This window comes from Haematobia irritans, chromosome 4, assembly GCF_050003625.1.
Source record: "Haematobia irritans isolate KBUSLIRL chromosome 4, ASM5000362v1, whole genome shotgun sequence".
Taxonomy (NCBI): Eukaryota; Metazoa; Arthropoda; class Insecta; order Diptera; family Muscidae; genus Haematobia; species Haematobia irritans.
Genome location: NC_134400.1, coordinates 5,133,581 through 6,287,013, shown reverse-complemented (window position 1 = coordinate 6,287,013; position 1,153,433 = coordinate 5,133,581). Strand labels below are relative to the sequence as shown.

The 1,153,433-nt window shown below is 29.8% G+C and overlaps 9 protein-coding genes across 19 annotated transcripts; 1 reads left to right on the top strand and 8 right to left on the bottom strand.

Moving 5' to 3' along the window:
* Positions 1–54,569: 54,569 nt before the first annotated feature.
* LOC142234913 (uncharacterized) lies at positions 54,570–63,386 on the bottom strand. Its single transcript, XM_075306119.1, has 2 exons — positions 62,866–63,386; positions 54,570–55,550 (listed from the first exon to the last, which is right to left on the bottom strand). The coding sequence occupies exon 2, from the start codon at positions 55,542–55,544 to the stop codon at positions 54,609–54,611; it is 936 nt and encodes a 311-aa protein (XP_075162234.1). The 5' UTR covers positions 55,545–55,550; positions 62,866–63,386; the 3' UTR covers positions 54,570–54,608.
* Positions 55,625–60,862, bottom strand: LOC142235277 (uncharacterized). The gene has a single exon (XM_075306529.1). The coding sequence runs from the start codon at positions 60,860–60,862 to the stop codon at positions 55,625–55,627; it is 5,238 nt and encodes a 1,745-aa protein (XP_075162644.1).
* A 120,130-nt stretch (positions 63,387–183,516) lies between the features above and the next one.
* Positions 183,517–1,021,501, bottom strand: nrm (neuromusculin). Of its 11 annotated transcripts, none has more exons than XR_012722287.1 (30): positions 1,020,895–1,021,491; positions 921,524–921,590; positions 875,074–875,133; positions 754,018–754,048; positions 509,880–509,927; positions 438,632–438,840; positions 423,485–424,753; positions 303,331–303,502; positions 299,617–299,765; positions 294,822–294,992; positions 290,892–291,050; positions 290,655–290,731; positions 286,566–286,664; positions 286,156–286,315; positions 285,500–285,611; positions 260,120–260,298; positions 259,876–260,051; positions 259,570–259,701; positions 256,089–256,204; positions 254,732–255,110; positions 250,792–250,921; positions 249,971–250,066; positions 249,550–249,708; positions 240,714–240,796; positions 234,209–234,395; positions 228,198–228,227; positions 219,415–219,555; positions 205,042–205,136; positions 188,964–189,121; positions 183,712–183,918 (listed from the first exon to the last, which is right to left on the bottom strand). XR_012722287.1 is itself a non-coding variant. In XM_075308254.1 (30 exons), exons 7-30 carry the CDS (start codon positions 423,570–423,572, stop codon positions 194,212–194,214), a joined length of 7,389 nt encoding a protein of 2,462 aa, XP_075164369.1. In that variant the 5' UTR covers positions 423,573–424,753; positions 438,632–438,840; positions 509,880–509,927; positions 754,018–754,048; positions 875,074–875,133; positions 921,524–921,590; positions 1,020,895–1,021,501; the 3' UTR covers positions 193,173–194,211. The 11 variants fall into 11 exon arrangements, 10 of the variants coding, with proteins under 10 accessions (XP_075164377.1, XP_075164378.1, XP_075164375.1 ...); XM_075308254.1 differs by lacking the exons at positions 183,712–183,918; positions 188,964–189,121 and adding exons at positions 193,173–196,524; positions 198,379–200,361 and having other exon boundaries at positions 205,042–205,139; positions 1,020,895–1,021,501; XM_075308259.1 differs by lacking the exons at positions 183,712–183,918; positions 188,964–189,121 and adding exons at positions 193,174–196,524; positions 198,379–200,361 and having other exon boundaries at positions 1,020,895–1,021,501.
* LOC142233241 (uncharacterized) lies at positions 206,007–210,947 on the bottom strand. The gene is made up of 3 exons (XM_075304094.1): positions 209,561–210,947; positions 208,806–209,441; positions 206,007–206,110 (listed from the first exon to the last, which is right to left on the bottom strand). The coding sequence occupies exons 1-3, from the start codon at positions 210,945–210,947 to the stop codon at positions 206,073–206,075; spliced, it is 2,061 nt and encodes a 686-aa protein (XP_075160209.1). The 3' UTR covers positions 206,007–206,072.
* On the bottom strand, positions 857,166–860,464 carry LOC142234647 (uncharacterized). Its single transcript, XM_075305812.1, has 4 exons — positions 859,970–860,464; positions 857,745–857,972; positions 857,537–857,684; positions 857,166–857,470 (listed from the first exon to the last, which is right to left on the bottom strand). The coding sequence occupies exons 2-4, from the start codon at positions 857,961–857,963 to the stop codon at positions 857,346–857,348; spliced, it is 492 nt and encodes a 163-aa protein (XP_075161927.1). The 5' UTR covers positions 857,964–857,972; positions 859,970–860,464; the 3' UTR covers positions 857,166–857,345.
* LOC142235275 (uncharacterized) lies at positions 878,236–881,440 on the top strand. Its single transcript, XM_075306528.1, has 2 exons — positions 878,236–880,507; positions 880,584–881,440. Exons 1-2 carry the CDS (start codon positions 878,236–878,238, stop codon positions 881,438–881,440), a joined length of 3,129 nt encoding a protein of 1,042 aa, XP_075162643.1.
* LOC142235274 (uncharacterized) lies at positions 1,004,545–1,006,476 on the bottom strand. Its single transcript, XM_075306527.1, has one exon. It carries the CDS (start codon positions 1,006,474–1,006,476, stop codon positions 1,004,545–1,004,547), a length of 1,932 nt encoding a protein of 643 aa, XP_075162642.1.
* Positions 1,021,502–1,039,104: 17,603 nt separating the features above from the next.
* On the bottom strand, positions 1,039,105–1,039,934 carry LOC142233861 (uncharacterized). The gene has a single exon (XM_075304927.1). It carries the CDS (start codon positions 1,039,790–1,039,792, stop codon positions 1,039,172–1,039,174), a length of 621 nt encoding a protein of 206 aa, XP_075161042.1. The 5' UTR covers positions 1,039,793–1,039,934; the 3' UTR covers positions 1,039,105–1,039,171.
* A 17,605-nt stretch (positions 1,039,935–1,057,539) lies between these two features.
* Positions 1,057,540–1,077,539, bottom strand: Mes2 (Mesoderm-expressed 2). Its single transcript, XM_075305275.1, has 3 exons — positions 1,076,826–1,077,539; positions 1,076,192–1,076,492; positions 1,057,540–1,059,668 (listed from the first exon to the last, which is right to left on the bottom strand). The coding sequence occupies exons 1-3, from the start codon at positions 1,077,085–1,077,087 to the stop codon at positions 1,058,594–1,058,596; spliced, it is 1,638 nt and encodes a 545-aa protein (XP_075161390.1). The 5' UTR covers positions 1,077,088–1,077,539; the 3' UTR covers positions 1,057,540–1,058,593.
* Between the last annotated feature and the right edge of the window lie 75,894 nt (positions 1,077,540–1,153,433).

Genomic DNA, 1,153,433 nt, shown 5'->3' with positions numbered 1-1,153,433 from the left:
TTGGAGCAGTAAAATTCATCCGATCCGGTTCAAATTTGGAACGTGGTGTTAGTATATCGCCGCTAGCAACCATACCAAAATTGGTCCATATCGGTCTATAATGGTTAGGTTAAAGTGGCAGGCCGATTAAGTTTTAGACTCACTTAGACTATTCAGTCCATTGTTATATATAGCCGATCCCCAATCACACAAAAATTTGTCTATATCGTTTCATAATCATGGTTGCCACTCGAGCCAAAAATAATCTACCAAAATTTTAGTTCTATAGAAAATTTTGTTAAAATTTCATTTCTATAGAAAATTTTGTTAAAATTTTATTTTTCTGATTGATTATCGTTGACCTTTTTATTTTATTTTTAAGCAATTCTTATCATAGTTTCGGCTATAGGTCGATTTTACACTGTAAAACAAAGTGTGAAGCTGTGCACACAAGAATAAATCCTTGAAAACGGTTTTGACGAAGTCAACCGAAATATTGGGAATAAAACTTAAATAAAAACATGAATCCTATGTTTTTAAATCGACCTATAGCCGAAACTATGATAAGTATTGCTTAAAACTTTATTTCTATAGAAAATTTTGTTAAAATTTTATTTCTATAGAAAATTTTGTTAAAATTTTATTTCTATAGAAAATTTTGTTAAAATTTTATTTCTATAGAAAATTTTGTTAAAATTTTATTTCAATAGAAAATTTTGTCAAACTGAATTATATACGTATTTAATCGGTCTTTTTTAATTTAAAATATACCACGTATGGACTTACTTATAATTTAGAAGACGGTGTTAGGAGGTTTTAAGATACCTTGCGTTACCGCTACCCAAGTAATTCGATTGTGGATGGCAGTGTTTAGAAGAAGTTTCTACGCAATTCATGGTGGAGGATACATAAGCTTCGGCCCAGCCGAAGTTACGGCCGTATATACTTGTTATTTATTTATTTTTATAATCTAGCAGCATTAGCTACTTAGGCTATCAGCTAAAAAAAATAAAAAAATATTATTTTTAATAAATTTTCTTTAAATTGACAAAAATTTTTAACTTATTTGTATCATGTTGCAATTAAAGGGTGATTCTTTTGAGGTTAGGATTTTCATGCATTAGTATTTGACAGATCACGTGGGATTTCAGACATGGTGTCAAAGAGAAAGATGCTCAGTATGCTTTGACATTTCATCATGAATAGACTTACTAACGAGCCACAACGTCGAATTTTCAGTGAATGGGCCCTAGAAAAGTTGGCAGAAAATCCGCTTTTTTATCGACAAATTTTGTTCAGCGATGAGGCTCATTTCTGGTTGAATGGCTACGTAAATAAGCAAAATTGCCGCATTTGGAGTGAAGAGCAACCAGAAGCCGTTCAAGAACTGCCCATGCATCCCGAAAAATGCACTGTTTGGTGTGGTTTGTACGCTGGTGGAATCATTGGACCGTATTTTTTCAAAGATGCTGTTGGACGCAACGTTACGGTGAATGGCGATCGCTATCGTTCGATGCTAACAAACTTTTTGTTGCCAAAAATGGAAGAACTGAACTTGGTTGACATGTGGTTTCAACAAGATGGCGCTACATGCCACACAGCTCGCGATTCTATGGCCATTTTGAGGGAAAACTTCGGAGAACAATTCATCTCAAGAAATGGACCGGTAAGTTGGCCACCAAGATCATGCGATTTGACGCCTTTAGACTATTTTTTGTGGGGCTACGTCAAGTCTAAAGTCTACAGAAATAAGCCAGCAACTATTCCAGCTTTGGAAGACAACATTTCCGAAGAAATTCGGGCTATTCCGGCCGAAATGCTCGAAAAAGTTGCCCAAAATTGGACTTTCCGAATGGACCACCTAAGACGCAGCCGCGGTCAACATTTAAATGAAATTATCTTCAAAAAGTAAATGTCATGGACCAATCTAACGTTTCAAATAAAGAACCGATGAGATTTTGCAAATTTTATGCGTTTTTTTTTAAAAAAAGTTATCAAGCTCTTAACAAATCACCCTTTACAAAAAAAAATTTAGTTAAATTTTTCTAATATAAAGCTACATTTTATTTCATGGTGGGTTAAGTTTTTCCAGGGTGTATGATTAGCAAACCCTTCATTCTATGAACTCTTTGTTTCACAAACAAAAAAAACAACAACAATGAGATCCAATAACACTTACTAAACCTCCATAAATGTGTTAACATTTTGTACACTTTTAATCAAGATTTAATTCACTTGGAACACTTTCAGTTTTTCCCATGGAGTAATTTATACCCTAATCCTGCCCGCCCCCCTCACCACATCTCTAGTATATCCTGCTGTCTTTATATATATTTTTTTTGTTGCGTTGTTACAATGAATAACGGGGCTTTCGGAGAGTGTAATTAAGAATTAGATTTCTAATATTAGCTACACTAGTGCTAGTGATTATATGTGAGGTTGTGGCAGGGACGTGCTTAGCACGTTAATCCTGAGCTTATATGCACCTGATTAGCGAAATGTTGTGTTGACGCAGAAAAGCAAACACCCAGGGAGGGGGAGGGAGGTGGAAATATTACCATCTTACCTCTCGGTGTAACCTAAAACGAAGGAAACTACAACTGGGCGAATCAACGTACATGTTTATGCTTAAACATGTTTGTTTTTCCACTTGCCGTGTTCAACATACTACTCTGCCTTGTGATACGACAAGGCAGTGGTAGCCCCTGATGCAAAGTCATGAGCATCAGAACATACCAGGGTAACGCATGTATCCTAGGTACAATACCACCACCATACAAAGGGATCTAATCGCCTACCAGGTGAAAGCAAGCTGAAAACTACAAAGACTAAAACAAAAAAATCACACGCTCCACTAATGCAAACTACTTTTGCAAATAGGTGCAAATTTTGTGTATGAGAGCGAGGGAAGGAGGGTGTGAGAAGGGGGACCCAGGAGTAGGAGTGATCGTTTCGCCTATATGTGTATAGGATTTATACATGTTTTGGAAACAAACACCTACAGCAAGAATTCCTTTTTGCCCAGCCCAAGCAAAACACAAAAAAAAAACAAGAAGGCGAAAACATCAATCCTCTGTATCCGGTTTAATGAACTTTTATACGGTTGTGGTTGCTTTCAGCATATACCAAATGCTATATGGACTTGTGTTTGCATATGAGTAATTCGAGGATTCCTTGGAGATCGAGTAGCATAATTGAATTGGAGCCTGTATCACAATTACAACACTCAAACAGACGGACATCGTTAGATCGTCTTTCACCCTAATCAAGAATATGTATCCTTTATATAGTCGAAAATCGATATTACGATGTATTACAACCCAGCAAAAGGGAGCCACCATGGTGCAATGGTTAGCATGGCCGCCTTGCATACACAAGGTCGTGAGTTCGATTCCTGCTTCGACCGAACACCAAAAAGTTTTTCAGCGGTGGATTATCCCACCTCAGTAATGCTGGTGACATTTCTGAGGGTTTCAAATCTTCTCTAAATGGTTTCACTGTAATGTGGAACGCCGTTCGGACTCGGCTATAAAAAGGAGGTCCCTTGTCATTGAGCTTAACATGGAATCGGGCAGCATTCAGTGATAAGGGAGAAGTTCACCAATGTGGTATCACAATGGACTGAATAGTCTAAGTGAGCCTGATACATCGGGCTGCCACCTAACCTAACCTAACCCAGCAAAAAAAAAATTGGAACTTCTTCTAAAGGCACAACTTTAAAATCTCTTTCAACAATGACCTCCCAAAAATGTTATTTATTTTAACTAGACACATCCAAAAAAACAGTTTACTTGGATCCAAAGATTTTGATCTTTACTTAAGGATTTTCGTATTGATTCTGATCCAAAGATGCGTCTTCCTTAAAATAAAGACATTTTTAGGGACTTTTTAGGATCAAAATATTATTTCCATAGAAAATTTTGTCAAAATGTTATTTCTATAGAAAATTTTGTCAAAATTGTATTTCTATAGAAAATTTTGTCAAAATTTTATTTCTTTGGAAAATTTTGTCAAAATTGTATTTCTATAGAAAATTTTGTCAAAATTGTATTTATATAGAAAATTTTGTCAAAATTGTATTTATATAGAAAATTTTGTCAAAATTGTATTTCTATAGAAATTTTTGTCAAACTTTTATTTCCCTAGATAATTTTGTCAAAATTTCATTTCTATAGAGAATTTTGTCAAAATTTTATTTCCATAGAAAATGTTGTCAAAATTTTATTTCTATAGAAAATTTTGCCAAAAATATATTTCTATAGAAAATTATGTTAAAATTGTATTTCTGTACAAAATGTTGTAAAATTTTATTTATATAGAAAATTTTGTCAAAATTTTATTTATATAGAAAATTTTGTTAAAATTTTATTTATATAGAAAATTTTGTCAAAAATATATTTCTATAGAAAATTATGTTAAAATTGTATTTCTGTAGAAAATGTCAAAATTTTATTTATATAGAAAATTTTGTCAAAATTTTATTTATATAGAAAATTTTGTTAAAATTTTATTTATATAGAAAATTTTGTCAAAATTTTATTTATATAGAAAATTTTGTCAAAATTTTATTTATATAGATAATTTTGTCAAAATTTTGTTTATATAGAAAATTTTGTCAAAATTGTATTTCTATAGAAAATTTTGTTAAAATTGTATTTCAATAGAAAATTTTGTCAAACTTTTATTTCCTTAGATAATTTTGTCAAGATTTCATTTCTATAGAGAATTTTGTCAAAATTTTATTTCCATAGAAAATTTTGTCAAAATTTTATTTCTATATAAAATTGTGCCAAAAATTTATTTCTATAGAAAATTATGTTAAAATTGTATTTCTGTAGAAAATGTTGTCAAAATTTTATTTATATAGAAAATTTTGTCAAAATTTCATTTCAATAGAAATTTTTTTCAACATTTATGTCTATAGAAAATTTTGTTAAATATTTATTTCTAAAGAAAAATTAAATTTAAAATTTTATTTCGACAGAAAATTTTGTCAAAATTTTATTTCTATAGAAAATGTTGTCAAAATGTTATTTCATTCGTGTTTTGTTTTGTTATTGTTGGTTTGTACTTCAATCATATTTGTTGTTGTGATCTCAGCTTAAAAACCTTTGCGTTGACTACAATAGTAGCTTAACCAACAGAGGAAAAGAATGTTTGTCAAATTCATTTGGGCAAAGCCCTATAGACTGCAAGATGGTTGGATGGACGCACGTTTCGGAATTACCACATTCCTCATCAGCATCCTCTACTTGCAGCAAAACTATCAAACAATTATCAGAACAAATTCTGGTAGTTCACCAAACCCAAACTGAAAAAAAGGAAAATTTTGTCAAAATTTTAATTCCATAGAAAATTTTGTCAAAATTTTATTTCCATAGAAAATTTTGTCAAAATTTTATTTCTATAGGTTTTTTTTCAAAATTCTATTTCTGTAGAAAATTTTGTCAAAATTTCATTTCCATAGAAAATTTTGTCAAAATTTTATTTGTATGGAAAATTTTGTCAAAATTTCATTTCCATAGAAAATTTTGTCAAAATTTTATTTGTATGGAAAATTTTGTCAAAATTGTATTTCTATAGAAAATCTTGTCAAAATTTTATATTTAGAGAAAATTTTTTTAAAATTTTATTTCTATAGAAAATTTTGTCAAAATTTTATTTGTATGGAAAATTTTGTCAAAATTTTATTTGTATGGAAAATTTTGTCAAAATTGTATTTCTATAGAAAATCTTGTCAAAATTTTATATTTAGAGAAAATTTTTTTAAAATTTTATTTCTATAGAAAATTTTAAAAATTTTATTTTTATACAAAATTTTGTCAAAACTTTCTTTCTATAGAAAATTTTGTCAAAATTTGCTTTCTATAGAAAATTTTGTTAAAATTTTCTTTCTATAGAGAATGAATGAAGTTTGAGAGGAATATTTTGCAAAATCTATGAAAACATAAAACATTCTACCAAACAGTAAACAAATTGACCATTTTTGGTAGAATTTTACCAAGCTGTGGCAGCTGTTAACCAGTAATAATATCATGCTAAAAAAATCAGGGAACTTTCCTCACAATTTAATTACAGATTTCCAACATTGTATGGCCGAATTCGGGATGTGGTCAGTATATAACATTGGCTGGGGTATACAATTAGTTGGAGTTAAACTTTTTACCCAAAAACTTAGTGCCATAGGTAGGTTTTTGTTATAGGCGGTTATATGCCAATGGATTGCCTCCTATACCCTTCATAACTTGACGTTAAACTACAAGGCACGTTGTGGATGTATACATCTAAGTTTCCCTAAGTATACATGTTTATGGTATGTGTGTGTTGGTGTATGTGTAGACGCTCATGTGCTTTTCAGAATGTTTGTTAATGTGTGTTGAGTATTTCTTGTTTTCTTCCTTGTTTGTGGTGTTGATCCTGGTTGGAATTTCTTTTTGATGACAGCACCGGCATCCTCGTCAGCATCAGCATCAGCATCATCGTCATCATCATCAACATCATCATCGTCGTCAGCTGGAACGGTAGGTGCAGTAGCTCAAGCTATAGGAGTATTAGCAACATCAACATCTTATTAAGTCTCGTTTATATTGCCTTCCTGCCATTCTGCCATTTTGAGTTTTGTTTTGCAGTCATGATTTATGCGAAAATGTTAAGTCGTGTCATAACATAACTAACACGAACTGTCAGCATATTTCTTCTATTTCACCTACACTCCTGCTTCACCCCCTCCCTCTCCACTCTCTGTAGGTATATCCTATTTTCACAAATGTTCCATATTTAAAAGCTAAGAAGTCACTGAATTTAGGTTAAATCCATAAGACACTAAGTTATTTACCGTTCTCATATGAAATTGAGTTTCATGAGGTACTTGGGTTTAGATGGGAGTTGGAGGGGAGTGAGAGAGTGAGTATATATGCTAAAGAAAAGTGTTGATGGAGTAGCTCATGCACTGCAAATGAACATAAAAATATTTAATTGAAGATAGCAACAGCAGGCAAAGGCTTAAAATATGGAAGTCAAGTGAAGAAATATACAGAAAAAATGGTAAGAATGAAGAATTTAATTTAGTTTTATTGCAAAAATTTTTTGATTTAAGTTAATTATTTTTATTTTTTTTCGAAAATTTCCAAAGCCCAAATGGAATTTTTCCCAAGCCAAGTATACCTCAAATATTTTATGTGGATAATATTCGGGAATATATTCTTGTAGAACAGAATACTCTTTTAAATTCCCAATATCCTCTCTTTCTTCTTGCAATTCATTGATTTCATTAGAATGCCATCTAATGGTATCGCATAACTATCCTTTCTTCAATTGATTACTTATCCCTAATTGGCACTGTGAGTGGTTGCCTTTACTGTGGTTTTTCATACTTTCCTCTTTTGTGAGCACAAAAAGGAATCTAAATGGCATCTAAATGCTTATTTCTATGGAATTTTTGTGCACTTTGCTGATTTTCCCACTTGCCTGTCACTCATCACTTATTTTTCTCCATTTGCCACATAATATTTCCTCTAAACAAATTAACTTATAAAAATTGCTGACATTTGAAATGTTCCTCTTTTCAGCAAATGCTTTGACAAAATGCAATGAAAAGCTATATGGCAGACAAGAGAAAAGATGAAAAAAAAAAAATAAAAACCGAAGGAAAAGAACTCAGTAGGGCTATGTTGAAAAGAATACAATTTAGTAGAGACTCTCAACAAAGGCAATGAATAGGGGGCAAACACAAAAAAAAAATCAAAGCGCAATGAAAGTGGCTCCTTTTTTTCACCAGCCCCCTCCTCTCATGTTATAAGAGACTGAAGTCGATTTGTAGGAAATGCAAAAAAAAAAAAACCGGAGGCAAAAGATAACTGCGATGGAAATGAAAAAGAGCACAATCAAATAAATAATGATTGCAATGAATACGTTTTGTGAGAGCTGGAGAAAAAAAAATTAAAGCTGGCGACACTTGGTATTCATTGAAAATGGGGGAAAAAACGACTAGCACCAAAACCACCAGCATCTCACCAACACCCTTCAAACATTTCTTGTAATAACCAAAAACCGATCACCAATTTATAAGTAAACGAATTTTATCAAAATTTTATTTCTTTAGAATATTTTGTCAAAATTTTATCTCCATAGAAAATCTTGTCAAAATTTTATTTCTATAGAAAATTTTGTCAAAATTTTATTTGTATGGAAAATTTTGTTTAAATTTATTTCTATAAAAAATTTTGTCAAAATTTTATTTCTTTAGAAAATTTTATTTCTATAGAAGATTTTGTAAAAATTTTATTTCTATAGCAAAATTTATCAAAATTGTATATAGAAAATTTTGTCCAAATTTTATTTCTATAGAACATTTTGTCAAAATATAATTTCTATAGAAAATTTTATCAAAATTTTATTTCTATAGAAAATTTTATCAAAATTGTATTTTTATAAAAAATTTTATTTCTATAAACAATTTTGTCAAACTCTTATTTCTATAGAAAATTTTGTCAAAATTTTATTTCTATAGAAAATTTTTTAAAAACATTACTCTATAGATTTTTTTTTAAATTTAAAAAAAATTTTTTTTTTCTACAAAAAATTTTTGTCAAAATTTTATTTCCATAAAAAATGTTGTCAATCTTTTATTTCTTTAGAAGATTTTGTAAAAATTTTATTTCTATAGCAAAATTTATCAAAATTGTATTTCTATAGAAAATTTTGTCCAAATTTTATTTCTATAGAACATTTTGTCAAAATGTTATTTCTATAGAAAATTTTATCAAAATTTTATTTCTATAGAAAATTTTATCAAAATTGTATTTTTATAAAATATTTTATTTCTATAAACAATTTTGTCAAACTCTTATTTCTATAGAAAATTTTGTCAAAATTTTATTTCTATAGAAAATTTTTTAAAAACATTACTCTATAGATTTTTTTTTAAAATTTAAAAAAAAAAATTTTTTTCTACAAAAAATTTTTGTCAAAATTTTATTTCCATAAAAAATGTTGTCAATCTTTTATTTCTTTAGAAAATTTTGTCAAAATTTTATTTCTATAGAAAATCTTGTCAAAATTTTATTTCTATAGAAAATGTTGTCAAATTTTATTTCCATAGAAAATTTTGTCAAATTTTATTTCCATAGAAAATTTTGTCAAAATTTTATTTCTATAGAAAATTTTATAAAAATTGTATTTTTAAAAAAAAATTTTATTTCTATAAACAATTTTGTCAAACTCTTATTTCTATAGAAAATTTTGTCAAAATTTATTTCTATAGAAAATTTTTTAAAAACATTACTCTATAGATTTTTTTTAAATTTAAAAAAAAATTTCTACAAAAATTTTTTGTCAAAATTTTATTTCCATAAAAAATGTTGTCAATCTTTTATTTCTTTAGAAAATTTTGTCAAAATTTTATTTCTATAGAAAATCTTGTCAAACTCTTATTTCTATAGAAAATTTTGTCAAAATTTTATTTCTATAGAAAATTTTTTAAAAACATTACTCTATAAATTTTTTTTAAATGTTTTCTTATAGAAAATTTAAAAAATTTTTTTTCTACAAACAATTTTTGTCAAAATTTTATTTCCATAGAAAATTTTGTCAAACTTTTATTTCTATAGAAAATTTTGTCAAAATTGTATTTCTATAAAAAAATTTTTTAAAAACATTACTCCTATAGATTTTGTTTTAAATTTTTTCTTATAGAAAATTTTTTTAAATTTTTTTCTACAAAAAAATTTTTTAAAAATTTTATTTCCATAGAAAATTTTGTCAAGATTTGTCAAACTCTTATTTCTATAGAAAATTTTGTCAAAATTTTATTTCTATAGAAAATTTTTTAAAAACATTACTCTATAGATTCTTTTTAAAATTTTTTCTTATAGAAAATTAAAAAAAAAATTGTTTTTCTACAAACAATTTTTGTCAAAATTTTATTTCCATAGAAAATTTTGTCAAACTTTTATTTCTATAGAAAATTTTGTCAAAATTTTATTTCTATAAAAATTTTTTTAAAAACATTACTCCTATAGATTTTGTTTTAAATTTTTTTTATAGAAAATTTTTTTAAAATTTTTTTTTCTACAAAAATTTTTTTTAAAAATTTTATTTACATAGAAAATTTTGTTAACATTTTATTTCTATAGAAACTTTTTCAAAATTTTTATTTCTATAGAAAATTTTGTGAAAATTTTATTTCCAGAGAAATTTTTTTCAAAAATTTTTTTCTTTGGAAAGTTTTGTCAAAAATTTATTTCTATGGAAAATTTTGTTCGAATTTTATATCCATAGAAATGCTTGTGAAAATTTTATATCTATAGAAATTTCTATTAAAATTTTATTTCTATTGAAAATTGAAGGACCTCTCAGTGGGAGAGGATATACCAAACAGTAAAACATCTATCTACCAAACAGTAAAAAATCTATCATTGTTGGTAGAATTCTACGAGCCTCGAGCTCGTTTCTATCAATAATTCATTAATTGGAAAAATAACAAATAATAAAATAATTAAAATTCCAAATTAACTTAAATTTAGCATTAGTTTATTGATGGACTTTGTCTTCTGTCTGGTGTATAATTTTAAACTTGGCACTTTTGCCAAGTTTAAAATCCTTTCTTATCGAAATATTAGTGACTTTTTTTCTCCAAAAATTGTTTGCTGTATAAAATCATGTAAAATGCAGCCTTCAATGACACATATATAATAAGTTCGCCTTATACCCACTCACCCATATATTCACGCCCGCGCTGCCGGACTATTTGCTTCTAAAATATTGGCTGCAAAATCAAGTGAAGCTGATGATTTTTGAGAACAATAAAAGAAAAGGCAAACAAAAAAGCCCGACATCAGCATTAGAATAGTGAAATAATGTTAGAGCATATCTGGTGGCAATTCTAAATGAATTTAATGAAAGAATACTTTTCATCGTTCTCATAGAGAGAGAGACATACAAAGTTCTGTGCAACATTAAATTCAGACACTCTTTTTTATTAGTTCTTGTTCGTGACAAGTACCTAAAAAAAGCTGGTTAATAAAATAGAAAGGACGCGTTTACAAAATGTTAGAAATGAAACGAAAGTTCGTTGGAGAAATTGCAGATAGAGAAGTATTTTCACAAAGAACACAGAAAAAGAGGTCCACCATAAAATTGATGCTAAATTTAATTTAAGTTTTTTTTTCAAAAATATTTATTTGGTTATATTATTTAATTTAAGCATATTGACCTTTTGTAGAGGAGTCTATAAATAATTATGAACGGATATGGACCAATTTTCGCACTGTAATTTGAGGGCCAAAGTGCAATCGAATCGATTTCATTCGATTCGATTGATATTTCTGGAAATGTTCCACCTCCATGAGACTTCAAAAGCCAATTCTAGGGGTGGGTTTATATGGGGTCTATATATAATTCTGGACCACTATGGACCAAGTATTGCATGGCTGGTAGAACATATTTGTACGGTCATTGAATGTTATAGTTCATAAGACATATATATACAGTGGCAATTTTCAGAAAAAAAAATTAAATAAATAAATATTCATAAAAATAAAATATGAATTATTGATAGAAACGAGCTCGAGGCTCGTAATTGGTAATTGGAAAAATAAAAATAATACAAAAATTAAAATTCCAACTTAATTTAAATTTAGCATTAGTTTATCGATGGACTTTGTCTTCTCTCTGGTGTATAATACTAAAAGTGCCAAGTTTAAAATCCTTTCTTATTTTTAATTTAAATTTGTATTCCAATATAATACAAATTAAATAATATTATATAAAAATATATATAACATATATTTGAGGTTATTGTTTTGTTATTACTATGCATTCGATAAATACTATAAACAATGGGATATTTGTCGGTGTGTTAAATTTCTGTCTTATATATTTCAAAATAAATCCATATTTGTTTATTTTGCATAACATATAATTCAATGCGATTTTGCATGATTTTTTGTGTTGAAATTTTTTCAAATCCCCTTTTATGCCATCGAACAGATTGAAACAGGATTAATTCAAATGTTTTGTAATTTCAATAATAAAACAGCTGTCAAATCAAAAGGCTTTACATAATGATTTGGCTTTTTTAAGAAACAAAAAATGTCAAAAATATGGCCCTCCATTTTTTCTCATTGCTTCCGTTGATTTCACTATAATGTCTATGGTGCACCAAAGCACAATGGGATGGGTAGCATTTATAAATATTGGGGGGAAGCCCATTTCTAAGTAGGATTTGTTTTTAAATGTAAATCACTAGGGTTCAACAGAAAACATAGTCACCATTTTATTTCTATAGGAAATTTTGTCAACATTTTATTTCTATAGAAAACTTTGTCAAAATTTTCTTCTTATAGAAATAAATTTTGATTTATTGCTATAGAAATTTTTGGCAAAATTTTAATCTTTTCGAAAATTTTGTCAATATTTTATTTCTATAGAAAATTGTATCAAAATTTAATTTCTAAAGAAAATTTTATCAACATTTTATTTCTATAGAAAATTTTGTCAAAATTTTATTTCCAATAGAATATTTTGTCAAAATTTTATTTCTATAGAATATTTTGTCAAAATTTTATTTCTAGAGAAAATTTTATTTCTATCGAAAACTTTGTCAAAATTTTATTTCTATAGAAAATTTTGTCAAAATTTATTTCTATAGAAAATTTTGTCAAAATTTTATTTCTATAGAACATTTTGTAAAAAATTTACTTCTACAGGAAATTTTATTTCTATCGAAAACTTTGTCAAAATTTTATTTCTATGGAACAATTCGTTAAAATTTAATTTCTATAGAAAATTTTGTCAAAATTTTATTTCTATGGACAATTTTGTCAAAATTTTATTTCTATAGAAAATTTTGTCAAAATTTTAATTCTATAGAAAAGTTTGTCAAAATTTTATTTCTATAGAAAATTTTGTCAAAATTTTATTTCTATAGAAAATTTTGTCAAAATTTTATTTCTATAGAAAATTTTGTCAAAATTTTATTTCTATAAAAAATTTTGTAAAACTTTTATTTCTATAGAAAATTTTGTCAAAATTTTATTTGCATAGAAAATTTTTTCAAAATTTTATTTGCATAGAAAATTTTGTCAAAATTTTATTTGCATAGAAAATTTTGTCAAAATTTTATTTATATGGAACAATTTGTCAAAATTTTATTTCTATAGAAAATTTTGTCAAAATAGAAAATTTTGTCAAAATTTTATTTCTATAAGTTTGTATATCTATAGAAAATTTTGTCAAAATTTTATTTTTATAGAAAATTTTGTCAAAATTTTATTTCTATAGAAAATTTTGTCAAAATTTTATTTCTATAGAAAATTTTTTCAAAATTTTATTTGCATAGAAAATTTTGTCAAAATTTTTTTTGCATAGAAAATTTTGTCAAAATTTAATTTCTATAGAAAATTTTGTCAAAATTTTACTTCTATAGAAAATTTTGTCAAAATCTTATTTCTATAGAAAATGTTGTCAAAATTTTATTTCTATAGAAAATTTTGTCAAAATTTTATTTCTATAAAAAATTTTGTCGAGGCTCGTAATTGGTAATTGGAAAAATAAAAATAATACAAAAATTAAAATTCCAACTTAATTTAAATTTAGCATTAGTTTATCGATGGACTTTGTCTTCTCTCCAGTGTATAATACTAAAAGTGCCAAGTTTAAAATCCTTTCTTATTTTTAATTTAAATTTGTATTCCAATATAATACAAATTAAATAATATTATATAAAAATATATATAACATATATTTGAGGTTATTGTTTTGTTATTACTATGCATTCGATAAATACTATAAACAATGGGATATTTGTCGGTGTGTTAAATTTCTGTCTTATATATTTCAAAATAAATCCATATTTGTTTATATTGCATAACATATAATTCAATGCGATTTTGCATGATTTTTTGTGTTGAAATATTTTCAAATCCCCTTTTATGCCATCGAACAGATTGAAACAGGATTAACTCAAATGTTTTGTAATTTCAATAATAAAACAGCTGTCAAATCAAAAGGCTTTACATAATGATTTGGCTTTTTTAAGAAACAAAAAATGTCAAAAATATGGCCCTCCATTTTTTCTCATTGCTTCCGTTGATTTCACTATAATGTCTATGGTGCACCAAAGCACAATGGGATGGGTAGCATTTATAAATATTGGGGGGAAGCCCATTTCTAAGTAGGATTTGTTTTTAAATGTAAATCACTAGGGTTCAACAGAAAACATAGTCACCATTTTATTTCTATAGGAAATTTTGTCAACATTTTATTTCTATAGAAAACTTTGTCAAAATTTTCTTCTTATAGAAATAAATTTTGATTTATTGCTATAGAAATTTTTGGCAAAATTTTAATCTTTTCGAAAATTTTGTCAATATTTTATTTCTATAGAAAATTGTATCAAAATTTAATTTCTAAAGAAAATTTTATCAACATTTTATTTCTATAGAAAATTTTGTCAAAATTTTATTTCCAATAGAATATTTTGTCAAAATTTTATTTCTATAGAATATTTTGTCAAAATTTTATTTCTAGAGAAAATTTTATTTCTATCGAAAACTTTGTCAAAATTTTATTTCTATAGAAAATTTTGTCAAAATTTATTTCTATAGAAAATTTTGTCAAAATTTTATTTCTATAGAACATTTTGTAAAAAATTTACTTCTACAGGAAATTTTATTTCTATCGAAAACTTTGTCAAAATTTTATTTCTATGGAACAATTCGTTAAAATTTAATTTCTATAGAAAATTTTGTCAAAATTTTATTTCTATGGACAATTTTGTCAAAATTTTATTTCTATAGAAAATTTTGTCAAAATTTTAATTCTATAGAAAAGTTTGTCAAAATTTTATTTCTATAGAAAATTTTGTCAAAATTTTATTTCTATAGAAAATTTTGTCAAAATTTTATTTCTATAGAAAATTTTGTCAAAATTTTATTTCTATAAAAAATTTTGTAAAACTTTTATTTCTATAGAAAATTTTGTCAAAATTTTATTTGCATAGAAAATTTTTTCAAAATTTTATTTGCATAGAAAATTTTGTCAAAATTTTACGGCCATAAATTAATCGGATAGCCTGCTTTCTCCTCGCGAAGTCCCTCGAAGTCATCATACACTCACACTGCCATAGTCATTGTTCATTGGAGTTTATTGTTTTGTCGTTTTCTTTCTTTCTTTTTTCGTTTTTGTTTAATAATAATTTCGTATTATTTATTCATTTGATGTTGTCTCTTGTTTCTCTACCCTGCACCATAGGATACGCGGCTGTTTAATAAGTTTGTCATTGCTTTTGTAAACGTTATAAGCTCGATATTCAATTTTTTTCGCTGTAGGTTATCAAAAAGCCGACTGTGTCTGTTTTTCTCATTTCATTTATTGGACCTTATGTTGTTGGCAAAATATGAACCCATTTTAAAATCATTATTATTTTCACAAATAAACATATGTGTTCCACACATCATTCCCTTCCCATTCGACTCCCATGGCCTAGGACTGACTCAGTTTACTCCATATGCGAATATTTAAACAATAAATAAATACAATGTGAATAATGCTCTTATGCAGATATATTTGCTGGGATTTTATATAAATTGCCATTGGTAGATGGATAACATGGTACAATTCGATGATGTGGATGGGGTGTATTACATTTTATCAATTTATGGTAAAATTATACGATGTAACAATATCCGAGTTGTTTCATGCACAGTGGATTGGTTTTAATATGAATTCATATAACTGATATTTTGCATTATTAAAAAAAAAATAATAAAAAGCATTGAGGTGAGGTTGGAATAATATTTGAAAAACAAACGATTTGTAAAGAGGGCGGATGGTGATGGAGGCTAATGGCTAATATTATCTACGGAAAAAATAGTCGAAAATTAATTTCTCGAATGAGCAACTATTATTTGAATTGTACTAATGCTATTTTTGAAAATCGACTAATTGGCTTTTGATGTTGATGCAAATCGATTAATCGATTTTTTACGAAAAACAGAGAAAATGATGTTCACTAACAGGGTTTGTCCTATTAGTTTCAAGATTTATCTCTTATTCGCATAGTAACACAAAAAATTGCTAATAATTTAATTACTAAATTATTTGATTCAATAAATTTTTTAAATGAAATATCTTCAATTACGAAAATGATAGTATTAATCTCAATTTTATTTGGACATAAAAAAATATTTGTTTAAAAAATTAATTGATTTGATTTGAAAATTTCAATTAATTTTTTATTTGATTCAATTAAAAATTTAATTGATTTTGATTGTAAAAAACGATTAATTTTTTAATTGATTCAATAAAAAGTTTATTTGATGTTGATGCAAAAACCAATAAATTTTTTAATTGATTCAAACAAAAAATTGGTTGGTTTTTAGCTTGAATTAATTTTTTAATTGTAAGTATTTTTGTGATATTTGTTTCTGTGTATCAAAAAATTTAAAGTCCTACTCAAGTGTCTTAGATTCAAATTGGAAAAAATCACATAAATCCAAGATTAACTTTTAAAAAAATTTAAAAAGGCGCGAAGTCGAAATTGGGAATACAAAAGTTCAAAAATGACTTTTTAGAAAATGTCTAAATGTCGAGGGTGAGTTTTTGCTATTCTCAAATTCGACCAGTCGCTTTTTGATACTTTTAAAACTCAACTTTTGGAGTTGATCATAATTGAGTAATTGACTTTTAACCAAAAATCGATTTGGATTAAAAGAGGAATTGTATGAAAATATTTATGTGGAACTTTAAGGGATATATTAAAAATTATCATTGTTGTACAGTTTAATTGCACCAAAAAATTTACAAAATATAAAAAAATCGATTTTTTCAGGATTAGAATGGTATTTTGAATTTTCTAGTGGTGATCACGAAATATGCTCCTTTTCACTGTAGGACATATAGTTCAGGATATAGGAGCATAAGAAGTTTTTCGTATAAAAATTTAATTTTTTTTCAGGATGTGGATGAATTTTTTGAGTTGCTTGAGGTGAGAGGGAACTCCTCTTCGCTCTTAGGCGCATAGTTTAGGATAATTTACCTTTTTCCCAATTTTGAAAAAAGTCTAAGTCACAATTGACTTTTAACCAAAAATCGATTTTGGATTAAAAGAGGAATTATATGAAAATATTTATGTGGAACTTTGAGGGATATATTAAAAATTATCATTGTTGTACAGTTTAATTACAAAAAAAAAAATTAAACAAATATATAATAAAATCATTTTTCAGGATTACAATGGAATTTTGGAGTTTCTAGGGATGATCACGAAATATGCTCCTTTTCACGGTAGGACACATAGTTTAGGATATATGAGCATAAGAAATTTTTCATATAAAATTTTGTTTTTTTTTTAGGATTTGGATGAATTGCTAGAGGTGAGAGGGAACTCCTTTTCACTTTTAGGCGCATAGTTTTGGAGATACTTGATAAAATATCAACGTTTGAAAAATCCTAAAAAAAAAATTTACTTTTTCCCCAATTTTGAAAAAGGTCTAAGTCGACTTTTAAAAAAATTAAAAGTCCTACTTTAGGAGATATGAGCAAAATTTCGATTTTTTCAGGATTAGGATGGAATTTTGGATTTTCTAGGGGTGATTAGAAACTAAGCTCCTTTTCGCTTTATGATGCATACTTTAGGAGATATGAGCAAAAGAAATTTTTCATATAAAAATTTTGAATTTTTCAGAATTTAGATGGAATTTTCGCTCTAGAACGCATAGCTTAGGAGATATGAGCAAAATATATTCTTGATATAAAAACTTCGATTTTTTCAAAATGTGGATGGAATTTTAGATTTTCTAGAGGTGATCAAAAATGAAACTCCTTTTCCCTGTAGGATGCATAGTTTAGGAGATATAAGTAACATAACGTTTTCCATATAAAAAAATCGATTTTTTCACGATTTAAGAATTTTGGATATGCTAGAAGTGACCGCGAATTAAGCTCCTTTTCGCTCTATGACGCATAGTTTAGGAGATATAACAAAATTGACAAATTTTGAATAATCAACAAAAAAAAAAATAACTTTTACAAATTTTGAAAATGTCCAAAGCTAAAAACGTTGACTTTTCCAATGTTTTAAATCAATTTTTTTTTGCTTGTAATAATGATTACGAAATAAAGAAAGATCACAGCGGTTTCATACACGCCATGCCACGTCATTGCCACTCACCTATAAGAAGCTAAACTTAAAAGCCGACAGCACTCATTTAGAGTATAAACCTTCACCATGTTTGGTAGATTGTTAGAATTCTTCAAGTTTGTTGGTATATTTTGCAAAACATTCCTCTCCAATTAAGAGGTAATTAAATTTTCTATATAAATAGAATTGGGTAAACAAATTTTCTATAAAATTAAAATTTTGAAAAAATTTTCTATGGAAATAATATTTTGAGGAAATTTTGCATAAAAATAGAATTTTGAGAAGAAAAAAAATGTTCACAAAATGTTCTATAGAAACAAAATTTTGCAAAAGTTTTCTATAGAAATAAAATTTTGATAAGATTTTCTAGAGAAATACAATTTTAACAAAATTTTCTATAAAAACAAAATTTTGACAAAATTTTCTATAGAAATACAATTTTCAGAAAATTTTCTATAAAAATAAAATTTTGACAAAATTTTCTAGAGAAATACAATTTTCAGAAAATTTTCAATAGATATGAAAATTTTGATAAAATTTTCTATAGAAATAAAATTTTTGATTAAATTTTCTTTAGAAATAAAATTTGGAATACATTTTCTTTAAAAATATAATTTGGAATAAATTTTCCTTAAAATGTTGAGAAATTTTTTATTGAAATAAAATTTTGACAAAATTTTTCTATAGAAACAAAATTTTGAAAAAATTTTCTATAGAAACAAAATTTTGAAAATATTTTCTATAGAAACTAAATTTTCGATAGAAATACAATTTTGACAAAATTTTCTATAAAAATAAAATTTTGACAAAATTTTCTATAGAAATAAAATTTTGAAAAAAAAATCTATAGAAATAAAATTTTGATTAAATTTTCTTTAGAAATAAAATTTGGAATAAATTTTCTATAGAAATAAACTTTTGATTAAATTTTCTTTAGAAATAAAATTTTGGCAAAATTTTCTATAGAAATAAAATTTTGGCAAAATTTTCTATAAAAATAAAATTGTGGCAAAATTTTCTATAGAAATAAAATTTTGAAAAAAATTCTATAGAAATAAAATTTTACAAAATTTTCTATAGAAATAAAATTTTGAAAAAAATTCTATAGAAATAAAATTTTGACGAAATTTTCTATAGAAATAAAATTTTGGCAAAATTTTATATAGAAATAAAATTTTGACAAAATTTTCTATAGAAATAAAATTTTGACAAAATTTTCTATAGAAATAAAATTTTGACAAAATTTTCTATAGAAATAAAATTTTGAAAAAAATTTTTATAGAAATAAAATTTTGACAAAATTTTCTATAGAAATAAAATTTTGACAAAATTTTCTATAGAAATACAATTTTGACGAAATTTTCTACAGAAATAAAATTTTGACAAAATTTTTTATAGAAATAAAAATTTTACCAAGTTTTCTATAGAAATAAAATTTTGACAAAATTTTCTATAGAAATACATTTTTGACAAAATTTTATATAGAAATAAAATGTTGACAAAATTTTCTATAGAAATAAAATTTTGACGAAATTTTCTACCGAAATAAAATTTTGACAAAATTTTCTATAGAAATAAAATTTTGACAAAATTTTCTATAGAAATAAAATTTTGACAAAATTTTCTATAGAAGTAAATTTTTGGCAAAATTTTCAATAGAAATAACATTTTCGGAAAATTTCATTAAATATACAATTTTGAAACATTTTCTATGGAAATAAAATGTTCACAAATTTTTCTATAGAAACAAAATTTAGAGAAAGTTTTCTTTAAATTAAAAATCGTTGATAAATTTAATTTTCATGATATTTATTACTATCAAAGTCAATTGCGAGTAAGTGCTCCCTTTTGGTAGAAGTAGTCGCTTTTCCCTTGTTGGTGTAACATTTTGAACTTAAGGGATATTTAGGCAACCAAAAATTTTTCATACATTCGAAGAAAAAATGTTGTTCATAATAACCACAAAATTTTGATCAAAAACCTTCAAACAAGTTTTTTTTTTAAATTTGGTAGATATGTGCTAAAATTTTCTTCAAATTTTTCGTAGATTTGTTTGGCAGGAGTGGCAATCGTGGAATCTACACAATTTTCAATCGTGGAATCTATACAATTTTCAATTAGGGGGGCTATAGCCCCCTTTCTAAAATACAATTTTTTCTGAATGGGGGGCTAAATAAAAATCCATGTTTCATTCAATTTCATATTGTGGTAATTGCTGTTATGCCAAAAAACAATTGCCCCTCTTAGTTATTATGGCTACTATGAATTTTGCCATTTATTTATCTCTATTTTATTGCATGTACATGAAGTTTCGTTTGCCGCTGTCATAATTCCCTTGGTGAAAATTGTCTCTAAAATGACAAGCCCCTGCCCCAAAGTCAATAGATAGCCCACTGTTGTATTGTTAAACAATAGTCCTGTCAATTGTGAAATTTATCGTTGTCGTCTTCCAGCTAAAGCTGCCAATTGAGAAGAGAGCAAAAAATACAAAAAAAGTCAACCACGGAAAAATAGGTAGCTCAAACATATGCGGTAAAGTCGTATGCCTGTTTCACTACCGGCTATCATTTTGAACTGCGATCCTTGGAGGGTCCTAGCCTTGGACAATTGGAGCAATGTCTTTTGTATGGCAGAAACAGCATCAACATTTCACACAAAAATGGATCGTTCTTCGTCTCAGTTACTATGAATGTCTGGCTATGTGTATGTATGTATTTATAAATATGTGAAGCCGGGTGTGTGCTTTTATAATCTTAGCCATTAAGTTATAATTCACTTCCGGCATAAAATGACATGATACATAATGCCTTGGTGCTGTACACAAGCATCATGGGTATGTAAGTCACTCAGTATAATGCCGATGGTGCGTACGTCTGTGTGAGTGTAAGCTCGCATTGGTGTTGGGAGGGTAATATTTCTTATCTTTTGTTTGTAATCTTTTATGCCTCCTGTGATTGCTCTCTTAGCTGAATCTTTTTTTCCTAGCCGTTATGTGAGTGGACATGTGTGTGTGTCTGTCTTTTTGTCGTTTTTGTTGAGATCCCTTGACACTTCATTCTCCACTATAAAGAAATGTTCGCGTATGTAACTGTGTGGGAATCCCCATATCCTTGAAGGTCTCTTTCTTTATGTGAAATTTATTGGCATTTTGCCGGTCATTGTACGTTTGAAAGTCTGTGTGTGTGCTATTCTTGGGATTCCTCTTATTTCCCCCCTCGCCGTAAAACCCCCTCTTGAACGAGCACACAATCATTTATCAGTTACTATTAACCACACAAATGAAATTAAATTAAATAATTCGATATTGGTGGCCATGTAGTATGTGTCAGAGTGAATGAATTATTTGCGTTTTATTGGCATTTAAATGGAATGGTGCGAATTATGTAGATTTTGTTGTATCCCTGTAAGCGGGTATTAGTAGTAGCTCATTCGTACGATGGGCTTCGATAAATTCTATTAGCCACAACATTTCCTTTTTAATAGAAAACAATTTGCAGGGACAACTCCCATGAACTTGGCAATAGCAACGAAGACAATAGGACAAATGACAACTTGGCCTATTATTTACAAGTGCCACATAAAATTGATGTGGTTAAATGCTGTGAATATTTAGTGGCAATTAAAAGTGACCACAAAAACAAAAAAAAAAAAAATGAAATGTGTGGTAAAGTTTAAGATTATGAGTGATTTAATTTATAGGGAATAGCTTAAGAAATTAGAAAATAATTAATTTTCAAATTTTGAAAAATCCGAAAAATTAAATTAAAATAAACTTTCGTCGTTGAGGAGATATGGGAAAAATAACTTTTTCCTCTAGAATGCATAGTTTAAGGAACTTTTTAAATTTATCCCAGCAAAAAAAGCGTATCCAAAAAAGTATTGAAAATGTTTTGTGTGGACCCGGAAGTGGTGTAAAATTGGCGCAGAAACGATGACTATATTATACCCTGCACCACTTTGTAGATCTAAATTTTCGATACCATATCACTTCCGTCAAATGTGTTGGGGCTATATATAAAGGTTTGTCCCAAATACATACATTTAAATATCACTCGATCTGGACAGAATTTGATAGACTTCTACAAAATCTATAGACTCCAAATTTAAGTCGGCTAATGCACTAGGGTGGAACACAATGTTAGTAAAAAAAAATATGGGAAACATTTAAATCTGGAGCAATTTTAAGAAAACTTCGCACAAGTTTATTTATGATTTATCGCTCGATATATATGCATTAGAAGTTTAGGAAAATTAGAGTCATTTTTACAACTTTTCGACTAAGCAGTGGCGATTTTACAAGAAAAATGTTGGTATTTTGACCATTTTTGTCGAAATCAGAAAAACATATATATGGGAGCTATATCTAATTCTGAACCGATTTCAACCAAATTTGGCACGCATAGCTACAATGCTAATTCTACTCCCTGTGTAAAATTTCAACTAAATCGGAGCAAAAAATTTGCCTCTACGGTCATATGAGTGTAAATCGGGCGAAAGCTATATATGGGAGCTATATCTAAATCTGAACCGATTTCAACCAAATTTGGTACGCATAGCTACAATGCTAATTATACTCCCTGTGCAAAATTTCAACTAAATCGGAGCAAAAAATTGGCCTCTGTGGTCATTTGAGTGTAAATCGGGCGAAAGCTATATATGGGAGCTATATCTAAATCTGAACCGATTTCAACCAAATTTGACACGCATAGCTACAATGCTAATTCTACTCCCTGTGCAAAATTTCAACTAAATCGGAGCAAAAAATTGGCCTCTGTGGGCAAATGAGTGTAAATCGGGCGAAAGCTATATATGGGAGCTATATCTAAATCTGAACCGATTTGGATGATATTTTGCAAGTTTTTCGAGACTCATAAAATATTGGGATGTACGGAATTTGAGGAAGATCGGTTGATATACACGCCAATTATGACCAGATCGGTGAAAAATATATATGGCAGCTATATCTAAATCTGAACCGATTTTTTCCAAAATCAATAGGGATCGTCTTTGAGCCGAAACAGGACCCTATACCAAATTTTAGGACAATCGGACTAAAACTGCGAGCTGTACTTTGCACACAAAAATACATCAACAGACAGACAGACGGACAGACAGACAGACAGACAGACAGACGGACATCGCTAAATCGACTCAGAATTTAATTCTAAGACGATCGGTATACTAAACGATGGGTCTCAGACTTTTCCTTCTTGGCGTTACATACAAATGCACAAACTTATTATACCCTGTACCACAGTAGTGGTGAAGGGTATAAAAATTGCGAATTTTTGGAAATATTTGAGGGCAAAAGTTTCGAACAAAAATTATAAAAAATTATTTATTTGGTAAAATATCACAATTTTTACATCCAAAACACTGAATTCGGATCACACTTTAAGAAGTGAAGCAAATTCAGTGCAACGGCTGTGGAAATGGTGGACATCCATCCTATGACAAGCACATGTTAAATTCAACGCCCCTGCGCCAATTTTGCACCACTTCCGGATCCAAAAAGCACATTTTCACTACTTTTTTGGCGACGCCTTTTTGTTATTATGAACCCATATGAACCAAGTCTGGCTTGGTAATTAGAGGGCCAAAGGCGGTTTACATATGGCTATATGTAATTATGAATTAATATGGACCAAGTTTTGCATGATTATTAGAAATCATATGCTGACATCATGTACCAAATTTCAACGGAATCGTATAAAATTTGCTTCACCATGAGACTCCGGCAGGGGATCAGTTTATATGGGGACTATATAATTATGGATCGATATGGAGCAATTTTTGCACGGTTGTTAGATGACATCACGTATCAAATTTCTACCGGATCGAATGAAATGTACTCCTCCAAAAGTCTTCGGAAGTTCGGTTCATATGGGCGCTATGGACCAATTTTTGGATGTTTGTTTTGTACCAAGGAGCCACCATGGTGCAATGATTAGCAAGCCCGCCTTGCATACACAAGGTCGTGGGTTCGATGTCTGCTTTGACCGAACACCAAAAAGTTTTTCAGCGGTGGATTATCCCACCTCAGTAATGCTGGTGACATTTCTGAGGGTTTCAAAGCTTCTCTAAGTGGTTTGACTGCAATGTGGAACGCCGTTCGGACTCGGCTATAAAAAAGAGGTTCCTTGTCATTGAGCTTAACATGGAATCGGGCAGCACTCAGTGATAAGAGAGAAGTTAACCAATGTGGTACCACAATCGACTGAATAGTCTAAGTGAGCCTGATACATCGGACTGCCACTATACCTAACCTACCAAGTTTCAACCGGATCGATTGAAATTTACTCCTCCAAAAGTCTCTTTGGGGTCAAATCTTTGGATCAGTTTATATGAGGCTCATTTGCAGTACCATCTGACCTACATCAATAGCAAGTACTTGTGCCAAGTTTCAAATGGATAGTTTGATTCGTTTGGAAATTAGAGTGATTTCAACTAGAGGTCTGCACAATTCCATTTGTAAATGCAGAGTACACGTGTACTTGCTAAATGAGTACATATATTTGAGAGAGTCGCAAAACAATTGGTACACATTTTAATGAACACCAAAAGCCACGAGTAACTTCTTGTTGCTACTCTGATGTCTTTACTACCAACAAACACATATTCCTCTTTCTCTCTTATTGAAGTGTACTCAGAGTGATTACGTCGAGTATGTTGCGAGAACAAAACTTCATAGAGTACTCCATGTACCACGCGCAGTTTCAAAAATACAAGAAAACAGTTACTCTCCATAATATATGTTTTCGGATTATCAATCCGGCAAGAACGGCAAACGTTAAGGTAAGTGTGTGACATACATAAATATATGAAATATGTGACATACATACATATCTATGATTAATAATAATGGAAAGTTTTGCTTCGCACATAACTGAGCAATACTTGTGGTACCACGTGAAGTGAAGAGAATTCATGTTGTACTTTTTCTCAAGTACTTACATTTTGATTGTTCCTTTTTTTCGGAACACATATTGTTTCGGATAAGTACTTGGTGGTATTTGACAAGCAAGTGTTCTCTTCACTTCACTACTTGCGCTCTGAGAGAAAGACAGTGTATGTACTATATTCGACAGCGAATTGCATACATGTAGTGAAAAGTTATTCGATGCAGACCTCTAATTTCAACAGCCAGACGGACGGACATCGCTAGATCAATTCAGAAGTGAGGAACACGAATCACCACTAACATAGGATGACCAAACCCGGTTATGCATATTTTGTTACAAAAAACGAAACCGAATGGAATTGGGATATTTTTCTTATGAAAGTCTAACTTTTTTAGAGACTTACTGAACAGTTGTAACGGCTGCGTCATTACACCATGTGAGCATCACAATTGTTCTCTAATTTTTTTATTTTTACATTTTTATTACAAACAATATAACATAAAAAGCTACCACAATTAAGTGTAGCTTGAATTACTCCTTATTATACCCACCACCATAGAATGGTGACGGGGGTATAATAAGTTTGTCATTCCGTTTGTAACACATCGAAATGTCGATTTCCGATTATATAAAGTATATATATTCTTGATCAGGGAGAAATTCTAACCATGTCTGTCTGTCTGTCTGTCTGTCTGGCTGTCTGTCTGTCTGTCTGTTGTAATCATGCTACAGTCTTCAATAATGAAGCAATCGTGCTGAAATTTTGCACAAACTCTTCCTTTGTCTGCAGGCAGGTCAAGTTCGAAGATGGGCTATATCGGTCCAGGTTTTGATATAGTCCCCATATAAACCGACTTCCGGATTTGGGCTCTTGGGCTTATAGAAATCGTAGTTTTTATCCAATTTGCCTGAAATTTGAAATCTAGAGGTATTTTCGGATCATAAAGAGGTGTACCGAAAATGGTGAGTATCGGTGCATGTTTTGGTATAGCCCCCATATAGACCGATTTCCCGATTTTACTTCTTGGGCTTCTACAATCCGAAGTTTTTATTCAATTTACCAGAAATTCGAAATCTTGAGGTATTTTAGAACCATAAAGAGGTGAACCAAAAATGGTGAGCATCGGTCCATGTTTTGGTATGGTCCCCATATAAACGAACCTCCTGATTTGGGGTCTTGGGCTTATAGAAACCGTAGTTTTTATCCAATTTGTCTGAAATTTGAAATCTAGAGGTATTTTAGGACCGTAAAGAGGTGTACCGAAAATGGTGAGTATCGGTCCATGTTTTGGTATAGCCCCATATAGACCGATTTCCCGATTTTACTCCTTGGGCTTCTAGAATCCGAAGTTTTTATCCATTTTGCCTGAAATTGGAAATCTAAAGGTATTTTCTGGCCATAAAGAGGTGTGCCGAAAACGGCGAGTATCAGTCCGTATTTTAGTATAGCCCTCATAAGAACGATTTCCCGATTTAACTCCTTGGGTTTCCAGAAACCGTAGTGTTTATCCGATTTGCCTGAAATTGTAAATATTCTGGTATTTTAGGCTCACAAAAACGTGTATCGGATTAAGTTTTTATCGTTCCATTTGGTAATGACTCCATATAGACCGATTTCACTTCTTGAGGGTATAGACGGTGCACCGATCATGAAAATTGCTTGAAACTCAATGTCAAATTTCCAGACTGTTTTCTCGGGTGAAAATCTACAGATTTAAGAGTTCAAATCAAGACGTTATTTTCTAATTTTCTTGCACACTTACAAAAGATGTTAATGATTCCTCTAAAACTCAAACAAAAATGGTTCTTATAAATCCAGAATCTTACATAGTCTTCATAGGTAAAATCTTTAAATTTATCTTCGGGAAGTGTACTGGTTGAACTGCTCTGATTGATCTGTCCTCGAACCCCCCTGCAATTTCAAAGGAAACCCTAATATTTGATTCTTGGTGGTGGGTATTTAAGATTCGGCCCGGCCGAACTTACTGCTGTATATACTTGTTTTTTTTCAAATGTCAATTTTATTACAATCAATTGACACCTTAAATTTCTAAATTCGGACTCAAGTAGAAATGATGCTATGCATGTAGTAAAACATGTTTTTGAAATAAAGTGTCGAACGACATCTCCTACTTTTGAACGCTTTTTAGTTTTGGAGTCAATATACAAAAAGACTATAATTTAATTAATTTTCAATGATGGCCTTAGTCGAACAAAATTTTCTTTCATGTTGAGATAAACATTTTTAAGTCGAATCAGGAGCAAAACGACGTCATCGAAAATTGTATAGACTTTTGGACATTTTGATGTAATATCAAAATCTTTCATGAGCCTCAATTTAAAATTCCAAATTCAAACTCGCTTTCAAGCATTAGTTTTGCCATTTTTAAATAAAAATAGAGTCAACTTTTGGTCAAGTAAAAAATCGTTGTATCAGAGAACAAAACAGCGACAGGGTTCATATCCATAATTCTTCGAGTTTTAAATAAGCAGGAAATTTTAAACAAAAAAAAAAACTGGCTAAAAAATTATAGCATTTTTGTGGCGCTATAAATTGCGACAAAATTGCCATTTCTCGGAAATTTCTAAAATTTTTCCATGAAATATTGAATACCTTTCTCTCCTTTTTGAAATGATTTTTTTACCCTGTAAATTAACATTAGCCTTTAAGTAAAATTTTCTAGAGAATTTAAAATCACATTTAAAAATATATTGTCCTGGTATTACTATGCTTTACAGCCTATAAAGTTAATACAATTAGAAAATGTTTCTAATTTGAGGTTTAGGATATAATTTGAAATCTTCATTTCAAACTTTTATTCAATGACCTAAATATAGGCCTATCATCATGAACATTTGTTTGCCCCCCCAAAAAAAAACCTTTCGACTAATTTGTGGTGAGAAATGTATTTTTCATTTCATTTTTTATTTTTTGAAATCTAAATTTTTGTCTTTTGAACCCTAAGACATTTGGCTCTTGTTCACATGAATTTTCCGGCTTCCTACTTCCTGCTGTGCGGAAAATGTGTCATCTCTCTAAGGCAGTTGAGAATCTCTTTTCAACAAATTAACTTTAATTTGGATTGTCATTACGTTCATTACCACAAAATCATTGAGATGAAAATCAACTATGTCCTCGCCCCCACTGGCACACCACTAATCAGTATGCCACGACCATTTCATACCTCACCACAACATCTCGACAGGAAGATGACATGAGATAGGACGATTCAAGCGGAAGAAACCCAAATAACAAGACGACAAAGTACAAACGAGAAAGCCATGAATTTCTACATGCATGACTGGAGAAAGAACAGCACAAAGAACAAAACCAAAATAAAAAAAACTGAATTAATCAATTTACCGTCGTCTATATGATACCAAATAAGACACTTTTGGGCAAACCAATATTTTTGTCATCAGATAAGCAAAAAAAAAACAAAAAACCAAGAAATCGCATACTAATGATTGTTAAGCTGTGGGCAAAATGACTCAATGACAAATTCAATGCTATAGCATTTCGTAGACAAATACACACACATACACACGAAACAGAGGACATGTGATGCGAAAAGAGCACATATACAAATACACGCACATAAACATTAGCAGATACAATTAAGCTTACATTTAAAGTAAACATAAAGGCAATAATGGGCATAATCCAGAAGAGAAATCACGGGTTTGAATTGCATTATTTTTCAAAGTACTGTTAGGAGGAGAATAAACTTTGTCATGACCATTTTATTCAAATTTAGAACACATTAATTCTAGACTAAAGGTGCGTCTTATTGTATGGTCACATTAGGCAAATATTGAAGCTCTTTTGAAATAAAATTTTGACAACATTTTTCAAAAAATAAAATTTCGACAATATTTTCTATAGAAATAAAATTTTCTATAGAAATAAAATTTTGACAAAATTTACTATAGAAATAAACTTTTTACATTTTTTTTTATAGAAATATAATTTTGACAGAATAAATTTTCGACAATTTTTTCTACAGAAATACAATTGTGACAAAATTTTATATAGAAATAAAATTTTAAACAAATTTTCTGTTGTAATATAATTTTGAAAAAAAAATCTATCAAAATAAAATTTTGACAAAAGAAAGAAAATGTGGACAAAATTTTCTATCGAAAAAAGTTTTAACAAAATCTTCTATAGAAATAAATTGTTGACAACATTTTCCAGAGAAATAAAATGTGGACAAAAATTTCCATAGAAATAAAATTGACTAAATTTTCTATACAAATAAAATTTACTAAATTTTCTATAGAAATACAATTTTAAACAAATTTTCAGTTGTAATAAAATTTTGAAAAAAAAAATTATGGAAATAAAATTTCGACAAAATTTTCTATAGAAATAAAATTTTGCTAAAATTTTTCAAAGTAATAAAATTTTGATAAAATGTTCTATAGAAATAAAATGTTGATAAAATGTTCTATAGAAATAAAATTGTGACAAAATAATCTATAGAAATAAAATTTTAACAATTTTTTTTTTAGAAATAAAATTTTACAAAATATTTTATAGAAAAACAATTTTGACAAAATTGGTTATAGAAATAAAATTTTAATCATTGTTGTTGTTTTTGATTTCAGCTTAAAAAGGCTTAGAGGATGCTGATGAGGAATGTGGTAATTCCGAAACTTGTGTCCATCCAACCATTTTGCAGTCTATAGGGCTTTGCCCAAATAAATTTGAAAAACATTCTTTTCATCTGTTTGTTAAGTTATACTTGTAGTTTAGTCAATGCATGGTTTTAAGCTGAAATCAGAAAAACAACAACAGTGATTAAAGAAAAACAAGTAAGGAAAGTCTAAAGTCGGGCGGGGCCGACTATATTATACCCTGCACCACTTTGTAGATCTAAATATTCGATACCATATCACAACCATTTTTGTCGAAATCAGAAAAACATATATATGGGAGCTATATCTAAATCTGAACCGATGTCAACCAAATTTAGCACGCATAGCTACAATGCTAATTCTACTCCCCGTGCAAAATTTCAACTAAATCGGAGTTAAAAATTGGCCTCTGTGGTCATATGAGTGTAAATCGGGCGAAAGCTATATATTGGAGCTAGATCTAAATCTGAACCGATTTCAACCAAATTTGGCACGCATAGCTACAATGCGAATTATACTCCCTGTGCAAAATTTCAACTAAATCGGACCAAAAAAATTGGCCTCTGTGGTCATATGAGTGTAAATCGGCCAAAGCTATATATTGGAGCTATATCTAAATCTGAACGGATTTCAACCAAATTTTGCACGCATAGCTACGATGCGAATTATACTCCCTGTGCAAAATTTCAACTAAATCGGACCAAAAAAATTGGCCTCTGTGGTCATATGAGTGTAAATCGGCCAAAGCTATATATTGGAGCTATATCTAAATCTGAACGGATTTCAACCAAATTTTGCACGCATAGCTACAATGCTAATTCTACTCCCTGTGCAAAATTTCAACCAAATTGGGGTAAAACTCTGGCTTCTGGGACCGTATTAGTCCATATCGGGCGAAAGATATATATGGGAGCTATATCAAAATCTGAACCGATTTCAACCAAATTTGCACGCATAGCTACAATGCTAATTCTACTCCCTGTGCAAAATTTCAACCAAATGGGGGTAAAACTCTGGCTTCTGGGACCGTATTAGTCCATATCGGGCGAAAGATATATATGGGAGCTATATCTAAATCTGAACCGATTTCAATAAAATTTGGCACACTTGACTATGGTACTAATTGTTCTTCTTGTGCAAAATTTTAAGTAAATTAGGGTAAAACTCTGGCTTTTGGGGCCATGTAAGTCCACATCGGGCGAAATATATATATATGGGAGCTATATCTAAATCTGAACCGATTTTTCCAAAATCAATAGGGATCTATTGTGAGCCAAAACACATACTTGTGCCAAATTTGAAGTCGATTGGACTAAAACTGCGACCTAGACCTTCATTACAAAAATGTGTTCACGGACAGACGGACAGACGGACATCGCTATATCGACTCAAGAGCCCACCCTGAGCATTTTTGCCAAAGACACCATGTGTCTATCTCGTCTCCTTCTGGGTGTTGCAAACATATGCACTAACTTATAATACCCTGTTCCACAGTGTGGAGCAGGGTATAAAAACCAACAATAACAAAACATAACGAATAAAATTTTGACAACATTTCCACAGAAATAAAATTTTGACAAAATTTTCTATAGAAATAAAATTTTGACAAAATTTTCTATAGAAATACAATTTTGCCAAAATTTCTATAAAAAAAAAAATTTTTTAAATTTTTTATAGAAATAAAATTAAAAAAAAATTAGAAATAAAATTTTGCTAAAAATTTTCAAAGAAGTAAAATTGTGACAAAAATTTTCTATTTAAATAAAATTTTAACAAAATTTTTTAGAAATAAAATTTGGACAAAATGTTCTATAGAAATAAAATTTTAACAAAATTTTTTTTAGAAATAAAATTTTACAAAATATTCTATAGAAATACAATTTTGACAAAATTTTTTATAGAAATAAAAATTTGACAAAATTTTCTATAAAAATAATTTTTGACAAAATTTTCTATAGTAATGAAATTGTAAAAACATTTACTGTAGAAATTAATTTTGAAAAAATTTACTGTAGAAAAGAAAATTATCTATAGAAACAAAATTTTAGCAAATTTTTCTATAAAAATAAAATTTTGACTAAATTTTCTTTAAAATCAATATTTTTAAATATTATTTATTGTCTATATCTCTCTTAGGATTTTGACCGGCCACAAATTCAATAGACTTGGTTTGGAACATAAAGAAAATTTCATTGTGATAATGAAAATATTCTATAATATTATGAAAGATTTTGTTATTAAATCAAGAAGTCATAACAGTAACGACCATTTTTTTTTTCATTTGTGAAATTAGGCTCAATTTTAATGACACATTTCGTTAATATACAAAGCTTGTGCTGCTACTCAAAGGCCTTTATTTTAATAGGCCCTTAAATACCATAACCTTTTTAAGTATTCTTCTAGCCAACTTTGATATAACAATTCATATTAAAGACATTTTTTTCTATGTATATATGAGCCATCAGAATTAAACATACGCATAAAATTAATGAACTTCCTTTGCAAGATGATATAGACTAACTACCAACCAGCGGCAGAGAAGCAAACATTAAGACTGATTGGATTAATAAATGATCAAGTAATTTGTTTCAGATATAAAAGAAATAATTTCAAAGTGAAGATTTTCTTCCTCTTAGGGCAATATATTAAAAAAAAAGTCTTTAAAGAATTGATTCTGAAACATTTTTTAATACGCTTATACACTCAAAAAAGGAAGACAAATGTAGGTTAATTTTAGAAAATTTTATCTACATTTATTCGGAAGTATGATGAAGAAGCACTATTCAAAAACTATGCAGTATAAAATTTAATGTGAAAAATTCCCCTTCTCGACTTCAGAATTATCCCTATCCGACCGATTTTCTTCACAAACTTTCTCATATGACCATTCAATCAAATACAAAAATTTGTTTATACCAATTAGCCTGCTGCCGCTAGAGGCGGATGCAGTACTTCAAAGGCAATGGACTGCTCTCCAATTTGTGTGTTTTTGAGGAATTTTCAAAACAAAAAAAAAAAAAATGAAATGTGTAAATGACTTTTCTAGAGAGCTGGGAAAATTTTTGATTAGAAATTTTTCGAAATTCGTTGCTGTCGAATTTCAAACACTTTTGGCAGGCCAAACGTTTGCTACACCGTCATCATCACATTACAAAAGGAAATAACAAAATGGAGGCTGTAAGGGATGGCTAATGGAACGCATGCAAAGGCTAAAGGCCATCCTGCCAATAGACCGGCTGCTAACTTAAACTGTTAATTTCCATATACAGGCAATAAATCAACTTTCAAATCAATGGCAGTAAAGACTATAACACCAGTGCAGATAGGGAGGTATTCAAAAACACACACACACACACACACACACACAGTCACATTACCCACGATAATAGAACGGCATGGGTAAAGGCAAGGTTGCCATATGTAAGTCTGTCCGTGTGTGTGTTCGCGTTCGTTTGATTGCAAATATGCGAGAATGCGTGCCTATGAATGATGGACGCCTATATCCGGTTCCACAACACACACTTGTTAGGCCTCCGAAAGATAGTGTATATAGTCGCATAAGCCATGGTGATATGAAGCATCCCCCTAACAATAACTGCATGTCAAGTGATAGTGGAATTGATTCCCTTTTGTATCCGGCTGATAGGCCAACCCATTTTGGGATCCACCAATTCCATATTTTGCCTTGTCAGTTTTTGTGTGGGTGTCCATGAGCGTTGTTACTGATGCTGCTGTTGTAACTGTACCCATAATTAGCTCAGATGAGCAGGACATATCAAGTTCACTTACAGACACTCTGCCCAATTGGGCCTAGTACACCATTGCCTAGGTCATGCTTAAGAACCGAGAATGAAATTTTGAATTAGATCCTACAACGGCTTGATACCCGCCAACCATCCCTTTTCTAACACTTGATGGGTTGAAAATATGTGCAAATAAAAGCTTTTGTAGCCGGACACTCAGTGCGAAAATTCCCACATGAACGATAATTCAACGGCGTAGAGCAACGACAGCAACGATACCAGCCTTAGATTGGCAAGTGGACAACTGGAGCTAAGGCGGCAGCTACTAGAGTAACACAGCTGACAGTGGAAGTAATGGTAAAAATGTTTTAAATGATCTGGTCTGAAAGTGGCCAGATTTATTTTGTAGATAACAACAAATTAACATTTTGTTCTGTAGAAAATTTTGTCAAAATTTTATTTCTATTGAAAATTTTGTCACAACTTTAGTTTCATTGAAAATTTTGTCAAAATTTTATTTCTATAGAAAATTTTGTCCAAATATTATTTCTATGGAAAATTTTGTCAAAATTTTATTTCTATTGAAAATTTTGTCCAAATTTTATTTCTTTTGAAAATGTTGTCCAAATTTTATTTCTATTGAAAATTTTGTCAAAATTTTGTTTCTATAGAAAACGTTGTCACAATTTTATTTTTATAGAAAATTTTGTCAAAATTTTATTTCTATAGAAAATAGTGTCAAAATTTTATTTCTATAGAAATTTTTGTGAAAATTCTATTTCTATAGAAAAATTTAATCAAAATTTTATTTCTATATAAAATTTTGTAAAAATTTTATGCCAATAGAAAATTTCATCAAAATTTTATTTCTATAGAAAAATTTGTCAACATTTTATTTGTATAGAAAATTTTGTCAAAATTTTATTTCTATTGAAAATTTTGTCCAAATTTTATTTCTATTGAAAATTTTGTCCAAGTTTTATTTCTATTGAAAATTTTGTCAAAATTTTATTTCTATAGGAAATTTTGTCAAAATTTTATTTCTATAGAAAATTTTGTCAAAATTTTATTTCTATAGAAAATTTTGTCAAAATTTTATTTCTATAGAAAATTTTGTAAAAATTTTATTTTTATTGAAAAATTTGTCAAAATTTTATTTCTATAGAAAATTTTGTCAAAATTTAATTTCTATAGAAAATTTTGTAAAAATTTTATTTTTATTGAAAAATTTGTCAAAATCTTATTCTATGTCAATAGAAAATTTTGTCAAAATTTTATTTTTATAGAATATTTTGTCAACATTTTATTTCTATAGAAAATTTTGTCAAAATTTTATTTCTATAGAAAATTTTGTAAAAATTTTATGCCAATAGAAAATTTAATCAAAATTTTATGCCAATAGAAAATTTAATCAAAATTTTATTTCTATAGAAAAATTTGTCAACATTTTATTTCTATAGAATTTTTGTGAAAATTCTATTTCTATAGAAAATATTTTCAAAATTTTATTTCTATAGAAAATTTTGTCAAAATTTTATTTCTATAGAAATTTTTGTGAAATTTGTATTTCTATAGAAAATTTTGTAAAGATTTTATTTTTATTGAAAAATTTGTCAAAATATTATTCTATGTCAATAGAAAATTTCGTCAAAATTTTCTTTCTATAGAATATTTTGTCAACATTTTATTTCTATAGAAAATTTTGTTAAAGTTTTATTTCTATAGAAAATTGTGTCAAAATTTTATTTCTATAAAAATATTTGTGAAAATTCTATTTCTATAGAAAATTTTCTATAGAAAAATTTCATCAAAATTTTATTTATATAGAAATTGTTGTAAAAATTTTATGCCAGTAGAAAATTTAATCAAAATTTTATTTCTATAGAAAAATTTGTCAACATTTTATTTCTATAGAAAATTTTGTCAAAATTTTATTTCTATAGGAATTTTTGTCAAAATTTTATTTCTATAGAAATTTTTGTGAAAATTCTATTTCTATAGAAAATTTTCTAAAAAAAAAAGTTCATCAAAATTTTATTTATATAGAAAATTTTGTAAAAATTTTATGCCAATAGAAAATTTCATCAAAATTGTATTTCTATAGAAAAATTTGTCAACATTTTATTTCTATAGAAAATTTTGTCAAAATTTTATTTCTATAGAAATTTTTGTCAAAATTTTATTTCGTTTTGTTTGTTATTGTTGGCTTCTCTTCAATCGTTATTGCTGTTTTTGATCTCAGCTTAAAGCCATGTATTGACTAAACTACAAGTGTAGCTTAACCAACAGAGGAAAAGTATGCTTGTCAAATTTAATTGGACAAAGCCTTACAGACTGCAAGATGGTTGGATGTACAGCTGTTTCGGAATTAACACATTCCTCATCAGCATCCTCCACTTGCAGCAAAACTATCAACCAATTATCAGAATAAATTCAAATTGCAAATTTGTTTACGCAGTAGCCGACTATCAAACCTATTTTCGGAAGGTTCAAGTGCAGTTCACTTTGGGTTGAGTGAATTACCCGAATTTATTCTGATAATTGGTTGATAGTTTTGCTGCAAGTAGAGGATGCTGATGAGGAATGTGGTAATTCCGAAACAGCTGTACATCCAACCATCTTGCAGTCTATAGGGCTTTGCCCAAATAAATTTGACAAGCATACTTTTCCTCTGTTGGTTAAGCTACACTTGTAGTTTAGTCAATGCATGGCTTTAAGCTGAGATCAAAAACAACAGTATAAATTTTATTTCTATAGAAAATTTTGTCAAAATTTTATTTCTATAGAAAATTTTGTCCAAATTTTATTTCTATAGAAAATTTTGTCAAAATTGTATTTCTATAGAAAATTTTGTCAGAATTTTATTTCTATAGAAAATTTTGTCCAAATTTTATTTCTATTGAAAATTTTGTCCAAGTTTTATTTCTATTGAAAATTTTGTCAAAATTTTATTTCTATAGGAAATTTTGTCAAAATTTTATTTCTATAGAAAATTTTGTCAAAATTTTATTTCTATAGAAAATTTTGTCAAAATTTTATTTCTATAGAAAATTTTGTAAAAATTTTATTTTTATTGAAAAATTTGTCAAAATTTTATTTCTATAGAAAATTTTGTCAAAATTTAATTTCTATAGAAAATTTTGTAAAAATTTTATTTTTATTGAAAAATTTGTCAAAATCTTATTCTATGTCAATAGAAAATTTTGTCAAAATTTTATTTTTATAGAATATTTTGTCAACATTTTATTTCTATAGAAAATTTTGTCAAAATTTTATTTCTATAGAAAATTTTGTAAAAATTTTATGCCAATAGAAAATTTAATCAAAATTTTATGCCAATAGAAAATTTAATCAAAATTTTATTTCTATAGAAAAATTTGTCAACATTTTATTTCTATAGAATTTTTGTGAAAATTCTATTTCTATAGAAAATATTTTCAAAATTTTATTTCTATAGAAAATTTTGTCAAAATTTTATTTCTATAGAAATTTTTGTGAAATTTGTATTTCTATAGAAAATTTTGTAAAGATTTTATTTTTATTGAAAAATTTGTCAAAATATTATTCTATGTCAATAGAAAATTTCGTCAAAATTTTCTTTCTATAGAATATTTTGTCAACATTTTATTTCTATAGAAAATTTTGTTAAAGTTTTATTTCTATAGAAAATTGTGTCAAAATTTTATTTCTATAAAAATATTTGTGAAAATTCTATTTCTATAGAAAATTTTCTATAGAAAAATTTCATCAAAATTTTATTTATATAGAAAATGTTGTAAAAATTTTATGCCAGTAGAAAATTTAATCAAAATTTTATTTCTATAGAAAAATTTGTCAACATTTTATTTCTATAGAAAATTTTGTCAAAATTTTATTTCTATAGGAATTTTTGTCAAAATTTTATTTCTATAGAAATTTTTGTGAAAATTCTATTTCTATAGAAAATTTTCTAAAAAAAAAAGTTCATCAAAATTTTATTTATATAGAAAATTTTGTAAAAATTTTATGCCAATAGAAAATTTCATCAAAATTGTATTTCTATAGAAAAATTTGTCAACATTTTATTTCTATAGAAAATTTTGTCAAAATTTTATTTCTATAGAAATTTTTGTCAAAATTTTATTTCGTTTTGTTTGTTATTGTTGGCTTCTCTTCAATCGTTATTGCTGTTTTTGATCTCAGCTTAAAGCCATGCATTGACTAAACTACAAGTGTAGCTTAACCAACAGAGGAAAAGTATGCTTGTCAAATTTAATTGGACAAAGCCTTACAGACTGCAAGATGGTTGGATGTACAGCTGTTTCGGAATTAACACATTCCTCATCAGCATCCTCCACTTGCAGCAAAACTATCAACCAATTATCAGAATAAATTCAAATTGCAAATTTGTTTACGCAGTAGCCGACTATCAAACCTATTTTCGGAAGGTTCAAGTGCAGTTCACTTTGGGTTGAGTGAATTACCCGAATTTATTCTGATAATTGGTTGATAGTTTTGCTGCAAGTAGAGGATGCTGATGAGGAATGTGGTAATTCCGAAACAGCTGTACATCCAACCATCTTGCAGTCTATAGGGCTTTGCCCAAATAAATTTGACAAGCATACTTTTCCTCTGTTGGTTAAGCTACACTTGTAGTTTAGTCAATGCATGGCTTTAAGCTGAGATCAAAAACAACAGTATAAATTTTATTTCTATAGAAAATTTTGTCAAAATTTTATTTCTATAGAAAATTTTGTCCAAATTTTATTTCTATAGAAAATTTTGTCAAAATTGTATTTCTATAGAAAATTTTGTCAGAATTTTATTTCTATAGAAAATTTTGTCCAAATTTTATTTCTATAGAAAATTTTGTCAAAATTGTATTTCTATAGAAAATTTTGTCCAAATTTTATTTCTATAGAAAATTTTGTCAAAATTTTATTTCTATAGAAAATTTTGTCCAAATTTTATTTCTATAGAAAATTTTGTCAAAATGTTGTTTCTATAGAAAATTTTGTCAAAAGTTTATTTCTATAGAAAATTTTGTCAAAATTTTATGTCTATAGAATAGTTTGTCAAAATTTTATTTCTATAGGAAATTTTGTCAAAATTTAATTTTTATAGAAAATTTTTAAAAAAATTTATGTCAATAGAAAATTTCGTCAAAATTTTATTTCTATAGAATATTTTGTCAAAATTTTATTGCTATAGAAAATTTTGTCAAAAAAAAAATTTTTTTTTTTGAGAATTTTGTCAAAATTTTATTTTTATGGAAAATTTTGTCAAAATTTTATTTCTATAGAAAATTTCGTCAAAATTTTATTTCTATAGAAAATATTGTCAAAATAATTTTTCGAGTTCATTTTTATCAATAATTTTAATTAGAACAAGTATATACGGCCGTCAGTTCGGCCGGGCCGAATTTTAAATACCCACCACCATGAATAAGTATAATAGCTGCCTTTGAAAATGCTTCGTCGTAGCGGGTTACTTGAGAATATTTGGGGGCTTTATGCCAAATATTCTCCCAGACGGGTCAGTTCAACCAGTACGCTTCCCGAAGATAAATTAGAAAATTTTACCTATGGAGACTAGCTCAGATTCAGGATTTATAAGAACCACTTTTTTTTAGTTTCAGAGGAATCATAATCATATCGTGTAAGTGTGCAAGCAAATGATTTAATAACGCCTTGATCTAAAATCTGTAGATTTTTACCCCCCCCCCCCCATTATTTAAATGATTACGAGAAGTAAAATCTGGAAATTTTACACTCAGTTTCAAGCAATTTTCAAGATCAGTGCGCCTTCTATATCGGTAATATGGTGGTTCTAGAATCTAGACCCCAAATCGGAGGGCCGGTTTTTAAGTGGGCCATGTCAAAGCCTGTACCGAAACACAATATATTCAGCACACCTATTTATATGTTAGCAAAGTAAAAAACCTCCAGATTTTCAATTTCAGCCAAATCGGATAAAAACTACGGTATCTAGAAGCCGAAGAAGTAAAATCGGGAGATCGGTCTATAAGGGGGCTATATCAAAACATGGTCTGATACTCACCACTTTTAGAAAACCTCTTTATGATCCTAAAATAACTCTAGATTTCCAATTTCAGGCAAATTGGATAAAAACTACGGTTCCTAGAAGCTCAAGAAATAAAAGCGGGAAAACGGTCTATATGGGAGCTATATCAAAACATGGACCGATACTCACCATTTTCGGCACACATCTTTATGGCCCCAAAATACTTCTAGATATAAAATTGGATAAAAACTACGGTTTCTATAAGGCCAAGACCCCAAATCGGGAGGTCGGTTTCGATGGGGACTATATCAAAACCTGGACCGATATAGCCCATCTTCGAACTTGACCTGCCTACAGACAAAAGACGAGTTTGTGCAAACTTTCAGCACGATAGCTTAATTATTGAAGACTGTAGCGTGATTACAACAGACAGACAGCCAGACAGACGGACGTGGTTATATCGTCTTAGAATTTCTCCTTGATCAATAATATATATACTTTATATAGTCGAAAATTGATATTTCGGGGTGTTAAGGTGGAACGACAAACTTATTATACCCCCACCCCGAATACAATAAAAACAAGTTTGTAAGAAAACAAATTACCTTAGTTGCAAACGCCAGATCCTGCCTTTCTTACAAACAGTGTACTAAACTATTTACAGATCAGATTTTGGAGCGCAGATTCAACGAAACTTCCTATAAATAAAACAATAAATTAAGTTGTAAACGTTACATCCTGTCTTTCTTTATGTTCCTAGTTCAGGCTACTTTCAGAATTTGCCCCCCATTGTGCAACATTTGAAATCTTTTCTGTGAATGTAATTTATGAACCCAAATAACTGGAGAAATAAACAATGCCGACAATATAACAACATGATGAAATGATATATGAACTTACACCAAACCCAACAATGGCTAGTGGAAAAATCAACAACTACTGTTCACATGACAATAGTCGCCACCATGGAGAATGTGTTGCTGAAGTCCTGAAATATTTTCGGTGTGAATTTTAAAGAAACTAAACAAATTTTCCAATGTTAAATAAATAAGGGCGCCTGCGAAGTGTATGCTTGGCATATGAAAGCAATGAAACTCAAATTAAAATAATCCACCCAGTTTCGAAAAGATTTTTGTACAAATTCGTGTTTCAGTTAATTTGGAAAAATAACAACAAAATCAAAAAGGCGACCGTTGCGAAAGTCGTTTTCCGAAAATTGAGAAGACAAAAAGTCTTCGTTTTAACACTGATTACCATCCTTATTTTAAAATTATTAGAAACTTTTAGCAAGACAGCTCCATACTACGAAACCATGATGGAGGTTATAGGGCACTCGACTTCAATTTTTTGTCTGTTTTGATACCAGATCATTTAAATCAATAGAAAACAGAATAGAATTGTTGTAATAAACTTGAAAAGCAATATTTTTAAAAGCCAACTAAAGTTGTTTATTCATTTTTTTATATACAAAATTCTGTCTTGCAATCATAACTTCATGGCATTTAACTAAATTAAAGTTTATTTTTTTTCTATTGAAAATAAAAACAAAAAGAAAAAACAAAAAATCAAATATATATGTTGTTTCAATTATTTATTTGCATACTTATTTATATGCATCGATATGGCAAAAGAAAAAATATAAAAATAATAAAAAATCGTGATGAACAGACATATTCATTTCCTCAAATTAAATACAATCGATTCTGAAATAGGGGGATCACATAGGATTCAAGTAATGTCACAAATAAAGAAAACAGTGAATTCAATCAAACAATGTTAATTAATTTTATTTCTATTAAAAATTATATCAAAATTTTAGTTCTATTTTCTGTGTTTTCTGCAGAAATTTTTGTCAACATTTTACTACTATAGAAAATTTTGTCAAAATTTTACTTTTATAGCAAATTTTTGCAAAACTTTATTTCTATAGAAAAATTTGTCAAAATTTTATTTTTACAGAAAATTTTGTCAAAATGTTATTTCTATAGAAAATTTTGTCAAAATTTTGGTTTATGGAAATTTTTGACAAAATTTTATTTCTATAGAAAATTTTCTTTCTATAAAAATTTTTCTCAAAATTTTATTTCTATAGAAAATTTTGTCAAAATTTTATTTCTAAAGAAAATTTTATTTCTGTAACGAAATTTTTGTCAAAATGTTATATCTATAGAAAAATTTTTAAAAATTTTATTTTCACAGACATTTTTGTCAAAATTTTATTTCTATTGAAAATTTTCTCAAAATTTTATTTCTAAAGGAAATTTTCCCAAAATTTTATTTCTTAAGAAAATTTTTCTCAAAATTTTATTTCTATAGGAAATTTTGTCAAAATTTTATTAATATTATTTCTATGGAAAATTTTCGCAAAATTTTACTTCTATAAAATATTTTGTCAACATTTTTATACCCTTCACCACTACTGTGGTACAGAGTATAATAAGTTTGTGCATTTGTATGTAACGCCAAGAAGGAGTAATCATAGACCAACCTTTTAATATACGGATCGGCTTAGAATTAAATTCTGAGTCGATTTAGCGTTGTCCGTCTGTCTGTCTGTCTGTCCGTCTGTCTGTCTGTCTGTTGATGTATTTTTGTGTGCAAAGTACAGCTCGCAGTTTTAGTCCGATTGTCCTAAAATTTGGTATAGGGTCCTGCTTCGGCTCAAAGACGATCCCTATTGATTTTGGAAAAAATCGGTTCAGATTTAGATATAGCTGCCATATATATTTTTAACCGATCTGGTCATAATTGGCGTGTATATCAACCGATCTTCCTCAAATTCCGTACATCCGAATATTTTATGAGTCTCGAAAAACTTGCCAAATATCAGCCAAATCGGTTCAGATTTAGATATAGCTCCCATATATAGCTTTCGCCCGATTTACACTCAATTGCCCACAGAGGCCTATTTTTTGCTCCGATTTAGTTGAAATTTTGCATAGGGAGTAGAATTAGCATTATAGCTATGCGTGTCAAATTTGGTTGAAATCGGTTCAGATTTAGATATAGCTCCCATATATAGCTTTCGCCCGATTTACACTTAAATGACCACAGAGGCCAATTTTTTGCTCCGATTTAGTTGAAATTTTGCATAGGGAGTATAATTAGCATTGTAGCTATGCGTGTCAAATTTGGTTGAAATCGGTTCAGATTTAGATATAGCTCCCACTCATATGACCACAGAGGCCAATTTTTAACTCCGATTTAGTTGAAATTTTGCACAGGGAGTAGAATTATCATTGTAGCTATACGTGCCAAATTTGGTTGAAATCGGTTCAGATTTAGATATAGCTCCCATATATAGCTTTCGCCCGATTTACACTCATATGACCACAGAGGCCAATTTTTAACTCCGATTTAGTTGAAATTTTGCACAGGGAGTAGAATTAGCATTTTAGCTATGCGTGCCAAATTTGGTTGACATCGGTTCAGATTTAGATATAGCTCCCGTATATATGTTTTTCTGATTTCGACAAAAATGGTCAAAATACCAACATTTTCCTTGTAAAATCGCCACTGCTTAGTCGAAAAGTTGTAAAAATGACTCTAATTTTCCTAAACTTCTAATACATATATATCGAACGATAAATCATAAATAAACTTTTGCGAAGTTTCCTTAAAATTGCTTCAGATTTAAATGTTTCCCATATTTTTTTACTAACATTGTGTTCCACCCTAGTGCATTAGCCGACATAAATTTTGAGTCTATAGATTTTGTAGAAGTCTATAAATTTCTGTCCAGATCGAGTGATATTTAAATGTATGTATTTGGGACAAACTTTTATATATATGTAGCCCCCAACACGTTTGACGAATGTGATATGGTATCGAAAATTTAGATCTACTAAGTGGTGCAGGGTATAATATAATCGGCCCCGCCCGACTTTAGACTTTCCTTACTTGTTTTTCTATAGAAAATTTATTCAAAATTTTATTTCTATAGAAAATTTTCTCAAAATTTTATTTTGTAGAAAATTTCGTCAACATTTTAATTTTTGGAAAGTTTTGTCAAAAACTTATTTCTATAGAACATTTTATCAAAATTCTATTTTTATAAACAATTTTATCGCTATACTCTTTTCAATAACGGAAAATCTGTTTGCTTCATGTGATTATTAAAGAAATTTAATGGATCATGTGAGCTCACCTATTTTAAACAAATTTTACCATCAATGCAAAAATGCATATGTCTTGTGATGAAGACATGTACATATACATAGACCATAGATAATTATGTCTGTCCTTTATGGAAATGTATCACAATTTCCGTAAAATCAACATTTACATATTGATATCCTACGAAATGGTTACTGGTAGTCAATACCTCATGGTAGCCAAATTTCCTTTCTTTGTCAATTTGATTCCTTCACATACCGACATATGCAGTTACATGTGTATATGGATACTCAAACATCCTGATTTTGTAGCATTGTTCACGTTATATTTAAGATATTGATAAAATATTACTTGCAATATATACCAACGTATATTCACTAAGCAAGATCACAATCGTCTTAATAAGTGTGTCTATGTGTGAGCGTGTGTGCATGTGTATACATTTGAGTTTTAGTACGTATGGGTGTGAGTTAATATTTGATTTACTGAGTGTGTTTGTCAAAAAGCTTTAGTTTCCCTAATACCTTAAATTTTGGGCAAATGGTATTTATTCAAGTGCACGCACAGAAAAAACATGTTTGGACATGGTTGCCGCATCCATTTAATGCTTATTTAGAGTATGTAGTTGTCGCGAAAACCATGTATTTTGTCTTTGTAAAAATAATTTTCGAGCGGAGAAAAATATATGTTGGCAATAAGCATTTAAATGGTTCTCAAATGCCGCAAACATGTTCTATTATTTAAATGATAGAATTTGAGACCATTATATGGTCAGGAAAATCATGTATCTGACCATTCAATTTTTTTACTTTTTTGCAGAGAAAAAAATATTTTTATAGTTTACGTATAGACATGTCTACAACCATTACATGGCCATAAAGACCATGTACATTGTTTTCGTGACCATTTAATTTTTTTGCAGCGACAAGAATTTTATAAAAACATTGAGCAGGTACACACGATTTTCATTTTGCGCGTCAGTCGTGTGTTGATTGTTTCTTGGAATGGACGGAGAATACGGAATTATTGTGTTTTGTGTTAATTTATTTATTCAGAAATGTCACGTGGTTTTATATGAATACAAACAAGGAAAGTGTAATTGAAAAAAATATACCTGGTTTTTGTTCTGCATTTTGATATATGGTATAATTTATTTTTATTTGCAGTTACATGATGTCTGCGTTTGTACATTTGATGGTCACGAAGTAAATATGGAATGATTACTTATTGTTGAAATTGAACCAAACTAGAGTGTGTAAAAATATGTGAAGTTTGCTTGCACGACATTATAAATACAAATAAACAATGAATTAGTTTATAAATAAATAAAAACAAATAAATAAAGTTGATTTTGTGTTTTCTTTTCTCAAGTGGCGTCCTTTTTTCGACGACGAAAAAAGTTTTTTCATAAGAATCAAAACATTTTAGGTTGTGACCATGTTCTTTTAACTAGAAGAAAAACATTTTTGACGAATAACATAACATTTTAGATCGTGACCATTGTCTTTTAATGGAAACAAAATTCTTTTTATCAATATAATAACATTTTAGATGAGGACAATTGTATTTTTCTTAGAACCATGTTCACTGAGCCAACATGGTTGCAGGTTAAAATGTTACATGGTCGCCGCAAAAATAGCTGCTATCATATTATTTTGCTCTTCGAATATGATTGTGGCAATCATGTTTCTTCTCTGCGTGTGAACAAATGAATATTTTGATGCATTCCAGCTGAAAGTAGAATTTATGTAGCTAAGGATTGTTTACTTTTTTTATCAGTATGATTATTTAATTATAGTTTTCCAGGACGATTTGTTTCGATAGATAAAAAAAGTGATTCAATTGTATTGATTGAAGCTAGTCCATGCTCGGAATATGGAATAAAATTTTCACCTAATATGAAGGACCAAGAAATTTTACTTTAAGGACAAAATGATTTCATTGAAACGTTTATCGACAAGGAAATATTCGGGTTCGTATTTGAAGAAAATGAATTCTTTAGGCCTCACGACAATATTTGATACACTGTGTTTGGTGTCCAACGCAGACTAGTACTTTCAGCTCAATTTTCTTGACCAATCTATATTTCAAGTTTTCTGGTCTGTCTGAAAAAAAAAATAATCAAAGCCTTAAATAGTAGCCTCGGTGAAGGCAAAATTTTCTATAGAAATAAAACTTTGATAATATTTTCTATAGAAATAAAATTTTGAGAACATTTTCTGTAGAAATAAAATTTTGACTAAATTTTCTATAGATTTAAAAGTTTCTATAGAATTAAATTTGTTGACAAAAATGTCTATAGAAGCAAAAGTTGCTATAGAATAAAATTTTAACAACATTTTCTATAGAAATAAAATTTTGAGGAAATTTTCTATAGATATAAAATTTTCTATAGAATTAAATTTGTTGACAAAAATGCCTATAGAAATAAAATTTTGATAAAATTTTTTATACAAACAAAATGTTGACATAATTTTCTATAGAAATAAAATATTGACAAAATTTTTCATAGAAATAAAATAGCAAATTAAATTTTGACAAAATTTTCTATAGAAATAAAATGTTGACAACATTTTCTATAGAAATAAAATGTCGACAAAATTTTCTATAGAAATAAAATTTTTATAAAATTTTCTATAGAAATAAAATGTTGACAACATTTTCTATAGAAATAAAATGTTGACAAAATTTTCTTTAGAAATAAAATTTTGATAAAATTTTCTATGGAAATAACATTTTGATAAAATTTTATATAGAAATAAAATATTGACATAATTTTCTATAGAAATAAAATGTTGACAAAATTTTCTATAGAAATAAAATTTTTATAAAATTTTCTATAGAAATAAAATGTTGACAAAATTTTCTTTAGAAATAAAATTTTGATACAATTTTCTATAGAAATAACATTTTGATAAAATTTTATATAGAAATAAAATATTGACATAATTTTCTATAGAAATAAAATTTTGATAAAATTTTCTGTAGAAATACCAAATGGACACAATTTTGTATAGAATTAGAATTTTGGCAAAATTTTTTATACGAATAAAATTTTGACAAAATTTTCTGTAGAAACACAATTTTGTAAAAATTTTCTATAGAAATAGAATTTTGTCAAAATTTTCTATAGAAATAAAATTTTGTTGTTTTTTTACTTCAGCGTAAACCCATGCATTGACTAAACTACAAGTGTAGCTTTACCAACAGAGGAAAATAATGTTTGTCAAATTTATTTGGGCAAAGCCCTATAGACTGCAAGATGGTTGGATGGACGCACGTTTCGGAATTACCACAATCCTCATCAGCATCCTCTACTTGCAGCAAACCCATCAACCAATTATCAGAACAAATTCAGGCAGTTCATTAAACCCAACAATGAACCACACTTGAACCTTCCGAAAAAAGGTTTTACATGATAGCCGGGTTATGCCCACATAAATTCGTACAAACATATCTCTTTTCCTATGAAATAAAATTTTGACAACATTTTTATAGAAACAAAAATTTTAAATAAAATTTTGAGAAAATGTTCTATACAAATAAAATTTTGACAAAATTTTTTATAGAAATAAAATTTTGACAAAATTTTCTATAGAAATAGAATTTTGACAAAGTTTTCTATAGAAATAAAATTTTGACAAAATTGTCTATAGAAATAAAATTTGACATAATTATCAATAGAAATAAAATTTTGACAAAGGTTTCTATAGAAATAAAATTTTGACAAAATTTGCTATAGAAATACAATTTTGAAAAAAACTTCTATAGAAATAAAATTTTGTCAAAATTTTTAATAGGAATAAAATGTTAACAAAATTTCTATAGAAATAAAATTTAAACAAAATTTTTTTTTATAGATAAAATTTTTTTATAAATATTTTGAAAAAAAAATCTTTTATCAAAATTTACAAAATTTTTTATCGATATAATAATACTAAGTTCGAGTTTATCCAATGAAATCAAAAATAAATCTGTAAGAGCTGAATAAAATCATAACTAATTTGGCAAATTTTGGTGAGGAATGATACAAAGCATTAATTAAATAAATATATATCTTTAAAATGAATAATTAAATAGAAGTTGACTAATCGAAATTTAACCTTTCCAAAATTTGAAAAAGTCCAAATTGTACTTCCCATTAGAAACTCTATTATAAATACACATTTTTTCGTGGGTAATGCAGAATGATTGTTCTGGTACAATGTTAAAATGCATCTATTAATATTTTTGTTTTTGAGAGATTGGAAATTTCCATCGGTTTTTTAAGGAGAAGCTAATATAATTGTATAGGACATCTTACCTGAAATTGCAACCATAAATGGCTTATAATTTGACTGTAATCGTTTTTCTCCATCTCCCCAGTAAAGAGAATACGAACACATGGCCCCTGCAAGTATTAAAGTTAAAAACAGATAATCCATAATTTAATGGTTTTCTTCTTTTTGTTGCAATTTCACTTATTCGTTCATAAGAAATTTTCTTCTTTTTGGATGATTTCCAATTAATATTTCCAACAGTAATTACAGCTACAATTACAATTAAATTGTATGTGCCACAAACTCATTCATCATGCCAGCTAGTAAGACCACGAAATTCATGAGCAACTACCAGTAGAAGGACCTAAATGGAACTGTAGAGCCCTACAGCCCCAATACCATTTTACCATATCACACATACATTTACAATCAATGACAGTGGCACATTATACCAGACCACGATTACAAGTGTTAAAATAACATTTACAACAGTCAAGTAAACATGAGATTAAATCAAATAAGAAATTGCAATGGCATGTGATTGCTGGAGTACCGATGGGGAGCGGGAAGGGAGAGGAAAAGGAGAAACAGAAAGAAAGAACAAAAATAGCAACAGTAAACTGTTTAAACCCACCCGCACATACATACACTCATATACACACTACGGCTAGCATATAAAAAGGAAATCACAGTAATGCGAGTGCACATGCACAAATGCACTTATCAACCAAGCATATGTGTGTGTGTATATTTCGCAATACACATGCACTCAGACATTGGGAAAACTATTCAAGTTCTTTGCATTTTCTGATATTGAAGCAGGTCCCTTGTAACAGTATATTCTCTTTGGAAGATTTGAAAGTTGCACATAAAAGTCCATAGGGTTATGGCCGTAAAGCAATGATACCAGAATATTTCATATGTTGACTACTCCTTCAATACTTCATGGTATCCAAAGAAAATTTTGTCAGTTCCATTTCTATAGAAAATTTTGTCAAAATTTTATTTCTATAGAAAATTTTGTCAAAATTTTATTTCTATAGAAAATTTTGTCAAAATTTTATTTCTATAGAAAATTTTGTTAAAATTTTATTTCTATAGAAAGTTTTGTAAAAATTTTGTCAAAATTTTATTTCTATAGAAAATTTTGTCAATATTTTATTTCTATACAAAATTTTGTTAAAATTTTATTTCTATAGAAAGTTTTGTCAAAATTTTATTTCTATAGAAAATTTTGTCAAAATTTTATTTCTATAGAAAATTTCGTCAAAATTTTATTTCTAAAGAAAATTTTGTCAAAGTTTTATTTCTATAGCAAATTTTGTCAAAATTTTATTTCTATAGAAAATTTTATCAAAATTTCATTTCTATAAAAAATTTTGTCAAAATTTTATTTCTATAGAAAATTTTATCAAAATTTTTTTCTATAGAAAATTTTGTCAAAATTTTGTTTCTATAGAATTTTTTTTAAATTTTTATTTCTATCGAAAATTTTGTCAAAATTTTATTTCTATAAAAAATTTTGTCAAAATTTTATTTCAATAGAAAATCTTGTCTAAATTTTATTTCTATAGAAAATTTGGTCAAAATTTTATTTCTATAGAAAATTTTGGTGAAATTTTATTTCTATAGAAATTTTTGGCAACATTTTCTTTCTTCAGAAAATTTTGACAAAATTTTATTTCCACAGATAACTTTGTCAAAATTTTATTTCTATAGACAATTTTGTCAAAATTTTATTTCTATAGAAAATTTTGTCAAAATTTTATTTCTATAGAAAATTTTGTCAAAATTTTATTTCAATAGAAAATTTTGTCAAAATTTTATTTCTATAGAAAATTTTGTTAAAATTTATTTTCTATAGAAAATTTTATTTCTATAGAAAATTTTGTCAAAATTTTATTTCTATAGAAAATTTTGTCAAAATTTTATTTCTATAGAAAATTGTGGTGAAATTTTATTTCTATAGAAATTTTTGGCAACATTTTCTTTCTTCAGAAAATTTTGACAAAATTTTATTTCCACAGATAACTTTGTCAAAATTTTATTTCTATAGACAATTTTGTCAAAATTTTATTTCTATAGAAAATGTTGTCAAAATTTTATTTCGATAAAAATGTTGTTAACTTTTTTTTTTTTTAAATTTTATTTCTATAGAAAATTTTATCAAAATTTCATTTCTATAGAAAATTTTGTCAAAATTGTATTTCTATAGAAAATTTTGTTAAAATTTATTTTCTATAGAAAATTTTATTTCTATAGAAAATTTTGTCAAAATTTTATTTCTATAGAAAATTTCGTCAAAATTTTATTTCTAAAGAAAATTTTGTCAAAGTTTTATTTCTATAGCAAATTTTGTCAAAATTTTATTTCTATAGAAAATTTTATCAAAATTTCATTTCTATAGAAAATTTTGTCAAAATTTTATTTCTGTAGAAAGTTTTGTAAAAATTTTATTTCTATAGAAAATTTTGTCAAAACTTTATTTCGATAAAAATGTTCTTAAATTTTTTTTAAATTTTATTTCTATAGAAAATTTTATCAAAACTTCATTTCTATAGAAATTTTGTTAAAATTTTATTTCTATAGAAAATTTTGTTAAAATTTTATTTCTGTAGAAAATTTTGTTAAAGTTTTATTTCTATAGAAATTTTTGTCAAAATTTTGTTTCTATAGAAATTTTTTTAAAATTTTATTTCTATAGAAATTTTATTAAAATCTTATTTCTATAGAAAATTGTGTCAAAATTTTATTTCAATAGAAAAATTTTTCGACATTTGATTTCTATAGAAAATTTTGTAAAAATTTTAGTTCTATCGAAAATTTTGTTAAAATTTTATTTCTATAGAAAGTTTTGTCAAAATTTTATTTCAATAGAAAAATTTGTCAAAATTTTATTTCTATAGAAAATTTGGTCAAAATTTTATTTCTATAAAAAATTTTGTCGAAGTTTTATTTCTATAGAAAATTGTGTCAAAATTTTATTTCTATAGAAAATGTTGTCAAAATTTTATTTCTATAGAAAATTTTGTCAAAATTTTATTTCTATAGAACATTTTGTCAAAATTTTATTTCTATAGAAAATTTTGTTAAAATTTTATTTCTATAGAAAGTTTTGTAAAAATTTTATTTCCATAGAAAATTTTGTCAAAATGTTATTTCTGTAGAAAATTTTTTCAACATTTTTTTTCTTTGTCAAAATTTTGTTTTTATAGAATTTTTTTTTAAGTTTTATTTCTATAGAAATTTTGTTAAAATTTTATTTCTACAGGCTTTGATTTTTTTTAACAGACCAGAAAACTTTAAATATAGATTGGTCAAGGAAATTGAGCTAAAAGTACTAGTCTGCGTTAGACAGTAAATACAGTAAAAAAAATTTTATCGTAAGGCCAAAGATTTCATGTCGTTGAAATACGAATGCAAATTTTTCTTAGCTTAGTCGCATTTGTCTGATGTAAAGTTTTTTCCTTGTCCAAAAGTCGATAAACTTTTCAATGAAGTCGTTTAGTCCTTACAGTTAAGTGATTTGACTTAAAAATGGGTATCATAACATGAAGATATTTTTTTTTAGACTAAGGTCAACTTGACTTTAATAATTTAGTCTTTAAAATTAATGAGATTGCCTCAAACTTGTTGTCTTTTTGCAAATATGTTTTTCAATATAGGTATGTTTTTCAATACTTTATTTTAAAGACGTTTTTTACTTAAAGCCTAGCATAATTTCTACTGGGAGTCGAGTCTGAATTTGATAGCATATGAAGAAAAAAACTGAAAATCCCAAAAAATAAAATTTGCTTCTTAGCATGAAGTACGCAAAACCCAAATTTAAATGAGAATTGTGTCTTAAAAGAATCTTTACTTGAATTCTTCACTTCTTTGGCTCGGAATCAATACGAAAATTATTGGATTAACGACAAAATCTTTGGAACCGAGCAGGTTTTTTTTCTTTCAGTGTAAACAGAATCCGTGACTTCTAATCCATGATGGAGAGAGAGTATAAACTGACGGAGAAGACTTATATTAGCGAAGATTGTCATTAAATTCGAGCCAGCGAAACAATTTCATAAATACAATGAAAATGTTCGTTATTGTTATGAATTCTGAATTTAATCATGAAATCAGTTCATAGCAATAATGAACAGTTTCTTAATGGAATTATTATTACTTTATGAAAAACTTGTATTGGTTCAATTGAAATGCAATTTTCTTTGACGTGTCCGCATTTACTTTGCATTAACCCTTAAATGCGCACTGTAACTTTTAAGATACAACCAAAAAAAATTCTTACGTCTTATCCGAACTCTATGAAATCAAGTTTGACGCATCATCACATAACATCATAACACTATGTTGAAAAATTTGGTATATGTTTTTTATGTGTACTTCTGAGTAATCAGCAGTCAAAATTGAAAAAAAAAATTACTAGATATAAAAGTAATGTTGGTAAAAACAAAACTGTGTAGTGTAAAAATTTTTCATTTCTCTACTAAAATCAAATTGTTTATTTGTATATAAAAACATATGTTAGTTTAATGCGAACTGCATTTTTTAAAATACAACCAATTTTTTTTAAACACATGATTGTTTTTGGAAAAAAAAATTTGGTATGCAGATGTTCTTTTTTATCATTTTGCATATTATATATTTATTTCGAAGGAATCGGTGATTTTGTGCATTTAAGGCTTAATGAACATTTTCATTGTCTTAATGAAATTTTTATTATTTAATGATAAAAATGCATTGACTCAATTTTAATGAAATTTTCTATGGCCTGGTCGACCGATTTTACTTGTATTCATTTATGATGGATGGCTCTCAGCAAATATTCAAATAACATATTTGATTAGTTATCGTAAAAGAAAATTGTATGCTTTGAACTGTAAAATAGCCACCCAAGCCTTATATCATCTATACACCATAATCAAAGACAATGCCAAATTTTTTAAATTGAATTTTATTGATTGAAATTCTATTTCACTTTGAGCACTTTAAATATAATTCCAATGCACTTGCAGTAATAACATTAGCATCATCTCGTGGTATCTCTATAACACTCAGACTCATACACAAATACATGCCCCACACTATATGCCTACATAATATTCTTGCCATAGATCCCTCACTCCCCCCAACCTCTTAGCAATTATATGAGTATACACTCCAACGGAGATAACAAGGATTCCATTGCAATTCACTTGCAATGTTATGCCTTGCATTGTTGAACCGGATGTCTTTAGCGAAAAGCTCCCTCTTTTCCTGTGCTTACTTATTCTCTGTCACTTCCTTGAGTTTCGTTTAAGTAAAGATGTCCTAGCAGAAGGAGCTGTGTCATTTTAGTTGTAGTAGTTGGTAAGTGTATGTGTGTGAGTGTTTGTGCATCGGCAGCCATTTAAATTTTATGAATTTCAAACATGTTTTATTCATCAACAGCAAACAATATGCTCACTCTATCTCTCTGCCCTCTCTCACACTCTCTGGCAATCCACACATACATACGTATGTTAAGAAGAAGTCCTTACCAAAACCTCCTACGAAGACAGAGCTCATACAGCGTATAAGTAGCTGCAGTTATAGTGTCTCCTTAAATATGCCGCGTTATGTTACCATAACAACTCTCAACTTTTGAAGGAACTTCAGCGGCACCCGCCAAAGACAATGCCATCCAGTATTGACTGTACAGAGCCACGATGATAATAAAAACTTCCAGATGTGACTCCTGATTATGGCGGGACTGTGGGGTCACAATTATGGGGATTTTCATGTTTTCGTTGATGGCTCAACAGCCTTCATCGTTGCACAAACCCATAACAATTCAGCTGCATCGGAGGTCTCTGACTGAAACAATACCACGATATTTTAATTTAAAGTTTTGAAGAACTTTAAGAAGCCATCGGATATTATTTATTCTTTAATTTTTATTAGTTAGCAAATTCTTTAGATGACTATCAAAAAAAAAAAAAAAAAAAAAACAAACAAAATAAATAAAGGGTGATTCTTTTGAGGTTAGGATTTTCATGCATTAGTATTTGACAGATCACGTGGGATTTCAGACATGGTGTCAAAGAGAAAGATGCTCAGTATGTGTTTGCGTCTCAGACTGCAACCAGATTGAAAAAGGGAGATTTACCGGTGGAGAATGTAGAGCACACGGAAAGAGTTTTGATGGACTGATGGTTTTGATGTTTCTCCAAGAAAACAATGAGAATATGATCCCAATGACCATATGACCAAAAATGAAAGAAGGAGAATCAGGTGAATTAGGATTGGTGTTACAATTTTGGATTTATTCAGCGAGATCAAGTCTTACCAGTAGAAAGGTATTAATGGAAATACACAGAGAGTTTCTAAACCTAAGCGGAAATCGTAATTCTGATGTGATTTACGGCGAAAACTCATGACATTTAGTGTAATGGCATATGTACGTATCCAATCGATAACAAAACAATTCTATGGGATTTTTTCTTATTATTGTAGGGATTTCAATTTAAATATTTTTTAGGGTATCACGTTCACTTTTAACGTGAACATTTTCCGCCCCCCTTGCAGTGACCCTGCAAAGAGTTTTAGTGTTTTTTTTTTTTTTCACATCAAAATTCGTTTTCTGATAAAATTTAATTCATTTTCTTAACATATTTAAAGTAAGGAAATTTAGGTAATAGATAATTCAAGAAAAGAAATTCAGCCTTAATTGTACTATATTATCTTTAGATGGATATATATATATAGATATAAATTGTAACAAGGTGGTTTACTCTGTAATTTATGTCCTAGTTATGAGTGTTTATAGAGAGGGGTAAGTATTAAAGTGCATGTTAAGGTGTGCTCAGATGGAACAGTTACCGTAGATTACCCACCCATATAAGGTATTTTGGGCTGTAGGTAAACCGGAGTAACTCAAGATACCTTCTTTTATTATTCTAGAATATATATCTGTACCCAAAATCAGGTCAACATTTGCAGATTCGAAGAATTTTTCATCGGCTAGTAAGATATTAGAAAACTTACGTTGGATAGATGATGACAGTGATGAGCTTGGAGTTTGCAGTGTGATTTTATTTTTCACGCATAGTGTAGCATTAATTTTTATTTCTGTATCATGCACCGAGATCAATGTGGTTAGGCATATAGATTCCCCATTTAAAGTGAATGTAGCGAGGCGTAGATTATTGACCGTTTTTGATGATATGTAGTTATGCCTTGAGCTTGAATCTAAAAGACCCCGGACTTTACACATTCCTTTGCTACCTTCGATTTTGACAACTACAGTCGGGAGGAGTAGGATAGTGTTCTGCCTCAGAATGGACGATAAAGTAGCGCTGGAAGAGGCTTTTTTTATATCCGACGGATGCATTCTGGACTTGTAGGAATTAGGAGCTGGCTTTGAACTGGGCTGTGGCTTTGGACTTGGATTTGGACTTTGTGAGTGGGATTTGCGGATTCTGCTTTTTCCCCTTTGTGAGGATTTTGGCCTATTGGATTCTGCACCCGATTCTTGGATTCTGCGATGAACATGAAGCAGACTATGATGTTGCAGTTGGCAGTATTTACAACCGGTGGTGGTGAAACATGTGCCCTGTGAGTGTGAGTGGGCAAGACAGTTGCGACAATAGCCGTACTTCCTCACTAGTTGCTGGCGTTTTACCGAATTCAGTTCTAGAAACCGCTTACATTTCCGGAGTGGATGGGTTTGTCTACATAGCCTGCAGACATATTTGGCTTGCCGATTTTTATGTTGGTCCTTTGCGGTGTTGTCACGCATGTTAATCTAAGAGGGATTGTACTTTTCATTAAATTTAATATTAATAAGAGGAAATTCTATTTGTTCGTACAACATAGGATTTAGGATAGGGATTCAGTAGGAAGTACAACCAATTTTGTAATCGGCCTAGTTATAGGTCCCTTTGCTGTGGTGACATCAACCACGCGTACTCGACCATCAGAACCTGGATGAACTTTAGAAACTCGTCCCATTCGCCAACAATTAGGAGGTAAATTTTCGTCCTTTACAACGACCATTGTGCCTTCCTTTATGCTCTCAGTAGGGCTTTTCCATTTGTGGCGTTTATGCAATTCTTTCAAGTATTCGTCTTTCCACCGAATACAGAAATGTTGATGGATAATTTTTAATTTTTGCCACCGATTTACAAGATGTATGGGTGAATCCTCAATTTTTGGATCGATAGGGGCCAATATTGGAGTACCTATAAGGAAATGGCCCGGAGTTAATGCCGACAGATCCGATGGATCTTGGGATATGGGACACAACGGACGGGAATTTAAACATGACTCAATCTTTGAAAGCAAAGTTTGAAATTCCTCAAAGGTATGTTTTGTATTCCCTGCAACCTTTCGGAAGTGCGATTTAAAACTCTTTACCCCAGCTTCCCAGAGCCCTCCCATGTGTGGAGCTCCAGGCGGGATAAAGTGCCATGTAATATTATGAACACCATAGTTCGTTTCAATGGCCTGTTGGGACGCGAGGAGGAATTCCCTTGCAAGGATTTTGGAAGCACCAACAAAGTTGGTGCCATTGTCAGAGTGGAGGTGGAGTGGACAACCTCGTCTTGACACAAATCGGCTGAAAGCTGCCAGAAAAGTGTTAGTGGATAGATCTGTGGTAGCCTCAAGGTGAATAGCCTTCGTTGCGAAGCAGATGAATACGCACACGTAACCTTTCGTAACACGACACCCGCGCCCAGAAAAATTCTTAAGGTCAAAAGGTCCAGTGAAGTCTAAACCGGTATGAGTAAAAGGTCTAGAAAGTTCGGACCTCTCTGGAGGTAAGGCTGACATCATTTGTCTCTGGCATCTTTGCTTATACAGAATACAAGCCTTGCATTTATTTATCGTCGTCTTTATCAAATTCTTAACTTTTATAATCCAAAATTGTAAACGAAGTAGCCTATGGACAAGTTGATTTCCGCCGTGAATAGAGATTTCATGCGTAAACCTAACAAGCAGACGAGATAGCTGGCAATTATACGGAAGGATAGACGGATGTCTCTCGTTGTAGGAGAGCGCCGGGGATGATGCGAGCCTCCCGCAAACTCTCATAATCCCTTCTTCATCAATAAATGGATTCAGACTTAGAATGGGACTGGAAGATGATATCCCCTTCTTTGCGGAAAGTGCTAAATATTCATTCGGAAAGTAAGCCTTCTGCGTCATTATTAGGATATTCTTTTGCACCTGTAAAATTTCAGCCGAGGATATATTGCTGGATTGTTTAGTGAAATTCGATCGATACTTTGGATGAGTATTATAAAAGAACCGATACATGTACGCAACTACTCGAACTGATTTTGGGAAGGAGGAAAATCGATCTAGGACGTCCTCAAAATCTGAATAATAGGAGAAATGAACCTTTATATACTTCCTTTCGAGGTCAATAGACTCATGAGTCATATCGTCGAGTCTAGGCCAGGTGTATTCAGGATTGGCAAGCCATGGTGGTCCATGCCACCACAACTGATTATTGTGAAGGTCATTCGGATACACTCCACGGCTAGCCAAGTCCGCGGGATTATTTTCGGACCTCACGTGGAACCAATTTGACGGATTAACAACCTGCGTAATCTTAGAAACTCGGTTCGCTACAAATGTGGACCAGAAACAAGGAGGTTTGGCCAACCACGATAGCACAATAGTGGAATCTGTCCAACAAAAAATTGTGTAATCATGAATCCGTAATTGTGGAATGATATGGTCGATCATTTCAGTAAGTAAAGTTGCACCGCAGAGCTCAAGTCTAGGTATTGAAAGGGTTTTTAAAGGGGCCACTTTAGTCTTGCAGCAAATCAGATGGACGGAAGTAGATGTCTTCCCTTTTATTCTAACATAAAGGGCTGCTGCATAAGCCTTCTCGGAGGCATCACTAAATCCGTGGAATTGGACTTCGCAGCCTGGAGAGTAGTCTAACCACCTCGGCACTGCTATAGAATTAATAGATGAATATGCCTCTAGGAATTTTCTCCAATTACATAGGGACTGAGGTGATATATTTTCGTCCCATTTCGTACCTTCAGCCCAAATGGACTGCATAATAATCTTGGCAATAACAATTGTGGGCGCAAGCCATCCCGCTGGATCGAACAATTTGGCTATATGAGAAAGAACCCTTCTCTTCGTATAAAGACCGTCGTCGGAGATAGGAGAGACTGAAAAGTAGAATAAATCGGACGAGGCATTCCAACGAACCCCAAGCGTCTTAGCGGTGCTGCGATCATCAAATTCCAAAAAATCTTCATTCAAAAGCTGATCTTTCGGAAGATCAGAAAGGATTCTTTTGGAATTTGACGTCCACTTTTTCATTGAAAATCCAGCAGATTGTAATGCCTCAATGAGTTGATTCCTGCATTCAACCGCAGTTGCAATAGAATGGCCACCGGCTAAAGCGTCATCTACATACATGGAGTTTCTGAGTATATCTGACGCTAATGGATAGCAACTTTGGACATCATCAGCCAATTGCATGATGGTCCGTATAGCCAGATATGGTGCGCAATTGACCCCAAATGTCACCGTATCGAGCTGGTAATCAATAATTTTCCCTTTAGGATCACGACGATGTAGGATTCTTTGAAATGTTCTGTGCTCGGGTTTTACCAGTATCTGGCGATACATTTTCGTTATGTCTCCATTGAAGACGTATCGAAAAAATCGCCACCTAAGTATCAGAACTACAAGATCCTTTTGGAGTACAGGACCTGTGTATAAAATGTCGTTGAGGCTTCTACCATCGGAGGAGGGTGAAGAAGCATTAAAAACAACCCTAACTTTAGTCGTCGTGCTTTCAGGTCGCACAACGGCATGATGGGGTAGATAGTAATGAACTGGGTTGTTCAACCCATTTGGACAAGGTACTTCGGACATATGGTGTAAAAGTCTATATTCCTCAAGGACATCGTCATATTCGGATTTAAAACTCGGGTCCCTCAAGAGACGAGCTTCGTTCCGAATGAATTGCGCCATGGCTATATTCCTAGATTGGCCTAAATTCATATCCTGCAAAAATTCCTCCTTGAAAGGAAGAGATACAACATATCGACCATCCTTATTTCTCGTAGTCGTAGAAGCGTATAAATTCTCACAAATTTTATCAGCTTGGGAGAAGAACGTCTTCTGTGGAAGATCTTCCACCTCCCAAAATCGTGAAATCTCTTTATCCAATGAGATTTCACAGTAGTAGGACACGACTTTAGGTATTGACGTCTTGGACTCAAAAGGGATTGGACCAGTTAAGATCCACCCAAAGACTGTTTCTTGCGCAAGTAAAGATCCACATATTTGCTGTCTAACCCCGGACAGCATTATGACCGGAAGTAAATCACCTCCAATGAGAAGGTCGATTCTTGAACTTTCGTAGAAACGAGGATCAGCCAAAGTAATTCGTGGCATATTTAGAAGGGCATTAGGGTCAAATGTAACAGATGGAAGACTTCCCGATAGATGCGGCACAACTAACGCGGAAGTAGAAATCTCAAAGTCGTCCCTCACCATAGAGCTTAGCCTGAAGCTGCATTCTTTATGAACGGCAGCTGAGACAGAATCATTTAAACCCGAAATGGTTGCACTCGTTCGCTGAAAGGGTAATCTGAGAGTATTGAATAATCGCTCCGAGATAAAGGTACCTTGGGAGCCGGAATCGATCAATGCCCTCGCGACGTATTCTAAACCACTATGATTGATTTTGACGAGAGCAGTCCCCAAAAGGACGCCTCTCGAATGACTTGCAAAACAAGTTTGGATTACACCACCTCCCATGCCCGTGGACTGTAAATTGGACGAAGTAGACGGAAATTGGCGTAGAGAGGAATCGGCAGTGGAAGTGGTATTCAAATTAGTTTCGGCAGTCACCGGCAATTGTTCCCTATGAAGCAATGTGTTGTGCCGTTTGTGACATTTTAAGCAACAGTTCTTGCTAGTACAATTCTTCGAAGTGTGCACTTTGGAAAAACAGTTGAGGCAAAGATTGGATCGTTTGACCTCGGAGAATCTTTGGTTAACGCTCATCGCCAAAAATTTCGGACATTTGCGAAGGAAATGTTCTTCAGTGGGACATAATCGACATTTGGGTGCATTAACTTGATGTTGAAAGGCCTTAACATTCCTGGGTTTGGTATTCGTTTTATCACCAGAATTAGGGTTAGAAGTGCTGGGGCCTTTCGTGCGGATTTCTGACACGGACTCCAATGTCCTATGTCTATTCGTGAGGAAAGAATCCAAGGAAGACCATTCTGGAATAACGGTTTTGTCTTCCAACGTTTGTTCCCACAATGTGAGCGTAACATCTGGTAGACGAGCAGAGCATATGTGAACAAAAATAGGGCCCCAACTATCAACATCGATATCATAGAGTTTCAACATAGAAATGCAAGCATTGATATCCCTTTGTAAGCGTTTGAGCGATGCCCCCGATTCAGCCTGTATGGGAGAAAGGCCAAAAAGGATCTTTAATTGAGCATTGACTAGGACACGTTTATTCTCGTATCGAGAACAAAGATTTCTCCACGCCACTGCAAAATTTTGATCCGTTAAGGGAAGTCTTCGAACGATGTCATTTGGCTCACCTTTCGTTCTCTGATTAAGATGGAAGAGCTTTTCGACGGCGCTGAGTCTCGGATTATCTATGCAGACCGCCCTAAACATGTCCCGGAAGGTAGGCCAGGAGGCGTAATCCCCATGAAAAGTCGGAATCTCGCATGGAGGCAGCGTGAAACCTTGAGCCTTATTGGGCACAGTCGAGTAATTGGATAAGGACATATCATTAAGCAGTGAACCTAATCTTTCAGAGCATCGACAGTAAGTGGCAAATGCACTCTTAAACTTGGATTTGACTGTTTCTATTTCGGATGCTTCATCTTCATCCTTTTTGTCCCCATCGTTCTCATCTTCCTCTTGCCCCAAATCCTGAAGACATTGATCATATGCGGATCTTATATCCGCCCAAATATCTTTGACTTCCTCCTTATATGTCTCGATAACATAGCGAGAAGTCAAGGGGTTCTTCTTGTCACTGAGGCTAGCCTCGAATTCGACAAGCCTATCCGAAAACCGTATGTACCTCTCCAATGACATTTTCGTCCGAGACAGTAAAGGGTCAACGAAATTATAATAAGGAAAAGTTGACAGTTCAAGAACTCAGCTCCACTGAGAAATCGGGACACTCATTAAGAGCACCCTATTCAAAATGCAGTATTAGGTATGCAAAAAAAATATTATATATATGGACAAATTAGAAAATATTCACAACGTCCACAATTGAGACTTCTTGTAATGTCCCCCAATAATATTATTATCGTGTGTCGTTATAATATATGTACGTATTTAGTAAAGTGACCCTATAGTTATGCTCAGAAGTGTAAGCATAAACGTAGCTCAGAGATACGCATATGATACTGAGAAATCCGTTGAAAAGAATCTAGGTGACGCAAACAAAAATATATGTAAAACCAACATCCAATCGAGAGCAGAAGAATAAGGAATTGCTGAACAGAAATAAAATATATGTGTGTTTGTGTATCACAGAGGAGGGCTTCTGTCATGGACGTGAGATTGGACTATAGTGAAGGTACCTTCATTCAACTGGGACGTATGTTCAAATTTGTACCCAAAATGTACGTAGAACTGGTCTCATTGGCGTGAGCCACCAAGTGAAACGATGAATAGGTACTATTAGGACTTACAGCACAGAAAACACAAAGATAAACTGTTCTATGGAGAAAAAAAAAATGAGCTGCCTCATACGAAAATTAAAATAGGTCGTATTCCACTCTTTAAGCCTTTCACAATGCGCCGTTAAAACAAGGAAAAAATTGACACGTTGTCATGAAATAAAAAAAAAAAATAATTTAAAGTAAAGGAAAAAATCGTTGACACAAGATCAAAATCATTTAATCGTGCAGTAGTTCACTCCTCATATTTTTTAGAAATCGTATGGAATTTTTTCCTTAGTTTATAATAAACTTCGCTGGATGTTCAGTGAATTTTAAATACACGTTCAGTTCATAAAAAATTTGAGAATTATGCGGGAAAATAAAAATTATATTGGACTTGTGGAAAACCAAAAAATATTGGACTTACACTAAAATCTAATAATTTTTAAATTTGGCATCAGTTTATCTACGGACCTCTTCTCCCCGTGTACGGCAAGTGATTAATTCAACACCAATATAAAAAAAAATATCACACAATACGAAAGTCTCAAAAGCATCGGTCAACCAAATTAATCTTAACATTCAATTGTTGGAACGTACCCCTATGGTACAAATCCCTTATAATCTTCCGTCTCAGATGAATCGAAGCAAAACAAGAAAGAGAGTAAACTTTGGAATCCCGAGCGCTACTCTTGAGTGATATTTATAATTGGGGAATGAGTGAAAACAGAATGATGTCGTTAGTGAGTAATCGAAAATAATCCAGCAAACGATGGAAATACAAAAGAATGGGGGACTGGGGGATAGTTAATGGGACGAATGAGAATGGGATATGAAATGTTATTTTGTATATTAAATGTAAATATGTGATACTCGATGTATAACAAGTAATGCTGTAAAATGAAAAACAAAAACATGCATAAGCTGTAAAAGAAAGAGCCACAGAGCACAATGTTAGGAATTTTTCACATTGACTGCTGCGCATTAATATGCATGTGTTCATCAAACTGAAGGCGCACCGCATAAGGGCCTTTCAGTATAAACCATTGGGATCTCTTTTATTAATCACCACTTTGGGAAAATAGCACCAACTCACCTACAATATTTAGGACGTAGCTTTAGAAGGCTATTTTAAAAATATTATAACAAGCGTCTGCAAACGGGTATATATTATATCTCTCGATCGTAAATCATACAGTCTCCACAGAAACACTCCTATAGTATTTATGGGATTATCATTTCCTTCTGGTATTATAAATATTTTAATGGTTTCCCAGTTTATTATTTCAATTTTCCAAATATGTAAATTTCTCACGTGATTTTAAGATTTGTATAACCACACATGCGACTTAATTTTAAATGATGCTCACTTTCAAACACTTCAACTACGAATAACTAGAACATAGAAAACAATGCAACACCAACCTGTTATTTTCTCGGGATGATGAGTTGGAACTAGTTGAATAGGAACCAATTAGTCTATCTCCTTCCACGTATTTGCAGGGATCAGGTTCGAATAGGACCACTAATGTTTGCGTCTCAGACTGCAACCAGATTGAAAAAGGGAGATTTACCGGTGGAGAATGTAGAGCACACGGAAAGAGTTTTGATGGACTGATGGTTTTGATGTTTCTCCAAGAAAACAATGAGAATATGATCCCAATGACCATATGACCAAAAATGAAAGAAGGAGAATCAGGTGAATTAGGATTGGTGTTACAATTTTGGATTTATTCAGCGAGATCAAGTCTTACCAGTAGAAAGGTATTAATGGAAATACACAGAGAGTTTCTAAACCTAAGCGGAAATCGTAATTCTGATGTGATTTACGGCGAAAACTCATGACATTTAGTGTAATGGCATATGTACGTATCCAATCGATAACAAAACAATTCTATGGGATTTTTTCTTATTATTGTAGGGATTTCAATTTAAATATTTTTTAGGGTATCACGTTCACTTTTAACGTGAACAGTATGCTTTGACATTTCATCATGAATAGACTTACTAACGAGCCACAACGTCGAATTTTCAGTGAATGGGCCCTAGAAAAGTTGGCAGAAAATCCGCTTTTTTATCGACAAATTTTGTTCAGCGATGAGGCTCATTTCTGGTTGAATGGCTACGTAAATAAGCAAAATTGCCGCATTTGGAGTGAAGAGCAACCAGAAGCCGTTCAAGAACTGCCCATGCATCCCGAAAAATGCACTGTTTGGTGTGGTTTGTACGCTGGTGGAATCATTGGACCGTATTTTTTCAAAGATGCTGTTGGACGCAACGTTACGGTGAATGGCGATCGCTATCGTTCGATGCTAACAAACTTTTTGTTGCCAAAAATGGAAGAACTGAACTTGGTTGACATGTGGTTTCAACAAGATGGCGCTACATGCCACACAGCTCGCGATTCTATGGCCATTTTGAGGGAAAACTTCGGAGAACAATTCATCTCAAGAAATGGACCGGTAAGTTGGCCACCAAGATCATGCGATTTGACGCCTTTAGACTATTTTTTGTAGGGCTACGTCAAGTCTAAAGTCTACAGAAATAAGCCAGCAACTATTCCAGCTTTGGAAGACAACATTTCCGAAGAAATTCGGGCTATTCCGGCCGAAATGCTCGAAAAAGTTGCCCAAAATTGGACTTTCCGAATGGACCACCTAAGACGCAGCCGCGGTCAACATTTAAATGAAATTATCTTCAAAAAGTAAATGTCATGGACCAATCTAACGTTTCAAATAAAGAACCGATGAGATTTTGCAAATTTTATGCGTTTTTTTTTTTAAAAAGTTATCAAGCTCTTAACAAATCACCCTTTATAAACATTTACTTGTAGCTCTCAGCAAAAAATATCGATCTAATATGGAAGATTATTTAACCTTAATTTTAGGACATGAAATTTAAACAATATTAAGGTCTATGTAAAATAAAAAATATCCAGATCATGGTTGATCCAGAATCACGGTTGATACTCGTGCCAAAAATATTATACCATAGTTTGAAGAAAATTTTACCACAATCTACCAAATTAAGTTGTTCATCAAATCTTTGCGGTAAATATGACAAAATGTTTTTTCTTCTAATGAATAAATGATCCCTACTATTAGCGACAATTTCTTGGGTGTATACATACCCTTCGACAAAATTTTATTTCTATAAAACATCATGTCATAATTTCACTTCTATATAAAAATTTTCTCAAAAAGTTATATCTATAGAACAATTTCTCTAAATTATATTTCTACAGAAAATTTTCTCAAAATTGTATTTCTAAAAAAAATTATGTCAACATTTTTTTTCTATAATAAATTTCCTCAAAATTTTAGTTCTACAGAAATAAAATTTCCTCAACATTTTAGTTCTACAGAGATAAAATTTCTCAAAATTTTATTTCTATAGAAAATTTTGTCAAAATATTATTTCTAAAGAAATTTTTTTCACAATTTTTTTTCTATAGAACATTTTCTCAAAATTTTACTTCTACAGCAAATTTTCTCAAAATTTTAACTCGATAGAAAATTTTCTCGAAATTTTATTTCTAGAGAAAATTTTGTCTAAATTATATTTCTATAGAAACTTTTGTCAAAATGTTGTTTCTACACACAAAAAAAAATTTTTCTGATTCAATCACGAAATTAATTGATCCAATTAATTTTTAATTGAAATGTCTTCAATCACAGAAATGATAGTATCAATTAAAAAATTAATTGAAGGTCAATTAAAAAGTTAATTGATCCAATTAAAAAATTAATTGATACTATTATTTTTGTGATTGATTTTTGTTTCAATTAAAAAATTTGTTGAATCAATTAAATTTTTAATTGAATATGTTTTAAAACGCTATTAAAATTTTAATTGGAAAAATGTTCGTGAAATTTTTTTGTGTGTATAGAAAATTTTATCAAAATTTTATTTCCATAGAAAATTGTCTCTAACTTTTATTCCTAAAGAAAATATTCTCAAAATGTTATTTATAATTAAATTATTCTCAAAATTTTGTTTGTATAGAAAATTTTCTCAAAATTTTATTTCTATAGAAAATTTTGTGAAATTTTTATTTCTATAGAAAAATTTGTCTCCATTTTATTTCTATAGACAATCTTGTCAACATTTTTTTATATAGAAAATTTTGCCAGTAGTTTATTCCTATAGAAAATTTTCTCAAAATTTTATTTTTATAGAAAATTTTGTAAATATTTTACTCATAAAAAAAATGTTCTCAAAATTTTATTCCTAAAGAAAATATTCTCAAAATATTATTTTTATACAAAATTTTGTCAAAATTGTATTTCTATACAAAATTATCTCAAAATTTTATTTCTGTATAAAATGTTTTCAAAATTTTATTTCTGTAGAAAATTTTATCAAAATTTTAATTCTATACAAAATTTTCTCAACATTTTTTTTTCTATAAAAATTTCCTCAAAATTTTAGTTCTACAGAAATACAATTTCCTCCAAATTTTAGTTCTACAGAGATAAAATTTCTCAAAATTGTATTTCTATAGAAAATTTTGTTAAATTTTTATTTCTATAGAAAAATTTATCTCCATTTTAGTTCTATAGAAAATTTTGGCAAAAGTTTATTTCAATAGAAAATTTTCTCATTTTTTTTTATAGAAAATTTTATCAAAATTTTATTTCATCATTGTTGTTGTTTTTTTTATTTCAGCTTAAAACCATACATTGACTAAACTACAAGTGTAGCTTAACCAACAGAGGAAAATAATGTTTGTCAAATTTATTTGGCCAAAGCCCTATAGACTGCAAGATGGTTGGATGGACGCACGTTTCGGAATTAGCACATTCTTCATCAGCATCCTCTACTTGCAGCAAAACTATCAACCAATTATCAGAATAAATTCAGGCAGTTCATTAAACCCAACAATAAACCACACTTGAACCCTCCGAAAAAAGGCTTTACATTGATAGCCGGCTTATGCCGAAATAAATTCGTACAAACATCTCTCTTTTCCTTTGCCACCATCAAAAAAAAAGAAAAGAGAGATGTTTGTTCGAACTTATGTCGGCATAAAAAAACATTTTTTTCTATAAAATATTTCCTCAAAATTTTATTTCTACGGAGATAAAATTTCTCAAAATTTTATTTCTACGGAGATAAAATTTCTCAAAATTTTATTTCTATTGAAAATTTTGTCAAAATATTATTTCGAAAGAATTTTTTTTCAAAATTTTGTTTCTATGGAACATTTTCTCAAAAATTTTATTTCTGTAGAAAATTTTATCAAAATTTTAATTCTATAAAAAATTTTCTCAAAATTTTATTTTTATGGAAAATTTTGTCAAAATTTTATTTCTATACAAAATTATCTCAAAATTTTATTTCTGTATAAAATGTTTTCAAAATTTTATTTATGTAGGAAATTTTATCAAAATTTTAATTCTATAAAAAATTGTCTCAAAATTTTATTTCTAAAAAAATTATGTCAACATTTTTTTTCTATAAAAAATTTCCTCAAAATTGTAGTTCTACAGAAATACAATTTCCTCCAAATTTTAGTTCTACGGAGATAAAATTTCTCAAAATTTTATTTCTATAGAAAATTTTGTCAAAATGTTATTTCTAAAAAAATTTTTTTCAAAATTTTGTTTCTGTAGAAAATTTTATCAAGATTTTAATTCTATAAAAAAGTTTTCTCAAAATTTTATTTTTATGGAAAATTTTGTCAAAATTTTATTTTTATGGAAAATTTTGTCAAATTTTTATTTCTATATGTTTTGACGATTTGACTTGCACCAACAAGTGAAAATTGCTACTTATACAAGCACGGAGAACTTACAATGGACTTTGATAGTATGAAATATCACGAAAATTAAAGTTTTTAATTATAAAAAATTTATTAAAATTTTACTTCTATAGAAAATGTTGTAAAAATTTTATTTCTATAGAAAATTTTGCTAAAATTTTATTTCTATAGAAAATTTGCCAAAATTTTATTTCTGTAGAAAATTTTGTCAAAATTTTATTTCTATAGAAAATTTTGTCAAAATTTTATTTCTGTAGAAAATTTTGTTCAAATTGTTCTTCTATAGAAAATTTTGTCTAAATTGTACTTCTATAGAAAGTTTTCCTAAAATTTTATTTCGATAGAAGTTTTTATCAAAATTTTTATTTCTATAAAAAAATTTCTCACAATTTTATTTCTATAGAAAATATTGTCAAAATTTTATTTCTATAGAAAATTGTGTTAAAATTTTATTTCTGTAGAAAATTTTGTCATAAATTTAGTTATATAGAAAATTTTCTCTACATTTTATGTAGATAGAAAATTTTGTCAAAATTTTTTGTTATAGAAAATTTTGTCAAAAAGTTTTGTTATAGAAAATTTTGTCAAAATTTTATTTTTACAGATTTTTTTTTAATTTTATTTCTATCGAAAATTCTATTTATATAAATAATGTACTCCAATTTTAGATTCTACCAATCTACTTTGCTTACAGAAGTACACCTCGTGTATGCCCTTTGCCAATGAATTCAATATTAGCATAACTTCAAAGTTTAACTTTACCATATGGGAACATCAATTAAATCCATTGCAAAACCAAAAAAAAAAACCGTATTGGCACCGTTTGTATTGAATATTTTAATTTCCAGTAGGTTTTTCCCGTATGTTTTCACAAGAAACACCCGAAAAAAGAGGCGATGGCCGTGGTAACAAAAATAGCAATAAAACTCTACGTAAATTACACAAGAAACGAACATATACAGATGACCAATCAATGAATAAATAAACATGGATGAGTTGTGCTATGCAACATTGGAATACACTGGAAAAATATCTACAGATTTTAAGATTGCGGGTTTGGTTTTGGATAACAAAAATTGGGAAAAATAGACGAAGCGTGGGCATATAATTATTTTGATGCTTCTGAATGTTTTTGGCCAAAATCAAAACCGTTATCATGCTTCCAATAATTGTAATGGATTAACTGTAATTGACCCTCTTTGACTTTTGCTCTTTCCAAAACTGAAGACATCGGAGATAACAGAAAAATCGAAACAGGAACTGTGGGCTATACCGGAAAGTGCGTTTCAGAAATGTTTCGAGGATTGGAAAAAGTGTAATTTATCTGAGGGGGAATTAGTTTGAAGGGGACAAGAAAATTATTGACGAATAAAACGCATATTTTTTGATCTGACATCGTCAATTGTGTTTTAGCCATATTGCCTCTAGAATGAGATAAAATTTTCTTCAGTGTACTTACGTGCTAAGGTCCCCTATGATTACAAGAAATGCATAACACAAAGGACCACAATCTATAGACTCATATGGTTCTTACAAAACTGGCTTAAGGCATATGGCTAAGAGAAGAGAAAGATAAGCAAAAGACTGATCAATATTTTTATTGCCTTGCCTTGGCCCTTGGCCACTGTTCTTGCTTTTTTGTGATGTTAACTAGAAATGAATTTCTTTTGGTGGAAAATGCCAGCTCACTGTAGAACAATTGATTGAACACTAAAAGCTGCCGTTTTTACAATAGCAAAAAATCGGCAATCTCACCTCTGCTATCCAGTAGTTAGTCTTTTTTTTTGGCGATATTGTATAGAGCTGTATGGCGAAACGAAACTTTTTGGTCTGTGGTCGTTTTTCTCTAAGGTTGGAGGTATGTGAAAAAATGCAGACATTAAAAGCAAACAACAAAGTGAAATGTTCGTGTCATAAAAACCCAAAGGGTGAACTGCCTTTCAATTTTCCTGATTTTTTTTTCTTCTTTGCATTTGATTCCCCTCCCTCCACAAAAATGTTCGAACTAAGAAAGAGAAACCAATGAATGATTTGCCAAATTTTGTTGTGGATACATCCTGGGTGTGAGGTAAAGCAATAAATTTCTGTTCAAATTCTTGATGGCAATGACTGTGCACGAAGGGTTAAGGGTGAATGAAAAATGCAAGCGAAAGGATTATAATAAAATGTAATTTTGTTACATTGTCCTTGGTAATGGGAGGAAGTTGGGGATTTTGTTTTGATTTTTTGTGTTTTTGTTAAAACTGAAGTAATTACAATTTCCTTTACATGTTTCTTGATTAAAGTACAATGGATAAACATTTCTCCGCACTCAAAGAAATTAACTAGCTGAGAAAACAGAGAAATCTTCTAAAAAAACAACAAAAACAAAAAAGAATTGAAATTGTTTATATAAAAATTTTATTTCTGTAGAAAATTTTGACAAAATTTTATTTCTATAGAAAATTTTGTCATATTTTAATTTCTATAGAAAATTTTGTCAACATTTTATTTCTGTAGAAAATTTTTCAAAATTTTATTTTTGTAGAAAAATTTTGTCAAAATTTTATTTCTATAGAAAATTTTGTCAAAATTTTATTTCCATAAAAAATTTTCTCCAAATTTTATTTCTATAGAATATTTTTTCAAAATTTTATTTGTGGAGAAAATTTTTCAAAATTTTATTTCTTTAGAAAATTTTGTCAAAATTTTATTTCCATAGAAAATTTTGTCAAAATTTTATTTCTATAGAAATTTTGTCATAATTTCATTTCTATAGAAAATTTTGTCAACATTTTATTTCTGTAGAAAAATTTTCAAAATTTTATTTCTGTAGAAAATTTTGTCAAAATTTTATTTCCATAGAAAATTTTCTCCAAATTTTATTTCCATAGAAAATTTTCTCCAAATTTTATTTTATATAGAAAATGTTGTCAAAATTTTATTTCTATAGAAAATTTTTATTTCTGTAGAAAATTTTGTCAAAATTTTATTTCCATAGAAAATTTTCTCCAAATTTTTTTTCCATAGAAAATTTTCTTCAAATTTTATTTTATATAGAAAATTTTGTCAAAATTTTATTTCTATAGAAAATTTTGTCATAATTTCATTTCTATAGAAAATTTTGTCAATATTTTATTTCTGTAGAAAATTTTTCAAAATTTTATTTCTGTAGAAAATTTTGTCAAAATTTTATTTCTATAGAAAATTTTGTCAACATTTTATTTCCATAGAAAATTTTCTCCAAATTTTATTTCTATAGAAAATTTTGTCAAAATTTTATTTGTGGAGAAAATGTTTCAAAATTTTATTTCTTTAGAAAATTTTGTGACAATTTTATTTCCATAGAAAATTTTGTCAAAATTTTATTTCTATAGATATTTTGTCAAAATTTTACTTCTGTAAAAAATTTTGCAAAATTTTATTTCCATAGAAAATTTTCTCCAAATTTTATTTTATATAGAAAATTTTGTCAAAATTTTATTTCTATAGAACATTTTGTCAAAATTTTATTTCCATAGAAAATTTTCTCCAAATTTTATTTCCATAGAAAATTGTCTCCAAATTTTATTTTATATAGAAAATTTTCTCCAAATTTTATTTCTATAGAAAATTTTGTCATAATTTCATTTCTATAGAAAATTTTGTCAACATTTTATTTCTGTAGAAAATTTTGTCAAAATTTTATTTCTGTAGAAAATTTTGTCAAAATTTTATTTCCATAGAAAATTTTCTCCAAATTTTATTTTATGTAGAAAATTTTGTCAAAATTTTATTTCTATAGAAAATTTTGTCATAATTTCATTTCTATAGAAAATTTTCTCCAAGTTTTTTTTTATATAGAAAATTTTGTCAAAATTTTATTTCTATAGAAAATTTTTATTTCTGTAGAACATTTTGTCAACATTTTATTTCTGTAGAAAATTTTGTCAAAATTTTATTTCTGTAGAAAATTTTGTCAACATTTTATTTCTATAGAAAATTTTGTCATAATTTCATTTCTATAGAAAATTTTGTCAACATTTTATTTCTGTAGAAAATTTTTCAAAATTTTATTTCTGTAGAAAATTTTTCAAAATTTTATTTCTGTAGAAGAATTTGTAAAAATTTTATTTCCATAGAAAAATTTCTCCAAATTTTATTTTATATAGAAAATTTTTATTTCTGTAGAAAATTTTGTCAACATTTTATTTCTATAGAAAATTTTGTCATAATTTCATTTCTATAGAAAATTTTGTCAACATTTTATTTCTGTAGAAAATTTTTCAAAATTTTATTTCTGTAGAAAATTTTGTAAAGATTTTATTTCCATAGAAAAATTTCTCCAAATTTTATTTTATATAGAAAATTTTGTCAAAATTTTATTTTTATAGAAAATTTTTATTTCTGTAGAAAATTTTGTCAAAATTTTATTTCTCTAGAAAATTTTGTCATAATTTCATTTCTATAGAAAATTTTGTCAACATTTTATTTCTGTAGAATATTTTTCAAAATTTTATTTCTCTAGAAAATTTTGTCAAAATTTTTTTTCCATGAAAAATTTTCTCCAATTTTTTTTTTATATAGAAAATTTTGTCAAAATTTTATTTCTATAGAAAATTTTGTCAACATTTTATTTCTGTAGAAAATTTTGTCAAAATTTTATTTCTCTAGAAAATTTTGTCATAATTTCATTTCTATAGAAAATTTTGTCAACATTTTATTTCTGTAGAATATTTTTCAAAATTTTATTTCTCTAGAAAATTTTGTCAACATTTTTTTTCCATAAAAAATTTTCTCCAAATTTTTTTTTATATAGAAAATTTTGTCAAAATTTTATTTCTATAGAAAATTTTGTCAACATTTTATTTCTGTAGAAAATTTTGTCAAAATTTTATTTCTCTAGAAAATTTTGTCAAAATTTTATTTCTATAGAAAATTTTGTCAAAATTTTATTTCTATAGAAAATTTTGCCAAAATTTTATTTCCATAGAAAATTTTCTCCAAATTTTGTTTCTATTTTCCCAAAATTTTATGTCTGTAGAAAATGTCAAAATTTTAATTCTATATTACTAACATTATTCACATTCAAATAAATATCACTGTAAAGATCTGAATTATGGTGAATACTTCAAAGTACAAAAAAAAAATTAATTAAAAGTTTCAAACCCCCCAAAATATATTGTGGTTTATATGTAGTGCAACCAATTTCTATAGGACTTCTATAGAAATAAAACTGTCTATAGAAACTTTCCATTGAAATAAATTGTTTACATTTGCAATAGAAATAAAATGTGCACAAAATTTTCTATAGAAATAAAATTTGCAAAAAATTTTCTATAGACATAAAATTTTGAGAAGATTTTCTATAGACATAAAATTTTGAGAAGATTTTCTATAGACATAAAATTTTGACAAAATTTTCTATAGAAATAAAATTTTGAGAAAATTTTGTATAGAAATACAATTTTGTCTAAATTTTCACAAACTTTTGTATAGAAATAAAGGTTTCACAAACTTTTGTATAGAAATGAAATTTTGATAAAATTTTTCTATAGAAATAAAATTTTGACAAAATTTTCTACAGAAATAAAATTTTGACAAAATTTTTTTTTAGAAATAAAATTTTGACAAAATTTTCTATAGAAATAAAATTTTGACCGAATTTTCTATAGAAATACAATTTTGAAAAAAATTTCTATAGAAATAAAATTTGCACAAACTTTTGTATAGAAATGAAATTTTGATAAAATTTTCTATAGAAATAAAATTTTGACAAAATTTTCTATAAAAATAAAATTTTGAAAAAAAATTCTATAGAAATAAAATTTTCACAAACTTTTGTATAGAAATGAAATTATGATAAAATTTTCTATAGAAATAATATTTTGGAAAAATTTTCTATAGAAATAATATTTTGACAAAATTTTCTATAGTAGTAAAATTTTGACAAAATTTTCTATAGAAATAAAATATCAAGAAAAGAGAATTAAAATTGGATAATCAATCCTAATTTTATAGAGTTTTAAAGCTGAATAACGTCCTAAAAATTTTCTTCTTTAAGGAAACGACCTTTTTTGCTCAAACCAATAATTGTTTTTTTTAGTGAGGGTTAAAATCTTTGTATCTAAGTACACATTTTTTTGGAGTGTAGACTCAAAACCCCTGATTATTTCAAGAACACAGTGCAATTTATATCAGCCATTTTGAATGCAGTTACTTCTCCATACTAAATATGTTGATAATTTTCAATCATTTGCCTCTGTCGCAATCATATCGTAATAAAAATTATGACACAGACAATTTTTGCTATTATCATTGATTATGAACTGTCAACGAAATGTGATCCAAATCAAATCACTAAATCTATCCCTAATCAAAAATACAAAGAGAACTATTGTGTACGATATTCTTTTTTTCTTTTTATTTCCTGTAATTTCTTTTTCTTGTTCTGCCACTCTTTATTATACAACTGAACCAACAATGTCTTCCTTTCTTTTGGACACTGTAGATTCAATGGCATCACTTGGTCGCTGTTCTGCTTCAAAACAATTGATTTCATTTCTGTTAACATAAGCTTTTCATCGACCAGTTCCTGGAGTGGGCATGAATGTAAACAAAATGCCCGTGCTGATGCTGATGATGATGGAGATGGCAACTGCCACAACAGCAAATGCATCTGTAACATCATCCGCATGTAGTGAAGTGTATTTGCAATCAAATCTGTAGGTCTATAACTACCATATGACCAGCCCTGGTCCATATGTGATGGAAGGGAGGAAATGCACTAAAACCACTACATATGTATGTGTGTGATGTAAGCAGAGGGACTCATTCCTCTGACCCTTGCAATAGGATCATCTAAACAAACAATGTTGTCTGAACTTGCACAACCCGAAAAATAAAAAAAAAGTACACACTCACATTGGCCGGAAAGCAACACAAAAGCCTTGTTGTTACTTTCAGACATTGAAAGCCGGGGTATTAAATCTAACATACAATCCAATTAAAAGCTGTTCGAACTATATCCACATATCAGCCACCATTATTGTTTCCTATTGAATTCAGTTTTTTTTGTTTTATTTTGGTGGCAGACTAACTGGCTCGAATAAAACAAAACTTGGCCATGGTATCAATTAAAAGATTGCCAAAACTAAATAATAGTACAAAAATTCAGCAGTAACCAAAGAGTGAGAGCGAAAGAGAAACAATTTTACGGCAAATTCATTAATAACAAAATTTATTGGAAACACCTTTTCAAAAAATATGCTATATATTTCATACCATTTGAACACCCTAAAGGTATGCTCTATTTAATCTGTGAAAGAAGATATGCACAGGAGTTCACTATTCGAAATATTCATTGAATATACATGCGATAATGGACAAATTGAAATCGAACTGGAAGAATTATGTAAAACCATAGTCACAGGGGATATAAATTGTTAATAGAGATATATTTAATAACGGCATGACCATTGCAGCAAACAAAAAAATTGAAGTTCATCTAAAACAAATAGCCTTGATATTTAATACACAGCTTTTTTATGCAAAATAAAAAAAATGGTCCAGCACCTGAACGTAGCTTGAAAACGAGATAAAGTAGAAAAAACCCTACGATCTCGTTTTGACACACAGTTGGATGAAGATGAGCTAGATGTCTAAGAGGATCGACATTTCAAAGTACCAAAGTGAGACCATTTTATTGATAATATTTCCCCACGAAAATGTCCTTAGTTTTTTGCTTATTTGTAGGAGTACAAAGCCCCTATGGCTTTCCTAGCCCTTTCTTCTATTTAGAATTTAATGAACTTTGACATCTACAGGCTGGCTGATATGCAATGCAACAAAATGAAGCGCAATACTTTAATTTTATTTGTTCAAAAGCAAAAATGTGGGAAAAACATAAAATTTTAAAATTCGTTTAGATTTATTTGCATTGAAACGGCCGACAAAGCCATTTCTCGCCACTGGAAATTGTCTCTTTGGCCCGTGAAACTCCGTTTCGGGAGTTTATTTAGGGCCATTCCTGGCGAAGGGGCCTCTTGACACGAACGATACTTTGATATGGCAAAAAGCATCTACCAAAATTTGAAGTAAAATTTACGAAAAATCTACCAACTTAAAAATCTAATTTTGAAATTTTTCGTTAAATTATTGTGTTTTTGCTTTGAATTTTGTTTTTTTTTTTTCGAAAGAAATTTTTTATTAGTTTATTTTTGAAGTTTATTTCAGCATTAGCAATTTTGATTTCTCCAATTAGCGACAACTCTGAACATTTTTTAGAAAATTTTGTGAAAATTTTATTTCAAAAAAAATTTTTTTTAATTTTATTTCTATAGAAAAATTTGCCAAAATTTTATTACTATAGAAAAATATAACAACAATTTTATTCGGTAGAAATTGTTATTAAAATTTATTTCTATAGAAAATTCTATAGAAAATTTTCACAACATTTTATTTCTTTAGAAAACGTTGTTAGAATTTTGTTTCTATAGAAAATTTTCTGAATTTTTTTATACCCTTCCTCACTACTGTGGTACAGGGTATAATAAGTTTGTGCATTTGTATGTAACGCCAAGAAGGAAAAGTCTGAGACCCATTTAGTATACCGATCGTCTTAGAATTAAATTCTGAGTCGATTTAGCGATGTCTGTCTGTCTGTCTGTCTGTTGGTGTATTTTGTGTGCAAAGTACAGCTCGCAGTTTTAGTCCGATTGTCCTAAAATTTGGTAGAGGGTCCTGTTTCGGCTCAAAGACGACCCGTATTGATTTTGGAAAAAATCGGTTCAGATTTAGATATAGCTGCCATATATATTATTCACCGATCTGGTCATAATTGGCGTGTATATCAACCGATCTTCCTCAAATTCCGTACATCCGAATATTTTATGAGTCTCGAAAAACTTGAAAAATATCAGCCAATTCGGTTCAGATTTAGATATAGCTCCCAAATATAGCTTTCGCCCGATTTACACTCATTTGCCCACACAGGCCAATTTTTTGCTCCGATTCAGTTGAAATTTTGCAGAGGGAGTAGAATAAGCATTGAGCTATGCGTGCCAAATTTGGTTGACATCGGTTCAGATTTAGATATAGCTCCCATATATAGCTTTTGCCCGATTTACACTCAAATGACCACAGAGGCCAACTTTTTGCTACGAATTAGTTGAAATTTTGCACAGGAAGTAGGATTAGCATTGTAGCTATGTGTGCCAAATTTGGTTGAAATCGGTTCAGATTTAGATATATCTCCCATATATAGCTTTCGCCCGATTTATACTCATATGACCACAGAGACCAATTTTTAACTCCGATTTAGTTGAAATTTTGCACAGGGAGTAGAATTAGCATTGAGCTATGCGTGCCAAATTTGGTTGACATCGGTTCAGATTTAGATATAGCTCCCATACATATGTTTTTCTGATTTCGACGAAAATGGTCAAAATACCAACATTTTCCTTGTTAAATCGCCACTGCTTAGTCGAAAAGTTGTAAAAATGACTCTAATTTTCTTAAACTTCTAATACATATTTATCGAGCGATAAATCATAAATAAACTTTTGCGAAGTATCCTTAAAATTGCTTCAGATTTAAATGTTTCCCATATTTTTTTACTAAAATTGTGTTCCACCCTAGTAAAATTGTGTTCCACCCTAGATATGGTATCGAAAATTTAGATCTACAAAGTGGTTCAGGGTATAATATAGTCGGCCTCGCCCGACTTTAGGCTTTCCTTACTTGTTTTTCTATAGAAAATGTTATCAAAATTTTATTCTATAGAAAATGTTGTCAAAAAAAAAAATGTTGTTCTATAGAAAATTTTCATAAAATTTTATTTATTTTCTATGGAAAATGTTATCAAAATTTTATTTCTATAGAAAATGTTGTCAAAAAAAAATGTTGTTCTATAGAAAATTTTCACAAAATTTTATTTATCGAGAAAATGTTGTAAAAAATTTATTTCTATAGAAAATTTTGTCAAAATTTTATTTCTATAGAAAACTTTGTCAAAATTCTATTTCTATAGAAAACTTGTAACAATTTAACTTCTATAGAAAATTTTGCGAATATTTTATTTCTATAGAAAATTATCTCAAAATGTTATTTCTAGGTTAGGTTAGGTGGCAGCCCGATGTATCAGGCTCACTTAGACTATTCAGTCCATTGTGATACCACATTGGTGAACTACTCTCTTATCACTGAGTGCTGCCCGATTCCATGTTAAGCTCAATGACAAGGGACCACCTTTTTGTAGCCGAGTCCGAACGGCGTTCCACATTGCAGTGATACCACTTAGAGAAGCTTTGAAACCCTCAGAAATGTCACAGCATTACTGAAGTGGGATAATCCACCGCTGAAAAACTTTGTGATGTTCGGTCGAAGCAGGAATCGAACCCACGACCTTGTGTATGCAAGGCGGGCATGCTAACCATTGCACCACGGTGGCTCCCCTTTATTTATATAGAAAATTATCTCAAAATTTTATTTCTATGAAAATTTTCTATAATGTCTAAATTATTTTTATACCCTCCACCATAGGATGGGGGTATATTGACTTTGTCATTCCGTTTGTAACACATCAAAATATAGCTCTAAGACCCCATAAAGTATATATATTCTGGGTCATGGTGAAATTCTGAGTCGATCTGAGCATGTCCGTCCGTCCGTCCGTCTGTTGAAAACACGCTAACTTCCGAACGAAACAAGCTATCGACTTGAAACTTTGCACAAGTTGTTGTTATTGATCTACGTCGGATGGTATTGCAAATGGGTCATATCGGTCCACTTTTACTTATAGCTCCCATATAAACGGACCCCCAAATTTGGCTTGCCAATCCTCTAAGAGAAGCAAATTTCATCCGATCCGGCTGAAATTTGGTACATGGTGTTAGTATATGGTCTCTAACAACCATGCACATCGGTCCATAATTATATATAGCACCCATATAAACCGATCACCAGATTTAACCTGCGGAGCCTCTTGGAAGACCAAAATTCATCTGATTAAGTTCAAATTTGGTACGTGGTGTTAATATATGACCTCAAACACCCATGCAAAAATTGGTCGAAATCGGTCCATAATTATATATAGGCCCTATATAAACCGATCCCCAGATTTGACCTCCGGAGCCTCTTGGAAGAGCAAAATTCATCCGATTCGGTTGAAATTTGGTACCTGAAGTTAGTATATGGTATCCAACAACAATGCAGGAATTGGTTCATATCAGTCCATAATTATATAGCCCCCATATAACAACAAGAACAATTAATGAAAAATGTTTCGGAAAATTAGCGAAGAATTTTCTTTTGATATGCAATGTTCATAATCTATGAGAAATTCTAAGAAATATTCTACAATCCTGTTGTAGGGCTTCGGCCATTGTCTCTTGATAATTTCATGGTGTCCCCAAGTCCAATGTGTCTGTTACGACAGAAATATTTTAGAGAATTCATGCAATATCCCCATCTCTCCTGTTTCCTCATACGAATACTTGTGTTGTGTGTTAATTTTGTTGTTATATACTTTGTTCAATTTTGTTGTATTTTTCATTTGGCTTTTCATTCTGTTACTATAAAACATATAAATTATAAAAATTCATTGCATACTTTAAGGTGCTTCTATTATATGTATAAAAACTGTTGCATATTTTACAGAAAAAAAACTTTATTTAAGGCAGACCAAGCACCAGGTAACTGCAAGAGTATATGAATTATGCATTCATGGTTAGGTGTTTGCTAAGTGTAAAGTTTGTTGGATTTTTCTCTGTATTGGTTTTTTGTTGAGCGAAACAAAAATGTCATAAAACTCCTGTGATTTGTTTAACATTTGTTGAAACATGATAGATATGTTATGGTTTTCTTCCTCTTTTTAGTCGCTGATACGAGAAAACTATGGGTGTGACTGTTTTGACAATTTACATGGAATACCAAAAGCAATTTAAAAGTTTCATATTTACTGAAAATATTGGATCATGTAGCTGCAATGTAAATATTGTTCTAAAGTTTTTTTTTTCTATAAAACCGCAGAGTGAATTTTAAATAAAAAGTGAAATATTGAAGTGTTGTTGTAACAAATGTACGGAGTTTACTTAATTACAAAAAAAAGTCGATCTATGGCAATAAGTGTGTCATATGTGATTTTTAATTAAAATGTATCAATGAAAGATTTTATAATCAGTGAAAGCAGGGTAAGTTTTATGAGTGATTTTTTTCTTTGAGCAATAATTTTTCGATCACCAGTATCATTCGAATGTGCTTGAGAATATTGAAATAAAATTAATTTCGCTTACCATAGGATAGATTTCATGAGTTTTTCCTTGTAGAGCATCTGTCTAAAAACACAACCTGAGTTGGTATCCAAGTTGAAATTTTGGCGGCATAGTCATTTCATAAAAAATATTTTTGTATTTAATTTTAAACTATCAAATTCGAATTTTTGCGCGATATTCAATTTTTTAATTATCAAATATATTTTTGTAATTATTTCTAAACTAAACAAAATGAACGTTTTTTTTCTATATTTTTTTTTTCATTATTGGTTTACATTTTTAGAGCATGTATTAAAATTTACTTTTTAATTTGAAAAAAGTTTGAAAAGAAAATGGAACAGAAATGGTTTAGATTATGTTACAAAGCAAAAAAAAGTTTTATTTTTTCTTGTTTTGTAGATGTTATTTTGAAATGCCATGCCAAAGCTCAAATAGCTTTGGTTTGGGGAGGCGTTAAGTCCTTGTTCATGGTGGATCTAAAATCCACTCCATCATGACCAGGTTTTGAGCGAATATTGATACAAGCATTTGCTGTTGGCTGGAATTACGTTGTTGGTTTTGATTTTGTTACAAATGATAAACGATCTAATTCCAAATGTGGTCAGCCATAAGAGCAGTCCACAAAATGGCCCTGCAGCTGTGCAGTGTGAGTGTAATACTAACATAAGAATAACAGAAGCTTCAAGGAAAAAATAATAAATAAACTTGGATGAAAAAGAAATTACACCTATCGGCAAGGGCTAGATTAGTTTCTAATGGGAGCCTGGTATTTCAAAATTTCTATCGAAAATTTGCCAAAATTTTATTTCTATGGAAATTTTGGTCAAAATTATATTTCTTTTGAAAAATTTGTAAAATATTTCTATAGCAAATTGTGTCAAAATTTTATTTCTATAGAAATTTTTGTCAAAATATTATTTCTATCGAAGATTTTGTCAAAATTTTATTTCTATGGAAAATTTTTGTCAAAATTGTATTTCTATAGAAAGTTTTGTCAAAATTGTATTTCTATAGAAAATTTTGTCAAAATTTTATTTCTATTGAAAATGTTGTCAACATTTTATTTCTGTAGAAAATTTTGTCAAAATTTTATTTCTATAGAAAATTGTGTCAAAATTTTATTTCTATCGAAGATTTTGTGAAAATTTTATTTCTATGGAAAATTTGGTCAAAATTGTATTTCTATAGAAAGTTTTGTCAACATTTTATTTCTATAGAAAATTTTGTCAAGATTTTATTTCTATAGAAAATTTTGTCAAAATTTTATTTCTATTGAAAATTTTGCCAACATTTTATTTCTGTAGAAAATTTTGTCAAAATTTTATTTCTATAGAAAATTGTGTCAAAATATTATTTCAATTGAAATTTTTGTCAAAATTTTATTTCTATCGAAGTTTTTGTCAAAATTTTATTTCTGTAGAAAATTTTGTCAAAATATTATTTCTATAGAAAATTGTGTCAAAATGTTATTTCCATAGAAATTTTTGTCAAAATTCTGTTTCTATCGAAGATTTTGTCAAAATTTTATTTCTGTGGAAAATTTTGTCAAAATTTTATTTCTATAGAAAATTTTGTCAAAATATTTCAATTTTCGTATAAAGAATTATTTGTATCAAATATCACTAATACCAATATTATAAGAATTCCAACGGAAATTTTGTCAAAAAATTATTTCTATAGACAATTTTGCCAAAATTGTATTTCTACAGAAAAGTTTCTCAAAATTTTATTTCTATAGAAAAATTTGTCAAAATTTTGTTTCTATAGCAAATTTTATTTCTATACAAAATTTTGTCAAAATTTTATTTCTATAGAAAATGTTGTCAAAATTTTATTTCTATAGAACATGTTGTCAAAATTTTATTCCTATAGAAAATTTTGTCAACATTCTATAGAAAATGTTGTCAAAATTTTGTTTCTATAGAAAATTTTGTTAAAATTTTATTTCTATAGAAAATGTTGTCAAGATTTTATTTCTGTAGAAAATTTTGTGAAAATTTTGTTTCTATAGAAAATTTTGTCAAAATTTTATTTCTATAGAAAATTTTGTCAAAATTTTATTTCTATAGAAAATTTTGTCAAAATGTTATTTCTATAGAAAATTTTGTTAAAATTTTATTTCTATAGAAAATGTTGTATAAATTGAATTTCTATAGAAAATTTTGTCAAAATTTTGTTCCTATAGAAAATTTTGTCAAAATTTTATTTCGATAAAAAATTTTGTCAAAATTTTACTTCTATAGAAAATTTTGTTAAAATTTTATTTCTATAGAAAATGTTGTATAAATTGTATTTCTATAGAAAATTTTGTCAAAATTTTGTTCCTATAGAAAATTTTGTCAAAATTTTATTTCTATAAAAAATTTTGTCAAAATTTTATTCCTATAGAAAATTTTGTCAAAATTTTATTCCCATAGAAAATTTTGTCAAAATTTTATTCCTATAGAAATTTTTGTCAACATTCTATAGAAAATTTTGTTAAAATTTTATTTCTATAGAAAATTTTGTCAACAATTTAATTTCTATAGAGAATGTTGTCAAAATTTTACTTCTATAGAAAATTTTGTCAAAATTTTATTTCTATAGAAAATTTTGGCAAAATTTTATTTTTATAGAAAATTTTGTCAAAATTTTATTTCTATAGAAAATGTTGTCAAAATTTTATTTCTATAGAAAACGTTGTCAAAATTTTATTTCTATAGAAAATTTTGTCAAAATTTTATTTCTATAGAAAATGTCAAAATTTTATTTCTATAGAAAATTTTGACAAAATTTTATTGCTATAGAAAATTTTGTTACAGTTTTATGTCTATAGAAAATTTTGTTAAAATTTTATTTCTATAGAAAATTTTGTATAAATTGTATTTCTATAGAAAATTTTGTGAATTTTTATTTCTATAGAAAATTTTGTAAAAATTTCATTTCTATAGAAAATTTTGTCAAAATTTTATTTCTATAGAAAATGTTGTCAAAATTTTATTTCTATAGAAAATTTTGTCAAAATTTTATTTCTATAGAAAAATTTGTCAAAATTTTATTTCTATAGAAAAATTTGTCAAAATTTTATTTCTATAGAAAATTTTATAATATAACTGAATACCCACCTTGAACATTAAATCAAATTTATACGTGCACTAATATAGTTTTTCTCATACTTTAGAGCTACCAAGAGGTCAATTGTGAGTCCTGAAGATATGCAACGTTTTATTAACAATCAATAACTAAACGAAATAAAATAAAATGATTATTAGGTTTATTTTGTTGTAATTAAAAACACAAAACAACTTTTAAACTTCGTAAAAAAAACTTATAAGATTACTTCGAATTTTTTATTTGTAAGAAATGGGTGCCAAATGCTATTTGCTGCGCTACTTTTTACCCAATATGAACAAAAAAAAAAACATAAAAAAATTTATACAATTTTAATAAAATAAAATTTCGATAAAATATGTTCCGAATTTACTAAAATTTGTAAATTTTACCAAAAATTTGTTCATAGTGGCTCTTAAGAAATTTTTAGAATAGATTGCCAAATGCTACTTTTTAAAATACTCACTTAATAACTCTTGTACTTTAGTCAACACAATGGTTTTAAAGCTGAGATCACAACAACAAATATGATTCGAATTTCCATAAAAGTTGTTAAGAATTTACTAAAATTTGTAAATTTAACCAAAAAAATTTGTTCATAGAGAAATTTAGAAATTCTGACTCCAAGTGTTTTTTTTATCAAAATACGGCTTTTTAAGCAAGACAAAAAAATACATATTTTCATTTAGTTCCAGGTGGCTTTTATTCTTTTTTAAGTGTAGAGCCTTTTGTATGTAAGAATCTCTCAACCAGTTGACTGAACAGTTTAATATTAAAACTTTATTAGTTTTTAGTTTAATATTCAATTTTACTAGTTTATTTCCTATTTATTTATTACTACATGTGGGGAATTTCCCCTACTTTTGGCAATACTGCTTAGTACCCACATGAATCTAATTTATATGTCCATTAATATAATTTTTAGCACTTTTCTCTCACTTCACCATATAGGTCACCATAGCGGCCAATTATGACGCCTTAAGATATGCAACGAAAATTGTCTGTAAGCCATATTCTCCCCTGAACCGGATTGATTTTCGATAAAGTGGATATAAAATGATTATTGGATGTCTAATTTGAAAAAAAAAACGACTTTAACATTTCCTAAAAACCTTATCAGAATAATGAGAGTTATTTATTTATTGGAAATAGATGCTACTAGACTGCCACTTTTTTTACGAGTGCTTCTTTTTGTATTAAACTTTAATAGTTTTTATTTGAATATTTAATTACTTAGCCATCTGGTTGAAGGGTTTTCAGCTTCGTGTTCAGAAGTTTTCATTATGAGATCCTTTCGGAATTCGGAATGTTTTTATCCAGTTTTCTTAGAAATTTCTTTAGGAAGCTTTTGCTGCCCCCTAAGAATTTTATTGTACCCTCTGAACTGGGTCCGCATTCATAAAATCGTTCAAAATATTTCAATAATTCATGACAAAACATTAGCATTCATATCCCGGAGATATGTTTGCTCGCCTCTGGTGTTGATGTGACATGTTCTCAATGTGCCGCAACACCCTTTTAACAAGCGAATCAACCCCATAAAATGGTGGGTTTTGTTGACAATTTCAATTTGTTTTGTTGGCTTTCTACCTGTGTGGGGCGATGAGAGAGATGAGGCTTGATACCCTGGAAATGTATGTCACAAGCGATTGTTTCATTTGCAATTGTTCACGTTTATTTTTTTTTTTTTTGTTTCCATCGTCTATAGAGGTTCACTTAATTGTTGCGAATTTGTGTGATGACCACGGTATTGTTTTAGAGTTTGCATGTGCATTTAGAGCCCACCCATCCACCTAGCTAGCCAAGAAGCATTGTTACTGTGGTAATCAGAGAGGCTCTGTAGACCGCCCCCCCATGCCCAACTCGCACCTTGCTTATGGTATGAGGAGTGAATTGGAAATGTTTTATGTAAATGGGATGCCTTGATTCCGATATCATTGGTTATGCATGGCCGTCATTAGCGTTAGTCAAATGAGTTCAATGGAAATGGTATTAGTATGGAAATAAAAAGCTATTGTTTTGTTTTGAAGATCTGGTCCACTTTACATTGAGCTACCTGGACTAGGGGTACTACTTTGTGATGTGATTAAAGGCAAAATCTAAAAATCACACAATTAACTTTGTTGTCATGAGGATATTTTATTTAGGGGGTAAAAACAATCATGCCATCTGTATATCATAGTCACTTTTAACTCAAATGAAAGAAGGTTTGTAAAGTCTAAATTAATTTCAAAATCATATGGCAAGAATAGCATAACCAATAGAGCAAATTATGTTCGTCAAAAATATTAGGGCAGAATTATTATACAATGCAAAAATTTCCTTTTTTATATTCAAATTTTCCTTTCATCAAAACGCAAAAAAAGAATTATTAATAGCGTTACCTATGAGCTACAAGAATCATACTCATGGACCATGTTATAGCAATCGAACAATGGGAATAAAATCGAAGCATGTAACATTTCCGATGAATAAAGGCATCTTGTTGTTTTAATTGTTTTTAATGACATTTTGCAATTAGGTATTCCAGACATTTAACATGGTTGTGCGCTAATGCATGATTGACATGATTTGACAATATGAAAAAGGAATTCATTTGCTAGTCCCACACACACAATGGCAATGCTACATGTATACAATTGACCGCAGTAGTATTTCCTGTACAGGATGCTATAACCAATGCATCCATTTAAAATGAAATGTAATGGACATTTTATTTAGAAAAAGTTTCGGTGAGTTTAGAATTCGCAAATGTATTCAGAAAGTATGCAATGCCTTAATTTCATTGGCATGAAATAGTGACTATGCCTACATGTAGGCAATGAAATTTATAAGATCGAAAAGAAATCCATTAACAATGTTTCGATTTATTTACTGAATTATTAATTTACTTACAGCAATGTATTCATTAGTTCGCCATAGTGGTATTTTGCTACCGACCTGCGTAGTCAAATCCGATTATGAGACCATATGGTGAAATGTCATAGGGTGCTGCCCACTTTATTTATAGAAACTACGAAGTCATCGTATTTAGAGCTACATAAGGAATGGGTAGGATGATACCCGAGTGTACTACTGGAGTGTACTACCATTGTCAATCTATGTGTAAGGCATCAGAAAAATGATCTCAGACCCAAGTCTTCGGGGGACTTGGAGATCTCCTGCAGAATTTTCATAAATGTAGGCACTTTTGTGGGGACTTTTTCAAAATCGCTTCAATATAATAATCAGGTTTACGTGAAATTTGTATTTCATTGTCCAAATTTTATTTCTATAGATTTTTTTTTAAATTTTATAGAAATTTATAGAAAATTTTGTCAAAATTTTATTTCTATAGAAAATTTTGTCCAAATGTTATATCTATAGAAATTTTTATTAAAATTGTATTTCTATAGAAAATTTTGCCAAAATTTTATTTCTATAGAAAACTTTGTCAAAATTTAATTTCTATAGAAAATTGTGTCAACATTTTATTTCTATAGAAAATGTTGTTAAAATTTTATTTCTATAGCAAATGAGGTCAAAATATTATTTCTATAGAAAATGTGGTCAAAATATTATTTCTATAGAAAATTTTGTTAAAATTTTATTTCTATAGCAAATGTGGTCAAAATATTATTTCTATAGAAAATGTGGTCAAAATATTAGTTCTATAGAAAATTTTGTTCAAACTTTATTTCTATAGAAAATTTTATCAAAATTTTATTTCCATAGAAAATGTTATCAAAATTTTATTTCTATAGAAAATTTTGTCAACATTTTATTTCTATAGAAAATTTTGTTAAAAATTTAAAAAAAGAAACCAGACGAGAGCAGTGATGTTTCGCTGACTCTAATATGAATAAGTGTTTAGTTATTGTAACAGATATCATTACTTCCTGAAGAAGCAATTCAAGGAAATTGCGAAATATTGAAGGAAAATAAAAAAAAAATAGATCTCAAGCTCGAAAGAAACAGAAAAACATTTATTTAAAAATTTATTTCTATAGAACTTTTTGTTAAAATTTTATTTCTATAAAAAATTTCGTCAAAATTTTATTTCTATACAAAATTTTGTTAAAAATTTATTTCTATAGAAAATTTTTTTAAAAATTTATTTCTATTAAAAATTTTGTCTAAATTTTATTTTTATAGAAAATTTTGTATAAATTTTATTTCTATAGAAATTTTGTCAAAATTTTATTTCCATTGAAACTGTTGTCTAAATTTCATTTCTATAGAAAATTTTGTTAAAATTTTATTTCTATAGAAAATTTAGTCAAAATTTTATTTCTACAGAAAATTTTGTGAAATTTTTTTCTTTAGAAAATTTTGTCAAATTTTTATTTCTATACACAATGTCATAATAGAAAATTTTGTCAAAATTTTATTTCAATAGAAAATTTTGTGGTCGAAATATTATTTCTATAGAAAATTTTGTTAAAATTTTATTTCTATAGAAAATTTTGTAAAAATTTTATTTCTACAGAAACTGTTGTCAAAATTTAATTTCTATAGAAAATTTTGTCAAAATTTTATTTCCACGGAAAAATTTCTCAAAATTTGATTTCTATAGAAATTTTTGTAAAAATTGTATTTCTACAGAAAATGTTCTCAAAATTTTATTTCAATAGAAAATTTTGTGGTCAAAATATTATTTCTATAGAAAATTTTGTTAAAATTTTATTTCTATAGAAAATTTTGTCAAAATTTTATTTCTACAGAAAATTTTGTCAAAACTTTAATGCTATAGAAAACTTTGTCAACATTTTATTTCTATAGAAAATTTTGTTTAAATTTTATTTCTATAGAAAATTTTGTCAAAATTGCATTTCAACAGAAAATTTTGTCAAAATTTTATTTCTATAGAAAATTTTGTTAAAAATTTAGAAAATTTTGTTAAAAATTTTGTTAATAATTTATTTGTCAAAATTTCATTTCTATAGAAAATTTTGACAAAATTTTATTTCTATAGAAAATTTTGTCAAAATTTTATTTCTACAGAAAAATTTCTCAAAATTTTATTTCAATAGAAATTTTTGTGGTCAAAATATTATTTCTATAGAAAATTTTGTGAAATTTTTTTTTCTTTAGAAAATTTTGTCAAATTTTTATTTCTATAGAAAATGTCATAATTTCATTATGACATTATAGAAAATTTTGTCAAAATTTTATTGCTACAGAAAGTTTTGTCAACATTTTATTGCTATAGACAATTTTGTCAACATTTTATTTCTATAGAAAATTTTGTTTAAATTTTATTTCTATAGAAAATTTTGTCAAAATTGCATTTCTACAGAAAATTTTGTTAAAATTTTATTTCTATAGAAAATTTTGTTAAAATTTTATTTCTGTAGAAAATTTTGTCTAAATTTTATTTTTATAGAAAATTTTGTATAAAATTTATTTCTACATTTCTACAGAAAAATTTCTCAAAATATTATTTCAATGGAAAATTTTGTAGTCAAAATATTATTTCTATAGAAAATTTTGTCAAAATTTTATTGCTACAGAAAATTTTGTCAACATTTTATTGCTATAGACAATTTTGTCAAAATTTTATTTCTATAGAAAATTTTGTTTAAATTTTATTTCTATAGAAAATTTTGTCAAAATTGCATTTCTACAGAAAATTTTGTTAAAATTTTATTTCTGTAGAAAATTTTGTTAAAAATTTATTTCTATGGAAAATTGTGTCTAAATTTTATTTTTATAGAAAATTTTGTATAAATTTTATTTCTACATTTCTACAGAAAAATTTCTCAAAATTTTATTTCAATGGAAAATTTTGTAGTCAAAATATTATTTCTATAGAAAATTTTGTTAAAACTTTATTTATATAGAAAATTTTGTCAACATTTTATTTCTACAGAATATTTTGTGAAATTTTTTTTTCTGTAGAAAATTTTGTCAGATTTTTATTTCTATAGAAAATGTCATAATTTCATTTCTATAGAAAATTTTGTCAAAATTTTATTTCTACAGAAAATTTTGTCAAAATTTTATTTCTACAGAAAATTTTGTCAAAATTTTATTTCTACAGAAAATTTTGTCAAAATATTATTTCTATAGAAAATTTTGTTAAAACTTTATTTCTATAGAAAATTTTGTCAAAATTTTATTTCTACAGAAAATTTTGTGAAATTTTTTTTTCTGTAGAAAATTTTGTCAAATTTTTATTTCTATAGAAAATGTCATAATTTCATTTCTATAGAGAATTTTGTCAAAATTTTAATTTTACAGAAAATTTTGTCAAAATTTTATTTCTATAGAAAATTTTGTCAAAATTGTATTTCTATAGAAAATTTTGTCAACACTTTATTTCTACAGAAAATTTTGTCAAAATTTCATTGCTATAGAAAATTTGGTCAAATTTGTATTTCTACAGAAAATTTTGTCAAGATTTTATTTCTATACGAAAATACATATACTTTAATTATAAAATTGGGTTAACATTAAAATTTTCTTTCTTTCAATGTTAGATGTATTTAAAAACAAGTATGAATTATACTAAAATATTTATAGTTTTCTAAACCTGAAGAAAATACCTTAGGTGTTTTATATTTTGTAGCATCATTTCAACACGTATTCTTTTGTGACAACACCCAAAAATATGCTATAATTTTCATATACACTTCTGGCTCCCCAAAGTCTTGCATAAACATTTCTATTTTAATTGCCTTAACACACATGTACATGGTCGGTACAAAGTTTTCGGTACATCATTCAAAAACTATGTTTGACATCTTCATGGGAAAAATTATTCTGTGACTCCTATAAGTCTGCAACAGTTTTTCCCAAAAAATCATATATAAAACATTAACTTTGCCTTGAGGGTTAGATGGAGAGAGGGGGGCAATAAGCAAGAGAAGCCATGATGACATTTTCTATTGCATATACTTTATGTATATGTGTTAGTGTGTGTGTTCGGGTATATGGGCTAAAGCTTTATTTAATAAGAAAACTTTTTAATACGTTTTATTGTTGTTATAAAAAGAAAACAAAAAAAAAAACAAATAGAAAATATTTGCAAACCTATTTGTGTAATACTCTGGAATATATTCCCCTCATCGCTGGTGGTAATCATTTGCAACATTGTTATTTTGGCTATGATGATGGTGTTACTGTCACATGTTTATTAAATTCGTCCAAAAACTTTGAACTCATAAATGTCACTTGCATCTCTGGGGCTCTGGATGTAGGCAATGAGTATCACAGTTTAGAAGGCTACTAGCTTAATTACAATATGGTGCAATAATTACTGTTGTAAATATTTACTGCTGGATTTAATGGAATCTCCTTGGTGTAACAAACAAATTATAGACTTTATGTTCTTTCCAGTTGATTTTCAATTTCGAAAAGTTTTTTTTTTTGGTTTAATTAAAGTAAGCCATAATATGTTACTGTATTTTATATGTAGTTGTCACAATTTTCTATGTGGACTGTAACCAATATTCCGCTATATTCAGAAAACCTCATTGTCATGGCTAGTATGTCCTATGCCAAAGGGTATAAAATTTTTTATCGCTTTTATGTTTGCTTTGTGTCACGAATTTTGCAGAATTTGCACCTAATCTCAAAAAACTCCATATTTATGTACTTCCAAGTGAGACAAGCCATTTTTTGATTGCTTTTATAGATTTCTTTTTCTTTCCCTTTGAATGTCATATCTCCGCAAAAATTTCAAAAGATTTCTGGTTTTCCTTTTCCTTTCAACCATAATTGAATTTACCAAAACCGGAAATGCTGGCTGTGTTAGAATAGTTCTTGTCAAGTCTTTTTCCGCTGTGAGTATGTGAGTCTGGGTGTGTGTGTGTTCCCGTATGTTGGAACCATTCATATGGCCATAGGTCTTCTTATTGTGTATACATCTATCTCTGTCAGGCAAACATATCAGGGGCTAAACGATTTTTGGAGGGCTAAGTAAAGATGGCCCGAAAAGCTTTAGAATAAAGATTAAGGCTACACTGGAAGAATATATTACTGGAATATTTCAATGTCCAAGTGTTATATTCACAAAAAAAAAGAAATCAATTGAATTTTATAAAAATAAAAAAAAAACAATACAAAGTTAGTATGTGCAATTAAAATTAAATTAATTGCCTTAAGTGTCATATAAATCCCCTCCACAAGTATTCTATATGGTTTCTCTTATAAGATAAAATTTTTTCAATGTGAATTCTATTTGCTTTTTCGAACTATTTCACTGACTCCTCAGCTCCAACGCATGTGTTTATTTAGCTCTTTATAGTGAAACTACTGTTCTTGAAGTTGTCAATGATTTTTTGAAATAATAACAAAAAGATTTATTAAATAAAATGACAGTGTTAAGAACATGAAATCATTGGCACCAGTATGGAGTGAAACTTATGTTCATGTTAATATAAATATTGGAGAGAGATTTTCAAAAGAACTAACTCAAACAAATATATATACATTGTTGAAAGATTACATTGAAAGCCAGTAAGGAAAGTCTAAATTCGGGCGTAACCGATCATATGAGTGCAAAATTGGGAGAAAGATATGTATGGGAGCTGGGAGCTATATCTAAATCTGAACCGATTTCAATCCAAGCTAGAATATTAATGCTACTTCCTGTGCAAAATTTCACGTAAATCGGAGTAAACGCTTAAGTTATATGAGTGCAAATCGGGCCGAAAGATATATATGTAAGCTATATCTATATCTAAACTGATTTATTTTAAAATCGATAGGGTTCTGTTCTGACTCAAAATATATAAGGAAACTTCGCAAATGTTTATTTATGATTTATCGCTCGATATATATGTACTAGAAGTTTTGGAAAATTAGAGTAATTTTTACAAGGAAAATGTTGGTATTTTGACCATTTTTGTCGAAATCAGAAAAACATATATATGGGAGCTATATCTAAACCTGAACCGATTTCAACCAAATTTGGCACGCATAGTTACAATGCTAATTCTACTCCCTGTGCAAAATTTCAACTAAATCGGAGTTAAAAATTGGCTTCTGTGGTCATATGAGTGTAAATCGGGCGAAAGCTATATATGGGAGATATATCTAAATCTGAACCGATTTCAACCAAATTTGGCACGCATAGTTAAAATGCTAATTGTACTCCCTGTGCAAAATTTCAACTAAATCGGAGTTAAAAATTGGCTTCTGTGGTCATATGAGTGTAAATTGGGCGAAAGCTATATATGGGAGATATATCTAAATCTAAACCGATTTCAACCAAAATTTGGCACGCATAGCTACAATGCTAATTCTACTCCCTGTGCAAAATTTCAACTAAATCGGAGCAAAAAATTGGCCTCTGTGGTCATATGAGTTTAAATCGGGTGAAAGCTATATATATGGGAGCTATATCTAAATCTGAACCGATTTCAACCAAATTTGGTACGAATAGCTATAATGCTAATTCTACTCCGTGTGCAAACTTTCAATTAAATCGGAGTAAAAGATTGGCCACTGTGGTCATATGAGTGTAAATCGGGCGAACGATATATATGGGAGCTATATCTAAATCTGAACCGATTTCAATAAAATTTGGCACACTTGACTACACTACTAATTGTACTCCTTGTGCAAAATTTCAACCAAATTGGTGTAAAACTCTGGCTTCTGGGACCGTATTGGTCCATATCGGGCGAAATATATATATGGGAGCTATATCAAAATCTGAACCGATTTCAATAAAATTTAGCACACTTGACTATAGTAATAATTGTTCTTCTTGTGCAAAACTTTAAGCAAATTAGGGTAAAGCTCTGGCTTCTGGGGCCATATAAGTCCATATCGGGCGAAAGGGAAAGGGAAAACGCGTGTAAATCGGTGAAATCGTTTATTTAAAAAATCAAATTAAATTTCTTTTTCAATTAGTATAAAATTCAGGAAAAATATTCAGTTAGGCTTTCGCTTTTCCAAATCCGAATTGCCGGGCCTCACGCTTGACACCTGCCATCAGATTTTGTACAGCCACCTTGTCCACCTTCTTCGCCGCAGAAAGCCAGTTTGCCTTGAACTGCTGCTCGTCCTTAGCAGTTTTTTTTTTGTCTTCTTTAGGTTCCGCTTGACAATAGCCCAGTATTTCTCAATTGGGCGGAGCTCTGGCGTGTTGGGAGGGTTCTTGTCCTTGGGAACCACCTGCACGTTGTTGGCGGCGTACCACTCCATGTCCTTTTTACCGTAATGGCAAGATGCCAAATCCGGCCAAAACAGTACGGAACAACCGTGTTTCTTCAGGAAAGGCAGCAGACGTTTATTCAAACACTATTTCACGTAAATTTCTTGCTTGACAGTCCCGGAAGCTATGAAAATGCTGCTTTTCAAGCCATAGATACAGATGGGTTGCCAAACCAGATATTTCTTTGCGAACTTTAACAGTTTTATGTGCTTAAAAATATCTGCTACCTTTCCCCTTCCTTTTGCCGTATAAAACTCCTGTCCCGGAAGCTGCTTGTAGCCGGCTTTGACGTAGGTTTCGTCGTCCATTACCACGCAGTCAAACTTCGTCAGCATCGACGTGTACAGCCTCCGGGATCGCGCTTTGGCCGTCGTATTTTGTTTATCATCGCGATTTGGAGTCACTACCTTCTTGTAAGTCGATAGTCCGGCTCGTTTTTTGGCTCGATGCACGGTTGTAGACGATACACCCAGCTTATTTGCGGCATCTCGGAGAGAGAGGTTAGGGTTTCGCTTGAAACTACCGGCAACTCTCTTTGTCGTCTCAGCGGCTTCCGGTTTTCGATTTCCCCCCGATCCAGACTTCCTGGCTGTCGACAAACGTCCCCAAACACTTTAATTACATTTGTAACGGTTGATTTGGCAACTTTTAGCGATTTTGCCAGCTTCGCGGGCGAGTAGCTCGGATTTTCGCGATGCGCGAGCAAAATTTTGATACGCTGCTCTTCTTGCTTGGACGGCATTTTGACAACTGAAGAGTAAATTCCAAAATAAAAATAGGAGCAACATTCTACACACACACACCTTCAAAATGAGGGGTGTTCAGGTTTTTTAAATGCAAAATTGAAAGAAATACGTCAAGTTTTTATTGACCAAATTTTGACCGTATCACCCTTTATGGGAGCTACATCTAAATCTGAACCGATTTCTTCCAAAATCAATAGGGTTCTATTCTGAGCCAAGACACATACTTGTGCCAAATTTGAAGTCGATTGGACTAAAACTGTGACCTAGACTTTGATTACAAAAATGTGTTCACGGACAGACTAACATGGCTATATCGACTCAGGGGCTGGCCTTAAGCAATAAGCAAATGCACTAACTTATAAAACCCTGTTCCACACAGTGTTTGAGGGTATACAAATATTGTCGTAAATAGTTCAAAATAGTTCAGAATTTCTTAAAATTTGTAAATTTTAGCAATAATGCACCCATATTAAATTTCATATAACACCAGTGTTGTCAGGGAAAATTTTCGGTTTACCCTACAAGAACAAAAAAAGTTTCTTACTTTCCCCTACATTCCCAAAAAAAAAATCCCCTACAATATTTTTCGTTAAATTTAAACAAAATTTACAAAACAATATGCGTCTATGTGCTTCATTATCTTAAAACGTATAAAAATGCAACGTATATTATGTACAAATAAATTTTTATTACCACCACTGTTGCCAATGTTGGTAGAGTTTTTCTGTTTGATAGAATCAAATCTCTATAGAAATAAAATTTTGGAAAAAGTTTCTATAACACAAATATATACAGCAGTAAGTTTTCTTTGAAAATTCTTCGTCGTAGCGGGTTATATGACAAATATTCTCCCAATCAGATCACTTCAACCAGTACGCTTCCCGAAGATACATTTAAAAATTCTACCTATGAAGACTAGATCAGATTCTGTATTCATAAGAACCGTTTTTGTTAGAGTTTTAGAGGATTTCTAATCATCTCGTGTAAGTGCAAGAAAATGATTAAATAACGCCTTGATCTAAAATCTGTAGATTTTACCTCCTTTATTTAAATGATTGCTAGAAGTAAAAAAATCATTTTCAGTGCGCCTTCTATACCCTCAAGATGCGCCTTCTATACCCTCAAGGTCTATATGGAGGTTCTAGAATCTAGACCCCACATCGAAGGGCCGGTTTATAAGGCGGCTATATCAAAACCTGTACCGATACACAATATATTCAGCACATCTATTTATAGTTCTAAAACACCTTCAGATTTTCAATTTCAGGCAAATTGGATAAAAACTACGGTTTCTAGAAGCCCAAGAAGTAAAATCGGGAGATCGGTCTGTATAGAGGCAATACCAAAACATGGACCGAACATTTTTGGCACAAGTTTTTATGGCCCTAAAATACCTCTATGTTAGATTTCAAATTTCAGGCAAATTTGATAAAAAAGTACGGCTTCTAAAAGCCCAAAACCCCAAATCTGGAGGTCGGTTTATATGGGGACTCAATCAAAACCTGGACCAATATAGCCCATCCTCGAACTGCAAAATTTCAGCACGATATCTTCATTATTGAAAACTGTAGCGGACATGATTATATCGTCTTAGAATTTCTCCCTTATCAAGAATATATATAGTAGGAAATCGATATTTCGATGTGTTACAAACGGAATGACATACTTATTATACCCCATCACAATTCTATGGTGGTGGGTATAAAAAAACTTTTAGAAATTTTTCGATAGAAATAAATTGTGAAAAAATTTCTGTAGAAATACAATTTTGACAAAATTTTCGTCAGGAATAAAATTTTGACAAAATTTTCTATGGAAATAAAATTTTGACAAAATTTTCGTCAGAAATAAAATTTTGACAAAATTTTCGTCAGAAATAAAATTTTGACAAAATTTTCGTCAGAAATAAAATTTTGACAAAATTTTCTACAGGAATAAAATGTAGACAAAATTTTCTATAGAAATAAAATTTTGACAAAATTTTCTATAGAAATAAAATTTTGACAAAATTTTCTATAGAAATAAAATTTGGACAACATTTTCTATAGAAATAAAATTTTGAAAAAAAATTTCTATAGAAATATTTGCTTGGTAGATTTGTGGTAAAATTTTCTTCAAATTTTGGTAGATTTTTCTTTAGCACGAGTGGTAACCGTGGTTATCACACAACGTTAAAGATCAAGCCTAGCAGACTTCTAATTTCCTCCGCTAGAGCCACCAAAATGTAAAATTTATTTAAAATTGTGTTCAGTGAAAAAGTTCCTACATTGTGCCCCTACGTCCCTACAAGACGCAAAATATTAGAAAAACCCTACATGTAAGGAATTTCTCATACTTCTGGCAACACTGAACTCCAATTTTTCCCTGCAAACTATGTAATTTTCTTTAATAAGTGAAAGAAAATAATTATATTAAATATTTTTTTTTTTTTATTTTTTCAAAGAATATTTACTTATTTTTAGAAGTTGGCGTGACATCTCCGTCTGTAATACAGTTTGGTTAAAATTTTCTAAAATTAAACTAATTAACCTGTATAATGAAAAAATAGTTTTTTTTAGTGTATATTAAAGTTCAAATTTTAGTAAGGTATATTGGTAAATGATTATTTCTTTTTTATTTTGAACAATTCATAATTTAATGTATAAAGAAAACGAGATAGTCAACTATCTCGTTTTAATTCACACTTTCGAAAAAACTCTGATTTGCGATTTTCTAATTCTATTGAATTTGGAGGTATGTTCATGGGTACGTGTGTTTGCCTCTCTGTATGTGTATTTGGGTTTAGTTCATGAAAATCGCATTACTTCCGTTAATGTTTGAGCACGTTCCTACTGCAGAAGTATGCGCATAAATCAGGAGACGGACTAAAACTCAAACTTAACTGATGTGAACACAAGCCATCATATGGCAACATTAGAACAACCACACACTTATACACATACATATTCTAGGAGAACAGTAGAAACTCACACTTACACACACTCACTCTCAAATATACTCAATAAGCGCTGGAAGAGTAAACTTCAATGATTTGATAGTTTTAAAGCATATTGCATCCATGTGAGATCAACGTATGACTGCTGGTGTGTGAAAATCTATCTTCATTTGCAATGTTCAGGGTTGGTTAAAGAGCTAACTGTTCGTCTTTGTCTTTCGTCGCATACACGAAGTATGCAGCAAATGTGTTGACTTAATGCATTCAGTTGCTACTTGAGTTTTATGCTTCTTTTTAGTATTTTTGAGTACATTGAATGTGTTTGTGTTTCCACCCCTTCCGCTTGCATGACATAGTCATACACACCCTAGGTGTGGTTTTTCATTGTTGCTACTTTTTATAGCTTTTTCTAGTAGTTTTAGACTATCGTTATTGTTGTTGCAATTATCGCACGTGCTTCATGGACAATATGGCAATGTAATAGAGATCTAAAATTAGACTTTTTGCAATAATGAAATCAGTGGCCATTGCCTGGAACTTGATTTAATCGGCATATCTATGTTTTCCATATGGAACAATAATTTTTCATTGTGTTTAAGTTTTAAATTGGCATGGTAAAGGTAAAGTAAGACTAGTTGAAGACACTCGTTACTATGGTTATCAATATACATTTAGCATATTGATCGATTTTATTTTGACAAAATTTTCTATAGAAATAAAATTTTGGCAAAATTTTCTATAGAAATAAAATTTTGGCAAAATTTTCTATAGAAATAAAATTTTGGCAAAATTTTCTATAGAAATAAAATTTTGGCAAAATTTTCTATAGAAATAAAATTTTGACGAAATTTTTTATGGAAATAAAATTTAGATAAATTTTTCTATAGAAATAAAATTTTCGTTTTGTTTGTTATTGTTGGCTTCTCTTCAATCGTTATTGTTGTTTTTGATCTCAGCTAAGGTTCAAGTGTATTTCACTTTGGGTTGAGTGAATTACCCGAATTTATTCTGATAATTGGTTGACAGTTTTGCTGCAAGTAGAGGATGCTGATGAGGAATGTGGTAATTCCGAAACAGCTGTACATCCAACCATCTTGCAGTCTATAGGGCTTTGCCCAAATAAATTTGACAAATTAACGATTGAAGACAAGCCAACAATAACAAACAAAACGAATGAAGATAGAGGAAGCACGCTCAAAAACAAACCCAGCCAACTAAATGCAAATCGATGATTTGAGTTTGGCAAAGGAAAAGAGATATGCTTGCAAATTTGTTTAGGCAGTAGCCGACTATTAAACCCTTTTTCGGAAGGTTCAAGTGTATTTCACTTTGGGTTGAGTGAATTACCCGAATTTATTCTGATAATTGGTTGATAGTTTTGCTGCAAGTAGAGGATGCTGATGAGGATATAGGGCTTTGCCCAAATAAATTTGACAAGCATACTTTTCCTCTGTTGGTTAAGCTACACTTGTAGTTTAGTCAATGTATTGTCTTAAGCTGAAATCAAAAAAACAACAACAATGATTAAAGAACAAAAACCAACAATAACAAAACAAAATAAATGAAAGAAAAAAAATTTACAAAATTTTCTATAGAAATAAAATTTTGACAAAATTTTCTATAGAAAAAAAGTTTGACAAAATTTTCTATAGAAACACAATTTTAACAAACTTTTCTATAGAAATAAAAATTGTGACAGAATTTTCTACTGAAATAAAATTTTGACAAAATTTTCTATGGAAATAGAATTTTGACAAAATTTTCTATAGAAATAAAATTTTGACAAAATTTTCTATAGAAAAAAAAATTGACAAAGTGTTCTATAGAAATAAAATTTTGACAAAATTTTCTATAGAAATAAAATTTGGGCAAAAATTTTTTATAGAAATAAAATTTTGACAAAATTTTCTATAGAAATAAAATTTTGACAAAATTTTCTATAGAAATAAAATTTGGGCAAAAATTTTTTATAGAAATAAAAGTTTGACAAAATTTTCTATAGAAATAAAATGCTGACAAAATTTTCTATAGAAATAAAATTTAGACAAAATTTTGTATAGAAAAAAAATTGACAAAATTTTCTATAGAAATAAAATTTTGACAAAATTTTCTATAGATATAAAATTTTGACAAAATTTTCTATAGAAAAAAAAATTGATAAAATTTTCTACTGAAATAAACTTTTGACAAAATTTTCTATGGATATAAAATTTTGACAAAATTTTCTATAGAAATAAAATGTTGACAAAATTTTTCTATGGAAATAAAATATTGAAAAAATTTTCTTTAAAAAAATAATTTGACCAAATTTTCATAGAAATAAAATTTTGACAAAATTTTCTATAGAAATAAAATTTGGACAAAATTTTCTATAGAAAAAAAATTTTGACAAAATTTTCTATAGAAATAAAATGTTGACAAAATTTTCTATAGAAATAAAATTTTGACAAAATTTTCTATAGAAATAAAATGTTCACAAAATTTTCTATAGAAATAAAATTTTGACAAAATTTTCTACAGAAATAAAATTTTGACAAAATTTTCTATAGAAATAAAATTTTGACACAATTTTCTACAGAAATAAAATTTTGACAAAATTTTCTATAGAAATAAAATTTTGACAAAATTTTCTATAGAAATATAATTTTGGCAATAGTTTCTATAGAACCTAACCTAATCTACTGTATCTTTTTTAACCCTTCTGAAGTTAGCAATATGTATCCTGTGAGTGATTTTTTTACATTTAGAAACAGAGGAAAGGCAGTGGCGTCAATCAAGAGAGCACCCAGAAAAAAGTCCCGTGCTAAGCTGATGTTAAAATTGATTTTTTGTTGCAAAAAAGTACTTTGTTCAGTTTTATATCAATCCCAACTTCGACCGAACACCAAAAAAGTTTTAAAGTGGCAAACATGAAGTCGGAAATCGCTCTGTGATAAGAGAGACGTTCACTACTGTGGTATTTACCTAAGAGGCAATTTTCCTCAATGATATGATCTTAGGCAACACCCTTCGCGTCGACTGAATTTAATAGGCACAAAAAACACTAGAAAATGTCTAAGCATTGAGTTGAGAAGGGACTATAGAGGCTTTTGCTTTTGCTTGGTAGTCCAGGAACATATTGAAGAACCCAGAAGCATCCAGAAGTCTTACTTTATGGCCGATCCATTTGAAAATCACCACATGTATTCAAGTCTTAGTGATCTCGCAAAAATGACAATTTATCATTTCATAAAGATATTTAGATTGCATTTAGATGTAGTTAACACCCAACCATGGCGAAAATATTATGGCGATTTCGATTGGGAAAAAAGGTGCAACATTCTCGAAATTGATTGCAAGATATCAAGGACACTGTCATAGATTTTGGATACTTTATACCTCACAATATTATAAATTAATAAAAACTTTAGAATTACACTATCATTTGGCCGAAATGTCAATTAGGGAAAAAGTAGTGTAACACTAAGGCAACATATTTTTTGCGAATCGAAAACGCCCTTAGTTACTTTTCATTATATTTTCTGTTGTTACAGTTTGCCTCCTAAGAAATTTTGAAAGTTTACACAACAGCAAATCTGCCATGGTAGTAGCTATCGCATCCTTCTGTCAAATCTCCATGTCAATGTCAGTTCAACAATTTGCAATGAGCTTTATGAGCATATAAGTGGGCGTATAATTTTCCACAATTTTTTTTTTCATCTCAATTTACTAAAAGCAAATGCGCTTCACATCTCTGCTATAGCAAGGCCAAACAAATTGCAATAAGAAATGCTTTACCTGCAGCACTGCCTTTATGGGATTTTTTTATCGCCTCCCCATCCTTTTGAGTTTATTTAGATTTTGAACATATTTTGGTTTGTTTGGCAGTCTGGTGCTTACCTATTTTTCAGTTATCTTCAGTGCATTCATTCACATTGTTCACTTTTTGTTATGCATTTCTCTTGCTGTGTTCTTGCTCACTTCTTAGAGCTGTTAGTATGGGGTCTGATGCTATATTTTCTGATTCTTACGCTACTTAGCCAAGCTTATGATCGTTTATGCAAGAACTCATGCATATGTATGAGAAACAGCAGCATAGCACAAAATATAGTTTTTTTGTTCGTCTATATGGATGTTTATTAGGTTGTAATCACCGTGGCCACTTGAGTCAAAAATAATCTACCAAAATTTTGAGAAAATTGTACCAAAAAAATACCAAACAAAAAAATTATATATAGAACATTTTGTCAAAATTTTATTTCTTAGAAAATTTTTGTAAAATATTATTTTTATAGAAAATTGTGTCAAAATTGAATTTTTTTTAAGAAAATTTTGTCAAAATTTGATTTCAATAGAAAATTTTGTCTAAATTTTTTTCTATAGAAAAATTTGCCAAAATTTTATTTCCATAAAAATTTTTGTTAAAATTTCATTTCTATAGAAAATTTTGTCAACATTTTATGTCCATAAACATTTTTGTCCAAATTTTATTTTTATAGAAACATTTTTTAAAATTTTATTTCTATATAAAATTTTGTTGAAATTTTATTTCTATAGAAAATTTTAGCAAAATTATTTTTCTATGGAAAATTTTGTCAACATTTTTTTTCTATAGAAAATTTTGCCAATATTTTATTTCTATAGCAAATTTGGTGAAAATTGTATATCCATAAAAATATTTGTCAAAGTTTTATTTCTGTAGAAAATTTTGCAAAAATTTTATTTCTATAGAATATTTTGTCAAAATTCTATTTTTATAAAAAATTTTGCAAAATTTTCTTTTTATTTCATTTCTATAGCAAATTTTGTTCAAATTTTATGTCCATAAAATTTTTTGTCCAAATTTTGTTTTTATAGAAAAATCTTTCAAAATTTTATTTCTATATAAATTATTGTTAAAATTTCATTTCTAAAGAAAATTTTAGCAAAATTATTTTTCTATGGAAAATTTTGTCAAAATTTAATTTTTATAGAAAATTTTGCCAAAATCTTATTTCTATAGCAAATTTGGTGAAAATTTTTTATCCATAAAAATTTTTGTCAAACTTTTATTTCTGTAGAAAATTTTGCAAAGATTTTATTTCTATAGAATATTTTGTCAAAATTTTATTTTTATAGAAAATTTTGCAAAATTTTCTTTTTATAGGAAATTTTGTGAAAAAATTATATTCCAAGAAAATTTTGTCAAAGTTTTATTTCTATAGCAAATTTTGTAAAAATTTGATATATATAGAAAATTTTGTAAAAATTTTATATATATAGAAAATGTTGTGAACATTTGATATATATAGAACATTTTTTGAAAATTTAACTTCTAACAAAATTTCTGCAAAATTTTATTTCTGTGGAAAACTTTGTCAAAATTTATTTTTTTTTTTTAAATTTTGTCAAAATTTTATTTGTATAGAAAATTTTGTGAACATTTTATTTTTATAGAAAATTTTGTGAAAATTTTATTTTTATAGAAAATTTTGTGAAAATTTTATTTTTATAGAAAATTTTGTGAAAATTTTATTTCTATACAAATATTTTGTCAAAATTTTATTTTTATAAAAAAATTTGTGATTTTTTTTTTGTTCTATAGAAAATTTTGTCAAAATTTTATTTGTAAGAAAAATTTTGAAAAATTTTATTTGTAAGAAAAATTTTATTTTTGTAGAAAATTTTGTCTAAATTTTATTTTTATAGAAAATTCTGTCAAAATTTTATTTCTGTAGAAAAATTTGCCAAATTTTATTTCTAATATTTTTATTTATTTAAAATTTTATTTTTATAGAAAATTTGGTAAAATTTTAGTTTTTAGAAAAAATGTTCAACAGTTTCTTTTCATAGAAAATTTCAACAAAATTTTATTTCTATAGAAATTTTTTGTACTTTTGCTAGAACTTTTCCAACTGTGGCAACTGTGATTGTAATGCAACAAAAGTAGCAACAAAAACTTCATTTAAGATCTAAGATATTAGCATTTTTAAACCTCTGACGTTAGTGAAAGCGTATTAATCACAGAGTTTATGTGAAATAAATCGCAGAATGCATCACCTTGTGTCCCTTAATTGAAATAGAAAATTATGAGTTATTCAGAAAAATTCAAAATTTCTGAAAATTTCAATTTCGGAAAACGAAAGAAAAAAAAAACGAAAAATTGTATTTTTGGTTTTTGCCACAATTTTATATATCGATTTTTCAAAGAAAGCTCAAAATCCTTGACGCATTATGTCACCCTTCTGCTGAACTGATTCTTCAATAATTATGAAATTAGTGTTATTGAAAAAAGATTTTGTATTGTCAATTATAATGCTCATTACACCCTAATATCCGATTTGTTTTTCTTAGATTTCAACTAATATTTATGTTATGCTCTTTGTTGTAGCATTTTCTTTGAGAGTTAAATCTTGCAGCTCCACACCCCAGAATACGTTCTTTATTTGGTCCTTTTTCAAGTGTATGTTTGTGTATATTTCCTTTTCAATTAACACTGCACTTGTAAGCTAGTGTGCATTCGTTTTGTTCGGTAAGTGTATGTTAGTGTAAGTGAGTGTGAAATTGCCTGTGTATGTGTGTTGCTATTTTAATGTCTAAACTTAGATCTTTTGTTATTTCAAGCAAAACTTTTGAAGTTTCTTTCGTTGTTGCTCTAAGTTTTCTTCAGCTGCCATTTGAAGGCGATATGTTGATTGTCACGATGTTGTTGTTGTTGTTTTTATTGCTAATGGCGTTCTTATTGTTCACAACGTTCATATGCTTCTTTGCCATCGCCGTCATCCTTTGCCATTGCTTTCGTTATCCTTATCGTCCTCGAAGTCTGTGAAATAATTTTTTTGTGTCACTATTGTTTTCAAATTAGTTTCGTAATTAAAAATGACTTTGAGTGAATAGACGGTTTTTGGTGCTATAAGAAAAGTTTTTCGATTTTTTTTGCTGTTTTTCTATATATATACGCGGTATTGTAGACATATTCAAACGTAGTAAATAAACAACAACAAAATCAGAAAAGAAATAAATTCTTCTTATAGATGTCAACAAACTTCGGCAAGCAATAAAAGTATTTGGAATAATGGCTATTTTTATCAATACAAATTTTTACTAAATTCATTAGTTTAATAAATTTCGCTGAAAAACTTTTTGATATTCGCCATAAACTGCAATTGATCGCATGACCCTTTGAACACAGAAAAAAATTGTCAATCAAAAATTTTACTAAATTAATTCAATAATTTTTTAATGGATCCAAATTTCCACCAAACACAGAAATTAACCCTTAAATTCGCACTGTATCTTTTAAGATACATCCCGAAAAAAGTTCTTGCGTCTTAAAATTTTGATCGAATTCTACGAAATCAAGTTAGTTGCATTGAAAATCATCATAACACAGTTAAAAAATATATGTTTTTCGGGAAAAATCTGTAGGAAAAACTGTATAATCTGAAACCAAAATTGAAAATCAAATTTTTGCCCGAAAATACAGAAACCTACAAAATGGAAGATAAATAAAAATTACCAGAGATATAAATAGTGTTTGTAAAAAAATTGTGTAGAATATAAACATATCTATTCTCTACTGAAATTACATCGCTTATTTTCAAACAAAAACTTAGCTAGTATACACCCAAAAAAAAGTGAACCCACAGTGGACGAAAATGTAGGTTTATTTTAGAAAATTCTAACTAAAATAGTTTTCTAATTGCAACATGTTACAAATAAGTTAATACTAAAAATGAAGAAAAATTATTATAAATAATTAATTTTTATACCCTCCACCATAGGATGGGGGTATATTAAATTTGTCATTCCGTTTGTAACACATCGAAATATTGCTCTAAGACCCCATAAAGTATATATATTCAGGGTCGTGGTGAAATTCTGAGTCGATCTGAGCATGTCCGTCCGTCCGTCCGTCTGTTGAAATCACACTAACTTCCGAACAAAACAAGCTATCGACTTGAAACTTGGCACAAGTAGTTGTTATTGATGTGGGTCGGATGGTATTGCAAATGGGCCCATATCGGTCCACATTTACGTATAGCCCCCATAAAAACGGACCCCCAAATTTGGCTTGCGATTGCTCTAAGAGAAGCAAATTTCATCCGATCTGGCTGAAATTTGGTACATGGTATAAGTATATGGTCTCTAACAACCGTACAAAAATTGGTCCATATCGGTCCACTTTTACGTATAGCCCCCATATAAACGGACCCCCAAATTTGGCTTGCGATTGCTCTAAGAGAAGCAAATTTTATCCGATCCGGCTGAAATTTGGTACATGGTGTAAGTATATGGTCTCTAACAACCATGCAAAAATTGGTCCATATCGGTCCACTTTTACGTACAGCCCCCATATAAACGGACCCCCAAATTTGGTTTGCGATTACTCTAAGAGAAGCAAATTTCATCCGACCAGGCTGAAATTTGGTACATGGTGTTAGTATATGGTCTCTAACAACCATGCAAAAATTGGTCCACATCGGTCCATAATTATATATAGCCCCCATATAAACCGATCCCCGATTTGGCTTGTGGAGCCTTTAAGAGAAGCAAATTTCATCCCATCCGGCTGAAATTTGGTACATGGTGTTGGCATATGTTATCTAATGACCATGCAAAAATTGGTCCACATCGACCCATAATTATATATAACCCCCATATAAGCCGAGCCCCAGATTTGACCTCCGGAGCCTCTTAGAGGAGCAAAATTCATCCGATCCGGCTGAAATTTGGAACATGGTGTTAGAATATGGTCTCTAACAAACACGCAAGAATTGGTCCATATCGGTCCATAATTATATATAGCTCCCATATAAACCGTTCCTCAGATTTGATCTCCGGAGCCTCTTGGAGGAGCAAAATTCATCCGATCCGGTTGAAATTTGCAAACGTGGTGTTAGTATAAGGCCTCTAATAACCATGCCAAAATCGGTCTATAGTTATATATAGCCGATCCCCAATCACACAAAAATTGGTCCATATCGGTTCATAACCATGGTTGCCACTCGAGCCAAAAATAATGTACCAAAATTTTATTTTTATGGAAAACATTGTCAAAATGTTATTTCTATAGAAAATTTTGTCAAAATTTTATTTCTATAGAAAATGTTGTCAAAATTTTATTTCTATAGAAACTTTAAACTTAATCATATACGTATTTAATCGGCCTTTTTTAGTTTAATATATACCACGTATGGACTATGTGGTATATATTACGGTATTAGGAAATTTTAAGATACCTTGCCATCGGCAAGTGTTACCGCAACCCAAGTAATTCGATTGTGGACGACAGTCTTCAGTAGAAGTTTCTATACTATCCATGGTGGAGGGTACATAAGCTTCGGCCTGGCCGAACTTACGGCCGTATATACATGTTTTTTATAATTTTTCTTTACAATATTTTGAAGTTTTTTGTTGTTTTCAAATTAATCCAACAATTATTTGATAGCAAATCAATCCTTGACATTGGCAGTTCAGGGAAAACCTTAGTTTTTCTAGTATGGAAAAAATATCGTTGCCTATTTTTAGGCGGCACAAGTGTCCACTTGAATACGCTATGGCATTAGGCGCTCAAAAATATTGTGTTGGACGCAAAATACCGGTTATATGTTAAGGCAACGATCACATACGAAATTTTAACATTACACTAAAATGGAGATTAATTAAAAAGTGGCTCAATATGAAAAAATGGTGGCACAAAATTGTAAAAGGTCGTACAACCAGAAAAAGCGTTTGTATTATATTTTTTCCATAGCTACTCAAAAGCCTATTCTTTCCTGCACTGCACATTGAAATAATATTCTGTTAGCCCTTATTTATATATGTTCCCGATCATTTTGAAATCCAGAATCGATCTGGTCGTGTTCGTCCATCTGTTGAAATCTCGGTAATATTCGAAAAAATACACTGAAACAACAGTGAACCCACCAGGAAGAAAACTTTCGGTTAATTTTAGAAAATTTTGAATATTTTTAGAAAATTTTAACTAAACAGTATTACAAACGTTGGCATCACGCCGATGTCATAAAAATAAGTAAATATTTTTCGACAAATTCAAGAAAATGTATAAGCCATAATTAAGTTTTTTCACTTGTTAAAGAAAAATTTATAGTTTGAAGGAAAAACTTGGAGTTCAAAATTGCAAGAATGTCTTTAGTGACATACGAAGTTCATGATGGACGCGTTTTTGGTAAAATTTACAAATTTAAAGAAATTCTGAACTATTTTGTGGAATTTAGTTCATCTTTATGCTTCATTTGAGTATATTTTTTTTCCTCGGTTTTAGTTAGTTTAACTTACGTGCACAAAAAATTATTGGAGTAAAGGAAACTTTCTCCAAACATAATAATTCCATGAACTAAAATAAAGTTAAATTGGCTTTAGTGAAATAGAGAGTTCACTTTTTTTGAGTGTATAGCTATCGCTGAAATCACCCACGTTTTGTCCCTCTATTATCTCATATCAATGTAGATTTCATTTAAGCCTCACGTTGTTATAATTTCCTTCCCATTTCTCACACAGCTAAATCTCCATAACATACGACCATTAAGAATAACAATTTGTTATTGAGAGTTTTTATGTTTTCTTTTTGTTTTCAATAAGTTAATAAAATTTCTTATTATTGACAAACAAGTGATTGCCATCAGCACTTGGACTTTAAGATTGACAATAGCCATGCCCATGAATTTCTTCTTACTATCCTTGATGATTTACAAATATCGTTTCCGTTTCCTGAGTAGCATCAGCTCAGCCATCAAACCAATAATAATTTGTCCATACACAAAGGAAACAAGGCAATTTTACATATTCCTCAAGTATGTAAACATCAGCAACAATTTGTGGAAAAGATATAAATTATGGACCCATAAATATGCATAAACACCATTAGCCCCTACCCCGCCCTTGGTAACAGAGCGTATGTAAAAGTCGTAGTAGTACTCGTAGCACTAGCAGTACAAGGATCTTTTCAAACCATCATCGTCAACATTGAAGCAAGCAAGCAAGCAATAAGTGCTCGTACGTATCATGAGTCTCACAACTACAACTGTAACAACTTAACCGCCTATTTGGAGTAAAAGTTCGAGTATATAAATGTGGTAGAGGGTTATGGTTCTTGTGGTGCTGTCATGTTACTAGGTTGTTGTTATTGCTTTTCTGTTTTTATTATCGATGACTAAGTTGTCGTTCAAAGTTATTTACAATCAATCATAAAAACAAAATAGTCCATCGATATTACTTTGTAGCCGGTATTGTTAACGAGCCACTGACAAGTGAATCTATGTGAACAATAGGACGGACAAACATCAGAGCTTGGTCAGAATATCAGATTGCAAGGGGGGTGAGAGAGAGACGAAGCGAAAATGAGTTTCTATATCGTACACCAATTGAAGAAAAGTTTGAAATTTTGTTCTACGAAGGGGTCCTATAAGTACCTCACTTCACCGCTTTATACAAGAAAATCGGCCGAGAAATTCATTATCGTATAGTAAATGACAAGTACACTGAAGTTTTGATTTTACCACTCGTGGAACAGGGCGAATGCCCAGAAAAATCCAAAAGCAAATCAACTTGTACATCCCTCGGTCAAATTGGGCAACCAATTTCAAAATTTTATTTCTATAGAAAATTTTTTCAAAATTTTATTTCTATAGAAAATTTTGTCAAAATTTTATTTCTATAGAAAATGTTGTCAAAACTATATCCAATAGAAAACTTTGCCAAATTTTATCTCTATAGAAGAATTTTGTGAAAATTTTATTTCTAAAGAAAATTTGTCCATTGTGACAATGGACACAATGGACTGAATAGTCTAAGTGAGCCTGAATCTTAATCGGGCTGCCACTTTAACCTAAACTAACCTAAAGAAAGTTTGGTCAACATTTTATTTCTATAGAAAATTTGGTCAACATTTTATTGCTATAGAAAATTTTGTCAAAATTTTATTTCTGTAGAAAAATTGGTCAACATTTTATTTCTATAGAAAATTTTGTCAAAATTTTATTTCTATAGAAAATTTTGTCAAAATTTTATTTCTATAGAAAAATTTGTCAATATTTTATCTCTATACAAAAATTTTGTGAAAACTTTATTTCAATAGAAAATTTGGTCAACATTTTATTTCTATAGAAAATTTTGTCAATAGTTTATTTCTATAGAAAATTTTGTCAAAATTTTATTTCTATAGAAAATTTTGTCAAAATTTTATTTCTATAGAAAATTTTGTCAAAATTTTATTTCTATTGAAAATTTTGTCAAAATTTTATTTCTATAGAAAATTATGCCAAAATTTTATTTCTATAGAAAATTTTGTCAAAATGTTATTTCTATAGAAAATTTTGTCAAAATTTTATTTCTATAGAAAATTATGCCAAAATTTTATTTCTATAGAAAATTTTGTCAAAATGTTATTTCTATAGAAAATTTTGTCAAAATTTTATGTCTGTAGAAAATTTTGTAAAAATTTTATTTCTATAGAAAAGTTTGTCAACATTTTATTTCTATAGAAAAGTTTGTCAACATTTTATTTCTATAGAAAAATTTGTCAAAATTTTATTTCTATAGAAAATTTGATCAACATTTTATTTCTATAGAAAATTTGATCAACATATTTTATAGAAAATTTGGTCAAAATTTTATTTCTATAGAAAATTTTGTCAATAGTTTATTTCTATAGAAAATTTTGTCAAAATTTTATTTCTATAGAAAATTTTGTCAAAATTTAATTTCTATTGAAAATTTTGTCAAAATTTTATTTCTATAGATTTTTTCTCAAAATTTTTTATTGAAACTTTTTCTAAAGTTTTATTTGTGTATAATCTTTTTTCCAAAATTTTATTTCTATAGAGATTTGATCTACCATCAAGAATTTTACCAATCTACCACACAGAAAAAATTTACTATTTTTTGGTAGAATTCTGCCAACAGAATTCACCACCATAGAATGGTGACGGGGGTATAATAAGTTTGTCATTCTGTTTGTAACACATCGAAATATCGATTTCCGACTATAAAATATATATATATATATATATATATATATATATATATATATATATATATATATATATATATATATATATATATATATATATATATATATATATATATATATATATATATATATATATATATATATATATATATATATATATATATATATATATATATATTCTTGATCAGGGAGAAATTCTAAGACGATATAAACATGTCCGTCTGTCTGGCTGTCTGTCTGTTGTAATCACGCTACAGTCTTCAATAATGAAGCAATCGTGCTGAAATTTTGCACAAACTCGTCTTTTGTCTGCAGGCAGGTCAAGTTCGAAGATGGGCTATATCGGTCCAGGGTTTGATATAGTCCCCATCAACTTCCGGATTTGGAGTCTTGGGCCAACTTCCGGATTTGGAGTCTTGGGCATATAGAAATCGTAGTTTTTATCCAATTTGCCAAAAATTTGAAATCTAGAGGTATTTTATGACCATAAAGAGGTGTGCAAAAAACGGTGAGTATTGGTCCATATTTTGGTATAGCCCCCATATAGACCGATCTCCCGATTTTACTTCTTGGACTTCTAGAATCCGCAGTTCTTATTCAATTTACCAGAAATTGGAAATCTAGAGGTATTTTAGAATCATAAAGAGGTGTGCCAAAAATGGTGAGCATCGGTCCATGTTTTGGTATGGTCCCCATATAAACCGACCTCCCGATTTGGGGTATTGGGCTTATAGAAACCGTAGCTTTTATCCAATTTGCCTGAAATTGGAAATCTAGAGGTATTATAGGACCATAAATAGGCGTGCCGAAAATGGTGAGTATCGGTCCATGTTTTGGTATAGACCCCATATAGAGCGATTTCCCAATTTTACTTGTTGGCTTCTAGAATCCGAAGTTTTTATCCAATTTGCCTGAAATTGGAAATCTTGAGGTATTTTTGAACCATAAAGAGGTGTGCCGAAAATGGTGAGTATCGGTCAATGTTTTAGTATAGAACCCATATTTTACTTCTTGGATTTTACTTCTTGGACTTCTAGAATCCGCAGTTTTTATTAAATTTACCAGAAATTGGAAATCTAGAGGTATTTTAGAACCATAAAGAGGTGTGCCAAAAATGGTGAGCATCGGTCCTAGAATCCGTAGTTTTTTATCCGATTTGCCTGAAATTTCACTTCTTGAGGATATAGAAGGCGCACCGATCATGAAAATTGCTTGAAACTCAATGTAAAACATCCAGATTTTACTTCTCGGGTGAAAATCTACAGATTTAAGATTTCAAATCAAGACGTTATTTTATAATTTTCTTGCACACTTACAAGAGATGTTAATGATTCCTCAAAAACTCAAACAAAAATGGTTCTTACAAATCCAGAATCTGATATAGTCTTCATAGGTAAAATCTTTAAATTTATCTTCGGGAAGTGTACTGGTTGAACTGTTCTGCTTGAGTTGTCCTCAAACTCCTTGAAATTTCAAAGGAAACCCTAATATTTGATTCATGGTGGCGGGTGTTTAAGATTCGGCCTGGCCGAACTTACAGCCGTATATACTTGTTTTTATTTATTTTTATTTTAGGTTGTGGTTAACAAATTTCAAAGGACCTCTCCAACAACGTGCAAATATTTCTCTCTTTGACGGATGGTGTAAAAATTCTTTTGCCCCCTTTTTGTGGCTACGACTATGTCGCACGTTGCATTCCTGTTGTAGCCTGTGAAGTTTTCGTTTCGTGGAGACCAACCCTCTCCCCTTTCCAGTATCTACTTGTCAAACAGGCTTTACATCTTCCTAGGTTTCTACATTTTATAAGGCTGCTTCCGCAAGGATATGCTCGTAAAATCGTAGTTTCCATGATGAATAGAAAAACGACCATTGAAAAATACAAAACCCATCAAGTTATGAATACCGACATTTCATCATCATCATAGTCGATGAAGTGGTTTGTTGGCCGTTACCGTATTCCCCACTGACGCCTATGGTTTAGAATGTTGCCCCGTATATGCAAACAAAATGCTGCTAGGAGCGGTTATGTTCGGAAAAGCACCAACATTATAGCAGCCGTCATGCCTTGCTTGCTTTAGTGTTAACTGTGTATTGTGCAGTTTCGAGGCGGTGATTGTAGTTCCAGCTGTTCTGTTTTCTCTTCTCCGGTTTTTTTCTTTTCATCGAGTGAATGTAATAAAATTTTGTGGCAAACCTTATTGTGGTTAAATGTTCATAGAAAAAATACCATAGACATTGTCATTACAAGAACACGCAGCCTTTTTGGAATATGACGCCACCCACAGCACAGGCATCAATGCTTATTTGCTTGATTAGCTTTTATTGATGCAACTTTGTAGCTGTTATTGGGCTTTGAGGCAAATGTAAATGGAAATGCGTTTAGTGTAAATTCTGATAAATGGCTATAGAGCCGTGGAACTAAGCCACATAAGAAGAGAATTGTTAACGAATATTTTCAAGATTATCCAGGGGAATCATTTCTTCATAGACAGAAAAAAATATTGTTTGTCTATAGAAATAAGATTTTGCACAAATTTTCTATAGAAATACAATTTTGACAAAATTTTCTATAAAAAAAAATCTTGACAAAATTTTCTGTAGAAATAACATTTTGCAAAAATTTTCTATAGAAATAAAATTTTGAGAAATTTTTTTAAAGAAATAAAATTTTGCAAAAATTTTCTATAGAAATAAAATTTTGACAAAATGTTCTATGGAAATAAAATTTTGAGAAAATTTTTTAAAGAAATAAAATTTTGAGCAAATTTTCTATAGTATAGGATTTTCTATAGAACTAAAATTTTGAGAAACTTTTCCATAGAAATTTTCTAAAGAAATAAAGAAAATTTTCAATAGAATAAACTTTTGCAAAAATGTTCTATAAAATTAAAATTTTCACAAAATGTTCTATAGAATTAAAATTTTGATAAAGATTTCTATAGAAATAAAATTTTTAGCAAATTTTCTATAGGAATTAAATTTTGCAAAATGGTAAAATTTTGTCAAAATTATTGGTAGATTTTTTTTGGCTCGAGTGGCAACAGTGTTCCCAAGTCATTATTTTCAATTTCATTATTTTTGCCATTTTTTATATAGACTTTCGATATATCGACGAGAGGTCCAAAACCTTGACTACCTATATTAAATTTCTTCTGGGCTCATTGGTTCAAATTTCCATCTTTTACCACATACACCATGTACATCACCATTCCTGACTTTATTCAAAGAAAAATCTCATTTCAAAGCAACAACTGTGAATTCCTCTAAAATCTCGCAAGCTAAGTACTTTAATAGTTAGCCAGTAACCTTTGTGAATATTTTGCAAAGTGAAAACGTAATGTGAAAGACCGAGCTCGTTATGTATGTTCTGGCAAAAAGTGGGAGAAGAATTTTTTATGCATTTTTTTCGTCTCCATTCATTTTTTATTGAACAACATTTACAAGTTTCATGGGAAGGTTGTAAATCAATGTTGAACTTTTATTACAATCGTCAACAGCATACTAACACCAGTATTAGATGAAAAGTTCTGGAAGCATGAAAAAAGTGAATGTGTGGTGGGAGAGGGGGAGAATAGCAAATCACAGCAATAAACGCAATACGAAACAAAAGAAATATCAGCTATCGAATAGAGAATAGAACGAACTTCTATGCGATCTGCAACTGTGTCAAGTATGCGAATCGAATGACTTTACTAAGCGGGGAGCATTCACATACCATCAAGACAATGGAATAGTAACATCAGCAGCAGAACAATATTTTCGGCACAGTTGGAGTTCTCATTGTCAATAGAATTCAAATATAGCTGGGAGATGGTGCAATGCCAAGTGACATAAATTTCCAAGGGAATCCACTTTGGGTATGTCCATCAGAAACACGGTCGCCACTCGAGCCAATAAAATTCTACCAAAAACTTACCCAACAAACAAAATTTTGTCAACATTTTATTTCTATAGAAAATGTATGCAAAATTTTATTTCTATAGAAAATTTGTCAAAATTTTATTTCCATAGAAAATTTAGTCAAAATTTTATTTCTATAGAAAATGTATGCAAAATTTTATTTCTATAGAAAATTTGGTCAAAATTTTATTTCTATAAAAAATTTGTCAAAATTTCATTTCTATAGAAAATTTGTCAAAATTTTATATCCATAGAAAATTTAGTCAAAATTTTATTTCTATAGAAAATTTTGTTAAAATTTTATTTCTTTAGAAAATTTTGTCAAAATTTTATTTCTATACAAAATTTGTTAAAATTTTTTTTCTATAGAAAATTTGTCAAAATTTTATTTCTATAGAAAATTTGTAAAAATTTTATTTCTATAGAAAATTTTGTTAACATTTAATTTCTAAATAAAATTTTGTTAAGATGTACTTTCTATAGAAAATTTTGTTAAGATTTAATTTCTATAGAAAATTTTGTCAAAATTTTATTCCTATAGAAAATATTGTCCTGATTTTATTTCTATAGAAAATTTTGTAAAAATTTTATTTCGATAGAGAATTTTACCAAATTTTATTTCTATAGAAAATTTTGTCAAAATTTTAGTTCTATAGAAAATTTTGTCAAGTTTTTATTTCTATAGCAAATTTTGTCAAAATTTTATTTCTATAGCAAATTTTTTCAAAATTTTATTTCTATAGAAAATTTGGTCAAAATTTTATTTCTATAGAAAATATTGTTAAAATTTTATTTCTATAGAAAATTTTGTCAAAATTTTATGTCTATAGAAAATTTCTTTCAAAATTTTATTTCTATAGAAAATATTGTCCTGATTATATCTATAGAAAATTTTGTAAAAATTTTATTTCGATAGAGAATTTTACCAAATTTTATTTCTATAGAAAATTTTGTCAAAGTTTTAGTTCTATAGAAAATTTTGTTAAGATGTAATTTTTATAGAAAATTTTGTTAAGATGTAATTTCTATAGAAAATTTTATCAAATTTTTATTTCTATAGCAAATTTTGTCAAAATTTTATTTCTATAGCAAATTTTTTCAAAATTTTATTTCTATAGAAAATTTGGTCAAAATTTTATTTCTATAGAAAATTTCTCAAAATTTTATTTCTATAGAAAATTTGTCAAAATTTTATTTCCATAGAAAATTTAGTCAAAATTTTATTTCTATAGCAAATATTGTCAAAATTTTATTTCTATGGAAAGTTTTGTCAAAATTTTATTTCTATAGCAAATTTTGTCAAAATTTTATATCTATAGCAAATTTTTTCAAAATTTTATTTCTATAGAAAATTTTGTCAAAATTTTATTTCTATAGAAAATTTCTTTCAAAATTTTATTTCTATAGAAAATATTGTCCTGATTTTATTTCTATAGAAAATTTTGTAAAGATTTTATTTCGATAGAGAATTTTACCAAATTTTATTTCTATAGAAAATTTTGTCAAAATTTTATTTCTATAGAAAATTTTATCCAAATTTTATTTCTATGGAAAATTGGGCAAAATTAAATAATATTGGCCATATTTTTTAATTAGATCACTTTGCTTTTCATCTCATATGTCATATTTTCAATTCAAACTGAAGTACATCGAAATTTTCATCTATCTGAAGAACACAAAAACTTTTTTCCGCATATCTATGACCGTGTAAGGTAATCGACTTCACCGCCATCATCACCATGGTGCAAAGTCGAGTAGCATGAAGTATTTACCGCATATCAGCATGTTTGTCTTGCCATGAATCACTCGTTACTTTTGTTTAAGTAGCAATGAAATAGTATGTGGTTACCAAATATTTTGCCCACTTCTGTGAAGTATTTTTCTATTGTCGTTTCGTATCGTATCGTTTTGTTGCTTTATTTTTTTGGGTGGCTTAAGGATTTGAATTATTTCCAACGGTGTTTGTCACTGTTCAACAAAAGGTTAGGTGAAAGGATTTAAGAATTTTCTGTATAAGTTTCGTTCACCTTTTATCGAACTAAAGATAATAAAAACGTAAAATTTTTAACTTTTTTTGTTTTTTTGGTAATAATGTAAATCGTCTTTGATCTGCGCCCTAGTGGGGGTTTAACACCGGAATTGGATAAGAAAATAGGTTTCGGCTTTTATTGAAGTATAACTTTGTACGCAATCTATGGTGGTGGATATTTATTTTAATTACACATATCTTCCTTCGATTTTTTTATCTTTAAACAATTTTTTCAATGCAATTGCATTATTCATTTCCTTAAAGCTCAAGGCTTTATGCAACAATATTGTGCAATAGCAAATATAAGAATCGTTCAAAAAAATAAAAATTTTCTCAAATTCATTGATTGATCGATATTCAACAATTTATTTTAAAGTTTTTGTTTTTCGGTAAACAATTTTTATTATTATTTTCAAAGACTTATTTGTCTTCATCACTTGAATGGTTGTCCAGCTATCATTCCTACAATTCTGCAAAAGCCTCAGTGTTGTTGCATCTTAACGTCCTTGTTGGAAAATATGTGAACTTCAATTTATAAATAAACTTCAATTTATTTGCTAGCACTCAATGTTGTGCTGGAACCCACTTACACTCGTGTGCCTTTTGAGAGGGCCACCCTCTGTGGAGTTTAAAATTCCTTAAGGCCAATAGCCAGTATTTTATGGTGATTTATTATTACAAAATATACCAAGTAACAGAAAACTATGTCAGTTTTTCACATAAGTACTGCTTGGGAAGTAATAACAGAAAAATAATAGACTTGCATACACTACAGGGAAGGCATTATTGCTATTGTTGTTGTTAACAAAAAAAAAGAAAACAAGTATATACGGCCGTAAGTTCGGCCAGGCCGAAGCTTATGTACCCTCCATCAGGGATTGCGTAGAAACTTCTTCTAAATACTGCCACCCACAATCGAATTACTTAAGTTGCGGTAACGCTTGCCGATGGCAAGGTATCTTAAAATCTCCTAACACCATCTTCTAAATTGTATGTAAGTCCATACGTGGTATATATTAAATCAAAACAGATCGATCCAATACGTATATAATTCAGTTTGACAAAATAGACATAAAATTTTGACAAAATTTTCTACAGAAATAAAATTTTAACAAAATTTTCTACAGAAATAAAATTTTAACAAAATTTTCTATAGAAATAAAATTTTCACAAAATTTTCTATAGAAATAAAAATTTTCACAAAATTTTCTATAGAAAGAAAATTTTGACAAAAATGTCTACAGATATAAAATTTTAACAAAATTTTATATAGAAATAAACGTTTGACAAAATTTTCTATAGAAATAAAATCTTGGTAGACTATTTTTGGCTCGAGTGGCAACCATGATTATGAACCGAATAAAATTTTAACAAAATTTTCTATAGAAATAAAATTTTGACAATGATGAAAATTTTATTATGAACCGAATAAAATTTTAACAAAATTTTCTCTAGAAATAAAATTTTGACAAAATTTTCTATAGAAATAAAATTTTGGTAGATTATTTTTGGCTCTAGTGGCAACAATGATTATGAACCGATATGGACCAATTTTTGTGTGACTGGACCAATTTTGGTATGGTTGTTAGCGACCATATACTAACACCACGTTCCTAATTTGAACCGGATCGGATGAATTTTGCTCCTCCAAGGAGGTCAAATCTGGAGAACGTTTTATATGGGGGCTATATATAATTATGGACCGATATGGACCACTTTTTGCACGGTTGCTAGAGACCATATACGAATACCATGTACCAAATTTCAGCCGGATCGGATAAAATTTGCTTCTCTTAGAGGCTTCGCAAGCCAAATCTGAAGATCGGTTTATATGGGGGCTATATATAATTATAGACCGATGTGGACCAATGTTTGCACGGTTGCTAGAGACCATATACCAACACCATGTACCAAATTTCAGCCGGAGCGGATGAAATACGCTTCTCTTAGAGGCTCCACAAGCCAAATCTGGGGATCGGTTTATATGGGGGCTATATATAATTATGGACCGATGTGGACCAATTCTGAGACGGTTGTTAGAGACCATATACCAACATCATGTACCAAATTTCAGCCAGATCGGATGAAATTTGCTTCTCTTTGAGGCTCCGCAAGCCAAATCTAGGGATCGGTTTATATGGGGTCTATATATAATTATGGACCGATGTGGACCAATTTTTGCATGATTATTAGAGACCATATACCAACACCATGTACCAAATTTCATACGGATCGGATGAAATATGCTTCTTTTAGAGGCTCCACAAGCCAAATCTGGGGATCGGTTTATATGAGGGCTATATATAATTAAGAACCGATATGGACCAATTTTTGCATGGTTGTTAGAGACCATATACCAACACCATGTACCAAATTTCAGCCGGATCGGATGAAATATGCTTCTGTTAGAGGCTCCACAAGCCAAATCTGAGGGTCCCTTTATATGGGGGCTATACGTAAAAGTGGACCGATATGGCCCATTTTCAATACCATCCGACCTACATCGATAACAACTACTTGTGCCAAGTTTCAAGTCGATAGCTTGTTTCGTTCGGAAGTTAGCGTGATTTCAACAGACGTACGGACGGACATGCTTAGATCGACTCAGAATTTCACCACGACCCAGAATATATATACTTTATGGGGTCTTAGAGCAATATTTCGATGTGTTACAAACGGAATGACAAAGTTAATATACCCCCATCCTATGATGGAGTGTATAAAAAAAGGAAAAATGTGATCCAGTGTTTGCAAGGGTCGAAACTGTTGTATACTACCTCACATCTATTGATTTAAAAAATTTTTTATAAAAATAAAATTTTGACAAAATTTTGTATCAAAATGAAATTTTGACAAAATTGTCTATAAAAATAAAATTTATGACAAAAATTTCTATAAAATAAAATTTTGACAAATTTTCCTATAGAAATAAAATTTTGACAAATTTTTCTATACACATAAAATTTTGACAAATTTTTCTATAAAAATAAAATTTTGATAAAATTTTCTATAGAAATGAAACTCTGATAAAATTTGCTATAGAAATAAACTTTTGACAAAATATGCCATAAAAATAAAATTTTGACAAAATTTTCTATAAAAATAAAATTGTGACAAAATTTTCTATAAAAATAAAATTTTGAAAAAATTTTCTATAAAAATAAAATTTTGACAAAATATTCTATGAAAAAAATTGACAAAATTTTCTATCAAAATAACATTTTGACAAAATTTCCTATAAAAATAACATTTTGACAAAATTTTCTATAAAAATAAAATTTTGACAAAATTTTCTATAGAAATAAAATTTTGAAAAAATTTTCATTAAGAATAAAATTTTGACAAAATATTCTATAGAAAACAAATTTTGAAAAAATTTTCACTAAAAGTAAAATGTTGACAAATTTTTCTATAAAAATACAATTTTTGACAAAGCTTTCTATAAAAATAAAATTTTGATAGAATTTTCTATAAAAATAAAATTTTACCAAAATTTTCCATAAAAATAAAATTTTAACAAAATTTTCTATAGAAATAAAATTTTTAAAAAATTTTTTATAGAAATAAAATTTTGACAAAATTTTCTATAAAAATAAAATTTTGATAAAATTTTCTATAGAAATAAAATTTTGACAAAATTTTCTACAGAAATAAAATTTTGATAAAATTTTCTATAGAAATAACATTTTTATAAAATTTTCTGAGAAATAAAATTTGGACAAAATTTTCTATAGAAATAAAATTTTGACAAAATTTTCTGCAAAAATAAAATTTTGACAAAATTTTCTAGAAAAATAAAATTTTTACAAAATTTTCTATAGAAATAAAATTTTTAAAAAATTTTTTATAGAAATAAAATTTTGACAACATTTTCTATAAAAATAAAATTTTGCTAAAATTTTCTATATTTTGATAAAATTTTATACACAACAAAAATTTTGACAAAATTTTCTATAGAAATAAAATTTTTAAAAAATTTTCTATAGAAATAAAATTTTGACAAAATTTTCTATAGAAATAAAATGTTGACAAATTTTTCTATAGAAATAGAATTTTGATAAAATTTTCTATAGAAATAAAATTTTGACAAAATTTTCTATAGAAATAAAATTTTTAACAAATTTTTTATAGAAATAAAATTTTGACAAAATTTTCTATAGAAATAAAATTTTGCAAAATGAGATCGTTTTGTTCGCAAAAATAATGGATTTTACTACACCTGATATTAAATTTTATTGTGTTACACATAGAATGACAAATTCATTATAGCCTTTGTTCCTCATCCTAGGGTGTATACAAAAAAAAGCAACCTATCTTTTTTAATGCACTTGGTTGTATTTTTTTTTGGCAAAAAATCAACCTGACAACAAACTTTTCATTTAAGTTCAGAAATAACATAAATTTTTCACTAACCAATACATTTAAGTTAGCACTCGTTGCTTTCCTAGAGCTCATGCCAGGAAGTAGAAAGTCTACTTGAATGGGCAATTTTAAAAATTCATTTATATCTAAAGTTTGCTTGTTTTCCTCATTGCTTTAATTTTACATGCCCGACAAGGCTAAAACATAGATTCTCTTGTTGTGTTTAGTCAAAATTAATTTGCAACATTTACATAGAGCTTAACATTTAATTAAAAATATAAAATTCTTTCTACTGCAAAGCAAGACTTTATTTACTTCTTCAAAAATCTTGTAAATTTTACGTGATTTTGATGAGATACATGGTATCAAATTGTGATAGGTTGTCTAGATAAAATGAAATCTACTTTAAATAACTCATACCGACCGAGTAGACCCTTCAGCAGGAGTTCATGTTAGCCCTAAAGTATGCCTCAAAAGAAGAAGAAATGAGGAAGAAATGGTCAGAATGAGGAAGAGTTCGAGTTGACGGAAATAGTTTTGAAATGTTTCATGAGTATTTGTTCTTTGATAGGTTACGAATAAACTTCATGCACGATATCATCAACATAAGGAATTCCTTAAACTGTTCAGGGAAATAATTTTTATGAAGATAAGTAATACGATTTTTTTGTTCAAATTTAATGTTAAGAAGAGGATTTTAGTTTAGGTATATTTGCAGCTCTATATTTTGGTTTTATTTTGTACATGGTGATACTGCAGGTGATGAATTTCTCTCTTATCAAATAGTTCTGAAACCCGATTCTGTTGTATGTTTAGCTCAATGACAAGGGATAGATTCGAACCAAGTACGAATAATATACGAACGCAACCATCCCGGCATAAAATTAGTTTGGATCACAACTTGTGATCTGTAAGGAGTGAAAAATTGGATAAAATTGGATAAAAAAATATTTTTCTGATTCAATCACGAAATTAATTGATCCAATTAATTTTTTAATTGAAATGTCTTCAATTACAGAAATGATAGTATCAATTAAACAATTAATTGACAGTCAATTAAAAAATTAATTGATCCAATTAAAAACTTAATTGATACTATTAATTTGTGTGATTGATTTTTATTTCAATTAAAAAATTTGTTGAATCAATTAAATTTTTAATTGAATATTTTTTAAAACTCAATTAAGGTTTTAATTGGAAAAATTTTCGTAAATTTTTTCTCTGTGCTCAAACGAATTTTATGTGGGCTTACCAGCACCCCGTTTTGGGGTCGTTCAAATTGCTTTAGAAACCATGAACATGGGCCACATATGTGGGGCGATGCTTCCTAATGAATATGAGGTCCCACCAAAATGTAACTGAAGCATGAAATTCGAACCCACAAGAAAATTGGGACTCATTTCTCTTATGACTTAAAAGACCTTGTGAAAATGAATGCTAACTGATGGACAAAAATATGAAGTTTTAAGAAAAAAAAAAAAAATAATAATAAATAAATAAATATGTGTTACTCAATCTCTTGGGAATCGGGTTTACCCACTTTGGATTGGATTGTCCATTGGAGAAAGTTTAAACTCTAACCAAAGGCCGGCCACGTAAAATCTAAATCGGATGCGAAACAATGATATTCAGTGTATAGTAAAATTGTCAAAATGAAAACGAAGCACAATCCCAAAAAAGAAATTGGGGATTATTTTCATTTCAAATGTTGGGGCTTTTTTTCATATTGCAAACTGGTTCTATATATAAAATGAAGGACGACGCTTCATAATGGATATAAGCCCCATTAACATGAGCACTAGCAAAATGTAACAAGCATTAAAATCGTCTCCCAAATAAAAATGGGCCCATATGAAAATGAACCCTTAAAATATGAAGTTTTCAAAAAATATATTGAATATGTGGTAACACAATGTACGAATTTCTTGGGAATTTCCTTAGCCCACTTTGGACTGTGTCAATAGGAGAAAGCTTTTAATCCCTGAGCAAAAGTCGGCCATACGAATATCAAATCAAAATTCGAAACAATGCTATTCAGTAGAAAAAAGTATGTATAGTCGTCACCAATGTCAAAACCAAAATAGGTCCCATTTACAAACGAAGCACAATATCGAAAAGGAAATTGGAGTTTATTTTCATTTGAAATTTTGGACCCAAACGAGCCCACAAATAAAATGACTCGCCAAACAACCATATAAATTTGGATTTATTGTTTTTTACACATTTTTTGGGGTAGTAATTCATTTAGGTTTGGGGCTAATTTTCAATGGGGCCATATTCATAGCACCAGTTTTGCCTTGGAAGTTAATTTGAATGAAGAACTTAAAAAATAATCTTAAAAAAACACCAAATTCACATTTTGCTTAAGTTTTTTTTTTTTTAATTTTATATGCTTATTATTTAATTTTCTTAATTTTTAACACTGTTTCTCTTCGATCGGGGCTAGAATCTGGATTTATTGGTACCATAATAGAACAACGGTTGCCACTCGTGCCAAAAATAACCTATCATAATTTTAAGAAAATTTTATCAAAAATCTACCAAATAAAAAAATCTTATTTTGAAGTTTTTGATCAAAAATTTGTGGCAAGTACGAAAAAGGGGGTTTTGTTGTTTATTTCAGTTACTACTTCTACTAAAAGAGAGAACTTACTTTTAAGGGATTTTTATAGTACGACTTAAACGAAAATTTATTTCTTTAGAAAATTGTGACAAAATTTTATTTTTATAGAAAATTTAGTCAAAATTTTATTTCTGTAGAAAAATTTGAAAAAATTATTTCTATAGAAAAATTTGCCAAAATTTTTTTTCTATAGAAAATTTTGTCAAAATTTTATTTCTATAGAAAATTTTGTCAAAATTTTAATTCCGTAGAAAATTTTGTCAAAATTCTATTTCTATAGAAAATTTCGTCAAAATTTTATTTCTGTAGAAAATTTTGTCAAAATTTTATTTCTATAGAAAATTTTGTCAACATTTTATTTCTATAGAAAGTTTTGTCCACATTTTATTTCCGTAGAAAATTTTGTCAACATTTATTTCTATAGAAAATTTTGTCAAAATTTCATTCCCATAGAAAATTTTCTCAAAATTTTATTTCTATAGAAAATTTTCTCAAAATTTGATTTCTATAGAAAATTTTGTCAAAAATTTATTTCTATAGAAAATTTTGTCAAAATTTATATATCTATGGAAAATTTTGTCAACATTTTATTTCTACAGAAAATTTTGTCAAAATTTTATTTTTATAGAAAATTTTGTCAAAAATTTATTTCCGTAGAAAATTTTGTCAAAATTTATATATCTATGGAAAATTTTGTCAACATTTTATTTCTATAGAAAATTTTGTCAAAATTTTATTTTTATAGAAAAATTTTTAAAAGTTTATTTCTATAGAAAATTTTGTAAAATTTTGCTAAAAATTGTATATCTATGGAAAATGTTGTCAAAATTTTATTTCTATAGAAAATTTTGTCAAAATTTTTTTTTTTATAAAAAAATTTTTAAAAGTTTATTTCTATAGAAAATTTTGTCAAAATTTTATTTCAATAGAAAATTTTGTCAAAATTTTATTTCTATAGAAAATTTTGTCAAAATTTTATTTCTATAGAAAATTTTGTCAAAATTTTATTTCTATAGAAAATTTTATATATACATAGAAAAATTTGCGAAAATTTTATTTCTATAGAAAGTTTTGACAAAATTTTATTTCTATAGAAAATTTTGTCAAAATTTTATATATATATATAGAAAAATTTGCGAAAATTTTATTTCTATAGAAAATTTAGGTAAAATTTTATTTCTATAGAAAATTTTGTCAAAATTTTATTTCTATAGAAAATTTTGTCAAAATTTTATTTCTATAGAAAATTTTATATATACATAGAAAAATTTGCGAAAATTTTATTTCTATAGAAAGTTTTGACAAAATTTTATTTCTATAGAAAATTTTGTCAAAATTTTATATATATATAGAAAAATTTGCGAAAATTTTATTTCTATAGAAAATTTAGGTAAAATTTTATTTCTATAGAAAATTTCGTCAAAATTTTATTTCTATAGAAAAATTTGTCAAAATTTTATTTCTATAGAAAAATTTGTCAAAATTTTATTTCTATAGAAAATTTTGTCAAAATTTTATTTCTATAGAAAATTTTGTCAAAATTTTATTTCTATAGAAAATTTTGTCAACATTTTATTTCTATAGAAAGTTTTGTCAAAATTTTATTTCTATAGAAAATTTTGTCAAAATTTATTTTTATAGAAAATTTTGTCAAAATTTTATTTCTATAGAATATTTTGTCAAAATTCTATTTCTATAGAAATTTTGTCAAAATTTTATTTCTATAGAAAATTTTGTCAAAATGTTATTTCTATAGAAAGTTTTGACAAAATTTTATTTCTATAGAAAATTTTGTCAAAATGTTATATATACATAGAAAAATTTGCGAAAATTTTATTTCTATAGAAAATTTTGTCAAAATTTAATATCTATGCAAACTTTTGAAAATTTGTGAAGTATCTCTACCGTTTTTTTGTAGCATTCTTCCAACTGCGGTAACTGTGAATAGAACGCCGTAGTATACTTGTTGAAACTTAAGTTCAAATGTTTGTGATATGATCGGTAGTCAGACAACAAGGCACTCTAACAACTTCTCGAGTTGTTTACGGACAAATCTTGTTAACGGCGATTTTTCCAGATATTTTGTTTTTTTTTACTTTTTTTAGGTTTTGTAGCAGACCGTTACTTTAGGGTCACGTAATTCATTGTGGTACCATATGTGGTATTTTATCAATGAGTGCTACCCGATTCTATGTTTAGCTCAATGACAAAGAACCTCCTTTTGAGTATAGTCCGAACAGCGTGTGACATTATGTCAAACCACTTAGAGAAATTTTACAGCATTCAGAAATGTAGCCAGCAACTGAGAAGCGATAATCCACCGCTGAAAACATTTTTGGTGTTTGTGTGCAAAGCGGTTTGCATGCTTACCTTTGCACCACTTTAGCAGCCATATATTAACTTAAGTTTGCTTGTAATATTTTTGAAAAATTTTATATTTATACTGACAATAGACCAAGACCAAGCTATACTCTTATGCGTCTGAATAAAACTGTTTTCCATTTTCTCTAATCCATTAGATTTTCCCCAATAAAAACATATTTCATATTCTCGGACAAAGAGCGGAAAAAGAAGGTGAAAAAAGATGCAGACATTACAGACAAAATGACGGCGACAGTGATGCTGATATGTGATGCTGATGAAATGTATATCTTACTGGTAATAGAGGAATGCATTGCATGTGTAAAATGCAAAAAAAAAGAATTGTATTCCGTTTAGCATAATTCATCTTATAAGTTATTGTTCCAAACTCCCCTTCTTGCACTCTATTTGATTTACTTCGTATTGTAGTCATGCTGATATGAATACAGAATGAATAGGTGGGTTATGCTACAAAGTATTTCGATGTGAGTGTGTGTGTGTGTGTGAGGAAAATTGAATTGTTTTCGTTGTTTCGTTGCATACTTTAGGGCTCAAAGCATTCATGTGTACTTTTGCACACACACACACACATATACCATAAACACTTAAATGCAATTATCATATTGCATATGCTTAAGGTGTTTATATGGCAAAGAATGCTAGTTTTCCCCTTTTGTATATTCTTTGTTAGTATTTGTTCGAATAGTCCAAGGGTGACCAAGAACGAATGATGAAGGGAGATCATAAGGAAACGCGTTGCTTCAAGTCTAATGCATTAAAGCAGGGAGGTTTGGATGAAGTTTTTTTATCCTTTTTTTTGGGATTTAATCCCTTTGTCTTAAATAATATTTATAATAAATTATTATCCAAAGGACATGCTAACAATTCTAAATTTGCATATAATTTTTGTTTTTCAGTTTTCTTTTTTTTTTTGTTAATTTCATAATTTCGATAAAAGATGTTCGACATTTTGCTTTGCTCAAAAGTCAATTTTTGACTTTAAAATCCTGGAAATCAAAAAGATTTTACTTTTCTTCAAAGATTTTAAATTTCACTTCAGTATTTGGATACACAGAAAAAAAAATTCACGAAAATTTTTCCATTTAAAGTCTTAATTGAGTTTTAAAAAATATTCAATTAAAAATTTTATTGATTCAACACATTGTTTAATTGAAACAAAAATCAATAAAAAAATTAAAAGTATCAATTAATTTTTTAATTGACAATTAATTTTTTAATTGATACAATCATTTACGTTTGTTGAAGACATTTCAATTTAATTGGACAAATTGTCGTTAAATTTATTTTGGTGTAAGTAGGCCATGAATCTTTGATATGTGCATCGCTCCGATTAAGTCATATGACTTTTCAGTAAGAATAACTTCAGAGAAATATATTTTCGATTTAATGAAACAATATTTAAATTATCTGAGATGATGTATCTTTGGATTAATGCCATAAAAAGCTTCAAATATAGGCTTGGACTGATTTTATAGAGTAGTTTAAAGCCTATATTATACCCTACACCACTTTGTAGATCCACATTTTCATCCAATGTGTTGGGTGCTAGATATAAACGTTTATGTTCCCATATAAATATATTTAAATCTGACCAGATCTGGACAAATCTTGTCAGACTTATACAAAATTTATAGACTTTAAATTTAGGTCGGCTAATTCCCTGCGGTGGAACACAATGTTAGTAATAAACAAGTAAGGAAAGTCTAAAGTCGGGCGGGGCCGACTATATTATACCCTGCACCACTTTGTAGATCTAAATTTTCGATACCATATCACATCCGTCAAATGTGGTGGGTGCTATATATAATGGTTTGTCCCAAATACATACATTTAAATATCACTCGATTTGGACAGAATTTGATAGATTTTTACAAAATCTATAGACTCAAAATTTAAGTTGGCTAATGCACTAGGGTGGAACACAATTTTAGTAAAAAAATATGGGAATCATTTAAATCTGAAGCAATTTTAAGGAAACTTCGCAAAAGTTTATTTTGATTTATCGCTCGACATATATGTATTAGAAGTTTAGGAAAATTAGAGTCATTTTTACAACTTTTCGACTAAGCATTGGCGATTTGACAAGGAAAATGTTGGTATTTTGACCATTTTTGTCGAAGTCAGAAAAACATATATATGGGAGCTATATCTAAATCTGAACCGATTTCAACCAAATTTGGCACACATAGCTACAATTGGCCTCTGTGGTAAAATGAGTGTAAATCGGGTGAAAGCTATATATGGGAGCTATATCTAAATCTGAACTGATTTCAACCGAATTTGGTACAATTACCGATACTATTAAACGTACTCCTTGTGCAAAATTTGAAGCAAGTCAGGGCAAAACTTTGGCTTTTGAGGCCATATAAGTCACAATCGGACGAAAGATATATATGGGAACTATATCTAACTCTGAACCGATTTCAATTAAATTTAGCACACATGACTATACTACCAATTGTACTATTTGTGCAAAATTGCAAGCTAATCGGGATAAAACTCTGGCGTCTGGGTCCATATAAGTGCATATCGGGCGAAAGATATATATGGGAGCTATATCTAAATCTGAATCGATTTCAACCAAATTTGGCACACATAGCTACAATGCTAAATCTACTCCCTGTGCAAAATTTCAACCAAATTGGGCCAAAACTCTGGCTTTTAAGACCATATTAGTCCAAATCGGGCGAAAGATATATATCGGAGCTATATCTAAATCTGAATCGATTTCAACCAAATTTTTCACACTTGACTACACTACTAATTGTACTCCTTGTGCAAAATTTCAACCAAATTCGACCAAAACTCTGGCTTCTGGGACCATATAAATCCATATCGGGCGAAAGATATATATGGGAGCTATATCTAAATCTAAATCGATTTCAACCAAATTTGGCACGAATAGCTGCAATGCTAAATCTACTCCCTGTGCAAAATTGCAACCAAATTGGGCTAAAACTCTGGCTTTTACGACCATATTAGTCCATATCGGGCGAAAGATATATATGGAAGCTATATCTAACTCTAAACCGATTTCAATCAAATTTTGCACACTTGACTATACTACTAATTGTGCTCCTAGTGCAAAATTTCAACCAAATTCGGCCAAAAATCTGGCTTCTTGGGCCATATAAGTCCATATCGGACGAAAGATATATATGGGAGCTATATCCACATCTGAACCGATTTCAATCAAATTTTGCACACTTGACTATACGACTAAGTGTTATGTTTGTACAAAATTTAAAACAAATCGGTATAAAACTCTGGCTGCTGGGTCCATATTAGTGCATATCGGGCGAAAGATATATATGGGAGCTATATCTAAATCTGAACCGATTTCTTCCAAAATTGCGACCTAGACTTTGATCACAAAAATGTGTTCACAGACAGACGGACGGACGGACGGACAGACGAACAGACGGACATGGTTATATCGACTCAGGGACCCACCCTGAGCATTATTGCCAAAGACACCATGTGTCTATCTCGTCTCCTTCTGGGTGTTACAAACATATGCACTAACTTATAATACCCTGTTCCACAGTGTGGCGCAGGGTATAAACATTTCACTTAAAGTGGACTACAACTTTGACTTCTGTGGCCATAGACGGAAAATCGGTCGAAAGATATATATGGGAACTATATTCAAATCGGAACCGATTTCAACCAACATTGGCATGAATATCCAGAACCTTAATTCTACTCCCTGTGCAAAGTTTCAAGTAAATCGGGGTAAAACTTTGGTAGCTGTGGTTATATGAGTCTAAATCGGACGAAAGATATATATGGGAGCTATATCTAAACCTGAATCGATTTTAATCAAATTTGGCAAGCATAGTAAGAATGCCAATTCTACTCCCTGTGCAAAATTTTACTTAAATCAGAGTAAAAATTTGGTCTCTGTGGTCATATTTGTCCAAATCGGGCGAAAAATATATATGGGAGCCATATCTAAATCTGAACCGATTTCAATAAAATTTAGCACACTTGACTACACTACTAATTGTGCTCCTTCTGCAAAATTTCAAGAAAATTAGAGTAAAACTCTGGCTTCTGGGGCCATATAAGTCCATATCGTGCGAAAGATATATATGGGAGCTATATCTAAATCTGAACCGATTTCAATAAAATTTTGCATACTTCACTATAATACCAATTGTTCCCCTTGTGTAAAGTTTTTAAGAAAATTAGGGTAAAACTCTGGCTTCTGGGGCATATAAGTCAATATCGGGCGAAAGATATATATGTGAGCTATATCTAAATCTGAACCGATTTCAATTAAATTTTGCACAACTGACTATATGACCAAATGTCATGTTTGTGCAAAATTTCAAAAAAAATTAGTGTAAAACTCTGGCTTCTGGGTTAATATAAGGGAATATTGGGCGAAAGATATGTATGGGAGCTATATCTAAATCTGAACCGATTTCTTCCAAAATCAATAGGGTTCTATTCTAACCCAAAACAGAATTTTTTTTTTCCCAAATTTGAAGTCGATTGGACTAAAACTGCGAATTAGACAAAAATGTGTTCACAGACAGACAGACATGGCTAGATCGAATTAGGGACCCAAAGACACCATGTGTCTATCTCGTCTCCTTCTGGGTGTTGCAAACATATGCACTAACTTATAATACCCTGTTCCACAGTGTGGCGCAGGGTATAAAAACAAAGCTTAAATATGTCCTTTTAAGAAAATTTACTTTATTTAAAAACATGTACTTTATTGGGCAAATTTTGTGGCCAACATTTAGGGTGCATACTCTTTTGTACAAGGTCAATATTTTTCTCAATATAAAATCCATATAACAGCGAACATTATTTAAATTGCAATAGAATTTTAATAGATTTCTCATTCAGTTTATGATGGATGTGCATGATTTCATTTATATTTTTTTATTAAAAAAAACTAATCGTGATATTAAAAAGATTTTTTGTATCGCTAACTGAAGATAGTAGTGGTTTATAGTCAATTCTAATGTCCTTTTATTCATTCGCTAAGGTTATACAGATATCAAATTTAGAAGACAACTATTTATTGCATATTTTTAGGATTTGTAAGGAAACTAAACATATATGAATTTTATCTTTACAAAACAGATATCTCTCACAAGAGCTTCTCCTCAAATAGAGTCAAATTCAAATTTTTTTGTATACCCGTTTGTCCATTTTCCTCAGTGGAAAACATGTTTTATTTATGAGTTTTTTTCTTTGCTTTTTACGAATATGCAATATTCTCCCACTTGTTATACCCTCCATCATAGGATGGGGGTATATTAACTTTGTCATTCCGTTTGTAACACATCGAAATATTGCTCTAAGACCCCATAAAGTATATATATTCTGGGTCGTGGTGAAATTCTGAATCGATCTAAGCATGTCCGTCCGTCCGTCCGTCCGTCTGTTGAAATCACGCTAACTTCCGAACGAAACAAGCTATCGACTTGAAACTTGGCACAAGTGGTTGCTATCGATGTAGGTCGGATGGTATTGAAAACGGGCCATATCGGTCCACTTTTACGTATAGCCCCCATATAAAGGGACCCTCAGATTTGGCTTGTGGAGCCTCTAACAGAAGCATATTTCATCCGATCCGGCTGAAATTTGGTACATGGTGTTGGTATATGGTCTCTAACAACCATGCAAAAATTGGTCCATATCGGTTCTTAATTATATATAGCCCCCATATAAACCGATCCCCAGATTTGGCTTGTGGAGCCTCTAAAAGAAGCATATTTCATCCGATCCGTATGAAATTTGGTACATGGTGTTGGTATATGGTCTCTAACAATCGTGCAAAAATTGGTCCACATCGGTCCATAATTATATATAGCCCCCATATGAACCGATCTCCAGATTTGGTTTGTGGAGCCTCTAAGAGAAGCATATTTCATCCGATCCGGCTGAAATTTGGTACATGGTGTTGGTATATGGTCTCTAACAACCATGCAAAAATTGGTTCATATCGGTCCTTAATTATATATAGCCCCCATATAAACCGATCCCCAGATTTGGCTTGTGGAACCTCTAAGAGAAGCATATTTCATCCGATCCGGCTGAAATTTGGTACATGGTGTTGGTATATGGTCTCTAACAACCATGCAAAAATTGGTTCATATCGGTCCTTAGTTATATATAGCCCCCATATAAACCGATCCCCAGATTTGGCTTGTGGAACTTCTAAGAGAAACATATTTCATCCGATCCGGCTGAAATTTGGTACATGGTGTTGGTATATGGTCTCTAACAATCATGCAAAAATTGGTCCACATCGGTCCATAATTATATATAGCCCCCATATAAACCGATCCCCAGATTTGGTTTGTGGAACCTCTAAGAGAAGCATATTTCATCCGATCCGGCTGAAATTTGGTACATGGTGTTGGTATATGGTCTCTAACAATCATGCAAGAATTGGTCCACATCGGTCCATAATTATATATAGCCCCCATATAAACCGATCCCCAGATTTGGCTTGTGGAACCTCTAAGAGAAGCATATTTCATCCGATCCGGCTGAAATTTGGTACATGGTGTTGGTATATGGTCTCTAACAATCATGCAAAAATTGGTCCACATCGGTCCATAATTATATATAGCCCCCATATAAACCTATCTCCAGATTTGGCTTGCGAGGCCGCTAAGAGAAGCACATTTCATCCGATCCGGCTGAAATTTTGTACGTGATGTTAGTATATGGTCTATAACAACCATGCAAAAATTGGTCCACATCGGTTCATAATTATATATAGCCCCCATATAAACCGATCACCAGATTTGATCTCCGGAACCTCTTGGAAGACCAAAATTCATCTCATTCAGTTGAAATTTGGTATGTGGTGTTAATATATGGCCTCAAACTCCTATGCAAAAATTTGTCGATATCGGTCCATAATTATATATAGGCCCCATATAAACCGATCCCCAGATTTGACCTCCAGAGCCCCTTGGAAGAGCAAAATTCTTGCCATTCGGTTGAAATTTGGTACGTGATGTTAGTATATGGTATCCAACAACCATGCAGGAATTGGTTCCTATCAGTCCATAATTATATATAGCTCCCATATAAACCGATCCCCAAATTTGACCTCCGGTGCCTTTTGGAGAAGCAAAATTCATCCGATCTGCTTTAAATTTGGTACGTGGTGGTAGTATAATATATTTAACAACCATGCCAAAAGTGGTCCATATCAGTCCATAATCGTACATAGCCCCATATAAACCGATCCCGAGATTTGGTTTTGGAACCTCTTGGAGGTTCCGAGTGAGTTGAAATTTGGTACATTGTGCTAGTATATGGTCGTTAACAACCATGCCTAACTAGGTCCATATCGGTCTATAGTTATATATGGCCCTCAGATAAATCGATCCCCAATCACACAAAAATTGGTCCATATCAAGTTCATAATTGTATATAGCCCCCATATAAGCGACCTCCATATTTCAATTCTGGCTCTCTACGTACAAAAAGTTCATATCGATTCGTAATTATTTGTAGACTTAACTATACATAACTTTTTTGTCTAATATATACCATGTATGGACTAAATCACAGTCTTTCGTAGAAGTTTCTACGCAATCCATGGTGGTGGGTACATAAGATTCGGCCTGGCCGAACTTGTGGCCGTATGTACTTGCTTGATTTAATATATACCACGTATGGACTTACATACAATTTAGAAGATGGTGTTAGGAGGTTTTAAGATACCTTGCCATCGGCAAGCGTTACCGCAACTTAAGTAATTCGATTGTGGGTGGCAGTGTTTAGAAGAAGTTTCTACGCAATCCATGATGGAGGGTACATAAGCTTCGGCCTGGCCGAACTTACGGCCGTATATACTTGTTTTTTTTTTTTTTTTTTGTTTTCTTCATGCGATTTCCAACAATATTCTGGTACAGGCACAGGACAAATCTAATCTCTAAAATATGTAAATTTCTTACAAAAAAAAACTCTTTATACTATACTCTAGTCAGAGGGCTCAAAGTTTGCCCCCAGCCGGAATGTACGGTTGGTGAAGAAATATAAACAAAAGAGGGAAACTTAACCAAAATACTCTATTTTATTTAGTTTAACCACAAAACAATAGTGTTGATGATATTTAAATAAACTTGCAGCATTGGTCCTTCACTACTGTCTCTTGCCAATAGGCAAGGCCAGTCCTTGACTATACCACATTGCAAGATATACCATAGGAATGGCGAACTCGAAAGGAAAATTGTTTACAAAGATGGATCCACAATTGTTGTAGTTCGTGCGAATGTGTGTGTTTGTGTGTGTGTGCGATTCCTCTTTTGTTTGCCCAAAGCGCTGGAAACATGACAAAACAATACAAAATTAAAGAAACATAGGAAACAGCTGTATAAACTAGATCCGTTTGTTTTTCCATTTGCTCTAGGGATAGACTTAGTACAGAATTTTAGGATGAAGAAAAACCAGCAAAAACAGAATAGAGGCTGCAGGCTGGGGTAAAGAGACTAAGTATCAAGACAAATGTCATCAATGCCTATGAAAGCAAATAATAATCTATTGAGGGTAATCCAATCTAATATTAATAACTACCTAGAAAAGTGTCGCAAAACAAGCAAGGATCTGGAGATGGGTCGAAATCGGATCCGACACGTAACCAAAAAAGCAATAAAAATGTTTTTTTTTGTTTGGATCCGAAAGTAGTGCAAAATAGCCTCAGAACCAGTGAATTTTACATGGGCTTGTCATAGAGTAAATGTCACCTTATTAAACATCCGCGGCATCGATTTAATATTGCTACTTCAGATGTAATGCTTTTTCAGTATTTCGGATTTCTCAAAAAAAAGTTAAAACATAAAATTAATTTCTTCTTAACTTTTTCGATTGTTATATCTACGTAAAGACTTTTTGAATAATACTAACAACAAATTTATGACAAACCTCTGTCTAGAAATATATGGGTACACTTTTCAAATAGATTCTTTTTTTTTTTTTTTTGAAAATTTCTATTATTTTAGTTGTCTCTATTGCACTAAAAACATCTTTGCAACCGGACATGCTTTTTTTCAGTGGGTGTCTTTTTTCACAGCGAAATTCAGAAAATTTTAATTAATTTCGAAAACTGAGTAAAATAAAGGATATCGCCTCAAAATAACTCTTTATGAACACGCACAGAAAAACCATGTTTGGACATGGTTGCCGCATCCATTTAATGCTTAGCTAGAGCATGTAATTGTCGCGAAAACCATGTATTTTGTCTTTGTAAAAATAATTTTCGAGAGGAGAGAAAAATGTATGGTGGCAATAAGCATTTGAATGGTTCTCAAATACCGCAAACATGTTCTATCATTTAAATGATAGAATTTGAGACCATTAAATGGTCAGGAAAATCATGTACCTGACCATTCAATTTTTTTACTTTTTTACTGGGAAAAAAGTATTTTAATAGGTTAAGTATAGACACATCTAGAACCATTACATGACCATAAAGACCATTTACATTTTTTTCGTGACCATTTAATTTTTTAACTTTCTTGCAGCGAAAATAATTTTATAAAAACATTGAGCAGGTACACACGATTTTCATTTTGCGCGTCAGTCGTGTGTTGATTGTTTCTTGGAATGGACGTGTAATTGAAAAAATGTACTTGTTTTTTGTTCTGCATTTTGCTATATCATTTAGTTTTATTTGCAGTTACACCCTCAGAAAAAATCGCCTCTCTAACATATGTTCTAAACATATTTTGCAGGAAGCACATATATTATTGGATACTGCCGAAACATTAATATGTTTGTTTTATGTGAACATATTCTATTTTTGGAAGCATTTTGAGCCAAAAATATTATATGCTTGGAAGAATTTTCCCCAAAGAAGATTGTGCTCATTCCCTAACATAATTTTCACTTCCACGAAATTTTTTAGTTCTTGGCACCTTTTTCTGTAATACAAATAATGTTGAAGAAATTATTCAATTTTATAATTTTTTTTAAATTTTACCCTTCGCCTGGACGGAGAATCGAACCGAGGACCATACAGTTTGTAAGCCAACACACTACCACTGAGCTACGTAGCTGTTATAGTCACCAGAAGACAATTATCGTTATAAGTTACATTTATATAGCATAGTTTGCAGCGCCCACGAGCCCATGCAAACATAACATTATTTAACAGAAACATACATGTGTTGGCAACGTGGAGCAGTGGTTAGCATGTCTGCCGTACATGCAAAGGGTCGTGGGTTCAATCCCTGTTCCGACCAAACACCAATTTTTTTTTCAATTTACACATTTATATTTATACTATATTAAATTTTTATAATGAAACTTCGAAATGTGGGTTATTAAAGATTTACAGTCAGAAACAGTGCTTGATATAAACGAAATGGACTGAGCTTTTGGATAAAATATTATTTTTTTATTGCAAAAATAACAATTTTGTAATAAAAAACTGGTTTTGGTATAAAAGTTTGATATTTTGGAAGGAATTCAAAAACTCTAACAAAGGAAGAACGTAGGGTCGAGTATAAACATACATAAATAATTTTATAATATACACAAATTAAATAATATTTAGACTTAAATTAAATAATATTTAGACTTAAGCGTATAAAATTTTTGGCCTTATCATAAAGCAGTTTCCGAAACAACATATAAGCGGTTTCACAGAAATTGCTCTCTTTCGATTCTCTCCCTGTGTTAATTTGATATCTTTCGTCAACCCTCCCGGTTTTTACCTCTATTTCTTTCTCTATAATCTCTCTCTCTCTCTGTCGCTCTCTGAATAAAATATCACAACATATATATGTTCACTCGAAATTTGTAAATTTATATATGTTTACATTCACACATATAATTTTTATGAAACATGCATGCCCCAAACATAATATATTCTAACATATTAACATATGTGTTCCAAACATTTAGTGTTAGTTTGTGAACATTACATGTTTGCACTTAAATATATTGTGTTTAAAAATTGTGCCCGAAACACATTTTGTTTATATCGAAACATATGAAAAACATATTTTTCTAACAGTGTACATGATGTCTGCGTTTGTACATTTGATGGGCACGATGTAACTATGGAATAATTACTGATTGTTGAAATTGAAATAAAAAAGAGTGTATAAAAATATATGATGTTTGCTTGAACGGCATTATAAATACAAATAAACAATGAATTCGTTTATAAATAACAAATAAATTTAATTTTGTGTTTTCTTTTCTCAAGTGGCGTCCTTTTTTCGACGATGAAAAAAGTTTTTTCATAAAGACCAAAACATTTTAGGTTGTGACCATGTTCTCTTAACTAGGAGAAAATCATCTTATCATATCTTAAAACTTCGTAACACCGTAATATATACCACATATTCCATACGTGGTATATATTAAACTAAAAAGGCAGATTAAATACGTATATAATTAAGTTTAAAGTTTCTATAGGAATAAAATTTTGACAAAATAAAAATTTGACAACATTTTCTATAGAAATAAAATTTTGACAAAATTTTCTATAGAAATAAAATTTTGACAAAATTTTCTATAGAAATAAAATTTGGAAAAAATTTTCTATAGAAATAAAATTTGGAAAAAATTTTCTATAGACATAAAAGTTGGAAAAAATTTTCTATAGAAATAAAATTTGGAAAAAATTTTCTAAAGAAATAAAATTTTGAAAAAATTTTCTATAGAAATAAAATTTGGAAGAAAATTTCCATAGAAATAAAATTTGGAAAAAATTTTCTATAGAAATAACATTTTGACAATGTTTTCTATAAAAATAAAATTTTGGTAGATAATTTTTGCTCAAGTGGCAACCGTGTTTATGAACCGATATGGACCAATTTTTGTGTGATTGGGGATCGGCTATATATAACTATAGACCGATACGGACCAATTTTGACATGATTATTAGCGGCCTTATACTAACACCACGTTGCAAATTTCAACCGGATCGGATGAATTTTGCTCCTCCAAGAGGATCCGGAGATCAAATCTGGGGAACGGTTTATATGGGGGCTATATATAATTATGGACCGATATAGACCAATTCTTGCGTGTTTCTTAGAGACCACATTCTAACACCATGTTCCAAATTTCAACCGGATCGGATGAATTTTGCTCCTCCAAGAGGCACCGGAGGACAAATCTGGGAATCGATTTATATGGGGGCTATATATACTTATGGACCGATATGGACCAATTTTGGCATGGTTGTTAGAGACAATATACTAACACCAAGTACCAAATTTGAATCGGATCGGATAACTTTTGCTCCTCTAAGAGGCTCCAGAGGTAAAATCTGGGGATCGGTTTATATGGGGGCTATATATAATTATGGACCGATGTTCACCAATTTTTACATGGTTGTTAAAGACCATATACTAATATAATGCACCAAATTTCAGCCGGATCGGATGAAATTTGCTTCTCTTAGAGACTCCGATAGCCAAATCGGGGGATCGGTTTATATGGGGCCTATATATAATTATGGACCGATGTGGACCAATTTTTGCATGGTTGTTAGAGACCATATGCTAACACCATGTACCAAATTTCAGCCGGATCGGATGAAATTTGCTTCTCTTAGGGGCTCCGCAAGCCAAATCGGGGGATCGGTTTATATGGGGGCTATATATAATTATGGACCGATGTGAACCAATTTTTGCATGGTTGTTAGAGAATATATACTAACACCATGTACCAAATTTCAGCCGGATCGGAAGAAATTTGCTTCTCTTAGAGGCCTCGCAAGCCAAATTTGGGGGTCCGTTTATATGGGGGCTATATGTAATTATGATCCAATATGGACCAATTTCTGCATGGTTGTTAGAGACCATATACTAACACCGTGTACCAAATTTTAGCCGGATCGGATGAAATTTGCTTCTCTTAGAGCAATCGCAAGCCAAATTTGGGGGTCTGTTATATGGGGGCTATACGTAAAAGTGGACCGATACGGCCCCAATACCATCCGACCTACATCAATAACAACTACTTGTGCCAAGTTTCAAGTCGATAGCTTGTTTCGTTCGGAAGTTAGCGTGATTTCAACAGACGGACGAACATGCTTAGATCGACACAGAATTTCACCACGACCCAGAATATATATACTTTATGGGGTCTTAGAGCAATATTTCGATGTGTTACAAACGGAATGACAAAGTTAATATACCCCCCATCCTATGGTGGAGGGTATAATTAAGCCATCTCTACATTTGGGACGCATATGTGCTGGGTAGGCTTTTCATAAGGCGTTGTTGTTATTGCGTATTCTTCAGATTTTATGCTATTTCAGAATTTCGGATTTCATTGGGAAAAATATTGAAAGATAGACGCTTTCTTTAATTTTTTATTTTTAATATTTCTTTTGAAATTTTTATAGAAAATTTTGTCAAAATTTTATTTCTATAGAAAATTTTCGTCAACGTTTTATTTTTGTAGAAAATTTTCCCAAAATTTTATTTCTATAGATAATTTTGTCAAAATTTTATTTTTATAGAAAATTTTCCCAAAATTCTCTTTCTATAGAAAACTTTGTCAAAATTTTATTTCCATAATAAAAATACAGAAATTTTATTGAAAAAACAAAGAAAATTAAATATTGCGTTTTTCATATTTTATCTAAAATAACTTTTTGAAAAAGTGAAAATTCAGTCCAGAAGAGCATTTTTGTACATTATAAGTTTTGACTTGGTACAGCAGAAAGGTCAAGTTAGCCTATATGAAAACTGACTGCAATAATATCCATTTTTTGAAGGAACCTATTGGGCTCAAGAAGAGAACGTCCTTGTCAAGGGTCTGGTTTACAAATTTCTGGTTCTGAGGCTTCACTACACATAAAAAATGTTTTTTTTCTGATTCAATCACGAAATTAATTGATCCAATTAATTTTTTAATTGAAATGTCTTCACTCACGAAAATCACAGTGTGAATTGAGCATCAAAAAAAAATACTTGATCAGAAAATAATAGATTTGATTAACAAATTTCAATTAATTTTTTAATTGATTCAGTTCAATGGCTTAATCTTCCGAGTTTGATTAAAAAGTTATCTGTTTTAATTTATATTTTAATTAAATGGGTATTTAAAAAATTTTTCTATCATTGACTTATTTGATTTGATTTATTGATTTTAAGTGGAAAAGTTTTTGGCTTCAATAAACGTTTTAATTGAAAATATTTCGGTGATATTTTTTTCTGTGCCTGGAGTCAAAATTTGCTGGCTGTATTTAGCTTGGTTTCTCTCTATATTTAAGCCAATGGATTCTCTCTCTCCCTCTCTAGGCCTCACCCTGTGCTTGCTATTTCTATGGAAATCTCAAAACATCCAGTTCTTTGAGTTCTTATCTCATTCTATGTTTTTGCATCTTATATTTCCTTATTCATTCTTTATTTATATTCCTCCAAAATTTAAGCAAAAAAAAAAAACCAAAAAATATTTTCCTTTAAAATGATGTTGCCTTGATGCAATTTTTTGCACCAACTTCGATTGCCTTTTTCTGTAGGGAAAAATGCAAAAACAAAAATACAAACGTTTTATTTTCATCCTTTGGATTTCCTTTTGCTCTTACTGAAATTGAAAGAGATAAAGTCCGGAAAATTTTCAGTAAACGGAAAAGCTTAAAACAATAGCTAGGATATGCAAAAAGGAGAATTTTGGTATAATTTTTGTTTTATTTGTTGTAGTTGTTTTTGTGTTTGGGTAAACCGAAGAAATGCTGCATTGGTTATTGTTCGAGCAACAATGAATTTGAAATCAAATTAAATAAATGGGGACGACGACGTGTACGATGAATAAAAATTAAATTTATGAACAAATATATAAGGCAGTAAGTTCGGCCAGGCCGAATCTTATGTATCCTCCACCATGGATTGCGTAGAAACTTCTATTAAAGACGACAGATTTTTTACTAATTGGTAGAATTTTTAATATTTTGGAAGATTTTGCAAAATATTCATCTCCAACTATGAAATGCTTTATAAATTTTCTACAGAAATAACATTTTGACAAAATTTTCTACAGAAGTAAAATTTTGTATAAAAATTATATTTTGACAAAATTTCGTAAAGACATAAAATGTTGACAAATTTTTTTATAGAAATAAAATTTTGACAACATTTTCTATGGCAATAAAATTTTGGTAGATTATTTTTGGCTCGAGTGGCAATCGTGATTGTTCAGTGATTGGGGCTCGGTTTATCGGGGGGCTATATTTAATATAGATCGATACGGAGCAATTTTGGCATGATTGTTATCGGCCATACACTAGCGAAATGTACCAAATTTCAACCGGATCGGATGAATTTTGCTCCTTCAAGAGGCTCCGCAAGCCACATCTGAGGATCGGTTTATATGGGGGCTATATATAATTATTGGCCGATATGGACCAATTTTTGCACGATTGTTAGAGACCATATACTAACACCATGTACCAAATTTCAGCCAGATCGGATGAAATATGCTTCTCTTAGAGGCTCCGCAAACCAAATATGGGGTCCGGTTTATATGGGGGCTATACGTAAAAGTGAACCGATATGGCCCATTTGCAATACCATCCGACCTACACCAATAACAACTACTTGTGCCAAGTTTCAAGTCGATAGATTGTTTCTTTCGGAAGTTAGACGGATGGACGGACATGCTTAGATCGACTCAGAATTTCACCACGACCCAGAATATATACTTAGAGCAATATTTCGATGTCTTACAAAGGGAATGACAAAGTTAATATACCCCCCATCCTATGGTGCAGGGTATACAAAATAAATCTAAAGGAATAAAATGGAATAAAACCAAGAATACAAATTTAAAGTAGAGCGAATCAAAACTCAAGGTGCTTAAACTCTTATAGTCAAATATTGGTTTATAAAAAGAGATCAAGGAGACATTATTAATTTTTATACCCTCCACCATAGGATAGAGGGTATATTAACTTTGTCACATCGAAATATTGCTCTAAGACCCCATAAAGTATATATATTTTGGGTCGTGGTGAAATTCTGAGTCGATCTGAGCATGTTCGTCCGTCTGTTGAAATCACGCTAACTTCCGAACGAAACAAGCTATCGACTTGAAACTTGGCACAAGTAGTTGTTATTGATGTAGGTCGGATGGTATTGTAAATGGGCCATATCGGTCCCCATATAAACGGACCCCCAAATTTGGCTTGCGATTGCTCTAAGAGAAGCAAATTTCATCCGATCCGGCTGAAATTTGGTACATGGTGTTAGTATATGGTGTCTAACAACCATTCAAAAATTGGTCCATATCGGTCCACTTTTACGTATAGCCCCCATATAAACGGACCCCCAAAATTGGCTTGCGATTGCTCTAAGAGAAGCAAATTTCATCCGATCCGGCTGAAATTTGGTACATCGTGTTAGTATATGGTTTCTAACAACCACGCAAAAATTGGTCCATATCGGTCCATAATTATATATAGCCCCCATATAAACCGATCCCCCGATTTGGCATGTGCGTGAAGATAAATTGTAAATTTAACTAGTCGAGACACAAACCAGGTAGTTTTTGCCTGCGCACCTAATGGGTTAATTACAATTTGGGGAGATAAAATATTTAATGAAATTCAGCACTTTCCAACATATTTGCGCAAAATATTTTGGTATTAAACGAAAGATCTTGACAAGTACTATAAATGCAAGTGGTTGTCATGTTCGAAAGCGTCCCATAAATGTTAGTTTTGCAGCTATATTTTAAAAGTCAGTTTGTCCAACTTGAAATAAAGTTAAACTACGCCCACTGTGCAATACCTGCTCTAGATTTTTTGGTATCAAATGAAAGCTCTTGATGAGTACTATAAATCCAAGTGGTTGCTATATTCGAAAGCATCACAGAAATATCGATTTTTATCAAAAAGAAACTTAGTTTGCACGAAGTTACAATATAGGACACCCGTGCCCACTGTGCAAAACCTGCTCTAGATAGAAGTAGTTTTTATTTTCTAAAACATCCCAGAAATGTAGGTTTTTGTTAATTTTTTTAAAATTTAATCGCCACAATTTGAAATAAAACTGAAATGCGCCCACTGTGCAATACCTGCTCTAGATTTTTTGGTATCAAATGAAAGCTCTTGATGAGTACTATAAATCCAAGTGGTTGTTATATTCGAAAGCATCATAAAAATATCGATTTTTATAAAAAAGAAAATTACTTTTTTAGAATTTCAAAAAAAGTGCACATTGGCCCACTGTGCAACACCTGCTCTACGGTGTTTGGTATCAAATGAAAACTCTTGATGAGTACTATAAATGCAAGTGGTTTTTATTTTCGAAAGTTTCCCAAAAAAAATTGTTTTAAGCAAAAGTAAAATTAATTTGCGAAATTTTAGAAAATATCGCACCAGCGCCCACTGTGCAAAACCTGCTCTAGATTTTTTGGTATCAAATGAAAGCTCTTGACGAGTACTATAAACGCAAGTGGTTCTCATGTTCGAAAGCATCATAGAAATATCGATTTTTATCAAAAATATAATTAATATGTCAGAATTTAAAATATAGTGCACGCGGGCCCACTGTGCAATACCTGCTCTAGATTTTTTGGTATCAAATGAAAGCTCTTGATGAGTACTATAAATCCAAGTGGTTGCTATATTCGAAAGCATCACAGAAATATCGATTTTTATCAAAAAGAAACTTAGTTTGCACGAAGTTACAATATAGGACACCCGTGCCCACTGTGCAAAACCTGCTCTAGATTTTTTGGTATCAAATGAAAGCTCTTGACGAGTACTACAAATGCAAGTAGTTTTTATTTTCTAAAACATCTCAGAAATGTAGGTTTTTGTTAATTTTTTAAAAATTTAATCGCCACAATTTGAAATAAAACTGAAATGCGCCCACTGTGCAATACCTGCTCTAGATTTTTTGGTATCAAATGAAAGCTCTTGATGAGTACTATAAATCCAAGTGGTTGTTATATTCGAAAGCATTATAAAAATATCGATTTTTATAAAAAAGAAAATTACTTTTTTAGAATTTCAAAAAAAGTGCACATTGGCCCACTGTGCAACACCTGCTCTACGGTGTTTGGTATCAAATGAAAACTCTTGATGAGTACTATAAATGCAAGTAGTTTTTATTTTCTAAAACATCCCAGAAATGTAGGTTTTTGTTAATAAAATAAATAAAATAAAAACCACTTGCATTTATAGTACTCATCAAGAGTTTTCATTTGATACCAAACACCGTAGAGCAGGTGTTGCACAGTGGGCCAATGTGCACTTTTTTTGAAATTCTAAAAAAGTAATTTTCTTTTTTATAAAAATCGATAGTTTTATGATGCTTTCGAATATAACAACCACTTGGATTTATAGTACTCATCAAGAGCTTTCATTTGATACCAAAAAATCTAGAGCAGGTATTGCACAGTGGGCGTAGTTTAACTTTATTTCAAGTTGGACAAACTGACTTTTAAAATATAGCTGCAAAACTAACATTTATGGGACGCTTTCGAACATGACAACCACTTGCATTTATAGTACTTGTCAAGATCTTTCGTTTAATACCAAAATATTTTGCGCAAATATGTTGGAAAGTGCTGAATTTCATTAAATATTTTATCTCCCCAAATTGTAATTAACCCATTAGGTGCGCAGGCAAAAACTACCTGGTTTGTGTCTCGACTAGTTAAATTTACAATTTATCTTCACGCACATCGATTTGGCTTGCTGAGCCTCTATGAAAAGCAAATTTCATCCGATCCGGCTGAAGTTTGGTACATGGTGTTGGTATATGTTCTCTAATGACCATGCAAAAATTGGTCCACATGGGTCCATAATTATATATAGCCCCCATATAAACCGATCCCCAGATTTGACCTCCGTAGCCTCTTAGAGGAGCAAAAGTCATCCGATACGTGGTGTTAGTACATTGTCTCTAACAACCACGCCAAAATTGGTCCATATCGGTCCATAATTACATATAACCCCCATATAAGCCGATCCCCAGATTTGACCTCCGGAGCCTCTTAGAGGAGCAAAATTCATCCGATCCGGTTGAAATTTAGTACATGGTGTTAGTATATGGTCTCTAACAACCATGCAACCATGGTCCATATCGGTCCATAATTATATATAGCCCCCATATAAATCGATCCCCAGATTTGGCTTGCGGAGTCTCTAAGAGAAGCAAATTTCATCCGATCCGGTTCAAATTTGGTACGTGGTGTCAGCATATGGTATCGGTTCATAATCATGGTTGCCACTCGAGCCAAAAATAATCTACCAACACGCGTGAGTCACGAAAATTTTCGTGAGTCACGACAATTTCGTGTCACGTGCACACCTCTACTTGTTACAGAATACTTTATTCATTTTTATACCGTCCACCTTGGTATGGAGGTATTACTAACATTACTAACATTCCCTTCATAAAGCATTGCCATATTGATCTCAGACCCAATCAAGTATGATATATGCCAAGATTTTCACCAAAATCAAATATATAAGTTGTGATGAAAATCTTACTCTATCTATCCAACTCCGTCTATTGAAATAACTCTATCTTCCAAAGGAGCATTCTTTCTTTATTATTAAAATTATTTTCTTATGTATTTCTATTTTTAATGAAAAATCTTATGGACGACATAAATTACCTCTATACTATAACATAGAGAAGGTTATAAATATTCCCATAGTTTCTGCTACAAAATTAACACAAGATTAAAAAGCCTCGAACTTCATGCTTTTAGTTCGTATTTATTTAATGTCCTCAGTATCTAAGTTGTTGCTTATAACGCCATAACTTTTCATTTCTTTGAATACCACGAAATGTTTCAAATGCTTTTGGCAGAAAGTAAAAAGGGGAAAAAACAAGAACTCATCCTGGAAGCTGAAACTGCTGTTGCATCTTTGAAACTGCTGCGACTGCTGCAGATGTTCTGTTTTCCTTGAAGCTTTAGTTGCTTACTCCTTTTTAATTTTCACACTAATTATCTTCCAAACAGCATCTCAAGTGTTGACAATAAATTCAAAATAAAGGCAAAACTTAATACTGCAACATGCAGTACAACGGAAGTCAGTTTTAATGGCATGAAGCAATCGCCCTAAGCATCCAGGCAACAGAAACCAACTTCACCAAATCAGGCAAAAAACAAACTAATAGAAGCCAAGCAAATGGTGTTAAAGAGAAGTTGACTTGATTCTACTTGGGGTTTGTACCCCTCTGACTTTAGGATATCTTTTTTTTATATTGTGGCTGAACAAATATGAGTATGTGCGTGTGTACGTATTAAGTATACGTGTGTTTGTGTGTAGATTAATTTTTGTGATTGTGTCATGTTGAGCACATAAGAAATATTAACTCTAACTGTAAAAGTTGTTTAACTTTATACATATTTGTTTAAGTTAAAAAAGAAGAGGGAAGTTACTATTATTTGTGCAAGGGTTGCCAGGTTTTGGATTTTTCTTTAAATTGGATTTTCTCGGTAGTATGGGACCAAAAAGGGGAACACACATATACTGTATATGGGAGCTATATGTACAATTTTTACAAATCTTTTCTTATTCCTATTTGATCTAGCTCTGTCCGTCGTCTGTTATTGTAACTGGGGATTGCAAGCGGTACATATGGAACCATATATGGGTGGAAGCACAATATAAACGAATCCTAAGATTTCATTACTTTTGCATCCTGAAATCTCAATTTTATCATTCCTCTAGAAACCACATAAAAATTTGGCCACATGGTTAATACATTTAGTTTAAATTTCCTTGATTTTGAATTTGATTTCTTTCCTTCTGAAGATTTTTTTCGTCTAACTAATTTAACTTTATATTAGTTCATGAAAATTATTATGTTTCAGGTAAAATTCCCCCAATATGAGGAAGTTTCCTTCACTTTAATAAATTTGTGTTAACATTTTTGAAATGAACTTAAAAGAGGGACACAGGAAACAACGTTTTGAAAATGAGTACCAAAAACGTTTTTTGTTAGATTTTTTTATTACTAAAATTTTTTTTCTGGATGATTTATTTATCTTTAAGAATTATTTTTCACAGTTTCGGCTATAGGTCGATTAAAAAACATAGATATGATGTTTTTCTTTTATTTTTATTTCCAATATTTCGGTTGACTTCGTCAAAACCGTTTTCAAGGATTTGTTCTGGTGTACACAGCTTCACACAAAATTTTTATTTTTGCAATAAAAAAATAATATTTGATTTAAAAACATAATTGAAACACAGTACTTTTCTGACTTTAAGATAATCAAAGCGGGCAATCTAACCATTGATCCACGGTGGCCAACTAAATGTATGTTTCTGTTAAAAAAAGTTTCTTTACATCGGCTCGTGGGCGCCCAAAACTATACTATATAAATTTAACTATTTGCATTGCTTGTGCGTTGATGGCTATAGCGATAATTGTAGCTGTTGATGACAATAACACCTAACGTAGCCTACAACTGAACAAGGAGAGAAGTTCTATCACCTCTTCTTTGGAATGTTGCTAGTGGTGGTATATGCAGACGACGTGGTTCTAGCAGCCAGCGAAAATTAGGGATTATAGCAGCCATCCAAAATTAGAGATTATATACAAGGAACCCTTCGGATGACTGGGAAATAGTCTTGGAATAAATCCTACAAAAACAGAACTAGTCATTTACTGCAAAGATCGCAAAATTCCCACGGTTAAGGCAATTTCCTTAGGCGGTATGGAAATTCCCTTTGGTGAGTGTGGAAAATACTTTGGCATTATTTTGGATAGTAAGCTGAACTTTAAGCTTAATATGGAAGAAAGGGCGAGAAAAGCCACGGATGCTTTGTACTCGTGCAATAAGACAATGGGAAACAAGTGGGGACTAAAACCGTAAATTGTGCATTGGCTATACACGGCAGTGGTTAGACCTATAATGCCATATGGTGTTGTAGTCTGGTTGCCACCAGATTCCCTTAATTTCATGCTGCATCTATTGCCTATAGACATTTTAGCCAAACAGTCAGCGGCAACAGCGGCTGTGCGGTTGCGGGAGCTATAGCTGTGGTTCGGTCCCTCAAAATAATGCCAGATGTGCCAAACATAGTGGATTACACTCTGGCGAAATCACTTTTCGACAACAAGTTTGAAACTTTAATGCCCAACAGTGAGGCATAGTGCACACAGACCCCAGGGAATAAACGTTATATAGTTTTCTACTCTGATGGCCCCAAATTGGATGAACAAGTTGGTTTCAGAGTATATTCTAAAGAACTGGTTTTTCAGGCTGAAATTTTGGCGAATTGGCTGAAAAGTAATGTTGCAAAAATTTTTGGCATTGATATGTACTCAGGCAATCAACCTGCTATAAAATCCTTGGACTCTGTGTTCCTTAACTCGAAAACGCCCATAGACTGCCGCAAATCTCTCAACGCAATGGCTGAGCAGTACAATATTCACCTAATATGGGTGCTTGACCATAGGAACATACCGGTTAACTTCGAAGCCGATAAGTTAGCAAGGCTAGGAACTACCATACGTATTCCAGGGGAACTAGAATCTGTTGGCTACCTGCAAGCTCTTACTGTGTGAGAAGGCTCTTATGATGGCAAATGTTCGATGGGAGAATTGCAATGGTTGTAACGTGACCAAGCAAATATGGCCCCATTTAATCTTAAACCGCACACTAGATATGCACACTAGTGTTCTCAAGACGTCAATTAGGGTTTAATTGATCTAAAAGAAAATACTTTACAAGAAAGGGGAACTTCGTTTGACTAACATAAAATTTCGTTCCAGAGGAAAGTATTTTTTCCTTTGGGTAGAAGCATTTTTTTTAATTTCCAACTCCAAGTTTTTCCTTCAATATAAGAAATGCTTTTTTAACAAGTGAAAAAAAATAAGTAAATATGTCTCATACATTTTCTTCTTTATCGGCGTTTTTAGTCTAGTCTAAAAACTTTACAAAATAACCTACTTTTTATTTCTTGATACACACAAAAAAATTTTTTTCTGAATCAATCACGAAATTAATTGATCCAATTAATTTTTTAATTGAAATGTCTTCAATCACAGAAATGATAGTATCAATTAAAAAATTAATTGACAGTCAATTAAAAAATTAATTGATCCAATTAAAAAATTAATTGATACTATTAATTTGTGTGATTGATTTTTATTTCAATTAAAAAATTTGTTGATTCAATTAAATTTTTAATTGAATATTTTTTAAAACTCAATTAAGGTTTTAATTGGAAAAATTTTCGTGAAATTTTTTTCTGTGTAGTATCACTATTTTTTGAGAGTATCCTACAAATATTTTGAAATGCGGCCAACAATAATATATTATTTATTAATTCCTTTGCAGAACTAAAACATTACCTTTCTCCAGCTTGGTAACCCTATTAAAATACTCCAAAGAAAAACAACAAAATTAAATTCAGCAATGAATTCAAATGTCATCAACTGACTGTTTAATTTTTATATACTTTTTTGTGTTTTTGGCTCTTGAAAGATCTCAAACCTCAAAGGTTTTATAGCAGGAGAAACAACTTTATTATAGCTTGGATATTGGAGAAAGGCATTGAGAATATGTATGTGAGAGGTAGTATTTACACATTCGAGTTAGTGAGTGTGTGTCTCTCTGTGTGCATTCTTAATTTTCTGAGCAAATGGTGTTGTTTGTGACAAGTGCTAAAATGCACTAAAAGATGTTACTCAAACTATTTCTACATCATACTCAGACTCAGAGAACACTACCACCTACTCCACAACCCCAATAACTACATGGCACGGCTTAAAGAGATAAAGGTGTTGAATCCAAGGATATCTTCACTCATATACACACACACACACGTGTGAACAGAGCAAACAGCATTTTCTTATGTGGTTAGCAAAACAACAACAATAACAAATGTGGGAGAGCGAAAAAATAGCTAAAATGTGGCTGGCTGATGAAGATGCATCTCAGTGGCTGTGGTTAAGAGAAGATGAATTTCCTTGAAAATATGGTTTTCTGAGTTTAGTGGATTAAGGCGAGTGCATAGTACAAAGGAATGAGATAACATGAAAGAAAGGGAGGGGGGATTAAGGATTCCATTTTTTATGTGGCCACATAAAACCTCATTTTTGTGTTAGTTTCTTTGGCTTCTCTTTATGAGAGAAGGAATACTAGCATGTGGGAGTGTCAGCGGTTAAGTTTAAGATATTAACTAAATTCATTCTGTTTTTGTTGCTCATCTTTGGACTATTGAGGCTGTGGCATCGTTTATCGTCGTCGTCTTTCTAACATGATTTTCATTATTTAACGTCGTTGGTTTATATTGTCCTCTCTGTTTTGGCAATAAATTCTGCCATAAATTTCACCATAAAACGCTTTCTCTACCATAAGACCATCGATTCGTCTTAGTGTGCTGTGGCCCGAACAAAAATTATTGCTTTCCTCTGGCGTCTTCTAGCTTAATACTCGTAGTACATTGGTCATTTTACATCCTGTTATCCCAAGGACAGTGGAAAATAGAAAATATTGTAAAAATTTTATTTCTATAGAAAATTTTGTAAAAATTTTATTTCTATAGAAAATTTTGTAAAAATTTTATTTGTGTAAAAATTTTATTTTTATTGAAAATATTTTCAAAATCTTATTTCTATAGAACATTTTGTCAAAATTTTATTTCTATAGAAAATTTTGTCAAAATTTTATTTCGATAGTAAATTTTGTCAAAATTTTATTTCTATAGAAAATTTTGTGAAAATTTATTTCTATAGAAAACTTTGTCAAAATTTTATTTATATAGAAAACTTTGTCAAAATTTTATTTCTATAGAAAATTTTGTCCAAAATTTGTTAAGCTCAATGACAAGGGATCTCCTTTTTATAGCCGAGTCCGAACGGCGTCCCACATTGCAGTGAAACCACTTAAAGAAGCTTTGAAACCCTCAGAAATGTAACCAGCATTACTGAGAGGCGATAATCCATAGAACATTTTGTCAAAATTTTATTTCGATAGAAAAGTTTGTCAAAATTTTATTTCTATAGAAAATTTTGTCAAAATTTTATTTCGATAGAAAATTTTGTCAAAATTTTATTTTTTTGATTCGTTTTGTTTTGTTATTGTTGGCTTTGTTTTTGATTTTTAAGCTGAAATCAAAAAAAACAACAACAAAATTTTATTTCTATAGAAAATTTTGTCAAAATTTTATTTCTATAGAAAATTTTGTCAAAATGTTATTTCTATAGAACATGTTGTCAACATTTTATTTCTATAGAAAATTTTGTCAGAAAATTTTGTGAAAATTTATTTCTATAGAAAACTTTGTCAAAATTTTATTTATATAGAAAACTTTGTCAAAATTTTATTTCTATAGAAAATTTTGTCCAAAATTTGTTAAGCTCAATGACAAGGGATCTCCTTTTTATAGCCGAGTCCGAACGGCGTCCCACATTGCAGTGAAACCACTTAGAGAAGCTTTGAAACCCTCAGAAATGTCACCAGCATTACTGAAAGGCGATAATCCATAGAACATTTTGTCAAAATTTTATTTCGATAGAAAAGTTTGTCAAAATTTTATTTTTTTGATTCGTTTTGTTTTGTTATTGTTGGTTTTGTTTTTCGATTTTTAAGCTGAAATCAAAAAAAAACAACAACAAAATTTTATTTCTATAGAAAATTTTGTCAAAATTTTATTTCTATAGAAAATTTTGTCAAAATTGTATTTCTATAGAAAATTTTGTGAAAATAATTTCTATAGAAAACTTTGTCAAAATTTTATTTATATAGAAAACTTTGTCAAAATTTTATTTCTATAGAAAATTTTGTCCAAATTTTGTTAAGCTCAATGACAAGGGATCTCCTTTTTATAGCCGAGTCCGAACGGCGTCCCACATTGCAGTGAAACCACTTAGAGAAGCTTTGAAACCCTCAGAAATGTCACCAGCATTACTGAAAGGCGATAATCCATAGAACATTTTGTCAAAATTTTATTTCGATAGAAAAGTTTGTCAAAATTTTATTTTTTTGATTCGTTTTGTTTTGTTATTGTTGGTTTTGTTTTTCGATTTTTAAGCTGAAATCAAAAAAAAAACAACAACAAAATTTTATTTCTATAGAAAATTTTGTCAAAATTTTATTTCTATAGAAAATTTTGTCAAAATTGTATTTCTATAGAAAATTTTGTGAAAATAATTTCTATAGAAAACTTTGTCAAAATTTTATTTATATAGAAAACTTTGTCAAAATTTTATTTCTATAGAAAATTTTGTCCAAATTTTGTTAAGCTCAATGACAAGGGATCTCCTTTTTATAGCCGAGTCCGAACTGCGTCCCACATTGCAGTGAAACCACTTAGAGAAGATTTGAAACCCTCAGAAATGTCACCAGCATTACTGAGAGGCGATAATCCATAGAACATTTTGTCAAAATTTTATTTCTATAGAAAATTTTGTCAAAATTTTATTTCTATAGAAAATTTTGTCAAAATTTCAATATTTCAGTAGAACATTTCGATAGAACATTTTGTCAAAATTTTATTTTTTTGATTCGTTTTGTTTTGTTATTGTTGGTTTTGTTTTTTGATTTTTAAGCTGAAATCAAAAAAAAAAAACAACAACAAAATTTTATTTCTATAGAAAATTTTGTCAAAATTTTATGTCTATAGAAAATTTTGTCAAAATATTATTTCAATACAAAAATTTTTCAAAATTTTATTTCTATAGAAAATTTTGTAAAAATATTATTTGTATAGAAAAATTTGTCAAAATTTTTTTTCTCTAGAAAATTTTATCAAAATATTATTTCTATAGAAAATTTTGTCAAAATTGTATTTGTATAGAAAATGTTGTCCAAATTCTATTTCTGTATAAAATTTTGTCACAATTTAATTTCTACAGAAAATCTTGTCAACATTATATTTCTATAAAAAAATTTGTAAAAATTCTATTTTTTTTTTATTATTTTTATTGCAATCGTAAAAGTTCCCTATTAAATATCACTTTCTATCTCAGACCACTGTTTCGTATGCCTTAAGTTTCCATGTCATTTAATTTCTTCCGAGGTGGGTGATCCGTATTATTGTTGAGGTGTTATTAAGTTGTTAGCTTCCCCCCAAGTAGCTTACAGTCACTGAAAACGGACGAATATTTTTGCATGCAGGAGAATTTATTGTGGTATTTTGCAGATTTCCTTTTTTACTACAATCCATTACAGTGGCAAGTAGTTTTATTATTTTTATACTGGGAAATTGAGACGATAGTCCTTGGTGGATTGGTGTGATGTCGTCAACTTATGCACGTGGTTGAATGAAGGCTAAACGAGTATACCAATACCCGGAATGGTATGATTTATAACATTTCTAATGAAATTTAAACATAAAAATCCAATAAATCTGTTGGCATCATGAAATTTTAATTAATTAACCATGAATATCTCTTAGGAATTAGAATGGAGATTCCGGAGATGGAGAATGGAGTTTATGGATGTTGACGTGGGAAATAGTTTTATGACCGCGGGATATTTACGAGTGTAAAAGAAGACATTTTTAGATACCTTAGAGTAATCTGTGCTATGCGGTGTCTGATTACACACAAGATGATTGCTGAGAAATATATTCACATGACTCTGGGAAAACTCTAAACATTTTAATGTACGGTGAAACCTGTCAAATTTGGATACTCTGAAAATCGGGCATCTTCAAGAGGTGGACGTTTGCTGGTTCGGGGACGTTTGGTTCGGTATTCGTCCTGTGAGACGTTCGTTAGTGGTATCTTGTACCATAAAGAATCAAATAAATTCAAGCGTTCTATTGTACCATAATATCTTCGTTAAGAAAATTTCTAGAAAAATCGTTTGTATCCTTGTAGTGCTCGTATTTTTCATTAAAAAAATTTCTCTCGTTTCTCTGATTTTATATTTGACTACTATTTTTTTTTTTTCGATGAAATTGGCTTTTGTGTTCGAAAATATTTGCCATCAAAATTTATTGCTTTTTCTTGGCTCTTTTGACTGTTGAAGATTATTTTCCATGTCATTGAATTCGGGTGTTGTTTTTTGTGCTTCAACAAATTTAAATCACATCACGTGGAATCCTATTTTTGTCCGCCTCTGCATAGCACCATCTTTCATCCACTTTGAAATCTCTCAAAAGAAGCTTTTACCAAATCAAAAAAAAAAAAATCAATATTTATCCCTTAAATGGGCAAGGGGTTTACTAGGAAAAACCAAAGTCATTCATTCCTTTCTCTTTTCTCGCTTTAGCTCATTTTGTGAACCTTTTATCGCTGTTGTTTTCCATTTGTGTAGCAAAATGAAAAGTGTCAATTTTTGTTCGTCTCAATTCTGAAAATTTCTTGCGATCCTATTGTCAGTATGTCACATGCCAAAAAATTGACATTGGTCGTTTTTGTCCTTTTGCATGTCTTCCATGGTGGGCTAGAAACCCAACCAGCCAAGTAATCGTGGAATTCTAGTGTTATGTCTGTCCTTATTTGTCCTTTCTAGTGCATTTCGATTTTATTCAATTTTGAAAATCCCTTTGTAGGGATTGTTTGTCTCTTTCTCCATCCTCCATTTTCCACCATTATGAAACACCTTTTTTTTTGGGAGGTGATGGTGGAGAAAAAAGGCCTCTTTAAATACATAATTGATTGATTGTTTGCTAAATGTTACTCTAGAGACATTTCCATCTACTGTATGTCAAGCAATGAAATGATTTGAATGTTGGCCTATCCAAGCAATGAAGTGAATCAAAGGAGAAAAGCTATCCTGAAAAAGTATTCCTAAATACCAGTCACTAATAATAAATGAGTCGTTGAGAAAATTGCAAGGGGGAAACAAATGTCAATTGATCGGAAGGGTAGAGTCACGACGAATCGATGAAGACCATCCATCAACGTTCATGAAGGAATATGACAAATATTTCATTTATTTCGTCTAACTACTACCAAGGGAATTGTCATAGTCAAACAAAATAATGGCGTGTTTTTTCTTCTTTTGTTTAAACCAAAACGAATGGGAATATGAAAATAAATTCGATGAAAAATTTTCACCTGAAGTCACCTTCAAATATGAAATTAATTTTTGTTCTCTTTTAAGATAACTTCTGTTTTTGAGATTGGTGTGAAGGTAAGTCCGACTGGCAGTGGGTCTATTGATATGAGTCTGTTTGGTATGGGGTATCTACCTCTATATTTAGATATATCACTCATATATCACTGATGTATATAGGTCGATTGGCAAGATTTTGTATGATTCTTTGTACATATAGTTAGTACTATTAATACAACTAGATTAGATGAAGTCAACTTTGAGTAAGATCGGTTAATAAATAAGGCCAATTATGGCCAATTTTTTTGCAAAATCGGGGCAAAATGGGAGCTATATCTAAATCTGAACCGATTTCTATTAGTTTTACCAGGCTTAGGTTATACTACAGAAGATTATATTGTGGCAACTTAGAGTAAGATCGTTTGATAAGTAAGGGTTTTATAGCCAAATTTGGGAAAATCGGGCGATACATATATATGAGAGCTATATCACAATCTGAACCGATTTCGATGAAATTTTGCAGACTTGAAGAGTGATGAAAAATATTACTTTGTGCCAAATTTGAAGATGACCGGTGAGTAATAAAGCGCAACGTGACCCCATTTGTCGAAATCGGCCGATACAAATATATGGGAGCTATATCAAAAGTTTGTTGCGATTTTTTGCAAATTAAATAGCATTCGACCTTATGACATAAAAATGCCGTTTACCAAATTTCATCAAAATCGGTTAATAATTGCTACCAGAATCCTTTCGAACAACAAATACATGGATATACAAACGGACGGACAGACAAACAAACAGACGGACAACAAGGGCTAGATCGGTATATATTTTATGGGATCTAAAATCAATATTTCTGGTAGGCACATTTTTTGTCAGATCAAAGTTATTATACCCTGACCACTATGTGGTTAACGACGTTCGTCCTTTTGATATAAAAATGCCGTGTAATAAAATCGATTAATAATTGCGACCGTAATCCTGAGAAAAATGCATATGCATGCAGACAGACATACGGACGGACGGACACCAAGGGCTAGATCGACTCAGGAGGTGATTTTGAGTCGATCGGTATATATTTTATGGGGTCTTAGATCAATACTTCTGGTAGCCACATTTTTTGCAAGAACAAAGTTAATTTATCCTGTGGTTTCCGGTATAAAAAAAGTTGTTATTTATAAAAATTTTATTATTTCTAAAAAAAAAAAATTATAAAATTATTTGTTTATTTTTATTAAAATGTACTTAATCCAACTGAAGTAGAAATAAGTACACAATAAACCTGTGTATGCCGTCGCAAAATTTTTTGTTGCGTAAAACTATTTTTTAATGACAAAAATTGTGTTATATCTTTTCCTTTTTTGTAGAATTTTCCTGCAAAAACTATAAAATTTTCTTGAGTTTTTCCAAAAATTGTATGCGATGAAATACAATTCAATGAAGAAACTTAACCTCATAACCTTAACATCTCCATCGTGGACTATGTGCAATTTTGTCTATTACACGTTTCTTCCACATGGCAAAATTGCTGCTATTCAAGTCCTTTAAACCCGGAATGCTTTCGTTTAGTTGCTAAACGTTTCTCATTCTTCATATTTGAAAGGATACTTTCCAATGACTTTGTCACATTTATCTACAAAAACATTGTAACACATTACCACCTTTTTTGACTATATTTTCGCACTTCAAATATCCTTGGGAGTCTTTGCTGTGTTGTGTGTTTTTTCCTTATTTCTAAGCTGTCTCTATCCCTACTGCGATGCATTCTCATCTCTGTTTAAATATAAGCAACGCCTAGAAAGCACACAACACAAATCTCTAACACGGTTGCCATTCGAGTCAAAAATAATCTACCAAAATATGGAGAAATTTTTACCAAAAAACTACCAAACTAAAAAGATACTTTACAAAATTTTATTTCTATAGAAAATTTTGTCAAAATTTTATTTCTATAGAAAATGTTGTCATAATTTTATTTCTATAGAAAATTTTGTCATAATTTTATTTCTAACGAAAATTTTGTCATAATTTTATGTCAAAATTTTATTTCTAACGAAAATTTTGTCACAATTTTATTTCTGTAGAAAATTTTGTCATAATTTTATTTCTATAGAAAATTTTGTCGAAATTTTATTTTTATATAAAATTTTCTCCAAATTTTAATTCTAACGAGAATTTTGTCAAAATTTTATTTCTATAGAAAATTTTGTCAAAATTTTATTTCTATAGAAAATTTTGTCAAAATTTTATTGCTATAGAAAATTTTGTCAAAATTTTATTGCTATCGAAAATTTTGTCAAAATTTTATTTCTAAAGAAAATTTTGTCAAAATTTTATTTCTAACGAAAATTTTGTTAAAATTTTATTTCTATGGAAAATTTTGTCATAATTTTATTTCTATAGAAAATTTTGTCAAAATTTTAATTCTATAGAAAATTTTGTCAAAATTTTATTGCTATCGAAAATTTTGTCAAAATCTTATTTCTAAAGAAAATTTTGTCAAATTTTTATTTCTATAGAAAATTCTGTCATAATTTTATTTCTATAGAAAATTTTGTCGAAATTTTATTTTTATATAAAATTTTCTCCAAATTTTATTTCTAACGAAAATTTTGTCAAAATTTTAATTCTATAGAAAATTTTGTCAAAATTTTATTGCTATCGAAAATTTTGTCAAAATTTTATTTCTAACGAAAATTTTGTCAAAATTTTATTTCTATAGAAAATTTTGTCAAAATTCTTTTTGTATAGAAGATTTTGTCAAAATTTTATTTCTGTATAAAATTTTCTCCAAATTTTATTTCTAAAGAAAATTTTGTCAAAATTTTATTTCTAACGAAAATTTTGTTAAAATTTTATTTCTATGGAAAATTTTGTCATAATTTTATGTCTATAGAAAATTTTGTCAAAATTTTAATTCTATAGAAAATTTTGTCAAAATTTTATTGCTATCGAAAATTTTGTCAAAATTTTATTTCTAAAGAAAATTTTGTCAAAATTTTATTTCTATAGAAAATTCTGTCATAATTTTATTTCTATAGAAAATTTTGTCGAAATTTTATTTTTATATAAAATTTTCTCCAAATTTTATTTCTAAAGAAAATTTTTTCAAAATTTTAATTCTATAGAAAATTTTGTCAAAATTTTATTGCTATCGAAAATTTTGTCAAAATGCTATAGGAAATTTTGTCAAAATTTTATTTCTATAGAAAATTTTGTCATAATTTTATTTCTATAGAAAATTTTGTCGAAATTTTATTTTTATATAAAATTTTCTCCAAATTTTATTTCTAACGAAAATTTTCTCCAAATTTTATTTCTAACGAAAATTTTGTCAAAATTTTATTTCTAACGAAAATTTTGTCAAAATTTTAATTCTATAGAAAATTTTGTCAAAATTTTATTGCTATCGAAAATTTTGTCAAAATTTTGTTTCTAACGAAAATTTTGTCAAAATTTTATTTCTATAGAAAATTTTGTCAAAATTTTATTTCTATAGAAAATTTTGTCAAAATTCTATTTCTATAGAAAATTTTGTCATAATTTTATTTCTATATAAAATTTTGTCAAAATTTTATTTCTAAAGAAAATTTTGTCAAAATTTTATTTCTATACAAAATTTTGTCAAAATTTTAGTTCTATAGAAAATTTTTTCAAAATGTTATTGCTATAGAAAATTTTGTCAAAATTGTATTTCTATAGAAACTTTTGTCAAAATTTTATTTCTATAGAATATTTTGTCGAAATTTTATTTTTATATAAAACTTTCTCCAAATTTTATTTCTATAGAAAATTTTGTCGAAATCGTATTTCTATAGAAAATTTTGTCGAAATTTTATTGCTATAGAAAATTTTGTCAAAATTGTATTTCTATGAAACTTTTGTCAACATTTTATTTCTATAGAAAATTTTGTCAAAAATTTTGTCAAAAATTTTGTCAAAATTTTATTTCTATAGAAAATTTTATTTCTATAGAATTTTTACAAAAATTTTATTTCTATAGAAAATTTTACAAAAATTTTATTTCTATAGAAAAATATGGTGAGGAATATCTGCAAAATCTACCAAAACATCACGCATTCTAATCCAATCTACCAAACTGTAAAAAAATCTTTAATTTTTGGTAAAATTCTACCAACTGTGGCAACCGTGGCTGTCTGTCTTATGGTACCTTATGACATTGCACACAAAAACGACCAAAGGATAACCATAAACAATGTTTTTCGTTCTCCCACTTTGGAGTGACAACCTTCAAGATGGAGGCTGTATGGGAGGATAATAATGTTGTTACATTCAACAGAAGTAACACATTTATCTTTTGCGTTTTGTTTAGTGGTGGGTGGAGTGGGGTGGTGTGCTGCAGTCACTATTGCCATGATGTCAAAGGGTTTTTTGCCTAGATCTGATCTCATTCACATGCTGCAAAAATTCATTGAGTTCTTGGGTCTTTTGTCATCTAAGGTGAGCTAGGTGTTTTGTGTAACTGAGTGCGTGGAAAAGTGCAGTAGTTTATTTGTGTGTTGTGTGGTTAAACAGAACATTATGCATATGACTTAAATTTTGCGTTAGTTCTTTTTGTTCTAAACCATCCCATACGCAAAGAAATAAAAATATGGATACATTTTTTCAAGGTTGTTAGAAATCCTATTCGTACATCACAAACCAAATTTCAACCGCATAGGACGAAATTGGCTCTTCCAAGAGGCTCCGGAAGTCAAATCTGGGGGTCGTTTATATGGAGCTAGAAGTGGTTCGGTAGGGCCTATTTGCCATACCATCCGACCTACATTAATAACAACTTTTTGTTCCAAATCGATCGCTTCTTTCGTTCGCAAGTTAGAGTGATTTCAACCGACGGACAACGCTAGATCGACTCAGAAATTCGCTTTCTTATAGTGAAGGGTATAAAAATAAGCCGACATTTAGATTATGTGAATGTTTTTTAAATGTCCTTATTAGTGCACATCGGTAGTCAAAGGGTTAATAAGATTGACTCCAGTGTAAGGACTTAAAGGCATCTATTAAATCCCAGCAAAATAAGCTTCGCCAAAAAAATAGAGAAAATGTTCTTTTAGGATCCGGAAATGGTGCAAAATTGGCGCATAAGCTATGAATTTAACATGGGCTTGTTCACCATTTCAACAGCCGTTGCACTAAATTTGCATCACTTCTTAAGATGTGATCCGAAAACAGTGTTTTAGATGTGAAGTAAAAAAATTTTGTGATATTTTGCCAAATAAATAATTTTTATAATTTTTTTATGATTTTTAATGCATTCTAAAACTTGTCTGAACCGTTTAACCTCAAATATTTTAAAAAATTCTCAATTTTTCTAGAATGAATTTTGCATTTTTTTTTCAACAAAATTTGAACAATGTGTAATATTTTATTAATTTTTACTCTGTATTTAACCTGTTTGAAAATTGAATTAAAAGAACTTCCTCTGTAGTTAAAATAAAGAACTTCTTTGGGAGGACATTTTTGGAAGTGCTTTTAAAGTCATGCCTTTAGAAGAACTTCGATTTTTTTTTTTTGCTGGGATGTTGTAATAGTTTATTTACTAATCTAATGAGAATGTAATGGGCTTAACCCATTTTCCCAATCATGATTACTAGGGACATTAATTTCTTCAATATCTGTTCAAATCGCAGCATGAATGACTCTTTCAACTGGAAGCATTCTTCTACGAGTGCTATTCCTTACATTGTACATGAAGAAAGATATGCAAATGAGTTCTAAATTGTGTTGATCTAATAAATAGAAGACTAAGTCATTTCGGAATTTTTTTCATGTGATGATTGCAGTCTACTTTGGTTATACAAAAATTCTCCATTCTGATAGCGAAATTAGCATGTACACAACTGCAGCCTGGGCTCACATAATGTCTGTTTTTTTGCTACCAAATTTACGCATGAAATGTGAGAAGTGTGAATGTTTGTCAAAAGGATTGTCAATGCGGAAACCACCTTGGTAACTAGGACACATTATAAGCCTCTGGATAAAATCCTTTCAGTGTTTGCCTTAAATGCCTGAATGTGCTCGTATCACAAGTACACAGCTTGACCTATTATGAAAATGGTTTGCTGTCTAAATCTATTTGCCTTTAGCGTATCTCTGGCTGGAGGTCTTTCCTTGGTGAATGGTTATTGAAGTGATTTTGTCTAGCACAAAGATATCATTACTTGGCTCTTTCAAAGCCATTTTCCCATTTGCCCTGAAACACACAGATCATTGTGTAAACATGAAATTATTACCAGTATTTTGAAATGTTTGAATGGTCATTCCAAAAACGGTGCTTATCTTCTCTTAAAGAGTTTATAGGACAATCAAAGTAATGTGCCTTTAAATCACCTTTGAACCCTAGGGATATAGGTAGGCTTTGCAAAAAATTAAACGAAGATGAAAATTAAATAAAACTGCAATAAACGAAGTTATCTTTTTGCCTCTCCCATATTAAGAAGATGATACGTTGAGAGCAAGTTGAGTTTGGAATTGGAACATATAATTCAATATATCTAGGACATGACGATTATACCAACACAAAAGACCATTTTGTCCATGTACATAGGAAATATCACCTGTCCATTTTCTACATCAAATATCAAAATTCATTACTGGAGTATTCTATGTTGTGGGATTTTTGCTAACTTTTCCACTTCATACCATTTATTTTGCATTTTGCCTTTGATGCTTTTCATACCCACCACCATAGAATGGTGACGGGGGTATAATAAGTTTGTCATTCTGTTTGTAACACATCGAAATATCGATTTCCGACTATATATTCTTGATCAGGGAGAAATTTTAAGACGACATAAGCATGTCCGTCCGTCTGTCTGTCTGTTGTAATCACGCTACAGCCTTCAATAATGGCGCTATTGTCCTGAAATTTGGCACAGATTCGTCTTTTGTTTGCAGGCAGGTCATGTTCGAAGATGGGATATATCGGTCCAAGTTTTGATATAGTCCGCATATAAACTGATATCCCGATTTGGGGTCTTGGGCTTATGAAACTGTAGAAGATGGGCTATATCGGTCTAAGTTTTGATATAGTCCCCATATAAACCGACCTCCCGATTTTGGGTCTTGGGCTTATAGAAATCGTAGTTTTTATCCAATATGCCTGAAATTTGAAATCTAGAGGTATTTTATGAAGAGGTGAACCAAAAATGGTGAGCATCGGTCCATGTTTTGGTATGGTCCCCATATAAACCGACCTCCCGATTTGGGGTCTTGGGCTTATAGAAATCGTAGTTTTTATCCAATATGCCTGAAATTTGAAATCTAGAGGTATTGTATGACCATAAAGAGGTGTGCCAAAATGGTGAGTATCGGTCCATGTTTTGGTATAGACCGATCTCCCGATTTTACTTCTTGGACTTCTAGAATCCGCAGTTTTTATTCAATTTACCAGAAATTGGAAATCTAGAGGTATTTTAGAACCATAAAGAGGTGAGCCAAAAATGGTGAGCATCGGTCCATGTTTTGGTATGGGCCCCATATAAACCGACCTCCCGATTTGGGGTATTGGGCTTATAGAAACCGTAGCTTTTATCCAATTTGCCTGAAAGGTATTTTAGGACCATAAATAGGCGTACCGAAAATGGTGAGTATCGGTCCATGTTTTGGTATAGCCCCCATATAGACCGATTTCCCAATTTTACTTCTTGGGCTTCTAGAATCCGTAGTTTTTATCCAATTTGCTTGAAATGGGAAATCTAGAGGTATTCTAGGAAAATAAAGAGATGTGCCGAAAATGGTGATTATGGGACCATGTTTCGATATAGCCCCCATATAGACCGATCTTCAGATTTACTTCTTGGGCTTCTAGAATCCGTAGTTTTTATTCAATTTGCTTGAAATTGGAAATCTAGAGGTATTCTAGGACCATAAAGAGGTGTGCCGAATATATTGAGTTTCGGTACAACTTTTGATATAGCCCCTTTATAAACCGGCCCTCCGATTTGGTGTTTAGATTCTAGAACTACAATTAAATGTGCTGAATACTGTGTGTATCCTTCCATGTTTTGGTATAGCCCCCATTACACTGAACTCCCGATTTAACTCCTAGGGTTTCTAGAAATTGTAGTTTTTATCCGATTTGCCACAAATTGAAAATATACTGGCATTTTAGACCCATAACAAAGTGTATATGCTTTGGTGTTATCGGTCCATTTGGTAAGGCCTCCATATAGACCGATTTCACTTATTGAGGGTATAGAAGGCGCACTGATCTGCTTGGGAAAATATCTGTCATAAAATCCCGCTAAAATTTTCAAAGGAAACTATTATATTTGATTCATGGTGGTGGGTATTTAAGATTCGGCCCGGCCGAACTTACTACTGTATGTACTCGTTTTGTATCAAAGACACAGAATATGTACCCTTCGATATTTTTCCATGTGTGGGTGTGCATGTAATCATAAATTATAAAGTACCGCAGTGATGCCAACTCCCGAAGCGCAAAAAGCACCAAAAATATTTTATAAATTCTAACAGAGCATTTCCCACCACAAACACTACTCCAGCAAGCTGAAATTCAAAGTTAAAACATTCAAAGATGTATCATAGATCATTGGGATATTGATTTAATTTGAAGCATTTTTAGTTTTATAAAATTATGAACCCCTATCCAAGTACACAGCTTTATAATTTTTATACCCTCCACCATAGGATGGGGGTATATTAACTTTGTCATTCCGTTTGTAACACATCGCAATATTGCTCTAAGACCCCATAAAGTATATATATTCTGGGTAGTGGTGAAATTCTGAGTCGATCTAAGCATGTCCGTCCGTCCGTCCGTCCGTCCGTGAAACTTGTCACAAGTAGTTGTTATTGATGTAGGACAGATGGTATTGCAAATGGGCCATATCGGTCCACTTTTACGTATAGTCCCCATATAAACGGACCCCCAAATTTGGTTTGCCGATCCTCTACGAGAAGCAAATTTCATCCCATCCGGCTGAAATTTTGTACATGTTGTTAGTATATGGTCTCTAATGACCATGCAAAAATTGGTCCACATCGGTCAACAATTATATATAGCCCCCATATAAACCGATCCCACGATTTGGCTTGCGGAGCCTCTAAGAGAAGCAAATTTCATCCTATCCGGCTGAAATTTGGTACATGGTGTTAGTATATGGTCTCTAATGGCCATGCGAAAATTGGTCCAAATCGGTCCATAATTATATATAGCCCCCATATAAACCGATCACCAGATTTGACCTCAGGAGCCTCTTGGAAAACCAAAATTCATCTGATTCAGTTGAAATTTGGTACGTGTTGTTAATATATGGTCTCAAACACCAATGTAAACATTGGTCGAAATTGGTCCATAATTATATAGCCCCCATATAAACCGATTCCCAGATTTGACATCCGGAGCCCCTTGGAAGAGCAAAGTTCATCCGATTCGGTTGAAATTTGGTACGTGATGTTAGTATATGGTATCCAACAACCATTCAGGAATTGGTTCAAATCAGTCCATAATTATATATAGCGCCCATATAAACCGATCCCCAGATTTGACCTCCGGTGCCTTTTGGAGAAGCAAAATTCATTCGATCTGATTGAAATTTGCTACGTGGTGGTAGTATCTGATATTTAACAACCATGCCAAAAGTGGTCCATATCAGTCCATAATCATATATAGCCCCCATATAAACCGATCCCCAGATTTGGTTTTGAAGCCTCTTGGAGGAGCAAATTTCATCCGAGTCAGTTGAAGTTTTGTACATTGTGCTAGTATATGGCCGTTAACAACCATGCCTATCAAGGTCCAGATCGGTCTATAGTTATATATAGCCCTCAGATAAATCGATCCCCAATCACACAAAAAGTGGTCCCTATCAAGTTCATAATTGTATATAGCCAACAAACAAGCGACCCCCATATTTCAATTCTGGTTCTCTACGTACCGTGCAAAAGTCCATATCGACTCGTAATCATTTGTAGACTTACCTATACATACCTTTTTTGTCTAATATATACCACGTATGGACTAACTCACAATTTAGAAAACGATGTTAAGAAGTTTAAAGATACTACAACCCAATTAAATCGATTGTAGATGACAGTCTTTCGTAGAAGTTTCTACGCAATCCATGGTGGAGGGTACATACGATTCGGCCTGGCAGAACTTACAGCCGTATATACTTGTTAATGCTTATTTTACTTCCATTCAATTCATTTTGATCAGTAATGAATTTCAAAATATGTTTTTTTCAGAGGAGAAAAAAAACTGAACTCTCTATTACACTAAAACCAGTTTAACTTTATTTTAGTTCATCGAGTTATTATATTTGGAGAAAGTTCCTTAACTCCAAATATTTTTGGGTACGTTAGTTAAATGAACTAAAAAACGGGGAAAAAATTATACACAAATGAAGCATAAAGATTTACTAAATTCGTACTTCTCAAAAAATAGTTTATTTTACTTTAAATTTGTAAATACGCCCATATTGAACTTCGTAGGGCAAATTTTTTCTTTCAAACTACAAAATTTTCTTTAGCAAGTGAAATAAATTTTCTAATAAATTTTCTTGAATTAGTCGAAAAATATTTACTTATTTTTGTGGTACCAGTGTGATGTTTTTGTTTATAATACTTTTTAGCTAAAATTTTCTGAAACAAAAAATTAAAATTTTCTAAATTTTTTCTTTACGGTGTGTTCACTGTTTTTTTTTCAGTGTACCTATGCCAATTTTAAACAAACGTTTCTAGTGACATCTTTATCAAGTTCAGAAATTCTGCTCTCGTCGCAAGATTTTTACAAAGAACACCCTATATAACAATATTGATTAAAAACAGATCAGTACCACCTTCATAATCATCAAATTCTACATTTGGCAAATTGAGTTGAGTTTCTTAAGCTTTTGCCAAACTAATCATAACTTTTTATATGAAAAGCCCTATATATGCTCATAATTAATCCATACTTGTGTTTGTGGAGAAATACAAATTTTATTTTATATTCCTACCAAAACTACAGCTTACAGTTGCTGTTGTATTTCTAGTATATAGCAAAAACTTATGTACTCACCAAAGCTACTTCCACAGAAGTACAGCACGTAAATGATCTAACAACCATGTATTGGGAAAAATTTAATTTCTCATATAACAACAAATTTATTTTGGTATTTTAAAAGCAATGAACTGAAAAAAAACGTACATGTAAAGTACCAATTGAATTTAATTGCTTAGAAAACACTATTTATTTGGCGAGTATGTTTGTAATGGGTATAAATAGTTTTCTAACATTATCCACAGAACAAATAAAGTAAAACACAGAACTCCAAAAAATATCGTCCAATGAAAATTATCGTAATACACAACACCAACTAAACGATACAAGCATACAAAACTAACTCATAGTTTCAATTTTGGATCTCAATAAAATAACCGTTTGGCAAGTAGGGGAAGGGGATATTAAATGCATGCAACTCATGTTGACTGTAACGGAAACTCTCAGTGTTGTGTGTGTTTTTTTTTTATCAGAAGAGAACATAAAATTAAACTCTCCTTTTCTCACTCGTAGTTTTAGTTTTTTTTTTGTTCTCATTTATAACCACCACACCATTGCACCATTGATGTTGATGCTCTGTAAATCCTCTGCTTTATTCACCACCATGTTAACTCACAATTTTTTAGTGAGAGAACACTGTTAAGCAATGGTAATTTGAGATGAATGGTAGACCACAAGCAATGTGTGTGTGTGAAGAAATACAAATCTTATTTTATTTTCCTACCACAAGAACAGGTTTTGGTTGATGTTGTATTTCTAGTAAATAAGGCAAAATTTCATACTCACTAAAACTACTTCCACAAAAGTGCAGCACGTAAGTGATCTAACAAAATGAATTTCTCCATTAACAACAAATTTTCAGAACTTTGAACAGTAAACAAACATACATGTAAAGCACCAATTGCATTTATACAAATTATTTGGCGCGTATGTTTGTCATGGGTATAGTTGTTTAACACTGTTATACAGTCTTCAGAAGAAATAGAAAAACACACACACAACAAAGCAAATTTTAATAGCACACAACACGAACTTTACGGTACGAGCATAAAAACCGAACTGTTAGTTTAGTTTTTGGCTGACAATAAAATAACCTGTTGAGTAAGGAGAGCAAGCGAATATTAATCGCTTGCAACCAGGGATGGAAAATGCAGTACTATAGTACTTTTTTCAATACTTTTTCACCCCGGTCAGTACCGTAGTACCCCCGCGAATGATTTAGTACCTTTTGTGTAGACATTTTTGAGTCGATATCAGATTTATGGTACAATAGCTTTGACAAAATATTTTAATATTGTGAGAAAGTCTTTATCAACCTTATTTGCTAATAGTCTTTTACAAATATGGCAAAACAAACATGTTCATGTGGGAAGAAAATCTTGATTTTGTAAAAGACATAGTCAAAAACCGGATTTTATTGAACTTCAAGAATGTTTTAGTCGAAAAAAGAATGTGAATGTATATTATCGATTTTTTATTTCGGTAGAAAATGTTGTCAAAATTTTATTTCTATATAGAATTTTTGCAAAATTTTATTTTTATAGAAAATTTTGTCAAAAATTTATTTCAATTGAAAATTTTGTACAAATTTTATTTCTATAGGAAATTTTTGCAAAATTTTATTTCTATAGAAAAAATTTTGCAACATTTTTTTTCTACAGATTTTTTTTTGCAAAATTTTATTTCTATAGAAAATTTTTGCAAAATTTTATTTATATAGAAAATTTTGTCAAAATTGTATTTTCTTTAAAATTTAGTCTCTTGACAATAATTTTCCAGTGAAATTTTTGTTGAAATTTAGTAAAAAAGTACCTTTCCGCTCAAAAAATACCTTTTTTGTACTTTCTTAAAAATTGTATTTTCCATCCCTGCTTGCAACGCATATTGACGGCAGGGATGGAAAATGCAGTACTATAGTACTTTTTTCAATACTTTTTCAACCAGGTCAGTACCGTAGTACCCCCGCGAATGATTTAGTACCTTTTGTGTTGACATTTTTGAGTCGATATCAGATTTATGGTACAATAGCTTTGACAAAATATTTTAATATTGTGAGAAAGTCTTTATCAACCTAATTTGCTAATAGTCTTTTACAAATATGGCAAAACAGACAAGTTCGTTCGGGAAGAAAATCTCGATTTATTAAAAGCCATAGTCAAAAACACGATTTCATTGAATTTCAAGAATGTTTTAGTCGAAAAAAGCATGCGAATCTATATTATCGATTTTTTATTTCGGTAGAAAATTTTGTGTATATTTTTTTTCTATATAAAATTTTTGCAAAATTTTATCTCTAAAGGAAATTTTTGCAAAATTTTATTTCAATTGAAAATTTTGTAAATATTTTATTTCTATAGGAAATTTTTGCAAGAAAAAAAAATTGCAAAATTTTATTTCTATAGAATGTTTTGTCAAAATCTTATTTCTATAGAAAATTTTGTCAAAATTTTATTTTTATAGATTTTTTTTTCAAAATTTTATTTCTATAGAAAATTTTGTCAAAATTTTATTTCTATAGAAAATTTTGTTAAAATTTTATTTTCTTTAAAATTTAGTCTAAAGGAGCTCTTGATAATAATCTTCCAGTGTTGAAATATAGTAAAAAGTACCCTTTCGCCCAAAAAATACCTTTTTTGTACTTTCTTAAAAATTGTATTTTCCATCCCTGATTGACGGCAAAGGAAGATCTTGCAATGTTTGTTTCTTTTTTTTATCGAAAGAGAATATACAGTTAAGCTCTACTTTTCTCACTGGCAGTTATTGTTGTTTTCTTTCCATTTAGGATTGTCATATAACATGTTTGTCATTCCGTTTGTAGCGCATCGAAATATCGCTGTACTTAATGATGAATGGAAAAAGATGGCAAAAATAACACAAAATTTATGGTGTATAGGAAATACTACACACGGTTGCCACTCGTGCTAAACATAATCTACCAATATTTGAAGAAAATTTTACCAAAAATCTACCAAATTAAAAAGAAAACATGTATAAATATCCTTTCGATTGTAGATGTAAAGAATCGTAACTGTTTTATGATTTTAGCTTGCGCCATGGCCAAACACCAACATCAAAATATTCACTTCAAAGAAAATTTTGTAAAAATTTTATTTCTGTAGATAATTTTGACCAAATTTTATTTATATAGACAATGTTTTTAAAATTTTATTTCTACAGAAAATTTTGTCAAAATTTTATTTCTATAGAAGATTTCGTCAAACTATCATTTCTATATAAAATTTTATTAAAATTTTATTTCTACAGAAAATTTTGTCAACATTTTATTTCTATAAGAATTTTTATTAAAATTTTATTCCTATAAACGATTTTGTCAAAAATTTATTTCTATATAAAATTTTTTGTCAAAATTTTATTTCTAGAGAAAATTTTGTCAAAATTTTATTTCTATAAAAAATTTTTTCAAATTGGTTTTTTATAGAAAATTTTGTCAACAATTTATTTCTATAGGAAATTTTGTCAAAATTTCATTTCAATTGAAAATTTTGTCAAAAATTTATTTCTATATAAAAATTTTTGTGAAAATTTTATTTCTATAGAAAATTTTCTATAGAAAATTTTGTCAATTTTTATAGAACTTTTTGTCAAAATTTTATTTTTATAGAACTTTTTGTCAAAATTTTATTTTCATAGAAATTTTAGTCTAACTTTTTTTACTATAGAAAATTTTGTCCAAATTTTATTATAGAAAAGTTTGTCAAATTTTTATATAAAATTTTTATTTTACTTCATTGAGAAGAAATTTCTAGCAAAAACTTGCAATTTTAATTCTATCTGACAACTGTCAAATATCTCTCATTTGTTGGCTTTTCAGTGTAAACGAACGATTTCCAGTTAAAATTTCTTAACGGGGTCAATATCGTCATTTTCGAGTCAAACATCTGAAAATCGGCAGTTTTCTATTCTTTGAGAGAAATTCGTCAAAATGCAGATAAATCGGCAAATTGGCAGCATTTTTTATACTTTGTGAATATAAGTGATGCCAATTTGGTGCTAAAAGCCTTTTGATTTCCAAAAAGCACCAAATTGACTTTTTATTGCCTTTTCAAAGGAAGCAACTTGGTGCTTTCTGGCGTTTTCATCTAGTGCTTTTTTCAATATTTGGAAGTTTGTTTTTTGGGAGTTGGCATCACTGCATTACAGAAGAGGGAAAGGGGATCCGCATCTCCATCAGTTAAAATAAAAAAACACGGAAGCTCTCTCTCTCTCTCTCATTCTCGACAAGTAAGTTTGTAAATTCTACTTGCAGAAACAATTCAATTCAATAACCTGTTTTAACTTTTTAGATTTTAAGTCTCATAAAAATATAAATTTTGAGATATTTTTAATAGAAGTATAATTTGTCACAGAGGTGGAGGATGTGTATACAATGAAAGAAATGTTATTCTCCCCCAATATTCCTTTCCCCAATTGCGATTGTACAAACTTCCACTCTCCCACAACTAACATCAACTAACATACATTGTGGATTTGACGCATTTGTAATTTTATGAAATTATGAACCTATACTCAAGTGTACACCTTGATCGCTTTGAATGCTTTCATCCAATTCATTATGGTCAGTAATGTCTATCAAATTTCAAAATATTTTTTTTAGAGGAGAAACACATTTTTTCGATATTAAATTTGGAAATATTAATATTTATTTCAGTTATGAGTGCTTTTGTTAATTGAATACAAACGTTTTTAATTACATCTTTATCAAGTTCAGAAATTCGATCTTTTTTCCCTTCATCTTCGAGTACAGCGATATTTCGATGCGCTACAAACGGAATGACAAACATGTTATATTACAATCCTAAATGGAAAGAAAACAACAATAACTGCCAGTGAGAATAGTAGAGCTTAACTGTATATTCTCTTTCGATAAAAAAAGAAACAAACATTGAAAGATCTTCCTTTGCCGTCAATATGCGTTGCATGTGATTAATATTCGCTTGCTCTCCTTACTCAACAGGTTATTTTATTGTCAGCCAAAAACTAAACTAACAGTTCGGTTTTTATGCTCGTACCGTAAAGTTCGTGTTGTGTGCTATTAAAATTTGCTTTGTTGTGTGTGTGTTTTTCTATTTCTTCTGAAGACTGTATAACAGTGTTAAACAACTATACCCATGACAAACATACGCGCCAAATAATTTGTATAAATCCAATTGGTGCTTTACATGTATGTTTGTTTACTTTTCAAAGTTCTGATTTTTTTTAATGGAGAAATTCATTGTGTCCAATACATAACTGTTAGATCACTTACGTGCTGCCCTTCTGTGAAAGTAGTTTTGGTGAGTATGAAATTTGGCCTTATTTACTAGAAATACAACATCAACCAAAACCTGTTTTTGTGGTAGGAAAATAAAATAAGATTTGTATTTCTTCACACACACACACATTGCTTGTGGTCTACCATTCATCTTAAATTACCATTGCTTAACAGTGTTCTCTCACTAAAAAATTGTGAGTTAACATGGTGGTGAATAAAGCAGAGGATTTACAGAGCATCAACATCGTTGACAAGAGAAGAGCGGCAAAATAAATCTGCAATGGTGTGGTGGTTATAAATGAGAACAAAAAAACTAAAACTGCTAGTGAGAAAAGGAGAGTTTAATTTTATGTTCTCCTCCGATAAAAAAAAACACACACACAAACACTGAGAGTTTCCGTTGCAGTCAACATGAGTTGCATGCATTTAATATCCCCTTCCTCTATTATTTTTTTATTGAGATCCAAAATTGAAACTATGAGTTAGTTTTGTATGCTTGTATCGTTTAGTTGGGTTTGTATTATATATTTTTTGTGTTTTACTTTATTTCATTTGTGGGCTATATAACAGTAAACTATTTAAGTGCAAAAAGCTCCAAATGTATATTATAAATTCTAACATACATTTTTTATGATGGGAACTGACATCATAAAAAATTCAATGACTACAAAAAACAAGACTTTCAAAGATATATTTTAGAACTTTTGGGTATTGATTTAATTTGAATTATTTTTTATTTTTATCTATCCAAGTGTACAGTTTTATAAATGTTAATGCTTATTTTACATTCATTCAATTCATTTTGATCAGTAGTTACTTTCAAATTTCAAAATATATGTTTTCACAGGAGCGAAAGATTTGCGAAAACACCAAGTTGATGTTTTTTTTTTTTTTGAAAAGACACTAAGAAGGCATTTTGGTGCCTTTTTGTAAATCAAAAAGCACTAAATTTTGTGTTAAAAACACCAAATTGGCAACACTGAAAGTACCATAGCTGGAGTTGTCAAAAGAATGTCATCAGTCATTGTCTGTGTTGAGGGTTGCCACTATCACAGGGGAATGATGGTTGTGATTTGTAATTGTGTGCTGACATCTTGAATTCTATGGCTCACATACACAAACATAGCCACAGCAAATTCCATCAAAGAAGGATCCACGTGGCACCGGCAACAGTATTTGGCTTTACCATCAGCGACAGCAACAAACATGTAATGTGCCTTTGAGTGACAAATAACCCAACAGAGATTTGATTGCAAACAAATAAAAGTAAAACAGCCACAAAAAAACCTTAAAATATGGGCTATCACAAACTAAAAAATGCTTTTTGGATTACCTTGAAATTGTTGTAATATGAAATTAAACGTAAATCGTTATATGAGTATTTTAAATTTTATTGTTCAAACGCAACCAAGTGTCGGAAATAACATCAGATTTTTTGAAATAGATTAGATTTGTTCAAATTGGATACATTTGGCATGAATTGTGGTATTTCAGGTTCACTTTTACCATTCACTACAAATAAAATTTTTTACGATTCAGCTTATAGTGAACTTCTCTCTGAGTGCATTTCTATATTTAGCTCAATGACAAGGGCGGAAGTGGTAAAATCCCTTACAGATTAAAGTTACAATTGCTACTTCTACAAAAAGACAGCATTGGCCGAATGGCCTTTGTATGACCTAAAACGATCATTCAAATATTTAAATATTTATAGAAAATATAGTCAAATTTAATTTCATAGAAAAAATTGTCAAATTTTGACAAAATTTTATTTCTATAGAAAAATGTGTCAAGAATTTATTTCTATAGAAAATTTTGTCAACATTTTATTTCTATGGAAAAATTTGTCAACATTTTATTTGAAAGCAAATTTTATTTTATTTTTATAGATTTTTTTTTTCAAAATTTTGTTTCTATAGAAAATTTTGTCAAAATTTTATTTCTATAGAAAATGTTGTCAAAATTTTATTTCTATAGAAAATTTTGTCAAAATTTATAGAAAGTTTTTCCAAAATTTTATTTCCATCAAATGTTGTTTCTATAGAAAATTTTGTCAAAATGTTATTTCTATAGAAAATTTTGTCAATATTTTATTTCTATAGAAAATTTGTCAAAATTTTATTTCTATAGAAAATTTTGTAAAACCATTTTTTTTCATAGAAAATTTTATTAAAAAAAAATTTACTATAAAAAATATTGTTAAAAAATTTTATGTCTTTGGAAGATTTTGTCAAGATGTTAGTCCTATGGAAAATTCTGTCAAAATTTTATTCCTATAAAAAATTTGTGGAGTACCTCTTAGATGGAGAGGAATATTTTACAAAATCTACCAAAACATCAAAAATTCTACCAAGCAGTAAACAATTTTGTCAAAATTTTCTACCTATAGAAAATTTTGTAAAAATTTTATTTCTATAGAAAATGTTGTCAAGATTTTATTTCTATAGAAAATTTTGTCAAAATTTTATTTCTATAGAAAATTTTGTCAATATTTTATTTCTATAGAAAATCTTGTCAAAATTTTATTTCTATTGAAAATTTTGTCAAAATTTTACATCTATTGAAAATTTTTCCAAAATTTTATTTCCATAGAAAATTTTCTCAAAATTTTTATCTATAAAAAATTTGGTCAAAATTTTATTTCTATAGAAAATTTTGTCAAAATTTTATCAACATTTTATTTTTTTGGAAAAATTTGTAAAAATTTTATTTTTATAGAAAATTTTGTCAAAATTTTATCTTTATAGAAAATTTTGTTAGAATTTTATTTTTATAGAAAATTATGTCAAAATTTTATTTCTATAGAAAATTTTGTCAAAATTTTATTTTTATGGAAAAGTTTGTCAACATGTTATTTCTAGAGACAAACGTTTTTTTTTATAGAAAATTTTATTTAAAAAATTTTTACTATAGGAAATATTGTTAAAAAAAATTAAAAAAATTTATTCCTTTGGAAGATTTTGTCGCAATTTTAGTCCTATGGAAAATTCTATCAAAATTTTATTCCTATTAAAAATTTATGGAGTACGTCTTAGAAAATCAATTTAGAAATGATAGTAGCCTAAAAATGGTTGCGATACATGTCAGCCACACTGTAGTAGATTCAGAGAAAGAACAATTTATTAGAAAATTCGTATTTATAAAAAGTCTTCTTTTATCAACCATATTTACCAAAGCTTCATGAAATTGTTTGCACAATATTTTGTTCCATGTATTGTCAATTCCGTGGAGCTGAGCGATAAATACAAATTTATTGTTAATGACTTCCCAAAGAGTTAATTCAAATGAAGGTTCATGAATTTAAAATCAGTCCTCTTCACGGATGCCATTTATAGTTTATGGCATTTTGCTATGGCATTTATTTTGACAATTGTTCTAATATTGGCGCACAGTAATAATAGAATTCTGCTGGAATATTCGTATAATTTTCTGAGCTTCGCATTATGCCATTTAGCCATTGTCATATATGTGAACATGTTGAGAGGTAACATTTCAAATCAGCTATTTTACATAAATTCCTCTTTGTCGGGCCTGCCTGCTGTGCAATTTCGCCATTGAGGTTCTGTAATTAAACGAATTCCAAAAATATTGCCTACCAGTAAATTTTAATTAACGCTTTTGGATATATTTTCCAACAAATCCAATAATAGCAGGGTGCATGAAAATACATTGTAATATTTGTAAATTGATTTGCATTTATTCACGAAATTTATTTGCGATGTGATAATGCATTCTAATTGTCACTACCAGCTGAAGCAAATAATTTTATTGGCCATTGATGGAGGTTTTGATGGCCATGGTGGTTTCCTAATAAAAATTTGGTTTTATATCCAATTTGCAAATGTGAAGGATATATTATTGTGATTATATATTATTGTTGATGTCGCAGGGAGAAGACATCAACTAAAGTTTATAACTACGTTTTGCACTATGGGTTGAGAAGTGAGTACTTCAGGAGTGACTATCAGCTAAACTGATGGTCACTATGCAGTCTATGTTAGATAAAAAATACAGGCTCTTCAGTTCTTGATCGATTTATATAAAGGAGTTTATAAATAGTTACGAACCGATATGAAATAATTTTCGAATGGTGGAAGGTTCAAATTTCAACCTGATTAATAAAAAATTTGTCAAAATTTTATTGATATAGAAAATTTTCTCAAAATTTTATTTCTATAGAAAATTTTCTCAAAATTTTATTTCTATAAAAAATTTTCTCAAAATTTTATTTCTACAGAAAATTTTTTCAAAATTTTATTTCTACAAAAAATTATGGCAAAATTTTATTGGTATAGAAATTTTTCTCAAAATTTTATTTTTATAGAAAATTTTCTCAAAATTTTATTGTTATAGAAAATTTTCTCAAAATGTTATTTCTATAGAAATTTTTTTTTAAAAATTTTATTTTTATAAATATTTTTCTCTATGTTTCTATATAAAATATTTAGAAAAATGTATAATAACAAAAAAAAAAAAAAATTATCTATATAGAAAATTTTCTCAAAATGTTGTTTCTACAGAAAATGTTCTCAAAATTTTATTTCTATAGACAATTTTCTGGAAATTTAAATATTCTCAAAATTTTATTTCGATAGAAAATTTTCTCAAAATTTTATTGCAATAGAATTTTTTTTTAAAATTTTATTTTTATAAATATTTTTCTCAATGTTTCTATATAAAATATTTAGAAAAATGTATAATAACAAAAAAAAATTTTATCGATATAGAAAATTTTCTCAAAACTTTGTCAAAATTTTATTTCTATAGAAAATTTTCTCAAAATGTTCTTTCTATAGACAATTTTTTGGAAATTTAAATATTCTCAAAATTTTATTTTTATTTCAAAATTTATTGGAAACATGGAAATGACAGGATAACTACGCGCTTGAATTGGAATGCTAGTAGAAAGTGTTAATGGCTAATTTGTCTTTTCATACTTTATTGTTTTGTGTTTCTTTTACTATTCTCCCACTTACTGTGGCATATATGGCATTGCCATCTTTATGGATATTCCTGGATATTCCTTTGTTATCCTTTCTGTTATTATTGTTCCCTCATAACAATAGAGACACCATAGTCTCATCAGTTTAGACATAACCATCATTGGCCCATGTTGGTGGCACTTTTAACATTTGTTAAAAGTTTTCTGTTTTTATTGTATAAAGCGGGGTAGTTATAATTATTATAAGGATTTTCAAATTTTCTAAAATATTTTAATTAATTAAAATTAAAAATTTTCCAAGGGTAGGAAAATATTTGACCAAAATGTGTATGACAAATATGATTTCCAGAACCGTTTTCGAAATATCGGAATAGCGTTTTTGGAAACTACTCCTATCGCGATGTTATACACACGGTTGCCACTTGCTCAAAAAATAATCCAAAATTTGAAGAAACTGTTACTACCAAAGAAAGAAATCTATTCTTCAAAATTTTATTTCTGTAGAAATATTTGTCAAAATTTTATTTCTCTAGAAAATGTTGTCAAAATTTTATTTCTATAGAATTAAAATTTTGTCAAAATTTTAATTCTATAGAAAATTTTGTCAAAATTTTATTTCTATAGAAAATTTTGCCCAAATTATATTTCTATAGAAAATTTACCTTTTATTTGCAGAGGAATATGTTGGAAAATCTAGCAAAATATCCAGAATTCTACCATTCTAAATTTTTTTAATCTAATCTTTAAAGGCTATATAAAACTATAGGAATAAATGTAATACTTATTGTACTATATTACAAGGATTAAAAACAAAGGCAAAACCAGATCCACAAAATCATTTTCCTCATATATACACAATAGTTTCATGTAATGGTATGACCCGAACAGAAAATCAATTGCTTTCATTTATCTTCTTTAAATTTTTTGTTTCGCTATATTTTTTCTTTTTTAATTCGCCCCCCCCAAAAAAAGATAAATTTGGATAACCTACTCAGACTTACTAGCTACGCTCATGCCTTTAGTAGTCCCCAACAGTTCCATAATGCTAAAGAGAGAAAAACCTCCCGACTATAACACAAAACAATCGAATGATGAATGAATTGTGCAAATGATTTTGACATATAGAAATTTCTAACTAATGACTGTTGCTTCTAGAGTACAATAAAAAAAAGCATCGCAAAATAGAATAATGGAACAGCAGAAAACATCAACAATAGGTGATATCCACTTTATCCACTCATATATGGGAAGTCATGCAGAAAATATCCATTTGAATTAGTTTTTCATTTCTCGTAATACAAAAGAATCATTAATCCTTAACTCGTTGAAAATACAGAAACTCATATGGAGACATTAGAAACTATTCAAATGAAAACTATGGGGAAAATGTTGTGTTTTCATTCGTTTATTTTAGACACCATAATCTTTCAATGGGTTTTTTATGATATATGTCCAACAGCCCCGAATAAGGCTTCCACGGCTTCCAAAACTCAATTATGTTGTATCTAACAGACAGTTAATTGAAAATTCCGAAATGGGAGTCGAAATTTCAAGAGATTGTATTGCTCATATCCTGCAAACAAAACTTTTCTACAGAAATAAAATTTTTACAAAATTTTCTATAGAAATAAAATTTTGACAAAATTTTCTATAGAAATAAAATTTTGACAAAATTTTCTATATAAATAAAATTTTGACAACATTTTCTATAGAAATAAAATTTTGACAAAATTTTCTACAGAAATAAACTTTTGACAAAATTTTCTATAGAAATAAAATTTTCACAAAATTTTCTATAGAAATAAAATTTTCACAAAATTTTCTATAGAAATAAAATTTTGACAAAATTTTCTATAGAAATAAAATTTTGACAAAATTTTCTATAGAAATAAAATTTTGACAAAATTTTCTATAGAAATAAAATTTGGACAAAATTTTATATAAAAATAAAATTTTGACAAAATTTTATATAGAAATAAAATTTTCTATAGAAATTTTTGACAAAATTTTTTATAGAAATAAAATTTTGACAAAATTTTCCACAGAAATAAAATTTTAACAAAATTGTCTGTAGAAATAACATTTTGAAAAAATTTTCTATAGAAATAACATTTTGACAAAATTTTCTATAGAAATAACATTTTCACAAAATTTTCTTCACAAATAAATTTTTCACAAAATTTTCTTTAGAAATAAAATTTTGACAAAATTTTCCACAGAAATAAAATTTTAACAAAATTGTCTGTAGAAATAAAATTTTAACAAAATTTTCTATAGCAATAAAATTGTGACAAAATTTTGTATAGCAATAAAATTGTGACAAAATGTTTTATAGAAATTAAATTTTAACAAAATTTTCTACAGAAATAAAATTTTGACAAAATGTTCTATAGACATAAAATTTTGACAAAATTTTCTATAAAAATAACATTTTCACAATTTTTTCTATAGAAATAAAATTTTGACAAAATTTTCTATAGAAATAACATTTTTACAAAAGTTTTTATAGAAATAACATTTTTACAAAATTTTCTATAGAAATAACATTTTGAAAAAATTTTCTATAGAAATAAAATTTTGACAAAATTTTCTATAGAAATAAAATTTTGTCAAAATGTTCTATAGAAATAAAATTTTCACAAAATTTTCTATAGAAATAAAATTTTCACAAAATTTTCTATAGAAATAAAATTTTGACAAAATTTTTTATAGAAATAAAATTTTGTCAAAATTTTTTATAGAAATAAAATTTTGACAAAATTTTTTATAGAAATAAAATTTTGACAAAATTTTCCACAGAAATAAAATTTTAACAAAATTGTCTATAGAAATAAAATTTTGACAACATTTTCTATAGAAATAACATTTTGAAAAAATTTTCCAACGAAATAAAATTTTGACAAAATTTTCTATAGAAATAAAATTTGGACAAAATTTTATATAAAAATAAAATTTTGACAAAATTTTATAAAGAAATAAAACTTTCACAAAATTTTCTAAAGAAATAAAATTATGACAAAATTTTCTATAGAAATAAATTTTTGACAAAATTTTTTATAGAAATAAAATTTTGTCAAAATTTTCTATAGAAATAAAATTTTGTCAAAATTTTCTATAGAAATAAAATTTTCACAAAATTTTCTATAGAAATAAAATTTTCACAAAATTTTCCATAGAAATAAAATTTTGACAAAATTTTCTATAGAAATAAATTTTTGACAAAATTTTTTATAGAAATAAAATTTTGTCAAAATTTTTTATAGAAATAAAATTTTGTCAAAATTTTCTATAGAAATAACATTTTGACAAAATTTTCTATAGAAATAACATTTTGAAAAAATTTTCTATAGAAATAAAATTTTGACAAAATTTTCTATAGAAATAAAATTTTGACAAAAGTTGACAAAATTTTCTGTAGAAATAAAAGTTTGAAAAAATTTTCTGTAGAAATAAAATTTTGACAAAAGTTTCTATATTTCCTATTGGTACATTTTATTTAAGTCCATTGTCGGTAAGTTCTCCCGTTTTAAAGAAGTAGTAACTTTCCCTTGTTGGTACAAGCAAATTCGTTAAAATCTTTATCTTTCGACACATTGACAATTCAAGGGATAGGAAGATATTATATATAAACATCTGAAATAAAATAGTAAACCATTTCCTTCGAAGATAAAATATTTTTGTTTTCATAATAACCACAAAAGATGGATAAAACCCTCCCAAATAAGTCTTTTTACATTTGATAGATTTTTGGCAACATTTTCTTCAAATTTTAATTTTTTTTGGCACAAGTGGCAACCGTGATTGCGAACCAAGTCCTACTACAGGCTGTCATCGAATTAATAGTTTTATGGTTACAATTTTCGCCTGCAAAGTGTTTTAAATTTTTCTTGGGAAAATCCTAATTTTATGTAAATTCCTTGATATTTAGTTTGGAAATGACTTTGTCTCTATCTTGTATTTCGACGCATGTTACTACTTGGACGACCAACTGACCAACTTTATGAGCCATTAACATAGTTTTCATGTTTGACATAAAAGTAATCTTGGACACTTGCATCAGGTACTCTGGCTAAAAAGTCCTTTTTGTGTTTTTACTGCTCCTGCAGTTGTTGGTTGTTATTTCAACTGCTGCTCTTAATGTTGTTTACTTAGCTGTTGGTGTTATTGCTGATGTTGAAGCAATGACTCTGGCTGTTTGTTGCATATAAAATAATAACAGTTGTCTCCAAATCTATGTTAAGTCATTAAGTGTCCACAGAGCATAGAAGCAAAATGACCAACATCATATGGCCAGTGGTAGCCAAGCCCTGACTTCCATTTTCCCTCCCACAATGCCATAATAGGCTAAGGAGTATGCAGCATTCGTATATCAGAGAATATCTTGGCAGTTAAGTGAAATTGAATGGGCAGAACTATTAACAACCAAGGAAGCATCTTCCATATCATTGGAACTAGAAGTGGGAGTTCAAAGAGGAAACAATAGCAGCCAAATAACATCAGTCCTTCTTCCTTCCAAGCTATTTCGTATAGCTACCTAACATAAACAATCTAAAGTCAAGCACAACATCTGCTCTTGGCCAAAAACCAATCACAGATTGACAAACATGCACATTGTCCAACTGGATCCTTTAGAGCGATGCTGCATACATCTTTGCCCCAATGTTTTCCTCAGCAACCAAGCAAAAAACGAAAGTGCAATGAATGACAGTGACAATGACACTGGCCATGATGAAGGTAAATTGTGGGACTACAGAATGATAAGTTCATGGGTATATTTGCCATAAGCATACCTCAAGATATAATAACACCACAGTTGATGGTGCTGATGCTGTTGCTATAGCCCTTTAGGATGACAATGCCATTTGGTTATAGTGACAAATTAGGATTCTAACAATGCCAACAAAAATGGCATGACCTTTAGTAAGCCCAGCAAAAACGAACTGTTGCAGTTTTTACCTTAAAGACAAGAACACTGTTTGACAAAATTTTATTTATTTAGGTTGGAGAGATCTTTAATGTTAGACATCTCTAAAATGTCTAACATCAATGATGTTTTTTTTTTGTCAAAATCTTGTTTCTATAAACAAAATTTCTCACAATTTTATTTCTATAGAAAATTTTATCAAAATTTTATTTCTATAGATTTTTTTTTTCAAAATTTGATTTATATATAGAAAATTTTGTCAAAATTTTATTTCTATAAAAAATTTTGACAAAATTTGATTTCTATAGAAAAATTTGTCAAAATTTTATTTCTATAGAAAATTTTGTCAAAATTTTCTGTTTTAAAGAAAATTTCCTCAAAATTTTATTTCTAAAAAAAATTTCCTCAAAATTTTATTTCTACGGAAAATTTGTCGAAATTTTATTTCAATAGAAAATGTAGTCAAAATTTTATTTCTATAGAAAATTTTGTAAAATATTTATTTCTATAGAAAATTTTGTCAAAATTTTATTTCTATAGAAAATTTTGTAAAATATTTATTTCTATAGAAAATTTTGTCAAAATTTTATTTTTATAGAAAATTTTGTACAAATTTTATTTCTAAAGAAAATTTTCTCAAAATTTTATTTCTCTAGAATATTTTGTCAAAATTTTATTTCTAAAGCTAATTTTCTTAAAATTTTATTTCTATAGAAAATTTTGTCAAAATTTTATTTCTCTAGAAAATGTTGTCAAAATTTTATTTTTATAGAAAATTGTGTAAAAATTTTATTTCTAAAGAAAATTTTCTCAAAATTTTATTTCTCTAGAAAATATTGTCAAAATTTTATTTTTATGGAAAATTTTGTAAAGATTTTATTTGTAAAGAAAAATTTTTTTCAAAACTTTATTTCTATAAAAATTTTCTCAAAATTTTGTTTCTATAGAACATTTTGTCAAAATTTTATTTCTAAAGCTAATTTTCTTAAAATTTTATTGCTATCGAAAATTTTGTCAAAATTTTATTTCTAAAGAAAATTTTCTCAAAATTTTATTTCTAAAGAAAATTTTCTCAAAATTTTATTTCTCTAGAAAATATTGTCAAAATTTTATTTTTATAGAAAATTTTGTAAAAATTTTATTTCTAAAGAAATTTTTTTCAAAACTTTATTTCTATAAAAATTTTCTCAAAATTTTGTTTCTATAGAACATTTTGTCAAAATTTTATTTCTAAAGCTAATTTTCTTAAAATTTTATTTCTATAGAAAATTTTGTCAAAACTTTATTTCTATAGAACATTTTGTCAAAATGTTATTTCTATAGAAAATTTTGTCAAAATTTTATTTCTAAAGAAAATTTTGCGAATATTTTATTTCTAAAGAAAATTTTCTCAAAATTTTATTTCTATAGAAAATTTTGTCAAAATTTTATTTCTCTAGAAAATTTTGTCAAAATTTTATTTTCTTAAAATTTTTTTTTCTTAAAATTTTATTTCAATGGAAAATTTGGTAAACATTTTATTTCTAAAGAAAATTTTGTCAAAATTTTATTTCTATAGAAAAAATAAATAAAGTGTAGTAAAAATTTTATTTCTTTAGAAAATTTTGTAAAATATTTATTTCTATAGAAAATTTTCTCGAAAATTTATTTCTATAGAAATTTTGTCAAAATTTTATTTCTAAAGAAAATTTTGTCAAAATTTTATTTCTATAGAGAAAATAAATAAAGTGTAGTCAAAATTTTATTTCTTTAGAAAATTTTGTAAAATATTTATTTCTATAGAAAATGTATTTCTAAAGAAAATTCAAAATTGTAATTCCATAGAAATTTTGTAAATATTTTATTTCCGTAGAAAATTTTTTAAATATTTTATTTATGTAGAAAATTTTCTCAAAATTTTATTTCTCTAGAAAATTTTGTCAAAATTTTATTTCTATAGAAAATTTTGTCAAAATTTTGTAAAACATTTATTTCTATAGAAAATTTTGTCAAAATTTTATTTCTATGTAATTTTTTGTCAAAATTTTATTTCTATAGAAAGTTTTGTCAAAATTTTATTTCTAAAGCAAATTTTCTCAAAATTTTATTTCTATAGAAAATTTTGTCAAAACTTTATTTCTATAGAAAATTTTGTCAAAATTTTATTTCTATAGAAAATTTTGTCAAAATTTTATTTCTAAAGAAAATTTTTCTTAAAATTTTTTCCATAGAAAATTTTGTGAATATTTTATTTCTAAAGAAAATTTTCTCAAAATTTTATTTCTATAGAAAATTTTGTCAAAATTTTATTTCTCTAGAAAATTTTGTCAAAATTTTTTTTCTTAAACATTTTTTTTTTTTCTTAAAATTTTATTTCTATAGAAAATTTGGTAAAAATTTTATTTCTAAAGAAAATTTTCTCAAATTTTATTTCTATAGAAAATTTTCTCGAAAATTTATTTCTATAGAAATTTTTGTCAAAATTTTATTTCTAAAGAAAATTCAAAATTGTAATTCTATAGAAATTTTATTTCCGTAGAAAGTTTTTTAAATATTTTATTTATGTAGAAAATTTTCTCACAATTTTATTTCTCTAGAAAATTTTGTCAAAATTTTATTTCTATAGAAAATTGTGTCAAAATTTTATTTCTAAGAAAATTTTGTCAACATTTTATTTCTATAGAAAAAATAAATAAAGTGTAGTCAAAATTTTATTTCTTTAGAAAATTTTGTAAAATATTTATTTCTATAGAAAATTTTTTCAAATTTTAATTTTTATAGAAAATTTAGAGACAATTTTATTTATATAAAAAATTTTGTCAAAATTTTATTACTATAATTTTTTTTTCAAAGTTGTATTTCTGTAAAAAAAAAGTTTGTTTTGTTTATATTTAAATTTCCTGTTGCCCTGTGTATCCCCTTATGGGTAGCAAAATTGTTATGCTATTACATTTTATTATTTTTCTGGGTTACTTTCTCTTAGCCATGGTAACAAGTTTATAGTAAAAGTGTTACCATGATGTTTTTATCTACCTTCAGGCTTTAAAGATAACACACACCAGCAGCCAATGGAGAGAGAGACTAAACAAAACTAATCACCAGAATTGCAACGACCAGGTTGCCACTGGTCCTGCTTTCTACTGCTCCAACAGTTGCACAGTATTGACCAGAGCTACGTTTCTATAGTTGGTTTGTCCATACAGGTCTTTGCTACTGCTACTAAAACCAAAGCAGAAAAAAGTCGAAAAGCCATTTACCTTAAAGACTTAGTGGGTGTAGAGGACCTTTTATGGCACTTATTGGATGGGAGTTTATCATAGGTGGAGTTCTCCTACTGCAACAATTAATAGGACGGACATTGTGTACCTCAAATTAAGAAGCTCCCCTAGTCACAGAGTAGCAGAATAATCTTAAATGTTTTTTGAACTATAAAACACGTAATATCTTAATGAAATACTATCTATTTGCTATGATAGAGTAAAACCTGAGGGGATAGAGAGAGGGGGAGAAATAATGAACAAGGGGGAAAACAAGAGAATTTAACAGATGGTGGCCTTAGTAAAAGTAATTAAAACTTTCTCTAGATGATTAGAGGATAAAATATTAGGTGTATAATAGAGAAAGAGCAAAACAAAATGAATTTAAAAAAATATATCTTTTGTTATATGGGGCAACAGGAATAACAAAAGGTTAGGAAGCATAGGAAGCGCTTGATTACCCTGTGTGTGTTTTTATTGAAAAACTATCTTTAATGTTAAATTAAAATGTTTTTTTGTTTTACTTATATACTTACCATTTTATTGCTAAATACTCCATAGACACATTTTTCATTTTTAGGTTTTGTTATACATTTTATTCATAAATTCAATTTATAGAATTATATATTAAAATAAAAAAGAAAAACAACGTATATTATACAATTAAATAAAACAACAAAAATATTTTAATAATAATTACAAAATTTAAAATGAAAAAAATACAATTTTTCTTATTCTCTTAAAATGCACTTATTTTGTGGTTTTTTTAATTCGAAAATATTTAGTTTTGCTTTAATTTCTATTGGCTAGTTTCGTTTCGTTTATTTTTTGACCTCTACCAAGGCTCCGTCTTTATTCTTCATGACTTGGGCATAGGCGGCAGCATTTTTGTAGTTAATCGGTCCATAATGTTGACTTTCTAAATCGGCATAAATGAATTCATCATCGAAAATTTGAGTATTCAAAGGCTACAAAAAAGAAAATAAAAAAGGAGAAAAAAACAGAACACATATATTAAATTAATTATATAATATAATTATTAGTTATAATATGTAAATAAAATATAAAAAAATGTTTTATTAGTATTATATATTTAAAAGCTTAACTACAAGTTTCGGGTTTTTAAAATGGTAGACCCCGCCCAATACTGTTATTGGCATTCCAAAATTGGAATGGCTTGCATTACCAGCTGTAAACTGTATATTAACCGATTTTACCATTTTACATCCATCGACAAGTTGTGGGTCCAAAGGCGAGTTGATGATAAAGTTTTATAGTTAATATTTGGACGGGAATGAGGTCCTTTGTATGGTCCTTAAAATGTTTAACCCTCTAATGTCGAATTTTGCCGTTCGGTGGCATTCGTTAAGAAAGGTAAAATGTGGGACTACAGAATGAAAAGTTCATGGGTATATTTGCCATAAGCATACCTCAAGATATAATAACACCACAGTTGATGGTGCTGAAGCTGTTGCTATAGCCCTTTAGGATGACAATGCCATTTGGTTATAGTGACAAATTAGGATTCTAACAATGCCAACAAAAATGGCATTACCTTTAGTAAGCCCAGCAAAAACGAACTGTTGCAGTTTTTACCTTAAACACAAGAACACTGAGTTACAATATTTTATTTTTTTGTTTTGGTTGGAGAGATCATTGATGTTAGTTAGACATTTCTAAAATGTTCCAAACCTGGTTAGCATACCACTAAAACTATAGAAAATTTTGTCAAAATGTTATTTCTATAAAAAATTTTGTGAAAATTGTATTTCTATAGAAAATTTTTTAAAAATTTTATTTATATATAGATTTTTTTTCCAAATTTTATTTCTACAGGATATTTTGTCAAAATTTTATTTATATATACACGGATGAAAAAGAATGTTTTTCATATGTTTGGCTATAAACATTATATGTTTGGAACACAAATTTTTAAACACAATATTTTTGAGTGCAAGCATATAATGTTCATAAACTAGCATAACATGTTTGGGACATATATGTTAATATGTTAGAACATATTATGTTTGGGACATAAAATGTTTGTAAATATAATATGCTTGGATGCAAACATATATTAATTTAGAAATAGCCTATAAACATATATGTGTTTAGTAGCTTGGAGCGCTATTTAACAGGGAGCGATATTGAATTAAGTTGGTGGTTGTTGCTTGTTATTACAAAATTAACATTTTATTTTTCCTTGGGCAATTGATCAGCTACTTCTTTGATCCCTACAAACTGTGTGGTCCGCTGTTCGAATCCCCGTCCGGCAAAAGGTAAAATTAAAATAAAAATAAAAAAATCATAAAATTGAATAATTTCTTCTACAATGTTTGTATTACAGAAAAAGGGGCTAAGAACTAAAAAATCTCGTGGAAGTGAGAAAGATGTCGGGGAATATACAATTGGGCAGAAACAAAATTTTGAGCATTCAGGTCGAAAACCTATGTTGTTAGCACCTATATTACCTGTTTATTTTCATAATTCATTATGATTGTAAATATATAAATAAATAAATAAAATTTTGAGCACAATATTGTTTGGGAGAATTTTTTTAAGCATATAATATTTTTGGGTGCAAAATGCTTCCAAACATATTATATGGTCACATAATAACATATTGTTTTATGGAAGACAACATTATTGAATTTGGATGCAAAAATACAAAATGTTTGGAACTTAGACTACCCAAACATATATTGTTTAGACCAATATGCTCTCAAACATATTATATATTGGTAGAGATCAAACATATAAATGTTTGGGCAATACCCAAAAATGTATATGCTTGAAGCAAAATATGTTTGGGAGTATATGTTACAGAAGCGATTTTTTGTGAGGGTGTAGACAATTTTGTCAAAAATTTTTTTTCTTAAGGAAATTTTGTCAAACTTGTATTTCTATGGAAAATTTTTTTCAAAATTTTATTTCTTAAAGAAATTTTGTCAAACTTGTTTTCTATGGAAAATTTTTTCAAAATTTTATTTATATAGAAAATTTTTTAAAAAATTTATTTATATATAGAAATTTTTTCAAAATTTAATTTATATATAGAAAATTTTGTCAAAATTTTATTTCTATAGAAAATTTTATCAAAATTTTATTTCTATAGAATATTTTGTCAAAATTGTATTTCTATAAAAATTTTTGCCAAAATTTTATTTATTTATAGACAATTTTGTCAACATTTTATTTCTTAAGGAAATGTTCTCAAAATTGTATTTCTATGGAAAATTTTGTCAAAATTTTTATTTCTATAGAAAAGTTTGTCAACATTTTATTTCTTAAGGAAATTTTGTCAAAGTTTTATTTCTATATAAAATTTTGTGAAAATTTTATTTCTATAGAATATTTTGTCAAAATTTTATTTCTATAGAAAATTTTGCCAAAATTTTATTTATATATAGACAATTTTGTCAACATTTTATTTCTTAAGGAAATTTTCTCAAAATTGTATTTCTATAGAAAATTTTGTCAAAATTTTTATTTCTATAGAAAAATTTGTCAAGATTTTATTTCTTAAGGAAATTTTGTCAAAATTTTATTTCTACATAAAATTTTATTTCTATGGAAAATTTTATCAAAATTTTATTTCTATAGAAAATTTTATCAAAATTGTATTTCTATAGAAAATTATGTCAAAAATTTTTTTTATATATAGACAATTTTGTCAACATTTTATTTCTTAAGGAAATTTTCTCAAAATTGTATTTGTATGGCAAATTTTGTCAACATTTTATTTCTTAAGGAAATTTTGTCAAACTTGTATTTCTATGGAATTTTTTTCAAAATGTTATTTCTATAGAAAATTTTTTCAAAAATTTATTTATATATAGAAAATTTTTTCAAAATTTTATTTATATATAGAAAATTTTGTCAAAATTTTATTTCTATAGACAATTTTATCAAAATTTTATTTATATATAGACAATTTGGTCAAAATTTTATTTCTATGGAAATTTTCTCAAAATTGTATTTCTATGGAAAATTTTGTAAAAATTTTTATTTCTATAGAAAAGTTTGTCAACATTTTATTTCTTAAGGAAATTTTGTCAAAATTTTATTTCTATAGAAAATTTTGTAAAAATTTTATTTCTATAGAAAATTTTGTAAACATTTTATTTCTAAAGAAAATGTAGTCAATATTTGATTTCTAGAGAAAATTTTGTCAAAATTTTAATTCTATAGAAATTTTGTAAATATTTTATTTCTGTAGATAATTTTGTAAATATTTTATTTCTGTAGAAAATTTTGTCAAAATTTTATTTCTATAGAAAATTTTTCTCAAAATTTTAATTCTATAGAAAATTTTGTCAAAATTTTATTTCCATAGAAAATTTTTTAAAAATTTTATTTAAATATAGAAAATTTTGCCAAATTTTATTTCTGTAGAAAATTTTGTCAAAATTTTATTTCTATAGAAAATTTTGTAAAAACTTTATTTCTATAGAAAATTTTCTCAAAATTTTTTTCTATAGGAAATTTTGTCAAAATGTTATTTCTATAGAAAATTTTGTCAAAATTTTATTTCTATGGAAAATTCGTTAAGAAAGGAAGCTTTTAGTGACTTGCCATAAGACAACAAAAATGATGTAAATAACCACAATAAATTTGGTTAAAACTCTGCAAGATACTTTTCAGCGTATAGCTGATTTTTTTCTATACCCCCTACCATAGGGAGGTACATTAACTTTACCCCACACCATAGAATGGTGATGGGGGTATTCTAAGTTTGTCATTCCGTTTGTAACACATCGAAATATCGACTTCCGTCTACATAAAGAATGTATTCTATTCTAGATCAGCGAGAATTTCTAAGACCATATAGTCATGTCTGTCTGTCTGTTGTAATCACGCTACAGTCTTCATTAATGAAGGTATCATGCCGAAATTTTGCACATACTGGTCTTTTGTCGGCAGGCAGGTCCATATTTATATACAGCCGCCATGCTAACCGTCACCCTATTTGGGGTCTTGAGCTTCTAGACATTCCAGTTTTTATTCGTTTAGCCTGAATTTAAAAATCCAGAGAGATTTTGGGTGCGTAAAGGAGTCTGACGAATATGGTGTCACATTTGGTCCACATTTTGATATAGCCCCATTTCCTGCGAATAAAATTCGTATCGTTTTCACCACATGTGCGTTTCATTAACGGATCGTTTTGAAACGTGAACGACGTTCATAATTTTCTCTATGGGTGTATATGAAGCACTCAAAAAAGTCACCAGCAATACTGAGAGGAGATAATCTAGCGATGAAAAACTTTTTGGTGTTTTAGTCGAAATTGGGATTCAATCCATGATCCTTCGTATGTATCGTGGGCATGCACCACAATTGTACCTCGATAGCTCCCAAAGGTAATGTTAAGCAATTTTTAGATGCCCTGTTATTAGATTGTTATTAGAATTTTGTCAGCTCAAAAACTCAGTGGATCATCATACCATTTCAGAAACCCTTGTTTTAAAGATTAGTAAAAAGCATACTTACATGTTTCAAATTATTTTGGATTTCAAAGAACACTCGAAAAAAAATATTAGTAATTTTCTTCAAAGGCATGATTAATAAGTCACATGCAAAGTTAATAATTTATAAAACTGTCGTGCTTTATTAGAAATTACACACATACAAAAATGTACAAAAAATTAAAAATTTATACAACAAATATTAGACGTATGACAACATAAAGAAAAACTCTTAACAAAACAAAAAAAAAAAAAAACTAACGCCAGATATATGAAGATATGATTTAATGAGCCATGGCGAAAAGAGCAAAACATAAAAATCCAGTAATTTCACAACGAATATAGAGGTTTTCACCAAAGTTAAGAAAATTTTTAAACTTTGCAAGTTTTGTTTTTTTGGAAAGAACCCATGACAGTTTATAAATTATTAACTTTAGATTTTTTTTTATAAAAAATAGAAAATATTTTACCGTGCTTTTCTTTTTAAGCTAATTTTCTTAAAATAATTTTTTTTTAATTTTTAAAATAAATTTTCTATATAAAATTACCTTTTTTCGTTTACATAGAAATTCTCGTTTTTATTTTTTTAAAAAATGCTTTTTGTTCGTTCGTATTCTTTTTTGTTTTTTGACAATTTTCGATTTAAAAATAGTAGGAATTAAAAAATATAGGTATTGCTGCCTTTGTACGGATCCACAAAATCTTGCTAAGAAAAATTGGAAAAATAATTATGTTTTAAGTTTAATGTAGTATGCATAAGAAAAATGCCTATGATGATAATTTTTTGGCTTGCTTGAGGGTAATGAGTAAGAAAGAGAGTTTTAAGCAATAGATTTTGTTTAGCATTCAATTCTTTGGATGTTAAAAAAATAAATAAATCTCTTTAGTCGGCCGGGGTTTTAGTCGAAATTTTTGACAAACGAATTGCTCTTTTGTCTATTAGGTATTTTCTTTAAGAGCAAATAAACTTGGTATTATGACAAGCCTTTGCGACGATTGTCTCTAAACTACTTTATTGGTTTTTAAAGAAAAATTTTTATTGTGAAAAAAAAAAAAACAAATAAAACTTCATCTGTCTAAAATGTTTGCTCTCAGAAAAGAAAACTCTTCTTTGAGTGCACCTAGTTTAGTTCAGAATAATGGATACTGGCAGAAATTTTAACGAAATATTGGATTAACATTTTTATACCCTCCACCATAGGATGGGGGTATATTAACTTTGTCATTCCGTTTGTAACACATCGAAATATTACTCTAAGACCCCATAAAGTATATATATTCTGGGTCGTGGTGAAATTCTGAGTCGATCTGAACATGTCCGTCCGTCCGTCCGTCTGTTGAAATCACGCTAACTTCCGAACGAAACAAGCTATCGACTTGAAACTTGGCACAAGTAGTTGTTATTGATGTAGGTCGGATGGTATTGCAACTGGGCCATATCGGTCCACTTTTACGTATAGCCCCCATATAACGGACCCCCAAATTTGGCTTGCGAGGCCTCTAAGAGAAGCAAATTTCATCCGATCCGGCTGAAATTTGGTACATGATGTTTGTATATGGTCTCTAACAACCATGCAAAAATTGGTCCACATCGGTCCATAATTATATATAGCCCCCATATAAACCGATCCCCCGATCCATTATTATAAATAGCCCCCATATAAACCGATCCCGAGATTTGGTTTTGGGGCCTCTTGGAGGAGCAAATTTCATCCGAGTGAGTTGAAATTTGTGGATGACAGTCTTTCGTAGAAGTTTCTACGCAATCCATGGTGGAGGGTACATAAGATTCGGCCTGGCCGAACTTACGGCCGTATATACTTGTTATAAAATTATTTCTATAGAAAATTTTTTCAAAATGTTATTTCCATAGAAAATTTTATGAGTCGATCTAAGCATGTCCGTCCCTCCTTCCGTCTGTTGAAATCACGCTAACTTCCGAACGAAACAAGCTAACGACTTGAAACTTGACACAAGTAGTTGTTATTGATGTAGGTCGGATGGTATTGCAAATGGGCCATATCGGTCCACATTTACGTATAGCCCCCATATAAACGGACCCTCAGATTTGGCTTGCTTAGCCTCTAAGAAAAGCTTATTTCATCCGATCCGGCGAAATTTGGTACATGGTTTTGGTATATGGTCTCTAAAAACCATGCCAAAATTGGTCCACATCGGTCCACATCGGTCCGTAATTATATATAGCCCCCATATAAACCGATCCCCAGATTTGGCTTGCGGAGCCTCTAAGAGAAGCAAATTTCATCCGATCCGGCTGAAATTTGGTACATGGTGTTAGTATACGGTATCTAACAACCATGCCAAAATTGGTCCACATCGGTCCATAATTATATATAGCCCCCATATAAACCGATCCCCCGATTTGGCTTGCGGAGCCTCCAAGAGAAGCGAATTTCATCCGATCTGGCTGAAATTTGGTAACTGGTATTGGTATATGGTCTCCAACAACCATGCAAAAATTGGTCCAAATCGGTCCATAATTATATATAGCCCCCATATAACCCGATCTCCAGATTTGACCTTCGGAGCCTCTTGGAGGAGCAAAATTCATCCGATCCGGTTCAAATTTGGTACGTGGTGTGAGTATATGGTCTCTAACATCCATGCAAAAATTGGTCCACATCGGTTCACAATTATATATAGGCCCCATATAAACCAATCCCCAGATTTGACCTCCGTAGCCTCTTGGAGGAGCAAAATTCGTCCGATCCGGTTCAAATTTGGAACGTAGTGTTAGTATATGGCCGCTAACAACCATACCAAAATTGGTCCATATCGGTCTATAGTTATATATAGCCGATCTCCAATCACACAAAAATTGGTCCATATCGGTTCATAATTACGGTTGCCACTCGAGCCAAAAATAATCTACCAAAATTTCTATAGAAACTTTTGTCAAAATTTTATTTCCATAGAAAATTGTGTCAAAGTTTTATTTCTATGGGAAAGTTTGTTAACATTTTATGTCTATAGAATATTTTGTTAAAATTTGATTTTTATAGAAAATTTTGTCAAAATTTTATTTCTATAGAAAAGTTTGTCAAAATTTTATTTCTATAGAAAATTTTGTTAAAATTTTATTTCTATAGAATATTTTGTAAAAATTTTAATTTCTATAGAAAAGTTTATCAAACTGAATTATATACGTATTTAGTCGGTCTTTTTTGATTTAATATATACCACGTATGGACTTACTTCCAATTTAGAAGACGGTGTTAGGAGCTTTTAAGATACCTTGCCATTGGCAAGCGTTACCGCAACTCAAGTAATTCGATTGTGGATGGCAGTGTTTAGAAGAAGTTTCTACGCAATCCATGGTGGAGTGAACATAAGCTTCGGCCTGGCCGAACTTACGGCCGTATATACTTGTTTTTTTCTTTTGTTCTTTTGAATAAATTAACCAAACCAAAATCATTGTTACTACCAGCCAGTTTTTTGTCCTTGGAAAAATTCCTTAAGAAATAAATTTCATAGTTAGTTTGTCAAAATGTTCGTTTAATAGAAACGAAACTTTTCATTGCGTAAGATAAAAAAATATTACAAAAACTTCAATTGATATTGGGTTATATTGATCGCTCCGATTATTTCGGTCTTTATATTACCATACACTGACAAAAATGTCGTCTATACAAAGAGTTTTTGTCCTTAAAATACAAATTTTTCAATGAAGCCGTTTTGCCCTTGGAGCTAGGATTGAGTGATCAAACACCCGTGATGTTTGAAAGTCGGGTTTTATCGGACTTTTTTCTAAAACTGTTGGAAGGTGTTTTATGAAACAAATAACCGGTTCAACCGATTTCGCTAAAAGCTCGCAATTTTGAAAGGAATATATAATTTATTGTCACAAAAAATCAGCGGAAAAAATAATTAAAATACCCAGATGTACACATTTACTTACACAGAAAAAAAAATTCTGGAAAATTTTTCCAATTAAAATTTTAATTAAGTTAAAAAAAATCAATTAAAAATTTAATTGAATGGAGATCTTCGTTTGTCTAAAAGTTCATTCGAGAGAAAAGTAAGTGGTGAAAGAAACATTTGTATCAGGGCAACGTTTTTTCAGTGCAGGTCATCAACTTTACTCTCATCAATGGGTGCTGTCCGAAACTATGTGTAGCTCAACGACCTCCATTGAAAGAAAATTTTTCTTTTCTGAAGAACGAAATTTTAGACAAACTAAGTTTTCTTTTGATGCTATTTAAAAAAATGTCTATTGAATTAAATAAAAGTCTTTAGATAAAATCGTTGCAACACTTGTCACGAATTTGGGTTTAGTTGCTCTTTAAGAAAATACTTTATAACAAAAGAGAATTTCGTTTGTTTAAAATTTCGTTTCCTGAGAAAAGTGTTTTTTTTTTTTGGGTATAGAGATGGTTTGAGAAGCCCAGAAATGTCACCGGTATTACTCAGAGACGAAAACATCCGCTGAAAAAATTTTTTTTTCGCTCGAAATTGGGATTGAACCCATGACCGCTTGTATGGAAGGCGGGATGTTATTACGTATTTGTTGTTAATAATTAGTTCTTAAAAACTATGCAAAAAGGCTTAATAAAATCTTGTTTAAAGCATTCGTTGCCTTGGTTGTTCCCAACAAAATTCTTTTTAGCCTCGAAGCTTAGGTTGGTTTTTATAAACAAAAGATATAAGCAAAATTGTTGATGTTTGTTTTTTTATGATTTTGGTATGTTTTTTTTTTTATTTATTTGTTAATAATTCAATCGTTTTTTTTTGTTTGCCTATTATCTATACAAAAAAGGCTTTAATTGGTTTTATACTAAAATAAATAAATAGAATAAATAAATAAATAGAAACTTATTGCCATAGATTACAAAACAATAAACACAATTAATTGCAACCATTATCTTAGATTATATTTTTGGGAGGGGTTTTTTTTGGTTTTTGCTTAAAACTTAAAACAAAAATTATATATCATAAAATTTTTATTTATATATAATCCTAAATATGATTTAACTTAACTTAGCCCTTCAAAAAGGTCACGGTAGGGGTGGCAGAAATGAATTCCAAGGATTTTTTTTTTGGTGGTGGTGGGGGGGAGGGGTTAAGGAATTTTGGGGAAGGGCTTTGAAATATACACAGACATATCTTTAATATCTCTAATATAATACATATACAAATACATAAAGAACAAAATTCATGTTTTTAACATACACATATGACTTAAGGGGGAGAGGGGGGAATGGTAGAAAGGGTCTTTAATGCAGGCTTTTTGAGCCTTATTTGTTTTTGGTTTTCAGGGAATGCATTTTGTTTTCTTTTTTGGTTTATGTTGAGTGTAAATTATCCTCTATATATATATCTAGGCTCCTTATAAAAGACAACTATTTTGATGGTCTATTTAATAGTTTATATTTTTTTTGGGGTTTTCATTTTTTTGTTGTTGAAATATTTCCTTTGTTTTAGTTTCCTTAGTTGTTAATATCATTTAAGTTGCTAACAAAACTTACAGTCATTTTTTTCAGATTTAATTCTTTTTTGTTTTTTGGTGATTTTTATATTTTTTGTGATTGTATAAACAAAATATAATCTATAATAATACTAATCGTTATATCTGTATTTTTATTAATAGTTAATAATAAAAATTTTGGTTTTGTTGTTGTTGTTTGTTTTTCAAGCTTTTGTTTGCTTAATTCTTTGTTGCATTAGGGTTATTGATTTGTTATTTTCCTTGTTTTAGTATTTTTTTTTAATTTTTTTAATATATATACAATTTTGTAATTCCTGTTTTGTAAATCAAGGGCTGTTTTTGTGATTTCTCTAGATTTGGACTTCTTGATGAGTTTGAGTTAGTTTGTATTTCACCTGGTTCCCTTGATTGTTATCAGAGGCCATTATTAGAGTTACCCTAGGTGAGTAATGGGATTTGGTTTTGGAAGTATCATCGAGGTCTGCTTCATCATCATCTATATCATCTTCACAAAATGAATAGCCCAAATCTTCATCATCGTCATCTTCAGGGGATTTTAGGGATTTATTTTGGGATTTTGCTTTTTGCAAAGAATGAAAAAGTTCCAATTGATGTAAGTTTTGACGACTGCCAGCCTGATTGGAACGCCATATCTCTGGCTGAGATTTGGTTAGAATTTCCAGAGCTTCCAAAGAGGCAGCAGGATTAAGAGATGTACTTTTTTGTGTACCACCTGAGAAAATCAATTTTCTTTGGGATTTTTGTTTTCCCTCCAAGGATTCTTTATCTTCCTCAGATGACTCCGAATTAGAGGGTTTGTAAATTTGACCCAATTGTTTTAGTTTTGAGTCTTGTTTGCCCATGGTTTGACCATTACTTTTCAAATTATCCTGCAAGGCCTTAATATGTTGGGGAGATTCTAAGGGAGGAGAATTTTTATTCAAATTCAATTTGAGAAAGGAAGTTTTCTTATTATCAACATTTAATTTGGTAGACCTATCATTGCTAGCAGTTATATAGGAGACCCCAAGATTTTCTAAGCTATGCCTAATCAAAGGTTTCTCGTTATCGGTTGGCGGAAAATTATTATTTTCCCCTAAAGAAGAAATGCCTCGATTAGGAGAATTGTGTTGCGAGGAAAATGTTTGTGAATCCCTGGAATTTTCATATCCCCCCTGGGAAGAGTTGCCATATCCCTCTATAGGATTTTCTTTTAATGGGCCTCCCTTCTCATTGTTCTTCAGATTTTTCGTTGAGAAAGGTAATCCTATTTCCATATCACCATAAAAACTTTGGTCCTCCCTATCTATGGATGGTGGCCCAGTTTTTGGCAATTCCGGAGGTTTTTCATTTGAATCTTGTCTAGCTACCACGGAAAGCTTTGTGAAATTTGTAAAATCTCCCGAATCCATAAACGTTTCCGCTTGTCTTTTAGGCGTTAGATTTCGTTCACTTGGCAAATCCATGGAATCTTCACTTTCTTCCGATGGTTGTATGGGCTTGAATGTCACCTCCTCATTTACCTGATAGGGACGAAATACTAAAGGACCTTTCTGTTGATAACTTTGATTTAAATGCCTATACTGGGGCTCCTCATTTGTCTGAGGCTCAGAGAGATTTTGAATTTGCTGCTGCATCCTTAATTGTTGCAATTTGCTCAAGTGGTGGCCGGCCACAGTTTGTGTTGGCTGGAAATGGAAGCTATGATATTTACGCAAGGGTAACCTAACAGGACGGCCAATACAAGTGGCCAAGGTCTCACCGGAATGACATTGATTAGGTTCCCTTTCAGCAATGGTCATGGGCAATTTTGGGCTATTTGATTGTTCGGAGGACCGGGTGGCTAGTAGAGGATGATGATGTGGATGATGGGTTTGGTGTAATGACCTATTTCCATTCCCAGACTCATCAAAATGTCCATCACCACCAACATCAGCATCACCATTCGCTGGCCTTTCAAATGATTGGTTGTCATTGCATTTCATGGAGTACATTTGGCCAGCAGTGGGAATTCCAGTAGCCTTGAATCCCCGCACATTTTCAGAATTAGTCTCCTGCTGATGGTGGCTACGTTGATGATCATAAAACGGCGTTCTGTCATTAGAGTTTGACAGAGGGTTGCCCATTTCATTGTCAATTCTGGCAGAAATGTTGCTGACTCCATTGCTACCACTTTGAATAGTTTTGTTGTAAAACATTAGCATTTGTTGTTGATGATGTGTGTGGCCGACGAGTGATTGTGACCGTTGGACATTGGCGTTGAGATTTTTTGACCCATTGCGGAGGCATTGTTGTAGACCAATTTGCTTAGACTGCTGTTGCTCTGGCTGCTGTTTAAATTGTTGTGATTTTGCAGCGACACATGCTGGTGATTTGTTGGTTGCTGGTGGGACTGCTGCTGCTGCTGTTGCTGCTGGTGGGGGTGGTTTTGCCTTGCCCGTGTTCGGGGATTTGGGGCAATAATTGTTGGCTTGCCTGTCCCCACTGTGGGTAGCAAGATATTGCTGCAATTGTCGCCACTGTAGCCGTTCGTTAATGTCTTTGATATGTGCGTAGGGGTCGCTGATAGTCTGTCGTCGAAATTTCTTAGTACAGGCGGTGGAGGTGGTGGCGGAAGGTTTTGTTGCTAAAAATGGATTGTGGGCAAGAGGGCGTTTATTAAGCTGTTTGGTTAGTTATTCGCATTCGTAGTTTGTGAGGGCGGTTTTAACAGAAAAGCAGCCATAAAAAGTAGTGCAACACGCATTAACAAAAAAAAAATGAGATTCACATGCAGGTATATAAAGCCAAGTAAACCGAACATGAAATGAAAATATTAAAAGAAATAAATTTTGTTTTTTAATAAAAAAAAAATAGATAAATAAATTTGATAAAAAAAAATTGTAAATAATATAATTAAAAAAATATTTTTAAGGTAAAATCTATTCCTTTTTCAAAGAGACTTGAGGAATTTTCTGTTGATATTTTTGAAAGAAAATGATTGGTTCCATTGGTGCCGGGAATTAGGTGCAGGTCCTAAATCCATCAGAGTTTGAATTTAGGGAGATAAACTACTTTTGAATTTACGGAGATATAAACAACTTTTCGTTGAATTTTTTGAAATTAATTGCTTGGTTCAAATCGGCCATTGTATGATGTTCTCTTGATTGTTGTCATAGGCCATTATTAGAGTTACTCTAGATGAGTAATGGGATTTGGTTTTCGAAAAATTATCTAAGTCTTCTTCATCATCTATATCATCTTCACAGAAGGAATAACCCAAATTCATTCATCATTTTGGAATTTTATGGATTTAGTTTTAGGAAAAAATGAGAAAATCCGATTGATGTAAGTTTTGAGGACTACCAGCCTGATTGGAACGCCATATCACTGGCTGGGATTTGGTTAATATTTCCGGAGATTCCAGAGAGGCAGCAGGATTAGGATATAGACTCTGTTTGAAATTATTTTTTTTTTAATTAATTGATTTATACAACTGGGTCCTTGAATTTGGTAGAGGGCCGAGCTTGAGTTGTCACCCAAATTTGCCTCCCGGAAACAAAAGTTTCCTTTTGTCTCTACGGCCCAAATCGATGATCTTGAGCTTGAAAAAAAAAACTTGAACTTGTTTTTTCATTTTTGATTATAAGCAAAGACAATTTTGCACAAATAAATTTCAAACGGAAAGACAGATAGGCGGAAGGATGAATAACCAGACTTAGATCAAATAGTTGAAGGCCATTTAAAGATAATAAGACAACAATAATATGAAGTGGTTCTGAAAAATTCAAAAGCGTACAAAGTCCTCTGGGGGAGGGCTTAGCTCCATCCAGAAAAAATTTAGCCCCCTTTAGAATTTGGAAATCTATGGATAGGAAGGCAACAGCCCCTTGGCTAAAGTTGTCTAGCTAGATACAGCGATGAAAAAAGCTCCGGGAAATTTTCTTTTTCTTGGCAATTTTGATCAACTGCAAACTTGCTCTCTTAGGGAAGAACCAATGGAAAAAACCAAACAAAAATCTTCTTTTATAGAAAAAAATTTTCACCAAAATTTCTGAAAATTTTATTTTTTAAGGAAATTTTTTCAAAATTGCATTTCTTAAGGAAATTTTGTCAAAATTTTATTTCTATAGTAAATTTTGTCAATATTTTATTTCTACAGAAAATTTTCTCAAAATTTTATTTCTTAAGAAAATTGTCCAAAATTTTATTTCTATAGAAAATTTTTAAAAATATTCAATTAAAAATTTAATATATTCAAAATTTTTTTTACTTAAACAAAAATCAATCACAAAAATTAATAGTATCAACTAATTTTTTAATTAGATCAATTATTTTTTTAATTAACTTCGGTGATAATGATCATTTCTGTGATTGAAGACATTTCAATTAAAAATTAATTGGATCAATTACTTTCGTGATTGAATCCAAATATTTTTTTTTTTTAGGTAATCCCTCTAAAAAAACAGAAATAATTTGCTAAAAAGCTTTTGCGCAAAAGCATTAGTAAGTTCTCAAAGCTTCTCGGGTACACTTACCTCCATGAGATTTATATTAGCACCTCCGAGTGGCCTCTGTTGTTTCTTACATTTGACATTTCTCCCTATTGCATTGGTATTTCCTCCGGCACTAACACTACTGGCCACCGATAGAGATGATGCCGAATGGGCATGGCTATGGTGACCCAGTTGATATTGCTCATATTCTTCGGGTGTTGTTAATTCGGGCGGTTGCTGCTGATGACGATTACAACGTAATGCACCTGGAGCCATCGATTTATTATTGCTGTAGAGGGAATTGGTCGATGACATTGAAGTGGGATCATTACAGGTTGTATCATTCTGTGACGATGAGGCCGATTCATAGGCAGATGTGGCTATAGTGGAATTTGGCGATGAGGGTCTTTCCAAATTGGCTATACCACCCGTTGTGGAGGATGTGGTACCAGACGGCTGCTGCTGGTCATTTACATTCATGTAGAGGGGCGTTGCGGATGGGACCCTGGGTGCCTGTCTCTTGTGGGATGTATTGAAACTTGCGGTCACCGCTGAATGAGCCAACGTCTGGTTCTTATGGCCCTTGGACGTTTTCGGGGTCTTGGGAGTTCGTGGCGTTTTTCCAGCCGGTGATGTACCACGCTGATTTCCACCACCATTGGGTAGGGGCGTAACACATTCATACGATGAATTTGATATGCCCGAGTCACTGCGATAAATGCTTAAACGTTCGGGTTCAATGAGATTGAGATCCTCCTTGGGCTGGTGTTGGCGTTGGTGATGTTTTTTCTTTGGACCCTGTGATCCTCCAGTACCGCCCACTCCGTTATGTGCCCCATACGGAGGCAAGGGGTGCAATACAACCGTGGCAGTGCCGGCTGCCGACGACATGGGATCGGGAAGTTCCATGTCACTCAAGGCGGCCGATGCATGCACCTGGACAGCATCGTTGACATTCTCATAGGCTGGAGGATCATAATAATGGAGACCATTTCGCTGAACAGGGCCCTTGGAATCAATATCGCCAAGGCTACCACCAGCAAAAGAATGATGACGTTTGCATTTGTTATTGCCACCAGCAGAGGCAAGCAGTGAACCCAACATGCCAGAGCTTCCCATGGCACGACCACTACCACCACCCATAAAACCGGAGTCTGCATGAACTCGATTTCCTGGCGACGATGACGCTTCAATGAGCGAGGCATTCAAATGTAGAGGACCATTCTTGGGTGTCGCCTGCTTGTGTTTATTGCCAGCAAATTTCAAGGAATAGAATCTCTTGTCTTCCAATTTATCCACAAATGTTTTACGTTTCCCCTGGCGTTTCATTGAAGTGGTCTGGTAATTACCTGCACCACCACCACTGGCAATCTCTTCGTCACCTGATGTATCGAATTTCTTGAAATTGGTGACAGCCAAAAAGGGATTTGTGGCTCGTCCTGCCGAAGATGTGGGCGTATTGTGTGGCCGCTCAACCACAGCATATGTGTTAAAATCATGTTCCACACCATTCATCTGGGACGAGGACGAGGGACTGTTGCCATATTTCTGTTGGAATTGATGATGATTCTGTTGCTGATTGTGATAGTATTCGGTGTAACTCTTGGGGAAGCAATTATTGAGATTATAGGTCATTTGATGAGGATTGGGACTCGATGCTCCAGCTGGCCTTCCTCCAACTGATCCAGGGATATTTTGATTATGCTGCAAATTGTTGGCTGTTAGCGAATTGGTATGAACAATGACACCTCCTTCGTTACGAATGGTGGAGGAGCCATTCGCTTGGGCTGGCGTTACTGATGTCTGTGGCGTGTGACGATTGAAGGGCATGGTACTGTACTGGTGCTGTTGTTGATAATACTGCTGTTGTTGCTGTGATTGGTTATCTGCGTCTTGTTCATCGTAATACAATGTTGCTGCTGTTGTTTGGCTGATATTTCCATTGAGTCTCTTGGGTCGTGGCACACTGCGTGGCACCACATTTGTGTTGTTATTAAAATTTGTAGGAGTCGTAGGAGTAGTAAACTATTTCGTTTTTGTTTTAGTTTCCAAAAGCCAATAATGCGCAATGCCACACAACAATGCATTTCATTGAAGGCAGCAGGAACGATTTTTCCGAGAGGGCAATGTTCACATTTTCGAAATTTGATTTATGGTGTTGGCACAATTCGATTTGGCAGGAATTTATTCAACACCACACCACAATACCAGAGCATTCCAAAAGGGTTTCATTTAAAATTTTCACAAAATAGCAGCGGGCATTTCAAGCATTAGTTTCATTGTTGCATTGTTTTAGTGGAGCATAAACAAAATGAGACAAAAATAGAAGAATACGAAACATTTGTTTTTGTTAATTTGGGTTAATTATTCATTCAATAGTTAGTTGTTATAGAAAATTTAAACAAAATTAAAATTTGTATGAAAGGATTGTGTTAAGAGGAAAGCTGTTATTAAAAACAAAAACATCAAACATTTAGATTTAAATAAAGGTCACTTGAATAGGGTGTTTGTTAAAATATTGTTAAATGTTTAGTTTTTCATTGTAGGAAATACTGAAAGGAAAAAATTATTTAAAAACTAAAAAAATTATATTCTACTTTGACATTGTTTTTTTTATAAGTTAATCATTCGAGTCCTTTAAGTCCATAGAGTCCTTTAAGTCCGATGATTCAAAATATGAAAACTGTTTACATGAAAGGGACTTACATTGATCTAATGCTAAGTTAGTTAACATGTGTATACAGATTTGCCCATTAACATCTGGAATATGTACACAGAAAAATTATCCCTGGACGTGAAACATTTTCCATACCCACTTCGGGTTTGCAAAATCTCATTTTGTCAAAATTTTATTTCTATATAAAATTTTGTAAAAATTTTATTTCTATAGAAAATTTTGGTAAAATTTTATTTCTATAGAAAATTTTGTCAAAATTTTATTTCTATAGAAAATTTTATCTTTTATAGAAAATTTTGTCAAAATATTATTTTTATAGAAATATTTATAAAAAGTTTTGCCAAAATTTTATTTTTTATTGAAAATTTTGTCAAAACTTTATTTTTATATAAATTTTTGTAAAAAAATTATTTCTGTAAATTTTGTCAAAATGTTATTTCTATAAAAATTTCATTTCTATAGAACATATTGTCAAAATTTTATTTCTATAGACAATGTTTTCAAAATTTTATGTCTGCAGAAAATTTTCTAAACACTTTATTTCTATAGAAGTTTTTGTAAAATGTTATTTCCACTGAAAATTTTATCTTTATAGAAAATTTTCTTAAAATTTTATTTCTAATGAAATAATTAATCAAGCTCGAGGTCCGTGTGTTTTTATTTATTTATTTGTCGATATTTCGCCTTTTAGAAGAAAATTAATAAATTTTATTTCTATAGAAAATGTTGTCAAAATGTTATTCTATAGAAAATTTTGTAAAAATTTTATTTCTATACAAAAGTTTTTCAAAACTTTATTTCTATAGAACATTTTGTCAAAATTTTATTTCTATAGACAATGTTTTCAAAATTTTATGTCTGCAGAAAATTTTCTAAACACTTTATTTCTATAGAAGTTTTTGTAAAATGTTATTTCCAAAGAAAATTTTCTCAAAATTTTATCTTTATAGAAAATTTTCTTAAAATTTTATTTCTAATGAAATGATAAATCAAGCTCGAGGTCTGTGTGTTTTTATTTGTCAATATTTCACCTTTTAGAAAGAAAATTAATAAATTTTATTTCTATAGAAAATTTTGTAAAAATTTTATTTCTATAGAAAAGTTTTTCAAAACTTTATTTCTATAGAACATTTTGTCAAAATTTTATTTCTATAGACAATTTGGCAACATTTTATTTCTATAGAAAATTTTGTAAAAATTTTACTTCTATAGAAAAGTTTTGTCAAACTTTTTTTCTATAGAAGATTTGTCCAAATTTTATTTCTATAGAAAATTTTGTCACAATTTTATTTCTATAGAAAATTTTGTCAACATTTTATATCTATAGAAAAAATTGTCAAAATGGTATTTCTATAGAAATTTTTGTAAAAAATGTATTTCGATAGAAAATTTGCTCTAAATTTGACTTTTTATAAAAAAGTTTTGTCAACAGTTTATCTTGTATGGAAAATTTTCTCAAAATTTTATTTTTATAGAAAATTTTCTCAAATTTTTATTTCTATCGAAAATTTTGACAAAATTTTATTACTATAGAACTTTTTGTCAAAATTTTATTTCTATAGAAAATTTTGTCAAAATTTTATTTCTATCGCAAATTTTTGTCATACTTTTTTTCTATAGAAAATTTGTCCAAATTTTATTTCTATAGAAAATTTTGTCAAAATTTTATTTATATTATATTGTCTATAACTTTATTTATATAGAAAATTTCCTTAAAATTGTATTTCTTTAGAAAATTTTCTTATAATTTTATTTTTATAGAAATTTTTTCAACATTTTATTTCTATAGAAAATTTTGTAAAATTTTATTTTTATAGAATTTTTTTCAACATTTTATTTCTATAGAAAATTTTGTGAAAAATTTATTTCTATGAAAAATGTTGTGAAAAATTGATTTCTATAGAAAAAGTAGGCAATATTTTGTTTTTATAGAAAATTTTGCTAAACTTTATTTTTATAGAAAATTTTGTCAAAATTTTCTTTTTACAGAAAATTTTGTCAAAAAGAAATATATAGAAAATTTGTGAAGTACCTCTTAGTTGGAGAGGAATAGTTGGCAAAATCTTCCAAAAGATCAAGAATTCTATCAATATACCAAACAGTGAAAAATCTAACATTTTTGGTAGAATTCTTGCAACTGTGGCAACCGTGAGTCCAAATCGTGTCATAACGTATAAATTTACCCCATCAATGACAAACCCATAATAAAGTGTCCTTTGTGACAAGAACTGGGACTGAAAATTTTGTCAAAAAAAAAAATATAGAAAATTTATGAAGTACCTCTTAGTTGGAGAGGAATAGTTGGCAAAATCTACCAAAAGATCAAGAATTCTATCAATATACCAAACAGTAAAAAATCTAACATTTTTGGTAGAATTCTACCAACTGTGGCAACCGTGAGTCCAAATCGTGTCATATCGTATAAATTTACCCCTTCAATGACAAACCCATAATAAAGTGTCCTTTGTGACAAGAACTTTGACTGATCCATGCACACTACCGCCTAGTCCTGTACTGTTCGTCGGGCGATCAATTTCCCGTAGGGCGTATGATATGGTTTCTGCCTAGTGTTATCAACACACTTAGGTTCTACCCTCCATTGTGATATAATAGCTGAAAAAAATCTATCTACCCTGCCATGTATGTACCCTCTCTCCCGTAAAGGCTATGCTACTCTTCTTTAAAGCTCGTTCCACTAAATTGTCTTGCCCCAAGTTTGGTGATGTTGCTTACCCAAATAGGGTGGAATAAACGTGTCATCGGCCAACCCGTGTAATTATTGGGAGATTTAATCAGATATGATCAGACATCAAAATTGCCCCTTTTGATATAAGAAGATATGACCAGATATGATGAGATAGAATTAGTTGTAATTATATATAATTCCATATATGATGAGATCTAAGATCAGATCCGACTATATACAGAGATAGATATAATTATATCTAGATCGACTAGACAAAATTTGAGATCAGATTTAATCCCATAGTAATTAGATGTGACTAGATCTTATCATTTTTCAGATCTACTTATATCCAATCATATCAAATTAGACCTCTCAAGTTTTACTCGGGAATTTATAAAATTGTTCAGTTGAATTTGATTTACAATTTTTTGTACAATTAAATATAAAAAATATTAAAAAATAAAAAACAACATAACCATAAAACACCATAATTAACAAGATAATATCCATAAGATAGATAGAAGATACAGTTGATTAAGGAAATTAAATTAAGACAAAATTTGATGTAAAAAATTTTTGAAAAGATTATGAAGGAAATCATAAAAACAATCTAAAAAAGACAACAATGTTTGCTTAAAAATATCTATAAAAGGCTTATAACTAAGAAAACAATTTCAACATCGACTAACTTATGCAATTTACATAAAACCAATATCATAAAAAATTACCATCAACAATTTTGCAATAAATCAATATAATATCAATAATCTAAATGAAATTCAATACGGCAAAAAATTAAAAAAACAAAAGCATATATTAACAAAAAAATAAAACAAAGACTTTTTAATCTTTGATATGCTTGAAATTCATATTTTTTTATATATAAAAGATCAAATATTCAAATTAGAATCATACACAATTATGTATATATATATTTAGAGATAATAATTATAGACGAATAAAAAGCCACATAATGTAATGTTTACAATAAATGCATGAGAATGAATGGTAGACAGAATGCTTGATTGACTGATTGATTGAATGCTTGAGTGGCTGAGTTCAAAGAGTGAAGAAGATGGAGAGAATAATATGTAAAGCAATATCAAAATATATTACAATACATGTGTTATACGGTATTTATACGAATATATGTATAAGTATGTGTATATGAGTGTCTGATGATCAAGTGAGTATTGAATGTATATGGAGAATTACATAGAAAGCTTTCACAAAGACAGTGTAAAATTTGTATACTGGTTTTATAGATTTAGAAAAAAGGTAAATAAAAAAATACAAACAATATTGAAACAATATTGAAGAAACAACAGAAAATTATAAGTACCTTATTGGGAGCTGTTTGCAGACCATGGAACGGCAAATTCTCATACTCTCCAGGTTCCGTTAATGGATCCGCCATAGAAGATGACTTCTCTTGCACTGCTAAACGCCAAACCGCATTAATTTTTATTTGTTTGTTTGTTTTTTTTTTTTTCATTATTTTTTCATTGCATATGGATAATATGGCAACATTGGATAAACAACAACAGCGTTGTAGCAGTGGCATTCAAGGTTGATCCATAAGGTATTACACAATATTACACAGATGATTGTTGTGGTGGATTTTATCGTAGTAGTTGTAGTTATAGAAATGATGGAAGTAGTTGTAGTAGATGACAGAGTTGTATTAATTAGGTTTTGGAAAACACACACAGCGTTTTGTTTGAGTTGTGGAAGGGGAGGTTTTTGAGATTTGGTTTTGAAAAATTAAAAAAAAAATAAAAACAAAAATATTAGAAGAAAAATCTAAGAAATAAAATAAACTTGGAAAATATTAGAAAAAAAGAATGTATATTAAAAAAAATCTTAAATTAATTTAAAACTTAAATTAAATTGAAGAAAAAAATCATATATTGTTTTTCTAACCCTAAAACCTTAATTAAAATTATATTTTGACCTAATTTAAAAATATCGCTAACTGTTGTTTTATCTGCTAAAATTAAAAACAAACAAGTCATATGAAAAACTAAAAAAATAGCAAAACAGGCATGCTTAACACACAGAAACATTAAATGTTATGAAAACAATTATTATATAAAATTCAATTTGCTTATTAAAATATTTTGTTAGAAACACAATAACAATCTTTTAATTACATTAGGTTACAACACGGCTGTAAATGTTTTATTCACCGATGAAAACAAAAAATATAATTTAACACAAAATATTAAAAAAACACACACACATAAATATATGGGCTATAATTAAAAAACAGGATTTTTATACGATTTTACTGGAAATTTTGCTTACTTGATTTTATAGAGTTTTTAAATAACATTGGTCGAGTTTTTTTTGAGGCTATTTGCCATTCTTTTTTTATATAAGTACTTCGCATGAGGAAGCATTAAGGATTACTAATGATTACATGTAATTACAGAAAAACATTTGAATATATTAAAATTATAATGAAATAAATTTGAATATATATGAAATGGAGCTAAAGCTTCAGTGATATATTAAGCCACAGTCATTGGAAAAAAATTGTAATTTAAATAGAAGAAAATTCCGGAATATCTTCCCTATACTGAGTGGAAATAAACGACAGCATACTTATATCGTAAATCAAAATGATTTCAAAACATGGAGGGATATCATAAGAGGAAGTCAACATAATTCATAGAACCCTGGATCATTATTCCAAAATATAGTATTCAAATTCACTATCTAAGAGAATACAAAAGTCTGGCACAATTGATGAAAGTTAAGGCTTCAAAAATATAAATTTGATTTCATGGAAATAGGAATAAAATATTGTAGTTCATATTAGGGATGCTGATGGTCCAATAGGAAATAATCATGAATTTCATCATTCTATTATACAAGAGAAGAGGTCTATATAATCTTCATCAAATGTGCAGACTTGAAGAGTACACAAGACCTGAAGAAATTTTGACAAAATTTTAAATAGAAACAAACAAAAAACTTCCTATAGAAATAAAATTTTGACAAAATTTTCTATAGAAATAAAATTTTGACAAAATTTTCTATAGAAATAAAATTTTGACAAAATTTTCTATAGAAACAAACAAAAAACTTCCTATAGAAATAAAATTTTGACAAAATTTTCTATAGAAATAAAATTTTGACAACATTTTCTATAGAAATAAAATTTTGACAAAATTTTCTATACAAATAAAATTTTGACAAAAGTTTCTATAGAGTTAAAATTTTGACAAACTTTTCTATAGAAATAAAATTTTGACAAAATTTTCCATACAAATAAAATTTTAACAAAATTTTCTATAGAAATAAAATTTTGACAAAATTTTCTATAGAAGTAAAATTTTGACAAAATTTTCTGTAGAAGTAAAATTTTGACAAAATTTTTTATAGAAATAAAATTTTGACAAAATTTTCTAAACAAATAAAATTTTAAAAAAATTTTCTACAAAAATAAAATTTAAAAAAAATGTAAGAGAAATAAAATTATGATAAAATTTTCTATAGAAATAAAATTTTGACAAAAGTTTCGATAGAAATAAAATTTTGCGAATCTTTTTTATAGAAATAAAATTTTGACAAAATTTTCTATAGAATTAAAATTTTGCGAATCTTTTTTATAGAAATAAAATTTTGACAAATTATTTCTACAGATATACAATTTTGAGAATCTTTTGTATAGAAATAAAATTTTGACAAAATTTTCTATAGAAATAAAATTTTTGACAAAATTTTCTATACAAATAAAATTTTTACAAAATTTTCTTTAGATACAAAATTTTAACAAAATTTTCTATAAAAATAAAATTTTGACAAAATTTTCTATAGAAATAAAATTTTTACAAAATTTCCTATAGAAATAAAATTTTAACAAAATTTTCTATAAAAATAAAATTTTGACAAAATTTTCTATAGAAATAAAATTTTTACAAAATTTCCTATAGAAATAAAATTTTGACAAAATTTTCTATAGAAGTAAAATTTTGACAAAATTTTCTGTAGAAGTAAAATTTTGACAAAATTTTTTATAGAAATAAAATTTTGACAAAATTTTCTAAACAAATAAAATTTTAAAAAAATTTTCTACAAAAATAAAATTTAAAAAAAAATGTAAGAGAAATAAAATTATGATAAAATTTTCTATAGAAATAAAATTTTGACAAAAGTTTTGACAAAATTTTCTATAGAAATAAAATTATGACAAAATTTTCTATAGAAATAAAATTTGAAAAAAGTTTCTATAGAAATAAAATTTTGCGAATCTTTTTTATAGAAATAAAATTTTGACAAATTATTTCTACAGATATACAATTTTGAGAATCTTTTGTATAGAAATAAAATTTTGACAAAATTTTCTATAGAAATAAAATTTTTGACAAAATTTTCTATAGAAATAAAATTTTTACAAAATTTTCTTTAGATACAAAATTTTAACAAAATTTTCTATAAAAATAAAATTTTGACAAAATTTTCTATAGAAATAAAATTTTGACAAAATTTTCTATAGAAATAAAATTATTCATCCAGAAGCTAATGTGATTTACACATACGGACAAATAAATATGTTCAGTTCAGCACAAAGGTTCAAGATCATCTAAAGAAGGTATACCCATTGGCTGCTATGGCGAATGCTCTTTTTAAGATATATGGAAAAACCTACTAAAAGATATATATATATATATATATATATATATATATATATATATATATATATATATATATATATATATATATATATATATATATATATATATATATATATATATATATATATATATATATATATATATATATATATATATATATATATATATATATATATATATATATATATATATATAAAGAACCTAATCCTCTCCGTTATCGGCTTAAAAAAATATATATCTTTCTAATATTATATACAATTTTTCCAAAGACTTGATAAAATGAAATTCAAAAGCTTTAATGAACCAAATCAATGACCAGCGATTGATTGTTTCCTCTGTATGGGCGAATGAAAGTAGCTGAGTATACTTTTTTCTTAAGCTTAATTTTTATGAATGATCACTAAAATGAAATTGAGTGAATGGAAAGAAAAGAAAAAAACTCATAAGGCAACCAAAATCTTACTTTGTACTCTTTCGACTTTCGGCATAGGGCACACCAGACTGCTGGAACGTTGAACCCGTTTTTGATGTAACGTTGTTGATGGTGGTGGAGGACGTTTTAGGGGCGGCGGCGGTGGTCTGGGCGGTGGTGTAGGTGCCTTGAGTATACCCTTGCGTATGGACCGCATACTCGAATTTTGGCTGTTCGAGTCGCTTGGTCGGTTCGCCGTTACATTCGATGCTGTAGATGGTGTAACGTTTATTGGCCTGTTGGACATGGCGTCGTTGGTAGTGACGTTGCTGATGTTGTGAGCGTTTTTGGGGTCGCCTGATATAGCCGGGTGATTGGTATTTGAGGAAGGCCCCATTGAGATCACCGATTGAGGTAATGGATGTGAGTTGGTTGGTACTTGATGATGCGGTGCTGCTGGACCTGTTGATGGCTGTTGCTGAGGTTGCGGTTTTTGCTGCTGGCTGATGGTCAAGGTCCTGGTGATTACTGGGGTGTTGATTAAATTTGTATTAGTCTGACAAGAACTTTGGATCGTTGTATTGCATGTTTCGTTAGCTCTACTACAGCTGGAACTGGTACTGGTGACTATGCTTGAATTTCTATTCGTTGCCGATGTAGAGGTCTTAGCACATTTCTTATAGGTTACTATTCAAATGAGTAAATCAAAGCGCCGAAATAAAAATGGCAAAAAAAAAAACAAAAATTGTGAAAAAAGCAAATTATAAAAAAAGGAAATTAAAATAAAATAAAAATTGATTAATTACCACTACCACTGCTTCTTATGCCCTTCAATCGGTGTTCGGTGGCAAATGGATCTGCGGTATTTGATACCGCTGCACCATTGTTTTCTGAACGTTTCCAAAATTTCCCACCCAATAAGCCCACATGACTTCTTTGGCTATCACGACAGGTACTCGTTGGGGATGAGCGTCTCTTAAAGAAAATGCTCACAAAGAAATCTTCTACCCTATCCAAACGAGACTTCTTGCCCATTTTCATAGTCTCGGCATTTTGGCCTTGCTGTGCTGTCTCCTCTTGGCTAGTAGTGACTTCAACACGTATTTCCTTTTCCTGTACTCCTCCTTCTACTCCTCCTGTGAGTCTTTGGATTTCATTAGCTTGCTCCTCCTCAGCCACCGTGGTGTTGGCTTGGCTGGTCATAACATTTTCAATGTTTCGCATTTCCGTTTGTAAATCTGAAGAAATTTCTTCACTCATCATCATTACTTTAGTGCCAGTATTAGTAGAGGTTGAAGTGCCAGTGGTTGAGTTGATATTTCCCAAAGCTTCAGTTCCAGATTTAACGTTAGTATTATTATTATTATTGTTGTTGTTGTTGGTTAGATTACCCATTTCCTCCTCCACCTTATTAGAATTGAGTATCCTACCTTGTTGCCTACCCATACGGCTCAGGGTCTGGATCACCTGGCTATGGCTATTCTGCAACAGAGCCGAGGTATTGGTCGCCGTAACATTGAGTGATGTTGTCTGGGTGGTGTTGCTGGCACTGTTATTTAGTGTTGATGAAGACACCGAACTGTCATTTACTGTCGAGGCTGTCAAATTAGCCAGCGTTGCATTTGGCTTAAGTGTCATGCGATTTACAGCTAAATTTTCTTTGGTATCACTGCTTACATGCACCATTACACCAGGCCTCAGGGGCCACCGGGGTGGTGATTTGGGTGCTTGTGTGCAATGTCGTACACTAAGTGTTGGTGTAACGGAAGTGGTGGAAATGGTCGCAACTGTGCCTGCCATTGTAGATGTAGATGTTGTGTTAGTGTTAGTGTGGGTGCTTGTGTTATGACTGTCAGGAGCAATGTTTGATGTGCACTTTGTTGTCGCTGTGGATATTTGCATTTGCATTTGTGTTTGTGTCTTTGGGTTTAATGTCGATGTCCCCTTACTAGCATTTTCTCTGGGTGTATTGATGACATTTGATATGGGCGTTTGCAGTTGATTTTGTGTTTGCATGGACATGACTGATGGTTGCGTATTGGGATTATTGATAGGTTCTTTAATGTATTGTGGTGGCACAGTGGCCAATGTTGGCACTATGATGCTTGGCACAATGGGCACTTTAAGGGTATCAGGTAATACGGTATTACTACCCGTTAGCAATTGTGGTTGATATGATAGAACACTGTGCATGGGAATTCCATGGATGTTTGCGTTATGTTATGTTTCGTTATCATACGCATTTTATGGTGATGGTGGGTATGGTGTGATTCGTTTGTTTGTGAGTGCAAGGGAATTTGCAATATACGATTTTTATATAGTGGAAAAATAAGCATTTAAATATAAATTTTTGCAAAACAAGCCACAAAATGTTTACGTACAGTTACACACACACACAGAAGGATATAGTGTAATAAATAAATTTACACACACACACACACAAACATATATATGATATAAGCAATTGTGCAATTACATTGAAGTGGCGCAAATGAAAAGAAATTAAAAAAATAAATAAAATATTATTTAATGTTAAAGTGAACAAAAAAAGACATAAATTATATTAATACCAATTCAGAAAAAGAAATCTTATGATTTTGTAAAAAAAAAATAATATAAAACACTTGTTTACGAAAATTATTCAATGAAAAGTGTATTTAGAAAACTATTCACAAAATAAAACGAAGCATATCCCCACATTTGAAATGACTGAAAAGGATTAATGTCAATATAATGATATCTTATCTCAATGATGGCAAATATTACATTTTGCCGACAAAATTTTCTCAGTATTCTGCAATTAGTCTCTCTACTGACTAATAAGAAGAAAATATGATTTGCTGAATCTTTCCAACATTCACAACGGAAATTTTTAAGAAATCACTTGGAACCAATACCAAAAATTTGTGCTTTAAGTCATTTATTCTTAATCTAGGGCTGCTTGTATTAGCTAAAATACTTTCTCTATAGTGGACACATAGAATATATTTGCCAAATTTCACTGAGATCTTTAACAATTTGTGAGATTTGGGAAAAAATTGGTAAATTGTTTTAAATTTATTTAAATTTTTTTACATTTAATTTAATAAAATTCGCTTCTACTTGGTAAGAGTAATGATAGAAATTACCATCGATCATGATGATAGAAATTGTTATCGAATGGACGAATATCCAGGACTAGATCTTTATGTGTAGTGGGTTTGTGTTTTTATACCCTTCACCACTACTGTGGTACAGGGTATAATAAGTTTGTGCATTTGTATGTAACGCCAAGAAGGAGTAATCATAGACCAACCTTTTACACGCAGAGAAGGAATATGATCACCTCAAACATGTTTCAAGAGCAAAATGTTATTTTTGTATGGTGACCATGTAACATGTTTGTCACTAAAATGTTATTTTCTCGTCAAATATAATCTGCTTGCCGAAATCAGATACATGATTTCCGAGAAAATAACATGGTTGCGAAAACCATGTTACATGGTCACCACCCAAAAATAACATTTTGCTCTTAAAACATGTTTGAGGTGATCATATTCCTTCTCTGGGTGTAGTATACGGATCGGCTTAGAATTAAATTCGGAGTCGATTTAGCGATGTCCGTCTGTCTGTCTGTTGATGTATTTTTGTGTGCAAAGTACAGCTCGCAGTTTTAGACCGATTGTCCTAAAATTTGGTATAGGGTCCTGTTTCGGCTCAAAGACGATCCCTATTGCTTTTGGAAAAAATCGGTTCAGATTTAGATATAGCTGCCATATATATTTTTCACCGATCTGGTCATAATTGGCGTGTATATCAACCGATCTTCCTCAAATTCCGTACATCCGAATATTTTATGAGTCTCGAAAAACTTGTAAAATATCAGCCAAATCGGTTCAGATTTAGATATAGCTCCCATATATAGCTTTCGCCCGATTTACACTCAATTGCCCACAGAGGCCAATTTTTTGCTCCGATTTAGTTAAATTTTGCACAGAGAGTAGAACTAGAATTGTTGCTATGCGTGCCAAAGTTGGTTGAAATCGGTTCAGATTTGGATATATCTGCCATATATAGTTTTCGCCCGATTTACACTCATATGACCATTTTGCACAGGGAGTAGAATTGGCATTGTAGCTATGCGTGCCAAATTTGGTTGACATCGGTTCAGATTTAGATATAGCTCCCATATATATGTTTTTCTGATTTCGACAAAAATGGTCAAAATATCAAAAGTTTCCTTGTAAAATCGCCACTGCTTAGTCGAAAAGTTATAAAAATGATCTAATTTTCCTGAACTTTTAATACATATATATCGGGCGATAAATCAAAAATAAACTTTTGCTAAGTTTCCTTAAAATTGCTTCAGATTTAAATGTTTCCCATATTTTTTACTAACATTGTGTTCCACCCAAGTGCATTAGCCGACTTAAATTTTGAGTCTATAGATTTTGTAGAAGTCTATCAAATTCTGTCCAGGTCGAGTGATATTTAAATGTATGTATTTATATATAGCGCCCAACACATTTGACGGATGTGATATGGTATCGAAAATTTAGATCTACAAAGTGGTGCAGGGTATAATGTAGTCAGTCCCGCCCGACTTTAGACTTTCCTTACTTGTTGTGATTGATGTTTGTTTCAAATAAAAACAAGTACATACGGCCGTAAGTTCGGCCAGACCGAATCTTATGTACCCTCCACCATGGATTGCATAGAAACTTCTACGAAAGACTGTCATCCACAAATTTCAACTCACTCGGATGAAATTTGCTTCTCCAAGAGGCTTCAAAACCAAATCTCGGGATCGGTTTATATGGGGGCTATAAATGATTATGGACTGATATGGACCACTTTTGGCATGGTTGTTAAATATCATATACTACCACCACGTACCAAATTTCAACGAGATCGGATGAATTTTGCTTCTCCAAAAGGCACCGGAGTTCAAATCTGGCGATCGGTTTATATGGGGCCTATATATATAGTTATGGACCGATATCGACCAATTTTTGCATGGGTGTTTGAGGCCATATATTAACATCACGTACCAAATTTCAACTGAATCAGATGAATTTCGGTCTTCCAAGAGGCTCCGGAGGTCAAATCTGGTGATCGGTTTATATATAATAATTATGGACCGATATGGACCAATTTTTGCATGGTCATTAGAGACCATATACTAACATCATGTACCAAATTTCAGAAGGATCGGATGAAACTTGCTTCTCTTAAAGGCTCCGCAAGCCAAATCGGGGGATCGGTTTATATGGGGGCTATATATAATTATGGACCGATATGGACCAATTTTTGCATGGGCATTAGAGACCATATACTAACATTATGTACCAAATTTCAGAAGGATCGGATGAAACTTGCTTCTCTTAAAGGCTCCGCAAGCCAAATCGGGGGATCGGTTTATATGGGGGCTATATATAATTATGGACCGATGTGAACCAATTTTGGTATGGTTATTAGAGACCATATACTAACACCATGTACCAAATTTCAGCCGGATCGGATGAAATATGCTTCTGTTAGAGGCTCCACAAGCCAAATCTGAGGATCCCTTTATATGGGGGCTATACGTAAAAGTGGACCGATATGGCCCATTTTCAATACCATCCGACCTACATTGATAGCAACTACTTGTGCCAAGTTTCACGTCGATAGCTTGTTTCGTTCGGAAGTTAGCGTGATTTCAATAGACGGATGGACGGACGGACGGACGGACATGCTTAGATCGACTCAGAATTTCACCACGACCCAGAATATATATACTTTATGGGGTCTTAGAGCAATATTTCGATGTGTTACAAACGGAATGACAAAGTTAATATACCCCCATCCTATGATGGAGGGTATAAAAATTCTGTGATATTTTGTCAAATGAATATTTTTTATAATTTTTTTATAATTTTTAATGGATTCTAACGCTTGTCGTAAACGTTTGACCTCAAATATTTTCAAAAATTCAAAATTTTTTCAGATTGGAGTTAGCATTTTTTTTGGACAAAATTTAAATGATTTGTACCATTTTATGAATTCTTACTCTGGTTGCAACCTATTTGAAACAAAGAAAGTTAAAATTACCCATTAAAAGTATGAAAAAAGCATGTTATAAAAAATTGAATTAAAATAACTTCCTGGGTAGTTAAAATAAAGAACATCAATGGGAGTGCATCTTCTGGAAGTGCTTTCAAAGCTGTGCCTTTGGAAGAACTTCCAAATTTTTTTGCTGGGTAACAATTGATTTTTTGGTATTATTATGCCGATATTAGTTAGTATTTGTGGAACAATTTCTACCGTGTGATCTATGATGGAGGGCCTCTTTTTTAGTCCCATTTATTAAAATATTTTTCCAACAATTTTCATAAGATTTCTTTTCTTGAAAAAAAAAAATAAAAATAATTTTTAATAAAATAAACATCAAAAAAAATTAATAAAGCAAATTTTGTAATATTTAAAGACTAATAACAAATAACAACAAATTATCTTACCTGTGATTGGCACTCATGGAGACATCGGTTCGATCTTTTTTAATGTTAATTGATTTAAATTTGATTTAAAATGTTTAGATTTCGATTTTTTGATTGGTGATATTGTAGTTTTTGATAAATGTTGAGAATCACAGGTTAAATGCATTGAATTAATGTTTGTATGTTTTTTTTGTTGGTTGGTGGTTGTTAATGTTGATTTTAATGATGACACATTAATGTTTATGATATCAAGTGACATAATATAGTATTATGTGGTTGGTTTTGAAGCAATAATTGTTAATTTGTTGCCAAAAAAAATATATATAATTGTAAACGTTTTGTTGATAAAACAAATGGTTGTTTTTTTTTAAGCCACATGTAGGCAAAATAAAATTATGAAAGAACAAATAAACACACCCACACACACACACACACGCACGCACAACCAATGATTGTGATAATGGTAATGGAATGGAGATAATAAAACGGTTGTAAGAGAGCCATAGAGCGAGAGAGCAATGGTGTTATATTGTTTTTGTATTGGGTGTAAGATGTTGTTGGTTTATTGATTATTTTTGTAGTAACAAAGTTTTAATGGATTTTTAATTGTATTTTAGTTTGTTTAAAATTAAACGATGTTGTTTTTTTTAATAAACATTTCGTGATATAATATTATAAGTATATTACCCATTGGATGGGTTTACCAGTCGAAATGTATAAATTATTCAGGAAAAAAATTTTAATTAGATTAAAAATGTCATTTTGTTGTTTGTTAATTATATTAGTTGTTTTGCATGTAAAATTAATTTTAGTATGTTTTTGTTGTTGTTGTTGTGTGTGTGTGTTTTTTTTTTGGTTTTATAAAATGCATAACGCACGTATTATATGTGGTTATTTATATTATTTAGTATTTGTGTTAATGTCATGGTATGTGAATATATTTGCAGAATTTTTGAAATTAAATTTCCAATGTCATGAAATTGTTTTTTTTTTTTTTTTTTTTTTTGAGATATTTGATATTACAACGAATATAGATATGTGATGGTGTTATTTAATTATTTAATGTTGATACATTGTTTTATGTATGTTTTTTTATGTTTTGTGTTATTTTGATATTGTTTATATGATTAGTGGTTTTACATTCATATCCATACACACACACACACGTACATTCAAATATATAGAATTTGTTTAATTGTTAATGATGTTGAACAATATTTTTGTTTTGATGGCATTTTCATGTATATAATTGTTTTTTTTTTTTGGTGTGGATTTAATAAAAGCGTTTGCATTTTTATTGGCAATTGTTTGTTTGTTGTTGATGGATTATTTACATTTTGCCAAAAAGCATAACATAAAAAAGCATTTGAAAAGAGAAAAAACAAATATTTGTATTTAATTAATTAATGAAAAAAATATTTTTGAAATATTTACATTGAACGTGGTTTAGGAAAACAAAACAAAAAATATATATATGGAAAAATAAAAACAAAAACATATCTATGGCAATATCAATTAAGAGGAATGCTGATGCAATATACTATATGAAGGGACAATGAAATGACCAGGAAAAATAAATTCCCTAAAGCTATTATTGGGCCTCCACAAGATAAATATAGGAATAATTATAAACTAAAAAAAAGCCTATTACAAATATTTTTTTTTGCATATATAACCTAAAATGGACTTAAAATGAAATTTTTAATACTTGAAAAGACGGATATGTTGGCAATCAATAGGTCAGTAACCTAGAAACCGAGGTGGACCTATATTAACTACTTCAAGTTTATATCCTGAAGTAACTACTTCGGTATAATTTAGGCCACAATTATTATCCGTTTTTTGAATGCCGTCACAGGTAATTTTGTATATCAAATGATCTTGGAAGAAATTTGGTTAAAATAATATATAGATTCCATATTTCTTGATATATTTATAAGCGGATTTATGTTACGAGTAACAGGTTGGCTGATAAGTCCCCGGTCTGACACATATATGGCGTCGCTTGTATTAAATGCATATTATTTTTATATAGTACCAACCTTCAAATGATTCGTGTCAAAATTTGACATCTGTAAGTCAATTAGTTTGTGAGATAGAGCGTCTTTTGTGAAGCAACTTTGGTTATTGTGAAAAAATTGAAAAAAAAAGAATTTCGTGTTTTGATAAAATACTGTTTTCTGAAGGGAACAAATACGGTGGAAGCAAAAACTTGGCTTGATAATGAATTTCCGGACTCTGTCCCAGGGAAATCAACAATAACTGATTGGTATGCAAAACTCAAGCGTGGTGAATTGAGCACGGAAGACGGTGAACGCAGTGGCCGCCCGAAAGAGGTGGTTACCGACGAAAACATCAAAAAAATCCACAAAATGATTTTGAATGACCGTAAAATGAAGTTGATCGAGACAGCAGAGGTCTTAAAGATATCAAAGAAACGTGTTGGTCATATCATTCATCAATATTTGGATATGCGGAAGCTTTGTGCAAAATGGGTGCCGCGCGAGCTCACATTTGACCAAAAACAACAACGTGTTGATGATTCTGAGCGGTGTTTGTAGCTGTTAACACGTAATACACCCAAGTTTTTACGTCGACATGTGACAATGGATCACTACACTCCTGAGTCCAATCGACAGTCGGCTGAGTGGACAGCGACCGGTAAACCGTCTCCGAAGCGTGGAAAGACTCAAAAATCCGCTGACAAAGTAATGGCCTCTGTTTTTTGGGATGCGGATGGAATAATTTTTATCGATTATCTTGAGAAGGGAAAAACCATCAACAGTGACTATTATATGGTGTTATTGGAGCGTTTGAAGGTCGAAATCGCGACAAAACGGCCCCAAATGAAGAAGAAAAAAGTGTTGTTCCACCAAGACAACGCACCGTGCCACAAGTCATTGAGAACGATGGCAAAAATTCATGAATTGGGCTTCGAATTGCTTCCCCACCCACCGTATTCTCCAGATCTGGCCCCCAGCGACTTTTTCTTGTTCTCAGACCTCGAAAGGATGTTCGCAGGGAAAAAATTTGGCTGCAATGAAGAGGTGATCGCCGAAACTGAGACCTATTTTGAGGCAAAACCGAAGGAGTACTAGCAAAATGGTATCAAAAAATTAGAAGGTCGTTATAATCGTTGTATCATTCTTGAAGGGAACTATGTTGAATAATAAAAACGAATTTTGACAAAAAAAAATGTGTTTTTCTTCGTTAGACCGGGGACTTATCAGACAACCTATTATATTATTTTTTATATGATTTACTTGACATATTCACGAGAGGTAAAAGTTGGTCGACTTTTTGAAAAATCCAAAAAAAGGTCTTTGTTTCACTTGAAATGTAGATTGTGGTCTCACATTGAAAAGTGGCTAACTTATTTTCTTAACAAGGAGTTGACCTTTGTCTATGCTTAATTGTTAAAAAATTCACTAAAGTTGTTTTCAAAAATTTCATCGAATGTTGGGATGTCTCTTTGACCAATATTTTTATGTTTGGCTAATATATTTCTCTACATTATCTAAATTTGGGTACCTAATTCTATGTTATCTGAACTTGCAGGAATCTATGATCTTCTTATCTACTTTTTTAACCTATAATATCTATTCTTTCATTCGTTTTGTTTTGTTATTGTTGGTACTTTTTTTAACCTATAATATCTTTTTTTATTTTTTCTTTTTTATAAGTAATAGGGTTTACGAGGAAGAAAGCTTGTTTCATTTTCTTACCCAATACCCTCTAGATTTCCCCTATAAAATTGAATATAAAATCAATTGTATGTTGTGTATCGCTTTTCTTCTTTTTGTTTAATTTTTTCATTTGGAAAAAATCAAAAGAGGGACCAAAAATTTGGGGAAACTCGTGCAAAAACATGCTTCACATGCCCACAAATAAAAAGCTTTAGTTTTCTTCTCTTAAAAGAAAAACGGCCATGCAAACTTATGTTAAACCAGAGTTGTCTTTTTTAAACAGAAATTTTAAATAATTATAATAAGATTACAATTTATCTTAAAAAAACTAAAACACTAAAATCATATTTAAAATAATTAAAAATTTCTTAAATAAACTTAATAAACCCTAAGCCATATTTTCTAAAATATATATGGAGATTGTTTTTGATTTTGGGGAATTGCATTTTCCATATTGGGTGTTTCCCAACTATCTTGAAATATTTTTTGTTATGTTTACAATAAAATGGTACTTACATTTATCCTGACGTCTGCGGCGGCGGCAAATGCAAATGATAATACAACAAATGATTATCACCGCTAATAGTAATACCAATATGCTGGCCACTAGAATGATTAAGGCTGTTTTATCCCATCGTTGCCACCAGGCCAATTGTTCTAAGGAAAATTTAGTGGAAAAAAAAACACAACAAAAACCATTAGTAATTATTCTATATAAATAATAATGAAATTTTTATGAAAAAAAAAAATAATAAATAGAAGTAAAAACATTAAAAAAAAAAATAATAATATTGAAAACAACAAATTGCAAAAAATGAAAATTAACATTCATTGCAGTACATGCTTGATATTTGATTGTGTTTATTAAATAAATTTCTTAATGTTCTAAAAAAATTATAAGAAAACATTTTTTTTATAATTATTATCACCATTTCTTTAGAAAATTTGGGTGACAATTGTAAATACTCTTATAACCGTTATCTATTAAATTCTAATTAATTTTATTTTACATTATTTTATAAAGCTTAAGCCAATATATTAAACTTAAATAATTTCAATTACATTTTAGTTTATTAAAATAAATTATTAAAATTTTAATAAATAAAAACTAATTAAATAAACTTAAAATAAACAAAAAATTAATTGATGGCCTCATTTTTGTATACTAATTTTGTATTTACTTTAAATTGAGTAGTAGTTATAAATAAATAAATAAACTAAATATATTTATTGAATTAACTTTAGAAATATTAGACTATATACAATTTTAAGTTTATTGAAATACATTAAATAAAGTTTGAATGTATGATAATAAATTACACATAATAAATAATTTAATACAAATTAAATCAAATTTAATTTCTCTGCATTAAATTTAAATTTGATTTATTTTTAGAATCATAAAAAAAAAAATAATTTTATTCAACTTAAATCAAATTAAACACAAAAAAAAAAACAATTTTAGTTATGAAAGCTTATATTCTGTAGTTTAATTAAATTAAAATATTTACTTCATTCAAATAAAAAAAATTGAAAAAATAGTTATGGAGTTTAATTAGTTTAATTAAATTAAAATATTTAATTCAACTAAATCCGTATACATTAATACTTATATGCAAAACAATTTATTGACAGTTTATCGAATGAATTTATATGTTAAAAGTAGGCTTGAAGTTTTCTTTAGCTTTTTTGCATATGGGGGTAAGTTTATATTTAAATTTATTGAAATATATTAAATTAAGTTTTATTAAATAAATATTCATTAAATTAATTTAATTTAAATTAAATTAAAATAAATTATACTTTAATTTAATTAAAATTATTTAATTTCACTAAATTTAAATTTAATTTCACTAATTAAATTTAATTTATTTTTCCAGAATAAAACCAAATAATGTACTCTCAATTAGTTTACTTCAAGTTATTAATCTAATGTTGTTTAGTTTAATTAAATTAAAATATTAAATTACACCAAACTAATTTACATTAAGTTTAAATTTAAATTTATTAAAATAAATAAAATACAGTTTTATTAAATAAATATTAATTACATTAAAATATATTTTATTTTAATTTAATTTAGACAATTTAATTTCACTAAATTAAATTTTAATTTAATTTATTTTCCGAGAATAAAACTAAATATTGTATTAGCAATTATGTAGGCCTGCAACTTCTAGAAATCAGTTGATTAGTTAATAAAAACTATTAAACTAATTTAAATTAAATAAACTAATTAAAATATATTTAAATTTTAGTTAAAACAAATTAATATTTCTAAATAAAATTTGCTTTATTTTTAGAGATGTATGTAAATACTTATAAAAAAATAAATAATTTTATTCAAATTATATTAAATTAAATAAACAATTTTAGTTATGTAATCTTATGTTCTTTAGTTTAATTGAATTAAAATATTTAATTAAATGAAATTAGTTTAAATTAAGTTTAAATTAAAATTAATTAAAATAAATTAGATACAGTTTTATTCAATAAATTTTAATTAAATTAATTTAAATTAAATAAAAATATATTTTATTTTATTTTAATTTCTCTAAATGTTTTTGGGGCAATTGGTTACAATAAAATTGTATTTAAGTTACAATTAAATACATTTTTATTCAATAAATATTAATTAACTTAATTAAAAAATATATATATTTTATATATTTTATTTTATTTTATTTTAATTTAGACAATTTAATTTCACTAAATTAAATTTAAATTTAATTTATTTTCCGAGATTAAAACTAAATATTGTATTACCAATTATGTAGGCCTGCAACATCTAGAAATCAGTTGATTAGTTAATAAAAACTATTAAACTAATTTCAATTAAAGAAACTAATTAAAATATATTTAAGTTTATTTAAATTTTAGTTAAAACAAATCAATTTTTCTAAATTAAATTTGCTTTATTTTTAGAGAATATGTAAATAATTATAAAAAAAATAAATAATTTTATTCAAATTATATTAAATTACATAAACAATTTTAGTTATGTAATCTTATGTTCTTTAGTATAATTAAATTAAAATATTTAATTACACTAAATTAGTTTACATAAAGTTTAAATTAAAATTAATTAAAATAAATTAGATACAGTTTTATTCAATAAATTTTAATTAAATTAATTTAAATTAAATAAAAATATATTTTATTTTAATTTCACTAAATGTTTGTGGGGCAATTGTTTACAATAAAATTGTATTTAAATTAAAATAAAAAAAAGTTTTATTCAATAAATATTAATTAAATTAATTAAAAAAAAACTAAAATATATTTTATATATTTTATTTTATTTTAATTTAATTTAGACAATTTAATTTCACTGAATTAAATTTAAATTTAATTTATTTTCCGAGAATGAAACTAAATACCAGTTATGTAGGCCTGCAACATCTAGAAATCAGTTGATTAGTTAATATAAACTATTAAACTAATTTCAATTATATTTTAGTTTATTTAAATTTTATTTAAAACAAATAAATTTTTCTAAATTAAATTTGCTTTATTTTTAGAGAATATGTAAATAATTATAAAAAAATAAATAATTTTATTCAAATTATATTAAATTAAATAAACAATTTTAGTTATGTAATCTTATATTATTAAAATATTTAATTACACTAAATTAGTTTACATAAAGTTTAAATTAAAATAAATTAGATACAGTTTTATTCAATAAATTTTAATTAAATTAAAATATATTTAATTTCACTAAATGTTTTTGGGGAAATTGTTTACAATAAAATTGTATTTAAATTAAATACAGTTTTATTCAATAAATATTAATTAAATTAATTTAAATTAAATAAAAATATATTTTATTTTAATTTCTCTAAATGTTTTAGGGGCAATTGTTTACAATAAAATTGTATTTAAATTAAAATTAAATACAGTTTTATTCAATAAATATTAATTAAATTAATTTAAAATAAACTAAAATATGTATATTTCATTTTATTTTAAATAATTTAATTTCACTAAATTAAGTTTAAATAATATATACATAATACCAATTGTAAGCCTATATTTTTAGTTTATTTTAATTAAATAATAATTATTCTAAAATTAGTTTAAAATTGATTTATTTCCAGAGAATAAAACTATATGTTATAGTACCATTTTTGTAGGCCTACAATATCTAGAAACCAGTTGTGTGGGTTTTGGCTTTATACCTAATACGGCATTCACATTAGAATTGCAAAATCCACTTAAACTAAATTTCAACTGTCATTTGCCTTATAAATTTTGAGTATAATATATAGAGCCTATAACATATTTGCATTATTTTTGTATTAATTAATATAGTATTAATTTTTTGACTCTATGGTAATTGCTAAAATTTAAATAATTTTGGCCTATTAGAATTTGCATTTTCCCTTTGAACTTAAAGAAACTAAGACATGCATATTATGTCTATTCATGCTGACAACCTATTTATTTACTTTAACTCGCTTTAAATAAAAAAACAAGGAATGCTTTCCATTCTATGATATGAGATTTTCTTTTTAACAAATTTTCCTCTATGAATTCCACTTAGATGATAAGTAAAAACCTATCATATCGTTGCTTCAAATTCCATAAATTCTAGGAAAGTTTTTTTTCTTAGTAATTTCTTTCGTTCTTAGTAATTCCCCTAAAGAATCATATATCGTTGTGTTAACTTGCCACTTCTACTACCATTTGTCACCTATAGAAATGTATCTGCAGTTTATTCTAAATGAAATGGGAACTCTCTTCATATTGTATCCTGTCTAGTTTTATACAAACGAGTATGTGTCATATTGTCAACAATGCATAGGTACTTGATTTTTTGTTATCATGCCTTCTCAATGGCTATAAAATTCCCAGGAAACATATTGTAGGTTATATAAAGAAGCTTTTTGTAATGTCATATGGAATGGTGTAATGGTATAAAATCTATGTAAAATATTCATAAGGTAGTAGGTAGTGTTTTATTCATTGCTTTTGTTAAGAACAAAAAAAGAGAAATGTCACTGGTAGCATATCAATGTTATGCTGTATTTAGGTATAAAAAAAAACAAACTGAACTATAAATGGAGTTCCAAAGAAATTTCTAGGAAATGTTAATGTTCTGTAATATTTAGCATTTTAAAAGGCAAAAAACTCTGATAAATGAGATTAAACATAAAATAATAATGGAATAGTACATATAATATATTCCATAACAAATCTATAATTGCGGATCAACTAAATAAGTCAGTCATGATACATTTTCTAAAAAAAAAAAATTCTGATTCTTTACGCCTAACACTAAGGCACACAGCCTAGGCAAATATTTGACCGAAATGAGTGTGAAATAGTGTTCCAGAACCATTTTCCAAATATCCGGATATGGTTTTTGGAAAATAATCCTACACACAAAAATTTTTTTTTCTGATTCAATCACGAAATTAATTGATCCAATTAATTTTTTAATTGAAATGTCTTCAATCACAGAAATGATAGTATCAATTAAAAAATTAATTGAAGGTCAATTAAAAAATTAATTGATCCAATTAAAAAATTAATTGATACTATTAATTTTTGTGATTGATTTTTGTTTCAATTAAAAAATTTGTTGATTCAATTAAATTTTTAATTGAATATTTTTTAAAACTCAATTAAAATTTTAATTGGAAAATTTTTCGTGAATTTTTTTTCTGTATACAACGATGTTAGATATTCCATATGAACTAAAAATGTCTGTTGGTTTGACTGTGGCGACGGAGTCTCTTTTGATTTCTGTCAAATATTTGCCCAGTGTGACCATACCATAAGCTGGGGAAAATTTCTTAATAATTTAAAAATAAACTACTTGCAGTCGTAGTTGGGCCTGTGTACGGGCTTATGATAAATTTTCAAAATTAAAAAAAAAATACCTGATTCTAAGCTATGGAAATTTTGCTGACACCAAGCTTTTTCTTTAAAAAACTAAATAAACTACATTAAATACATTTTAGCAATAATAATAAATAACTGCACTTAAGCATCAGTCTAACCATGGATTTTTTTCAGTCCCACATTATGAATAACGATATTTTGATTTAAAAACAAAGTCAGGAATAAAGGGTGATACGGTCAAAATTTGGTCAAAGGAAAACGAGTGTAAATCGGTGAAATCGTTTATTTAAAAAATCAAATTAAATTTCTTTTTCAAGTTCAATTAGTATAAAATTCAGGAAAAATATTCAGTTAGGCTTTCGCTTTTCCAAATCCGAATTGCCGGGTGTTGGGAGGGTTCTTGTCCTGAACGTTGTTGGTGGCGTACCACTCCATGGCCTTTTTACCGTAATGGCAAGATGCCAAATCCGGCCAAAACAGTACGGAACAACCGTGTTTCTTCAGGAAAGGCAGCAGACGTTTATTCAAACACTCTTTCACGTAAATTTCTTGGTTGACAGTCCCGGAAGCTATGAAAATGCTGCTTTTCAAGCCACAGGTAGAGATGGCTTGCCAAACCAGATATTTCTTTGCGAACTTTGACAGTTTTATGTGCTTGAAAATATCTGCTACCTTTCCCCTTCCTTTTGCCGTATAAAACTCCTGTCCCGGAAGCTGCTTGTAGTCGGCTTTGACGTAGGTTTCGTCGTCCATTACCACGCAGTCAAACTTCGTCAGCATCGTCGTGTACAGCCTCCGGGATCGCGTTTTGGCCGTTGTATTTTGTTTATCATCGCGATTTGGAGTCACTACCTTCTTGTAAGTCGATAGTCCGGCTCGTTTTTTGGCTCGATGCACGGTTGTAGACGATACACCCAGCTTATTTGCGGCATCTCGGAGAGAGAGGTTAGGGTTTCGCTTGAAACTATCGGCAACTCTCTTTGTCGTCCCAGAGGCTTACGGTTTTCGATTTGCCCCCCATCCAGACTTCCTGGCTGTCGACAAACGTTCCCCAAACACTTTAATTACATTTGTAACGGTTGATTTGGCAACTTTTAGCGATTTTGCCAGCTTTGCGTGCGAGTAGCTCGGATTTTCGCGATGCGCGAGCAAAATTTTGATACGCTGCTCTTCTTGCTTGGACGGCATTTTGACAACTGAAGAGTGAATTCCAAAATCAAAATTGGAGCAACATTCTACACACACACACCTTCAAAATGAGGGGTGTTCAGGTTTTTTAAATGCAAAATTGAAAGAAATACGTCAAGTTTATATTGACCGTATCACCCTTTAGAGAATCACGGCAAAACTTGAAAATTCCTTCCAAACAACAAAATTGTTAGTTTTACTATGGAGTCATTTTTATGTGTTTAACAAAATATGTATAAATATAAAAATACTTATTGACTTTTGTAGCGTAATCCTTAAATGCACACTGTATCTTTTAAGATACAACCAGAAAAAATTCTTACATCCTAAAATGTTGACCGACTTCTATGAAATTAAGTTAGATGCATTTAAAACACCATAACGCTATTTTTAAAAATATGTATCTTTACTTCCATTTGTAGGTACTTGTGAGTAATATGCAGTCAAAATTGAAAATCAAATTTTGACAAAAAATTCAAAAAACTATAAATTGGAAGTTAAATAACATTTACCAGAGATGAAAGTAATGTTCGCAATAAAACTGTGTAATGTAAAACTATCTCTATTCTCTACTAAAAACAAATTGTTTATTCGTAATTAAAATCTTATTTTAATGTGCACTGTATTTTCTAAGATACAACCACTATTTTTTCAAAAAAAAAAAAAAATAAATAAATAAATAATTTCGTTTGTATATGTGAGATTATACTACAGTGTGCATAAAAAAAAATGTTAAGGAAAATTTTTTTTCTAATATTAAATACACAATATAAAATTAAAATAAAATAAATCAATTACATAGTATTTTTTAAATTTAATTATAAAAAATAACAAGTTTAATTTAATAGCTAGTTTCTTAATATATGAACTTACTTCTAAGTCTCACTGTATAGCCATGTTGGGAAAGCATCAGGAAAAAAGCATACCCAAAAGAATAGCGGTTAAAAGCATTTTTTCAAAAAGGAAATATAGCAATTACATAGGAAGAAATAGAGTTGGCATTATAAATAACTCTTAAAGATATACAAAATTATTGGTAATTTTTTTTTTGAGGAAAATTCTGGGAATATATCGGGGTATTCAAGCTGTCTTTATGCAATATAGTTCAAATGCTAATGATCATTTAACAAATATATTTTATTTTACTCAAGATAAATTTTACACTATTTATCAGAATATTTAGTTAATACTACTCTATAAAATTCAGGATTTATACTAAATTTGTCAAATCGGTAAATCGACCCAAACCCGTAATGGGTCAGAGGGAGCACGTTTTAAAAGCAATTCCTACAAGGAATTATTGCAACTGGCATATTCGAGCGATGGACTGATAAGAGGGTTATACCAGATTTATACTAAACCTGAGAAATTGATAAATCCCAGATTAGAGGCTAGCTTCTAAAGAGAATTAATGACCATTTGCCCCTATTGCCAAACTTACTCTTGTCTTGACCAATGTAAACCAAGGGGAAGTGGTTTGAAATTTAATTGCGTCAACCTTCCTTGCGTCAAGACTTCGACATAAAGATGGGTTGTTGGTTTTCAACAAACAAAGTCACAAAAAAGGTCGCATATCCCAAAAAGGTTGCACAAAAAAGTCGTATAATGATAAGGAAAGTCGCCTAGATTTGTGAAGTCTTTTTATTAGGGAAAACGTTCTATAAAAGAGCACAAAGCAATAAAAAACATGCCAAAAAAGATATTTGAAAATATCTAAAGAACTTTTTACTGTTTGGTCGAAACTGAATTCATGACCCTTTGTATGCAAGGCGGGCCATTGCACCACGATGGCTCCCGCGTAAGGCGCGCGGATAATATACATTTATAAAACTTGCTTCAAATTTTTAAGCACTTCCCTTTTGTGCGACTAAATATTTGAAAAAAGTCGCATGGCATCAAAATGGTTGCAAAATGCGACTCGCACAATGGTAACACTGGTTCATATCCCTCACTTTGTTTCTGGCAATCTTTGTATTTCCATATAAAACTTTGTATTTGTAATAGATGACAACCACTAAATCCATATGATCAGGATCTACGTGCTTTTTGTAATTAACTAAAAAGCTTACTTATAGCGAAGGATGTTTGTTCTAAGGATTTCCAAGGATTGTGAAGGAAAAAAGGATATCATATCCAATTTGGTGGTTTATTGTGTTCAGTTAAAACAACATCTCATGCTTTTTCTCTCACAACAATACAAATTTATTTTACATAATCAATTTAGAACCCTTAAATACATATGCCAAGAGCAATTTGTTTACCTTTCCACCATATAATAATAGCCCAAGTGGCTGTAATATAATATATAAGGAAAATAATAAACTTATATTAAATGTAAAAGAAATAAATTACAATAAAAAATGCGATAAATTACCAGATCTAAATATAAAAACAATAAAAAAATATAAATTAAATTTCCCATGGATGAAGGTGGGGCTAAAATTGGTCTTGTATACAGTTCAATATTTTTATGAATCAACCATTTAATCGACGCAAAAATTAGTTTCAATTCATAAATCTTATAAATCAATGTTGATCCAGATTAACGCAGAAATTCAAAATATTTTTCTATCTAATATCATCCAGACAAGGAATCGGATCACCCAAACATGTTTCAAGAGTAAAGTATTATTTTTGAATGGTGATTATGGAATATGTTTGTCGAAACCATATTATTTTCTCGAAAATGATGTAGCTGATTTCATTTTGCTCTTAAAACATATTTGGGGTGATCATCTACACTATGTGTCAAGCAAAACATTCTACACACACACCTTCAAAAAAATGTAAAACATTTGTAAGATTTGATTGAAAATACTGGTTTTTGAAAATCGTTCTCCAATAATCATATTCTTTTTAAACTCTAGTGATAGGAAACATTAAACCTTTTTTTTTATAAAATCAAAAATTCTTTTTTCAAATATTAAAGTGTTTTTTGAAGAAAATTTAAACCCCTAGATCACAAAAAAATACTCAAAGATTTTTTCTCCATAACCATGGACCTTAAATTGAATCGAAAAACCCCCCACAGAAAACCCAAAATACATTGAAAGCTTTCACATAACTTTCAATAAAATACGGTCCTTTATCCAATATGAGGAAAATGTACTCAAGGAAGTGTAAGAATTGTGAAATCAATTTCCTCTTACCAAAACAAGGACAAAATAAAAAAAAATGCACACTGTTAAATCAGCAGCAAATAGAAAAAATTGACTCCAAATACAACGAAGACTAAAATCATAAAAGCAAAAAAAATATATATCTCGGTAACAGCAAGGAAGATGAAAATGGACATCATTATAAACTCTTAACTTGGAAATAGTTTCAGCTGTAACGAAACTCAAAAACACTTTGAATATGGCAAAGAAAACTAGTAACAAAGGATATGAAATTGGCCTATACCCTCCACCATAGGTTAAAGTGGCAGCCCGATTAAGATTCAGGCTCACTTAGACTATTCAGTCCATTGTGATAATCCACCATAGATGTGAATTAAATATTAGAATCTTTTTTTTTTTAACCCTACAACATAATTTCAATCGGCATTAAATCTATGGCATATGAGTTAACGAATTTCAGAGAAAAATTTTGATAAAACTGTCTATAGAAATTTTAATCATAATTTTCCATAGAAATACAATTTTGACAAAATTTTCAATAGAAATAAAATTTTGACTAAATTTTCTATAAAAATAAAATTTTGACTAAATTTTCTATAGAAATAAAATTTTGTTAATATTTTCTACAGAAATAAAATTTTCACAAAATTTTCTATAGAAATAAAATTTTCACAAAATTTTGACAATTGGCAACATTTTCTGTAGAAATTTTTTCTGACAAAATTTTCTAAAGAAATAAAATTCTGACAACATTTTCTATAGAAAAAAACTTTTGACAAAATTTTCTATAGAAATGAAAGTTTGACAAAATTTTCTATTAAAATAAAATTTTGACAAAATTTCCTATAGAAATAAAATTTTCTATTGAAATAAAATTTTACCAAAAATAGAAATAAATTTTTGCTATAGAAATAAAATTTTGAGAACATTTTCTATAGAAGAAAATTTTGAAAATAATTTCTATAGAAACAAATTTTCAAAAAACAAATTTTTAACAATAATATTCTATAGAAATAAAATTTTTACAAAATTATCCATAAAAACAAAATTTTGCATAATTTTCTGTAGAAATAAAATTTTGACAAAATTTTCTATAGAAATAAAATTTTGACAAAATTGTCTATAAAAACAAAATTTTGACAAAATTTTCTTTAGAAATAAAGTTTTGAAAAAATTTTCTATAGAAATAAAATTTTAACTATAATTTTCTATAGAAAGAACATTTTGACAACATTTTCTATAGAAATAAAATTTTGACAAAATTTTCAATAAAAACAAAGTATTGACAAAATTTTCTAAAGAAATAAAATTTTGACAAAATTTTCTATAGAAATAAAATTTTGACTAAATTTTCTATAGAAATAAAATTTTGACAAAATATTCTATAGAATAAAATTTTGACAACATTTTCTATAGAAATAAAATTTTGACAAAATTTTCTATTGAAATAAACTTTCAACAATAATTTTCTGTAGAAATAAAATTTTGACAACATTTTCTATAGAAATAAAATGTTGCCATATTTTTTTTAGAAATACAATTTTAACCATGATTTTCCATAGAAATAAAATTGTGACAATATTTTCTATAGAAACAAAATTCTAACAAAAATTTCTGAAGAAACAAAACTGCCAAATAAAATTGTTGCAAAATTTTCTATAGAAATAAAATTTTGACAAAATTTTCTATAGAAACAAAATTTTAGCAACAATTTTCTATGGAATTAAAATGTTGAGAAAATTTTAAGTTTTGATAAAATTTTTTATAGAAACTATATTTTGACAAAATTTTCTATAGAAACAAAATTTTAACAATAATATTCTATAGAAATAAAATTTTTACAAAATTATCCATAGAAGCAAAATTTTGAATAATTTTCTATAGAAATAAAATTTTGACAAAATTTGCTATAGAAATAAAATTTTGACAAAATTTTCTATAGAAATAAAACTTTGACAAAATTTTTTTTTAGAAATAAAGTTTTGAAAAAATTTTTTATAGAAATAAAATTTTGACTAAATTTTCAATAGAAACAAAATTTTCTAAAGAAATAAAATTTTGACAAAATTTTCTAACGTAATGAAATTTTGACAAAATTTTCTATAGAAATAAAGTTTTGACAAAATTTTCTATAGAAATAAAACTTTGACAAAAATTTTCTATAGAAATAAAATTGTGACAAAATTTTCTATAGAAATTAAATTTTTACATAATTTTCTATAGAAATAAAATTTTGACAACATTATCCATAGAAACAAAATTTTGCAAAATTTTCTATAGAAATAAAATTTTGACAAAAATTTCTATAGTTATAAAATTTTGACAAAATTTTCTAACGAAATGAAACTTTTGGCAAAAAATTCTATAGAAATAAAATTTTGATAAAATTGTCTATAGAAATAAAATTTTGACTAAATTGTCTATAGCAATAAAATTTTGACAAAATTTTCTAACGAAATAAAATTTTGACAAAATTTTCTAACGAAATAAAATTTTGAAAAAATTTTCTAACGAAATGAAACTTTGGCAAAAATATCTATAGAAATAAAATTTTGATAAAATTGTCTATAGAAATAAAATTTTGGTAAAATTGTATTTAGCAATAAAATTTTGATAAAATTGTCTATAGAAATAAAATTTTAACAAAATTTTCTATAGAAACAAAATTTTTGAAAAAATTATCTAAAGAAATAAAATTTTGATAAAATTGTCTATGGAAATAAAATTTTGTCAAAATTTTCTATAGAAACAAAATTTTGACAAATAGAAATTAAATTCATACACTCCCATATATTTTTTGTTTTTTAATTTAAGTGGTTTTGAATTTTGACAAGAAATGGCTCATATAGCAAACTAAACTGAAGGTTCATGGCCTTAGTGCTTCGTTAAGCCATAAGCATCTGAGAGGGCCATCGCATTCATTACAATATCCTCATCAAATTACAAATCCTGGGGTGAAGACTAATAAAAAGTATAAAAGTATGAGTTTGAATATCATTTCGTGCAGTGCAGTGCAGAGAATATTCTGACACAAAAGAAGAAAAAACTATAGCTCCTTGTTAGCATTGCAAAGGCACGTGCTTAATTCCAAGTCATACCGCTGCAGTTGGTCGTGTGTCTATATTTACAGAAGCAAAGAACCATCACTATCCCTAAAACACACATACAGTCAGACACAAATAGACATTGATGTTATTTGCAAGCACGAAACTATTGTTGCAATATGACTCTACTCTTGGTCACCATAACCATTCAGGAGTAGAAATGTAGGAAAAACAAAAAAACCAAACGCGAAAACTATAGCGCCAACTAAACCAATCCCCAAACATCAGACCCTTTTGAGTTTCATCCAATTCCAGCTAGCCATCCGTTATTCATCCAAGCCAAAGAGCATTAAATCACAGTATTGGTGGCCAAAAAAACGTACAAATCGTCACGCATACACAAACACTCGCAGACTCATAAACCTAGACTGCCAGTTCAATTGGCAGTAACAGGAAACGGAACAACAGTAGCACCAATACCATTACCATCCTGCCATTGCTGCTGCTGCTACTGCTACAGCTGCTTTAGCTGTTATTGTATTGTGCAACATAGAAATGAAACAAATATTGACAGTAATCAGTTTCCGCTCGCAACATTCATTGCTATAGGTCTTAGAATTGGTGTAACTGTGTGTTTATGTATTGGTGAGTGGGTTGGTCAATGTAATCAAATGGCTATGTGGGTGCGTGCGTGCTTATAAATCTGTTAGGACTTGATTGTGGTTATTCAATGCGCTCTACGGCATCCATGGCATGATCCAACACCATGAAGGAAGGAGTTCTGGCAGTACTTCCTACTCAACATCTAAATTGTTTTTGATCCCAGGGCCATGTGAGCGAGAGAGAGGACGTAGAGGATTGGTTGTACGAGCTAGCCTTTTGTCCTATTGTTCTTATTTGCTAGGGAATTGGCAACTTTAGCAGCAGCCATTGAATTGGAGGTTAAGCTAATTTCAACAGCTGACAATGATGAAGATTATAATATGGAGTCCTTTATTTTAGTTTATTCCATTTTGCTTTTGTTGGGCCACTGCTGTTCGCTGATATTGTTTTAGTCCTTGGTTTTACACTGTGTGGCTTGTTTCCTTTGCCTTCCCTTTCACTTTGCTATTTGGTTTTCTATTTGGTTTCGTGTTTTTCTTTCCATTTGTTGGCTTGACGAGGTTTCGTTTTTTTTTTTTTACTTTTATGTACTTGCCATTTACTTGGCATTGTGTCACGGAGCAAAGGACAAAATTGGAATTGAATAAATTAAAGAGAAGCTGCTGATTATAAAAATTAAGACAGCGAGTAAACGAATGAATGTAATTGAAATGTGGCAAACAGAAACAGAATAGAAAAAAAAACTCCTGGCAAGTGAATTAATTCAACCAAAAATAAATTAAAGAGAATTTAATTGAAACTAAAAAGGACATTTGAAATGTATAGTTGTGCTTTTCTTTTTTTTTTTAGGAAAGTCTAAATTAAAATTTCAACATTACACATCTATGTCAACTACGCTATTTTTGCAGGGAAATACAAAAAACTGCAAGACGAGTTTCATTGATTGATGATACAGAAAAATGTTTTAGATCTGTATAGGCTTTCGATTTTTTAAAACTGAAAATCCATTCATCAATGATAGTCAATTACAAGTATGACGATACATAAATGCAACCAGAAGACCTTAAGGAAAATCCAAGTTGTAGATTTACTCGCCAATAATCCCCTTACGATAATCTACACAGAAAAAATACAGTTGACTTCAATAAATTGATCCAATTTGACAGTGCTACAATCATTTCTAATGGGAAAAATTGTTTTTCATAATTTTTTCCAGTGTATATACTAAAAAATATTGCCTCAATTTTGACAATACAAATTTTAATTGTGTTCAAAATCAGTTGCACAATTAAATTTTTTAATTGAATCATAAATTCTATGATTTTTTATAGTAGAGGCAGTTTGAAATATTTTTGCTTGTACTCCACAATTCATAAATTTGATTGTTAACTTCTTTCTATAGAATCCATATCCATACAATTCGATGTTTTTTTATTTTTCAATATAAACATCGAAATTTCCTCTTTGTTCTTTCTCTCAGATCATTTCAAAAGGATATTTACTTACCGGCAACTTCAATTTCACAGAATGTTCCCACCCCAACCGTATTATTGGCCACACAGCGATAGGTACGTGCAATTTCATAATCTTCCTTGAGTACGTAAAAGCTTTTATCCTTAAACGTTTTACTGTCGCCACTGCCCAATGCTTCCACAGATTCATTTTCGGCCTTAATTGACCATGAAAAATCGGCCTGCAAAAAAAGAAGAGTAGAAAATAAAAGCCAAAAGTAAATACAAATACAAGAGGAAATGCAATTTAAACTCATTCAGTAAATAATGCACAAACGAAAAGGCCAAGAGAAATTGAAATTAAATCAACAAAATTGAAACTTGAAAATAAAGAAGAAGGAAAAAACCACTAGAAAAATGGCCCATAAGATTCACCAATATAATCCATCCCACAACTATCCCTCCCAACTACCACTCTCTGTTTCTCTTCATTTAAAAGGAGATGCAGCAAAGTTGTATTCCTGATGAAAACGAAAAAAAAAACTCCCTTGTGTAGATGTGTAAGTTAATTGATTTTTATGTGAACTCCTTTAATTGTTCATGTTTATTTTAACATTCTCTTTTAATGACATTTAATTGTACACAAGAAGAGGACATGTTGCGAATTTCCAAAAAACTTGAACCAATTAAATTAAATTGCTCAGAAATGAGCAAATATTGAAGATTTCGTGTTGACTATTTACCCCCAATCTGTTTTGGGGAATGGGAAAAACAAGACAACAAGCAGGATGTCAGCAAAATGGGATTGAACACAGCTAATATATTTTTAATATAAAGTAAATATAATTTAAAAACAAATAAACAAGGCTGGCCCCAAAGTACAAAAAAATTTTTTTTTGGAAAATTGGATATTTTTTTCAACTGAATATTTTGACAAAATATTCTCTAGGAATTAAATTTTGACAAAATACACTATAGAAATAAAATTTTGAAAAAATTTTCTATAGGAATACAATTTTGACAATTTTTTTCTAGGAATAAAATTTTGATAAAGTTTTATATTGTAATAAAATTTCGACAAAATTTCCTATAGGAATAACATTTTGACAAAATCTTCTATAATAAAATTTTGACAAAATATCCTATAGGAATAAAATTTCGACAAAATTTCCTCTAGGAATAATATGTTAACAAAATTTTTGTCTTGGAATAAAATTTTTGACGAAATTTAAAATGAAATTTTGACAAAAGCTTCTCTAGGAATAATATTTTGCCAAAATTTTCTATAGGAATAAAATGTTGAATTTTGACAAAATATTCTCCATGAATAAAATTTTGACAAAGTTTTATATTGGAATAATATAGGAATAAAATTTCTGCAAAATTTTCTATCTTGAGAAAATTTCTTATAATAATAAAATTTTGACAAAATTTTCTATAGGAATAAAATTTCGACAAAATTTCCTATAGGAATAAAATTTCGACAAAATTTTCTCTAGGAATAAAATGTTGACAAAATTATGTCTTGGAATAAAATGTTGACGAAATTTTTTCTGAAAATAAAATTTGTACAAAGTTTTATTTAGGAGTAAAATTTTGACAAAACTTTCTATAGAAATAAAATTTTGACAAAATTTTCTATAGAAATAAAATTTTGACGAAATTTTCTATAGGAGTAAAATTTCGACAAAATTTTCTATAGGATTATAATAATTATATTGGAATAAAATTTTGATGACATTTTTTTTAGAAATAAAATTTTGACGAAATTTCCTATAGAAATAAAATTTTCTATAGGAATAAAATTTTGACAAAATTTTCTATGAAAAAAATTTTTGTCAAAATTTTCTATAGGGATAAAATTTCGACAAAATTTCCTATAGGAATAAAATTTAAACAAATTTTTCTATCATAATAAAATTTATGATAGAAAATTTATTAAAAGTATATTATAGGTAAGTTCGCCTGTTTTGTAGAAGTAGGAATTTTCCCTTGTTGGTGAAGTTAAAAATATTTAAAACTTCGACTTATTATTGTGCACCCAAATAAATGGCCAATATTAGAAGTGATTATGAAATAATAAACAAACTTCTAAAATAAAATATTAAATCATTTCTTTCGATAAATCTTCAATCACGATATTAATTGATCCAATTAAGTTTTAATTGAAATGTCTTCAATCACAAAAATGATAGTATTAATCAGTAAAGTCAATTTAAAAATTAATTGATACAACTAAATTTTGTGATTGATTTTTTTTTCAATTAAAAATTTTGCTGAGCCAATTAAATTTTGAATTGAATATTTTTTTAAAACTCTATTAAAATTTTGATTGAAAAATTTTCGTGATTTTTTTTCTGTGTAGGTCGACGCGTTATCTTGAGGAAAGATTTTTTGTTCGCCAAGTTCGTGTTTTTGTTGTTAATTTTGAGAACCTATCATTACTACATAAGTGTCTCAAGCGCATAAGGACGGCCATTGCGTATGGTTGTCAGGGTTGGCCTGTCACAAACTGTGACTTTTGCGACATACGTTTGCGACGGTATAATACGTATGTCGCAAAAGTCGTAAACCTACTGTAGAAAACCAAATTTTGAATAGAAGAAATCCTGAACATTTTTTAATTTAGTTTGACAGCATTTGCTGTGAGTTTCTACAGAAATTTGTGAAAGTTTTCCCATGGTCAAGCCTATTTTCTTAGGTGGTATCGAAATTCCCGTTAGTGAGTGTGTAAAATACCTTGGAGTTATATTGGACAGGAGACTGAACTTAAAGCTAAGAAAGGACGAGAAAATCCACGGTTACCCTGTACTCGTGCAAAAGGCAATAGGGAAAATGTGGGGACTAAAACCGAAAATTGTGAACATTTCTAAGAATTGAAACTTCTTCGCACCTACCAACGTCTTGGATATCATCGAATTCGCTGCCTAGCCGACGCGACTAAAGTATTTTAAGTTTGCGACTTTTGTTACTTTTTCTACATTTACGACGCGTATGTGACGTTTACGACGTTTACAACTTTGCGACAGTCGCAAACCTAAAAAAGTTTGATACAGACCATCTCTGATGGTTGTATTTCACTCTATCGATATTGGATCAATAGAAGACACACAGTTCCCTTATTATCAAGAGACCCTATGGCATAGGGGTAACATGAAAAAGCTTTCTTAATTTCATAGCGGCGCATTAAAAAAAAGTTCCGTGGTTTATATCATGCAAACGTAATATGAATCAGTTACAAACTCCATCCCCTTGTAAAAAAAAAGTTTATTATGTGTTTCGTGATTTATGTAAAGCTCAACATCATGGTGAAAGAGATTTCCCCAACTTTCAACACCATTACTTTTCATGATTTGTTCTGCTGTACGAAGCAAATATAATAATAATTGCAAAGTCTCGTTAAATGTTGAAAAATGTTTGTTTGCGGAAAGCATGCCCGGTGAAAACGTCTCTCAAAGGTGTGATGTCGATAAACCAATTCACAAGTTATGGAAATAAAATGCGATGAAAAAGTAGTATAACATCATGCGATGAAATACAATGGGAAAAATTGATGAATGGTTGTGGTAGTGCAACACATACGCTTTATGCTCTTCTCACGCATCTACCCATGAAGATACATACACATCAAGGACTTGTTATTTGTATGCGTACATTAACAAGTACACGAGAAGTCAAAAATCCATTTTGAAATGGTAAGAATACTAAAGGATATTGCAAATTCTATGAAATATAATTTTGTGTGTTTATATCGTACGACAATACGTACCTACGTACGGTTGTGTATTTGTATGCAGTAAGCAGAAGGAACCATGTGAGAACTTTATTAAAGCAATCAAAGTATCAATCTTGAATTCCATAATGGATAACATTATTTTTGTATGTAATAGATAGAAATCCTTTTGTAAGCTTTTTTATAGAAAATTTTGTGAAAATTTTATTTCTGTAGAAAATTTTATTTTTATATGAAATATTTGTCAAAATTTTATTTTTATATAAAACTTTGTTAAAATTTTATTTTTATATAAAATTTTGTCTAATTTTTTTTCTATGGAAATTTTTGTCAAAATTTTATTTCTATAGAAAATTTTGTCCAAAATTTTATTTCTATGGAATTTTTTGTCAAAATTTAATTTCTATAGAAAATTTTGTACAAAATTTTATTCCTATAGAAAATTTTGTCCAAAATTTTATTTCTATTGAAAATTTTGTCAAAATTTTATTTCTATACAAAAATTTGTTGAAATTTTTTCCATGGAAAATTTAGTCAAAATTTTATTTCTATAGAAAATTTTGTCAAAATGTTATTTCTATACAAAAATTTGTCGAAATTTTTTTCTATAGAAAATTTAGTCAAAATTATATTTCTATAGAATATTTTGTCAAAATGTTATTTCTATACAAAAATTTGTCGAAATTTTTTTCTATAGAAAATTTTGCCAAATTATATTTCTATAGAAAATTTAGTTAAAATTCTATTTCCATAGAACATTTTGTCAAAATGTCACTTCTATAGAAAATTTTGTCAAAATTTTATTTCTATAGAAAATTTTGTCCAAAATTTTATTTCTATAGAAAATTTTGTCAAAATTTTATTTCTATAGAAAATTTTGTCCAAAATTTTATTTCTATAGAAAATTTTGTCGAAATTTTTTTTCTATAGAAAATTTTGTCAAAATTATATTTCTATAGAAAATTTTGTTCAAATTCTATTCCCATAGAACATTTTATCAAAATGTCACTTCTATAGAAAATTTTGTCAAAATTTTATTTCTATAGAAAATTTTGTCCAAAATTTTGTTTCTATAGAAAATTTTGTCAAAATTTTATTTTTATAGAAAAATTTCTCAAAATTCTTTTCCATGGAAAATATAGTCAAAATTTTATTTCTATAGAAAATTTTGTCAAAATTTTATTTCTATAGAAAATTTTGTCGAAAATTTTATTTCTATAGAAAATTTTGTCGAAATTTTTTTCTATAGAAAATTTTGTCAAAATTCTATTTCTATAGAAAATTTTGTACAAAATTTTATTTCTATAGAAAATTTTGTCGAAATTTTTTTCTATAGAAAATTTTGTCAAAATTCTATTTCTATAGAAAATTTTGTTAAAGTTCTATTCCCATAGAACATTTTATTAAAATGTCACTTCTATAGAAAATTTTGTCAAAATGTCACTTCTATAGAAAATTTTGTCAAAATTTTATTTCTATAGAAAATTTTGTCCGAAATTTTGTTTCTATAGAAAATTTTGTCAAAATTTTATTTTGATAGAAAAATTTCTCAAAATTCTTTTCCATGGAAAATTTAGTCAAAATTTTATTTCTATAGAAAATGTTGTCAAAATGTTATTTCTATATAAAAACTTGTCGAAATTTTTTCTATAGAAAATTTTCTCAAAATTCTATTTCTATAGAAAATTTTGTTAAAATTCTATTTCTATAGAACATTTTGTCAAAATGTCATTTCTATAGAAAATTTTGTCCAAAATTTTATTTCTATAGAAAATTTGGTCAATATTTTATTTCTGTAGAAAATTTTGTCAACATTTCATATCTATAGATAATTTTGTCCAAAATTTTATTTCTATAGAAAATTTTGTCAACATTTCATTTCCATAGAAATGTTTGTCAAAATTGTATTTTATTTCTATAGAAAAGAACATTTTGTCAAAATTTTATTTCTATAGAAAATTTTGTAAAAATATTATTTCTATTGAAATTTCGATGCTGAAAAAACAGTCTCACTTGTACTGGACAACGCACCACATGAGAAACCTCATTCAGCAGGACCATTTAGACGAATGGTGGTAAGAGGAGATCATGTTGCAAACTAAATCGCCACCTATTCAAAATATTTGGTTATTGTTTTATTCTATTTAATCTTTAAAATTTAAATTTTGTGGTTATTTTTGTGAAGAGCTTTGTCTGGTACATTCGTCATCTCTCCCCAGGAAAAAAACCCGAACCAACACATTTTCTGGTACCTGCCATCTACTCTCCTCTAAGTTTCACTTATGTCCTTTCGAATCAGCTGGACTATACAATTTCAGGATTTTTGTTTTGAAGACCAAAACTAAGAATGGGTTCAAGGGCTTCAAGGTGGTTGTTAAATGAAACCCCTTCATGAAGAGATTAAATTTGCCAAACGACGATGAACGATGACGTTATATTATGTGTTGCTATGCAATATTTATCCAATGGATATTTTTAAATTGTTTCCTAGGATTACGGAATTGTTTAACAATCACCCGATGCATGACCTGCATGTAATGCACCACCATTATTTCATCAAATCGAAAGGTTATCGATGGACCATCATTACAAGACCCCAACGGCCAGCAATATAAAGCGAGTGGAAAGGTGTTCACAAGAATGTCCTATGGAAAAAACCTATGGACATATCTCTGCATATGGTTATGATGATAGTCTATGGGGGATTATGTTTGTGTTTGGTGATTGCATATGGGTACGTGTGTGCGTGTGTCTCTTCCACAGCGGATGTTTGGTGCATAGCTTTAGCATCTGTAACGTGGTAAAATTTGTAACGTTGGTTGCTTACCTCTTCCGGATTGCCATATGCTGTACAAATTAATGTATCCTGATCGTCAATCTCCTTCCTTTCAATTTCACAACGGGGCTTATCTGTTATGGAAAAAGGAGTGAAAAGAGAAAATAAATAATTAAAAATGGTATTAAAGCGTAACCAGGAATACAATTTAACATAAAGTTTGCTTAAACTATGAATCGGTGTAGATATAGATTGTCTACGTTGTTGGTATTTAAAACTCAAACGATTCCTTTTGGATGGTAGAAGTGCATTGATTTTTATTTTATTTTATTTTTTGAGTTTTAATGGTTAAAGTGATTTACTTTAATTTTTAAATGAACGTGATTCAATCACGGAAATGATACTAATAATTACCGATGTCCATTAGTAAATTATAAATTTTAAATTTGACCAAACAACAATTGATAAAAACATTTTGTTGAAATACTTTTTGCGTGTGTTTTTTTAAAGTGCTATTTTAGGTTAAAAAGAAAGATTAAATATCAACTCCGAAAAAGCTGATACCTGGCGGGTACCCTAATTTTGAAGTCAGAAAGTTTACAAACTAAACTAATAAACTTTATTTTAGTTAAATATTTAAAAAAAAAAATTGTACTTAATTGGTCTCATAATCTTCATAATTTTTTTTCATATCAGGTCAACATTGTATTTTTTTGCAGAGTGTCTTACATTGGAAAAACAAAACAATATCTTCGTATAGGAGTTTGCATGATTGAAATTTGATTTAAAATTCCTACACAGATTTGTAGGGCTCATTTTAGATCTAACACCTTCAGTGTATTTATACCGATCACCATCAGGGTTGCCACTCGTGCATAGTCAACAAAAATTTGAAAAAAAAATATTACCAAAATTTTACCAAATTGAAAAATCTTAGTTTGAAGTTTTTGATGAAATTATTGTTTACATTTATTGCTAGCAAATTATTTAATTATGGCAAAATGTTATATCCAACAAAAATCCCTGCAAAATTTTATTGCTATAAAAAATTTTGGAATAATTTTATTTCGATACAAAATTTTGTTAAAATTTTATTTCTATAGAAAACTTTGTAAATTTTTTTCTATCCAACATTTTGTCAATTTTTTTATCCAAAATTTTGTCCAAATTTTATTTTTATAGAAAATTTCGTCAAAATTTTATTTCTATAGAAAATTTTATAAAAATTTTATATCTATAGAAAATTTTATCAAAATTTTATTTCTATAGAAAATTTTATCAAAATTTTATTTGTTTATAAAATGTTGTCAAAATTTTAGTTTTATAGAAAATTTTGTCAAAATTTTGTCCCAATTTTATTTTTATACCCTGCGCCACACTGTGGAACAGGGTATTGTAAGTTAGTGCATATGTTTGCAACACCCAGAAGGAGACGGGATATGTTAGACATATGGTGTCATTGGCAAAAATGCTTAGGGTGGGCTCCTGACTCGAGATAGCCATGTCCGTCTGTACGTGAACATATTTTTGTAATCAAAGTCTAGGCCGCAGTTTTAGTCCAATCGACTTCACATTTGGTAGAAGTATGTGTTTTGGGCCAGAATAGAACCCTATTGATTTTGGAAGAAATCGGTTCAAATTTAGATATAGCTCCCATATATATCTTTCTCCCGATATGCACTTATATGGGCCCAGAAGCCAGAGTTTTACCCTGATTTACTTGAAATTTTGCACAAAAAAAAAAAAAAAAAAAAAAAACAATTAATACTCTAGTCAAGTGTGTCAAATTTGATTGAAATCGATTCATATTTAGATACAGCTCCCATATATATCTTTCGCCCGATATGGACTTTTATGGTCCCTGAAGCCAGAGTTTTAGCCCAATTTAGTTGAAATTTTGCACTAGGAGTACAGTTAGTAGTAAAGTCAAGTGTGCTAAATTTGATTGAAATCGGTTCAGATTTAGATATAGCTTTCGCCCGATTTACACTCATATGACCACATTGCCAAATCTTTAACTCCGTTTTACTTGAAATTTTGCACAGGAAGTAGAATTAACATTCTGACTGTCCATACCAAATTTGGTTGATATCGGTTCAGATTTAGATATAGCTCCCATATATAGCTTTCGCCCGATTTACACTCATATGAGCAAGTTTTTACTCTGATTTAGTTGAAATTTTGCACAGGGAGTAGAATTTGCTTTGTTGCTATGCATGCCAAATCGGTTCAGATTTAGATATAGCTCCCATATATATGTTTTTCTGATTTCCACAAAAATGGTCAAAATACCAACATTTTCCATGTAAAATCGCCACTGCTTAGTCGAAAAATTGTAAAAATGATTCCAATTTTCCTCAACTTCTAATACATATCTATCGATCGATCGATAAATCATAAATACACTTTTGCCAAGTTGCCTCAAAATTGGTTCAGATTTAAATGTTTCCCATATTTTTTTTATACTAACATTGTGTTCCACCCCAGTTCATTAACCGACTTAAATTTTAGGTGAATAGATTTTCTAAGAAGGCTTAACTATATTGTCCACTAAGAAGCCTTAAATATATTGTCGGTTCAGATTTAAATGTACATATATGGGAACATAAACCTTTATATATAGCACCCAACAAATTTGAAGGATTTCAGATGGTATCGAAAATGTAGATCCACAAATTGGTGCAGGGTATAATATAGTCGGTCCCGCCCGACTTTAGACTTTCCTTACTTGTTATAGATAATTTTGTCAAAATTTTATTTCTAAAGAAAATTTTGTCAAAATTTTATTTCTAAAGAAAATTTTGTCAAAATTTTATTTCTAAAGAAAATTTTGTCAAAATTTTATTTCTATAAAAAATTTTGGCAAAATTTTATTTCTATAGAAAACTTTGGCAAAAATTTTATTTTTATAGACAATTTTTGGCAAAATTTTATTTTTATAGAAAATTTTGGCAAAAATTTTATTTTCATAGAAAATTTTGGCAAAATTTTATTTTTAAGAATGGGTTCAATGGATTTTGACAAAATTTTATATCTATAGAAATTTTTTTCAAAATTTTATTTGAATAGAAAATTTTGTCAAAATTTTATTTCTATAGTAAATTTTGCCAAAATTTTATTTCTATAGAAAATTTTGGCAAAATTTTGTTTCTACTGAAAAATGTGTCAAAATTTTATTTCTATAGATTTTTTTTTCAAAATTTTATTTCTATAGAAATTTTGTCAAAATTTTTTTCAAAGTTTTATTTCTATTGAAAATTTTGTCAAAATTTTATTTCTATAGATGATTTCGTCAAAATTGTATTTCTATGGAAATTTTTTTCAAAATTTTATGTCTATAGATGATTTCGTCAAAATTGTGTTTCTATGGAAAATTTTGTCAAAATTTTATTTCTAAAGAAAATTTTGTCAAAATTTTAAATTCTATAGAACATTTTGTCCAAATTATATTTCTATAGGAAATTTGATTCAAATTTTATTTATAAAAAAAAGTTGAAAATCTACCAAAACATCATTGTGCTCATTTAATTTTATTTATTTTAATTTAATTGTTGTATTCTCAACTCGTGGACATGTTATTTAATCTCTTCCTACTCTGTATGGACTATATGGTAGTCCAATGAAAATAGTATAGAACATTTTTACAGTATGTTACCATTTATTGAATCATTATTGGGAAATTTGTGGGTTTATTAAATTGTATCCTTTGTGCCTGTGTATGCCAGGAACCACAAAATATATCCTAGATTTATGGACATACTTCAGTATACATGAACATGTAAACCCTTTTGCGATTGTGACAAACGAGATTAAACCTCAACTTGTTTCCTTTTTAACATGATATTCTCCATAGCGGCCTGTGGCCTAACAAGGGACAAAAACTCACACAATCCTACCTCAAATGAAAGTCCTTTACACAAATCTCTAAAGAAAAGAAGAGAAACGAAAAAAAAAACACCAACTGGACAATGTATCCTTTTTTTCCTGGAAATTATACAAAATCCCTGGCTTCATAATCTATACCATTGCCACCACAAATGAAAAGAGTAAAGCACATGGGTTAGGAACTTCAACTTTCTACCATAATCATAACAATCAACACCAAATGTTGCCAACAACAGGTTCAGAAACATTGGAAAAAGTGGCGACAAACCAAAAAACGAAACCATATCGAAGCGAAACATAAACCGGAAAAAGGACATAATCAAAAATACTCTCCTTCAATAACATCTGTAGTAAAACCCTTTTGTGTAAACGTAATGTATGTATGCGTGTGTGAGTGTTTGTAGACTAGGCGTTTCGATTGTAAGAGTTTTTTTTTGGGGGGACAAATGAAAATGGGGGTCCCTTCCATATGTTGAGTGGTTAAGTGTTGTTTTGTTAACTGCTCGGGAAAGTGGTCACATATGGAGACAACAAAAGGCCACCACAAAACTTAAATGTTGTCGAAATGAAACAATGTTTTTGTGAGGAGAAAATTGAAAATTTATAAACATTGTTTAAATGTTATGTTGTCAAAAATAAACAAAGTGGAGATGAAAGACAACCAAAACTAAAAAAACATGGTAGACATGGGAATTGGGGGTTAAAATATTAATTAATTTGTACATGAAAAAATGTTCGCAACAAATCCATAATAATCCAAATTTTAAGTGACTAAAGAGAAAGCGAATATGGAGAGGCCTATCCCTGTCAAATCTAGGTATCCCATTTTTAGCTTAAGAACTCACTGGAGTTTTTTTTAATAGACCATAATATTTAAAATCTAATGATGAAGTATTTTCATTTCAGTTCGGGAATCCCCACTACCTTCTTAAAAAAATTTGAAGTAATTTGTTTGCCTGTGTTTATTTGTTAGTTTTTAAAATTAAGTGCAGATTTAAAGTTGGGTAGCTCACTCAAAATATTTCTAATTTGAAGAGCCGTTTGGAATCTTTCGCAAAATCTTTAAAATAAGGTAAAAATCTTTGGATCTACACGCAAAGAAAAAAAAAAAGAACGTTTGGGAAACATGTACCGAAAACGTTTTTCTTTTGTTAGAGTTTTTTGAATTGCTTCGAAAATTTTAAACTTCTATCACCAAAAGAAATTTGTTTGTTACAAAATTTTTATTTTTTTCAATAAAAAAAAATATTTTTGAACCATCAACACAGTCTATTTGGTTTATATCAAGCACTGTTCTTTTCTGACTTTCGATTCTCCGTCCAGGCGAAAGGTAAAATTTAAAAAATTTTAATATCGAATAATTTCTTCTACATTGTTTGTATTACAGAAAAGGGTGCCAAGAACTACAAAACCTCGTGGAAGTGAGAAAGATGTGAGGGCAATTAGTCAGAAAAGATTGTTATACCCTCCACCATAGGATGGGGGTATATTAACTTTGTCATTCCGTTTGTAACACATCGAAATATTGCTCTAAGACCCCATAAAGTATATATATTCTGGGTCGTGGTGAAATTCTGAGTCGATCTAAGCATGTCCGTCCGTCTGTCCGTCTGTCCGACTGTCCGTCTGTGGAAATCACGCTAACTTCCGAACGAAACTAGCTATCGACTTGAAACTTGGCACAAGTAGTTGTTATTGATGTAGGTCGGATGGTATTGAAAATGGGCCATATCGGCCCACGTTTACGTATAGCCCCCATATAAACCGATCCCCAAATTTGGCTTGCGGAGCCTTCCGGAGCAGCAAAATTCATCCGATCTGGTTGAAATTTGGTACGTGGTCTAAGTATACGGTCTCTAACAACCATGCAAAAATTGGTCCATATCGATCCATAATTATATATAGCCCCCATATAAACCGATCCCCAGATTTGACCTCCGGAGCCTCTTGGAGGGGCAAAATTCATCCGATCCGGTTGAAATTTGGTACCTGATGTTAGTATACGGTCTCTAACAACCATGCAAAAATTGGTCCATATCGGTCCATAAATATATATAGCTCCCATATAAACCGATCCCCAGATTTGACCTCCGGAGCCTCTTGGAGGAGCAAACTTCATCCTACCCGATTGAAATTTGGTACGTGGTGTTAGTATATGGTCTCTAACAACCATGCAAAAACTGGTCCATATCGGTCCATAATTATATATAGCTCCCATATAAACCGATCCCCAGATTTGACCTCCGGAGCCTCTTGGAGGGGCAAAATTCATCCGATCCATTTGAAATTGGGTACCTGATGTTAGTATACGGTCTCTAACAAGCATGCAAAAATTGCTCCATATCGGTCCATAATTATATATAGCTCCCATATAAACCGATCCCCAGATTTGAACTCTGGAGCCTCTTGGAGGGGCAAAATTCATCCGATCCAATTGAAATTTCGTACGTGGTGTAAGTATATGGTCTCTAACAAGCATGCAAAAATTGGTCCATATCGGTCCATAATTATATATAGCTCCCATATAAACCGATCCCCAGATTTGACCTCCGGAGCAGCGTTGCCAATTTAGCTTTTTTCCCGCTAGATTTGGCTTTTTTTGAAGACGTTTAGCGGGAAAAAAATGCATTTAGCTTTTAGCTTTTTTTCTGGCTTTTTTTCATGACCCTTTTAGCTATTTTTGGCTTTTTTATTTTCGACATGTTTCTATTGAAATATGGATAAATCGGCGTTTTTATCTAAGCCTTGCTGCAAGTATAAGGGTTTCCACATATTTCAAAGCTCAGTTGAAACATTAATAATGAGTCCATCCATTATGCAGCCATTTTTGTAGCAAATACACCTTGTTGTAAAGTTTTTTCATTATATACATAAAAGTTATCGTAAACTTTAAATCTACTATTACCATGCAAATTTGTTAGATAAACTGTCAGTAAATTATTGGGAATATTATCATTTGACTCGTTTATCCTTTTTATGTTATTATAATATTCTAAAGTTATTACGATATTACTAAATTAAAATAGTAGATGTGAATAGCTTTGTGCACTGAAAAAATATTGTCGTCTCCTTAAAATACGAACGCGAATATTGGTTATAATAGCATTTGTGAATTTCTTTTATATAAACTGTTTTCCTTGTCCAAAAGACGATAAAGTCGTTTTGTCCTTATTATTAAGTGATTCAACTTAAAAATGGGTATGTTTTCATGAAAGAAGGAAGAATTAATGAAATAGTCTTTAAATGTGAGGAGTTTTTGCATCTTAACCACAAACCAAAATAGCGTTCAAAAATAGAAGATGTTTTTCAACACTTTATTTCAAAAACGTATATATACAATAATTTCTACTTGAAGTCGAGTCTGAATTTGGAAATTTAAGTTGGCGTTAGCACGTTTTTAAAGCACTTTGATAGCTCATGAAGAAAAGGAAAATGTTTTTACTGGGAAATGTAAACTATAACTATTTTCTACAATTTAAATAAAAGTAATGTATTTCGAATTTTTCACAATTTCAAATCCAAACTAAAATTTTATTTAAAAAAATGACAAATCATTTTTTTACCAAATCCAAAGCATGCTTAGATCATTTAATATTTTAAAATAACAAGTAAATAAAATAGAGGTGTTGGGAAGGTAGCTCCCACAAAACGAAGGACTTCCAGTAAAAAATTTGTGATAGTAATCAAAATGTATCGAATACGGAAACAGAGCTAATATGCCTTAGATATTGTTACAGTCTCACAGAAGTGGAATTAAAATGAAAATAATATGCATTGTAAGTGAAATAAAGCCTTTAAGTTTGTTAAATTTCAATCAAAAATGTGACTTTTGATACAAAAAAATTTAGCTTTTTTTCTAGCTATTTTTTAGCTTTTTTTAGCTATTTTTTTGGGCAAATCTAGCGGTTTTTGGTGAAACAATTCTGGCAACGCTGCTCCGGAGCCTCTTGGAGGAGCAAAAGTCATCCGATGCGGTTGAAATTTGGTACATTTCGTTAGTATATGGCCTCTAACAGCCATGTAAAAATTGTCAAATTTTATTACTATAGAAAGTTTTGTCAAAATTTCATTTCTATAGAAAGTTTTGTAAAAAGTTTATTTCTATAGCAATGTTTGTCAACATTTTATTTCCATAGAAAATTTTGTCAAAATTTTATTTCTATAGAAAATTTTGTAAAAAATTTATTTCTGTAGAAAATTTTGTCAACATTTTATTTCTATAGACAATTTTGTCAACATTTTATTTCTATAGAACATTTTGTCAACATTTTATTTCTATAGAAAATTTTGTCAACATTTTATTTCTATAGAAAATTTTGTCAAAATTTTATTGCTATAGAAAATTTTGTCAACATTTTATTTCTATAGAAAATTTTGTCAAGTTTTTATTTCTATAGAAAATTTTGTCAAAATTTTATTTCTATAGAAAATTTTGCCAAACTGAATTATATACGTATTTAATCGGCCTTTTTTTGTTTAATATATACCCCTTATGGACTAACTTACAATTTAGAAGACAGTGTTAAAAAGTTTTACGATACCTTGCCATCGGCAAGTGTTATCGCAACCCAAGTAATTCGATTGTGGATGACAGCCTTTAGTAGAAGTTCCTACGCAATCCATGGTGGAGGGTACATAAGATTCGGCCTGGCCGAACTTACGGCCGTATATACTTGTTGTTTTTTAGTTAGTCTTTGTGAAATTGTTTTTACATCCTGGAAAAGTATAAACGTTTATCACAAAAAGAATATTTTTTTCATCCAAATAAACTTCCTTACAGCAAAAAACAAATGAGAAACGAACTTTGTCTGTCTACAATTTCGTTTGGGAAGAAAGATTTAATTTTTTGCGTGTATGTAAACTTTTTTTGAGTGTAGTTGGTCTTCAGTTGGAGTCTTTTTAGCTTAAGCTCATCCCTAATTATCATGCCAACCTCGTTTTTTTTATATATTTATGTGTGTATGTGTAAAGTTTTTTCTTTGGTATATATTTTTTAACTTACATTGCACATCAATAATGGTTTCGGCTGTACTACGCCCATGCTTGTTATAGGCCACACAAGTGTAACGACCACTTTCATTGCGCGTCATGCCAGTATTGATGATCAGAGCACTGCCTTGAACTATGGGTTTGTCATTGAAATGCCATTCATAAGTGGGTTCTGTAAAGTGAAAGAAGAGAAGAGAGATGATAACAAATAAACACCATTAAAATCATGAAAAATAATTCCCTCCTCCTCCACTAAAAGGACATATCACAAATATGTTACTCAAAATAAAATAAAACTAAAAATCATACGGCATATAAGGATTCTTATAATCCTTTTGTTGCAATTGAGGATATCACTGTTGATGTTTTTATATTCAGGAAAAAACTCAATTTTATTTGCCACTATTGGTTTGTATTTTTGTAATACCACTTACCCGGATTAGCTCTCGATTTGCATATGACACGTCCTGGTGTTGTCTCCTCTGCTACATAAACGATTTCTTCAGATACAGTGGTATTATCGGGGGCATCTGCGAAATGAAATTGAAAAGTAATTTAGTTGAATGTGAAAAAATTGTAGAGAAATAATCTAAACTAACAATGATAACCATGCTGGGGTTTAATTCTCTTGCTTTATTTGATTCAATAACTCTGTGAGCACAGGGGAATGTAAAGCGGACCAATTTATGTGAGAGGACGACACCCGTTCTCTGGATATAATCTTCTAAAAAAATTAATTTAATAAAATAAATTGAAAATTTTTAAATTAAAATTTAATTAAAATAAATAGTTTTATTTATTTTATTTTTTTACTAATTTATTTAAATTGAAATTAAAATAAAATTTATTATTTTCGATTTAATTTTCAATTTTATTTTTCAATTAATTTTTTGATATATCCGCTTCATTTCAATCCTCTATAAATACGATACATACATTTATCGTAAATCCTTCCAACTACAACTCAAACTATTAGTGACACATATGCCAATATAAATATTTTTTTGTTTTCAGAGCCTCTTTTTCCAAACAAAACCCAGCATGGAAAAGTTATTGGTTATTGTATGTCAGGGAATATTATCTTGATTTTTTTTTTGTTGATGCCGAAAATTCCCTTTATTCATGAGTTTAAATATATTTTTGGGTTAACTTTTCTTTTTTGAATGGGGGGGTTGTATTGTTTGTTTATCGGAAAATGATTTTTTTTTCTCTACTCATGCAAAAAAAGATACAAAAAAAAATTTACACCACTTACATTCGATACTGAAATAAGTGCCACTTTTGATACCAGATCCCGCAGCGTTGCCAGTTGAAATGCAAGTATAATTGGCATTATCTCCTTCAATGTCAAATTTGTTATTTGGCCAATTGGACATATTAAAATGCTGCAAGCAAAGTGAAAAACATAAAGTTAATAAAAAAAGCTAAATTTAATGGATGGATGGAAATATATTTATATAGTGAAATACATGTAGAACTATTTACTATGATTTTATATTACAAAAGTTAAACAAAACCTGTTATAAAAAGGATTTTAATCCTTTTTATGAAAAAGGTTTTTGTACCGATGAAAAACAAACAATGTTTTTTTTTCAAAGAACATTATTTATTTGTAGTTTTGTTGGGTATGATATTTATAAAAAGTTTGAACTGGATTTTCCATCAAATTGATGGACTATGATGGCTACTTGGCACATTTGCGTAGTATATTAAATTTAATTTCATTCCAATGAGTATGTTCAGCTCAAGAGTACGTTGGAAATGTCACTGATATAAATCAATAAGACGAGCCCTGTAGGCTTGACAGCAATTTTAAATTGGTTTCTATACATATCAGCCATCCTGTATCCATCAATGTTTTGCACAGTAGAGATTTTTTTTTAATTTTAAAAAGCAAAAACAGGAGTTGTGATGTTTATGATACCTCACAAATGTGTGGTATATCTGAGCAGTTGATTTGGTTAGTATGGTACCACAACACTAAGAAGAAGTTAGTGTTCAATGGTTTACTTCTCTCTCTCTCTCTGTCTTAGTGTTTTCTCAAAAACTTGAGTTAATTTATTTTCTTTCAAGGCTTTATCAAATTTCTCAGTTTTTTAGCTTCATTGTCAAAATTTTATTTCTATAGAAAATTTTGTCAAAATTTTATTTCTTTATGAAATGTTGTCAAAATTTTATTTCTATTTAAAGTTTTGTTAAAATTTTTTTTCTATAGAAAATTTTATCAACATTTTTTAAAATTTTGTCAAAATTTTATTTCTATAGAAAATTTTGTCAAAATTTTATTTCTTTAAACAAAATTGTTAAAAATTTATTTCTATAGAAAATTTTGTTAAAATTATATTTTGTTTTGAAAATTTTATCAAAATTTTATTTCTTTAGAAAATTTTGTCAAAATTTTATTTTATAGAAAATTTTGGCAAAATTTTATTTCTATAGAAAATTTTGTCAAAATTTTATTTCTGTATAAAATTTTATTTCAATAGAATATTTTGTCAAAAATTTTATTTCTATAGATAATTTTGTCAAAATTGTATTTCTATAGAAAATTTTATCAAAATTTTATTTCTATAGAAAATTTTGTCAAAATTTTATTTCTATAGAAAATTTTGTCCAAATTTTATTTCTATTGAAAATTTTGTCAAAATTTTATTTCTATGGAAAATTTTGTCAAAATTTTATTTCTATAGAAAATTTTGTCAAAATTTTATTTCTATAGAATATTTTGTCAAAATTTTATTTCTATAGAAAATTTTGTCCAAATTTTATTTCTATTGAAAATTTTGTCAAAATTTTATTTCTATGGGAAATTTTGTCAAAATTTTATTTCTATAGAAAATTTTGTCAAAATTTTATTTCTATAGAATATTTTTTCAAAATTTTATTTCTATAGAAAATTTTGTCAAAATTTTATTTCTATAGAAAATTTTGTCAAAACTTTATTTCTATAGAAAAATTTGTTAAAAATTTATTTCTATAGAAAATTTTGTTCAAATTATATTTTGTTTTGAAAATTTTGTCAAAATTTTATTTCTTTGGAAAATTTTGTCAAAATTTTATTTCTATAGAAAATTTTGGCAAAATTTTATTTCTATAGAAAATTTTGTCAAAATTTTATTTCTGTATAAAATTTTATTTCAATAGAATATTTTGTCAAAATTTTATTTCTATAGATAATTTTGTCAAAATTGTATTTCTATAGAAAATTTTGTCAAAATTTTGTTTCTATAGAAAATTTTGTCAAAATTTTATTTCTATAGAAAATTTTGTCCAAATTTTATTTCTATTGAAAATTTTGTCAAAATTTTATTTCTATGGGAAATTTTGTGAAAATTTTATTTCTATAGAAAATTTTGTCAAAATTTTATTTCTATAGATAATTTTGTCAAAATTTTATTTCTATAGAAAATTTTGTCAAAATTTTATTTCTATAGATAATTTTGTCAAAATTGTATTTCTATAGAAAATTTTATCAAAATTTTATTTCTATAGAAAATTTTGTCAAAATTTTATTTCTATAGAAAATTTTGTCACAATTTTATTTCTATGGGAAATTTTGTCAAAATTTTATTTCTATATAAAATTTTGTTAAAATTTTATTTCTATAGAAAATTTTGTCAAAATTTTATTTCTATAGAAAATTTTGTCAAAATTTTATTTCTATAGAAAATTTTGTCAAAATTTTATTTCTATAAAAAAAATTGTCAAAATTTTATTTCTATAGAAAATTTTGTCAAAATTGTATTTCTATAGAAAATTTTGTCAAAATTTTATTTCTATAGAAAATTTTGTAAAAATTTTATTTTTCAAATGAAAAAAAGCAAAGGAGTTTTGATGTTTATGATACCTTCTAAATTTGTAGATGAGGTTAGGGTACAAAAACACTAAGAAAAAGTTAGCAATTAATGGCTTAACTCTCTCTCTCTCTCATAAAATTTAATTCCTTTCAAGGCTTTATCAATTTTCCCCTTGTTTTTTAGCTTCATTAAGCATCCATGGAGAAAGTGTTAACCTTTGAACACATTTTTTTGCTTTCTGAAAATATTTCCGTCTATTAAGGTGATTTGTAACCATTGAACTTCAGATTATATCAAGAGAATCGAACATCAAACAAGTCTCCTTTACAAGAGACAATTTATTACTTTAATTAATCTCAATTAGAGACTTTAAAGTTGAAAGAATTGCTGTCCTTAAAGAGAAATGGCGGTAGAAGATGGCTGTTACAGACGACCACAGTTTTCCCTTGGCTAACAAGGGCAGAATCGGTTGTACACATACTTTCAAATTTATACTTACTCTCTGATGTAGAATTTTAAGCTCACACACAAAAATATAAACAATTATAGTGAGTCTTCAGAATATACACACAAAAAAAAATAATTCTTAACTATTAATCAACAATTGTAGACAAAAAAATGTGCTTTCAAATGAAATTGTGTTTAAGACAATCATAGAAATGATTGTGGGCAAAAAAATGTTTGTTATAGATTTAATAATACTTTATCAGAACCCTCAATTTTTACTGGGGGAGAGGCAATTGATTGTCATCTTTATTATATAAAAAAGCAAAATTAAAAACATATTTAACCATATCAATTCAGGTCCTCCACTTTTAAATTTTTTTTTGCAAATTTTGTTTCCATCAAAAAAAAAAAAAAATAAATAAATAAATAAAAAAAAAAATTTTTTTGGTGTATATCAACTCGGATCCTCCATTTTTTCAATTAAAAAAACATAACAGGGAATTACTTTTGTGTGTATCATAATATTTTATCAGAACCCTCAAATTTTACTGGGGGAGAGGCAATTGATTGTCATCTTTATTATATAAAAAAGCAAAATTAAAAACATATTTAACCATATTAATTCAGGTCCTCCAATTTTATTTTTTTTTTGCAAATTTTGTTTCCATCAAAAAAAAAAAAATAAATAAATAAATAAAAAAAAAAAAAAATTTTTGTGTATATCAACTCGGATCCTCCATTTTATCAATTAAAAAAACATAACAGGGAATTACTTTTGTTTAATTCTTTTGTGTGTATCAACTCATATACTACAATTTTAAATTTTTTTGTACGTTTTTTTTTATAAAAAAAAAAACAAAATAATAATGTTACCAGGGAATTACTTTTGTCCATATTTTTTTTTGGCGTGTATTGCTACAATTTATTCGAAAAGGTTTTACTCTTACTTACCAATACCGAAAGCATACTCTCAAAATCACCCGTTGCCGGTGATGCATCCATGTATTTGTCTTTGACAAAATACCGTGTATCATTTTTCTCAATGGGTACACCATCCTTCTGCCAGGAGATCTCACAACGTGGCACACACTCAATGCGGCATGTTAGATTGGCATTGCGAGATGTGTGCAACATACCCGTGTATGGGGGTAAATTCTTGATGAAAAATGGTGGAGCATGTACTTCCAAATTGACTGTGGCCATGGCACCTTTGCCGCCAGCATTCTGGGCATAACAGGAATAGTTGGTGCGGCTATCAAGGCCCACCGGTTCAATGGTATAATCCTTGGTGTCCGACGAAGAGGCACGACCGCCACGCAACCAACGGAAACTGAATGGGGACAATTTGGTACGAGCATTAAATGAGAATTTACCCATTTTACGATAAAATTCAAGAGATGATTGCATTTTGGATGATGTCGGGGACATGGAGCCGGATGCCATGATATTCGAGTCATAGTTATTGTTGTCATTATTATTATTGTAGTTGTCATAGTTGGTCCATTGTGGTGACGATGACGATGGTGATGAAGATGAGGGCCCATTCGTCACCAATGTTAGGATTTGTGATTGTTGTGAAAATGTGGTCAAAGTGAGAAGAGAACAAGGTGAATTGTTTGTAAAATCAATAAGAAGATGCGTTTCTTTGAGCTCTTGCTGGCCCCAAGCCCCACCCCAAGAAGACTTCATCTCTCGCATACCATCATCAGATGCCTCACCACGTTCACCATGTTCACGGAGCTTTGATAATTCTTGAATCTCTTCATATGAATGTGGTGAACTATGATGTTGGCCCTGATGCTGGCGATTGTGGTGTGATTGGATTGGTGGATTGTCGTTGGTTGTGGAATGACTGTGATGTTGTGGTCCATGGTGTTTTTGAAAATGTTCGCCAATTATAGCTTCATAAGCTTCTTCAATTTCAGAAGCTGTTAGAGCCTGTATTGTGTAAAAATGAATTTGTGGTGGTAATGGTGGTGATGGTGTTGTTGGTAGTGATGGTTGTGGTAAAGGTAGAGGTCGTTGTGATGATGTTTGTGCTTTGATTGAGCTTCTCAGTATGCAAACCATAAAAATTATGCAAGCAATGAAATTTCAGGATTATAATGGATGTTATGGTTATTATGTGATGATCATGATGATGATGATGAAAATAATTGCAAAGGTAGTTGGGCAAAAATAAAAACAAAAAGGGAATATGTTAAGGATTTGTGTTGATGTTATAGTTTTTTTTAGTATTGTAATGGAAATGAGGGCTAAAGCTTTTTTATGTTGGCATATGTGCACTTATGTATTTGCGAATACAAACCTATTTGTCTCTGGATAACCTGGATCATCTACTGAGCATGAGAATACAACACTCTTCTTTTTGATAGGTATCAATGGAAAATGCGTTATCGTGGCTGGACCTGGTTCATAGAGGACCTAAATATGAGGAGAAAATAAAAAACAAAACAAAAATAGGTTTATTAAAAAATGATAATGACATGTAGATAAGTGGCCCATGGTCCTTAAAACACAAATTTTCACAAGCTTTACCACAAAGTTATATGTGGTTAATGAAAATCATTTATTCAACTCAATAAAAGGGGACATCCTTCTTAGTACGATATCCAAACTTCATCGCATTGTGAGTCCTATATAAGGGCACGTGGTGAAAATTTTAGTAAATCGGACTCTTATGTTTATTTTTACCGTGTATGGAGGAAGGAATGCTCTTCGATGGAAGTAGCAATGCGCATGGATTTGAGATAGCGAAAATTCAGCAATACCGCTTGTTGATTCAATTCTTGATTTTGGAATATAACCCAGCAAACAAAATTGAAATTCTTCCTAAATCATTGAATTTAATGTAAATCCAAAAAAAGTCTTCTAGAAATGAACTTAATTTTCAATTCACAAGACGTTCTTTTGAGGAGATATTTAAGAATCCTTTGTGTCTATCCCAGAATCCAGCATTGATCTTTTGTTCTAAATAGTTAGTCGCAATAAATTTAAATTTTTTGAATTTTATCGGCAGTAAGACACAGTAAGGAAAAAAATTCCAAAAAAAAAAAAAAAATATGAAACATTTATTAATGTACCGATCCATTTCTCATGTGAATTTGCAATAAAATATACGCTGGTCTTGTTCAAAACGTGTTTACATAAAGTAAGAAAAATTCTACATAAATTAATTTATTTATTTTTGTTTTAAAATGAAATCCGAAATATTCAAATTGCTTCACAACTGTAGAATTAAGTGCTTAAAAAGATGACTTCCAATCTATGACAAGCTCATGTGAAATTCATTGTATTTGCTCCGATTTTGCACTTCTTTGTGAACACCACGAGATCATCTTCATTGATTTTTTGGCTAGACTTTGTTTTCTTCTGCGAAGTATCGCAGTGAAACGAAAGAGTGTTGAGATGCTACCCTAGAAGAAAACTCGGCTGACTTGGCGCGAAACATAGTGCTCTTTAACCAAGACTAAATTACGATTCACCTCCACGGTTGCCACAGTTCTACCAAAAATGGTAGTTTTCTTAGAAATAAAATTTTGAGAAAATTATCTATATAAATAAAATTTTGAGAAAAGTTTCCATAAATATAAAATTTTGAGAAAATTTTCTATAGAGATAATATTTTTACAAAACTTTCTACAGAAATAAAATTTTGCCAAAATTTTTTATAGAAATAAAATGTTGAGAAAATTTTGTAAAAAAATAAAATTTTGGAAAAATTTTCCATAGAAATAAAATTTTGCAAAAATTTTCTATAAAAATAAAATTTTGGAAAAATTTTCAATAGAAATAAATTTTTGAGGAAGTGTTCCATAGAAATATAGTTTTTGATAAAATTTTCTATAAAAATTAAATTTTGAAAAAATTTTCTGTGGAAATAAAATTTTGAAAAAATTTTCTATAGAAATAAAATTTTTACAAAATTTTCTATAGAAATAAAATTTTCTATAGAAATAAAATTTTCTATAGCAATAATATTTGGCAAAATTTTCTAGGGAAATAAAATTTTGCAAAAATTTTCTATAAAAATAAAATTTTGAAAAAATTTATATAGAAATAAATTTTTGAGGAAGTGTTCCATAGAAATATAATTTTTGACAAAATTTTCTATAAAAATAAAATTTTGAAAAAATTTTCTGTGGAAATAAAATTTTGAAAAAAATTTTCTGTAGAAATAAAATTTTTACAAAATTTTCTATAGAAATAAAATTTTAACAAAATTTTCTATAGAAATAAAATTTTAACAAAATTTTATATAGAAATAATATTTGGCAAAATTTTCTAGGGAAATAAAATTTTGACAAAATTTTCTATAGAAATAAAATTTCTATAGAAATAAAATTTTGAGAAAACTTTCTATAAAAATAAAATTTGGGCAAATGATCTATAGAAATACTATCTTGACAAAATTTTCTATAGAAATAACATTTTGAGAAAACGTAATATAGAAATAAAATTTTTTGAAAAAATTATCTATAGAATGCAGATTTAGAGACAATTTCTATAGAAATAAAATTTTGACAAAATATTCTATAGAGATAAAATGTTGACAAAATTTCTATAGAAAGAAATTTTTGACAAAATATTCTATAGAAATAAAATGTAGACAACATTTATATAGAAATAAAATTTTGACAAAATTTTCTATAGAAATAAAATTTTCTATAGAAAAAAAAATATCTATAGAAATAAAATTTTGCGAAAACTTTCTATAAAAATAAAATTTGGGGAAATGATCTATAGAAACAAAAAAATTTACAAAATTTTCTACAGAAATAAAATTATGAAAAAATTATCTATAGAATGAAACTTTTCAGAAAATGTTCTATAGAAATAAAATTTAGACAAAATATTCTATAGAGATAAAATGTTGACAAGATTTTCTATAGAAAGAAAATTTTGACAAAATATTCCATAAAAATAAAATGTACACAACATTTTCTATAGAAATAAAATTTTGACAAAATTTTCTATAGAATAAATTTTGGCAAAATTTTCTATATAGAAATAAAAATTTCTATAGAAATAAAATTTCTATAGAAATAAAATTTTGAGAGAACTTTCTATAAAAATAAAGTTTGGGAAAATGATCTATAGAAATAAAATGAAAAAATGTTCTATAAAAATACAATCTTGACAAAATTTTCTATGGAATTTGAGAAAACATAATATAGAAACACAATTTGGAGAAAATTTTCTATAGAAAAAAAAACTTTACAAAATTTTCTACAGAAATAAAGTTATGAAAAAATTATCTATAGAATGAAAATTTTGAGAAAATATTCTATAGAAGTAAAATTTTGACAAAATATTCTATAGAAATAAAATTTTGACAAAATTCTATAGTATATAATATAATATTCTATAGAAAAAAAATTTGCAAAATAAGATTTTTTATTTGTAGATTTGGTAAAGTTTTCTCAAAATATTTTTGGCTCGTGTGGCAACCATGGTCACATCTCACCGTAGTTAAATTGATCGCGATCGGTATCGGATTATGATGTTTTCCGTGGGTGGGTTCACTTGTTTTTTTTAAGAGCTAACATTTCTATTCTCCCAAAGTGACCGTCCACTGTTAGTTTATAATTTTTTCTCGGTTTCTCTAAAATTTTTTTGTCCATTTAATATTCACAATATTTGTGGTAGTTAGAAGCTTGTATTTGTTTTTCATAAAACAAACCTTGTGGTACGGACACATTATGCCAGTAGGCTAAATATTATATTTTCATATGACCTCCTTCCTTTATGATGGGCCAATGTTAGACAATAAAAATAAGATTACATACCAACAATTCCTTATCATCACTGCGCGGTCCCCAACCGGCATCATTATAGCCCTCACAGGAATAATTATAGAAAAAGCCACGTCCAATACTTTCCAATAGCAATTTACTGGGATCAATGTGACACAAATCCTCCTACAAATTGTCAGAAACAAAAGAAAATGAAACAGAAGAAAGAGAAAAAAATTACGACATGACTTTAAGCTATCACAAAAAACACATAAAGCAAACAAAAAAATCCCAAGAAGCTTCAAGGCGAATGTCAAATAAAAACAAGAAAAGAACGAAACTAGAACACTGAACACTTACTTTGGTCTCTTCACAATCCGGCAGTTCCTTAAGCAATGTGGAATTGGCATACCAACGAACTTTAGTCAAAGTTGGGGGATTGGCATCGATAATTTTACATATCAATGTAACATTTGCTTCCTCGCTCTCCTTGACCGAGTCTACGGGCGTCATCAAAACTTCCACAGTGGGAACATCTGAAAGATGAATACAACAACAAAGACCTCTTAGCATTGATGTCAATCATGTGTCCCATCAAACTTACAAAGAACATCCAAGTTGATTTGGTCTTCGGAAGTTCCTTGGCCAGCTTCATTTGTCAATTCACAAGTGTAATTGCCAATATCCTCCTTAACGGCATGACGTATGGACAAGGCCACGTGTTCCGAATTGCCACCTTTGTAGTGGTCATCGCTTACATTAAGGCTAACACCATTGCGGTACCTGAAAAAAAGACAAAAGAATTTGCAAAAAATGGAACATTAATAAAAACGGTATCAATATTTTCACGTTTTCCTTTTTTAATTAAATAAAAAAAATGTTTAATATTTATGAAATATTCATTGCATACTTTTGGGCTGGAAAAAAGATCAAATACATAGCCGGAAACTGTTTGCCCACCCAATACATCATGTTCTTGTGTTAATTAACACATTTATATATAACCCTTTGCTATTGTCATTGTGGTCCTCAGAGGCGTTGAGTTTTGTTTTTGTTTTTTGTATTGGCTGATATATTGCCGTTAAACCCATACAAAAGGCTACAAAAAATTTAATTTAAATTCTTAAAAATAAAACCAACAAGAACTGAGGAAACGAGAATGTTATGTGAAATATTCCCAATCGCCATCATTTATAACCTCATGAAATAACACACGTTTACACTCAGTCCTAGAGGTGGACTATCTCTCTCGCTCTCTATCTCGGTTGGTTGGCTTGTATGTATCGATAAATTTGAGGGCGGAAGGATACAAACTTCCTTTGGTTTTGCAATTGTTTTCCGATACCATTGCCTTAGTAAATCGGTAGCAAAAATATTCATCAGCCCATGGAGAATGCAAAACAAATTGGATACAAAAAGTAATCAAGCCATCCACAAAAAAAAAATCGAGAAATACACCCATAGACTAGTATAGTCATATCTAGCCAGTGGCGTAAATTTTAAAAAAATATTTCTATAGAAAATTTTGTCAATAAATTATTTCTATAGAACATTTTGTCAAAATTTTACTTCAATAGAAAATTTTGTCAATATTTTACTTCAATAGAAAATTTTATCAAATATTTTTTATTTCCATAGGAAATTTTGTCAAAATTTTATTTCTATACAATTTTTTTTCCAAATTAGTAGAAAATTCTGCCAAAACTTTATTTCTATTAAAAATTTTGTTAAAAATTTATTTCTATAGAAAATTTATTTCTGTACAAAATTTTATTTCTATAGAAAATTTTGTCAAAATTTTATTTCTATACAATTTTTTTTCCAAATTTTATTTCTATAGAACATTTTGTGAAAATTTTATTTCTATAGAAATTTTTGTGAAAATTTTATTTCTATAGAAAATTTTGTCTAAATTTTACTTCAATACAAAATTTTGTCAAAATTTTACTTCAATAGAAAATTCTGTCAAAATTTTATTTCTATAGAAATTTTTGTGAAAATTTTATTTCTATAGAAAATTTTGTCAAAATTTTATTTCAATACAAAATTTTGTCAAAATTTTACTTCAATAGAAGATTTTGTAAAGTTTTTTATTTCCATAGGAAATTTTGTCAAAATTTTAGTAGAGTAGAAAATACTATAACAACTTTTTTTCTATTAAAAATTTGTTTAAAAATGCATTTCTGTAGGAAGTTTTGACAAAATTTTATTTTGTTTAGAAAATTTTGTCAAAATTTTATTTCTATACATTTTTTTCCAAATTTTATTTCTACAGAAAATTTTGTCAAATTTTTATTTCTATAGAAAATTTTGTTTAAATTTTATTTCTATACATTTTTTTCCAAATTTTATTTCTATAGAAATTTTTGTGAACATTTTTTTATTTTTAAGAAAATTTTGTAAAAATTTTATTTCAATAGAAAATTTTGTCAAAATTTTACTTCAATAGAAAATTTTGTCAAAATTTTATTTCTATTAAAAATTTTGTTAAAAAATTATTTCTATAGAAAATTTTGTCAAAAATTTGTTTCTGTACAAAATTTTGCCAAAATTTTATTTCTATAGAAAATTGTGTCAACATTTTATTTCTATGCAATTTTTTTTCCAAATTTTATTTCTATAGAAATTTTTGTGAACATTTTATTTCTATAGAAAATTTTGTCAAAATTTTATTTCAATAGATAATTTTGTCAAAATTTTACTTCAATAGAAAATTTTGTCAAAATTTTACTTCAATAGAAAATTTTGTCAAAATTTTACTTCAATAGAAAATTTTTTCATTTTTTTATTTCCATAGGAAATTTTGTAAAAAATTATTAGAGTAGAAAATTCTATAAAAACTTTTTTTCTATTAAAAATGTGATTAAAAATGCATTTCTGTAGGAAGTTTTGACAAAATTTTATTTTGTTTAGCAAATTTTGTCAAAATTTTATTTCTATACATTTTTTCCAAGTTTTATTTCTACAGAAAATTTTGTCAACATTTTTATTTCTATAGAAAATTTTGTCAAAATTTTATTTCAATAGAAAATTTTGTCAAAATTTTACTTTAATAGAAAATTTCTTCATTTTTTTTCTTTCCATAGGAAATTTTGTAGAAATTTTATTAGAGTAGAAAATTCTATAAAAATTTTTTTTCTATTAAAAATTTGATTAAAAATGCATTTCTGTAGGAAATTTTGTCAAAATTTTGCCAAAATTTTATTTTTTTTAGAATATTTTGTCAAAATTTTATTTCTATACATTTTTTCCAAATTTTATTTCTACAGAAAATTTTGTCAAAATTTTATTTCTATACATTTTTTCCAAATTTTATTTCTACAGAAAATTTTGTCAAAATTTTATTTCTATACATTTTTTCCAAATTTTATTTCTACAGAAAATTTTGTCAAATTTTTATTTCTATAGAAAATTTTGTTTAAATTTTATTTTTATAGAAAATTTTGTAAAGATTTTATTTCTATAGAAAATTTTGTCAAAATTTTATTTCTATACAATTTTTTTTCAAATTTTATTTCTATTGAAAATTTTGTGAAAATGTTATTTCTATAGAAATTTTTGTGAAAATTTTATTTCTATAGAAAATTTTGCCAAAATTTTATTTCAATAGAAAATGTTGTCAAACATTTACTTCAATAAAAAATTTGGTCAATTTTTTTCTTTATTTCCGTAGGAAATTTTGTCAAAATTTTATTAAAGTAGAAAATTCTGTAAAAACTTTATTTTAAATAAATTTTTTTTACAAATGCATTTCTGTAGGAAATTTTGTCAAAATTTTTTTTCTGTACAAAATTTTGCCAAAATTTTTTTTTTTTTTTAAATTTGTCAAAATTTATTCAAAATTTTATTTGTATAGAAAATTTTGTGAAAATGTTATTTCTATGGAAAATTTTGTCAAAATTTTATGTCTATAGAACATTTTGTCAAAATTTTTATTTCTAGAGAAAATGTTGTCAAAATTTTTAAACGATAAGGTACAATTAGCTGGAATGAAAAACATTACTTTCTCCAATAAAGTGGTACAATGACTTAACAGTGCATTCTGATGATATTTGGCTCTTGGCTCATTTGAGGAATGTCAACGTTTTTAAAAAGAAATGAATTAAAATTCCTTCTTGTCAGCTCATGTATAAATTCCAGTATCAGTATTTGTACATATTATCGCCACTGGGTACAAATGTTTACATGGAGGATGTAGCATATTTTTTGTGGTATATTTATAGGCAAATTGACTTTATGAACAACATCATACTCATTTATGTTTACAATACCTGCACGACAAATATTATTTATGGGAATTGATGAGGTCATCAATGATGGTGATCAAGTTATGGCAATCGGGTTTACATAATTTAATGGTGGGAAATGACTGAAGGACCATAGATAGTTTAAAGTAAATATACGAAAGTAGATAATACCCAAATTCGCGATTACTCAATATTTTGTATTGAGGAGAATTTACTTAAACAGTAATGAATGTATTTTCCTAGGCTGAGATTGATCCCACAATCATCTGTAGACAAGGAAGAAGTGTGTTGACCTTTACACCGCAAATTTTACTCATAGCTTAAAAAACAAATGAATTATGGTTTGTGGATCTTGCTATAGATGGAAGCCAAATTTTCCCAGCCCCGGTTATGTACATTCACCAAAAATATTTCTCAAACATATTCACTTTTAATTCCCATGTTCAACAACTCAACACATTTGTTTGGTTAGGGGCTTGGCGTGGCTATTGCAACGTTACCACGAACAAGAACAAGGATACTTGTCTACAGTTGCCGCTGCGGCTTTAAATGAAAATTCAACCAGAATTCACATGTACGGTATGGTGTTCACACACCAACAACTGTATAACACAGAGTTATTTGCTCTTTAGATAAAAATGGGGTGGAGGAGAAGAAGGCACAGTGGGAATGTTTTGTTTCTTAGATATTTTCGGAAATAAGGAAAAATTTCAAAATTTTTTGCATACTTTTGGGGGCACATTTTAAATTAATTTGGGAATACCATGTTTTTTAAATAAATTATGGAAAATAAGGCAACATTTCGAAAGTTTTTGCATACTTTGGGGGCACAAGAAATTGTATGAAAAAGGGAACATTTTTACATATTTAGGGGGCCACATTTAAATTTTTTATTATACATAATTTGGAAATACCATAAGTTTTTTTAAAGAAATTTTGGAAAATAAAAAAAATTTAAAAATTTTTTACATACTTTTGGGGGCACGTTGATTTTTTTTAAAATTATGTACAAGTTGGAAATACCATAGCAAGGATGCATATCTAAGCTTTTGATTGCCTTGTAATTTATTTCCCATTCTCCATTATAAAATTTGTATTTTCCATTTTCTACCCACTGTCCTTGAACCATTTGCCAATGTTATAAATCCGGACCGGTTGATTGTATGAGTGTAATTAATTTTAATTATCGCAATGCAATAAGCCGAATTGCTCGAAAGTTAATGACCTCACACCACTTTTACACGCATATATTATCATGGGAGCATATATGGGTTATTCCAAGTGAAATTATTTAGCTATAACAACAAAACGTAATGATATTTGGTATTTTTCTGATTGCTTTCAGGTATTTCCATATCAGACAGACAAGCATATATGGAGCTTGAGGTGGTTACGAGTATCAAACGACTCAGTGTTTTAAAGAGGTTTAAGGTAAGTAGCTATTTTTGGTTCAATTAGTTGGTCATTAGTTAATTTTTAATATTCCGAAAAATTGAACAAAATATTTCCAATAGAAGATTGTAGAGAATCATTATATCACCAAAATTTTTTCAATTACAAAATTAACTGAATTAAAAAAAATAGTTAATTAACAATTTAATTGGTTAAAAAAATGTAATTTAATTAATAATCAATCAAAAAAATTAATTCGATGAATTAATTTTTTAATTGACTTTGTTAAATGATACTGTCATTTCTGTGATTGAAGACATTTCAATTTAAAATTAATTGGATCAAATTATTTCGTGACTGAAGACAAAAAATATTTTTTTTTCTGTGTGTGGTCCTTTGTATCATTTTAGTCGAAGTGGGCACATATTTTTAAAATTTTCTTGGACAGCGATGACGGAGGAATTTGGAAATTTGATTGACTCAGTTAGACACTTTGGTGTCACTTTTATATTTAAATGCGGCTGCTCCACCGCTGAGGACTTTTAAAAAGTGGCACAAAAAGTGTCATTTGCAATAAAATAATTTTAAAAAAGTGGCCCAAAAAGATACAAATAAAATATCCTTGTATAGAAATATAAAATTACTGAAGTAGACTAAAAATATTTTGTCCTCCTAGCTGTTTGATTGAGAATTCAACGGATCAACTTGGTATACCTAATGCAAAAAATTTTATTAGCATATTTTTAGGCGGTACAGGCTGAGAAATAAACGCATAGTCGCTTTAGAAGTAGTGACAAACCACTTTATCTCCATTTCATTCAAAATATTTCTTTACAATTAAGAGTTCAGTAATCCAGTAAATCTACTGCAAATATTTTCATATTTTCAGGCGATACAGATACAGAAAATTTTTATAGAAAATTTTGTCAAAATTTTCTTTCTATAGAAAATTTTGCCAAAATTTTGTTCCTATTGAAAATTTTGTCAAAATTTTCTTTCTATAGAAAATTTTGCCAAAATTTTATTCTTATAGAAAATTTTTCCAAAATTGTATTTCTATAGAAAATTTTGCCAAAATTTTATTCTTATAGAAAATTTTGCCAAAATTTTATTTCTATAGAAAAGTATGTCTGTGCTGAGCTAAGATTCAACAAAATGAGGGAATTATTGAGAAGAAAAGTCCAAATAGTCTGCAAGGAAGAATAAAGAAAACAGGAAATATATGGCATTTTAAATGACAAGATACCAGTAGTTGGTATGAAAAATTTTACTTTCTCCAATAAAAACGCGCAATTGTATATTTACAGCAAATATTTGCATATTTTCAGGCAGTACAGATTCCAGCTAAAAAAGCATCGCCAAAAAAGTAGTGAAAATGTTCTTTTTGGATCTGGAAGCGGTGCAAAATTGCCACAGAAGTGATGAATTTAACATGTGCTTGTCATAAGACGGATGTCCACCATTTCAACAGCCGTTGCACTAAATTTCCATCACTTTATAAGGTGTGAATTAATCAGATTTTCATATTTTGTCATATAAATAATTTTTATAATTTTTAATGCATTCCAAACCTTGTCTGAAATGATTGATCTCAAATATTTTCAAAAATTCCCACAGGCATATTAACGCTTTAAAAACCCTGGCAAACTTTCCATTTTAGTTAGGAATGCCTCATATAAAATTTTCAAAAAAAAAAAAAAATATATAAACGAAGATCTATGCTTGTTACAGCTTACTTTTCAAACATTACCTCTGGCTATATAAACCAAGCAAAAGCCTTTTTACCCAAGAGAGACCAAACAGTCATACACGGGTCGAGTTAGCCCAAGAACTCAGTCAACCTAATAGCCAGCCAACCATTGCAATCTCATTACAATCGAATTTTATTGTAATTTTTTATGGCGATTTTTGCTTTTATGTTTTTTTTGGGGGGGCCAGTATAATTTACGCCACCTATCCTTACAAGTTGTTTTCATTCAGTGGGCAATGAATGCAAGGATATTATTTTTTTGTTTCGTCTGGATATTGTTTTTTATGCCATTTCCATGGCTTAAATGTACGGGATGTACATTTAATAGCAAACGGAAAAGTATTAAAATATTTTCCTTTTGCTTTTACTGGTTTACTACTCTACCATTCGCTTCCTTTCATTTCCTGGCCTTTCCCTTCCTCCGGTGAGCAGAGGTTTGTGTTTTCTCTCGCTCTCTCTCTCTCTCGTTAATTCTCTCTGTTGCACACCGAAAAGTATACTTCAGTTTTTAATAGTATTATTATGTATTGCCATTAAATGTATTAAGATAATGGGTTCGGAGTTCATCAGTTGGCAAAAGGCAACTCTCAATGACGTTATACATTTCTGTTAGCACTTTATACTGCCATTTGGCCATTTGCTTGGCCATTGTTATTGGCCTCGTTAGCCCAAAATGACTGCATGATGCTTTACGCAACTTGCAGTGGTTCACAAGTAATCGTACCGAGTCACAGAGGGTATGAAACAAAGTAATTCCCTTACCATAATTATTGCTTAATTTTTATTTCAATAAAGGTCACTGAAATTTTTATTGAAAAGTTATGCTTGGGCCAGTTAACTGCTATGAAGGGAACATCCCCCCAAAAAGGTCTCAAACTCAAGCAGCTATTGCAAACAGTTGGACAAAGTTCATAGCTTAGTTTTGTTTATTTTTATCGTTTTTGGGCTTCTACCATTTGTAAGGATATAATTAAGCAACAAAGTGTTTAGTACGCACACACACACACATATACATTTTTGCAAAGCCAGGATAACGAGTATTTTTAGGTTATACACAATGTAAGTTTTAAACTTGTTAAGACCTTTATAGTTGACAACAATAATGGTTTAATGACAGTAATGACTATAATATCACAAAACAAAAATGTCATAACTATTATCAGATAATTGTTAAAGAATTTGGATTTCATGTCTTTCATGTTTGTGGAAATTAGCAATACAGGTTCAAAAGCAGGCCATTGAATTGAATTACTGATTTTTTTATTTATCACACTAACACTTTAAGTGGCGAATTGTATGGAAACGCGATTTGGAATGTAAATTGCGATTTAGATTTGGTTCATTATCCATGTTAGAGTCGGTTTTACCATTTTATCGTTATGGAGAAAAATTTGTAATTTTTTTGAATAAAAATTTTATAATTTTTGGTATTTGTAGGCCACTTTAACTGGTAGCAATTTCTAAGCTAATTTTATTAAGCCTCTGTTTTGCAAGTTCTATTGGCGAAAAATTGAAAGAGTTCAGCCTTTTTTTTAGCGAATTTTTCATGAGCCATGGATAGGACAAAATTCCAGCAACTGACAACCAAACTGTGTGGCCTGGCTTTATTCCAATGGAGCAAGGCAGGCCTCTCTTGAAGCGATTTTTTCAACAGCCATGGTTGGGAACGAAGTCCAACACCTCCCATTGACCAAAACTGGGTGGAAGTTCTATTGGACAAAAATGGAGACCGTAAATTTTTACAAGTCTCTCTTCAAGCAAATTTTTCATTAGCCAAGGACCAAAGTCCAGAACCCCACAACTAAACTCCGGGAACTTTAAAGGGTGTGTATGGCCTGGCTTTGTCCTAGTGTAGCCAAATCTGGATGCACTGAAACACAGCACGTCCTGTTCAAAGATTTTGTCTTTGATATGTTTCAATTAAAAACATCTTTAAAATAATAGAAATAGAGGATAGAAATGTTTTCTCCTAGTTTTGAAAACTTTTTTGCTTTGTAGTCGAGTTACAAAAAGTCAACAAGTTTATTTCATTAATTTTAAAGAATTTTTTAGAATTATTAAAACCAATTTTTATTTGATGTGAAGACAACCAATTTTAAGTCAAATCACTTTATATCAGACAAATTCATCTTCCACGCTAAGCACAATTCGCATTCTTCTATTACGCAAATGAATTGGCTTCATTGGCTTCACCACAATATTATATTTTGGTATAAGGGGTTCGCGGTATGGAAGCTGCTCATAAAAGATAATTTTCCGCCACTGCCACAAAACACAGAGCAAAACCTTATTGGCCGTCAATGTCAACGCCTAATAGTATACAACAGCTCCCCTAGGAACTTCTAGAGAAAATCAAGCAGGTTTACCGCCATTTCTAAAGAGAAATATCGAACGAAATTTAGCCTAACAAAACTAAACAATATATTCAACAGAGAGACACAAAATTAGTTTGCATTTGTCAAACCAGCCCACATAAAACGAAATATCGACATAAGAGTTGACTCAAAACGTGGATTCTTCTGCCCTTTTAAAATTGTGGGAAATTTTACATCGTAAAACTTTTTCAATATATTGCGAATCTCTGCAAAAATTTTAAGATTTTTAAATTCTCAATTTTTTGTAGAAGAATGAATAATTTCGGCTTTAAAGTATTTTACGGGGGTAGGTTAAAATGACAGTCCGATTTGATTCAGGCTCACTTTGACTATTCTGTCCACTGTGATATTTAATTTCATTTCCATTCTTGAATTCAGTTTTTTTTTTTTTGTGGGGCACTGGTTTACAGAGACAGCAATTCCTTCAAAACATCACTAAAGCTCATATTAACCTCTAGCCAAGTATACGGTTGCCACTCGAGCCAAAAATAATCTAACAAAATGTGGAGAAAATTTTACCAACAAATCTTTACAAAAAAATCGTATTTTTCAAAATTTAATTTCTATTAAAAATTTTGTTTTAATAGAAAATTTTCTCAGTATTTTATGACAAATTTCATTTCTATAGAAAATTTTGTCAAAACTTTATTTCTAGAGAAATTTTTTTCAAAACATTATTTCTATAGAAAATTTTGTCAAAATTTTATTTCAAAAGAAAATTTTATCAAAATTTTGTTTCTATAAACAATTTTGTCAAAATTTTATTTCTATGGAAAATTTTGTCAAAATTTTATTTCTATAGAAAATTTTGTCAAAATTTTATTCCTATAGAAAATTTTGTCAAAATTTTATTTCTATAGAAAATTTTGTCAAAATTTTATTTCTATAGAAAATTTTGTCAAAATTTTATTTCTATAGAAAATTTTGTCAAAATTTTATTTCTACAGAAATTTTTGTCAAAATTTTATTTCTATAGAAAATTTTGTCAAAATTTTATTTCTATAGAAAATTTTGTCAAAATTTTATTTCTATAGAAAATGTTGTCAAAATTTTATTGCTATGGAAAATTTTGTTATTTCTATAGAAAATTTTGTAATTTTTTTTTTCAAAATTTTACTTCTATTGAAAATTTTGTCAAAATTTTATTTCTATAGAAAATTTTGTCAACATTTTATTTCTATGGAAAATTTTGTCAAAATATTATTTCTATGGAAAATTTTGTCACAATTCTATTTCTATAGAAATTTCTGTAAAATTTCATTTCTATACAAATTTTTTCAAAATTTTATTTGTATAGAAAATTTTTTCAAAATTTTATTTCTATTGAAAAATTTGATCAAAATTTTATTTCTATAGAAAATTTTGTCAAAATTTTATTTTAATAGAAAATTTCAGCAAAATTTTATTTCTATTGAAAAATTTGATCAAAATTTTATTTCTATAGAAAAATTTGTCAAAATTTTGTGTCTATAGAAAATTTTGTCAAAATTTTATTTCTATAGAAAATTTTGTCGAAATTTTATTTCTATAGAAAAATTTATCAAAATTTTGTTTCTATAGAAAATTTTGTCAAAATTTTATTTCTATAGAAAAGTTTGTCAAAATTTTATTTCTTTAGAAAATTTTGTCAAAATTTTATTTCAATAGTAAATTTTGTCGAAATTTTATTTCTATAGAAAAATTTGTCAAAATTTTAATTTTTATAGAAAATTTTGTCAAAATTTTATTCCTATAAAGAATTTTGTGAATTTTATTTCTATAGAAAATTTTTTCAAAATTGTATTCCTATGGAAAATGTTGTGAAAAATTTATGTCTACAGAAAATTTTGTCAAAATTTTAAGTCTATAAAAAATTTTGTCAAAATTTTATTTTTTTATAATTTTTTTTTTTATTTTATTTGTATAGAAAATTTTGTCAAAATTTTATTTCTGTAGAAAATTGTGTCAAAATTTTAGTTCTATAGAAAATTTTGTCAAAATTTTATTTCTATAGAGAATTTTGTCGAGATGTTATTTCTATAGAGAATTTTGTCAACATTTTATTTCTATAGAAAATTTTGTCAAAATGTTATTTCTATGTTATTTCTATAGGAAATTTGTGGAGTACATCTAACATCTACCATTTTGGGTAGAATTCTACCAGCTGTGGCAACCATGTCCAAGTATCCAAGAACACTCACCAAGATTTTTTTACGTAGAAGGACTTTTCTATTCACGCATACGATGATCAACGTTTCGCTCATAGTTGGCATATTTTAAGCCGAAGAATGCGAATGACAGAAGGCTAGAAGGATGGATGGCGTAACGCAGTCACTGACTGGGTGAGATTGTATGACAAAGTAATTTAGTGATGGCGGTGTATGTGGATGAGATAACAACTGGATGAAGGATGGGCTCTGATACACACATTCACATGTGTGTGTGTGTGTTCATGAGTATGACAAATACTTCAAAAAAATGACATATAAGTTATACAAACATATAGTGCCTACCATGTACATACAAAATATGGGTGCACTGAAAAAAATGTTGTCGTAAGTACCAAGAATTGATGTCCTAAGTGACATAGAAGATGTATTTCTCTGGACTAGAAGGACTAGAATGGTTTCGGACAACGTGGGGACCACCTCGAAGTAATGCGAAAGCGGTTGCGAGTAGGTAATCGTACCCCGAGGGAGTCCGGCACACGGATGGAAGCACTGTCAGGTGCATACAGCATTTTCATACCCTCACCCTCAAAAAGCTAAAGCTAAAAATCCAAGGCTTTATTTTAGAGACTTTTTACACAGTAAAAAATATGAAAAACTCAAAATTTGCTTGCTAATATCAAATACGCAAAACTAAATTTTTGAAAATATGGCTTTTTTCTTGGCTTAGAATGAGTGAAACTTAAAGAAAAGACCAAATCTTTGGAAATTGGTATAATTCTTGTTTTCAGTGTACCCTCTTAAAGACATTTCCTTACATTTCACCTTACTCTTGTATTTAAGCTGGTATTACATTTAAATGTATGGGTGTCTGTCATTGCTTTATTTTTATTATATTTTTTTTGTTTGCCTGTAAGAGTGTTTTGTTTGCCAACAGATAAAACTACAACATTTTGCATACATCTACATATCTTACATACACATATAAGACGAATACTTCATATATACTGGTGGGATTGAGTCTTTCATGCATATGTATTTATTTTTCATTATGAAAGTTTGTATCCTCTTCAGTTTTTATTTTCTGTTTTTTTTTTTTTTTGGTTCTCTCAGTGACGTACATGGTTAAGGAATGGCTTAGCACAATTTTTCAAGTGTCTCTTGAAGGCTGTTGCATGCATGTGTATAAATATTCAGGAAATTGTATGTCTGCGTATACGATGGCATCTTAATTTCCATGGGAAAATTGTGGATAAAATAGAAATTTATCGACAAAAAAAAAGTATTTCGAAAAATCAAAATTCTAGACTTCATTAGGAAAAATTTTTCTTTAATATTAGGAACTTGGATAAAGCTAAATTTGCTTTACAGTGAAATATAACAAAATAACTTTCTATTTATTCCCCGAGTCATTTGATAAATCTGCACTAAAAACATGTTGTCGTGAGGCCAAAGATTTCATGTCCTCAAAATACGAATGCGAAATTTGCTTAACATGAAGACACATCACTCTGATATTAATTGTTTTTCCTTGTCCAAAAGCCGACCATCTTTTCAATGAAATCGTTGTGTTCTAACAATGAAGTGATTCGACTTAAAACTGGGTATCTTTACTTGAAAGAAAATTTTATTTGATTAAAGTCAACTTGACTTGAGTAATTTTGAAAAATATTTGAAAATGAATCACTACCAAAACATTTGCGTACACACAAAATCTTTGGAACCGGACATGTTTTGTAACAAAAAATCAAAACTATTTTCTTTTTCATCACAAAATTTTTCTACGAGAGTAAATTTTCCAGAGGTATAGAAATCAAACACAATTGTATAAAAAATGCCGCATTTCAAAATATCACATTACATGAACTTTTTGGGCAAATATTGTGGATGTCTTGTAATATATTAGATTTGAATTAATTCAAGGTATTTTTTGATTTCATAAATTATTATTCTTTGGAACAGTATGTTACTGTAGTATGCAATTCAGGCTAGACCAGATGAAAAGCAGATATTTTGCGATTGGATTAACCCATCTAATTTTTCTTCGTTTCATAAGTGATCTACGTTGAAACAGGCTGATCTGGGTGATAAATCTGATTGCTTACGAAATTTTTTTTTAACATTTGCATACTTTCAGGCGTACCCACTGCAGGCTATATAAAAATCCATAACTTCTTATGTTATGATATAAAAACTTCAAAATTGAGCGAATATTCTGAGATTGGATTAACCCACCATATTTTTATTCATTTCATAGCGATGTTTCTTTGAAACTGGCTGGTCGGTGATATATCTGATTGCTGTCTTAATAAATGTACAAAAATATTTGCCTACTTTCAGGCTTCTCAAAAATATTCCCTGCCGGTTAGACCTAATAAAAAGCGATATCTTCTCATGGCATGATATAAAAACTATCGTACTTTTTATTCAAAATTGAACGAATATTCCGAGATTGGATTAACCCAGCATATTTTTCTTCTTTTCATAAGCGATGTTTCTGTGAAACTGGCTGATCTGGGAAATAAATTTGGTTGCTTACAAAAAAAATAATAAATATTTGCATACTTTCAGGCGTCTCAAAAATACCCATTGCAGTCTAGACCTTATAAAAAAGCCATAACTTCTTATGTCATGATATAAAACAATGTCGTACTTTTTATGCAAAATTGAACGAATTTTATGAGATTGGATTAACCCAGCATATTTTTTTCTTTTTTTCATAAGCGAAGTTTTTTTGAAATTGTCTGATCGGGGGATACATCTGATTGCTGTCTTAATAAATGTAAAAAAAAATATTTACATATTTTCAGGCTTCTCAAAAAATATTCACTGCAGGTTAGACCTTATAAAAAGCGATATCTGCTTATGCTATGATATAAAAAATGCCGTATTTTATTATTCAAAAGTAGGCAAATATTCTGCGATTGGATTAACCCTAGGTATTTTCTTCATTTCATAAATGAAGTTTTTTTGAAGTTTGCTGATCTGGGCAATAAATCTGATTGTTTACTTAAAATTTCTAAAAATATATTTGCATACTTTCAGGCGTCTCAAAAATATCCACTGCAGGCTAGTCCTTATAAAAATCCATAACTTCTTATGGCATGATATACAAATGCCGTACTTTTTATTCAAAAGTAAGCGAATATTCTGGTATAAGATTAACCCGCATATTTTGGAAGTGGTTGCTCTGGGGGTTAAATATGACTACTTACTTAAAAATTTTGAAAATATTTTTACATACTTTCAGGCATCTCAAATATTATCACAACAGGCTAGACCTGAAAGATTTTGGAATATTAGAATGTAAAATATTGCGTTCTTGTATCCGAAAAAAATTCAAACCCATTAACAGACGCTTCTCGAATAGATATTCCTATGAAAATTCCAATATCGCTCCAAAGCCGATACACACTATGGAGATGACACAGACAGAAATAAATTTAAATTTGAACTACACAAATTATCTGACAGCCTTAAGCATAAATTTAACAATGGATGTGGAAGATAAATCTGATTGCTTACTTATAAATTTAAAAAAAAAATGCATACTTTCAGGGATATCAAATATATTTGTTGTAGGTTAGACCTGATAAAAAACAATGTAATCTTATGACATAATATAAAAATGTCATATTTACAAAAATGAGCCAATTTTCTTTGAAGCTGATGAAGAAATATCGGGAGGCCAAAACAAATTTTAACTGGGACAACCGAAATTAGCTCACAACCGTAAGCATACATTTAACAATGGATCTGGTGTATAAATCTGACTGCTTACTTAAAAAAAGGCCTGATAAGAAACGATATCTTCTTATGGTGTACTATAAAAAATGTCGTATTTATCATACAACAAGTATATACAGCAGTAAGTTCGGCCGGGCCGAATCTTAAATACCCACCACCATGAACCAAATATTAGGGTTTCCTTTGAAATTTCAGGCGGGCTTGAGGACACTTCCGGAAGATAAATTTAAAGATTTCACCTATGAAGATTATATCAGATTCTAGATTTACAAGAACCATTTTTGTTTGAGTTTTAGAGGAATTATTAACATCTCTTGTAAGTGTGCAAGAAAATTATAAAATAACGTCTTGATTTGAAATCTTAAATCTGTAGATTTTCACCCGAGAAGTAAAATTTTCAAATTTTACATTGAGTTTCAAGCAATTTTCATGATCAGTTGGCCTTCTACACCCTCAAGAAGTGAAGTCGGTCTATATGGAGGCATTACCAAATGGACCGATAAAAACTTAATCCGACACACGTTTTTGTGAGCCTCAAATACCAGAATATTTAGAATTTCAGGCAAATCAGATAAAAACTACGGTTTCTAGAAAGCCTAGGAGTTAAATCTGGAAATCGTTCTTATGGGGGCTATACTAAAATATGGACCGATACTCACCGTTTTCGGCACACCTCTTTATGGCTCGAAATACCTCTAGATTTCCAATTTCAGGCAAATTGGATAAAAACTTTGGATTCTAGAAGCCCAAGAAGTAAAATCGGGAAATCGGTCTATATGGGGGCTATACCAAAATATAGACCGATACTCTTCATTTTCGGCACACCTATTTATGGTCCTAAAATACATCTAGATTTCCAATTTCAGGCAAATTGGATAAAAACTACGGTTTCTATAAGCCCAAGACCCCAAATCGGGAGGTCGGTTTATATGGGCACCATACCAAAACATGGACCGATGCTCACCATTTTTGGCACACCTCTTTACGGTTCTAAAGTACCTCTTGATTTCCAAATTCAGATAAATTGGATAAAAACTGCGGTTTCTATAACCCCAAGAAATAAAATCGGGGGATCGGTCTATATGGGGGCTATACCAAAATATGGACCGATACTCACAATTTTTGGCACACGTATTTCTGGTCCTACAATACCTCTAGATTTCAAATTTCAGGTAAATTGAATAAAAACTGCGGTTTCTATAAGCCCAAGAAGTAAAATCGGGAGATCGGTCTATATGGGGGCTATACCAAAACATGGACCGATACTCACCATTTTTGGCACACCTCTTTATGGTCATAAAATACCTCTAGATTTCAAATTTCAGGCAAATTGGATAAAAACTACGATTTCTATAAGCCCAAGAAGTAAAATCGGGAGATCGGTCTATATGGGGGCTATACCAAAAAATGGATCGATACTCACAATTTTTGCCACACGTATTTGTGGTCCTACAATACCTCTAGATTTCCAATTTCAGATAAATTGAATAAAAACTGCGGTTTCTATAAGCCCAAAAAATAAAATCGGGAGATCGGTCTATATGGGGGCTATACCAAAACATGGACCGATAATCACCATTTTTGGCACACCTCTTTATGGTCATAAAATACCTCTAGATTTCAAATTTCAGGCAAATTGGATAAAAACTGCAGTTTCTATAAGCCCAAGAAGTAAAATCGGGAGATCGGTCTATATGGGGGCTATACCAAAATATGGATCGATACTCACAATTTTTGGCACACGTATTTGTGGTCCTACAATACCTCTAGATTTCCAATTTCAGGCAAATTGGATAAAAACTACGATTTCTATAAGCCCAAGACCCCAAATCGGGAGGTCGGTTTATATGGGGGCTATATCAAAACCTGGACCGATATAGCCCATCTTCGAACTTGACCTGCCTGCAGACAAAAGACGAGTTTGTGCAAAATTTCAGCACGATTGCTTCATTATTGAAGACTGTAGCGTGATTACAACAGACAGACAGACAGACAGACAGACAGACAGACGGACAGACGGACATCGTTATATCGTCTTAGAATTTCTCCCTAATCAAGAATATATATACTTTATATAGTCGGAAATCGATATTTCGATGTGTTACAAACGGAATGACAAACTTATTATACCCCCGTCACCATTCTATGGTGGTGGGTATAAAAATGAACAAATTTTGCTTGAACCTGGCTGATCTGAATGATAAATGTGTTGGCTTTCTGAAAAAAAATATTTGCATACTTTAAGGCATCTCAACAATATGCAAACATTTTTTTCTGATTCAATCACGAAATTAATTGATCCACAAAAGCTATATTGATTCAGGAAGTGATTCTGAGCCTTAAATTAATTTTTTTGGCAGATCAAAGTTTTTATATCCTGACCACTATGTGGTTTAGGGTATAAAAATAAAAATCTTCAATCACGAAATTAATTGATCCAAATAATTTTAATTGAAATGTCTTCAATCACAGAAATGATGGTATCAATTAAAAAATTAATTGAAAGTCAATTAAAAAATGACTTGACCCAATTAAAAATTTAATTGAAATTTAATTAAATTTGAAATTATTAAATTTAATTTTTGTGATTGATTTTTGTTTCAATTAAAAAAATTTGTTGAGTCAATTAAATTTTTAATTGAATATTTTTTAAAACTCAATTAATTGGAATTTAATTGGAAATTTTTTCGTGAAGTTTTGTTTGTGTGCACTGTTGTCTGGACTTGATGAAAAGCGAAATCTTCTTTTTGTGTTATTGTCATCATCATACACACAAAAAAAATTTTTTTCTGATTCAATCATGAAATTAATTGATCCAATTAATTTTAATTGAAATGTCTTCAATAACAGAAATGATGGTATCAATTAAAAAATTAATTGACAGCCAATAAAAAAGTTAATTGATCCAACTAAAAAAATAATTGATACTATTAGCTTGTGTGATTGATTATTGATTCAATTAAAAAATTTGTTGAATCAATTAAATTTTTAATTGAATATTTTTTAAAACTCAATTAAGATTTTAATTGGAAAAATGTTCGTGAATTTTTTTTTCTGTGTACGACATATCGCTCCTTAACCCTTAAATGCACAAGATCACCGATTCCTACGAAAAATATATATAATATGCAAAATGGTAAAAACACGATCATCTGCATACCACATTTGTCAAAAACAGAATGTTGTAGATGTTTTTTTTTTTTTTTAATAGTGATTGTATTTTAAAAAATACAGCGAGCATTGAGCTATGATTTTATTTACAAATAAACAATTTTATTCTAGTAGAGAATAGAAATATTTTTACACTACACATTTTTTTACGAACATTACTTTCAAATCTGGTAATTATTATTTATCTTCAAATTTGTAGTTTTTTTGTTTGTTTAATTTTTGGTCAAAATTTAACTTTTTTATTATTTAGAAGTACTAAAAATTTTACAAAAAAATATTTTTTGATATAGCGTTATGATGTTTTAAATGCAATAAACTTGATTTCATAGAATTCGGTCAATATTTAAGACGTAAAAATTATTGTTTTGCATCAAATGGTTCTTAAACGATTAAATTTTCATGTTTCGAAAATATCCCTAAAAATAAACACACACATACAAATAGACTTTACAAAAATCATAAAATATTTAAAATTTTTATAAAATTAACGCTTCAGTATAATTTTCTTACTTTTGTCTTGTGGTTATTTTGTATTTACGAAGCGATATATTTCTTTGGATCCATCTATGATTAACCCTTGCCTCATATACCCACATCGTTTTATGAAATACGTTAAGTTTTACTTCCTGTAGAATTTAAGTTAAATGGAAACAAATCTTAATGTACGTAACAAAATTTTTATTCCATCTTCTATTAGTAAGGAAGTATGCAGCAGTGGCAGCAGTAGTTGAAGGACTTATACATGTAGAACTAAGAAATTCCGGGGAGGGTGATCACAAGGATGACAAGGAACCCTAAATGAATCTCATACATATGGTATTTATGTACACATACATACGCATGTATGATGATGACTTTAGTTTACAATCTTTTATAATTAAGACTAAAGAATCCTTAAGAGTATTTCCTATTCGTCTCTTCTACCCATGCAACCTATTTTCATGTAACTATTTGACAGATGAATGTTCTATAACTAGACGAGAGAAAAGACAGCACGATGAATGGAATGGTACACAGAAAGTCTGAGAGATAAACGTATATGTGTCAAATATTTTATTATCGCTTGATGTTCCGGAGAATAAAGACAACATAGCACACTAAAGATTTCCCACAGCAATTGTCTCATAGTTTTGAGGGAGTAAATCAACGGAAAACCACATTTTTGTATAGTATGGAGATGGATGAGTTTTTGTCATGGACATAGTGATGGAAATGAAATAAAAATTCAAATTGTTCAATTTTAATATCAATTAAATAATTTAATTAAATAAAATATCAAATTTAATTAAATTAACATATTACAATTGATGAAAATGGCATATCGGTCTGATCTCGGACTACTCTTCGTACACAAATTTCCTTACTCGAGGTAGGAAAAATATTTCACGAATCGTAAACCCTATTTTCTCCATTTCCTTACACACAAAAAATTTAATTTTCTTAAGAATTTTTGAAAATTTTGTCAATTTGCGGTATGAAAGGATGTGGTTCAGTTCTTGGCGGCGGTACTGATGATGCTGGCAATGATGATAATGACTATGGTGATGGTTTCATATGTCTCTCTGATGACTGCTGTCTTATGCGATTGCTGGGTATTTTTCTGTTTCAGCAACTTGCAATGTGCCACATCTTGTGGCAATTTCAATTACTGTGCATATGACTGCCGCAGGTCTTTGACAGAAACATACATAGATGTTGCCGGTAACCAAAAAAATAAATGAAAAGAAAAAAACACCAGCAACAGCACCAAAATGCAGATGGAGAAATGCTTGTTAACATTGTTCACACAAACTACAAGAGACTACACACACACACACAAACACTCGTATAGTGAATCAGGGAAAAGTCTATCAACAGATATTTTTTAGCTTTCGACTTCTTTTGGGAATGAATTTTCTTTATTTTTAAAATTCTATGTTGTTTTTCTAACTTCCTGTTCAAAGACTGGTTAGGAAAAATGAAAGAAGCAGTCAGATGGTAAAAATGAATTTTGTTTTCGTATAAAAAAAATGTTTAATTAAGTTTGAAGACAAAGAATCTCCGAAGACAGAAAGAATTTTTAGATGAAAACGTATTTTTCCTTTTACCTTAAATTTAGTCTTAAAGAAAATGGAAATTTTTCAAAAATAAAAAAAAAAACTCAGCTATTTGCTACACCAGGCACTGATTCATTTTGTCATAGCATAGAACTATGGTAGCCATGGTTATCTAAAGTTATCTGTATCCATGGTGTAATTTATTGTTTTAATTTGGACTCCATATGCATTTGCTCAATTATGCACTTGAATTGCACTAACTTGCCTAAATGGTATTGTATACCTTCCCGGATCTATATGATACTGAAACCACCTCCTCACCTCCTGTTGTCTATCATACCTTGCCAATGTAGTGGCAATGCCATGCTCACGTCAATATTTGTTAGTGTTGGGATTTTCATACATATTTGGAATTTGGAATTGGAATTGGAATTGAGTGTTTATTTTTGAACTATGCTATATTTGCTATAAATTAGAAATGGTCATACTTGAGCATATATGAGACATATCTAATTTGAATTATGCGGAAAAATGTTGCATAGTTTGGGGGGGTATTAATATACATCCTCCACTATTGCCACTAAATTAAAATGACAAATACATAAAAACTGAAGTTGTTATTAATATAAACTCCAAAATTTTATTTTTTCAAAAATATTAAACGAGCAAAAAAAGCGTCGCCAAAAAAAGGAATAAAGATTTGTTTTTTATACCCACCATGGAGGTGACGGAGGTATAATAAGTTTGTTATTCCGTTTGTAACACATCGAAATATCGATTTCCGACTATATAAAGTATATATATTCTTGATCAGGGAGAAATTCTAAGACGATATAACGATGTCCGTCCGTCGGTCCGTCTGTCTGTCTGTCTGTTGTAATCACACTACAGTCTTCAATAATGAAGCAATCTTGCTGAAATTTTTCACAAACTCGTCTTTTGTCTGCATGCAGGTCAAGTTCGAAGATGGGCTATATCGGTCCATGTTTTGGTATGGTCCCCATATAAAACGACCTCCCGATTTGGGGTCTTGGGCTTATAGAAATCGTAGTTTTTATCCAATTTGCCTGAAATTTTAAACCTAGAGGTATTTTATGACCATAAAGAGGTGTGCCAAAAATGGTGAGTATCGGTCCATGTTTTGGCATAACCCCCATATAGACCGATCTCCCGATTTTACTTCTTGGCCTTATAGAAACCGCAGTTTTTATTCAATTTACCTGAAATTGGAAATCTAGAGGTAAAGGATGATACGGTCAAAATTTGGTCAAGGGAAAACGCGTGTAAATAGGTGAAATCGTTTATTTAAAAATTCAAATTAAATTTCTTTTTCAAGTTCAAGTAGTATAAAATTCAGGAAAAATATTCAGTTAGGCTTTCGCTTTTCCAAATCCGAATTGCTGGGCCTCACGCTTGACACCTGCCATCAGATTTTGTACAGCCACCTTGTCTACCTTCTTCGCCGCAGAAAGCCAGTTTGCCTTGAACTGCTGCTTGTCCTTAGCAGTTTTTTTGGTCTTCTTTAGGTTCCGCTTGACAATAGCCCAGTATTTCTCAATTGGGCGGAGCTCTGGCGTGTTGGGAGGGTTCTTGTCCTTGGGAACCACCTGCACGTTGTTGGCGGCGTACCACTCCATGGCCTTTTTACCGTAATGGCAAGATGCCAAATCCGGCCAAAACTATACGGAACAACCGTGTTTCTTCAGGAAAGGCAGCAGACGTTTATTCAAACACTCTCTCACGTAAATTTCTTGGTTGACAGTCCCGGAAGCTATGAAAATGCTGCTTTTCAAGCCACAGGTACAGATGGCTTGCCAAACCAGATATTTCTTTGCGAACTTTGACAGTTTTATGTGCTTGAAAATATCTGCTACCCTTCCCCTTCCTTTTGCCGTATAAAACTGCTTGTAGTCGGCTTTGACGTAGGTTTCGTCGTCCATTACCACGCAGTCAAACTTCGTCAGCATCGTCATGTACAGCCTCCGGGATCGCGCTTTGGCCGTCGTGTTTTGTATATCATCGCGATTTGGAGTCACTACCTTCTTGTAAGTCGATAGTCCGTCTCGTTTTTGGTCGTCTCAGCGGCTTCCGGTTTTCGATTTCCCCCCGATCCAGACTTCCTGGCTGTCGACAAACGTTCCCCAAACACTTTAATTACATTTGTAACGGTTGATTTGACAACTTTTAGCGATTTTGCCAGCTTTGCGTGCGAGCAGCTCGGATTTTCGCGATGCGCGAGCAAAATTTTGATATACTGCTCTTCTTACTTGGACGGCATTTTGACAACTGAAGAGTGAATTCCAAAATCAAAATAGGAGCAACATTCTACACACACACACCTTCAAAATGAGGGGTGTTCAGGTTTTTAAATGCAAAATTGAAAGAAATACGTCAAGTTTATATTGACCAAATTTTGACCGTATCACCCTTTAGGACGGATGTCCTTCATTTTAGCAGCCGTTGCACTGAATTTGCATCACTTCTTAAGGTGTGATCCGAATTCAGTGTTTTGGATTTGAGTTAAAAATTTTTTTTTTGATATTTTTCAAAATAAATAATTTTTATATATTTTTTTTTAATTTTTAGTGCATTATAACGTTTTTCTGAAACATTTGATCACAAGTAACATATTTTAAAAAATTCGTAATTTTTCTAGATTGGATTTTGCATTTCTTCGACAAAATTTTTAAAATTTGTACCATTTTATTAATGTTTAATTTGATTTTAAATCATTTGAAAAAAAAACTAGTTAAAATTATCCATTAAAATATGAAAAAAACGAGTTATAAAAAAGTGCATTTAAATAACTTTCTGTGTAGTAAAAAAAGAACATATATGAGAGGACATTTTTGGAAGTGCTTTTAAAGTTGCGCCTTTAGAACAATTTTAATTTTTTTTTTTGCTGAGAATCTGTGAATTCCAAAAAAAAAAAACAAATATGGAAACCGCTTTTTGAAGTAAGTGGCTAATAAAAGAAATCTTAGCATACAAGGAAAAAAACAAAATTTGAAAAATTACATTTTTCTTCAACATCCCTCAAAGTATGCAGCAGATTAAAAATTGGAAGTTCTTCTAAAGGCACAACTTTAAAAGCACTTCCAAAAATGTTCTCCCAAAGATATTTTTTATTTTAACTGCACAGGAAGTTCATTTCAGTCAATTTTTTGTAACTCGCTTTTTTCATATTTTTAATGGGAAGTTTTTTTTTTTTTTTTGTTTCAAATTGTTAAAAACAGATTAAGAATTAATAAAATGATACAAATTATTTAAATTTTGACGAATAAAAGATAAATACATTCTAAAAAACTTGCGAGTATATTTGATGTCAACAATGCATTAAAAATCATGAAAAATTTTATTATTTGTCAACATTTCACATAACTTCTTAAGTCACATCCAAAACACTGAATTCGGATCACATCTAAAGAAATGATGCAAATTCAGTGCAACGGCTGTTGAAATGGTGGACATCCGTCCTATGACAAGCCCATGTTAAATTCATCGCTTCTGCGTCAATTTTGCACCACTTCTGGATCCGAAAACAACATTTGCATTACTTTTTTGGCGACACTTTTTTTGCTGGGTCATTTAATATTTTAGAAGTTATATGTATTTTAGGAGGTAAGGGATATAAGTCAACCCCAGGCCCGGTACAGGACTAGTCTCTGGTGTGTATAGATCTATCCCACTTCTGGTCGAAACGTATGTAAGGGATCCGTCTCTATAAAATGGGATTTTGGGAGATCGTGGACTTATTCTAAAGGACATGTCCTAGGAAAATTTAGTAGGGCACCCCAGTTTCGACCAAACACCAAAAAGTTTTTCAGCTGTTAATTATCCCCTCTCAGTAATGCTGGTGACATTTCTAAATATTTCAAAGCTTCTCTAAGTGTTCTCACTGCAATGTGGAACGCCGCACAGTGGTTCCAAGTCGTGTTTTTTTTTGGAAATAATTCTGCAACATTTGAACGGATAAAGATATCACCATATTTTTTTCGTGTGATAGCTGAGGTGTTTTCCTCTAAATTTACATGTTTGTGGTCCCTAGTGGGTCCACGGGCTGGCCAGTAGGCGTTGAAAATTGGTCGCATCTATCTTATACGGTTTTTGAGAAACTCCAAAAAAAAACTTTGAACTTGTTTCTTGTAAAATTCAGTTTTTAGATTTAGCGTACTTTGGATAATTTTTCTCAATTTCTCTTGGGGTTTAATTTAAATTATTAAAAATGTCTGTTTTAAAAGAAGCTCAAAAATGTTCAAGTCGATTTTTGTAAAATGTTCAAAATCTGACTTTTCCAAATTTCGAAAAATCAAAATGTAAGCATATTAAAATTTTGAGAAATTCAAAAACTAGAAAAGTCTACATTTAAAATTTGTAAAATAAACAAAAGATCGAAAAGTGGACTTTTCGATTGTGATTTCAATCCTTATTCCCAAGAAAATATCCAAAAAAAAAAAAAAATATTATGAGGCTTAGCAGTTTAGCACTATATTCCTTATTTTTAATAAAAATAGATATCTTATATTTTCTAATATATCCCTAAAAGTATGCCACATTTTGCCGTAAACGCTTGTAAAATTAATATATAACATATTATATATGACTGTTAACCCCCCAAATAGAATATTATGAGGATAAGATTTCTACCTTGATATTCACTTATCTTGTGAATACTTAATACATTTTTGTTTTCAAAAAGAATTAGAGAATTTTCCCAAACACCCCCCCAAAGTATGCAACATTTCCAAACCAAGAAAACGTAACTATGATTCCTACATATTAACATATAAACAATATATATAAATTCTCTTTACTCCCAATTGATATGAAGGTAACCATAACAAGAGATCCTTATGTTAGGTGATGTATTTGCATTCATTTCGAAAAACAGTATGGCTTCATTCAAGCCCTAAATAATGAGTGTACTTTGAAAATTTTCAAATTTACCATTGTGTAGTTTTAAAATCTGGTTACCCGAGTTGGCCACACAATTGAAAAATATTAGTATCGGAAATATAATAATAATAATTTACACCTCTTTTACGGCCTTTAATTAAAAACGTAGTAAACTCCTGCCGTTTTAATTAAAATCCAAAAATATCCCATATTTTCTACTTACCACACAACACTTTTTAAAGTTGCTGGATTTGCCACATAATCACAATAGAGTAGCACACTATCGCCTGTGTTAACAGTGGCATTGAGAGGATTGACAGTGATTACAGGAGGATCTAAAAGTGCGAGATTTAAAATTATAAAATAATTGGAATTAATATAGGTATATACAGTGAAACCTCTGAAAGGCGGACACCCACGGTCGCTTAAAGTTTGTTCACATTTAGGAGGTGTCCAGCTTTGAGAGGTTCATTTTAATCTGTTAATATAGCAAACGTGCCCAGACAACTGTCCAGGTTTTCAGACTGTTCAAGTGTGAGAGGTTTCACACTAATTTGAGAGAGTGTGAGAGGTTTCACACTAATTTAAAAACATTTTGTGAAATTTATTTTAGACATTATATTAAAGATTTCATATTAAAATTAAGGAGTTTTAGATTTTATATTAAAGTTAAGAATATCAAAAGCTACAGAATTCTTAGCAATGTCCCAAGCTTTAATGATATAGAGCTAAATTTCCTTTTTGGGTATATGGTCAATACAATGATTGAATATATGACACTTGGTATACAAGATGGGATTGCTAACGATACGCTATGGGAATTTCGTCCCGATAATCTTAATCTATATCTTATCAATTTTTTATTCCAACAATACTTACAGAAAACTTCTAAGCCCAATAGAGCTGTGAAGGGTTTTTCGCCATTCATTTTGACCACAATATTTTCAGCTTCACAACGGAATTCTTTGTCATTTTCAAAACGTGTGGCATTAAACAGAAGTTCCGATTGTGTATAAAAAGTGCCATCGGGTTGTTCAATCTGTAAATCGAAAATTTTCAAAAATATGGTTATTTGTAAAGTTTGTTATTTAAATACAGAGAATAAAAAAATGCAAAAAAGAAATAATCTCGTTTGAGAGTTTAAATTATCTAAAATTTTTTTTTACATATTGAAAATTAAGAGCTTTATTTTGATTTTTTTCTCTTAGTTTAGACAGAAAAATTTAAGAACTCTACCTTTAAAGTTTTGTTTTATGACCTAACATAGGGTTCATATTCTGTGAACTTACCGCTTTAGTACGAATTTCCGTTAAATCATTATCTGCAGGATCAATGGTATTCGTTGAGTTGTACCAAGTCAAATTTACTGGAGGACGGGCACCATAGACCTATTTTTGAAACAAAATGAGAAAAAAAACATAATTGAATAATAATCTAAAAAGTTTAAATCAATATTGAAAAAAAAAATGAATAAATTAAGGAATAAAGATTTAATGAACACCCAGAGAAGGAATATGATCACCTCAAACATGTTTTAAGAGCAAAATGTTATTTTTGGGTGGTGAACATGTAACATGGTTTTCGCGACCATCTTATTTTCTCGGAAATCATGTATCTGATTTCGGCAAGCAGGTTATATTTGACGAGAAAATAATATTTCAGTAACAAACATGTTACATGGTCACCATACAAAAATAACATTTTGCTCTTGAAACATGTTTGAGGTGATCATATTCCTTCTCTGCGTGAAAATACTGATGACTTCACCAAATCGTTTCCATAATATAAGGGAAAAATTACTATACTGCCATCATTTAAGGGACTTGATTGAATACCTTCTCTATAATCATGAATATTTACCATCACAGTATGTTATTGTTTGCTCTCAATTAATATCACGCCTTAAAATTCCGTTTTTTCCCCCAAAAAAATCCATTTCATAAAATTCTTTCGCAAATTCCTTTGTTAGCCAAAATAACCATCTCAACAATCCATGGTCAATATGTATATTTGAATAGACAGTAATTATTCAACTCCTTTAGTCCTCCCTTAGAAAAATGTCCTTGCTTTCTAGCACAAATATGACATTAGCAACGATTCCTTTTACAAAATCACAAAATAATTGGCACTTAATTATTGTCAATTACATGTTAGCACGTACGATGACCAAATCATTGTCAACGCCAACTTGGACATTATCCTATCAACTCCAACCAACCATACCATAGAGGTGCTCCTTACCTATGATGTCATTATGGTTAGATGTGAATGGCGTTAAATGGAAGACAGTAACATGGTAGGAAATACAGTCATTTGATTATTTAAACGTGGTAAGGAAGTAGTGAATACTCAAACTTGGACGGAAACGTGAGTTATAGACTTTTGCATAAAAAATCAAAGAGTTCTCAAAGTGCAAGGATATATGGGTTATAGTAATTATACACAGAGAAGAGAACCAAATATTTATTTATTATGATTAAGTCCTACGAAAATTTTGATAAATTTTCTAGAAAGTCAAATCGGGGTATGGGAAATGCTTAGAACTTGATATGTTTTTGAGAATATTGATAAATTGATAATCCAAAAATCACGGCAAAATAGCTGCTCTATAGTTAATTTTCTCACAATTTTATTTCTATAGAAAATTTTCTCAAAACTTTATTTCTGTAGAAAAATTTTGTCAACATTTTATTTCTATAGAAAATGTTGTCATCATTTTACTTCTTTTTTTTCTCAAAATTTTATTTCTATAGAAAATTTTCTCAAAATTTTATTTCTATAGAAAATTTTCTCAAAATTTTATTTCCATAGATAATTTTCTAAAAATGTTACTTCTATAGAAAATTTTCTCAAACTTTTATTTCCATAGAAAATTTTCTCAAAATTTTATTTCTGTAAAAAGTCTCCAAAATTTTATTTCTGTAGAATATTTTTTAAAAAATTTATTTCTATAGAAAATTTTCTCAAAATTTTATTTCTATGGAAAATTTTCTCAAAATTTTATTTCCTTAGATAATTTTGTTAAAATTTTATTTCTATAGAAAATTTTCTCAAAATTTTATTTCTGTAGAAAACTTTTTCAAAACTTTATTTCTATAGAATATTTTCTCAAAATTTTTTTTCATAAAAGGCGATCTCTAAATTTTATTTCTATAGAAAATTTTCTCAAAATTTTATTTCCATAAAAAATTTTCTCAAAATTTTATTTCAATAGAAAATTTTCTCAAAATTTTATTTCTATAGAAAATTTTGTCAATATTTTATTTCTATAGAAAATTTTCTAAAAATGTTATTTCCATAGAAAATTTTCCCAAAATTTTATTTCCATAGCAAATCTTCTCAGAATTTTATTTCCACAGAATATATTTTTTATTTCTATAAAAAAATCTCAAAATTTTATTTCCATAGAAAATTTTCTCAATATTTTATTTCTATAGAAAATTTTGTCAAAATTTTATTTCTATAGAAAATTTTTTCAAAATTTTATTTCTATAGAAAATTTTCTCAAAATTTTATTTCTATAGAACATTTTGTCAAAATTTTATTTCTATAGAAAATTTTGTCAAAATTTTTTTGCTATAGAAAATTTTGTCAAAATTTTATTTCTATAGAAAATTTTGTCAAAATTTTGTTTCTATTAAAAATTTTGTCTAAATTTTATTTCTACAGAAAATTTTGTGAAAATTTTATTTTCATAGAAAATATTGTCAAAATTTTATTTCTACAGATAGTTTTCTCAAAATTTTATTTCAATAGAAAATTTTCTCAAAATTTTATTTCTATAGAAAATTTTGTCAAATTTATATTTCTATAGAAAATTTTGTCACATTTTTATTTCTATAGATAATTTTGTTAAAATTTTATTCCTATAGAAAATTTTGTCAACATTTTATTTCTATAGAAAATTTAGTCCAAATTTTATTTCTATAGAAAATTTTGTCAAAATTTTATTTCTATAGAAAATGTTGTCAACATTTTATTTCTATAGAAAATTTTGTCAAAATTTTATTTCTATAGAGAATGTTGTCAATATTTTGAGTCTATAGAAAATGTTGTCAACATTTTATTTCTACAGATTTTTTTTTTCAAAATTTTATTTCTATAGACCATTTTCTCAAAATTTTATTTCCAAAGAAAATTTTCTCAAAATTTTATTTCTATACAAAATTTTCTCTAAATTTTATTTCTATAGAAAATTTTCTCAAAATTTTATTTCTATAGAACATTTTCTCAAAATTTTATTTCTACAGAAAATTTTCTCAAAATTTTATTTCCATAGATAATTTTGTCAAAATTTTATTTCTATAGAAAATTTTTTCAAAATTTTATTTCTATAGAAAATTTTGTCAAAATTTTATTTCCATAGACAATTTTCTCAAAATTTTATTTCCATAGACAATTTTCTCAAAATTTTATTTCCATAGAAAATTTTCTCAACATTTTATTTCTATAAAAATTTTCCTCAACATATTATTTCCATTGGTAATTTTGTAAAAATTTTATTTCTATAGAAAATTTTGTCAAAATTTTATTTCTATAAAAAATTTTGTCAAAATTTTATTTCTATAGAAAATTTTCTCAAAATTTTATTTCCATAGAAAATTTTCTCAAAAATTTATTTCCACAGAATATTTTTTTATTACAAAAAAAAATTCTCAAAATTTTATTCTATGGAAAATTTTTTGAAAATTTTATTTCTATAGAAATTTTGCTCAAAATTTTATTTCTATAGAAAATTTTCTCAAAATTTTATTTCCATAGAATATTTTCTCTAAATTTTATTTCCATAGAAAATTTTCTCAAAATTTTATTTTATGGAAAATTTTCTCAAAATTTTATTTCTATAGAAAATTTCCTCAAAATTTTATTTCCATAGAAAATTTTCTCAAAATTTTACTTCTTTAGAAATTTTTTTCAAAATTTTGTTTCCATAGATAATTTTGTCAAAATTTTATTTCCATAGAAAATTTTCTCAACATTTTATTTCCATAGAAAATTTTATCTCTATAAAAAAAATTCTCAAAATTTTATTTCCATAGAAAATTTTCTCAAAATTTTGTTTCTGTAGAAAATTTTCTCAAAATTTTATTTCCATAGACAATTTTCTCAACATTTTATTTCTATAAAAAAATTTTCTCAATATGTTATTTCTATAGAAAATTTTCTCAACATTTTTTTTTATAGATTTTTTGTTTTGAAAAGTTTTTTACTTCTATGGAAAATTTTTGGGAAATATAAATCTTCAGATTTATGAAGTTTCTTCTTCTTTTGTTCCCATTGTTCCCATGAAAATTCGTTATAAGGAAGATCGCTTGTGTTATAAAATTTTGCCAGTGTATTAGTTCAATGGGTCATTAAGAAAGTTTCGTCATACTTACACTGCAGGTGAGGACAACTTTACTGCCTTGGACTGTGTATTTTTCCACTCCATTTATGTGTATGTTTGTAGGTCGCACTTTAATTGTTGGAAAATTAGAAAAAAAACGGAGGAAAATTAAAAAAAAAAAACGACAATTTTCAATATTCTTAAATAATTAATCGAATAATTATGCAATACATTTAGTGCAGATAGATAAGCGGGGGTGCGTGAACACTGCTTCCGAAGAAGTTCTTACCTTGTAAATCAACACTAAAATGGGTGGACAGAGTATTTTGAATGGCCGCGGATTCGGCACGACATTCAATGTTATGGCCCAAATCATCGCGGGATAATTGCAGAGATAATTCGACTGTTACATTAAATAGGCCATCTCTGTCATCATAGTGGGGATCAACTAGAACGTATAGAAAAAAAAAAACAAGAATATCGATTAGTAAGTAGTAGAAAAATAGAATTATTCCCAATATTCCTATTTTTTAATATTTTGAAAAGCCTTTAAAATGATTACACTATTTCTGAATCTAAAATATTTTAATTATTCGAAATTAAGAAGAAAGGCAATTAATGATATGTTGTTGCTTTTATAATTAATGTTTTTTTTGTAAATTGCTTGCCTTTTAGAAATGGCTTATCTTCATTTGTGAATTAACACTGACATATTTGATTGCAATAGGTTTTCACATCTTTAAAATTTCACCCCTTCCTCTTGTTCTTTCTAAGTCTTTCTGACTGTTTCCGTAAGCCAATAAAATCGCACAAATGTAATAAAATCTCTTTACGATCTATAAAAGAAAATAATTGTAATTCCTTCAGGACCAAAAAAGGGGTAAACATTACGAAATTAATTGAATTTGGAAGTCAAATAACAAATCATTAGAATGCAACATGGTTTCGCCATTAAAAAAGGGTATGAGTATTCATGAAAGAGAAAATTAAATTGAGAATATATATTTTCGTAATTTCATTAAATGAATAGAATAATTAATTGGTAAATGATTTAGAAAGCTTCCACCATCACTAATGCTTTCAGAAAAAAACATGAAAACAATTTTCTAAATCATTCATTAAAAAGTCCTTTCGTTAGGAAACGTAAGCTTCATTTACACATTATTAATTGAATCAAATTAATTGAGAACAAATCGCACTCAAAAAATTAAAATTACTTGATAGTATTTGTTGAAAAAAAAAACGACAATTCGTTACTAAACACGGACAATTTTTCCACATTTGTTGTATTATATATTTTAAATTTTTGCGCTAATTTGACTTAGCTTCACAACCACTAAAATTGTCTTCAAAAATTTTATATGCAATATCAATCAAAATTAGAGATATATTTTCCACTATACATTTTCAACTATATAAAGTGCATACTTCTAAAACAATTTTTATTTACCCTAAAACTATGCAACAATTTTTTTTCTCTGGTTGATAAGGAGCACGGTAGCCACAGTTGGTAGGATTTTCCCGAAAATGGTATATTTTGTACTGTTTGGTAGATTGGTAGAATTCTTGAAACTTTGGAAGACTTTGCAAAATATTGCTCTCCAACTAAGATGTTTTTCATTTAGACAAAATTTTCTATAAAAATAAAATGTTGGCAAAATTTTCTAAAGTAATAAAATTTCGACAAAATTTTTAAATAGAAACAAAATTTAGCAAAATTTTCTATAGAAATAAAATTTGGCAAAATTTTCTAGAGAAATAAAATAATATTTTGACAAAATTTTCCAAAGAAATTTAAACAATTTTTTTATAGAAATAACATTTTGAGAAAATTTTCCAAAGAAAAATTAATTTTGGCAACATTTTCTATAGAAAAATAAATTTTGCCATAATTTTCTACAGAAATAAGATTTTGGCAAAAATTTCGATAAAAATAAAATTTTGACAAAAATTTCAATAATTTTTTTTTTTTTGGCAAAAGTTTCTATAAAAATAAAATTTGGCAAAATTTTCTATAGAAATAACATTTTGACAATATTTTCTAAAGAAATTTAAAACAAATTTTTTGCAGACATAAAAATAAATGTTGCCATAATTTTCTACAAAAATAAGATTTTGGCAAAAATTTCGATAAAAATAAAATTTTGACAAAAATTTCGATAATTTTTTTTTTGCAAAAGTTTCTATAAAAATAAAAATTTGGCAAAATTTTCTATAGAAATAACATTTTGACAGCATTTTCTAAAGAAATTTAAAACAATTTTTTTGCAGAAATAAAAATAAATTTTGCCATAATTTTCTACAGAAATAAGATTTTGGCAAAAATTTCGATAAAAATAAAATTTTGACAAAAATTTCGATAAAAATTTTTTTTGGCAAAAGTTTCTATAAAAATAAAATTTGGCAAAATTTTCTATAGAAATAACATTTTGACAATATTTTCTAAAGAAATTTAAAACTAATTTTTTGCAGAAATAAAATTTTTGCCAAAATTTGCTATAGAAATAAAATTTTGCCAAAAAAATTTAAAGGAATAAAATATTGACAAAATTTTCTAAAGAAATAAAATTTTGACAAAATTTTGTGTAGAAATTAAACTTTGGAAAATTTTTCTATAGAAATATGATTTTGCCAAAATTTTCTATAGGAATAAGATTTTGGCGAAATTTTCTATTAAAAAAAATGGTAGCGAAATTTTTCATAGAAATAAAATTTTGCAAAATTTTCTATAGAAATAAAATTTTTCCAAAATGTTGTATAGAAATAAAATTTTTCCAAAATTTTGTATAGAAATAAAATTTTTGCCAAAATTTTGTATCGAAATAAAATTTTGCCACAAATTTCTGTAGATATACAATTTTGCCAAATTTTTCTAAAGAAATACAATTTTGACAAAATTTTCTATAGAAATAAAATTTTGACAAAATTTTCTGTAGAAATAAAATTTTGTAAACATTTTCTAAAGAAACAAAATTTTGATAAAAACTTTCTAAGAAATAAAATGTTGACAAGTTTTTCTAAAGAAATAAAATTTTGGCAAAATTTTCTAAAGAAATAAAATTTTGGCAAAATTTCTTATAGAAATAAAATTTTGACAAAATTTTCTATAGAAATAAAATTTTGGCAAAATTTTCTATAGAAATAAAATTTTATAAAAATGTTCTATAAAAATAAAATTTGGCAAAATTTTCTATAGAAATAACATTTCGACAAATTTTTTGTAAAAAATAAAATTTTTGCCAAATTTTTTATAGAAATAAAATTTTGCCAAAAAAATCTAAAGGATTTTATTCCTTTAGATTTTTTTGACAAAAATTTTTAAAGAAATACAATTTTTATAAAATTTTGATCAAAAATTGCACATGTTTTTTTTAATTTGATAGATTTTTTTGTAAAATTTTCTTCAAATTCTGGTAGATTTTTTTGGCGTGAGTAGCACCCGTGAAAAAAAGAGCCCTTAATAAAATTTTGCATAAAATGTGTGATTTTGCCATGTTCTACAATTAAAATCAAGATATCCGTTTAAATTTTGAGAAAAATCGAATTTACATCGTATGTAGAAAATTTGCCACCGTGGTGCAATGGTTAGCATGCCCGCCTTGTATACACAAGGTCGTGGGTTCGATTCCTGCTTCGACCGAATACCAAAAAGTTTTTCAGCGGTGGATTATCCCATCTCAGTAATGCTGGTGACATTTCTGAGGGTTTCAAAGCTTCTCTAAGCGGTTTCACTGCAATGTGGAACGCCGTTCGGACTCGGCTATAAAAAGGAGGTCCCTTGTCATTGAGCTTAACATGGAATCGGGCAGCACTCAGTGATAAGAAAGAAGTTCACCAATGTGATATCACAATGGACTGAATAGTCTAAGTGAGCCTGATACATCGGGCTGCCACCTAACCTAACCTAACCTAGACTAACTTTCTATGGACAGTCTCTAGGGCCAGAATGCGTTTATGGGTATTGGAAAAAGAAGAATCTAAATCGGTTAAGATTTAGATAAGACCCCCAGTATATATATCAAGTATCGAGTATTATGAAATTTATGGATGACTATACACAAAATATGGGGTCCTCGAAGTTTTGCTATTTACCTCTAGGCAATAGTTTCGGTGACTCTTTTGGTTTAACGAATTTCGTCGATAAGATAGTGGTGTAAATTTTTAAATCTCTAAAATTTTTTTTGTAATTATATTTATTAATTATTAATAATATTCTTACCTGTAGTTAAACGTTTATTCCCCCGATACCAGCCGACTTGTGGCAAAGGTGTTGTATTTCTTACCACACAGGTAAGATTGAGCATTTGTCGCTCCTGCATAGGTCCAATAATTGTTCCATTTGTGATGCGATCACCTTTCTCATCCCAAATCACCATCTCAGAAGGAGGTACTGTTGTTGTGATTGATTCGATAAGATTGCCATTGTTTTACACCAATACACAGACACGTTTGTGACGGTGTACGTAGAATAGTATAAAGTGTCGAAGGAGTGTTGCAAGGAATGATGAGGTGAAGTGTCAGATGTTGTTGTTGTTTTTTTTTAGTTTTTTTTTTGAAGGGAAAGGTGGTGTCGTTGGTGGTGTTCATGGTTTTGAGCAAGTGTAATTGTGGTGGTGTGGTTGTGTTTTTTTATAGAAAATTGGAAACGTAATTTATTAATTTATATTTTTTTAGTTATGAATTTCGTTTTGAGCTTAAACTAAAATCTAAAGCTAAAATCTAATCAAAATAAAATTAAATCGAAAAAATAAAAATAAACAAAAGAAAAAAATGGTGTTGATTGTAATTTGTAAAAATTAGAAATTTGTTAGATTTTTTTATTAGTTTTCCAAGGAAATTATAAAAACAAAATTAAAATGATTTTTCAATGACAGTGAAATCAAAAAATTTACCCAGGTTTTCTACGGTATTTTTTGTGGATTTTTTTTTTAAATGTTGTTTCATTAACATTTTTCATAGATGATTGAGTTTTTGTTTATAATAATTTGTGATGGTGAATCGTTTTGATAGTTTACGTTCCAAACACAATTCATTGGATTCATTCATTCAATTCAATGATAAAATCAAAAATAATTGAAAATTATATTGACGACATTATTGCACATAGATAGAAGGGTAAATGAAAAAAAGTGGTGAGAGGATTAGTTTTTTTGGTGATTAATGGAATATATGTAAGTGTGTGTATCCATGTAGAAATATAGAGAATTTGGTCAGGGTTTTACAATAATTTTCCATATTTTGATATTTCATAATGTTAACACAGTTAATAAATATTTGTTTTATTTTTTTTTTAATAATTTTGATGTATATTTCATTTGATGTATATGTTGTTTTATAATATTTAGTATGTTTGATTTCATAAAAATTAGTTGCATAAATCCATGATGATGCGTTGAAGTGGCGAGCGAGTAGTACAAACGAGCGAGCGTTATTTTTTTGTTTCATTTTTCGTTAATCAAGGAAAAAATTCAAATTTTTGGTTTGTTTGGTTTTCATTATTTATTTTGTTGTTGTTGAAATGGGGGGAAAAAGAGGGGGAATTGTATTAAGAAAACAATCAGTTAAAAATGTTTGAAAATGAGATTTTGTTATTTGTTTTTTGGTTTTTGGTTTGATAAATTCGTTTAATCAAAAATTCTTATGAATGAATTAGTAAAGAAACAGTAGGAAAAATTAGTAAAAGAATTTTTGGTTTTCGAGGTTTCGAGGGGGGCTTAGGATTATACGCAAGAAATCATTTTTGCAGGCACATAACGCAGTTTAGATAAAACAAAATGTGTTTACAAATTCAATTGCAACTTAAGGATAAAAGTATGTAAAGCAAACTTGCAAACATTTCAATACAAATTCATGATCAGTTAAATTCAATAAAAGGCATTAACATAAGAATATTGATATTACCATCAAAAGAGGTTAATTATGAAACAGGACAAAAAAAAAATATTTTTTTATTATTTAATTAATCCCATTAAATTTAAATATTGCTCCAATCACGGAATTGACAAAATCAATGACCGCCACCAATTAAAATATTGATCGAATTACGAAATTAATTGATTGTAGTAATTTTGTGTGATTGAATTTAGTTTTGATTGAAAAATCAAAGTAATCAATTCAATTTGGAATAAAAAATTTTTAAAATTCAATTAACTTAAAAAGAAATTCAAATTAAAATTGTATATGAAAAATTAATAATATTTTTTTCTGTGAGAGAAGAAAACGAGCTAATTGCATTTTTTAGTAGTATTTTTTTCCTATTTATTAATTTATTATTACAATTGTTTTATTATTATTATTTTTTTATTAAAAATTGTAAAAATCGATACCGTAAAATGAGATACGTACTGTAGTCTCTTGTTTACTTTAAACTAATTTTTTTCTTTAAATTAAAGAATTTATTTTTGCTTAAAAATTCAATGGAATCAATTAATTTTTGAATAAAAATTTTTTAAAATTCAATTAATTTTGAAAAAAAAAAATAAATTCAAATAAAAATTTTAAGTGAAAAATGAAAACTATTTTTTTTGTAAGAGACGAAAACGAGCTAATTGCAGTTTTGCAGTATTTTTTTTATTTGTTAATTTATTATTAAAATTGGTTTATTATTATTATTTTTTTTAGAAATTATTACAATATTTATTTGAGCTTACACACAAAAAATTTTTTTTTTGTTTCAATCACGAAATTAATTGATCCAATTAATTTTTTAATTGAAATGTTTTCAATCACAAAAATGATAGTATCAATCACAGTTTTAATTGGTCATAGAAAAATTTCTTGATTAAAATATTAATTGATTTCATTAGCAAATTTCAATTAATTTTTTAATTGATTCAATTGAAAATTAAATTGATGTTGATTGCAAAACTCAATTAATTTTTTAAATAAGAAATGTAAATATTTTCAATTATTTTCTGAATTGGTTTTTATTTGGATTAACAATTGATTGCTTGAAATACATTTTTAATTAAAAATATAAAAAAAATATTCATCACTTTCTTTAACTGACTTAGTCTTCCGAATTTGATTAAAAAGTTAATTGTATAAATTAATGTTTTAATTAAAAATGTTTAAATTTTCAATCATCGACTTAATTGACTTAATATTTCTATCTTGATTAAAAAGTTAATTGTATCAATTAATTTATTAATTGAAATTTTTTCAACTTTTTAATTGGAAATATTTTGGTGATATTTTTTTCTGTGTATTGGACAGGAAGATTATGGGAATTGACATCATTAATAATAATATAATATTAATAATGTCCATTCCCTTAATCTTCCTGTCAAGTAAGCTCGAATAAATATTGCAATAATTTCTAGTTTAAACCAGCCTGCATTGATATCAGTCTAACATAAAAAATTATTATTTTTTATTAAAAATTTAATTCAATTTATATAAATTAACCTTCTAAAGCCCATTATTTTTTTTCAGATATAAGCTTATTCAGGTTTTATCAAACAAAGATCGAATCAGGTACATACTAGTTGACGGATTCCGCTAACAACTTCTTGTTTAAATGAAGGGACTTTAGAGGGTTAAATTTATTTTAACACCTTCATGATCATCTGATATAAAGACAGGCGGTGTTTTTAAGTCCAAATAACTAATTTTACATATAATTATATAGTTTAGTTTAATTTTAGTAAATCGAAATTTTTACTCATATTTATTTTTAAAATTTCATTTAACATTTTTTTTTTAGTCTGATCAATTTAATTCATTTTGTGAAATTTGGGTATAGCAAATGATATAAATCTATCCAAAATAATGAACAAAATTACATTTAAATCCGCCTCAGCTCAACGTAAAATATAAACAAACTAGAGTGGAACCTTTTCAAAATTAGCAAATAAACCATCGCCAAAAAAATTTCACAATTAAATTTTTTATTAATTTTAAAAAATAAATTCAACAAAATTATAATTAAAAATCAATCGCAATCAAATAATGCTTTAATGGGGCCAATGAATTTATAGCTGAGCCAATGTATTTTTCAATTTTAAAAGTCAATCACAAAAATTATCAACTATATATTAACTAATTTTTTAATTGAGCCAATTAATTTTTTAATCAACTAATCAACTAATTTTTTAATTGAGCCAATTAATTTTTTAATTTGTTTAATTTTTTTTTTTTTGTAATTCGTCCAATTATTTATTAATTGACTTCATTTCTGTGATTGAAAAATTTTTATCAAAAATTATTTGGATTGATTAATTTATTTATGTATTTATAATATTAATAACCATAATAAATTATGAATATAGGGTACTACTAAAAAGTTATCGACCATTTGGATTAATTTCGTGATTGAAGACAAAAATTTGTTTCTTTTTTTTTGCGCAAATTACAATTGCGTACAAAATATTGATGACCATGGGTGTATTGTTCAAAAAGTTTTCACTGTATATTTCCCACTTCTTGGTAAAATCATTAGCTCTTGTGAGTTAGCGCCTTTTTTGAAGAATAAAATTTTCATAATTTTCCATAAAAAGCATTTAAATAATTTGTATAGAAAAATAACATAACATAAAACAACTTTGAAGAATACAATCAGAATATCAGACAAACGAAACGAATTTCATATAGACCGAATTTTGGATTTGGGGGTGGTGATAAATGTCAACTCCATTATGCAACATGCAATATTCTATAGAATTTATCTGTTTTTTTTTTCATATGCAAGAAGCAAATATATTTACAAAAGACCAGACAAGGTAAAAGATTTTGGGAGAATTCGTATTTTTTATTTTAATTTTCTTAAAATCTAAACATGCAAATTATTTGGAAAAGAATAATATATATTTTTTTCGTGGGGGGGGGGGGAGAATTGGATACTTTTGTGTGTGTGATGATTTTATGCATTCATATTGAGACCAAAGACAAAGGACATTGACATTAGCTTTTACTTTTTTTTTAGTTACAATAACAAAATAACAAGCACTATAGCAAGCACACAGGCATTACAGACAGACCATAGTCTTGAAAACATGTCTAGTTGGTAAACTTACCTAAAACTTTCAGTTCCACACGATGGCCATTAAAGTTATCACATGTTTCAATTGGTATAAAATATGTTGTATCACATAAATAAATGTCCTGGTCGGCAATTTCTAAATTTCTTATAATTAACCTAAACGGATTTTGTTCAACAGAAACTCTGAAAAGAAAAACAAAAAATGAGGAAGTCATAGTTAGATATTAAATACGGTATTAAAAATATACGAAAGACCGATAGAGAAAAAAATATACGAAAAACTACACCAGATTTCTTAGAGAAGTTCACCACAATGGACTGAATAGTGAGCCTGCAACAAATCCTAATCCAAATCCTAAATCCAACCTCTCCTACAACATATTTCAACCAGATCGAATGAAATTTGTTTTTCCATGACTACAAAAAAAAAAAAAATTTCTGATTCAATCACGAAATTAATTGATCCAATTAATTTTTTAATTGAAATGTCTTCAATCACAGAAATGATAGTATCAATTAAAAAATTAATTGACAGTCAATTAAAAAATTAATTGATCCAATTAAATATTTAATTGATACTATTAATTTGTGTGATTGGTTTTTATTTCAATTAAAAAATTTGTTGATTCAATTAAATTTTTAATTGAAAATTTTTTAAAACTCAATTAAAATTTTAATTGGAAAATTTTTCGTGAAATTTTTTTCTGTGTATGAATCAATACGAAGCAATTTTTGAATGATTGTTAAATTTTTGAATGATTGTTAAATAATCTACCCAAAATTTTAAGAACATTTTACCGAAATTCTACCAAATTTTAAAAATCTTATTTTGAAGTCATTTTTATGGTTAGTATAAAATATGTTATAACGACTTTAGCTTGTACCATCAAGCGAAAGTTACTACTTCTACCAAAAAGGAGAACTTAATCACAATGGATTGTGATAATATGATCTAACACGAAAATAACACTTTTTAAAGATACTGAATTTATAGGAAATTTTGACAAAATTTTATTTTTATAGAAAATTTTGTTAAAATCTTTTACTTCTATAGAAAATATTGTCAACATTTTATTTCTATAGAAAATTTTGTCAAAATTTTTTATTTCTATAGAAAATTTTGTCAAAATTTTTTACTTCTATAAAAAAATTTATCAAAATTTTATTTCTTAGAAAATTTTTTCAAAATTTATATTTCTATAAAAAATTTTGTCAAAAATTTTATTTCTATAGAAAATTTTGTCAAAATTTGTATTACTATCAAAAATTTTGTCAACATTTTATTTCTAAAGAAAATTTTGTCAAAATTTTATTTCTATAAAATATTTTGTTGTCAAAATATTATTTTTATGGAAAATTTTGTCAAATTTTGTTACTTCTATAGAAAATTTTGTCAAAATTTTATTTCAATAGAAAATTTTGTCAAAATTTAATTTCAATAGAAATTTTGTCAAAATTTTATTTCTGTAGAAGATTTTGTAAACATTTTTTACTTCCATAGAAAATTTCTATAGAAATACAAAATTTAACAAAATTTTCTATAAAAATACTTCTATAGAAAATATTGTCAAAATTTTATTTTTATAGACAATTTTGTCGAAATTTGTATTTCTATAAAAAAATTTGTCAAAATGTTATTTTTATAGAAAATTTTGTCAAAACTTGTATTTCTATGAAAATTTTTGTCAACATTTTTTACTTCTGTAAAAACTTTTGTCAAAATTTTATTTTTATTAGAAAATTTTGTCAAAATTTGTATTTCTATAGAAAATTTTGTCAAAATTGTTTACTTCTATAAAAAAGTTTGTCAAAATTTTATTTTTATAGAAAATTTTAATAAAATTTGTATTGCTTAAAAAAAAATTGTTAAAATTGTTTACTTAGAAAATTTTGTCAAAATTTTATTTCTATATATTCTTTCAAATTTTTGTTTCTGTAGAGAATTTTCTCAAAATTAATTCTATTAAAAATATTTTACTATAGATAACTTACTCAAAATTTTATTTCTATATAAAATTTGGTCAAAATTTTATATCTGTAGAAATTTTTCTCAAAATATTATTTCTATAGAAATATTTTCTCAACATTTTATTTCCATAAACAATTTTCTAAAAATTTTATTTCTATAGAAAATTTTCTCAATATTTTATTTCTATAAAAAAAATTTTCTAAAAATTTTATTTCTATAAAAATTTTCTAAAAATTTTATTTCTATAGAAAATTTTCTAAAAAATTTATTTCTATAGAAAATTTTCTCAATATTTTATTTCTATAAAAAAATTTTCTAAAAATTTTATTTCTATCGAAAATTTGATCAAAATTTTATTTTTATAGAAAATTTGATCAAAATTTTATTTTTATAAAAAATTTGATCAAAATTTTATATCTACTGAGAATTTTCTCAAAAATTTGTTTCTATAGAAAATTTTCTCAAAATTTTATTTTTATAGAACATTTTATCAAAATTGTATTTTGATCGGGATTTGAACAGACGGACGGACATTGCCAGGTATACCCAGAATTTCGCCACGTCCGAGAATGTAAATATGGGGTTTGATGCCAACAATGTCGTGCCATGGAGGGCATACAAATCATAGTCGTAATACACTAAAAGCTTATTTCTATAGAAAATTTTCTCAATATTTTATTTCTATAAAAAAAATTTTTCTAAAAATTTTATTTCTATAAAAATTTTCTAAAAATTGTATTTCTATAGAAAATTTGATCAAAATTTTATTTTTATAAAAAATTTTCTCAAAATTTTATATCTACTGAGAATTTTCTCAAAAATTTATTTCTATAGAAAATTTTCTCAAAATTTTATTTTTATAGAAAATTTTCCCAAAATTGGATTTTTTATCGTGATTTGAACAGACGGACGGAAAGACATTGCCAGGTATACCCAGAATTTCGCCACGTCCGAGAAAGCTTAACCTTGTTTTGAATGGCTTTGGCATTAGAGAGTTAGCATTATAGAAACTATCGAATTGATATTTCCGAATACTAACTTGAAGCGCGATGAGAGATGTAAGATAATTCAAAATAAGTCAAAGTTATTTATGTGTGCGTAAAAAAATTATAAGTTTTATTCAGAAATAAAACATTTGGAATAAAATATATATTTGAAATTTATTTACACATGAAAATGATAATAATAAAAATTATTGAATTAAAATTACGGATCCAGTCATAAATAAAATTTAAAAAAAACTAATAGACTCAATAAATTGCAATAGTATTTAGTAAATGATGGGAAAAGTTTATGAAAATTAATTATTTTTAAATTAAAATTAAATGTATGATCAAATATATTTTATTTTTGTTCTGCTTACTTTAATGACATAAAATAAAAATGGGAAAAATAAGATACACAATTTTACTAAATTCAAAATTCCTACAAAAATTAGTTCAAAAAAATTTTTTTTTTTTTTGAACGAGTGAATCTTACTTAAATTGTGTACTTCGAAAAGGAGAAAAATTAGTTTCTGTTTTAAATATTTCCAAAAAAATTAACTATAACGTATTCCTTGAAAATATTTAATTTATTTAAATAATAGAACAAAATTTATTATTTTAAATAAATTTCACAAAAAAATTTAAACTTATTTATATCATGTTTAAATTATTCAAATATAGCAGTGAATAGTTTGGGTGAATAAATTGGTGATATTTTGCATTCATATAACAGGCGTACAAATACATAATTTTCTTGTTAAAAATGTTTTTTTTTCTACAAATATTAACTTACCTATCTTCATATCCTTCTGCTACACTTGTGACATTACTATCATCCAAGAGCATAGCGGCAATTCGATTGTCGCCTTTAAACCAATTCAGTGAATGTAATTCGCCACATTTGTCTTTGTTGACCGGACATGGCACCACTACCGTTTGGCCCTCCTTCTCACTGATGACTTGATCTGAAAATAAATATGAAAGAGAAAATAAAAAAAATGTTAATTTTATATCCATAAAAAAAAGCAACAGAAATTGATATAAATTTTCTTTTAGAATATTTTAGGATTTCAAAAAAGTTGAACTTAAAGATCACAGTGAGATGAAATTTTTAAAATTTTGACTACTTGGAAGAAGATTTAATCCATTTGCAGTGTCCCAATGGATATAATTCTGTCCTATTAACGGAATTTCTTTTTAACAAAGGGGAATTGTGTTTGTCTAAAATTCCGTTCAGGTGGAAAATCTTTTTTGTTTGGGTGCACTTTTCAAATATAACGCATTTCCCAAAATCAGTACAATTGGTTTGAGTTTCCATTTTCCTGGCTCTTCTTACATAGTTTGGTTTATCCTTTTTCCGTTATAAGGAAAACAGTATTTTAGTCCTACGATTTTATTTTTCTTTACCATCTTGTTCTGTAAGTGTTTTATTTGGTTTCCATAACGGAAAGGATATTAACCCTTAACCAGAAACGGAATATATTCATATTTTTTTATTTATCTCCAAAGTCATGGGCATGGGGCTCCCCTGCATACCTTTATATGGCAGGATTTGGCGGTTGTTCATTATAAATGTATCTGTTTGCTCAACAGCAATGGGAAAGAAGACGAACAAAGATATAGACCACCGGAGAGTAGGAAATAAGGTTGAAAGGATTTCCTTAGGATTGCATACAAACCCAAAGGACCAAAATATGTTGCGCATATTCCCATGTAGGTCTGACTGTTTCTATCTCTTGTTATTATTATCATCCTACAGAAAACTGATTTGCATATTTTTCTGTAAGTTTTCGTTTTGTTTGTTTATTTGTAACGTTGCCGTTTTATTTTTGTCTCTCCATTTTTTCCACGTATCTATATTTTTTTCGAATTGTTTATGCTAAATTTAAACAGGGATAATATTTTGATATGTATGCATAATAATCAGAAAAGTTATACCCATCCTTTTTTGAAAAGGCTGAAGACTGTTTTGTCTACCACTTGTGTGGTTATGTTCCGGATTGTTTCGATTTATTTATTTAGTTATTGTGGCCATGGCAAAGACACAATACACATAGATTGGCTTTTAAGGCTAGAACAAATCTACTTTAAATTGATATTTAAGAGGGTATTATGTTTTGAATAATGGCATTTCTCCAAGGAGCCCAGGTAGCCGTTTCCACCCACAATGTAGAGACTGAATATTAGATAGAAAGATAAATAAATAAACTATGCTATTCTATATACATTGCCTATTCATATAATTGATTGCTTTGTGCTAAAAAAACACTGTGCCTAGCATGGTGGTAGTATGTATACCCTTCGCTATGGGTTGCAACCACAGGGCAAATCCTATGATTGTAAATCAAGAGAAATTATATGCTCAAGACAATGTGAGCCACCAATAAAACAATGAATCGATGTTAACCCTCTAATGCTCAAGCCCGCTTATAGGCGGTCTTCATTTAATAAGGAAGTTTTTAGTAAAACACACCTTAAGACAACAATAATGGATAAAATAAAAAGAAAACTTAGTTAAAACTGTTCAAGAGGCTTTGCAGCATATACTGCATTTTACCGTATAATATTTTCTTGTTTAGTTTTCTTGCTTTCGTGTCGTTAACATTGAAAATTTAATCAGCTGGCAAAAAAAATTGGGGCATTAGAGGGTTAAGCATTTGTTGTTTGGGTGCCCCATGGGGTCATTTAAAAATTTGAGATAATTGGAACCAATTTGTGAGTCCTTAATATTTAAACAAATGGAATCCAGAGAATATGATTTGTTTCCATATAAGAGATTTATTGGAAAATTCAAGCAAAACACCCTTAAAATACTTTTTGAAATTCGTCTATAACTTAAAAAAAATCCATAATCAATTCTATCCTCGAAATGACCCATGTGTAACCCACAAATATAAATTTATTGTGTACATATACCAGAAAACATGACTATGGTAAACCTCACTTACTTCATCTTAATGTGTAGCATACTTTTTGGGATTACCTTTAACGAGCAATATTAGAACTGCCTTATTTCTTAATAATACTGTTCGTTAATTCGTTATGTTAGATTAGAATACGTTACAATTTTTCGGGCCATTAACAAAGAATAACTTTTGTTTTTCAAGCTTAATTTACTTTGCCACTTCATTGCTTATGAATTATGGAAAAACAAAACACTGGTAATAATTTTAAATGCCAAAGGTAATTGTGGTCTGGGTTCTTGTAAAAATCATATAAGAATTTTGAGTAACTTTTTAATTGTAATTTATCAACGTATAATATTAATTGAAATGGGATGAATCTTGACATATTTTTAGGAGGTTGAAAACAAAAAACACATTAAATATATTTTCAGGCATTCACCGAAAGTGATTAGTCAGTTGATTAGGAAAAAGAGGAAGAATGCAACCAACGCTGGGAAAGAGCCAAACATTTTATAAATTAACAATTTATTTATTACAATCTCATATGGAAATAAAATTTCCATAATTTTTTTTGTTATAGACATAAAATTTTGACGAAATTTTTTGTAGAAATAAAACATTGACAAAATTTATTATAGAAAAAAAATTTTGCCAAATTGTCTATAGAAATAAAATTTCGATTAAATTTTCTATAGAAAAAAAAAATCTATGAAATTCTGAAAAATTTCTATGAACAAAAATAATTACATGAAATTTTCTATAGAAATAAAATTTCGACAAAATTTTCTCTACACACAAAAAAATTTTTTTCTGATTCAATCACGAAATTAATTGATCCAATTAATTTTTAATTGAAATGTCTTCAATCACAGAAATGATAGTATCAATTAAAAAATTAATTGAAGGTCAATTAAAAAGTTAATTGAACCAATTAAAAAATTAATTGATATTATTATTTTTGTGATTGATTTTTGTTTCAATTAAAAAATTTGTTGAATCAATTAAATTTTTAATTGAATATTTTTTAAAACTCAATTAAAATTTTAATTGGAAAATTTTTCGGGAAATTTTTTCGTGTGTAGATAGAAAATTTCGACGAAATTTTCATTTTGACGAAATTTCTACAGAAATAAAATTTCGACGAAATTTGCTATAGAAATAATATTTCTATAAAATATTTATTTATTTTATCTTATAAAACAATTTTCAATAGCAATAAAATTCCGATAAAATTTTCTACAGAAAAAAATGTCTATGAAATTTTCTATAGCAATAAAATTTCGACGAAATTCTCTATAGAAATGAATTTTCGACAAAATTTTCTACAGAAATAAAATTTCGGTGAAATTGTCTATAGAAAAAAAATCTATGAAATTCTTTATAGAAATAACATTTCGTTGAAATTTTCTATAGAAATAAAATTTCGTCAAATTTTTCTATATAAATAAAGTTTAGATGAAATTTTCTATATTTTTTCTATGGAATTTTCTATAAAAATAAAATTTTGATTTGTATGAATATTTCTTTAGCAATAAAATTTCAACGAAATTTTCTATAGAAATAAAATTTCTATGGTATTTTCTATAGAAATAAAATTTTTATGGAATTTTCTACAGAAATAAAATTTCCACGAAATTTTCGTTAGAAATAACATTTTGACGAAATTCTCTATAGAAATAAAATTTCGACATTTTCTACAAAAATAAAATTTTTTAGAGAAATAGAATTTCGCCAAAATTTTCTATAGAAATGAACTTTTGATGAAATTGTCTATAGAAAAAATTCTATAAATAATAATTCTATAAAGATAATCTCTATAGAAACAAAATTTCGTTGAAATTTTCTACAGAAATAACATTTCGTTGAAATTTTCTATAGAAATAAAATTTCGACAAAATTTTCTTTAGAAATAAAATTTCGACAAAATTTTCTTTAGAAATAACATATCGATGAAATTTTCTATAGAAACAAAATCTCCATGAAATTTTCTATAGAAATAAACTTGCGATGTAATTTTCTATAGAAATAAAATTTCGATGAAATTTTCTGTAGCAATAAAATTTCTATGAAATTTTCTATAACAATAAAATTTCGAAAAAATTTGCTATAGAAATAAAATTTCGACGAAGTTTGCTATAGAAATAAAACTTCGACCAAATTTTTCTATAGAAATAAAATTTTGATGAAATTTTAAAATCAATCGAATTATAAAATCGATGTTTAGGAACAGCAGAAACCCCTTTATTTATTGCAGAAGTTTCTGCGCTAATAGGACACTGTATCAGAAATACAAGGCGATAAAATCCATCCAGTTAATTAAAACTGAAGAATTTTTCGTACATTTCTCAGTAGTACGTATGAACTAGAGCGTGGTTTATATGGTAAGGAGTTGGCGCCAATAATTATTGCTTTGTACTTTCAGTTCATTCGTGCTTTTATGAAAAGAAAAAAATTTCGTAAATGACAGTTACAAAAAAAAAAAAAAAAACAAAAATGTGAATAAAATTTCCGCATTACCGACATCTAAAAAAATAAAGTACAGTTTAGTTCAATTTTCTCACGAGATAGTTCAGTTTTCCCATAAAATTGAACAGGTGTTGTCCAAAGGAATTTGGTTTAAATATTTTTCATTACAGAGCTAATATCTTTGGATACCAAATGGAAAACCCTTTATAACATCATTGAAGGAAACCTTTTACCTTATTTGAAATAATAAAAATATTTAAAATTTTAAAAATTGGTGTTGTGAAATAATTTCTTTTTCTCACAATGAATTTCAAAACATATTTTTAGGATATCTTAAATTAATTAAATAGGGAAGCATACTTTCAGGCATTCTATAAAGTGATAAATTTATTTTTTTTCTGTTTACCCGGAGTGGCTGAGGGGTTGGTATAATCTTGCCACGAAATAAAAAAAAAATAAAACACATACAATGGCAATAAAAAGATTGTCTCATAAAAATAAAGTTATAGAAATTAGTATTTCTAATGATGTTTTTTGTTTTGTTCGCTATACGTTTTACACACACACACACACACACACACACAAGCATTTTGTTCCTCATCCCTTTTCACTCCTTGCTTCTGTCATTTTCTCATGTTATTCATGCCATTGCTGCGTTGTTGGTGTTTTAATAAAAACAAATTCGGTTTTATAACCTCATAATAAAATTATGACTTATACTATGGCAGCCATGGCACAAAGGAAACACTTGGAAAGCAACAAAAAGGACTGTAACAGCAATAACGATTAGAATGATGATGACGTAGTCAAAGACGACAAGTGTAAGCAACCTACGCCAGCATTTGTAACCGTTTTTGATGATTTCATTAAAATAATTAAATTACCCAAAAAGTAGGCAGTGAGCCTGCCACTGGCACACGGCTAAATGAGACATTAACAAATACACTAAGGCTGACAGCAGACAAGCAGGCCTGACTAACTGGGTTGGGTTCTTAAAAATTGCCCCAACCACCACCACCACCCCCACCTACACTAAATTGAAATAAAAATTCATAATATTTTGCAAGCTGTTGCATGCCATTTATTTTTGGAAGCTTCATAGCTAATGGCAGTCAGCCAGTTTATCTTAGCGACTGTGTGTCGAAATGACAACCGGTATTTAGGTATAATAGTTATAGGACCCATTTCCTTGCAGAGACATGGGCCAACTTTAATAAGAGCCCAAAAACGAGTTATAATTAATTACGTTTATAATGTTCATTAAATTAGGGGCAGGACCATATGTCCTTTGTTTTTTGGCCCAGTGTCAACCTACAGAGAATTTTCAAGTTTAAGGTCTTTGCTTAATTACCTTAATCTAAAAGACCCCGGTATGCCTAAGACATGTTGACAACTATTAGATTTTTTGAAGCGTTTTTCTTTCAGGGGATCATAGCACCTGACGGCTGTTGGTCTTAATAAAATTTAAAGAAAGCCATTTACTGGCAACTATCAAGTAGAGACTCCATGAAAGTTCTTCTTAAAGTAAATATTCCTGTCCCCGAGGGCTAAAGTAAGAAGTGTAATAAAATTGTTTGCCTTAGGAGATGCAGGAGGAGATCTTAAATTGCCTAGTAAAATTTTAATGAAAATATTAAAGTGAGGTCTTTTTTTGGGTTTATATGTGAGATTCTACTATTATTACAAATGGAATATCATAAGTATAGGAACTATTACATATGGGCTATGAATAGAGATTTTCAGGAATGAAATTCTCTTTTACGGTTATCGTGAGTCTTACAAGACCGTATGCCACAGACAATAGAAACAATATTTTAAATATTTAAATAAAAATTCCAGAAGCATCGTATGAACATGACTTCTTTAAAACGCAAAAAAAAAGCGTCGCCAAAAAAGTAATGAAAATGTTTTTTTTTTTTTGATCCGGAAGTGGTGCAAAATTGACGCAGAAGCGATGAATTTAACATGGGCTTGCAATAGGACAGAAGTCCTCCATTTCAACAGCCGGTGCACTGAATTTGCATCACTACTTCAGGTGTGATCTGAATTCAATGTTTTGGATGTAAATTAAAAAATTCTGTGATATTTTGTCGAATAAATAATTTTTATAATTTTTATAATTTTTAATGGATTTTAACGCTTGTCTGAAACGTTTGACCTCAAATATTTTCAAAAATTCACAATTTTTATACCCTCCACCATAAGATGGGGGGTATATTAACTTTGTCATTCCGTTTGTAACACATCGAAATATTGCTCTAAGACCCCATAAAGTATATATATTATGGGTCTTGGTGAAATTCTGAGTCGATCTGAGCATGTCCATCCGTCCATCTGTTGAAATCATGCTAACTTCCGAACGAAACAATCTATCGACTTGAAACTTGGCACAAGTAGTTGTTATTGATGTAGGTCGGATGGTATTGCAAATGGGCCATATCGGTCCACTTTTACGTATAGCCCCCATATAAACGGACCCCCAAATTTGGCTTGCGGGGACTCTAAGAGAAGCAAATTTCATCCGATCCAGCTGAAATTTGGTACATGGTGTCATCATATGGTCTCTAACAACTATGCAAAAATTGGTCCACATCAGTTAATAATTATATATAGCCCCTATATAAACCGATCCCCCGATTTGGCTTGCGGAGCCTCTAAGAGAAGCAAATTTCATCCGATCAGGCTGAAATTTAATGCGTGGTGTTAGTATATGATCCCTAATCACCATGCAAAAAATGGTCCGCATCGGTCCATAATTATATATAGCCCCCATATAAACCGATCACCAGATTTGACCTCCGGAGCCTCTTGGTAGACCAAACTTCATCTGATTCAGTTGATATTTGGTACGTGGTGTTAATATATGGCCTCAAACACCCATGCAAAAATTGGTCGAAATCGGTCCATAATTATATATAGCCCCCATTAAAACCGATCCCCAGATTTGACCATCGGAGCCCCTTGGAAGAGCAAAATTCATCCGATTCGGTTGAAATTTGGTACGTGGTGTTAATATATGGCCTCAAACACCCATGTAAAAATTGATCGAAATCGGTCCATAATTATATATAGCCCCCATATAAACCGATCCCCAATCCGATTTGACCTCCGGAGCCCCTTGGAAGAACAAGATTCCTCCGATTCGGTTGAAATTTGGTACGTGATGTTAGTATCTGGTATCCAACAACCGTACAGGAATTGGTTCATATCAGTCCATAATTACATATAGCCCCCATATAAACCGATCCCCAGATTTGACCTCCGGTGCCTTTTGGAGAAGCAAAATTCATCCGATCTGGTTGAAATTTGGTACGTGATGGTAGTATATGATATTTAACAGCCATGCCAAAAGTGGTCTATATCAGTCCATAATAATACATAGCCCCCATATAAACCGATCCCGGGATTTGGTTTTGGAGCCCTTTGGAGGAGCAAATTTCATCCGAGTCAGTTGAAATTTGGTACATTGTGCTAGTATGTGGCCGTTAACAACCATGCCTAACTAGGTCCATATCGGTCTATAGTTATATATAGCCCTCAGATAAATCGATACCCAATCATACAAAAATTGGTCCATATCAAGTTCATAATTGTATATAGCCCCCATATAAGCGACCCCCATATTTCAATTCTGGCTCTCTACCACGTATGGACTAACTCACAATTTAGAAAACGATGTTAAGAAGTTTTAAGATACCACAACTGAAGTAATTCGATTGTGGATGACAGCCTTTCGCAGAAGTTTCTATGCAATCCATGGTGGAGGGTACATAAGATTCGGCCTGGCCGAACTTACGGCCGTATATATTTCTTTTTTAATTGAAGTTGCTGCAATCCCATAATAAATAAACCAATGAAAAAAATAATTGATCCATCTAAAAGCGTCAAGTATTTTTTTTGTGATTTGTTTTGATTAAAATCATAATTCAATCAATTAATTTTTTAATTGAAAAAAGTTTCAAATTATATAAAATTTTAATAGAAAAAATATTGTCGATATTTTCTCTGTGTAGTTAACTGTGCATAAATCCTTTTCCCAATGTCTACACAGAAAAAAATTTCACGAAAATTTGTCCTATTGAAATCTTAATTGAATTTTAAAAAAATATTCAATTAAAAATGTAATTGAATCAACAAATTTTTTAATTGAAATAAAAATCAGTCACACGTATAAATTAATTTTTTAATTGACTGCCAATTAATTTTTTAATTGATACTATCATTTCTGTGATTGAAGACATTTCAATTAAAAAATTAATTGGATCAATTAATTTCGTGATTGAATCAGAAAATAATTTTTTGAGTGTACTTTAAGGGTCTCTGGCTGTAGTCTTTCGACTACACACACTCCCTCTTTCTCTCTCTCTCTCTCTTTGTCTTGTTATATTCTGGCTAATAGAAATGTAAAACAAACTAAAGGTCATTAGTCATTGCGATAATACCTATTCTAAGAAGTTTTTCCTTTCATTTTTTTTTGTAAGGAAACTCTTAACCCCTTTTATTTACTCTATGTCTACAAATCGAAAAAATCTCATTTATTTAATCGCAAAAACTGAAAACCCCATACTCTATTCGTAGACAGCCAATAATATCGATAATGATGGCTAAAATAATTCCTCCTCTTACTTCTATTCAGGAATTATCCTATTTTGTTTTGCCTCTTTTTCACTGTGCTAAATTTTTACGTCTAAACGGAAACAGCTTCATTTGCCCCTGGAAGTTACAATCAATCCTTAATACAAGTCATTCAATGCAGACAGAAAATGTCTGGGGCAAAAAAAAAAGTCTGCAAATTTTTATAGAATACAACCAAAAAACAAGAAACCACAGACTTCAATATGGTCGGGTTTGGTCAAATGAAAAGAAAACATCAGAAAACCACACGACCATCACACATTCAATTTATTTGAAGAAGCCAACGAAGGGAGCCATAGCTTCGAAGACCCTGACACGCAAGGATGAAGAGAGGTAAAGGCAATAAGCAATGGATAGGAAAATTGAATTGTTACTGCAATTGGGTGGCAGAATGGCATAAGTTCGTTTACGAATCTTTCCCTACCTTAAGTCCTTTATGGTTGGAGTTACCTTAATACCTAGATATTTGTTGGGAATGTTGGTTGGATATATTAAAAAGGGTTCCTCGAATGGAATGATGAAATAGGGTTGATGGTATTAAGGCTTAGCAAAAGATTTTATAAATTTAACAAAAAATTTAAAATAGCAGTCCGGAATTTAATAAAGCAGTTATCCAAATGGAATTATATAAAATGGCTCAAATTAATCCTTTAGCAATTAGTGTTTTGATTTTTGTTCATTACAGTTTCGATAATATTTTATAAAAAAATACCTGTCTTCATGTATTAATTTTTAATATATAATAATAATAATTTTTGCAAATTTTAATTTTAATTTTTGGGGTGAAAATCCAAACATAATACCCACCTTTAAAATAAAACCTTTCATCTCATCATTCCTTTCTCTTTATTTACATTATTTTTATAGATTTTTTTTCGTTTGCATTAAACATTGAAAAATTGAATATTTCACATGTCTAATGGAATTTGTGGCTGTTGGAAGAAAAATACTCTGGTTAAATTTCTGTTTGTCCCCATGTCTTCCATGAAAATACAAATCGAGAGGGGGGATGTTTTTCTAGGAAAAATTTCTCTGGTATACCCAAAAACAAATAAAGGTGTTGTCTGTACATATTTGCTTGGAAACAAGTTATTGGCAAAGACAAATATGAAAAGACTGGTGATATATTTTCAACCAATAGGAAACGAAATAAAAAGCTCTTAAATCCTTAACGAAACAGAAGATAATTCTAAATGTATTTAATTTCAAAAGGATTATTTTCGAAAAAAATATATATAGGTGTATATATATATATAGGTACATATATTTAAAGGTAGAACAAAGGAGTTCTGCGTAAATATTTATTTAAATAAAACAGAGAAAAGAAACAGTTTTGTAATATACAATTTAATTAATTTTATATCTATTGTGAGTAAGCTCTTATTGGCATATTATAAATGACCAAATAATCAGTAGCTCAAAATTCCATATTACTTCAACTAAAGCTAGACATCCCAATAGATATCAAAGTCATTGGTAAATTTTTTTATTGTATTTTGAGTTAAAAATCTTCATTCAATTAAAAAAATTCCTCCTCATTGAAAAGAAAATCAATAAATCCAATGACTGGCAATTTAAGTTCTGCTTTTTAATATTCAACTATTGCAAAAAATTCTAGGCGACATGGGAAGTAGAAGACAACGTTTTTGAAAACCCATAATGCTGTTTGGTTTCAATTTTTTTTCTCTTTGGGCCTGCATAAAACTTGCATTTCATGCTCTATTAACTTGTACAGAGAGACTTTGATATAAACATAACTATCAGGAACATTGCCAAGAGAGGAGGGTCAGACCTTTAAGCTAGACTACAAAAAATTGCTGTGGTTCATATTAATACCGAAGGTGGTAAGCTTATATCCTGTCCATGGGAAATTTCCGTTACGACCTCAACGAAATTAGCCAGACGGACCGGATCAGGTATCTATGGACCAAGTTTCGTTCAGACATTTTCATACCAAGGTTACCAAATGATTATTTAGGTAGATTGGTAGAGTTCTTGATGTTTTGGTAGATTTTGCAAAAAAATAAGAGGTGTATTTACCATAAAAATAAAATTTCGAAAAAATTTTCCACAGAAATAAAAATTTTCTGAAATTTTTGTTTATATTAATGGGCTGTTTTGGTCAATGTATATAAATGCAAATAAAACAAGTTTATCTCATCTTTTTTCTCGATGTTTCGTCGGCTTTTTTTCGACCTTTTCCAGAGAATTTTTTTCTTTGAAATATAATTGTTTTACATTTGTTTCATTTATAAATTATTAAAACTGGACATCACAAACAATTATAATAACTAAATAAATAAATAAAATGTAAATATTGCTGCAAAACTTAAAATCTATATAACAGAACTATGTATGATTACTTTTAAACTATTGCAATGGAATAAAAAGAAAACAGAATAAAATTTTTCCTATTATAAATTTTATTCGGTTCGAGGTCATAATAAATAAAATATAAAATAATCAATAATCAGAAAAATCATAAAATAGGTCAACAATACTCAAAAATGCGAAATAAAATTTTGACAAAATTTTCTAAAGAAACAAAATTTTAACAAAATTTTCTATAAAAATAAAATTTTACAAAAATTTTCTATAAAAAAAAAAAATTTTGCAAAAATTTTTTATAGAAATAAAATCTTGACACAATTTTCTACAGAAATAAAATTTTGGCTATAGAAATAAATATTTTAAAATTTTTCCAAAGAAATAAAAATTTGATAAACATTTCTAAAAAATAAAATTTTGGCAAAATTTTATAAATAAATAAAATTTTGACAAATTTTCTACAGAAATAAAATTTTGACAACATTTTTTATAGAAATAAAATTTTGATAACATTTTTCATAGAAATAAAATTTTGACAAAATTTTCTATAGAAATAAAAATTTGACAAAATTTTTAATAGACATAAAATGTTGCAAAAATGTTCCTTAAAAATAAAATTTTGACAAAATTTTATTAATAAATATAGTTTTGACAAAATTTTTTTATAGAAATAAAATTTTGATAAAACTTTTTCATAGAAATAAAATTTTGACAAAATTTTTAATAGAAAGAAAATGTTGCACAAATTATCTTTAAAAATACAATTTTGACAAAATTTTATAAATAACTAAAATTTTGACAAAATTTTATAAATAACTAAAATTTTGACAAAATTTTATAAATAACTAAAATTTTGACAAAATTTTATAAATAACTAAAATTTTTACAAAATTTTATAAATAGCTAAAATTTTGACAAAATTTTATAAATAACTAAAATTTTGACAACATTTTATAAATAACTAAAATTTTGACAAAATTTTATAAAAAAAATACAATTTTGACAAAATTTTCTACAGAAATCAAATTTTGACAAAATTTTCTATAGAAATGAAATTTTGAAAAGATTTTTTATTTATAAAAATAAATAAAATTTTGACAAATTTTCTATACAAATAGCATTTTGAGAACATTTTCTATAGAAAAAAAAAGTTTGATAAGATTTTTTTTATAGAAATAGAATTTTGACAAAATTGTCTATAAAAATAAAATTTTGGCAAAATTTTATAAATAAATACAATTTTGCCAAATTTTTACAAAAAATAAAATTTTGAGAAAACTTTCTATAGAAATAAAATTTTGATAAGATTTTTTTATCTAATTTTACAATTATTAATCGAGCTTTATGGACAGATTTAGATTAAGGAACATGATTAATAGAGTCATTGAAAAGAAAACGCCAGATACAAATCTATATACGCCGGGACTGTACATGTTTCGATTCGGGCGAACGAATCTTTCCACAGCCTTTAGTATAGATCTGGCTGGGAGAGATAACTCAATTTTGGGCCCTTTATGCTAACTCCTTATGGAGAAAACATTTGGGAATTTTTCCTCTTACAAATTGAATCATCTTTTCTCCCACTGTACATCATCTTTTCATATAACTACAAGTCCCTTAATCTTATTTTTTTTATAGAAATAAAATTTTGACAAAATTTTCTCTAGAAATAACATTTTGACACAAGTTTCCAAAGAAATAAAAATTTGATAAAATTTTCTACAGAAATAAAATATTGACAAAATCTTCTATAGAAATAAAATTTGGATACAATTTTCCAAAGAAATTAAATTTTTAATAGAAATAAAATGAAATAAAAATTCCTATAGAAATAAAATTTTGCAAAAATTTTCCAAAGAAACAACAAATTGATAAAAGCTTCTATAAACAATACAATTTTGACAAAATTTTCTTTAGAAATAAAATTTTGACAAAATTTTCTTTAGAAATAAAATTTTGACAAAATTTTCAATAGAAATAAAATTTTCACTAAATTTTCTATAGAAATACAATTTTGACATTTTCTATAGAAATAAAATTTTGAAAAAAAAATCTATAGAAATAAAATTGTGACACAAATTTTCTATAGACATACAATTTTGCAAATTTTTGTTATAGAAATAAAATGTTGACAAAATTTCCTATGGAAATAAATTTTTTACAAAATTTTCCATAAAATAACATTTTTACAAAATTTTCTATAGAAATGAAGTTTGACAAAATTTTCTATAGACTAAATAGTTTGAACAATATTTTTTATAAATTCAATTTTTTTTTAACAATTGGAGGAGATATATCATATATAATAGGAGGGATCATAATATATAATATTGCAAATGCTGAAATAATAATTAAACTTCTTGCAAAAAAATTTTTTTTCATAATAACCACAAAATTTTGACAAAAAATTTCCAAATAGTTTTTTGTTTAATTCGGTAAATTTTTGGTAAAGTTTCTTCACATTTTGAAAGATTATTTTTGGCACGAGTAGCAACTGCTCTAGAATATCCGATAAGATTTGGAATATTACTGAGAATTACAGAAAAGTCGTGCCGGTCAGTGTTATCATTCCTGTCAGAGTAAATTTAACCTCCCCCTCATAATATCTTTGATACGTCTCTGCAAAATATTTTATCTCACTCAAACCACTTCAATGATTTTCATATTTGCACCAATAATAATGGTGATATCTAAAAAAATAATAAAAAAAAAACACTGAAGACACTGAAATTCTTGGAAGTACAGGACAATATTGGTTAGCTATTGCTAATACAGGATAATACTGGTAAATGGAAAAACAGAATAAAAAAATATATGAATAAATGGGAGAAGGCAAAGCAAACTGCTCCATACTGCTCTCCTCAGTACACCCTCATAACCAACTAACCACCAATCTTATTTGCCCCCCAGATATCAGTAAATAATCTTTTCCTTTGATATAATAAACCATTATCCGTACTTAAGGTAATTCCAATATTTACATCGATGAACAAATAATCTAATCGTTTATTTAAAATTGCATATGGAGAAAATGGAAGCATTATTAATACCCATAAGTCTCAGGGGTATATAATTACCACTATTATTATTAGAGAAGAAGGGAAGAAAGTCTAAAGGACATGTGTAGTGAAGCCATTTGCAAAATTAATAATGCACAGCATGTACAAGGTGTCTCAATTAAAATTACGTTTTAATTATCTAATTGACCACTGACACACATAATATTAAGCGTGATTAGTCAATATCGATAAACTTAGTTTTCAACTGCAATATATTAAATATAGTTAGGCTATTTTAATTAATGACCTTAGCTAACACTTAGTTGTATAATTAATGACAATGTGTATGGCAATAAATAGAAGGATACATGTTGAATTAGTTCAATTATTAGAATATATTTTGCAGTAGCATTAAGAAATGTAGTCCAGGGGAAGCCTAAGTTCTAATAAATTCATATAAAGGAAAATGAAATACAATTTTAAAAAAAATAAAAATTAAAGTAAAAATTATTGATGGCGGGCTTCGAAAATTCGAAAGATGTTGACAAATTTTTCTAAAGAAATAAAATCTTGATACAAATTTTCTATAAAAATAAAATTTTGCCAAAATTTTCTATAGAAATAAAATTTTAACAATATTTTCTATAGAAATAAAATGTTGGGAAAATTTTTGCTATAGAACTAAATTTTTGAAAAAAATTTCTATAGAAATAAAATTTTAGCAATATTTTCTCAAGAAATAAATTTTTGACAATATTTTCTATAGAAATAAAATTTTGACAAAACTTTTCTATAGAAATAAAATTTTGAGGAAATTTTCCAAAGAAATAAAATTTCGATAGAATTTTCTATAGAAATAAAATTTTGAGAAAATTTTTCATAGAAATAAAAATTTTGATAAAATTATCTATAGAAATAACATTTTGACAAAATTTCTTTGGCGATAAAATTTTCTATAGAAATAAAATTTTGATAAAAATTTCTATTTTATCAAAATTTTTGAAAAAAATTTGAGTAAATTTTCTATAGGAATAATATTTTGACAAAAATTTCTATAGAATTAAAATTTTGAAAAAAATTTTTGACATTGAAATAACATTTTGACAACATTTTCTGTAGAAAAAAAATTTTGATAAAATTTTCTATAGAAATAAAATTTTGACAAAATTTTCTATAGAAATAACATTTTGACAAAATTTCTTTGGCAATCAAATTTTGGCAAAATTTTCTTTAGAAATAAAATATTGACAAAATTTTCTATAGAAATAAAATTTTGACAAAATTTTCTATAGAAAGTAAATTTTGACAAAATTTTCTATAGAAATAAAATGTTCAGAAAATTATTGGTATAGAAATAATATTTTGACAAAATTTTCTATAGAAATAAAATTTTGACAAAATCTCCTATAGAAATAAAATTTTGATAAAAATTTTTATAGAAATAACATTTTGACAAAATTTCTTTGGCAATCAAATTTTGGCAAAATTTTCTAGAGAAACAAAATATTTATAAAATTTTCTATAGAAATAAAATTTTTACAAAATTTTCTATAGAAATAACATTTTGACAAAATTTCTTTGGCGATAAAATTTTGGCACAATATTCTATAGAAATAAAATTTTGACAAAATTTTCTATAGGAATAAAATTTCTTAAAATTTTCTGTAGAAATAAAATTTTGACAAAATTTTCTATAGAAATTAATTTTGACAAAATTTTCTATAGAAATAAAATTTTGAAAAAATTTGCTATAGAAATAAAATTTTGACAAAATTTTCTATAGAAATAAAATTTTGAGAACATTTTTGCTATAGAAATAAAATTTTGACAACATTTTCTATAGAAATAAAATTTTGATAAAATTTTTTATAGAAATTAAATTTTGACAAAATTTTCTATAGAAATTAATTTTGACAAAATTTTCTATAGAAATAAAATTTTGAAAAAATTTGCTATAGAAATAAAATTTTGACAAAATTTTCTATAGAAATAAAATTTTGAGAACATTTTTGCTATAGAAATAAAATTTTGACAACATTTTCTATAGAAATAAAATTTTGATAAAATTTTCTATAGAAATAAAATTTTGACAAAATTTTTTATGAAAATAACATTTTGACAAAATTTCTTTGGCGATAAAATTTTGGCAAATTTTTCTGTAAAAATAACATTTTTATAAAATTTTCTATAGAAAATTTTCTATAGAAATAAAATGTTGAGAAAATTTTTGCTATAGAAATATAATTTTGACAAACTTTTCTATAGAAATAAAATTTTGATAAAATTTTTTATAGAAATAATATTTTGACAAAATTTCTTTGGCAATAAAATTTGGCAAAATTTTTTACAGAAACAAAATTTTTATAAAATTTTGTATAGTAAATAAAAATTTTGCCAAAATTTTCTATAGAAATAAAATTTTGACAAAATTTTCTATAGAAACAAAATTTTGGCAAAATTTTCTATAGAAATAAAATTTTAACAATATTTTCTAAAAAAATAAAATTTCGATTGAATTTTCTATAGAAATAAAATTTTGAGGAAATTTTTCATAGAAATAAAATTTTGATAAAATTTTCTATAGAAATAAAATTTTGATAAAATAGAAATAAAATTTTGAGAAAATTTTCTATAGGAATAATATTTTGACAAATTGTTCTATAGAAATAAAATTTTGAGAAAATTTTTGGTATAGAAATAATATTTTGACAACATTTTCTATAGAAATAAAATTTTGATAAAATTTTCTATAGAAATAAAATTTTGACAAAATTTTCTATAGAAATAAAATTTTGACAAAATTTTCTATAGAAATAAAATTTTTATAAAATTTTCTATAGAAATAAAATTTTGGCAAAATTTTCTATAGAAATAAAATTTTGGCAAAATTTTCTATAGAAATAAAATTTATATAAAATTTTCTATAGAAACACAATTTTCTATAGAAATAACATTTTGACAAAATTTTCTATAGAAATAAAATTTTTATAAAATTTTCTATAGAAATAAAATTTTGAGAAAATTATTTGTTATAGAAATAACATTTTGACAAAATTATCTATAGAAATAAAATTTATATACAATTTTCAATAGAAATAAAATTTTGACAAAATTTTCTATAGAAAATAAATTTTGCAAAATGTTCTATAGAAATAACATTTTGACAAAATTTCTTTGGCGATAAAATTTTGACAAAATTTTCTATAGAAATAAAATTTTGATAAAATTTTCTATAGAAATAACATTTTGACAAAATTTCTTTGGCGATAAAATTTTGACAACTTTTTCTATAAAAATAACATTTATATAAAATTTTTGCTATAGTAATAAAATTTTGACAAAATTTTCTATAGAAATAAAATTTTGATAAATTTTTTTTTATAGAAATAACATTTTGACAAAATTTCTTTGGCAATAAAATTTTGGCAAAATTTTCTAGAGAAGCAAAATTTTTATAAAATTTTCTATAGAAATAAAATTTTGACAAATTTTTCTATAGAAATAAAATGTTGACAAAATTTTCTATAGAAATAAAATTTTTATAAAATTTTCTATAGAAATAAAATTTTGACAAAATTTTCTATAGAAATAAATTATGGACAAAATTTTGTATAAAAATAAAATTTTGACAAAATTTTCTATAAAAATAAAATTTTGACAAAAATTTTCTATAGAAATAAAATTTGGACAACTTTTTCTATAGAAATAACATTTTGACAAAACTTTCTACAGAAATAAACTGTTGAAAAAAAATTTAAATAAGCACTAAAATTTAATTTGGTAGTTTTGTGGTAAAAGTTTCTTCAAATTTTGGTAGATTATTTTTGGCATGAGTTGAACTCCTACTCAGCACGCTTCAACCAAGACTTATATACCCATATTTCATGCTTCTCAAAGTTATCGCATCAGATATCTCCCAGTTTTGGAAAGTTCTTATTCTTGAATTATTTTTTTTTACATAGCAACAGCTACGGTTATCCCTTAGTTTCTTTTCCCATTCATGCTTCTTAACATAGTTTCCTTGTTGGTCAGTCATAATTTTTTCAAACTAATTTTCAATTTGCCTTCATTACTTTTCCGGTATTAACCCGAACAAGAAAAGTTTTGTTCATCTCTTTCAAGGTTTGTTCTCTTGCTTCCTGTTACTCAATTTTTTTATAGGGTTTGCAACCAACCTCAAACGGAATAATGTTGTCGAAAAGTTTACGGAATTCAAACAAAACAAAAAAAAAAAACACCAAATCCATCTCTGACTCTTGGCCAAACCACACCCAAAAAAAAAAACCGAAAACAAAAACCAAAATCGACAACATAAAGTACAAGGCTCATCCGTTTGGAATAAGCACCATAAGGCAGCAGGACAAAGACCAAAAAATAAACGAAAGTAAAATAAAACTGGACTACAAATGTTAAGCTAAGCCAAAGCAATCAACATAAGCAGCAAACTTTGATTTGCACTTCATTTTGTGACCATTTGTTTCCTTTTTGAATTCATACTGCTGGCATATACTAACAAAACCCAAGGTTGTGTGGATAGCCATAAATACATCCACAAAAATGTACCAATCAACATTAACACTTATAAGTTTAAGCAAACTTTATTTCTATATGCTTGTCTCTGTATGCCGTTTTTTGCCCTCTTATTCAAATATGTATTTCTGTATTCTGATAAAGTAATAAAGAATTCAGCAAAAAGGATGAAACAAAATGAACATCCTCTCCAAAAAGAGGTTAATGGTAAGATTTCCAATTCACAAAAAAAAAAAACAAATCAAATGAAGATGGAAATTTTTTTGGACTAACCATAAAACCAGCATTATGAATAACCAGAAATTTTTTGAGGTTTCCTGTTCATAAATTTTCAAATTTCTACTGTCCTTGTTATGCTGGCTACTTAAGTGGCACCTAACTATTTTTTACGATGAAAGGTTGATTATTGCTTGCATATGTGTGTGTGTGTGTTTTGTAGTTTGTCAACCAAGAAAAGTTAGGAATACTTTGGGTGTACTTTCCCCATGATCTTCATAGAGGATGAAATTCATCTGATCAAAGATTTAAATAAATCTAAATTAACAAGGGAAAATTTAAATTTTGTCAGATATTTTAATATGCAATAAAAACCAAACTTTTAAAAACCAGCACAATAATGGAAAATATGAAATTCACTCAACTTTTTGTAGTCAAGGAATTGAAGCAACAGATCAACCAAAATTTGAAGAAATTTTGTACCAAATTAATAACTTATTTTCCCAACTAGGGAAAGTTACTACTTCTACAAAAAGAGAGAATTTACTCACAATGGACTTTTTGATGGAATGACCTAACACGAAAATTAAAAATTTTAATGATATTGAATTTTTAGAAAAATTTTTCAACATTTTATTTCTATAGATTTTTTTTCAAAATTTTATTTCTTTCGCTTTGTTTTGTTATTGTTGGTTTATTCTTCAATCATTTTATTATTTTTAATTTCAGCTTAAAACCATGCATTGACTAAACCCAACAGAGGAAAAGAATGTTTGTCCAATTTTTTTGGGCAAAGTTGATAGTTGGTTGATAGTTTTGCTGCAAGTAGAGGTTGCTGATAAGGAATGTGGTAATTCCGAAACGTGCGTCCATCCAACCATCTTGCAGTCTATAGGGCTTTGTCCAAATAAATTTGACAAACATTTTTTTCCTCTGTTGGTTAAGCTACACTTGTGGTTTAGTCAATGTATGGTTTTAAGCTGAAATCACAAAACAACAACAATGCTTAAAGAACAAAACCAACAATAACAAAACAAAACGAAGGAAACAAAGAGGAACCACGCTCAAAATAAACCCAGCCAACTGCACTCAAATCGATGATTTTAGAGTGGCAAAGGAAAAGAGATATGTTTGTACGAATTTATCTATCATGCAAAACCTTTTTTCGGAAGGTTCAAGTGTGGTTCATTATTGGGTTTAATGAACTGCCTGAATTTATTCTGATAATTGGTTGATAGTTTTGCTGCAAGTAGAGGATGCTGATGAGGAATGTGGTAATTCCGAAACGTGCGTCCATCCAACCATCTTGCAGTCTATAGGGCTTTGCCCAAACAAATTTGACAACATTATTTTCCTCTGTTGGTTAAGCTACAGTTGTAGTTTAGTCAATGCATGGTTTTAAGCTGAAATCAAAAACAATAAAATTTTATTTCTATAGAAAATTTTGTCAAAAATTTATTTCTATAGAAAATGTTGTCAAAATTTTGTTTCTATGGAAAATTTTGTCAACATTTTATTTCTTTAGAAAATTTTGTAAAAATTTCATTTCTATAGAAAATTTTGTCAAAAATCTATAGAAAATTTTGTCAAAATTTTATTTCTATAGAAATTTTTTCTCAAAAATTTATTTCTACAGAAAATTTTATTTCTATAGACAATTTTGCGAAAATTTTATCTCTTTAGCAAGTTTTGTCAAAATTTTATTTCTATAGAAAATTTTGTTAAAATTTTATTTCCATAGAAAATGTTGTCAAAATTTTTTTCCATATAGAAAATTTTGTCAAAATCCTGTTGCTATAGAAAATTTTGTGAAAATTTTATTTCTATAGAAAATTATCTTAAAATTTTATTGCTATAGGAAATTTTTTTTCTATAGATTTTGTTTTTTAATTTTCTTCTTATAGAAAATTTTTTCAACGTTTATTTTCTATAGAAAATTTTGTCAAAATTTTATTTTGATAGAAAATTTTGTCAAAATTTTATTTCTATAGAAAATTTTGCCAAACATTTTATTCCTATAGAAAATTTTGTCAAAATTTTAATTCTATAGAAAATTTTGTCAAAATTTTATTTCTATAGAAAATTTTGCAAAAGTCTTATTTCTATAGAAAATTCTCTTAACATTTTATTTCTATAGAAAATTTTGTCAAAATTTTATTTTTATAAAAAAAATTTATCAAAATTTTATTTCTCTAGAAAGTTTTATCGATTTTTTTTTGTTATAGGAAATTTTAGTCAACATTTTATTTCTTTAGAAAATTTTCTCAAAATTGTATTTCTTTAAAAAAAAATTCTTAAAATTTTATTTCGTTAGAAAAATTTCTCAAAATTTTATTTCTTTAGAAAAATTGGAAGTACCTTTTAGTTAAAGAGAAATATTTTGCAAAATATGCCAAAACATCAAGAATTATACAAATCTACAAATAGTAAAAAATCTATAATTTTTGGTAAAAGTCTACCAACTATGGCAACCGTGGCTGCATATCTTCACTTCGTGTATATTCGTTAAAAATTAATTAAATTAAATGGGTAACTTGAAATTTTGATATATTTATTATGAAATTCCCCCGGGTGTCGTATAAGTATTATTAATTCATGATAGATTCGTCCAATGGATCGTATAAGTGATTGATTTGAATTTCCAATATGTATACGCAACATAAGACAAACAAATATATACATTGGCTAACAATGATATTGGAAGCGCAAATTTAAAATGAGGGATTAATTTTATCAACTATTTGACAATTTGTTCCGAAAAAAAAAATTGTAACTGAATGTCGATCCAAAGTATGGTTCATCGCTATCCACTACTTTTTGCATCTTTTTGGCAAAATACGGATACCACAGAGAGAACACGACTCGTCTTTGAACTCAATCCCAGGATCAATCCATTTTTTGGTTTCCTAATAAGAACGAATATGCTGATCAACCAGGTAATCAGTCCTCGACAGGAACAAGGTGGAAGCAGCAGTATCTAAGCTACTCGGCGGATGGGGTAGAACTTTTCATTAGAGTATTTCCAACTAAATGTTGTAGGGGTTTTGCAACATGTGGCCGAGTGCGCTGAAAAAACACATTGTCGTGCTTTTCCGTATATTTTGTCCGATTATCATGCAATGCTAGGCTCAAATGCTTTAGTTGAGTTCTCTGTAGATCGCTTCACTCGGTTGTAGCAGCTCATAGTATACCATATGAAACTGATTCCACTAAATACACATCATATGCTTCTCTCCATGAATATTCAGATATTGCTGTCGATGTTGAACCATAAGATTGTTTTTATATCAACATTTCTCCAAAGCGGTTCTTTGCCACAAATACGAAAGTCATAGAATGTAGAAAAAATCGGTGGAATAATTTGAAAAAAAAAAAAAAAAACGCTGGTATAATTTTTTCTTACACTTTTCAGCCTATGCAAGTTCCTTAATTTAATTTTTCTTTGCTCTAAAGTAAAGTTTTTTAATATGTTCATATTTTTTCTCCAATTACTTTGTATTGTTGTTCCAATGATTAATATCATTGTGCTTTCTCTGTAAAAGTTCTCGATGCTACAATCTTATGCACAATAAAAATGTATGTGTAGCCTACTTTTAGACGCTAATTTAGATAAATCGCTCATAAGACACATTTTCGCATGCTTGCTCGTGTTCTTCGTGTCAGGCATTGATTGATAATTGAAATTATGGCAAATCATGTTTTGATTACAAAACAATAAAGTTTTATTTCTTTTCACTTTGCTGGCTCTTTCCTCAACCACCCCTAAGAACCCACTAAACTCTATGTGATAACATTAACAATTTCCCTATGAAACTCAAGGAGAATTAGAAGTTTTTTAATTCAATATATATTTGAGGGTAAGAGGGAGAGTTTTTCCCTATGAAGGGGTTTCGGCAATGGTTGAAGACATGGAAATAAGCTAACGAACAGCGAAAGTCAAGAATATTTTCCCCTTCCCCACCATTCATGACTACTGTATAAAACTAATACCGGAAAGTGAAAAGTGTTATCAAACAAAGTTTTTGCCTGCAAATGAAGTAGAGAGAATAGCAATAAACCATATTAAATCTCACACATTCATGTATTTTCCCTTTTCTGTCCCTTGCTTTGATTCCGATAGCTTATATATCAGCCAAGAAACAGCAAAACAAAAAACTTCCATGTGTCGATTTCCGCTTTTGTTCTGGACTCTTTACGTGAGTGTGTGTGTATGCGTTGGTGTGGGAGTATATGTGAGTTTTACCAGCAGTGGTTTCACACTTGTATTTATTATTCTCTTTTGAGTTATATTTCCTGCCGTACTTGTCAGGATTTATTTCAATTTTCTTACTTGTTGTTGTTCGACTATGGCCAAAAAGGGGATATGATCAAATCAGGCACCAAGGACGTGGGTCACAGCTTGAGTATTGTGGCAAAGGAACTTTTTGAATGTTTTTTTTCTCATATGTGGTACTTATTTCGCATGTTCATTTTTACTTAATTTTTTTTATCAAAATAATACCTAACACACACAGAGAAATGCTGTTCCAAGTGTATTTAGCATAGAATTTAGACTTTGCAGGTACAGTGGAGAGATTGGCGAAATTAATAAAAAATCGATGTTAAAAATTATTTAAAGGTATCAGAATTTGGACCATGAGATTTCAAATAATTCTGAAGAAAATTCAGGTCCAAACTGATAGTATTCATCCATCGATCTGTCTTTTTATTTGGTACCCAAGGAAGTGGCAAATGTATTTCATGACTGGTACAACGCCTGCCATAGTAAAACGCTCTTTTGTTAAAATTTTTCTATAGAAATAAAATTTTGACAATATTTTCTATAGAAATAAAATTTTGACAATATTTTCTATAGAAGTAAAATTTTGACAAAATTTTCTATAGAAGTAAAATTTTCACAAAATTTTCTATAGAAATAAAATTTTGACAAAATTTTCTATAGCAATAAAATTTTGAAAAAATTTTCTACAGAAATCTAATTAAAAAAAAAATTTCTATAGAAATAAAATTTTGACAAAATTTTCTATGGGAATAAAATTTTGACAAAATTCTCTATAGAAATAAAATTTCGACAAAATTTTCTATAGCAATAAAATTTTGAAATTTTCTACAGAAATCTAATTAATAAAAAATTTTCTATGGAAATAAAATTTTGACAAAATTTTCTATAGAAATAAAATTTTGAAAATTTTATTTCTATAGAAATGAAATTTTGAACAAAATTTTCCATACAAATAAAATTTGGACAAAATTTCCTATAGAAATAAAATTTTGACAAAATTTTCTACCGAAATCTAATTAAAAAAAAAAAAAAAAATTATAGAAATAAAATTTTGACAAAATTATCTATGGAAATAAAATTTTGACAAAATCCTCTATAGAAATAAAATTTTAACAAAATCCTCTATAGAAATAAAATTTTGAAAATTTTCTATAGAAATAAAATGTTGACAAAATTTTCTATAAAAATAAAAGTTAGACAAAATTTTCCATACAAATAAAATTTGGACAACATTTTCTATAGAAATAAAATTTTGACAAAATTTTCTACCGAAATCTAATTAAAAAAAAATTCTATAGAAATAAAATTTTGACAAAATTATCTATGGAAATAAAATTTTGGCAAAATTTTCTATAGAACTAAAATTTTGACAATTTTATGTTTATAGAAAAAAAAGTTTTAAAAAATTTTTCATAGAAATAAAATTTTAACAAACATTTCTATAGAAAAAAAATTTTGAAAAAATATTCTATAGATATAAAATTTGGCAAAATTTTCTACAGCAATCTAATTTTAAAAAAATTTTCTATAGAAACAAAATTTTTACAAAATTTTCTATAGAAATAAAATGTTGACAAAATATTCTATAGAAATAAAATTTTGACAAAATTTTCTATAGAATTAAAATTTTTCGTTTTGTTTGTTATTGTTGGCTTCTCTTCAATCGTTATTGTTGTTTTTGATCTCAGCTTAAAGCCATGCATTGACTAAACTACAAGTGTAGCTTAACCAACAGAGGAGAAGTATGCTTGTCAAATTTATTTGGGCAAAGCCCTATAGACTGCAAGATGGTTGGATGTACAGCTGTTTCGGAATTACCACATTCTTCATCAGCATCCTCTACTTGCAACAAAACTATCAACCACTTTTCAGAATAAATTCGGGTAGTTCACTCAGTAAACTTTGGGTTGAGTGAATTACCCCAATTTATGCTGATAATTGGTTGATAGTTTTGCTGCAAGTAGAGGATGCTGATGAAGAATGTGGTCGTTCCGAAACAGCTGTACATCCAACCATCTTGTAGTCTATACACTTGTAGTTTAGTCAATGCATGGTTTTAAGCTGAGATCAAAAACAACAAGAAATAAAATTTTGACAAAATTTTCCATGGAAATAAAATGTTGACAAAAATTTTTATAGAAATAACATTTTGATAAAACTGTCTATAGAAATAAAATTTTGAGAATGTTTTCTATAAAAAAATTGACAAAATATTCTATAGAAATAAAATGTTGAAAAAATTTTCTATAGAAATAAAATTTTGAACAAAATGTTCTATAGGAATAACATGTTGACAAAATTTTCTATAAAAATAAAATTTTGACTAAATTTTCTATAGAAATAACATTTTGACAAAACTGTCTATAAAAATAAAATTTTGACAAAATTTTCTATAAAAATAAAATGTTGACTAAATTTTCTATAGAAATAAAATTTAGACAAAATTTTCTATAGAAATAAAATTTTGACAAAATTTTCTATGGAAATAAAATTTTGACAAAATTCTCTATAGAAATAAAATTTTGACAAAATTCTCTACAGAAATAAAATTTTGAGAATATTTTCTATACAAAAAAAAAATTGACAAAAAAATTTTATATAGAAATAAAAACTTGAACAAAATTTTCTATAGAAATAAAATGTTGGCAAAATTTTCTATAAAAATAAAATGTTGACTAAATTTTCTATAGAAATAAATTTTTTACAAAATTTTCTATAGAAATTAAATTTTGACAAAATTTTCTGTAGAAATTAAATGTTGAGAAAATTTTTGCTATAGAAATAACATTTTGACAAAATTTTCTATAGAAATAAAAGTTTGACAAAATTTTCTATAGAAATAAAATTTTGACAAAATTTTCTATAAAACTAAAAGATAGGCAAAATTTTCTATAAAAATAAAATTTTCACAAAATTTTCTATAAACATAAAATGTTAACAAAATTATCTATAAAAATAAAATGTTGACTAAATTTTCTATAGAAATAAAATTTAGACAAAATTTTCTATATAAATAAAATTTTTACAAAATTTTCTATAGAAATTAAATTTTGACAAAATTTTCTATAGAAATTAAATGTTGAGAAAATTTTTGCTATAGAAATAACATTTTGACAAAATTTTCTATAGAAATAAAAGTTTGACTAAATTTTCTATAGAAATAACATTTTGACAAAATTTTCTATAAAAATAAAAGTTAGACAAAATTTTCTATACAAATAAAATTTTGACAAAATTTTCTATAGAAATAAAATTTTGACAAAATTTTCCATAGAAATAAAATTTTGACGAAATTTTCTATAAAAATAAAATTTTGAACAAAATTTTCTATAGAAATAAAATGTTGACAAATTTTTCGACCGGACACCAAAAAGTTTTTCAGCGGTGGATTATCCCACCTCAGTAATGCTGGTAACATTTCTGAGGGTTTCATAGCTTCTCTAAGTGGTTTCACTGCAATGTGGAACGCCGTTCGGACTCGGCTATAAAAAGGAGGTCACTTGTCATTGAGCTTAACATGGAATCGGGCAGCACTCAGTGATAAGAGAGAAGTTCACCAATGTGGTATCACAATGGACTGAATAGTCTAAGTGAACCTGATACATCGGGCTGCCACCTAACCTAACCTAGGGCTACTACACCTGACCTCTTAAAGGACTCTTCTCGAGAAGGTTATAAACAATAAATTTTTCCGATTTTCTTATAATTTCCTTTCAATTTGTTCCACTGTGCTATACCCGGCACATTCTTAAGTATTGGCAACAAGTTCTAACAATACAACAACAAAAAAACTTTGTCAGATCTTTTACGTTCCTTTATTCGGGCCATATTTTATTTTTCCTTTTTTTGTTTGAGGGGAGGAAGTACAAAACAAAACAAAAATGCATAAGACTAACAAAACAACATAGGGCGTATGTACCGGATACGTATGCGTGAGTAAAGTTTATTGTAAACTTTCCATCGCAACACCAACAACAAAAGCTCACATTTACAATCTGGCAAAAGTATCCACGAACAAACATCTTAAAGAAGTCGAAGTGGTATTGGAAGCTTTGCGAACAAAAAAAAAAAAAAAACGAAAACTTAAGGTATTATAGAGCCGCTACCACCACCACCACAACAGACAATCTGTGAAGGGATGGCGAAAAAGAGCCATACAAATGACTTAGAGAAAAGTGCTGCGTAAATGTGTGAAATTAATACACTCACTGTTGGCAATGACGTTCAAGAGTCTTTGGGGTGTATGTTCAATTTATGCATAAATATATGAGGGCTTTGGGTTACAGCATTTGGGTCGTTGTATTGAGAAGCCCCATTTGTTTTATTCATGGGATTTGTGATTATTATATAAACAATTTTTGGGTTTCTTATCGTCATAGCACATAAGAGGCTGAGTTAGCTTTGAGAATTTCTAAAAAATTGCACGACACACGGCACTCATCATAAAAGATGGCACACCCATGTTCCTTTAATAGAATTCTGAAATAACTGCTTATATATATATGTCGATCCTCACTAACCTTACATGATGTCTACATTTCATAGATAACCACTCTTTGAACATAAATAATCTGAACATTAATTCGCTTCATCTCCTAACTAGGAGAGAATGGTCTAAATTATTGATTCAAAAGGTTTTCGTTCTTTAGAATAACATAAAAAAAGTGATTGTGACTATTTTGGTTTTTCACTTGAATTTAGTACCGGCTTTAATATAGGAAAATTCCATTGCCTACTTATAGGCGATAAATATACCCCGTCATAATTCACTATCCTGAGACTGCATGCAATTTATTTCCACAACAACACATCTATCTCTCTATGTATGTCTATCCATATGTAATACAATACTTTATTATTGCATTAGTAAAGTTGATTCTTTCTTTTTTTATTATTTAGCTTATTCACTCTGTTTTGTTATTATGCCTGGTTTTTTCCCCCTCTTACTGTGCTGGTTATTCATTGCCTTTCACATGTTCCCCGAAAGCAAAGAAGAAAAAAAATGCGAGAAAGATAAATTCTAGTATTTTTCTACATAGCAAATGTTCCAGATGGAGAAATAACCTTCTTTTAACCTCTTATCAGTCATTCTACCATTGTAGCCAGTTTTTGGTTTTTGCAGTCATCCTCGTATATTTTATTATGACCCATCTGCTGAACAATTGTGGCAGGCAATAGCAACAGCAACGACATTTTCTGTGGCACAAAAAAGTGACTTTAAAAAATAATAACCCAGACCAAGACATTGCCAGTGTTACAGAGATATAAGTTACAGCTCATTGTGATATGTGTAATTTTTTAGAATTTACAACTTTGACTTCGTAATGCAGTAGAGCAAATATTTGCTTATCATGGATGATATATGAAAAAGAGATTATATTGTGGAAGAAAAAAATTTCTAACAATGAAAAATAATGAAGACGTAAAAATTAAGACATTGGAGAATTTGTATAACCTTCAAATGGGTATGCATGGGATGGGACATTGATCACTTTTGGGGTATCTAAACTGATCCTTGTAAAATTCTTTGATTTTGGTTTGATAGAGAAATTAAGAATTATACATAGGCAAATCATACAAAATTGGAATTAACAAGATCTATAAGGACCGTTGATATTCAGGTCTAACCAGATCAGCGTTAGACTTGAATATCAAATGAAAACCACTAGATTTCCCCAAAAGGCGGGAATTATTCTTAATATTTGGATTAAAAATAAGTCTTTGTTCTGGCACTAAAGGTTAAAGAGAAACGCTAAAAACCGTTAAAAGACAATGAAATTTATTTTTATTCCGCCAAAAAAAAACTTTAAGAAAGGCCAGATCTACGAGGAAAACAGCCAAATTTTTTCAACGAAAAGTTACATAAAATAAATGTTATAATTCGTTGTTGTTATGAACTTTGGGTGCATTTACGAACTAATACATACTGTTAATAATCATATTCATGTTTCAAGGGAATGTTTAATTTTAATAAACTAGAATCAATCTTAAAAAGTTCTGCTGCGTTGCTATCACGGATGCCAATCGAGCCATAAAAAATCTACCAAAATTTGGAGGAAATTTTACCAAAAAAGCTACCAAATCAAAAATCTTATTTTTTCCAAATTTTATTTCTATAGAAAATTTTGTCGAAATTTTATTTCTATGGAAAATTTTTCGTCGAAATTTTATTTCTATGGAACATTTTTTGTCAAAATTTTATTTCTATAGAAAAATTTTGGCAAAATTTTATTTCTATAGAAAATTTTGTCAAAATTTTATTTCTATAGAAAATTTTGTCAAAATTTTATTTCTATAGAAAATTTTGTCAAAATTTTATTTCTATAGAAAATTTTGTCAAAATTTCATTTTTATAGAAAATTTTGTAAAAATGTTATTTCTATAGAAAATTTTGTCAAAATTTTATTTCTAAAGAAAAATTTTGTCAAAATTTTTTTTCTATAGAAAATTTTGTCAAAATTTCATTTCTATAGAAAATTATGTCAAAATTTTATTTCTATAGAAAATTTTGTCAAAATTTTATTTCTATAGAAAATTTTGTCAAAATTTTATTTCTATAGAAAATTTTGTCAAAATTTTATTTCTATAGAAAAATTTTGTCAAAATTTTATTTCTATAGAAAATTATGTCAAAATTTTATTTCTATAGAAAATGTTGTCAAAATTTTATTTCTATAGAAAATGTTGTCAAAATTTTATTTCTATAAAAAAAAATTGTCAACATTTTATTTCTACAGAAAATTTTGTCAAAATTTCATTTCTATAGAAAATTTTGTCAAAATTTTATTTTTTGAGGAAATTTGTGAACCACTTGTTAGTAAGGGAGGAATATTTTAAAAAATCTACCAAAACATCAAGAATTCTACCAATCTACCAAACAGTAAAAATTCTATCATTTTTGGTAGAATGTTAGCAACTCTGACATAGCTGTGGTACCGATGACGAGGTATCATAAAACTTTCTAACATTGTCTTCTAAATTGTAATTTAGACTATATGTAGTCTAATTTAGACAAAAACAAGTAAGTAAAGTCTAAAGTCGGGCGGGGCCGACTATATTATACCCTGCACCACTTTTTAGATCTAAATTCGATACCACATCACATCCGTCAAATATGTTGGGGTTATATATAAAGGTTTGTCCCAAATACATACATTTAAATATCACTCGATCTGGACAGAATTTGGTAGACTTCCACAAAATCTATAGACTCAAAATTTACAAGGAAAATTTGGTATTTTGACCATTTTTGTCGAAATCAGAAAAACATATATATGGGAGCTATATCTAAATCTGAACGGATTTCAACCAAATTTGGCACGCATATCAACAATGCTACTTCTACTCCCTGTGCGAAATTTCAACTAAATGGGAGCAAAAATTGGCCTCTATTGTCATATGAGTGTAAATCGGGCGAAAGCTATATATGGGAGATATATCTAAATCTGAACCGATTGCAGCCAAATTTGGCACGCATAGCTACAATGCTAATTCTACTCTCTGTGCAAAATTTCAACCAAATTGGGCCAAAACTCAGGCTATTAGAACCATATTAGTCCATTACGGGCGAAAGATATATATGGGAGCTATATCTATAGCTGAACCGATTTCAATCAAATTTTGCACACTTAACTGCACTACTAATTGTACTCCTAGTGCAAAATTTCAAACAAATTGGGCCAAAACTCTAGCTTCTAGGACTATATTAGTCCATATCGGGCGAAAGATATATATGGGAGCTATATCTAATTCTGAACCGATTTCAATCAAATTTTGTACACTTGACTATACTACTAATTTTACTCCTAGTGCAAAATTTCAACCAAATTCGGCTAAAAATCTGGCTTCTGGGGCCATATAAGTCCATATAGGGCGAAAGATATATATGGGAGCTATATTTAAATCTGAACCGATTTCTTCCAAAATCAATAGGGTTCTAATCTGACCCAAATTAGGAACATGTGCCAAATTTGAAGGCGATTGGACTTAAATTGCGTCCTAGACTTTGATCACAAAAAAGTGTTCACAGACAGACGGACGGACGGACCGACAGACGGACATGGTTATATCAACTCAGGAACCCACCCTGAGCATTATTGCCAAAGACACCATGTATCTATCTCGTCTCCTTCTGGGTGTTACAAACATATGCACTAACTTATAATACCCTGTTCCACAGTGTGGCGCAGGGTATAAAAGGTATAGAAGCCAAATCAGTTCTTAAACGGTTTATATAGAGGAGTCTATAAATACCCAGAAAAAAGTGTAGCCAAAAACGTAGTGAAAATGTTCTTTTTGGATCCGGGAGTGGTGCACAATTGGTGCAGAAGCTTTGAATTTAACATGGGCTTGTAATAAGGCGGATGTCCACCATTTCAACAGCCGTTGCAATGAATTTGCATTCCTTTTTAATGTGTGATCTGAATTCACTATTTTGGATACAAATTTAAAAAATTTGAGCTATTTGGCCAAATAAATAATTTTAATTTTTTTATGATTTTTAATAAATTCTTACACTTTCTTGAAATGGTTGGCATCAAATATTTTCAGAAATTCCCAATTTTTTTTTTCAACAAATAAATTTAAATACCCAGTAAAAAAAAACGTCGCCCAAAAAAGTAGTGAAAATGGTCTTTTTGGATCCGGAAGTAGTGCAAAAGTGGCGCAGAAGCCATGAATTTAACACGGGCTTGTCATAGGACGGATGTCCATCATTTCAACGGCTGTTGAAATGGTGGACTTCTTACTCTGTGATTCAAATTCAGTGTTTTGGATGTGAATTAAAAAATGTTGCCATATTTTAACATATAAATAATTTTTATATTTTTTATGATTTTGAATGCATTCTAACGCTTGTCCGAAACGTTTGAATTAAAATATTTTGAAAAATTCGCAATATTTCTTGAATGGATTTAGAATTTTTTTCGAAAAAATTTCAATAATTTGTACCATTTTATTAAAGCTTACGTTGTTTTTAACCTTTTTGAAACAAAAAACTTAATTTTACCCATTAAAAATTAGAAAACAGCGAGTTATAAATAATTGAATTAAAAAAACTTCCTGTGTAGTTGAAATAAAGAACATCTTTGGGAGTACATCTTTTGGAAGTGCTTTAAAAGTTGTGCCTTTGGAAGAACTTCCAAATTTTTTTGCTGAGTAGTTTGAACCATTTTATAAATTCTTACTCTGTTAACAAAAAAATAAAATTACCCATTAAAAATTTAAAAAAAAAAATCGAATTATAAAAAATTAATTAAAAGAACTTCCTGTGTAGTAAAAATAAGGAATATATATATAAGAGGACATACATTGACATCAAGTATCAAATTTTAATTGGATCAGATGAAATTTTCTCTTCCAAAAGGCTTCGCAAGACAAATGTTTGGAGTTGCCTTATATGGGGCTTATCTAAAATTGGTCCGATATGGCCCATTTGTAATGGACGGTTGGACGAACATCGCAAGAGCGACACAAAATTTCCCCATTAAAAAAATTATATATTTTCCATAAATGATAATTAACATTTCGATTTTCTACTAATTGTATGTAAACTTGTTACATCCTTCATTCTACGGGAAAGGACATGAAAAGGGTTTTTCTTAATTCTTAATTTGATTTATTTACAAAATATTACAATATATAATCTTAATGTTATAATTGTTTCAATTCCTGTATAGAAAATCTCGTTAATGAATTGAAATTCCAAATTCCACGAAAAAGCTGTACAAATTGAAATATTACAATTTAATTGATTTGTATTGCAAAGAGATTATACCTCCAAGGAGTCACGTTAAGAATATAGTGAAAAAAATCGTTGTTATGCCATTCTATATTAAAAGCTACAAAATGTTCGCATTATTGAATTTCTAAGATTATAGCTAAAAAGTGTGGAAAATAAGCAAGAAAATTGGATATTGAGAGAACAAAAAAAAAAAATCAAGAGCTCTTACAAGTAAAACCTTGGAAACAGAAGGTGGTAATAGCATTCAATGTCAAATAAAAAGTATATATATATATATATATATATATATATATATATATATATATATATATATATATATATATATATATATATATATATATATATATATATATATATATATATATATATATATATATATATATATATATATATATATATATATATATATATATATATATATATATATATATATATATATATATATATATATATATATATATATATATATATATATATATATATATATATATATTAGAATCTGCTATAATGGTTCAAAGAAATCTTAAAAATACGATTTGATTTCTTTTTCTGTTTTTGTATTTTCAACAAAAGCATCAAACAATGTGAATATAAGAGTTTGTAAAGATTTTAAAACAAATGCCCAAAAATATGCAAATAATCATAAAGTACACAGCACGTTAACAGTTTGCCCTTAGTGTCACATGGCAGCACAAATAAATAGGCTGTAAATTCACAGCAAGTGATGAATACACCAGGGAAATATCAAGAGTGCTAAAGAGAGCGACAGAGAGAGAGAGAGAGAGAGAGAGGGGGGCGGGGGATATAGGCTGGGGAAAAAGTTCAAGTATGAGAGGAAAGGTCGTTGTACATTTGTGTGAAATGATTGTTAAAAATAAGTAACTACACATGGGGATTTCTCTCAATGCTAAGAAATTATTTTTTATGAAACAATGTGGTGCCACCTAGAAGTATGCTACTCTCCTATAAGGCAAAAATTTCTTGAATATTTTTTCTCGCATATTGTTGGCACCTAAAAGTATGCTACTCTCCTATAACGAATTTTTAAATTTTGTTTTTTTTCACATTTTGTTGATAACTTGTGAGCCATGTTAATATTATTTTGTTTACCAAGAGAACTTCGATTTTTATTATTCTACAAAAATATCATTAAAATAAATGACAAAAAGACAAGTTGTTTAAGACGTCTCGCTGTGTTGAAAATATCAAATGCTAAAACATTGTAAGCAAATGCTTTTTAATATAATCCACGAGAAACAAAAAAAACAGACCAAGATATTACACAAAGAAATAGCCAGTGCCCTGTATTCCCATGAAAAGCTTTAGCCCAAGAATATGATAACTGAATCCTATGGGCATTTCTCGTGTTTGGGATTTACTTATTATAAATTTTCTTGTTGTTGTTCTTGTTTCTTTTCTTATTTAGCCCTGTCAACACAAATAAAGTGACCTAAAGTTCAGGGGCCGATTTAATGTCAAGAAAATAAAACAAAACATCAGAGTACATAACTCAAATGAACTTTTCCCAGATAGCTTCATGTGGAATTTGCTACAAGGGCATTATGAAATAAAACCTACGAAAGTCCCAAAAAAAAAAAATAAAGAAGAGCCTACTTGGTTGGGTATGTTTAAGGTAATGCCAAAGTAAAGTATATCTTCAGGTGCTTTAAGCACAAAGTTCAAAGAACAAAAGCCTAAGTGTGCGTTAAAAATACCACTTGAGTAAAATACAGACCTTTTAAGGTATTGCGCTTAAAGGAAACACCACTTTAAAAAAATAAGGAAGTATTTTTCGGAAATTTAATCTTCGAAGAAAATAAAAATAAGAAATAGTACGTAAGAGCATACTGGGAATGAATCCACAACACTTTGGATTCAATCTCGCATGCACAGATGAAATACATACGAAAATTTTCTACGAAAGAAATTAATTTTTGCTATAAAAAAATTTTCTTCAAGAGCAAATAAATGCGAATTTAGCCATACACAAATTTGCTGTAATCCTTTATATAGGTTTGTAAAGGGGTTTTTTTTTTGAACCAACACAACACATTTGTTTTAAATTTCTTTCTTTCCGGATATCAAAAAAAAAAAAAAACTTTCCATGGTGGCTTATACCTTCTCCGTAACAAGTATATACGGCCATAAGTTCGGCCGGGCCGAATCTTATGTACCCTCCACCATGGATTGCGTAGAAACTTCTACGAAAGACTGTCATCCACAAATTTCAACTCACATGGTTGTTAAATATCATATACTACCACCACGTACCAAATTTCAACCAGATCGGATGAATTTTGTTTTTCCAAAAGGCACCGGAGGTCAAATCTGGGGATCGGTTTATATGGGAGTTATATATTATTATGGACTGATAGGAACCAATTCCTGCATTGTTGTTGGATACCCTATACTAACATCACGTACCAAATTTCAACCGAATGGGAAGAATTTTGCTCTTCCAAGGTGCTCCGGAGGTCAAATCTGGGGATCGGTTTATATGGGGCCTATATATAATTATGGACCGATATCAACCAATTTTTGCATGGGTGTTTGAGGCCATATATTAACATCACGTACCAAATTTCAACTGAATCAGATGAATTTTGATCCATCCTATGGTGGAGGGTATAAAAAGGAGAAGCTTTGGAATAATCAGAAATTCGCCAGTATTACAGGGAGAAAATCAACCGCCACTGAAATTGTTTTGGTGGTCCTATGAAATTGAGACACCAAAAAAATTAGGATACATGCCCCAGATTACTCGTAACATTTTGATAAAAAAATTTCTATAAAAATAAATTTTTGAGAAAAAATTCTAAAAAAATAAAATTTTGAGAAAATTAGCTACACACAAAAAATTTTTTCTCTGATTCAATCACCAAATTAATTGATCCAATTAATTTTTTAATTGAAATGTCTTCAATCACGAAAATGATAGTATCAATCACAGTTTTAATTGGGCATAGAAAAAATTCTTGATTAAAAAATTAAATGCTTTTTTTAGCAAAATTCAATTAATTTTTTAATTGATTCAATTAAAAATTTAATTGATTTTGATTGCAAAACGCAATTAATTTATTAATTAAAAAAGGTAACTATTTTTAATTACTTAGTTAGATTGGCTTAGAGTTTTTAATTGGAATAACAAATGTTTGTTTGAAATACATTTTTAATTAAAAAAGTAAAAAAAAAAAATCAGCACTTTTTTTAACTGAATTAGTCTTCCGAATTTGATTAAAAAGTTAATTGTATCAATTAATTTTTTAATTAAACATTTTAAAAATTTCAATCATTGACTTAATTAACTTAATGTTTCTATCATGATTAAAAAGTTAATTGCATCAATTAATTTATTAATTGAAAAAATTTTCAACTTCAATTAACTTTTTAATTGGAAATACTTTGGTGATATTTTTTTCTGTGTATAGAAATAAAGTTTTACAAAATTTTATATAGATATTAAATTTTAACAAAATTTTCTATAGAAGTAAAAATTTTGACAAAAATTTCTATAGAAATAAAATTTTGAGAACATTTTCTATAGAATTAAAAATTTGCGAAAATTTTCTATACCAATAAAATTTTGATAAAATTGTGTAAGATATAAAATTTTTAAAAAATTTTCTATAGAAATAAAATTTTGAGAAAATTTGCTATAGAAATAAAATTTTGAGAAAATGTTCTATAGAAAGAAAATTTTGAGAATATTTTCTATTGAAATAAAAATTTGAGAACATTTTCTGTAGAAATAAAGTTTTGAGAACATTTGCTATAGAAATAAAATTTTGACAAAGATTTCGGTAGGAGTTAAATTTTGATAAAATTTTCTATGAATTCAATATCTTTAAAAATTTTAATTTTCGTGATAGACCCTAGTATCAAAATTTTCTATAGAATTAAAAATTTGCGAAAATTTTCTATACCAATAAAATTTTGACAAAATTGTGTAAAGATATAAAATTTTTAAAAAATTTTCTATTGAAATAAAATTTTGTAAAAATTTCCTACAGAAATAAAATTTTGAGAAAATTTTTTAAAAATTTGCGAAAATTTTCTATACCAATAAAATTTTGACAAAATTGTGTAAAGATATAAAATTTTTAAAAAATTTTCTATAGAAATAAAATTTTGAGAAAATTTTCTACAGAAATAAAATTTTGAGAAAATTTGAGAATATTTTCTATTGAAATAAAAATTTGAGAAAATTTTCTGTAGAAATAAAATTTTGAGAAAATTTGCTATAGAAATAAAATTTTGACAATGATTTCGGTAGGAGTTAAATTTTGATAAAATTGTCTATGAATTCAATATCTTTAAAAATTTTAATTCTCGTGGTAGACCATAGTATCAAAATCCATTAATTTATAGAAAAATCTTTGTAATAACGAATAATTGAATTGAGTTTGTGAAATTGTTTCGTTGGCTCAATTTTCAATTACAAATTTAATTAATATTTTAAAGATGGGATCAAAGAACCCCTTTACGAAGAAAGATAATTACAAAAAATTTTGAATCGAAGCTCGGTGATGCAGACATCAAAATCCTTAAATCCAATTATCCTAATATATGTATATATTTTTAACAATCAATTCCTCAATCTTTTATGTCCAATAAGCTCGTATTAAAATTGATAGAATTCTTATGTTTAATAAAAAAATTTGGAAAAATAGTAGTGAAAAAGAAAAAAAGTATTTCGTTTAAAGAGTCAATATCAAATTTGTTTGAGTGCAGGAAAATATTTTTTCGATTAAGATTCTTATTTGTAAATATTTACAATTAAATTAACTAATTTTGTACTTCATATATTTCTATTTTCAGGTAAAATAAATTTTTCCAATATATTCAGTTAACTAATCATTTGGATAGAGAGTAAGTATGCAAATATTCTAAACTCAAAAAAAAAGTGAACTCTCTATTTCACTAAAGCCAATTTAACTTTATTTTATTTCATGAAATAAATTTCTATAATAAAATAATAACATATTTCTGTCGAAGAAAACGTGTTCTATATGCTAACCACAAAAATTTGATAAAAAAATTCAAAATTCAAAGATTTTTTAAATTTGGTAGATTTTTGGTATTTTATTTCAAATTTTCGTATATTATTTTTGTCATGAGTGGCAACCTTGGTTATAATCCCAGTTTATAATAGTGACAAGTTTTTTAGGAAGGGTTTAATATACTCAGGGTCATTCTAGGTAAACTAACTCTCACATCCAGAGAAGGGATATGATCACATCCTATAGCAAAATGTTATTTTAGACGGTGTAACATTTTTGCGCAACCATATTATTATCTCGGACATTATGTCTCTGATTTCGAGAATCATTTTATGTTCCATGTTCCCCATTCAAAAAAAAAAAAATAAGATTTTACTTTAGAGGTGATCATATGCCTTCTCTGTGTACAGTGTGATTCTACGAAGTACCTTACTATTGATTTTAAGTTAGAATCGGGATGAACTCTTAGATAAGGCAGAAAAAAATATCAAAATGAGCTTAAAGTCTAAGCGATCTCGGGATAACAGGCAGCCACTAGAGCCTAATGTAATCTAGGGCCTATCTCACATCACGTTCCCACAATATTTTTTCTTTACTGCCTAAGCAAAAACCTTTATTGTCGTTGTGTTTTTGTTTTTCTACTGTCAATATTAAAATAAAGTGATTTTTGTATTAAACCACAAGTGCTATTAAGTGTTGACAATATTCCCTTTAACCAGGCACACGGATTTTTACCAATATACCTCTCTGAGAAAATATAAAGTCAAATGGTGGAATATAATTGCTTGTGGAAGGAATACCGCACTTTACTTCAGCCTTCGTGTACTTCGTATTTCACCCAACATTTTGTTTTTTCATAATATTCTTTATGTTAAATGTTAATGGGAAAATTTAATTATATATACAAATAGCTCTTTAGTGAAGCATAGACAAAAGGCTTGTTGGAGGTATATAAATTTGTTTGCATACTTTTAGTCGCTACACAAGCGAAAAAGTTTTATATAGAGACTCCCAAAGAACAGCCTGTTTCATTCAACTCAGGCAGGCCAGAGACATTGCTATAATGTAATAATAATTAAAAACATATACAAACACTTTTCATCTCTGGCTTGGTGGTATGTAATAATAGTATAATAATAAAAGCAATATTAAATATAATGGTGATCATTAAGGTTACACCGTCATTGAGAAAAATTAAAAGCCTAGTACACAATAAGGGGTCAATGGGGGGTTAATGACGACTATTTATCTATGTTTATGGATTTATATGGAATTTTTAAATATTTGTTTTATTTAATATATCAATGCAATTGTTTTGAAAGCTTTTGCTTAACTCTGTTATAAATAGATGGTCAAGTGTTGCATACATGTAGGCGATAAAATGCAAATAAGAATATTATACTTAAAATGGAAAATAGTCGATGCATTTTATATTTATAAGAGTCAAAAAACCCATTAATTTTATGAAATATTTCTATACTCTCTTTCATAAAGAAGCAAAAATTAAAAAATAAAAAATTATATAAAAATTAAAAATTGTCATAAACTAAGGCATCGATACCAGTTCTGTGAAGGTCCATCAGTGGCAATTTGCACCGAATTCTAGAAGGGTATGATCATGATGTGGGACCCATGAGTTTTTTGCTTTTATTATACCCCATAGTGTATATATATTCTGAGTCGTGGTGAAATTCTGAGTCGATCCGTCCGTCCGTTTGTTGAAATCACGTTAACTTCCCAACGAAACAAGCTATCGACTTGAAACTTGGCACAAGTAGTTGTTATTGATGTAGGTCGGATGGTATTGCAAATGGGCCATATTGGACCACTTTTACGTATAGCCCCCATATTTGACATCCGGAGCCTCTTGAAGGAGCAAAATTCATCCAATTCGGTTGACATTTGGCACATGGAGTTAGTATATGGTCTCTAACAACCATGGAAAAACTGTTCCATATCAGTCCATAATTACATATACGCCCCATATAAATCGTTTCCTAGATTTGACCTCCGGAACCTCTTGGAGGTGCAAAATTCATCGGATTCGGTTGAAATTTGGTTCATTGCGCTAGCAAATTCAGATAACAACCATGCCAAATTTTCCATATCGGTCTATAGTTATACGTAGCCGATCCCCAATCACACAAAAATTGGTCCATATCGGTTCATAATCATGGTTGCCTCTCGAGCCAAAAATAATCAACCAAAACTTTATTTCTATAGAAAATTTTATCAACATTTTATTTCTATAAAAAAATTTTGTTTATTTCTATAGAAAATTTTGTCAAAATCAATAGAAAATTTAGTCAAAATTTTATTTCTATAGAAAATTATGTCAAAATTGTATTTCCATATAAAATTTTGTCAAGATTTTATTTCTGCAGAAAATTTTTTCAAAATTTTATTTCTATAGAAAATTTTGTCAAAATTTTATTTCTATAAAAAATTTTGTCAAAATTTTATTACTATAAAAAATTTTGTCAAAATTTTATTTCAATAGAAAATTTTGTCAAGATTTTATTTCTATAGAAAATTTTGTCAAAATTTTATTTCTATAGAAGATTTTATCAAAATTTTATTACTATAGAAAATTTTGTCAAAATTTTATTGCTATAGAAAATGTTGTCAAAATTTTACTTCTATAGAAGATTTGATCAAAATTTTATTTCTATGGAAAATTTTGTCAAAATTTTATTACTATAGAAAACTTTGTCAAAATTTTATTTCTATAGAAAATTTTGTCAACAGTTTATTTCTATAGAAAATTTTGTCAACATTTTATTGCTATAGAAAATTTTGTCAACGTTTTATTTCTATAGAAAATTTTATCAAAATTTTTTTACTATAGAAAATTTTATCAAAATTTTATTTCTATAGAAAATTTGGTCAAAATTTTATTTCTATAGAAAATTTTGTCTAAATTGTATTTCTTTGGTTTTGTTATTGTTGGTTTTGTTCTTTAAGCTTTGTTGTTGTTTTTTATTGCAGCTTAAAACCATACATTGTCTAAACTACAAGTGTAGCTTAACCAAAATTTTAGAAAATTTTGTCAAAATTATATTATTACTCACTTCTACAGAAAATTTTGTCCAAATTTTATTTCTAGAGAAAATCTTGTCCAAATTTTATTTCTATAGAAAATTTTGTCAAAATTGTATTTCTGTAGAAAATTTTGTAAAAATTTTATTTCTCTAGAAAATTTTGCTCAAATTTTATTTGTATAGAAAATCTTGTCAAACTTTTATTTCTATAGAAAATTTTGTCAAAATTTTAGTGCTATAGAAAATTTTGTCAAAAATTTATTGCTATAGAAAATTTTGTCAAAATTTTATGTCTATAGAAAATTTTATCAAAATTTTATTTCTATAGAAAATCTTGTCAAAATTTTATTTCTATAGAAAATTTTGTCTAAATTGTATTTCTCTAGAAAATTTTGTCAAAATTTTATTTTTCTAGAAAATTTTGTCCAAATTTTATTTCTATAGAAAATCTTGTCAAAATTTTATTTCTATAGAAAATTTTGTCAAAAGTTTATTTCTATTGAAAATTTTGTCAAAATTTTATTTCTATAGAAAATTTTATCAAAATGTTATTTCTATAGAAAATCTTGTCAAAATTTTATTTCTATAGAAAATTTTGTCTAAATTGTATTTCTCTAGAAAATTTTGTCAAAATTGTATTTCTGTAGAAAATTTTGTCAAAATTTGATTTCTCTAGAAAATTTTGCCCAAATTCTTCTCAAAATCTTGTCAAAATGTTATTTCTATAGAAAATTTTGTCTAAATTGTATTTCTCTAGAAAATTTTGTCAAAATTTTATTTCTCTAGAAAATTTTGTCCAAATTTTATTTCTATAGAAAATCTTGTCAAAATTTTATTTCTATAGAAAATTTTGTTAAAAGTTTATTTCAATTGAAAATTTTGTCAAAATTTTATTTCTATAGAAAATTTTGTCTAAATTGTATGTCTTTAGAAAATTTTGTCAAAATTTATATTTATGTCAAGATTTTATTTCTATAGAAAATTTTATCAAAATTTTATTTCTATAGAAAATTTTGTTAAAATTTTATTTCTATAGAAAATTTTGTCAACATTTTATTTCTATAGAAAATTTTGTTAATATTTTATTTCTATTGAAAATTTTGTCAAAATTTTATTTCTATAGAAAATGTTGTCAAAATTATAATTCTATAGAAAATTTTGTTAAGATTTTATTTTTATAGAAAAATTTGTCAAAATTTTATTTCTATAGAAAATTTTGTCAAAATTTTTTATCTATAGAAAATTTTATTAAGATTTTATTTCTATAGAAAGTTTTGTCAAAATTTTATTTCTATAGAAAAATTTGTCAAAGTTTTATTTCTATAGATAATTTCGCCAAAATTTTATTACTATAGAAAATTTTATCAAAATTTTTTTCTATAGAAAATGTTGTTAAAATTTTATTTCTATAGAAAATTTTGTCAACATTTTATTTCTATAGAAAATTTTGTTAAAATTTTATTTCTATTGAAAATTTTGTCAAAATTTTATTTCTATAGAAAATGTTCTCAAAATTTTATTTCTATAGAAAATTTTGTCAAAATTTTATTTCTATAGAAAATTTTGTCAAAATTTTATTTCTATAGAAAATTTTGTCAAAATTTTATTACTATAGAAAATTTTGTCAAAATTTTATTTCTATAGAAAATGTTGTCAAAATTATAATTCTATAGAACATTTTGTTAAGGTTTTATTTTTATAGAAAAATTTGTCAAAATTTTATTTCTATAGAAAATTTTGTCAAAATTTTTTATCTATAGAAAATTTTATTAAGATTTTATTTCTATAGAAAATTTTGTCAAAATTTTAATTCTACAACCCAAGTAATTCGATTGTTTATATTTATAATTAAAAAAGTAAAGAAAATTATATCTATTTCTGTCACTTTTCATTTGTTTTCCGCAAATTGAAGTTGTCACTTTTGCGTGACATATCATTAGAAAGTTTGAGATCTTTTAAACATATAAAATTTCATTATATTAAATTCATATATAATAAAGATGATGACATTGGTTTTCATGTTGATGACAATAGAATTTACCAAAAAAAAAAACGAACAAAACAAGAACCGAGACCACAGGTTGAAATTTGTTTTACATTGGAAAATAAATTTATTGTCCTATTTTCATTTTACTAACAGAGGACTTTGTCATGTAGTTGTTGGTGTCATTGGTGATGGTGAATAACCGCTGTCTAGATCAAAAACAACAATTATGTGATTTTATGGAAGTATAGACAAAACCGTATCAAAATAAAAGCAAACCAAAAAACCTGCAAGCGTGAAAAATTTTAAATCCCCTAAAATATGCAACACATTTTTCATACTTTGTGCCAAAAACTTTTCAAAAGAGAGAGAGGGAAAAATAATGTAATCGCATCAACTCATCAACAGAAAAACAACACAAAAATGTCAAAGTTGTTGTTGTTGGTCATTGGAGGTTGAGTCCGAACTTGCACCTTTTCTTGGACACCTCCTGCCCTTTTGCATCCAAAAACTTCATTCACCACTGACAACAATAGCTACCAGATGACAGCATGATGAGTTGGAGTACTGAATTCCACCATACATACTTATTATAAATTATAATTCATTTTTTCACACAAAATAAAGTTTTGTTTATTTGTATACAAAACAACATAATTTTTCATTTGTAACAGTCCTTTGGCTTTGTCCTTCTCTTAAAATTCCTCAGCAATGTAACAGGATGGCGAGGAGGAGTGGAAAGAGGACTTAAGCCTCAACTGTGTGGCAATGTTACAAACTCACGTCTCATTACGTAGAGTGTCCATCGCAATGTATAGAAATGAATATATGATTGCAAAAGTAAAATACAAAACAGAACAAAAATAAAATTACTATAATTTTTTTCGGGCTCATGATGAGAGAGGGCGAGAGAAGAACTTTATATTTTTATGAATAAATTCATATGAAAAGGCAGCAGCTGTATCATTATTGTTATTTGCATGCACTTTACACTGGGATCATCATCGGTGGAAAAGGAGAACTTTTCCTTATAGTAGTGTTGGCATGTGGAATTAAATCTTTTTTTTTTTTTAGAATTCTTTCATCACAAACATATATCAATCAGCACAGGGGAACTGTATGTTATAGAATATTAACATCATCCCCATAACCTTAAAGTGTATACAAATGTAAAAAAAATATATAAAATTTAATGCTGGAGTTAACCTACTGAATTACAATGGTGACCTGATAAGTATCACAGGCGAAAAACTGGCTACTAAGAACATGTGAGTTATATGTTACCTCCCAACAAATCCACATGCTTGAAAATAATGACTTATCATGAAACAATGGTTTCGGTTGGCAAATTTAGTTACTGTTTATTTCTCACAAATAACTAACTCTGCTTTCTCATATCTCGTCCATTTAACTCTTGGTTATGGTGCAGATAAACACTTTCCTCATACTCTTGCAAAATCAAGTTAGATTTCCATTTAATGGTAATTGCTTACCCGATTAGGACGAATTTACTTCTAAAATGTTTTGAATAGGAGATTTTCTAGATAAATCGGCACTTTGCCACATATTTATTATCCCTCTATCATCGCTAAGAGAAATTTCTCTTTGACAAAGGACATTTAAAGTAATCATTGAAAAATTCCAAATTCTTTCCAACTTAATACTGACCATTCCAATTTAATGGGGCCTACATCAGACTATCGTGACAAAGGTTCCAAATGGAAATAATAATTAAGGGTTAACTTTTTTACATAACCTTCAGTGTTCGCTCTAATTGAAAAGGATCAAATGAGTTACAAAATCCTCCTCAACCAAATTTCAACCCCCTGGCCAAAGTCCACTAATCAATGTCCAGCTTTAACTTTGGTAATTATTTATGAAAATTTTAATGCGTTTCTTCAGTAACTCCCTGCATGTATAAGAGCAAAGAACTTTTATATACAATTAAACCCCTTTTTTGTAAAACATAAAAAGTGAATAATTCATTGAGAAAAGAAGACAAAAACACTTCTGAATAAAATTGTCGCAAAGTAAACCTTTCATTTATCATGCGGCTATTGTAAAACAGAACTTATTTTGGTATTTTTGAAACAACTTACGTTTACTCTTAAGACAAGGTTAGGTTAGGTTATGTGGCAGCCCGATGTATCAGGCTCACTTAGACTATTCAGTCCATTGTGATACCACAGTGGTGAACTTCTCTCTTATCACTGAGTGCTGCCCGATTCCATGTTAAGCTCAATGACAAGGGACCTCCTTTTTATAGCCGAGTCCGAACGGCGTTACACATTGCAGTGAAACCACTTAGAGAAGCTTTGTAACCCTCAGAAATGTCACCAGCATTACTGAGGTGGGATAATCCACCGCTGAAAAACTTTTTGGTGTTCGGTCGTAGCAGGAATCGAACCCACGACCTTGTGTATGCAAGGCGGGCATGCTAACCATTGCACCACGGTGGCTCCCTACTCTTAAGACAAACAGAGAATACGGCATGACAATAGTGAAGTAAAAACCCAGTGACCACGTCACAGAGACAACACCGATAATGAAATAAAATGAAAGGATAAAGGCTACAACAAAAAAAAATTAACGTTTGACATTAAAGCTTAACCCCAGAACACGGTAACGCACAGTCATATCACCTGACTCATTCAAAAACTCAAAGGCCATCAAAAACTGAAAAATAATGTTTTGTTTTCGCCCCCTAAATGTATGTACATAGTCAAGTCAATGGTTAATTGCGCCAAAAAGGACACTAACATTGGTCACTCTCATATATATTACAAAAGGCCCCACACAATCAAACAAATACAAATGAAATGAAGTAAAATTCAACCGCATGTGTGTATGTGTGGAAACACATACGATTGCAAGGCATGTCATGGATATATGGTAGCCATTAAACGAAGAGGGTTTTAAAGGATGGGAATTTTTTTTTTAATTTTTGTTTTTGTATCAGAAAATTTTGGAAAAATATATTCTGATAATTTGAAGGAAATTTTCTTCTTCCTTAGACAGATCAGATCAGATCTTGACAATTTAAGAGTCAGGTTTGATATCATACCACAATTTAGAAATAAAAATTTTGTAGACGGTTGCTTCAGGTACTGAGGAATTTATCCATAGGTTCGTTCAGTTCAGTTCGTTTGAAATGACACTTTCCTTTATTAATTGTTTAATTATTTTTTATTTGTTAAAGGAATTAACAAAAAAATAATCAGTTGTATTAATTCCAATTGTAGTCTTTGTAATTTGTAATTGTAGTTTTTTTCAGTTTGAAATGTAAAAATTTGCGCCTGGAGCTGGATCAAAGTTTGAGAAGCACTTAAATATAAAAGTTTGAGAATCACTTAATTTATCTACAATGCTCTATTTATCCTCTCCAAATCACACACCTATACGCAAACATTAACTGTTTTAGTTTTGGTTTTATTTTTTTTTTATTGTCATTTTTTAAGTTTGAAATTTAAAAATTTGTGCCAGGGGCTTCCTCAAAAAAAAAAATCTCTTTTTTATAAAAGCTACCCTACTGATTATATCTGATTTAGTTTTATGTATTTTATTATTTTTTCCACATTTTAAATTTAAAATTTTATGCCCACACTGAAAAAACAGTGAACCCAGCAGGAAGAAAACTTTCGGTTAATTTTAGAAAATGTTGAATATTTGTAGAAAATTTTAACTAAACAGTATTACAAACGTTGGCATCACGCCGATGTCATACAAATAAGTAAATATTTTTCGACAAATTCAAGAAAATTTATTAGACATAACTAAGTTTTTTCACTTGTTAAAGAAAATGTTGTAGTTTGAAGGAAAAACTTGGAGTTAAAAATTGCAAGAATGTCTTTAGTGACATACGAAATTCATGATGGACGCATTTTTGGTAAATATTACAAATTTAAACAAATTCTGAACTATTTTGTGGAGGACACGAATTTAGTTCATATTTATGCTTCATTTGAGTATATTTTTTTCCTCGGGTTTAGTTAATTTAACAAATGTACACAAAAAAATTATTACAGTAAAGAAAACTTTCTCTAAACATAATTATTCCATGAACTAAAATAAAGTTAAATTGGCTTTACTAAAATAGAGAGTTCACTTTTTTTTGAGTGCAGGGACTGGCACAAAAAATGTCCTTTTATAAAAGTTTGAGAAACATTTAATTTTCCTTCACTGCTCTAATTACCTACTTTACACCACACACATATACGCAAACATTAACTTTTTTTAGTTTTATTTTTTATTGTCAATTTTTTCAGTTTGATATTTAAAATTTTGTGGCCGGGATTGGCTCATAAAATTCCCTTTATATAAAAGTTTTAGAAGCACTTAATTTATCTACACTTCCTTAGCTATGCTATTTAAATTACACACATATACGCAAACACTAACTCTGTTTTAGCTTTATTTTTTATAATTTTTCAGTTAGAAATTTAAAAATTTGTGCCTGGGGCTGCCTCAAAAAAATCCCTTTTTATATAAAAGTTTAAGAAGCACTTAAATTCATCTTCACTGATTTAGCTACCCTCTTTAAATCACACACACACACATACGTATATGCAAACACTAAATCTGTTTTAGTTTTATTTTTTCTCCTACATCACAGTTTCGTTTGTACACCCGTCTCCCAAAAAAAAAAAAAAAAAACAGGGACATTTAGTGTGGGTCAAAGTTGTAAGGAGCACATTCCTAAGTAACATTGTATGGTATGATAAAGAAAAACATTGTATTTGCAAACCATCGTAATACACATACATACACACACAAATCCATACAATTGTGTATATGTAAATACCTGTCCCAAAAACGACCTCTAAAAAACAACGAGGTGAATATTGAATAGTTTATAGCCTTAGGTTATTGTGAATGGCAGGATATGTGGATGGACATACACATACTGAAATATGTGTGTGTGTATGTATGAGTGTTGTGGCAAAAGTTTGTTGTTGACAAGACCTCAAAAACAAATAGAGAAATGTGATTTTTTTTATTCATGGATTGGTTGTACGTTTGTGGCTATTTAATGTGTTTTTGTGCAATTTGAAGAGATTTTTGTTGTAGTGTTTTTTGCTTCTCGTAATGGATTGCAGGTAAGATATACCCTGTCTCAAGAGTTTTTTGTTGCTTTAATAAAAGTTTATTTATTGAGGATCCACAAAACATGATGACCATTTAATTTATGTGTTTTTTTTGTTTTGGAGACAAAAAAAAAAACTTTTGTAAATATTGTATTAGCACACGAGAGGACTTAGCGCAATGAAATTTGTACTTTTGATTTAGTTTTTAAATTTGATCCCACAGAAAAAAAGTAAACTGTTTTATGAGAAAGATGAACTAACTCGTGCGAAAATTTAAACAAATTTTCATAAAGGAAAGCGTGAATTAAAAATAACGAAGATAATCATTGGTGCCATGTTATGATCATATTAACCGAACAGTAGTTTAATCATACTATTTTTGGGAAATTTATTTGTATGGTCATTGTATTTTATATCTTTATTTAGTTCATAAGTTTTTTGAAATATATTTGGATTAAGAACAATTTCTTCTGGGAAAATTAAAACAATTAAATAATTAAAATTGGCACAAATAGTGTCACTGGTCATAAAGGGTGCTGCACTTAGTTAGAAAAGTGACACACTTTTCCATGTAAAATTTACATGTAAAAGTATTTTTATCATTTTTGTATTGAATTGTGATACAAATTTTTCCATTCAGATATTAACTGTTAGTTTAGTTAATTTTTTCCCTTATATTGAAAGTATTACGGTGTATTTACTGAATGAAAACCATTGCATACTTTTAGGCGGTTCTTAGATTGGACCATTTTATCTCCTTTACATTGAAAACCATTGCTTGAAATTTTATATTCGGATGAGTAATTAGGATTTTTTATAAAAATTAAAAAAAAAATAAATAAAATTATTTTAAAATTGCTCCAGTATGACCATAAAGTGGCACAAAAATAAAAAAAAAGGTCTAACATTTATAACTCTTGATTACAAAAAATTCTTGGACATAAAATTCGCAAGCAATTACTAATAAAATGATTGCTTGAAATTTTATATTCAGAAGATCTGGTTTATTTACTATAGAAAAAATGCATTGCATACTTTTAGGCGGTGCACGTGTCACTTGTGAAGATTTCAAATTCGATCTTAACTATTAGTTTAGTTCATTTTATTTCGTTTACATTGAAAATGTAAGCTTGAAATTGTATATTTAGAAGATCTGGTTTAGTTACTATAGAAAAAAATTCATTGCATACTTTTTGGCGATATACGTGTCCACTATGAAGATTTCAAATTGGATCTTTATTCTTAGTTTAGCTCATCTTATCTCATTTACCTTGAAAATCATTCCTGAAAATTTTATTTTCCGAAGAAAAATATAGAAAAACAAGTATATACAGCACTAAGTTCGGCCGGGCCGAATCTTAAATACCCACCACCATGAACCAAATATTAGGGTTTCCTTTGAAATTTCAGGAGGGCTTGAGGACTTGAGGACACTTTCCGAAGATAAATTTAAAGATTTCACCTATGAGGATTATATCAGATTCTGGATTTATAAGAACAATTTTTGTTTGAGTTTTAGAGGAATCATTAACATCTCTTGTAAGTGTGCAAGAAAATTATAAAATAACGTCTTGATTTGAAATCTTAAATCTGTAGAAGTAAAATCTGGAAATTTTACATTGAGTTTCAAGCAATTTTCATGATCAGTGCGCCTTCTACACCCTCAAGAAGTGAAGTCGGTTTATATGGAGGCGTTACCAAATGGACCGATAAAAACTTAATCCGATACAAGTTTTTGTGAGCTAAAATACCAGAATATTTAAAATTTCAGGCAAATCGGATAAAAACTACGGTTTCTAGAAACCCAAGGAGTTAAATCGGGAGATCGTCCTTATGGGGGCTATACTAAAATATGGACCGATACTCACCGTTTTCGGTACACCTTTTTATGACCCGAAAATACCTCTAGATTTCCAATTTCAGGCAAATAGGATAAAAACTTCGGATTCTAGAAGCCCAAGAAGTAAAATCCTTATGGTCCTAAAATACCTCTAGATTTCCAATTTCAGACAAATTGGATAAAAACTACGGTTTCTATAAGCCCAAGACCCCAAATCGGGAGGTCGTTTTATATGGGGACCATACCAAAACATGGACCGATACTCACAATTTTTGGCACACGTATTTGTGGTCCTACAATACCTCTAGATTTCCAATTTCAGGTAAATTGAATAAAAACTGCGGTTTCTATAAGCCCAAGAAGTAAAATCGGGAGATCGGTCTATATGGGGGCTATACCAAAATATGGACCGATACTCACAATTTTTGGCACACGCATTTGTGGTCCAACAATACCTGTAGATTTCCAATTTCAGGTAAATTGAATAAAAACTGCGGTTTCTATAAGCCAAAGAAGTAAAATCGGGAGATCGGTCTATATGGGGGCTATACCAAAACATGGACCGATACTCACCATTTTTGCCACACCTCTTTATGGTCATAAAATACTTCTAGGTTTCAAATTTCAGGTTAAAATCTACGATTTCTATAAGCCCAAGACCCCAAATCGGGAGGTCGGTTTATATGGGGACTATATCAAAACCTGGACCGATATAGCCCATCTTCGAACTTGACCTGTCTGCAGACAAAAGACGAGTTTGTGCAAAATTTCAGCACGATTGCTTCATTATTGAAGACTGTAGCGTGATTACAACAGACAGACAGACGGACATTGTTATATTGTCTTAGAATTTCTCCCTGATCAAGAATATATATACTTTATATAGTCGGAAATCGATATTTCGATGTGTTAAAAACGGAATGACAAACTTATTATACCCCCCGCCATTCTATGGTGGTGGGTATAAAAATAAGAAAAATAGAGAAAAAATATATAGAAAAAAATCGTTGCATACTTTTTGGCGCTACACATGTCCATTCTGAAGATTTCAATTTAGATCTGAGCTGTTAGTTCATTTTCTTCCATAACATTGAAAGTAATTGCTTGAAATTTTGTATTCAGATAACGAATACGGTTTATTTACTACAACAACAAAAACTGTGGTGCATACTTTTGGGCGATCTACTGTGAAGATTTAAATTTAGATTTTAACTGTTAGTTTAGTTTATTTGAAAATCATTGCTTGAAATATATTCAGAATATCAGGTTTATTTACGATAAAAATTGGTCCAGTATGACAAAAAAAGTGGCACAAAAATTTAAAAGCTATGACATTTAGAACCAAATAATCTTGATGGTAACTTAGTTCAAAATTGTAACCAATTACCAATAGAGGGTATGTCCTATGGGGGAATATATTCCTCTGCAAAATTACTAAAAGGCCAACTATAAGGGGGGTAGAAATATTAAACCATCGAGACCTATGATGAAAAGTTATTATGCTCAAGAATACGATATTTCTGCTGGTATGCCACAAATGCTATTGGTAAGCAGATTTTCATCTCAACTACTTACTTAGGTTTTGTAGGGATAGTATTTGCTTCCAACTTTTTAACGAATTTACCCTCATGTTTATTTGGTAATAAGAACTTTGGCAGGGCACGCTTCATCAACGCATTTAAATTTATAAAAATTCCCTAAAAACTGACAAATTACCAATAAAGGGTATGCTTTCTAGGGGAATATATTCTTTGCAACATTACCAAGAGGCCAATTGTAAGTGGGATAGAGCTTTGAAACCATCGAGACTGCCCTATAATGAAAATTTATTGTGCTGAAGAATACGGTATTGCTGCTGGTATGCCACAAACTAATTACCCAGGTTTTCTGGCGAATTTACCTCCAAGTTTACATTATTAAAATTCCCTAAAGAATGGGTGAAATCTTGCAGTCTCAGTTCGCTAAAAATTGTCTAGACCGATGGGGGTCAATTTCCACTTCGTGGGCTACGGCAATAGGAAAAGTTGAAAGTCGCTTCTGGGGCTTGGGAAATCCATAATTTCTTCTTCATCTTCAACGTATGACGGGATGGTCTGAACCAACCTTACTTTAAGTATAACCAGCAATTAAGGTAAATTAATTGCGTTACCGCGAGGTGATTATTTGATGATATTTTTATGTTCCAAATTAGATGGTATTGATCTCGACAAAGTTTACTTGCAAAACGATAAAAAACGAAATCAAATCTCTTTTACGGAAAAAGTTTCCGAATCGAATTATCTCTCGAAGAAGTGGTCACAAAAGGCCATGGGAATCTTGTGGTTGAACAACTCGCTACTACTTGCTTTGGGGCCAAGTTCTTTTGTGCTAAGGGTAAGTTCTTAAGTTCCAACCATGTTCAAATCTTGGCTCGGTAATCATACATTGTTTTCATACTATTCCAAGACTGTACCAAAAAACCTCATTCCTATAATGTTATTGCACTGCAACTCTTTGTATCGTCAAGCATTTGCAGTTTCTTCCTATATGTATGGCAACTGGTTTCCAAGCCCGTATCATTGCACCTTGCATATGCACAACCATTTTCGGCATGGTTGACTGCATATTTATGGGGTGTTTTTTTCGATATTTCTTCTTCACCATCACTATCGAAAACAGCAACTTTCCCAAAGCAATATCAAAAAAATTGATATACATATTCGAGTTTATATTACAACCAACAAATAACAATAGAAAATTATAGGGATACAAAGTCAACTAACAAACTCAAAAAACAAACGCCAGCTTTCTATGGTAAGAAGCAAAACTTGGCAGAAGGTCACATATGTTTATGTCTATTCCCAGCTGATAGGTTAACATATAATGGCTACACTTTTTGCCACTTGGAAGAAAATACACGTGTCTGGTAGGCGTACGCGTACATGGTCTCTATGTCTATCCACATGTCACGGTAAAGTACCAACTTGATCGAAGCAATATTGTGCATAGCAAAGAAAAAAAATCAAAAAAGAAAAAAACAAGACAACGGATGTGGCAAAAGGTTAATGATATGTATACAATTTACACCATGGAAGGAGACCAATGAAACAGGAGAAAGAAAAAGAAGTTTTGTAAACGAGAAAATGAGAAGTGCAACAAAAATTCTTGGCTGACAGAGGAAAGAATTTTTTATACTACTAGGCCTTGTAGATTTAAATAATATTTTAAATCCGGCAAAACCATCAAAAGATCGTTATGAGTGTTACAGTTTTTACTAAAAATTCTTTTAAATTCATTTGAAATCTTTCTTTAGTAAAAATGCTTTTAATTTTTTTCTGTGTTAAAGTCGTATATCTATGAGAAATGCAATTTTTTTCCTAAATTAAAGAAAAACATATTTGATGTAAAGAAATAATCTACAAATTAACTGAGATATTGACTGAGTCGTATATCTATGATGAAATGCATTTTTTCCTAAATTAAAGAAAAACATATTTGATGTATAGAAATAATAAATAATAAATTAACTGAGATACTGACTAAATCTTTAGATTAAAAATAAACAATGTCAACTGTAGCCTAACTATAATTATTTGATTATTAATATATTTGTTTACTTTGAAGAATCTACCAAAAACTCCATGACATTAATTGATTTTGTCATTAAAATTGGACCAAATAAGCAATTTCATAAATATAATGAAATGTATCGTTATTATTTGGTTTTTATGGTATGTAATGATAACTTTCATACTATTAAAGAATATTTTCATTGTTGTTATGAACTTATTCCTTATGTTAATGACTAAATTTCATTGACTTATTATTAATGAAATTTTCATTGTTTTTTTTTTAATACCAAAATCCCTAAAAAATGTCAAAATTTTGGGATCCAAGTAAAATTATTTTGAGTGTAAGCTATCATCTTCCAGAATCTTTTCTTTGTTGCGATGTCCTTAATATTCTCACAAATATAGTATTCGCTTCGTAACCACGGTTGCCACAGTTGGTAGAATTCTACCAAAACTATTTGGTAGGTTGGTAGAATTTTTGATGTTTTTGTAGATTTTGCAAAGCCGTCGTTCATACATTTTCTATAGAAATAAAATTTTGACAAAATTTTAGAAAGAAATAAAATTTTGACAAAATTTTCTATAGAAAAAAAAATTTAACAAAATTTTCTATAGAAAAAAAATTTTGACAAAATTTTCTATAGAAAAAAATTTTAACAAAATTTTCTATAGAAATAAAATTTTGACAAAATTTTAGAAAGAAATAAAATGTTGACAAAATTTTAGAAAGAAATAAAATTTTGACAAAATTTTCTATAGAAAAAAAAATTTAACAAAATTTTCTATAGAAATAAAATTTTGAAAAATTTTCTATAGAAATAAAATTTTGACAAAATTTTCTATAGCAATAAAATTTTAACAAAAAATGTTATAGAAATAACATTTTGACACAATTCTCTACAGAAACAAAATTTTGATAAAATTCTGAAGAAAATTTTGTGTAGAAATAAAATTTTAAAAAAATTTTCTTAAGAAATGAAATTTGGACAAAATTTTCTATAGAAATAAAATTTTGCCATAATTTTCTATAGAAATAAAATTTTGATAAATTTTTCTATAGAAAAAAAAATTGATTAAATTTTCTATAGAAATAAAATTTTGATAAATTTTTCTATAGAAAAAAAAATTGATTAAATTTTCTATAGAAATACAATTTTGACAAAATTTTCTATAAAAATAAAATTTTGATAAAAATTTCTATAGAAATAAAATTTTGACAACATTTTCTATAGAAATAAAAATATGCAAAATTTTCTATAGAAATAATATTGTGCAAAATTTTCTATAGAAATAATATTTTTACAAAATTTTCTATAGAAATAAAATTTTGACAAAATTTTCTATAGAAATAAAAATATGCAAAATTTTCTATAGAAATAATATTTTTACAAAATTTTCTATAGAAATAAAATTTTGACAAAATTTTCTATAGAAATAAAATTTTGACAAAATTTTCTATAGAAATAAAATTGTAGGAAAATTTTCTATAGAAATAAAATTTTGATAAAATTTTCTATAGAAATAAAATTTTGATAAAATTGTGTATAGAAATAAAATTTTGACAAAAATTTCTACAGAAATAAAATTTGGACAAAATTTTCTATAGAAATAAAATTTTGCCATAATTTTCTATAGAAATAAAATTTTGACAAATTTTTCTATAGAAAAAAAAATTGATTAAATTTTTCTATAGAACAAAAAATTGATTAAATTTTCTATAGAAATACAATTTTGACAAAATTTTCTATAAAAATAAAATTTTGATAAAAATTTCTATAGAAATAAAATTTTGACAAAATTTTCTGTAGAAATAAAATTTTGACAAAATTTTTTATAGAAATAAAATTTGACAAGATTTTCTATAGAAATAAAATTTTGACAAAATTTTCTATAGACATAAAATTTTGACAAAATTTTTTATAGAAATAAAATTTTGACAAAATTTTCTATAGAAATAAAATTTTTACAAAATTTTCTATAGAAATAAAATTTTTGACAAAATTTTCTATAGAAATAAAATTTTGACATAATTTTTTTATAGAAAAAAAATTGATAAAATTTTCTATAGAAATAAAATTTTGACAAAATTATCTGTAGAAATAAAATTTTGACAAAATTTTTTATAGAAATAAAATTTGACAAGATTTTCTATAGAAATAAAATTTTGCAAAATAATATTTTTGTTGTGTGGTAGTTTTTTGGTAAAATTGTTTCCAATTTTGGTAGATTTTGTTTGGCTCGAGTGGCAACCGTGTTCGTACCGCCGATTAAGACCCAAGTCATATCCGTAATCCTAAGGGGAATTAAAAAAAATTAAATTAATTATTTAAAAATAGGCCCAGTATGACAAAAAAAGTGGCAACAAGTTTTCAAAGGTATGACATTTAGAACTCCTCATTACCAAATAATCTTGATGGTAGGTTAGGTTAGGCTAGGTGGCAGCCCGATGTATCAGGCTCACTTAGACTATTCAGTCCATTGTGATACCACATTGGTGAACTTCTCTCTTATCACTGAGTACTCCCCGATTCCATGTTAAGCTCAAACACAAGGGACCTCCTTTTTATAGCCGAGTCCGAACGGCGTTCCACATATCAGTGAAACCACTTAGAGAAGCTTTGAAACCCTCAAAAATGTCACCAGCATTACTGAGGTGGGATAATCCACCGCTGAAAAACTTTTTGGTGTTCGGTCGAAACAGGAATCGAACCCACGACATTGTGTATGCAAGGCGGGCATGCTAACCATTGCACCACGGTGGCTCTGTGGGGGAATATATACCTCTGCAGCATTACCAAGAAGTATGTCAAAATTCCTATGCTACCATCTTCCAGAATCTTTTCTTTGCTGCAGTATCCTTCAGATTCGGTCTGTTGAACTTGTATATGTTATTTTTGATATTTCTTTCCTGCAGCAGAGATCGACCAGAATCAGAAATTTACATTTCAATTTCTCTCAATTACGTAATTCTGTTTCAAATCCAATTTTTCAGTTTATTCTTTTTCCTCTTTGTGGACTCTTTGTTAGTTTGTCTTTTTTGACGATAATGTAACGAAGTTTTTTAATAATAAAAAGTAAACACATTTCTCGTCGCATTACTGTTGATGTGAGCAAAGGCCGTACACCTCCAGTAATGCGGTCATTTTTATATCATAATTAAAAATAGGTTTAAAAAAGTGAACTTCTCAAAGTGAGTTTGTTGCTATTCTATGAGTAGGTTATAAAATAAATCGCAAATATAAAGTGATCACTGCAAAAAAACATGACTTATGAGGGTCATCCACGGTTATGGCCAATATTTAATTTCTTATGAAATAAAGATTTCGATTATTTTTTAAAGGCTTACCAAATTGATCGATCAACTTACCTGGAACGAAAAGAGAAATAGAAAATTTTTATAAGATTGAGGGAATTTATGAGAAAAAAGTAAATATAGAAATAAATGTTCATAGCACCACAATAGCAGGAACTAAAAAAAATATATAAGATCCAAAAATCAATTTTAAAATTGTTTTTTTATGTTAGCGGTCCTGTCACAAATATTCTGTATCTGACTTTTTCTAAAAATTTGAGGTATCCTTGTTATCTGTTAGTCAATGCATTCTTAAAAACTTCACATAACAAAATTACGTTATTTTGAAATGCGAAGAGGATATAACATTTGGGGTAATTAGAAAACTTTAATTTTTCTAGAAATGTTTTTTTTTTTATTTTATATTTCTGTAGACAGTTTTGTAAAAATTTTATTTTTATTGGAAAATTTGTCAAAATTTTATTTCTATAGAAAATTTGTCAAAATTTTATTTCTATAGAAAGTTTTCTCAAAATTGTATTTCTATACAAGATTTTGTCCGAATTTTATTTCTATAGAAAAATTTGTCAAAATTTTATTTCTATAGAAAATTTTGTCAAAATTTTATTGCTAAAGAAAATTTTGGCAAAATTTTATTTCTATATAAAATTTTGTCGGAATTTTATTTCTGTAGAAAATTTTGTCGGAATTTTATTTCTATGGAGAAATTTGTCAAAATTTTATTTCTATTGAAAATTCTGTCAAAATTTTATTTCTATCGAAATTTTGTCAAAATTTTATTTCTATAGAAAATTTTGTCGGAATTTTATTTCTGTGGAAAAATTTGTCAAAAATTTATTTCTAAAGAAAATGTTGTCAAAATTTTATTTCTAAAGAAAATTTTGTCAACATTTTATTTCTATAGAAATTTTTGCCAAAATTTTATTTCTAAAGAAAATTTTGTCGGAATTTTATTTCTATAGAAAAATTTATCAACATTTTATTTCTATAGAAAATTTTGTCAAAAATTCATTTCTAAAGAAAATTTTGTCAAAATTTCATTTCTATAGAAAATGTTCCCTAAATTTTATTTCTAATGAAGATTTTGTCAAAATTTTAGTTTTATAGAAAATGTTTGTTAAAATTGTTTTTTTTTTTCTATAAAAACAAAACTGTCTATAGAAAATTTTATCAAAATGTTATATCTATATACTCCAAGATAGCTAACATTTCCAAGAAATATAATTTTTTGCGGACTGTGAATGTAGTTTTTTTATATTTTGATGGGGGGCTTCATTTTGCTCCATAGTGATCAACAAAATGAATGTTTCTGTCAAATAAAGTTTATTTAATTGGCGCCGAAAACTATGCTACATAAATATAACTGTTTGAGTTTTTGCTTGTTACCTACGTAGCCCAGTGGATAGTGTGTTGGCTTACAAATTGTATGGTCCACGGTTCGATTCTCCGTTCAGGCAAAAGGTAAAATTAAAAAAGAAAAATTATAAAATCGAAATGTGCTAAAAAGTAAATAAAACTCATGAAAGTGAGAGAGAGAGATGTGAAGGCAGTAAGCCAGTGTTTTTTTTTTTAATTTTTTATGAAATTGGTTTTACATTCTTTACAAAAATAAACGTTTATCACAAAAAGTATATACTTTTCTTCCAAATAAACTTCCTTACAGCGAAAAGCAAATGGGAAACGATATTTGTTTGTCTAAAATTTCGATTGGGAGGAAAGAATTATTTTTCACAGTGTATGCAAATCGTTTTTTATACAATATAATTTTTTTAAAGGTGATATCGAGCTACAGAAACCGTGAATCAACTTTTTTTTTTGTATTTTAATGGGGATCTCCTTTTTAAAATTCCTTCGATGCCAAACAAATTAAATATTTTAATACATAAACTTCCAAATACTTCAATTTCTAATAATTTTTAAATCCCCAAAAAGCTGCTGACGCTACTGCTTTAAAATGTTCTTGGCCGCAATAATATTTACTCATCGGATTCTCGTTATTAGCTGTTAAATGCCATTAATCTTCAATTGTTTGCATTTCTATTGCAAAATTTCTAAAAATCCTCTATTAGCTGGAACGGAGAACATTTTATGTACTTTCCCAAAAATATCTGTCGTTGGCATGCTAAAGCAACCGCATGAATAATAAGAGAGAAGACAAACGAACATTTTCTTTATCATTTAACATAAATTAATTTCCTTAAGTGCTTTTGCTTTAAGCTTTAAGTATGTAATCCTATTAGCAATAGCTGTGTTGGTGTTCCTATGCATCAGCTACAGCTGTCTCTGATGTTTTCATCCGCATTCATTTAGGATACAGAAAAAAATGGAGGACATTTTCACAAAAGCCCATAGTGAATAGAAGATGCCTAGAGGAGAAAATGGGAAATGGGTACACAGAAAAAAAGTGTTTTTTTTTAAATTTAGGGGGAATTTTTAATTTGCTAAAAAGAACTTGTATGGATATCTTTGAAAAATTCTAAAAGGTTGCACAAAAAGTGCCATACTGATATTAAGACATTAGCTTAAAAAGTGTCACAATATAAAAATGAAAAACAAAACATAAAAGGGAATATAATAATATAAATTATATTCTCCCTTTTTTCCCTTATAATTTATATATTGTTTTCCCCTTACAACTCCCTTAAACACAGAAAAAATACCAACCAAATTTTTTCAATTAAAATTTTAATTAAATTGTAAAAAATGTTCAATTAATAATTTAATTGGTACATCTGTATTGTTTTTATTTACAAACAAAAAACAATCACCTTGACAATTATCTTTTTAATTGGATCTGTAAGTTTTTGATAAGTGCTATCATATCTGTGAATGAAGAAATTTCAATAAAAAAATCAGTTTGATTTATGAATTTCGCAAATTATATATTTTTTTTCTGTGAACCACTATCGACATTTTGTTTTCAATTCGGTACAATTGTATGCATATAAATTATTTTTTTTTTTCAGTGTATGCCCCCTACACCTTATGTAAGTGTCCTCAAATTTCATGTTTATTATTACACCTGATTCGAATACCAAATTTCAAAGGCAAATGATGAATTATCATCATTCTGTAGATTTTTGTCAGTTATTCATTCTTGTTTTTTCTTTTCAAGCACTTTCTCCAAAAGCTCTACATTCAATGCCTTCTAATCAAATACTAAGATAAAGCAATTAATTTCCTTTGCATTGTTTGCTTTTATACAAAGCATTTTTTTTCTTCATTTGTTTGGTCCCCATTCAGGAGATTAATATTTGAAAATCTAATTTATTAGCAAAACAATGATGAAATATATTCAATCACTTGCATATTCATGTTCAACAGGAAATTTTATATGAACATTTATTTGCTTGAAATTTCTGGTATGAGGGGTGGGGTCAGATAGCAATCACAATTCAGGTAACATCTGTTTACGGCATTAGATCACACCTGTCCTCAGGGGAGGGGAAGCTGTTAACAGAGAGCTTTACTCAATTGGTTGTTTCAAATCAAGGACATTGTTTCTTCGATTGTTTTTCTATTCTCCATCATAGGATATTATACAAAGTTTGTCATTCCGTTTGTTATACAAAAGAGATTTTTTCCGGCCATTGTACAAGGGAAAATTCTGAGTTCTATTCAATTTTTAATGAAATCGAATAAACCGGAGATAAATAGATAAAATATCGTTTATAAGAAGGAGATCCTTAACATATGGAGGGCGAGCGTCTTTGCGCAAAATGCCCAAAAAAAAATTGTTAAAAGAATTACAAGCAATCAGAAAATAAGTCTTCACACAAAAAAAATTGCATATCTTCAGGCGTGTGCATTTAATTCCAAATGTGTAGAACTACGCTGATGTTCGTTCTATACTTTATATCGTTAAAAATTTCTTAAAAGTGGCAAAAAAGGTGGAACAATCATTTCAAAAAAGTGGCATATACTCTGAAAAAATATTGTCGTGAGGTCAAAGATTTCATGTCTTTAAAATACGAATGCAAATTTTGCTTAGCATAGAAGACGCATTTCTCTAGTATAAAGTTTTTTTTCCTTGACCAAAGGTCGATAAACTTTTCAATGAAGTCGTATTGTCCATATAATTAAGTGATTTGATTTAAAAATGGATATCATAACATGAAAGAAAAAATGTTTGGGCTAAGGTCAATTTGACTTTAATAATTTAGAAAAAATCTTTAAATTTAATGAAATTGTCTTTAAATTTGTTGCCTTTTTGCATCTTGACTACAAAGCAATAAATCGTTCAAATATAGGACATGTTTTTCAACACTTTATTTTAAAGAAGTTTTTTACTTGAAACACAGCATAATTTCTACTAGAAATCGAGTCTTATTTTGGAAAATAAAGTCGTCATTAACTTGTTTTTAAAGGACTTTGATAGCATATGAAGAAAAAAAGCTGAAAAAGCGAAAAAAAATTTGCTTCCTAGAAGCAAGTACACAAAACCCGATTTTAAAAGAGAATTGTGTCTTAAAAGTATCCTTACTTGTATTCTCCACTTCTTTGGCTCGGAATCAATACCAAATTTTTTAAAGTAAAGACAAAATCTTTGGAACCGGGTATGCTTTTTTTTCAGTGTAGACAATAAATAGATAAAGTCTCGTTTATAACAAGAAGATTTTTACCATCTGACGGACACGCGTCTTAGCAAAAAATGCTCAAAAACAATCGTTAAAAGAATTACAAGCAATCAGAAAAAAAGTCTTTACCCCAAAAAAATTTTGCATATCTTCAGGCATGTGAAGTGGCAAAAAGGTATTACTAAAAAATGGCAAAAAGGGTGGCACAATCATTTCAAAAAAGTGGCAAAAGCCTCGTATATAAGAAGGAGATTATTAACATATGGAGCACCAGGAGGAGGAGGAGGACCAAACGCCAAAATCAATCGTTCAATGAATTACAAGCAATCAGGGAATAAGTCTTCACACCGACAAAAAAATTATTGCATACCTTCAGGCGGGTGCATTTAATTCTAAAATTATATAACTACGCTGATGCTAGTTCTATACTTTATACCCTTGGAAATTTCTTGAAATTGGCACAAAATAGTATCACTAAAAAGTTGCAAAAAGGGTGGCAGAATCATTTCAAAAAAGTGGCACACCGAGCATAAAGAGATAAGACAGATTCTTACCATCTGACGGACACGCATCTTAGCACAAAATACCCAAAATCAATCTTTAAATGAATTACAAGCAATCAGAGAATAAGTCTTCACATCGACAAAAAAACTTATTGCATACCTTCAGGCGGCTGCATTTAGTTCCAAAATTATATAACTACGCTGATACTAGTTCTATACTTTATACCCTTGGAAATTTCTTAAAAGTGACAAAAAAAGTATCACTAAAAAGTGGTAAAAAAGGTGGCACAATCATTTCAAATAAGTCGTATACCGAGTATAATTATATAAAGTCTCGTTTATAAGATGGGGATTCTTACCATATGGAGAACCAACTGCCAAAATCAATCATTAGACGAATCACATGCAATAAGAGAATAAGTCTTCATACCGATAAAAAGTAGTGCATACCTACAGGCTGGTGCATTTAATTCCAAATGTAGAGAAATACGCTGATGAGAGGTTAGGTTAGGTTAGGTGGCAGCCCGATGTATCAGGCTCACTTAGACTATTCAGTCCATTGTGATACCACATTGGTGAACTTCTCTCTTATCACTGAGTGCTGCCCGATTCCATGTTAAGCTCAATGACAAGCGACCTCTTAGAGAAGCTTTGAAACCCTCAGGGATAATCCACCGCTGAAAAACTTTTTGGTGTTCGGTCGAAGCAGGAATCGAACCCACGACCTTATGTATGCAAGGCGGGCATGCTAACCATTGCACCACCGTGGCTCCCAAATGCTAGTTCTATACTTTATACCGTTGAAAATTTCTCAAAAGTGACAAACAAAAAAAGTATCACTAAAAAGTGGCAAAAAAGATGGCACAATCATTTCAAAAAAGTGGTATACCGAGCATAATTATATAAAGTCTAGTTTATTAGAGGGGGGTTCTTACCACATGGAGGACCAGGAGGTGAACCAACTGTCAAAATCAATCATTAGAAGAATCATATGCAAAAAGAGAATAAGTATTCACACCAACAAAAAAGTAGTGCATACCTACAGGCTGGTGCATTTAATTCCAAAAGTATAGAACTAGGCTGATTATAGTTTATATAGTTGACAAATTCTTAAAAGTCGTAAAAAGTATAACTAAAACATGGCATAAAAAGTCTCACTAGCACAATCATTTAAAAAAAAGTGGCTCAGTTTTCATAAAAAAAAATAAATGCATAGAAATGAAATCAAATTTTCTCATACTAAATTTGTATTATTAGTAACAATCATTTTATTTCAATTTCATCAAAAATTACTGCTTAGACTTTACATTTCACGGACGAAACACGATTTTCCTGCAATAGACAATTTTTGTTGCATAGGTTTAGGCGCTACATTAGTCCACTTGAAAACATTATGATATGCGTAGGGACAAGCGAACACAAATACAGTATTCCTAGCGCCAATTCGAAAATTACTGCTTAGACTTTACATTTCACGGACGAAACACGATTTGCCTGCAATAGATAATTTTTGTTGCATAGGTTTAGGCGCTACATTGGTCCGCTTGAAAACATTATGATATGCGTAGGGAAAAGCGAACACAAATACAGTATTCCTAGCGCCAATTCGATTATTATTTTAAATCACAATAATCACATCCGTAATCTTAAATGGATTTGGTATAAAAATATACAAAATCTATTATAATATAAATGGAATTTATAAAAAAAAAAATGGTACAATGTGAGAAAAAGGTGGCACAAAACTGTAAAAAGTATGACATTTAGAGGCACAAAGATATCAATGATTGAAAAAACGTTGCAAATTTGACACTACAGTGGCACAAGGTATGTTGACCAATTGCCATATTAGGTTAAAGTGGCAGCCCGATTTATTTCAGGCCCACTTAGACTATTCAGTCCATTGTGTAATATTACAATCGACTTTAACGCTTACATATGTAAAAATTTTTCTTCTGTTTGTTAAGTTTTTTTTTGAAGAGCAAATAAATTTTTGTTAATGACTATCATTGCCTTCTATAATCCCAAAGACCTATATTTAACCTCAATTTTCCAATTCTTTGTCTTAAGCGAATTTTTTGACCTTTTTTTGTCTAAACTTTCTTTCAGAAAAATATTTTTTTTGAGTGTAAGTGTGACAGTATACGCCACCCTAACTAAACCAAAATAAAAACTTTTGCCTTAAAGAGATATTCTTCTAGCCAAATTATGGTAGAGGTAATCACAGATTCGGTCTAACTTAACTTTCGCCAGTGTTTCCGTTTTTTCCACTCCCTATGAAGGCAAAACAAGTCCACAATTTTCACAAGAGAGTCCATATGACAATTGTGTTAAATATTTACACTGTTTATAGATAAACAGTTACCGTTAAATTTTCTAAAGAATTTCATTATTCCCAAAGGAAAATCTTTCTACGTTGCAAAGTTGGCAAAACTTTTAAGAATTTACTTAGGAAATTTCTCAAGTACGTGAAAATAATGAAAAAAAAATCTTAAGAGAATGCCTTTGCTGTTTAAAATCACACACATCCGAAAGATGAGAGACTAAGTTCATGTTTGCTAGACAATTGGTATAGAAATCACGATTAAGGAAATAAACAAAACTTTAATGAAAATTTGGAGTGAGAAATTTGAAAGGTTAAGGAACCTTTAAAATGCATATGAAATTGATAAAATTGAATTTCTATAAAATTTTATAATAAATAACTTAAAGTGTAGCATATATTAAGGATTTTTTGGAGCAGAGCTAAAACATGAAGCATATTTTAAGGATTTCAAAATTTTCATATGTGTATGAGAAGAGATTTTCCAATGAATGATGGAAATCACGAATTTGTGGACATCGCAACTACAGTTTTCCCTTTTGAAATTTTTACAGAGAAAAAAAAAAGATATATTCGGTTAAGTTTTTTTAAATTCAATTTTGTGTCAAGTGGTGGTATTCGTTATGGCATTGTAGGACGATGTTTTTTAAAAGCAAAAACTATTCGATTTGGATCATCATGAGATGTGCACAAGCCGAATTTTAACTTTTCTTATTTTCTTGGATTTCTATAAAACTTTATGATATTTAGCTGCAAAATGTAGCATACATTAAGGAGTTTTTGGAACTGAGAAAAAAATATGAAGCCTACTTTAAGGATTTCAAAATTTGCATATGTGTATGAGAAGAGATTTTCTATTGAAAGATGAAAATTACGGATTTGTGAAGATCGCAACCACAGTTTTCCCTTTTAAAATTTTTGCAAAAAAAAAAAAAAATAAAAGATTTCGTCGATTAAATTTTTATAGATTCAATTTTGTGTCAAATAGTGGTATTAGTTATGGCATTGTAGTTCGATAGGACGATGTTTTTTAAGATAAAAAAAATTGACTATTCGATTTGGATCATCATGAGATGTCTACAAGTCGAATTTAAACTTTTCTTAAGGGTAACTCAAATTTCATGCCAAGGACATGAGACTTTACTTTACTTACATTCGCAGCGACTCGAGTAATTCGGGAATTTGTCACTCCTATGGGCATAGATATATTTATAAATTCTCTCATCATAGTAATTTTTAAATAGTTCGCTTTAGTTTTATCCCTTAAAAGGTTGACCAGGATCTTGTTTGTTTGTAGCCAACACCCTACATTTCTATTTAAAAATTATTATGCCTTTGGAACTACCAAATCTTAAAATTCATTCAATTTTAAATTAGCTTTGCTTTGTTATGTTCTAGCCCATGTTATGATGTCAACTTTCAAATGAAGTTTAAATTTTGTTTTTGGGTTTTTATTCGTTTGCTTTTTGTTTTACAGCCAGACCATAAAGCATACTTTTAGGATTTATGACTTTGCTTCGTTTTGTGGGATTTACAGGCACAATTCTTGCAGAAATTTGCATAAAACTACAAAAGCACAGAAATAAGAAAACTATAAAAACTTAAGAAACTTTTTTTTTTGCTTTTGGTACTTTCAAGTTATGCCCTACCCAAGACAAGTGGCCATAAACTTATTTCTAGTCTAGTTTCTGGGGTTATGTATGAAATAAAATCTCCATTCTTTATTATTAGACCACTCAACTATGTATTGGGAGTGTAAAGTGTCAAGACTTGATGCTGTGTGAAAGAAAACTTTCTATAAAGTACACTGGGAAAAAATGTGAGAAAAGTTTTAATTTTTTGCCCTAATAAGAGGGCTAAAGTTGGACCAGTTGGGAAGTTCTGTTTTGAATTATGTTTTTAATGAAATCGAACAAAGCGGACATAAATAGATAGCATCACGTGCAATCAGAGAATAAGTCTTCACACCGACAAATAAAAGTATTGCATACTTTCAGGCATGTGCATTTAATACCAAATGTATTAAGCTACGCTAATGATAGTTCTAAACTTTTTATTTCTTAAAAGTGGCAAAAAAGTATCATTAAAAAGTGCCAAAAAAGTGGCACAATCATTTAAAAAAATTGACATACCGAGCCTAAATAGTTAAAATCTCGTTTATAAGAAGGAGATCCTTTCCATATGGAGGACTCGTGTCTTAGCGCAAAATACCCAAAAACAATCGTTAAAAGAATCACAAGCAACCAGGGACGAAGTCTTCACACCGATAAAAAAAAGTATTGCATACCTTCAGGCGGCTGCATTTAATTCCAAAAGTATAGATAATAGTTCTATACTTTATACCGATGAAAATTTCTTAAAAGTGGCCAAAAAAAGTATCACTAAAAAGTTGCCAAACTGTTGGCACAAACATTTCCGAAATGTGGCATATCGAGCATAATTATATAAAGACTTGTTTATACGAAGAAGATTATTACCATATGGTGGACCAGAAGGAGGTGTAGGAGGAGGGCCCAATGCCAAAATCAATCTTTAGAAGAATCACATGCAATAAGAGAATAAGTCTTCACACCGACAAAAAAAACTATTGCATGCTTTCTGGCGGGTACATTTAGTTCCAAAAGTATAGACCTACACTGATGCTAGTTCAATACTTTGTACCGTTGGCAAATTCTTAAAAGTGGCAAAAATGGTATCACTACAAAGTGGCACAAAAAAGTATCACTCGCACAATCATTGCAAAAAAGTGCCTCAGTTTTCCTAAGAAAATAAAACTAAATGCATTTATATCAGTTTCTCTAAATAGAAGTGAAATCAAATTTTCTCAAACTAAATTTTTATTATTATTAACAATCATTTTATTTCCACTTAATTACAGTTTAAGGACGAGAAAAAATGGTCCAAAAATCATGTTTTTTGGCACCAAATGGGGCATTGCTTTCTTTAATTCAATGTCGAAAAAATTATGCGATAGCCAACACCTTTATAATCAATGAGATCGTCCCTTCATTTTTCGGACCTTATTCGGCGAAATCATTCGAAAAAAATGTTTGTTCCAACAGTTGATTCGTTGCTGCCTACCCGCATTGGAATTAAAAATGGTCAAAAACTGATCAAAAGTGAAGTGCTCACAATTGCGCTTGTTCGATTCGATTGCTTTTCCTGCCAAAAACTTTGTACAAGCAATGTAATCTTTTAAGGAGTCTACAGTCTGAGAGATATCGTATCGTATAGTATGGTTGGAGGTCTACCAATACGAGGTTGAGAATTTTTTGGCACTTTATCCTCTGCGATAGCCGTTCTCCGGTATCACCGGGATCATTCGAAACAAGACTTGTTCCAACTGTTACTTAGTTGCTGAATCCCTCGGATTGGGATTTAAAATGAGCAAAAATTCTTTTGGAGTGGACTCGCAATAGTACTGGTTCGGTTCTGTTACTTTTGCTGCCGAAAATTCAATACAAGCGACCTAACCTTTTAAAATTCCTACAGTCCTAGATGTATCGTGCAGCTCTTATTGAAGGTCTACCAATACGAGGTCTTGAATTTTTGCCACCTTATCCTATTTGGTAGCGGTTCTCCCGGGATTGCCAGGATCATGATTACTTGCTGAAACTCTCGGATTGGAATTACAAATTGTCAACAATTCCTCCGATTTGGTCTTATGGTTGCGCTCGTTCGGTTAGATTGCATTTCCTGCCGACCACATCGTACACCCAACGAAATCTTTTAAAATATCTACACTAATGGAAAAAAATTCGTTGTAAAATCGAGAACGGACGGTAACAAAATGAAACGGAAACGTTTACGAAAAATCAAACGGAATGTTCACGGTTTCGTCCACGTCCGTTCACGATTTCATGAACGATCTTTCATTTTTCTTTGGCCATGATAAATCTAAAATATTCGTTAGACGTTTTTACGGCAACTCCGTCGGTGGTGCGACTTTTGGCGCATATAGTACAGGCAATCCAGTTTCGAGTCACTATAGCGGATTTTTTATTTTTTTTTTTATAAATTCGTAACCATTACGTTTTCAGATCATGAACGCTGGTTGTTGTTTTGACAACGCATTGTGGCATTTTGTCGCTGTCATATTGACACCGCCTGTTCTCCGTTTGATACCAAATGTGTGTTGATTCACTTTTGTGAAAAGATCGTTTTGAAATGAGCACACTGTTCATGACTTCCTTCTATGGGAGTACACATAGCTTCTATTGGCGGTCTACGAATACGAAGTCGTGAATTTTTGGCACTCTATCCTTATACTGCGGTAGCCGTTCTCGGCGCAGCTGTACATGACTCATAAAAAAACTGATATGGAACCACATTTAAACTCCTTAGATTAATTTTTGTTACGATATCCCTTGAAGAAGGAAATCCACCATGCATACACTGAAAGAAGAATTTTCTTTTCTGAGGAACGAAATTTTAAACGACCAAAGCTTTACTTTGCCGCTAAAAATCTCCTTTAAAAGCAAATAAAATAGTTTAAAGACATTCGTTGAAACATTTATCGTAAATTCGGATTTATCTGCTCTACAAGAAGCTACTTTATAGGAAAGGCGTATTCCGTTTGTCTAAAATTTCGTTCCTGAGGAAAGCATATTTTCTTTGGGTGTAGTACTCTGATGCCTTTTACTTGTCCTGTGCGGTTTATTTTGCAAAAAGAATAAATCGAATTACCGACCGGTATTGACCTTTTTGCCATTATCGCAGGTCCTTAAGATTCCACGCTCGGCAAAACTAATTTTACGAGTTCGATCTAGATGGAATTTTGTAGGACTTTAGAAAAATGTTCTACAAAATGAAAATGTAACACCTTCAGCATGTATAGCTTATATATAGATTTTTTCAAATAAGTTTGAAATGCGAAACTTTATGACATTTTAATCTCGAAATTCCTTAAAAATCTCTGTCACACTGCAAGTGGTCATACTTTTCGCTACCAAACTTAATCTTAAGACTGAATGGAAATAGAATGCAAAAAAAAAACATAAAATAAAAATAAAACTCAAAGCAAAATACCTAAAAATCACAAACAAATTTCAAGAGGGTTCCACCAAGGGGGATATGCAGGAAAATTGAAAGTGTAATTTGATACTTTGGCAATATACTTAAGCTCTTATTTATGCACATGATGACAGCTAACTACTTCAATTTTTTTTACGCATATACACACACTCAAATATATATGGAAGGGATAGTATGCCCGGGAGTATTGTAGCAAGAAATATATATCTACATATACGCCAATATATAATAGGGTGGATATAGGTGAGGCGATTGGAAAATAATTACGAATGCGATGATGTTAGGCTGAAGCGATAATACGATAACCCAAATTAAGACTAGAAAGTTAATAGCCCTCCACATTTGACATGCTTCAATCACGAAATTAATTGAGCCAATTAATTTTTAATTGGAATTTCTTCAAATACAGAAACGATAGTATTAATCAATAATTGATCCAATTAAAAATTTAACTGATACTATTAATTTCTGTGATTGAATTTTGTTTCAATTAAAAAATTTTTTGGCCCAATTAAATTTTTAATTGAAATTTTTATAGAATTGAAATAAAATTTTAATTGGAAAAATGTTGGTGATATTTTTTGTGTGTAGCAAAATTTTAAGTTTTTAATTGTTATACCCACCACCATAGAATGATGACGGGGGTACAATAAGTTTGTCATTCCGTTTGTAACACATCGAAATATCGATTTCCGACTATATAAAGTATATATATATTCTTGATCAGGGAGAAATTCTAAGACGATATAAGCATGTCCACCTGTCTGTCTGTCTGTTGTAATCACGCTACAGTCTTAAACAATGGAGCTATCGTCCTGCAATTTGGCACAGATTCGCCTTTTGTTTTTACAGGCAGATCAAGTTCGAAGATGGGCTATATCGGTCCAAGTTTTGATATAGTGCCCATATAAACCGACCTCCCGATTTGGGGTCTTGGGCTTATAAAAACTGTAGTTTTTATCCAATTTGTCTGGAATTGGAAATCTGGAAGTATTTTAGGACCATCAAAGTGTACCGAAAATGGTGCCTATCGGTCCATGTTTTGGACCGATTTCCCGATGTTGCTTCTTGTTCGTCTAAAAAGTGTATTTTCTTTTCGATTTACCTGACATTGGAAATCTAGAGGTATTCTAGGACCATAAAGAAATGTGCCGAAAATGGGGTGTATCGGTCCATGTTTTGTTTCTTGGCCTTCTAGAATCCGTAGGTTTAATCCAATTTACATGAAATTTGAAATCTAGAGGTATTCTACGACCCTACAGACGTGTGCTGAAAATGGTGAGTACCGGTCCATGTTTTGATATAGCCACCATATAGACCGATCTCCCGAGTTTACTTCTTGGTCTTCTAGAATCCTTAATTTTTACCTAATTTGCCTCAAACCGGAAATCTAGAGGTATTCTAGGACCTTAAAGAGGTGTGCCGAAAATGGTGAGTATAGGTCCATGTTTTGATATAGCTCCCATATAGACCGATCTCCCGATTTTACTTTTTGGACTTCTAGAATCCGTAGTTTTTATCCAATTTGCCTGAAACTGGAAATCTAGAGGTATTCTAGGAAAATAAAGCGATGTGCCGAAAATGGTGATTATCGGTCCATGTTTTGATATAGCCCCCATATAGACCGATCTCCCGATTTTACTTCTTGGACTTCTAGAATCCGTAGTTTTTATCCAATTTGCCTGAAACTGGAAATCTAGAGGTATTCTAGGAAAATAAAGCGATGTGCCGAAAATGGTGATTATCGGTCCGTGTTTTGATATAGCCCCCATATAGACCGATCTCCCGATTTTACTTCTTGGGCTTCTAAAATCCGTAGTTTTTACCCAATTTGCCTGAAATTGGAAATCTAGAGGTATTCTAGGACAATAAAGAGGTGTGCCGAATATATTGAGTGTCGGTACAGTTTTTGATATAGCCCGTTTTGGGGGTCTAGATTCTAGAACTACAATTAAATTAGCTGAACACTGTGTGTATCCTTCCATGTTTTGGTATAGCCCCCATTACACCGAACTCCCGATTTAACACCTAGGGTTTCTAGAAATTGTAGTTTTTATCCGATTTGCCACAAATTGAAAATATACTGGCAATTTAGACCCATAACAAAGTGTATATGATTTAGTTTTATCGGTCCATTTGGTAAGGCCTCCATATAGACCGATTTCACTTATTGAGGGTATAGTAGGCGCACTGATCTGCTTGGGAAAATATCTGTCATCAAACCCCCCTGAAATTTTCAAAGGAAACTATTTTATTTGATTCATGGTGGTGGGTATTTAAGATTCGGCCCGGCTGATCTTACTACTGTATATATTTGTTTTTTTTTTTTTTTTGTTTGTGAATTTCCTAAATACACATAGACAAAAAGTTTTTGATATGGCCACTCTTTTGCAAAACGGGTGATATTTATATATGACAGCTATGCCTTAATCTAAACCTGATATTTCGCTTGTCCACGAAATACCATAGAATATTATAATAACCCACATTTCAGATTTATTTATGAAAATCTCTTAAGAACTGCAATCAGGCTGTCTGGTAGAATCACAAAAATTTGACCAAGCGTATGGACCGACACCCAGGCAAATCGGTCTAAGCCATCATAAACTAACCTCATAGTCGTTTATCATATAATAAAATAAAATGTATAGAAATTTTTATATATCTTCGGTGCACCCTATTATACCTATATACTGCTTAAAGAGATTTGCTATAAATCCAACCAACACACACACAGACACACCAAGTTACACCAATATTGGTAAGAAATACCTTTTGTTGTAAGTGCTATATTGTTTATAGTGACGATGATGTTGTTGTTGTTTTTATTATTATTATTGTTCAGATATTTCTAAGGTTTCTTGGCTTTAACCAACAAAATGCAAAAGACAAACAAGTGTTTTACTTGTCTCTTTTTTCGCATTGTGATGATGGTAATGTTTGTACAAAAACAAAAATACTAACAAATTTAAGGAAGTCCTTCCTTCTTTGTATGGCATTGTATGGAATGAACAACCACAATATTGTAAATCGAAAACAGGGCCAATATGAAAACAAGAATGAGAAAGAGGGGACCATAAATAACTAAACAACAAATTGCTAATAATTTGGTGTAAAGTCCCCTAAGATTTCATCAGGAAATATATAAGCACATAGCCATGGAGTTGACAACACCTGCTGTGATTCACTTATGGCAATGTATGGTCTTTTTGACCACTATGGAATCAAAATGGACTGAATAGTTTAAGTGAGCCCAAAATATCGGTTTGCCACTATACCCAACCTAAATAACCTAACAGGGATCTAAGGCGTAAAAAGTGGCTGGGATGAATTTTATATACACTCCCAATGAATCAATGTCATCAGTGTTCTGATGAAAGAGAATCAGTGTCTATGGCTACACCGAAAAAAAGTAAACTGTTTTAAAGAAAGAATGAACTACCTCGCATGAAAATTGAACTAAATTTTGCTCCACATTTTGAGATTTCCACAAAACTTTGTTAAAACCAGGAAATTTTAATGCCCTGTTGTACTTTTTAACTGCAGTTCACGAAATTATATCATCTCATAGAAGAAAAAATTAACTAAAAGTAAAGAAGAAAATCATTGGCGCCAAATCATGACCATTTTAACCATACAGAAGTTCATTCTTACTATTTTGGGGAATCGTACGAAAATCTTCTTTTGCTTTAGTTCATATTGAACTTAGGTGTACGGTCATTGAACTTTATACCCACGTTTAGTTCATAAAAGTTTTGAGACATACTTAAAAAAACTATGGAAAATTTCGATAAAAATAATAAAATTTAACTACTAGCAAATAAATTTTTTTCCAATAAAAATAAGTTAAATTTAGAGTCTGTTTAACTACGGAAATTTTTCTGTGTAAACAAAACAACCAATCATGATCTCCGATCGGTTAATAAAGAGACTATTCCAAGTGTCCCGGAAATTGCTACCACGAAAGCAGGCCGCCTATTGAGACCGCTGAGGATGTCGTGTGGTCACACTGGATAAAAGGCCCAACCGTGAAACTATTTGAGAGGATGGTTAGGTTTTGTGGCAGCCCGATGTATCAGGCTCACTTAGACTATTCAGTCCATTGTGATACCACAGTGGTGAACTTCGCTCTTATCACTGAGTGCTGCCCGATTCCATGTTAAGCTCAATGACAAGGGACCTCCTTTTTATAGCCGAGTCCGAACGGCGTTCCACATTCCAGTGAAACCACTTAGAGATGCTTTGAAACCCTCAGAAATGTCACCAGCATTACTGAGGTGGGATAATCCACCGCTGAAAAACTTTTTGGTGTTCGGTCGTAGCAGGAATCGAACCCACGACCTTGTGTATGCAAAGCGGCCATGCTAACCATTGCACCACGGTGGATAGTTTGATGTCGTAAGTGCAATCAGAGAGATCTTCATGGTTTTTCATGACAGTTGGTTCCACAGATACCGACCGAAGACCAATGTATAGATAAAACGGTGGAGAGCATACTCCGCATGGTCTGCAAAGAAGTGATACGATTATTCCATAGATCTGGAAGGTGATATCCATATCCAGTACCTCAAGTAGGTTAGAAAAATGCTATAAATAGTGGGGCGATTCGATGCAGAATTAAAAAAAAGTGATCTTTCACTTGGCCTAAGTGCAAGGAAATTGGTTTCATTAACCTATGAACTGTCGTAATATACGCTTAAATAGTGGGGCGATTCTATGCAGAATTATAAAAAAAATGTGATCCTTCACTGGCTAATACATTGCCTCTCACCAAGTTCCAATTTATCCAATTGGCCTTAGAACTAGGAAATTCGTGAAATTAGGCTATAAACGATCGCACTCTCCTGATTTGATCGCTCCAGCCTTCTTTTAGCTTCCAATTAAAAACAACTAATTTAGAAAGTCCCCCTATTTTCCAGATCTCGAGTGAACGTAACTTTCAAATGGGTTAACAAATTTGGAGCATTGCTAAGTAAAGAAAAGAGAGTTTAGAGGAGACTACATTGCCAAATTGCCAAAAAATCAACTGCGATTCCAAATATCGGAACATGGAGAACATGGGATTTGTTATTTCGACTTGTGATTATTCCAAACTAGGTTAGAAGACCACAAGCTCTTAGAAATCTGGGAAGCTAAAAGAAAGAGTAGGTCACCACCCAAAAATAACATTTTGCTCTTAAAACATGTTTGAGGTGATCATATTCCTTCTCTGGGTGTCGACAGCATGGAAATCTTTATTTCTAATAAAGATTGTTCCAAACTATGTCTATCTTCTCATTTCACCTGCTAGAAGAAAAAAAGCTATGGGAAATTCTGTGTTGTTAGTTTAACTCAAAAAATCGATTTTTTCACAGAACATCACAGAAGTGACATGGAAAACCAGAACATGGAAATCGTTATTTCCAATTATTCCAAACTACATCCATCCTCTTATTTCATCTGCTAGAAGACAGTCAAGCTAATAACACAGTAAAATACTGAATTATTAGCTTGACTCAAAAAATCACATTTTTCACAAATGTGATTTTTTTTAGTAGAAGTCGACATTATGACTTCTTTCCAATTTGAAAAATTTTAATTTTCGATTTCTTAGGTTATTAATAAGTCGAAGTTTGATTTTTACCCTGAACAAAAAAAAAATTAAATCACACTCAAAAAATGTGTACAATATATTTTTCTAAATCCGATTTAATTATATTTTGGTTCATGGGACTATTACGTTGTAAGAACGTTTCCTTGATTTTAATATTTATACCCTTCACCACTACTGTGGTACAGGGTATAATAAGTTTGTGCATTTGTATGTAACGCCAAGAAATAGTGGTTATAGACCCATCTTTTAGTATACCGATCGGCTTAGAATTAAATTCTGAGTCGATTTAGCGATGTCCGTCTGTCTGTCTGTCTGTCTGTCCGTCCGTCCGTCTGTATATGTAATTTTGTCCACAAAGTACAGCTCGCAATTTAAGTCCGATCGTCCTCACATTTGGCATAGGACCGTTTCTTGGGACAGAGACAATCGCTATTGGTTTTGGAAAAAATCGGTTCAGATTTAGATATAGCTGCCATATATATTTATCCCCGATTTGATCATAATTAGCGTGTTTATCAACCGATTTTCTTGAAATACCGTACATCCAAATATTTTATGAATCTCGAAAATCTTGCAAAATATCAGCCAAATCGGTTCAGATTTAGATATAGCTCCCATATATATCTTTCGTCCGATTTAGACTCATATGACCACAGAGGCCAAAGTTTAATACCGATCTTCGTGAAATTTTGCACAGGGGGTAGAATTGACATTCTACCAATGCTTGGTAAATTTGATTGAAATCGGTTCAAATTTAGATAAAGCTCCCATATAAAGGGTGATTCTTTTGAGGTTAGGATTTTCATGCATTAGTATTTGACAGATCACGTGGGATTTCAGACATGGTGTCAAAGAGAAAGATGCTCAGTATGCTTTGACATTTCATCATGAATAGACTTACTAACGAGCAACGCTTGCAAATCATTGAATTTTATTACCAAAATCAGTGTTCGGTTCGAAATGTGTTTATCGACAAATTTTGTTCAGCGATGAGGCTCATTTCTGGTTGAATGGCTACGTAAATAAGCAAAATTGCCGCATTTGGAGTGAAGAGCAACCAGAAGCCGTTCAAGAACTGCCCATGCATCCCGAAAAATGCACTGTTTGGTGTGGTTTGTACGCTGGTGGAATCATTGGACCGTATTTTTTCAAAGATGCTGTTGGACGCAACGTTACGGTGAATGGCGATCGCTATCGTTCGATGCTAACAAACTTTTTGTTGCCAAAAATGGAAGAACTGAACTTGGTTGACATGTGGTTTCAACAAGATGGCGCTACATGCCACACAGCTCGCGATTCTATGACCAATTTGAGGGAAAACTTCGGAGAACAATTCATCTCAAGAAATGGACCGGTAAGTTGGCCACCAAGATCATGCGATTTGACGCCTTTAGACTATTTTTTGTGGGGCTACGTCAAGTCTAAAGTCTACAGAAATAAGCCAGCAACTATTCCAGCTTTGGAAGACAACATTTCCGAAGAAATTCGGGCTATTCCGGCCGAAATGCTCGAAAAAGTTGCCCAAAATTGGACTTTCCGAATGGACCACCTAAGACGCAGCCGCGGTCAACATTTAAATGAAATTATCTTCAAAAAGTAAATGTCATGGACCAATCTAACGTTTCAAATAAAGAACCGATGAGATTTTGCAAATTTTATGCGTTTTTTTTTTTTTTTAAGTTATCAAGCTCTTAACAAATCACCCTTTATATCTTTCGTCCGATTTGAACTTATATGGCCACAAAAGCCAGATTTTTGCCGTGATTTGCTTCAAATTTTGCACAAGGAGCACGTTTAATAGTATCGTTAAGTGTGTCAAATTTTGTTAAAATCGGTTCAGATTTAGATATGGCTCCCATATATATCTTCCGTCCTATTTGCACTCATATGACCAGGGGGGCCAAAGTTATACTCCCATTTACCTGAAATTTCGCATAGATAGTAGAATTATTATTCTAACTATACATGTCAAATTTAGTCAAAATCGGTTCAGATTATATATAGCTCCTATATATACGTACACAAGAGTTGGGTAAATATGGTAGACAGTTACACATTTTAGACCCATTTTCAAAGGAAGTTTCCTCCAATTAACTGGATAGCGTTAGCCGATCTAAATTTTAATTCTAAAGATTTTGTAGAAGTAAAAAAATTGTCTCCTTTATATAGCTTCCAGCAAATGTGAAGTAGTTGAGATGTAACACAAATTTTGGCCTACATAGGGGTGAAGGGTATAATATAGTCGGCCCCGCCCGACTTTAGACTTTACTTACTTGTTTTTTCCTACGTTTGTTAAACGGGGAGAAAATAATACACATGTGAAGCATAAAAATGTACTAAATTCGTGTATCCGACAAAATAGTTCAGAATTTCTTAAATCTTGTAAATTTCACCAATAATGCGCCCACCTTGAACTTCATTTGGCACTAAAAACATTTTTGCAATTTTGAACTCCAATTTTTTTCCTTCAAACCATAAAATTTTCTTTTAAAAATTAAAAATAATAATTTTTGCTAATAAAGTTTCTTGAATTTGTCGAAAATTATTTATTTATTTATTTAACTTTATTGTTTTGAAATCGGCGTGGCATCTGCATTTCTAATACTATGCACTTCAATTTACATATGAACTTTAGATTATTTCGTTCAATTTAGAATTGTCTATTTTGATCACTAAAAGTCGATTACATCCACCATCAAAGTTCGATTAGTCATTTTGGCTGAATTTTCAAAATCAAAAGATATCAATAGTCGATTAGTCAATTTTATAGATTACAAAAATTCGACCCCGACTTTTCAAATCTTTTTATCCAAAAGTCTAATTTTGACTTTTGTTTGCCTACTCCAGGCCACGAAGAAGGCTATGAAAATCAGTGTCATGTTGTGTCATGTTACCACTTCCTATTTAAATTAAAGGCCTATTTGGGAATTAAAGACACCTCAAGAAAAAAAAACTCGCCCTTATTTGTTTACACACAAAGTCCTTATTCCAGTACCAGGGTCAGTGTCTTTGCTTAAATATGTATACAAGTAAAAAAAGAGCAAAACAAAATGCTTTTTAATAAAACAAGATGTTTGCCAAGATTCATAGACCTCCGTTGTGAGACCCTGTGTTCAACTTCCGGTCACAGGAAATTATATGTATTTGATATTCCTTTACTTCTTCGCCTTTTTTTTCTAAATTACTATAGAGCCCTGCAAGCAATGGGATCACGTGGAACAAAAAAAAAACAAGTGACACTAAATATGAGTAATATTTAATTAAAACACACGCTATACATTACGGCAGTGTTAGTGTTAATTAGAGGAAAGTGAAGGAAACAAATGAAAAAAAAACAGAACCTTTTTTTTTTTTAATCAAAACCACAAATAATCCACCAAAAGAACTCTGATAATGGTGTATGTGATTTATCTGTATTTAATGGGGTAGGTGAAAAGGTCTTTTTTGTAGTGAAACATATATGGCTTTTTTAATGTTTTGTTAGTTGTGATATCTATTACAGTATTTTGATTTTATTTACGCTTTGGGTTTTCTATAATTAATTATAAAGACATTGATCAGAATTCTATCTCTTAAATACTTGATTAAATTTTATGCTATTTTTTGTTGTTCATTTACAAATAAAGTTCTTGTTTAAATACAAATTAGAAATATTTGTTCAAATATCCCAATTTCTCTTGAAAGCTTTTCAATTTGTTATGCCATAAAAATCCTTTTAAATTTAATCAAATCTATAAAATTTTATTTAGAAAGTAATTCAACATATGGCAATGAAACGTTAGAATCTTTCACATATGGTATGCTTGAGTGTATGTATATCTAAGAGGAAGAGTATAAAGAGAGAAAGAGCGAAAGAGCGAAAGAGCGAAAGGGAGAGAGAACAGGTTTGCTATATGTATGTGTTGCTTTAAGAGTGCTTATTAAGAGTATATAAGCACAACTTGGATTTTATTAGGACTTTATATTTGTATAACAAGATTTTCAGTAGAACTGAGTGTACTCAGGGTATCCATTAAAATACAAAGTGAAAAGGAATAAATTCCAATTTTCCAAAAAGGAAAATTATTGCAAATAAATTGAATTAACATACAGATTATGGCAATATAAAAAAACGATATGAATAAGCCTTTTGGAAAAGTCTATAAATTCATTTCAATTTGGTATATAGTATCAAAAAAAAAATCGAATGTATAAAATGACTTTATAGGTCAAAGAAAAAAGCCTTAAAATAGACTATATTTTTCAAAGCCTTAAAGTATGCACCATTTTTATACCCACCACCATAGAATGGTGACGGGGGTATAATAAGTTTGTCATTCCGTTTGTAACACATCGAAATATCGATTTCCGACTATATATTCTTGATCAGGGAGAATTTCTAAGACGATATAGCCATGTCCGTCTGTCTGTCTGTCTGGCTGTCTGTTGTAATCACGCTACAGACTTCAATAATAAAGCAATCATGCTGACATTTTGCACAAGTTCGTCTTTTGTCCGCAGGCAGGTCAAGTTCGAAGATAGGCTATATCGGTCCAAGTTTTGATATAGTCCCCATATAAACCGACCTTCCGATTTGGGGTCTTGAGCTTATAAAACCCTTAGTTTCTATCCAATTTGCCTAAAATTGGAAATCTATAGGTATTTTATGACCACAAAGAGGTGTGCCCAAAATGGTCACTATCGGTTGATGTTTAGGTATAGCCCCCATATAGACCGATTTCCCGATTTTATTTCTTGGGCTTCTAGAATCCGTAGTTATCATCCAATTTGGTTGAAATTTGAAATCTAGAGGTATTTTAGGACCAAAAAGAGGTGTGCTAAAAATGGTGAGTATCGGTCCAGGTTTTGGTATATCCCCCATATAGACCAATCTCCCGATTTGGGGTCTTGGGCTTATAGAATCCGGAGTTTTTATCCAATTTGCCTGAAATTGGAAATCTAGAGGTATTTTAGAACAATAAAGAGGTGTGCCGAAAATGGTGAGTATCGGTCCATGTTTTGGTATAGCCCCCATATAGACCGATCTCCAGTTGTTACTTCTTGGGCGTCTAAAATCTGTAGTTTTTATCCAATTTGCCTGAAATTAGAAATCTAGAGGTATTTTAAAACCCTAAAGAGGTGTGCTGAAAATGATGAGGATCGGACCATGTTTTTATATAGCCCTCATATAGACCGATCTTCAGATTTTATTCTTGGGCTCAAATTGGAAATCTAGAGGTATTTTAGGACCATAAAAAGGTATGTTTTGATATAGCCATCAGATAGACCGATCTCCCGATTTTACTTCTTGGGCTTTTAGAAACCATAGTTTTTGTCAAATTTGCATGAAATTTTAAATCTAGAAGAATTTTAGGAACATAAAGAGGTGTGCCGAAAATGGTGAATATCCGTCCATGTAGGTTAGGTTAGGTTAGGTTAGGTTAGGTTATGTCGCAGCCCGATGTATCAGGCTCACTTAGACTACTCTGTCCATTGTGATACCACAGTGGTGAACTTCTCTCTTATCACTGAGTGCTGCCCGATTCCATGTTAAGCTCAATGACAAGGGACCTACTTTTTATAGCCGAGTCCGAACGGCGTTCCACATTCCAGTGAAACCACTTAGAGAAGCTTTGAAACCCTCAGTAATGTCACCAGCATTACTGAGGTGGGATAATCCACCGCTGAATAACTTTTTGGTGTTCGGTCGTCTCTCTCAAGGTCTCCCTTTCTCAACATATATGTGTTGAGAAAGAGAGACCTTGAGAGTATGCTACATGTAAAAGAATGGAAGTAACCAAGTGGCGCCTTAAAAATATATGTACACTAGAGGTGTGCACGTGACTAATAGTTTACTCGCGCTCACGCACACTCACGACTGAAAAATCATACTCACGCACTATATTTTTTGGTAGGACTCACGCACACTCACGAAAAGAAAATTTGTACTCACGCACACCCACACACGAAAACGTCGTGACTCACGAAAAATATCGGGACTCACGAAAAATATCGTGACTCACGAATAATTTTGTGAATAATTTACCTAACCGAAGTGTTTGAAAACATGAGCATTATTAAAATCGAGACATTTTGGTTTGTTAATCACGCTCGCGCACACTCACGCTGTTGTCATGAGCGTGACTCACGACTCACGAAAATTTTCGACAATTTCGTGTCACGTGCACACCTCTAACGTACACAAAGAAAATTTCATTAATATTTTTTTCTACCAGTGTATGACCTAAGGTGAAACATAATATGTTTGAACAATACAAACAATATTTTGTTTGGACCAATCCTGAAAATATATATGCTTGAAGCAAAATGTGTTTGGGGTATATGTTACAGAAGCGATATATTTGAGGGTGTACTTAGTACAGTAGAAAAATCGTCTCAAATTTTTGTATTTTTCGTTTATAGTCAACAAAAGTTTATAAAAATGCATTTTAGCGATCACCAATATGGCAAATATTTATAACTTATTTAGATTAAAGCCTCCTCTTTAAAATAACATCAAGAAATAAATCCAAACTAAGTGGGGAAATAGAGTTTGTTGTCGTTTTCGAATGTCCTTCTAAGGGGATATCGGTAGTCAAAGGGTTAAGCTGGCAATAATCCAGATATAGTACAGCAATATATGCATAGATAGAATCATTTTCGTTTACAGTCTGGAAAAGCACATGAATATGGCCATGCTTTGACATGACCCCAAATAAACCGATCACCCCATTCGAATTCCTGACACAAATCCTCACAAATTTTTTTCCGAATACTCGGAAATATGGAATTTAGAGGTATTTAAAATTTTTTGGTTCGTTTTTATTAAAAAACAAGTATATACGGCCGTAAGTTCGGCCAGGCCGAAGCTTATGTACCCTCGACCATTGATTGCGTAGAAACTTCTACTGAAGACTGTCATCCACAATCGAAAAACTTGGGTTGCGGTAACATTTGCCGATGGCAAGGTATCTTAAAACTTCCTAACACCATCTTCTAAATTGCGAGGTAGTCCATACGTGGTATATATTAAACTAAAAAAGGCCGATTAAATACGTATATAATTAAGTTTTACAAAATTTTTTATAGGAATAAAATTTTGGCAAAAGTTTCTATAGAAATAACATTTTGACAACATTTTCTATAATTTGGACAAAATTTTCTATAGAAATAAAATTTTGACAAAATTTTCTATAGAAATAAAATTTTCACAAAATTTTCTATAGAAATAAAATTTTGACAAAATTTTCTATAGAACAAAAATTTTGACAAAATTTTCTATAGAAATGACATTTTGACAAAATTTGCTATAGAAATAAAATTTTGACAAAATTTTCTATAGAAATAAAATTTCGGTAGATTATTTTTGGCTCGAGTGGCAATCATGATTATGAACCGATATGGACCAATTTTTGTGTGACTGGGGATCGGCTATATATAACTATATACCGATATGGACCAATTTTGGCATGATTATTAGCGGCCATATACCAACACCACGTTCCAAATTTCAATCGGATCGGATGCATTTTGCTTCTCCTAAAGGATCCGGAGATCAAATCAGGGGAACGGTTTATATGGGGGCTATATATAATTATGGACCGATTGGGACCAATTTTTGCATGGTTGTTAGAGACCATATACTACACCATGTACCAAATTTCAGCCGGATCGGATGAAATTTGCTTCTCTTTGAGGCTCCGCAAGCCAAATCTGGGGATCGGTTTATATGGGGGCTATATATATTAATGGAGCGATTTGGACCAATTTTTGCATGTTTGTTAAAGACCATATACTAGCACTATGTACCAAATTTCAGCCGGATCGGATAAAATTTGCTTCTGTTGGAGGCTCCGCTAGCCAAATCTGGTGATCTGTTTATATGGGGGCTATATATATTAATGGAGCGATTTGGACCAATTTTTGCATGGTTGTGAGAGACCATGTACCAAATTTCAATCGGATCGGACGAATTTTGCTCCTCCAAGAGGCTACGCAAGCCAAATCTGAGCGTCGGTTTATATGGGGGCTATACGTTAAAGTGGTCCAATATGGCCCAATACCATCCGACCTACATCAACAACAACTACTTGTGCCAAGTTTCAAGTCGATAGCTTGTTTCGTTCGGAAGTTAGCGTGATTTCAACAGACGGACGGACGGACATGCTTAGATCGACTCAGAATTTCACCACGAAATTGAAATTTGTTCAATTTCAATTCATTGAAATTGAACAAATGAAATATTTCATAACTGCAGAGAATTTTTTCATTAAATGAATGAACCGTTTTGTCATTTAGACGGAAAATAATTAAAATAAACGAAATTCCGTTCATGGCTCCAATTTAAACAAAACTAAAAATAAAACAAAATTATCTTCACTTCTTTACAGTAAAGGGTGTTACGGTCAAAATTTGGTCAATATAAACTTGACGTATTTCTTTCAATTTTGCATTTAAAAACCCTGAACACCCCTCATTTTGAAGGTGTGTGTGTAAAAATGTTGCTCCTATTTTAATTTTGGAATTCACTCTTCAGTTGTCAAAATGCCGTCCAAGCAAGAAGAGCAGCGTATCAAAATTTTGCTCGCGCATCGCGAAAATCCGATCTACTCGCACGCAAAGCCGGCAAAATCGCTAAAAGTTGCCAAATCAACCGTTGCAAATATAATTAAAGTGTTTGGGGAACGTTTGTCGACAGCCAGGAAGTCTGGATCGGGGGAAATCGAAAACCGGAAGCCGCTGAGGCTACAAAGAGAGTTGCCGGTAGTTTCAAGCGAAACCCTAACCTCTCTCTCCGAGATGCCGCAAATAAGCTGGGTGTATCGTCTACAACCGTGCATCGAGCCAAAAAACGAGCCGGACTATCGACTTACAAGAAGGTAGTGACTCCAAATCGCGATGATAAACAAAATACGACGGCCAAAGCGCGATCCCGGAGGCTGTACACGACGATGCTGACGAAGTTTGACTGCGTGGTAATGGACGACGAAAGCCTACTACAAGCAGCTTCCGGGACAGGAGTTTTATACGGCAAAAGGAAGGGGAAAGGTAGCAGATATTTTCAAGCACATAAAACTGTCAAAGTTCGCAAAGAAATATCTGGTTTGGCAAGCCATCTGTACCTGTGGCTTGAAAAGCAGCATTTTCATAGCTTCCGGGACTGTCAACCAAGAAATTTACGTGAAAGAGTGTTTGAATAAACGTCTGCTGCCTTCCCTGAAGAAACACGGTTGTTCCGTACTGTTTTGGCCGGATTTGGCATCTTGCCATTACGGTAAAAAGGCCATGGAGTGGTACGCCGCCAACAACGTGCAGGTGGTTCCCAAGGACAAGAACCCTCCCAACACGCCAGAGCTCCGCCCAATTGAGAAATACTGGGCTATTGTCAAGCGGAACCTAAAGAAGACCAAGAAAACTGCTAAGGACGAGCAGCAGTTTAAGGCAAACTGGTTTTCTGCGGCGAAGAAGGTGGACAAGGTGGCTGTACAAAATCTGATGGCAGGTGTCAAGCGTGATGCCCGGCAATTCGGATTTGGAAAAACGAAAGCCTAACTGAATATTTTTCCTGAATTTTATACTAATTGAACTTGAAAAAGAAATTAATTTAATTAATTTAATTAATTTAATTTAATTTAATTTTTTAAATAAACGATTTCACCGATTTACACGCGTTTTCCCTTGACCAAATTTTGACCGTATCACCCTTTACCAACCCTATCGCTTCAGGCATTTTGGGGAATTTCTTGTGTGCACTCCTTGGAGGAGGAATGTAAACAATCTATGAACAGGTCAAAATTTCGGTCAAGCTTATGGTTTGGCATTTGATTTTTCATCTATGGTCTCCTACTATATACCTTTCTCATTAATTTTTTTTTTTAAATATCACTGATACTGTGGTAGTTTACTTGACAACTGCAACTTAATTGCTATAATGATAAATAAATCAATTGCGTGATGGCATTTTGTAATGATGGCCACAACGATAAATTTGTTTATTTGCACGCACTAAACTAAAAATATACACATTTTCTTCAATACATTAAACAAATAATTGTTCAATTGTCCATAAAAACCACACAATAGGAATTTGGTCAATGGCCAAAAGGGAGAGAACACCCCTTCCCCATCGCCCTTAAACCATACAAGTATCAATAAAATGCAGTGGATTTCCATTTAAAATATATTATTTTTATTCAACAACAGTAACAAAAACAAACAAGAAAAAAAATAATTAATTGTTCAATTGCATTGCGTGTTTTAATAGAACCTGCTAAATAATAAATGCACAGTATTTAAATGTATATAAACTACTATTCGATTGTAGCCTATCCTGAGGCAATGTTTTCAGCACATAATTATAGTCTGGATATTTGCAAATGTCATAATTATAGACAAATGGTGACACCAAACAAAAGACCAAAACACAATGAGCCATAGAGTGAATGAGCGAGAGAGAGAGAGAGAGAGAGTAAAGCGAGTTAGTGGGGGATGGTTGTGGAGAACAAATGTAATTTACTTTTATCATAATAGGAAACTACCAAATGGAAACAAATTAAATGAAAATAAATAATAATTAAAAATGCTTTAAATGAAATTACTTTAATTTTATTGAAGCCTATTTTCAGGGGGCTGGGAAAATTGATAAGGCAATTTATGGGTTAGTTTAGATAGGGTGGTGGTTGTTTGGTAAATTAAATTCGATGTAAAATGAAAAAAGTATAAAAATTTTACACCAGTTTCATATTTGATTTAGTATCCTATGGAGGATGGATATTTCATTTATAGTAAACCGACTTAGACCGATTTTTTTACACCCATTTCCACCCGAATTTCACCCCCCCCCCCCCCCCCCCATCCCCTTTGAATAAATTTTCATTCAACAAATATCCTTTATGATGTCTCATTCAATGTTGAGTTTTTTTGCCTGAAAAAAAAATAACTAAAAAAATCTTATAAGCTTTATGATTTCTTTCAAAACTTTTTGTGTGTGTTTTCTAGGTCATCATCAATTGAATATGCAAATCGATTGAATCTATTGAAGACACAAGGCCAAAACTTTGAAAGAGAGAATATGTGAAAAACGAAATCCTGATACTAAAACGAGTTGAAGTTCATTTCGGAAATCTTTGTCATATGCTTTAGCCATTGACCAGAAACATATGTCAATGAGGTTTGAATGTTAGTTTCTTTTGATACTCTGTCAATTGCTGCTAGTAGTTTTTAAGTGTAAATTTGAGTATGACATCGTTGACACCATCATTTCGATATACAAAAGAAAAGGAAAAAACAAACAAACGAAATATGATAAACTGATACAGATATAATATGTATGTGAATTGGAAATGGACATTTAATGTACTGAATAATGTACAAATAAATGTTTATGAATTTGTATATGTATGTGAAATAGACGAAATGAAAAGGAGAGCAATTTTAAGCGGATATATTAATTGGACAGTAAAAATTTACTATAGAGCTAATGTCGTTTTAAAAATCTAAACATATGTGCCCCATATGGTAATTCTCTAGCTTATTTCAAAAAGCCTTAAAAGTATCACAACCAAATTCTAGTATACGACGTTTGTCCGTCCGACCGCCAGTTTGCTTGTCTATTTCAATATGTCTAAAGGCATTAGGTGGAATATGGCATTAAGGGAATCTCTAGCTTTCTTACTAAATGTGGATTATTGACGAGCTCAAAAGTGCCTAAACTCCGGCTCTGTGTTAGAAGTTCCGTTTTCAGTATATCATTTCGTTGACCAACATTTAAAATTGCAAATAGATTGAATACTCATTGATGTTTTTCAAAAATGCCATAAAAAAGGCAAAATAGTAGTTTTCAATAAAGATGTCTAAATAGAAAAAAATTCACGGAAATTTTTCCAATTAAAATCTTAATTGAGTTTTAAAAAATATTAAATTAAACATTTAATTGATTCAACAAATTTTTTATATGAAACAAAAATCAATCACGCAAATTAATAGTATCAATTAATTTTTTTAATTGGATCAATTATTTTTTTAATTGACTGTCTATGAATTTTTTAATTGATACTCTCATTTCTGTGATTGACGACATTTCAATTAAAAAATTAATTGGATCAATTGATTTCGTGATTGAATCAGAAATTTTTTTTTGTGTGTAGCTCATGCAACTAAGCTGCGACACACTTGGCTTGCGGCAGACTATTTTTTGAAATGAAAAGCCAGATATGCTTCCCTCGATTTTTTCTTTGGAATATACGACCATGGGATAATTTCGTTATTTCTCTTTCTTTGCATTTATATATTGTAGGGGCTATGAGGTTTACAAGCGTCGTTTTGTTTTGATGTACTTACATTTATTGGTATTACCCCCTTTTTATACCCTCCACCATAGGATGAGGGGTATATTAACTTTGTCATTCCGTTTGTAACACATCGAAATATTGCTCTAAGACCCCATAAAGTATATATATTCTGGGTCGTGGTGAAGTTCTGAGTCGATCTGAGCATGTCCGTCCGTCCGTCCGTCTGTTGAAATCACGCTAACTTCCGAACGAAACAAGCTATCGACATGAAACTTGGCACAAGTAGTTGTTATATCAATAGGTCAGATGGTATTGCAAATGGGCCATATCGGTCCACTTTTACGTATAACCCCCATATAAACGGACCTCCAAATTTGGCTTGCAGACCCTCTAAGAGAAGCAAATTTCATCCGATCCGGCTGAAATTTGGTACATGGTGTTAGTATATGGTCTCTAACAACCATGCAAAAATTGGTCCACATCGGTCCATAAGTATATATAGCCCCCATATAAACCGATCCCCCGATTTGGCTTTCGGAGCCTCTAAGAGAAGCACATTTCATCCGATCCGGCTGAAATTTGGTACATTGTGTTAGTACATAGTCTTTAACAACCATGCAAAACTTGGTCCACATCGGTCCATAATTATATAGCCCCCATATAAACCGATCCCCAGATTTGGCTTGCGGAGCTTCTAAGAGTAGAAAATTTCATCCAATCCGGCTGAAATTTGGTACATGGTGTTAGTATATGGTCTCTAACAACTCTGCGAAAATTGGTCTACATCGGTCAATAATTATATATAGCCCCCATATAAACCGATTCCCCGATTTGGCTTGCGGAGCCTCTAAGAGAAGCAAATTTCATCCTATCCGGCTTAAATTTGGTATATGGTGTTAGTATATGGTCTCTAATGACCATGCAAAAATTGGTCCACATCGGCGCATAATTATATATAGCTCCATATAAACCGATCGCCAGATTTGACCTCCGGAGCCTCTTGGAAGACCAAAATTCATCTGATTCAGTTGAAATTTGGTACGTGGTGTTAATATATGGCCTCAAACTCCCATGCAAAAATTGGTCGAAATCGGTCCATAATCATATATAGGCCCCATATAAACTGATCCCCAGATTTGACCTCGAAAGCCCCTTGGAAGAGCAAAATTCTTCCCATTCGGTTGAAATTTAGTACGTGATGTTAGTATATGGTATCCAACAACCATGCATGAATTGGTTCATATCAGTCCATAATTATGTATAGCCCCCATATAAACCGATCCCCAGATTTGACGTCCGGTGCCTTGTGGAGAAGCAAAATTCATCCGATCTGGTTGAAATTTGGTACGTGGTGGTAGTATATGATATTTAACAACCATGCCAAAAGTGGTCCATATCAGTCCATAATCATATATAGCCCCCATATAAACCGATCCCGAGATTTGGTTTTGGAGCCTCTTGGAGGAGTAAATTTCCTCCGAGTCAGTTGAAATTTGGTACATTGTGCTAGTATATGGCCGTTAACAACCATGCCAAACTAGGTCCATATCGGTCTATAGTTATATCTAGCCCTCAGATAAATAGATCCCCAATAACACAAAAATTGGTCAAGTTCATAATTGTATATAGCCCCCATATAAGCGACCCCCATATTTCAATTCTGGCTCCCTACGTACAGTGCAAAAGTCCATATCGATTCGTAATTATTTGTAGACTTACATACCTTTTTGTCTATTATATACCACGTGTGGACTAACTCACAATTTAGAAAACGATTTAAGATACCACAACCCAAGTAATTCGATTGTGTATAACAGTCTTTCGTAGAAGTTTCTACGCAATCCATGGTGGAGGGTACATAAGATTCGGCATGGCCGAACTTACGGCCGTTTATACTTGTTTTTTCTATAGAAATAAAATTTTGAGAAAATTTTATATAAAAAATAAAATTTTGACAACATTTTCGATAGAAATAAAATTTTGACAACAGTTTCTATAGAAATATTATTTTGAGAAAATTGTCTTTAGACATAAAATTTTGAGAAAATTTTCTATATAAATAAAATTTACACAACATTTTCTATAGAAATAAAATTTTGACAAAATTTTGAGAAAATATGAAAATTTTCTCCAAATTTTATGTCTAAATTTTCTAAAATAAAATTTAGACAAAATTTTCTATAGAAATAAAAGTTGAGAATATTTTCTGTTGAAATAAGATTTTAACAACATTTTCTTTAGATATAAAATTTTGAGAAAATTTTCTTTAGAAATAAAATTTAGAGAAAACATGAAAATTTTCTCCAAATTTTATGTCTAAATTTTCTAAAATAAAACTTTGACAACATTTTCCATAGAAATAAAATTTTGACAAAATTTTCTGTAAATTTAATATCTTTAAACATTTAAATCTCAAAGTCCATTGTGGGTAAGTTCTGCCTTATTGAAGAAGTAGTAATTTTCCTTTATTGGTTTAAACTAAAGTCGCCAAAAGATTTAAAATTCGACACATTTGCAATTCAAGCAATATTTATAAACCCACAAAATTGTCACTAATAGGAGAGATCTTAATAAATAATATTACAAGTATCGAAATAAACTTCTTAAATAAAATAAAAAAAAAACACTTCTTTCGAAAAAAAAATTTAGTAACCACAAAAATGTGAATAAAAGTTTTAAAATATGGTAAAATGTTCTTCAAATTTTGATAGATTTTTTTTTTGGCATGAATGGCAACCGTGCATAGGTCCCCTCCGAACCTGTATAGCTACACCAATAATTGTTCCACAAAAGAATTTCAATTCACCAGGAAGTTATCCACTCTTATAAAATTTCCTTTCAAATCCCTTATGCTCTACTAAAAAAAAAAATGAGAATTTTCTTACATACCGATAAGATAGTGTTGCCAAACGTTGCCCATGGGAGAAAAATGTTAACAACATGATCGCAAAATTTTTCCTAGCCCTCTGATGAGTTGCAAACATTTTCGCTAGAAGTGCATACGAACTTGTAATGCATTTCAATAAACCCCCCTAGGGTCTGGCACAACAAAGACGACTGACTTCATTTCTCCACCATTACGATTGCCTTCTGCTGCCATGGTAAGTTTTCTTTGAGCCAAAGAATTAAAAGTTAAAGAAAACTATAACAGCACGGATGTGTGCTATTATTAACCATATAATAAAATAACAGACATGGGAAATGCTTTCTTGGAATGTTACATGGACTAACGATTTCTGGCTTCTTGCAGTTTGCGTTGGAGTTTTGTGTTGGTGTTTGTTGCCGATACATATTCAGAATGTTAACTCACAAAAACCAAGCCGAGGGCCTCGATGGAACAAAAGAAGAGCAACTAACTTAACAAAAATTCCCACAATTTAAAGTTCTTTGTTATTCGTTGCCTCTAGGTTTTTTCTGTTTTGCAAAGCCAACTATAAAAGTTGATTTTTTAAAGCGAAGAAACCCAACGAAAAAAAAAATCAAATTCTTATGCTTGGTTGCATGTGAATATTGCAAAACTGCCAACCAACCAGACAAGCAAATTCAAAGAAACGCCACCAAGACCCATGTAAAGGGAAAACATAAAAATCACCAAATAAGTGCATGCATAAAGTGAACATATGTTAGGGCAAGTTTATGTAAAACCAAGATTACCAAAGTTGGTTTAAAGCCAAAAACCAGAGAACACCAAAAAGCCATAGAATCTAGCCGACAGAGAAAGAAAAAGGAACTCTTGTGGGGCTTAATTTAAAAATGCATGTTGATAAAAAGGAAAAGGAAATCTGCATTTTTTTGTAAATGGCAACAAAAAAAATAACAAATAAATAATAACTCTAACGCCTTTCAATTAACTATGAGAACTAGGGGTATTTGAACTACGTAGAAGGAAAAATTAAGTAATTTTATGTGATTTAAAATAGAATGGGCTTGATGGTTTCGATTTTAAGCTCTAAACCCCAATGTGGTCAGGAAATCTTAATTTGAAGGTTTGCATCAAGTTTGTATCAAAATTGTATTTCTATAGAAAATTTTGTCAAAATTTTATTTCTATAGAAATTTTTGTCAAAATTTTTATTGCTATAGAAATTTTTGTCAAAATTTTATTGCTATAGAAAATTTTGTCAAAATTTTATTTCTATAGAAAATTTTGTCAAAATTTTATATCTATAGAAAATTTTGTCAAAATTTTATTTCTATAGAAAATTTTGTCAAAATTTTATTTCTATAGAAAATTTTGTCACAATTTCATTTCCATAGAAAATTTTGTCAAAATTTTAGTTCTATAGAAAATTTTGTCAAAAATATATTTATATAGAAAATTTTGTCCAAATGTTATTTGTATTGAAAAAATCGGCAAAATTTTATTTCTATAGAAAATTTTGTCAAATTTTTTTTTTTCTATAGAAAATTTTGTCAAAATTTTATTACTATAGAAGGTTTTTCAAAAGTTTATTTCTATAAAAAATTTTGTCGAAACGTTATTTCTATTGAAAAATTCGGCAAAATTTTATGACTATAGGAAATTTTGTCAAAATTTTATTTCTATACAAATTCTTATCCAAATTTTATTTCTTTAGAAAATTTTGTCAAAATTGTATTTCTATAGAAAATTTTGTCGAGATTTTATTTCAATAGAAAATTTTGTCAAAATTTTGTTGATATAGAAAATGTAGTCAACATTTTATTGCTATAGAAAATTTTGTCAAAATTTTGTTGCTATAGAAAATTTTGTCAAAATTTTGTTGCTATAGAAATCTTGCCAATAATTTATTTCTATAGAAAAATTTGTCCAAATTTTATTTCCATAGAAAATTTTGTCCAAATTTTATTTCTCTAAAAAATTTTGTCAAAATTTTATATTATTTCTATAGAAAATTTTGTCAAAATTTTATTTCTATAGAAACTTTGTATTTTATTTTATTTATATAGAAAATTTTGTCAAAATTTTATTTCCATAGAAAATTTTGTCTTAATTTTAGTTCTATAGAAAATTTTGTCATAATTTTAGTTCTATAGAAAAATTTGTCAAAATTTTGTCAAAAATGTATTTCTATAGAAAATTTTGTCCATATGTTATTTGTATTGAAAAAAATCGACAAAATTTTATTTCTATAGAAAATGTTGTTAAAAATTTATTTCTATAAAAAATTTTGTCAAAATTTTATTACTATAGAAGGTTTTTCAAAATTTTATTTCTATAGGAACTTTTGTCAAAATTTTACTTCTATTAAAATTCTTGTCGAAATTTTATTTCTTTAGAAAATTTTGTAAAAATTGTATTTCTATAGAAAATTTTGTCGAGATTTTATTTCAATAGAAAATTTTGTCAAAATTTTGTTGATATAGAAAATGTTGTCAAAATTTTATTGCTATAGAAAATTTTGTCAAAATTTTGTTGCTATAGAAAATTTTATTAAAATTTTATTTCTATAGAAATCTTTGCCAATCATTTATTTCTATAGAAAATTTTGTCCAAATTTTATTTCCATAGAAAATTTTGTCCAAATTTTATTTCTCTAAAAAATTTTTCAAAATTTTATTTCCATAGAAACTTTGTATTTTATTTTATTTATATAGAAAATTTTGTCAAAATTTTATTTCCATAGAAATTTTTGTCATAAATTTAGTTCTATAGAAATTTTGTCCAAGTGTTATTTGTATTGAAAAAATCGGCAAAATTTTATTTCCGTAGAAAATTTTGTCAAAATTTTATTATTATAGAAGGCGTTTCAAAATTTTATTACTATAGAAGGTTTTTCAAAATTTTATTTTTATGGAAAATTTTGTCGAAATGTTATTTCTATTGAAAAATTCGGCAAAATTTTATTTCTAATAAAATATAATAAAATTTTGTCAAAATTTTATTTCTATAGAAAATTTTGTCAAAATTTTATTACTATAGAAGGCGTTTCAAAATTTTATTACTATAGAAGGTTTTTCAAAATTTTATTTCTATGGAAAATTTTGTCGAAATGTTATTTCTATTGAAAACTTCGTCAAAATTTTATTTCTATAGGAAATTTTTTCAAAATTTTATTTCTATACAAATTCTTGTCCAAATTTTATTTCAATAGAAAATTTTGTCAAAATTTTGTTGATATAGAAAATGTTGTCAACATTTTATTGCTATAGAAAATTTTGTCAAAATTTTGTTGCTATAGAAAATTTTGTTAAAATTTTATTTCTATAGAAATCTTGCCAATAATTTATTTCTATAGAAAATTTTGTCCAAATTTTATTTCCATAGAAAATTTTGTCCAAATTTTATTTCTCTAAAAAATTTTGTCAAAATTTTATTTTAATTTCTATAGAAAATTTTGGCAAAATTCTGTTCTATAGAAAATGTTATCAAAATTTTATTTCTATAAAAAAATGAATTACCTGCTATGCGAACCCTGTAGTTTTTCTTGTTTTTCTGCACAATTTATTAATATTAATTTGCTCCCAAAAAGACCTTACGTGGAGATAGTAAACCAAAACCGGGACAAAAAAAGACTTTTTCCAAATAAAAATTAAAATGAATTATGTGTGAAACACGTTTTTGTGGTATTTCACTAAATGTCAAAACCCTAAACACATTCACCGCGTTTAGAGATCTAAAAACTAATGGAAAATTTATGGCAAATATAAATTTTAATTGCCTGACTTTATAAATGGGAAATTTACATATTTGCATAATATATCTGCCATTATGTCATGCACAATGACCACTAGAACATAGTAAATTTCCCCTCCCCAGTTAGTGGGGTGGGTGGGGGTGTATCTGATAATTATTTGCATAATTTGTTATATTACCTGCAAAAAACAAAAACAAAAACTATGGAACCAACAAAAGCATTCTTATGGAAATTTAGCATATGCCATTTCATAAATTGGTTGGTTTATTTTTCATTTTTTCCAAATATATGTATATTTGTATATAATTAGTTTACAAATTTAAATCTCATCATTTTGTGATGATGAGCGTTTTGGTTTTTGTTGTTTTAGTTTTTTTTTTTTTTGGTACTAATTATATTAAAACATGTGTATAGAGTAATATAATAATGAGTGCCCCTAAATATATGCTTTAGTTTTTGGTTTTATTGTCATGACGGCATAATGCGAGCATAAAATTTAATTGGTTTATAATAATTACTCTAGAAAATAGAAAATTATATGAAATAATTTTAATGATGAAATTGTTAAAAATTTTTTTAAAATTCAAAAAATGGGTTTTATAAAAATTTTATATTAAAAAATCGCTCAATTTACATACTTAATTTTCTTTGTTTATACCAACTACTCCTAGAGAAATAAAAATAAAAAAATAGTTTTGTGCAGCTCTTACCCTACATCTGCATCCTTTACATTTGAAGATTTTTATGATAGTGATACAATTCTTATGTATGTCTATATCTTTGATATCTTAAAAAGAGCTTTTTAATTCGCCACAATCTATCCTTTATTTATATACAAATACCTTTGTCCTTGAGGATTCTTCTCTGTTGGAAGTACATTAACATCCTAACATCCGTGTCACAAATAAAACCAATATGTGAATATTGTACACCGCAAAGAGAAATGGTTTAGATAAATTATCACTTGTATGTTTTTTTTTTATTTTTTGTTTGCACTGCTACTGATGAGTATGCTGTTGTCGTTTGCTCTTTGGTCGTAGTAATGATTAGTGACTAAATGTTGACGATGCTGATGATGTTGATTATGTACAGAAAATTTTATCTTTGATTGTTTACATTTGAATGTGGCTACACATATACCAAGTATAAGGTGAAACCGAAATATTTATAGCAGAAACAACAGAATTCTATAACTCTCTTTTAAACAAAAAAATCTGGATACATTTCCAAAAACTAGACAAAAAATAAAATTCTTTCTGCCATGAAAGAAATTCGAAGAAATTTATCCTTTTTTTTGTGTCTAACCCTTGCCCATCATTTTCCTTGCGTATAAAGCTTTTGCTTCATTCCACCCTAGTACTCTGGAAAATAAGGACGTATGAAATAGCTTTTCCCCCATACGCTAATCATGAGGTGGTGTTTGTTAGTATGTGGCTGTTTTGTATGACTCAATCATTCGGAGATTGGATGAGTGACTTTGAGGCTATATCTCTCTGTGTGTGTTTGGATATAATTGGCAATTTTGAAAATACGTTTGACATAAACACAATTCTAGTTCTTTTGCTTGTATATGGATTAATTTCACTTGGGTTAGGTGTTAATACCCTGAAGACTTAGTAGAAATTAAGTAGAATTCCACGTTAATATAGCACTAGAGGTGAAAAACTGATTTGTTAACAAATTTTCGATATAAAAGAGCTGAGTGCTAAAAATCTTCAGAAAAATCAAAAAGAATTAAAATTTTTTTTAAATATGGGAAGAATAACTCTCGTATGTAATTTCCAAAAGAAGGTAGCATATAAGACCCAAAATGAATCTTCAACATCTTTGTGTTGTTGTTAAATGATCTATATTACTTCCATAATGCAGCGAGAGAGGTACCACGAGTAGTTTAAAAGGCCCAAGAAGTTAACCCAATAACTGACCACTTATGGTAAAATTTAAGTAGATATCTCTATTCGTTCGGGATTCGAGTTCGATACCTATATCGATTCAAAATTATACAACAATCAGGTATATATCCATGGTAGGTTCTCAGACCAATATTTCATATTCATACACAGAAAGAAGAGTCGTATTTTCTTAAGAACGAAATTCTACGCTTTCGTTCGTTTGACGCTAAAAAATTTTCTTTTAAAGCAAATAATATCAGAAACAATCATTGAATCGTCTATCATAAATTCGGGTTTATTTGCTCTAAAAATACTTTACAAGAAAGGGAATTTCGTTGGTCAAAAATTCCGTTCCTGAGGAAAGTTTTTTTTCTTTGGGTGTAGACAAAAACAAAATTTCATTAAAATTAAGCCAACGACATTTTTCATAACGACAATTGTGGCAATAAAACTATTCATTAATAGTATGACATGTTTCATTATTTGATAGAAAATTCATAATATCAATGAAAACTTTCATAGTATTTATGCATTTCTTTAGTTGTATCCATTTTATATAGAGGATGACATCACTGCGTAGAAAAGGAATTGGTTTTCACCATATTAGTCCATTGTAATTTCAAATAGTTGTTTATCTCGCCTTCAACATCTATCTTCCACCGCCTGTTTTGTTAAGCTCTATAAAAAGGAGGTCCCTTGTCATTTAGCTTAACATGGAACGTGGCAGCACTCAGTGATAAAAGAGAAGTTCACCACTGTGGTATCACAATGGACTGAATACTCTAAGTGAGCCTGATACATCGGGCTGCCACCTAACCTCCACCGCCTTCATGTAGGCAGGAATATTCTTCAGCCAAGTATCTTGTTTCTTCTAAATGATAATGCCGGGCACTGACACAGAAAATGGTAGGAGTCTTTCGAGTCCAGACACCATGTTAAATTTTGTTTATATTATGAAGACTTTTTATGAAAATTGACACAGTACAAATTTTCATTAATAGAATGAAATGTTTTATTTTTGTGATAGAAAGGTCATAGCATCAATGAAAAATTTCATTGTATTTATGAATTTCTTTCGTTGGTTCAATTTTAATGTTAAATTTCGTTAATATTATGAAGATTTTTTATTAGTGTAGTTTTATATTCATCAATAACATAAAACGGACCTTTACAAAATATATTCATAAAATATCTCCATTGGCAGAAAGTAACACAAAATTTCTAAATAAATCAAAGCATATAAAGTGATTGATCCAAATAATAGCAAAACTGGACAACCGTAGATCATCATCATTGGTACATGGTATTAGTATATGGTCTCTAATGACCATGCAGAAATTGGTCCACATCGGTCCATAATTATATATAGCCTCCATATAAACCGATCACCAGATTTGACTTCCGGAGCCTCTTGGAAGACCAAAATTCATCTGATTCAGTTGAAATTTGGTACGTGGTATTAGCATATGGTATCCAATAATCATGCAGGAATTGGTTCATATCAGTCCATAATTATATATAGCCCCCATATAAACCGATCCCCAGATTTTACCTCCGGTGCCTTTTGAAGAAGCAAAATTCATCCGATCTGGTTGAAATTTGGTACGTGGTGGTAGTAACAACTATGCCAAAAGTGGCCCATATCAGTCCATATTCATATATAGCCCCCGTATAAACCGATCCCGAGATTTGGTTTTGGAGCCTCTTCGAGGAGCAAATTTCATACGAGTCATTTGAAATTTGATACATTGTGCTAGCATATGGCCGTTAACAACCATGCCTAATTAGGTCCATATCGGTCTATAGTTATATATAGCCCTCAGATAAATCGATACCCAATCACACAAAAATTGGTCCATATCAAGTTCAAAATTGTATATAGCTCCCATATAAGCGACCCCCATATTTCAATTCTGGCTCTCTACGTGCAAAAGTTCATATCGACCCGTAATTATTTGTAGACTTACCTATATATCCCTTTTTTGTCTAATATGTTATATACCACGTATGGACTAACTTACAATTTAGAAAACGATGTTAAGAAGTTTTAAAATACTACAACCCAAGTAATTCGATTGTGGATGACATTATTTCGTAGAATTTTCTACGCAATCCATGGTGGAGGGTAAATAAGATTCGGCCTGGCCGAACTTACGGCCGTATATACTTGTTTTAATTCAGATACTCACTAACCCAACAAATATTTTATCTCCATTTCATTTAAATCTATTCCTATAAACCCGGTTTATCTACTATAGCAAATTCCCTTTGCATACTTTTAGGCAGAGTACTTGTCCATTGTGACATATAAAAGGAAATTATTCACAAATATAGTATTCGAATGGTAAAGTGCCACAAGAAAAAAGTGGCACAAAAGTGGCAAAATTGCCTCAAGAAATAAAATTGGGATACAAGGTTAATCAATGTGTGATCAAAAATAGGCGATTTACGAACAAATATAGATGAATTGTTAAAAGCTTTGGTCTTATTCAAACGGACAGATAGAGACGAACAAGCCAGAAAGTATTAGAAATCCATAATTATCATAAATATATTGAAAAATTCCTTAGTTAAAATAACGCTCAATTGAACTTTTTTTTTTTTTATTGCAAAAAAAATATTTTTTTTCGAAGATTTCTACAGCCCAATGAAATTTTGCGTGTCTCAAATAATTTTATGAACTAAACGTGAGTGTAAAATTCAATGACCGTACACATTACTTCAATATAAACTGAAGCACGAGTCCCAGAAATAGTAAGAACGAACTACAGCATGGTTAAAATGGTCATTGATTTTTATCTTCTATGAGATGGTGTAATTTCCTGAGTTGTTATTAAAAAGTACACCAGGGCATTCAATTTTCCTGGTTTTTAACTATGTCTTGTGGAAATCTCAAAATGTAGAGTATAATTTAGTTCAATTTTCGCACGACATCGTTCATTCTTGCTATAAAACAGTTTTCTTTTTTTCTGTGTATATATTTTACACACAGGAAAAAAATATCTCATTTATAACAGAGTTTTTAGTTCAACTTATTTAATAAATAAATTAAAAAGCAAACAAAAAAATACACTAAAAATCTAAATTATTAAATTAATCAAAATAAAACCTACACGCAAAAAAATAATTCTTTCCTCCCAAACGAAATTTTAGACAAACAAAGTTCGTTTCTCATTTGCTTTTCGCTGTAAGGAAGTGTATTTGGAAGAAAAGTATATACTTTTTGTGATAAACGTTTATTCTTTTCCAGGATGTAAGAACAATTTCATAAAGACTAGCTCAAAAAAAAACATTATTTTCTTGCTAATTGCATTGTCCCTCACATCTTTCTCACATCCACGAGGATTTTTAGTTCTTAACACCTTTTCCTGTAATACCAACAATGTGGAAGAAATTATACGATTTTATAAATTTTTAGAATTTTGTTTACCTTTCGCCTGGACGGAGAATCGGACCATGCACATTGTAAGCCAATACACTAACCACTGAGCTATGTACCTGTTATGGTCATCAATAGATAAATATCCATATAAGTTATATTTATATAGCATAGCTTGCGGCGCCCACGAACCGAATAAACAAAGTTTATTTAACAGAAACAAACATTTAGTTTGGCACCGTGGAGCAGTGGTAGCTACGTCCGACTCTCATGCCAAGGGTCGTGGGTTCGATCCCTGCTTCGGCCAAAGTTTTTTTTTCTTTTGTTTTTTTTTTTTACATATATTCCAGATATATTCGGAATATTCCAAAAAAAATGTTCAACATTACATTGTACTATATTAAATTTTGAACTGTAAAATGTGTCTTATTAAAGACCTAAAGTCAGAAAAGAACAGTGTTTGATATAAACGAAATGGACTGTGTTGTTATTTCAAAAATAACTTTTTTTATTGAAAAAATAAAAATTTTGTAACAAACGAATTTTTTTGGTGATAAAAGTTTAAAATTTTCGAAGCAATTCAAAAAACTCTAACAAAAGAAAAACGTTTTCGGTACACGTTTTCCAAACGTTTTTTTTCTTTGCGTGTAATTTTAACTTTGTAACTTATTCTGAAAAAATATGATTTCTTTCCTAGAGTTTATATATAAAAAAGTTAGAAAAATTGGAATTTACCCTTAAAATTTATGCTATTATAATATTTTGGCCATAAATATATTTGGTCTCTCTACACTTCACCCTCTCACTCTTTCTCTCTATTTCCTTTACCAAGTATATCAATATATTTTTTTCTCCTTGAATTGCCATAAAATTCCCCAAAGGACATTTATGAAATATGTTCATTAATATATATGAAAATAGAAATTTATTTCCACTTCTCACACAAGCAATTTCCTGTTTTTGTGTGAGAGAGAGGGGGACGTGGGAGAAAGAAGAGAAAGCACTAGCACTAACTCTGGTGGCAAGTGAATTTTTGTCGTTTGACATATGTTTGCAAACTACAGTGTTAATTGGCAAATTATGTCAAAAGTTTTAATCAACATAATTCCCCCTTTTTTAATATGGCCACCACTAGCAACTCATTATTTCTGAGTGTAAATTTAGTTGTTTGCCTATGTATTGGGGGATGTGGGAGAAATAGTAATTAATCATTTACAAAATATGGAAGTTATTTACTACGATTCTACGATATAGGCTATAGCTTTCATAAAAGTTTCAGGTTGGGCTAACTTTAATAAATGCTACCTCCCCCCCAAACAACCAGAAATCCTATTAGAAGGCAACACTCAAGTTTTAAAACATTAACATTGTGATTTCAGAGAAGCATTCACACACACATACGTTTATATATTGGCAAACACTCTCCCATAAAATTCTCTTTTTGGCCTGAGACTCATTAATCATAGAATCACTGACCCCTCTATGCACTCACGAACTATTTGCGGTTAGAGTTATGAAATGAGATGAGGTGGGTGGAAGTGGTGAGAATTCTCTTGTCCCCCATTAAAGCTTACCACAATATATGGCCTGTTTTGGGAGGGAGTATCATAAAACACTTGAATACTCACACGCATAAAATTCTTTTCATACAAAATTTCTGAATATTAGCACTATCAACGGCAGTGAAGGTATATGGCCTACAGAAAGATCACAATTTTTATTAAAAAAAAACTAAATTTTTTCCCACAATTAGGTGACGTGCTAGTTTTTTTGTTTGTCGTTGTTTGAAACTTTGTGTAGAAGAATAATTTTCCCTACTAGCCCTCCCAAAAAGCAGAGAGGAAAAACAAAAAAGAAAAGGTGTTGATGAGACAGACGACGACATAATGCCAACCTATGTTGAAGAGGCTCAAGTGGTTTCCTCTGTAGTGTTGGATGATTGCGGTATAACATTAGTACCAGCTGCTGCTGCTGGTGCTGGTGCTTCTGCTCTTGTCATAGTAAAGCTTATTAAAATCACTTGAAACCCCATAGCTAGGCAGGCATACACTTGTAATTACAATGAAAATGTGTTTCAGTTTCATTTCATTTTTGAAATCTTTTCCAGTTTTTGTTTTTTTTTTTTTCAATTTAGTTTTCCATAGACTAGAGATATATGTTATATGAGGGGCGATGGTTATGGGAGAGATTAATGAAATAAAGCTGCTGTAAACACGCAATACTCGAGTTTAGAAACAACAAAGATTGAATGATGTAGTCTAGTGGCCAAAGACAAAAAGAGTCTTACTGCAGCCGACAACAATTGTATGCTCTCCCCCGAAAAAGATCATTGTTCTTTCAAACAAAACATTAGTAAGAGGTCCCATTAGCCCATGTAATGAGTGTGGAAAATGTTAATGAGATAACGATGAAATACTTGAAAAATTTTTAGGATTTTGAGTATGGCCGCATGTGGGGTAAATGCGAATTAAATATGAGATCCAACGATCTGGAAGTCTGACGTTTTTAAAGCAATGTGAAATGTGATGATGTTGTCCACATATAAATAAATTTATGGGTTTTTTTTCAAGCCAATTGTTCTAAAATATTGTTTCCGAGAAAAGAAATAAATTATTTTTTTTTTTTAATGTATAAAGGAATCTTTCACCGAAAACCATGGTGGGTATATTTTGCCATATACCCATGCAATTAGCTGATATTTGATTGGGGTCATTTGCACCCTAATACCAAAGAATACATTTGCATTTGCATTTTCCCACAGATACTATTATCCCTAAGTATATCTATCTGGCAATATACGTACTTAACAATCTCACAATGAAGTGAATTTGGTGTGGATGCAACCACCTCACTTTCTGGCTACTTGTGAGCATCATTCATAAGACCATCTTCTGAGGCCAACCACACTGTGTAACAAGTCATTCCACAAAGTTTCCTGCTACTCTCTGTGTGACTGAACTACATGCATATGTTGATACTAATTATGTATATTTCCCCATTGTTGCCATATGCCATAGGCCAAAGAATTATAATTTCAATTAATTTATGCCCAACAATTTCGTTGACTTAGATTACATTGGTTGTAATGTAGTCTGGAAATATTTGAAGAATCATTCACTTGGATTGCATTGGTTGTAAAATCTGGTAATAATTGAAGAATAATAGAGAAAATAATTTGAATTTTTTTGTAGAGTATATTATTATTGAAGAGAAGCTGGAACAGTTTTATCGTTGTGCTATATTAATGGCAAATTTGTGGCACTCTTTCCACGCTATGATAATTTCATGCCACTAAATGACATATATTTTGCATTTCTGTGCCATCTTAATATAATGATGTGAAACTTTATAATTAATTGCTATTAATTATAGAAGTAATAACATAAAAGCGGGTTCATCTACACCCAGAGAAGGAATGTGATCACCTCAAATATGTTACAAAAGCAAAATGTTATTTTTGGATGGAGATTATGTATCTGATTTCAGCAACATTGTATATGTTTGGCGAGAAATAAACATTTTTGAAATAAAAATGTTCTATGCTTCAAAGCAAAGATGACATTTTGGTTTTAAAACATGTTTGTGGTGATTATATTCCTTCTCTCCGTGTATTCAAGACTACACGTGTGAACCCTTTTCAGTTTCATACTATTATGGTGGTTTTAAGAAACCACAAACTATGGCGCCTTAAAGTATGCAAATATGTGAATGACAATTTTTTATTAGGAAAACTGAGATAAATCAATATAAAGTAGTTGTAATTGATGAATTGGTAAAAAACATAGTAATTTGGTTAATTTAATTTTTTACAATTCTTTATAAAAACTGATAAACATAGAATTCATTTTTTCCTTAGATTTGCCACTTTTTTTTTAAATCTATATGGAGTATTTTACAATTATATTTATATTATTATTTTATTTATTTTTTATTTAATTTTAAATTTAATTTAAAAAGAGGCAGGAGCAAAGTTAAGCAATTTCAGTAGCAAAGTTGTGCCACTTTTTTCACGCGTTAATAATTTTTTGCCACCAACTGACATATTTACTTTACTTTTGTTCCTTCTGTCTATAATGTTGTGAGTTTTTATACCCTCCACCATAGGATGGGGGTATATTAAGTTTGTCATTCCGTTTGTAACACATCGAAATATTGTTCTAAGACCCCATAAAGTATATATATTCTGGGTCGTGGTGAGTCGATCTGAGCATGTCCGTCCGTACGTCTGTTGAAATCACGCTAACTTCCGAACGAAACAAGCTATCGACAAGTATTTATTATTGATGTAGGTCAGATGGTATTGCCATTGGGCCATATCGGTCCACTTTTACGTATAGCCCACATATAAACGGACCCCCAAATTTGGCTTGCCGATCCTCTAAGAGAAGCAACTTTCATCCGATCCGGCTGAAATTTTGTACATGGTGTTAGTATATGGTCTCTAACAACCATGCAAAAATTGGTCCACATCGGTCCATAATTATATATAGCCCCCATATAAACCGATCCCCCGATTTGGCTTGCCGAGCCTCTAAGAGAAGCAAATTTCATCCGATCCCGCTGACATTTGGTACATGGTGTTGGTATATGGTTTCTAACAACCATGCAAAAATTGGTCCACATCGGTCCATAATTATATATAGACCCCATATAAACCGATCCCCAGATTTGGCTTGCGGAGCCTCAAAGAGAAGCAAATTTCATCCGATCCGGCTGAAATTTGGTACATGGTGTTGGTATATGTTCTCTAACAATCGTGCAAAAATTGGTCCACATCGGTCCATAATTATATATAGCCCCCATTAAACCGATCCCCCGATTTGGCTTGCCGAGCCTCTAAGAGAAGCAAATTTCATCCGATCCCGCTGAAATTTGGTACATGGCGTTGGTATATGGTTTCTAACAACCATGCACAAATTGGTCCACATCGGTCCATAATTAAATATAGCCCCCATATAAACCGATCTCCAGATTTGGCTTGGGGAGCCTCTAAGAGAAGCAAATTTCATCCGATCCGGTTGAAATTAGGTACATGGTGTCAGCATATGATCTCTAACAACCATGCAAAAATTGGTCCACATGGGTCCATAATTATATATAGCCCCCATATAAACCGATCCCCAGATTTGACCTCCGGAGACTCGTGGAAGAGCAAAATTCAACCGATTCAGTTGAAATTTGGTACGTGGTGTTAATATATGACCTCAAACACCCATGCAAAAATTGGTCGAAATTGGTCCATAATTATATATAGCTCCCATATAAACCGATCCCCAGATTTGACCTCCGGAGCCCCTTGGAAGAGGGGCTCCGGAGGTCAATGTGGTTCGGTTGAAATGTGGTACGTGATGTTAGTATATGATAATTAACAACCATGCCAAAAGTGATCCATATCAGTCCATAATCATATATAGCCCCCATATAAACCGATCCCGAGATTTGGTTTTGGAGCCACTTGGAGGAGCAAATTTCATCCGAGTCAGTTGAAATTTGGTACATTATGCTAGCATATGGCCGTTAACAACCATGCCTAACTAGGACCATATCGGTCTATAGTTATATATAGCCCTCAGATAAATAGTTCCCCAATCACAAAAAATTGGTCCATATCAAGTTCATAATTGTATATAGCCCACATACAAGCGACCCCCATATTTCAATTCTGGCTCTCTACGTACCGTACAAAAGTCCATATCCATCATTTAGAAAACGTTTTAAGATACCACAACCCAATTAATTCGATTGTGGATGACAGTCTTTCGTAGAAGTTTCTACGCAATCCATGGTGGAGGGTACATAAGATTCGGCCTGTCCGTATATACTTTTTTAAATTAATTTCTAATATTTTTTGACCCCGAAATTTGTTGAGGTTAAGGATGGGATACAAGATAAACGAGTTTACCTATTCCATACTAAATTTGTGAACACTTTTCTCTTTCCTATTATAGTGGTTTTGAGTGTCTACATATGGAGCCTGAAAGTATGCAAATATTTCTATGAGTTTTTTTATAGAGCATAAACTGGATAATGTTTTATTACAATGGACTAAATGAGCCTGAAACTAAGTTGGGTTGCGACTTTAACCTAACTCAACCTAAACTGGATAATTCAATAAACTGTCAAGATGAAAGAATGATAATTGATTGATGAATTAGAGATGATTGGAGAAAGTTTGTTTAGTTTAGATCTATATTGCACAAAAAAAATCACAATTTTATATAAAAATAATCAAAACAAACTGTGAAAACGATGAAAGAATGAAAACTGATGAATTGGAGAACTCACATATAGTTTATAAGTTTTTACGAATTTTTCCACAGCCCAATAAAATTTTCCTTTTTTAAGTATGTCTCAAACATTTTATGAACTAAACATGGGTATAAAGTTCAATGATCATAAACTACTGTATGGTTAAATTGTCATGATTTGGCGCAAATGATTTTTCATTTACCTTTAGTTAATTTTTTCTTTTATGAAGGGGTATAAATTCGTGAGTTGTAGTACAAAAGTACACCAGGGCATTAGTATTCCTACTTTTAATAAAGCTTTGTGGAAATCTCAAAATATGAAGTATAAGTTAGTTCAATTTTCGCACGATGTAGTTCATTGTTGTTGCAACAGTTTGCTTTTTTTGTTGGGTATATAAAAGCTCATATACATGGATTTAATTTTTCCCTTTTCTTTAAAAAAAATGTATGACTTTTTATTTAAACCTGTCTATGACTTTTTATTACGAATGTAATTTGAGAATTAATATCCAGCCCACTCAGTTTTTCCTATTTTCTAAAAATAGATATAAATAAATAACCATTTGCTGAAATGAAAGCATTTCAAAGAATTCCATATTTACATTAAACTTTAAAAATTTAAATTTTAATTCGATGCAAAAACAAAAAAGAAAACAAAACAATTTTATTATAACGAAAAAATAAAATAATTTCATTACCAGAAAAGTCTGACACGTGATACTAATGACCACCAACGGGTATACACTCTCATATGAGTGTACAATTTCATTAACATAAACATGTCCTTAAAGCTTTCATAAATAATAATTAAAACTGTCTCATATTGGGCATGGCATACAGGGGTTGATACAATTACACTTGGAAAAATTAAGGCAATCGAAAATGGATCGAAAGTCAAATGAAGGTAAAATAGCTTAGAACGTAGACGATGTGACAAGAAATTCAAGGCTATATGAGCACCTTGCACTTTTTGGCCCATAGTCTACGTTTTCAGGTTTTCCATACTAGAGCAACATATAAAAATTTGAAATAAGTTTCACACTAGCAAAACATCTACAAATTTTAAGCAGAAAATTTGCCTGAGCTTTGTTTAGACTACCACAATATTTTTATTTGTCTTAGCTCAATTTTTATAGAGACCTAGAGGTCAAAAAATTTCTATAGAAATAAAATGTTGACAAAGTTTTCTCTAGAAATCAAATTTTGACAAAGTTTTTTATTATAGAAATAAAATTTTGACAAAGTTTTGTTTTAATAGAACTAAAATTTTTACAAAATTGACTATAGAAACAGAATTTTTAAAAAATTTTCTGTAGGAAAAAAATTTTGACAAAATTTTCTATGGAAATAAAATTTTGACACAGTTTTTTATAGAAATAATTTTTGACAGAACTTTCTATAAAAATAAAATGTTGACAAAGTTTTCTACAGAAATAAAATTTTGACAAAGTTTTTTATAGAAATAAAATGTTGACAAAATTGACTACAGAAATAAAATTTTTATAAAATTTTCTATAAAAATAAAATTTTGAGAAAAATTTTTATAGGAATAATTAACAAAATTTTAACAAAATTTTCTATAGAAATAAAATTTTGACAAAGTTTTTTTATAGAAATAATTTTTGACAGAGCTTTCTATAAAAATAAAATGTTGACAAAGTTTTCTACAGAAATAAAATTTTGACAAAGTTTTTTATAGAAATAAAATGTTGACAAAATTGACTATAGAAATAAAATTTTATATAAAATTTTCTATAAAATTTTTTTTGACAAAATTTTCTATAGAAAAACACTTTTTACAAAAGTTTCTATAGAAATAAACCTTTGAAAAAAATTTCTATAGAAATAAAATGTTGACGAAGTTTTTTGTAGAAATGAATTTTTGACGAAATGTTCTTTTGAAATACGATGTTGACAAAGTTTTTTAATGAAATAAAATTTTGATAAAATTGGCTATAGAAATAAACCTTTGACAAAATTTTCTATAGAAGTAAAATGTTGACAAAGTTTTTTATAGAAATGAAATTTTGACAAAATGTTTTTTTTTTAATAAAATGTTGACAAAGTTTTTAATGAAGAAAAAATTATAAAATTGACTATAGAAATGAAATTTTTATAAAATTTTCTATAGAAATAAAATCTTGACAAAATTTTCTATATAAAAAAAATTTTGACAACATTTTCTATAGAAATAAAATTTTGACAAAGTTTTCTATATAAATAAAATTTTGACAAAATTTTCTATATAAATAAAATTTTGACAAAATTTTCTATAGAAATAAAATTTTGACAAAATTTTCTATAGAAATAAAATTTTGATAAGATTCTCTATAGAAATAAAATTTTGACAAAATTTTCTATAGAAATAAAATTTTGAAAAAAATTGCCATAGAAATAAAATTTCGACAAAATTTTCTATATAAATAAAATTTTTACCAAAATTGACTATAGAAATAAAATTTTGAAAAAAAATTTCTATAGAAATAAAATTGTGACAAAATATAAAAAATAAAATTTTGACAAAGTTTTTTATAGAAATAAAATTTTGATAAAATTGACTATAGAAATGAAATTTTTATAAAATTTTCTATAAAAATAAAATTTTGAGAAAATTTTTTATAGGAATAATTAACAAAATTTTAAAAAATTTTCTATAGAAATAGAATTTTGACAGAATTTTCTATAGAAATACAATTTTGAAATAATTTCCATAGAAATAAAATTTTGACAAAATTTTCTATATAAATAAAATTTTGACAAAATTGACTATAGAAATAAAATTTTGACAAAATTTTCTATAGAAATAAAATTTTGAAAAAATCTTCTATAGAAATACAATATTGGCAAGATTTTCTATAGAAATAAAATTTTGAAAAAATCTTCTATAGAAATAAAATTTTGACAAAGTTTTTTATAGAAATAAAATTTTGATAAAATTGACTATAGACATGAATTTTTTATAAAATTTTCTATATAAATAAAATTTTGACAAAATTGACTATAGAAATAAAATTTTGACAAAATTGACTATAGAAATAAAATTTTGACAAAATTTTCTATAGAAATACAATTTTGACAAAGTTTTCTATATAAATAAAATTTTGACAAAATTTTCTACATAAATAAAATTTTGACAAAATTTTCTATAGAAATAAAATTTTGATAAAATTCTCTATAGAAATAAAATTTTGAAAAAATTTGTCATACAAATAAAATTTTTACAAAATTTTCTATACAAATAAAATTGTTGCAAAATTGACTATAGAAACAAAATTTTGAAAAAATGTTCTATAGAAATAAAATTGTGACAAAATCTTCAAAAGAAATAAAATTTTGACAAAGTTTTTTATAGAAATAAAATTTTGATAAAGTTGACTATAGAAATGAAATTTTTATCAAATTTTCTATAAAAATAAAATTTTGACAAAATCTTTTATAGGATTAATTAACAAAATTTTAACAAAATTTTCTATAGAAATAAATTTTGTTTTATAGAAATAAAATTTTGACAGAATTTTCTATAGAAATAAAATTTTGAAAAAGTTTCCATACCCAGCAAAAACTAGGTAACCGCATCTCATTACAATTGACATTACCAGGAGTAAAGCTGTCATTACACGTTGCATTACATTGCGGCGAGTTATAATGACTAACTTGTAATGACAAAAATAAATACTTCTCGGTAATTTTCGAATTGTTATTCTCAAATTTTTAGGCAGTTGTAGTTAATATAATTTTACATAACTTATATAAAAAATCAAAAAGAATATGTAATGTAACGGTAATTCTGAAGATTTTTCCGTTAAGAATTTTTTATCACAAATATTTCATAATAATTGTGTTTAAAGACATTATCATATTATGTTTTAAATAAATAAAATGTTGACAAAGTTTTCTATAGAAATAAAATTTTGACAAAATTTTCTATAGAAATAAAATTTTGATAAAATTGACTATAGAAATGATTTTTTTATAAAATTTTGAAAAAAATTTTTAATAGGATTAAAATTTTAACAAAATTTTCTATAGAAACAAAATTTTTTATAGAAATAAAATTCGGACAGAATTTTCTATAGAATTAAAATTTTGAAAAAAATTCCACAGAAATAAAATTTTGAAATAATTTCCATACAAATAAAATTTTGACAAAATTGTAGTTAGCCCCTATATAACTTTTTAGTAAATAAATGTCTAAGGACCAAAAATTTAATATAACCCAACTATTTTGGTATGAACCATTACCATTACATATAAAAATTCAATAATTTTTATTAGTGTACAAGCTTAGATTTTTGTTTTGCCGTGAATGCCAAGTTTACTCTTTGGACTCATGATGTGTTCATGTCCATGAGGTTCTAGCCTTTGGAAACAAAAGACTAATTTAAACTATTACTAACATAATGGTTTATGTAGTTGTATGTGGATACATGTATGGGTGCTCTTAACGGCCCAAATACATCCAAGGCAAACAACAAACGAGCATTCTTGTTTCATACAGCCAACCATTCATCTATCCTAGGTTATCATAGTCATGTGCCATGTAAGCGGACAAGGATATGTTATGAGTAGACCGAGGCTCTTGATATATACATGGATCCTTAATGACAATGTGTGTGATGATATAATAGGACCAGGAGCCAGGGAAAAAATTCTAATTTTTGTGTTGTTTTTTTTTTGTTCTCCAATATTTTTTTGCACAATCTTGTCATAACCTTGTTGGATAAAACTCATCTAAATTTAACAAAAACCATATCATATAGACGTCCGAAAACAGGTTTCGAAACAAGCACCACCAGAACTAAATAGGTCATAGTAAAAGAAAACGAGTTTCCATTTGCCTTAAGCAAGACTGTGAAGAGAGAAGGGATTTTACACTGCCAAAAAAAAAAAACAACCCAACTTTCTTCCTCTTATATTTTGTGGTTAAATTTTAACTATTTCCACTATACAAAGAGTATGAATGCATTTTTGTTTTTTGGTAGCCACATATAAAAATGTTAAAAGTTTTCGAACAAGAAACGCCTGGAACAACCATCATGTTGTCAAACAAGTTAAATTAAGACACAAACATCAGCACCAGGGCCATACCAGATGAAAATCAAGGGAGATGTGAAATGAAGGACAGCAAAAACATAAAGGAACCGGACCAAACATTTCAAGTTAGTACCAGTTTCCGACCCAACTCCTTGAAAAAAATAAGGAGGACCAGAAACATAACGCATTCACTTCTAAATGAAGAAGAGGAAGTAAAAAAAAGGAAAATTATGGAAAACCAACGGAAGAAAAGGATGAAGTAAATTGGTAAGCTTTGTTTGCCTTTAAATATGAGATGTCTAAAAATGCTTAAGAAGAAAATTCATTATTCAAACCAGTAAATATAGGCTGGTACTTCTGGTTCATTTAGACAAAAAACATCAGAAATATACAAAAAAAGTCTTCGATGATTTCGTAATTGAAGAAATTTTAGCTTCAAATGAATGTAGCTTAAAACAAAATGTGAAAATTTTCACCATAGAAATAAAATTGAGACAAAATTTTCTATAGAAATAAAATTTTTACAAAGGTAATAAAATTTCGACAAAATTTTCTGCAGAAATAAAATCTTGACAACATTTTCTATAGAAAAAAATTTTAACAACATTTTCTATAGAAATAAAATTTTGACAAAATATTCTATAGTAATAAAATTTTGACAAAATTTTCTATAGAAAGAAAATTTTGACAAAATTTTCTATAGAAATAAAAATTTGACAAAATTTTCTATTGAAATAAAATTTTGACAAAATTTTGTATAAAGATAAACTTCTGACAAAATTTTCTATTGCAATAAAATTTTGACAAAATTTTGTATAGAAATAAAATTTTGACAAAATTTTCTATAGTAATAAATAAAATTTAGAAAAAAATTTGTATAGAAATAAAATGTTGACAAAATTTTCTATAGCAATGAACACAATTTTGACAAAGTATTCTATAGAAATAAAAATTTTACAAAATTTTCTATAGAAACAAAATGTTGACAAAATTTTCTATAAAGATAAACTTCTGACAAAATTTTCTATTGAAATACAATTTTGACAAAATTTTGTATAGAAATAAAATTTTGACAAAATTTTCTATAGTAATTAATAAAATTTAGAAAAAAATTGTATGGAAATAAAATTTTGACAAAATTTTCTATAGCAATGAATACAATTTTGACAAAGTATTCTATAGAAATAAAAATTTGACAAAATTTTCTATAGAAATAAAAATTTGACAAAATTTTCTATAGAAACAAAATTTTGACAAAATTTTCTATAAAGATAAACTTCTGACAAAATTTTCTATGGAAATAAAATTTTGACAAATTTTGTATAGAAATAAAATTTTGACAAAACTTTCTATAGTAATAAATAAAATTTAGACAAAATTTTGTATAGAAATAAAATTTTGACAAAATTTTCAATAGAAATAAGTTTTGACAAAATTTTCTATAGTAATAAAATTTTGACAAAATTTCTATAGAAATAAAATTTTGACAAAAATTTTTATAGAAACAAAATTTTGACAAAGTTTTCTATAGAAATAAAATTTTGACATAATTTTCTATAGAAATAAAATTTTGACAAAATTTTCTATAGGAATAAAATTTTGACAAAATTTTCTATAGAAATAAAATTTTGACGAAGTTTTCTATAGAAATAAAATTTTGACAAAGTTTTCTATAGAAATAAAATTTTGACATAATTTTCTATAGAAATAAAATTTTGACAAAATTTTCTATAGAAATAAAATTTTGACAAAATTTTCTATAGGAATAAAATTTTGACAAGATTTTTTATAGAAATAAAATGTTGACTACATTTTCTATAGAAATAAAATTTTGACAAAATTTTCTATAGAAAAAAAATTTGACAAAATTTTCCATAGAAATAAAATTTGGACAAAATAAAAAATAAAAATTTGACATAATTTTCTATAGAAATAAAATTTTGACATAATTCTCTATAGAAATAAAATTGTGACAAAATTTTCTATAGGAATAAATATTTAACAAAATTTTCTATAGAAATAAAATTTTGACAAAATTTTCTATAGGAATAAATATTTGACAAAATTTTCTATAGAAATAAAATTTTGACAAAATTTTCTATAGAAACAAAGTTTTGACAAAATTTTCTATAGAAATAAGTTTTGGCAGAATTTTCTATAGTAATAAAATTTTGACAAATTTTTTTATAGAAATAAAATTTTGACAAAGTTTTCTATAGAAATAATATTTTGACGAAGTTTTCTATAGAAATAAAATGTTGACAAAGTTTTCTATAGAAATAAAATTTTGACATAATTCTCTATAGAAATAAAATTTTGACAAAATTTTCTATAGGAATAAAATTTTGACAAAATTTTCTATAGAAATAAAATTTTGACAAAATTTTCTATAGAAAAAACATTTTTATTCTGATTATTAATTTTGTTCGGCTTAAGGTCATAGAAACAATCGATTATTGATTTGTTTTAATATTTATTTCCAATATTTCGGTTAGTGCCACAATTTTCTATAGAAAAAAAAGTTGAAGAAATTTTCCATGGAAATAAAATTTGGACAAAATATTCTAGAGTAATAAAATTTTCAGTAGAAATAAAGTTTTGAGAAAATTTTCTATAGAAATAAAATTTTGGGAAAATTTTCTATAGAAATAAAATTTTTTCTATATGAATAAAATTTTGACAAAATTTCCTATAAAAATAAAGTTGTGACAAAATTTTCTATAGAAATAAAATATTAAAAAAAATTGCCATAGAAATAAAATGTCGCCAAAAATTTCTATAGAAATAAAATTTCGCCAAAATTTTCTATAGAAATAAAATTTCGGCAGAAATTTCTATAGAAATAAAATTTTAACAAATTTATTTATACCATAAAAAGCCGGCATTTTAGTTATTTTATATTATTTATTTTTTATATAAATTCTTCTTTTTTAAAACGTGTTTGTCATCTTTAAAGTGTTTGTTTTAAGTTGGTTTGTTTTTTTTTCCAACATCATAAACATACATATAATCACCATCATCAACACCATCGTCACTCTCAATGTCCAATATGACATTGGTGACTAATCCTTTGTTGGTTGGATACCAACTAAGCTTCCTGCCTTATAATAATCTTTCATCCACCTCTTTGGCAAACACTTCTATACCTCAGCTCCGGTTTATGACCTTTATCATGCCAATATAATTTTGTTACCATATAAAAAGTGGAAAATTTCGTTTAGTAGCTATATTTGTATTTAAAATTTCGTTTTTATTCAATCATATTGCAAGCAAATTGCTGACGCCGCTTAGACTGAGACTCTATATATGTGGAGCAACATGTTGGAAAACAGGAATATAAAAAGCAATAACAACAACATAGTCCAATAAAACACGACAAGTGCATCATCAGACAATGTACTTACTACCAGGCGTCTTTAAGCTGGCGGCAATTCGATATTAAAGATATGGACAAGTTGAAAGCAAGTGAAAAATGGCTGAGATCCAATGAAATCAAAAATATTATCAGCTGGAAATACACTGGCAGAAATGTCGTTTGAATATTAAAGAAATATTTGAGCAGTATAAAAATTTAATATTTTTTCGATTTAAAAAATGTTAGCATTTGGGATTGAATCCACGTCCAACTAGACTTGCTTTTCCATATCTCTAATTTAATGTAGTCTTCGCATTGTAAAAAAATTTTTGTTCTATCCTCCTTTAAATTTCCTACAATTTTCTTTATCTGAGAATTCTCACCTACTGTGTTATTTATGGCGGGGGTACTCTGCTGATGCCCAGGGTGTATTAAAATGCAAAGTACCAACCCAGCTATGGACCACTTAAATTATGTGACACCCACACTAACACTGGTCATAGCTTAATAACGCACATCAGACACAGCATTTGTGTATATGGGCATGGTTGCCTCTACTACTGGCGGTGCCCTTGTTTTATTTTCATCCATGAATCCTGTAGATGCAGTTTTCTGCTATATTTAAATGTGCGTCTCATTTCATGAGCAGCAAAATGTGTGTCACAAAACCATGGGGACCTAATGGCTATATCGAGAGAGAGAGAGAGAGAGAGAGAGAGAGAGAGAGAGAGAGAGTCATAAAGAGAGGAAAATCGTTCAACACCAGAATTGTTTTATTTCCCATTCTTTTCTCTTGTCATCAATCAGTTCGCATTTTTTTGTGTTCTCCCATCCCGCAGCGTTAAGATATTTTGTTTGACGCCTTTAATGTTGCTGCTACGGCCACCATACACCGCCAAAGTTGATCTAAGTAGCCAAGTGAGTTTGTTTTTTTTTTTTTTTTTGTAATACTATGGCAAATGGAGGTCAATAGAGGGGTGGCCTATCTCCTCTCGTCAGCACCCTACTGGAAGTATATCGTGTCCATGTGCTCACCCAGTGTGTGGGTGAAGATTCTCTCGCTAGAATATGAAAACATGAAAACGTGTGGCGGCGCCATCAGCATTATATTAAGGCGCTTGATGCGATGGTTATGCCGACATTCATGTTGCCATTGTCGTAGCCATTCGCCTCTCAATTATATTCGAGTTTTTCACTTCTTTTTATTTTGGGTGGCCCTGCAAAGTGTGGATGACAGATCTCGTTACGTTTTTTTTTTTGTGTTCTTTTTGCATTTCTTATTGATGGCTTTGTTTTATTTGTTTTTCTACCCCAAAATATTTTAATCTGGCCCCCTTGGTGTAAAGTTGTAATGGTTTTTTTTTGTAAAGTGTGGTTGACACTTAAACCAACACGAAAAACTATAGAGACAAAAATAATGTCGATTCAATTCTAGAAATCTTTTTAAAGGCAAAAGGTCAGAGCTTAAAGGAGGATGACCATTAAAAATTTGCGAAGATAATGATTTTCCCAAAGAGACTATGTCTGATAATAATAGTAATATTTAATGTATATTGAATCGTTAAATTAGTTTAATTAAATTTAATTATGATAAGTATTACTTTTAGTTAATAATCTCTTCAATGTAATAGTTTGAATTAAATTTAATTAAATTTATTCAAATTTTTAATTTTTAACACACAGAAATATTGCCAGAATTACTGCGAGAGGATAACTCACCGCTGAAAATCTTTTTGGTGTTCGGTCGAAGCAGGGATTGAACCCACGACCCTTTGTATTCAAGGCGGGCATGCTAACCATTGCAGGATGGCTGATATGCATTGCTACCAATTTGAGGTTGCAATCATTTCTAAACGGATGGCCTGACAGATTTATTCCAGCAATAGTTCATTTTATCGTTTACAAGTTTACAAAAGCATTTTGATCTATTGCATTCAGAAATAAAATTATTCATGATAGTGTGATTGATTTATATTCAGTTGAAAACCCACAATGGCTATGGTTAGAGCCCTCCAGCCTTTAAGTATGAGTAAATCGTTTGTTTCTCGTGATCGTTACTGACAAACTAACAAAAAACCGAAATGATACGAAAAGTGAAGTCCATATTTGTTCGAAAACCACGCCACCGTGATAGAAATCTTGATCTTGAGTTGAACATATTGTGAGAACGGATGCAATGCATTTTAAAAAGCGAGCTTGGACAAAAGTCATTGAAGTTCCCAAAAGTGCAAGAGCACTCCGATGTACAAAAAAAAGGTAAGACTGGAAATTGTCAAGGAATTGCATCGCTTGCCCGAAAGTGGAATTTTGTTTTTTTTTTCTGATGAGATGCAATTCCAAATTGAGCAGTTTGTCAACAAAATGATCTTACTTGCACAAGAGGTCAGCTGTAAATTTACACCTTCCATTGAATTGAATGAAATATTTCGCATTTATTTTGACCACACTGACGATGAATACGAGCAGGGAGCGACCATTGCACCCAGAGAAGGAATATGATCACCTCAAACATGTTTGAAGAGCAAAATGTTATTTTTGTATGGTGACCATGTAACATGTTTGTCACTAAAATGTTATTTTCTCGTCAAATATAACCTTCTTGCCGAATCAGATACAAGATTTCCGAGAAAATAACATGGTTGCGAACACCATGTTACATGGTCACCACCCAAAAATAACATTTTGCTCTTTAATTAATGTTTGAGGTTATCATATTCCTTCTCTGGGTGCAATGGTCGCTCCCTGCTCGTATTCATCGTCCGTGTGGTCAAAATAAATGCGAAATATTATGGGGAAATGCAATCAAACAAGTACTGAAGCCCTAACCAGACAAACATTTCGTCCACAGAAAGGACCAATTTCACATCGCGTTAACCAAAAATGGCTCAAAAAGGAGGTTCCTTGCTTTATTTCTACCGTAGAATTGTCTTCAACATCTTCATATCTCAACCAGTTGGACTTTTGCATCTGAGGCAATTTGGAGAGCAAAATATCAAAGACACCGCTTCGCTGGCAAAGCGCCAAAGGTACTTTTCATACCCTCCACCATAGGATGGGGGGTATATTAACTTTGTCATTCCGTTTGTAACACATCGAAATATTGCTCTAAGACACCATAAAGTATATATATTCTGGGTCGTGGTGAAATTCTGAGTCGATCTGAGCATGTCCGTCCGTCCGTCCGTCCGTCCGTCTTTTGAAATCACGCTAACTTCCGAACGAAACAAGCTATCGACCTTAAACTTGGCACAAGTAGTTGTTATTGATGTAGGTCGCATGGTATTGTAAATGGGCCATATCGGTCCACTTTTACGTATAGCCCCCATATAAAAGGACCCTCAAATTTGGCTTGCGAAGCCTCTAAGAGAAGCAAATTGCATCCGATACTGCTGAAATTTGGTACATCGTGTTAGTATATAGTCAATAACAACCATGCCAAAATTGGTCCACATCGGTCTATAATTAAATATAGCCCCCATATAAACCGATTCCCAGATTTGGCTTGCGGAGCCTCTAAGAGAAGCAAATTTCGTCCTATCATGGCAGCCCGATGTATCAGGCTCACTTGGACTATTCAGTCCATTGTGATACCACAGTGGTGAACTTCTCTCTTATCACTGAATGCTGCCCGATTCCATGTTAAACTCAATGACAAGGGACCTCCTTTTTATAGCCGAGTCCGAACGGCGTCCCACATTCCAGTGAAACCACTTAGAGAAGCTTTGAAACACTCAGAAATGTCACCAGCATTACTGAGGTGGGATAATCCACCGCTGAAAAACTTTTTGGTGTTCGGTCGTAGCAGGAATCGAACCCACGACCTTGTGTATGCAAGGCGGGCATGCTAACCATTGCCCATAATTATATATAGCCCCCATATAAACCGATCCCCAGATTTGACCTCCGGAGCCCCTTGGAAGAGCAAAATTCATCCGATTCGTTTGAAATTTGGTACGTGATGTTAGTATATGGTATCCATCACCCATGCAGGAATTGTTTCATATCAGTTCATAATTATATATAGCCCCCATATAAACCGATCCCCAGATTTGACCTCCGGTGCCTTTTAGAGAAGCAAAATTAATAATAGTATATGGTCTCTAACAACCATGCAAAATTGGTCCACATCGGTCCATAATTATATATAGCCCCATATAAACCCCATTTGGCTTGCGGAGCCTCTAAGAGAAGCAAATTTCATCCGATCCGGCTGAAATTTGGTACATGGTATTGGTATATGTTGTCTAATGACCATGCAAAAATTGGTCCACATCGGTTCATAATTATATATAGCCCCCATATAAACCGATCCCCCGATTTGCCTTGAGGAGCCTCTAAGAAACGAAAATTTCATCCGATCCGGCTGAAATTTGGTACATGGTGTTGGTATATGTTCTCTAATGACCATGCAAAAATTGGTCCATATCGGTCCATACTTATATATAGCCCCCATATAAATCGATTCCCAGATTTGTCCTCCGGAGCCTCTTGGAGGAGCAAAATTCATCCGATCCGGTTGAAATTTGAAACATGGTGTTAGGTTAGGTTAGGTTATGTGGCAGCCCGATGTATCAAGCTCACTTAGACTATTCAGTCCATTGTGATACCACAGTGGTGAACATGGTGTTAGAATGTGGTCTCTAACAAACACGCAAGAATTGGTCCATATCGGTCCATAATTATATATAGCCTCTTGGAGGAGCAAAATTCATCCCATCCGGTTGAAATTTGCAACGTGGTGTTAGTATAAGGCCGCTAATATCCATACCAAAATTGGTCCATATAGGTCTATAGTTATATACAGCCGATCCCCAATCACACAAAAATTGGTCCATATCGGTTCATATTCATGGTTGCCACTCGAGCCAAAAATAATCTACCAAAATTTTATTTTTATGGCAAACATTGTCAAAATGTTATTTCTATAGAAAATTTTGTCAAAATGTTATTTCTATAGAAAATTTTTTCCAAATTTTATTTCTATAGAAATTTTTTTCCAAATTTTATTTCTATAGAAAATTTTTTCCAAATTTTATTTCTATAGAAAATTTTTTCCAAATTTTATTTCTATAGAAAATGTTGTCAAAATTTTATTTCTATAGAAACTTTAAACTTAATTATATACGTATTTAATCGGCCTTTTTTAGTTTAATATATACTACGTATGGAGTACCTTGTAATTTAGAAGACAGTGTTAGGAAGTTTTAAGATACCTTACCATCGGCAAGTGTTACCGCAACCCAAGTAATTCGATTGTGGATGACAGTCTTCAGTAGAAGTTTCTACGCAATCCATGGTGGAGGGTACATAAGCTTCGGTCTGGCCGAACTTGCGGCCGTATATACTTGTTTATTTTATTAATATGAAATTTTCTCATTCTGGGAGAAATAGAAATATCAGCTTAATTGACTGTTTTGTCTGCATGAGGAATCAAACAAATACAATTTCCCATAACATTTGTGAAAGTGGCACAATTGGAGATATGGATAAACATGATTTGGACTGGTGTTTATATTTGAAGGGCATTTAATACATGGGCGGTACTTGCAATACGAAAAAAACAATGCACACGTGCAATTTTATCAACCCTGGTAGGCACTAGAAACAAATAAAGTGTCGATCATACCAAAACGGGAATAGACCAAAATTCCACAGGGCCACTTTTCTTCATCTTGCCATTTTTAAGGCCAAAGGGAGCCTATTCGAACAAATCTAAACTAATTTCAGAAATTTAATAGTATTTTCAACATTTTTTGCTTTTGAGTAATAAAATTAAAAGCCTTCAAGGTGATGCTTTTCAATTCCAACATTCCCTTAGCTAAATCCCAAAAATTTTTCGGTTATCTGCAAAAATAAACCCCCCCCCCAAAAAGAACCCCGTAATGTCCTTATTATAATTTGTCGCTGATTTTGGTGATTCTCTGGCAGAAAGACAACCATTAATCTTTCTTTTATCGAATTGAATTATACACAATGGTTACTTGTTTGGTACAAAAGGATCCAAACATTAGCCTATTTCATTCAAAACTCCGGGATATTTATGCCTATGCACCATATAACAATGTCTTGCAAATAGAGGATATTCCTCTTTTTCATGGAGGACAAAACTAATTTATTTCCTAGGGTTTTCAATGAAAGAAAATTTATTTGTTCAAATGTGAAAATGGGTTTGTCGTATGCGATCTGGTGTCAATTGTTCGTACTTACCCACTGCTTGAACATTTGTATATCCTTGTAAGCTATAAATTAACAATGTAAATCCGATTAGTACGGCATGTTGATGTCGTAGCAACATGTTGCTGCCGTTGTTACTGTTGCTATTGCTACTCCTTGGGGTATACTAAAGTTGTGATGCCGTTTGTTGTTGTTGTTGCTAGAGTTGGTGTCTACAACAACTAACAACGACAATAGTAATGGCTTGGGTCCTTTGTTATATGGCGAAGTGATGGTAGGCCAAAGAGACGGAGAGAGAGAACGAGAGAATGAATCTCTGATGAGCGCAATGAGCCTTTATAATCTTAAGGCAACTTCGTTCAAAAATTTGTTGTTCACTTCGAGACTGTTGAGTATCACTGCGATAATGTCGCTTAAGCTTAAGTCTTCTCACTGGGGTTATGTGTGTTGGATTTCATGTAGGAGTGAATATCGTTGTAAGCGTTGAATATTCCACGTGGTTATGTGCGAATGAGTATGGGTTCATGTGTGCATGGAAATTACATTGACGTTTCGTTTTACCAAAAATGTCATCGAATCCTCTGCTGTTTGAAAGAGCGAGTGTGTGTGTGTGTGTGTAAGTGTGCGATTTCCGTTTCCCTTGCTTTTGTTTTCTTGCTGCAATGAAGGCTGCTTCTTATGACGACTTATCTTAATGTGCTTTTTCGTAACGATTGCTAAGTGAAATTCTTGTTACAATGTTGCTATGTTATTTTCTCTGGCATTTGAGTGTTGAGTATGTATGAATATCTGCAGGATTATTTTGAGCATCAACGATTATTGCGGCAAGATTTTCTTCTTAATTTCGATTCAATTTCGATTATTCTTATTCTGGAAGTTTGTGTCTGTTTTTTTTCTCGTTACTTATTTTCTTTAAATTGTAGTCGTATTGCCAATTTTATTTACATCTATTTCTTTATTTATAAATATATATATATCAATATTTGGTTATTTTCTATAAATTTCCTTGTAGTTGTTCTATTGTTTTTGGAGTTTATCTTGCAGTTTGTAAGATTTTGTGATTATTTCATATGAAGTGAAATGTGAGATGAAAAAGCTTTTTTAATATATATATATATATTTGTGTTGTTTTGTTTTAAAAATTTTCAGTAGTTATTTGCAATTCTTTTTCTTGTTATCCTTTGTTATTATTGCATGTATATTGATTGATATACAAATTCCATAAACTTTATATTTACATATCTTTGGTAGTTATGAATTCTGAATTTGTTATATTTGCATTTGTCCTTTTTATTAAAAATCCTGCAAAGAAAGAGAAGCAAATGGAAGATATTTTATGGTTAGGGAAAGTGAAAGGATTTAAACAAATCTTAGAGTAAATATAAATTGTAACAATTGTTTGTCCATAATCAGTGAATAAATATATAATTTTTTTTTTGTCATATATGTTATACAATTTAAGTAAGATTTTATTGACACGTGTTCATATGTAGGAGAACAAGAGCTTTAATAAAAATATGTAGATATAATAAAAGAAATTTTTATTTTTTGGAAACTCAATGGTAAAAAAGTAAATTAAAAATCTAAGAAAATTAAGGCTTAAAAATGTACTCTCAAAACCAAAAAACGAGGGCATAAAATTTAACTTTATTTTAGTTCAAGAAAATTATTGAGTTGTAGTTAAAATTTACCCAATATGGGCAAATTTATTTTACTTGAAATAAAATAAGAAAAAATCAAACATAAAAAACCATACAAGTTTACTAAATATGTATTCACGGTTGCCACTCGAGCCGAAAATAATCTACCAAATTTGAGAAAATCCGACTTTGAATTTTGGTGGTTATTATTAAAAAACAAGTATATACGGCCGCAAGTTCGGCCAGGCCGAAGCTTATGTACCCTCCACCATGGATTGCGTAGAAACTTCTACTGAAGACTGTCATCCACAATCGAATTACTTGGGTTGCAGTAACACTTGCCGATGCCAAGGTATCTTAAAACTTCCTAACACCGTCTTCTAAATTACAAGGTACTCCATACGTAGTATATATTAAACTAAAAAAGGCCGATTAAATACGTATGTAATTAAGTTTAAAGTTTCTATAGAAATAAAATTTTGACAACATGTTCTATAGAAGTAAAATTTGGAAAAAAATTTCTATAGAAATAAAATTTGGAAAAAAATTTCTATAGAAATAAAATTTTGACAAAATTTTCTATAGAAATAAAATTTTGACAACATGTTCTATAGAAGTAAAATTTGGAAAAAATTTTGTATAGAAATAAAATTTTGACAAAATTTTATATAGAAATAAAATTTTGACAAAATTTTTATAGAAATAAAATTTTGACAAAATTTTCTATAGAAATAAAACTTTGACAAAATTTTCTATAGAAATAAAATTTTGACAAAATTTTCTATAGAAATAAAATTTTTACATAATTTTCTATAGAAATAACATTTTGACAATGTTTGCCATAAAAATAAAATTTTGGTAGATTATTTTTGGCTCGAGTGGCAACCATGAATATGAACCGATATGGACCAATTTTTGTGTGATTGGGGATAACTATAGACCGATATGTACCAATTTTGGTATGGATATTAGCGGCCTTATACTAACACCACGTTGCAAATTTCAACCGGATCGGATGAATTTTGCTCCTCCAAGAGGCTATATATAATTATGGACCGATATGGACCAATTCTTGCGTGTTTGTTAGAGATGACATTCTAACACCATGTTCCAAATTTCATCAGGATCGGATGAATTTTGCTCCTCCAAGAGGCTCCGGAGGACAAATTTGGGAATCGTTTTATATGGGGGCTATATATAAGTATGGACCGATATGAACCAATTTTTGCATGGTCATTAGAGAACATATACCAACACCATGTACCAAATTTCAGGCGGATCGGATGAAATTTTCGTTTCTTAGAGGCTCCGCAAGCCAAATCGGGGGATCGGTTTTTATGGGGGCTATATATAATTATGAACCGATGTGGACCAATTTTTGCATGGTCATTAGAGAACATATACCAATACCATGTACCAAATTTCAGCAAGATCGGATGTAATTTGCTTCTTAGAGACTCCGCAAGCCAAATGGGGTTTATATGGGGCTATATATAATTATGGACCGATGTGGACCAATTTTGCATGGTTGTTAGAGACCACATACTAACACCATGTACCAAATTTCAGCCGGATCGGATGAAATTTGGTTCTCTTAGAGGCTCCGCAAGCCAAATCGGGGGGTCGGTTTATATGGGGGCTATATGTAATTATGGACCGATATGGACCAATTTTTGCATGGTATTAGAGACCGTATACTAACACCATGTACCAAATCGAATGAAATTTGCTTCACTTAGAATGATCGCAAGCCAAATTTGGGGGTCCGTTTATATGGGGGTTATACGTAAAAGTGGACCGATATGGCCCATTTGCAATACCATCCGACCTACATCAATAACAACTACTTGTGCCAAGTTTCAAGTCGATAGCTTGTTTCGTTCGGAAGTTAGCGTGATTTCAACAGACGGACGGACGGACGGACATGCTCAGATCGACTCAGAATTTCACCACGACCCAGAATATATATACTTTATGGGGTCTTAGAGCAATATTTCGATGTGTTACAAACGGAATGACAAAGTTAATATACCCCCATCCTATGGTGGAGGGTATAAAAAAATGTTTCTTTAAAAGAAGTGTTTTATTATTTTATTTTAGACTTTTATATCCTGCGCCACACTGTGGAACAGGGTATTATAAGTTAGTGCATATGTTTGCAACACCCAGAAGGAGACGAGATAGACACATGGTGTCTTTGACAAAAATGCTCAGGGTGGGCTCCTGAGTCTATATATAACCATGTCCGTCTGTCCGTGAACACATTTTTGTAATCAAAGTCTAGGTAGCAGTTTTAGTCCAAACGACTTCAAATTTGGCACAAGTATGTGTTTTGGCTCAGAATAGAACACTATTTATTTTGGAAGAAATCGGTTCAGATTTAGATATAGCTCCCATATATATATTTCGCCCTATATGGACTTATATGGCCCCAGGAGCCAGAGTAAGAATTCATAAAATGGTACAAATCATTTAAATGTTGTCGAAAAAAATGCTAAATCCAATCTGAAAAAATTGTGAATTTTTGAAAATATTTGAGGTCAGACATTTCCGACAAGCGTTAGAATTCATTAAAAATTATAAAAAATTATAAAAATTATTTATGTGACAAAATATCACAAATTTTTTAATTTACATCCAAAACATTGAATTCGGATCACACCTAAAGAAGTAATGCAAATTCAGTGCAACGGCTGTTGAAATGGACGACTTGCGTCCTATGGCAAGCCCGTGTTAAATTCATCGCTTCTGTCGGGCTGCCACTTTAACCTAACCTAACCTATCACAATGGACTGAATAGTCTAAGAGAGCCTGAATCTTAATCGGGCTGCCACTTTAACCTATCGCTTCTGTGTCAATTTTGCACCACTTCCGAATCCAAAAAGAACATTTTCATCACTTTTCTGGCGTGGTTTTTTTTGCTGGGGTGTTAAGGGTTAATGTTTTGGTGCAACACCTGGTCGGAGCGAAAAAAATTTCATATTGAGAAACCTACATAATAAGAAAATAAAAGTGTAATAAAACAGTTAAAAATAAAAATTGAAATTCGTGGAAAACAATTTTTAATTCTTCATTTAAATAAACTTCCAAGTCATAACTTCTAAAATAATGGAAAAAATTAATTTCATTTCACTTAATTCAGTATAACTCAATTCGATTCAGTTGAATGCGTCCGTTTGCATTAAACTGTTTACAGTTAATTTTACTTCATTAATTTTAATTACCTCATATTAGAAATACCAACGTCATTGAAAATTTAAATAACAAACACAAATATTAATCGAGATGTAAGAAATTTTGTTAATTGAATATTAAATGATATTTTATTCATCTCAATTTGAAGTGTTTTTGTCTCTCCAGATGGAATATATGCGAAACAAAAAGCCAAGTGAAAAACTAAGAGTTCTGACTTATAGCAAATCACGAGAAATTATTGAAATGACCCAGTGTCTACACAGATGATGGTAACATATTCACCACATTTGCCAATATGCCATGGTAATACAATATACCATAATAATTCAAAGGAAAACATCTACAAACAAGTATATACAGCAGTAAGTTCGGCCGGGCCGAATCTTAAATACCCACCACCATGAACCAAATATTAGGGTTTCCTTTGAAATTTCAGGAGGGCTTGAGGACTTGAGGACACTTCACGAAGATAAATTTAAAGATTTCATCCATGAGGACTATATCAGATTCTGGATTTATAAGAACCATTTTTGTTTGAGTTTTAGAGGAATCATTAACATCTCTTGTAAGTGTGCAAGAAAATTATAAAATAAAGTCTTGATTTGAAATCTTAAATCTGTAGAAGTAAAATCTGGAAATTTTACATTGAGTTTCAAGCAATTTTCATCATCAGTGCGCCTTCTACACCCTCAAGAAGTGAAGTCGGTCTATATGGAGGCATTACCAAATGGACCGATAAAAACTTAATCCGATACACGTTTTTGTGAGCCTAAAATACCAGAATATTTACAATTTCAGGCAAATCAGATAAAAACTACGGTTTCTAGAAACCCAAGGAGTTAAATCGGGAGATCGTTCTTATGGGGGCTATACTAAAATATGGACCGATACTCACCGTTTTCGGCACACCTTTTTATGACCCGAAAATACCTCTAGATTTCCAATTTCAGGCAAATAGGATAAAAACTTCGGATTCTAGAAGCCCAAGAAGTCAAATCGGGAAATCGGTCTATATGGGGGCTATACCAAAATATGGACCGATCCTCACCATTTTCGGCACACTTCTTTATGGTCCTAAAATACCTCTAGATTTCCAATTTCAGACAAATTGGATAAAAAATAAGGTTTCTATAAGCCCAAGACCCCAAATCGGGAGGTCGTTTTATATGGGGAACATACCAAAACATGGACCGATACTCACAATTTTTGGCACACGTATTTGTGGTCCTACAATACCTCTAGATTTCCAATTTCCGCTAAATTGAATAAAAACTGCGATTTCTATAAGCCAAAGAAGTAAAATCGGGAGATGGGTCTTTATGGGGGCTATACCAAAATATGGACCGATACTCACAATTTTTGGCACACGTATTTGTGGTCCTACAATACCTCTAGATTTCCAATTTCAGGTAAATTGAATAAAAACTGCGGTTTCTATAAGCCCAAGAAGTAAAATCGGGAGATCGGCCTATATGGGGGCTATGCCAAAACGTGGACCGATACTCACCATTTTTGGCACACCTCCTTACGGTCACAAAATACCTCCAGATTTCAAATTTCAGGCAAATTGGATAAAAACTACGGTTTCTATAAGCCCAAGACCCCAAATCGGGAGGTCGGTTTATATGGGGACTATATCAAAACCTGGACCGATACAGCCCATCTTCGAACTTGACCTGCCTGCAGACAAAAGACGAGTTTGTGCAAAATTTCAGCACGATTGCTTCATTATTGAAGACTGTAGCGTGATTACAACAGACAGACAGACAGACAGACAGACAGACAGACAGACAGACGGACAGACGGACATCGTTATATCGTCTTAGAATTTCTCCCTGATCAAGAATATATATACTTTATATAGTCGGAAATCGATATTTCGATGCGTTACAAACGGAATGACAAACTTATTATACCCCCGTCACCATTCTATGGTGGTGGGTATAAAAATGTATGAGTTCAAGCAGGGTCGTAATGAGAGAAAGGTCCTTGAAAAGGACAACTAATTTTATGTGTTTGTATCCTTAACATCAAAGTCTGGCTACGCCTCTGAGTTCATGTACGTCACATTGTTTTCTTGGGTATACCCAAGAATTCATTGGAAGAACATGTTATACAAAGGAAACCTCACCTTGGGCTAAGCAATCTTTTCATATGACATTATTTCAATCAAATCTAAAGCTGTATAAAATTATAAGAAAAAAAACTAAATGAATTTGTTTTTGTTATGTTTTTGTGCTTGCTGATGATAGCTTTCAGTATAGAAGAAAAACCAAATTGTATAAAAAAAAATATTGTGGTCAAACATAAACATTTTGTTACTAATTTGTCTACCAAGGCAACATTGAATGTTTGGGGAATCCATAAAATTTTGCATTGATAGTATTCTGTTTGGGTTCATGGGGGGTAAATGTTGTTTCCCTTATACTGCTCTATGGATGAAATTTTTGGTCTTTACATTTGTTTTCTTTTTTTTGGGTTTCACAAGGGATAATAGGCCAAAAAATCAATGGAGCCTAAAAATATGCTACAATTACATTCACATTACTTAAGGATAGTATCTTCATGGGTGATTGCTTCTTTCAATTATTCTTGAAGGGAAGAAAATTATATGTAATACAATTTTTTGTTATAGTCTTCATCTTTGACCCCGTATTTAATGTTCACAATTATGAAAGTAATTGAATTGTTTATTTAATGAAGACATAGGTTGGCCCAGTTTATTCTCCGAAAATTTTGTTTTTTTTTTTTTAATAAGTGATAACCAAATAATGGTTATGAAAGGTGGAATTGGAAATTACGATTTATTGGAAACTTGGAAAAGTGAGAAACTTGCCTTTCAATCCTCAAAGGAAGCAAAACATCGGAGTGTGGTTGTTATGGGTTATAGGACAATGTCGATTCAGGCAAATGAGAAGTTATTCCTCTAATCTGTTATTTTCTCCGAACTACATTAAGCCAACGGGGTGCAATGGTTAGGGCAACACTCAGTACTAAGAGAGAAACAAAAACTTTTTAATTCTATTCTATAGCTTTCTACAGAAAATTATGTCAAAATTTTATCTGTATAGAAAATTTTGTCAACATTTTATTGCTATAGAAAATTTTGTCAAAATTTTATTTCTATAGAAAATTTTGCCAAAATTTTATTTCTAATGAAAATTTTGTCAAAATTTTATTTTTAAAGAAACTTTTGTCAAAATTTTAGTTCTATATTAACTTTTGTCAAAATTTTATTTCTATAGAAAATTTTGTCAAAATTTTATTTATATAGAAAATTTTGTCAAAATTTTATTTATATAGAAAATTTTGTCAAAATTTTATTTCTAAAGAAATTTTTTTCAAAATTATATTTCTATAGAAAATTTTGTCAAAATTTTAGTTCTATAGAAAATTTTGTCAAAATTTTAGTTCTATAGAAAATTTTGTCAAAATTTTAGTTCTATAGAAAATTTTGTCAACATTTTAGTTCTATAGAAAATTTTGTCAAAATTTTATTTTTAAAGAAAATTTTGTCAAAATTTTATTTTTAAAGAAAATTTTGTCAAAATTTCATTTCTATAGAAAATTTTGTCAAAATATTATTTTTAAAAAAAAATTTTGTAAATATTGTATTTCTATAGAAAACTTAGTCAAGATTTTATTTCTATAGAAAATTTTGTCAAATTTTTATTTCTATAGAAAATTTTGTCAAAATATTATTTATATAGAAAATTTATCAAAATTTTCTATAGAAGTAAAAGTTTGACAAAAGTTTCTATAGAACTAAAATTTTGACAAAATTTTCTATAGAACTAAAATTTTGACAAAATTTTCTATAGAAATAAAATTTTGACAACATTTCTAAATTTTTGTTATATATAGAAATAAAATGTTGACAAAATTTTCTATAGAAATAAAATTTTGAAAAAATTTTCTTTAGAAATAATATTTTGACAAAATTTTCTATAGAAATAAAATTTTGACAAAATTTTCTTAGAGATAAAATATTGACAAAATTTTCTATAGAAATAAAATTTTGACAAAACTTTCCATAGAAATAAAATGTTATTTTATTTCTATAGAAAATTTTGTTAACATTTTATTTCTATAGAAAATTTTGTCAAATTTTTATTTCTAAAGAAAATTTTGTCAAAATTTTATTTCCATAGAAAATTTAATCAAATTTTATTTCTAAAGAAAATGTCAAAATTTTATTTCTATAGAAAATTTTATAAAAATTAATTTCTGTAGAAAATAATGTCATTTTTATTTCTAAAGAAAATGTTGTCAAAATTTTATTTGTAAAGAAAATTTTGTGAGAATTTTATTTGTATAGAAAATTTTGTCAAAATTTTATCTCTATAGAAAATTTTTTCAACACTTTATTTCTAAAGAAAATATTGTGAAAATTTTATTTCTATAGAAAATTTAATCAAGATTTCATTTATATAGAAAATTTTGTTAACATATTATTTCTATAGAAAATTATGTCAAAATTTTATTTGTATAGAAAATTTTGTCAAAATTTTATTTCTATAGAAACTTTTTCTCAAAATTTTATTTGTATAGAAAATTTTGTAGAAATTTTATTTGTATAGAAAATTATGTCAAAATTTTATTTCTATAGAAAATTTTGTCAGAATTTTATTTCTATAGAAAATTTGTGAAATACCTCTTTGTTGGATATGAATAATTTGCAAAATCTACCAAAACACTAATGCCCAAATTCATAATAATTTACTGAAAGTTTATCGAAGGAATTTGTATGGTAATAGTAGGTTTAAAGTTTACGTTAACTTTTATGAATATGGGGGTAAGAATTCTACCAATTTACCATACAGTAAAAAAATCTATAATTTTTGGCAGAATTCTACCAACTGTGGCAACCTGGAACCCGTTCCCTGGAAAAACCCTATGTAGCAACCTTGGTACCGTCATTTAATTTTTAAATTTTGTTTAGTGCCAAATATTTGTAAAGCATCGCTTAGTTCTAATATACCCAAAAAAAAATATTTTTTTAATACTATATATAGTATATTTTATAATATCAACTATAAATAGCGTCTACCAATTTTAGTAAAATTACAACCGCGAGACTTTCAAATCTCTTTAAGACCTTTCCTTTTAAATTATACAACAATCATGAATGTGACTTTTCATAGTTATCCCATGCAATGACGCTACTAACAGGGAGAAGAGTTACCACCAATAAATGGATCGATAAAAATCCTTAGACCAAAAATAAATATCGTCTCTTTAACTTTTCCCTAATACCTAACATTCAGACATGGTCACGAATACTCAAACCTCTAGAAATCATGATAGCAAACATCAATTTAGTAGATGATGGTTAGGGAATTCTTGGCAGCACACTATCCTACCATAGTAGGCCAAAATCGAAAATTATAGGCTTCCATATTAGCAATTCATAAGAAATTCTTTTCAATTAAAAATTACGAATTTTTCTAAATAAAATTCGGTAGAAGGTCGTTTTTATAAGAAATTCTTTTAAATTTTTTCTAAATAAAATTTTTTTTTTTAAATTTTATTTTCATAGAATTTTCAAAGGTTTGTTTTTCGGTTTAAAATTTAAACCATGAAAAATATTTTAATGTTGATTTAGCCTACTCTGACATTAAGGTATCGATATTTCTTGGCATTCAAATGTATACAAAGCTTTCAGAGTGGTCATTGATTCCGATAGTTGAGTTATAGATTTTTTTCCTTTAGTATCAATCTTTAGGAAAAATGTCTTCAACTATTGAATCAAAAAATGATTTTTTAATCTTTACAATAAAATACATTTTTGTGGTATTTTTGTGTAATTTTTTTTAAATGACATATACCGTCCGTCTTTATGCTTCGTAATTTCTTTGAGTCTACTGAAATTATTCTAGACATTCAAAGATTCTCATTTTTATAGCATTTTTTTGGGCATTTGTCCACATATTTTTTGTGGTATTTCTTTGAATTGTAAATCTTGGTTGTTTTTTTTTTCTTTGAGAAGCCCTCTACTTTTACAAAGAATATTTGTCCTAGACCAATTAGTTTTTTACATTGCACTGGTCAACCATTGCATATCCCACAACAAACAAGCATCTATTTGAGATTTCTTAGAAAAAAAAAGTTATGGAATTCCTCCGTTTTTTAAATAGAGAATAGATATTCGAAGGAATTTATTAGAAGTTTTATTTTAAAATATTTGCAAATACAAATATATGAGAATTTAAATTGTATAAAATGAGAGCAGGAAATTTAAATTCAAAAGCATTGTCATTTGCAATTAAATTCATATTTCTGTTTGCAAATTTTCTGTTGAATTGGATAAAAAATACCACGGATCAGTTTATTACATTTCAAATAATGTTAGCCTCAAGAAAGCTTCCAAAATTGTTTGCATGTTTTTAGGAAAAAATGTATCAAAAACATTGCTTACTTTTAGGATATTATTTTAAAATCTCTCTGAAAACGGGTAAACATAGAGAATAGCTATACGTAGATGTTGCTTCATAAAAGTTATACGATAGATTTAACATTTTTATGCAATAGCAATTGCAAATTATGCGATTTGGTTTAAATTCAGTTCAAGTGACGTTTAAATCCACCTTTTAACAAAGTTCATTTAATATCAAATAAATTTAGCTTTACATTGATTGGAACCTATTTTTAAGAAAGAAGAGAAGAGCATGCTGCATACTTTTAGGTTAATATTTAACATATCTGAAAATAATAATTTTTCGAAAGCGATTGTTGCACATTGTTGTAGCGTTAGAAAAGCCTTGCGAAAGGCGAAATCTAAAATATAAATTCAAGTTTGTGAAAAGGCTTTTCGCTGCATTTCGTAAGTCCTGCTCTTGTCCTTAAAAAAAAAAAAAAAAAACAAGTATATACGGCCGTAAGTTCGGCCAGGCCGAATCTTATGTACCCTCCACCATGGATTACGTAGAAACTTCTACGAGAGACTGTCATTCACAATCGAAATACTTGGTTTGTGGTATCTTAAAACTTCTTAACATCGTTTTCTAAATTGTGAGTTAGTCCATACGTGGTTTATATTAGACAAAAAAGGTATGTATAGTTAAGTCTACAAATAATTACGAATCGATATGGACTTTTGCACGGTACGTAGAGAGCCAGAATTGGTCGCTTATATGGGGGCTATATACAATTATGAACTTGATATGGACCAATTTTTGTGTACTTGGGGATCGATTTATCTGAGTGCTATATATAACTATAGACCGATATGGACCTAGTTAGGCACGGCAATATACTACCACAATGTACCAAATTTCAACTCACTCGGATGAAATTTGCTCCTCCAAGAGGCTCCAAAACCAAATCTCGGGACCGGTTTATATCGGGGTTGTATATAATTATGGACTGATATGAACCAATTCCTGCACTGTTGTTGTTGGATACCATATACTAACATCACGTACCAAATTTCAACCGAATGGGAAGAATTTTGCTCTTCCAAGGGGCTCCGGATGTCAAATCTGGGGATCGGTTTATATGGGGGCTATATATGATTATGGACCGATTTCGACCAATTTTTGCATGGGTGTTTGAGGCCATATATAAACACCACGTACCAAATTTCAACTGAATCAGATGAATTTTGGTCTTCCAAGAGGCTCCGGAGGTCAAATATGGTGTTCGGTTTATATGGGGGCTATATATAATTATGGACCGATGTGGACCACTTTTTGCATGGTCATTAGAGACCATATATTAACACCATGTATGAAATTCGCTCCTCTTAGAGGCTTCGCAAGCCAAATTTGGGGGCCCGTTTATATGGGGGCTATACGTAAAAGTGGACCGATATGGCCCATTTTCAATACCATCAGACCTACATCAAAAACAACTAATTGTGCCAAGTTTCAAGTCGATAGCTTGTTACGTTCGGAAGTTAGCGTGATTTCAACAGACGGACGGATGAACATGCTCAAATCGACTCAGAAGTTCACCAAGACCCAGAATATATATACTTTATGGGGTCTTATAGCAATATTTCGATGTGTTACAAACGGAATGACAAAGTTAATATACCCCCCATCCAATGGTGAAGGGTATAAAAAAACATGTAAGTAATGTCTAAAGTCGGGCGGGGCCGACTATATTATACCCTGCACCACTTTGTAAATCCACATTTTCGATACTATATCAAATCCGTCAAAAGTGTTGGGTGCTATATATAAAGGTTTGTCCCAACTATATACATTTAAATATCACTCGATCTGGACAAAATTTATAATCTATAGACGTCACGTAAATCGGACTACAACTTTGAACTTTGTGGTCACATGACGGAAAATCGGGCGACATATATATATGGGAGCTATATCTAAATCTGAACCGATTTCAATAAAATTTAGCACACTTGACTACACTATTAATGGTACTCCTAGTGCAAAATTTCAACCAAATTATTTTAGCCTAATTTCTGGAGCCATATAAGTCTATATCGGGCGAAAGGTAAATATGAACCGATTTCTATCAAATTTTGCACCCTTGACTATACGACCAAGTGTTATGTTTGTGCAAAATTTCAAGCAAATCAGGGTAAAACTCTGGCTTCTGGGTCCATATAAGTGCATATCGGGCGAAAGATATATATGGCAGCTATATCTAAATCTGAACCGATTTCTTCCAAAATCAATAGGGTTTTATTGTGACCGAAAACAGGAACTTGTGCCAAATTTGAAGTCGATTGGACTTAAACTGTGACCTAGACTTTGATTCACAGACAGACGGACGGACAGACGGACATGGCTAGATTGACTCAGGGACTGACCCTGAGCATTATTGTCAAAGACACCATGTGTCTATCTCGTCTCCTTCTGGATGTTGCAAACATGTGCACTAACTTATAATACCCTGTTCCACAGTGTGGGGCAGGTTATAAAAAGAATAGAGACATTTGCATACTTTTAGGCGGGAAAATATTTAGTGAAAAAAGTCTGGTTTTACAACTACCCGATATTGTAGTTAACGGTGCAACAAAAAAATGCTACATCACTATTGGAAGTATATGAAATGAAAGTGCAACTTTCCATGAAAGTCGTACTGAAATACAAAAAATAAATCTTTAATTTGTTTTACATTTTTAGGTCATATTTTTATATTTAACCACCGGTAAACCCATTGCCTACTTTTGGGCTAATATTGAAAACTAGATCTATCGAGCAAATTATAGGTGAAATATTATCATACAAATAAATGGAAGGGATACCAACAGTTAGACCATAAAATCATATATCCTTCCTCGAAGCAATCATTAATTCTATAGTATTACCTAGATTTCATTTTCGTTAACCCTCAATTTATTTCAATGTTTTTTTATGTTCCAGCAGAATACTTGCTCAAGGTTTATAGCGTCATTCAATAAAAAAAATCCTAAGGAAGACAAATCTAATAAAAAATTCATCAATCTAACGATATATTCTTAAGGCAGACAATATTGAATCACTTTCAATATAAATGCCACAACAAGAATAGAGAAATCAAAAATTCCTCAAACTCTCTATGCCATTAAATCACATTGCCAATGTGAAAGCCTTCAACCTTATGGATTGATAACGAATTCATTCATAGAAAAGCATGTGTCTTTGTTGATTTAACAAATTCCTAAATAGAATGCTTGGTCAAGGAATTTATTGTCCCTTCCCACCCCACATATAACCTAAAGCCATGGTATATGCCTTTGCCTAAATGTAGGCAATGGTATTTAACAAAGTTTATTGCTTAACGATATGTTAACTAACACAAATATCTAACAACGGAACAAACACTTTGGCCTGAGCAGACACACAAACACACACACACAGTATCCTGTCACTATAGGTGAACCTATGGAAATACTCTGGTTATCGTTGCGGTTTGGTGTCGTGAAAGCTTCAAGTTTATGGGGTTCGTTAAAAATACTCTACGAACCCCCTCAAAAAGGTAGGTTATAGTTTAGAGAATTGTTTTGCTAGTGGTAGTGGAGGGGGCTAGAAGTAATCATTGACCAAATGTTGTAAAAGCTTAATATATAAGGTCAGCTATTTTATTACAGACTACATGGTTAGTGGACAGGTAGCCAGGCTTTTATGTTTTGGTGATATAGCAAGCTAGTCCGTGCCTAGGAACGAAATAATTGAGCTATTTTTTTGAGATATTTACAACAGCTATTAACAAAAGAAGTAGCAGTATCGTTTCTATGTCACTGTTTTCGATTTCGACTCGGGGTTTTCTTTTTTGCTACCCTGATTTTATGGTCTCCAACATAATATAATCAAGAATTTGTGGCTATCATAAACAAATATTATTTTTCTGTGCAAAGCATACTTTTGGGATGGCTAAAAATAAAAGCTACCGTTAAGTGTTGCCTATGCGTGCGTACGTGTATGACTAGGACTTTGATTCCTTTTGGCATTTGTATCTTTGTTTCTTTTTTTCTCGTTTCTGTGTTTATCTTTTTCTTGGAATTCCTTTTTCAGATTTCACATTTTCCATTGAATTTATGGTCATTTCCTTGTTTGCCATACGTTAACGGTCCAAATCAAAAACGTTTCATTCAGTCATCTGGAAAGAAAAACAAACAAGAAGAAAAAAATCATAATGGCATTAGTTGTTTATGCTTGATTAGAAGAAATATTCATATATAATAGAATAACAATAATGAAATATAAATATCAAATTGTTAGGGATAAAGTGAAAATGTTATGCGTAATTGATAATCTCTGTAATAAAATAATCACAAGAGGTAATAGGCTTTACGTATTTTTGGATAAACATATTAAATGTCATTAAATTAGATAATTAGTGGAAATGAAATTAAACACAGTTTGTATTTGATTTATATCAAATATTTAAACATTCCATTTCAATATCGCAGCCTAAAAGTATGCACAACTTTTTGGTTTAAAAACGAAATTGACATTTCAGTATTATAGGAATATCTTAAAATCTGTTTTAATATCTATATGCAGGACTACCATGGACAATTTATTTGCATGCTATTGGGACAAATTAATTGTTTAATTTATTTAAAATAAATTTAAAAAATTTGCTTCACAATTTTTTTATGGAATAAGTGACTAATAAATGGAATTGATATTTTTTTTTATTTCTGCATCAATGAAATTTTTGGTGTCAATTGGAAATTTTCAATGGTAGTTCTGAATAGAGGATAGGTACACGTAGATGTACCTTTATAAAATCTATACGATATACATAACAAATTAAATATTTGCTATAGACCCTCATATAAATCAATACGAAATGTAACTTTATGAGGTTTGGTTTAAATTCAGTAAGTGATGTTTAAATCCATATTTTAACAGATGGATCTATTCATTTAATTTTAAAATATTTTAGCCAATATAAAACTTTATCATTGATTGTTTTATATTGTTAAGAAAAAATTGGCGAAAGCATATAACAATGCTGCATACCTTTAGGCTAATATAAATAATAATAACAATTTTTCGAAAATAAAAATTTGCAAAAAGATATAAGTGCTCATGACTTTTTATTTGGATGCAATTGTGGCAAATTAATTGTTTGATTTATTAAAATTTAAAAAAAATTGCTTTACGATTTTACAGGCAACAACTGCCATAATGGTAAATCCATACGTGGTTATATTAAATCAAAAAAGACCGATTAAGTACGTATATAATTCAGTTTGACAAAATTTTCTATAGAAATAAAATTTTAACAAAAGTTTTTATAGAAATAAAATTTTGACAAAATTTTCTATAGAAATTAAAATTTAACAAAATTTTCTATAGAAATAAAAATTTGACAAAATTTTCTATAGAAATAAAATTTTGACAAAATATTCTATAGAAATAAAATTTTGGTAGATTATTTTTGACTCGAGTGGGAACCATGATTATGAACCGATATGGAACAATTTTTGTGTGATTGTTAACGGCCATATACTAGCACCACGTTCCAACTTTGAACCGGATCGAATGAATTTTGTTCCTCCAAGAGCCTCCGGAGGTCAAATCTGGAGAACGGTTTATATGGAGGCTATATATAATTATGGACCGATATGGACCAATTCTGGCACGATTGTTAGAGACCATATACTAACACCATGTTCCAAATTTCAACCGGTTCGGATGAATTTTGCTCATCCATGAGGCTCCGGAGGTCAAATCTGGGGATCGGTTTATATGGGGGCTATATATAATTATGGACCGATGTGGACCAATTTTTGCATGGTTGTTAGAGACCACATACCAACACCATGTACCAAATTTCAACCGGATCGGCTGAATTTTGCTCCTCCAAGAGGCTCCGCAAGCCAAATCTGAGGGTCCGTTTATATGGGGGCTATAACATACGTAAAAGTGGCGCGATATGGCCTATTTGCAATACCATCCGACCAAGTCGATAGCTTGTTTCGTTCGGAAGTTAGCGTGATTTCAACAGACGGACGGACGTGCTTAGATCGACTCAGAATTTCACCACGACCCAGATTATATATACTTTATGGGGTCTTAGAGCAATATTTCGATGTGTTACAAACGGAATGACAAAGTTAATATACCACCCATCCCAAGGTGGAGGATATAAAAATAATTGCTTAAGTTGATTTATATTTGCTGATTATTTGGCAACAATCTAAAGTTATTGAATATGTAAATGCCATTAAATCTATTGCCTACTTTTGGGCCAGTATATGAAACTGGATACATCGAGCAAATATTGAGAATATGAAATATTTTCAAACCACTTTTTGGAAGCGTTAGCAAGTGTAATGCTAAATATGCCCATTAGACAAAAAATTGTCTTAATATTGAAAAACAACTCTCTCAAATCTGATGGTTATCTAATTTAGGTGATTTGATTTAGGCCATGAACTAACCATCTTCGGCCGAATGTACTCCTTTCTCAATATTTATTTTGTTTTGCTTTTTTGTTTTGTGTTTTTTTTGTTTTTGTTTTTTTAATAAAAATAAATATATCCAAAATGCGTTATGTATTGAGGGGAATAAGTGCCTTGTCGTGGATTTTCTCACTATAGGTCAGCATTTTGTTTATTTTTTTTTTTAAGTTTAATTTTTATTATTTACCAACTCTGTTATTATTCGAGGAAATGAAATATAAGTCCACTCCACGATGAATAAAAAACAAAATGGAACACTTAATTTCGTGGCTTTTCGATACTTGCCATAAATTACGATAACAGCCCTTGGGTGTGTATAATGCAAAATAAAAACTAAAAAAAAAAAAAAACAGAAATAAAGAAGAAAAGTTTAAAGCATACTTTTAGCTGCTCCGCGTTATATTTCTCATTATTGAAAAGCAATATTACCAATATTTTATCATTAAATTCATGAAAAGTTTAAGCCAAATAAATAATAACATAAAAATATGAACTCTTCTTTAAATATTGGTAGACCCTACATGCAAGAAGAGGAAGTGAGGCTATAAGAAGAACTTGGATAAAGTAAAAGAGCCACGAAACAGTTTTTCAATTTATTTATTTATGTTTCTGTTTTTTTTTTTCTTGTTACGTTGTTCTTGTCTATGAAAAGTATTTGGGTATTTTTATTTTTCGGTTTGGTAATAATGAACTTTTCCGAAATAAACTTTTTGCCACTTGAGGGGGAACATTTGCAAGAGTAACATCATATATATATAAACTCTCGACACAGAGAAAATTCTACATGAAGCAAAGAAATGAGAAAGTAAAGAATGGCTGGTTATACAAAATCGGGGAATTTTAATAATTCTTTTAGTCGGAAATCTATAATATGGCATAACAGCCTTTCCAATAGCCAAGTAATTAAAATTCTTTCGTACAATCAGTTTCCTTTTGGCAATGATAACCCAGTCTTCTCGGTTATATGATCTAGTGGCCAAGAAATTTTATTTATGGCTTTTACCCTTATAAGGCTTATATCTCTTTTGGGTAAAAGAACACCTTTAGCTTTACAACTTTATGGCCAGGATTATATATATATATATACCTACGCTTAGTGTCCTTTTTATTATATTACAAAACAGGAGCTTTACTTAACGTTACGGGCATAAAGAGAAGAATATTTGTAGAAAAGAAGGGAGCAGCGTTATTATAATAATAATAATAATACTTAAAACGTACATACATTTAAATCATCTTAAAGGCTTTTTCCACGATAGAATAACAAATATCTTTTAAGTGTTATGGTATTGTATTTCACTGTGTTGGCGGTGGTGGCAGTGAGAGTGAGTGTATATTTGGTACTGCGCCTAAAATTATGCAAATGCTTTTTTTCCTTATATTTTATGACACGAATAAATAAAATGACCACATAAAATGTAGCCTTTTCTATAATAAAAAAAGTCACAGCCACTCATACACATACAATAAGCAACATTATATTTTCTCCGACTCCAAGCCAAAAGAAACAGAAATCCAAAAGAAACTCCAAAAACATGAACTTCCTCCCATCTCTCCAAAAAATATACACAATCATAGTAAGTAACATATATGACTAGGTTTGTATTAAAACTCGTTATATTTATTTGTATTAGACGAGTCGAGGCATACACATATAGGTTTAAGAGACTTCGTCTCTATGATTTTTTTTCGTTGTTTGTTTATGCGAATGTGTGTGGGTTTGCCTGCTTATAACAAATCTTCTTGATTGTATAATAAAATAGAAAACTCCGCCAAGAGAATTTGGCAAGTGAAACAAGACCTCGGCCCTCCCTACACGAAAATACACAACACAAAATAAACAAAAAAAAAAACAAAACATTATTTTATGGCAGCTTTTTAAGGCAATCAGTCATACATGTCTGCCTACAGTGGAATTTCATATGAGAAAGAGTATATACAGAATCTTCCAAAACCCATACACACATAGATTAACCATAAAACTTGCTGCAAAAAGGGAAAAATAAATATTGTATGGGACAAACCCCAGTATTCCCTTGAGGGCCCGTAATTTAATGTAAATGTTCAATTAAAGCAAATTTCTAGGTAATACATAGCATTGCACGCAAAATATTTTTATTCTTTTGAAATAGGAACCAAACCAAGAAAATTACAAAACGAAGCCTATTTCAAGGGGCTAAATATAAATCCAAAATGTTGCAGATTTTATAAATTATTTTTGTGAATGTAATATGTGTAAAGTAGAAAATGACATGTTTGACAGGTTTGTTCAATTGCAAGTACTTAGTTAGCCATCTTACAATAGGTAACGACTAAATAGAAAATTATCACACGAAACAAAATTCAGAACATATTTCAGGGGCTCAATATAATTCATAATATAATATATAATATAATTAAAATAAAATATTGCTGATTTTATGAATTCACTTTGTGAGTATAATATGTGGCAGAAATGAAAATCAGGATATACCCACGTCTGGAACAATTGGTAGAATTCTACCTAAAATGGTAGATTTTTTACTGTTTGGTAAATTGGTAGAGTTCTTGATGTTTTGGTAGATTTTGCAAAATATTCCTATCCAACTAAGAGGTACTTCACAAATTTTTCTATAGAAATAAAATTTTGACAAAATTTTCCATAGAAATAAAATTTTGACAAAATTTTCCATAGAAATAAAATTTTGACAAAATTTTCCATAGAAATAAAATTTTGACAAAATTTTCTATAGAAATTTGGAGAAAATTTTCTAAGATATAAAATTTTGAGAAAACTTTCTACAGAAATAAAATTTTGAGAAAAATTTCTATAGAAATAAAATTTAGAGAAATATTTCTATAGAAATAAAATTTTTAGAAAATTTTCTATAAAAACAAAATGTTGACAAAATTTTATATAGAAATGCAATTTTGACAAAATTTTCTACAGCAATAAAATTTTGACAAAATTTTCTATAGAAAAAAATATTTTGCCAAATTTTTCCATAGAAATAAAATGTTGAGAAAATATTATATAGAAAGGCAATTTGAACAAAATTTTCTACAGCAATAAAATTTTGACAAAATGTTCTATAGAAAAAAAAAATATTTTGCCAAATTTTTCCATACAAATAAAATTTTGACAAAATTTTCTATAGAAATAAAATTTTGACAAAATTTTCTATAGAAATGAAATTTTGACAAAATTTTCTATAGAAAAAAATTTTGACAAAATTTTCTATAGAAATTTTGAGAAAATTTTCTAAGATATAAAATTTTGAGGAAACTTTCTACAGAAATAACATTTTGAGAAAAATTTCTATAGCAATAAAATTTTGAGAAACATTTCTATAGAAATTACATTTTTAGAAAATTTTCTATAGAAATAAAATGTTGACAAAATTTTCTATAGTAATAAAATTTTGACAAAATTTTCTATAGAAATAAAATTTTGACAAAATTTTCTACAGCAATAAAATTTTGACAAATTTTCTATAGGAATAAAATATTACAAAACAAAACCTTTTTATCTGTTATTTTTTTGATAAAATTTTCTCCCAAATTTGGTAGGTAATTTTTATATCGAGAAGAAACAGTGGATACACACAATATAGAAATATTTAAAATTTTGAGAAAATTTTCTATAGAGATTAAATTTTCACAAAATTTTCTATAGAAATTAAATATTCACAAAATTTTCTATAGAAATAAAATTTTCACAAATAAAATTTTCACAAAATTTTGACAAAATTTTCTATAGAAACATTTTCTATAGAAAATATTGTTGACAACATTTTCTATAGAAATAAAATTTTGCCAAAATTTTTTATAGAAATAAAATTTTGCCAAAATTTTTTATAGAATAAAATTTTGTCAAAATTTTTTATAGAAATAAAATTTTGACAAAATTTTCCATAGAAATGCAATTTTGACAAAAATTAAATAAAATTTTGAGAAAAATTTCTATAGAAATAAAATCTTGACAAATTTTCTATAGAAATAAAACATTACAAAACAAAACCTTTTTGTCTGGTAGTTTTTTGGTAAAATGTTCTCCCAATTTTGGTAGGTAATTTTTAGCTCGAGTGGAAACAGTGGATACACACAAAATTTTCTATAGAAATAAAATTTTGAGAAAAAGTTCTATAGAAATAAAATTTTCACAAAATTTTCTATAGAAATAAAATTTTGAGAAAATTTTCTATAGACATAAAATTTTGACAATATTTTCTATTGAAACCAAATGTTGACAAAATTTTCGATAGAAATAACATTTTTGGAAAAAACTTCTATATAAATAAAATTTTGTGAAAATAAAATTTTGAGAAAATTTTCTATAGAAATAAGAGTTTGAGAAAATTTTCTATAGAAACAAAATTTTGAAAAAGAAATTAAATATTAACAATATTTTCTATGGAAATAAAACATTACAAAACAAAATCTTTTTTGTTTTTTGTGGTAGTTTTTTGGTAAAACTTTTGTAGGTAATTTTTATCTCGAGTGGCAACGGTGGAACATACCCCGATTTATATTCGTTTTTTTTTTTATGTTTTCTAAACATTAAAAAAATTCTTAATTGATTATTTTTGAAAATCTTGAAAACATGGCGTATGGGCAACACTGATCACCATATAATGTGCCCTTTACTAGCCATCTCTGGTTAGAACATATTTCACTATTTTTGTTTTTTTTCTCCTTTGTTTGACCTCTTTAGAGTGTTCATGTTTGTATTTGAATATTTTAGACAAAACAAAAGGCAAAAGGAAAAAAATGTAAAAAGCCAAGACTGATTAAACATTGCCACATTGTGTGACTTAGGTTAGTAACTCATAAATTATGATTAAATTGTAACACACTCAACTACACACACTCACACACATTTATACAATTCCATATGGCATTGAAGTGGTCATTTACCCAGTTCTATATTAGCCAACAAATGGTCAACAACATCAAGGACCTGTTTGTACTCTTACTCCCATATATAGTGAATTCGAAATATTGAGGTTGATTTCTAAGGATAATTTTTGTATATTTTGTTCTTTTAAAGAGAAAATAACTATAAATTATTTTAAGAGGGTTAAGTTGAAAATTTCAAAGGATATATTTGATATGCAAACATGATATTTAAGAACAAAATAGTCTAATTAATGATAATAATTTGGGCTTTATTGCACGTGATCACATGCAATGATCATCATTATATAATTGATGGGGAAGGTAAAAAGAAGTTCTTTATAAATTGCTGGAAACATGCATAGCCTATAATATATACGAAATATATGACCAAAGGCTAAGTAAACCGGGCCTGCGGCCAAGAAAATAAGCTGCCCTTGGAGTTTTTTGTTTTGCCTCCTTTTTTTTTTAAATATCAAAAAATTAATACCGAATTATTGTCGTGCGAATAACCTTAATTTAAATTGTTTGTTTTCATCTACAGAATTTTACAAACAGAGGTATCGATTTTTTTATAAAAACAAAAAAAAACAATGAAAATATCAAAAAAAAATTTTTTTTGTTTACAAAGAGGGTATACAATAGGAAAACTCAATTGCACTGAGTGAACTAAGTTTAAATAAATTATATTTTACTGCGATCATGTTTTGTAGAATGATTACTAAAACGCCTTCAAAAGTAGAATACATCCTTCAAAACTTTATGTAAACTTTTTTTTGTACATTTTCTCTCCTGATATATTGCTTGTTTTTCATGTATTTTCATTTCCATTTTATTCATTTTTATTTCTCATATAATTTATAATTCTATTTGTTTTACAATAATATATACTAACCAAATAAGTTTCTGACCTCAATAATTAATAATCTATTAATTATTTTATTGATTAATTTTATCTACACTATTGTGACCGCACATACACACACACAATTGCAAACTCCAATACCCTGTCATCATCCCATAATAATGCAGGCTTACAAATGATTTGTGACAATAGAATTATATAGGTCCTATAAACGAATTATTGGTTATCGTAAAAACTAAGATGAGATCTTATGCCAAAAAAAATGTCATATATAAATTATTGGTATGCCTTCAGCTATTTGTTAAAATATTGCATATATTATAATATTATTGTATAATTAAAAAGACCATGAAATCAAATTAAACAATTTCCATGCACAAGAAAACAAATAACAAGTGTATACGGCCGTAAGTTCGGCCAGGCCGAATTTTATGTACCCTCCACCATGGATTGCGTAGAAACTTCTACTGAAGACTGTCATCCACAATCGAATTACTTGGGTTGCGGTAACACTTGCCGATGGCAAGGTATCTTAAAACTTCCAAACACCGTCTTCTAAATTACCAGGTACTCCATACGTAGTATATATTAAACTAAAAAAGGTCGATTAAATACGTATATAATTAAGTTTAAAGTTTCTATAGAAATAAAATTTTGACAACATCTTCTATAGAAGTAAAATTTGGAAAAAATTTTCTATAGAAATAAAATTTTGACAAAATTTTCTACAGAAATAACATTTGGAAAAATTTTTCAATAGAAATAAAGTTTTGACAAAATTTTTTATAGAAATAACATTTTGACAAAATTTTCTATAGAAATTAAATTTTGACAAAATTTTCTATAGAAAGAACATGTTGACAATGTTTTCTATAAAAATAAAATTTTGGTAGATTATTTTTGACTCGAGTGGCAACCATGATTATGAACCGATATGGAACAATTTTTGTGTGATTGGGGATCGGCTATATATAACTATAGACCGATACGGACCAATTTTGGCATGGTTATTAGCGGCCTTATACTAACAACGCGTTGCAAATTTCAACCGGATCGGATGAATTTTGCTCCTCCAAGAGGCTCCGGCTTGCGTGTTTCTTAGAGACCACATTCTAACACCATGTTCCAAATTTCAACCGGATCGGATGAATTTTGCTCTTTCAAGAGGCTCCGGAGGACAAATCTGGGGATCGATTTATATGGGGGCTATATATAATTATGGACCGATATAGACCAATTCTTGCATGGTTGTTAGAGACCATTTACTAACACCACGTATCAAATTTCAACCGGATCGGATGAATTTTGCTCCTCTAAAAGGCTCCGGAGGTCAAATCTTGGGATCGGCTTATATGGGGGCTATATATAATTATGGGCCGATGTGGACCAATTTTTGCATGGTCATGAAATAACATATACCAACACCATGTACCAAATTTCAGCCGGATCGGATGAAATTTGCTTCTCTTAGAGGCCTCGCAAGCCAAATTTGGGGGTCCTATTATATGGGGGCTATACGTAAAAGTGGACCGATATGGCCCATTTGCAATACCATCTGACCTACATCAATAACAACTACTGGTGCCAAGTTTCAAGTCGATAGCTTGTTTCGTTCGGAAGTTACCGTGATTTCAACAGACGGACGGACATGCTCAGATCGACTCAGAATTTCACCACGACCCAGAATATATATACTTTATGGGGTCTTAGAGCAATATTTCGATGTGTTACAAACGGAATGACAAAGTTAATATACCCCCATCCTATGGTGGAGGGTATAATAAATTCATAGGGGAAATACTCGTAGAATTATAAAAGACATTCATTTTCCAAATTGGAATCTTTATTAGCAAATATTGAATTTTAATAAAAAAATCGTTAACATTTTCGAAATGGTAAGCTATTGTCAATAAAAAATTTTAAAGCATTTCTTACATTAATATTTTATATAACAAACAAAAAATAAACAAGTATATACAGCAGTAAGTTCGGCCGGGCCGAATCTTAAATACCCACCACCATGAACCAAATATTAGGGTTTCCTTTGAAATTTCAGGAGGGATTGAGGACTTGAGGACACTTCCCGAAGATAAATTTAAAGATTTCACATATGAGGACTATATCAGATTCTGGATTTATAAGAACCATTTATGTTTGAATTTTAGAGGAATCATTAACATCTCTTGTAAGTGTGCACGAAAATTATAAAATAACGTCTTAATTTGAAATCTTAAATCTGTGGAAGTAAAATCTGGAAATTTTACATTGAGTTTCAAGCAAATTTGATGATCAGTGCGCCTTCTACACCGTCAAGAAGTGAAGTCGGTCTATATGGAGGCATTATCAAATGGACCGATAAAAACTTAATCCGATACACGTTTTTGTGAGCCTAAAATATCAGAATATTTACAAATGCAGGCAAATCAGATAAAAACTACGGTTTCTAGAAACCCAAGGAGTTAAATCGGGAGATCGTTCTTATGGGGGCTATACTAAAATATGGACCGATACTCACCGTTTTCGGCACACCTCTTTATGACCCGAAAATACCTCTAGATTTCCAATTTCAGGCAAATAGGATAAAAACTTCGGATTCTAGAAGCCCAAGAAGTAAAATCGGGAAATCGGTCTATATGGGGGCTATACCAAAATATGGACCGATACTCACCATTTTCGGCACACCTCTTATGGTTCTAAAATATAAGTCCAAGACCCAAAATCGGGAGGTCGTTTTATATGGGGGCTATACCAAAACATGGACCGATACTCACAATTTTTGGCACACGTATTTGTGGTCCTACAATACCTCTAGATTTCCAATTTCAGGTAAATTGAATAAAAACTGCGGTTTCTTTAAGCCAAAGAAGTAAAATCGGGAGATAGGTCTATATGGGGGCTATACCAAAATATGGACCGATACTCACAATTTTTGGCACACCTCTTTATGGTCATAAAATACCTCTAGATTTCAAATTTCAGGCAAATTGGATAAAAACTACGATTTCTATAAGCCCAAGACCCCAAATCGGGAGGTCGTTTTACATGGGGACCATACCAAAACATGGACCGATACTCACAATTTTTGGCACACGTATTTGTGGTCCTACAATACCTCTAGATTTCCAATTTCAAGTAAATTGAATAAAAACTGCGGTTTCTATAAGCCCAAGAAATAAAATCGGGAGATCGGTCTATATGGGGGCTATACCAAAACATGGACCGATAATCACCATTTTTGGCACACCTCTTTATGATCATAAAATACCTCTAGATTTCAAATTTCAGGCAAATTGGATAAAAACTACGATTTCTATAAGCCCAAGACCCCAAATCGGGAGGTCGGTTTATATGGGGACTATATCAAAACCTGGACCGATATAGCCCATCTTCGAACTTGACCTGCCTGCAGACAAAAGACGAGTTTGTGCAAAATTTCAGCACGATTGCTTCATTATTGAAGACTGTAGCGTGATTACAACAGACAGACAGACAGACAGACAGACAGACAGACGGACAGACGGACATCGTTATATCGTCTTAGAATTTCTCCCTGATCAAGAATATATATACTTTATATAGTCGGAAATCGATATTTCGATGTGTTACAAACGGAATGACAAACTTATTATACCCCCATCACCATTCTATGGTGGTGGGTATAAAAATACCAATTTTTATCAATATATTGGTTCATATATATGATTGTATATGAATGAATTAATTAATATTTTCCAAATACTTTTGTGTACATCAATATTTCCCTTAAGGATTTCTCCCCAAATAGCGTATTTTTTATTCAACCCTGCCACTGTTGTATAAAGAAAACATGCCATAAACTTTTCCCCATAAAATATGACAAGTAAATACCAGGAAATATGCTTAAAACAATATCAATAAGCACCGCATATATTCGTTCAACTGTAAACTCTCTGAAAACTAAATTGATCTCCCACTATGACGGGGTTTATTGCTTTCTAACCTAAGGTTATTTACTCACAAACACAACAGCTAGATATGAGAATGTATTTGTATTGAGTTTTTCGTATTTGTGTGTGATTTTGGGGGGGGGGGGGGAACCCCCCTACAAATACTCTGTGGTAAATAACTAAACGTATTTGCTAGAATAAACATCACTACATGTGATCATTTTATCTAAAGTCCCCTCCGATAATATTATGACTTGCAGCACTCTTCTCATAGCTAAACGGCGTAATGTAAATATTTATTCGAGGGGAAATTATTAAGGCTTTGAGTGCAAAGATAAGACCACAAGACGTAGTAAATCCTATGAGAAAAAAAAACAGAAAATATTCACTAATATCAGAAAAAGAAAACAGAAAAGAAACCAATAAATAAAACATAGCCTTAAGGTGTCATATAAAGCTCTCAATGAAACTGAAACATATTTTTAGGGATGGCAATATAAACTAAACATAGGAGAAAATAATTAAAAACAAGTATATACGGCCGTAAGTTCGGCCAGGCCGAATCTTATGTACCCTCCACCATGGATTGCGTAGGAACTTCTACTAAAGTCTGTCATCCACAATCGAATTACTTGGGTTGCGATAACACTTGCCGATGGCAAGGTATCGTAAAACTTTTTAACACTGTCTTCAAAATTGTAAGTTAGCCCATACGGGGTATATATTAAACAAAAAAAGGCCGATTAAATACGTATATAATATAGTTTGACAAAATTTTCTATAGAAATGAAAACTTGACAAAATCTTCTATAGAAATAAAATTTTGACAAAATTTTCTATAGAAATAAAAACTTGACAAAATTTTCTATAGAAATAAAATGTTGACAAAATTTTCTATGGAAGTAAAATGTTGACAAAATTTTGTATAGAAATAAAATGTTGACAAAATTTTCTACAGAAATAAATTTTTTACAAAATTTTCTATAAAAATAAAATTTTGACAAAACTTTCTATGGAAATAAAATTTTGACAAACATTTCTATAGAAATAAACGTTTGACAAAACTTTCTATAGAAATGAAATTTTGACACAACTTTCTATAGTAATAAAATTTGACAAAATTTTCTATGGAAATAAAGTTTTGGTAGATTATTTTTGGCGATATGGACCAATTTTTGTGTAATAAGTCATCGGCTATATATAACTAAAGACCGATATTGACCAATTTTTACATGGCTGTTAGAGGCCATATATTGACAAAATGTACCAAATTTCAACCGCATCGGAAGACTTTTGCTATATATAATTATGGACCGATATGGACCAATTTTTGCATGGTTGTTAGATACCATATACTAACACCATGTACCAAATTTCAACTGGATCGGATGAATTTCGCTCCTCCAAGAGGCTCCTGAGGTCAAATCTGGGGATCGGTTTATATGGGAGCTATATATAATTATGAACCGATATGGACCAATTTTTGCATGGTTGTTAGAGACTATATACTAACACCACGTACTAAATTTCAATTGGATCGGATAAATTTTGCTCCTCCAAGAGGCTCCGGAATTCAAATCTGGGGATCGGTTTATATGGGAGCTATATATAATTATGAACCGATATGGACCAATTTTTGCATGGTTGTTAGAGGCCGTATACTAACATCAGGTACCAAATTTCAACAGGATCGGATGAATTTTGCCCCTCCAAGAGGCTCCGGAGGTCAAATCTGGGGATCGGTTTATATGGGGGCTATATATAATTATAGACCGATATGGACCAATTTTTGCATGGTTTTTAGAGACCGTATACTAACATCAGGTACCACATTTCAACCGGATCGGATGAATTTTTCCCCTCCAAGAGGCTCCGGAGGTCAAATCTGGGGATCGGTTTATATGGGGGCTATATATAATTATGGACCGACATGGACCAATTTTTGGATGGGTGTTAGAGACCGTATACTAAGACCACGTACTAAATTTCAACCGGATCGGATGAATTTTGCTCCTCCAAGAGGCTCCGGAGGTCAAATCTGGGGATCGGTTTATATGGGAGCTATATATAATTATAGACCGATATGGACCAATTTTTACATGGTTGTTAGAGGCCGTATACTAACATCAGGTACCAAATTTCAACCGGATCGGATGAATTTTGCTGCTCCGGGAGGCTCCCCAAGCCAAATTTGGGGATCGGTTTATATGGGGGCTATACGTAAACGTGGTCCGATATCAATACCATCCGACCTACATCAATAACAACTACTTGTGCCAAGTTTCAAGTCGATAGCTTGTTTCGTTCGGAAGTTAGCGTGATTTCCACAGACGGACGGACAGCCGGACAGACGGACAGACGGACAGACGGACGGACGGACGGACATGCTTAGATCGACTCAGAATTTCACCACGACCCAGAATATATATACTTTATGGGGTCTTAGAGCAATATTTCGATGTGTTACAAACGGAATGACAAAGTTAATATACCCCCATCCTATGGTGGAGGGTATAAAAACTGTATTGCAATTGAAAGAGAGCTGGCTGTATTTGCCAACACGAAACCAACAAAGGTGACAAATTTTTTAATACCAAAGGCATTGAAAACAAAAAACAAAAATATTTATAGCAGGCCTAACTTAGTTCTCTCAATTTCTCTCAACTTCACATCAAATAAACTTCATTTTGTTTAATTTTAATTAATATAATTTAATTCAGTATTATCTTGTTTTATTTAATTTTATATAATTTAAAGCAGTTAATAAATTTTATTTACGCTATGACAAAAAAAAAACAGAAAACATTCACTAATATCAGAAAAAGGAAACAGAAGAAACCAAATAAAAAAAAAGCTCTCAGTAAAACTGAAGCATACTTTAGGGGATTTTAATATAAAGGAAATGTGAGAGAAAATGAAAAAACATACCGTATCAGCTTGAAAGTCAATTAAAGAATTAATTGTTCCACTCAAAAAAAGTAATGATACAATTAATTTTTTGATTGATTTTGGTTTCAATTAAATATTCTGTGTAAATTCTGTACATATTTATAGTTATATTTATATTTATATTTGTATTTATATTTATATTTATATTTATATTTATATTTATATTTATATTTATATTTATATTTATATTTATATTTATATTTATATTTATATTTATATTTATATTTATATTTATATTTATATTTATATTTATATTTATATTTATATTTATATTTATATTTATATTTATATTTATATTTATATTTATATTTATATTTATATTTATATTTATATTTATATTTATATTTATATTTATATTTATATTTATATTTATATTTATATTTATATTTATATTTATATTTATATTTATATTTATATTTATATTTATATTTATATTTATATTTATATTTATATTTATATTTATATTTATATTTATATTTATATTTATATTTATATTTATATTTATATTTATATTTATATTTATATTTATATTTATATTTATATTTATATTTATATTTATATTTATATTTATATTTATATTTATATTTATATTTATATTTATATTTATATTTATATTTATATTTATATTTATATTTATATTTATATTTATATTTATATTTATATTTATATTTATATTTATATTTATATTTATATTTATATTTATATTTATATTTATATTTATATTTATATTTATATTTATATTTATATTTATATTTATATTTATATTTATATTTATATTTATATTTATATTTATATTTATATTTATATTTATATTTATATTTATATTTATATTTATATTTATATTTATATTTATATTTATATTTATATTTATATTTATATTTATATTTATATTTATATTTATATTTATATTTACATTTATATTTATATTATGTGAAGTAGTCAAATTTATTTATTTATCCTATGAAAAAAAAAACATTCGCTAATATCAGAAAACGAAAATAGAGAAGAAACCAATAAATGAAACGTAGCCTTAAGGTCTCATAAAGCTATCAGTAATACTAAAGCATACTTTTAGGGGTGGGAGTATAAACTGAATGTGGGAGAAAATATAAATATGAACATATCAAATTGGTAGAGAGCTGGATGTCTTTCTAATCCCTTAAACGCCAGAGATGACAAAATTTGTAATACTCTAGAAGCTAAAAAAAATCATAATTATTAATAGAAGACTTAATTTCAATTCATCTCAATTTTATTCATTTCAAATGAATTTTATTTTGTTTATTTTCGAAAAGAAAATTTAATTTATTAAAATTTAATTTAAATTCATTTGATTCAGGAGATAATCACATTTAAATTAATGTGGTTATATTTATTTATACTGATTTACAAAAATTTAATTTATTTTTTTTAATACTTTCAATTAATTGGTTTAAAACTTAATTTAATTTTATATAAAATTAATTAAATTTTTGGCATTTTCAAGGACCAAATGTGTGTTACAAAATCTTTGTCTTATTTAATATAATATTTTAATACTTTCAATAGACACTAATAAAAATCATAATTATTTTATAGAAAAACTAAATTAATTTCAATTAACATAATCTGAATTTAGTTCACTTCGCTTCCAATGAATTAAGGTTTTTTTTAATTTTAATTTTAAAAAAATTAACTCAACATGATTTTTTTTTATAATTTAATTTGATTTAATTTAAATTTATTCGATTGAAAAGATCAACATATTAGATTTAAATAATTTAAAAGGGTTAAATATATTTATAATATTTAGTAGAAGACAAACTTTCTAATACTATAGACACTAAAAAAATCAAAATTATTAATGGAAGACCTAAATTAATTTCAACACATCTTAATTTTATTCACTTCGCTTCAAATGAATTTAATTTTAAATAATAAAATTTAATTCAACATGATTTTTTTTTTATAAATTAATTTAAATTTATTAGATGCCAAAAATCAACACATTAAATTTACATTTAAAATGGTTAATTATATTTATATTATTTTTAAAAAATTTACATTAATTTTATAATAATTTAGTTTATTGTTATTATTATTTTTTAATAATTGAATTTAATTTCGTAATATCTTAATTTAGTCTTTTAATAATTTCAGTTTTTTACCCTTTTCAGGGGTCAAACATTATGCTTTTTCAATATTGCGGCTTAAATGTTGTGTTAGAAAAATCTCTATATTAGAACTTTTATCATATACCATAACTCAAAGCATTTATTTCGCATAAAACAAAATTATTTTAATATTTCTTAATTTTTTAATTTTTGGCCATTTTCAAGGGTGAAACATCATGGTTTTTCAATATTTCAGTTGTATTAAAAAAACTCTTTATATTAACATTTTGATCATATATCTTAGCTCAAAGTTTTTATTTCCCACAAGAAAAAAAACTAATTTTAATATTTCTTTTAGTCGAAAAAAAAATAACTTTCTCCATAAATTTCTTTTCGAATTCGAAACAGATAGTGTTTTTGCATTATTTGCTTCCAATGGCGAAGAAGTACACAGTTTGTTGTCCCATTAACTTAAATATCAATCCATCTATAGAATTTTACTACTAGGATATGGTGACTAAAGAAAATCTCATTATAACTAAATACATACTTATGTTTTATTAAACACATGTTAATCTAACATTGTTAATCTAAATCGTTAAGTAATGTCTTGCAGCACATTATTTGTAGCATACCGTAGGGAGACAAGCAAATTGTTTGAGACAAGACCAACACACACACATATAAACACAAAGAAAAAAATCACATAAAATATTTCATGATGGGTCATGAAAACTTAACGATAAAATAAAAAGCTCCAACAATTTTAGCATATATTTTGCTACCAATAATGTTTTACGAAATAAAAGTTCAGAAATATACGTTAAGAGGCTTATAAAATATGAAGAAACTCCAACAAAAAAAAATATGTCCAAGAGGAAAAATTGGCTAAAGCAACAAAAAAAAAGAAAAACTTTTAAAACATCAAAATTCTTGTTTTTCCCCCAAAAGTATACTTGTTACTTTATTTGGGACCCAAAATTAATTACATCCATTCCATAAGTTTTTTTGTTTGCCTTTTTCCCAAGGATCTAGATTTGTTTGCCCTTGTTTGGAATTCTTGATAATATACTTTTCTGCCTACATAATTTGCTTTTTTTAATTTTTCCTAATTTTTTTTATTTTCCAATTATTGCTAATTTAAGATTCCATTTACAGCCCCCTTTTTTATGGCCATATGAGTTGTATGCCGATATTCGTTACGAAAGGTCATTATTCTTTTCACTTATTTACGATAATGAAAAACACATTATTTTTAGCATACTTTTAGGAGATTGAAAATAATGCTTCAACAGAAGAAAAACAATGAGCTCATAAAATATTTCATGACTTTTTCAATACATGTCTATGTGGAGCAAAAATATATATATATATATATATATATATATATATATATATATATATATATATATATATATATATATATATATATATATATATATATATATATATATATATATATATATATATATATATATATATATATATATATATATATATATATATATATATATATATATATATATATATATATATATATATATATATATATATATATATATATATATATATATATATTTTTGCTCCACATAGACATGTATTGAAAAAGTCATGAAATATTTTATGAGCTCATTGTTTTTCTTCTGTTGAAGCATTATTTTCAATCTCCTAAAAGTATGCTAAAAATAATGTGTTTTTCATTATCGTAAATAAGTGAAAAGAATAATGACCTTTCGTAACGAATATCGGCATACAACTCATATGGCCATAAAAAAGGGGGCTGTAAATGGAATCTTAAATTAGCAATAATTGGAAAATAAAAAAAATTAGGAAAAATTAAAAAAAGCAAATTATGTAGGCAGAAAAGTATATTATCAAGAATTCCAAACAAGGGCAAACAAATCTAGATCCTTGGGAAAAAGGCAAACAAAAAAACTTATGGAATGGATGTAATTAATTTTGGGTCCCAAATAAAGTAACAAGTATACTTTTGGGGGAAAAACAAGAATTTTGATGTTTTAAAAGTTTTTCTTTTTTTTTGTTGCTTTAGCCAATTTTTCCTCTTGGACATATTTTTTTTTGTTGGAGTTTCTTCATATTTTATAAGCCTCTTAACGTATATTTCTGAACTTTTATTTCGTAAAACATTATTGGTAGCAAAATATATGCTAAAATTGTTGGAGCTTTTTATTTTATCGTTAAGTTTTCATGACCCATCATGAAATATTTTATGTGATTTTTTTCTTTGTGTTTATATGTGTGTGTGTTGGTCTTGTCTCAAACAATTTGCTTGTCTCCCTACGGTATGCTACAAATAATGTGCTGCAAGACATTACTTAACGATTTAGATTAACAATGTTAGATTAACATGTGTTTAATAAAACATAAGTATGTATTTAGTTATAATGAGATTTTCTTTAGTCACCATATCCTAGTAGTAAAATTCTATAGATGGATTGATATTTAAGTTAATGGGACAACAAACTGTGTACTTCTTCGCCATTGGAAGCAAATAATGCAAAAACACTATCTGTTTCGAATTCGAAAAGAAATTTATGGAGAAAGTTATTTTTTTTTCGACTAAAAGAAATATTAAAATTAGTTTTTTTTCTTGTGGGAAATAAAAACTTTGAGCTAAGATATATGATCAAAATGTTAATATAAAGAGTTTTTTTAATACAACTGAAATATTGAAAAACCATGATGTTTCACCCTTGAAAATGGCCAAAAATTAAAAAATTAAGAAATATTAAAATAATTTTGTTTTATGCGAAATAAATGCTTTGAGTTATGGTATATGATAAAAGTTCTAATATAGAGATTTTTCTAACACAACATTTAAGCCGCAATATTGAAAAAGCATAATGTTTGACCCCTGAAAAGGGTAAAAAACTGAAATTATTAAAAGACTAAATTAAGATATTACGAAATTAAATTCAATTATTAAAAAATAATAATAACAATAAACTAAATTATTATAAAATTAATGTAAATTTTTTAAAAATAATATAAATATAATTAACCATTTTAAATGTAAATTTAATGTGTTGATTTTTGGCATCTAATAAATTTAAATTAATTTATAAAAAAAAAATCATGTTGAATTAAATTTTATTATTTAAAATTAAATTCATTTGAAGCGAAGTGAATAAAATTAAGATGTGTTGAAATTAATTTAGGTCTTCCATTAATAATTTTGATTTTTTTAGTGTCTATAGTATTAGAAAGTTTGTCTTCTACTAAATATTATAAATATATTTAACCCTTTTAAATTATTTAAATCTAATATGTTGATCTTTTCAATCGAATAAATTTAAATTAAATCAAATTAAATTATAAAAAAAAATCATGTTGAGTTAATTTTTTTAAAATTAAAATTAAAAAAAACCTTAATTCATTGGAAGCGAAGTGAACTAAATTCAGATTATGTTAATTGAAATTAATTTAGTTTTTCTATAAAATAATTATGATTTTTATTAGTGTCTATTGAAAGTATTAAAATATTATATTAAATAAGACAAAGATTTTGTAACACACATTTGGTCCTTGAAAATGCCAAAAATTTAATTAATTTTATATAAAATTAAATTAAGTTTTAAACCAATTAATTGAAAGTATTAAAAAAAATAAATTAAATTTTTGTAAATCAGTATAAATAAATATAACCACATTAATTTAAATGTGATTATCTCCTGAATCAAATGAATTTAAATTAAATTTTAATAAATTAAATTTTCTTTTCGAAAATAAACAAAATAAAATTCATTTGAAATGAATAAAATTGAGATGAATTGAAATTAAGTCTTCTATTAATAATTATGATTTTTTTTAGCTTCTAGAGTATTACAAATTTTGTCATCTCTGGCGTTTAAGGGATTAGAAAGACATCCAGCTCTCTACCAATTTGATATGTTCATATTTATATTTTCTCCCACATTCAGTTTATACTCCCACCCCTAAAAGTATGCTTTAGTATTACTGATAGCTTTATGAGACCTTAAGGCTACGTTTCATTTATTGGTTTCTTCTCTATTTTCGTTTTCTGATATTAGCGAATGTTTTTTTTTTCATAGGATAAATAAATAAATTTGACTACTTCACATAATATAAATATAAATGTAAATATAAATATAAATATAAATATAAATATAAATATAAATATAAATATAAATATAAATATAAATATAAATATAAATATAAATATAAATATAAATATAAATATAAATATAAATATAAATATAAATATAAATATAAATATAAATATAAATATAAATATAAATATAAATATAAATATAAATATAAATATAAATATAAATATAAATATAAATATAAATATAAATATAAATATAAATATAAATATAAATATAAATATAAATATAAATATAAATATAAATATAAATATAAATATAAATATAAATATAAATATAAATATAAATATAAATATAAATATAAATATAAATATAAATATAAATATAAATATAAATATAAATATAAATATAAATATAAATATAAATATAAATATAAATATAAATATAAATATAAATATAAATATAAATATAAATATAAATATAAATATAAATATAAATATAAATATAAATATAAATATAAATATAAATATAAATATAAATATAAATATAAATATAAATATAAATATAAATATAAATATAAATATAAATATAAATATAAATATAAATATAAATATAAATATAAATATAAATATAAATATAAATATAAATATAAATATAAATATAAATATAAATATAAATATAAATATAAATATAAATATAAATATAAATATAAATATAAATATAAATATAAATATAAATATAAATATAAATATAAATATAAATATAAATATAAATATAAATATAAATATAAATATAAATATAAATATAAATATAAATATAAATATAAATATAAATATAAATATAAATATAAATACAAATATAAATATAAATATAACTATAAATATGTACAGAATTTACACAGAATATTTAATTGAAACCAAAATCAATCAAAAAATTAATTGTATCATTACTTTTTTTGAGTGGAACAATTAATTCTTTAATTGACTTTCAAGCTGATACGGTATGTTTTTTCATTTTCTCTCACATTTCCTTTATATTAAAATCCCCTAAAGTATGCTTCAGTTTTACTGAGAGCTTTTTTTTTATTTGGTTTCTTCTGTTTCCTTTTTCTGATATTAGTGAATGTTTTCTGTTTTTTTTTTGTCATAGCGTAAATAAAATTTATTAACTGCTTTAAATTATATAAAATTAAATAAAACAAGATAATACTGAATTAAATTATATTAATTAAAATTAAACAAAATGAAGTTTATTTGATGTGAAGTTGAGAGAAATTGAGAGAACTAAGTTAGGCCTGCTATAAATATTTTTGTTTTTTGTTTTCAATGCCTTTGGTATTAAAAAATTTGTCACCTTTGTTGGTTTCGTGTTGGCAAATACAGCCAGCTCTCTTTCAATTGCAATACAGTTTTTATACCCTCCACCATAGGATGGGGGTATATTAACTTTGTCATTCCGTTTGTAACACATCGAAATATTGCTCTAAGACCCCATAAAGTATATATATTCTGGGTCGTGGTGAAATTCTGAGTCGATCTAAGCATGTCCGTCCGTCCGTCCGTCTGTCCGTCTGTCCGTCTGTCATTATTCTTTTCACTTATTTACGATAATGAAAAACACATTATTTTTAGCATACTTTTAGGAGATTGAAAATAATGCTTCAACAGAAGAAAAACAATGAGCTCATAAAATATTTCATGACTTTTTCAATACATGTCTATGTGGAGCAAAAATATATATATATATATATATATATATATATATATATATATATATATATATATATATATATATATATATATATATATATATATATATATATATATATATATATATATATATATATATATATATATATATATATATATATATATATATATATATATATATATATATATATATATATATATATATATATATATTCTTTTATATAAAACTAACAAAAAAGAGATTTTCATCCATAAACATTGCTGGTATAGATATATGGCAAAATGGGATACCACAGTTTCCCCTCGCAACCTGTCAAGCCACCGACAAGAGTACCTCAAACATGGGTTGCCAATAAATATTCCTATGTGTGTGTGTCTATTTGAAGCTGTTACTACCCCCATCCTTAAATGCTCAATCTATCTAGCTATCACGAACAATTTTACAATTACACACTTCGACATTCCTCACAAAAAACAATACGAAACGAACACGTCTGTAATAAAATGAATTTTTATGTTGATAACTTTGATGTTGCTGCTGTTATTGTTCTTGTTACCGTCGTTATTGTTTTCGTTACACATTACTTATGGATTACATGTACATTAGCACGTCTTTCTAGCAGTTGTTTTGGCGTTAGCAACAAGGCGTACGTCAAAATATTACACTCGAAATATATATTTTGGGGTTTCAACTTTTACTTTCGTCTTCGTTTAAGAAGCATACCACGACAAACTTTATATCACATGTACAATAGATGACAGGCTAGTGAGAAACAAAAATCACATTAGTTGAATAAGTTATGATTGTAACGACCTTATGGTGTCCTTATACCATATATTTAGGAGAACAAAAATTTTCAAATCCTATTAAACACCTTATAAAAGTAGCGAAAATTATTAATAATGAAGCATGCTTCTAGGATTGCACAGAGAAAAGTGAAACTAGAAAAATTTTTGGCTATTAAAATTTGGCTTATATATAATATAAACACTTGTTTTCATTAAAGTAAGGTGTGTCAAATTTCATTGAAATCGGCTCAGATTTAGATATAGCTCCCATATATATCTTTCGCCCGATATAGACCATATATGTAGGCCCCAGAAGCCAGAGTTTTAGCCCAATTTGGTTTTGCACTAGGAGTACAGTTAGTAGTGTAGTCAAGTGTGCTAAATTTTATTGAAATCGGTTCAGATTTAGATATAGCTCCCATATATATCTTTCGCCCGATTTTCCGTCATATGACCAAAGAGTTCAAAGTTGTAGTCCGATTTACGTGAAATTTTGCACAGGGAGTAGAATTAAAATACTAAGTATGCATGTCAAGTTTGGTTGAAATCGGTTCAGATTTCTATATAGCTTCCAGATATATGTTTTTCCGATTTGGGCAAAAATTTTCAAAATACCCACATTTGCCTTATAAAATCGCCACTGCTAAGTCGAAAACTTGTAAAATTGACTCAAATTTTCCCTTATTTGTAATAAATATCTATCGACCTATAAATCATAAATAAACTTTTGCGAAGTTGCCTCAAAATTGGTTCAGATTAAAATGTTTCCCATATTTTTTACTAACATAGTGTACCATCCCAGGGCATTAGCCGACTTAAATTTTAAGACTATAGATTATAAAGTTTGTTCAGATGGAGTCAGATTTAAATGTATGTATTTGGGACAAAATCCTTTATATATAGCACCCAACACATTTGACGGATTTGATATAGTATCGAAAATGCGGATTTACAAAGTCGTGCAGGGTATAATATAGTCGGCCCCGCCCGACTTTAGACTTTCCTTACTTGTTTTAATAAATTTTTTACAAAATTTTCTATAGAAATGAAATTTTGACAAAATCTTCCATAGAAATATAATTTTGCAAATATTTTCTATAAAAATAAAATTTTGCAAAAATTTTCTACAAAAAAATATACTATTGCAAACATTTTCTATAGAAATAAAATAATGCAAAAATTTTCTATAGAAATAAAATTTTGCAAAAAATTTCTATAGAAATAAAATTTTGCAAAAATTTTCTATAGAAATAAAATTTTGCAAAAATTTTATAAAGAAATAAAATTTTAACAAAAATTTTCTATAAAAGTAAAATTTTGCAAAAACTTCTATAGGAATAAAATATTGACAAAATTTACTATAGAAATAAAATTTTGACAAAATTTTCTATAGAAATAAAATCCTGACAGAATTTTCTATAGTAATAAAATTTTGACAAAAATTTTCTATAGATATAAAATTTTGACAAAATTTTCTATAGACATAAAATTTTGACAAAATTTTCTATAGAAATAAAATTTTGGAAAAATTTCCTATAGAAATAAAATTTTGGAAAAATTTTCAATAGAAATAAAATTTTGACAAAATTGTCTATAGTAATAAAATTTTGACAAAAATTTTCTACAGAAATAAAGTTTTGACAAAATTTTCTATAGAAATAAAATTTTGCAAAAAAATTCTATGGAAATATTTTGCAAAAATTTTCTATAGGAATAAAATTTTGACAGAATTTTCTATAGAAATAAAATTTTAACAAAATTTTCTATAGAAATAAAATTTTGACAAAATCTTCCATAGAAATATAATTTTGCAAAAATTTTATAAAGAAAAAATTTTCTACAGAAATATACTTTTGCAAAAATTTTCTATAGAAACAAAATTTTTGCAAAATTTTGCAAAAATTTTCTATATAAATAAAATTTTGCAAAAATTTTCTATAGAAATAAAATTTTGCAAAAATTTTATAAAGAAATAAAATTTTAACAAAAATTTTCTATAAAATTAAAATTTTGCAAAAAACTTCTATAGGAATAAAATGTTGACAAAATTTTCTATAGAAATCAAATCGTGACAGAATTTTCTATAGTAATAAAATTTTGACAAAAATTTTCTATAGATATAAAATTTTGACAAAATTTTCTCTAGAAATAAAATTTTGACAAAATTTTCTATAGAAATAAAATTTTGACAAAAATTTTCTATAGATATAAAATTTTGACAAAATTTTCTGTAGAAATAAAATTTTGACAAAATTTTCTATAGAAATAAAATTTTGACAAAATTTTCTATAGAAATAAAATTTTGACAAAATTTTCTATAGAAATTTCAATAGAAATAAATTTTGCAAAATTTTCCTATAGAAATAAAATGTTGCAAAAATTTTCAATAGAAATAAAATTTTTACAAAATTTTCTATAGTAATAAAATTTTGACAAAAATTTTCAACAGATATAAAATTTTGACAAAATTTTCTATAGAAATAAAATTTTGACAAAATTTTCCATAGAAATAAAATTTTGACAAAATTTTCTGTAGAACAAAAAAATTTACAAACTTTTCTATAGAAATAAAATTTTGCAAAAAATTTCTATAGAAATAATATTTTGCAAAAATTTTCTATAGAAATAAAATTTTGACAAAATTCTCTATAGAAATAAAATCTTGACAAAAGATTTCCATAGAAATAAAATTTTTCAAAACTTTTCTATAAAAATAAAATTTTCCAAAAATTTTCTATAGAAATACAATTTTGCAAACATTTTCTATAGAAGTAAAATTTTCTATAACACTTTCTTGGTTTAAAACAAAAAAAAAACATCCTTAAATATTTAACCTAAATTTATATAGCATACTTTCAGGTGCATAAATATGCAGTGAAGCATCAGAATCTTGGACACTCTGAAACCATACATCTTTCGAAAGTTGATAATGGTTATACGACGTTTGCTTTATTACCACATTCAAATCTATCATAGTTAGACATCTTCCATATGTGGGCATAATGTAGGCGATCGTAGAACTACATTTGTGACAGATTTTTCGGTAATAAGAGAATGTTCCATATTCGTGATACTGTTCAAATGATATTCCCCATTCACGATATCCTCTGAGAGGTTTCTCTGTAGTAAGATAATTTCCCCCAATCACGATATTATCCATTAAGTAATTGTTTAAAAGCAACCATTATTTTCTAAAGCATAATTATAGGTACAACAATTTAACTTAACATTAATTTGTGCATAAAGTTAGGCTGTTTAGAATATCCTAAAATTTTTTAACAAATAACATAAACACATAACGATACTATTTACTCCTATAGGGTAATCATGATTCACATATACCCACAACTACATTGAAAACTCAATAAAGTCATACCCGAAACTGCTCTAGATGGGGTAGTTATCTATAAATGAGGCCTAAGATCCCTATATGCCAACGAATATCAACATCATCAAAAACAATAGCATTAAAAAACTTGTTGTTCTGACACAGCTGCCAACCTACCGTGGTGGCACTCGCTTAAAGACTCATCTAATAGTTTAGCTGTGTTTTAGACATAACATGGTTGTCAGTTCTCTTGTGAACGTGTTGGATTATTTGACATCCTCACTTAGATATCGGTCGCCGGGTTTAACATTAGGTCGTTGGGTCTATACGTGTGTTTGATGTTATGAAGAAGCTGTGTATACGTACGTACGAAGGAAATGAAGTAAATCTTGTACCCCAAAACAATGCGTGACTTTCAAGGATGTGAATGTTTTTAGATTTCTCTTGGTTTTCCGTAGGTGGTTAAATGGGTAAGTACACATACGTATTAAGACTATGCATATTGCGAGTGTGTGTGCGTATGTTTCTTAGACTATGTATGTATATTGGAGAAGTGTATCTGTTTTGCGCCTCTGCTAGATATGTCTGTTCATTTTTGAGAATTGTTTGTTGCTCTTTTTCTCTTTTGACCGTGCCCTGCCTGCGGTCATGGAGGGGAAAGCTTTATGTTTTCACAGATGACATTGACATGTGACATCTACATGGGCAAAACGAAAAGAATAAAATAGTTTATTTGTTAAATAACAAGAGTGCCAGCCATACACACACGTTTCCTCTTCAAGCTGTGCACGCACGTATGTCTGTCTGCATATGTGTGAGTGTGTGTCCGGAAAAAATGCTTATGTTTTATGTTGTCATTGCAGGGAGGACTTATGGCAATATTTTCATGGATGCTGGCTGTTGTTTTAGTCAAAGTAATTTAGATTTGATGTGCTTGTTATTGAAGAAGAAAATGAAAAAAGGCACATATCATATGCCGAAAAGTATGCCATAATTTATAAAGATCCCAAACAATGTCAATTATGCCACAGACCCACTAATCAAAACTATTTCTAAGTAAAGTTTTCTAGGCCAACATTTCTTCTTCTGCTACCGTTTAGAATTAATTTAATTTTGTGAAAAATTGTGTTGCTTAAGTAATTGTCCATAAAAGTGTTACCTATATTACAGCGCAGGGTATAGGCAGCAAATATTTTTCTAAACATTTATTCTCCACCGACTTTGATAATACCGATTAAAAAGGCTAAAATTAATAATATTGACCATGGCATATATATATTGTGTAAAATCACACAAACTTTCGGTCCTGTGGACTTTTTGGACTTTCATTCATATCCCAAATTTGTGTTTTATATGATGGTTTATCACTTGATGTACTAATTAGAGCACGTAGTCATAAACTATCATGTTTGAGATCGGGTATTTTACAGAGTTATGAAATAATAAAAGTCAAAAACTTCCTCCGGGTCCTTACGATCAATTGGAGGGTTAATTGGATTAATTATCTTTTTAATTGACGTTGGTGATTGATACTACTATTTTTGAGATTGAAGAGATTTGAATTAAGAATAAATTGGATCAATTCATTGCGTGATTGAACGCAAAAATATTTTTTTTATCCTTTATGGAACATCAAAAAATTTTCATTGCATACTTTCAGGAGCTTTGTGGCTCTAATACTATGTTACGAGAAATTTTCTGTGGTAAAGTACATTTTCGTAAGCAGCTACTACCAAAATCTAAGAGATGCGTGTTTTTTTGTTTTTAACACGCGTGGTTGATTTTTGTTTAGAGAAATATTCCATTCTCAATTCATGAAATAATCGATCAGGAGTAATAAATTTTCACGGTGCTACAGTTCATAAAATTTTACCAAAAATCGTAGATTTTTTACTGCTTGGTAGAATTCTTGATGTTTTGATAGATTTGGTAAATGTTGACAAAATGTTTTATATAAAAAAATATAAAATTACAAACAAGCCTAAAAAAATAAAATTGGGACCAAATTTTATAAAGACAAAAAAAATTAAAAAATTCTATCGTAATAAAATTTTGATAAAATTTTCTATAGAAACAACATTTTGACAAAATTTTCTCTAAGAATAAAATTTTGCAAAAATTTTTTATAAGAATAAAATTTTTATAGTAATACAATTTTTACAAAATTTATTATAGTAATAAAATTTTTACAAAATTTATCATAGCAATAAAATTTTTACAAAATTCATTATAGAATAAAATTTTGACAAAATTTTCTATAGGACAAAATTTTCTATAGAAATAAAATATTGACAAAATTTTATATAGAAACAACATTTTGACATTTTCTCCAAGAATAAAATTTTGACATAATTTTTTATAGGACTAAAATTTTTAAAAAATTAACTATAGGAATAAAATTTTGACAATATTTATTAAAGGACTACAATTTTGACAAAATTTTATACATAGAATTTTTTTGACAAAATTTTCTATAAAAGGACATGTTGACAAATTTCTCTATAGAAAAAATTTTTGACAAAATTTCGATATGCAAGAAATTTTTGGCAAAATTTTCTATAGACAAAACTTTGACAAAATCTTCTATAGAAAAACACATTGACCACATATACAAAAGGACATGTTGACAAATTTCTCTATAGAAAAAAATTTTGACAAAATTTCTATATGCAAAAAAATTTTGGCAAAATTTTCTATAGACAAAACTTTGACAAAATCTTCTATTGAAAATCACATTGACCACATTTTCTATAAAGTTATAATTTTCAACAAATTTTAGTAGACTATAGTTGGATGGTGTGCCAAAAATGCATTCTTTTGAAGGAGAATATTTGCTAAGGTTAAAAATAAACTGCATTATATGGACTCAAGGAAAGCAGCATTAATGTCGACTCTTGAAATGAAGCCTATTTGTAGGCTTTGAAGAATTTAATTATATAAAATAATATTTGAACGGTAAGAAGGAACAATTAGGACACTGAAAGGATATAAAATAATTGACATTGGTATGAGTTATCACTCTTCTCTTAAATTACTAAGTAATGCAGAAAGTTATTACGAGGAAGATCCTAAAAGTATGCAACATTTTATAATAGTAGTCCTCTTTTCCAACGAAAAAACTACGAATTATGAGTTTATTTTTTCATAATTATATTTTTCTCTAATTTTACAATATTATAAGATAATACAAGAGAAACTAAACCAAAGGATTTATACTCAACCACCGCCTAATATTATTCTCTATGCAAATCAAAAAATAAATAAATAAAATAAATTTTACACAAAACCGGATATTACACTTTTAAATATAATCATCACCTAGCAAACAATTTCAGAAACCCTATTATTTACTAAGCTTATTAATATCATGATAGATGAACAAAAACAAAAGCAAAAAATAATATGCATATTAATGATAAGCCCCTACAAATATGCTTCATTTCATAGTTTATGGATATTAGCAAAAAACCTGGGGTAAACTCAATGCTATTATTAATTAATCATATATCATTGGAAACTATGAGCGAATTTTATTTGTAGACTGCCATCAGAAAGTTTACACAATACCTAGATATTCATTATTTATTATTCATATAGGATTTTCTATAATATTTATTTTTAGTTGCTAAATTATAATACTGTCACCGCCACATGTACTATGTAGTAAAAGTGTTGGAGCGTGAATGTATTAATGTATTGTTCGTATACAAAAGAATGATACTATTATAATTACATTATAAATTTCCATCTATGGAGTATAGCATATACATTTTTTTGTGAAATATTTTTTGTGCTTTGGCTAAATTATACATATTTCATTCGCATTGTCGATAGTTTATAGAAAGAGTATTTATTTATTCATAACATCTTTTTTTCTACCATATTTATATAACTTGAAAACTACAATAAAAACTTTGGAAATTTGTAATGTATACTTTTAGGCTTGTTTGTAATTTATATATAACAATTTTGTTGTAGCATATAGAGCAAAACGAAAACATAGTGTAAAGTTTATTTTGATGTATAGCAAAGTGTATATCTTTCTCCTCTACAAAACTGTTCTACTCATTTTTTTTTAGATAATTTAATTATTCGTTATTTTCAGGCTCAGAAATAGAATAATCAGGAGGAAAATATCATAATTTCATCCAGGTCGAAAAACGGCCGAATCTCTGGAGATATTATGTGCGTACAGATAAGGTGTTTTGGACTTGCCTACTCAGCATTACCGTTGAGAATTTTTATAAAGAGGCGCAAAAAGTGTCAACAAAACTCAGTTTATTAAATAAATCGAATTTTTTTCTTTGCATACTTTAAGGCCGCACACGTGTGTCCACTGAAAAACTAATAAAAAGAAACTTATTTATGAACATAATATAATACACAAAATGTATTACAGTATAAATTAATTTAAATAAAAAGAGGCACACACCGATAAAAAGGTGGCACAAAAGTAAAAAAAGGTTGCAATTTTGCCACTAAAATGGCGGCATGGTAACAATGTGTCTACGCACATAAATAAATCACAAAAAATTGTGACTTTGATCTTAAAGAAATGCAAAACTCGTGAATTAACTGAAAAATTTTAAATGTGGGAACTGTTACACAGAAAAAACTTTTTTTTTGTTTTTAATCACGAAATTAATTGAATCAATTAATTTTTAATTGAAATATCTTCAATCACAGAAAAAATAGTATCAATTACAAAAGTCAATTAAAAAACAAATTTTCCCAATAAAAAAAAAATAATTGAAACAATTAAAAAATTAATTGATACAATTAATTTTTGTTTCAATTACAAATTTTGTTGATCCTATTAAATTTTTAATTGACTATTTTTTAAAAATCAATTAAAATTTTATTAAGGAAAATTTTGATGATTTTATTTTATATGTAGGTTTGGGCCTAACAGTACTCCAAGTACTAACTCTTTCTTAATTTCAATATTGTATACTTTAGGGCTAGATGTCTTCGCTGGAAAGTATGCAAATATTTTCCCCTCAATAATCGGTTCATTCCAAACTTTAGATGAAATTGCAGAAAAATTACTATTCCCAACTGATTTGGCTATGTGCCATTTTTTTTCTATACAGAAAAAAATTTTCCCGAAAATTTTTCCAATTTAAATTTTAATTGAGTTTTAAAAAATATTCAATTAAAAATTTAATTGATTCAAGAAATTATTTAATTGATACAAAAATTAATCAGAAATAAATAATAGTACCAATTAATTTTTTAATTGACTTTCAATTAATATTTTAATTGATACTATCATTTCTGTGATTGAAGACATTTCAATTAAAAAATTAATTGGATCAATTAATTTCATGATTGTCTTCGTTGGAAAGTATGCAAATATTTTCCCCTCAATGATCGGTTCATTCCAAACTCTAACTGAAATTGCAGAAAAATTACTATTCCAAACTGATATATGTCAAAAAAAAAATTTCACGAAAATTTTTCCAATTAAAATTTTAATTTAGTTTTAAAAAATATTCAATTAAAAATTTAATTGATTCCAGAAATTATTTAATTGAAACAAAAATTAATCAGAAATAAATAATAGTATCAATTCATTTTTTAATTGACTTTCAATTAATATTTTAAATGATACTATCATTTCTGTGATTGAAGACTTTTCAATTAAAAAATTAATTGGATCAATTAATTTCATGATTGAATCAGAAAAACATTTTTTGTATGTGCCATTTTTGGTAATAATTAAAAAGAAAATGGTTAATATTTTATTTAAAATTGTGGAGTGGTTATCTAGGTCCATTAGAAATAATTTATCCTTTACAATTTCATTCAAATGTTCTTGGCATAGTCTAAATTACATATCATAGCCTTAAGACATTTTAGCCCTAAGCTTTGGGTCAGTTTCAAAACATTCTTGTAATTTTAGTTTATTAACAGAAAAGTGGGAAAATAAAAAGAAAAAACTTCATCTTCCGTTAAGTTATAACATTCCCCGAAGGCTGATCCAAAGGAAAGGAAATACTTAAAAATTTCTGAAAATAAAATTTCAAGTCTTTTTTTGTTTTACATTTTGTAACAATTCAATTAAAAGCTGTGGACATAAAATGTTTTGTTCTATTTATTATAAAAAAACATACTTTTGGGCCCTCGTTGTCATCAAACCAAAGGATAATGGTTTTTTGAAAAGTACTGCATACTTTTAGGCATCCCCTTTGGAATGGTTATGAGGCCACTCTTAATGTTAACATTAAATGATTATATTATTTTCATTGCCATTCATATATATCCTTTTATATAAATGAAACAAAAACAATAATCTCTATTTTTTTTATTTTAGTTTTATTTTCATTGTAACCTACCAGTGTTATATTTGCAATGGGCAACCGAAATTAAGTTGAGGTATTTTTCTTTGTTGTTATTGCTTTCTTATCCTCGAGAAACAAAAGCGAATTCTTTTGCTATTGCTATAACAAAAGACGTTAGTTATCTTTTCATTTCTCTGAGGCAAACAGAAAATCAACAAAATAATATGAAAAGAAAAATTACATTTTTTTCTAAAGTACAAAAAAAAATAAAAAAAAGAAATCCTACGAAAAAATAACATTGCATGAAAGAGATTTTCAAATACCCACACACACACACACATTTTAACTAACACAGAAAAATTGCTAAGAACTCAAAGAAATATTAGATAAACTTCTTTTTCTCGTTTGTTTCGCCTTGCGTGATATTATTATAGGACCAATTCATTTTAGAAATCCTCCCACCCAGAGGAGAGAAGGTCAAAAACAAAAGCTCCTGGGGAATAAATTGAAAGAATGAGAACGAAATTAAAGTAATACAAGACCAAGAGCAGAGCATTATGACGAGGCGAAACAAAACAAGATAAACAATAAATTCGAAAGTACAAACGCAAACACCTGTAAATGAAATGACTTCACAAAGTGGGCGACAAGACAACGAAAACTTAATAAGAAAAATCGTTGAAGCAAATATCACCATAGTAATGATGGTAGGAAAAGCCCTGGCCAAAAGCAGAGGAAAAAAAATGTAAAAAGAATTTAGGAAAAATTAAGAATGTATGGTGTGGTCGAATTTTGTTTAGTCTACTCCAAGGAAGACGTTATTTAAAAGTTAATAGCTCATAGGCGCTACTATTGGTATAAGAAACGGGATATAATCGAGCTAGACGGATGGGGTTTTTTTCGCCTTCTTATACCGTCATTGGATACTCATATTCTTTCTGATATAGGTTTTTCTGTAAAATGAATTTACATGAGGCCTTTAAATGAAAATATCATGCGTAGCAGATATGCCTTAAAAATTAGTCTTTTTTCAAAGCTCATTCAAATGCATAGTAAATATAATCTTACAAGCGCCTAAAAGTATGCAACGAATTATAATGTTTTCTTTTTGTGGTAAACAGTTTTACTCTGTGGTGATAGGTTAATTGTAACCTAACAAACACTGTATAGCCAAAACAAATCTCAAATCTGATTAATTGACGTACGATTTCAAACGGGAGTGTATCGAGTTAGACGGAGAATTTGTTGGAAATTAAATCGACACTTCTCATATTTTCTCCGATATAAGTTTTTCTGTAAAATGAGTTTACATGAGGTCTTTAAATTGAAATTGAACCCACAAACATACTATTTCGGGAACATTTTAATTGTACTTGTGGTAGGAGATAGCTTCTCAAGCACGAGAAATGTCACGAGTAGAACAGATGCCTTAAAAATGAGCCTTTTTATACCCTCCACCATAGGATGGGGGTATATTAACTTTGTCATTCCGTTTGTAACACATCGAAATATTGCTCTAAGACCCCATAAAGTATATATATTCTGGGTCGTGGTGAAATTCTGAGTCGATCTGAGCATGTCCGTACGTCCGTCCGTCTGTTGAAATCACGCTAACTTCCGAACGAAACAAGCTATCGACTTGAAACTTGGCACAAGTAGTTGTTATTGATGTAGGTCGGATGGTATTGCAAATGGGCCATATCGGTCCACTTTTACGTATAGCCCCCATATAAACGGACCCCCAAATTTGGCTTGCGATTGCTCTAAGAGAAGCAAATTTCATCCGATCCGACTGAAATTTGGTACATGGTGTTAGTATATGGTCTCTAACAACCACGCAAAAATTGGTCCATATCGGTCCACGTTTACGTATAGCCCCCATATAAACGGACCCCCAAATTTGGCTTGCGATTGCTCTAAGAAAAGCCAATTTCATCCGATCCGACTGAAATTTGGTACATGGTGTTAGTATATGGTCTCTAACAAAATTGGTCCACATCGGTTTATAATTATATATAGCCCCCATATAAACCGATCCCCCGATTTGGCTTGCTGAGCCTCTAAGAGAAGCAAATTTCATCCGATCCGGCTGATGGTGTTGGTATAGGCTCTCTAATGACCATGCAAAAACTGGTCCATATCGGTCCATAATTATATATAGCCCCCATATAAATCGATTCCCAGATTTGTCCTCCGGAGCCTCTTGGAGGAGCAAAATTCATCCGATCCGGTTGAAATTTGGTACATGGTGTTGGTATAGGTTCTCTAATGACCATGCAAAAATTGGCCCATATCGGTCCATAATTATATATAGCCCCCATTTAAATCGATTCCCAGATTTGTCCTCCGGAGCCTCTTGGAGGAGCAAAATTCATCCCATCCGGTTGAAATTTGCAACGTGGTGTTAGTATAAGGCCGCTAATATCCATGCCAAAATTGGTCCATATCGGTCTATAGTTATATATAGCCGATCCCCCATCACACAAAAATTAGTCCATATCGGTTCATATTCATGGTTGGCACTCGAGCCAAAAATAATCTACCAAAATTTTATTTTTATAGAAAACATTGTCAAAATGTTATTTCTATAGAAAATTTTGTCAAAATTTTATTTCTATAGAAAATTTTGTCAAAATCTTATTTCTAAAGAAAATTTTGTCAAAATTTTATTTCTATAGAAAATTTTGTCAAAATTTTATTTCCATAGAAATTTTTTCCAAATTTTATTTCTATAGAAAAATTTTTCCAAATTTTACTTCTATAGAAAATGTTGTCAAAATTTTATTTTGTCAAAATTTTATTTCTACAGAATCTTTAAACTTAATTATATACGTATTTAATCGGCCTTTTTTAGTTTAATATATACCACGTATGGACTATGTGGTATATATTACGGTGTTAGGAAGTTTTAAGATACCTTATAATTCGATTGTGGATGACAGTCGTCAGTAGAATTTTCTATGCAATCCATGGTGGAGGGTACATAAGCTTCGGCCTGGCCGAACTTACGGCCGTATATACTTGTTTAAAGCTCATTCACTCATATCATCAATTCATATTCAATGTAATATTACAAGCACCTAAAAGTATGCAACAAATTTTTATGATAAACATGTTTCCTCTGTGGTACAATTCTCAAATCTGATTAATTGCCATACAATTTCAAACTTGAGTGTATCGAGTTAGATGGAGAATTTGTTGGAAAATAAATTGACACTTCTAACTTATGTTTGTGAAAAAAATTTTCACCCTCATATACCGTCACTGGATACTCATATTCTCATATTCTTTCCGATATAAGTTTTTCTGAAAAAAATTAGTTTGAAATTCTGTCATATTTTACCCACAAAAATTCTCGTTCATGATCATTTAAATTGTAATTATTTTATGAGATATTTTCTCAAGCACCAGTAATGTTATGAATTCCCAAGAATTAACAATATCAATTAATTGTTTAATTGGATCAATTAATTGACTTTTAATTGTTGATTGATACTATCATTTCTGTGATTGAAGACATTTCATTTAAAAATTAATTGGATTTTGTTACTGAATCCTAAAATTATTTTTTTCTCAACTAAAAAAAAAAAAAAAAACTTCACTAGTTTATTGGGACTTATGCCAATATTTCTTTTTATTACAAATCGTTCGAAAAACCATAGTATACTGCCCTTCTTTATATGGGCAACGCAAAAAAAATATAAAACAAAGGTCAATGGGGTGCCAGGAATCAAAACAACCTCCGCTACACAGGTGCTCTCTGATGAAATAGTCCATCTAAGCCAATTTCAGTTCTTAACATGTTTTTTTTTTATTCACTTTATTTTCTTGCTCGTTCTTTTGATAAACCACTTATTTAAACAATATTTTTCTTTTTCGCCCAATGCTTAGGCAGAGAAGACTATCAAAGAAATGGCCATTACAAGTTGGGATGGGAGGTGGAGAGAGGTGGCAAAAGAGGGACCAAAAATGGCCAAGAGATTTTACACTTCTGTTGGCGGGTGGAAGCCTCGACAACTTAATGATATTATCATATTTTCTTCATCTTTTTTAGTGTCTTTTGAACAAACTGAAAAAGATATTTGTGGGCAAATATTTCCCACACTCATAACAATTGTCGGTGTCATTGTTTTTCTCTATGTATTTTCCTGATAAAGAAAACAAAAAACACATAACACCAACAAAAACCATCATGATGTTGTAAAAAGGTTGCTTATGTTTTTTTTTAGATTTGAATAAAAACAGAAAAACATTTTAATATTTCTATAATTATGTGAAATATAGAAAAATACAATACGGATAAAACAAAGTGTTGCCATCTTACGACCTTAAGCAATATATGGCCATAGCGATTCCATAAATCAAAAGGGAAATATTTTCTTTTCTTTTTACATTTCTTGCTGGACACTTATAAGGCCCTAATGATATCGCTATAAGACTAAAATTTATAACAAACTTAAAATAAATGTTTTTGGTTGTTTTTTTTTTTTTTATAAAAATAAAAGAAAATGTTAAATACTTACATTTTATGGAGAAAGAAATTGTTGTGAAATGCCATAGTAATCAGATGTAGTCTTATGAAGAGTTATTTCTATTGTTGTGAAGTCGTTTTAAGTTGCAACCAAAACAGGCTTTATTTTGTTAATGAAAGGAATTTTAAACGATCACTCGAATGCATTTATAAAAATATTTTCTTATTGCTATTTAAAAAGGATGAATTACATTTTAGTTATACATAAAATTTTAAATTTTAAAATTTGCACTAAACAAAAAATATATGTAATCCCCTTATGCCCGATTCTATGTTTAGCTTAATGGCATGAGGGTTTCCTTTTTATAGCCGGGGGAAAACTCAGTGTCACACTAATTATGAAGTCACTTAGAGGCCCTATTATTTGTATGATGGTCTGATAGAGAAACAGGCATTTAATGCCCAAATATATCGCCATAAAATTTCAGCCGAATATTTCTATTCCTATTTTTGCTTACAAAACAAATATACCGCCATAAAATTACAGCTGAAAATTCCTATTCATTGCGAAATATTTTTTTTTTTGTTTTGACAACAATCAAAACTGGAGGCCTTTGATTGATAATTTTCCTCTATATTTTCACCCTTTCGTATCACAAACTATAGGAATTTTAAATGATAATTTGAATGCATTTGTAAACTCATTTTTAATTGCTATTTAACAAGGATGGCTAACGAGCGGGTTTTCGCCCAAATATATCGTCATAAAATTTTTGATGTATTTTTTGTCTTCTATCATGAAATTAATTGATCCAATTGATTTTTAATTAAAATGCCTTCAATCACAGAAATGATAGTACGAGTCATTAAAGTCAATTAAAAATTTAATTGACCGAAATAAAAAATTAATTAATACAACAAATGTATGTGATTGATTTTTGTTTAATTGAAAATTTTGTTGAATCAATAAAATTTTTAATTGAATATTTTTTTTTTAAATCAAATGTAAAAAATACATTTTTCATTGTAAGTTTTAAATGCTTATAAAATATTCAATAATAATTTGTTTTTCAATTTATAGACAATAAAAATATCCCTTGATAATGTCGACATACATCGACGAAACGTTGGGAAACATGTAATTAAAAATTGTTCTATTTACATCAATGCGCTAGGCCCCATTAGCAAAAGGAACATCATCCAAAAAATTATACAAATAACATTTTAATTGGAAAAAATTTCGTGATATTTTCTCTGTGTTCTCTTTCCGAAATAAAAAACAATCAAACTGGCAATGGGTTTACATGGGCCCATAAATTTTGTCTTATTTTTCACATATTCTAGAATCGTTAAAATCGTTGTAGCCCAAAAGTATGCAACATATTGGATTTTTTTTATTATAGTAAACATGTTTACTCTGCACTACTGGAAAACAGGCAACAGCTTCCTATCTAACAATAGGAATTCGAATACAATTGCAAAAATATTTCCGAATTGATATTTAATAAGGATGAATTGTAAAATCCTAATATTTTGGTTATCTTGACCCCATCTAATTATAAAATTAATGATTTTTACAAAAAAAACAAAAAAAAAACAATGTCTGTAGAATTCGACAGATTTCATAAAATGAGAATTAGGTAAAGTTGAGGACATAAAAAAATTAAGCACTAAATCAAGAATTAGGCACCAAATTTTCAAATCAAGAACTTGAGAATTTAAATTTAGGAAAAATTATATATTTTCGGTATGGCCGAAATATTTATAACCTACACTAAGAAAAAATATAACTACACAAAGAAAGACAATTTTATAAAAGTTACTGGCTTACGGGATAATCGCAGGGTCAAGTGTATAGAGATAAACGGAGAAATTCTTGAAAAACCTAAGGACACATTTCCAACTTTTCCACTTATTTTTCCAGCTAAGTACCTATGGAATCATTCTGATATACCGTAAACTGGATTTTCCCATTCTTCACGAAATATTTTTTTTTTTTTGTTGGTACATTGAGCTCAACTAGTACAGACATAAAACAATGAGGCAACAAATTTGCAAAGAATTTAGAAAAAGAATTTAGGGAAACTTAAATATTCGCGGTGTGGATGAAATATTTATAGTCTAAACTAAGAAAGAAGAATTTTAAAAGTTAATGGGTAATTTTGCCAATTTTTAAAGCATCAAAAATACCGCTGCTATAATTCATACCCTAAAAACATTTTTGTTACTAAATGCATTAATCATTTATATTTTTTCATATATATTTGTTCATAATAAACAACCACATATTCAATGTATTCTTACCACCGCCTAAAAGTATGCAATGTAAAAAAAGATGCGATAAACATAAATACAGAAACTATATTGTTAGGTAAATTTAAATCCATTTTGTAAAAAGTATAGAGCTAAAATGAATCTGAAATTTAATTTTAATGAACTACTTTAAAATTTTTCTTTGTAAAATGAAATATTTTGTAGTTTTAGGACTCTTATGTTTCAAAGTTTAGATTTATTTAAAGTGTAATCGATGTAGGCGATAATTTTTCAATCATCAGAAATATCACGGGTAAAATCAATGCTTTAAATATATATTATTTTTATAATTAACAAATGCATACTTTATTTAATCTTAAAACCGCCTAAAAGTATGCAACACATTGGAAATTTTTACAAAGGATAACACGTTTATTCTTACTCTATAGCTATTTTGTAGTTTTAGAACACTTTTGTGTCATATTTTAGGGTCATTTAAATTATAGTCGATATCACGGGTAAAATTGATGCTTTAAATACCCTACGGAAAATTGGTGCAAATTCTGGGGTGATTTGGATAATCAAATTGAACAGATTTCTAAGAATTTGTCCGAGACTGGTTCATGAGGACCTGTCTATGAAGTGCTACTACTAAAATTCCCCTAGGACGTGTCCTTAGGAACGAGTCAAAGGCGTGTCCTATAATGTATATTTACCCCGTCAATGACAAACCCATGTTAAAGTGACCGGTCCCTTCCATACGCCTTGACCAGAACTAGGACTGGTCCATGCACACCAGGGACTAGTCCTGTACCAGTCCTGTGGTGTATCCATTTCCCGTAGGGTATATATATTTTTTCATAATTAACAGATGCATAATCAATGTAATCTTGCAACCACCTAAAAGTATGCAATACGTTTGGATCTTTTTTTATGATAAACAGGATTACTCTGTATTCTTGTTAGCTAAAAACTAATCGCAAACCTGATTTATATTGACTACTTTATAATTTTTCTTTTGTGAAATGAAATTATTTGTTGTGAAATCGTCTGTGATATAAAATTTAATCAACGTTAACAAGCTCTCCAGCCCATAACATAACAAAATGACGAAATCAATTTTCAACTCAAAACAGTATTATATGGTCCCGCAAAATGAGCTGATGAACTTTCAATTAATCAGCCCAGTTAAAAAAAAAAAAACAAATGCAGATCATATAATATGATGACTATTTTTTCACACTCCGGAACTAACTCAATATTCATACAAAATTTAGGTAAATCGATTAAGATATTTATATTGTATTAAAAACGGCGGATTATCTCATTATTCTAAAAATTCATTTTAGGTCCGGTAAACAAAATTTCCATATTTGACTAAAACAAAATTTTTTGCAAATTTTGTCATTCATTTTTACTATTCCTCTAGTAGGAAGGTATTATTGGCTTAGTATTAAAAATTATAATGATTTGCCTTTAAGCCTAAAATCCTAGTATGCATTTGTTCTACCTCTCTACCCCTTACAAAGTTTATTCACATATTTGATTTTGTTTTTTAATTCAAGACAAATCCTTGTTAAATTTCCTCATTTGTCATTATTATAAGAAACGTTTTTCGTTTTCCTGATATTTTTGCCGTTGTGTTCTTGAGTTCTTCTGCTCAGTTCCCTTTCTTTTTTATTTACTAGGAAGATTCTTCAAAGGAATCAGGAAGTAGCAACAACAAAACAGAAAAGAAAAAATGCAAAAAATCTTAACAATTTTCCCATTTACGTGCCATTACCATACACCAAAAATACTCATCTTGAATGCCTAACACGCAATTTTGGAATGGAAAAGGCGAGGGGGCTGGTGGTTGATGGGTAGGTGAACATCCCATTCATAGCCTCCGCCATTATTTGCTCATCCTGGATGTCTGCATAAATGCCATGAAAACAGAAGCCATCATAATGTATTTAAAGCAAATGAAATCGACTGGAATAGAATAGGGCTGTAAGAGGGAGTTATGGTACTCTACGAAAAATCCAACATCTTGCATGGGGGTATGTGTAGGTGTATTTGTTGATTACCGAACCGTGTAATTTGCAATTTGAATTTGTATGAGTATTTGTGTAATATCCTCTAAACCAGTTGCAAAAATGGGGAAGTATAAGGTGATGTTAAAGATTAAATAATGAAGCGTCGCTAAGCTATACCAAAGGCCTTTGTACAAGCAACTCCTATAAGTTCTTAACTTCAACTCCTGATGCAAGAGTATTGCAAGACCAGTTTCCCAATATGTATGAATTTTTCGCGATATGAATTTCAGCTATAAAGTGTCATTGTCAAAGCCTATGGTCAAACCCATTTTGTTCTCTCTATCTGTGTGTTAAGCTTTATATCACGGGGATTCCTACAACGAGTTCAATGATCACCGACCTAATAAGGCACCACTTATAGAGATTTTTTAGACTCAAATACCAAACAGTCACCATTGGAAATAGTTTGATGTCATTGTCAAAACCTATGGTTAAACCAATTTATCTCTCTCTTTTAAGCTTTATACCACGGGGATTCCCTAGCATGGTCGCCACAATTGGTAGAATTCTGCCAAAAATGGTAGATTTTTTTGTTGTTTGGTAGATTGCTAAAATTCTTGATGTTTTTGTAGATTTTTCAAATAGGTACTTCATAAATTTTTTTATAGAAATAAATTGTTCACAAAATTTTCTATGCAAAAATAAAATTTTGAAAAAATTTTCTATAGACATAAAATATTGAGAAAATTCACTATAGAAAAAAATTTACAAAATTTTCTAAAAAAAAAATGACAAAATTTTCTATAAAAAAATATTTTGAAATTTTCAATAGAAATCAAATTTTGACCAAATTTCCATGGAAGTAAATTTTTGATAAAATTTTCCATGGAAATAAATTTTTGACAAAATTTACTATGGAAAAAAATTTTTTTTGGCAAAATTTTCTATAGATAATCAATTTCACAAAATTTTCTATAGAAATAAAATTTTGACAAAATGTTCTACAGAAATAAAATTTTGACAAAATTTTCTATAGAAATAAAATTTTGAAAAAAAATTTACAAAATTTTCTATAGAAATAAAATTTTGAAAACAATTTTCTATAGAAATAAAATTTTAAAAACAATTTTCTATAGAAATAAAATTTTGACAAAATTTACTATAGAAAAAAAATTTGAAAATTTTCTATCGAAAAAAATTGACAACATTTTTTATAGAAATAAAATTTTAACAAAATTTTCCAAACAATAAAATATAATAATAAATAGAAATAAATTGTTGACAATATTTTCTATGCAAACATAAAATTTTGAAAAAATTTACTATTTTTTTTTTCTATAGATAAACAATTTCACAAAATTTTCTATAAAATAAAATTTTGACACAATGTTCTAACGAAATAAAATTTTGACTAAATTTTCTATAGAAATAAAATTTTGAAAAAAAAAAATTTTTATAGGAATAAAATTTTGAAAACAACTTTCTATAGAAATAAAATTTTGAAAACAATTTTCTATAGAAATAAAATGTTGACAAAATTTTTACAAAAGTAAAATTTTGACAAAATTTTCTTCGTAAGTAAAATTTTGTATAGAAGTAAAATTTTCTTTAGAAATAAAATTCAGAAAACATTTTCTATAGAAATAAAATTTTGAAAAAAAAAATTTATAGAAATAAAATTTTGAAAAAAATCTACAGAAATCAAATTTTGACAAAATTTTCTATAGAAAAAAACTTTGACAAAGTTTTCTATAGAAAAAAATTAACAAAGTTTTCTATAGAAAAAAATTAACAAATTTTTCTATAGAAATAAAATTTGACAAAATTTTTCATAGAATAAAATTTTAACAAAATTTTCTATAGAAATAAAATTTTAACATAATTTTCTATAGAAATAAAAATTTGACATAATTTTCTATAGAAATAAAATGTTGACAAAATTTTCAATAGAAATAAAATTTTGAAAAAAATGTTCTATAGAAATACAATTTTGAAAACAATTTTCTATAGATATAAAATTTTGAAAACAATTTTCTATAGAAATAAAATTTTCACAAAAGTAAAATTTTGACAAATTTCTTTAGAAGTAAAATTTTGACAAAATTTTCTTTAGAAATAAAATTTGGACAACATTTTCTATAGAAATAAAATTTTGGAAAAAAATTTATAGAAATAAAATTTTGAAAAAAATTTATAGAAATAAAATTTTGACAAAATTTTCTATAAAAAAAATTGACAAAGTTTTCTATAGAAAAAAATTTAACAAAGTTTTCTATAGAAATAAAATTTTGACAAAAGTTTTTATAGTAATAAAATTTTAACAACATTTTCTGTAGAAATAAAATTTTGACATAATTTTCTATAGAAATAAAATTTTGACAAAAGTTTTTATAGTAATAATATTTTAACAAGATTTTCTATAGAAATAAATTTTTTTACAAAATTGTCTAATAAAATTTTTGAAAAAAGAAACCGTGTTTCCAAGACGAATTTTTTGTAACTTTGCAAAACGAGCGATCACCATGTTAACTATTCAGACTCTTAACGAAACCTTGATTAATATATCCCATTATTTGGCCTTTATATTTCTCAAAATTCCCCACTGGTTATATCATTGTATTTGCATGAAACATTTTTTGTTTGGTGTGGTGAAAGCTTCTGGTTTTATCCGGCATATTTTGTTTGGCCGTCTCCTAAATTCTGCCATCAAGCAAAATTTTTTGGTTTTTCATTTTCCGAGGAAGTGTACATTTAAAATTCTAAACAAATAAAGAACATTATTTAAATTCACCAAACATATGTTTATCGGAAAGTCTCTTCCTGAAATTCCTCAAAAATACTACAACCACCAGCAAGCAGATAGAAATACACCAACAACCCTCGTCCCTTTTCCTAATTTCACCAAACCAAAATCTATAGGAGCCACCAACAATTAAATACCTCTTAAGCAGCACTGTTGTACGCGCTGTTGCAGTGAAGCATGAAGTTTTGTCATAATGACATGACTGCTGCTGCCTCCACACATTTGGTTACGTGTTTGTGAGCGTTTGTGGCTTAGGAGCCCAAATGGTTCTTCTTCAATTTTTCTGAGGCATTTTAGGGCTGTAATGCTTAAATGTGGCAAGAATTTTTGTTGCTGATGGTCAACAACTACCACCATCACTATACTACCACGAGGCACCTGAGCTCTTTACCTGTCGTCTACCTAGTCGCCGCCCCATCTGTCTGACAAGTTAGTAACTGCAAACCATTTACATGGCATATTTCCTTACGATTGAGTTTTCGTCGATTTTTGTTTTTTCATTGCTCGGTGGTCTTTATTATTTTTGTTCTTCGTTTCTTTAGGGTTTTAGGGGTGGAAGTTGATTTCTGGTTGGATAACTAACTAGTTCAGTTACTTTGTTTTGCTGGCCCTTTGAATGGGACCAGCCTGGGCTATTTAAGGAATTTCCGTTAAAAATTTAATTATGCATTCATTTTTTATAAACTCCACAAGACATTCAACTTGAGCCCAAAACGACTTTATTGAGTAACTGACCGAAGTTTAACCAAACTTTTAGCCATTGTAGCCACCTCCTAATGCACCTTACAATGTTGACATGGATTTACGCAAGTAACAGCAGTGGTGTTGCTAAAGACTTTGGGTAGTGTATGGTAAATTTTTAATGAATTTCTAGGAAATCTTAGTAAATAATTGTATTGACTTGATGAGGTTGTCCCAATTAAGAAGAGAAAAGTCAGAAAAAAACTAAATAATAGAAAAAGGTAGACATCATAGTTATTTATATGAGGAAAACAAAATTTGATTTATTTGGGTTCAATAGGGAAACATCGAAAGTTAGCAAGTTAATCTTAAGACTTAATATTCGGCTGCCAAAGTTGGTAAAAAATCTACCAAAAATGGTAGATTTTTTTAGATTTTGACAAAAAATAAAATTTTGACAAAATAACATTTTCTATAGATATACAATTTTAACAAAATTTTCTATAGAAATAAAATTTTGACAAAATTTTCTATAGCAATAAAATTTTGACAAAATTTTCTATTGAAATAAAATTTTAATAAAATTTTCTATAGATATACAATTTTAACAAAATTTTCTATAGAAATAAAATTTTGACAAAATTTTCTATAGAAATAAAATTTTGACAAAATTTTCTATAGAAATAAAATTTTCTATAGCAATAAAATTTTGACAAAATTTTCTATAGAAATAAAATTTTGACAAAATTTTCTATAAAAATAAAATTTTGACAAAATTTTCTATAGAAATAAAACTTTGACAAAATTTTCTATAGAAATAAAATTTTGACAAAATTTTCTATAGAAATAAAATTTTGACAAAATTTTCTATAGAAATAAAATTTTGACAAAATTTTCTATAGAAATAAAATTTTTACAAAATTTTCTATAGAAATAAAATTTTGACAAAATTTTCTATAGCAATAAAATTTTTACAAAAAAATTTCTATTGAAATAAAATTTTGACAAAATTTTCTATAGAAGTAAAATTTTGACAAAATTTTCTATAGCAGTAAAATTTTGACAAAATTTTTATAGCAATAAAATTTTGACAAAATTTTCTATAGCAATAAAATTTTAACAAAATTTTCTATAGTAATAAAATTTTGACAAAAATTTTATAGCAATAAAATTTTGACAAAATTTTTTATAGCAATAAAATATTGACAAAATTTTCTATTGAAAAAAAAATTGACAAAATATTCTATAAAAAAATAGAATTTTGATAAAATTTTCTATAGAAATAAAATTTAGACAAAATTTTCTATATTTCTATATGAAGTTGTAGTTATAAGAGCTTAGCTTTAAAGCTAGCGTCTAGCTTCCCAGAAGATATCTTAATTTTAAGAAGACGAATCAATATCACAATCCTTAATGGAAGGTGAACATTTTTGAATCCAAGTAAAGTTTGTTTTCAGTCTAGTTTATATACCCGACTTTGCCTTAGTTGAGCTCTTTTCACTATGCTTTTCTAACCGAGAATATGTCATCAATCACTTATTAAACTTTTCAATAAAAACTAAATTAAAAGGTTTTTAGCAATTCCACTAAATGCAATTTTTTTTAATATTTATTTCTCAATATACACACTCAACTATATTTTGTGTTGTTTTATTTCCAAGCAACCAAAAAGTGTTCATATGGAATGGCATAATTTATGCAATTCCTAATGGCATTTTCTAAAACACTTTGATAAATATTTCCAATTTAAATATTGATATGTTGAATTTTCTATTTTAGTTTGCAATACTCATTTTTGACTATACGAAATGTTTTTTCATTTAGTTAGTCGTTTATAAATTCGTGACAAAAAAACAACACACAACAACGTCCAGGATGTCTGCGTGGCGTTTTTCGTACGTATTCCCATAATCAAGCGTACGTGTGCAAATCGCTTATATAATTGCATAAATTCCAATTCAATATTTGATTTGAAACACCACTGACAATTGAGCAGGATATCGCAAGGGGGGCAAGGGTAAATTCATGGAATGTTTATGATTGCAGCGATTGCTTCAATAAAGTTTGTGTGTATGTATGTGTGTTTTAATACGAGAGGCTGTCAATTTGTATGTGTGTTTGCGATTTTATTGTGTGCACATAGTCGACTTGTCAGTGTTAACATATATTTTGAAAATTCAACTCAAATTTGTAATGTTGTACACTGCAAAATAACTATAATGTACCATAGGCTTGCATGTGAGGTCATAGTATTTTTTTATAGAATTTTGACAAAATTTTCTACAGAACTAAAATGTTGGTAAAATTATCTATATATTTTTTAATATTTTTGACATTTTCTATAGAAATAAAATTTTGACAAAATTTTCTATAGAAATAAAATTTTGACAAAATTTTCTATAGAAATAAAATTTTGACAAAATCTTCTACAGAAATAAAATTTTGACCAAATTTTTGACAAATTTTTTATAGAGAATAAAAATTTTGTCATTTTCTATAGAAATAAAATTTTGACAAAATTTTCTATAGAAATAAGATTTTGATAAAATCTTCTACAGAAATAAATTTTCGACAAAATTTTCTAAAGCAATAAAATTTTGACAAAATTTTCTATAGAAATAAGATTTTGATAAAATCTTCTATAGAAATAAATTTTCGACAAAATTTTCTAAACAATAAAATTTTGACAAAATTTTCTATAGAAAAAAATTTTTAAAAATTTTTGTATAGAAATAAAATTTTGGTAAAATTTTCAAAAAAAATTGACAAAATTTCCTATAGAAATAAAACTTTGATAAAAAATTCTACAGAAATACAATTTTGACAAAATTTTTCTATGGAAATAAAATTTTGGTAAATTTTTCTACAGAAATAAAATTTTGACAAAATTTTCTATAGAAATAAAATTTTGAAAAATTGTCTATAGAAATAAAATTTTGACAAAATTTTCTACAGAAATAAAATTTTGACAAAATCTTTTCTAGAAATAATTTTTTGACAAATTTTTCTAAAGAAATAAAATTTTGACAACATTTTTGACAAATTTTTTATAGAGATAAAAATTTTGTCATTTTCTATAGAAATAAAATTTTGACAAAATTTTCTATAGAAATAAGATTTTGATCAAATCTTCTATAGAAATAAATTTTCGACAAAATTTTCTAAAGCAATAAAATTTTGACAAAATTTTCTATAGAAATACAATTTTGACAAAATTTTCTATAGAACTAAAATTTTGGCAAAATTTTCCATAGAAATAAAATTTTGACAAAATTTTCTATCAAAATAAAATTTTGACAAAATTTTCTATCAAAATAAAATTTTGACAAAATTTTCTATAGAAATAAAATTTTGACAAAATTTTCTATAGAAACAAAATTTAGATAAAATTTTCTAAAGCAATAAAATTTTGAAAAAATTTTCTATAGAAATACAATTTTGACAAAATTTTCTATAGAAATAAAATTTTGGCAAAATTTTCCATAGAAATAAAATTTTGACAAAATTTTCTATCAAAATAAAATTTTGACAAAATTTTCTATCAAAATAAAATTTTGACAACATTTTCTATAGAAATAAAATTTTGACAAAATTTTCTATAGAAATAAAATTTAGACAAAATTTTCTATAGAAATAAAATGTTGACAAAATCATCTATAGAAATAAAATTTTGCCAAAAATTGTCATAGAAATAAAATTTTTGCACAATTTTCTACAGAAATATTGTTTTGACAAACTTTTCTATGGAAATAAAATTTTGACAAAATGTTCTATAGAAACAAATTTTGACAAAATTTTCTATAGAAATAAAATTTTGATAAAATTTTCTATAGAAATAAAATTTACACAAAATTTCCTATAGAAGTAAAATTCTTTCTATAGAAATATTTTTTTGCAAAATATGATTTTTTTTCAATTTCAAAATTGTTGTTGATATTTTTTCCAGCGTAGTGATTTTTGTTTAGTACATACATGTATAAATAAATCCAGAGCTTTGAAATCCTAGCAAATAGTCAAATCAAAAGTAATTCTCACTTTTGATGGACATATGGTTAGATATTTATGTATGTACACACACACACATACGTTTCTAACTAAATGGGGGATTTTGGGAAACACCAAAACAGTGGCAAACAAAATTGATACGATGAATTTCCAAGAACTGCTATTTACTAAGGCTTCCACAATAATTATTAGAAATCAAAATCATTACATTTAGTGTCTCAGATTCCTAGATGTTAATATTTGTATAATGCTTCCACCAATAAATCTTTAAATTCTACTATTACAACTCTTACCAATTTTGCTTGCTACTGTCTACTCGGTCAAATTCAGAAAATCAAATAATTCATGGTTTTGTTAGCGGGGAAATTAAATGGCACTGGCCATCTAAAATACACCGACTAAAACAACACCGGACCAAAATTTCTACATATGTTCGACAGACGTCAATGCGAATGTCTGTATATTTAAAAATTATTTTGAGTTCTATGAAAATGTGGTGATATTATTGGTTGATTTTTTTGTTGTTCTTGTTGTTTTCCTATTTCATTTGAAATGGTATAAAACAAGAAAAACCACTACGTCCTGGCTAATGTTTAGTGTATATATATACTTTTTTTTTAATTTGCCCAAACAAACATTTATGATTTATATTCAATGAATATGGGGAAAAGAGAATTGTTTATTTAACAATTTATTACAGTATGACAGCTATAGAAATGTAGTCATATCATGGAGACTTGATATCCAGATCATAAGAGATAAAGTCAAATAGAAACTAGTTACCAGGATTAGAGAGAAGCTAAGAAAATATTCAATGGACAGACGAGACAAATGTTGCTTCATGAATTATGAGGAGCAAGGCAGATCATCTCTTGCCTCAGAGTCTAAGTATTCAAAAGTCGAAAATCGATTTTTGAGCAATTAATTTGCAACCTTGAAAATCGACTAAAAGACTTTTGAATCTCTGAAATTCAAATCCAATCGGTCAAAATCGATTAATCGACTATTACTAAATCCATTGTGATACCTTAGGTGATCAATTTCTCTCTTCTCAAAACCCGATTGTACCCGAAGCTCAATGACATGGGACCTATTTCTTATAGCCAAGTTCGAACCACATTTAACATTACAGCAAACCACTTAGAGAAGTTTTGATACAATCAGCAACGTCAGTAGCATTAAAGCGAAGGGATAAACTACCGCTTAAAAACTTTTTGGATTTTGGTAGAAACTGGCCCCTCCGCATACAAAGCGGGGAGTCAAACACCAAAGAGTTTTTCAGCGGTGGATTATCACCTCTCAATAATGCTGATAACATTTGCCACAATTTTGTTTCTATAGAATATTATGCCAACATTTTATTTCTATAGAAAATATTGCGAAATTTTTATTTCTATAGAAAAATTTTCCAAAATTTTGTTTCTGTAGAAAATTTTGCCAAAATTTTATTTCTATAGGAAATTTTGACAAAATTTTATTTCTATAGAAAATTTTGTCAACATTTTATTTCTATAGAAAATTTTGCCAAATTTTATTTCTATATAAAGTTTTGTCAATATTTTATTTCTATAGAAAATGTTGTCAAAATTTTATTTCCACAGAAAATTTTGTCAAAATTTTATTTCTATAGAAAATTTTGTCAAAATTTTATTTCTGTAGAAAATTTTGTCAAAATTTTATTTCTATAGAAAATTTTGTCAAAATTTTATTTCTATAGAAAATTTTGTCAAAATTTTATTTCTATAGAATATTTTACCAAAGTTTTATTGCTATAAAAAAATTTTTAAAAATTTTATGTCTATAGAAAATTTTGCTAAAACTTTATTTCTATAGAAAATTTTGCCAAAAATTTTATTTCTAAAGAAAATTTTGCCAACACTTTATTTCTTTAGAAAATGTTGCCAAAATATTGCAAAAAATTTATTTCTATAGAAAATTTTGTCAAAATTTTATATCTATTGAAAATCTTGTCAAAATTTTATTTATATAGAAAATTTTGTCAAAATTTTATTTCTATAAAGAATTTTGTCAAAATTTTATTTCCACAGAAAATTTTACCAAAATTTCATTTCTATAGAAGATTTTGTCAAAATGTTATTTCTATAGAATATTTTACCAAAGTTTTATTGCTATAAAAAAATTTTTCGAAAATTTTATTTCTATAGAAAATTTTGCCAAAACTTTATTTCTATAGAAAATTTTGCAAAACAATTTATTTCTAAAGAACATTTTGCCAAAACTTTATTTCTTTAGAAAATGTTGCCAAAATATTGCAAAAAAATTATTTCTATAGAAAATTTTGTCAGAATTTTATTTCTATAGAAAATTTTGTATAAATTTTTTTTACATAGAAAGTTTCGCCACAATGTTATTTCTAGAGAAAAAATTATTTACATAGAAAGTTTCCCCAAAATTTTATTTCTATAGAAAATTTTGTCAAAATTTTATATCTATAGAAAATCTTGTCAAAATTTTATTTATATAGAAAATTTTGTCAAAATTTTATTTCTATAAAAAATTTTGTCAAAATTTTATTTCCACAGAAAATTTTACCAAAATTTCATTTCTATAGAAGATTTTGTCAAAATGTTATTTCTATAGAATATTTTACCAAAGTTTTATTGCTATAAAATTTTTTTTCGAAAATTGTATTTCTATATAAAATTTTGCAAAACAATTTATTTCTAAAGAAAATTTTGCCAACACTTTATTTCTTTAGAAAATGTTGCCAAAATATTGCAAAAATTTTATTTCTATAGAAAATTTTGTCACAATGTTATTTCTATAGAAATGTTTGTCAAAATTTTATTTACATAGAAAGTTTCGCCAAAATTTTATTTCTATAGAAAATTTTGTCAAAATTTTATTTCTAAAGAAAATTTTGCCAACATTTTATTTCTATAGAAAATTTAGCCAAAATTGTATTTCTATAAAAAATTTTGCCAAAATTTTATTTCTATAGAAAGTTTTGCCAAAATTTTATTTCCAAAAAAGAATTTGCAAAAATTTTATTTCTATAAAAATCTTTGTCAAAAGTTTATTTCTAAAGAATATGTTGAATTCTACCAATCAATGAAATTGTTGCTGTGTTTTGTATGACTCCGAGTTTGAAACCCTGAAAGACGGGCATTATAATCATTTTATCACGGTGGCTCACTATGTTAAAGCTTTTTTAAATTGAATGTAATTAATAGTCTACTTAGTTTAGGGTCCAAATTTTCAATGTGGCGCCAAGAGGGTTAATCAGTAACACCAACTCCACTCCAAATAATTGGTCCAGAGTTGATTGGCGGCATTACTACATGCAGTGTGCATCATAATAAAGCCTTTATATTTACGATTCCCTTAAAAAGTTATTGCTTAAGCCAAAATGTATATTTATATGAGAAAAATTCCATTTCGTATTTCTAGCACGCTTTTGGCGGAAATGAATTTTATCAACAAAGAAAAAGTCTATTACCTTCACAGAAAAACACATGCCCTATATCTCTATGTAGCCTAGGTCCAATGTTCCCTTTATGCTTTATAAGAAAATATTCGAAAAGTTTACATATTTTATCACAATTTGTAAGCGATCACTATCTATTTGCTATTTTAAAATGAATTTTGTAATGTTTGTCTTTTTCGATATTACTGCTGGCAAGGAGCACGACAGACATACAGTCCACACACAAACACACACAACATTTGTAATATATATATTTTTTTTTTTTTTTGTTTTAAATTGTTTTACCATGCGGTCATTTTAGTTTAAATTCATTGGCTCGATGTGTGCGGCTTTTTTTTTAATTCTTGTTCTTTTTTTGTTTTGATTTTTAGTTTTTATTAACAATAATTTTTGTTGTTGCTTTAGATTCGTTTATATTCACAGACATACACAGACACATCCATATATATGTGTAGAGATTTGTCAATTTTTTTTTTGTTGCCATTTAAAATAAAGTTTGCATCATTTTCACTACTATTCATTTTGTTGGAGGGAAATTGAGAAATATTTTGTCCATTACATTATTGTTTTTTTTTGTCAAATTCTTAATAGATAATGAAGATGATTTATAAGAAAAATAAAGAAGGCCATAAAGGCCTTTTCAGAGGGAAAGAACCTACACAATCTTAGATATTGCAAGTTTGTAGAAAGATTCCACCATGGTTGAACATTTTTTTTTATGATACATTAGAGCTAATCATCAAATCTGAAGTGAAGCAAGTGAAGCAAGGATATTCCTGGTTCGATGAGTATTTTTCAATTCAAATGTTTTGCATTTGCCTGGTAAGTCCTTGTGAAGAGACATTTTTATTATTTGGATATATTTAATACTAAATTTTTCCAATTCTCTGGTTCAGAGGTTCAGAACAAGACCCACAACAATAGTTCGAATGACACACCATCAACAAATCGCTTCTGTAACGTATACCCCAAACACATTTTGCTTCAAGCATATATATTTTAAGGATTGGTCCAAACAAAATATTGTTTGTATTGTTCAAACATATTATGTTTCAATTTAGGTGTGGACATATTTTTTAAGGCGCCAATTGGTTACTCCCATTATTTTACTTGCAGCATACGAGTACTCTCTAGGTCTCTCTTTCTAAACACATATGATATGTTTATAGGCTATTTCTAAATTAATATATGTTTGCATCTAAGCATATTATATTTACAAATAGTTTATATCCCAAACATAATATGTTTTAACATATTAACATATATGTCCTAGTTTATGAACATTATAAGCTTGCACTTAAAAATATTGTGTTAAAAAATTTGAGTTCCAAACACATAATTTTTACACCCAAACATATGAAAAACATTGTTTTTCGTCCGTGTACTCATGTCGCTATTCCGAACATAGCTCAAGACAGTAAATGCAATATGGCATTATGCGCATCAGAACCTGTTTTACTAAGTATGTCTGAAACACACAAAATTATGACCTGAGTTACACAAAAATATGACCCTCGGAAGTGGGCTATATAAAAAATAGACTTAAATGGAGACATTTGATAAAACTGGATCAATATGAAGGACATTTCGGTCAATCTAGTTTGGAGGTTCAGAAGATGGCCTACAACCACTATAGCTAGAATGCCATTAACTCTGCTATTGGGATTGTTTGGCCATTATACCTCAATAGAGTAGATGCGAGATGGCATTAAGCGCATTCAAACACGTTTTACTAAATGCTTCTGAAGTCACCGTGGTGCAATGGTTAGCATGCCCGCCTTGCATACACAAGGTCATGGGTTCGATTCCTGCTTCGACCGAACACCAAAAGGTTTTTCAGCGGTGGATTATTCCACCTCAGTAATGCTGGTGACATTTCTGAGGGTTTCAAAACTTCTCTAAGTGGTTTCACTGCAATGTGGAACGCCGTTCGGAGTCGGCTATAAAAAGGAGGTCCCTTGTCATTGAATCGGGCAGCACTCAGTGATAAGAGAGAAGTTTACCAATGTGGTATCACAATGGACTGAATAGTCTAAGTGAAACTGATACATCGGGCTACCACCTAACCTAACCTAACCTAACCTAAATGCTTCTGAAACACACAAAATTGAGATTCTGTGATACACAAAATTATGGCCCTCTGATGTGAGAAAAAAATAAAGAAAATTGTATGGCGACATTTAACAAAAATCGCCCGATGTAAAAGACATTTCCGGCATTCTAGTTCAGAGGCTAAAAACATGACCTACAACAATAGCTCGAGCGGAATTAATGCGCTAGTGGAATTGCATGGCCAATATATACTTTAAGACAATATATGAAATGTGACATTAAGGGCATATGAACACGTTTTACAAAATGTGTCGGAAATACACAAAATTGTGGTCTTTTCAATTGGATTATATCTCAGACCTACATGGAAACATTTGACAAAAATTTATCAATATTTTAATAATATCACAAGATATCGAATTGAAATAGCAGAGTAACAGGAGCATATAAAAACTCAGGAAGGGAAATCAGAATATTCATCGTTATATGAAACAAATGAATGATCAGTCTAGATGAAGATATTTGACAAAAAAAAAAAAAATGGACCAATATGACCGACATGTCATAAGCGATTAAAACATACCCCAGTATCTCGAATTGGAATCACACAAAAAAAATCACCAAAATTTTTCAAATTAACATTTTAATTTAATTTTTCACGTTAGCCTGATACTGAAGCAGGCGATTAACATCCAAATGCATCATAACTTAATTTACAATTAATTATTATTCGAGCCTTATGGACAAAGACGATGTACGAACTCTATTTACTTGAATTTAATTGTAAAAAAAAATCAAATACAAATTTCATTGGACCAACAAAATTTTTAATTTAAACAAAAATCAATTAAAGAAATTAATAATATAAATTAAATTTTTAATCAGATTAATACATTTTTGTAATTGATGTTGGTGATTGAAGACATTTCAATTAAAAATTAATTGGATTAATTAATTTCATGATTGAAAACGAAGTATATTTTTTTTGTTGTGCATGATAACAGTGGTTTAATGGAACTCAGGAAGTGAAATCGAAATATTCGTTTTTATATGAAACAAGTAAGGAAAGTCTAAAGTCGGGCGGGGCCGACTATATTATACCCTGCACCTTGCAAAATTTCGCAGACAGACGGACGGACGGACTGACGGACATGGTTATATCGACTCAGGGACCCACCTTGAGCATTATTGCCAAAGACACCATGTGTCTATCTCGTCTCCTTCTGGGTGTTACAAACATATACACTAACTTATAATACCCTGTTCCACAGTGTGGCACAGGGTATAAAAATGGCTCAATGTTGAAAATTTTCTGTAAATAAGTTCAGAGGTGCAGATTACAAATTTTGCGATAAATTAAATTCCTTCTTTTTAGACTCTCAAGAATTTGATTCAGCAGACCGTCAGATATACGATTAGATTTAAGAGAACATTGGACACTTAAAAAATCAAATAGGAACTACCCGATAATAATTGATCCATTTAATTTGTAATTTAAATTTCCTTCATCTCGAAAATCATAATAACAATCAATGAAATTTAATTTAAAAATTAATTAGTCCGATTCAAAAATAATATTATCGTATGATACAATTTTATTTTGATTCAATTAATTTGTTAACTTAATATTGTTTTTTTTTTATTCATTGAAGATTTTAATTTTCTGTATGAGTTCGATATAGATCACTCTCCAACTCTATCCCTGTTTTACTTGCTTCCGGAGTTAAGAAATATTTTTTGGCATACTTTTAGGCGTTTGGGCTTGGTTTCTCAACATGAAATTACCAATCTCTTGAAAACTTTTACATTATGGCTATGAATGATTAAATGAATGACACCTTTGATAGCATTCACTTGAAATTTAATACCCTTATGTTAACAACACCAAAGTTTAGTGCTTAAGCACAATGCTAAAATACGAAAAGCTTTATTTTTTTTTTTAATGAAAAAAAAAAACATAAATAAAAATTCGAATAATTCGAATTTATTTATCAATGTTCAAATTAATTTGTAAGTTATTGTCTTAAATCACTGGTAATAAATCCCAAACCAAATCATTCAATAAAAAATATCTTAAGAATCTGGGTAAGCTTTTGTTAACAGCGTATTTGTCACAGGTTGTGAACAAACAGCGAATTGGCCAATCCTATCCTAACAACAAATGGCTTAGAGTCATAATCACTGCTCAGAATATGGGTCTACTAGCCATATAAAATAGGATTCGTACCCCTTGACATTTTAGTCAATTTACCATTTTTTTTTAATATCAGCTTTCTATTTTTATTATTTGTAAAAATTCCAATTTGGACGAATTATAAATTAATTTTATAATTTCCTTAACATTCACATTTTTATGTTTAGATTTTGTTATTTTTTTTTTCTTTTAAAATTTATTTCACTGAATCATTTCCTAAGGTGCACTTTTTATTCTTATATTTTTTTGTAGATTTTTCTTACTTTTTTTTGAATTTTTATTTGTTTTTGTTTTGTGAGAAAGGAAAAAATTTTCCTCTTCCTTTCATATGTGGCTGTCAACAAAACAGTATATTGAAACGATTTCTTAAAAATTATTCACATTTCATTTATTTTTAAAACTTTTTTTCTTTCTATAAATTTCAAATTTTGTTGTTGTTGTTTATTTGCTTTTTGTTTTGTGAAAACTTTGTAGCGTTTCATTTATTTTTGGTTTTGATTTCGTAAAATCAAAATTTTGTTGGCTTTTTAGTTTCTTGTTGGCATATTTTCCATTTGGCCGCCTGTGCGAAACTTACGGGTAGTCAAAAACACGCGTCAGCAACGTCGCGAGACGACAACACGGCACAACGTTTGAAATGAAACTGAAATTTTGTTGTATTGCTGATGGTGATGTTGCTTGCCTTGCTGCCTGAATTTCTTTTTAGCCGGACAATCGTAGATGTTCTCGTCGTGGTACATGCGAATACCAAGCATTTGGCCAAAATACTCAAACCAGCACACACACACACACACCAGCAGCAATCCGTCAACAGAAATACGGCTAAAGGCATCAAAGCCCGGCAACATTTGGGCCAACATGTTTCAAGTGATGGCATCCAGCAATATCCACTCACAAAATGACATAAAGCCTTCACAATCAGCAGTCACTTATTGTGGAATAGCTTCAATAATACCAAGGACTCGTTTCAGATAACATTGGTGAATGTGAATTCCGAACATGCCAGACCACTGGGGAAAACAACCCTTAAATGAGGTGCTGAAGTGCCAGTTAAAGGCTCAGCTGTTTTCTTGGCAATTACTTATTCAGTATATCAAATAATCTTGTCCCCTACTCTCTCGCTCGCTCGCTCGCTCGCTCTCGTTCTCTGTCCCCCACAATTACAGGAAATTCCATAAAACAAACTCCTACTCACCAAATGATTTCTCTTGTTGAGGATATTAAGAACATGTTGCTGGCTTCTTAGCAACATACGTTTAACTATTTGGCAACAATCATATGTTGCTTTTTTTTTTTGCTAGCCGGTTTCTGTAGACTTTCTTTACAAGCATTAGCGGTTTTTTCGTATCTCCTGGCCACTACATTTTCTTATTTCTATTCTACGGAGCAAAAGGCGCCCCCACATATTTTCAAAATGATTTTATTTTTTTATTTTTCTATCCATGTTTTTGTTGTATTTATTTATTTGTGTGTGCCATTTTTCTCGTTAGTTTTGCATTTGTCTTAAATTTTTATTTTGTCTTTAGAAGAAATTGTAGTTTAGAATTTTATTTATGGCATTTTGAGAATAAAAGATGACGTAAAGTTTCTGACACAATTTCGCTTATGAAGAGACACCAGAGCAAAGTCATAACAGCACAACGGGGAATTGCCTTGAGAAACTTGGTCATTTATAGGAAATGTCATGGTATGCGTTGTATATCACCAAAATTAGGGGCTTTCAGAAACTTAAGCGACTGCAAAGGGTCTGTGTTTGATTAATGTAAGGTATTGGAGGCCAAAGTATTTTCGTATTACTCGTAATATCAAGCATTGTGACATGAGCATTCCAAAAAGGTTAAGTGTGAAATTTTCTTATTAGGGGCTGCAGCTCATTCCGATAGTGATTTTTATAGATGAGTAGTAACTGTATTGTCAGTCGCAATTAAAGCGGTTGCAAAACTGTAACGTCGGCGACCTTTTGCTATCAGCCTATTTTGGCCAATTAGATAACGATTCCCTAATTTGATGTTGGCATCCTGACATCCTTTTTCGCTCGATCCGTTTGAAACTCGATTTGTGATATTAGTATTTCCAAATATGTCATGTATTCGATTTAGCTTCCACATAAATCAATCCAGGACTGAAACTCGTTACGTGAAGTTGCGTAGTTTGCGATTTGATTCTTTAACCGGATAAAGTTCTGAGTAAAAAACAGAAGCGACAAATTCTTCATTAAGCTGGTATTCGTTCCCAGCTTGTGGCTTTTAAAGTGTCGCTGGTGTGTACTGTAACCAATTTCAGGTTGTTATCATTTCCAAACCGCTCTTCTGACAGCTGACCGATTTATACCATTGACAGTTCATTTTATTGTTTACAAGCTAACAAAATCATTTCCAACTATGGCATACCGAAACAAAACTATTCGTGAGGGAATTTAAGCGTGATAATGTGATTGGTTTATATTTGACAGAAAAACCACAAACGGTTATCTTTAGAGTCCCTCAGCATTTATACGTGAATGAACTTTTTGTTTCTCGTAACATTGCTCGTTACCGTGATACTGACAGTTTTGCATAGCATCAAAAAAGTGGACAAAATGTGGGGTAACAATACCAGAAATGATCCGAAATGCGAAAGTAAAATTTGATTGAAATTCACGAATAGAAAACATACGCGTGAACTGAACATATTCCGAAAGTGGATGCAACGCATATTGAAAAATGGGCTTGGATTAAAGCCATTGAAGTTCTAAAAACTTTAGAAGTTCACCAATGCACACCAAAGTTTAGACTTAATAGAGCAAGTGAGTTGCTTGGCTATCACGAAAATATCCAACTGACCGAATTTTGTTCTCACCGGTGGCAAGCCTTTACCAACGAAGTGAGATGAAAATTTTCACCTTCGATAGACCACTAGAACTCAAATCCTGACGATGGTAATGGTAAAGGCTTCCGTAACGGCCAATGATCGGCATTAATTTTGCCAATTACAATCGGGAAAATGCCCTACAGAAAGTATTGAAGCCCTAGGGTAACACAAATTTTGGCCGCAGACCGTGGATATTCCAAGGAGCATACCCGCCTCGCATACATAGTGGGTAGTGGGTTAATTTAGGTTAGGTGTTGTTGCAGCCCGATATTTCAGGCTCACTTAGACTATTCAGTCCATTGTGATACCACAGTGGTGAACTTTTCTCTTATCACTGAGTGCTGTCCGATTCTAGTTTTAGCTCAATGACAAGGTACCTACGCTACGACGCTCTCCATTGCAGTGAAACCACTTAGGGAAGCTTTGAAACACTCAGAAATGTCAGCAGCATTACTGAGGTGCGATAATCCACCACTGTAAACATTTTGGTGTTCTGTCGAAACTTGAGTTGAACACACAACCCTATGTATGCAAGACAGGCATGCTAACCATTACATCGCGGTGGCTCCAAGGAATTGTTTGGGAGCCACCGTGGTGCAATGGTTAGCATGCCCGCCTTGCATACACAAGGTCGTGGGTTCGATTCCTGCTTCGACCGAACACCAAAAAGTTTTTCAGCGGTGGATTTCTGAAGGTCTCAAACTCTAAGTGGTTTCACTGCAATGTGGAACGCCGTTCGGACTCGGCTATAAAAAGGAGGTCCCTTGTCATTGAGCTTAACATGAAATCGGGCAGGACTCAGTGATAAGAGAGAAGTTCACCAATGTGGTATCGCAATGGACTGAATAGTCCAAATGAGCCTGATACATCGGGCTGCCACCTAACCTAACCTAAGGAATTGTTTCGCTTGCACGAATGTGACCACTTACCTAATTTGGTTTTCTCCGATGGGAAGCCATTCCAAATTGAGCAGTGTGTTACACAAAACAAATATTTTTCTTGCCAAAGAGGACCGCTATACACTTTCTATCGGCCACCAGAATTCAAATGGTATGGTATGGGCTGCCGTTGCGGTCGATGGTGGGGTCAAAATAAATGCCGATTATAAACAGGAAAATGTTCTACAGACAGTTTTGAAGGCCTAGGCAGACAAACATTTCGGCCGCAGTCCGGCAATAGTACTCGGCACCATCGCACTCAATGCGCTTCAACCAAGAATGCCTTAAAAATTAGGTTCTGTGCTCCATTTCTACCGCACAAAGGCCACCAAAAAGTCGGGATCTCAATCAGTTTGTCTTTTGCGCCTGGGGAATTTTGGAGAGTAAGCTTGGGACTAACAAATACTAAAGTCTGGATTATCTCAAAATAAAGATTCGCCGGAAATAAGCCAAAATATCACAGAGCCACTTTCATGCGGTGTATGATGGCTTTGTCGGCCGTTTGAAGGCCATGATTCGTGCCAATTCGAACAAATCTAATTCTAAAATTGTATGTTACTTCCGATATTTTGCTATATAGTCGTATAGGTTTGGATAAATAATAAAAGGCTTTCGTAGCAAAATTAGAAGACTACAATGAATAAAGGTACATTATTTTGTCCAGCTTGACGAGGTGGCAAGGTTATGTTAGGTTAGGTTATGTGGCAGCCCGATGTATCAGGCTCACTTAGACTATTCAGTCCATTGTGATACCACAGTGGTGAACTTCTCTCTTATCACTGAGTGCTGCCCGATTCCATGTTAAGCTCAATGACAAGGGACCTCCTTTTTATAGCCGAGTCCGAACGGCGTTACACATTGCAGTGAAACCACTTAGAGAAGCTTTGTAACACTCAGAAATGTCACCAGCATTACTGAGGTGGGATAATCCACCGCTGAAAAACTTTTTGGTGTTCGGTCGTAGCAGGAATCGAACCCACGACCCTGTGTATGCAAGGCGGGCATGCTAACCATTGCACCACGGTGGCTCCCGTGGCAAGGAGGTGTGAGTTGTAGGTTATCATGATGAATGACCACTTTTTTTGAAATGAGGCAAAATGAAGAGAACTTCTATTCAATATTGAATCAGATCAACTATTTGGCATAGAACCATTCCCTAGGTAGTCTATGCGGACCAAAACCTTATGAATTTTAGAAAATTGTAGCCATCACGGGTCCAGTCAATGGAACAGTCTTCGTGTTCTTGGAAGCCTGTTCTACTTATATAATTTACTGTTCCGACTGTTCTTTGGTCTCTGATGTGTACCAGTGAAGCCATGTTCAGAGTGCACTTTAACAGCAGCACCATCGCAACGAACCGCTTTTTGATGCCCAAAAAGATTTGTACGAGCTTTTGGAAATCTTTATTGGCTCAGATATCTTGAGTACCACTCATTGGAATCCAACACGAGATTGGTGATTTCTCAACTGCTTTCACGATGATGAAACCCACTTCATTAATTTTCAACCAGATATTTGATGTTTTTAAGCAATTTACCTTTCAGAATCATGAAATGTACCCATATTATATTTTCCATTTTTTGGGAATCTGCAGACCCTCTATCTTCTACTCTTGGGAAAACCGCGATTTGCTGATACCAACTTTTGGCAGGATTGAATTCTTGGTCCTTCGACAAGCCACAATTCAAATTGGTAATTCACAGGCTTCGTTTTATTGAAATTTGCATCTAGCAAATAAGCGTTGGCATCTCACAGCTTGTTTGGAAGAAAGCAGTTATATTATTTTCCTTCATTATAAATTATTGTATGTGCTCTATGGTGTAGGGTAGACAAACTTCGGTTCGGTCATATATTAATACTTGGTTTAGTTAATTGATTTAAATTATTTTAAATAATCTGCAACAGAAAGTCACAATTCCCATTCTGTATATGAATTTGGACCTACACGAAAAATACAGCATTTTTATCAGAAGAACCCAATGATTCATGTCAAAAGTGGGGAGTAAATAAGCTTCGTGTATTGGCCAAAATAAACGCATAGCTTTTTGATTTCTTTCTCTATCTCCTAAAAATTATTTATTTAAACTAATTTCTACTTGCAGTGCCGAAAGGCATATACTCGTATCATCAATACAATGAGGTAATATCTCAATCATGATGCATCACCGTAGTAGGTGGGAGGGTCCTCAATTGCTTAATTATTTCCATATATCCTAAATTAGCACACTGCCAAGGTGTGGAAATTCATAAGAAAATATTTTGTATATTTTCACAATTTGTGATATAAAAAAAAATACATATATTTTTTGAAATTGGCACTGATCCATGATCCCCTTAATGGTTTTTAGTGCAGATGTTCAACATTCACAATGTTGATGAAAAGCACCCGTATAATTGCCAAAGTTATTGGAGAAAACTAAAAACCAAATGATATGAATGGTGAATCCCTACTGAAGTTCGCTTAATTCTCCATTACAATGAAATATGATTTCCCAATAATGACCCTTTTAGGAAAAGTTAGCCATTAGCCACCACCTCCATCCCATCTTGTGGCCATGAGATCTTTATGAGTTCTTGAACACCAAAGTATTGATGACTAATTAGGCATTTTTCAAGTTCAATACGAGCCATATGTTGTCGAATACATGTGAAAAGGGGAACATACAACGGAGAGGGATGCAAACTAATAAAGCGAAAAGATCCAAACGATTATAAATAGATCTTAAATTAGACAGCCGAATGCATTGAATGCCTGTATATCATTGTAGCATATGGATGTTTTGTTTACATAGTCTAGCCCATTTTACAATTGGTCATTTTTTTTTTGGTTTAGTGAAAGAAAGTCATTTAAAATTGGAATATATTTTGTTTTTGAAACAAAGAAGGGAAGACTAAAGTTAGCACGAGTCGAATATATAATGATATACACCGTTACAAATAGTAGTTATAATTTCCTTAAAACGTACCTATCGCCAGGTAATCATAAAAGATAAATATTGAAATGCTTAGCCATCTCGTTGAGAGGTTAGCGATATTATAAATTTGTTTTCGTTCCATTAAATGCAGATTGAATATCAGAGATCACATGTATACTAGCATTACATCTCAATCTTGCACACTCTTTTAGTGTTAATATATATATAGGTAATATTTGGCCGTCTTAACCAATATATGCGTTTCGCTTGATCCTAACAAAGTTGTCCTCAAACTTTATTCTAGTATACCTGTAAGTCCTAGAAGAAAAATTTGACCCATTAAAAATTCCATATCATAGAACATTGCAACTAATGATCCGTTTGAAAGATTATACCTTCAGTTCATCAAATACTACATTTAAGTGTATAAGTTAGTTTGCAAGAGGAGTTTTGTATCTATGGACTTAGTAAAAAAAGTTGGATTGGAGTAATAATCATTGTCAGAATGGTTTCACCAAAAACCAAATCTAGCGAGATAAAAGCCAACATGACAAACGCCTGAAACAAGCTTCAGAATTCTATGTCCCAAGTCGGCTGACATAACCTATGTCTGGTTGGTGTGTCATCTACCTATCACCACGTTTTAAAGCTGAGCATAGATTCGAATATTCCCTTTCGCTGCTCTTATTTGACACAGATATGTCTTCTACTTCAGGTGCCAAATCTTGATTCCCATGATACTTTTGACTGTCGCCCTACAATACTACAGTAGTCTTTCTTGATACCTCAGAGCATATGTATCGTCTTTCGACTGTTATACCTTACTGACCCACATATTAACCACCTACGACTGTGGAGACACCTCTCACTAGCTGTGGTCCTTACTGGTTCAAGGCGTGAATTTTGACAAAATTTTCTCTAGAAATACAATTTTGGCAAAATTTTATATAAAAATAAAATCTTGCCAAACTTTTCTATAGAAATTCAATTTTGATAAAATTTTCTCTAGACATAAAATTTTGACCAAAATTTTCTATGGAAATAAAATGTTGACAAACTTTTCTATGGAAATTAAATGTTAGGTTAGGTTAGGTGGCAGTCCGATGTATCAGACTCACTTAGACTATTCAGTCCATTGTGATACCACATTGGTAAACTTCTCTCTTATCACTGCCCGATTCCATGTTAAGCTCAATGACAAGGCACCTCCGTTTTATAGCCGAGTCCGAAAGGCGTGCTGCTCGATTCCAAGTTAAGCTCAATGACAAGGGACCTCCTTTTTATAGCCGAGTCCGAACGGCGTTCCATATTGCAGTGAAACCACTTAGAGAAGTTTTCAAACCCTCAGAAATGACACCAGCATTACTGAGGTGGGATAATCCACCGCTGAAACACTTTTTGGTGTTCGGTCGAAGCAGGAATCGAACTCACGACCTTGTGTATGCAAGGCGGACATGCACCACGGTGTTGACAAAATTTTCTATCGGAATAAGATTTTGACAAAATTTCCTATAAAAATAAAATTTGTACAAAATCTCCTATAGAAATAACATTTTTACAAAATTTTCTATAAACATAAAATTTTGATAAAATTTTCTATAGAATTAAAATGTTGACAAAATTTTCTATAGCAATAAAATTTTGACAAAATTTTCTATAGAAATAAAATATTGACAAAATGTACTATAGAAACTAAATTTTGACAAATTTTTTTTAAAGAAATAAAATTTTGACAAAATTTTCTATAAAACTAAAATTTTAAAAAAAAAATCTATAGAAATTTTGACAAAATTATCTATAGAAATATAATTTTGACAAAATTTTCTATAGAAATAAAATTTGGACACAATTTTCTATAGGAAAAAAATTTTGTATAGAAATAAAATTTTTGACAAAATTTTCTATAGAAATAAAATTTCGACAAAATTTTCTATAGAAATAAAATTTTGGAAAAATTTTTTATACAAATAAAATTTTCACAAAATTTTTGGTAGAAATAATATTTTGACAAAATTTTCTATAGAAATAAAATTGTGACAAAATTTTTTATAGAAATAAAAATTAAACAAAATTTTCTATAGAAATGATATTTTGACAAATTTTTCTATCGAAATCAAATACTGGCAAAATTTTCTATAGAAATAAAATTTTAACAAAATTTTCTACAGAAATAAAATTTTGACAAAATTTTCTATAGAAATAAAATTGTGACAATTTTTTCTATAGAAATTAAATTTTAACAAAATTTTCTATAGAAGTAAAAAGTTAACAAAATTTTCTATAGAAATAAAATTGTCACAAAATTTTCTATAGAAATTAAGTTTTGACAAAATTTTCTATAGAAGTAAAATGTTAACAAAATTTTCTATAGAAATAAAATTTTGACAGCATTTTCTATACAACTAAAATTTTGTCAAAATTTTCTATAGAAATAAAATTTTGACAAAATTTGCTATAGACATAAAATAAAATTTTGACAAAATTTCTTATACAAATAAAATTTTCACGAAATTTTCTATAGAAATAAAATTTGGATACAATTTTCTATAGGAAAAAAATTTTGTATAGAAATAAAATTTTGACAAAATTTTCGATAGAAATAAAGTTTCGACCAAATTTTCTATAGAAATAAAATTTTGGCAAATTTTTTTATACAAATAAAATTTTCACAAAATTTTTGGTGGAAATAAAATTTTGACGAAATTTTCTATAGAAATAAAATTGTGACAAAATTTTCTATAGAAATGATATTTTGACAAATTTTTCTATAGAAATCAAATACTGGCAAAATTTTCTATAGAAGTAAAATTTTGGCAAAATTTTTTATACAAATAAAATTTTCACAAAATTTTTGGTAGAAATAAAATTTTGACGACATTTTCTATAGAAATAAAATTGTGACAAAATTTTCTATAGAAATAAAAATTAAACAAAATTTTCTATAGAAATGATATTTTGACAAATTTTTCTATAGAAATCAAATACTGGCAAAATTTTCTATAGAAATAAAATTTTAACAAAGTTTTCTACAGAAATAAAATTTTGACAAAATTTTCTATAGAAATAAAATTGTGACAAATTTTTCTATAGAAATTAAATTTTAACAAAATTTTCTATAGAAGTAAAATGTTAACAAAATTTTCCATAGAAATAAAATTTTTACAACATTTTCTATACAACTAAAATTTTGTCAAAATTTGCTATAGAAATAAAATTGTGACAAAATGTTCTATTGAAATAAAATTTTTAAAAAATTTTCTATAGGAATAAAATTTTAACAACATTATCTGTAAAAATAAAATTTTGACAAAATTTCTTATACAAATAAAATTTTTACAAAATTTCCTATAGAAATAAAATTTTGACGATATTTTATATAGAAATAAAATTGTGACAAAATTTTCTATAGAAATAAAAATTTAACTAAATTTTCTATAGAAATAAAATTTTGACAAAATTTTCTATAGAAATCAAATGTTGGCAAAATTTTCTATAGAAATAAAATTTTAACAAAATTTTCTACAGAAATAAAGTTTTGACAAAATTTTCTATAGTAATAAAATTGTCACAAAATTTTCTATAGAAATTAAATTTTGACAAAATTTTCTATAGAAATAAAATGTTAACAAAATTTTCTATAGAAATAAAATATTTGCAGTGTAGCTGTATAAATTTTTGTAACTAGTAAAATGGTATTTGTAACAAGAATTTTTTTTTTCTGTGTTTGGTGTAGTTTGGTAAAAAAAACTGCATATTTATGACACTAACTTATATGTAGAATATGTAGCCAATTTAAGCAAAAAATAAAAAAAAAACAAATAGAGATGACATTAAATACTGACTCTTTATACTAGCGGCTAGCCTCCGGAAAACTATGTTGGCTTCTTCTGATTTTTCCAAATTCTCTTTTTTTTCGAAAAATGATTTCATGTTCACGATGTATTTTTAGTTTTCACTCTGGCCCGCTGTTCTTGATGCATGGCCAAAAGTAAAACGAACGGACCAACGTCAACAAAATAGGTTTTTTGCCCAAGAAAATCCAATCGGAAAAATCAAAATGAAAAAACCAAAAAATGTTTGCTGTTTTGTTTGGAACACACATACCATAGGCAGATAGTCACAGAATGTGTGAGGCTGAGCAAAATCGAACAAAATAAATTTTCAAAAAAATAGCGTAAAAAAATTGACAAAAGACCGCAAAGCGACACTATCTGGCATTTGGCCAACAAATAATGGATGAGATGATAAACTATAAGAATGAAAAAACTGAAAAAAATAAGGCGATACAAAATGAAAACAAACAACAACTGCGGCATTATTCTGCACGCTGCCAATCCACAAGTACGAAATGTGTGTAGCAAATAGCCAGCCACAGGGGCATAGGACAAGACAACGCACCGCAAAGTAGATACAAAATAAATACAACAACATATATTGAGTTGTACGAAACAACATGTTGCATGAAAAGTCTCCAGTGCATCTTAACAACATATCCGAGGGAGAGATAGAGAGCACTACTCGTTTGCAACATTAATTATGGGGCAACAATGTTGCTAACTGAGAATATCAATGAACGGCTTGTACATTTCGAGGATATTATTGCATTAGATTTGCGCATGCTTTGACCTATGTTGCTGGCAACATTGTTGCCTATAATCTACAAACAGTAGTGAGTTATTTAATATATGTATGTACTCTAAGGTAAAATTCCTTTAAAGCAAATACTTTGGCATACCCCCTATATATTAAAGACTTAAATAAAGAGAAAACATGCCATTGCGGTGGCAAATCTTTGGTTTAGGTAAACATGTAACATGAATATCTCAATATTGGCAAATATTAACTGCATGTATACAAAATAAATTGTATACAGACTGAATGGTAAGGAGTCGCAAAATTTGCAAAAATAAAACCAATTAAAAGTATATACACTAAAAACAAATGTATTTGAAGCCAAAGATATTTTTAGTAATGTAGCTTTAAATCTAAATTTAATTGGCATTCCCTTTTTGTACCATGATAGCAAAAACATTCATGCACAAATAAAAGTTTAACAGTTAAAACTATAACAGATACTTGAAGGTAAACATTTTTTCTTAATTTCAAAAAAAAAAATCTTTAAACCAAAGATGTAAAATCTTCCAAATAAGTCTTAGTCTCTATGAAGGCTTCTAATCCAAAGATTCTCAGTTAGTTCAATGATTATATTTAAATTTAAAATGCTTTTCTTTGTTTTAGGGAAAATTTGCCTTCAAAGAAATCGCTATGATTACACGATTTGTTTTGATTTCAATTTCTTCATTTTAAAGACATTTTCCTGCGAAAGTTATGTAGTCTAAAATTCTTTTATATTAGGTCAATATTTTTTTTTTTCAGTGTATATGTATTTGGAATGCTAACGGTAGTACTTCTATATTAATATATTTCGCATTATCACCCACTGAAAGATGAATTTGCATTTCAGACAAACGAAGTTTTCCTTAAAAGCAAATAAAAAAGAAAAGAGAAAAACGTTGAATTTTTTGTCATAAATTCGATCTTATTTTTATACCCTGCGCCACACTGTGGAACAGGGTATTATAAGTTAGTGCATATGTTTGTAACACCCAGAAGGAGACGAGATAGATAAACGGTGTCTTTGGCAATAATGCTCGGGGTGGTTCCCTGAGTCGATATAACAATGTCCGTCTGTCCGTCCGTCCGTCCGTCCGTCCGTCTGTCTATGAACACGTTTTTGTGATCAAAGTCTAGGTCGCAGTTTAAGTCCAATCGCCTTCAAATTTGGCACATGTTCCTGTTTTGGGTCAGAATAGAACCCTATTGATTTTGGAAGAAATCGTTTCAGATTTAGATATATCTCCCAAATATATCTTTTGACCAATATGCACTAATATGGAGCCAGCAGCCAGAGTTTTATACCGATTTGCTTGAAATTTTGCACGAGGAGTACAATTGGTAGTATAGTCGAGTGTGCAAAATTTGATTAAAATCGGTTCAGATTTAGATATAGCTCCCATATATATCTTTTGCCCGATATGGACTTATATGGCCCCAGAAGCCAGAGTTTAGGCCCAATTTGGTTGAAATTTTGCACATGGAGTACAATTAGTAGTTTAGTCAAGTGTGCTAAATTTTATTGAAATCGGTTCAGATTTAGATATAGCTCCCATATATATCTTTCGCCCGATATTGACTAATATGGTCCTAGAAGTCAGAGGTTTGGCCCAATTTGATTGAAATTTTGAACTAGGAGTATAACTAGTAGAGTAGTCAAGTGTGCCAAATTTGATTAAAATCGGTTCAGATTTAGATATAGCTCCCATATATAGCTTTCGCCCGATTTACACTCATATGACCACAGAGGCCAATTTTTTTACTGCGATTTAGTTGAAATTTTGCACAGGGAGTATAATAAGCATTGTTGCAATGCGTGCCAAATTTGGTTGAAATCGGTTCAGATTTAGGTATAGCTCCTATATATATGTTTTTCTGATTTCGACAAAAATGGTCAAAATACGAACATTTCCCTTTTAAAAACGACTCTGCTTAGTCGAAAAGTTGTAAAAATTGCTCTAATTTCCCTCTACTTCTAATACATATATATCGAGCCATAAATCATAAATAAACTTTTTCGAAGTTTCCTTAAAATTGCTTCATATTTAAATCTTTCCCATATTTTTTTACTATCATTGTGTTCCACCCTAGTGCATTAGCCGACTTAAATTTTGAGTCTATAGATTTTGTAGAAGTCTATCAAATTCTGTCCAGATCGAGTGATATCTAAATGTATGTATTTGGGACAAACCTCTATATATTCAGCACCCAACACATTTGACGGATGTGATATGGTATCGAAAATTTAGATCTACAAAGTGGTGCAGGGTATAATATAGTCGGCCCCACCCGACTTTAGACTTTCCTTACTTGTTTTCTTATAGAAAATAAGTGAAAAGTTAATATTTTGTTTGCAAATTTATTATGGGAAAGTCGTCTATCAAAAAAACTTTTTTCCGACTGCTCACAAGTGTGTAATTCACTTTTGGTTAGTGAGTTATCCGAATTTATTCAGATATTTTTTCTAGAGATGCTATATCCGTATCCTTTGTATAGTGTGAGGGACTAATATTATAATATAATATATAATAAACTAAAAAATATGAGACTATAAATTAAATAGACACTTACTTCTTTATTGTTGGTTGACTTCTGCCAATTATTTCACACCTTGGTTTGCTGAAACAAAAAAAAAATATATTTTTAATATAACATAACCTTTAACTTTGAGTTGAATACTTAAGTAATATTAAATCTTAGCATATGTGTCGGTAATTTTACCCAAGCCTATAAGAAGAGGTCCATATGTGATATTGGATGAAATATGGCTCACTATTTCATTCCAAAGTTTAAACGACAGTTACCCCAGAAGCGTGCACAATAAACCTGCCCGAAGAAATGTAAAGGTCATGGACTGCCTATGAAAAAGAAAGGACCATCAACGATGTCCCCAGAAAGAGACGCCAAATGAAGAAACAGCCAAGGCAATGCACAGTGCCACAAGTCAATGAAATGAATGGCAAAACTCCTTATGTTGAGCTTTTGAATTCCTCCCATATCTACACAAAAAAAAAATCCATTCCAACCCTACACTGAAAAACATATTTACGTGATATTAAAGATAACGCAACCTACATTTTAGGATGCGAAATTTACAAAATATTAAAGACAAATTCGTTTAAAATAATGAAATTTTAATTAAAATAAAGTTTATAATCTTTGCTTCAAATTTTTTTCATAAAACTTAGGACACAAAGTCCCATGTCTTTGAACTAAGGCTAATTTTCCTTAAAGCACAGAAACACAAAAAAACATTTTTTACGTTGAAGTATGCATTATAATTTGGATTTTTAAACTGTTATTTGTTTGTACATGAGTACCTTTATTAATAAACCGCGAAAAGAGAATGAACATTTAATAAATGAGATCTGTATCCTAATTCTAATTTTATTGGTCCTAGATTTAAAGCCAGATAGGTCGCTAAAAAATGTCTTTATTTTAAAGAAGCCGCATATTTGGCTCGGAATCAATACCAAAATCCCTAAGGGAAGGTCAAAATCTTTGGATCCAAGTAAACTTTTTTTTTTGTGAAACGTATTTTTCAGGTCAAATCCCCAGCAAATATTTCCTTTTTTCGCTGGGCAGAAAGTTTCAGTGAATGAAAAGGAGATTTTCAAAGCAAAGGTTTCTTTACTCATAAACTAATTATCAGACAGCTGTTGCATCTTTTGAAGGTTTGGATTAGCTAAAACTGATGTGGATTTAACTCCAGCAGATTTGATTCCATAAAAATTATTTTCACACCAAAAAAAATATTTTTGTCTGAATTTTTAACATTTCATTTCAATTACATTGCTCGATTTTTAAAAATATCGTCAATCGTTTACCACAATTTTCGAGATATTTTTTACAGTGTAGGCTTATTGTCCATTATAGCAGACCAGTATACTACGACCTAATACTGTAGGATATGATAAATTAAATTATATTTTATAAATTTAAATTTCCCTTAAATCCATATTTTTGTTTTGTCCTCTTGAAATGCTTTCAAATGCAAAACAAAATTCTTTCTCTATATTTTGTGAATGGGTTTTTGGCACCAAACAACGAATACCCAGATCAAAACAAAACAAAGCAAAATAAAAAAAAATGAAATAAGATAATCGAAATTATCACATAACCATAATCATTATCATCAGTATAGAGAGAGAGTAAACAATATCATATAATGAAACACAAATAATGATCATTAACGAGTGAGAACGACACTCGAATATACACACTCGCAAAGACACACATTGAATTCTTTTTGTCCAATAAATACCACCTGTATTAAGTATCTCTTTCACCCTCTCTTACAATCCCCTCAAAAAATGATACAGATACTAAAGGCTAGCAACAAAACCTTAAACAACAACAACAACAACACACGGCAGACAATTTAGTATACAAATTCACAGCCCTTTCACCACTAACAATAAGAAAAGCGGCATCTAATCGGCAATAGGATGCGTACACAAACTCTAACACAAATGATTTCTTATAGTAGCACAGCACCATTTGAGAGAAAAATATAAAAATAGGAAACCTTTTATATGTGGTGCCAACATCTCATACCTATTCGGGGTTTGTATTGTTATTTTATGTTGTTGTTGCTCCGTAGAATAACATAACCACTTGTACAGTATATTAAAATAAACTCAATGGCTGAGTTGCCGTTGTGTCATTGCTGTGGTGGCAGGTGAAACCAACAGAGACTGAAAGTAAAAGCAAGAGTTTTTTTCCTTAGTCACAGAGTTACCCGTTCAGAATTTCTTAACATTTGACCAAAATTACCAATATTTTATTTCTATAGAAATTTTTCCCGAAAATTTTATTTATATACACAATTTTGCCAAACTTTTATTTCTATAGATAATTCTGCCGAAATTTTATTTCTATAGACAAATTTGGCAAAATTTTATTTCTTTAGCAAACTTTGCCAAAATTTTATTTCCATTGAAAAGTTGTCCAAAATTTTATTTCTATAGAAAATTTGCCAAAATTTTATATCTATAAAATAGTTTACCAAAATTTTATTTCTATTGAAAATTTTGTTAAAATTTTATTTCTATAGAAAATTTTACGAACATTTTATTGCTATAGACAATTTTGCCGAAATTTTATTTCTATAGAAAATTTTGCCAAAATTTTATATCCAAACTTGTTTATGTTTGCCAAAACTTTATTTCCATAGAAAATTTTGCCACAATTTTATTTCTATAGGAAATTTTGTCAAAATTTTATTTCTATAGAAAATTTTATTTTCATAGAAAATTTTGTTAAAATTTTATTTCTATAGAAAATTTTGTTAAAATTTTATTTCAATAGAATATTTTGTCAAAATTTTATTTCTACAGAAAATTTTGCCAAAATCTTATTTTTATAGAAAATTTTGTCAAAATATTATTTCTATAGAAAATTTTATTAAAATTTCATTTCTATAGAAAATTTTTGTAAATTTCTTAAAACTATATTTCTATAGAAAATTTTACCAAATTTATATTTCTATAAAATATTTTACCAAAATTTTATTTCTATTGAAAATTTTGTTAAAATTTTATTTCTATAGAAAATTTTACCAACATTTTATTGCTATAGACAATTTTGCCGAAATTTTATTTCTATAGAAAATTTTGCCAAAATGTTATATTTATAAACAAGTTTGCCAAAATTTTATTTCCATAGAAAATTTTGCCAAATTTTTATTTCTATAGAAAATTTTGTCAAAATTTTATTTCTATAGAAAATTTAATTAAAATTTTATTTTTATAGAAAATTTTATTTGCATAGAAAATTTTACCAAAATTTTATTTCTATAAAATATATTACCAAAATTTTATTTCTCTTGAACATTTTGCTAAAATTATATTTCTATAGAAAATTTTGTTAAAATTTTATTTCTATTGAACATTTTGCTAAAATTATATTTCTATAGAAAATTTTGTTAAAATTTTATTTCAATAGAAAATTTTGTTGAAATTTTATTTCTATAGAAAATTTTGTCAAAATTTTATTTCTACAGAAAACTTTGCCAAAATCTTATTTTTATAGAAAATTTTGTCAAAATTTTATTTCTATAAAGATTTTATTAAAATTTTATTACTATAGAAAATTTACCAAAATTTTATTTTTATAGAAAAATTTTCCAAAATTGTATTTCTATACAAAATGTTTGTCAAAACTTTATTTTTATAGAAAATTTTATTTATATTTAAAAATTTATTTCTATAAAATATTTTACCAAAATTTGTATAATTTAATTGTATAATTAAAATTTTATTTCTATAAAATATTTTACCAAAATTTTATTTCTATAGAAAAATTTGTCAAAATTTTATTTCTATAGAAAATTTTGTTAAAATTTTATTTCTTTAGAAAATTTTATTAAAATTTTATTTCCAAAGGAAGTTTTTGCCATAATTTTATTTCTTTAGAAAATTTTATTAAAATTTTATTTCCAAAGAAAGTTTTTGCCATAATTTTATTTTGATAGAAAATTTTACCAAAATTTTATTTCAAAATGTTTGTCAAAATTTTATTTCTATAGAAAATTTTACCAAAATTTTATTTTAAAATGATTGTCAAAATCCTATTTTTATAGAAAATTTTGTCAAAATTTTATTTCTATAAAAAATTTTATTAAAATTTCATTTCTATATAAAATTTTTGTAATTTTTTTTTCTATAGAAAATTTTGTCAAAATTATATTTCTAAAGAAAATTTTGTTAAAATTTTATTTTTATAGAAAATTTTATTTATATTGAAAATTTTATTTCTATAAAATATTTTACCAAAATTTTATTTCTATAAAATATTTTACCAAAATTTTATTTGTATGAAATATTTTACCAAAATTTTATTTCTATAGAAAAATTTGTCAAAATTTTATTTCTATAGAAAATTTTGTTAAAATTTTATTTCTTTAGAAAATTTTGTTAAAATTTTATTTCCAAAGGAAGTTTTTGCCATAATTTTATTTTGATAGAAAATTTTACCAAAATTTTATTTCAAAATGTTTGTCAAAATTTTATTTCTATAGAAAATTTACCAAAATTTTATTTTTATAGAAAATTTTTTTTCTATACAAAATTTTTGTCAAAACTTTATTTTTATAGAAAATTTTATTTATATTTAAAAATTTATTTCTATAAAATATTTTACCAAAATTTTATTTCTATAAAATATTTTACCAAAATTTTATTTCTATAGAAAAATTTGTCAAAATTTTATTTCTATAGAATATTTTGTTAAAATTTTATTTCTTTAAAAATTTTGTTAAAATTTTATTTCCAAAGAAAGTTTTTGCCATAATAAAATTATTATTTTACTTTTATAGAAAATTTTACCAAAAATTTTATTTCCAAATGTTTGTCAAAATTTTATTTCTATAGAAAGTTTTACCAAGCTGTTATTTTAAAATATTTGTCAAAATTTTATTTCTATAGAAAATTTACCAAAAATTTTTTTTATAGAAAAATTTTCCAAAATTTTATTTCTATACAAAATTTTTTTTTATAGAAAATTTTATTTATATTTAAAAATTTATTTCTATAAAATATTTTACCAAAATTTTATTTCTATAAAATATTTTACCAAAATTTTATTTCTATAGAAAAATTTGTCAAAATTTTCCAAAATAAAAATTTTCCAAAATTTTATTTCTATACAAAATGTTTGTCAAAACTTTATTTCTATAAAAAATTTTGGCAAAATTTTATTTCTACAGAAAATTTTGTCAAAATTTTATTTCTATAGAAAAATTTTGGCAAAATTTTATTTCTATAGAAAATTTTGTCAAAATTTTATTTCTATAGAAAATTTTGTCAAAATTTTATTTCTATAGAAAATGTTGTCAAAATTTTATTTCTATAGGTTAGGTTAGGTTAGGTTAGGTTAGGTTAGGTTAGGTTAGGTTAGGTTAGGTTAGGTGGCAGCCCGATGTATCAGGCTCACTGAGACTATTCAGTCCATTGTGATACCCCATTGGTGAACTTTTCTCTTATCACTGAGTGCTGCCCGATTCCATGTTAAGCTCAATGACAAGGGACCTTCTTTTTATAGCCGAGTCCGAACGGCGTTCCAAATTGCACAGAAACCACTTAGAGAAGCTTTGAAACCCTCAGAAATGTCACCAGCATTACTGAGGTGTGATAATCCACCGCTGAAAAACTTTTTGGTGTTCGGTCGAAGCAGGAATCGAACCCACGACCTTGTGTATGCAAGGCGGGCATGCTAACCATTGCAATACGGCGGCAATATATAAAAAAATTACTGCAAACTTTTTCTACAGAAAATTTTTCCCAAATTTTATTTCTATAGAAATTTTTGGGAGAGGAATATTTTGCAAAATCTACCAAAACATCAAGAATTCTACCAATCTGCTAACCAGTAAAAAATCTTCCTTTTTTTGTAGAATTCTACCAACTGTGACAACCGTGTTTAGCTACCTTGTAGTTTATAGTAACAATCGGTAACAATGGACATTGAATAGCCCTTCTGATTTTGCTAAATCGCTTAGGAAATCTGACACTTCATCTATGCATTTGCTTTCTCTTTCTCATCGATTTCACATTGCTTTACTTCTCACTAGGAGTCCCCTAATATTGGCAACTCTACTCAATTACCACATTATTACGCCTCTACTTCTGTTGGCAACATAATGCTTCAACGATTCTGTTACCATTTGTCTGTTTGTGTTGCACTATTGACTACTGTTAACATGTCGGTGGTGCTACCAAATAACTAACAATGTAGCATGATCCTGTTCAAACCGTAGACAAAATTATGTGTGTGTGTGTGTGACATAGTCGTGATATTTGCCTCTGTAGGAGCGAATGGGCTAGGACTCGTTTCATTTCTTCTTTTGTTAAGGACTACGTCGGCGATGTTCAGCAATAAAAAACAAAGAAAATAACAGCAACAATAAAACGCTTAACGACAAAAGTGCCTTCATATCGTATAACAGGTGTATTGGCAGTCTGTAACTCATTCGCTGGGATATACTCATTTCGAATGGATGACGACAATGATGCCAACGAGCTGTGGATGTAGATAATGAAGTTTCCTCAAAGGACGATTATTATGTTGTGAAAGGTATACAAATGAATGGTGTGTCATGTAAATCTGTAGCTAAGCATGGAAGCATGTGCCATGGTATGTAAGTCAATATGTCTGTCCTGCTGTATTGGTTGTCTTCAACTCCGGGGAGTCATCGTCGGCCGCCGGAATAAACAGCTGTTCTATCATAACAGACGGTGGGCTGAATGTGAAGCAGGTTCATTTTATGCTCCGCTCTTTTGTCCTTCTTTCTGGTTAGGGCTGGTGTTGTTGCTGCTTGTGTCGTCATTGTTGTTCTTGTGGCTGCTCGAGTCCTACTCCTTATGCTGATGCTGCCACTGATGCTGCTCATTTTGTGGTGCGAAGACTTGACTTTTGATTTTTGTCTGTCCACATCTTCTGTTTTTTTTTTTGGTATCATTGTGTGGAAGCGCTTCGTGCAAGTCCTTTAGATGTGAATCTCAATAACTGGGTGAATGAAGGCTACGTGTGGCGAGTTTTGCTACTGCCTGTCGAGGATGTTTAATCGTGCATGCAACATAAGCAGTCAGGATTTGTTTTAAGGATATTTTTATGGATTTTTGTATCGTTTGTGTATGTGTGCCATAACAATAACAAAGCCAGCAGTAGAAAATATCAGATCATCACAAAAACAAAAAATACAACCTCGCATAACTCGAAGAAAAGGTCCTTTTCGGATTTTAATTTGCTGGATTTGTTAGAGGTAAAAAAGGCAGATTTGTAATTTAAAAATAAATGCCTTGGCAGCAGACCCATTCGTATAAGAAAGTTAGGCATTACAGGTGGCAAAGGCTATGGGCGGTCTTTGTGGCAACTTACGACTAGTGTTCCAGACAGATATCAAAATTACACCAATTTAAGGGATTTGCTCAAGATTTTTGATTTAAAAAAAAAAAGGTTATGAAGGGAAATTTATGACGACAGGTGTAGTCTTGCTTTCTCCCACTCTTATTGGCCGTATGAAATGAAGCGAGAGTCAATCGTTAGGCCGTTGCTCATATGTGTTATGTTTTACAAATCTCTTCACATATCATTTTCCTTGAGAAGATTAAATGGCCATAAAAGAAAAGGCCATAGGTCGGTCGGTTTACAAAATTCAGTTTAAATGCAAAGTCAATTATATTTTATTTTTGTAAGATGGCAGTTATCTTTTATTGTCAGAACAAAATAATATAGTCCTGCCGCAAATAATTCTCAGTATATTTCTCATATTTTATGACTCCTTTAGGAGATCAGAGGTAATAAGAGAAAATGTAATTGTAAATAAGGTGGGGGTAGATGGAGAAAATGCAATATATATAAAAAAGGTAATATAAAAGGACTTTCTGATCAAAATAGCAGGCAATGTAAAAGGACCCTCTGATATGCAAAGTGGGTACCTTGTTTATTTTTGGATAGATCGATTTTTTTTGTAATAAACATAATTGAAACTATTTATTTAAATTTTGAAAGGGTCCTAATATGAAAATGGGGTAAAAGGGGTATAGAATATCATATTCTATTGGGTGGTTTGCGAGATATAGAGAGAAAAATGTCACCAATATTTCTACAATTAATTTAAAAGAAATATTCAATTAAAAATACATGGATTTGTTTTGATTAAAAAGTTATATTTTTTAATAAAAACTTATAGCAATCATAGAAAACGGCTGGACAATAAAATGTTTATTTGGATCAATTAATTATTAAATTACATTTGGTGATTGGTACATTTAAAAAAAAAAGCTTTCTTTTCTAAGGAACGAAATTTGAGACAAACAAAGTTTTCTTTTAACGCTAAACTTTTTTTTAAAGGCAAATAAAAAGTATTATTGGCAATCGTTGCAACGCTTTTTGTTAATGTTGGTTTGTTTTCTCTTAAAGACAAACTTTTTAAGAAAAGGGAATTTCGTTTGTCTAAATTTAATGTATTTTTTCTTTGTGTGTACTATCATTTCCGTGATTAAAGATTGAAGAAATTCTTCTTCCGGACGAAATATTTCTCTACCCAAGATAGCAGATCTTTAGAACATTTTCCCCGAATATTCGGCATTTATTTTGACCCCACGGTTGATTAATACGACCGGAGAGAGATCATCGGCTGTTACAGTCTAGACCACTACGACGGTGCTTGGGATCTGGTGGCCCATCGAAGGTGCAAATTTTCAGCTGACCTCTTTAGCAATAAAACCCAAACTGCTCACTCGGGTATGGCCTCCCATCGGGTTTTGTCCACTTTTTGGATGTGATGCAACCACTGTTGTGATAGTTGGTAGAGATTCTTGAATGTTTGGTAGATTTTGCAAAATACTCTTCTCCAACTAAGAGGTACTTAATTATACCCTGCGCCACACTGTGGAACAGGGTATTATAAGTTAGTGCATATGTTTGTAACACCCAGAAGGAGACGAGATAGACACATGGTGTCTTTAACAATAATGCTCAGGGTGGGTCCCTGAGTCTACATAACCATGTCCGTCCGTCCGTCTGTCTGTGAACACATTTTTGTGATCAAAGTCTAGGTCGCAATTTAAGTCCAATCGCCTTCAAATTTGGCACATGTTCTTAATTTGTGTCAGAATAGAACCCTATTGATTTTAGAAGAAATCGGTTCAGATTTAGATATAGCTCCCATATATATCTTTCGCCCGATATGGACTTATATGGCCCCAGAAGACAGATTTTTGGAGTACAATTAGTAGTATAGTCATGTGCGCCAAATTTGATTGAAATCGGTTCAGATTTAGATATAGCTGCCATATATATCTTTCGCCCGATATGGACTAATATGGTCCTTAAAGCCATAGTTTTGGTCCAATTTGGTTGATATTTTGCACAGGGAGTAGATTTAGTATTGTAGCTGTGCGTGTCAAATTTGGTTGAAATTGATTCAGATTCAGATATAGCTCCCATATATATCTTTCGCCCGATATGGACTAATATGGTCCTAGAAACCAGAGTTTTGGCCCAATTTGTTTGAAATTTTGCACTAGGAGTACAACTAGTAGTGCAATTAAGTGTGCAAAATTTGATTGAAATCGGTTCAGATTTAGATATAACTCCCATATATATCTTTCGCCCGATATGGACTAATATGGTTCTAATAGCCATAGTTTTGGCCCAATTTGGTTGAAAATTTGCACAGCATTGTAGCTGTGCGTGCCAAATTTGATTGAAATCGGTTCAGATTTATATATAGCTCCCATATATAGCTTTCGCCCGATTTACACTCATATGACCACAGTGGCCAATCTTTTACTCCGATTTAGTTGAAATTTTGCACAGGGAGTAGATTTGGTTTCTATAAAAAAACAAGCAAGGAAAGTCTAAAGTCGGGCGGGGCCGACTATATTATACCCTGCACCACTTTGAAGATCTAAATTTTCGATACCATATCACATCCGTCAAATACATTTAAATATCGCTCGATTTGGACAGAATTTGATAGACTTTTACAAAATCTATAGACTCAAAATTTAAGTTGGTTAATGCACTAGGGTGGAACACAATTTTAGTAAAAAAAATATGGGAAACATTTAAATCTGAAGCAATTTTAAGGAAACTTCGCAAAAGTTTATTTATGATTTATCGCTCGATATATATGTATTAGAAGTTTAGGAAAATTAGAGTCATTTTTACAACTTTTCGACTAAGCAGTGGCGATTTAACAAGGAAAATGTTGGTATTTTGACCATTTTGGTCGAAATCAGAAAAACATATATATGGGAGCTATATCTAAATCTGAACAGATTTCAATCACATGACTATATTACTAATTGTACTCCTAGTGCAAAATGTCAACCAAATTGGGCCAAAAGTCTGGCTTGTATTACCTTATTAGTCCATATCGGGCGAAAGATATATATGGGAGCTATATCTAACTCTGAACCGATTTCAGTCAAATTTTGCACACTTGGCTATACTACTAATTGTACTCCTAGTGCAAAATTTCAACCAAATTCGGCAAAAAATCTGGCTTCTGGGGCCATATAAGTCCATATCGAGCGAAAAATATATATGGGAGCTATATCTAAATCTGAACCGATTTCAATCAAATTTTGTACACTTGACTATACAACTAAGTGTTATGTTTATACACAATTTCAAGCAAATCGGTATAAAACTCTGGCTGCTGGGTCCATATTAGTGCATATCGGGCGAAAGATATATATGGGAGCTATATCTAAATCTGAACCGATTTCAATCAAATTTTGCACACTTGACTATACAACTAAGTGTCATGTTTATACAAAATTTCAAGCAAATCGGTATAAAACTCTGGCTTCTGGGGCCATATAAGTCCATATCGGACGAAAAATATATATGGAAGCTATATCTAAATCTGAACCGATTTCAATCAAATTTTGCACACTTCACTATACGACTAAGTGTTATGTTTGTACAAGATTTCAAGCAAATCGGTATAAAACTCTGGCTGCTGGGTCCATATTAGTGCATATCGGGCGAAAGATATATATGGGAGCTATATCTAAATCTGAACCGATTTCTTCCAAAATCAATAGGGTTCTATTCTGTCCCAAACTAGGAACATGTGCCAAATTTGAAGGCGATTGGACTTAAATTGCGACCTAGACTTTGATCACAAAAATGTGTTCACAGACAGACGGACGGACAGACGGACATGGTTATATCGACTCAGGGACCCACCCTGAGCATTATTTCCAAAGACACCATGTGTCTATCTCGTCTCCTTCTGGGTGTTACAAACATATGCACTAACTTATAATACCCTGTTCCACAGTGTGGCGCAGGGTATAAAAAATATGAGAAAAAACTAGCGATTTTCGATACTGAGTATCGGAACATGGAGAATAAATTCATTTATTTTGTATAACTTTTTCATAAGAATTATGGCACTACGAGTATTTCTTATGTTTTTTGATACATTTTAGAAACCCCAAAACAGATCATATAAGGGGAAATGGATATTTCGATATGTTACAAATGAAATATAAATTTGTGGTTATCTTCTCTACCCTGGTGTAGGAGTAATTGTGAAATAAAGTACGTGCTGCATGCATATCCTAGGGCATTAAGTGATGGATAAATAAACTAAAAATGTAAGACAGAAGAATACAACGGCTAAAGTAATGAAAGGAAACGGAAGAACAATGAATTGTATGCCATGAATTTCTCCTTAACAATGTTCTACGGCAAGAATGTAACTTTCCGGGTTCACACCAAACCAAAGACGTTGATGATGGGCCATCATAATTGTCAAAACTTTGGTGAAGAATACAAAAAAAATCGAAACGCAAAAGAGGAAAGGGGAAAATAATTCAAAACGAAAGGAAAACATAAAACTCTAGATAATAATTGGAAAGTAAAATGAAAATGAACATCCCTTTCATAAAATAATGGGGAATAGATTTCGCGTTTTGTGAACTTGTTATTTTGCTTTGGGTTTCCTTCTCCTTGTCCACTTTCATATAGAAGAAAATTATATCTCCTAGTATCTCAAGTCCTTGATTAGTTGGATTTTTTTTTTCTTAGTTCTTAAGATTTTCTTGTGTTTGGGGCTTTTTGGTGGAAACAAAGATGGATCTGCTTATAATAAAGTTTAACATAAATGTTGTTGATAGTCATTATCATGCTCTTGGTTTTATTACTTTTCGAAAAGTAGGGAAAATTTCTGCAGCAAATAACAAAGGAACAAAAAACGTTCTGTATTTTTTTTCATTATTTTTTTTTTTGCTCCAGATGGTTTATTGTTATTTTTTTTTTTTTTCATTCTTGGTGGGTGTTGAATAGGTGTGTTCCCTCGTTGGCATTTTTGTTTTATCCTCATCATTACATCCGCTTTGCAGTTGTTTCTCCTCTTGGTTCTCTTTCTAGTTGTCGTGGTCGTTGTTTTTTCTGTTTTTTTTTTCTTTTGGTTTTTAGCTCTGTGTATCCTGGGTTTATTACATTTATCCCTGTGGCCATAATGCTTAATTATATCATCATTATCTTAAGCTTTGAAATGAAACACGTTTAACCAAAAGGTCCTTTTGTACATGGCTTTCACTCTCTCTCTCTCTCTTGCTCTGTTAGTTTGGTTTGGTTACGTGATGTAAATTCGCCTTTGACATGGATTCGAGAGAATTGACCACGCGCGCGGACTTTGTGGCATATCATGCAGGTATTGAAGTAATTAAGCTTTATGATGTACTACTATTTGGCTTTGTGTGCAGTCCTTTTGTGTGGGGATTGGTGTGGTGGTATTAACATTCACTGTCATAAATATTGAAGTTTTGAATTTAGTGACATTGTTTATCCAGAAAACAGAACAGAAAGTCAAAGAAAAAAATTTAATTGGATCAAAAATAAATCATATTTTCTCCAAAACGTTTGTTTTAACCTTGTATGTCTAGAAATTTGACGTTATTTCCAACATTTTTATGCCTTTGAACATAAAATTAAAAACTATAGCCTTTTATTATCTAATGTGAACACAAAATTTTTTTTTCTGATTTAATCACGAAATTAATTGATCCAATTAATTTCTTAATTGAAATGTCTTCACTCACAGAAATGATAGTATCAATTTAAAAATTAATTGAAACTCAATTAAAAAATTAATTGAAATCAATGCAAAACTTTGTTAAATCAATTAAATTTTTAATTGGATATTTTTTAAAACTCAATTAAGATTGTAATTGGAAAAAATTTTTTCTGTGTGGGTGCAACGCATATCTATAATTTTCTTTAAAATGTTACATACTGCTGTTGGCACCTCCCAATCCTTTCTTCCTGTATTCTAACTTATAAAAATTATAATTATTTAAGCGTTTTTTTTCTTCCATTCACCAGAATTTCACTTTGAGACCCATTTGACAAAATGGCCCCTAACTGCCAAACAAGCATTTCTTAAAGGAATCGATTTATTGCTGATACTTTATTATTAAAAGTTTCATTTGATTGCAACCCATTTATGTCGATTCAGTTGAAAGGACAAATTCAAGAAAACGACAGCAGTAGCATAAGAAAAATCCATTAGAAATAAAACTAAACAGAAAATGTAATTTTCAATACTCATTCTGAATTGAAAGCAAATGCATAGAATGGTAATAGAGTTGGCCAAAAAAAAAAAAAAAAAACGCGCCACACAAAAAATACAAAAGAAGCCAAGAGGAACAACGCTAAATTCGGTTAGGCCGAAATGTATATACCCTCCATTAAGGACACATCAACAGAATCGACTGTTAAGCACGTTCCCACATATAAAATTGCTTTTAGTTTAATGCCTTTGGTCTAATGAAAAATTATCTAATCCCAGATACAATTTGAAAAAATTTTATTTCTTTAGAAAATTTTATCAAAATTTTATTTCTATAGAAAATTTTGTCAAAATTTTATTTCTATAGAAAATTCTGTCAAAATTTTATTTCTATAGAAAATTTTGTCTAAGTTTATTTTCTATGGAAAATTTTGTCCAAGTTTAATTTCTATAGAAAATTTTCTCAAAATTTTATTTCTTTTGAAAATTTTATTTCATAGAAAATATTGTCAAAATTTTTTTATAGAAAATTTTGTAAAATTTTGTTTTTCTATAGAAAATCTTGTTAAAATTTTATTTCCATACAAAAATTTTGTAAAATTTTTTTTTGTATAGAAAATGTTGTCAATATTTTATTTCTATAGAAAATTTTGTCAATATTTTATTTCTATAGAAAATTTTGTCAACATTTTATTTCTACAGAAAATTTTGTCAAAATTTTATTTCTATAGAAAATTTTGTCAAAATTTTATTTTTATAGAAATTTTTTTCAAAGTTTTATTTCTATAGAAAATTTTATCAAAATGTTATTTCTATAGGAATTTTTATCAAAATTTTGTCAAAAGTTTTTTTCTATAGAAAGTTTTGTCAACATTTTATTTCTACAGAAAATTTTGTCAAAATTGTATTTTTTTTTTTGGAAAATGTCAAAATTTTTTTTAGAAAATTTTGACAAAATTTTGTTTCTATACAAAATTTTTGTTAAAATTTTATTTCTATAGAAAATTTTATTTCTATAGAAAATTTTGTCAAAATTTTTTCATTTGGTCAAAATTATATTTCTTTAGAAAATTTTATCAAAATATCATTTCTACAGAAAGTTTTATCAAAATTTCATTTCTACAGAAAATTTGTCGCGATTTTATTTCTATAGAAAATTTTGTCAAAATTTTAATTCTATAGAAAATTTTGCAAAATTTTATTTCTATAGAAAATTTTGTCAAAATTTTATTTCTATGGAAAATTTTTTCAAAATTTTATTTCTATAGAAAATTTTGTCAAAATTTTATTTCTATAGAAAATTTTGTCAAGATTTTATTTCTGTAGAATTTTACTAAAATGTTAGTTCTATAGAAAATTTTGTCAAAATTTTATTTCTATAGAAAATTTTGTCAACATTTTATTTCTATAGAAAATTTTGTCAAAATGTTATTTCTATAGAAAATGTTGTCAAGATTTTATTTCTATAGAAAATTTTGTCAAATTTTTATTTCTATAGGAAATTTTATCAAAATTTTGTCAAAAGTTTTTTTCTATAGAAAATTTTGTCAACATTTTATTTCTATAGTAAATTTTGTCAAAATTTTACTTCCATAGAAAATTTTATTTCTATAGAAAATTTTGTCAAAATTTTTTTATTTGGTCAAAATTTTATTTCTTTAGGAAATTTTATCAAAATTTCATTTCTACAGAAAATTTGTCGAGATTTTATTTCTATAGAAAATTTTGTCAAAATTTTAATTCTATAGAAAAATTTTGCAAAATTGTAATGGACTAGTTTTGTGGAATTAGCGGTGGCACTCTCGGCATTTGGTTGCGGCTGTAGCTCGCCGGAAACTGGGTTCTTTCCGCTATAATCCATACATTTCTATAGAAATAAACCTTTCCATAGAAATTTTTTCATTTGGACAAAATTTTATTTCTTTAGAAAATTTTATCAAAATTTCATTTCTACAGAAAATTTTATCAAAATTTCATTTCTACAGAAAATTTGTCGAGATTTTATTTCTATAGAAAATTTTGTCAAAATTTTAATTCTATAGAAAATTTTGCAAAATTTTATTTCTATAGAAAATTTTGTCAAAATTTTATTTCTATAGAAAATTTTGTCAACATTTTATTTCTATAGAAAATTTTGTCAAAATTTTATTTCTATAGAAAATTTTGTCAAAATTTTATTTCTATAGAAAATTATGTCAACATTTTATTTCTATAGAAAATGTTGTTAAAATTATATTTCTATAGAAAATTTTGTCAACAATTTATTTCTACAGAAAATTTTGTCAAAATTTTATTTCTATAGAAAATTTTGTCAAGATTTTATTTCTATAGAATTTTACTAAAATGTAATTTCTATAGAAAATTTTGTCAAAATTTTATTTCTATAAAAAATTTTGTCAAAATTCTATTTCTATTAAAAATTTTGTCAAAATTTTATTTCTATAGAAAATTTTATCAAAATTTTATTTCTATAGGAAATTTTATCAAAATTTTGTCAAAAGTTTTTTTCTGTAGAAAATTTTGTCAACATTTTATTTCTATAGAAAATTTTGTTAAAATTTTATTTCTATAGAAAATGTTGTCAAAATTTTATTTCTATAGACAATTTTGTCAAAATTTTATTTCTATAGGAAATTTTATCAAAATTTTGTTAAAAGTTTTTTTCTATTGAAAATTTTGTCAACATTTTATTTCTATAGAAAATTTTGTCAAAATTCTATTGCAATAGAAAATTTTGTCAAAATTTTATTTCTATAGAAAATTTTGTCAAAATTTTATTTCTATAGAAAATTTTGTAAAAATTTTATTTCTATAGAAAATTTTGTCAAAATTTTATTTCTATAGGAAATTTTATCAAAATTTTGTCAAAAGTTTTTTTCTATAGAAAATTTTGTCAACATTTTATTTCTATAGAAAATTTTGTCAAAATTTTATTTCCATAGAAAATTTTATTTCTATAGAAAATTTTGTCAAAATTTTATTTCTATAGAAAATTTTGTCAAAATTTTATTTCTATAGAAAATTTTGTCAAGATTTTATTTCTATAGAATTTTACTAAAGTGTAATTTCTATAGAAAGTTTTGACAAAATTTTTTTCTATAGAAAATTTTGTCAACATTTTATTTCTATAGAAAATTTTGTCAAAATTTTATTTCTATAGAAAATTTTGTCAAAATTTTATTTCTATAGAAAATTTTGTCAAAATTTTATTTCTATAGAAAATTTTGTCAAAAGTTTGTTTCTATAGAAAATTTTGTCAAAAGTTTTTTTCTATAGAAAATGTTGTTAAAATTATATTTCTATAGAAAATTTTGTCATATTTGTATTTCTATAGAAAATTTTTTCAAAATTTTATTTCTATAGAAAATTTTGTCAAAAGTTTTTTTCTATAGAAAATTTTGTCAAAAGTTTTTTTCTATAGAAAATTTTGTTAAAATTATATTTCTATAGAAAATTTTGTCAAATTTGTATTTCTATAGAAAATTTTGTCAAAATTTTATTTCTATAGAAATTTTTGTCAACATTTTTTCATTTGGTCAAAATTTTATTTCTATAGAAAATTTTACCAAAATTTTATTTCTATAGAAAATTTTATAAAAATTTTATTTCTACATAAAATTTTGTCGAGCTTTTATTTCTATAGAAAATTTTGTCAAAATTTTATTTGTATAGAAAATTTTGTCAAAATTTTGTTTCCATAGAAAATTTTTTCAAATAGACGGATGGACATTACTAAGTGATCATTTTAAGTCGCTGAGCCTATCTCCTTAAACATTCCTGATGTTGCCAACCTAGGCTTTAACTTAAGATACCCTATTAAAAAAATAGCGATGCAGGCTATAAAAACATTCAAAGGTCTAGTATTAAGCTTTCACAACTACACTATCCTAGATATTGCAAATGCCAATAGATGACGACTACTGCTACTACAACTACCACTACTAACACATATTTAAGTTGGCTTCAATTTAGATAAACGAAATTGTCGTAGTATTTTTTGGGGTCTCAAAGAAATTCTGGCATAACATTGTGTCCTTTAGCTTACACACACACACATACGCACACAATCTCTCACATTCAGATGTCTCATAGGAAATGTAAATAAAACTGAAGACAGACAGACAGCCATAGAGAAGAAATAACGAAACATTTGCAATTACAGAAAACCAGCAACAACTTTGAGTTTTTGGTCATTAAATATTAACCTTGTGAAATGTTGCCGTCGTTGTTAAGGTCCTGGGTGGAGTTGGCTGTCTGACTGACGACAACTCAAAGTGTGTAGCACTGATACGTTGGCAACATTTACTTTTGGAAGTCAAAGTAAACGACTTCCTCCATGGAGGTGACGCCTTCAATTTTATGTTGGTGTGTGTATAAGCAATGATTTTGTTGTTGCTGTTTTTTTTTCTTATTTTTAAACCATAACAAGGAATGGAGGTTACCACAATATCCTTGTTTCTAGTAAAATTTTACCCCTCGTTTTAGATATTAAACCAGGTAGCTTGAATCTTCAGCCATTAGAAATTGGTTACATTTGTAGCACAACTGAAATTTCGTTTAGTTCTGGGTAACCTGAAAAATTGCAACAAATTTAATGGTGGAATTCTTGTTACCATTCTTCGAAAATTCCCTTAAGGGAAACATACTATATTCTGTTGCGGATCTCTGTTGCCCGAACGTTAGAGGATTGAAAAGACAAATTTGTAATGCTGTACAACTGCAATTGCACAGTGCCTAAAAGTATGCTATATACAAAATTAGCAGGGAAAATACTTAAGTTGGTCAAATACTCTAGTTTACATCAATGCAATTGAATTAGTGTTTCGGACAAATGGTTTTTCTATAAAAAAAAATATTTAAGTTAATATTAAATTAAAAAATGAAGCAATTTGTATGTAATCAGATGACCTTCCTACGAGTATATTGATTGATTAAAATGTTCGCCATATTCAAAATTTAACATGGCCTAGGCGCCATTCTAGAAACACAAAAAAGAAATCGGGTGATCGGTCTATGAAAAGGTGTTTTTCATGAGTTCTTTCGTCAGACTCTGTTGTCTGACAGCTGTTTTGACTGGTGGAATCATCGGTCCTTATTTCTTTAAAAATGTGAAAATATTAGGAAGGACGACGCGTTACCATGAATGGAAATCGAATAAATTTTTGTTACCAAAACTTCAAGATATTGATGTAAACGAAATGGGGGTTCAACAGTAGGTGCCACTTGTCATACGGCGGACGAAACAATGAACTTATTGAAAGAACATTTTTACGACAACATTATTTCGAGAAATGGACCGGTGAATTGGCCTCCGCGTTCATGCGATTTGATACCACTCTATTATTTTTTTGTTTTTGTGAAGATACCTAAAGCCATTGGCTTTCGTGGATAAACGAGCAACGATTGACGCTTGGTAGTCGAAAATTGGACCTCCAGAATGATCTTTGTTCAAAATAGTTGTGGTGGCCATATGCCCGAAAGTATATTTAAATGTTAAATGACACGAAATCAAATTCTTTATGCCAAATTCTGATCAATCGGATTGAAAATACATTTCTAGGCTCTAGGGAAGCCAAATTGAGTAATTAGATTATGGTCCCAATATAAACCGATTATTCGATTCGAAAAGCGATCGAATAAGTCAATTTTCGAATTTAATAAAAATAGAAAAAAAATATAATTTGTTCATAATTTAAAAACGATAGGTCATTTATTGAGAGATACAGGTCGGCTATGATAGTCAGACGGACGAATCTAAATCGTCTTCGCATTTTTCTCTGATTCTATATTTCCCCATTTAGTTTCGATTAATATTTTTTTTTATTTTAATCTAATTAAGCAAAACACATTTTCCATATTGGTAAGCACTAATATGCGTTTTTATAATCTTCTTTAATAATAAACGAAAAATACGGAAAGTTGAGACCATATGGACATTCATACAATAACACAGTGTAACACAAAAATTCAAACAAAAAACCACTTTTCTCAGCCGAAAGTACTCAATGAGAGGAGAAAAGTAATTTTAGAATTTTGCTAGATTGGTTGCCGTTCGTTTTTTTAAGAACCTCAATAGTTTTTTCGCCAAATTCGATATTAAGCGCTTTTATGCATTTCTCACATGGCCATAATAATTAAATGTTGTGATTGCAGTCTTCAGAAAAGTTGTAGCTCTTTATTCGGCCAACAAAAATGCTGAATATATTAAGTCGGAAAAATGTCATCTTCATGTTCAAAACCCCAAAAATCATGAAAATATTACCGATTTTTTCGTTTTTCGATTACAGCGCTTGAACTATTGAACATATTACCAAACACTCAAGGGAAGAAATGTACACACCAACTTCATACGACCACTTTTTTTCTTTTAGTGTAGTCCATTTCGCCCGAAAGTCTAATTTATTTAGCACTATCAAAAAAATTTGGATGTTGTTCCACAAAAATTTCTATTAAAGCGCATATCGGAATCCTTCATCAATTGTTTTCCACTTCCGGTGCAGTCCTTTTGGACAAGTATTAGAAAGTACGCAATTAGGCTATTCTAAGTGAAAATTTCAGTTTTGGATAAATAAATTTCACAACAAAAAAAATCAATAAAAAAGTAAAAAATAAAAAAATTAAATTTCATCCCCGGTGGGATTTGTACCTATGCCGTTTGACTTTTTCAATTCCATTGAAGTTCTTTTGAGTAGGTTTTGCAAATTACAATAATTTTTAAATTTTTGTTGATTTTTAATGGCAACAATATATTTAACCAAAAAAAATATGCCGAAAATAACAAAATAAAAACGATGTATAACACATACGTGGTATAGAAATAAAATTTTGACACAATTTTCTATAGAAATAAAATTTTGAGAAAATTGTCTATAGAAATAAAATTTTAACAAAAATTTTTATAGAAATAAAAGTTTGACAAAATTATCTATAGAAATAAAATTTTTTAATTTAGCAAATTACAATAATTTTAAATTTTTGTTGATTTTTAATGGAAAAAATATATGTAATCAAAAAATATGCCGAAAATAACAAAATAAAAACGATGTATAACACCAAAAATTATTTTTTTTTTTAATATATGGCCGTAAGTTCGGCCAGGCCGAATCTTATGTACCCCCCTAACCCTACACCATGGATTGCGTAGAAACTTCTACTAAAGACTGTCATCCACTATCGATTTACCTGGGATGCGGTAACACTTGCCAACACCGTCTTCTAAGTTGTAAGTTAGTCAATACGTGGTATAGAAATAAAATGTTGACAAATTTTTCTATAGAAATAAAATTTTGACAAAATTTTCTATAGACATAAAATTTTAACAAAAATTTTTATAGAAATAAAATTTTGACAAAATTTTCTATAGAAATAAAATTTTAACAAAAGTTTCTATAGAAATAAAATTTTTGCAAATTTTTCTATAGAAATAAAATTTTGACAAAATTTTCTATAGACATAAAATTTTAACAAAAATTTTCTATAGAAATAAAATTTTGACAAAATTTTCTATAGAAATAAAATTTTGACAAAATTTTCTATAGAAATAAAATGTTCACAAAATTTTCTATAGAAATAAAATTTTGACAAAATTTTCTATAGAAAAAAAGCAAATTTTTCTATAGAAATAAAATTTTAGCAAATTTTTCTATAGAAATAAAATTTTGACAAAATTTTCTATAGAAATAAAATTTTAACAAAAATTTTTATAAAAATAAAATTTTGACAAAATTTTCTACAGAAACAAAATTTTCACAAAATTTTCTATAGAAATAAAATTTTGACAAAAGCTTCTATAGAAATAAAATCATGACAAAAGTTTTTAAAGTAATAAAATTTTCACAACATTTTCTATAGAAAAAAATGTTAACAAAAATTTGTATAGAAATAAAATTTTGACAAAATTTTCTATAGAAATAAAATTTTGACAAAATTTTCTATAGAAATAAAATTTTGACAAAATTTTCTATAGAAATAAAATGTTGACAAAATTTTCTATAGAAATAAAATTTTGACAAAAGTTTCTATAGAAATAAAATTTTGGCAAATTTTTCTATAGAAATAAAATTTTCGCAAATTTTTCTATAGAAATAAAATTTTGGCAAAATTTTCTATAGAAATAAAATTTTAACAAGTATTTTTATAGAAATAAAAATTTTACAAAATTTTCTATAGAAAAAATTTTTGACAAAATTGTCTATAGAAATAAAATTTTGCCAAAATTTTCTATAGAAATAAAATTTTGACAAAAGCTTCTATAGAAATAAAATCATGACAAAAGTTTTTAAAGTAATAAAATTTTCACAACATTTTCTATAGAAAAAAAAAAATCTTTTAACAAAATTTTTTATAGAAATAAAATTTTGACAAATTTTTCAATATAAATAAAATTTTAACAAAAATTTTCTATAGAAATAAAATTTTGACAAAATTTTCTATAGAAATAAAATTTTAACAAAAATTTTTATAGAAATAAAATTTTTACAAAAATTTTCTATAGAAATAAAATGTTGACAAAATTTTCTATAGAAATAAAATTTTGACAAAATTTTCTATAGAAATAAAATTTTGACTAAATTTTCTATAGAAATAAAATTTTGACTAAATTTTTTATAGTAATAAAATGTTCACAACATTTTCTATAGAAATAAAATTTGAACAAAATTTTCTATAGAAATAAAATTTTAACAAAATTTTCTATAGAAATTTTGAAAAAATTTTCTATAGAAATAAAATTTTAACAAAATTTTTTATAGAAATAAAATTTTGTCAAAATTTTCTATAGAAAAAAATTTTGACAAAATTGTCTATAGAAATAAAATTTTGCCAAAATTATCTAGATTATTTTTGGCTCGAGTGGCAACCATGATTATGAGCCCATACGGACCAATTTTTGTGTGATTGGAGATCGGTTATATATAACTATTGACCGATATGGACCAATTTGGGCATGGTTTCCAGCGGCCATATACTAACACCACGTTCCAAATTTCAACCGGATCTGATGAATTTTGCTTCTCCAAGAGCCTCCGGAAGTCAAATTTGGGGATGGGTTTATATGAGGGCTAAATATAATTATGGACCCATATGGATCATATTTTGCATGGTCAGTAGAGACCATATACTAACACCATGTACCGAATTTCAGCCGGATCGGATGAAATTTGCTTCTCTTAGAGGCGCCGCAAGCCAAATCGGGGGATCGGTTTATATGGGGGCTATATATAATTATGGACCGATGTGGACCATTTTTTGCATGGTTGTTAGAGATCATATACTAACACCATGTACAGCCGGATCGGATGAAATTTGCTTCTCTTAGAGTCCCCGCAAGCCAAATTTGGGGGTCCGTTTATATGGGGGCTATACGTAAAAGTGGACCGATATGGCCCATTTGCAATACCATCCGACCTACATCAATGACAACTACTTGTGTCAAGTTCCAAGTCGATAGCTTGTTGCGTTCGGAAGTTAGCATGATTTCAACAGAAGGACGGACGGACTGAGAGACGGACATCGCAAGATCGACTCAGAATTTCACCACGACCCAGAATATATATACTTTATGGGCTCTTAGAGCAATATTTCGATGTGTTACAAACATAATGACAAAGTTAATATACCTCCCAACCTATGGTGGAGGGTATAAAAATAAAAAGTGAAATTGGAGATTTTTTAATTTTTATAGTTTTTTTTTTGTTTAAATTTCTTCATCCAAATAAACTTCCAAGGAGTAATTCTGTCCTATGACAAACCCATGTAAAATTCATTGGATGTGATCCAAGTTTGCACTACTTCCAGAGCACAAATTGGTGATACAAACTACTTTTTGGAAGCTTTTTTCTGGGTTGTGATACCACAGTTGTGAACTTTTCTCTTATCACTGACCTTTGCACCACGGTGGCTCCCTAGGGACCCTAATTTCAATTAAGTATGTCCTAGTGTATCTTAAAATTTAGCCTGCCTAATCTTTCGTATTAGATCATTATTTTTTCAGAACACCAATAGATCTGCTTCTTGCCGATTCGTTTTCCATCAGAAAGAGATTCTATATTCCAGATTAAAATCCATGTCCCATCCGCATCCAGTGTCTCAAAGCTCATGCCCTTTAAATTTCATTTCTCTAAATAAATACGAAGTTTCTCTGCAAATAAATGCAAGCGTTAAGATCTCCTCGCCCTATGCTTTCGTCCTTCGTGCAATGGTTGGAGTGTAAAACGAAGCGCTAAAAGGAATAAAGTTAACGCTACACAACAACGCATTTACAGCAAATGATTACACTTTGACTCCCCTTCTGGCTACCTCTTTTCTTACACACTTCTTTCTTTCTTTTGATGGTTCTTTATTACTCCATGGCTTAGCTTCTGTGGCATAACTAACTATCCAGATAGGTGTACAAGAGCAAGCGGTACGACAGACTAAAAGAAAATTACTAAAATTAAAGTTAACGAAGCGCGAACGCTTGCAACCTCTTTTGCAATGCTCAACAATCCCCAGAAGAACAAGTAAAGGGTGATTCTTTTGAGGTTAGGATTTTCATGCATTAGTATTTGACAGATCACGTGGGATTTCAGACATGGTGTCAAAGAGAAAGATGCTCAGTATGCTTTGACATTTCATCATGAATAGACTTACTAACGAGCCACAACGTCGAATTTTCAGTGAATGGGCCCTAGAAAAGTTGGCAGAAAATCCGCTTTTTTATCGACAAATTTTGTTCAGCGATGAGGCTCATTTCTGGTTGAATGGCTACGTAAATAAGCAAAATTGCCGCATTTGGAGTGAAGAGCAACCAGAAGCCGTTCAAGAACTGCCCATGCATCCCGAAAAATGCACTGTTTGGTGTGGTTTGTACGCTGGTGGAATCATTGGACCGTATTTTTTCAAAGATGCTGTTGGACGCAACGTTACGGTGAATGGCGATCGCTATCGTTCGATGCTAACAAACTTTTTGTTGCCAAAAATGGAAGAACTGAACTTGGTTGACATGTGGTTTCAACAAGATGGCGCTACATGCCACACAGCTCGCGATTCTATGGCCATTTTGAGGGAAAACTTCGGAAAACAATTCATCTCAAGAAATGGACCGGTAAGTTGGCCACCAAGATCATGCGATTTGACGCCTTTAGACTATTTTTTGTGGGGCTACGTCAAGTCTAAAGTCTACAGAAATAAGCCAGCAACTATTCCAGCTTTGGAAGACAACATTTCCGAAGAAATTCGGGCTATTCCGGCCGAAATGCTCGAAAAAGTTGCCCAAAATTGGACTTTCCGAATGGACCACCTAAGACGCAGCCGCGGTCAACATTTAAATGAAATTATCTTCAAAAAGTAAATGTCATGGACCAATCTAACGTTTCAAATAAAGAACCGATGAGATTTTGCAAATTTTATGCGTTTTTTTTAAAAAAAAAGTTATCAAGCTCTTAACAAATCACCCTTTAGAAGATCTCCAAACCTTGACTTGGAATAGGTGCCCAATGTTACGACTGTCAGAGCAGGCCATAGGTGTTGTTACATTTCCCCTTTACCAAGGGAGGGAGTCGAACAAATTATTTAGTTAGAAAGATGTGCAAGGAGATTTCAATGGCATCTTTTCTATAGCCTGGAATTGTTCGACTTTCAATAGAAAACAAGCACCAACCACCATAACTAACGAAGCCATCTTTGTGGAGTTTTTTTTTGTGTTCATAGATGGCGACGAGACAAAAAGCTAAAGCTTGCCCTTGTGTTTTTGCCAGTGGAATTGTAGAAAATGAGGATTAAAAGTTAAATTCTTGTTTTGTGAAAATTGAATTAGAGTTAAAGTGTTGGCAAAACAACCAGAAGAAGAAAAAGGCAGAAGGTATTCATGTGCAACTGCCATTCCCCACCCCCTTGGCTCTGTAACGAGTAATATGTTTCAAAAATGAATGAATGGCAAAGTCATTGCTCAAAAAACCCCAAGGATATGCTATATTTCCTCACTGAATTGTCTTAAACTCGACTCACACTTTACTACTGATGATGAACATTTCTCTTCCGGGTCACTTCCAGGCACTCAAATAAATATTTCTTGATATAGGAAGTAACACTGGAAGAAAAAGTATTAAAATATTAATAAAATTTTTGCATTAAAATTGAAGTAATCAAAAAATTTCATAAATATAAGGAAACTTTTCATTAGTGCTATGAATAAATAATGAATGAGTTCATAATATTAATGAACACTTTCATTGTCTAACGATCAATTACATTGCATGAATGCAAAAAAAATTCATTAGTTCAAGTTTAATGAAATTTTTTGTTGTGAAAAGCAGGCGAGTGTCCTGGTACGAAAGGCTTCGTAATATTAAAGAAATTTACATACACAAGAACGTTTCATTAAAATGGAGTCACAAAACTTTTCATTAACATTAAGGTAATCAAAAAATTTCATAAATATAATGAAACTTTTCATTAGTGCTATGAATTCTTCAATAAATAATGAATGAGTTCATAATATTAATGAACACTTTCATTGTCTTAATGAAAAATTTACATTGTAGGAATGTAAAAAAAAATCATTGCTTCAAGTTTAATGAAATTTTCGTAAAATTAACGAAATTTATATACACAAGAAAATTTCATTAAAATGGAGCCGACGAAATTTTTTTATTTTAAATAACGAGAAAATTTCATAAAGCCCATGAATGTGTTCATCGGTAGTATGAAATATTTCATTATTAACCCTTTCACTATCGATGTCCACTTAGAAGGACATTCGAAAAAGACACCATATTAACTATAAACAAAAAATACGAAAATTTGAGACAATTTTTCTACTGTATGTTTCCAGTAAATGGACATTTATACAAAATCTGTAGCCGATACTTTTTTAGGTTCTTTTTTGTATTTTTTCTCACACTTTCAAAGATATGATAGGCCAAAAAGCGCTTATTTTAGTAAGGCCATTTGGTCACAGCTCAAGAATCAAGTTTTCAGAACAAGCTCATATAGCTCTTGAAGTAATTGAGTTAGCTTTTCAAAATGATAATTTTTGTTCTACACTGAAAAAAATATTGTCGTGAGGTCAAAGATTTCATGTCTTTAAAATACGAATGCAAATTTTGCTTAGCATGGAAGACGCATTTCTATAGTATAAAGTATTTTTCCTTGTCTAAAATTCGATAAACTTTCCAATGAAGTCGTATTGTCCTTATAATTAAGTGATTTCACTTAAAAATGGGTATCATAACATAAAAGAAAAAAATGTTTGGGCTAAGGTCAACTTGACTTTAATAATTCAGAAAAATTCTTTAATATTAATGAAATTGTCTTTAAATTTGTTGTCTTTTTGCATCTTGACTACAAAGCAAAAAATCGTTCAAATATAGGACATGTTTTTCAACACTTTATTTTAAAGACGTTTTTTACTTGAAACATAGCATAAATTCTACCGAAAGTCGAGTCTGAATGTGAAGAAAAAAAGCTGAAAAAGCGAAAAATGAAAATTTGCTTCCTAGAAGCAAGTACACAAAACCCAAATTTAAAAGAGAATTGTGTCTTAAAAGTATCCTTATTTGTATTCTCCGCTTCTTTGGCTCGGAATCAATACCAACATTTTTAAAGTAAAGACAAAATCTTTGGAACCGGGCATGCTTTTTTCTCAGTGTACATGCTATTAGTACAAGTAAAAACATAAGAAAAATAACAGTTTTTAACATTAGGTTTATTTCGGTAGTGAAAGGGTTAAAGAGAAAATGACGAAAGTTTTCATAGTATTTAAGAAATTGTTGCGTTGGCTCAAATGTTATGAATTTTCTATTTAGGTTAGGTTAGGTTAGGTGGCAGCTCGATGTATCAGGCTCACTTACACAATTCAATCCATTTTGATACCACATTGGTGAACTTTTCCCTTATCACTGGGTGCTGCCCGATTCCATGTTAAGCTCAATGATTTTCTATTTAATTATGAAACATTTCATACCATTAGTGAAACTATTCATTATTACAATGTAACAGTTTAATAATATCAATGAACACAAATTCGTTAGTTCAATTTTAATAATTTTGTTCTATTCACTTTACTCTAATTTTTTCTTTAAGTGTATTTTCATTCATTTCACGTTCTCCATTTTCTTCCTAGGCATTTTCAAAATAGGAAAAGTTTCTTTGCATTTGTGTTAAATTGAAGTTGAAGGAGTTCCTTAAGAGGAATTGCAAATTCTTTTACACGCTGCTTTTGTTTCGCTGCCATCGCGTCTTTCATCATCGTAGTGCTTCCATTTGCCAAGTTTTAAATTGGACTAACATTGAGAGAGAGAGAGAAAGGGTAAAATAAACATTCCAAAACTTGAGCGCCTCTACATTTCTTAGATAAGTTGATATTCACGATGCTTTTTAGACATCCTGTTGATATCTGAGGTCATTGTGAACGGACGAATGAAGGATTTTATGAAGGATAAGACAATACCTAAGCAAAATTAGTAGGCAATTGCTTTGGGATAGTAATTTAATATGGCAACGAGGCAAGGCCGTAGCCAGGATTTTAATTCGGGGGGGGTTCAACTTAAAAAAAAATATTCATATAATCATGTGTAGAAAATTTTATTTATGCATAGGTATGTATACAATATTTGTACCCTTCAGTATACCGATCGGCTTAGAATTAAATTCTGAGTCGATTTAGCGATGTCCGTCTGTCTGTCTGTCTGTCTGTCCGTCCGTCCGTCTGTCTGTATATGTAATTTTGTGCACAAAGTACAGCTCGCAATTTAAGTCCGATCGTCCTCAAATTTGGCAGAGGGCCGTTTCTTGGGACAGAGACAATCGCTATTGGTTTTGGAAAAAATCGGTTCAGATTTAGATATAGCTGCCATATATATTTATCCCCGATGTGGTCATAGTTAGCGTGTTTATCAACCGATTTTCTTGAAATACCGTACATCCAAATATTTTATGAATCTCAAAAATCTTGCAAAATATCAGCCAAATCGGTTCAGATTTAGATATAGCTCCCATATATATCTTTCTCCCGATATGGACTAATATGGTCCTAAAAACCAGAGTTTTGGCCCAATTTGGTTGAAATTTTGCACAGGAAGTAGATTTAGCATTGTAGCTATGCGTGCCAAATTTGATTGAAATCGGTTCAGATTTAGATATAGCTTCCATATATATGGACTTATATGGCCCCAGAAGCCAGAGTTTTGGCCCAATTTGGTTGAAATTTTGCACTAGGAGTACAATAAGTAATAAAGTCATGTGTGCCAAATTTGATTGAAATCGGTCCAGATTTAGATATAGCTCCCATATATATGTTTTTCTGATTTCGACAAAAATGGTCAAAATACCATCATTTTCCTTGTTAAATCGCCACTGCTTAGTCGAAAAGTTGTAAAAATGACTCTAATTTTCCTAAAATTCTAATACATATATATCGAGCGATAAATCATAAATAAACTTTTGCGAAGTTTCCTTAAAATTGCTTCAGATTTAAATGTTTCCATATTTTTTACTAACATTGTGTTCAACCCTAGCGACTTAAATTTTGAGTCTATAGATTTTGTAGAATTTGAAAGATTCTGTCCAGATCGAGTGATATTTAAATGTATGTATTTGGGACAAACCTTTATTTATAACCACAGCTTACCATTGCACCACGGTGGCTCCCACCGTTGTGCAACCCACGACCTTGGGTATGCCCGCCTTGCATACACAAGTTCGTGGGTTCGATTTCTGCTTCGACCGAACACCAAAAAGTTTTTCAGCGGTGGATTATCCCACCTCAGTAATGCTAGTGACATTTCTGAGGGTTTCAAAGCTTTTCTAAGTGGTTTCACTGCAATGTGGAACGCCGTTCGGACTCGGCTATAAAAAGGAGGTCCCTTGTCATTGAGCTTAACATGAAATCGAGCAGCACTCAGTGATAAGAGAGAAGTTCACCAATGAGGTATCACAATGGACTGAATAGTCTAAGTGAGCCTGATACATCGGGCTGCCACCTAACCTAACCTTTATTTATAGCCCCCAATACATTTGACGGATATGATATCGAAAATTTAGATCTACAAAGTGGTGCAGGGTATAATATAGTCGGCACCGCCCGACTTTAGACTTTCCTTACTTGTTTTATAATATTAAATTGAGCCGACGGGCTTTTTGGGCAGCAAATAAATCAATGACTTCTTCAGTCGGCACATTTATTCGGTGATGAACCGACATTGATGCCAATCCTTTGAGTCTACTCTCGCTACTCGAATTTCTAAGATACGTCTTTAATCTCTTCATTGTTGAAAATGAACGTTCGGATGAGAACGTAGTAACTGCAGGGATGGAAAATGCAGTACTATAGTACTTTTTTCAAAACGTTTTCACCCCGGTCAGTACCGTGATAGCCCCGCGAATGATTTAGTACCTTTTGTGTATACATTTTTGAGTCGATATCAGATTTATGGTACAATAGCTTTGACAAAATATTTTAATATTTTGAGAAAGTCTTTATCAACCTTATTTGCTAATAGTCTTTTACAAATATGGCAAAACAGACATGGGTAGAAAATCTCGATTTTGTAAAAGACATAGTCAATCGATTTGTTATTTCGGTAGAAAATGTCAAAATTTTATTTCTATATAGAATTTTTGCAAAATTTTATTTTTATAGAAAATTTTGTCAAAATTTTATTTCAACTGAAAATTTTGTAAAAATTTTATTTCTATAGGAAATTTTTGCAAAATTTTATTTCTATAGAAAAAAATTTGCAAAATTTTTTTTCTATAGAACATTTTTGCAAAATTTTATTTATATAGAAAATTTTGTCAAAATTTTATTTTCTTTAAAATTCAGTCTCTTGACAATAATTTTCCAGTGAAATTTTTGTTGAAATTTAGTAAAATTACCTTTCCGCTCAAAAAATACCATTTTTGTACTTTCTTAAAAATTGTATTTTCCATCCCTGAGTAACTGACAAAGTGACCAAAATTTTTAAAAGAATGTGCACGTTTGGAAATATCTCTTTATTGCTTCCATCGCTGAATTATGCAGGTTCTTTTCGCAGGTTTTGCGCCATTTCATTTACACATGTGTGTTTGGCTGTTTCGTTGTTGTTGCTATGGCCAAACATAATAAGTCATGTTCACAAAAAGAACAACAAACACACATAAAAAGCAGAAATGAATTTTCCAAAAATGAAATTTGTGGCGCGAGAACAAAAACAAGTTATTTTTTTTTTCGACCGTCGTTTGACGGGCTTTTCAACTAATATTCTATGATTTATGCAAGTTTTATAGGTAAGCGTTTTTCAAAATAAAACCTCCAGCTTTTCTTCAACATCTTCGATAAGATTTTTCTATGCAGCTAAAAATATATATTTATTTATATAAAAATATTCATTCATTTCGGGGGGGGGTTTGATCCCCCTCATCCCCCCCCCTGAATACGGCCTTGCAACGAGGGTTAATTCAGGAATTCAATTTAAGTTTTGAATAATTGGGAATAAAGTAAGAAAAGAAGGTAGAGAAAAGACGGGGAGAGAAAGAGAAGCTTTTTTTGGAACTTTAAATTACTATCTCGAGATTTTAATAGTCGCTGAATGTGGCCACATTATAAACGAAAAAACGGCATGGTTATATAGCTTATAAGCTTCTTATACCATCCACCATAGGATGGGGGGTATATTAACTTTGTCATTCCGTTTGTAACACATCGAAATACTGCTCTAAGACCCCACAAAGTATATATATTTTGGGTCGTGGTGAAATTCTGAGTCGATCTGAGCATGTTCGTCCGTCCGTCTGTTGAAATCACGCTATCTTCCGAACGAAACAAGCTATCGACTTGAAACTTCGCATAAGTAGTTGTTATTGATGTAGGTCGGATGGTATTGCAAATGGGCCATATCGGTCAACTTTTACGTATAGCCCCCATATAAACGGACCCCCAAATTTGGCTTTCAGACCCTCTAAGAGAAGCAAATTTCATCCGATCCGGTTGAAATTTGGTATGTGTTAGTATATGGTCTATAACAACCATGAAAAAATTGGTCCATATCGCTCCATAATTATATATAGCCCCCATATAAACCGATTCCCGATTTGGCTTGCGGAGCCTCTAAGAGAAGCAAAATTCATCCGATCCAGTTGAAATTTGGTACGTGGTGTCAGTATATGGTCTTTAACAACCAAGCATAAATTGGTCCATATAAGTCCATAATTATATATAGCCCCTATATAAACCGATCGCCAGATTTGAACTCCGGAGCCTCTTGGAGGAGCAAAATTCATCCGATCCGGTTGCAATTTGGTACATTGCGCTAGTATATGGCCGCTAACAGCCATGCAAAAATTGGTCCATATCGGTCTATATATAGCCGATGGTCAATCACAAAAAAATTGATCCATATCGCCAAAAACAATCTACCAACATTTTATTTCTGTAGAAAATTTTTTCAAAATTTTATTTCTGTAGAAAATTTTGTCAAAATTTTTTTCGGAAGGTTCAAGTGTGGTTCATTGTTGGGTTTAATGAACTGCCTGCATTTATTCTGATAATTGGTTGATAGTTTTGCTGCAAGTAGAGGATGCGGAAGAGGAATGTGGTAATTCCGAAACGTGTGTCCATCAAACCATCTTGCAGTCTATAGGGCTTTGCCCAAGTAAATTTGACAAATATTATTTTCCTCTGTTGGTTAAGCTACACTCGTAGTTTAGTCAATGCATGGTTTTAAGCTGAAATCAAAAAAACAACAACAATGATTAAAGAACAAAACCAACAATAACAAAACAAAACGAATAAATAATTTTATTTCTATAGAAAATTTTGTCAAAATTTTATTTCTATAGAAAATTTTGTCAAAATTTTATTTCTATAGAAAATTTTGTCCAAATTTTATTTCTATAAATGATTTTGTCAACATTTTATTTCTATAGAAAATTTTATCAAAATTTTATTTCTATAGAAAATTTTATCAAAATTTTATTTCTATAAATGATTTTGTCAACATTTTATTTCTATAGAAAATTTTGTCAAAAATTTATTTCTATAGAAAATTTTGTCAAAATTGTATTTCTATTGAAAATTTAGTCAAAATTTCATTTCTATAGAAAATTATGTCAACATTTTATTTCTATAGAAAATTTTGTAAAATTTTATTTCTATAGAAAATTTTGGCAAAATTTTATTTCTATAGAAAATTTTGGCAAAATTTTATTTCTGTAGAAAATGTTGTCAAAATTTTAATTCTATAGAGAATGTTGTCAAAATTTTAAATCTTTTGAAAATTTTGTAAAGATTTTATTTCTATAGAAAATTTTGTCAAAATGTTATTTCTATAGAAAATTTTGTTAAAATCGTATTTCTATAGAAATTTTTGTCAAAATTTTATTTCTATAGAAAATGTTGTCAAACTTAATTATATACGTATTTAATCGGCCATTTTAAGTTTAATATATACCACGTATGGACTACGTGGTCTATATTACGGTATTAGGAAGTTTTAAGATACCTAGTCATCGGCAAAAGTTACCGCAACCCAAGTAATTCGATTGTGGATGACAGTCTTCAGTAGAAGTTTCTACGCAATCCATGGTGGAGGGTACATAAGCTTCGGCCTGGCCGAACTTACGGCCGTATATACTTGTGTTTGTTTAATATATCAAAATTTTGTCCAGATCGGGTCAGATTTAAATATATACGGGAACATAAACCTTTATATATAACACATAACACATTTAAGGGAATTGCTATAGTATCGAAAATGTGGATATACAAATTGGTGCAGGGTATAATATAGTCGGGCCCGCCAGACTTAAAACTTTTCTTACTTTTTTTTTTAGAAAAAAATGTATCACTAGTAGTTCCACGTTTTAGACGATATTTAAAAGTTAAAGTGCTAAAACTCCTATCAAGATTTTCCTTCTCATATTCATTGATAAAAATACCCAATATCTCTCCCTCTCTCTCTCTCTCTGACGAAAAAATATCTTCAAATATTCATAAAAATCACATGCATATGCCTAATAAGAAATCCCTTCAAATCCTTTCCTCTGTATTGAAATTATCTGCGCTCTTTATAAAATGGATATTATGGCTTTATCTCCATTACAAATTTTGTGTGTGTGTGTGAGTGTATTTTTTTTTGGTTGGTTCCCTAAGCTAATCTAAATATTTTCTTAGAGAAAATAAATCTCGCCTACATAAACCAACTTGCAGAAGTTATGTTTACCACCATCCTTGAACTGGTTTCTTTGGTTTCCTTCATTATTTGTTTTGTATATGCTACATACAGTACAGTACAGTACGTGTGCGAGTGTGTGTCTGTTCGTTGTATTTGTATGATTTTTCATTCCTCTATGAGATGCTGATGCTTTTTCTCAGCAATTATTTTAATTCAGCCAAATGTCAGGGGAGTCCTTATGTGGAGGTCTAATTAAAATCAATTGTTTTGCTGCAGCCAGACACAAGTTGAACAAATTAAAAGCTGAGCTGAAAAAACAACAAGACCCCATTACACTCTTGGGCACACACACACACTCATCTATACACTCTGACAATCCCAAGAGCATCATGGGAAAAACGAAGCGGATAGGGAAATACAAACACAAAGATTCAAATAATGTTAGGGGAAACGGAAACAAGATGAGAATTGAAAACAAAAAACCCCTAAATACAACTAAGCAAATTGAAAAGGATGAGATGAGAAACAGTGCTTGCTGGCTGGCTGGCCATGATTGTTGTCGTTGTTTTTACTTAGCTGTGGTGGAATGTTGGTAAAATTTCGCTAATGAATCTCATTGCACAAGTGGCAGTAAGCAGGATATAAGCAGCAGTAGCTGAAACGTCAACAAATCCTTTAGCTGCTTCCACTTCAATGTCTACTCTCTGGGCTCTAGGGCAAGAGGGGTGATGGAGTGATGGCTCTGTGTCCTAAAGCAAGGGTTCTATTCTATATATATCTTTAAATAGAAAACATAACAATAATTGTAAGAAAAAAAAATAAATAAATAAAAACAAATACGCATGCATTTAACAAAAGTTGAGCTACGTTAACGTTGCAACAAAACAAGAACCTAACCCAACATTATGTGCCAGTAATGCACAGGGTGAAAACATTCACAATGCAAGAGCACACATCTCTTCCCAACAACAGCAGTTTTGTTTTCTGTTTAACATTGGGGTCCTGTATCCTTAAGGGCAGAGATTATTGCTTGTATTCCATTTACATGTATGTATTTGCAATTTAATATCCGCTATGATTATGAATGCTGTTATTGTTGTAATTATGTGTTTGTGTTTTGTGTGTGTGTGTGTAACGAATGAAGTCAGTAAAAGATATACTTAGCAAAAGTAATAATTTTTAAGAAGTGGTGAGTTTAATAAATACTATAAATATTTTGATCTTTCAGAAGATAAATATACTATAAAAAGAATTATAACACTATTATAAAATACTTAGGCATAAGATACCATTTGTAAATATTGTAGTATAGCATTGTTACACTGAAAAAACTGTGAACCCACCAGGAAAGAAAATTTTAGTTAGATTTAGACAAAATATATTAATTGTGGAAAATTTTAACTAAACTGTATTAGAAACGCAGATGTCACTCCGATTTCGAAAAACTAAGTAAATAATTTTCGATAAATTCAAGAAAATTTATTGGACATAAATAATTTTTTTCGCTTGTTAAAGAAAATTTCGAAGTTTGAAAGAAAAAATTGGAGTTAAAAATTGCAAGAATGTCTTTAGTACCATACGAAGTTCATGACGGGCTCATTACTGGTAAAATTTACAAACTTTAAGAAATTCTGAACTATTTTGTGGGAGACCCGAATTTAGTTAATCTTTATTCTTCATTTGTGTAAAATTTTTTCCTCTGTTGTAGTTATTTTAACTAACATACGCAAAAAATTGTTAAAGTCATGGAAACTTTATTAAAACGTAATAATTCCATGAACTAAAATATAATTAAATCAGCTTTAGTGAAATATGGGGTTCACTTTTTTTTGAGTGTAGTCTGTAAGGAATAAACAAGTATATACGGCCGTAAGTTCGGCCAGGCCGAATCTTATGTACCCTCCACTATGGATTGCATAGAAACTTCTACGAAAGACTGTCATCGACAATCGAATTACTTGGGTTGTGGTATCTTAAAACTTCTTAACATCGTTTTCTAAATTGTGAGTTAGTACATACGTGGTATGTATTAGACAATACGTAGAGAGCCAGAATTGAAATATGGAGGCTATATACAATTATGAACTTGATATGGACCAATTTTTGTGGGATTGGGGATCGATTTATCTGATGGCTATATATAATTATAGACCGATATGGACCTAGCTAGGCATGGTTGTTAACGGCCATATACTAGTACAATGTACCAAATTTCAAATGACTCGTATGAAATTTGCTCCTCCAAGAGGCTCCAAAACCAAATCTCGGGATCGGTTTATATGGGGGCTATATATGAATATGGACTGATATGGACCACTTTTGGCATAGTTGTTAAATATCATATACTACCACCACGTACAAAATTTCAACCAGATCGGATGAATTTTGCTTCTCCAAAAGGCACCAGAGGTCAAATCTGGGGATCGGTTTATATGGGGGCTATATATAATTATGGACTGATATGAACCAATTCCTGCATTGTTGTTGGATACCATATACTAACTTCAGGTACCAAATTTTAACTGAATCAGAAGAATTTTGGTCTTCCAAGAGGCTCCGGAGGTCAAGTCTGGTGATCGGTTTATATGGGGTCTATATATAATTATGGACCGATGTGGACCAATTTTTGCATGATCATTAGAGACCATATATTAACACCATGTACCAAATTTCAGCAGGATCGGATGAAATTTGCTTCTCTTAGAGGCTCCGCAAGCCAAATCGGGGGATCGGTTTATATGGGGGCTATATATAATTATGGACCTATGTGGACCAATTTTTGCATGCTTGTTAGAGACCATATACTAACACCATGTACCAAATTTCAGCCGGATCGGATGAAATTTGCTTCTCTTAGAGGCTCCGCAAGCCAAATCGGGGGATCGGTTTATATGGGGGCTATATAGAATCATGGACCGATGTGGACCAATTTTTGCATGGTTGTTAGATACCATATACTAACACCATGTACCAAATTTCAGCCGGATCGGATGAAATTTGCTTCTCTTAGAGGCTCCGCAAGCCAAATCGGGGGATCGGTTTATATGGGGACTATATGTAATTATGAATCGATATGGACCAATTTTTACATGGTTGTTAGAAACCATATACCAATACCATGTACCAAATTTCAGCCGGTTCGGATGAAATTTGCTTCTCTTAGAGGATTCGCAAGCCAAATTTGGGGGTCCGTTTATATGGGGGCTATACGTAAAAGTGGACCAAGCCAAATCGGGGGATCGGTTTATATGGGGGCTATATGTAATTATGAATCGATATGGACCAATTTTTCCATGGTTGTTAGAAACCGTATACAAATACCATGTACCAAATTTCAGCCGGTTCGGATGAAATTTGCTTCTCGTATAGGCTCCGCAAGCCAAATCGGAGGATCGGTTTATATGGGGGCTATATATAATTATGGACCGATGTGGACCAAATTTTACACGGTCATTAGAGACCATATGTTAACACCATGTACCAAATTTCAGCCGGATCGGATGAAATTTGCTTCTCTTAGAGGCTCCGCAAGCTAAATCGGGGGATCAGTTTATATGGGGGCTATATTTAATTAGTGGCCGATGTGGACCAATTTTTGCATGGTTGTTAGAGACCATATACTAACACCATGCACCAAATTTCAGCCGGATCGGACGAAATTTGTTTCTCTTAGAGGCTCCGCAAGCCAAATCGGGGGAACGGTTTATATGGGGGCTATATATAATTATGGACCGAAGTGGACCAATTTTTGCATGATGGTTGGAAACCATATACCAACTCCATGTACTAAATTTCAGCCGGATCGGATGAAATTTGCTTCTCTTAGAGGCTCTACAAGCCAAATTTGGGGATCCGTTTGTATGGGGGCTATACGTAAAAGTGGACCGATATGGCTCATTTGCAATACCATCCGACCTACATCAATAACAACTACTTGTCTCAAGTTTCAAGTCGATAGCTTGTTTCGTTCGGAAGTTAGTGTGACTTCAACAGACGGACGGACATGCTCAGATCGACTCAGAATTCCACCACGACCCAGAATATATATATATATATATATATATATATATATATATATATATATATATATATATATATATATATATATATATATATATATATATATATATATATATATATATATATATATATATATATATATATATATATATATATATATATATATATATATATATATATATATATATATATATATATATATATATATATATATATATAAAGGGTGATTTGTTAAGAGCTTGATAACTTTTTTTTTAAAAAAAACGCATAAAATTTGCAAAATCTCATCGGTTCTTTATTTGAAACGTTAGATTGGTCCATGACATTTACTTTTTGAAGATAATTTCATTTAAATGTTGACCGCGGCTGCGTCTTAGGTGGTCCATTCGGAAAGTCCAATTTTTGCAACTTTTTCGAGCATTTCGGCCGGAATAGCCCGAATTTCTTCGGAAATGTTGTCTTCCAAAGCTGGAATAGTTGCTGGCTTATTTCTGTAGACTTTAGACTTGACGTAGCCCCACAAAAAATAGTCTAAAGGCGTCAAATCGCATGATCTTGGTGGCCAACTTACCGGTCCATTTCTTGAGATGAATTGTTCTCCGAAGTTTTCCCTCAAAATGGCCATAGAATCGCGAGCTGTGTGGCATGTAGCGCCATCTTGTTGAAACCACATGTCAACCAAGTTCAGTTCTTCCATTTTTGGCAACAAAAAGTTTGTTAGCATCGAACGATAGCGATCGCCATTCACCGTAACGTTGCGTCCAACAGCATCTTTGAAAAAATACGGTCCAATGATTCCACCAGCGTACAAACCACACCAAACAGTGCATTTTTCGGGATGCATGGGCAGTTCTTGAACGGCTTCTGGTTGCTCTTCACTCCAAATGCGGCAATTTTGCTTATTTACGTAGCCATTCAACCAGAAATGAGCCTCATCGCTGAACAAAATTTGTCGATAAAAAAGCGGATTTTCTGCCAACTTTTCTAGGGCCCATTCACTGAAAATTCGACGTTGTGGCTCGTTAGTAAGTCTATTCATGATGAAATGTCAAAGCATACTGAGCATCTTTCTCTTTGACACCATGTCTGAAATCCCACGTGATCTGTCAAATACTAATGCATGAAAATCCTAACCTCAAAAGAATCACCCTTTATATATATATATATATATATATATATATATATATATATATATATATATATATATATATATATATATATATATATATATATACATATATATATATATATATATATATATATATATATATATATATATATATATATATATATATATATATATATATATATATATATATATATATATATATATATATATACTTTATGGGGTCTTAGAGCAATATTTCGATGTGTTACAAACGGTATGACAAAGTTAATATACCCCCCATCCTATGGTGGAGGGTATAAAAAACAAGGCATTACATCATGCCTTCTTTATACACCAAGATGTACGGGCTCTGCACAAGAACACCATTACTAAATGTCTTTTCGATTGAGGGCAGATAATAAAGCCGCATGGCCGATTTAGTCACTGACGGTGGCGGTGAGGCCAAAAAAGTCGGTCTCAATGCCCCCGTCAATAATGTCGGCTGATGTTCGCAGCCGAATTTAAAATTATATGAGTTTAGCTTTCGCGGTCTGTGGAAATTACCTGGCTGCGAATAATTTGCTTCATGACTTTTCTAACGCAGAACAACACAGGGTGATCCACTAGTCAGTTGATACATGAACCATCAGATGTTATTACTAACAGCAGCCATATTCAGCATCTTAGTAAACCATAAAGAGGTTCTAAAATACCTCTCACAAAAATTGTGAGTATGGGCCCATGTTTTGGTATAGCACCGATTTTACTTCTTGGGCTTCAATTTACCTGCAATTGGAAATCTAGAGGTATTTTAGAACCATAAAGGGGTGTGCCAAAAATGGTAAGCATCGGTCCGTGTTTTGGTATGGTCCCTATATAAACCGACCTCCCGATTTGGGGTCTTGGGCTTATATATACCGTAGTTTTAATCCGATTTGCCTGAAATTGGAAATCTATAGGTATTTTAGGACCACAAAGAGGTGTGCCGAAAATGGTGAGTATCGGTCCATGTTTTGGTATAACCTCCATATAGACCCATTTCCCGATTTTACTTCTTGGGCTTCTAGAATCCGAAGTTTTTATCCAATTTGTCTGAAATTGGATACCTAGATGTATTTTAGGACCCTAAAGAGGTGTGCCGAAAATGGTGAGTATCGGTCCATGTTTTGGTATAGCCCCCACATAGACCGATCTCCCGATTTTACTTTTGGGCTTATAGAAACCGTAGTTTTTATCTGATTTGCCTGAATTTTGAAATCTAGAGGTATTTTCAGACCATAAAGAGGTGTGCCAAAAATTGTGAGTATCTGCCCATGTTTTGATATAGCCCCCATATAGACCGATCTCCCGATTTTACTTCTTGGGCTTCTAGAATCCGCAGTTTTTATTCAATTTACCTAAAATTGGAAATCTAGAGGTATTTTAGAACCATAAAGAGGTGTGCCAAAAATGGTGAGTATCGGTCCATGTTTTGGTATAACCCCCATATAGACCGATTTCCCGATTTTACTTCTTGGGCTTCTAGAATCCGAAGTTTTTATCCAATTTACCTGCAATTGGAAATCTAGAGGGTTTCTAGAAACCGTAGTTTTTATCCGATTTGCCTGAAATTGTAAATATTCTGGTATTTTAGGCTCACAACAACGTGTATCGGATGAAGTTTTTATCGGTCCATTTGGTAATGCCTCTATATAGACCGATTTCACTTCTTGAGGGTATAGAAGGCGCACTGATCATGAATATTTCTTGAAACTCAATGTACTTCTCTTTTATTTAAGATTTAAAATCAAGACGTTATTTTATAATTTTCTTGCACACTTACAAGAGATATTAATGATTCCTCTAAAACTCAAACGGTTCTTATAAATGCAGAATCTGATATAGTCTTCATAGGTAAAATCTTTAAATTTATCTTCGTGAAGTGTACTGGTTGAACTTCTCTGCTTGATCTGTCCTCAAACCCCCTAATATTTGATTCATGGTGGTGGGTATTTAAGATTCGGTCTGGCCGAACTTACTGCTGTATATACTTGTTTTTATATCACAACATTTTTTAATTCGCATTCAACCCACTGAATTCGAATCACACCTTAGGAAGTAGTGCAAATCCAGTGCAACGGTTGCTGAAATAGTGGACAACCTACGATGGTTGTCACAAGCTCATGTTAACTTCATCGCTAATGTGCCAATTTTGCACCACTTCCAGATCCGAAAAGATAATTTTCCCTACTTTTTGGCGACGCTTTTTTGTTGGGTTGTAATATGACCAAAATACTGCGTTTTCGGATTCTTTGCATTGCTTTAGAAGTTGTGCTTTGGAAGTTCATTTGAATGTAGATATTAAAAAAAATCATCAATTTTACTTGTTATCAATTTTTATTGTTATCAATATTTTTATTATACTTTTATATTTTAATTATATAATATTTACAACTTGAGAAACTTTTTCGTTCCAACCGGGCTTGAACCTGGGTTTGTTGGCACCATAACGGAACGCATTAACACACTCAGCCACAAACGCCATTGAATAAGAAGCGTCGAAACGTCAATTCAATGTTTGTGATATGATCGTAATATGACACAGAGGCCTACTACTTCGCGAGATGTTCTTAATAAAGAACACATGTTCAAATCTTACCAGCGGCATTGTTTTTTTTTTGTATGTTGTACACTACTTTGATTTCGTCTTTCGGTATGTATTTTTGCAAAAATTTTTCACTTAAACTCAATAAATATTTGATAATTCTCGTAATTTGCAAAACCTTGTCAAAATAACTTCCATGGAGGTGAAAAAATCAACAGGCATAGGTTCAAATGTCCGCGGGGGTGAAATTTTTTGATTTTAATTTTATTTTTATTGTTTTTTTTTTACTTTTTTTTGTTAATTATCTTTTCTTTTTTTCGACTTTTAACTGTCCAAAATTTAAATTTTAACTTTAAACCTCGAAATAAAGCATTTTCTAAGACTGGTCCAAAATATAAAAGCTCTCGACCCCCCCAAAAAAAAAAACGGAAAAGGAACATACAGCTAATCTGTAAACTAAAATGTCCCAGTTGAGTTGTTTATTTAATTAAAAAATGAAAATTCCACGTTTTTGTGTTAAGTGTGAGTTGTGTCTATGGTATTTGTATTTTATTTGAATTTTTTTGACCCCCATACCCGCAGTGAATGAAGTTGGACATTACAAAATTCTCTTCTTCTCTTATGTTGGACATATTGTTGGCCCTTGTTGGTGTTCAGGCTGCCCTGAGGTCTTGGAGCCACAATATTTAATCTTTGTTTGTTGGGTACTTTTATTGTGTAATGCCAATTTATTAGGATTTTTGTGTCTCAATGAGAAGTTTTTCATTTTGGTTTTTACTTGTGGAAAATATTTCTTGGCAATATAGCTTCTTAAATGGAGATTAATTTATGTTTATTTGATATTCATTGAATAATTAATAAGATCTCTCAGTTGCCGTCCTTTAGTAGTGTTATCTACTAGCATCTAAGTACTTGGTTTAGACATGAGGAACAACTATTTTAGATAAGTGACGATTAATTTAATTTCAATATAGTCTCATTGTTTCTCGCTAAAGCTTGTGTGTTTTTTTAGGTTTGAAAACATTAACAAATCGGACGAGCCATGTTAGGAGAATATTATTCCATAAGTCCGATTCATCGTGGAGAGGCGGAAAGTGTGACCGGAGCTTTTCAGATATTCAGACAACACGTATTTCTTCGCCTGTGGACTTATCGTTTCTTTAAACGCAGCGTGTAATCGGCACAACAAATCGCAACACTTCGGAGTACAGTCCTGTAATCGCCTTATCTTCGCGATGCGGATCACACCTCCTTAAATCCCAGAAACAGATGGTCATAATCCTTGTAACCGATAAGACAGTCATCGTCTTTTAAGCAGCATGTGCAACGGGTTGAAGTCATCTCTCATTGCCTCACGGTTGCATTTGTAGGCGAAAACCTCTTGTAGGACCCAAGTGATGCTTGATATGTCTTTTAGCTCAATTGTCTTGCCCACCTCGAATTTGCTGCTTGACTACGAGATCATGGATTTCAATCGCCACTTGAATCATCATAAACCAAACTGTGAGCCCATTGAAGTTTGTTAAATCACTGGTAAAACCATCGGAGAAGTCATTTTCTAGAAAATTATCTATCTGACTTCGGCACGCATAGGTGTACAAGTATGTTCTTGGAAAATGTTTGAGATGATTTCTTCTCATTGTGTACTCCTAAGTTCACTGCGCCACTTACCTTACCCAAGAAAGAATTGAAGTAGCATAAAATTCGATGTGGCCGAAATTGGGTTGCCATAGCCTTGCATCAGGTGGTGAACAATATTCTAGAGTCATGTACGTAGATCCATGATTTGTTTTGAGAATATTATTTTTAAGGATAGATATTTTCCATTATATTTTCATTTTGGCGCCATCTATCGGGTTTACTTCAAAGTTGAATTTTTATTTGATTTAGTCTGGACAAAATCCTAAAAATGCAAAACTATAAGATCGATCATTGGTAGGTTTATGTCTGAACTCATCATGATGAAGTTGCTTTTCAATGACAAACCTGTCGAAGAGTAAACTGATCGATTCGGAAAACTGTTCCGAGACGATCTATGTACATCGCTACCCTTGAGAATTAAAAAAAAAAAGGAACAGAAAGTGGCGTTCACTATAAAATATGTCACAATAATTTAAGAAAAGCTAAAGTGTTCCGTATGTATGTAAGGAAAAACATACGAATTACACGCATTCCTATCACGGTTGCCACGGTTGGTAGAATTCTACCAAAAATTGTAGTTTTTTTTACTGTTTGGTAGATTGATAAAATTCTTGAGGTACTTTAAATTTCTAAAGATTTTATCAAAATTTTATCAAATTTTCAATAGAAAAAAAAATTTGGAGAAAATTTTCTATAGAAATAAAATGTTGTCAAAATTTTATATAGAAAACAATTTTGAGAAAAATTATAGAAATAAAATTTTGAGAAAATTGTCTATAGAAAAATATTTTGGGAAAATTTTCTATAGAAATAAAATTTTAAGAAAATTTTTTATAGGAATAAAATTCTGTCAAAATGTTCTATCGAAATAAAATTTTGACAAAATTTTCCATAGAAATGAAATGTTGACAAAATTTTCTATAGAAATACAATTTTGAGAAAATTTTCTATAGAAATAAAATTTTAAGAAAAATTTTTATAGGAATAAAATTTTGTCAAAATTTTCTATCGAAATAAAATTATGAGAACATTTTCTATAGAAATGAAATGTTGACAAAATTTTCTATAGAAATAACATTTTTACAAAATTTTCTATAGAAATAAAATTTGAGAATTTTTTATAGCAATAAAATTTTGACAAAATTTCGTATAGAAATAAAATTATGAGAAAATTTTCTACAGAAATAAAATTTTGACAAAATTTTCTATAGAAATAAAATTTTGAGAATACTTTTCTATAGAAATAAAATTTGGAGAAAATTGCCTATAAACATAAAATTTTGAGAAAATTTTCTACAGAAGTAAAATTTTGAGAAAATTTTCTATAGAAATGAAATGTTGACAAAATTTTCTAAAGAAATAAAATTTTGAAAAAAAAGAAATTATAGAAATAAAATTTTGAGAATATTTCCTATAAACATAAAATTTTGAGAAAATGTGCTATAGGAATAAAATTTTGACAAAATTTTCTATAGAAATAAAATTTTAAGAAAATTTGCTATATAAATAAAATTTTGAGAAAATTTTCTATAGAAATGAAATTTTGCGAAAATTTTCCATAGAAATGAAGTTTTGGGAAATTTTTCTATAAAAATAAAATTTGGAGAATATTTTCTTTAGAAATAAAATTTTGAGAAAATTTCCTATAGAAATAAAATTTTGAGAAAATTTTCTATAAAAATAAAATTTTGAGAAAATTTTCCATAGAAATAAAATTTTGAGAAAATTTCCTATAGTAATAAAATTTTCTATAGAAAAACAAGTATATACGGCCGTAAGTTCGACCAGGCCGAATTTTATGTACCCTCCACCATGGATTGCGTAGAAACTTCTACTAAGGACGGTCATTCACAATTCGTGATGTTTTGGAAGATTTTGCAAAATATTCCTCCGCAAACCAAATCTGGGGATTGGTTTATATGGGGGCTATATATAATTGCATGGTTGTTATATGTTATGTCATATACCAACACCATGTACCGATGTGGACCAATTTTTGCATGGTTGTTAGAGACCATATACCAACACCATGTACCGATGTGGACCAATTTTTGCATGGTTGTTAGAAACCATATATCAACACCATGTATCAAATTTCTGCCATTTCGGATAAAATATGCTTCTCTTAGAGGCTCCACCAGCAAAATCTGGGGGTCCGTTTATATAGGGGCTATACATAAAAGTGAACCGATATGGTCCATTTGCACTACCATCCGACCTACTTCAATAACAACTACTTGTGCCAAGTTTCAAGTCGATAGCTTGTTTCGTTCAGAAGTTAGCGTGACTTCAACAGACGGACGGACGGACATGATTAGATCGATTCAAACTTTCAGCACGACCCAGAATATATATACTTTATGGGGGTCTAAGAGCAATATTTGTGTTACAAACGGAATGATAAGTTAATATACCCCCCATCCTGTGGTGGAGAGTATAAAAATTTTTTATAAAATGTTCTATAGAAATGAAGTTTTCAAAAATTTTTCTATAGAAACAAAATTATAAGAAAATATTCTATAGAAACAAAAGTTTAAGAATATTTTCTATAGAAATAAAAGTTTGAGAAAATTTTTTACAAAAATAAAATTTTGAGAAATTTTTTTATTATATTTCATGTTAGCCTGATACCGAAACAGGCAATTGACGTCCAAATGCATTATATCTAATTACACAATTATTTTTCGAGCTTTATGGACAGATATAGATTAAGGAACATGATCAATAGAGCCATTGAAAAGAAAACGCATTACTATGTAACAAAACGAAATAAAAATTAGATTAAGGGGCTTGTAAGTTCTATGAAAAGATGATGTACAGTGGGAGAAAAGATGATTCAATTTGTAAGAGGAAATTTCCCAAATGTTTTCTCCATAAGGAGTTAGCATAAAGGGCCCAAAATTGAGTCATCTCTCCCAGCCAGATCTATACTAAAGGCTGTGGAAAGGTTCATTCGCCCGAACCGAAACATGTACAGTCCAGGCGTGTATAGATTTGTATCTGGCGTTTTCTTTTCAATGGCTCTATTGACCATGTTCCTTAATCTATATCTGTCCATAAAGCTCGAAAAATAATTGTATAATTAGAAAATTTTTTAAAATTTTGACAAAATTTTCTATAGAAATAAAATTTTAAGAAAATTTTTCTATAGGAAATATTGACAAATATTAGATTTTTTACTGTTTGGTAGATTTATAGTTTCCTTTCCAACTAAGGGTACTTTAAATTTTTATCGAAATAAAATTTTGAGAAAATTTTCTATAGAAATAAAATTTTGAGAAATTTTTCTATAGAAATAAAATTTTGAAAAATTTTTCTATAGGCTTCGGTCACATGGGAATAGGATAGCACTCACTGAGAAAAAGAGAGAAATTCAAATATGATATTGCAATGGTCTAAATACAACAGCAGTTGCATCTAACCTAACATACATTCGTGCATCATTCCGTATGATAGACAAACACAAAAAAAATAATAATAATTTTCATATTTAATACTCCAGTAGGCGTTGTCCAATAAGATGGAATATAAATAAAAAACAATTTTATAAACACATATTTTTTCCAGTTATTTTGAGGAGACTAATTTTCTTTGGCAGCCATCTTAAACTTTGGCAGACACAATGTAAACTTTTAATGATTATTTACATGGGTAACTTTTATGTTTGTCCACTTGTCCATTGGCTCAATTATAAATGTCTGTCGAAAGTAGCTCTTACAATTGTAAATGTCTTTCACTTTTCGGGTACTTCTGTTGTTCTTTGTTAATTTTTACTGTAGACTGCTGCTCATGGTCGGTCATCATCAGTTCGTTCGTTTTGTTTGGGCTGAATTGTATGCATATTTTATTTGTTATTCGTGTTTTTTTTTTCTTAGTTGTCTGGACAGACTGTAGACTCAACCCTCACTCTCTCTATATATTTCTCTTATGGTTTGTTCTTTACGGCAGAAGGACATTCAAATTACCATGAAATTTGTTTTTCATAAAATTGTAAATTCTGTCTCAAACATGCATGTCTCGTCTTTCATACACTACTACCATATCCTTTTTATATGTAAACACCAGCACACCAATATTCTCCTATAGAATTTTCCACTTACTAACACCATATACGTGTGTATGTGTTATTATAAAAACTCACATACGCATATTTATATCAATAGCACAGAGGAAACAAACAACTTTAATTCAATTTCCATACAATATGCTTAAAATTTCCATATAATCATTGTCATCATCTTCATTATTATCATCATCATCATCATCATGATCCTGGGAAGGAGCGAACACATATGATAGCATACAATTCATTCATTTATTCCTTTTCATTCATTGTGTCATTGCATGCATTGATGTTGATTGTTCGGTTGGTTGGTTGGATGGTTGCTACTACTAACTGACTGAATGATGATACCGATGATGACGATTGTCATTATTGCGATGATTGGTATGATGATGGTGAGATTGGTTTTCAACTAAATGTATGGTATCTCTATCATTAGATCGCAATTCAAAAACCCCTACAGTTAAAAGAGAGAATGAGATAGAGTAACGGGGAAAGTCAAGATAAATTGAGCACCTTAACAATGGCTACGATTATCTGAAAATGATATGAAATGTCATGTGTTAGTGTGTGTGTGTGTGATTGTCAGGGACTTTCGATGCATAAGTGAGATTGCCTGGAATTGATAAAGATGATGCGTTTTGGGTACAATGGTAACCCGCTTCGTTTTTGGTAACTTTTTCACCCGTTTCTACGTATGAAGTTGATTCACAGTTCCTCGACTCAGACTCCAGGAAAATCTGTGGACTCCGTCTCTTATACCTCATTCACATTACACTTCCAAAATCACTTCCAAAAGTCATTTGTCTTATAAAAAAGGGATTTCATATCAACTTTTAGTAGATTTCGATCCTTATCTGAATGGACTATGAGACTGTCGGAATCAACAGTTAGTTTGCCTTAATCTTGGGTGTCCTTTAACGTATGAAGTTGAGTCACAATTCCTCGACTCAGAATCCAGGAAATTCTGTAAACGCCGACTTTTAGAGTGTGCAGGTATAATCAGAATCAACAGCTGATTTTAAAAATACAGATCTGTACTGCAAAAACTATTTTGTTTGCCGGCAGTCATGCTTACCATTTAATCACTTTCATAAAAATGATGGAGTATCTTTTGATATAGAAAAGTACTTTTTCGCAGCTTATTTAGTACGATCTTAGCTATGCTATTTATCATCCCTGCATCGTCATGTAACCGTTTTCAATGTAGCAATGCTGGTTAATTTTGTTGCCACATATGAAACAAAATTTCAGGAGGGGTCAAGGCGAAGGCTGCTTAATACGATTTCCGGAAGCCCTATTGGTCCTTAGGTTTATTATATATAATTTTATATACCCATAGGATGGTGGAGGGTATAACTTTCGAACGAAATAAGCTATGAAACTTGGCACATGGTCGATGTTATTGATGTAGTAGGTCGGCTGGTATTGCAAATGGGTCATATCGGCCCACTTTTATGTTTAGCCTCCATATAAAACCACCCCCATATTTGACTTGCGGAGCCTCATAGAGAAGCACATTTCATCCGATCCAATTGAAATTTGGTATGTGGTATTAATATATGGCCCCATATAAACCGATCCCCAGTTTTGACCTCCGGAACCGCTTGAAGGAGCAAAATCCATCCGATTCGGCTTAAATTTGGTACATTGCGCTAGTATATGGCCGCTAACAACCATGCCAAAATTGCTCCATATCGGTCTATAGTTCTATATATAGCCCTCCCCCCCCCATAAACCGATCCCCAATCACATAAAAATTGGTCCACATCGGCTCATAACCATAGAAAATGTTCTCTAAAATGTATTTCCCCTACGGGAAATTAGTGCAAATTAACACTGACGGACCTATCGCAGAACTGGTACCTGTGCTCCAGTTAGTTGCAATTTTTAAATAGTCGTAATTTATTTATTTCCGTACTCGCCTGATATTAAAATCTTAGATCCATTAAGATTTTAATATCAAGCATTTTCACATTTAGTGAAATAAAATTATCAGAATAACCTTTTTCGACATATGTCAAAAGTTTTCTTTTTTAATTTCGGGTTCGATTGGGATGCCCAAATTGAAGCGGATTTCTAAGAGTTTGTCCGAAACTGGTTCCTGAGGACCTGTCTATGCTAAATTGTCCCAGGACGTGTCCTTTGGGATAAGTCCAAGACGCGTCTTAAAATGTAAATTTACCCCGTCAATGACAAACCCATGTTAAAGTGACCGGTCCCTTCCAAACGTTTTGACAAGAACTGGGACTGGTCCATACACACCAGGGACTAGTCCTGTACCGGTTCTGTGGTTGATCCATTTCCCGTAGGGTCTATAGAAAATTTTGTCAACATTTTATATCTATAGAAAATTTTGTCAAAATTTTATTTCTTTAGAAAATTTTGTCAAAATTTTATTTCTATAAAAAAATTTTGTCAAAATTTTATTTCTATAGAAAATTTTGTAAAAATTTTATTTCTTTAGAACATTTTTTCAAAATTTTATTTATTTAAAAATTTTGTCAAAATTTTATTTCTAGAGAAGATTATAGAAATAACATTTTGACAACAAAATGTTATTTCTATAAAAAATTATTTCAAAATTTTATTTCTATAGAAAATTTTTTTAAAATATAATTTTTGTAGAAAATTTGGTTAAAATTTTATTTCTATAGAAAATTTTGTCAAAATTTTATTTCTATAGAAAATTTTGTCAAAATTTTATTTCTATAGAAAAATTTGTAAAAAATTTTATTTCTTTAGAAAATTTTGTCAAAATTTTATTACTATAGAAAATTTTTTCAAAATTTTATTTCTATAGAAAATTTTGTCAAAATTTTATTTCTATAGAAAATTTTGTCAAAATTTTATTTCTATAGAAAATGTTGGAAAAATTTTATTTCTTTAGAACATTTTGTCAAAATTTTATTTCTAGAGAAAAACTTGTCAAAATTTTATTGCTATAGAAAATTATTTCAAAATTTTATTTCTATAGAAAACTTTGTAAAAAATTTTATTTCTTTAGAAAATTTTGTTAAAATTTTATTTCTATAGAAAATGTTGGAAAAATTTTATTTCTTTAGAACATTTTGTCAAAATTTTATTTCTAGAGAAAAACTTGTCAAAATTTTATTTCTATAGAAAATTATTTCAAAATTTTAGTTCTATAGAAAATTTTTTCAAAATTTTATTTCTATAAAAAATTTTTTTAAAATATAATTTTTGTAGAAAATTTGGCTAAAATTTTATTTCTATAGAAAATTTTGTCAACATTTTATTTCTATTGAAAATTTTGTTAAAATTTTATTTCTATAGAAAATTTTGTCAAAATTTTATTTCTATAGAAAATTTTGTCAAAATTTTATTTCTATAGAAAATTTTGTCAAAATTTTATTTCTATAGAAAATTTTGTAAAAAATTTTATTTCTTTAGAAAATTTTGTCAAAATTTTATTACTATAGAAATTTTTTTAAAATTTTATTTCTATAGAAAATTTTGTCAAAATTTTATTTCTATAGAAAATGTTGGAAAAATTTTATTTCTATAGAAAATTTTGTCAAAATTTTATTTCTATAGAAAATTTTGTCAAAATTTTATTTCTTTAGAAAATGTTGTCAATTTTTTTTTATTCAGAAAGGTTTGTCAAAATTTCTATAGAAAATGTTGTCAAAAATTTATTTCTTTAGAAAATTTTGTCAAAATGTTATTTATTTAGAAAACTTTGTCAAAATTTTATTTCTGTAGAAAATTTTGTCAAAATATAATTTTTATAGAAAATTTTATCAAAATTTTATTTCTATAGAAAATTTTGTCAAAATGTTATTTATTTAGAAAATTGTGTCAAAATTTTATTTCTTTAAAAAATTTTGTTAAATTGTATTCCTATAGAAAATTTTGTCAAAAATTTATTTCTTTAGATATTTTTGCCAAAATTTTATTTCTTTAGAAAATTTTGTTAAAATATAATTTTTGTAAAAAATTTTGTCAAAATTTTATTTCTGTAGAAAATTTGGTCAAAATTTGTTTTCTTTAGAAAATGTTATCAAAATTTTATGTATCTGGAAAATTTGGCAAAATTTTATTTCTTTATTTCTTGACATTTGTCAAACAAAATTTTCTTTTATGCAGAGATACCTATTTTTAAGTGGTATCTTTTAAATATAAGGACGAAGCGACTTCGTTGAAATGTTTATCGACTTTTGGACAAGGAAAAAAATTTTATAACAGAGAAATGCATCTTCTACGCTAAGCAAAATTCGCATTCGTATTTTAAGGACATGAAATATTTGGACTCACGCCACATTGTTGCCAGTGTACTTTTCATTTCATATACATAATTCTTCCAAATGGACGCTTGAATCTAACACCTAAAAGTATGCAAAGAAAATTTTCTGTAGTTGGTAAACTCAGCTACTTCCCCAAACTGACAATTTCCAGTTGGGATTAAACATCTAGTTTTAAAAAGTTCATCTATTAATAATTAAAAAGTGTGCCACTTTAAAAATGATAATGACACGTTTTATTCAGATTAATACGTTTAGTTCCACTTTTTAGAAATATTCAACAGTAACGCTGGCCATTATTTCTTAACCGATAACCTTGCTCCAAATAATAAAATATTGGCAATATCACTTCATATTTATTTATAACTTTCATATATCTCAAGATTTGGCAAATTGTGGTCATCTGTAAACTCGAGATCCTAGCTATATCAACGCCTTTAGAAAAGCAATTTCTTGATCCAAGTTTTTCTTCAGAAGTGTCCAAATTTTTTCAATTCTCTCTCTCTCTCTTTTAGTTTGCATGATTAAAAATATAGAAAATATATCTCCATATGTGCTAAGTATGGTGACTCTCTGCTCTTTGAATTTTAGCAGAGTTGTTGTTTTCAGACAGATTTTCTTTTTTCAATTTTTGTGCATTATGTATTGAAGGATATTAAAAGCTTTTCTAATGTTTGTACATTACTCCTGGGGGAATTTGGTTATTTGGGTTATACTGATGTCTTCAGCCTTTGGACTGAATTAAAACCGATTAAGAATGTCTACTTCTGTCCCAAGAGGATTTCCTGGGGTTTGAGATGGAGAGGAGGAACTTATTGCTTAATATGATTATAAATAACTTTGGTATTAGGATTTTCGCAGAAATTCCCCTCTCACACAAATAAACACTCACATGAAGCCTTTTTCCAAAGATTGCTTAAATACAATGGAAACCATACGACGGTATTGTATTGCAATATGAGGGGGAAGGGAGATGAAATGTGACAGAGAAGCAGGGAACTCCATAGAAAATTGATTAAAATTATATTTTTTGTTTGTTTCTTTGTTTTTGTATTCGTTGTTGTAGCTGTGGCATAAATGAAACAACAATCATGGGATTTTTATTGATTGAAGGCTTAATTACATTTGACATTTTGATGGAAGGAGATTGCAAGAGGTTTAGTCTCTGGAATCCACTTCATCGCCCACTGAACATAAGGGAATTATGTATTTTGTTCTTTGAAGTGGTTGCTGGAAAATTCAAGAGTTATGGGAGATTGGAAATGAATTCCAATGTAATCATGGTCATGGAAATTATTATTTGGTTGCGACAAATTGCTTTTGCTTTTTCGAAGAAAAATTAGTATTTAAGTCATACACGCAGAAAAGGAAAATGATCTCCTCAAACATGTTTCGCGCTCTTTAATGTGAAAGAGCTCATGGAATATTCACATTTCCAATGACAGTTTCATTCGACATTAATCCATTGACAGTTGTATTGCTACCAACTTCAGGCTTCTATAATTTCTAAGGCGCTCGTCTGACAGATCACAGATTTACGCCCATGACAGTTCAGTGTATTGTTGGTATGCTTACAAAAGCATTTCGATCTATTGCATCAAAAAGTGCAAGAGCTCACCATTGCAAAAAAAAGTTAGACTGTAACGACTCGAGAAGTTTGGTTTCTCTGATGCCTATCCAAATTAAGCAGTTTGTGAACAAAAAAGAGGTCAGCTGAAATTTTCAATTTTCGATTCGCCACCATGAGTTCAAATCAAGGTTTAAGCCGCCGTAATAGCCGTTGTTCGTTCCCCGCCCGTATTCATCGACCGTGCTGTCAAAATAAAGGACGATTATAATGGGAAATTGTCCCAAAAATAGTATTAAAGCCCTGGACAGGCAAACATTTCAGCCTGAGCACCATCGCACTCCAAGAATGAATTAAAAAAGTTGTTCTACCGAACAATGGCAAAAAAAACTCTGGATTTCATTTCGATGCGCTTTTGCCCTTGGGAAGTTTTGAAAAGTTAGATTAGTACTAAACAAGTAAGGAAAGTATAAAGTCGGGCGGGGCCGACTATATTATACCCTGCACCACTGTGTAGATCTAAATTTTCGATACCATATCACATCCGTCAAATGTGTTGGGGGCTATATATAAAGGTTTGTCCCAAATACATAAATTTAAATATCAGTCGATCTGCACAGAATTTGATAGAATTCTACAAAATCTATAGACTCAAAATTTAAGTCGGCTAATGCACTAGGGTGGAACACAATGTTAGTAAAAAAATATGGGAAACGTTTAAATCTGAAGCAGTTTTAAGGAAACATCAAAAAAGTTTATTTATGATTTATCTCTCGATATATATGTATTAGAAGTTTAGGAAAATTAGAGTCATTTTTACAACCTTTCGACTAAGCAGTGGCGATTTTACAAGGAAAATGTTGGTATTTTGACCATTTTTGTCGAAATCAGAAAAACATATATATGGGAGCTATATCTAAATCTGAACCGATTTCAACCAAATTTGGCTCGCATACCAACAATGCTTATTCTCCTCCGTGTGCAAAATTTCAACTAAATCGGAGTTAAAAATTGGTCTCTGTGGACATATGAGTGTAAATCGGGCGAAAGCTATATATGGGAGATATATCTAAATCTGAACCGATTTCAAACGAATTTGGCACACATGACTATACTACCAATTGTACTCCTTGTGCAAAATTGCAAGCTAATCGGGATAAAACTCTGGCTTCTGGGTCCATATAAGTGCATATCGGGCGAAAGATATATATGGGAGCTATATCTAAATCTGAATCGATTTCAACCAAATTTGGCACGCATATCTACAATGCTAAATCTACTTCCTGTGCAAAATTTCAACCAACTTGGGCGAAAACTCTGGCTTTTAGGACCATATTAGTCCAAATCGGGTGAAAGATATATATGGGAGCTATATCTAAATCTGAACCGATTTCAATCAAATTTTGCACACTTGACTATACTACTAATTGTACTTCTAGTGCAAAATTTCAACCAAATTCGGCCACAAATCTGGCTTCTGGGGCCATATAAGTCCATATCGGGCGAAAGATATATATGGGAGCTATATCTAAATCTGAACCGATTTCAATCAAATTTTGCACATACGACTATACGACTTAGTGTTATCTTTGTACAAAATTTCAAGCAAATTGGTAAAAAATCTGGCTGCTGGGTCCATATTAGTGCATATCGGGCGAAAGATATATATGGGAGCTATATCTAAATCTGAACCGATTTCTTCCAAAATCAATAGGGTTCTATTCTGTCCCAAATTAGGAACATGTGCCAAATTTGAAGGCGATTGGACTTAAATTGCGACCTAGACTTTGATCACAAAAATGTGTTCACAGACAGACGGACGGACGGACAGACGGACATGGTTATATCGACTCAGGGACCCACCCTGAGCATTATTGTGTCTATCTCGTCTCCTTCTGGGTGTTACAAACATATGCACTAACTTATAATACCCTGGAGTTCCAGTGTGGCGCAGGGTATAAAAACAAGGAGTCGATCTCAAAGCGGCGCATCACAGGGAAATTGCCAAAATACCATAGAGCCACAAAAATCACCGGATCGCATAGCCTGAGGCGTTTTGAAAAGGAAGATTGGCACTAAAAAATTCCAAAGTGTCAATAATCTCAAGATCTCAGTTCATTGGATTCTTGTGCTTTGGGTGTTTTGGAGAGTAAGTTCGAAACTAACAAAGTACCAAAGCGTCTATCATCTCAAGGCGACGTTTCGCGGGGAATACACCAAAATACCATAGAGCCTCAATGGCAAAACAAAATCTACGGATTTCAATCTGTTGGATTTTTGTGCCTGGGGCATTTTTGGAAAGGAAAGTCGGGCCTAAAAAATACCAAAGCATCGAAAATCTCAGGACGGCTCGCCAAAGAAACGATTGGCCACCAGAACACAAGCACACGTATGATGGCTTTGTTTGCAAATAGAGGACCATAATTCGTATCAAATGTAGCCTATTCGAACAAATCTCAACTCATATACAAATTGGTGATATTTCCGATATTTGTGATTTTGATTAAAAAAAAAAAAATTGAAATATGTATAGCGCTTTACTATGATTCATTACATGTGAGCCACGCTTTAACCCCAATTGTCATTCTTTTAAAGTTTGTCAATTTTTTATTTATTTTTCTTTTCCAACCATGACAACATCACAAGTTTACACCTTTATGCTCTATTTTGATCATAAAAATTATAAATACTACATTGTGTCATTCAACATAAAACTTAAGCGAGAGGAGGAAACCACTCCCCCCTCTCAAGTCCAGACAACCAGTGCATTTACTAGCACTTCCGTATTGTCGTTATAGTTGTTGCTAAAATCCAATAGAGTGATCCTTTAGGAGTTTTTTTCCTAATGCCAACCAACAAATGTCCTTTGGAAACCATAAAGGAAAGTCAAAAATGCACATGAAAAAACCAAGCCTAGCGCGCGACATTTACTTCCTGTGTCATGAAACTTTAGCAAGAACAGGCCGAATAAAGCTCAAAGTAGCGGAAAGGAACAAAAAACAATATTATCCTTACGCTTATGAACATTTAGCTGTTTATGTCTCGTCTCTTGTTCTCTGTCGTTCTGTTCTGGGTTTGTCTCGCATTTATGGCCAACTAGTCAGTCGTCTGTGGTGATATGGCTGGGAAGGTCTATGGTGGTAATATCTCCTCTGACTGTTTTAACATTTATCCTCGCCGCCCTGCCCCAGCCTCTGGACTAGCAATGCTAGGTGTATATTAGATAAAATGGTAAGGAAGAATTAAGGACTCCGGCATTGTAGTAGGGGTTATATTTTTGTGTTTGCTGTTTTTTTCTCTCTCATTTCTACAACGCTTATGACAGGATACGGATACACTACTTAGCCATTGGCAAGCCATGTTTCCGTTTCCCCTCAACATTTTTACAGTTCATTTTTGTCGTTGTCATCAACATTGGCTTTTATGTTTTGTACATATTTTTTTGTTCTTCTCTCTAACATTACCTTCAACTTCCATATTTAGCCTAAGGGGGGTTTTTGTTTTTACTCAGCTCTGAAATCAGCCTTTCATGTGGTTTTTGTTTTGCTTGTTATTATTTCTACGAAAAAAAAAAACTAAGTCTAACCAGTAGCAAAAAGAGCGAAAGGCCTAACAATACACACAAAAAAAATTGTTATACCCTCCACCATAGGATGGGGGGTATATTAACTTGGTCATTCCGTTTGTAACACATCGAAATATTGCTCTAAGACCCCATAAAGTATATATATTCTGGGTCGTAGTGAAATTCGGAGTCGATCTGAGCATGACCGTCCGTCCGTCTGTTGAAATCACGCTAACTTCCGAACGAAACCAGCTATTGACTTGAAACTTGGCACAAGTAGTTGTTATTAATGTAGGTCGGATAGTATTGCAAATGGGCTATATCGGTCTACTTTTACGCATAGCCCCCATATAAACGGACCCCCAAATTTGGCTTGCAGACCCTCTAAGAGAAGCAAATTTCATCCGATCCGGCTGAAATGGTGTTAGTATATGGTCTCTAACAACCATGCAAAAATTGGTCCACATCGGTCCATAATTATATATAGCCCCCATATAAACCGATCCCCCGATTTGGCTTTCGAAGCCTCTAAGAGAAGCAAATTTCATCCGATGCGGCTGAAATTTGGTACATGGTGTTAGTATATGGTCTCTAACAACCATGGAAAAATTGGTCCACATTGGTCCATAATTATATATAGCCCCCATATAAACCGATCCCCCGATTTGGCTTTCGGAGCCTCTAAGAGAAGCAAATTTCATCCGATCGGGCTGAAAATTGGTACATGGTGTTATTATATGGTCTTTAACAACCATGCAAAAATAGGTCAACATCGGTCCATAATTATATATAGCCCCCATATAAACCGATCCCCAGATTTGGCTTGCGGAGCCTCTAAGAGAAGAGAATTTCATCCGATCCGGCTGAAATTTGGTACATGGTGTTAGTATATGGTCTCTAACAACTAGGCTAAAATTGGTCCACATTGGTTAATAATTATATATAGCCCCCATATAAACCGATCCCCCGATTTGGCTTGCGGAGCCTCTATGAGAAGCAAAGTTACGTTGACATTGAAACAAATTCGTTGCCAATTGAAACAAATTCGTTGCTTTAACGACTTTGTTTCAATTGGAAGGAAAAGTCTGGGACCCATCGTTTAGTATACCGATCGTCTTAGAATTAAATTCTGAGTCGATTTAGCGATGTCCATCTGTCTGTCTGTCTGTCTGTCCGTCTGTATATGTAATTTTGTGTGCAAAGTATAGCTCGCAGTTTAAGTCCGATCGTCCTCAAATTTGGCATAGAGTTTTGCATTGGCTCAAAGACAATCGCTATTGATTTCGGAAAAAATCGGTTCAGATTTAGATATAGCTGCCATATATATTTATCACCGATCTGGTCATAATTGTCGTATTTATCAACGTATTTTCTCAAAATTTCGGCCAGCCAAATATTTTGGGGCTTTCATAAGATGTGCAAGAAAATATCAGCCAAATCGGTTCAGATTTAGATATAGCTCCCATATATACCTTTCGTCCGATTTCGACTAATATGGCCCCAAAAGTCAGAGTTTTGCCTGATTTGCTTAAAATTTTGCATAAGGAGTACGTATGAGTAGTATCGTTAAGCGTGCTAATTTTGGTTGATCACGGAGGACTAAATTATTCTCCCATTAACGCTTTTTCCTGAGATAGCAGGATTATTATTCTAACTGTGCATGTCAAATTTAGTCAAAATCGGTTCATATTTAGATATAGCTCCCATATATATGTACGCCAGAGTAGGGGAAATATGGTAGAATATTTCGTGTTTTAGACCCATTTTCAATGGGAGTTTCCTCCAATTGTATTCCACAGAGAATACATTTAATATGCCAAAATACCCACATTTTACACAAAATTCTGTGATGATTTCCCCATATAGTAGTCATATTCTACACACTGTAATGCCAAACTTTTCACAGAATGGTCGAATTTTAAATAAAGCTACGACTTGTGGAAATATCACCCGAATTGGCCAAATAATATATCACAACCCACAGTTGACCACATATCTTGGCGAGATTTGACCAATATCCTTGTAAAATCGCCACTGCTGAGTGACAAAAATTGTAAATATTACTCAAATTGTTCTATATCTCGAATACATATGTATATGTATATGTTTCATCCCAGGGTGTTAGCCGATTTAATTTTTAATTCTAGTGATTTTGTAGAAGTACAAAATATTGTCTCCAAATCGTTTCAGATATATAGGTATATAAATAAATATAGGAATATACATTTTGATAATAACTCCCAACAAATTTGAAGGAGTTAATATGGTAACACAAATTTTGGTCTACATAATGGTGAAGGGTATAATATAGTCGGCTCCGCCCGACTTTAGACTTTACTTACTTGTTTTTTGTATAATTTTTATCCCCTCAAATTGGTCCAAATGTCAACGAATTATTTTTGTCACTTCTCAAGTGGTAGAATTTTTGGCGTATTTTTTACGATTTTATCCCATAGTAGTTAAAGGAAATATTTCGTCTGATCACATACCTCTACAGGACGAATATACCGATAGAAAAATATTAAAAAAAAGAAATTTTTCATTATAATAACTAATTTCCTGCTAAACTACGAAATGTTTCATACTATTAACGAAAATGTTCATGGTCTCAATGTAAATATTTCATTGAATCCACAAAAAAAAATCGTTGGTTGAATTTTAAAGTTTTTTTTGTTTTTTTTTTTTGCTGTATACAACTTAATTTTTCCCACTGGGTTATTTACTGTCCCTTTTCTATGCTTTGTTAGCGGGGGTATGTTGCAGATACTTTGCCAGTTCTTTTTTTTTTTTTTTAATTTTATCCTTTGAATATTCACAGCTTGTCATCATATTGCATTATGCTCTTCTTCTTTGTCCTTTGTTTATGTCCATATTAATCCATGTATCCCAGTTGAGCTGAAGCATTGTGCATTTTTTTCCAGCACCATTTACTGTCGTATGCCAAGAGTGGCCTTAATTAAAATTGACATTTGTTTTGACTGGTGTTGGTAATGCAACAAAATTGTGACACATGCCTACTATCTAATAAAACAGGCTTGAAATGCATTTTTAAATAGCTGGAGTATAGTATAAATTCCCACTTCATGGGAATATTTTGAATTTCACATAAGTTTCAGTTTTTTAAGAACAGTTTTTTTTAACTCTTCGTGCATTCAAAAAAAGTGAAGCATACACTGAAAAAAATATTTACATGTTATTAAAGATTATGCATCCTAAATATTAGGATGCGCAATTTACAAAATATTAAGGACAAATTTCTTTAAAATAATGACATTTTAATTAAAACAAAATTTATTATCTTTACTTCAAAAATATTGTTCATTAAATTTAGGACACAAATTTTGTAAATTTGCATCCCTCTGTTAAAGTCGCATGTGTTTGAATTAAGGAAAATTTTCCTTAAAAAAAAAGAAACACACTGAAATATTGAATCTTTAGATTTAAGATAAAAATGCTTCAAATATAGGCTAAGACTTATTTTGGGGATTTAGCATCTTTGGTTTAAAGTTTTTTTTTTTGGAATTAGGAAAACATTTTTACTTTGAGGTATCCGCTATAATTTGGATTTTTAAACTGGCATTTGTTTATATGTGAATAGCTTTATTATTGAAAGAAAATGAAAAATCGAAAAATGAGATCTGAATCCTAATTTTAATTTTATTGATCCTAGATTTAAGGCCAGATAGGTCGCTAAGAAATGTCTTTATTTTAAAGAAACCACATCTTTGGCTCGGAAACATTACCAAAATCCTTAAGAGAAGGACAAAATCTTTGGATCCAAGTTAACTTTTTTTGTGAGTGTATATGGCACTAAAGTCAATTTAAATCTATTTAATTCATGCATATTTTTAACTTTTGATAAAGATTCCTTGCCATGAACAATTGTATACTTTAGTTAAACGAATTATAAATTGGAGAAAAAAATCTGAACCGATTTCAACCAAATTTGTCGCGCATAGCTACAATGCTAATTCTACTCCCTGTGCAAAATTTCAACTAAATCGGAGCAAAAAATTGGCCTCTGCGGTCATATGAGTGTAAATCGGGCGAAACCTATATATGGGAGCTATATCTAAATCTGAACCGATTTCAACCACATTTGGCACGCATAGCTACAATGCTAATTCTACTCCCTATGCAAAATTTCAATTAAATCGGAGTAAAAGAGTGGCCACTGTGGTCATATGAGTGTAAATCGGGAGATCGGTCTATATGGGGGCTATACAAAAACATGGACCGATACTCATCATTTTTTAGCACACCTCTTTATGGTCCTAAAATACCTCTAGATTTCAAATTTCAACCAAATTGGATAATAAGTACGGATTCAAGAAGCCCAAGAAGTAAAATCGGGAAATCGTTCTATATGGGGGCTATACCTAAACATCAACCGATAGTCACACCTCTTTATGGTGCTAAAACACCTCTAGATTTCCAATTTCAGGCGAATTGGATAGAAACTATCGATTCTAGAAGCCCCAAAAATATAATCGGGACATCGGTCTATACGGGGGCTATACCAAAACATGGACCGATACTCACCATTTTTGGCACACCTCTTTATGGTCATAAAATGCTTCTAGAATTCAAATTTCTGGTAAATTGATTAAATACTACGATTTCTATAAGCCCAAGACCCCAAATCGGGAGGTCGGTTTATATGGGGACTATATCAAAACCTGGACCGATATAGCACATCTTCGAACTTGACCTGCCTGCAGACAAAAGACGAACTTGTGCAAAATGTCAGCATGATTGCTTTATTATTGAAGTCTGTAGCGTGATTACAACAGAAAGACGGACAGACGGACATGCTTATATCGTCTTAGAATTTCTCCATGATCAAGAATATGTATACTTTATATAGTCGGAAATCGATATTTCGATGTGTTACAAACGGAATGACAAACTTATTATAGCCCCGCCACCATTATATGGTGGTGGGTATAAAAAAGTTTACTTGCATTCAAAGATTTTGACATTCCCCTAAGGATTTTGGTATTGATTCGAAACCAAAGATGCGGCTTCTTTAAAGTTTTTAGCGACTTATCTAGCTTTAAATCTAGGACCAATAAAATTAAAATTAGGATATAGATCTCATTTATCAAATTTACACTCTCTTTTCGCGGGTTATTAATAAACGTACTAACGTACAAACAAATGCCAGTTTAAACATCCAAATTATAACGGATACTTCAAAATAAACAAGTATATACGGCCGTAAGTTTGGCCAGGCCGAAGCTTATGTACCCTCGACCATGGATTGCGTAGAAACTTCTACTGAAGACTATCATCCACAATCGAATTACTCGGGTTGCGGTAACACCTGCCGATGGCAAGGTATCTTAAAACTTACTAACACCGTAATATATACCACATAGTCCATACGTGGTATATATTAAACTAAAAAGGACGATTAAATACGTATTTAATTAAGTTTAAAGTTTCTATAGAAATAAAATTTTGTCAACATTTTCTATAGAAGTAAAATTTGGAAAAAATTTTCTATAGAAGTAAAATTTGGAAAAAAAATTTTCTATAGAAATAAAATTTTGACAAAATTTTCTATAGAAATAACATTTTGACAATGTTTTCTATAAAAATAAAATTTTGGTATATTATTTTTGGCTCGAGTGGCAACCATGATTATGAACCGATATGGACCAATTTTTGTGTGAATGGGGATCGGCTATATATAACTATAGACCGATAGGGACCAATTTTGGCATGGTTATTAGCGGCCTTATACTAACACCACGTTGCAAATTTCAACCGGATCGGATGAATTTTGCTCCTCTAAGAGGGTCCGGAGGACAAATCTGGGGATCGATTTATATGGGGGCTATATATAATAATGGACCGATATGGACCATTTCTTGCATGGTTATTAGAGACCATATACTAACACCATGTCCCAAATTTCAGCCGGATCGGATGAAATTTGCTTCTCTTAGAGCAATCGCAAGCCAAATTTGGGGGTCCGTTTATATGGGGGCTATACGTAAAAGTGGACCGATATGGACCAATTTTTGCATGGTTGTTAGAGACCATATACTAACACCATGTACCAAATTTCAGCCAGATCGGATGAAATTTGCTTCTCTTAGAGCAATCGCAAACCAAATTTGGGGGTCCGTTTATATGGGGGCTATACGTAAAAGTGGACCGATATGGATGAATTTTTGCATGGTTGTTAGAGACCATATAGTAACACCATGCACCAAATTTCAGCCGGATCGGATGAAATTTGCTTCTCTTAGAGCAATCGCAAGCCAAATTTGGGGGTCCGTTTATATGGGGGCTATACGTAAAAGTGGACTGATATGGACCAATTTTTGCATGGTTGTTAGATACCATATACTAACACTATGTACTAAATTTCAGCCGGATCGGATGAAATTTGCTTCTATTAGAGCAATCGCAAGCCAAATTTGGGGGTCCGTTTATATGGGGGCTATACGTAAAAGTGGACCGATATGGCCCATTTGCAATACCATCCGACCTACATCAATAACAACTACTTGTGCCAAGTTTCAAGTCGATAGTTTGTTTGGTTCGGAAGTTTGCGTGATTTCAACAGACGGACGGACGGACATGCTCAGATCGACTCAGAATTTCACCACGACCCAGAATACATATACTTTATGGGGTCTTAGAGCAATATTTCGATGTGTTACAAACGGAATGACAAAGTTAATATACCCCCATCCTATGGTGGAGGGTCTAAAAAGTTTCCTTAATTCCAAAAAACTTTAAACCAAAGACGCTTAATCCTCAAAATAAGTCTTAGCCTATATTTGAAGCGTTTTCATTTTAAATCTAAAGTTCCAATATTTCAGTTAATTTAAGGACAATTTCTTTAAATCAAAAATGTGTTTCGTTATTTTAAGGAAAATTAGCTTTAGTTCAAAGACATACTACTTTAACGGAGGAACGCAAATTTACAAAATTTACGTCCTACATTTAATTAATAAAATTGTTGAAGCAAAGATTATAAACTTTATTTTAATTAAAATTTCATTATTTTTAAGAAATTTGTCCTTAATATTTTGTAAATTTCGCGTACTAAAATTTAGGTTGCGTAATCTTTAATATCACGTAAATATTTTTTTCAGTGCGGAATGACAAACTTATTATACCCCCGTCACCATTCTATGGTGGTGGGTATAAAAATTAATCATGGATAATAAATTTTTTGAATCTGTCGAAAACTATTTACTTATTCTTAAGACATTGACGTGATGTCAACGTTTATAAAACGGTTATTTAAAAATTTCCAAAAACAATCTAAATTTTCCCAAAATTGACCAATAATTATTTGTATGACATATACTCACTTATTTATGTGCACTTATTAGCGTATAAAATTATATTTACCTGAAAAAAGCAATAATAGAAACTTAGTTTATTATACTAAAATTGTAAGTATATTAAGAGAAATATTATTTGTGATAGAAAATAATGATGATGAGTAACGAAATATATAAAGAAATTAAATCGAGTAAAATTGCCCAGCAACTTTTGGCTAAACACCAACAAGTTTTCAACCATGATTTATCTCCTTTCAGCAATGCTGATGACATTTCTGCGTAGTTTAAAGCTTCCTTTGTCATCGCCAATTAGACCCGGCTACAAAAAAGAAGGTCCCTTGTCAATAAGCTAGACATCGAATCACGCAAAGGCTCAGTGATTAGAGAGATGTTAATCACCAGTGCCACCGTTAAATATTGTACGTACCGTTATACTTATCCTAAGCTAACCCACAATACTAAAGGTTTTTGTAGCCGGAATTTTAAATAAAATTTATTCGATTAAAACTAGGCCACAAACTATCAACCAATAAGCAGAATAAGTTCGCTAAATTTTAGGTGAAAGATTTGGATGTAATTCAGGAATTTTGCCTTCTCTTCATTGTTTGTTAAAATAAAAAACAAAACAAACAACCATTTAACTCCTCTGCTATTCCTATCAATTACGAGGAAATTTAATCAATTGAATATCTTCTCGAAATAAATATTTACCCATATGAAATATATTTATGAAAAAAAAAACTTTAAATTCATTTGTACTATCGTTTACACCACTTGCTCCAGTAAATGTAATTGCAATTGTTATGCAAATTTCCATTTGGTATATTTGCCTTAGGTATTTAATTAAAAAATTGCTTTCAATTTGTAATGGAATACAATTTAATTAATTAAGCATTATGGGTATAGAGTAATCCAAACAAATACATGGCCATACACTCTTGTGTGCTCTGGCATTCATGTAATTTTATGTTGAATTCCCAATCACATAATCTTTGGCACAATTACGGAGCGATTTCAAAATTATAACTAACAGTAATTAAATCATTTATCAAATTACCAGTAAATTTCTCTAGAATGCAGCAAACACTTATCTATAACTATTGATAGAAATCAATAGTCAATTACCCCAGATTGTAAGGAAGTTTCGAGATGAAGGTGAAAGGTGTGGATGATGAATCTGGATGACTGACTACTACACGCAAAAAAAAGTTTCCTTTTGGTAAGACATCGCTCCCTATTTGAATAAATTTTTCACAATTTTATTTCTATAAAAATTTTTCTCATAATTTTATTTCTATTGAAAATTTTCTCAAAATTTTATTTTTATAGAAAATTTTCTCAAATTTGCATTTCTATAGAAAAAATTTTGAAAATTTTATTTCTATAGAAAATTTTGGCGAAATTTTATTTCTATAGAATATTTTCACAAAATTTTATTTCTATAGGAAATTTTCTCAAAATTTTATTTCTATAGGAAATTTTGTCAAAATTTTATTTCTATAGAAAATTTTCTCAAAATTTTATTTCTATAGAAAGTTTTCTATAGAAAAATTTTATTTCTTTAAAAAATTTTCTAAAAATTTTATTTCTGTAAAAAATTTTCTAAAAATTTTATTTCTATAGAAAATTTTGTCAAAATTTTATTCCTATAGAAAATTTTACTTCTATAGAAAATTTTGTAAAACTTTTATTTTTATAGAAAATTTTGTAAAACTTTTATTTCTATAGAAAATGTTTTCAAAATTTTATTTCTATAGAAAATTTTGTCAAAATTGTCTGTCTATAGAACAGTTAGTCAAATATGTATATTTGTAGAACATTTTATTTCTATAGAAAATTTTGTCAAAATTTAACTTCTATGGAGAATTTTGTGATTTTTTTTCTATATAAAATTTTCTGAAAATTTTATTTCTATAGAAAAATTTGTCAAAATTTTATCTCTATAAAAAATGTTGTCAATATTTTATTTTTATACAAAATGTTCCCAAAGTTTTATTTCTATAGAAAATTTTCTCAAAATTTTATATATATAGAAAATTGTGTCAAAATGTTATTTCTATAGAAAATGTTGTTAAAATTTTATTTCTACAGAGAATTTTCTCAAAATTTAATTAAATTTTGAAAAAATTTTCTTTCTATAGAAAATTTTGTCAAATATGTATGTTTGTAGAAAATTTTGTTAAAATTTTATTTCTACAGAATATTTGCCCAAAATTTAATTTTTACAGAATATTGTCAAGATTTTATTTCTATTGAAAATTTTCTCAAAATTTTATGTCTATAGAATTTTTTTTTAAAATTTGATTTCTTAAATTATTTCTTCAAAATTTTATTTCTATAAAAAGTTTTCTCAAAATTTTATTTCTATAGAAAATTTTCTCAAAATTTTATTTCTATAGAAAATTTTCTCAAAATTTTATTTCTATAGAAAGTTTTCTATAGATTATAGATTATTTCTTTAAAAAATTTTCTAAAAATTTTATTTCTGTAGAAAATTTTCTAAAAATTTTATTTCTATAGAAAATTTTGTCAAAATTTTATTCCTATAGAAAATTTTACTTCTATAGAAAATGTTCTAAAAATTTTATTTCTGTAGAAAATTTTCTCAAAATTTTATTTTTATAGAAATTTTTCTCAAAATTTTATAGAACATTTTTTAAAATTTTACTTCTACAGAAATTTTTTTAAAAATTGTATTTCTATAAAAAATTTTCTCAAATTTTTATTTCTATAGAAAATTATCACAATTTGCTCATATATTTATTTCTATTGAAAATTTTCTCAAAATTTAATTCTATAGAAAATTTTCTAAAAATTTGAATTCTATGGGAAATTTTCTTAAAATTTTATTTCCAAAGAAAATTTATTTCTATAAAAAATTTTGTCAAAATTTTATTTCTATAGAAAACTTTCTCAACATTTTTATTCTATGAAAAATTTTGTGAAAACTTTATTTCTATAGAAAATTTTCTGAAAAATTTTATTTCTATAGAAAATTTTCTAAAAATTTTAATTCTATAGAAAATTTTCCCAAAAATTTTATTTCTATAGAAAATTTTCTCAAAATTTTAATTCTATAGAAAATTTTTTCAAAATTTTATTTCTATAGAAAATGTTGTCAACATTTTCTTTCTAAAGAAAATTTTGTCATATATGTATATTTGTAGAAAATTTTATTTCTATAGAAAATTTTGATAAAATTTTATTTCTACAGAATATTTTTTCAAAATTTAATTTCTACAGAATATTGTTAAGATTTCTATGGAAAATTTTTTCAAAATTGTATGACAATAGAAATTTTTTTAAAATTTGATTTCATAGATTATTTCTTCAAAATTTTATTTCTATAGAAAATTTTCTCAAAATTGTATTTCTATAGAAAAATTTGTCAAAATTATAAATCTATGGAAAATGTTGTCAAAATGTTGTTTCTATAGAAAATTTTCTCAACATTTTATTTCTATAGAAATTTTATTCAAAATTTTATTTCTATAGAAAGTTTTCTATAGAAAAATTTTATTTCTCTAAAAATTTTCTAAATATTTTATTTCTATAGAAAATTTTTAAAAAATTTTACTTCTATATAAAATTTTGTCAAAATTTTATTTCTATATTATGGTTGTTTTTGATCTCGGCTTAAAACCATGCATTGACTAAACTACAAGTGTAGCTTAACCAACAGAAGAAAAGTATACTTGTTAAATTTATTTGGTTATTTTGTGAACATTTTTTTACTATATAAAATTTTCTGAAAATTTTATTTCTATAGAAAAATTTTTCAAAATTTTACCTCTATAAAAAACTTTGTCTAATTTTATTTTTATACAAAATCTTCCCAAAGTTTTATTTTTATAGAAAATTTTATATCTATAGAAAATTGTGTCAAAATTTTATTTCTATAGAAAATGTTTGTTAAAATTTTATTTCTACAGAATATTTTCTCAAAATTTAATTTCTACAGAATATTTTCCAGATTTTATTGCTAAGGAAAATTTTCTCAAAATTTTATGTCTATGGAAATTTTTGTCAAAATTTTATTGCTATAGAAAATTTGGTCTAAAAATTTTATTGCTTTAGAAAATTTTGTCTACAAATTTTATTGCTATAGAAAATTTTGTCTAGAAATTTTATTGGCATAGAAAATTTTGTGAAAGTTTTATTTCTATAGAAAATTTTGTCAAAATTTTATTTCTTAGAATAGCGAGGACGCTATTCCTTTTGGACCCTGCCCGAAGTTGGACCCATAATTATTACTTCTATTCCATAACCATTTCTCCCTGGGTATAGGCATTAATTTGTCTTTTTTTTTGGCATTTTCAATTATGCAAATCACGTTTTTGAATCCCCCAACTAATCTCTGTGTTATGTAAATGACAAATCATGTTTAATAGTTTAAGCCAATATGGCTGGCATGAAGACGTGTTGGGATTGGCGAGCAAAATTACCGCCATTGTAACATTGTGGGCCATTAAATCACAAATTGAATCAATTAACTAATTAAAATCAATGCATTTCTCTGGCCGAGATTTCACTCGGAATAGCAGAATTAACAGAAGCCAGAAACAAAAAACAATTAGTGGAACTAATTGCAAAAGCGAATAAATATTATCGCCTGCTTCACCGCGCAGGCTAATTTCAATAGGTCTATGACCATTCAGGCTGGAAAGGAAAAACACAAATCGAATGCAGCCAATCCAAAGTTATTACCAATATAATCGCATGGCAGTACCCGTGCTTTGCTAATTCCATAGCATTGCATAGAAAAAAAAAACCAAACGCCTCTAGTGGCAGGAAGACATCGACAGGCAAAATTCTAGGGCATTGTAAAAACGCCATCGCAAAATGTAATGAATGTTAATCACAGCCATTTAACTATTTTGCAACATTAATGCAAATTTTGTTGTGACAAAAAAAAAATCACAACCCGCAGTGAACGGGGCAATACAAAGCGCAACACCATTGCCTCTGGTGTTATCGATGAACATCCTCTGGTGAAATCTGGGTAAATTGAAAAAAAAAAATCCAACTCAATCCAACTGTAAATGGGTTAATTCTATTGTCTAAAGGGATTTTAGAAGACTCCAACAAAAAACAAAATAATGATGACATTTGGCAGCATTAACAGCTTGATACTGTGGAAAAAATCGAACTGCTATGACCTGAAAGAATGTAACGCAACAAATGACAATGATTGCATGGACTTCGTTCTGATTTCTAGAATCCATGTCGCTTTTAGTTTTGTTTCTTGGTAATGCAATTATCACTTATTGACAACAATTACCAGTGATGGTACGCTTCACAATCTAGCTATGAAAATTGACAATAATAGGTGTGTTTTTCTGGCGATTAAAGGGAACATTTTAATCGATAAGGACTCAGCACCATCACACTCAAGACGAATCAACTAAAAATGAGGTTTCTTGCTGAATTTCTACCGCACAATGGCTACCAAAATCACGGCTGTCACAGTTGTTAGAATTCTACAAAAAATGGTAGATTTTGTGTGCTGTTTTTAGATAGGTAGTATACTTGATGTTTTCGTAGATTATGCAATATATTCCTCTCCAAAAAATCAATCAATAAAGAATCGAAATTGAAAAATAAAATTTTTGACAAAATTGTCTATAGAAATAAAATTTTGACAAAATTTTCTATAGAAATAAAATGTTGACGAAATGTTCTATAGAAAAACAAGTATATAAGGCCGTAAGTTCGGCCAGGCCGAAGCTTATGTACCCTCCATCATGGATTGCTTAGAAACTTCTTCTAAACACTGCCATCCACAATCGAATGGCCTAAGTTGCATTAACGCTTGCCGATGGCAAGGTATCTTAAAACCTCCTAACACCATCTTCTAAATTGTATGTAAGTCCATACGTGGTATATATTAAATCAAAACAGATCGATCCAATACGTATATAATTCTGTTTGAAAAAGTAGAAATAAAATTTTGACAAAATTTTCTACAGAAATAAAATTTTAACAAAATTTTCTATAGAAATAAAATCTTGGTAGATTATTTTTGGCTCGAGTGGCAACCATGATTATGAACCGAATAAAATTTGAACAAAATTTTCTATAGAAATAAAATTTTGACAATGATGAAAATTTTATTATGAACCGAATAAAACTTTAACAAAATTTTCTCTAGAAATAAAATTTTGACAAAATTTTCTATAGAAATAAAATTTTGACAAAATTTTCTATATAAATAAAATTTTGGTAGATTATTTTTGGCTCTAGTGGCAACCATGATTATGAACCGATATGGACCAATTTTTGTGTGATTGGACCAAGTTTGGTATGGTTGTTAACGACAATATACTAACACCACGTTCCTAATTTGAACTGGATCGGATGAATTTTGCTCCTCCAAGAGGCTCCGGAGGTCAAATCTGGAGAACGTTTTATATGGGGGCTATATATAATTATGGACTGATATGGACCAATTCTGGCACGGTTGTTAAAGATCATATACTAACACCATGTTCCAAATTACAACCGAATTGGATGAAATTTGCTTCTCTTGGAGACTTCGCAAGCCAAATCTGGGGATCGGTTTATATGGGGGCTATATATAATTATGAACTGATGTAGACCAATTTTTGCATGGTTCTTAGAGACCATATACCAATATCATGTACCAAATTTCAGGCGGATCGGATGAAATTTGCTTCTCTTTGAGGCTCCGCAACCCATATACCGCATATACCAATATCATGTACCAAATTTCAGGCGGATCGGATGAAATTTGCTTCTCTTTGAGGCTCCGCAACCCAAATCTGGGGATCGGTTTATATGGGCGCTATATATAATTATGGACCGATGTGGACCAATTTTTGAACGGTTGTTAAAGACCATATACCAATACCATGTCCCAAATTTCAGCCGGATCGGATGCAATTTGCTTCTCTTTGAGGCTTCGCAAGCCAAATCTGGAGATCGGTTTATATGGGGTCTATATATAATTATGGACCGATGAGGACCAATTTTTGCATGGTTGTTAGAAACCATATACCAACATCATGTACCAAATTTCAGCCGGATCGGATGAAATTTGCTTCTCTTTGAGGCTCCGCAAGCCAAATCTGGGGATCGGTTTATATGGGGGCTATATATAATTAAGGACCGATATGGACCAATTTTTGCATGATTGTTAGAGACCATATACAAACACCATGTACCAAATTTCAGCCGGATCGGCTTAAATATGCTTCTCTTTGAGGCTTCGCAAACCAAATCTGGAGATCGGTTTATATGGGGTCTATATATAATTATGGACCGATGTGGACCAATGTTTGCATGCTTGTTAGAGACCATATACCAACATCATGTACCAAATTTCAGCCGGATCGGATGAAATTTGCTTCTCTTTGAGGCTCCGCAAGCCAAATCTGGGGATCGGTTTATATGGGGGCTATATATAATTATGGACCGATGTGGACCAATTTTTTCATGGTTGTTAGAGACCATATACCAACATCATGTACCAAATTTCAGCCGGATCGGATGAAATTTTCTTCTCTTAGAGCATACGCAAGCCAAATCTGGGGATCGGTTTATATGGGGGCTATATATAATTATGGACCGATGTGGACCAATTTTTTCATGGTTGTTAGAGACCATATACCAACACCATATACCAAATTTCAGCTGGATCGGACTAAATATGCTACTGTTAGAGGCTCCACAAGCCAAATCTGAGGGTCCCTTTATATGGGGGCTATACGTAAAAGTGGACCGATATGGCCCATTTTCAATACCATCCGACCTACATCGATAACAACCAATTGTGCCAAGTTTCAAGTCGATAGCTTGTTTCGTTCGGAAGTTAGCGTGATTTCAACAGACGGACGGACGGGCGGACGGACATGCTTAGATCGACTCAGAATTTCACCACGACCCAGAATATATATACTTTATGGGGTCTTAGAGCAATATTTCGATGTGTTACAAACGGAATGACAAAGTTAATATACCCCCATCCTATGATGGAGGGTATAAAAACACCAACATATAAAATTTAGACAAAATTTTCTATAGAAATAAAATATTGACAAAATTTTCTATAGAAATAAAATTTTGACAAAATTTTCTATAGAAATAAAATTTTGACATTTTCTATAGAAATAAAATGTTAGAAACATTTGCTATAAATAAAATTTTAACAAAATTTTCTATAGAAATAAAATCTTGACAAAATTTTCTACAAAAATAAAAGTTTGAGAAAATTTTCTATAGAAATAAAATTTTGACGAAATTATATATTGAAATAAAATTTTGACAAAATTTTCTATGGAAATAAAATTTTGATACAATTTTGACAAAATTTTCTACAGAAATAAAATTTTAATAAACTTTTATACAGAAATAAAATTTTATTAGAAATAGTTTATATTATAAAAATTGAGATTTATATTATAAAAAATTGTATCGGTATATACAAGATAGTCAACATCTGTTGATATTCCTAGACCTTTTTGCAATATCCTGGAAAACACAGCTAATAGCCTTCATTTTGTAATCAAAGCAAAATAAGTTAACGTAGCTTGGAGTGTAATTTCATATTAGTATCTTGATGTTCAACTACTGTGACAACTACCGAACGAGTGAATGCTTCCTACACATACTCGCCTTCACACAAACACACTTGTTTAACAACCAAGTGTTGAGAGTTCCATGTAAAATGTTTCCGTTTCCGCTAAAGTCATTGACGTACACACTCGTCGCTCTGCTGCTAGTTTTTTTTTGGCATTTTTGCATAGAGACAGGGTGAACTGGCAGTAATCATAAGTGGCAGCCGAAAGCACTCAAGGAAACATTTGTAGGCAACACCCAAAAAAAAACAAAAACAGCAGCCATTGCAAAAACAACTCTTAGGGAAACGAAAGGCCACGAAATACTGTTGCAAACTGAACTTACTGTCATCACATTTTCGATTTTTTAGTTTAATGCTTGAGTTTTTGTTGATGCCTGTGATTGAGAGCAAAGAAGGAGCGATTGGGGCTATGCATTTGAGCCATCCAGTGTCATTGTACTCAGATAAATCGTTTGAGATACCTGCATGTAAGTGCCATTGTTTGGCTCTTGCCTTTCTATCTCAGCCACTATATCTGACTATGGTACTTGGTACTCTTGTTGTGAATCTCACCTCTCTCGCTCTCTTCCACTCACTCATCACCGTGAACCAACAAAGAATGTCTTACGTGTTGGCTGGTTGTTGCATGTGAGATTGATTGTTTTGCATTTGAAGAGTGGTATTGCAATGATATTGGCTCTTACGACTATTTGGAATTATATGTTTATGTGTGTGTGAGTTTATGTATGGAGCTTGTAGTCATTTGAAAATGATTTAAATGAATGTGCATTTGTTCGTTTGTTTGTTGGTAGTATTTCTGTCCATACATTGACTCTTCTATTTATCACTTTTCATTTGACGACTGCCAGTAGAATGGGTTCTTCGGAAATTTACAGCGAACCCCCACAAGAACTTGAAGCAGTAAAGAGAGGGAGTAGGAATCTTTCTGCAATAAATTTTACCAAGTCTTTTACACAGAGTCGAATTCCCATGTGGAAATCGTCCAATAGAGTATAATTGTCCTTGTGTGTTGAGTGTGAGGATGTATGATGTGTGCATAAGATTAGCCCCGTAAGTGTCTGACATTGTGTGTAAATGACATGTTGTGATTTACCGTTGTAAATTGGTATTTGTACCATTTATTTGCTAGTGAACACCTATACACACATACACACACACACACCGACAAAATTACATTAGAGTGGGTAAGGCGCTAGGAAAAATAATTTTAAGTTTATTTATTGTGATTTTCCGAAGTCATTGATATTGCCACTTGCCCACATGCCCTTATTCAGACTTGCATTCAGCCTCGACCAGTAAAAGCTTCTAAACTCTCCTTTTGGAGGTGCCTAAAATATGACGAAATCGGGGGGAATACCGCAAATAGGCAACTGCAAAAAAGTGAGGACTAAAACCAAAAAAACAATTCCATGCATGGTTTACGTGGTTTGATCAAAATAGAAGCGTTATAGTAAGTCTTTTCAAAACTAATTTATTTATCCATCAACTATCTTGCCCCCTTCAAAATAATCCCCTCAGATATGGCAGAGTTTTTGCCAATCCTCGAAACACTTCGGAAATTTGAGTACTACTAGACATTGTGTGTAAATGACATGTTGTGTTTATTTGCTAGTGAACACCTATACACATACACAACACAAAACAGTCACTTCTGAGTGGAACACAACCATTTGTTTGCCAGTTGTCTTCCCAGAAATCAGAAAAACCTACTACCGATGACAGATAACTCTTCAAAATATCTGATAGTAATTCGACGATTATTCCAAATTAGTTTTTTTACTGGTTCAGTGTTTTCAGTGGTTGTTGAAGTGCTCGGACGACAAGGCACTTCTCGGGTTACCTTGAACCGATTATATTACAACTGATCTTGCGTTTGGCTCATAGCAGACTTGCCGTTGAAAAAATCTCCTATTTTCAAACGCTTTTTTGCTTTCTAGTCAAGATGCAAAAAGTCATTAAACTTAAAGATGAGTTCAGCAATTTTGAAGAATTTTTCAGAATTATTAAAGCCAAGTTGACCTTAGACAAACAAAATTTTCATTCATTTTAGGATACCCAATTATAAGTCGAATCACTTAACTATATATAAACAAGTAAGGAAAGTCTAAAGTCGGGCGGGGCCGACTATATTATATCCTGCACCACTTTGTAGAACTAAATTTTCGATACCATATCACATCCGTCAAATGTGTTGGGTGCTATATATAAAGGTTTGTCCCAAATACATACATTTAAATATCACTCGATTTGGACAGAATTTGATAGACTTTACACCGAAAGAATTTTCTTCGTAAAAAGAACGAAAAATTTCGTTAAAAGTACGAAATTTGTCATTGTTCTACAACCAAAGAAACTTTTCATTAAAAGTACGAAATATTTCGTACTTTTTACGAAGAAAAGTTCTTCCAAAATTTTCGTAGTTTGTAAGAAAAAAATTCGTACTTTTTATGAAGAATCTTCGTACTTTTTTATGAAAAATCTTCGTACTTTTTATGAAACAATTTCGTTCTTTTTATGAAAATGTTTCGTACTTTTTATGAAAAATTTTCGTAGTTTTTATGAAAAATGTTCGTACTTTTTTCTGAAAAATGTTCGAACTTTTAGAAAAAAATTTATAGTCGAAAGTGCATTTGGTTGTAGTTGCAAGTGTGAAAAATGACATCACTACTTTACATCTTAAGTTTTTGAATAATTTTTAGTTTTATTGCTTTACTTTTATTCATACCGTGCTATCACCTAAATGAGAAGTAGCATAGACTTGCATAAAAAATAGAATAAAGGAATACACTCAAGCACATTATAAAAGACAATTTAATGCCGCGAACGGAAATTTTACAACTTCAATGAAACTTTTTCGTTATTTCAAAGAAAATGTTTCGTACTTTTTATGAAGAAATTTTAACGCAGAATGTTTCGTAAAATATTCGTAAAAACTTCTTCACAAAATTCATGAAATATGAAGAAAGTTTCGTTAAAAGTACGAACTTTTTACGAAGAAAAGTTAATGTAAAATTTACGAAAATGAATGAAAATTTCGTTATTTTAATGAAGAATTCAGGAAGAATAGTTAATGAAGAATTCTTCGTAAAATTAACGAAGAGAATTCTTTCGGTGTACAAAATCTATATACTCAAAATTTAAGTTGGCTAATGCACTAGGGTTGAACACAATTTTAGTAAAAAAATATGGGAAACATTTAAATCTGAAGCAATTTTAAGGAAACTGCGCAAAACTTTATTTATGATTTATCGCTCGATATATATGTATTAGAAGTTTGGGAAAATTAGAGTCATTTTTACAACTTTTCGACTAAGCAGAGGCGATTTAACAAGGAAAATGTTGGTATTTTGACCATTTTTGTCGAAATGAGAAAAACATATATATGGGAGCTATATCTAAATCTGAACCGATTTCAATAAAATGTGGCACACATGACTATATTACTAATTGTACTCCTAGTGCAAAATTTCAACCAAATCGGGCCAAAACTCTGGCTTCTGGGACCGTATTAGTCCATATCGGGTGAAAGATATATATGGGAGCTATATCTAAATCTGAACCGATTTCAATAAAATTTGGCACACATGACTATACTACCAATTTTACTCCTTGTGCAAAATTTCAAGCTAATCGGGATAAAACTCTGGCTTCTGGGTCCATATAAGTGCATATCGGGCGAAAGATATATATGGGAGCTATATTTAAATCTGAATCGATTTCAACCAAATTTCGCACGCATAGCTACAAAGCTAAATCTACTCCCTGTGCACAATTTCAACCAAATTGGGCCAAAACTCTGGCTTTTAGGACCATATTAGTCCATATCGGGCGAAAGATATATATGGGAGCTATATCTAAATCGGAACCGATTTCAATCAAATTTTGCACACTTGACTATACGACTAAGTGTTATGTTTGTACAAAATTTCAAGCAAATCGGTATAAAACTATGGCTGCTGGGTCCATATTAGTGCATATCGGGCGAAAGATATATATGGGAGCTATATCTAAATCTGAACCGATTTCTTCCAAAATCAATAGGTTTCTATTCTGACCCAAATTAGGAACATGTGCCAAATTTGAAGGCGATTGGACTTAAATGGCGACCTAGACTTTGATCACAAAAATGTGTTCACAGACAGACGGACGGACGGACGGACAGACGGACATGGTTATATCGACTCAGGGACCCACCCTGAGCGTTATTGCCAAAGACACCATGTGTCTATCTCGTCTCCTTCTGGGTGTTACAAACATATGCACTAACTTATAATACCCTGTTCCACAGTGTGGCGCAGGGTATTGGACAAGGAAAATTAGTATTCGCATTTTAAGGACATGAAATCTTTGGCCTCATGACAAACTCGAACCTACATAACAGACGAAATTTTAAATTAGCGGTTATTTTTTTTATCAGACCTCGTATAAGTACATCTCATGTACAGTTTCGCCTACTGTCATGTTACAACTGTTGCATTAGGTTTAGTGAACAAATAACCAGATGCAATAAAAACAAACGAAAATAGTCACCTCAACTTACACTTCTCCTACACTGAAAAAAATATTGTCGTGAGGTCAAAGATTTCATGTCTTTAAAATACGAATACAAATTTTGCTTAGCATAGAAGACACATTTCTCTAAAATAAAGTTATTTTCCTTGTCCAAAAGTCGATAAACTTTTCAATGAAGTCGTATTGTTCTTATAATAAAGTGATTTGACTTAAAAATGGGTATCTTAACATGAAAGAAAAAATTTATAGGCTAAGGTCAACTTGACTTTAATAATTCAGAAAGATTCTTTAAATTCAATGAAATTGTCTTTAAATTTGTTGTCTTTTTGCATCTTGACTACAAAGCAAAAAATCGTTCCAATATAGGACATGTTTTTCAACACTTTATTTTAAAGAAGTTTTTTACTTCAAACATAGCATAATTTCTACTGGAAGTCAAGTCCTAATTTGGAATATAAAGTTGCCGTTAACTCGTTTTTAAAGGACTTTGATAGCATATGAAGAAAAAAAGATGAGAAAGCGAAAAATTAAAATTTGCTTCCTAGAAGCAAGTACACAAAACCTAAATTTAAAAGAGAATTGTGTCTTAAAAGTATCCTTACTTGTATTCTCCGCTTCTTTGGCTCGGAATCAATACCAAATTTTTTAAAGTAAAGACAAAATCTTTGGAACCTAGTATGCTTTTTTTTCAGTGTACGGAAAATTACAGAAATCCTTTTACGAGGTATATACAAAACTATATATAGCAAAAATCCTGCATTCGTTGTTGTTATATTTAAGCCACTATGGTGTGCTACCTGCAGAGACATTTTGGATGTTTTCTTCATTTCTTTTTTATAAAAAAAAAAATCATCATAAAACAAGTACCAAAATCATTGTGCAAAACTGTAAGAGAATATTTACCAAAAATACCACCACAAATGGAATTCATTTGTTTTAAAACGCTTATATAGAACGTCAAATGTCCATATACACAATAAGGGGATAGACAACACATTTACACAGTTCGCTACCACCAAACCATAGTATGCTAAGTGGAAAAATCTATAGAATCTAATTTTCGTGCGACAAAATGCAGTGTACCATGGAGGGATTCACTTCTGAGGGACTTTACTTTATACGGGAATGGGTCAAATACTAGAATTTTTATTTTTAAATTTGCTTCGATCTATTTGAAGCTGGAGAAATTATAGTTTCTTATATGCCAGTTAGGCAGTATTCTCTTCAAATCAGCGTATATTTCCATGTGATAGTTTTACTTTTCACCATATTGTCGACGGGGAACACACTGCAAGCAAACAAAAATTCGAGGTTTTTATTAAGTCCAACCCGAGATCCTCTAACAGGTTTTACCCTTTTAAGAGACCCATTTACACTAGTCAGTCCATTATGAAAACACAAGCGATGAACCTATTTTTTATGAATGAGTGCTGCCCGTCTTTCTGGAACTTGCAAACGTATATGTACGGAATCATAGTTCTCTGGTAACTTGTGGTTATAAAAGAAGAAAAATCGTAATATGAAATTTCTAACCTAACTTTATAGAATACTCCAAATTGTCAGGACAAATTTAGCCATTTAGTCTTTTTTTATTACTTAGCTTATTTGGCTTTTTACCATACACATGGTAATGCATGGGATATCTCTGAAACAGACAGAAGAACACAGCATTAATGCAGACTATGGTTCATGGTACCCGAAACTAAGCCCATCATACTGACATTGAACGTGTAAAATGTAAATGCATAACTTGAACCTTTATTCGAAATGAAACAAGTATATATGGCCGTAAGTTCGGCCAGGCCGAAGCTTATGTACCCTCCACCATGAATTGCGTAGAAACTTTTTCTAAACATTGCCATCCACAATCGAATTACTTGAATTGCGGTAACGCTTGCCGATGGTACCGTCTCCTAAATTGTAAGTAAGTCCGTCTCCTAAATTGTAAGTAAGTCCAAACGTGGCATATATTAAATCAATAAAGACCGATTAAATAGGTATATAATTCAGTTTGACAAAATTTTCTATAGAAAAAAATTTTTTTTGACAAAATTTTCTATAGAAATAAAATTTTAACAAAATTTTCTATAGAAATAAAATTTTAACAAAATTTTCTATAGAAACAAAATTTTCACAAAATGTTCTATAGAAATGAAATACGTATATAATTCAGTTTGACAAAATTTTTTATAGAAAAAAACATTTTTTTTGGACAAAATTTTCTATAGAAATAAAATTTTAACAAAATTTTCTATAGAAATAAAATTTTAACAAAATTTTCTATAGAAATAAAATTTTGACAAAATTTTCTATAGAAATATAGTTTTGATAAAATTTTCTAAAGAAATGAAATTTTAACAAAATTTTCTATAGAAATTAAATTTTAACAAAATTTTCTATAGAAATAAAATTTGACAAAATTTTCTATAGAAATAAAATTTTGGTAGATTAGTTTTGGCTCGAGTGGCAACCATGATTATGAACCGATATGGACGAATTTTTGTGTGATTGGAGATCGGCTATATATAACTATAGACCGATATGGACCAATTTTGGCATGGTTGTTAGCGGCCATATACTAACACCACGTTCCAAATTCGAACCGGACCGGATGAAATTTTGCTCCTCCAAGAGGATCCCGAGGTCAAATCTGGAGAACGGTATATATGGGGGCTATATATAATTATGGACCGATATGGACCAATTCTGGCACGGCTGTTAGAGACCATATACTAACACCATGTTCCAAATTTCAACCGGATCGGATTGAAATTTGTTTCTCTTAGAGGTTCCGCAATCCAAATCTGGGGATCGGTTTATATGGGGGCTATATATAATTGTGAACCGATGTGGACCAATTTTTGCATGGATGTTAGAGACCATATACTAACACTACGTTGCACATTTGAACCGGATCGGAACGAATTTTGCTCCTCCAAGAGGCTCCGGAGGTCAAATCTGGAGAACGGTTTATATGGTGGCTATATATAATTATGGACCGATATGGACCAATTCTGGCACGGTTGTTAGAGACCATATACTAACACTATGTTCCAAATTTCAACCGAATCGGATGAAATTTGCTCCTCTTGGAGCCTCCGCAAGCCAAATCTGGGGATCGGTTTATATGGGGGCTATATATAATTATAGACCGATGGGGACCAATTTTTGCATGGTTGTTAGAGATCATATACCAACATCATGTACCAAATTTCAGCCCGGATCGGATAAAATTTGCTTCTCTTTGACGCTCCGCAAGCCAAATCTGGGGATCGGTTTATATGGGGGCTATATATAATTACGCCGTTCGGACTAGGCTATCAAAAAGAGGTCCCTTGTCATTGAGCTTAACATGGAATCGGGCAGCAATCAGTGATAAGAGAGAAGTTCACCAATGTGGTATCACAATGGACTGAATAGTCTAAGTGAGCCTGATACATCGGGCTGCCACCTAACTTAACCTAACCTAGAGACCATATACCATCATCATGTACAAATTTCAGCAACATCGGATGAAATGTGCTTCTCTTTGAGGCTCCGCAAATCAAATCTGGGGATCGGTTTATATGGGGGCTATATAGAATTATGGACCGATGTGGACCAATTTTTGCATGGTTGTTAGAGACCATATACCAACTCCATGTACCAAATTTCAGCCGGATCGGATGAAATATGCTTCTCTTAGAGACTCCGTAAGCCAAATCAGAGGTTCCGTTTATATGGGGGCTATACGTAAAAGTAGGCCGATATGGACCAATTTTTGCGTGGTACCAAATTTCAGCCGGATCGGATGAAATATGATTCTATTAGAGGCTCAGCAAGCCAAATCTTAGGGTCCGTTTATATGGGGGGCTATACGTAAAAGTGGACCGATGGCCCATTTGCAATACCATCCGACCTAGATCAATAACAACTACTTGTGCCAAGTTTCAAGTCGATAGCTTGTTTCGTTCGGAAGTTAGCGTGACGGACGGACGGACATGGTTAGATAGACTCAGAATTTCACCACGACCCAGAATATATATACTTTATGGGGTCTTAGAGCAATATTTCGATGTGTTACAAACGGAATGACAAATTTAATATACCCCCCATCCTATGGTGGAGGGTATAAAAATACTGAAAATAAAAACTCAGACATACAGTTAAAAATATACGAAACACGATGTGAACAAAAGAAAGCTTAACCACAGATACATCATTGTTAAACAAAAAGCAAAAAAAAAAAAACAAAAATGATGGAATTGCCAGCCATGGCATCATTGAATCCTCGAAATGAAATGAAATATAAAACTCATATGAATATGCATAGGTCCATAGAATTTCGTGGAGTGCGAGATGGAGCAAAAACCATCTACCATGGCAAAGAATTCTCAAAAGGTTTTGGATATTTCAGTCCAGAGTCCTGTCCACAGTTGAGTGTTGGTGAGTGCAGATGACTGATACAAAATGAAAATTCTTAAGTCCTTAAACAGCGGCCATCCATCCTTACACCATACTCAAATATACATTTTTTGTTTGTTTGTTTGTTAAATAAATAAACAACTATTACAACATAGTCGTCTTTCCGTTTCATATTCAGACATAACACCAGAGACTTCAGACGTTGTTGAGAGAAAAATATTCATACTGGAACTTTAATGCGTTTTGGCACTGAGAAAAAAATTCAATATACATATATATTTTGATTTTGTTTTATTTTTTTTTTGCGGTGAATTATCTTTGACATGGTCCAAGACCTTGTACAAAATGCATACGAGAAACATATAATTTGTAATACGTAGAAAATCTGATATTATTAAGGGAGAGATAAGGAGACCGATCATGGCTTATTATGAGCATCGAATTGGTCAAACAGTCTCAAGCTTTTTTTTCTTAATAGTTGTTGATAGTATTTGAGATTATTCACATTTGGTGACATCCTCTCAATATCCCATTAATATTTACTTCGTCGACAATTTTTTCTGCAAGGCTTACACAGAATTTCATTTCTCCTTGAAAATCCGTATCAGCGAACCTATTATGCTCTGGAATATTAAGCATATGTTTTTATCATTAAGAGATTCTGATAGCATTTTATTATTAAGCTTTGTTGCTTCTAATGATAATTTGCCACAATTCAATTTCGCAAAGGAGCTCACATCATGAGCTCATTTCCTCTACTTCTACATCTCCAACACCCATCAGAATTACTCAATATCTCTGTCCCAGTGATCATTAACAAAGAATTCCCCTAACACAAAACTCACTCACCCACACACACACGCACACACACACTGAAATAACACATATTAACATTTATTGTAAAGATGAAGCAGAGGGCATAGTATGTATGTGTATGTATGTATATGTGTTAGGGTTTCCATGAGTATGGACGACAGCAGAAATGCATGAGCCTACAATACCGGAAAGATTATCCATGCAGGAAATCATTAAATTATGATTGATATCTAACCAAGTTTTTTTTTTTGTTCAGCTCGGTGAGACGACATTCATTTATTTCGAAGGAAAAGCACATAAAACGTTTGAGATGATAACGACAACAACAAGAGTAAGCATGGAAAAGAGGAGAATAATAAAACTGGAGGGGGTAGGAGGTTAAGCATGGCAAATATATGAGAGCTCAGGTTATGAGAGGGTATGTAATGTACGCTGATACAGTTATAGATTAGGGTCGACCGACAATTTTCATGTCAGACAGATTAAAATTAAAACTACAATTCAAATTATTTTTTTTTAAATTAAAAAAAAAAAAATATTAATATTAAAAGTAAAATTGAAAATGATATTAAGAAGCCTACAGCCTCTAGTTTATAGTGTCCGTATAAATAAGTTTATTATTATTTGTTCTTATAATAAATTAAGTAATGAAAAATGAATAAATAAATAAAATTAAGAATAACATTAAAGTTAAAATTAAATTAAAATTAAAACTACAATTGAAATTAAAATTAAAGTTAAATAAAAATTTTAAGTTAAATTACAATTAATATTAAAAATAAAAATAAATTAAATATTAAAAGCGAAATTAAATTTAAAATTCAGTTTATTATTGTTAATTGGAATTTAATTAAAATATTAATATTAAAATTAAAAGTGAAATTGAAATTGAAATTTAAGAGGCCCATAGCCTCTAGTTGCCATTATAATTACAAATTATAACAAACTATGTAATAAATATATTAAAAGTTATATAAACATTAAAATTAAATTTAAAGAGTAAAATTAATATTAAAATAATAATTACAATTGAAATTGAAATTAAAATTAAAATTACAATAAAACTTAAAATTAAAGTTTAGGTTAAGGTGAACTTATTAATTAAACTTGAATTTAAAATTAAAATTTTAAATAAAATAAAGGTACACATTAAAATTACTATTGAAATTAAAATTTTAATTTAGATTATTAAAGTTATAATTGTTAAAATTAAAATTGAAATTAATATAAAAATTAAAATTAGAAGTAAAATTAAAAGTTAAAACTAAAACTAGAGTTAAAATTTGGAAAAAAAATTAAATTAAAATAAACAAGTATATACGGCCGTAAATTCGGCCAGGCCGAATCTTATGTACCCTCCACCATGGATTGCGTAGAAACTTCTACGAAAGACTGTCATCCACAAATTTCAACTCACATGGTTGTTAAATATCATATACTACCACCACGTACCAAATTTCAACAAGATCGGATGAATTTTGCTTCTCCAAAAGGCACCGGAGGTCAAATCTGGGGATCGGTTTATATGGGGGCTATATATAATTATGGAGCGATATGGACCAATTTTTGCATGGTTGTTAGAAACCATATACTAACACCATGTACCAAATTTCAGCCGGATCGGATGAAATTTGCTTCTCTTAGAGGCTCCGCAAGCCAAATCGGGGGATCGGTTTATATGGGGGCTATATATAATTATGGACCGATATGAACCAATTTTTGCATGGTTGTTAGAGACCATATACTAACACCATGTACCGAATTTCAGCCGGATCGGATGAAAATTGTGTCTCTTAGAGGCTCTGCAAGCCAAATCGCGGGATCGGTTTATATTGGGGTTATATAATTATGGACCGATTTAGACCAATTTTTGCATGGTTGTTAGAGATCATATACTAACACCATGTACCAAATTTCAGCCGGATCGGATGAAATTTGCTTCTCTTAGAGGCCTCGCAAGCCAAATTTGGGGGTCCGTTTATATGGGGGCTATACGTAAAAGTGGACCGATGGCCCATTTTCAAGACCATTCGACCTACATCAATAACAACTACTTGTGTCAAGTTTCAAGTTTCAAGTCGATAGCTTGTTTCGTTCGGAAGTTAACGTGATTTCAACAGGCGGACGGACGGACGGACATGCTCAGATCGACTCAGAATTTCACCACGACCCAGAATATATATACTTTATGGGGTCTTAGAGCAATATTTCGATGTGTTACAAACGGAATGACATAGTTAATATACCCCCCCCCATCCTATGGTGGAGGGTATAAAAATAAAACTAAAATTTAGATTATTAAAGTTGTAATTATTTTTAATTAAATTACGATTAAGATTAAAAGTAAAAGTAAAAATAAAATTAAATTTTATATGGAAATTAAAATTTAGGTCATTAGAATTATTATTGTTAAGTAGAGTTTAATTAAAATATTAATATTAAAAGTGAAATTTAAAGTAAAGTTGCCGATAGCCTGTAGTTGCTAATGACTGTATAAATAAGTTTATTATAATTTGTAAATTAAGTAATAAATATGTTAAAAGTTAAATCAACATTAAAATTAAATTTGAAGAGTAAAATTAATATTACAATTACAATTGAAATTAAAATTAAAATTACAGCTGAAATTACAATGACAATTATACTTACAATTGATATTGAAATTAAGACTAAAATAAAAATTAAAAATAAAGTTAAATTAAAAATTAATATTAACATTAAAATTAAAATTAAAGTTAAAATTAAATTAAATTAAATCGGATTATTAAAATTAGTATTGCTAAATAAAATTAAAATATTAATATTAAAATTAAAAGTGAAAGTGAAATTGAAATTAATATTAGAGGCTGATAGCCTCTAGTTGCTAGTGCCTTTATGAATAAGTTTAGTATAATTTGTAATTACAATAAACTAAGTAATAAATAAATAAAATTAATATTAAAATTAAAGTTAAAATTTAAATTAAAGTTCAAATATTAAAAATATAAAAAATAACATTAAAGTTAAAATTGAAATTAAAATTACGATTATTAAATTTATTATTGTTAATTAAAATTAAATTAAAATATTAATATTAAAATTAAACGCGAAATTTAAATTAATATTAAGAAGCCTATAGTTGCTAGTGTCCGTATAAATAAGTTTATATATATTTTATAATTTGTAGTTAAAATAAATTAAGTCATAAACAACTTAAGTTAAGAGTAAAATTAACATTACAATTAAAATTACAATTGATATTAAAGCTAAATTAAAATAAAATTATTGTGAAAATTGAATTGAAATTAATATATATAAAAAAATAAAAATATATTAAAGTTATTTTTGTTAATTAAAAATATTATTAAAATTAAAAATAGAACTAAAAAATCAAAATAAAACTTAAAATTAAATAATTAATTTAATTAAATTTATATATATATATATATATATATATATATATATATATATATATATATATATATATATATATATATATATATATATATATATATATATATATATATATATATATATATATATATATATATATATATATATATATATATATATATATATATATATATATATATTATATTTAATAACAGTGAAAAATATTGCCTATAAAGTGTACCTGCAATGGAATTTCTACACACACGTTTGCTTCCATCCTAATATGGAAAAAGAGATTTATAAATTTAAGTAATTTTCTAAGCCAAAACGGAAATGTGTTCAGGAAAACAAGTAGCAAAACGCTTAAGCTTCTTAAGTAATATGTATGTATTTTGTTATTGTTGTTGTTGATTTTTTTCTTTTTCTTTCCTGCTTAGGTAAAAAAATGTCCAACAAGATCTCCTACGCATTCATATATTTTTGAAAAATGAATGATGAACGCATGATGGATGGTGGTAGAATATTAGAATTTTGTCTTTTTTTTGGTGTGTGTGTATTGGAATGCTCTCCTTTAAATGGCCTGGGTGGTGTCATGGGGTCGTGTCACAATGCATACAAATTGGAAGTGGGGCCAAAGAGGTTTATTAATGTCAATTGTGAATTGGAAATGACAGAATTGTCGTGTACCATGTACGTGTGTCAAAAACGGAAATGTAATAGCTTGTGAAAATCTCAATGTAAATCTCCGAGAGGAGTTAGAGGGAGAGATAATGGTGTTTACGCAACATGAATGGCTACATCCGGTATGTGCGTACTTTTGAAATTGATTGATTTTGATTCTGATTTTCACAGATGTTTCTAAAATCCAAACATGGGCTTAAATACTTAAGGGAATCGATAACCCTGTGCTTGCGTGTGTGCATGCGAGTGTGTGTGTTGAATTAATCCAGAAATCAGAATTCTCTACTCTGTTTCACATGACAGTTAAAAATTATTGGTTTAGAATATTTTTTGCCTTACATTAAATTGAGGTTTATTTGATCTTAAAGAAAATATTTCATAGGAAAGAGAATTTCGTTTGTTTAAAATTTTCATCGATTTTTTTTCGTTGTGTGTAGGGGCAGCTATTATTTAAGGCTCACTTAGACTACTCAGGCCGCTGTGATACCACAGCTGGTAAACTTCTCTCTTGCCATTGTTAGCTGTCCAAGTCTCTCCTTAGCTCAATGCCAAGGATCCACCAGTTTATAGACGAGTATGAACAACTTGCTACTTGAGAAACTTTGAACTTTAAAAACTCCTCTTTAGGGTCCACTAAATTTGGCGAGGGAACTCTCGAGACGTAAGGGTAATATAACATATCAATATTTGGCTCCATAAAGTATGTTTCACAAATAAGTACTGAATATATTTCTACTGTCAACTATCCTTTTACTAAAAACCGAAAAAAATAATGAACTATAAGAGATGTTGTTTGCAAAAACAGAAGAATGAGGCTTCAATGGAAGAATCATGTGCAGAAAGGCTTATCGTTAATTTGTGATAACAAAGCGCTTCAAAAAGTTGTCTATAATCGGTTTATGGGCCATATGGCTCATAGAAGTATAACTAAAAAACTCATAAATTTTAAGAGGCTCCTAAAAATATGCTTCAGTCTTATAGCAAAAACACCAAAAATAATAAACTAGAAGAGATGTTATTTGCAGAAATAGAAGAGGCTTCATTGTTTAAAAAGACATATCGTTATTTTGTATTTTTTAAGTGGAACCGAATATAAACAAGTGAAACCGAATATAGACAACATTTTGTCTATATTCGGTTTGTGGGCCAGATGACTTGTATGACTCATAGAAGTATGCTTCAAAAATGTATAAATTTAAGATGGCGACCGATCTTATATCCACTCTTAAAATAAGAGAATTTCAGATACATATACTTGATAAATAGTACGCAAGTCTTTGCCACACTTGGCTTTGCCAAAAATGGTAGATTTTTTACTATTTGGTAAATTGGTAGGATTCTTGATGTTTTGGTAGATTTTGCAAAATATTCTTCTCCACTTAAGAGGTACTCCACAATTTTTTATATATAAAAAATTTACAAAATTTTCTCTAGAAATAAAATTTTGACAAAATTTTGTCTAGGAATGAAATTTTGACAACATTTTTTCTTGGAATGAACTTTTGAGAAAATTTCTTTAGGAAAAAAATTTTGGCAATAATTTGTATAGAAATAAAATTTTGACAACATTTTCCATAGAAATAAAATTTTAACAAAATTTTCTATAGAAATAAAATTGTGTCAAAATTTTCTCTAGGAATAAAATTTTGACAAAAAATTTTTCAGAACTAAAATTTTGAGAAAATTTTCTCTAGGAATGAAATTTTGACAAAATTTTTTTCAGGAATAAAATTTTGAGAAAATTTTCTCTAAAAAAAACATTTGGCAAAATTTTCTATAGAAATAAAATTCTAACAAAATTTTCTATAGAAATAAAATTGTCTCAAAAGATTCTATAGAAATAAAATTGTCTCAAAAGTTTCTATATGACTAAAATTTCGTTAGAAATAAAATTTTGACAAAATTTTTTATAGAAAATTTTCTCTAGGAATAAAATTTTGACAAAATTTTCTCTAAGAATGAAATTTTGACAAAAAAATTTTTTTCAGGAGTAAAATTTTGCGAAAATTTACTATAGAAAAAAAAAATGGGAAAATTTTCTATAGAAATAAAATTTAAACAAAATTTTCTATAGAAATAAAATCTTAACAAAATTTTCTATAGAAATAAAATTGTCTCAAAAGTTTCTATATGACTAAAATTTTGACAACATTTTCTTTATAAATGAAATTTTGACAAACATTTTTTTAAGGAATAAAATTTTTATAAAAATAAAAATTTGATAAAATTTTCGATCGAAATAAAATTTTGACAAAATTTTTTATAGAAATCAAATTGTGACACAATTTTCTCTTGGAACGAAATTTTGACAACATTTTCTATCGAAATAAAATTTTGACAAAATTTTCTAAAGAAATAAAATTGTCTCAGTTTCTATATGAATAAAATATTGACAAAATGTTCTTCAGGAATGAAATTTTGACAAAATTTGTTTCAGGAAAGAAATTTAAAAATAAATTCTCTAGAAATAAAATTTTGACAAAATTTTCTATAGAAAAAAAAATTTTGACAAAATTTTCTATAGAAATAAAATTTTGACAAAATTTTCTATAGAAATAAAATTTTGACAAAATTTTCTATAGAAATAAAATTGTGTCAAAATTTTCTCTACGAATAAAATTTTGACAAAATTTTCTCCAAGAATGAAATTTGACAAAAAATTTTTCAGAAATAAAATTTTGAGAAAATTTTTATAGAAATAAAATTTTGACAAAATTTTCTATAGAAATACAATTTTGACAAACTTTTCTCTAGAAATAAAATTGTGTCAAAATTTTCTCTAGGAATAAAATTTTGACAAAATTTTCTCTAGGAATGAAATTTTGACAAAATTTTCTCTAAGAATGAAATTTTGACAATTTTTTTTCTGAAATAAAATTTTGACAAAATTTTCAATAGAAATAACATTTGGCAACATTTTCTATCGAAATAAAATTTTGAAAAAATTTTCTATAGAAATAAAATTTTGACAAAATTTTCTATAGAAATAAAATTTTAACAAAATTTTCTATAGAAATAAAATTGTGTCAAAAGTTGGCAAAATTTTCGCTAGGAATGAAATTTTGACAAAAATTTTTTCAGGAATGAAATTTTGAAAAAATTTTCTCTAGGAATAAAATTTTGACAAAATTTTCTCTAGGAATAAAATTTTGACAAAATTTTCTCTAAGAATGAAATTTTGACAAAATTTTTTTCAGAAATAAAATGTTGACAAAATTTCCTATAGAAATAATATTTGGCAACATTTTCTATCGAAATAAAATTTTGAAAAAATTTTCTATAGAGATAAAATTTTAACAAAATTTTCTATAGAAATAAAATTTTAACAAAATTTTCTGTAGAAATAAAACGTTAACAAAATTTTCTATAGAAATAAAATTTTAACAAAATTTTCTATAGAAATAAAATTGTGTCAAAATTTTCTCTAGGAATGAAATTTTGACAAAATTTTTTTCAGGAATAAAATTCTGAGAAAATTTTCTCTAGAAAAAAATTTTAACAAAATTTTCTATAGAAATAAAATTGTCTCAAAAGTTTCTATATGACTAAAATTTTGACAAAATTTTCTTTAGAAATGATATTTTGACAACAATTTTTCCAGGAATGAAATTTTAAAAAAAAATTTCTCTAGAAATAAAATTTTGACAAAGTTTTCTATAGAAATACAATTTTGACAAAATTTTCTATAGAAATAAAATTGTGTCAAAATTTTCTCTAGGAATGAAATTTTGACAAAATTTTTTTCAGGAATAAAATTCTGAGAATATTTTCTCTAGAAAAAAATTTTGGCAACATTTTCTATAGAAATAACATTTTGACAACATTTTTTTCGAAATAAAATTTTGAAAAAATTTTCTATCGAAATAAAATTTTAACAAAATTTTCTATAGAAATAAAATTTTGACAAAATTTTTTATAGAAATAAAATTGTCTCGAAAATTTCTATATGGCTAAAATTGTGACAAACTTTTTTTTAGAAATGAAATTTTGATAAACATTGTTTTAAGGAATAAAATTTTGACAAAATTTTCTATAGAAATAAAATTTTGACAAAATTTTCTATAGAAATAAAATTTTGACAAAATTTTCTATAGAAATAAAATTTTGACAAAATTTTTTTATAGAAATAAAATTGTCTCAAAAGTTTCTATATGGCTAAAATTGTGACAAACTTTTCTTTAGAAATTAAATTTTGATAAACATTGTTTTAAGGAATAAAATTTTGACAAAATTTTCTATAGAAATAAAATTTTCTATAGAAATAACATTTTGACAAAATTTTCTATAGAAATAAAATTTTGACAAAATTTTGTACAGAAATAAAATTGTGTCAAAATTTTCTCTAGGAATAAAATTGTGACACATTTCACAACATAAAATTTTTACAAATTTTGCTAAAGAAATAAAATTGTCTCAAAAGTTGGCAAAATTTTCGCTAGGAATGAAATTTTGAAAAAAATTTCTCTACAAATAACATTTTGACAAAATTTTCTATAGGAATAAAATTTTGACAAAATTTTCTCTAGGAATAAAATTGTGACACAATTTTCTATTGTTGACAAATTTTTCGCTAGGAACAAAGTCCTTTGTGAATAAGTTCTCCCTTTTTGTAGAAGTGGCAATTTTCCCCAAAAATATTTAAAACATCAACACGTTTATAATTCAAGGGATGTTTCTACACCCTAATAAATTGTCGCTATTAGGAGTGATCATAAAATACCAAATAAATTAATTCCTTCAATAATAAGCATTTTTTTTATAATAACTACAAAACATTTTCTCAAAAACTGTAAAATAGGATTTTTATATGGTAGTTTTTTGGACAAATTTTCTTCAAATTTTGGTAGATTATATGTGGCTCGAGTGGTAACCGTGTTTACAAAGCCGTCAAGTTAGTTAATTTTATTTCTACCTACTCGAGTACATTTTCCAAAGAGAAAAATACTTTGAATGGCGCCCGAGTAGAAACTTTTGCGCACTTATAACCTTCATAAGGACCTCTAATGTTATGCCATGTAGATTTTTTTTGATGTACATGAAATATTGTTCCGTATTTACTTGTTTGAGATGACCAAAAAGATCTTCTCAATATTTGGCTCCTAAAAATAGGCTGCAAAAATGCATACCCTATAGATTTTAACTGTTTACCAGCTATATAGCACAGCTCCCAATGAGAGGGTTTTCTACATAATAATATATTATCAATAATAAAACCTTTCAAGTAATTATATTCATTTATACTCTTGTAAATGGCGCCCGAGCAGAAACATTTGCTTAGAATCTTTTACCTCTTTCTAAAGCATAGATATAATGCCCTTCTTAATCCTTCTTAATCACTTTAAATGTGGGTTTAATTAAAGTTTCCTTTACGAATAGAAGCACAAAATTGCTATTCAATTTTGAATAACAATTTGAATAGAATAAATAATCATTATCGTGACAAATTTTGCATTTCTTAATTAATGCTATTGTCGTTACCTGTCGTTGCTCTCTTTCTTATACTCATTTACCATTGAATCAATCATTCATACTTTCGTCATTATCGCCATTGCAGAATCTGTCGTTGTTCAAGCAACTCTATCGTTACTACCCACCATTCCATCCAATAAACGGCCCCTTCCCCTCCCTAAACCAATGCAATATCAATAAAAATGGAAATCGTGTAAAGAAAAGACCCCAATGAAACCCCCCCCCCCTATGAAGTCCCATTCAAGTCCATGCTATAAACGAAAATGAATCAAAATGTAAAATTTGCCACTACCTTCAGAGACAGACGCATAACGCAAATGCAATTATATCGTATGTTACTTATATTCAATTGGTGGCCTGATAGTCATTCATGAGACAAATGGAAAATGCATTTTCGTATGAATCGGCTCCATTTGGACAAAGTGCTTTTAAGCTATAATCGTATTTGATAGATATTGAACTGTTACTGTGAATCCGGTTGCCATTAATGACCGACCTGCGCCTGGCCTGACCTGGCCTTCTTTACTCCTTGTCTACGTCGTTCAGCGTTGATGTAATCCTCCGAGGCATACAAGTTGTGATTATTATTAAGAATTGATACAAGATTCAATATGAAATGAATTCATGAGTGAATTTTAAAGAAGATACAGCAAATGACGATCAATATAGTTTGGGTACACAGCTATTGCATGTTCAATTGCTTGCAGGCTATTTTAAATTGAATTATTATAAATGTTCATGTGCAAATATAGCTCTTAAGCTAAAATGAGAATAAAATATTAATGGAAAGAAAAGACTCAAAAAAGGAGCAGGCCCCACAAAGCGTGTAGGCTCAGTACTTGTAAGACCACCATCATATGGATGATATAAACCGATTCGTACATTTTATTCTTCAACCCTGTGAGTGGCAGAATTTTCATAAGGTGACATTAAAGGTTTGGACAAACAATTTAAAATCGTCCATTGGTCTTCAAAAATTTTGTCAAAATTTTATTTCTATAGAAAATTTTGCTAAAATTTTATTTCTATAGAAAATTTTGTCAAAGTTTAGTTTCTATAGAAAACTTTGTGAAAATTTTATTTCTATAGAAAATACTATTCAAATTTTATTTTTATAGAAAATTCTATTAAAATTTTATTCCTATAGAATATTTTGTGAAAATTGTATTCATATAGAAAACTTTGTCAAAATTTTATTTCTATAGATTTTTTTTTAAATTTTATTTCTATAGAAAATTTTGTAAAATTTTATTTCTATAGATTTTTTTTAAATTTTATTTCTATAGAAAATTTTCTCAATATTTTATTTCTATAGAAATTTTTATCAAAATTTTTTCTATAGAAAATGTTGGTCAAAATTTTATTTCTGTAGAAAAGTTGGTCAAAATTTTATTTCTAAAGAAAATGTTGACAACATTTTATTTCCATGAGAAATTTTGTTAGATTTTATTTCTATAGAAAATGTTGTCAAAATTTTATTTGTGTAGGAAATTTTGTGAAAATTGTATTTCTATAAATGTTTTTCAAAATTTTATTTCTATAGAAAATTTTGTCAAAATGTTATATTTTAAAAATAAAATTTTGACAAAATTTATTTCAATATATATATATTTTTTGTAAAATTTTATTTCTATAGCATTTTTTTAAATTTTATTTCTATAGAAAATTTTGTCAAAATTGTATTTATATAAAATTTTTTCAAAATTTTATTTCGATAGAAAATTTTGTCAAAATTTTATATTTTAAAAATAAAATTTTTTCAAAATTTTATTTCTATTGAAAATTTGGTCAAAATTTTATTTCTATAGAAAATACTATTCAAATATATTTCTATAGAAAATTCTATTAAAATTTTATTCTTATAGAAAATTTTGTCAAAATTCTATTCACATAGAAAATTTTGTAAAATTTTATTTCTATGGATTTTCCTTTAATTTTAATTTCTATAGAAAATTTTGTAAAAATGTTATTTCTATAGAAAATTTTATCAACATTTTTTTATAGAAAATTTTGGTCAAAACTTTATTTCTGTAGAAAAGTTGGTCAAATATTCATTTCTATAGAAAATGTTGTCAATATTTTATTTCCATAAGAAATTTTGTTAAATTTTATTTCTATAGAAAATGTTGTCAAAATTGTATTTCTATAGAAAATTTTGTCAAAATTGTATTTCTATAGAAAATTTGTCAAACTTTTATTTCTATAAAAAGTTTATATAAAATACTGATACAAATGAGTTTAAGTGCTAATTTTTATGAAAAAGTGTGTCACTTTTTCAAAATGCCAACTTTTATTTCGAGTGCCACTTTTTAGAAATTCTCAACGGTAATGCCGCAGAGGTGAACTACTTGTCACGGTTCACCGCAGAGGTGAACTACTTGTCACGGAATCCTGCTCTATTCCGTGTTTAGCCCAATGACAAGAAACCTGTTTTTTATAGTATCGTCCGGAACACTGTGTCACATTGCGGTGAAACCACTTAGAGAAGCTTTGACACCACGTTGAGAAGCTTTGAAACACTAAGAAATGTCACTGATAGGGGATAACCCACCGTTGATTGAACCCAGGACCACTGTTGCCACAGTTGGTAGAATTCTGTTTTGGTAGATTTTGAAAAACATTCCTCTCCACCTAGAAAGTACTTCAAGTTTCTATATATAGAAATAATATTTTGACGAATTTTTCTATAGAAAAAAAATTTTACAAAATTTTATATAGATATAAATTTTAGACAAAATTTTCTATAGAAATAAAATTTTGGCAGAATCTTGTGTAGAAATAATATTTTGACTAAATTTTCCATAGAAATAAAATTTAGGCAAAATTTTCTATAGAAATAAAATTTTCACTAAATTTTCCATAGAAATAAAATTTAGACAAAATTTTCTATAGAAATAAAATTTAGACAAAATTTTCTATAGAAATAAAATTGAAAAAAAAGAGACAAATTTGCCGGTATAATGGCACAGAGGTAACACTGGTGGTATGACAACCTAACCTAACCTAACCTATTGTATGAGATTGCATCTTCATGGAAACTATTCATATGCAATTCATGATGTGTATAGAAGATTCTGTTCGGCAGACGATTGGTTTTCAATAATATTTTCCTATTTACTTAAATAATTTTACTGAATTGTTTATGTGAGTATATGTATGCGCTTGTGTTGCTATTACACCATTTACGATGCAGGAAGTTCTTAAGAAGGATCTCTTAGCAAGGATGAGAACAATGGGCTACGATTCAATGTAGTTTATTCAATAGCTCTAAGATTTGTATACCATATACACACACTCACACAGACAACAACAGCATATATTTAAACTTTTGCTGGAAGTGAGGCAAATACATTGATCCGTTTTAAAGGATATCAGGCAATCCCTTATGCATTAACACTATACGTCCACACATTAGTTGTTAGTTAAATACATTTAAACACACACAGACATATGTATTATCTAACATGAAATTTAAAAGTAGAAATGGCCTTCTTGAATATTTCTTGACGAACTTCCAAAGGCCTGATATTTGTATAGGTTTGAACCGTTCCTAGTTTTTGTGCTTCTAAAATTATAACCAATTCCAAATTACATAGCAGGCAAAGTAAACAATTGAGCTTGTAGAAACTGACGATGGAATATTTGAAAACTTATGAGTCTACAAGGTGGCTAATATATAATGTAACAAAGTAAACAGCTACATTTTCTATTTTTTTATTTGATTGTTCAAATCGAACATAAAATTTTAGAATTAGTTTACATTTGTTGGAATTAGCTACATTTCTAAATTTTTCTGTTATTTTTGGGCCTTTAGGGTCAAGTATTTTAATGCGAATAAGAGATTAATTTATTAAGCTTTTGTCATCCAACGTTTCGATGGGGGATTTTAGCTTCTTTGGGGATGGTAACAATTATTACTTTTAATATTCATCAATATAGTAAAAAGGGAATATGTTTAATCTTTCATTGGATTGCATTTCCAATGACATATAAAATAGTTTTAAATCTATATAGGGCCTGCAAAAAGGCACTATAGGTCATAATTTTGCTACTCCACCTATAGAATTGAGAAGAAAACTTCATATTCTTCTTCTTAGAAATATGAATAACAAAGTAAATACTCATAAACAAACACACACACACTTAGCAACGCTATTTATCTATCCTTTCAAAATAGGAAAGCAATCTCCGACTAGGGTATGCAGTCTAATTAAATACTGATATATTAATAACATAGAACTCCCCTACCGTTGGAGCTTCGGGAGTGTTATGACTTACAGGTCCATATTTTAATTATAAAATTTATTAAATCAAAAATATGAATAGATTTCCAGGAGAGGCAATTATATGCAGATCCTATATGATTCTCATCATACATGGAAAACTCTTCGATATACAATATTTTTAAATTAATATGTAAGTTGAACATTTTATAATTTCAGTTTCATATAAAAAACCTGACAAGTGAAGTTGGCATACTGTGGAATAGGGCTAAAGGGGTATATAAGTATCAAACGGAGTATTAAAGAAGATATTTGTATACCCTCCACCATAGGATGGGGGGTATATTAACTTTGTCATTCCGTTTGTAACACATCGAAATATTGTTCTAAGACCCCGTAAAGTATATATATTCTGGGTCGTGGTGAAATTCTGAGTCGATCTGAGCATGTCCGTCCGTCCCTCCGTCTGTTGAAATCACGCTAACTTCCGAACGAAACAAGCTATCGACTTGAAACTTGGCACAAGTACTTGTTATTGATGTAGGTCGGATGGTATTGCAAATGGGCAATATCGGTCCACTTTTACGTATAGCCCCCATATAAACGGACCCCCAAATATGGCTTACGGGGACTCTAAGAGAAGCAAATTTCATCCGATCAAGCTGAAATTTTGTACATGGTATCAGCATATGATCTCTAACAACCATGCAAAAATTAATCCACATCGGTTAATAATTATATATAGCCCCCATATAAACCGATCCCCCGATTTGGCTTGCGGAGCCTCTAAGAGAAGCAAATTTCATCCGATCCGGCTGAAATTTGGTACATGGTGTTAGTATATGGTTTCTAACAACCATGCAAAAATTGGTCCACATCGACCAATAATTATATATAGGCCCCATATAAACCGATCCCCCGATTTGGCTTGGGGAGCCTCTAAGAGAAGCAAATTTCATCCGATCCGGCTGAAATTTGGTACGTGGTGTTAGTATATTGTCTCTAACAACCATGCAAAAAATGGTCCACATCGGTTAATAATTATATATAACCCCCATATAAACGGGTCCCCCGATTTCGCTTGCGGAGCCTCTAACAGAAGCAAATTTCATCCGATCCAGCTGAAATTTGGTACGTGGTGTTAGTATATGGTCCCTAATGACCATGCAAAAAATGGTCCACATCGGTCCATAATTATATATAGCCCCCATATAAACCGATCCCCCGATTTGGCTTGCGGAGCCTCTAAGAGAAGCAAATTCCATCCGATCCGGCTGAAATTTGGTACATTGTGTAAGTATATGGTCTCTAACAACTATGCAAAAATTGGTCCACATCGGTTAATAATTATATATAGCCCCCATATAAACCGATCCCCCGATTTCGCTTGCGGAGTCTCTAAGAGAAGCAAATTTCATCCGATCCGGCTGAAATTTGGTACATGGTGTAAGTATATGGTCTCTAAAAACTATGCAAAAATTGGTCCACATCGGTTAATAATTATATATAGCCCCCCTATAAACCGATCCCCCGATTTCGCTTGCGGAGCCTCTTGGAGAAGCAAATTTCATCCGATCCAGCTGAAATTTGGTACGTGGTGTTAGTATATGGTCTCTAATGACCTCCGGAGCCTCTTGGAAGACCAAAATTCATCTGATTCAGTTGAAATTTGGTACGTGGTGTTAATATATGGCCTCAAACGCCCATGCAAAAATTGGTCGAAATCGGTCCATAATTATACATAGCCCCCATATAAACCGATCCCCAGATTTGACATCCGGAGCCTTTGGAAGAGCAAAATTCATCCGATTCGGTTGAAATTTGGTACGTGATGTTAGTATATGGTATCCAACAACCATCCAGGAATTGCTTCGTATCAGTCCATAATTACATATAGCCCCCATATAAACCGATCCCCAGATTTGACATCCGAAGCCCCTTGGAAGAGCAAAATTCATCCGATCTGCTTGAAATTTGGTACGTGATGGTAGTATATGATATTTAACAGCCATGCCAAAAGTGGTCCATATCAGTCCATAATCATATATAGCCCCCATATAAACCGATCCCGAGATTTGGTTTTGGAGCCTCTTGGAGGAGCAAATTTCATCCGAGTCAGTTGAAATTTGGTACATTGTGCTAGTATGTGGCCGTTAATAACCATGCCTAACTAGGTCCATATGGGTCTATAATTATATATAGCCCTCAGATAAATCGATACCCAATCACACAAAAACTGGTCCATATCAAGTTCATAATTGTATGAAGGGTGATACGGTCAATTTGGTCAAGGGAAAACGCGTGTAAATCGGTGACATCGTTTATTTTTTGAAAAATCAAATTAAATTTCTTTTTCAAATTCAATTAGTATAAAATTCAGGAAAAATATTCAGTCAGGCTTTCGCTTTTCCAAATCCGAATTGCCGGGCCTCACGCTTGACACCTGCCATCAGATTTTGTACAGCCACCTTGTCCACCTTCTTCGCCGCAGAAAGCCAGTTTGCCTTGAACTGCTGCTCGTCCTTAGCAGTTTTTTTGGTCTTCTTTAGGTTCCGCTTGACAATAGCCCAGTATTTCTCAATTGGGGGGGTACTTGTCCTTGGGAACCACCTGCACGTTGTTGGCGGAGCACCACTCCATGGTAATGGCAAGATGCCAAATCCGGCCAAAACAGTACGGAACAACCGTGTTTCTTCAGGAAAGGCAGCAGACGTTTATTCAAACACTCTTTCACGTAAATTTCTTGGTTGACAGTCCCGGAAGCTATGAAAATGCTGCTTTTCAAGCCACAGGTACAGATGGCTTGCCAAACCAGATATTTCTTTGCAAACTTTGACAGTCTTATGTGCTTGAAAATATCTGCTACCTTTCCCCTTCCTTTTGCCGTATAAAACTCCTGTCCCGGAAGCTGCTTGTAGTCGGCATTGACGTAGGTTTCGTCGTCCATTACCACGCAGTCAAACTTCGTCAGCATCGTCGTGTACAGCCTCCGGGATCGCGCTTTGGCCGTCGTATTTTGTTTATCATCGAGATTTAGAGTCACTACCTTCTTGCAAGTCGATAGTCCGGCTCTTTTTTTGGCTCGATGCACGGTTGTAGACGATACACCCAGCTTATTTGCGGCATCTCGGAGAGAGAGGTTAGGGTTTCGCTTGAAACTACCGGCAACTCTCTTTGTCGTCTCAGCGGCTTCCGGTTTTCAATTTCCCCCCGATCCAGACTTCCTGGCTGTCGACAAACGTTCCCCAAACACTTTAATTACATTTGTAACGGTTGATTTGGAAACTTTTAGCGATTTTGCCAGCTTTGCGTGCGAGTAGCTCGGATTTTCGCGATGCGCGAGCAAAATTTTGATACGCTGCTCTTCTTGCTTGGACGGCATTTTGACAACTGAAGAGTGAATTCCAAAATCAAAATAGGAGCAACATTCTACACACACACCTTCAAAATGAGGGGTGTTCAGGTTTTTTAAATGCAAAATTGAAAGAAATACGTCAAGTTTATATTGACCAAATTTTGACCGTATCACCCTTTATAGCCCCCATATAAGCGACCCCCATATTTCAATTCTGGCTCTCTACCACGTATCGACTAACTCACAATTTAGAAGTTTTAAGATACCACAACCCAAGTAATTCGATTGTGGATGACAGTCTTTAGTACAAGTTTCTATGCAATCCACGGTGGAGGGTACATAAGATTCGGCCTGGCCGAACTTACGGCCGTATATACTTGTTTTTTTTTTTTTGTTTGTTAGTTAATTGCCTTGAATTAGATATTTTGTTAGCTTCGTCTTGAACTGCACTGTGTTATATATAAGTTGAAGTTGATTGGGTAACTGATTCCAGAGATGTGTCGCATATATATATAACTGGCGCTCAGATAACTGACTTCTATGTCGAGTCTGTATCAAATTGTTACCACAGTTGGATCTAGCGAATGTTAATCGTTCGTATGATGGTTCCTTTGTGTGTATATTTTTTTGGAGGAATATTAGAGTTCTGAGTTGAACGTATTTGTCAAACGGGATACCAAAAATTTTGTTCTCAAAAAGTGTCACACTATCGTAACGTTTCAGTATTTGTATAAAACAGTTTTTGCTCATTTTTAGTTCATGTCATTAAAATAATCAAAAAAATAATAAAAATTTTCTAGACTAAAATCAAGTTAAATCGACTATAAAAAATTTCGTAGACTTTTTTCTAAAGGTGGGTATTAAGTTCGAGTTTAGCCGCTAAAATCGTCATATTTGCACGATTACTTCTCTTTAATAATCCATTTTAAGGAATACAAACTTTGTGAAAATTTACTTTGAGCTTTTCCCCATCAAGTTATAAAAAATTTGCAACAAATATGTATACTTTTATGCCTTTTTCTTACTGATTTAGTTTTCACTTTAGCGATTTTAGCGGCTAAACTCGAACTTAGTACCCACCTTAAGGGCATAATTTCATAAACACCTGTTATGACGTGTGAAACTTTGTAAAATTGAAGTAGTTCGTATTTTTGTGTGTATTTAAACGTGTGCCACTTTTTTTTTTAATTCGCTCCACAATATCAGACACCACAACTAATATCGTATTGAAATATACTCTCTAGGCATAAATTCTGGTATGTACCATTGCTTGTAGCGAGTACCGAATATTCAGCCTCTCCTATAAATATTAAATAAAATTTTAATTGACTGTTTTCATTTTAAATTCCATTTTTTGAGGAATTCCACTCTAGAAATGTATGCTGGGTAATTTTTATTTTTCTATTAAAATCATGCATTTATTAGTAGAATATTTTCCATATTGTTTGGGGATACAATATTGTCCAACAAGAATGCTATGTCTATTTGTACATTGTTGTGGTTCACTCTCGAATGCACTCATCTACACACACACAAAGGCCAATACTCTCATAGCAATGTAGATGGATTTCTATTTCTAAAAATGCATTCTGCACTCATTGTTCACATTTCTCATTGCTTTTGTGTGGATTTATGTGTGTGTGTGTATTTGAGTGCAATCCATTGGTGTCTATGCTTATGGGAATGTGTGAATATATTCCGAGATTCATTTATGCATGCATGTATTTGCACTAGAGGATTTATATGTTAAGTCATTCCACATTTATTCTACCATGAATGTTTAAGGCTTCACTAGAATTTTGGTCCTTGGTCGAAAAATGGGTCGTAAGTTACTTAAATGTGTGCCATAGGCTTGGTTAATAAATGACTAGTGTAGCAAAAGGATAGAGAATGTTTTTTAATAATGAAGAAAATGAAAAAAAAAATATTTTAATATATTTGGATTGATCCATTCTGCTGGGGGGAATACATGAAATTACATTCAATACATAGGAAGCGTTGATCAGTATAATCACCACCCCAATATATATAATTTCTGTACATTGAACTCTTTCTCATATATAGCATCTCATTGCATTGTTACCATTGTTCTTGATATGACACACAACACACAACTGTTGAGGGTGGAGGGGCCGGGCCGGGCTAATGGGTGAACATTTTCATTTGTGGGCTTTAATGTTAAATCCCGCAATGCATTAAGCCAAAAGCACTTAAACTCTGTTAAATGTTCCCATATACTATTTAGGCAAGCCATAAGATCTGATTTAGGGAAAGCTCAAAATGCCATAGAAAGGCAAAGTTTTGCAAATGAATGGATGGCAACGTAGCACAATTAAAATCGTTTGATGATTTAACTCTATACACGCTCACAAAAAATCGCTTCTGTAACATATACTCCCAAACATATTTTGCTTCAAGCATATACATTTTTGGGTATTGCCCAAACATTTATATGTTTGATCTCTTCCAATATATAATATGTTTGAAAGCATATTAGTCTAAACAATATATGTGTGGGTAGTCTAAGTTCCAAACATTTTGTATTTTTGCATCCAAATTCAATAATGTTGTCTTCCAAAAAACAATATGTTATTATGTGAACATATAATATGTTTGGAAGCATTTTGCACCCAAAAATATTATATGCTTAAAAAAATTCTCCCAAACAATATTGTGCTCAAAATTTTATTTATTTATTTATATATTTACAATCATAACGAATTATGAAAATAAACAGGTAATATAGGTGCTAACAACATAGGTTTTCGACCTGAATGCTCAAAATTTTGTTTCTGCCCAATTGTATATTCCCCCACATCTTTCTCACTTCCACGAGATTTTTTAGTTCTTAGCACCTTTTTCTGTAATACAAACATTGTAGAAGAAATTATTCAATTGTATGATTTTTTATTTTATTTTAATTTTACCTTTTGCCGGACGGGGATTCGAACAGCGGACCACGCAGTTTGTAAGGATCAAAGAAGTAGCTGATCAATTGCCCAAGGAAAAATAAAATGTTAATTTTGTAATAACAAGCAACAACCACCAACTTAATTCAATATCGCTCCCTATTAAATAGCGCTCCAAGCTACTTAACACATATATGTTTATAGGCTATTTCTAAATTAATATATGTTTGCATCCAAGCATATTATATTTACAAACATTTTATGTCCCAAACATAATATGTTCTAACATATTAACATATATGTCCCAAACATGTTATGCTAGTTTATGAACATTATATGCTTGCACTCAAAAATATTGTGTTTAAAAATTTGTGTTCCAAACATATAATGTTTATAGCCAAACATATGAAAAACAGCCTTTTTCATCCGTGTAGCTATTAACATTATTGGGATAAATGTCAACTAAAACCGAAATTCAGAAATTAAATGATGATACAAAGGCAATTAATTACGAAAAATTACAATTACTCAATTACGAAGGAACATTATCGTTGAGAATTTTGTAAAAACTGGCACATACAGTTTCACATGCCATAAAAGGTGGTACAAAAAGTTTCATATAACAACATTGACAATTATATCAACGTTTCACATAGAATTATGAAATAGATTTTAATTAATTTAGATCCTCACAAGCTTAACAATCATTCTAGCTCTGGTTCATTTAAAATCTCTCGTTGAAATTTAATATTCGTTGAAATTTAATTTAGCAACTCAGTCTATCTAATATACAGTGACAATTTTGATAATAACCACACTCAAAAAAAAAATTGAGGCAAAGATTATAAACTTTATTTTAATTAAAATTTTATTATTTTAAAGAAATTTGTCCTTAATATTTTGTATATTTCGCATCCTAAAATTTATGTTGCGTAATCTTTAATATCACATAAATATTTTTTTCAGTTTCAGTACATTATGGTGGTTTTGAATTACGTAAATGGACATCCAACTCTAAAATATATTAGAGGGACTTCCTCGTGATCACCTATTAAGAGATGACTTTTTAGAATTTGATGATAAGAGTTCTGCGAAAACACTTGGTATTAGGTGGAACGCTTCTTCAGATTGTTTCTATGTTGTAATGGACAAAATAGAAGAAAGAAATTCTTACACAAAAAGACAAGTTTTGTCTATTATTACCAAAATTTTGACCCTTTGGGATGGCTTTCTTCAATCGTTGTGAGGTCAACAATTTTAATACAGAAACTTTGGCTCGATGATATAGCCTGGGACAATCCCTTAAAGCCGCTAACTCTTGGAAAAATTTTGTCTCTGATTCGAAGGGAATTGATGATATTTGTATACCCTGTTGGGTAAAATATTCTCCTGAGTGGACTATACAGGTGCATGGATTTTGTGACTCGTCGGAGTTAGCATATGCTGCAACTTTATATTTGGAGCCACCGTGGTGCAATGGTTAGCATGCCCGCCTTGCATACACAAGGTCGTGGGTTCGATTCCTGCTACGACTGAACACCAAAAAGTTTTTCAGCGGTGGATTATCCCACCTCAGTAATGCAGGTGACATTTCTGAGGGTTTCAAAGCTTCTCTAAGTGGTTTCACTGGAATGTGGAACGCCGTTCGGACTCGGCTATAAAAAGGAGGTCCCTTGTCATTGAGCTTAACATGGAATCGGGCAGCACTCAGTGATAAGAGAGAAGTTCACCACTGTGGTATCACAATGGACTGAATAGTCTAAGTGAGCCTGATACATCGGGCTGCCACATAACCTAACCTAACCTAACCTTATATTTGAGAATAGAAATTGGTAATCGAATTTACACAAACTTGCTGGTTTCCAAATCCAGGGTTGATCCCCGAAAAAAAGATGTCTTTGCCTCGACTAGAGCTATGTGGAGCTCTACTGTTGTCTGAATTGGTTGATTCTATTTTGCCTCAAATGAAAATTCCAAGAATTAATTTATTTGCATGGTCTGACTCAACAATTGTTCTGTGTTGGTTAAGAAAACTTCCTCATACATGGACAACGTTCGTAGCAAACAGGGTTCAAGAAAAAGTTGGTAATAGGCGACATGTGCCAACGGCTGATAATCCGTCGGATCTAGCAACTCCTTTAGAATTAAAGTATTGTAGTTTATGGTGGCATGGACCAATTTGGCTCAAACAGAAAGAAAATGAGTGACCTTTGAATATTTCGATCCCAGACACAACAGTTGAATCTAAACCTATAAAAGCTCATGTTGCTAGATCGACTAAAGAAGAAGATATATTGGAAAGATTTTCTTGTCTCTCTAGGGCTCTAGTACATTATGCATCTAGATCATTTTTTATACGCACCACCATAGAATGGTGACGGGGGTATAATAAGTTTGTCATTTGCTGCACTGTATACATTTTTCATTGCATACTTTTAGGTGGCACACGTGTCTGTAATAATGGAAACATTTTTGCAATTTTCTTCGGGTTGCTATTATTCCACATTTATTCCAGCAACAATTCATTTTTATACCCTCCACCATAGGATGGGGGGTATATTAACTTTGTCATTCCGTTTGTAACACATCGAAATATTGATCTAAGACCCCATAAAGTATATATATTCTGGGTCGTGGTGAAATTCTGAGTCGATCTGAGCATGTCCGTCCGTCCGTCCGTCCGTCTGTTGAAATCACGCTAACTTCCGAACGAAACAAGCTATCGACTTGAAACTTGGCACAAGTAGTTGTTATTGATATAGGTCGGATGGTATTGAAAATGGGTCATATCGGCCCACTTTTACGTATAGCCCCCATATAAACGGACACCCAAATTTGGCTTGCGAGGCCTCTAAGAGAAGCAAATTTCATCCGATCCGGCTGAAATTTGGTACATGGTGTTAGTATATGGTCTCTAACAACCATGCAAAAATTGGTTCACATCGGTCTATAATTATATATAGCCTCCATATAAACCGATCCCCCGATTTGGCTTTCAGAGCCTATAAGAGAAACAAATTTCATCCGATCCGGCTGAAATTTGGTACATGATGTTAGTATATGGTCTCTAATGACCATGCAAAAATTGGTCCATATCGGTCCATAATTATATATAGCCCCCTTATAAACCGATCACCAGATTTCACCTCCGGAGCCTTTAAGAGAAGCAAATTTCATCCGATCCGGCTGAAATTTGGTACATGGTGTTAGTATATGGTCTTTAACAACCATGCAAAAATTGGTCCATATCGGTCCATAATTATATATAGCCCCCATATAATTATATATAGCCCCGATCCGGCTGAAATTTGGTACATGGTGTTAGTATATGGTCTTTAACAACCATGCAAAAATTGGTCCATATCGGTCCATAATTATATATAGCCCCCATATAAACCGATCCCCCGATATGGCTTGCAGAGCCTCTAAGAGAAGCAAATTTTATCCGATCCAGCTGAAATTTGGTATATGGTGTTAGTATATGCATGGTAACAACCATGCAAAAATTGGTTCACATCGGTCTATAATTATATATAGCCCCCATATAAACCGATCCCCCGATTTGGCTTGCAGAGCCTATAAGAGAAACAAATTTCATCCGATCCGGCTGAAATTTGGTACATGATGTTAGTATATGGTCCCTAATGACCATGCAAAAATTTGTCCATATCGGTCCATAATTATACATAGCCCCCATATAAACCGATCCCCCGATTTGGCTTGCGGAGCCTCTAAGAGAAGCAAATTTTATCCGATCCGGCTGAAATTTGGTACATGATGTTAGTATATGCTCTCTAATGATCATGCAAAAATTGGTCCGTATCGGTCCATAATTATAAAGGGTGATTTGTTAAGAGCTTGATAACTTTTTTTTTTAAAAAAACGCATAAAATTTGCAAAATCTCATCGGTTCTTTATTTGAAACGTTAGACTGGTCCATGACATTTACTTTTTGAAGATAATTTCATTTAAATGTTGACCGCGGCTGCGTCTTAGGTGGTCCATTCGGAAAGTCCAATTTTGGGCAACTTTTTCGAGCATTTCGGCCGGAATAGCCCGAATTTCTTCGGAAATGTTGTCTTCCAAAGCTGGAATAGTTGCTGGCTTATTTCTGTAGACTTTAGACTTGACGTAGCCCCACAAAAAATAGTCTAAAGGCGTCAAATCGCATGATCTTGGTGGCCAACTTACCGGTCCATTTCTTGAGATGAATTGTTCTCCGAAGTTTTCCCTCAAAATGGCCATAGAATCGCGAGCTGTGTGGCATGTAGCGCCATCTTGTTGAAACCACATGTCAACCAAGTTCAGTTCTTCCATTTTTGGCAACAAAAAGTTTGTTAGCATCGAACGATAGCGATCGCCATTCACCGTAACGTTGCGTCCAACAGCATCTTTGAAAAAATACGGTCCAATGATTCCACCAGCGTACAAACCACACCAAACAGTGCATTTTTCGGGATGCATGGGCAGTTCTTGAACGGCTTCTGGTTGCTCTTCACTCCAAATGCGGCAATTTTGCTTATTTACGTAGCCATTCAACCAGAAATGAGCCTCATCGCTGAACAAAATTTGTCGATAAAAAAGCGGATTTTCTGCCAACTTTTCTAGGGCCCATTCACTGAAAATTCGACGTTGTGGCAGATCGTAAGTCTATTCATGATGAAATGTCAAAGCATACTGAGCATCTTTCTCTTTGACACCATGTCTGAAATCCCACGTGATCTGTCAAATACTAATGCATGAAAATCCTAACCTCAAAAGAATCACCCTTTATATAGCCCCCATATAAACCGATCATCAGATTTGACCTCCGGAGCCTCTTGGAAGACCAAAATTCATCTGATTCAGTTGAAATTCGGTACGTGATGTTAATATATGTCCTCAAACACCCATTCAAAAATTGGCCGAAATCGGTCCATAATTATATGTATGCCCCATATAAACTGATCCCCAGATTTGACCTCCGGAGCATCTTGGAAGAGCAAAATTCTTCCCATTCGGTTGAAATTTGGTACGTGATGTTAGTATATGGTATCCAACAACCATGCAGGGATTGGTTCCTATCAGTCCATAATTATATATAGCTCCCATATAAACCGATCGCCAGATTTGACCTCCGGTGCCTTTTGGAGAAGCAAAATTCATCCGATCTGGTTGAAATTTGGTACGTGGTGGTAGTATCTGATATTTAACAACCATGCCAAAAGTGGTCCATATCAGTCCATAATCATTTATAGCCCCCATATAAACCGACCCCGAGATTTGGTTTTGGAGCCTCTTGGAGGAACAAATTTCATCCGAGTGGGTTGAAATTTGTGGATGACAGTCTTTCGTAGAAGTTTCTACGCCATCCATGGTGGAGGGTACATAAGATTCGGCCTGGCCGAACTTACGGCTGTATATACTTGTTTTGTTTACAAGCTTACCAAAGCATTTTAATCTATTGCTTTCAGAAATAAAATTATTCGTCATGGAATTGAAGCGTCAACGAATGAAACTCATATTGAACAAGTATATACGCCCGTAAGTTCTGCCAGGCCGAAGCTTATGTACCCTCCACCATGGATTGCGTAAAAACTTCTTCTGAACACTGCCATTCACTTCTTAACATCGTTTTCTTAATTGTGAGTTAGTCCATGCGTGGTATATATTAGACAATACGTAGAGAGAAGAATTGAAATATGGGGATCGCTTATATGGGGGCTATATACAATTATGAACATGATATGGACCAATTTTTGTGTGATTGGGTATCGATTTATCTGATGGCTATATGTAACTATAGACCGATATGGACCTAGCTAGGCATGGTAGTTAACGGCCATATACTAGCACAATGTACCAAATTTCAACTGACTCGGATGAAATTTGCTCCTCCAAGAGGCTCCAAAACCAAATCTCGGGATCGGTTTATATGAGGGCTATATATGATTATGGACTGATATGGACCACTTTTGGCATAGTTGTTACATACCATATACTACCACCACGTACCAAATTTCAACCAGATCGGATGAATTTTGCTTCTCCAAAAGGCACCGGAGGTCAAATCTGGTGATCGGTTTATATGGGGACTATATATAATTATGGACTGATATGAACCAATTCCTGCATGGTTGTTGGATACCATATATTAACTTCACGTACCAAATTTCAATCGAATGGGATGAATTTTGCTCGTCCTAGAGGTTCCGGAGGTCAAATCTGGTGATCGGTTTATATGGGGGCTATATATAATTATGGACCGATTGCGGCCAATTGTTGCAAGGGTGTTTAGGCCATATATTAACACCACGTACAAAATTTCAACTGAATCAGATGAATTTTAGTCTTCCAAGAGGCTCCGGAGGTCAAATCTGGTGATCGGTTTATATGGGAACTATATATAATTATGGACCGATGTGGACCAATTTTTGCATGGTTGTTAACGGCCATATACTAGCACAATGTACCAAATTTCAGCCGGATCGGATGAAATAGGCTTCTCTTAGAGGCTCCGCAAACCAAATCTGAGAGTCCGTTTATATGGGGGCTAAACGTAAAAGTGGACCGATATGGCCCATTTGCAATATAATCCGACCTACATCAATAGCAACTACTTGTGCCAAGTTTCAAGTCGATAGCTTGTGTCGTTCGGAAGTTAGCGTGATTTCAACAGACGGACATGCTCAGATCGACTCAGAATTTCACCACGACCCAGAATATCTATACTTTATGGGGTCTTAGAGCAATATTTCGATGTGTTACAAACGGAATGACAAAGTTAATATACCCCCCATCCTATGGTGGAGGGTATAAAAATTACTTTCTAACTAAAGCGAGTAGTTGCAATCTTCACGGACTTTTTTATTGGACTTAAGCTCACCTTAAATTTAGGAAAAAATGGACTAATCGATTTTTAACTACATGACTGAAAAGTCGACTTTTAATTGAACGGAGAACCTGATGCAATTAGATTTTTCTATACTATCGAATGTCGGCTTTTATGATTTGACTCTGATTCCAATACCTACTAATCGCACCACCCTCATATATATTGTAAACTCCACCTAAGTATAGCCTCTCTTTTTTGATTCTCTATATATACTGAAATACGTAAATCACTAATACCTCATGTATTTGTGATTGATTTGAAAATTTTACGACCTATGAAGCAAATCACCCTCGTTACATAGTCAGCAATTTGTTTAAAATCAAGCCAACTTTAATATAAATTAATGCGAAGAAGGTCCAATCATTTAGTATTTTCCAAAACACACAAAATACACAACAACATTGCAACACACCCGCTGGGATCTCTCTGGAATTGTCAAAATGATTGTAAACCAGAAATTTCGAAATATATATAAAAATATCGCCAAAAAAAATATAGCAGGAGAAACACGCACACAAATGTGATATATGATATTAACATTACCATAAGAAAAAACAATACAACAACACCGACGACAACAAACTCGCTTTTAGAACAAATCACTAACGTACACAAGCAATTTGTAACAATTTATAATAAATTTTCAACAACATTTGTGTTGCTGGATGGTAGATGGTGTTGATGTTGGTGCCGTTTCGTAATTTTCCCAAATTTTTGTTTTTGTGGTGGGGGGATTTTTGCATTTTTGATTGGGGAATATGCCTACAATAGGCAAATAGAATCAACAAAAGGTTTGCATAATCAAGCACAATGTTACAAAATCAGAAATAATTGAAATAAATGGAGATTTTAAGAAAAAAATTGGTATTTTTTTCAACAAACATTAAAAATGTTAAAGATATTCAATTTATATAAAATGTTGTCAATATTTTATTTCTATAGAAAATTTGGTCAACATTTTATTTCTATAAAAAATGTTATCAAAATTTTATTTCTATAAAAAACGTTATCAAAATTTTATTTCTATAGAACATTTTGTCAAAATTTGATTTCTATAGAAAATTTTTTCAAAATTTGATTTCTAAAGAAAATTTTGTCAAAATTTGATTTCTATAGAAAATTTTGTCAAAATTTGATTTCTAAAGAAAATTTTGCCAAAATTTTATTTTGTATAGGAAATTTTGTAAATTTTTTTCCACGGAAAATTTTGCCAAAATTTTATTTCTATAGAAAAATTTGTCAAAATTTTATTTCCATAGAAAACTCTATCAAAATTTTATTTCTATAGAAATTGTTCTCAACATTTTATTTCCATAGAAAATTTTGTAAGTTTACCAAAATGTTATTTCTACAGATAATTTTGTCAAATTTTATTTTTATAGAAAATTTTGTCAAAATTTTATTTTTATAGAAAATTTTGTCAAAATGTGATTTCTAAAGAAAATTTTGTAAATTTTTTTTTCCATAGAAAATTTTGCCAAAAAAATAGAAAAAAAAATAAAAATTTTGTTAAAATTTGATATCTATAGAAAATTCTGTCAAAATGTTATTTCTAAAGAAAATACTGTCAAACTTTTATTTCTGTAGAAAATTTTGACAAAATTTGATTTCTATAGAAAATTTTGTCAAAATTTTATTAGTATAGGAAATTTTGTAAATTTTTTTTCCTAAAAAATTTTGCCAACATTTTATTTCTATAGAAAATTTTGTCAACATTTTATTTGTATAGAAAACCCTATCAAAATTTTATTTCTATAGAAAATTTTCTCAACATGTTATTTCCATAGAAAATTTTGTTTAAATTTTATTTCTATAGAAAATTTTGTCAAAATGTTATTTCTATAGAAAATTGTGTCAAAATTTTATTTCTAGAGAAGTTTAGTCAAAATTTGATTTCTATAGAAAATTTTGTCAAAATTTGATTTCTAGAGAAGTTTAGTCAAAATTTGATTTCTATAGAAAATTTTGTCAAAATTTTATTTCTATAGAAAATTTCGTCAAAATATGATTTCTTTAGAAAATTTTATCAAAATTTGATTTCTATAGAACATTTTATCAAAATTTTATTTCTATAGAAAATTTTGTCAAAATTTTATTTCTATAGAAAATTTTGTTAAAATTTTATTTCGATAGAAAATTTTGTCAAAATTTTATTCCTACATGAAAATTTTATCAAAATTTTATTTCTATAGCAAATTTTGTCAACACTTGATTTCTAAAGAAAATTTTGTCAAAATTTTATTTTATTTATTTTGTCAATTTTTTTCCATGGAAAATTTTGCCAAAATTTTATTTCTATAGAAAAACTTGTTAAAATCAGATTTCTATAGATAATTTGGTAAAAAATTTATTTCTATAGAAAATTTCGTCAAAATATGATTTCTTTAGAAAATTTTATCAAAATTTGATTTCTATAGAAAATTTTATCAAAATTTTATTTCTATAGAAAGTTTTGTCAAAATTTTATTTCTATAGAAAATTTTGTTAAAATTTTATTTTGATAGAAAATTTTGTCAAAATTTTATTCCTACATGAAAATTTTGTCAAAATTTTATTTCTATAGAAAAATTTGTCAAAATCAGATTTCTATAGATAATGTGGTAGAAATTTTATTTCTATAGAAAAATTTGTCAAAATATGATTTCTTTAGAAAATTTTATCAAAATTTGATTTCTATAGAAAATTTTATCAAAATTTTATTTCTATAGAAAATTTTGTCAAAATTTTATTTCTATAGAAAATTTTGTTAAAATTTTATTTCTATAGAAAATTTTGTCAAAATTTTATTCATACATGAAAATTTTGTCAAAATTTTATTTCTATAGCAAATTTTGTCAACATTTGATTTCTAAAGAAAATTTTGTCAAAATTTTATTTGTATAGGAAGTTTTTGTCAACTTTTTCCATAGAAAATTTTGTCAAAATTTTATTCGTATAGAAAACTCTATCAAAATTTTATTTCTATAGAAAATTTTCTCAACATTTTATTTCCATAGAAAATTTTGTCAAAATTTTATTTCTATAGAAAATTTTGTCAAATTTTTTTTTTCTATAGAAAAATGTTTCCAAATTTTATTTCTATCGAAAATTTTGTCAAAATTTTATTTCTATAGAAAATGTCATTTCTATTGAAAATTTTGCCAAAATTTTATTTCTATCGAAAATTTTGCCAAAATTTTATTTCTATATAAAATTTTATCAAAATTTTATTTCTATAGAGAATTTTATAAAAATTTTATTTCTATGGAAAATTTTGTCAAAATTTCATTTCTATAGAAAATTTTATCAAAATTTTATTTCTATAGAAAATTTTGTCAAAATTTTATTTCTATAGAAAATTCTGTCAATATTTTGCTTTTATAGAAAATGTCGTCAAAATTTTATTTCTATAGAAAATTTTGTCAAAATTTGATTTCATTGTTGTTGTTTTTTGATTTCAGCTTAAAACCATACAAGTGTAGCTTAACCAACAGAGGAAAACAATGTTTGTCAAATTTATTTGGGCAAAGCCCTATAGATTGCAAGATGGTTGGATGGACGCACGTTTCGGAATTACGACATTCCTCATCAGCATCCTCTACTTGCAGCAAAACTATCAACCAATTATCAGAATAAATTCAGGCAGTACATTAAACCCAACAATGAACCACACTTGAACCTTCCGAAAAAAGGTTTTACATGATGCCGATAAAATTCGTACAAACATATCTCTTTTCCTTTGCCACCGTCAAATCGGAAGGTTCAAGTGTGGTTTACTTTTGGGTTTAGTGAACTGCCTGAATTTATTCTGATAATTGGTTGATAGTTTTGCTGCAAGTAGGGGATGCTGATGAGGAATTTGGTAATTCCGAAACGTGCGTCCATCCAACCATCTTGCAGTCCATAGGGCTTTGCCCAAATAAATTTGACAAACATTCTTTTCCTCTGTTGGTTAAGCTACTCTTGTAATTTAGTCAACACAATGGTTTAAAAGCTGAGATCAAAACAACAAATAAAATTTTATTTCTATAGAAACATTTTTCAAAATTTTATTTCTATAGAAAATTTTGTCAAAATTTGATTTCTATAGAAAATGTTGTCAAAATTTGATTTCTGTATAAAATTTTATCAATATTTTATTTTTATATAAAATTGAAGTAAAACTCTTTGTTGAGGAGGAATGTTTTCTACCAAAACGTCAAGAATTCTACCAATCTACCAAACAATAAAAAATCTACCAGTTTTGGTAAAATTCTACCAACTGTGGCAACTGTGCTCTTGAGTCGACTCCGGATAATATAACTAAATCTCATTTGGTTCCAACAACGGGCTTATATGAATTTATATGTCCAAGAGAACACAAATGTTCAAATTTGACAACAACTTGCCTTGAATAAAAAAAAAACCTCAATCAAATTCCAGTTTCAACTCACTGTGTCCATTTAAAAATATATTATTCTATCGCTTTAAAAAAAACAGAGGAATTTATTCCCTAGCTTCTTTTGCCGCCCCGCAAAAGAACAAGAAAAATGTCTCCCTTGATTTTAAACTGAGAATGTTAAGCAAATATTCGAACACTTGTTCTCAGTTAATGTTTTATAAATGACAAAGACGATACTTAGAAAGAAAGAAAACAAAAACAGGAATGATGATATTTGGCCTTGTAAAGTGGGGGTGGTTGTGGAACATGGGATTGGGTGGCTTGACTTGGTCCTTTAAATTATCCTATTCGACCAGACAGCCCAAGGGAGTGTGAAGGCAGTATTCCAAGTTGATGTTGTAAGATAAATAATTTGCAATAACTTCCGAATTTTTCTTGTGCCATTGTAAATTGGCACAGGTGTTGAAGTCCTGTGCGCATGGAATATATTAGGTGTACAACTTTTAGGGAGTTTTTTCTCATTTCTTGTTTTGTTTTTGTCATCATATGCCAATAACATTAGCGCTTTGTTTGAAGAATTTGCAATTTTCTACAACTTCTTGGAAAGAATACGACGTGAATAATCAAAGAGAAATCAGTCGATGTAACATACGGAATTTAAAAACTTCTAAGAAATATGGAGATTGTGGGATTGTTGTTCGATACAAACTGAAAATCCAATTTCTAAGATTTTTTTACTTCTCACAATGGGATGCCCCAACGATGTGTGTCACATAATGTAGAAAAATAGCACCGGCAAGGGCAAAATTTCCTATAGAAATAAAATTTTGACAAAATTTTCTAAAGAAATAAAATTATGATAAAATTTTCTATAGAAATAAAATGTTGACAAAAATTTCTATAGAAATCAAATTTTGATTTATTTCCAAAAGATTATAAGCATTCCATAAAAATGACAAATTCATTTGTCTTTTTGCTTTAAACCCACTATAACTCCACAAACAGCTGAAAAGAGGGCCGTAGTTTATAGAATTTCAGAATATTGGAATGCTTGAAAATATTCTGCATGATGTCTCAGAAAAGTCGAACTTCATATACCCATCACCTAACGTTAATGTTTGATTTGCGATTAATATCAATATGTTAATTATAGTAGCTGCTCTTAATTTCTATTTGTTATTGCTACCTTCTAGCTTCTATTTTATATTAAGGACTTTTCTTGTCCTGCAAAAATGGAAATGCCCTAAAAAGCATAATTTCCTGATACTCTATGGTACTAGAACATGGTCGACACAAAAGGTCAATATGAAAATTGTTTATAAATGTCTATAATTTCATGTACAAATGGTCTAACATTAAGGCCAACAACTACCGGCAACTCAAGCACATAAAAACAAGATGAAACAAAAACAAGCCTGTATGCTTTGGCTGAAAAAGAGAAAAGAAAATAATGCTACTGTTGAAACAGTGACCTTAATCTGAAGCAAACAAGCAGACAAGTTTATTGCAACAAAAAAAGAGAAAATATTAAAACGAATCAGAAGAACAAATAAATAAAAATTTTCAATTGTACTAGTGTTCACCATGAGGAGAAGAAGAGGCGGCAAGAGGAGGCAATAGGCGATATAAATAAATTTAAAGAAAATTTAAAAAGTTTCTTTAAGAGGTTTTTAAAAAGATTTTTTACCAGGTAGTGTGTATGGAATCTACACCTAAGTCTCGACCAAATTAGAATCAATGAGATAAGGCTGATGATTGAACATGTATTATAAGAGGTCTGGTGTCGCAAAATTTACCTTATTTTAAATTTGGGTCGTTAAGCCATGAGGATAATGTGGTTATATTTTTGTAAATCGTAGGTAAGATTAGATATAATGGCAGTCGATTAGTTCAGGCTCGTTTAGACTATTCAATCCATTGTGATACCACCGAAGGTGAACTTCTCTTTTATCACTGAGTGCTAACCCGTTTCATGTTTAGTTAAATATATATAGAAATAAAATTATGATAAAATTTTCAGTAGATACAAAATTTTGACAAAATTTTCTATAGAAATAAAATTTCGACAAAATTTTCTACAGAACTAAAATTTCGACAAAATTTTCTATAGAAATAAAATTTTTACAAAAGTTTCTATAGAAATAAAATTTTTACAAAAGTTTCTATAGAAATAAAATTTTGACAAAATTTTCTATAGAAATAAAATTTTGCCACAATTTTCTATAGAAATAATATTTCGACAACATTTTCTATAGCATTAAAATTTTGACAAAATTTTCTATAGAAATAAAATTTGGACAAAATTTTCTATAGAAATAAAATTTTGACAAAATTTTCTATAGAAATAATATTTTGACAAAATTTTCTATAGAAATAATATTTTGACAAAATTTTCTATAGCAATAAAATTTTGACAAAATTTTCTATAGCAATAAAATTTTGAGAAAATTTTCTATAGAAATAAAATTTTGACAAAATTTTCTATAGCAATAAAATTTTGACGAAATTTCCTATAGAAAAAAAATTTTGAAAAAAATTTCTATAGAATTAAAAATTTGACAAAATTTTCTATAGAATTAAAAATTTGACAAAATTTTGTATAGAAATAAAATTTTGACAAAATTTTCTATAGAAATATTATTCTGACAAAATTTTCTATAGAAATAAAATTTTGACAAAATTTTCTATAGAAATAAAAATTTGACAAAATGTTCTATAACTATAAAATTTTGACAAAATGTTCTATAAATATAAAATTTTGACAAAATTTTCTATAGAAATAAAATTGTTATTTTTTTTTATTGCAGCTTAAAACCATACATTGACTAAACTACAAGTGTAGCTTAACCAACAGAGGAAAAGAATGTTTGTAAAATTTATTTGGGCAAAGCCCTATAGACTGCAAGATGGTTCGATGGACGCACGTTTCGGAATTACCACATTCCTCATCAGCATCCTCTACTTGCAGCAAATTGTGACAAAATTTTCTATAGAAATAAAATTTTAATAAAATTTTCTATAGAAAAAAAATGTTGACAAAATATTCTATAGAAATAAATTTTGACAAAATTTTCTATAGAAATAAAATTTTGACAAAATTTTCTATAGAAATAAAATTTTGACAAAATTTTCTATAGAAATAAAATTTTGAGAAAATTTTCTATAGAAATAAAATTTTGACAAAATGTTCTATAAATATAAAATTTTGACAAAATATTCTATAAATATAAAATTTTGACAACATTTTCTACAGAAATAAAATTGTGAAAAAATTTTCTATAGAAATAACATTTTGACAAAATTTTCTATAGACACAAAATATTGACAACATTCTCTATAGAAATAAAATTTTGACAAAATTTTCTATAGAAATAAAATGCTGACATTTTCTATAGAAATTAAATTTTGACAAAATTTTCTATAGAAATAAAATTTGGACTAAATTTTCTATTGAAATAAAATTTTGACAAAATTTTCTATAGAAATAAAAATTTGACAAAATTTTCTATAGAAATAAAAATTTGACAAAATTTTCTATAGAAATAAAATTTTGACAAAATTTTCTATTGAAATAAAATTTTGACAATATTTTCTATGAAAATAAAATTTTCCCAAAATTTTCTCTAAACATACAATTTTGACAAAATTTTCTATAAATATAAAATTTTGACAAAATTTTCTATAAATATAAAATTTTGACAAAATTTTCTATAAATATAAAATTTTGACAAAATTTTCTATAAATATAAAATTTTGACAAAATTTTCTATAAATATAAAATTTTGACAAAATTTTCTATAAATATAAAATTTTGACAAAATTTTCCATAGAAATTAAATTTTGACAAAATTTTCTATAGAAATAAAATTTTGACAAAATTTTCTATAGAAATAAAATTTTGACAAAATTTTCTATAGAAATACAATTTTGACAAAATTTTCTATAGTAAAAAAAATATTTTTTGTTTTTGATCTCAGCTTAAAACCATACATTGACTAAACTACAAGTGTAGTTTAAAAAGTATGCTTGTCAAATTTATTTGGGCAAAGCCCTATAGACTGCAAGATGGTTGGATGTACAGATGTTTCGGAATTACCACATTCCTCATCAGCATCCTCTACTTGCAGTAAAACTATCAACCAATTATCAGAATAAATTCGGGTAATCCACTCAACCCTAAGTGAACTACACTTGAACCTTCCGAAAAAAGGTTTGATAGTCGGCTACTGCCTAAACAAATTTGCAAGCATGTCGCTTTTCCTTTGCCAAACTCAAATCATCGATTTTAAATAAAATTTTGACAAAATTTTCTACAGAATTAAAAAGTTGAGAAAATTTTTTATAGAAATAAAATTTGGACAAAATTTTCTATAGAAATAAAATTTTGACAAAATTTTCTATAAATATAAAATTTTGACAAAATTTTTCATAGAAATAAAATTTTGACAAAATTTTCTATAGAAATAAAATTTTGACAAAATTTTCTATAGAAATAAAATTTTGACAAAATTTTCTATAGAAATACAATTTTGACAAAATTTTCTATAGAAATAAAAATTTGACAAAATTTTCTATAGAAATAAAATTTTTACAAAAGTTTCTATAGAAATAATATTTTGACAAAATTTTCTATAGAAATAAAATTTGGACTAAATTTTCTATTGAAATAAAATTTTGACAAAATTTTCTATAGGAATAAAATTTTAACAAAATTTTCTATAGAAATAAAAATTTGACAAAATTTTCTATAGAAATAAAATTTTGACAAAATTTTCTATAGAAATAAAATTTTGACAAATTTTTCTACAGAAAATTTCCTTCATCTTCGATCCATTGGTGCAGCAGTTACTTTCTTCTGGTATCTGTTCCGAGAACCATTTTACTGACATAAGCAAACTTATAATATGCCCTTGATCATTTTTTGGTTATGGTTTATAACCAAGCAAATAATAAAGTTTAATGATGCACTTAATTTTTATTGAAAAAAAAAAATGGCACATAAATTAATTAAATCAATTTATTGTTCAACTGATTCAACTAATTTCGTAATTGAATAAAAAAATACATTTTTCTCTAAAGTAAATCCCGACATACTTGTAGATGCCTTGAAGATTTTAGAAATAAGTTTTTGTTATGCCCCATTTTTGCTTCAATTGTCCGATTTATTATGGCTTGATGTTTTATATTTGCAAAAAAATCCCCACATCATATATAGAATGAAAAAAAAAATCCCATTTTCCACCATTCATGAATATACATTTCTATGCATGAGTATGCAAAACCATTTGCCTGTAGTGGATATGAGGGTCCTATATGGGCATCCGAACAGGTCTGATGACTGGAAAACCGTTGTGTGAAAATATTATCTTCTTTTCTATGCAATTGTGCAAATACCTCAATGCTTTTAGTATTCAAATATACAGGGATATAGAGCCCCATGTACATCTCTACATTTTCTACAGTGACAGACACAGAGAGTGCTTAGGTATGTGTTCTGTGCGGGAGAAATGGAGTATTTATTTATTTCTGGGATATGTTTAGGTGTTAAAGTGTCATTGTCCCTGTTTGTTTTGACTCAGGATATCACAAAACATATAAATGTGAATACCTTGGCTATAGTTTTGCATTGTGTATGCTCATGTGAGTGTGTGTGTGAATTTTTTTACTTCTTCAAAGTTTTAACAAAACTGCAGTTATTTTTATCCTATTTAGAGTATTGTGTCCTTTTAAGCTGTCACATTGTTGTCCTCTGTGCATGCACATAAAATGCATAAATATATGTTCATATGTGTATATGTGTTAGTAAGTAACAATTCGTTTTGTGTGTTTTTAGGTTAGTATTGTTTTGATACATTTAATGTACATTACAAAAGACTTGAGTATATATATATATATATATTTTTTTTGCTTTTCCTATACTTTTATTTTATTTTTTTTTTTTAAATACCATTTTCTTGTTTTGTTACACAAAATGTTCTATTGTATAGGTTTAAATTGTATGCGAGTGTGTGTGAGTTAATGCATATATGCTTCAGCACTCCTTTGTACTTAGCCAGTTAGTGAAGGCAAACAGATTTTTCTTCTTATTTTTATTTGCCTTGTATGGATGGAAATGCTTTCGTGTGCATTATTGTTAGTCTTAAAAAAAAAATTCGAAAATAAAACTTAAATTGTATACTCATTGCACGAAATAGCAAATAAATGCCATAGAATATCTTTATATACTTCATTATACACTGAAAAATATATTGACCTAATTGTGCAAACCACACTGGTAGCAAAACATTTTCGATAAATTAACAAAATGTGTCTTAAATTTGTGACAATGAAAAAATTCATTGATAGGAAAATTTTCGTTATTATTACGACCCAGCAAAAAAGAGCTTCCACAAAAGTACTTTGGATCCCCAATTTGTGATCCGGAAGTAGTGCAAACTTGGATCATCTCCAATGAATTTTACATGGGCTTGTCATAGGACAAAAATACTTCATTTTTGGATCCTTTGCATTGCTTTAGAAGTTGTGCTTTGCAAGTTCATTTGGATGAGGAAATTAAAAACAAAAATACAACAAGTATATACGGCCGTATGTTCGGCCAGGCCGAATCTTATGTACCCTCCACCAGGGATTGCGTAGAAACTTCTACTGAAGACTTTCATAAACAATCGAATTACTTGGGTTGCGGTAACATTTGCCGATGACAAGGTTTCTTAACACTTCCTGACACCGTCTTCTAAATTGTAAGTAAGTCCATACGTGGTATATATTAAATAAAAAATACCGATTAAATGCGTATGTAATTCAGTTTGACAAATTTTTCTATAGAAATAAAATTTTAACAAAATTTTCTATAGAAATAACATTTTCACAAAATTTTCTATAGGAATAATATTTTGACAAAATTTTCTATAGAAGTTTTGACAAAATTTTCTATAGAAATGAAATTTTAACAAAATTTATTTTAAACTAAACAAGTATATACGGCCGTAAGTTCGGCCAGGCCGAAGCTTATGTACCCTCCATCATGGATTGCGTAGAAACTTCTTCTAAACACTGCCATCCAGAATCAAATTACTTAAGTTGCGGTAACGCTTGCCAATGGCAAGGTATCTTAAAACCTCCTAACACCATCTTCTAAATTGTATGCAAGTCCATACGTGGTATATATTACATCAAAAAAGATCGATCCAATACTTATATAATTCAGTTTTACAAAGTAGACATAAAGTTTTGACAAAATATTCTACAGAAATAAAATTTTAACAAAATTTTCTATAGAAATAAAATTTTCACAAAATTTTCTATAGAAATAAAAATTTTGACAAAATTTTTTATAGAAAGAAAATTTTGACAAAAATTTCTACAGAAATAAAATTTTAACAAAATTTTCTATAGAAATAAAGTTTTGACAAAATTTTCTATAGAAATAAAATCTTGGTAGGTTATTTTTGGCTCGAGTGGCAACCATGATTATGAACCGAATAAAATTTGAACATAATTTTCTATAGAAATAAAATTTTGACAAAATTTTCTATAGAAATAAAATTTTGACAATGATGAAAATTTTATTATGAACCGAATAAAATTTTAACAAAATTTTTTCTAGAAATAAAATTTTGACAAAATTTTCTATAGAAATAAAATTTTGGTAGATTATTTTTGGCTCTAGTGGCAACCATGATTATGAACCGATATGGATCAATTTTTGTGTGATTGAACCAATTTTGGTATGGTTGTTAGCGACCATATACTAACACCACGTTCCTAATTTGAACCGGATCGGATGAATTTTGCTCCTCCAAGAGGCTCCGGAGGTCAAATCTGGAGAACCTTTATATATATATATATATATATATATATATATATATATATATATATATATATATATATATATATATATATATATATATATATATATATATATATATATATATATATATATATATATATATATATATATATATATATATATATATATATATATATATATATATATATATATATATATATATATATATATATATATATATATATACTAACACCATGTTCCAAATTACAACCGGATTGGACCAATTTGTGCATGGTTGTTAGAGACCACATACCAATATCATGTACCAAATTTCAGCCGGATCGGATGAAATTTGCTTCTCTTAGAGGCTCCGCAAGCCAAATCTGAGGGTCCCTTATATGGGGGCTATACGTAAAAGTGGTCCGATATGGACCATTTTCAATACCATCCGACCTACATCGATAACAACTACTTGTGCCAAGTTTCAAGTCGATAGCTTGTTTCGTTCGGAAGTTAGCGTGATTTCAACAGACGGACGGACGGACGGACGGACATGCTTAGATCGACTCAGAATTTCACCACGACCCAGAATATATATACTTCATGGGGTCTTAGAGCAATATTTCGATGTGTTACAAACGGAATGACAAAGTTAATATACCCCCATCCTATAATGGAGGGTATAAAAAACTTAAGAAATAGGCAGATACTGATTTTAAGAATTTTGCGTCTTTGGTTTAATCTGACGTTACACTGAAAAAAAAAACGCATGTCCCGTTCCAAAGATTTTGTCTTTACTTTAACAATTTTGGTATTGATTCCGAGCCAAAGAAGCGGAGAATACAAGTAATGATACTTTTAAGACACAATTCTCTTTTAAATTTGGGTTTTGTGTACTTGCACTACTAGGAAGCAAATTTTAATTTTTCGTTTTTTCAGCTTTTTTCTTCATATGCCATCAAAGTCCCTTAAAAACGAGTTAACGAATTATTAAAGTCAAGTTGACCTTACCCCCAAAAATTTTTTTTCATGTTATGATACCCATTTTTAAGTGAAATCACTTAATTATAAGGACAATACGACTTCATTGAAAAGTTGATCGACTTTTGGACAAGGAAAAAAAACTTTATATTAGAGAAATGCGTCTTCTATACTAAGCAAACTTTGCATTCGTATTTTAAGGACATGAAATCTTTGGCCTCACGATAATATTTTTTCCAGTGTAATTATAATTGTATAATTTTGACATTATTTTTGAACATTAATACCTTTGTTGATATATTTATTTTTATTAATTCAAACATTCTGTAATACAAAGCCTATAAAACTATATTACATCATAACAAAAATACTGAGCAAAAAGAAAACAAAATATTTTGATATATGGATCAGTATCCTAATTACAAATGGATGTCAAAGTTAGTGTAACCCGTAGTCCCATTCCATAGTGAAGCATTTTTTATACCTATTCAATAAAGAACCACTTTAATTTGGAAACAAACATTACGACACTCACCAATTTCCAAAGGCACTTGCCCTAGTTAAATTTTTCAAAGCTACAATGATAAAAGCGAAAATATATCAAAAATTTGCTTTTGAAATCTTTCAATTTTTGTTCTCAGCTACAAAAATATAGCACAACAGGAAATATGTTAAAGCAAAAGTCAATTGGCAATATGAAGAGCATAAAGCCAATAGCAATTCAATGCAAGGGGGCGACCCTTTACAAAGAGCTGTTTTCACCACAGAAAAAAAAAAACACCAACTGCAACATCTCAAATAATCCTGCAACAATTGCAAGGATAGTTTTTGTTTTTTTTTTATCTGTAGTGGTCTCTCTAGCAAATGGACTGTTTTGTTTAGTGCCCGCGAATATGGTCGATACAGATCCTGCTGCAATGCAAATGCTATTCAGTTCTACAATGCAAGAATATTTTCTTTTTTGATTCCACTCCATTGTCCTGACCCACAATCACAAAGGAAGCAAGCGTTGCAAAAGAATAAATATAATAAAGAACCTATAAAAATGGAGTACAAATGTAAAGCCTTTTCAAAATAGAAAAAAATGTAAAAGCCTCACATATACGATAGTGACACCAGTGCCAATTCATGTTAAAGTGCAATGCTTAAAATATTGAGCTTTTGTTAAGACCTTCTCGAAAATTATGGTTTGCAGAGAGGGTTACATTAGGAATGGTCAATTATTTGGCATATATCTTTCAAAATATATAAAAATATTGAGATTTAAGCCAACATGAGTAGTCTATATATTGTGCTGCACTTCAGAAGAAACCTTAGAAATAATGAGCTAAATTGAATGATTGTGAAAGTAGCCATTACTGGGATAAGCCACTCAATTCAGTAATAAACAAGTATATACGGCCGTAAGTACGGCCAGGCCGAATCTTATGTACCCTCCACCATGGATTGCGTAGAAACTTCTACGAAAGACTGTCATCCACAGTTGAATTACTTGGGTTGTGGTAATACTTACCGATGACAAGGTATTTTAAAATTTCTTAGCATCGTTTTCTAAATTGTGACTTAGTCCATACGTGGTATATATTAGACAAAACAAATATACAAAGCAGTAAATTCGGCCGAGCCGAATTTTAAATACCCACCACCATGAATCAAGTATAATAGTTTACTATGAAAACTCTTCGTCGTAGTGGGTTACTTGATAATATATAGAATTGTAGGAGGTTTGATGACAAATCTTCTCCCAAACGAGCCAGCTCCCGAAGACAAACTTTAAAGATTCTACCTATGAAGACCAGATAAGATTCTGGATTTATGAGAACCAATTTTGTTAGAGTTTTAGAGAAAATATAAACATATCGTGTATATGTTGAAATTACGCCTTGATTTAAAATCTTCAATCTGTAGATTTTTCCGCATTTATTTAAATACGATGAGTAAAATCTGGAACTTTTACTTTCAGTTTGAAGCAATTTTCATGACCAGTGCGCCTGCTATACCCTGAAAGAGGTGTTTTCTTTTTTGAGAAAGCAAAGTTTTCTTTTGACACAAATTTTAGAGACAATCGTTGAATAAACGAAAACACTTTATAAGAAAAAGACATTTCGTTTGTCTAAAATTTTATTACAGATTACTAATTTCCAGCAAATCGGATAAAAACTACGGATTCTAGAAGCCCAAGAAATAAAGCCGGGAGATCGGTGTATATGGGGGCTATACCAAAACATGGACCGATAGGCACCATTTGCTACTCACATATTTGTGATCTTAAAATATCTCCAGATTTTCAATTTCAAACAAATCGGCCAGAAAATATAGTCTCTAGACGCCCAAGAAGTAAAAATCGAGAGATCAGTCTATATGGGGGTTATACCAAAATATGGACCGATATACCTCAATTTCGGCACTCTTATTTGTGGTCTAAAAATACCACTAGATTTCGAATTTCAGGCAAATCATGTAATAAATACAGTTTATTGTAGCTCAAGAATTCAGGCAAAGCGGATGGTAAATATAGTTTCTAGAAGCCCAAGAAGCAAAATGGGAGATCGGTCTATATGGGGGCTATACCAAAAAATGGATCGATGAGCACCATTTTCGGCACACCTTTTTATGGTCCCAAAAGAACTCTAGATTTTCAATTTCAGGAAAATCGGATAGAAAATATAGTTTCTAGAAGCCCAAGAAGCAAAATCGGGAAATCAGTCTCTATGGGGGCTATATCAAAACATGGACCGATGAGCACCATTTTCGGCACACCTTTTTATGGTCCTCAAGTACCTCTAGATTTCCAATTTCAGGCAAATCGGATGGTAAATATAGTTTCTAGAAGCCTTAAAAGCAAAATCGGGATATCGGTCTATATGGGGGCTATACCAAAACATGGACCGATGAGCACCATTTTCGGCACACCTTTTTATGGTCTATATTTCTAATTTCAGGCAAATTGGATAAAAACTACGGTTTTTATAGGCCCAAGACTCCAAATCGGGAGGTTGGTTTATATGGGGGCTATATCAAACCATGGACCGATGCGGACCATTTTCGACACACCTCTTTATAGTCCCACAATACCTCTAGATTTCCAATTTCAGGCAAATCGGATGGTAAATATAGTTTCTAGACGTCCAAGAAGCAAAATCGGGAGATCGGTCTATATGGGGGCTATATCAAAACATGGACCGATACGAACGATTTTCGACACACCTCCTTATGGTCCTAAAATACCTCTAGATTTTCAATTTCAGACAAATCGGATAGAAAATACTGTTTCTAGACGCCTAAGAAGCAGAATCGGGAGATCGGTCTATATGGGGGCTATACTAAAACATGGACCGATACGGACCATTTTCGACACATCTCTTTATGGTCCCAAAATACCTCTAGATTTCCAATTTCAGGCAAATCTGATAAAAACTACGGTTTTTATAGGCCCAAGACCCCAAATCGGGAGATCGGTTTATATGGGGACTATATCAAAACTTGGACCGATATAGCCCATCTTCGAACTTGACCTGCCTGCAAACAAAAAACTAATCTGTGCCAAATTTCGGGATGATAGCGCCATTATTGAAGGCTGTAGCGTGATTACAACAGACAGACGGACAGACGGACATGCTTATATTGTCTTAGAATTTCTCCCTGATCAAGAATATATATACTTTATATAGTCGGAAATCGATATTTCGATGTGTTACAAACGGAATGACAAACTTATTATACCCCCGTCAACATTTTATGGTGGTCGGTATAAAAAGTATGTGTAGGCAAGTCTACAAATAATTACGAATCGATACGGACTTTTGCACGGTACGTAGAGAGCCAGAATTGAAATATGGGGGTCGCTTATATGGGGGCTATATACACGGATGAAAACCGACCGTTTTTCATATGTTTGGGTGTAAAAATTATGTGTTTGGAATTCAAATTTTTTAACACAATATTTGTAAGTGCAAGCATACATGTTCATAAACTAGCATAACATGTTTGGGACATATATGATAATATGTTAGAACATATTATGTTTGGGACATAAAATGTTTGTAAATATAATATGCTTGGATGCAAACATGTACCAATTTAGAAACAGGCTATCAAAATATATGTGTTTGGAATGAGAGACCTAGAGAGTAAGCTGGAAGTAAAAGAATGGAAGTAACCAATTGGCGCCTTAAAACTATATAACATATACACATAGAAAAGTTCGTTAAAATTTTTTTCTACCAGTGTATGCCTAAGGTGAAACATAATATGTTTGAACAATACAAACAATAATTTGTTTGGACCAATCCTGAAAATATATATGCTTGAAGCAAAATGTTTTTGGGGTATATGTTACAGAAGCAATTTTTTTTTGAGGTTGTACAATTATGAACTTGATATGGACCAATTTTTGTGTGATTGGGGATCGATTTATCTGAGGGCTACATACAAAAAAATTTTTTTCTGATTCAATCACGAAATTAATTGATCCAATTAATTTTTAATTGAAATGTCTTCAATCACAGAAATGATAGTATCAATTAAAAAATTAATTGAAGGTCAATTAAACAGTTAATTGATCCAATTAAAAAATTAATTGATACTATTATTTTTGTGATTGATTTTTGTTTCAATTAAAAAATTTGTTGAATCAATTAAATTTTTAATTGAATATTTTTTAAAACTCAATTTAAATTTTAATTGAAAAATTTTTCGTGAAATTTTTTTATGTGTAGGTAGGAATGGATTGTTAACGGCCACATACTAGCACAATGTACCAAATTTCAACTGACTCGGATGAAATTTGCTCCTCCAAGAGGCTCCAAAAACAAATCTCGGGATCGGTTTATATGGGGACTATATATGATGATGGACTGATATGGACAACTTTTGGCATGGTTGTTAAATATCATATACTAACACCACGTACCAAATTTCAGCCGGATCGGATTAATTTTGTCTCTCCAAAAGGCACCGGAGGTCAAATCTGGGGATCGGTTTATATGGAGGGCTATATATAATTATGGACTGATATGAACCAATTCCTGCATGGTTGTTGGATACCATATACTAACATCACGTACCAAATTTCAACAGAATCAGATGAATTTTGCTCTTCCAAGAGGCTCCGTAGGTCAAATTTGGGGATCCGTTTATATGGGGGCTATATATAATTATGGACCAATGTGGACCAATTTTTGCACAGTTGTTTGATACCATATACAAACACCATATACGAAATTTCAGCCGGATCGGATAAAATGTGCTTCTCTTAGAGGCTCCGCAAGCCAAATCGGGGTATCGGTTTATATGGGGGTTATATAAAGGGTGATTCTTTTGAGGTTAGGATTTTCATGCATTAGTATTTGACAGATCACGTGGGATTTCAGACATGGTGTCAAAGAGAAAGATGCTCAGTATGCTTTGACATTTCATCATGAATAGACTTACTAACGAGCAACGCTTGCAAATCATTGAATTTTATTACCTAGAAAAGTTGGCAGAAAATCCGCTTTTTTATCGACAAATTTTGTTCAGCGATGAGGCTCATTTCTGGTTGAATGGCTACGTAAATAAGCAAAATTGCCGCATTTGGAGTGAAGAGCAACCAGAAGCCGTTCAAGAACTGCCCATGCATCCCGAAAAATGCACTGTTTGGTGTGGTTTGTACGCTGGTGGAATCATTGGACCGTATTTTTTCAAAGATGCTGTTGGACGCAACGTTACGGTGAATGGCGATCGCTATCGTTCGATGCTAACAAACTTTTTGTTGCCAAAAATGGAAGAACTGAACTTGGTTGACATGTGGTTTCAACAAGATGGCGCTACATGCCTCACAGCTCGCGATTCTATGGCCATTTTGAGGGAAAACTTCGGAGAACAATTCATCTCAAGAAATGGACCGGTAAGTTGGCCACCAAGATCATGCGATTTGACGCCTTTAGACTATTTTTTGTGGGGCTACGTCAAGTCTAAAGTCTACAGAAATAAGCCAGCAACTATTCCAGCTTTGGAAGACAACATTTCCGAAGAAATTCGGGCTATTCCGGCCGAAATGCTCGAAAAAGTTGCCCAAAATTGGACTTTCGGAATGGACCACCTAAGACGCAGCCGCGGTCAACATTTAAATGAAATTATCTTCAAAAAGTAAATGTCATGGACCAATCTAACGTTTCAAATAAAGAACCTATGAGATTTTGCAAATTTTATGCGTTTTTTTAAAAAAAAAAAGTTATCAAGCTCTTAACAAATCACCCTTTATAATTGTGGACTGATGTGGATCAATTTTTGCATGGTCATTAGAGACCATATATTAACACCAAGTACCAAATTTCAGCCGGATCGGATGAAATTTGCTTCTCTTAGAGGCTCCGCAAGCCAAATCGGGGGTTCGGTTTATATGGCGGCTATATATAATTATTGACCGATGTGGACCAATTTTTACATGGTTGTTGGAGACCATATACTAATACCATGTACCAAATTTCATCCGGATCGGATAAAATTTGCTTCTCTTAGAGGCTCCGTAAGCCAAATCTGGGGGTACGTTTATATGGGGGCTATACGTAAAAGTGGACCGATATGGCCCATTTGCAATACTATCTGACTGATGTGGATCAATGTTTGCATGGTCATTAGAGACCATATATTAACACCATGTATCAAATTTCAGCCGGATCGGACGAAACTTTCTTCTCTTAGAGGCTCCGCAAGCCAAATCGGGGGATCGGTTTATATGGGGGCTATATATAATTATGGACCGATGTGGACCAATTTTTGTATGGTTGTTAGAGACCATATACTAACACCATGTACCAAATTTCAGCCGGATCGGATGAAATCTGCTTCTCTTAGAGGCTCCGCAAGCCAAATCTGGGGGTATGTTTCTATGGGGCAATATGTAAAAGTGGAACGATATGGCAATACTGACCTAGATCAATAACAACTACTTGTGCCAAGTTTCAAGTCTATAGCTTGTTTCGTTCGGAAGTTAGCGTGATTTCAACAGACGGACGGACGGACGGACATGCTTAGATCGACTCAGAATGTATGGTCATACTAGGCAAATATTTGACCAAAATGAGTGTCAGACATTTTTCCAGAATCATTTTCCAAATATCTTGATACGGTTTTTGGAAAATAATCCTATCATGATGTTATATATGTAATATGAGGTAAATATGGTTTGTTTGTGGCGACGATTTTTTTTTTTGATTTGTTTCAAATATTTGCCCAATGTGTCCAAAGCTAAAGTGAGTCTGATATAAGGGGCTATCACTTTACCTAACCTAAGCTAACTATGAATATTATTGGAGCCTGTGGAATGGGTTCATCTTCTTTAAAAATTCATGCACTTTTAGTATCCTTAGATGATTCAATTAGCAATGGCTGAATACAAATTAATATGTCTACTCTCTCTCACTCTCTATAAAAATAAACTATTTGCAATTGTATCAAAATTTTAAAACTCCAAGAATGAAAGTATTTTCCCCTAGGCTGCTTGGAAAAAATTAAAGAAAAATACCTACTCAAAATAATTGAATTTTGAAACATAAAAAAAAACTGGGAAACAAAAAAAATCCATTTGCACTGACTTTAGTTTTCTACTTCTCATTTTCGTTATGATTTCCCAACCATACTGGCGATGAACTATAAAAACCACTTGTGTCTTAAATGTAGAATTCTCATTTCGTTTGGATTTCTTGCAGTTGCAAAATATAGAACAGTTTTATAAAAGTGTAAGCATGTAGCCTGCCATTTCCAGCTGCAAATTATGTAGCATTTTAATTTATGATGCAATTTTATATTAAATAGATGGCTACAGAGCGGGAGAGAGAAGAAAAAAGAACAAAATGGAAATTGAAGACGAAACAAGTGTTACAGAATTTGTTTTTTTTTTCTTCTCTCTTTTCCTTCCTTAACAAAGAAGGCATTAAAGTAAGGGAAGCTCTAGCCTAGAGCATTAAATGATGGTATTTTCATTGTTTTTATTAATTGTTCTCGTGTATTGTGTTTTAATTGATTTTTTGAATAAATAGTTTCTATGGAAATTTTATAGAAAAAAACAAATCCTTAGGCATTATCGTATAATAGTGGAAGATTTTAAAAACAATTGTGGGAAAGTGAATTACAGTAAGAAACTATTGCTGGAATTTCATATGCTAAACCTTCTATACAAATCAAATTAAAAGGAAACTTTTGTATCAAAAAAATTAAATAAAATTTTCTGTCGAAATAAAATCTCAACAAATAGCTCTACAAAAATACAAATTTTCACAAAATTTTTTATAGAAATAAAATTTTGACAAAATTTTCTACAGAAACGAAATTTTGACAAAATTTTCTATAGAAATAAAATTTTGACAATATTTTCTATAGAAATAAAATTTTGACAAAATTGTCTATAGAAATAAAATTTTTATAAAATTTTCTATAGAAATAAAATTTTGACAAAATTGTCTATAGAAATAAAATTTTTACAAAATTTTCTATAGAAATAAAATTTTGACAAAATTTTCTATAGAAATAAAATTTTGACAAACTTTTCTATAGAAATAAAATTTTGACAAAAGTTTCTATAGAAATAAAATTTTGATAAAATTTTCTATAGAAATACAATTTTGACAAAATTTTCTATAAAAATACAATTTTGACAAAATTTTCTATAGACAAATAAAATTTTGACAACATTTGCTAGAGAAATAAAATTTTGACAAAATTTTGTATAGAAATAAACTGCTGACAAAATTTTCTATAGAGCTATAATTTTGACAAAATTTCTATAGAAATAAAATTTTGACAAAATTTTCTATAGAAATAAAATTTTGACAAAATTTTCTATAGAAATAAAATTTTGACAAAATTTTCTATAGAAATAAAATTTTGACAAAATTTTCTATAGAAATAAAATTTTGACAAAATTTTCTATAGACAAATAAAATTTTGACAACATTGTCTATAGAGCTATAATTTTGACAAAATTTTCTATAGAAACAAAATTTTGACAAAATTTTGTATAGAAATAAAATTTTGACAAAATTTTCTATAGAAATAAAATTTTGACAAAATTTTCCATAGAAATAAAATTTTGACAACATTTTCTATAGAGCTATAATTTTGACAAAATTTTCTATAGAAATAAATTTTTGACAAAATTTTCTATAGAAATAAAATTTTGACAAAATTTTCTATAGAAATAAAATTTTGACAAAATTTTCTATAGAAATAAAATTTTGACAAAATTTTCCATAGAAATAAAATTTTGACAAAATTTTCTAAGAAATAAAATTTTGATAATATTTTCTACAGAAATAAAATGTTGCAAACATTTTCTTTGATGTAGAATTTTGACAAAATTCTCCATAGACATGAAATGTTAACAAATTTTTTTTTACAAAAATAAAATTTTGACAAAGGTTTCTATAGAAATAAAATTTTGATAAAATTTTCTATGGAAATAATATTTTGACAAAATTTTCTAAATAAATGAAATTTTAATCACTATTGTTGTTTTTGATTTCAGCTTAAAATCATGTATTGACTAAACTACAAGTGTTGCTTAATCAAGAGAGGAAAAGTATGCTTGTCAAATTTATTTGGGCAAAGCCCTATAGACTGCATGATGGTTGGATGTACAGCTGTTTCGGAATTACCACAGTTTAGTCAATGCATGGTTTTAAGCTGAAATCAAAAACAATAATAATGATTGAAGAGTAAACCAACAATAACAAACAAAATAAATAAAATTTTCTATAGAAATAATATTGTGACAAAATGTTCTAGAGAAATAAAATTTTTGGGGAAATATTCAAACGTTGAGAAAATTTTCTATAATTTTTTTCTTGAAAAAATTTTCTAAAGAAATATAGTTTTGACAAAATTTTCTATAGCAATAATTTTTTGACAAAATTTTCCATAGAAATAAAAATTTGGCAAAATTTTTTATAGAAATAAAATGTTGGCAAAATTTTCTATAGAAATAAAATTTTGGTAAAATTTTCTATAGAATTAGAAATTTAGTAAATTATTGTATAGAAATAGAAATTTGGTAAATTATTGTATAGAAATAAAATTTTGACAAAATTTTCTGTAGAAAAAAATGTTGACAAAATTTTCTATAATAAAAATATTGACAAAATTTTCAAAAGAAATAAATTTTGATATAATTTTCTATCGAAATAAAATTTTAACAAAAAAATATTTCTATCGAAATAAAATGTTGGCAAAATTTTCTGTAGAAACAAAATTTTGGCAAAATTGTCTATAGAAATAAAATTTTGGCAAAATTCTATAGAAACAAAATTTTGGCAAAATTTTCTATAGAAATAAAATGTTGGTAAAATTTTGTATAGAAATAGAAATTTGGTAAATTATTGTATAGAAATAAAATTTTGGTAAAATTTTCTATAGAAATAAAATTTTGACAAAATTTTCTATAGAAAAAAAATTTTGAAAAAATTTTTCTATAATAAAAATATTGACAAAATTTTCTATCGAAATAAAATTTTGACATAATTTTCTATCGAAATAAAATTTTGACAAAATTTTCTATAGAAATAAAATTTTGACAAAATTTTCTATAGAAATACAATTTTGACAAAATTTTCTATAGAAATACAATTTTGACAAAATTTTCTATAGAAATAAAATTTTGACAAAATTTTCTATAGAAATAAAATTTTGACAAAATTTTCTATAGACAAATAAAATTTTGACAACATTTTCTATAGAGCTATAATTTTGACAAAATTTTCTAAGAAATAAAATTTTGATAATATTTTCTACAGAAATAAAATGTTGCAAAAATTTTCTTTGATATAGAATTTTGACAAAATTCTCCATAGACATGAAATGTTAACAAAATTTTTTTACAAAAATAAAATTTTGACAAAGGTTTCTATAGAAATAAAATTTTGATAAAATTTTCTATGGAAATAATATTTTGACAACATTTTCTAAATAAATAAAATTTTAATCACTATTGTTGTTTTTGATTTCAGCTTAAAACCATGTATTGACCAAACTACAAGTGTTGCTTAATCAACAGAGGACAAGTATGCTCAGTGTTGCCAGTATTGGGGATTTTCCCCCAAATTGGGAATATTTTTTCGTGAATGGGGACGAAATTTCTGAGTTGGGGACTTAGGGATTTGTTGGGGAATTTCCATCAATTTGAGGATTTTTGTGGGGATTTTTTCGAGAAATCATTTTAATCTTTTTTAACAAAATTTTATTTCTATAGAAAATTTTCTCAACATTGTATTTCTATAGAAAATTTTCTCAAAATTTTATTTCTATAGAAAATTTTCTCAAAATTTTATTTCTATAGAAAATTTTGTAAAAATCTTATTTCTATATAGAAAATTTTCTCAAAATTTTATTTCTATATAGAAAATTTTCTCAAAATTTTATTTCTATATAGAAAATTTTCTCAAAATTTTATTTTTATATAGACAATTTTTTCAGAAGTTTATTTCTATAGAAAATTTATGAAATACCTCTTTGCAAAATCTACCAAAACATCAAAAATTCTACCCATGTACCAAACAATAAAAAATCTACCCTTTCTGATAGAATTCTACCTACTTTGGCAACGTGTTACCACCCAATTTTACTATTTGAATATTTAGAAGTAAATTTTCGTTCATAAATACAAGGTAACCGAACTCGCATTTTCATATCTCCAGCATTTGGAAGACGATCATCAGTCTCTTGGTGTTCTGGTTCGAATTCTTGATCTTATTGCAGCTTGCTGGATTTGACAAAATTTTAAGTTTTCTACAGCAGAACTTTATTTAGTTATTTATTTTTTCAAAAAAAAAAAAAAAAAACTTGTCAAAAATGTATTGGGGATTTTTGAGAGGAATTTAAGTTTAAATTGGGGATTTTTGGGGACGAAACCATCATAATTTGGGGACAAGAGCCAGAAAAATACTGGTAACTCTGAGTATGCTTGTCAAATTTATTTGGGCAAAGCCCTATAGACTGCAAGATGGTTGGATGTACAGCTGTTTCGGAATTACCACAGTTTAGTCAATGCATAGTTTTAAGCTGAAATCAAAAACAACAATAATGATTGAAGAGTAAACCAACAATAACAAACAAAATAGATAAAATTTTCTATAGAAATAATATTGTGACAAAATTTTCTAGAGAAATAAAATTTTTGGGGAAATAATCAAACGTTGAGAAAATTTTGTTCTTGAAAAAATTTTCTAAAGAAATATAGTTTTGACAAAATTTTCTATAGCTATAATTTTTTGACAAAATTTTCCATAGAAATAAAAATTTGGCAAAATTTTTTATAGAAATAAAATGTTGGCAAAATTTTCTATAGAAATAAAATTTTGGTAAAATTTTCTATAGAAATAGAAATTTAGTAAATTATTGTATAGAAATAGAAATTTGGTAAATTATTGTATAGAAATAAAATTTTGACAAAATTTTCTGTAGAAAAAAATGTTGACAAAATTTTCTATAATAAAAATATTGACAAAATTTTCAAAAGAAATAAATTTTGATATAACTTTCTATCAAAATAAAATTTTGACAAAATTTTCTATCGAAATAAAATTTTGGCAAATTTTCTATAGAAATAAAATTTTGATATAATTTTCTATTGAAATAAAATCTTGACATAATTTTCTATAGAAACAAAATTTTGGCAAAATTTTCTATAGAAATAAAATTTTGGCAAAATTTTCTATAGAAATAAAATGTTGGTAAAATTTTGTATAGAAATAAAATGTTGGTAAAATTTTGTATAGAAATAGAAATTTGGTAAATTATTGTATAGAAATAAAATTTTGGTGAAATTTTCTATAGAAAAAAAAATTTTGAAAAAAATTTTCTATAATAAAAATATTGACAAAATTTTCTATCGAAATAAAATTTTGACATAATTTTCTATCGAAATAAAATTTTGACAAAATTTTCTATAGAAATAAAATTTTGATCAAATTTTCTATAAAAATAAAACTTTCATAAAGTATTTTATAGAAACAACGTTTCAACAAAAAAACAAAAAAAAATAAAATAAAAATTTTGAGAAAATTATTTTTTTTTTTTTAGATATAGAATGTGGAAAAAAATTCTATAATATAAAATTTTGGGGAAATTTTTTAATGGTCGGACCAATTTTCGAGGAAATAAATGTAGCTACCCCACATTTATTTCCTCGAAAATTCATTTCCACGAAATATTTTAGGGAATTAAAATATTGAATAAAATATTTAAATAAAAAGTTAAGATAAACATAGTATTTTTAAGAAGTTTTCTATTTAAAAAAGTCTACAAAATTGAATATATAAACTTAGTTTTGTGGAAATTTTCAACAGAATTTTTCTATAAATATTAAAGTATGAGCATATGTTTTTAGAAATAAAATTTTAGGGAACAGAAGAAATATGTTTGTGAAATTTTTATAGGAACAAAAATTTTGTTGAAATTTTTTGCAAAAAAAAATTATATATATTAATGTTAGGAATTTCTGTTGTTTTTTATTGCAGCTTAAAACCATACATGGACTAAACTACAAGTGTAGCTTAACCAACAGAGGAAAAGAATTTCGATAGAAATAAAGCTTCGTTGAAATTTTCGATAGAAATTATATTTGCAGGAACTTTTCTATAGAATAAAATATAGAGGAAATTCTTTACGAAAATAAAAGTTCAAAAAAAAAATTGAGCAAGATTTCTATTGAAACAAAATTTGGAGGAAATTAAAATTCTACAAAATTTTCTACATAAGAAAATGTCAATGAATTTTTCTATAGAAATAAAATGTTGGTGAAATTTTCTACACAATCAAATTGTGTACGAGTTTTTTGTAAAGATCTAAATGTTGAGAAAATTTTCTTTAAAAATAAAATTTTGGAAAAACTGACGTGAAGTTTTCTATAGAAATTAAATTTTCAGGAACTTTTCTATAGAATAAAATTTCGAGGAAATTCTCTACAGAAATAAAACTTCAGAATAATTTCCCATAGAAAAAAATTCGAGCAAATGTTCTACATAAGAAAATGTCGATGAATTTTCTTTAGTAAAATTCATCGACATTTTCTTATGTACTGAAATGAAATTTTGGTGAATATTTCAAATTTTGAGAAAATTTTCTAGAGAAATAAAATTTTGGAGTAATTTTCTATAGAAATTGAATTTTGAGGAAATTAGAAATTAAATTTTTATAAAATTTTCATAGCAACAAAAGGCGAGAAAATTCTCTATACAAAAAAAAAAAAAATTAAGAAATTTTCTACTGAAATTAAATTTTGAGAAAATTTTCTATAGAAACAAATTTCGAGGAAAAATAATATTTCGAAGAAATTTCTATAGAAATAAATATTCGACGAAATTTTCTACACAAGAAAATGACGAGGAATTTTCCTATAGAAATAAAATGTTGGTGAATTTTTCTATAGAAACAAATTTTCCACATTTTTTTTTTTTTTTGTAAAAATTAAAATTTTGAGAAAATTTTCTATAGAAATAAAATTTTGAGACAATTTTTTTTCAAAAAAAATCTTGACGACAAATGCTTTATAGTAATAAAATTTCGACGAAATTTTCTATAAAAATTATGTTTTGAGGAAAATTACCTAAGAAATAAAACATTGGCGACATTTTCCATAAAATAAAATTTTGGGGAAATTGTAATGTACTGTAAAAGTGGGGGAAGCTTTTCATGATATGTTTTATGTTTTATGGGAAACATCATTCACCCCTTTGTTTCTTGTCCTTGTTTTGTTTTTTTTTTTTTTTTTTTGATCTTAACATAAATTCAATGTAAGCCAATGATATGTGCAATATCCTCTGTTTTGGTTTTCTCCCGCCAAAGGGCCATACATCCATAATCTCCACAATCTCGATTCCTAATACAATGAAAGTAAATTTCAATCGAGGATATACAACAAAAATCACTATAAAAAGTCATTACATTGTCTTGGCTAAACGACTATACCAAAGACATATGAAAAGCCATAATGGTAACTTGGTGAGGAGACGAAGCTGCAGTTTTTTTTGGGGCAACAGCATAGTAGACTGGGAATTGCCGCAATGCTTACTACCGTCTAACCGCAATAAACAATAAAATATTACCACCAAAGTGCCCGCAAGAATTGCCACATGGCGGAGATTAGCACAACAATAAACAACTTCAAATGGTGCAATGGCAGCCAGCAGGAACAGTAGCAGCAAATGAAATTCCCAAATCTCCTTCCACAAGAAGAGCCTTGGTATTGCAGCTAACTAAAAGCCAAGTTAAGGCATTTTCCCCTCAAGCCAAAACCAAAAGAAAACAAATCCAGCTTCAGTTCTGCAACAATGCCATTACCGAAAAACTGGCAACTGGCAGCACCAGTAAGGGATTCCATATAAGGGCAAATGGCTAACAATAGAAGCAACAAAAAAAAATGCAATCAAGAAAGCAAAGGCATACCCCGAAAGCACCAAGCAACCATTCCCCTTAATATCTTCGTGGTTGATATGGTGGTGGTGGTAGTCCATAAATTCTACATGATGTTGTCTTTGTGCCCTTCTGATGTTTCCCTTCTGATATTGCATTTTGTTTATTTCCGTAACCAAAAATCATAGAAATTTCTAACAAAACTTAAGTACCAAGTTGTTTGGTGGTAACGACCTTAACCGTTAAACTACTCCTTCAAGCCAAAACCTGCCATTTGTTGGTAAGTTGTGTTTTCTTTTTAAAATTTTAATGAAGACAGAAACTGCTCAAAAAACAACAATGAAAACTAAAAGCAATGTTTTAATGCATTCAAATAAAAATTTCGAGATAAAATGTTTTGATCAGTTTTGGTTTAAAATTATAGATTTTTGTATAATCAGAAAAGAAAGTGATAGAAAGACCTTTTAAAAAACAAGTTACTAGAGATGGAATTTCATAAGTCTGCCATTGCGATATTTTGTAACAAATCGCAATATCATTTTGTTGATTCTAATGTGTTTTTAATAAACAAAACATCACCCAGGCTTTTGTTACAAAATATCAAATACACCCATTTTCATAAGAAAAAAACAAAAGGAAGAAAAACACTCACATATTAAAAAGTTTACAGATCCTTAAGCAATCGACAAGCCATAGTTGGAAAGCTTTTATTTGATTACACACTCTCGGGTTAGGTGAATGAAACCAAAACGAGGCAACCACAACAAAAGAAACTATACAAACACAAAAGAAATAGCAGGAACAGGGATATTCAAACAGAGAGAATGTAAAGGAAACGGAAGTCATTGTGTTATTTGCTCAAGAAACACGCCCTTCCTGCTGCTTCACTTGAAAATGAAGTGACATAGCAATCATCTCATCCACAGCTCGTGTAGAGCTAACAAAAAACAAACGTCATTCGCACACACACACACTCGCCCACATATCAGCATACGAGTTAAAAAATATAAAAAAAAAGAATTTAAAACAGAAAATGCGGCCAGGCCGAATCTTATGCACTCACCACCATCGATTGGTTGTTCCCAGTAGCATTACTTCATTTAGTTAAGAACACGGTTGCCACTCGTGCCAAAAATAATCTACCAAAATTTTAATAACATTTTACCCAACATCTATCAAACTTAAAATAATCTTATTTTGAAGTTTTTGATTAAATGTTTGTGGTCAGTATGAAATTTTTTCGTCACAAAGGACTTTGATATTATGATCTAACGAGAAATTTAAATTTTTTAAAAATACTGAATCTAATGAAAATTTTGCCATATTTTACTTCTATGGAAAACATTCCAAACACATTTTTTGCGTCGAAAATTTTCTCAAAATTTTATTTCGACAGAAAATTTTGTCAAAATTTTATTTCGACAGAAAATTTTGTCAACATTTTATTTCAATAGAAAATTTTGTCAAATTTTATTTCCATAGAAAATTTTGTCAAATTTGTATTACTATGGAAAATTTTGTCAAAATTTTATTTCTATCGAAAACTTTGTAAAAATTTTATTTCTGTAGAAAAAATTGGCAAAAAATTTATTTCTATAGAAAATTTGCTCAAAATATTATTCCTATAGGAAATTTTCTCAAAATTTTATTTCTATAGAAAATTTTGCAAAATTTTATTACTATAGAAAATTTTGTCAAAATTTTACTTCTGTAAACAGTTTTAGAAACATTTTGTTTCTATAGAAAATTTTCTCAAAATTTTATATCGACAGAAAGTTTTGTAAAAATTTTATTTCTGTAGACAATTTTGCCAAAATTTTATTACTATAGAAAATTTGCTCAAAATATTATTCCTAAAGGAAATTTTCTCAAAATTTTATTTCTATAGAAAATTTTGTAAAATTTTATTACTATAGAAAATTTTGTCAACATTTTATTCTTACAGAAAATTTTGTAAAATTTTTATTTCTATAGAAAATTTTATTACAATAGAAAATTTTGTCAAAATTTTACTTCTGTAAACAATTTTGCAAACATTTTGTTTCTATAGAAAATTTTCTCAAAATTTTATTCCTAAAGAAAATTTCGTAAAAATTTTATTACTATAGAAAATTTTGTCAACATTTTATTTCTGTAAAAAATGTTTGCAAAATTTTGTTTCTAATTTTACAAACATTTTGTTTCTATAGAAAATTTTCTCAAAATTTTATATCGACAGAAAGTTTTGTAAAAATTTTATTTCTGTAGAAAATTTTGTCAAAATTTTATTTCTATAGAAAATTTGCTCAAAATATTATTCCTAAAGAAAATTTTCTCAAAATTTTATTTCTATAGAAAATTTTGTAAAATTTTATTACTATAGAAAATTTTGTCAACATTTTATTCTTACAAAAAATTTTGTAAAATTTTTATTTCTATAGAAAATTTTATTACAATAGAAAATTTTGTCAAAATTTTACTTCTGTAAAAAATTTTACAAACATTTTGTTTCTATAGAAAATTTTCTCAAAATTTTATATCGACAGAAAGTTTTGTAAAAATTTTATTTCTGTAGAAAATTTTGTCAAAATTTTATTTCTATAGAAAATTTGTTCAAAATATTATTCCTAAAGAAAATTTTCTCAAAATTTTATTTCTATAGAAAATTTTGTAAAATTTTATTATTAAAGAAAATTTTGTCAACATTTTATTCTTACAAAAAATTTTGTAAAATTTTTATTTCTATAGAAAATTTTATTACAATAGAAAATTTTGTCAAAATTTTACTTCTGTAAAAAATTTTGCAAACATTTTGTTTCTATAGAAAATTTTCGCAAAATTTTATATCGACAGAAAGTTTTGTAAAAATTTTATTTCTGTAGAAATTTTTGCCAAAATTTTATTGCTATAGAAAATTTTCTCAAAATTTTATTTCACTAGACAATTTTCTCAAAATGTTATTTCTATAGAAAATTTTCTCAAAATGTTATTCCTATAGAAAATTTTCTCAAAATTTTATTCCTAAAGAAAATTTCGTAAAAATTTTATTACTATAGAAAATTTTGTCAACATTTTATTTCTGTAAAAAATGTTGGCAAAATTTTGTTTCTAATTTTACAAACATTTTGTTTCTATAGAAAATTTTCTCAAAATTTTATATCGACAGAAAGTTTTGTAAAAATTTTATTTCTGTAGAAAATGTTGTAAAAATTTTATTTCTATAGAAAATTTGCTCAAAATATTATTCCTAAAGAAAATTTTCTCAAAATTTTATTTCTATAGAAAATTTTGTAAAATTGTATTACAATAGAAAATTTTGTCAATATTTTATTCTTACAAAAAATTTTGTAAAATTTTTATTTCTATAGAAAATTTTATTACAATAGAAAATTTTGTCAAAATTTTACTTCTGTAAAAAATTTTGCAAACATTTTGTTTCTATAGAAAATTTTCGCAAAATTTTATATCGACAGAAAGTTTTGTAAAAATTTTATTTCTGTAGAAATTTTTACCAAAATGTTATTGCTATAGAAAATTTTCTCAAAATTTTATTCCTAAAGAAAATTTTGTAAAAATTTTATTGCTATAGAAAATTTTGTCAACATTTTATTTCTGTAAAAAATGTTGGCAAAATTTTGTTTCTAATTTTACAAACATTTTGTTTCTATAGAAAATTTTCTCAAAAATTTATATCGACAGAAAGTTTTGTAAAAATGTTATTTCTGTAGAAAATTTTGTCAAAATTTTTGTTTCTATAGAAAATTTTCTTAAAAATTTATATCGGCAGAAAGTTTTGTAAAAATTTTATTTCTGTAGAAAATTTTTGACAAAATTTTATTTCTATAGAAAATGTGCTAAAAATGTTATTCCTAAAGGAAACTTTCTCAAAATTTTATTTCTATAGAAAATTTTGTAAAATTTTATTACCAAAGAAAAAACTTTGTCAACATTCTATTCTTACAGAAAATTTTGTAAAATTTTTGTTTCTATAGAAAATTTTCGCAAAATTTTATATCGACAGAAAGTTTTGTAAAAATTTTATTTCTGTAGAAATTTTTGCCAAAATTTTATTGTTATAGAAAATTTTCTCAAAATGTTATTCCTACAGAAAATTTTCTCAAAATTTTTTTCCTAAAGAAAATTTTGTAAAAATTTTATTACTATAGAAAATTTTGTCAACATTTTATTTCTGTAAAAAATGTTGGCAAAATTTTGTTTCTATACAAAATTTTCTCAAAATTTTATTTCTACAGAAAATTTTGTCAAAATGTTATTTCTGTAGAAATTCTTGCTAAAATTTTATTTCTAAAGAAAATTTTCTCATAATTTTATTTCTATAGAAAATTTTGTAAAAATTTTATTTCTAAAGGAAAATTTTATTTCATTAGAAAATGTTCTATAGGAATAACATTCCTATAAATTTTTTTGTTTTTAAATTGTATTCCTTAGAAAATTTTTTTTCAAAATTTTATTGTGGAAAATTTTGTAAAAATTTTTTTTTTTTTTTTTTTTTTTTTTTAAATAGAAAATTGAAATTCTCCTTATTGGAAGAGGAATATTTAGCAAAATCTACCAAAACATTATAAATTCTACCAATCTACAATACAGTTAAAAATCTGACATTTTTGGTAGAATTCTATCAAAATAGTTAAAATGTTATTTTTAAAGAAAATTTAGTCTAAAGTTTTGTAAAAATTGTTTTTATAGAAAATCTTGTAAAAATTGTTTTTAGTTTTTTTCCAATCTACAAAACAGTAAATAATCTACCAGTTTTGGTAGAATTCTAACAACTGTGGCAGCCGTGGTTAATAACCGCTTGACGATGATTTTGTTCTTCTTGGGGGTTAATAATCAAATACTGAATATCAGGCGAAATGGATGAAAACTAAGCAACAGGACAGGGCAAAAAGTAAAACCTGGGTATCGGTCTATATGGGGGCTATATATAATAATGGACAGATATTGAGTAATTTTTGTTTGGTAACATAATGCATTACGGGGCCTGAGATCAATATTTCTATGCGTTACAAATAGAATGAAAAAACTTAGTATACGCCCTATCCTATAGAGCTCAGTATAAAACCACATAATGCCTATAGTAAGGATATTCAAATGCAAACGCACACACACATACACTCACAAATCTATAGATATAGGCAATGATATGTATGAAACTTACAATATTATTTACACCTCAATAACACACATCAACGCCATCATTAGAGAGCGATGTGGTTGCCCCAGACCACAGGCAAATAACTGGCAGCCTGTCACCATTCATTTTGTATGGCATTGTAAAAACAATGATGACAAGTCCATGCAAATCACTTGTACACTCCCATGTAGGTCTCCTCTTACAACGATATTTGTTTAAAGAAATCATTAAAAAAAACGAAAATATCACATATACATACGTAGCATTCTCTGTAGTAGTACTCACAAATCTTCTTTAACGCCTGTGTATCTGATTTCAATGCCGAAATCTTAAAAAAAAAAAAAAACACAGAAAGATACATTGTCTCTCCCCACCCATAGTCCTACCACCACCGACTCCTCTTACTTCGTAAGTAGAGAAAAAACGCAACACACTGATAACCTTAGCGCAAGAAGGTGTCCTGTAAACATTTGCATTGACACCAATCCATATTTAAGTAGGACTGTAGATATATGCTTCGATATCATGTACACCTCTTAAATACCATATAAACTTATTACACACAAACACATACATACCATACACAGCAATATGCATGGCATACGCATTTTTGACACACCGTTATTCTTGGAATATCATATGTTTATGAATAGCATCGGGAATTATACAGTTACCTGCTATGGCATTGTAACACTCAGTCAGTTTGGTTTTGGATCCAAGAGGAGATGTATACGACAGAGACCGGGTTTTCGCTTCACGAATAATTTCTATGCAGAGAAGAAGACAGACCCAAAGCACAAATAATACCAACTGTAAGGCGATGCCTAAGAATTAAATTGCTCATTATAGAAATGATGAGCCAAATTCCAGAAAGCGAAAACGGCCCCACTTCAAGACATTGGGGTTTATTTTCATAATGCAGACAAGGTCCAAAACTAACTCGAAGTTACTGCCAAAACTGCGGTACCACAATGGATTAAATAGTGTATATGAGCCTAAAGTAATGGGCTGCAAATATACCTAAATTATGCTACGATATGGAGGAAACTGACAGCAATACATTGTTGTTTGGGAATAATATCTCCTAAGATTGTAACAGAATCCACATGACTTGGGTACTTGTGTAAGTCTGAATAAGGTGAAACGTAAAGGCAACTGGACTGTCAAATTGTTCAAATGTCTATTTATACAGAAAATTTTGTCAAAATTTTATTTCTGAAGAAAATTTTCTCAAAATTTTATTTCTATTGGAAATTTTGTCAAAATTTTATTTCTAAAGAAAATTTTGTCAAAATTTTATTTCTATGAAAAATTTTGTCAAAATTTTATGTCTATGGAAAATTTTGTCAATTTTTTTATTTCTATGGAAAATTTTGTCAACATTTTATTTCTATGGAAAATTTTGTCAAAATGTTATTTCTATGGCAAATTTTGCCAAATTTTTATTTCTATGGAAAATTTTGTCAAAATTTTATTTGTATAGAAAATTTTGTCACAATTTTATTCTATAGAAAATTTTGTCAAAATTTTATTTCTATAGAAAATTTTGTCAATAATTTTATTTCTATAGACATTTTTTTGAAAATTTTATTTCTCTAGAAATTTTTTGAAAATTATTTCTATGGAAATTTTTGAAAATTATTTCTATGAAAAATTTTGTCAATTTTTTTATTTCTATGGAAAATTTTGTCAACATTTTATTTCTATGGAACATTTTGTCAAAATTTTATTTCTATGGAAAATTTTGTCAAAATTTTGTTTCTATAGAAAATTTTGTCAAAATTTTGTTTCTATGGCAAATTTTGCCAAATTTTTATTTCTGTGGAAAATCCCAGCAAAAACTAGGTAACCACATCTCATTACAATTGGCATTACCAGGAGTAAAGCTGTCATTACACGTTGCATTACATTGCGGCGAGTTATAATGACTAACTTGTAATGACAAAAATAAATACTTCTCGGTAATTTTCGAATTGTTATTCTCAAATTTTTAGGCAGTTGTAGTTAACGAATTAATAAAATATAATAAATGATGGTACCATTAGGTATAATTATTCACATAATCGAGCACTTACATAAAATATCAAAAAGAAAATGTAATGTAACGGTAATTCTGAAAATTGTTCCGTTAAGAATTTTTTATCACAAATATTTCATAATAATTGTGTTTAATGACATTGTCATATTATGTTTTAAATAAATGCTTTCTTATACCTCATTCACATTACACTTCCAAAATGCGCTTAAACTAAATTTCAAATGCCATTTGCCTTATAAAAAAGGGACTTAAAATCCACTTTTAGTAGATTTTGAACCTTATGTGAATTGGCTATTGGATATATTATAACGTAATTCACGAATCCAATTCCCTTAAACAACCTACATTTATTTCTATTTTAAGTGTGAAATTAATTTGCATCTTATTTAGATTATTTATTAGATTTTTTGTTTATTTATACAATATTCGTTTCTATTCAAGTAGTTCTTCTATTACAGCATCACTCGCCATATTTTGATTCATTGTAATCGGCGATAGAAATCAATATTTTCGAGATTTGGTTGCCTGAGACAATAAGTGGCTATTTTGCAAGGTTTGGTGTATCTACGAATAAGTCATTACATATTAGGTGATTATATGCTTTAAATGCACTACTTATTTTATGGCCGAAAGTATGCCTGGGGAGAAGTACTTTCCTTCTAGGACATGCGTATGTAAATGTAATCCGAAGCGATACCAATTAATAAGTGGTTATTAATTTTTAAATAGGCTTACCTACAAGATTACCGGGTAATGAGAGTTTTTGCTGGGATTTTGTCCAAATTTTATTTCTATAGAATTTTTTTTCAAAATTTTATTTCTATAGAAAATTTTATCAAAATTTTATTTCTATAAAAAAATTTGTCAAAATTTTATTTCTATAGAAAATTTTGTCAAAATATTATTTTTATAGAAAAATTTTTAAAAATTTTATTTCTATGGAAAATTTTGGCAAAATTTTATTTCAATGGAAAATTTTACCAAAATTTTATTTCAATGGAAAATTTTGCCAAAATTTTATTTCAATGGAAAATTTTGCCAAAATTTTATGTCTATAGAAAATTTTGTCAAAATTTTATTTCTATAGAAAATTTTGTCAAAATTTTATTTCAATGGAAAATTTTGCCAAAATATTATTTCTATAAAAAATTTTGTCAAAATTTTATTTCTATAAAAAATTTTGCAAAATTTTATTTCTATTGAAAAATTTGTCAAAATGTTATTTCTATAGAAAATTTTTTCAAAATTTTATTTCTGTAGAATTTTTTTCAAAATTTTATTTCTATAGAAAAATTTGACAAAATTTTATTTCTATAGAAAAATTTGTCAAAATTTTATTTCTATAGAAAAATTTGTCAAAATTTTATTTCTATAGAAAAAATTGTAAAAATTTTATTCCTATGAAAATTTTTATAAAAATTTTGTTTCTATAGAAAATTTAGTCAAAATTTTAATTCTTTAAAAAATGTTGTCAAATTTTTGATTCTATAGAAAATTTTGTCAACATTTTATTTCCACAGAAAAATTCGTCAAAATTTTATTTCTATAGAAAAATTTGTCAAAATTTTATTCCTATGAAAATTTGTATCAAAATTTTGTATCTATAGAAAATTTTCTCAAAATTTTATTTCTATTAAAAATTTTGCCAAAATTTTATTCCTATAGAAAATTTTGTCAAAATTTTATTTCTATAAAAACTTTGTTAAAATATCATTTCTATAGAAACAATTATATAAATTTTGTCAAAATTTTATTTCTATAGAAAATTTTGTCAAAAATTTTATTTCTATAGAAAAATTTATCAGAATTTTATCTCTATAGAAAATTTTTTCAAAATTTTATTTCTATAGAGAATTTTTTCAAAACTTTTTTATATGTAAAGACAATTTTCTCAAAATTTTATTTCTATAGAAAATTTTTTCAAAATTTTTTAATTGTAAAGAAAATTTTGTCAAAATTTTATTTCTATAGAAAATTTTGTCAAAAATTTTATTTCTATAGATTTTTTTCAAAATTTTTTTATTTGTAAAGACAATTTTATCAAAATTTTATTTCTGTGGAAAATATTTTTAAAATTTTTTTATTTGTAAAGAAAATTTTCTCAAAATTTTATTTCTATAGAAAATTTTTTCAAATTTTTTTGCTATAGAAACAATTATAGAAAATTGTATTTTTATGTATTTATTTATTTACTTTTTCCAAAATTTCATTTCTATAAAAAATTTTGCAAAATTTTATTTCTATAGAAAATTTTGTCAAAATTTTATTTCTATAGAAAATTTTGTTAACATTTTATTTCTTTGGAAAATTTTGTCAAAATGTTATTTCTATTAAAAAAATTGTCAAAATGTTATTTCTATAGAAAATTTTTTCAAAATTTTATTTCTATAGAATTTTTTTCAAAATTTTATTTCTATAGAAAAATTTGTCAAAATTTTATTTCTATAGAAAAAATTGTAAAAATTTTATTCCTATGAAAATTTGTATAAAAATTTTGTTTCTATAGAAAATTTTGTCAAAATTTTATTTCTTTAAAAAATGTCAAAATTTGATTCTATAGAAAATTTTGTCAACATTTTATTTCCACAGAAAAATTCGTCAAAATTTTATTTCTATAGAAAAATTTGTCAAAATTGTATTCCAATTTTGTTTCTATAGAAAATTTTGTCAAAATTTTATTTCTATAGAAAATTTTGTCAAAATTTTATTTCTATTAAAAATTTTGTCAAAATTTTATTTCTATAAAAACTTTGTCAAAAATTTTATTTCTATAGAAACAATTATATAAATTTTGTCAAAAGTTTATTTCTATAGAAAATTTTGTCAAAAATTTTATTTCTATAGAAAACTTTATCAGAATTTTATCTCTATAGAAATTTTTTTCAAAATTTTATTTCTATAGAGAATTTTTTCAAAACTTTTTTATATGTAAAGACAATTTTCTCAAAATTTTATTTCTATAGAAAATTTTTTCAAAATCTTTTTATTTGTAAAGAAAATTTTCTCATAATTTTATTTCTATAGAAAATTTTTTTCAAAATTATTTTGTCAAAATATTATTTCTATAGAAAATTTTGTCAAAAATTTTATTTCTATAGGAAAATTTGTCAGAATTTTATCTCTACCGAAAATTTTATCAAAATTTTATTTCTATAGAGAATTTTTTCAAAACTTTTTTATATGTAAAGACAATTTTCTCAAAATTTTATTTCTATTGAAAATTTTTTTAAGATTTTTTTATTTGTAAAGAAAATTTTCTCAAAATTTTATTTCTATAGAAACAATTATAGAAAATTGTATTTTTATGTATTTACTTATTCATTTTTTCCAAAATTTTATTTCTATAGAAAATTTTTGCAAAAATTTTTTTCTATAGAAAATATTGTATCTCCTAATTGGAGAGGAACATTTTGCAACATCTACTAAAACATCTAGAATTCTACCGATCTACAAAACAGTAAAAAATCTAAAATTTTTGGTAGAATTCTACCAAATGTGGCAACCGTGCCAACAACGCTCGCATAGTTTTCATTATACAGAATTTTCAAAACCCTAAAACGTATAAAATTTGGCAACGTCTCTACAGAAAATGTATGTATATTGCCACTGGCGGACTTATCAATTGGCAATTTTAAAATTTTCGTAAAATTTATTAATTTCGGTGCTTTCTTGATTTTAAAGTCTTGTAGTCGTATTAGAGTAATATATTGATCAACATTTTCCAAAAGTTTTTCATTTGCGGTGCGACTTGCATTCTCAAAATTAGTTTTTTAAGAGGTTGTTACAGACTGGTTTATGGGAACCTATATAAGGGATGGTTCTACTAAACATTCGTAGGACTTGTAATTTCGAATGGGTCGTAAAGTGTAAAGTTTGCCACTCAATGGTAAAGTGACGAGAAATGGGACTAGTGTACCAGGGAATAGACCTGTATAGATCCTACGGTTGTTCGTAGGCATAGTTCGTTTTAGTGATGCGCTTCATGTATCCCTTGCCACGAAAAGACTAATTATTATCAACTGCTAAATGAGACAAAAATCTGTTAGTGGTAAAAGGTTAATTTTACCGTTTTTAATACCAATCCCCATTCTTCTCTCATCTCTATGATTGTGGTGAACATACTTCACTCCCGCGTTTATAAATATAAACTTCGTTGCTCTCATCCTCTGGTACGATACTGTTGTCTTTTCTCCAATACGGATTTCCTTGAAAACTTCAACATTGTATGTATTCAAAAGTTTACCAACTGTCAATTATCTTAACGATAATCATGTTTAAGATACGAAGAAACAATAAAATTTAGGGTGTTATGTTGGTTCAATGTGACACCACTTCTATCACCGCTTGCTTGAATTTCATAGCCATAAGTTCATATTATGGCCATATTGTAAGAGGTGGTAGTGATATTAGAACATGGTTTTTATCTTGTTCTCAATCCTTGATATGAGAATTCATAGGCAACACCTTAATAAAAATCACATTTGTGCTTTACACCAGACTACAAATAATATGAAATTGTTGATATCCGTTTATCGGATATAGTGTTATGGTCACATATCGCTTACGCTACCGGAAAAGACAGTAAATGGATATTGAAGCAACGAAGCTTTTATGCTATTAGCACCCACTCAAATGCCATGATACGATAATACAATCATTTTAATACCACCAATATTCACATTTGATATTTTCCCCATATATACGGATATGTGTGGAAATTGTTGTGCTCTAACTGCTCCGACATCTCCCTCTCTGTAGTCATCTTTAATGATTTTCTTTAGTATTTAATAGGAAAATATGTGTATACATTTCATTCAAAGAAATACGAAGATGGCTATGTGCAAATGTTTCCATATGGAGAAATGGAAAAAAGATCCATGACAATATCTATTACAAATGGTATTTTATGAGTTTTTAGCTTCTCGATGAAGAGGCAGAGGCACTAACACACATGCACACACGTATTGGACTTTATTCACATTTCAGGATTTTAAGGATATCTCACTGACATATGCTCAAATTATGTTGTTGTATTTGTGGCGTTTGATTTTTACAGAAATTGCCTTCTATTGCTAATGATGGTGTTACAACGACTACGAGCATGAAAATTAAGCTGAAAATGTAGAATATGATGATATCTTTATAAATAAATAGGAAATTTAAAACCATATCAGACGATTTGAATTGCCTTATTAACACAAATGAATGCCAAGTCACATTTATGTATTGACATTATCGTCTCACGAGGTTAAATACACATTTCTAAAACCATTAAAGAGAAAATAAATTAATTGATTGGGTACACAGTACCCCATTTTTTTATAAAATTGTCTATATTTAGCAATAAAATTTTCAAAAAAATTTTCTATGCAACTAAAATTTTGACAAAATTGTATGTAGAAATAAAATTTTGTGAAAATTTACTATAGAAATAAAATTTATACAAAATTTTCTATAGAAATAAAATTTTGACAAAATTTTCTATAGAAACAAAATTTTGACAAAATTTTCTATAGAAACAAAATTGTGGCAAAATTTTCTATGGAAATATTGACAAAATTTTCTATAGAAACAAAATTTTGACAAAATTTTCTATAGAAACAAAATTGTGGCAAATTTTTTTATGGAAATAAAATATTGACAAAACTTTCTTTAAAAATAAATTTTTTACAAAATATTCTATAGAAATAAAATTTTGACAAAATATTCTATAGAAATAAAATTTTGACAAAATTTTCTATAGAAAAAAAAAATTGACAAAATTGTCTATAAAAATAAAATTTGACAAAATTGTCTATAGAACTAAAATTATTAGAAAATGTTCTATACAAATCTTGACAAAATTTTCTAAAGGGTGATACGGTCAAAATTTGGTCAATATAAACTTGACGTATTTCTTTCAATTTTGCATTTAAAAAACCCTCACTTTGAAGGTGTGTGTGAGTAGAATATTGCTCCTATTTTGATTTTGGAATTCACTCTTCAGTTGTCAAAATGCCGTCCAAGCAAGAAGAGCAGCGTATCACAATTTTGCTCGCGCATCGCGAAAATCCGAGCTACTCGCACGCAAAGCTGGCAAAATCGCTAAAAGTTGCCAAATCAACCGTTACAAATGTAATTAAAGTGTTTGGGGAACGTTTGTCGACTGCCAGGAAGTCTGGATCGGGGGGAAATCGAAAACCGGAAGCCGCTGAGACGACAAAGAGAGTTGCCGGTAGTTTCAAGCGAAACCCTAACCTCTCTCTCCGAGATGCCGCAAATAAGCTGGGTGTATCGTCTACAACCGTGCATCGAGCCAAAAAACGAGCCGGACTATCGACTTACAAGAAGGTAGTGACTCCAAATCGCGATGATAAACAAAATACGACGGCCAAAGCGCGATCCCGGAGGCTGTACACGACGATGCTGACGAAGTTTGACTGCGTGGTAATGGACGACGAAAGCTACGTCAAAGCCGACTACAAGAAGTTTCCGGGACAGGAGTTTTATACGGCAAAAGGAAGGGGAAAGGTAGCAGATATTTTCAAGCACATAAAACTGTCAAAGTTCGCAAAGAAATATCTGGTTTGGCAAGCCATCTATACCTGTGGCTTGAAAAACAGCATTTTCATAGCTTCCGGGACTGTCAACCAAGAAATTTACGTGAAAGAGTATTTGAATAAACGTCTGCTGCCTTTCCTGAAGAAACACGGTAGTTCCGTACTGTTTTGGCCGGATTTGGCATCTTGCCATTACCATGGAGTGGTACGCCGCCAACAACGTGCAGGTGGTTCCCAAGGACAAGAACCCTCCCAACACGCCAGAGCTCCGCCCAATTGAGAAATACTGGGCTATTGTCAAGCGGAACCTAAAGAAGACCAAAAAACTGCTAAGGACGAGCAGCAGTTCAAGGCAAACTGGCTTTCTGCGGCGAAGAAGGTGGACAAGGTGGCTGTACAAAATCTGATGGCAGGTGTCAAGCGTGAGGCCCGGCAATTTGGATTTGGAAAAGCGAAAGCCTAACTGAATATTTTTCCTGAATTTTATACTAATTGAGCTTGGAAAACAAATTTAATTTGATTTTTTAAATAAACGATTTCACCGATTTACACGCGTTTTCCCTTGACCAAATTTTGACCGTATCACCCTTTATAAAAGTAAAATTTTGACAAAGTTTTCTATAGAAATAAAATTATGAAAAAATTTTCTATAGAAATAAAATTTTGACAAAATTTTCCATAGAAATAAAATTTTGTCCAAATTTTCCATAGAAATAAAATTTTGGCAAGATTTCCTATAGAAATAAAATTCTTACAAAATTGTTTACTGAAATAAAGTTTTAACAAAATTTTCTATAAAACTAAAATTTTGACTAATTAAAATATTAACAAAATTTGCTATAAAAATTAAATTTTCTATAGCACAAAATTGACAAAACTTTCTATAGAAATTAAAACTTACCAAAAATTTCTATAGAAGAAAAATATTGAGAAATTTTTCTATAGAAATAAAATTTTGAGAAAATTTTCTATAGAAATAAATTTTGACAAAATTTTCTATAGTTCTAAAATTTTGATAAACTTTACAGAAATAAAGTTTTAACAAAATTTTGTATAAAAATAAAATTTTGACAAAACTTGCTATAGAAATAAAATTTACTATAGAAATATAAAACAAAATGTTCTATAGAAATAAAATTTTCTATAGAAATAAAATTTTGACAAAGTTCTATAAAAAAAAATTACAAAATTTTCTATAGAAATAAAATTTTAACAAAATTCGATAGAAAAACAAATGTTGAATAAATTTTTTACAGAAATAAAGTTTTAACACAATTTTCTATAAAAAAATTGGCAAAAGTGTCTATAGAAATAAATTTTGAGAAAATTTTCTATAGTAAAAAAATTTTTACAAAATTTTCTATAGAAATAAAATTCTCAAAAAAAACTTTACAGAAATAAAGTTTTAACAAAATTTTGTATAAAAATAAAATTTTTACAAAACTTGCTATAGAAATAAAATTTTCTATAGAAATATATAACAAAATGTTCTATAGAAATAAAATTTTCTATAGAAATAAAATTTTGACAAAGTTCTATAAAAAAAAATTACAAAATTTTCTATAGAAATAAAATTTTAACAAAATTCGATAGAAAAACAAATGTTGATTAAATTTTCTATAGAAATAATATTTTAACAAAATTTTCTATAGAAATAAAATTTTGACAAAATTTTCTATAGAAATAAAATTTTAACAAGATTTTCTATGGAAATTAAATTTTAACAAAATGTTCTGTAGAAATAAAATTTTCTATAGAAATAAAATTTTGACAAAGTTCTATAAAAAAAAAATTACAAAATTTTCTATAGAAATAAAATTTTAACAAAATTCGATAGAAAAAAAATGTTGATAATATTTTCTATAGAAATAAAATTTTGACAAAATTTTCTATAGAAATAAAATTTTGACAAATTTTTCTATAAAAATAAAAATTATACAAAATATTCTATAGAAATAAAATGTTGACAAAATTTTCTATAAAAATAAAAATTATACAAAATATTCTATAGAAATAAAATTGTGACAAAATTTTCTATAGAAATAAAATTTTGACAAAATTGTCTATAGAAATAAAATTTTGACAAAATTTTCTATAAAAATAAAAATTATACAAAATTTTCTATAGAAATAAAATTTTGACAAAATTTTCTATAGAAATAAAATTTTAACAAAATTTTCTATGGAAATTAAATTTTAACAAAATGTTCTATAGAAATAAAATTTTCTATAGAAATAAAATTTTGACAAAGTTCTATAAAAAAAATTACAAAATTTTCTATAGAAATAAAATTTTAACAAAATTCGATAGAAAAAAAATGTTGATAATATTTTCTATAGAAATAAAATTTTGACAAAATTTTCTATAGAAATAAAATTTTGACAAAATTTTCTATAGAAATAAAATGTTGACAACATTTTCTATAGAAATAAAATGTTGACAAAATTTTCTATAGAAATAAAATTTTGACAAAATTTTATATAAAAATAAAAATTATACAAAATATACTATAGAAATAAAATTGTGACAAAATTTTCTATAGAAATAAAATTTTGACAAAATTTTCTATAGAAATAAAATTGTGGCAAAATTTTCTATAGAAATAAAAGTGTGGCAACATTTTTTATAGAAATATAATTTTAACAAAATTTTCTATAGAAATAAAATTTTGACAAAATTCTATAAAAAAATTGACAAAATTGTCTATAGAAATAAAGTTTTAACAAAATTCGATAGAAAAAACTGTTGATTTAAATTTTAACAAAATTTTCTATGGAAATTAAATTTTGACAAAATTTTCTATAGAAATTAAATTTTCTATTGAAATGAACTCTTGACAAAATATATATTTTTTTTATTTGGTAAAATTTTCTCCAAATGTTGGTAGATCATTATTGGCTCGAGTGGCAACCGTTGGTTAGGGGAAAGAATTATTTGTGTGTGTGTGTGTCTATTTGATTTTTTTAAAAATAAATCCGCTTTGATAAAAGCCTTAATATTTTCATAAAGCAAACAAAGCTGATTTAGTTCTCATTATCTATTATAGACTCAAAGTAGCTTCTGTTGTTTTTGTTGTTGCTAATGTAGTCATTACTATAGAAAATCCGTTTAGATGCCGTATAATTTAGATGGTAAATCACGTAAGCTGTATTAATATTTAGTCATAATATACACGAAGTTTTTGCCATTAAAGTCCATTCATGGTATGCTACCATAAAATATCGCACGTACTGGTTACCCCAACCGCCACCACTAAAATTTTGCGGTGTCAGCTGTCGCTCTATTGACTCATTAGACAAGATACAGAAATGGAGCAGATGCTGTCGAGCCCCAAAATGGTTGGAACATCCTGAAGCAGAAGCTCGAAATGATTAATTAGACTATCACTAAAACGCTTGGACATGATGGGGAAAAACTAGTGCAAGGATGTTTGTTTGTTTGGATCGGTTTGCCTAGCGCTGGGATATTGAAATTGAAAATATTTCATAGAAAACAAAACGAAAAGCTAAGCTGTAGAGAAAATAATACCCCCTCCCGCTGCCCCACTTTTATACAGGGCATGACAACAGCCTGTGTGTGTAGGTGTGCCATGAACTCATTGTGGCATAGACCAAAAACCACACACAAATGACTACAAACGAATTAAGCACAAGTTTGTGTCACGTTCACACAATTATTTTAATATGTACAAATGAGTTTGACTTTGTCATCGAGGTGATGTGAGTGAGAGAGGCCCCTAAGTATGTATGTATGTATGTGTGGATGTAGGTGAAGGTATGTCTGTTTGTGGTGAAAACGCGAGTACTCCTTCGGATTGTGGTGTATGTTTGTGTGATTGAGTGTTTTGATCATATTGCCCACTGCAAACAAAGTGTGCCCTATAAAACTCTGTTTGTTGTCCTTCATTTTTCTTCTCTTGCTCTCACCACTAATGATGTGGATGTCAATGATGATGATGATGACCTCTTCATTATACCTAATGCCAATAATGCTCATAATAATGATGGCATACTAATTTCGAGTTTTAGGATCACGTCTATAAATGAGGGAGGTAGTGTGTGCGTGTGTGTGAGAGAATGGGTGCGAGCGTGCAAGAGCGTATAAGCTGAAATATTTACATTTGTGTGGTTTGGCTGGTGTGAACACTATATTGCTTTGCATTGGGTTACAGTCGGCCAATGAGGCCAATTAACATGCCAAAGTGCAATCACCAACACGCTTGTTCAATCATCTGTATACAGTGGGCTCGAAAAAAATAATGATTTAAAATTAAGAACAAAAAAACTAGGATGGAGTCTGTATGGTATAACATTTGAAAATCGACTTTTCGATTGCTAACCTGACGGGGAAGATATGTCGATTTTTTTATACCGATGTCAAGAGTGCTTATTTCCATTTTACTTCATAATCTCTACGACATTTGTGGTCAATGAAAGGGATTCTGTACCTAGATTTATATCTAATTTTTTACTTTATTTATTTTTGTGTCCATTTTGGATTTTTTTGGCGATGTTTCTAATTGAAGATTGATTTTGTCCAATAAAAGGATTCAGTAGTTGGTCCAATAAGGGGACCATGAGAATGTGCAAATCCAAAGCATATCGCCAAATGGGATTGAATTTTTTTTTCACATTCGGGATTCGCGTTGAAAACCGAACTTAGCCTATCCTTTCATTACCAAATAATCTTGGAGGTCATCTAGTAACAAATTACTGTTAAATGGATTACTTGATTACTTTCGCAAGGGCATGTCCTATAATGAAAGTACTGCTCTTCAGCATTACTTCACACAAAAGTAATAATTCATCCCTCCCCAATGGAATTGTCGACAAAAAAAAAAAAACTATTGTTTCCCATTTTCTTTTCGCAGTAAGGAAGTTTGTTTGGAAGAAAAGTATATACTTTTTTGTGATAAACGTTGATTCTTTTACAGTATGCAAAAACAATTTCATAAAGACAAACTCAAAATTGTTTTTCTTTTCTGGCTAATTGCATCTTTCCGCACATCTTTCTGACTTCGACAAAGTTGTTTTTAGTTCTTCTTACCTTTTTATACCCTTCACCACTACTGTGGTACAGGGTATAATAAGTTTGTGCATTTGTATGTAACGTCAAGAAGGAGTAATCAAAAACCAACCTTTTAGTATACGGATCGGCTTAGAATTAAATTCTGAGTCGATTTAGCGATGTCCGTCTGTCTGTCTGTCTGTTGATGTATTTTTGTGTGCAAAGTACAGCTCGCAGTTTTAGTCCGATTGTCCTAAAATTGTATATGGTATGGTATAGGGTCCTGTTTCGGCTCAAAGACGATCCCTATTGATTTTGGAAAAAATCGGTTCAGATTTAGCTGCCATATATATTTTTCACCGATCTGGTCATAATTGGCGTGTTTATCAACCGATCTTCCTCAAATTCCGTACATCCGAATATTTTATTGATCTCGAAAAACTTGCAAAATATCAGCCAAATCGGTTCAGATTTAGATATAGCTCCCATATATAGCTTTCGCCCGATTTACATTCATATGACCACAGAGACCAATTTTTTGCTCCGATTTAGTTGAAATTTTGCACAGGGAGTAGAATTAGCATTTTAACTATGCGTGCCAAATTTGGTTAAAATCAGTTCAGATTTAGATATAGCTCCCATATATAGTTTTTGCCCGATTTACACTCATTTGCCCACAGAGGCCAATTTTTAACTCCGATTTAGTTGAAATTTTGCACAGGAAGTAGAATTAGCATTTTAACTATGCGTGCCAAATTTGGTTGAAATCGGTTCAGATTTAGATATAGCTCCCATATATAGCGTTCGCCCGATTTACACTCATATGACCACAGAGGCCAATTTTTAACTCCGATTTGGTTGAAATTTTGCACAGGGAGTAGAATTAGCATTGTAGCTATGCGTTCTAAATTTGATTGAAATTGGTTCATATTTAGATATATCTCCCATATATATGTTTTTATGATTTCGACAAAAATGGTCAAAATACCAAAATTTTCCTTGTAATATCGCCACTGCTTAGTCGAAATGTTATAAAAATGATCTAATTTTCCTGAACTTTTAATACATATATATCGGGTGATAAATCATATATAAACTTTTGCGAAGTTTCCTTAAAATTGCTTCAGATTTAAATGTTTCCCATATTTTTTTACTAACATTGTGTTCCACCCTAGTGCATTAGTCGACTTAAATTTTGAGTCTATAGATTTTGTAGAAGTCTATCAAATTCTGTCCAGATCGTCTGCCCAGACCCTCCACCATAGGATGGGGGGTATATTAACTTTGTCATTCCGTTTGTAACACATCGAAATATAGATCTAAGACCCCATAAAGTATATATATTCTGGGTCGTGGTGAAATTCTGAGTCGATCTGAGCATGTTCGTCCGTACGTCCGTCTGTTGAAATCACGGAACGAAACAAGCTATCGACTTGAAACTTGGCACAAGTAGTTGTTATTGATGTAGGTCGTGGTATTGCAAATGGGCCATATCGGTCCACTTTTACGTATAGCCCCCATATAAATGGACCCCAAAATTTGGCTTGCGAGGCCTCTAAGAGAAGTAAATTTCATCCGATCCGGCTGAAATTTGGTACATGGTGTTAGTATATGGTCTCTGACAACCATGCAAAAATTGGTTCACATCGGTCCATAATTATATATAGCCCCCATATAAACCGATGCCCCGATTTGGCTTGCAGAGCCTCTAAGAGAAGCAAATCTTATCCGATCCGGCTGAAATTTGGTACATGGTGTTAGTATATGGTCTCTGACAACCATGCAAAAATTGGTTCACATCGATACATAATTATATATAGCCCCCATATAAACCGATCCCCCGATTTGGCTTGCAGAGCCTCTAAGAGAAACAAATTTCATCCGATCCGGCTGAAATTTGGTACATGGTTTTAGTATATGGTGTCTAATAACCATGCAAAAATTGGTCCATATCGGTCCATAATTATATATAGCCCCCATATAAACCGATCACCAGATTTGACCTCCGGAGCCTCTTGGAAGACCAAAATTCATCTGATTCAGTTGGAATTTGATACGTGATGTTAATATATGTCCTCAAACACCCATGCAAAAATTGGTCGAAATAGGTCCATAATTATATGTAGGCCCCATATAAACCGATCCCCAGATTTGACCTCCGGAGCATCTTGGAAGAGCAAAATTCTTCCCATTCGGTTGAAATTTTGTACGTGATGTTAGTATAGGGTATCCAACAACCATGCAGGAATTGGTTCCTATCAGTCCATAATTATATATAGCTCCCATATAAGCCGATCGCCAGATTTGACCTCCGGTGCCTTTTGGAGAAGCAAAATTCATCCGATCTGGTTGAAATTTGGTACGTGGTGGTAGTATATGATATTTAACAACCATGCCAAAAGTGGTCCATATCAGTCCATAATCACTTACAGCCCCCATATAAACCGATCCCGAGATTTGGTTTTGGAGCCTCTTGGAGGAGCAAATTTCATCCGAGTGAGTTGAAATTTGTGGATGACAGTCTTTCGTAGAAGTTTCTACGCCATCCATGGTGGAGGGTACATAAGATTCGGCCTGGCCGAACTTACGGCCGTATATACTTGTTGTGTGTGTAATTTTTAATATAATAACAAGAAATTTCATTATTCTTTTGTTTTCTGTTAATAATTATCATTAAATTTGTGTCCATCTATTAGAATCGCTTGAATCACTTGATTTATATTCCTTTTTATCTGAAGAAAAAGTCTTTATATTATATGTGTACTACACAGTAAAAAATATTTTTTTGATTAAATCCAAAACCAAACTACTGGATCAAATCATGTTTTTAATCAAAATTTTTAACTTTAATTAAATCATAATATAAATCACAGAATTAATCAAAACTAACATTATACTTGATAAAAAAATTAATTGATTTCTACTGGCACTTTCAATAAATTTTTTAATTGGTTCAATTAAAAATTTAATTGATTTTTGTAGAAAAATTCAATTAATTTTTTATTGAGGCAGCTACTTATTTATTTTTTATTTATTTATAATTAGTTTGTCTTCTATATTGAAGGATTTTTTTTGCAGTTATACAGAAAAGGCAGAATCTTATCAAATATTGAATAGATTTCAAATTCGACGAAAATTTTACATTAGCTGACATCAAACCACTGTGACCAAGTATCAATCATAAATGTGTGGACATACAATTTCATATCTAAGCCCAACAAACCATAAATATGTATGACCCCATTTGTACATTTCACTTGACACCTGACTGACAAGTTTTCATCATTGCCGTCTACAGTGGCATGGCAGCATGTAACAAAGGGGCACAGTCCTATGTTAATTCTTTTTTTTTCATTCTTTGTTTGGCCATTTCTTTATAGAATTGTCGCCAGCCACCTCTCCCATATCCTTGAATTTAAATCTATACGCACAATTATTTGGTTTATGCTAACACATACAGAGCCAAGGCTATACGTATGAGTGAATGGGTGTGTGTATGTATGCGAACTTCTCTGTGGGTGGTGTTGAAAGGTCAGGAATGTCCTTTTATTGATATGGCTCTACAATAAACGAAATTTTGTGGGTGTGTGTGTGTGTGTGTGTGTGTAAGAGAGTAGGTGTCTTCATATGTATGTTATTTCTGTATTAATAGTAGGGGCTATCATGAACAAATAAAATATATAATGTCACGTATGCAACCGCTTAAACCACTATAATTGTGGCAAAAGTTCAACAACAAAAATAAGAGCAGCAACAACAACTTCAGCAACACTAACAAAGTCAACTGTATCACCAACACCACCACCATCATCATCATCATCATCGTCATCACAATCGGCTATGTTAAAACAAAATAGAGAAGACAAAGCCATAAATGAACCGAATGTCTGTGTATCTTTATAATTGTATTTGTGTTTGTTTGTGTTGATTGTTTTTCATTGCAATAGGGTTGGAAGTTCCTCATGTGTGTGTGTGTGTGTGTGTGGGTACATATGTATGGGAATTTTTGTGTAAGCTCTGATCTCATGTAGATTTGAAATATTTTATTTTAATTGGGTGCCATGTGTCATTGATTGAGTGAACGACAACCATTTATTTATCCAAGCCACAAGGATTTACCTCAATGTGTGAGTCGGCCAACTCGATTGGTTATCATTTTGCGTGTGTGAGTGTATCACTGTGAATCTGTGATATATAATTGCACTGTTGTTTTGCACGCGTCTGTGTGTGTGTGTGTGTGCGAGTGATTTTCATAATCGATGACTGTGAAACTTATTTGATATGCACGATATAGGATTACACCAAATAACACATGGAGAACGTGTTAATGCCATAAATTGATTCCATCGCCCTCAAGTATGTTATTCACAATAAATGCTGACAAAAATAGAGGATTATTTGGCACGATGCCGGAAGAATATACGTAACATAATACTAAGATTAAATGTTATTATTTTTTTGTGGTCTTTTCATTTTGTATACCAAAAAATTCCAAATAATAACTTTGTGTAACAAAAAAAGAAAAAAACAAAAATTTTTGTAAAACACTAGTTTACAATTTTTGAGTGTAAGGTATACGGATTGAAGAAATGTATAGGAAAGAATGATAATATCATAACGAGTAAATAGAAGTCACATGAATACATAAATAACAAGTATATACGGCCGTAAGTTCGGCCAGGCCGAATCTTATGTACCCTCCACCATGGATTGCGTAGAAACTTCTACGAAAGACTGTCAGTCGATTACTTGGGTTGTGGTAATACTTACCGATGGTAAGGTATCTTAAAACTTCTTAAGATCGTCTTGTAAATTGTAAGTTAATTAATACGTGGAACAGTGAAACCTCTGAAAGGTGGACACCCACGGTCGCTTAAATTGTGTCCACATTTGGGAGGTGTCCAGTTATGAGAGGTTAATTTTGATATGTTAATATAGCAAACGTCCCCAGACAACTGTCCACATTTGAGAGGTGTCCGTTTTCCAGAGTGTCCAGGTTTGAGAGGTTTCACTGTATATATTAGACAAAAAGGTATGTAAGGTAAGTCTACACATAATTACAAATCGATATGGACTTTTGCACGGTACTTAGAGAGCCAGAATTGAAATATGGGGGTCGCTTTAATGGGGGGCTATATACAATTATGAACTTGATATGGAGAAATTTTTGTGTGATTGGGGATCGATTCATCTGAGGGCTTGTAACGTGACGCAATTATCCATCACGTACATTTTCCTTTGATATTTATAATAATAAGAATATATACTAATAGGAATAATACAAATAATAATAATAATCCGAATATTATTCGCACCACCCTAATAAATAATATTCACGTACCACCCTAATATCTATAACGGCGTAGTCATACCATCCATCCAACGCCAATACATTCGCCTATTGCAATGCCCAAATGCATTAGGCAGTGGGGTGTACAACAACAACAAACATGTACTATGATGGTCAAGCGTAAGCATAGGCAAGCCCATAGCTAACATACGGGCATATGAATTTCAACGCGTGCAGTCAAGTAACTAGCGTGTGGTTGTTACTTTCAAGCACTCAAAATATTTTATGAATATTTTAAACATTCGCGTGGAATTCATACTCAGGCAAAGGATGAATATAGTTTTAAGCTTGGGTTTTTAAAAATTCAAATCAGGCTTTTCACCGTAGTGAATCTCCTAGGAGTCACATAAGGGAAGCCATACATTGTTCTTTTCAGAACAATCTTGTTTCAAACTTCCTCACAGTCAGGTTGAGGGTAAAATCATTCCTCACAAGTTGAGGGTAAAATCATTCCTCACAAGTTGAGGGTAAATCTTTCCTCACAAGTTGAGGGTAAATCTTTCCTCACAGGCTGAGGGTAAATCTTTCCTCACAGGCTGAGGGTAAATCCTTCCTCACTTGTTGAGGGTAAAACCGTCCTCACAAGTTGAGGGTAAAACCGTCCTCACAGGTTGAGGGTAAAACCGTCCTCACAAGTTGAGGGTAAAACCGTCCTCACAAGTTGAGGGTAACACCGTCCTCACAGGTTGAGGGTAAAACCGTCCTCACCAGCTGAGGGTACGTCTTTTTATTATATTCCATAGGTAATGAACCTCACTCACCGACTCAGGCCAGCGCAGTGACCGTATTACCCACCAGCTGAGCAACACACCGACGAAATCGCAATCACCGAACCGTATTACCGAAACATATCAACCGAATCAATCATCCCCGATCAACTCTACGCAACCTCTTTATCAACATACACCGTTCACAGGCCTCCATTCCCATTGCAAAGTTCACGATCATCTGCAAATCGTCACAACAACAGTTCACGATTAACTCGAAATCGTCCAACCCAACTACATACACCAGCGCATAACTTACCGCACAACCGCTCTGCCTTTGTCTTACGTTTCCCTCCAACACAAGTACAAGTTGTAATATAACAAATTTACCACCAATAAACATTGCTTAATTATTTACCCTAGTCAGGGAAACCAACTTGTGTTATTATTTAAGGTTTGTTGGTCCTTAGATCGACCTTGGAAACGACTGAACATTCCTCAGCCCTCCAGACTAAAAAACCACGTTACAGGCTATATATATATAACTATAGACCGATATGGGCCTAGTTAGACATGGCTGTTAACGGCCATATACTAGCACAATGTACCAATTTCAACTGACTCGGATGAAATTTGCTCCTCCAAGAGGCTCCAAAACCAAATCTCGTGATAAGTTTATATGGGGGCTATATATAATTATGGACCGATATGGACCAATTCCTCCATGGTTGTTAACGGCCATATACTAGCACAATGTATCAATTTCAATCAGATCGGATGACTTTTACTCTTCCAAGAGGCTCCAAACCGAAATCTCGGGATCAATTTATATGGGGGCTATATATAATTATGGACCGATATGGACCAATTCCTGCATGGTTGTTAACGGCCATATACTAGCACAATGTACCAATTTCAATCAGATCGGACTTTTACTCTTCCAAGAGGCTCCAAACCCAAATCTCGGGATCAGTTTATATGGGAGCTATATATAATTATGGACCGATGTGAACCAATTTTTGCGTAGTTGTTAGAGACCATATACTTACACCATGTACTAAGTTTCAGCCGGATCGGATGAAATTTGTTTCTCTTAGATGCTCCACAAACCAAATATGGGGATCGGTTTATATGGGGGCTATATATAATTATGGACCGATGTGGCCCAATTCCTGCATGGTTGTTAGAGACCATATACTTACACCATGTACCAACTTTCAGACGGATCGGGTGAAATTTGCCTCTCTTAGAGAATCCGCAAGCCAAATCTGGGGGTCCGTTTATATGGGGGCTAGACGTAAAAGTGAACCGATATGGCCCATTTGCAATGCCACCCGACCTACATCAAAAACAATTACTTACGCCTAGTTTGAAGTCGATAGCCTGTTCCGTTCGGATATTAGCGTGATTTCAACAGACAGATGGACGGACGGTCTTAGAGCAATATCTCGATGTGTTACAAACGGAATGACAAAGTTAATATACCCCCACCCTATGGTGGAGGGTATACAAATTAGATTTTATTCTAGACAATAAAATGGATTGATTCCTCACACGAAATAATTTGAGAACTGATACCATGGAAATAGTATTTGGACCACAGCTAAATTAAAATACTCTGTAGGTTTTTTTTTTTTTTTTTTGAATAATGAAATTGACTGAATTCTATGTCATTCATCCTAATGAAGTCAAAAAAACTTATCTGTACTCCCCATGCATAGCCTCACATAAATCTGACTGAAACTTAGGCCTCTATGGTCATATGACAAAAATATATATGGAAGCTATATATAAATCTGAACCGATTTTAACCAAATTTAGCTAGCGTTGGTAGAATGTCAATTCTACTCTCTGTGCACTTTGGCCTCTGTGTTTATATGAGCCGAAATGGCAAGTGCTTCGTGACTCATAAAATATTAGGATGCACGGAATTTGAAGAAGATCTGTTGACAAACACTACAATTCTGGTCATAATTGGAGTCATATATATGGCAGCAGGCGACACATATATATGGCAGCTATATCTAAATCTGAACCGATTTTTATACCGTCCACCATTGGATGGGGGGGGGGGGTATATTAACTTTGTCATTCCGTTTGTAACACATCGAAATATTGATCTAAGACCCCATAAAGTATATATATTCTGGGTCGTGGTGAAATTCTGAGTCGATCTGAGCATGTCCGTCCGTCTGTTGAAATCACGCTAACTTCCGAACGAAACAAGCTATCGACTTGAAACTTGGCACAAGTAGTTGTTATTGATGTGGGTCGGATGGGCCATATCGGTCCACTTTTACGTATAGCCTCCATATTAACGGACCCCCAAATTTGGTTTTCGAGGCCTGTAAGAGAAGCAAATTTCATCCGATCCGGTTGAAATTTGGTACATGGTGTTAGTATATGGTCTCTATTGACCATGCAAAAATTGGTCCTTATCGGTCCATAATTATTATAGCCCCCATATAAACCGATCACCAGACTTGACCTCCGGAGCCTCTTGGAAGACCAAAATTCATCTGATTCAGTTGAAATTTGGTACGTGATGTTAATATGTGGCCTCAAACACCCATGCAAAAATTGGTCGATATCGGTCCATAATTATATATAGGCCCCATATAAACCTATCCCCAGATTTGACCTCTGGAGCATCTTGAAATAGAAAAATTCTTCCCATTCGGTTAAAATTTGGTATGTGATGTTAGTATATGGTATCCAACAACCATGCAGGAATTGGTTCCTAGCAGTCCATAATTATATATAGCCCCCATATAAACCGATCGTCAGATTTGACCTCCGGAGCCTTTTGGAGAAGCAAAATTCATCCGATCTGGTTGAAATTTGATACGTGGTGGTAGTATATGGTATTTAACAACCATGCCAAAAGTGGTCCATATCAGTCCATAATCATATATAGCCCCCATATAAACCGATCCCGAGATTTGGTTTTGGAGCCTCTTGGAGGATCAAATTCAATCCGAGTTAGTTGAAATTTGTGGATGACAGTCTTTCGTAGAAGTTTCTACGCAATCCATGGTGGAGGGTACATAAGATTCGGCCTGGCCGAACTTACGGCCGTATATTCTTGTTTATTTTTAAAATCAATAGCGGTTCCCATTGTCCCAAAAGAAAAAAACACTGTGCCAAATTTGTGGACGATCGGAATTAAACTGCGACCTGTATTTTGCTCACAAAAATACATGAATACATAGAGAGAGGGACAGGCAGACAGACAGATAGACAGGCAGACAGACGGACGAACAGACAAACGGAAATAGATAAATCGTCTCATAATCTAAGACAATCGGTATACTAAACGATGGGTCTCTGTACTTGGATCAGTCGACGCAAGCACGTTTTCGACTAAGCAAAGCAATTCCTTAAAATGGGTGCAAGGAATGCTTGAAGCTGGAAAGAGGGAAAGATCGCCGAATGTACTGTCATCTTCCAAAAGGGAAAAAAGATCATTTGCCTCAGTGGCAAAAAAAAAACAGTCTTGTGATGGCGATTGTTAACAGAGGAGCAGTGGACTGTATTGTTTCAAAGCACAAGTGGGGGAAAATTGAGAATGATTTGTCTGGCATCTACTCACCGGTGCTGGAGAAGTTTCTCGGCCCAGATCCTCGACACCAAGAGGCTGGTTGGTATCAAGGACGTTTTAAGCTAGTCGCATTTGAGCAAAGTCCCAGGGCCGGTTTTTTATCAGTTAAAATTAGAAAATATTTTCGATAAAACACCTCCAAATCTGGACTTTGAATCTTTAAAAATTTAATCGCAGGAGAATTGATAAATCCTTTTTTTTTTTTTTGTTTGGATCTTCGTACGTGTTTTATAAGACGGTTATGCCAGATTTGTAAACATTTTTTGTCCTTAGATTTTCTACCTTTATGCTTCAATTTGCGTTCTCTTCAAAACAAAACAAGTATTGAGAATTATTCAAAGGATACATTGACTTCATTCGTCCTTGTTCAAGTTCCATAATTCACATTTTTTTGTTTGTTTTTGCTTTCTAAAATCCAAATAAGGGTTTACAGGTTAGTATGGTATTCCATCTTTGCATTCACTTTTCACATGGGATTATACCATGTCAATATTGGTTCCAATCTCCACAGTAGTGGAACAAATTAGAAAAAGAAACTCGGTAATACCTGCCACTAGAGAATACATGGAACACGGAAGACTTTCTAACTAAACTGGCAAATAATATCATCGGAAAAATCCCAGATTTCTTTGTTTGTCAGCTTAAATCTCAATACAAATCTTTTTGAGATTTTTTTTTTTCTCTTTGCTTCGTAGTACCAACAGAAAGAATATCGAATTACATGGGATTGGTACCAAGCTACCAAAATGAATAGAAGATGGAGAAGTGTGAGGTCTGAGGGGGTGGGATCTAGAAATATATGCTAGAGATATAAAACCGGAAATCACCAATGCACTTTCAAGTATTGTAGACCTAGGTCATATACTAGAGACAGAGGCACTGCCGGGGAAGACTTGAGCCAAATGGGAAAAATGTAAACAAACAAGCATTGTTCATGGCAAAAACAAAAACCAAAAAAAAAAAAAATGCCAGCGAACAGGATTTGCAAGTAACACATCAAGGTATAGAGTTGAGCAGATACATTCGTAATCCAAGTCATATAGAAATGCCATTGTAGAGAATGGCAACTTGATTTGATTCCGTTCATTTTACATCTCACTGCCCCCGGCTATATCATGCTCGTTTATTCAAAGCACTGATGTTTCGTGCGTCACCTCTCCCACTCTCACTTCGGATGTAAGCATCAAACCGCCGTCATCTTATTACCATGATGCACCACATGCACCATGCATGTAACAACCAATAACATGCTCATGGCAAAATAGTCCTGTACCCAGGATCCTTGTACATCCACTCCACCCACATGCATAGTCCTTAGCAACCAACGCTCAATGGCAACTTCCAGTGATGGAAGTATGCAACGAACGTACGTGCAGTGGGAAAGCCTCGAGCGGCATATGTATAAAATAGAAAAGGGTATTAAATTTTAAGTCGCTTGTTATCCTTTAAAAACGATGGCAGACATGTTTACCATTCGAAACGAGAGTCATGGAACACACACACTCACACACACAAGAACTTCAAACTATGCAATTTTGTAGAGGACGAGACAAAGGCGAAATGGTAGCGGAGATATGAAGAGCCAGATCATATGTTGAAGGATAAGGTTATTAGGAGGCTAACTAACAAAGTTCTTAAAATCTCTTGATTACAAAAAAGGATTTGAAGAGAAAATATAATATAAATCTATTGGGGCAATATAACGAAGACGAGAGGAAGAAAATGAAGTACATAGCGAAAAATAGCCATCGTTAAACTGATGCTAAATTGATTTAATTTTTACTAAAAAAAAAATATTTGGGTTTAGTGTAGTTTGTTTAATTTTTGTGAAAATTTCCACAGCCCAATGCAATTACCTAAATGTGCCTAGAAAAAGCGTAGCCAAAATGTAAAGAAAAAAATATTTTTACCGCTACTCAAATGTGATGCTAAAATTAACTTATATTTATTGGAAATAATTCATTTTATTTTCATTTAGTTTATTTTTATATTTTAGTTTATATTTATATTTATTTGTTTTAGTTTATTTTAAATTTTTTCCAAGTATGTCTCAAAAATTTTATGAACTAAATTCCACTAAAATCTCACTGACATAGAAATAAGTTCAATGTTCAGTAAAGCAGAAAAAGTTTTTCGTACACTTCGCCTAAGATTTTTTTTATTTTTACAAAAATAAAATTTTGACAAAAATTTTCTACAGGAAAAAAAATTTAAACAAAAAATTTCTACAGAAATAAAATTTTGAGAAAATTTTCAACAGAAATAAAATTTGGAAAATTTTCTATAAAAATAAAATTTTGAGAAAATTTTTTGTAGAAATAAAATTTTGACAAAATTTCCTACAGAAATAAAATTTTGAAAAATTTTCTATAGAAATAAAATTTTGAGAAAATTTTTTATAGAAATAAAATGTTGACAAAATTTTCTATAGACATTTTGACAGAATTTTCTATAGACATAAAACTTTAAAAAAATTTCTCTAAAAATAAAATTTTGAAAAAATTTTCTACAGAAATAAAATTTTGAGAAAATTTTTTATAGAAGTAAAATTTTGAGAAAATTTTTTATAGAAATAAAATGTTGACAAAATTTTCTATAGAAATAAAATTTGACAAAATTTGCGATAGAAATAAAATTTTGACAACATTTTCGATAGAAATAAAATGTTGACAACATTTTCGATAGAAATAAAACTGAAAAATTTTTCGATAGAAATAAAATTTTTGTTTCTTGGTGTTTTATTCGATCTTTTTCTTTTTAATAAATGTCAATAGTTTTATTAAGCTTGAGATCTTAGTTTCCTTTATTTATTTTTAATCCATCATTCCTAATATTTTGCAATTATCATTGAATTGCTTCTTCAGAGGCGATTTAATATATGAGCCAATGATCACAAAACAATTATTATTCTAATGTAGCATCACTGCTCTCGTCTACTTTAGCTATTGCACATTTTGAGAAAAAAAATTCTATAGAAATAAAATTTTGAGAAAAATTTTCTATAGAAATAACATTTTTAGGAAATTTTCTATAGAAATAAAATTTTGAGAAAAATTTCTATAGACAAAAAAAGAAATTGTAAAATTTTCTATAGACAAAAAAATTGTAAATTTTTCTATAGAAATACAATTTTGACACAAATTTTCTATAGAAATAAAATTTTGACAAAAATTTTCTATGGAAATAAAATTTTGAGAAAATTTTGACGCGTGGTTGCATTGCGTCAAGAATGAGTACGAAAAACGGTAACAACATCAGAAATTATGCGAAAATTGAAGGCCACATTTTATTTAAATCCATGTCGCAGAAGTAGAAAAATTGCTTGCAAGTTGAAGATATCGCGAGAACGGATGCCGCACATATTGCAAAATGACTAAAGCCATTGAAGTTCCTGAGTTCACCGATGCACAAAAAAAGTTAAACTGAATAGAGCCAAGGGATAGCTTCCCCTCGCTTGCATGAAAGTGGCCAGTGACCGTATTTGGTTTTCTCCGAAGAGAAGCCGTTCCAAATTGAGCAATTTGTGAAAAAAGAGAATGATCGGGGTTACTTGCCAAAGAGGTTAACTTAAAAATGTACACCTTCAATAGGCCACCAGAACTCAAGCGCCACCGATGGCAATGGTGTGGTCGCTCCCTTCTTGTATTCATCGACCATGGGGTCAAAATAAATGCCGAATATCCTAACCACAGTATTGAAGCTCTGAAGAAACAAAAATTTGGCCACTGGCTATGGCAATTCCACCAAGTCTCAGCACCATGGCACTCAGCATACATCAACCAAGAATGACTTAAAAATTAAGTTCCTGGATTAATTTCTGCGCAATGGCCACCAAAATCTCGGATCTCCATCTGGGGCATTTTACGGAGTAGGGTTCAAACAAAAAAATACTAAAGCGTCGATTATCTCAAGAAGGAGCTTCTATGGGAATAGGTCAAATTTTCGTTGAGCCACAATAGCCACAAAAATCTAAGAATCTCAATTTATTGGATCTTTACGCTTGGGGCTTTTCGAGAGTATGTTTGGCATTAAAAAAATACCAAATTGTCGATCATCTTAAAATGGCGCTTCACCTGGAATGCGCCAAAATCCAGTAAAGTCATTTGAAGACCATAATTCGTGCCAAAATTCGAAAAAAATTTCAATACTTGGCGACATCTGCAAGTCGCAGTAACTGTCGAATGTTCCAAATCGATACTTTAAATCGTTCGATAGTTAGTCTGACACAAACGGATGGACGATTCTAGGTTTTCTTTGAATCCCACGGCTATCATGAAAATATCTACTTTTGACCATTATTTCAAAGCCTTACTATGAGAAACACAAAATTCGTATATGGCCTCAACCTACCGGTAGATGATATCAACCTCTTTTGATTATTTTAACAATTATTCTTTTTTTTTAATAACCATTTCAGATATTTGCCCCTGCCAAATAGCCTTCCGATTTGCCCATTAACAAACTTAAGGCATAATGCCACAGACGCATTATATCTACTTAGTCTATAGAACTGAGCTTGTCGAAAATTGTTAAAAAGCCTTTTTAATTTGTCCATTTCCTGTCTGAATTCTTGGACAACCACTAGACAAGCCATTTACAGTCATTTATTCAACGGCTGGCATATGAACAATGTACACTCCTTTGATGGTGAATCCCAAGAGTCGACGTCGTCTAGTCAATGCGGGTATCCTGGCATGCACTCTGCATATGATCATCATATTTAGTTTTTCTTAGATGATGATGCTGCTGATGCTTTTCCGATTTGCTTGTTTTCTCTCGCAATCTTCTTTTAGTATTCAGTTTTGTTTCCCTGTACTCATGCTGTTTGTCTCCGTTCCTTTATTATTTATTCAAATATTTATGTTTTCATTTTAGACATTTTTTTTGCTTTCCTTTTGAATTTCATGCCCATAGGATAAGCATAGGAAAACACAAAAGCTGAGCAGGACCACCACCACCACCAAGTATGGTTATTTTGTATGAGAGGCAGCAAACCGGCAAACCGCTTATATATTCTGTATTTATGGCCAACACAAATCTACAAATATAGACTCGACAAATATTTATGCATTTGCCCTCTTATGAAGAAGGTGCGTCTGAAAAGATACTAAGGACAAGGCAGTGGTGGTCACACGGGATGGCCAACCTTGTGCACAGGACATTAAGAGGAATATGAGGAGGAATTTTGACAGAATTTCCTCTAGAAATGAAATTTTGACAGAATTTCGCGTAGTAATGAGATTTTGATAAAACTTCTTAGTGAAATGAAATTTTGATAAAATTTCCTATAGAAATTAAATTTTGACAAATTTTCCTATAGAAATGTAAAAATTTCCTCTAGAATGAAATTTTGTCAAAATTTTCTCTAGTAATGAAATTTTGACGAAATTTCCTCTAGAATGAAATTTTGAAAAAAATTTCTCTAGAAATAAAATTTTGATAAAAATTCCTCTTAAAATTAAATTTTGATAAAAATTCCTCTTAAAATTAAATTTTGACAAAATTTCCTCTAAAAATGAAATTTTTTCGAAATTTCCTCTAGAAATAAAATTTTGAGAAAATTTCCTATAGAAATGAAATTTTGACAAAATTGCGTATAGAAATATAATTTGGAGAAAATTTCCTCTAGAAATGAAATTTAGAAAAAAAATTCCTAGAAATGAAAATTTGACAAAATTTCCTCCAGAATAGAATTTTGACAAAATTTTTCCTAGAAATGAAATTTGACAAAATTTGTCCAGAAATGAAATTTTGACAAAATTTTCTCTATAAATGAAATTTTGAGAAAAATTTCTCCAGAAACTAAATTTTAACGAATTTTCCTCTAGAATGAAATTTTGAAAAAAATTCTCTAGAAATAAAATTTTCTAAAAATGAAATTTTGATAAAAATTCCTCTAAAAATGAGATTTTGACAAAATTTCCTCTAGAAATGAAATTTTGACGAAATTTCCTCTAGAGATGAAATTTTGAGAAAATTTCCTATAGAAATAAAAATGTGAGAAAATTTCCTATAGAAACGAAATTTTGACAAAATTGCGTATAGAAATAAATTTGGAGAAAATTTCCTCTAGAAATGAAATTTAGAAAAAAAATCCATAGAAATGAAAATTTTACAAAATTTCCTCTAGAATAGAATTTTGACAAAATTTTTCCTAGAAATGAAATTTTGACAAAATTTGTCCTAGAAATGAAATTTTGACAAAATTTCCTCTAGAAATGAAATTTTGAGAAAATTTTCTCCAGAAATTAAATTTTAACGAATTTTCCTCTAAAATGAAATTTTGAAAAAAATTCTCTAGAAATAAAAATTCCTCTAAATATTACATTTTGTTAAATATATATATATAGAAATTAAATTTTGAAAATTTTCCTATAGAAATGTAAAAATTTTCTCTAGAATGAAATTTTGAAAAAAAAAAATTCTCTAGAAATTAAATTTTTACAAAATTTCCTCTAAAAATGAAATTTTTACAAAATTTCCTCTAAAAATGAAATTTTGATAAAAATTCCTCTTAAAATTAAATTTTGATAAAAATTCCTCTTAAAATTAAATTTTGATAAAAATTCCTCTTAAAATTCAATTTTCACAAAATTTCCTCTGAAAATGAGATTTTGACAAAATTTCCTCTAGAAATGAAATTTTGACGAAATTTCCTCTAGAAATAAAATTTTGAGAAAATTTCCTATAGAAATGAAATTTTGACAAAATTTCGTATAGAAATATAATTTGGAAAAAATTTCCTCTAGAAGTGAAATTTAGAAAAAAATCCCTAGATATGAAAATTTTGACAAAATTTCCTCTAGAAAAAGAATTTTGACAAAATTTCTCCTAGAAATGAAAAAATTTCTCCTAGAAATGAAATTTTGACAAAATTTGTGCTGGAAATGAAATTTTGACAAAATTTCCTCTAGAAATGAAATTTTGAGAAAATTTCGCGTAGAAATGAAATTTTGACCAAATTTCCTCTAGAATGAAATTTAAAAAAAATTATCTAGAAATGAAATTTAGACAAAATTTCCTCTAAAATGAAATTTCGGTATAAAAAAAATTCTCTAGAAAAGAAATTTTTACAAAATTTCCTCTAGAAGTGAAATTTTTACAAAATTTCCTCTAAAAATGATATTTTGAGAAAACTTCCTCCAGAAATTAAATTTTGAGAAAATTTCCTCTAGAAATGAAATTTTAACGAAATTTCCTTTAGATATGAAATTTTGAGAAAATTTCCTCCAGAAATGAAATTTTGAGAAATTTTCCTATAGAAATGAAATTTTGACAAAATTTCTCCTAGAAATAGAATTTCGACAAAATTTCCTTTAGATATGAAATTTTGACAAAATTTCTTCTAGAAAGGAAATGTTGATAAAATTTCCTCTAGAAATGAAATTTTGACGAAATTTCCTCCAGAAAAGGAATTTGGAAACGAAATCCTATAGAATTGAAAATTTTACAAATTTAAATTTTGAAAAATAACCATAGAAATGAAAATTTGACAAAATTTCCTTTAAAAATGAAATTTTGATAAAATTTCCTCTAGAAATTAAGTTTTGACAAAATTTCCTGTATAAATTAAGTTTTGACAAAATTTCCTCTAGAAATGCAATTTTGACAAAATTTCCTCTAGAAATGAAAATTTTACAAAAATTGTTCTACAAATGAAAGTTTGACAATATTTCCTCTAGAAATGAAATTTTCACGAAATTTCTTCCAGAAAAGGAATTTTGAAAAAAATCCTATAGAATTGAAAGTTTACAAAATTTCCTCTATAAATTAAATTTAAAAAAAAATCCATAGAAATGAAAATTTGACAAAATTTCCTTTAGAAATTAAATTTTGACAAAATTTCCTCTAGAAATTAAGTTTTGACAAAATTGCCTCTAGAAATGCAATTTTGACAAAATTTCTTCTAGAAATGAAATTTTGATAAAAAATTCCTTTAGAAATTAAATGTTGGTAAAATTTCCTCTAGAAATGAAAATTTTACAAAAATTCATCTAGTAATGAAATTTTGACAATATTTCCTCTAGGCATTAAGTTTTGACAAAATTTCCTCTAGAAATGCAATTTTTACAAAATTTCCTCCATAAATGAAACTTTGACAAATTTTCGTATAGAAATGAGAAAATTTTCTCCAGAAATTAAATTTTAACGAATTTTCCTCTAGAATGAAATTTTGAAAAAAGTTCTCTAGAAATAAAATTTTGATAAAAATTCCTCTAAAAATTACATTTTGATAAATATATATATAGAAAAGAAATTTTTAAATTTTCCTATAGAAATATAAAAATGTCCTCTAGAATGAAATTTTGTCAAAATTTTCTCTAGAAATGAAATTTTAACGAAATCTCCTCTAGAATGAAATTTTGAAAAAATTTCTCTGGAAATAAAATTTTCATAAAAATTCCTCTTAAAATTAAATTTTGATAAAAATTCCTCTTTTAAATTTTTAAAATTTTCCTATAGAAATGTAAAAATTTCCTCTAAAAATGAGATTTTGACAAAATTTCCTCTAGGCATTAAGTTTTGACAAAATTTCCTTTAGAAATGCAAGTTTTACAAAATTTCCTCCATAAATGAAACTTTGACAAATTTTCGTATAGAAATGAAATTTTGTCAAAATTTCCTCAAGAAATGAAATTTTGTCAAAATTTCCTCTACAACGAAATTTTAAAAAAAGTTTCTCTAGAAATGAAATTTTGACAAAAATTTCCTCTAGAATGAAATTTTGAAAAAAATTCCTCTAGAAATGAAATTCGGTTAAAATTTCCTCTAGAAATGAAATTTTGATAAAATTTCCCCTAGAAATGAAATTTTGATAAAATTTCCCCTAGAAATGAAAATTTTACAAAAACTCCTCTAGAAATGAAATGTTGACAAAATTACCTCCTGTAATGGAATTTTGAAAAGAAAAATCCTATAGCAATGAAAATTTCCTCTAGAAATAAAATGTTGACAAAGTTTCTCCTAGAAAAGCTCGACTGGCAACCGTGATGACAATCTCCCAAAGTTTGGACGTCGCTGTCTTAAAGAGGAAACATTTGCTTGTCTTGGCCCTCTATCACTCACATATATGCAATACAAAAAAATAATATAAGGACAATGTAGACAACAACAACAAAAAATCCATGATAAGTAATGCATATTTATAAAGCAAAGCCTATTAAGAATTCTCTTCGAAAATTTTTTTCATATACATTTTTGTTTGTTTTTTCATTTTTCTTTGCTCTTGCCACCACTTTAGTATTTTAGCCTCTAAACAATATAAATATACACGTCCAAGGATAAAACAATAGGACTCATATTGCATATTTTTTTTTTGGCAAATTGCAAAAGAATATTTTTCAATGGGACCAACGAGTATTTCCATAAGCGAATTGTATAAATGCTTGATATGGGAATTATATATGAATATGTCTGAGAGATTTGAATAACAAAAATATTATTTTTTTATAACTAAACGGAAATTCTTCTCATTTCCTTAATCCAAAATCCCAGACATTAGAATTTCTATAAATAGTTGGCACATGTGTTAAGGGAGTAAAATAATTTAATATAAAAAAAAAACCATGAAGGAAAGATAGCAAAGCAAGCATTCGAGTCATTAGCAGATATAAGCCAACGTAAACCATTTTGCCCCATTAGCTGTGTCAAGTGCTTAATTATAACCTCACAGTATTGTTTACAACAAGGATGTTTGCACCTTTAATTACATCCTGCATCCGATGCATGAGCTTAAAATTTGCCCATACATATATGTGTACAATTTTAAACAAAACTCTAGATTTTTTTCTATTTAATTTTTTTCATTATATATTCATAGTTTAAAGTTATACAAAAAAGCTAGAAACTCATTTTCCAACTCAATATTTACTATGGTAAATTATTTTATGTGTATTTTGTTAAATAGAGATACCATGTAAGCTAGGATATTCCATACTCTATATAGTCCAAGTTATCATGGGAACAAATGTGCACTAGAGTGAAGTGGAAAGCTGTTTACTAGGGTTGTTTTTTTTTTTCAGGATAAGAGAACAAAATCAAATATTAATCATTAAAAATAGATCTACTGATTAGCATGCATTTGAACCGATTGTCGAAGCAATTGTCCCACGTTTTGTCTCCTATTCTCATTGGCTTTAGAAATGGTTCGATTTCCTTTCGTTTCAAGAAAAAATCGCAGATGATTCGTAATCTCCGTAAACTTTGCAATTTTTCAATGGAATTTTTCTTTTTAAAAAAAAAGCATTTCAAACAAAAAATCTTTTGGCAGACACATGAAGAGACAAACAGACCCTGACACAAAAATTGTTTTCGGATTCAATCACGAAATTAATTGATCCAATTAATTTTTATACCCTCCACCATAGGATGGGGGGTATATTAACTTTGTCATTCCGTTTGTAACACATCGAAATATTGTTCTAACACCCCATATATTCTGGGTCGTGGTGAAATTCTGAGTCGATATGAGCATGTCCGTCCGTCCGTCTGTTGAAATCACGCTAACTTCCGAACGAAACAAGCTATCGACTTTAAACTTGGCGCAAGTAGTTGTTATTGCTGTAGGTCGGATGGTATTGCAAATGGGCCATATCGGTCCACTTTTACGTATAGCCCCCATATAAACGGACCCCTAAATTTGGCTTGCGAGGCCTCTAAGAGAAGCAAATTTCATCCGATCCGGCTGAAATTTGGTACATGGTGTTAGTATATGGTCTCTAACATCCATGCAAAAATTGGTCCACATCGGTCCATAATTATATATAGCCCCCATATAAACGGACCCCTAAATTTGGCTTGCGAGGCCTCTAAGAGAAGCAAATTTCATCCGATCTGGCTGAAATTTGGTACATGGTGTTAGTATATGGGCTCTAACAACCATGCACAAATTGGTCCACATCGGTCCATAATTATATATAGCCCCCATATAAACCGATCCCCAGATTTGGCTTGCGGAGCCTCTAAGAGAAGCAAATTTCATCCGATCCGGCTGAAATTTGGTACATGGTGTTAGTATATGGGCTCTAACAACCATGTACAAATTGGTCCACATCGGTCCATAATTATATATAGCCCCCATATAAACCGATCCCCAGATTTGGCTTGCGGAGCCTCTAAGAGAAGCAAATTTCATCCGATCTGGCTGAAATTTGGTACATGGTGTTAGTATATGGGCTCTAACAACCATGCAGAAATTGGTCCACATCGGTCCATAATTATATATAGCCCCCATATAAACCGATCCTCAGATTTGGCTTGCGGAGCCTCTAAGAGAAGCAAATTTCATCCGATCCGGCTGAAATTTGGTACATGGTGTTAGTATACGGTCTCTAACAACCATGCAAAAATTGGTCCACATCGGTCCATAAATATATATAGCCCCCATATAAACCGATCACCATATTTGTCCTCCGGAGCCTTTTGGCTCCGATTCGGTTTATAACTTACGGCCGTATATACTTGTTTTTATTGAAATGTCTTCAATCACAGATAGGATAGTATCAATTAAAAAATTAATTGAAGGTCAATTAAAAAATTACTTAATCCAATTAAAAAATTAATTGACCCAATTAGTTTTTGTTTCCATTAAAAATTTGTTGAATCAATGAAATTTTTAATTGAATATTTTTTAAAAGTCAATTAAAATTTTAATTGGAAAAAATTTCGTGTAATTTTTTCTGTGTACTATTAAAATAAAAAACTCGTTGTCTTTTTCAGAGAAAGTTCAGCAATATAGTTCCACCCTAATATATATATAAAAATTATTCAGTTTTGCTAAAGTATATGTTAGACTATTCAACCTTAGAGCTGATTTACCTTTGCTCCATTCATGTTTCATATCCATTTAACACTTGGCCTCATTCATCCTTAAAAAGTGTTACGAGTATGGTATAGAGCAACATGTTTTCTTTTTTCTCTCTCATTCATTTTTGTTGGTTGCCTACGTACCTGCAATGAAAAGTGAAATAGAAATGTAAAAGTTTTTTTGTTTAGTTTATTTTTGCAATAGTTTTTCGTTTTTTTTTTTTTTTTTTTTTGCTGTTTTACTTTATGTAAGTTGTTAATTAACGCATTATTAGCTGAGTAAAGTTAGAAAATGAATACAAACATTTGGACAGACATTATCATACAATAGGACTAACACCCAATGCTTATCAGGACACTGAAGGCAAGACCCTTACAAATAGGTGAATGTGTGAGAGTATGGGTATTTGTGTTACAAATTGTGTAGTATTGGTCGGTTTTATTTGCATTTACGAATCACCGTAGAAATAGTTTAGTTCCTTTGGGAAACTCTTGTAAATTAGATGAATTTGTAAAAATTCAACCAAAACGAAAAGGTAACATATGTAGTTCGTACAACAAAACAGAAACAAAAAAATTCATGGGTTTGCGGTACCCAGCAAACAAAGCGTCGCCAAAAAAAAGTAGTGAAAATTTTCATTTTGGATCCGGAAGTGGTGCAAAACTTGGCGGGCCTGTCATGGGACGGATGTCAAACATTTACCACGGGCCTGTCATGGGACGGATGTCAACCATTTCAATAGCCGTTGCACTGAATTTGCATCACTTCTTAAGGTGTGAATTCAATTCTGTGTTTTGGATGTGAATTAAAAAATTTTGCAATATTTTGCCAAATAAATAATTTTTCTAATTTTTGTATGATTTTAATGACTTCTAATGCATGTCTGGAACGTTTGATCTCAACTATTTTCAAAAATTCACAAATTTTCTAGACTGGATTTAGCATTTTTTTTACCAAAATTTTAATAATTTGTACCATTTTGTTAATTCATAATCTGCGCGAGACAAAAAATGTTAAAACTACTTATTAAAAATATGAATAAAATGAGTTATAAAAAATTGAATAAGAAGGACTTCCTGTGTAGTTAAAATAACGAACATCTTTGTGAGGATATTTTTGGAAGTGCCTTTGGAACAACTTCTAAAATATTTTGCTGGGATTCGGTTTATAACTTTTGGTCTTGGTTAAAATTCCTGAAGCGAAATTATGATTTATAAAAGGAAATAAAAGAAGAATATATTCTCAAATGTAATAATACCAAAAGAATCACACCACTAAAAGCCGAATTAAGAAATTCATGCTCTTTAAAATACACATACCAATAGGTTTCGATGTAAACAATATGTGTTGGGATCACGGTTGCCACAGTTGGTAGAATTCTACGATTTTTCACCGTTGGGTAGATTCCTCTCCAACCAAGAGAAATAGAAATAAAATTTTGACAAAATTTTCTATAGAAATACAATTTTGAAAAAAATTTCCATAGAAATAAAATTTTGACAAAATTTTCTATAGAAATAAAATTTTGACAAAATTTTCTATAGAAATAAAATTTTGACAAAATTTTCAATTGAAATAAAATTTTGACAAAATTTTCTATAGAAATAAAATTTTGACAAAATTTTCTACCGAAATAAAATTTTAACAAAATTTTCTATAGAAACAAAAGTTTTGACTGAATTTTCAATAGAAATAAAATTTTGACAAACTTTTCTATAGAATTAAAATTTTGACGAAATTTTCTATAGAAGTAAAATTTTGACAAAATTTTCTATAGAAATAAACATTTTCTATCGAAACAAAAAGTTTGACTAAATTTTCAATAGAAATAAAATTTTCACAACATTTTCTACAGAAATAAAATTTTGACAAAATTTTCTACCGAAATAAAATTTTTACAATATTTTCTACCGAAATAGAATTTTAACAAAATTTTCTATAGAAATAAAATTTTTACAAAATTTTCTACCGAAATAGAATTTTAACAAAATTTTATATAGAAATAAAATTTTGACAAAATTTTCTATAGAAATAAACTTTTGATAAAATTTTCTATAGAAATAAAATTTTGACAAAATTTTCTATAGAAATAAACTTTTGATAAAATTTTCTAGAGAAATAAAATTTTCTGTAGGAATAAAATGTTGACAAAACTTTCTACAGAAACAAACATTTTCTATCAAAACAAAAAGTTTGACTAAATTTTCAATAGAAATAAAATTTTGACAAAATTTTCTATGGAAATAAAATGTTGACAAAGTTTTCTATAGAAATAAAATTTTGACAAAATTTTCTATAGAAATAAAGTTTTGACAAAATATTCAATTGAAATAAAATTTTGACAAAATTATCTATAGAAATAAAATTTTGACAAAATATTCAATTGAAATAAAATTTTGACAAAATTTTCTATAGAAATAAAGTTTTGATAAAATTTTCAATTGAAATAAAATTTTGTATAGAAATAAAATTTTGACAAAATTTTCTACCGAAATAAAATTTTAGCAAAATTTTCTATAGGAATAAAATTTTGACATAATTTTCTATAGAAATAAAATTTTGACAAAATTTTCCATAAAAAAAAAATGTTGACAAAATTTTCTATAGAAATTTTGACAAAATTTTCTAGAAAAATAAAATGTTGACAAAATTTTCTATAGACATAAAATTTTGATAAAATTTTCTAAAGAAATTAAATTTTCACAAAGTTTTGTGTAGAAATAAAATTTTGACAAAATTTTCTACAGAAACAAAAATTTGCCTAAATTTTCAATAGAAATAAAATTTTGACAAAATTTTCTATAGAAATAAAGTTTTGATAAAGATTTCTAGAGAAATAAAATTTTGACAAAATTTTCTATAGAAATAAAGTTTTGATAAAATTTTCTATAGAAAGAAAATTTTGACAAAATTTTCTATAGAAATAAAATTTTGACAAAATTTTCTATAGAAATAAAATTTTGACAAAATTTTCTATAGAAAAAAAAATTGACAAAATTTGCTATAGAAATAAAGTTTTGATAAAATTTTCTAGAGAAATAAAATTTTGACAAAATTTTCTATAGAAAAAAATGTTGACAAAATTTTCTATAGAAATAAAGTTTTGACAAAATTTTCTAGAAAAATAAAATTTTGACAAAATTTTCTATAGAAATAAAGTTTTGATAAAGATTTCTAGAGAAATAAAATTTTGACAAAATTTTCTATAGAAAGAAAATGTTGACAAAATTTTCTTTAGAAATGAAATTTTGGCAAAATTTTCTACCGAAATAAAATTTTGACAAAATTTTCTACCGAAATAAAATTTTAACAAGATTTTCTACAGAAATAAAATCTTGATAAAATTTAGAAATAAACTTTTGATTCGTTAAAGAGAATTTCGTAGCTTGAAGGAAAAAATTGAATGAAAAAATTTCCATACGAACTTCACAATGGGTGCATTATTCGGAAAATTTTGACATTTTAAGAAAGTCTGAACTATTTGGTGGGAGACACGAATTTAGTACATTGTTGTTTCTTCATTTGTGTATAATTTAGGCCCCTTTTTTAGTTCATTTAACTAACGTACACAACAAATTATGAAAGTCAAGAAAACTTGCAGAAAACATAATAATTCCATGAACTAAAATAAAATTAAATTGGTTTTAGTGTCATATAGAGTTCACTTTTTGTGAGTATGTGTACATAAAAATTATTAAATACTTTTAAATTCTATATTAAAAAATTATTCTTTAAAATATGATACACGTGTGTGTCAATAAAAACCAAAAGCAACTATTTCTCTCTTAATCCGAAAATCAGATTAAGAAATTCATTTAAAATTCATATAAAAGGGTAAACAAAAATTAATCCTTTACTCTTTTTTTGTCACACTAAATGTAAGTTTCATGTTAACCACGGCAATTAAGATAACAATCGAACAAAAAGGCTATAATATTCCTATAACAATTTAAATTGTCATCTGGCTTCGAAGCAAATATAAAAACAAAAATATAAAACATATCTCAATATTGGGATTTACCAAAAGTGTACTTTTTATTATATTTTTTTTTCTGTGGTTTTTCTGTCCATTGAAAATGCATTAAAATGAGATTTGACCTATATTTATTAAATGCTTCATTCACCATAAAGGTTATTATTATTATTCCAGGTTTTAACAACATTTACCGTACATTTAAAATGCATACTCAGTACTGTATGCCAGACCAGAATGTTGTATGCAATCGAAAATACATAGACCATTGGGGTTTAGTGTATTGGATTGGTTTGCCAAACTTTTATTTCTATAGAAAAATTTGTCAAAATTTTATTTCTAAACAAAATTGTGTATAAATTTTATTTCTATAGAAAATTTTGTCACAATTTTATTTCTATGTAAAATTTTGTCAAAATTTTATTTATGTAGAAAATTTTGTTAATATTTTATTTCTATAGAAAATTTTGTCAAAATTTTATATTTATAGAAAATTTTGTCAAAATTTTATGTTTATAGAAAATTTTGCCAAAATTTTATTTCTATAGAAAATTTTGTTAAAATTTTAGTTCTATAGAAAATTTTGTTAAAATTTTAGTTCTATAGATAGTTTTATCAAAATTTTATTTCTATAGAAAATTTTGTCAAAATTTTATTGCTGTAGAAAATTTCGTCAAAATTTTATTTCTATAGAATATTTTGTTAAAATGTTATTGCTGTAGAAAATTTCGTCAACATTTTGTTTGTATAGAACATTTCGCCAAAATTTTATTTCTATAGAAAATCAATAATTCTACAATCTACCAAAGACTAAAAATCTACCAATGTTGATAGAATTCTACCAACTATGGCAATCGTGTTTGAGACTCCAAAGTGTGGTGCCACGTGGCCAAGGCATTACATTGTTTATATTATAAAGGAAAGAATTTTACAGAACCACACATCTTCATAAGAAATGAAATTTGACAACCCATTTGGGTGTGATATTCGAAACAAAGCAAAAAAAACAAAAAAACGAGTTTCATTGAAATAAATCGCCTGACGGTGTTAAGTGTCCCCATTAAGACTGGTCGGAACAGTTTTGAATATCGTGCTAATTACCATTATAAGTTTCTCTTGTTGTAATGTATTGTACAACCCTTTTAAGTTCTCATTTTTCAATGTGGCGTAAGAATTTCATCACTATCTGACACTTTTCGTCTCCAAAAAACACCCACTCAAAAAGGAAATACTTAAGACTTTATAAACTCCTTCGTGACCAACAAGAAGTTTTTTTCTAATGGCTCTCGGAAGGAGTTGATTTTATTACCCACCCCACGTGTGTGTATGAAGGAGCCGATCACCTCGCATGTTGCTCGGAAATTCCAAACAATAGAAGAAAATTTATGTACTACGAACCTCTCATACAGCTCACAAAAGTATCAAATAACTCATTTGCATAATGGACAATTTCCAAGTGATGGCTGACTGGGTTATGTTTGCCTTTCAGGACACGTAAGTCGTATTGACTGGATAAGGTTACATCGTTGTTGGTTTTTGGTCGGGAGACAATTTAAAGCCTTTTGTCACCTTTTCCAACGGGTTGCTTAGTTGGCCGTTTGAATGATTATGGTTAAATTGTCTTTGGCATGGCATGTTTGGTGATTTTAAGCCACCAACTATAATTCATTTCGAGCTCAAGGTAAAGAAGGAGAAAAAGAAAAAATCATTCATTAACACCGACTTACTCTTGTATTTTCCATTCCCAGCCTTAGCTTATGTAAGCCCAAATGAAAGTCTGTTGATACTGGTGTGATCCTTTGATCAACTTGTAATGCCACTTATTTCATCTCCACCTTTGGTTGGTTGGTTGGATGAATTTAATAAAAATGTAATAATGATTAACGAAAACATGACACAACGACATGTCATTGTGAAGTCTCCTGGGAAAATGTGTCGAGAAGTAGCTGGTAATACGAAAATGATAAACCAATGTCTGTAGGTTTAAAGGACATTGACATGAAAAGCCCTTGGTGAAGCTCGTGACAAAACCACGGAACAAAACCAACAAGAAAACGGTAAAAAACGAAATATAATTATGAACATGAAAAGAGTTATTTAGCGGGGTCGGTTCGCAAAAGCAATATATACTCATAGTCAAATTGGGCTTGGTTTTACTACAATTCGAAAAGAAGCTGTGTAGCTTGATGAATCGAATCTTGATTTCACGGTGAAGCAAATTCATCAGCATACCGTATAAAACTAAAATTTTAACAAAATTTTCTATAGAAATAAAATTTTGCCAGAAATTTCTATAGAAATAAAATTTTGCCAAAAATTTCTATAGAAATAAAATTTTTACAAAATTTTCTTAGAAATAAAATTTTTACAAAATTTTCTTTAGAAACAAAATTTTGACTAAATCTTCTATAGAAATAAAATTATGACAAAATTTTCTATAGAAATAAAATTTTGACAAAATTTTCTATAGAAATAAAGTTTTTACAAAATTTTCTCTAGAAACAAAATTTTGACAAAATTTTCTCTAGAAACAAAATTTTGACAAATTTTTCTGTATACATAAATTTTTGGCAAAATTTTCTCTAGAAATAAATTTTTGACAAAATATTCTTTCTAAATAAAATTGTGACAAAATTCTCGTTAGAAATAAATTTTTGACAAATTTCTGTGAAGAAATAAAATTTTTACAAAAATTCTCTCTGAAATAACATTTTGACAATATTTTCTATATTTATAAAATTGTTACAAACATTTCTTAAAAAATAAAATTTTAACTAAATTTTCTTTACAAATAATATTTTGATTTATTTTTTTATAAATAAAATTTTGATAAAATTCCTTAAAGAAATAAAATTCTGCCAAAAACTTCTTTAGAAATAAAATTTTTACAAAATTTTCTTTAGAAATTTTGACAAAATTTTCTTTAGAAATTTTGACAAAATTTTCTCTAGAAACAAAATTTTGACAAATTTTTCTGTAGAAATAAATTTTTGGCAAAATTTTCTAAAGAAATAAATTTTTGACAAAATATTCTTTCTAAATAAAATTGTGACAAAATTCTCGTTAGAAATAAATTTTTGACAAATTTCTGTGAAGAAATAAAATTTTTACAAAATTCTCTCTGAAATAACATTTTGACAATATTTTCTATATTTATAAAATTGTTACAAACATTTCTTAAAAAATAAAATTTTAACTAAATTTTCTTTACAAATAATATTTTGATTTATTTTTTTATAAATAAAATTTTGATAAAATTCTTTAAAGAAGTAAAATTCTGCCAAAAACTTCTTTAGAAACAAAATTTTGACAAAATTTTCTATAAGAATAAAATTTTGACAAAATTTTCCATAAGAATAAAATTTTTACAAAAATTTTTATTGCAATAAAATTTTGACAAAATTTTCTATAAGAATAACATTTTGACAAAATCTTCCATAAGAATAAAATTTTGACAAACATTTTTATTGCAATAAAATTTTTAATTGGACAAAATTTTACTAAAAATTTCTTTAAAAATAAAATGTTGCTATACATTTCGTAGAAATTTTATTCTAAAGATATACAATTTGGACAAAATGTTCTACAGAAATAGAATTTTGACAAAATTTCTATAGAAATACATTTTTGGCAAAACTCTCTAAAGAAATAAAATTTGAACAAAATTCTCTACAGAAATAGTATTTTGATAACAGTTTCTGTAGATGTAAAATGTTTGCAAAAAATTTCTTAAGAAATAAAATTTTAACAAAATTTTCTATAAAAATGAAGTTTTGCCAAAATTTTCTATAGAAATAAAATTTTGATAAAATTTTCCATAGAAGTAAAATTTTGACAAAATCTTCTAGAAATAAATTTTAACATAAATTTCTATAGAAATTAAATTTTGAAAAAATTTTCTATAGCAATAAAATTTTCCATAGAAATAAAATTTGGCAAAATTTTTTGTAGAAATAAAATTTTGAAAAATTTTTCTATAGAAATAAAATTTTGACAAAATTTTCCAAAGAACTAACATTTTGACAAAATTTTCTATAGAAATAAAATTTTGACAGAACTCTCTACAGAAATAAAGTTTTGACAAAACTCTCTAACGAAATAAAATTTCAACAAAATTCTCTACAGAAATAATATTTTGACAACAGTTTCTGTAGATATAAAATATTTACAAAAGATTTCTTGACAAATACAATTTTAACAAAATTTTCTATAGAAATGAAGTTTTGACAAAATTTTCTATAGAAATAAAATTATGATAAAATTATCTATAAAAACAAAATTTTGACAAAATTTTCTATAGAAATCAATTTTAACATACATTTCTATAGAAATAAAATTTTCCATAGAAATAAAATTTTGACAAAATTTTCTGTAGAAATAAAATTTTGACTAATTTCTCTGTAGAAATAAAATGTTGACAAAATTGTTTAAAGAAATAAAATTTTAACAAAATTTTCCATAGAAATAACATTTTGACAAAATTTTCTATAGCAATAAAATTTTGACAAAATATTCTTTATAAATAAAATTTTAACCAAATTTTCCATAGAAATAAATTTTTTACAAAATTCTCTAAAGAAATAAAATTTTGCCAAATATTTCCTTAGAAATACCATTTTTAAAAATGTTCTATAAGAATAAAATTTCGACAAAAATTTTTATTGCAATAAAAGTTTGACAAAATTCTCTAAAGAAATAAAATTTTGCTAAAATTTTTTTAGACATAAAATGTTGCCAAACAACTAAAGTTTGACAAACATTTTTGTATAGATATACAATTTTACAAAATTTTCTATAGATATAAAATTTTGACAGAATTTTCTAGAGATATAAAATTTAAAAAAAAAATTTACAGAAATAGAATTTTGACAAAATTTTCTGTAGATATAAAATTTTGAGAAGTTTTTCTATAGAAATAAAATTTTTATATAATTTTCCATAGAAATAGGCAAACATTCCAGTTCAATTGGATCATAAACTGTGACTACATTTTATCTGTATTGAATAAAATCTACATAAACATTTTCATTATGTTTTGTGGATTATTTTCGATATTTGAGGTCATTAATAAATAATACCCCACGACTAGTCCTCATGACGACTAGTCTTATCTAATCGATTAAATCATTTTATATTTATTCACCAACATTAATAATAATAATATTGGGAAATATGCTTATTCCAGGAATTCCAAAGTATTTTCAAATAATTGCCCATGCAGCCCATGGCCAAAAATTTCTTTAGAAATAAAATTTTTAAAAAATTTGCTATAGGTATAAAATGTTGACAAATTTTTCTATAGAAATAAAATTTTGACAAAATTTTCTATAGAAATAAAATTTTGACAAAAATTTTTATTGCAATAAAATTTTGACAAAATTCTCTACAGAAATAAAATTTTGCTAAAATTTCTTTAGAAATAAAATGTTGCCGAACATTTTGTAGAAATAAAGTTTTCACAAACTTTTTTATATAGATATAAAATTTTACAAAATTTTCTACAGATATAAAATTATACAAAATTTTCTACAGATATAAAATTTTGACAAAATTTTCTATAGAAATAATATTTTGAGAGAATTTTGAGAATTCCAGCTCAAGTGGATCATAAATCTTGAACACATTTTATCTGTATTGAATAGAATCTTCCTAAACACTTTCATTATGTTTTGTGGATTATTTTCGATATTTGAGGTCATTAATAACATCCCACTAGCCTAGTTCTCATGACGCCTATTCTTATCTAATCGATTAAATCATTTAATATTTATTCACCAACATTAATAATAATAATATTGGGAAATATCCTAAGCATACCAGGAATTCCAAAGTATTTTCAAATATTTGCCCATGCAGCCCAGCAACATAAAAATGAAAGGACAAACGAAGGACTATAGGAAGGACAATCTACATTATTGATACCTTGCCCTTGGTATTCCTTATTCTTAGAAGAAGGTAAAATATTCCAATGGTTTCTTGTGTGCTTTTATTTGAGCAATGTTTGTTCATCATTCAACTGGAATTGAGCTATGGCAACTAAGCTCCAAATAAATAAATAAACAAAACAATTTCTTATATTAATTAAGGACGATTTGTAGTTACATAGACCATTGAGAAAAGCGTACTTTTACACCACGAACCCAAAAATATTTAGGGGTGAAAATATCTGTAGTCACAACAAAACGTATTAAACAATTAGAAGAGAACAATTTAACTCAAATTACTATAAATCAGCCAATAGGAAAATATTTTTATTAGTATTTAACGATTTTCATTAAATAAAGTGGTCATAATGAAGAGCTGTTTAATAATCTGTAGTGTAATGAATTCCTTGGAAATTTGATTTGAAAAATCATTTAGATAGGAAGCGAAATAATTTTGGGAAACAAAATGGCAAAAGAAATATTCAATAGTCTTTGGGTTTTAAAATGAAATTTATACCGACCGTAAATAAGGTGTGGGGTATATTTGATTTAGTATTAAAAAAATGTTATTTAGTACACTTATTTTAAAAAAAGTGCCAATATTTTGTTAAAGAAAATAAAAAAATAAGTAATTTTTGTACGTTTTTTCATGAAATTATTGCTCGCGTTTTAAGCTGAGTACTATGTTCGGTTTTTTCACCAAACCACTAAATTAAAAGTTCAAATATATTTATGAAGACGATTATATTTTGATCGAATCTTGCCAAATAATGGATGGAAAAGATCGAAGGAATTGAATGCAAATAATTTTATATTTCTAATTTAGTTAATTAAAAAAAGTGACCTTGAAAACAAGCTGGATTTCAGCTTGAAAACTGAAGATAGTACTCAGCTTTAGATATAAATAAACCCAACAATAATTTTCATTAATCAAAAATCAATGCTTAAAATTTACAGTTCGTGGGAGTACCCGATTTACCTACTACAGCAAATTTCCGTTGCATACTTTTAGGCGTCGCACTTATGTGCTTAAGCTGAGTACTATGTTCAGTTTTCAAGCTGAAAAACAGCTTGTTTTCACGGTTACTTTTATTAATTAATTAATTTAGAAATATAAAATTATTTGCAATAAATTCCTTGGATCTTTCCCATCCATTATTTTGCAAGACTTGGTCAAAATATAATCGTCTTCCTAAATATATTTGTATTTTTAATTTAGTGTTTTGGTGAAAACCCCGAACATAGTACTTACCTTTAGGGAAAATTCCTTAAAATTACAGTAATTGATCCATTAGTTCGATTATGCCCCATTTTTTGGAGCTGAAAACAATTTCTAAGGTTTATGGCATTTAGTGGCACAGAAGTGTCAATGCTTAAACAAATGACAAGATTCTTCAATGAATACTAAATTCGCTTCAAAATTGTCTTGGGCTGTTTTAACACCATAAACAAGATTAAAATTTTCAAAAAGTGGCACGAAACGTGTCATTAGATTTAAACAGTCACAAACTCATTTTACGAAATTAACTAAAAAAGTGACAAGTCTAGACTGGTTAAAAGTATGGCATTTAATGTCACAGAAGTGTCAATGCTTAAAATGACAAAATTCTTCAACGAATCGATTTTACCACGGTTGCCGCAATTCGTAGAATTCGAACAAAAATGGTAGATTTTTTACAGTTTGGTAGATTATGTTATGATGTTTTGGTATATTTTTCAAAACCTTCCTCTCCATTTAAGAGGTAGTCCAATTTTCTATATATATAGAAATACAGTTTTAAAAAATTCTCCATAGAATTAAAGTTTTGACAAATTTCCCATAGAAAAGTGTTTACAATTTTTTCTATATAAATAAAATTTTGACAAAATTTTCTTTAGCAATAAAATGTTGACAAAATTTTCTTTAGAAATAAAATTTTGACAAAATTTTCAATAGGAATAAAATTTTTACAAAATTTTCTATAGAAACAAAATTTTTACAAAATTTTCTATAGAAATAAAATTTTGACAAAATTTTCAATAGAAATAAAATTTTGACAAAATTTTCTATAGATAAACAATTTTGACAAAATTTTCTATAGAAATAAAATTTTGACAAAATTTTCTATAGAAATAAAATTTGGACAAAATTGTCTATAGAAATTAAAATTTTGACAAAAATTTCTATAGAAATAAATTTTTGGAAACATATTCTATAGAAATAAAATTTTGACAAAATTTTCTATAGAAATACAATTTTGACAAAATTTTCTATAGAAATAAAATTTTCACAAAATTTTCTATAGAACTAAAATTTTGACAAAATTTTCTATAGAAATACAATTTTGACAAAATTTTCTATAAAAATAAAATTTTCACAAAATTTTCTATAGAACTAAAATTTTGACAAAATTTTCTATAGAAATAAAGTTTTGACAAATTTCCCATAGAAATGTGTTTAAATTTTTTTCTATATAAATAAAATTTTGACAAAATTTTCTATAGAAATACAATTTTGACAAAATTTTCTATAGAAATAAAATTTTCACAAAATTTTCTATAGAAATAAAATTTTGACAAAATTTTCTATAGAAATACAATTTTGACAAAATTTTCTATAGAAATAAAATTTTGACAAAATTTTCTATAGAAATAAAATTTTGACAAAATTTTCTATAGAAATAAAATTTTGACAAAATTGTCTATAGAAATAAAATTTTGACAAAATTTTCTATAGAAATAAAATTTTGGCAAAATTTTCTATAGAAATAAAATTTTGGCAAAATTTTCTATAGAAATAAAATTTTGGCAAAATTTTCTTTAGAAATAAAATTTTGACAAAATTTTCTATAGAAATAAAATTTTGACAAAATTTTCTATAGAAATAAAATTTTGACAAAATTTTCTATAGAAATAAAATTTTGACAAAATTTTCTATAGAAATAAAATTTTGACAAAATTTTCTATAGAAATAAAATTTTGACAAAATTTTCTATAGAAATAAAATTTTGACAAAATTTTCTATAGAAATAAAATTTTGACAAAATTTTCTATAGAAATAAAATTTTGACAAAATTTTCTATAGAAATAAAATTTTGACAAAATTTTCTATAGAAATAAAATTTTGACAAAATTTTCTATAGAAATAAAATTTTGACAAAATTTTCTATAGAAATAAAATTTTGACAAAATTTTCTATAGAAATAAAATTTTGACAAAATTTTCTATAGAAATAAAATTTTGACAAAATTTTCTATAGAAATAAAATTTTGACAAAATTTTCTATAGAAATAAAATTTTGACAAAATTTTCTATAGAAATAAAATTTTGACAAAATTTTCTATAGAAATAAAATTTTGACAAAATTTTCTATAGAAATAAAATTTTGACAAAATTTTCTATAGAAATAAAATTTTGACAAAATTCTCTATAGAAATAAAATTTTGACAAAATTTTCTATAGAAATAAAATTTTGACAAAATTTTCTATAGAAATAAAATTTTGACAAAATTTTCTATAGAAATAAAATTTTGACAAAATTTTCTATAGAAATGCAATTTTGACAAAATTTTCTATAGAAATAAAATTTTGACAAAACTTTCTATAGAAATACAATTTTGACAAAATTTTCTATAGAAATAGAATTTTGACAAAATTTTCTATAGAAATAAATTTTTTACAGAATTTTCTTTAGAAATAAAATTTTAACAACATTTTTTATAGAACTAAAATTTTGACAAAATTTTCTATAGAAATAAAACTTTGACAACATTTTCTATAGGAATGAAATTTTGACAATATTCTCCATAGAAATAAAATTTTGACAAAATTTTCTTTAGCAATAAAATGTTGACAAAATTTTCTTTAGAAATAAAATTTTGACAAAATTTTCTATTGGAATAAAATTTTTACAAAATTTTCTATAGAAACAAAATTTTTACAAAATTTTCTATAGAAATAAAATTTTGACAAAATTTTCAATAGAAATAAAATTTTTACAAAATTTTCTATAGAAATAAAATTTTTACAAAATTTTCTATAGAAATAATTTTTTTACAAATTTTTTTATAGAAATCAAATTTTTACAAAATTTTCTATAGAAATAAAATTTTTACAAAACTTTCTATAGAAATAAAATTTTTACAAAATTTTTTATAGGAATATAAATTTAACAACATTTTCGTGAGAAATAAAATTTTGACAAAATTTTCGAGTGGAACTCCTTTTCACTGTTTTCTTATATTAACTTTCCATACCGTCCAGTTAACGGTGGAAAAAAATCAGAAAATTTCAAAATTGCAAGACAACTGTTTCGACAAGTGATGAAAAAACAATAAAAAAACGAAAAAAACAAGAATTTCCTCAACTGTCTAGACTTGTTAGCAGTATTCCATCAAAAGTCAAAATACATAGAACAAAAACTCTAAAGGATTTAGACTACAATTCGAACAAAAAAAGTTTCACATTGAAATTATACAAACGAATGGGAAAAATTGCCATAAACTCTTTATCGCGAATTTTATTTCAACTTTTGCTACTGTCTATAAGGAAATGTATGCGTGTGTGTAAGTTAGCTGTTAGTATAGGGAAACTATTATAGGTTTGTACATGTATGTATGTGTGTGTGTTTGTGTATATTTTCAGAGTTTTGTTGCATTTGCTGCTGTGAAGTTGTGTTTGTTGAGTTGTGAAACTTCAGAGCTTGTTTAACAAATTATTTTCCGATAATCAGTTTGTTATTTCTTTTCAACGCCACAAAGTATGCAATAAAATCACTGTGTTGTTCTCTTTCTCCTGTCAATATGTTTTTGTATTTTTCTAGCAATTTGTTTATACAGTAGTTGTAGGGAAAATTAAAGCATTTTCTATTGTTGTTGTTGTTGCGGGATTTTATTTTTCTCTAGCTTTTTTTCGAACTTTACTTAAACTTGAACATTGTGTCTTCACAGTCATTGCAACAAAATTATAAACTCTAGCCTTTTTCCATGTTTGAAAGAACAAAGTCAGCTGACATAGTATGGATTCCTTGGGTTCCTCAATTCATTGGTATTTTATATCCCTTGCAAACCATTTACTTCATAATGGAAAGAGTTCAGCAAAAGTTTATGCAATGTTAGAATAAGAGTGTTTTTTTATTTTTTTTAATATCCGTTAAGTATATAATCTTTTTGCTTTACTGCCTAGGCACGTTCTTTGTTCGCTGGTGTTCTCGTTGTTTGGCTTAAAACGATACAGGGAAGGAGTCTGTCGTTAAATTGATAGGCGTAATTTAAAAGCAAAGCATTGAACATTAAACAAATTAATTTTTTTGCTAATCAGAACAGAGGGAACAGATAATAAACAAATAGTGAGAAAGAAAAAAGAATTCTAGAGGAGCCCTTTTGTTCAACATTACTGAGAGATTTTAGTGATCTTGTGAATGGTTCAAAATTGTTAAGCCGCATAAATTTGTTGTCAAAGGCACAGAATGACAATTGTTCCTTTAGAAGTAAAATCTAAAAATAGATTTATATGCCAATTTTTATGGGATTATATTTAAACCACTTCCCTAGATATCAAATAATTATTAAATTATTTTATGAATAGTGTACACAGAAATTTTCTAATGATGGATTTCATAAATTGTATGAACAAATTTCATAAAAAATTAGAAAAAGACTTCTGTTGAATAGCTACGAGTTTATACAAAATATATATGAAAATTTGTATATTATAAAATACATTCTATTCATTTATTTTATGGAGAGTGTTCACTGAACTTTTCTAGTGATACGATTCATAAATTTCATACAAAAATTGTAAAAATTACTGTTTTGAATTGCATTCCAAATACCTATGAAATTTTTTTTATACCCTCCACCATTGGATGGGGGGTATATTAACTTTGTCATTCCGTTTGTAACACATCGAAATACTGCTCTAAGACCCCATAAAGTATATATATTCTGGGTCGTGGTGAAATTCTGAGTCGATCTAAGCATGCCCGTCCGTCCGTCCGTCTGTTGAAATCACGCTAACTTCTGAACGAAACAAGCTATCGACTTGAAACTTGGCACAAGTAGTTGTTATTGATGTAGGTCGGATGGTATTGCAAATGGGTCATATCGGACCACTTTTACATATAGCCCCCATATAAACGGACCCCCAAATTTGGCTTGCGAATCCTCTAAGAGAAGCAAATTTCATCCGATCCGGCTGAAATTTGGTACATGGTGTTAGTATATGGTCTCCAACGACCATGCAAAAATTGATCCACATCGGTCCATAATTATATATAGCCCCCATACAAACCGATCCCCAGATATGACCTCCGGAGCCCCTTGGAAGAGCAAAATTCATCTCATTCAGTTGAAATTTGGTTGTTAATGGAAGCTCAGCTTCCTCTTTTGACCTATTAATCAGTATCAGGTCGAAAAAGCAAACAACCAAAATAAAACAAGTATATACGGCCGTAAGTTCGGCCAGGCCGAATCTTATGTATGGGGGGTACATACATGGATTGCGTAGAAACTTCTACTAAAGACGGTCATACACAATTGAATTACTTGGGTTGCGGCCGAAGGCAAGGCATCTTAAAACTTTTCAACATCATCTTTTAAATTGTGAGTTAGTCCATGAGGGATATATATTAGGCAAAACAAAGGCCGAATAAATACGTATATATTCAGTTCTTGACCGGTATATATAGGGAAGAAATTATTGCGAACCGATAACAACACTTGTGCGGTAATTATAAAGCCAGAATTGAGTATCGTGCTCATATAAAGCGACCCCCATGCTTTATATGAGCACGATACTACCAAAAATGACCGATTTTTTACTGATTGGTAGAATTCTTGATTTTTTGGATGATTTTACAAAGTATTCCTCTCTAACTAAGAGGTGCTTCATAATTTTTCTAAAGAAATAAAATTTTGACAAAATTTTCTACAGAAATAAAATTCTGAAACACATTTCTCTAGAAATAAATTTTTAACAAAATTTTCTATAGAGTTTATGTTTTGACAAAAATTTCTAAAGAAATAAACTGTTGACAACATTTGCTATAGAAATAAAATTTTGACAAAATTCTCTATGGCAATAAAATTTTGGTAGATAATTTTTGGCTCTTTGAGTCAAATCTGGAGATCGGTTTATATGGGGGCTATATATAATTATGGAGCGATGTAGACCACTTTTTGCATGGTTGTTGGAGATCATATGCTGACACCATGTACCAAATTTCAACCGGATCGGATGAAATTTGCTTCTCTTAGAGGCTCCGCAAGCCAAATCGGGGGATCGGTTTATATGGGGGCTATACGTAAAAGTGGACCGATATGGACCAATTTTTGCATGGTTGGTAGAGACCATATACTAACACCATGTACTAAATTTCAGCCGGATCGGATGAAATTTGCTTCTCTTAGAGCGATCGCAAGCCAAATTTGGGGGTCTGTTTATATGGGGGCTATACGTAAAAGTGGACCGATATGGACCAATTTTTGCATGGTTGTTAGAGACCATATACTAACACAACGTACCAAATTTCAGCCGGATCGGATGAATTTTGCTTCTTTTAGAGCAATCGCAAGACAAATTTGGGGGTCCGTTTATATGGGGGCTATACGTAAAAGTGGACCGATATGGCCCATTTTCAATATAATCCGACCTACATCAATAACAACTACTTGTGCCAAGTTTTAAGTCGATAAATTGTTTCGTTCGGAAGTTAGCGTGATTTCAACAGACGGACGGACGGACGGACATGCTCAGATCAACTCAGAATTTCACCACGACCCAGAATATATATACTTTATGGGGTCTTAGAGCAATATTTCGATGTGTTACAAACGGTGGAGGTGGTGGAGGGTATAAAAATTTCTAGCAAATTCATAGATGACTGTATTCCACACGATTTAATTTGGTTTGATTTGGAAAAAAGTTTCACTAGAATGGAGAAAGGTTTCAATTAAAATAAAAAAATATTATAGTTGATTTAAAAAAGAGGTTGATTTGTGAAAGGTTTCAATTGTTTTGAAAATTAATTGATTTGGTGAATTTATATGGGCTCGAATATCTAATCCATTTTGAGAAATTGTCTTTCGAAGAATTTCTTCTAGGTATCCATGGAAATTTCACCGTACCCATTTTTTGGCAGCACTTACATAAATTTTCCATTCTCTTCATCTCACGATGAAAAATATGAACTTTAAGTAGTAAAGTACTTCTTTTGCAACTTGCCACCAGAAAAATTGACAGAGTAATGGAAAGTACTAAAACCCACAAACATCAAACCTAAAGTTGAATGTTCCAATGACTACTTTGACTTCACCTTAAACAAGGGCACAAAAAACGGCATACAAAAAAACCAACAACTTCAAACGAGTGCCCTAACTGCTTGTCCACTACAATCCGATAATAAATGTAGTCCTGCCAAAGGAATTGTAAACTGTAACTGTGAAGGCTATGAATGGAGCCTATGTTCGACATCAGCTCACATAAAACGAAAAATTTTGTATGAAAATCACGTACTGGAAAACACCAAAAAGCAGCAGAGGACAGAAGCCATACTCCACTATGGCCAAACGAGCAGAATAACCACCAATACCATAATGACCGACGATGCCATCAAGGACACTGGCAACAAGGCAACAGCTCCCATATAGTGAAGAAGCGGGCCATTGCAGAGTTAGCAAATCGTCATCATGGCCCACACAGGATATCGGAAACTATAGAAGGAATTTTTATAGTTTTTATTACCTCCAAACAACAGGGGAGTTTCTTGACGGTACATGTGACCCTTTGGTGCTTACCTCATCATCTCTCATCGTTCTACAGGGTAAAGGGATTTGTGTATTATGACTCAGCTATACAACCAATGCAGGAATGCCTATTCAAGAACAAAGAGGAAAGAAAAACATGAACCAAGTGGAGAGCAACGTGACTGTATATACAGAGGGAACATTGACAATAACCCAGCCCCCACCATCCCACCAAGGAAGATGAGGAAATAGTCTTTTATAGACCAGAAAAGCCTATGGTCTCATTGCCTATGAATGTCTAGGTGTCTGAGGTCCAAGTGCATAGGAGACCGCAATGGGAAGGAAGTCACTTGAAAGCTTTAAGACAACTAAAATTAAGCCTACACCATAAGAGTTAGAACTTGGCATGATTATCTCTATCTTAATATGGTTTAATGTGATAAGCATGTCCGCCTTATAAACACACACTAGGTGATGGGTTCAATTCCATGCCTTAGTAAGTAACATATCCAGTGGTTAGGTTAGGTTAGGTTAGGTTAGGTTAGGCTAGGATAGGTGGCAGCCCGATGTATCAGTATCAGGCTCACTTAGACTATTCAGTCCATTGTGATACCACATTGGTGAACTTCTCTCTTATCACTGAGTGCTGCCCGATTCCAGTGAAACCATTTCGAGAAGCTTTGAAACCCTCAGAAATGTCACCAGCATTACTGAGGTGGAATAATCCACCGCTGAAAAACTTTATGGTGTTCGTTTGAAGCAGGAATCTAACCCACGACCTTGTGTATGCAAGGCGGGCATGCTAACCATTGCACCACGGTGGCTCCCTATACATATCCAGTGGTAGTTATGCCCTTTCTTTGCGCTAGCGAACGTGGCCAAATTGAGAGAGCTACGGGGCTGATGGGGAAATCATTGAGATGAAATTCCCATTTCTTCCAGTTGTAGCAATGGAATACCTCTGAAATTACGACTGTAGCCATTTAGGAGAATGCACTGCACAATAGTAAATTGTTGTTTTCAATACGTCTAATGACTTATCCGACCACCGTCGTAGGATATGGTTTCTCTTATTCCAGAAAAGGAATAACAAGTATATACAGCAGTAAGTTCGGCCGGGCCGAATCTTAAATACCCACCACCATGAACCAAATATTAGGGTTTCCTTTGAAATTTCAGGAGGGATTGAGGACTTGAGGACACTTCCCGAAGATAAATTTAAAGATTTCACCTATGAGGACTATATCAGATTCTGGATTAATAAGAACCATTTTTGTTTGAGTTTTAGAGGAATCATTAACATCTCTTGTAAGTGTGCAAGAAAATTGTAAAATAACGTCTTGCTTTGAAAACTTAAATCTGTAGATTTTCACCCGAGAAGTATCTGAAATCTGAAAATTTTACATTTAGTTTCAAGCAATTTTCATGATCAGTGCGCCTTCTATACCCTCAAGAAATGAAGTCGGTCTATATGGAGGCATTACCAAAAGGACCGATAAAAACTTAATCCGATACACGTTTTTGGGAGCCTAAAATAATATTTACAATTTCAGGCAAATCGCATAAAAACTACGGATTCTAGAAACCCAAGAAGTAAAATCGGGATATCGGTCTATATGGGGGCTATACCAAAACATGGACCGATACTCACCATTTGTGGCACACCTCTTTATGGTCCTCAAATACCTATAAATTTCCAATTTCAGACAAATTGTATTTAAACTACGGATTCTATAAGCCGAAGACCCCAAATCGGGAGGTCGTTTTATATGGGGACCATACCAAAACATGGACCGATACTCAGAATTTTTGCCACACGTATTGGTGGTCCTACAATACCTCTAGATTTCCAATTTCAGGTAAATTGAATAAAAACTGCGGTTTCTATAAGCCCAAGAAGTAAAATCGGGAGATCGGTCTAAATGGGGGCTATACCAAAATATGGACCGATACTCACCATTTTCGGCACGCCTCTTTATGGTCCTAAAATACCACTAGATTTCCAATTTCAGGCAAATAGGATAAAAACTTCGGATTCTAGAAGCCCAAGAATTAAAATCGGGAAATCGGTCTATATGGGGGCTATACCAAATATGGACCGATACTTACCATTTTCGACACACCTCTTTATGATCCTAAAATACCTCTAGATTTCCAAATTCAGACAAATTGGATAAAAACTACGGTTTCTGTAAGCCCAAGACCCCAAATCGGGAGGTCCTTTTATATGGGGACCATACCAAAACATGGACCGATACTCACAATTTTTGGCATACGTATTTGTGGTCCTACAATACTTCTAGATTTCCAATTTCAGGTAAATTGAATAAAAACTGCGGTTTCTATAAGCCCAAGAAGTAAAATCGGGAGATCGGTCTATATGGGGGCTATACCAAAATATTGTCCGATTTTCACAATTTTTGGCACACGTATTTGTGGTCTTACAATACCTCTAGATTTCCAATTTCAGGTAAATTGAATAAAAACTGCGGTTTCTATAAGCCCAAGGAGTAAAATCGGGAGATCGGTCTATATGGGGGCTATACCAAAACATGGGCCGATACTCACCATTTTTGGCACACCCCTTTATGGTCATAAAATACCTCTACATTTCTAATTTCAGGCAAATTGGATAAAAACTACGATTTCTATAAGCCCAAGACCCCAAATCGGGAGGTAGGTTTATATGGGGACTATATCAAAACCTGGACCGATATAGCCCATCTTCGAACTTGACCTGCCTGCAGACAAAAGACGAGTTTGTGCAAAATTTCAGCGCGATTGCTTCATTATTGAAGACTGTAGCGTGATTACAACAGACAGACAGACAGACAGACAGACAGACAGACAGACGGACAGACGGACATCGTTATATCGTCTTAGAATTTCTCCCTGATCAAGAATATATATACTTTATATAGTCGGAAATCGATATTTCGATGCGTTACAAACGGAATGACAAACTTATTATACCCCCGTCACCATTCTATGGTGGTGGGTATAAAAATAAGCCTTTTGAACAAAAACCCAATGGCAGGTAAATGAAAGGACTTCCGAATTTACCTTCAGTCTTTGAATTCCGGCGACAAACATGGGATTACTTTATCAATGCAGAACAAATTTCTAATAACAGCTCTCAAACACAGTTCCGAACATGACAAAGTGAATAAAAGGGCAACCCTACTCCTAATATTTACATTTAATTTTTTCTATAAGCCCAAGACCCCAAATCGGGAGGTAGGTTTATATGGGGACTATATCAAAACCTGGACCGATATAGCCCATCTTCGAACTTGACCTGCCTGCAGACAAAAGACGAGTTTGTGCAAAATTTCAGCGCGATTGCTTCATTATTGAAGACTGTAGCGTGATTACAACAGACAGACAGACAGACAGACAGACAGACAGACAGACGGACATCGTTATATCGTCTTAGAATTTCTCCCTGATCAAGAATATATATACTTTATATAGTCGGAAATCGATATTTCGATGCGTTACAAACGGAATGACAAACTTATTATACCCCCGTCACCATTCTATGGTGGTGGGTATAAAAATAAGCCTTTTGAACAAAAACCCAATGGCAGGTAAATGAAAGGACTTCCGAATTTACCTTCAGTCTTTGAATTCCGGCGACAAACATGGGATTACTTTATCAATGCAGAACAAATTTCTAATAACAGCTCTCAAACACAGTTCCGAACATGACAAAGTGAATAAAAGGGCAACCCTACTCCTAATATTTACATTTAATTTTTTAAATACTTTGTTTTTAGAATTTTTTTACACAAATCTCTCTTAGTTATAATTATGGTTGAGATGATCCTTTAGATGAAATTCCCCTTCCTTACAGTTGTAGCATTGGAATGCTTCTGTGGTTTGTATCTAATGGTCATGTTTTTTTTTTTTTGTTGGTTTTTTGTTTTCATGCAGTTGTTACTGCAGTAATTACGTGTGAAGCCTTCCAATTCTAATGTGAGTCGAGTTTTCAAACCAAGGCAAAGCAAAGAGTTATACAATTGACACAAAATGTTTCAAATTGAAGGAAAATGTGACACATTTTCCAGAAGATCTGCAAAAAAGTTTAATATTTTGTGTAGGAAAAAAAGGGAACTAAAACACTAAGTTAGTGACCTAGCATCAGAACCACGGTTGCCACAGTTGATAGAATTCTATAAAAATTGGTAGATTTTGTTCTATAGCAATAAAATTTTGACAACATTTTTTATAGAAATAAAATTTTGACAAAATTTTCTATAGAAATAAAATTTTGACCAAAATTTCCATAGAAATAACATTTTGAAAAAATTCACTATAAAATAAAATATAGACAAAAATTTTCTATAGAAATAAAATTTTGAGAAAATTTTCTATCGATATAAAATTTTGACAAAATTTTCTATAGAAATAAAATTTTGACCAAAATTTCCATAGAAATAACATTTTGAAAAAATTCTCTATAAAATAAAATATAGACAAAAATTTTCTATAGAAATAAAATTTTGAGAAAACTTTCTATCGATATAAAATTTTGACAAAATTTTCTATAGAAATAAAATTTTGACAAAATATTTTATAAAAATAAAATTTTGATCAAAATTTACATAGAAATAAAATTTCGACAAAAATTTCTGTAGAAAAAAAAATTTTTGAAAAAAAATCTATAAAATAAAATATAGATAAACATTTTCTATATAAATTTTTGAGAAAATTTTCTATGGAAATAAAACTTTGCCAAAGTTTTCTATAGATATACAATTTTGACAAAATTTTCTATAGAAATAAAATGTTAATCAAAATTTTCATAGAAATAAAATTTCGACAAAAATTTCTATAGAAATAAAATTTTGAAAAAAAAAACTATAAAATAAAATATAGACAAAAATTTTCTATAGAAATAACATTTTGAGAAAATTTTTTATAGAAATAAAATTTTGTGAAAAATTTCTATAAATATAAAATTTTGACAAAATATACTATAGAAATAGATTTTAAAAAATCTATAGAAATAAAATTTTGACAAAATTTTCTATAGAAATAGAATTTTCACAAAATTTTCTATACCAAAAAAAATTTTTTTGACGAAATTTTATATAGAAAAAAAAATTTGACAAAATTTTCTGTAGTAATAAAATTTTGACAAGGACAAAAAACGGCACAAAAAACCAACAATTCTAAAAAAGTGCCCTAACTGTTTGTCCAGGGAGCCACCGTGGTGCAATGGTTAGCATGCCCGCCTTGCATTCACAAGGTCGTTGGTTCGATTCCTGCTTCGACCGAACACCAAAAAGTTTTTCAGCGGTGGATTATCCCACCTCAGTAATGCTGGTGACATTTCTGAGGGTTTTAAAGCTTCTCTAAGTGGTTTCACTGCAATGTGGAACGCCGTTCGGACTCGGCTATAAAAAGGAGGTCCCTTGTCATTGAGCTTAACATGGAATCGGGCAGCACTCAGTGATAAGAGAGAAGTTCACCAATGTGGTATCACAATGGACTGAATAGTCTAAGTGAGCTTGATACATCGGGCTGCCATATATATAGTTCTGCCAAAGGAATTTTAAAATGTAACTGTGAAGGCTATGAATGGGACGTATGTTCGACATCAGCTCACATAAAACGAAAAATTTTGTATGAAAAATTTTCTATAGAAATAAATTTTGGCAAAATTTTCTATAGAAATAAAATTTGGCTAAAATTTTCTATAAAAATAAAATTTTGCTTAAATTTTCTATACAAAAACATTGTGACAAAATTTTCTATAGAAAAAATGTTGACAAAATTTACTATAGTAATAAAATTTTGACTAAGTTAATAATAAATAAATAAAATTTTAACAAAATTTTCTATAGAAATAAAATTTTTTGACAAAATTTTCTATAGAAATAAAATTTTGACTAAATTAATAAAAAATAAATAAAATTTTAACAAAATTTTCTATAGAAATAAAATTTTCATGAAAATATTCCATAGAAATAAAATGTTGATAACATTTTCTACAGAAATAAAAGTTTTGACAAAATTATCTAAGAAATACAATTTTGACAACATTTTCTATGGAAACAAAATGTTGACAACATTTTCTGTAGAAATAAAATTTTGACAAGATTTTCTATAGAAATAAAATTTTTTGACACAATTTTCTATAGAAATAACTTTTTTGACAAAATTTTCTATAGAAATTTTTTTTACAAAAATTTCTGTAGAAATAAAATTTTGACTAAATTAGTAATAAATAATTAAAATTTTAACAAAATTATCTATAGAAATAAAACTTTGATGAAAATATTCTATAGAAATAAAATGTTGATAATATTTTCTATAGAAATAAAAGTTTTGACAAAATTATCTAAGAAATACAATTTTGACAAAATTTTCTATGGAAACAAAACATTTTCTGTAGAAATAAAATTTTGACAAAATTTTCTACAGAAATTAAATTTTGACGAAATTTTCTATAGAAATAAGATGTAGACAAATTTGCCTATAGAAATAAACCTTTGACAAAATGTTCTATATAGAAATAAAATTTTGACTAAATTAATAAAAAATAAATAAAATTTTAACAAAATTTTCTATAGAAATAAAATTTTGATGAAAATATTCTATGGAAACAAAATGTTGACAACATTTTCTGTAGAAATAAAATTTTGACAAAATTTTCTATAGAAATAGAATTTTGACAAAATTTTCTATAGACATAAAATTTTGATAAAATTTTCTATAGAAATAAAATTTTGACAAATTTTCTATAGAAATAACTTTTTTGACAATATTTTCTACAGCAAAATTTTTGACAAAATTTTCTATAGAAATAAAATTTTGACCAAATTAATAATAAATAAAATGTTGATAATATTTTCTATAGAAATAAAAGTTTTGACAAAATTATCTAAGAAATACAATTTTGACACAATTATGTAAGAAATAAAATTTTGACAACATTTTTTGTAGAAATAAAATTTTGACAAAATATTCTATAGAAAGAGAATTTTGACAAAATTTTCTATGGACATAAAAGTTTGACAAAATTTTCTATAGAAATAAAATGTTGACAAATTTTCTAAAGAAATAAAATTTAGACAAAATTTTCCAAAGGGGAAAAAGTGACAAAATTTTCCATAGAAAAAAAGTTGACAAAATTTGTTTGGTTAGAAATAATTCTATAGAAATAAAATCTTAATAAAATGTTGAGAAATTTGTCTATGGAAATAAAGTTAAATTATTATAATGTTTGTTCTAGCTTCTTTGGAAGAAGATTAAGGGAAGATTTGTTTGCTATTGTTTTGGTAAAATTTTTTGCCAATTTTTGCAGATTTATTTTAGTTCGAGTGGCAACTGTGACAGAACCCTTTAAGAATTTTACGTGTCTCGTACAGTGAAAATAATGAAGTTTCATGATATGCTCGTCGTTATGACTTGTTGACCTCCATCACCGGCGGAGAGTACCCCCCACATAGAGACGAGTGTCTTGTTATGGCTTTTTAATTCATGATGGCCTACTCCTAGGCCCATGACAGGACTTCAAATGCTGGCGCTCTCTATGTGACCTAAATTTTGACATAGCCTTCGTTCCTTACAAAACTAAGCTAGCCAAAATATTTCTGATGATGTGGTTGGTATCCTTTTAGTTTGGATACTTTATATTCACAACGCATAATCACACGCCATGCCACACCATTCCTACTCGCTCTGGACCAATCTCAGGCCGTTGTTTGCGATGGTTAGCAACGTGTGGGATTTTTGGGTCTAAACGCTTGCAGGCAAATACGAATACGTTAATATTAACACAAATCTTGGCCAAGATAGGAGAGCAAATGAATGAAAAAATTTCATTTTGTGATTCCTCATACTCATTTACTTTGGTGCTAAGAGATGTCTGTCCTGGTATGTTATTCTCACCATAGTTGCATATTCTAGCAAATAAATTATGGCATTTCTATGGCAAATTTAATAATTCGATAAGGCGTCCAAGGAATATTGATTGAATGACAGATTTAATGGTGGACATTGAGAATGCGTAAATGTTCTGGTGATGAGGTTTGAATATGGCCTTAAGTTTTAAGAATTCTTTGATAAGATGTGATATCCCCGACCACCACATTGGAAACGGGCATGGAATGTAAATGCAGAAGGAAGGAATGTATAGAGGAGCATGATGTTATTGGCAAATTCAATCAGCATCATTTCCTGATTCAATTTAATTTTAACTTTAGTTCTAGATATAGTCTAGATTTTGTAATTTAGATTTTCACACCATTGTGGTGACAATGGGATAGTAAAAGTGATTTGTGACGACCGTCTACCTCAATTCTTGGAGGGTCCTTAATTTTTGTTTTTATTCACACAAAATATTTTTACAAAAAAATTTACCATTGTAATTGATAAGAATTTAGCTAATATATGTTTCAGAAACAAATTATCAACATGTCCTGGTCCATTATCTAATCTGGATCATGGAAAATGAACTAAGAGTTGGTTTTGTAATTTAAGCGATTCATTTTCCAATTACACCATAAAAAGCCGAAATCTATTGGCAGTACCTACACCCCCTTTAGAAGGAAAATCTTTGAAGGAAATCATCTATTACGTTAGGAAACAAAAAAAAAGAATACAAACGAACTAAATACAGAAATTGTTACAAATCACTGCTGGCACTCATCATAAAACTGTGTTAACTCTTCTCTTAATGATGTCTCTTTGAATTTTTATGGCATAACGGAAACCCAAGACTGCGATATACATTAAACAGCAAATGACACTTGACATGAATGTTGGATCTGGCTGTGTGTGTGTGTGTGTGAGTGTTTCATAATTTTTGAGTGTAACGATACCAAAGAAACATTTATGTCTACTTATGTCAACCTAGATAACCCCTTTGGCTTAAAAATGTCTCATGTGCCACATTAACCATCTCTCCTACCTCGGTCATTACACTCTCAGCCAATGGCCCCCATACAATAATCCATCCTTTTACCTCCTTTATTAGTAAATGAAGTTTAACTAAATGTTTTATAATTTATATGAAGCAAACACGCAAACACTTTAACTTTGGCAATCATAAGAAGCGGAAACCCAATGAAGAAACTTGAGCATTTCTTAAGAGAGTTTCAAATACGAGTGTTGGAGTAAGGGCCATTGTGGGAGATGGAGAGCAGAATCTTGGTCAGAAAATATATCATAAACTTTCTTAAGTAATTTGAAACTTGCTTAGTTATTTATTACACGTAGAGAAAAAATAAAAACAAATTTTAATTCAAAGGGAATGCGTTTTTCAGAGAGAATAACTGGGGAGACAAACAAGCGTAGACAATTGAATAGTCCTTGGTCTAAAATACAGAAAGTCCCATTAGTAATAAATCCATATGGCTTTGGATAACCGTAACCTGTATAAGCCGCGTAAAGCAACTTGGCAGATCATTTTGAATTTTGTAACTTCAGTATTGGCGATAACATCTTCATTCTTCTCAAGGAGCAGTCTTTTTATACCCTCCACCATAGGATGGGGGGTATATTAACTTTGTCATTCCGTTTGTAACACATCGAAATATTGTTCTAAGACCCCATAAAGTATATATATTCTGGGTCGTGGTGAAATTCGGAGTCGATCTGAGCATGTCCGTCCGTCCGTCCGTCTGTTGAAATCACGCTAACTTCCGAACGAAACAAGCTATCGACTTGAAACTTGGCACAAGTAGTTGTTATTGATGTAGGTCGGATGGTGGTGGTCGGATGGATGACCATATCGGTCCACTTTTACGTATAGCCCCCATATAAACGGACCCCCAAATTTGGCTTGCGAGGCCTCTAAGAGATGCAAATTTCATCCGATCCGGCTGAAATTTAGTACATGGTGTTAGTATATGGTCTCTAACAACCATGCAAAACAGGGTCCACATCGGTCCATAATTATATATAGCCCCCATATAAACCGATCCCCCGAAATGGTTTGCAGAGCCTCTAAGAGAAACCTTTTTCATCCGATCCAGCTGAAATTTGGTACATGGTGTTAGTATATGGTCTCTAACAACTATGCAAAAATTGGTCCACATCGGTCAATAATTATATATAGCCCCCATATAAACCGATCCCCGATTTGGCTTGCAGAGCCTCTAAGAGAAGCCAATTTCATCCGATCCGGCTGAAATTTGGTACATGGCGTTAGTATATGATCTCTAACAACCATGCAAAAAGTGGTCCACATCGGTCCATAATTATATATAGCCCCCATATAAACCGATCCCCCGATTTGGCTTGCGGAGCCTCTAAGAAAAGCAAATTTCATCCGATCCGGCTGAAATTTGGTACATTGTGTTAGTATATGGTCTCTAACAACCATGCAAAAATTGGTCCATATCGGTCCATAATTATATATAGCCCTCATATAAACCTATCACCAGATTTGACCTCCGGAGCCTCTTGGAAGACCAAAATTTATCTGATTCAGTTGAAATTTGGTACGTGATGTTAATATATGGCCTCAAACACCCATGCAAAAATTGGTCGATATCGGTCCATAATTATATATAGGCCCCATATAAACCGATCCCCAGATTTGACCTCCGGAGCACCTTGGAAGATCAAAATTATTCCCATTCGGTTGAAATTTGGTACGTGATGTTAGTATAGGGTCCAACCACCATGCAGGAATTGGTTCCTATCAGTCCATAATAATATATAGCTCCCATATAAACCGATCCCCAGATTCGACCTCCGGTGCCTTTTGGAGAAGCAAAATTCTTCCGATCTTGTTGAAATTTGGTACGTGGCGGTAGTATATGATATTTAACAACCATGTGAGTTGAAATTTGTGGATGACAGTATTTCGTAGAAGTTTCTACGCAATCCATGGTGGAGGGTACATAAGATTTGGCCTGGCCGAACTTACGGCCGTATATACTTGTTGTATATTATAGAATAGAAATACAATTTTGTCAAAATTTTATTTCTATAAAAAATTTTGAAAAAATTTTATTCCTATAGAAAATTTTGTCAAAAATTTATTTTTATAGAAAATTTATTCAAAATTTTATTTCTATAGTAAATTTTGTCAAAATTTTATTTCTATAGAAACTTTTGTCAAACTTTTATTGCTATAGAAAATTTTGCCAAAATTTTATTTCTATAGAAAATTTTGTCAAAATTTTATTTCTATAGCAAGGTTTGTGAAAATTTTATTTCTATAGCAAGTTTTGTCAAAAATTTATTTCTATAGAAAATTTTGTCAAAATTTTATTTCTATAGAAAATTTTGTCAAAATTTTATTTCTATGGAAAATTGTGTCAAAATTGTATTTCTACAGAAAATTTTGTCAAAATTTTATTTCTATAGAAAATTTTGTCAAAATTTTAGTCTACAAAAACATCAAAAATTCTACCAATCTACCAAGCAGTAAAAAATCTGCCATTTTTTTAGAATTCTACCAACTGTGGCAACCGTGATTAACATACTAGCACTATTTGTGCTGTGCTCAGCAACTTTAAAGATTCGACAAAAGTCGAATTAAATTGTGAATGAATTTCCTGCGAATTTTTTTTACAACTTTTGATGTGAATTTATTTTGGCAAGCAAGCTCCACCAGTGTTTATCAATGGTACGAAGGCGGTGCACAAAGCACTTTCTTTTTTTTTTCAGAAAATTTGAACATGTTGCAATCGTACCACTGCAGAAAGTCTTCCAAGAAATCAGAAAACCAAGCGGTGAAACCGGATCACTCTTTACCAAGACAATGAGGGCTAGCACACATCGCCGCAAACATCAGCATTTTTGAGCACTTAAACATCGATCTGATGGATCATCCGCCATATAGTCCTGATTTGGCTGAGAATGGCTTCTTTTTATACCCATACGTAAAAATGAAATAAAATGAGAGGTCAACGTTTTTCGACACCCGAAGAAGAGGTTCAGAATACATGTTTTGGGGATACCTCAATCAGAGTGGCAAAAGTGCTTCGATGTACGAATGCACATCGTTACATGCCCCTTGTCCTTTATAAGATTTTAGTGAAAAGCTTTTTTCTCAGTATATGTACTTTATTACAAATTCTTTGAAAATGTAACTCCAACAATTTTGTTTTTTTTTTTGTTTTATTTTTTCTGGGTGTAGTTTATATTTACCTAGACAGCATAGCCATTACCTTTTGCCATCTGGGCCATTCACAAGTCCCTGACTGACCATTAGGATCAAACGGGAATAGCATAGCTGTGAAAAGCTACTTAAATGTGGCCAAAATATAATTAATTGCTGCTACAATATTTAGTTTTAGGGCTTGCTGTTACTGGCACAATGAAATGCTTGCTCTTCACTCGCACTCTCTACAATTACTTCAAGGTGTCTTCCTCTCTCTGTGTCGGTATTTCTTTCACAAACTCCCTGGTGTTTTGTAATTTATCCATAATTTCCAAAAGAGAAGTTGCATGGCATAGTTGCTTGTTGGCTATTATAGTTCGTTTTTATTTCCTCTTTTGTTAACAATATATCATTTGTTGCTCAACATTCAACCAGGTCTAAGGGAGAAAAGTTTTTGCCTTAGCTTAAAGGGAATGCGTTGAAGGAGAGTGGAGATACAGTGGAGATAAATTAAAAATGGGATTCACATCATGTATAGAGAATGAGTTCGACTAAAATGAGTCTCTCTCTCTCTCTCTTAACATGTGTCTCTCAAATTTTGAGATCAGTCTTTATGAGAGTTTATCTAATATGGAGAGTTATGGATCAAGTTTTTTGTGGGCAATTTTTGACGCTTGAATAAGATCATATACGGGATTTCAATAAGATGGGATAAAGTAACGCCATCCACTATGTATTAGAGCAAAGTTTTGTATATAAATGTTATGGTAGATTAGATTAATGAGAATGCCAGGAGACTCATAAGTCAAATCTCGGTATCGGGTTATATGGGGTCTATATATACTTGCCAACAAATAAGAATCGAATCGAATTCTTAAAGGTCAAATACTTATGGAAAATTTTCTTTATGAATTTTAGAGCAATTTCCCTCCACTGTGCCCATAAAGAAGCTTCAAATGTATAGTGTATAGGGCGGAGGGGGAATAAAGAGTTGTTGTTTAGAAATAAATGTTTAGTGCGTGTTTTGTCGTGTTAAAAGTATTATTTTCGAGTAGTGAGGTGTGTTCGAGTATTTATTTAAGTCATTTGGTAATAAACTGTTTTTTCATGTCAGACATAATTACCACAAACCAGCTCACAAGACCTCGCCCCCTCCCCACCTCACAAGCATGCCCCAAGATTATCAAACGCAAACATTCAAACTCTATGCGATATATACTGATGTCGTAGGTATATACGTAAGCAGTGGTGATAAATGAAAGTGAAACTGAATTTGACAATGGGAATATGCCAGGGTACCATTAAGTTCTCTTTCATTTTATGATAAAAAGAATGGTGTGAGAAGAGAGAGAGAGAGAGTTACAACACTTAAAGGTTTTTCGCCTGAATTCCCATAAAATAGGTATTGCCACTATTCTTTATGTCAGTTTTGATAATTGTGACTAATGAAGATATAAATGTCACTCAATAGTCCTAAATGGAATGGAATGGTATGTGAATAATAAAATTAATTGAAGTAGAAATAGATATATTTTTGCAATATACTCTGTGCCACTAATGATATTTTCAATCATTACTTCAATTCATATCGTTGTGTTCACTTAGAACTCACACAAAGATTTCTGGTGGTAATACAAACAAAAATTTTCATGGAAGCCCTTTTGTTCTTACCAAAAGAAAATTCTATAGAATTCAGCTGATTTTACTACCATTCTATGAACATGACTATACAACTATACAATATATTAAAAGAGACATATACTTCAAAACCTTATGTTGTAGTACTTTCCCTGAATTAAGAAAATTTAATTGAACACCAAAAAAAAAAAGTTGACCTAATGAAAGATTATGCGACCTTAAATTTTAGGACACGTAATATTAAGGACAAATTTCTTTAAATAAAGAAATAAATAAAAAAATTGGAAGTTGTTCTAAACACACAACTTTAAAAATACTTCCAAAAATATCCTCTTTATTTTAACTACACAGAAAGTTTCTTTCAATTCAATTTTTATACCCACCACCATAGAATGGTGACGGGGTATAATAAGTTTGTCATTCCGTTTGTAACGCATCGAAATATCGATTTCCGACTATATAAAGTATATATATTCTTGATCAGGGAGAAATTCTAAGACGATATAAGCATGTCCGTCTGTCCGTCTGTCTGTCTGGCTGTCTGTTGTAATCACGCTACAGCATTCAATAATGGAGCTATCGTCCTGAAATTTGGCACAGAATCGTCTTTTGTCTGCGCGCAGGTCAAGTTCGAAGATGGGCTATATCGGGCCATGTTTTGGTATAGCCCCCATATAAACCGACCTCCCGATTTGGGGTCTTTCGCTTATAGAAACCGTAGTTTTCATCCAATTTGCGCGAAATTGAAAATCTAGAGATATTTTGGGACCTTGAAGAGGTGTGCCAAAAATGGTGAGTGTCGGTCCATGTTTTGGTATAGCCCCCATATAAACCGACCTCCCGATTTGGGGTCTTTCGCTTATAGAAACCGTAGTTTTTATCCAATTTGCGCGAAATTGAAAATCTAGAGGTATTTTGGGACCTTGAAGAGGTGTGCCAAAAATGGTGAGTGTCGGTCCATGGTTTGGTATAGCCCCCATATAAACCGACCTCCCGATTTGGGGTCTTTCGCTTATAGAAACCGTAGTTTTCATCCAATTTGCGCGAAATTGAAAATCTAGAGATATTTTGGGACCTTGAAGAGGTGTGCCAAAAATGGTGAGTGTCGGTCCATGTTTTGGTATAGCCCCCATATAAACCGACCTCCCGATTTGGGGCCTTTCACTTATAGAAACCGTAGTTTTCATCCAATTTGCGCGAAATTGAAAATCTAGAGGTATTTTGGAACCTTGAAGAGGTGTACCAAAAATGGTGAGTGTCAGTGCATGTTTTGGTATAGCCCCCATATAGACCGATCTCCCGACTTTACTTCTTGGGCTTATAGAATCCGTAGTTTTTATCCAATTTGCCTGAAATTGGAAATCTAGGTGTATTTTCGGGCTATAAAGAGGTGTGCCGAAAACGGTGAATATCGGTCCATATTTTAGTATAGCCCCCATAAGAACGATCTCCCGATTTAACTCCTTGGGTTTCTAGAAACTGTAGTTTTTATCCGATTTGCTTGAAATTGTAAATATTATGGTATTTTAGGCTCACCAAAACGTGTATCGGATTAAGTTTTTATCGGTACTTTTGGTAATGCCTCCATATAGACCGACTTCACTTCTTGAGGGTATAGAAGGCGCCCTGTTCATGAAAATTGCTCAACTCAATGTAAAATTTCCAGATTTTACTTCTAGGGTGAAAATCTACAGATTTAAGATTTCAAATCAAGACGTTATTTTATAATTTTCTTGCACACTTACAAGAGATGTTAATGATTCCTCTAAAACTCAAACAAAAATGGTTCTTATAAATCCAGAATCTGATATAGTCCTCATAGGTGAAATTTTTAAATTTATCTTCGGGAAGTGTCCTCAAGCCCTCCTGAAATTTCAAAGGAAACTCTAATATTTGGTTCATGGTGGTGGGTATTTAAGATTCGGCCCGGCCGAACTTACTGCTGTATATACTTGTTTATAACTCACTTTTTCATTTTTTGATTGGTAATATAATTTTTTTTTGTATCAAATATAATAAAAACTAAGAAAGAATTAATAAAATGATACAAATTATTAGAATTTTTTTAAAAACAAAAAAAAATATGCAAAATCCATTCTAGAAAAATTTTGAAAACGTTTCAGGAAATCGTTAAAATACATTACAAATCATAATAAATTATAAAAATATTTATTTGGCAAAATATCACAAAAAAAATTTTAATTCACAACCAAATAACTGAATTTTTCACACCTTAATAAGTGATGCAAATTCAGTGCAACGGCCATTGAAATTTTAATAAAAAGAAATTTTAAATTTTATAGTCTTTGCTTAAAAACAATCATTAATTTTCGGACACGAATGCTGTCAATTTTCGTCCCTCCTTAAAGTCATATGTCTTTCAAGTAAGGAAAATGTTCTTTAAAATAAGAAACCGATTTTTGATTGAAAGAAATCGTCTTTAAATGTACTGAAAGAAAAATTTAATTTTTAGATAAAATTTAAATTTAGATAAAAATGCTTCAAATATAGATTAAGACTTATTTAGAGGATTTAGCTTCTTTGGTTTAAAATGATTTTTGGAATTAAGAAAACACGTACCAAAATTTCAACTGGATCGGATAAAATTTGCCCCTCCTAGAGGCTCTGGAAGTCAAATCTGGGGATGGGTTTATATGGGGGCTATATATAATTATGGGCCGATATAGACCAATTTTTGCACAATTGTTAAAGGCCATAGACTAACACCACGTACGAAATTTCAACTGGATCGGATAAATTTTGATCCTCCTAGAGGCTCTGGAAGTCAAATCGTGGGGACGGTTTATACGGGGGCTATATATAATTATGGACCGATATGGACAAATTTTTGCACGATTGTTAGATGCCGTAAATAAACACCACGTATAAAATTTCAACTGGATCGGATAAAATTTGCCCCTCCAATAGGTTCCGGAAGTCAAATCTGGGGATCGGTTTATATGGGGGCTATGTATAATTATGGACAGATATGGACCAATTTTTGCACAATTGTTAAAGGCCATAGACTAACACCACGTACGAAATTTCAACTGGATCGGATAAAATTTGCCCCTCCAATAGGTTCCGGAAGTCAAATGTGGGGATCGGTTTATATGGGGGCTATATATAATTATGGACCGATATGGACCAATTTTTGCACAATTGTTAAAGGCCATAGACTAACACCACGTACGAAATTTCAACTGGATCGGGTAAAATTTGCCTAGCGGCTCCGGAAGTCAAATGTGGGGACCTGTTTATATAGGGGCTATATATAATTATGGACCGATATGGACCTGTTTTTGCACGACGGTTAGAGTTAGGAGCCAGAGAATTACACCACGTGCCAAATTTCAACTGGATCGGATAAAATTTGCCCCTCCTAGAGGCTCCGCAAGTCAAATCGTAGGGTCGGTTTATATGAGGGCTACATATAGTTATGGACCGATATGGACCAAATTTTGCACTATTGTTAGATGCCATAGATAAACACCACGTCTCAAATTTCAACTGGATCGGGTAAAATTTGCCCCTCCTAGCGGCTCCGGAAGTCAAATGTGGGGACCGGTTTATATAGGGGCTATATATAATTATGGACCGATATGGACCTGTTTTTGCACGATGGTTAGAGTTAGAAGCCATAGAATTACACCACGTGCCAAATTTCAACTGGATCGGATAAAATTTGCCCCTACTAGAGGCTCTGCAAGACAAATCGTGGGGTCGGTTTATATGGGGGCTATATATAATTATGGACCGATATGGACCAATTTTTGCACAATTGTTAAAGGCCATAGACTAACACCACGTACGAAATTTCAACTGGATCGGATAAAATTTGCCCCTCCTAGAGGCTCCGGAAGTCAAATCGTGGGGTCGGTTTATATTATGACAAATATGGGCTAATTTTTGCACAATTGTTAGATGCCATAGATAAACACCATGTATCAAATTTCAACCGGATCGGATGAAATTTGCCCCTCCAATAGGTTCCGGAAGTCAAATCTGGGGATCGGTTTATATGGGGGCTATTTATAATTATAGACCGATATGGACCAATTTTGCACAATAGACTAACTGCACAATAAACTAACCATAGACTAGCACCACGTACGAAATTTCAACAGGATCGGATGAAATTCGCCCCTCCTAGAGGCTCCGCAAGTCAAATCAGGCAGTGCATTTATACGGGGGCTATATCTAAAAGTGGTCTGATATGGCCCATTTGCAATATCATCCAACCTACGTCAATAACAACTACTTGCGCTAAGTTTCAATTCGATAGCTTGTTTATTTCAGAAGATAGTGTGATTTCAACACACGGACGGACAACGCTAGATCGACTCAGAATTTCACCACGACCCACAATATATTTACTTTATGGGGTCTGAGACTAATGTTTCGATGTGTTACAAACGCAATGACAAAATTAATATACCCCACATCCTATGGCGGTGGGTATAAAAATTTTGTCTGACATATTTAATAATTCAGAAAAATTCTGCAAAGTTAATGAAATCATTTGTTGACTTTTACATCTTGACTACAACGCAAAAATTCGTTCAAAATGAGAACATGTTTTTCAAAACTTTATTTAAAAGACGTTTTTTTTTTTTTTTGGTTGAAACGTAGCATAATTTCTACTTGTAGTCGAGTCTGAATTTGGAAATTTAAGTTGTCCAGCCATATATAAAGCGTTTAAACTGGCACGCTTGAATTCCATCACGAATTATTTTATTGCTGAATGCAGTAAATCAAAATACTTTTGCAAGCTTGTAAACAATAAAATGAACTATGACTGGAATAAATCTGTCAGACGACCAGTTAAGAAAGGATACCAAGAAAAAGTCGTTTGCAATACATATCAAATACCCTGTATATCTCTCATGATAGCAATTATAAAGAACCTCTTTGCAAAATCTTTAACCCACTTTCAGAATAAACATAAATCCTTTGGGTTTCCAGTAAACCTTTTGTTTAGTATTAATATACAAAGTTAATGAACACATAACTAAAAACTCAAATAAATATGCAACACTTAGCGACAATTATGTGGTTGCCTAAAAATATGCAATATTTTATAGCCATTTGTTAAGTTTCCCCAATTTCGACGAGAACCAACATAAACTAGCTCATCTCCAGTGTAAAACAGACACATCCCTGGAATCTGTATAGCATCAAAGAAGACCTTTTCTATGTAGAAAAAAAAATCATTGTGTTTTTTTTTATTATTTTTAATTACTTACCCAATATTTATCACATCGTTTAGTGGCTTGGTTGGGTTTCTCTCTCATTCTTGGGGTTTCTTAGTATGAACAATAAATATGAACTCTTTTGTAAAGAACAAAACACAGCCATGGCTATTGCTGTTCATTTGCTTGCTTTGTAGGTCATTAATATGCATGATTTCTTAACTTTAACCCGCTTTCGGTCGGTCTCTCTCTCTCTCTCTATCCCTGTTTTTCTTCTGTGGGGAATGATCCTACCCCTTTTTTTGTGTGGGGTCCTTTAGTATTTATGTATATTTTTCCACCCAGATTATTATCATTTTTAATCAAGCCACATACCAGTTTTATTGAAAAACTTTTTGTGGCAAAAATAACCAAGTGCGGCAGCCAAAGCATCTTAAAGTCAGTTAACTGGCAAAAAGATACGACGACACAACATTATGATAATGATTTCAAATAGAGTGTAAAACATTGCCTGTCATCTAAATATCTGAGTAGTCCAAAGCTTTCGAGGCCATTTTGGGGGTTCTTATCTCAGAAATAATAAAGATAAGAGGGCGTCTTCATTTTCATATACTCCGTTCGGATGCTGCCTCTGTAGAAAGTGTGACGAGTGGGTATTGTCGTCATCAAAGTCCTTTTCTTGAATGTCGAAACATTTTTTACAAGTTAATTGAAAACCTCTTCCAGGACATTGACTGTAGTACACAATCACTTCCTACGTACGCACTAATACTGGCATAACATAAACTTTCCACATACACACAAACATACTTGCTCTAGGGAGCGTACGAGGGGGCGGAAATTGTTTGAATAAACACAAAGAGTTTCATGTGTAGGTTAGGAGTTCTGGGAAAAAGGACCATTTAGCAAGAGGAAACCACAAAAGGTCAGTGGACCTTCTACAACAACAAAACACAAAAACAACGAGAACAACAATATCTTATCCTGGTGTATACCATCCGCAGGCATTAAATAAATGAAAATAATCTTAATTGAATTATCAAATGCTTAATACATTAGACAACAGGCACTTAGAAAGCCTTAAGCATCAGAAAATCTAACAATGTATGCACCAAAGAATGCCACGGAAATAGTAAAAAAAATCCTAACACAAATATTGAATGAATAATAAAAGAAAAAATATAGACCTAAGATGAATTTTCATTTCATTGCTATGAAGAAATTTTATTTAAAATATTGCGCATAAATTTTGAAATTTGGATCCCTCAGCCAAAGTCCCATAAAGGTACTTAGTATAATTATGAAAAAGTGCCACACTTTAAAATTTTATCTAATTATCTGTAGAAATAAAATATTGACAAAATTTTCTATAGAAATCAAAATTTGACAAACCTTCCTTCAAAATTTGACAAACCTTCTAAATAAAATAAAATTTTAACAAAATTTACTATAGAAATAAAATATTGAAACAATTTTCTACAGAAACAAAATTTTGACAAAATTTCCTATAGAAATAAAATTGTGACAAAATCTATAGAAATAAAATTTTGACAAAATTTTCTACAAAAATAAAATTTTAACAAAATTTTTTATAGAAATAAAATTTTGACAAAATTTTCAATAGATAAAAAATGTTGACAAAATTTTCTATAAAAATAAAAATTCTAACAAAATTTTCTATAGAAATAACAATTTTGACAAAATTTTCTACACAAACAAAATTTTGACAAAATTTTCTATAGAAATAAAATTTGGACAAAATTTTCTATAGAAATAAAATTTTCCATTTGTTTTGTTTTGTTATTGTTGGTTTTGTTCTTTAAGCATTGTTGTCGTTTTTTTATTTCAGCTTAAAACCATACATTGACTAAACTACAAGAGTAGCTTAACCAACAGAGGAAAAGAATGTTTGTCAAATTTATTTGGGCAAAGCCCTATAGACTGCAAGATGGTTGGATGGACGCACGTTTCGGAATTACCACATTCCTCATCAGCATCCTCTACTTGCAGCAAAACTATCAACCAATTATCAGAATAAATTCAGGCAGTTTATTAAACCCAACAAAAACCACACTTGAACCCTCCGAAAAAAGGTTTTACATTGATAGCCGGCTTATGCCAAATGAATTCGAAACAAAATTTTGGCAAAATCTTCTATAGAAATAAAATTTGGACAAAATTTCTTACAGAATTAAAATTTTAACTTAATATTCTATAGAAATAAAATTTTGACAAAATTTCCTATAGAAATAAAATTTTGACAAAATCTTCTATAGAAATAAAATTTTTACAAAATTTTCTATAGAAATAACATTTTGACAAAATTTTCTATAGAAATAAAATTTTGACAAACTCTTCTATAGAAATAAAATTTTGACAAAATCTTCTATAGAAATCAAAATTTGACACAATTTTCTATAAAAACAAAATTTCGACAAAATTTTCTATAGAAATAAAACTTTTAACAAAATTGTCTATAGAAATCAAAATTTTGACAAGATTTTCTATAAAAACAAAATTTTGACTAAATTTTCTATAGAAATTAAAATTTTAACAAAATTTTCTATAAAAACAAAATTTTGACAACATTTTCTATAGAAATAAAATTTTGACAAAATCTTCTATAGAAATAAAATTTGGATAAAATTTCCTACAGAATTAAAATTTTAACTAAATATTCTATAGAAATAAAATTTTTACAAAATTTTCTATAGAAATAAAATGTTGACAACATTTTCTATAGAAATAAAATTTTGACAAAATTTTCAATAGATAAAAAATGTTGACAAAATTTTCTATAAAAATAAAAATTCTAACAAAATTTTCTATAGAAATAACAATTTTGACAAAATTTTCTATACAAACAAAATTTTGACAAAATTTTCTATAGAAATAAAATTTGGACAAAATTTTCTATAGAAATAAAATTTTGACAAAATCTTCTATAGAAACCAAAATTTGACAAATATTTTTATAAAAACAAAATTTTGACAAAATTTTCTATAGAAATAAAACTTTTAACAAAATTGTCTATAGAAATCAAAATGTTGACAAGATTTTCTATAAAAACAAAATTTTGACTAAATTTTCTATAGAAATAAAAATTTTAACAAAATTTTCTATAAAAACAAAATTTTCTATAGAAATAAAATTTGGACAAAATTTTCTATAGAAATAAAATTTTGACAAAATCTTGTATAGAAATAAAATTTGGATAAAATTTCCTACAGAATTAAAATTTTAACTATAAATTCTATAGAAATAAAATTTTCTACAGAAATAAAATTTTGACAAAATTTTCTACAGAAATAAAATTTTAACAATATTTTCTATAGAAATAAAATTTTGAGAGAATTTTCTATAAAAATAAAATTTGACAAAATTTTCTACAGAAATAAAATTTTGACAACATTTTCAATAGATATAAAATCTTGGCAAAATTTTCTATAGAAATAAAATTTTGACAAAATTTTCTATAGAAATAAAATTTTGACACAATTTTCTATAGAACTAAAATTTTGACAAAATTTTCTATAGGAATAAAATTTTGACAAAATTTTATATAGATATACAATTTTGGCAAAATTTTATATAGAATTAAAATTTTGACAAAATTTTCTATAGGAATAAAATTTTGACAACATTTTATATAGAAATTAAATTTTGACAAAATTTTCTATAGGAGTAAAACTTTGACAAAATTTTCTTTAGAAATTAAATTTTGACGAAATTTTCTATAGGAGTAAAATTTTGACAAAATTTTATATAGAAATAAAATTTTGGCAAAATTTTCTATAGAAATAAAATTTGGACAAAATTTTCTTTAGAAATTAAATTTTGACAAAATTTTCTATAGGAGTAAAATTTTGACAAAATTTTATATAGAAATAAAATTTTGGCAAAATTTTCTATAGAAATAAAATTTGGACAAAATTTTCTATAAAAATAAAATTTGACAAAATTTTCTACAGAAATAAAATTTTGACAACATTTTCAATAGATATAAAATCTTGGCAAAATTTTCTATAGAAATAAAATTTTGACAAAATTTTCTATAGAAATAAAATTTTGACAAAATTTTCTATAGAATTAAAATTTTGACAAAATTTTCTATAGGAATAAAATTTTGACAAAATTTTATATAGATATACAATTTTGGCAAAATTTTATATAGAATTAAAATTTTGACAAAATTTTCTATAGGAATAAAATTGTGACAAAATTTTATATAGAAATAAAATTTTGGCAAAATTTTATATAGAATTAAATTTTGACAAAATTTTCTTTAGAAATTGAATTTTGACAAGATTTTCTATAGGAGTAAAATTTTGACAAAATTTTATATAGAAATAAAATTTTGGCAAAATTTTCTATAGAAATAAAATTTGGACAAAATTTTCTATAGAATTAATATTTTGACAAAATTTTCTATAGAATTAAAATTTTTACAAAATCTTCTATAGAAATAAAATTTTGACAACATTTTCTATAGAAATAAAATTTTGACAAAGTTTTCTATAGAAATAAAATTTTTACAAAATTTTCTATAGAAATAAAATTTTGACAACATTTTCTATAGACATAAAATTTTGACAAAATTTTCTATATAGATAAAGTTTTGAAAAAATTTTCTTTGCAACTAAAATGTTGATAAAATTTTCTATAGAAATAAACTTTTGACAAAATGTTCTATAAAAATAAAATTTTGACAAAATTGTCCATAGAAATTAATTTTTGACGCAGTTTTTCATCTCAACTACTTACTTTGTAAGAATGTCTGGTACGCTAGGTAACTTGTGCCCTACGTATTTCTTTATATTACCCAACATATCCTAATCGCCACACTGTGCTTTCAGTCCGTAACATTATTTCCTTGCGTTACTATTTTATGTAAGTCCTTATCAAATTGCTTAGTTGAACATAAATAATCTATCAATCTAAAATAGTCACATTAAATATGAATGAATTCCATACAGATGATGGGAGAGCAGTTATTTAAGTAAATGGTAGTTTGTCAAATATTAATTTGTTATTTGGGGTGTGTACCTCTACCTTTTTTGGTTACATATACCCCTTAATTATGTTACATTAAATTTGGTAGGGCAATTTGGTTTTATTGTCACGACCATAGTGTGTAGCATAAATAATTTGATGCACCAATATCCAAAAGCCATTTCATTAACTTTTTTTAGGTGTTCCATTAACTTTCACCAAACACCGAAAAAAAATGGGAAATGTTCACAGCCATGGGGAGGAAAAAGGAAAAGTGTAAGTGGCAACATAGATATAAGGCAAACCAGCGCCCTTAATTAGGCAATAAACTTTCCAATTATTTATTTTTATGTTTCCCCTCACCTAAAAGTATGCAACATTTGTCCATAAATTTACCTTGACCTCCTGCACAATTTCCTCATTTACATAATGCATGACAGACAGCTGCTTGAGCATGAGTAAACCTAACGAATTAAATATGAAAAATTGCATTCAAATTTAACGAACTGCAATTCACCTATATACACTAGACCAACCATAAATATCACATCTTGCAATAGCACAGCCATATCTACAGGCATTACCACCCCCACCACCAGTCCGACGACCATGCCTACTTCTGCCAACAAGTAAATTCAATTTACTCAAATTCCCCCAAAAACATAATAACCCACACAAAAATGTTTCGCATTTAACCGCTTTATGAACATGTTGACTGACAGGCTGTTGACTACTGACGTTAGAGCATTTTGGCCAAAGGATAATTTCCACTTGGATAGCCTAGCTTGCTCCACTTGCCTGAAAAGTGGAACTAAAGTGGCAGCGAGCGTAAAACCAGCATTTACATTAAATGGAATATTAATGTTGCAAAATATTATAATGAATGGATATCATTACTTAGTCGAAGTGCCTGAAAAGCTACCAACACACTCTCTATACGCGCCCACAATCAAATAACGAAATTTATGTGTGTGGGAATTGGCATCCCAGCAAAAAATGAGCTTCCAAAAAATTTGCCTGGATCCCTAATCTGCGATGCGGAAGCAGTACAAACTTGGATAATTTCCAATGGATTTTATATGGGCTTGTCATAGGATGGAAGTCCTTCGTCTTTGGATCTTTTACATTGCTTTAGAAGTTGTGCCTTGGAAGTTAATAGGAATGAAGAAATTAAAAAAAAAAATAAAAAGACACTAAATTTTGCTCACCAATTTTTTCTACCAAATTTTTTATAAAAATGTTGACAAAATTTTCTATAGAAATAAACTTTGATAAAATTTTCTATAGAAATAAAATTTGGACAGAATTTTCTATTGAAAAAAAAAATTGACCAAATTTTCTATAAAAATAACGTTTTAAAAATGAAGATTTTTTTCATTTGGTAGTTTTTGGTAATTTTTTTTTCAAAATTTTACTATAAAAATAAAATATTTCTTTAGGAATAAAATTTCGACAAAATTTTCTATAGAAATAAAATTTTAGCAAAATTTTCTATAGAAATAAAATTTTGACAAAGCTTTCTATAGAAATAAAATTTTGACAAAATTTTCTATATAAATAAAATGCTGACAAAGCTTTGTATAGACATAAAATTTTGACAAAATTTTCTATAGACATACAATTTTGACAAAATTTTCTATAGAAATAAAATTTTGACAAGTCTATAGAATTAAAATTATGACAAAATTTTCTATAGAAAAAAATTTTGACAAAATTTTTATAAAATGTTTTGTAGAAATAAAATTTTGACAAAATTTTCTAAAGAAATAACGTTTTTAAATTGAAGATTTTTTTATTTGGTAATTTTTTCCAAACTTTGGTAGATTTTATTTCTAGAGAAGTAACATTTTTGTAAAATTTTCTATGGAAATAAAATTTTGACAATATTTTCTATAGGAATGAAATGTTGACAAAATTTTTCATTGAAATAAAATGTTGAAAAAATTTTATATGGAAATAAAATTTTGACAAAATTTCCTATGGAAATAAAATTTTGATAAAATTTTCTATAGAAATACAATTTTGCTTTCATTTTTTACAGAAATAAAAAATTTGGCAAAATTTTTTATAGAAATACAATTTTGACAAAGCTTTCTATAGAAATTGAATTTTGAAAAAAAATATCTATAGAAATAAAATTTTGACAAAATTTTCTTTAGACATACAATTTTGACAAAATGTTTTTTAAACATAAAATTTTGACAAATTTTTCTTTAGAAAAAAGATTTGAAAAAAATTTCTTTAGAAATAAAATTTTGACAAAATTTTCTATAGAAATAAATTTTGACAAAATTTTCTATAGAAGTAAAATTTTGACAAAAATTTCTATAGAAATAAATTGTTGACAAAATTTTCTATAGAAATAAAATTTTGACAAAATTTCTACAGAAATAAAATTTTGACAAAATTTTCTATAGAAATAAAATTTTGACAAAATTTTCTACAGAAATAAAATTTTGACAAAATTTTCTATAGAAATAAAATTTTGACAAAATTTTCTATAGAAATAAAATTTTGACAAAATTTTCTATAGAAATAAAAATTTTGCCAGCATTTTCTATAGAAATAACATTTTAACAAATTTTTTTATAGAGATAAATTCTTGACAAAATTTCCTATAGAAAAAAAATGGATAAAGTTTTCTATAGAAATTAAATTTTGACAGGATTATATAAAGAAATACAATTTTCACAAAATTTTTTAAAGAAAGAAAATTTTGACAATAGTTTCTATAGAAATAAAATTTTGGTAAATTTTACTATTTTTTTCCATATTGGATCCTAAATTATAAACTTTTAATTTTTCAATATTCCTCTCATCACAACACGCACCCCACCGCCCCACTTCCTAATCATAACACAATGTCAAAATACTGTGTAAACTTCAATATAGACCCATTACCAGAATACACACCACACGAAGGATACCTCAACAGTTTTATTTACATTTATGACTGCATTTGCATAAAACCAACAAAACATAAAGTGCAGTGTAAACAAAAAATGGCAAACAGGACTCATATCACAAATCTGCCATAGAACAAACCATGGCGCAGTTCCTAACACAATAGTCCTCGGAACAATGAAACTAGCAATGACTGCATGCAGTAATTCTGTAACTTGGTCACCATATGAGGACACAACGAGACCAAGACCTAGGACTATGCGAAAAGGAGAGTTGCTACTACGCTATTACTAAATGGTTTTTATGGGTTATTGTTAACTGATAATAGCCATGTTTTCATCATACTACCTACCAGCGTGGCCAATCACGCTTTACCTCACCGTTAATATGCAATAGGGGGAGCTTTTAATTCTTTGCTTTTTTTTCTTTCAAATATTTGAACTTATGGCATGTTTTTATTATTGAGGACCTACTGGAAGGCTTTGGCCCATTCTCCTCCTGGGTGGATAGGAAAGTGCAAAATACCAGCATTCAAATGATATTCGTTGGTGTTTCATTCATTTCCATTTCATGTTTTTACAGAAAACGGAAGAATTATATTCTCATTGCAGGACTCTCTATAGGTACGCTACACTAGGAATAAGAAAATCTCAAAATTGGAAAATGCCGCCTATTCGAACACTTTCGATTTTTGAAGGGCACTTTGGTATCGCAATTTCTCTTTATTAACTTTGCCATTCCGTTTGTAACAACTCGGAATATTGGTTTCAGACTCCATATGTTGCAATTCCGAGCCGATCAAGCGATGTCCGTCCATCCGCCTGTTGAAATCACACTAGCAGAAGCATGAAATCGACTTGACCTGAGAAATACGATATTTTTAAAGACTTTCGGCTTTGATAGAGGGATGCGAATTTTTAAATTAGTATTAAATAAAATTAAAATAAAAAAAACATGGATTTTAATGGAAAATTTCTTTAAGTTTATTTTTATTTCTTAGTGTCCTACACATAAGGTAACAAAATCTTCTATATTAGCCCAATAGTTTTGACTTTGTATCTTGTTGATATAGTCGAAATAAATTAAAATTCTATATGTGCTTATAAATCGTTTTAATATTAGAAACTTTTTCTTTTTTGATTGTCACATCTGTTTTATAATCACACTCACACCGAGTATAGCGGCCTATATTTCTGTAGTGTTTGTCAACATTCTAGCCACTATTGTTTTAAGTTCGCGTGTTCATTTAAATTAGTTCAAATTTATAATGCAGACATGCAATATGTACTGTCAGTGATATATTAACAGGGATTTTTCTCTAGTTTTTATTTGGCGGCAATTTTCATCTACCCTCCCCCACCCCACACGTTCACAGTATGAAGCAAAATCAACCAAAAAAACGATATTGATATGTGGAATTTTATTAAGGGGTTTTTAGGAGATTATAGTTGATTTAACACGAAGTATTCGAAAACGAATTCTATTAGAAAAATTTCGAAAATCTATTGTAATTAGTTTGGGTTGTTATAAAATTACCTTTTAATTGAGGAAAATTAAAGCGGGTGTAAATTTTTATTTTCGTTCAAAAAACAAACAACAAAAAAAATCAGTAGAAAATTTTATTTCTATAGAAAATTTTGTCAAAATTATATTTCTATAGAAAATTTTGTCAAAATTTTATTTCTATAGAAAATTTTGTCAAAATTTTATTTCTATAGAAAATTTTGTCAAAATGTTATTTCTATAGAAAATTTTGTCAAAATTTTATTTCTATAGAGAATTTTGTCAAAATTTAATTTCAATAGAAAATTTTTATCAAAATTTTATTTCTATAGAAAATTTTATCTCTATAGAAAATTTTATCTCTATAGAAAATTTTGTAAAAATTTTATTTCTATAGAAAATTTTGTCAAAATTATATTTTTATAGAAAATTTTGTGAAAATTTTAGTTCTATAGAAAATTTTGTCATAATCGTATTTCTATACAAAATTTTATTTCCATAGAAAATTTCCTCAAAATGTTATTTCAGAAAATTTTATGAAAACTTTAGTTCCATAGAAAATTTTGTCAAAATTTTATCTCTATAGAAAATTTTGTCAAAATTGTATTTCTATAGAAAATTTTGTGAATTTTTTTCTATAGAAACTTTGTCAAAATTTTATTTCAGTAGAAAATTTTGTCAAAATTTTATTTCCGAAGAAAATTTTATCAACATTTTATTCCTATAGAAAGTTATATCAAAATTTTTTGTTCAAATAGAAAACTTGTTAAAATGTTATTTCAGAAGAAAGTTTTTTTTTTTTAAGTTTATTTCTATAGAATTTTTTTAAAATTTTATTTCTATGGAAAATTTTGTCAAAATTTTATTTCTATAGAAAATTTTGTCAAAATTTTATTTTTATAGAAAATTTTGTCAAAATTTTATGTTTTTAGAAAATTTTGTCAAAATTTTATTTCTATTGAAAGTTTTATCAAAATTTTATTTCTATAGAAAATTTTGTCAAGATGTTATTTCAGTAGAAAATTTTATGAACATTTTATGAAAATTTAATGAAAATTTTTGTTCTATAGAAACTTTTCAAAATTTTATCTTTATAGAAAATTTTGTCAAAATTTTATTTCTATAGAAAGTTTTGTCAAAATTTAATTTCTATAGAAAATTTTGTCAAAATTTTATTTCTATAGAAAATTTCGTCAAGATGTTATTTCAGTAGAGAATTTTATGAAAACTTTAGTTCTATAGAAAATTTTGTCAAAATTGTATTTCTATAGAAAATTTTGTGATTTTTTTCTATAGAAACTTTGTCAAAATTTTATTTCAGTAGAAAATTTTGTCAAAATTTTATTTCAGAAGAAAAATTTGTCAACATTTTATTCCTATAGAAAGTTTTGTCAACATTTTTTGTTCAAATAGAAAACTTGTTAAAATGTTATTTTAGAAGAAAGTTTTTTTAAACTTTATTTCTAAAAATTTTTTTTTGTAATTTTATTTCTATGGAATATTTTGTGAAAATTTTATTTCAGTAGAAAACTTTGTCAAAATTTATTTCAATAGAAAATTTTATCAAAATTTTATTTCTATAGAAAATTTTGTCAACATTTTACTTCTAAAGAAAATTTTGTCAAAATTTTATTCCTATAGAAAATTTTGTTGAAATTTTATTTCTGTAGAAAATTTTGTCAAAATTTTACTTCTATCGAAAATTGTGTAAAAATTATTGTTCTATAGAAAATTTTGTCAAAATTTTAGTTCTACAGAAAATTTTCTCAAAATTGTATTTCCATAGAAAATTTTGTCTAAATTTTATTTCTATAGAAAATTTTGTAAAAATTTTAGTTCTACAGAAAATTTTCTCAAAATTGTATTTCAATAGAAAACTTTGTCAAAATTTATTTCAATAGAAAATTTTGTCAAAATTTTATTTCTATAGAAAATTTTAACAAAATTTTATTTTTATAGAAAATGTTGTCAAAATTTTATTTCTATTGAAAATGTTATCAAAATTTTATTTCTATTGAAAATTTTATCAAAATTTTATTTCTATAGAAAATTTTGTCAAGATGTTATTTCAGTAGAAAATTTTATGAACATTTTATGAAAATTTAATGAAAATTTTAGTTCTATAGACAATTTTCAAAATTTTATCTCTATAGAAAATTTTGTTAAAATGTTATTTCTATAGAAACTTTTGTCAAAATTTAATTTCTATGGAAAATTTTATTTCAGTAGAAAACTTTGTCAAAATTTATCTCAATAGAAAATTTTGTCAAAATTTTATTTCTCTAGAAAATTTTGTCAAAATTGTATTTTTATAGAAAATTTTTTCAAAATTTTATTTCTATTGAAAATTTTATCAAAATTTTATTTCTATAGAAAATTTTGTCAAAATTTTATTTCTATTGACAATTTTATCAAAATTTTATTTCTATAGAAAATTTTGTCAAGATGTTATTTCAGTAGAAAATTTTATGAACATTTTAAGAAAATTTAATGAAAATTTTAGTTCTATAGACATTTTTCAAAATTTTATCTCTATAGAAAATGTTGTCAAAATTTTATTTCTATAGAAAATTTTGTCAAGATGTTATTTACGTAGAAAATTTTATGAAAACTTTAGTTCTATACGTAGAAAATTTTATGAAAACTTTAGTTCTATAGAAAATTTTGTCAAAATTTTATTTCTATAGAAAATTTTGTTAAAATTTTATCTCTATAGAAAATTTTGTCAAAATGTTATCTCTATAGAAAATTTTGTTAAAATTTGATCTCTATAGAAAATTTTGTTAAAATTTTATCTCTATAGAAAATTTTCGCAAAATTTTATTTCTATAGAAAATTTTTATCAAAATTTTAGTTCTATAGAAAATTTTGTCAAAATTTTATTTCTATTGAAAATTTTGTCAAAATTTTATTTCTATTGACAATTTTATCAAAATTTTATTTCTATAGAAAATTTTGTCAAGATGTTATTTCAGTAGAAAATTTTATGAACATTTTAAGAAAATTTAATGAAAATTTTAGTTCTATAGACATTTTTCAAAATTTTATCTCTATAGAAAATGTTGTCAAAATTTTATTTCTATAGAAAATTTTGTCAAGATGTTATTTACGTAGAAAATTTTATGAAAACTTTAGTTCTATACGTAGAAAATTTTATGAAAACTTTAGTTCTATAGAAAATTTTGTCAAAATTTTATTTCTATAGAAAATTTTGTTAAAATTTTATCTCTATAGAAAATTTTGTCAAAATGTTATCTCTATAGAAAATTTTGTTAAAATTTGATCTCTATAGAAAATTTTGTTAAAATTTTATCTCTATAGAAAATTTTCGCAAAATTTTATTTCTATAGAAAATTTTTATCAAAATTTTAGTTCTATAGAAAATTTTGTCAAAATTTTATTTCTATTGAAAATTTTGTCAAAATTTTATTTCTATAGAAAATGTCAAATTTTTATTTCTATAGAAAATTTTGTCAAAATTTTATTTCTATAGAATCTCTTTTTCAAAATTTTACTTCTATAAAAAAATTTGTAAAAATTTTATTTCTATTTATGAGTTTACTTTTAATTGGAGAAGAATATTTTGCAAAATCTACTAAACAATTAAAAATTATACCAAATGTAAAAAAAACTACCGTTTTTGGTAAAATTCTACCCACTGTGACAAGCGTGTCCCTGAGTTGATATAGCCATGCCCGTCCGTCCATCTGTCTGTGAACACATTTTTGTAATCAAAGTCTAGATCGCAATTTTAGTTCAATCGATGTAAAATTTGACACAAGTATGGGTTTTGGGTGAGAATAGAACCCTATTGATTTTTGGAGAAATCGGTTCAGTTTTAGATATAGCTCACATATATAGCTTTTACACGATATCTGCTAACATGGCCTCAGAAGCCAGAATTTTAGACTGATTTGCTTTGAATTTTGCACAACGAGTGCAATTGATAGTGTCGTAAAGTGTGCCAGATTTGGTTGAAATCGCTTCAGATGTAGATATAGCTGCCATATATATCTTTCGCCCGATATGCACTTATATAGCCCCAGAAGCCAGAGTTTTGCTCTGAGTTGCTTTAAATTTTGTACAAGGAGTTGAATTTACGTTCTCGACATACATGTCGATTGTGGTTGAAATCGGTTCTGATGTAGATATAGCTTCCATGTATATCTCTCCCCCGACTTTCACTCATATGACCACAAAGGTCAGAGTTGTAATGCGATTTACGTGAAATTTTGCACAGGGAGTAGAATTAAAATTTTAACTATGCATAACAAATTTGATATCGGTTCAGATTTAGATATAGCTCCCATATATGTGTTTTTCAGATTTCGGCAAAAATGGGCAAATACCAAAAATAGCCACTGCTAAGTCTAAAACTTGTAAAAATTACTCCAATTTTCCTATACCGAAAAATAATAAATACCCTCTTGTGCCTAAACATTGATTCAGCTTTAAATTTTTACTAACATTGTGTTCCAGCCCAGGTCATTAACCGACTTAAATTTTAAGTCTATAGTGTTTTTAACAAATTTTGTCCAGATCGAGTCAGATTTATATGTATGTGAACAAAAATATTTATATAACACCCAACACATTTGACGGATTTGATATGATATCGAAAGTTTGGATCTACAAAGTGGTGCAGGGTAAAATATAGTCGGCTCCGACCGACTTTAGACTATCCTTACTTGTTATTTTTATTTTTATACCCACCACCATAAAATGGTGACGGGGGTATAATAAGTTTGTCATTCCGTTTGTAACACATCGAAATATCGATTTCCGACTATATAAAGTATATATATTCTTGATCAGGGAGAAATTCTAAGACGATATAAGCATGTCCGTCTGTCCGTCTGTCTGTCTGTCTGTCTGTCTGTCTGTCTGTCTGTCTGTTGTAATCACGCTACAGCCTTCAATAATGGCGCTATCGTCCCGAAATTTGGCACAGATTAGTTTTTTGTTTGCAGGCAGGTCAAGTTCGAAGATGGGCTATATCGGTCCAAATTTTGATATAGTCCCCATATAAACCGACCTCCCGATTTGGGGTCTTGGGTCTATAAAAACCGTAGTTTTTATCAGATTTGCCTGAAATTGGAAATCCAGAGGTATTTTGGGACCATAAAGAGGTGTGTCGAAAATGGTCCGTATCGGTCCATGTTTTGGTATATCCCCCATATAGACCGATCTCCCGATTTTGCTTCTTCGGCGTCTAGAAGCAGTATTTTCTATCCGATTTGTCTGAAATTGAAAATCTAGAGGTATTTTAGGACCATAAGGAGGTGTGTCGAAAATGGTCCGTATCGGTCCATGTTTTGATATAGCCCCCATATAGACCGATCTCCCGATTTTGCTTCTTGGGCGTCTAGAAACTATATTTACCATCCGATTTGCCTGAAATTGGAAATCTAGAGGTATTGTGGGACTATGAAGAAGTGTGTCGAAAATGGTCCGTATCGGTCCATGTTTCGGTATAGCCCCCATATAGACCGATCTCCCGATTTTGCTTCTTACGCGTCTAGAAACAGTATTTTCTATCCGATTTGTATGAAATTGAAAATCTAGAGGTATTTTGGGACCATAAAGAGGTGTGTCGAAAATGGTGTCCATCGGTCCATGTTTTGATATAGCCCCCATATAAACCAACCTCCCGATTTGGAGTCTTGGGCCTATAAAAACCGTAGTTTTTATCCAATTTGCCTGAAATTGGAAATATAGAGGTATTTGAGGACCATAAAGGTGTGCCGAAAATGGTGCTCATCGGTCCATGTTTTGATATAGCCCCCATAGAGACTGATCTCCCGATTTTGCTTCTTGGGCTTCTAGAAACTATATTTTCCATCCGATTTTCCTGAAATTGAAAATCTAGAGTTCTTTTGGGACCATAAAAAGGTATGCCGAAAATGTGTGCCGAAAAGGTGTGCCGAAAATGGTGCCCATTTTTTGGTTTAGCCCCCATATAGACTGATCTCTCGATTTTTACTTCTTGGGCGTCTAGAGACTATATTTTCTAGCCGATTTGTTTGAAATTGAAAATCTGGAGGTATTTTAAGATCACAAATATGTGAATAGCAAATGGTGCCTATCGGTCCATGTTTTGGTGTAGCCCCCATATACACCGATCTCCCGGCTTTATTTCTTGGGCTTCTAGAATCCGTAGTTTTTATCCGATTTGCTGGAAATTAGTAATCTATAATGAAATTTTAGATAAACGAAATTTCTTTTTTTATAAAGTATTTTCGTTTATTCAACGATTGTCTCTAAAATTTGTGTCAAAAGAAAACTTTGCTTGTCTAAAATTACGTTTCTCAAAAAAGAAAACACATCTTTCAGGGTATAGCAGGCGCACTGATCATGAAAATTGCTTCAAACTGAAAGTAAAATTTCCAGAATTTACTCATCGTATTTAAGTAATGGCGGAAAAAATCTACATATTTAAGATTTTAAATCATGGCGTAATTTCATCATATACACGATATGTTTATAATTTCTCTAAAACTCAAATAAATTGGTTCTCATAAATCCATAATCTGCTCTGGTCTTCATAGGTAGAATCTTTAAAGTTTGTCTTCGGGAACTGACTTGCTTGGGAGAAGATTTGTCATCAAACCCCCTACAATTCTATATATTATCAATGAACCCACTACGACGAAGAGTTTTCAAAGTAAACTATCATATTTGATTCATGGTGGTGGGTATTTAAAATTCGGCCCGGCCGAATTTACTGCTTTATATACTTGTTATTTGTTAACATAGGAACTTTTTTAGAAACTCAACCAAAAGCAACACGTTGGAGATAATTATTGTCATGAGCCAAAGTTTAATGGCAGACCCATGAAATGGTGAGAAATCGACAAAAGCAAAACAAAAAAAAAAACGAAATTCCAAGATGGGTTACAAAATTTCTGCAAAGCAATTTATCAAAACTTTTGAAAACGGTATACTTTGTCAAACATTAATAAATGTCACAAGGATATTTCACTCTACAAAATATGGAAGGGCCGATTTGGAATGAAACTTGGCTGCAAGGTTATGAACAAAGGAAAAAGGGGACAAATTCCATCTACGATACTGGAGAGAGGAAAAGGTCATTGATTTTTTTTTTTTCTCTAAAAAGCCAAAAGAAAAAACTTGAACTGATTTTAAAGGCTTTCGTACAGTTGATATTTGGTTGAAAGCCCATAAAAAAGTTCCATTTTTTTGGGAAAAGAAAAATGGGTTGAAAAATCACAGAAAATTAACTTTTTCACATTAAAAAAAATTGTTCGAATGGCATAGGAAGATGATGAAAAGGGAAAGCAATGAGTGAAAACATCGCTAACAGAAGCTGTAATAACCATAAAATCGAACACTTCGTCCTTACGAATTAAATCCGTAGGAACAAAAAAAAAACACGTGAACAAGGACCAAATATGAGATGACAAACGTGGAGACCTTCGTTTACCCTTAAGACAGTTTGGAGCATTCTCTTGTAAGCAAACCAAACCTCCAAAGGACAGTATTTCATTACTTTTCTTCATTTCTTCTTGCCTCCCATCACGAAATAACACGACCTAAAAAAATCAGTCATTTAATTGCACAAATACTCAGCTCTTCTCAACAAAAGTTTCTTCTTTTGCCACAGCAAGCAATATTTTTGTGTATTTATTCTCGGAAAGTGAAGACATGAAAGAAGAAGTACAAGAAACACAAAAATTGATTGTCAACTGGCCATTCCCTTCATTTATTCTTGGTTCAGTGTTTACTCCCTTTTCATTTTATTGATGACAACAGGGCTATCATTGTATCGGTGACATTAAAAGTGTTTACAACACACTTCAACTTTGACAACTGATTTGTGAAGCTGTACAAAAGGTACTAACGATGAAGGTTTTTTTTTTTTGTGGTGATATGAGTAAAAGAGAATTCACGAAAAGGAAGCTGGGGAAATAGACAAGAATTCATAGGGCAGCCATATTAGATTATGAACCAGGAAGTATTTTGTTTTTCTACACAAACCTACCATCTGATCGTTTCAAATAATAAATATTAATTGACTAAGAATCATGTCTTGAGCCTTGATAGCACTGGCTGTCCGTCCATCTTGATTTTAATTGCGGGAATCCAATTTAACAGTGAGGTCTAAGGTATAACTAGTGCGGGAAAGATTACTCTCCGAAATTTATTTTGTTCCGGAACAGAGAAAACACAATTTGATTAGTTTTGTATGCATTTTAGAACAAAATAAACTGTCCAAATATTGGCGCCCGAGCAGGGACTGAGTTACACATAATGAAAGGGCCCATTTTCCGTCGATATTCGATATCAACCAAAACAATGTCCCTGACGATTACTTCTCCTGTATGTTTCAGCCCAAGTCTGCATTATTTCATTGGCGCCCGAGCAGGAAAAGTTACGTAGAAATAAAGAAGATATTATTTGTGGTATTTGATATCATAAAATAGACATAATCAGTCCTTTAGTTTAACCATGGCATTGTGTGCAACGACGTGACGTCATTCAAGCGAGAAATCAGCCTGAATATCGATGAAGGAAGACAATGTGGCAACTATGAAACTGTAGTGATGAACGCAAAAAGTTAACACACAAAACAACAGAAAATTCCACAACGCAAACTCAATACTAAGGCATTAAAAGATCAATAGGAGAAATGAGTTATCCTACATCGCTGATAAGTCCCCGGTCTGACACATAGATGGCGTCGCTAGTATTAAATGCATATTATTTATATATTTATATAGTACCAACCTTCAAATGATTCGATTTGACGTCTGTAAGTCAATTAGTTTGTAAGATAGAGCATCTTTTGGGAAGCAACTTTTGTTATTGTGAAAAACAAATGAAAAAAAAGGAATTTCGTGTTTTGATAAAATACTGTTTTCTGAAGGGAAAAAATACGGTGCAAGCAGTTTCCGGGCTGAGCACGGAGGACGGTGAACGCAGTGGACGCCCGAAAGAGGTGGTTACCGACGAAAACATTAACAAAATAAAGATATTAAAGGAACGTGTTGGTCATATCATTCATCAATATTTGGATATGCGGAAGCTCTGTGCAAAATGGGTGCCGCGCGAGCTCACATTTGACCAAAAACAACAACGTGTTGATGATTCTGAGCGGTGTTTGCAGCTGTTAACTCGTAATACACCCGAGTTTTTCCGTCGATATGTGACAATGGATGAAACATGCCTCCATCACTACACTTCTGAGTCCCATCGACAGTCGGCCGAGTGGACAGCGACCGGTGAACCGTCTCCGAAGCGTGGAAGGAATGGCCTCTGTTTTTTGGAATGCGCATGGAATAATTTTTATCGATTATCTTGAGAATGGAAAAACCATCAACAGTGACTATTATATGGCGTTATTGGAGCGTTTGAAGGTCGAAATCGCGGCAAAACGGCCCCATATGAAGAAGAAAAAGTGTTGTTCGACCAAGACAACGCACCGTGCCACAAGTCATTGAGAACGATGGCAAAAATTCATGGATTGGGCTTCGAATTGCTTCCCCACCCATCGTATTCTCCATATCTGGCCTCCAGCGACTTTTTCTTGTTCTCAGACCTCAAAAGGATGCTCGCAGGCCTATTTTGAGGCAAAACCGAAGGAGTACTACCAAAATGGTATCAACAAATTGGAAGGTCGTTATAAACGTTGTATCGCTCTTGAAGGGAACTATGTTGAATAATAAAAACGAATTTTGACAAAAAAAATGTGTTTTTCTTTGTTAGACCGGGGACTTATCAGCCAACCTGTTAGTTGAGGACATTTAAAGGCTCTGATGGTCAGAGTAATCTTTTTTTCGAACGATCCCACCTCGGGTACTGAAACGCATTCCACAGAGTGTTTTCTTAAGTCTTCCGAATAGGAAATTGTCGAAGGCAGCCAAAATTGAAGAGGAAACGTCTGATAAAGCCCAAATAATATAGCTTGCAGAAGTTCTGACCTTTGGAAGAAATTCATGGTATGCAACATGTTTGTATGGAGCCATCGTGAAGTAATGGTTAGCATGCCCGCATGGCATTCAAAGGGTCATGGCTTGAATCTTCTCAGTAATGCTGGTTACAATTCTGGGTGTTTCAAAACTCCCCTAAGTGGTTTCACCGCAATATGGAAAGACGTTCGGATACAAATATAACAAGTATATACGGCCGTAAGTTCGGCCAGGCCGAAGCTTATGTACCCTCCACCATGGATTGCGTAGAAACTTCTACTGAAGACTGTCATCCACAATAGAATTACTTGGGTTGCGTTAACACTTGCCGATGGCAAGGTATCTTAAAACTTCCTAACACCGTAATATATACCACATAGTCCATACGTGATATATACTAATCTAAAAAGGCCGATTAAATACCTATATAATTAAGTTTAAAGTTTCTATAGAAATAAAATTTTGACAACATTTTCAATAGAAGTAAAATCTGGAAACAATTTTCTATAGAAATAAAATTTGGAAAAAATTTTCTATAGAAATAAAATTTTGACAAAATTTTCTACACAAATAAAATTTGGAAAAAATTTTCTATAGAAATAAAATTTGGAAAAAATTTTCTATAGGAATAAAATTTTGACAAAATTTTCTATAGAAATAACATTTTGACAATGTTTTCTATAAAAATAAAATTTTGGTAGATTATTTTTGGCTCGAGTGGCAACCATGATTATGAACCGATATGGACCAATTTTTGTGTGATTGGGGATCGGCTATATATAACTATAGACCGATACGGACCAATTTTGGCATGGTTATTAGCGGCCTTATACTAACACCACGTTGCAAATTTCAACCGGATCGGATGAATTTTGCTCCTCCAAATCGGGGGATCGGTTTATATGGGGGCTGTCTATAATTATGGACCGATGTGGACCAATTTTTGCATGGTCATTAGAGAACATATACCAATACCATGTCCCAAATTTCAGCCGAATCGGATGAAATTTGCTTCTCTTAGGGGCTCCACAACCCAAATCGGGGGATCGGTTTATATAGGGGCTATATATAATTATGGACCGATGTGGACCAATTTTTGCATGGTTGTTAGAGACTATATACTAACACCACGTACCAAATTTCAGCCGGATCGCATGAAATTTGGTTCTCTTAGAGGCTCCGCAAGCCAAATCGGGGGATCGGTTTATATGGGGGCTATATGTAATTATGGACCGGTATGGACCAATTTTTGCATGGTTGTTAGAGTCCATACACTAACACCATGTACCAAATTTCAGCCGGATCGGATAAAATTTGCTTCTCTTAGAGCGATCGCAAGCCAAATTTGGGGGTCCGTTTATATGGGGGCTATACGTAAAAGTCGACCGACATGGCCCATTTGCAACACCATCCGACCTACATCAATAACAACTATTTGTGCCAAGTTTCAAGTCGATAGCTTGTTTCGTTCGGAAGTTAGCGTGATTTCAACAGACGGACGGACATGCTCAGATCGACTCAGAATTTCACCACGACCCAGAATATATATACTTTATGGGGTCTTAGAGCAATATTTCGATGTGTTACAAACGGAATGGTGGAGGGTATAAAAATTATTTTTGAACCAACAACACAGTCCATTTCGTTTATATCAAGCACTGTTCTTTTCTGACTTTAAGTCTTTAATAAGACACATTTTACAGTTTATCGTAAAAATTTAATATAGTAGTATGTAATGTTATTTTTTTTTTTGAAATCTTCCGAACATATCTAGAATATATGTAAAAAAAAAATTTTTTGTGTTCGATCGAAGCAGGAATCGAACCCACGACCCTTGGCATGCAAGTCGGACGTAGCAACCACTGCTCCACGGTGCCCAACTAAATGTATGTTTATGTTAAATTATTTAAATGATTACGAGAAGTAAAATCTGGAAATTTTGCATTCAGTTTCAAGCAATTTTCATGATCAGTGCGCCTTCTATACCCTCAATAAGTGAAATCGGTCTATATGGAGGCCTTACCAAGTGCACCGATAAAACTAAATCATATACACTTTGTTATGGGTCTAAAATGCCAGTATATTTTCAATTTGTGGAAATTCGGATAAAAACTAGAATTTCTAGAAACCCTAGGAGTTAAATCGGGAGTTCGGTGTAATTGGGGCTGTACCAAAATATGGAAGGATACACACAGTATTCAGCACATTTAATTGTAGTTCTAGAATCTAGACCCCCAAATCGGAGGGCCGGTTTGTAAAGGGCTATATCAAAAACTGTACAGACACACAATATATTCGGCACACCTCTTTATTGTCCTAGAATACCTCTAGATTTCCAGTTTCAGGCAAATTGGATAAAAACTACGGATTCTAAAAGTCCAAGAAGTAAATCTGGAGATCGGTCTATATGGGGCTATATCGAAACATGCTGCGATAATCACCATTGTCGGCACATCTCTTTATTTTACAAGAATACCTCTAGATTTCCAGTTTCAGGCAAATTGGATAAAAACTACGGATTCTAGAAGTCCAAGAAGTAAATTCAGGAGATCGGTCTATATGGGGGCTATATCAAAACATGGACCGATAATCACCATTTTCGGCACACGTCTTTATGGTCCTAGAATACCTCTAGATTTCCAATTTCAGACAAATTGGGTAAAAACTACGGATTCTAAAAACCCAAGAAATAAAATCGGGAGATCGGTCTATATGGGGGCTATATCAAAACATGGACCGATACTGACCATTTTCGGCACACCTCATTTAGGTCCTAGAATACCTCTAGATTTGAAATTTCAGGCAAATTGGGTAAAAACTACGGATTCTAAAAGCCCAAGAAGTAAAATCGGGAGATCGGTCTATATGTCGGCTATATCAAAACATGGACCGGTACTCACTATTTTCGATACACGTCTTTATGGTCCTAGAATACCTCTAGATTTCAAATTTGAGGCAAATTGGATAAAAACTACGGATTCTTGAGGTCCTAGAAGTAAAATCGGGAGATCGGTCTATATGGGGGCTATATCAAAACATGGACCGATACTGACCATTTTCGGCACATCCCTTTATTTTCGAAGAATACCTCTAGATTTCCAATTTCAGGCAAATTGGGTAAAAACTACGGATTCTAAAAGCCCAAGAACTAAAATCGGGAGATCGGTCTATATGTGAGCTATATCAAAACATGGACCGGTACTCACCATTTTCGGCACGCGTCTTTATGGTTCTAGAATACCTCTAGATTTCAAATTTCAGGTAAATTAGATTAAAACTACGGATTCTAAGAGCCCAAGAAGTAAAATCGGGAGATCGGTCTATATGGGGGCTATATCAAAACATAGACCGATACATCCCATTTTCGACACACCTCTTTATGGTCCTAGAATACTTCTAGATTTCCAATTTCAGGCAAATCGGATAGAAAATACACTTGCTAGAGGCCCAAGAAGCCAACTCGGGAAATCGGTCCATATGGGGGCTATACCAAAGCATGGACCGATAGGCACCATTTTCGGTACACTTTTTGGTGGTCCTAAAATACCTCTATATTTCCAATTTCAGGCAAATTGGATAAAAACTACAGTTTTTATAAGCCCAATACCCCAAATCGGGAGGTCGGTTTATATGGGGACTACATCAAAACTTGGACCGATATAGCCCATCTTCGAACTTGATATGCCTGCAAACAAAAGGCGAATCTGTGCCAAATTTCAGGACGATAGGGCCATTATTGATGCTTATATCGTCTTAGAATTTCTCCCTGATCAAGAATATATATATACTTTATATAGTCGGAAATCGATATTTCGATGTGTTACAAACGAAACGACAAACTTATTATATCCCCGTCACCATTCTATGGTGGTGGGTATAAATATAGAATCAACTAAACTTTTAGCTGAAAACTTAGTTCTCACATTTTCGCTCTGATGTTATTCCTAAACATTTAACCCTATCAGATACTGCAATGATAATTTATTTATTGCTCTATTACTAATCGTAAAACTGTGTTCCATTACATCCTAATGTAGATATATGTATGTATATCTAAGTAGAATACAGACTATGCATATGTGTGTCTGTGTAAATTCATGTTAAGAGTCGTTAGGCGAATTACTCAAATTATTTGGTCATTCCACATTCAAAGGTGGTCACTTACATTGTTAGATAGACAAGGATACTAGTCCTAGTGGGTTGATATAATTTCACACACCTTTTACATAAATACCTCTTCGAAAATAATCAATGTTTGTTCCCCCAATTCTTATCTTCTCTTCCCTTTTCATTCGTTCATTTGGATTCATTTGTTTTGTTTGTCATTTCATTTTGGTTTAGCATTAATCTCTAAAGATTTGAAGTGGCCATTGAATGACAGTTGTTATACCTATTTGAATGAGCCATAAAAATAAAAATAATTGTTTCTCTTCGTTTTCTTGTCTCTCTTCTTCTGTTTGCTCCAGCACTAACACACAAGCCCAGACACAATGAGTGGCCATAAGAATAGAGGACATTAAGAAAAACAACTGATTGAAGCATCCAATGAAGAGCACACTCATATGACATTGATAACGATATGGATATCACAGTGAAGAGCCATTTCAACATCTATTCTCGCAAACACTCTCTCACACACACACAAGATATTTGTCTATACTCCCCCCCTTTAGTGCTATGTTGATGGGTATACCTCAAGCGTATAAAAGTTTTCATGGTCATTATGGGGGATGAGTAATGAGTAAACGTGACTTATTGAGAATTTATTAAGGATAATTAGAACAAGTTTTCCTTTCCGTTTATGTTCCTGGGTATTTTTTCGTTTCTTTTTTCATTACTTTCCCAGCCAGGGGGTTGTGAGCAGGGAAGGGAAATATTTCTGAAGTTGTCATGTCGTGAATTTTATTGATACTTACACCACCAATGCACCAATGAGAGTTACGAACATTGATAGGAGTTTTAATATGGCAAATATTGTTGTTATATTAATTTTCGTGTTACTTTATTATAATGTGATGGCTATTCGCAAGAGATTCTCTGTCACATCAAATGTTAAAGGCCATTGGATTATTTATATGTATATATAGGAATTTGGAGGAGATCACAAAAATATAACCAAAACACCTTGGTTTTGTTAAAAGTTTTGCCATAAGCGAACACTTGAAGAACATGATTCGAAAAGCAAATCTTACGCATACACTGACTAATAATTTTGGCAAATTATGCCGAACTTCAATTTTTTTTTTAAATGTTGCTGATTTTTTAAATCGTCTATAAAATGACGTTCGATTACCATATGGAGTCCAAGGTGGATTACAACTTTTAAGTAAAGTCTAAAGTCGGGCGGGACCGACTATGTCATACCCTAGTGTAGATCAACATTTTTTGTACCATCTCAAATCGAAAGATTGATCTTAAGGGGGCTATACTAAAACATGGACCGATACTCACCGTTTTCCGCACACCTCTTTATGGTTCTAAAATAATTTTAGAATTGCAATTTCAGGACAATTAGATACAAACTACAGTTTCTAAAATCCCAAAGAATAAAATCATTTCTTGCACATCTATTTATACTTCTAAAAAAACTTACAGATTTTCAATTTCAGACAAATTGGACAACAACTACGGTTTCTACAAGCCCAAAAAGTACAATTGGGAGATCGGTCTATATGGGGGCTATACTAAAACATTGACCGATACTCACCATTTTCGGCGCACCTCTTTATGGTCGTATGTTAAAAGAATTCTAGATTTCAAATTTCGTGCAAATTGGATAAAAACTATGGTTTCTAAAAGCCCAAGAAATAAAATCTGGAGATCGGTCTATATGGGGGATATACAAAATAATGGATCAATATACACCATACTACAATACCTCTAGATTTTAATTTCCGACAAGTTGGATAAAAAATACGGTTTCTATAAGCCCAAGAAGTAAAATCGGGAGATCGGTCTCTATGGGGGCTATATCAAATCATTGACCGATACTCACCACTTTCGGCACACCTTTTTATGGTCCAAAAATACTTCTTGATTTGAGGTAAATTGAATAAAAACTATGGTTATAAGTCCAAGAAATGAAATCGGGAGATCGGTCTACATGGGTGCTATACCAAAACATGGACCGATACTCACCATTTTTAGCATACCTCTTTATGGTCCTAAAATTCCTCTAGATTTCAAATTTCAGGCAAATTGGATAAAAACTACGGTTTTTATAAGTCCCAGACCCCAAATCGGGTGGTCGGTTTATATGGGGACTATATCAAAACCTGGACCGATATAGCCCATCTTCGAACTTGACCTGCCTGCGACGAGTTTGTTTAAAATTTCAGCACGATTTCTTCATTATTGAAAACTGTAGCGTGATTACAACAAACAGACAGCCAGACAGACGGACATCGTTATATCGTCTTAGAAGTTCTCCCTGATCAAGAATATATATACTTATAGTCGGAAATCGATATTTCGATGTGTTACAAACGGAATGACAAACTTATTATACCACCGTCACCATTCTATGGTGGTGGGTATACAAAATTAAAATTACCCTCTAAAAGTATGAAAAAACCAAGTTATAAAAAATTGCATTAAAAGAACTTCCTGGATAGTTAAAATAGAGAACATCATTGGGAGTGCATCTTCTGGAAGTGTTTTTAAAGTTGTGCCTTTGGAAGAACTTCCAAAATTTTTTTTTGCTGGGAATCTATATCTGGCGTAAAATATATATTGGAGCTATATCTAAATCTGAACCGATTACAACCAAACTTGTCATACATGACGATACCATCAGTTGTACTCTTTGTGCATAATTTTAACAAATTAAGATGAAACTTTGGCCTCTGGGTCAGATGAAAGACATATATGGGGTATATGTCTAAATCTAAACCGATTTTGACCAATTTTAGTACGCATAGCTATTATATTAATTCTACTAACTCTACTAACTCTACAAAATTTAACGTAAATCGTAGTAAAACTTTGGTCTCCCTGGTCATGATAGTGTAAATCGTGTGAAAGATATATATTGGAGCTATATCTAAATGTCAAAAGATTTCAACCAAATTTGGCATACGTGACGATACCATCAGTTGAAGTTTTTGTGAAACAATTTGATGCAAATTAAGTTGAAATTCTGGTCTCTGGCGTCAAATAAATGCATATCAGGCAAAAGATATATATGGGAACTATATCTAAATCTAAACCGATTTGGCTGATATCTTGCAAGTTCTACGCGGCGATTGTCTTTGGTCCGAGGAGAGAACATATGCCACATTTGAGGACGATCGGACTTAAACTGCGAGCTGTACTTTGCACACAAAATTACATATACAGACAGACAGACGGACGGACATCGGCAAATCGACTCAGAATTTATATCTAAGACAATTGGGATACTAAACGATGCTCCTTCTTGGCATTACATACAAATGTAGAAATTTATTATACCCTGTACCACAATAGTGGTGAAAACTCTAAAAAGTCTATAAATAATAATGAACCGATATGAACCAACGAGTCGAAGGGTCGGTTTCTATGACGGCTATATATAATTATGGTATGATATGATATGGATCAATTTTTGCATGGTTTTTAGAGGGATCTAATAAAATTTGCTTTTTCAAGATGCTCCGGAAGTCTAATCTTGGGCCGTTTGATACGGTGGCTATACCTAAAAGTGGTCCAGTATGACTTAGTTGCAAGTCGATAGCTTGGGTCGTTCTCAAGTTAACTTGATTTAAACAGACGGACGGACATCACTAGATCCCACTATTTTAAATTTTTTTGGTGTGCATCCATCCGTCTGTCTGTTAAAATCACGCTAACTTCCGAGCGAAAGAAGCTATCGGCTAAAAAAAAATAAGCAATATCGGACCATATAAACCGATTTCTACTGAGTTTACATTTTCATCGGATTTGGTTGAAATTCGAAATGTGATGTCATTATCTGTGAAATGTAATGCCAGTATCTGTCCCCTGACCAGTGCTGTGGAGTCGAAGCCGGAGTCGGAGTCTGAAAATTTTGTTAGAGTCGGAGTCGTAGAAATTTTGCTTTTGAAAAACTCTTAATTAGATTCCATATTAGTCTTCAATTGAACAACGAAAACGAAGTCATGCAATAAATTATTTTACTGCTCCCTATATCGGTCTGTTAATAAGTCGATCTGTAAATAAGTCTATGCTTCCTATGATGCGTTGACTGTAATTTCGATTTCAATAATGGAGATTTTTTATGTCTATCAATATGTTAGAGTAGAATTTTGACTGTCATTCCATTTATACCATATTAAACAAGTAAGGAAAGTCTAAAGTCGGACGGGGCCGACTATATTATACCCTGCACCACTTTGTAGATCTAAATTTTCGATACCATAACACATCCCTCAAATGTGTTGGATGCTATACATTAAGGTTTGTCCCAAATACATACATTTAAATATCACTCGATTTGGACAGAATTTGATAGACTTTTACAAAATGTATAGACTCAAAATTTAAGTTGGCTAATGCACTAGGAACCGATTTCAATCAAATTTGGCACACATGAGTATATTACTAACTGTACTCCTAGTGCAAAATTTCAACCAAATTGGGCCAAAACTCTGGCTTCTGGGGCCATATAAGTCCATATCGGGCGAAAAATATATATGGAAGCTATATCTAAATCTGAACCGATTTCAATCAAATTTGGCACACATGACTATTCTACCAATTGTACTCCTTGTGCAATATTTCAAGCTAATCGGGATAAAACTCTGGCTTCTGGGTCCATATAAGAGCATATCGGGCGATAGATATATATGGGAGCTATATCTAAATCTGAATCGATTTCAACCAAATTTGGCACGCATAGCTACAATGCTAAATCTACTCCCTGTGCAAAATTTCAACCAAATTGGGCCAAAACTGTGGCTTGTAGGACCATATTAGTCCATATCGGGCGAAAGATATATATGGGAGCTATATCTAAATCTGAACCGATTTCAATCAAATTTTGAACACTTGACTATACTACTAAGTGTACAAAATTTCAAGCAAATCGGTATAAAACTCTGGCTGCTGGGTCCATATTAGTGCATATCGGGCGAAAGATATATATGGGAGCTATATCTAAATCTGAACCGATTTCTTCCAAAATCCATAGGGTTCAATTCTGACCCAAATTAGGAACATGTGCCAAATTTGAAGGCGATTGGACTTAAATTGCGACCTAGACTTTAATCACAAAAATGTGTTCACAGACAGACGGACGGACAGACGGACATGGTTATATCGACTCAGGGACCCACCCTGAGCATTACTGCCCAATACACCATGTGTCTATCTCGTCTCCTGCTGGGTGTTACAAACATATGCACTAACTTATAATACCCTGTTCCACAGTGTGGCGCAGGGTATCTATTGGTATCTACCCATATTTAGATAGAGTTGGAGTGGGAGCCAGAGTCGAACAAAATTAGCTTAACAGCCCTGTCTCTCACTAACTGATCCATATTGGACGAAAATCATATATATATATAAACCCTATATAAATTAATTCTTGATTTGACTTCTTGATCTTTTTGGTGAAGAAAAATTAATTAAGATGTCCTTTACATTAATATAATTTAAACGAAAAATTCTTTTAGGCTAAATTAGTAGAATATATATGCATACCTTTTGAGCTGAATTTCCCAATTTCCCGAACCTGGAATGAAAATAAAAAAAATTAAAATAAATGGTGGAATATAAATTATTAAATGATGTTGTAATATATTTGCTCGACGCTTGTCATATTCTATCATGCAGTAACTTGCTTTTTGTTAAATCAACGAATTGCAAAATTCATCCATATCGAGCTCGGTTCAATGTAAATTTTAGGAAACTTCAGTAACTATGAAGTTACTAAAGTTTCTAAAAATAATTAATATAATAATTTTATGGTGTCAAATATAGGCTTTAATATGACACCCCTGATTGAATATTTCCATAAGTATTGTTTTACACTACATTAAATTTTAAAAATATAATAAATCGTTTTCCCAAAGTTTGAAATCATTAGCCATGGAATTTTATTATTTAAGAAATCAACAATATTTAAAAATACTAAAATTCCATTTTTCTACCTTGGCCTTAAAAGACCCGATTTCGTGTCATCTACTCAAAAAAAAAAAAAAAAAAAACCGAAATCAGTATAAATTGAATTTATTTCAGGACAAAAGTTTCAATTAAGCTTATATTGCATGCCACTGAAATGCTTTCAACAAAACATGTAATTGCCAACTATTAAAATCATGTCAACCAATGACATCGCAGTGGGATAAATCGAAAAATGACTAAAGGTCTCATTTAAAGAAGGCAGTGGTCACAAAATATTTACAAAAAAAATATACAAACTGAAAAATATGAGCAAATGATCATGATTAAAAAATTATTCTAATTTTGGAAGATTTTACTTTTACACTTGGCACAAGGCATATTTCAAAATGCGAAAAATAGCCGAAAAATGGCATAGAAGAAATATGACCACCTTATACGTGCTTGAAGAGCATGATGTTCTTTTTTTAACATGGTTTTTCTTTAACATGGTTAACGCAACAATGTTTATTTTTTTTTAGGAAATTATGCATAATACTTCGGTAAGCAATAATATATGGCTGGCGGGAAAAAATATTGTTGCAAAAATTTTCTACGTGAAAAAGTAACATTATGTTCTTGAACCACATTGGGTGTTATCATATATTTTCCCTGGGTGAAGGGACAATTTTTTTTGGTATGAAGAATAAAGAGCTCTGCTAGAATTTAAGCCATGTAATTTCCAAACTTTCCAATAACATATGTGAAAATCTAATATGGATCTGTTAATAGGTCTATGAAGAATGCCATTGACAATAAAAAAAAAACAAATGTTTCACTATTTCAGCTTTGAGAAAAGCTCCACCCAACATTTAGCCTTTTCATCTACATACACAAATATTCTCCTCTTCCACTCTCTATACCACTGTCGTTCCGCCCATATTTTTGGTCAATGGTAATTTAGTTTGAAAGTCGTTTAGCGTTTTTAGTGAAAACACCGCCCAGTTTTCTCATAATATCCAAGCTGTGGTAAAGCAAAAAAAAAAAACTTTAACATTAGAAGGCCAACATGTTTTCAACATGTAACCGCCCTGGCATGGTCAGCCAATGTAACAAAAACCTCTATGTCCTTTCAAATGAAATATTAATGACGAAAGTGATTTTTAAGTAAGGTTTATGATTACGTTGACATTTTTCCCCTTGTCCACTTTTGAAATAATCGTCTAAATGGTTGAAACAATGGAAGATGAAAACCACCAACTTCATTTGTTCATGTCGGTCATTGAGGATTGTAGGAAAACAAAAAAAAAAAACCTCTGCCGCTTTAGTGGTCTACCTATCATCCGTTGAGGCAATGACCAACCACCTTGCTATCGTGTCATTAAATTGTCATCAGAAATTTATTGAAATTCTTTGCATTTCCATATATATTTTGTGTTTTTTAGTTTTCGTGCAATCCATTTCTAGGTAAAGTTTTACATGGTCATTATGGATTTAGATAATGGGTGTGACCTATAGTAAAAAATGCTAAATAATTTCAAATCATCCTTGGAATATTTAAGCAAAAATCCATTTTCTATGTTTAATTGAATTCCATAGGTTTACCAAATCGGGTGATTTGTTTGGTATATGAATGAAGGCCCCAGAGGCCCTAACCTCCATGATTGAAATAGATTTTGCAGAATATTTAATAAAATTGTCTACAGAAATAAAATTTTGACAAAATTTTCTGTAGAAAAAAAATTTGACAATTTTTTATGCAGAAATAAAATTTTGACAAATTGTAATAAAATTTTGACAAAATTTTCTATAGAAACAAAATGTTGACTATTTTTTTCTACAGAAATAAAATTTGGCAAATTGTCTATAGAAATACAATTTTGACAAAATGTTCTATAGAAATAAAATTTTGACAAAATTTTTTAAAGAAATAAAATTTTGAAAAAATTTTCTATAGAAATACAATTTTGAAAAAATTTTCTATTAAAAAAAAAAAATAAAATTTTCTATAGAAATAAACTTTTGACAAAATTTTCTATAAAAATAAACTTTTGACAAAATTTTCTATAAAATAAACATTAGACAAAATTTTCTATAGAAATAAATTTTTGACAAAATTTTCTATAGAAATAAAATTTTGACAAAATTTTCTACAGAAATAAAATTTGGCAAATTGACTATAGAAATACAATTTTGACAAAATTTTCTATAGAAATAAAATGCTGACATAATTTTCTACAGAAATAAAATTTTGACAAACTTTTCTATAGAAATAAAATTTTGACAAAATTTTCTATAGAAATAAAATTTTGGCAAAATTTTCTATAGAAATAAAATTTTGATCAAATTGTCTATAGAAATAAACTTTTGAAACAATTTTCTATAAAACTAAACTTTAGACAAAATGTTCTACAGAAATAAACTTATGACAAACTTTTCTATAAAAATAAAATTTAGACAAAATTGTCTATAGAAATAAAATTTTAACAAAATTTTCTATAGAAATAAATGTTTGACGAAATTTCTATAGAAATAAAATTTTGACATAAAATTCTATAGAAATAAAATTTTGACAAAATGTTCCATAGAAATAAAATTTTGACAAAATTTTCTATAGAAAAAAGATTTTGAAATAAAATTTTGACAACTTGTCTATAGAAATAAAATTTTGACAAATTGTCTATAGAAATAAAATTTTGACAAAATTGTTTATAGGAATACAATTTTGACAAAATTTTCTATAGAAATAAAATTTTGACAAAATTTTGTATAGAAATAAAATTTTCTATAGGAAAAAAATGTTGACAATTTTTTATACAGAAATAAAATTTTGACAAATTGTCTATAGAAATAAAATTTTGACAAAATTTTCTATAGAAATAAAATGTTGACATAAAACTCTATAGAAATAAAATTGTGACAAAATATTCCATAGAAATAAAATTTTGACAACTTGTCTAAAGAAATAAAATTTTGACAAATAAAATTTTGACAAAAAAAACGTAAAATTTTGACAAAATTGTTTATAGGAATACAATTTGTTCTATAAATATGTTCGATAAAAATAAACTTTAGACAAAATTTTCTATAGAAATAAATTTTTGACAAAATTTACTATAGAAATAAAATCTTGACAAAATTTTCTATATAAATAAAATTTTGGCAAAATTTTCTATAGAAATAAAATTTTTTCATAATTTTCTTTACAAATAAAATTTTGACAAAATGTTCTACAGAAATAAAATTTTGACAAAATAAAATTTTCTATAGAAATAAACTTTTGACAAAATTTTCTATAAAAATAAACTTTAGACAAAATTTTCTATAGAAATAAAATGTTGACAAAATTTTCTATAGGAATAAATTTTTGACAAAATTTTCTATAGAAATAAAATTTTGGCAAAATTTTCTATAGATATAAAATTTTGATAAAAATTTTCTTTAGAAATAAAATTTTGACAAAATGTTCTATAAAAATAAATTTTAGACAAAATTTTCTATAGAAATAAATTTTTGACAAAATTTTCTAAAGAAATAAAATTTTGACAAAGTTTTCCATAGAAATAAATTTTTGACATAATTTTCTATAGAAATAAAATTTTGACAAAATGTTCTATAGAAATAAAATTTGGCAAAATTTTCTATGAAAAAAAATAACATTTTCTCTAGAAATAAACTTTTGACAAAATTTTCTATAAAAATAAATTTTAGACAAAATTTTCTATGGAAATAAATTTTTGACAAAATTTTCTATAGAAATAAAATTTTGACAAAATTTTCTATAGAAATAAAATTTTGACAAAATTTTCTATTAAAAAAAAATAAAATTTTCTATGGTCAAAGTAAACCGAACGATTTCCCTGTTCCTTCAGTTTCATCGGTGTCTACAATACACACTGACATGAATAATGCGATTAATATTGTATACAACTTGAGCGAGACAGAACATGGTGGCAGTGATGCGTTTGATGTTGCGTCGCAACGTGCAGCTAATACATCTGAGTGGGTTTCTGTGCAGAGGCGTAGGCGGAAAAGGCGTAATATTGTGTTTGGTGCTAACTCTGAACCAAATGACTTAGATATTGTAATATCAAAGAAATGGGTTCATTTGTCGTCATTTAAACCAACTTTTTCTAGTGAACAAATTATTGATTATGTCCATAATAAGACGAAGATTGCAAAGGAGCACCTGCTTTGTTTCAAGCTCGTAAAGAAAGATGCTGATGCTGCTAGTATTAAAAAAATTAACTTCAAATTTGGCGTTTCATCGTATTTTTATAATGATATTTTGAATCCAAATATTTGGCCAGTAGATATTAAAGTTCGCCCATTTGTAAATTTTCGACTGAATCCAAATCAAAACAATCTAGGTTAACTAATGTCAATGTTGGTTTAAAAATTTATTACCAAAATGTATCAGGAATGCGTACTAAATCTAAGGATATTTTTGAATTTTCATCTCAGTTTGATTATGATGTTATTGTATTAGTTGAAACGTGGCTTAACTCGGACTTTTTTAGTTCTGAATTTTTCGATCCCAGTCTATATAAAGTGTTTAGAAAAGATAGAAATAGAAATATCACTGGTTGTTCTAGAGGAGGCGGTGTTCTTGTGGCTGTTAAAAATCAATACAAGGCATCTCTTTTTGCGATTAATGATGATAATGGTTTACTTGATCAGCTTATTATATGTATTTTTGGTTTTAGGATTAAGCTCTTTGTTGCTGTTTCTTATATACCACCTGGTTGCCCAGGAGGCCTTTATGAGAAGCATTTACATAATATAGCGGCTTTAGACGGGGATGCTTGTAATGAATCGTTTATTTGTGTCTTAGGTGATTTTAATTTGCCTAATATTTTATGGACTCAATTTGGTTGCAGCGAATTTTTATCTCCTTCAAATGTTATCAAGGAGCACGAAATAAACTTTATTGATACATTTCTGGCGATGAGCTTAATTCAGATTAATTATATCTCTAACAAATTGAATAGGTTTTTGGATCTTGTATTCGTTTCTGATGATTGCAAATTTAATATTAATGAAGCTCTTACTTCGATTTCCCCATCTAATGTGCATCACAACCCGCTAGCTATAACAATCGATTCTTTCAATTATTTGCCCAGCTCTTTAACTGATGATTTTTCGAACTTTAATTTTAATCTTTGTAACTTCGATCTGCTTAACTCTATATTCAATTCGATAAATTGGGCTGATTTGTTTTCCGAACAGTCTATTCATATTTGCTTTGAAATATTTTTAAATAAAGTTTTAAATGTTCTTAGAGAGAATGTCCCTTTAAGGGAATGTAGAGCATACAGGAGACCTTGGTATACTAAAGGTCTTATGAAAATAAAGAACTTACGTAATAAATTTCAAAAAAGATTTTTGAAGACTAATTGTAATGAGGATAAGGAAATGTTTCTTCATTATCAACGGCAATTCAATTTTTTGAATAAATTTTTATATAAACAATTTCTTCTCACTAAGGAGAGCGAGATTAAATTGAATCCTAAATCATTTTGGTCTTATATAGAGTCCAAAAAGCAGCAGACTGATATTCCATCTACAGTACATTTTAAGGGCAAGACTTCTCAAACAGGTATTGAAGCCGTAAATCTTTTTGCAGATTATTTCAAGTCTAACTTTGAAGCTCCCACTGCTGTGAATAAAGAAATTGATATACAGGGTACTATCTTGAATATTGGCGCAATGGTCATTACTGAAGATGAAATTTGCGAGCCAGTAAATGACTTAAATAACGGCACTAAAACGGATTCTGATGGTCTGTGTCCTCTTTTTCTTAAAAGATGTTGTAATAGTATATGTTACGCTCTTTCTATTATTTTCAACAGATCTCTGAAGGAAGGCATATTTTTAAATTGTTGGAAATCGGCTACAATCTCACCAATTTTCAAAGACGGCAAAAGAGATGATGTTACTTGCTATAGACCAATATCTAAGTTATCGTGCATATCGAAAGTTTTTGAGCATATCATCAACTCATCAATATGGATTTTTTACTGGCAGATCTACAATCACTAACTTGACTTTGTTTAGTGAGCGATGCTTATCAACATTGGAAAGTGGTAGTCAATTGGAAACATTGTATACGGATTTTTCCAAAGCTTTTGATAAAGTTTCCCACACTTTACTGATATATAAACTTCAATGCTTGGGGTTTCACTCGTGTTTTTTAACATGGATTGAATCCTACTTATCTCAGAGGGTCTGCAGAGTTAAAGTTGGTGGATATGTTTCATATCCATATGTTCAAACTTCGGGGGTTCCACAAGGAAGTGTATTAGGTCCCCTGCTCTTTAATTTATTTATTAATGATGTTGCTTTATGTTTTAAAAACTCTGAATTCCTTTTATATGCAGATGATCTGAAAATATTTTCTAAAGTTGACTCGTTATCTGATGTTGCCAATTTGCAGTTGGATTTAGATAATTTTTATAAATGGTGTCATTTAAATAAGTTGCAATTGAATATTTCGAAATGTTCTCATATTTCCTTCCATAAAACACTCCACCCTATTCAGTGCTGTTTTAAATTTGGTGATAATATTTTGACAAAGGTTACCTGTATTCGAGATCTTGGAGTATTTTTTGATTCAGACATGTCTTTCATTTCTCATATTAATTATATACTTCCAAAAGCTTATAAAATGCTTGGTTTTATTAAAAGAAATTGTGGTGATTTTTCGGACCCAAATACTTGGAAAATTGTATACACAGCCTATGTTAGGTCCAGAGTGGAATATGCTTCAATTGTTTGGGATCCGCGTTGTAATAATCAAATAGCTCGTATAGAAAGAGTTCAACGAGTATTTGTGAAATATGCATTGAAATCTCTCCCAATAAGTTGTCCTTCCAGTTATTTTTCTAATTGTCTGTTATTAGGTCTTCAAACTCTTGAAGATCGTCGTAAAGTTCAGTCTGCTCTTTTTGTTTTTGATTTGATCAATAATGTAATTGATTGTCCGGATTTGTTATTACGTATACCTCTTTATGTTCCTCCTAGAACTATGATATATGTTGATATATTTGAAATTCCTCTACACCGTGTGAATTATGCTTCCCATAGTCCACTGACGCGTGTGTTTTTTTACATAAATTCTATTAACTTAAAATTTCAAAAGAAATTTGGGAAGATTATAGAGTTTAGCATTTCGAAAAATGATTTTAAATTGTATTTTGCTACTAAATTTAGTTAAAACATAACTTAGAAAATTATAGATGTATTTTATTCATCATAGTCTGTAAGGAATTTTTGTTCTAAAGACTGAAATAAATAAATAAATAAATAAATAAATAAATAAATAAATAAATAAATAAATAAATAAATAAATAAACTTTTGACAAAATTTTCTATAAAAATAAACTTTAGACAAAATTTTCTTTAGAAATAAATTTTTGACAAAATTTTCTATTAAAAAAAAATTAAAATTTTCTATAGAAATGAACTTTTGACAGAATTTTCTATAAAAATAAACTTTAGCCAAAATTTTCTATAGAAATAAAATTTTGACAAAATTTTCTATAGAAATAAATTTTTGACAAAGTTTTCTATTAAAAAACAATTTCTATAGAAATAAACTTTTGACAAAAGTTTATATTAAAATAAACTTTAGACAAAATTTTCTATAGAAATAAAATTTTGACAAAATTTTCTATAGAAATAAATTTTTGACAAAATTTTCTATAGAAATAAAATTTTGACAATTTTTTCTATAGAAATAAAATTTTGAAAATTTTTTCTATAGAAATAAAATTTTGACAAATTGTCTATAAAAATAAAATATTGACAAAATTGTTTATAGGAATACAATTTTGACAAAATTTTCTATAGAAATAAAATTTTGAAAAAAATTTCTATAACAATAAACTTTAGACGACATTTTCTGTAGAAATAGTATTTTGACAAAATTTTCTATAAAAATAAAATTTTGACAAAATTTTCTATAGAAATAAATTGTTGACAAAATTTTTATTTATATAAATTTTTTTTTTTTTTTATATAAATAAAAAATTGATAAAATTGTCTATAGAAATAAAATTTTGTCAAAATTTTCTATGGACGTAAAATTTAAACAAAATTGTCTATAGAAATAAAATTTTGTCAAAAATTTCTATATACATAAAATTTTAATAAAAATATCTATAGAAATAAAATTTTGACAAAATTTTCTATAGAACCAAATTTTCTATAGATATAAAATTTTGATAAAATTGTCTATAGAAATAAAATTTTGACAAAATTTTCTATAGAAATATATATAAATAAAATTGCGATGAAATTTCAGGCCACCTCCTAGTATTTGACATTAGGTGCAAAACCATGGCGATCGAAATGCAGATTTTCAACTCAGTGATTCTAACATGAACTTCACAGGCTGGAGTGAAAGTGATGGAACGTTAGAGTAAAACCACATTAGAATTTTCATCTTCAAGATTTAATCTATAATAAGTAGTTAGCGCCATATGTTCTTGTTGGATTTAACACCAATTAAAGTTCTATTAAATCATTTCTATTAAGATACCATTAAATGTAAAAGAATCTGGCTTTCAAGTGCTCCATTGAATTTCTGAACAATATTTTGGTTGAATAGAATCTAGCACAATACTTCGTATTCACCTAATGAAAATTCTATATCCTTAGCTAGCTTCCTTGACTTGGCTTTCTCTCTTCTGCCTCCTAAAAATATGCTATAAATTTCACTTACATTGTAAACGCAAAAGATTCATTTCATTAGATTTCCTTCCTTTGGCCTCACTTAACTCACACTTACTCTTGTACTCTCTCCCTCTCTTCCACTTGCACTCATCTCAATAATACCGAATTAGTACTTATATAAAATGAATAAAATCCAAGAACAAATAAAGCAAACTGGGAATGAGGAATTTAACCCAAAACCAATAGACAAGAGAACATTAGGATCAACCAAGGGAGCTGAAACCCGACGATTTACAACACAACCATGCTAAAACATAATTTGATTTGCTTGCAATAGATGGCTGTTTAAGGACGAGTAACTGACTGGTTTTGTTGGCCAAGTCTGAGGATGTTAAGGCCAAAAAGCATCGCAGAAAATGGCAACATTTATTATCAGACAAAAAAATTCAATGCTATCCAAATCTAATGGTGTTGAGTACTCGTTGCTTGAGCGGAACAAATGAAGAAGGAGAGGAGCAAACGAAAAAAATACGCAAAATTTATTTGCTTAACTTCTTGGGGTTTGGTGTTGGTGGCATAAAGCGTGGGGTGTCCCTGATCTGAAGCCAAAATATCTTTTGAGATTTTATAAGAAGCACAAATGGAAAAAGAATCTTAGTTTTATGGCATGCGAAGCAACCAAGCATCTAAATGATTTTTTGTTATTCTCTTCCTTTCGCATTTCATGCCAGCCATATCCTGTGGAGCAGCAGCGCGGCAACAGTAGACGACGCCAAGCGAGACAGCCCTGTGCTAGGGCAGACAAGATGACTAAACCAAAACGGAGACATACTGAGTGTAGTAAGTGGAAAAGAATTAAAGTAATAAATTAGTTTATTTAAAAAATATTTAGAAAAAGAGTGCCAACACAAGGGAATGATGGAAATTATCATTTAAGTAAAATATAAATAAATAAGAAATAAATATAACATTTTGTTAACAATTTTATTTCTATAGAAAATTTTGTTAAAATTTTTTACTTTATAGAAAATGTCGTAAATGTCTATAGAAAATTTTGTCCAAATTTTAGTTTTATAGAAAATTTTGTCAAAATTTTATTTCTATAGACATTTTCGGCGACATTGTATTTCCATAGAAAATTTTATCAAAAATTTATTTCTATAGAAAATGTTGTCAAAATTTTATTTCTATAGAAAATTTTGTCAAATTTTTGTTCCTATAGAAAATTTTGTCAAAATTTTTTTTTCACATTTATTTATTTCAAAATTTTGTCAGAATTCTGTAGAAAATTTTGTCAAAATTTTATTTCTGTAGAAAATTTTGTCAAATATTTATTTCTATAGAAAATTTTATTTCTGTAAAAAAAATTGTCAATTTTTTTTTCTATAGAAAATTTTGTCCAAATTTTAGTTTTATAGTAAATTTTGTCAAAATTGTATTTCTATAGAAATTTTTGTCAAAATTGTATTTCCATTTGTTTTGTTTTGTTATTGTTGGTTTTGTTCTTTAAGCATTGTTGTCGTTTTCTATTTCAGCTTAAAACCATACATTGACTAAACTACAAGAGTAGCTTAACCAACAGAGGAAAAGAATGTTTGTCAAATTTATTTGGGCCCAAATAAATTTGACAAACATTCTTTTCCTCTGTTGGTTAAGCTACTCTTGTAGTTTAGTCAATGTATGGTTTTAAGCTGAAATAGAAAACGACAACAATGCTTAAAGAACAAAACCAACAATAACAAAACAAAACAAATGGAAAAAGAAGAGGAGGCACGCTCAAAATAAACCCAGCCATGTGAATTCAAATCGATGATTTGACAGTGGCATAGGAAAAGAGATATGTTTGTTTCGAATTTATTTCGGCATAAGCCGGCTATCAATGTAAAACCTTTTTTCGGAGGGTTCAAGTGTGGTTTTTGTTGGGTTTAATAAACTGCCTGAATTTATTCTGATAATTGGTTGATAGTTTTGCTGCAAGTAGAGGATGCTGATGAGGAATGTGGTAATTCCGAAACGTGCGTCCATCCAACCATCTTGCAGTCTATAGGGCTTTGCCCAAATAAATTTGACAAACATTCTTTTCCTCTGTTGGTTAAGCTACTCTTGTAGTTTAGTCAATGTATGGTTTTAAGCTGAAATAGAAAACGACAACAAAATTGTATTTCTATAGAAAATTATGTCAAAATTTTATTTCTATAGAAAATTTTGTCAAAATTTTATTTCTATAGAAAATTTTGTCAAAATTTTATTTCTATAGAAAATTTTGTCAAAATTTTATTTCTATGGAAAATTTTATTTCTGTAGAAAAAATTGTCAAAATTTTTTTTCATTAGAAAATTTTGTTCATATTTTAGTTTTATAGTAAATTTTGTGAAAATTTTATTTCTATAGAAATTTTTGTCAAAATTTTATTTCTATAGAAAATTATGTCAAAATTTTATTTCTATAGAAGATTTTGTCAAAATTTTATTTCTATAGAAAATTTTGTCAAATTTTTGTTCCTATAGAAAATTTTGTCAAAAAAAAAAATTGTTTTCACATTTATTTATTTCAAAATTTTATTTCTATAGAAAATGTTGTCGAAATTTTGTTTCTTTAGAAAAATTTGTCAAAATTTTATTTTTATAGGAAATTTTGTGAAAATTTTATTTCTATAGAAAATGTTCATAAAATTTTATTTCTATAGAAAATTTTGTTATTGTTCCTGTTGTTATTTCTACACAGAGAATACAGATTGGTTGTGATAACCGAATTTATTGCCAACCTCCTTTTGGCAGTTGAAGCAAATAACTGCTGGTAGTTCTGATACCCGATAAATTCGGTCGTCTCAATCGAATTATGGGAAATCCAACTAATACTATACATGGGGTTGGTTGTATTAGACAATGAAATTGGTCGTTGCCCCTTGTTCATTTGGTTGTATCACCCAACTTTACTAACATCTTAACCGAATTGAAAATTAATTGTTCCTCAAAATATTGTATTTTATTTATATTTTTAAATGATAGAAAGGTACATAAAATAACTTTATATCTAAATACAATACATTGATAACAATTTAAAACAATGATCACTATTAAAGGCAATTGGAGTTAAATCTTTGGAGCTCTTCGTTCAGTAGTATTTATAATTGGAGTCCGAACTGAGTACATAGTGGTATATCAGAAAAATTGGCCAACACATCCCGTCTAAAACCACAGCAAATTAAATCAGAAAATTAGAGTGTAGTTTTAAAAAATAAATAAGAATCTACTCGCCATGGTCACTTCCTTTTGGGTTTCACAGATAAACGGCAGATGTGGAGATGATCTTTAAAGTCATTATCATTGTTTTCGCACAATAAAATTGTTCCACATCTAAAACATAATACAACTCAATCTGCATTTGATCCTAAACAATTTAAGATGCGCACTATTTATTTATCTAACTGGTAGCATTGAGTATCCTCAAGCCTGCGCGAGTTGTTCGTGAAAATGTTTGAGTGGCACTCCACCAAGGACTCAAATAAACTTAGATATGTCTGAAAAATAATCCGTTTCCTGTGGTTTTTACTTTAAATTAAAAAAACACGTTTTCCTTCAACATTGAAGAATTAGTAATAAATTGTTTGACATTTAAAAATATTTCCAAAGGAATTCGGCTCTGAAAACCAATTGTTAGTGCTGAATACTAAATGACAGTTATAAAAGATTTATAAGGTTGGTTGTGCGTATCGAATTCGATAAAAAATTTTCGTAAGAGAGGCAACTATTTGAATGGTATTACAAACAAAAATCTATAATAATAAGCGCCAAATGGAAACAGACACGAAATAATGGTTGTAAATAAAGTAAATAGATTGACACAACTGTGATTTCATTATAAATGCAGAATTTTCATTACAACAATCGATTTTCAACTAATATATTCTCTGTGTGTATGGAAAATTTTGCTAAAACTTTATTTTTATAGAAAATTTTTTTAACGTTTTATTTCTGCAGAAACGTTTGTTAAAATTTCTATATTTTCTATATTTTTTTTATTTTTAGTTCTATCGCAAATATTGTAAAAATTTAGTTCTTCAGAAAATTTTGTCCAAATTTTACTTCTATAGAAATTCTATCCAAAATGTTATTTCTATAGAGAATTGATGTACCTCTTAGTTGGAGAGGAATGTTTCGCTAAGTATACTAAAACATGAAGAGTTTTACCAATCTTCAAACCAATAACAAATCTACGATTTTTGGTAGCATTATACCAACTGTGGCAATCGTGCTCCCCATCCGAAACGTGTGAGAGTTGGGTGCAGTTTATGATAAGGCGTTATAAATTTCGTAAACAATTTCTAAAAAAAGGCATAAAAAGAGGCAATCTTCGTAATAAATTACAATAAAATAATTTTAAATTTTCTATCATACCTTGAAGACACCATTTAATGCTTATAGTCGTAATACCCTCATAGACAAGAAAACATTAACAATGTCTGACATTTGTATGAACATTATAGCGCGATTTGTTTCGATATCAGAACGTTTGTTGGCCTTTTAGCTTTCTTCCATTTCTCCGCTCTCTTAGCATCTCTTTTCTAGACATTTCTCTTTTCATGCAATACTTCCTACAAATGTTGAAATTTCTTTGTAGCATATTTTTAGGCTGTTGACATTTCTGTTTTTTTTTCGTCATCATAACAGATTGCTTGGTTAGGTTTGGTGTCTTAGGCGTTTGAAGTTATTTTGTGTCTATGGGCATGATTTTGTATATGTGTATGTGTGCCTTTATTTTTTTGTTTTGCGGAAACCTCAAAAATTCATAGCTATGGAATTGAAATATGTTTTGAATTTCCTTCCTTCCTCTTGATAACAAGGTCGATGGAATAGAAGGACATGCGAATGAGAAAGAAGCTAGGCATTTGGGCATTTGTATACGCTACATAATTGGTATCAAAAATTGTATGAAGATCGGAATTGGAAGCTCTTTATTGAGACCGACATATTAAAGGACCGATTGCAGGTGATCGAATGACTGGAGAGACCACAAGACGTATGGATGGACAAACAGCAATGAAAATACCGGCTCAGGTCGTGATTCTGCTCATCTAGATCTTATTCTGATGAATGCAAATGAGCATGTATGACGCACATGAAATCACGTCTTTAAATGGATTTACATGCACAGGAAAAAAAACATATTGGCCTATATTTTATTTCTATAGAAAATTTTATCAACATTTTATTCCTATGGAAAATTTTGTCCAAATTTTATTTCTATTAAAAATTTTGTAAAAATTTTATTTCCATAGAAAATTTTGTCAAAACTTTATTTCTATAGAAAATTTTGTCAAAATTTTATTTCCATAGAAAATTTTGTCAAAATTTTATTTCCATAGAAAATGTTGTCAAAATTTTATTTCTATAGAAAATTTTGTCAAAATATTATTTCTGTAAAAAATTTTGTGAAAATTTTATTTCTATAGAAAATTTTTTCAAAATTTTATTTCTGTAAAAAATTTTGTCAAAATTTTATTTCTATAAAAATGTTGTCCAAAATGTTATTTCTATAGAAAATTTTGTAAAATTTGATTTCCATAGAAAATTTTGTCAATTATGTCAAAATTTTATTTCCATAGAGAATTTTTTTTCAAAATTTTATTTCTATAGAAAATTTGGTCAAAATTTCATTTCTATAGAAAATGTTGTCCAAAATGTTATTTCTATAGAATTTTTTTTAACATTTTATTTCTATAGAAAATTTTGTCAAAATTTTGTCAAAATTTTATTTCCATAGAAAATTTTGTCAAAATTTTATTTTTATAGAAAATTTGGCAAAATTTTATTTCCATAGAAAATTTTGTCAAAATTTTATTTCCATAGAGAATTATGTCAAAATTTTATTTCCATAGAGAATTTTTTTTTTCAAAATTTTATTTCTATAGAAAATTTTGTCAAAATTTCGAATTTGTTTCGAATTTATTTCGGCATAAGCCGGCTATCAATGTAAAACCTTTTTTCGGAGGGTTCAAGTGTGGTTTTTGTTGGGTTTAATAAACTGCCTGAATTTATTCTGATAATTGGTTGATAGTTTTGCTGCAAGTAGAGGATGCTGATGAGGAATGTGGTAATTCCGAAACGTGCGTCCATCCAACCATCTTGCAGTCTATAGGGCTTTGCCCAAATAAATTTGACAAACATTCTTTTCCTCTGTTGGTTAAGCTACTCCTGTAGTTTAGTCAATGTATGGTTTTAAGCTGAAATAAAAAACAACAACAATGCTTAAAGAACAAAACCAACAATAACAAAACAAAACAAATGGAAAAGAAGAGGAGGCACGCTCAAAATAAACCCAGCCATGTGAATTCAAATCGATGATTTGACAGTGGCATAGGAAAAGAGATATGTTTGTTTCGAATTTATTTCGGCATAAGCCGGCTATCAATGTAAAACCTTTTTTCGGAGGGTTCAAGTGTGGTTTTTGTTGGGTTTAATAAACTGCCTGAATTTATTCTGATAATTGGTTGATAGTTTTGCTGCAAGTAGAGGATGCTGATGAGGAATGTGGTAATTCCGAAACGTGCGTCCATCCAACCATCTTGCAGTCTATAGGGCTTTGCCCAAATAAATTTGACAAACATTCTTTTCCTCTGTTGGTTAAGCTACTCTTGTAGTTTAGTCAATGTATGGTTTTAAGCTGAAATAAAAAACAACAACAAAATTTTATTTCTGTAAAAAATTTTGTCAAAATTTTATTTCTATAAAAATGTTGTCCAAAATGTTATTTCTATAGAAAATTGTTTTAACATTTTATTTCTATAGAAAATTTTGTCAATTATGTCAAAATTTTATTTCCATAGAGAATTTTTTTTCAAAATTTTATTTCTATAGAAAATTTGGTCAAAATTTCATTTCTATAGAAAATTTTGTCAAAATTTTATTTCTGTAAAAAATTTTGTCAAAATTTCTATAAAAATGTTGTCCAAAATGTTATTTCTATAGAAATTTCTATAAAAATGTTGTCCAAAATGTTATTTCTATAGAAAATTGTTTTAACATTTTATTTCTATAGAAAATTTTGTCAATTATGTCAAAATTTTATTTCCATAGAGAATTTTTTTTCAAAATTTTATTTCTATAGAAAATTTGGTCAAAATTTCATTTCTATAGAAAATGTTGTCCAAAATGTTATTTCTATAGAATTTTTTTTAACATTTTATTTCTATAGAAAATTTTGTCAAAATTTTGTCAAAATTTTATTTCCATAGAAAATTTTGTCAAAATTTTATTTTTATAGAAAATTTGGCAAAATTTTATTTCCATAGAAAATTTTGTCAAAATTTTATTTCCATAGAGAATTATGTAAAAATTTTATTTCCATAGAGAATTTTTTTTTTCAAAATTTTATTTCTATAGAAAATTTGGTCAAAATTTCATTTCTATAGAAAATGTTGTCCAAAATGTTATTTCTATAAATTTTTTTTTTAACATTTTATTTCTATAGAAAATTTTGTCAAAATTTTATTTCCGTAGAAAATTTTGTCAAAATTTTATTTGTATAGAAAATTTTGTCAAAATTTTATTTCTATAGAAAATTTTGTCAAAATTTTATTTCTATAGAAAATTTTGTCAAAATTGTATTTCTATAGAAAATTTTGTCAAAATTTTATTTCTACAGAAAATGTTTTTCAAAATGTTATTTCTATAGATTTTTTTTCAAAAGTTTATTTCTATAGAAAATTTTGTCAAAATTTTATTTTTATACAAAATTTGGCAAAATTTTATTTCCATAGAAAATTTTGTCAACATTTTATTTCCATAGAGAATTATTTCAAAATTTTACTTCCATAGAGATTTTTTTTTTTTTAATTTTATTTCCATAGAGAACTTTGTCAAAATTTTATTTCTATAGAAAATTTTGTCAAAATTTTATTATTTTTTCATATTTTTGTGAAACTGTTTTGCAATTAGTACCAAATCCCATTCTTATTCGATTTATTTAAGATGAATTTGATAATGTGATATGCTTGTGTAGGGTTCACTAACCTCATACCAATTCAAGTCGTTTACCACTTGCCGTATTAAAATTCGTTGTTGCGTTCAATCCATTTAGTTTGCCAAATTGGATGCTTGAGTAATGGCCACCACAGTCGAGTATGAATGTGAGTGCACCCAATATATGTTTATATACATTATAAAAAAATTCATACATATATTTATTGTTTGCTATATATTTTTTTTTTTTTTTGTTTAATATTTATGAGAGCTTTTCATTTTATCATCTGATCATTTTTATAATTCGAAGAAAAAGGCCTTTTGGTTGAACAAAGTGTCCTCAGACAGAATGATTTGCAAGTTGAGATATGGATATAAGGATATCTGTGCGTGTGTGAGTGTAGGTTATTTGTCTATGTTTTTATGGCATTTATGCGTGTCTGCTGTTAAGTATTTTCGTTTGTCTCATTTTTTGCACATTTACCAGTCATTCTTTTTTTTTTGTGTGCTCTCATCCTTTTTGTGGCTTTTTTTGTTTGGTATGTGCCCCCACCCTACTCCCAGTTTTATCGGGTTCATTCATGTGACTTTTATGCCATTTGTATTTGTATACAGCCATATATTATTGATTGAATTTATTGTATGGGACTTTTTGCATTGTCTGGAGTAGGATTTTGCTTTGGCTTTTGGTCTTGATGATTTGGTGCTCTGAAATCTATCGTCTGCCACCGTAATACACAGAACCAGATCACAACTCAACCACCCCCACCCCGCAGACCATCACTATATCAAATGTTAAATGCTGTGATTGTTCAAGTGTTTAATGGTGTGTTAATAGATTAATAATAACAATTGAATGGTGCTCGTAAATGTGATTTATTCGAAGCACCATTAAAAAAAAATCCAATCAACAAAAAACAAAAGTGAAATTTCCACCATTTCTATAGATGGGAGTGCGGATATAAAATTGTAAATGGTTATATTTCAAGGTTCATTCGAAAATCATATGGAAATTTTATGTGAATATTTTTAATTTATTTATCAACCATTTTTAGCCTTTTCTTGTCTACAACCAAAAATTATATGGCACCAAAGCCTCAGTGACAAATTATTTTTTGATTGCTTACACATCATTGGGTTATTGACCCTATTGAAACCTATTTTTTTATATCAATTATAAATAAGTCCAAATGCTACAAGGTTTTTAATCAAATAATTGACTTAGGAATTCTATTTAAAATTAAAATTTTAATTTAATAATTTAAATAACTTGTGAATAAATGAAATATTAGCTGTGTGTTTCAAAGACATTTTTTTCAAAAAAAAAATCTGATTCTGGATGGAAAAAATCTCACAGGCACTTTTCTCTGGAAAAATGTCGCGCACACTTTTTTAGAAAAAATCCCATAAACATATTTTTGCAGAAAAAAACTCACAGACACTTCTTTCTAAAAACAATTCTCACAGATAGTTTTTTCAGAAACAATAACGTTCAGATAGTTTTTCTCAGTCACTTTTTTAGAAAAATTTTTAAATAATCAAAATATCTCATTCACTTTTTTCTCGAAAAAATCTCAAAGACACTTTTTTCTGGAAAAAATATCTGAAAATTTATTGAGGAAAAAACTCTCTGATTCTTTTTCTAGACAAAATTCTTTTTTCTAAAAAGAATCACAGACATTTTGACTACAATACAATATCTCACACATTCTTCTTCTAGAAACAAAATCTCGCAGACATTTTCCTAAAGATATCTCACCCACATTTTTTCTGGAAAAATACTCACCGATACCTTTTTCTAGAAAAAAAATCTCACCAGCACTTTTTTTCTGGAAAAAATCTCACCGAAACTTTTTTAGAAGAACGCCTCACCGACACTTTTTTTCTAGAAAAAGCCGCACCGAAACTTTTTTTCTAGAAAAGTCTCACCCACACTTTTTTCTTGAAAGACACTTTTTTTCTAGAAAAAAGTCTCACCGATACTTTTTGTACATTTTTTTCTGGAAAAAGTCTCATCGCCACTTTTTTCTGGAAAAAAGTCTCACCGCCATTTTTTTCTGGAAAAAAAGTCTCACCGACACTTTTTTCTGGAAAAAGTCTCATCGACACTTTTTTTCTAGAAAGTCTCACTTTTTTTCTAGAAAAAGGTATCAATGAAACTTTTTTTCTAGAAAAAAAGTGTCACCGACACTTTTTTCTGCAAAAAAGTCTACCTACACTTTATTCTGCAAAAGAAGTCTCACCGACACTTTTTTTTGGAAAAAAAAGTCTCACCGACACTTTTTTCTGGGAAAAAAGTCTCACTGACACTTTTTTCTGGAAAGCAAGTCTCACTGACACTTTTTTCTGGAAAAAAAGTCTCACCGACACTTTTTTCTGGAAAAAAGTCTCACTGACACTTTTTTCTGGAAAAAAAGTCACACCGACACTTTTTTTCTAGAAAAAGCCGCACCGAAACTTTTTTTCTAGAAATGTCTCACCCACACTTTTTTCTTGAAAGACACTTTTTTCTAGAAAAAAGTCTCACCGACACTTTTTGTACATTTTTTTCTGGAAAAAGTCTCATCGCCACTTTTTTCTGGAAAAAAGTCTCACCGCCATTTTTTCTGGAAAAAAGTCTCACCGACACTTTTTTCTGGAAAAAAAGTCTCACTGACACTTATTTCTGGAAAGCAAGTCTCAGTGACACTTTTTTCTGGAAAGCAAGTCTCACCGACACTTTTTTCTGGAAAAAAAGTCTCACCGACACTTTTTTCTGGAAAAAAGTCTCACTGACACTTTTTTCTGGAAAAAAGTTTCACCGACACTTTTTTCTGGAAAACAAGTCTCACCGACACTTTTTTCTGGAAAAAAGTCTCACCGACACTTTTTTTTGGAAAAAAAGTCGCACCGACACTTTTTTCTGGAAAAAAGTCTCACTGACACTTTTTTCTGGAAAACAAGCCTCACCGACATTTTTTTCTGGAAAAAAAGTCTCATCGACACTTTTTTTGGAAAAAAAGTCTCACCGACACTTTTTTCTGGAAAAAAGTCTCACTGACACTTTTTTTCTGGAAAAAAGTCTCACCGACACTTTTTTCTGGAAAAAAAGTTTCACCGACACTTTTTTCTGGAAAACAAGTCTCACCGACACTTTTTTCTGGAAAAAGTCTCGTCTACACTTTTTTCTGGAAAAAATCTCTCAGCCACTTTTTTGTGGAAAAAACTCTCAGACACTTATAAAATATTTTTTTTTTTTGTTCAATAAAAAATCTCACAGACACTTTTCAGAAAAAAATCTCGCCAACACTTTTTTTTTAGAAGAAAGGCTTACCATCACTTTGTCTGAAAAAAGACTTTCTAGGACTGGAAAAAAAAGTCTCATCCAAACTTTTTTCTGGAAAAAAGTCTCAACCACACTTTTTGTGGACGGAATGAACAAGTTACAAGTCTTTAGTTCACTTTAAAGCAAAGTCAAATTTTAAATTCTCATGCCGGAAATAATGGCTAAACGTACAATGCTAACATCACCATAAATTTTCCGTCAACTTCCTGTTCATTCACCACCTTCATCATACGACACTGATGGCATTGCTTTTCATATCCTGTCAGATATTGCTACTCCTACTCTCACTCAAGCAAGCATTCAATATAAAAGATCTGGTCCAAGCCTACCAGCAACCGCAATGTCACCAACAGTGCATATTCTTGGGATATATGGTGGCATGTTTATTAAAAGTACGTAAGTAAATCGTGTTTTACATATGAATCACATATTGACATGCATGTCAATGGTTACATGCATATATACACACACACAAACTGGCCTACAAGGCCTTATGTAAAAATTCCATGAATATGTGGGATTATATGAGACACAGAGTACAGTGGGAAAATTAAATATTTTTTTTTTTATAAATAGAAATGATATAAAAAATTAATTATATGTGACGGTTATGTCTTTTTATGGCTCCAGAAATATTACCCCATTCGAAACTTCTAAGTCTAATTTTGACATAATTTTCTCTGGAAATAAAATTTTGACAAAATTTTCTGTAGAAATAAAATGTTGACAAAATTTTCTATAGAAACAAAATTTGATTAAATTTTCTATAGGAATAATATTTGGACAAAGTTTTCTATAGGAATAAAAATTTAACAAAATTTTCTATAGCAGTAAAATTTTGACAAAATTTTCTATAGAAATTAAACTTTGACAAAATTTTCTATGGAAATACAAATTTGAGAAAATTTTCTATAGACATAAATTTTTGACAAAATTTTCTATAGAAATAAAATTTTGACAAAGTTTTCTATAGAAATAAAATTTTGACAAAATTTTCTATAGAAATCAAATTTTGACAAAATTTTCTATAGAAATAAAACTTTGACAAAGTTTTCTATAGAAATCAAACTTTGACAAAATTTTCTATAGAAATTAAATTTTGACAAAATTTTCTATAGAAATAAAATTTTGACAACATTTTCTATAGAAATAAAATTTTGACAAAATTTTCTTTAAGAATAATATTTTGAAAAAATTTTCTCTAGGAATAATATTTGGAAAAAAATATCTCTAGGAATAGTATTTTGAAAAAAATTTCTATAGGAATAAAATTTTAACAAAATTTTCTATAGAAATAAAGTTTTGACAAAATTATCTATAGAAATAAAAATTTGACAAAATTTTCTATAGAAATAAAATTTCAACAAAATTTTCTATAGGAATACAACTTTCACAAAATTTTGTATAGAAGTAAAATTTTGTCAAAATTTTCTACAGAAATAAAATTTTGACAAAATTTTCTTTAAGAATAATATTTTGAAAAAATTTTCTCTAGGAATAATATTTGGAAAAAAAATTCTCTAGGAATAATATTTTGAAAAAAATTTCTATAGGAATAAAATTTTAACAAAATTTTCTATAGAAATAAAATTTTGACAAAATTTTGTATAGAAGTAAAATTTTGACAAAATTTTCTATAGAAATTTAATTTTGACAAAAGTTTCTATGGAAATACAATTTTGAGAAACTTTTCTATAGAAATAAATTTTGACAAAATTTTCTACAGAATAACAATTTCTACAAAATTTTCTATAAAAGTACAATTATGAAAAATTTTTTATAGAAATTAAATTTTGAGAAAAATTTTTATAGAAATTAAATTTTGACAAAATTTAACTTGGTGAAAATTTTCTATAGAAATTAAATTTTGAGCAAATTTTCTATAGAAACAAAATTCTAACAAAAAAAAATTTCTATAGATATAAAATTTTGACAAAATTTTCTATAGAAATAAAATTTTAACAAAATTTTCTATAGCAATAAAATTTTACGAAAATTTGCTATAGCAATAAAATTTTACCAAAATTTGCTATAGAAATAAAACTTTGACAAATTTTGCTATAGAAATAAAATTTAGAAAAAATGTTCTATAGAAACAAAATTTGACAAAATTTTCTATTTAAATAAAATTTTGACAAAATTTTCTACAGAAATAAAATTTTGACAAAATTTTCAATAGAAATGAAATTTTGACAAAATTTTCTGTAGAAATAAAATTTTGACAAAATTTTCTATAGAAATAAAATGTTGAGAAAATTTTCTAAAGAAATAAAATTTTGACAAAATTTTCTATAGAAATAAAATTTTGACAAAATTTTCTATAGAAACAAAATTTTCTGTTTAAATAAATTTTGACAACATTTTTTATAGAAACAAAATTTTGACAAAAATTTCTATTTAAATAAAATTTTGAAAAAAATGTTTATAGAAACAAAATGTTGACAAACTTTTCTATAGAAATAAAATTTTGACAAAATTTTCTATTTAAATAAAATTTTGAAAAAAAAATTTTTTATAGAAACAAAATGTTGACAAACTTTTCTATAGAAATAAAATTTAACCAAAATTTGCTATAGAAATAAAACTTTGACAAAATTTTCTATAGAAATACAATTTTGAGAAAATGTTCTATAGAAACAAAATTTGACAAAATATTCTATTTAAATAAAATTTTGACAAAATTTTCTATAGAAATAAAATTTTGACAAAATGTTTTGGTAAAATTTTTTTAAAATTTTTGATATATATTTTGGCTCGATTGGAAACCGTGACTATGTCACAAAAGTAACCTATAATCCTATAAAGGCTACAGACAGATGAACGTCACTCATTGTCACTGCTTTAACATCCTTGTGATTATGAAGTATTCGCGATAAAAATAAGAAAATATTGAAATTTCTATATTGTTCAACCCACTGTTTCTCTTCTTGTGAGGATTGTGAGTGTTGCTGCAGTATCTTTCCGTCTATAAGTCATAATATCGATTAAGGATTATGATAATGATTGTATGCTTAAATTGTAATTGTGCACGCACTCATACATCGGCACATGCATTTCACACGCAAGGAAATATACTTGAATAAGCCACATACACACACTCTCCCCTTCTCACTGTCTCTCCTGGACGTAGTTAAATCAACACAGCATTCTGCCAGTCACTCACACAACCCAGACGAAACGGATATGTGTAGGTGATATGAATCGTTTGTGATGCACGTGTAACTCCATGCATGTATGAGAACGTTCACACTATGGAGAATCTTAATCGCAACGAAGCATTAATGCTTAATACGCAAACCGAGCATTTTCTGTCTTTTTCCCCGTTTCCCTCGGTGAAAAACACGTAATTTTTTGGTGGATAAAAGGCAGTGTAAACATGTGGTATGTTGACATGTTCGTGAAGTTCATCTTCAACCATACCATGTGAGTTATAGTTTCTTCCTTCTTGGAGGGAAAAGATCAAAGAAAAAAAGAAGGGTTAAAGATTTTAAGTGAAATTTAAAATCGAACAATTAGTTTTTATAAGTAAATATAAAAAGGAGCTAAAAATCAAAATTTTCTATAAAAAAACTAAGAAAATTTCAAAAAACAAAACAATGTCGTATTGAAATAAAATTCCAAGAAAATTTCAGTAAAATTATCATTTTTATTGAAATAAATATTAGTAATAGAACTAAAATTTTGATCAAAACAAAATGTGTAGAAATGCTGTGCTGACGTATTTATATTTACTGAGGGAGATATATTTACATCTTGTTTATTTTTTTCAAAATCTTGTGGAAAGCTTGAATTTAGCCCCTCTGACATTTCATTTTTGGATATTTGTAGGGACCCTCTCCCTGCCTGATTTTTTAAGCAAACATTCAGAAATGTCTATCATTTTCTTAAATTTTAAATGAAACCTAAAGGGATGTCATATGAGAAAAATTGGATACCTCATTGTTCTACACTACGTCAAAGAGATTTAAGCCCCCGGACGATACAGTTTGGTCTTGCCCGGTTCCAATTGCAGTGAAAGCTGTCAAACTTGGACATTCTTACTGGACACTTCTCAAAAGTCGACAATTGTCAAGAGACGTTGTCTAAATTACAACACCAAAATTAATCTCTCATAACTGAAGTGTTCATTTCCAACTGTGGAGAAAATTTAGGCCATCTACGGTCCACTTCTGAGACCGTAGATGGCCTGTATCTTTTCTTTAAAGTATATTTTCCACCATATTGAATATATAAATGTCTCACTTTAATGTGTATGGCTCATTATTTCAAAATTGTTCAGTACTTCAATTAAACGAATTTCTTAATCCCATGTTTATATCCACTTAAAGGCTAGCGGACTTTCCAACTGAAATGGATATTCGTTGGGAAAACATTCTGCTGACTTTACTCTTAAATTTACCTCTAAAATGGATTTTACACATAAAGCCCATATTATACCTTTAGGCTGGCAATGGAATTATTCTCATACTCACCGATATTCGTACAAAGATTGATTAAAATATGTCTGCATTTGCCTGAATGGGTAGGTGTGTGTGTGTGTGTGCGAGTTAATGTATTACTCGTTATACCTTGCGTGTATGAACATATCCATGATATGTGTTTGGGTGTGTGGCCTTTCTATGACCACCCTTACTACCGGAAGTCCTAAGAATAAAATCACATCTTGTACTTCTTCATTGCGGTAATGATGTCGCCAAGCGGAATAACAATAATGTGATGTGATGACACTGATGCCTTCGCTTCCATGGTGATGATGATGACCATGATGATGAGTGCGTTGAGGTTTAATATGCCACTTATTTCAGCAATTGCCAACGCCGAAATGCATGATGCTATGCTCCAGCTGACAACCGGAAAATATAAGTGAGTTTGCAAATTGTTAACCAATGATGAGACATATTCACTGGACCATAGTTCTTGAAGACACCAAGAGTGTGAGGGGAGGGGATAATGATTAAATTTCGGATAGTCAAACCTCAGCATTGACCAAACCGATTTCTAAACAAAGTGGCCATTGCAAAGGAATGGGAAAATGAGTTTATCAAATTATTTGTAAATGCTGCCATAGGAATCAAGGCGAGACACTGGTGAATATTTTACGAGATTCATTCAGGGCACAAGACACTTGAAACTCTTTACAAATATCTTAAGGAATATTTAATAAGCATTAGGCCACCGATTGGCCTTTACAATTACAAATGGATAAATTATGTTTCCCAAAATTATTTCTGCAATTGAATTTGATATTCATACTCGAATTCTTGCATTTTGATATTCATTCTTAAAGGATTTAAGTTTATCAACGTAAAAATCGTATGTACCATGGGCAAAACAAAATCATATACCGGAAGGTAAGAAAAAAAAAAATAAGATTGAGAACACAATCAAGCTACCCTAATAATCAAATGTGAAAAAAAACTCATCTAAATCCACATATAATACAAGGATTAGTATATAGATTGAAATCTCTCAGAAGTTGATACCCCTGATCGCCTAAATGTTGTCCACATTTGGAAGGTGTCCATTTATAAGAGGTTCATCCTAATATGATAAAATATAGCCAACGTCTCGCGAAAGTTGTCCGCTTTTGGGAGGTGTCTGTTTTTCAAAATGTCCACGATTGAGAGGTTTCACTGTATATGGGCAGCTAGACCCCAATATTCAATAGATTCATTATGGTGGTGTAAACAATATGAGAGATCGATTTACTTGACACTAAATAAGAATTATTAACAAAACCACTGATTTAAAAAAAATATTTTTTGGTAGCCATAAGGCTTTAATACACAGCAAGAAAAGGGCTTTTTAAAACTGATGCGAAATTCAACTTATTATTTTGTTTGTTTGTTTTTTTTTTTTTATACCCTCCATCATACGATGGGGGTATATTAACTTTGTCATTCCGTTTGTAACACATCGAAATATTGCTCTAAGACCCCATAAAGTATATATATATTCTGGGTCGTGGTGAAATTCTGAGTCGATCTGAGCATGTCCGTCCGTCTGTTGAAATCACGCTAACTTCCGAACGAAACAAGCTATCGACTTGAAACTTGGCATAAGTAGTTGCTATTGATGTAGGTCGGATGGTATTGCAAATGGGCCATATCGGCCCACTTTTACGTATAGCCCCCATATAAACGGACTCTCAAATTTGGCTTGCGATTGCTCTAAGAGAAGCAAATTTCATCCGATCCGGCTGAAATTTGGTACATGGTGTTGGTATATGGTCTTTAACAACCATGCAAAAATTGGTCCACATCGGTCCATAATTATATATAGCCCCATACATAGAGAAGCAAATTTCATCCGATCCGGTTGAAATTTGCTACATGGTGTTGGTATATATATGTTGGTATGGTCTAATGACCATGCAAAAATTGGTTCACATTGACCCATAATTATATATAGCCCCCATATAAATCGATCCCCAGATTTGTCCTCCGGAGCATCTTGGAGGAGCTAAATTCATCCGATCCGGTTGAAATTTGGAACATGGTGGTAGAATGTGGTCTCTAACAAACACGCAAGAATTGGTCCATATCGGTCCATAATTATATATAGCCCCCCATATAAACCGTTCCCCAGATATGATCTCCGGAGCCTCTTGGAGGAGCAAAATTCATCCGATCCGGTTGAAATTTGCAACGTGGTGTTAGTATAAGGCCCCTTATAACCATGCCATAATTGGTCCATAACGGTCTATAGTTATATATAGCCTATCCCCAATCACACAAAAATTTGTCCATATCGGTTCATAGTCATGGTTGCCACTCGAGCCAAAAATCTATAAATCTACCAAAATTTTATTTTTATAGAAAACATTGTCTAAATGTTATTTCTATAGAAATTTTTGTTGAAATTGTATTTCTATAGAAATAAAATTTTGTCAAAATTTTACTTCTATAGAAAATTTTGTCAAAATTTTATTTCTATAGAAATTTTTTTCCAAATTTTATTTCTATAGAAAATTTTTTCCAAAATTTATTTCTATAGAACGTTTTTTCCAAATTATATTTCTATAGAAATTTTTTCCACATTTTACTTCAATAGAAAATGTTGTCAAAATTTTATTCCTATAGAAACTTTAAACTTAATTATATACGTATTTAATCGGCCTTTTTATACCCACCACCATAGAATGGTGACGGGGGTATAATAAGTTTGTCATTCCGTTTGTAACACATCGAAATATCGATTTCCGACTATATAAAGTATATATATTCTTGATCACGGAGAATTTCTAAGACCATATAACGATGTCCGTCTGTCCGTCTGTCTGTCTGTCTGTCTGTCTGTCTGTCTGTCTGTTGTAATCACGCTACAGTCTTCAATAATGAAGCAATCGTGCTGAAATTTTGCACAAACTCGTCCTTTGTCTGCAGGCAGGTCAAGTTCGAAGATGGGCTATATCGGTCCAGGTTTTGATATAGTCCCCATATAAACCGACCACCCGATTTGGGGTCTTGGGCTTATAGAAATCGAAGTTTTTATCCAATTTGCCTGAAATTTGAAATCTAGAGGTATTTTATGACCATAAAGAGGTGTGCCAAAAATTGTGAGTATCGGTCCATGTTTTGGTATAGCCCCCATATAAAACGACCTCCCGATTTGGGGTCTTGGGCTTATAGAAACCGTAGTTTTTATCCAATTTGTCTGAAATTGGAAATCTAGAGGTATTTTAGGACCATAAAGAGGTGTGCCGAAAATGGTGAGTATCGGTCCATGTTTTGGTATAGCCCCCATATAGACCGATCTCCCGATTTTACTTCTTGGGCTTATAGAAACCGCAGTTTTTATTCAATTTACCTGCAATTGGAAATATAGAGGTATTGTAGGACCACAAATACGTGTCCCAAAAAGTGTGAGTATCGGTCCATGTTTTGGTATGGTCCCCATATAAAACGACCTCCCGATTTGGGGTCTTGGGCCTATGGAAACCGTAGTTTTTATCCAACTTGTCTGAAATTTGAAATCTAGAGTTATTTTATGAACATAAAGAGGTGTGCCAAAAATGGTGAGTATCGGTCCATGTTTTGGTATAGGCCCCATATAGACCGATCTCCCGATATTACTTCTTGGGCTTATAGAAACCGCAGTTTTTACTCAATTTACCTGAAATTGGAAATCTAGAGGCATTGTAGGACCACAAATAAGTGTGCCAAAAATTGTGAGTGTCGGTCCATATTTTGGTATAGCCCCCATATAGACCGATCTCCCGATTTTATTTCTTGGGTTTATAGAAATCGCAGTTTTTATTCAATTTACCTGAAATTGGAAATCTAGAGGTATTGTGGGACCACAAATACGTGCGCAAAAAATTGTGAGTATCGGTCCATGTTTTGGTATGGTCCCCATATAAAATGACCTCCCGATTTGGGGACTTGATCTTATAGGAACCGTAGTTTTATCCAATTTGTCTGAAATTGGAAATCTAGAGGTATTTTAGGAACATAAAGAGGTGTGCCGAAAATGGTGAGTATCGGTCCATATTTTGGTATAGCCCCCATATAGACCGATTTCCTGATTTTACTTCTTGGGCTTCTAGAATCCGAAGTTTTTATCCTATTTGCCTGAAATTGGAAATCTAGAGGTATTTTCGGGTCATAAAGAGGTGTGCCGAAAACGGTGAGTATGGGTCCATATTTTAGTATAGCCCCCATAAGAACGATCTCCCGATTTAACTCCTTGGGTTTCTAGAAACCGTAGTTTTTATCCGATTTGCCTGAAATTGTAAATATTCTCGTATTTTAGGCTCACAAAAACGTGTATCGGATTAAGTTTTTATCGGTCCATTTGGCAATGCCACCATATAGACCGACTTCACTTCTTGAGGGTGTAGAAGGCGCATTGATCATGAAAATTGCTTGAAACTCAATGTAAAATTTCCAGATTTTACTTCTACAGATTTAAGATTTCAAATCAAGACGTTATTTTATAATTTTCTTGCACACTTACAAGAGATGTTAATGATTCCTCTAAAACCTAAACAAAAATGGTTCTTATAAATCCAGAATCTGATATAGTCCTCATGGGTGAAATCTTTAAATTTATCTTCGGGAAGTGTCCTCAAGTCCTCAAGCCCTCCTGAAATTTCAAAGGAAACCCTAATATTTGGTTTATGGTGGTGGGTATTTAAGATTCGGCCCGGCCGAACTTAGTGCTGTATATACTTGTTTAGTTTAATATATACCACGTATGAACTAAGTGGTATATATTACGGTATTAGGAAGTTTGAAGATACCTTGCGATCGGCAAGTGTTACCGCAACCCAAGTAATTCGATTGTGGACGACAGTCTTCAGTAGAAGTTTCTACGCAATCCATGGTGGAGGGTACATAAGCTTCGGCCTGGCCGAACTTACGGCCGTATATACTTGTTTTTTTTTTTTTTTTTTTGCAAAAAAATTAATATTTTAGTTTAGTTAAATTTTATTTATTCATTTATTTTTTTATACCCACCACCATAGAATGGTGATGGGGGTATAATAAGTTGGTCATTCCGTTTGTAACACATCGAAATACCGATTTCCGACGATATAAAGTATATATATTATTGATCAAGGAGAAATTCTAAGATGATATAACCACGTCCGTCTGTTGTAATCACGCTACAGTCTTCAATAATGAAGCAATCTTGCTGAAATTTTGCACAAACTCGTCTTTTGTCTGCAGACAGGTCAAGTTCGAAGATGGGCTATATCGGCCCATGTTTTGGTATAGCCCCCATATAGACCGATCTCCCAATTTTACTTCTTGGGCTTACAAAAACCGTAGTTTTTATCCAATTTGCCTGAAATTGGAAATATAGAGGTATTTTCGTACCATAAAGAGGTGTGCCGAAAATTCTGAGTATTGGTCCATGCTTTAGTATAGCCCCCCCATAAGAACGATCTCCCGATTTAACTTCTTGGGTTTCTGGAAATCGTAGTGTTTATCCGATATGCCTGAAATTGTAAATATTCTGTATCGGATTTAGTTTTTATCGGTCCATTTGGTAAGGCCTCCATATAGACCGATTTCACTTCTTGGAGGTATAGAAAGCGCACTGATCATGAAAATTGCTTGAAACTCAATGTAAAATTTCCAGATTTTACTTCTTGGGTGAAAATCTAAAGATTTTAGATTTCAAATCAAGACGTGATATAGTCTTCATAGGTAAAATCTTTATATTTATCTTTAGGAAGTGTACTTGTTGAATTGCTCTGCTTGATATGTCATTAATCCCCCCTGAAATTTCAAAGGAAACCGTAATATTTGATTCATGCTGGTGGGTATTTAAGATTTGGCCCGGCCGAACTTACTGCTATACTCGTATAGACTTGTTAAATATATCCTTAGTGTAATTTCTCCCTACGATGGGCTGGAATAAATACCAACAAATTTTAATAAAGGCAAAATCATTAAAGCTGGGTAAATTTTTCGTGTAAATAATATAAAATAAACGTGGGCATAAAAATCAATCAAAGAAAATCTTTGAATTTAGAATAGTAATATAGAACTAAGCCCTTATGAAATGGTCTTCACGTAAAGCAAATTATTTTCTTCTATATTTAGTTAAATTTGTTTTCTCGTAAGATATGCGTATTTCAGATAAAGATTATTACTCGTAAACCGCAAGCATCATAGTTGATAAATTTTTTAAACGACCTTCCCTAATATACAATCACAAAAGGCAGACATCTATTACATTCATTCTTCATTCATTCATTCATTAAACAGACAAACACACCCACATACTCGTACTAACACATACACATAGCTTTAAAGAAGCATTCATACATAATCCTTTTTAAAATGGAAGAAAATATACATAATACAAAATGACACGCATTTAGCGACTTAATTATAATTGTATAATTAAGCCTTAACTGTAGAGACACACACACACACTTAAACACCCACACACATCTTTATTTCTATACTAAACTTATATATGTGAAGAAAAAAATTCTCTTTATTTGAGATATTCCAAATGGAAAATGAATTTCTGAGATTTACAAAGAAGGAAGCATTTGTGGTAGCAAAGAGCAATCAATCGAAATAAATTTCGACTTTTTCTGGATTTAAGTTGAATTTTGGATTTACTATAAGTGATCACAAGTTAAGGTCGTTTTTGCTCTAGGACGCATAGTTTAGAAGATATGAGTGGAATAAGTTTTTCGAATAAAATTTTCAAATTTTTCGAGATTTAGGTGGAATTTTGGATTTTCATATAAAAATTTAGAATATTTCCGGATTTGAATTAAATTTTCGTTTTTTTATGTATGATGTTAAGCTAATCTGAAAGACCTAAATTCTGTAAGTGAAATTGACCTACAACATTGTCCGAAAACTCTCAATCAAGCCAAATTTAATTTTTCACAGCTGTCAAACATTTTTTGAAGATTACACACACACACAAAATTTTTATACTCTCCACCATAGGATGGGGGTATATTAACTTTGTCATTCCGTTTGTACCACATCGAAATATTGCTCTAAGACCCCATGGTTAGGTTAGGTTAGGTGGCAGCCCGATGTATCAGGCTCACTTAGACTATTCAGTCCACTGTGATACCACATTGGTGAACTTTTCTCTTATCACTGAGTTCTGCCCGATTTCATGTTAAGCTCAATGACAAGGGACCTCCTTTTTATAGCCGAGTCCGAACGGGGTTCCACATTGCAGTGAAGCCACTTAGAGAAGTTTTGAAACCCTCAGAAATGTCACCAGCATTACTGAGGTGGGATAATCCACCGCTGAAAAACTTTTTGGTGTTCGGTCGAAGCAGGAATCGAACCCAAGACCTTGTGTATGCAAGGCGGGCATGCTAACCATTGCGCCACGGTGGCTCCCCTAAGATCCCATAAAGTATATATATTCTGGGTCGTGGTGAAATTCTGAGTCGATCTAAGCATTTGTGTTCGTCCGTCTGTTGAAATCATTCCGTTTGTATCCGATCCGTCTGAAATTTGGTACATGGTGTTAGTATATGGTGTCTAATAACCATGCAAAAATTGGTCCACATCGGTCCATAATTATATATAGCCCCCATATAAACCGATCCCCTGATTTGGCTTGCGGAGCCTCTAAGAGAAGCAAATTTCATCCGATCCGGCTGAAATTTGGTACATCTATGATATCTAGCAACCATGTAAAAATTGATCCACATCGGTCCATAATTATATATAGACCCCATATATACCGATCCCCAGATTTGGCTTGCGGATCCTCTAAGAGAAGCAAATTTCATCCGTTCCGGCTGAAATTTGGTACATGGTGTTAGTACATGGTGTCTAATAACCATGCAAAAATTGGTCCACATCGGTCCATAATTATATATAGCCCCCATATAAACCGATCCCCAGATTTGGTTTGCGGAGCCTCTAAGAGAAGCAAATTTCATCCGATCCGGCTGAAATTTGGTACATGGTGTTAGTATATGATATCTAGCAACCATGCAAAAATTGATCCACATCGGTCCATAATTATATATAGCCCCCATATATACCGATCCCCAGATTTGCCTTGCGGATCCTCTAAGAGAAGCAAATTTCATCCGATCCGGCTGAAATTTGGTACATGGTGTTAGTATATGGTGTCTAATAACCATGCAAAAATTGGTCCACATCGGTCCATAATTATATATAGCCCCCATATAAACCGAACCCCAGATTTGACCTACGGAGCCCCTTGGAAGAGCAAAATTCATCCGATCCGGTTGAAATCTGGTACGTGATGTTAGTATATGGTATCCAACAATCATGTAGGACTTGGTTCATATCAGTCCATAATTATATATAGCCCCCATATAAACCGATCCCGATATTTGGTTTTGGAGCCTCTCGGAGAAACAAAATTCATCCTATCTGGTTGAAATTTGGTACATGGTGTTAGTATATGATATTTAACAACCATACCAAAAGTGGTCCATATCAATTCATAATCATATATAGCCCCCATATAAACCGATTCCGAGATTTGGTTTTGGAGCCTCTTGGAGAAGCAAATTTCATCCGAGTCAGTTGAAATTTGGTACATTTTGCTAGAACATAGCCGTTAACAACAATGCCTAACTAGGTTCATATCACTCTATAGTTATATATAGCCCTCAGATAAATCGAAAATTGGTCCATACCAAGTTCATATTTGTAAATAGCCCCCATATAAGCGACCTCCATATTTCAATTCTGGCTCTCTACGTACAGTGCAAAAGTCCATATCGATTCGTAGACTTACCTATACATGGGAGCCACCGTCGTGCAATGGTTAGCATGCCCGCCTTGCATACACAAGGTCGTGGGTTCGATTCCTGCTTCGACCGAACACCAAAAAGTTTTTCAGCGGTGGATTATCCCACCTCAGTAATGCTGGTGACATTTCTGAGGGTTTCAAAGCTTCTCTAAGTGGCTTCACTGCAATGTGGAACGCCGTTCGGACCCGGCTATAAAAAGGAGGTCCCTTGTCATTGAGCTTAAAATGGAATCGGACAGCACTCAGTGATAAGAGAGAAGTTCACCAATGTGGTATCACATTGGACTGAATAGTCTAAGTGAGCCTGATACATCGGGCTGCCACATAACCTAACCTAACCTACCTATACATACCTTATTTGTCTAATATATACCACGTATATACTAACTCACAATTTAGAAAACGATGTTAAGAAGTTTCAAGATACCTTGCCATCGGTAAGTATTACCACAACGCAAGTAATTCGATTGTGGATGACTGTCTTTCGTAGAAGTTTCTACGCAATCCATGGTGGAGGGTACATAAGATTCGGCCTGGCCAAACTTACGGCCGTATATACTTGTTTTTTTTCTGATTCCATCACGAAATTAATTGATCCAATTATTTTTTTTTTTTTGAAATGTCTTCAATCATAGAAATGATAGTAACAATTAAAAAATTAATTGAAAATCAATTAAAAAATTAATTGATCCAATTATAAAATTAATTGATACTATTATATTTGTGATTGATTTTTGTTTCAATTAAAAAATTTGTTGAATCAATTATTTTTTGCTTTTTTTTAATTGAATATTTTTTAAAACTCAATTAAAAATTTAATTGGAAAAATGTTCATGAAATTTATTCTGTGCACAACAAAAGTTCCAAAAATGTTGACCTTCACTTAAGGATTTTGATATTGATTCCGGGCCAAAAATCAGATTTATTTGAAATAAAGATTTTTTTTAGAAAACATAGACTGAAAACATAATGTATATTTCTTTCCGATATTTCTTTTCACATTTCATAAAACGTCTGTCATTAACTACATTTTATGAAATGGTTCATATGTACATACAATACTATTGGATGACATTCATTTAGAGAAATGTGAAATGTATAAAGAAAATATTGCGTGTTGCTAAAACATTTGCATAAAACTAATTATAAATTCAATTACGGTAGAGAATTGAACTTTACATGTGTGGATGTGTGTGTGTACTAGTCTTGGAGTACATGAGTATATTAAGAAACATAAAAACATAACCCCTAACTACCCCACGTATATAAGATTACAATATTTGAACTATTACAAAAAAGGGTTTCTTCTACACTTTTTTTCCAATTTTATAAGAGCTAAACTTAAATTAATTTTTTCAAAAAAAAAAAAAATACACAGAAAATATTATTTTTGTTTAATAAATTTATTATAATGGGTAATTTAATAAAGATTTTAGTAAGTAAAGAAATAAAAAAATTATGTAAAAAAATACACAGAAGATACTATTTTTGTTTTAGAAATTTATTATAATGGGTAATTTAATAAAGGTTTTAGTAAGTAAAGAAGGTAAAAAGCTTGAAAATAAATATTAATACTTCAATTTTCAAAAATTCCTATATACGTATACGTATATATAAAAGAGCGTTGGGATAGAAACCGTGCAATAAAATCTGGACCGCTGTTAAGCTTTTGTTACCAAATTTTATATATGGAGTTTGAATAAAAGTTATAATTCGGTTCATATTTGACGAAACACTGACATAAAAATGTTTTAGCCCATTAAAATAGTTAGAAATAAACTATTCATGGTTTTCTCAGTGTAGGGTTTTTGTTTATTTTTGTGGTCACTTTAAGGCTTTAGTTTTTCCTATACACTAAGCTAACACCACCCAAATAACTTTAGAAATTTTCAAAGACTAACCCAAGGAGTTGGGAAGTAGTAGGAAAATCCCATTAATTGCCTTTTGGCTAGCCTTTAGTCATTTTACCACCAAGCTCAAACAGAAAAAAGGTATTGGGGGGAGTTTTAAGTGATTTATGGCATTTGGAATAAATGTCACACGCTCCTTGAAGTATGCAAGGGTTTTATCGAAAAAAACAACCACATCAAAATTCACCAGATTGTCGCCTTAACATATGCAATTTATCGTTTACCAACATTCAAATGGAATTTCTCGTGGTGAAATTTACATTCTTTCTGCAGTTAAAGCTTACAGATCTAAGACCACTATTAGCAAGGGGATTAAATTACTTGGCCATTTCCCCAGATGTATTAAAGTAAAGGTCTTTGATTACCCCAAGGAAACCAAACAAAATGCACAGTGGAGGAAAATTTGTTCAATGGTATATTAAAATAAAAATTTGAAAAAATTTTCTATAGAAATAAAATTTTGAAAAAAAATTTATACACAAATAAAATTTGGACAAAATTTTCTATGTATATAACATTTTGACAAAATTTTCTATAGAAATACAATTTGGACAAACTTTTCTATATAATTAAAATTTTGACAAAATTTTCTATGGATATAACATTTTGAGAAAATTTTCTATGTATATAAATTTTGCCAAAACTTTATTTTTATAGAAAATTCGGACAAAATTTTCTATAGAATTAAAGTCAAAATTTTCTATACAATTAAAATTTTGACAAAATTTTCTATGGATATAAAATTTTGACAAAATTTTCTACAGAAATAAAATGTTGCCAAAATTTTCTATACAATTAAAATTTAGACAAAATTTTCTATACAAATACAATTTTGACAAAATTTTCTATAGAAATAAAATATTGACAAAATTTTCTATAGATATAAAATTTTGATAAAATTTTATATAAAAATGAAATTTTGAAAAAATATTGTATAGAAATACAATTTGGCAAATTTTTCTATAGAAATAAAATTTTGAGAAAATGTTTACAGAAATAAAATTTTGAGAAAATTTTCTAAAGAAATAAAATGTTGACACAATTTTCTACACAAAAGAAATTGACAAAATTTTCTTTAGAAACAAAATTTTGAAAAAAAATTTCTATAGAAACAAAATTGTACCAAAATTTTCTATAGAAATAAAATCTTGATAAAAATTTCTATAGAAATAAAATTTTGACAAAATTTTGTATAAAAATAAAATTTTGAAAAAAAAATTGTATAGAAATACAATTTGGCAAATTTTTCTATAGAAATAAAATTTTGCCAAATTATTACAGAAATAAAATTTTGAGAAAATTTTCTATAGAAATAAAATGTTGACAAAATTTTCTAAAGAAAAAAAATTGACAAAATTTTCTTTAGAAACAAGATTTTGAAAAAATTTCTATAGAAATAAAATTGTAACAAAATTTTCTATAGAAATAAAATCTTGATAAAAATTTCTATAGAAATAAAATTTTGACAAAATTTTGCATAAAAATGAAATTTTGAAAAAATATTGTATAGAAATACAATTTGGCAAATTTTTCTATAGAAAAAAAATTTTGGCAAAATTTTCTATAAAAATAAAATTTTGGCAAAATTTTCTGTAAAAATAAAATTTTGACCAAATTTTCTATAAAAATAAAATGTTGACAAAATTTTCTAGAGAAAAGAAATTGACAAAATTTTCTATAGAAATAAAATTTTGACCAAATTTTCTATAGAAATAAAATTTTGACAAAATTGTGTATAACAATTAAATTTTGAAAAAATATTGTATAGAAATACAATTTGTCAAATTTTTCTATAGAAATAAAATTTTGACAAAATTTTCGATAAAAATAAAAATTTGCCAAAATTTTCGATAGAAATAAAATTTTGCTAAAACTTTCTATATAAATAAAATTTTGAGAAAATTTTCTATAGAAATAAAATTTTGGCAAAATTTTCTATACAAATATTTTTCAGCTTAAAACCATGTATTGACCAAACTACGAGCGTAGCTTAACCAACAGAGGAAAAGAATATTTGTCAAATTTATTTGGGAAAAGCCCTATAGACTGCAAGATGGTTGGATGGACGCACGTTTCGGAATTACCACATTCCTCATCAGCATCCTCTACTTGCAGCAAAACTATCAACCAATTATCAGAATAAATTCAGACACCTCGATCCTTCCGAAAAAAGGTTTATGATAAATTTTGACAAAATTTTCTTTAGAACTAAAATTTTAACAAATCTTTCTATAGAAATAAAATGTTGGCAAAATTTTATATAAAAATAAAATTTTGAAAGAATTTTCTATAGAACTAAAATTTTAACAAAATTTTGTATAGAAATAAAATTTTGAGAACATTTTTACCGAAATAAAATTTTGACAAAATTTTTACAGAAATAAAATTTTGACAAAATTTTCTATAGAAATAAAATGTTGCCAAAATTTTCTATAGAAATAAAATTTTGGGAAAATTTTCTATAAAAATAAAATTTTGGCAAAATTTTCTATAGAAATACAATTTTGTCAAGTTTTTCTCTAGAAATAAAATTTTTAACAAACTTTTATATCTATAGAAATGCGAGTTTAAGTCTAGTAGTCGGCAGCTTTTTGGTTGACGTTTTGTAGCCACTGTATCTCTTTTGTTTAAGCCATTCCGGTACTCTTGTATTTCAAAATTATCCAGTTACTTGAATACTTGGTCACTAGCAAAATCTCTACTCAAATGCCTTAATAAAAGTGCACTTTTAATTACATTAAAGTGGGTAGTCTTATATAAAAAAAAAGATATCAGTAATTGCCAGTCGATCTTATTTTCATATCAATTATAGGAAAATCAATTAATGGGATACAAAAACAATTATGCTTATCTAGGGTTTGTAATCAAATTCAAAAAGTTGGTTTTTCGACATTACGACTATTTCAAAATGTGAAAAAGTAGACCGAAATTTTCGACCTATTAAAAATTTGGAAAAATTGACTTTTTTAAATATTTGAGCATCTGTTATACCGGATACTTTTACACATTAATATTTATTATATATCTGTACATACCCTAAGGGAAATGGATCAATCCCAACACCGGTATAACACTAGTCCATGGTTTGTATGGACCAGTTCAAGTTCTGTACGGAAGGGACCGGTCACTATAACTTTTGTCGTTGACGGTGTAAATTTATACTTCAGGACAGGATTTGGACTCATTCCAAGGGACACGTCCTAGGACCACCCCACAGACAGGTCCTCCACCAGTATTACTGAGAGTGGATAAGAAACCACTAAAAATTTTTATTGATGTTCAGTCGGTACTGGGATTGAACACATTGCCCTTTGTAGGCATTGCAACCATGGCACTACGGTTGTTTATGTAGGATATCCAATATAATCTCAACGTGTGTATGATTTTACCAAAATATTTCTATGTCTATATATAAAGACTATCCTATTATCTTACCAAATCTAGGCCCTAACAATTTCATAAATACTCCGATGCGAAGACATTATTATTGAAGGATTTATCCATAATGCTACTACAATTAATTTATAATTATTTTTCTTTTCTTATAATTATTTTTCATTTTTGTCAACCCACCTTAATAACCATGTGTTGCATGTGTGTGTTTTGTTATGAGGGTATGTGTTAACTGCATTTGCCAACGGAAGTTATTTCAGACATTTTTATTCACTTCGTTTAATCTGGTCAGCCAGCAGAAAAATATGCACCAGCAACAAAGAATAACTGTATAGTAGTAGTAGTCGTAGCTGTTGTTGTTTTTTGTACCAAACACTAGTACCTTTTGCTGTCGGTTTACCTAGCTAGGCCAGAACCAATTTATGCTGACAAAAATGCATTACAAGTGAATGTGTTTGCATTTTTTTCTCTCCCTATAAGGTGTATGCATGAATGCACTGTAATATGGGTGAGGGAGGGGGAGGGGCTGTTGTACTCGCAAGAGAGTGAGAGCAATGAGTATTAAGCCTACACAAATGCCAATGGAATTTTCTGAACACTCAACTTCATTGAGTATTGTAAGTGGAGTCTTGTGTGGTCTGCAGCTTGTAGGTGTTAATCGTATGTGTGGATTGCATGCGTGTGTACCTAGGTGCGTTCGTGTTTTTAATTTATAATCATGATAACATATCTCCTAAGCTTACATGTGAGTTGTGTTTATTTCTCCATTATGTTGTTTTTATTTCAAGTTTCCTACAGTTTTTCTCTTCCAACACTCACTGAAAAAGAGTTTGACTAACCAATACAGAAGAGTTTGTTTGCAAGTAAATCTACAGGGAAACAGTATTACAAATTACAAATTCTGTTTAGCAAAACATTTTTAGTTTACCCCAATTTTAAATATGTGTGTGTAAATTCAATTTTCTAAGGTTTTTTCATGCTTTAAACGCTCAAAACGGATTTTCATTATTTTAATTTCCCTTAATTGGGTTTCCAAAGACTGTGATGCCTTTGTAACCATTGAACATTCAGTACTCTCTTTCACTCCATGAAGGAACTTATATTTCGGTAAAATGTGGTCTTCTGGTTCGCTTAGATTAAATATTTTTTTTTTCGAAATTTTAATTTCACCATGGGAAACGGAAGTCCACAGGTACGCTTTTATTGTATATGACAAACTGATTCAAATCGGGAGGATTATTACTTCGTCCAGCTAAATGCTTGCGGCTTCTTTGTTTTTTTGATAGATTGAAAATGTGCCATAAAATTGACCTTAGAATTACATATTTAAATTTAAATTTAAATAACAACATATATTGGATTTCTCTAGAGCCAGAAATGCATATGCACTTCACCACAAGAAGTGTGTTAGATGCATGCACTCAAAAAAAAAAAAAAACATGGAGATACTAAAGCCAATTTCATTTGATAAAATGCTCCTAATATGAGGATTTTTTCACTTTAATAAATTATTCTTTTCTTAAGTAACATAGACTTAAAGAGTAAAAAATGTATACATAAACTTAGTATAAAATTATACTAATGTTGAATTTCGTAATTCAGTATTTTCTAAAATTTGTAAATTTGTGTGTATGGAAATTTTGAAAAAAATGTCTCAATTTTTCTCTTCAAATTACGAAATTTTCTTAAACAACCCAGCAAAAAATTGGAAAAATACTCTTCTAGAGATGGTCTTACGTTTCACTTCATAAGGAGTTAGTATGATGTGATATATAAAACTCCTTTGTTGTACGCAGTTTAGCATTAAATTCAATTTTTCTGAATCTCATAGTGCACAGCAAGGATCAATAAAATGATAAATATTTCCAAAAAATATTTAAAAAGTGTACCGCTTCATTTGTTGTTAGACTTAGAATTTGCGATAACATGTTTCTCACTAAAATGTTATTTTAATGTCAAAAATAACCTGCTTGCCGAAATCAGATACATGATTCCCGAGAAAATAACATTGTTGCGAAAACCATCGCCACCCAAAAATAACATTTTGCTCTTAAAACATGTTTGAGGTGATCATATTCTTTCTCTGGGTGTGACAAGCTAATGCCAAATTCATTACTTCTGTGGCAATTTTGTACCACCTCCGTATCGAACAATATCATTTTGGCTTCGCCTTTTTGCTTGGAAGAAAACATAATTACACCCATAGAAAACGTCATAAACGGCGTGGTCATTTCAAAACGATCCGTTCATGAAATTGAATCAACACACAGGTTTTGTCAAACTGAGCACAGACGGGGTCAATATGAAAACGTTAAAATGACACCAACCAGCGTTCATGATTTGAAAACGTATGGTCTGCTACCGCGACTCGAACCTGTGTTGTCTGCACCATACCCGTTAACAGTCGCCTTGGCACATTGCACCACCGACGGTGTTGGCATAACAATATCTAACGATTATTTTAAGACTTTTTATGGACTTGAACGCCCGTGCACGACATCGTGAACATTCCGTTTTGATTTTTTGTGAACGTTTTCGTTTCATTTTGTCACCGTCCGTTCACGATTGTGATCTCAATTTTTTTCTATTAGTGTAAGTCAATTAAATTTTCTTGAAATTTTCTAAAAACATTTATTTATATTTATCGTAACGGTATGTTATAATACAGTTCAGTTATTTATTTCTAAAATTAACCTACATTTCCTTTCACAGGAAAAAAATATCACCAACATTTTTATACCCACCATCATAGAATGGTGACGGGGGTATAATAAGTTTGTCTTTCCGTTTGTAACACATTGAAATATCGATTTCGGACTATATGAAGTATATATATTCTTGATCAGGGAGAAATTCTAAGACGATATAACCATGTCCGTCTTTCTGTCTGTCTGGCTGTCTGTCTGTCTGTCCGTTGTAATCACGCTACAGTCTTCAATAATGGAGCAATAGTGCTGAAATTTTGCACAAACTCGTCTTTTGTCTGCAGGCTGGTCAAGTTCGAAGATGGGCTATATCGGTCCAGGTTTTGATATAGTCCCCATATAAACCGACCTCCCGATTTGGGGTCTTGGGCTTATAGAAATCGTAGTTTTTATCCAATTTGCCTGAAATTTGAAATCTAAAGGTATTATATCATCATAAAGAGGTATGTCAAAAATGGTGAGTATCGGTCAATGTTTTGGTATAGCCCCCATATAGACCGATATTTTTCTGGGGCTTACAGAAACCGTTGTTTTCATCCAAATTGCCTGCAACTTGAAATCTAGAGGTATTTTCGGACCATAAAGAGGTTTGCCGTAAATTGTGAGTAACGGCCCATGTTTTGGTATAGCCCCCATATAGACCGATCTCCCGATTTTATTTCTTGGGCTTCTAGAATCCGCAATTTTTATTCAATTGTCCTGAAATTGGAAATCGAGAGGTACTTTAGAACCATAAAAATGAGTGCCTAAAATGGTGAGTAACGGCCCATATAGACCGATCTCCCGATTTTATTTCTTGGTCTTCTAGAATCCGCAGTTTTTATTCAATTGTCCTGAAATTGGAAATCGAGAGGTACTTTAGAATCCTAAAGAGGTGCGCCAAAAATGGTGAGCATCGGTCCATGTTTTGGTATGGTCCCCATATAAACCGACCTCCCGATTTGGGGTCTTGGTCTTATAGAAACCGTAGTTTTTAATCAATTTTTCTGAAATTGGAAATCTGGAGGTATTTTAGGACCATAAAGAGGTGTGCCGGAAATGGTGAGTATCGGTCGATATTTTGGTATAGCCCCCATATAGACGAATTTCCCGATTTTACATCTTGGACTTCTAGAATCCGAAGTTTTTATCCTATTTGCCTGAAATTGGAAATCTAGAGGTATTTTCGGGCCATAAAGAGGTGTGCCGAAAACAGTGAGTATCGGTCCATATTTTATTATAGCCCCCATAAGATTTAACTCCTTGTGTTTCTAGAAACCGTCGTTTTTATCCGATTTGCCGGAAATTGTAAATATTCTGGTATTTTAGGCTCACAAAAACGTGTATCGGATTAGTTTTTTTTATCGGTTTGGTAATGCCTCCATATAGACCGATTTCACTTCTTGAGGGTATAGATGGCGCACTGATCATGAAAATTGCTTGAAACTCAATGTAAAATTTCCAGATTTTACTTCTCGGGTGAAAATCTACAGATTTAAGATTTCAAATCAAGTCATTATTTTATAATTTTCTTGCACACTTACAAGAGATGTTAATGATTGCTCTAAAACTCAAACAAAAATGGTTCTTATAAATCCAGAATCTGATAGAGTCTTCATAGGTAAAATCTTTAAATTTATCTTCAGGAAGTGTAGTGGTTGAACTACTCTGCTTGGGAGAATATCTGTCATCAAACCCTCCTGAAATTTCAAAGAAAACCCTAATATTTGATTCATGGTGTTGGGTATTTAAGATTCGGCCCGGCCGAACTTACTGCTGTATATACTTGATGCCATGACAATATTAATTAAATTTTGAAAATGTTTCTATTGATTTAATTGGTTCATCTAATTTTTTAAATAAAACAAAAATCAATCACAAAGAATAGTATTAATTAATTTTTTAATTGAATCAATTAATTTTTTAGTTGATGGTGTTGACTGATACTGTCATGGAAGAAATTACATTAAAAAATTAATTCGTAATTTTATTATAATTAACAATTAATATATTACATATTTTTGGAAGACAAAAATTATGTTTTCAGTGTTCCTGATGGGTTCATTGTGTTTGTCTTTTTTTTTTTTTTTTTTGTTTGAGTATGAAAAATTTCATTTATGTTTTCTATTATGCAAACTTCATTTCCTTTTTTATTTAATTTTGCTAGCTAACTTTCTGATACGAATTTATTGGTGAATGTATACAACTGGAAAAATTAAAATAGATAGGAATTTGTACTTATATATGCTTTTAAGTGTTATTTATGGTTGCTATCATCAGCGCTGTCACATCAATGTCATAGCAGCTTCAAATGGAAATGATCCATCCAGGAGGAGGAGTAGCGACACAGAGAGAGAGAGAGAGAGAAATAGCAAACAAACAGAGCTATATACAAATGGTAAATGTGACCACCAAATAATCATTGGTGGTAGAAAAATAACTGGTGTGGATACACTTCAAAAAAAAAAAAACAAAGCTAAGATACAAAACGTCAATTAAAACACTTAAAAGCAAAAAGACACTCTTTAGGTCAGAAACCAAAACCTTCCTCAAGAATCCTTTATATCCCCAATATATGTCGAAAGTTTCTAAGCTCTGCTCTCTGCTGAAGTACCATATCTTTAAACTGAATAGGTTTTTTCTTTGCATTAAACAAATATGGTCTTATTTAAAAGGCAAATGACCCTTATTTATTAATTAATATTTTTATTAATTTCACACAAAAATAATAAAGTAGAATAATGTGTATCCTATATTTAAAAAAAAAATCTTTTTGAAAGTAAATTTTATAAGGTTTACATCCATATATAATTTAGATTAAATAAATAATAAATAAAATTTATAATTTAAATTTTTTCTAGAAATCCTACATATTCCCCTAAAACCATGAAAAGCAACCTCGTTTATCCTTAAATTAGTGGAAACCTCTTTTTAAAAATTACTAAATAAATTTTATATAATATAGAAAATTTTTAATTTATTGTTTTTTAAATTCCCACACATTCCCCTAGAACCATAGATGGCAATTATGTGTATCTTTCATTTAGTGTACACCTCTTTTAGAAACCAAATATTATAAGCTTTGGTTTAATAAAAATGATTTTTTATTCAATAAAAAACTTGTCCTTCATATTGTGTGAATATTGTGTCCTCAACATTTTTTTTGTTGTTCAGTGATGCAACATTTCTCTCCAAACACCATGGACTTTTTTTTAATGTAAATATTTGTATTGCCAAATGAAATCGATTGAAATTGATTGCATTAAAATTTTGTGCTGAGAGGCCAGCAAACAAACCATCAAAAACTTTATCATTCGAAAACAAGAACAACAAAAAACATGCATACTCTGACATTTAACGTTGATTTTTGCAAAAGTAATACAAGTCCAATTTATAAAAACCAAGTATACACAGTAGTAAGTTCGGCCGGGCCGAATCTTAAATACCCACCACCATGAATCAAATATAATAGTTTCCTTTGAAAATTTCAGGGGAGTTTGATGACAGATCAGTTCAACCAGTACTCCTCCCACAGATAAATGTAAAGATTTTACCTATGAAGACTACATCAGATTCTGAATTTATAAGAACCATTTTTTGTTTGAGTTTTAGAGGAATCATAAACATCTCTTGTAAGTGTGCAAGAAAATGATGAAATAACGCCTTGATTTGAAATCTAAAATCTGTAGATTTTCATCCCAATTATTTAAATGATTACGAGAAGTAAAATCAGGAAATTTTGCATTCAGTTTCAAGTAATTTTCATGATCAGTGCGCCTTCTATACCCTCAATAAGTGAAATCGGTCTATATGGAGGCCTTACCAAATAGACCGATAAAACTAAATCATATACACTTTGTTATCGGTCTAAAATGCCAGTACATTTCCCATTTGTGGCAAATCGGATAAAAACTAAAATTTCTAGAAACCCTAGCAGTTAAATCAGGAGTTCGGTTCTAGAATCTAGACCCCAAATCGGTGGGCCGGTTTATAAGGGGGTTATATCAAAAACTGTACCGATACTCAATATATTCGGCACACCCCTTTATGGTCTTAAAATACTTCTAGATTTCCAATTTCAGGCAAATTGCATGTAAACTACGGATTCTAGAAGACCAAGAAATAAAATCGGGAGATCGGTCTATATGGTGGCTATATCAAAACATATAAAAAACATGGACCGATACTACCCATTTTCGGCAAACCTCTTTATGGTCCTAGAATACCTCTAGATTTCCAACTTAAGACAAATTGGATAGAAAATACACTTTCTAGACGCCCAAGAAGCGAACTCGGGAAATCAGTCCATATGGGGGCTATACCAAAACATGGACCGATAGACACCATTTTCGGTATTCTGTTTGATGGTCCTTTAGTACCTCTAGATTTCCAATTTCAGGCAAATTGGATAAAAACTACAGTTTTTATAAGCCCAAGACCCCAAATCGGGAGCTCAGTTTATATGGGGACTATATCGAAACTTGGACCGATATAGCCCATCTTCGAACTTGACCTGTCTGCAGACAAAAGACGAGTTTGTTCAAAATTTCAGCACGATTGCTTCATTATTGAAAACTGTAGCGTGATTACAACAGGCAGCCAGACAGACGGACATCGTTATATCGTCTTAGAATTTCTCCCTGATCAAGAATATATATACTTTGTATAGTCGGAAATCGATATTTCGATGTGTTACAAACGGAATGACAATCTTATTATACCCCCGTCACCATTCTATGGCGGTGGGTATAAAGATAAATGATTCGGCTAAAACAATAAAGTGGACGAAACCGGTCTATGTTTCATATTCGTAGGACTGCCCTCGTGTGTTTCTGTCCCTTTGTCATCAGTCTGTACCTCTGTAGATTCGTTTGCCTGATCATCTGGTAATACGTCTTCTTGATTATTCATCCATATGTCTGCCTGAATCAAATCGGGCTGCCACTAAACCTAACCTTCGTCTGTCTAGCCGTGTGCTGTCCACCAGCATGTCTCTGCGAAAGTCCATTTAAGTGTCTCCCCCTTTGTCGGTCTATTGAATGTCCTTGTGGATTATCCGCTCTCAGTAATGCTGTTGACGTATCTGGTGAGTGCGTTAAAGTTTCTCTAAGTGGTTCCACGATAATGTGAAACAACATTCGGACTCGGCTATAAGAAGGAGGTCATTTTTAAAAGAGCTTAACGTAGAATCGGGGAGAACTGATTGATAAAAGAGAAGTTCCCCACCTCTGAGTCAGCATGTCTGTCCATTTCAATGAGAGTCTGCCTGTTCGTCTTTTTCTCTGTTTGCCCGTGTATTTGTCTATCTGGCCGTCTATTAATCTATCTGTCTGTATACCCAATTATCTAGCTATCTACCGGTCTTTCATTGCGTCCGCCGGTTAATCCAGTTGTCTATCTCCCTGTGCGTTCATTCGTCTGTAGGCCCATTTGTCGGCCTGTCCACCCTGCATGTCCATCTCTGAGTCGGCCTGTCTGTTTGTCCATTTGTCCTTCTATTTGTCTATCTATGTCTGAAGGCCTTATGATGTTCCGACTGCTTGTCCATTTGTCTGCCTCGATATGTATTTTCTAGTGCCAATTACAGGTACAAATGAACTTAGATCGTTTTCAAACTCGATAAAAGATTTTAGTTTAGCCCAAGGGCTAAATTCACTGGAGAAATACTATGAGACATAGACCAAGCGTTACACATTAAATTTTGGAACGATTTGCACCTCGCAAGATCGTCTGTCTGTCTGTCTCATTGTGTGCTTTCTGCACAGAAAATATTATCACCAACATATTTTCAATTACAATTTAATTTAATTAATTGAATTTTTAAAACTATTCAATAAACAATATAATTGATTCAACATTTTTTAAATTAAAACAAAAATCAATCATAAAAATTAATAGTATCAATTAATCAGTTAATATTTTTAATTGATTCCGGTGATTGATACTATTTATGTGATTGAAAACATTTCAATAAAAAATTAATTGGATCAATTAATTTCGTGATTGAATCAAAAAATATTTTTTATACCCTCCACCATAGGATGGGGGTATATTAACTTTGTCATTCCGTTTGTAACACATCGAAATATTGCTCTAAGACCCCATAAAGTATATATATATATTCTGGGTCGTGGTGAAATTCTGAGTCGATCTGAGCATGTCCGTCCGTCAGTCCGTCTGTTGAAATCACGCTAACTTCCGAACGAAACAAGCTATCGACTTGAAACTTGGCACAAGTAGCTGTTATTGATGTAGGTCGGACGATATTGCAAATGGGCCATATCGGTCCACTTTTACGTATAGCCCCCATATAAACGGACCCCCAAATTTGGCTTGCGAGGCCTCTGAGAGAAGCAAATTTCATCCGATCCGGCTGATATTTGGTACATGGTGTTAGTATATGGTCTCTAACAACCACGCAAAAATTGGTCTATATCGGTCCATAATTACATATAGCCCCCATATAAACCGATCCCCCGATTTGGCTTGCGGAGCTTCTAAGAGAACCAAATTTCATCCGATCCGGCTGAAATTTGGTACATGGTGTTAGTATATGATCTCTAACAACCATGCAAAAATTGGTCCACATCGGTCCATAATTACATATAGCCCCCATATAAACCGATCCCCCGATTTGGCTTGCGGAGCCTCTAAGAGAACCAAATTTCATCCGATCCGGCTGAAATTTGGTACATGGTGTTAGTATATGATCTCTAACAACCATGCAAAAATTGGTCCACATCGGTCCATAATTATATATAGCACCCATATAAACCGATCCCCCGATTTGGCTTGCTGAGCCTCTAAGAGAAGCAAATTTCATCTGATCAGGCTGAAATTTGGTACATGGTGTTGGTATAGGTTCTGTAATGACCATGCAAAAATTGGTCCATATCGGTCCATAATTATAAAAGCCCCCATATAAATCGATTCCCAGATTTGTCCTCCGGAGCCTCTTGGAGGAGCAAAATTCATCCGATCCGGTTGAAATTTGAAACATGGTGTTAGAATGTGGTCTCTAACAAACACGCAAGAATTGGTCCATATCGGTCCATAAATATATATAGCCCCCATATAAACCGTTCCCCAGATTTGATCTCCGGAGCCTCTTGGAGGAGCAAAATTCATCCGATCCGGTTGAAATTTGCCACGTGGTGTTAGTATAAGGCCGCTAATATCCATGCCAAAATTGGTCCATATCGGTCTATAGTTATATATAGCCGATCCCCAATCACACAAAAATTAGTCCATATCGGTTCATATTCATGGTTGCCACTCGAGCCAAAAATAATCTACCAAAATTTTATTTTTATAGAAAACATTGTCAAAATGTTATTTCTATAGAAAATTTTGTCAAAATTTTATTTCTATAGAAAAGTTTGTCAAAATTTTATTTCTATAGAAATTTTTTCCAAATTTTATTTCTATAGAAAATATTTTCTAAATTCTACTTCTATAGAAAATGTTGTCAAAATTTTATTTTGTCAAAATTTTATTTCTACAGAAACTTTAAACTTAATTATATACGTATTTAATCGGCCTTTTTTAGTTTAATATATACCACGTATGGACTATGTGGTATATATTACGGTGTTAGGAAGTTTTAAGATACCTTGTAATTCGATCATATTTCGATTGTGGATGATAGTCTTCAGTAGAAGTTTCTATGCAATCCATGGTGGAGGGTACATAAGCTTCGGCCTGACCGAACTTACGGCCGTATATACTTGTTTTTTTTTTTTTTTTTTGTATGAATCCATCTTTCCCTCTGGGCTCCGCTTTTTCGGTATGTAGCGATCTCCATTAATATCCATTTGTATTCCAAAATACCGCATTTGGAACTGATTTAGAGCTTTCTTTTTTCTTTTTGTATGAATTATCCACTGTCTCTCCGTATGTCCGTCTATCTGTATATCATATTGTTAGTCTGCCTGCTTTTAATCAAATGCAACCAACTTTTCCTCTCTCACTCTATTTCTCGCTGCATTTAATTTTAGGCTATTTCGCTGGCATAGTGATCATTTATTCAAAACACTTATATAAATTAAGCATCCACCTGTATTTACAAACTACAAGACCAACTAAACAAACTCTCAACAAGAAGAGGCAGATTTTGTGAAACTATGACCATGATGAAATGCATACATTTTGAGCTAAAAAGTTAGTTTTTTCCCCCACGCTAATGAATAGTTGGCGGAAATACAAACAAAATATCCCAGTTAAATGAGAAAATGTTTGTTCATAGAGTTTGTTTTTTATGGTGTCTGCTTTTCATGTTTATTTTTATTGAGTTTTTTTTTTATTTGCACCGATACCATTTTTGCTGTTGCTGTTTATTCATTGATGCAAAAATCCATATAATGAATTAATCAATTTTAAATTGATATGAAATTGATTGCTTTGCCTGTATTTAATCGAAACTTCACCATCGTAGTTGTTTTGGAAATTGATATACGCAGAAACAATCAATTAAAATGTAATAGAGCCTTTTTTGCTTATACATAAATTAGCTGGAGATTGATATTAGTTTGACATTAAATAAAAGAAATGCAAGGTTTTTTTCTTGAGGAGTGGGGGTTTCAGATATCCATAGAGGGGGAAAATAATATTGAAATATATGATTTTACGCTAGTTTCCTCAAATTTCACAATAGTACTCGCTTTCGTATTTGTTCCAAATGCAAAGGCTGAGCCATATCGTTTAACATAAAATGAAATTGTCGTACCTTGGCCTAGTAGCCAACAAATATAGCCCACTTTTCACGATTGTTTGATTGCTAAAGACTAGACTATGAAGACATTCATTTATGTTATGTCTGTTTAGTTAATCATTTCATTGAAATATGCATGTGTCGTTTGTACCGCGGAAAAAATGCTTCAAGTAAAATAAAATTAAATTGAATCTTCCCCTAAATTAAACTTAGTTAGTATTTAAAATTAATTATATATCATCACTACTATCATCTCTCATAGTAGTACTGAACGAAAGGTACAGCTGTGATACCATGAGTATGTATGTGTGTGCACATAGCGTACTTATATGTGTTTTCCCCATTTGTTTTTGTTTTTTTTGTTTCCAGCTTATCACAAAAGAAACCTTTAATTAGCTTTAAAAGCCTTTTCTGTCAGCCATGTGTCAGCGGTATTTGAAGCCAACAAGTCGTTGACTTTTATTACAGCCACATTCACCCCCAACCCAATGCCCTGTAGAAAAACTGGCAACAAGCTAACCTAAGTGAAGTAAACCAAAGTAAAAGGACAAAGTAGTTTTTCATTGTGAAAAGAGAAGGGAGCACAGTTGCCACACGAGTCAAAAATAATCCACCAACATTTTATTTCTATTAAAAATTTTGTCAAAATTTTATTTCTATTAATAATTTTGTCAAAATTTTATTTCTTTCGAAAATTTTGTCAAAATTTTATTTCTATATAAAATTTTGACAAAATTTTATTTCTATAGAAAATTTAGTAAAAATTTTATTTCTATACAAATTTTTGTCAACATTTTATTTCTTTAGAAATTTTGTTAAAATTTTATTTGTATCGAAAATTTTCTCAAAGTTTTATTTCTGTAGAAAATTTTGTCAAAATTTTATTTCTATAGAAAATTCTGGACAACATCTTATTTCTATAGAAAGTTATAGACAAAATTTTATTTCTATAGATAATTTATTATTATTATTTTTTTTTTCTATAGAGAATTTTGTCAAAATGTTATTCTATAGAAAATATTGACCAAAGTGTTCCTTCTATAAAAATTTTGTCAACATTTTATCAAAATTTCATTTCTATAAAAATTTTGTCGAAATTTTATTTCTATAGAAAATTGTGTCAAAATTTGTTTTGTTTTTATAGCAAATTTTCCCAATTTTTTTTATTTCTGTAGAAAATTATGGACAACATTTCATTTCTAGAGAAAATTCAGGACAAAATTTTATTTTTATAGAAAGTTTTGTCAACATTTTATTTCTATAAAAAATTTTGCCAAAATTTTATTTCTATAGAAAATTTTGTCAAAATTGTATTTCTGTAGAAAATTTTGTCAAAATTTTACATATTTTTGAAAATTTTGTCAAAATGTTATTTCTATAGAAAACTCTGGACAACATCTATTTCTATAGAAAGTTCTAGACAAAACTTTATTTCTATAGATAATTTGGTGTTTTTTTATAGAGAATTTTGTCAAAATGTTTTTTTTTTTAAGAAAATATTGATCAAAGTATTCTTTCTATAATAAGTTTGTCAACATTTTATCAAAATTTCATTTCTATAAAAAATTTTGTCCAAATTTTATTTCTATATAAAATTATGTCAAAATTTGTTTTGTTTCTGTAGCAAATTTTCTCATTTTTTTTATTTCTATAGAAAATTTTTTTAAATTTTATTTCAGTATTTTCTATAGAAAATTTCTATAGAAAATTTTGTCTAAAATTTAATTTCTGTAGACAATCTAGTTAAGGTTTTATTTCTATAGAAAATTTTGTTTAAGTTTTATTTCTACAGAAAACTTGTGAAAATTTTATTTCTATAGAAAATTTTGTCAAAATTTTATTTCTATAGAAATTTTTGTCGAAATTTAATTTTTCTAAAGAAAATGTCAAAAAATTTTATTTTCAAAATGTTATTTTAATAGAAAATTTTGTCAATATTTTTTTATTTCTATAAAATTTGGTCAAAATTTTATTTCTATAAAAGATTTTGTCAAAATTTTATTTCTATAGAAAATATGTCAAATTTTTATTTCTGTAGAAAATTTTTTCAAAATTTTATTTCTATAAAAAATGTTGTCAACATTTTATTTCTATAGATAATTTTATTCAAAATTTTGTTGACAAAATTTTATTTCTATAGAAAATGTGGTCTAAATGTTATTTCGTCAAAATTTTATTTCTATAAAATATTTTTTCAAAATTTTATTTCTATGGAAAATTTTATAAAAATGTTATTTCTATAGCAAATTTTGTTAAAATCTTATTCCTTTAGAAAATTTTCTCAAAAATTGATTTCTATAGAAAATTTTGTCAATTTTTTTTCTATAGAAAATTTGGTCAAATTTTTATTTCTATTAAAGATTTTGTCAAAATTTTATTTCTATAGAAAATTTTATAAAAATTTTATTTCTATAGAAAATTTTATTCCTTTAGAAAATTTTGTCAAAATTTTATTCCCTTAGAAAACTTTGTCAAAAATTTATTTCTATAGAAAATTTGGTTAAAATTTTATTTCTGTAAAAGATTTTTTCAAAATTTTATTTCTATAAAAGATTTTTTCAAATTTTATTTCTATAAAAGATTTTGTCAAAATTTTATTTCTATAGAAAATTTTATTTCTATAGAAAATTTTGCCAAAATTTTATTCCTTTAGAAAATTTTGTCAACATTTTATTTCTATAGAAAATTTTCTCAAAATGTTATTTCTATAGAAAATTTTCTCAAAATGTTATTTCTATAGAAAATTTTCTCAAAATGTTATTTTATCAAAATTTTATATTTTTATAAAAGATTTTGTCAAAATTTTATTTCTATAGAAAATTTTATTTCTATAGAAAATTTTAATTCTTTCGAAAATTTTGTCAAAATTTTATACAGGGATATCGTTATAAAAAGCAGAGATCGACAACGAAAGTTAGTCAGTAAGGTGTCATAAAACATTAAAGTGCAATTTCACTCTTGTTTTATTTAATGTAATTATTACACACTTAAATGTTTGTAATGTAAAAATAAAAATGTGATATTTTTGTTATATATTTGTTTAGTACCTGGCCCTGATGAAGATTGACGATGTCAAATCGAAATATTGGCTTCAATAAAGTAAAACTCGAATAAAAAACATCTGGAGTTTTTTCATTAATGACCTTGAGCTGGACTAAAACCAAAAATATTTCTTTAGAAAATTTTGTCAAAATTTTATTCCTTTAGAAAATTTTGTCAAAAATTTATATAAAATTTTGTCAAAATTTAATTTTGTAGACATTTTTTTAGATTTTATTCCTATATAAAATGATGTCAATTTTTTTTTCTAAAGAAAATTTTGTCAAAATTTTATTTCTATAAAAAAGATTTTGTTAAAATTTTATTTCTATAGAAAATTTTATTTCTTTCGAAAATTTTGTCAAAATTTTATTTCTTTAGAAAATTTTGCAAAATTTTATTCCTTTAGAAAATTTTGTCAAAATTTTATTATTATAGAAAATTTTCTCAAAATGTTATTTTGTCAAAATTTTATTTTTATAAAAGATTTTGTCAAAATTTTATTTCTATAGAAAATTTTGTCAAAATTTTATTTCTATAAAAAAGATTTTGTCAAAATTTTATTTCTATAGAAAATTTTATAAAAATTTTATTTCTATAGAAAATTTTATTTCTTTCGAAAATTTTGTCAAAATGTTATTTCTTTAGAAAATTTTGCCAAAATTTTATTATTTTAGAAAATTTTGTCAAAATTTTATTTCAATAGAAAATTTTCTCAAAATGTTATTTTGTCAAAATTTTATTTCTATAGAAAATTTTATAAAAATTTTATTTCTATAGAAAATTTTATTTCTTTCGAAAATTTTGTCAAAATTTTATTTCTATAGAAAATTTTATAAAAATTTTATTTCTATAGAAAATTTTATAAAAATTTTATTTCTATAGAAAATTTTATTTCTTTCGAAAATTTTGTCAAAATTTTATTTCTATAGAAAATTTTATAAAAATTTTATTTCTATAGAAAATTTTATTTCTTTCGAAAATTTTGTCAAAATTTTATTTCTTTAGAAAATTTTGTCCAAATTTTATTTCTATAGAAAATTTTGTCAAAATTTTATTTCTATAGAAAATTTTCTACAAATGTTATTTTGACAAAATTTTATTTTTATAAAGGATTTTTTCAAAATTTTATTTCTATAGAAAATTTTACAAAAATTTTATTTCTATAGAAAATTTTATTTCTTTCGAAAATTTTGTCAAAATTTTATTCCTTTAGAAAATTTTGTCTAAAATTTATATATAAAATTTATATATAAATTAATATAAAATTTTGTCAAAATTTGATTTTATAGAAATTTTTTTTAGATTTTATTCTTATATAAAATGTTGTCAATTTTTTTTTCTATAGAAAATTTTGTCAAAATTTCATTTCTATAGAAAATTTGTCCAAAATTTGTTGTATAGAAAATTATATCAAAATTTTATTTCTATAGAAAATTTTGTCAACATTTTATTTCTATAGAAAATTTTGTCAACATTTTATTTCTATAGAAAATTTTGTCAAAATTTAATTTCTCTAGAAAATTTTTGTGTTTAAACCTTCCTATTCCACTGTCTGATGTTACCAGCTAAGTTTTGCGAAAAAAAAAATATCTAGCTATGCCACCATAAACCCCTAAAATATTAGCTAACTTTCAAGTAAAAGTCTTTCCATGAATACAGTAGCCGCATTGTATTTTGTTTTTTAGCTTTTGCCCCCCTCTTTGGACTCAACGGGTTTTTTGTTAGGCCTGAAAACAAAAAAATATCTATGAATTTTCAACACTCGTTCTATTCATGGCTAACACATAGTCAGTCATTGCTATACTCATAGTGGCAAACATATATGCATTCGCACAGACATACACTCACACTCATGTCCTTCACTCACTTACGCACACCAACGACAAGTGACAAAAGAAGCTGTCACTCATTGTCAAAGCGAGTGAGTAGTTGTGTCGTTGTTTTCAGGCTTCTTCCTATCAAGGGTCTCAAAACTAGAAAAAGTGAAGTGAACAAAATTAAAATCCCAACCAGCACATTTCTCCCTGAAGTTTTTGTTCCACTTCATCCCCAATTTGATGAATTCAAGTCCAGGTAGTATGGTTGGTTGGTTGGATGGTATAGCTACTCCATTACAACTATAATTTAGTGATTTCATATTACTACTACTGCTGATGTCCTGGTCTGACGTCTAACTTTTTGCTCTGTCTTACTTTTGGTTTTAAGTTTTAGACCTTCTGCCTTCATTGCTTCAGGTTTGGTTATGGCTAAGGCTTTGTTGCCATTTTGGTTTCGAAGGGTTGAAGCATTTTTTGTCTATGTCTATTTTTCGAAAGTTATCTAAGGCAGTATTTAAGTATCTAGTATTGGACTTCCATATTTTTGTTTTAAAAAAATCCATACAAACTAATGAACCAAATAGGGGACAATTTCTAAGTCCAGTATTTTAGTTTAACAAAGCTAAGTTAGGGAAGCATCATTCGAAAAAGGGGACATCGCAAAAAAGTTGTGAACTGAATAGTAGACCTGGTCAAATATCATATACCAACCACCATAGATGATGACCATAGACAATAGCCTTCCTGCAGAAAATCTATAAAAATTAATAATAAAAAAATACTACGGCAGAAAGAATATAGGTAAGTTTTCGGAAAAAAATGGTCAAAATTCGGTACTTTTTTGGAAATTCCAAAATTGTTGAGTGTACAACTTTTAATCTAAAGCACATAGGTACAAAATATTTTCTCCAAATTTGGCAGTATGAAGATGGGCCCCAGGGAAATGAGCCCCAAAACGTTTCATAATGAATATGAATCCAATGGAAATGAGCCCCAACAGAATGTGATTGAAGCATGAAAATTGACCCGAAAATAAAATAAGGGTTCATTTTCACTTATGATTTAAAGGAAATAAACCCAAGCCAAATAAAATGAATACTAACTTATGGAAAATGTATTGAGTTTTAAGAAAAATAATTAAATATATTTCCTGAGAATGAATTTCTTGGAAATCGCATTGGCGCCCCATAGGAGACAGACTTAAACCTCACGCAAATAGCAAATCTTATGCTATACAATGTTATTCGGAACAACTAAAGTGTATATAATGGCCACCGTTGTCAAATCTCAGAATGTGAAAATAGGCCCCGCTTAAAAACGAAGCACAAAACCAACTAGAAAAGTGGGTTCATTTTCATTTATGAAATATTGGGGTTTATTTTCATAATGCAAACGCGCCTCACAAATCAAATAAAGTTACTCCCCCAACCAAACACATAAAAAATTGAGTTCGCCGCTATGAATATGGGCGCCATGAAAATAAGCCCCAAAGCCCAAAAAAGACACAAATGTGGAGCGACGTTTCATAATAAAATAAAATGTAACTAAAGCAGAAAAATCGATCCCAAAATAAAATTATGGCTTATTTTCACTTTTTGTGTAAAAACGAACCCGAACTGTTGGAAAAAATATGAAGTTTTAAGAAAAGACTTAAATTTGTGTTACACAGTACGAATCCCTTGGGAATCGCGATAGCCCATTTTCACCTCTCTCTGTCCATAGGAAAAAGCCCCACCCAAAAGCAAATCTGACGCGATGCAATGCTATTCGGAATAACAAAAGTGTGTATAGTTGTCAACATTGTCACCAAATCCCAGAATGTGATAATAGGCCTCATATGAAAACGAATCACAATTCCAAAAAGGGAATTTGCGGTTTATTTTCATTTACAATATTAGAGTTTATTATCATAATGCAAACGGGTCCCAAAAATAAAATATAATTACTATACAAAAACAAACATACAAAAATTGGTGTTGTTGTTTTCCATATAATTATTTTGGGACCTTTTTCATTTACATATTTGGGCTAATTTCCATGGGGACCATATTCATAGCGTCTCGAAATTTGCATACATAGAGAAAATAGAACCCACTTGAAAACAAAGCACAATCCCAAAAAGGAAATTGAAGTTAACTTTAATTTGAAATATTGGGGTTTATTTTCATAATGAGAAGGGCCTCCAAAATAAAATGAAATTACTCCCCAAAAACAAACATAAACATTTTCCATATAATTTGTTGGTCTTCTATTTCATATAGATTTTAGAGCTAATTCTCATGGGGGCTATATTCATAGCGTCTCGAAAGTTGTATCCCTAGGGCGAAAGTTTTTTTGGCTGTCATGAAACGAAACAGAAATTACACAGAAAAATTTTTCACGAAAATTTTTCCAATTAAAATTGTAATTGAGTTTTAACAAATATTCAATATTCAATTTAATTGATTCAACAAATTATTTAATTGAAACAAAAATTATTAGTATCAAATATTTTTTTAATTGGATCAATTAATTTTTTAATTGGCCTTCAATTAATTTTTTAATTGATATTATCATTTCTGTGATTGGAGACATTTCAATTAAAAAATTAATTGGATCAATTAATTTCGTTATTGAATCAGAAAAAAATGTTTGTGTGTATATGTGAATGTGCTTTAAAAGCCGTGATGGAATTGGACTTTCTGTTACACTTATTTGTACAGAGTAAATAAACTACGCACTCATTGGGCTCACAACTTTCTTACATCTGTCCCATGCCCTCATTTTGCAAAATTTGTTCCTCCAAAACAAAATTTTAGACAAACAAAATTTCCTTTTCTTATAAAGGATTTTAAGAGGTGCAACAATTGTCTCTAATATTTTTTATATTTTTTTTTATTTTGGCGTCAATGAAATTTCACTCCTCCGAAGGTTAGGTTAGGTGGCAGCCCGATGTATCAGGCTCACTTAGACTATTCAGTCCATTGTGATACCACATTGGTGAACTTTTCTCTTATCACTGAGTTCTGCCCGATTCCATGTTAAGCTCAAGGAACCTCCTTTTTATAGCCGAGTCCGAACGGAGTTCCACATTGCAGTGAAACCACTTAGAGAAGCTCAGAAATGTCTTCAGCATTACTGGGGTGGGATAATCCACCGCTGAAAAACCTTTTGGTGTTCGGTCGAAGCAGGAATCGAACCCACGACCTTGTGCATGCAAGGCGGGCATGCTAACCATTGCATCACGGTGGCTACCTTCACTGCTCCGAAAGGAAAACTCTTCTTACAGTGTGTTTACAAGAATACGTTTGAAGCTAAGTACTTATCAGACCAATTTCGCCTACTGCGTTTTATGGACCTATTTCCATTGAATCTTATACAAATTCTTTTAAATGGGAATAATTGTATAATGGTGAATATACAAGTGGAATGCAGAAGACCATTTCCAAGCAAATTATGAAAGAATAGAAAACTACTTAATTTGGTTTTTTTAGTTCTCTGATTACATTTTTTTCAAAATGTCCTTGCTAATCTCTTTTGGTTCAGTGGCTTCTATGCAATTTAGTATTTCCACACAATTGTTAAATTCATTTATATTAAAATTACCTCCTAACACAAATTGCTATTCATTTAGTATGGCTGGCTGCCTTAAATGGATGAATGAAAATAAGCTTGCAATAATCTCTTCATCTGACAGGCATTTTCTTATTGTCAGGTAAAGAGAGAGAGAGAGTAAATGGAAAATCAAATTCAAATGCAAACAAAAAATCGCAAGGCATTCACTGAGATTTCAGAGAAATTTATGGTTTGCCAAGAAGATGTGGGTGAAGGCCCCTATCGGCATCACTATGAGCCACCTTAGGCTTCCATGTCATATCGTTAGCCACAAGATATCTGTCTGGCATTTCTCCCTACCAACAGACATTCCGTATTGAGACAGGCTAAAGTTTGAAGAGCAGTGAGCAATGAGCAATGATTAATGCTGGTGATATTGGTGATGAATCTCATGGTACTTGTCTTTCGTTTTGTGTGGTAACAAAGTTCTTAAAAAGGCAAAAAAAAAAAATGCTAAAGTCTAGAATTTTTGAAACTCTAAATTTCACCCCGCCCTTCTTTATACATTCGGGCTCAAAACAATTCAGTCAAATGAGAATAGAGTCCATTGCCAAAGAGATTCTTCTCTTACCAATGACCACACAAAAAGGCCGGGAGAACGTAGTAAAGCGACTTTCAACATTTTCCCCCAAACCAGAGGAAAGGCAATGTTGATGATCAAGTGAATTTCCGAGAAGCTCCAAATAGGAATGACAAAGAAATGTTAAAAGCCAAACCACAACTCGACTTTGGAAAATGTGTACTTGAGCCAAAGCAATGGAGAACAGCAGCAACATGGCTAACCCCTTGCAATCTCTGGGAGTTAAGTGGAGCCACAAGAGCTCTTTGTAATCTAAATAAGCAGAAAATTAAATGCTGTTTTTTTTTGTCGGAAATGTTATGGATGGAAAGCTTACGAAAAAAAAAATAGAGAAACCAAAGTACCAAATTTAAATAAAACCTCTGGACTCTGGTGGAAATGATGACCCAAAAATCATTTTCTAAATGAAAATGTGGTTGATTTAAAAAGGCACTCTTCTCTTGTTGGTTAATACACGACAAAAAGATATGTAAAAAAAAAATAATTATGGAAGGAGAAAAGGTAATGGAGCAGGAACGAAAAGATATGGGAAAATGTTAGGAAGTAGTTCATCGTTAAATTAAAAAAAAAAATTATGGACTAATAGGAGATGGAAATCCTTAGCACGTACATTGAAATACAACCCGAAATAAAACGAGGTAAACTATTGGCTGTGAATCTAAAATAAACAAAATATAATTTAAGGCCAATCGGATAATAAGTGTGGCTTCTATAAAAATTTTTTTCCTACGCAACGAAATTTTAGAAAAATTATTTATTTATTACAAGATTTACAATCATAATAAATTATGAAAATAAATATATAAAACAAGTATATACAGCACTAAGTTCGGCCGGGCCGAATCTTAAATACCCACCACCATGAACCAAATATTAGGGTTTCCTTTGAAATTTCAGGAGGGCTTGAGGACTTGAGGACACTTCCCGAAGATAAATTTAAAGATTTCACCTATGAGGACTACATCAGATTCTGTTTTTTTGTTCGAGTTTTAGAAGAATCGTTAACATCTCTTGTAAGTGTGCAAGAAAATTATAAAATAACGTCTTGATTTGAAATCTTAAATCTGTAGAAGTAAAATCTGGAAATTTTACATTGAGTTTCAAGCAATTTTCATGATCTGTGCGCCTTCTACACCCTCAAGAAGTGAAGTCGGTCTATATGGAGGACCGATAAAAACTTAATCCGATACACGTTTTTGTGAGCCTAAAATACCAGAATATTTACAATTTCAGGCAAATCAGATAAAAACTACGGTTTCTAGAAACCCAAGGAGTTAAATCGGGAGATCGTTCTTATGGGGGGTATACTAAAATATGGACCGATACTCACCGTTTTCGGCACACCTCTTTATGACCCGAAAATACCTCTAGATTTCCAATTTCAGGCAAATAGGATAAAAACTTCGGATTCTAGAAGCCCAAGAAGTAAAATCGGGAAATCGGTCTATATGGGGGCTATACCAAAATATGGATCGATACTCACCATTTTTGGCACACCTCTTTATGGTCATAAAATACCTCTAGATTTCAAATTTCAGGCAAATTGGATAAAAACTACGATTTCTATAAGCCCAAGACCCCAAATCGGGAGGTCGGTTTATATGGGGACCATACCAAAACATAGACCGCTACTCACAATTTTTGGCATACGTATTTGTGGTCCTACAATACTCCTAGATTTCCAATTTCAGGTAAATTGAATAAAAACTGCGGTTTCTATAAGCCCAAGAAGTAAAATCGGGAGATCGGTCTATATGGGAGCTATACCAAAATATGGACCGATACTCACAATTTTTGGCACTCGTATTTGTGGTCCTACAATACCTCTAGATTTCAAATTTCAGGCAAATTGGATAAAAACTACGATTTCTATAAGCCCAAGACCCCAAATCGGGAGGTCGGTTTATATGGGGACTATATCAAACCCTGGACCGATATAGCCCATCTTCGAACTTAACCTGCCTGCAGACAAAAGACGAGTTTGTGCAAAATTTCAGCACGATTGCTTCATTATTGAAGACTGTAGCGTGATTACAACAGACAGACAGCCAGACAGACAGACAGACAGACAGACGGACATCGTTATATCGTCTTAGAATTTCTCCCTTATCAAGAATATATATACTTTATATAGTTGGAAATCGATATTTCGATGTGTTACAAACGGAATGACAAACTTATTATACCCCCGTCACCATTCTATGGTGGTGGGTATAAAAATTAGGTGCTAACAACAAAAGTTTTTGACCATTTTAGAAAAATTATTTTCTGTAAGACTAAATAAATCAAAATTTTTGGCAATTATTTCTAATTTTTTATTTGTTTTTTAAGGAAAATTTTAACCCAAAATAGGAAAGATCGAATAAAATCAAATTATCTAAGAAAAATTTTAGCGTTAAAAGAAAAAAGTTATTTGTTTAAAATTTCGTTCACAAAAAATCCTATTTCAGAGTATGTAGATACCGAAAAGATCAAATCTGAGTGTGTATACCCTTCACCACTACTGTGGTACAGGGTAAAAGTTTGTATGTAACGCCAAGAAGGAAAAGTCTGAGACCCATCGTTTACTATACCGATCGTCTTAGAATTAAATTCTGAGTCGATTTAGCAATGTCCGTCTGTCTGTCTGTTCATGTATTTTTGTGTGCAAAGTTCTGGTCGCAGTTTAGTTCCGATCGTCCTCAAATTTTGCATAGGGTCATTTTTTGGGACAACGACAATCGCTATTGATTTTGGAAAAAATCGGTTCAGATTCAGATGTAGCTGCCATATATATTTATCCCCGATCTGATCATAATTGGCGTGTTTATCAACCGATGTGCTTCAAATTCCGTACATCCCAAGATTTTATGAGTCTCGAAAAACTTGCAAAATATCAGCCAAATCGGTTCAGATTTAGATATAGCTCCCATATATATCTTTCGTCCGATTTGAACTTATAGGGCCTCAAAAGCCAGAGGTTTACTCTGACTTGCTTCAAATTTTGCACAAAGAGTACGTTTAATGCTATCCCTATGAGTGCCAAATTTGGTTAAAATCCGTTCAGATTTAGATATAGCTCCCATATATATCTTTCGTCCGATTTGCACTTATATGGCCTCAAAAGCCAGAATTTTGCCCTGACTTGCTTCAAAGTTTTTCAAAGTTTGCACAAGGGGTACGTTTAATGATACCGTTATGTGTACCAAATTTGGTTGAAATCGGTTCAGATTTAGATATACCTCCCAAATATATCTTTCGTCCGATTTACACTCATATGACCACGAGGGCAAAAGTTATACTCTCATTTACGTGAAATATTGCACAGATAGTATAATTATTATTCTAACTATACATGTCAAATATAGTCAAAATCGGTTCATATTGTATATAGCTCCCATATATACGTACACCAGAGTTGAGGAATTATGAAACAGTCTCATATTTTAGACCAATTTTCAATGGAATTTTCCCCCAATTAACTGGACAGCGTTAGCCGATTTCAATTTTAATTCTAGAGATTTTGTAGAAGTACAAAAAATTGTCTCCATTATAAGTATTTGTATCTGGAAATGGAAACCTTTATATAGCTCCCAGCAAATGTCAAGTCGTTGAGATGGTAACACAAATGTTGGTCTACATAGTGGTGAAGGGTATAATATAGTCGGCCTCGCCCAACTTTAGACTTTACTTACTTGTATTCTATATAGGATTTATAGAAAAAGTCGAAAAAGTTCCACTATTCGAGTTTCCAAAACGTTCAGTTATCGGCTTTTTGCATATTAGCAAAAGTCGACTTTCGAATAATCTAAAATCGCAATTTTATCGACTTTTCAAAATTTTGTAAAGCCTTAACAAATTTTGCAAAATTTCGACTTTTGGGTTTTTTATTATTGAGCTTGTGATTATGGTTGCCACAGTTGATAGAACTCTGCTAAAAATGGTAGAGTTTTTACTGTTTGGCGGATTAATAGAATTCCTGATGTTTTGGTAGATTTTGCAAAATATTCCTCTCCAACTCTCCACAATCCATAGCAATAAAATGTTGACAAAATTTTCTATAGAAATAAAATTTTGACAAAATTTTCCATAGAAATAAAATTTTGACAAAATTTTACATAGAAAAAAATGTAGACATAATTTTCTACAAAAATTAAATTTTGACAAAATTTTCTATAGAAATAAAATTTTTATGAAATATTCTACAGGACAACAATTTTGACAAACTTTCTGATAGAAGTACAATTCTGCAAAAAAATAGTTTGTATTTGGTAGTTTTTTTTTCCTAAAAATTATGGTAGATTATTTTTATCTCGAGTGCTATAGTGCTTCAAAGGCATACAACTTTAACAGAGGACCGCACACATCACAGTGGCCTTAATTTAATGAATTTATTTTTTAAAGCAAAGATTATCAACCTTCTTTTATTTTAAAGAAATTCGTTCTTGTTACTGTGTAAATTGCGTATACTAAGGTTCTATAATTTCCCATAAAAAATTTTGACGATAATTTCTATAGAAATAAAATTTGGGAAATATTTTCTACAGAAATCATTTGTGGACCAAATTGTCTATAGATATAAAATTTTGTCAGAATTTCCTATCGAAATAAAATTTTGCAAAATAAGATTTTTTTGTTTGGTAGTTTTTTACTAAAATATTCTATAAATTTTGGGTAGAATATTTTTGATTAACGAGGCAAGCATGCTTGCAATACATACCCCGTATTTCAGATACGAAAGTCGAAGGCCAAATTTTCTATAAAAATTAAATTTTAACAAAAATTTTATATAGAAATAAAATTTTGACAAAATTTTCTATAGAAACAAAATTTTGACAAAATGTTCTATAGAAATAACATTATGACAAAATTTTCTATCGAAATAAAATTTTGACAACATTTTTTATAGAAATATAAATTTGACAAAACTTTCTATAGAACAAAATTTAAAAAAATTTCTGTGACAAAAAAAAATTTTGACAAAATTTTTAGTAAAAATAAAATTTTGACCAAATTTTCTACAGAAAAAAAATTTGACAACATTTTTCTTTAGAAAAAAAAATGACAACTTTTTTACAGAAATGAAATTTTGACAGGTTTTTCTATAGAAATAAAATTTTGATAAAACCTTCCACAGAAATAAAATGTTGACAGAATTTTCTATAGAAATAAAATTTTCTACGGAAATAAAATTGCGACGAATTTTTTATAGAAATAAAATTGTGACAAAATTTTCAATAGAAACACAATTTTTGACAAAATTTTCTATAGAAATAAAATTGCGACAAAATTGTCTATAGAAACACAATTTTTAACAAAATTTTCTATAGAAATAAAATGCGACAAAATTTTCTATAGAAATATAAATTTGACAAAATTCTAAGAAAAAAGTCAAAATTTTATGTAGCAGAAAAACACAAACTTGACTTGAATTTTTTGTAGAAATAAAATGTTGGCAAAATTTTGTATAGAAATAAAATTTTAACAAAATTGTCTATTCAAATAAAATTTTGACAGAATTTTCTATAAAAATGTAAATTTGACAAAACTTTCTATAGTAAAAAAATTTAAAAAAATTTCTGTAACAAAAAAAAAATGTACACAATTTTTAGTAAAAATAAAATTTTGACAAAATTGTCAGTAAAAATAAAATTTTGACAAAATTTTCTATAGAAATAAAATTTTGACAACATTTTCTTTAGAAATTTGTTTTTTTACAGAAATTAAATTTTGACAGAGTTTTCTATAGAAATACGATTTTAATAAAATTTTCTACAGAAATAAAATTTTGACAGTATTTTCTATAGAAATATAAATTTTGACAAAATTGTCAAAAAAAATTTCAAATATTTCTGTAGCAAAAAAAAAAATTGACAAAATTTTTTGTAGAAATAAAATGTTGGCAAAATTTTCTATAGAAATAGAATATTGGCAAAATTTTTTATAGAAATAAAATTTTGACAAAATTTTCTATACAAATAAAGTTTTAACATTTTTGACTTTTCGACTGATCGACGTTTTTCCAAAGAAATATTCTTAATCGACAAATCGGCTTTCCAGTTGCTTGTGAATCGACTAAGCGAGATTTATTGTTCGTCAAAATTGGGTAATCGGTTTTTATACTAGAAAAAGTCGACAAATCGAACTTTAACGAAAAAGGTGAAAAAGTCAAATTTGAATAAAAAAGGCTAATGGAATCTAACTCTTTTTATGCTGAAACTTCATCAAAATGTCGAAAGTCGCGATGTCAAAAGCCAAATTTCCAATAATCACAATAATTGATAGACGACATTTTTAGATTTTTAAAAAGAATAAAAGACAAAGTGAAAAGTCGGATAGTTGATCCTCATTATAATTCCACCCTCTTTCAATCCGAATGAGAATTGTCAATTTTTAACACTACAGAAGTCGATTAGTCGATTTAACTCCATTTTGAACATTTTCAAAAATAAGTTCGTCCTTTTTTTAAATTGACAAAAACTAAGAGCTATTCGAAAAATCTACAGTGTTTCTCTGTCTGAGAATCGAAGAAATTCGGACTGATACTGCCGCATTACAAAGGAAACAGGCAACTGTTGGCTGGACCCGGCGTAGGTTATCCTAAGGAAAGAAAATCTATCCCATCAGCCGGAAAGGTGATGGCCTGCCACTGATTCTCACCCAAGAAAGCAGTGCCCTGCTCCCGGCATAGATGATACAAAGAAGATGAAGGCTACTCCATTAGCAGGAAAGTTGATGGACGGCCAGTGATACTCTCCTATTCAGTTTCCTAGTTCCGGCATATGTGATCGTAGGAAGACTAAGGCTAACCCATTATGAAGATGATGATCGGCCACATAACTTTAACAGGTTGGCTGTTAGAAGCGTCAAACGTTCACAGAAATGTACAAGACGTAATTACTGAACCGATTCACTGCTGACTTAAAGATGAAATGATCATATTAGGCGCAGGCACAATATGGCCTTGCAACACAATTGCGAAGACTCAGAAGAATTTGAAAATTTAAAAAAGTTGAAGCATCCTTGTATAATGAGAAAGGTAAAGAAGGAAAACGAAACTTTTCAAGAGTTAGTTCTTATTTTCTTTTAGACAAAGTCTATGTCGTACCTATCCTTGGTTTAGGATGCTCTTTGTTCTTTGATTTCCCCCAAATTTTTATTTTTATTTATTCGACCATTCCAAAATTAACATTTGGTAAATTAAAGTTGCATATAGCAGAGAAAACTTTTCAATTTTGTTGAAATTTACACATACCAATGTGTGCATGCACCTTCAAATGGAATTTTACCATAAAATCACAAACTTTATATAAAAAGCTTTGGGGTTAGTGTTATGAGACTTGAGCAAAAAAAAAACAAAAAAAAAATAAAACACAAACTTTACCTCCACCCACAAACATACCTCATGACAGGTATGACGATGAATATATAAAAGGGCGATAATTCGAAATTAGTCTAAGTCGACATAGAACAATTTCATGAAGTCCTATTTTGAAAATCTAAAAAAAAAATTGGAAAAAAATCCATCTAACAACAAAAGAGAAAATACTAAAAATAAACGAAAACATACTTACTTAGAAATTCATCGGAAATGGCAAATATTGATAGAATATTCAGGCCACATTTTCTATAGAAATAAGATCTTGACAAATTTTTCTATAGAAATAAAATTTTGACAACATTTTCTATAGAAATAACATTTTGACAAAATTTTCTATAGAAATACAATTTTGACAAAATTTTCTATAGAAATAAAATTTTGACAAAATTTTCTACAAAAATAAAATTTTGACAAACTTTTCTATAAAAATAAAATTTTGAGAAAATTTTCTGTAGAAATCAAATTTTGACAAAATTTTCTATAGAAATCAAATTTTGACAAAATTTTCTATAGAAATAAAATGTTGACAAAATTTTCTATCAAAATAAAATTTTGACAAAATTTTCTATAGAAATAAAATTTTGACAAAATTTTCTATAGAAATAAAATTTTGACAAAATTTTCCGTAGAAATAAAATGTTGGCAAAATTTTCTATAGAAATAAAACTTTGACAAAATTTTCTATAGAGATAAAATTTTGACAAAATTTTCTATATTTATAAAATTTTGACAAAATTTTCTATAGAAATAAAATTTTGATAAAATTCTGGCTAAATAAAATTATGACAAAACTTTCTATAGAAATAAATCTTTGACCAAATTTTCTATAGAAATAAAATTATGACAAAATTTTATATCGAAATAAAAATTTGATAAAATTTTCTATAGAAATAAATTTTGATAAATTTTTTATAGAAATAAAATTTTGACAAAATTTTCTATAGAAATAAGATTTTGACAAAATTTTCTATAGAAATAAAATTTGGACAAAATTTTCTATAGAAATAAAATTTTGACAAAATTTTCTATAGAGATAAAATTTTGACACAATTGTCTATAGAGATAAAATTTTGACAAAATTTTCTATAGAAATCAAGTTTTCCATAGAAATAAAATTTTGACAAAATTTTCTATAGAAATAAAATGTTTACAAAATTTTCTATAGAAATAAAATTTTGACAAAATCTTCTATCGAAATAAAATTTTGACAAAATTTTCTATAGAAATAAAATTTTGCCAAAATTTTCTAAGAAATAAAATTTTGACAAAATTTTCTATAGAGATAAAAATTTGACAAAATTTTCTATAGTTATAAAATGTTGACAAAATTTTCTATATTTATAAAATTTTGACAAAATTTTCTATAGAAATAAAATTTTGACCAAATTTTCTATAGAAATAAAATTATGACAAAATTTTCTATAGGAATAAAATTTTGACCAAATTTTCTATAGAAATAAAATTATGACAAAATTTTATATCGAAATAAAAATTTGATAAAATTTTCTATAGAAATAAATTTTGATAAATTCTTTATAGAAATAAAATGTTGACAAAATTTTCTATAGAAATAAGATTTTGACAAAATTTTCTATAGAAATAACATTTTGACAAAATTTTCTATAGAGATAAAATTTTGACAAAATTTTCTATATTTATAAAATTTTGACAAAATTTTTAATAGAGATAAAATTTTGACAAAATTTTCTATATTTATAAAATTTTGACAAAATTTTCTATAGAAATAAAATATTGATAAATTTTTTTATAGAAATAAAATTTTGACACAATTTTCTATAGAAATAAAATTTTGACAAAATTTTCTATAGAAATACAATTTTTACAAAATTTTCTCTAGAAATAAAATTTTGACAAATTTTTCTATAAAAATCAAATTTTGACAAAATTTTTTTTTTGGAAATAAAATGTTGACAAAATTTTCTATAAAAATAAAATTTTGAAAAAATTGTCTATAGAAATAAAATTTTGACAAATTTTTCTATAGAAATAAAATGTTGACAAAATTTTCTATTGAAATAAAATTTTGAAAAAATTGTCTATAGAAATAAAATTATGACAAATTTTTCTATAGAAATAAAATGTTGACAAAATTTTCTATAAAAATAAAATTTTGAAAAAATTGTCTATAAAAATAAAATTTTGACAAAATTTTCTATAGAGATAAAATTTTGACAAAATTTTCTATAGAAATAAAATTTTGATAAACTATTATATAGAAATAAGATGTTGAAAAAATTTCCATAGAAATAAAATGTTGACAAAATTTTTTATAAAAATAAAATTTTGACAAAATTTTCTATAGAAATAAAATGTTGACAAAATTTTCTATAGAAATAAAATTATGACAACATTTTATATAGAAATAAAATTATGACAAAATTTTATATAGAAATAAATTTTGATAAATTTTTTATAGAAATAAAATTTTGACAAAATTTTCTATAGAAATAAAAAGTTTACAAAATTTTCTATAGAAATAAAATTTTGACAAAATTTTCTCTATTTATAAAATTTTGACAATATTTCCTATATTTATAAAATTTTGACAAAATTTTCTATAGAAATAAAACTTTGACAAACTTTTTTATAAAAATAAAATTTTGATAAATTTTTTATAGAAATAAAATTTTGACAAAATTTTCAATAGAAATAAAGTTTACGAACTTGGAATAAATTATCTTGAAACAATAAGATTTTCAACTTGGCATATGATTGCTTGAAGGTATCTGTTGAGAAATTCTTTGACTTTTTAATTTTCACTCGTCCTACACTCAGTAAAATCACGCAAATTTAAATATGGGACGTATACTTCCATCTTCCCCCTCCTCCCCGGGCTAAAGAGTTTCTGGTGTTATTGTCATAAAACTGTCAACTACAATTTTCTGTTTACTCATGCCCAACTACACCTGGCAATATATTGCCGTAGTTTATATCTGCTAGTATGCCATAATTTTTCCACAAAGTATGACGACGACCTTAGCTTTTCCATTTCATATATCAGCCATCCCTTTACTTCTAGGATTTGCACTTCTCTTACCTATAGTGTTTACCTAGGGTGTCCTATATTCAACCAGTTCACACCATTAATTCCATTGTTTATATGCAACTTTATATATATCTCTGAAGGATATTCATTTCGGTCTGTTTGTTTTGTGTTGTTTTCTATTTTACGGGGAGGGGATACCCTTCATTTTTGCCAAAATAAAACTGGCAGAATATTTTCTCGTACGTATTTATAGTTTTCTGTAGTTAGTAATGCTGCATCGTTTGCAAGGTAGAGGCATAAAGTTTGCATTGTTCCATTGTTTCTCCCATAGCATTTTCGGCTTTTTTCTATACTGGCAGTCTGTAAATGATTTTGCACTATGATAAATTAAATATGTGTCATTTCCGGAAACAAAGATAAACTATCAGTGTAGAGAAACAAGTTAGTGTGACCAAATGGGTTCCATTTTTAATATATAAGAGAAATAAATCATCAGATGTTGTCTTCCCAAACGCTTTTGGAATTAGTCACCAAAAGATAATTGATTTCCATACAAATAGTTTGTTTAACAACTCTAATATGGGCTACAAATGCTGCATGGCGGAAAGTACTACATATCATGGGTGAAGGTCCATAAAAAAACTCTCTAACATGTGTGGGTTTAAAGTGCTTAAAACACATAATTTTAGTTTAGGGGACTGTCCTGTACTTTTCTCCTCTATTAAGAAATCGTCCAAACCGACCAAAAATTAACATATGGTTTAATATTTTGGGTCCAAAAATAACTGTTTTCGTTAAGTATTCGGCTTCAGACAACAATTTGGTGTTCGATCTTTTTAAACCGCTCGCGTACATGGGAGCGTATGATCACTACATAATGAGCATTATGTTGCACATACCCACCGGTGCACCGCTCTCTGAATTTCTTAGCTTGCAGATCAAATTTTATATTGCACCTAAAGGAAAGAAGTATTTTTTATGTAACAAGGCATTTATGACTACCAAGCACGGTTGACATAGTTGGTACAATTATTCCAAAAATCGTAGAATTCTTAATGATTTGGTAGATTATGCACAATATTCCTCTCTAATTTTCTAGAGAAATAAAATGTTTATATAGAAATAAAATTATGACAAATTTTTATATAGAACTAAAATTGTCTATAGAAACAAAAATTTGACAAAATGTTCTATAGAAATACAATATTGACCAAATTTTGTATAGAAATAAAGTGTTGAAAAAATGTTGTATAGAAATAAAATCTTGAGAAAAATTTCTTGAGAAATAATAATTTGACAAAATTATATAGAAATAGAAATAAAATTTTGACAAAATTTTCTAAAGAAATATGTTGATAAAATATTCTATAGAAATAAAATATTAACAAAATTTTGTATAGAAACAAAATTTTGAGAAAATATTGTATAGAAATAAAATCTTGAGAAAAATTTTTTGAGAAATAATAATTTGACAAATTTTCTATAGAAATACAATTTTGACAATATGTTGTTTAGAAATAAAATGTTGAAAAAATTTCTTGAACAATAATAATTTGACAAAATTTTCTATAGAAATAAAATTTTGACAAAACTTTCTAAAGAACAAAATGTTGTATAGAAATAAAATAATAATTTGACAAAATTTTCTATAGAATATAAAATTTGGAAAAAATTATCAATGGAAGTTACATTTTGATAAATGTTTCTATAGAAACAAAATGTTGGCATAATTATTTATAGAAATAAAATTTTGACAAAATTTTCTATAGAAATATAATTTTGACACAATTTTCTATAGAAATAAAATTTTGACCAAATTTTCTATAGAAATAAAATTTTAACACAATTTTCTATAGAAATAAAATTTTGTCAACATTTTCGATAGAAATAAAAGTTTAACAAGATTTTCTATAGAAACAAAATTTTGACAAAATTTTCTATAGAAATAAAGTTTTATCAAAATTTTCTATAGAATTAAATTTTGACAAAATTTTCTATAGAATATAAAATTTTGACAAAATCATCTATAGAAATAACATTTTAACTAAATTTTCTATAGAAATAAAATTTTGACAAAAATTGCTTTAGAAATAAAATTTTGACAAAATTGTGTATAGAATTAAATTTTGACAAATTTTTTTTTGTAGAATATAAAATTTGGACAAAATTATCTTTAGAAATAACATTTTGACAAATGCTTCTATAGAAATAAAATGTTGGCATAATTATTTATAGAAACAAAATTTTGGCAAATGTTTCTATAGAAATAAAATGTTGGCATAATTATTTATAGAATTAAAATTTAGACAAAATGTTATATAGAAATGAAATGTCGACAAAATTTTTTATAGAAATAAAATTTTGACAAAATTTTCTATAGAAATACAATTTTGACAAAGTTTCATTGAGAAGTAGAATTTTGACTAAATTTTATATAGAATTAAACTTTTGACAAAATTTTCTATAGAAATAAAATTTTGACAAAATTTTCTATAGAAATACAATTTTGACAAAGTTTCCTATAGAAGCAGAATTTTGACCAAATTTTATATAGAATTAAAATTTAGACAAAATTTTCTATAGATATAAATTTTTGACAAAATTTTCTATAGAAAGAACATTTTGACAAAATTTTCTATGGAAATTAAATTTTAACAAAATTTTCTATAGAAATAAAATTTTGACGAAAGTTTCTATAGAAATAAAATTTTGACAAAATTTTGTATGGAAATAATATATTTGAGAAAAATTTCTTGAGAAATAATAATTTGACAAAATTTTCTATAGAAATAGAGTTTTGACAAAATTTTCTATAGAAATAAATTTTTTTGGCAAAATGGTCTATAAATTCAATATCAAAAATTTTAACTTTTTTGTTAGGTCGGTTCTTCCTTTTTATAGAAGTAGTACTTCTTTGGTAGAAAAAGAATTTTTTTCTTATTAACCACAAAAAGCTATGCATAAATAAAATACCAAAAAGTCCACAGAGACTTTTCCACCACTTGTAGGTTAAAAGTCCTTTTAACGAAAAATAGTTATTTCCTGGCCTTTTTAGACGTCTGAATTTTCGACATAGTTCTACCATGATATGGACAAAACTGCATTTTTATCTAGTTTTGATGCCAGAATAATGATTTCCACATATATTCGAGTGGGTTCCGAGGGTGGTGGGTATAAAAACTGCAAAAAAAATTTTTTCCGCATTAGTTACAAAATTCGAAACTTAAATTTCAAATAGCCATAAAAACGTTTTCAATCGTTAAGATCATATCGAAATACTAATTTCATGACATCAAGATCCCATAATCCGTACTAGTTTATATAAACACCTTCACTCAAAAAAAGTAACTCTCTTTTTCCATGGAATTATTACGTGAAAGTTTACCAAGTTCGTGTCTCCCATATATGTATATTATAAAAAAAACTCCTTATTTTTTTGAAATCGGCATGACATATGCGTTTGTAATACAGTTTAGTTACAATTTACCTATTTTTTCTAAAATTATCCAAAAATTTCCTTCCTGGCGGGGTCACTGTTTTTTTGAGTGTATAGCAGGAAATCGAAATTTCGATGTTTTACAAATGTAATGACAAATTTAATATACGCTCATCACCATCACGTGGTGGGGATAAAGTGTTTTGGAGAAATATTTTTTTATTCCATCAGAAGATCCGATACTTGCAAATACCCACAAAAAACCTCTCCAGCTTTAAAATCGTAACGAAATACTAGTTTCATGTCATCAAGATCCCACAATTCATACTAATTTAAATAGTCACCATATCCATTTTTATCATTGTCTCATAGAAATAGCACCAAATAATCTACAAAATATAAAACTCTACTCATCAAAATTTCACATCACCTTTGTATATTCGACACAGCACTTTAACTGTGGAAATTCATACTAGCGTCACTGCAACAAATCATATAGGGATTTTCAGTAAAACAACCAGCAGCCATGCAAACTGTCATGAATAAATGGCTCTTGAAGATGACCAATGTATATTACATGCGGGTTACGGGAACTTGCTTGGTTGGCCCACAACAACATAGGACAACCACAAAATTGCATTTGAAATAAACTCAAAATGTGGCTGACCCAAATCAAAATCCCTGCCATAATGCTCAATTGCAGGCAAAATTTTTATGCCACTCAATGATACACCGCTAAAACGCCACCACCATAAGCATTACCGCCAGACATACTTGAGAACAAGTGGACCTATAGAATGCCACCAAAAACCCCCGCAACAAACTACATGACCAATCCCCTGTCGCCTTCATCCTACTCCAGCCTCCTTGGCGAGGACATAAAAATATACTCGATTGCAAAAATTCTGTGCACTATTACAAACTGCTGCAGCAAGAAGAGCTCTACTGGAATCGCCAGAAAACTAAAATAGGCAAATCATTTCCCACTCTCAATGCCACAATTCAGATTTCTGTAGCTGTTTGTTTATAACTGCCCCCAACTAAAATTGGAATAAAAAATTTTTTGATTTCTAGTTTTTTATGTATGGATGGTGCTGTAGCACGGAGAGGAGAACATCTAGGATAAAAATGAAACGTTGCTTTGCAATTCATTCATTGAAATTTGAATATAAAATAACTCGTAAAGCTTTCGGGCAGAATTTTTACAGTGGCACTCACTTCACAATTGAATCCATCATTGTGGCTGATGCCAGAGAAGAAGGGCGGAAGAAAAATAGCATGGATCAAAAAACAAAAAACAACAAAGCACTGTGGTGGTCATAGTAATCTTGATGTGAACATTTTAGCATCCTAAATTGATCGCTGGATTTTCTAATTATCAAAGAAATTTATTTTACAAGAAAAAGTTAGTTATTGGACAGGATAAAAGTCCTTCGTTTAAATGATGCTTGTCTTAAATAAATTTTATATATATATTTTTTTTTTGTCTAAATCGTCCAAAGCCTAACAAAATTTATTTTATTAAGATTTTGTCGAAAATAAATTTTTCGATGGACCGATGTTTTCAAGACTTTCAAATCCCGGATTTCCCGTAAAATCAGCTAACGTTTCAGTCGACTGAAATCGATCGTTTTGAATATGAGAAATTGTCTTTTAGACTTTTTAAATTTTTTCCTATTCAATTTGGAAATTGCACCACCGTATTATACTGCTAGCATAGATAAGTGTTGTTTGTTGTCAGTTTTAAATGTATTTGTTATGGCTTTAGGTGGTATATTTAGCCTGCAAGTGTAAAACATTTCTCGCCTACACTCTCTGCCTCTCACTCTCTATGTTTGTATAGGTCCATATGAATTTAAAATGGTGTGAGATGACTCCAGTTTTGCATATATATGTGTATGTGTAGTAGTAGTAGCACTGAATATTTATAGAAATGTAACACAATAAAATAAATACAAACAATTGCACATACATATACATACACCCCCTCTCTCTCTCTCTACGTTGCATTTACAAAAAAATAAAGTTTACTTTGTATGTCTGTGATGCATTCATAAAATGAAATATTTCTATCGCCAGCTACCCAGCAAACTACAATATTTAATTCATTCAAATATAGAGATTGTGATGCTCTCACTGCATTCGCACAAAAACCATTTACATATGCATGTAAGTGCTGGTAAACGTTTCGCGCATATGCATAAACAATCAATACTACAGATTGTCAGTCAATCAGGGGAAATCCCTTGTGGATATCTAAAAAAAATACATAACTGATCGTATTGTTCATGATAAGTATTCTAAACATTTTGCAATATTGTCTTACATTTTACAATACTATGGTGAGAGATGGTACGTAATGGGTCAATTTCTATCGAAAATTATGGCAACATTTTAATTCTATAGAAAATTTTATTTCTAAAGAAAATATTGTTAAAATTTTATTTTTATCAAAATTTTATTTCCATAGAAAATTTTGTAAAACTTTCATTTCTATAGAAAATTTTGTAAAAATTATATTTCTATACAAATTTTTGTCAAAATTTTATTTATATAAAAAATTTTGTAAAAATTATATTTCTATACAATTTTTTCTCAAAATTTTATTTATATAGAAAATTTTGGGAAAATTTTATTTATATAGAAAATTTTGGGAAAATTTTATTTATATAGAAAATTTTGTCAAAATTTTATTTATATAGAAAATTTTCTCAAAATTTTATTTATATAGAAAATTTTGTCAAAAAAATATTTCTGTAAACAATTTTGTCGAAAAACTATTTCTGTAGAAATTTTTTTTTAAAATTTAACTTCTATAAAAAAATTTGTTTAAATTTTATTTCTATACAAAATTTTTTCACAACTTTATATCTATAGAAAATTTTGTCAAAATTTTATTTCTATAGAAAAATTTGTCATAATATTATTTCTATAGAAAATTTTGTCAACATTTGATTTCTATAGAAAATTTTTGAAAAAATTTTATTTCTATAGAAAATTTTGTCAAAATTTTGTTTCTATATTTGCTGCAAGTAGAGGATGCTGATGAGGAATGTGGTAATTCCAAAACATGCGTCCATCCAACCATCTTGCAATCTACAGGGCTTTGCCCAAAGGTTAGGCGGCAGCCCGATGTATCAGGCTCACTTAGACTACTCAGTCCATTGTGATACCACAGTGGTGACCTTCTCTCTTATCACTGAGTGCTGCCCGATTCCATGTTAAGCTCAATGACAAGGGACCTCCTTTTTATAGCCGAGTCCGAACGGCGTTCCACATTCCAGTAAAACCACTTAGAGAAGCTTTTGAAACCCTCAGAAATATAACCAGCATTACTGAGGTGGGATAATCCACCGCTGAAAAACTTTTTGGTGTTCGGTCGAAGCAGGAATCGAACCCACGACCTGGTGTATGCATCAAGGTGGCTTCCCCAAATAAAGTTGACAAACACTATTTTTTTCTGTTTGTTAAGCTACTCTTGTAGTTTAGTCAACGTAATTGTTTTAAAGCTGAGATTAAAACAACAGATATGATTGAAGTACAAACCAACAATAAAAACCAAAAACAAATTTTATTTCTATCGAAAATTTGGTCAAAATTTTATTTCTATAGAAAATTTTATTTTTATAGAACATTTTTTGTCTACAGAAAAATTTTTAAAAATTTTGTCAAAATTTGCCAAAAATAATCCACCAAAATTTGGAAACATTTAAAAAAAATCAAACAAAAAATTTTATTTCTATAGGAAAATTTTTCCAATTTTTTTTTCTATAGAAAATTTTGTCAAAATTTTATTTCTATAGAAATTGTTTTCAAATTATTATTTCTATAAAAACTTTTATCAATTTTTTTCATATAAAAAGTTTTGTCAAAATTTTATTTCGATAGAAAATTTTGTCAAAATTTTATATCTATAGAAAATTTTGTCAAAATTTTATTTCTATGGAAAATTTTGTCAAAATGTTATTTCTATAGAAAATTTTTTGCAAATTTTATTTCTATAGAAAATTTTGTGCAAATTTTGTTTCTATAGAAAATTTTGTGCAATATTTATTTCTATAGAATATTTTGTCAACATTTTATGTATAAAGAAAATTTTGCCAAAATTTTATTTCTATAGAAAAATTTGTCAAAATTTTATTTCTATAGAAAATTTTGTCAAACTTTTATTTCTATAGAAAACTTTGTCAAAATTTTATTTCTATAGAAAACTTTGTCACAAATTTATTTCTATAGGAAATGTTTTCAAAATTTTATTTCTGTAAAAAATTTGGTCAAAATTTAATTTCTATAGAAAATTTTATTTCATTAGAAAATTTTGTTAAAAATTTATTTCATTAGAAAATTTTGTTAAAATTTTATTTCTGTAGAAAATTTTGTCAAAATTTTATTTCTTTAGAAAATTTTTTCAAAATTTTATTTCTATAGAAAATTTGGTCAAAATTTAATTTCTATAGAAAATTTTATTTGATTAGAAAATTTTGTTAAAATTTTATTTCATTAGAAAATTTTGTTAAAATTTTATTTCTATAGACAATTTTGTCAAAATTTTATTTCTTTAGAATTTTTTTTCAAAATTTTATTTCTATAGAAAATTTGTCAAAATTTTATTTCTATAGAAAATTTTGTTAAAATTTTATTTCTTTAGGAAATTTTGTTAACATTTTGTTTCTATAGAAAAATTTGTCAAAATTTTATTTCTATAGAAAATTTTGTCAAAATTTTATTTCTATAGAAAAATTTGGCAAAATTTTAGCACAATTTTATTTCTATAGAAAATTTTGTTAAAATTTTATTTTTACAGAAAATTTTGTCAAAATTTTATTTCTTTAGGAAATTTTGTCAACATTTAATTTCTACAGGAAAGTTTTGTCAAAATTTTATTGCTATTGGAAATTTTGTCCAAATTTTATTTATATAAAAAATTTGTCAAAATTTTATTTCTATATAAAATTTTGTCAAAATTTTATTTCTATAGGAAATGTTTTCAAAATTTTATTTCTGTAAAAAAAATTGGTCAAAATTTAATTTCTATAGAAAATTTTATTTGATTAGAAAATTTTGTTAAAATTTTATTTCATTAGAAAATTTTGTTAAAATTTTATTTCTATAGACAATTTTGTCAAAATTTTATTTCTTTAGATTTTTTTTTTCAAAATTTTATTTGTATGGAAAATTTGTCAAAATTTTATTTCTATAGAAAATTTTGTTAAAATTTTATTTTATATAGAAAATTTTGTTAAAATTTTATTTCTATAAAAAATTTTGGCAAAATTTTAGCACAATTTTATTTCTATAGAAAATTTTGTTAAAATTTTATTTTTACAGAAAATTTTGTCAAAATTTTATTTCTTTAGGAAATTTTGTCAACATTTTATTTCTACAGGAAAGATTTGTCAAAATTTTATTGCTATTGGAAATTTTGTCCAAATTTTATTTATATAAAAAATTTGTCAAAATTTTATTTCTATATAAAATTTTGTCAAAGTTTTATTTCTATAGAAAATATTGTCAACATTTTATTGTAAAACATATCTCATATACACTTTTTTAAAAGCCTTTAATGATGTTCTTGTAACAATGCTAAATAATACTTTTTTTGAATTACATACGAACCACATACAAGTGGGCGAAATTTTGAACTGTATTTACTTGTTTGGACTTTTCGTGATCCTTTTGGCAATTATGAAATTCATTCAAAGATTTACTATGTCTTCCCATATACATATATGTCTATTTGCTTCCCCTAAGATTTTCATGTCCTTAAATGTTTTTCCTAAGATATTGCAACAGCTGGCAATGACATTAGTATCGTTTGGCAGCAAAAAGGAAACCTCTTTGGATTTAGATGCACATTAGGAAAATTGTGTGAATTGGATTTTCACTCGTTTTTCACGTAACGCTTTACTTGTTTGCCATATGGCAATAAAACTTTTGGCAGACAAGGTTTTTTTCTCAGCTCACCTTCTTGCGGTTGGCTATGGCTGGATGAGCTTAGGAATTATAGTTGTGGCATATTCTGGAATGCAAGTTTCAAATCATCACGTTCGGTATTACTTGAAACTTTTATGATCCATATTGTTACCTTTTTTCCCTTTTCTGTTTTTTTGAAAAGGACTTGGGTGCAATGTTCGCAAATGTTACAGGTGTAGGAATTAATGGATGACAGGAAGGCCTTTCAATTCGGAGAGCACAAAAACACTGACTTGGGCTTAGTCAAAGTTTGTAAGTAGTTCAAAGGTCGTGTTTGTTGGAACTCAAAAAAAATTTAAATTGCTGCAAAAGGCTTTGAAAGAAAGTTTAGAGAATTTCAACAAGCAAAATGGGTTATAGAACTAGGCAGCAATCACAAAATAAAATATAATTCCTGCTGCTGAAGTTATCACTGGAATTCGTTTTTAATTTGTAAAGAAAGGAAATTTGTTAGACATACACAGAAAAAAATAGAGTTTGTCTTTAATCACAAAATTAATAGCTCCAATCAATTTTTTGTTAAAAAAAAATTAGAATGATAGTATCAATCATTCTAAGGCAAATTTTAATTAAATAATTTTGTTAATCAATTAATTTTTTGATTAAGTTTTTTTTTAATAAATTAAGGAATTTTAATTATTTTTTATAATTAATTAAAATATTTTTTAATTTAATTTTAAATAATTATTTTTTTTTATTTAAATGTAATTGGAAAAATTTCGATGACATTTTTTCTATGTATGCTTGAAATATTCATAAGAAAGTGCAGTTAACCAAAACTATTTAACTAAGCCTAAAATATTAAAAATCTTTGATTTAGTAAAATTATGCAAATATATTACATATTCCCCATCCAAAAATAGCATTTGGCTCTTGAACCATGTTTGAGGTGATCATTTTATTTCAATACGAAAAATACCACAATCCAAATATTCATGGGAGATTTCTTAAAATTTTTTATAACAATTTGAATACTAGGTTTTTTAGAGTTGACTTAACTTGGGAAATTTTTCATATTTTTGGGACATTTTACAACTGAAAAAATTCATACAATATAGCAAATTTTTCCATTTTGAAAAAGCACCAAATATTCATAGGATTTCTTAAAATTTTTATAGAAATTTTCACTTTTTTTGGTTCTTTTTCAACCAGCATCCTTTTGAGATCAAAAAGCAGGACAGGTAACTGGGGGAAGCAGAAAACCTTCATGACAAATACTCCAGAAAAAAGGAAAGAATATCCAAAATACAAATACAAAATTGGGACATTTCTTTATTGTGAAAAACATTTTTCGTGGGGATTTCTTAAAATATTTACAGAAATTTTCATACTAGATTTTTGGGAAATTTTAAACCGTTTTCACGATTGACTTAATTTCATATTAAGAAAAACACTTTTCGTGGGAATTTCATGACAAATACTCCAGAAAAAGGAAAGAATATCCAAAATACAAATACAAAATTGTGACATTTCTTTATCGTGAAAAACATTTTTCGAGGGGATTTCTTAAAATTTTTACAGACATTTTCATACTAGATTTTTGGGAAATTTTTCATCGTTTTCAGGATTGACTTAATTTCATATTAAGAAAAACACTTTTCGTGGGAATTTCATGACAAATAATCCAGAAAAAAGGAAAGAATATCCAAAATACAAATACAAAATTGGGACATTTCTTTATTGTGAAAAACATTTTTCGAGGGGATTTCTAAAAATTTTTACAGAAATTTTCATACTAGATTTTTGGGAAATTTTAAATCGTTTTCACGATTGACTTAATTTCATATTTCATTTTTCATAATTTGTAGGGTATTTTTCAACCAGCATCCTTTTAAGATAAACGTACACGAATATGTAATTGGGGAAAGCAGAAAAGATCCATAAAAAATACCCCCAAAAATAAAAAAAAATTAAATACAAAATTGGGGAATTTTCCATTTTGAAAAACATTTGAAATATTCGTTGAAGACTTCTTTCCTTTCAAAAAGGCTTCACGAAAAATACTAAAAACAACAAAGGGTCGAAAAAAATTAATACAATATTGGGAATTTTTTCATTATGAAAAATACTATAATCCAAATAATCATGGGGGATTTCTTAAAATTTTTTAGAAATTTTGATATCAGATTTTGGATGGCTTTTTTTTTGACTTCAGATGGGAAATTTCTAGAATTTTTTTGGGATCAAAGTACAAGAACTGAGAGAAGCAGAAAGAATCCATGAAAAAAAAACCAAAAATATAAAAAAGAAAAATCCCCAAAAAGTAAATACAAAACTGAGGTATTTTTCATTATTAAAATTACTACACTCCAAATATTGATCGAATATTTATTGAAAATTTTATAGGAATTTCCGTAGTAGGTTTTTGTGAAATTTGTCATCGTTTTTTGTATTGGCTTCATTTGGGAAATTTTTCAGATTTTGTGGGACATTTTACAACCATGACAAATACGCCCAAAAATAAAAAAAGTTCCAAAAAAATTAAATACAAAATTGGGGCATTTTCCATTATGCTAAAAATTCCAAAGGGTGGAAAAAAAGTTAATACAAAATTGGGGATTTTTTTCATTATGAAAAATGTTACACTCCAAATAATCATGGGGTATTTCTTAATTTTTTTTTAAAGAAATTTTGATACTAGATTTTGGATGTTTGGTTTTTTTTTTTTTACTTCAGATGGGAAATTTCTAGAATTTTTTTTAAAGTACAGGAATGTGTAACTGGGGGAAGTAGAAAGACTCCATGAAAAAAAATCCAAAAATAAAAAAGAGAAAAAATCAAAAACAAAAAAATAAATAAAGTAAATAATAAAGTGGTTAAATTGTAAGGGCCGATGTTGAATGTGAACCAAACCTAAACGCCAAGTTTTTTTCCGAATTTTATTTGACATTTCTCTATTTCAGACTTACTCAATTTGAACCATGGAGAGATACACAATCCAACCACGTGTTAAATGCTTCCAAGAAATGGCAACAGTGGATGATCAATTTTCGAAGAAAATCATCTTCAGTGATGAGGCACATTTTCACCTCAGTGGATTCGTCAATAAACACAAGAGTGATTGTCGAAAAACCAATGCACCCACAAAAAGTGACTGTTTGGTGCGGTTTATGGGCTGTCGGCATCATCGGGCCGTATTTTTTCCAAAATGAGGCCGGTCAGGCAGTTACTGTGAAAGGTGTTCGCTATCGTGAGATGATAATGAGCTTTTTATGGCCCGAATTGGAAGATATGGCTGTGGACGGTGCCACTTGCCACACAGCTAACGAAACAATGGCTCTTTTGCACAACAAATTCAATGGCCGTGTTATCTCACGTAATGGCGATGTCAATTGGCCGCCAAGATCATGTAATTTGACACCGTTGGACTTTTTTCATTGGGGTTATTTGAAAGAGAAGGTGTACGTCGATAAGCCAGCAACAATTCAAGAGCTAAAGGATGAGATAATTCGGCACATTAACGGCATAGAACAGGAATGTGTAACTGGGGGGAAGGAAAGAAAATACCCCAAAAATTAATAAAGGAAAAAAATTCCCCAAAAAAAATTAAATACAAAATTGGAGTATTTTTCATTATTAAAATTATCACACTCCAAATATACATCGAAGATTTCATACAATTGTTATAGAAATTTTCGTACTAGGTATTTGGGAATTTTTTTCATCTTTTTTTGGGGTTGATTTCATTTAGAAAAATTTTCACATTTTTTGGGTCTAAAGTTTATTTTTATAAGAATTTCGAAAATCTTTTAAGAATAACAATCTTCGTTGAATTAGTGAGATAACCACAAGAAATTGACAACGACAAGAAATGTATACAATCCCCCATTATCTTCAGCTCAAGGAGTAAAAATACAAGAAGCCCTCCAAACACCCAGCAATATTTAAGGAAGTACAATATGCAGTAGCATAAAGAATATTTCCAAATTGAATTGTAATCCAGGCAAACAAATGGCTGCCAGCCAATATTCATATTGCGAAAAGGATGACTAGGAAACTATTGCCACTATTGCACACTGACAATGGCTTGAGTATTTGATATCCAAAGGCAAAAAGACTACCAATGCATCAGACTCAAAGCATAATGAAGCGCGTAACATTCTCAAGAAAATCAGTGGTTACAAACACACAAACGACTACCATGTAGCCTAGCAAGGATTGTGTTTTTTTTTTTTAGCATTCGTCTGCATATGCATACACTGGCAGTTGGAGTCAACACACATGAATGTGTTTTAAAGGAATATGGCAAATTTCTTGGTCCTCGTATATAACGTCAGAGAATCTATGGTAACTACAACTGTCTGTCTGTCTGTCTGTCCGTCTAGTTCTTCATGTGTTTGTCTAGGGATATTTCTACCGTCTATCAGGATGCCTGCTGCTTTTATTAGGGCGCTTCCTTCATTTTTATTTAAAACCCTGCAACTTAAGCACGCTCCTATAGTTTCTCCCTGCGCTTGGTTGGCATGTTTCCATCTGACGAACAGTTTCCATCTGACAAAAACAGTAACTAAAGTTACCAATGCCAATGTTTGTTTATTTCATTGAGAACATTTTTACATCTATCAGCGAACACATATATTCTTCTGTTATTCAATTACAGATACATATGCTTATGGCCATACAATAGGGGCAACTAAGACATACGATTGCACTGTAGGATGAAATTATAAAATTTTATGATGATATAAAATGAAATTGATTTTGTCATTTTTCAATTATTAGTATAGGACCATGGTATATCTCGAAAATGTGATGCTAATTGACCGCTGAGATCTTGTGATTTAATACCTTGCGAGCTCTTCCCTTGGGACCGCATGAAAAACCACTATAGAATTTTAAGGGGATATAGGGCAGCCACTTTTACTTTACTTGAGTTGATTGATACTAAGCATCGAATTCGGGTATTGCTTAAATCTCTACCTTAAAATATTAACTCTCGATGATATGGTTGAATTTGGAAAAATACCAAAGAGTCTCTCAGATTCAAACTAACTTCTTGCTCATGATAACGGACCTACGGCACTGTAGAAAACGGTCCCTAAGGCATGGTTGCCACAGTTGGTAGAATTCTACCACATATTTTACTGTTTGATAGATTGGTAGAATTCTTGATGTTTTGGTAGATTTTGCAAAATATTTCTCTCCAACAAGAGATACTTCACAAATTTCCCCTGGAAATAAAATTTTGAAAAAATTTTCTACAAAAATAAAATTTTGACAAAATCTTCTATAGAAATAAAATTTTGACAAAATTTTCTATAGAAATAAAATTTTGACAAAATTTTCTATAGAAACAAAATTTTGACAAAATTTTATATAGAAAAGAAAATTTTGACAAAATTTTCTATAGAAAAGAAAATTTTGACAAAATTTTATATAGAAAAGAAAATTTTGACAAAATTTTCTATAGAAAAGAAAATTTTGAAATTTTTTCTGTAGAAAAGAATATTTTCTATAGAAACGAAAATTTTGACTAAATTTTCTTTAAAGTCAATATTAAAATAACACAATAAAAACTAAAAAAACTTTTTTTTATAATAATCACAAAAATTTGATCATACATTGCAAAATAAGCTTTTTTTTATTTGGTAATTTTTTGGTATATTGTTTTTGACTCGAGTGGTAACCGTGCCCTAAGGACGACGTCATATTTCTTTGAATAGTGGCGTCTTGTACCACTTTTTTAGAAATTCTCATATAATGGTACTCATATTAAATATTTCGAATCATAACCCTACAGAAAAATGGTGCTAATTGCCATTAACGGACCTATCTCAAGACTTGCACCAGTGCTCCATGTTGTAGCAAATTTTAAAATTTGTATATGGTTGATTGATTTCTATAAAATTTTGACAAAATTTTCTATAGAAACGAAAATTTTAAAAATTTTTCTGTAGAAAAGAATATTTTCTATAGAAATAAAATTTTGACAAAATTTTCTTTAACGTCAATATTAAAATAACACAATAAAAACTAAGAAACATTTTTTTTATCATAATAACCACAAAAATTTTAACATACACTGCAAAATAAGTTTTTTTATTTGGTAATTTTTTGGTAAAATTTTGGTATATTATTTTTGACTCGAGTGGTAACCGTGCCCAAGGACGACGTCATATTTCTTTGAATAGTGGCGTCTTGTACCACTTTTGTAGAAATTCTCATATTATGGTACTCATATTAAATATTTCGAATAATAACCCTACACAAAAATTGTGCTAATTGCCATTAACGGACCTATCTCAAGACTTGCACCTGTGCTCCATGTTGTAGCAAATTTTAAAATTTATGTATGGTTGATTGATTTCTATATTATCTTGATACTAAAACCGTATTAGATCTACACGTTTACTGAAATCAAATTATCCGAGTAATCTATTGTTCAACATACTCTAAAAAGTTTATACGTTCCGTTGAGAATTGGGATGCTCAAAATGAAACATATGCCTAAGAATTTCCACTCTGGGTCTTTTGTAACTAGTCCAGGTCGTATCATATAGTTTAAATTTACCCCGCCAATAAAAAACCCATGTTCTGGACAAAACCCTTCCATAGGTTTTGTCCAGAACTGAAATTCGTCTATACAAACCAGGCTCTATTACCGAACCGGTCTTGAGGTTGAACCTTTTCCCATAGGGCGAGAACAAATACCCCTAGATATATATGAGTAATCCGAAAAATGCTACTAGACAAAATGAGACTGTGTTCAAATTCGCGCTTCCACACTTAACAAAATTTATAACGATAGATTTCTATAGTAAATGTTTCATTTTCGTGCATTCCTCAAGCGATGATGCACTTGTGCCACTAAATGTTGGACCTTTAACATCTTTGTGCCCACTATTTGTCATATTATGCTACTTTTTTCACTGGAGAATGATCTAAACTGTTGGTAAGTTGAATTTTTATACCCTCCACGATAGGATGGGGGGTATATTAACTTTGTCATTCCGTTTGAGACACATCGAAATAAAGGGTGATACGGTCAAAATTTGATCAAGGGAAAACGCGTGTAAATCGGTGAAATCGTTTATTTAAAAAATCAAATTAAATTTCTTTTTCAAGTTCAATTAGTATAAAATTCAGGAAAAATATTCAGTTAGGCTTTCGTTTTCCAAATCCGAATTGCCGGGCCTCACGCTTGACACCTGCCATCAGATTTTGTACAGCCACCTTGTCCACCTTCTTCGCCGCAGAAAGCCAGTTTGCCTTGAACTGCTGCTCGTCCTTAGCAGTTTTTTTGCTCTTCTTTAGGTTCCGCTTGACAATATCGCAGTATTTCTCAATTGGGCGGAGCTCTGGCGTGTTGGGAGGGTTCTTGTCCTTGGGAACCACCTGCACGTTGTTGGCGGCGTACCACTCCATGGCCTTTTTACCATAATGGCAAGATGCCAAATCCGGGCAAAACAGTACAGAACTACCGTGTTTCTTCAGGAAAGGCAGCAGACGTTTATTCAAACACTCTTTCACGTAAATTTCTTGGTTGGTTTTATGAAAATGCTGCTTTTCAAGCCACAGGTACAGATGGCTTGCCAAACCAGATATTTCTTTGCGAACTTTGACAGTTTTATGTGCTTGAAAATATCTGCTACCTTTCCCATTCCTTTTGCCGTATAAAACTCCTGTCCCGGAAGCTGCTTGTAGTCGGCTTTGACGTAGGTTTCGTCGTCCATTACCACGCAGTCAAACTTCGTCAGCATCGTCGTGTACAGCCTCCGGGATCGCGCTTTGGCCGTCGTATTTTGTTTATCATCGTGATTTGGAGTCACTACCTTCTTGTAAGTCGATAGTCCGGCTCGTTTTTTGGCTCGATGCACGGTTGTAGACGATACACCCAGCTTAATTGCGCCATCTCGGAGAGAGAGGTTAGGGTTTCGCTTGAAACCACCGGCAACTCTCTTTGTCGTCTCAGCGGCTTCCGGTTTTCGATTTCCCCCCTATCCAGACTTCCTGGCTGTCGACAAACGTTCCCCAAACATTTTAATTACATTTGTAACGGTTGGCAACTTTTAGCGATTTTGCCAGCTTTGCGTGCGAGTAGCTCGGATTTTCGCGATGCGCGAGCAAAATTTTGATACGCTGCTCTTCTTGCTTGGACGGCATTTTGACAACTGAAGAGGGAATTTCAAAATCAAAATAGGAGCAACATTCTACACACACACACCTTCAAAATGAAGGGCGTTCTGGTTTTTTAAATGCAAAATTGAAAGAAATACGTCAAGTTTATATTGACCAAATTTTGACCGTATCACCCTTTATAACGATAGATTTCTTTAGTAAATGTTTGACTTTCGTGCATTCCTCAAGCGATGATGCTCTTGTGCCACTAAATGTTGGACCTTTAACATCTTTGTGCCCGCTATTTGTCATATTATGCTACTTTTTTCACTGGAGAATGATCTAAACTGTTGGTAAGTTGAATTTTTATACCCTCCACGATAGGATGGGGGGTATATTAAAGTATATATATTCTGGGTCGTGGTGAAATTCTGAGTCGATCTAAGCATGTCCGTCCGTCTGTTGAAATCATGCTAACTTCAGAACGAAACAAGCTATCGACTTGAAACTTGGCACAAGTAGTTGATATCGATGTAGGTCGAATGGTATTGCAAATGGGCCATATCGGTCTACTTTTACGTATAGCCCCCATATAAACGGACCCTCAGATTTGGCTTGCGGAGCCTCTAAGAGAACCATATTCCATCCGATCTGGCTGAAATTTGGCACATGGTGTTGGCATATGGTCTCTAACAACCATGCAAAAATTGGTCCACATCAGTCCATAATTATATATAGCCCCCATATAAACCGATCCCCAGATTTGGCTTGCGGAGCCTCTAAGAGAAGCAAATTTCATCCGATCTTGCTGAAATTTGGTACGTAGTGTTGGTATATGGTACGTAGTGTTGGTATATGGTCTCTAACAACCATGCCAAAATTGGTCCACATCGGTCCATAATTATATATAGCCCCCATATAAACCGATCCCCAGGTTTGGCTTGCGGAGCATGTAAGAAAAGCAAATTTCATCCGATCTTGCTGAAATTTGGTACGTAGTGGTGGTATATGGTCTCTAACAACCATGCAAAAGTTGGTTCATATCGGTCGATAATTATATATAGCCCCCATATAAACCGATCCCCAGATTTGGCTTGCGGAGCCTCAAAGAGAAACAAATTTCATCCGTTACGGCTGAAATTTGGTACATGTTTTTAGTATATGGTCTCTAACAATCATGCAAAAATTAGTCCACATCGGTTCATAATTATATATAGCCCCTATATAAACCTATCCCCTGATTTGGCTTGCGGAGCCTCTCAAAGAAGCAAATTTCATCCAATCCGGCTGAAATTTGGTACATGATGTTGATATATGGTATCTAAAAACCATGCAAAAATTGGTCCACATCGGTTCATAATTATATATAGCCCCCATATAAACCTATCCCCTGATTTGGGGTGCGGAGCCTCAAATAGAAACAAATTTCATCCGATCCGGCTGAAATTTGGTACATGGTTTTGGTATCTGGTCTCTAACAACCATGCAAAAATTGGTCCACATCGGCCCATAACTATATATAGCCCCCATATAATCCGATCCCCAGATTTGGCTTGCGGAGCCTCTAGGAGAAGCAAATTTCATCCGATCCGATTGAAATTTGGAACATGGTGTTAGTATAGGGCCGCTAACAATCATACCAAAATTGGTCCATATCGGTCTATAGTTATATATAGCCGATCTCCAATCACACAAAAATTGCTCCATATCGGTTCATAATCATGGTTGCCACTCGAACCAAAACTAATCTACCAAAATTTTATTTCTATAGAAAATTATGTCAAATTTTTATTTCTATAGAAAATTTTGTTAAAATTTTATTTCTATAGAAAATTTTGTTAAAATTTCTTTTCTATAGAAAATGTTGTTAAAATTTCATTGCTATAGAAAATTTCGTTAAAATTTCTTTGCTATAGAAAATTTTTTTCAAAACTTTATGTGTTTACAAAATTTTGTGAAAATATTATTTCTATAAAAAATTTTGTGAAAATTTTATTTCTATAGAGAATTTTGTTAAAATTTGATTTCTATAGAAAATTTTGTCAAAATTTTATTTCTATAGAAAATTTTGTTAAAATTTGATTTCTATAAAAAAGTTTGTCAAAATTTTATTTCTATAGAAAATTTTGTCAAAATTTTATTTCTATAGAAAAATTTCTTTTCTATAGAAAATTTTGTCAAAACTTTATTTGTTTAGAAAATTTTGTCAAAATATTATTTCTATAGAAAATTTTGTGAAAATTTTATTTCTATAGAAAATTTTGTTAAAATATTATTTCTATAGAAAGTTTTGTTAAAATTTTATTTCTATAGAAAATTTTGTCAAACTGAATTATATACGTATTTAATCGGTCTTTGATTCATTTAATTGATTTAATATATACCACGTATGGCCTGGCCGTATATACTTGGTTTGTGCTCAACTTATCTATTTTTTAGGAAGATGTCATCGGATTCATGTACATGCGTCTTCTGATCGGAAGAAACCATCAGAAAGTACATAAAACAAATATTTAGGACAGTATGGCATGAAAAGAAGATCTTCGAAGGATGGCTCGTTGAACTCGAAGACAGTAAATACACGTACGTGTAAATGTTTATGACAAACAGATGAGCTGTGGTACATCAGGACTAGAGAAGCATTGTTAATCGTGGCTCACATAAAAATTGTGAAAAAAGCGATGAACCAAACTTGGTTGCCAATTTTGAAATATGTCTTGGCATGTTCTCTGCCGAACAGAAAGTCGCAGTATATGTAACAAACCACGAATAGAGACTTGGTGAGTTTCAAATACGAGACAACGTATCTAAAAAAATACTTTATTTCTCTGAGGAACTTTATGAATTTTAAGATTCATGTATTTTTAACTGACTGATTTCAAATTACAAATTTACACACATTGTATTTTCATATCATTATGATAATGAAACATCTCTTCTTGTAATTTAAAATTTAACGCAAAATATTGTAGGGGAAATATTAGAGAAAAAAAATTTTTAGAGTGTAGGGGAAAGTAGGGATTTTTTTGTAGCTCTGTAGGATAAACCGAAAAATTTCCCAGGGCAACACTGTCTTACACTATATTTGTAACAACTCTTTTGTGCTTTCGCTTTCAAGCGGAAACATGTAACTCCTACAAATAGGCAAAGATGTTTTTTTAAAAGGAATACAGGAATTACTCCGTTGAAATGACACAACGAAATGTTTTATATAAAATTAATGTTAAATTAATTTAGATCTAATATATCTATACAAAGACATGCCATTAACTCGTTTGTTTTCTATATAAAAAGTGGGCAACGTTCTACAAAATCAACGCACCAATTTTAATTATTGATGACATTTTTTTTTTTTTTTTAATTTTTTTAGAAATTCTCAATGGTAATTTCGATATTAAATTACTCTTCCCTTAGGCAGTAAGGCTAGGTGCTTATCATACCACCTACGTATAGCACCCAATTAGCTATATTATACTCATATCATAGACATCGGCAGACCGAAAAAACCCTAACCCACCAGTCCTTAAACATTAAATTAAAATTGAATTTTATTTTTTTCCCCCTCCAATCCCTTTGTCCACAAACTCCAACCCAATAATCTTACTACTATCTATGATATATGTATTCGTTCCTTTATTCAATTGTAACCAGACAATGATATGTTTTGTCGAAATGCGTGAGGATTTGATACTGATTGTCTTCGTTTGTATGCTATGACATGTCTACATGTGTGGTCTATGTGTGAGTGTGTGTGGTTGTGAAATCATGTTTAACAGACATTTTTAGTTTTGTCTAAGTTTTAGTCGTCCGTAATGCAACGGAAGTTGGCTGGTAATTTCCAGTGGCTGCTGCAATAGCATCGTTGCTTTGCTTTCTTATTGCCATCATTGTTATCGGTTTGCAAGTCCTGCTGCTATTATGACTACTACGATTGCTGGTTCTCCAGCAGTAGTGCTTCACTGTCTTCATATTCAATTTGAAACATATGCTGGAATATCAATTTGTGTCACCAGCACTGCGGGTAGACAGCAAAATAAAAGCAAAGACTTACAGTTTTCTTAATCTTTTTAGTTTAAACAACGAGGTGGTTTATATACAAATTGGTTACATTTGAGCCATATGATTGGGCCATTGAATGGAAATAAAAAATTTACTCAAAATTCTGAGATTTGTTGAAGGGGCTGAATTTTGACTTTGTAAATAGATACCGCTATAGAACAGAATATTGCCGTTCGAAATATTGGTCGAACATCATCGTAAACCCGTGTGTAAAGAAAGTTGGTCACAAGACAGGTGCCAGCGCCATGGATGTCTGCAGAACATATCGGTCAGAGATCATAGTAAACCTCCAAGTAAAATTTCTATGGGTGCTGCCACCCATTCCCAAGAGAGAAGACCCTAACCGAATCTTCCTTTACGTGACAAAATTCTTTTACTAACCTCAAACGGATGTGCGAGCCATTTGGTACATTTTCATCAAAATTACTCTTTATAGAGTTATTCTGCCATAAATGTTTCTCAGATATCAACTCAACACTAAAAATTATAAATAGCGGACATTGAAGAAATAAACATATTCCAAAATGAGAATATTTTAGTTTCTATTACAGGATCTCAACATTTTGGAGAGGAGAATTGTCTATACCACATTCGTCCGCAAATGTGAAACGTGAAATGTGATTTTTTTCCGCTACACTGAGAAACAAAGTATTATAAGATAGTGTATATATTTCAAACGCCCAGAAGGAGACGAAATACACACAGGGTGTCTTTAGCAATAATGCTTAGAGCTAGCACCTGCGCCGGTTGACACAGTTGGTAGAATTCTATAAAAATGGTAAATTTTTTACTATAGATTAGTAGAATTCTTGATTCAAAAAAAGTACTTCTTCATAAATTTTCTATTGAAATAAACTTTTGACAAAATTTTCTACAAAAATAAAATGTCAAAAATTTCTAGAGAAATAAAATGTTGACAAAATTTTATATAGAAATAAATTGTTGACAAAATTTTCTATAAGAATAAAATTATAACAAAATGTCCCATCGAATAAAAATTCGACAAAATTTTCTGTGGAAACAAAATTTTGAGAAAATTTTCTTTGGAAATAAAATGTTGACAAATTTTTTCTATAGAAATAAAATTTTGACAAAATTTTGTATAGAAATAAATTGTTGACAACATTTTCTATAAGAATAAAATTTTTCCTATTAAAATAAACGTATGACAAAATTTTCTTTGGAAATAAAATTTTGACAAAATTTTTGTATAGAAATAAAATTTTGGCGCAATTTCCTATAGAAATCAAATTTTGACAAAATTTTCTATCGAAATAAAATGTTGTTAAAATTTTCTATTGAAATAAAATTTTGATAAAAGTTTGTATAGAAATAAATTGTTGACCAAATTTTCTATAAGATTAAAATTTTTCCTATAAAAATAAACTTATGGCAAAATTTCCTATCGAATAAAAGTTGGACAAAATTTTCTATAGAAATCAAATTTCCAAATAATTTTCTATAGAAATAAAAGTTTGACAATAGAAAATAGAAATAAAATTTTGACAAAATTTTCCATAGAAATAAAATTTTGACAAAATTGTCTATAGAACCAAATTTTCTATAAAAATAAAATTTTTACAAAATTTTCACAAAAATAAAATTTTTACAAAATTTTTTTATAAAAAAAATTCACAACCTTTTCGCAGAAAAAATTTTTACAAAATTTTGTCAAAATATTCTATAGAAATAAAATTTTGTATAGAAATAAATTGTTGACAACATTTTCTATAAGATTAAAATTTTTCCTATAAAAATAAACTTATGACAAAATTTCCTATCGAATAAAAATTGGACAAACTTTTCTATAGAAATCTAATTTCCAAATAATTTTCTATAGAAATAAAATTTTGAAAAAATTTTCTATATAAATAAAATTTTGATGAAATTTTCTATAGAAATAAAATTTTGACAAAATTATCTATAGAACCAACTTTTCTATAAAAATAAAATTTTTACAAAATTTTCACAGAAATAAAATTTTGTTTTTTTTTTTATAAAAAAAAAAAACTTACAACATTTTGGCAGAAAAAATTGTTTCAAAATGTTGTCAAAATTTTCTATAGAGATAAAATTTTGATAAAATTTTGTATAGAAATAAATTGTTGACAAAATTTTCTAAAAGATTAAAATTTTTCCAAAAAAAAAAAAAAATAAACTTACGACAAAATTTCCTATCGAATAAAAATTGGACACAATTTCCTATAGAAATAAAATTTCCAAAAATAAATAAAATAAAATTTTCAAAGAAATAAAATTTTTACAAAATTTTCAATAAAAAAAATTACAACATTTTCGCAGATAAAATTTTTACAAAATTTTCTATAGAAATAAAATTTTGACAAAATTTTGTATAGAAATAAATTATTGACGTAATTTTCTATAAGAATAAAATTTTGACAAAATTTTCTATCGAATAAAAATTGGACAAAATTTTCTATGGAAATAAATTTCCAAACAATTTTCGATGGAAATAAAATTTTGACAAAATTTTCTATAGATATATTTTGACAAAATTTGCTATGGAAATAAAATTTTGAAAAAGTTTTCTATAGAAATAATATTTTGACAAAATTTTCTATGGAAATAAAATTTTGACAAAATTTTGTAAAGAAATTTAATTTTGACAAAGTTTTCTATAGAAATAAAATTTTGAAAAAGTTTTCTGTAGAAATAATATTTTGACAAAATTTTCTACAGAAATAAATTTTTCTATAGAAATAAAAGTTTGACAAAATTTTTACAAAATTTTCTATGGAAATAAAATTTTGACAAAATTTTCTATAGGAATAAAATTTTGACAAAATTTACTATAGAAAATTTTGAAAAATGTTTTATAGAAATAAAATTTTGACAAAATTTTGTATAGAAATAAATTGTTGACAAAATTTTCTATAAGAATAAAATTTTTCCTATAGAATAAAAATTGGACAAAATTTTCCACGGAAATAAATTTCCATACAATTTTCGATGGAAATAAAATTTTTACAAAATTTTCTATCAAATAAAAATTGGACAAAATTTCCTATGGAAATCAAATTTCCAAAAAATTTTCTATAGAAATCAAATTTCCAAAAAATTTTCTATAGAAATCAAATTTCCAAAAAATTTTCTATAGAAATAAAATTTTCAAATAATTTTCTATAGAAGTAAAACTTTGACAGAATTTTCTATAGAAATAATATTTTGACAAAATTTCCTTTAGAAATAAAATTTTGTCATCATTCTCGATAGAAATAAAATCTTAACAAAAATTTCTATAGAAATAAAATTTGGACTAAATTTCTAAAGAAAAAAAATTTTGAAAAAATTTTCTGTGGAAATAACATTTGGACAAAATTTTTTATAGAAAAAACATTTTGACAAAATTTTCTATAGAAACAACATTTTGACAAAATTTTATATAGGAATAAAAGTTTGACAAAATTTTCAATCGGAATAAAATTTTGACAAAATTTTCTATGGAAATAAAATTTTGACAAAATTTTCTATAGAAATAAAATGTGATAGAGTTTTATATAGAAATAAAATTTTGAAAAAATTTTCTATAAAAATTATATTTTGACAAAATTTTCTATAGAAATAAAGTTTTGACAAAATTTCCTATAGAAACAAAATTTTGACAAAATTTTCTATAGAAGTAAAATTTTCAAATAATTTTCTATAGAAATAATATGTTTAGAAAATTTTCGCAGAAATAACATTTTTACAAAATTTTCTATAAAAATAAAATTTTAACAAAATTTTCGCAGAAATAAAATTCTTATAAAATTTTCACTTAAATAAAATTTTGACAACATTTTGTATACACGGATGAAAAAGACTGTTTTTCATATGTTTGGCTATAAACATTATATGTTTGGAACACAAGTTTTTAAACACAATATTTTTGAGTGCAAGCATATAATGTTCATATACTAGCATAACATGTTTGAGACATATATGTTAATATGTTAGAACATATTATGTTTGGGACATAAAATGTTTGTAAATATAATTTGCTTGGATGCAAACATATATTAGTTTAGAAATAGCCTATAAACATATATGTGTTTAGTAGCTTGGAGCGGTATTTAACAGGGAGCGATATTGAATTAAGTTGGTGGTTGTTGCTTGTTATTACAAAATTAACATTTTATTTTTCCTTGGGCAATTGATCAGCTACTTCTTTGATCCTTACAAACTGTGTGGTCCGCTGTTCGAATCCCCGTCCGGCAAAAGGTAAAATTAAACAAGTATATACAGCACTAAGTTCGGCCGGGCCGAATCTTAAATACCCACCACCATGAACCAAATATTAGGGTTTCCTTTGAAATTTCAGGAGGGATTGAGGACTTGAGGACACTTCCCGAAGATAAATTTAAAGATTTCACCTATGAGGACTATATCAGATTCTGGATTTATAAGAACCATTTTTGTTTGAGTTTTAGAGGAATCATTAACATCTCTTGTAAGTGTGCAAGAAAATTATAAAATAACGTCTTGCTTTGAAATCTTAAATCTGTAGATTTTCACCCGAGAAGTATCTGAAATCTGAAAATTTTACATTGAGTTTCAAGCAATGATCAGTGCGCCTTCTATACCCTCAAGAAATGAAGTCGGTCTATATGGAGGCATTACCAAAAGGACCGATAAAAACTTAATCCGATACACGTTTTTGGGAGCCTAAAATAATATTTACAATTTCAGGCAAATCGCATAAAAACTACGGATTCTAGAAACCCAAGAAGTAAAATCGGGATATCGGTCTATATGGGGGCTATACCAAAACATGGACCGATACTCACCATTTGTGGCACACCTCTTTATGGTCCTCAAATACCTATACATTTCCAATTTCAAATTTGTATTTAAACTACGGATTCTATAAGCCGAAGACCCCAAATCGGGAGGTCGTTTTATATGGGGACCATACCAAAACATGGACCGATACTCACAATTTGGCACACGTATTTGTGGTCCTACAATACTTCTAGATTTCCAATTTCAGGTAAATTGAATAAAAACTGCGGTTTCTATAAACCCAAGAAGTAAAATCGGGAGATCGGTCTATATGGGGGCTATACCAAAATATTTTCCGATACTCACAATTTTTGGCACACGTATTTGTGGTCTTACAATACCTCTAGATTTCCAATTTCAGGTAAATTGAATAAAAACTGCGGTTTTTATAAGCCCAAGAAGTAAAATCGGGAGATCGGTCTAAATGGGGGCTATACCAAAATATGGACCGATACTCACCATTTTCGGCACACCTCTTTATGGTCCTAAAATACCACTAGATTTCCAATTTCAGGCAAATAGGATAAAAACTTCGGATTCTAGAAGCCCAAGAATTAAAATCGGGAAATCGGTCTATATGGGGGCTATACCAAATATGGACCGATACTTACCATTTTCGGCACACCTCTTTATGGTCCTAAAATACCACTAGATTTCCAATTTCAGACAAATTGGATAAAAACTACGGTTTCTATAAGCCCAAGACCCCAAATCGGGAGGTCCTTTTATATGGGGACCCTACCAAAACATGGACCGATACTCACAATTTTTGGCATACGTATTTGTGGTCCTACAATACTTCTAGATTTCCAATTTCAGGTAAATTGAATAAAAACTGCGGTTTCTATAAACCCAAGAAGTAAAATCGGGAGATCGGTCTATATGGGGGCTATACCAAAATATTTTCCGATACTCACAATTTTTGGCACACGTATTTGTGGTCTTACAATACCTCTAGATTTCCAATTTCAGGTAAATTGAATAAAAACTGCGGTTTCTATAAGCCCAAGAAGTAAAATCGGGAGATCGGTCTATATGGGGGCTATACCAAAACATGGACCGATACTCACCATTTTTGGCACACCCCTTTATGGTCATAAAATACCTCTACATTTCTAATTTCAGGCAAATTTGATAAAAACTACGATTTCTATAAGCCCAAGACCCCAAATCGGGAGGTCGGTTTATATGGGGACTATATCAAAACCTGGACCGATATAGCCCATCTTCGAACTTGACCTGCCTGCAGACAAAAGACGAGTTTGTGCAAAATTTCAGCGCGATTGCTTCATTATTGAAGACTGTAGCGTGATTACAACAGACAGACAGACAGACAGACAGACAGACAGACAGACAGACAGACGGACAGACGGACATCGTTATATCGTCTTAGAATTTCTCCCTGATCAAGAATATATATACTTTATATAGTCGGAAATCGATATTTCGATGCGTTACAAACGGAATGACAAACTTATTATACCCCCGTCACCATTCTATGGTGGTGGGTATAAAAAAAAAAATCATACAATTGAATAATTTCTTCTACAATGTTTGTATTACAGAAAAAGGTGCTAAGAACTAAAAAATCTCGTGGAAGTGAGAAAGATGTGGGGGAATATACAATTGGGCAGAAACAAAATTTTGAGCATTCAGGTAGTGTTGGGAAAGTAACGAGTATTTGATTACAAGTACTCGTTACTAACTAATTTTTTGAGTACTCGTTACTAGTAAAAGAGTACTCAATATCTTCAATGCCAGTTTTTTTTCTTCTGACGGTAAGTAAGTTGGCGGTTTGGAAGTAAAATTCTTGACTTCTTGGAAAATATTAATTGAAGTTTTCGAAAATCGTTTTATCAGTTAAAATAACACGAAAAGAATATGTGGCTTCTTCCTTTGAAGAAAGTGAAAAATTTATCTGATTTCTTAAAAACGTTTGCATTTGAAAAAATTTGCATTGGGTGTAGATGGGAGCTATAATTTAAAGCATCACATGGATCACGTCTCATGCGAATAGTATGAATAATAATGTCGTTGACTTCAGCTGGTTCAATCCAATTGTTTTCAGAGAAGGTACCCAAGCTTATTCAAAAACCCTTGGAAAATTTCAACATTGGGTCTCACGATAAAAATGATCGCTTAATATTTTCATCCACTGTCAATGGTGGATTTAAAAAGTTGGCAAATTGCAAGCATCAGTAATACACAATGTCATTTAGATATACCCTGACGAAAAAATACCAAATAGTGAATACGAAATTGGCTCTAAAAATTTGAATGATTGGTGAAAATCTTTTTCTAACAATAGAATAAAACTGGATAATGTAATTTGCTTTTCTATACTGTTTTTAAATTTAAAAAAGAGGAAGATATTATTAAAAAGTGCCCACAATGTCTTTTTTAATTTTTTTATAAAAGTAACGAGTAGTAACGAGTACTCAATTCAAAAGTAACGAGTAGTAACGAGTAGTCAAAAGTAATCAAAATTTACAACACTACATTCAGGTCGAAAACCTATGTTGTTAGCACCTATATTACCTGTTTATTTTCATAATTCATTATGATTGTAAATATATAAATAAAAAAATAAAATTTTGAGCACAATATTGTTTGGGAGAATTTTTGTAAGCATATAATATTTTTGGGTGCAAAATGCTTCCAAACATATTATATGTTCACATAATAACATAGTGTTTTTTGGAAGACAACATTATTGAATTTGGATGCAAAAATACAAAATGTTTGGAACTTCGACTACCCAAACATATATTGTTTAGACCAATATGCTTTCAAACAGATTATATATTGGAAGAGATCAAACATATAAATGTTTGGGCAATACCCAAAAATGTATATGCTTGAAGCAAAATATGTTTGGGAGTATATGTTACAGAAGCGATTTTTTGTGAGCGTGTAGAAATAAAATTTTGCAAAATAAGATTTTTGTTTTAGAAAAACTAAAAAAAAATATTATGTAATTTTTACACTTGTTGGCTTTTTCATCAACATCATTTATCATCCCTGGATGGAGATAGCTGGTACAGTAGGCATTTTAAAAGATGATAAAAATTTTGACAGGAGAAATTAATCGTCGAGATGGATGTCTACAGCTTGCTCCATACAGACGTCAAGTACAGCCATGAGGGTATTTTAGAGCAGTGTTGGACATGAGGCGGTTTCTTTATTGTTTTGTGATAGTCTATGAAATATAAATGCTTTGGTACACGTAGCTCATTCGACACAATGGACAGGAAACACTCGTCCATTCGAATTTACCATAGGGCACCAAATTCATCGTCTTTTTAAAAACTCCTGGACACCAATAGATAATTCTATTTGCAATCCAAAAAAAAAAAAGAAAACGTATCGCCCATGCTTAATAAACTATCCCCCATTGACACTACACTGATCTCAGCTTGTGTTAAATCCTGCAAATCCCTGTGGTAGTTAATGTGACATCATGTATTTCCATTGTCGTCGGATTTTACAACTTTTTGTTTTAGACCTCAATTTCAATTGGAGAAAAAAACCAAAGAAAGAAGAGCAAATCTAAAGCTCGGCGTTTTTTGTTAGTCTTCACCACGATTTGCAGGGGTTTTTTGCAACTCCCGTAGCATTTGTCAGTATGCCAGTTTATACAATTTAATTTCTATGCCAGTGTCAGGGCAACAACAATCAGTATTCATGGAGAAACTACCACGAGGAGCTGCATGAATATAAAGACAGAATGCATAGGCTATGACTTCATTTTCGATGATCTTGGTGGTTGAAGATGCCGTTGGTGATTATGGTTCATGTGGATTCTACTTGAACTTTTACAACTTCCTTGTGGCTATCCATGCAAAGATGGCAAATGAGATATCTTAGGGAACATAACAAACAATGCCAAGGGGTACGGAATACATGGTTGCTGGGCTAATGCCCTAGAGAAGAAAATTAGTTTGTTGCCCTTAAAAACATTAAGATTTCCACAATACGTTGTTAAAACAAGGAATGTATAATGAGCTGATACACTTAATTAATTTATACAACTTTCGACGTGGATTAACTCAACAACAGTGCATCGATTAACCTAATTCCATTTTTAGCGATGCACCTCCCAGCAACTGATCGTCTGTTTTTTTTTCATGTCGCAATCATACCACTAGAACAACGCAGAACGGTCAATTCTGAGTGGTACACAACCATTTGTTTGCCAGTTGTCTTCCAAGAAATCAGAAAAACCAACCACCGAAGATGGATCACTCTTCAAAACGACAATGAGAGATCAAAAATTGCATATTTGAGCACTCAAAACCTCGAATTGATGGGTCATCCATTTTTAAAGAAATTGAGTCATCGAAAATTTTGTCAAAATTTTATTTTATTAAAAATTTTGTCAACATTTTTTTTCTGTAGAAAATTTCGTCTTTTATTTTATTAAAAAGTTTGTCAAAATTTTATTTCTATAAAAAATTTTGTCAAAATTTTATCTCTATAGAAAATTTTGTCAAAATTTTATTTTTACATAAAATTTTGTCAAAATTTTATTTTTATAGAAAATTTTTTCAAAATTTTATTTCTATAGAAAATGTTGTCAAAATTGTATCTCTATAGAAAATGTTGTCAAAATTTGATTTTTACAGAAAATTTTGTCAAAATTTTATTTTTATAGAACATTTTGTGAAAATTTTGCCAAAATTTTATCTCTATAGAAAATTTTGACATAATTTTATCTCTATAGAAAATTTTGCCAAAATTTTATCTCTATAGAAAATTTTGCCAAAATTGTATCTCTATAGAAAATTTTGCAAAAATGTTATCTCTATAGATAATTTTGTCAAAATTTTATTTTTACAGAAAATTTTGTCAAAATTTTATTTTTACAGAAAATTTTGTCAAAATTTTATTTTTATAGAAAATTTTATCAAAATTTTATCTCTATAGAAAATGTTGTCAAAATTTTATCTCTATAGAAAATGTTGTCAAAATTTGATTTTTACAGAAAATTTAGTCAAAATTTTACTTTTATAGAAAATTTTGTGAAAATTTTATCTCAATAAAAAATTTTGTCAAAATTGTATCTCTATAGAAAATGTTGTCAAAATTTTATCTCTATAGAAAATTTTGTCAAAACTTTATCTCTATAGAAAATGTTGTCAAAATTTGATTTTTACAGAAAATTTAGTCAAAATTTTACTTTTATAGAAAATTTTATCTCAATAGAAAATTTTGCCAAAATTTTATCTCTATAGAAAATGTTGTCAAAATTTTATCTCTATAGAAAATTTTGTAAAAATTTTATCTCTATAGAAAATTTTGCAAAAATTTTATCTTTACAGAAAATTTTGCCAAAATTTTATCTCTATAGAAAATTTTGCCAAAATTTTATCTCTATAGAAAATTTTGCCTGTTTAGAAAATTTTACCAAAATTTTATCTCTATAGAAAATTTTGCCAAAATTTTATCTCTATAGAGAATTTTGCCAAAATTTTATCTCTATAGAAAATTTTGCCAAAATTTTATCTCTATAGAACATTTTGCTAAAATTTTATCTCTATAGAAAATTTTGCCAAAATTTTATCTCTATAGAAAATTTTGTGAAGATATTATTTCCATAGAAAATTTTGCCAATATTTTATTTCCATCGAATGACTTCTTTTTATTCCCGTACATAAAAATTAAATGAGAGGTCAACTTTTTTCGCAACCTGAAGAAACGGTTCATGCGTTCAGAATACATGTTGTGGAGATACCTCAACCAAAGTGGCGAAAGTGCTTCGACAATTGGTTCAAACGCATGAAAAAGTGTACAGCTATTAATAGGGGATATGTTGAAAAATAATAAAGTTTGATGGATATTTGTTCTCTAATCACTAAATGTAATAGGCGACCCTCGTAGAAAAAATGATGCCAAATTTTAAACCGCGTTTAGTTCATGAAATTGCATTGCATTGGGCTGTGGAAAATTTCGAAACGAAAAGTAATGCAATTAAATTAAAACGAAATATTTTTTTTGCAACAAAAATATTAAAAAAAACACTTTTTTGTCAGTGTAGGTATTTTTTCTTATTCGTTTCCTTTATAAAATGTACAATTCCATCTTAATATTTAATCGGTTTCTTATGATGTAATCTTTTCCAGTAGTTGGTTGTTTGTTTGCTAATGCCAGCTGTGTTTGCTTTTTTTTGTATTTTAAGTGATGTTGCTGGTGTCCTGTAAATGTATCTGTTTTGTTGTTAATGTCTCAGATGTCGGTGTGTCTCAGATGTGTTTGTTTTGTAGTTGAAAATGTTCTACTTGATAATCGTTTTATTTCAATCCTGATGACATTGCTGATGTACCTAGTCGCGTTTTAGTTGCTGATGCCTAGAACATTCACAGAAATACGTATTTATCTTGCAAGATGCATTGTCTCTGGGTGTCCTTTACCGCATTTATTTGTGTCGTTGACATATGCTGTTTACTCAATTCTTGTCTAGTTTGTGTGTGTGTGTGTTTTTTTTTTGCCATTTCTTTCCTCGCTCTCCCTCTCTCTCTCCTGCTCCGCTCAGTTTCTTCATCATCGTAAGAAACGACTGTATTGTTCACTTGTAACCTCAAACTCTCATCAAATAGCTGCCATTGTATGTAAGTGACTAAATGAATGTGTGTGTATGGGTAAGTGTTGGTTTTGCTCTTACAAAACTGATCCCCAGTGGTGTTTGTCTGCAAGACATCCTCAACGAATCGTGCACGACCGTTTTAAATCCTTGAAGACATACTGTGGACACTTCACACAAATCGTTGACGACATTTTCATACAAATGTCGCAAATTTCCAGCACGAAATTCTAAGCGACAATGTGAACGATCATGTCATTGACGACAACATCGCTTACAGTGTCGTCTACATTGTCGTCAATGATAAAGTGGCAGACACTGTCGTCTACATTGTCGTCAACGATAAAGTGGGAGGCACTGTCTTCTACAGTTTCGTCGATGAAACTATAAGAGACTCCATCCTTTAGATTTTCGTCAATGACATAGTGGGAGATACTGTCTTCTACATTTTCGTTGAAGAATTAGTAGTAGACACTGTCTACCTCGTTTTCGTTAATGACAATATTAACGACACTGTCCTGCATTTTGTCTTTAAAGATTCCTCTATAATTACAAAGAAACACGTATTTATAAAATAATGGATATGTTTTTATTTTATATGACAAACAATTAAAATTAAAGACTAAGTGTTATTTTATATGAAAAATAAAATATTAAAATAGCATAAATGAATTTTAGATTACAGAAATTAAAATAAAAATAATAATTCATTAAAAATCGAAATTTATATTTATATATAAAATTACTTAAATATTATTTTCTTTTAGTTTGCGGGAATTTTGTTTGTGGCTGGTATTTTTTATTCTTCTTATAGCTGTTCGCAACTTTTCGACGAAAGCTTCGTATGTAAGACCATCACATTTAACCGCTTCTGAAAGTATAAAAAACATGTGAAATTAGAAGTTATTATAAAAAATAGTATTACTGCTAAACCTACCATATAATCCGTTTATAATATTTGAATACGATTTAAGGCTTTTCTTCTCCTTTGTCCCATCATAATTATGTTCCATTATTATGCTCTTGGCTATGATACGATCAATATTCATTAAGTTACCCAATAAAATTTTTCTCATCACAGAAACCTAAAATAAAATAAAAATATTATAAATGAAATAAACAGTATTCAATTATGTTTTACTTACTATTCCAGCTTGCCTATCGGTACGTAGGTCAGCATCCAACTTTTTAAGCGCCTCGTCAGAGTCAATGGGAAATAAAGTTTGTGCTGATTCGTAAAAATTGATGTTTCGTCTCAGCAAAATATTATTTTCTGCAATTAATTTTGCCATCTCTTCTTGCTGTCGAAAAATTTTATTTATATCGGATTTTATTCCTGCAATTTCCTTCGAAAGCTGTTCCATTTTAAAAATCTAAAGTAAAATAATAAAACAAAATAAAGTAAAATAACAAAACAGTAAAGTAACGGACAGACGTGTGTGATTCTATGCATTTACACACAATTATGTAAAAGTGGCATAACAACAAAATTGTCGTCGTGGGGTAAATACATCATTTTACATTTAATGTCGTTTTCGTCCATTTTAATTTCGTCTTGTCCGTCCAAATTATTTACAATTGCAATGCCCAATTGCATTGATGGAATGGGTAAATTGAAGAAATTATTGAGGTTTAATATTTGTTCCGCGTATATGTTATTGTTACGAATTTTTGTTATTTTATATATTCGTAAGAATTCGGAATTCTCCTTATTTTTTAATAAAACCAAATTATTGGGAATTTTACTTGCAACATAGCAGCGTGTTCCGTTAATATTAATAATTTTCCCCCACTTTTTATTACAGGATAGAGGTTTATTTTCATTAATAATATCATCATCCTCGAAAGTATTTCTTATTTGTTCTAAAATTTTCCCTGGTTGTTTCACACTTTTTTTTATCAACTGCATATAGTTTTCAAAATCATAGGCAGAAAACGTTGTTAGTAGCCCAATTGAATTTACACATTCCTTTACATGCAGTAAACCATGTACATTGTATGTTAAGTATTTTTCTCCGTATATATCGGAGAAAATTTTGACAAAGTCGTCTAAAAGCAATTGGGCATTATCTAAATTGCTTTTGTAATTGTAAGGACAGCAAAGTAGCCTGTAGGAGCAATGCAAAAGCAGAAAGTGATAGTATTCATTTTCTGTCAAAAGATTTTTAAGAATTACTATGCCTGTGTACAAAGCAAACATCCTAAATTCGGTCGCTTTCCACCTATTAAGTTGATCTATGGATCTTGGTTTCCTATTAAATTCTATGGGTATATATCCAACTAATGATAACAGAGAATTTGTCATTGAACAAATTTGATTGGAATTTAATTTTTTTACTATTAAATTTAACATTTTACGCGTAACTCCTAAGTCAAAAAGATGCATGGGGTCAAGTGGGAATTGAGAAACCATTCCAATGCCCTGTACTTCTAAATCGTGAGTATTTTCGCGGAAAAAATTCAGGTGATGTTCTTTGGAACTTCGCTCTTTAAACATTTGGTCAGTTCTAGGTACGCCCCTTAAGCTTGAATACACCGTCACTCTTTCCACCTTTTTACCGATCTGTAGACACATGCTGCAGCCATGAAAAGCATTGTGACCGACGCAGCCCGTAACGAATGCTCTTGCAGGAGCGTCACACGAAAAACATTTAATAATAATTGATACATTATGGCCTTTGTAAGAAAATCCGTTTCTCTTTATTTCCATTAAATTATTATTAAAGTCATGAAGAAAACAATTAATAGAAACAGGCTTTGAAACTCCACAATATATTCCGATAGGGAAAACTATATTAACGTTTAAATTCAGGACTTTTCCTAATATCGGCCATAGTCCAGTCTGACTGCTTTTAAATAGAGGTAGTCCGTCTATTCCTATCATTAACTCTATTACATTAACGTCTAGAAGACGGTCGCCAAGCTTATATAGTTGATTTTGAATACCGAAATGATAGTATTGCCCTGGATTTACCGTTCGAATTATTATGCCTCCCTTTCTCCTATTAAAAAGGCTTTTTGTAGTTCTTGGAACTTGAAGTCCCTCATCGCTCATTACCCTCAGTATATCATCCCCTAATCTTCTACTGACACGATGTTTTTTAAATATTCGACTGAGTCTGTCTACCAATTCCGGTTTACTTTGAGGTTCTAAACTATCTTCACGCTCAAGAGTTTCATCCATTTGGATTTGGCAGTCGTTTGAGTTTTTAGCTGCAATAATATTACGACTGTCGCCATTCTCATTAATTGTCAATTCAATTTCTTTAATATTCTTTAGAACTTGTAAAATGTTTTTCTTTTTCAGAGCAATATGACGTTGTATAGTTCTTCGGGAAGTCATTTTTGGGTAGAGCTAAGCAATACTTACCAGATTTTTCTTTAAAAAACTTCACTTCTAATAAGGCACACACAAAATTAACAATACACGTCTTGTCACTTCAGCTGTCAGAACTTAAATGATTCATTTTTACTTCAACTGTTTTTTTTTGTTATTTTATATCCCGTTAACTTTCATTAGCTCAGAGGAAAAAAAGTATTGTCCACGACACTACGCAAGACATTGGCAGTGAACATGTCGTTGATGACATTTCTACATCACGTATATTATCTAGTCAACAACCAAATGTTTGTGTTTTTTTTTAAATGCCGTTATTTTCAAAAATCAAAACGATGCAAGACGCTATGCAAGACGCTGGCAGCGAACATGTCCATGATGACATTTTCACCGTGCATCGATTACATTGTCTTCAAATAAATGTTTTGTAGACAACATACAAGAATGTGGCTATTAAAGTGTCTATAGAAAGCAAATTGTGTGCAATATTTTCTTAAAGACATCATTGAAGACAAATTCATGATAGACAGATTTCCCACTGGGGATACGTAGGTCTCTCAAAAACCTTTACCGTGCGCGTGTGTGGGTGAGTGCCCAAGGTAGTGAATATGTGATACGAGTTTTGTACAAGACATTTGTTCACTGTGCACAATGTCTTTATAAACTTTCATTCCATTGTGGTTTTGTGGCATACTAGCGGGTATATTCCTGGTGTATGTGTGTGAGTTAGTAGTGCATTCGAATTCCCTTCAGACCTGGTCACTGTAGATGTGTGCTTTCTCTCCTCTCGTTGAGTATTGGTATTTGTCTCATTTTCAAGTTTATGTCAACAAAAAAACAGAACGAAATGTCTCTATACAAAAACTGTTTGTGCTGTCTGATACTGAAAGAAGTTTAAGGAAATGATGACATTATTTTCATGTTTTTTGCTTTTTTTTTGTCAGCTGTAATCTTCCGCACACATAATATCGTCTAGTGACAATTGCACAGGGAACATTTCACGCTGTAATCGTAGATAATCAATAGTTAATTCATTAAAAATTCATATCCTACTTAAATAAAGTGCCTGTAATGTTCAAATAATGTCGGTGAGCAAACGATGGTAGATATTTTACTAGAAACAAAAAACGAAATAAGTCGAGGAGACGACATTAACATTTGGCAAATGATAAGCAAAACGAGATTTTCAGTTAAAGATTTGTTAGATCGAGGAAATCTGCGACTAAGATGGGATGCGTCAAGAGTGATCTGGTGGTGGGATAGAGCTCTGGCTGGGCAAGCGAAAAGGTGACTCACGAAATGTGACTTCTACCAAAAAGCTAAATTACTCCAATGGACATTGATAGTATGAAATTATATGAAACATTTTGACAATATTTTATTTCTATAGAAAATTTTGTCAAAATTTTATTCCTGTAAAAAATTTTGCGAAAATGTTATTTCTATTGAAAAATTTGCAAACATTTTATATCTTTAGAAAATTTTGCGAAAATTTTATTTCTATAGAAAATTTTGTCAAAATTTTATTTCCATAGAAAATTTTATCAAAATTTTATTTCTATAGAAAATTTTGTCAAAATTTTATTTCTATAGAAAATTTTGTCAAAATTTTATTTCTATAGAAAATTTTGTCAAAATTTTATTTCTATAGAAAATGTTGTCAAAATTTTATTTCTATAGAAAATTTTGTCAAAATTTTAATTCTATAGAAAATTTTGTCAAAAATTTATTTCTATAGAAAATTTTGTCAAAATTTTATTTTTATCAAAAAGTTTGTCAACATTTTATTTCTATAAAACAGTTGGTCAAAACTTTATATCTATAGAAAATTTTCTCAAATTTTTATTTCTAAAGAATATTTTGCCAAAATTTTATTTCTATAGAAAATTTTTTGAAGAAATTATCTCTATTGAAAATTTTGCCAACATTTTATTTCTATAGATAATTTTTCGAAGAAATTATTTCTATAGAAAATTTTGCCAAAAATTTATTTCTATATGTTTTTTTTCAAAATTTAATTTGTATAGAAAATGTTCTCATAATTGTATTTCTATAAAAAATTTTCTCACAATTTATTCCTATAAACAATTTTCTCAAGATTTTATATCTATAGAAAATTTTCTATAGATATATTATTTTTGTAGGAAATTTTCTATAGATTTTATTTCTATAAAAAGTTTTGTCAAAATTTTATTTCTATTGAAAGTTTTGTCAGCATTTTATTTCTAAAGAAAATTTTCTCTAATTTTATTTCTATAGAAAATTTTGCCAAAATTTAGTTTCTATAGAAAATTTTGTCAAATTTTTTTTTCCTATATAAAATTTTGTCAACATGTTATTTCTGTAGAAAATTTTGTCAAAATTTTATTTCTATAGAAAAATTTGTCAAAATTTTATTTCTATAAAAAAGCTTGTCAAAATTTTATTTCTATAAAAAAGTTGGTCAAAATTTTATTTCTATAGAAAATTTTGTCAAAATTTTACTTCTATAGAAAATGTTGTCAAAATTTTATTTCTATAGGAAATTTTGTCAAAATTTTATTTCTATAGAAAATTTTGTTAAAATTTTATTTCTATAGAAAATTTTGTCAAAATTTTAATTCTATAGAAAATTTTGTCAAAAATTTATTTCTATAGAAAATTTTGTCAACATTTTATTTCTATAAAACAGTTGGTCAAAACTTTATATCTATAGAAAATTTTCTCAATTTTTTATTTCTAAAGAATATTTTGCCAAAATTTTATTTCTATAGAAAATTTTTCGAAGAAATTATCTCTATTGAAAATTTTGCCAAAATTTTATTTCTATAGATAATTTTTCGAAGAAATTATTTCTATAGAAAATTTTGCCAAAAATTTATTTCTATATATATTTGTTCAAAATTTAATTTGTATAGAAAATGTTCTTATAATTGTATTTCTATAAAAAAAATTTTTTCTCACAATTGATTCCTATAAAAATTTTTCTCAAGATTTTATATCTATAGAAAATTTCCTCAAAATATTATTTCTGTAGAAAATTTTCTATAGATTTTATTGCTATAAAAAGTTTTATCAAAATTTTATTTCTATTGAAGGTTTTGTCAGCATTTTATTTCTATAGAAAATCTTCTCTAATTTTATTTCTATAGACAAATTTACCAAAATTTGGTTTCTATAGAAAATTTTGTCAAAAATTTTTTTTTCTATATAAAATTTTGTCAACATGATATTTCTGTAAAAAATTTTATCAAAATTTTATTTCTATAGAAAATTTTGTCAAAATTTTATTTCTATAAAAAAGCTTGTCAAAATTTTATTTCTATAAAAAGTTTGTCAAAATTTTATTTCTATAAAAAAGTTGGTCAAAATTTTATTTCTATAGAAAATTTTGTCAAAATTTTATTTCTACAGAACTTTTTTTTTTAATTTTATTTCTATAAAAAAGTTTGTCAAAATTTTATTTCTATAAAAAAGTTTCTCAAAATTTTATTTCTATAAGAAAATTATGTAAAACTTTTTTTTCTATTGAAATTTTTGCACAAATTGTAATGGCTTAGGCAAACGACATGAAAAAACTCTCGAATATAAACCCGAGAATCTTGGGAAAATTTACAGTCGGAATAGTTTCGCCATCGAATGTATCATTGAAGACAAGGTCACCACTTCTTTATCACAATGGACTGAATAGTCGAAGTGAGCCTGAAATATCGGGCTGCCACTATTAGAGGTGTGCACGTGACACGAAATTGTCGTGACTCACGAAAATGTTCGTGATTCGTGCGTGAGTCGTGAGTCACGCTCATGACAACAGCGTGAGTGTGCGTGAGCGTGATTAACAAAACAAAATGTCGTGCGTGAGCGTGAGTCACGAAAATAATATCTTCGTGAGTGTGCGTGAGTAACAAATTACACTCACGACAATATTCCTGCTCACCAACATAAAACGCTTAAGAGTTAAATTCAATTACAATTCTAGTGACACCTGAGATGTTAAGAGTTTAATAACACTCTCGATTTTAATAATGCTCATGTTGTGAGTATGATTTTTCTGTCGTGAGTGTGCGTGAGTAAACTATTACTCACGTGCACACCTCTAGCCACTATACCTAAACTAACTAACATTCTGTTTGCGTACTTCTGCAGTCCATGTAATGAATGCTGTGGCTAAGGATAGGCGGATATCCTCCAATATCCAGCAGTGAAATAACTGGTAAGATCTGCAAGGTAGACGCTTAATCTATCGCAGGTATCATCAACAATGCGTCCAGATACCATGACTGTACAGTCCGCATACGATACAATATCGACGCCGTAGGAAGGGTTTGGAATAGAAGATAGGTTGAATAGTGCTGGAGATATCACCCTACCTAGGAGAACCCCCGGTTTCACTCTACGTGGTCTTGACTTCTAAATTCCATATACGATTGGCGCCCGCAGAAATAATTGAGCTTCCAACGTTCTCTCCTGCCGGTGCGACGTATTTTCGATGACAGACCCCTTTTTAAAGTTAGCCAGATTTTAATCGCAAAAATTAGTGTACTAACAAGTACAGAAATTTTCCTCGAAGATATCAAAATTGTATCTCGTTTCTTCTGGATCAAAATCATGGTTGGGTTATAAGATTTTTAAACTGAGAAAGGGTCTAATCTCAGTTCAATTATCTTACAACGAAATTTTCAAGTATAGCGAGATGGAGAGGATAAGCTTTCATACGTAAAACTTCAGGTACATGAAAACATTAGGGCCACAATTTCTGCCACGTGACCACTATCAATGTTCTTTGGAAAATCGAAGGAAAGTTGTTTTAAAGAACTTAAAGTTTTGTACCCCTACCCTTTTAACCATTCAAAGTTTTAATCCTCTTCTTGCCGTAATACCCAAAATATTAAGGACCCAGTTTTTGTCATTTGTCCACCATGTACGCCCCTTACAAAATTTCCATTAGAATTTACGTAAGAACCTTAAACTTATAGCTCAATCCTTAAAATAATTTAAGTTTTAATCCAAGAGAATTTTTTTGTAATCTTCCATTTAGAATGAGAATTTCAAGAAAACTTCAAAACACATACAAACACCAACAAAAAAAATAATTTCCTTTCACATTATCTATCATCTGGCACGTAGAAATCTTCCAACATAGCTGTCATGTTCCAACACATCAAGACACACCTAAAGAGTAATTCACTAGCCCCCAAGTTGCAAGGCTAGGAAATAGTTTAAGTGCCAACAGCAATACAAGTAGCAAACAGCCACAGCAAAACACCTTCCCAGCTAACTACCCACAGATGACAGGTATCCCAGTTAGAGAAGTCTTAGGAACATAAAAACGGAAACTTTTCTTATCTCAAGTGTTGCTTTCCGATGATTGTTTCTCAAGAGTTCCCCTCTCTCGTGTAAAAACAAAGCACCTTTCCCCCCTTTGGCCATGGCCAAAAACGGTTAAGCCAATGGTTTTGTGTGTGTGTGTGTGTGGAGAAAAAATTTAAAGATTATTTATGTCTGCACATGGTTAACCCGACATTTATAATTGCCACAAACATGATGCAGCTAAAACGTACAATGCCAACAATAACAATTACCCAAAGCTGCAACATCAACTTCCGTTTTCGGGGTTTTGCTTGCTGTTGAGACAACCGCCAGCAGTAGCAGCAGCAACAATGAACAAAATAACGATGACAATGATGATGGCTATTATGACCATTATACACTTCTTGAAGAATATGTGGTGAGCTATTTTTTTGTTGTTTCTATATCCATCACCTTACGATGGATGGTATTCCAATGTTGTCATTCTATTTGTAACGGAAAACAAAATTTATATATTTAGCATGTTTACTCCAAATAGGGTTGGATTAATCGAAGGTTAACTATTTGTCAATAAATGCACAATTTTCTAGACTTTTAAAGGCAATTATTCTCCCATTTTATTGTTGATCATGGAATGTATTCTCCTAAAGGAGAGTTGCCGGAGAAGAGAGAGAGAGAAGCATTTAAGTTATTGAACACTTCTAGATATTTAAGGAGCACTTAAGAACTCAGAAAAAGAGACGTATTTTACAGCATTTGAGTTATTGATTGCTTCTAGATTTTGAAGGTACTCTCAACAAAGTGTTGAAGAAGAGACTTATTTAAGGCTCTCTATGGTAGGAGAACAAGAGGAAACGTATTTATGTCACTGTAAAGCCTTTAAGTTATTGAAGGCTTCTAGATTTTTCAGGGGCACTCAAGAACTATGAAGGAGAGACATATTTTTGCCACTCTACAGCATTTGAGTTATTGAATGCTCTTCGATTTTGAAGGTGCTCTCAACAAAGTGCTGAAGAAGAGACGTATTTTAGACACTCTATGGTTAGGTTAAAGTTAAAGTGGCAGCCCGATTAAGATTCAGGCTCACTTAGACTATTCAGTCCATTGTGATACCACATTAACTAAAAGTACCTATTACATATGGGCACTTCTAGTTTTAACCGTTGAACCTTCTCGATTATTTTCTTCTGTTGAACTAACCAGATTGTTCCAAAAACATTAGCAGACTGCTTAAGTTAACGTTTTTCAGGTCCGCTAGTAATCTGAAGCTATATGCTCCTAAAAGTTGCTTGCGCTTTACACAAAATGCAGGACACTCACACAAGAGGTGTTTTATTGATTCCTTTTCCTCCGCATCATGACAGCTCATACAATAGTCATTATACTTCGCACCAATAGTTTTTGCAAAATCGCCTATCAGGCAGCGACCCGTTATAGCAGATATCAGGAGTGATATCTGGCGTCTCGAGAACACTAGCATATCTAGTGTGCGGTTTAAGTTTAAATGGGGCCATATTTGCTTAGTGTCGTTACAACCCTTACAATTCTCCCATCGAACATTTGCCATCATGACAGCCTTCTCACGCAGTAAGAGCTTGCAGGTAGCCAGAGGCATACCAACAGATTCTAGTTCCCCTGGAATATGTAAGGTAGTTCCTAGCCTTGCTAGCTCATCTGCTTCGCAGTTCCCCGGTATGTTCCTGTGGCCAGGCACCCATATTAGGTGAATATTGTGCTGCTCAGCCATCTCATTGAGAGATTTGCGGCAGTCGATGGCCGTTTTCGAGTTGAGGAACACAGAGTCCAAGGATTTTATTGCAGGTTGACTATCTGAGTATATATTAATGCCAATATTGCTTGGAGCATTACTTCTCAGCCAATTCACCACTTCTCTTATTGCTAATATTTCAGCCTGAAAAACACTACAGTGATCAGGTAATCTTTTCGCTATTCGAAGTTCCAGATCTTTAGAATATACTCCGAAACCCACTTGGCCATCCAATTTGGAGCCATCAGTGTAGAAATCTATATATCTTTTATTCCCCGGGGTCCGTGTACACCACGCCTCACTGTTGGGAATTAGAGTCTCAAACTTTTTGTCGAAAAGTGGACTCGCCAAAGTGTAATCCACTACGTTAGGCACATCTGGATTATACTTTGGTCCACTGTCCACTTGGTCCGAGTCCACTTTTCGGCAAAAAGTTTGAGACTCTAATTCCCAACAGTGAGGCGTGGTGTACACGGACCCCGGGGAATAAAAGATATATAGATTTCTACACTGATGGCTCCAAATTGGATGGCCAAGTGGGTTTCGGAGTATATTCTAAAGATCTGGAACTTCGAATAGCGAATATGGTATCTATGGTCAGTTATTGAATTCTGCTAGATGATGAAGGAGTTCCCATCAACGTGCCGAAGAAGAGATGTATTTTAGATATATTTTAGTCACTCTATGGCGTTTGAGTTATTGAACGCTTCTACATTTGGAAATATCAATAAACAACGTGCTGACGAAGAGACGTATTTTAGTCACTCTAAAGCGTTAAATTATTCATTTTGAGGAACGCTCAACAACGAATTGATGAAGAGACCATGTATTTTTGCCATTACAGGGCATATATGTTCTGAAGAAGAGTCAGGTATCGTTCGTTTTGTATTGTGTAAGTTCAAATTCTTTCAATGTTAGTGCCCTGGGTTTGATGTAGGCGGGTTGAGTCCCACACCCACTGAAATCGCCGTAGTCAGCCGGACGGCCATGTCAAACGCCGCTATAGACACGTCTTAGACACGTCTTTCTCAAGCAATTGATTCAGCAATAAAACAATCATAAGTAAATTAATTTTATGATCTAGCTCTTCCCACACCACTAAAAAGTCCTTTAGAATTATTGCCTTTCTTGACAATTTCTAGCATTTTGAGAAATTTTTGAGAAATCATGTTTGTTTTTCTATTCCAGCTCATAGAACTAACAAAGTGTCTTTGTAGCCAATTTAATAACTTAAATAATAACTTTGAATTTGAATTTTCAATTTTCCTAAATATTTGTAATACTATCTAAGACTTTACTATTTTGTATTTATGTTTAAAATAAAGCTCTCATAGTCTAAATAAATAAACATGTCGAAGGGTATATCAAATTCGGTTCATTCGAATTTTCACTCCAACTCTATACTTCTTCCTTTGCTTCATTTTGTCATCCTTTGAATCCGGACTGCATTGTTTTCTTTTCTTTTTATATATAAATATTGTGCCATCCTTCCAATCCTTTGCCATTTATGCTCATCACCATGGATTTAGCAAGGAAATGAAACAACAGAAAATGTCGAGTGTTCTAAAAAAAGATATATTGCTTTTTTTCTGTGCTAAACAGCTTTAGCTGTTCGAAATATTATCCTTTTATAGCCATTTTTAATTTATTTGAAAGAACGTTTTTGTTCAGCTCCAGCTCTTACTTTGTTGTTTTGTGAAACTGAATACACAATTCTGTGATAATATTTCTCCCATAGTATATTCTGTTATCGCTTAATGGAAATTTAAAATCAAATAATAATGACGAGTCATGTGTCGGGATTACTAGACAGGCATTTTGTTTTGTCTCACATAGAGCTAAATGATCTAGATGGGATTATAGCATCCTGAGGCTGGTGACATTAAATGAATGAGAAAGTTATTGCAAAAATACACATGACAACAAAGTTACTTATATAGAGAAATGACAAAGAGAAAAATCGAAGAGAAGCGACTGTGTAGTAATTTATTATACTATTCTCATAGAAGAGAATTTTCTAGACAATCTGATCTGATTTGCCTGAATTAAGAAATTTACCGCTCTATAAATTGAAAAACATCAAACTTAGAAAAAAATCCTATTTGATCGAACTTGATTGTAGTTCGATCGAACTATAAATCAAAAGGCATCAAACTTCAAATGCTATGTGATCGAACTAAATTTGAGTTCGATCAAACTACATTCAAGTTTGATCAAACCCATTTGAAGTTTGAACACTGAAGAACATAGTATTGTCACACCAGAACATAGTCCAACCTTTGAATTATATAGGATCAAATAAGCGGTAAAGGAAGTAAATGATCGAATATTTATTGCGTAATGTATTGCGTAACGCCACCAATGAAAAGCAATATCGTAGACATCACGATGAAAAATGTGATCCTTTTAATTTTCACACTGTTTTGCATAACAACATCGTAAAATGGCTAGGCTTCTCAATAAAAACTCTTAGATTTTCCAAATCCCATATAAGACAATTTGGCTTCTTAACGTAACCACCTGGGAAATAAGTCACACGAGTCAACATGACTTATGTTCTGAATTTTAATCATTTCAATATTTTGTTAAATCTAAAATACCAAGTGTTAGGGGATAACACCTCGTACTGGAAACGGCTTGACATAGGTGGTTGATATGTAATGCAACAAAGTAAAGCGCTATAATTTTTTAATGTTATTGTTCAAAAGCAAAAAAAAAACGGAAATAGCATCAAATTTCAAAATCTTTCTAGATTTGATCGAAGTAGCTACTTTTAGCACAAATTATGGCCTTCAAATTGCCAACCTAGCCATCACAAGCTACACAAAAGTAGCTACCTTTGGCTCAAATTCTAACCTTCAAACGGCCGACAGATCAATCACAAGCTGCACAACAGTGGCTCCTTGAAATGATCGACACTTTGGATAGAAATCTGGAGCTTTTGGTGGCTATTGTGCGGTAAAAATTAAGCGAGACACATCCTTTTTAAGCCATCCATGGTGGCGCTTTATAAGTGCGATGGTGTGATGTCCTGTTGGAATTTCCATGGTCTGCGCGGAAATATTTGTCATTACTGTCTTTAGGAAATTTTCCTGATAATATTCGGCATTTTCTTGACAATTTAGAGATGTTAGAACTAGCTACCTTTAGCACGAATTATGGCCTTCAAACGGCCAACCTAGCAATCGCAAGCTGCACAACAGTGGCTCTGCGGTATTTTGGCCCAATCTCGGTGAAGAACCACCTTGAAATGATCGACACTTTGGATATAGATCTGGAGATTTTGGTGGCCATTGTGCGGTAGACATTAAGCGACACACATCTTTTTTAAGTCATTCATGGTTGACGCGTGCTGAGTGCGATTGTACGGTCTCCTGTCTCCTGAATTTCCATGGTCTGCAACAGAAATGTTTGTCTGTCCAAAACTGTCCTTATGACATTTTTCTTAGAGTATGGGGATTTGGTTTGACCCCACGGTCCATCGATATGATGGGTGGTGCAACCATCGGCCGTTACGGCTGTTACGAACTTCAATGGATTTGTTCCAAGTTAATTTTTCAATATGTGTTACTTCTGGCCTTACGATATGTTCAGCTCAATAGCAAGTCTTCTATCACGACGGCGTGGATTTCGATCAGATCTGGCCTTCACATTTGGGATGATTTCTGGTGTTGTTACTGTGTTTTCGTCCACTTTTTGGACGTTATACAACACTGGGAGCCAGCGTGGTGCAATGGTTAGCATGCCCGCCTTGCATACACAGGGTCGTGGATTCGAAACCAGTTTCGACCAAACACCAAAAAGTTTTTCAGGGGTGGTTTATCCCTTCTCAGTACCACTGGTGACATTTCTGAGTGCTTCAAAGCTTCTCTAAGTTGTTTCACTGCAATGTGGAACATCGTTCGGACTCGTCTATAAAAAGGAGGTCCCTTTATCAATGAGCAGTACTCAGGGCAGTACTCAGTGATCAGAGAGAATTTCACCATTGTGGTATCACAATGGACTGAATAGTCAAAGTGAGCCTGAAATATCCGGCTGCCACTACAGCTAACCTAACCTAGGGAAGTAAACCCGATGATTTTGTCTAGTAACAATCTGTTCACTTTGGAATATCTTCTTATTGGGAAAAAACCAATTTCGATCAAATAGGGCCTTCACAGTTCGGATAATTTCAGGTGTTGTTACTTTTCTTTCGACCACTTTTTGAATGTGATGCAACACTGCAAGGATTACGGTAACGAGCAAAGATACACCCTGAGGAGGAATATGGTCACTGTGCAGCTACTAGCAAAGCCTGCCGAATTTAAATTTAATATCTAGATATGTTCAGTTGATATTTGTCAAATATTTTTCGGAGTAATTTTTAATGTAACAGGTTGGCTGATAAGTCAGTCCCCGGTCTAACAAAGAAAAAACACATTTTCTTTTGTCAAAATTCGTTTTTATTATTCAACATAGTTCCCTTCAAGAGCGATACAACGATTATAACGACCTTCCAATTTTTTGATACCATTTTGGTAGTACTCTTTCGGTTTTGCCTCAAAATAGGCCTCAGTTTCGGCGATCACCTCTTCATTGCAGCCAAATTTTTTCCCTGCGAGCATCCTTTTGAGGTCTGAGAACAAGAAAAAGTCGCTGGGGGCCAGATTTGGTGAATACGACGGGTGGGGAAGCAATTCGAAGCCCAATTCATGAATTTTTGCCATCGTTCTCAATGACTTGTCTTGGTGGAACAACACTTTTTTCTTCTTCATATGGGGCCGTTTTTCCGCGATTTCGACCTTCAAACGCTCCAATAACGCCTTATGGTAGTCATTGTTGATGATTTTTCCCTTCTCAAGATAATCGATAAAAATTATTCCATGCGCATGCCAAAAAAACAGAGGCCATTACTTTGCCAGCGGACTTTTGAGTCTTTCCACGCTTGGGAGATGGTTCACCGGTCGCTGTCCACTCAGCCGACTGTCGATTGGACTCAGGAGTGTAGTGATGGAGCCATGTTTCATCCATTGTCACATATCGACGGAAAAACTCGGGTGTATTACGAGTTAACAGCTGCAAACACCGCTCAGAATCATCAACACGTTGTTGTTTTTGGTCAAATGTGAGCTCGCGCGGCACCCAATTTGCACAGAGCTTCCGCATATCCAAATATTGATGAGTGATATGACCAACACGTTCCTTTGATATCTTTAAGGCCTCTGCTATATCGATCAACTTCATTTTACGGTCATTCAAAATCATTTTGTGGATTTTTTTGATGTTTTCTTCGGTAACCACCTCTTTCGGGCGTCCACTGCGTTCACCGTCCTCCGTGCTCATTTCACCACGCTTGAATTTTGCATACCAATCAATTATTGTTGATATCCCTGGGGCAGAGTCCGGAAACTCATTATCACCGGAAACTGCTTCCACCGTAGGTTTTCCCTTCAGAAAACAGTATTTTATCAAAACACGAAATTCCTTTTTTTTCCATTTTTTCACAATAACAAAAGTTGCTTCACAAAAGACGCTCTATCTCACAAACTAATTGACTTACAGACGTCAAATTTTGACACGAATCATTTGAAGGTTGGTACTATAAAAAATTTAACACTAGCGACGCCATCTATGTGTCAGACCGGGGACTTATGAACCAACCTGTTATATCATCTAAGTTTGCGCCATTTTCTTGGCTATTCAAGTTGTATCAGAACTTTGATGTGACAATTTTTTCTGTCCGGCAAAAATATTGGTTAAATTTCTAGAAAAGTACAAATCTAATGGTATCATGCCAAAAACTAAATTTATTTTTTTTTTATTATGTTGAGCAGTAACATAAATGTTGTCTTTGTAGGAATTTTATGTTAAGGCGTTGGATAATAAATAAATCAAAATTGCACTAACTATCGATTTTCATTGAAAATCCACTGGAGCAATTAGCGAGGTTGAATCCTCTTTCAACAGTCACCTCAAATATGTTTCAAGAGCAAAATATATTATTTTTGTATGGGGATCATATAACATGTTTGTTGCCACTATGTTATTTTCACCGAAATTATGAAACCGCATTTTATGTTTGCCGAGAAAACAACATTTTTGCAACTGAAATGTTCCATATTTTCCATTCAAAAATAAAATGTTGCCCTTCAGAGTAATTATATTCCTTCTCTGCATAAACGATAAACAAAATATTTATTCACATTTTAATGCGGGAGGGCTCTAACGGTAGCCACTTGTGATTTTCCAACCAAATATAAAACAATGACAATATCACCACGGAATTCATTAACGAATACCTTCATTTCTAAATGCAAAAAACCAAAATGGTTTTGTAAGCTTGTAAACAATACAGTGAACTGTCTACTACTGGAATAAATGTGTCAGTTGTCAGACTAGCGGTTTATAAATGAAGTTGGCTGAAGTTGGTTCCAATAGATATCAGTCATCCTCTAAATTGAAACCCCATAATAAAAATCCAACCTAGAGAAAGCTCGATTGCCAAACAAGGGACGAACACATAAGAGAATTCTTTAATATTGTCGATAAACTGAATGATTTGGTTGAGAAAATTTAAGGAATACAAAGTTGTTGCAGTTTTTCTTTGATATAGATCAGAGCACTACAATTTCTAGGTATCTTCTCTAGAAAAGCGCCCATAGAATGAATTAAGCGTAGATTGAGTTAAAGAAAATTTTCTTATGGAATTCGATGCCATTCGTAGGGCATAGTAAGAGATACCACTTTCAGTCATTTATTTTTCTAGCTTGCTATCAAATTAGTACACCTATATCATTTACAATATATTCGCAGAACATAAGTCTAGTTAGTGTTAAATAATGATGTATTTTCTTTTACAAAGGCTTCTCGTTTAACTCAATTTAGTTTGCAAACACTTAGTTAGGGAGTTCTCTTCCAAGTTCTCCCCTCCATATAAAATGTTATAATTTCCTAACCATCATTTCCTATCTCTCACGCTTTCTCTGATCCTAGAACAAAAACAACAAAAATTCCATTTTGATTTCATTTTTTTTATCGACGACGACGACTTGAAATTAGTAGTTACTTTGTAAAGAAAACTTCTTGTTCTTCTTCTGTTTCTACTTCTTTGTATTATTCCACTTGTTTGCTACTCTTTCAAATGCCTTTAAACTATATTTTTCAATCAATTTTGCTTATCAATGCAACAATTTCCTTTTTCAGAAGTATCGAGAGCAACAAAAGTAGAAGCTACATCCCAAGGACAAAGCATAAAGAGACCCGCCCCCCCCCCTCCCTTCATTACAGGGTAAAAGTAACCAACAAGCGTATCTAAGAAAAAGAACTTAAGGCAAGGCGTTCAAGTACAAAAAAACGAAAAGCAGAAAAACTTTTCGACTTTATTTCACATCGTAACTCCCTACAAAGTTTTGAGCGAGAGAACAACAACCAACCATTCCTTTTGGGCTATAATGGAAGACAGGAAGCAAAAGGACTCATAGCCCATAGGAGTAGCTTCATCAACTGAAGGGGTTATAGAAACACTCGCACTAAATAAACAACATACTTTTCTCAACAATTTGTTTGGCGATGAATATACATTGGCACCCATATCCAGAGACATAACCATATCTCTCCACCCTTGCTTATCCTGTGGCCCTCCTCGCATTATTCACAAAGTGATATACAATTGAATATTTCCATTGAATTGAATTGGAAAAATTCTTTACAATTTCAATGGCTTTCAACAGGAGCGATAGAGTGCAGATGTTGGTGTGCTGTGGCGAATATCGGAACACAAGAGGATACTAAAGGAATTTTGTAGATATGGAAACTGCATTATTGCTATTAAAGAAAAGTTAAAATGTTTTTGTATTGAATATTCATTTGCATGGATAGAAGTAGAACACTAGATCAAACATTGGGAAAATTGGGTATAATGGAAAAATACAATTTTTATTTTTTAGGTTTTCAAGGATTAACTAATGATCCAGAATGTGAATCTTCTCAATATATAACATTTTTTTATAATCTTCGTTTGTAGCCACGAACGAAAAAACTAATCCTTAAAACTTATACATAATTCCTCATATATTAAAAGGTCCAATGTTAAAAGACTCACCTTAATTAAATCATCCTTGGTAGGCTTTCAAGTAGAAAGTTGGGAATGTATCCAATATATCTGAAAGCATACAAAATTATGGAAGTCTATTAAATAATTAATTCTTATGAATATCAGAGAAGCTACTAGAAAAACTTATATGCTAAACTTATATTCAGCCAACAAATGTATAGCCAAAAAAAAAACAATGTACATGTCCTTTTTGAATCCGCAATTGGAGCAAAATTTGAGTTAAAAACAAGTATATACGGCCGAATTATTGAATTTTTGTATCTGAACTAAACTATTATGAACTATTGTTAATGAAAAATCCATGAAGTTGTAATTTAAGATTAATCGATATTCCTAATAGAATTTATTATTGTGAATTATTACTTTCTATCTAAAAGTTTCTTGGCTTGTTAAATAAGTTGAATTCGGTCTATTCTTCTCTATATCTCGCACGGTGAGCATACCCCCAAATAAACCAATCACACTTCAAAATTGTAACTCCTGTCTTTTTATTTCCAAATCTTTCACTATCTCTGCGTTGCTAAACTCGATGGTATATTTTCTCATCCACTGAGAATTTATACCACATACTGATCTACCACAATTCTCCTAGTGCCTCCTCCACAATCTGTTATACAGTCCACACACTCTACTCCAGGAATTGGTGTCCACTACTCTCTCTCTCTCTCTCTCTAACAACAGTTACCGTCACCAATCCCCCCATAACCCCAACTTTAAACAAAAATTATGAACTTGATATGGACCAATTTTTGTGTGATTGGGGATCGATTTATCTGGGGCCCATATATAACTATAGACCGATATGGACCTAGTTAGGCATGGTTGTTAACGGCCATATACTAGCACAATGTACCAAATTTCAACTGACTCGGATGAAATTTGCTCCTCCAAGAGGCTCCAAAACCAAATCTCGGGATCGGTTTCTATTTGATTATCGACTGATATGGACCACTTTTGGCATGGTTGTTAAAAATCATATACTACCACCACGTACCAAATTTCAACCAGATCGGATGAATTTTGCTTCTCATAAAGGCACCAGAGGTCAAATCTGGGGATCGGTTTATATGGGGGCTATATATAATTATGGACTGATATGGACCAATTTCTGCATGGTTGTTGGATACCATATACTAACATCACGTACCAAATTTCAACCGATTCGGATGGATTTTGCTCTTCTATGGGGCTCCGGAGGTCAAATTTGGGGATTGGTTTATATGGCGCCTATATATAATTATGGACCAATTTTTGCATGGGAGTTTGAGGCCGTATATTAACACCACGTACCAAATTTCAACTGAATCAGGTGAATTTTGGTCTTTCAAGAGGCTCCGGAGGTCAAATCTGGGGATCGGTTTATATGGGGCCTATATATAATTATGGACCGATTTGGACCAATTTTGGCATGGGTGTTTGAGGCCATATATTAACACCATGTACCAAATTTCAACTGAATCAGGTGAATTTTGGTCTTCCAAGAGGTTCCGGAGGTCAAATCTGGTGATCGGTTTATATGGGGGCTATATATAATTATGGACCAATGTGGACCAATTTTTGCATGGTCATTAAAGATTATATACTAACACCATGTACCAAATTTCAGCCGATCAGGCTACATATAAACCGATCCCCCCAAATCGGGAGATCGGTTTATATGGGGGCTATACATAATTATGGACCGCTGTGGACCAATTTTTGCATGGTTGTTAGAGACCATATAATAACACCATGTACCAAATTTCAGCCGGATCGGATAAAATTTGCTACTCATAGAGGATCCGCAAGCCAAATTTGGGGGTCCGTTTATATGGGGGCTATACGTAAAAGTGGACCGATATGGCCCATTTGCAATACCATCCGACCTACATACATCAATAACAACTACTTGTGCCAAGTTTTAAGTCGATAGCTTGTTTCGTTCGGAAGTTAGCGTGATTTCAACAGACGGACGGACGGACGGACATGCTCAGATCGACTCAGAATTTCAACACGACCCAGAATATATATACTTTATGGGGTCTTAGAGCAATATTTCGATGTGTTACAAACGGAATGACAAAGTTAATATACTGCTTAACATGGAATCGGTCAGCACTCAGTGATAAGAGAGAAGTTCACCAATGTGGTATCACAATGGACTGAATAGTCTAAGTGAGCCTGATACATCGGGCTGCCACCTAACCTAACCTAATCTAACCTATGGCAAAATGAATTTTAATGGCAATAAATTTTACAAGGGGTTTTCATAGGGTGGAAACCATATTTAAAGTATCAATTGAAAATACATGTAACGGAAGAAGACGTCCAGAAGACCACTATAATTACGACCTTCTGGTTGTTGAAGTTTACCCGCATGATATTCGTCCTCTGCAAAGCAGCACCCATATTTCAGGGGTTTATAACCGAAGTTTGCGAGGGTTAGCATTTAAGAACAGGAAAGTCACCTCCGTCAAGTTTTTAGTCGTCTTTGTGAGTATGGAGTGACAAATGCGAGTTTGATAGACCGGCACTTAAATTCTCAGCATACTTTGTACCACAAAATGGTCTTACTCCGAATTCAAAACGGGTAGCTGCTAATAAGGAATATAATTTACCCAAAACAGTAGAAGACTTAAGACGTTTCCTTGGTGTTGAACTCCGTTCCACAACTGTTCTTAGCTTATTATTAACTTTTTGAAAATTTTGAATAATGTTTGAATATTTGAATTTAACGAAAATAATTGAATTGCCAATACATAGTATGAATTATTGTTATCGATACTTGAATTCAACCTTTATGCGATAACCCTAAAGCTTTTACTCAAAATGAATTTAATTGTTGTAAATTCTAAATCATAATGTCTGACTGACACTTCGTTTGTTGTAAAACTTCACTTGTGCTTCGTCATTGCCCTTGGTAAGCTGCCGTCATCCTGAATAAAGCCATACTTTTGAAATCTTAAACTTACACTTTGCCTTTTGCTTTCTTCTCTTTTCGTTACAACAAAAATCTTTACATTTCCGAGAGTTAATCTTTATCTACAGTCCACTAAAGGAAACATCTCACGGATTTGTACATGGTCCTTCGAACCGGATCTTCTAAATGAAGATTTCTTGAAACTTGAAGATACCAGCGAAACAAAAACATTAGGCATTCGGTGGAATGCCATGTCAGATTCTTTTTTCTATGTCGTTTCAAATATTGCTCTTCCTACCTCACCGATGACAAAAAGGAAAATATTATCTATTGTGGCAAAGATATTCGATCCCGCTGGTTGGTTGGCGCCGATTATAGTTGTAGCAAAGATGCTTTTACAACAACTTTGGCTTGATGGAACTGATTGGGATGAGGAAATCAAGCCTCACTCTTTTCAAAAATGGAATTCTTTCATTTCCAATTTTTCTGACATTGAGTATATCCGAATACCTCGTTGGATTTATTATGCACCCGACAGGCGTATTCAAATTCACGGATTTTGCGATGCTTCCGAAAAAGCATACTGCGCATGTATATATATCCGCATTGTATCACCTGAGAACTGTATAACATCAAACTTACTTGTTTCAAAAACTAAGGTGGCACCTTTGAAAACAGTGAGCTTACCCAGGTTAGAATTGTGCGGCGCAGCACTACTGTCTAGACTTTTGAAATCAGTATCCCAAAATCTGACTTTTCCTGTTACCGGTGTTTATCTTTGGTGCGACTCAACTATTACTTTGGCTTGGTTAGATAAACCCCCTTTCCATTGGAAAACTTTTGTCGCAAATAAGATTTCAGAAATTTTGGATAATGTGGGAAATGTAACTTGGCGATATGTTCCAACTACTGAAAACCCAGCCGATATTGGAACGCGAGGCTGTACTGCGGCAGAACTGAAAAATAATCATCTCTGGTGGCATGGACCAAAGTGGTTGGTACAACACTCAGAATGTTGGCCAAAATCTAAAACATTTCAAGAGCCAGAACTTGAGCGCAAAACTGTTAACTTCCAAATTGAAACACATATGGAAGACGTACTTGAAAGATTCTCTTCCTTCAGCCGAGCTCTACGAGTTGTATGTTTCATGTACAGATTTATAAGGAAATGTCAAAAGCGGAATTCTGACTCATTTGGGGAACAACTTATTACTTCAGCGGAAATTAGAACAGTCAAATTTCAATTAATTAGGCTGGCGCAACTTAAATTTTTTCCTACGGAATATCATGCATTGAAGAACAATCAACCAATATCTTCTAAGAGCAAACTTCTAACTCTGAACCCTTTTTTAGATGAACGAGACTTACTTAGAGTAAATGGTCGTTTAGCGAATTCGGATCTTCCATACAATGAGAAGTATCCGATAATTCTGCCTGAACATTCTCACTTTTTTAAATTGCTTTTAACTTTTACCCACAAAATTCTTTTACATGCCGAACATCAAGGTATGTTACGGGCAATACGAGCTGAATTCTATGTGATACGTTTAAAGAACTCTGTCCGATCTTGTATTCGAAATTGCCGTACTTGCACCATATATAAACAGCGCATTCGAAATCAGATAATGGCTGCATTGCCTGAAGAGCGTTGTACTTTCTCACTGCCCTTTACCAACACGGGTTTGGATTTTGCCGGCCCATTCGATTTGAAAACTTCGAAATTACGAAACGCGAAACTTCATAAAGGTTATGCCGCTGTTTTCATTTGTTTATCAACTCGAGCTGTGCATCTGGAGGCGTGCTCCGAGTTGACTACTGAAGCTTTCTTAGCCACATTTGATAGATTTGTAGGGAGACGTGGTTTACCTAATAAAGTATTCTCTGATAATGGAACCAATTTTGTTGGTGCCAGCAAAGCACTCTCTCGAGAATATCGAAACTTTATACAATCTTCTGAGAAAGGTCTAGTTGACAAATACAATATTCACGGGTTCACTTGGCACTTTATTCCACCACATGCACCACACATGGGTGGACTATGGGAAGCTGCTGTCAAAAGCATGAAATCCCACCTTCGAAAAGCCGCAGGCAATATTAAATTTACTTATGAAGAATTCTCTACTTTACTAGTTCGAATAGAAAGTGTACTGAATTCTAGGCCCTTATCTCCTATAAGTGAAGACCCTTCGGAAATTACTGCTTTGACACCTGGACATTTTCTTAGAGGTTCCGCATTGATTGCTGCACCGAAGCAATATACTGATAACTTGACTTTAATAAATCGATGGCAAAGATTGAAAACGATCCAGTTTAATTTCGCAAAGAGATGGAAGAACGAGTACATCTCCAACTTGCAGAAAAGATATAAATGGAAGACAGAACAGCAAAATCTTAAGGAAGACGACTTAGTTATTATTAAAGACGATAACTTGCCGCCGACTGAATGGAGTTTAGGACGTGTTATTAAGGTATTTCGCGGTCCTGACTCAAAGGTGCGCGTTGCTGAGATTAGGACACAATCCGGTACGCTTTTGCGTCCAATAGTTAAACTGTGTATTCTACCCGTTGCCAACTAAATTTCATAATTTTTATTCTCAAGTTCACAAGTTAATAAATTTACGTTACAGTACCTCATTTAGTCAGCCGAAATGCCGTATCTGCCATAACCGCCACATCTTAAAAGACTGCCCCGAATTTCAACGGATGGACGTCCTTGAACGGAGAAAGCATATGAAAGAACATCGCTTTTGTTTTAAATGCCTCTGTGCTTCCCACACACGCGAATGGTGCAGATCCAGAAAAACTTGCGTGGTATGCAATTACAACCACCACACAATGCTCCATGTCGATGATCACATGAGAAGGAAAGGACGACGAGATAACCAACCACACCATGAGAGCGCCAGAAAAAATCATCGGAAATTCCCTCATACGCTAAACAGAAGTTCTCCACCGCTAGTACGTGAAAGACTGAGCCAAAGACCAAAGAGACACATCTTCCTGCCAACTGCTCTAGCCCGAGTTTTGACACCAAACGGTCCCATAAAAGCACGGTTAATGTTAAACTCAGCTGGTCTACAAACATTGATTCTGAAGTCACTGGTACAGCGTCTTCATCTACGTACAACCAGGAAAAACAACACCGAATTCTGCACACTGAATTTGCAGTCTTACTATGATCCAACCGTAAAAATTCAAATAACTGGCATAGTGAAGAACCAATTTAATATGGCACTACCGGAAGCGACGTCCGATAAGAAACTTCAGTCCGTCTACAACCATCTGCCTAACTTGGCAGATCCACATTTTTTTAAACCAACTGACATAGAACTTGTAGTTGGAAACGATCAGTTGTCAAAGATCTTGTTGGCTGGCCTCATTCAGACATCGTCCTCAATGCCCATCGCCCAAAGTTCTGTGTTTGGATGGATAATATCTGGAGCCTGTTCTTATTGAATTGCATTGCTGCAAGGGGGGCGGCATGTTGAACTCCGTTCCACAACTGTTCTTAGCTTATTATTAACTTTTTGAAAATTTTGAATAATGTTTGAATATTTGAATTTAACGAAAATAATTGAATTGCCAATACATAGTATGAATTATTGTTATCGATACTTGAATTCAACCTTTATGCGATAACCCTAAAGCTTTTACTCAAAATGAATTTAATTGTTGTAAATTCTAAATCATAATGTCTGACTGACACTTCGTTTGTTGTAAAACTTCACTTGTGCTTCGTCATTGCCCTTGGTAAGCTGCCGTCATCCTGAATAAAGCCATACTTTTGAAATCTTAAACTTACACTTTGCCTTTTGCTTTCTTCTCTTTTCGTTACAACAAAAATCTTTACATTTCCGAGAGTTAATCTTTATCTACAGTCCACTAAAAGAAACATCTCACGGATTTGTACACTTGGAATAGTGAATTTTTAACAACGCTTTATTCCTAATGTTGCCCAAGCACAATCAAAATTGAACACCCTCTAGAAAAACTCCTGTATTTATCGTACCATTGCTCATGCCAGTGATACTGGCAGTGTTACATCGAGTCCACAAAGTGGACGAAAATAAAAAGGTAACAACACCAGAACTTGATTTGATAGAAATCGACACCGCAGTGGTACAAACCTTTCTCGTTAGCTGAACATATCGCTAAAACGGATGTATCACCTATTGAATTATACGCTTGGACTAAAGTCATTGAAGTTGCCAAACGTTCAAGAGCTCACCAATACACAACCAAAAGTTAGACTGGAATGCGCCAAAGAGTTGCTGCGCTTTCACGAGTCTGGCCAGTAACCGAACAAACAAAATGGTCGGGTTTACTTGCTAAAACTTCGGATGGCCACAAGAGCTCAAGCTTCGTCGATGGTACACTGAAAAAACAGTGAACCCACCAGGAAAGAAAATTTTAGTTAATTGTTGAAAAATTTGATTAATTGTAGAAAATTTTAACTAAACAGTATTATAAACGCAGATGTCGCTCCGATTTCGCAAAAACAAGTAAAAAATTTTCGACAAATTTGAGAAGATTTATCAGAAAAAAATATTATTTTTCACTTATTAAAGAAAATTTCGTAGTTTGAAGGAAAAAATTGGAGTTCAAAATTGCAAAAATGTCTTTAGTGCCATACGAAGTTCATGATGCACGCATTATTGGTAAAATTTACAAATATTAAGGAATTCTGAACTATTTTGTGGGAGACACGAATTTAGTTCATCTTTATACTTCAATTGTGTATAATTTTTTCTTCCGCTTTAGTTAAGTTAACTTACGTACTCAAAAAATTGTTAATGGCATGGAAACTTTCTTAAAACATAATAATTCCATGAACTAAAAGAGAATTAAATCAGCTTTAGTGAAATACAGGGTTCACTTTTTTTTGAGTGCAATGGAGTTGGCCGTCGTAATGGTCAAATTATTCGATCGTCGTGTCTAAATAAAGCCCTGAGCAGACGAATATTTTGGCAGACCATGGCCATTCCAAGAGGACTCAAAGCCGTCGCACTAAGGACGCCTTCACAAAGATTGGCTGAAAAATGAGGTTCCCTGCTTAATTTCTACAGTATGTTCACAAAAATGTCCGAATCTTAATCCGTTCGACTTTTGTGCTTGAGGTATTTTAGGGAGTAAGAATATATAAAAAGTATGGACTTTCCAAAAGGACTCAACACCTTCGCACTCAGCACACGTCCACCAAGAATGGCTTAAAAAAGAGGTTTCCTGTTTCATTTCTGCCGCATAATGGCCACCAAAATCTCCGAATCTCAATCCGTTGGACTTTTGCGTATTATTCGATCGTGGCATCTAAATAAAGTCCTGGGCAGACGAATATTTTGGCACACCATTGACATTCCAACAGGTCTCAAAGCCATCGTACTCAGCACGCGTCCGCCAAGATTGGCTTAAAGAGGAGATTCCCTGCTTCATATCTACCGCACAATGCTCACCAAAATTTCCGAATCTCAATCCGCTGAACTTTTGCGCCTAAGGCATTTTGGGGTCTCTTGGGTATTTCTTGGGTAGTTCACCATGGTGTCTAAATAAAGCCCTGGGCAGACGAATATTTTGGCAGACCATGGACATTCCAACAGGATTCAAAGCCGTAGCACTCAGCACGCTTCTACCAAGAATGACTTAAAAAGTAGGCTCCTGCTTCATTTCTACAGTATAATAATCGCAAAAATCTCCCAATCTTAATCCGTTGGACTTTTGTGCTTGAGGCATCCGTGGGACTGTTGCGTATTAATCGACCCTGGGGTCAACATAAAGCCCTGGACAGTCAAATACCATATTTTGACAGACGTTTCTACCAAGAATGGCTTCATTTCTACCGCACAATGGCCCCCAACATCTCCGAATCCGTTGGATTTTTGCGTATTAGTCGACCGTTGAGTCCAAATAAAGCCCTCGGCAGACAAATATTTTGGCAGTCCATCTCACCCAGCACGCATTCTTCAAGAATGGCTTAAATGGAGATTTCTTTCTACATTTGTACCGCATAATGGCCACCAAACTCTACGAACCTCAATCCATTTATACCTAAGGCGTTTTGGGATGGCACTAAAAAATACCAAAGTGTCGATCATCTCAAGAAGGCGTTTCGGCGGGAATGAGCCAAACTACCGCAGAGTCAGCGTCATGGATTTGTCGGCCGGTTGGAGGTCACAATTCGAGCCTAATGTAGCCAATTCGAACAAATACAAACTGGTTCTAAAATTTTCTACAAGTGCCAATATTTTTAGCTTTTGACTAATAAAACTTAAGAAAAGATAAAAAAAACTACAAATCCCATATCAGTCACGTAATAGATCGCTCGAACCTCTTCTTTCCTTCACATTATTCCTATATTTCAGGGATTCGGTATCTTTAAGGAAATTTCTAATTTATTTGTAGTTACTCACATCTTCCCAGGTATATGTAGTAGGTTCTATATCTGACAAAAACGGGACAGTGATTGAGGAAGTGTTTCAGGGTCTCTTCGTGCTCCACCAAAAATACGTCATAGATATACCATCTTCCACTGTTCCTATTCGACAAAGGTGTGATATCAAGACTAGGGGCCCGGTCATGATTCCTTGCTTTCGCCCTCTTTGCAACTGTTTCATATTGCGCTATATGTCTCCCATACCCATTCATCCAACTCGACCGGCAAAGTATCCATGGGCTTTGCGTTCTCTAAGTACACTTTCCTTTGTGTTCTAGTTCCTATTACCGTCTCTATTGCCTGTGTGCTTCCACTAATTCCGGCAAATCAAAGCATCCATGTGATGCGAATCGTGCCCTATACCTAGTAATCGCTGATTATCCTTTTGTATTCCACAACGTCTCGTGATGTCACTGTAATGTCTGATATTGCTTGTATTGCCTTACTGCTATCCATGAAACTGATCACCTTCTCTGGCCTCTATTAATAATATTGATGAGTCCTTCCACACATTCCGTTGTGGCCCGCATATTTAGCCTTACGGACCGTGCTCTGGTTCGGAAATTGAAAAAATGTATCAGGTTCTGAGTCCACTTGGGACATCTACAAATCTCAGTGTTTTAGCTGAAGTGTCAGTATTTGCACTGCAAATATCTTTCCTACAATACATGCATGGTTGACTAATAAAAATTTAGAGCTAAGACCAAAAAGTTCTTACATTGTTTTAAAATTGACATCACCCATCTAAGATTCGTGTGTTCAGTTTCAAAGAGACCTAGAATAGAATCTTCTCTAAGATGCCATTGTTAGTGCTTGTTGCTGTTTTCCAATGGAGACAATAAACGGATAATGTTTCGTCGTTTAACATGCAATTTTTCGCCAAAGCAAAATCCCTAATTAAATGTAAATTACATAACACTCCAAACGCCGAAGCTGTAGCGGCATGTATAGCAAAGAAAGTGACGACACTGCGTCCAAAAACGCCGTCTTAGGACAAATGCCAGTACTCCACTGACGGATGCAATATTGGCATTAAAGCATTGCGTGGGTTCTTTTGAAAATTCGAAACATTTCCTCTCTCCAATGGCTTAGTACTCAGCCAAGACAATGACAATTTGTGTAGGTTGCATGATGAAGTTAGCTGGTGGTGCCTGGTTCAAGGCATCAGGATATCCGGCCAACAATGTCACTGCCTGCTGGTAATGGTAATACAGACAGTGACAATCACACCGATGATTATGATGATGATGATGATGACGATGTTGATGATTATGAGGTGAAGACAATATTCTCTTACTTTAGAAAGGGCATGAATGAGTGCTCTTTAAATAAAACCCTAGAAAACTTCTTCTTCTTCTTTTTCTTCTGCTGCTTGAATCTGATGAAGACATTCTTGCAGACACAAAGAAGTGGTATCATTTTGTTCTTGAATTTCTAATTTTCTCGCTTTTTATGGTACACAAATGATGAGAATGACAATGAGTTTGGATTCTGTGTGTATAATCTAAGAATCCTTATTGGATGGATGCGGATATTACATTTTCAGCAAAGTCATAAGCAGGGCAAACACTAAAATTCTTGAAAATTCTTAACAGGGTTAATGGGAAACTAGACTTGGTCTTAAACGATGTCTGAGGTTAAGTATTTCGCATGCAATTTGCCAAAGTAAAGTGCATGTTTCCTTGTTTTGTATACGCTTTTTTTTTTGCAAAGCCATTAAAACTTGCGCAATTAACTTGACCTCGTTATAGATATGTTTTGTACATTTCCTCAATGCTATGCGAAGACCTGCGGCAAACTGCGTTTTGAAGCCCAGAAATACGCAACAAAATTGGTATACATTTTAAATGTTTAACTAATCATTTAAATGTTGTCATCGGAACCGAATTATCCCATGACTAAGCTGCATTATCGACGACAAAGTGCCATTCGTAAAAAATGTTGGGGGTTTGGGGACCTAACCATCCCATAACCATAAAAGTGAATAACGTTTATTTGGAAGTTTTTGCAAATAATTTCAATTAATTCAATCTAAATTATTCGTCAATTAATCTGGTATTTGACTCTTTGATCAGATCGAACGAGTAAACCTGTTCAGCTACTTCCAAAAACATCCATAGAAATAGAAGCATACTTTTGGGCGTATTCTTGTAATTTTAACAGTATAAATACATGTAAAAATCTTTATAAGGAGAACGAAAAAATGTGACAATTGCCACTTAGTGTTACAAAAACATCAGCAGGTGAAAACGTGGTTTTATTGACCTCCCAGGTAAACCTAGACAGAAAAAAAAATCATGAAAAATTTTCCCATTAAAGCCTTAAGTGAGTTTAAAAAATATTCAATTACAACTTTAATTGATTCGACATACATTTTAACTGAAACAAAAATCAATCACGAAAATTAATAGTATCAATTAATTGTTTATTTGCTACTGTCATTTCTGAGATTGAAAACATTTCAATTAAAAAATTAATTGGATCACTTATTTTCGTGATTGAATCAGAAAAAATATTCGTGTCTAACCTAAAGCAGAAGTTTCTCTCTGAGTGGGCCAACATTTGGAGTAAGCTTATATACTCGTAAATCCCTGTTGTGATGTCTCTCTCTCATAGAACAATATCTATACACAGACAAAAATCCCAATTTGTATACCCTCCACCATCGGGGGTATATTAACTTTGTCATTCCGTTTCTAACACATCGAAATATTTCTGTAAGACCCCATAAAGTATATATATTCTGGGTCGTGGTGAAATTCTGAGTCGATCTAAGTATGTCCGTCCGTCCGTCTGTTGAAATCACGCTAACATCCGAACCAAACAAGCTATCGAAACTTGGCACAAGCAGTTGTTATTGATGTAGGTTAAAGGTTAGGTTAAAGTGGCAGCCCGATTAAGATTCAGGTCGGATGGTATTGCAAATGGGCCATATCGGTCCACTTTTACGTATAGCCCCCCATATAAACGAACCCTCAGATTTGGCTTGCGGAGCCTCTAACAGAAGCATATTTCATCCGATCCGGCTGAAATTTGGTACATGGAGTTGGTATATGGTCTCTAACAACCATGCAATAATTGGTCCACATCGTTTCATAATTATATATAGCTCCCATATAAACCGATCCCCAGATTTGGCTTGCGGAGTCTCTAAGAGAAGCAAATTTCATCCAATCCGGTTCAAATTTGGTGCGTGGTGTTAGTATATGGCTATTCAGTCCATTGTGATACCACATTGGATGACAAGGGACCTCCTTGTCATTGAGCTTAACATGGAATCGGGCAGCACTCAGTGATAAGAGAGAAGTTCACCAATGTGGTATCACAATGGACTGAATAGTCTAAGTGAGCCTGATACATCGGGTTGCCACCTAACCTAACCTAACCTAGTATATGGCTGTAACAACCACACCAAAACTGGTCCATATCGGTCTATAATTATATATAGCCGATCTCCAATCGCACAAAAATTGGTCCATATTGGTTCATAATCATGGTTGCCACTCAAGTCAAAAATAATCTACCAAAATTTTATTGAAAATTTTGTCAAAATTTTATTTCTATAGAAAATTTTGTTAAAATTTTATTTCTATAGAAAATTTTGTTAAAATTTTATTTCTATAGAAAATTTTGTTAAAATTTCATTTCTATAGAAAATTTTGTTAAAATCTTATTTCTATAGAAAATTTTGTCAAAATTTTATTTCTATAGAAAATTTTGTCAAAATTTTATTTCTATAGAAAATTTTGTCAAACTGAATTATATACGTATTTAATAGATTTTTTTGATTTAATATACCACGTATGGACTTACATACAATTTAGAAGACGGTGTTAGGAGGTGTTAAGATACCTTGCCATGGGCAAGCGTTACCTCAACTTAAGTAATTCGATTGTGGATGGCAGTGTTTAGAAAAAGTTTCTACGCAATCCATGGTGGAGGGTACATAAACTTCGGCCTGGCCGAACTTACGGCCGTATATACTTGTTTCCAATTAAATTTGAATTAAAGTTGAAAAAATATTCAAAAAAAAAAATCAGACCCAGACCATGGACTTTCCAACAGGACTCAACACCATTGTCCTCAAAATGCGTTCACCAAAGAATGTCTTAAAAATGAGGTCCCTTGCTTCATTGTCATTAAAATCTGCGAATCTTAATCCGACTTTTGCGAATTAATCGACCGTGGGGTCTGAATAAAGCCATGTGAAGACAAACATTTTTGCAGACCCTGGACATTCCAATAGGACTCAAAGTCATTGCACACAGCACGCGTCCACCAATAATGGCTTAAAAACGAGGTTACCTGTTTCATTTCTACAGCAAACTGCTCACCAAAATCTCCGAATCTTAACCAGTTGGACTTTTGCGCCTGGAGCATTTTGGAAAGTATGATTGGCTCTAAAAAACTACAAAGTGTCTATCATCAAAAGAAGACGCTATGCACAGAAAAAAATATCATAATTTTTTCCAATTAAATTTTAATTGAATCCTATTGAAAATAATTCCTCTATTTTAAAAAGTTTAAGAAATGGTTTCTGGCCTTCAATGTAAATTAATGGATGGCGCCCAAAAGAATGCAATGTCTAATGAAGTAAATGCTAGGTTTCAAGTTAATACCAAACGGATTCGTCTATGGTTATGTTTAAGCCATGCAAATGACTTGTTTGTGTGTTCCTCAATGTGAGATAGATTCAAAACCAAATACCACCACTTATATCACCAGTGCATAGCAAACTTCACATACGGAAATAGGAAACTTTGTTAGAATGTTAAAATTCCACAAAATTCCCAAAAACAATGTCTCAGACACAAAGAAGAAGTATGCACTCTATGCGAGCATGAAAGTCATTATATGCAGAAGTCTTACAAGGAATAGCAAGAACTTTCTTAGTTTGAAAAAATCGATAAAACCATTCAGTTCATAACTTGCTTAGATCATAAACTTAAGAAGTGGCACTTTAAGGAGCAACGTAATAATGAGTAAATACGGAGGAAACGGGTGGCCGATTTAATGGTAGTCCTCAAATTATAAATTAACCACTTATGTTAAATATATATATGTTTCATATATAGATAAATTTCATATAAAATTGTATATAGATAAATTTTCAGTGTCTGTGCACGGTTGCCACAGTTGGTAGAATTCTACGAAAAATGTAGATTTTTTATTATTTTGTAGATTGGTACAATTTTTGATGTTTTGGTAGATTTTAAAAAAATTTGGAAAAATTTTCTATAAAAATAAAATTTTGACAAAATTTTCTATAGAAATAAAATTTTGAGAAAATTTTCTATAGAAATAAAATTTTGAGAAAATTTTCTATAGAAAAAAAAAATAGAACAAAATTTCGAGAAAATTGTTTGTAGAAATGAAATTTAGACAAAATTTTCTATAGAAATAAAATTTTTTCTATAGACAAAAAAAAAATTGACAAAATTTTCTATAAAAATAAACAAACACAATTTTGAAAAAATTTTCTATAGAAATAAAATTTTGAGAACATTTTCTATAGAAACAAAATTTTGACAAGATTTTCTATAGAAATAAAATTTTTTCTATAGACAATAAAAAATTGACAAAATTTTCTATAATAATAAACAAACACAATTTTGAAAAAATTTTCTATAGAAATACAATTTTGACAAAATTTTCTATAGAAATAAAATTTAGACAAAATTTTCTATAGAAATAAAATTTAGACAAAATTTTCTATAGAAGTAAAATTTTGACAAAATTTCAATAGAAATAAAATTTTTACATAATTTTCTTTAGAAATAAAATTTTGACAAAATTTTCTATAGAAGTAAAATTTTGACAAAAATTTCAATAGAAATAAAATTTTGACAAAATTGTCTATAGAAATAAAATTTTGTCAAAATTTTCTATAGAAATTAAATTTTGACAAAATTTTCTATAGAAACAAAATTTCTAGAAAATTTATTATAGAAATGAAATTTTGACTAAATTTGCTTTAGAAAGAAAATGTTAAGAAAATTTTCTGTAGAAAGAAAATATTGACAAAATTTTCTATAGAAATAAAATTTTGAGAAAATTTTCTATAGAAATAAAATTTTATCTAATTTTACAATTATTAATCGAGCTTTATGGACAGATTTAGATTAAGGAACATGATTAAAAGAGTCCTTGAAAAGAAAACGCCAGATACAAATCTATACACGCCTGGACTGTACATGTTTCGATTCGGGCGAATGAATCTTTCCACAGCCTTAATATAGATCTGGCTGGGAGAGATAACTTAATTTTGGGCCCTTTACGCTAACTCCTTATGGAGAAAACATTTGGGAATTTTTCCTCTTACAAATTGCATCATCTTTCCTCCCACTGTACATCATCTTTTCATATAACTACAAATCCCTTAATCTTATTTTTATTTCGTTTTGAGAAAATTTTCTATAGAAATAAAATTTTGACAAAATTTTCTATAGAAATAAAATTTTGAGAAAATTTTCTATAGAAATAAAAATTTGACAAAATTTTCTATAGAAATAAAATTTTGACAAAATTTTCTATAGAAGTAAAATTTTGACAAAAATTTCAATAGATATAAAATTTTAACAAAATTTTCTATAGAAATAAAATTTTGACAAAATTTTCTATAGAAATAAAATTTTGACAAAATTTTCTATAGAAATAAAAATTTGACAAAATTTTCTATAGAAATAAAATTTTGACAAAATTTTCTATAGAAGTAAAATTTTGACAAAAATTTCAATAGATATAAAATTTTAACAAAATTTTCTATAGAAATAAAATTTTGACAAAATTTTCTATAGAAATAAAATTTTGACAAAAATTTCAACAGAAATAAAATTTTGATAAAATTTTCTATAGAAATAAAATTTTGACAAAATTTTCTATAGAAATAAAATTTTGACAAAATTTTCTATAGAAATAAAATTTTGACAAAATGTTCTATAGGAATAAAATTTTGACAAAATTTTCTATAGGAATAAAATTTTGACAAAATTTTCTATAGAAATAAAATTTTGACAAAATTTTCTATAGGAATAAAATTTTGACAAAATTTTCTATAGAAATAAAATTTTGAAAAAATTTTCTATAGAAGTAAAATTGTGACAAAATTTTCTATAGAAATAAAATTTTGACAAAATTTTCTATAGAAATAAAATTTTGACAAAATTTTCTATAGGAATAAAATTTTGACAAAATTTTCTTTAGAAAAAAAAATTTTCTAAAGAAATAAAATTATGACAAAATTTTCTATAATAACAAAATTTTGACAAAAATTTCCATAGAAATAAAATGGTGACAAAATGTTCTATAGAAATAAAATTTTGACAAAATTTTCTATAGAAATAAAATTTTGAAAAAATTTCTATAGAAGTAAAATTGTGACAAAATTTTCTATAGAAATAAAATTTTGACAAAATTTTCTATAGAAAAAAAATTTTGACAAAATTTTCTATAGAAATAAAATTTTGACAAAATTTTCTATAGGAATAAAATTTTGACAAAATTGTCTATAGAAATAAAATTTTGACAAAATTTTCTTTAGAAAAAAAAATTTTCTAAAGAAATAAAATTATGACAAAATTTTCTATAATAACAAAATTTTGACAAAATTTCCATAGAAATAAAATGGTGGCAAAATTTTCTATAGAAATAAAATGGTGGCAAAATTTTCTATAGAAATAAAATTTTGACAAACATTTTCTTTAGAAATAAAATTTTGACAATACTTTTAACCCCAAAAATTTGATAAAACACTGCGAAATAAGATTTTTATATTTGGTGGTTTGTTTTTGGTGTAAGTTTGTTAGAAATTTGATAGATTATTTTTGGCTCGAGTGGCAAACGTGGTCTGTAGCCTAATTTTCTATAAAATATTTGCTCTAATTTAAATAAAATAATACAGAGGAACTCAAATAGAAAACTTTAATTTGTACAAATCCTACTTTCGGAGGGAGAAAGTTCTTTCCGCATAGAAAAGCAGTTAGCAAGCAAACTAAATGGCATTACAACTACAAAAATTACACAGTTGAAATCCTTGTGGAGTAGAAAGCAACGCCTATAACATTAGCATACTTTCAGGCATAGGATTTTATGCAAATTAGTGTAGACAAATTATGGCATATGCAGATGTGGCAGAATGGTGTGTTGGAGAAAATTTTATGGAAATTATAGTATTTCATGAACATAAAGAGGATTGTTTTTAACTTCATAGTTTATTTTTTACACCTCATTTTTTGTTATTTAGATCAGAAAAGTGGTGTGCCTTAAAGATTGTTTTACAGCGGAGTATTAGGTTCTATATCCATAAAAAAAATTTGCCAATACAAATATACGAGAATTTTAAAGTGATAGTCAATATGTTTGGATCTAAGAATAATTATTTAGGTTTTTTTAGGATACAATATCATAAAGTCAACATCCTCCGATTACAGCCCTTTATCCTTTGATCTAACACATAAACTTTAAGGCTCTCTGTTCAATTTGTAATCCGAATAATTTCAATTTGTGTTTTGAAATTTAAATTATATTTATTTGCCATAGCAGTGATAGTGGAATATCCACCAAAGGAAAGAGATGTAGGAACCAATGAGAAATGTTTATTACTTTGTTTAACTATTTTTTGCATATGAAGTGACACACATATCTAGCAGAGTGGTAGTGTGGTTATCCGTGTATTCTACTATACCGTATAGTCATGTGTGACATGTACTCGTATGTATATATGCTGCCATGTGTCCTGATTGTCTCATTCTCGGTTGGTAACTGTTGTCATTTCCCTCTCTGTGGCTTGATTTTGTGTTTCAGTTTTTTCCCCCTTTTGGCTTTACATTGTTTGTGGGCAAATGTAAAAGTATAAGCATTTGTGTATGTATGTATGTCTGTGTGTGTATAGAAGAGAATTCCCATTTTACATTTCGTTTTCATTTATTCTAATTTTCATTTATTTTAATATAAATTTTATATGACCAAAATATTGCATATTTTATGGATGTATTGCATATGAGTATGTGTGTGTATGTATACCAACAATGTGACAACGCATGCCAGCGGGTAAGAGCAGGGAAATAGAGAATTTTTTGTGGAACATGGGAGTATTGTTCTCTCCAATAACAAAAGAAAATAATCCAAAAAATATTAACTCTCTATGGGAAATAATATGAGATGAAAATATGGGAAAACTGTAATGAATCCAGTGGCCTCAATAATTAAGCTAAAATGCCAAAAAAATTGGCACAGATTTTTTTTGTCAGCAATTGATATAGTCTCCATATAAACCGACCTTACAATCTGAGTTTTTAAAGGCCATAAGGCCATAATCCAGAGGCGAATAGATTCAAATCGGTATCTAACATTGATGAAAGATTATCCACATGAGCTTTATATGTTTTGCTTCAAGTAGAGGATGCTAATGGGGAATGTGGTAATTCCAACCCGGTTGTCACAGTTGGTATAAAATTACCAAAATTTATACCAACTTCTCGATGTTTTGGTTGATTTTCAAAATATTCCCCTCCAACTAAGAGGTACTTCACAAATTATCAATAGAAATAAAATTTTGATAAAATTTTCCATGTGAATAAAATTTAGACAAAATGTTCTATACGAATAAAAATGTTGAAAACTTCAATAGAAAGGAAATTTTGACAAAATTTTCTATAGAAATAAAATTTTGACAAAGTTTTTCTATAGAAATAAAATGTTGACAAAATTTTCTTGGAAATAATATTTTTTTTCTTTAGAAATAAAATTTTGACAAAATTTTCTATAAAAATAAAATATTGACAACGTTTTCTATAGGAATAAAGTTTAGAAAAAAAATTTATATAAATAAAATTTAGAGAAAATTTTGTATATAAGTAAAACTTTGACAAAATTTTCTTTAAGAATAAAATTTAGACTAAATATTCTATATAAATAAAATTTTGACAACATTTTCCATATAAATAAAATTTAGACAAAAAATTCTATTAAAATAAAATTTAGACAAAATTTCTACATAACTAAAATTTAGAGAAAATTTTCTATACAACTAAAATTTAGACAAAATTTTCTACAGAAAGAAAATGTAGAGAAAAGTGTCCATACAAATAAAATTTTAACAACAGGAAAAAATTTAGAGAAAAGATTCTATATAAATAAAATTTTAAAAATTTTCTATAGAAAGGAAATTAAGACAAAATTTTCTTTAAAAAGAAAATTTAGATAAAATTTTCTATCGAAATAAAATTTAGACAAAACTTTCTATAGGAATAAAATGTTGACAATTTCCATAGAAAGGAAATATAGAAAAAATTCCCAAAGAAATAAAATGTTGACAAAATTTCTATAGAAAGAAAATTTAGACAAAATTTTTTATATAAATAAAATTTTGACAAAATTTTCTATAGGAATAAATATGAAACAAAACTTTCTGTAAAAATACAGTTTAGAAAAAATCTATATAAATACAATTTAGAGAAAATTTTCTATACCAAATTTTCTTTAGTACTAAAATTTAGACTAAATATTCTTTATAAATAAAATTTAGACAAAGTTTTCTATACAAATCAAACTTAGACAAAATATTCTATTAAAATAAAATTTAGAGAACATTTTCTATTCAAATAAAATTTAGACAAAATTTTGTATAGAAAGAAAATGTTAAGAAAATTGTCTATACAAATAAAATGTTGACAACATTTTCTATAGGAAAAAAATTTAGAGAAAAGATTCTATATAAATAAAATGTTGACAAAATTTCTATAGAAAGAAAATTTTGACAAAATTATCTGTAGAAATAAAATTTTGACAACTTTTTCTATAGAAATACAATTTTGACAAAATTTTCTATAGGAATAAAAATGAAATAAAACTTTCTATAGAAATACAGTTTTGAAAAAATTCTATATAAATAAAATTTAGAGAAAATTTTCTATAAAAATAAAACTTTGACAAAATTTTTTAAGACTAAAATTTAGACTAAATATTCTATATAAATAAAATTTTGACAATATTTTCAATATAAATAAAACATAGACAAAAAATTCTATTAAAATAAAATATAGACAAAATTTTCTACATAAATAAAATTTATAGAAAATTTTCTATACAAATAAAATTTAAACAAAATTTTGTATAGAAAGAAAATGTAGAGAAAATTGTCTATATAAATAAAAGTTTGACAACATTTTCTATAGGAAAAAATTTAGAGAAAAGATTCTATAGTAATAAAATTTTACAAAATTTTCTATACAAAGGAAATTTAGACAAAATTTTCTTTAGAAAGAAAATTTAGACAAAATTTTCCATAGTAATAAAATTTAGACAAAACTTTCTATAGGAATAAAATGTTGACAATTTTCATATAAAGGAAATTTAGACAAACTTTTCTATAGAAATAAAATGTTGACAAAATTGTTCTATAAAAATAAAATGTTGACAATTTTCATATAAAGGAAATTTAGACAAACTTTTCTATAGAAATAAAATGTTGACAAAATTGTTCCATATAAATAAAATGTTGAAAAATTTTTTATGGGAAGAAAATATAGAAAAAAAATTTCAATATAAAAAGGAAATTCTGACAAAATTTTTTATATAAATATTTTTTTTATAAATATTATTTCCACAGAAATAAAATATCGTCAAAATATTCCATGGAAATAAAATTTAAAGAAAATTTTCTATATAAATAGAAATTTGACAAAATTATGACAAAATTTCCTACATGAATAAAATTATCTAGAGAAATAATAGATAGACAAAATGTTCTATATAAATAAAATTGTTACACAATTTTTATATAAATAAAATTGTTACACAATTTTTATATAAATAAAATTTTGAGAAAAATTTCTACAGACAAAATAAAAAAAAAACAAAAATGGTAGATGTTTTACTTTTAACAAACTTTTTATAGAAGTAACATTTTTAACAATATTTTCTATAGAACTAAAGTTGTTGACAAAACTTTCTAAAGAAATAAAATTTTGAAAAAAATTTTCTATACAAATAAAATATTGACAAAATTTTCTGTAGAAATAATTTTTTTACCAAATTTTCTATAGAAATAAAATATCTACAAAATTTTCTATAGAAAGAAAATTTAATAAAATTGTCTATAGGAATAAATTTTTAACTTTCTATAGCAATAAAATTTTGACAAAATTTTCTATAGAAATAAAATGTAGCAAAATAAAACTTGTTTGATTGGCATTCGCTTGGTAAAATTTTCACCAAATTTTGGTAGATTATTTTTGGAGCGAGTGGCAACCGTGCAGTCCATCCAACCATCTAGCAGTCTACAGGACTTTGCCCAAATAAATTTGCCTAGCATACTCTTCTATTGGTTACGCTACTCTTGCAGTTTAGTCAATGCATGATTTTGAACTGAAATCGAAACAACAATAATGTTTGTAATATATTGTTTTTTTAGCCTAATATGATTTCAGAAGGCCTCATCAAATTCCACACTTGAGGACACATGCGTTCCACCACATATACCAGGATTTACCTGGTTTTTGTCAACATTTCATTATTTAAAACCATTTCCCTGAAAATATTTCATTGTTTCCTTTGTCATTTGCTTTAGCATCGTACGGGAAATGCGTCCAGTCGTGTATGTGAATGCGTAAGTGCACACCTCTCTGTTGATGTGTGCGTGTGTGTATGGGTACGCTAGTTCGTGTTGATTTGAATAAATGTTGCATGTGTATTTGGGGATTTTTTAAATTGAATTAAATATTTCTTTTATTTATTATTTAAATCAGTCATGAACAAAGTTATACGACATGAAATGATAATATTTGGCAAATTATAAAAGCATAGATATAACATGAAAAAAATTATCACAATAATGGAAATTTTGGGGATTTTCTAAATAAGGGAAATATATTTGACTGTGAGAAATTCAGCCTCCCCAATGGGTTTCTAAAATTCCAACCAATAATCATCATCTGTTAGAAATTCTAACAAATGGAACAATAATTATCATTCACAATAAAAGGTGGCACAAAAAGTGTCATTCTTTCACAAAAAAATAGAATAAAATAAAATACATAATACGTCAGTTTGCATATGAATATTTGTTACATGAGATTGCATACAGCTTCCTTTCGTAAGATAACTCAAAATTGTCGCAACAGTTACAAAAAGGTTTCACAAAAATGGTTTGGTACAAAATGTGCCACTCTTTCAGAAAAGTAAACAACAAGTTCGGAATATATCAATTCGCATATGAAAATTTGGTCCATGAGGTTGCAGTCAGCTTATTTTCGTATGCTAATTCCAAAATGTCACAACATGAAAAAAAGGTTTCACAAAAATATAAAAAGTGTGGCACAATACTGTCACACTTTCAGCAAATACGGAATATATCAATTCGCATATAGAAATTTGATCCATGAGGTGGCATTCTCATTATTTTCATAGGCTTACTCAAAAGTGTCACAACATGACAAAAAGGTTTCACAAAAATATAAAAAGTATAACATTAAAAAAAGTGTCACAAAATGTGTCACTCTTTCACAAAAAGAGACAACAATCGCGGAATACGTCAATTCACATTTGATAAGTTACTCCATAATGTCGCAGTTTTTTCGCATGTATACTCAAAAGTGTCACAATATGGCAAAAGGTTTTCACAAAAATATAAAAAGTATGGCATTTAATGACACCCCCCAAAAGAGTGGCACAAAAGTATACAGCAATAACAAAAATAAACAAGGTACAACAAGAGAAAATTAAATCCAAGTGCGATTGCCAATATGGTCCATGTTTAGTATCATATTTTTATGACACCAAAAAAAAAAGGTAATGAGGTATTTTTTGTAAATGGCATTAAAAGTGGCACATATAAGGACAAAACTAGATTAAACTTATTTACATCAACACTTTGCTCTAATTTTATTCAGATGATATTGTTACCCAGGTTAAATTAGATTAGGTATTATGGTATCCCGATATTTATACCCTGCTCCACACTGTGGAACAGGGTATTATAAGTTAGTGCATATGTTTGCAACACCCAGAAGGAGACGAGATAGACACATGGTGTCTTTGGCAAAAATGCTCAGGGTGGGCTCCTGAGTCGATATAGCCATGTCCGTCTGTCCGTCTGTCCGTGAACACATTTTTGTAATCAAAGTCTAGGTCGCAGTTTTAGTCCAATCGACTTCAAATTTGGCACAAGTATGTGTTTTGGTTCAGAATAGATCCCTATTGATTTTGGAAGAAATCGGTTCAGATTTAGATATAGCTCCCATATATATATTTCGCCCGATATGGACTTATATGGCCCCAGAAGCCAGAGTTTTACCCTAATTTGGTTAAAATTTTGCACAAGAAGAACAATTAGTACTATAGTCAAGTGTGCCAAATTTTATAGAAATCGGTTCAGATTTAGATATAGCTCCCATATATATCTTTCGTCTGATATGGACTAATACGGTCCCAGAAACCAGAGTTTTAGCCCAATTTGGTTGAAATTTTGCACAGGGAGTAGAATTAGCATTGTAGCTATGCGTGCCAAATTTGGTTGAAATCGGTTCAGATTTAGATATAGCTCCAATATATAGCTTTCGGCCGATTTACACTCATATGACCACAGAGGCCAATGTTTTGCTCCGATTTAGTTGAAATTTTGCACAGGGAGTAGAATTAGCATTGTAGCTATGCGTGCCAAATTTGGTTGAAATCGGTTCAGATTTAGATATAGCTCCCATATATAGCTTTAGCCCGATTTACACTCATATGACCACAGAGGCCAATTTTTTGCTCCGATTTGGTTGAAATTTTGCACTAGGAGTACAATTAGTAATATCAAGTGTGCAAAATTTTATTGAAATCGGTTCAGATTTAGATATAGCTCCCATATATATCTTTCGCCCGATATGGACTAATATGGTCCTAAAAGCCAGAGTTTTCGCCCAATTTGGTTGAAAGCTCCCATATATATCTTTCGCCCGATATGGACTAATACGGTCCCAGAAACCAGAGTTTTAGCCCAATTTAGTTGAAATTTTGCACAGTAGTAGCATTGTAGCTATGCGTGCCAAATTTGGTTGAAATCGATTCAGATTTAGATATAGCTCCCATATATATCTTTCGCCCGATATGCACTTATATGGACCCAGAAGCCAGAGTTTTATCCCGATTAGCTTGAAATTTTGCACAAGGAGTACAATTAGTAATATAGTCATGTGTGCCAAATTTGATTGAATTAGATTGAGATATAGCTCCCATATATATGTTTTTCTGGTTTCGACAAAAATTGTCAAAATACCAACATTTTCCTTGTTAAATCGCCACTACTTAGTCGAAAAGTTGTAAAAATGACTCTAATTTTCCTAAACTTCTAATACATATATATCGTGCGATAAATCATAAATAAACTTTTGCTAAGTTTCCTTAAAATTGCTTCAGATTTAAATGTGTCCCATATTATACCCACCACCATAGAATGGTGACGGGGGTATAATAAGTTTGTCATTCCGTTTGTAACGCATTGAAATATCGATTTCCGACTATATAAAGTATATATATTCTTGATCAGGGAGAAATTCTAAGACGATATAAGCATGTCCGTCTGTCCGTCTGTCTGTCTGTCTGTCTGTCTGTCTGTCTGTCTGTTGTAATCACTCTACAGTACTCAATAATGAAGCAATCGTGCTGAAATTTTGCACAAACTCGTCTTTTGTCTGCAGGCAGGTCAAGTTCGAAGATGGGCTATATCGGTCCAGGTTTTGATATAGTCCCCATATAAACCGACCTCCCGATTTGGGGTCTTGGGCTTATAGAAATCGTAGTTTTTATCCAATTCGCCTGAAATTCGAAATCTAGAGGTATTTTATGACCATAAAGAGGTGTGCCAAAAATGGTGAGTATCGGTCCATGTTTTGGTATAGCCCCCATATAGACCGATCTCCCGATTTTACTTCTTGGGCTTATAGAAACTGCAGTTTTAATTCAATTTACCTGAAATTGGAAATATAGAGGTATTGTAGGACCACAAATACGTGTGCCAAAAATTGTGAGCATCGGTCCATATTTTGGTATAGCCCCCATATAAACCGATCTCCCGATTTTACTTCTTGGGCTTATAGAAACCGCAGTTTTAATTCAATTTACCTGAAATTAGAAATCTAGAGGTATTACAGGACCACAAATACGTGTGCCAAAAATTGTGAGTATCGGTCCATGTTTTGGAATGGTCCTCATATAAAACGACCTCCCGATTTGGGGTCTTGGGCTTATAGAAACCGCAGTTTTTATTCAATTTACATGAAATTGGAAATCTAGAGGTATTACAGGACCACAAATACGTGTGCCAAAAATTGTGAGTATCGGTCCATGTTTTGGTAAGGTCCCCATATAAAACGACCTCCCGGTTTGGGGTCTTGGGCTTATAGAAACCGTAGTTTTTATCCAATTTGTCTGAAATTGGAAATCTAGAGGTATTTTAGGACCATAAAGAGGTGTGCCAAAAAAAGTGAGAATTGGTCCATATTTTGGTATAGCCCCCATATAGACCGATTTCCCGATTTTACTTCTTGGGCTTCTAGAATCCGAAGTTTTTATCCTATTTGCCTGAAATTGGAAATCTAGAGGTATTTTCGGGTCATAAAGAGGTGTGCCGCAAACGGTGAGTATCGGTCAATATTTTAGTGTAGCCCCCATAGGAACGATCTCCCGATTTGACTCCTTGAGTTTCTAGAAACCGTATTTTAGGCTCACAAAAACGTGTATCGGATTAAGTTTTTATCGGTCCATTTGGAAATGCCTCCATATAGACCGACTTCACTTCTTGAGGTAGAAGGCGCACTGATCATGAAAATTGCTTGAAACTCAATGTAAAATTTCCAGATTTTACTTCTACAGATTTAAGATTTCAAATCAAGACGTTATTTTATAATTTTCTTGCACACTTACAAGAGATGTTAATGATTCCTCTAAAACTCAAACAAAAATGGTTCTTATAAATCCAGAATCTGATATAGTCCTCATAGGTGAAATCTTTAAATTTATCTTCCTCAAGCCCTGAAATTTCAAAGGAAACCCTAATATTTGGTTCATGGTGGTGGGTATTTAAGATTCGGCCCGGCCGAACTTAGTGCTGTATATACTTGTTTTTTACTAACATTGTGTTCCACCACAGTGCATTAGCCGACTTAAATTTTGAGTCTATAGATTTTGTAGAAGTCTATCAAATTCTGTCCAGATCGAGTGATATTTAAATGTATGTATTTGGGACAAACCTTTATATATTGCCCCCAACACATTTGACGGATGTGATATGGTATCGAAAATTTAGATTTACAAAGTGGTGCAGGGTATAATATAGTCGGCCCCGCCCGACTTTAGACTTTCTTACTTGTTAAGGCTCACTCACTTCTTTATCTTCAATAAAGTTGTATTGAAATATTTGCATACTTCTCAGGCAGGCTACTCTTCAAAAATAATGGCATTGAAATATTTGCATACTTCTAGGCGGTCAGATTAGGTTAGGTATAGTTTTAGAAGCATGAAATTGGCATGCTTCTGAAACTATACCTAATGTGAAGCAAGTGGTTTCACCAAATGTGAAGCAAGTGACACAAAGAGTGAATCAAGCGTACACACAAAAAAATTTTTTCGGATTCAATCACAATTGATTAATCCAAATAATTATACCCTGCGCCACACTGTGGAACAGGGTATTATAAGTTAGTGCATATGTTTGTAACACCCAGAAGGAGACGAGATAGACACATGGTGTCTTTGGCAATAATGCTCAGGGTGGATCCCTGAGTCGATATAACCATGTCCGTTTGTCCGTCCGTCAGTCTGTCTGTGAACACATTTTTGTGATCAAAGTCTAGGTCGCAATTTAAGTCCAATCGCCTTCAAATTTGGCACATGTTCCTAATTTGGGTCAGAATAGAACCCTATTGATTTTGGAAGAAATCGGATCAGATTTAGATATAGCTCCCATATATATCTTTCGCCCGATATGCACTAATATGGACCCAGCAGTCAGAGTTTTATACCGATTTGCTTGAAATTTTGTAGAAACATAACACTTAGTCGTATAGTCAAGTGTGCAAGATTTGATTGAAATCGGTTCAGATTTAGATATAGCTCCCATATATATCTTTCGACCGATATGGACTTATATGGCCCCAGAAGCCAGATTTTTGGCCGAATTTGGTTGAAATTTTGCACTAGGAGTACAATTAGTAGTATAGTCAAGTGTGCAAGATTTGATTGAAATCGGTTCAGATTTAGATATAGCTCCCATATATATATCTTTCGCCCGATATGGGCTAATATGGTCCTAAAAGCCAGAGTATTGGCCTAATTTGGTTGAAATTTTGCACAGGGAGTAGATTTAGCATTGTAGCTACGCGTGCCAAATTTGGTTGAAATCGATTCAGATTTAGATATAGCTCCCATATATAGCTTTCGCCCGATTTACACTCATATGACCACAGAGGCCAATTTTTAACTCCGATTTAGTTGAAATTTTGCATAGGGAGTAGAATTAGCATTGTAGCTATCCGTGCCAAATTTGGTTGAAATCGGTTCAGATTTAGATATAACTCCCATATATATGTTTTTCTGATTTCGACAAAAATGGTCAAAATACCAACATTTTCCTTGTAAAATCGCCACTGCTGAGTCGAAAAGTTGTAAAAATTACTCTAATTTTCCTAAACTTCTAATACATATATATATATATATATATATATATATATATATATATATATATATATATATATATATATATATATATATATATATATATATATATATATATATATATATATATATATATATATATATATATGTATATATATATATATATATATATATATATATATATATATATATATATATATATATATATGTATATATATATATATATATATATATATATATATATATATATATATTGAGCGATAAATCATAAATAAACGTTTGCGGAGTTTCCTTAAAATATCTTCAGATTTAAATGTTTCTAATATTTTTTACTAACATTGTGTTCCACCCTCGTGCATTAGCCGACTTAAATTTTGAGTCTATAGATTTTGTAGAAGTCTATCAAATTCTGTCCAGATCGAGTGATATTTAAATGTATGTATTTGGGACAAACCTTTATATATAGCCCCCAACACATTTGACGGATGTGATATGGTATCGAAAATTTAGATCTACAAAGTGGTGCAGGGTATAATATAGTCGGCCCCGCCCGACTTTAGACTTTCCTTACTTGTTTTTTAGTTGAAATGTCTTCAATCACAGAAATGATCAATTATCAATTAAAAATTTAATTAAAAGTCAATTAAAAAAATGAATTGATCCAATAAAAAAATTAATTGATACTTTTAATTTTTGTGATTGATTTTTATTTCAATTAAAAAATTTGTTGAATCAATTAAATTTTTAATTGAATATTTTTTAAAACTCAATTAAAATTTTAAGTGTAAAAATTTTCGTGAATTTTTTTTCTGTGTAGCAAGAAATGCCACATGTGTCACAAAAAGTACCAAAAAGCTATGCCATCGAAGCAAAAATAAAGGAATAGTGAAATATTTTCCCTGTGTCAACTGGAAAATTTTGTTGGCTCAATTTTAATGAAACTTCATTTGGTTGAAAGGCATAAATAAGCATCGTTACCAAAGGTTCACAAAAAAATATTATTCGCAAAAAAAAGTTATACGTTGATTTTAAAACTTTACACAGACAAGTGGCACCTTTTCTTGTAACAAAAAAAAATGATTTAAGAAGAATGTAAGAAGACAGAATTAACCTAAAAATCATTGTGTCACAAATCACTCAATGGGGTTGAAAATAAAGGTAAGCAGTTTGCCTATCATAAAACAACAATATTTGCATACTTTCAGGCGCCAGCTTTTGTGATGTCCTATCCAATTATTAACTTTCTACGAAGTGGTATAGGTTTGGGAGATAATTCCACATTTAAGAACATTAAGGGGTACATGGTTATGGGAGTTTTATTACAATCTGAACAGAAATATCTGATATTAGGAGCTATAGTTAATTCTAAACCTACAGAGTTACTATGCCACTAATATTGAGTCCATTATTAAAAAAGAAAAAATCGCTCAATTAGTGTGGGTAATAATTCCTACATGTAAGTCTAAATATATCGGCTAATACATGTACATTTGAAATTTAAGCAACAATAATTAATAAATAAGAATAAAGGGTGATACGGTCAAAATTTGGTCAATATAAACTTGACGTATTTCTTTCAATTTTGCATTTAAAAAACCTGAACACCCCTCATTTTGAAGGTGTGTGTGTGTGTGTAGAATGTTGCTCCTATTTTGATTTTGGAATTCACTTTTCAGTTGTCAAAATGCCGTCCAAGCAAGAAGAGCAGCGTATAAAAATTTTGCTCGCGCATCGCGAAAATCCGAGCTACTCGCACGCAAAGCTGGCAAAATCGCTAAAAGTTGCCAAATCAACCGTTACAAATGTAATTAAAGTGTTTGGGGAACGTTTGTCGACAGCCAGGAAGTCTGGATAGGGGGGAAATCGAAAACCGGAAGCCGCTGAGACGACAAAGAGAGTTGCCGGTAGTTTCAAGCGAAACCCTAACCTCTTTCTCCGAGATGCCGCAAATAAGCTGGGTGTATCGTCTACAACCATGCATCGAGCCACAAAACGAGCCGGACTATCGACTTACAAGAAGGTAGTGACTCCAAATCGCGATGATAAACAAAATACGACGGCCAAAGCGCAATCCCGGAGGCTGTACACGACGATGCTGACGAAGTTTGACTGCGTGGTAATGGACGGCGAAACCTACGTCAAAGCCGACTACAAGCAGCTTCCGGGACAGGAGTTTTATACGGCAAAATGAAGGGGAAATGTAGCAGATATTTTCAAGCACATAAAACTGTCAAAGTTCGCAAAGAAATATCTGGTTTGGCGAGCCATCTGTACCTGTGGCTTGAAAAGCAGCATTTTCATAGCTTCCTGGACTGTAAACCAAGAAATTTACGTGAAAGAGTGTTTGCATAAACGTCTGCTGCCTTTCCTGAAGAAACACGGTTGTTCCGTACTGTTTTGGCCGGATTTGGCATCTTGCCATTACGGTAAAAATGCCATGGAGTGGTACGCCGCCAACAACGTGCAGGTGGTTCCCAAGGACAAGAACCACCCCAACACGCCAGAGCTCCGCCCAATTGAGAAATACTGGGCTATTGTCAAGCGGAACCTAAAGAAGACCAAAAAAAAAACTGCTAAGGACGAGCAGCAGTACAAGGCAAACTGGCTTTCTGCGGCGAAGAAGGTGGACAAGGTGGCTGTACAAAATCTGATGGCAGGTGTCAAGCGTGAGGCCCGGCAATTCGGATTTGGAAAAGCGAAAGCCTAACTGAATATTTTTCCTGAATTTTATACTAATTGAACTTGAAAAAGAAATTTAATTTGATTTTTTAAATAAACGATTTCACCGATTTACACGCGTTTTCCCTTGACCAAATTTTGACCGTATCACCCTTTATTTTTTGTATTTTCGCGAGTGTGGAAACACGAGTGCCCGCAGTTGGGTACTTATAGGACCACATTTGTACTCTGTTTAAGCACAATAATCGTGTATTCCCTACCACAGAAATAGATATCCTCTTTCAATTGCAATATCTAATGAGTTTGAGATAAAAGTCCTGTAAAAAAGTACAACTGATTTAGGTTATAAATTTGATGTTTTAGCTAAGAACGTGGTCGCCTACGTTTCTATATCATTCGAAATAAACGACACAGCTTTCCAACGTTTAAAACCAAGAATTTTCTTTATACCACGGAACACATTTTATAACATTCTTTAGAAAATTCTCACCATCTTTTTTAATGAATCTCAGCACTCTCAGTACCCAGGGGATACAAATCATGAAAAATTAAACTCGAAATACTAATCATAAAGCATAGTTCTTGTTTAGTTTCCATTACATTTGTGTGAATGCCCATGATTTATTGTAATTTGGTAAATAGTTGTTGCCACCAAATACACACTCACACACACACACAGATGCCATTATCCTTGCTGAGCTCTAGCAACGCCTTTGTTGCAAAAGTTTTTAAATTTTATTAAACAATGCAAACCTAACCGAGAGAGCCATGGCTCGGCAACATTCAAGCTAACTAACCAAACATCAGCCATTTTACATAAATGGGTCAGTGGTGTGAATGTGTTAGCAATGCTATATCAAAATTTTAAACACATACAGACACACCATTTCGCTTATATTGCTAACACAAATGCATGCAAATTTATTTGCTGAATGTAAAGCGAACAAAAAGAGCAGCAGCAACAGCAGAAAACCAACAATACGGGATGTTGATAAAATCTCTATGGTTTAGTAAGGCTAGCATCCAACTAAAATGAAATAAATAATATTTAGACTGCGGTGTCATTTGACAAAACTGGCAATTGAATTTCATATGCAAATATTTTAACCAAAAATACTTTTAAACCATAAAAATAAATTCATGTTTCCCGGGAAAAAAAGTAACAATAGCAAAATCAAACAAAAAAAAACAACAACACCACAATATAACAATTAAAAATTTAAGGATTTAGTTAAAAATTAAATTTTTTAAATGCCTATAAAGCAAAAAACAAGTGCTGTCACACTAAATCTTTAAACAAAACGATGCAGATCTTTGTATGGGGAAGAAGTGAATAAGCTTTCAAAAACAAAACAAGAAGGATTTTAAGGAAGCTGTAGTCCTGTGAAAGCATATAAATAAAAAAATCATATAATAAATCTGATTAACAATAATGGTTTACATTGAATTTTTTCATTTCTATATTCTTAAAACCGAAGCATAACGAGTCGTCAAAATTGAAAAAGAAAACTTTGCTCCTCTTTATTCCAAGCCATACAAAAGTGTGCCAATGGAGCATCTGGACTCGAAATGAACACAGAATTTTTTTTTTGGAAGCCTTAGCGCAATTTATAATTGTACTAAGCTTTTCTAAGTAATCCGTGATGAAGTTGAGTACTTACGAGTAGAAGTACATTTTTTGACCGAAATCACATTTTCATTTCTCGACCATTAGGAAGGCGATCAAAGAGCTCCTGGTTTTGTGTTTCGAAATTATTGCAGATTCCAATCCAGCAAAAAAATTTTGAAGTTCTTCTTAAGCCACAACTTTAAAAGCACTTCTAAAAATGTCCTCCCAACGATGTTCTTTATTTTAACTGCACAGGAAGTTCATTTGAGTGAATTTTTTATAACTCGCTTTTTTCATATTTTTACTGGGAAATTTTATTGTTTCAAATGGGTTAAAAACAGATTAAAAATTAATAAAATAGTGCAAATTATTTAAATTTTGCCGAAAAAAAATGCTAAATCCTTTGTAAAAAAAATGCGAATTTTTTGAAAATATTTGATGTCAAACGTTCCGGACAAGCGTTATAATGCGTTAAAAATCATAAAAAATTTTGAAAATTATTTATTCGTCAAAATATCACAATCTTTTTTTATTCACATCCAAATCACTGGATTCGGATCACATCTTAAGAAGTGATATAAATTCTAATTCCTAACCTAATTCAGTATAACTGCTGTTGAAATGGTGGACATCCGTCCTATAACAAGCCCATCTTAAAATCATCGTTTCTGTGCCAATTTTGCACCACTTCCGGATTCAAAAATAACATTTTCACTACCTTTTTGGCGACGCTTTTTAGCTTGGAAGCTGATATGATAAACATTTTATACTATTCATACGTATTTTTCTATTTTTAATTATTACTGATTTTCTAAAGCAAAGCCTATTTCATTATTTGTTTTTAAAAAGTTGCCAACAATTTATTAGGGATTTTTGTTAGGAATTTTAATTTAAAGTGCGGATTTTTGGGGACCAAAGTGGCCTAATTTGGCGACAAGTGCCAGAAAAGTACTGGTAACCCTGATTCCTACGATAAAAATTGTTCATTGACACATTTGCATAATTTCAGGCGTCATTTTTTAACTATCTGGCAAAAAGTGCAATATAACGAAAGATGCATTGGAAATGTTCTTTTTGGATGGGGATGTAAAGCTAATTCGGATCCGAAACAATGAATTTTACATGGGTGAAAGTCGCAATTTTATGGGTCTGCTGCATCGATTTCGCATTTCAGACTCACTTAGACTATTCTGTACATTGCGACACCAGAGATGGTGAACTTTTCTCTCATCAAAGAGTGATGTCTGATTTTATGTTTAGCTCAATCACAAGAGAATTTCTTCTTATCCTCGAGACCTATTAGCGCTCCAAATTACAAATATCACCACATAGCAAAAAATATCACCAAAATATTTCCATTTAAAAAGTTGACATTTTTTTCAATTAATAATTTAATTGATACATTTAATTTTTAATCAAGGTAGAAACCTTGAGTTAATTAAGTCAATGATTGACAATTTTTAAATTTTTAATTAACAAATTAATTGATTCAATTAACATTTTAATAAAACTCGGAAGACTAAGTCAGCAAAAAAAGTGATGGAGTTTTTTTAAATAGAAAATTATTTCAATATATATATTTTTTTTATACCCACCACCATAGAATGGTGACGGGGGTATAATAAGTTTGTCACTCCGTTTGTAACATATCGAAATATCGATTTCCGACTATATAAAAAATATATATATTCTTGATCAGGGAGAAATTCTAAGACGATATAACGATGTCCGTCTGTCCGTCTGTCTGTCTGTCTGTTGTAATCACGCTACAGTCTTCAATAATGAAGCAATCGTGCTGAAATTTTGCACAAACTCGTCTTTTGTCTGCAGGCAGGTCAAGTTCGAAGATGGGCTATATCGGTCCAGATTTTGATATAGTCCCCATATAAACCGACCTCCCGATTTGGGGTCTTGGGCTTATAGAAATCGTAGTTTTTATCCAATTTGCCTGAAATTTGAAATCTAGAGGTATTTTATGACCATAAAGAGGTGTGCCAAAAATGGTGAGTATCGGTCCATGTTTTGGTATAGACCCCATATAGACCGATCTCCCGATTTTACTTCTTAGGCATATAGAAACCGCAGTTTTTATTCAATTTACCCGAAATTTGAAATCTTGAGGTATTTTATGACCATAAAGAGGTGTGCCAAAAATGGTGAGTATGGGTCCATGTTTTGGTATAGTCCCCATATAGACCGATCTCCCGATTTTACTTCTTGGGCTTATAGAAACCGCAGTTTTTATTCAATTTACCTGAAATTGGAAATCTAGAGGTATTGTAGGACCACAAATACGTGTGCCAAAAATTGTGAGTATCCGTCCTTATTTGGTATAGCCCCCATATAGAGCGATCTCCCGATTTGGGGTCTTGGGCTTATAGAAACCGTAGTTTTTACCCAATTTGCCTGAAATTGGAAATCTAGAGGTATTTTCGGGTCATAAAGAGGTGTGCCGAAAACGGTGAGTATCGGTCCATATTTTAGTATAGCCCCCATAAGAACGATCTCCCGATTTAACTCCTTGGGTTTCTAGAAACCGTAGTTTTTATCTGATTTGCCTGAAATTGTAAATATTCTGGTATTTTAGGCTCACAAAAACGTGTATCGGATTAAGTTTTTATCGGCCCATTTGGTAATGCCTCCATATAGACCGACTTCACTTCTTGAGGGTGTAGAAGGCGCACTGATCATGAAAATTGCTTGAAACTCAATGTAAAATTTCCAGATTTTACTTCTACAGATTTAAGATTTCAAATCAAGACATTATTTTATAATTTTCTTGCACACTCACAAGAGATGTTGATGATTCCTCTAAAACTCAAACAAAAATGGTTCTTATAAATCTAGAATCTTATATAGTCCTCATAGGTGAAATCTTTAAATTAAAAACCCCTAATATTTGGTTCATGGTGGGGGGTATTTAAGATTCGGCCCGGCCGAACTTACTGCTGTATATACTTGGTTTATAAACACAAAGTCAGATTAGAAAGTAATTGAAAATAGTTACCATTTTAATTCAAAAAATTACTTGAGTTTTGCAATCAATATCAATTAATTTTTTAGTTGAATCAATCAAAAAATTAATTGAGATTTTCAAAATAAATCAATTAAAAAATTTTCTATAGAAATAAAATTTTGACAAAATTTTGTATAGAAATAAAATTTTGACAAAATTTTGTATAGAAATAAAATTTTGACAAAAGTTTCTATAGCAATAAAAATTTGACAAAATTTTCTATTGGAATTAAATTTTGACAAAATTTTCTATAGAAGTAAAATTTTGACAAAATTTTCTATAGAAATAAAATTTTGACAAAATTTTCTATAGAAATAAAGTTTTGACAAAATTTTCTATAGAAATAAAATTTTGACAAACTTTTCTATAGAAATAAAATTTTGACAAAATTTTTCATAAAAATAAAATGTTAACAAAATTTTCTATAGAAATCAAATTTTGACAAATTAAATTTTGACAAAATTTTCTATAGATTAAATTTTGACAAAATTATCTATAGAATTAAATTTTGACAAAATTTTCTATTGAAATAAAATTTTGACACAATTTTCTATAGAAATAAAATATTTTCTATTGAAACAAAATTTTGACAAAATTTTCTATTGAAATAAAATTTGGACAAAATTTTCTATAGAAATAAAATTTTGACAAAAATTTCTATAGAAATAAATTGTTGACAAAATTTTCTATAGAAATAAAATTTTGACAAAATTTTCTATAGAAATAAAATTTTGACACAATTTTCTATAGAAATAAAATATTGACAAAATTTTCTATAGAAATAAAATTTTGACAAAATTTTCTATAGAAATAAAATTTTGACAAAATTTTCTATAGAAATAAATTGTTGACAAAATTTTCTATAGAAATAAAATTTTAACAAAATTTTCTATAGAAATAAAATTTTGACTAAATTTTCTATAGAAATAAAATTTTGACAAAATTTTCCATAAAAAATAAAATTTTAACAAAATTTTCTATATAAATCAAATTTTGACAAAATTTTCTATAGAATTAAATGTTGACAAAATTTTCTATAGCAATAAAATTTTGACAAGATTTTTGAAAAAAATGAGATTTTGACGAAATTTTCTATAGAAATAAAATTTTGACAAAATTTTCTATAGAAATACAATTTTGACAAAATTTTCATAAAAATAAAATTTTAACAAAATTTTCTATAGAAATCAAATTTTGACAAAATTTTCTATAGAATTAAATTTTGACAAAATTTTCTATAGAATTAAATTTTGACAAAATTTTCTATAGCAATAAAATTTAGACAAAATTTTCTATAGCAATAAAATTTAGACAAAATTTTCTATAGAAATAAATTGTTGACAAAATTTTCTATAGAAATAAAATTTTAACAAAATTTTCTATAGAAATAAAATTTTGACTAAATTTTCTATAGAAATAAAATTTTGGCAAAATTTTCCATAAAAATAAAATTTTAACAAAATTTTCTATAGAAATCAAATTTTGACAAAATTTTCTATAGAATTATATTTAGACGAAATTTTCTATAGGAGTAAAATTTTGACAAGATTTTTAAAAAAAATGAGATTTTGACAAAATTTTCTATAGAAATAAAATTTTGACAAAATTTTCTATAGAAATAAAATTTTTACAAAATTTTCCATAAAAATAAAATTTTAACAAAATTTTCTATAGAAATCAAATTTTGACAAAAATTTTTATAGAAATAAAAATTTGACAAAATTTTCTATATAATATTCTGCTAAATAATATTTGTTTGTTTGGTAGTTGGTTGTAAAACTTTAAAATTTTGGTAGATTATTTTGGTATTCTAGGCGGAAGGTAAAATTCACAAAAAAAGTATTGCGAAAACAGCCTAAAAAATGATTTTTAAAATACTCCATGAAAATGAAAATTAAGTTTATTTGTAGAAGAGTATTCTTGGATGAGCATTAAAACTTATCACTTGGATGTGAGACAGAAAGTGATCTCAATTATTCTCAATGTTAGAGGGGGCATTAATTAAGACAAGTGGCACATCGTTATAAAAAGGTGACATAAAAATGGTAATAATATGACAAAAAAACTGCAAAACACGCCATAGCAGAAAAAGGAGCAACGTTACCAGATGTGATGGATTTCTCCATTGTCTCCAGTACCAGCTGTCGGACGGACAAAAACGTAAGGTAAATATGACCTTGAAACCTTGCTCAAATAATTTGTACCAAGACGTATGGCGAATACTTCTACTGGCAGTGTAGAAGCACATATCCAGTCGTTCTAACCCTGGCTCTCTGTCCGCCTATATGGTCATTATGGTTTTTTACTATAAAATTCTTATTTTGGAAATTCTTAACAATTTTCGAAAAATTTTCAGAATTATTAAAGCCAAGTTGACCGTACTATACAAACTTCTCTTACATGTAAAGATATCCAGTTTTAGGTCAAATCACTTAACTATAAGGACAAAACGACTTCAAACTTTGCAGCGTCTTCTATGCTAAAAAATAGCATTCGTATTTTAAGGACATAAAACCTTTAGCCTCACGACAATATTTTTTACACTGTACCCATGATATGTACCCTCCAGAAAATAAGGATTGAAGTTATTTCACTTCAGTCATGCCCTTTGCCTAAATTCTCAGTCCCCGTACACTCAAAAATATCAGTTTACTAGAGAACCACAACAAGTAAAGGGATTATCTATTCTTTTAAACGTTTCAAATGCGTATTTCCGAGAAATGTAATCAGTCCTAGTTCATATGCCATGAAATAGGAATTTTTCTTTTCATTTTAAGCAACACTGCTGACTACTCGTTTCCCTTGGGAAAATCCTAGTCGCTTTGATTAATATCTTCATAGGGACCCAAAACTCTCAGTGTGTCACGAATCTCTGATTCATTTGTCCCACATGTAAGTTGTCGAACATGTTTTATCAACCACAATGACACATGTTTGAGGCCTTTATCGCTTCTTAGAACGAACATCCCTCGCTAACCACTGTGATGGACCTACCAAAACACAAACGAATGATATTTGAAAAATTCAGAAACTAACAACAACAACAAAAAAACAGTCCACATTTGATTGTGGTTAAGGGAGGACATTCTATTTTACAGTAATATTACGGAGGCTTTTTTTGGCCTCCAACTTGGTAGCTAAGCCAGGCATTCATCCATTTATTCAGCTACCCAGGCAGTAGTGGCAGCATAGAGTTTTCCCACACATAAATGAATTTACGGGTGTTGAACATCAAATTGAACAGCATGGGACATCACAGAAAAACAGTGTTGCCATCTCCTCAAGGCCAAAAAGCACCAAAAATATATTATAAATTCTAACAAACCACCTTCCACCACAAAATCGAAAATTAAACGCTATACAACTTTTGTGAATTGAATTTTAAGAAGTTAACGTGGGTATTAAGATCGAGTTTAGCTGCTAAAATTACCATTTTTCATAATTATTTTTCTTAAGTAATTCATTTTAAGGAATACAAACTTTGTGAAAATTTGCTTTTGGCTATTCCCCATCAAGTTCTAATAAAATTTGCAGCAAATATGCATAATTTTATGCCTTGTTTACTGATATAGTTTTCACATTAGCGGCAAAAATCGAACTTAGTACTCACCATTATGAACCGCTATTCAAGTATACACTTTGATCAGTTTTGATGCTTTCGTCCAATTCATTTTGATCAGTGATGTTTTTCAACTTTCAAAATATTAATATATGGAAGGAGTCCATTGCTTATTTCAGTTGTGCGTGCTTTTCTGAATCTAATACAAACGTTTTTAATGACATCTTTACCAAATTCAAAAATTCGACACTCATCGCTCGACTTTCCTACAGAATACCCTAAATAACAATATTAATTAACAAATAATCAATACCAACTTCATAACAATCAAATTCTATATTTGGCAATAAATTTTGAGTTTTTTCGGCTCTTGAAAGTCTAATCAAAATTTTTGTATCAATTAAACTTAATACTGTTCAAAATAAAACAAGCATATACGGCCGAATGTTCCGAAGCTTATGTACCCTCCACCATGAATTGCGTAGAAACTAAAATTTGGTAGATTATTTTTGGCTCACGCGGCAACCATGATTATGAACCGATAAGGACCAATTTTTGTGTGATTGGGAATCGCCTATATATAACTCTAGACCGATATGGACCAATTTTGGCATGATTATTAGCGGCCTTATACTAATACCACGTTGCAAATTTCAACCGAATCGGATGAATTTTGCTCTTCTAAGGGACTCCGGAGGTCAAATCTAGGGATCGGTTTATATGGGGGCTATATATAATTATGGACCGATGTCGACCAATTTTTGCATGGGTGTTTGAGGTCATATATTAACACCACGTACCCAATTTCAACCGGATCGGATGAATTTTGCTCCTCTAAGAGGCTCCGGAGGTCAAATCTGGGGATCGGCTTATATGGGGGCTATATATAATATGGACCAATTTTGGCATGGTTGTTAGAGACAATATACTAACACAATGTACCAAATTTCAGCCGGATCGGATGAAATTTGATTCTCTTAGAGGCTCCGCAAGCCAAATCTGGGGATCGGTTTATATGGGGGCTATATATGATTATGGACCGATGTGGACCAATTTTTGCATGATTGTTAGAGACCATATACTAATACCATGTACCAAATTTCAGCCAGATCGGATTTGGTTCTCTTAGAGGCTCCGCAAGCCAAATCGGGGGATCGGTTTATATGGGGGCTATATGTAATTATGGACCGATATGGACCAATTTCTGCATGGTTGTTAGAGACCATATACTAACACCATGTACCAAATTTCAGCCGGATCGGATGAAATTTGCTTCTCTTAGAGCAATCGCAAGCCAAATTTGGGGGTCCGTTTATATGGGGTCTATACGTAAAAGTAGACCGATATGCCCCATTTGCAATACCATCCGATCTACGTCAATAACAACTACTTGTGCCAAGTTTCAAGTCGATAGCTTGTTTCGTTCGGAAGTTAGCGTGATTTCAACAGACGGACGGACGGACGGACGGACGGACATGCTCCGATCGACTCAGAATTTCACCACGACGCAGAATATATATACTTTATGGGGTCTTAGAGCAATATTTCGATGTGTTACAAACGGAATGACAAAGTTAATATACCCCCATCCTATGGTGGAGGGTATAAAAAGCACCAAAAGCACTAAATGAAAATGCCAGAAAGCACCAAGTTGGTGCTTTTTTTGAAAAGGCACCAAAAAGGCAATTTGGTGCTTTTTAGAAATCAAAAAGCACTAAATTTGGTGCTAAAAGCACCAAATTGGCAACACTGCAGAAAAACCAAGTGCATGCGACACAAATATAAAGCTCTTCGTATGTGTATGAGTGGGTGTGTCACTGTGTATATGCAACTTAGGATAACCAGAGTTGCCACTTCAATTGCATGTTATAAATGAATGGCAATGGGCTGCCTAAGGAGTAGGTAAGTGCATGTTAGATAGAGTACTCAAAAAATTTTGTTTGTTTGGAAAATCCTGTGAATAAATATTCGTTTATGTGTGTGTGTGTGAGAATAAAAGTGTGCTTCATTGCCTAATGGAGTATTTTTACAACCAAGGACATGATTGTTCATACACATCATGTGGTCGATTTTTCGGAAGACTACCCACCACCCCCCTCCCACACCCCTTGTGCAACATTGTACATTCACTCATTCATTAGATTTCAAGCTCTTCCAAAAAACCGAAATCCGTTTCTGTTGGCTGCCTACATGAAATTGAAGGTTCCCTCCTGGCCTGGCAACTGTTTCATTTGTTGAGCTGTCTGACGTCGTTTTTATCAGACTTTGCTAAGGATTAAACTGATGTGGCCCCCATTAGTTTTGTTGTCCCAGGTTTTTAGTTTATCATCTTCATTTTGTGCAAAAAGCTTTTTATCCATGTAATAGGGGCAAAATGGATTTCACTTTCCCCAGCCTTTTGGTTTTTTGTGTATGTTTCAATACATGCTCGCACATGAAATCCACTCTTGACATTGTTGCAAATATATGTGTCTTAATAGAGGATTTTCTATATTTCATCAAGCCTTTGGGGAAAAGATTTACGGGATTCTTATTACTTTTAAATGAAATGACAAAAAGCAAATTAAAAAAGGTAAAGCAATAAAGGGTTTACAAAAAAAAAAAAACAGGGGGGTGGAATTTTCGAATAACATGGTATTTCTGTGGCTGACACCTTTAAACCTTTTGCTGATTGACATTAGAAATAAGGCCATAACTTAATAGGGATCAATTTATGGTTCAGTATAGAAATAATTAAAATTCACCAAACGAAAGTGAAAATCCATTCCATCAAAATAGCATCTTAGTAGAAAAAATCAATTTCCATCTTGATTGCTGCATCAAAAAGCAACCTTGTCGAATCTGAGCTCCTCAAAACCAAGAGTTATTATTGATGAATCTTTCCATCCTCCACGTGTAAGTGTTTGAAACACTTTATGGTCCAGCGAGGTCGTTGGACCTTACATAGGACATAAGGCAGCCACTTTACATTTTTGTTTATTTGGTCAAATTGATTTGTGCAAAGCCATTTAGACAGCGGAATACTTAGAGGGACGATCGTTACGGAACTGCCACATTTCTCATCAGCATCCTCTTCTTCAATAGAAATAAAATTTTGACAAAATTTTCTATAGAAATAAAATTTTAACAAAATTTTCTATAGAAATAAAATTTTGACAAAATTTTCTATAGAAATAAAATTTTAACAAAATTTTCTATAGAAATAAAATTTTGACAAAATTTTCTATAAAAATAAAATTTAGAGAAAATTTTCTAAAGAAATAAAATTTTGAGAAAATTTTCTATAGAAATAAAATTTTGTGAAAATTTTCTATAGAAACAAAATTTACAGAAAATTTTCTAAAGAAATAAAATTTTGAGAAAATTTTCTATAGAAATAAAACTTTTTATAGAAATAAAATTTTGTGAAAATTTTCTATAGAAATAAAATTTTTTGAAATTTTTTTATAGAAATAAAATTTTGTGAAAATTTTGTTAAAATTGTATATAGAACTAAGTTTAGAGAAATGTTTCTATAGACAAATTTTTTTTTGAAAATTGTCTATAGATAGAAAATTTAGAGAAAAATTTCTACAGGAACAAAAATAGGAGAAGGAATTTGGTAAGAATAATTCTCGTATGTAAATTGCATAAGAAATTAAGATAAAAGAACCAAATTGAATCATCTCACCCGGCCAGATCTCGCTAAAGACTATGGAAATGTGTAGTGGCCAACACTGAAACATATATGTATAGTCAGGCTTGCGAGATGGGTATCTGGCATTTTCTTTTCAGTAACTTGATGATGTCAATTCCCTTAATCTTCCAGTCCAATAAGCTCGAATAAATATTGTGATAATTTCTAGTTTAGATGATTTGGACATTGAACCAGCCTGCATTGATATCAGGCTAACATGGAAATGATAGGAGCAAATATTCTATAGAAACAAAATTTTGCTAAAATAAAACTAAAATTTTGAGAAAATTTGCTATAGAATAAAATTTCGAGAAAATTTTCTACACAAATACATTTTTCAGAAAATTTTCTGTAGAAATAAAATGTACAGAAAGTTTTCTGTAGAACAAATATTTTGAGAAAATTTCTATAGATATGAAATTGTGGGAGGGAGCCACCGTGATGCAATGGTTAGAATGCCCGCCTTGCATACACAAGGTCGTGTGTTCGATTCCTGCTTCGACCGAACTCCAAAAAGTTTTTCAGCGGTGGATTTTACCACCTTAGTAATGCTGGTGACATTTCTGAGGGTTTCAAAGCTCTCTCTAAGTGGTTTCACTGCAATGTTGAACGCCGTTCGGACTCGGCTATAAAAAGGAGGTCCCTTGTCATTGCGCTTAACATGGAATCGGGCAGCACTCAGTGATAAGAGAGAAGTTCACCAATGTGGTATCACAATGGACTATAGTCTAAGTGAGCCTGATACATCGGGCTGCCACCTAACCTAACCTAACCTAATTGTGGGAAAATTTTTTATAGAAATAAGATTTTGAGAAAATTTTCCCTTTCGGTTTTCTATTGAAATAAAATTTTCTATAGAAAGAAAATTGTGACAAAATTTTCTTCAGAAATAAAATTTTCTATGGAAATAAAATTTGGACAAAATTTTCTATAGAAACAAAATTAAAAAAAAAAATCTATATAAATAAAATTTTAAGAAATTTTTCTTTAGAACAAAAAATTTAATAAAATTTTCTATAGAAACAAAATTTACAGAAATATTTGTATAGAAATAAAATTTTGAGGAATTTTTCTATAAAAAATAAAATTTTGAGAAAATTTTCTACAGAAATAAAATATTCTATGGAAATAAAATTTTGACAAAATTTAGAGAAAATTTAGAGAAAATTTCCTATATAAATACAATTTTAAGAAAATTTTCTTTAGAACAAAAAATTTAATAAAATTTTCTATAGAAACAAAATTTACAAAAATATTTCTAAAAAAATAAAATTTTGAGGAGTTTTTCCATAGAAACAAAATTGTGAATAAAATATAACATTTTGAGAAAATTTTCTATAGAAATAAATTTTTACCAAAATTTTCTATTTCAGTTTTCAATTGAAATACAATTTTCGATACCCAAAACTCTCAGTGTATCACGAATCTCTGATTCGTTTGTCCCAGATGTAAGTTGTCGATCGTATTGTATCAAACATATAGATATATTTGAGAAAATTTTATATGGCAAAAATTTTGACAAAATATTCTTCAGAAATAATATTTTGAGAAGAATTTCTATAGTAATGAAATGTTAACAAAATTTACTAAAGAAATAAAATATTCTATGAAAATAAAATTTTGATAAAATTTTCAATAGAAACAAAATTTAGGGAAAATTTCCTATATAAATAAAATGTTAACAAAATTTTCTATAAAACCAAAAATTTAAGAAAATTTTCTATAGAAACAAAATTTACAGAAATATTTCTAAAGAAATAAAATTTTGAGGAAATTTTGTCAGTGTCTCACGAATCTCTCATTCGTTGGTCCCACATGTAAGTTCTCGAATATATTGTATCAAACATATAAACATATTTGAGAAAATTTTATATGATAACAAAATTTTGACAAAATATTCTTCAGAAATAATATTTTGAGATAAATTTCTATAGAAATAAAATATTAACAAAATTTTGACAGAATTTTCGATAAAAATAAAATTTTGACAAAATTTTCTATGGAAATAAAATTTTGACAGAATTTTCGATAAAAATAAAATTTTGACAAAATTTTCTATGAAAATAAAATTTTGACAAAATTTTCTATGGAAATAAATTTTGAGAAAATTTTCTATGGAAATAAATTTTGAGAAAATTTTCTATGGAAACTTCTGTGAAAATTTTCTACAGAAATAACATTTTGACAAAATTTTCTATAGAAATAAAATGTTGACAAAATTTAGCAACCGTCATCCTAACATGAAATACTTTTTTTTTGACTAAAGTCAACTTGACTTTAATAATTCTTCAGAATTAATAAAATTGTCTTTAATTTTTTTTTAACTTTTTGTATATTGACTGAAAAGAAAAAAGAATTCACAAATAGGAGAAGTTTTTCAAAACTTTATTTTAAAATTTTTTTTTCAACTTCAAGTCGAGTATGAATTTGGAAGCTTATGTTGTCATTCATACGTTGTTAAAGGATTTTGATAGCACCGTGGTGCAATGGTTAGCATGTCCGCCTTGCATACACAAGGTCGTGTGTTCGATTCCTGCTTCGACCGAACACCAAAAAGTTTTTCAGCGGTGGATTTTACCACCTTAGTAATGCTGGTGACATTTCTGAGGGTTTCAAAGCTTCTCTAAGTGGTATCACTGCAATGTGGAACGCCGTTCGGACTCGGCTATAAAAAGGAGGTCCCTTGTCATTGAGCTTAACATGGAATCGGGCAGCACTCAGTGATAAGAGAGAAGTTCACCAATGTGGTATCACAATGGACTGAATATTCTAAGTGAGCCTGATAGATCGGGCTGCCACCTAACCTAACCTTGATAGCACATGAAGAAACACGCTGAAAAAAACGAATGAATCAAAATTTGCTTCCTATTATCAAGTACGCAAAACTCAAATTTAAAGAAGAATTGTATCTTAAATGTATCCTTCCTTCAATTCTCCGCTTCTGTGGCTCGGAATCAATACAAAAATGAAAAGGCAAAATCTTTGGAACCGAGCATGCTTTGTTTCCAGTGTGGCATTCGTATTTTAAGGACAACAAATCATTGGGCTCACGACAATACTTCTTCAGTGCTATTAGCTCTACTCAAACTCTTAAAGAGCTGTGAATTCTCTCTGCATCCAGTGTAAATGCCTTTAGGCCTTCATCTTTATTTCATTTTCTTAAGAAAATGTAGCATACTTTGAGGCTTTTTCATCACATTGTCTGCAATTTAATTACAAAATCGATAGATAGGCAAAAAACAACGCCCCGGTAAAAATCGCTGACACGAATGTGGGTCCCCAGCCACAAAGGATAAAAGCACCAGAAAAAAACAACAACAGGGAAAAAATCAAACACATTTCATTTGTTCACCGCAACACAATGGCAGCAAAAAAAAAAAAATAAGAATGTAAACATAAACGGAAATAAGGAAAAAGAAAAAGTGTAGACACCATAAAAAACTTACTCACAAAAGAAATATTAGATAATATCAAACAATTATTTACACTAAATGAAGCCAATCGAACAGTAATGAATGTAGAACTGAAGAAAGAAACAATCCAAGGAAGATAGAAACTTTTGCCTTGAACTCATTTTGCCAAAGAGAGAAAAACAAAACAAAATTTTCACACACACACACACACACGTACACATAAATAACCACAGAGATCTAAAGGAAAATGTAGAGCAAAGTCAACACCTACATCGATAAGCAGACAGAGGCAATGAAAAGCCATGGCCCATACAACATAGACAGAGCGAAGACAGAAACACGTACTTGCAACAGATACACCCGTAGCGACAACACTTTCAACACTTTGAGAAATAATTTTAATGTTGGCATTGTTGTTTTTCTTTTCCTCCTGCCAGTATTGGCAAAGATTCTCTAGGCTCTGGCAGCCAAGAAAACCAAGAAAGTTTTGAACAAAATTTACTTACCAATGATACCGACTGAATTATACCCTCCTTTGTGAATTAAATATTTTTATATGACGATTATCCTTGTCTGCAAAATACAAGAACAGAGAAAAAATAGATTTCAGAAATTAAAAATAAATAAATATTGCTTTTTTGTAAAAAGTAAGGAAATAATGTTGATATAAAAGTAGGTCATAAAAAGAAAACTAAAAAATGCCGTTAGACGACTTGATTTGCAGAAATGATTGATATTTCTCCTGCCTTCTCCATGAATATGTCTGGAACCATAACAATAATATTGAGGCTTTTTTGGAGCCACGTATATACTGCAAAAGACCCCTACGCTTAGTCATATTTCGGCTTACAGCCTGTCAGAACTGAAACCATATTAAGAAACAAATAGAAAGAAATAACGAATTACACAATAAAATGTAATATCTGATTTAAAATAAATGTAGTCCAATAAAAATTATTGTTTGTTTTTTCGATTTATGCTAATTTTTTAATGAAATCGGAAATATTAAAATAGCATCATATCTGAAGAACTAAGGCGAAATGAATGAAGCGGATTCTTGAAAATATGACTTCCGCCCTATGACAAGCCCATGTAAAATTCATTGATTCTGAACTTAGTCTAGATTTAAAGCTCCCTAAAATTGTTCTAATGTCCTTAAGTGAAGGTCGAAACCTTTGGCTCTAAAATTAGGTTAGGCCCCCCATATATCAGGCTCACTTAAACTATTGAGTCCATTGTGATACCACAGCGGTGAACATCTCTGTTGTCACTGAATGCTACCCGATTCTATGTTTAGCTCAATGCAGTGTAACCACTTAGAGAAGCTCTTAAACACATCCCAACAAAAAAAGCATCGCCAAGAAAGTAATGAAAATGTTCTTTTTGGATCCAGAAGTGGTGCAAAATTGACGCAGAAGCGATGAATTTAACATGAGCTTGTCATAGGATGGAAGTCGTCCATTTCAACAGCGGTTGCACTGAATTTGCATCACTTCATGTAAATTAAAAAATTCTGTGATATTTTGTCAAATAAATAATTTTTATAATTTTTTGTAATTTTTAATGGATTCTAACGCTTGTCGGAAAGGTTTGACCTTAAATATTTTCAAAAATTCACAATTTTTTCAGATTAGATTTAGCATTTTTTTGACAACATTTAAATGATTTGTACCATTTTATGAATTCTTACTCCGTTTTTAACGTATTTGAAGCAAAAAAAGTTAAAATTGTCCATTGAAAGTATGAAAAAAACAAGTTATAAAAAATTGTATTAAAAGAACTTCCTGGGTAGTTAAAATAAAGAACATCGTTGGGAATGCATCTTCTGGAAGTGCTTTTAAAGTTGTGCCTTTGGAAGAACTTCCAAATTTTTTTGCTGGGATAGAAATGTCACCAGCAATACTGAGAAAGGATAATCCACCTCAGAAAAAATTGTTGTGTTTAGTTTGAACCTACGACCTTCTCCAAATTTTAGTTTAATTGAAATTTTTTGCAAAATTTGGTTTCTATAGAAATTTTTTGCTAAATTTTATTTTTATAGCAATTTTGTGCTATATTTTATTTCTATAGAAAACTGAAGTACCTCTTAGTTTGCAAACTCAAGAAATCTACCAAATCTACCAAAACTTCAAGAAATCTACCAATCTGCCAAACAGTAAAAAATCTACCATTTTTGATGGAATTCTACCAACAGTGGCAACCGTGATTGGGGGGCCACCATCGTGGGAAAATTTTTGCAAAATTTTATTCTAGAAAAAATGTTTGTAGATTTTAGTTTAATAGAAAATTTTTGCAAAATTTTATTTCAATAGACATTTTTTTGCAAAAGATTTATTTCTACAGAAAATTTTTGCAAAAAAATTATTTCTACAGAAAATTTTTGCAAAATTTTATTTCTATAGAAAATTGAAGTACCTCTTAGTTGGAGAGGAATGTTTTACTACAAACACATCAAGAATTCCACCAATCTACCAAACAGTAAAAAAATTTACAATTTTTTATAGAATTCTACTAACTGTGGCAACCGTGATTGTGAGCCACCATGGTGCATATATATGGGGAACACAGTTGCCATTTATGCCAAAAATAATATAATTCGAAGAAAATTTTTCCACAAATCTAAATATGTATTTCTATAGAAAATTATGTTCAAATTTTATTTCTATAGAAAATTTTTGCAAAATATTATTCATACAGAAATTGTTTGCTAAATTTTCAGTTAGAAGTTTTTTCAAAATTTTATTTCTATAGAAAATTCTTGCCAAATTTTATTCCTATCAAAAATGTTTGCTAAATTTTAGTTTAATAGAAAATTTTGCAAAATATTATTTCTATAGAAATTTTTTGGAAAATTTTATTCCAATAGAAAATTTTTGCAAGAATTTATTTCTAAATAAAACTTTGCAAAATTTTATTTCTATATAAATTTTGTGCTAAATTTTATTTCTATAGAAAATTGAAGTACCTCTGAGTTGAGGAGGAATATCATGCGAAATCTACCAACACATCAAGAATTCTATCAATCAATCAAACAGTAAAAAATGTAGAATATTTGATAGAATTCTTCCAACTGTGACATGATTGGGAGTAGAGGTGTGCTCGTGACTAATAGTTGAATCACTTTCACGCACACTCACGCACGATATTTTTTGGTAGGACTCACGCATACTCACGAAAAGAAAATTTGTACTCACGCACACTCACGCACGAAAACGTCGTGACTCACGAAAAATATCGTGACTCACGAATAATTTTATGATTAATTTACCTTACCGAAGTGTCTGAAAACATGAGCATTATTAAAATCGAGAGTGTTATAAAAGACTTAACATCCCAGGTGTCACTAAAATTGTATTTGAATTTAACTCTTAAGCGTTTTATGTTGGTGAGCAGGAATATTTTCGTGAGTATAACTCGTTACTCACGCACACTCACGAAGATATTATTTTCGTGGCTCTCGCTCACGCACGCCATTTTGGTTTGTTAATCACGCTCACGCACACTCACGCCGTTGCCATGAGTGTGACTCACGCGTGAGTCACGAAAATTTTCGTGAGTCACGACAATTTCGTGTCACGTGCACACGTCTAATTGGGAGCCACCATGGTACATGTATTGGGAGCACAGTTGCCATACGTGCCGAAGAAAATTTTGCCACAAATCTACAAAAAAATGTTAGTATTTCTATAGAAAATTATGTTCAAATTTTATTTCTATAGCAAATGTTTGCAAAATATTATTCCTACAAAAAATCTTTGCTTAATTTTATTCCTATAAAAAATCTTTGCTAAATTTTAGTTTAAAAGAAAATTTTTGCAAAATTTTATTCCTATAAAAAATGTTTGCTAATTTTATTTCTATAAAAAAATTTTGCAAAATTTTATTTCAATAAACATTTTTTTGCAAAAATTTATTTCTATAGAAAATTTCAGGAAATTTTATTTCTACAGAAAATTTTAGGAAATTTTATTTCTACAGAAAATAAATTTTTAGAAAATTGAATTACCTCTTAGTTGGAGAGGAATGTTGTGCTAAATCTACAAAAATATGTAGAATTCTACCAAACAGTAAACAATCTACCATTTTTGGTAGAATTCGCAGCCGTGATTGGGAGCTGCTTTGCAGCACTCATTGATAAGAGAGAAGTTCACCACACAATGAACTGCATAGTCTAATGGACTGGAAATGGAATGGATAACCTAACCTATTGGTCCATATTCACATAAGTCTTCCGAACACCAAAAAGTTTTTCAGCGGTGGATTTTACCACCTCAGTAATGCTGGTGACATTTCAGAGGGTTTCAAAGCTTCTCTAAGTGGTTTCACTGCAATGTGGAACGCCGTTCGAACTCGGCTATAAAACGGAGGTCCCTTGTCATTGTGCTTAACATGGAATCGGGCAGCACTCAGTGATAAGAGATAAGTTCACCAATGTGGTATCACAATGGACTGAATAGTCTAAGTGAGCCTGATAATCGGCTTCAGGCAAATGTGGCATTTTTTGGCGACCATTGACTTTGTCTTCGGCCAAAACAGGAAGCTTCGGTCCAGCTCTAAAATATACTTTTTACGATCGAAAGTCATACATTTGGATATGTCACAAACAGACTGGCAAGCTTATTATATTCCCTTTTTTTTCTTGTGGCGCTCTGGATCAGAAAAAAAAATCAACGAATATATTGCATTTTAATACTTGTTGATTAAAACTTTTCCACCGGTTATCTTTTTTACGACTATAGTTCGTTGTATTTCGATATTTACAATTACGGCATGCGTTAACCATCTTTAGTTATGTAGGTGTTATTGGTGGCTTCTTTCGGGTTTTCGCTTTCTCTTTTGGCAATAAATTACAAAGAAAGTTCGATATCTCTCAAAGAATATTGTGTATGTGTGAGTGTATTGGTGGGTAGAAAAAATGATATTGGCTTGGAGTGGAGTCGGAGTAATTTGGTACAAGTGTTACTTCCCGTCTTTAGTTTGCAATTGCAATCAGACTGTTATGGAAAATTTTTGACCTTGGGAAGAAGGACCCCCGACTTGCCTGATTTAAAAATAATGGTCCCCATGATCTATGGTCTCAGATTATAGCAACAAAATTAATCGATATCACCTTTCACTTTTCATGAATATGGGATACACAATTTTTCATCGAATTTAAATGAGAAGTATAAGATACCCCTTAGAAACCAAAGAAAATTCTTGGGGCAGTAGAATTTTAAACCTCAGAGAAGATCAATAAATGCCCCAAAACACTGTAAGAATTTAAGGCTCCTAATATTCATAGAACTCTAAAACACCCATATTTTCCTATGGATGGCATATTTAGTGATTTTCGTCATTTTACTTCCACACCAAAAATATTTCACATATGTCCAAAGAATTTTCTAATCTGTGTATAAAAGATGCGTGTCTTCAAGAAAGTTTTGGCCAAATAATTCCATTGTAATAACTGTGTGTGAAAAATGTCTGTTAATAGAAAAACCTTGCTCCATTGGTCCCACACTCAAGCAAGTTGAAAATAAACTTACAATGTGAATAAACCCGGAAATTTTAAGTATTTCATGTTTTCCTTTGGGCCTTTTGTTATCCTAACGGGAAAATATTACCAAAGTGATGGACGACGACGACGATGGCTCGATATTTAGTTTTAACCCCATTACACTCTTTCTGTTATATGCCAGTGTGTGTGTGTGTGTGTGTGTGAGGTGAAAACTTTGAAGTTTCCTTTGCCTAACACAGAGTGTGTACCTCAAACCCCTTGGAGGAATTTTCAAGTCTTTTGTATTTGCTCTGGAAATTCCTGGCGAGGTAAACATTTGTGATGCTGTGTCATTTGCCAATGTACATCACAGTTGCCTTGTTTCACTCTGTCGCGATTCTCTATGCTTCCTACTTTGGTATTTACATTGTCGTTTTCTTTCTAAAGTTGGTCCACCGGAAAGTTAGCATACCTTAAGGGGTTTTAGCGTAAACTTTGTCCTCCATTACGTGCTCGCGTATGTTTTTTTACCTTTTTGGGGTGGCCTTTTTCAATTGAGGAATAGAGAGAATAGCATACAAGAAACAATTGCAATCTTGAGATATGTCAACTAACAAAGGGACACAAACGGCAGGCCACATAGAAACCAAAGAAAAACAAAAATTTGTTCCCAAGTTTATAAGGTTCAGAGGAATAACAAACAGCTGCAGTTTAGGTAAGAAATAGGAAGTAGCCTATAAGAAAAACTTTTCTAAGGTATTATAGGAACTACAAACATTGTCGGGTATTGCATTCAACTATCGCAAAAAGGAAATAAGAAATGGATAGATTAAATAATGGATTGGTTGTAAGGGTGCTAACAAGAAGAATTTGAGAAGTGAGCTATAGCTAAAATTAATTGAAATTGGGATGAAACTTCATCCGGGGTGAATCTCTAAGTGGAGCATAAAATAAATATTAGCTACACTTAAAAACAAAACTAAATGATAACCAATGACAAAATTTTCTATAGAAATAAAATTTTGACAAAATTTTCTACGGAAATAACATTTTTACAAAATTTTCTGTAGAAATAAAATTTTGCTAAAATTTTCTATAGAAATAAAATTTAGACAAGATTTTCTATAGAAATAAAAATTTGACCACATTTTCTATAATAATAAAATTTTGACAAAATTTTCTATAGAAATAATAAAATTTTGACAAAATTTTCTATAGAAATAATAAAATTTTGACAAAATTTTCTACAGAAATTAAATTATGACAAAATTTTCTACAGAAATTAAATTTTGCCAAAAACTTTCTATAGAAATCAAATTTTGACAAAATTTTCTATAGAAATAAAATTTAGACAAAATTTTCTATAGAAATTAAATTTTGACAAGATTTTCTATAATAATAAAATTTTGACAAAATTTTCTATAGAAATAAAATTTTGACAAAAATTTCTATAGAAATTAAATTTTGAATAAAATTTTGGCAACATTTTCTATAGAAATAAAATTTTGACACAATTTTCTATAGAAATAATATTTTGACAAAATTTTCTATAGAAATAAAATTTTGACAAAATTTTATATAGCAATAAAATTTTGACACAATTTTCTATAGAAATTAAATTCGTTTTGTTTGTTATTGTTTGTTATTGTTTGTTTCTCTTCAATCATTATTGCTGTTTTTGATTTCAGCTTAAAACCATGCATTGACTAAACTACAAGTGTAGCTTAACCAACAGAGGAAACAACCCAGCCAACTACATTCAAATCGATGATTTAAGTTTAGGCAGTAGCCGACTATCAAACCTTTTTTTTCGTAAGGTTCAAGTGTAGTTCTCTTTGGGTTGAGTGAATTACCCGAATTTATTCTGATAATTGGTTGATAGTTTTGCTGCAAGTAGAGGATGCTGATGAGGAATGTGGTAATTCCGAAACAGCTCTACATCCAACCATCTTGCAGTCTATAGGGATTTGCCCAAATAAATTTGACAAGAATACTTTTCCTCTATTGGTTAAGCTACACTTGTAGTTTAGTCAATGCTGGTTTTAAACTGAAATCAAAAACAACAATATAGAAATTAAATTTTAGCAAAATTTTCTATAGGAATAGAATTTTGACAAAATTTTCTACAGAAATTTTCTATAGAAATTAAATTATGACCAAATTTTCTATAGAAATTAAATTTTGACACAATTTTCTATAGGAATAAAATTTTGACAAAATTTTCCATAGAAATGAAATTTTGACAAAATTTTCTATAGAAATAAAATTTAGACAAAATTTTCTATAGAGATAAAATTTTGACATAATTTTCTATAGAAATAAAATTTTGACAAAATTTTCTATAGAAATAAAATTTTGACACAATTTTCTATAGAATTTAAATTTTAGCAAAATTTTTTATAGTAATAGAATTTTCTACAGAAATAAAATTTTGCTAAAATTTTCTACAGAAATAAAATTTAAACACAATTTTCTATAGAAATAACATTTTAACAAAATTTTCTATAGAAATAGAATTTTGACAAAATTTTCTATAGAAATAGAATTTTGACAAAATTTTCTATAGAAATAAAATGTTGACCAAATTTTCTATAAAAATAAAATGTTCACAAAACTTTCTATAGAAATAAAATTTTGACAAAACTTTCTATAGAAATAGAATTTTGACAAAATTTTCTATAGAAATAAAACAATTTTCTATAGAACTTAAATTTTGGCAAAATTTTCTATAGGAATAGAATTTTCTATAGAAATAAAATTTTGCTAAAATTTTCCATAGAAATAAAATTTAGACACAATTTTCTATAGAAATAAAATTTTGACAAAACTTTCTATAGAAATAGAATTTTGACAAAATTTTCTATAGAAATAAAATGTTGACCAAATTTTCTATAAAAATAAAATTTTGACACAATTTTCTATAGAAATAGAATTTTGACAAAATTTTCTATAGAAACAGGATTTTGACAAAATTTTCTATAGAAATAAAATTTTGACAAAAATTGCTATAGAAATAAAGTTTCGACAAAAACAGAATTTTGACAAAATTTTCTATAGAAATAAAATTTTGACAAAAATTTCTATAGAAATAAAGTTTTGACAAAATTTTCTATAGAAAACTTCACCGACAAAGTGTGTTTGCAAATTCACTTGGGATTTTTTTAATTTGGTAGATTTGTGGTAAAATATTCTTCAAATTTTGGTAGATTACTTTTGACACGAATGGCTGCCGTGGATGCCATCCAAGTATGTTAGCTGCTTCTCAACCCGCACCAATTAGAATTCAAGCGACTTTAAAAGAATCCACGGACATTCGGTAAACTCAAAATAGTACTTGAATTCAATCAGCATCTTAACGTGGAGGGATTGGACGAGGAATTTTTTCATGTCTCGTAATAAAAGGACAATTTTCTTATATTTGACCAAATTTATCTAAAATCATCTAATTGTCATGAATTAAAATAAAGTTAAATCGCCTATATACATTTCGTTCACTTTTTTCTGAGGGTACTATTTCTACTCAGGTCGTTTTTATTTCAACCCCAGTCTCATAGCTGTTTGACCGTTGTGCTACTTTACAAACAAATTTTCTACGTTTTTTCATAAGATGACATTGCTCTGCCACAAAATGCCACCTTTTTCTCATATTATGCCACCTCTTTTACATATTATGCCACTTTTTATTTATTTCGTTTTATATAGTATTTTTTTTAATTTTTTGAGCTTTTTTACTCTCTCACATCATAGAACTTTTAATCTGCCTGAAAATATGCAACTCTTTCAATGGAAATTGGTTAAACCAACTAAAAAAAAAATTTTTCAATTGAAAAAAAAAATATATAAATTTGATTATTTCTGGTTAGTAATGATTGTCATTGAATTTGCTATGTCCTTAAACCAAATTAGTTGAAGCACAAAATATTGCCGTTAGAATTTTTTTATATTTTATATGAATTTTTATATGTTTTTTTTGCCACATTTTTACTTAAAAAACGCCGTTTTTTACATTTTTAAGCCGCTAACATCCAAACTACTTACCCGATTTGAAAATTTTCTGAGAATGAGTTGTAGACGGCTCAATTTTCTTTAATTTGAGTAGTATTAGGATCAAAAAGGTCAAAGAAAACGAAAGATATGCTCAAAATTGTAGGTGTACCTCCAAAACTTAAAAAAAATTATATCTCGAAAACCAATCGACAGAAATTTTTTTAAAAATCATTTTCGTGTTTAGTAGGTCATAATCAATAAGAAAAAATATGCTAGAAACAATTCACAAAATGGTTGTTGGCTGGTGAAACCGAACACCTCTTGAAAGTAGACAATTGTGGTGAGACGTTTGCTATATTAAATATTCAATTAAAAATTTAATTGATTCAACAATTTTTTTAATTGAAACAAAAATCAATCACAACAATAATAGTATCAATTAATTTTTTAATTGGATAAATTAACTTTTTAATTGACCTTCAATTAATTTTTTAATTGATACTATCATTTCTGTGATTGAAGACATTTCAATTAAAAATTAATTGGATCAACTAATTTCGTGATTGAATCAGAAATTTTTTTTTGTGTGTAGAACCTCTCAAAGGTCAAGAAAAGTTAGACGACCATTCTGAAGCGTTTCACTGTATCTGTTTTTTTTTTGTGTTTTTCACAAGTATGTAAACATCATATTGAAGCCAAAAAAAATTTTCCCCATTAAAGTCTTTTTGGAATTTTCTAATGCATATCATGAGGGTGTTCTAATTCAATTTTCTTTACATTCAATTAAGTTTTAATTTGATTTTGTAAATATAAAAATACAATTTTTTCACAATAAACACTTAACCTATGCCATTGAACACACATGATGGCAGCATGCCCCATCCTTCGAAAGAGAAACGAGAGAAAGCATAACGAGATAGGAAACCATCCCACATAGCATTCATTTGTCACTAACTGACTTTTGACTCTGTCATATGGAAATGGGTGAGGGAAGGTTTAATGAATTTACTCTTCGATAGTGATAAATAAATAGAAACGTTTGCTATTTACATACCGAGGCAAATATGATAAAAAAGAACTTTTAATTGAAATCAAAAGCATATGTAGCATACTTTGAGGCATATCGAGGACCAGAAATGTAGTATACTTTCTGGAGCCAATATAAAATATATGTTGGGTAGGTATCTGAATCATCTAAGTTTCTGCCTACAAGAGCATTATAAATCATTGAAGCATATGTTAGTTTCAGTTAATAAATCAAATTAGCTACAACATTAAAATCTGAAATACACCAATGCACACACACTCCTTAGCCTCTCGAGAAGATGCCTAGACCACACTTTTCGCAACATTCTCCTTCTGGATCTTATTAAATTTGCCTGCATTGATTTTTCTATTTTTCCCCATTTTACAGTCACTTTGTTTCATACTCACGGTTGGTGGGGAGAGGTTGAAGTCTCCACAAAAATGTGATGTGATGTCTTGTGTCGGTTTTCGGTTATTCCATTTTGAACATGATTTGGGCTGTGAAGCCAGAAACCAACCGAAACAAACCAGCCATCTGAGCACAAACATGTTTCCACCGCATAATGACAGCTATCAATCAATCTTGAGTTGTCTCAACTCAAGATGAGGGTGTTCGAAGAACTGACTAGGGGTTGGAGATCTCAGTAGTTTTTACCAGGCTCTTGGTTTTTGTCATTTATATTTCTCTCTTGTTGTTTTTATTGTTTGTTTTTGGTTTGATAATGGTTTCTTGTTCAAGTTAACGGAGCCTTAAATAAGTTACCATAAATATTCGTTTTTCGAGAAGAAAGGCCTTGTTCAAAATGTGATTTTAGATTTGAAAAATGGTAGAAGGAAGGACCTTTTGGCCACCCAAAAAAACGAAGATATAGGAAGGACATAACCAATGGTCTGATGCTTGAGCAAATAATTTAAGCATATGACATCAATCGCCTGACTGGTGTCGTTGTTTGTCCATTTTTATTGTGTGACACTATGTATTGGCATGTGTAGCAGTGTGTGTGTGTGTGTCAATGTATAGGAGGGTGTGTTATGTTAAATCATGCTTGTCAGCTAGCCTAGGGGTTCTAATACCAAAATGTAGGAGAGTCCAAAAGGTTAGGAGATAAATACAGAATACGAGGAAGGCCTCTAAATATGGGGTTTGTCACTTCAAAGGCTCTTGAGACCAGTGTTGCCAGTATTGGGAATTTTCCCAAAATTGAGGATTTTCCTTTTTTCATGGGGATGAAATTTGTAAGTTAGGGTGTTTGGTGGCGAATTTCTATAAATTTGGGGTTTTTTTGTGGGGATTTTTTTTTTCAATCATTCTGAAATGGATTCAGAAGTCCAGGCGCTAATTTACAATTTACTCTGCTAGGCCAAGACATCGATGGATGTACCACTTTCATTTGTCAAATATTTAAAAGGTGAATTAGAAGTTTTTTATGCCCAAAAATTAATTTTCTGATAACGGTTTGTATCGAATGACATTTTGATCTCAGAATTTTTGGTTTTCTATTTTCAAATGTTGATCATATTGAAATTCGCAACAACAGACTTTTTTGTTCAATTTGTAAATTATTAAGTGCTACACACAAAAAAATATTTTTTATATTCAATCAATTTATTGATCCAATTAATTTTTAATTGAAATGTCTTCAATTACAGAAATAGCAGTATCAATTTAAAAAATTAATGGAAAGTCAATGAAAAAATGATCGATATTATTAATTTTTATACCCTCCATCATAGGATGGGGGTATATTAACTTTGTCATTCCGTTTGTAACACATCGAAATATTGCTCTAAGACCCAATAAAGTATATATTCTGGGTCGTGGTGAAATTCTGAGTCGATCTAAGCATGTCCGTCCGTCCGTCCGTCCGTCTGTTGAAATCACGCTAACTTCCGAACGAAATAAGCTATCGACTTGAAACTTGGCACAAGTAGTTGTTATCGATGTAGGTCGGATGGTATTGAAAATGGTCCACTTTTACGTATAGCCCCATATCGGTTCACTTTTACGTATAGCCCCCATATAAAGGGACCCTCAGATTTGGCTTGTGGAGCCTCTAATAGAAGCATATTTCATCCGATCCGGCTAAAATTTGGTATATGGTGTTGGTATATGGTCTCTAACAACCATGCAAAAATTGGTCCACATCGGTCCATAATTATATATAGCCCCCATATAAACCGATCCCCACATTTGGCTTGCGGAGCCTAAAAGAGAAGCAAATTTCATCCGATCCGGCTAAAATTTGGTACATAGTGTTGGTATATGGTCTCTAACAAACATTGGTTCACATCGGTCCATAATTATATATAGCCCCCATATAAACCGATCCCCAGATTTGGCTTGTGGAGCCTCTAATAGAAGCATATTTCATCCGATCCGGCTAAAATTTGGTATATGGTGTTGGTATATGGTCTCTAACAACCATGCAAAAATTGGTTCACATCGGTCCATAATTATATATAGACCCCATATAAACCGATCCCCAGATTTGGCTTGTGGAGCCTCTAAGAGAAGCATATTTCATCCGATCCGGCTGAAATTTGGTACATGGTGTTGGTATATGATCCTTAACAACCGTGCCAGAATTGGTCCATATCGGTCCATAATTATATATAGCCCCCATATAAAACATTCTCCAGATTTGACCTCCGGAGCCTCTTGGAGGAGCAAAATTCATCCGATCCGGTTCAAATTAGGCACGTGGTGTTAGTATATGGTCGCTAACAACCATACCAAAATTGGTCCAATCACACAAAAATTGGTCCATATCGGTTCATAATCATGGTTGCCACTAGAGCCAAAAATAATCTACCAAAATTTCATTTCTATAGAAAATTTTGTCAAAATTTTATTTCTATAGAAAATTTTGTCAAAATTTTATTTCTATAGAAAATTTTGTAAAAATTTTATTTCTATAGAAAATTTTGTCAAAATTTTATTTCTATAGAAAATTTTGTTAAAATTTTATTCGGTTCATAATAAAATTTTCATCATTGTCAAAATTTTATTTCTATAGAAAATTTTGTCAAAATTTTATTTCTATAGAAAATTTTGTTCAAATTTTATTCGGTTCATAATCATGGTTGCCACTCGAGCCAAAAATAATCTACCAAGATTTTATTTCTATAGAAAATTTTGTCAAAAGTTTATTTGTATAGAAAATTTTGTTAAAATTTTATTTCTGTAGAAATTTTTGTCAAAATTGTCTTTCTATAGAAAATGTTGTCAAAATTTTTATTTCTATAGAAAATTTTGTTAAAACGTTATTTCTATAGAAAATTTTGTTAAAATTTTATTTCTGTAGAAAATTTTGTCAAAATTTTATGTCTACTTTGTCAAACTGAATTATATACGTATTATCGATCTTATATATCGATCGATCTTATATATCATATATCTATATCGATCTCTTTTGATTTACTATATACCACGTATGGACTTACATACAATTTAGAAGATGGTGTTAGGAGGTTTTAAGATACCTTGCCATCGGCAAGCGTTACCGCAACTTAAGTAATTCGATTGTGGATGGCAGTGTTTAGATGAAGTTTCTACGCAATCCATGATGGAGGGTACATAAGCTTCGGCCTGGCCGAACTTACGGCCGTATATACTTGTTGTGTTTGATTTTTGTTTCTATTACAAAATTTGTTGAGTTAATTAAATTTTTATTTGAATATTTTTTAAAACTCAATTAAAATTTTAATTGGAAAAATTTTCGTGAAAGTTTTTGCTGTGTATGAAGTGCAATGAAGCTTTAGTCATTGTTTGTTTATTTTTTCACAAAAATCTTGCGAAATTTAAATGTTTGGTTTGTTTTCTTAAATATTACGAATTTTTTCCGAGATGTAAAATACAGCAAAGACAAAAATACTAAACGTTTCCAAAAAAAAAAATAATTGAAAACTGTGATGATATTTTTGCTTATCGGGCATGGTATTTGAGAAAATAAATATAAAAAAAATTGATTTTTGAAATAAAATCCTAAATAAGAAGTTAGCCTAAATAGAAATAATTAAAACAACAATGTTTAAAAGGAAGATTTTTAAAGACCATATAAAATTCACTGAGAGTTTTCTATGGACTCACTTTTTCTACAGCGTGCTTGGATCCCTTTATGCCTACTGACTCTAATCCAATGATTAGAATTTCTCTCCCCACCTTGAAATCAAGAAATTCGCCAAGTATGGGCTTAGAAAGTGGCATAATTATGCCCTGCTCCACACTGTGGAACAGGGTATTTATAAGTTAGTGCATATGTTTGCAACACCCAGAAGGAGACGAGATAGACACATGGTGTCTTTGGCAAAAATGCTAAGGGTGGGCTCCTGAGTCGATATAGCGATGTCCGTCTGTCCGTGAACACATTTTTGTAATCAAAGTCTAGGTCGCAGTTTTAGTCCAATCGACTTCAAATTTGGCACAAGTATGTGTTTTGGCTCGGAATAGATCCCTATTGATTTTGGAAGATATGGACTTATATGGCCCCAGAAGCCAGAGTTTTACCCTAATTTGCTTAAAATTTTGCACAAGAAGAACAATTAGTACTATAGTAAAGTGTGCCACATTTTATTGAAATCGGTTCAGATTTAGATATAGCTCCCATATATATCTTTCGCCCGATACGGACTAATACGGTCCCAAGAGCCAGAGTTTTACCCCAAGTTGGTTGAAATTTTGCACAGGGAGTAGAATTAGCATTGTAGCTATGCGTGCCAAATTTGGTTGAAATCGGTTCATATTTAGATATAGCTCCCATATATAGCTTTCGCCCGATTTACACTCATATGACCACCGAGACCAATTTTTTGCTCCGATTTAGTTGAAATTTTGCACTGGGACTAGAATTAGCATTGTTGCTATGCGTGCCAAATTTGGTTGAAATCGGTTCATATATATGTTGTTCTGATTTCGACAAAAATGGTTCAAATACCAACATTTTCCTTGTAAAATCGCCACTGCTTAGTCGAAAAGTTGTAAAAATGACTCTAATTTTCCTAAACTTCTAATACATATATATCGAGCGATAAATCATAAATAAAATTTTTCGAAGTTTCCTTAAAATTGCTTCAGATTTAAACGTTTCCCATACTTTTTTACTAACATTGTGTTCCACCCTAGTGCATTAGCCAACTTAAATTTTGAGTCTATAGATTTTGTAAAAGTCTATCAAATTCTGTCCAAATCGAGTGATACTTAAATGTATGTATTTGGGACAAACCTTTATATATAGCCCCCAACACATTTGACGGATGTGATATGGTATCGAAAATTTAGATCTACAAAGTGGTGCAGGGTATAATACAGTCGGCCCCGCCCGACTTTAGACTTTCCTTACTTGTTTTTTATAAAGATATAGAATTTTTATATAGAATTTTGAAGTAACTGTTTAATTTAGATCCTCACGAATCTAACAATCATTTTATCTCCATTGTTTTTAAAATCCATTTCTTGAAATTTAATAGAAAGCAGATTGTCTCATTTTTTCAGCAATAGATAATTTTCTTTGCATACTTTTAGGCGGAACAATCGTCCGCTGGGAACATTACGACACAAAGAGGGAAATTGTTTCCAAATTTTGTATTCGACTAGAAAACTCCATTATTTGTTAAAACACTGATCATATCCGTAATCTTAATGGTATTTCACCAATGTGGTATCACAATGGACTGAATAGTCTAAGTGAGCCTGATACATCGGGCTGCCACCTAACCTAATGGTATTGGAGATTAAATTGTATAAAATGTACACTAAACGTAACTAAAAAGTGGCACAGAAGGCCAAAAAAGGTAGCACAAATATGTGAAAAGTACAACAAAGTGGCACAAAAGTATCACCGCTTGAAAAAGTTTCAAATTTGCCCCTAAACTGGCACAACGGTTACACTGCTTCTACGCCAAAAACATAGCTATGCCATTTATGCCCGGTCTCGGAATCAGTAAAATTGGATAACGAATACTTTCTGCAAATTCTATTCCCAAATTTTTCAACTACCCTCTTAAGTCGAGGACCAAATTTCTCTCACATTGACAAATTTCTCTTGTATCTCTTGTGATAACTGCAGGCTGTATGGTCGGGTAAATTTGGTATTTCAAAACGTATTCCCGAATAAATTCCAATACAATCTGTGCCCTTTGGCTAAAAGTCCCTTTCTTGGCATTTCGTATACTGGACACTTGAGACTAGAAAATTCTATAAGAATTTCGTATTTTTTTTTTTTTGGTATATCACTACGTTTGCTAAAGTCCCCGCAACAAAGTGTTTGTCTAAGAAAATATTTCGCCGAAATAGCTTCAAGGCGTTTTAAGGACAAAGAAGTAGTTAGCTTTCACTCCAACACATTTCCTTTATAGCCAATGGAATCCTATGTAGAAAATCTTTTTCCAACAAGTCTCCCCCTGTCAGGCTAAGGTATCCTTTTGCTTCCTGTTGTGTTGGTCTGGATCGTTTATAATGCTATAAGTATATTTCAATATTTGCTGGCTAGGATTTTATTTGCTTGACTTCATTTAGCCTCGAAATATTTCAACATTTCCATGCGAAAAAGGCCGAAAAGAATCTGCTTAGACATTTCAGGAGACATATTGTTACTAGGCGACAAATTGATGTGATTTCACACACAGAAATGTTAGAGCATAAGGGAAAGAGGCTATGTATATAGGATATACATCAGAGCATACTTTTCTTAAATTGGTTTATCTTTAGAGTATGCCACAATTGGGTGGCCTTTCCTTTTTTTGTGTTGTGATATCAGAACCAAATTAAATTGATTGATTTTGAGTGTAACTATGTGTGTTTGTTTTTTGTCTATGCCTCTCTTCAATTTGATTGAGAAAAAATTTGTTTGTGATTGAGTTTTATTCCATTTTTTTAGAGCCATAACCCCAAAAACTCAATGGCTTGGGAAATGGAAGCATGGTACATGGTGTAGAACATCCTTCATGGATAATTTTTAACATGAAATATATCGGGTCAGTATAACTAACGTCAGTGCTTGGGTTACAGCCAGCCATTCCTCTTTTTTCGATAATAAATTTCAATTAAAATGTTTGATTAGGTTCGATAATGGTCAGGTGATTAAAAAAATTTATGAAACTATGGTTAATGGCACTATGGTGGGTCACACTTCCTATGCAAACCAATTGGGGAAATTTGGAAATACTATCAAATGTCATGAGCAGGAGATAAGCCCCAGATCGAAAATAAAAGAGATTCCTTGACCATTGCATGAAAATCAAACATAGCTAACAGTTTTTTTGGAGAATTATCGGAGAATTTTAACATCAAAGAGGCTTATGATATTGTTGGGATTAGTCCATCAACAACGATAAGCATCTTCTTCATGGGGAGTTAAAAGGGTCATGGGTCCTATCCCAATACAAGCAAATTTGTTCAGCTGTTGTTTATATTCTCTCAACCGGCCATTGCGACACTTTAGTGGCAAATTTTCCAAATTTTTCAATGGACACATGTCCGCCTAAAAGTATGCAACTATTTTTTTCTATATTAATTAAACCAAATTAATCTCCTAAATACTAAATTTCAGGGGGTGTTTTCAATGAAATGGAGATAAAATTATTGTATAGTGAGGATCTAAATAGAAAAAAAGTTAGTTTTATATAAAAATGTTTACTTTTTTTATGTGCTACTATTTGTGCTACTTTTTGCGCCACTTTTTTGAAATGAGGCACTTTTTATAGTACTTTTTAGAAATTCTTCAAGCTGCATTTTGATAAATAGTATATCCAGCGCATTTATTGGATAAAAAGTGACACAAAAATGTCACTGGCAATAAAAAGTGACGCGCTACTTTGGAAAAAAATGTCACATATTTTGTAAAGAAAAAATACGAATTAAATTTTGTTATTTATTTATGCAATTATAAAGTCGCATTTTTGTTTTTCAAATAAGATATAAATAAATCCAACAATAATGTTATCTTCATTTCATCGAAAATGAATTGTTAAATACTCAGTTCGCCTATGAACTGGTTTTTGTTGCATATTTTTAGGTGTTACTATTGCCCGTTTGATAACACTACGGTTTGAGAAAGAAAATGTGCTCAAAATGTTAATGTTTTAGTTCGATTTTATGTTGAGGCACCAAGCACAATTGTATCATTAAAAGGGTCTGGGACACGGTTGCCACAGTTGGTAGAATTCTACCCAATATGATAGATTTTATACTGTTTGGTAGATTGATAGTATTCTTGATGTTTTGGTAGATTTTGAAAAATATTCCTCCTCACCTAGGACTTACTTTACAAAGTTTCCATAGAAATACAATTTTGACAAAATTGACTATAGAAATAAAATTAAGATACAATTTTCTGTAGGAATAAAATTTTTACAAGATATTTTATATAAATAAAATTTTGATATAATTTTCTATAGAAATAAAATCTTGACATAATATATGAAATTAAATGCTGAAAAAATTTCTTTAGGAATAAAATTTCGACAAAATTTTTTCTAAGAATAAAATTTCGACAAAAATTTTTTTAGGAATAAAATTTCGACAAAATTTTCTCGAGGAATAAAATTATGACAACACTAGGAACAAAATTTTGACATAATTTTCTGTAGGAATAAAATTTTGACAAAACTTTCTCGAGGAATAAAATTTTGAAAAATTTTCTTTAGGAATAAAATTTTTATTCTCTAGGAATACGTTTGACAAAATATTTCCTAGGAATAAAATTTCTACGGAAATAAAATGTTGACAATTTTTTTCCAAAAAATAAAATTTTGAATAAATTTAAGGAATATTTCTACACTCAAATAAATTTTCACTATTAGCAGTGATCATAAAATATTAAATAAACTTCTTAAATACAATAATAAATCATCTCATTCGAGAAAACAATATTTCACAATTTTGGTAGATTATTTTTCGATCGAGTGGCAACCGTGGTCCGGGATCAAAATTTATGAAAACTATTGCGCTAAAGGAGAAATTTATTAAAAAGTCTCACAACATGACAAAAAGATGGAATAGAAATGTGAGAAGTACGCCAAACATAAAAACGCTTAAAAAGAGTGGCAAATTTGCCACTAAGACGGCACATCATAACACTGAGTTTGACACAACGTTCACCTACAAACGCATATGAAAGGAAAGAGAGTCTCAGCTTAGCTGGTTATTCTGCAACGATCGTAACTATATGGAACCCTTGACAAAATTTCTGATAGGCATATGCTCCCCAAATCTCAGAGTTTTAAGGTAAACATTTCCTTTGGCTTACCAAAAAATATGTAAAGCATACCTAAAGGCGTATGGCAGGACAGAGAGCTGATTATTCTGCAACGATCGCCATTGTATGGAACCCTGAGTAATATTTCTGAAAGGCTTATGTTCCCCCTCAAAATCGCAGAGTTTTAAGGTAAACATTTCTTTTAGCACACCAAAAATATGTAAAGCATACTTTTAGGCATTCTATAAACACTTTTCATTCCATCTTAAATTTCTTACATGCATAAAGTTGTTAAAATATTGATAAACTTATAGCAAAACTTTTATTTCTATCAAAATTCTTACGATAGTCGATAATAAACTCCATTACAAATATTTGGCCAAAGTAACACCTTCATCCTTAACGTTTACAATATTCGCACCCCTTGGTGTTGGCCTTAAAGTGTCAGATAAACAACCACAACTACAATAACAACAAATAAGTATTAAGTGTAAGATACTGTTTTTAACACCATTATTGTGGCATGTATATGTGGGACTTGCAAAAAACAAAAAGCAGAAAAGGGGGCCCAACACCAACCACAAAGTGTTAACAAAATTACCAGCTTATATTACACGCAACAATGTATGGCAAGAGGGTATATGTTATAACGTTTTGGAAGGGGGAAGCGGGTGGGGCGCGTGATGGCAAAGTAAACCGCCAACTGTTAAGCTGAAACGTACGCATATTCTATTATACTGTCATTCTTATCCACATTGCCAATGTTCAATAACTATGGCAAAAAAAAAAAAAAATAACGTACCAAACAAAACAAAAAAATGTTGAAAGTGCGAAAACCAAGCACTGTACATAATAGGTGTGTTTTAGTTATTGTTTTGGTATTTATTTCACGCTTGTCAAAGTTGGTTGCCAACGTACCTCAACTTTCTATAGAAATAAAATTTTGACAAAGTTTTCTATAGAAATGGGTTTTTAAAAAATTTTTCTATAAAAATAAAATTTTGACAACATTTTCTACAGATAAAAAATTCTGACAAAATTTTCTATAGAATTAAAATTTTGACAAAATTTTCTATAGAAATAAAATTTTGACCAAATTTTCTATAGAAATAAATTTTTGATAAAAATTCCTATAGAAGTAAAATTTTCACAAAATTTTCTATAGAAATAAAGTTTTGACAAAATGTTCTATAGAAATAAAATATTGACAAAGTTTTCTCTAGAAATAAAATTTTGACAAAATTTTCTATAGAAATGGATTTTTAAAAAATTTTTCTATAAAAATAATATTTTGACAAAATTTTCTACAGATAAAAAATTCTGACAAAATTGTCTATAGAATTAAAATTTTGACAAAATGTTCTATAAAAATAAAATTTTGACAAATTTTCTATAGAAATAAAATTTTGGCAAAATTTTCTATACAAAAATTTTTTTGGAAATTTTCTGTAGAAATAAAATTTTGACAAAATTTTCTATAGAATTAAAAATTTGACAAAATTTTCTATAGAATTAAAATTTTGACCAAATTTTCTATAGAAATAAATTTTTGATAAAAATTCCTAGAGAAGTAAAATTTTCACAAAATTTTCTATAGAAATAAAGTTTTAACAACATGTTTTCTATATAAATACAATTTTTACAGAATTTTCTATAGAAATAAAATTTTGACAATATTTGCTATGGAAATAAAATTATGACAAAATTTTCTAAAGAAATAAATTTTGACACTTTTATTAATTTTCTTTAATTAATTGTTAACATTTGTAATCCAATATTTCTTCGATTATTGTTAGTTTTCAACATTTTTTGCTCTATAGTAAAGCAAAAAAAAAACACAACTAATATATCATGCTGATGGCATTTAAGCACTCACACTTCCATTATTCGATGGGTATACCCGAATGAATTTTATTCTTTTAGCGGGATATTGTGTAAATGTAATTGACAGCAACTCAAGAAGGGAACTCTCACAAGCATTACAACATCACAAACACGCACACACACATACAGAGAATAAAATTGATAACTCTAGAGCATGAGAGTAACAGCAGAATGGAAGATAGTAAGCAATGTTCCCCCCATACCATCACAAAACATGGAACCTTAACACTGTTGGTTAAGGCAGCAAAAAAAAAAACAAAAAACAAAAAGCTTTGTGCCTTTGACAAAAAAACAAAATCGATATCCTTGTTTTTTGGCAATTTTGTTTTTTTTTTTTGCGAAAAATGTGAATAAAGGCTGGATGGCTCAGAGGGTTGAGAGTCAAGAGTATGTGTTCGTTATTTTGTTTTGGCCGTTTGTTGCGAGCGTGGCAAGTGCGTGTCATTGTCAAATGTTAAAGGCATTCTATTGTAAGATTACAAGTGGTTTCTTCCATTTACAGCAAATACAAACAAAAGCAACAATTCACTGACGAAGCTGATACTCTTTGAGAACTTCAATTTCATTTTGGTGGCTTTTTTAGCCATGCCAAATCCTGCTGTGATGTCCGTCCATGCTTCTGGCAATATAGAATTTATTAGAAATTCGTTGTTTATTTTGGTTTTTGTGCGTTCATTTCGCAATTTCACTGTGTTGTGGTGTGGTGCCTCAATGTTTGGTTATTTGCTATTTTCTTATCCCCTCCCTCCCCCCTAAAACAACACCACCATTGTCTCTCTGAGCCTGAAAATATACTTTTATTTATGGCTGGTATTGTTGGTATTTTTCTAATTTCATATTTGAAGCCTTAGGGGCCTTGATATATCACTGGCAATGTCAATAATTTACCACTGTGGTCTTAAATTCCATTTTCTGCTAAAGTCAAGTAGAGAATAGACTTGTAGAGTCTATTGCTCGATGGCATTTTCCCGAAAAGCTCCTGCCTCCCCCCAACGAACCATGTCATGAAGCCCCGAAATCGAAAATTGTTTTTCATATCTAGGATTTCGTTATTTCATTATTCTTCAAGTATTTACACTTAATCAATTGAAAGTGTGTGTGAAAAATGAGACGCGGCATAAGCAGACCGTTGAAGTGAGGGCAATTGCTATAGAAAAAATAAAAAATCAATTTAAGAAAAATGTGTCAAGTGCTGGTGTTTTCTTGGCTTCTTTTGAAATGACTGAGACAAGAAAAAATGAGTTATTTGAGGAGATTCAATATAAAAATAGTCTTAAGCTATAGATGGAGATGGAGGTTGGCATATGTGTGTTAAAAATTAATAATCTTTGATTAATTTACAAAAGGTCTTTTTAATTTTTGTTATCCAACTAGAAAATGTTACCATTTCGATGAAGTCGCCTACATAACTCTCTACGTCAAAATAACAGGGTACCTGATATCTGTAGTCGTTGTTGAATGATGACGAAATGATCGGATGTTTGTCGGTTCGCAGTGCTTGACGGAAGTGACAGCTGCAGAATTTCGGTTCGTTGGTTGCGAAGAGTAGGCCCGAAAGTCTCTGTGGTGGAAGAATAGGCCAGAAGGTCTCTATGGGGAATGGAAGGTCTTTGTGGTGGAAGTTCCCTGTGTTGGAACAGTAGACCCGAAGTTCTTTGCGGTAGAACATTAGGTCCGAAGGTGTCTGTGCGGAACCGTTGGCCCCAAGGTTTGGTTAGGTTAGGTGGCAGTCCGATGTATCAGGCTCACTTAGACTATTCAGTCCATTGTGATACCACATTGGTGAACTTCTCTCTTATCACTGAGTGCTGCCCGATTCCATGTTAAGATCAATGATAAGGGACCTCCCTTTTATAGCCGAGTCCGAACGGCGTTCCACATTGCAGTGAAACCACTTAGAGAAGCTTTGAAACCCTCAGAAATGTCACCAGCATTACTGAGGTGGGATAATCCACCGCTGAAAAACTTTTTGGTGTTCGGTCGAGGCAGGAATCGAACCCACGACCTTGTGTATGCAAGGCGGGCATGCTAACCATTGCACCACGGTGGCTCCCACCGTTGGCCCCAAAGTCTCAGTGATAAGCCATAAGTTCTCTGTGGTGGTAAAATTTTCATGAAATTTTCTATAGATAATTTTGGCACAAATTTCTATGGAAATAAAATTTTGACAAAATTTTCTATAGAAATAAAATTTTGACAAAATTTTCTATAGAAATGAAAATTTCAGAAAATTTTCTATAGAAATAAAATTTGGATGAATTTTTCTTTAGAAATTAATTTTTTTACAAAATTTTCTGTAAAAATAACATGTTGACAACATTTCATATAGAAATAAAATTTTGACATGATTTTCTTTAAAATAAAATTTTGAAAAAAAATTCTATAGAAATACAATTTTGAGAAAATTTTCTATAGAAATAAAAAAAAAATTCTATAGAAATAAAATTGTGACAAATTTTTCTATAGAAATAAAATGTTCATGAAATTTTCTATAGAATCAAAAGTTTGACAAAAAAAACCCTATAGAAATAAAATTTTGACAAAATTTTCTATAGAAATAAAATTTTGACAAAATTTTCTATAGAAATAAAATTTTGACAAAATTTTCTATAGAAATTAAATTTATACAAAATTTTCTATAGAAATGAAATTTTCAGAAAATTTGCTATAGAAATAAAATTTTGACAAAATTTTTTATAGAAATAAAATTTTGACAAAATTTTCTATAGAAATAAAATTTTCAGAAAATTTTCTATAGAAATAAAATTTTGACAAAATTGTCTATAACCATTGCACCACGGGATCCACCGTGGTGCAATGGTTAGCATGCCCGCCTTGCATACACAAGGTCGTGGGTTCGATTCCTGCTTCGACCGAACACCAAAAAGTTTTTCAGCGGTGGATTATCCCACCTCAGTAATGCTGGTGACATTTCTGAGGGTTTCAAAGCTTCTCTAAGTGGTTTCACTGCAAGCACTCAGTGATAAGAGAGAAGTTCACCAATATGGTATCACAATGGGCTGAATAGTCTCAGTGAGCCTGATACATCTTTCGTTTGGGAGATCCGTTCACGTTTTGCGGCATCATTTCTTCTATTCGTGATATCCGTCCTGTATTATTATAAAGTCTACGTGATTGTATTTTTTTTTCTTGCAAGTTGTTAGCAATAATTCGCGTATTTTAAAATATTAAAAATATGCTCTGGAAAAATTTAAATATAAAAAAATATTTCCCCTTTAAATAAGAACACAGTTGACCGATTTTATTTAATGCCTAGCTAGCAGCGTGATTAACACATTTTCAGGTATTAAAAATTTATTAACTGGAACTCTCAAATGCCAATAAAAATTACTCAACTCAAACTTAAAGTGTAATTTTCCACAAAAAAACCAACACCTTTCTTTTGTGCAAAGTTTTTTTCGGGTTTCAAAGGAAAATAACACCAACCCTATATATGGTTATGGTCGATCGAAAAACTTTTCCTATTTCCTCCATAATTGTGTGAGCATGTGTATATGTGTGTGTGTGGGTTTTGGCATTTTTAAGTTCCTGTTAATATTGCCATAACAATAGAAAAATGCCTAACGCCTTATGGTTTCCCAAAGAAAAAAAGCCAAACGAATGGACTCACTCCCTTTGAGCTTGTTGGAAGTTAAGCTCATCGATGTTCTCAAATTCATTTCCACGCATATGGGACTTTTTGGTTAACTTTTCTTATAATGCTGCCATAAAAAGTACAAATCACCATTTAATCGGTTTACAGAAAAAAAGTTGATTTGTTTTGCCAAAAAGGTTTCCTAACAAAAGTTCCAGCAAACCTCAATGCGGGGAGAGAGGGTAAAACTAGAGAGGGTTAAGGGTAAATTATATGCGGGATAGCAAACCCATACCCATACAGGCTATCCTTAGTAGCAGTAGTAGTAATAACACTATAGTTTGCTTTGCCTTTAGATTCCAATGCCTATAGCAGCCTCAAATCTCTACATACCGTAAAATGAAAATGTAATGAAGCAGTGTGAAATAATTGATTACCTTAAGCTCTTCAAATACCGATTCACAGTATCCGATCACATACACAAACACACACACACCTTTGTATATATGTAGAGCAAAAAAACAAACAGAGAAAAAAAGATAGCATACCATAAGGCTGTTGTAATAAGTTTGGTATACTTTACAGGCAGAGAGAGAGCGAGAGAAAAGTTTAATCGGAAAACTTTAAAATTTAGTTGGAAAAGAGGGATTTAATACAGTTTAGTGAGATAATATTGGAAATTTTTCGCACCATGGCAAGCTTGAAATGATTATATAAGAGTAGCACCTGAACATAGGCTATGGAAAATCGAAGAGGATTTTTCAAAGTTACACGAAGCCTTTAATAGCCAATATTCTTTTCAGATTAAGTAGTTAGAGGATTTCTTTTTTAAACTTTTAAAGCAAAAAGCCTCAGGATTGAATAAAAATAAGCTACTTATTATATAACGATGTGACATTGAAACATTATTAGGAAAAGATAATTTTAATAATTTCCCAGCAAAACAAAAAACAAACAATATAAACTAAAGCATCTTTGAGAGAAAAGCAACCTAACCAACTCACTCTCTCTCCATTATAAGTGACTTGCCCTGTTATATTTCGCTTAAATCTAAGTGACTAAAGTTCTACATATCCGCCCCTTAAAATTTGGCATATATTTCCTTCTTGATTTCTATAGAAAATTTTGTAAAAATTTTATTTCTATGGAAATTTTTGTCCAAATTTTACCTCTATGAAAAAATTTGTCGAAATTTTATTTCTATAGAAAATTTTGCCAAATTTTATTTCTATAGAACATTTTTGTCAAAATTTTATTTCTTGAGGATATTTTTCCAGAATTTTGCTTACATAGGAATTTTTGTCAAATTTTTATTTTTTCCAAATTTTACTTCTGAGGAAAAATTTTCCAGAATTTTTGTTAAAATTTTGATTTTTATAGAATCCTTTGTCAAATTTTTAGAATATTTTGTAAAATTTTTATTTCTATAGAATATTTTATCAATATTTTACTTCTATGGAAAAAAATCCAGAATTTTATTTCTATTGAAAATTTTGTCAAATTTTTCTTTCTATAGAAAATTTTGTCAAATTTTATTTCTTTAGAATATTTTGTAAAATTTTTATTTCTATAGAAAAATTTCTCAAATTTTTATTTGTGTCAAAATTTTATTTCTATAGAATATATTAGCAATAGTTTACTCCTATAGAAAAATTTTCCAGAATTTTATTTCTGTAGACAATTTGTCAAATTTTTGTTTCTATTGAAACATCTGTCAAAATTTTATTTCCATAGAAAAAATTGGACAATTTTTTCTATAGAAAATTTTGTCCAAATTTTACTTCTATGTCCACAGAAATAATTGTCAAAATTTTATTTCCATTAAAAATTTTTTTTCAAAATTGTATTGCTATAGACAATTTTGTTAAAATTTTAATTCTATAGAAATTTTTATTTCTTTTGAAAATTTTGTCAAATTTTTCTTTCTATAGAAAATTTTGTCAAATTTTATTTCTTTAGAATATTTTGTGAAATTTTTATTTCTATAGAAAATTTTCTCAAATTTTTATTTGTGTCAAAATTTTATTTCTATAGAATATTTTAGCAATATTTTACTCCTATAGAAAAATTTTCCAGAATTTTATTTCTGTAGACAATTTTGTCAAATTTTTGTTTCTATTGAAACATTTATCAACATTTTATTTCCATTGAAAATTTTGTCAAAATTTTATTTCTATAGATAATTTTGTTAAAATTTTAATTCTATACAATATTTTAACATTTTATTTTTATGGAAATTTTGTCAAATGGTATTTCTATAGATTTTTTTGTCAAAAGTTTATTATTATTTTTCCCGAATTTTATGTCTATAAAAAACATTGTCAAATTTTTATTTCTACAGAAAATGTTGTCAAAATTTTATTTCTATAGAAATTTTGCCAAAATTTTATTTCTGTAAAAAAATTTTGTCAACATTTTATTTCCATAGAAAAAATTGGACAATTTTGTCTATAGAAAATTTTGTCCAAATTTTACTTCTATGTCCACAGAAGCAATTGTCAAAATTGTATTGCTATAGACAATTTTGTTAAAATTTTAATTCTATAGAAATTTTTAACATTTTATTTTTATGGAATAGAATATTTTTCTCGAATTTTACGTCCATAGAAAATTTTGTCAAATTTTTATTTCTATAGAAAATTTTGTGAACATTTTATTTCCATGGAAATTTTGTCAAAATTTTATTTTTGTGGAAAATTTTATCAAATTTTATTTTTATAGAAAATTTTGTCAAAATTTTATTTCTATAGAAAATTTTGTCAAAATTTTATTTCTATAGAAAATTTTGCCAAATTTTATTTCTGCAGAAAATTTTGTCAAAATTTTATTTCTGCAGAAACTTTTATCAAAATTTTATTTATATAGAAATGTCGTCAACATTCTATTTCTATAGAGAATTTTGTCAAAATTTTATTTCTATAGAAAACTTTGTTAAAATTTTATTTCTATAGAAAAGTTTGTCAAAATTTTATTTCTATAGAAAAGTTTGTCAAAATTTTATTTCTATAGAAAAGTTTACCAAAATTGTATTTCTATTGAAAATTTAGTCAACATTTTTGTTTCTATAGAAATTTTGTTAAAATTTTATTTCTATAGAAAATTTTGCCAAATTTTATTTCTATAGAAAAATTTGCTAAAATTTTATTTCTATAGAAAAGTTTGTCAAAATTTTATTTCTATAGAAAACTTTGTTAAAATTTTATTTCTATAGAAAAGTTTGTCAAAATTTTATTTCTATAGAAAAGTTTGTCAAAACTTTATTTCTATAGGAAAGTTTGTCAAAATTTTATTTCTATAGTAAATTTTGTCAAAATTTTATTTCTATAGAAAATTATTTGAAAATGTTATTTCTATAGAAAATTTTGTTAAAATTTTATTTCGGTAGAAAATTTTTATCAAAATTTTATTTCTATAGAAAATTTTGTCAAATTTTATTTCTGTAGAAAATTTTGTCCAAATTTTATTTCTATAGAAAATTTTGTGAACATTTTATTTCCATGGCAATTTTGTAAAAATTTTATTTCTATGGAGAATTTTATCAAAATTTTATTTCTATAGAAAATTTATGGAAGTACCTCTTAGTTGGAGAAGAACATTATGCAAAATGTATCAAAACAATAAGAATTCTACCATTCGTGCCAAACAGTAACAAATTTTAAATTTTTGGTAGAATTCTACCAACGGTAGCAAACGTGCTTGTGGCATCACATAGCACCCTTTTCATAAAAAAACCCATACGAATTAAATGAATTTTATAAGTTTTTTTAAAGTTGGCTTTTTAGATCTTAATGGACTCAATAATCATTTTAACTCCATTTCATCGAAAATCAATTCTTTAAATTAACGGCTAGTTCGAGCACGAGATTTACGTACTACCGAAATTTTTCCTTGCATGTTTTTAGTCGTCACCATTATTTGCTAGATAACGTTGTAGGCTTAGTATTATAAGCCTTAGTTCGATTTTAAGCGAAGGGTGCAAAAGTTGCACTAAACACGTGTTTAATATAAAAAAATTGTCACAATATTGCAAAAAGGTGGCACAAAGGTGTCAACGCCTAAAAAGTGGCACAACGGTAACACCGAGAACACCATATTCTTCTGGAAGTATCACAAAGTGGCAAAAACTATTACAGTATAATTGGATTTAAATGCAATATAAGTAAAAAGTGGCACAAAAATATAAGAAATATGATATTTAGTGGCATAAATGTATTAGCGATTCAAAAAAGAGACAAAATTGCCACCAACTTGACCCAACGGCGACATTACTGTGCTGTGAATTTATTCCTTTTCCCTTTTTGTTCTTATGAAAAAGTGTGCCACTTTGTAATATATTTTTGGAGTATCACAAAGTGGCAATAAATGAACTATTTGGCATCCCAATTTATAGAACATTGAACTGATGCAGTTGTGATCCTAAGTTTCCTATTCAAATTGGCTCGATATCGAGTAGCCAAACTGGCATATCAGAAGTTCTAAGATTCTTACATAAATCTATAATTTATGAAGAACTTACTGCATCAAGGCCTTATGAACTATATACACATCAAATGTAAACTTTTTAACTTAACTCTTCTACCTTAATTCCTTTTGTTTAGCATTCATTTTTTTCAGTTTTATCAATTGATTAACTTCTAACCACTTATCCTCTTAACATAGAGTTCATTATACACAAGAAAACTTAATGGCACAATGGAAAAATTATTCCTTTATATAATCCACAATAACTTTTTGCTAAAGTAACAAATCTCTCATTTAACCATCGAGGAATTTAATTAGTTTTCATAAATCTTCCATTTTTTTTTTGTCTTTACAAACTCTTTCCCTTTGGCCTTATTCTGAGCTATGACCGTTTTGCATTGATCCTTGGGAACCTCTTAGCTCTTGAAAGTGATTTCTTTGCTTCATTTCACTCACTTCATCTCAGGAGGACTGAAGTGAATGAAGGCAAAAACAAATAAGTTTCTTTGGAAAACATAACCTCAAGCTTTTAAGTGATGCAAAGTTGCAATTCATAAATCAATATTTACTACCAAAGAGAGAAAGATGGTGGTAGGTAGCATCATCAACAACAGCAGCAGCAGTATCTTCTTGGCTAAGGGCGATAGGAAAGAAACTCTATAAAATTTCCATAATGGTTGAAGCGGTGAAGTATTAATGGGGCTGGAGTTCTCTATTCTATTGAAATTATGGACAACAACACCACCACAAATAGCATGGCTAGAAGATGAAAAAGTTACAAAGATGATGGACCATATTTAAACAATTTTATGCGTTTCTCTACTTTTATTCATCATAAAATATTATCAAACTCTTTATGGCCTTTTCATGTGTATTCTATAGCTAGTTGTGGATGACTTGCATCACACCATGGGGAGCAACAATGTCTTCCATGGTGGTGGTGGTGGTGGGGGCCATAATTGCAGTGTTGATATTTAATGGTAACGTCAGACTCGCCATGTTCAGTAAAATTCACTTCCGGTATTACGCCTTCGATTTCACACTGAACGGAGTTATATTCAAATATTGAACGGGGAAAAAAACTGATATAAAACCAAGCAGACAAAGATGATGATGTAGTCTGTCTCACTGGAGTCCCCAGATGCATTATGGCCCTTGATGCCTGGTCCCATATTGTGCTTCATTCATTTTTCCTGCGTTGTTCGAGGGCAACGATATTCATTCATTCGTTTTCTTTTTTATTTGTGCTGGCCCCTTCTGGTTCTTAAGAATGTGGCTTAAAGGACTGGGGTGAGTGAATACTTATAAAAGTATTCATCTTGCTGGTTAATAGACAATAGTGTACGTAGAGAAAATTATGATGAGAATGGACGTTGGTAGTGTGGCTTGAAATCTTAAACAATTATTGGTTTAATATGCTTCTTTTTATATAATAATCGAGTAAATACACTTGAAGAGAGTATGAATTATGGCAAAAGAATTTTGTGTTTCTTTTTTTTCTTTGGTCTGGATTTGAAGGAGAGAAGAAACTAAAAAAACTGAGTGCAAATGCAATTAAAAGATAAGCTGGCATAATTTATATGGAACACCTAGGAGTAGGCTTAAATGATTTTCATTTAATCATCCTAAAAGAATGCAACGCTAAGATGGTTTAATTCTTGTTTGGACAAGAAAACGATAACCTTGAAAACCAAAGTCGAGAGATCGATACATAAAGGGTGATACGGTCAAAATTTGGTCAATATAAACTTGACGTATTTCTTTCAATTTTGCACTTAAAAACCTGAACACCCCTCATTTGAAGGTGTGTGTGTGTAGAATGTTGCTCCTATTTTGATTTTGGAATACACTCTTTAGTTGTCAAAATGCCGTCCAAGCAAGAAGAGCAGCGTATCAAAATTTTGATCGCGCATCGCGAAAATCCGAGCTACTCGCACGCAAAGCTGGCAAAATCGCTAAAAGTTGCCAACCGTTACAAATGTAATTAAAGTGTTTGGGGAACGTTTGTCGACAGCCAGGAAGTCTGGATCGGGGGGAAATCGAAAACCGGAAGCCGCTGAGACGACAAAGAGAGTTGCTGGTAGTTTCAAGCGAAACCCTAACCTCTCTCTCCGAGATGCCGCAAATAAGCTGGGTGTATCGTCTACAACCGTGCATCGAGCCAAAAAACGAGCCGGACTATCGACTTACAAGAAGGTAGTGACTCCAAATCGCGATGATAAACAAAATACGACGGCCAAAGCGCGATCCCGGAGGCTGTACACGACGATGCTGACGAAGTTTGACTGCGTGGTAATGGACGACGAAACCTACGTCAAAGCCGACTACAAGCAGCTTCCGGGACAGGAGTTTTATACGGCAAAAGGAGGGGGAAAGGTAGCAGATATTTTCAAGCACATAAAACTGTCAAAGTTCGCAAAGAAATATCTGGTACCTGTGGCTTGAAAAGCAGCATTTTCATAGCTTCTGGGACTGTCAACCAAGAAATTTACGTGAAAGAGTGTTTGAATAAACGTCCGCTGCCTTTCCTGAAGAAACACGGTTGTTCCGTACTGTTTGGGCCGGATGTGGCATCTTGCCATTACGGTAAAAAGGCCATGGAGTGGTACGCCGCCAACAACGTGCGGGTGGTTCCCAAGGACAAGAACCCTCCCAACACGCCAGAGCTCCGCCCAATTGAGAAATACTGGGCTATTGTCAAGCGGAACCTAAAGAAGACCAAAAAAACTGCTAAGGACGAGCAGCAGTTCAAGGCAAACTGGCTTTCTGCGGCGAAGAAGGCGGCTGTACAAAATCTGATGGCAGGTGTCAAGCGTAAAGCCCGGCAATTCGGATTTGGAAAAGCGAAAGCCTAACTGAATATTTTTCCTAAATTTTATACTAATTGAACTTGAAAAAGAAATTTAATTTGATTTTTTAAATAAACGATTTCACCGATTTACACGCGTTTTCCCTTGACCAAATTTTGACCGTATCACCCTTTAGCTCCCATATAAACCGATCCCCAGATTTGGCTTGCGGAGCCTCTAAGAGAACCAAATTTCATCTGATCCGGTTGAAATTTGGTACATGGAGTTGGTATATGGTCTCTAACAACCATGCAAAAATTAGTCCACATCGGTCCATAATTATATATAGTCCCCATATAAACCGATCCCCAGATTTGGCTAGCGGAGCCTCAAAGAGAAGTAAATTTCATCTGATCCGGCTGAAATTTGGTACATGGTCTCTAACAACCATGCAAAAATTAGTCCACATCGGTTCATAATTATATATAGCCCCCATATAAACCGATCCCCCGATTTGGCTTGCGGAGCCTCAAAAAGAAGCAAATTTCATCTGATCCGGCTGAAATTTGGTACATGGTCTCTAACAACCATGCAAAAATTAGTCCACATCGGTTCATAATTATATATAGCCCCCATATAAACCGATCCCCCGATTTGGCTTGCGGAGCCTCAAAAAGAAGCAAATTTCATCTGATCCGGCTGAAATTTGGTACATGGAGTTGGTATATGGTCTCTAACATCCGTGCCAGAATTGGACCATATCGGTCCATAATTATATATAGCCCCCATATAGACCGATCCCGAGATTTGACCTCCGGAGCCTCTTGAAGGAGCAAAATCCATCCGATCCGATTGAAATATGGTACATTTCGCTAGTGTATGTATATTTTATATAGCCACCAAATAAAGCGATCCCCAATCACAGAAAAATCACGATTGCCACTCGAGCCAAAAATAATCTACCAACATTTTATATTTCTATAGAAAATTTTGCCAAAATTTTATATTTCTATAGAAAATTTTGTCAAAATTTTATATTTCTATAGAAAATTTTGCCAAAATTTTATGCCTTTTGGAAGTTTTGTCAAAAATGTATTTCTATAGAAAATGTTATCAGAATTTTATTTCTGTAGAAAATTTTGTTAAAATGTTATTTCTATAAAAAAGTTTATGAAGCACTTCATAGTTGGAGAGGAAAAATTTGCAAAATCTTCCAAAACATCAAGAATTCTACCAATCTACCAAACAGTAAAAAAATCTGCCATTTTTGTTAGACTCGTGTAATTGTATATAGCCGCCACACTCAAAAAAAAAGTTTACTTGGATCCAAAGATTTTGACCTTCCTTTGACGATATTGATTCCGAGCCAAAGATGCAGCTTCTTTAAAATAAAGACATTTTTTAGAGACCTCCCTGGCTTTAAATCTAGGATCGATAAAATTAAAATTAGATACAGATCTCATTCATCGAATTCTTATTTTCTGTTTGCGATATATTAATAAAGGTATTCATGTACAAACAAATTTCAGTTTCAAATTCCAAATTATGCCAAGTACTTCAAAGTAAAAATTGTTTTCTTAATGCTAAAAAAACTTTAAACCAAAGATGCAAATCCTTAAAATAAGTCTTAGCCTATATTTGAAGCATTTTTATCTTAAATTTAAAAATTCAATATGTCAGTTGAGTTAAAGACGATTTCTTTAAATTAAAAATGTTTTTCTTTATTTAAAGGAACATTTGTCTTACTTCAAAGATCTGCAACTTCAACAGAGGGACGCAAAATTTCAAGATTTGTGTCCTAAATTTAATGAAAAAAAAAACATTTGAAACAAGGATTATAAACTTTCTTTTAATTAAATTGTTTTAATTAATTAATTAATTAAAATGTCATTATTTTAAAGAATTTTGTCCTTAGCATTGCGTAAATATCGAGTCCTAAAATTTAAGTTGCATAATCTTCTATATTAGTCAGTGCACATAAAGCGACCCCCATATTTCAATTCTGGCTCTATAGTTACCGCACAAAAGTTCATATCGGTTCGTAATTATTTCTTCTCTAGATATACCGGTCAAGATTTGAATGTATACGTATTTAATTTTTACAATTTAGAAGATGATGTTAAGAAGTTTTAAGATGCCTTGCCATCGGCCGCAACCCAAATAATTTAATTGTGGATGACCGTCTTTAGTAGAAGTTTCTACACAATCCATGGTGGGGGGTTACATAAGATTCGGCCTGGCCCAACTTACGGCCGTATATAAAGGGTTATACGGTCAAAATTTGGTCAAGGGAAAACGCGTGTAAATCGGTGAAATCGTTTATTTAAAAAATCAAATTAAATTTCTTTTTCAAGTTCAATTAGTATAAAATTCAGGAAAAATATTCAGTTAGGCTTTCGCTTTGTCAAATCCAAATTGCCGGGCCTCACGCTTGACACCTGTCATCAGATTTTGTACAGCCACCTTGCCCACCTTCTTCGCGGCAGAAAGCAAGTTTGCCTTGAACTGCTGCTCGTCCTTAGCAGTTTTTTTGGTCTTCTTTAGGTTCCGCTTGACAATAGCCCAGTATTTCTCAATTGGGCGGAGCTCTGGCGTGTTGGGAGGGTTCTTGTCCTGCACGTTGTTGGCGGCGTACCACTCCATGGCCTTTTTACCGTAATGGCAAGATGCCAAATCCGGCCAAAACAGTACGGAACAACGGTGTTTCTTCAGGAAAGGCAGCAGACGTTTATTCAAACACTCTTTCACGTAAATTTCTTGGTTGGTTTTATGAAAATGCTGCTTTTCAAGCCACAGGTACAGATGGCTTGCCAAACCAGATATTTCTTTGCGAACTTTGACAGTTTTATGTGCTTGAAAATATCTGCTACCTTTCCCCTTCCTTTTGCCGTATAAAACTCCTGTCCCGGAAGCTGCTTGTAGTCGGCTTTGACGTAGGTTTCGTCGTCCATTACCACGCAGTCAAACTTCGTCAGCATCGTCGTGTACAGCCTCCGGGATCGCGCTTTGGCCGTCGTATTTTGTTTATCATCGCGATTTGGAGTCACTACCTTCTTGTAAGTCGATAGTCCGGCTCGTTTTTTGGCTCGATGCACGGTTATAGACGATACACCCAGCTTATTTGCGGCATCTCGGAGAGAGAGGTTAGGGTTTCGCTTGAAACTACCAGCAACTCTCTTTGTCGTCTCAGCGGCTTCCGGTTTTCGATTTCCCCCCGATCCAGACTTCCTGGCTGTCGACAAACGTTCCCCAAACACTTTAATTACATTTGTAACGGTTGATTTGGCAACTTTTAGCGATTTTGCCAGCTTTGCGTGCGAGTAGCTCGGATTTTCGCGATGCGCGAGCAAAATTTTGATACGTTGCTCTTCTTGCTTGGACGGCATTTTGACAACTGAAGAGTGAATTCCAAAATCAAAATAGGAGCAACATTCTACACACACACACCTTCAAAATGAGGGGTGTTCAGGTTTTTTAAATGTAAAATTGACAGAAATACGTCAAGTTTATATTGACCAAATTTTGACCGTATCACCCTTTACATGGAAAATATATGGCTTATCACCTTATACGTGGGCTTAAGGTCCTTATCGTGCCGAAATTTTTAAGAAATCGATATTACCCAGGATGCGTATGACTATCATATTGGGCAAACATTTTTTGTAGTCCTCCGACAGACTGTAATATTGACCCCTCTCCGATGTTTGAATGATCTTTTGTGTATATAAGATTAAGATTCATTATTTTAAGATTTCATATGTGGAATTTCGTACTAAACATCGGCCATCCGAACCCTGCACATTAAACTGTGATTCGTCGGGAAATATACCACGTTTCCACTGCTTCTCAGACTATCAGACTTGTAAGAAAATTTTCACTATTCACTATATGTATAAATGTATAAATATCTCAGGCCAATTGTATTTTTCTCTTACCTCAATCGCTTTAAATATTAAAATCTCTATTTTCTCAGCATTCTTGAGGTTTTTAATAGATAGTCACACATGAACGATTTACAAACCTATACCCCCACAAAATGGCTATCTTATGCTCTTGTCATAGGGCAATAAAGTCCAGAGATCACAACACAAACACACATAAATGCTAATTGGAACTCTACTTTCGGTTGGAGGTCAACCAGATGAGTGTGGGTGAGTGGGTCCAAGTGTTAAGATGATGAGTGGTAGAAGAATCTTTGAGCTATCTTATGGCACTTATGGTGGCATTTAAGCTAATTTAATTAGCATTACGGAAAACCAAGGTAACTGTCATTGCTGATGTATCTTCACTAACCACTAAATGTGTAATTAGAGTGTAATTCGAATGCGTAAAGTTGATGGTGAGCATGCATGCATGCATATACACATACACCCGGGAATGTATATGTTTGCTCAGTGTCTCTATGTGTGTGTTTGTCTAACGATATAAAAACCCCAAATTGAGTAAATGTGGTGGACAACGTAAGCAGCAAAATGGATTTGTTTACTTAACTCTAACAAAATACCACAAGTCATACGAAGTGTGACAATGACAATTTGTACATTTTGAATTTTGGTCTCAGAAACAATGCAAAATTACTCTTAATTAAAAATAAATTGCATAGTTTCAGGCTTTTGTAAAAATATCTTTGTTAAAATTTTATTACATATTTTGAGGTTACCTTTGTCATTTTTGTTTTTTTTTTTTCACTCCTATGAATATTTTATCTAATTTCATTTATGTGAAAGACAAATACTTTTGGGAAATATAAAAAAATCTTTTCAATACAAAATACATTGTCAATGTGCAAAATGCTATTCAGATTCTTTTCAATAATAACCCTACAGGACTGCTTGTTTTTTTCGGTTTCACAAAATGATAGTCATTTACGAAGAACAAAAAAAAAACTATGAGAGAAATTCATCAAATACATCAAAATTTGTGGTGATTGAGGTATTTCTTCTCATTTTTGTAGTAAAAGAAAAAAACTTTAAAATCTCGTTATAAATAAGTTTTGGTATTTATTTATTTTTATTTTTTATTTTTTTTTTTGTTTTTCTTTTCCCAATCAATTAAATGCATAAAAATCCCAAGCATGATTGTTGCAATGGGTAAACACACATTTATTCTGAAAAGGAAATCAAATGGGAAAATATTTTGGGTTAAAATCCTAAAACCGCAAAAAAACGAGAAGAATATAGGATACTCAAAACCAATTCTGCTGAACTGGTGATATTTGATATACATTGTAACAAAACTTGTATTAAGTACAAAGATTTCTTGACCTTAAATTATGAAAGTTTTTTCTCATTGGCGAAAAGTCGATAAATTTTTGAATGAAGCCATGTGGTCCTTAGAAGATTCGATTTAAAACTAGATATCTATCTTTCAAATCAATAAATAGAAATAAAATTTTGACAAAATTTTGTATACAAAATAAAATTTGGACAAAGTTTTGTATAGAAATAAAATTTTGTCAAAATTTCCTATAGAAATAAAAATTTTCTATGAAAATAAAATCTTTACCAAATCTCTTAAAGAAATAAAATTTTGACCAAATTTCCTATAGAAATGAAATTTCGAACAAATTTTTTACATAAATAAAATTTTCTATCGAAAGAAAATTTTGACAAAATTTTCTTTGAAAAAAAAATGTTGACTTAGAAATAAAATATTGACCAAATCTCCAATAGAAATAAAATTTTATCCAAATTTCCAATAGAAATAAAAATTTTACGAAATCTCCTTTAGATTTTATCTTCAATAAAAAATTTCCTATAGAAATAAAATTTTGACAACATTTCCTTTAGAAATAAAATTTTAACAAAATTTCCTAGAGAAATTAAATTTCATATAGAAATAACATTTTGACTTAATTTTGCCAAAAATTTAGAAATAAAATTTTGACAAAATCTCCAATAGAAATAAAATTTCGTCCAAATTTCCAATAGGAATCAAATTTGACCAAATCTCTTATAGACTATTTTGACATAATTTTGCCAAAAGTTTATCTATAGTTTATCTTCTATAAAAAAAAAATTGACAAAATTTCCTATAGAAATAAAATTTTGACAAATTTTTCTATAGAAATAAAATTTTGTATACAAACAAAATTTTGATAAAATTTTCTATAGACACAAAATTTTGACAAAGTTTTCTATAGATATAAAATTTTCATAAAATTTTCTATAGAAATAAAATTTTGACAAAATTTTCAATAGAAATAAAATTTTGACGAAATTTTCTATAGACATAAAATTTTCTATAGAAATAAAATTTTGACAAATTTTTCTATAGAAATAAAATTTTGACAAAATCTTCTATAGAAATAAAATTTTGACAAAATTTTCTATAGAAACAAAATTTTGACAAAATTTTCTATAGAAACAAAATTTTGACAAAGTTTTCTATAGTAATAAAATTTTCATAAAATTTTCTATAGAAATAAAATTTTGACAAATTTTTCTATAGAAATAATATTTTGACAAAATTTGCTATAGAAATAAAATTTTGACAAAGTTTTCTATAGAAATAAAATTTTGACAAACTTTTCTATAGAAAGAAAATTTTGACAAAGTTTTCTAAGTTTTTTCATAAAATTTTCAATAGAAATAAAATTTTGACAAAATTTTCTATAGACACAAAATTTTGACAAAGTTTTCTATAGAGATAAAATTTTGACAAAATGTTCTATAAAAATATAATTTTGACAAAATTTTTCTATAGACACAAAATTTTGACAAAGTTTTCTATAGAAATAAAATTTTGACAATTTTTTCTTTAGAAATAAAATTTTGACAAAATTTTCTATAGACATAAAACTTTGAAAAAATTTTCTATAGAAATAAAATTTCGAAAAAAAAAAATTATAGAACTAAAGTTTTGGCAAATTTTTCAATAAAAATAAAAATTTTAAAAAATTTTCTATAGAAATAAAATTTTGACAAAATTTTCTATAGAAATAAAATGTTGACAATTTTTTCTATAGAAATAAAAATTTTAAAAAATTTTATATAGAAATAAAATTTTGACAAAATTTTCTATAGAAATAAAATTTTGACAAAATTGTCTATAGAAATAAAATTTTGACAAAATTTTCTATAGAAATAAAATTATGACAAATTTTTCTATAGAAATAAAATTTTGACAAAATTATCTATAGAAATAAAATTGTGACAAAATGTTCTATAGAAACAAAATTTTGACAAAATTTTCTATAGAAACAAAATTTTGACAAAGTTTTCTATAGTAATAAAATTTTCATAAAACTTTCTATAGAAATAAAATTTTGACAAATTTTTCTATAGAAATAAAATTTTGACAAATTTTTCTATAGAAATAAAATTTTGACAAAATTTTCTATAGAAATAAAATTTTGACAAATTTTTCTATAGAAATAAAATTTTTACAAAATTTTCTATAGAAATAAAATTTTGACAAAATTTTCTATAGACATAAAATTTAAAAAAAATGTCTATAGAACTAAAATTTTGACAAATTTTTCTATAAAAACAAATTTTAAAAAATTTTCTATAGAAATAAAATTTTGACTAAATTTTCTAATGCAATAAAATTTTTAAAAAAATTTCTATAGCAATAACATTTTTAAAAATTTTCTATAGAAATTGACATCGGTGGACAGAAATCGACATCGGTGGACATCGGTATTCAAAGGATTAATGCTCAAACAAGGAATTTGCCGACCATCCAAAAGTTCAAGGGCAAGTCCTTTACATGGTTAATATATAATTGTTCAAATTTAGTTACCTTTGAATTTTTATTCTGCGATATAGGAAATGAAAAATGTTAACTGACATTCGAAAAATGTTTATTTGAAGAAACGGTTGTGAAATAAAATATTAAATACTTTCCGTGTTTTATTCCCGAATTTCATTCCCGTCACAACCAACTCAACTTCAATTTCGGATACAAATTTGTTCTCCTTGACCATTAGGATATTCGATTTAAAAACTTCAATATTGTCCTTAAAAATTCGATCTTTAATATTTGTGGAATTGTCCATAGATTCAATTTGAAAATTTGTATTTGAAGTTGAGATTGGTTTTGGAATTTAAATTTGTGGTTAACATGTCTATGAAGGACTTACATCACGAAAACATATGAAAAAGCTAATAAATTTAGATTTATGTCGTAGTGCAAAAAAGCGCTGAACTTAAATTTTAGAAGTAAATTGACATTGCCATGAACATACATATATTTCATTTTCGTTTACCACATTTTGGTTCTATAGAGATTTTTCGAAATACTTCATTTTACACGTACGTTGTGGTAACCTTGAAATGATTTTTTTTTTTACTTTAAGAAATTTCTTCTTCTCCTCATCTCAAGAAACACATCTAAACTTTTTAACTCTGTCTATCATGGAAATTTATTGAGACACCAGGGAACATTAAGAATGAGTCTTAAACCACGTTGAAACATCTCTCGGTGGTGTGAAAATGCAAAAACGAAGAAATATGCTGGTAGACAGAAGGACAAGCACAAGTAATCTTTCAGGTCTATTTAAAAATACATTTATCACGAAAGTGTTTAAAAAAGCAAAAAGGTTTTCCGTCTCTTAGGGAAATTCCCATATTTCACGAGAGATAGGACAACAAAAAACAAAAAAAAAACTTTCCATCCTACTTAACGCGATGAGAAAATGAATTGTTTTTAATGGAAAAAATAAGAAAAATTATAGAACGGTAGGAAGGACGGAGGATTTATTTCTGAAGGGTTTAATTCTTTGACACAGATTAAAAATTATCTAGGTGAAAAAGGGGACACACGAAGAGATATGAGTTTAATACGTTTAAATATTTGGTAGTCGAAAAGTTGTAGTTTGTCGTATTTCTGATCAAAATTCAACTCGTTTTTATTAGTAAAATGGACTTTATTGAGCCAAATATGTACCATTTTGGTCGACCATGTTTAACTCGCGATCAACCGTTGAAGCTATACAATAAAGTGATAGTATAAAAAAAAACCTGAAATACTGGACTGCCTGTATACCTAACTTCAATATCGGATTGGATCAAACTATCTGAAGAATTTATCTATTACAATTTATTGTCCACTTTGTAAGCAACCAAAAATATTATTCTCAGAAATTTCTTTAAGGTTTCAATGCCAGTCGTAATATAATGCTTTAGAATTGTATAAAATATTCAGGTCATGTTACATTACCTTGATGACCTTCCCACCACCCCGCTTCAGATCAAGGACACAAATAAATGAAAAGATTCCGTATACACCACAACAACTCTCTAGAACTACATGCTGTGACATGATAATTGCTATTATTACCATCATTATTTTATAAACCTAATGAGTTGTGAAGAAACAGAACAAGAACTAGGTGTAGGATGGGAAAAAAAGGTTCAAAAATTCCTCACAGCCAACCCAAAAAATAGAGTACATCGAGACATACATAGATAAAATGTATAACAGTTACCGAGAGTGTTGCCAGTATTTTTCTGGCTCTTGTCCTCAAATTATGAGGTTTTCCTCCCAAAAACTCTTCAATTTAAACATAAATTCCTCACAAAAATCCCCAACATATTTTTGACAAGTTTTTTTGAAAAAAAAAACAAATAAAGCAAAAGGCTCTGCTGTAGAAAATCAGTAATAATTTAAAAATTAAAATTTTATCAAATTCAGAAAGCTGCAATAAGATCAAAATTTCGAACCACAACACCAAGAGACTGGTGATCGTCTTCCAAATGCTGGAGATATGAAAATGGGAGTTCGGTCACCTTGTATTTATGAACGAAAATTTACTTATAAATATTCAACTAGTAAAAGTAGGTGTTAGACACGTTGCCAAAATTGGCCATATAAATGTACAATTTTGAGAAAAATTTCTCTATAGAAAAAAAAAATTGAGAACATTTTCTACATAGAAAGAAAATTTTCTAAAAAAAAAAAAAATGATAAAATTTTCTATGGAAACAAAATTTTGACAAAAATTTTCTATAGAAATTAAAATTTTCTAAACAGAAAAAAAATTGAGAAAATTTTCTAAAGGGTGATTCTTTTGAGGTTAGGATTTTCATGCATTAGTATTTGACAGATCACGTAGGATTTCAGACATGGTGTCAAAGAGAAAGATGCTCAGTATGCTTTGACATTTCATCATGAATAGACTTACTAACGAGCAACGCTTGCAAATCATTGAATTTTATTACCAAAATCAGTGTTCGGTTCGAAATGTGTTTATCGACAAGTTTTGTTCAGCGATGAGGCTCATTTCTGGTTGAATGGCTACGTAAATAAGCAAAATTGCCGCATTTGGAGTGAAGAGCAACCAGAAGCCGTTCAAGAACTGCCCATGCATCCCGAAAAATGCACTGTTTGGTGTGGTTTGTACGCTGGTGGAATCATTGGACCGTATTTTTTCAAAGATGCTGTTGGACGCAACGTTACGGTGAATGGCGATCGCTATCGTTCGATGCTAACAAACTTTTTGTTGCCAAAAATGGAAGAACTGAACTTGGTTGACATGTGGTTTCAACAAGATGGCGCTACATGCCACACAGCTCGCGATTCTATGGCCATTTTGAGGGAAAACTTCGGAGAACAATTCATCTCAAGAAATGGACCGGTAAGTTGGCCACCAAGATCATGCGATTTGACGCCTTTAGACTATTTTTTGTGGGGCTACGTCAAGTCTAAAGTCTACAGAAATAAGCCAGCAACTATTCCAGCTTTGGAAGACAACATTTCCGAAGAAATTCGGGCTATTCCGGCCGAAATGCTCGAAAAAGTTGCCCAAAATTGGACTTTCCGAATGGACCACCTAAGACGCAGCCGCGGTCAACATTTAAATGAAATTATCTTCAAAAAGTAAATGTCATGGACCAATCTAACGTTTCAAATAAAGAACCGATGAGATTTTGCAAATTTTATGCGTTTTTTTTAAAAAAAAAGTTATCAAGCTCTTAACAAATCACCCTTTATATAGAAATAAAATTTTGAGAAATTTTTCTATATAGAAACAAATATAGAAAACGGGCTGGGCCGACTATATCATACCCTAAACCACCCCTACTGAATAAGTAAACATGAGCATTTGTGGGGTATCATTGGTATAGGTTTTGGAGACCATAAAGAGGGGTACATGTTTATGGGTGTCTTGTCACAATCTGAGCAGAAATGTCTAATATTAAGAGCTATAGTTTATTGTGCACCAAAAGAGTTAGTATGCCATTAATATTGAGTCCATTATTAATAAAAAGAGGAAATCGGTCAATTAGTTGTGGATAATAAATCCAAATTTCTGCAAATAGGGCAATAGATTTATGTAAGAGCTACATGTAAGTCTAAATACGATCAGCTAGTACATCAAAATTTGAGATTTGAATAACATATGTTAGGTTAATAAATAAGAGTATTATGGCCAAATATGACAAAATCGAGCGATGCATATATAACATATGGTACCTATATCTAAATCTGAACCAATTTGTATAATATTTTGCAGGTACGATTGATACCACAGAAGGTCACTTTGTGTAAAATTTGAGTACGATCAGTTAATAAATGAGGCCTCTATGGTCAAAAATCAGGATATTAGGGGCAAATTTTTCACAATCGGGCCATACTAATCATACTATATCTAAATTTGAACCGATTTCGATGAAATTTTGCACATACAGTTAGAGCTATAGAAGATTACATTTAGCCAACCTTGGTTACGATCGGTTGATAAATAAGGGTTTTACGGCCAAATTTGGCAAAATCGGGCGATACATGTATATGGGAGCTATATCTAAATCTGAACCGATTTTGATGAAATTTCACACATACAGTTAGAGCTATAGAAGATTACATTTAGCCAACTTTGAGTACTATTGGTTGATAAATAAGGGTTTTACGGCCAAATTTGACCAAATCGGGCGGTACATATATATGGGAGCTATATCTAAATCTGAACCGATTTCAATGAAATTGCGCACATACAGTTAGAGGTATAGAAGATTACATTTAGCCAACTTTGAGTACTATCGGTTGATAAATAAGGGTTTTACGGCCAAATTTGACCAAATCGGGCGGTACATATATATGGGAGCTATATCTAAATCTGAACCGATTTCGATAATTTTTGGCACATACTGTCATTACCATAAAAGATTAGAGTAAGCCAAGTTTGAGTAAGATCGCTTAATAAATAAGGTTTTTATGGCCAAATTTGGGAAAATCGGGCGATACATATATATGGGAGCTATATCTAAATCTGAACTGATTTCGATGAAATTTTGCAGACTTAAAGGGTGATGAAAAAATTTACTATGTTCAAAATTTGATGACGATCGGTTTGTAAAAAAGCGCAACGTGACCCCATTTGTCGAAATCGGGCGATACATATATATGGGAGCTATATCTAAATTTGGTCCGATTTCTTCCAATAGCGTTCGTCCTTGTGCCCAACAAACACCCTGTACCAAATTTCATCCAAATCGGTTAATAATTGCGACCGGAATCGTGTGAACAACAAATACATGGACAGACGGACGGACGGACGGACGGACGGACGGACGGACACCAAGCGCTAGATCGACTCAGGAGGTGATTCTGAGTCGAGTCGAACTTTGAGTACTATCGGTTGATAAATAAGGGTTTTACGGCCAAATTTGGTAAAATCGGACGATACATATACATGGGAGCTATATCTAAATCTGAAATCGATAATTTTTGGCACATATTGTCATTACCATAAAAGATTAGAGTAAGCCAAGTTTGAGTAAGATCGCTTAATATATAAGGTTTTTATGGCCAAATTTGGGAAAATCGGGCGATACATATATATGGGAGCTATATCTAAATCTGAACCGATTTCGATGAAATTTTGCAGACTTAAAGGGTGATGAAAAAGATTACTATGTTCAAAATTTGATGACGATCGGTTTGTAAAAAAGCGCAACGTGACCCCATTTGTCGAAATCGGGCGATACATATATATGGGAGCTATATCTAAATTTGATCCGATTTCTTCCAATAGCGTTCGTCCTTGTGCCCAACAAACACCCTGTACCAAATTTCATCCAAATCGGTTAATAATTGCGACCGGAATCGTGTGAACAACAAATACATGGACAGACGGACGGACGGACGGACGGACGGACACCAAGCGCTAGATCGACTCACGAGGTGATTCTGAGTCGATCGGTATATATTTTATGGGGTCTAAAATCAATATTTCTGGTAGGCACATTTTTTGGCCGATCAAACTTATTATACCCTGACCACTACGTGGGTTAGGGTATAAAAAATTGAGATAATTTTCTATACAGGAAGAAAATTTTGAGAAAACTTTCTATACAAATGAAATTTTGACAAATTTTCTATAGAAATGAAATTTTGACAAAATTTTCTATCGAAATAAAATTTTGAAAAAATTTTCTATATAGAAAAAATTTGAGAAAATTTTCTATACAGAAAAAAAAATTTGAGAAAATTTTCTATATAGAAATAAAATTCTGACAAAAGTTTCTATAGAAATAAAATTTTGGCAAAATTTTCTATAGAAATAAAATTTTGAGAAAATTTATTTTCTATATAGAAACAAAACTAAATTTTCTATAGAAATGAAATTTTGACAAAATTTTGTATATAGAAAAAAATTTGAGAAACTTTTCTATACAGAAATAAAATTTTGAGATAATTTTCTATAGAAATGAAATTTTGACAAAATTTTCTATCGAAATAAAATGTTGAGAAAATGTTCTATATAGAAAAAAATTTGGGAAAATTTTCTATATATAAATAAAATTTTGACAGAATTTTCTATATAAATAAAATTTTGACAAAATTTTCTATATAAATAAAATTTTGTCAGAATTTTCTATAGAAATAAAATTTTGACAGAATTTTCTATAGAAATAAAATTTTGACAAAATTTTCTATAGAACTAAACTTTTGTCAGAATTTTCTACAGAAATAAAATTCTGACAAAATTTTCTATAGAAATAAAATTTTGACAAAATTTTCTATAGAAATAAAATTTTGACAAAATTTTCTATAGAAGTAAAATTTTGACAAAATTTTCCGTAGAAATAAAATTTTGACAAAATTTTCTATACAAATAAAATTTTGACAGAATTTTCTATAGAAATAAAATTTTGACAAAATTTTCTATAGAAGTAAAATTTTGACAAAATTTTGTATAGAAAAAACTTTTGAAAATTTTTTCTACAGAAATAAAATTTTGGCACATTGTCCATAGAAATAAAATTTTGACAAAATTATCTATAGAAGTAAAATTCTGACGAAATTTTCTATAATAAATTTTCTGTAATAAAACTTTCTTAGAAAGATTAAAACGATATCTCGATAAAATCCCCAAATTTATGGAAATTCCCCACCAAATCCCCATGTCCCCAACTCAGAAATTTAGTCCCCATTCACGAAAAATATCCCCGATTTGGGGAAAAATCTCCAATACTGGCAACACTGCTTGCCTATGTAAGGTTATAGTCAAGATCAATCTTCTTCCTTTTTCATTTATTATTAGTCTGGGCACAAATTCACATATGAGAAATACAAAACAAAAAAATAAAAAGAATTTAATGTTTTATCATTATTGTGGTATTTACGACTGTGTTGTGTTTTTTTTTTTTTTGCTTCCTTTGTATTCCCTCTTGGTTGCCCTTGATTGACATATTAGTTTCTTTAAGGCCAAGATAAAATCACATACACACACACCAACAGAGGCAAGAAATTTCAAATTATGATATGCCAGAAAAATAAATGAAAGATGGCAAATACGCTCATATCATTTGATGAACAATTCTCTGAAAGAATACAGATAATTTAAATTGAAAAGCAATTCCTTTTTATTTGAAATTTAAAACCAATGAGATCAAGTTAAAATAAGACATGGGCAATGTACTTAAAAGCAGCAGGACCTACATCTATTATATGATCTCTTCGAAAATCAAATAAATCTGAGAGCATAAGTTGGGATGGTTAAAAGGCCATTAATCATCTCCATATTAACTCTATATTAAAAATCGCTTTCCATATGACTCCTGCATGGTCCCTTCTTACATTGAAAAAAAAAAATATTGTCGTAAGCAGAAAGATGGTTATGAAACAATTCCTGCGAAACATTGGATGAAAATAATAGAATAATTAAATACTTGTTATACGCATTTACAAATGACCTTGAAAGGGCAGAAAAAAATCCAAAAAATGTTACAAATCAGAATATGTATATTTTCTTGTGAAAAACGGCATATTTTATACTTGAAGGCGATTTTCAATTTAGAATTTTTAGTTTCGGTTAACACGCTTACGAAGGACTTGGTAATACAGGACGAAAATAGGCAGCAAACCAAATACATTAAGATTTGTGTACTAATCATCAAGTACACAAACCCTACATATAAAAGTGAGTTGCATCTTCCATGTAATCCTCTGTGCAATTTCCCGCTTCTTTGGCTTGAAATCAATAACAAAAGAATTAAGGCAACAAAAAAACATCTTTGGTATTGGAAAAGCTTCAGTGTACTTTTCAACTAAATCACAAAAGTTTTCATAGAAAATGTAGGGTAATGAAGGGGCAAAAAAACTAACAACCCAACACTAAAAAAATTCAAACATTTTCCCCCAAATTCTCACTACTATTTGCATCCACTGAGTAATGTGGTATTTTAAGTGTTTGCTTGTTGGTGTTCGTCTGTATGCATTTCTTGGAAACTTTTAATTTTCAATCAGTTCAAGGTTTACGATGCCAGTACAAACAAAAATATTGACAACCAAACAGCCCAAACACATAGATTTAACACTAACGCATACCAACCCATATTATCCATGACATATTCGTACCTCCCACTACAATCTTGTGCTCACATATAACAAAATCACAAAAAAACATTCACCCAGTGATCTACATATCTTCCAAATCTAAACAAACGGACAACTACATTGAAAATAATAGAGTGGGACGAAATATTTGGGAAATTTTAAGGCAGTCAGGGAGAGAGAGCAAAGTTTCAATACAACGTTAATTGCTCATGTATGTTAAGCCAATGTCATAGGAATAGAACAGGAATAGAAAATACAATTTTTAAGAAAGTAGAAAAAAGGTATTTTTATACCCTCCACCTTAGGATGGGAGTATATTAACTTTTTATACCCTCCACCATAGGATGAGGGTAAATTAACTTTGTCATTCCGTTTGTATCACATCGAACTATTGCTCTAAGACCCCATAAAGAATATATATTCTGGGTCTTGGTGAAATTCTGAGTCGATCTGAGCATGTCCGTCCGTCCGTCTGTTGAAATAACGCTAACTTCCGAACGAAATTTGGCACAAGTGGTTGTTATTGATGTAGGTCGGATGGTATTGCAAATGGGCCATATCGGACCACTTTTACGTATAGCCCCCAAATAAACGGACCCCAAAATTTGGCTTGCGAATCCTCTAAGAAAAGCAAATTTCATCCGATCCGGCTGAAATTTGGTACATGGTGTTAGTATATGGTCTCTAACAACCATGCGAATATTGGTCCATATCGGTCCATAATTATATATAGCCCCCATATAAACCCATCTCCCGATTTGGCTTGCGGAGCCTCTTGGAAGACCAAAATTCATCTGATTCAGTTGAAATTTGGTACGTGGTGTTAATATATGGCCTCAAACACCCATGCAAAAATTGGTCGAAATCGTTCCATAATTATATATAGGCCCTATATAAACCGATCACCAGATTTGATCTCCGGAGCCCCTTGGAAGAGCAAAATTCAGCAAAGGGTATATAAGATTCAGCCTGGCCGTACTTACGGCCGTACATACTTGTTTACTTTTCACAAATTTCAACAAAAATTCCATTGGGAGATTACTGCCAAGAGCGCCTCTTTAGACTGAATTTTAGTTTTATATCCTCTTACAAAGACTACCGTAGTATTGTACTCATGGCACTTCATAAATTTACTGTAGACAAAATTTTCTACAAAAATAATTTTTTGGCCACATTTTCTATAGAAATAAAATTTTGCCAAAATTTTTTATAGAAATAAAATTTTGACAAAATTTTCTATAGAAATAAAATTTTGACAAAATTTTTATAGAAATAAAATTTTCACAAAATTTTCTAAAGAAATAAAACTACGACAAAATTTTCTATAGAAATAAAATTTTGACAAAATTTTCTATAGAAATTTTTCTATAGAAATAAAATTTTGACAAAATTTTTATAGAAATAAAATGTTTACAAAACTTTCTGAAGAAATACATTTTTGCAAAATAATATTTTTTGGTAAGATTTTCTCCAAATGTTGGAAGATTGTCTTTGCCTCAAGTTTCGACCGTGAAGTGTAATATAGAATCACATGCTTTTTCGACTAAACATTTCTTTAAATTCTTTAAATTTCTTTAAATAAATAATTTTTGACTATGGTTTTTACAAAATCGAGATTTTCTTCCCGCATGAACTTGTCTGTAAAAGACTATTAGCAAATGAGTGTATTAAAGACATTCTCAAAATATTAAAATATTTTGTCAAAGCTATTGTACCATAAATCTGATTTCGGCTCAAAAATGTCTACGCAAAAGGTACTAAATCACTCGCGGGGATACTGCGGTACTGACTACGGGTGAAAAAGTGCTATAGTACTGCATTTTCCATCCCTGGAATGGAATAAAGTTTGCCCCTGACATTTGTATCCATAATTCAAAACCATAAACAATACTTTAAAAAAATTGTAGCATAGCTTTAGGCATAATCGAATTTAGATGCACAAATAAAAATAATAAGCTATACGACTCTTCAAAAACTTCTCCAGTTGAAGTCACTAACACCAATGGAGAAGTTTAACCTAAAGCACCGAAAAGGAGTAAAGACAGCATTATGCATCGCATATTTATGAGTCACCAGTTAAGGCACTAAAAATATAATTTTTAAAGAAATTGACAAAAAAACATATGCGATCTACGACCAAAATTTGAGTTGATTTCTAAGCGAGAATGAACTACAGGAAAACAACATTCTGATGAAATAGCTCATTTGAAGGTTGATATTAAAAATCACTCAAATAGGAAAATTCTCCAGTTTTGTGCAAAGTTCCAAGTCTTGACACTAATGAGGCTGGTATTGATTCCGATTGAATAAAACGGAGATTTGAAGTAAGGACAAATTTAAGTCAAAATTTTCTTTTAAATTTGAGTTTTGCCAATTTGAGTTTAGGAAACAAATTTTAATTCATTTGGTTTTTTTCAGATTTCTTCTTCATGTGCTATCAAAGTGCTTTAAAAACGTGTTAACGACATCTCTAATCTCCAAATTCGGCCGCGATTATAAGTAGAAATTATTCTTTGTTTCAAGTAAAAAAGTCTTTAAAAAAGTTTAGAAAAAATATCCTATTTTTGCATGCTTTTTTGCTTTGTAGTCAAGATGCAAAATGTAAACAAAGTTAAAGACGATTTCATTAATTTTGAACAATTGTTCAGAATTATTAAAGTCAAGTTGACTTTAGCCAAACAAAATGTTCTTTCATGTTAGGCTATCCAATTCACGACGACTTCATTTATCGTTTATCGATTTTTGGACAAGGAAAAAACTTTATGTCAGAGACATGCGACTTCTAAGCTACGCAAATTCGCATTCTTATTATAAGGGCATGAAATCTTTGGTCTCACAACAATATTTCTATCAGTGCAGGAAAATTCCCCAGTGTCTTGCAAAGTATGCAGCGTTGCCACAATGAATTTTTGTTTTGGACCAACATTTGTTCCAAAATTGGACCATTTTTCCAAACTAATATAATTTAAAAGTTTTCCAATATTTTACTTCAATAGAATTTTTTTCTATAGACAGTTTTATCAAAATTTTATTTCTATAGAAAATTTTACCAAAATATTATTTCTATAGGAAATTTTTAGTTTTATAGAAAACTTTGTCAAAATTGTATCTCTATAGAAAATTTTGTCAACATTTTATTTCTGTAGAAAATTCTGTCAAAATTTTATTTCTATAAAAAATTTTGTCAAAATTGTAATTCTATAGAAAATTTTGTCAACATTTTATTTCTATAGAAAATGTTGCCAACATTTTATTTCCATAGAAAATTTTGTCAAAATTTTATGTCTATAGAAAATTTTGTCAAAATTTTATGTCTATAGAAAATTTTGTCAAAATTTTATTTCTTAAGGAAATTTTAACAAAATTCCATTTCTATAGAATATTTTGTCAAAATTTTATGTCTATAGAAAATTTTGTCAAAATTTTATTTCTATAGAAAATTTTGTCAAAATTTTATTTCTATAGAAAATTTTGTCAACATTTTATTTCTATAGAAAATTTTGTCAAAATTTTATTTCTATAGAAAATTTTGTCAAAATTTTATTTCTATAGAAAATTTTATCAACATTTTATTTCCATAGAAAATTTTGTCAAAATTTTATGTCTATAGAAAATTTTGTCAAAATTTTATTTCTTAAGGAAATTTTAACAAAATTCCATTTCTATAGAATATTTTGTCAAAATTTTATGTCTATAGAAAATTTTGTCAAAATTTTATTTCTATAGGAAACTTTGTCAAAATTTTATTGCTAGAGAAAATTTTGCCAAATTTAATTTCTTAAGGAAATTTTAACAAAATTCCATTTCTATAGAAAATTTTGTCAAAATTAAATTTCTTAAGGAATGTTTGTCAAAATTTATTATTATAATATTATTTCTATAGGAAATTTTTATTTTTATAGAAAATTTTGCCAAAATTTTATCTCTATCGAAAATTTCGTCAACATTTTATTTCTATAGAAAATTTTGTCAAAATTTTATTTCTTTAGAAAATTTTGTCAAAATTTTATTTCTATAGAAAATTTTGTCAACATTTTATTTCCATAGAAAATTTTGTCAAAATTGTATGTCTATAGAAAATTTTGTCAAAATTTTATTTCTTAAGGAAATTTTAACAAAATTCCATTTCTATAGAATATTTTGTCAAAATTTTATGTCTATAGAAAATTTTGTCAAAATTTTATTTCTATAGGAAACTTTGTCAAAATTTTATTTCTGCAGAAAATTTTGTCAAAATTTAATGTCTTAAGGAAATTTTAACAAAATTCCATTTCAATAGAAAATTTTGTCAAAATTAAATTTCTTAAGGAATTTTTGTCAAAATTTCTATAGAAAAATTTTATTTCTATAGAAAGTTATCACAAAATGTTATTTCTAAATAAAATTTTTACAAAATTTTCTTCCTATACAAAATTTTCTTCCTATACAAAATTTTTGCATACTTTTGTATCTATACAAATTTTTAGTAAATTTTATTTCTTTACAAAATTTTGAAAAAAAAAATATTTCTATAGAAAATTTTGTTAAAATTTTATTTCTATAGAAATTTTTGTTAAAATTTTATATCTACAGAAAATTTTGTCAAAATTAAAAAAAAAGAAAAACAAAATGGCAAACCTGAAAGTATGTATAGATGGTATACTCTTCGAAAAAAATGAAAATGGTACTATAAAAATTCCAACTCTTTATATATCACCTTCAAAACAGGAAAAATACTAAAAATTTTAATTCTCCAGATGACTTATGTAAGTCAATAAAAACGCTCAGTTACTCGATTGCCAATGATAATAAACTAAAGTGATGTTATTGCTTAGAAACGATATTTCTGCTGTTTGTCGTGTTGGATTTTTTTGAAGCCTCTTTTCCGAATTAGGCTTTGACTTTAACAAAATATCCAAAAGAATTGTAAGCAACAAGTATGTCCAATAAAAAGACTTATGACGTTGCCAAAACCATGTCGGCTCTTTAGATTCTCTTTAAATAAAACGTTAAATCCTAATATTTTGTTGTACAATTAAATGCCTCATTTAGTACACCACCTGTCCATTATTTAAACATATGTTAACCCTCACACACCCAACAAAAATAAATATAAAATCGACAAAAGCAAATGCAATCTCGGTAAACAATAAACAAATGCCATTTGTTAAACAATATTTAAGAAATGTAAACAAAATGCATTCACTTCAAATTTATGGTTTCTTTTTTTTTTTTTTAATTTTTTTAGTTGGTATGCGTTTATATTTACCCAATACGCCAAAAGAGATAATTCTTCATTGCAATGAGGACCCATTGAGATGAACTATTTCATAAGTGACCTTCTTTTTAAAACGAAGTAGGATCGTTATGCAGAAGCGTCCTCAAAATTAGAACCAAATTAAGACGTTGATCTAAGTGCTTATTACATATGGGACCCATTCATCCTAGTATGAAATTTAGTGCCATTTTTCTAAAAGTCCGTTTAGATTTACCAGCAATATATCAATTCTTGGAATTCCCAGGAATTTTTATAATTTTACGAAAGAGTCAATTTAAATGCAGGTGGCCTATTTCGTAGTCCTGCAGAAGACTATCTTGGTACAGTGTTACGGTTGAAAATTTCTACAAAGTGGCCCAAAAAGTGTCACAAGCAATAAAAGGTGGCACACTTAAAAAAAAGTGGCTCAAAAAGTGGCATACATTTTCATAAAGAAAATTCAACAATTAGACGGATTTATATCAGCGTAGTGAAATATTTTTTTAAATTTAAATCTTAAATAGCCTAGCATTAATATTTGCATTCAGTTGAATAATCTTTGAAATCTAATATTCAGACGATTAACCGCATTTAGTACCATAAAAAATTGCATGCATATTTTTAGGCGACAAAATGGCAAATTTGCCACTCAAGTGATACAACGGTAACTCTGTCTTGCTACTACACATCATTTACAGAGGTAACGAATTTCTGCTAATGACCCTGTTTATTTGCCTTTGAACATTTGGAATTGATGGTGACATTCTTTAACAAAGTTAAACCTCTCCTAACTCCCAATAAATCAATCAATCTGGTAACTCTTTAGGATTGGCAAACGTCGTTTGTTGTAATCTCTTCATTTCAATTTCATGCCCTCTTTATTATGCCCCACATATTCTCTGTACAGCCTTTTTGTTTCCCCTCTAAGTATGTCAAATGCATAAATTTCTCCTCCAATCCTTATATAGTTGGTGGCGCGCTCTCACTTTTTGTTCAATGGTTGAAACTGAAAAATATTTATGCATTTAAATTTCCAATCAGTCGTCGGTATGGTAAACAAGTCAGTAGTAGAGAGAGGAAATGAAACAAAAACTATGGGAAATTCTTCGATAATTCTTTGAACATGGTTTTCTGGTTGTTTTTTATTTTTTTTTTTGTCCTCCTTAGTCGATTTGCTTTTAAAGGTATTGAACAGAACTTTGAATTTGTTTGCCATTTTGAGGGGTTGTACTTGAATCTACCTCCATATGTAAACTCACTACCTCCATATTGCACTTTGTATGCCATTGATTTGCATATGTGTTTGTATGAGCAGATGTTTTTGGGATGATGTTAGTTCATATGTTAGAGCGTCTATCCAAAGAGAGTGTTAACTTACACCTTGATTGTTTGCAATGTGAATAAATCGAAATTATATGCACTGAAGGGGTGTACTTTTTACGGGGGAGGATAATGCCTGCAAGCAAAAATGTTTCCAAATAAAAAATAAGGTTGGCATCCCGGTTGCCAGTCAATCCGAAATAAATTTACCAACATTTAGAGAAAATTGTACCAAAAACTATAAAAAATGATGTAAAAATTTTATTTCTATGGAAAATTTTGTGGAAATTTCATTTCTATAGAAAATTTTGTCAAAATTTTATTTCTATAGAAACTTTTATCAAAATTTTATTTCTAGAAAATTTTGGCAAAATTTTAGAAAAAAAAATTAATATTTCTGTAGAAATTTTGTCTAATTTTTATATTTCTATATATTATACGAGGGCAATTCGGAAACTTCTTAGCCTAGCAAAAAAAAAGCGAGATATAAACAGAAAAAAGTTAAGGGTTTTGGAAACTTCCATCTCTGTTATGAACACATGGTTAGGTTAAAGTGGCAGCCCGATTAAGATTCAGGCTCACTTAGACTATTCAGTCCATTGTGATATGAACATGAACACATGTTAAATTTTTGTTTCGATCTGGCAACTCCTTCATATAGAAACAGGTGTTCAAAAAAGACGCATCTGCAATTGTTATACCCTCCACCATAGGATGGGGGTATATTAACTCTGTCATTTCGTTTGTAACACATCGAAATCCTGCTCTTATAAAGTATATATATTCTGGGTCGTGGTGAAATTCTGAGTCGATCTGAGCATGTCCGTCCGTCCGTCTGTTGAAATCACGCTAACTTCCGAACGAAACAATCTATCGACTTGAAACTTGGCACAACTAGTTGTTATTGATGTAGGTCGGACGGTATTGCAAATGGGCCATATCGGTCCACTTTTACGTATAGCCCCCATATAAACGGACCCCCAAATTTGGCTTGTGATTCCTCTAAAAGAAACAAATTTCGTCCGATCCGGCTGAAATTTGGTACATGGTGTTAGTATATGGTCTCTAACAACCATGCAAAACTTGGTCCATATCGGTCCATAATTACATATAGCCCCCATATAAACCGATCCCCCGATTTGGCTTGCGGAGCCTCTAAGAGAACCAAATTTCATCCGATCCGGTTGAAATTTGGTACGTGGTGTTAGTATATGGTCTCTAACAACCACGCAAAAATTGGTCCATATCGGTCCATAATTACATATAGCCCCCATATAAACCGATCCCCCGATTTGGCTTGCGGAGCCTCTAAGAGAACCAAATTTCATCCGATCCGGTTGAAATTTGGTACATGGTGTTAGTATATGGTCTCTAACAACCATGCAAAACTTGGTCCATATCGGTCCATAATTACATATAGCCCCCATATAAACCGATCCCCCGATTTGGCTTGCGGAGCCTTAAGAGAACCAAATTTCATCCGATCCGGTTGAAATTTGGTACGTGGTGTTAGTATATGGTCTCTAACAACCACGCAAAAATTGGTCCATATCGGTCCATAATTACATATAGCCCCCATATAAACCGATCCCCCGATTTGGCTTGCGGAGCCTCTAAGAGAACCAAATTTCATCCGATCCGGTTGAAATTTGGTACATGGTGTTAGTATATGGTCTCTAACAACCATGCAAAACTTGGTCCATATCGGTCCATAATTATATATAGCCCCCATATAAATCCTCCTGATTTCTCCTCCGGAGCCTCTTGGTGGAGCAAAATTCATCCGATCCGGTTGAAATTTGGAACGTGGTGTTAGTATAAGGCCGCTAATAACCATGCCAAAATTGGTCCATCGGTCTGTAGTTATATATAGCCGATCTCCAATCACACAATAATTGGTCCATATCGGTTCATAATCATGGTTGCCACTCGAGCCAAAAATAATCTACCAAAATTTTATTTTTATAGAAAACATTGTCAAAATGTTATTTCTATAGAAAATTTTGTCAAAATTTTATTTCTATAGAAATTTTTTTCCAAATTTTATTTGTATAGAAAATTTGGTCAAAATTTTACTTCTATAGAAAATGTTGTCAAAATTTTATTTTATCAAAATTTTATTTCTATAGAATCTTTAAACTTAATTATATACGTATTTAATCGGCCTTTTTTAGTTTAATATATACCACGTATGGACTATGTGGTATATATTACGGTGTTGGGAAATTTTAAGATACCTTGCCATCGGCTTCAGTAGAAGTTTCTACGCAATCCATGGTGGAGGGTACATAAGCTTCGGCCTGGCCGAACTTACGGCCGTATATACTTATTTTTTTTTACAATGGAAAAATTAGCAAATGCGTGCTGTCATTAAATATGGCAACGGTTTTTGGGACTTCAAACAATGGCTAAAATCAACGAATTAAAGTACGAGTTGCTTGACCACCCACCTTTTTCTCCCTCCCAGTGACTTTTACTTGTTCCCAAATCTAAAAAAATTCCTTGCTGGCAAGCGTTTTACCTCAAATGAAGATGCAATTACAATTGTAAACCACTATTTTGAAGACCTTGAGGAAAACTAAGTGTATTGAAGTTTCAGGAGATTATATTGAAAAATACAAATATTTTTGAAAACCTAACTATTCTCTTTCATTCATAGGCTAAGAAGTTTCCGAACCGCCCTCGTATATTAGAACATTTTGTCAAAATGCTATTTCTATAGAAAATTCTTTGGGAAAATCTTGTCGATTTTTTTTTTTTCGAATTTTTTTGTTCGTTATAATTTTATTTTTAATACCCACCATCATAGAATGGTGACGGGGGTATAATAAGTTTGTCATTGGGAGCCACCGTGGTGCAATGGTTAGCATGTCCGCCTTGCATACACAAGGTCGTGGGCTCGATTCCTGCTACGACCGAACACCAAAAAGTTTTTCAGCGGTGGATTATCCCACCTCAGTAATGCTGGTGACATTTCTGAGGGTTTCAAAGCTTCTCTAAGTGGTTTCACTGGAATGTGGAACGCCGTTCGGACTCGGCTATAAAAAGGAGGTCCCTTGTCATTGAGCTTAACATGGAATCGGGCAGCACTCAGTGATAAGAGAGAAGTTCACCACTGTGGTATCACAATGGACTGAATAGTCTAAGTGAGCCTGATACATCGGGCTGCCACATAACCTAACCTAACCTAACCTAAGTTTGTCATTGCATTTGTAACACATCGAAATATCGATTTCCGACTATATAAAGTATATACATACATATTGATCAGGGAGAAATTCTAAGACGATATAGCCATGTTCGTCTGTTCGTCTGTCTGTTGTAATCACGCTACAGTTTTCAATAATGAAGCAATGCACAAACTCGTCTTTTGTCTGCAGGCAGGTCAAGTTCGAAGATGGGCTATATCGGTTCAGGTTTTGATATAGTCCCAATATAAACCGACCTCCCGATTTGGGGTCTTGGGGTCTTATAGAAACCGTAGTTTTTTATCCAATATGCCTGAAATTGGAAATCTAGAGGTATTCTAGGACCATAAAGAGATGTGCTGAAAATGGTGATTATAGGATCTTGTTTTGATATAGCCCCCATATGGACCGATCTCTAGATTTTATTTCTTGGACTTCTAGAATCCATAGTTTTTATCCAATTTGCCTGAAATTTGAAATCTAGAGGTATTCAAGAACCATAAAGTGGTGTGGCAAAAATGGTGAGTATCGCACCATGTTTTGGTAAAGGCCCCATATAGATCGATCTCCCGATTTTACTTGTTGGGCTTCTAGAATCCGTAGTTTTTATCCAATTTGCCTGAAATTGGATAAAAACTTCGAAATTGGTATTCTAGGACCATATAGAGGTGTGCCGAATATATTGTTTTTGATATAGCCCCCTTATAAGCCGGCCCTCCGAATTGGGGTCTAGATTCTAGAACTACAATTAGATGTGCTGAAGATTGTATGTATCCCTCCATGTTTTTGGAATAGCCCCATTAGACCAATCTCCCGATTTAACTCCTAGGGTTTCTAGAAATTGTAGTTTTTAGCCGATTTGCCACAAATTTAAAATACCCTGGCATTTTAGACCCCAAAAAAGTGTATATAATTTAGTTTTTATCGGTCCATTTGGTAAGGCCTCCTTATACACGCAGAGAAGGAATATGATCACCTCAAACATATTTCAAGAGCAAAATGTTATTTTTGTATGGTGACCATGTAACATGTTTGTCACTAAAATGTTATTTTCTCATCAAATATAACCTGCTTGCCGAAATCAGATGCATGATTTTCGAGAAAATAACATGGTTGCGAAAACCATGTTACATGGTCACCACCCAAAAATAACATTTTGCTCTTAAAATATGTTTGAGGTGATCATATTCCTTCTCTGGGTGTAGACCGATATCAGATCTTGAGTGTACAGAAGGTGCACTGATCAAGAAAATTGCTTGAAACTGAATGTAAAATTTCCAGATTTTACTTCTCGTAATCGTTTAAATAATTGGGACAAAAATCTACAGATTTTAAATTTCAAATCAAGACGTTATTTCATCATTTTCTTGTACACTTACAAGAAATGTTTATGATTCCTCTAAAAAAAGGCTCTTATAAATCCAGAATATGATCTAGTCTTCATAGGTAAAATCTTTACATTTATCTTCGTACTGGTTGAACTGATCTGCCTGGAAAAATATCTGTCATCAAACCCCCCTGAAATTTTCACAGGAAACTAGTATATTTGATTCATGGTGGTGGGTATTTAAGATTCGGCACGCCGAACTTACTGCTGTATATACTTGTTATAGAATATGTTGTCAAAATGTTATTTTTATAGAAAATTTTATCAAAATTTTATTTCTATAGAAAATTTTGTCAAATTTTTATTTCTATAGAAAATTTTGTCAAAATTGTATTTCTATAGAAAATTTTGTCAAAATTGTATTTCTATATAAAATTTTGTCAAAATTGTATTTCTATATAAAATTTTGTCAAAATTGTATTTCTATAGAAAATTTTGTCAACATTTTATTTCTCTAAAAAATTATGTCAAAATCGATGTGAAGCTCCATTGGGACTCGGTTTTAAAAAAGGTGCCTTGTCTAAGCTAAGTAAAGAATCGGGCAGTACTCAATGATAAAATTTCACCACCTAACCAGCGTTGCCAATTTAGCTTTTTTCCCGCTAGATTTGGCTTTTTTTGAAGACGTTTAGCGGGGAAAAAATGCATTTAGCTTTTAGTTTTTTTCTGGCTTTTTTTCATGACCCTTTTAGCTATTTTTGGCTTTTTTTATTTTCGGCATGTTCCTATTGAAATATGGATAAAACTTCGCTTTAACCTAAGCCTTGCTGCCAGAATAAGGTTTTCCACATATTTCAAAGCTCAATTGAAACATTAATAATTATTCCAGCCATTATGCGGGCATTTTTGCAGCAAAAACACCTTATTGTAAAGTTTTTCCTCGTATTCATAAAAGTTATCGTAAATATTAAATCTACTATTACCATACAAATTCCTTATATAAACTGTCAGTAAATTATTAGGAATATTTGCATTTGACTCGTTTATCCTTTTTACGTTATTATAATATTCTAAAGTTATTATGATATTTCTAAATTAAAATAGTAGATGTGAATTGCTTTGTACACTGAAAAAATATTGTTGGTCAAAGATTTCATGTCCTTAAAATACAAACGCGAATTTTGGTTATAATAGCATTTGTGAATTTCTCTTATATAAACTGTTTCCCTTGTCCAAAAGGCGATAAAGTCGTTTTGTCCTTATAGTTAAGTGATTTAACTTAAAAATGGGTATCTTTTCATGAAAGAAGGCTAGGGTCAATTCTAAAAAATTCTCAAAATTAATGAAATAGTCTTTAAATTTTTGGAGTTTTTGTATCTTGACCACAAACCAAAATAGCGTTCAAAAATAGAAGAGGGTTTTTAACATTTTATTTTAAAAACGTATACATAGAATAATTTCTACTTAAAGTCGAGTCTGAATTTGGAACTTTAAGTTGTCGTTAGCACGTTTTTAAAGCAATGTGATAGCTCATGAAGAAAAAGCTGAAAAAAACGAATAAATTCAAATTTGAATCGGAATCAATACCAAAATCATTAGTGTACAAAATCTTTGGAATCGAACATAGAAATAATTTAATAATAATAATAAAGTTTTGAATGTGGTATTATTTTTTTTAACACAAAAAAAAAAAATCAATAAAAAAATTCGTTGTGATAGGATCAAAACAAATCTGCTATTTATTAATGTAATGGATTTATTCAGTATAAACTTGCAAGACAGTTAGAATGGGTTTTATTCTCTTGGGTAATATTAGAAGAAGTGTACACGTTTACGAATTTATCATTAATTCAGTTAAAACGAAATATATTGATATTTTCTAATGCAGTTCTATGTGACATTGTGCAATATATCGCACATTGGACTTGTTGATGATTACCCAGCTGATAATCGCAAGTTTACTGGGAAAAATGTTTTTACTAGGATATATAAACGAAGGATTTCCAGTAAAAATTTGTGATAGTAATCAAAATGTATCTAGTACGCAAACATACCTAATATGACTTAGATTTTCTTACAGTCTCACAGAAATGGAAATAATGAATGAATACAATTAAAATAATATGCGTTTTAAGTGAAAGAAAGCCTTTTAGTTTGATAAATTTCAATCAAGAATGTGACTTTTGATACAAAAAAAAAATTAGCTTTTTTCTAGCTATTTTTTTGACATTTTTTAGCCTTTTTTGGCTAGTTTTTTGGACAAATCTAGCGGTTTTTGGTGAAACAATTCTGGCAACGCTGCACCTAACCTAAGATATTCCCTCAATTCTTATCCTGAAAATTTCTAATCATTTTTTTGTAAGAAAAGACTAAAAAAAAACCCACAAAAAAACTCCTCTAAATTCAGTTGACACTTTGCGGTTATCCCCTAAAGGGTAGAAGAACTCTGTACAACTTTAACTAACCAACCAAATTATAGAAGGTAACTAAGAAACTGTCGGTTTTTTCCTGCTTGGTGTCATTGAATTAGGAACCTTCCGTATTTCTGTGTCTGTGCATACATTTAACGAAATCATTTTCCTACGACTATCTCCATTTCTGGTTCTGGTTTTGATGGTATCATTCATTCAACCAAACCAAATAGAGTTGTTAACTTTTCCTTTGCACAAGGAAAATTAGATTTTCAAGTATTCTCTTTGTCTGTACTTTTGGGCTTATCTCTATAGAACTCCTACGTAGTGGCAATGTTTGTTACCTCTTTGAGGTATCTCGAAGGGGAATTTTTCAATTTCTTCCTTGCTAGGCAAGAACCAACATAATGGAGGGTTTCCTTATTTAAATTAAATGATATGCCACATTGTCATCGTCATCATCATCATCATCATTGGTAGTAATAGCATAGGGTTCTGAGACGAGAAATCAAACAGAGAGTTTTGTTTTCTATTGGATAGAGGAAGAAAAACCAAAAATATAACAAAGATTTCCAAGACAATATAAGAAATGAAGATTTCTCTAATTTCTAATGTTGGCTCTTAAAGACTATCACACTGACAAAACAATTGAAGAATACAGGTTTAAATGATCTGGCTAAATAATAATCAAGAAGAGTGTTATGGAGAACTCTTTTTTTATATCTAGAAACCAATTTCGAAAATATTGCACTTTCGTTAGAATAAAAATCGATACTGGGAAATATATTTAATTTTTCATTTTATTTTTTTTACTCGTAGTGACCAAAACTAAATTTGGTTATTTTTTTTTCAACTTTCACTTTCACACCGTGGACCAAGGAAGCGTGGACCTGGAGCTCTGAAAATTCGAAAATTCTATTGGTTTAGTTAGGCCGAAAAATAATCTAGCAAAGGAGAATTGTTTAGAAAGGAAACTAGGTGAGAGAAATGTCCATCATATTCAGGTAAGAAAAACTCTGGTGTCTTATTTTAGCCTAGGAAATTTGCTTAGTCCAAAAACCTTAAATGAGGCTACGTCGAAAACTTCATTTTGTCAATTCTCCAATATGGCTCGACCTGGTGATATGTGGAAAATAATACTCTTATAGACATTGAAATTTCCAATAAATATTTGATTACAATTAAATAACAATCTTGTAAATGTTTTTCTATACATTTTTCGTCCTTCGAAGGATTCGATTATATTGCTCCATTACCATTCCCAAAAACAATACACCAACACTCAGGGCAAGATGACTTTGTGTTGTTTTGTTGTTGGTGTTTGTCTGCCAATGAATGTTAATGCGAATCTCTATTGATTTGTGTGGGGTCATGAGAGACATGAACAACGTCTGTCATTTTTTTTTTGTCTCCATGGCGTGTATTTGCGATTCATTAATTCATAGTATTTTAAGGACCTTATTTTCGAAGCATCATGTAAACACTTTTAGTAAAATGAAAACAAAAACCCATGTAGTTGACTATATATTCTACACTTAGAGCCTGTTTAAAGGGTAATAGTTCTAACATGGATAGAGAATTTTGCAAAACATTCCTCTCCACCTAAGAAAATTTTTAACAAAATTATCTATAGAATTAAAATTTTGACAAACATTTCTATAGACATAAAATTTTGACAACATTTTCTATAGAAATAAAATTTGAACAATATTTTCTATAGAATTAAAATTCTGACAAACATTTCTATAGACATAAAATTTTGACAAAATTGTCTATAGAAATAATATGTTGACAAACATTTCTATAGAATTAAAAATTGGATAAAATTTTCTATAGAAATAAAATTTGGACAAAATTTTCTACAGAAATTAAATTTTGACACAATTTTCTATAGAATTAAAATTTTGACAAAATATTTTATAGAAATAAAATTTTGACAAAATTTTCTATAGACATAAAATTTTGACAAACATTTCTATAAAATTAAAAATTTGCCACAACCTACTATAGAAATAACATTTTGACAAAATTTTCTATAGAATTAAAACAAGTAAGGAAAGTCTAAAGTCGGGCGGGGCCGACTATATTATACCCTGCACCACTTTGTAGATCTAAATTTTCGATACCATATCACATCCGTCAAATGTGTTGAGGGCTATATATAAAGGTTTGTCCCAAATACATACATTTAAATATCACTCGATCTGGACAGAATTAGATAGACTTCTACAAAATCTATAGACTTAAAATTTAAGTCGGCTAATGCACTAGGGTGGAACACAATTTTTGTAAAAAAATATGGGAAACATTTAAATCTGAAGCAATTTTAAGGAAACTTCGCAAAAGTTTATTTATGATTTATCGCTCGATATACATGCATTAGAAGTTTAGGAAAATTAGAGTCATTTTTACAACTTTTCGATTAAGCATTTAACAAGGAAAATGTTGGTAGTTTGACCATTTTTGTAGAAATCAGAAAAACATATATCTATATCTAAATCTGAACCGATGTCAACTAAATTTGGCACGCATAGCTACAATGTTAATTCTACTCCCTGTGCAAAATTTCAACTAAATCGGAGTTAAAAATTGGCCTCTGTGGTCATATGAGTGTAAATAGGGCGAAAGCTATATATGGGAGATATATCCAAATCTGAACCGATTTCAACAAAATTTGGCACGCATAGTTAAAATGCTAATTCTACTCCCTATGCAAAATTTCAACCAAACCGGAGCAAAAATTGGCCTCTGGGGGCAAATGAGTGTAAATCGGGCGAAAGCTATATATGGGAGCTATATCTAAATCTGAACCGATTTTTTCCAAAATCAATCAGGATCGTCTTTGAGCCGAAACAGGACCCTATACCAAATTTGAGGACAATCGGGCTAAAACTGCGAGCTATACTTTGACAGACAGACAGACGGACATCGCTAAATCGACTCAGAATTTAATTCTAAGCCGATCCGTATACTAAAAGGTTGGTCTATGATTACTCCTTCTTGGCGTTACATACAAATGCACAAACTTATTATACCCTGTACCACAGTAGTGGTGAAGTGTATAATTATGAAAAACATAGACATAAAATTTTCTATAGAAACACAATTTTGACAAAATTTCCTATAGAAATAAAATTTTCACAAAATTTTCTATACAAATAATATGTTGACAAAATTTTCTATAGAAATAAAATTTTGCCAAAACTTTGTATAGAAATAAAATTTTCATAAAATTTTTCTATAGAAATAAAATTTTGACAGAATTTTGTATAGAAATAAAATTTTGACAAAATTTCCTATAGAAATAATTTATTGACAAAATGTTCTATAGAAATAAAATTTTGACAAAATTTTCTATAGAAACAAAATTTTGAAAAAATTTTCTATAGAAATAAAATTTTGACAAACATAGACATAAAATGTTGAAAAACATTTCTATAGAATTAAACTTCTGACAAAATTTTCTATAGAAATACAATTTTGACAAAATTTCCTATAGAAATAAAATTTTGACACAATTTTCTATAGAAGTAATATGTCGACAAAATTTTCTATAGAAATAAAATTTTGCCAAAACTTTCTATAGAAATAAAATTTTGACAAAAATTTTCTATAGAAATAAAATTTTGACAAAATTTCCTATAGAAATAAAATTTTGACAAAATTTTCTATAGAAACAAAATTTTGAAAAAAGTTTCTATAGAAACAAAATTTTGACAAAGTTTTCTATAGAAATAAAATTTTGACAAAATTTTCTATAGAAATAAAATTTTGACAAAATTTTCTATAGAAATAAAATTTTGACAAAAATGTTCTAAAAAATATAAATTTTGAAAAAATTGTTGATAGAAAAAAAATGTTGAAAATTTTTTCTATAGAAATAAAATTTTGACAAAATTTCCTATAGGAATAAAATTTTGACAAAATTTTCTATAAAGATAAAATTATGACAAATATTTCTATAGACACAACAATTTGACAAAATTATCTATAGAAATAAAATTTTGACAAAAATAAAATTTTGACAAAATTTCTATAAAAAAATGAAATGTTGACAAAATTTTCTATATAAATAAAATGTTGAAATAAAATTTTGACAAATTTTTCTATAGAAATAAAATGTTGACAAAATTTTCTATAGAAATAAGATTGTGACAAAATTTTTGATAGAAATAAAATGTTGAAAAAATTTTCTATAGAAATAAAATTTTGACAAAATTTTCTATAGAAACAACAATTTGACAACATTTTCAGTAGAAATAAAATTTTGACAAAATTATCTGTAGAAAGAACAATTTGATAAAATTTTCTGTAGAAATAAAATTTTGACAAAAATAAAATTTTGACAAAATTTTCTATATAAATAAAATTTGGATAACATTATCTATAGAAATAAAATTTTGATAACATTTTCTATAGAAATAAAGTTTTTACAAAATTTTCTATAGAAATAAAATTTTGATAAAAATTTTCTAAAAAAAATAAATTTTGACAAAATGTTCTATAGAAATAAAATTTTGATAAAAATCTTCTATAGAAATAAAATTTTGACAAATTCTTTCAGTGTACTATGATGCACATTATAGTTGTAGATAACTTTCGTCTCAACCAAAGTTATTTTCTCTTGTTTATTTTTAAGCTTTTAATTTTTTTGTTTGTTTTTTATTGAATTTTTATCATTAATTAATTATTTAATTCATTGACCACAGCTTTTAAAAACACTCACTCGCGGCAGCCACCTACAACAAAAGTCTATATTAATTTATATCCTTGCCTATAGCTAGGACATCTGTGAGAGATAATTCTCGAGTCTCATGTTTTTTTTTTTTTTTGTTTTTTGTAAATACCAGTTTTAATTTATGTGCAACATAAATTTATATAATTCCTTGTGGTTGCATTGTCTGATGTCATGGAAATATTAATATGTTTATTTTGTTATTTCATTCGCACCTTCTCCTCACACGTTTATATAAGAGATCCTTTAGTCCGATAAAGTATTTATGTTAATTATAATCGGCACCTATTTAATGGGTACTTTCAAGTTCACAACTTAACTTCGCGAATGACGGGCCATTTTCGATTTGCATTATTTCAGCAGTCAGGCTATTGTAATTACTCTAGTGATTACAATAGCCGGAAATTGTAGTGTTGATACAAGTTATATGCCATGGCCTCATGCCATTGCTTTCCTCTCCCCTCTCTTATACTTCATTGCATATCATTCAATTGTTTGTTTGTTTGTTTATTTGTGATTTTGAATGTTTTCAGTAATAAATCAATGTATAGCAATTAAATGCATTTCATTTAAATCAATAACTACAGAGAAAAAACCACTTAATTGCAATGCCTGAAAGTATGCAATGATTTTTATATAATTGCCATAATGCTTGGTATGGTATGCCAAAACTTTTTGTAGTGATTTGTTATGCCCTCAGGATATACGCAAGCGGAAAATGTTTAAAAAGGCAAAAGTTCAAATCGACTTTCTGTTTATTTTTTTTTTTGTATGATTTATTAATTGCCATGCATGAGTGTTATAGAAATGAAAATTTAAGTAAATGTTATTGTATATATAAATATATAAATTACTACTCGTACTACATGTACAGTTATATGAAATCATTATTAATGAGATGGTTTATGCCAATTTATTCTACATAAAAAAAAATCTTTTACAAATTAAAAAAATATAGATTCTCTTTAAAAAATCCAGAAACAAAATATCTGATTCAATCACGAAATTAATCGATCCAATTAATTTTTTAATTGAAATCTCTTCAATTATTCTAGTATAAATTACAATTTTATTTGGAAATTAAAATTATTAAAAAAATTTTTTTTAAATTATTATTCAAAAACTAATTGGGATCAAAAGTTAGACAAAATATTTCACAGTATAAAATAAATTAATTAAAAAGTTGCACAATGTGACAATAAATATGTAAAATATGTAAAACGTATGGTGTTTAGTTGCACAACAATATCAACGCTTAAAAATGGTACAGCTGTAGCAGGGATGGAAAATACAATTTTTAAGAAAGTACAAAAAAGGTATTTTTTTGAGCGAAAAAGTACTTTTCACTAAATTTCAATAAAAATCCCATTGGGTGATTATCGTCCAGAGCTTCATTAGACTGAATTTAAAACGAATAAAATTTTGTTTGTCAACTCCTCAATTAAAAAAAAAAAAAGTTTTCTATAGAAATAAAATTTTGAGAAAATTTTCTATAGAACTAAACTTTGACAAAATTTTCTATAGAAATAAAATTTTGACAAAATTTTCTATAGAAATAAAATTTGGACAAAAATTTCTATAGATATACATTTTTAACAAAATTTTCTATAGAATTAACATTTTGGCAACACATTCTATAGAAAAAAAATTTTACAAAATTTTCAATAGAAATAAAATTTTGACAAAAATTTCTATAAAAATAACTTTTGCCAAAATTTTCTATAGAAATAAAATTTTGAAAATTGTTTCTATAGAAATAAAAATTTGAAAAAATTTTCTACAGAAATTAAATTTTGACAAAATTTTTGATAGAAATAAAATGACAAACATTTCTATAGAAATAAAATTTTGACAAAAATTTCTATAAAAATAACTTTTGCCAAAATTTTCTATAGAAATAAAATTTTGACAAAAATTTCCACAGAAATAAAATTTTGACAAAATTTTCTATAGATATAACATTTTAACAAAATTTTTTATAGAAATAACATTTTGACAACATTTTCGATAGAAATAAAATTTTGACAAAATTTTCTATAGAAATAAAATTTTGGCAAAATTTTCTATAGAAATAAAATGTTGACAAAAAACAAAATAAAATTTTGACAAAAAGAAAAATATTTTGACAAAATTTTCTGTAGAAATATAATTGTGAAAAAACTTTCTGAAGAAATAAATTTTTGCAAAATAATATTTTTTGGTACTTTTTGTTTCGCATTATTTTAGTAAGCGATCGATAACTTCTAATCTAGATAATGTTCGAGTGGAAGCGTAATATAGAAACGCGTGCATTTCTCGACTAAATTCAATAAATTGGTGTTTTTGACTATGGCTTTTACAAAATCGAGATTTTATTCCCGCATGAACTTGTCTGTTTTTCCAACTTTGTAAAAGATTATTAATTAACAAGTTTGTTAAAGACTTTCTCAAAATATTAAAATATTTTGTCAAAACTATTGTCTACACAAAAGGTACTAAATCATTCGCGGGGGTACTACAGTACTGACCAGGGTGGAAAAGTATTGAAAAAAGTACTATAGTACTGCATTTTCCATCCCTGAGCTGTAGCACTGGAGGTGAGGTGTGCATTGCTGGTAAGAGGCTGAATTTTTTCTGTGTCATTTTTCTCATTTCGGCGTGCAATCGTTCGTCCGTCGACTATTTGTTAGTCTCATATTTTTCTGAAATGTCTGCGATATAGAGAATTTTTTCCTAATACCATTTTTGTCCTTTTACTACTTTACTTTATTATAACTTTTTTGTTTTGTTTGCTCCCAGAAACTATTAATGAAAGCCCCAATTTCTTAGGACATATTTTATTGATAACACTTAAATGGTCATAGATATTTAAAACACCTTTGTGGCCAATTATGGCATAGTAATCATTGTTCGTTGTGTCTAAAATTACGATAAGGAGGAAAGTATTTTTTCTTTGGGCGTACATAAGTGATGTCGAGCATTGTGGGGCAAGCCATATAGACTTTACAGTAAAAATGTAATTTGGGATTTGTCTTCTTCCTATCTCTTCTTAATCTAGAGTTTCGTTTTCTTTTTCAAGGACTCGGAAAATCCAATTTCTCCATCATATACAAAAATTGTGTCCACAACTCAAATGCTAAAACATTTCCACATCCTCCAATTTCACATAAAGCTTAAACCCAATTGCTTCCCGTTACATTTTATATCAATCAATTTTAATCCAAATAAAGGTCATTTTGTTATTTTCTTCTTCAGCAATTTATTTTGTTTAAGTGTTTGAAAAACAAAAAAAAAACACAACAGAAAACAACAATAACCTCCTTTGTATTGCTGTCCAACCAAACTGGTGATTATTTTAGTATCATGAAACCAAAGCAAAAAAAAAACAAAAAAGCATCACATATAGTCTGCAATTAATTGTTTTGTTTTTGAGCTGCAGCAATAGCGTCAGCATATGTATGTACTTTGAAGGCGTGGGAGGTCAATTTGGAAAGCAAAACGACCAGAGTGGTAGATACACTCACGCAAAACCTGGTACTACCAGCAACGTACAAAACATCGCAACACAACAACGCCTCCAATTATCAATATCGTTTTTGTAAACAACAGCCAAAAACTAAACAATTTTTCACTAAACTCTGGAACAACAAAACAATGCTTTTGTTTAACAAATTGCCAAGAAAAAGCCAACGAAATACAGTGAAAAGCGAAAAGAGAAATTTGCTAATATTTTCTATAAAAATAAAATTTTAGCAAAATTTTCTATAGAAATAAAATTTGGACAAAATTTTCTATGGAAATAAAATTTTGACCAAATGTTCTTTAAAAATAAAATTTTGACAAAGTTTTCTATCGAAATAAAATTTTGACAAAATTTTCTATAGAAATAAAATTTTAACAAAATTTTCTATAGAAATAAAATTTTGACTAAATTTTCTATAGAAATAAAATTTTGACAAAATATTCTAAAAAAAATAAAATTTAGACAAAATTTTCAATAGAAATGAAATTTTGATAAAATTTTCTATGGGATTAAAATTTTCTATAAAGAAATAAAATTTTTAGAATCTTCTATAGAAATAAAATTTTGACAAAATTTTCTATAGATATAATTTAGACAAAATTTTCTATAGAAATTAAATTTTGACAAATTTTTCTATAGAAATAAAATTTTGACAAAATATTCTAAAAAAATAAAATTTAGACAAAATTTTCAATAGAAATGAAATTTTTATAAAATTTTTTATACGAATAAAATTTTGACAAAATTTTCTAAAAAAAAAAATAAAATTTTTCACTAAGTTTTCTGTAGAAATAATATTTTTGACAAAATTTTCTATAGAAATAAAATTTTGACAAAAATTTCTATAGAAATGAAGTTTTGACAAAATTTTCCATGGAAATAAAATTTTGAAAATGTTCTATAGAAACAATATTTAGACAAAATTTTCTGTAGAAAGAAATTTTTATTTCAATAGAAATAAACTTTTGAAAAAATTTCTATATAAAACAAAATTTTGACAAAATTTTCCATAGAAAGTAAAATTTGAGAAAATTTTCTATAGAAATTAAATTTTGACAAATCAACACCATTGTCGTTTTTCGGAAGCATATATCTCTGGCAAAAAGGTTCACATCTCCCTAGAAGTATGCAATAATTTTGTTGGCCATTTTTTCTCAAAATCTAGACCACAGTACGAGGCATCTGACCACAGTCAGTGACATGGTAGCGTTGCATTCAATTCTCTTCCACTCTGGGATATCAGAACATCAAAATACATACTATTGCATGTTAAGGATACATCACCAACACCATCAGCCGAACAAACAAACTACCCGACCGCCAGGCCAACAAACCATCCTACTACCACCGCTAAGTAAAAGCATAATACCAATAATAACAAAGCCATACACAAAGATTTTGTTCGACACGATACAAAAACGCTTTAACATTGTAACAGGCAAACTACTACATTCCTTGGTTTCGTTTTGCAAAATCGAAAAATTCAGAAATCGTTCGAAAACTCGGTGCAACAAAACAAAAAAACACGCAAAGCTTTTGGGTTTTACTCAAATTGTTGTATCTCTTAGATACTAATAAAAGGTATTGAACTTAGCTACAAATGCCCATAATTGTTGCTAAACGCCCCTAGAATTCACAAAGTTACGCCTAGAGTTCGTGCTGAATTGCATTTGCCATGTGTGTGTGTGTGTTTTCCTTTTATTTTTGAGGAAGGTTTAACCACATCTCCCTTGAAGCTTTAATATAACCATAAGGCCAATTTTGTGTGTATTTATTTTTTGGAGCAGTAGTGAAAAGGAAGAGCCTTTAATCGTAATCAATGTAATCAATAACAAATTTGCAAACATCATAGTTGCTAGTTTAGATGTTGGATTTTATTGTTGCTATTGTCCGTGGCACAATCGCTCATTATTTATTCATGACAACTTCACTGACTTCAGTATAGAAACTTGAATATTGCACTCTACTTATGAGCCCACTCGCATGTTGTCAGCAGACATTTTATTAAGACAAACCTATTTACTCCACAATATGGAACAATATTGTCAACAACATGCAATTGTTATGAGTTAATAACAATAGCAATAACGCTATAGCTATGACAAATTGTCATGTCAATTTGAAATTGATTAAATGAAACTGAAAACCATAATTTGTTATAAATTGAAACATTTCTCTATGCAAAATTATTGTATTGCAATAATTGAAGGTAAGGCCTAAAAGTATGCTACAAACATTTTAATTTTATTTCTATAGAAAATTTTGTCAAATTTTTATTTCTATAGAAAATTGTGTTAAAATTTTGTCAAAATTTTATTGCAATAGAAAATTTTGTCAAAATTTTATTTCTAAAAAAATGTTGTCAAAATTTTATATTTATAGAAATTTTTGTCAAAATTTTATTTCTATAGAAAATGTTGTCATAATTTTATTTCTATTGAAAATATTGTCAAAATTTTATTTCTAAAGAAAATTTTGTCAAAATTGTATATTTATAAAAAATTTTGTCAAAATTTTATTTCTATAGAAAATGTTGTAAAATTTTTATTTCTATAGAAAATTGTGTTAAAATTTTGTCAAAATTTTATTGCAATAGAAAATTTTATTTCTATTGAAAATATTGTCAAAATTTTATTTCTAAAAAAAATTTTGTCACAATTTTATCTTTATAGAAAATTTTGTCAAAATTTTATTTCTATAGAAAATTTTGTCAAAATTTTATTTCTATAGAAAGTTTTGTGAAAGTTTTATTTCTATAGAAAATTTTGTCAAAATTTTATTTCTATTGAACATTTTTTCAAAATTGTATTCCTTAAGAATATTTTGTCAAAATTGTATTCCCATAGAAAATTTTGTCAAAGCTTTATTTCTATAGACATTTTTATCAACATTTTATTTCTATAGAAAATTTTGTCAAAATTTTATTTCTATAGAAAATTTTGTCAAAATTTTATTTCTATAGAAAATTTTGTCAAAATTTTATTTCTATAGAAAATTTTGTCAAAATTTTATTTCTATAGAAAATTTTGTCAAAATTTTATTTCTATAGAAAATTTTGTCAAAATTTTATTTCTATAGAAAATTTTGTCAAGATTTGATTCTTAAAGAAATTTTTGTCAAAATTTTTTTCTTATAGAAATTTTTGTCAAAATTTTATTTCTATAGAAAATATTGTCAACATTTTATATCTATAGAAAATTTTGTCAAAATTTTATTTGCTATAAAAAATTTTGTCATAATTTTATTTCATTGTTGTCGTTTTTTATTTCAGCCTAAAACCATGCATTGACTAAACTACTAGTGTAGCTTTTTCGGAAGGTTCAAGTGTGGTTCACTTTTGGGTTTAGTGAACTGCCTGAATTTATTCTGATAATTGGTTGATAGTTTTGCTGCAAGTATGTTAGAGGATCCTGATGAGGAATGTCGTAATTCCGAAACGTGCATCCATCGAACCATCTTGCAGTCTATAGGGCTTTGCCCAAATAAATTTGACAAACATTTTTGTCCTCTGTTGGTTAAACTACACTTGTAGTTTAGTCAATGCATGGTTTAGGCTGAAATAAAAAACGACAACAATGATTAAAGAAAAAACCAACAATAACAAAGCAAAAAATAATTTTAATTTCTATAGAACATTTTGTCATAATTTTATTTCTATTGAAAATATTGTCAAAATTTTATTCCTATAGAAAATTTTGTCAAAATTTTATTTTGATAGAAAATTGTGTTAAAATTTAATTTTATAGAAAATTTTGTCAAAATTTGTTTCTATAGAAAATTGTGTTAAAATTTTATTTCTATAGAAAATTTTGTAAAAATTTTATATCTATAGAAATTTTTATCAAAATTTTATTTCTATAGAAAATGTTGTCAGAATTTTATTCCTTAAGAATATTTTGTCAAAATTTTATTTCTATAGAAAATTTTGTCAAAATTTTATTTCTATAGAAAATTTTGTCAAAATTTTATTTCTATAGAAAATTGTGTTAAAATTTAATTCTATAGAAAATTTTGTCAAAATTTTATTTCTATAGAAAATTTTGTCAAAATTTTATTTATATAGAAAATTTTGTCAAAATTTTATTTATATAGAAAATTGTGTTAAAATTTAATTCTATAGAACATTTTGTCAAAATTGTATTTCTATAGAAAATTTTGTAAAAATTTTATTTCTATAGAAAATTGTGTTAAAATTTAATTCTATAGAAAATTTTGTCAAAATTTGATTTCTATAGAAAATTTTGTCAAAATTTTATTTAAATAGAAAATTGTGTTAAAATTTAATTCTATAGAAACTTTTGTCAAAATTTTATTTCTATAGAAAATTTTGTCAAAATTTTATTTCTATAGAAAATTGTGTTAAAATTTAATTCTATAGAAAATTTTGTCAAAAATTTATTTCTATAGAAAATTTTGTCAAAATTTAATTCTATAGAAAATTTTGTCAAAATTTGATTTCTATAGAAAATTTTTTCAAAATTTTATTTTTATAGAAAAGTGTGTTAAAATTTAATTCTATAGAAAATTTTGTCAAAATTTTATTTCTATAGAAAATATTGTCCAAATTTTATTTCTATAGAAAATTGTGTCAAAATTTGATTTCTATAGAAAATATTGTCCAAATTTTATTTCTATAGCAAATTGTGTTAAATTTTTTTTTTATAGAATTTTTTTTTTCAAAATTTGATTTCTATAGAAAATTTTGTCAAAATTTTATTGTTTTTGAAAAGTGGATCAGCGATCACATCCATAATCTTTGCATGAATTTGGATCAAAATTTACGAAATATATCACAGAATAAAAAAAATAATTGAAAAGTGGCATAAAGTGTGTCACAATCATATAAAAAGTATGATAGCTAGTGGTACAACAGAAAAGAGGCAAAAATATCAAGGCACAACGTTAACACTGGTTGTGAGGTAAGAAGTATGCAGCATGGGATTATCACGGTACACTCAAAAAAAGTGAACCCTCTATTTCACTAAAGCCAACTTGACTTTATTTTAGTTAATGGAATTATTGTGTTTGGAGAAAGATTCCTTTACTCTAATAATTAACTAACTAACGTACGCAAAAAATTGCAAAAATTTTTTAACAAGTGAAAAAAATAATTATGCCTAATAAATTTTCTTGAATTTACTAATTTTTGTGATATCGGCGTGTTTAAAAATTATCCAAATTCTCTAAAATTAGCCTAAATTATTTTTCCTGGTGGGTTCACTGTTTTTTTTCAGTGTAAAAGTCCACTTTCTTTCTGGGTCGTTTTTTCCATTTCTGTGCTCAATCGGTTCCTGGTATACGTCCGTTCGTCGACTATTTGTTGGTGCGATATTTGTCTGAAATGTCTTCGATATAGAAAAAAATTTCCTAATGGCCTTTTACTCGTACTCCTAACCACTCATTTTTTGTCTTTGTTCTGTTTTACTTTTTTATATTTTTTTGTTGTTTAATTATGTCTTTATTATTATTTATTATTTGCCTATTTGCCTTATGGTCTTTCATCCATTCAAACTAAGCTTGGCCAACTTGTAAATTTGATTGATTTCTGACATTTATGCTGTTGCAGTTCATTTCCAGTTAAACGCCTGAAGTTATGCTTCAAAATAACATCATTAGTTTTCATATTGCTAAAGAAACAAGGACTAAAAAACGATGAGGAAAAAAACAAACCATAACTAATGATTTAGCCCAAGCCTAGAAAGAGAGTCCGACCAATGGAGAGTTGAGAAAGGGAACTTGATAGTTTTTCTTTTTCGCATAGGATACCCATAAGAATAGGAGGCCGAACATATTCCAAACATCATTAATCAAATTGAAATTATATCAACGAGTGGGTGTTAGTATAAATGTTCATGATTGTATTCCCACTCAAGCTATTGATGTCGTTTTGCTTTTATTATGGTCATTTAGTGATGGATTTAGAATCTCTTTTTTTATTGATTGCAATTTTCTTCAACACAAATGAAGATAGTTGTGGCAAGTGTCATTTTGATTCATTCTGATGTTTTCCATTTTTTCTTTTCGTTGCATAAATTTAATTGATTTTAGATTTAGAGTTATGAGTTTGTTTTACATACCAAAGGATAATCTTATTCGTTTGATGAAATCATGAATATAATATTCTATAAATATGCCACATATATGTATGTATCTCTATAAATATCCTAAAACTATGCTCTTAGTTTTATTTAGTTAGTTTGTGTCAAAAAGAAAAAAAAACTACAATGTACTTAATTTTCCACATACAATTTTCTTTTACCATTCGAAAATCAAAATGTAGTTTGCCAAAAGTTTTATTTTCATTTATCTATTTAGCAAATATACATAGATATGTGTAGACATGATAGTGTGTATGTGTATGTGCTGGTGTTGAGTGTTAGTGAAGGGTTTTTTAAATTCTCTATCGAAATCCTATAAAAATCCATAAAGTGTTTCTTAAACTTTTTTCAATACCAACAAATTGAGTTATTCCAAATATTCTTGAAAAGGAATTTTCTACATTTATTTTTTTTTTCAAAATATTAGTACTTGTGTGTATGTGTATATGTGTGTGTGTGGCAGCAAATCATGGTGGAATGTTTGCTTGAAGTGGAATTCTTTATGGAGCCCTCGAACAAGTTTACATATCTACGACTACTCTTTGCTATTCAAGTGCATCTTGAAACACTACACCGAGATTGATGTGCCAAGGGAATGAAAAAAAAATAAAACAACCCAGACACTAACTCAAACATAGGATGACTGTTAAAATATCTCATTGAATAGAAAATGGTGGAGACAGGGTGAATAGCTTCAACAAAAAACAGATTGCTTCACACTTGCATTCCATTGATTTTAGTTGCATACGCCAAAGAAAATACTCTCAAAAAATTTCGCATCATTCAAGGATATGAGAAACAAGTGAAATTGATATTAGTAACACCCTACATATATATAAGTGGACTGAAGAATTTTTCATAAATACAGAAATTAAAAATACAGAATTTGTTTACAATTCATTGAGACCATGAAAACGTTCATTAATACAATTTAGTATGCCCAAAAGTAGGCTTTAGAAATTTTTATTATTAATATATTTTTCGGGAAAACATAGTGCGAATAGCATTTAATATGTCCAAAAGTAGGCCTTACAAATGTTCATTATTGGTATATTTTTTCAGAGAAACTTGGAGCGAATAGCTCTTTATAAGCCCAAAAGTAGTCTTTAGAAATTTTTATTTTTGTCCAAAAGTAGGCTTTACAAAATTTTATTGGCATAATTTTTCAGGGAAACTTAGAACGAATAGCATTTCATATGCCCAAAAGTAGGCTTTAGTTTTTTTTGTACATTTTTCAGAGAAACATATAGCGAATAGCATCTAATGCTAATGGAACTGTGAAGGTTAGGTTTAGTATAAAATTTTTCGCATTATTCAAGTATATGAGAAACATGTGAAATTGATATTATTAAAACCCTACATATATTTAAGTGGACTGAAGAATTTATTTTATATATACAAAAATTAAACTTGAAAAATCCTTTTTCAAAATTCATTGAGACCATGAAAATGTTAATTAATAGCATTTAATATGCCCAAAAGTAGACTTTAGAAATTTTTATTATTGATATATGCTTTCAGTGAAACATAGTGCGGATAGCATTTCATATGCCCAAAAGTAGGCTTTAGAATTTTTTATTTTTGCTATATTTTTTCGGGATGACATAGAGCAAAAAGCATTTAATATGTCCAAAAATAGGCTTTCAAGATTTTTATTTTTGCTATATTTTTTCGGGATGACATAGAGCAAAAAGCATTTAATATGCCTAAAAGTAGGAATTTTATTATTGGTATACTTTAGAAATTTTTATTGTTGGTGTATTCTTTCAGAGCGTATAACCCAAAAGTAAACTTTAAAAAATTTTATTATTTTTTCAGGGAAACATAGAGCGAATAGAATCTATTGCTAATCGAACTATCAAGGTTAAGCTCGTTTAAATGAAAAAATTCCGTTATTTAATAGGAAAGTCATTATAGTAGCGAAAAGTTTAATTGTAATTATGATATTGTTTCTTTGGCTCAATTTTAATGACAAATATCGTTTATTTTATTAAGATTTTTCTAACAGTGTGGTTTTATACACACACATGGTTATCCGATTGTGGACTACTTTAGAAATTGAACTAAGTTTAGCTTAAAATAAAGTAACCTGGCGTTTTTATGCCTCAATGCATGCTTTAATATTTATTATTTGGCATATGCCTAAAAGTAGGCTTTAGAAATTATTTTTTAACCCTTCACTACTGATGTCCACTTAGAAGGACATTCGAAAAAGACACCAAATTCTAGTTTCCCACTTAGTTTCGATTTATTTCTCGATGTTATTTTAAAGTAGAGGCTTTAATCTAAATAAGCTATATATATATTGTAAATATTGGTGAGGTCTAAAATACATTTTTATAAACTTCTTTAACAATAAACGAAAAATACGAAAATTTGAGACAATTTTTGTACTGTATGTTTCTAGTAAAAGGACATTTATACAAAAACTATAGCTAATATTTTTACGGGTTCTTTTGTATATTTTTCTCACACTTTGAGAGATATTATAGGCCAACAAGTGCTTATTTTCGCAAGGCCATTTGGTCACAATTCAAGAATCAAGTTTTCAGAACAAGCTCATATAGCTTTTGAAGTAATTGAGGTAGGTTTTCAAAATGACAATTTTTGTTCTACATGCTGTTAGTACAAGTAAAAAAAGAAGAAAAATAAATGTTTTCATCATTAGGTTTATTTCGGTAGTGAAAGGGTTAATACTTTTTTATGGAAATGGAATTTCCCATCTTCCAATATTGGGAATCGCAATGGAGATATTTTTTAAAACATACAAGTTTGAATTTTGGCTGGTATGGTTTCTTTTAATATGATGTTAAAAATCGAAATTGAATTATATGCCCAAAAGTAGACTTTAGAAACTATTATTATTGGCATAATTTTTCGAAGAAACATGGAGATAATAACATCTATTGCTAATCGAACTATCAAGGTTAAGTTAGTTTAGCATAAAATGTTTCGCTATTTATTGGGAAAATCATTACATTAGCGAAAAGTTAAATTGTAATTATGATATTCTTTCTTTGGCTCAATTTTTATGATAAACGTCTTTAATATTATTTAGATTTTTCTACCAGTGTAGAATTTTACATTCATACGGTTATGGGATTGTGGACTACTTGGGAAATCATCGATTGCGTATAAACTACTAAAGACTGTCATCCACAATCGAATTACTTGGGTTGCGGTAACACTTGCTGATGAAAGGTATCTTAAAACTTCTTAACATTCAACAAAAAAGGCCAATTAAATCTATATCTATAGACCGATATGGACCAATTTTTGCATGGCTGTTAGCGGCCCTAGCACAAGAGGTTCCGTATGTCAAATCTGGGTACCGATTTATATGAGGGCTATATATAATTATGGACCGATATGGACCAATTTTTGCATGGTTGTTAGAGACCATATACTAACACCACATACCAACTTTCAATCGGATCGGATGTCTTTTGCTCCTTCAAGAGGCTCTGGAGGTCAAATCTGGCGATCGGTTTATATGGGGGCTATATATAATTATGGACCGATATAGACCAATTTTTGCTTGGTTATTAGAGACCATATACAAACACCACGTACCAAATTTCAACTGGATCGGATGAATTTTGCTCCTTCAAGAGGCTCCGGAGGTTAAATCTGGGTACCGATTTATATGGGGGCTATATATAATTATGGACCGATATGGACCAATTTTTGCATGGTTGTTAGAAAGCATATACTAACACCACATACCAACTTTCAATCGGATCGGATGTCTTTTGCTCCTTCAAGAGGCTCCGGAGGTCAAATCTGGGAATCGGTTTATATGGGGGCTATATATAATTATGGACCGATATGGACCAATTTTTGCATGGTTGTTAGAGACCATATACTAACACCACATACCAACTTTCAACTGGATCGGATGAATTTTGCTCCTTCAAGAGGCTCCGGAGGTTAAATCTGGGTACCGATTTATATGGGGGCTATATATAATTATGGACCGATATGGACCAATTTTTGCATGGTTGTTGGAGACCATATACTAACACCACATACCAACTTTCAATCGGATCGGATGTCTTTTGCTCCTTCAAGAGGCTCCGGAGGTCAAATCTGGGGATCGGTTTATATGGGGGCTATATATAATTATGGACCGATATGGACCAATTTTTGCATGGTTGTTAGAAACCATATACTAACACCGCGTACCAAATTTCAACCGGATCGGATGAATTTTGCTCCTGCAAGAGGCTCCGCAAGCCAAATCTGGCGATCGGTTTATATGGGGGCTATACATAATTATGGACCGATTTCGACCAATTTTTGCATGGTTGTTGGAAACCATATACTAATACCGCGTACCAAATTTCAACCGGATCGACCTACATTAATAACAACTACTTGTGCCAAGTTTCAAGTTGATAGCTTGTTTCGTTCGAAAGTTAGCGTGATTTCAACACACGGATGGACGGACGGACGGACATGCTTAGATCGACTCAGAATTTCACCACGACCCAGAATATATATATTCTTTATGGGGTCTTAGAGCAATATTTCGATATGTTACAAACGGAATGTCAAAGTTAATATACCCCCATCCTATGGTGGAGGGTATAAAAATGAGTGAAAATGTTGTAAACTATTAATTGTTCCAACTAACAATTTAATTAAAAAATTCAATATCGATTGCACAACTCAATTAATTGTTTAACTGATTTAATTTAAAAGTTTAAATAAATAATTAATTTAATCAATTATTTTTTTTATGCAATCAAATTCAATTAAATTTTTAATTGAATCAATAAAAACAATACTTGAAATTTTGAAATCAAATCAAATAATTTTTAATCGAATATTTTTGTATACCTAATTAAAACTGTGATTGATACTTTCATGACTGAATGAACTTGTTTTTGTGTGTTACGGATATGGGTTTTGTTTTACCTGTAAATGTTGACTAAATTTTGTAATAAATAACAGAAAGCAAAATTCTGCTTTTCATTTCATTCTTATCAAATTTAAACTTTCCATGACAAAATCATTGTCCATAACCAAAATTTTCTCGCATCATATCAAACGATGACCTGTAGGGTATGAACAACAAATGCCATTGAAATACAACACCATTTCCTTTGACTGTCAATCAGAGTGCTCGTTTTTCTGCATTTTAGGTATGGAAATGAATTTCGTTTACATACGAGTAAGGCAAAGCTCGAAAATCAGACGAAACATTCTCCCAAACAAATTCAGGAAAATAAACAAACCCTACTACCACTACGATAGCAAACATTTTGCAAGCTGAAGACGATGACAAGACGAAACATCAATGGGCACAATAAAGCTGAATGTTTGACAACATTTTAAACGTTTTCCATCCATTTTTTGTTGCCATCTTTCTTTGGTGACAACGATTTCCAAACGTTACACAAGAGAATTCCTTCATTGTTGGATTTTGTTTTGTTCTTGATGCTGTCGGTCGTGTGGCACCTTTTGTTATAATAGATTCTGAGAGTTGGTCCGTCCGTCCGTCCGTCCTGCCGTATATCTGACTGGATGGCTGTGTGTCATTGGCACCAAAAGATGAAGGTGTTCTTGAGTGCCACTTTAGTTTGGTATTCAAGTGTAAATTGAATCGTTTCTCGAGTTGGGGTATAATTTCTTTGCCGCCGCCGACTCCTCCGGAGATTTTATTTTCCTCCTACCAAGCTTAATGTACTTTTTGAAGCCAAATTGTGGTAAGCTGTTAAGTGAGGTAGTCTGTTTTTGTGTTATTTTTACTTAGCAGTAACACCTTAAAGTATGCTTCATTTCACATCAACAAAGGTATCGGTTTCCCGTACTGTTATCTCCTCTCTTCTCTCGCTCTCTCTCTCTTCTACTTTTTGTATTTGACTGCCTTACTAGAAAGACTTAATGCTTTTTTGGTTTCATTCGATTTCATTTCACTTTTTACTTTGATTACCCATCCCATCCCATCCCTACTCTCCTACGCTCTCGCCCTCTATCTCTTTCTCTTCTCAGCTATCATTATGACAATGCCAAGCATAATGATGATTATGTGGGTGAGAATAAAGTTGCCGATGATACCAGACAGAAAATAAAATTAAAGCAAAACAATAATATTTGTTGGAATATGGCCCACATCCCTGTATTGTTTTTTTTTTTTTTTTGCAAATGTAAACCCCAAGGATAACTACCTTGATTTGATGTGCAATTGAAACACGTACAAGGATTTAGAATTCAATTGCTCTTTAATATACTTGTACATTGTGGGCATCCTCCATAGCCTATATCCCTCCCAAATTTATAGTGGTCAAAGAGAAGCCTCATTTGCCATTGTATGAAAGCTTTTCAGCTAATGAAGCTTATCAGATATTTATGGAATTTCAGCAGTTGTGTGTATAAAACTTTTCGGATATTTTGTGAATAATCATCCAATATCCATTGAATAGCACTTACCTTATTGCAACAAAGAATTCAATTTGGATATGTTTGTGGAGAATTATTTAGTTGATTTGAGATTGATTATTAGGCTGTGTAAGTAAATTGAATTTTATGTAATTGTAAGAAAATAAAACTAGAGGCTATAACATACATTTAATAAGAAATAAATTAATTGAATAAGAAATGTGGATATATGGTAGTATTCAATTTTCAGTGAATACAGAATATATGATATCACAAATTATTTTATATGTTGCAAAGATTTAACTAAATTAAGTTTATATTTTACTCCAATAGCACTCTCGAAATAAAATGTGGAATATTCCCATAACACACACAAAAAAATTTTCTTATGATTCAATCACGAAATTAATTGATCCAATTAATTTTTTAATTGAAATGTCTTCAATCACAGAAATGATAGTATCAATTAAAAAATTAATTGAAGGTCAATTAAAAAATTAATTGACCCAATTAAAAAATTAATTGATACTATTAATTTTTGTGATTGATTTTTGTTTCAATTAAAAAATTTGTTGATTCAATTAAATTTTTAATTGAATATTTTTTAAAACTCAATTAAAATTTTAATTGGAAAAAATTTCGTGAAATTTTTTTCTGTGCAGAACTTGGTCCACACACAAACAAAATTTTTTCTGTTTATTTATAAAAAGATCGACCTTATTGTATCTTCGTTTTTTTATATGATTTCTAGAATTTCTAGTCAGGCTTTCAAGGTCATGAGTATATGCAAATAAAAAATTATTTATTTCATATTTTTATCCTACGTTTCGATGGGGATTTCCATCTTCCTCAGGGATTTACTTTATTGAAATCTGGCAACGACAATAAAATATACGAAAAAAGAACAATATTTTTACTTTTTGCTTATGATTGAACCATAATTTTCTATGAAAAACTTACATTTAATCTTTCGTCATATTGTATAAGTTATTATTCTAAGTGTAACGTCACTATTACAACACAACATTAAACACAAATTTTAAATAATTGTACAAATAATCCGAAAGTTAACTTAAGTTATCACAGTTGTTGTTTCTTATGGCTACGATCACAGTTTGAAGTAAACTATACTAATGCTATGGTGTAGACAGCATTGGTGTTGTCTTTGTCCTCTTTTCGATTTATTGCACAATGTTGTTTTTGTTGAATACGCAAGCTCTCGAGAGTGTATCGTCTATTTGCTCTTCGTTCTCTATCTAATATTCTCACATCTTCCCAGTTAGGTGTATGTTGTCGTTCAATGCAATGTTGGGCTAGTGCAGTCGTTTGTTTTCCCTTTTTTATGTCTGTTTGATGTTCGTTTATTCTTGTGCTTAAGCTTCGCTTGGTTGTTCCTACGTAGCATTGATTGCAGTTTTCGTTGTTGTTGCCTATGCATGTTATTTCATAAACAACATTACTCTGTTGTGTTTTTTCAATTTTCGTTTTTGTAGATGTGAAAAGAGAGGCTATTGTTCTATTGGGTCTGTATGCAAATGATATTTCCTTGTCCTCTATTATTTCTCTCAGCTTTTTACTCTCTGTTAGTTTAGGAATAAACGAGAAGCTGTAGAATTTTTTGGGATTGCCAGATGGGGTGGTTTTGTTTGTGTTGTCTGATTTGTTATTTGTTGAATTTTTTGTAATATTATCAATTATATTTTGAGGAAATGCGTTCTGTTGTAGGATTTCTTTAACTTTATTGATATTTTTATTTTTAAATTTATCGTCGCTTAATGTTATTGCTTTCATCAATAAGTTAGTTGCTGTATTAATTTTTTGGTTTATTGGTTGTGATGAATGAAAGTTTAAAATTCTCCCTGATGCGATTGATTTTGTATACCATTCTGTTACGATTGTTCTGTTGTTTCTATATACTTTAATGTCTAAGTAGGGTAGGCAATTGTTAGTTTCTTTTTCCATGGTAAATTGTAGTTTGTTGTGATATTGGTTGAATGTTTTAAGTATTATTTCTTCATCTTTTTTACTTATTATTGCAAATAGGTCATCTACATATTTAGTAATTAATTTAATTTTTATGTTTTTCTTCTCTAGATCATTTAATACTTGTTCTAATAGTGTGTCAAGAACGATATCCGCTATTGTAGGAGAAAGTGGGTTTCCCATCGGCATACCATAAATTTGGTTGTATATTGTATTATTATAATTGAAATAGTTATTGTCATTTAAACAGAATTGGAGAATGTTTAGAAATTGTGTCTTTGGTATTTTTGTATGTTTTTCCAGAGTTTTCCACTGAGTCATTATGTTTTTAATTGCTAAGTATATAGGTATGTTGGTAAACAACGATACCACGTCCAGGGATATTAAGATGTCGTCTTCGTCCAGAGATACTTCCTCTAATCGGGTTTTTAGTTCCATTGAGTTTTTTATATTATATTTCTCCAATATAATGTTGCTCAAAATGTCACCAATATATTTTGATAGATTGTAGCATGGGACTTCTACTGAGGATGAGATTGGCCGTAAAGGCATGTTGGTTTTGTGGATTTTTGGGAGTCCATAGAGTCTTGGGGCTGTGGCAGAGTTGGACGTTAAGTGAAATTTTTCTTGTTTTGTGATGTATTCCGCTTTAAATAAATCCATTATAATTTTATTATTTTTCCTTTGTAATTTTAGCGTTGGGTCTTCTCTCATTGTCCTATACGTTGACTTGTCGTTTAGAAGTTCCTCCATTCCAGTTTTGTAATCTTTCTTGTACATTATTACCGTTTTGTTGCCTTTATCTGATCGAGTTACAATTATATCCTTCTGTTTTCTTAAAAATCGTTTTGTCTCATCATATATGTTAAGGATGAATTTGTCTTTGGGATTGTTCTTCATATTCCTTTTGTATGTGAGAATCCTGTTAGTTATTTTTGTTCGAGTTATATCTTTCTCTCTGTCGTCTGATATTGTTTGTACCCATTGTTCTAGGTCGGCGATGAGTCCTATAGTTGAAACATTATTGTTGTTTACCGGAATGGCAAACTTAGATCCGAGGGAAAGGAGCCACATGCTTTCCTCTGTGAATGAAACCTTAGTTTTATTCACAAACCATGAGGGATTGAGTTGTAAATTGTATTCTCTAAGTTTTTCTGCTTTTTTCTGGTTCAATCACGAAATTAATTGATCCAATTAATTTTTTAATTGAAATGTCTTCAATCACAGAAATGATAGTATCAATTAAAAAATTAATTGAAGGTCACTTAAAAAATTAATTGATCCAATTAAAAAATTAATTGATACTATTGATTTTTGTTTCAATTAAAAAATTTGTTGATTCAATTAAATTTTTAATTGAATATTTTTTAAAACTCAATTAAAATTTTAGTTGGAAAAAATTTCGTGAAATTTTTTTCTGTGCATAGAAAGTATGCACTAGAGTTTAGGGAATAATTATTACGCCTAGAAGTATGCTTTACGAATATGTCCATCGAACATCTCATGAGGGAAAACGGAGAACTTAACTTGAGATCAATGAGTGCCAGTTTCAATTCTTATCTGAATGATAGGGGGCTCCCTATTGTGAGGGAGTCCGAAGGCGGTATTGTGAAATCGTAGACACATCCTGAAGAGAAAACACTCAGGACTAAAATACTACTGTGGTAGTATTTTAATATCTAAGTATGGTAAAACCTACAATACAAGTTATGCATTATAAGGGAAAACGAAGAACTTTTCTAATATCAATGAGTGCCAAGTTCAATTGTTATCTGAATGATAAGGGACTTGCTATTGTGAGTGAATGCGAATGGAGTATCGTGAAATCGTAAACACACCCTGAGAAGAAAAAACTCAGGACCAACATACTACGGTTGGGCATTCAAGTACACAAATACGCTAAAAACCGTCATTGGAAATTATTCACCATGTTAGTATATGCTAGTAATTACCCCCTCTAAAAGTATGCTTAATAAATTCATTACACAATTTTAAATAAAGTGTAAAGTGTGTGTATCACTTGTTATTTTATGTATCTTTACTTTGTATTACGAAATAGATGGAAATTGAAATGCGTCCACCGAAGATCGCATCAGGGAAAACCTAAAACTTCGTCAATAGAAAATATGCACTTTACTTTAAGGAATAATTATCTCCCCTAAAAGTGTGCTTCATGAATATGTCATCGAACATGTGACGAGGGAAAATGTAGAACTTAACTGAGTATCAATGAGTGCCAAGTTAAATTTTTATCCGATTGTTAAGGCACTTCCCATTTTGAATATATCGGAAAGGCGTGTCGTACTATTTTAAACACACACTGTTCTGAAAATTTTCTGGGCAGAAATACTACTGTTGGCCATATAAATATGCTAAAAGCTGTCAATAAATATTATGCACCATGTTAGTTTAGGCAATAATTACCACTCCTAAAAATATGCTCAATAAATATGTCCACCAGAAATCTCATAAGGGAAAACGTAGAAATTTTCTAATATCAATGAGTGTCATAAAAGAACTGCGTCAATAGAAAGTATGCACTTGAGTTTTGAGAATAATTATCACACCCAAAAGTATGCTTCGTGAATATATCCATCGGACATCTTATGTGGGAAAACCGAGAACTTTTCTAATGTCAATGATTGCCAGATTCTATTTTTATCCGAACCTGTGAGTAAGTTCGAAAGCTGTTGCAATCTTAAACACACACTGTAGAGAACATTTTCAGGGTTAAAATACTACACAGAAAAAAAATATCAGCAAAATGTTTCCAATTAAAATTTTAATTGAATTTTAAAAAATATTCGATTAAAAATGTAATCGGTTCAACAATTTTTAAATTGAAACGAAATTGAAATGAAAATTCGATAAATGATATCTGTATACTAATTTTAATTTTATTGATCCTAGATTTAAAGCTCATTTTAAAGAAGCCGTATCTGTGGCTCGGAATCAATACCAAAATTCCTAAAGGAAGGTCAAAATCTTTGGATCCAATAAAGGTTGTTTTGAGTACATAACAGGTTGGCTGATAAGTCCCCGGTCTGACACATAGATGGCGTCGCTAGTATTAAATGCATATTATTTTTATATAGTCCCAACCTTCAAATAATTCGTTTCAAAATTTGACGTCTGTAAGTCAATTCGTTTATGAGATAGAGCGTCCTTTGTGAAGCAACTTTTGTTATTGTGAAAAAAATGGAAAAAAAGGAATTTCGTGTTTTGATAAAATACTGTTTTCTGAAGGGAACAAATACGGTGGAAGCAAAAACTTGGCTTGATAATGAGTTTCCGGACTCTGCCCCAGGGAAATCAACAATAATTGATTGGTATGCAAAATTCAAGCGTGGTGAAATGAGCACGGAGGACGGTGAACGCAGTGGACGCCCGAAAGAGGTGGTTACCGACGAAAACATCAAAAAATCCACAAAATGATTTTGAATGACCGTAAAATGAAGTTGATCGAGATAGCAGAGGCCTTAAAGATATCAAAGGAACGTGTTGGTCATATCATTCATCAATATTTGGATATGCGGAAGCTCTGTGCAAAATGGGTGCCGCGCGAGCTCACATTTGACCAAAAACGACAACGTGTTGATGATTCTAAGCGGTGTTTGCAGCTGTTAACTCGTAATACACCCGAGTTGTTCCGTCGATATGTGACAATGGATGAAACATGGCTCCATCACTACACTCCTGAGTCCAATCGACAGTCGGCTGAGTGCACAGCTACCGGTGAACCGTCACCGAAGCGTGGAAAGACTCAAAAGTCCGCTGTCAAAGTAATGGCCTCTGTTTTTTGGGATGCGCATGGAATAATTTTTATCGATTATCTTGAGAAGGGAAAACCCATCAACAGTGACTATTATATGGCGTTATTGGACCGTTTGAAGGTCGAAATCGCGGCAAAACGGCCCCATATGAAGAAAAAAAAAAGTACTGTTCCACCAAGACAACGCACCGTGCCACAAGTCATTGAGAACGATGGCAAAAATTCATGAATTGGGCCTCGAATTGCTTCCCCACCCGCCGTATTCTCCAGATCTGGCCCCCAGCGACTTTTTCTTGTTCTCAGACTTCAAAAGGATGCTCGCAGGGAAAAAAATTTGGCTGCAATTAAGAGGTGATCCCCGAAACTGAGGCCTATTTTGAGGCAAAACCGAAGGAGTACTACCAAAATGGTATCAAAAAATTGGAAGGTCGTTATAATCATTGTATCGCTTTTGAAGGGAACTATGTTGAATAATAAAAACGAATTTTGACAAAAAAATGTGTTTTTCTTTGTTAGACCGGGGACTTATCAGCCAACCTGTTATAACAAACCCACCAATAAAACTTCGCATCATCCCGCCAACTCTGCCTTAATCATGCTCTTTGCCACATACATTTGTGTGATTCTAATTCCTCGTTTTGCTAGGTCAAGACTAAGGAAGTATACCAAACAAATACTTAATACTCGTGTGCTATAGTAAACATATTTCTCCCTTTTGTTTCCTTATTTCTCTATCTCTCTCCCTTTCCAAATATATTTTTTTTTTCAACTTCCCAGATTATCGATATGAATGAAATTCATTATTGAACTTTTCTCCCGCAAAGTATTTATATAAACTTTTTACATTCGTTAACTTATGCAACGAATTCCATCTCCCTAAAAGTATGCTTTAAGTTTTTGCTTCTAAAGAAAAATCATTTTAATAATCTTAACTTTCATTATACAGAACAAAAACACAAGAAAAAATCTTGAAATCTTTAGGAATTGAAATACTTAGTATATGACCATCATCTAGATTTCTATGATAACATTTGGATGTAAATGTACACACAAAAAAAATATCACCAACATTTTTCCAATTAAAATTTTAGTTGAATTTTGAATTGAATCAATTAAAAATTTATTTGGTTCAACAAATTTAATAGTATCAATTAAAGTTTCAATAAAAAATGTATTGGATCTATTAATTTCGTTTATGTGAAACTGTGCTAGTTTTTAATCACATTAATTTATAGTCTAAATGCTGGTAAAATCACGATTATTATTGATGTCAAATATTATAAAATTTCCCTGTTTTACAATAATGTTTCAGTGAACACTTGTATCGCCTAAAAGTATGCAAATTTTCTATAATCGATACGGGTTAATCTTGCGAATACAAAATTTCAAGGAATTTCACATTTTCAACGAAATGGAGATAAAAAGGATTACTAGATTATTAGAGATCTACAATGAAAAAAGTTGCTTGATACTTTATGTTTATGAAAAGGTGTGTTACGTTTTGTGCCACATTGAGCCATCTTTTCATATTCAAGCATTTTTTTAATCAATTAATTATAATGTTAATAGCGGTGAATGAAAACAGATGTTAAATAAACGAGTTTAAGAGTTGTAAAATTATAAAAATTTTCCTGTTTTACAATAATGTGTTCGGTGGAAATTTTACCGCCTAAAAGTATGCAAATAAAATTTTTCCATAGTACATAAAACGGGTTAATCCTGTGTATACAAAATTTCAAGAAATGCTTTTCAATGAAAGGGAGATAAAATGATTGCTAGATTATTTGAAATCTACAATGGAAAAATTTGATTGATAATTTATCTTTATGAAAAAATTTGCTACGTTTTGTGCCACATTTTTCAAAATGAGTGAGCCACCTTTTCAAATTCAACCATATATTTGATCAATTAATTATTATGTAAATAGCGATGAATTTACAGATATGATTGGTGTCATATGAACGTGTTTAAGAGTCGAATATTATAAAATGTTCTTGCTTTTTAATAATGTTTTAGTGGACACTTGTACCGTCTAAAATTATGCAAATAAAAGTTTTTTTTTTATAGTAGATAAAAATTTTATTGTTGTGAGTACTAAATTTCAAGGTATGTTTTTCAAAGAAATGGAGATAAAAACGATTGCTAGATTACTTGAGATCTACATTGAAGAAGGTGATTGATAATTTATCTTTATGAAAAAATTTGCTACGTTTTGTGCCACATTTTTCAAAATGAGTGAGCCACCTTTTCAAAATCAACCCTTTATTTAATCAATTAATTATAATTATATAATTAATTATAATGTAAATAGCGGTGATTTCACAGATATGATTGGTGTCATATGAACGTGTTTACGAGTCGAATATTATAAAATGTTCTTCTTGCTTTACGATAATGTTTTTAGTGGACACTTGAACCGCCTAAAATTATAAAAGTCTTTTATAATAGATAAAAATTTTAATCTTGTGAGTACTATATTTCAAGGTCGGTTTTTCAACAAAATTGAGATAAAAATGAATGCTAGATTACTTGAGATCTAAAAAAAATTGATTGATACTTTTTCTTTATGACAACATTTGCTACGTTTTGGCCACATTTTTAAAATGAGTGAGCCACCTTTTCATATTGAAACTTTCAAACAATTATTTAAACAATTAAGCCCTCTTGGACCATACATCGATAGCTTAAAATAAACTACAGCAAAACTAGACTATTACAGTACATTGCAGCATTATTTCGAATGACACTTTTTGTGCCACTTTTTAAAAATTCTCAACGGTAACGTTGGCTGGGGGGCTAGTCCTCACCCAAAAATTTGTAGCCAGTAGAAGAGATGCAGCTCGTTTATTAATAGCATATTACTGGAGACATAGTATAATAAAATATCAGGAATAACACTTTATAAAAACTTATTAGCCACTTTTTACTAAAGGCTCCTTCTTGTGAAACTGTCCAAAAAGACATGCATTGATATTGATACCGAATTCAATAGAAAACGACTGATGCTTAGTCCCCATGTTCCTACCATTTCTAACAGATATGCCTCTAAAAATCATAATAATTTAATTAAAACAAGTAAGGAAAGTCTAAAGTCGGGCGGGGCCGACTATATTATACCCTGCACTACTTTGTAGATCTAATTTTTCGATACCATATCACATCCTTCAAATGTTGGAGGGCTATATATAAAGGTTTGTCCCAAATACATACATTTAAATATCACTCGATCTGGACAGAATTTGATAGACTTCTACAAAATCTATAGACTCAAAATTTAAGTCGGCTAATGCACTAGGCTGGAGCACAATGTTAGTAAAAAAATATGGGAAACATTTAAATCTGAAGCAATTTAAGGAAACTTCGCAAAATTTTATTTATGGTTTATCGCTCGATATATATGTATTAGAAGTTTAGGAAAATTAGAGTCATTTTTACAACTTTTCGACTAAGCAGTGGCGATTTTAGAAGGAAAATGTTGGTATTTTGACCATTTTTGTCGAAATCAGAAAAACATATATATGGGATCTATATGAACCGATTTCAACCAAATTTGACACGCATAGCAACAATGCTAATTCTACTCCCTGTGCAAAATTTCAACTAAATCGGAGTTAAAAATTGACCTCTGTGGTCATATGAGTGTAAATCGGGCGAAAGCTATATGTGGGAGCTATATCTAAATCTGAACCGATTTCAACCAAATTTGGCACGCATAGCTACAATGCCAATTCTACTCCCTGTGCAAAATATCAATTAAATCGGAGTAAAAGATTGGCAACTGTGGTCATATGAGTGTAAATCGGGCGAACGATATATATGGGAGCTATATCTAAATCTAAACCGATTTCAACCAAATTTGGCACGCATAGCTACAAAGCTAATTTTACTCCCTGTGCAAAATTTCAACTAAATCGGAGCAAAAAATGGCCTCTGTGGTCATATGAGTGTAAATCAGGCGAAAGCTATATATGGGAGCTATATCTAAATCTGAACCGATTTCAACCAAATTTGGCACGCATAGCTACACTGCTAATTCTTCTCCCTGTGCAAAATTTCAACCAAATTGGGGTAAAACTCTGGCTTCTGGGACCGTATTAGTCCATATCGGGCGAAAGATATATATGGGAGCTATATTTAAATCTGAACCGATTTCAATCAAATTTTGCACACATGGCTATACGACTAAGTGTTATGTTTGTACAAAATTTCAAGCAAATCGGTATAAAACTCTGGCTGCTGGGTACATATTAGTGCATATCGGGCGAAAGATACATATGGGAACTATATCTAAATCTGAACCGATTTCTTCCAAAATCAATAGGGTTCTATTCTGACCCAAATTAGGAACATGTGCGAAATTTGAAGGTGATTGTACTTAAATTGCGACCTAGACTTTGATCACAAAAATGTGTTCACAGACAGACGGACGGACAGACGGACTGACGGACATGGTTATATCGACTCAGGGACCCACCCTGAGCATTATTGCCAAAGACACCATGTGTCTATCTCGTCTCCTTCTGGGTGTTACAAACATATGCACTAACTTATAATACCCTGTTCCACAGTGTGGCGCAGGGTATAATTACTTAATAGATCTAGCCTAAATTATTCCACTAAATTTATTTCAAATCATTTGGGTTTTAAAAGATAGAACTCATGTATCTACCATTCAATTTGCCCATAATTACCCACTTCAATTTAAATCGTGTTCTTCAGTGGCCTCATTCAGCAAAATTTCAGGTATTACGGATACAAGTTCCATATAAAGGAATCAACCACTTTCAACAAATTTGAATATAGAGTGATCTGGTTTTTGTTTATACCTCTCCCAGGATTTAATAATCTACATCCTATAAATTTGTTCTAGTTTTTGTTAATCTATTGTACATCCACTCTTTTTTATTGCCTACATAATCACAAAATTAATTTCGAGCGAAGTAAATACGAAACATGTTTTCAATATACTGAGTGTATGTCATTTTGTTTTATTTTTTTTTTTTGTTTTCGCAGCATTACCAGGCTGTAAATAATTAAAAGATTCATTGCCTATTTTGGGGCGTCAGTGTAAATGGCGCAATACAAAAAAAAAATTAAATACATATGCGACAAAAACAATTTTATTTTTATGAAAAGGAACCCTATTAAATTTATATGGGATGGCTGTTATTAATATTAAATTGTTTGGATCCGATAAAAAGATCTTACATTTTTTCAATTTTTTTCTTTTTAATGGTTAGTGGAACATAGGAAAAAAATTAGATTTTTATTATAATTTAATGAATAAGGAAACTCCACCATTGCTAAATGACAGCGCATTGACTGCGTTATTGAAAGCTGTAATATGGATGAACGGACAGGTCAATACCTAGAGCGCATGTTAGATCAAAAGCTACCTTAAATTCAATTTGAAATTGTAATTCCATTGAAAATTGAAATTGTAATTCCAATTATAGCCCACTTGTTTAGATGGTTTGTCAAAACGAGTCAATTACAAGACAAATAATAACTTAATGGCATCAATTTTGAGATCAATGCACCAACATTGACCTACGGTAATAAAAATTATTTCTTGACAGAATTTAATAGACTTCTACAAAATTTAAGTTGGCTAATGCACTAGGGTGGAACACAATGTTAGTAAGAAATATGGGAAACATTTAAATCTGAAGCAATTTTAAGGAAACTTCGCAAAAGTTTATTTATGATTTATCGCCCGATATATATGTATTAGAAGTTTTGGAAAATTAGAGTCATTTTTACAACTTTTCGACTAAGCAGTGGCGATTTTACAAGGAAAATGTTGGTATTTTGGCCATTTTTGTCGACATCAGAAAAACATATATATGGGAGCTATATCTTCCTCTGAACCGATTTCAACAAAATTTGGCACGCATAGCTACAATGATAATTCTACTCCCTGTGCAAAATTTCAATTAAATCGTAGTAAAAGATTGGCCACCGTGGTCATATGAGTGTAAATCGGGCGAACGATATATATGTGAGCTATATCTAAATTTTAACCGATTTCAATAAAATTTGGCACACTTGACTACACCACTAATTGTACTTCTAGTGCAAAATTTCAACCAAATTGGGGTAAAACTTTGGCTTCTGGGACCGTATTAGTCCATATCGGGCGAAATATATATATGGGAGCTATATCAAAATCTGAACCGATTTCAATAAAATTTGGCACACTTGACTATAGTACCTCTTGTGTAAAATTTTAAACAAATTAGGGTAAAACTCTGGCTTCTGGGGACATATAAGTCTATATCAGGCGACAGATATATATGAGAGCTATATCTCAATCTGAACTGATTTCAATAAAATTTGTCACACTTGACTATAGTACTAATTGTTCTTCTTGTGCAAAATTTTAAGCAAATTAGGGTAAAACTCTGGCTTCTGGGGCAATATAAGTCCATATCGGGCGAAATATATATATGGGAGCTATATCTAACTCTGAACCGATTTCTTCCAAAATCAATAGGGTTATATTCTGAGCCAACACACATACTTGTGCCAAATTTGAAGTCGATTGGACTAAAACTGCGACCTAGACTTTGATTATAAAAATGTGTTCACGGACAGACGGACAGACGGACATGGTTATAGCGACTCAGGAGCCCACCCTGAGCATTTTTGCCAAAGACACTATGTGTCTATCTCGTCTCCTTCTGGGTGTTGCAAACATATGCACTAACTTATAATACCCTGTTCCACAGTGTGGCGCAGGGTATAAAAAAAATTACCTGAATCTTTAAATTTAAAGTAAAAACGCTTGGAATATAGGCTAAGTCTTAGATTAAGGATTTTACATCTTTGTTTTGTTCTTTTTTATACCCACCACCATAGAATGGTGACGGGGGTATAATAAGTTTGTCATTCCGTTTGCAACACATCGAAATATCGATTTCCGTTTGCATATATATTTTTGATCAGGGAGAAATTCTAAGACGATATAAGCATGTCCGTCTGCCTGTCTGTTGTAATCACGCTACAGCCTTCAATAATGGCACTATCGTACTGAAATTTGGCACAGATTCGTCTTTTGTTTGCAGACAGGTCAAGTTCGAAGATGGGCTATATCGGTCCAAGTTTTGATATAGTCCCCATATAAACCGACCTCCCGATTTGGGGTCTTGGGCTTATAAAAACTGTAGTTTTTATCCAATTTGCCTGAAATTGGAAATCTAGAGGTATTAAAGGACCATCAAAACGTGTACCGCAAAATGGTGCCTATCTGTCCATGTTTTGCTATAGCCCCCATATGGACCGATTTCCCGATTTTGCTTCTTGGGCGTCTAGAAAGTGTATTTTCTATCCGATTTGCCTGAAATTGGAAATCTAGTGTTATTCTAGGACCATAAAGAGGTATACCGAAAATGGGGTGTACCGGTCCATGTTTTGATATAGCCACCATATACACCGATCTCCCGATTTTACTTCTTGGTCTTCTAGAATCCGTAATTTTTACCCAATTTGCCTCAAATCGAAAAACTAGAGGTATTCTAGGACCTTAAAGAGATGTGCCGAAAATGGTGAGTATCGGTCCATGTTTTGAAATAGCCCCCATATAGACCGATCTCCCGATTTTACTTGTTGGCCTTCTAGAATCCGTAATTTTTATCCAATTTGCCTCAAATCGAAAATCTAGAGGTATTCTAGGACCTTAAAGAAGTGTGCCGAAAATCGTGAGTATCGGTCCATGTTTTGATATAGCCCCCATATAGACCGATCTCCCGATTTTACTTCTTGGGCTTCTAGAATCCGTAGTTTTTATCCAATTTGCCTGAAATTTGAAATCTAGAGGTAGTCTAGGAAAATAAAGAGATGTGCCGAAAATGGTGATTATCGGTCCCTGTTTTGATATAGCCCCCACATAGACCGATCTCCGATTTTACTTCTTGGGCTTCTAGAATCCGTAGTTTTTATCCACTTTGCCTGAAATTGGAAATCTTGAGGTATTCTAGGGTATCGGTACAGTTTTTGATATAGCCCCCTTACAAACCGGCCCTCCGATTTGGGATCTAGATTCCGATTTAACTCCTGGGGTTTCTAGAAATTGTAATTTTTATCCGATTTGCCACAAATTGAAAATATACTGGCATTTTGGACCCATAACAAAGTGTATATTATTTAGTTTTATCGGTCCATTTGGTAAGGCCTCCATATAGACCGATTTCACTTATTGAGGGTATAGAAGGCGCACTGATCATGAAAATTGCTTGAAACTGAATGCAAAGTTTCCAGATTTTACTTCTTGTAGTCATTTAAATAATTGGGATGAAAATTCACAGATTTTAGATTTCAAATCAAGGCGTTATTTCATCATTTTCTTGCACTTACAAGCGATGTTAATGATTCCTCTAAAACTCAAACAAAAATGGTTCTTATAAATTCAGAATCTGATCTAGTCTTCATAGGTAAAATCTTTACATTTATCTGTGGGGAGCATACTGGATGAACTGATTTTCTTGGGAAAATATCTGCCATCAAACTCCCCTGAAATTTTCAAAGGAAACTATTACATTTGATTCATGGCGGTGGGTATTTAAGATTCAGCCCGTCTGAACTTACTACCGTATATACCTGTTTTTAATTAAGAAGACATTTTTTACTTGGAAGTATCAAATATAATTTTGATTTTTTAAACTGACATTTGGTTCTATGTAAAAAGCTCTATTAATTGTATATCGCAAAAATAGAGAACTTTATAAATAAGATCTGTATCCTAATTTTATTATTGATCCTACATTTAAAGGTAAATAAGTCCCTAAAAAATTTGTTTAATTTAAAGAAGCCGCATCTTTGTCTAGGAATCAATACTAAAATCCACTTAAACGTTTGTTTTTTGAATGTATATTAAAATGAACCTCTTCTAACTGGACACCTATCAAACGTGGACAAAGTTAGGCGACTTTATATTCAAAAAAAAGTTTATTTGGATCCAACGATGTTGACCTTCCCTTAAGGATTTTGGAGCAAAAGATACGGCTTCTTGAAAATAAAGATAGTTTTTGGAGAACTATCCTGCTTTAAATCTAGGATCAATAAAATTAAAATTATGATACAGATCTCATATATAGAATTTTCATTCTCTTTACGCGATGTATTAATAAAGCTACTCACGTACAAACAAATGCCAGTTTCATAATCGAAATTATAACGGATACTTCAAAGTAAAAAATGTTTTTTTTTAATTCCAAAAAAACTTAAACCGAAGATACTAAATCCTCAAAATAAGATTTAGCCTTAAATCTAAAGTTTTAATATTTTAGATAATTTGAGGACGATTTCTTTAAATCAAAAATGTGTGAGGGACAAATTTCCACAATTTGTGTCCTATATTTAATAAAAAACAAGTAAGGAAAGTCTAACGTCGGGCGGGGCCGACTATATTATACCCTGCATCACTTTGTAGATCTAAATTTTCGATACCATATCGCATCCGTCAAATGTGTTGGGGTTATATATAAAGGTTTGTCCCAAATACATACATTTAAATATCACTCGATCTGGACAGAATTTGATAGACTTCTACAAAATCTATAGACTCAAAATTTACGAGGAAAATGTTGGTATTTTGACCATTTTTGTCGAAATCAGAAAAACATATATATGGGAGCTATATCTAAATCTGAACGGATTTCAACCAAATTTGGCACGTATAGCAACAATGCTAATTCTACTCCCTGTGCGAAATTTCAACTAAATGGGAGCAAAAAATTGGCCTCTATTGTCATATGAGTGTAAATCGGGCGAAAGCTATATATGGGAGATATATCTAAATCTGAAATTTGGCACGCATTGCTACAATGCTAATTCTACTCCCTGTGCAAAATTTCAACCAAATTGGGACAAAACTCTGGCTATTAGAACCATATTAGTCCATATCGGGCGAAAGATATATATGGGAGCTATATCTAAATCTGAACCGATTTCAATCAAATTTTGCACACTTAACTGCACTACTAATTGTACTCCTAGTCCAAAATTTCTACCAAATTCGGCCAAAAATCTGGCTTCTGAGGCCATATAAATCCATATCGGGCGAAAGATATATATGGGAGCTATATCTAAATCTGAACCGATTTCAATCAAATCTTGCACACTTGACTATACGACTAAGTGTTATGTTTGTACAAAATTTCAAGCAAATCGGTATAAAACTCGGGCTGCTGGCTCCATATTAGTGCATATCGGGCGAAAGATATATATGGGAGCTATATTTAAATCTGAACCGATTTCTTCCAAAATCAATAGGGTTCTATTCTGACCCAAATTAGGAACATGTGCCAAATTTGAAAGCGATTGGATTTAAATTGCGACCTAGACTTTGATCACAAAAAAGTGTTCACAGACAGACGGTCAGACGGACATGGTTATATCGACTCAGGGACCCACCCTGAGCATTATTGCCAAAGACACCATGTGTCTATCTCGTCTCCTTCTGGGTGTTACAAACATATGCACTAACTTACAATACCCTGTTCCACAGTGTGGCGCAGGGTATAAAAATTTTGATGCAAAGATTATAAACTTTATTGTAATCAAAATTTCATTATTTTAAAGAAATTTGTCTTAATATTTTGTAAATTGCGCATCCTAAAATTTAGTTTGCGTACGGGTGCCAAAAATAATCTACCAAAATTTGAAGAAAACTTTACCACATATCTACCAAATTACAAAATCCCAAATTTTGTCAAAATTTTATTTCTATAGAAAATTTTGTCAAAATTTTATTTCTATAGAAAATTTTGTCAAAATTTTATTTCTATAGAAAATTTTGTCCAAATTTTATTTTTATAGAAAATTTTGTCAAATTTTTATTTCTATAGAAAATATTGTCAAAATTTTATTTCTAAAGAAAATTTTGTCAACATTTTATTTCTATAGACAATTTTGTCCAAATTTTATTTCTATAGAAAATTTTGTAAAAATTTTATTTCTATAGAAAATTTTGTCCAAACTTTATTTTTATAGAAAATTTTGTCAAATTTTTATTTCTATAGAAAATTTTGTAAAAATTTTATTTCTATAGAAAATTTTCTCAAAATTTTATTTCTATAGAAATTTTTTTCAAAATTTTATTTCTATAGAAAATTTTGTAAAAATTTTATTTTTATAGAAAATGTTCTCACAATTTTATTTCTATTGAAAATTTTCTCAAAATTTTATTTCTAAGGAAAAGTTTGTCAAAGTTTAATTTCCATAGAAAATTTGTCAAAATTCTCTTAGTGGGAGAGGAATGTTTCTACCAAAACGTCAAGAATTCTACCAATCTACCAAACAGAAAAAAATCTACTATTTTTGGTAGAATTCTACCAACTTTGGCAACCGTGGTTGCGTAATCTTTAATATCACGTAACTATTTTTTTTTTTTCAGTGTAGGTTTTTACTTCTGAGAGGTTTCACTGTGCTGAAAACTTTCATGGCTTGGAAGCGGTAGCATAAATGAAGATGAAAATCTTTGGATACAAATAACCATTTTTTTTTTTTGGAGTGTAGGATTACTTGGCATAGCCACCTCCAAATTTCCTTAATATTTTTAATTAATATTGTAACACAGATCTTAAAGTACCACTACACCTCGCTAGTTCCCAATACCCCCGTAGCAACGGTGTCGCTCATAAAAATGCAGCATATGGTATTGGGGTCAACACATATATACACACATACAATTAAAAACTACAAATGAATTCTTTACATACCTCTAACGCAGGAAATTACACAAATGTTTCACTTTTCAGATTGGACTCACAATAAGATGTTATTTGGCTGTAAAAGAATTTTTTGTTTATTTTATGGCTCTATGACATTGATTATTTTTTTTTTTTTGCTGAAGGCCAATAGCAAGTCACTGACTTTCATTAGAATTTTGCTTTTATTATAGGTAATTTTCTAAATTTTTTCCGCGAATTTCACGAATATCCATTTACATACGATGAGGAAATTTTGTTTGTTACTTTTTTCCTTTCAATGAAAAATTGTGTTTGTATGCCATAAAAACAGCATCATCATACCATAACAGCACAACCGTACGAAGGAGCGAACCGTCATCATCCGCCACAAAGTGTTTCAAGAATTGTTTTGGCTTTGCCGTTGGATTTATGGAAAGCAAAGCCACACAAGCACCACTTTACTTGTATTCATATTAATTCATTTTAGGCTGCCGATAATTACGATTTTGTTAACAATTTCTTTACTTTTTTACCAAGTCACAAGCTTTAAATCGCCGCCCTACTAGAATCCTTAAATTTGTCACACGCGTGCGAAAAAAAAACTACGACGTAGCGGATGTGAATGCGTTGTTAACGGTTTTAGAGTTCGTTTGCAACTGATTTTCTGTGGAAATGTTTTTGCAATATTCCATTTCAACACAAGAAGTTCAACACAAACATAACGGTACATGCCTTTTTGGGCGGAGGGGGGTTGGGTGGGGAACTAAGCTAACGAAACCAAACGATATGCAAAAATTTTGAGAAAACACACAAAATAGCAGGAACATTTTGTGTGTTTTCTCATTTGTCGTTTCGCTTCTATCGTTGTTGTTGTCGTACAAAGAGATTCGTTTGCTGAATGCCCCGAAAATAGCAGTTGCAATAATAACAACAACACAACCACACTGCTTCTCCAAACGGCAGCATTCCAACAAAACGAAATGAAACGAAACGAACAAGCATCCACATAGGGTCTATAAATGACCACTAGAGGTTATGTTCAACCTAAACAGTAGTGGGGTTCTTTATCTTTTATTTATCTCAATCAGCATGCCGCACATGTGCATGTGTATGTGTGTATTTTTGTGCTCCTCTGTAACTGCATGTGGGTTAGTTACGACTTGATATTGCACTCTTCTTATATTTTCATTTCTCTCTTTCATTTCTCACATATACCGCTATTTTGTTTCATTTCCATTGGAATATAGCACTGGCAGTGATGCCCATTTGGTGCTTTTAGCAACAAATTTAGTGCTTTTTGATTTCCAAATAGCACCAAATTGCCGTTTTAGTCAGCGTTGCCACAACAAAATTTTATTTTTGAGCAACATTTTTGTAAAATTGAACCAAAATTCCAACCAGCGGACCCTTTTTCCAAATCCAAGGAAAAACATTTGCTACAAATCCATAGTAAGTGATAATAATATACATCAAAATAGTAAGTGAAATTATAATCTTAGAATTTTTTTTTTTAAATTACCAATTACCAAAATGGACCAAATTTAAATATTGAAAATTTTAATTTTGTCTTTTTAATTTTAATTTTGTCTAAGATTTATTCCTACGGAAAATTCTTACAAAATTTTTGAAAAAAAAAATGATTTCTATAGAAAAACTTTCTCAATCTCGGAAAAAACATAGAACTTTCATTTGAACCAAAGACAAAGACACTTTAGAAGATGGGAAATTGGCTGTTGAGAACATCAAACCATTGACGGCGCTAGGTCCCTACTTGTCGTTTACGCGTTTGGTTCGACACATTAAAATGCAAATGAAAAGAAATTAAGAGTTGGTAATATCTTGGAACAAACGGGAATATATAATTTTTAATTTATTGCTCAAAATTTACCATTGTTCAATTTATTAAAAAAATAAGTTTTTCATTAAAAAATGCTAATAAAATAAATAACAAACATGTATGGACCTAGCGCCGTCAATGCAACATTTGGTATGACACAAGCCAATTTCCCAACTTCTAAAGTGTGTTGTCTTTGATTTGAACATAAAAATCGAAAAAGCACACAAAATATAAAATGTTATTTCTATAGAAAATTTTATTTCTATAAACAAAATTGTTAAATTTGTATTTCTATAGAAATTTTTTTTTTTATTTTTTCTATATAGACATTTGAAAAAAGATCGATTTGACAAAAATGGACCAAAATCGATCGAATTCCATTTGGTCCGATTATCGGACCAAAATTAAATATTAAAACTTTTTAGACCAAGTTTTGTCCGATCGGAAAATGGCAACCCAGTATTTAGTATTTAAATTCACAAAAACAAAATATTATTATTTCCACTTTTAATGTAGACAAATTTATTTTCTCTTCTGAAAAACCATATTTTGAAATTTGAACGCTATTCCTGATCAAAATAAATTGAATGAAAGTAAAATAAGCATTAACATTTATAAAGCTGTACCCCAGGATAGATAAAATTAAAAAAAGCTTATAATCAAATCAATACCCAAAATTTCTAAACTACATCTTTGGAATTTGTTGTACTATTTTAGTAGTATACAGAAAAAAAAAATTACGAACATTTTTCCAATTAAAGTCTTAAATGAATTTTAAAAAATATTCAATTAAAAATTTCATTGTTTCGACAAATTTTTTAATTGAAACAAAAATCAATCATAAAAATTAATAGTATCAATTAAATCTTTAATTGATACTATTAATAATAATTTCTTTGATTGAATACATTTCAATTATAAAATTAATTGGATTGAATCAGAAAAAAATGTTTGTGTGTACATTGAATTTTCACTGGGTGGAGTAGTTTTCATGGTGGGAACTGGTATGTTAGAATTTGTAATATATTTTTGGTGCTTTTTGACCTTTGGGGCATCATTGTGAACGGTAGACCTCAAACAATATATGCTTATAATTAATCCATACTTGTGTGTGTGAAGAAATACAAATTTTATTTTATTTACCTACACAGAAAAATATCACCAACATATTTCTATTTAAAAAGGTGATTGAAGTTGAAATTTTTTCAATTAATTTATTAACAATTAACCTTGTAATCAAGATGGAAACATTAAGTTAATTAAGTCAATGATTGAAAATTTACAAAATTTAAATTGAAAAATTAACTAATACAATTAACTTTTTAATCAAACTAAAAACACTAAGTCAGTTAAGACAGTAATTGAAAATAGTTACGTTTTTAATGAAAAAATTAATTGAGTTTTACAATCAACATCAATAAAATTTTTAGTTCAATCAATGAAAAAATTAATTGAAATTTGCCAATGACATCAATTAAATTTTTTTAATGTCCAATTAAACTGTGATTGATACTATCATTTAAAAATTTAATTGATGTTGATTGCAAAACTCAATTAATTTTTTGAATTAAATACGTGGCTATTTTCAATTACTTTTTTATTCGACTTTGTGTTTTTGGTTTGTTGAAAAAATTTATTGTTGATGAAATAAATTTTTATTTAAAAATTTTCAAAAAAATGCATCGCTTTTTTAAGTGACTTAGTCTTCCGAGTTTGATTAAACAGTTAATTGTATCAATTACTTATTTAATTAAACATTTTCCACAATTGACTTAATTAATTCTTTTTTCTATCTAGATTAAAAAGTTTATTGTATCAAATAATTTATTAATTGAAAAAATTTTCAACTTTTCTGTGTTTCTGTGTACCAAAAAAACAGCATACCGTTGATTTTGTATTTCTAGTATGTAACTATATTACGTACTCACCAAAGCTACTCCCACCGAAGTACAGTATGTAAATGATCTAACAGCCATGTATTGGTAAAAACTTAAATTCTCATATAACAACAAATTTAGTTTTGTATTTTAAAAGCTATGAACTGAAAAAAAAACTTACATGTAAAATACCAATTGGATTATATGAAGGAATTACATAGAAAACACCATTTATTTGGCGAATATGTTTGTCATGTGTATGTATAAATAGTTTGCTAACACTGTTATATAGTCCACCGAAATCCACACACAAACAACACTGCAAAAATAGCAAATTGTCATAACAGACAACACGAACTTTACGATACGAACATAAAAACCGAACTGTTAGTTTGGTTTTTGAATGATAATAAAATAACCTGTTGGATAAGGAGAGCAAGCGGATATTAAATGCATTCAACTCATGTTGACGGCAACGGAAACTCTCAGTGTTATGTGTTTTTTTTAATTCGGAAGAGATCATAAATTAAGCTCTTCTTTTCGCACTCTCAATTTTTTTTGTTCCCCTTTACAACCACCACACAATTGTACATTTATTTTGCCGCTCTTCCCTTGTCAACGATGTTGATGCTCTGTAAATCCTGTACTTTATTCACCACTATGTTCTCTAACATTTTTCTGTGAGAGAAGACTGTTAACCAATGGTGAGTTGAACGGTAGACCACAACAGGGATGGAAAATACAATTTTTAAGAAAGTACAAAAAAGGTACTTTTTTGAGCGAAAAAGTATTTTTCACTAAATTTTAACAAAAATTCCATTGGAAGATTATTGTCAAGAGCTCCCTTAAATTGAATTTTAAAGAAAATAATAATTTTATTTGCCAACTCCTAAATTTTAAATATTTTCTTTTTTTAGTCTTGTATTCGCTTACAAAGACTACCGTAGTATTGTAATCGCAGCTGTTACAGCTCTACTTTATGGTACTACATAAATTTTCTCAGGATAAATAAAAATACATTTTTGACAAAACTTTCTATGGAAATAAAATTTTAACATTTCGATAAAATAAAATGTTAACAAAATTTTCTATAAAAATAAAATTTTGACAAAATTTTCTATAGATATAAACTTTTGGCAAAATTTTCTATAGCAATAAAATTTTGACAAAATTTTCTATAGAAATAAAATTTTGATAAAATTTTCTATAGAAATAAAATTTTGACAAAATTTTCTATAGAAATAAAATTTTGACAAAATTTTCTATAAAAAAAAATTTACAAAATTTTCTATAGAAATAAAATTTTGACAAAATTTTCTATAGAAATAAAATTTTGACAAAATTTTCTATAGAAATAAAATTTTGACAAAATTTTCTATAGAAATAAAATTTTGACAAAATTTTCTATAGCAAATAAAATTTTGATAAAATTTTCTATAGAAATAAAATTTTGATAAAATTTTCTATAGAAAAAAAATTTTGACAAAATTTTTTATAGAAATAAAATTTTGACAAAATTTTCTATAGAAATAAAATTTTGATAAAATTTTCTATAGAAATAAAATTTTGACAAATTTTTCTATAGAAATAAAATTTTGATAAAATTTTCTATAAAAAAAATTGACAAAATTTTCTATAGAAATAAAATTTTGACAAAATTTTCTATAAAAAAAATTGACAAAATTTTCTATAGAAATAAAATTTTGACAAAATTTTTTATAAAAATAAAACTTTGACAAAATTTTCTATAGAAATAACATTTTGACAAAATTTTCTATAGAAATTAAATTTTGACAAAATTTCCTAAAGAAATAAAAAAATTTGAGAAAAAGTTCTATAGAAATAAAATTTTGACAAAATTTTCTATAGAAATAAAATTTTGACAAAATTTTCTATAGAAATAAAATTTTGACAAAATTTTCTATAGAATTAAAATTTTGACAAAATCTTCTATAGAATTAAAATTTTGACAAAATTTTCTATAGAAATAAAATTTTGACAAAATTTTCTATAGAAATAAAATTTTGACAAAATTTTCTATAGAAATAAAATTTTGACAAAATTTCCTACAGAAATAAAATTTTGACAAAATTTCCTACAGAAATAAAAAAATTTGAGAAAAAGTTCTATAGAAATTAATTTTGACAAAATTTCCTATAGAAATAAAATTTTGACAAAATTTCCTATAGAAATAAAATTTTGACAAAATTTTCTATAGAAATAAAATTTTGACAAAATTTCCTATAGAAATAAAATTTTGACAAAATTTCCTATAGAAATAAAATTTTGACAAAATTTCCTATAGAAATAAAATTTTGACAAAATTTCCTATAGAAATAAAATTTTGACAAAATTTCCTATGGAAATAAAATTTTGACAAAATTTCCTATAGAAATAAAATTTTGACAAAATTTCCTATAGAAATACAATTTTGACAATATTTTCTTATCTAGATAGTGTTCGTGTGGAAGCGTATTATATAATCACGTGCTTTTTCGACTAAAACACAATTGAAATTCAAGCAAATCGTATTTGAGACTATGGCTTTTACAATATCGAGATTTTCTTCTTTGTCTGTTTTGCCAAATTTGTGAAAGACTATTAGCAAATAAGTTTGTTAAAAACTTTCTCAAAATATTAAAATATTTTGTCAAAACTGTTGTACCATATATCTGATATCGGCTCAAAAATGACCACACAAAAGGTACTAAATCATTCGCGGGGGTACTACGGTACTGACCAGTGTGAAAAAGTATTGAAAAAAGTACTATAGTACTGCAATTTCCATCCCTGGACCACAAGCATTGAATGTGTGCACATATTTAATGTAAGCTTGTGTGTGTGAATAAATACAAATCTTATTTTCCTACCACAAGAACAGGTTTTTGTTGATGTTGGATTTCTAGTAAATAACGCAAAATTTCATACTCACTAAAAATACTTCCACAAAAGTACGGCACGTATGTGATCTAACAGTTATTTATTGAACAAAATGAATTTCTCCATTGGCAACAAATTTATGTTATGCATTTTAAAAACTTTGAACAGAAAACAAACTTACATGTAAAGCAACAATTGGATTTATACAAATTATTTGGCTAGTATGTTTATCGTGGGTATATACTCCACAGAAGTAATAAAAAAACACACACACAACACGAACTGCACGATACGACATTAAAAACCGAACTGATAGTTTCGTTTTTGGATGACAATGAAATAACCTGTTGAGTAAGGAGAGGAATCGGATATTAATCGCATTGACTGCAACGGAAGCTCTCTTAATGTGTGTGTTTTTTTCTTTTTTTTATCGAAAGAGAACATTAAGTTGAGCTCTATTTTTCTTACTCGCATTTTTTGGATTTTTTCTCTTTGATAATGCAAACCAAATTCGTAGATGGGTTATTTTTATTTTATTACATTCTTTACTATGTAAGGGTGAGTATTAAGTTCGAGTTTAGCCCCTAAAATCGCCAGTTTTTCATGATTACTTTTCTTTAATGATCCATTATGATTCATAATATAAAGTTTTTGATATGTTGCTTTGGGGTATTCCCCACTAAGTTTTACTAAAATTGACATCAAAGAGATAAAATCTTATTTTGTTTTTAATGATTTGTTTTCGATTTAAGCGGCTAAACTCGAACTTAATACCCACCTTAAACCATAATAATTACTTCAGCTAGCTAAAATTCAATGTACAACCAAAACACAAAACTTCCAAAGATGTTTTTTAGAAATGTTGGGTATTGATTTGAAGCATTTTTAATTTTATCTATCCAAGTGTACAGCTTTAAAATTGTTAATGTTTATTTTACTTTCATTCAATTCATTTTGTTGTGTAATGACTTTCAAATTTCAAAATATTTTTATACCCTCCACCATAGGATGGGGGGTATATTAACTTTGTCATTCCGTTTGTAACACATCGAAATATTGCTCTAAGACCCCATAAAGTATATATATTCTGAGTCGTGGTGAAATTCTGAGTCGATCTAAGCATGTCCGTCCGTCAGTCCGTCTGTTGAAATCACGCTAACTTCCGGAAGAAACAAGCTATCGACTTCATACTTGGTACAAGTAGTTGTTATTGATGTGGGCCAGACGGTATTGCAAATGGGCCATACCGGTTCACTTTTACGTATAGGCCCCATATATACGGACCCCCAGATTTGGCTTGCGGAGCCTATAAGGGTGGCATATTTCATCCGATCTGGCTGAAATTTGGTACATGGTGGTATGGTCCATATCGGTCCATAATTATATATAGCCCCCCATATAAACTGATGCCCAGATTTGTCCTCCGGAGCCTCTTGGAGGAGCAAAATTCATCCAATCTGGTTGAAATTTGGAACGTGGTGTTAGTGTGTGGTCTCAAACAAACACGATGTGGACACGAATTGGTCCATTACGGTACATAATTATATATAGCCCCCATATAAACCGTTCTCCAGATTTGATCTCCGGAGTCTCTTGGAGAAGAAAAAATTCATCCGATCCGGTTGAAATTTGCAACGTGGTGTTAGTATGTGGCCGCTAATAACCATGCCAAATTTGGTCCATATCGGTCTATAGTTATATATAGCCGATCCCCAATCACACAAAAATTGGTCCATATCGGTTCACAATGATGGTTGCCACTCGAGCCACGAATAATCTACCAAAATTTTATTTATATAAAAAATTTTTGTCAAAATTTTATTTCTATAGAAAATTTTTTCAAAATGTTATTTCTACAGAAAATTTTGTCAACTTTTATTTCTATAGAAAATGTTGGCAAAATTTTATTTCAATAGAAAATGTTGTAAAATTTTTAATTCTATAGAGAATGTTGTCAAAATGTTAATTCTATTGAAAATTTTGTCAAAATTTTATTTCTATAGATATTTTTGTCAAAATTGTATTTTTATAGAAAATTTTGACAAAATTTTATTTCTATAGAAAATTTTGTTAAAATTTTATTGCTATAGAAAATTTTGTTCAAATTGTACTTCTATAGAAAATGTTGTCAAAATTTTATTTTGTCAAAATTTTATTTATTTATATTTTGTCAAACTTAATTATATACGTATTTAATCAGCTTTTTAGTTTAATATATACTACGTATGGACTACCTTGCAATATAGAAGACGGTGTTAGGAAGTTTTAAGATACCTTGCCATCGGCAAGTGTTACCGCAACCCAAGTAGTTCAATTGTGGATGATAGTCTTCAGTAGAAGTTTCTACGCAATCCATGGTGGAGAGTACATAAGCTTCGGCCTGGCCGAACTTACGGTCGTATATACTCTTTTCAGAGGAGAAAATAAATTTGTCTACATTAAATTTGGAAATATTACTATTTGGAGGAAGCTGGGCTGTGGAGTCGCAGTCTTGGAGTCGGAGTCTGGAGTTTGGAGTTTGGAAATATTAATATTTGGAACGAGCAGAGCTGTGGAGTCGGTGTCGGAGTCTGAAGATTTTGCTGAAATCGGAGTCGTAAAAATTTTGCTCGACTCTGACTCCGGCTTAACTAAATTTTTTTTCAACTTCCAATTACGGAGATCATTTTATATTTCCTAGAATGTTAGACTAGCAGATGGACTGAATCCATTTTAATGTCCACCACCATAACAATTTATTTGAAATATTTCGAACAATTAATTTTATTTTCTTAATTTTATTTTAAGACCATATACCTACACATATACATATGTCGAATATTGGCAGAGACTTTTTTCAAAAATTTATTTCTATAGAAAGTTTTGTCAAAATTTTATTTCTATAGAAAATTTTGTCAAAATTTGTCAAAGTACAAAGTGTACCACAAATATATACAAAGGAAGAGAAAGGGGTAGAAAAATCTATAAATGATATGAGAACAGCAACTCACTCGCACTTTTTGAATATATTTATGGTAAAGCTATTATTTTTGGAGAGCTGGTATGCTTGCGACGAAGTACTTGTTTTTCGACTGCTTTTATGCTTGCACCGAAGCACTTTCCTCCAATGTCATGCCCGTGTAAAAGTATTACTGCTGATCAGCGTTGCCACAATGAATTTTTATTTTGGACCAAAATTTTTTTCAAAATTGAATCAAAATCGGACCATTTTTCCAAATTAAATTAATATAATGTAAAAGTTAAAATTTTTCCAAAATTTTAATTCGATAGAAAAATTTGTCAAAATTTTATTTCAATTCAAAATTTTTATTTCTATATAACATTTTGTCAAAATGTTATTTCTATAGAAAAATTTATTAAAATTTTTATTTCTGTAGAACATTTTGCCAAAATTTTATTTCTAGCAAATGTTGTCCAAATTTTATTTATATTGGTAATGTTGTCAAAATTTCATTTCTTTAGGAAATTTTGTCAAAATTTCATTTTTTTAGGAAATTTTGTCAAAATTTCATTTCTTTAGGAAATTTTGTCAAAATTTCATTTCATTAGGAAATTTTGTTAAAATTTCATTTCTTTAGGAAATTTTGTCAAAATTTTATTTCTAAAAAATGTTGTCCAAATTTTATTTATATAGGAAAATTTGTCAAAATTTTATTTCTAAAAAATGTTGTCCAAATTTTATTTATATAGGAAATTTTGTCAAAATTTTATTTCTAGAAAATTTTGTCCAAATTTTATTTATATAGAAAATTTAGCCAAAATTTTATTTCTAAGAAAATTTTGTCAAACTTTTATTTCTATAGAAAGTTAAAGCAAAAAATAAAATCTACAAATCTATAAAATTTTTACAAAATGGTTTTATAATTATTTATGTATACAAAAATTTATTTCTGTACAAAAGTTTGGCAAACTTTTTTCTATAGAAATTTTTGTCAAAATTTTATTTCTACAGAATTTCGGATTTGACGAAAATGGTCCAAAACCAAACAAATTCCATTTGGTCCGACCATCGGACCAACTTTAAAATTTAATAATTTTTTGGACCAATTTTGGTCCGATCAGACCAAAATGGCAACCCTGCTGCTGATATATGTACGAAGAAGTTGTTACCTAATTTGGCGCAGGTATACTTGTGCTCATACCTTTTAATAGGAGTTTTGGCTGGGTATAGAAGATTTTGTCAAAATTTTAGTTTTATAGAAAATTTTACCAAAATTTTATTTCTATAGAAAATTGTGTCAACCCTTTCTATAGAAATGAAATTTTGACAAAATTTTCTATAGAAATAAAAATTTTACAAAATTTCCTATAGAAAAATGTTGACAAAATTTTCTCTAGAAATAAAATGTTTACAAAATGTTCTTTAAAGTCAATATTTTAATTTTCGTGTTAGGTCAAAGTCCCATGGTGAGAAAGTTCTCCTTTTGTGTAGAAGTGGTAATTTTCCCTTTTTGGTGCAAGCTAAAATCATAAAATATTTAACCCTGGAAAGTCATCCTTATTTTTTGTACACTAACGTCATCCTTCGTCATTTTGACTACGGCTTATTTCAAGACGCTATAATTTACATCGTAAGCAAAAATGAGAACCAAAATTGACTTTATTTTCTTATTCAATTTGTTTTTAATTAGTATAAAATAAAAATTCACAAAATAGTTCAATTAGTATAACTAAAATTTATAATTTCCCAATCGACTAAAATGCATTTTAAATCGAAAATGAAATTACGCGTCGTCATTTTGACGAACGATGACTGTCCAGGGTTAAGATTCTTTACATTTACAATCCAAGGAATATTTATACATATTTTTTTTTTTTGTAGATTCTTGGTAAAATTTTCTTCAAATATTGGAAGATTATTTTTGGCACGAGTGGCAACCGTGGTCAGCAGTCGTTTTTGTATAAACCATTAATTTTGTGTTATTTTTGCGATCTTTTTCCCTTCATTGTCGAGTACAGCGATATTTCGATGCGCTGCAAACGGAATGACAAACATGTTATATTACAATCCTAAAGGGAAACAAAACAACAATAACTGCCAGTGAGAAAAGGAGAGCTTATCTGTATGTTCTCTTCGAATAAAAAGAAAACAAACAAATATTGAGAGAGCTTCGCTGCCGCCAATATGCGTTGCACGCGATTAATATCCGCTTACTCAACAGGTTATTTTATTGCCATCCAAAAACTAAACCAACAGTTCGGTTTTTATGCTCGTATCGTGTGGTTCGTGTTGTGTTATGAAAATTTGCTTTTTTAATTTGTGTGTGTTTTTTATTTCTTCTGTGGACAATGTTAAAAAACTATACACATGATTAACATATTCTCCAAATAATTTGTATATATCCAATTGGTGCTTTACATGTAAGTTTGTTTAATGTTCAAAGTTTTTAAAATGCTTACATAAATTTGTTGCCAATGGAGAAATTCATTTTGTTCAATACATAACTGTTAGATCACATACGTTCTGTACTTTTGTGGAAGTGGTTTTAGTGAGTATGAAATTGTGCTTTATTTACTAGAAATACAACTTCAACCATAAGCTGTGGTAGGAAATACACACAAGTTTACAGTAAATGTGAGCATACATACATTGCTTGTGGTCTACCATTCAACTTAACAGTGTTGTTAACAGTGTTCTGTCACAAAAAAAAATGTTAGAGTAAATAGTGATGAATAAAGCCGTGGACTTACAGAGCATCAACATCGTTGACAAGGGAAGAGCGCCAAAATAAATCTACAATAAGTGTGGTGGTTATAAAGGGGAACAAAAAAAAAACAAAAACTGAGAGTGCGATAAGAAGAGCTTAATATTATGATCTCTTCCGAAAAAAAAAACACAAACACTGAGAGTTTCCGTTGCCGTCAACATACAAGCGTTTAATATCCGCTTCCTCTCCTTACCCATCAGGTCATTTTATTATCATCCAAAAACTAAAGTAAAAGTTCGGTTTTTATGCTCTTACCGTAAAGTTCGTGTTGTGTGTTATGACAATTTGCTATTTTTGTAGTGTTGTGTTAGAAAATTATTTATACACATACCAAACATACTCGCCAAATAAATAGTGTTTCTATGTAAGTCTTTAATTAAACCCTATTGGTACTTTACAAGTTTTCTTCAGTTCATAGCTTTTAAAATATCAAAATTAATTTGTTGTTATATGAGAAATTAATTTTTTACCAATACATGGCTGTTAAATCATTTACATACTGTACTTCGGTGGGAGTAGTTTTGGTGAGTACATATTTTTTCTTTATTTACTAGAAATACAACAGCAACTGTAAGCTTTTATTTTGGTAGCAAAAAAAAAATTTATTTTATTTATTATTTAATGTCGAAAAATTTATATTCTTCTCTGAAAAAAAATTGAAATTCATTACTGATCAAAATGAATTGAATGAAAGTAAAATAAGTATTAAAAAATATAAAGCTGTATACTTGGATAGAGGTTCATATTTCCATAAAATTAAAAATGCTTGAGATCAATACCCAAATGATCTCTAATATAATTTGAAAGTTTGAACTTTGAATTTCAACTGGCTGGATTAGTTTTTGTGGTGGGACCTGCTATGCTAGAATTTATAAAATATTTTTGTTGTGCTTTTTGGCTTCGTGGGTTGGCATCACTGAGCACTGGGTAGGAGAGTGTACTCTGTGGAGAACAATATGCTTTCATAAAAAGCTTTTTCTAGAGCTTTTTCTACTACCAATTAGAATAGGGTATACAGCATAGACACTAAATATGATGAAGTAAATGATTGAGTTATGCTATTTAGAGCCTAAAAAAATCATGTCGTTGACGATTCGAATAGTGTTAAGATTACAATGGATGCAAACAGTCTGAGATTCGAATTTTTGAAATAAATGTTAAACATTCAAAAGGGATTGTAAGCGGAAACATAAAATCCAATTTAAGAATATTTATACCCTTCACCACTACTGTGGTACAGGGTATAAGTTTTTTTTTTTTTTTGAAGTATAAGATTTCCTTGTTATTTTTGTTAAGTCGGCTTTAGTGTGTAAACATAACCATAGCGATAGGCGGTCTGCGGTCGGCGAAACATTTTGCCGCGACAAACAAATACCACAACGTTGTTGGCCATTTCCTCTTTTCTTGTTTCCAAGTGGAGATTGATTGGAGATGAACGTGACCATACAAAAACAATACCTAGTGGTGAGTTCAAAAATTTGATAAGCGATAACAACGCTATCCCATTCTACGCCAAGGAATTAGATTTTAATTCGGAGACATGCTTCGAAAGCGTAAAATAATATGAGCTCCGATTTTTATTCTAATTTCTGTTTTTAATAATCTATGATATCGAGCTTCGGAAACAAACAAAAAATTGTATAATTGAGTAGAACTATTTTTAAAACATATTTGAATTCTAAATTTGTTTTGGTCGAAAATGCTGTTAAATTAAATGCAGTGAAATGCCACTTAAATATTCTGTGAAAGTATTGGTGATGGTTTTTGAACTAAAACTAAAAAAATACCAAATTAAAATTTTCACAATTTTTCAAAATTTTGGAATTTGTCTACCAAAAACAAATAATTTACAAAACAATTATATCTCTCAATTTTGTTCTCACACTAGTTTTTGGGTTTATTATAGAATATATTATTGAATATCAAAAAAAAAAAAAAATACTGCTCTTTTTGATTAGAAATATTTTTCAAAGGGGAAGGAAATTTGGATGAGCGAGTTTTTGTCATATATTGTGTTTTATGTTAATTTTATGAGGTTTGAGTTTTCGATTTTAGTTTATTGCCCATGTTCCCAAATCCACTTCCACACTGTTAGAAAAATATGTTTTTCATATGTTCCGATATAAATAAAATGTGTTTTGGGCACAATTTTAAAACACAATATATTTAAGTGCAAACATGTAATGTTCCTAAACTAACATAAAATGTTTGGGACATCTATATTAATATGTTAGAATATATTATGTTTGGGGCATGAATGTTTCATAAAAATCATATGTGTGAATGCAAACATATATAAATTTACAAATTTCGACTAAACATACATATGTTGTGATATTTTATTCCAAGCGACAGAGAGAGAGAGAGAGAGTATAGAGAAAGAAATAGAGATGGAAACCGGGAGAGTTGACGAAATATATCAACATAACACAGCAAAAGAATCAAAAGAGAACATTGTCTGTGAAACCACTTGTATGTTGTTTCGGAAAACTGTTTTAAATATTAAAATAAGTTTAAATATTATTTAATTTGAATAAAGAGAATGGACATTCGGAACCAAGAGAATAGACATTTGAAAAACAAACAGCATATGTTTTCGCCTTGAGAGCAGCATTTTATATATATGTGGACATGTGTTTTGTTTATCATTTCGGCATTATGGGCACAATTTTTTTCTTGGTTCGTTAAAAGAAATCAGAGGTCTTCAGAAAAATAACGAAAGGGCACTATACTCTTTCTAGAGTTAGGACAATAAAATAAAAAAAGGAGGAAATAGTGGAAAATTAAACATTAAAATGTATAAAAACAAAGTTTAGTTCCTCTTTATTAATAAGCAGTCCACGAGGAGTTTACGCACACCTTCAAATATTAAAGCGGGCATTAAGTTCGAGTTTTGCAGCTAAAACAATTTAAAAAGTTTATTTTCTTTAAAATGAATTATTAAAGAAAAATAAAAGGCATTTTAGAGCGATGGTTTTAAATGCTAGTAAAAAACTGTTCACGCCTAAATAAATTTATGTTTGTATTATAAAATTATTTATATATTATACTCGACTCCACGTTCATCTTTTGTTAGAGTTTTTGAATTCCTTCCAAATTTTAAAGTTTTAGAGTTAAATTAAAAAAAAGTGTTCGTTCGGAGCAGGGATTGAACCCACGACCCTTTGCATGAAAGGCAGACATGCTAACCACTGCTCCACGTGGCAAACAAATGTATGTTTCTGTTAAATAATGTTATGTTTGCATGGGCTTGTGGGCGCTGCAAACTATGCTATATAAATGAAATTTATAACGATAATTATCTACTGGTGACTATAACAGCTACGTAGCCCAGTGGATAGTGTGTTGGCTTACAAACTGTGTTGTCCTCGGTTCGATTCTCCGTGTAGGCGAAAGGTAAAATTTAAAAAATTTATAAAAGTGAATAATTTCTTCAACATTATTTGTATTACAGAAAAAGGTGCCAAGAACTAAAAAAATTCGTGGAAGTGAAAATTACGAGTATGTTAGGGAATGAGCACAATCGTCTTTGGGAAAAATTCTTCCAAGCATATAATATTTTTGGGCTCAAAATGCTTCGAATCATATAATATGTTCACATAAAACAAACATATTAATGTTTCGGCAGTATCCAATAATATATGTGCTTCCTGCAAAATATGTTTGGAACATATGTTAAAGAAGCGATTTTTTTTGAGGGTGCAGGTGAATGTGAATCAATTCCACGATTTTCATGTCCTACAATCCACTTTCACCGGAATTTTCGTGAAATCACTTGCTAAAGTCTTGGTGAAAGTTGAATTATGTCCAAGATGGGTGTATTTCCGGTTAAAAAAAGTACTCGCGTAAAAAATTTGAAATGTTTCATATTTAATACATGAGTTTTATTAAAACTGCGTCATTTTGAATTTAAAAAATAATAAATTATAATAAGTCAATTGATTCCACTTATTTTGATTTCCGCCTTAGTGAATTTTTGGGTGATTTGTGCAACCCAGCTGGTTACAGAAAAGTTCAAAAAAGAACGTGGAATTAAGAAAACCAAATTTTCACGTTCGTGGATTTGACGTGAATAGTGGAAGTGGAATTGAAGTGGATATCGGAACATGGGTGTATGTTTGTTGCTAACTATCATCCACAAAAATAAAATTCTGTAAACTTGAGATATTAACGTTACTTGTTGATTTTTTTTTTTTTAATTTTACAACATTTGTCTTTGTGGCCATCTTAGAGGCACTTTAAGGACTTGTAAGAAAACATTATATCTCTGAATTTAATTTCATTTTTTGATTTTGTTTTATAAGTATTGAAAGTTTTTTGGCAAAAATTTCTTTAGAAATAAAATATTGACAAAATTTTCTATAGATATAAAATTTTCTAAAGAAATAACCATCACCATCTTAGTGGCACTTTGACTAACTAACTATCATCCACAAAAATAAAATTCTGTAAACTTGAGATATTAACGTTACTTGTTGATTTTTTTTTTAATTTTACAACATTTGTCTTTGTGGTCATCTTAGAGGCACTTTAAGGACTTGTAAGAAAACATTATATCTCTGAATTTAATTTCATTTTTTGATTTTGTTTTATAAGTATTGAAAGTTTTTTGGCAAAATTTTCTATAAAAAATAAAATTTTGACAAAATTTTCTATAGAAATTAAATTTTGACAAAATTTTCTCTAGAAATAAACTTTTGACAAAATTTTCTCTAGAAATAAAATTTTGACAATATTTTCTATAGAAATAAAATTTTGGCAAAATTTTCTATAAAAAATAAAATTTTGACAAAATTTTCTATAGAAATTAAATTTTGACAAAATTTTCTATAGAAATACAATTTTGGCAAATTTTCTATAAAAAATAAAATTTTGACAAAATTTTCTATAAAAATTAAATTTTGACGAAATTTTCTGTAGAAATAAAATTTTGACAAAATTTTCTATAGAAATAATATTTTGACAAAATTTTCTAAAGAAATAAAATTTGCTATAGAAATTAAATTTAAAAAATAAATAATTTAATTAATTTTGCTGGCGTATTATGTTCCATATTTATTATATTATTTATTCCTGGCATGAAAATAACATAAGTATCATGTATTTGTCGCCGAGCTTTTGAAATTTTCCTAAATCGTGCTTGACTAGATATATTCCCTCCTGGATGTGAAATTTTCCATGAATAGACAACCCTTACCTTTTACCATAATTGCACATTTTCTCAGAGCTTCAGTTTGTTTTGTTCCATTTCTTCATTTCGTTTCACTAATTCATACACTGGAAATGTCAAGAGAGCCTACCCCAATGCCAAATGCAAAACCCCAAATCCTGTTTTCCAATTCAACACAAGCTACTCAACAAACATTCCAATACAGCGATGCTTTTCTACGGCTGTGCTCTACTTTTTCTCCCCATGGCAAAAACCAACAACAATAAAATTCAACATTCCAAATTGACACTTTACCCAAATGTCAAATTGCATTTCTTGCTCAGTTAGTGTACACCCCACATGGTTACATCTTACTGATTTTGTTCAAAATCAAAACAAATAATAAACTGAGAGAGAGAGAAGAATAATAAAATGAGAGCAAGAGAATCCAACTTCAAATGAGAGTGGACAGCGATATGTAGAAATGGCTAACGAATGTTTTAGCTTTCCATTCGACTAACCTACCTTAACACACACACACATACACATACAAAAAGCAATAATGCCGGCCGGTTTAACCCATGTGTGCTTGCATTTTGCTGGCATGAAGCAAAATAATGAAAGAAACACAATAACAACAGCGAATAAGAAAAACAAAGTAAGCAAACATTCTTATTGGACTGTAAAGGAGAGAGCGATATTATTGTGAATGGTATTCTTATAAGAGGGAAGTATGGCAATAAAAGGTATATATATATATATCTGCGAATTGCCAATAAAGCAAAAACATTTGAAACATTTGATAGGAGCCTTCTGGAATTTTATTGTGACTGTTACTATCTTAGATTTCCCCGACTTATTTACTGACTTTTCCAGACTTAGTTGATTGCATTGATTTTGTAGAAGGTGTAGCACTTTTAAGATCTTTGGTCGTTTGTAAAGATGGAGACATCATATCACCATCTATGGGGGGACATTTTTTCTTTTGCTCCGATTCCCATTTGGGATCATTGTTGTATTCCAGCATAACACAATCACTCTCCGATTCCAAATCTCCCAGAAGACTTCTCAAATAGCAAACCATGTCACTCTGTTTCTTTGCGATATTGCCCATCTTTTGATTGTCTCTTTCGATGGGAGGCAATTCTTCTGGTTTACACTGGCTATAGGCATCAACTCCCTCAAAAGCTATACGCTCCAAATTTTTCACCAAATCATTTCGCTCCATTGGTTGGGCTTCCATCAGCTGACGAAGTCTGAATTGCAAACGGGCAAATTGAGTATTGAGATTGAGGTAATCAGATTGAAGTTCCTCATATTTGCATTCCAGTGTCCTTACATATTCGATCTGTTTGATGTTGTTAACCGTTGGTGTCCAATTGTAGAAGCTGGAATTACCTTTGAATTGTTTGGAGCACAAAGATTCTGCCGAGGTGACAACCGATTTGCGTTCTGTACCTTTTTTACTGTTGGGCATTGTTGTCGCGTAGAGAAATGGTTGTAAAAGTCTTTTTATTTTTTGAAAAATTTATATATTTCTCATAATTTGAAAAATATTTTACAGAAAATTTGGAATATTTTGATTTGATTATTATAGCTTTTCATATGTATTAAAAGGAAACCTACAAGTTTTCTTTTTTACAAAAGCTACATTTTTAAAGGTACTCTCAAGGCATATTTAGTAAGGTACTTTCATGCTATCGGGTGATAACAATTTTTTCATTTGAGCAGAACTTTGATTGTCAATATTTGCTTATATTCAAATCTATTTTATTAATGACTTAGGCGTAGCTAAAGCCGATTTAATTCTATTTTAGTGAAATTATTACATTTGAAGAAAGTTTCCATGTAAATTGTAAATAATGCAGCCTTCATAAGCATCGTAGGTTACTAAAGACATTTTTGCCATTTTGAACTCCAATTCTCAAACTACGAAATTTTCTTTAATATGTGTAAAATAATAATTTTTGTCAAAAATAATTTTTCTTGAATTTTCTTGAATTTGTTGTAAAGATTTATTTTTATAAAACATTTTGTCAAAACTTTTTGTTATATAGAAAATTTTGTCAAAATTTTATTTTTATTGAATATTTTGTCAAAATTTTATTTTTATAGAAAATTTTGTCAAAGTTTTATTTATATAGAAAATTTTAGCAAAATTTTATTTCTATCGAAAATGTCAAAATATTATTTCTAAATAAAAACAAAAATAATTTTTCTTGCATTTGTTGCTAATTTTTGTGATATCGGTTGTATGACATCTGCGTTTCCCATACAGTTTTGTTAAAATTTTCTAAAATTAATTAAAATTTTCTTTCCTGAACTGAAAAAAATGAGCCCACTACATTTTTTTCAGTGTGAAATATATTTCACGTATGATTTTTTATGAATTTTATCTCTCTGGCTCTCTTTTTGCTGGCTGCATGGAATAAAAGAACGATTACCAGTACCAGTTCACGGTTGCCATCATGCCAAAAATATTCTACCAACATTTGAAGAAAATTTTACCACAAATCTACCGAATTTAAAAAATTTTATTTTGAAGAAAATTTTGTCAAATTTTTTTTTCTATAGAACATTTGTCAAAATGTTATTTCTATAGAAATTTTGTCAAAATTTTATTTCTATAGAAATTTTGTCAAAATTTTATTTTTACAGAACATTTTGTCAAAACTTTTTTTTTTGTATAGAAAATTTTGTCAAAATTTTATTTCTATAGAAAATTTTGTCAAAATTTTATTTCTATAGAAAATTTTGTCAAAATTTTATTTCTATAGAAAATTTTGTCCAAATTTTATTTTTATAGAAAATTTTGTCAAATTTTTATTTCTATAGAAAATATTGTCAAAATTTTATTTCTAAAGAAAATTTTGTCAACATTTTATTTCTATAGACAATTTTGTCCAAATTTTATTTCTATAGAAAATTTTGTAAAAATTTTATTTCTATAGAAAATTTTGTAAAAATTTTATTTCTATAGAAAATTTTGTAAAAATTTTATTTCTAAAGAAAATTTTATCAAAATTTTATTTCTATTGAAAATTTTGTCAAAATTTTATTTCTATCGAAAATGTTGTCAAAATTTTATTTCTAAATAAAAACAAGTAAGGAAAGTCTAAAGTCGGGCGGGGCCGACTATATTATACCCTGCACCACTTTGTAGATCTAAATTTTCGATACCATATCACATCCGTCAAATGTGTTGGGGGCTATATATAAAGGTTTGTCCCAAATACATACATTTAAATATCACTCGATATGGACAGAATTTGATAGACTTTTACAAAATCTAGACTCAAAATTTAAGTTGGCTAATGCACTAGGGTGAAACATAAGGTTAGTAAAAAAATATGGGAAACATTTAAATCTGAAGCAATTTTAAGGAAAGTTCGCAAAAGTTTATTTGTGATTTATCGCTCGATATATATGTATTAGAAGTTTAGGAAAATTAGAGTCATTTTTACAACTTTTCGGCTACGCAGTGGCGATTTAACAAGGAAAAAGTTGGTATTTTTACCATTTTTGTCGAAATCAGAAAAAACATATATATGGGAGCTATATCTAAATCTGAACCGATTTCAATCAAATTTGGCACACATGACTATAATATAAATTGTACTCCTTGTGCAAAATTTCAAGCTAATCGGGATAAAACTCTGGCTTCTGGGTCCATATAAGTCCATATCGGGCGAAAGATATATATGGGAGCTATATATAAATCCACATCGATTTCAACCAAATTTGGCACGCATAGCTATAATGCTAAATCTACTCCCTGTGCAAAATTTCAACCAAATTGGGCCAAAACTCTGGCTTTTAGGACCATATTAGTCCATATCGGGTGAAAGATATATATGGGAGCTATATCTAAATCTGAACCGATTTCAATAAAATTTGGCACACTTGACTATACTACTAATTGTACTCCTAGTGCAAAATTTCAACCAAATTGGGCCAAAAATCTGTCTTCTGGGGCATTATAAGTCCATATCGGGCGAAAGATATATATGAGAGCTATATCTAAATCTGAACCGATTTCAATCAAATTTTGCACACTTAACTATATGACTAAGTGTTATGTTTTTACAAAATTTCAAGCAAATCGGTATAAAACTATGGCTGCTGGGTCCATATTAGTGCATATCGGGCGAAATATATATATATGGGAGCTATATCTAAATCTGAACCGTTTTCTTCCAAAATCAATAGGGTTCTATTCTGACCCAAATTAGGAACATGTGCCAAATTTGAAGGCGATTGGACTTAAATTGCGACCTAGACTTTGATCACAAAAATGTGTTCACAGACAGACGGACGGACGGACGGGCGGACGGACAGACGGACATGGTTATATCGACTCAGGGACCCACCCTGAGCATTATTGCCAAAGACACCATGTGTCTATCTCGTCTCCTTCTGGGTGTTACAAACATATGCACTAACTTATAATACCCTGTTCCACAGTGTGGCGCAGGGTATAATTAAAGAGCATCTTACCAATCTACCAAACAGTAAAATATCTACCATTTCTGGTAGAATTCTACCAACTGTGGCAAACGTGGTAGGGTTGCCATTTTGGTCCGATCGGACCAACATTGATCAAAAAAAATTAACATTTAATTTTGGTCCGATAGTCGGACCAAATGGAATTTGATCGATTTTAGAAATAAATATTGTCAAAATTTTTAAAGAAATTACATTTCAATAAAACTATTTATAGAAATTAAATTTTGAAAACATCTTAATTTTAGTCCATTTGGTCAGGAATTTGATCGATTGTGGTCCCTTTTCGTCAAAACGATATATTTTCAATTTATTTTGGTTATTTTCAATAGAAATAAAATTTTGACTAAATCTTCTATAGAAGTAACATTTTATATTTTGTGTGCTTTTTCGATTTTTATGTTCAAATGAAAGTTCTATGTTTTTTCGAGTTTGAGAAAAATGTTCTATAGAAATAAATTTTTTTTCAAAAATTTGGCGTAGGAATAAAACATAGGCAAAAATATCTATAGAAATTAAAATTTCCTAAAAATTTCAATATTTAAATTTGCTATTTGGCAATTTTTTAAAATTTTTCTAAGACTATAATTTCACTTATTATTTTGATATATATATTATTATCACGTACTATGGATTTGTAGCAAATGTTTTTTCCCTGAATTTGGGAAAAATGGTACGCTGGTGGGAATTTTGATTCGATTTTAGACAAATGTTGATCCAAAAATAAAATTTCGTTATGGCAACGCTGATTACCAATCGGATACTCAAACATATTTAGTAATTATTTCCAAATTTCAATTCAATTATACCGTACATATATTCAATTGATAAACACCTTACGATATTTTTATAACATTGGGAATATTATTTTATGGATATTAAAGAAAATATCGGTTTGGAGCTGATAAAATGCCTACGATAGTTTTGTTAAATCAGTTAAAGCGACGATTTTTCCGAAGAAACACCTGCACTGAAAAATCCGTAGTTAAACTAACGATAAATTTAACTTATTTTGATTGCAAAAAAAAATATTTGTTTGTAATTAAATTATATTATTTGTTGCAAAATTTCAGAAAATTTACTATAGAAATAAAATTTTCGCTAGGAATATAATTTTGACAACATTTTCTCTAGGAATAAAATTTTGACAAAATTTTCTCTAGGAATAAAATTTTGACAAAATTTTCTCTAGGAATGATTTTTCTTTATTTTTAGTTCGTTTTTCTTCCATAAGAGAGTGTAATTTCGTAAGTTGTAGTTAAAAAGTACATCAGAGAGTTACATTTTCCTGGTTTTAAATAAGCTTTGTGGAAATCTCAAAATGTTGGAGATGAATTAAGTTCAATTTTCATTTATTATTATTCATTATGCATAAAAGCTTAGATTTTTCTTTGTACAATTCTGAACGTTAGGCTTTTCAAAAGTTTTATCTCAGGAAAATTTATAAATATTTCAATTGGTTCTTCGTATTTTATTGTTAAATATTGTTTATTTATGTTTTTCAACACTGAACGACATTTTAGACCAACAAAGTTGTCTGTTGTTGCTAAAAAACTATTTAAAAGGCAATTAAAAAGATTCGAGACAATCCTTGAATCGCATATGATAATTTTAGGTCTATTTGGTCTTAAAGAAATTTACATTATAAGAAAGGGTTATTTCATTTGGCTAAACTTGTATCCCTGACGAAGGTATTTTTTGCTTTGGGTGTAAATGATTCCAACGGACGGTTGGCCAAAAGCCCGGGCAAGATCAGTTTAATGATTCTACTACAGCATAAATTTTAGGACTCGAAATTTACGCAATGTTAAGGACAAACTTTTTTAAAACAATGATATTTTAATTAAAAGAAAGTTTATAATCCTTGCTTCAAAAAAAAAAAATTTTTTTTTCATTAAATTTAGGACACAAATCTTGAAATTTTGAGTCTCTCTGCTGAAGTTGTAAATCTTTGAAGTACGGCAAATATTCCTTAAAATAAAGAAAAAAATTTTTAATTTAAAGCAATCGTCTTTAACTCAACTAACATATTGAATTTTTAAATTTAAGACAAGTATATACGGCCGTAAGTTCGGCCAGGCCGAAGCTTATGTACCCTCCACCATAGATTGCGTAGAAACTTCTACTGAAGACTGTCATCCACAATCGAATTACTTGGGTTGCGGTAAGTTTAGCCGATGACAAGGTATCTTAAAACTTCCTAATACCGTAATATATACCTCGTAGTCCATACGTGGTATATATTAAACTTAAAATGGCCGATTAAATACGTATATAATTAAGTTTGACAAAATTTTCTATAGAAATAAAATTTTCACAACATTTTCTATAAAAGTAAAATTTGAACAAAATTTTCTATAGAAATACGATTTTAACAAAATTTTCTATAAAAATAACTTTTTGACAACATTTTCTATAGAAATAAAATTTTTACAAAATTTTCTAAAGATTTCAAATTTTGACAACATTCTCTATAGAATTAAAATTTTGACAACATTTTCTATAGAAATAAAATTTTGCCAAAATTTTCTATAGAAATAAAAATTGACAAAATTTTCTATAGGAATAAAATTTCGACAAAATTTTCTATAGAAATAAAATTTTGACAAAATTTTCTATAGAAATAAAATTTTGCTAGATTATTTTTGCTTGACCAATTTTTGTGTGATTGGGGATCGGCTATATATAACTATAGACCGATATGGACCAATTTTGGCATGGTTATTAGCGGCCATATATTAACACCACGTTGCAAATTTCAACCGGATCGGATTAATTTTGCTCGTCCAAATGGCTCCGGAGTTCAAATCTGGGGATCGGTTTATATAGGGGCCATATATAATTATGGACTGATATGGACCAATTTTTGAATGGTTCTTAGAGACTATATACTAATACCATGTACCAAATTTCAGCCTGATCGGATGAAATTTGCTTCTCTTAGAGGATCCGCAAACCAAATCTGGGAATCGGTTTATATGTGGGCTATATATAATTATGGACCGATATGGACCAATTTTTGCATGGTTGTTAGAGACCATATACTAACAGCACGTACCAAACCGGATCGGATGAATTTTGCTCCTCTAAGAGGCTCCGGAGTTCAAATCTGGGGATCGGTTTATATGGGGGCTATATATAATTATGGATCGATATGGACCAATTTTTGCATGGTTGTTAGAGACCATATACTAACAGCACGTACCAAATTTCAACCGGATCGGATGAATTTTGCTCCTCTAAGAGGCTCCGGAGTTCAAATCTGGGGATCGGTTTATATGGGGGCTATATATAATTATGGATCGATATGGACCAATTTTTGCATGGTTGTTAGAGACCATATAAAGGGTGATACGGTCAAAGTTTTGTCAATATAAACTTGACGTATTTCTTTCAATTTTGAATTTAAAAAACCTGAACACCCCTCATTTTGAAGGTGTGTGTGTGTAGAATGTTGCTCCTATTTTGATTTTGGAATTCACTCCTCAGTTGTCAAAATGCCGTCCAAGCAAGAAGAGCAGCGTATCAAAATTTTGCTCGTGCATCGCGAAAATCCGAGCTACTCGCCCGCAAAGCTGGCAAAATCGCTAAAAGTTGCCAAATCAACCGTTACAAATGTAATTAAAGTGTTTGGGGAACGTTTGTCGACAGCCAGGAAGTTTGCATCGAGCCAAAAAACGAGCCGGACTATCGACTTACAAGAAGGTAGTGACTCCAAATCGCGATGATAAGCAAAATACGACGCGATCCCGGAGGCTGTACACGACGATGCTGACGAAGTTTGACTGCGTGGTAATGGACGACGAAACCTACGTCAAAGCCGACTACAAGCAGCTTCCGGGACAGGAGTTTTATACGGCAAAAGGAAGGGGAAAGGTAGCAGATATTTTCAAGCACATAAAACTGTCAAAGTTCGCAAAGAAATATCTGGTTTGGCAAGCCATCTGTACCTGTGGCTTGCAAAGCAGCATTTGCATAGCTTCCGGGACTCTCAACCAAGAAATTTACGTGAAAGAGTGTTTGAATAAACGTCTGCTGCCTTTCTTGAAGAAACACGGTTGTTCCGTACTGTTTTGGCCGGATTTGGCATCTTGCCATTACAGTAAAAAGGCCATGGAGTGGTACGCCGCCAACAACGTGCAGGTGGTTCCCAAGGACAAGAACCCCCCCAACATGCCAGAGCTCCGCCCAATTGAGAAATACTGGGCTATTGTCAAGCGGAACCTAAAGAAGACCAAAAAAACTGCTAAGGACGAGCAGCAGTTCAAGGCAAACTGGCTTTCTGCGGCGAAGAAGGTGGACAAGGTGGCTGTACAAAATCTGATGGCAGGTGTCAAGCGTGAGGCCCGGCAATTCGGATTTGGAAAAGCGAAAGCCTAACTGAATATTTTTCCTGAATTTTATACTAATTGAACTTGAAAAAGAAATTTAATTCGATTTTTTAAATAAACGATTTCACCGATTTACACGCGTTTTCCCTTGACCAAATTTTGACCGTATCAACCTTTACTAATCCATGCACCAAATTTCAGCCGTATCGGATGAAATTTGCTTCTCTTTGAGGCTCCGCAAGCCAAATCTGGGGATCGGTTTATATGGGGGCTATATATAATTATGGACCGATGTGGACCAATTTTTGCATGGTTGTTAGAGACCATATACTAACACCATGTACCAAATTTCAGCCGGATCGGATGAAATTTGCTTCTCTTAGAGCAATCGCAAGCCAAATTTGGGGGTCCGTTTATATGGGGGCTATACGTAAAAGTGGACCAATATGGACCAATTTTTGCATGGTTATTAGAGACCATATACTTATACTATATACCAAATTTCAGCCGTATCGGATGAAATTTGCTTCTCTTAGAGCAATCGGACTGAATAGTCTAAGTGAGCCTGAATCTTAATCGGGCTGCCACTTTAACCTAGAGCAATCGCAAGCCAAATTTGGGGGTCCGTTTATATGGGGCCTATACGTAAAAATGGACCGATATGGACCAATTTTTGCATGGTTTTTAGAGACCATATACTAACACCATGTACCAAATTTCAGCCTTATCGGATGAAATTTGCTTCTTTTAGAGCAATCGCAAGCCAAATTTGGGGGTCCGTTTATATGGGGCCTATACGTAAAAGTGGACTGATATGGACCAATTTTTGCACGGTTGTTAGAGACCATATACTAACACCATGTACCAAATTTCAGCCGGATCGGATGAAATTTGCTTCTCTTAGAGCAATCGCAAGCCAAATTTGGGAGTCCGTTTATATGGGGGCTATACGTAAAAGTGGACCGATATGGCCCATTTGCCATACCATCCGACCTACGTCAATAAAAACTATTTGTGCCAAGTTTCAAGTCGATAGCTTGTTTCGTTCGGAAGTTAGCGTGATTTCAACAGACGGACGGACATGCTTAGATCGACTCAGAATTTCACCACGACTCAGAATATATATACTTTATGGGGTCTTAGAGCAATATTTCGATGTGTTACAAACGGAATTTATTATACCCTCCACCACCATCCTATGGTGGAGGGTATAATAAAAACGCTTCAAATATAGACCAAGATTTATTTTAAGGATTTGCATCTTTGGTTTAAAGTTTTTTTTTTAGCATTAAGAAATCTGTTTTTACTTTGAAGTACCTGGCATAATTTAGATTTTGAAATTGGAATTTGTTTGTACATAAATACCTTTATTAATATATTGCAAAAAGAGAATAAAAATTCGATGAATGAGTTCTGTATCCAATTTTAATTTTATTGATCCTAGATTTAAAGCCAGGTAGGTCCGTAAAAAATGTCTTTATTTTAACGAAACCGCATCTTTGGCTCGGAATCAATACCAAAATCCTTAAGGGAAGATCAAATTCTTTGGATCCAAGTTAAATTTTTTTGAGTGTAGTAAGTACATTTTCTTGTGATCTATGATAATAACAATTGATTGAGAGATTCTCACTATCCCCATATATAAATCACAAGAGACTTTTACTCATCCTCTATAGAGGACTTCCTTTGTTACTGCCCCAAATATCTTGACAAACAGAAGCCAGATCATCAATCAAAATCATTCATAAAGGAGTTTTTTTTTAAACAACAGCAACTACAAAAAGAGTATAAACAAAAACTTCTTACAAATACCCATCATAAAACCCAAAAAATAAATATGGCCAGGTCATTGACCCAGAACACAGAGTAGCGATAAGAACGCAAAAGCGGCTGGAATCCATACATTCCTCCTAATAGGAAAAAGGATCCTCAAAACAATGCCAACGCATCAATGTTGGTGGACGGTTTCCTTAAAGCGGCTTTGTTAACAGCCATAAACAAAACAGCCAGGCAGTCGTAAAAATATAGGCAGGCAGACCGACAGACAGACTGTCTAAACTAGTTTAGATGGTTTATCCCATGTCGTACAAAATACGAAGATTTTTGTCTTTTGCCAAGACCTCTAAATATCCACATTCATTCACAGACAAAACACATTCGTACTTTCTGGCATAAATATGTTGGCCTGACAATTTACACATGCGTCGTTCAAGCGGAAAACAAACCTTTTTGCTGGATTCCTCTGCCTGTTTAGGGGATGTTTTCCATGATCATGATGTGGCTGTTGTTGGGCAGAAATCTTTTTGCGACTTGGTTTACCAGGTTTTTGCCATATCCTTTGCCTTGGCATCCATGACCATGGATTTCCTAAACATCTTTGTTTTTTGGGCTGCTGCCGCATCTGCGTTTTTGGCTGTTGATTGTTACCCTTAAGTTCTGGGCAATAAGCCCAGTGGTGTGTGTGTGTGTGTGTGTTCGTGCCTGTATCTTTCTCTCTTAGCTGCTGACTGGTTTGGCTTCATTAATATGGTCATTGTTCATCGAGGCTATAGCAACTACACATCACCTCAGGCACAAAATTTATGATTAATGAAATCTTAGCATAGTTAAACCATGCGTTGGTTATTGTATACCGTTCCGGTCTTGGCGCATGCGTTTAGTCCTTGATTGTGAACTACATCATGGGATAAGGATAAACATGAGAGTGATATCACGGTTAGGTGATGTTATGGCCGTAATATGTGCGTGCTATCACAGATGCGGGCTTTAATGTTTTGGACACGTTCGTCGTCTGGTTAACATCTGGCCAAACAAAAGAGCTAGAGGGGAAATAACATTGACGTTACATAAACTATCACAGACAATTGGAAATGAGGAAGGAAGTAAACTAAAAAGGGGGAAGAAGTTTTCTTAACATAGGAGACCACCAGAGAATGAAGCCGAGCCATATTTGGCGTCGTCAGCTCTCTTTCAGTTTTTGGTACCGGCGGCAGCGACTTGATGCCTGAGCCGAATAAAAATTAATTTTAAATCACCAAAGTCAATTAAAAATTTAATTGATCCAATAAAAAAATTAAAAATAATATAAATAATTTTGTGATTGTTTTTTGTTTTAATTAAAAAAAAAAATGAATTAATCATTTACTTTTGTAATTGACTATTTTTTTTCAAATTCAATTAAAATTTTAATTGGAAAACTGTTGGTGTTATTTTTTTTTGTGTATGCTAATCGCTATGAGACTAATTGTAAAACAAATCTGACAATCATATTTTCATTTTATACATCTCTGCTATAATTATCACCCTGCGCCACACTGTGGAACAGGTTATTATAAGTTAGTGCATATGTTTCTAACACCCAGAAGGAGACGAGATAGACACATGGTGTCTTTGGCAATAATGCTCATGGTGGGTCCCTGAGTCGATATAACCATGTCCGTCTGTCCGTCCGTCCGTCTGTCTGTGAACACATTTTTGTGATCAATGTCTAGGTCGCAATTTAAGTCCAATCGCCTTCAAATTTGGCACATGTTTCTAATTTGGGTCGGAATAGAACCCTACTGATTTTGGAAGAAATCGGTTCAGATTTAGATATAGCTCCCACATATATCTTTCGCCCGATATGCACTAATATGGACCCAGCAGCCAGAGTTTTATACCGATTTGCTTGAAATTTTGTACGAACATAACGCTTAGTAGTATAGTCAAGTGTGCAAAAATTTGATTGAAATCGGTTCAGATTTAGGTATAGCTCCCATATATATCTTTCGCCCGATATGGACTAATATGGTCCTAAAAGCCAGAGTTTTGGCCCAATTTGGTTGAAATTTTGCACAGGGAGTAGATTTAGCATTGTAGCTATGCGTGCCAAATTTGGTTGAAATCGATTCAGATTTAGATATAGCTCCCATATATATCTTTCGCCCGATATGCACTTATATGGACCCAGAAGCCAGAGTTTTATCCCGATTAGCTTGAAATTTTGCACAAGGAGTACAATTGGTAGTATAGTCATGTGTGCCAAATTTCATTGAAATCGGTTCCGATTTAGATATAGCTTCCATATATATTTTTCGCCTGATATGGACTTATATGGCCCCAGAAGCCAGAGTTTTGGCCCAATTTGGTTGAAATTTTGCACTAGGAGTGCAATTAGTAATATAGTCATGTGTGCCAAATTTGATTGAAATGGGTTCAGATTTAGATATAGCTCCCATATATATGTTTTTTCTGATTTCGACAAAAATGTTCAAAATACCAACATTTTCCTTGTTAAATCGCCACTGCTTAGTCGAAAAGTTGTAAACATGACTCTAATTTTCCTAAACTTCTAATAGATATATATCGAGCGATAAATCATAAATAAACTTTTGCGAAGTTTCCTTAAAACTGCTTCAGATTTAAATGTTTCCCATATTTTTTTACTAAAATTGTGTTCCACCGTAGTGCATTAGCCAACTTAAATTTTGAGTCTATAGATTTTGTAAAAGTCTATCAAATTCTGTCCAAATCGAGTGATATTTAAATGTATGTATTTGGGACAAACCTTTATATATAGCACCCAACACATTTGACGGATGTGATATGGTATCGAAAATTTAGACATACAAAGTGGTGCAGGGTATAATATAGTCGGCCCCGCCCGACCTTAGACTTTCCTTACTTGGTTTGGCTAAATTCTTGTAGAAACGTAATACTGGTTAAATTTTTTTCTGGATTTTTTTTTGTATCTTCATTAATTGCTGACTACATTTCGGTAGAGATGAGTCGATATAATCGGCTCAGTGTTTTCAAATCGCTTTGGTTTTTTTTTATAATTCTGCAACTTGAACGGATAATGATATCAACATAATTTTTTCTTTGTGGTTTCCTCAAAGCCTTTGGGTCCAAGGGTTGGCCGGTTCAAAAGTTGATCACCTAGGGGGTATGAAATTTTGTTTTAGCTGTAAAATCCGCAATTCTAAACCGAATTCCACGATTTCTTTGCTGGATAGAACTTGTAAAAGCCCACAACAAAGGTAAAATGAAACTGTGTGGAAAATTAAAATAAAAAATTGAGATGTATGCATATCCAGTTCATGTTGAAAATTAGTATAGATATTTCCACACTTTACCATAAGATGTGCGGTATACTTAGTTTAGGTTAGTTAGGTATAAGGACTGACCCCTTCTCTCTTATCACTGGGTGCTGCCCGATTTTATGGTTAGCTCAACGACAAGGGACCTTCTTATTATAGCCGAGTCCGAACCACGGTTGCCACAGTTGGTACAATTCTACAAAAACTGGTATATTTTGCAAAATATTCCATTGAAATAAAATTTTACAAATATTTTCTATTTTACGAAAATTTTCTATAGAAATGAAATGTTGACCAAATTACAAAAAAACACTATATTTTGAAGAAATTTTCTATATTTCTATAGAAATAAAATTCTGAGAAAATTTTCCATAAAAATAAAATTTTACGAAAATTGTCTATAGAAATAAAATTTTGACCAAATTTTTTATAGAAGTAAAATTTTGACAAAATTTTCTATAGAAATTAAATTTTTAAGAAAATTTTTCATGGAAATAAAATTTTACGAAAATTTTCTATAGAAATTAAATTTTGACAAAATTTTCTATAGAAATAAAATTCTGAAGAAATTGTATATAGATGTAAAATTTTAAGAAAATTTTCCATAGAAATAAAATTCTGAGAAAATTTCCCATAGAAATAAAATTCTGAGAAAATTTTCCATAGAAATAAAATTTTCTATAAAAATAAAATTTTGAAAAAATTTTCTATAGAAATAAAATTTTACGAACATTTTCTATAGAAATGAAATGTCCACCAAATTTTTTATAAAAATAGAATTTTGAAGAAATTTTCTGTAGAAATAAATTTTTGAAAAATTTTCTATAGAAATAAAATTCTGAGAAAATTTTCGATAGATATAAAATTTTAAGAAAATTCTCCATAGAAATAAATTTTTTTTATAGAAATAAAACGTTGACGAAATTTTCTATAAAAATAAAATTTTGAGAATATTTTTTTCGGTAGATATATAAAGTTTTTACAAAATTTGCTATACAAGTAAAATTTGTAGAAAATTTTCTATAGAAAAAAAATTTTACAAAAAGTTTTTATAGAAGTAACAGTTTGAAGAAATTTTCAATAGAAATAACATTTTGAGAAATTTTGCTATAGAAATAAAATTCTGGGAAAATTTTCGGTTGAAATAAAATTTTGACAAAATTCTCTATAGAAATAAAATTTTGACAAAATTTTCTATAGTAACAAAATTTTGACAAAATTTTCTATAGAAATTAAATTTTTAAGAAAATTTTTCATGGAAATAAAATTTTACGAAAATTTTCTATAGAAATTAAATGTTGGCAAAATTTTCTATAGAAATTAAATTTTTAAGAAAATCTTCCAAAGAAATAAAATTTTACGAAAATTTTCTATAGAAATAAAATTTTGACCAACTTTTTTATAGAAATAAAACGTTGGCGAAATTTTTTATAAAAATAAAATTTTGAGATTTTGTTTTTCTATAGGTATAAAGTTTTTACAAGATTTGCTAAAGACATAAAATTTTGACACAATTAGCTATACAAGTACAATTTTTAGAAAAATTTCAATAGAAATAAAATTTTACAAAAAGTTTTTATAGAAATAAAATTTTACAAAAAGTTTTTATAGAAGTAACAGTTTGAAGAAATTTTCAATGGAAATAACATTTTGAGAAATGTTTCCATAGAAATAACATTTTGAGAAATTTTTCTATAGAAATTAAATTCTTAATTTTTCGGTTGAAATAAAATTTTGACAAAATTTTCTATAGAAATAAAATTTTGACAAAATTTTCTATAGAAATAAGATTTTGACACAATTTTCTATAGGAATACAATTTTGACAAAATTTTCTATAGTAATAAAATTTTGAAAAAACTTTCTATAGAAGTAAATTTTTCACAAAATTTTCTATAGGAATACAATTTTGACAAAATTTTCTATAGAAATTAAATTTTTAAGAAAATCTTCCATAGAAATAAAATTTTACGAAAATTTTCTATAGAAACGAAATTTTGACCAACTTTTTTATAGAAATAAAACGTTGGCGAAATTTTTTATAAAAATAAAATTTTAAGATTTTGTTTTTCTATAGGTATAAAGTTTTTACAAGATTTACTAAAGACATAAAATTTTGACAAAATTAGCCATACAAGTAAAATTTTTAGAAAATTTTCAATAGAAATAAAATTTTACAAAAAGTTTTTATAGAAGTAAAATTTTGAAGAAATTTTGAATAGAAATAACATTTTGAGAAATTTTTCAATAGAATTTAAATTCTGGGAAAATTTTCGGTTGAAATAAAATGTTGACAAAATGTTCTATAGTAATAAAATGTTGATAAAATTTTCTATAGTAATAAAATTTTGACAAAATTTTCTATAGCAATAAAATTTTGACAAAATTTTCTATAGAAATTACATTTTGACAAAATTTTTTTTAGAAATAAAATTTGAAAAAATTTTCTATTGAAATAACATTTTTACAAAATTTTCTATAGAAATAAAATTTCGACGAAATTTTCTATAGAAATAAAATTTTGACAAAATCTTCTCTAGAAATAAAATTTCGACAAAATTTACTATGGAAATAAAATTTTGACAAAATTTACTATGGAAATAAAATTTTTGATAAAATTTTCATAGAAATAAAATTTTTGCAAAATTTTCTATAGAAATAAAATTTTGACAAAATTTTCTATGGAAATACAAAATAAGATTTTTATACCCTGCTCCACACTGTGGAACAGGGTATTATAAGTTAGTGCATATGTTTGCAACACCCAGAAGGAGACGAGATAGACACATGGTGTCTTTGGCAAAAATGCTCAGGGTGGGCTCCTGAGTCGATATAGCGATGTCCGTCTGTCCGTCTGTCCGTGAACACATTTTTGTAATCAAAGTCTAGGTCCCAGTTTTAGTCCAATCGACTTCAAACTTGGCACAAGTATGTGTTTTGGCTCAGAATAGATCCCTATTGATTTTGGAAGAAATCGGTTCAGATTTAGATATAGCTCCCATATATATATTTCGCCCGATATGGACTTATATGGCCCCAGAAGCCAGAGTTTTAACCTAATTTGCTAAAAATTTTGCACAAGAAGAACAATTAGTACTGTAGTCAAGTGTGCCAAATTTTATTGAAATCGGTTCAGATTTAGATATAGCTCCCATATATATCTTTCGCCCGATATGGACTAATACGGTCCCAGAAGCCAGAGTTTTACCCCAATATGGTTGAAATTTTGCACAGGGAGTAGAATTATCATTGTAGCTAAGCATGCCAAATTTGGTAGAAATCGGTGCAGATTTAGATATAGCTCCCATATATAGCTTTCGCCCGATTTACACTCATATGACCACAGAGGCCAATTTTTTGCTCCGATTTAGTTGAAATTTTGCACAGGGAGTAGAATTAGCATTGTTGCTATGCGTGCCAAATTTGGTTGAAATCGGTTCAGATTTAGATATAGCTCCAATATATAGCTTTCGGCCGATTTACACTCATATGACCACAGAGGCCAATTTTTTGCTCCGATTTAGTTGAAATTTTGCACAGGGAGTAGAATTAGCATTGTAGCTATGCGTGCCATATTTGGTTGAAATCGGTTCAGATTTAGATATATCTCCCATATATAGCTTTCGGCCGATTTACACTCATATGAGCACAGAGGCCAATTTTTAACTCCGATTTAGTTGAAATTTTGCACAGGGAGTAGAATTAGCATTGTTGCTATGCGTGCCAAATTTGGTTGAAATCGGTTCAGATTTAGATATAGCTTCCATATATATTTTTCGCCCGATATCGACTTATATGGCCCCAGAAGCCAGAGTTTTGGCCCAATTTGGTTGAAAGTTTGCACTAGGAGTACAATTAGTAATATAGTCATGTGTGCCAAATTTGATTGAAATCGGTTCAGATTTAGATATAGCTCCCATATATATGTTTTTCTGATTTCGACAAAAATGGTCAAAATACCAACATTTTCCTTGTAAAATCGCCACTGCTTAGTCGAAAAGTTGTAAAAATGACTCTAATTTTCCTAAACTTCTAATACAAATATATCGAGCGATAAATCATAAATAAACTTTTGCGAAGTTTCCTTAAAATTGCTTCAGATTTAAACGTTTCCCATATTTTTTTACTAACATTGTGTTCCACCCTAGTGCATTAGCCACTTAAATTTTGAGTCTATAGATTTTGTAGAAGTCTATCAAATTCTTCCAGATCGAGTGATATTTAAATTTATGTATTTGGGACAAACCTTTATATATAGCCCCAACACATTTGACGGATATGATATGGTATCGAAAATTTAGATCAACAAAGTGGTGCAGGGTATAATATAGTCGGCACCGCCCGACTTTAGAATTTCCTTACTTGTTTTTACTAACATTGTGTTCCAACCTATTGCATTAGCCGACTTAAATTTTGAGTCTTTACATTTTGTAGAAGTCTATCAAATTCTTCCAGATCGAGTTATATTTAAATGTATGTATTTGGGACAAACTTTTATATATAGCCCCCAACACATTTGACGGATGTGATATGGTATCGAAAATTTATATTTACAAAGTGGTGCAGGGTATAATATAGTCGGCCCCGCCCGACTTTAGACTTTCTTACTTGTTTTGTTTGGTAGTTTGTTGTTAACATTTTCTCCACATTTTGGTAGATTATTTTTGGCTCGAGTGCCAACCGTGTTCATAATTCAATATAGCCCCCATATAAACCGATCCCCAGATTTGTCCTCCGGAGCCTTTTGGAGGAGTAAATTTCATCTGATCCGGTGGAAATTTGGTACGTGATGTTAGTAGAGGAACTCTATCAATAAAGCAAAAGTTGGTCCATATCGGCCCATAATTATATAAAGATCCCATTCCCCAAGCTTGATTTTTGGGGCCTCTTGAAGGAGTAAATTTCATCTAATCCTCTTGAAATTTGGCGCGTGATGTTAGTAGACGTCCTATAACAACAAAGCACAAATTGGTCCATATCATCTCATAATTATATATAGCCCCCATATAAACCAATCTCCAGATTTTACTCCTGGAGTCTCATAGAAGAACAAATCTCAGCTGATGTCGTTGAAATTTGACCCTCTAATCACTATGCGAAAATTAGTTCAAATCGGTTCAAACTCAAGCATATAGTATATTGGTAAAAAGTTCTTCGTAAAATCTACGAAAATCAATGTTGGCTCTGTATAAACCGATACATGATTCAATCAATCCTCAACCATCAATGATCCATTTTGATAATACAAAATATCAATTTTACTCCAAATGCATTTGATTCCACCCACTTATAGGCTTTCCTTACTGACATGAATTTGTCTTGTAATTTTTAACATATTCTTTTATTGTAACAAAACTTCAGATACAATTAATAAAATTTTTGGTTTCTTTGGGATATTTGTTGGTTTCTATACAAATATTACATAAGAGGCATACATACGTATTTGAGTGTGTGTGAGTTTTTGTTTTTGAATGTGGGTATATATGTGAAGGAATATTTAGCGATAAAAGAATAACTTATAATTAATTAAAATAAAATATTTAATTCTTTGTGTTAGACTATAACTTTGGCACCCTTAAATTAGGTAAATAATAAAATAAAGCAAATTTTCTTTATTCGACAAGGAAATAAGAAAATCAAAAAAATAAAATAAAATATACAAGAAAAAAATGAAAGCATAAATGAAAGAAACGCAAATCCTTAGCGTTATTAATACAAATAAAGCTTTGAATAACTATTTCAAATTGACAAAGATTCTGAATGTTGGAAAAATCCAAAAAAAAGAAAATCTTAGTTCATGTAGGAATTTATCTGTGATATCAAACCACATTTTACATTCAAAATTAATTTCATGTTCTGTTCTATAGTTCCTTTTACTTCTAGAGACCTATACAGAATGTTGTTGATTTTCTAAAAAAAAAACAAAAATTCAATTCAATATGTATGTGCTTTTGTTTCATATGGCAAACAAGATGGCTTAACTTAATTTAAATCTAAAAGAAAAAAAAAACTATCCTATTTTATTCGATAGGAATTATGAGGCAAATATGAGCACAATAGTAAAAAAGAAAAAAATAAAATCTAACATCTATCTGTATATTCACAAATAAAAAAGTGATTCTTTGTTTCAGGCAAGTTTTGGTGGTGTTCATTAAAAATTAATAATAATCTCCTTGGTGGCGGCTGCGTGATCCACCTCAATCCAAAGCGAATGCGAATATTATTCTAAATAAATTTTAGTTGTTGGTTTTTGTAGATAATCACAAGCAAGTTGTAAATGGCACTTTTCTAGTTTCGTTTCTATGTTTTTTTTTTTTTGTTCCTTTCTTATGGTGTGATGATGGAGTTCTCGGTACCCAGATGACCTTCACTTGGTCACATCATTGGAATTGGGCGTTGTGATGGAACCAGCCGAGCTAGGCGATGAAGAGGCAGCTGCCACAGCCGCTGCTGCTGCTGCATTGTTCATTTGTGTCTGCACCAATAGCATGAGAATTTTGTTCATTAAATTATCGGCCTCAGTATCTTCCATGCTATTGAGTTTGGCCGATATGAAACCACAAAATTTCGAATTTAAAACTTCACGCACTGTCTGGGGTGGTGGCATCATATCGCCCATTATTCCATTTTGTGTTAGTCCATTGGTCATATTTTGAGTACGTAAATGGCGGTGTTGTTGCAACATTTGTCCCTCATAATCATCGTCATCATCATCGTCGGCCTCACCATCGTTATCCTCATCACCGGTGCTATTCAAATGCTTACGTCTGCGTTTCAATTGGGGACCTCCAACGACCCCATTGGCCCCATTTGTATTCAGTGAATTGCCATTGAGTATCAATGGATAGGGAAAATCGGCATCTATGGCCTCCAATTCTTCCACCTCATCGGAGCCATGATTACTAAGAGCATTTTGGTCCTCATCACCACTACGCATGGAAGAGTTGTCCAAATCATCATAAGTGTTATTCTGTACGGTACTGGAGTCATTGCGTGTCGATGAGACACGACTGTCATTATGGTGTTGCAATTGTTGCTGCGGGTTTGCTGGTGATGGTGATGTGTGTTGCTGTTGCTGCTGTTGATGAGCGGGTGTTTGATTCGTTGAGTTGGTCCCTGAGGTCCCAAGTTGCTGCTGTTGCTGTTGTTGTAATCCAATTGCATTTGGATTAGTATTTTGATTAGATAAATCCAATTCGGACTTAACGTAATAATAATAATCATCACCGCTTGCATTGAGGCTAGATGAACATTTCGAGAGATTTAAAGCCGAATCATTGAATGATGAATGCATTGAATTCATTTTGTAGTTATTTTTATTATTGGTAATATTGTTATTGTTGTTGATTTGATTTGCCGCTGCAGCATTCGAAATATGTTGGGCCAAAGCCGATAGATTGAGACCCAAAGGACCACTGTGTTCGATGGCATGGGATCCACCTCTGTAAAGCGAAGGAAAATATTTAATTAATAAAGTAAATTAAAAAGAATAAATAAATAATTTTTTTTTATTAAACTTGGGTTTGTGACAGGCTGAGAAATACCCTCCTATCAAAAATAGGTCGAGGTAATCCTGTAAAGGGAAGATTCCCTCTCTATCGTCTGTTAAGTTTGGTTTTATTTATAGAGAAAATTTTGTCAAAATTTTATTTCTAGAAAAAATTTTGTCTAAATTTTACTTCAATATTTTAATTTTATTTCTATACAAAATTTTCTACAATTTTTTTTTCTACAGCCTATTTTGTAAAAACTTTATTTCTATAGAAAATTTTGTCAAAATTTTATTTCTACAAAAAATTTTGTCAAAAATTTATTTCTAAAGAAATGTTTGTCGAAAATTAATTGCTATAGAAACTTTTTGTTAAAATTTTATTTCCATACAAAAATTTTGTCACAATTTTATTTCTATAGTACATTTTGTTAGAATTTTATTTCTATAGAAAATTTTGTCAACATTTTATTTCTATAGAAAATGTTGTCCAAATTTTATTTCTGTAGAAATTTTTAACACAATATAGAAAATTTTGTAAACATTTAATTTCTATAGAAAATGTTGTCCAAATTTTATGTCTATAGAAAATTTTGTCAAAACTTTATTCCATATAAAATTTTATCACATTTTTCTATGGAAAATTTTGTCAACATTTTATTTCTATAAAAATTTTTATCAAAGTTTTATTTCTATTGAAAATTTTCTCAAAATCTTATTTCTATTTAAAAAATTTTGTCACAATTTTATTTCTATAGAAAATATTTTGTCAAAAATTTTATTTCCATAGAAAATTTCGTCAACATTTTATTTCTATAGAAAGTTTTAACAAAAATTTATTTCTATAGAAAATTTTATTTTTATAGAAAATGTTGTGCAAATTTTATGTCTATACAAAATTTTCACAAAATATAGAAAATTTTGTCAACATTTAATTTCTATAGAAAATGTTGTCAAAATTTTATTTCTATAGAAAATTGTGTCAGAATTTTATTTCTTCAGAAAATTTTGTCAATATTTTATTTCTATAGAAAAATTTTGTCAACATTTTATTTCTATAGAAATTTTTGGCAAAATCTTATTTCTATAGAAACTCTCACTATAAAAACGAATGCATTATAAAAACCAGGAAACAAATAGCCGACTTAAGGAGGCTTAGATTTAAAATTTTATTTCTATAGAAAATTTGGTCAAAATTTTATTTCTTAGAAAATTTGGTCAAAATTTTATTTCTATAGAAAATTTTGTAAAAATTTTAATTTTGTCAAAATTTTATTTCTATGAAAAATTATCATGGTTTTTTTCTGTAGAAAATGTTGTCAAAATTTTATTTCTATAGAAAATTTTGGAAAAATTTTATTACTGTAGAAATTTTTGGCGAAATCTTATTGCTATAGAAAAATTTTGTCAATATTTTATTTCTATAGAAAATTTTGTCAAAATTTTGTTTCTAAAAAAAAAATTGTCATAGTTTTTTTTCTGTAGAAAATTTTGTCAAAATTTTATTTCTATAGAAAATTTTGTCAAAATTTTATTTCTATAAAAAAATTTTGTCAAACATTTATTTCTACTGAAGATTTTGGAAAAATTTTATTTCTAAAGAAAATTTTTTCAAAATTTTATTTCTATAGAAAATTTTGTCAAAATTTTATTTCTTTAGAAAATTGTGTCAGAATTTTATTTCTATAGGAAAATTTTGACAAAATTCTATTTCTATAGAAAATTTTGTCAATTTTTTATTTAAAAAAAATTATATCTATAGAAAATGTTAGAAAAATGTTATTTCTAAAGCAAATTTTTCTCAAAAATTTTATTTCTATAAAAAATTTTGTCAAAAATTTATTTCTATAGAAATTTTTGTCGAACATTAATTGCTATAGAAAATTTTTGTTAAAATTTTATTTCCATAGAAAAATTTTGTCACAATTTTATTTCTATAGTACATTTTGTTAGAATTTTATTTCTATAGAAAATTTTGTCAAAATTTTATTTCTATAGAAAATGTTCTCCAAATTTTATTTCTACAGAAAATGTGTCCAAAATATAGAAAATTTTGTAAACATTTAATTTCTATAGGAAATGTTGTCCAAATTTTATTTCTATAGAAAATTTTGTTAATATTTTATTTCTGTAGTTTGATAAAATTTTATTTCTATAGAAAATTTTTGTCAAACATTTATTTCTACAGAAAATTTTGGAAAAATTTTATTTCTAAAGAAAATTTTGTCAAAATTTTATTTCTATAGAAAATTTTGTCAACATTTTATTTCTTTAGAAAATTGTGTCAGAATTTTATTTCTATAGGAATTTTGTCAATTTTTTATTTAAAAAAAGTATATCTATAGAAAATGTTAGAAAAGTGTTATTTCTAAAGAAAAATTTTTTCAAAAAAATTTTTTTTTCTATGAAAAATTTTGTCAAAATTTTATTTCTATAGAAAATTGTGTCAGAATTTTATTTCTATATAAAATATTCTCAATATTTTATTTCTATAGAAAAATTTAGTCAATATTTTAATTCTATAGAAAATTTTGGAAAAATTTTATGTCTATAGAAACTCTCGCTATAAAAACGAATGTGTTATAAAAACCGGGAAACAAATAGCCAACATAAGGAGGCTTAGAGTTAAAATCTAGCTTCTATTGCTCTGCGTACAGGATAACATTAAAACGTATTCTATACCTAAAGGATATTTGTGGGGATCTAAAAATAAATTCCTTTTCCGTTTCATTGGATGAGCATATCTTGAAATTTTCATCGCTACCAACCACATCTGCTTTACAAATGTTTGCTTTTTTGAAATAAGAGCTCTTGAGAACATTTGTTTTTCCATTCCCAAAAAAAAAAAAACTATCTGTACATAGGCCCATTGAGCATATGTAGCCACCATTCATATGTGTGTATGTACATATGGATATGGATTTATGTTATGCTCCTACTACAAAGGGATGAATATCTATGACCTGCAGTGGTTTTTAAGACGCATGCGTGCGTTTCCTTACATTTTGGGGCTCTTGGTATGGGATGTCTGTCCATCATGTTCTAAATGTTGGTGGCTACAAAAGAAAATCTCTTGTAATTTGATATTTATACCAAAAAAAATTAAATCGTCTCCATGTCCATGTAGTAACGTTTTGGCACTGTTTTGTGAGCACTACAAGGAAATCTTTATTTCTTTCTTTGAATGAATGGGAAGATAACCGAATGTGAGAGAGAGAAATAGAGAATGAGTGTCTGTTGACATTCTGCCCATAATTCATGGGAAAATGCAAAAGATATGTTACATTTCCATTAAGAGTGGTTCATTGCATTTGCTGATCCATTAGGTCTGGCTTCATGCATACATAAAAGGAACTTTAAATAACCATTATTCTAAAAATAGCCATAGAGCTGAGCAGCCCATAATGAAATTTAGTAATTAGAAAATATTTAATAGCTATACACTGGAAAAAAAAACATTAGCCATCTCTTAAGTTTTGTAGCTCTTCTGGATGGATCAAGAGAAAGAGAGAAGAACTTGCTGGATGGGTATAAGAAAGAACAATTTCTTAAATACAACGAAACTTTTCGTTACTATAATGAAGCAATAATGGGACATTTCATACTACCTATGAACATTTACATTAACTTAATTTCAAGGTTCGAACTCGGCTATAAAAAGAAGATAACTTATCATTGAGCTACAAAAATTTGTGCAACCACAAAAAAAGTTAACCCACCATAAAATAATACGTAGGTTTATTTTAGACAATTTTAACTAAAATAGTTTTTTAATTGCAATATGTTACAAATAAGTTCATAATTTTTGTCAAATTGAAGAAAATTTATTAAAAATAATATTTTTTTTCAGTTGTTTAAGAAAATTTCATATATTGAAGGGAAAAAATTGAATTCAAAAATTGTTAAAATGTCTTTAGCGCTATACGAAGTTCAAGACATGTACAATTTTAGTAGAATTTACACATTTGAGATACTTATGAACTCAATTTAAGCAAACTTCTGCCATTTCAGGAATATATGAAATATTTTATTTTTTTAGTAAAATTGTGCAGGACATTTGTATGCAACTTTTTTTCTTATTTTTAGTTCATGTCATTAATGTACACAAAAAATTATTCAAATAAGGAACATTTACTCACATTGGGCAAAATTTAACTAAAATCAACAAATTTGAAATTAATGCCTTGCGCCTAAAGACAAATCTCCTTCAAAAAAAGAAAATTAACTTAACTATTAGAATAAAATTCATGACTTACTTTAAAATAATGTCATGCGGCTAAAGACAAATGTCCTTCTAACAAGGAAAATTTTCCTTAATTTTTAGACAAAAATTCATGACTTAAATAAAAAGCTTTCTTGGCCTAAAATATCGTTCCCCAGCTAAGAAAATAATTCTTTGCGTGTACCAAAAGGACCATAGAACTACGATAAATAAAATCTTGAATTAAATGAAGTACTTCAGAAACCAGAAAGGCACAATTTAAAATTCCTAATTTTAATCTCGACTTTAGTTTGAAAAGCCTTCCAAGCACGGTTACCACTCGTGCCAAAAATAATTTACCAAAATTTTAAGAAAAAATTACCACAAATCTATTAAATAAATATTTTCAAAATTTTATTCATATAGAAACTTTTGTCCAAAATTTCATTTCTATAGTAAATGTTCTCAATATTTTATTTCAATAGAAAATTTTGTCAAAATTTTATATCTATGTATAATTTTTTCAAAATTTTATTACTATGGAAAATTTTCTCAAAATTTTATTTCTATAGAAAATTTTCTGAAAATTTTATTTCTTTAGAAAGTTTTCTCAAAATTTTAGTTCTATAGTAAACTTTCTCAAAATTTTATTTTTATAGCAGCTTTTTCCAATATTTTATTTCTATAGAGATTTGAAGTACCTCTTAGTTGTTATTTTTATACCCACCATCATAGAATGGTGACGGGGGTATAATAAGTTTGTCATTCCGTTGGTAACACATCGAAATATCGATTTCCGACTATATAAAGTATATATATTCTTGATCAGGGAGAAATTCTGTTTGTCTGTCTGTTGTAATCACGCTAAAGTCTTCAATAATGAAGCAATCGTGCTGAAATGTTGCACAAACTCGCCTTTTGTCTGCAGGCAGGTCAAGTTCGAAGATGGGCTATATCGGTTCAGGTTTTGATATAGTCCCCATATAAACCGACCTCCCGATTTGGGGTCTTGTGCTTATAGAAATCGTAGTTTTTATCCAATTGGCCTGAAATTTGAAATCTAGAGGTATTTTATGACCATAAAGAGGTGTGCCGAAAATGGTGAGTATCGGTCCATGTTTTAGTATAGCCCCCATATAGACCGATCTCCCGATTTTACTTCTTGGGCTTATAGAAACGGCAGTTTTTATTAAATTTACCTGAAATTGGAAATCTAGAGGTATTGTAGGACCACAAATACGTGTGCCAAAAATTGTGAGTATCGGTCCATGTTTTGGTATGGTCCCCATATAAAGCGACCTTCCGATTTGGGGTCTTGGGCTTATAGAAACCGTAGTTCTTATCCAATTTGTCTGAAATTGGAAATCTAGAGGTATTTTAGGACCATAAAGAGGTGTGCCGAAAATGGTGAGTATCGGTTCATATTTTGGTATATCCCCCATATAGACCGATTTTACTTCTTGGGCTTCTGAAATCCCGATTTAACTCCTTGCGTTTCTAGAAACCGTAGTTTTTATCTGATTTGCCTGAAATTGTAAATATTCTGGTATTTCAGGTCACAAAAACGTATATCGGATTAAGTTTTTATCGGTCCATTTGGTAATGGAGGGTGTAGAAGGCGCACTGATCATGAAAATTGCTTGAAACTCAATGTAAAATTTCCAGATTTTACTTCTACAGATTTAAGATTTCAAATCAAGACGTTATTTTATCATTTTCTTGCACACTTACAAGAGATGTTAATGATTCCTCTAAAACTCACACAAAAATGGTTCTTATAAATCCAGAATCTGATATAGTCCTCATAGGTGAAATCTTTAAATTTATCTTCGGGAAGTGTCCTCAAGTCCTCAAGCCCTCCTGAAATTTCAAAGGAAACCCTAATATTTGGTTCATGGTGGTGGGTATTTAAGATTCGGCCCGGCCGAACTTAGTGCTGTATATACTTGTTTTTTTTTCAGAGTAGCAATGCTCTAAACGTCAAGTTACAAAACATCATGGCCTTTAAGAATGATTTCAATAATATTGTTGTCCTCAGGTTTAAAAACTTTACGAGTATCGTCTTTGGATTAGAATGTCGTGTAACGATAAGGGTCTAAATCAGCGGAAAGGAACCTTGGCCCGTTTATATCATTTCCAAGTTTCACAATACTCTTGACGATGGTGATGATGATTTATTCAAAAACCCAATTTCAAAATTATTTTCCGTTTTAAACCGTGCCCTATTGTCAACAAATGAGTCATGACGGGGTAGATTTTCTTAACAAAGACGATTTCTCTCGTCTCGTCTTTGTGTGTTGTCAGTCAGCGGCGACAACGACAGTGGCTGTTACAATAACAATGACAACAACAAAAAATGGTTTTGTTTTGCGCGTTTTTATTGAAAAATCGTATCAGAAAGTTCATAATCATGTACATACATTTCCATATTCTCGAGCTGCAAAGTCTCTTCGTTCAAAATACACTTTGTGTGTGAGTTGGTTTCTTTGGTGTTCTTAAATAAAAATGTTTTTTTTTCGTTTTGTTTTTTACTTTTAATTATTTAAACAAGGTTTTGGTTGCCATCAGAATACAGTCGACAATACCGAATCGACCAATTCTACAAGAGCCATCACCACCACAAGAACCAATATCATCACCACCGCATATTCATTCCATGCTAATGCTCAACAGCCCAACAGCCAGACTTTGGTGATAAGAAAACTAAAAAAAGGGGGTTTAAACGGCGGCACATAGCTGGACACATATGTTCACAAAAAGAAATTGCACTGAGGGTCGGTCGGAGCTGACGCCTTTGTGTTCACCCAAAGCTGGTCATTTTTGTTCTTGTTTCCTTTTTTCGTTTTGGTATTTATTTTGTTGCGGTTTTATGGGAATAGGTCTTGATATAAATACGAAAAACAAAAATATGTACGATCGGCACAACATAGTGTATTGGTCAACATTTAAGGAATGATTTTGTGTAATGGTGATAAAAAAGAACCAGCAACAAATCAATGTGCTTGCCACCCGGCTCTAGGCAGAATGTTTGCGCCTGCCTGCGTCTTTGGCTTTAAAATAAAGTGTAACAATTTCCATGAATAACCACTCACCACTCTACATATTGATAAGACGAAGTCAAAGCAATTCAAGATGGTTTTGTTTCCCAGTGGAATATTTTGAAATTAAAAATAAATCCAGTTTTTCTTTATATATTTGGACTTGGTGGTTATCAATAAGAAATTTCAACAAAACTATGGTGATAATATAGAAATTATACTAATATGGGGAGTTTCAATAAAATGTAAAGGTCTTGTAATTGAAGTTAGTTTGGTTATATCTGCCTTTATCTAAAGAAACCGACTAAATCCACTTTTTTCAGATTTTTCGGGGAGTTTTAAATACCAACATTTCAAGTATCAACAAGAAATTTCAACAAAAATACACTGAAAGAAGAGTTTTATTTTTTTGAGAAACGAAATTTTAGACAAGTAAAGTTTTCTGTTGATCCAAAAAAAAAAATGTTCTCTAAATGCAAATAAAAATATTTAGGGGCAATCGTTGAATCGGTTATCATAAATTTGGATTTCTATGCTCTAAAGGAAAATACTTTATTAGAAAGGGGAATTTCTTTTGTGAACAATTTCGTTCCAGAGGAACGTAACGATTTTCATTGGTACGAAAAAGACTGTTTCTCATATGTTTGGGTGTAAACATTATATGTTTGGAACTCAAATTTTTTAAAACAATATTTTTAAGTGCAAGCATATAATGTTCATAAACTAGCATAACATGTTTGGGACATATATGTTAATATCAGCGTTGCCACAACGAATTTTTATTTTGGACCAACATTTTTCCAAAATTGGACCAAAATTCGTACCAGCGGACCATTTGTCCAAATTAAATTAATATCATTTAATAGTTAAAATTTTCCAAAATTTTATCAAATTTCTCTTTCTATAGAACATTTTGTCAAATTTTTATTTCTATAGAAAATGTTGTCAAAATTTTATTTCTATAGAAAATTTTGTCAAAATTGTATTTCTATAGAAAATTATCGCAAAATTTTATTTCTATACAAAATTTTTACCAAATTTTTTTCCTGTACAAAATTTTGACAAAATTTTATTTCTATGGAAAATTTTGTTAGATTTTATTTCCATAGAAATTTTTGTCCAAAATTTATTTCTACAGAAAATTTTGTCAAAATTTTATTTCTATAGAAAATTTTTAAAAAATTACCGATTTGACGAAAATGGACCAAAAACAACCAAATTCCATTTGGTCCGACCATCGGACCAAATATAAAAATTAATAATTTTTTGGACCAATTTTGGTCCGATCGGACCAAAATAGCAACCCTGGTTAATATCTTAGAACATATTATGTTTGGTACATAAAATGTTGCTAAATATAATATGCTTAGATGCAAACATATATTAATTTAGAAATAGCCTATAAACATATATGTGTTTAGAATGTAAAATAATGGATGTAACCAATTGGTGCCTTAAAAATATATCCACACAATGAAAATTTCATTAAAATTTTTTTCTACCAATGTATGCCCTAAGGTGAAACATAATATGTTTGAACAATACAAACAATATTTTGCTTGCACCAATGCTGAAAATATATATGCTTAAAGCAAAATGTGTTTGGGGTATATGTTACATAAGCGATTTTTTTTGAGGGTGTAGTGACAACACGGACCTTATCCCAATATGTCGATTTTCCTTTCAGGCTACAGCAATTGAATTTAGATTGGAGAAGAAACATGATAATCCCAAACCTGTTTCAAGAGCAAAATGTTACTTTTTGACGGTGTTTGTCGAGAAATGATCATGGTTGCGGCAAACATGTTCCATGTTCAACATCCAAAAATTACATTTTGCTCTTAAAACATATTTGGGGTGGTCATACTCATTCTCTGGGTGTGGATAAATCCACGGATATCTAAAGCCGACTTTGGTCTATTTAAAGTCAATTTGACTCAATTTTCAAAAACCGGATAAATAAGTTTGATCTTTGCAAAATATCTACTTTGACATAGCGATTCCATAAAAAAAAATCCAATGCTTGAAATTTTGACTCTTGGAGTAGGGAAAGAGATCTTGCCTTCATCCCACACTGAAAAAACAGTGAACCCACCAGGAAGAAAAATTTCGGTTAATTTTAGAAAATTTTGAATATTTTTAGAAAATTTTAACTAAACAGTATAACAAGCGCCGATGTCATAAAAATAAGTAAATATTTTTCGACAGATTCCAGAAAATTTATTAGGCACAATTAAGTTTTTTTCACTTGTTAAAGAAAATTTTGTAGTTTGAAGGAAAAAAATTGGAATTCAAAATTGCAAGAATGTCTTTGGTGACATACGAAGTTCATGATGAACGCATTTGTAGTAAAATTTGCAAATTTAAAGAAATATTGAACTATTTTGTGGAAGACACGAATTTAGTTAATCTTTATCCTCCATTTGTGTATATATTTTTTCTCGGCTTTAGTTAATTTAACTAACGTACACAAAAAATTATTAGAGTAGAGGAAACTTTCTCCAAACATAATAATTCCATGAACTAAACGAAAGTTAAATTGGCTTTAGTGAAATAGAGAGTTCAGTTTTTTTAGTGCACTTTAAAAAAGGCTTAAAACCTTAATTGTTATATTTTATTAGAAGTTCAGAGGGAAGTTGTTTGTTTGATATCTTATCGATTTTATTGAAATTTATGGGAAACTAATAAGATGGTCATTATTCGACAAATACAAGGTCCCTAGACTAAGCATCCTAAGTTTAGGGACCTCTCCCGGCAAATAACTGATTCACTTGAATTTTTAGGAAATGAAAGGGACATCCTGGAAAAGCTACCCCATATGTTTAGGGTACACTAGCACGATTTCCACTCGGAAAAAAGTAATCTACCAAAAATTACGTAAAAATTCTACCAAAAATTTTCCAAATGTAAAACATCTAATTTTACTCGTAAGTTTTTGATTAATTTTTAGTAGATGGTATAAAAAACCCATATTTTTTTCTTTCAAAGAAACTCTTGAATTATTCCCTCATATGAATCGTTCTTCCGATTCATTTAGGTCCTTAAAACAATGTGTCAAATAGGATCCATTTTTTAGACCGATTCCCGAGTATACTTGAAATAAAATTTGTATTATTTTGGAACCAATAATAATAAATATATTTATTTATTGGCCGAGTTTTCAGAAACCAGAATCCCTGGTAATTTAGGAAGAAGCTGGGGAGCCACCGTGGTGCAATGGTTAGCATGCCCGCCTTACACACACACAAGGTCTTAGGTTCGATTCCTGCTTCGATGATTATCCCACCTCAGTAATGCTGGTGACATTTCTGAGGGTTTCAAAGCTTCTCTAAGTGGTTTCACTGCAATGTGGAACGCCGTTCGGACTCGGCTATTAAAAGGAGGTACCTTGTCATTGAGCTTAAAATGGAATCGGGCAGCACTCAGTGATAAGAGAGAAGTTCACCAATGTGGTATCACAATGGACTGAATAGTCAAAGTGAGCCTGATACATCGGGCTGCCACCTAAGCTGTGAGAAGTCACAATTTTCATTCGAATTTCCTGTATTAATTTCCCCTTTGTGGTATTTTATTTTATAGAAAATAAACCCGAATTTATGATAAGTGATTCATCTACTCTCTCTAAACAATTTTATTTGCTTTTAAAGAAAAAAGTTTGGCCTCAAAAATAACTTTGTCTGGATGAAATTTCTTTCCTCGTAATTTTATATTATCTTGTACGAATTGAAGTCTAATAAAGTGACTTAATTTACATCAAAATTTTTTAGCTCAATCACATCCATCCCAAAACATTGTCGTGCCAATGCCAAAATTTAAAAAAACCAATTTGTTGCAAAAGCAAACGCTATCAACACGGTGTAAAGAATACTGACATTTCGCAATGGAATTGAAAAAATCCGTTTAAATTAATTGAGTTTGACGACAACTGTACCATCATCGCCACCATTGTCAACATCCTCCGCACACAGAGAATGGCTCAATGTGTATGGGCCTGAGCATCGGCCAACACACCAATCTCCTCCTCCTCCTCCTGCTCGAACAACATTCTACAATGGACGAGCAATGATGGTACTCGGTACCATAAGTACGTACATATGGACATACATAAATACATATGGCTTTGTGTGTGTGTGTGTATTGTAGATCTCAACCATATTTAAATTTTGTAGCTGCAGAAAAGTTCAAAATATAAAACGGTTTAAGGCTGATAAGAGACGGGACGAAATAATAATAATAAACAGCAAGCGACCATGTCAAGAAATGTAGAATATGATGATGCTGCTAGTGCTGCTGTTGTTGTACTCGCAACCTTACATATAAATTCCATTCCATTGAGCCAAACAGGCGAGCGAGCAACCATCCATTCATTTGCCGATCCGTAGTCTGCAATCACATCTACAATAAGCCACTCTCACTTATTTCATTTCATGAAAAGTTTGTGGATGGGGAAACGAAAACGGTACCAGAGCAAAAGCAAAAAACAAAAATTTAAAAGCCATCAATAGCAGCCGCATCCAGTAACCAACCACAAGGCAAATTAAAAGGGGGCGAACGGTAAATGAAATGGGTAAGAAACCCTCTTAAGTTTGGAATCCGTCAAACCAGCCGATTTTGTAGGCTAGAACGAGACAATCACCATCCCAGCACTAAATAAATGATGCTCAGCCAATTCCCAACAATACAGGCCACTACAATTACTACCCGGATGGGGCCATATGTACGATTGTTTAAGTCTCGATAAAGGAGACATATTTGAGAGGCAAAGACGACTTAGCGATCGTGTCAGCGACTATCTGCCATAAGTGTTTGTCCCAATACAAATGTTCTACCCACACCACCATATACTATGCCATACATTCTCAACTTTATTTTCGTCTACAATGAAAATTCCCAGTTTAAACCAAATGAGATGATTATTCAGCTGTCTTTTATAACCTCCCCATGCATGCTGAGAACACAAGAGATGATTTTCCCCATTTGGCAAAAAAAAAATTCAACAAGCGCCCAGAGAGAGAGAGGGTAGTAATCAGAAAAGGCCAAGCAAAGAACACTCAAGAATATTGGGCACATACACGCACACACACATGCTTAATAAATGAAAACGGCATTAATCAATTGCAAGAAAACTAAGATGGGAAGGAAATATTCGTTGTTGTATGGAACAGTGATACGAAACAGTAAAATTTTAAGTAAAACATTTTAATAGTAAATGGTGGCTAATGGAAAAAGCCAAGTGTTTTAGCCCATAGACACCGTAGTTGCGCAGTTTTTGCAATAAATTTAAATGTAAAATAATACAAATAAAAAAAATAAAAGTATTTGCTTCAAAATATTTGTTAGCATTATTTGAATATCGAAAAAATCATACAAATATTTTCTTTTGACGTTTTTCCTTATTTTTTCACAAATGAAATATTCAATTCTTGGAGAGAAACGTATCATCTATGTAATCTTGGATCTACACTGAAAGAAGAGTTTTCTGAGGAACGAAATATTAGACAAAATAAGTTTTCTTTCAATTCTTGGAGAGAAACGTATCATCTATGTAATCTTGGATCTACACTAAAAGAAGAGTTTTATTTTCTGAGGAACGAAATATTAGACAAACTAAGTTTTCTTTTGATGGTAAACAAATTTCTTTGGAAGTAAATAAAAATCATTAGATACACTCAAAAAAAAAAAAAAGACATGAACCCTCTATTTCATTAAGGCCAAGTTAACTTTATTTTAATTCATAGAATTATTATGTTTGGAGAAAATCTCCTTTGCTCTAAGAATTTTTTGTGTGCGTTAGTTAAATGAATTACTCGTAAAAAACGGGAAAATATTATATACAAATGAAGCAAAAATATTTACTAAATTCGTACTTCTAAGCGAATGGTTAATTTTTTTTTAATTTGTAAATTTTATAATAAATGCGCGCATGTTTAACTTCGTATGGCACTAAAGACATTCTTGCAAATTTGAACTCCAATTTTTTTCCTTCAAACTACAAAATTTTCTTTAACAAGTGAAAAACATTAATTATGTCTAATAAATTTTCGTGAATTTGACGAAAAATATTTACTTATTTTTGTGATATCGGCGTGATGTCAGCGTTTATAATACTATTTCGTTCAAATTTCCTAAAATTAACCAACATTTTTGTTCCTTGTGGTTTTACCGTTTTTTTTTTTTTTTTTCAATGTAAAATCATTACAACTTTTGTCGGAAAATACTTTAAGAAATACTTTGTAACAAATGGGAACTTCCATTTGTCTAAAATTTCGTTCCTGAGGAAAGTATTTTTTCTTTGGGTGTATGTTCTCCAGGTCTACACAGCTCTCTATTTTTTTTTTTTTTTTTTTGTGAAATAAAATGAGGCTTTTTACAAAACTCTACACAAGTCTACACAGACAAGAATCGAGGCAACACTTTTCGCAATAACTATAAAATTGTCAAAAATGATAGCAGCTTGTTGTTAAATCTCTCCACAAAATTACAGATAAGTCTCCACATTGTTATTAATATAATAAACTGAACTAATTTCCAGATGAATGCTGAATGTCATAAGCTGAAAATGTGCTCTACTAATAGGAGGTGAATTTTTATAAATTTCGATTAATCAAAAGTCCTTAATGACTTAGGATGTTTCAGTTTGTATATAATGCTGGTGACATTTCCATTGTTTGAAAATGGGACAAAAAATGACATATAGAGAATTGAAAAATCTAAAATAAATATAGAGCATTGAAAAATCTAAAATAAATAAAAACTGACCAAAACTATAAACCCCTGTGAAGATTTACAAGGTATTTTCAAGATATAATGAACGTGCGACAAATCTGCCATATTATATAGACTTTTTAAATGTCTACACAAGTCTCCACTAACCAAAATAGGAATAGAACTTCTAACATCGAGTTCAAATGATTCATTGCTATAAGTTTATGGCATCTCACAAAATTCTACAAAAGTCTCCACTTTTGATTTATAAGTAAAATGAGTCTCCACTAACCGAAATAGGAACAGAACTTCTAACATTGAGCTAAAATGATTCATTGCTATAACTTTGTGGCATCTCACGAAATTCTACAAAGTCTCCACTTTTGATTTATAAGTAATATGAGTTGATTTAAAATTTTATTAAAAAAAAAAAAACAAATTCCTGATGTTGCTTTACAATTTTTTAAATACATCGTTAGTCTAACAGTGATTATTCTGATATGATTTAAACCCCATTTTTGTATTTAGCAAAAAACAAAACAACAACACTATACTCTTCCAATCCGACTCTCATGTCATATTAGCGCAATTTAGTAGCCGTGTTTGCCCTAAATGAAATAGAGACCACATATATAAAACCAGCAGGCAGCCTACTACTACGGCATAACTATGTGGCAATAAATGTTTATTCACTTAAACGGAGCCAACAGTCAGCAAGAGCAACGTATCTACGGAGATATGGAGCAATTGTTTATGATCGAGTGACGAGGTGGCGTGTTCCACCGAATGCTTCAATTACAATATCAAGCTTTGGAAAATGGCACAAGAAATGGGGGATGAAATTCTCCGTTTAATTTTTTGTTTGTATGTTGTGGAAGGGCTTTTTCGGTTTGTGGCTCACAATTTAGATGGTTGATTGGATTCATCAGTTTGGTTGACTGGGTTTGTCTCGCTGCCCAAAGCAAAACACATTTTTATTATTTAATTTGGTGATCATTATTGTGAGCAACGAAAAATAGAAGAAGAATAATCAGCAGCAGTAATGGAATGACATGGCTTGGTTCGGATCATGGTAATGATGAGACGATGGCGATCCAGGGTAGGAGAGTGTGTACTCGTCTTCATAAGAAGATTATTATTATCGTTATGGCCGTTGTTATTTGTATTCTCATAGCCGCCATTATTCAGAACACATTCACGTCATAACTGGGCGTAAACCATTTTGTTAATTCGGATGGCCTGGCATTTTATTTGCGCATTGGCTTTTAAGTACTTTAACAAGTAAATTCTTATGCCTTGAGAGAATTCAGCCAAATGTCTTGTTTAAAATTGGATTTATGAGATAATTTCAAAAAAATATCGTTTCGTTAATCCACATTTTCGAGGAACGATTGAATGACATGTGCCTTAAATGACGCCTAATCAAATTTCAAATCTATGGAAATAAGTAAGATAGGAGTATAGAAAAGCCAGGGCTGATTGGCTTTCTGTCGTCTGTTAGTTTACGCTTACTTAGACTATTATTTAGTCCAATGTTCTCACCCCCTCCCCCTTTTTTTTAAGCTCAATAACATGAGAGCTCCTTATTGCCGAGTCCGAATGGCTTTTCATATTATGATTAAACCTATTAGAGAGTCATGAAAACATTCAGAAATGTCATCAGTAATACTGAGAGAGATAAACCACAGCTAAGAGAATTATTCGTATACGTGTTTTGAACCCACGATCCTTTATATGCAAGGCGCGCATGCTAACCATTGCACCACAGCGGCTCCCTTCGTTTCTTGATAGTCAGCTAATGGAATTTTAATAACACCATTGAAAGGAAAATTTAATGTAGATATTATTATCGTAACAACTCTTCAAAATGTCCGAATTTATCGACGTCTATAGGCAATTTTTTTACATTTGCTGTATAAACGATTACTGTGTTACCTTTAATAATTTAAAAAGTCGCCTTTCGAAAAAACCTACAAGTCTGCGGATGATGAGAACAAGCTTATGAATAAAATTATATATTTAACCCTCTAATACGCTGCCAGCCGTGATAAAACTGAAGCTTTTAGTGATATCAACCTTAAGACAACAAAAATTATTAAAAAAGGGATTTAAAGCAAGCAAGTACACGATTTCACCATATCGATTTTTCTTGTTTTAAAACCTGTGTGATAAGCCCCGAATGATTTTATAAACCGAACAACGAAATCTTGGCCATTAGAGGGTTAAATCTTATCAGCTCATTCGATTTTAAAACAATGAAATGATTTTGCATCTCTCTATGAGTCGCTCTCTATCTCTTGCCATTAGTTTATAATTCTTATTATGAATATCCATAAATGCAATAGAGTCAAAAGCAAATTATCATTATGTGAGACATTTCTGGGGGTCAATGTTGTAAACTTCTCATAAAATTACAATCTCTTGAAAATGCTTAACAGGTCTTCCACAATACGCTACTTATTGATTTCGGAGAGATTTTCGTATGGGAGTAAGAACTATAAATACGAATAAAATCAAATTTTTGTTACTCACTTTCTCTCTCGTATGACATCTCTGAGAAAATCCATTGCCTCGTATAGACTCCATTTGGGCTTGAAATTATTACCCATCAGCTTGACATGGGCCAATTCGCGACGATAGGATTCTCGTAGAGATTTAAAGGCTCGCGCCACACGCCTGCCGGGCGCATTGAATTCCTTGCCAATCATCTCCCAAGCACGATTCTTCTCTTCTTCGGCCCCCTTGAAATTGGGCAGACGTGAGTCCCACAATATGGGATTGTCATGCACCATCTGTATGAGTTTAAGTTTGTCGGAGGCATTACGTCGAACCACTGCAAGTAAATCGAGTGTAAATAAAAATTGTTCTTTGGTTAGTACAGAAGATGAAGTAGTAGTGGATGTAGAATTAGAGCAAGAAGTTAATGAGAAGTTGTAAGTTTTGATGGTAGAATTCTTAAGAGTGGTGGATTTAATAGAAGATTTTAGGTGAGTAGAAGTGGCAGTACAATAACAACAAAAAGATGAAGATCTAGGATTTTTTCTACTAAAACATTTACTACAATTAGACGAGGTTAAGGGAGAGCTATTTGCCCCCAAGGCCTCTAGTTTCTTGCGATTTAATAAACTCCGAGTAAAGGGACGATTAGGTTTGTAGGTCAACGCACATTTTTTTATTTTTTGTTGATGCTGATGCTGCTGCTGACTCGGATGATGATCCACTGGTGGCTGATGTTTGGGCTTTAAATCCAAGGCCAATGCTATAGCCGCGGCTGAGGCGGCGGCGCTAGCACTCATCTCTTGTGAGGATCTGTGGTTACTATTGTCATTGAACATAGCAGCAACTGGACTGGATGACGAAGCGTTGAATTCACTGGTCGTTGAGGTGGGTGGTGAATTCAAAGATTTCAATAACTTTTTATGGCTCATCAATGTTGTTGTTGTCTTTTTTATGCTCTTGCAATTAACAATTTGAACCGTTATTTTTAAATAGCAAACAAAATATTTATCACTTTTTTACATTGAATTCCCGCAAAACAAGCGAAAATGTATTCCTTGATCTTTGGACTTTTTCTTATTGAAATTCTTTATTGTGTTTTTGTATATATGTTTTGATTTTCACAATTATCACTTATGGCTTGACCCCCTATAAGTAAATGACTTGCTAGTTAGCTGTGATTGACGATTATGAGCCGTGGTGATGGCTGAGTTCGTGAAATTGCCTGCAACTACCCTTCACGACCAAGTTTAAAACCCAACTAAAAGCCATTCAGTGAAGAGCCAACCACCCCAGCCAGAGCCCGCATTTTCAAATTGTATTTACAACAAAAAACAACGGCAACAACACATTCATCTACGCCAGTGTGCACACACACACTCGACCACTGCGGCTAAAGCCAGCAGAAGCAGCAGCCGTCTATAACTAAAAACGAAAATAAATTCGTCTTAGACACAAAAATTTTCAAGCCAGAACCAACGGCATGGACTAGGAACGATCAGTTTATGCACATATAAACACACACACTCCCATATGCGCTCACGTACTCACAATTCTCTCATTGGCAAGGCACGGTAAAAACCTCGGCCAAATAGAAATGTCGTCGGTTTTGCACTCTTCGCCACCATGCTCTTTCTCTGTTCGGTTCAAACACTCGGCAATGTACAAAATCACGCTTAAAACCCCCGTAAATAAAGGCTATGACTCTCACGAAACAAAAAGACAAAAAAAAAAAACAAAAACTAATGGAAACCCCTCCTCGGCGGTGTTGGTTTTGCAGTGCTCATCATCTTTGTTATTACTTGTGGGTCGTTGTTGTTTCTGTTGCTGTAGTGTTTATTGCCGCTGTTATTACTCTGGGTCGATATCAGTGAATTGTGTTTTCGTTTTGTTAGTGTTGTTTTTTTCGGCATGCTAAGGAAAAGCAACAATTTAATGCTTGTGAGCCTAGTTCTATTTTTCAAAACAATCTCACATACGCACACACTGTTTCGCTCATCTCATAACGACACACAGTGGGCGGAAACAAATAATTTTGTAGATATTAGGCTTAAAATAAGCAATGAAATAGAGAAACATGATACGACTATTTAATATAATTGTAATAATACAAATTTATACACTCAAAAAAAAGTTTACTTGGATCCAAAGATTTTGACCTTCCCTTAAGGATTTTGGTATTGATTCCGAAAGACATTTTTTAGTGACCTATCTGGCTTTAAATTTAGGACCAATAAAATTAAAATTAGGATAACATACAGATCTCATTTATCAAGTTTTCATTCTCTTTTCGAGGTTTGTTAATAAAGGTACTCACGTACAAACAAATGCCAGTTTAAAAATCCAAATTATAACGAATACTTCAAAGTAAAAAATGTTTTTTTATTCTAAAAAAAAATTTTAAACCAAAGACTCTAAATTCTCAAAATAAGTCATAGCCTATATTTGAAGCGTTTTTATCTTAAATCTAAAGTTTCAATATTTCAGTTAATTTAAAAGCCCAAAAATAACAATAGATGTTTGAAAAAGGACAATTTCTTCAAATCAAAAATGTGTTTCTTTACTTTAAGAAAAATTAGTCTTAGTTCAAAAAGGGACGCAAATTTACAAACTTTGTGTCCTAAATTTAATAAAAACAAAAATTTTCAAGCAAAGGTTATAAACTTTATTTTAATTAAAATTTCATTATTTTAAAGAAATCTGTCCTTAATATTTTGTAAATTTCGCATCCTAAAATGTAGGTTGCGTAATCTTTAATATGACTAAATGGAGGGATACCCTGAAAGCAGTTAACCCTTTCACTACCGATGTCCATTTAGAAGGACATTCGACAAAGACACCAAATTCTATTTCCCTACTTAGTTTCCATTTATTTCTTGATTGTATTTTAAAGTAGAGACTTTAATCTAAATAAGCTTTAAATATTGTCCATATTGGTGAGGTCTAAAATACATTTTTATAAACTTCTTTAACAATAAACGAAAAATTCGAAAATTTGAGACAATTTTTCTACTGTATGTTTCTAATAAATTTACATTTATACAAAAACTATAGCTGATACTTTTTCGCGTTCTTTTTTGTATTTTTTCTCACACTTTGAAAGATATTATAGGCCAAATAGCGCTTATTTTCGTAAGGCCATTTGGTCACAATTCAAGAATGAAGTTTTCGGAACAAGCTCATATAGCTCTTGAAGTAACTGAGGTAGAATCTAAAAATGACAATTTGTTTTACATGCTGTTAGTACTAGTAAAAACAGAAGAAAAATTTAAGTTTTTAACATTAGGTTTATTTCGGTAGTGAAAGGGTTAATGAAATGATCTAATATCACTTGAACTTTATTTTAATTCATGAAAATTAGTTAAATTCCCACATGGGAAGTTTTTTCTTGATTTCAATAATTTTTTCTTTAACAACATAAGCTCAAAGTAAGAAAATATTGCACACTAATGAAATACACTATTTTACATAAATCCAATTTCGTAGAAAATTTCTAAAAAATTTCTAAAATAAGCAAAATTGAGTTTTTTTATCAATGTGCTTAAGCAACCGAAAAAAAAATAATTATATTCAAAAAGTTGTCGTCACCTTAATTTAAGCAATATTTTTTGTATCAAGTAGCCAATTGTAATAGGTTTTAGTCGATTTTTGTTTTCGAAAGTAAACCTACAATTTCTATCATGGAGGTTACACTTAGTTATGGATACAGTGCACTCGCGGTAACGTGAACACGCTTTTTCTTCCACGAACTACTCCGTAAATTTGAAATTTGACGTTAAAGGCAGATTCACAATGCCAAATACAATTTCAAATACACCTACGAAATTGTTTGGATTTTCTCGTGAATTTTAATTACACCCACTGATATTTTTCCGTTCTCGTTTTTTTTTTTAATTTTTTCATGAAATTAAATTAAGTTATTAATATTGCTAATAACAAAAATAAAAGACTATCACGCTAGAACGTTTAAAACTCCCGAATATGGCTACGTTTTGTTCTGAAGTTCGCTAACGTGAACATTTTCGCTAACGTAAACTCTTTTGGTTTTAATTAGTTCACGTTGCCGCGAGTGCACTGTAACATTATAACATACAATGTTATTGATTCCGAATGTGATGTATGGTCATATATATTTTATTGAGTTAAAATATCCCACTGTGCGATTCTCCTTTACGCCTTGGTAACTTTTGCTTTCATCATTTCTACTCTCACTCTCTTCGCTCCACTAGAGAAAGAGAGCAGTTTATGGGTTTTAGAGAATTTTTGTCTTTGATTTTCCGTTCTTAGTTTGGGAATTTTTGCAGTACGTACGTTCTACATTGTTTATCATCTGTGATTTCCAAGATGATTTCTTCTGTTGGTCTAACTAAAGTCGAAGTGTTTGAATACATGTGTACGAGGAACGGTTTATTTATGTGTGTGCGTCTGCTCTAGTAAAACATTATGAGAGAACGTAGAGTGGAAATTACTACATGTCAAATTGTTGAGGTTTTGTTGCTGTTGTATACTAGAATTTTGTCATTTAAATTTTGTTTGTAAGAAATTCCATTTTAATGGATTGACAGTTGTCATTTGCCTGGATTCCATCTCTTTACCGTAATACATATACATAGTTTGGATGAATTTCTTGTGGATTTGCATATGATAATATTGTAATAATTTTTTTTTTCATTAGTCAAATTCTAATTCAGAACAACCAATGCCCCAAATCGCCACCAATTATTTGCCTTTAAGAAAATCCTTTCAAGGTAACATAAAGTTTCGTTTGGCTAAAATTTTGCACGTATTGGTCGTTGGTAAGACCTGAACGACCTCTAGTAGAAACTTAACATAACCTAATTACATATGTATAATAATTTTAATGAACTCTAAAATTCCTCCTGGGTGTTAGCATGTCTGACCATCTAATTGTTGTTCTCAACATACAGTTCATAAATCTCATAATTCTTTATAAAATAGGGCAAATGAAATTTGGCAGTAGATTTTAAATGTAAAAATTATAATTTCAATTCATGTGTATATTGTCAGTTTAGACACAATCTAGGCTTTACAATACTCTCTCTGGGTTTGAGTTATCTACATATAAAATCCGAACAACGAAATCTCTATATCGCATTCTGTTTTCATCACCCACTCATTGTTTAATACGGATCAAAGCGAACAACAACAACAAATGATATGAACACAAATCACACAAAGAGCCCTAATAAACTCATTTAATTTAATTTAGTTTTACAACCATTTAGATGTCGTTAAAATATTCTTGCTTTTTTATCATTTTCATTATAGTATGGTGGCAATTTGGTTTCATTATCCACACACAAAATTTCCTCTCACTCTCTCAAACAATTGAAATTGCAGAGTTGCCATATTTTTCGTTTAAACTGTTAATAGGATTGTTTTTTTGTTTAAATACGATTACCCATATGTGTTAATTGATGTCTGGAGGTTCCGAAAATTAGGAAAAAAATAATTTTGGCAATAATTATAGTAGTTATTACTAAATATTAATTATTCTCTTCTTTGCAAACCAACTAGGGTCCAAACAGAGATTTCTTTCTTTCAACCATTTACCAATAAAAGCTATATATTTTCATATATTTCCCTTTTCCTGTCTTTAAAACTTTAGCTTACCATTCAAACTCAAGCATTCTATATTTATCCAGGTTCAAAGTTCGAAACATTTACATTTTTTCTGGTGTAATAACCAGTCCTTTATCTTTTCATCATTTCTATCATGTCGATGATATTTAACCCTTGAATGATATGCCAAGAGTTTCCTATGCGACTTCCTTTGTCAACTCGTCCATGTAAATAAAAATTATCATATTATTTTGTCAGCCTAAGAAAAAGAACAACAACAATAACCATGCTAAAGAAAAGAGAGTAATAGCTACTGCCTGTTACAGAGCTGCTGCTGTTAACATTAAATCCATCAAATATACAAACACTTATCAGTACAAATGTTTTGCTCTGATATAAAAACGCTCTTGTTTTGAATGTATGTGTTTTAATGAGATAGAGAGAATACTGTTGTGTGTTTTTTTTTTAGAAAAGAAGGGACAAAGAGAAAACGCAGAACATTAAAGCCTTGGTTAATGTATTTTTGTAAATATCAATGCTAATGCTATATCATTGCAGTACTTTTGTTGCTATTTTTTGTAATATGCAACCCTAATGCATTCAGGTTGAGCTTCGGTTTTGTTTTTCTATTACGTGACAAATTTACTGGTCATCCATACCTAAATTCATTATTAGCATTTATTTCTATTGGCCTTTGTAAGTAGGAAACAGTGATTCATTTGATTTGAACTGGCTGTCACCGGGCTCATCAACATAGCATTGAATACTTTAAGAAAAGAAACTCTACACAGAAAAAAATTTCAGTAGTTAAACTAACGTTAATTGGAACAATTTTATTTGCTTGTAGTGAAATTTTATTATTTTTATCGAAATTTTCCACAGCTTAATGAAATCTTACTTTTTTTTAAGTATGTCTCAAAAATTTTATGAACTCAACGTGAGTATAAAGTTCAATGGCCGTACACATAAGTTCAATATTAACTAAAGCAAAAGAAGATGTTCGTACGATTCCCAAAAATAGCAAGAATGAACTACTGTATGGTTAAAATGGTCATGATTTTGGGCCAATGATTTTCTTCTTTACTTTTAGTTAATTTTTTCTTCTATGAGATGATGTAATTTCGTGAACTGTAGTTAAAAAGTACAACAGGGCATTAAAATTTCCTGGTTTTAACAACGCTTTATGGAAATCTCAAAATGTGGAGTAAAATTTAGTTCAATTTCCGTGTGAGATAGTTCATTCATCCCATCCTATAAAACACTTCACTTTTTTTTTGGGTGTATGTTTTTATAATTATTTCGATACATCGCAAAAAATTACCCATACAAAATATTTTTCTCCGAAAATGTCATTGGTCATGTAGGTTTTTGTATGGGAGGGAATGATATACACACTGAAAAAAAAAATTGTCGTGAGGTCAAAGGTTTCATGTCTTTCAAATACGAACACAAATTTTGCTTAGCATAGAAGACGCATTTCTCTAAAATAAAGTTATTTTCCTTGTCCAAAAGTCGATAAACTTTTCAATGAAGTCATATTGTCCTTATAATTAAGTGATTTGACTTAAAAATGGGTATCTTAACATGAAAGAAAAAATTTATAGGCTAAGGTCAACTTGACTTTAATAATTCAGAAAAATTCTTTAAATTTAATGAAATTGTCTTTAAATTTGTTGTCTTTTTGCATCTTGACTACAAAGCAAAAAATCGTTCAAATATAGGACATGTTTTTCAAAACTTTATTTTAAAGAAGTTTTTTACTTCAAACATAGCATAATTTCTACTGGAAGCCGAGTCCTAATTTGGAAAATAAAGTTGCCGTTAAGTCGTTTTTAAAGGACTTTGATAGCATATGAAGAAAAAAAGCTGAGAAAGCGAAAAATTAAAATTTGCTTCCTAGAAGCAAGTACACAAAACCTAAATTTAAAAGAGAATTGTGTCTTAAAAGTATCCTTACTTGTATTCTCCGCTTCTTTGGCTCGGAATCAATACCAAATTTTTTAAAGTAAAGACAAAATCTTTGGAACCGAGTATGCTTTTTTTTCAGTGCACCATGAGAAGGAATATGACCACCTCCAACATATTTTAAAAGCATAATGCAAATTTTCATGGAGAAAATGTAAGAAATTTGTCGCAACCATGTCCTTTTCTCGGATATTATGTATCTGATTTCGGTAAAAAAACAATATTTTTGAAATAACATATAGATGTCTCAGCTTGTTATGCTCGCGACTGCTACAAAATCCTTTCTGTGGTAGGACACAATTACACTGATATCGATATCACCGGGCATTAGAAGTATTACAAGAGTTTGATTGCGTTTATTGTCCCACAGAAATTTCGACATTGTTACCTAAACGATTTGAAAAAGCTGGGAATATTCTTGATTTTTTTATATTATCACACTGTGTCATTTTCGTATTGATATCATGGTTGTCACTCGAGCCCAAAATAATCTACCAAAATTTGGAGAAAAATGTACCAAAAAACTACCAAACAAAAAATCTTATTTTGCAAAATTTTATTTCCATAGCAAACTTTGTCACAATTTTATTTCTATAAAAATTTTTGTCAAAAGTTTATTGCTAGAGAAAATTAAAATGTACAAATTGTATTTCTATAGAAAAATTTGTCACAATTTTATTTCTATTGAAATTTTTGTCCAAATTTTATTACTAGAGAAAATTATAAATTTTATTTCTATAGAAAATTTTGTCAATATTATATTTCTATAGACAATTTTGTTAAAATTTTATTTCTATAGAAAATTTTGTCAAAAGTTTTTTCTATCGAAAATTTTGTCAAAATTTTATTTCTATAAAAAATTTTGTCAAAACTTTCTTTCTATAAAAAAAAAAATTTTAATTTCTATGGAAAATTTTATCAAAACATTATTTCTACAAAAAATTTTGTTAAAATTTTATTTCTATAGAAAATTTTGTCATAATTTTATTTCTATAGAAAATTTTGTCAAAATTTTATTTCTATAGAAAATTAAAATTTACAAATTTTATTCTCGAACAAAAAGAAAATTAATAAATTCAAATTTTATTCCTATAGAAAATTTTATCGAAATTTTATTTCTATAGAAAATTAAAATGTACAAATTTTATTTCTTAGAAAATTTTGTCAAAATTATATTTCTATAGACAATTTTGTTAAAATTTTATTTCTATAGAAAATTTTGTCAAAAGTTTTTTCTATCGAAAATTTTGTCCACATTTTCTTTCCATAAAAAATTTTGTCTTTGTTTTTGTCTTTGTTTTTGTCTTTCTTTCTATAAAAAAAATTGTCAAAATCTAATTTCTATGGAAAATTTTGTCAAAACATTATTTCTACAAAAAATTTTGTCAACATTTTATTTCTATAGAAAATTTTGTCATAATTTTATTTCTATAGAAAATTTTGTCAAAATTTTATTTCTATAGAAAATTAAAATGTACAAATTTTATTTCTTAGAACATTTTGTCAAAATTGTATTTCTATAGAAAATTTTGTCCAAATTTTATTTCTATAGAAAATTTTGTCAAAATTTATATTTATTAAAATGTACAAATTTTATTTCATAGAAAATTTTGTCAAAATTTTTTTCTATATAAAATGTTGTCCAAATTTTCTTTCTATAAAAAAATGTTGTCGAAATTTTATATCTACAGAAAATTTTGTCATAATTTTATTCCTATGGGAAATTTTGTCAAAATGTTATTTCTATAGAAAATTTTGTCAAAATTTGATTTCTATGGAAAATTTTGTCAAAATGTTATTGCTATAGAAAATTGTGTCAAAATTTTATTTCTATGGAAAATTTTGTCCAAATTTTATTTCTATAGAAAATTTGGTCAAAATTTTAGTTTTATAGAATATTTTCTAAAAAATTTATTTCTATAGAATATTTGTCCAAATTTTATTTCTATAGAAAATTTTGTCAAAATGTTATTTCTATAGAAAATTTTGTCCAAATTTTATTTCTGTAGAAAATTTTGTCCACATTTTATTTGTATAGACAATTTTGTCCAAATTTTATCTTTAATTAATTTTATTATTTTTAAATTAATACATAAACAACACACATAGATGTAGAACCCAAAAAATTTCTTTGAAGTGAAAATTTTGAAAATATAGTATATGGGGGAGAATGTAGACTAGTTAATGACTGATGATAACTTAGATGATCCGATTCCCAGCTTCAAAAACTAGGTTAGGTTTGGTGGCAGCCCGACATATCAGGCTCACATAGACTATTCAGTCCATTGTGATACCACATTGGTGAACTTCTCTCTTATCACTGAGTGCTGCCCGATTCCATGTTAAGCTCAATGACAAGGGACCTCCTTTTTATAGCCGAGTCCGAACGGCGTTCCACATTGCAGTGAAACCACTTAGTGAAGCTTTGAAACACTCAGAAATGTCATCAGCATTACTGAGGTGGGATAATTCACCGCTGAAAAACTTTTTGGTGTTCGGTCGAAGCAGGAATTAAACCCACGACCAAGGCGGACATGCTAACCATTACACAGTGGCTCACAGCTTCAAAAACTAGTATTCTGACATAATTCACCGCTGAAAAACTTTTTGGTGTTCGGTCGAAGCAGGAATTAAACCCACGACCAAGGCGGACATGCTAACCATTACACGGTGGCTCACAGCTTCAAAAACTAGTATTCTGACATTTCGTTTGATTTTGCCCAAAGAGTCCGTTCCAAATAGTAATTTACTTTTGTGTCGTTCGTAAAAAGTAAATCCGCTCAAAATTGTATTTCTATTTTCACAGTTTTTGACTCAATTTTTTTAACTATCTACATATGTAATTTATAATCTACTCATATTCCAATATGAGTAAGCATATTGTCGTGAGTTCTCTTTTCCATTCTCTGTTTGACACCGATGAACCATAACATTTCCTCCATTACGTTGTTTTTGGACATGTATCTAAGATTTTTACCTCACCACAAAACACATAAACTGAAATGAATAAAAATTAAAATTTAACTACTTCCAGATTTTCAACAAAACCTTCTCTACGTTGAGTAAACAAGGAACCGAGCATAGCGAATGAAAATTCTATGCTACTTTTGACCCATTCATTTGGTTGGGGGTCAATATTTGAATATCCCTTTCTTCCTGGGTTACTCAATATGTTGTGAATGGTGAGACAAGAGAATCAGATCCAAATGAGTTGTCATAAACGAATGAAATAACATAGCTACCGATGGTGTTTCGTATTGATATTGCCAACTAAAAGCGAATGATGTCGTTGTTGTTGTATTAAAACCCAGCCATATCAAACTATTTTGCATAAACTTTTTCATTGCTGTGAATTACAAAAACATAATAAAAAAAAGTTGGACAACTAAGACGTGGCGTAACGAAAGCCTATAGAAAAAAAGTGTCCCATGTCAATGGAATATGGCCACAGAATAAAAAGGGTGATAACAAACGTATTCGTATGTACATCGAGCAAGAATCGTGGTCGGTCAGCCAAGTTTACATTGTAAATATTTATGAGCTCTCCACTTTCTTGTAGAGGAATGATAGAGAATCAAAACATCATTCATAGAGAAAAGAGAGCAACAATGATAGCAAGAACAATAACAACAATGATTGAAATGAACTTGCGAGTGTAGCCAATCTTGGCATCTTGAAGAAAATTATTTGTTGCACTGCGTTTTTTGTTTGATAAAATGAATGGTCTCACTTGAATTGTTTGTAGGTTTTATTAGCTTGATTTTTTTTTAACATCGGTAACCCTGAATTGCATGCAATTATTGCTCGTTAATTTTTGTTGTATATTATTACTTGTGTATTATGCAGAGTATATATATTGGCAACACTATGACATTTGGCACTCACGAGTAGATGATTCCAAGCCAAGAGAAAAATAAGGCAAAATGAGAGCAACCAAGAATGGATTTGGTACGATCTCTTAGAACATATGTTCAACATACGATGACATTTCTATAGCTTTAGAATATTGCAGTTAACTACGAAGGTTGTTGTAATAAGTAATGGAGATAAAATTACGAGTGCTGGGTTCAGGAAAAATAAAAAAAAACTCACCTCAATGGTGTAATTGCAAATATTTGATCAAAATCAATGAATATCTTTTTTTTCAAGAGCCACTTTCTTAGATAATTAACATTGCCATTGGGAAAGATCAATTCTGAGACGATTCATTTATATACGATTTTTATCAAGCATAAATAACATTATCGTTAATCTATTAGGGTATGGAATAATTGTTGCTTTTGGCCAGCACTATCTGTTTCTCATTTGGTTTTATATGGTTTGGTTTTCTTGTTTATAATGTCTTCGTCTGTTACATACTATGGTCATTGCTGATGATTTGTGCATTATCGGGATTTTCTTGAAATTTTCATAGTTCGCTGATAGGGTTGGGAGTACGAGGTGATTTGTATTTTGTTGGTTTAGGTCTGTCTTCTACTTTGCAGCTGTTGAAAATGCGATTAGAAAAAGTTGGGAAAATGTTATCAAATTCCGGCTTCGAATCTTATAGGACAGTCTATGGGTATAAGTTAGGGATGTCATTAAAGATATTTTTTCAACATTTTGATTTCTCGTCTCTATGAAGCTCATACATGGAACATCGCTAAAGACATTACTGTCCAAAGGCAAAATATGGAAAATGATTTATATTGGGTGTATATTTTCGCCTTCTTCGGTATACATTCACCAATGGACCCATGCTTCAACGACTGTCAAGCAATGAAATATGCTAAAATTAAAAAATTAAATTAAAAAATGTCCAATTTTTTATAAAAAATGTTGTCAAAACTTTATTTCATAGAAAATTTTGTGAAATTTTATGTCTATAGAAAAATTTGATTGAAGTACAATCCCACAATAAAAACAAAACACGAATGAAGTAAGAGGAAGCACGCTCAAAATAAACCCAGCCAACTGCACTCAAAGCGATAATTTGATGGTGGCAAAGGAAAAGAGAAATGTTTGTATGAATTTATTTCGGCAAAAGCCTCCTATCATAAACCTTTTTTCGGAAGGTTCAAGTGTGGTTCACCATGGGTTTAGTGAGCTGCCTTAATTTATTCTGATAATTGCACGCTCACAAAAAATCGCTTCTGTAACATATACTCCCAAACATATTTTGCTTCAAGCATATACATTTTTGGCTATTGCCCAAACATTTATATGTTTGATCTCTTCCAATATATAATATGTTTGAAAGCATATTGGTCTAAACAATATATGTTTGGGTAGTCAATTTCCAAACATTTTGTATTTTTGCATCCAAATTCAATAATGTTGTCTTCCAAAAAACAATATGTTATTATGTGAACATATAATATGTTTGGAAGCATTTTGCACCCAAAAATATTATATGCTTAAAAAAAATTCTCCCAAACAATATTGGTCTCAAAATTTTATTATATTATATGCTTAAAAAAAATTCTCCCAAACAATATTGGTCTCAAAATTTTATTTATTTATTTATATATTTACAATCATAATGAATTATGAAAATAAACAGGTAATATAGGTGCTAACAACATAGGTTTTCGACCTGAATGCTCAAAATTTTGTTTCTGCCCAATTGTATATTCCCCCACATCTTTCTCACTTCCACGAGATTTTTTAGTTCTTAGCACCTTTTTCTGTAATACAAACATTGTAGAAGAAATTATTCAATTGTATGATTTTTTTTTTATTTTAATTTTACCTTTTGCCGGACGGGGATTCGAACAGCGGACCACTCAGTTTGTAAGGATCAAAGAAGTAGCTGATCAATTGCCCAAGGAAAAATAAAATGTTAATTTTGTAATAACAAGCAACAACCACCAACTTAATTCAATATCGCTCCCTGTTAAATAGCGCTCCAAGCTACTAAACACATATATGTTTATAGGCTATTTCTAAATTAATATATGTTTGCATCCAAGCATATTATATTTAAAAACATTTTATGTCCCAAACATAATATGTTCTAACATATTAACATATATGTCCCAAACATGTTATGCTAGTTTATGAACATTATATGCTTGCACTCAAAAATATTGTGTTTAAAAATTTGTGCTCCAAACATATAATGTTTATAGCCAAACATATGAAAAACAGTCTTTTTCATCCGTGTGGTTGATAGTTTTGCTGCATGTAGAGGATGCTGATGAGGAATGTGGTAATTCGGAAACGTGCGTCCATCCAACCATCTTGCAGTCTATAGGGCTTTGCCCAAATAAATTTGACAAACATTGTTTTCCTCTGTTGGTTAAGCTACTCTTGTAGTTTAGTCAACACAATGGTTTTAAAGCTGAGGTCAAAACAACAAATATGATTGAAGTACAGACCCACAATAAAAACAAAACACGAATATAGAAAATTTGGACAAAATTTTATTTCTGTAGAAAATTTTGTCAAAATTTTATTTCTACAGAAAATGTTGACAATATTTTATTTCTATAGAAAATTTTGTCAAAATTTTATTTCTATAGAACATTTTGTCAAAATTTTATTTCTATAGAAGATTTTGTAAAAATTTTATTTCTATAGTAAATTTTGTCACAATTTTATTTCTACAGAAAATGACAAAATTTTATTTTTTATAGAAAATGTTATTTCTGTAGAAAATTTTGACAAAATTTTATTTCAGTAGAACAATTTTTTTTTCTGTACAAAACTTTCTAAAATTTTAGTTAATTTCAAAATTTTGTCCAAATTTTATTTCTACAGAAAAATTTTATCCAATTTTTATTTATATAGAAAATTTAGCCAAAATTTTATTTGTATAAAAAATTTAGCCAAAATTTTATTTGTATAAAAAAATTAGCCAAAATTATATTTCTATATATATTTTATTTCTATAGAAAATTTGTCAAACTTTTATTTCTATAGAAAGTTATCCCAAAATTTTATTTGTATATAAAATTTTTACAAAATTTTCTTTCAATAAAAATTTCTTGCATAAGTTTGTATCTATACAAATATTTTTTTTAAGTTTATTTCTGTACAAAATTTTCTATAGAAATAAAAATTTTTGTCAAAATATTATTTCTAGAGAAAATTTTGTCAAAATTTTATTTCTATAGTAAATTTTGAAAAAAATCATCGATTTGACGACATAGGACCAAAATCAACCAATTCCATTTGTTCCGACCATTTTTTGGTCCAAACGGACCATAATGGCATATTCATTGCAGGGAATGTGATGAATGGGTATCGCTTTGATATTACACATTAAAGAAAGTCCCCTCGCTTCATTCGTAAGAGCATCGTCGACTTCTCAGAAAACACCAGGAAAAGCGATGTAATCTCTATAAAAATGCAACATTCTGTAGGATACCCATGACTTATTGCTAGATGTCATCCCTATCATAAATGTTATAGTCAACGATGTTGATTGCTTAATGATTGAGTTTAGTTGGCAATAGTTTTCTGGGCTGGTTGAAAGAATATTGACAATTTATCCATATATATCAGATAAATTTCATAACAATTTTTGTCATCGCTGTTGGGCTTCTTCGATTTGGTTGGGTTGGGTCGATTGGGTTAGATGATTGGTGGTGTCATCGATTGGCCCGTTTGTTTCTTCCCCCTTTTTTGTGTTGGTTTGGTGGACATGTATATGTTTGGTTACCTTTGTCAATATTGATTTAATTTATTTTCGTGGTTATTTGTAAATGGAAATTGTTGCCTTTGGTTCGCATTTGTCTATCGATGAGTGTGTGTAAACGTTTCTTTGTGATGACCTTTTTTTTTTGTTGGAAGAAGATAAGGGTCTTTAAACCATCATCAAAATTCATTTAAACCAAAATATAGACGCCTATGTGATAGATTAGACGAATGTCTCAGCTATTTCCTATGTAATGCTCCTTGTCAATTCAATTAAAGAATTAAGCAATGGATCCGTGTGAATTCTTTGGAATTTTGACGCGAAATACCATTATGGGGCATTTTTTTTAGACATAAGTAAGAAATAATTGAACAGATGAGATAATCGATAATTCTATGGTATAACAATCAATTTGTCTGTATACTGTCTGTGCTTTTATCAGAAATCGTACTATATTCTCTCTATGTCTCCTTTAAATAATTATTTAAGCAAACATATCTGCCCTATTTCAAACACTAATGCCAAACTAAGAAATCCTATTTTCTGATGATGAGCTTCTTGTATGTACAATGGAACTCTTAACTAAATTAATTCAAAGTAGAGAAACTAAGAAAAAATTTTCTATAAAAAATAGAAGAAATTTTGTATAGAAAAAAAATTAGAAAATATTTTGTATAGAAAAAAATTTTGAAAAAATTTTCTATAGAAAAAAATTGACAAATTTTTTTATAGAAAAAATTGACAAAATTTTCTATAGAAAAATATTTAGAGAAAATTTTCTATAAAAAAAATAGAAACATTTTTCTATAGAAAAAAATTTCTATAGAAAGAAAATTTTGACAAAATTTTCTATTGAAATAAAATTTTAACAATATTTTCTCTAGAAATAAAATGTTGGCAACATTTTCTATAGAAAAAAACTTGACAAAATTTTCTATAGAAAAAATGTTAACAAAATTTTCTGTGAAAAAAACTGACAAATTTTTCTGTAAAAAAAATGGCAAATTTTTCTATTTTTCTCTAGAAATAAATTTTTGACAATATTTTCTATAGAAATAAATTTAGAAAATATTTTCTATAAAAAAATTAGACAACATTTTGACAAAATTTTCTATAGAAATAAAATTTGGACAAAATTTTCTATGGAAATAAAATTTGGACAAAATTTTCTATAGAAATAAAATTTTGACAAAATTTTCTATAAAAAAATTGATAAAATTTTCTTAGAAATAAAATGGTGACAAAATGTACTATAGAAATAAAATTTTGACAAAATTTTCTATAGAAATAAATTTAGAAAATATTTTCTATAAAAAAATTAGACAACATTTTGACAAAATTTTCTATAGCAATAAAATTTTGACAAAATTTTCTATGGAAATATAATTTGGACAAAATTTTCTATGGAAATAAAATTTGGACAAAATTTTCTATAGAAATAATATTTTTGCAAAATATTCTATAGAAATGACATTTTGTTAAAATTTTCTATAAAAAAAATTTATAACATTTTCTTAGAAATAAAATGGTGACAAAATTTTCTATGAAAAAATGACAAAATTTTCTGTAAAAAAATGGCAAATTTTTCTATAGAAATACAATTTTGACATTTTCTCTAGAAATAAAATTTTGACAACATTTTCTATAGAAATAAATTTAGAAAATATTTTCTATAAAAAAATTAGACAAAATTTTTACAAAATTTTCTATAGAAATAAAATTTGGACAAAATTTTCTTTGGAAATAAAATTTGGACAAAATTTTCTATAGATATAAAATTTTGACAAAATTTTCTATAAAAAAAATTGATAAAATTTTCTTAGAAATAAAATGGTGACAAAATGGACTATAGAAATAAAATTGTGACAAAATTTTCAATAGAAATAAAATTTGAACAAAATTTTCTATGGAAATAAAATTTGGACAAAATTTACTATGGAAATAAAATTTGAACAAAATTTTCTATAGAAATAAAATTTTGGCAAAATTTTCTATAGAAATAAAATTTTGTTAAAATTTTCTATAAAAAAAATTTATAACATTTTCTTAGAAATAAAATGGTGACAAAATTGTCTATAGAAATAAATAAAATGTTGACAACATTTTCTATAGAAAACAAAATTGACAAAATTTTCTATAAAAAAAAAAATAAAAAAAAAATTCTATAGAAAAAAAAATTTGACAAATTTTTCTATAGAAAAAACTGAAAAAAATTTTTATAGAAAAAAATGTTGACAAAATTTTCTATAGAAAAACATGTAGCAAAAAATGTTATGCCCAGATTTAAAAAAAAATGAGGTATACTATTTCTTAAGTCCCATCTCCTAGCTCTAAGGACAAGACGGCTTCACCGAAAAGTCTATCGACAGTGGATCACGAAGGAAAACTTTACATCAGTACGAGATATCACACTTTCCTAATTTCCATGCCAAAGAGACTAAGATCCAATTTGCTTCCTTAAATTACAGATTTCCTCAGAAAAAAATTGTTTGCTTCACAAAAACCATCATATTCGTAATGTTGGTGTTCCTTAACCGTAATGGACAAAAGTGGTCTTTATTAGCAAAACAAAAAAAAAAAAACAAAAACGAGAAAGTTCCGTTTACTTCAATTAAAGCTCCGCGGCCGGAAGTTCTGAACTTTTCTGCCACCGAGGGTATGGCTAAGGCATATTTGAGTGTGTGCGTGAGCTCTATTAACGTCACCGTTGTCATAAAAGCATCGTAAAGCGCTTAATGAAAATGAAGCGAAACTCCAAATAAAATGCGCCACAGGAACCCAGAGAACAGTGTTTCGATTAAGGCGAAGAAAGTGGTGAGTAAGAAAAAATTTTGAAAATTTTCTTACCCATTATTTTGAGGGACAATAGGGCAAAATCATATCAGGGCAGGTCCTTGTGCTTTTGATTTCGATGTACCTTGAATACAGTCAGCCACACCACTCATTTCGAGTTCTCCTCTGAGAGCCAATGTCACGTTTTCATCCGGATCGCAGAGTTTTCGGATATTTTAACTCATCTCATTAAAGTTCGATGATTTTTCTAAATGGATCGAACTCGACTTTAAAAACGAAGCCGGGTTTTAGACAGCTAATAAAATCAAAATCAAATCTGACACAATCCTACCCTCAGAAATATACCTGCAGCGTTAACTAACCGTCACACCAATTCAGACATGATCCTTCATAATCGCAGATTTTTTCGTTTTCTTAGGTTAAGGTGGGTATAGTGGCAGCCCGTTGTTTCAGACTCACTTAGAAATCCAGTCCATTGTGATATCACAAGTGATGAACGTCGCTCTTATCAAGGAGCCTGATTCTATGTTTAGCTCAATTACATTTTTATACACGAATCCGAACGGCGTTTCACATCAGGAATGATAAATGATGTTGACGAAAAAGTACTAAAAATGTATTCACAACGTACTTTTGGAAGCCAAAGGGTGCTAAAATGACATAAAATCAAATTTAAAGATTATTGTAAAAGTATACTTATGTTTAAATCTAGACCGATTTAAAAAAAAAATTAGTTTTTCTAAGAAAATCTTATTTTTCAAAAATTTTTTTCTATAGAAAATTTTGTCAAAATTTTATTTCAATAGAAAATCTTGTCAACATTTTATTTCTATACGAAATTTTGTAAAAATTTTTTTTTTATGAAAAATTTTATAAAAATTTTATTTCTATAGGAAATTTTGTGATTTTTTTTATAAAAAATTTTATAAAAATTTTGTCAAAATTTTATTTCTATAAAAAATTTTGTCAAAATATTATTGCTGTAAAAAATTTCATCAAACATTTTATTGCTGTAGAAAATTTTGTCAATATTTTATTTCTACAAAAAAAAAAAATATAAAAATTTAATTTCTATAGAAAATTTTGCCAAAATTTTATTGCTATATATTTTTTGAAAATTTTATTCCCATAGAATATTTTGTGCAATTTTATTTCTATAGGAAATTTTGTAATTTTTTTTTTATAAAAAATTTTATAAAAATTTTATTTCTATAGGAAATTTTGTCGAAATTTTTTTTTATAAAAAATGTTATAAAAATTTTATTTCAATAGAAAATTTTGTTAATTTTTTTTATAAAAAATTTTTTGTATAAAAAATTTTATCAAAATTTTATTTCTATCGAAAATTTTGTCAAAATTTTATTTCTATAGAAAATTTTGTCAAAATATTATTGCTGTAGAAAATTTCATCAAAAATTTTATTGCCGAAGAAAGTTTTGTCAAAATTTTATTTCTATAAAAAAAGATTATAAAAATTTAATTTCTATAGAAAATTTTGCCAAAATTGTATTGCTATATATTTTTTGAAAATTTTATTCCCATAGAAGATTTTGTGCAATTTTTATTCTATAGGAAATTTTGCCAAAATGTTATTTCTATAAGAAAAATTTTATTCTTATAGAAAATTTTGTCAACGATTTATATGTATACAAAATTTTGTATACGATATAGAAAATTTTGTCGAAATTTTATTTCTATAGAAACTGTTGTCAAAATTTTATTTCTATAGAAACTGTTGTCAAATTGTTATTTCCATAGAAGATTTTCTCAAAATTGTATTTCTGTAGAAAATTTTGACAAAATGTTATTTCTATATAAAATTTTGTCAAAAGTTTATTTCAATAGAAAATTTATGAAGGAGTACCTCTTTGCAAAATCTACCAAAATCAAGAATTCTACCAATTTAAAAAACAGTAAAAATTATACTATTTTTTGTAGAATTCTACCAACTGTGTCAACCGGCTCAGGGGCCAGCTCTAAGCATTATTGCTAAAGACACCATGTGTCCAGTTCGTCTCCTTTTGGGCGTTTCAAATATATACACTATCTTATAATAGTCTGTCCCTCAGTGTGGCGGACGGATGGGGTATAGACAATATTACTCTCAAAAATTTTGAGATCCTGTAAGAAAAACTAAAATATCCTCAATATTTATTTCTTCAATGTCCGCTATTTACAACTTTTAGAGTTGAGTTGATATCTGAGAAACGTTCACATTTAGGGCAGAATAACTCTATATAGAGTAATTGTGATGAAAAAGTACCAAATGGCTCGCGGTCGTGCCACGGTGCTTTTGGCAGTCGAAATGTATCAAAAGAAGCACAAAAGTGTCAACTTTATCAACCCTGTTTCACATTGCAGTGACACCACTTGCAAACACTCCGAAATGCCACCAGCTTTACTGTGAGGGAATAATCCACCGTTTGATGATTGAACCCACGACCCTTTGTATGTAAGGCGATCATGCTAACATTTTCACCACGGTGGCACATTAGTGTTTTTTTCTCAATGGACCAAAAGACAGAGCACTGTTTTTAGAACCTCAATCCTCTCGTTCTTCCTTCCCCAACTGAGTGTGCGCATAAAAATGTGATTGTTTCTAAATACTGTGCCATCATGCCACAATATGTCACATGGTTAAGTCATGTTAACACATCGCCAGTGTCGTCGAGTGGTAAAACTATTGACGACATTAATGGCAATAATGACCACCAGGCCTAGTGGCTGACTGGCTGCTGTAGCATCACCATCACCATCGTCATTGTCGATGCCGTCATACATCCATTTGTGGCACACACAACTATCAAATTAAGAGAATTGTAAGTTTCCTGTCGATTGTGTGTGGTAGTGCTGGTGGTGGTGTAAGTACTACCACTACTTGGAACATATGCCGCTCTGCTGCTGATGGCCCAGTGAGTATTAGCATGAACTACGTGAACAAACCAAAGGCAATAAGACTATCCAAGCAAATGTGAAAAACACATTCGCTTGGTCAATGATAGCATGGATGATAATCCATAGGGCGGACGGACGGACATGTGATACCCCATGGAACAATTGATTATTGTTGCTGTTTGCCACTCTCCATCGCCTCCGTCTGGAGAATGGAAATGGACGCTATACGCTGAATTAACGATAAACGCTCTTGTCAACGAATTTATGCTGGTTTCAAGCAAAGCGATACCAGAATCCACCACCACAAATGTATCCAGAGATATGAACAAGGAACTTGCCACCAATTCACTACTCCATACTGCCTTGTGCTGGCAGCTACTGTGAGGTTCACTATGACACCACATCTATGAAAAACAAATATGGTTTGCATGTGACTTTGTCAGCTATTGAGTTAGGTATTGGATCAAATTTCTATGGAAAGTTCTTACTCTTTTCCTTCTTTCATTGATGGATATTTCGTTTAACTATCATAGTTCCTGCAATGGTCTTAAAATCCTTGCCAAAGAGTTAACATGGCTATTATCATCAAAGGAGCTAGGTATGGAAGCTAAATGCATCCATATGTGTGTCATATGTAACACATCCGCAATGATAGATTTCCATGAGGATATCCAAATAATATGGGTATTCCAACAAAAAAATTACAACAACAATGTAATCACAATTTTTTTTTTTTGTACTTTTTGTTGCACAAATGTGCATCGATTTCTTCACTTTCAGATGGACACTTTCATCAATAGACCTGTTTTCTTTTAGGACTCGATTTGTATGAGCTATGCAGAACATCGTTGCATTGGTGATCTACACGCACAGAAAAAACATTTATGGACATGCTTGCCGCATCCATTTAATGCTTATCTAGGGCATGTAACAGGTTGGCTGATAAGTCCCCGGTCTAACAAAGAAAAACACACTCTTTTGTCAAAATTCGTTTTTGTTATTCAACATAGTTCCCTTCAAGAGCTATACAACGATTATTAAGACCTTCCAATTTTTTGATACCATGTTGGTAGTACTCCTTCGGTTTTGCCTCAAAATAGGCCTCAGTTTCGGCGATCACCTCTTCATTGCAGCCATTTTTTTTTCCCTGCGAGCATTCTTTTGAGGTCTGAGAACAAGAAAAAGTCGCTGGGGCCAGATCTGGAGAATACGGTGGGTGGGGAATCAATTCAAAGCCCAATTCATGAATTTTTGCCATCGTTCTCAATGACTTGTGGCACGGTGTGTTGTCTTGGTGGAACAACACTTTTTTCTTCTTCATATGGGGCCGTTTTACCGCGATTTCGACCTTCAAACGCTCCAATAACGCCATATAATAGTCACTGTTGATGGGTTTTCCCTTCTCAAGATAATCGATAAAAATTATTCCATGCGTATCCCAAAAAACAGAGGCCATTACTTTGCCAGCGGACTTTTGGGTCTTTCCACGCTTCGGATACGGTTCACTGGTCGCTGTCCACTCAGCCGATTGTCGATTGGACTCAGGAGTGTAGTGATGGAGCCATGTTTCATCCATTGTCACATATCGACGGAAAAACTCGGGTGTATTACGAGTTAACAGCTGCAAACACCGCTCAGAATCATAAACACGTTGTTGTTTTTGGTCAAATGTGAGCTCGCGCGGCAACCATTTTGCACAGAGCTTCCGCATATCCAAATATTGATGAATGCTAGGACCAACACGTTCCTTTGATATCTTTAAGGCCTCTGCTATCTCGATCAACTTAATTTTACGGTTATTCAAAATCATTTTATGGCGTCCACTGCGTTCACCGTCCTCCGTGCTAATTTCACCACGCTTGAATTTTGCATACCAATCAGTTATTGTTGATTTACCTGGGGCAGAGTCCGGAAACTCATTATCAATCCAAGTTTTTGCTTCTACCGTATTTTTTCCCTTATCAAAACACGAAATTCCTTTTTTCCATTTTTTTTCACAATAACAAAAGTTGCTTCACAAAAGACGCTCTATCTCACAAACTAATTGACATACAGACGTCAAATTTTGACACGAATCATTTGAAGGTTGGTACTATATAAAAATAATATGCATTTAATACTAGCGACGCCATCTATGTGTCAGACCGGGGACTTATCAGTCATCCTGTTAATTGTCGCGAAAACCATGCATTTTGTCTTTGTAAAAATAATATTCGAGCAGCGAAAAATTTATGTTGGCAATAAGCATTTAAATGGTTCTCAAATGCCGCAAACATGTTCTATTATTTAAATGATTGATTTTGAGACCATTACATGGTCGGGAAAATCATGTACCTGACCATTACAGTTATTGACTTTTTGCAGAGAGAAAAGTATTTTTATAGGTTACGTATAGACATGTCTAGAACCATTACATGGCCATAAAGACCACGTACATTTTTCGTGACCATTTATTTTTTATTTTATTTTTTGGCAGCGAAAAGAATTTTATAAAAACATTGGGTAGGTATTTATTTTTATACCCACCACCATAGAATGGTGACGGGGGTATAATAAGTTTGTCATTCCGTTTGTAACACATCGAAATATCGATTTCCGACTATATAAAGTATATATATTCTTGATCAGGGAGAAATTTTAAGACGATATAACGATGTCCGTCTGTCCGTCTGTCTGTCTGTCTGTCTGTCTGTTGTAATCACGCTACAGTCTTCAATAATGAAGCAATCGTGCTGAAATTTTGCACAAACTCGTCTTTTGTCTGCAGGCAGGTCAAGTTCGAAGATGGGCTATAGCGGTCCAGGTTTTGATATAGTCCCCATATAAACCGACCTCCCGATTTGGGGTCTTTGGCTTATAGAAATCTTAGTTTTTATCCAATTTGCCTGAAATTTGAAATCTAGAGGTATTTTATGACCATAAAGAGGTGTTCCAAAAATTGTGAGTATCGGTCCATATTTTGGTATAGCCCCCATATAGACCGATCTCCCGATTTTACTTCTTGGGCTTATAGAAACCGCAGTTTTTATTCAATTTACCTGAAATTGGAAATCTAGAGGTATTGTAGGACCACAAATACGTGTGCCAAAAATTGTGAGTATCGGTTCACGTTTTGGAATGGTCCCAAATATAAAACGACCTCCCGATTTGTGGTCTTGGGCTTATACAAATCGTAGTTTTTATCCAATATGCCTGAAATTTGAAATTTAAAGGTATTTTATGACTATAACGAGGTGTCCCAAAAATGGTGAGTATCGGTCCATGTTTTGGTATAGCCCCCATATAGACCGATCTCCCGATTTTACTTCTTGGGCTTATAGAAACCTCAGTTTTTATTCAATTTACCTGAAATTGGAAGTCTAGGGGTATTATAGGATCACAAATACGTGTGCCAAAAATTGTGAGTATCGGTCCATGTTTTGGTATGGTCCCCATATAAAACGACCTCCCGGTTTGGGGTCTTGGGCTAATAGAAACCGTAGTTTTTATCCAATTTGTCTGAAATTGGAAATCTAGAGGTATTTTAGGACCATAAAGAGGTGTGCCGAAAACGGTGAGTATCGGTCCATATTTTGGTATAGCCCCCATGTAGACCGATTTCCCGATTTTACTCCTTGGGTTTCTAGAAACCGTAGTTCTTATCTGATTTGCCTGAAATTGTAAATATTCTCGTATTTTAGGCTCGCAAAAACGTGTATCGGATTAAGTTTTTATCGGTCCATTTGGTAATGCCTCCATATAGACCGACTTCACTTCTTGAGGGCGTAGAAGGCGCACTGATCATGAAAATTGCTTGAAACTCAATGTAAAATTTCCAGATTTTACTTCTCGGGTGAAAATCTACAGATTTAAGATTTCAAATCAAGACGTTATTTTATAATTTTCTTGCACGCTTACAAGAGATGTTAATGATTCCTCTAAAACCCAAACAAAAATGGTTCTTATAAATCCAGAATCTGATATAGTCCTCATAGGTGAAATCTTTAACTTTATCTTCGGGAAGTGTCCTCAAGTCCTCAAGCACTCCTGAAATTTCAGAGGAAACCCTAATATTTGGTTCATGGTGGTGGGTATTTAAGATTCGGCCCGGCCGAACTCACTGCTGTATATACTTGTTACTTCTTCATATGGGGCCGTTTTACCTCGATTTCGACCTTCAAACGCTCCAATAACGCCATATAATAGTCACTGTTGATGGTTTTTCCCTTCTCAAGATAATCGATAAAAATTATTCCATGCGTATCCCAAAAACAGAGGCCATTACTTTGCCAGCGGACTTTTGAGTCTTTCCACGATTCGGAGACGGTTCACTGGTCGCTGTCCACTTAGCCGATTGTCGATTGGACTCAGGAGTGTAGTGATGGAGCCATGTTTCATCCATCGTCACATATCGACGGAAAAACTCGGGTGTATTACGAGTTAACAGCTGCAAACACCGCTCAGAATCATCAACACGTTGTTGTTTTTGGTCAAATGTGAGCTCGCGCGGTACCCATTTTGCACAGAGCTTCCGCATATCCAAATATTGATGAATGATATGACCAACACGTTCCTTTGATATCTTTAAGGCCTCTGCTATCTCGATCAACTTAATTTTACGGTCATTCAAAATCATTTTATGGCGTCCACTGCGTTCACCGTCCTCCGTGATCATTTCACCACGCTTGAATTTTGCATACCAATCAATTATTGTTGATTTACCTGGGACAGAGTCCGGAAACTCATTATCAATCCAAGTTTTTGCTTCTACCGTATTTTTCCCTTATCAAAACACGAAATTCCTTTTTTCCATTTTTTTCACAATAACAAAAGTTGCTTCACAAAAGACGCTCTATCTCACAAACTATTGACTTATAGACGTCAAATTTTGACACGAATCATTTGAAGGTTGGTACTATATAAATATATAAATAATATGCATTTAATACTAGCGACGCCATCTATGTGTCAGACCGGGGACTTATCAGTCATCCAGTTAATTGTCGCGAAAACCATGTATTTTGTCTTTGTAAAAATCCGGGGGTCAAATCTGGGGATCGGTTTATATGGGGGCTATATATAATTATTGACCGATGTGGACCAATTTTTGCATGGTTGTTAGAGACCATATACTAATACCATGTACCAAATTTCAGCCGGATCGGATGAAATTTGCTTCTCTTAGAGTCTCCGCAAGCCAAATCGGGGGATCGGTTTATATGGGAGCTATATATAATATGGACCGATGGAGACCAATTTTTGCATGGTTGTTAGAGACCATATACTTACACCATGTACCAAATTTCAGCCGGATCGGATGAAATTTGCTTCTCTTAGAGGGTCTGCAAGCCAAATTTGGGGGTCCGTTTATATGGGGGCTATACGTAAAAGTGGACCGATATGGCCCATTTGCAATACCATCCAACCTACATCAATAACAACTACTTGTGCCAAGTTTCAAGCCGATAGCTTGTTTCGTTCGGAAGTTAGCGTGATTTCAACAGACGGACGGACGGACATGTACAGATCGACTCAGAATTTCACCACGACCCAGAATATTTATACTTTATGGGGTCTTAGAGCAATATTTCGATGTGTTACAAACGGAATGACAAAGTTAATATACTCCCATCCTATGGTGGGGGGTATAACAACGTACTTAAAATATGTAAATAATGGTGGTGTTGAAATTAGCGCAGTTGAGTTGAACTAGGGTAAGCGGGTGCTTCGTCTCTCGCTTACAAGGTTGCACTCCTGTAAAGAAGAGTTGTTTGTGTATTTTATCATGACGTCTTACGAACTATGTGGCAAGATACGACTTCATACTCTCCACATCCATATTTTGTGCTTCTGAAAGCGTTGAAATTCATACATAGAAGAAGCATTTCTTTATAAATTCATCGATGAATTCCTTGCAAGGGTAAGTGCTGCTTGATTTTTCTTCCTCTACAAAGCTGCTGAAAATTCAGCTAGTTTTTTGCTGGGTATGACCTTTAAACACACTTGAGGTGATCGCATTACTTCTCTGTGTGTATCACCAATTTTCAGATAACACCGTCGTCATTTTTTTCACTTCTATACATTTTTGCCGCTAAATGACCTTATCCAAGTTCCTTAGTGGAGATCTAAAACTCATTTTTTTTTCTCATAAAGAGTCGACCTTGTTGATCAATAAACGGTTTCTAGTAATATTGTGTGATAATAATCAAAAATTTATTGGGTACTCGAACGTAGCTAATATTGCTTGTAATGCCTTCTCCGTACGTCTTTGATACGTTGGACTATTCGTTTGATACCTAACGTCTCAGTCATCTTGATATGATTGTAGAGAAAGAGTTTGTCACCCAAGCATCCTCATTTCTACTCATATTGAAATGTATGTGTGGGTATGCAATGCTCATACTGATGACTTTGTTTTATCAGTGATTTTTCTGTCCAAAAAAAGTTTAACAAAATTGTGTACCCTTTTGCATTTGTGTTTACGATTATTTTCAATTTTCATTTCAAGACCCAAATATCCAAGAGCCCCCGGGAACAGAAGGGCCAAATCGTACTAGAAGAGAAGATTAACTTCAGTTAGTCAACCAAGCAAGCAAGCATCCACTCAGCCACTTTCATATAATTATCGCATAAATGACATTTGTTATTGTTGTTGTTGTTGTTCAAAAACATTTTTTTCCTATCGCCCATCTCTCTCCACCCTCAGTGTAGAGTAATATCATTCGACCAGAGGTTGTAGCATTTGGTTGAGAGCCATTGGTTTGAGCGTAAACAAGGCATTGGGCTTTATTGTTGGAGATCATTATTGTCGCATTGTAGTTGTTGGTGTTGTAGTTGTTGTTGGATATTGGGCACTGGTAATTGGTTTAAATTGTTGCGATAACAATACTTAACGATAGTTAAGAGCTTCCACACACACACCGACACACACTCTATAATACTCGATAGTAGCACTTAGAAGAGGGTCGGACACAGGATGTGGGTATAATCATAATTCTGTTGCTCTATGTAAGAGAGTATAAAGTATGTGCTTCCGGATTTTTTTGTTTTTGCGGGGAGTGTTAAGTATATTAGTTGCACAAGCAAAAAAGAAATTTAGGCGCTTATCTGTCGATTAACCCTCTAATGCCCAATCCTGTCTTTAGGCGGGCTTCATTTAATAAGGAAGCTTTTAGTAAAACACACCTTAAGACAACAAAACTGGGTAAAAAAAACTTAGTTTAAACTGTTCAAGAGACTTTGCAGCATATACTGAATTTTACCGTATACATTTTTCTTGTTCAGTTTTCTCGCTTTTGTGTCGTTAACATTGAAAATTTAGTCAGCTGGCAAAAAACTTGGGGCATTACAGGGTTAAGACGTGGTTTTTCTTTTCGAAATTGTTGGGACCGGTTGAAACGTATATGTCTACATTTTCTCAAACCAGAGTATATAGGTTGGCTGATATGCAAAGCCCTACTAGTTTTTATTTTTTTTAAATGTTTTTGTTCAAAATCACGATAATAACGGAAATAACATAAAATTTTAGAATCAGTTTAGATTTGTTCTAATTGGGTACCTTTGGTACGAATTATGGCCTTCAACGGCCAATAAAGTAATCACACCCTGTATGGAACTAGCTTTGTGGTATTTTGCTCATTGAGATAATCTACAATTTGGTATTTTTTAGTGCCAACCTTACTCTGTTAAATGCCCCAGGGGCAAAAGTTCAACCCGTTGAGATCACGGTTTCTACTCGCGCCAAAAATCTATCTACTTTTACCAGAAATCTACCAAATAAAACAAAAAAAAATATTCCAAATAAATTTGACAAACTACCTTTGCTTCATTGGTTAAGCTAATCTTGTAGTTTAGTCAACGCATGGTTTTAAGCTGAAATCAAAACAACAATAAAAATTGTATTTCTATATAAAATAATGTCCAAATTTTATTTCTTAGTGCTTTGGTTTAAAACTAAACTGCAAGAGAGGAAATCTTGTTGAAATTTTGTTTCTACAGAAAATTTTATTCCTATAGAAAATGTTGTTGAAATTTTATTTCTATAGAAAATTTTGTTGAAATTTTATTTCTATAGAAAATTTTGTCAAAATGTTATTTCTATAGAACATTTTGTCAAAATTTTATTTCTATGGAAAATTTTGTCAAAATTTTATTTCTATAGAAAATTTTGTAAAAATTTTATTTCTATAGAAAATTTTGTCAAAATTTTATTTCTATGGAAATTTTTGTCAAAATTTTATTTCTATAGAAAATTTTGTCAAAAATTTATTTCTATAGAAAATTTTGTCAAAATTTTATTTCTATAGAAAATTTTGTCAACATTTTATTTCTATAGAAAATTTTGCCAACATTTTATTTCTATAGAACATTTTATTTCTATTCAAAATTTTGCCAAATTTTTATTTCTATAGAAAATGTTGTCAAAATTTTATTTCTATAGAAAATTTTGTCAAAATTTTATTTCTAGAGAAAATGTTGTCAACATTTTATTTCTATAGAAAATTTGGCAAAATTTTATTTCTCAAGAAAATTTTATCAATATTTTATTTCTATGGAAACATTTGTCAAAATTTTACTTTTATTGAAAATTTTGTCAAAATTTTATTTCTATAGAAAATTTTGTCAACATTTTATTTCTATAGAAAATTTTGTCAAATTTTTATTTCTATAGAACATTTTATTTCTATCCAAAATTTTGCCAAATTTTTATTTCTATAGAAAATTTTGTCAAAATTTTATTTCTATAGAAAAGTTTGTCAACATTTTATTTCTATAGAAAATTTGGCAAAATTTTATTTCTCTAGAAAATTTTGTCAATATTTTATTTCTATGGAAAAATTTGTCAAAATTTTACTTCTATTGAAAATTTTGTCAAAATTTTATTTCTATAGAAAATTTTATTAAAATTCTTCTTCTATAGAAAATTTTGTTAAAATTTAATTTCTACAGAAAAATGTATTTCAATAGAAAACAGAAGTAGAACATTTTGTCAAAATTTTATTTCTATAGAAAATTCTGTCAAAATTTTATTTCTATAGAAAATTTTGTCAAAATTTTATTTCTATGGATCATTTTGTGGAAATTTTATTTCTATAGAAAATTTTATTTTTATAGAGAATTGAAGTCCCTCATTTTTTTTATACCCTTCACCATAGCAGAACACATCGAAATATTGCTCTAAGACCCCATAAAGTATATATAATCTGGGTCGTGGTGAAATTCTGAGTCGATCTGCGCGCGCTAACTTCCGAACGAAACAAGCTATCGACTTGAAACTTGGCACAAGTAGTTGTTATTGATGTAGGTCGGATGGTATTGCAAATGGGCCAGACCCTCTAAGAGAAGCAAATTTCATCCGATCCGGCTGAAATTTGGTACATGGTGTTAGTATATGGTCTCTAATAATCATGCAAAAATTGGTATACATCGGTCCATAATTATATATAGCTCCCATATAAACCGATCACCAGATTTGACCTCCGGAGTAGAGGTGTGCACGTGAGTAATATTTTACTCACGCTCACGCACACTCACGACGGAAAAATCTTACTCACGCACACTCACGCACGATATTGTTTGGTAGGACTCACGCACACTCACGAAAAGAAAATTTGTACTCACGCACACTCACGCACGAAAATGTCGTAACTCACGAAAAATATCGTGACTCACGAAAAATATCGTGACTCACGAAAAATGTCGTGACTCACGAACAAATTTACCTTAACGACGTCTCTGAAAACATGAGCATTATTAAAATCGGGAGCGTTATTTCACTCTTAACATCCCAGGCGTCACTAAAATTGTAAATTAATTTAACTATTAAGCGTTTTGATTTTCGTGAGCGTAAACTTGTACTCACGCACACTCACGGAGATAATATTTTCGTGACTCACGCTCACGCACGACATTTTGGTTTGTTAATCACGATCAGGCACACTCACGCCGTTGCCATTAGCGTGACTCACGACTCACGCGTGAGTCACGAACATTTTCGTGAGCCACGACAATTTCGTGTCACGTGTACACCTCTACTCTGGAGCCTCTTGGAAGACCAAAATTCATCTGATTCAGTTGATATTTGGTACGTGTTGTTAATATATGGTATCCAACAACCACGCAGGAATTGGTTCATATTAGTCCATAATTATAAATGTAACCCCCATATAAACCGATCCCCAGATTTGACCTCCGGTGCCTTTTGGAGAAGCAAAATTCATCCGATCTGGTTGAAATTTGGTACGTTGTGGTAGTATATGATATTTAACAACCATGCCAAAAGTGGTCCATATCAGTCCATAATCATATATAACCCCCATATAAACCGATCCCTAGATTTGGTTTTGGAGCCTCTTGGTACATTGTGCTAGTATATGGCCGTTAACAACCATGCCTAACTAGGTCCATATCGGTCTATAGTTACACAGAAAATAATTTCACGAAAATTTTTCCAATTAAAATTTTAATAGAGTTTTAAGAAATATTCAATCAAAAATTTAATTGATTCAACAAATTTCTTAATTGAAATAAAAATCAATCACAAAAATTAAGAGTATCAATTAATTTTTTAATTGAACCAATTAATTTTTTAATTGCCTTTCAATTAATTTTTTAATTGATACTATCATTTCTGTGATTGAAGACATTTCAATTAAAAAATTAATTGCATCAATTAATTTCGTGATTGAATCTGAAAAATATTTTTTTGTGTGTATATATAGCCCTCAGATAAATTGATCCCCAATCGCACAAAAATTGGTCCATATCAAGTTCATAATTGTATATAGCCCCCATATAAGCGACCCCCATATTTCAATTCTGGCTCCCTACGTACCGTGCAAAAGTCCATATCGATTCGTAATTATTTGTAGACTTACCTACACATACCTATGTTGTCTAATATATATATTTACCACGTATGGACTAACTCACAATTTAGAAAACGATTTAAGTTGTGGTATCTCAAGTAATTCGATTCTGGATGACAGTCTCTCGTAGAAGTTTCTACGCTATCCATGGTGGAGGGTACATAAGATTCGGCCTGGCCAAACTTACGACCATATATACTTGTTTTTTTTTTTTTTTTTGATTTTGACTGTACAAACATTTGAAATTACGTATTAGTATTGAGAATGTCGAGTACATTTATGTGTACTCTGATGCCACGTTATCGCCTTTGTCCAAATTCGGTCTAATTTCTTATAACAATCATTGTTTCTCTTTTTTGTGCCTTTCATTGTTTCTTCTAGTCCAGCATATATGACATAGGCCAATAATATTCCATTGCCAAGGAACTTCTTTGTTAAATATTTTCGTTTTTTTTTGTTCATATAAATAGCTCCCTTGTCATAGTGATGCCCATGAAGTGTACCCCCTCGATAATGGTGAGAAATATTCCGAGTTATGATGAGGTTTGACTGTTTGCCTCAATCGTGATAGCAGCTTGGCAAATGTGGGTAGGTATTGTTTGTTTAATTCCATTTTTATCATCATCAGCTTTATTTTATTATTGACCAATTGTTAAACATGTACATGGAAAATATTTACATATTCTGATTGTCTGTCAGTAGGGAAGTGTGACTTATGCATATTTCATAAATAACTGAAATGCATATCTGGAAATGGTCAATGGCATTGAAGATTGAAGGGAGGATGGGGGTAGCAATGGACGCATTACACATCACCAGTGCTAGAGTGAGTCAAGGGATATGTGATTTCGGGAAATTTACTAATTGCAGCTAGCCCCTGTTGAAAAGGGAAAATGAACGGTAGCAAAGAATGGAGCGATAAGGGCTTCGGGAATGCATTACCAAACGTTAGTGGAAATGCTGCAATTTGGGAAGAATAATTCGAGTATGTAATTTTTTTTAGGAAGTTGACATATAGTAAAATAGTAAAAAACTGCCTTGGAAACAGATTAAATTGTAAAGTAGGTCTTGGACTGCCAAATAAATAAATAATTTTTTGTAGTTTGAAGTTTCTCTGTACTTCCTTAACCCCCCTAAAAAGCATGTAGGAGTAAAGAATTTCATATAAACCATAACTCTAAACCTGATTTATTATACTGAACAGATTTCGATTCCCCATAAAAATCCCCAAAATTTTTGGAAATTCTCTACCAAATTCCTATGTCTCAAGCTCAAAAATTTCGATCCCACCCATGGAAAATATCCCCAATTTGGAAAAAAAATTCCCAAATGCTGGCAACACTGCCGTTGAGTACGCTTTTGTAAATGGTTGCGGTCGAAATTCGGTCCAGAGTGAAAGCGGAAGTGTTCGCCAATTACAGCAATAACTGGCTATGCAAACGAATATCCGAGTGCATGTGAGCTTATCATTGTAGTGGTGGTTTCATTAATATACTAAAAGATACTTATGGTAGAAAGATATTCATGGATTTTTCGAACAAAACAAAGTCACCTTTGGATACATTCTCAGGTCTTATCTCAACTCTCATAAATTCCTTCACATACATTTTTCTATTTCTTGGGGTTTATCAATGCATTTATTTTTTGCTTAAGTCTAAATAGTCCATGATTTTGTTTTAGAATTTTTATTAACTATTCCCCTTGCAAATGATGTCCTTTCATAATTTTTCTGTTTCTTGTCACTTTTTCCAATACTTTTTGTCGGTTTCTTAGATGCCATGTATTTCTTAAAATTTTCTCTATCCACAGTCTGTGCGGGTTCCGTTTATTTTCTGAGCTTCTTCCCTATAGATTTTCTATTTCTTTTTGTGCTTTCATTATACATTACAAAGTTAAAGGAATATTTACCTTTGGATCTTTTCATAAATAGTAATGTTTAGAATTATAAAATAGCTTTAACGATGCCGGATTGAGAGTGGAATTGGATAGCAAGCACTCTGTAACGAAGGTAGTCAAGAGGGATGGTACCTAAGTCGTGTAATCTCCTGTTTTATAAAATGCATGGAAAATATCAGCTTAACTACGTTAAAGCAATTTAAAGTTTATATAGTATGTGAAGTAAAGTATTAAATATACACTGAGAAAAAAGGGATTCATGAAAGAACTACAAAAATTGAACATAGATTGGCCATTGAAAAAAAAACCCCAAACAAAAGACCTGATTTTCACATGGTGAAATGCAAAATTAGTTAGCCGAGAGTAAAAAAAAGTAAAAGAATTAATGTCGTAGTTCAGAACCCTTCAAAAGGGAAAAATATCCTTGAAATTTTAACTAGTTACATTTTATGTTATTTTTAAGAATATTGTTCTGTAACACGGTTGCCACAGTTGGTAGAATTACGGATTGGTAGAATCTTAGATGTTTTGGTAGATTTTGCAAAATATTCCCATACTTGAAATTTTTATAGAAATAAATTTTTTTTGTTGATATTGTTGACCTTTTTATTTTAAATTTTATGATTTTTTATCTCTCGGCTATAGGTCTATAAATTAAACATGAAATTGTTGGTTTCTTGTTTTTTTATCTTCCGATATTTCGGTTGACTTCGTCAGAACCGTTTTCAAGGATTTTCTCCGCTGTCTTGTTACTTCGCTGTCTGTTTTTCTACTGAAAAAAAAGAAATAAAATTTTGACAAAATTTTCTATAGAAATAAAATTTTGACAAAATTTTTCTAAGAAATAAAATTTTGGCAAAATTTTCTATAGAAATAAAATTTTGATAAAATTTTCTTTAGAAATAAAATTTTGACAAAATTGTCTTTAGAAATAAAATTTTGACAAAATTTTCAATAGAAATAAAATTTGGACAAAATTTTCTATAGAAATAACATTTTGACAAAATTGTCTATAGAAATAAAATTTTGAAACAATTTTCAAACGAATTAAAATTTTGACAAAATTTTCTATAGAAATAAAATTTCGACAAAATTTTCTATAGAAATAAAATTTTGACAAAATTTTCTATAGAAATAAAATTTTGACAAAATTTTTCTAAGAAATAAAATTTTGACAACTTTTTCTTTGAAAATAAAATTTTGGCAAAATTTTCTATAGAAATAAAATTTTGACAAAAATGTCTTTAGAAATAAAATTTTGACAAAATTTTCTATAGAAATAAAATTGTGACAAAATTTTCTATAGAAATAAAATTTTGACAAAATTTTCTATAGAAATAAAATTTTGACAAAATTTTCTATAGAAATAAAATTTTGACAAAATTTTCTATAGAAATAAAATTTTGACAAAACTGTCTATAGAAATAAAATTTTAACAAAGATTTCTATAGAAATAAAATTTTGACAAAATTTTCTATAGAAATAAAATTTTGATCAAATTTTCTATAGAAATAAAATTTTGACAAAATTTTCTATAGAAATAAAATTTTTATAAAATATTCTATAGAAATAAAATTTTGACAAAATTTTCTTTGAAAATACAATTTTGACAAAATTTTCTATAAAAATAAAATTTTGATAAAATTTTCTATAGAAATAAAATTTTGATAAAATTTTCTTTAGAAATAAAATTTTGACAAAATTTTCTTTAGAAATAAAATTTTGACAAAATTTTCTATAGAAATAAAATTTTGATAAAATTTTCTATAGAAATAAAATTTTGACAAAATGTTCTATACAAATAAAATTTTGATAAAATTTTCTATAGAAATAAAATTTTGACAACATTTTCTTTGAAAATACAATTTTGGCAAAATTTTCTATAGAAATAAAATTTTGATAAAATTTTCTATAGAAATAAAATTTTGATAAAATTTTCTTTAGAAATAAAATTTTGACAAAATTTTCTTTAGAAATAAAATTTTGACAAAATTTTCTATGGAAATAAAATTTTCTATAGAAATAAAATGTGGACAAAATTTTGTATAGAAATAAAATTTTGACAAAATTTTCTATAGAAATAAAATTTTGACAAAATTTTCAAACGAAATAAAATTTTGACAAAAGTTTCTTTAAAAATAAAATTTGGCAAAATTTTCTGTAGAAATAAAATTTTGATAACATTTTCTATAGAAATAAAATTTTAATAAAATTTTCTAGACAAATTAAATTTTGACAAAATTTTCTATAGAAATAAAATTTTGACAAAATTTTCTATAGAAATAAAATTTTTACAAAATTTTCTATAGAAATAAAATTTTGACAAAATTTTCTATAGAAATAAAATTTTTACAAAATTTTCAAAATTTTGCTATGAAATAAAATTTAGACAAAATTTTCTTTAAAAATAAAATTTTGGCAAAATTTTCTATAGAAATAAAATTTGAACAATATTTTCTACAGAAATAAAATTTTAACAATATTTTCTGTAGAAATAAAATTTTAACGAAATTTTCTATAGACATAAAATTTTAACAAAATCGTGTATAGAAGCAAAATTTTGACAAAATTTTCAAAAGAAATAAAATGTTGACAAAATTTTCTATAGAAATACAATTTTGACAAAATTCTCTATAGAAATACAATTTTGACAAAATTTTCTATAGAAATAAAATTTTGACAAAATTTTCTATAGAAATAAAATTTTGACAAAATTGTCTATAGAAATAAAATTTTAACAAAGATTTCTATAGAAATAAAATTTGGACAAAATTTTCTATAGAAATAAAATTTTGATAAAATTTTCTATAGAAATAAAGTTTTGACAAAATTTTCTATAGAAATAAAATTTTGACAAAATTTTCTATAGAAATAAAATTTTGACAAAGCTGTCTATAGAAATAAAATTTTAACAAAGATTTCTATAGAAATAAATTTTTGACAAAATTTTCTATAGAAATAAAATTTTGACAAAATTTTCTATAGAAATAAAATTTTTACAAAATTTTCAAAATTTTGCTATGAAATAAAATTTAGACAAAATTTTCTTTAAAAATAAAATTTTGGCAAAATTTTCTATAGAAATAAAATTTTAACAATATTTTCTACAGAAATAAAATTTTAACAATATTTTCTGTAGAAATAAAATTTTAACGAAATTTTCTATAGACATAAAATTTTAACAAAATCGTGTATAGAAGCAAAATTTTGACAAAATTTTCAAAAGAAATAAAATGTTGACAAAATTTTCTATAGAAATACAATTTTGACAAAATTCTCTATAGAAATACAATTTTGACAAAATTCTCTATAGAAATGAAATTTTGACAACCTTTTCTTTAAAAATAAAATTTTGACAAAATTTTTCTAAGAAATAAAATTTTGACAAAATTTTCTATAGAAATAAAATTTTGATAAAATTTTCTATAGAAATTAAATTTTGACAAAATTTTCTATAGAAATAAAATTTTGACAAAATTTTCAATAGAAATAAAATTTTGACAAAATTTTCTATAGAAATAAAATTTTGACAAAATTTTCTATAGAAATAAAATTTTGACAAAATTGTCTATAGAAATAAAATTTTAACAAAGATTTCTATAGAAATAAAATTTGGACAAAATTTTCTATAGAAATAAAATTTTGATAAAATTTTCTATAGAAATAAAGTTTTGACAAAATTTTCTATAGAAATAAAATTTTGACAAAATTTTCTATAGAAATAAAATTTTGACAAAGCTGTCTATAGAAATAAAATTTTAACAAAGATTTCTATAGAAATAAAATTTTGACAAAATTTTCTATAGAAATAAAATTTTGATAAAATTTTCTATAGAAATAAAATTTTGACAAAATGTTCTATAGAAATAAAATTTTGATAAAATTTTCTATAGAAATAAAATTTTGACAACATTTTCTTTGAAAATACAATTTTGGCAAAATTTTCTATAGAAATAAAATTTTGATAAAATTTTCTATAGAAATAAAATTTTGATAAAATTTTCTTTAGAAATAAAATTTTGACAAGATTTTCTTTAGAAATAAAATTTTGACAAAATTTTCTATAGAAATAAAATTTTGACAAAATTATCTAACGAAATAAAATTTTGACAAATTTTTCTTTAGAAATAAAATTTTGACAAAATTTTCTATAGAAATAAAATTTTGACAAAATTTTCTGTAGAAATAAAATTTTGACAAAATTTGTTATAGAAATAAAACTTTGATAAAATTTTCTGTAGAAATAAAATTGTTAGACAATTTTATATTGGAATTATCTATAGAAATAAAATTTTGACAACATTTTCTTTAAAAATAAAATTTTGGCAAAATTTTCTATAGAAATAAAATTTTGACAACATTTTCTAACGAAATAAAATTTTGATAAAATTTTCTGTAGAAATAAGATTTTTAGACAATTTTATATTGAAACAAAATTTTGACAAAATTTTCTATAGAAATAAAATTTTGTCAAAATTTACTATAGAAATAAAATTTTGACAAAAGTTTCTATAAAAAAAATTGCAACATTTTCTATAGAATTAAAATTTGACAAAATTTTCTATAGAAATAAAATTTTAACAAAATGTTCTATTGAAATAAAGTTTTGAGAAAAATTTTTAACAAAAATTTCTATAGAAATAAACATTTGTCAACATTTTTTATAGAAATAAAATTTTTACAGAATTTTATGTAGAAATACAATTTTGAGGAAAGTTTATATTAAAATTAAATTTTGAAAATTTTTTTTTTTACAAATAGAATTTTGACAAAAATTTCATTAAATAGACATATATCTCAAAAAATTAAATTTTTCTTTGAAAACCAAAATAATAAATGAGCAGACGGACAGGAATCGTAAAACAGGAGTCAAATTGGCAGTTGGCAACGAGGACCCCAAGCACACAGCCATATTAGAAACCATCACCAATATTGACAACATTTTTTTAATATTTCATATTTATTTGTATTTATTATTATTTTGTATTTTTTTTGTTTTTTTTTTGTTTGTTTTTTGAAGCCTACATTATAGCTGTAACTCTTTTATGAGTGTAGTTATATGGACGACTCTAGGAAAAAATGAATGTCGATCCCACTTTGGGAAATTTCAAGGCAAGATATTTTCCTGGGAACAGGGAAGACTCTGGTGCTATTTCTGCAGTCAATTTGTGTGCCATGCAGCAAAAGTTGGCGTTGCATGAAACATGAAATATCAACATCATTTGCAATGTCATTTCTTCATTCATTCATTCAGTCAGTCAGTGGTTCCGTTTTCTTTTTGTGTTCGCTCATTCACTGACTCTTTTTCCGGTTCGACAAATATTCCTTAAGATCAAAAGCTGGTAAAAAGCATTTGCAAAAAAAGGACTCTATAAAACTATTTAAAATATTTTCATGTCTGTTAGGCAGTTCCATGCATGGCTGGCCTTCAACGCAAAAAAAAATGATTCTATGGAGAAAGTATTTGGATGGAATGGCAAAATGGCTTATGATTTCGAATGGGATATTTCGCCTAATTAAAACGAAACCTCTTCAACATTGTTATTGATATCATAGCAAATTAGAAGGGCTTCCATTGTCTAATTTGAGTTGGATTCTTTGGCAGAATTAAAGTATTAATTATTCACTTTTTCAAAAGTCGCCTTTCGGACTTTTCCAAATTTGGAAAAAAGTCAAAATTCGTTTTTACAAAATTGAAAAATTCGTCTCTCGACTTTTGCGCTTGTTGCAAAGGTCGACTTTTGAAGTCCTGACTTTAGATTGTTTGGTGAATTTTTAGCATAAAACATCACATTCGCCATTCAATTTGAATTCAATTTTTCGAATGCGATTATTCGATTTAGATACCAAGATTTAAATACATAAATAATGAAATAAAATACCATATATGGTCACCTTCTCGTCACTTTAACTTATTCTTTCTTACTTTCGTTGACTTCTTAAATGTAGGCAAAAAACATTGCATACTTCTAGGAGGCACTCACTTCTGTGTGTCCTTGTCTAAACTACTTCACATGGTACTCATCACAGGTAAAATTATCACTGCACAAACAGCAATAAAATGATTTCAAGAAATTTTTTAATATTTAATTTCAAGATTTGTGCTGTTTATTTCAACTTGGTCTGTATATCCATAATTAACTTTTTAATTGCAAGGCTAAAGGTGTGTGTGTTGAAACCCTTCGTGTTCGCGCTCTCTCTCTCGCTCTCCAAGAAGGACATAATCTTAGCTTTTTAATAAAAAAATATTGCAGTTGGTATTCTTGTTTATGAAAATTAATTGCAACTAAAATAATTTCAGTTGTAACTTGACTAATTGCTTGTTTGTAAAGGTAATTGAGCAGGTGAGGTTATAGCGTATCTAAAGTTGGATGAGTGATTAAAGTTGCGAATTATGAAAATTGTGAGAGAGAAAAAAATCTTAAGTAAACTTGGCTATGTTGGAATTATGAAAAAGTTCCTTTGAAATTACTAATGAAAAGCAATGTAAAATGAATAGCTTGTGACAACAAAGTGGTAGCAAATCACAAATATTTTGGTGAAATAAGAAATAAGATCGATGGCAATATCAAGGAGTACAAGCAAATTAATTCGTATTTTCATGTTCATATATTCTATAGAAAAATAGAAATAAATTTTTAGAAAATTTTCTATAGAAATTTCCAGAAAATTTTTCATAGAAATAAAAATTTTAAAAAATTTTGACAAACTTTGCTTTAGAAATAAAATTTTGACAAAATTTTCTCTAGGAATTAAATTTTGACAAAAAGTTCTATAGTAATAAAATTTTGACAAAAACTTCTATAGAAATAACACTATGAACAATTTTTTTATAATAATAATGTTTTGAAGAAATTTTTTTTAGGAATAAAATTTTGAGAAAATTTCTCTAGGAATAAAATTTGGCAAACTTTTCTATAGAAATAACATTTCGGATTTTTTTTTTATAGAAATAATATTTTAAGAAAATTTTCTATAGAAATACAGATTTTAGAAAATTTTCTATAGAAATACAATTTTGACAAAATTTTCTCTAGAAATAAAATTTCGACATAATTGTGTATGGAAATAATATTTCTAAAATCTTCCTATAGAAACACAATTTTGAGAAAATTTTGACAAAATTTTGACAAAATTTTGTCTAGGAATAAAATTTTGACAAAATTGTTTATGGAAATAACATTTTTACAAAATTTTCTATATAAATAATATATTGACAACATTTTCTCTAGGAATAATATTTTGCCAAATTTTCTATTAAAATAAATGGTTGACAAAATTTTCTATAGAAATAAAATTTTGGAAAAAAATTCTATAGAAATAAAAAAGTCTTCTATAGAAATACAATTTTGAGAAAATTTTCTATAGAAATAACATTTTGACAAAATTTTCTATAGAAATAAAATTTTGACAAAGTTTTCCCTAGGAATAAAATTTTGAGAAAAGTTTTTATAAAAATTACATTTTGAGAAAATTTTCTCTAGGAATAAAAGTATGCCAAAATTTTCTTTAGAAATAAAACTCTGACGAAATTTTCTCTAGGAATAAAATTTTGACAAACATTTCTATAGAAATAAAATTTTGAGAAAATTTTCTCTAGGAACATTGACAAAATTTCTTCTAGGAATAATATTTTGACAAAATGTCCTTTAGAAATAAAATATTGACAAAATTTTCTCTAGGAATAAAATTTTGACAAAATTTTATATAAAAATAAAATTTTGAGAAAATTTTCTATAGAAATAAAATGTTGAATTCATTTTCTTTAGAAATAAAATTTTTAGAGAATTTTCTATAGAAATACATTTTATATAGAAATAAAATTTTGATAAAACATTCTTTAGGAATGAAATTTTGATAAAATTTTCTTAAGGATTAATATTTTAATAAAATTTTTCCCAGGAATAAAATTTTAATAATTTTCTCTAGTAATAGAATTTGGCAAAATTTTCTTTAAAAATAAAATTTTGACAAAATTATCTCTAGGTATAAACTTTTGACAAAATTTTCTATAGAAAAACAATTTTAACAAAATTTTCTCTAGGAATAAAATTTTGACAACATTTTCTCTCGGAATAAAATCTTGATAAAATTTCATATGTTAAATTGAATTTTTTTGTAAAAATGAAATTTTGCCATTTGATTTAATTTTTTATTTTTAATTCTCGTTTTAGGTCATACTACCAAAAGTCCATTGTGGGTAAGTGTTCTCCCTTTTTGTAGAAGTAGCAATTTCCCCTTATTGGTGCAAGCTAAAAATATTTAAAACGTCGGCACGTTTATAATTCGAGGGATGTTTATACGCCCAAATATATTGTCGCTTTTACACAGAAAAAAATATTACCAAAAAAAGTTGATATAAGTTTTTTTTTGTCAATTTCAATTAAAAATTAATTGGATCAGTTACTTTCGTTATTGAATCAGTTTTTTTTTTTGTATGTAGGAGTGATCACAAAATAATAAACAAATTTTTAAAATAAAATAAAAAATCATTTCTTTCGACGGAATATATTTATATTTTGTTTCATAAAAACCCAAAAAAATTTGATCAAAAACTGTATTAAACGATTTTTTATTTGGTTGTTTTTTTTTTGGCTCCAGTGACAACCGAGCCAAAAATTTGATTGTATTAAGTTGAAATTCACGATAAGTTTAAGTTTGAATAAAGTCAGATGCAAAAGCTTTTGGTGGTTTATATACAATATATTAAGCTGTCATTTATAGTTCGTGCGTGTGAGTGCATGTATGTGTGTACTGTATTTAATTTGAAAATATTTCATGTATAGTAAAACCTGTGAAAATTGCACTCTCTTAAAATTGGATATCTCTCGAAAGTAGACAATTTAGGTAAACTTTCCATAAGGAGATACCTTCAAATTTTGGACAAGACCCCGGCGAAATTTCACAGAAGAAATTTCTCCTAAAAAAGCCTCTTCAAAATGGCCGATTTGTGAAAAATTAATTTGTTTCACTGTGTATATTAGACAATGTTTCATTTCTTCACCTGGACAAACCACCGAGACCACATAGTCAATTGGAAATAGAAGAATATCTATGTGCAAAGTATGATATTGTAAAACATTTTCTAATTAAAATTAAGACAATTTCCATTAAATCTGCTCGAAAAAAAAAAAAAAACAAAAAAGACTGGCTATGATGCTGATACTCTACAGCAACAACTTCAATAAACGTCAGCAATAATAACAAAAGCCACAAAAGACATCAAATGAGAAAAACTTCAATAAATGTGTTTCGGTCTATTGGGCTACAAGTACCTGTAACATAGATATTTTCAGTTTTACATTTTGCCCAGTTTATTTTTAGGTAAAGGATTCACTACATATTTAACCAGAAGACTGTCTCAGTATGCTGAATAGTCCTTGGTACCAGAAACAAGCATTCCTCCATAACTTCGGACATTGTAGATTGATAAAATCAATTGTAGAGTACAATCCATTGGAATGGTTGATTGTGGTTGGACATCATTTATAAAAAAAAGTGTGAGAGTGTCCATGTTTGTTCATTTCGTATACTCGTATATGGGGTTTTTGTCCACTGGGTTTGATAGCCAACAAATCGGGGTAGGCTGAAAAACTTCATTGTCTCTTGATCAATTTTTGCGGGGAGTGGGTTGCAGAGGCAGGGTTATGAAGCCAAAAACTGGCCCCTTCAGTTTATTGGGCAACAAACATTAATTCTGTCAGTCAACCTCTTGGTATGGCTGAGTTATTTTACATGGCCAAAGACAGCATGGACAAATTGAATGACACGCTTCCTGCCTGTCTGCCTATCTGCCTACCTGCCATGGGAAAGTGTTGCCACCTGATGACATGACAACGAGATGATGTGGCTTTAAAGCCACATTCATCTAAATGTCATGTTGCACATGATAATAACTACGTTTAAGGACAACGTTAAAGCATCAACGTTTTGCTACAAGCCCTGGCAAAGCAAGCCGCTTTGAAGGGCCATCCAACGAGAATGCAACAAATTTTCCAAAGTGATGGTAAAAGAGATGGCTTGATAGGTGTAATTCCTTAAGTAAGCACACAAAGACATGAACAGGACTGTGTCTGTCATACGATGTGTGTGGTGTTGGGAGCCTCTGGATTTTAACGCATTGTTAAATAAGTAATTTGCAAAATGTCCAAACCAATAACATAACAAATGCCATCCTCCTCCCAGAGCTACTACTATGCGATGCACTACACTTGGTGAGTGTAGTGAAGAAGGTCCTACGATACAAATATTGACAAAATTTTCTATAGAAATAAAATTTTTAAAAAATTTTCTATAAAAATAAAATTTTGACAAAATTTTCTATAGAAATAAAATGTTGACAACAATTTCTATAGAAATAAAATTTTGACAAAAATTTCTATAGAAATTAAATTTTGACAACATTTTCTATAGAAATAACATTTTGACAAAATATTCTTTAAAAATAAAATTTTGACAAAATTATCTACAGAAATAAAATTTTGACATAATTTTCTATAAAAATAAAATTTTGACATAATTTTCTATAGAAATAAACTTTGACAAAATTTTCTATAGAAATAAACTTTTGACAAAATTTTCTATAGAAATAAAATTTTGACAAAATTTTCTATAGAAATAAAATTTTGACAAAATTTTCTACAGAAATAAAATTTTGACATAATTTTCTATAGAAATAAAATCTTGACAAAATTTTCTATAGAAATAAAATTTTGACAAAATTTTCTACAGAAATAAAATTTTGGCAAAATTTTCTATAGAAATAAAATTTTGACAACATTTTCCATAGAATTAAATTTTGACAAAATTTTCTATAGAAATAAAATGTTGTCAAAACTTTCTATAGAAATTAAATTTAAAAAAAAAAATTTCTATACAAATAAAATTTTGACCAAATTTTCTATAGAAATATTCTTTAAAAATAAAATTTTGACAAAATTATCTACAGAAATAAAATTTTGACATAATTTTCTATAGAAATAAAATCTTGACAAAATTTTCTATAGAAATAAAATTTTGACAAAATTTTCTACAGAAATAAAATTTTGGCAAAATTTTCTATAGAAATAAAATTTTGACAACATTTTGCATAGAATTAAATTTTGACAAAATTTTCTATAGAAATAAAATGTTGTCAAAACTTTCTATAGAAATAAAATTTTTAAAAAATTTTCTATAGAAATAAAATTTTAACAAATTTTTCTATAGAAATAAAATGTTAACAAAATTTTCTTTAGAAATAAAATTTTGACAAACATATCTAAAAAATAACATCTTGATAAATTTTTCTATAGAAATAAAATTTTGACTAAATTTTCTATAGACACAAAATTTTGACAAAATTTTGTATAGACATAAAATTTTGACAACATTTTCTTTAGAAATAAAATTTTGACAAAATTTTCAATAGAAGTTGAATTTTGAACAATTTTTTTAATGTTGAGAAATGTATCAATAGAAATAACATTTTGACAAAATTTTCTATAGACACAAAATTTTGACAAAAATTTCTACATAAAATAAAATTTGACAACATTTTCTATAGAAATTAAATTTTAACAAAATTTTCTATAGAAATAAAATTATGACAAAATTTTCTATACAAATAAAATTTTCTATAGAAATAAAATTTTTACAAAATTGTCTATAGAAATAAATTTTTGACAAAATTTTCTATAGAAATTAAATTTTGACAAAATTTTCTATAGAAATAAAACTTTCACAAAATTTTCTATAGAAATAAAACTTTCACAAAATTTTCTATGGACATAAATTTTCTATAGAAATACAATTTTGACAAAAATTTCTTTTTTGACAAAATATCTAAAAAAATAACATCTTGACAAATTTTTCTATAGAAATAAAATTTTGGCACAATTTTCTATAGAAATAAATTTTTATTAAATTTTCTATAGACACAAAATTTTGACTAAATTTTCTACAGACACAAAATTTTGACTAAATTTTGTGTAGAAATAAAATTTTGACAAAATTTTCTATAGAAATTAAATTTTGACAAAATTTTCTATTGAAATTAAATTGTGACAAATTTTTCTATAGAAATGCAATTTTGATAAACATTTCTAAATATTACATCTTGACATATTTGTCTATAGAAATACAATTTTGATAAAATTTTCTCTAGAAATAAAATTTTGACTAAATTTTCTATAGACACAAAATTTTGATAAAATACATCAATAGAAATAAAATTTTGACAAAATTTTCTATAGAAATAAAATTTTCACGAAACTTTCTATAGAAATAAAATTTTGACAAAGTATTCTATAGAAATAAAACTTTGACAACATTTTCTATTGAAAAAAATTTTGACAAAATTTTCCATAGAATTTAATTTTGACAAAATTTTGCCATAGAAATAAAATGTTGAAAAAATGTTCTATAGAAATAAAATGTTGACATTAAGTATTTAATCATTAAGTATTTAATCTGACATTTTTATCTATCTTTAGTATATAATATTACAATTTAGAGGACCTTACGACAATTTGGCCCACAATCCCTACAATTCGATTATGAACGATAGTCTTTAGTAGAATTTTGTAAGCAATCCATGGTGGAATGTACATAAGATACGGCCACGCCAAACTTTCGGCTCTATATACATGTGGAGTGTTTTTGATACTATCCTTGGAAGGCTCTGTACAACTTAGTTCAATGCAATTTCTATTCTCTGTACTTACCGCCTCCTGTCCTTCGTCCTATAAATGAAACATTTGTGGCTATGTCCTTTTATGATTGCAATATTTGATATTGTGGTTTCACAGGTTATGCAAGAAAAATGTCCCATATTCTCAAAAAATGAAAACGAAAAAAATCAAAAATAATGGAAATCACATAAAACAACTTAACTGCAAATTCGCAGTAATTCTCCCAAGCGAAACAAATTTGGAAATTCTGTTAAAAACTCAGAAATACTATCCTTTGGTCGAATGCAAAAACAAAACTGAAATCCTTAAAAGCTCCTCTATGCCATCTTCATTCTAGGATCCTCACATTATGGGATTTATACTGTCGGTTAAGTCATGTGTGGATAACAATGTTATGATGCGCTTGAATAACCGCAAAGAGTGTATATGACCATTGGATGGAAGCCATAATGGATGGTCATAAGGACATTTGAAAAGATGGGATATCAACCTGAAGTAAAGAATTCGTAAAGGTAACCAAATACATTGCCATCTTACATTTCCATTTCTGGTGATGTTGCTGTCGCTGCTGCTGCTGCTCTAAGTAAATATCACCGTTGCAATGGACCGGGTCCACCTAGTCACCCATTGCTAGCTAGCATTCGGAGACCAAGTATAATGGCCAACATACTATACAAGATTCTGGAATTGGTGCTGATATCCAAGTATGTCTGTCTGGTCCGTCATCCATCTGTTTGATGTGCAGTTACGTTTTTAATGAAACGTAAATATCTCTTAGTACCGCTGAAACATCAAAAATGCTTTGCTTGTGTTTTCTTTGCAATCTTCTATGGAATTGAGTGGGATGCATATGGTTAACAGAGAGCCAAGAGGTATGGAATCATAGCAGACCAAGAAAAATATACTGTCATATTTTCCATAATGACCCGCAATGGAAAGCAAAATGTGTGGATATGTGTTAAGAAGTGGACGACAAAAAAAAACACACACACAACGGCAAGATATATTTCAAATTTGCTCAACTACGGGCAGAAGTGGCCGGTGTAGTTACCAGTGAGCGAGGGCGAGGTCATTTCCATTTCCAAAGGGCACACATTCATTTGTGAGTGACACGGTTTAGTTACAAATGAGAAATTCCTAAAAGTACTTTGGCAAACATGAAAAATAGATGAAATGTCCTTTTACCTCTCTCTCCCTCCCTCTCGTTGTCTACCTCCTCTTGGAGCTTGGAATGTAAAAGAGCTGGAGCATGACAAGAATAATACGGCTATTATAATTTCATTGTTTTTATGGTAGGAATTTATTCTTACTCTCTGTTTTAAGCACAGTATTAATTTTAAAATCTTAAAGATATGTGCTTAAGATTACCTGAATATACAGAAATAATTTTAGCATCTTAAGCTATAAAAATTGTAAAAATTGTATGGTTATCAGTGATTTCTGATTTGATATATCCGACGAATTTGTTATGCAGGTTTCCCTGTTTTCCAAAGAAATTTGCGACAAACTTTAAAATAATGTGAAAAGAGGTTGATGACAAACATAGAAGATCCTCTTCCTAACAGAAGAAGGATACTCTTGGATATGATGACTAGTATACTCTTCTATGGATGTGAGATCTGGGGGTAGACCCAGATACGAACTAGAGCGAAAAAGCTGCTTTCAATACGGCAACTCTGATAATCACTTCAACATATCGCATAGAATAAGGGGAAGCCGCGTTAGTCATAGCAGGAACGATCCCAATAGACCTCCAGGCGAGGCCAAACAACCAGGCGCGACATACTTGATACCGAACATCTGACAAGAGACCAGGGATAAATGGCAGGAACGATGGAGGAACAAGACAAAGGGCAGATGGACACACCGATTTATAACCCACATACAATTATGGTGAGAGAGAGAAGACATGGAGAAGTGGCGTATTACATGACTCAGATGCTCTCTAATCATGGATACGTTCAAAAGTGTCAGAATCATATGAAAAATGCATGGCATGAAAAGAAGAATAGATCACGAATGATGCCGAGCATACATTCACTAGATGTAGCCGGTGGCCATACAATTCTACATGACTCTCCAAGAAATACGATCCACAAAATGGTACAAAATGAAAGGAACTAGGAGGCTCTAGGGCGGAGAACACGTTCTCCGCAACAAAAAGGTTGACTTTGATGCGAGGATATGAGTAATGTAAGCTTTAGTCTGAATGCCGACTAAAAGAAGATGGTCACGGGCCACGTTTGGTCCACTTCGAAGCAATGCGAAAGCTGTTCCGATGAGGTAATCATACATCGAGGGAAGAGTGATGGGCTTTGAGCCGGTATTGGCTGGAATTTGGCGATATCGGACAACTTTTAGCCCGCATATAAACCGACCTCCAGATATGAATTCCAAAGTATCTGGAAGGGGAAAATTTTATCCGATCCAGTTAAAATTTTGCACGTGGCGTAAGTAGACGTCTTCTAACAACCATCCGAAAATTTGTCCATCATTATATATAACTCCCATATAAACTTGGGATGTCGGTTTTTGATTTGACTTCTGGAGCCTTGTGGAAAAACAAGTTTCATACTATCCGGTTGGAAGTCGGTAAGTGCAAATGGGTCATATCGGACCACATCTATATCCCCCATATAAACCGAATTCCAGATTTGAATTCCGAAGCCTCTTGGATACGGTTGAAATTCGGTATGTGAGGTGAGTAAACGTACTGTAACCACGGTTGGCACTCGTACCAAAAATAATCTACCAAAATTGGAAGAAAAATGTACCAAAAATCTAATCTAAAAAAAATCAAAATGTCATTTCTATAGAAAATTTTGTCAAAATTTTATTTATGTAGAAAATTTTGACGAAATTTTATTTCTATGGAAAATTTTATTTCTACGGAAAAATTTGTCAAAAATTTATTTCTATAGAAAATTTTGTTGAAATTTTATTTCTATAAAAAATTTTGTAAACATTTTATTTATATAGAAAATTTTGTAAAAATTTAATTTTTATTGAAAAATTTTTCAAAATTTTATTGCCATAGAAAATTTTCTCAAAATTTTATTTCTATTGAATATTTTGTCAAAATTTTATTGCTATAGAAAATTTTCTCAAAATTTTATTTCTATGGACAAATTTGTCTAAATTTTATTTCTATAGAAAATTTTGTCCTAATTTTATTTCTTTAGAAAATGTTGTCAAAATTTTCTTTCTATTGAAAATTTTGTCAAAATTTTCTTTCTATTGAAAATTTTGTCAAAATTTTATTTTGTATAGAAAATTTTTTAAAAATTTTTTTTCTTTAAAAATGTTGTCAAAATGTTATTTTGTAAAGAAAATTTTTTAAAAATTTTATTTATATAGGAAATTTTTTTAAAAATTTTTTTCTATGAAAATTTTGTCAAAATTTTATTTCTATAGAAAATTTTGTCAAAATTTTATTTCTATAGAAAATTTTGTCAAAATTTTATTTCTATAGAAAATTTTGTCAAAATTTTATTTCTATAGAAAATGTTGTCCTAATTTTATTTCTCTAGAAAATGTTGTCAACATTTTTTCTTTGTAAAATTTTGTACAAATTTTATTTCTATAGAAAATTTTGCCAAATTTTACTTCTATAGAAAATTTTGTCGAAATTTTATTTTGTATAGAAAAATTCAAAATTTTATTTCTATAGAAAATGTTGTCCTAATTTTATTTCTTTAGAAAATGTTGTCAACATTTTTTTCTTTGTAAAATTTTGTACAAATTTTATTTCTATAGAAAATTTTGCCAAATTTTACTTCTATAGAAAATTTTGTCGAAATTTTATTTTGTATAGAAAATTTTGTCAAAATTTTATTAATATAGAAAATTTTGTCCAAATTTTATTTCTATAGAAAATTTTGTCCAAATTTTATTTCTATAGAAAATTTTGTCGATATTTTATTTCTATAGGAAATTTTGTCAAGATTTTATTTACATAGAAAATTTTGTCCAAATTTTATTTCTATAGAAAATTTTGTCCAAATTTTATTTCTATAGAAAATTTTTTAAAAATTTTATTTTGTATAGAAAATGTTGTCAAAATTTTATTTATATAGAAAATTTTGTAAAAATTTTATTTCTATTGAAAATTTTTTCAAAATTTTATTGCTATAGAAAATTTCCTCAAAATTTTATTTCTATAAAAAATTTTGTCAAAATTTTATTTCTATAGAAAATTTTGTCAAAATTTTATTTCTATAGAAAATTTTGTCAAAATTTTATTTCTATAGAAAATTTTGTCAAAATTTTATTCTATAGAAAATTTGTCAAAATTTTATTTCTATAGAAAATTTTGTCAAAATTTTATTTCTATAGAAAATGTTGTCAAAATTTTATTTCTATAGAAGCATCACAATGGACTGAATAGTCTTAGTGAGCCTGATACATCGGGCTGCCACCTAACCTAACCTATTTCTATAGAAAATTTTATCAAAATTTTATTTCTATAGAAAATTTTGTCAAAATTTTATTTCTTTAGAAAATGTTGTCAACATTTTCTTTCTTAATAAAATTTTGTCCAAATTTTATTTCTATAGAAAATTTTGACGAAATTTTATTTCTATTGAAAATTTTGTCCTACTGTTATTTCTTTAGAAAATGTTATTTTGTATAGAAAATTTTTTCAAAATTTTATTTCTTTAGAAAATGTTGTCAAAATGTTATTTTGTATAGAAAATTTTTTAAAAATTTTATTTATATAGGACATTTTGTTAAAATTTTTTTCTATGAAAATTTTGTCAAAATTTTATTTCTATAGAAAATTTTGTCCTAATGTTATTTCTTTAGAAAATGTTGTCAACATTTTTTTCTTTATAAAATTTTGTACAAATTTTATTTCTATAGAAAAGTTTGTCCAAATTTTATTTCTATAGAAAATTTTGTCAAAATTTTATTTCTATAGAAAATTTTGTCAAAATTTTACTTCTATAGAAAATTTTGTCGAAATTTTATTTCTATTGAAAAAAAAATTTTAATTTTATTTCCATAAAAAATGTCAAAATTTTATTTATATAGAAAATTTTGTCGAAATTTTATTTCTATAGAAAATTTTGTCCAAATTTTATTTCTATAGAAAATTTTATCAAAATTTTATTTCTATAGAAAATTTTGTCAAAATTTTATTTCTATAGAAAATGTTGTCAAAATTTTATTTCTATAGAAAATTTTGTCGAAATTTTATTTTGTATAGAAAATTTTGTCAAAATTTTATTTATATAGAAAATGTTGTCAATATTTTATTTTGTATAGAAAATTTTGTCAAAATTTTATTGCTATAGAAAATTTCCTCAAAATTTTATTTCTATGGAAAAATTTGTCAAAATGGCGCTTTTATTGAAAGATGGTCAAAATTATACTTCTCTAGAAATAATTGATCAAAATTTGATTTCTATAGAAAATTGATGTACCTCATATTTGAAGAGGTATATTTTGCAAAATTTACCAAAACATCAAGAATTCTACCAATCTACCAAACAATGAAAAATCTAGAATTTTTGGTGGAATTCTACTGACTGTGGAAACCGGCCTATAACATCCATTCAAAAATTTGTCCAAATGGGTCCATAGTTATATATAACCCCCATATAAACCGACCTCCTACGATTTGACTTCAGAAGCCTCATGAAGGAACAAATTTCATATGATCCGGTAAGAGCAAGTGGGCAAGTTTTAGATATAACCCTCATATTAACAACCGTTCAGATTTGAATTACGAAGCCTCAAATCTTGAATCTGAGTAGACGTTTTTTAACAACCATACAAAAATTTGTCCACATCGGTCCATAATTATTAATAGCCCTATTTAAACCTGGAGGACTGGTATTTGATTTGACCTCTGCAGCCTCTTGGAGAAGCAAATATCATGAACATTTGATGTGGGGTAACCGAAATTATCTGGTGATGGTACGTCAATATTCTTATGGGTTCCACATTCCGACTTTCGTCACTTTATCTCGTGTGATTGCAACCACTGTACATGGGACATTACATGAGACGTTGCCCTTGTCCATGTCCATTGCTTTATCATCACCAAAGAATTTCTCGGATATTAAGAAGGAAATTTCAAATATGCTATTATTACCCCTTAGGCGGTAAGTGGTTAGTGAGCTAACAAAAAATATAACCAACTTTCGACAAATAAAGAAAATGCAAAAGGAAAAAATATTCCCGTTAAAGGGTTTGTTGTTGGCAAATGTGAATAATCATCGAATGCTAACAAACCTAGGCAATGTTCCCACCGTTTTCCCAGGATTGAAACTCTATGATGCTCATGTCCCTTGTTGGCTTGCATTTCCTTTGGGGAATCTTTACATAGACACTTCCTTTGCCAAGCCATCGAAGGAAACCGAAAATGTCTTCTTACAGGTGAGAAAATATTCCTCACACAATGCAACACCAACCAAAACCAAGATAACAAATCGACTTACTGCATTTTATTTATGAACACCACAAAAGTTCTCGTGGAAGGAGATCGTATGAGACAGCTTCATAGGTGAATGGGAGCCAAGAAACTCTTCGACACACTGACAAATATGGGGTAAAGTAACGAATATTTTGTTTTTGCGTTCGTTGTTGTTGTTGTTGGCTTCCCCTTAGTCACCCAAGGTTTTGTGGTACAGTGAGCTCTTAAGAAACCTTAACTTTATAGAGCTCAGACTATAGAGTTTACCTACAAATTTTAAACTCGTCGATATGCTTTCCTTATGGAGAAGGTCTTATTTTATTTCTTTTTGACATGGCTCCATAAAAAGGCTGGTTTTGTTTTTTTTTTTGGAATTTATGGTAAAGGGATATCTATTTGATAACCAGAGGCGGCCTTGGCTAAGGAGATTTATTCTAAACGATGTGGTGTTACGATTATGATTATTTCCGCCTGTCGGGTTGTTAAAGAACTAGGGACTATAACGAGAATCAAATGTTCTCGTTGGAAAACTTGATTTTTGCGAAAATTTCAAAAATTCGATTTTCCACTTCTGCGGTTGTTGAATAGTCGACTTTTGTCGGGTTTGGACTTTTTGATAAGTTTCAGCATAAAATGGATTATACTACGTCCCCTTTCAATTTTTTCGAAAATTGTTTAGCCTTGATGTAAACCGATATCCGCTGATTTTATTTTTCGGGCATTGAGAAACCGATTAGGCTTGTGACAACCCCATAATTTTAGCCAAAAATCGAATATTCCGTCCATTTCAGCAAATTCTATCTCACTTGCACTGTGGTGGCTTTCGAAAAACCGATTCTTATAAGAGTCTGATATTCTGAGTTTTATATGAATTTCCTAAACAAAATTCCTTTAAATTACCTAAAGTCCCATTGTCACCTCCCCCCACTGTTTTAACTTCAACATCTCTGATTATTATCAGAAATTTTTATATCTATATTTTGTCAGAGCTGTTTTATTTTTCATGCCTTCATGAAGACGTTACCCACATATTTCCAACATTTCGGAAGGATGTAACATTAACGTGGCAAACGTGCACAATTTTCATGTGACCTAAACATTTCTACAGTCCAAAAAAAAAAAAGACCAATAAAAATAACCACAATCTTTAACAACAGCTTCTTGTAGCAAGGAGAGCAACAAAACATGAAACGAAAACAAAATCGCCCATCTTAAAGGCTATAGAAAACCAGACCGGCGAAAAAAACCAAGAAAATAACAACCAAAGACCGAACCATCTCTATATTCTAAAATGGCAGTAGCAACTAACTTCAAAGATGTCAACGCTCAATCTGTACGTGTCGCCAGAGAGCAATAGTGGCAACTCCCATTTGGTTTACCATTGCACCTGATGCACTTTGACGTAAGAAACCACTAAAAATTGTTCATATTCGATGAGTAGCATAAAGTTTTGGCATTCGAAGGTGAAGTATACCGAGAGTGGGAAAGTAAAATTTTATAATAAAATCCTGAAATGATTCAATGAGGGTGTGAGACTTCCCTAGTATGTACAGGGTAATCTTTCAGTGTACCGCCTAAAAGTATGCAAAGAAAAGTTTGAATAAACCGAGTTATCTCCTGAATATTAAATTTCAAGGATCAATTCAATGAAATTGAGATAAAGTGATTGTTAATTTATTTAGTGAGGATCTAAATTGAAAAAGTTATTTAAATATAATATAAAATATTTACTTTTCTATACAAGAAATGTGGCATTTTTTGTATCACTTTTTTACAATAAGTATTTCACCATTTATGAGGAATGACACCTTTTGTGCCACTTTTTAGAAATTCTCAATGGTAAAGCTGGCTGGGACCATACCACAATATGTATATTTTTAATCTATCGTTAAAGTTCTGTTCAATGGAACTTGCTACCATATTCACTTACTTTATTCCCATAGGATGCAATATATTCGGATCACCCTTTACGACGTTCTAATAAGATCTTATGCTACGTATTGTGTATATGAATCTATAACTTTGCCTATAGTTAGTTGTATACGTATAAATCCATACCTTCAAACATTCTCTGAGTCTTAGGATGAATAAAATTTTTTTAAAGATTTTGACTTAATTCAAAATTTTATTGTATAAAAAAGGTCAAAACGTTATTCCTAGGAAAGTTTTCTCAAAATTTTATTCCTAGAGAAAATTTTGTTAAAATTTTATTCCCAGAGTAATTTTTTTCAAAATTTTATTTCTATAGAAAATTTTGTCAAAATTTTATTTCTATAGAAAATTTGGCAAAAATGTATTTCTATAGAAAATTTTGTAAGAATTTTATTTTTATAGAAAATTTTCTCAAAATTGTATTTATATAGAAAATTTTCTCAAAATTGTATTTATATAGAAAATTTTCTCAAAATTGTATTTATATAGAAAATTTTCTCAAAATTGTATTTATATAGAAAATTTTTTCAAAATTTTATTTCTATAGAAAATGTTGTCAAAATTTTATTTCTATAGAACATTTTGTCAAAATTTTATTTCTATAGAAAATTTTGTCAAAATTTTTATTTCTATAGAACATTTTGTCAAAATTTTATTTCTATAGATAATTTGTCAAAATTTTATTTCTGTAGAAAATTTTGTCAAAATTTTATTTCTATAGCGAATATGTTAAAATTTTATTCCTACCGAAAATTTTGTCAAAATTTTATTTCTAGAGAATATTTTCTCAAATTTGTATTTCTATAGAAAATTTGGCAAAAATGTATTTCTATAGAAAATGTTGTAAGAATTTTATTTCTATAGAAACTTTTCTCAAATTTGTATTTCTATAGAACATTTGGCAAAAAATTATTTCTATAGAAAATTTTGTCAAAATTTTATTTTTATAGAAAATTCTGTCAAGATTTTATTTCTATAGAAAATTTTGTCAAACTTTTATTTCTATAGAAAATTTTGTCAAAATTTTATTTCTATAGAGAATATGTCAAAATTTTATTCCTACCGAAAAATTTCTCAAAATTTTATTTCCATAGAAAATTTTGTCAAATTTTTATTTCTATAGAAAATTTTGTCCAAATTTTATTTCTATAGAAAATTTTGTCAAAATTTTATTTCTATAGAAAATTTTGGCAAATTTTTATTTCTATAGAAGATTTTTTCAAAATTTTATTTCTATAGAAAATTTTGTAAAATTTTGTCAAAATTTTATTTCTGTAGAAAATTTTGTCAAAATTTTATTTCTATAGAAAATTTTGTAAAATTTTATTTCTAGAGAATATTTTCTCAAATTTGTATTTCTTTAGAAAATTTGGCAAAAATGTATTTCTAGAGAAAAATTTGTAAGAATTTTATTCTATAGAAAATTTGGCAAAAATATATTTCTATAGAAAATTTTGTAAGAATTTTATTTCTATAGAAAAATTTCTCAAATTTGTATTTCTAAAAAAATTTGGCAAAAATTTATTTCTATAGAAAATTTTGTAAGAATTTTATTTCTATAGAAAATTTTGTCAAAATTTTGTTTCTATAGAAAATTTTGTCAAAATTTTATTTCTAGAGAATATTTTCTCAAATTTGTATTTCTATAGAAAATTTGGCAAAAATGTATTTCTAGAGAAAATTTTGTAAGAATTTTATTTCTATAGAAAATTTGGCAAAAATATATTTCTATAGAAAATTTTGTAAGAATTTTATTTCTATAGAAAAATTTCTCAAATTTGTATTTCTAAGAAAATTTGGCAAAAATTTATTTCTATAGAAAATTTTGTAAGAATTTTATTTCTATAGAAAATTTTGTCAGAATTTTATTTCTATAGAAAATGTTGTCAAAATTTTATTCCAAGAGAAAATTTTGTCAAAATTTTATTCCTCGAGAAAATTTGGCCAAAATTGTATTCCTAGAGCAAATTGCATTGCTATAGCAAAATGTCCATAATTTATTTCTATAGAAAATTTGTGAAGTATCTCTTAGATGGGGAGGAATATTTACCAAAATATCATGAATTTTACCAATCTACCAAACAGTAAAAAATCTACCATTTGTGGTGAATTCAAAATTTCGTATCTCAATCCGTTGGACTTTTGCGGCTGGGTGAATTTGAAGAGTAAGGTTGGCACTAGAAACTACCAAAGTGTCGATCATCTCAAGAGAGCGTGTGACGGCCTACCCAACCTAGTCCTAATTCCTGAGGCCGCCTATCTGTCATCTCAAATCCTTCTTCTTTCCTGCACGTCCCCCCCAGTGGGCAATATAGAGAAATCATGTAAAATATCGAAATTTGATTCAATATTCAAATTCCCCCTAGACTAATAAACTTGCATTCTAGAAACAAACCTCAATATTTAACACTAAGGTCAGATATCGACATGGTATCAAAATCAAAAGTCCCTATTTGTATTTGAAAATTGGTAATACAGACATAAAGGGAAGTTACCTAGAAAAAATATTGGATGGTATAGTGCCGATAAGAACTCAAATCATCAGAAATCCTATTTCGATTCTTTCTAGACTGGGTTGGAGAATCCTCCAAACACCTTGGGCTGCCTACTCGATTTCGAATGATTGCATAAGTCCACAAAGGATGATAAGAGATAGGAAATAGAATCGATAATAATGGAAAGTGAAAGAAGAAGGGAAAATAATAAGGAAAAGACAAAAAAATTAAAGTTATGTGGTGCCTCAGCAATTTTAGAAAATTGGAAAAATATTTCAGCTGAGGTCCCACTTTGGGCGCCACTTTTAAGCGTTTTGCGGAGAATGGACCATTAAACACAATTACGCAGGACCACTTTGATTCATCGTTTGATAGCTTTGACGTTCGTTTGAAGGCCTTAGTTCGTGCCAAACATAGCCAATTCAAACAAATCTAAAGTGATTCCAATATTTGATGTTATTTCCAACATTTTTGTTGTGTATAAACAATAAAAATTAAAATAAACTGAACAAATATAGCCCTTTACTTTATTGCATAACGTATTAGCCACCCTATATATTTTATGAACATGATTTTATAAGCAAAAAACTGTTGTGTTTAATTATGCATTCGGTCCATTTATTTATTTCAACGTCTTTACAAACAATCGTTATTATTTATCTACCATGAGATTTAAACCTTAATGGATCAAATTTGATCGAAATTGTGTGAAGGGATAAATTTCCTTTTCACCGCTTGCATACCAATTCTGCATGCATCCACCATTTGTGTGGGTGTCCTCCTTCGACGTTGGTGTGAATCTATGGATTATATATTCATAGTAGGACTTTTTCTGCTTGAACTACCATAACATCATCAGTGAATATCCTTACAACCAATAACCAATATTATCATACCGATTGTGGTAGCAGTACCACAATTGGTGCACTGAAATTTTATCAGCTAACAAATCGCATAAGATAAACATAAATTGCTATGTATGAGTGTATAATCATGTTAGTGTAGTGAATATCGAATGCATGTGTTTTAAAGTTTTCCTCTATGTGAATTTTAATAATAAATATTGATATTCTTTCAAAAATAAAAAAAAAATCAAACATTTGTGAAAGTCCCTTTTGGCAAAAGGAGAAGTTAGAAAGATAAACTTAAGAATTTTTATCCAATAGAGGTGGGATGTCTAGTCTCGGTTGTTTGATTTGAATCGAACTTGTAAACAGCGTTCCCACAATGAATTTTTATTTTGGTCAAACATTTTTCCAAAATTTGACCACAATTCGTACCAGCGGACCATTTTTCCATATTAAATTAAGAGTAAAAATTTTTCTTTCAAAGAAAGCTTTTTCAAACTTTTATTTCTATTCAAATTTTTCTTTAGAAAAGCTTGTCAAAATTTTATTTCTATAGAAAATTTTTACAAAATTTTATTTCTATAGAAAATTTTGTCAAAATTTTATTTGTATAGAAAATTTTGTCAAAATTTTATTTCTGTAGAAAATTTTGTCAACATTTTATTTCTATAGAAATTTTGTCAAAATTTTATTTCTATAGAAAATTTTGTTAAGATTTTATTTCTATAGAAATTTTTGTCAAAATTTAATTTCTATAGAAAATTTTGTCAAAATTTTATTTCTATGGAAAATTTTCTATATTTGTCAAAATTTTATTTCTATAGAAAATTTTGTCAAAATGTTATTTCTACAGAAAAATTTGTCAAAATTTTATTTCTATAGAAAACTTTGTCAAAATTTTATATCTAAAGAAAATTTTTGTCAATAATTTATTTCTATAGAAAGTTTTGTCAAAATTTTATTTCTATAGAAAATTTTGTCAAAATGTTATTTCGATAGAAAATTTTGTCAAAATTTTATTTCTATAGAAAACTTTGTCAAAATTTTATATCTATAGAAAATTTGGTCAATAATTTATTTCTATAGAAAGTTTTGTCAATAATTTATTTCTATAGAAAGTTTTGTCAAAATTTTATTTCTAAAATTTTTTTTTCTATAAAAAATTTTGTCAAAATTTTATTTCTATAGAAAATTTTGACAAAATTTTATTTCTAAAGAAAATTTTTTCAAAATTTAATTTCTATAGAAAATTTTGTCAAAATTTTATTCTATAGAAAATTTGTCAAAATTTTATTTCTATAGAAAATTTTGTCAAAATTTTATTTCTATAGAAAATTTGCCAAAATTGTATTTCCATAGAAAATTTTGTAAAAGTTTTATTTCTATAGAAAATTTTGTCAAAATTTTATTTCTACAGAACATTTTATCAAAATTTTATTTCTATAGAAAATTTTGTCAAAATTTTATTTGTATAGAAAATTTTGTCAAAATTTTATTTCTATAGAAAATTTTGTAAAAATTTTATTTCTGTAGAAATTTTTTCACAATTTTTCTTCGATTACCTATACAAATTTTTTACAAATTTATTCTTACCCCTCTTGAGAGCAAATGTGGTACTTTACTTTGTGAATGGTAAATTAAAATCAAATTGCCTTACTAACCTAACCTAATCCTTTGATACTTTATACTATCTAATATTACTCTAACTATCCTAATTATATATGTACCACTTATTGTCATTATTACCTTTCGTCTTTATGAATGTGTCTTGTCTGTATTGAGAGGGAGTAATAAAAATTCGGCTTGCCCCCAAACCCTTCGGACGTACTTACATATTTGAATCTGTTAAACTGATTAAAGAGTACATAAATAACCACATTGTAAAACCGCATACAATAACAATGCAACTGATCATTGCAGTTATGAGATGTCACTTTTTAACTGTCTCCGTAGTGAGTTTTGTGGTTGCAAACATTTATCAATATTGGTCTAAACATATCACCCTCAAGCAAGAGGCAATGCCAGAAGATGACATCGGTACAAACATCACCTTCCATTTTCCTTAGCCTCAACCCAAAATAATATAAACAGCAGGATAGGAGTTGTAATTGTAATGTGAAATCCTATGTATGCTGATGACAATGGATTATAGTCAGTCCATATACGCAGCACCACCTCCACTACTCTGCCAGCACTCTGAACAATGACATCGGGTTGCAACCGAAAACCTCAAAATGAAAACCACTTAAAATACATGATATTGCAATGGATTGGACACAATAAAAATGCTTGGACCTTAGGTAGTTCAGTGAAGAGTACACAAAGTCCTGAAAATTATACCATAGGCTCTATGACCAAAGACAAATGTTTTTGGGGTTGGAAAGAAGAAAAGTGTTAACGTCCAGCAAAAAAAAAAAAAACAAAAAAAAAAACAAAGCATTAGTTTGGATCCCAAACTTGTATTGCAAATTGGAGTCATTTTTTATGGGCTTATCCTAGGATGGAAGTATTTCGCTTTCGGATTATTTGCATTACTTTAAGTTATGACTTGGAAATTCATTTGAATTTCCAGAAATTAAAAAACCTGAACATTTTTTTCACCAATTTTTTTTAAATTTTTTTTTTTTCAATATTATTTATTACATTTTTATTTTCTTAGTATCCCCAATTTGGATTTGAACCTGGCTATGTGGGAAGCAAACATTTAATTATCCAAAATTTAATTTTTCTCGTACAATTATCATAGAATATTTTCTAAGAAATCGGAAGAGAAACAAAGATTGATAGAATATGGAAGACTTAAGAAGGTTTGTTTATTAAACAACTTCCAACTTTTCTTCTCATAATGACACATTTATTCAATTTTACGCTAAATCGACTTTGAACTTCAGGGAGATTCTAAACTTTAAAACAAAATTTCAATTCCCGAATAGCATTGTGCACTGTGGATTATACATTTCACGAAAATTTGTCCAGTTAAAGTCTTTATTGAGTTTTAAAATATATTCAATTACGAATTTAATTGATTCAACAATTTTTTTAATTGAAACAAAAATCAATCACAAAAATTAATAGTATCAATTAATTTTTTAATTGCTACTATCATTTCTGTGATGGCAGACATTTCAATTAAAATAATAATTGGATCAATTAATTAATTAATCAATTAATAATTTCGTGATTGAATCAGAATTTTTTTATTTGTGTGTACCTTGCAAATTCCAGACGACGATGGTTATTCCTATTGCCAATGATGGAGAAGTCATTGCTTTCTAAGAAGCACATTCGGCGGGGGTACAAGACGAACTTTGATTTAACATCTGTCACTGAACGATTGTATTTGAACAATATTCTGAAATGGTCTAACGGAGGGATTTTTTATACCGAATGAGAAGGTGTGGCACCAATCGCAACACGGTGCGCTCAGGACAATTCACTGAGTCGATCTACCATTTGGTGTCCGTCCGTATACTCACACTGAAAAAAAAATATTGACGTGAGGCCAAAGATCTCATGTCGAAGCGAATTTTGCTTAGTATACAAGATGCATTTCTCTGATATAGTTCTTTCCTTGTCCAAAAGTCTATCAAATTTTCAATGAAGTCGTTTTGTCCTTAGAATTATGTGACTTTATTTACATGAAAGAAAATTTTGTTTGGCCAAGGTCAACTTGACTTTAATAATTCTGAAAAATTCTTGAATATTTATGAAAGCATCTTCCAATTTCTTGGTTTTCAAAAATATGACATGTTTTTCAACACTTTAGGGGTTTCTTTCTTGAAACATAGTTTAGTTTCTACATGAAGTCGATTCTGAATTTGGAAATTTAAGTTGTTGTTGAACGAATTTTGATAGGTCCCACATATGTAGGTATCCCCGGGTTTCTAAAAATATTGCCATATTAAGTTTTTATCAAATTTCATATTCCAAATATGGGAACAAGGGGGATTCTGATTTAAGTTGGATGCTATGTTAGGCCCTTCAAAGAACAATAATATATGACTACGATTACATTTTTAGCAAATTGTATCAAACAATTGGGAATTTTCCCCAAATTGGGGATATTTTTTCGTGGATAGTGTTTGATAAAATACTTTTTTTCAACATTCTTCTTAAAGAAGTACAGAAAACCCTTAAAATATAAAAAAAACTTTGTTCCTTTTAATTTAACGGCATATATATGGTGCAAATGTAACATTTGAATTGAAAATGAAAACATCTTGAAATCATTACATGCCGTCTGCCCATAACCCCTAAGTACAGTAATCCCTAGATTTACGTCGTTTCGGTTTACGTTGTTTCGATTTACGTCGTCAAATTTTTTGTTCCATCAAACTTCTATTTACGACGTCGATTTTTTGCCTAGTTTATCAGAAACGCCTTTCATAAGTAAAATAAGTATCAACGATGATGATATCGAAACATTTTTTTCTGAAATTCTTACCGAAATTACTGAATTACCTTTATTTTTGAAGTTTTTCATTATGTACACCCGTATACATAAATAAATGGGATTAGGAGTAAGTATGAGCAATTTTTAATTCGGTTTACGTCGTTTCGATTAACGTCGTCAAATTCACGACGTAAATCGAGGGATTACTGTATAGATAAGATGACTATTTTTCATATCGGCCCATTTTCGGAGTATTTAGTAGTAAATTTTGGTTCATAAATTCATGCTGACCGAAGTCCCATTTTCTCCCAGCATTTGGAAAACGATTTGCCTAAGGTAAATATTTGATGATTCTTTATATTTTTTGAAATGGATTTTATACAGCAGATCCTATTTCATTATTTTTTCATCGATGATTTCACTTTGGCAAAGGAAAAGTGAGATGCTTGTAAATTTGTTTAGTCCAAGACGATTATCAAAAACCTTTTTTCGAGAGGTTCAAGTCATTTATTTGCGGATCTTATTCAAACTAGATACAAGGTAATTTTCTATGATTTTGATTTCTGCACAGAATATAAACTATTTTATAGGAAAAATAAATTACCTCGTAAGAAAATTGAACTAAATTGTACTCCAGGAAAATTCAATTCCCTGGTGTACTTTTTAACAGCACTTCACGAAATTACATCCTCTCATTGAAAAAAGGAGAAAAAAAAAATCATTTGGTCAAATCAAGACCATTTTAACCATACTTACTATTTTTGGGAAAATGTTCTTCTTCTTTGGTTAATATTGATCTTATGTGTACGGTCATTGAACTATATTCCCACGTTTAGTAGTGCTTGATATCCTTGATCATCCACGTTTTTAGGATATCACAATTGTGAAATCTTCATTATTACTTTAAAATTCGTATTCTCATCATTTGTGTCCCACATGCACATGCATTAACCAACATCAAGGGCTCCCAACAAATCTTTGCCTTGCAGCAAACCCTAAGCATAAACTGTGGTTTTATAAAATTTGTCTCATTTGCCACCACTGTAGCTCTTAGGAGACTGTTATGCTCATGGTAAAAGTAGCAAATAAACCACAAATATCATTGGTAACATTCCACAACAACATAAGTATCATGAGCAACAAAAACCTCAGACTATAATTTATTTTCAAAGTTGAGGCAACGTAAATAAGGACCAGACCAAAAAAAAAGTAGAACACAATCCCCCAAACCCAACAACCTTCTGATCTAAGCCAACCAATTGACCAGAATCCTAGCTAACATTGACTAAAGTATTCTTAATTATCATTGAAGTTGAAATACTTCCTGTAAATTACAATTCGTTTGTCCACACATACGCACACACCGAATTTTATGGAGTACCCAGTCAGCCAGTGTTGGAATAAATGACTTTTGTCAAGTCCTCCAGTCCACACCACGTCGTTGTCGTTTTAGCAATGCAACTTGCTCTCTGGCAATGTGGAATTCTTATGGCCTGTATCTTTATAAGATGTGCGTGTGTGGACTTGTGAGTGCCTGAGTTTATCCGTGGTGAAATGTGTGTGGTGAGATGTATCACTGTATATGCTTGACCATTAAATTGCAACTTTCCTTGTCACAAATTGACTTAATGATGCTTTTGGTGGTGTAGTTCCGGTTTTTGTTTAGCTTCTAGCATTGCTCTTTGTGTTACCATTGCCACATTCCCAAATGGTGTTATCCAGTCATTGTAATACTACTACCGCCACACACACACACACACACATACATCGGGTGCGTTTATTGATGCCTCTACGAGTGTGTATGTTTGTGTGAGGCTTTACGGTTTATAGAGAGCGTTTTAGCTGAACTTTGTATTTAAAATAGTATTTGATCCCTGTGGTCACATAATGATGTGGTAATAGGTCTCAATGCGGTTATTTACACGCAAATTTTTGTCACCAACAATGGAATTTGCACGGCATATCTGAATTACTAAAGAAGGATTAAAGGCTATGGCTAATGGCCCAGTATGGTTTCAAATTCAATTTTGCTTATGACTGGGATTAGTTTAAACATTAAAAAAATTCTATAAAATTTCTAATTTGTATAGAGGAGCTCTCTGAAACAAAATATCTATGTACATGCCAACAAAAAAATATTTACTTTTATGGGAAAGGAATTTTTGAAACGTATGTGGTTAAAGTTGTGTCATTCAGGCTAAACAAACCTCGATGGGAACAAATCGTTTATCATAAAAAAGCATTTGCTGAAAGGAGACAACTTTAACAATGAACTAATATTAATACTTCGTTTGTCTTAAATTCAAGTACAGTGAAACCTCTCAGTACAGTGGACACTCTGAAAACCGGACACCTCCGAAAAGTGGATATTTGTCAGGGGACATTTGCTATATTAACACATTACAAAATAAACTCTCATAAGTGAACACCTCCCAAATGTGGACAAAATTTGGGCGACCTTGAGTGTCCACCTTTCAGAGGTTTCACTGTAATTATTTTTGTGTCTAAACTAAAAAAAAACTATAGACTTAATATGAAAGATTATGCAACATGAATTAAAAACAATTAAAACACAATTAAAAAGAAAGTTGCAAAAATTTTCTTGAAAAATTTTATTCTTTAAATTTAGGGCATTAAAGATAGAAAAGCTTTAAATATAGTCTAGACATTTTTTTTGAGGATTTTGCATCTTTGATTTATTTATTTTTTGTTTGTGAAATTAAGAAAATGTTTTTATAATGCCCCAGCAAAAAAAAATTGGAAGTTCTTCCAAAGGCACGCCTTTAAAAGCACTTCCAAAAATGTTCTACCAAAGATTTTCTTTATTATTCAAATTTTGTCGAAAGACACTGCTAAATCCATTCTAGAAAAGTGGAGAATTTTTGAAAATATTTGAGGTCAAAAGTTTCAGAAGAACTTTAGTATACATTAAAAATCATAAAAATAATTTATTTGGCAAAATATCATAAATTTTTGTATGATATTTTGTCATTCCGTTTCTAACACATCGAAATATTGCTCTAAGACCCCATAAAGTAGTTATATTCTGGGTCGTGGTGAAATTCTGAGTCGATCTGAGCATGTCCGTCCGTCCGTCCGTCCGTCTGTTGGAATCACGCAAACTTCCGAACGAAACAAACTATCGACTTGAAACTTGGCACAAGTAGTTGTTATTGATGTAGGTCGGATGGTATTGCAAATAGGCCATATCGATCCACTTTTACGTATAGCCCCTATATAGACGGACTCCCAAATTTGGGTAGGCGGGGACTCTAAGAGAAGCAAATTTCATCCGATCCATCTGAAATTTGTTACATGGTGTCAGCATATGATCTCTAGCAACCATGCAAAAATTGGTCCACATCGGTCCATAATTATATATAGCCTCCATATAAACCGATACCCCGATTTGGCTTGCGGAGCCTCTAAGAGAAGCAACAATCATCCGATCCGGCTGAAATTTGGTACATGGTGTTAGTATATGGTCTCTAATGACCATGCAGAAAATGGTCCATATCGGTCCATAATTATATATAGCACCCATATAAACCGGTCACCAGATTTGACCTCCGGAGCCTCTTGGAAGACCAAAATTCATCTGATTCAGTTGAAATTTGGTTCGTGGTGTTAATATATGGCCTGAAACACCCATGCAAAAAATGGTCCATATCGGTCTATAATTATATAGAGCCCCCATATAAACCGATCCTCAAATTTGACCTCCAGTGCCCCTTGAAGAGCAAAATTCATCCGATTCGGTTGAAATTTAGTATGTAATGTTAGTATATGTTAACCAACAACCATGCAGGAAGTGGTTCATATCAGTCCATAATTATATATAGCCCCATATAAACCGATCCCAAGATTTTGCTTGCGGAGCCTCTAAGAGAAGCAAATTTCATCTGATCTGGTTGAAATTTGGTACGTGGTGGTAGTATATGATATTTAACTGACATGTCAAAAGTGGTCCATAATCATATATAACCCCCATATAGACCAATCCCGAGATTTGGTTTTGGAGCCTCTTAGGGAGCAAATTTCATCCGAGTCACTTGAAATTTGGCACATTGTGCTAGTATATGGCCGTTAACAACCATGCCTAACTAGACCCATATCGGTCTATATTTATATATAGCCCTCAGATAAATCGATCCCCAATCGCAAAAAATTGGTACATATCAAGTTCATAATAGCCACCATATAATCGACCCCCATATTTCAATTCTGGCTCTCTACCACGTATGGACTAACTCACAATTTAGAAAATGATGTTAAGAAGTTTTAAGATACCACAACCCAAGTAATTCGATTGTGGATGACAGTCTTTCGTAGAAGTTTCTATGCATTCCATGTTGGAGGGTACATAAGATTCGGCCTGGCCGAACTTACGGCCGTATAAGTTCGTACAAAACACTGAATTCCGATCACACCTTAAGAAATGATCCAAATTCAGTGCAATGGCTGTTGAAATGGTAGACATGACCGTCCTATGACAAGCCCATGTTAAATTCATCGCTCTGTGTCAATTTTGCACCACTTCCGGAATCAAAAAGAACATTTTCACTACTTTTTTTGCGACGTTTTTTTTTTAATTCGATAACTGAGATTTTCATCCTAATTTTGTTTGGCTCGGAATAAATTCCAATAAATACCAAGTAAACTTTTTTTGTGAGTGTACGGTCCCATGCTAGGTCGGGTCAACATTGGATTCATCAACAACAAAGATCGCATACACAAAATATTCCTAAAAGCTTTGACTTTGAATCTCAAATGACTGATCACATTGTCACTCAAACAAAAATTTTAATTGGATCCGAAGATTTTGACGTCCTTTAAGGATTTTGGTATTGATTGCGAGCCACAGATGTGGGCAGTAGAGGTGGGTGCGTGACAAGAAACTGTCGTGACACGCGTGAACCACGTGACTCGTGAATGGGAGTAAAAAGTAATATGTCGTGCGTGAGAAATAAAATCGGTTCGTGAATGTGCGTGAATAAAATTTCTGCAAAATCACGCTCATGAAAAAAATCAATATTTAATACTTTCTGCTATGATAACTGAATTCTATTTAGCTGTCGAACTATATTCTATTTATTAATTTTGTTCCCTTTCCTCTTTCCCAGTTGGGAATTTGTCGTAAATCGTGTGGGCAGTAAAAACTGTTTTCCTAATTCCAAAAAAAAAAAAAAAATTAAACCGATGATGTCAAATCTTCAAAACAATTCTAAGCGTATATTTGAAGCGTTTTCATCTTAAATCTAAAGATTCAATATTAATATTAATAATATAATTTAAGTATGATTTCTTTAAATCTAAAATGTTTTTTTTACTTTAAGAAAAATTTTCCTTAGCACAAAGACATACGACTTTAATGGAGGGACTCCAAAATTTTGTCAAAAATTTAATAAAAATAATTTTCAAGCAAATATTATAAGCTTCATTTTAAATTTTAAAGAAATTTGTCCTTAATATTATATAAAATGCACATCCTAAAATTAAGATTACGCAATCTTTAATAACATGTAAATATTTTTTCAGTGTATACATCAGATTCTGGATCTAATAATGGCTTCGTTGTGGGGTATAAAATACACAGCAAAAATAGTTTTGCCTTCAATCACGGAATTAATTGATCCAATTAATATTTAATTGAAATTGCTTCAATCCCAGGCAATATATATTATCAAACTCTACGCCCAAAGAAAAAATACTTTCCTCCGGAACGAAATTTTAGACAAAAGAAATTTCGATTTGTTTAAAAGTATTTTCTTTGAGAGGAAAAACCCTGAATTTATGAAAAGCGTTGCAACGCTTTTCATCTAATAATGGGTTCATTATGCGGCATCAAATACACAGCAAAAATAGTTATGTCTTCAATCACAAAATTATTTAAAAATAAAAATTGCCACAAGTCGTTTTTATTTGTCTTTAAAGAAAAATTTTCAGTGTCAAAAAAATTTCATTTGTCTCAAATATTTATTGCCATTCCTTTGAGCGATTGGGGTTTTTTTTTGATAAAAAATTAATTAAAAAACATTTATTATCTTTTAATTGAAAAAAAAAAATTGATGATATTTTTTTATTAAACTCCTAATTATGGACAAATCTTGCTAACAAAAAATTTAGCTCACGGTTACTTCTTTTGTGAAAAAACTCTAATAAATTAGGTCCAAAACTAAACCTCCACTCACAGAAGTTTCCTTCAAAATCCCACCATGAATGCCAATGACCTTCCTAGTTAGCTGTTACGCATCGCTAAATTCATAATTTGTGTACTGTACCATAGAAAATTTTCCAACTTAACTATTCGCATTGTATATTCGCAAAGCTGATTATATTCCACGATCCAGAATGACCAGCTATTCGTCGTTGTGACTTTATGAAATGGTACAAATTACTTAAAACTTCTTACACGCTCAAGCCATGGGCAAAAAACTTATAACGACTCATGGAAAATTTTCTATGCACTTCGTCAGCTAGTTGTATTAGTGACGACTTGAGTTGTTGGTGTTTTGGTATATTTTTTTTTTTGGGAAAATATGAAGCCAAAGGGACAACAATGTCATCACAGTTTACAGCGAGTTAAGCACTTGTTATGGGAATAAGCAAAATATCCAGCCCAGATCCTTAGCTGAGGTTGATGCAACTTGTCACACAATTGCTTATGATGCCAAGCATTGCAAAATTGTAGGCTAAAATGACACTGAGGAAGATGACGATGACGATGATGTGGCTAAAGAGAAGGCAAGAATCGGCTTGGGGGAAAGCTTTGCTGATATAACAGCTCAACGTTGGGAACATAACAAATTTTGCACAGAAACTTTCATCAGCGAAACATAACCGTGAAGTTGTCAATGATTTTTCCTGCATTAAGTCCCCATAGAAGTAAAAATGGGAAATCGCCATAGGATCAAACGTTGCCGAACACAAAGAGAAATAATGGGCATTGATGAATGGGAAATAGGGCCATTAAAAGAATTTCAGAAGTATAAAGACTTTGTAAAATTGTAAATGACACAAAACACACCTCACTATGATCATGCCGTATATGATCATAGTGAGGTGTGTTTGGTGTCATTATAGGTAACTCATTGCAAGATCCCAGAAGGCTTAATATGATTAGGAGAATTCCAATCAGGGTGCTTTTGTGATTTTTCTGATACATTTCGACTGCCAAAAGCACCGTGACACGACTGCGAGCCATTTGGTACATTTCCATCACAATTACTCTATATAGAGATGTTCTGCCCTAACGTTTCTCAGATATCAACTCAACTCTAAAAATTATAAATAGCAAACATTGAAGAAATAAACATATTCCAATTTTCAATGGAAATCAAATTTTGGCAATGTTTGCTATAGCAATAAAATTTTGAAAAAATCCTAAAGAAATAAGATTTTGAAGAAATTTCCTATAGAAATAAAATTTTGACAAAATTTTCTATAGAAATAACATTTTGACAAAATTTTTCCTATAGAAATAAGATATTTAAAAAAGTTTGTAAAGAAATAAAATTTTCTATAGAAATAATATTTTAACAAAATTTTCTATCGAAATAAAATTTTTAAAAAATGTCCTATAGGAATAAAAATGTAAAAAAAATTCTAAAGAAATAAAATTTTGACAAAATTTTCTATAGAAATAAAAATTTAAAACAAAAAAATCTATAGAAATAAAAATTAAAAAAAATTCTATAAATATAAAATTTAAAAAATTTTCTATAGAAATAAAATTTTGAGAAAATTTTCTATAGGAATAAAATTTTGACAAAATTTTCTATAGAAATAATATTCTGACAAAATTTTCTATAAAAATAAAATTTTGAAAAAATTTCCTATAGAAATATAATTTTGTCAAAACTTTCTATAGAAATAAAATTTTGACAAAATTTTCTATAGAAATAAAATTTTGAGAAAATTGTCTATAGGAATAAAATTTTGACAAAATTTTCTATAGAAATAATATTTTGAAAAATTTTTCTATAGAAATCAATATTTTGAAAAAATTTCCTATTGGAATAAAAATGTAAAAAAAATTCTAAAGAAATAAAACTTTTGACAAAATTTTCTATAGAAATAAAAATTTAAAAAAAATCTTAAGAAATAAAATTTCGATGAAACTTTCTACAGAAATACAATTTTGATAAAATTTTCTATGGAAATAAAATTTTGACAAAATTTTCTATAGAAATAAAATTTTGAAAAAATTTATATAGGTATAAAAATGTAAAAAAAAAAAATTGTAAAAAAATAAAATTTTCTATAGAAATAAAATTTTGAGAAAATTGTCTATGGGAATAAAATTTTGACAAAATTTTCTATAGAAATAATATTTTGACAAAATTTTCTATAGAAATCAAAATTTTGAAAAAATTTCCTATTGGAATAAAAATGTAAAAAAAAATCTAAAGAAATAAAAGTTTGGCAACATTTTCTATAGAAATACAATGTTGAAAAAATTTGCTATGGAAAAAAAATGTTGACAAAATTTTCTATAGAAATAAAATTTTGTATAGAAATAAATTGTTGACCAAATTTTCTGTAAGAATAAGAGTTTTTTTATAGAAATAAAAATTTGAAAAAAATTCTATAGAAATAAATTATTGACAAAATTTTCTGTAAGACAAAATTTTTTCCTATAGAAATAAAATTTAAAAAAAAATCTGTATAAATAAAATTAAAAAAAAAAACAATCCTATAGACAAAATTTTCTATGGAAATATATTTTTCTATAGAAATAAAAATTTGAAAAAAAATCTATAGAAAAAATTTTTTGACAAAATTTTCTGTAAGACTAAAATTTTGTCAAAATTTAGACAAAATTTTCGATAGAAATAAAATTTTGACAAAATTTTCTATACAAATAAAAATTTGAAAAAAAAATTCTATGGAAATAAATTTTTGAAAAAAATTATCTGTAAGAATAAAATTTTGTCAAAATTTAGACAAAATTTTCGATAGAAATAAAATTTTGACAAAATTTTCTATAGCAATAAAAATTTGAAAAAAATTCTATAGAAAAAAATGTTGACAAAATTTTCTGTAAGAATAAAATGTTGACAAAATTTTCTGTAAGAATAAAATTTTGACAAAATTTTCTGTAAGAATAAAATTTTGACAAAATTTCCTATAGAAATAAAATTTAGACAAATCTTTCGATAGAAATAAAATTTTGACAAAATTTTTGATAGAAATAAAATTTTGACAACATTTTCGATAAAAATAAAATTTTTACAAAATTTTATGCAAAATTAATATTTTGACAAAATTTTCTATACAAATAAAATTTTGCAAAATAAAATTATTGTTAGAAAATCTAAAAAAAAAAATTGTCCAAATCGGTCTAGATTTAAATATACATACATTTTTACAATAGTCTTTAAAATTGATATTATGGCTTCCAAAATACATTTTTAGTACTTTTTCGTCAACATAATTTATCATCCCTGATTCCAATCCGTTTAACCCTCCACTGATTACGATTTTATATTCATATTGTCCAACTGATGATAATCACATGCGTTTTCATTCCGAATCATTTCTCTGGGTGTATCAATTGGTGATGGCAAAATGTAGGCAAACATCAGTCATATCGAATTGGATGCTACTTCAAATGTTGGTTAGTTAAAGTTAAAGTTGATGTTGTTAGTTGTTACATATTCCATGTTCCATACACCAAAAATTCTGATAGGGACAAGTTCAAGCAACAGTCCTTGGGACAGGGAAAATGCAGCAACACCGTCACATACCCTTAAGGGATCCATAGAAGTTTTTCCTCGTCGAAAAAACAGGTTCCCCCTACAACAACTCGTAATAGAGAGCAATGGAGTTGTTCTGCCGATGTCAACAAAGTTTTGTTGTTGTTGTTTTCCTTTCAGCGGATTTGAATGATTGACTTCAAAAAGGCAACATATTTACAAGCCAAGAAAAAAGGGGCGTGTGAGGCAATAGTTTGTCCCAGCTACAGTTAAAGCAAACTCAAAACTGAACTCCTTTAGCCAGCCACACCCAGGGTATTTTACCACATTTTGATGTTTGGTAAAAATTTTCTCTTCTATGTCTCTGTGGTTGTTTGTATGTGGTGATTGTGTTCTGAAGAAACTTTTTAATTTGTTACAGCAGTTTATTTGAGGTATCATTTGCAAAAAATCTTCGAATGTATGTGAGCACTTGTGTGTGTGTGTGTGAAGAAAGGACTTCCGAGTATTTAACAAATTGCATACTTGAGACTTGTTGTAGTCACAACAAGGATATTCCAACAAATTGAATCACACACACGCACAGTCACAACTAATCCACAATCAACAATGACAATTGCTAGAATAAGAAAACTTCAATGCTAATAGGTTTCCTATTAATTGAGGGAAATTATCCATAGGAATGATATAATGATCAATTAGTTAGATATCTCAATTGGCATGGGCTATTGAATTTGCTATGACTTTTCAGCAAATACAAAAGCAAACAATGTGCATTTAAATCAAATTTGATGTAATCATAATGAAGAATAATTAATCGGTGCGTTTTCAGACTTTTGTCGATGCAAGTTATTGAGTATGAGTATATATATAGACCATCCCCTATCATACAACAATTGGTCCATATCGGTTCATAATCATGGTTGCCACTCGAGCCAAAAATAATCTACCAAGATTTGATTTCTATAGAAATTTTTGTCAAATTTTTATTTCTATAGAAAATTTTGACAAAATTTTATTTCTATAGAAACTTTTGTCAAAATTTTATTTCTATAGAAAATTTTGTCAAAATTTTATTTCTTTAGAAAATTTTGTCAAAATTTTATTTCTTTAAAAAATTTTGTGAACATTTTAATTCTATAGAAAATTTTGTCAAAATTTTATTTCTATAGAAAATGTTGTCAAAATTTTATTTCTATAGAAAATTTTGTCAAATTTTTATTTCTATAGAAAATTTTGGTAAAATTTTATTTCTATAGAAAATTTTGTCAAAATTTTATTTCTATAGAAAATGTTCTCAAAGTTTTATTTCTATAGAAAAATTTAACAAAATTTTATTTCTATAGACAATTTTGTCAAAATTTTCTTTTTATAGCAAATTTTGGTAAAATTTTATTTTCAACAGAAAAATTTGTCCAAATTTTATTTCTATAGAAAATTTTGTCAAAATTTTACTTCTATAGAAAATTTTGTCAAAATTTTATTTCTATAGAAAATTTTGTCCAAATTTTATTTCTATAGAAAATTTTGAAAAAACATATTTCTATATAATATGTTCTCAAAATTTTACTTCTATAGAAAATATTCTCAAAATGTTATTTCTATAGAGAATTTTGTCAAAATTTTATTTCTATAGAAAATGTTCTCAAAGTTTTATTATTTATAGAAAAATTTGTCAAAATTTTATTTCTATAGACAATTTTATAAAGATTTTATTTCTATAGAAAAGTTTGTCAAAATTTTATTTCTATAGAAAATTTTGTCAATATTAATAAAATTTTGTCAAAATGTTATTTCTATAGAAAATTTTGTAAAAGTATATTTCTATAGAATATGTTCTCAAAATTTTACGTCTATAGAAAATTTTGTCAAAATTTTATTTTTGTAGAAAATTTTTTCAATATTTTATTTCTATGGTTAGGTTAGGTTAGGTTATGTGGCAGCCCGATGTATCAGGCTCACTTAGACTATTCAGTCCATTGTGATACCACAGCGGTGAACTTCTCTCTCATCACTGAGTGCTGCCCGATTCCATGTTAAGCTCAATGACAAGGGACCTCCTTTTTATAGCCGAGTCCGAACGGCGTTCCACATTCCAGTGAAACCACTTAGAGAAGCTTTGAAACCCTCAGAAATGTCACCAGCATTACTGAGGTGGGATAATCCACCGCTGAAAAACTTTTTGGTGTTCGGTCGTAGCAGGAATCGAACCCACGACCTTGTGTATGCAAGGCGGACATGCTAACCATTGCACCACGGTGGCTCCCGTCAAAATTAATAAATTTTTGTCAAAATTTTTATTTCTATAGAAAATTATATCAAAATTTTATTTCTATAGAAAATTTAGTCAACATTTTATTTCTATAGAAAATTTTGTCAAAATTTTATTTTTATAGAAAATTTTGTCAAACTTTTATTTCTATAGAAAATTTTGTCAAAATTTTGTATTTATAGAAAATTTTGTCAAAATTTTATTTCTATAGAAAATTGTGTCTAATTTTTTTTTATAGAAAATTTTGTCAAAATTTTATTTCTATTGAAAATTTTGTCAAAATTTTATTTCTATACAAATTTTGTCAAAATTTTATTTCTATAGAAAATTTTGTCAACATTTTATTTCTATAGAAAATTTTGTCAAGCTGAATTATATACGTATTTAATCGGCCTTTTTGTTTAATATATACCCCGTATGGACTTACTTACAATTTATAAGACGGTGTTAAGAAGTTTTAAGTTAACTTGCTATCGGAAAGTGTTGTCGCAATCCACATAATTCGATTGTGGACTATAGTCTTTAGTAGAAGTTTCTACGCAAACCATGATGGAGGGTACATAAGATTCGGCCTGACCGAACTTACGGCCATATATCTTTGTTCTCATTTGACATACGACCCTAACGAATGGACGAAAATTAAATTTAATGAAAAAAAATTGAAACAAAACATAAGGAAAAATTGCATACCCTCAGTGAACACTTTCATCTTCCTAATGAAAACTTATCGTCGTCTCAATGAAATTTTCTTTGGCTTAATTTTTCTGGAAAGTTCTCTGACTACCCTCTGTTCCATCTAAAATACAAAATTTTGTTCATTGGAATAACGAAAGTTTTTTCATTAGGACACCATTCATTAACTTTATGAAATGTTTCATTGTTTAATATAGAAATCATAGCAAATACGAAAAAGTTCAAAGTCTTTATGAAATTGCTTTGTTGGTCCAATTTTAATGAAAAATTTCGGCAATCTTGTAAACTGTACTACCATGGATAGATTTTTTCCGAATTGCATGTTTTGCTTTTGTATCGAAACATGAAGACAACTCACTGCCCCATGTGAGGTATACGAACTTTTTAACTATTGCACTGTTATATAGTTTGAAAAAAAAAAAAAATATACCACATGATTTGTGCAAGCTATAGAAAACTTTTTCTTATCTCTCTCAACATTAAACACAGTAATAATTTTTTTTATATTGGATGGCTCCTAACAGTATGCCATAATTCGACACATTTCAACTATACTAAAGTGTAGAGGGGAAAAACAAGCGATAATTACTGGTTGTTGGAAGAAAAACATTGGTGTAGTTACCTATAACGAAGAAAAAGAAACAACGAATCAGTTTTCTTTAACCTTCCTCCAGGTTCAGGGTTGGGTTTAGATTCAAGCGATATGTTAGCTTAATCCCTAAAGAAGGCAAGGCGATGTCTGTAAAAACAAAAAACTACCATGTAATTATATATAAACACGAGGGTGAGTGTGAAAACATGAGTGTGCAATTGTATATCAGTGTATGTGAGTGTGTGTGTGTGTGTGAGCCAAATGTTTAAGGATAATAACCAACATAGATAAAAACCTACTTTAATGATGTTAAATGGTTTTTGTTAGCAAATTTTCCAAAAACTCTTCAACTCATCATAAAAACAGCGTGAATTCACTTCACCCACACATGCACACCCACACACACACATGGCCAACGAAGCAAAACATTACATTACACTGTCAAAATATAGTGAAAAACTTTCTAATGGCAGTTTATTTTTTTCAACTCGTCTCTAAAATGTGCTAAAATTAGTTTGATAATTTCTAGCAGGTGATTAGATAATCGAGGGCTTTTAGACACTTTGTGTACATTATTTAAAATGTGACAATTAACGAGAATTGTTAACGAAATTTGTGCCAAGTATTTAAAATAATTTCATGTTACTTGCAAACCACCCAAAAAATTATGCTAACATATACAAAAGTTTTAAGTGAGCCTAAGTGTAGGCAATGGATGATGTAAAACTTTTGTTAATAGTGGTGGGCTTAATGCCTCGAACAATCTCACATAGTAATTTAAATAAAGTTTACGGATGGAGTTTCTATGCGATTTAAAGGTTTAGCGAAACTTTTCAATAGAGATTATCGATTAGTTGATAATTTACATAATTGTTTGTGTGGTAAAATTAATGCATAGTTTCGGGTGTTACAAGAAAATCGTTAGGGTTGTTGTGATTAAAACAATATTAAAGGCGGATGGAGTTTAGGGTTATAAAAGTCGATAGTTTGGCTTAAACGGATTGGTAAAAGAGGTCGATATGAAATTTTAAAATTCCGTCTTATTTACTTTTGTAGATTTTTGGAAAACTCGATTTGTTAAACAACAATTGTGGTAAATTTTAGAAAATTTAGATTATTTTTAGAAACTTGTAACTAAACAATACTAACAGGTTGTCTGCTAAGTCCCCGGTCTAACAAAGAAAAACACATTTTTTGTGTCAAAATTCGTTTTTATTATTCAACATAGTTCCCTTCAAGAGCAATACAATGATTATAACGACCTTCCAATTTTTTGATACTCCTTCGGTTTTGCCTCAAAATAGGCCTCAGTTTCGGCGATCACCTCTTCATTGCAGCCAAATTTTTTTCCCCTGCGAGCATCCTTTTGAGGTCTGAGAACAAGAAAAAGTCGCTGGGGGCCAGATCTGGAGAATACGGTGGTTGGGGAAGCAATTCGAAGCCTAATTCATGAATTTTTGCCATCGTTCTCAACGAGTTGTGGCACGGTGCGTTGTCTTGGTGGAACAACACTTTTTTCTTCTTCATACGGGGCCGTTTTGCCGCGATTTCGACCTTCAAACGCTCCAATAACGCCATATAATAGTCACTGTTGATGGTTTTTCCCTTCTCAAGATAATCGATAAAAATTATTCCATGCGCATCCTGGCCATTACTTTGCCAG

What these genes read in the sequence shown, in the direction of transcription:
- Mes2 (XM_075305275.1), bottom strand. Translation starts at nt 1,077,087, where the DNA reads ATGAGCCATAAAAAGTTATTGAAATCTTTGAATTCACCACCCACCTCA. An exon ending in TCAACAAAAAATAAAAAAAT is followed by an intron (nt 1,076,493 to 1,076,825) that starts GTGCGTTGACCT and finishes ATTTACTTGCAG; the next exon opens with TGGTTCGACGTAATGCCTCC. An exon ending in GATGTCATACGAGAGAGAAA is followed by an intron (nt 1,059,669 to 1,076,191) that starts GTGAGTAACAAA and finishes TTCGCTTTACAG; the next exon opens with AGGTGGATCCCATGCCATCG.
- LOC142235274 (XM_075306527.1), bottom strand. Translation starts at nt 1,006,476, where the DNA reads ATGTGGCTCCTTTCCCTCGGATCTAAGTTTGCCATTCCGGTAAACAAC.
- LOC142234913 (XM_075306119.1), bottom strand. Translation starts at nt 55,544, where the DNA reads ATGCGTGACAACACCGCAAAGGACCAACATAAAAATCGGCAAGCCAAA.
- LOC142235277 (XM_075306529.1), bottom strand. Translation starts at nt 60,862, where the DNA reads ATGTCATTGGAGAGGTACATACGGTTTTCGGATAGGCTTGTCGAATTC.
- LOC142233861 (XM_075304927.1), bottom strand. Translation starts at nt 1,039,792, where the DNA reads ATGCCCAACAGTAAAAAAGGTACAGAACGCAAATCGGTTGTCACCTCG.
- nrm (XM_075308254.1), bottom strand. Translation starts at nt 423,572, where the DNA reads ATGTTGCTACGACATCAACATGCCGTACTAATCGGATTTACATTGTTA. An exon ending in GAATAAACGTTTAACTACAG is followed by an intron (nt 291,051 to 294,821) that starts GTAAGAATATTA and finishes TATACGTTCTAG; the next exon opens with TTGATCCCCACTATGATGAC. An exon ending in TATTATTATATGGTGGAAAG is followed by an intron (nt 219,556 to 228,197) that starts GTAAACAAATTG and finishes AATTTTCCTTAG; the next exon opens with AACAATTGGCCTGGTGGCAA.
- LOC142233241 (XM_075304094.1), bottom strand. Translation starts at nt 210,947, where the DNA reads ATGCACAGTGTTCTATCATATCAACCACAATTGCTAACGGGTAGTAAT. An exon ending in CATAAGAAGCAGTGGTAGTG is followed by an intron (nt 209,442 to 209,560) that starts GTAATTAATCAA and finishes TCATTTGAATAG; the next exon opens with TAACCTATAAGAAATGTGCT. An exon ending in GAAAGTCGAAAGAGTACAAA is followed by an intron (nt 206,111 to 208,805) that starts GTAAGATTTTGG and finishes TGTAATCATTAG; the next exon opens with TAATCCTTAATGCTTCCTCA.
- LOC142234647 (XM_075305812.1), bottom strand. Translation starts at nt 857,963, where the DNA reads ATGGAACAGCTTTCGAAGGAAATTGCAGGAATAAAATCCGATATAAAT. An exon ending in CCGATAGGCAAGCTGGAATA is followed by an intron (nt 857,685 to 857,744) that starts GTAAGTAAAACA and finishes ATTTTATTTTAG; the next exon opens with GTTTCTGTGATGAGAAAAAT. An exon ending in TATTATAAACGGATTATATG is followed by an intron (nt 857,471 to 857,536) that starts GTAGGTTTAGCA and finishes TTATACTTTCAG; the next exon opens with AAGCGGTTAAATGTGATGGT.
- LOC142235275 (XM_075306528.1), top strand. Translation starts at nt 878,236, where the DNA reads ATGTCAGATTCTTTTTTCTATGTCGTTTCAAATATTGCTCTTCCTACC. An exon ending in TGAGATTAGGACACAATCCG is followed by an intron (nt 880,508 to 880,583) that starts GTACGCTTTTGC and finishes TTTATTCTCAAG; the next exon opens with TTCACAAGTTAATAAATTTA.